Raw genomic sequence first — 1153433 nt, forward strand, 5'->3', positions numbered from 1 at the left:
GACAGGAAGCTGTAGGACAACTTGAGTAAAATGGTGACATCGTCATTAATAATGAAAGTTCCGACAGTGTGGTAAAAGGGGAAATGGCAAGGGAGTAGAGGAAACCCAAGAAATAAGAAAGAGTAAATGAAAGAATCAGATCTTCCTTATCAAACTTTCACTCAAGCTTATTTTCTGTGTGATTTCTCTGAGAATTTGACTTATTTCTCCTGTCTCTGTTTGTTCGCCAAAACAAAAGCACGCTCAAAGTTTCAAATTGGCTTCCTTTAAGCTGCCATATAGATCTCATCAAGCTCTAAAATAATTCCCCATTGTCCTAAACTTATGGGCCTCTTTTTGATAACTGATCAAGAAATGAGAGAACTCTCCTGATGATCTTAATCTAAATCTCACCCTGTAGGTTTCCTGAATTAAATTCTAAAATCTCACGTAGAGCTCAGACAGAGCAAATAAAGAGCATTCCCCAATCATTCACTGAAATGTTTTTTTTTTTATACAGTCCTGGCCTCTTGTTTTTTTTTCTGATTAAGAAAAAAACAAAACTCAGCACTTGCCATCTTGTGGGTTCTTATCCCTTACGAAGTTTCAGAGTTCTATGCAGTACCTTAGTAGTCTCTAAGACTTTGTTCTTCTTTACACTTTATTGTTCTTTACAGAACACTTCTTGTTCTCGGGATCTGTTAGACCGTCTTTTGAGGGCGATGTGGCCACTGTGGCACTTCCCACATTTTTAAATTTTCTTTCAGTCCATGTTTTTTTTTTAAATCTTCTTGAGTTCCCCTTTTCTCAATATTGCTGTCACTTTGGATCACTACAGCTTTCTTTGGTAATTTGTTGACCACCACAATTTTTGGTTGGTAAGTCAACACCAAATTATAAGTCTGGATCTGGAAGTCCCAAAGGATCTTAGCTCAATCATTCTTCATCACCTTCGAAGGTATTCCCAATTTTGACTTTGGAAGTCCAACCCATATTCAGTACACATGTTTCTGAACACTACTTCAGTCATTTGGTTGTGGCATTCCATGTATGTCATCTGATTCTTATACCCTGTACGTGTCATGTCAGGACCTGATACAGTCCAACTCTTCATGGATGATTTGTAATATTACTTGGGAAGTTCTTTTTTCAGTGCAACTTTTTTCTGCTTCTGATAGCTGGCTAACCTTTCTGTTGCATTTACATTTTGAGTGGAGTGTTTGCATCTTTCTTGTACCTCATTGATCTGTAGTTTGGATAGCAATTTTCTTTCTGTACATAGGGGTACTGTTATGGCTTTAGCTTGTATTTCAAACCTTACAAATGGAAATTTAACAAGCTCAGGATGTAGCCAGCTTACCTGTTTTTATGTAGCATAAAATGATTTTGAACTGAAACACAAACTAGTCTGTTGTTTTTTTTTCTTGACTGCAGGTCTTTCTGAAAAGTGACCGTGTGTTCCGAATGGTGCAGAGTGGCGGCTGTTCAGCCAGTGACTCTCGTGAAATTTTTAAGAAGCACATAGAGAAGCGAGTGCGCAGCCTGCCTGAAATTGATGGCCTTAGCAAAGAGACAGTACTGAGCTCCTGGATGGCAAAATTTGATACAATTTATCAAGGTGAAGAAGACCCTAGGAAGCACCAACAGAGAATAATGGCAAGTGCAACTTCTGAGCTTATCCTCAGTAAGGATCAGTTGTATGAAATGTTTCAGCAGATCCTGGGCATCAAGAAGTTTGAGCACCAGCTTCTCTATAATGCGTGCCAGGTAAGTCAAGATGAGGCCACTTTTTTGAATTTTGGAAAATGTGTGTGTCATGTCTGTTTTTCATACCCATTTGCAACATCTTATATCACTGTACAAATGTCAGTTTCCTTTGATTAAAATTGGTTATGAACAGGTCAAAAGAAATATTAATAGGTGTGTGTGCGTGTAACAATCTTAAGACACCAACCATAATGCATGAGAATTATGGCAAGTTATGGATCCTACTTTGAGACACACGCCCAGCTGGACAGCTTTATCGTTGGCAACCACCAGCCAATGAAAGCAGATCCAAGGTGGTCTCTCCCTGATGTTGCTGCCTGGGTCCCTAAGTCAACAATGGGTCCTCTTTCAGTCAGATCTTTGCGGGCCTCTCATTGGAGTGCTTTGGATAGGATTTTCTCTCTCTCTGCTGTGTAAGGAGCTTCAGGCTGGTTTTACAACATGGTGCATAGAAAGAAAGGTACTTGCAAGCGCAACCTTAGAGCCTTGATGTAGGAATTACTGGTTGACTAGATGTGTTTAAAAAAGCAACCTTTGGTGTAAAGCAGAAGATAATTTGTTTACTTTGCAATATAAGACACAGCATACGAGGACTAAAATGTACAAAGAAAACAAAGCACATGAAATACCACTAACTAAAAACGGAAATCACAACAAACTAAGACAAAAAGATGGTTATGATTTGTTATGATTTCATTACAATTCTCCTTCAGAACTGAAGTGTTTTGATCCCCCTGGGACTGGACATGGGGAGAATTTTGTCTCCAATTTCAGCCATTTGGAATGATTGAAACGTAATTACTTTTGTCAGAGAGACGCGATGCTTCAGCTCAGTGTTACTCTCATGACAAATAATCAAAATACATCAGATACCCATTCTAAACTGAAGGTAGTACAAATTATTCTAAAGGAAAGTATATGAATAAATAAAAAATATGCACATTATCTTATCGTGTTAAAATCTGATAAAAACAGAATTTACATGAAAGTTAAAACTACTGCTCAAATCCTAGTCATTCACCATTCATTTAAACTAATTATCACTGATTATGACCACTAGATGGCAATGCGGTTCCAAAAATGAACCACTTCATCAACTTCATATGAACTGAAGAAGCCCTTAGGGTGAGAGGTGAAACACCTTCAAGATCCAAGAAGTCCAGTTGCCCTAATTCAGGCTTTTTCAATTACCATGACCTGGATGACTGAGAATCATTATCAACATTTTATCAACTTGTTTGCTATCCCCTTAAATAAGTGTATATCTCTTCACCTAAAACTACAACCTGAGTGTGTCTGACTACCAGGCACACTCTTTGTTATGGTAAATGGTAAATGGACTTGTACTTGTATAGCGCTTTTCTAGTCTAACTGACCACTCAAAGCGCTTCACTACATGCGCTTATGTGTTTTGCTAATGCTATCAAACTTCCAGCAACACACCGTATTTAAACCGACCATTGCCCTGATGAAGCGTGCCCCTAACTGATCTCACATGACTAACTGAGTTGCTGTCCTGACACTTCTCTGCAAACCCTGCAGCACTGCACACATCCAGAACCACTTTTCTCTCCTGTACTGAAATGCTACAGACAGTAGAGGGCTGCATTGGGATTGCAGCCAACTCAAATCTTGCGGGAGCGGGTGGTATGAACTTTGCTGCGGGCGGGAGTGGGCAGCTAAAAGCTCAAAGAAGGTGTTTACAGCACAAAGACAAAGCAAGGAGAAGTTTCTCAATTGTTCATGAATCTTTTCATTAATAGCCTATAAAATGACGTGTTTTCTCCTGCGGGAGAAGACACAAAATCAATGCATTTCTATTATTTTGCGGGCATAAGTTCTCAAAGTCTTGCGGGTTTGGGCGGGAGTGGACATACACACGTTGCGGGTGTGGACGGTAATGGTCAGAAATTCACTGGGAGTGGGATGAAGAAAACAGTCCTGCGCAGGGCTCTAACAGACAGCATACCACTTTTCATCTAATGACTTTCTAAGGTTTATGATGTAAAGCATCAGGCCAGTCAAGCACGTGTCAAAAACAGCCACAGTCCTCCCAGTTTAAAATGCCAAGCCCAGTGCATTACGACAAAATATTTCTTGTGCTGAATAACGATGCTCACTGCCCCATTGAGGTCCAACACACACATTCCATCCCTCAACCAACATTGGTACAGCTCTTCATTTCCAAACTGTCTATAAATTGCCTGACCAAATATCCATTCTACTTCCTACCAAACACATGCTGCTTGATCAACTTATACAGCTCCTGGTTACTTCCACTTTTCTGTGCACATGCTGAATTTGCTGCATATGCATCCAACTTCCTGCCTTCAACACAAATCTCATCAATATCTGATGCTCTCCAGATACAAACAGGAAAAACTACACGTTCAACTGCTACTACAACATTGCATGTAAAATGAGTATTAACATCTGAACTAAATGAAACACCTCGCCAACATGCTCTCATAACACATGCAAGAAGTAGAATCAAAGCTACGTGACCAAGACCTCAAATATGCCTTGATATTTCCCTATACGTTGAAAGCTGACCATGCTGGTAAGATACTTTTCTTTCGCACACCTGATGAAGTTGAGACATTTCTTTGTGAACTTTCCTCCATTGACTCCTCCATTGACTGTGACATGACAGCTTAATGTTAGTGGCCAGTGGCTAACATTAGCTCATAACTTCGATGGTCCATGAATATATATATATGTATATATATGTATATATATATATATATATATATATATATATATATATATATACACACATATATAAATACTTTTCCTCTTTCTTTGTTTTCTCCTTACTATCTGAAGAACTCCTTTGTCTATTGTCCTTCCTTCCTGGCAAGTTTTGTGTTTGTTTTTTCTGCTTTGAGTTACACAGTAATCACTCGGCTGCTGTGAGAGCTGCTGTTTAGAACTTTACTACTGTTTGCCATAAAACGTCCCGCAATTGCCGTAAAATTGAGTAAAGCTAAAATTTACTTACCGATGCTTTAAGGCATCCTCACCATTGTTTTCCTGTTTCTATTTATTATTATTATTATTATTATTATTATTATTACTATTGTTTTCCTGTTTCTCTTTATTATTATTATTCCAACTTCTTAGTTCTTCCGTACGTTTTTTGCCGTTTTACTAGTCCTGCATACCGATTTAAACCATTTTGACATCAAAACGTTCAGCTCCTTCAGGAGATTATTGCTATGACTTTTGGTGTTTATAATTTTTATACTTTTTAAAATATTTAACTTTTATTAAGATTTTCCCATCATTCAAATGAATGGAAATTTCTTTCAACTCTTCAAAAACTTCCTCCTCTTTCCAACCTAACTAGTTCAACATACGTTCAGCTAGAGACACCATTCAACCTTTAAACGGGTCACTCTCACGTCCAAAATATCTGCCTGATCTAGACAAAGTATACATCAAAACTTAGGTATTTTAGTCCTCTTTCACACAAAGTCACTCTGATTGAGCTTGGCCTCACAGATCTTTTTTTCTAAGCGCAGAGAGGCGCACTCCAGCTCCCATACTTTTCCATTATAAACAGGCCGAGCAATGAAATCAGTGTGAAAGACTAATTTTAAAACTGCCATAAAAAACAAACCTTACATGAAAGGAGAATAAAAATTACACCTCTGGTTTCCCCCATCCCTTCTGGCGCTCACGGTGCAAGAATGATTGGGATACGACATCTACTTTTCGAACAGCGACCGTTTGTTCCAGACTTGTGCTTCATAATTAAAACCCTCAGGTTTAGGGCACTTTGTCTCCTGTCATACACACGCAGCTGTTGCCCACAGACACTAATGATGAGGCCAGACTCAACATGGCTTCCCTATTGTAAAAGCTTTATGCCTGCCTGTGTTATATGTGCTTCTAATGCAATGTAAAATGATGTCATCTGTCTCTCAGCCATCACAGCACAATATTCACACTAAATATTCACATTTTCCTGCATTGTTTGTAATCTTTCTGATTTTTTCCCTTTTAGTTTAGCATTTTTCTTCTCTTTGCTGTACTTCTCTGCCTTCATCTTGCTCCAATCCCTTTCAAAAATACATTTCAGGCCTTTTGAAACTGCAGCAAATGACTTTCTACTAATATTTCACATTTTTCAACTTTTTTAGCAATATTTGAAATAACTAACTGCACATTTTTCCACAAAAATGTTCAATCCTTTAAATCTTTCTGTTGTTTTTAACCTTTCAACTTCTTCAACAAAGACTTCTGCATTTTTTTCCAAAAGGTTTAAATGATTCCACTATTTTATTTTCACCTTCACTGCTTCAACCAGGATTTCAGCAACTTGCTTTCTGCTAAACTTTCACTATTTTTAGTTTTAGAAATTTCACACTTTAGAAATGTCAAGACTTTTCACTTATAACCTGCTTGAAACCCTTTTGTTGTTTTTAACCCTTCAGCTTTTCTTTGCTGACAGTTACTCCAGCCAACATGGCTGCCCTATTGTAAAAGCTTTATGCCAGCCTGTGTTATGTGTGCTCTTAATACAATGTAACATGACGTTATCTGTCTCTCAGCCATCACAGCACAAACTTCCATGATAAAGAAGCTGCACTTCTCTCCTTTAAACCGACAGTGAGGGCTGTGTTCAAACTGCCATAAAACCTGTATTCTACACAGGACCTTGATAGAAATGACTTAACTGTCTGCAGCATACCTTTCTGCTATTAACAGGTTAAAATTGTCTTTTACTATGACTTATAAATCTATTGAAGCAGCTGATTGTTCTCAAGAGGCACAACCTGTCCTCCTCTGTGTCTCTGGCTTAGGACGTCCTTCTGTGTGCTTTCCCTCATACTGGCTTGGTAAAACCTTACTGCTTTAGGCATCATTTGTCAGTCATGATATTTCAGACTGAATTTGAAATATTTAATGCTAGCAGGTCTCTCAGCACAGCATCTGTGTGTCGGTGGGCAAAATCTCTTCAGAAATTGTCTAGTTATAGGTGCCAATGCCAAAGGCAAGGCACACTTGTTAATTACTATTGTTCATACTGATTATTATGGGTGCAAGGCAAGGTACTGGTATTTAGACTGGATTTGCAATATTTAATGCTTGACTGGCAATCTGGCATCACAGCATCTTCCAACTGCCAGTCCTTTTGCATGTTTCTTCTCTTTTCTGTACTTTTCTGACTACATAAAGCTTCAGCTCCTTTCAAAACCACATTTCCGGCCTTTTGAAACTCGAGCAAATAATTTTCTGCTAAATATTCACATTTTCCTGCATTGTTTGTCATCTTTCTGATCTTTTCCCCTTTTAGTTTAGCATTTTTCTTCTCTTTCCTGTACCTCTCTGCCTTCATCTAGCTTCAGGTGATTTAAAATATTCACATTTTTCTGCATTATGAACATTTGAATGATGTCTCTACATTATAGTGCGGCCAAGCAAAAGTCCTCCAAAAATCGACATAATAACCTCATAGCATCGGCTAATAGAGCACAAAAACATAGTGAGTTCATGTCTATGTGATGCAACATTAGCAAAAATGCTAATGATGCTAGTATGTTAGCGTTTTAGCATGATGTTAGCATCTGTTGGTTCTGTCTAAGTTGGTTCTGATTATGTTTGAAGTGGCTCTGGTTATATTGCATTCACTCTTAACGATAAAGTATAGCTGAGCGATAAGCGCGCAAATTTTCGACCTTTTTTCCAGTTTTCGGCACCTAGCGTTGCCACGGTAACACGTTTGAACAATAAAAGTAATGCCCATCGAGGCATCGTGGAGACGCACGTATTGATGTATGCCATGCGTGGCTTCACATTGCGGTTTGAGCCGCATTAACGGATGAAAAAGCGATGGCGTTACCATCAGTCATATCTATGTGAATGTTAAAATCCCCGGTCAAGATAAAATGGTTAAAATCAGTTAAAATAACAGACAAGAACTCAGAAAATTCATCAATAAAACTTGCACAGTATCCTGGAGATCTGTTAATGATTAAGAACAGAATTTTAGGAACACCCTTTAAAAATAAATCTAAGATATTCAAAAGAAGTGAAATCACCAAATGAGATCTCTTTACACTGGAATGTATCTTTACATAAGGCCGCTTCTCCCCCACCTTTCCTCCTATTTCGGCATTTATCCATAAAACTCAAATTTGGGGCTGCTGTTTCATTAAGAACAGTAGCACTTGTGCTTTCTGTTTACCATGTTTCTGACAGATAAAGAAAAAATAAATTGCGTGAAATTATGAAGTCATTAACTAACAGTAACTTATTGGACAGAGATCTAATATTAAGTAGCGCTAGCTTTGTGGAGTTTACACTGGTCTCTGTTGTATTCTGAGTTGTACATGGTACCGTTAACAGATTAGATAGATTCACCCAGCAAGTTGGCTGTTTTCGATTCCTTCTTTTACTCACTAATACAGGAATCCTACTGGGTCCCAGCTTGTTCTCAGAACAGCTGTCAGTAGTAAGACTACTATAGAAGGGACCCTGAACGCATCATGGCATATAATCTTTGTTTTGAACTCTGCTGCTTCCCCTTGAACATCCTGCACATCCCCTTGTGCCCCGCTCTGCCAGGACAGATGGAAGAGGAAGGGGTGCCCTGCGTTTCTTGGTAGATGGTGATCACTGGAGTCCTGGCTGGGATAGAGACATCCTTTGGAGACCTTAGGTGATGTGGAGTAAAGCGTCTGGTGAGGGGGAGGGCTGGGGGTTGTTTTACCTCGCTGCTGTGTCCTTCACCCTTATCTGTACAATCATGTTTGTGTTTGCTGTCCCAACAGCATTACGTAAACGTGCACCAAGTAATCTGCATCCAGTTCGATTTGGGTGCACGCCATCAGGTCTGAAACGCTCCTTACAGTTCCAAAAGATATTGAAGTTATCAATGAACTTAATCCCATGGGTGATGCAGGCATTTGATTACCATGTGTTCAGGCCAAGAAGTCTGCTGAAAAGTTTAGTTCCTTTACCTACTGCAGGAATGGGGCCTGAAATGGAGACATGGTGTGCCCCATGGTGACACAGTCTCTCCAACAGCAGAAAAAAAGTCTTTCTTCGGGCTTCCACAAAATTAAAATATTCTGGTTACCCCTTGGCTGAGTTTTGGGGCCATTTCTCTTGTTTTTATTCATTTTTGTATTACATTCATCATCGCACATTGTATTTGGAATCAACGGATCGTATCTATTATGCAATGGTACTTCAGGTGGTGGCACCAACATTGTTCCACTAGGAGATGTCAGTCACACCAGCTGGTTTGGGAGCTTCACCAGATAGTCCAGTGTTATTTTGACACATCCAGGGAAGTGTGTCACCCAGGTCTGCAGTGTGAAGCTCTATATCAGCTGTTATCCCGTGTAGAAAAATCTGAGTTAGTCCTTTGGTACATAAAGGCTCCACAGCCTGCACAGGATCTATAATAGAGTCAATAAATTCCTCACTCACACGAATTTCTTGTAGCGTTTCAATCTTCTTCTTGAGCTGTGTTATCCTCACAGAGAGTCACTCACATTCTGTGCAGTTCACTGATAATGCAGGGTTAGGAGACATTGTTCTGTCTGATTCTCTTTGCAAACAGGAGGGCTAATACCGTTTACAAATATACACTTAAAAGAAGAGAATAATTTGCTTAAAGGGGGAATAATTTGCAAAAAAACCTTAATATTTTAAAAACTATAGAAGTTTGAAACGCCAAAAGCCATAGCCACCATGTCCAGAAGGAGCTGAGCGTTTTGTGCAAAAATGGTTTAATTTGCTTAAAGTGTGCGGAAGTAGTTAAACGGCAAAAGACATACGGAAAATATAATAACTAGAAAAAAAGCTGTTCCTGCGAAACAGCTGTGAGAATGCTTTTTAAGTTGAATGGGATTAGTTGAACATGCTCAAAAAGCTTAATCTAGTGAAAATTTAGCAGAAATCAAGTGAATAATAGTTAAAATGGCTTCAGTGTAATATACAGCAGGGAGTGGAAGAGTGATGTCATCAGTGATGGCAATGTTTGTCAACAGCTGCAACTTAACGAGCTCTCTCCCTGTATAACCTGCAGAAATTGCTTTATTGAATACTATGACCTCCTGTGAGAAAACTGGAAGAGCGAGGAAAATAATTTGAAGACCGTAAGAAGCAGAAGGCTTGGAGGAACACGGCAATCTAGTTTTTATTTCAATGGAGTGAAAAAAATTTAAACGGCAGCGAGTTGAACACAGTTGAACCTGTCTCTGGCGTTCGACCAAATTTCCATTAGAGTTAGTGAGAGAAATTGAAAGGTTTCTCTCGCTTCAAGGCTCATAGCTGTAATTCTGTAAATGTGAGCTCTTTAGTAGTTACATCAGCTGAAAGAGAACAAGTGTACCTACATTTTAAGGTATAATTTGTTTGTCTGAATTAAACAGCATGAAAGTTAGAGGAATTTGTTTGAATATCAGAAAAAGTTAAAATGATCAGTGTGCCACTCTAATCTTCTCATTCATAAAAATCAAGAAGGAGCAAAAATTTTCATGTTTTTTAAACTGTCATATTTCAAAATTGGCTTAATATTTTATAAAGCTGGTAATATCATTTGGTAATAGCGGAATGTCTTGTGACCCGTTTAAAGTTTGAATGGTGTCTCTAGCTGAACGTATGCTCAACTAGTTAGGTTGGAAAGAGGAGGAAGTTTTTGAAGAGTTGAAAGAAATTTCCATTCATTTGAATGATGGGAAAATTTGAATAAAAGTTAAATAGTTTAAAAGTATAAAAGTTATAAACACCAAAAGTCATAGCATAAATCTCCTGAAGGAGCTGAACGTTTTGATACCGAAATGGTTGAAATCGGTTAAAGTATGCAGGAGTAGTTAAACGGCAAAAAACGTACGGAAAATATAATAATAAAGAAAAACAGGAAAACAATAGTGAGAATGCCTTAATGCATTCTCACAACTAGAAAGAGCTGTTCCTGCTAAACAGCAGTGAGAATGCTTATTCGCTGAATGGGTATAGCTGACCATGCTAAAAAAGCTGAAAATTTACCACAAAGTTATTAGCTGAAGCTTCAAAGCACTTGAAAGGTATTTTTGAAATGACCTGGTCTTGGTTGAAGACCTGATTAAGAACAGGAGAAGAATTCAGTTGATAGTTTTAAATTCTGTTTCAATCATAATAGAATGATGACACCTAAAGTTGTTGAGAAGAAGAAGGAGTTGAAAAGATGGAAACAAATTAGCAGAAAATTAGTTGAAAAAGGGCTGAAAAACAATTATTGAAGGACCTGGAGCTGAATAAAAGCTGAGAGGATTAGAAAAACAAATAGCGACTTGAACATGTAAAAAGAACAGTGCTGTCACACCGTAATGAAGTGCGGGCCCCGGTGCGGTCACAGAGTCAGGAGGACAAGAACTCTTAGTTCAAACAAAAGTTTATTAGTTAACAGAAAATCTCACACAGAGGAAAAACCTGGCCTGGTGAGCAGGGAAGTCGGCCTGCAGAACCGGAACAAAAAACCAAGGTAATCCAAGAACTGAAAATAATCCACAAAACATCAAGGGTCAGGATCCAGGTCGTGAACCAAACAGGCATAACAAATACATTAACACACGAGCAAAGAAAGGCGGAGAAGACCAGGTATTTAAACTAACGGGGCAATCAAGGGAAGATGGAACACAGGTGAGTTACGAACCAGGTGTGACAAGTGCTGAACACTACCATGTAAATAAGTTCAGCTGTGAAACATATAAACATTTAAAGAAGCTAATATGACCATTGGAATGCACTCTGATATTAGAAAGAAATTAATAATTGAGAGCTTAAACTGGACGAGTCCAGTAATATTAATGCTAGTTCAGGCAACAAAACACTTTCTTTGCATGTTCTCTATTCTCTACTTTTCTGCCTTCATACAGCTCCAGCTCCTTTCAATAATACTTTTTAAAAACTTACAGTATGGCAAACACAAATGAATTTACCTTTGATTGAAATGTTTGTTTCTGATACTTCAGGTTGTTGAAATATGAACTGCTGTCACTTAAACCATGTTGATCTCTCATCTGTATGTAGTCATCTCATAACACATCTGGGTCTGAATCCTTTTTTACATCCAAAGCTCTGCTGATTCTGCAGGGTGGCTTTGGAAAACCAAACCGACAACCAGACTCTTGAATCAGCTCCTAGTGTGGTTCTTACTGTGCTTCTGAACTTCAGAGACTTTCTGGAACGGTTCAGGTTGTGTTTCTGGGTCAGGCACTTGTGCTGAGATGTATCTGTCTACAAAATTACACACAGTCTGATCATCACAAACATCCAGTTCAGGTGTTCCATCAACCCAAAGCATTGCATGAATATGTGGACTTCCTCTGTGCTGAAACTCAACTCTGTAGAAAAAGTTTACAAATGCTTAATGCTCAGATGCTCAGCCACTGGGGAAAGGATCACTTTCCCCAGTGGCTGAGCATCTGAGAGCAGCAGATCTCTGAATAGTGCCTCAACACGCTTATCAAACAAGCGCATGCAGGTGACAGGGTTGGATCGCAGAATCTCACACTTTACAGTCCAGTCAAGCGATTCAAAATCAACCTGTTCTCCTTGCTGTCTCTTTATTGCTTCAATCACTTCAGGCCATCTGAACTCAGCAGCTGAAAATGTGCAAAAGAACGTCAGAGTTTCCAACTGGCACATCACATGTGCTCAGTCCAGAATACACATTATTAAAGAACGTACAGGGTTCCACTCTGTAAACATAATCGCCTCAACTACTCATTTATTTCCCTATCCATTAAGCTCATTAATGAGCAGCTAGGGGAGGAAGAAAAGGAAAGGGAGCTTAGGCCGAAGTAATGGCGTAGGTGTATTTTTCTGAATGTATTTTCCGTTCCGTTTTTGTTGTCCTGTGTGTACTGAGTACTTGTTAGTCCTGGTTGAAGGAATTTGAAGGTCAAAAAGACAATAGTGGAACAATTTAAAGGTGCTGGAGTAACTGTCAGCAAAGAAAAGCTGAAGGGTTAAGAACAACAAAAGGGTTTCAAGCAGATAATAAGTGAAAAGTCTTGACATTTCTAAAGTGTGACATTTCTAAAACTAGAAAGAGTGAAAGTTTAGCTGAAAGCAAGTTGCTGAAATCCTGGTTGAAGCAGTTTGAAGGTGAAAATAAAATAGTGGAATAATTTAAACCTTTTGGCAAAAACTGCAGAAGTTGAAAGGTTAAAAACAACAGAAAGATTTAAAGGATTTAAAATTTTTGTGGAAAAATGTGCGGTTAGTTATTTTAAATAATTTAGTATAAAAGTTAGAACCACCAAAAGTCAAAACTAATTCCAATTTAATTCAATAAGATAATTCCAAGAGATATAGCAGTAATCTCCTGAAATAGCTGAACATTTTGATACCAAAGTTGTAGAAATCGGTGAAGAATATGCAGTAGTTAATGTCCAAAAAGTTGAAGAAGTTGAAAGAAGAAGAAGAAGAAGATTTAAAGGATTTACAGTTAGTTATGTTAAATATTGCTAGGAATGTGATATATTAGTAGAAAGTCATTTGCTGCAGTTTCAAAAGGCCTGATGTGTATTTTTTAAATTACCTGAAGTTGTATGAAGGCAGAAACATACAGGAAAGAGAACAAACATGCAAAAAGGACTGGCAGTTGGAAGGTACTGCTGTGATTCAAAGGCTTCTAATTAAAAAAGTAAAGTCCTGAAGGCTATGACATTGGCTGAAAGAGGACAAAATGACCTACGTTTTAATGCTAAAATTATTTCTGTGGCTTAAATATTTTAAAAACAGTGACAGGTTAAAAACTTTTTTTCTGAAGAATCTTGTTGTATTCTTCCACTCTGCCAGTTGGAGCCTCCACTCTAGACATGAACATTCCATGTCATTGGAATGCATTGTAGACTCAGAAATCATCAAGGATTTTAGTAAATTTTTAAACTGTGATAGTTCAAAATTGGCTGAATATTTTTAAAAAGCTGAATCATTCAGTAATAGTTGAATGTCATGTGAACATTTTAAAGTTTGAATGGTGTCTCTATCTTAACGTATGCTGAAGGAGTTACATTTGAAAGAGGAGGAAGCTCTTTGAATGATTTGAAAGGATTTACCATTACTTTTAAAGGGAGAAAAATTTGCTCAAAAACCTTAATATTTTAAAAACTATAAACATTAGAAACACCAAAAGTCATCGCCATCATGTCCAGAAAGAGCTGAACGTTTTGTGCAAAAATGGTTTAATTTGCTTAAAGTGTGTGGAAGTAGTTAAACGGCAAAAAACGTACGGAAAATATAATAATAAAGAAAAACAGGAAAACAATAGTGAGAATGCCTTAAAGCATTCTCACAATAATAGATGAATAAATAAATAAATAAATAGATAAAACAAATTAATTTGAGAAAAACATGTCAGCAGTCACTGTTAAAAAGCCTTATGAAGGAGTTCCAGACTTGTGCCAGAGCTCCTCCATAAATTTTTGAATTTTAGATAACCAAAAAGCCACAAATACCCTGTCCCCCTTTTTTTTTTTTTAACTTGAAGCGAAGTGTAGTCCCAATGGCACCAAACCCCACAAAACAGGCACAAAAATCTCCACACCTGATCCTACAACAAGCTAGCAGCGTTGCCGTGGCGAGCAGATAAGCAACAGGTGCTGGCTCGTTGGCCAGCCAAGACCAAATCCTCACCGCTATTCAAGCTATGAAGGAAGACTTTACATCGAGATTTGATGGCCTGCTGAACGCGATACAGGGAGTGAAAAGCGAACTGAAAGCGGTCGCAGTACGTGTCACGAAGGCTGAATACAGAATTAGTGCTAACGATGATCACATCGCATCTCTGCAGGTCCAAAATTCTTCCATGAAATCGACCGTTGAGAAGTTGGTGGTTAAAGTCGACGACTTGGAAAACCGCAGCCGCACCTGCAACCTTCGTTTGGTCGGCCTCCTAGAAAGGAAAGAAGGGGCTGATATGTGCGCATTTCTGGAGAAATTGTTACCTGATATGCTTGGTGCGGGTAATTTTCCTGAACCGCTGCTGATCGAGAGAGCACACAGAATCGGCCAAATCAACAAAGCTGACTGAAAATCAGCGGTGCGACCCAGGGCAGTGATAATGAAGTCCCTGAATTACGTGGACAAGACTCGGGTAATGAACGGTACCAGGAAGAAGGGTCCGCTGAGTTTTGACGACCAGAGGATAATGCTCTTCCCCGTCTTCTCCGTTGACCTGCTCAAGCAAAAGAAAATGTTCGATCAAGTGAAGAAAGTTCTGGCTTCCCTCTCCATTCCGGAGCTATGGAATTATCCACCCTGCTAAACTCTTGGTAACCTGCCAAGGGAAACGCCACATTTTCGACACTACGGCAGTGGAAACGTTTGTACAGGGACTACAACCAGAAGTTTGCGGGTAAATGAAACACCGACACTAAAAATACCTCAATGGCATTAACGCAACTTGAACTGCGTTTTTTGGCACAATAGGTAACGTGCAAGATGAACAAAGTTAGTCAACACACTGAATAGGACTTTATGTGATTACTGCTCTGTTTATCTTTGTTCATGTTTAGCTTCAATCTACACAGTGAATTATAACTTTGTGATACTGTCCACATACTAATAACTAAGTCATAGTGTTTGGTTGTCTTAATTAATAATGTTATTAGTTATTACAGGAGGGCTTGGCTCGGTATGTTAGGGAAGCTGTTTCTCTTCATGCTGGTGTCAAGGGTGGACCGGCAAAGCGCCATAGTTGGGCCCAGTTATGGACTCCTAGGGAATCCTTTAATTGTGGGATGGATGGGTGTATTTCAGTTGGGGAAATGTTCCCTGTTATTTTTTAAGTGTTCATTCACCATTTGTTGTTGTTGTGCATCTCCGTTATTGTAATTTTTTGTCTTTCCTGTTTTGGTGTAGCTTCTGTTAGCAGCCAGCTGAAGTATATCCAAGCTAACATAACTAAAGCTATAACTTGCATTGATGACTTCTGATATTCAGTTCACCTCTTGGAATGTGAGAGGACTAAACAAACTTGTTAAACTAAAGCAAGTCATGAGTAGGTTACAGCAATTAAAAGCCAAAGTGATCTTCCTCCATGAGACCCATCTAACCTAAGTGAGGAGGAGGTGGCCTGGCCATGTGTTTTCAGCTTCTTTCAGCTCACACTCATGGGAAGTAATTACTCTTATAAACGTAATAAATAAAGCACCTGGAATGGACCTCGCCACCGTTTTGAATGCCAGTGCTTCCTTCTTAGGTCCTTTGTCACCACCCAGTCGCCAGGCTGGAAGTCATGGAGCGATGTGGACGTTTTTTTTTTTTTTCTTTTCTTTTCTTTATTAGGATTAGGGATTCTTTATTAGGATCCCCGTTAGCATTGGCTATTCTTCCTGAGGTCCGACATACACAAAACATACACATAAACATTCACACTTATACATAAGAAACATACATTTATACATTTCACAACAAGAACAAACAGTGTTAATAATGCCTAATAATAAACAAACCACAGAAAAAAAGAAAAATTCTGACAAATAGGCATTAACTATCTGAAGTGACTGCAATTTCAACTACCCATACACATATATCCACTCCAAGAAAAAGGGTATAGCCACAACTCAATTCAAGCTGTAAACCAGTCCTCTTATCGACTAAATGTGAAATCGTAATTCATTAAATTCGAAGAGATACTGTTTTAACAATGTTTTAAACTGATCTTTGTTACTTTCATGAGCAATATGAACTGGTAGAGAGTTCCAGGCAACCATACCTCTGTACAGAACTGTTTGTATTATACCCGTTCTCACTCTCGGTAGTATGAACCTCCCTTCTGATGTACTTCTTGTTCCATAACTATGTTGGACAAAATGGGAATGTAATCTGTCATACAGTAATTTTGGTACTCGTGTCACAAGTGTATTTCTAAAAAAAACTTCAACAAAGCATAGATAGACCTATGTCTTATAGATAGCCAACCCAGAAAATCATACATGCTGGACACATTGGTTTCATAAGAACATAATAGAGCACAACGTGGAGCTTTATTTTGAGCTACGTGTAATTTCTTCACCAAATTACTAAACAATAATCAAGTTGTGACAAAACTAAAGCATTCAAAAACTAATAATAAAGAATGGTCAATAATATCAAAAGCTGAACTCAAATCAAGTAACACTGCACCAACTATTTTTCATTATCCAACTCCCTCTGCCAGTCATCCCTCCCTCTGCCTTCTCTAATACTTAAATTTATAATATTGCAGACAGGGACCGCAATAACATTAGATACCAATTTTAGTAACTTAACATCCAGATAAGCTATGCCAGCGGGTCTGTCCTTACATTTTTTAATTAAATGTTACACCTCTGATACAGTTACACTTTCAATGTTAAATTTACACTTTTTATTCTTTACAGTCAGTTCCCTAATTATTTCTATAGAAGTATCATTATTCGTTGCTTGCATTTTACTTCGTAAATTATTTATGTTATCACAAAAATAATCACTAAAATAATTTGCAATGAGTTCTGGTTTAGTTAAAAAATTTCCTTCCACTTCTAGAAATGTAGGGCTAGATTTAACTGTCCTTCCTGAAAGATTATTTACAAGTCCCCGTAGCCTTTTCTTGTCATGCTTCCATAAAACAAGTGTTTTTTCTTACTGTTGAATATTGTCACATAATTTTGCATTTTCTTATAAACTTGCCAGTCTGATGCATAACATGATGCTATTGCTACCCTTTTTGCATCCTCCCTCTGTTTAATAAGTTGCCTTAATTCTTTATCTATCCAGGGTATTTACAATTCCTGACAGGGTGTTGTCGAAGGGGTGCATGTTTCTCAATCACAAAAATAATTCCATAAAAATTTGAAGTGCATCATCTGGATTGTCCTCCTGTAATACACATTCCCAAGACATGTTTGCAACATCATCTTTAAAGGACCTTTCTCAAAAAATCCTCATTAATCTCCTAACTATTACTTTAGGCCCCACTTTTGGAACTTTGCTTTCCGGATAAGCACGACCAAATTGTGGTCACGACACCTGATTGGGATTGATAGTGAGTTGGAACATAAATTACTCCTATTTGTAAATATGTGATCAATAAGAGTTGAACTTTTGGTTCCATTTCCCCTCATGCATATTCTTGTTGGTTTATCTACCATTTGTACAAAATCACTTGCATTAGTTATTGACAATAACTTCTCCTTAAGTGGACTGATGGGCATATTTGAATATATTTAAATCTCCCAGGAAATAAATCTCATTATCAAAATCGCCCACTGTATCTAACATTTCACACAACTTCTCTTTGTAATTTAATTTAGCATTTGGAGACCTATAGCCACATCCTATCAGCAAAGGTTTCAAATTAGGTAAATTAATTTGCATCCATAGCACTTCAATATCAGCATACATCAAATCATATCTCACTTTTGTTGGTATTTTATTTTGTACATACATTGCTACAGTACCTCCATGTGCATTCCTATCCCTTCTATAGACACTGTACCCGTGAATTCCCACAGCTGCATCACTAAAAGTACCATCTAAATGAGTCTCTGATACTGCCAGCAGGTGAATTCCACATGACAAAATATATTCGATTTCATACACTTTATTTCTTAAGCTACAAATATTTAAGTGAGCCAGTTTCAACCCTTTCTTGGGTAACTTAATTTAAGTCATTGTGATTGTTTATTCTGTATTTCATTTCCACTTATTTACGTACGGGAGTCATAACTAAACATATATGTAACATAGAATCAAGCATATATAGACTGCCAACCATAGGTCCATCAACTAAGAGCCGGATGGTAACTCCATCAATAAATAAATTCATACTTAAATTAAGGTATTTTACATAGAGTTGATGACTCACTATTAGAGTAAAACAGGAAAGCCTAGCCTACACTATTTCTTCTTTATCTTCACAGCAAAAATGTGTAGTACCTCTCCGCTTCAACACAGTCCTTGAAAAGTCTCGTCTGTCCATTGTAAGTGACCATTTAGTGTGTCTTAGTCCTTTACCTCATATTTCTGCATTTTTACGATGATAGGTCTCGGTCCAGCACCAGACAACAGGCTGACCCGGTGCGCTATTTCCACAGTTGGCTCAAATCCAAGCTCTCCTTTGAACATCTTCTTGAAAAACATGATCATAAACGCTGTAGGAACTTTTCTTAATATCATTCTTCAGTCCGAACACACGCAGATTTAACTTTCTGCTGTGGATTTCCATTCTTTCCATTCTGTCTTTGAGTTCTTCATTTTCCTTTACCTTATTATTTAGAGCTTCCAGGGTGGCAACCCTTGAATCTAGGCTTTTCAGTCCCTCTTCCATTTCACTGAGTCTCTGGCCACAGGTGTTGAGTTCAGTTTTTAAAGTCTCAAAAGTTTTTCAAAGGCAGCTCCAATTTCTTCCCTCATTATGGAGCGTATGGCCTGTTTAGGGGAGTGGCTTGGTTACACACTCTACTCCTAGAGACTGAGGTCTCCACGAAAAAGAATTTCAAAGGGACTCATCTTTACTCTAGATCTTTTCCTCAATCTCATATGCATAAGAACAATAGAAAACGCTTTTGTTCATGGCAGTCCCGTTTCCTCACAACACTTGGCCAATTTTGATTTCATACATTGTTCCATCTTCACCAAACTTCATAGGCTTGCCCAGGACTCTGCCCTGACTGCGTACATATGCGCATAATGACACTCACCTATAGCGCCACGTACTGGTGGTTGGAAACGTAACTTTGTTTACACACCTCGCATATAATCGAACTCCTCCTACAAATGTAATCTTAACAGCTTCAAATTTGGTCAGATTACTCTTTTGCCATGGGGGATTACAAGTTAGGAGAATCTTTTCCAAAGTCTAAATGGTGTGGGCGTGGCCAGGCGGCGAAGATCGTGTTTTGGCGTTTGTGGATTAAAAGCGATATCATCATTGCAACGTCATGGAACTTGGCACACAAGTCCACGCTGACGACCTCATACATATGAAAAGAATATTGTGTGTGGTTGGAGGAAATGGCTCTGTAGCGCCCCCTACAAATTTTCTAAATACTGCCATTGGGCTTAGTTTTGCGTAGCTGGACGAAATTCGTTGCACACCTTAGTCATGCCCAGGCGCAAAGGTTGTGTTATGGCCTTCATGGTTTGATAGCCATATCATCATCTCAAGGGCATGAAACTTGAGCATGTGCATACTTAGACATGCTTATAACGCTACCTACTGGTGGCCAAAAATGTCACTTTTTATACCTGGTACTATGCCTGGCTGGGATTCTCACATCCTGCTCTACACTTGACGGACGGCTGTGCGGTGCGCATCAGACGAAGTCCTGCGCATACCCCGATGTGCACACCTGCAAGGGCCCATTCATGGCTGCTTGCAGCTTTAATTGGGGCCCGAACTGCAAGGCAGCGAAGCCCTTTTGTATTCCTTGGCGTTATTAGGTCACCAATGTATTTTGGTCAAAGACCATTCAGAGCTTTATAGACCAGCATCAGAACTTTAAAGTCTATCCTCTGATGGACAGGCAGCTAGTGTAAAGACCTCAGAGCTGGACTGATATGGTCAACTTTTTTGGTCTCAGTGAGGACTCGAGCAGCTGATTTCTGAATGAGCTGCAGTTGTCTAACTGACTTTTTAGTTAGACCTGTAAATATGCTATCACAATAATCAAGCCTACTAAAGATGAATGCATATACTAGTTTTTCCAGGTCCTGCTGAGACATCAGATCTTTTAACCTTGATATATTCTTAAGGTGAGAGTAGGCTGACTTTGTTATTGCCTAAATGTGTTTTTCTAAATTTAGGTCTGAGTCCATCACTACACCCGGATTTCTGGCCTGGTTTGTAGTTTTTAGGTGTATAGATTGAAGCTCTGTGGTGACCTGCAATCGTTTCTCTTTGACTCCAAAGGCAATTACCTCAGTTTTGTTTTTGTTTAGCTGGAGAAAGTTGTGGCACATCCAGTCATTAATCTCCTCAATGCATTTACCAAGGGCCTGTACAGGGCCTTGGACTCCTTGTGACATTGTAATATATATCTGCGTGTCATCTGCATAGCTATGGTAATTTATTTATTTATTTTTTTTTATAATCTGTGCTAGTGGGAGCATGTAGATGTTAAACAGAAAAGGTCCCAGGATGGAACCTTGGGGAATTCCATATGTGGTTCTTGTCTGCTCAGATGTAAAGTTACCTATTGACACAAAGTACTCCTCTAAGTATGTTTTTTGAACATACAAGTTGAGTACAGTTCCGCAAAGACCCGCTGATATAATATAATGTGGTCAACTGTATGAACAGAAGAGGTCCCAGGATGGAACCTTGGGGAACTCCACATGTGATTCTTGTCTGCTCAGATGTAAAGTTGCCAAGGGGGCGTAAAGTAGGCCGCTATTTATGCTAGTAAATGTGGAGAAAGAAGCATTTTAATGGTAGGTGTTGGCTTGAATGAAGTAGACTTTTTTTTCATTAATTTTCTTCAATGTCTTTGGAGGGAAACCATGAAGTGAAGAGAAGGGGGACGCATCAACCAAAAGATTTTCAAATAACACAAAAGGACAAACGCCAAAATCATACCTTTAATGGCTTTTAAATGGGATAGGACAGACTGTCGTCTTGGCTGTTTGTCTATTGAGCAGGATTTCATCCAAAAGTACCTACTACCTTCAATGAAATGGTGATTAACCTGTTTGCCTCACAGAAAAGCTATTGGTGTGAACCTGTCTTCAAGTAAGATAGGCCCAAGCATGTGCACTTCTTAAAAAAACGTGACACGTTTCCTTTACCTTTATTATTTGACTCTGTCTCTCTAAACATCAACTAATTTTACTGTAGTTATTTATTGTTTTTATTAGGATATACTATATGTTTGGCGCAACAATGTAGTTGTGATGAAAAATTAGTTCAGGTTATTGCAGTTATAATGTATATAGTGCAACCCTGTTGAACCGTGTCTGACATTGTAGGATTTGTGTGTGAAGCTTGTATCTTTTGGTACTTCTGTTGTTGAAATGTAATATGTTTATTTTCATAATGTATATCATAACTCATCCAGTCAGTGTCACCACCAGCCATCACTGTTGATCATAGTCCCATACTGAGCACAAACACATGAAATTGTTTCATCCCCAAATCCCTGCCCTGCCGAAACGGGTATTCATATGGTTTTAACCAACTATGAAACCACTCTGAAACATACATTTCAAACTTTACTGAATAGTTAATTTTTTTCAATATACCTTAGTCTTCATATTATCATGATTATTTATTTAGGATTCTTCCTGTTAAATGACAGTTGTTAACCATGACATAAAAACATGTTAATCAGAAGTGCACTGTCCGACACAACTCGTATTTTGATTGGTAACAGTGACAGCCTGACCATGTTTGCATGTCAGCATTGACTTGTGTCGACATTCTCATGGAGTTAATGTTCAGATAAAGTGATCTTTGCATCCTTCAAGTGCCATTCCCTGAGCTGGGACACTGAAGCCCACATGGCTCAGTTGCTGGCCCTCAGAAGGCAACACTAGCTGAATTGCCAAATAGTTACGGGGACCTTTATTTCATTTTTAAATATTTTTTAAATTTACCTTTATTTTAATATTACTAATGTATTTTTCAGACCACTGAATGAAACATTTGTTTCCAGACAACTGAATTGAGAAATAGAAATATTTATAATTCCATACGAGAATTATACCTTGAACCGAATCGTTGCATCTCCTCGACAAAGGCAATAAAGTTCCAGTCATACCTATTGGCTGAAATAGTAGACTAAGTCCTCCCCACATGGATCAAAACCACAGAGCTCAGTTTGAGAAAAGAGAATTGAATAGCGAGAAGTGAATAAAATCATAAAAAAAAGGATATGCAAGAGATTTTTGTGTTTGGTGTCTTGTTTGTTTTGGTGCCAATACAAACAAGACATTATGTTCCATGTTCTTTCTTTTCTTTGCGTGTTTTTAGTTTCTGTTGCTGTATTTTATGAGTGAATTTTGTTCCACACCAAATAATTTTTCACATAACCAGTCAGCTTGATTTGAATCTTTTTTTCTTCTTCTTTGATTACGTATTTTTGTCAATTGAAGAGGTTGTTTATATTATCGACCAGTGAAGCCGACTTCAAAACTCTCAAAACACTCAATTGTGAATGCATTTATCTTGAAACGTCTCACAACAACAGCCCAAAACTCCTCATTCCTGATGCAACAAGGGCCATGTCGAGAGAGACCAGCGTCCTACCTGACATACTGAAAACACACTAAAGCTAACTGACAGAACGATCCAAGGACCCAGGCAGTGGAATCAGGGAAAGACCAACCAACGAGAAAACTGTTGGGCTAGACGCGTGTGCCGCTACAACTCAAAGTAGGATCGATGACTTCCTTTCCTTTGTGAGTGTTACGGTTGGTGTTTGGAGACTGGTAGCTGTTGTTAACCGTTAATTTACATATTTATTAGTGCTAGAATCCAAAATTCAATTTGGCTCCATGATGTTTACCCATTCTCTTGCCTTTTTGAGGCATCTCCATAATTCATATTCATATGGTTGAATATCATAACTCACCTCACCATACAATTTATTTTCATACCTCACAATACATATTTCATGTGCAATTGAGTTTTTATAAGACATACATTTCCTGCTTGTAATTTAAGATTCATGTTTTGGTCTATGCTATGTTTTGCCTAATATTGCAATATACACTCACCGGCCACTTTAATAGGTACACCTGTTCATTTCAATTGCTTGTTAACACAAATAGTTAATCAGCCATTCGCATGGCTGCAACTCAATGCATTAAGGCATGTAGAGGTGGTCAAGACAGCTTGCTGAAGTTCAATCCGAGCATCAGAATGGGGAAGACAGGGGATTTAAGTGACTTTGAACGTGGCATGGTTGTTGGTGCCAGACGGGCAGGTTTGAGTATTTCAGAAACTGCTGATCTACTGGGATTGTCACACACAACCATGTCTAGGGTTTACAGAAAATGGTCTGAAAAAGAGAAAATATCCAGTGAGCGGCAGTTGTGTGGACGAAAATGCATTCTTGACGTGAGAGGTCAGAGGAGAATGGACAGACTGGTTCAAGATAATAGGAAGGCAACAATAACTCAAATAACCACTCGTTACAACCAAGGAATGCAGAATACAATCTTTGAATGCACAACACGTCGAACCTTGAAGAAGATGGGCTACAGCAGCAGAAGACCACACCGGTTGCCACTTCTGTCAGCTAACAACAGGAAACTGAGACTACAATTTGCACAGGCTCACCAAAACAGGGACAATAAAAGACTGGAAAAATGTTGCCTGGTCTGACAAGTCTCGATTTCAGCTGCAACATTCAGATGGTCAGAATTTGGCAAAAACAACATGAAAGCCTGGATACATCCTGCCTTGTATCAACGGTTCAGGCTGCTGCTGGTGGTGTAATGGTGTGGGGGATATTTTCTTGGCACGCTTTGGGCCCCTCAGTAACAACTGAGCATAGTTTAAATGCCGCAGCCTACCTGAGTATTGCTTCTGACCCTGTCCATCCCTTTATGACCACAGTGTACCCATCATCCGATGGCTTCTTCCAGTAGGATAATGCACCATGTCACAAAGCTCAAATCATCTCAAACTGGTTTCTTGAACATGACAATGAGTTCACTGTACTCCAATGGCCTCCACAGTCACCAGATTTCAAGACAATAGAGCACCTTTGGGATGTGGTGGAACGGGAAATTCGCATCATAGATGTGTAGCTGACAAATCTGCAGTAACTGTGTGATACTATCATGTTAATATTGACCAAAATTTCTGAGAAATGTTTCCAACACCTTGTTGAAAGTATGCCACCAAGAATTAAGGCATTTCTGAAGGCAAAACCTTATACTAGGAAGGTGTACTTAATTCAATTCAATTCAATTCAATTCAATTCAATTTTATTTATATAGCGCCAGATTACAACAATTGTCATCTCAAGGCACTTAAGTAATATAGTCCAATTAAAGCCAATTGGAATTCAATTCATTGTAATCATAATCCAATTAATTCATATAGAGCCAATTAAAAAAATAATATCCTAGCTAAGGAAACCAACAGATTGCACCGAAACTTGTCTTCAGTCCAATCTCCCGTCCTGAGCGTGCCTGTGGCGACTGTGGAAAGGAACGACTCCCTTTTAACAGGAAGAAACCTCTGGCAGAACCAGACTCAGGAAGGGTGGCCATCCGCCTCGACCAGCTGGGGTTTGAGAATACAGAAAAGAGGCAAAAGAGGGGGGAAAAAAACACCATAACGCCATTCAAAGGATATCTGTTGGAACAGGGAAACACAAGTTAATAACCACAATAATGTCACATAATATCATTTGAGAAATTAAACAGGGGGAAAAAGAGAGGGAAGGTGTGACAGATGAGGTCCCCCAGCAGTCTAAGCCTATAGCAGCTTAACTATGGGATGTTTCAGGATTACCTGAGCCATCCCTAACTATAAGCTTTATCAAAAAGGAAAGTTTTAAGCCTAATCTTAAAAGTGGAAAGGGTGTCTGCTTCCCGGACATTTACTGGCAGCTTATTCCACAAGAGAGGGGCCTGATAACTGAAGGCTCTACCTCCCATTCTACTTTTAGAAACTCTGGGAACAACAAGTAAACCTGCAGTTTGGGAGCAAAGTGTTCTGTTAGGAAAATACATTACAATGAGATCTTTAAGATATGATGGAGCTCGGTCATTAAGAGCTTTATATGTGAGGAGAAGAATCTTAAATTCTATTCTGCATTTAACAGGAAGCCAATGAAGAGAAGCTAAAACTGGAGAAACATGATCTCTGGTGTTAGTTCTCATCAGAACTCTGGCTGCAACATTTTGGATCAGCTGGAAGCTTTTCAAAGAATATGTGAGACAGTCGAATAATAAGGAATTACAGTAGTCCAATCTTGAAGTAACAAATGCATGAACTAGTTTCTCTGCATCACCCTGAGACAGTGAGACAGTGCTCAGGTCCAAAGAGAACAACTTTAGTTTTGTCTGAATTTAGAAGCAGACAGTTCTGAGTCATCCAGGTCTTTATGTCTTTAAGACACGCTTGTAGTCTGACCAACCTATTGGTTTCATCTGGTTTAATAGACAGGTACAGCTGAGTATCATCAGCATAACAATGGAAATTTATACCATGCTGTCTAATAATGTTACCTAATGGAAGCATGTATGAAGTAAAAAGAATCGGTCCAACCACAGAACCCTGAGGAACTCCATGACTTACTCTGGTGTGTGAGGAAGATTCTTCATTTACAAGAACAAACTGGAATCTATCAGATAAATATGACTTAAACCAGCCTAATGCAGTTCCTTTAATCCCAATAACATGTTCAAGTCTCGTATCAAATACAGCACTGAGATCCAACAGGACAAGCACAGAAACAAGTCCGCTATCAGAGGCTAAGAGGAGACCATTGGTAACTTTCACCAGTGCTGTTTCTGTGCTATGATGCACTCTGAATCCTGACTGAAACTCTTCAAACAGATTATTTCTATGTAAATGATCACAAAGTTGAACTGCAACTATTTTTTCAAGAACTTTAGACAAAAAAGGGAGATTGATTATAGGTCGATAATTAGCCAACACTTCTGAATCAAGAATAGGTTTTTTAAGTAAAGGTTTATTTACAGCAACCTTAAAAGTCTGAGGTACATATCCTGTCAACAAAGACCGATTGATCAAATCCAATATGGAAGTGTCAATTAAGGGGAAAACATCCTTGAACAGTCTGGTTGGGATTGGGTCTAAAATACAAGTTGATGGTTTAGAAGACACTATTGCTGTTGTTAGCTCAAAGAGATCAACAGGGCAGAAGCTGTCTAAATACAAATCAGGTTCGAAATATACTTCTAAAGCTGCTCTACTTGATGATACATCAGTGATAATAGTGGGAAGGATTCCATTAATCTTCTCTCTGATAGAAACAATTTTATTTATGTAGAATCTCATGAAATCATCACTGCTGAGAATTAAAGGAATACATGGCTCAACAGAGCTCTGACTCTTTGTCAGCCTGGCAACAGTGCTGAAAAGAAACTTGGGATTATTCTTATTCTCTTCTATCAATGATGAATAATAAGCAGTTCTAGCTTTACGAAGGACTTTCTTATACGTTATTAAACTATCTTTCCAGACTAATTGAGACTATTCTAAATTAGAGGAATGCCACTGTCTCTCCAGCTTTCTTGCAGTCTGCTTCAACGCACACAGCTGTGAATTATACCAAGGAGCCAACCTCTTCTGACTGATTACCTTCCTTTTCGGAGGGGCAACATTGTCCAGTGTTGTACGCATTGAAACTATAGTGCTGTCAACAAGAGAGTCACATGGCAGTGAAGAAAAGGATGATGAAATCAACTCTTTAAATCTGGTTACAGAATTATCTGACAGACACCTTCTATATGTAAAATTCTTCTCAGAAGCCGTATAGTCAAGTAATGTAAATTCAAAAGTTATTAAAAAATGGTCAGACAAGACAGGGTTATGAGGGAACACTGTTAACTGTTCACTCTCAATGCCATAAGTCAGCACAAGGTCAAGGGTATGATTAATGCAGTGAGTAGGTCTGTGAAATCCAGTAGAGTCTAATATAGAATTAAAGTTAATATTTAGGCTGTCATTTTCAACATCTACATGAATATTAAAGTCACCCACTACAAAGACTTTATCTGTACTCAGCACTAACTGTCATAAAAACTCTGAGAATTCAGACAGAAACTCAGAATAAGGGCCAGGTGGACGATACACAACAACAAACACAAGAGGTTTTTGTGATTTCCACTTTGGGTGGGAAAAACTGAGAATCAGAGATTCAAAATAGCTAAAACTAATCTTGGGTCTAGGACTGATTAGTAACCCTGATCTGAAGATATCTGCCACTCCTCCTCTGCCTGTGGTTCGAGGAATGTGAACATTTAAATAGTCAGAGGGAGTTGATTCATTAATGCTAACATGATCCTCCTGCTGCAGCCAGGTTTCTGTAAGACAAAATATATCAATATGATGATCACAGATCAAATCATTCACTAACAGAGACTTCGAAGGGAGAGATCTAATATTCAGCAAACCACATTTAATAGTTTGATTTTTTTGTTCAATTAAAGTTTTTGATTAAAATTTTTTTTGCTCCTTTTGTGTTTTTTTATTGAGGGGGGGGGGGGGCAGCATCAGGTGGGGAGCTGCAGAGAAGTGTGTAAGACTACAACTCTGCATCGTGCGATGGTGAACCACGGGCTTGACTTTAGGACTATGACTCCTCTTCCTGACAGTCAGCCAGCCACTCTTAAGTCCTGGCTGCTCGGGATCTGCTAGGGGACGACGAACAGAGCGAGCTACGCTAGGTGGCTCCGCACTGGCTAAAGGGGCCTGGCTCGCTATCGGCTGGTTTTCAACAGTGCAGAGCCGAGCTTCCAATTCAGATAACCTTGCCTCCAAAACTACAAAAAGACTACATTTGTTACATGTACGATTACCACTAAAGGAGGCAGAGGAGTAACTAAACATCTGACACAGGGAGCAGGTGAAAGCAGGAGATGGAGGAAGAGAACTGGTAGTCATGCTAAGCTAGAGAACCAGACACACCGCTAAAAAGTGAAAAATAAAGACTAAAAATCTGTAAGAGTGAGCGTTAGAATATAACAAGTATGCGATAGAGTTAACTATGCAAGATGTGTAAATTATAGGGAGAAATAAGGTGATTATTAGTAGTTCAAGAGGAACAAGAAATGTCACAGTGCACACACAAAGCAACAGGAAGTGATGCAATACCTCTGTCTTACCACAAAGCAAAGCCGCAAAGTGACCAATCTGTGTATATTGGCATTTCTTTTATTTGGTAGCTTTCCTTTTGTAAAACTGAGGTCAATTCAAGCAAGAACTACTTAGTAGCATTGTGAGACTGATTCAGATTAATTCCGATTTTATTCCTTCTTTGTAGGTGATGCCCCTTTTTCCTTAAGTTTTTTCCCCCTTAATTTAATAGTGAGTATACTACATCTGCTTAAATTCAACACTTTCATTTTCTACTTGAATACATTATCCAAAACTGAATTATTTGGTCAAAGCAGACTAATTATAGAAATGACCAAGCTTTCATTTAATTTCTAAGAAAAAATGTCCCAAACAAGTGGCTAAGAAGACGGGGAAAAAAAACATCCATTTCAATTGTTTTTAAACACTTAGTCAGTTAAGTTAGTTTTATGCTGACAGCAGCAGCAGCTCTGTGTATGCGTTTCTGTTCAGCTGCAACTATGGGAGGAGCTGTGGTTCTGTCAAGAGGTGCTGTAGAAGATGTTGTCCATGACCTGAGTTATCAAAGACTATGAAATTCATTTAAACGTTGTTGCAAATGAATATCCATTTAGAGACTAAATTGATTAGTTTCTTATTATACAATTTTTGATAACTCTACCCTGGTCTGCAAATGAAATTATTTTATCCTATTCTGGATATCTATAACTCATCACCCACCGTGACACAAACAGAGACTCCAAACTGCAGACTATTACAAAGAACTGGTGGAGTGAAGATCGCTGGAAGTACAGGTAGATGCTGCAGTCTGTCTGCTTGGTTGCCAATTCCATATTGAAATAGCGTCAGCATTTGTTATTATGTAATAATACCACAACCAATACTACTTTTGTGCAGTACTAAAGCTGAATCAAGTATTTAAATGGTGTTCTCTGCACAACACATAATTGTGCCACAACCATAACAGGCCACAGACCGCCTTGTTTGTGAGTAAAGTCAGTGATAGAACACACAACCAAATTTGATGACATGGGACTCATGTTAATAATGGAGGAAATTGGGGAATTACCTTTGAAATATATGAGGGGGAAGTCCAGGTCAGAATATTCAATGAAATACTCAATGAATGCTCAGTAACTTAATTGTAAAAACAAAATATTTATTAAAAACCCCTTGCATACTTTAAGTATATTTGTGTATGTTTAGTTTTCTGTCTGGATGTCAGAGGGAGAAAATAAAATGGCAGTCTATACAAATTATTATGATATGCCAGAATTGGAATGAGTGGAGAGTAATCATTTGTATTCACTGCCATTTTATTTTTTCTCACTAGTGTGTATCATCACCTGTGTATGATCACATGTGACTTTCTTTCCTTTAGGGCTATGACTATTTTATATTGTATATCCATTATATATCCATTTAAATCAAATATTACATTTCCATGGATAGTTTTTAGATATGGAATATGAAGTGTGCCTGGTATCTAGAGTCAATTTTAAGTTTAATTCATGTTTCCTTTACGTTAATTCAGTTTAGTTAAAAAAACTAAATAAAACTATCATTAAAACAACATATGGTCGGTGTTTGTCTAAAATGTGTGTCTGTTTTATCAGCTGGACAATCCAGATGAGCAGGCAGCTCAGATCAGAAGAGAACTGGATGGGCGACTACAGATGGCAGATCAGATTGCTCGGGTAAGAGATGAAGAAGAATGGAAGGTGTATGGAACTTTGAATATGCTGTATGAAATAACATTTGATTTTAGATTGATATTTTTCTTTTAATGTACATCTTGGGTGTTATGATAGATTTTTGTTGTAACATGATTTACAACAATTGCTTTTCCTTATGTCTATTTATAAAGCACTCAAAATGAGCTGTTTTAAATCAATTGATTTAGATTATCAATCTATATCTGATTTTTGTGAAAAGCATGGGCAAAGAAAAATACAATTCAATATTGACATAGATTGGAATCACGTACATTAGAATTATACAATACAGCATTGCCAATGTAGAGGATGTGCTTTCTGGGCATTCTTGTTAACTAAGTAGATGAATATCATCACCTGTGTATGATCACATGTGACTTTCTTTCCTTTAGGGCTATGACTATTTTATATTGTATATCCATTATATATCCATTTAAATCAAATATTACATTTCCATGGATAGTTTTTATATATGGAATATGAAGTGTGTCTGGTATCTAGAGTCAATTTTAAGTTTAATTCATGTTTCCTTTACGTTAATTCAGTTTAGTTAAAAAAACTAAATAAAACTATCATTAAAACAACATATGGTCGGTGTTTGTCTAAAATGTGTGTCTGTTTTACAGCATTGCCAATGTAGAGGATGTGCTTTCTGGGCATTCTTGTTAACTAAGTAGATGAATTCCTGTTTTATTAAGCTTGGAGGAAGATTCCCACGGTTTGACTCCAGAGAGATGGAGGTCATGTATATTGAGGAGCTCCGATCCTCTGTCAACTTGCTAATGGCAAATCTGGAGAGCATGCCTGTATCCAAGGGAGGAGAGTTTAAGCTTCAGAAATTGAAACGAGGCCACAACACCTCCATTATGGATATGGGCCAGGAGGATGAAAACACACTCTCCAAGTCTGATGTTGTGCTGTCATTCACCCTGGAGGTAAGCAAATGCCTATTAAATGGTTCAGGTAAGGTTTGGTTGAGTTATTATACTTGTATACATTAAACAAAGTAAAGAGAGAAGAGATAGAAGATATCATGGCACAGAAGCACAGAAGGCTCTCTCTTGAGGCAGTTTTAAAAAAATATATATAAATATGTATCCTGTGCTACCATAGACATTTGGCCATTTCACCAAAGGCTTGGGCCAATGTGACAAGAAACTAACAAAAAAACATACTTATTCATAATTATATTTATCGTGAGCATTATATTGCATTTCTGTGTGAATGTGCATATGATAGAGGACAAAAGAACTGAGTCTTGAGTTCTTGAAAAAATAGTTGCAGCTCAATTTTGTGATCATTTACATAGAAATAATCAGTTTGAAGAGTTTCAGTCAGGATTCAGAGTGTATCATAGCACAGAAACAGCCGTGGTGAAAGTTACCAATGATCTCCTCTTAGCCTCTGATAGCGGACTTGTTTCTGTACTTGTCCTGTTGGATCTCAGTGCTGTATTTGATACGATCGATCACAGCATTCTGTTACAGAGACTTGAACATGTTATTGGGATTAAAGGAACTGCATTAGGCTGGTTTAAGTCATATTTAGCTGATAGATTCCAGTTTGTTGTTGTAAATGAAGAATCTTCCTCACACACCAGAGTAAGTCATGGAGTTCCTCAGGGTTCTGTGGTTGGACCGATTCTTTTTACTTCATACATGCTTCCATTAGGAAACATTATTAGACAGCATGGCATAAATTTCGATTGTTATGCTAATGATACTCAGCTGTACTTATCTATGACACCAGATGAAACCAATAGGTTGGTCAGACTACAAGCGTGTCTTAAAGACATAAAGACCTGGATGACTCAGAACTGTCTGCTTCTAAATTCAGACAAAACGGAAGTTGTTCTCTTTGGACCTGAGCGCTTCAGGGAGAAATTGTCTAGTTATATAGTTACTTTAGACGGTATTTCCTTGGCTTCTACTTCAACAGTGAGGATCCTTGGAGTTATTTTTGACCAGAATTTATCATTTGACACACATATAAAACAGGTTTCGAGGACTGCCTTCTTTCACCTTCGTAATATTGTTTAATCAGGAACATCCTGTCTCAGGGTGATGCAGAGAAACTAGTCCATGCATTTGTTACTTCAAGATTGGACAACTGTAATTCCTTATTACTGGGCTGTCCCACATATTCTCTGAAAAGCCTCCAGCTGATCCAAAATGCTGCAGCCAGAGTTCTGATGAGAACTAACGGGAGAGATCATGTTTCTCCAGTTTTAGCTTCTCTTCATTGGCTTCCTGTTAAATTCAGAATAGAATTTAAGATTCTTCTCCTCACATGTAAAGCTCTTAATGACCGAGCTCCATCATATCTTAAAGATCTCATTGTAAGGTATTTTCCTAACAGAGCACTTCGCTCCCAAACTGCAGTTTTACTTGTGGTTCCCAGAGTTTCCAGTAGAAAAGTAGAATGGGAGGTAGAGCCTTCAGTTATCAGGCCCCGCTCTTGTGGAATAAGCTGCCAGTAAATGTCCGGGAAGCAGACACCCTTTCCGCTTTTAAGATTAGGCTTAAAACTTTCCTTTTCGATAAAGCTTATAGTTAGGGATGGCTCAAGTGATCCTGAAACATCCCATAGTTAAGCTGCTATATGTCACAGTTTATGTTTTAATAGTCTTGTTTTCAGTTTCTCATGTTTTCAGGTTATGTTCTTGTCATGTTTCTCCCCTGTCACGTTAGGTTCACTCATGTCACCTGTTTCATTGTTTACAGCTGCACCTCATTCACTAATCACCCCCTCCGCAGCATTTAGTCTCCTGGTTTCCTTTCACTCATTGCAGAATCCTCACCAACCCTTCATGTCATGATCACCGAAGTTAAGTCTGGTTTCCTGCCTCATGGCCTTGTTAATTTATTCATAGCCATAGTCACAGTTAATCTTAGTCTTGTTTTTTCTCACAGTGCCATAGTTTTGTTAAGTTTGCTATAGTTAAATGTTTTGGATATCCGGCCCTGCCGCACTTTCTGTTTTTGTCTAGCTCCCTGTTTTGTTTTTTTGGAAATAAACCATTTCAACTTTAAAGAATTGCATCTCGGTCCTACCTCTCACCCCCGCCCCTGACACTATAGGCTTAGACTGCTGGGGGACCTCATCTGTCACACCTTTCCTCACTGTGCTCTCTTTTTCCCCCTGTTTAATTTCTCAAATGATATTATGTACATGTGACATGGTGTTTTTTCCCCCTCTTTTCTGTCTTCTCAAACCCCAGCTGGTCGAGGCGGATGGCCACCCTTCCTGAGTCTGGTTCTGCCAGAGGTTTCTTCCTGTTAAAAGGGAGTCGTTCCTTTCCACAGTCGCCACAGGCATGCTCAGGACAGGAGATTGAACTGAAGACAAGTTTCGGTGCATTCTGTTGGTTTCCTTAGCTAGGATATTGTTTTTGAATTGGCTCTACATGAATGAATTGGATTATTTTGAAATGAATTAATTGGATTTCATTGGATCATGATTACAATTAATTGAATTCCAATTAGCTTGAATTGGACTATATTATTTAAGTGTCTTGAGATGACAATTGTTGTAATTTGGCGCTATATAAATAAAACTGAATTGAATTGAAAAACAGCTATCAGGCTGAACAAGTAGAGCAGACTCTCACTCAGTACTGGAAGTGGCATGAGGCCTGTAGATATCAGGACTACTTGAGTAGAAACAGGCTATGGACAAGCTTCCCCACTGACTTTAAGCCTGGAACAGGTACATGATATACAGAGAGGAAATGGACCTGGCAAAAGGTCTAGAGGCTTGAGGATGGGACCAGGCAGAATACCAGTTGAGATTCCAGCTGAGTCATAGACCCTTTGAGATTAAATTTATAATGACTTGGCACTATATGAATAAAACTGTCTTGAACTGAATTGGGACAGATGGGGTGGCTGAAGACCCTGGCTCTTGTAGGACAGGCCTAGCCAGTATGGGACCAATTGGGGAATAAGTTGCCCTTGAAGCAAGAACTTGGCTTAATGTGGTGTCAGCTGACTTTAAGGCAGGCAGATTGACTGCAGACCCTGGGACTGGTGGAATGAAGACCTTCACTATGGTGGGTTCCAGTTGTGGTTCTGGCAAGGCTTGCTTTGGCTCCGTTTGACACCCACTGGCCCTATTCACCTGACCTTCTTGGAGTCCAATTTTTTTATTTTTATAATTCTCTTTTTATTGCCTTTCCAACAGCGGTAACATTTACACAAAGAAAAAGAAAAAAGGTACATTCCAATATTAATATATATATCCACACAGAGTAAACATTGGCATTTCCATCTTTCACATGACAGTAACGCCCACCTTACCCAACACCATCACATTGTATTCCATATTATTTTACTATCAGACATTTGTCTCAATAAAAACATGACCCTTATTTGGCCCAGTTTTGTAAGGTGCTCTCAATTTTCTGAATAAGTGGAAGATTTTCTGTCATTGTTTTTTAAACCTGTGGTAAGCTTGATGCCTAGATATACCAGACCTGAAGGAAGCCATTTAAATTGACAATTTTCCCTAATCTTTCCCGAACTGATCAACAGTGGCATTGCTTCTGATTTTCCCCAATTTACTTTGTACTCCGAGATAAGAGAAAAATAATTTGGGGGGGGGGCTTAGTGAAGGGTCAATTACACAATCAAAATCAACACAGATGACAGACCGCAGTCCAGTAAAATCATCAAAGAAGGTTGCATGGTACTTGGGAAGTCTGTTGACATTGAGAAACAACACACGGGGGGAGGATTTCCACTGAAGAGCCATATATTCAACTGAAGCATAGTTGTCATAGGACATTTGGTTACATTGAAGGGAGTCACTAAATAGAACAGCTAGTTGTCCTCCTTTCTTATTCTGTCTGGGTTTACTCATCAAGCTGTAGTTAGGAGGGGTTGTTTCTAGAAGAACTGCTGCATGATTGTCCTCATTTAACCATGTTTCTGTTAAAATCTTGTTTGTGTTTTTAAAATAAGACCATTAATTAAAAAAGTTTTCACTTCCAAAGAGCTGACATTTAGTAAAGCTAGTTTCAGTGTGTTAATAGTACCATCTGTGCCATGGGCTGGCTGTGGCTGATGAGCAGTGAAAACAGAAATGTTTTGGGCTCTGAGGGTTGACTAATCTTTGTCTGCTACGTAATAAAACAGTGATGGAGGAAACTACTTCCATATCGGGCCCTGGCTTATCCTGGAAAGAGCCACAAGTACACACAGTACTGCCTCCTGGCCCGGCACATATCAGTTTGAACTTGTAGTATGAGGTACCAGCTTTGCTTTTGCCGGCCATTCAGACTGGATTTCATCAGAACTGCCTCGAGGTCACTGATCCTTTTTCAGAGGATAGTGTCTGGTTTGGGAATATCAGGGCAGCACCTCTGCTTTTTGCAGATGATGTAGTTCTGTTGGCCTCTTCAAGCTATGACCTTCATCGTTCACTAAAGTAGTTTGGGGCTGAGCAGGAAGGAACTGGGTTGAAAGTCAGCTCCTCAAAATCCGAGGCCAAGATGCTTAACTTGAAAAAGGTACAGTGCTCCCTCCTGGGCTGGAATTAGTGTCTGCCTCAAACAGAACAGTTAAAGCATCTCTTGATCATGTTCACGAGTGATAGCAATTAGGAGTGAGAGATGATTAGACAGATTTGGACTTAGTCAGCAGTAATGAAGGTGCTGCTCTGGTCTGTTGTTGTGAAAAGGGAGCTCAGCTAAAAGGAAAAGCTCTGATTTACCGGTTAATTTTAATTCCAATCCTTTCCTATGGTCATGAGACTGCATGTGCATATACAGGTGGTGAAATTAGTTTCCCTCAGAGGGTGGCTGGGTTTAGAGATAGGGTGAGGGGCTCAACCATTCGGTGGGTGCTTAGAGAAGAGCCCTGCTAACTGTGCATCTGAAGGAGTCAGCTGAGGTTTATCTGGACATCTGATAGCACCACTTTTCATCAAAATGGTTTCAGAGACAAAACATGAAAATTGTCATTAAGGCATTATCACAGAGATTAGAAAAAGTATTTCCCTCCATAATTCACCCTGATCAAACCATTTCTTTTTAAAAAAAAAAAAACTAAACAAATGCAGACTTCGATTTCATGCATGATCTGTTCAACAAGCAAACACCATTATTGTCACCCTTGATGCCATAAAAAAAGCTTTTGATTAAGGAAACTCAACTTTCCGTTTTGCCATTTTGAGGAAATTTGGCTTTCATTTACAAGTTCGAACATGATTCTTTACATCTCAACTTTGCCCACTATCATAACATCTCAGTTTCCCATTGCATAAAGAGGGTTTACCAAGGATGCTCACTCTCCCCCTCTCTGCTAACCATCTTCTCTGAAACGTTAGCCTAGCGGCAGCCATATACCACATCCACCGCAGTAAAATAATTATATGTCTTAGGACGTCCTTGTTACAGTGTGGTTTTTGACAACCTTAGATTTAGTCTTAGTCTTTTGGACTAAAATGCTTATTAGTTTTAGTCACATTTTAGTCACTTCTATATGTGATAGTTTTAGTCCAGTTTTAGTCAAGGTTTTAGTAAAAAAAAAGAAAAAAGAAGTATAATCTTTTAACAAATTAATTTAGGTCAATATTGGAGATTGCTGTTGGACCGTGTCACACATAAGTTGTGAAAATAGCAGATCTATAAGTTCAACATATTGCAACATACTGTGAGCTTGCAGATCGGCTATTTTCACCAATAATTACAATAATAAAATAATGGTTTTAGACATAAGGTTTCCACCCAACGGCAAATACTTTCTGATCGAAGGATTGTGCATTACACACAGATAAAGTAGTAACAGTGAATAAATGTTCATTACTCCAAAAAAGCCAAAAACCAAAACATTCTACTTTGTCAATTGTGGCTTTATGGATAAAGCTAGTAGACTCTACGCCAATATAATAACTCGACCTGTTTATCATATGACAAGTTACATGCTGATGGAACGTAAACACACAAAGAGATGACCACCCCGTCACTTAATGTAAACATGGCTAAACATGCTGCTAAAGTAACACACACATAAGCTAATGAATTGACGTTAGCATACCAAAGCTAATTTTAGCCTGAAGTTAGCAGCCCATTTGCACCAGGAGTATGTGGAAAACTTATTTATTTACAAGCTTACTATGAAATTTAGCCGATAGCATCACTTGTAACTTACCTTCGAAAAAATATCTGTATTTAAAAACAACACTGCCTTGTTACAAGACATAATAACACTTGTTTGGTGTTTTTTGTGAATTAAGAGCTCTTTACCTTTTTGAGATACTGAGGGGTGCTTGGGAGCTTGCCCAACCAGGTATCATGTAGTCTATAGACTTGGAAAAGTCTTAAGACCATATACATTGTAAATAGCAACCTAAAGAATTTACCCAAAAAAATTGCAGTAACAATTTGCACTCACCTTGTTTGGGTAGATTTGACTCCATATCTTGGGTAAAGATTACCTTAAATCAAAAGCTATAATCTATAAGCTATTAGTCCGTAAAGGAAACAGTCCTTCTCCTACTTCATGCTCTTAGATCTGTGAACGTTCTCCAATGCAAAAGCGACGGAAATGTGAAGCTGAAAAGCTTTCAACAAACCCACCTATTGAGTGAGCACCAAGATTGTTAGCAACTACAGCAAGTACAGTACCCTTGAGCACTTTGCCCAGACTTGATACAAAAATACCGTGATCTTCGAAGGACTTCAAATCTTTGAGCAGTGGCAGCACTTTTTGGTATCCATACTGCTTGACATCATCTGCCTTGCAAAGAATGGCTAAGTAAATTGAAGTTAGTGTAGATCGCAATGTGGCATGTATGTCTGAAAACACCCAGTACGCAGCTGTGACTTTATGCTTCTTGCGGGATTTTCCCAGAGGGTTGCAGACTTCAAAGTCATCTATGTAAATGATGAGTGAAAGTTTAAGTTCACCTTCACATGAAAAAGCTGTTTTCTTTTAAGAAAGATCCATCATCAAAGGATTTGTATCCAGAAGCGTAATATTGTGTAATATTGTGTTTCGAATGTGTCTATTGTTCATAAGTTGAGACAATAATGGGAGAATTGGTACATACTGATGTATTTTTCTCACGACTATGAAGTATGCACTCAACTGGTTCAATTGGCGAGAAATGCTCCTTCATAAATTGTGCTCTCCAGTACTAACTGCTTAAAGGTCCATTCACTCCTAAAGCAGCACAGAAAGGATTTAGCTGGCTAAGGTCTTTAACCAGTTCTGATATCACAGAATCTTCAAAAGTACAGCTATGCTTTCTCAAAGTGACAGACAATTTCTTTAACCATGGGTCCAGATGCAGATGCTGTAAGGAAATTAAGTTCCTCTACTTGTTCATCTATGCATGTATTGGAGACATTGAAAATGCATTCCAATTCAAGTAGAAGCAACCCCAGTCTATTAATAATAATTTTGTGCAAATCTTCATCCTGCCCAAGGACATAGGGGTATACCACTTCAACAAGGTTGCTTTCTTCATCTGTTTGCATTTGGTATTGATGAAAAACAGAAGTCTCAAAATCTTCCACTGAATGTGGGTTGTGTTTCCTGCTCTTATGACTGTGGAAAGTTGTATACATATTTGTTTTATAATCACAACCTTTAAAAACGCAAGGCACAGTTTCAAATCCCTTGAGATGGCTTCCAATGTGCTGAAACTATTGTCTTTCTCTTTGCAATATACACCAACTCACTGAGACAGATCATCCAATCACATGGCTTCTCATACCAATGTTATGCTGATGATACCCAGCTCTATCTGTTATTCCCACCTGACGACCACACGGTCTCAACACGAATCTCAGACTGTCTCTCTGACATATCAACATGGATGAAAGCCCATCACCTCCAACACCTCCTAACTTGCCTCCCAGCCTGTACTATCAAACCTCTGCAGGTGGTCCAGAACGCGGCGGCGCGTCTGGTCTTCGATCAGCCTAAAAGAACACACGTCACCCCTCTGTTCATTGAACTCCACTGGCTGCCCTTAGCCGCCCACATCAAATTCAAGTCACTGATGTTAGCCCACAGAGTGCTTAATGGAATGGCTCCCATCTACTTGAATGCTCTTGCAAAGGCTTATGTCACAACTCGGTCCCTCCGGTCGTCCCAGGATTGTTGTCTAGCAGTGCCTACACCACGCCTAAGACAATCCAAACTCTTTTCATGTGTCGTCCCACGATGGTGGAATGACCTACCGAGCGCTACCAGAACAGGGGCGTCCCTGTCTATCTTCAAGAAACTCTTGAAAACCCAGCTCTTCAGAGAGCACCTCCTATCCTAGCACTTACCTTGTACTTACCTACCCCCTCTATCTTTGCACTTTATCTTTCTGCACTTCCTTCTATGCCTGCACCCTATCTCTACTCTGTCACCTCTGACATAGTCAGACTAGTGGGTTCCTTCTATGTAGTTTATTGTTAGCTTTTTATATAGCTTGTTATATCTTCATTTGTAAGTCGCTTTGGATAAAAGCGTCTGCTAAATACATAAACATAAACATCTTTCATTGTCAAAAAAGCATGAATGACAGACTAGGCATGAGAAGGCAAGGATGTGACCTGGCTTGGTTGCCTGTGAGTGATGCCTAGACAGATGTGTCCGTAGTGCAGCCCATGTCCTAAAAGTGCAAGGACAATCAGAATGGAGACAGTGTATGGACTGGTTTTGCCCGTGTTGTAATCTGCTGTGCTTCAATAGGTCTGATTGTTTTGAGGTGGTGAAGTTACATACTTTGCACAGCCAGTTCATTTTCATTAACTTAGCACTCCCTTAGCACTGCATACCTGAAAGCTGCAGAAAGATGTGTCATGTCCAACACCTGAAAGAAATTGTTGAACAGGATGCACCGGGGGAGATCAAGTTGTCCCAGAACTGGTGTGGGAACTGCTCTGAAGAATGTATGAACTTTTAGATAGAGAAGAGACACCAGGCCTGTACGGGCAAAAAATGAAACGAGCCGGTAAGAAATGAAAAGTGGAAAAATCACAGAACACAGGACATGCCCATGACACTCAGGGTGTGAGTGAGGAAGGATCGGCTCAGGTATCGATGCGGAAACTCTCACTGTAAGCTGCATACCTTTAAGCTGGTGTGCTCCATGCAGACATTTCTCAAACTTCATTTTGTAGGCTAAGGACAGACTATATCCTGATTGTGTTGGTAATAAAGCGCCACTTACTGATTATGGACTTAAACCCTACTTACCAACTGTTAGAATTATGTCCCTATCTGATTAGACTACGTTTAGTCCCAACGATAGACAGTGAACAGCCGTCGCTGTCGCCATTCAAACTTTCGGTTCCAGCATGCATAGCACGTAACACAGAAACACGCCGACTACAACGCTTGTGAAATATCTTGACAATTCTTAAACTGTCCTATGCATTCGTGATATTGTACACAGAAATATATAAAAGATTAAAGTGAGTTTACCTTCAGCTTGGCAGTCTGACGGCAGCGGGAAGCAGCAGGCATCCTTCAAAAATTCTATTCCCGCCCGTCCAGGTCTGTCGCATGCGCACATTGCAGCGTAGAACCGGTAAAACTTGTAACTGTTAAAAAATGGGTAGTGTAGGTATAATTTATCCATTATTTTATAGTTCCTTTGATAACTACAATAATCTCGTAAAAATTAGACGATTTGCATGGTTTATATTTACCACCCTCAAAAATCCTTTTTTATGTGTACCTTGTTGAGGTGTACTATTGGGATTGGGGGTGGGGCGATGGTTCTCTGTGGGCCGACAGTGAGCTTGTTGAGAGAGGTTGCCTCTGTGTGTTCACGAGGGGCTCTGTGATAGAAACTGTCTAGTTGTATGCGCATACAATGCTCTATAGCACCTGCCGGATGGTAGAGGGGTGAAATAATTGTGAACTGGGTGTGAAGTGTCTTTGATTATGTCAGTGGTTTTCCGGGTGCAGTGTGTCATGAAGATCTCCTCCAGCCTGGGGAGCTAGGAGCCGGTGATCATCTCTGCTGCCTTGATGATACGGTGGGGTGACTTCCTCCTTTCTACAGTGCAGCCAGAGTACCACGCTGTGATGCAGTATGTGATCACTGACTCGATGGCTGACCTGTAGAAGTTTACCAGCAGCTGTTGGGGAAGTCGCGCAGGAAAATGTTGCCTCTGGAGCCCTTTCTTAGCGATCGCTGTGGTGTTAGTGGTCCAAGTTACATCCTGACCCTGAGGTACTTGAAGTTCTGCTCGACTTCGTCTTTCCGTTGATCTTGATAGAGAGATGAAAGTGAATGGATTTCAAAACACCTCTACACTTGATGAGCAAACAAAACACAAAAACAACTAAATCAACACTAGAATAAAAGATATACATATATAGAACATTACAAAAAAATCATAACCAAAGGCCATAACAAAAAATTATTATTGAATTATTTGCAATGCAATGATTAAATAAGTAGAAACAACTCTCTAATTTAATTTAGCTTTCAGTCTTCCTAATAGACCCTAGCTTCCATTTTGTACTTTAAAATACTGTTTCATCTTCCTCTCAATTTCCTTTGTTAATTCTAAAACTGTTGTTAAAGCTAGCTAAATACCAGAGCCATTGGCCTAAACCACCTGCTCCCACAAAATTTGCATTGGGTCAGTCCAATGGGATCCCAATTCTAGCGGTCACAAGGAATGCACATGGTTCTCTCTCCATAGACCTTTGCAATTAGATATGCTTATGTTCAAAATAACACATTAACTGGACTACCAAAAGTCTGTGTAGGATGAAGCACAAATGCTACAATTGTACTCAGAGATGTGCAAGTGAACAAGTACTTATGTGGGTTCTGGAACTATAGGAAATAAGAGTTATTAAAAGAGCTCATATACAATTCTGTACTTTGTTAACTGATGCATTTTCAAATAAATAGGCATTCCTCATAGACACATTCACTCCCTGTAATGAGATCAGCTTGCAGCTGCAAGGTTCTGAGTCAAATATTATGCAGTACAAAGATGCTCTTTATCGACAAACTTGAGTACACAGGTTCAAAAATGGAGGGGAGCAACAAGTCTCCAGTGTAAATCAAACAGTCTGGTGGTACTGTAAATGTGTATTTACACCCAGAGGAAATCAAGTCTTGTCTACTTTACTTTTATCAAAAGCTTTCAATTTACTGTCCCATCTTTGTTCCATCCCTCACCTATGGTCACAAGATCTGGGTAGTTACTAAAAAAATTAGGTCACAGATACAAGTGGCTCAAATAAGTCTACATTCACATTGAAAACAGGTCTTTCATTACTTATATTATTATTTGTGTTGTTTTTAGTGTTGCTCTGCTCAGACTCATGGGAGACGTGCTTGTTTCCTGACGTTTCCATAGCGATAGTGGCGCACCAGAGAAATTTCTATTAGACTTTTTTTTCAGCGTGAGAAATACCATGTCTGGCGTGTGAGTGTGAGAGCTTGTTGAAATTTTTAGCATTAAGCCATACAGTCCTGCAGTACCGGTTGCCGTTGCCATGGTCGGTTCCATAAACACCATTGTGGCGTGGTCTACGGGCGTGATGTCATCAATGATCAACTGCACATGCAGGTCACTTCAGGAGCGTGAACTGTTCACACACAATCTGTAGACAGGCCACATTTAAAGACGTAATGTGAACAGCCAAACAAAAAAATCGGATTTGAGTAGTAAATCGGAATTGTGCGTTAAGACCTGCAGTGTGAACGTAGCCTAAGTTTCCTTCGTAGAGTGGCTGAGCTCAGTCTTATGGTGAGGAACTTTGCTGTCTGATGGGTGTTTGGAGTAGAACCGTCGCTTCTCCACAGGTGTCAGCTAAGGTGGTTCAGGCATCTAGTTAGGATGCCTCCTGGTCAAATCCCTGGTTTTTCAGGCACATCCAACTAAAAGAGGCCCTGTGGCACACCCAGAACATAATGGAGGAATTACATGTCCCAACTGGCCTGGGAACACCTTGGGATCCCCAAGGAGGAGCAAGAGAAAGTCATGAGGGAGACAGATGTCCTCCTGGACCTGTGAACCGACCTTTAAATAAGTAGAAGGTAATGGGTGGACGTATAGTTTTGGAAACATGGGCCATTCAAGTTTTAGAGACAACTCTTGTGTTTTTTAAATATATTTTTTAAAAATTTCTATTTCTGCTGTTTGCAAATGGTATGTTGGGGATCAAACAGGAGCTGGATTAGTTATTAGCAAATATTGAAGGGGAACTCCAGTATTTTTAAACCTAGACCTTATTTCTGGCATGAAATACATTTCTCTACTCACCGAGAACAGTTTGGCGAAAGTCGGCGTCCATCAGAAGCTATTTAGATAACTCGTGATCAGCGTATATCCATGTAACGGAGTGAACAGGGCAGGGATGATGCAGCCTCTAAACAAGGCATTATCTGTCTTTATTTCACCAATACTTTAAGAAGAATGAATGAACAAACGTGTACTATAGCTCTGTTAGCTCGTTGGTGCTGTTATGTGGCTACTTGCAGCTATAGGAGAGCTAACGGAGGGATTTCTACACAGGCACTCAACTGGGACCACTTCATCCACACGCCCCCCTGAAGCACAGTTTATTTACTCCTTTCTCTGTGACAGTCGTCTAACTTCACACTGAGTTTGCTACTGCTAGCTTTGTGCAGGATATTTATCACATTTTGACAATGTGAATGATGACTTTGAGTAAGATGGACGTTCTTACCGGAGTGAATGAGCTGTGCTGCAGCCATGCATGTTGATGAAGTGGTCCCAGTAGAGGTGTGTGTAGAATTACATATTATGAAATATGGGCTACATGTCGACGCGTCCTGCACTGAACCCCATGTCCATCGCGGTATGAATGTGTGTATGAATGATTAGAAAGCACGTAGTTATGTGTAGTATACTTAAGACGTGCTGTACGAGTGTGTGTGAGTGGGTGAATGTGGCATGTAGTGTTAGAACAGGAGAATTTAGAAGCGCTTTGAGTGGTCAGTTAGACTAGAAAAGCGCTATACAAGTACAAGTCCATTTACCATTTACCGCAGGGACAACCACGCATCCACCCAGAAGACTGCAGAGGAAGCCCCGGACAGAGCCCCCATAAGCATAGGGTAGAGACCCTATGGGAACCAGGGGCAACAGCCCACCAACCCCGCCACCCAGACATGGGCCGTGCACCGGACCCGGGCCCCAATACCCAAAACCTGACAGGGCCAGGCGATAATAACACAAGTATTTTAATATGGCTTTAAACAAAAGTAGTGGGACAAATGAGGCTAATGTTAAAGGTGGGCATTTTCAAAACTACATCAAGTCATTTGAATTTTACACTACTGTTACATAACTGTATGTAGAAACCAAACAAGTAGAGAGAGCTACTCAAAAATCACAATTGTCACAATAGTTCTAGTTTCAAACTAGTAATGTTCCAGCAGTTTCTAATACTTAAAACAACTCACCTTATTCAAGCAGAAATTATATCCTCTTTACAGCAGGAAATGTCCTTTAAAAACATCCAAACTTGCTAAAAACAGAAAGATGCAGGCATGTATTGTACAAGGAGCATGCAAAGTGCAAAGACCTTAAATTTCTCTGTGTAAATTAGAAAATAGAGCCATCAACATCAAGCACAGACTTGTCTTGAGTTTTGAGCCACTTGCAATAGGTCAGCACTACGGCCTGAGGTAAAACTTGATAGTTTGTTACTTAAAAACTTTAAAAAATATATTACACCCAATGACTGTCTAAGTAATGCAATAAAACTAATCTTTAAAAGGTATTTACTAAAACTGTTTGCATAGAATGAACTTTCGGGTTAACAGTGCTCGAAGAAAAGAGCTGAAGACGATCATGTGTACAATCAAGGCCCAATCTTTGGTGCAAAAAAAAAAAAAAGGATTATGGTCGCTTATTGGGGTTACCGCTTAAGCTAACTATGGATCATCTCTTAGTGGACTCTCAGCTGTACGTTTGTTTTGGCTTGGACCAGACTCAGGAAGGGTGGCATCCACTTCGACCAGCTGGGGTTTGAAAGGACAGGAAAGAGGGAACAACAAACACCACATAACAAGAACAGGGATACCTGTAAAAAAAAAGTTTTTAGCCTAAACTTAAAGATAGAGAGTCTGCTTCCTGCACGTATAGTGGCAGCTGGTTCTACAAGAGAGGGGACTGATAACTGAAGGCTCTGCCTTTTATTCTAATTTTAGAAACTGTTGGAATTACAGGTGGACCTGAAGTCTGAGAGCAAAGTGCTCTGTTGGGAAAGTATTGCATTATTAGATCTGTAAGTTAAGGTGGAGCTTGGTTATTAAGAGGTTTATTTGTGAGGAGAAGAATTTTTAAAACATTTCTGAATTTGACAGGGAGCCGATAAAGAGAAGTTAAAACGTCTCTAAAAAAATTATCTATCTTGTTAGTTCTCATCATGGCTACAGCATCAGCTGGAGTTTTTTCAGAGAATTTTTTGGACAGACAAAAAGTAAAGAATTACAGTACTCCAAAGTTGAAGTAACAAATGCATGGACCAGTTTTTCTGTATTACCCTGAGATTATCCTAATTTTGTCAATGGGTGAAACAAATCCCTTTTACCTTGAACAAAAATTGTGTAACGCTCTTAACTGTTTGTTTAAGCTGGTGATTTGTTCAAGTGAGTGAGTTTGTTGCTTTTCAGTGCCTTTCAGTGTATTGTTATACAGTGTGACAGTTGGATAGTTAGACATGTAAGGCATGTCATGCCACTAGCAAACTAACATATTTTACATATTTTCATACTAATATAAAATACATCACTTTATACTAATATTCATGCTATCATATAACAGCATAGAGATTAGATTCATTTAACCAACTTTCAAAATGAATTTCACTGATGTTCATTATTTGTTTAAACTCTGTGTTTCAGGTGGTAATAATGGAAGTACAAGGTCTGAGGTCCTTATCTCCAAATAGGATAGTTTACTGCACCATGGAAGTTGAGGGAGGACATAAACTACAGACGGATCAAGCTGAAGCCTCCAAACCGATGTATGTACAGTACACATACATACACACAGCAAGAAAAAAAATAACAGAAAAAAAAAACTTTTGTTGTATGTGCAGTGAAATAAATTTTTTAACAAAATGTTAGTAATGTTTTGCACTGCAATCTAGTCTGGTCAAATAAGCTAATCTGAAGAAAGAACAAGATTGTCCTTGCAGATGTCTTAAGCTTGATGTCTTCAATATTAATAAAATATATGTTCACATCTCAAATATTTCCTGTATCTCTGTGTGACATTGTAGCTGAAGAAGCCACATATTGATCACACTTGAAGCAATCACAATTGTTTCGAAACAATGTTATGTAGAGGTTGGTGAGTGTTCTTTATGTTCATTAACTTGTACAGTATTCTTCCTTGTACAATCGGGCCCAGAGGCTCCACAACAGTACCCAGCACAGAGCCAACCTTCTTTATCAATTTGTTAATTTTCTTTGAGTCTGATTCTGATGCTGCTGCTGCAACAGATGGCTGCACAGTCTTGTTGGAGAAATGAAACATCTTAGCTCAGACATTAAAGGTCCTAAGCTTCCTTAGAAAGTTATGTTCCGTCTTGAAGACAGTATAAATGTTGTATTTCCAATAGAGATAGTTTGGCTGAATTCTGGTCCTCCTAACACCTATAATCATCTGTTATGATTTTTTTTGACACATCTATACCCAGTGGAGCACATACCTTCAACTTTCAAGCCTCCTTTAAGCATTAGCATTTGCATCTGGTGCATATGTGGGCTCAGGTACAGGCTGTTTCTCAAATTAGTTTCAGATCATAACATGAACAGGGTTTAATGACAGTGAAAAGAACATGTGTAACTGTATGACTGAAAGAAAAAACAATCTTGAAAACAGTGTTTCTTGATTCACATGCGTAACATTAACATTGCTTGCGTATGTTTAATCGGAATCTGCAAAAAAAATTACAGGACTGAGATAGATTGATACATTATCATGAATCACATCTTTGTTTCTATAGGAGCCACCCATTGATTGCCTTCTCACTTAACACTTCTACTCAATAGATTCAGTCTTTGTTAACTGTTAAATACTTTGGCTATTCTACTGGCTCAGAGTAAATGAATGGGAATACATTCTCATTCTGAATCTGTTGTGTACCGACGAAAGGAAGCCCTTGACATCAGTTTTAGAACCATTTGGATTCATTTCAAACAAGCAGGGTATTTATTAACCTCAGCATCTGTCACAGTGAGTTGAGGAATGAACCCATATGTAAATGGTGAATGGATTGTATTTCTATAGCACTTTCTAGTCAGTTAATCACTTACAGCCAGTTTACACTACAAGTTACATTAATCTATTCACACTGACGAAAGAGCACGTTTTAGTAAGTACAGTGTAATGGGCTATGAACCACCAACCTTTCGGTTGGCCAGCAACAACTCTTTCTCCTGAGATACAGCTGTTCTGCGTAAAGAGGTTCTGAAGGGGAGCTTTAATAGGCATGTTCCTCTGAAAACTGGCTTAAATTCAGGTATGGCTTCAAGACTTCAAGCCCACAGCCTTCCCCTAAATTCAAAGCTAATTTGCTGTTGTAAAAAAATAACTAAATTTCAACTGAATATTATTATAGCACTTTCTAAAACACATAAGGTTGACCAACATACTTGCATTTAGTTACAATGTCTTCTGGATAAATGGTTGACACAGCTCAGTTTTTTTAGCTCAATTATCGAAGTGGCGGAAATAATCTATCTGAGATGAATTTTTCTATTATCAACAGTTTGCACCATTTTTGGGGGGCACTGCTGAGCTTTAATGGAATATAACATGAGTTTGAAGGCTCCTGCCGATTTCAATTGAAATTGTAATTCATCTGCGCTTTTTGGTCACATATTTAGTCTTATTTTACTCCATAGTATGACTGCGTAAAATATCTGGAAAGAACTCTAAAACTCTAAATACTATTCAGACACAACTGGTCCATAAACTGTGACCAAATCCTCGAATAAGCTGCTGGCTCTTGCAGAAGTCGCCTCAATGCACGCTAACCCTGACATTGTGGGAGAACAAAGCCTTTACTCTGCTCCACATATTGTACCTTGACTCTCGATCCACATATTGCTTGAATACCATGTTGTTGAGGTCAAAATGAACCCTATTTAGATAATGACGAAGACAAAGAAGCGTACTCAGACAGCAGGCGCCAAATAGAGATTGGGTTTGAGCCACGTACACACTGAATGATATAGAAAGGTATAAAGAGTTGTCCCAAAACTGAGGTCATTGGGAATTTCCGTGTATGCTGAAATGTACATGTCTCTGGGACGGTCTGTTCAATAAATTCCCCATAAGAGGCTGACACGACGAGTCCGACTACTCTTTTCTGCACAACAACATCGTTATCCTCAAGCTCGAGTTGCTGGCCTCGCTGAGGAAAGATATTGCAGATATTTTTAGAAAAGAACTCCAGGATACTCTCGGGGATACTTTGTCTACTATCAAGCTTGACCTACAAGAGGTGAAGACACAGCTGGTGAACGATAAAGCTGCTACCGATGCTACTATGTCCATGCTCAAAGGTATGGTCGGAGAGATGGAGCACGCACTCTCCGAGTGCTCCGATGACATCGCCGAGATGAAAGCTACCATCAAGTACCTCACAACTAATGTATCTAAGCTGGAAAATATATGTGAAGACTTTGAGTCCAGATCACGGCATAACAACATTAGGATAGTAGGAGTATTGGAGGGTCCTGACACCTGTACCGCTGCTGCTGTAGCTGCCTTACCAACGGAAGTGTTTGATTTGGTAAAGGAGCCGCTTTTGGGCCGGTCCTACCGCACCCTCCAACCCAAACCCAAGCCACGAGCCATTGTGTGCAGATTTCATTATCACAGTAACTACGTTGACATTTTACACCACGCTAGGGAGCTCTGGCAGATTAAAGTCAGAGACTTGACCATCTCAGTCTTTCCTGACCACACTTTTAAGATAGCTCAGGCTCGATCTGCATTCAATGAGGTCAGGCACCAAGTTCGTGGCATTGACGGTGCTCGGTATGGTCTGATGCATCCGGCTATACCATAATCATTGTACTTCAGATCAGATCAGCACTACCTCATGTTATACTTTCTGCATCTATTTGCACAGGACTTAGGTCCTACTGTTATTGATTAATTTATAATTTCACGTGCTCTACTGTAACCATCCAATCTATGTGGAAAATTTATTTACGTTATTAAGAAGGTCATCTTTGTTGTTTTGTTGGAATGTTCACCTTTAGATTAAACAATATTTTGCAATGCGAGTTTTTTCAAAATAATGCATTTATCATTGTGCGCATACTATTAAATAGTGTTGAGATTGGCAGGAGTTTGTGTTTTTCTTCTGTTTTTCTCTTGTCTTTTTGTTTGTTACGCATAGTCTGCGGGTTATTCAACACTACAGCTTTTGGTTATTGTGGGAAACACTGCTGTCTCCTTTGTTATGGGACTTTGGGGTTATGTTGTCCCACCTCAGCTCTCTATGACCATTTTCATGTTTGTTGTCTTTTTTATTCAAATAGTTATTGGCAATATAGATCCCAGTATTGCTCGGCCAGGCTCACCTCTCAGATTTGTTAGCTGGAATATCAGAGGTATGGGTAATCTTATTAAGAGATCTAAGGTTTTTGCACACTTGAAACGTCTATACTCTGATTTTGTATTTTTACAAAAGGCGCACCTTCGCATTAAAGATCACTATAGGTTACATTGCCCTTCGGTAAGTCAAGTCTTCCACTCAAACTTTAATTGAAAAGCTAGTGGAGTCGTCATTTTTCTTAAAAAAAAAAAAGTTCAGTTCTCATCCAGTGTTATCGCTACAAGGCTAGTCGTTTACTGGCACATCAGTTACGATGACAGACCACTTCTCGTTTGATACCTAGTATTGAAAACACTTATGAAACTATTAGTACTGATCCCTTGGGAATTAATGCAACTTTTAAATTGTTTTACTCTTTATTATATAAATCTGAATTTCCTACAGACAACACTAAAATTAGGGTTGGGCATCGTTTGGATTTGAATGATTCCGATTCTCAATATTGATTCCTGTTCTAAACTATTCTCGGTTCCGATTCTTTGAGGTGCAGGAGAGAAAAAAAAAAGATTTTTTATTTGAAAAAGCCTTTACACAGGCCATTTTTATTTATTCACATTGCCAGTTGACTTTACACAGTTCAATTTGGTTGCTGTACTGTAACTAGGGTATTCTATAATAAGGGAGGGTCCCTAACTGTAACTGTAAAACTGAATTCTGCTTCATGTTGCTTGTTGGTCATAAGAAATCTGTAGTTAAAAAAGCATTTAACTTTTAAACAGAGCATACAAGCAATGTGCAGTAAATACACACAAGCACTTCAGCATGTCCATATGTTGTGATATTTTTAAATGAAACGAGTACTGTGCCAAAGACTAGTCTGTCAATAAAGATAAACCTGAACTGTAACTGTAAGGTTAGGGGTAGATAAAGTAGCTACCAGATAAGTTAGTTAGCTTAACGTTATTCTTATTTACATACCTAAATGTGGGCAACTCGACATCGCTAAGGGGATGCAGCCTTTTTACCACATACACCGTTACTTTTCTGTGGTACTAAGCAATTTTCACAGCTGATAGCTTTCCCCTTGCTGCTATGGGGAATGTTTTTTGTTTCTTTGCTGGCTGGGGTCGCTGGCTGGTTAACGTAGCAGCAGGATCAGACTGGCTAACGTTAGCATCATTCTGGGAGCGTTCAACAACTATGAACAGATTTGACACAGTTTTAGCAACTGGTGGTCTATAACTTAAGCTAGTCTGTTAAGAACAAGAGAATCATAATTTTCATGTATCTTATTACGTTTCCAACGAGGAGTTGCCGGATGATGGTTGACTGTCCGATGTGGAGGAAGTGGCGGGAGCAAGAGAGCAACAGGAGCAAGAGAGCGACGCCAGGTGTCAAACACTATACACTCGTTAATTTTTATTCAATGCCGCAGGCAAAGGTGTTTTGTCATGTTTGTTGTGCATCCTCCTTTGGCAGTTGTAAGTTTATCACAGGTGCGAATCTGTCCTTTTTGTAAATTAAAATGAAGATGAATGAATGAAAATTACTTTCGAGCTATGTTTGCGGTCCATGTTCAGACAAGTGATGTTTAGTGGAGCACGCCCGGGCGGAGTAATACAAACCCCAAAAACGAACGGAGCACGGCAGCACGCTGGGCAGAACAAACCCCCCCCAAAAAAACTTGTGAGGGCATTTATGAACCGAAAAAAAGTTTTTAAAAAATTTGAAATTCAAACATCTTCTTAACGGCTCCGGAACCAGACATTAGGAACCGGTTCCTATTTGGAACCGGTTCTAGGTGCCCAACCCTAACTAAGTTGAATGAATTTCTCACAATGTTTTGAATCCTGCCATTGTTGCTAGTACTGCCAGGCAATTGGACTACCCACTCTCACTTGAAGAAGTATCAAATGCAATTAAAGCTATACAATCTAACAAAGCCCCAGGCCCTGACGGGTTTCAGATTTAATTTTTTAAAACATTCATTGGCAAATTGGCACTGCTGCTTTTATCCATATTCGATAAATCCTTACAAAGTGGTTCATTACCACTAACCTTGACACAAGCCACTATTGCTCTCCTTCTCAAAAGGGACAGAGATCCAACCTCCCGTGGCTCCTACAGACCCTTATCTCTACTTAATGCTGATGTAAAAGTGTTCGCAAAAGTAATTGCATCCTGTATAGAGAATCTACTTCCTCATATTATATCCGAAGAGCAAATTGGTTTTATAAAGGGACGTCAATTGTTTTCTAATATCCGTACACTTTTCAATATTATTTGCTCAAAACACTCGGCTGAACTTCAGATGCTGAAAAGGCATTCGATAGGGTAAAGTGGAGGTACTTGTTTGCATTTTTAAAGAAATTTGGATTTGGTGACGAATGTATTTCCTGCATTCACCTCCTTTATTCATACCCTAACGCCAGTGGCCATTCTAATGATGTTTATTCTGATTATTTTACCCTTGAATGTGGAAGTTGCCAAGGTTGTCCGTTGTCGCCTTTGCTTTTTGCCATCACTATAAAGCCTCTGGCTATTTCATTTCAAAGGAATCACCCGTAATTGAATAAAAAGTATCGTTGTATGCTGATGATGTGTTATTGTATATAACTGATCCTACACGTTCTATCCCTGCTGTTTTAAGTGTTCTGGAGAACTTCAGCACCTTTTCAGGTTATAAATTAAATTTTGGGAAGAGTGTTTTCCCATCAATACCGCAGCTTGTCAAAAGTCAGATTTAACTTTACAGTTTAGTCCATCGGGGTTTAATTACAGAGGTATTAACATGACTCGCTCTTTATCTAGCCTTGCTTCTGGTAATTTCACTCCCCTTATCTCAAAGATTAAATTCGATACTCAAAGGTGGGGTAACCTCCCCCTTTCATTAATCGGCAAGATCAATGTTGTTAAAATGAATATTTTACCAAAGTTGCTGTTTTTATTCCAGTCAATTCCTCTTTTTCTGTCAAAACATTTTCTTTACTCACTGGATAAGATAATCTGTTCTTTTATTTGGGGTGGGAAATCACCTAGGGTTCGTAAATCTTTACAGCAGAGATGCAGACCCAGTGGAGAACTTACATTACCTAATTTTCTAACCTCCTATTGGGCTGCTCACATCCATAAACTTTGCTACTGGTTAAAATCTCCTGGATCCTCTTGGTGTAAATTGGAACTATCGTCCTGTAGGGAATCTTCTATACCTGCTCTACTTTATTTATTTATCTTCTCTTTACCTACAAAACTCTCTCTATATGCTAATTGTCATTTGGTTCCCTCTGCCAGGGCAAGGGATGGATATATTGTCGACTAGTGGTATATTATTTTTCATTGGTATTGAAACAACTCTTTTTTTTGCTAGTGTCTCTTGATGAGAAAATGTATAGCAGTATAGCAAGCAAGCCTATGGCTGCTCAGGCGTCATGAGTCCACACCAAGTTTGGCTTCGATACATCAATGCATCGAAGAGGTATGGCCTCACTTCCTGCTTGGCTCACAGATATGAGCAAAAATGCATTTGTGCTACTTATAGCACTCTGTAAATATCAAAGGTCACCAAAATTCTTAGGTCTCTCAAAGAAGTGGTCATGAGTATGCACTGTAAGAATTATTAGGGTAGTTCAACTTAAAAACTTAAGTTTATTTGCTGCCTATAAAACATGAGTCAAATCAACTTCAAGGAAAGACTTTTCTAAAATCAGAAAGGTAAGCTGCTTATGTTACTGGATTTATGATCATTAATTGTTTGAACTTGATATTCTTGAGTTGAGGTAACTGATAATATTGTATTACCCAGTAAAGAAAACTTGCTGTCTGATATTAAGTTAACATACAGTTATGTGCTATTTCAACTCACAAAACCCAGTTTTTTAACTGATTATTTATCGTTTGAAGTTGATACTCTGAATTGAAACAACTCACCGTATTACATTATGCATTGAGAAAACTTGCTTTCTTTTGTCAAAAGAACAAACAATTATACACCCTTTCAACTTTTTAGTTAAAATAACCCAACTATATTTATACCACATATCTTTTCAAGCTACATTAACTCATTTTTATAAGGCAGCAATTGAACTTAAAATTGCTAATTCAGTTAACTAAGATTATCAATTTTTATTACTGGTCTCAACTATTAAGGGCACGTTCACCAGCTTTCTAAGACTATCCTAAGACTAATTCATTCAGAATTCGCTGTGAATCACAAATAAACTTCAAAAACATTTCAAAATCTTATATTTGAACATCACCTCTACTTACAGGTTTCTTCTATACAGTACATTTCTATTAAAACGTATGAAGCCCATTTGAAAAAGTAAATAACTCTTGGACATGAAGGAGGAAGGGAAGGGGGATGCAGAGGTTGCTGTATATGTATGTATGTATGTAGTCAGAAGGTCTGCCATAAGCATAAAAAAACAAAAACTTTTTTTAATCACAGAAAAGACCCGCATATCAAAATATAACATATGAAACAATCTGACCAGACAGACAGACACAGAGACTGTCTTGGATATGCAAGTTTGTGTTGAGGTTTAAAAAGATTGTTTTTTCCAGGGGCTCATGCTTAAACGCAGACTCTGATTTCACAAACTAAGTGTAAACTTTTTTTTTTATGGTTCTGATACAGCATCAATATTTTACTTTTCAAAAACTTAACAAAAAAAGAATCATCTGCCGGAAAAGAATAATTGAGACAATTGTCTCTTACTTGTCAAAACCCTTTATTAAGCAGTCCTTTAAATTCTGAGGCTGCCAACATTTTTAAGTGCAATTAACATCTTCAAAACAATATATGAAAAATCTGTCTGTCTGCCTGAACAAAGATCAAGACGATTACTTATCAGTCATTGTAAAAAAAAAAAAAAAAACAAGATGGTGAATGCTTTAAATCTTAAACTCTAAGATAGATGTTACAGTTTGTACCTTAGTCCATGCAGTCGTGCCGAAGCTTGGTCTGGTTTGATTTTCATCACCACTCTGAAGAAACTCAAAGGAATACTTGATGACATTTGGATATTAAAGATTCATAGAGTAGATGACACCCATAAGCATGGCAAAGGCAAGTATAACATCTTTAATGTTGTGAAGCACAATCGTCTCTACAACCACAACTGCCACATCGAAGACCTCATGTGGAATGGCATCCAGCTCACCATTCTCACAACCTATCAGGAGACCAAGTTGCATCCCCTTCATGGCTTCTTCCAGAATCTGAACATGAGCCTTGAAAAACAGAAATAATAATGTATTACCATTTTTGTCAGGAACTACAAGCCACTATAACCCCAAGGCATAATTACAGATGGTTATGCGGAAACGTTTTACTGACATGTCAGGTTCTTCAAGCATTCAACCAGCGCATTAACTGATGACCACACACAACATGCTCTGAATTTGAGAAAATAGATCATAATGATGGCACAAAAAGATGCAATAAACTGGTATGCATGAGACTTTTATCTAAAACTATCTAAAATTATTCTTTTACACGGCTGAAATACTCTCCGATTTGCCCCTTCCACAATCCACTATCATTGTTTCTGTGCCGTCACCATGGTCTGAGCCATCTATATCAGGTAATATACTGATTGCAATGTAAATAGTCAACTCGTGCACACAAACACTACAAAATAAAGACAATTAGAAAAAGTCAAACTGACAAAAAAAAAATGTGTATGCACAAACTATTCTGGATTACAAAACTTATGGCCTTACATCACACATCCTGATGGCATTGGATGGATCTTCACCTGATATGTAGTGTGGCAGACCGAGCAGAGCAGCAACCCTTCTCCTCTCATTTGTATCCTACAAGATAAAGAAGCCTGCTGTAAAATGAAGAGCGTAAAGAAAAAACAAAAAATTTAGCCTAAATTTCTAGTCATCCGTTTATCCACTTACATCCTTCCCAAGGCAGTCCAAAATGTCTTTGAGTGTCTTTTTCTTTCCGGACCTTGCTGCTGCTTTGAATAATTCTAGTAGTCTTGGGACCAAGCCATCAAGCCCATCAAGAAAAGATTCCAGAAGGTTTGTGGTAACAATTATCCTGAATTCCGCCTTAATCTGAGTAGTACACAAAATATATTTCAACAGGACACGGAGTGGGACATAAATATATCTCTTTGTGCAATTAATACACAACTGTGTAATTACCCATCTCTCATGGAATAGAGCTGGCCATCAGGAAAGGACATCTACGATGAGTGGCTGAGCTCCAATTATCTTTTTTCTACGATGGGAAAACGTAGCAACCATCAGATCCTCTACTAACCGGTGATCAGGATCTTTTTTTCAGCATTTCAGCCTCCATTATTTTACGCTTCTCCTCCATGTTTTCAGGACTCTGTCCTTCAGGTGGATCAGGACAGTTGTTCACCTCCCCCTTCTTTGACTTTTTGACACTTTTTCCTTTCAAACCCTCTCCTTTTCTTTTGTTTAAGACCACTTCAGAGCACCCTGCTGCACTCAACTTTTGCCGGTAGTTTCCAAGCTTAAACTTCAGGGTGTGAAACCATGAGTACCATCCTTTTTCAGAGCCTGGATCTCGCAGACAGGGATGCTTCTCAATCAGTGCTCTGGCCACCCTCTCGTAGTGCTGCCTTTCAGGATAAGCACTAATTTTCGACATGATGTCTGCAAGTGTGTCAAGGATGTCAGACTTTAAGTCTTTGGAAATAACCATCACAGATCCATCTTTAGTGTACTTGTTATTTGCGTCTTTTAATTGTAGTTCCACATCATGTGAGAATTGGGGAATTGGGAAGGGATATGGCCATTCAGCAGAATCCCCACTACTGACAGACGGGAGACTGCATGTGTCCAGAGTGGAATCTGAAGAGTCCTCTGGTGTTAATAACACTTGTAAAGTTGTTCGTTCCCGAGGAAGGTCTTTGATGTCAGTTAAGTTGCACAACTGATTGTTGAAATCAGGATCCTCAAATTGTAAGATAAATCCCCCTCTGAGACAAAGGTTGCATCGTAAGACCTGATATAGTTCCTCAATGCTTGCAGGGATGTCTTCAACTGCAAGACGCCTGATCTTATGTTCGGACACAATGACACGCAGAAGCATCGTAGTCCACTTTCAGCTGGAAATAGGAGGAAAGAAATTAAGTTTGAGACACAACTTTATTTGCGGGAAATTTGACTTCAACTGTCTGTGGTCTGATATTTTAGCTTGTATATAACACAGTGAGTCTGGAGTGAAATATGGAGTTGATAATAAATCCACCAAGTCCTTGAGCTCAAGGACTAATTCCCATGTCTGACCCTCTTCTGGAACACGATGACCAATGAGAAGGGGAAGAAAAACACACAAGAGTCCAGTTTTCATGTCCATTTTCGCCTACAGTCTTATTCCGCTGGAAAGTTGATTGAATCTTTTGAGGATAGTTGGTCTTAAAAGGAAAGCCTTGTATTTCACTATTAAGTTCCTTCAATGTGAAATACGTCTTAGAAATAAAATCACACACAGACTTAGCTCTATGGGTACAATGCCTTCTAGGACATCATGTAAAAGATCTGGTTGGAATCCTTGTGACGCATGAAAACCTGTCAGTTTATTGAGGACATTCTCGTTTCACACCATCAACAGACTGAAGGTCCCTCTGCTTAAACACATTTACAGCTTCATCATAAAGTTCTGGTGTTTGTAAAACAAAGTTTCCATCTCTTCCACGTTCATGACTTCTTTTGCAACTACTTACTATTGTTCTTTCATTGTAAGTGACAAAACTTGCTGAAAGTCCACTTCATCCACAGTTGTAGCCGAACTTCAATTGATTAACCACATCTAGAACAGAGAAAATGCATCATTAGAGAGAAAATTAGGCTCAGAGTTGCTGGATACGATTAACACAAAACATTTATTTCTTGCAAGAAAGAGACAAGTCCGCACAACCTGCCAGGTGTAACGGGTGGTGTATGGACCCAATTGAAGTACAAAGGAGTCAGAAGACAGTGATAAAAAGTTTTTATTCTTTAAAACTCCCCATCCTCAGGTTGTGAGGAAGGCGAGTTTGTCGGCGGGTCCACTACCTCCTCCTCCGACAGGGAGTCCTCCCACTGGTCCGGGGCAGTGGAAGGGCCAGCAGCAGGCGTCCTATGGCGAGGGCCCCTGCCGATGTTGCTGGGGGAGGGCTGGTCCGGATGTTGCTGGTGAAAGACTTTGATGAGACCGCGGTCCACAATGAGTTGAGCAGGAACCCAAGATCTTTCCTCTGGACCGTAGCCCTCCCAGTTGACGAGGTACTGGCAGCCCCTTCCACTTCGACAAGAGCGAATGATGCGGCGCACTGCATATGTGAGTCCCCCTTCAATGAGGCGAGGGGGGGGGGGGGGTTGGGGGTGGAGCAGCAGGCACCAGCGGGCTCTCGCTGACCGGCTTGACCTTGGACACATGGAATGTTGGGTGAACACGCATAGACCGAGGGAATTTGAGCCGGACTGTCACAGGATCCACCCAACAAACTTGGGAGCCAGCTTGTTGGATTCCACACGCAGAGGAAGGTCACGGGTGGAGAGCCAAACCTTCTGGCCCACCTGATATTGTGGAGCTTGAGAGCGATGACCGTTGGCTGCTGAGGAGTATCGGTCTGCCGCCTTCAGGAGGGAGGCCCTAGCATGGCTCCAGGTCCGACGACAGCGACGGATGAAGGCTTGAACTGAAGGGCAAGAGGCCTCCCCTTCCAGGGCTGGGAAGAGAGGAGGCTGGTAACCGTAGGCACACTGGAAAGGAGACAAACCGGTGGCAGAGCTGGTAAGGGTGTTGTGGGCATATTCCACCCACAACAGATGCTGGGACCAAGAGGATGGGTTCTGTGACACCATACACCGGAGGGCCGTCTCCATTTCTTGGTTCTTCCTCTTAGTCTGGCCATTAGATTGCGGGTGGTACCCGGATGACAAACTGGCGGTGGCGCCCAAGAGGCTGCAGAACATTGATGAAAACTGGGGCCCTCTGTCCGAGACCACATCAACAGGAATCCCATGAAGGCGAAAGACGTGGTTGAGGAGCAGCTGGGCTGTCTCTTTAGCTGATGGGAGCTTAGGCAAGGACACAAAGTGTGCCATCTTAGAGAAGCGGTCCACAATGGTAAGAATAGCCGTCTTCTCATTTGATGGTGGCAGGCCTGTCACAAAGTCCACTGAAATGTGGGACCAGGGGCGCTGTGGCACTGGGAGAGGCTGCAGGAGGCCGGATGGTGCTTGACGCGATGTTTTATTCCGATTGCAGATCTGGCAGTCTTTGACATACTCCCGGGTGTCCTCCTGTAATGTGGCCCACCAGAAACATTGTAGAAGGACCTCCCGGGTTCTCTGGATCCCAGGATGGCAGGTCAACTTAGAACCATGGGCCCACTGGAGTGCATCCGACCTCAGAGCTGCAGGCACGAATAAACAACCAGTAGGGCAGGCACTTGGACCAGGCTGACCCTCTGTGGCAGCTCTCACTTTCTCCTCAATTTCCCAAGTCAGGGATGCCACAACACACGGGGATGGAAGGATGGTGTCAGGAGCACTGGTGCCATCATCCTCCCTCTGGAACTGACGTGACAGAGCGTCCGGTTTGACGTTGCGGGAGCCGGGTCTGTAGGAGAGGGTGAAATTGAACCTAGTGAAGAAGAGGGCCCATCGTGCCTGTCGAGAATTGAGTCTCTTTGTGGTTCAAATGTACTCCAGGTTCTTGTGGTCAGTCCACACCAGGAAGGGCTGCTTGGTTCCCTCCAGCCAGTGCCGCCACTCCTCCAGGGCCAGTTTAACAGCGAGGAGTTCCCGGTTACCAATGTCATAATTTCTCTTGGCTGGGGAAAGACGCATAGAGAAAAAAGCACATGGGTGGATCTTCTGGTCACTGGCTGCTCGCTGGGACAGCACAGCCCCTACACCCATGTCAGATGCATCCACCTCTACGATGAACTGCCGTTCGGCGTCAGGAACTTGGAGGATGGGTGCAGAACTGAAGCGGTCCCTCAGGGTCTGAAAGGCTGTATCTGCAGAATGGGACCATCGGAAGGAAGTCTTGGAGGATGTCAGGGCTGTGAGAGGGGCAGCGATGGAGCTATAGTTCCGGATGAAGCGCCTGTAAAAATTGGCAAAGCCCAGGAACTGCTGCAGCTTCTTACGGGTTTCAGGGACTGGCCAGCACCTAACTGCGTCCACTTTGGCAGGATCCATCTCCAGGTGACCTTGAGTCACAATGTAACCCAGGAATGACACAGTCTGTGAGTGAAACTCACACTTTTCGGCCTTCACGAAAAGGGAGTTCTCCAGCAAGCGTTGGAGAACCATCTGGACATGGTGGATATGTTCTTCGCGGGACTTAGAAGAAATGAGGATGTCGTCCAAATAGACGAAAACATATTTGTCGATCATGTCTCTGAGGAGGTCGTTGACCAAGGCCTGGAAAACTGCCGGGGCATTAGTGAGGCCGAATGACATCACCAAATATTCATAATGTCCGGTGGGCGTCTTAAAAGCAGTCTTCCATTCATCCCCCTCTCGGATCCGGACAAGGTGGTAGGCGTTACGGAGGTCGAGCTTGGTGAAGATTATGGCTCCTTAAAGTAACTCAAAGGCTGAGGAGATGAGGGGAAGAGGGTACCGGTTCTTTATAGTAATGTCATTAAGTCCCCTGTAATCAATGCAGGGGCGCAGGGTCTTGTCCTTCTTCTCTACAAAGAAAAATCCTGCCCCAGCAGGAGACGACGAGGGTCGGATAATACAGGTAGTACAAACGCCCCTTGGGAGGTGAAGTGCAAGGCATCAGGTCAATGGAACAGTCATAAGGCCGATGAGGGGGCAATGAAGTCGCCTTAGTCTTACTGAACACCACCCGGAAGTCATGGTACTCGGCAGGAACTCTGGACAAGTCAGGGCAGGAACTAGAGTGCGTTGTCTGCTGGGGTACAGAGGCCTCTTTAAGGCAGACCTGGTGGCAGGAGTTCTTCCAACCGAGGATGCCCCCTGTGGCCCAGTCAATGTGGGGGCTGTGTCGACGTAGCCAACGGTAGCCTAAGATCAGTGGAATGTTGGAAGATGACAAGAGGTGAAACTGGATGGTCTCATGGTGGTTACAGGAAAGTAGCATGTGGACAGGGGAAGTCTGGTGAGTGACAGTCTCCAGAAGATGGCCATCAAGGGCTTTGGCAGGAATTGGGGTATCAAGTGGAGTCCGAGTTGTACGGCTAAGCTCCCGGCCATAATGTTGGCATCTGCACCAGAGTCTATAAAAGTGGGCAGGGTGTGTGCACCACCAGGAAGGAGGAGCTTGACTTGGAACAGAGGGCGTAAGCTTGAGGAGGAAGACTTTGCTGCCATGTGACTCACAAGGACTTCCTCACTCACTGGTGAAGCCCTGTCTTTTAACGGGCAGTGGGAGATGAAATGTCCAGTTTGTCCACAGTACATACACAGATTCCCCTTACGGCGGCGCTCTCGCTCTTCGGATGTAAGCTTGGTGCGGCCCACCTGCATGGGCTTAGACTCTACACCATTATCCATAACAGGTAAAGAGGAACCGGAAGCAGATGAGTAACCTGGCCAGCGGGCTGGGTCGAGACGCCCAGGAGTGTTCTGTCTCCTCTCCCTTCTCCGGGCCTGTATGCGGAGGTCCAGCCGAACAGTAAGTTCAATGAGACTGTCCAGTGGGGAAGGTAGAGGATAGGAAACCAGTTCATCCTTGATGTAGTCTGACAAACCATGCAGAAAAGCATCGCGCAGAGCCGCAGTGTTCCAGTCGCTTCGACGGGCCCTGGCCCGGAAGTCGATGGAGAAGTCAGCCACTGACTGGTTCCCTTGGCGCAGGGAGAGCACATCACGGGCGGCATCAGGTCCGGAAGCACCCAACCCGAACACTTGCGTAGTTCTTCAGAGAAGGCCTGAAATGATGCACAGGCGGAAGTCCGCCTCTCCCACTATGCTGTTCCCCAGAGGAGGGCTCTGCCGGTCAGGTTGCTAACTACGTATGCCACCCTGGCCTCCTCAGTGGCGAACGTGTATGGCTGCAGGCCGAAGAGTAATGAGCAGGAGGTCAGGAATGAACCGCAGAGTTCAGGGTTTCCATCATATTGCTCAGGGGTTCCCACTCTGGGCTCGGAGATCATTCTGGGCTGTGGCAGAGCTGGAGCAGGAGTTTCCGATGTGGGGACTGGAACTGCAGAAGGGCGAGTGGACATCAGCTGCAAAGGTATTAGTGTTGGCCTCTGCAGCTTGTCTGGCGTATGCATCAGCCTCCTCCATTCTCTGCTGTTGCTGCATGAGCGCATTCTCAATCCTCTCAAACCGATCCTGTGGTGAGGGTGGTCCTGCTGGGTCCATGTCGGGCCAGATTGTACTGTAACGGGTGGTGTATGGACCCAATTGCAGTACAAAGGAGTCAGAAGACAGTGGTAAAAAGTTCAAGGCTTTACTGAGACTCTGGCAGACAGAAACGGTTTAGAAACCGGCAAACAGGAATCAGGAGAGGAGAGGCAAAGTTCTTGGTCAGGGACAGAAGGCTGGGTCGAATTACCAGGAGGCAGACGAAGCACGGAATCAGGGACTGGCGAGGTCGGTACCGGTAACGCTGGCAAAGAACAATCTAGCAAAGGATAGAGTGTGGAGCTGGTGACTATATGCTGGGCTGATTGCATGTGATGAGAGGCAGCTGTGTGCACAGGTGAGTGGAGTGAACTGATGAGGTGTGTGTGGCTGACAGGCTGAGTGGGGCAGAAGCAGGATCAATGGAAAATTACTGATGGTTGGATGACTAAACTGTGACACCAGGAAGCTGGCTCAGAGTTGTCTGCTAACAAAATGGTGCTCTTGCTATTTATATTGTTTATGGGAAAGGGACATTCAATGTTATGGGAAAAGGCATTACTAGCCATTCAATGTTATTGGAAGACGAGTTCAGACAATCAAAACACTTTTGCTTGCTACATAGTATTATGAGAACCAAAAGACAGGAGGAGGCCTCCCCCCATCACAGCAGCTTTTCTCATAGTATAACTATATAACTATATAATTTTTCTAACAGCAATACACAAGCAGGTTTGATACTAACTGAAACTATCATTACACATCGCTCTACTTTCTTTCTTGTGTTTGTGTGTACCTGTGTGTAGTTGGGGTACCCAGGGTGACTTCACCACGACCCAGCCTTTACCTGTAGTCAAGGTGAAGCTCTTCACTGAGAGCACAGGTGTGTTGGCTCTGGAAGATAAAGAGTTAGGAAGGGTAAGTGACCAATTCACTGGGGTAATGTTACTGTTGTATGATCTTTTATAATGTAGGTAACATACCGGTACATTATTTTTATGCGATTATTCCCAGGTTGTGCTTCACCCAACTCCTAACTGTTCCAAGCAGTGTGAGCTCCACAAGATGACAGTTTCTAAAGGCTGCACAGATGGTGACCTTATAATCAAACTGGCCATTCGCATTGATAAGCCACAGAATATGAAGCATTGTGGGTAAGTGACAGTGAGATTCTGTAGGCTCATGTGCCTAATAATTGTGAAAGTGGATGTATGTTACATTATTCAGAATTTAGTAAAGCACCTCAGTTCTTTCCTGTGATTAGGTTTATGTGTGCTAGCCAAACTAAAACAGCCTAACTTAAGTTTTTTTTTTTAATTTTGTGTTCATTTTGATTGATGCCTTCATGTACTATAATCACCATGGTTTGACTCAAGTACTTTTTATGCGTATCATATATAATATATTTTTATGCTTTCATGACATACTTATTCTATCACTTTTGGGGACATTCGCATGGGCGATGTGAGAGCATCTCTGATAAGATATAAACAATTTTTTCTATCTTTTTCTTTCCAACATTTATGAATGTAGTCCCTGTGATTTATATATAAAAGGCAAAACAAAAAAAAGCATCTGGGCCTAATCAGATCTTAAAATGACTTAAAAACAACATAAGTGAACACCAACATGTGTCATATATGTGTCATTATCTAAACAAAACTAGGCCAAATTACATAGGCAGTGTGTGAAAAAGTTAATATCTTACTGGATTAACAGGAATTGAAAGTGTATCTTGCTGCCAGATGCAGGTAGTCAAATGTACTTAATTAATTGCCATGAGCAACTGTGAGTACTTTTATAAACGCTGAGGTTTTTGCAAGTTTGCAGGTCTTGAGCATTCACATGCAGTATGTGTTAACACAATGCCAAGGAGAAAAGACATCAGCATTGATCTGAAAAGCAATCACACTGGTTTACAGGCTTATAATATGGTGTTATTTTTGTGCCATAATCCTGAGCAAACTGTGGCAGATTTTGAGCAAAGGAAAACTATTTTGCGAGTGCATCACATGTAGGCAATGTTGAAAAGAAAATCGCATTCAAGCAAGAAATAATTCATTCTGGGTGAGCAAACATCTATTCTGTGCTCAATAACTATCTCACAAACTGCGCGAGCCGATCACGGCGCTGTCGCCCCCTCCCTCTCCATCTCCACCTCCTCATCCCCCTGACAAACACAGCGTTACAAGTGTGCCAAAGAAAACAACCAATCAGAGAACTGTACAACGTAAATTTAATTGGTTCTTGAGCCTATGTCTACGGTGTCCTGGAAGTGTTACCGAAAATCCTCAAGTGAAGACGAAATGGCGTGGGAAGGGAGCACTTCGAAAAGCAACCGGACACACACACACACACATTCCGGTCAGTATTTTTTAATTATTGACATTATATACTCATATCGAAAAGACTTGATTTTTCTCCATCTGAGACAATGACTTAGAACCTTTGGACTTTTCTTTCTCCAACAATCCAGGTTACTGATGATGTCGAATGAACAACAAATGGAAGAAACTATCACGCCACGACCACATGTAAGTAAATACGCTGTTTCTTTTATATTTCGTGTTTCATGAGCCTCTATCACGTCCTGGTTGTTTACGTTTGTTTGTAATGTTACATTATTAGTTTACAAACTAGCAGTTGGCGAGCTCGGTAAGTTTCCAACTGTGGTGTTGCCTCTGACTGAAGAATCCGATGATTCCGCTGTACATATGTTTTATTGATCTGGTTCCAAAAGAAAGGGAACCTCCATAATCTGCAGTCTCTTTGACCCAGCAGGAGATATTAAGACAGCAGTTGATGGAGAGACTTGGAGAGACTTCTCTCCATTAACTGCCATAAACTAGCAACCACCAAATTTGGACTATTTGCCATGAATTTATCCTGTTCGAATCACTCTCTCAGCAGATAAGTGGTTCAATTCAATTCAATTAAGTTTTATGTATATAGCGCCAAATTATAACAATTGTCATCTCAAAGCACTTAAAAAATATTGTCCAATTCAAGCCAATTGGAATTCAATTAATTGTAATCATAATTCAATTAAATCCAATTAATTAATTTCCAAATAATCCAATTCATTCATAGGGAGTCAATTAAAAAATTTAATTGGCTCCCTATTTGGCTGCTGTAATTAAACCTTTACTTAAAAAAATACTCTTGATTCAGAAGTGTTAGCTAATTATCAACCTATATCCAATCTCCCTTTTTTGTCTAAAGTTCTTGAAAAAATAGTTGCAGCTCAACTTTGTGATCATTTACATAGAAATAATCTGTTTGAAGAGTTTCAGTCAGGATTCAGAGTGCATCATAGCACAGAAACAGCACTGGTGAAAGTTACCAATGATCTCCTCTTAGCCTTAGAGAGAAAATAGGATCCCTTCGATCAAACTCATTTTGACAGGTGACCTCTGACCTCTTATCGATCAAAAAAGAGCTTTATATGTGAGGAGAAGAATCTTAAAAGCTATTCTGAATTTAAAAGGGAGCCAATGAAGAGAAGCTATAACTGGAGAAAAATTATCTCTGCTGTTAGTTCTCATCAGAACTCTGGCTGCAGCATTTTGGATCAGCTGGAGGCTTTTCAGAGAATATGTGGGACAGTCGAATAATAAGGAATTACAGTAGTCCAATCTTGAAGTAACAAATGCATGAACTAGTTTCTCTGCATCACCCTGAGACAGGATGTTCCTGATTTTGGCAATATTACGAAGGTGAAAGAAGGCAGTCCTTGAAACCAGTTTTATATGTGCGTCAAATGATCAATTCTGGTTAAAAAAAACTCCAAGGTTCCTCAGTGTAGAACTAGAAGCCAAGGAAATACCATCTAGAGTAACTATATAACTAGACAATTTCTCGCTCAGGTCCAAAGAGAACAACTTCAGTTTTGTCTGAATTTATAAGCAGACAGAACTGAGTCATCCAGCTCTTTATGTCTTTAAGACGGCTTGTAGTCTGACCAACCTATTAGTTTCATCTGTTTTCATTGATAAGTACAGCTGAGTATCATCAGCATAGCAATTTTAAATTTATGCCATGCTGTCTAATAATGTTACTTAATGGAAGCATGTATGAAGTAAAAAGAATCGGTCCAAGCACAGAACCCTGAGGAACTCCATTACTTACTCCAATGTGTGAGGAAGATTTTTCATTTACAAGAACAAACTGGAATCTGTCAGATAAATATGACTTAAACCAGCCTAATGCAGTCCCTTTAATCCCAATGACATGTTCAAGTCTCTGTAACAGAATGCTGTGATGGATCGTATCAAATGTAGCACTGAGATCCAACAGGACAAGCACAGAAACAGGGGTTTCGAGTAAAGGATAAAAACCCTGAGACAGTCGGTGTGTAGAGAACGACTTTGGGGTGAAAGATAGCTGATTCAAGATGCCAAGGACAAGAAGCAGAGTGAGTGTAGAGGAGAAATCTACGCAGGCCCCGGAGAGGACGTGTGCTCTGCGGTGTCTCATTTGTGAGACTCCGGTAACGATATTTGAAGATCAGCCCTTGATACCAAATGCTCCCAAGAAAAGGATGGTGTTTCTGTGCAGAACGCAGCAACCGCCGCCCGTGTCTCTACGGGAAGAATGGTCACTGGAGCCTTATGGACTGCGGGGAAGATGGGGCTATGTGTTCATGTATGAAACAGGTGACCTCTGTCTGTATCAGCTTGACGAGGGTGGTGAGAAGCCGGGACCTCTGACCACTGTGGGTATGCTAACTTCCAATGACTGGGGAGTGTTGAAACTAGCGATACCGCGTCATAGAGAAGGAGGCAAGGGGTCGGCTGAGGAGGTGTTAACAGTGAAAGAAGAACCCGAAGAAATCCCAGCAACGTCTGCAGCCAAACGGCCGAGACTGGAGAGTCCGAGACTGAAGAATCCTCTGGATGATGCTGAGCTGGCCAAAACAAGGATGGTTTTCACTGCTGTGTGGCAATCGAAAACAGGCGTTACAGGCCGATGGTTCTTCCGTGCAAGCCACCGGAAATCTTATGAGAATGAAGAGGGGGATCTTTTTGTTCTTGAGTGCTATAACTCTGACTGTGGTGTGTTTAGGACGCTGTTAGCAATATCTCATGCAGCCTGGGTGGAGAAGATGAATGATATAGCAGATCGAGTTTCCACGCTGTTCCGCAGTTGCCAGAACTGGGGTGAGATTCTAGCAGTCAAGAAAACCCTGGCTGTGTAGACCTCCCTCCGCTGAGAACCCTCCTCCTCAACCTCAATAACCACACCCCCTTCAGGTTTATAAGGACACACTACAGCACAGGTCATACACCGATCAACACGAGGAACAGGATGAGAACTAGTGTCCAGAAGACATTGTGCGAGGAGATCACTGACCGCGATCTGGAGAATGCTTCTCCGTCGCTATTGATGCATACAGGGACCCCTTCTGCAACATCCACATCACCGCAGTTTGGATCACCAGACAGCGACAGATACTACCTGGAGCCGTATCACCCTCCTTCACCAGCGACTTCGTCTGAGTCTTTCTTCTCCTCCAACTCCTCCTCTTCTCTCGAGATCGAGTTCTCAAATTCGGCGCCTGATGACCGCTGCTTAACACAGGAAGCTAAATCTAACGAAATGGAGGAATCATGCTACGGGTGTAGTGTCGATCACCCTAGTTTACGCCAACATCAGTGCAAGGATGTCCTCGAGGACGACTTTTTTCATGACCATTACTATGCGGAGACTTTATAATCAACAATTCATTGCTTCCATTCAACATCTTCTAACTGCGCGCAACATTTGTGATGATGATGCCAGAGTCAGGGCTGTGGCAGAAGCTTACTTGTACGAACTAACTCTGGTGAAACAAATCAACACTTCTATACACGATATGTACGAGCAGTTGATTGGAGAAGATGTAAAGAAATTGCAGCAGCTTCAAACCATGACAAAGTTCTGGGAGGGTTAAAAGGAGGGTGTAATATTGTAATCATGTGATGTGATGTTGTTATAACATTTAACTTTTCTTAAATCCTATATTACTAGCATTCCTGCTTTTTGTGATCATTTGTATGTGTGTGTGTGTGTGTGTATTATCACACATTAGAGAAAAAATAAAAGGTTGAAATATACTTGCGTTTTGTGTTTTCTGTCATTACAAGCCAGAGTTTGTATAAGGTGAGATGGCTGAAACGAGGTTAATGAAAAAGGTTTTCTACGATCCTATCCACCCTGGTAGTTTTGGGGGAGTAGAGAGGTTGCGTAAAGCTCTACAGGACGAAACGGGTAAGAAAGTCGCGTGTGAAAAAGTGCAAGACTTCTTATCAGAGCAAGATGCATATACTCTACATAAACCTGCAAGAATACATTTTCCGAGAAACAGAGTTTTTGTCACCAGCCCCTAAAAACAATTCCAAGCAGATCTCTGCGACATGCAGGCCTTGGCTGAGTACAATGACGGGTATAATTATCTATTAACCGTCATTGACTTGTTTTCAAAAAAGGCTTACGTTCGTACTATGAAGAGAAAAACCGCTGCAGAGGTGGTAAAGGCTTTTGAATCCGTTTTTCGAGAAAGCGAGACTCCTAAAAAACTTCAAACTGATGCGGGGAAAGAATTTTTTAACAAAAAATTTAAGGCATTATTAGAGAACCACAGAGTTGTGCATTTTGCTACTCCGAGCGAGGTAAAGGCATCTGTGATTGAGAGGTTTAACGTTAAAAACCAGGATGTGGAGATATTTTACTGCTAATAACACACGTCGATACCTCGACGTCCTGCAGGATCTCGTGGAAAGTTAAAACCACAGTTACCACACGAGCATCAAAATGAAGCCTGTAGAGGTGACTCTAGAAAACACCTTTAAAGTTTTTCAGAACCTGTACGGCTCTGCACGCGATCGACGCTGCAAGGACTCAAGGATAAAGTTTAAAAAAGGAGATCTTGTAAGAATATCTAAACTGCGAGGCGTGTTTGACAAGAAATATGAACAAAGCTTTACAGATGAAGTGTTTACAGTGACCGAGCAGCTTGCACGATCTCCCCCTGTGTACAAACTCAAAGATTTTGATGGAGAAGCTATTGAAGGTTCATTTTACGCGGAGGAGATTCAAAAAGTTAAACTGAATAAAGACAAGATGTATCAAGTGGAGAAGATATTAAAACGACGCAACATCAGGGGTGTAAAACAGGTTTTTGTCCGTTGGAAAAACTGGCCTGAGAAATTCAACAGCTGGGTCAGAGCCAGTGACCTTCACGAGGTATAAAGGGGGCCATCGCTACTCCTAGCCCGCTACATTACACCTTGAACTGAACGGTAGAGGATGAGGGGTTTTATATCACCCTGCCCTCCAACGCTAGTCTCAACGTCTTTAAGAATGATACCAGTTCCAGTTTCCGTGTGGATTTAGCCCAGCATATCGATTTGGAAGGTTCGTGGCAGGTTGCCTTTACGGAGATTTCTTATCCGTACACATGGCATAACGCCCCCAGGGACCAGGCTTTTTTTGAATGGAGGAAAGCGGGGCTGGAAAACTTCTACCGCCAGAATATAGGATGGGGACATTTCAAGGATTTGAATCAGCTCAAAGCCGAGATTGAGGGTCACCTTAGAAAAATAGGTTCTGATTTTTATTTAGTCATGAACACGGTGGAAAATAGACTCGTGTATCGGGCAGGTGCCCAGTACCACCTGCGTTTTTATCCACCACTGAGCTACATGCTAGGTGTGGAGCCTGGCAAATGGATCGTATTTGATAAAAGGAGTGCCCCTTACCCGATGGATTTAAAAGCAGGTTTCTACCAGCTTTACTGTTACAGTGATGTGGTTGCTCCTCAGATAGTCGGCGATGCTTATGCCCCACTCTTGCGAACAGTTAGAGTAGAGGGTAAGTTTGGCGATATGATTACGCATACTTTTAACCCGGTCAACTATCTACCTGTAGCAAAGAGGCATATTGAAAACATCCACATAGAGATTAAAACGGATCAAAACACTCCGGTAAATTTTACTTTAATTGTGAGACTACACTTCCGACCCGTGATATCACAACGCGTAATGAAATGATGGTCATTCACTCTGATATCACAGAGAGAGTAAGAGGGAATATATATATATATAAAAACGGGTTGATCACAGACTCATTAGTCACTATCAAGCAAACGTTCAGTCAGAGGTCACCTCAGTGTCTGTGTCTGTGTCAGGAGGAGGATAACAAAACAAAGCAACATGGTTCAGATAAACATGAGGGATGATCCTCACCGCTTCGTAAACTATTACCAGAACCAGGTCGGAGGTACCCTCCTGTTTTTTATGGAGCACCTGTAATGTACGGTCGCGGAATAGGCTCTATATTTTCAAAATTATTTCGCTTCGTAGCCCCCCTAGTTAAAAAAGGTTTTGCTATAGCTAAGCCTCATCTGAAAACAGCAGCTACAAACATTGCCTCAGATGTCATAGGCAAAACCATGAGAAGGATCTCTGGTCCTGCAGAGACGGGAGGACAAGAAGGATCGGGTATTATGGTTCTGTCACGAAGACCAAGAAAGCGGCCGCCGGGTGAACGTGTGAGGGGGTCACAATTAGTGAGGCCGCTCAAAAGAAAGAAGTCAGTTGGAAGGATCAAGCCTAAAGGGAGGAAGTCTGCACGGAGCAGGGACATATTTCACTGAATCATAAATAGAGAGAGAAAGAGAGTAAAACATGGCTCTTTTGCATCACAAATCCCCTGAGTGCACCCTGGCAGAACTGGACTTATTTTCAGTCCCTATGACCCAGCTTTCTATCGAGGATAAGATCTACACAGAAATTATGCCTCTATCCGCTATTACTGAGAATGGTCCGATTGAGTTTTTTATACCGGGAGATGGTGAAAAGTATCTGGATCTCAACGATACCTTGTTACATCTACGCGTGAAGATCACCAATGCAGACGGCACAAACTTGGCGAACGACGCACCTGTGGGTCTCATCAATTATCCTCTCAATACACTATTCAGTCAATGTGATGTTACTCTGGGTGATAGATTAATTTCACAGTCTAGTGCCACTCACCCATATAGAGCTATGATCGAGACTCTGCTAAACTTTTCTGAAGACACGTTAAAGAGTCAGTTCAGCGCTGGTCTTTATTATAAAGATACAGCAGGCGCCATAGACTCTATAGTAACCAATAATGGGCCGAACAGAGGGCTAAACCAGAGGGCTCTCTGTACAGCTAATTCCAGAGAAGTACACCTAATGGGCCCCCTCCATGGGGATATTTTTTTCTGCGAAAGGCTCCTGCTGAACTCTGTGGATATGAGAGTTAAACTAACCAGAGCCAGTGAGGCTTTCTATCTCATGGGAACCATAGACTCGACTTTCCGATGAATGATATTAGGCGCCTCTCTTTTTATCAAAAAAGTTTCCGTCTCCCCCGCTGTTCGTTTAGGCCACACATCGGCCTTAATGAGAGGAAACGCTCTCTACCCACTGTCACGAGTGAATGTAAAAACATACTCCATCCCTGAAAATTCGAGGATATGTAATTAGGAGAATCTCTTTTTGGGAGCGATGCCTAAATATATTGTTTTGGGAATGGTGCACCACGAGACATTCACGGGAAGAAGGGACTTGTCACCCTTCAACTTTAAACATATGGATATAGAGTATCTAGCTCTTTGTCAGGATGGTAAACAAGTTCCAGCCAAGGCGTTCCAGCCTCAGTTCAACTAAGGCATTTCAGTTCGGGAATTTTACAATTTGTTTACAGTGACCGGTCGTCATTTAAAAGATCTCCCTCTGAGTATCCCTCGTGAAGAATTTAACAACGGTTACTCGCTGTTTATCTTTAATCTCAATCCTGGTGAGGATAGCGACGCCTTGTCACCTGTTTCTAATGGGAATTTAAGACTGGAGATGAGGTTTAGAGTACCGCTAACTCACACCACAACCCTCATTGTCTACGCATGTTACGATTCCATTTTGGAGATCAACTCGAGAAGACAGGTGCTGGTGGACTATTATTAAAAGAGTAAGCATGATTAACCACCAACTGGAGAGCCTGTTGCACCATCTACTGGGAGACCTATTTTGTGGGGTGTGGGCTAGTGACCAACTCCCCTTGCGCACACAAACGTTTACAAAGCCGGCTTACTTTATTTGTGAATACACATCCTTCTCACATGCCTGGGGAGCACTGGCTAGTTCTGACTCTGGAGGAGAACGGTCAAGCAACCTTTTTCGACTCTTACGTGCTACCGCCAGATTTTTCTCACTACCCCTCAGACATTGTGTCATTTCTGAAAGACCGATCCCTGAAGATAACGTACCATAATCGCCAACTTCAGAACACCTTGTCCACCGTGTGCGGTCAGCAGTGCGTTTATTACCTCTGCCACCGGGCGTGCGGAATGTCTCTGCAACAAGTATTATCCTCCTACAGTGACGATGTTCTTAAAAATGATGTGATGGTATCTAACTTTGTGAAAAAATATCAGAGATGCATCAGAAAGCACAGTGCTACCTCATTTAATCACGGAGCCTGTTCTTTACAGATGTTCAAAGAGTGCTACAAATTGTGAATGCATGAAAGTAGTGATGGGATGATGCTACCTCAAGGAGTGTATTGACACACTACACAAACTGTGTCGGCACTGTATTGAAACTGTGTTGGTCACTCAATAGTGACCCCTTCAGGTGTTCTGAAATCATTGCAGGTAAATGAAATAAGAAGATGGACCAGGTAAAATGCGGCAAATCCAACATGAGCCTGCGAAACATTTAATCACCAGTCCTTTATTTAAGATATAATCTCATTATTGTATAACTTCATTCGCTCAATTTGTGAGTCAAGTTGTCCATGAGAAGAGTTCAAAATAGGCTTCAAACCTTGTTGATGTAAATGCTAAACTGAGTTGGTTTGTAAAATATAGCAAATTTGTATTAAAATTCAGAGTTCAACTTTTTATCTTATGTGTGGAAGTTTGTTAACGTAAGTGTTAAAGCATAAAAATAAAACAAATTACATATAGATTCATTTATGCATTTTTATTGAGGAACAACCGTTTTTGTAGGGTGTTTGCTCCAAGGCGATTTCTCCTCTTACACACCAGTTCCCCTGCCTTGGAAAAAACTCTTTCACAGGGTACAGATGAAGAGGGTGAACACAACATTTTCAGTGCAAGTTGATGAAGGTTTGGATAACAACAAACTCCAACTCCAACAACAAAACTCCATCCAACAAACCCACAACATGTTGACACAGTTTGCTTTCTTATAAACACAATTTGGCGCCGTCACATTTAAGCGATACCGTTCCTGTATTGGTCACGTGATTTTTTGTGATACACGCACCAATACAGGGTTTCACTCTTGGGCTCTCGACACAGAGCTGACGCACCAGTGTCGTTCGTCCCATCACTACATGAAAGTGATGACTCTGTAGACTCTGAAAATTGGAATCAATAAAATTTTTTATTGAGAACAAATGACGGTATCATTTTATTAATTTCTTACAGAAATTTATGGTGAAAAGGTAACCCAGCGCAGAGGTTTTATCTTTTTATGCAAACTATGTTCATCTGCAGCCTCGTCTCGCTCACCATGTCCAGATCTTAAAAAATGTGGGGAGAGGGTTATCTTCTTCGGTTTTACAGATGGTATTTTCTCCATTCCGCTCGGCTCTGTTTTGAGACGACGGTATTGTTCACGGGCTTGCGGATTATTCACAGAGGATAAAGGTATGTTCAGTTCATTCAGGACATTGAGAAAACTTGTCCAGCCTGTTGGTTGCATGGTTTGGGCTTTCCTTTTAAAAGAGAGCAGAAGGTTTTTAAGTAAATCAACCAAATGTGATCCTCTCACAACCTGCCCCTGATAAACAAATTCTCCTCTGGTGGTCCAGCCATTTCTCTCAGATAATTTCCTCAAGATGTATTCACCATTTCTGCGATCGCGCTTTGGAAGGATTTTTAATACCTCACTCGCCGTTGCAACCAATTCTAGCTGATCGGGCTCGTGAACACGGTTCGTCTCACGGGAATCTGATTCAGGTATTGGATGATTAAGACTGTTTCGCTGAAGAGTCACAGTCATCCATGGCTCCTCCATCTGACCTTGCTTGATTAGGGTGAGGTATCTTTGCAGCAGGGCGTCGTATTTCTTAATTTTTTCATAAGAGGTCATTCCTGATTCGTCGAGTATCGCTCTCATTTTATTATCCAAATCGTCCTCCGCCGTCTGTCTGATAGAAGTCTCTGACTGACTCAAGTGTTTGAACTGATGAGGTGAGATGAAAAACATCTTTTGTGCCATCCTGAGCGACATGGTTCTTATCTTCTGTTGTTCTTATCTTCTAACGATTCCGGCCACTAGATCCCCAATTACGGGTCCAAGAGCCGTTAGGATGGGGAGAATAAACCCACCTCCTTGACTTTTGAGAGCCAACTGCTTACGTTTTAAACCGGTTCTCTTATCAGCCAGCAGTCTGATAACTTTCTTTTGCTTTTTCAAACTCCGATACTGAGGAGTTATATATTGAGGAGGAGATATTCAGAGCAATCTCACACAAAGCTTTAAGAAAGTCGGGTAAACAATGGCCGAGAATGTCCTTACGTTTCTGAGGTGTGGCGTGGTACAGAGCTCTGAGTAACGGAGCATTCCTTTTTATACGGGCTGACATGATAAATTACTATGCTTTCGGAACATAGACAACTGGCCACTGACTAGGAAGTAAACCCGTTCTCAGTCTGTATTGTTCTGGGCATGAGTGGGTCAGGTCGACCATTAAATACCCGTGCGGCTCTCTGGTGGCGTCCTCAAAGCTCTCCAGGAAGATAGCTTTCTCTGAGGGGAAGATTTGACGGGCTAGTATATTCACCTGCAATCTGTCTCTGGGATTCTTAAACAGCACCAGGTAGTTACTGTTCAAGCTGATGGTGCGACTGTATTTCCCTTGATGAAATACATTTTGAGTCAACATCATGACACTCATATTTCTGTGATGTCTGTACTGTGTGAAAATCTTTACCACTTCAGGATGGTCTGAAGCCTGAAAAATAACGTCGTCCAGAATAACCAAGTGCTTACGATCAGGAGGGAACAGATTTTCATCTTCAAAAGAATGAGGCAATCCTTCCACAAATTTGATGTTTTTATTCAGCCGCTGCAGTTCAGTGTACAATGGTTGGAAAGAGGTATAAATCCAAACAATATCATCAGGTACATCATCCATCACATGGTTACACTTTTTTAAAACACTTTTAACAAAAAACAATTTCCCACATCCGCTGGGCCCCACAACCAGACATGAATAATGAGTCTTTAGTCTGGGGTCAAAATCAATCTCCTTCAAATCAGAAAATTGGGACATTTTTTTTTTTTTCCCTCTTAATCACCTTAATACCTTAATAACCGAAAGGCAGAGTTGTACCATCAGGAAAAAGGCGTCTCTTGTCATACACCACCCGGAACTTTTTCAGGAATGTCACATTTTTTAACAGAAACCCCTTTTTATCTCTTCTGATGGTACGCTGAGGGGTCTCGATCACCGTTTCTCTGGAGCCAGCCAAGTATCCCTCCACTAACTCTTTGACGCTGTCAAAGTTGACCTTCTCGCTGCATTCATGCGTCTGAGTGATGCCTTTAATGCGCATCAATACTTTTTTCTGATTTCTGGTCTGGTAGGCGTAACTCTTGGGTCCTGATGCAACAAATTCCTGAATTGTGTCACCCCCCAGCTCATCAGTCAAATCCCCCAGATAGTTTCCCAGTTTCAGAGGAGTCTCACCTTTTTTCACCACATAGATCAGACTGTCTGTGTCTATGTAGAGAATTTTGTCCTGCATTACTTCCAGACAGCTGTACAGTTTTAAACGTGCATATGCAGTGGTAAATGCTGCAATGAATACATTGTTTACCTTGTTGGGAGGAGCGATGTACCGTTTGTTGTAAGTCCACTGCAACATGCACATGTCAGGGTTTAGAAAGTGGAAGTAGGCTATCTTGTATTTACCCGAGAACATGAAATTAGAAAATTCATTCGGGTCTGTGACGATGGTGGTCTGATGGAGGTCGTTCCTCTGCGCAAATTTCCCCCAGAAACTGTTCAGACACAGTTTAGCCACCTGTCTTTTAGCAGGGTTCACCTCTATTAGGTATTAAGATTGAGCTACTGGTCCTGTCAAAGTGCCACACCTCAGTGATTTTAGCAAGACGATAACCAAGCTTTAACGCCTTGCTAAACTCCACACTCACCCACACACCTGTTAGTGCTCTCTCCTCATCTCTGTGGTTGCATGCACCTGCCTGGTTATTCATTTCAGCACAGGTACGACAGAGAGTGAATACAAGTTTTCCGTGAGATGACTTGTAAGGTAAAACTGGGAAAAACAGCCCGCGCGGAGGATAAACAACAGCTCTTATGAAACCAAAGTAGCTGTCAGGGTCATCAAAATCTTTAAATATAATAATTCTGGGTTGGCCGAGAGGGTAAGGAAAGCTGCAATTTACATAGGGATAAAGAGATGTAAAGTCAGCGTAGTGCACAGTTTCATCTACCCCCGCACTGTACCTCAACCTGAGTGCGCAGGTCCGACCACCGTACAGTGCTTGTCTGGGAGAGAGTGCTTCAGCCAGTGTATGGTCTTCGTCTGCATATAATGTGGGAGCACGAGTGGACTGAGACAGCGACACTTGATTCTTTCCCACACTGTACTTTACATTCTTATGACCCCTGGCCATTTGTTCCTACTGTTCAGTGCCACAGTATGATGCATTCTTGTGACACTGAACGGAAAGAAGAAATGGCCAGTCAGGTAACAATACATGATAGCCAAGATGCATCATGAGTGCAAACTAAGAGGGTAACCTTTTTTATTTTTATTTTTTAAATTTTTTTTATTCTTCTGTGTGTAATTTAAACCTACCTCTATTTGCTATAAACACCCAATCCTCCGTTCAGTGTCACAGTATGGTGCATTCTTGTGACCCCCCTCACACGTTAACCCTCATGGTATGAGCCAGAGAGAGCCAGATGTCTGTTACCTCCCCCACCCCACCCAAATCCTTGTAGTGCTGGCAACTTCTGGCAAAAGGAGGACTTTCCGGCACCCTGAGCCATACTCATACGAGACTTAAAATGTTGTCTGTTTCCCACACTGTACTTTGCATTCTTATGACCCCTGGCCATTTGTTCCTACTGTTCAGTGCCACAGTATGATGCATTCTTGCGACCCCCTGCAGTTGAGACTCATGGTATGAGTTGATCAGTCAGAGAGAACCAGATGTAAACTTTATGGGCAACCTGGTCTATTAGTGAATTCTCTGTAGATCAACCCTTGATACCATATGCACCATGAGTGCAAACTAAGAGGGAAATCTTTTTGTGTAATTTAGACCTACCTCTATTTGCTATAAACACCCCATCCTCCATTCAGTGTCACAGTATGGTGCATTCTTGTGACCCCCCTCACACGTTCAGTCTCATGGTATGAGTTGATCGGTCAGAGAGAGCCAAATGTCTGTTACCCCCCACCCACACCCAAATCCTTGCAGTGCTGCATTCCTGCGACCCCCCCACACATATAATTATTTTCTCATCTTTACCTTACAGGGACCGGTCTTTGAAGCTGTTAAAATGTTGACAGCTTCTACAACTTAACCTTTTCTATTAACCCTAACCCTTTCTCTTATTTAAACATTCAACTAATATATTTCTCACAACCTCCTGACCTTAGCTGTAATCATTCTTAACCCTAGCCATAAACTCCCCCTTCCTTAGATGTCAAAGACCTCTTCAACAGATGGCTGATCTATGTCAAACAAAGGTCACACGTCAAAATAGCTTGATCGATCGATAAGAGGTCAAAAGTCATATCCCCAGATGTCAGCAAACGGATGTCAAACAAAGGTCACCTGTCATATTAATTTGATTGATCGATAAGAGGTCAGAGGTCACCTGTCAAAATGAGTTTGATCGAAGGGATCCTATTTTCTCTCTCAGAGGCTAAGAGGAGATCATTGGTAACTTTCACCAGTGCTGTTTCTGTGCTATGATGCACTCTGAATCCTGACTGAAACTCTTCAAACAGATTATTTCTATGTAAATGATTACAAAGTTGAGCTGCAACTATTTTTTCAAGAACTTTAGACAAAAAAGGGAGATTGGATATAGGTTGATAATTAGCTAACACTTCTGAATCAAGAGTATTTTTTTTAAGTAAAGGTTTAATTACAGCAGCCAGAAAAGTCTGGGGTACATATCCTGTAAACAAAGACCGATTGATCAAATCCAATATGGAAGTATTGATTAAGGGGAAAACCTCCTTGAACAGTCTGGTTGGGATTGGGTCTAACATACAAGTTGATGGTTTAAAAGAGACTATTGCTGTTGTTATCTCAGAGAGATCAATTGGGCTGAAGCCGTCTAAATACAAATCAGGTTCGAAAGATACTTCTAAAGCTGCTCTACTTGATGATACATCAGTGATAATAGTGGGAAGGATTCCATTAATCTTTTCTCTGATAGAAACTATTTTATTGGTAAAGAATCTCATGAAATCATCACTGCTGAGAGTTAAAGGAATACATGGCTCAACAGCCTGGCAACAGTGCTGAAAAGAAACCTGGGATTATTCTTATTCTCTTCTATCAATGATGAATAATAAGCAGTTCTAGCTTTACGAAGGACTTTCTTATACGTTATTAAACTATCTTTCCAGACTAATTGAGACTCTTCTATATTAGAGGAACGCCACTGTCTTGGGTTTGTGTAAACTGCACAAAATCTTCATTGTGCTGTGCAGTGGGAAGTTAATGTCAACATTATGCCCACTGTGGAACAGGAATTAGTAGTCGACCCAGTTTCCGTTTGTCCCATAGTTGTGATAGAGAGAGAAAAATTAAAGAATTTGTTGGACACACATCTGCCAGTCCTCCTGCATTGTAAAATGCCTCGCAGTTTGAAGAAGAACACTTTACAGGAGAATGCAAGAATTTGGCTTCTCAGTTACAGAATCATACAATAGAGTGACTGATGAAGAACTTGACAATATAATTTTAGGTATTAAAAGTCACTTGCCAAATTCTGGGCATTGAATGGTTCAAGGACATATGGTTTCAGTGGGCCTCTGCATTCAGTGGTGGAGAATGATGGCCTCCATGCATTGGGTTGATGCTGCAGGGATCTTCTCACGGATCAAAGAATGAGGGTGTGTTGTGCGAAGAAGTTATTCCGTGAGAGGCCCTCTCTCCTTGACCCACATTGATACAAATCACAAACGAAGTAATCACAAAGAGTAAAATAGCCTGTTGAATGAAATTATTTACATACTGAATGTTAGAATTAGATGGCATGTCACCATATGTGATAAGAACAGCTGTAGTTATAGTCCACTTCTTTTCCCTTTCGAACAGGTACGATATTGTGGTCTTTGGTGGTGCGGATGATTACTTCACTCAAAAAAATTTCTACAACCTAATGTTTGAACTTTACTGTGCAGAATACTGCATTTGCAGAATTTGTCACTGAATGTGTTCATTTAAAATAAAACTGTGCAAACACTTTTGCTGGATTTTTTTCTGAAATTAAACATTTGTGTATTTATCGATTCTTGCTTTTTATTTTCTTCTTTTTTTCCATCAGGAAAATTGAGTAGATAATTGAACACAATGAAAAAATATACCAAACACACAATATTATTTAAAGTATCTTGCAGCTTTTGAGTGGATCTTCCATGAAGATCAAGGTAGATTATTACAAGTTTCTAATTATAACCGAAGATGCATATTTCTTTGTGGTTTTATTGCAGATCCTGTACTTGACACTGCAACAAAACACGGAGCATCAACTGCATTCTCATTTTCCTAAGATCAACCCAGATCCATGGCTTACCATCAAGGTATTTTACCCTAACAAACAAATCATATACTAGCATTGATCTTTAATGTCATCACTTTAAGTCAAAGCAAACCATGTCAACTTCATTGTTTTATTAATTTTATTGTTTTATTTTAGGGTAAGAGTGGATCAGGGTGTTGAAAACTTGGACATCGCCCACTACATGTTTGCCACACGAGGAATAGGAAGAGCATGCTTTATCTCTGGCAAGAGTGTCCATAATCAGAGGTTTGTGCTTAGGTCTTGAAAGTTTTGACTGAATAATTATTGTTTTAACAGTTTGGTGTAATAAAAGCACAAATTGCTGCATAACTTAAAATCAAATAATTAATCTCTTTTTAGAATTGGGCGACTTTGGTGTGACGTATGGGTTGCAGTCACAAGCAAGTACCATGATATTCTTCACACTCTGGAAGACGATGGACTACTTGACATCTCTAATGTGGTTCATCTCTTTGGTGTGCACTACATCTTTGTCCCTCAACCTTGACAGATTTGTCAGAGGATGGAATCATCATCCTCTACGAACAGATGGAGGTCTCTCTCCTGAACAGCTGTGGTGTGTGGGACATCTGCAAAATCTTGATGAAGAAGAGAGACTTGAGGTAAACCATTATAAAACTCACGTTTGAAACACTGATATTTTGTATTGATGCCCTGGTCAAACAATTGAATGAGCTGCTGTAATTCCAGTCTTCCCCTGTTCATCTCCATAGTGAAGCTTTGGATCATTTTCATTACAGAAGGAGCAAAACCTCAATGCTTCACAGGGCTTTATTTGTCCATCACTATATAACATACATAGCTTAACAATATTTCTGGCAAAAAATAAATAGTTTCTCTGTGCGATTTATTTATTTTTTCTCTGGACCTGTAGGAACTTAAAGACCCAGACATTGACTGGGAGAGTGCTGTTCTGCAAGGAGACTCTCATGGTGCAGTGGTGGACCCTGAAATTGTGTACCCATTGGATGATGAAGCCCTGGAAGAACTTCAGAGAGATGTTGATCCTCTAGAACATTCTCAGTTGCATGGTTGTGACTCACACATACGATTCTTGCACAGCATGTCGACAATGACATTCGAACATGATCCTGAATAAACACCAGAGTTAGTTACGACAACCAAGGTTTACAGACATCTGATGCTTGTTCAACTAATGCAAAAATCCTGTATGAAGGCATTTTGCCCCGCGACTGGACTGACAGATTAAGGGGGTATAGAAAATGGATGGATGGAATTAAAATACTAATTCACAACTTTTGTCTTGTTTAGAAACAATCATTAACAATTTGCATTTGCTAATATCTTTTTTGTTCAAAGTATTTTTATTGTTTTTTCAGTTATAAAAGATACAACTTGACATTTAGATACAATCAAATCCATAGACAACCCCACCCCATTGCACCCCCACAGGTTAACATTACAGCAAAGGATCAATAATAACAATAATAAGAAAAAAATTGTTTAATTAAAATAAAACAATGGAGGGGAGAAAGAAGGAGGGGTTACTTCTACACATTTAAGATGTCTGAGGCATCTTTTCAACATGATCTAGAACTGGTAGCCAAATAGTATACAAGTTGAGGGCACAACCTCTAGTAGCATAAAGGAATGTTTTTCTAAAGTCAGATGGTGCAGGAGGTCCCTGATCCATTGATTGAAGGTTTGAGGAGAATTATCTTTCCATCCAAGTAATAGGCTCTTCTAGCCAGTAACATAGCAAAGGCTATCATGTTTTTGCCATGTCGAGGGGGGCAGGAGTTCAGCAGTATAACACCAAATATTGCTATTACGGCAAGAGGTGCTATGGGTACTCCTAGCAGGTCAGAGAAGGATTTGAATATGGATTGCCAAAACTCTTAATTTTGGGCAGAACCAGAACATATATGTGATAACATGGCTGTGTCTGCTCCACAGCGGTCACAGTTGGGGTCGATATTTGATGTCATCTTTGCTAGCCTCGCCTTATAGTCCAAGCAAAATAGCGTTTTAGGACAGACTAATTGTAAAATAATTTTTTTCAGCTTAGACAATTTCTATGAGGTGTCCAGAACAGCATACTAAAAGTCCTAAGAAATCCTAGTTGAGGAAATATGTTAAATTCTCATTAATCCGAGGTGTGCCAATAAGGCCAAACAACAATACACCCCAATGGGGCTATTTTTTTGCTTTACTCCTATCAAAATAAAACTTTATACAATGAAAGCACCCATGGAAAGTAAAATTTTTTGTATTACAAGTTTCTTTGAAAATGTATTTGAATATGCAAATGAGCTATACACTAATCAAAAATGCCCAAAATACACCCAAATAGGCTTATTTTTTTCCTTTACTCCTACCACAATACAACTTTACAAAGTAAAAGTATACATGAAAAGTAACTTTTTTCGTATTACAAGTTTCTGTCTTTTTCTTCTTCATCCAATCATGCTACTGCCAATAGGTGATGGCAATGCTGCTTTTAGATTGGCCTCTAACCTGAAAACTGCCTGGCTTCGTAGTACCTGCCAGAGGCATAAACCCTATAAATGTAATTATTGACTTTAGAACTATAACATTATACACATTACACAATAAATAAAATAAGATACCACAAAGACAGGCTGTTTCTACCCTTGGCCACACTCGTTCTGAAAAAAGTGAAGAATGACAATGGCTTTCTCAAACAAGTTAAGGTGTTCAGGCAGTCACAGGAAAATGTAGGAAAAGATATTACCAGGCATAAAAAAATAATATAGAAATAAAGAGGGAAAGGGGAGTAACAGTTCACAAAGTGTATGAATCAAATATCAAGTCTTTACATAATTAACTGACAACAGACCTGAATCCAGAATGTAAAAATATATACATGTGCATATATAAAAAAAGATAAAATTAAAATCCAGCCCCCTTGGCATCTTTTGCCAATGATTTAAACAATTATTGTTTTAGCAATGGTTATCAGTAATAACAGCTAGTTCTGGTTATCCCCTCTGGACAGTCCACATCCTGTTGTTACAACTCCCACATAAACAATGTTCATATGATGTCCATGTACTCACCATTATGGAGAGAGACGCATAAAGCAAAAGAGGGAGAGGTCAGACCATGTTTGCGTTCACATATGCCATAGCCTCAGCGCGTCTTGGAACAGTTTCTCAGTCCCGTTGTATGTAATACGGAGTCGGGTGGGATGCATAATGCCGTGGCGGACGTTGTCCCGTCCTCGAAGCAGTCTTCTGACCTCGTTAAAGGCTGCTCTTGCTCGGGCAACGCTCGGTGGGTAGTCGGGGAACAGGAGGATGGGGCCCGGCTTCTCTGGCTCGGCGGAGGATCTCAATGCAGTCCTGATGGTAGTGAAGCTTTGCAATTATTGCTCAGGGCTTTCCGTTTGATCTTATTGGTTGAAGAGTGCGATGTGATCTGTCAATCAGCACATCTCTCTTTGATTAATTATTAGTTATTATTATTATTATTTATTACCTCGTCTGAGCAGACGGAGAGGCCATGTTCTACGTCCGACTCTGTCGTTTTAACTTTTTCCATGTCGGCCCGCAGAGCGGCGGTATTGTTAGCGATACCCATCTTGAGTGCTCGTAGCTCCAACTTAATTGTATCAAACTCAGCAGTGAGCGTATTCTTCAGCTCCGATTGGAAAATACCACTTATCCCTGATGTAAGTGAAGAGAGTATCTCAGTTTTCATGTCCATCATATTTTTTTCAGCAGACTCGGATGTGTTGCTAACACTGGGTGTGTCAGCACCTGTCTTGCTAGCAGCGATGTAGCTGTACTTACGCAAGTTAGGCTTACTCAAGAAGAATGTGGGAGAAAAAGGATGAGAATCCGTCCGAATATATAAGGTGGTGCTTTAAATAATTTTCTGGTATTTCACTGTTGATGTAAGGCGCAAAAAGGAAGTTAAAATCACGTTTCAGCAGAGTTCTCCCAACTCACGATCTACTCCATTAGCTGTTCAACCGGAAGGCCTCGCATTTGCTAATATCTAAGAAAAATAATAATTGTTGCTTTAGTTTGAATACAGATAAACTCTGAAATCCACCCCCATATTGAAGTGCTTCAGTCATGATTCTCCTAAACTCATTGTGCTATGATACTGTACTGGAAAAGTCTGAGTGCATGCACTAACAATTTGATAACAAACCAAGTGCTCTCCAAGATGCTCCCTGCATTCATGGTCAAAGTTGCATGTTATTTGGAAATTTCTTCTTTCATCGGAGAGGATGGGGATGTGGACTTGCCCTGTCATCCACTGGAGCACATATGGCACTGCAAGAAGCTCTGTGTCCCAAGCTTCACTGCCTGGTTCCCCATCTGTGACGAATATATTTTTGAGACAACATTAATTAAACGGTTTCAACTCAGTATTGACAATATCCAAGAACATTTGCATTTTTTTGTCCATAACAAGATGGACAAGATAACAAATTTATGCTATACAGCATGTCATACCTGACATTTCGATCTCCTGCAAGAAATCTTGTAGGAAGTTGATAATCTTTCTCTCTGTTCTCTCCGTGGATGTCCCCTTCTCATTCAAATGTGGCTGGCAGTTCACCATTATGAATGCAGAACAAAAACAATGTAAGAAAAAAAAAAATTACAAGTAAGATCTTCCCAGGAACAAACAGGGAACGGCAGGATTTGTAGCTATCTGGTCTACCAGGCCATACAGTTCCATCCCCCTCCACAGCTGCTGCAGCATTTGAATTAATCTTGAGATAGAAAGTAGGACAATTGCTCTTTAAAGAAAAGTAAATATGAAATACAGATATGAAGTATATACATAAGTATATATATCTGTGTTTGTAAAATTCTCCATGCTCAAACGGGTGATGCTGCTTCAGGTGATGAAAAAGACTAGTCTTTGTCGAAACGTGCTCGACATAATTTGCAGTGCACACTATTATGTTTTGTATCGGAATTCAAAAAACAAAAATGTCTCCACACCACCAAACTTTTCGGGCCCTTCTTATCAACAATGTCACCCCTTATGCCTTGGGCTGTGTCTTCTGTTGTTTCCTCCAAAAGAGCACTCATTTTCTTTTTTTATACGGCTGCAGCAGCACAAACAAAACACGCCACGATTAGCTACTGGCATGGCTCTATTCCAGCCATTTTTATTTTTGATTTTAGTCACGTGACACGGTGGAACTCTCGTTGTCATTGGCTGTGGACGAACGTAGTCTATCAAAAAGTATATCGACCATGTTTCATATATCTTTTGAAAAATAACTTTTCTTCGATAGCTATTGTTAAATCGCCCAGCCCTAGTTTCAGATAAAAACAAAACAGTTAATTTACTCGTCAAAAACTCCTTCCTGAGTGCACCTGTGTCAATGCCTGCCTCTCCAATGAAAACGACCTTCAGTTCACTAGTAGGGGATGTGTTTTTTTTCCCTCTTCCATTGCAGAATGCCTCTTTCTTGAAGGTCTTCTTGAGTCACGCACAGTTTGAATTCTGTTGTAGTGTCAAGTTGGTGTTCAAGGAAGACAATACGTTCTCCACACTAAAGGAGAACAGAAGAAATATAAAACAGTCCCAAATACACATGTGCAATTTGTATACTGTACATTTAATATAAGGTGTGGTGTAGGGATGTAACGGTAAATCACCGTGAAATTTTACGCGATTAAGATTACCGTTTGTGTTTGAATGAATCTCATTATTTCGGGATATGTAATAACAGCCTCATCCAAGTCTTTCGAGTGACTCGCGTGCATATGTAGCTTGTAACATAGACATCGACAATAAAAGCATGGAGGAAAGCGATGACAGCATGCAGGACATTTTCCACCTCACTAAAAGGACGAAATCTGAGGTGTTGGCATATTTTATTTTTTTTAAGAATGCAGAGGGACAACTGGTGGAAGACATTTATCCTGTCTGCAGAACATGCAAGAAAAAAGTTGCTGCGAAAGGCAGTAACACTGCAAATCAACTGGCCCATCTCTGTGAGCATCATCCACAGCTTTACAACCAATGACCCAAACCCAAAGATCCCATTCTGCTATCGGCTTTGTGTGCTCCACTGAACAGAGCCGACACAATGTAAGGTGGCGTAAAATAATGTAAACATGTTCATTAACGTTAGGAAGAAAATATGGTAATATTTATAATAGCGACTTAAAAACGTGAGTTGATATTGACAACGAGTTACATAATAAACTCTCTCTCTCTCTCTCTCTCTCTCTCTCTCTCTCTGCCAGTTGCTTGCCCTTTTAATGTGAAAACTTCATTTTGATAAGATTTTGGCTTCTAATGTTTTAGTATGACAAGAAAATCACAAGATTTTGTGAAATTATTTCAATGTATGTTTTTTGCAATTGAGAATATTGTGATAATATCGTTAACCGTGATAATTTGGTCACTATAATCGAGATATCAACATTTCCATATCATTACATCCCGAGTGGGGTGTGAGTGTGTGATGGTTAATACATACCTGATCGGTTTGAACACTGGAGTTGTAGTTGGACTATTGTCATACGGTGCATAAATCACTGGACATTCAAAACTGTTGAAATAATCTGATTTTAAACAGACATTGCACAGACATTGTACAAATAGAACAGAACATATGTGGATATCAATCTATGAAAAACATTTATTGCTGGTCATTTTTATTATTTGTCTATTTACAAAGAACAGAACAAAGCAGATTCCCTGTCTCCACATAGGCTAGCATGGACTGATCTCATCATTTCTAAATTCTTTGGTGCAGATTGGACACACCACCTGCAATTTGAAAGAAAGAAGAAGCAGCTTTTCCAAAGTAGACTAAAGGGATCTTGTATTATAATTATGTGCTACATTTACCTGACACTTTTTCTCTACAACAAATAAGTCATCAGAGGACTGTAAATTTAAAAAGAAAGTTATTTTGTTATTATATTTTCCTTCATGTTCTTAAGGCAATTTCACACAAAACCATTTGCCCTCATCACATCACCAGTCTCATCAGAGGACTGTTTTCCTTCATATGTCTTAATGCACTGCAAGCATCTGCAAGGGCATCACTTCATTACACTACTAACACATCTTCTTTAGCATTTATAAAAAGTGCTGTGAGTCAGGAGGCGGTACTATATAAAAAGTGGCTTTGCCACCTGCTGACAAAGCTCAGAAAGCTTTCACAGCATGTTCCTTAGCTTCTCGGGGAACAACAGTGAGTTTTCGCTGACCACTGCCTCCTTTATTGAAAAAACAAAAACAGAAAAAAAACAGAAAGAAAACAACAAAACATATGGTCAGTCTGTCGTCACAACATTTACAGCAGGTAAACAAAGCACTGTAAGGAATTACAGATAAATGGGGTGCCATAATCAGTTGATATTCAATACAAACCTGTTGATTTATGTATGAGCCATCCTCTCTTAATTTTTGGAAACGTGTCAGCCAGGAGTCTTGAAATCTTGGTTACAGTAGTAAAGAAAGAGAGACCAAGAGAAAAGCATTGGCTTTAGCACATAACTTGCGAATAAGTGTAATAACTACCTATAAAGTCAAACAACTTGATTGACAACTGTACCTCTGTGCGGTCAACATTTTCTGGAAAGGTCACTGTTTGTCTTCCCATGCATGCCTTTTCTATTTTCTATTTCGTCCTCACTTGAGGATTTTTGGTAACGCTTCCAGGACACCGTAGATGTTGGCTCAGGAGCCAATCAAAATGTATGTTGCACAGTGCTCTGATTGGTTGTTTTTTTGACACACTTGAGTGCGACCAGAGTGTCGAGGTTGAGAGGGAGGAGGAGGGGGAGAGGGAGCGACGAGGGTGCCGTGAACTGCTTGCGCAATTTGTTAATTCAAAGTAAACACAAGAAACTCTAATACTGACTAATACCTAATAAAGAAACTCCTGATCCTTATAATCCCTATATAGACCAGTGAGCAGTGCTGACCAACATGTCATTGGCGTCATCAGGTGGGAACCTCCTTTCATCAGTGTTTCATCTAGTTGGGCCCTCCAGGAGGCTAGACAGTGAACACTGGCGTACCAGATTAATTGCCCTAATGCCAACCATCACTGCTCCTCACACCACAGCAACCATCTTTTCTTCCACAACCACAAGCTACCCCAGACTCTCACCAACCGCACACCAGTCATAGCGGGGTGGGGATACATACTTTTTCTCTTTCGACCCCCTATCCTGGTTCGGGTGGGGGGGTAATGAAAGTATAGAGGGTTCCAGAGGTAGAGGCAGGACAAGACACACTAGCAGATTAAGCAGACAAACTCACCTAAACAGTCCTACAATCACTAAAAATGCCAAGAAAAACAAGGCTATACAGGACAACTCACCTAAAATGACCACCTGATTTCAAAAGGCTCACATGGGCCACACCCTCCACTTAAATACATCCTGGATTTCTTCCTTGCTTCTTCCAAGAGTCTGTTTACCCTAAGTGCTCCCCCTGCTGAGTTCCCAGCTACTATTGCTTCTTCCAATCCAAATCCACTGACTGGCCCTTACTGCCTATTCTGACATTTCCATCACTATTTTCCTCACACTCTGTCCACTTACACCCAACTCCCTCAACAATAAGACAACAGACTTTGCAACAAATCCTCTACATCCTACTTCCACTGGACAGATCCTAACTTTCCATCCTCGCTGTTCTGCTTCTGCCCTTAACTCTACATACCTAACACTACACTAAAAGGCCCAATATCCAGAGAGATCCAACAGTTTACATGTACATGTATACAGTCTACGTATCTGCCACATATCCGAAATGTTTCCGGGGATACACGGGAAGATCTAATCTGTAACAGATCGTAGTGTAGGATATCCTCTGTATACACATCTATAGCAAATCCTAGTATAGGATATTCTCCAGATACATATCTGTGACAGATCCTAGTATTGGATATCTTCCGGATACGCATCTGTGACAGATCACAGTATTGGACATCTTCCGGATACAAATCTGTGATAGATCATAGTATTGGATATCTTCTGTATACACATCATACATCAATATTTTATCAATATAAATCCTTTAAACAACTTCTGTCCCGCTCATAAATACCTAACATTCAATCATTTTTAGGATTTTAACCGTTTGAATGACAGTTTAATTTTTTTATATTAATTTTTTACTAAAAACGCAAAAAACAAACATTTTTCTTTCTAAGCTTCTTGCCAAATTCAATATTTGTTGTTGTTGAGAAAGTGAAAATAACCCATCCGTGGGTGAAACCTGTTGCCTAGTAGCCTCGGTTGGGCCATCGCAAAGCAATCACAGTATTCAGGGGCTGTGAATGGGCGGTCACTCCCCTCTCTGAAAACACTTGTTGGTTAATTCTCGGTGGGCGGTCTCAGCCTGGTGCAATTAGCCAACACATGAACGTTGTGTCCAATTGTGCGCACAACATAAAGTAAGGGGTGGCGCCTGACGCGTCAACCATTCTCGTGTGAAGACATTCTCAGGTAAAGACTAGCGTGTCTACCTGCGCGTGTCCACCGAGCACAGACACCTCTCCTACTTGCCTCATCCATGTCTCTCTGGCCTCACCACCTGCTTTAAAATGTGCCTCAATCCCATTCCTGTTGTCTCCGGCTCGCATAAAAGGTTTCACACAACCAAACGCCACCGCAACCTTAACAACCTCCGCTCTCTAAAGCCCACTTCACTCTGTGACACACCCTTGTTTGTGGGGTTGTGGAATTGCCAATCAGCGGTAAACAAAGCAGATTTCATTATGGCTTATGCCAACCACCTGTCTCTTAACATCCTGGCTCTCACTGAAACCTGGATTAATCCTGAAAACACAGCTACTCCGGCTGCACTTTCAACCAACCACTCATTCTCCCATACCTCTCGTACATCTGGGAGAGGTGGTGGAATGGGCATGCTCATTTCCAACAAATGGAAATACACCCAACTGCTACCTGATGCTAAATACAATACCTTTGAATACCACACCATCTTGGTAACTGCACTGATCAAAATCTATATGACTGTCAAATATCGCCCACCAGGACAACTCGGTGACTTTCTAAATGAACTCGACGCCTTGCTCTCTTCTATCCCAGACCATGACTGTCCCATAATGGTCCTTGGTGACATGAACATCCACCTTGACAGTCCTAACTCTTCTGATTTTCTGACACTAATGCACTCGTTTGAGCTACAACTGCTCAGCAGTCCTCCGAGCCATAAAGCTGGCAAAGGGCTAGATCTAGTTTTCTCAAGAAACTGTGCCACAGAGGCCCTATCTGTCACACCTCTGCATTTCTCTGACCACTATTTCATTCAGTTCAGAGTGAGTCTCCCGAGAAGACCATCTGCTTCTACCCCTATGGTTTCCTTTCTGCCGCAATCTCCGCAACCTGTCGCCCACCCGCTTCTCCTCCGTTGTTGCCTCCGCTCTTCCAACCTCCAGCACATTCTCCTCCCTTCAGGTTAATGATGCCACAGAGTCCCTTTGCTCTACACTGAGCTTATCTCTAGATGTAGATCTCCCTCCATCTCATGTGGACAATTATCGGCCAGTCTCTCTCCTCCCGTTTCTGTCTGAAACCATTGAAAGGGTGGTCTTTAAGCAGGTCACCGATTACCTCTCACATAACAACCTCCTTGACCCAAACCAATCTGGGTTTAAAAGTGGACATTCCACCGAAACGGCTCTGTTGGCTGTGACAGGAGCCTTAAAAGAAGCCAGAGCGACAGCTAAGTTCTCTGTACTTATCCTGCTCAACTTATCAGCTGCATTTGACACTGTCATCCACAGTATCCTTTTGTCCATACTCTCTAGCATGGGCATCACAGGGAGAGCACACTCCTGGTTCATCATACCTCACTGGTCGGTCTTTCAAAGTATCCTGGCTTGGTCACACTTCTGCAGCGCACCACCTCGCCACAGGGGTCCCCCAAGGCTCAATACTGGGACCTCTTCTCTTTGCCATATACACCAACTCACTGGGACAGATCATCCGATCACATGACTTCTCATACCAATGTTATGCTGATGATACCCAGCTCTATCTGTTATTCCCACCTGACGACCACACGGTTTCAGCACAAATCTCAGACTGACTCTCTGACATATCAACATGGATGAAAGCCCATCACCTCCAACTTAACCTCCCAAAAACTGAACTGCTTGTCTTCACAGCCAAACCACCCATACACCACAGCATCTGCATCCAAACTGAATCCCTATCTCTTGCTCCATCGAAGGTTGCTAGAAACTTGGGTGTCATGATTGATGACCAACTAACCTTCAAAGATCACGTTACCTCGGTTGCTCGTCCATGCCGCTTTGCATTACTAAACATAAGAAAGATCAGACCATACCTAACCCAACATGCCACCCAACTCCTGGTGCAGGCCATGGTCATCTCCCGCCTTGACTACTGCAATGCTCTCCTAACTGGTCTCCCAGCCTGTACTATGAAACCTCTGCAGATGGTCGAGAATGCGGTGGCGCGTCTGGTCTTCGATCAGCCTAAAAGAACACACGTCACCCCTCTGTTCATTGAACTCCACTGGCTACCCTTAGCCGCCCACATCAAATTCAAGTCACTGATGTTAGCCTACAAAGTGCTTAATGGAACGGCTCCCATCTACTTGAATGCTCTTGCAAAGGCTTATGTCACAACTCGGTCCCTCCGGTCATCCTAGGATTGTCGTCTAGCAGTGCCTACACCACGGCTAAGACAATCCAAACTCTTTTCATGTGTCATCCCACGATGGTGGAATGACCTACCGAGCACTACCAGAATAGGGGCGTCCCTGTCTATCTTCAAGAAACTCTTGAAAACCCAGCTCTCCAGAGAGCATCTCCTACCCTAGCACTTACCTTGTACTTACCTACCCCCTCTATCTTTGCACTTTATCTTTCTGCACTTCCTTCTATGCCTGCACCCTATCTTTACTCTGTCACCTCTGACAGAGTCGGACTAGTGGGTTCCTTCTTTGTAGTTTATTGTTAGCTTTTTATATAGCTTGTTATATCTTCATTTGTAAGTCGCTTTGGATAAAAGCGTCTGCTAAATACATAAACATAAACAAACATTTTCTATAAGATAAATATCATACATATTGGGCTTTGGTGGTAACGAGAGTCTTGGATATGTCAAAGATTAGCAACAAAATTGATTTGATATCATTAGTATATTTTTATGTACTACAAACTGAACAAGTTTGTAGTCGAGGTTTGAAAGATTCTGGACCCAACATCCCCCACCAGTCCCAGCAAACGAGTCCATCCACTCCCCCAGCACTACAGGAGAAGGGCCTCTTTGAAGCTGCTCACCTCTAACGATACCAGCACCCCCACCACACCAATACCTCTTTCTGTCCTGTCTCTTTTATTGTGTTTGCTCACCCCGAGACAAACTTACTTACCACTACCACTGGGCAATAGTGGCAAAGACCCATTCTGATTTTGAAATTGCTGAAATTTGTCAGAGATGCTGAATAAAGATAAGAAAATAACTAGCCAGTCAACTTCCAAATCATAAGCTTTAGTTATTAGAATATTGAAAATATGGCTGGTTATGGATATGGTTATTTTTCAGAGAAACAACAAATCTTATTCTAAAATCATAAAAAAGGGGGGGGGGGGGGGGGATTTCAGTAATGTTTCATCAATCAGTAATGTTTTATGCTAAACATATCCATGTCCCTAAATGCATTTCAGTTATGACACTGGAACAACAATGCTTACAGTTTCCTCCCTACTTCTTGAAAACCTCCCTTTAGTCTTGGTATAGATACAATGATTCTTTTCAGTGGGAGGTATTTTGCATTGGAAAATAGTTCAAAACCTACTTCCCAAACAGAACATGAATCACTTTAACTGTAATAATATCTATCACCGTGTGGTTTGAACCATTTAACCTCAGCCACAGTATGCTCAGCTTTAACTGTCTCACCATCCTTTTTCAAAAAGACTATGACCTGAAGCATTCTGGAAATCAACGCTGGTAAGGATTTAGTTTCCAAATTAATGACAGGTTCTCCAGTTTTCTCGTCATTTCTAAGTCACCTTGCAAGTACACATGACTTTTGCTCTGTACTCTCCTGTTGATAGTAATTTCCCTCCTAGTTTGGATCTGTCGAACCTGATGGCGTTGTGTACGTAGTCATTTTCTGTAAAGTCTTAGAAGGAGACATTAGAAGGAGTGCATCACTTTCTTCATAAGAAATATGGCTTCGGTGTAAAGGTGGAAGCAGAGTCTCCAATGTATCATCTAATGTGAAGTCATGCTGAATATCAACACTGTCTGACAGAATTTTAAGTCTATTTAACTGGTCCATATTTAGTATGTAGCTGCATGCTTTCTTTTTGGAGAACTGAAAATGTTCTTGAAGCTGTCTTGGTACACATTTATGTTTCTGAAATACCTGCCAATCTAGCAACCACTAACACATCATAATGAGTTCTACATGTCGTTTTTTGTATGGTAGTCACCTAAAATCCCATTGGCCCTTTCAAAAGAAAATCACCAAAATGAATGAACCGGGCCATAGTCTATGAGACATGATTTTAGGTGTATCACTCCATATTTTTGCTCAAAAATATTACAGAAAAGTTTGAGACATCTGTGTGCATCATCCAGCTGACTTGATGATATAATCCGAAAATAAAGTATCCTTGCAGCAGAGACAAAACACTGCCAGATATTATAATTTGCTTCATAGAGAAGACCTTTAAGGGTATACAAAGGAGCCACTGATCACATTGAAAACCTGAGCAGTAAACCTTCTTATCAATGGTTCTTGGAAATTCTTTTACATTTAGAATATCCCATTTTTGCCATGTGGCCTAGAAACCCTCTGGTCTTGCGAGATGCTGGAATATCACTTGACAAACACAGTAGAGCAGCTCTGTATTATTGCTTTCCTAAAGCAGAAGATTCTAGCAAGTAAACCCCCTTCCACATGTCATAAACGTCACTGACAAGAGGTCCCAAGTAGGGTTTAATATGCCCTTTAGGCTCACGCGGGCCAGAAATGATTCCTGCAATGATAATATCCTCTTGCTTAAATCTCTCCTCACGAGACAGATTCATTACAGCTTGGTACTTAACAACTACAGAATCTTTAACCTTGTCATAGGGCTGAAACCAGTCAACATTAAGCATGAGACCCAGATTATGTGCTTCAGAAAGGAATGGCTTGCCATCATAAGGCTGAAAGTCTTTCCAAACCTTTCCATCATACATGTCAGCATAAACATTGTCACACATTTCTTGTTCTCTCCACTTCTCACAGGCTTCATTAAAACCTGGCCTATGTGCTGCAAACTCTTTGTAACATTTCTGTAGTAAAAGCTACGTTTAGAATATAAATTTCTTTTTTTCCAATGACTGTTTTCAAAAGTGCCATATTCCTTATGATGACACGTTTTTGTATGTTTTGGACAATTTTTTTTATTTTCCAACATTACTACATCTTGCAGATTTTTCTCTCAAGTCTCATCCATCGTTTACAATAATTGTTGCCTCCTCAAGTGTATATACTTTGTTACAAACTGGGCATGCCACATAGTGTATGGAGTCATCTATTTTGAGTGAAAGTATCTTTCTGATCATATACATGGTTGAAGGAATTCTTTCAGCCAAATGTTTCAATATATCAAGTCTCGGAGGACATAGACAAGACTATAAAATTTCTGAAGAAATTTTGATGGGTGCCAAGCCGCTGCCCATCGAGACAGAGAGGCAGTGCTGTGCTGAGAGAGCTGCTAGTTGCCAGTCAAGCATTAGATATTTCAAATCCAGTGTGAAATATGAGATTCTGGCTTGTTATGGTGAAACCTGCCACAGAAGGAAGGCCTGAGCCAGAGAGACACAGAGGAGGACAGGCTGTGCCCCTTGAGAACAAACAGCTTTTTGAATGGATTCATAAGTCACAGTAAAAAAAAAAGAACTTTTTAATGAGAGAAAGGTCTGCTGAAGACAGTTATGTAATTTATAACGAGGTCGTGTGTAGAATACAGGTTTTATGGCAGTTTGAACACAAAGCCCTAACCATCAGTGTAAAGGAGAGAAGGAGGGCCTGTTTATAATGGAAATGTATGATGTGATATCTAAGAGACATGTCATGTTATTTTGTATTTTTGCACAGATAACACAGGCTGGAATAAAGCTGTTACAATAGGCCAGCCATGTTATTATTATTATTACTATTAGAAGAGGGCAGCCATGTTGGCTCTTGCCTCACAGTGAGGGGCTCTGTTGAGAATAATGGAAAACATATGAGTCAGTGCGCGCTATCGCGTGCATTTGTCTCGTGAACAGCTGGCATGAACCCGTTATCACAGCTGATGTGTTGAGAATAATGGAAAACATATGAGTCAGTGCGCCCTATCGCACGCATTTGTCTCTTGAGCAGCTGGCATGAACCTGTTATAACAGTTTAACCATGTTGGCTGCCCTGCTCCTGCCCTGCTGCTGCCCGCTGAGAGACAGAGGCTATCATGTTATATCGTAGTAGGAGCACAGATAAAAATGGCTGGTATAATGCTGTTACAACAGGCCAGCCATGTTGGCTCTGCCCTCATCAGCCATCTTGGCTCTGCCTTCATCAGCCATCTTGGCTCTGGCTTCATCAGCTGTGATAGAACAGGGCAGCCTTCTTGGGTGTGTCATCATTAGTTGCTATGGGCAACAGCTGTGACTGCCAACTGTCAACTGTCAAATCTTCACCTCACTTTGTCCCCTTAATATCACAGGGTTTTCATTTTGAGGCACAAGTCTGGAACAAACAGTCGCTGTTTGACAAGTAGAAGTCGTATCCGAATAATCCTTTCACCATGAGCGCCAGAAGGGATGGGGGAAGCCAGAGGTGTCATTTTTATTCTGCTCCTGTGTGTGGCTCCTTTTTAATGGCAGTTTTAAAATGAGTTTTCACACTGATTTCATGGCTCTGCCGTTTAATAAAGGGATAGAATGTTCCCTCTCTGCGCTCAGAGGTGATTTGTGAGACATCTGTGAGGCTGAGCTCAATGAGAGTCACATTGGGTGAAAGAGAACTAAAATACCTACGTTTTGATGTCACATTAGTCCAGATCAGGCAGATATTTTGGACGTGAGATGTATTTGTTCGAGAAAGTTTTTTAAAAATCTTTAGATTTGGAGTTAGAGTGTGAGAGGCATGAGATGAGCTCCTCTGGCCACCTAAAACGTAAACTGCCGTTGTGTCAAAGCTGTATAATCTATCAACAAGCCCTTTACCACAGTTAAAGCTGAGTCTTTCCTGTCAATTCAATTCAATTCAATCCAATTTTATTTATATAGTGCCAGATTACAACAATTGTCATCTCAAGGCACTTAAGTAATATAGTCCAATTCAAGCCAATTGGAATTCAATTCATTGTAATCATAATTCAATTAATCCATATAGAGCCAATTCAAAAATTAATATCCTAGCTGAGGAAACCAATAGATTGCACCGAAACTTGTCTTCAGTCCATTCTCCTGTCCTAAGTGTGCCTGTGGCGACTGTGGAAAGGAACGACTCCCTTTTAACAGGAAGTAATTTTAAAAGCAGGACCTTAACTTATACTAGAGTATTCTACAATTAGGTGTTACTGCTATCACTGTAGTGAACACATACCCCAATCCTGGTAGAGTTTTCTGAGATGCACCTTTCTAAAAGAGAATGTTTTGCTCCCCTCTTGTGGCTGCCATTTGTTACAACACAGAGATGTTCCAGTGCAGCAAAATATTACATTTATTGATGTCATAAATGTCCATGTCTTATTAACTTTGTGCAGGATTTAAATCAAGCCTATTTGACTTTATGTCATTAGGCTTTAAGAATAATATTTTATGTGGTCAGGAAATATTAGGTGATAATGTTTGAGTGACTCGAGCAGAAAAACCTCCATAGAGAAAAGTGCCATTGTGCAATACATTTATAGTTATATACGGCCCTTATGATATATCAAAACATAGGTAAGACAAATTCAGCTTACAAAGGAAAGGCACACACTTCTTTCTCAATCAATCTCAATTGAATAAAACTTTATTAACAAAGTTTTGCAGCTGAATTATTATTAAAGATATGCTATTGTTATAGATAGATAATAAAAAAATGTATAAATAAGCTGACAAACATTTTCACGGAAAAAAGCTCAGTAGAAAATCTTGAGCAGATGCAAACAAAGACACTATGTCCAGAGCTACTGCAACACGCTGCCTGCCACTAGGGAGGCACCGTTCTTTTAATTCTTTCTCTGTTCAACTTTTGCTGGAAAGATATCTTTTACTTCAGCTAACTTTTACAATGGGTTTCTTTTGGAAAGCATTATAATTAAAAAAACAAAACAAAAAAACAACCTCCTGCCGACCTGTGGGCCTTAAACAACTATCGTCACACAGATGTTGACAGTGTGGAGATGCTTGTGTAGTTTTACCAAGACTGTGCTTAAAAACTAGAAACAATAAAAACAGTAGTTTGCTTGAGCAAATACTGCAGTCCTTTAACTGTGCACATCCTAATGTTGTTGTAATATTACCAAAATCCCTGTGGAAAAACTTGCAGAATAAGCATTAACTTTTTTAAAAACTATAACAAACCAAAAGTGAGCAGGTCGGTGTAACAAAAAATCTGTTCATGTCAGTGAAAATGATGTGTTATTTAATTTGAGTGCACTGTAGCTGCAGTTGTTTGATTCCGTAATTCCATCCTGTTATATTGTGCAGATAAATTAAATCACCAAACAACATTAGCAAGATTCATTTGAAATATATTTAGGATTAAATTTTGTAAAGAAGGATGAAGTAAAGGTGCACTGTGCATCGTTATATACAGTGATTGCATAAGCCCTCTGTGACAGTCTGCAGTGTTGTTAACTGAGGCAGAAAAGCCAACCCGAGTAATGTCACAGTATGTTATGCACAGTGAAGCACACACAATTCATTTATCAAAGCTCTGCTCTTCTGTCACTGTGAGGAATTGTCTCTTCTCATTGCCTACACATGCTCTCTTTTGGGAACTTAGAAGAGGCTGCTGTAAGGCTCTGTAAGGTGTGCACAGACTCTGTCACATTCTTTGTCCAGAAAACAGGCAGGACCTTCACATGCCACCTTGTGGATGCTGATTTATTTAGAAAAATGAAAGGAAAACAGTTTGTGGAGGGGCCAGGGGGAATGGCAGACTTAGACTGGCTAAGATAAACTGAGGCTACTGTTGACCACCACAATGTCTAGTTAGTTAGCCATCACCAGTTTATCAGTTTGCATATGAGAGTCCTCTTCACCACCTTTGAAGGTATCTCCCACTTTGGACTTCCAACCCATCATCTGCACAGATAGTCTTTTACACTATTCCAGCCACCAGGTTATGACATTTTATGTGTTCCGAACCTGTCTACACCCCACTACTGTGTGATGGACTGTCTTTGAAGCTTCTTTGCACAGCCTGTTCCTGGTGTAGTAGACAGGACCTTCTCTTGCTCTTGTGCTCAGAGCCTGTTCTTAAGCTGCCATTAGTACCTCCATTCTGTCTTTCAGACCAGCCTTTTCCAACCACTGATAGATAGGGCTTTGAGATATCGGTTACCTTCTCAGCCTGTCTGTGGTACATGCTGTGGAGGGGCTAATCTTTCTGTGGTGGTTCCTTGTCTTTCTTCACTGGGTTACAGCTGCCTTTGGCACTTACTTTGTAGTTAATCACTGGGTGCCATCATCTTGATTTATTCCTGAATTGTTTTCAATATGCTAATTTCTTTAGTTACATCTTGGGAAAATGCTGAAGATAGCACAGTTTGACAGGCGGGAAATAGTACTTTTGCACCAACAATGTATCAGCTGAAAACGTGACATATATTACCATAGTGTATAGTGTGTACTTAAAAATTTGAGAAACAGATCAGAATGTTATACATGTTCATATTTATCCAAAAGTTCAGCCTGGCTCTATTATGAACCTTTATTGTTCTGGTTTGTATTTGAACCAGGACATTTAAGCAACATGATAACCCATCCTTTGACATATTGTATAATTTTTATAATTTATGCACATGAAATTGTGGAATGATTTATATTTGAGGCTTTTAACCAGCCTCAAATAGAAGGCTGGTTAAATTCATAGAATTTTATGAATTCTGTGAATTATTGAATTCGTCATGCAGGCAGTTTTATTTAATTTTTTTTTCGAGGTAATGGTAAAAAAAATAAACCTGCAATCCAGTTAGACGTCTCAGTTTGAGGACTCTGGTGGTGTGTGCAAGTAAAACATGTGGTTAACAAACACACCTAAATGGAGCTGTGACAGTTATGATGTTAACTATGTCAACTAAAAGATTAACAATGTGTATATTAATCTGAGTTTTTCCAATTGTGATGTGTGTCTCATTGCAGTAATAGCATTTTACCAAAAGAGGTCAGTGAAGTCACTGCATCCAACTGATATGGCTGAGTCCATAAGAATCCAAAGAATAAAAGTGCAACAAAGAAATATTTGTAAAAGTCTTTTTACATTTCTTACTGTCTCTCTGCTCAGGTACCTTTGGGCCATTGGCAAAAATGTGTGGAAAAGATGGAAGAAGAGATTCTTTGTGTTGGTCCAGGTATGTACAGTATTATTGATTTAATTGTTTTTCATACATGAGACACATTATAATACTAAACACACACAAAGAAATCTCTTAATGTAATGTTTCAATTGTTTCAAGAGCAGCAGCCCCCCTAAGTCTTCAGTTTCCCATATGAAAAAAAGGCATTTCTGTTGAACTTGTAACCACATAAACTGTTACTACTTTTGTTAAAATAGCTCTAGATCACCTCATAATATCTAAAAGCACATATACAGGCCTGGTAACTGACGATTTTCATGACAAATGACCTAAATAAGTTTAGTCATTGTTAATCTGCAAATGGTTTTATCGTATTAAACATATAATCAAATAACTGACAATAAACTGTAAAGTCTCATCTTCTGCCTACAAAATACACATTTTGCAGAGATGAAACATGAATTTGTCAAATTGCCGATTGACTAAAAAAAATATTTCAGAATATTTTGATCATTTTTATTTAAGCTATATAAACTGAATATTTGTGGTTACTGACTTATTAATCAAAGACACCATCACTTGTACTCATATTTACATTATACCATAAGTGTGTTCTTGGCATTATTTGTAGATTAGCTTTTGTCGAAAACCTGGATTAAAATGTATATTTTATTATTTTGACTCCCTATCAAAGCAAATATTGGACCTTAAAAAAACTATTGCAAATTATAAACTTTTTTATTTTCCACTTTTTTGCATCCCAAATCTTAAATTTTGTCAGTGGTCAAAGAATAAGAATTTGCAATAAAGGTGTATTTACCATGGCAAGGAGATCAAAAACATATTCAATTTTTTGTTGTATAATGTCGTTCAGCCAAGTGCAGAGAGTCATAGAGTTGGATGCTTTAAAAACAAGGAACTATTTTTCTTTTCCAAACATTTCTGTCCATGTTTTAAGCTACCCTTTACCTCTTGTTTGTAGAGCAACAAAAGAGTGCACAATTCATTAAGAAAAATCAGAGTGTTTGTGAATGGTCTGGACAAGGTAAATAACGTGTTATTTTTTTTATTCTTGCACATCATATTTTTATACTGAAAAATAGAAAAAAATTAGCATGAGCTCAGTATATTTTCCCACTCAACAAAGAAGTGTAAGCAGCATACAAGTGTAAGCAGCTATATGGGTGCAATGTTTTCACCAACCACATGTTGTATGTGCAGCATAAAAGAAAGACAACCGAGGCTGTCAGATGAATGATGGAGAGGCTAAGCGGGGTGGGGTGGGGGGTGGGGGGGTGTGTTAAGGGATGGGCTGTTTGCAGCCATTTCCTGATAGCAATGAATTGGGAGGTGGGCGGCAAGCAGGAGGGAAGTGGGTGGGCCTGTCTCTTACGTGTTAGAGAGGACATGTCTCAGAGCTACAAGTTGACAAGGGATTGACAAAGTGGAGTGAACACTAGCTGGTCTTACACTTGCAGCTAGAAAAGCCTGAGTCCCGCCAACTTGAAATCTCACTTGCTCCCAGCTAAATAAATAGCAAGTGACAAATACTGGTCAACAGACTGCACATTCATGTGTGTGTGTTTGTTTCTATGTCTGTCTTTGAATGTGCATTATATTTGTCATGAGGAGTGGAGGTACTCTCTGTTTCTGGTGTTTGTGGTTGTACTAGTTGCTGCTGTTTTAGAGATGCTGCATTGCTGTGCTTTTTTTTTTGTACTCAAGACTGCATGCATTTTATTAATAGCTGGTTTTGTCCCAACACAGTTTTATTTGATTTGTTGACTACAATGATCCATTGGCATCTGCCATTTGTGCATTATAAGAGCCACTCGTCCATGCAATCATGCTCCATAATGGCTGTAAAGTGATGAAGGATTTGGGGTGAAAGCCATATCATATCTCATATGAGTGGAATTACTTTATTCAGTCCATTTTTGTCAAAGAGGAGTTTGTTGCACAGTTACACACGTTACATACCAGCAAGTATAAGAGATGCATCTCCAAATGACTGATTCCTTTTATTGTTATGATTATTATTATTGTTTACTGTTTTTTCTATATTTTTTTTAACTGGTCAGTGATACTAAGAATCCTGACATCATAGAATATTGACATCATAGCACTGATACAGAGTGACCTGATTCTTGCCTGAATGTTGAAATGAATTAAATTAATTTAATTTTTATACTTGACTTTAAATCAACATCCATCTATCAAACTGAAGAGTGCCTATGTATTGTGCCAACTACCACAACAAAATTAACATCACCATATTTCTAATTTTGTACATCTTATTTATTTATTTTTTTCCCCCTTGTCCTGTCCAGCATTATGGCAGCATAATTGTAATCTGAATACCATTTATGCCAAACAGATTTGCTTTGCCAAGGGAAGCTTTATGAATGCAAAGCTCCCCTTGATGCCCATCAACTGCTTATTTATTCATTTTTGTTAAAATATTTAACATATAATAGTGCTGAACCCGACCGGGGGACAGGGAAAGAGGAAGAGTAAAGAAGAAGAAACATAACAAAAATAGAAAGAAAAACCAGACAACCAGCTGCTACACCTGTAAAAACAAAACAGACTACAATCAATCTTATTCATCCATCCATCATCTGCCGCTTATCCGGGGGTCGGGTCGCGGGGGCAGCAGCTTGAGCAGAGAAACCCAGACGTCTCTGTCCCCAGCCACTTCCTCCAGCTCTTCCGGGGGGACCCCGAGGCGTTCCCAGGCCAGCCGAGAGACATAGTCTCTCCAACGTGTCCTGGGTCTCTCCCGGGGTCTCCTCCCAGTGGGACGTGCCCGGAACACCTCCCCAGGGAGGCGCCCAGGGGGCATCCTAACCAGATGCCCGAGCCACCTCATCTGACTCCTCTCAATGCGGAGGAGCAGCGGTTCTACTCCGAGCCCCTCCCGGATGACTGAGCTTCTCACCCTATCTCTAAGGGAGAGACCAGACACCCTGCGGAGGAAACCCATTTCGGCCGCTTGTATTCGCGATCTTGTTCTTTCGGTCACTACCCACAACTCGTGACCATAGGTGAGGATGGGAACGTAGATTGACCAGTAAGTAGAGAGCTTCGCCTTCTGGCTCAGCTCCCTCTTCACAACGACGGGTCGGTGCAGAGCCCGCAACACTGCAGACGCCGCACCGATCCGCCCGTCAATCTCCCGCTCCATTCGTCCCTCACTCGTGAACAAAACCCCGAGATACTTGAACTCCTCCACTTGGGGAAGGATCTCATTCCCGACCCGGAGAGAGCATTCCACCCTTTTCCGGCTGAGAACCATAGTCTCGGATTTGGAGGTGCTGATTCTCATCCCAGCCGCTTCACACTCGGCTGCGAATCGCTCCAGTGAGAGCTGAAGGTCACGGCCTGACGACGCTAACAGAACCACATCATCTGCAAAAAGCAGAGACCCGATTCTGAGGTCGCCAAATCGGACACCCTCAACGCCCTGGCTCCGCCTAGAAATTCTGTCCATAAAAGTTAGGAACAGAATCGGTGACAAAGGGCAGCCCTGACGGAGTCCAACTCTCACTGGAAACGTATCCGACTTACTGCCGGCAATGCGGACCAAACTCTGGCACCGGTCATACAGAGACCGAACGGCCCCTATCAAGGGGTCCGGCACTCCATATTCCTGGAGCACCCCCTACAGGACTCCACGAGGGACACGGTCAAACGCTTTCTCCAAGTCCACAAAACACATGTAGACTGGTTGGGCAAACTCCCATGCACCCTCCAGGATCCTGCCGAGGGTATAGAGCTGGTCCACTGTTCCACGGCCAGGACGAAAGCCACACTGCATCTCCTGAATCCGAGGCTCGATTATCCGACGGATCCTCCTTTCCAGTACCCCCGAATAGACCTTACCAGGGAGTCTGAGGAGTGTGATACCCCTATAGTTAGAATACACCCTCTGGGGGGGACCACCACCCCAATCTGCCAGTCCAGAGGCACTGTCCCCGATGTCCACGCGATGCTGCAGAGGCGTGTCAGCCAAGACAGCCCTACAACATCCAGAGCCTTGAGAAACTCAGGACGGACCTCATCCACCCCCGGGGCCTTGCCACCGAGGAGCTTTTTGACCACCTCGGCAACCTCAGCCCCAGAAATGGTAGGCCCCGTCTCTGAGCTCTCCGACTCTGCCTCCTCCGAGCACGTGTTGGTTGGATTGAGGAGTTCCTCGAAGTACTCCCCCCACCGACTCACAACATCCCTAGTTGAGGTCAGCAAAGCCCCGTCCCCACTGTAAACAGTATTGACTGTGAGCCGCTTCCCCCCCCTGAGACGCCGGATGGTGGACCAGAATCTCTTCGAGGCCGTCCGGAAATCGTTCTCCATGGTCTCACCGAACTCCTCCCAGGCCCGAGTTTTTGCCTCAGCAACCGCCGAAGCCGCGGCCCGTCTGGCCTGTCGGTACCTATCAGCTGCTTCCAGGGTCCCACTGGCCAAAAAGGCCCGATAGGACTCCTTCTTCAGCTTGACGGCTTCCCTCACCACTGGTGTCCACCAGCAGGTTCGAGGGTTGCCGCCACGACAGGCACCGACCACCTTACGGCCACAACTCCGATCAGCTGCCTCGGCAATGGAGTCACGGAACATGGCCCATTCAGACTCAATGTCCCCCACCTCCCCCGGGATATGGTTGAAGCTCTGCCGGAGGTGGGAGTTAAAGCTCCTTCTGACGGGGGATTCTGACAAACGCTCCCAGCAGACCCTCACAATACGTTTGGGCCTGCCAGGTCTGATCGGCATCCTCCCCCACCAGCGGAGCCAACTCACCACCAGGTGGTGATCAGTTGACAGCTCCGCCCCTCTCTTCACCCGAGTGTCCAGGACATATGGCCGCAAGTCCGATGATACAACCACAAAGTCGATCATCGAACTGCGGCCAAGGGTGTCCTGGTGCCAAGTGCACATATGGACACCCTTATGCCTGAACATGGTGTTCGTTATGGACAGCCCATGACTGGCACAGAAGTCCAACAACATAACACCACTCTGATTCAGATCGGGGGGGCCGTTCCTCCCAATCACACCCCTCCAGGTCTCTCTGTCATTGCCCACGTGAGCATTGAAGTCCCCCAGCAGAACGAGGGAGTCTCCGGTAGGAGCACTCTCCAGTGCCTCCCCCAGAGACTCCAAAAAGGGTGGGTACTCTGAACTGCTGTTTGGCGCATAGGCACAAACAACAGTCAGGACTCGTCCCCCCACCCGAAGGCGGAGGGAGGCTACCCTCTCGTTCACTGGGGTAAACCCCAATGTACTGGCACACAGCCGGGGGGCAATAAGTATGCCCACATCTGCTCTGCGCCTCTCACCACGGGCAACTCCAGAGTGGAAGAGAGTCCAACCCCTCTCAAGAGGACTGGTTCCAGAGCCCAAGCAGTGCGTCGAGGTGAGTCCGACTATATCTAGCCGGAACCACTCAGCCTCGCGCACCAGCTCCTTCCCCAACAGAGAGGTGACATTCCACGTCCCAAGAGCTAGCTTCAGTAGCCGAGGATCAGACCGCCAAGGCCTCCGCCTTCGGCTGCTACCCAGCTCACATAGCACCCGACCCCCTTGGCCCCTCCCACGGGTGGTGAGCCCGTCGGAAGGGAGACCCACGTCATCATATCGGGCTATGCCCGACCGAGCCCCATGGGCACAGGCCCGGCCACCAGGCACCCGCTGCCCATATCCTCTGTGTCCCATATCCAGGCAAGGGATCACGAGGTCCAAATTTTTTGTTCATCATAGGGAGTCTTTTGAGCTGTTCTTTGTCTGGTCCCTCATCTAGGATCTGTTTGCCTTGGGTGACCCTACCAGGGGCTTGAAGCCCCGGGCAACATAGCTCCCAGACTCATTGGGGCACGCAAACTCCCCCACCACGATAAGGTGACAGCTCAGGGGGGAACTGTCACCTTATTCATTTAGACAGTATACCATGATCTATTTGGTCATGATATGGATCAAAATAATGTTTGACTGTCAATAAGACGTTAAGTAAGTATATATATATATATATACAAAAATCTATCAATCTATCTATCTATCTGGCTCGTTCAAAGGAGATTGGTACAAAGGTGAGTTAGCCACTTCTTGACAAACAATCAGGTGTGGACTGGATGCACAAGGTTTGATTTGCGGGACATTGAGGGTGTGACTTTTTATAAACAAACTTCAGAAGAATGTCTCTGGAGGAAAGCCAAACCTTTTGACCAGGTGAATACTGAAGGACTCGGGTCGTCCGTGCATATTCTATCCAGGGTAGTTGAGAGCTCCGGGAGGAGGGATTGTTAGACACTACACAATGGAGGTGCTTACTCCAATTCCTGGTTGGGGCTTTCTACCTGTCCATTAGCTTGAGCACGGAATTCAGAGCTCCGGCACACCTTGGCCCCTAAAACTGTGCAAAAAGTCTTTCGTTCGACAAGTGAACTATGGTCCTCTGCCAGAGACTATTTTGACATAGATACCTCGTAACCTGAATAGACTTGAAGGTTGGCAGGTTCTGTAGCAGTAGGGAGCTTCTCCAAAGCGAGGAAATGTGTGGATCTAGAGAATCTGGTTATTATGGAAATTAATCCTTGGAAATTATTGTCTTCTCCTGTGAAGGAGGTAAACCATTAACAAAATCTAAAGCTATATGTGACAAAGGTCTACTTGGGATTGGTACGGGTTGCAGAGGGCCAGAGGGTTGTTGAGAATTACTTTTACTATGGGAACACACTGTACAGGCTGCTACATATTCTCTTTCATCCTTTTCCAATGAAGGCCGTCAGAGGTAATGTTTCAGGGAAAGGATGGTCCTGCTTTCTCCAGCATGGCCAGTAAACCTAGCTGCATGGACCTAATAGTGCATGGACCTAATAGAGCATCGACGAGCATGCAAAGGATGGCCATTGCCACGATCATCTTGTTAGCCACAATGGATAGTGTCCTCAATCTCCTAGGTTTTGTTTCCAATTTTGCAGATAGTAGGTAGGATGTTCTCGCTTCTGTAATTTAATTCCTAGGAAAGAACTGTTGTGAAACAGAATCAGGCTTGATGTTTCTAGAACCTGGACAGTAAGTAATGGAGAAATTAAATTGCCTGCCAAGAGTTTAATCTTTTGGCAGACTGCAGGTAATAGAGATTCTTATGGTCTGTCCATACCACAAAAGGTAATTTTTCACTAATGCTAGTTTTATGGCTAGCAGCTTGCGTTTCCCAAAGTCTGACGTATGCTAAGCTACGACTATGACGTCTTCTCTTCTCAACCAACAAAGAAACGAACGCTTTAAGAGCAAACACTCACATGGAGACTGGGTGCACAAGCTGGTCCTTAAGAGCTAATCAGCGATGAGGCTGATGAGCAACAAGGGTGACAGCTGGAGAGTTGGAACCAAGACTCCTCACTGGGAGGAGGATCCATAGCCTTCCCATCCCAACCTAGACTCATGAGAAGAAAAGCACCCAAAAGCAACCAATGGTGCAACACCATGATCTGTCTGTCTAAATATTTGATCGATGTATTCATATCCATGATACCTCAAGGGGCTGCAGAAGACCAGACGACGGTCAGTTGATGCTTTTGTTCCTGGCACAGATTTGGCAGGCAGTGACATAGTGCCTGGTGTCGAATTCCAGTGAGGGTCACCAGAAGTAGCGTAGTAGCGAAGTAGCATGAGAATAGTCCATTGGATGCCAGGAGACAGGCAAACTTGGAAGAGTGGGCCCACTGGATGACAGTTGAACGAGTGGTCACTGGAACATAACGACAATTGGGAAGACCGCAACCCGGATCAGGATCGGTGGTGAATCTTTGACGGATCTGGGTATCTACCTGCTTGGTTACCTTCCACTTGGCAGGTAGATGGCAGGAAGTTCACTGGATTCCTCTTAGAGGAAAACTGCAGGGATAATGCGTCCGGTTTAATGTTGCGAGAACCTGGACGATAGGAAATGGAAAAGGAAAAATGACCAAAAAATAGAGAGTAGTAGAAAGAAGCATCAGTTTATTAAACCCTACCCCTTCTCCACTTCGTGATTAATTTATTAGTTTACTTTCCTCTGTATCCCCATCACAAACACAACTAACTAAACATATTTACTGTGCTAACAATATAAATAAAAAAGTAAATAAACAATTAAATAAACAATATGTGAGGACTCTTGATTGATTTTAATCTAGAAGATACATACACACACCTCTGTCACACCCTAATGAAGTGCGGGCCCCGGTGCGGTCACAGAGTCAGGAGAACAAGAACTCTTAGTTCAAACAAAAGTTTATTGGCTAACAGAAAATCTCACACAGAGGAAAACCTGGCCTGGTGAGCAGGGAAGTCGGCCAGCAGGATCGGAACAAAAAACCAAGGTACTCCAAAAACTGAAAATAATCCACAAAACACTATGGGTCAGGAGCCAGGTTGTGAACCAAACAGGCATAACTAATACATTAACACACGAGCAAAGAAAGGCAGAGAAGAACAGATATTTAAACTAATGGGGCAATCAAGGGAAGATGGAACACAGGTGAGTTATGAACCAGGTGTCACAGCTGTGGCTGTGACAACCTCATGTCTCCTCTACATTGTATCTTTCAAAAATCATGTCTATATTTGTTTTTAAACTGGTTTCTTTAACATTGTTTCAGATCCATACAGACCCGTTCTATAGTCTTACTACAGTGTTTGTTATGCAGTATTTTTTTTAATCGTAGTTCAACATCTATGTATCTTAAAATTGAATTGTTCTCTTAAATCATACCTTCCCTCTCTTTCATGACACATTTTCTGAAAGTTACTTGATAATAAATTGTTCCTTTGTACAAAAATTGTGCTGTTTAGAATTCTACCATGTCATTCAATTTTATTATTTTAGAGTTTTTGAATAATGGATTGGTGTGTTCAAGATAACTGGTATTAAAAATTATTCTGATGAGTTTTTATATGTATTGCCATACAACTCTGTGTAGTAATTTAAGTAAGGTAATACCAGTGAACAGAACAGAATGGCGAGTAATTTGTTATCTAAAAAGTGCCTTGTTTTGGTCATAACAGAAATGCTTCTGGATATTTTAGTGGAGATGTGTTTAATGTGAGACTTCCAACAAATTTTGTCATTTATCATCAACCCCAGAAATTTTATTTCATGTACTCTTTCTATTCCAACCCCTTCTATCTGTACTTGTACTTAATGATTTATTCTTCTATTACCAAATATCATCATTTTTGTCTTTCTCATATTTAGTGATAGCTTATTCTTGTCAAACCATTATTTCATTTTGATGAATTCTTAAGTGATATTGTCCAAATGTTGCTGTAAATCTTCACCTGAACCAAATATGTTTGCATCATCAGCAAATAAGATTAATTTGAGTCTATGTAAATAATACATAGGTCACTGGTGTAAATGATGAATAGTTTATAGTATAGTATTATAGTCGTATTTCCTGGTTCTAGTCAGGACTCGAGCAGCAGCATTCTTACACCATGGCATTGTTTATTAACAAAGACTAAGCTGAAATGAAGAAGCATTGTGTTAGAACTAAGTTCACCCCACAATTCAGCATCTTGTAGAACAGTAATAACTTGAAGTAATTGTTTTCTGTTTGACATTATCATTCTCTCGCATCGTTGTGGAGGAATTTAGGCCCACTCTTTACATTGTTGCTTCAGTTTATTGTGGTTAGCAGCATTTTTTTTAAGCACAGCTCTATTAAGGTCTTATCAAAGCAATTCAATCAGGTTGAGGTCTGGACTTGGACCTTGATTCTTTTTTTCTCTCCAAACATTTAGTAGTAGATTTGCTGCTGAGATTGGGATCACTGTCCTGTTGCATGACCCAATTTAAACTAAGCTTTAGCTATTGGACAGACAACCTCACATTTGACTCAAGAATAGTTTGATAACAGAGGAGTTCATGATGAACTCAATGACTTCAAGGTACCCAGGTACTTAAAGTCATAAGCCCAAATCATTGGCCCACCACTACTTTGCTTGACAAATGGTATGAGGTGTTTGTGGAGAAATGCTGAGTTTGGTTTTCTTCAAATGTCGTAAACCCGTCAACACCCAGATTGAAGCTGTTCTGCAAAGAGTTATGGGTCTCATGCAAGAACCACTTGTACAAACTAATGTTTTTAAATCCTGCACACAAGGGATTTAAGAGAACTTGCGCATTCCCCATTTTTTTGTATTTTGAGTTTTTTTTAGTCTTTCAGGAACAAACAGAATTTACGAGCGATCCAGACCTGTGGTAGGAGTCACATAAAATAGTCCGCTATTATCCGAGTCAAGTTTGCTTGACTAATAGATTGTATATTTAATTACTTTGAAGATATCATAAATAAATATATACATTATACTCCATAATTATGCTGACATTATTCTGTTTGACTTAAATTAATTTGTAAGTCGCCTTGGATACAAGCGTCTGCTAAATGCATAAACATAAATATAAACAGAAATGATACACTAATTGAAGGTTAATTTGACTCTGTTTATAACAAGGTCAATGGGAACTGTGACCAGCGACTGACTAGCTGCTTTTGGATGCCTTAGCGCATCAGGCTCTCAGAAGAGAGTGTGTCTTCTGAGACTGTGCCAAAAGTCCAAGGATGGTGAGGACCTGGACATGTGGTGGAATTGGGTATAATCGGCATGTTTCTCTCTGGAGTTGTGGCTAGAGAGTAATAAAGGCTCCCTTCGATCAAACTCTTTTGGACAGGTGACCCTTGACCTCTTATCGATCAATCAAATTAATATGATAGGTGACCTTTGTTTGACATCCGTTTGCTGACATCTGGGCTTATGACTTTTGACCTCTTATCAATCGATCAAGCTATTTTGACGTGTGACCTTTGTTTGACATAGATCAGCCATCTGTTCAGGAGGCCTTTGACATCTAAGGAAGGGGGAGTTTATGGCTAGGGTTAAGAATGATTACAGCTAAGGTCAGGAGGTTGTGTGAAATATATTAGTTGAATGTTTAAATAAGAGAAAGGGTTAGGGTTAATCGAAAAGGTTAAGTTGTAGAAGCGGTCAACATTTTAACAGCTTCAAAGACCGGTCCCTGTAAGGTAAAGATGAGAAAATAATTAGATGTGAGGGGGGTATTGTTCGACCCCAGGTTTGAGGGCCAATGGGTGGACAGGGGAGGGGTTTCGAGTAAAGGATAAAAACCCTGAGACAGTCAGTGTGTAGAGAACGACTTTGGGGTGAAAGATAGCTGATTCAAGATGCCCAGGACAAGAAGCAGAGTGAGTGTAGAGGAGAAATCTACGCAGGCACCGGAGAGGACGTGTGCTTTGCGGTCTCTCATTTGTGAGACTCCGGTAACGATATATGAAGATCAGCCCTTGATACCAAATGCTCCAAAGAAAAGGATGGTGTTTCTGTGCCGAACACAGCAACCGCCGCCCGTGTCTCTACAGGAAGAATGGTCACTGGAGCCTTATGGACTGCGGGGAAGATGGGGCTATGTGTTCATGTATGAAACAGGTAACCTCTGTCTGTATCAGCTTGAAGAGAAAGGTGAGAAGCCGGGACCTCTGACCACTGTGGGTATGCTAACTTCCAATGACTGGGGAGTGTTGAAACTAGCGATACTGCGTCATATAGAAGGAGGTAAGGGCTTGGCTGAGGAGGTGTTAACAGTGAAAGAAGAACCCGAAGAAATCCCAGTAGCGTCTGCAGCCAAACATCCGAGACTGGAGAGTCCGAGACTGAAGAGTCCTCTGGATGATGTTGAGCTGGCCAAAACAAGGATGGTTTTCACTGCTGTGTGGCAATCGAAAACAGGCGTTACAGGCCGTTGGTTCTTCCGTGCAAGCCACCGGAAATCTAATGAGAATGAAGACGGGGGTCTTTTTGTTCTTGAGTGCTATAACTCTGACTGTGGTGTGTTTAGGACGCTGTTAGCAATACCTCATGCAGCCTGGGTGGAGAAGATGAATGATATAGCGGATCGAGTTTCCACGCTGTTCCGCAGTTGCCAGAACTGGGGTGAGATTCTAGCAGTCAAGAAAACCCTGGCTGTGTAGACCTCCCTCCACTGAGCACCCTCCTCCTTAACCTCAATAACCACACCCCCTTCAGGTTTATAAGGACACACTCCAGCACAGGTCATACACCAATCAACACGAGGAACAGGATGAGAACTAGCGTCCAGAAGACATTGTGCGAGGAGATCACTGATAGCGATCTGGAGAATGCTTCTCCATCGCTATTGATGCATACAGGGAGCCCTTCTGCAACATCCACATCATCGCAGTTTGGATCACCAGACAGCGACAGATACTACCTGGAGCCGTATCACCCTCCTTCACCAGTCTTTCTTCTCCTCCAACTCCTCCGCTTCTCTCGAGATCAAGTTCTCAAATTCGGCGCCTGATGGGCGCTGCTTAACGCTCTACCCGATAGGATCCAACGTGGCCGTAACAACGGAGGAAGCTAAATCTAATGAAATGGAGGACTCTCAGCTTCCACCAGGCCAGGGACCCCCTGCTGACACTCAGGATGGGGGAGGAGAGGGCGAGGAGAAATTTGATGGATGGGTCCCCTCAGGTTTTATCAAAGTTGTGAAAACTGCGGTGATACACCTCTTGAATGGGACCATCAACAAATTTATGATTGAATCATGCTACGGGTGTAGTGTCGATCACCCTAGTTTACGCCAACATCAGTGCAAGGATGTGCTCAAGGATTACTTTTTTCATGACCATTACTACACTCTGATGCGGAGACTTTATAATCAACGATTCATTGCTTCCATTCAACATCTTCTAACTGCACGTAACATTTGTGAAGATGATGCCAGAGTCAGGGCTGTGGCAGAAGCTTACTTGTACGAACTAACTCTGGTGAAACAAATCAACACTTCTATACACGATATGTACGAGCAGTTGATTGGAGAAGATGTAAAGAAATTGCAGCAGCTTCAAACCATGACAAAGTTCTGGGAGGGTTAAAAGAAGGGTGTAACATTCCTTCTTTCCATCAGCTGGATGTGTTTAGACTAATATTGTAATCGTGTGATGTTGTTATAACATTTAACTTTTCTTAAATCCTATATTACTAGCATTCCTGCTTTTCGTGATCATGTGAATGTGTGTGTGTATTATCACACATTAGAGAAAAAATAAAAGGTTGAAATATACTTGCATTTTGTGTTTTCTGTCATTACAAGCCGGAGTTTGTATAAGGTGAGATGGCTGAAACGAGATTAATGAAAAAGGTTTTCTACGATCCTATCCACCCAGGTAGTTTTGGGGGAGTAGAGATGTTGAGTAAAGCTGTACAGACGAGTAAGAAAGTCGCGTGCGAAAAAGTGCAAAACTTCTTATCAGAGCAAGATGCATATACGCTACATAAACCTGCAAGAATACATTTTCCGAGAAACAGAGTTTTTGTCACCAGCCCTTTAAAACAATTCCAAGCAGATCTCTGCGACACGCAGGCCTTGGCTGAGTACAATGACGGGTATAATTATCTATTAACCGTCATTGACGTGTTTTCAAAAAAGGCTTACGTTCACACTATGAAGAGAAACACAGCCGCAGAGGTGGTAAAGGCTTTTGAATCTGTTTTTAGACAAAGCGAGACCCCTGAAAAACTTCAAACTGATGCGGGGAAAGAATTTTTTAACAAAAAATTTAAGGCATTATTAGAGAACCATGGAGTTGTGCATTTTGCTACGCCGAGCGAGGTAAAGGCATCTGTGATTGAGAGGTTTAACCGCACGTTAAAAACCAGGATGTGGAGATATTTTACTGCTAATAACACACGTTGATACCTCGACGTCCTGCAGGATCTCGTGGAAAGTTACAACCACAGTTACCACACGAGCATCAAAATGAAGCCTGTAGAGGTGACTCTAGAAAACACCTTTAAAGTTTTTCAGAACCTGTACGGCTCTGCACGCGATCGACGCTGCAAGGACTCAAGGATAAAATTTAAAAAAGGAGATCTTGTAAGAATATCTAAACTGCGAGGCGTGTTTGACAAAAAATATGAACAAAGTTTTACAGATGAAGTGTTTACAGTCACCGAGCAGCTTGCACGATCTCTCCCTGTGTACAAACTTAAAGATTTTGATGGAGAAGCTATTGAAGGTTCCTTTTACGCGGAGGAGCGTCAAAAAGTTAAACTGAATAAAGACAAGATGTATCAAGTGGAGAAGATATTAAAACGACGCAGCATCAGGGGTGTAAAACAGGTTTTTGTCCGTTGGAAAAACTGGCCTGAGAAATTCAACAGCTGGGTCAGAGCCAGTGACCTTCACGAGGTATAAAGGAGCCATCGCTACTCCTAGCCATTACGCTACATTACGCCATGAACCGAACGGTAGAGGATGAGGGGTTTTATATCACCCTGCCCTCCAACTCTAGTCTCAACGTCTTTAAGAATAATACCAGTTCCAGTTTCCGTGTGGATTTAGCCCAGCATATCGATTTGGAAGGTTCGTGGCAGGTTGCCTTGACGGAGATTTCTTTTCCGTACACATGGCATAATGCCCCCAGAGACCAGGCTTTTTTTTAATGGAGGAAAGCGGGGCTGGAAAAGTTCTACCGCCAGAATATAGGATGCGGACATTTCAAGAATTTGAATCAGCTCAAAGCTGAGATTGAGGGTCACCTTAGCAAAATAGGTTCTGATATTTATTTAGTTGTGAACACGGTGGAAAATAGACTCATGTATCAGGCAGGTGCCCAGTACCACCTGCGTTTTTATCCACCACTGAGTTACATGCTAGGTGTGGAGCCTGGCAAATGGATCGTATTTGATAAAAGGAGTGCCCCTTACCCAATGGATTTAAAAGCAGGTTTCTACCAGCTTTACTGTTACAGCGATGTGGTTGCTCCTCAGATAGTCGGCGATACTTATGCCCCGCTCTTGCGAACAGTTAGAGTAGAGGGTAAGTTTGGCGATATAATTACGCATACTTTTAACCCGGTCAACTATCTACCTGTAGCAAAGAGGCATATTGTAAACATCCACATAGAGATTAAAACATATCAAAACACAAATTTTATTTATGGGAAACCGTTGTGAGACTACACTTCCGACCCGTGATATCACAACGCGTAATGAAATGATGGTCATTCACTCTGATATCACAGAGAGAGTAAGAGGGAATGGTGATTCTATCTCTCCCGATAAGCTCTGATCAGAAGTAAATATATATATATATATATAAACGGGTTGATCCCAGGCTCATTAGTCACTATCAAGCTATCAATCATGGTTCAGATGAACATGAGTGATGACCCTCATCGCTTCGTAAACTATTACCAAAACCAGGTCGGAGGTACCCTGCCTGGTTTTTATGGAGCACCTGTAATGTACGGTCGCGGAATAGGCTCTATATTTTCAAAATTATTTAGCTTCGTAGCCCCCCTAGTTAAAAAAGGTTTTGCTATAGCTAAGCCTCATCTGAAAACAGCAGCTACAAACATTGCCTCAGATGTCATAGGCAGAACCATGAGAAGGATCTCTGGTCCTGCAGAGACGGGAGGACAAGAAGGATCGGGTATTATGGTTCTGTCACGAAGACCAAGAAAGCGGCCGGCTGGTGAACGTGTGAGGGGGTCACAAATAGTGAGGCCGCTCAAAAGAAAGAAGTCAGTTGGAAGGATCAAGCCTAAAGGGAGGAAGTCTGCACGGAGCAGGGATATATTTCACTGAATCATAAATAGAGAGAGAAAGAGAGTAAAACATGGCTCTTTTGCATCACAAATCCCCTGAGTGCACCCTGGCAGAACTGGACTTATTTTCAGTCCCTATGACCCAGCTTTCTATCGAGGATAAGATCTACACGGAAATTATGCCTCTATCCGCTATTACTGAAAATGTTCCGATTGAGTTTTTTATACTGGGAGATGGTGAAAAGTATCTGGATCTCAACGATACCTTGTTACATCTACGCGTGAAGATCACCAATGCAGACGGCAAACTTGGCGAACGACGCACCTGTGGGTCTCATCAATTATCCTCACAATACACTATTCAGTCAATGCGATGTTACTCTGGGTGATTGATTAGTGTCACCCACCCATATAGAGCTATGATCGAGACTCTGCTAAACTTTTCTGAAGACACGTTAAAGAGTCAGTTCAGCGCTGGTCTTTATTATAAAGATACAGCCGGTGCCATAGACTCTATAGTAACCAATAATGGGCCGAACAGAGGGCTAAACCAGAGGGCTCTCTGTACAGCTAATTCCAGAGAAGTACACCTAATGGGGCCCCTCCATGGGGATATTTTTTTCTGCGAAAGGCTCCTGCTGAACTCTGTGGATATGAGAGTTAAACTAACCAGAGCCAGTGAGCCTTTCTATCTCATGGGAACCAGAGACTCGACTTTCCGATTAATGATATCAGGCGCCTCTCTTTTTATCAAAAAAGTTTCCGTCTCCCCCGCTGTTCGTTTAGGCCACACATCGGCCTTAATGAGAGGAAACGCTCTCTACCCACTGTCACGTGTGAAAACATACTCCATCCCTGAAAATTCGAGGATATGTAATCAGGAAAATCTCTTTTTGGGAGTGATGCCTAAATATATTGTTTTAGGTATGGTGCATCACGAGGCATTCACAGGAAGAAGGGACTTGTCACCCTTCAACTTTAAACATATGGATATAGAGTATCTAGCTCTTTGTCAGGATGGTAAAAATGTTCCCGCCAAGGCGTTCCAGCCTCAGTTCAACCAAGGCATTTCAGTCCGGAAATTTTACAATTTGTTCACAGCTACCGGTCGTTATTTAAAAGATCTCCCTCTGAGTATCACACGTGAAGAATTTAACAACGGTTACTCGCTTTTTATCTTTAATCTCAATCCTGGTGAGGATAGCGACGCCTTGTCACCTGTTTCTAATGGGAATTTAAGATTGGAAATGAGGTTTAGAGTACCGCTACCTCACACCACAACCCTCATTGTCTACGCATTTTTTTACGATTCCATTTTGCAGATCAACTCGAGAAGATAGGTGCTGGTAGACTATTATTAAAAGAGTAAGCATGAATAACCACCAACTGGAGAGCCTGTTGCACCATCTACTGGGAGACCTATTTTGTGGCGTGTGGGCTAATGGCCAACTCCCCTTGCTCACACAAACGTTTACAAAGCCGGCTTACTTTATTGTGAACACACATCCTTCTCACATGCCTGGGGAGCACTGGCTAGCTCTGACTCTGGAGGAGAACGGTCAAGCCTCATTTTTCGACTCTTACGTGCTACCGCCAGATTTTTCTCACTACCCCTCAGATATTGTGTCATTTCTGAAAGACCGATCCCTGAAGATAACGTACCATAATCGCCAACTTCAGAACACCTTGTCCACCGTGTGCGGTCAGCACTGCGTTTATTACCTCTGCCACCGGGCGTGCGGAATGTCTCCGCAGCAAGTATTATCCTCCTACAGTGATGATGTTCTTAAAAATGATGTGATGGTATCTAACTTTGTGAACAAATATCACAGATGCATCAGAAAGCACAGTGCTACCTCATTTCATCACGGAGCCTGTTCTTTACAGATGTTCAAAGAGTGCTACATTTCAGGGGGTCCTCGTTAAAGAATTGCTCGCAAAAATTGGAATCAATACAATTTTTTATTGAGAACAGATGACGGTATCATTTTATTCATTTCTTACAGAAATTTATGGTGAAAAGGTAACCTAGCGCGGAGGTTTTATCTTTTTATACAAACTATGTTCATCTGCAGCCTCGTCTCGCTCAGCATGTCCACATCTTAAAAAATGTGGGGAGAGGGGTATCTTCTTCTGTTTTACAGATGGTATTTTCTCCATTCCGCTCGGCTCTGTTTTGAGACGACGGTATTGTTCACTGGCTTGCGGATTATTCACAGAGGATAAAGGTAAGTTCAGTTCATTCAGGACATTGAGAAAACTTGTCCAGCCTGTTGGTTGCATGGTTTGGGCTTTCCTTTTAAAAGAGAGCAGAAGGTTTTTAAGTAAATCAACCAAATGTGATCCTCTCACAACCTGCCCCTGATAAACAAATTCTCCTCTGGTGGTCCAGCCATTTCTCTCAGATAATTTCCTCAAGATGTATTCACCATTTCTGCGATCGCGCTTTGGAAGGATTTTTAATACCTCACTCGCCGTTGCATCCAATTCTAACTGATCGAGCTTGTGAAAACGGTCCGTCTCACGGGAATCTGATTCAGGTATTGGGTAATTAGGACTGTTTCGCTGAAGAGTCACAGTCATCCGTGGCTCCTCCATCTGACCTTGCTTGATTAGGGTGAGGTATCTTTGCAGCAGGGCGTCGTATTTCTTAATTTTTTCATAAGAGGTCATTCCTGACTCGTTGAGTATCGCTATCATTTTATGATCCAAATCGTCCACCGCCGTCTGTCTGATAGAAGTCTCTGACTGACTCAAATGTTTGAACTGATGAGGTGAGATGAGAAACATCTTTTGTGCTGTCCTGAGCGACATGGTTCTTATCTTCTAACGATTCCAGCCACTAGATCCCCAATTACGGGTGCAAGAGCCGTTAGGATGGGGAGAATAAACCCACCTCCTTGACTTTTGAGAGCCAACTGCTTACGTTTTAAACCGGTTCTCTTATCAGCCAGCAGTCTGATAACTTTCTTTTGCTTTTTCAAACTCTGATACTGGGGAGGGGATAGCTTAATGTTACCCTTTAAAATATTCAGAGCAATCTCACACAAAGCTTTAAGAAAGTCGGGTGAACAATGGCTGAGAATGTCCTTACGTTTCTGAGGTGTGGCGTGGTACAGAGCTCTGAGTAACGGAGCATTCCTTTTTATACGAGCTGACATGATAAATTACTATGCTTTCGGAACATAGACAACTGGCCACTGACTAGGAAGTAAACCCGTTCTCAGTCTGTATTGTTCTTGGCATGAGTGGGTCAGGTCGACGATTAAATACCCGTGCGGCTCTCTGGTGGCGTCCTCAAAGCTCTCCAGGAAGATAGCTTTCTCTGAGGGGAAGATTTGACGGGCTAGTATATTCACCTGCAATCTGTCTCTGGGTAGTTACTGTTCAGGCTGATGGTGCAACTGTATTTCCCTTGATGAAATACATTTTGAGTCAACATCATGACACTCATATTTCTGTGATGTCTGTAGTGTTTGAAAATTTTTACCACTTATTCAGGATGGTCTGAAGCCTGAAAAATAACGTCGTCCAGAATAACCAAGTGCTTACGATCAGGAGGGAACAGATTTTCATCTTCAAAAGAATGAGGCAATCCTTCCACAAATTTGATGTTTTTATTTAGCCGCTGCAGTTCAGCATACAATGGTTGGAAAGAGGTATAAATCCAAACAATATCATCAGGTACATCATCCATCACATGGTTACACTTTTTTAAAACACTTTTAACAAAAATCGATTTCCCATATGCACTGGGCCCCACAACCAGACATGAAAAAGGAGTCTTTAGTCTGGGGTCAAAATCAATCTCCTTCATATCAGAAAATTGTGACATTCCCCCCCCCCCCCCCCCCCCCTCTTAATCACCTTAATACCTTAATAACCGAAAGGCAGAGTTGTACCGTCAGGAAAAAGGTGTCTCTTGTCATACACCACCCGGAACGTTTTCAGGAATGTCGCATTTTTTAACAGAAACTCCTTTTTATCTCTTCTGATGGTACGCTGAGGGGTCTCGATCACCGTTTCTCTGGAGTCAGCCAAGTATCCCTCCACTAACTCTTTGACGCTGTCAAAGTTGACCTTCTCGCTGCATTCATGCGTCTGAGTGATGCCTTTAACGTGCATCGATACTTTTTCTGATTTCTGGTCTGGTAGGCGTAACTCTTGGGTCCTGCTGCAACAAATTCCTGAATTGTGTCACCCCCCAGCTCGTCGGTCAAATCCCCCAGATGGTTTCCCAGTTTCAGAGGAGTCTCACCTTTTTTCAACACATAGATCAGACTGTCTGTGTCTATGTAGAGAATTTTGTCCTGCATTACTTCCAGACAGCTGTACAGCTTTAAACGTGCATATGCGGTGGTAAATGCTGCAATGAATACATTGTTTACCTTGTTGGGAGGAGCGATGCACCGTTTGTTGTAAGTCCACTGCACCATGCACATGTCACGGTATAGAAAGTGGAAGTAGGCTATCTTGTATTTACCCGAGAACATGAAAATAAAAAATTTATTCGGGTCTGTGATGATGGTGGTCTGATGGAGGTCGTTCCTCTGCGCAAATTTCCCCCAGAAACTGTTCAGACACAGTTTAGCCACCTGTCTTTTAGCGGGGTTCACCTCTATTTTGCTGGTATCCAGCTGAATACCTTGATGGAGCTTGCAATCTCTGACGTACCTCAACTTACTCTCCTCATCAAGTGCATCTGCGGGATATCCTGAAGCCTCTTGTTTACCCTTAAAACATGTGTGTATGTAGTCTACAAAGATTGAGCTACAGATCCTGTCAAACTGCCACACCTCAGTGATTTTAGCAAGATGATAACCAAGCTTTAACGCCTTGCTAAACTCGACACTCACCCACAGACCTGTTAGCGCTCTCTCCTCATCGCTGTGGTTGCATGCACCTGCCTGGTTATTCATTTCAGCACAGGTGCGACAGAGAGTGAATACAAGTTTTCCGTGAAATGACTTGTAAGGTAAAACTGGGAAAAACAGCCCACGCAGAGGGTAAACAACAGCTCTTATGAAACCAAAGTAGCTGTCAGGGTCATCAAAATCTTTGCAAATAATTCTGGGATGGCCGAGAGGGTAAGGAAAGCTGCAATTTACATAGGGGTAAAGAGATGTAAAGTCAGCGTAGTGCACAGTTTCATCTACCCCCGCAATGTACCTCAACCTGAGTGCGCAGGTCCGACCACCATACAGTGCTTGTCTGGGAGAGAGAGGTTCAGGGGCGTTAAAGCTCTTGAGAAATTCAATCACCTCAGGATGGGACTTTTTCATCTCAGTCCACTCGTGCTCCCACATGACATGCTGACGAAGATCATACAGTGACTGAAGCACTCTCTCTCTCTCTCTCACGGGTCTCTGCATAGAACTGTTCAAATGGCGCCTTCCTCAGCTGACATGCGTCCCGAGGCAGATGGCAGATGGGGCAGCCGTGAAAGAAACAGCCGTAAAACTCAAAAGCTACCCTCACACCGTCAATTTCTGCATACCCATCTACGTGATAAGGGCCAATTCCCTTTTCCCCTGTGTTCAACGCGTGGCTGATCTCAATCCCTCTGCTAAATGCTAACCACTCCAGCCACTGGATGGATGCGTTTGAGAAGGTCTTACTCTGCTGACTGTAATCAACGGGTGAAGGTATGGGTTTTAGGCTGCAGAAAGTTGGCGGTAAAAACCTTCATACAGGCCGACGCGATCATGATGCATTTCAGGGGGTCCACGCGCGTCTTGTTAAAGAATTGCTCGCAAAATTTGACACACCCCTTGAAGAGTATGTCTACATAATTTTTGCAGTAAAGCATGCTCTGTTCACGAAAGTTAAAGGTACCTTTACACACTCCCCCGTACCATCTGTAGAACTCTCCCTACTCACTGGGGCTCATGAGTTCTACAGAGTAGTAACTCGGTGAAGGAAAAGGCCCCACATATTTCAAATTCTGTTCTGAAGAGAATCTCTGGGGAAAGAAACCTTTGGTGTTATCACTGAAACCTAATGCTTTCGGCATCATACTCAGTTTCATAGCCAGGAATGACAGACTATCGATGAATCTCAAACCATAATCACAGTCTGTAAAACAGAGAATTTTACTCCCCTGTGTGATGAGAGAGGGCTTCATACCTAGTTGCACCATAACGTTAAGGACAAGATAGCTATCATATCCTCGTCCGTTGTGAGCAACAAACGTGTATCCTCGGTAGCGTGGTATCCTGAAATGGAGGAGGAATTTCCTGACACAATCCAATCCATAGGCAGACTACTCGACACCTTTCAGCGTTTTTGCACAGACCAGAAAGGGGACATGCACATCATTCTGACCGACTAAGGATTCAAAATCATAAAAGATCAGTTTTTCGTCAAGCCGTTCGTCGGTGCTGCTAGGCTGAATGTAGCACTGGTGTCCACTGAGAGTTACTGGGGGTCAGTTTCTCACCACAGATTGTGCATTTTAAACCTTCACACACATGGGGGGTTTTTACCTTAGTCATCGCAACGCGATAAAATCTCTTACACGTCGGACACCTTTTAATCAGATCACAATCACTCACTTGCATTCTGGCTCGGGGTCTCTCACGAGGTTCTTTGTGTCTGTTGAAGCACGATGAGTTACGACAGCATCTGTTGCAATCAACACAAAATACAGGGCTGAACTCTTGATTTGTACATGACAAGTCGGAGCACACGGGACAGTAACCAGGACAGGAGTGTGAGTGTGGCTCATTGTAACTGGTGTAGCAGTACTCGCAAATGTACCTCGACCCTATAAATCCTTTGAGGTTTTTTATTCCATAGTAATGGTTTTGGAGTAATGACAGAAAGAGAGGGCTTGATCGATCTCTGAAATCAGTCTCAAATTTACACAGAGCTCGATCATCCTTGGTTCTGTGAAACACCACAATTTTTCTGTTTAGGATTTTTTCAAATTTTCCAACATCACTGAAAGATACAGGCGTCTGATCAGTCAGGCCTGCCAGACGCTGCCACTGTCTCGCCTGGACCAAAGCCTGACTATCGGTAAATTTAGAGCCGGAGACGTGCGCGAGACTGATGGCGAAGCAGAGCTGATTGTCACAATTATCTGTAATGTACAAGTGACGTTTTTTCTTATGGATTAATTCGCATTCTAAGGTTTTTGAAGCCTTCCGTTTGGCGCCCCCTGTAGGGTTTCTTACTACCTGGAGGATTAACTCCAGGTTAGTATCAGAGGCAATCTCTGCGTTCGATTGGGTTAACTCGTCTAAAAGGTCCAGAAAGGCTTTCAGGATTACATCAGACTCGTCTGTGACAGAAACGGTAATGTGTTGAGAAATACTCTCACCTACTAATTCTAGCTGGACGACATCATTAAATCTGGCGAGTGATCGCGCTGTTTCTGCCACTTCAATAAGATTGCTCATAACAGCTGAAGTGAACTCAGCGATGTTGGGCAATATATCAGGGCACGGACGCGGTATTGTGACGGGGCATCTTATTTCAAGACAATTGAAACATTCACGCTCAATCGGTGGAGATGTATCTCTCTGATTCTGTTCAGGGACGGCTACATTCTCCTGATTCAAGCCCCTACCATGCTGCCGAGTTTGTTCTGCTGCAGCTGGAGAAGATAAAGAAATAAGATTTGGTGAGACAGTATGTGATGCTGAAACTTGAGAAGCACTATTCGCTGAGGCTGTATCTAGTGATGTGGCACAAGGAGCTGGATTTGGTGAGACAATATTCGGTGACTCATTTTGCAAACTCAGGGCGGGTGACGGAGGCCCGTTTAAATTCAGGATTGATGATTCTAATTCGTGTAACACGCCAATTTCATCATTTTCATCTTCTTCAATATTCGTAGGAAATGATTGATAATCGACATTAAGGAGCACATACTCCAGCGGTGTAAAGTAATTCCACACATGAACCGGTATGGGAATGTTTTCCAAATTTTCCACAGCCTCGGATATTTCAGCCGGCACAGCTCTGCCTGCTTGATTATCCATCTTTACACAGAATTGAGAATGGCTAAGAGGGGATAAGATATTTACTTATATATACACATTTACTTTACATCGAAATCACCTTCAAGTCACGGTTAATTTTCTGTATAAGAATCTTGCTACTTCTCATGAATGCCCGAGCTCTTGATTTTTCACGTCGGATGGTGGCATTTCTTTTCCTCCACAGACGAGGGTGTGGCCGGATTGTAGGACTTATCCGTTCTATTGACAGGTCGGCCTCTGTGGATGAAGGAGAAATAACCATAAAAGTATTTTAAATATACCTGGTTCCATGATTGTGAATGTTTAAAAATAAATAAATAAATAATAATAATAATAATAAATTAAAAAAAAAAAAAAAGTAGAGAAAGAAACTGCACCTCTGATTAACCCTCGGACAAGCGATAGCCTTGAGCCCATTCTAATGCTCCGTTGATGCTTTATCACGGACCTCACAGGAACTATAACATCAGATTCTGTCAAATTGAAACACAGTTTAATAGCATAAAAATAGATATATAAATAAAAAACCTTGCTTAAGTATACACTATGTGAAATATGCATAGATGTTACCATGTAATGCTCCCGTTGAATGCAGCACGGAAAAGTGAACAGACAGGTAATAATATATCAACTGCCTTATTTTACAGAGGGTTACACACTGCACTTCAGATGACTTCTACTGAAAAGGCTGCGCTCTTTTAACCACTACCCCCACCCACCCCCCTCACTCTCTCCCTATGCGTCACATCCGTGTTGATGACGTTTGACGCTTACGCGCACACGTGAGAAAACAAAAACAAAGAATGATGAGGGTTTTTTTTTTTAACTTACCCCGCAGATCAGGCTGATTATCGAGGGGTTCGGGGCTGTCCAATTTTATTTCAAATCCCAAAGAACCGCCGGGTGGTTGTATATGGATGTCAACTCTTGTTTTCCGTCCTAAAAAAGTTGTTTTCTACTATTACAAGTACTGACCTAAGAGATTTAAAAGATTTAGAGGAGACTTTTGCGTACCAGAATCCATGATTCCAGTCCTGACGTGGTTGAGTCCCCGAGGTAAATGCCTGAAACATTTTATATAGTCTTACATCCCCCTCCATAGAAATAAGGGAGTGTTTTAAAAATTTCTTGAAGTGGTAATTTCAACTCATTTGTTCTTCACACTTAGTCTACACCCATCCTACGGTTAGAAACAGATCTATTGAAACTGTTTACTTGTGGACTGAGACACAGGCTGTTTCTCACCCAGTATGGTGCATTCTTGTGACCCCCTGCAGTTCAGTCTCATGGTATGAGTTGGTCAGTCAGAGAGAACCAGATGTATACTTTATGGGCAACCTGGTCTATTAGTGAATTCTCTGTAGATCAACCCTTGATACCATATGCACCATGAGTGCAAACTAAGAGGGAAACCTTTTTGTGTAATTTAAACCTACCCCTATTTGCTATAAATACCCCATCCTCCGTTCAGTGTCACAGTATGGTGCATTCTTGTGACCCCCTGCAGTTCAGTCTCATGGTATGAGTTGGTCAGTCAGAGAGAGCCAAAAATCTGTTACCCCCCACCCACACCCAAATCCTTGCAGTGCTGCATTCTTGCGACCCCCCACACATCTAAATATTTTCTCGTCTTTACCTTACAGGGACCGGTCTTTGAAGCTGTTAAAATGTTGACCGCTTCTACAACTTAACCTTTTCTATTAACCCTAACCCTTTCTCTTATTTAAACATTCAACTAATATATTTCTCACAACCTCCTGACCTTAGCTGTAATCATTCTTAACCCTAGCCATGAACTCCCCCTTCCTTAGATGTCAAAGGCCTCCTGAACAGATGGCTGATCTATGTCAAACAAAGGTCACACGTCAAAATAGCTTGATCGATCGATAAGAGGTCAAAAGTCATATGCCCAGATGTCAGCAAACGGATGTCAAACAAAGGTCACCTGTCATATTAATTTGATTTATCGATAAGAGGTCAAGGGTCACCTGTCAAAAAGAGTTTGATCGAAGGGAGCCTTTATTACTCTCTAGCCACAACTCTAGAGAGAAACATGCCGATCATACCCAATTCCACCACACGTCCAGGTCCTCACCATCCTTGGATTTTTGGCTACGGGAACCTTTCAGAGGAAGAGTGGAGGCAGATCGGGTGTGTCCCAGTCCTCTATGAGTCGTGCGCTCCCCTTGGTCATCAAAGCTCTCATCAGTTTATCTGTCCAACAAGTACAAATTAAGAAGGAGCTTCATGCCATGGCTGGACTGCCAAACATAATCGGAGCAATAGACTGCACAAATATACGCATCAAAGCACCCGTGCCATTGTGGAGCACAGTAGTGTGCTGAAGGCCAGGTGGATGTGTCTGGATACAGCGGGGGGCAAACTGCTCTATAGCCCAGAGAGAGCATGCCATGCTGCATTTTGCACAATATTGCCATGAACAAGGGTCTCCTATTACCTGAACCAGGCCGACCGGAAGGTGTGGTGCCAGAAGACCCCTCTCATGGACCGCCCCATCAAAGTGCCATCATGATGAGGCAACAACTGATGGCACGGCTTTAGTTGCAGTCATCGAGCTCCTGCCCATGGCAAGACGTTTTTATTTAAAGCCATTTTCATATCAAACCATTTATTTTTTATTTTGGTGACATTACGAACTACAGGTGACACGGAATTAGCAGCACTCGTAATTGCTTCCCATTTCTTCGTTTTAGCAGGTCCTGTAATACCACTGCTGACCCTGCTAAAAATGACAGATTTTCCTTTTTGAATCTCTGAAAGCAGAACTTCAATCTCAGAGCCTGTAAAGTTGTTATTTTTGATGCCATTCTCATGACTCAACATTCAACACTTCCTGGCACAGGAGAGAGGAAGTGTGTAGCCTTATATGGTATTATTTAGGGCGTGGAGTATGAAAATTGACTATCCTCGTGCACGTGCATTTAAATACGCATGGGTGGCATTCATCATTTACGCAGGTCGTTTACACACTTTTCCGAAGTTGAGAGCATTTGTTGAATCTGACGTGAATAATTTAGAATAAGAATACGAAAATGTTCTTGCATGAGGCCCAATGTTTTTAAACTCTCTAATGCTGATGTGCAGGACTCAACAGAATCTGTAAATCTTCCTTGACAGTTATTTTGATCAGCTTAGATCAACTTTATTGATCCCACTGTGGGAAAATTCGGTTGTTAAAACAACTCTCAGAAAATAAAGTATAAAGTGCAAAGACAACAGTTGAAATAAGAAAAACAAGTAGAAAAAAAACAAGTTATATAAATTAATATGAATAAAATTAGAAAGTATAAAAAGCAAAAGTGAAAATTGCAAAAAATACAAAAATTAAATACTGTGAAAAGTGAAAAGTCCAGAGTTCTATATTATTTTGGCGGTGGGAATGAAAGATCTCCGGTAGCGTTCTGTCCTGCACTTGTGTAGGTGTAACTAACTTGTCTGAAAATATTATTTTTCTCATAAGTTATGAAGAAATGTGAAACATCCTAAAGGGTTAACAATCTTTTCAAGCACTAGTATATGCAGTATGACTGTTGATGGTGAAGGTGAGGACCCAAATGCAGAACAGCAGACTGGAGGCAGAAGGAAACTTAACTTGAAGGTTCTAAAAGAAATAGAAACCAAAAATGTGGTCTAGCCACAAAACAATTAACTAAACCGTGATAACAAAAAAAATAATAAAATCCAAGTAAATACAAAAACAAACCAGATGGTGGAAAACTGACTAACTATGAATAGGCTACAGAGATTGACGTACAAGACTGTAATAGTGAGGCTCTGACAAAGAATACTGAAAATCAAGGAGCATAAATAGTGAGGAACTGATGAGAGAGTGGCTGCAGATGAGACTAATTGACAACAGATGAGTGCAGAGAAGAGGATCAAACAAGGGAATTCAGGAAAACTACTTGTGAGGAAGTGGAACAAGAAACTAAACTGAACTGAGGCAGGACAAAACTAAGAGAACAGACAAAAGCAAACTATAAACAAAAAGACAAACCAAAAATAATTCTTATTTAAACTAACAACTCAAGAACACAAACAAGAACAAAACACAGAAAAAAACAAGACAAAAATAAAACTAATAACACTAAAAGTCACTAATCTTACCAAGATGTAAATATACATGTTTATATGTCTGTCCATATTTGCATACATACACGCCACATTTCATTTTATTTTATTTTATAGTTATTTATTCCTTTTATTAAAGTTTAGCACAAACCAATTAAAGATTAAGCCAGTGGTCTGTTACTGTTTCAGCTGGGTTTTTTTTCTTCTAGCTAGAAATGACTAATGGAGTTAAAACTTCTGGAGGTTGTCTTTTTTTTAACCTCTATTACACTTATAGTTGGAAATAAGGAAAACAGGAAGACTTATTTCAGCTTATTTAAATAATCAGTTATATCAGAAATAAAATTAACCATTGGTTAAATAGGGTTTAAATAATTTCAGCCATGTTCTTTTAATCTTCTTTTTTATGTATACATTTCTTTTCATATTTTGGGATTTTAATGACTTTAGTATCTACAGCTTAGATGCTATTTGTCTATTTGTGAACACATATGGCTCAACCAATAAGTCATCTCTGGGATTTTAGTCTGTTTTTGTTATGATGTGAGCATAAATGATTGCAGCCATCACTTTCACTCCCCCTTCCCTTCTAATTCCTCATCACTGCCATCTCTGTGTTTCTGTCATCCCTGTTGACTGACAGTTGAGAAAGAGTGAAAGGCAGGGAGAAAGAGAGAGTGGAAGGCAGAAAGACAGGGAGCTAGGTGTTTGGGGGTGTCTGTGGAGGGGGTGAGTACTTCAGACTACGATTTGTCTTTGTAGTGTCCTGGAGGCCTGGGAGCTGCTGGAGAGTCAGACTAGCTCCCTCCATCTTTTACTTGGCCTCAGGTCTCATCAGTGCTGTCTTGGGGAATCTCATTTGTCACACACACAGGGGAAATCAAACACACACACAGAATGCAGCAAGAGTGAGAGCTACCACTTGCAGGAGTAGATGTGGTGAAAGCCATGGATAGGCTTGGCCTTGACTGGCAGCTACAGTAACAGCAGGCCAGCTACAGCTAACAACACATGGGGGCAGTGGTAAGATCTCAACATCTAACACAAACTAGTGTTCCACTAATGTTGTATATGGATAGATATCCTTGTATCACTAGCCAAAAAATCTAAAAGCCTGCATGCTAGCTGCTCAGTTTTCATGGCAGTATGTGAAATTGATAGTTGGAACACAGCTGGTAATTCATGTCATGTGGTCGGGAAAGTAAGTGTGGTAACTCAAAAGAGTTGGCTATTTTCATCAGTAAACAAATGGAACTAAACAGAAAAGTCAGAATTTGAATGAAGTTTAATTAAATTAAATCAATGTTGTTATAATGTAGTATTGGACATGCCTCTTTAATTTAGCATAATATGTGTCATTTATCACATTGTCCCTTTTATAAATTCAATTTTTCCTCAATAAGAAAATTGACATAAAAACATATATTTACCCACATGTTCAAAACCTATTTTTGAGACGATAACGGCGGCAGAGTTTGAAATAAATTTCAAATTTTATACAAATTGTTTCTTGTGGTTGGTTAGAAATAGAGTGTAAAGACACATGGTTAGGCTTTAACACTGATAAGTGTATGGTTACAGGTTTGGATGACATCGTGTGATAGCACTTACCTCCACAGATACGTGTAATTATACAGTCATTAAAGAACCTAAGCTTCCTCAAGGAGATGAGTCTGCTTTGTACCATCATTGCATTTCCATTTCAGTCTGTGGTCAAAATTAACATCCAGCTATATGCAATCCTCCATACCTTCCACCTCTTCTCCCAAGATAGAAACACGACAACTGCATCATAGTATTTAGAGTCATCCTAGTATTTTTGGAGATGACAGGAGTCTTGAGTTGTACTGGAAGCTTGGGGTGTACAGAGTGAAGAAAAATGGAAAGAGTTCAGTTCAGTTCATTCCCCTATGGGGCTCCTGTACTGCTAATCACCTTCTCAGACACTCAACAATTTTGCAGCAAATTTGTGGCATATCAGATTGAGTTGTAACAAACTCATCCACTGCCAGCATGAGGCCAAGGATTATCTGTTTTGTAATGCTGGCAGAAAAAAATGTTCATACAAGTCAACTAAACTAATAGATGACTAGTTTTGAGCTGGTTTATTATGAAACGGCAGTGAAAATGAAGCTGCGTTTTCATGATATTGTCATGAAAAAGAACCTTGTAAAACCTTGAAAAAGAACAGTGAACTGTTTTGATGAAACATTGACCTCACCCTGCAAGCATTTTTCTGTCAGAGAAAAGCGTCACGTGAACACAAGTCCTAAAGAATATGTCTGGCTGGAGAAAGATGGAAAGCTATATGGAGGAAGTTTATGTAATCTCTTCCATCTATCATCATCCAGATCGTGAGCTAATAAAATAGATGAGATAGAGGCTATCATTAGAACTAAGCAGGAATATCAAGAATGCAGTTTCCCAATTTTCATAGAGACATGTCTGCAAGAGGATATAGGTTGCAGGAGTTGCTTTTATGTGATCAGTTCAGTTAATGACAGGTTACTAACACAAATACATTCAAGGTGATATCAGGAGATTTCAACCTTGTCTCCCTCTCTACTACATATGCAACTTTCCAACAGCTTGTCAACTGCTACGCTGGAGAAATTATGACATTGGATTTATTCTATGCAATTGTAAAGAGATGCACATAGATCCTCTGCCCATCCTCCATAACACAAATTAGATTTTATTTAGATTATATTTATAATTTATTTTTGCACTCATCTTTTTCTCCTATTCATTCTTTGCTCAGTGGCTACCTGTGATCAAAAAGACTGGTGGTCTTAAGAAGCTTACGAAACTCTCAAGGAGTGTTTTGAGGACAAGATCTGAAGCGCTTCTTGAGTCACGTGGATATGACATTATCAACATGACTGAGTTTTTGACAGGCTACATCAACTTCTGTGTGGAGACTATTATCACCACCAAGGGAGTGAATGTCTTCCTCAGTAATAAACCCTGGATCATCAGTGACCTGAAAATACTGCTGAACATGAAGAAGAAGGTCTTCAGAGCGGGAGACAGGGAGTTATGGAAGAGTGTACAAAAATAGTTGTTAAAGAAGGTCAGAGAGAGCAATAATGTGTACAAAAAAGGTGGAAAACAAACTTCAGCTGAACACGATTTTCTGTTGGTTCATTTCAGAAACAACAACCAATGTTCTTGTCACTTGCCTCCAGTTAACAGCTGTTGAGTGTTAATATCAGTTTACACAGTTGAGGAATTATTATATTGTCCTAAACAGAGAGCATTCTACAGGAAACAATGTGTTCAAATGCATTTCTATCACTTGAAATGTGATGATTTTGGTTGTTGGTGACAACATACGTAGCTGTAGCCTACAGAGCTGAAGCCATAATGTGGTTGTTACTTATCTTGATGGCAACCCCTTGAACCTGACAGTGGACCCCAAGGTGAATTGAGCCATCAGATCGAAGGAGTCCTATAGTGAGGTTTGCTTGTGGTACTCCATAGACAGCTGCCGGGTACCAAGAGGAACATAGCGTGAGCGATTGTGGAAGCAAAAACTCAGGTGAAGAGTTAACTGCAGCTATGGAAAATAACTTTTGGTTGGCCTTGAAAAGATTCTGGCATATATTCAAATGTCTCAGGTGGGTGAAGTGGTGTTTGGCCAAAACTGTTTACATTGGGGATGGGGTGCTACTGACCAGGAAGGGGATATAATCATGCAGTGGAATAAATAGTTTGAGAATCTTCTCAATCCTTCCACAATGGAAACAGAGGCAGGCAAGTTTGGGGAGGACTCACCAAGCACTGAGGCTAAAGTTGGATCAGAAGGTGTGTTCAAACTGCAGAGCTATCACACTTCTCAGTACCCCTAGGAAAGTCTTTGTCAGGGTGCTGGATAGAAGAGCCTTGTAGACAGGAAAACTGGTCTCTCTCAAATCAAATTGAAAGCTTGGTTTGTATTGCCGGGAGAAAGTCAAACATGTTTCTGGGGCTTGTTGGACTCATAACTTCAAAGGACAGAATTTTCTAGCAGGGCCTAGAGGGTTTCTACTTGGTTGGTTTAGGATTATATTGTAGGTTCTTGTAATTAATTTGGTCCTATTGGCTTCATTGAGCAGAGAACTCCAGCAGGCCTTTGTGCAGTTTCCAACAAAGCCAGGATAAGAATTAACACCTTTGAGTCTGTGGCCATAGTCTTCAGTCAGAAAAGGCTTTATTGCTCAATCAAAGTTTGGGTTCAGTCACTGCCTCAAGTGGAGGATTTTAAGTATCTCAGGGTCTTGTTTACGAGTGAGGGTAGCAAAGACCGAGAGAGTCGGAAGGCAAAGCTGTTGATTTACCAGTCAAGCTCATGACCATGAATGATGCTCACTCATGGCTGTGAGCTATGGGTAGCAACCAAAAGAATGAGATCACAAGTAAAAGCTGTTGACCCTCCTTTTGAGGGTGGCTGGGCTTAAGCTTTGAAATAGGATGAGAAATTTGCTCATCTTGGAGGGACTTAGAGTAGACTTACTGCTGTTCCTTATTGAAAGGAGCCAGTTGAGGTGGTTCGAGCATCTGATAAGGATGCCTTTCCGTCGCATTCCTAGAACCACTGGAGAGACCATCTCTTAACTGGGTTGAAAACAGCTTTGTGTCCTCCTAGAAGACCTGGAGGAGGTGGCTGGGGAGATGAAGGTTTGGATTTTGGTCATCTCTGCTTAGACTGTTGCCCCCACAAACTAGTGCCAGATAAGCGGCAGAAAATGGGTGGATATTGACTGCATAGAAAATACATTAAAGAACATTACTTCAAAATGCATCTTCTGAGGATGATGTATGCATTAAGTATTTTTCTAGTCTATTATATTCTATGTCAAACACTGGCTGCATGTAGGAATCGACATAGTAAGGTGGAATATCGTTTGCACAAGGGCTGTTCAGAGCCAAAAGTTATAGCTTATGGACATGTTCTTCATTGTTGACATTCTTTTTCTTATTTTAGGGTTTTAATCTCAAATGAGTTTAATTGTTTCATTGTAAGTTTCTGTTGCTTATTATCATTATTATTCTCATTCCTATGCAATAGCTTATACTAACTTGAGTCAAAATAATTCTTAAATTTGATTAATCACTTGCAAAGTGCTGGGTCTGCTGGGTCATAAACAAACCATTGGTCAAAATGTTATCAAATTTGTGAACATGGTCTTGGAAGAAGCATCAACTAAAATCTGTCTTTGATGATTGATGCATCTTTTCTTTTATGATTGCTGCTTTATGCTACAATGGTTGTGGGTGTGGTCTGCTCATAATTTGATGTCTTTGTGTGCCTTTTTTACCTTAGCAACACCAATCTCACATAAAGCAGTGAAGACCTAAGTTAAGCAATTCTGCTATTTACATGGACAAGACCAGTTTGCTGCAATCGATCAAAAATATTAAGCAAAAGGGGTACTTAGTAGAAAATTGCCAGTAACTTAAGCAACCTTGGAATAGTTTTGATTAAACTGACTTTTGTTTTATATCTGGTATAGTTCTATTTTAACTTCCTGCTGTCTGTTTGTCAGAAAATCTTGTATCCCTGCACAGGTAGAGCGGGAGGTGTATGATTGTGATGAAGGCCAAACTAAAGTAAATAAAAAGCAGTTTTGCATAGTGTCATGTAGACTCAAACCAAGTGAAAACTGCTTTGTCCTTCATATCTATCAATGTCTAGATTGACTTCAACAAAGAACAACATTGTATTTTGCAGTAGAAGAAAGAGCAACACTGAAGGATCAGGAATCCGAGAATAAGCTTATTTTCATACGTTCTGCATGATTTGGGATTTTGCTATAAAATGAATTCCTTCACTCAAACTATGTTAAAACTGCGTTTAACTTCATATTTATCAATGTTTAGATCGACTTCAACAAAGAACATTGTATTTTGCAGTAGAAGAAAGTGCAACACTGAAGGACCAGGAATCCGAGAATAAGCTTCTTTTCATACGTTCTGTATGATTTGGGATTTTATGTATAAAATGAATTCCTTCACTCAAACCATGTTAAAACTGCTTTGTCCTTCATATTTATCCATGTCTAAAAATGTATCAAGCATAAAGTTCCTCATATTACCCTGAATGAGAAAGAAGCATCCCTTTGGTTGAGCAATACGTTCCTTTTGAGGAGTTATGCATGATTTCGGATTTTGCTATAAAATTCATTCCTTCACTCAAACCAAGTGGAAACAGCTCGATCTAGACAATGATAAATATGAAGGTAAAAGCAGTTTTCACTTGGTTTGAGTGAAGGAATTGATTTAATAGCAGCTGTTTCACCCTCATACATACATCTTCCAGCGTGGAATAGAGTGCGCAGGCCAGCAGCTTTTCTGGGGTTGACTGACTTGAGCTCATGTCTTACTTCCTGTAAAAATCAGTGAAGAGCTATTGTAGACAGGAGGGGGAGCTATCAATCTGTTTACTTCAAGGTGAGCAAAGAAATTCCTCTCCAAGTGAAGCATCAGAGTTGGAGAGTAGAGTGGTGCTGCCCCTGCATTTGGTGATGTGCATCTTCGTGAATTGTTATCCCTGAAATGCGCTTCTATTTTTCTTTTGTATGAAGTTTTTTGTTTTAGGTTGGTTCAAGACATAGCATACTGATCTTTGTCCCCTGACCTTGTGGGTTTATTCCACAAATTGTGTAAAACCGGGGAGAACAGATTTTAAATATGCTTGATTGAAATTTGGAAACAACTGTGACAACTATGACAATGTGAGAAAATGTGACAAGTAAAGTGGTCACTCACTTGGTTTAAGTATTTCTAAATGAATCTTTAAGAAATGAAGGTATGTTACTTTGAATATATATATATATATATATATATATATATATATATATATTCTCATTGGTGTTTTCATACAGTGTACATTTGGCTCACCATAATTTCTAAATCAAAGTTAATGAACTGGCATTGTTTGGATAGTGGTCTATGAAATTAATTTTTTTAACTTGATAGGATGCCAACTGTGTCATCGTGTCGTCGTGAAATTTCCTCGCTACTAAATATTCCACAGTCAACTGTCAGTGGTATTATAACAAAGTGGAAGCTATTGGGAACGACAGCCACGACCACGTAAAATGACAGAGCGGGGTCAGAGGATGCTGAGGCGCATAGTGCCTCAGAGGTCGAAAAGATTCTGCAGAGTCAATTGCTATAGACCTCCAAACTTCATGTGGCCTTCAGATTAGCTCAAAAACGTAGAGAGCTTCATGGAATTGGTTTTCATGGCCGAGCTGATGCATCCAAGCCAAACATTACCAAGTGCAATGCAAAGCGTCGGTTGCAGTGGTGTAAAGCACACCACCACTGGACTCTAGAGCAGTGGAGACGCGTTCTCTGGAGTGACGAATCACACTTCTGTCAGGGACCTCAGGACACAGATGCAGTGTCTTTTCTAATTCAAAGAGGTTTATTTTGTAAACACAGCAAGGCAAGGCAGGATGAGGATTTCCTCACAGAGCAAAATATGCTGTGAAAATCCTAAGCGCTCTCCTCAGTAACTATGGGTGAGGACAAGCGCAGTTATGAAAGTTACAAACCTAAACCGCTGCACTCTGGGAGGAAAACAAAGGGCTCTTTAAATTTAACAAAACAAAGACACTCTCTCCTAATGAGGCGGATTTAACAAAGGACGCACTCATACACAACAGAGGCACTATAAAACTTTAACCGTAAACTTAAAACTCGCCTTTAACGGTGGCACAAAATCTTTCAATAAACGAAAACCCAAAACCGCTCCGCAAGGGGAGGAACTATGAAACACACAAAGCAATTACTCCAAAAACGGAGGAACAAAACAAAGCTATGAAACTTACCGTGACGAATAAATAAACTATGGTTATGAATAGATAATAAATTACAAAACAAGATAGCTCTGCAGGAGGATCGCTTCACTGCAGGCTCGTGGAAACTATGGCTGTGGTGACTGTGAAAACTATGGATCCAGACAAGGCTAGTAATGAAGCTCATGACGGAGACAACATACTGGAACAAGACAAGGGAAACACAGACTATTTGAACACATGAGGGACCAAGGGGAACAGGTGGAAACACTTGGGAATCAGGGAAGACAATCAGACGCTTGAAACGGGAGGAAGGACAAGATACCTGAAATCAGAGGAAGTTAGTGATTTCAAAATAAAACAGGAAATGTCGAGACAAGACATGAAACAGAACGTAAATCGTGACGACTTCTCCATCTGGCAATCTGATGGAAGACTCTTGGTTTGACAGTTGCCAGAAGAACGGTACTTGTCTGACTGCATTGTGCCAAGTGTAAAGTTTGGCGGAGATGGGGTTATGGTGTGGGGTTGTTCTTCAGCAGCGGGGCTTGGCCCCTGAGTTCCAGTGAAAGGAACTCTGAATGCTTCAGCATACCAAGAGATTTTGGACAATTTCATGCTTCCAACTTTGTGGAAACAGTTTGGGGATGGCCTTCCTGTTCCAACATGACTGCACAACAGTGCACAAAGCAAGGTCCATAAAGACATGGATGAGCCAGTTTGCTGTGGAAGAACTTGACTAGTCTGCACAGAGTCCTGACCTCAACCCAATAGAACATCATTGGGATGAATTAGAGTGGAGACTGCGAGCCAGGCCTTCTTTCCAACATCAGTCTGACCCCACAAATGTGCTTCTGGAAGAATGGTCAAAGATTCCCATAAACACACTCCTAAACCTTGTGGAAAGCTTTCCCAGAAGAGTTGAAGCTGTTATAGCTGCAAAGGGTGGGCCGACATCATATTAAACCCTATGGATTAAGAATGGGATGTCACTTGATTTCATATGCGTGTAAAGACAGGTGAGCCAATACTTTTTACAATATAGTGTATATATACATATATACATACACACGCACATCCACATATACCAGAGACTGTGACATCTCTCTCCTTCTCTAAAGTGCTCTCAGTCTCACCAGCATGCAGTGGTGCCAGGTAGTTCACTTCAACCTTCATTGCGTTTTTGATGTCTTTGGGTACACTATTTTCACTGGAGTTTTCTCTGGTTAGTGAGTTAGCCTCCAGCTCTGGAAAGGGTTGATGACTTCTTAATCTTATTTTTGATCCTCTGTTACCAAACATACTGTACAAGTCGTTAAAGTATCCTTTAATGAAAGTATCCTGGCTTGGTCACACTTCTGCAGCGCACCACCTCGCCACAGGGGTCCTCCAAGGTACAGTATTGGGACCTCTTCTCTTTGCCATATACACCAACTCACTGGGACAGATCATCTGATCACATGGCTTCTCATACCAATGTTACGCTGATGATACCCAGCTCTATCTGTCATTCCCACCTGATGACCACACGGTCGTAGCACGAATCTCAGACTGTCTCTCTGACATATCAACATGGATGAAAGCCCATCACCTTAACCTCCCAAACACTGAACTGCTTGTCTTCCCAGCCAAACCAACCACACACCACAGCATCTGCATCCAAACTGAATCCCTATCTCTTGCTCCGTCAAAGGTTGCGAGAAACTGGGGTTTGATGATTGACGACCAACTAACCTTCAAAGATCACGTTACCTCGGTTGCTCGTTCTTGCCGCTTTGCATTACTAAACATAAGAAAGATCAGACCATACCTAACCCAACATGCCACCCAACTCCTGGTGCAGGCCATGGTCATCTCCCGCCTTGACTACTGCAATTCTCTCCTAACTGGTCTCCCAGCCTGTACTATGAACCCTCTGCAGATGGTCCAGAACACGGCGGTGCATCTGGTCTTCAATCAGCCTAAAAGAACACACGTCACCCCTCTGTTCATTGAACTCCACTGGCTGCCCGCATCAAATTCAAGTCACTGATGTTAGCTTACAAAGTGCTTAATGGAACGGCTCCCATCTACTTGAATGCTCTTGCAAAGGCTTATGTCACAACTCGGTCCCTCCGTTCGTCCCAGGATTGTCGTCTAGCAGCTCCTACACCACGCCTAAGACAATCCAAACTCTTTTCATGTGTCGTCCCACGATGGTGGAATGACCTACCGAGCACTACCAGAACAGGGGTGTCCCTGTCTATCTTCAAGAAACTCTTGAAAACCCAGCTCTTCAGAGAGCATCTCCTATCCTAGCACTTACCTTGTACTTCCCTACTCCCTCTATCTTTGCACTTTATCTAAACTCTGTCACCTCTGAGAGAGTCGGACTAGTGGGTTCCTTCTATGTAGTTTATTGTTAGCTTTTTATATAGCTTGTTATATCTTCATTTGTAAGTCGCTTTGGATAAAAGCGTCTGCTAAATACATAAACATAAACATAAAAGACCCAGGCTCTTTGAAGCATTGGCACTTCTCTACCAAGGCCTCAACTACAACTAACACTTCGACACCAGTTAGCAATGCTGTATAGCCATGGTCTTGGCAAGCCTCTCAAGTATGCTGCTCGTCATCCTTGAATTGTTCTACAGGGACATACTTTTCAGATGCTTGGTCTCCTCCCTCGACTACAAGATCTACATCTTTAGAAAATGTAGCAATTGGAAACTTAGCTGGATATGGCTGGGACATGTAACATGGTCCACATTCATTCAAAGAGAGCAGGATTGCATCCTCAGGTCCAGAAAAATGACAGGAACTTTTATCCAATGGATGGTCAAGTCCTGATAGTTCAGCATCTGATGCTTCATTAGGCTGAGACTTAGAACAAAGGGTCAAGTTATTACAAGCTGTAGTATTGCTTGTAAATATATGATAAATGTCAAAGGGAAAAACTATCCATAAAAATATGTCTTGATACAGCACAGTAAATGCCCCAGGAACATTATTTGCTTTTTGTTGTTTTCTTTTTTCAAGAACATCAAAAAGATCTTCATCCTGATCCAAAAATAAACTTACTGATGTATATCGGTCAGAAGAAATCAATGAACTGACACTGTAACATTCCGCCCCTCTTCTGTAAGTGGCAACCTGCCACAAAACTTAGTGGTGCCTCCAACGTGTGTAAAAACTATTAATGGTAAAGTATTTAGTAGCTAAATCAAAAAATGACTTAATCTGACAAGCCAACAATAATGTACAAAGTTAACTGAGCATAGAATTTACCCCTATTTGTCCACATGCATTAAAAATTCCAGAATGAGAGATGAATCAATACTCCTGTCTACTCTGGAGAGGCAAAAACTGTTTGCTGTATGGTCAGGAAGTAAAAACAACAATAAGTCTTCTAAGATTTAAGGAATTTATTCAAACTAGAATGAACAACCAGCAATAGTAAGCAATGATCATCAAGATCCCCATAACCCTGTCACTGCCTGCATGCCTCCGAACGGATTCCATTGGTGGAGTGATGGAGTCCTTGTGGAGTTCTGTAATTCCCTACTCTGTGTCTGTTATTACATCATATACTGCAGAGGAAGAATCTGAGATTCAGAACAGCCAACTTTGCACACACCACCTTGTGAGGCCAGAATCAGATCTAATGCCATCCTATTTTGTAATACCATATGTCTAATGTAATGTAACTCCCCCTGAATAGCAGAGAGAGCGGCTGTGTTTTTTTTTTTTCATGTGCGTTTAAAGGACCGGTGAGAGCACAGCAATTTCTTGTTCCGATGTGTATGAACCATACGACAGCATGATAATACTTAAGATTCTGGAACCTAGGGAGGTGTGCCGGTGACGTAAACGAAATGGAGCGAGTTCCTTTGTGTCCGTATGCTGAATTAAAGGAACAAGATAAGCTAAGTAACAACTACCAGAATAGGGCTTTCTATTTGTGGTACCTATTTTGGGAACGCATCAGTGAGCCATAATATTGCAAACTAAATAAACCTGTTTCGGAAGTGGTCGATCTCTTTTCTCACCATGAAGATATTGTGTCACAGTTTATGTTTCGATTATTGTTGTGTTTCAGGCTCTGTCACGGTTTAGGTTTTGATCTTCATGTTTTCAGGTTCTTTGTTATGTTTCATGTCATGTACCATGTCACGTTAGGTTCACTCATGTCACCTGTTTTCTGTTTCACAGATGCACCTCATCACAAATCACCTCCCCACAATATGTAGTTTCCTGGTTTCCCTCACTCATTGTAGAATCCTCACTTACCCTCTCATGCCACAGTTTGTCTTGATAAGTCTGGTTTTTGCATCCACTGTATCATAGTCTTGTCTTGTTATTCATAGTCTTGTTCATTATGGCTGTAGCTCAGGAGGAAGAGCAGGCGCCCACCAATCGGAAGGTCGGTGGTTCGACTCTGGCTTCCCCAGGATACATGTCGAAGCGTCCTTGGGCAAGACACTGAACCCCACGTTGCTCCCCCAGTGTATCATAGTCTTGTTTTGCCCTCGTCTCGTCTTGCTTTTTTTATTTTCACAGTTCAAGTATTTTTAATAACTGTCTCAGCCGCGCCTTTTGTTCTTGTCTTTTTGGAATAAACCTTGTTTTTGAGAAGTACTGCATCTGGGTCCTACCTTCACCACCGTATCCTGACATATTGCCCAAGCAGTTACTTGCTCCTTAGAAGTATCTTATGGAGGTAGGTGCTGTTTCACCCTACCCTTCTGGTCCTGGGATCTGCTTACAGTGACTGGCTTGGATCCAAGGCACTCTTCCGTCCAACTTCACTGCTGTTTCAGTGACCAAGAGGACCTGGAACGGCCCGATGTAGCGTCGCTGCTTCCAGTCTGTCTGCTTGTGATCCTTAATGAGCACCAAGTCTCTTGGCTGCAGATGATGTTGGACTGGCACAGGGAGTACAGCTTTCACCTGTGAGTGTAAAGGAGACGGGGCTGCTGACAAGTTAGCGCAATCTTATCATGGTATCCTTGCACTGGCCAGTGGTCAGGGCAGGTCTCATTGGACCTACGCTGGTAGAAGTAAATAGAAGAAGATTAGAAGATACTTAGAAGTTATTTTTGGAAATAGAATGGTATCAAGAAGGGCTGAAACAAATGTATGATGTGCAGTTGGTTTGCCTGCCGATGTCAGAAACCCTCTGGGTTTCCATAATGTACCAAAATCATGTACTACACTAAATTCATAGCATGAATATGTGTATTTGTTGACAATTCTCCCTTTCGCCTTCTGACATGCCTCTGTGAGAGCTGCTCACATGACAGTAGCTATGTGCTAACAGAGCAATAGTACGCTTTTGTTCATTCATTCTTCTTAAAGTATTGGTGAAATAAAGACAGATAGAGGCTGCATCGTCCCTGCCCTGTTCACTCCGTTATATGGATATACGCCTATCACGAGTTATCTAAATAGCGCCCGAAGGATGTCGACTTTCGCCAAACTGTTCTCGTGAGTAGATAAACGTATTTCATGCCAGAAATAAGGTCTAGTTTTAAAAATACCGGAGTTCCCCTTTAAGTTGTTACAGAAAAACTGTTTAACTTTACTGTTTTGCAGCTAACATGTTATTTGTGACAGAAGGGGAATTGAACATTGTGTAACATTTAGGACAGAATTTCTTTAACCCCCCCTTCTGAATCTTTCACATGCTCAAGGTTTTTTTTTTATAACCAAATTTTATTCCAAAACTTCAGTGAAAAGAAAACAGACAAGCAAATAAGTAAGTGCATTCATGTAAAAAGTACAAGAGGAAGACAAAACAAGAGGAAGACAAAACAGGATAATGACAACAGAATAAAAAACAAAAAAAAAAACCAGAAAGCAATACCACCGCCAGCAACAAAAAATGTTACATATCATCAACTACTCCCTGGATCTCTACTGAGTTATAATCATCATGCCACGATATTTTAGTTCTGTGAGAGAGATTCTTTGAAAGTGAGAGATGAGATGCTGCCAACATCTGTAAAATTTGTCTGTTGAGCCACGAATGATGTATTTGATCTTTTCCAATTTTAAGAATGATAACAGGTGCTGAAGCCAGGATGTGTTTGAAGGGGGTAAGTGACTCTTCCAGCGCAGGAGAATCTGGCGATGGGTGATTAATGAAGCAAAGGAGAGTTTTCATACATCTTCAAAAGCAGTGGTGCAAACTGTTTAGAAAACTTCTTATAAAATTCCACAGGGTAGTCATCCGGCCCCGGGGACTTCCCACTCTGCATTGATGGCGTTAATTATTTCACTGAAAGTTTGGAGTGCCTCCAATTTTTCCTGCCGATCTAGTGTTAATTTGTGAGTATTGAGTCCATTGAAGAAGTTTTGCATGTCAACATCACCATCAGGTAAATCAGATTTATAATAAATTGATGTAGTAGGTTTAAAAGGTCCTGTTGATTTCATAAATGCTCCTTGTCAGTGTACCTGAATCATTTATAATTTCAGATATTTGCTGTGAAGCTGTCCTACTCTTCAACTGATGTGCAAGAAGGCGACCTGCCTTATCCCCATGTTCATACAATAACCCTCTGGCTTTAAGTCGCATCTTCTTTAAGTAGCAACTGACTGATTAATATGTTTACATAATTCAGAGAGGAGTGTGAGATCCAGTCTCCAAGTGCGACTCTCTCTATTTTCGGCTTTAAATTGTAGGTTGAGTACTACAGGGGAGTGGTCAGAGTTAACTTTGGAGGAGTATTCAGCTGAATTTACAAAAGGGAGAAGTGTCTCATCTATATATATATATAAAAAAATAAGAATCGTGGGCATGTGAATAAAAGGAATATTGCCTGTCAGTTGGAGGAGAGATTCTCCAGGGCTCAACACAGCCAAGCTGAGCCACAAAGGCAACCAAAGCTTGTGACATCTTGGATTGTGTAGCTGTTTTAGAGCTGGATCTGTCGAGACAGGGATCCATCACGCAATTTACGTTTGCTCCAAAGATTAACTTGTAAGTACATAGATCAGGGATTAATGATAGAAGTTTCTTAATGAATTCTACATCATCCCAGTTTGGGGCATATACAGAGACTAGAGCAACTGGAATTTGGTAGAGAAAGCCAGTGACTATAATGAATTGTCCACTGCGATCACACAAAGTGCAAGAATGAACAAACCTTTTTATTCATCAGAATGGCTGTGCCTCTCGTTTTTAAGTTGAACGTTGAATGAAAAGTATGAGCTAACCAGGGATTACCAAGTCATTTGTGGTCAGTAATGCGTAGGAGAGTTTCTTGCAGGAATGTTATATCTGCATTTAAATGAGTCAGGTGAGAAAATACTCAAGCCCGTTTCACAGGGTAATTCAGGCCCCCACATTCCAGGAAACAATCTTGACAGAGCTTCCTCAACTCATCACTCCATTTTGGTTATTTTTCATAACAAAATTAAGTATTACTTTTCATGTGAAAAATAACTATTAAACTTTAACAATTAAATAAAGAACGCAACACTCCGCTCACGGAGGTTACTATGAAACAATTAATGACAACGAAAACCGCTCCTTAACGGAAGAACAAAACAGGCTATGAAACTTACAAACAATAAATTACAAACAAAGAATACGCTCTGCAGGAGGATCGCTACACTGCAGGCTCGAGGAATCAATGGCTGTGGATACTGTGGATCAAGGCGCTAGAGTGAGGCTCATGACAGGAGGCAACACACTCGCACAAGACAAGGGAGACACAGACTATTTGAGCACATGAGGAACGATGGGGAACAGGTGGAAACACTTAGGGAATCAGGGAATACAATCAGAAGCTTGACACGGGGGGAAGGGCAAGATACCTGAAACAAGAGGGAAGTTAATATTTCAAAAATAAAACAGGAAATGACGAGACAAGACATGAATCAAACCATAAGTCGTGACACTTACCTACCTCCGGAATAACTAAGTGAAAGCACTAACCTTCTATCCTTAAGACAGAGAGTGCTACTGAGCTTATATATGAACAACTAACACATACTGACAGGAACACCGAAATGTCGTCGAATAAACGCAACACCACATCGTTACCTTAATAAAGTTTTGTCATCCAGATCCTGATGTGAACATAATCATTCTCATCACCGCTTACTTTGCCAGATGTCAGTTGTAAAATTCTTTGGCCTCTACTGCTGTATGGAACTTGTGCTCGGTGTTCTGGTGCCAGACTGTATAGCTGGATGGCAGAGTGTGAATTTACAGCCTCTCTTGTAAAGTTTCGATTTGACTTCCTTGAATGCGGCGTGCTTCCTGGCAAGATCAGTGCTCATGATGATGAAGATCTTGTGGCCCTGGTAAGAAAGCTCTCCTTGTTTCCTCGCTAAGGCAAGCACCTGTTCCCTCTCTTTGTAGCTCAGAAAGCGGATAATCATTGGTTGGGGCCGCTCACCTGTATCCAGCTGCGGTCTCAGCATGCGCTGCGTCCTGTCAAGCTCCGGTAGAGAGGTGAACATGTCATCTTGCAATATGTCAAAAGGAATTTAGACAAGAAATCTGTAGCTGAGCGTCCCTCACAGTCCTTGGGCAGGCCAAGCACTCTCAGATTGTTATGACGGTTGTTATAGTCGGAGAGTGCATTTTCCATTTCAGTAATACGAGGGTCTAAATCCTCCACTTTGAGTCAAACTGCATCTAAAGTTGTTTGGATTGGAGAGAGTGAGGCTTGTATCTCAGAGGTGATCGCTGCTCTATTCTTCTCCAGTTCCGCCACCAAGTCGCCAATGGTCAAGGCCTCCACAGAGTTAGCTGAGGTACTCATTGCTAGCTTAGCCTCTGGAAGTGTGTCAGAGTTAACTACAGAAATTTTCCCTTTCTGATTCTGGCTGCTTGTTTTTCTATTCGTGGACATTTCAAGTCACAGTCCAGAGCTGCTCTTGGTCCGTCCACTTCACTCGGCTGCCATACCGGAAGTCTCACATGCCCAAGTTAATCCTAGTGCTTCCTTTTCCACCTGAGCTTACCTCTGTTTTGTCTCTGTCATCGACCGTGATGCATATGCAACCGGTCTCCCCTGTTCGCCCTCCTTCTGCAGAAGAACATCTCCAAGTCCATACAAAGAAGCATCTGCTGACAGTTTCAGCTCTTTGTTGGGATCTTAGAGTATGAACACTGGAAGTGAGGTCAGATAATTTTTCAGTTCCTTGAATGCATGTTGTTGTGCGCTGCTCCAGATCCACTGAATTCTCTTGGAGAGAAGGTCCCTCAGTGGCTTTTCCTTCACTGCCAATTCTGGGATAAATTTTCCAAGCTGGTTAACCATCCTAAGGAAGCAGCGGACTTCACCAACATTTGATGGACTTTTCATGTCTTTCACAGCTTTTATCTTGTCCGGATCTGGCTGCACACCCTCAGCTGGCAGGATGTGACCAAGGAACTTAACACTGCGCCTGTTCAGCTCACACTTCTCCATATTTAGTGTGACACCCATTTCCTGGAGCTTGTGCAGAACAGCGTGAAGCCTGGTGTCATGCTACTCTTGGTCTTTACCCCACACAAGAACATCGTCCATGTGACAGACTACTCCCTGCAGTCTGTCAAGGATCATTGATATTCTCCGCTGAAAATGTTTTGGGGATGAAGCTATGCTGAAGGGCAGTCTGTTAAGATAGAAATGACCAAATGGAGTTATGAACGTTGTGTATCGTGCTGACTCAGGGGATAATGGAATCTGCCAAAATCCTCTATTAGCATGCAATTTACTGAATCCAAGAGTCTGGTCGACTGAAGGTAATATATACTTCTCTCTGCAGATGGCTTCATTGAGGCGGGTAAGGTCAACACAGATGTGCACTGAGACATTTTTTGTCAGTACTGGAATCATCCCTGAGCACCAATCCGTTGGCTCATCAAGTCTTGAGATGACTCCAATGCTCTCCATACTCTCCAGCTCCTTCTTCACTTTATTTAACAGAAGGATGGTGACACGTCTTGGTGTGGTGAGGGAAAGCGGTATAGTAAATGGTAAATCTGCCAACTGTTTGAGTAGCACTACTGTATCAATTTTACAAGCCTCTTCTGAAGGGCTACAGATAAGTAAATCATCAACGTACTTGCACAAGGGCAGATCACCAAGGGATATGTAAATATTGCACTCAGAGCACTCTATGAAACTTGGCTGGACTTTCATGATATCCCATTGGGTATCTGGTCCACATATATCCTTGCCCGTTAAAGATGAAGGTGAAACAGAACTGTCGGGGTGGACTGGCACAGAGAAAAAGGAATAAGCCAAATCAACGACAGAAAAATGTACAGTTTTTGGTGGAACCAACAATAATATGGTTTATGGATTGGATACCTCAGGTGCCCGCTGGTATACTGCTGCATTTACTGCTTTTAGATCTTGCACAAGTCTCCATTCTGTTGATCGGCCTTCCTGGCAATTTTTTTTAACAGCGAAAATAGGAGTGCGAACAGTACAGTCACACAGTACAATTATGCCAGATTTTAGTAGTGTGATGCCATCGATAGCTTCTTTCTTTAAGGGGTACTGTTTCAAACACGGTCTATACTCAGATTTGCGGTACACCACCAAAGGCTCAGCTCCTTTCATGAGCCCTACATCATACTTATGAGAAGCCCACAATGAAGACGGAACTTCGGACAACTCTAGGATGCGTTCTATTGCTACCAATGTAAACAAATCAATGCATTGCACTTGTTCCTCCACAAACTATACTGATCTTAGAACCAACACTGTGTCTGTCAGCACTGATCGATACACATTACCTTCAGCACTATATTCTATTTTAGGATCCTCTGCAGCCAGCTCAAAGTCTGTTAGACTGAGACAGTTGTACTACCATGGACCCAAATCCTGCCATTTCCAACTTGCTGGCTTAGTTAATGAGTTATGATGGGTGAAGCCACTGAAAAGCTTTCAACCTGAGATGGAGTAAGAGAAACAGATACAGCAGCTAGCTCCCTGTCAAATATACATGTTTGAACACCAGATTTTCTTATTCTACCTCAACATACCACATTTTCTCATACTTTCTGTCAGGGCCTTTGCTGACATAAGATGTGCAATGCAGCGACTGTTCATGCATACAGTTATCAGCTGCAATGCTATGTGTGCACGCGAAGTTAGTGACGTCACTGGCTACTCTGTGTGCTTCTAACTTCCACTCATAGACATACAAGAGTGTGTCTGAACCACATTTAACCATCTGATATCAAGGGAGTTTTCAATACTTTAATACCATCTGGAGTAGAGCTTAGCACAATACCAAAATTGCACATCGTATCTCAACCCATCAAATTTACAGGACAGTTCCGTGATACTTAAAAGAAATGTCTTATCACCTGATTTAATTTACACCATAGAGGAACTGAGCAATTTTCTGTAGTTGGAACACCACTAGTTCCTATTGTTACACATATCCTTCCACTCTTCTTTAGATGTTGGAGCAAAGCATCGGTTCGTAAAACTGAATTTGTAGCTCCCAAATCTACTAGAAACTTTACTGGGTAATTTGAAGCCATCAGAGTTAACTCTGGAAATTTCTTATATCCTTTATCACTAGAATACTTGGTGAACTCAAGAATCAGTGTTTGGTCTAATTGAGGAGCTGGTCATCGGCATCAGGAGGTCCAGTCCACTGTCACGACCACTTCTTATCGATGGAGTCGAAGTGGAGGCTGTGGACAGGTACCTCGGACTGTGGCTGGACAGCAAGGTGGACTGGACCTGTAACACTGACCACCTGTACAGGAAGGGACAGAGCAGGCTGTACTTTCTGAGGAGGCTGCGGCTGTTTAACATCTGCAGGAAACTCCTGTGGGTGTTTTATCAGTCAGTGTCGCCAGTGTCCTGCTTTACACCATGGTGGATATCCAAGAAGGACACATTAATGCTGGACAAACTGATCAGGCGGGCTGGCGATGTGGTCGACCTGAAACTGGACTCTCTCGTGAGGATGCCAGAGAAGAGGACAAAGGACAAATTACTGGACATGATAGACAATGCCAGTCACCCTCTGCATACCGTCTTCAGTGAACAGAGGAGCCTGTTCAGTGACAGACTGCTTTTTCCCAGGACCAATAGACACAGAAAGTCATTTTTCCCTCACACCATCAGAATGTACAACTCCTCTCTGGGGGGAGGAGGGTTATCAGGAGGTAGAGAATAGAAAGGAGGACTAGGATTTCTTTACTTTATCTCTTAATTTTATTATTGTCTATCTTGCATGTGTATAATTTTTATACTAATTTTACTATTTTTCTGTAATGGGCTACTGGAATCTGAATTTCCCTGCGGGAACCTCCCAAAGGGATCAATAAAATTCTATCTGAATCTGATCATCTATCTAACCATGGCACATCTGTCAACAAATTCTCCATGGTTGTGAGATATTTCTTTCAACTGTCTTTGCCTGAATTAGATAACTGAATAACTATCGCGGTGATTCAGAGTTCAGCAGGATGACAGGCCCAGAGAATAAGCTGTTTCTGAACCTACTGGTCCAAGAATAGAGGGCCCTGTAGCGCCTCCCAGAGGGGAAGAGAGCAAACAGACTGTGGCTGGTGTGATAACTGTCCTTGACGATGCTGCACGCCCTCCACAGACATCTTTTGTGCTGGACAGCCTCAATGGTGAGGAACCGGTGATGCATTGGGCAGTTTTCACCACCCTCTGGAGTGGTCTGCGACGGAGCAACTGCTGTACCACATCGAGATGCAGTTGGTGAGGATGCTCTAGATGGTGCAGTGGTAGACATTCACCAGAATCTCAGGGGACAGATGGGTCTTCTTCAGTCTCCTCAGGAAGAAGAGGTGCTGGTGAGCCTTCTTGATCAGTATTGAGGTGTTCAGGATTCAAGAGAGGTCCTCGGAGATGTGGACACCCAGGAACTTAAAGCTGGCGACACACTCAACCTCCATCCTGTTGATACGGATGGGTGTGTGTGTGCCACCTTTAGTCCTCCTGAAGTCCACAATGAGCTCCTTGGTCTTCTTAATGTTGTGGGCCAGGTTGTCATTGGCGCACCACTCAGCTAGTTGCAGAACCTTTTCCCTATAGGCCAACTCACTGTGTTGCCTATGAAGTTTTCTCCGTTGTGTCATCTGCAAACTTGACAATGGTGTTAGAGCCATGTACAGGTGTGCAGTCGTAAGTGAAGAGGGAATAGAAGAGAGGGCTCAGCACACAGCCATGTGGAACACCAGTGTTCAGTATGAGGGTTGAGGAAGTATGGTTCTCCAACTGGACAGTTTGGGGTCTGTTGGTTAGGAAGTCCAGTATCCAGTTACTGAGGGAGCTGGTGATGCCCAGATCACTGAGTTTAGTGATCAGTTTGAGGGGTATGCTGGTATTGAATGCTGAACTGAAGTCTATGAACAGCATTCTCACATAGGTGTTATTATTGTCCAGGTGAGAAAGGGCGGAGGCAAATTAAAAGGGGTCCACTGTGGGTGGCAAACAGGATTTGAGGTGAGCCAGGACCAACCTCTCATAGCACATGATGGTGGAGGTGAGTTCAATAGGGCGGATGTCATTAAGGCTCACTGCCTTGGTGTGTTTCGGCACCGGCACGATGGAGGTGTTTTTGAAACACGTGCAGACAGATGACTGGGGCAGTGACAGAATGAAAATGTCCGTCAAGACATTGCCCTGTGCACAAGTCCGGGGATGCCATCAGGGCCAGCAGACTTGCATGCATTAATCCTGCTCAGTGCAGCACACACACTGGTGGAAGAGAGTTTGAGGGGCTGGTGGTTTCCAAGGAGCACAGCCTTGATGGCCACCTCCTGGTTGTCCCTGTCAAAGCGTGCATAGAAACATTTAAGTTCGTCAGGGAATGGAGATGTTGTTTCATTGGGGGATAGTGTTGATGGTTTTGTAGTCCGTGATGGCCTGGTGCGTTGCGACATCCGTCGGGGGTCGGAGTTGTTTTTGAAGTGGTCCTCAATCCTAAGCTTGTGGCAGTGCTTGGCCTTTTTGATACCCCTTTTCAGGTTAGCCCTGAATGAACTGTAGGCCAGAGCATCGCTTGATCTGAAAGCAATATCAGATCGAGCGATGAGATCTAGGCAGACCTCTCTATTCATCCAAGGCTTCTGATTAGGGAATGTGATAATCCTATTAAGGGTAGTGACACTCAGTGGGTCTACATGATGAGATTAACTCGATTATAACTATAGTTGGGTTATGCTCCTTATCTGAGCAAGGGTAATCATCCTTGGATATATGTCGGTGAATGAATCGAATCACTGGCACAAAGCATGCCATACCCCAGAATGATAGGTAGTGCTGTACCCATTTCAACTATCGCTAATAGAGCCACTTCTGGTTGACATCTTCACCACCAACAACAACAAAACTAAGGCATTCGAGAAAGATGGCGAACAAAGAGAAAAATGAAACTACGTCTCTCTACATTTAGTTTGTGATGAGCATGGTTATGGCACAAACGCGATGCACAACGGTGCATTCTCCATCGCGTTGTTTATTTCTTTCCAACGGTGGCGACAACAACAGTAATATTGTCTCAGTTGACTTGCAGAACGCTCGATCCAGTCCACTGTCGTCTACATGCACATTCAGTGCTAATGATACCTGTTGAGAAAGAGGAATGCCAGTTGATGACAACAATAATGCAGAATGTACATAATGTAATGAATCTGAGGAATTTTAGGACTACTAATTTGAGTAACTAAAAGGGGTGACAAGAGAGCAAAGGTGTGAAATAGGAGGCCCCCCACCAGTCTAGGATTATAGCAGCTTAACTATGGGATGTTTCAGAGTCACCTGAGACATCCCTAACTATAAGCTTCATCAAATAGGAAAGTTTTAATCCTAATCGTAAAGTTAGAGAGAGTGTCTGCTTCCCAGATATTTACTGGCAGCTGGATCCACAAGAGAGGGGCCTGATAACTGAAGGCTCTGCCTCCCATTCTACTTTTAGAAACTCCAGGAACTTACCGAAGGTTGAGCTACATTCCACCCCTCATCTATGACAATGGTGATTGCAGGGTGATTGCTAAATCAATTGCAAGAAATGAGCGTCCTCACCCGTAGATATAGGGTGAGGACCTCAGAATAGAATCGCACTCCTCAGCATTGAATGGAGCCAGTTGGGGTGCATCATCTGACAGGCGCTTCAAACATGTTCTTCCTTCCTTCTCATTTGATAGATTCAAATCTATCATTTGATAGATTAAATCTCGGCTTACTTGGAAATATCTTGGAAGAGTGGGAGGAGGTGGTGCTTAGACTGTTAACCATAAGATGCAGTCCCAAATAAGCTGTAGGAATTCAATGAATAGACTAAGTTTTCCTTCCCAATTACTGGAGCTCATGTTTCAGTCTGTTTGGTAGCATTATTGTTTGACTTTTGTAAACATTTTTGCTATTGCCATACAACTGCAGCTGAAACTAAAACAACTGGTTATTTTATTAGAGCCAATGCCACAGTGGCTAAGAAACTGAACACTTGGTAGGTTATGGTTATACCTCCTCCATTATCATCCACATTAGAATGTTGAGCTGCTAATTTTGCAAAAGTTACTATTTGCTTACAGGCTAGATCCATGTCACAACTGTAATGCTTTCATTTAAAAAAATTTGGAAATCTTAAGACTCATTTTGTACCAGTACACCACTGTACACAACTCACCGATATGAATATATGCTGTACTTTAATTAACCTAAATTATCAAGCTCTCTTTATCTACTTACTTTTCTGTTGTTTGACAAAAGACCAATTCTAAAATACTGTCATAAATGCAGATAATTTGGACAATACAGATAAATCCGGAAACTACTCGTATGTGACTATCAGATCTAGATTTTCTTAATCAATCGACAAAATAAATAAATAAATAACAATAGCTTTGTGACAACTCTGGCTCCATTCACATGTAAAATTATTGTGTGGAGAGACAGAAGTGACCATTTCTCTCCTTGATTGTCGTGGTTGGTTTGGGATCATTAGCGGATGGAATAGAAAACCTTGGACCCCTGATGAGGACACAGCAGTAATATCATGAAGGTGGTATTATTTTTTCATTTAGACAGGAGCAGCTCTGGCACCTCTTTACTTGGCTTTAGCTCCGTGTGGGAGACTGCAAACAGAGAGATGTTGAATTGTTGGCTGTGAGTTCCTGTCTGTGTATACCGTTCAAAAATTATGAATATTGCAGCAATATAATTTCCCTTTGTGATTGATAAAGTATATCATAATAAACTGTAATACATGTGTATATATATATAAGTCTTGCAACCCTACATCTCTCACCTCATGTTTATGGCAAAGCCTAATTCTTCAGAGAATCTGTAATAACTTCTTACAGATGTGCCAACCTGTCAACTCCACTCCACTGTAAGACCACAATCACACATTTGATATTTCTCACCCTACAAGTAACACACTGTGTCTCAGACGTGTACTATGGTGATGCTGTTTCCTCACAGACAGTGATCAACAACAAAAAATACACATAAAACCTTACTTAAAAAAAGAAAGATTAAGCCCTAGAAGAAGGAAAAACATACGCATGATACAAATATGATGATCATTAGGAAAAAGTAAATGGAGAAAGAAGTTTTTTTTTACAGTACTAAGCACTGAACTTATCGCCCATCAACAGGATGCATGTGCTGGGCCTAAAACATTGTGAGAGGTTTATTTTAACCAAAACTGAATATGTGCTATTGCAATAGTTGCATTTCTTGTCTGTGGTGGACTGTGGTGGATAAAAGCCACTCAAAGAAACTGAACGATTTCTTAAAGAAGACTTGCGCTGTATTGGGAACTTTTCTGGAGTCCCTAGAATTAATTGTGCAAAGACGAATGCTACAAAAGTTAAAAATGGACAATAATGCCCAACCACTGCATAACATACATCCATCCATCCATTTGCTATACCGACAGTCCGTTAATCGGGTAGCGGGTGGGCTGAAGCCTATCCCAGCAGTCATCGGGCGAAAGGCGGGGTACACCCTGGACAGGTCGCCAGTCCATCAGAGGGCCAAACAGAGACAAACGAGACAAACAACCATGCGCGCTCATACTCACTCCTACGGACAATTTCGAGTCACCAATTAATCTGACATGCATGTTTTTGGATGGTGGGAGGAAGCCGGAGTACCCGGAGAGAACCCACGCATACACGGGGAGAACATGCAAACTCCACACAGAAAGGCCCCAGGCAGGGATTGAACCTGGAACATAACATACATAACTAGAAAATTTCTGAAGAAATTTTGATGGGTGCCAAGCTGCTGCCCGTCCACACAGAGACACAGACAGGCTGCACACAATGAACCACTTTACACTTTAAATGGTGGCAGCCATTATGTTTACCTGATTAAGGAGGAGAATTTAAACATCCAATCACCTGCTCAGTTACTGGTCTTTTAGCCAACCGAGTCCCCTTTTGGGGGGTTGAAGCAGAGATCCCATCTGAACCAGAGGAGGAGGACAGTAAGTAATGTTCAGACATACTGAGAGTTTAAATGTGTTTATTTAGCAACAACAGCTCATTATAATTCAGTCAGTTTTTAAACTGATAAACTTTAACATGTCACAGTCTATAAATGTAGATACAATGAAACAATGACAGAAATGCCTTGAGATGACAATTGTTGTAATCTGGCGCTATATAAATAAAATTGAATTGAATTGAATTGAATCAATTTTCTTGTTTTTGATTCATCACAAAAAATATCTAAAGTACAATCAATGTATTGAGTAAAGATAAAAACACTCATCTTTTTTCATAGTTCTTCTCCTTGGACACGTCACGATGCAGTTTGAATCCTCCTGTTGAAGCGCAGGTGTTCGGTTCAGCAGGACCTCAGATGGAAAGCTGGACACATAATCACAGCATTAATCATAAACAGACATCCTTACTGTATGTGAGCTGTGAGGGGAAGTTTCAGTACTTACTTTAGACCTTTTTGTCTGTCTCTGCAGCATCTGCATGATGACTGTAGTCTGGATTCATGCTGGTTTCCATCTGGTTGCTCATGTTTTAAAAGCTGGAGACAACAATCATGAAATTAGCACCAAACACACATGATGAAAAGCACTGAAACTGTCTTCATACATGAAGAAGTCTCACCTGTAAGTGCAGCGTTACATCTAATGAGGTCCTGCTTGTCCAACCGAAGATGCTGCATCAGTGTTTTCTGGGGGGGGGGGTTGTTGGTTTCTCTGACAGAAGAAAAACAAAAGCACGATAACTTGTAATGAATAAATGGAACAATCTGGTGATGTTATGAGTTAAGGATTCACGTTAAACAGAGTGAAGTGTGAGGTGTAACTCTGAACCTTTGACTCCAACATTTACCTCAGTTTCATCTCTTGCTCTGTCTGACTGAAGCTGCTCCGTCACTGTCCTGTCTGCCTTCTCTGAGCTTCTCATCACTGGTGGTGTAGTTGGTCTTCACTGTGGGCTTCTTTCCTTTGTGTCTGCTGCTGCTCTCTGACTGAACAAACTCATGATGCTCTTCTCACAAAAGCATGGTCAAGGATGATAAACCAATTGTCAAAGCATCACCGTGCCAGCACGGTACAGCAATCAGGAAGAATCACAGTCTACTAGTTAAGCCATGATCATCAAAGTTCATATTTCACTGATTGGAAGATATGTACAATAATTAACATAATTGCCAACTGTCAAATAAAATACCATGATTATCATTCAAAAGTGATCATGATTTGAGAATAAATAGACGAATGAATAGACAAATATATAGACGAATAAATAGACATAAATAGACATATAAATGGATAAATAAATAGATAGCCAATCAGCAGCCAGTATTGTTCAGTACACAATAAACTGGACTGTGATAGCTGTAATAAGTAATGGTAAATGGTAAATGGACTTGTACTTGTATAGCGCTTTTCTAGTCTAGCTGACCACTCAAAGCGCTTCACTACATGCCGCATTCACCCCACTCACACACATTCATACAGCACGTCTTAGGATATAACTACGTGCTTTCTAAGCATTCACACACATTCATACCCCCAATGATACACTGGGGGAGCAACGTGGGGTTCAGTGTCTTGCCCAAGGACGCTTCGACATGTATCCTGGGGAAGCCAGAGTCGAACCACCAACCTTCCGATTGGTGGGCGACTGCTCTTCCTCCTGAGCTACAGCCGCTCAGGAGGAAGTGTGCAGTACACCTGACTGGAGGCAGCAATTTGGCTGGGAAACGTAAATATGGTCGATTAAGGTGTTCTTTTCGGTTGTTGCTGCGGTAATTATTTGTGTATACCCTCTGATTTGTAACAATTGGTGAATGGGTTTTTTGAATGGTTCCAAATGAGCTGTTCACAAGCCCATCCTCGACATCCAGGTTCCGAATTATCATGACGCGCACTCTTATCGCCGCTTCAATTTTGTCGGGTAAATCTCTTTTTTTCCCTTTTAATGTTCCCAATGTAACCATTTGGCCAGTCTGAGGGTCTTTTTTGTAATCTGCTTTGATACTGATGATATCAGAGCAGAGAGCAACAACCGTTTCAGAATTGTGCTTATCGACCTCTTTGTTGTTTGCGAATATGTGGAGGACGTCAGGTGGACAATCTTGGTTGTCATGGACTGTCTGTGCGAGCAAAGCTTTGTCCTGTTCGCTGAGAGAATCGGTCTTCTGCTTTACTCTGATCCTGTTCAGGAGCTCAGCAAAAGTCCGATCATCTTTCTGAAGCATGATCTCTGTGAGGTTAACCATCTGAAAGTTTTCTTTCCAAAGATCAAGCACTTCCTCCTCATACACGCACAGTGGTTTGGATTTACCAAGAGGGGGTAGCTGGTAAAAGTCTCCCACTGCGAGTACCTAAATCCCACCAAACGGTTTCTTGTTACCTCTGATCTGCTGAAATCTCCAATGGACGTACGCAAAGAGTTCTTTGGACACCATGGAGAATTCGTCAATAATTAAAATCTCAACGACTTCTCTCTAATTCTCGTCATTCACCAGCTCTCTCTCGGCAACACACTCCAACCGATCGACCTCGACTTCTGGTGCAAAATAATTCCAGGCATTTTGAAGAGGACCTTGCTCCTTAAGCCTCTCCATGGCCCTGTCAAATTCCTTCCCACGTCCTTCATATCGCATTTTGTTAAAATCTGTCCATTTTTTAACTGCGATTTCCCCTTTATTTTTGACTTGTTTCATTACTATAGAAACTCTCGTACGTGGGATGGTCCTCATTTTTCAGTCGATAAATTTGTACACACGATCCTCCAGGTCTTCTCCAAATTTGGGGGCATCTTTGATCCACGCTAACATGTGGATGTGAGGACTTCCTCTGGCCTGAAACTCTACCCTATAAAAATAATCCTCGACCTCGCCAATTGGTTGAGCTGGAGACAGAATCCAATGAGCCATCAAAGCGTTGACTCTCTTCTCAAACAGTCTCATGACTGTGACAGGATTGCTTCTGAGGATCTCACATTTTTCATTCCAGTCTAGCTGTGAAAAGTCCACCTGTTCTCCTTGTTGAGCTTTTATGGCCTCAATAACCTCAGGCCATCTCATTTCAGCAGCTGAAAATGTGAGAAAGAAAGTTGGTTTACCCAACTGTCTGACATTGAGAACCTTAATTGCTTTTTCCCAGTAAGCCGGGGTCCCTCTCAGTGGTCTCATGAAGCGAGTTGCATCTCTGTCGCTGAAGAGTTTTTCCACTTCGTCTTTGTCCTCAAGCATCCTGCTTGAGACGACGCATCCATCTCTCGTAATGGGTTTGCTTTTCCGCATCTGGATGGACATGTTGTTTGTGGCTATGTGTGTCTCTGTGGCAAACTGTGCAAAGAATAAATAACTCTGGTCAACTGCAAAGCAATTGTCTGCAGAGAAGAGCCTTGCATTAAAATACATACTGGGGGACACTTTAACTCTTCTGGCCTCACATATGGTGTTCCTCCCAGTAGGAAATTGGACGGGGAAGGCTTTGGCTTCTAGTTTGGGTGTTGAAAAGAAGCCAACAGGTTTGTTGCCTTGGGCCGGTGCGATGCTGAATATGCCTTGACCATAGGACAAAATCTCTTGTGCTATGTCAGAGGGCTGCATGCAAGAGTCCAGGGCCAAACCAGGACGTAAATCATCCTTTTCTGCCTCTGTGGGTTGTGGCTGTTCATCACTTCCACCTGCAGATGGTTGTTGTGGCTCCATCTGGTCATTTAGCAGGATGGATGCTACGTTCTCCAATTCTGCATCTGGGGGTTCAGGAACTGTCTCGCTGGGCTGATCATCCATGACACTTTCAAAAGTAGCATCCTTATCAATTGACACATCTTTGTACTCAGAATGTATCTCTTTAAGTTTTAATAGCCCAGCTAACACATTCTTCATGTTAACAGTATAAAAATTTTGATACCCCTTGTATCTGATGTGTCTTTTTAGCTTTACTTGTAACAGCTGGGCTTCGTGTCTGGATCTTGGGAGACAGTTTACGGTTAATTCCACCTCTGATGGCACACAAACCACAGCTCCACGTACCACTCTCTGCCGTCCCTTTGGCAATGCAACAATTTTTGCAAATGGCAAAATTTTGCAATTAATTGTCTTTCTAATACATTTAATTGACTCAGCTCTGGTGGGATGGGTGCAAGTTGCAAATTATTTGCCACAGCAATGGAAGACATTTTCCCCCTTTTCAAATGACCGTCACAGCTGTGGTAGATCCACTCCTGCATCCTCTCTGGTGGAACGGTACAAGGAGCTGAGCATTCAGTGTTGCATGCGTGCACATATGTTCCTGTCAAGCAAGCAGCAACTATGTGGACATTAATCACATAATTTGATCTGTTGCATTTCTTTACTTGATTAGGAAATAGGGTTCTGTGGCACATTGTGCAGATCAGAGTTGGTCCTTCCTGAATTTGTTCCCTGAATGCAGATATGGCAGCTTGCATTACATCACTGACCACAGGCGGAATTTCAGGCTGCACAGTTTGCTGGCAGGATCTACTGATGTATCTGTATTTCCTTCGTATTCTCAGTGCACACCGACACTTGTAAAGTATGCGAAGTGAAGGATTTGCAGCCAGTCTGTCTCTGTTTTGCTGTGTACAGCGCTGATTGTGATGCAGCCTGAAAGAAGGATTCGTGTGATAACGCTGAACCATGTACCTTTTCTGCCTGCTTTGAAAAGTTGGATCCGTGTTGTATCTTCTAACAATGTAGTCCCTCTTCTTGTTTTTAACATGAGCATCCGTATGGTATCTCATGACTTTGTCTGCTTTAATTTTTTCATGGAGCTGTTGATAACGGCTTTTGGACAATGACAGGCGTTGCTTATGATATCGAGAATCCTTATCATATTTCGATCTCATCGCCTGCAATTTCTTGGTCCTTACCTCTGATCGGCTGGCATAACGTTGTCTGTCACGCTGGCTTCTCATCTTGCGTTTTAAGACAGAGGTTTTTTGCTTCTGGGTTTGGCGTGTACTAACTTTTCGAATTGCTTTGCGACACCGTTGTTTATTTAACTTGTAGACGTCACCTGTTGCCTCTTCAGTCAGACTTGGTACTCGGTGTCCAACGTTGAATTCCAGATTTTCATCATTGCTGGTCTCTGGCACTGGGTCTTCAACAGTCTCCATTTCTGCTGCAGGGGTTGACTCAGAACTCTTCTGTGCAGAAGTGGGATGTCCCCTGGAAGCACCGAGAGCCTCAAAAGAAACTGGCACAAACTTGTAGCTGGTCTTACCTCCACGATCTCCAAACAGCTCATGCAGGTGGCTGACCATGTCTCTCAGGTGACTGAAAGTCAGCATGATGGCATTTCCACCTGGGAGAGGAAAACCTGAAGCACTTCTCGAGTGAGAATCAAAGAATCCGTATCTGCCTGTGCTGTCACGGAATACGGCAAAGCACTCGGGAGAGACACGAGCAAAGCGTGACTGACGTCTTCAGACAGACACTCCAGGCGTGTGGCAAGGGGCAGCCACCATTTCCGTCTTTCAGGGCTGTCTTCCTCATCCATCAGAAATCCACATTTTATGCCAGACTTGTGCACGTTGTAGAGGTTGCTTACCGTTTGAATTTGGTTTGGAGTTTCCTCTATGGTGAGGTTGTCATCTATAAACCTACCTTCGTCCAAAAGCTTCATTTTGGTCCAAATGTAGAGCGAATCCCCCTCTTCTAAGAGCTTATCTAGGTTAGCTGTACTGACCTGCATTCCCTCAGCATGATAGGCCAGGAATGTTAGTGCATTACATGTGCACTGGTGATTTTTAGAAAACCTTTCTTACCTCATGTCACCCTGGGAGTGAGTTGCTCTCACAGTCCAAATCCTCCGAGAAGTGTGGCAAGGAACTTCATCCATTAGTGGGAAGCAGCTCGATGGTGAAGGAGTGCTCGCCATCTGATGAGACATTATGATTAAGAGTCAATACGACACAAAGTGAAGAGATGTAACACAGAAGTCCTGTCATGAAAATGATCAACATGAACTCAGAGCTACAATCTGGGTTTGACACGGTTTAAATACACTGATTTGGGTCTCCAAGAACAGATGTGTGTGTACCTCATCAGGTGAAGGAGGGGGAGTGCTCATCATCCAGATGTTTGTCTGTAGAGGTGTCAGAAGTCTGGGAATCTGCAAAAATGGATGCACTAATCAAAGTGGGTAACACGGAGTGAAAGGAACTATTTACTTCAGCTATACAACATGGATGAACCTGAACGTGGAAATAAAAACACAGATTACATACTTGTGCTAGCCCCAGAGGGCTGCTAGAGAAATAAAAGGACACCTTCGCTCAAACTCATTTTGACAGGTGACCTCTGACCTCTTATCAATCAATCAAATTAATATGACAGGTGACCTTTGTTTGACATCCGTTTGCTGACATCTGGGGATATGACTTTTGACCTCTTATCGATCGATCAAGCTATTTTGACGTGTGACCTTCGTTTGACATAGATTAGCCATCTGTTGAAGCGATCTAAGGAAGGAAGGGGGTGTTTATGGCTAGGGTTAAGAATGATTACAGCTAAAGTCAGGAGGTTGTGAGAAATATATTAGTTGAATGTTTAAATAAGAGAAAGGGTTAGGGTTAATAGAAAAGGTTAAGTTCTAGAAGCGGTCAGCATTTTAACAGCTTCAAAGACCGGTCCCTGTAAGGTAAAGATGGGAAAATAATTAGATGTGTGGGGTGGGGTATTGTTCGACCCCAGGTTTGAGGGCCAATGGGTGGACAGGGGAGGGGTTTCGAGTAAAGGATAAAAACCCTGAGACAGTCAGTGTGTAGAGAACGACTTTGGGGTGAAAGATAGCTGATTCAAGATGCCGAGGACAAGAAGCAGAGTGAGTGTAGAGGATAAATCTACGCAGGCCCCGGAGAGGACGTGTGCTCTGCGGTCTCTCATTTGTGAGACTCCGGTAACGATAATTGAAGATCAGCCCTTGGTACCAAATGCTCCCAAGAAAAGGATGGTGTTTCTGTGCAGAACACAGCAACCGCCGCCCGTGTCTCTACGGGAAGAATGGTCACTGGAGCCTTATGGACTGCGGGGAAGATGGGGCTATGTGTTCATGTATGAAACAGGTGACCTCTGTCTGTATCAGCTTGACGAGGGTGGTGAGAAGCCGGGACCTCTGACCACTGTGGGTATGCTAACTTCCAACGACTGGGGATTGTTGAAACTAGCGATACCGCGTCATAGAGAAGGAGGCAAGGGCTCGGCTGAGGAGGTGTTAACAGTGAAAGAAGAACCCGAAGAAATCCCGGCAACGTCTGCAGCCAAACGGCCGAGACTGGAGAGTCCGAGACTGAGGAATCCTCTGGATGATGCTGAGCTGGCCAAAACAAGGATGATTTTCACTGCTGTGTGGCAATCGAAAACAGGCGTTACAGGCCGTTGGTTCTTCCGTGCAAGCCACCGGAAATCTAATGAGAATGAAGACGGGGGTCTTTTTGTTCTTGAGTGCTATAACTCTGACTGTGGTGTGTTTAGGACGCTGTTAGCAATACCTCATGCAGCCTGGGTGGAGAAGATGAATGATATAGCGGATCGAGTTTCCACGCTGTTCCGCAGTTGCCAGAACTGGGGTGAGATTCTAGCAGTCAAGAAAACCCTGGCTGTGTAGACCTCCCTCCGCTGAGAACCCTCCTCCTCAACCTCAATAACCACACCCCCTTCAGGTTTATAAGGACACACTCCAGCACAGGTCATACACCGATCAACACGAGGAACAGGATGAGAACTAGTGTCCAGAAGACATTGTGCGAGGAGATCGCTGACCGCGATCTGGAGAATGCTTCTCCGTCGCTATTGATGCATACAGGGACCCCTTCTGCAACATCCACATCACCGCAGTTTGGATCACCAGACAGCGACAGATAATACCTGGAGCCGTATCACCCTCCTTCACCAGCGACTTCGTCTGAGTCTTTCTTCTCCTCCAACTCCTCCTCTTCTCTCGAGATCGAGTTCTCAAATTCGGCGCCTGATGACCGCTGCTTAACGCTCTACCCGATAGGATCCACCGTGGCCGTAACAACGGAGGAAGCTAAATCTAACGAAATGGAGGACTCTCAGCTTCCACCAGGCCAGGGGTCCCCTGCACACACTCAGGATGCCGGAGGAGAGGGTGAGGACGAATTTGATGGATGGGTCCCCTCAGGTTTCATCAAAGTTGTGAAAACTGCAGTGATACACCTCTAGAACAAGACCATCAAAAAAGTTATGATTGAATCATGCTACGGGTGTAGTGTCGATCACCCTAGTTTACGCCAACATCAGTGCAAGGATGTCCTCGAGGACGACTTTTTTCATGACCATTACTACACTCTGATGCGGAGACTTTATAATCAACGATTCATTGCTTCCATTCAACATCTTCTAACTGCGCGTAACATTTGTGAAGATGATGCCAGAGTCAGGGCTGTGGCAGAAGCTTACTTGTACGAACTAACTCTGGTGAAACAAATCAACACTTCTATACACGATATGTACGAGCAGTTGATTGGAGAAGATGTAAAGAAATTGCAGCAGCTTCAAACCATGACAAAGTTCTGGGAGGGTTAAAAGAGGGGTGTTACATTCCTTCTTTCCATCAGCCGGATGTGTTTAGACTAATATTGTATTCGTGTGATGTTTTTATAACATTTAACTTTTCTTAAATCCTATATTACTAGCATTCCTGCTTTTTGTGATCATTTGTATGTGTGTGTGTGTGTATTATTACACATTAGAGAAAAAATAAAAGGTTGAAATATACTTGCGTTTTGTGTTTTCTGTCATTACAAGCCAGAGTTTGTATAAGGTGAGATGGCTGAAACGAGGTTAATGAAAAAGGTTTTCTACGATCCTATCCACCCTGGTAGTTTTGGGGGAGTAGAGAGGTTGCGTAAAGCTGTACAGGACGAAACGGGTAAGAAAGTCGCGTGCGAAAAAGTGCAAGACTTCTTATCAGAGCAAGATGCATATATTCTACATAAACCTGCAAGAATACATTTTCCGAGAAACAGAGTTTTTGTCACCAGCCCCTTAAAACAATTCCAAGCAGATCTCTGCGACATGCAGGCCTTGGCTGAGTACAATGACGGGTATAATTATCTATTAACCGTCATTGACGTGTTTTCAAAAAAGGCCTACGTTCGCACTATGAAGAGAAAAACAACCGCAGAGGTCGTAAAGGCTTTTGAATCTGTTTTTAGAGAAAGCAAGACCCCTAAAAAACTTCAAACTGATGCGGGGAAAGAATTTTTTAACAAAAAATTTAAGGCATTATTAGAGAACCACAGAGTTGTGCATTTTGCTACTCCGAGCGAGGTAAAGGCATCTGTGATTGAGAGGTTTAACCGCACGTTAAAAACCAGGATGTGGAGATATTTTACTGCTAATAACACACGTCGATACGTCGACGTCCTGCAGGATCTCGTGGAAAGTTACAACTACAGTTACCACACGAGCATCAAAATGAAGCCTGTAGAGGTGACTCTAGAAAACACCTTTAAAGTTTTTCAGAACCTGTACGGCTCTGCACGCGATCGACGCTGCAAGGACTCAAGGATAAAGTTTAAAAAAGGAGATCTTGTAAGAATATCTAAACTGCGAGGCGTGTTTGACAAGAAATATGAACAAAGTTTTACAGATGAAGTGTTTACAGTGACCGAGCAGCTTGCACGATCTCCCCCTGTGTACAAACTCAAAGATTTTGATGGAGAAGCTATTGAAGGTTCATTTTACGCGGAGGAGATTCAAAAAGTTAAACTGAATAAAGACAAGATGTATCAAGTGGAGAAGATATTAAAACGACGCAACATCAGGGGTGTAAAACAGGTTTTTGTCCGTTGGAAAAACTGGCCTTAGAAATTCAACAGCTGGGTCAGAGCCAGTGACCTTCACGAGGTATAAAGGGGGCCATCGCTACTCCTAGCCCGCTACATTACACCATGAACCGAACGGTAGAGGATGAGGGGTTTTATATCACCCTGCCCTCCAACGCTAGTCTCAACGTCTTTAAGAATAATACCAGTTCCAGTTTCCGCGTGGATTTAGCCCAGCATATCGATTTGGAAGGTTCGTGGCAGGTTGCCTTGACGGAGATTTCTTATCCGTACACATGGCATAACGCCCCCAAGGACCAGGCTTTTTTTTAATGGAGGAAAGCGGGGCTGGAAAATTTCTACCGCCACAATATAGGATGGGGACATTTCAAGGATTTGAATCAGCTCAAAGCCGAGATTGAGGGTCACCTTAGAAAAATAGGTTCTGATATTTATTTAGTCGTGAACACGGTGGAAAATAGACTCGTGTATCAGGCAGGTGGCCAGTACCACCTGCGTTTTTATCCACCACTGAGCTACATGCTAGGTGTGGAGCCTGGCAAATGGATCGTATTTGATAAAAGGAGTGCCCCTTACCCGATGGATTTAAAAGCAGGTTTCTACCAGCTTTACTGTTACAGCGATGTGGTTGCTCCTCAGATAGTCGGCGATGCTTATGCCCCGATCTTGCGAACAGCTAGAGTAGAGGGTAAGTTTGGCGATATAATTACGCATACTTTTAACCCGGTCAACTATCTACCTGTAGCAAAGAGGCATATTGAAAACATCCACATAGAGATTAAAACGGATCAAAACACTCCGGTAAATTTTACTTATGGGAAAACCGTTGTGAGACTACACTTCCGACCCGTGATATCACAACGCGTAATGAAATGATGGTCATTCACTCTAATATCACAGAGAGAGTAAGAGGTAATATATATATATAAAAACGGGTTGATCACAGACTCATTAGTCACTATCAAACAAACGTTCAGTCAGAGGTCACCTCAGTGTCTGTGTCTGTGTCAGGAGGAGGACGACAAAACAAAGCAACATGGTTCAGATAAACATGAGGGATGATCCTCACCGCTTCGTAAACTATTACCAGAACCAGGTCGGAGGTACCCTGCCTGGTTTTTATGGAGCACCTGTAATGTACGGTCGTGGAATAGGTTCTATATTTTCAAAATTTTTTCGTTTTGTAGCCCCCCTTGTTAAAAAAGGTTTTGCTATAGCTAAGCCTCATCTGAAAACAGCAGCTACAAACATTGCCTCAGATGTCATAGGCAAAACCATGAGAAGGATCTCTGGTCCTGCAGAGACGGGAGGACAAGAAGGATCGGGTATCATGGTTCTGTCACGAAGACCAAGAAAGCGGCCGCCGGGTGAACGTGTGAGGAGGTCACAAATAGTGAGGCCGCTCAAAAGAAAGAAGTCAGTTGGAAGGATCAAGCCTAAAGGGAGGAAGTCTGCACGGAGCAGGGATATATTTCACTGAATCATAAATAGAGAGAGAAAGAGAGTGAAACATGGCTCTTTTGCATCACAAATCCCCTGAGTGCACCCTGGCAGAACTGGACTTATTTTCAGTCCCTATGACCCAGCTTTCTATCGAGGATAAGATCTACACGGAAATTATGCCTCTATCCGCTATTACTGAGAATGGTCCGATTGAGTTTTTTATACCGGGAGATGGTGAAAAGTATCTGGATCTCAACGATACCTTGTTACATCTACGCGTGAAGATCACCAATGCAGACGGCACAAACTTGGCGAACGACGCACCTGTGGGTCTCATCAATTACCCTCTCAATACACTATTCAGTCAATGCGATGTTACTCTGGGTGATAGATTAATTTCACAGTCTAGTGCCACCCTTCATCTGAAGACACGTTAAAGAGTCAGTTCAGCGCTGGTCTTTATTGTAAAGACACAGCCGGCGCCATAGACTCTATAGTAACCAATAATGGGCCGAACAGAGGGCTAAACCAGAGGGCTCTCTGTACAGCTAATTCCAGAGAAGTACACCTATTGGGCCCCCTCCATGGGGATATCTTTTTCTGCGAAAGGCTCCTGCTGAACTCTGTGGATATCAGAGTTGAACTAACCAGAGCCAGTGAGGCCTTCTATCTCATGGGAACCAGAGACTCGACTTACCGATTAATGATATTAGGAGCCTCTCTTTTTATCAAAAAAGTTTCCGTCTCCCCCGCTGTTCGTTTAGGCCACACATCGGCCTTAATGAGAGGAAACGCTCTCTACCCACTGTCACGAGTGAATGTAAAAACATACTCCATCCCTGAAAATTCGAGGATATGCAATCAGGAGAATCTCTTTTTGGGAGCGATGCCTAAATATATTGTTTTAGGTATGGTGCACCACGAGGCATTCACGGGAAGAAGGGACTTGTCACCCTTCAACTTTAAACATATGGATATAGAGTATCTAGCTCTTTGTCAGGATGGTAAACAAGTTCCCGCCAAGGCGTTCCAGCCTCAGTTCAACCAAGGCATTTCAGTCCGGGAATTTTACAATTTGTTCACAGCGACAGGTCGTCATTTAAAAGATCTCCCTCTGAGTATCACACGTGAAGAATTTAACAACGGTTACTCGCTGTTTATCTTTAATCTCAATCCTGGTGAGGATAGCGACGCCTTGTCACCTGTTTCTAATGGGAATTTAAGACTGGAGGCGAGGTTTAGAGTTCCGCTACCTCACACCACAACCCTCATTGTCTACGCATGTTACGATTCCATTTTGGAGATCAACTCGAGAAGACAGGTGCTGGTGGACTATTATTAAAAGAGTAAGCATGAATAACCACCAACTGGAGAGCCTGTTGCACCATCTACTGGGTGACCTATTTTGTGGCGTGTGGGCTAGTGACCAACTCCCCTTGCTCACACAAACGTTTACAAAGCCGGCTTACTTCATTGTGAACACACATCCTTCTCACATGCCTGGGGAGCACTGGCTAGCTCTGACTCTGGAGGAGAACGGTCAAGCCACCTTTTTCGACTCTTACGGGCTACCGCCAGATTTTTCTCACTACCCCTCAGACATTGTGTCATTTCTGAAAGACCGATCCCTGAAGATAACGTACCATAATCGCCAACTTCAGAACACCTTGTCCACCGTGTGCGGTCAGCAGTGCGTTTATTACCTCTGCCACCGGGCGTGCGGAATGTCTCTGCAACAAGTATTATCCTCCTACAGTGACGATGTTCTTAAAAATGATGTGATGGTATCTAACTTTGTGAAAAAATATCAGAGATGCATCAGAAAGCACAGTGCTACCTCATTTCATCACGGAGCCTGTTCTTTACAGATGTTCATAGAGTGATGACTCTGTAGACTCTGAAAATTGGAATCAATAAATTTTTTTTATTGAGAACAAATGACGGTATCAATTTATTCATTTCTTACAGAAATTTATGGTGAAAAGGTAACCCAGCGCGGAGGTTTTATCTTTTTATGCAGACTATGTTCATTTGCAGCCTCGTCTCGCTCAGCATGTCCAGATCTTAAAAAATGTGGGGAGAGGGTTATCTTCTTCTTCGGTTTTACAGATGGTATTTTCTCTATTCCGCTCGACTCTGTTTTGAGACGACGATATTGTTCACGGGCTTGCGGATTATTCACAGAGGATAAAGGTATGTTCAGTTCATTCAGAACATTGAGAAAACTTGTCCAGCCTGCTGGTTGCATGGTTTGGGCTTTTCTTTTAAAAGGGAGCAGAAGGTTTTTAAGTAAATCAACCAAATGTGATCCTCTCACAACCTGCCCCTGATAAACAAATTCTCCTCTGGTGGTCCAGCCATTTCTCTCAGATAATTTCCTCAAGATGTATTCACCATTTCTGCGATCACGCTTTGGAAGGATTTTTAATACCTCACTTGCCGTTGCATCCAATTCTACCTGATCGGGCTCGTGAACACAATCCGTCTCACGGGAATCTGATTCAGGTATTGGATCATTAAGACTGTTTCGCTGGAGAGTCACAGTCATCCGCGGCTCCTCCATCTGACCTTAATTGATTAGGGTGAGGTATCTTTGCAGCAGGGCGTCGTATTTCTTAATTTTTTCATAAGAGGTCATTCCTGACTCGTCGAGTATCGCTCTCATTTTATTATCCAAATCATCCTCCGCCGTCTGTCTGATAGAAGTCTCTGGCTGACTCAAGTGTTTGAACTGATGAGGTAAGATGAGAAACATCTTTTGTGCCGTACTGAGCGACATCTTATCTTCTAACGATTCCGGCCACTAGATCCCCAATTACGGGTGCAAGAGCCGTTAGGATGGGGAGAATAAACCCTCCTCCTTGACTTTTGAGAGCCAGCTGCTTACGTTTTAAACCGGTTCTCTTATCAGCCAGCAGTCTGATAACTTTCTTTTGCTTTTTCAAACTCCGATACTGGGGAGGGGATAGCTTAATGTTACCCTTTAAAATATTCAGAGCAATCTCACACAAAGCTTTAAGAAAGTCGGGTGAACAATGGCCGAGAATGTCCTTACGTTTCTGAGGTGTGGCGTGGTACAGAGCTCGGAGTAACGGAGCATTCCTTTTTATACGGGCTGACATGATAAATTACTATGCTTTCGGAACATAGACAACTGGCCACTGACTAGGAAGTAAACCCGTTCTCAGTCTGTATTGTTCTGGGCATGAGTGGGTCAGGTCGACGATTAAATACCTGTGCGGCTCTCTGGTGGCGTCCTCAAAGCTCTCCAGAAAAATAGCTTTCTCTGAGGGGAAGATTTGACGGGCTAGTATATTCACCTGCAATCTATCTCTGGGATTCTTAAACAGCACCAGGTAGTTACTGTTCAGGCTGATGGTGCGACTGTATTTCCCTTGATGAAATACATTTTGAGTCAACATCATGACACTCATATTTCTGTGATGTCTGTACTGTGTGAAAATTTTTACCACTTCAGGATGGTCTGAAGCCTGAAAAATGACATCGTCCAGAATAACCAAGTGCTTACAATCAGGAGGGAACAGATTTTCATCTTCAAAAGAATGAGGCAATCCTTCCACAAATTTGATGTTTTTATTCAACCGCTGCAGTTCAGCATACAGTGGTTGGAAAGAGGTATAAATCCAAACAATATTATCCGGTACAACATCCATCACATGGTTACACTTTTTTAAAACACTTTTAACAAAAAATGATTTTCCACATCCGCTGGGCCCCACAATCAGACATGAAAAAGGAGTCTTTAGTCTGGGGTCAAAATCAATCTCCTTCATATCAGAAAATTGCGGCATTTTTATTTATTTATTTATTTTTTTTCCCCCTCTTAACCACCTTAATACCTTAATAACCGAAAGGCAGAGTTGTACCGTCAGGAAAAAGGTGTCTCTTGTCATACACCACCCGGAACGTTTTCAGGAATGTCGCATTTTTTAACAGAAACTCCTTTTTATCTCTTCTGATGGTACGCTGAGGGGTCTCGATCACCGTTTCTCTGGAGTCAGCCAAGTATCCCTCCACTAACTCTTTGACGCTGTCAAAGTTGACCTTCTCGCTGCATTCATGCGTCTGAGTGATGCCTTTAACGTGCATCGATACTTTTTCTGATTTCTGGTCTGGTAGGCGTAACTCTTGGGTCCTGCTGCAACAAATTCCTGAATTGTGTCACCCCCCAGCTCGTCGGTCAAATCCCCCAGATGGTTTCCCAGTTTCAGAGGAGTCTCACCTTTTTTCAACACATAGATCAGACTGTCTGTGTCTATGTAGAGAATTTTGTCCTGCATTACTTCCAGACAGCTGTACAGCTTTAAACGTGCATATGCGGTGGTAAATGCTGCAATGAATACATTGTTTACCTTGTTGGGAGGAGCGATGCACCGTTTGTTGTAAGTCCACTGCACCATGCACATGTCACGGTATAGAAAGTGGAAGTAGGCTATCTTGTATTTACCCGAGAACATGAAAATAAAAAATTTATTCGGGTCTGTGATGATGGTGGTCTGATGGAGGTCGTTCCTCTGCGCAAATTTCCCCCAGAAACTGTTCAGACACAGTTTAGCCACCTGTCTTTTAGCGGGGTTCACCTCTATTTTGCTGGTATCCAGCTGAATACCTTGATGGAGCTTGCAATCTCTGACGTACCTCAACTTACTCTCCTCATCAAGTGCATCTGCGGGATATCCTGAAGCCTCTTGTTTACCCTTAAAACATGTGTGTATGTAGTCTACAAAGATTGAGCTACAGATCCTGTCAAACTGCCACACCTCAGTGATTTTAGCAAGATGATAACCAAGCTTTAACGCCTTGCTAAACTCGACACTCACCCACACACCTGTTAGCGCTCTCTCCTCATCGCTGTGGTTGCATGCACCTGCCTGGTTATTCATTTCAGCACAGGTGCGACAGAGAGTGAATACAAGTTTTCCGTGAAATGACTTGTAAGGTAAAACTGGGAAAAACAGCCCACGCAGAGGGTAAACAACAGCTCTTATGAAACCAAAGTAGCTGTCAGGGTCATCAAAATCTTTGCAAATAATTCTGGGATGGCCGAGAGGGTAAGGAAAGCTGCAATTTACATAGGGGTAAAGAGATGTAAAGTCAGCGTAGTGCACAGTTTCATCTACCCCCGCAATGTACCTCAACCTGAGTGCGCAGGTCCGACCACCATACAGTGCTTGTCTGGGAGAGAGAGGTTCAGGGGCGTTAAAGCTCTTGAGAAATTCAATCACCTCAGGATGGGACTTTTTCATCTCAGTCCACTCGTGCTCCCACATGACATGCTGACGAAGATCATACAGTGACTGAAGCACTCTCTCTCTCTCTCTCACGGGTCTCTGCATAGAACTGTTCAAATGGCGCCTTCCTCAGCTGACATGCGTCCCGAGGCAGATGGCAGATGGGGCAGCCGTGAAAGAAACAGCCGTAAAACTCAAAAGCTACCCTCACACCGTCAATTTCTGCATACCCATCTACGTGATAAGGGCCAATTCCCTTTTCCCCTGTGTTCAACGCGTGGCTGATCTCAATCCCTCTGCTAAATGCTAACCACTCCAGCCACTGGATGGATGCGTTTGAGAAGGTCTTACTCTGCTGACTGTAATCAACGGGTGAAGGTATGGGTTTTAGGCTGCAGAAAGTTGGCGGTAAAAACCTTCATACAGGCCGACGCGATCATGATGCATTTCAGGGGGTCCACGCGCGTCTTGTTAAAGAATTGCTCGCAAAATTTGACACACCCCTTGAAGAGTATGTCTACATAATTTTTGCAGTAAAGGATGCTCTGTTCACGAAAGTTAAAGGTACCTTTACACACTCCCCCGTACCATCTGTAGAACTCTCCCTACTCACTGGGGCTCATGAGTTCTACAGAGTAGTAACTCGGTGAAGGAAAAGGCCCCACATATTTCAAATTCTGTTCTGAAGAGAATCTCTGGGGAAAGAAACCTTTGGTGTTATCACTGAAACCTAATGCTTTCGGCATCATACTCAGTTTCATAGCCAGGAATGACAGACTATCGATGAATCTCAAACCATAATCACAGTCTGTAAAACAGAGAATTTTACTCCCCTGTGTGATGAGAGAGGGCTTCATACCTAGTTGCACCATAACGTTAAGGACAAGATAGCTATCATATCCTCGTCCGTTGTGAGCAACAAACGTGTATCCTCGGTAGCGTGGTATCCTGAAATGGAGGAGGAATTTCCTGACACAATCCAATCCATAGGCAGACTACTCGACACCTTTCAGCGTTTTTGCACAGACCAGAAAGGGGACATGCACATCATTCTGACCGACTAAGGATTCAAAATCATAAAAGATCAGTTTTTCGTCAAGCCGTTCGTCGGTGCTGCTAGGCTGAATGTAGCACTGGTGTCCACTGAGAGTTACTGGGGGTCAGTTTCTCACCACAGATTGTGCATTTTAAACCTTCACACACATGGGGGGTTTTTACCTTAGTCATCGCAACGCGATAAAATCTCTTACACGTCGGACACCTTTTAATCAGATCACAATCACTCACTTGCATTCTGGCTCGGGGTCTCTCACGAGGTTCTTTGTGTCTGTTGAAGCACGATGAGTTACGACAGCATCTGTTGCAATCAACACAAAATACAGGGCTGAACTCTTGATTTGTACATGACAAGTCGGAGCACACGGGACAGTAACCAGGACAGGAGTGTGAGTGTGGCTCATTGTAACTGGTGTAGCAGTACTCGCAAATGTACCTCGACCCTATAAATCCTTTGAGGTTTTTTATTCCATAGTAATGGTTTTGGAGTAATGACAGAAAGAGAGGGCTTGATCGATCTCTGAAATCAGTCTCAAATTTACACAGAGCTCGATCACCCATGGTTCTGTGAAACACCACAATTTTTCTGTTTAGGATTTTTTCAAATTTTGCAACATCACTGAAAGACACCGGAGTCTGATCAGTCAGCCCTGCCTGACGCTGCCACTCTCTCGCCTGGACCGAAGCCTGACTATCGGTAAATTTAGAACCGGAGACGTGCGCGAGACTGATGGCAAAACAGAGCTGATTGTCACAGTTATCTGTAATGTACAAGTGACGTTTTTTCTTATGGATTAATTCGCATTCTAAGGTTTTTGAAGCCTTCCGTTTGGCGCCCCCTGTAGGGTTTCTTACTACCTGGAGGACTAACTCCATGTTAGTATCAGAGGCAATCTCTGCGTTCGATTGAGTTAACTCGTCTAAAAAATCCAGAAAGGCTTTCAGGATTACATCAGACTCATTTGTGACAGAAACGGTAATGTGTTGAGAAATACTCTCACCTACTAATTCTAGCTGGACGACATCATTACATCTGGCGTGTGATCGCGCTGTTTCTGCCACTTCAATAAGATTGCTCATAACAGCTGAAGTGAACTCAGCGATGTTGGGCATTCTATCAGGGCACGGACGCGGTATTGTGACGGGACGTCTTATTTCAAGACAATTGAAACGTTCACGCTCAATCGGTGGAGGTGTAGCTCTCCGATACGTTTCAGGGACGGCTTCGTTCTCCTGATTCAGCCCCCTACCATGCTGCCGAGTTTGCTCTGCTGCAGCTGGAGAAGGTAAAGAATTCAGATTTGATGAGGCTGTGTCTGATGCTGAAGATTGAGAAGCACTAATCGCTGAGGCTGTATCTAGTGATGTGACACAAGGAGCTGGATTTGATGGGACGATATTCGATGACTCATTTTGTAAACTCAGGCCGGGTGGCGGAGTCCCGTTTAAATTCAGGACTGATGATTCTAATTCAGGGACGGCTTCGTTCTCCTGATTCAACCCCCTACCATGCTGCCGAGTTTGCTCTGCTGCAGCTGGAGAAGGTAAAGAATTCAGATTTGATGAGGCTGTGTCTGATGCTGAAGATTGAGAAGCACTAATCGCTGAGGCTGTATCTAGTGATGTGACACAAGGAGCTGGTTTTGATGGGACGATATTCGATGACTCCGGGTGGCGGAGGCCCGTTTAAATTCAGGACTGATGATTCTAATTCATGTAACACATCAATTTGATCATTTTCATCTTCTTCAATATTCATAGGAGATGATTGATAATCGACATTAAGGAGCGCATACTCCAGTGGTGTAAAGTAATCCCACACATGTTTTCCAAATTTCCCACAGCCTCGGATATTACAGCTGGCACAGCTCTGCCTGCTTGATTATCCATCTTTACACAGAATTGAGAATGGCTAAGAGGGGTTAAGATATCTACTTATATATATACACACATTTACTTTACTTCGAAATCACGGCCAAGTCACGGTTAATTCTCTGTATAAGAATCTCGCTACTTCTCATGAATGCCCGAGCTCTTGATCTTTCACGTCGGATGGTAGCGTTTCTTTTCCTCCACAGACGAGGGTCGGGTCGGCTTGGAGGATTTATCCGTTCTATTGACAGATCGGCCTCTGTGGTTGAAGGAGAAATAACCATAAAAGTATTTTGAATATACCTGGTTCAGTGATTGTGAATTTAAAAAAAAAAAAAATAAAATTAATAATTAAAAATTTAAATTAAAGTTTAAAAAAAATTTAAATTAAAAATTAAAAATTAAAATTAAAATAAATAAAAAAATTAAAGAAATTACAAAAAAAATTTTTTAAAAATTAATAATAATGATTTAAAATAATAATAATAATAATAATAATAATAATAGGTTGTACCTTTCATTAGCCCTTCGACAAGCGACAGTCTGTTGCGCACTCTACTGCATCGTCGATTCTTCACCACGGACCTCACGGGAACTATAACATCAGATTCTGTCAAATTGAAACACAGTTTAATAGCATAAAATAGATAAATAAATAAAAAAACCTTGCTTAAGTATACACTATGTGAAATTTGCATAGATGTTACCATGTAATGCTCCCGTTGAATGCAGCATGGATAAGTGGACAGAGCAGTAATAATATATCAACCGGCTTGTTTTACAGGCACCAGACATGAGTTCTACTGAAAAAAGGCTGCGCTCTTTTAACCCCTCTCACCCTCAGTCTCTCCCTATGCGTCACATCCGTGTTGATGACGTATGACGCTTACGCGCTCACGTGAGAAAACAAAAACAATGAGTGATGAGTTTTTTTTAAAAACTTACCCCGCTGATCAGGCTGTTTAGCGAGGGGTCCTTCCTCCCCGCGAGCAACGCTTGGCGCCTCTAATAGCTGCGCCGTTATGCAGCCTAGTAAACCGACAGCCCGTGCCCCTTCACCCGCAGCCGTATCGGTATGGTAGCCGCTCACAGGCGACTCGGGTCGCTGGGTTTCTCGTGGGGTGTAAGGTATAGCCGGTGGTGTGTGTAGAACAGATGTTTCCTGCCGTCCGTCCTCTGTACTAACACTCGGACACTCAGTTGAAAACTGATTGTGCTGTACAGGGAGCAGTCTTCGTCGTAGCCGGGATTTATTCAGGGAAAGTCCGTTTCCCCCTCCCGGTGCGTTTAAAGTCAATTCACCCTCGAACACGACTGGGTTCTTCTTTTTTCGGCCTTGCTCCACACTGTTTAGTAAATCTGTAAACAGTTACATCTGATGTTATTTCATTGAAACATTTCACTTGTTAAAGGTTATTAAAGTTAAAGTGACATTACCATAATCGGCTTGCGTCAATATGAAATCATCCAAATCCTCTGCGTCCAACTCTGGAAATTAACACTCTGTCATGGTGTGGTAATATAATTATACACGCATTCATATGTTTATCATCAGATCTTTTTTACTCACCGTTGAATACTCCTAAGAGTGCCAAAGAACCGCCGGTTGGCTGTGTATGGATGTCAGCTCTTGTTTTCCGTCCTAAAAAAGTTGTTTGTTGTTGTTTTTTGTTTTTTTTAAGTTTTAAGGAGACTTTTTGTGTACCTGTGTCCATGGTTCCTATCCTGTCGGTTGAGCCCCTGACGTAAATGCCTGAACCATTTTATATAGTCTTACACCCCCCTCCATAGAAATAAGGGAGTGTTTTAAAAATTTCTTGAAGTGCTAATTTCAACCCATTTGCTCTTCACACTTAGTTTACATCCACCCTACGGTTAGTAACAGATTGATTCTGTTTACTTGTGAAGTAAGACGTTGTCTCTTTCCCACACAGCATGGTGCATTCTAGTGAACATAATATATGTTCATTTGTTTACTTGCAAACTAAGACAACGACACATACTGTTTACCACACTGTACTTTGCATTCTTATTGAACCCATTTGTTCCTACTGTTCAGTGCCACTGTATGATGCATTCTTGCGACCCCCTGCAGTTGACTCTCATAGTATGAGCTGATCAGTCAGAGCGAGAACTAGATGTAAACTTTATGGGCAACCTGTTCTATTAGTGAATTCTCTGTAGATTAGCCCATGATACCATATACAACATGTATACAAACTAAGAGGGAAACCTTTTTTATGTAATTTAAACCTACCTCTATTTGCTATAAACAACCCATCCTCCCTGGGGTCGAACAATACCCCACCCCACACATCTAATTATTTTCCCATCTTTACCTTACAGGGACCGGTCTTTGAAGCTGTTAAAATGCTGACCGCTTCTACAACTTAACCTTTTCTATTAACCCTAACCCTTTCTCTTATTTAAACATTCAACTAATATATTTCTCACAACCTCCTGACTTTAGCTGTAATCATTCTTAACCCTAGCCATAAACACCCCCTTCCTTCCTTAGATCGCTTCAACAGATGGCTAATGTATGTCAAACGAAGGTCACACGTCAAAATAGCTTGATCGATCGATAAGAGGTCAAAAGTCATATCCCCAGATGTCAGCAAACGGATGTCAAACAAAGGTCACCTGTCATATTAATTTGATTGATCGATAAGAGGTCAGAGGTCACCTGTCAAAATGAGTTTGAGCGAAGGTATCCTTTTATTTCTCTGCTGCTGATGGTCAACCAGCTCGGTTGACAGACATGCGTGCAATTTTCCTTTCGCGGGCATATGTGTCGTCAGCAGTTGCCATGATCCTGTTATCACACAGAAGGTCGCATTTGTCTCGTGAGCGGCTGGCATGAACCTGTTATCACAGTTTAACCATGTTGGCTGCCCTGCTCCTGCCCTGCTGCTGCCCGCTGAGAGACAGAGGCTGTCATGTTATATTGTATTAGGATTACAGATAAAACAGGCTGTCATAATGCTGCTACAGCAGGCCAGCCATCTTGGCTCTGCCCTCATCAGCCATCTTGGCTCTGCCCTCATCCACCATCTTGGCTCTGGCTTTATCAGCTGTGATAGAACAGGGCAGCCATCTTGGGTGTGGTCAGCATTAGTTGCTATGGACAACAGCTGTACCTGCCAACTGTCAACTGTCAAATCTGCACCTCACTTTGTCCCCTTAAAATCATGGGGTTTTCATATTGAGGCACAAGTCTGGAACAAACGGTCGCTATTCGAAAAGTAGAATTCGTATCCGACTATCTTTCACCGTGAGCGCCAGAAGAGACGGGGGAAGCCAGCGGTGTAATTTTTATTCTTCTACTGTCTGTGGCTCCTATTTTATGGCAGTTTTAAAATGAGTTTTCCGACTGATTTCACGGCTCGGCCTTTTTATAATGGGATAGAATGTTCCCTCTCTGCGCTCAGAGGTGATTTGTGAGAAATCTGTGAGGCCAAGCTCAATGACAGTCACATTGGGTGAAAGAGAACTAAAATACCTACATTTTGATGTATAATTCATCCAGATCAGGCAGATATTTATGACGTGACAGGCATTTGTTCGAGAAATGGTTTTTTTTAAAGATTTTTAGAGTGGGAGTTAGAGTGTGAGCAGCATGAGACGACCTCCTCTGGCCACCTAAAACGTAAACTGCCGTTGTGTCAAAGCTGTATAAGCTATTAACAAGCCCTTTACCACAGTTAACTTTGAGTCTTTCCTGTCACATACAAACTTTGAATGATGTGTTTGTGACGCTGTATGGCTGAGTTAGGAGGCCTCCAAGGCCTTCTCAATGCATTTTCCCATTGACAATTTGCCCACTTTTCCCCATTTTTCCGCTATGCCTTTCGAGTAATGAGAGAGATAAATACAAGCACACTTCTGCCCATCGGCACGCACGCAGCGATGTGTTTTTTATTTCGGTCAGACCTTCGCTGCGGGAGGAGTAGCGCGCCAACAATTCGTGACGGAAGCGGGAGAATAATAATAGTCTCACACAATAGCAATATGTGTGCCCTGCCTTTGGCATTGGCACCCATAATAAACAATGGAGAGTATTTTGTGAGAGGTTTCTTAAGCTTCAAAGAAAAATACAGGAGTTCATTCATACCCAGAGATATAGCCCTACACAATGACTGTTTTTATAACTTTTTACTGTTATTTGAGATATACATATTTATATATATATTGTTACGACCGGCTCGTAGGCCGCAACAAAAACAGGCGAAATACCAAACTTAATTATAAACAAACCCAAGTTTATTATAATCAATAGATTTATGGAATATGAGAATCAGCTTCAGTGGTGTGGGTGAGTGCATGGGTGCGATGATCAATGTGGGGTGCATGAATGAAGAACACAGAAAGGAGCAAGGAGCCCCCGGATGTCTGGGACGACGGGGTTAAATAGGCCTGACTGGGAACGCTATTAGTCCCAAAAAGGGGAAAATATTTTGCAGCATAAAGAATTAATAGCAGTAATCAGTTATTGTCTAGAGCAATAGCTGTGGTCCTCTTGGACTTTTTTTCTTCCTTGATGAAAAACAGGAATGCAGTATTAGTGTTTCACCAGGACATGACTGAAAGAATATATATTTGACTCCAATATATATTATACTCCGTATAGCAATTCTCTATAGTAACAGATGATGTAATGCTGGATATTAAACTCTTAGATCTGAGTTTACATCCATAGTATATACAGGGAAAGAGTTTATCTTTGTTATTCTAGTAGCAGCATATGTTTAAAATGTTCTGTTGCCAGTGCTGATAGTGATATCATCGGCGCAGTCATTTCAAGGTTACAGACATGACAACCCAAAAGCATTGTTTACAGTTATGCCTCCTCAACACTAATCCAAGCAGCAGAAATTATTCGTAAATTCTTTTGGCTGGACTCAGAGGCACAGGCATCAGCAAAGACAAAGCCCACAGCTTTTGTTTTAAAGGAGAGATTAAAGAAAGAGAGAGGGAGTGAAGAGAGAGCTTGAAAAGATAGACATCAATAGTCAAAAACCAGATAACCAACTGTCTCATCTGTGGAGAGAAAAGAAAGCAAACTGCGGCCATATGGGATCAGGAGCACCTGCACAAACATAAATGGGAAGAAACACACAACAAACAAACAGCAACAACGTCACCAGCAGCAAGTATATGAGAAGGAAAATCGCCATAGTTAATGATTATCACTAAAGCCAAAAGTCACATTGTAATAGCGGGGTGAGCATGTGAGTGAATTAATGCTTGTGCATATGTATGTTTCAATTATATGCTAAAAGCTCCACATGAATTTTGTATAGTGATGGTGGGAGGGCACCCACCTATGGACTCGTTCCCCAAGCTCTGGCCATCTTGCTTTCAGCCTGCAATTAGCTTTCTTTGTTAGCATACAGTTGTCACAAGCCTAGAGTGTCCTCTTGCAGCTGTTGAATAAACAATAGATAAACCCAAGCACACAAATTGTCAAAACCTAGTGTGAAAATGCTCTCCTTCAGCTCAGTGGAAAATGTGACAGTCAACAAAAGCAATCGGGTTTTTCCAAACAGGAAATCCTGGATGACTAGTGAAATCCAGGCCCTTATCAGAGCTCGTAACTCAGCCTTCAGGATGAGGAAAAGCTCTCTATACACTACCATAGCCAACCTGAGGAGTGGCATACAACAGGCAAAGAAGTCATATAGGAGGAAGATGGAGGGCTATCTGATGGACAACAACCTACAGCAGATGTGGAGGAGCATCCAGGCCATAACCAACTACAGAGGTCAGAGCCCATTATCCTCCAGCAGCTGCAGCTTCAAGACCACCACAGACCTGCACTCAATGCCTCTCCAACAATGTTAGGATTCATGAAAAGAGGTGGAACCAAATGCAGACAGCAGGCAGGAACAAGACAGAATACTAAGAGTATTCTCATACAAATAACACAAAGGCCCTGCCAAGGACGGAAAATAATACAATAATTGAAATTAAATTACAAGAAAGAAACAAATAAACAATGGAAGAACTGACTCCAACACTCCTCCTCTCTCTGTCTAAGAACATGAGGTGAGGAAAAATCTGAGAGCAGTGCACCCCAGGAAAGCTGCTGGACTGGACAAAACATATGCAGAGCAACTGGCAGGGATCCTCGCCAAGCTGGTCATTGTTTACATTGTTAATTGACGCTTTTATCCAAAGCGACTTACAGGTAGGCAGATAGTTCAACCTGTCCCTGACACACGCTACTGTCCCTACATATCTGAAGGCCTCCACAATCATCCCCATTCCCTAAAAAAGCCGTCATAGAATGACTCAGTGTCTACAGACTTGTACTCACATCTGTAGTCAAGAAGTGCTTTGAGTGAGGGACTGCCTTCCTCCCTCCTTCGACATCCCAATTTATTGCTTACAGAGCGAACCAGCCCACGGAGGACAATATAGCCATTACCCTGTACAAAGCACTGAGTTATCTAGTGAACCAGCAGAGCTACGTGAGGATGCTCTTCATGGACTACTGTTCAGCATTCAACACAATAATTGCAGACATCTTAATCACCAAATAGCTCCATATACAGATCCCCCCGACCTGCATCTGGATAAAACCCTTCCTCACACACCACACACTGTCTGTCAGACTTGGCCCCATTACCTTTCCTTGACAATGTACACTCACCTATGACTGTACTCCAACCCAACCCACCACACCACACTGATGATACCACTGTGGTTGGACTCATCTCAGATGGAGATGTGACAGCTAATGTACTGTCCTTCTGGTGCTCTACAAACAACCTGATTTTGAATGTTAAAAAAAAAGCACAGGCAAGACCACACTGCCCTCTTCATAAACAGTGAGCATGTGAAAACTGTCACCACCTTCAGCTTTCTTGGCACCCATATGTCCAGCGACCTCTCCTGGACTCACCACATTGAGGGCCTGGTGAAGAAGGCTCAACAGCAGCTGCACTTCCTGTGCATCCCCAGGAAGAACTACCTGGATAAGAAGCTGCTGCTGCACACCAGCAGACTCACAAATAGCTTCTTCCACTGAACCATATTGACTGCGAATAATCACTGACATGACATTTTTACTGGTCAGCACTTGATTTGTTTCCTACACTTCATGGCAGACAGTTTTATGAACAGGAAACTGAGACACTGGCTTTGAAGGGAGACTGAAGTTCAAAGTCAAGGCTGTTTCATCACTACATAAATCAGCACAAATCGGCACAAATCTGAATCAGAAGTGGTAAGTGAAACTAAAAATCTTCAGGAATTCGACCAATCAGTGAACGCTTTAGCCAGATACTCTTGTTCTCAGGAGAAGGCCTCCCTCAATAGAAAGCTCTCCCTCTTTCTTAACTTCTTACAAACTATTTAAATTTTGCTTCCGCAAAGTCCATTAATTTCTGATAATGGACACCTCGGAAGCCATTACCCCGCTTACACCATGGTCACTTACGAAATAAATAAATATTACATCAATCATTAATATTTTTATTGTGTGTTTTAGAGTTAAAATGAGTTTTTATTTATTTATTTTTTTACAAGTCACAGCTGAGCGGACTATTTAATATCTCCCTATGCAGGCGTTGCCTAGCAACGTGGTCAGAGCGACTCGACCGCAGCAGTTGATCAGTGAAGGGAAATTAGATTATGGTTTAAGGTTACGTTACCTGATTCAAAGAATAAGTTCAGAAGGCCAGTGCACTGCTCACTGCTTGTGTGTGTCCAGAGGATGATGCAAAATTTTGTTTCAAAGGATCAAAGTTCACTTTGATCCTAAATCGTTTTTATTACAGCAAATATTATCAACCATTCACTCTGATCATCAAATGTGTAGAAAGGAAAGCAAGCAGTATGCAAGTCAGAAAGACAGGCAATGGCAGTATGCCAGAGGTAACTTAAGTATTAACGCACTATTTAAAATTAAATGCTACATTTCCATTAATCGTAACATTTGAAAGCGATATTGGCATGTCCATCGTGGCATTTGATGGACGGAGATTTAAAGTTTGTGGGACATTGGAAGATGACAAAATGTTTCTCAATTCACGTCTTTCTTGTACTGACGGAGCCCAGTAAGCCTGTAGGCTGCTCTCGTAACTATGCCCTGTCACCTACATGATCTGGCGAATTTCCAGCCCGGCGTCAGAGAGATGACCGACAGCTGTGCTCCGGAGAATGCGGTTGGTGTAAACCCGCGGCAGAAAAACCTGGAAGAAACAATTGTTAAGAAACATTCTTAACAATTGTTTAGTGTAGTCAGTTGTTATGAGACACACAACATAAGACTGTGTTAATGTGTGACGTTATTGTACTGCTGTTTATGTAAATGCAGCATCTTGTTTTCACTGCTGTGGGGTCCCAGAAGCTCATGCTGTGTCATTGCGTTTTGTTTAAGCCACGCCCAGTTTTTTTTTTGTTTGTTTTCTTTACGGCGTGAGTTGCAAGTTCATTGATCCTCCATGACTCAAGACATGAGTGTGTGCTAGTGTCAAATAAATATACTAAAAGAAGTTAAATAATATATTTGCCTCCGTCAGCTTATGCTCCGAGTTCAGCGCGAGTAAAAGCTGCAAAGCTCAACAACAATCATAAACACACTTAGGCTAAATTAATGAGGACAGAAGAGGGGTTCTACCTTATTTTTAGAATGTAGCTTTTGTACAGACCTTTTCGCAGATTTTTTTCAGCATGTTCCCCAGGTAGTGGATATCCATCGGTTCCCTGGAGTACCACACATCAGATGCCAGGTGATGGAGCACTTCGGGTGGAGATAAAACAATTTTGCATCTGGTGGACACTTGGAGGTGTACTTTTTAAAACTTTTTACTGGAAACAGAGGATCTCCTGGCCTGGCAAACATGAAACCTCTTAGGTTTTCCTTGTGTGGGTCGTTCGGATCTTTATGATATTTTGTCTGAGGATTATGCACCAGGCTGACGTATTCAACGCCATCCTCGTCTCTTTGGATGATGAAAGATGTCATGGTCAGCTCACGGCTCCCCTGCCTGCCACGCCGAGCAAAACACAGCTGGATGTCAAACCACACCTTTCTGACGAGGCTGAGGGGCGTATGGGGAGACAGCGCAGATGAACATCTGATTCTTTGAAAATCCGACTCAGGGATGCGAGGATGGTGGAAGCTGGTGTCTTTCCCACGCACAGCAGCCCGTTGAGCGGTAGCGCAAAACCGTCTGCTTTTCTCTGGATTAAACGGTCATAATATGAGGAAACACAAAACTGCATCATAATGTAGGCCTAATTATAGCTTCGAAAGTTTAACGTTTATCACGTAACGGCAGGGTTGATTGGCCATGGGGAGTACCGTTACGGTAACGGCCATTACGTGATAGACATGTCTCTGTGCTTGGTAATGTCTGATGACTTTGTGTAGCCCTGTCTTTGGAAATTAGACTATAATGAATGTGATTTACTGGTGGGTTTTCAATAAAGATATCACTTTTGCAACGACTCTGCGTTGTTTGTTTCTTTAATCTGATCAGGGTCCTACACAGCATTTGCTTCCCATTTTGATGTGTTTTGCAGTTTTCAATCAGTTTTCACCTGCCAAAAATTGATTGAAGGCCAAATACAGTTACTGAGAGGTTATTTCTGCCTAAATATGGCTTGGTTTCATTCATAAGCTTCATAATTTAAAGATCTGAGCTCACAGGACAACTTGGAATTATTTCAAAGAATCATTACAACACAAAATGGGCATTTTCACCTGCCAAAAATTGACTGCTGCTCCTTCCTTGTAACTTAAATATGTTTTCTGCCTCAAAATGACTTCATCTAAGAATTGCTAGGTTCCAAATTACCCAGGAATGGCATAAAATCATCTACATTTTAGACAAGAGCTTGTTCAATGTCTTAATTAAAAAAACAGACATAAACACTGACATCATGACAACTGTATAGATATCAGATACAGGGCCAATAGCTACACATGCTACTGGCAGGCTGCACAAATATATTCATTTCGGCCTTTGTACTTGGCACAGCTCCTTTGGAACCACCGCGGGCAGAATTCACATCCAATCTTAATTTGAATTTATTTTTATGTTTTCCTTACATATGGAATTTTTAATAATATTTAGTATTTTTATTAATATAAGCCAGACTTAAGAAGGACAAGTAAAACATAAACAGTTTCCCAATGAGTGTCCCCATCCTGCTCCCCACACAGATGGCACAAGTTAGTCAAGTCATCTGCAAAAACAAGGATTTTTTCCATCAACTATGAGCAATGTTTGAATAGAGTAAATGATACCCAAATAAATTAATTACATTAAGGAAGATAAAAACCACCTGTGTTTTCTAGGAGCAAAACAGCAATGTGCTCTCTGATGGAGTTTACACCGGATGCTGAATTGTCGAAGTCCAGAGATAATCCACCCATGATGTACTCTGCAAACTGTGAAAGAATAGATTTATTAAGAGAAATGGTAATCCTACAACAAGTGTTTGAAATTTATTGAACCACCCAATGCCCTAAAAACAGTAGCATGAGTTTTGTTTAATTTTGATCAATAAAAGTAACCCGATCTATGTAAAAGTGTAATGGCAGAACTTTCTTAAACATGCTTGTGTGTAACATCAAACATTTAAGGCAAAGTTCAGAGTTAGTTTCTGACTATTTAATCAAGGGGTTAATGTGATTGACACTATTGTCTATTTATTCATATCAAAATTTCAGATGTCTCATAAATGTTTCTGGATTGTCTACATTTAATCACAACAGCCAGTGTTGGGATTAATGATTGAATTATAATTTTTTTGGATGAACCTAGAGGTTTAAAATTACTGCTGTATAATCTAAATTACTTTCATTCTAATCCTTACATTAGGCTTAATCATGCTGTGATATGTACCTTCAATGCATAGGCTCCACAAGATGTGGCATTATGTTGCAGTGGGTGAGACATTGTTTCACACGCCCATCGGGATACAGTTAGCCCTGTGCCTCATGAATGATCTAAAAACGAAGTTCTTTACTGGTTCCAATCGCATTTCATATTGGAACAAAGCACAACAATGGAGAATGAGGAAGTAAAAACTGGATTTCCAAGGAAAAGAGTTAACTTAGACTTGTAAGTAAAGAGTTTTGTAAAATCTGAATTCATTTTTAGCACAGTACAGGGAAATGATATCAGTACCACCAACAATTATTCGCTTTATTTTTTTGTAAATTGCTTTGAAATTGTGATAGGAATACAAAATTGGGATATAATGAAGTAAGACTTTGAGAAAGAGATTTATCACAGCTGGAAGGGATGATTAAAAATTATGGGAGGATTACAGCCTAGGAAAGGTCTCTATTAACTTATGTAGCAGTAGGTGGATCACGTATATCTAAACCTGCTTACAGGCCTATCATTTTTTTCAAAATGTATAATCCTTTTCTTTAAGTTTCCAATCTCCATATCTAAGACTTTCCCCATAGTAAATATAAACCTGTCTATTTAAGTTTTATGTTAAAACTAATGTGAAAAAAACCCACTGTACTGACTTGATAGGTTCTGCTATATTGGCACATTTAATATATTTTTATCTAAACATTACTTAAATTTCACAGCGCTGTGCCCCAAGTCTGGCCAGTAATTACAGTAAGTTTTTAAAAAACAAAATTGTATTAATGTCTACTTCACTCTAATACACATTTGTCTAATACACTTTGTTGTCCATGATTTTTAACCTATTTTAACCTTAAAGTGTCAAAAATAAATTCATACAAAATTACCTTGCAGTGATTCACAGATGTTTTTCTTTCCCCCAGTGGATCCAGAAAAACAGTTTTTTTTCTCTGCTGGCAAGATCACCTAAATATAGAGTCAAAAATTAATTGATATACTGCAAGAGTGGAGTTACAGTTATTCAGCAATACTATGCAGACTGCATCAACATGTGTTGGGCCATCGCAAAGCAATCAGAGTATTCAGGAGCTGTGAACGGGCGGTCACTCCCCTCTCTGAAAACACTTGTTGGTCTTGGTGGGCGGTCTCAGCCTAGTGCAATTAGCTAACACATGAACGGCTGTGCACAACATAAAGTAAGGGGTGATGCTTGAAGCGTCAGCCATTCTCGTGTGAAGACATTCTTGGGTAAAAACTAGCGTGTCTACCTGCGTGGCCACTGAACAAGTCAAACCTGTCCTACTTGTCTCATCCATGTCGCTCTGGCCTCACCACCTGCTTTAAAATGTGCCTTAAACCCATTCCTGTTGTCTCCGGCTCACTTGAAAGTTTTCACACAACCAAACGCCACTGCAACCTTAACAACCGCTCTCTAAAACCCACTTCACTCTGTGACACACCCTTGTCTGTGGGGTTGTGAAATTGCCAATCAGCGGTAAACAAAGCAGAATTCATTATGGCTTATGCTAATCACCTGTCTCTTGACATCCTGGCTCTCACTGAAACCTGAATTAAGCCTGACAACACAGCTACCCCGGCTGCACTTTCGACCAACCACTCATTCTCCCACACCTCTCGTACATCTGGGAGAGGTGGTGGAACGTGCATGCTCATTTCCAACAAATGGAAATACACCCAACTGCTACCTGATGCTAAATACAATACCTTTGAATACCACGTCATCTTGGTAACTGCACCGGTCAAAATCTATATGATTGTCGTATATCGCCCAACCAGGACAACTCGACTTTCTAAATTAACTAGACACCTTGCTCTCTTCTATCCTGGAGGATGACTGTCCCATAATGGTCCTTGGTGACATGAATATCCACCTTGACAGTCCTAACTCTTCTGATTTTCTGACACTAATGCACTCGTTTGAGCTACAACTGCTCAGCAGTCTTCCGACCCATAAAGCTGGCAAAGAGCTCGATCTCGTTTTCTCAAGAAACTGTGCCACAGAGGCCCTATCTGTCACACCTCTGCATTTCTCTGACCACTATTTCATTCAGTTCAGAGTGAGTCTCCCGAGAACACCATCTGCTTCTACCCCTATGGTTTCCTTCCGCCGCAATCTCTGCAACCTGTCGCCCACCCGCTTCTCCTCTGTTGTTGCCTCCGCTCTTCCAACCTCCAGCACATTCTCCTCCCTTCAGGTTAATGATGCCACGGAGTCCCATTGCTCTACACTGAGCTTATCTCTGGATAGTCTGTGTCCTCTATCCACCAAACCCTCTCGATCCTCCCTGTCTCACCCCTGGCTTAATGATACTCTCCGAGTGTTGCGCACCAATCTCAGAGCTGCAGAAAGGAAATGGCAAAAGTCAAAAGATCCGGCAGATCTAGCTAAATTCCAGTCGCTACTGTCATCATTCGCATACAGTGTTACTGATGCAAAAAAGTCTTTCTACATCAACAAGATTCACAGTACTACTGACACGCGGAAACTTTTTTCCACCTTCAAAACTCTGCTTAATCCTCTGCCTCCGCCACCTGCTACCAATCTAACAGCAGACACCTTTGCCTAATTTTTTACTGACAAAGTAGCAGCTATAAGCAAACAGTTTACCGAACCTGGTACCACAAAATATGCATGCAGAAGTCGTACTCCATCATTTTCCTCATTTACCCCTCTCACTCAGAGCAGTGTGTCTAAACTTCTCACATGTAGCCGTCCTGCTACATGCCTGCTGGACCCCGTTCCTACTAATCTTCTCCAATCCATTGTTCCTACTGTAACTGCAGCAACCACGCATGTGATTAATGCTTCACTGACATCGGGCACATTTCCTACCACATTCAAGCAAGCGCAGGTTACACCGCTGCTCAAGAAACCTTCCCTCCCTCCAACTCATGTGGAGAATTATCGGCCAGTCTCTCTCCTCCCGTTTCTGTCTAAAATCATTGAAAAGGCGGTCTTTAAGCAGGTCACCGATTACCTCTCACATAACAACCTCCTTGACCCAAACCAATCTGTGTTTAAAAGTGGACACTCCACCGAAACGGCTCTGTTTGCTGTGACAGAAGCCTTAAAAAAAGCCAGAGTGACAGCTAAGTCTTCTGTACTTATCCTGCTCGACTTATCAGCTGCATTTGACACTGTCAACCACAGTATCTTTTTGTCCATACACTCTAGCATGGGCATCACAGGGAGACCACACTCCTGGTTTGAATCATACCTCACTGGTCGGTCCTTCAAAGTATCCTGGCTTGGTCACACTTCTGCAGCGCACCACCTCGCCACAGGGGTCCCCCAAGGCTCAGTACTGGGACCTCTTCTCTTTGCCATATACACCAACTCACTGGGACAGATCATCCGATCACATGGCTTCTCATACCAATGTTATGCTGATGATACCCAGCTCTATCTGTCATTCCCATCTGATGACCACACGGTCTCAGCACGAATCTCAGACTGTCTCACTGACATATCAACATGGATGAAAGCCCATCACCTCCAACTTAACCTCCGAAAAACTGAACTGCTTGTCTTCCCAGCCAAACCAACCATACAACACAGCACCTGCATCCAAACCAAATCCCTATCTCTTGCTGCATCAAAGGTAGCTAGAAACTTGGGTGTCATAATTGATGACCAACTAACCTTCAAAGATCACGTTACCTCAGTTGCTCGTTCATGCCGCTTTGCATTACTAAACATAAGAAAGATCAGACCATACCTTACCCAACATGCCACCCAACAAGTCACTGATGTTAGCTTACAAAGTGCCTAGTGGAACGGCTCCCATCTACTTGAATGCTCTTGCAAAGGCTTATATCACAAATCGGTCCCTCCGTTCGTCCCAGGATTGTCGTCTAGCAGCTCCTACACCACGCCAAAGACAATCCAACCTCTTTTCATGTGTCATCCCACGATGGTGGAATGACCTGCCAAGCGCTACCAGAACAGGGGCGTCCCTGTCTATCTTCAATAAACTCTTGAAAACCCAGGTCTTCAGAGATCACCTCCTATCCTAGCACTTACCTTGTACTTCCCTACCCCCTCTATCTTTTCACTTAATCTTTCTGCACTTCTTTCTATGCCTGTACCCTATCTCTACTCTGTCACCTCTGACATAGTCAGACTAGTAGGTTCCTTCTATGTAGTTTATTGTTAGCTTTTTATACAGCTCGTTATATCTTCATTTGTAAGTCGCTTTGGATAAAAGCGTCTGCTAAATACATAAACATAAAATGTTATTATATCCATTTGTTAACTTGAGGGTGTCATAGATTCAAATTTGGATTTTATTGATGGTTATTTTTGATTTATAAGATATTTCAAGTTTTAAAAATGGTAGAATATTCAGCTGATCATTTAACCTGTGACTAAATCAATCATATGTATATCTCTTTTAGCCTACTTTTACAGTTAACATGTGAGTTTTACAATGTATTTCAGCATTTTACAGTTATCCTTATTTGTGAAGTCCTCAGAGTTCTTAGGACTGTATGTAAATCTGTAGCAGACAGAAGCCTGCTCATACAATTTCAGGCCTCAACATTTTAAGCTTGCAAATGGAGATCAATTAAATTCAATTCAGTTTTAATTTATATAGTGCCAAATTACAACAATTGTCATCTCAAGGCACGGAAATAATATAGTCCAATTCAAGCCAATTGTATTGTATATAATTGTAAGAAATCTTGGATTATTCTTATTCTCTTCTATCAATTATGAATAATAAGCAGTTCTAGCTTTACGAAGTGCTTTCTTATACGTTATTAAACTATCTTTCCAGACTAATTGAGACTCTTCTAAATTAGAGGAACGCCACTGTCTCTCCAGCTTACTTGCAGTCTGCTTTAAAGCAGCTGTGAATTATACCAAGGAGCCAACCTCCTCCGACTGATTACCTTCCTTTTCAGAGGAGCAACATTGTCCAGTGTTGTACGCATTGAAGCTATAGTGCTGTCAACAAGAGAGTCAAGTTCTACTGGAGTAAAATTTAGGTAGCCGTCCTCTGTCATATCTGCACATGGCAGTGAAGAAAAGGATGATGAAATCAACTCTTTAAATCTGGTTACAGCATTCTCTGATAGACACCTTTTATATGTAAAATTCTTCTCAGAAGCCATATAGTCAAGTAATGTAAATTCAAAAGTTATTAAAAAATGGTCAGACAAGAAAGGGTTATGAGGGAACACTGTTACTGTTCACTCTCAATGCCATAAGTCAGCACAAGGTCAAGGGTATGATTAATGCAGTGAGTAGGTCTGTGAACACTTTGAGAAAATCCAATAGAGTCTAATATAGAATTAAAGTTAATATTTAGGCTGTCATTTTCAACATCTACATGGATATTAAAGTCACCCACTACACTGACTTTATCTGTACTCAGCACTAACTGTGATAAAAACTCACAGAAACTCAGAATAAGGGCCAGGTGGACGATACACAACAACAAACACAAGAGGTTTTTTTGATTTCCACTTTGGGTGGGAAAAACTGAGAATCAGAGATTCAAAAGAGCTAAAACTAATCTTGGGTCATGGACTGATTAGTAACCCTGATCTGAAGATAGCTGCCACTCCTTCTCTTCTGCCTGTGGTTCGAGGAACATTAACATTTAAATAGTCAGAGGGAGTTGATTCATTAATGCTAACATGATCCTCCTGCTGCAGCCAGGTTTCTGTAAGACAAAATATATCAATATGATGATCACAGATCAAGTCATTCACTAACAGAGACTTCGAAAGGAGAGATCTAATATTCAGAAAACCACATTTAATAGTTAATAGGATTTGCTCCTTTTGTGTTTTTTGATTGGGGGGGCAGCAGCAGGTGGGAAGCCACAGAGAAGTGTTTTAGACTACAACTCTGCATCCTGGTCACAACCCTGGGTTGTCATGTTTTTGGATGGCTAATAAATTCGTCCATATTTCTAGAAATGAGAGCCGTTCCTTCCAAAGTGGGATGGCTTCCGTCTCTCCTCATCAGACCAGGTTTTCTCCAGGAAGATTGCCAATTATCTATGTAGCCCACGTTGTCTGCTGGACACCATCTAGACAACCAGTGATTGAATGAGGACATACGGCTAAACATGTCATCACTGGTCAGATTTGGCAGGGGTCCAGAGAAAACTACGGAGTCCAACATTGTTTTGTTAAAATTACATACTGATGCAACACTAATTCTAATGACCTCTGATTGGCATAACCGGGTGTCATTACCGCCGATGTGAATAACTCTTTTACCGTATTTACGCTTATCCTTAGCCAGCAGTTCTAAATAGGATTCTATGTCGCCCTCTCTGGCCCCTGGAATACATTTGACTATGGTCACTGGTGTCGCTAATGCCACGTTTCTGACTATAGAGCTGCCATTTACCAGGGTTTTGTCCTCAGCGGGTGTGTCTTTGAGTGGGGAAAATCTATTTGAAACGTGGACAGGTTGATGGTGAACCACGGGCTTGACTTTAGGACTATGACTTCTCTTCCTGACAGTCACCCAGCCGCTCTTAAGTACCAGCTGCTCGGGAGGTGCAAGGGGACGACTGATAGCGCTAACTAGGCTAGTTGGCTCTGCACTGGCTAAAGGGGCCTGGCTCGCTATCGGGTGGTTTTCAACAGTGCAGAGCCGAGCTACCAATTCAAACAACCTCGCCTCCAAAACTACAAAAAGACTACATTTATTACATGTACTGTTACCACTAATGGAGGCAGAGGAGTAACTAAACATCTGACACATGGAGCAGGTGAAAGCAGGAGATGGAGGAAGAGAACTGGTAGCCATGCTAAGCTAGAGAACCCGACACACTGCTAAAAAGTGAAAAATAAAGACTAAAAATCTGTAAGAGTGAGCGTTAGAATATAACAAGTATGCGATAGAGATAACTGTGCAAGATGTGTAAATTATAGGGAGAAATAAGGTGACTATTAGCAGTTCAAGAGGAGCAAGAAATGTCACAGTGCACACGCAAAGCAACAGGAAGTGATGCAATACGTCTTACTGCAAAGCGAAGCTGCAAAGTCACAATGAGTTAGTATATATAAAAGTGAATACATTTATTAAACAAGTGCTTGCTGACAGGGGTGTTGACTGTGGAGTTTGTGGATGCAGGGGAGGTATGCATCCAACCTGAAATGGCAGTGGCCCTTTGCCCTGTGGAGAAGCCAGAGAAGGTGCTTTTGGATGGACCTGATGAGGGCGGGATGGTAGGCAGGTCTAAGGAGGATGGGATGGTAGGCAGGTCTGAGGAGGGCGGGATGGTAGGCAGGTCTGAGGACGACGGGATGATAGGCGTATCTGAGGAGGACTGGATGGTAGGCAGGTCTGAGGAGGACAGGATGGTAGGCATATCTGAGGAGGATGGGATGGTAGGCAGGTCTGAGGAGGACGGGATGGTAGACGTATCTGAGGAGGATGGGATGGTAGTCAGGTCTGAGGAGGGCGGGATGGTAGGCAGGTCTGAGGAGGACGGGATGGTAGACATATCTGAGGAGGATGGGATGGTAGGCAGGTCTGAGGAGGGCGGGATGGTAGACATATCTGAGGAGGGCGGGATGGTAGGCAGGTCTGAGGAGGACGGGATGGTGGTGCAATCCACTGATAGCCTATGTGGCACTCTTGCTTGCTCCTCCTTGTAAGGAACCATGTGATCCCGACTGAATAATATGCACTAATATGCACTAATATACACAATGTTCATTGTTTCTTCAACATACAAAGTGCAACTCACCCTGTATTCTTCAGGGATCTCGCTGAGGTACCTTACCTCTCTTCCAAACATTAAAAAGAACGGTGAGAATTTTGTAGTGACTTGGCGCTTAGTCCTGAGTCAAAACAAGACTGCATCCAAGTGGTTATCCCACTCATCTGGCTTCTCCTGTACCAGTTTTGACAGTGCCCGAGAAAAAAGGTAAAATTATAGAGCACTTCTAAAGTTTTTAGGTTTTGAATACTGTTTGTTTTATAACCAACAACATTTCAAAGCAATACTTATCACATGTTATAAAAGACATACCTCTGGAAGGTCACATTCATCCTCTCCACCAGTCCATTCATCTGGGGATGGTAGGGAGAGCAAAGGATTCTGTGGATTTCCTGTATCTTGCATACATTTTGGTTGATCTGTATTAGGAATAAATAAAGACAGGAAATTAAATGTAGTTATAGAAAGAATGAGACACGATTTAGTTATTCAATCAGTTTCAAAAGATTTAAATAAGTTATTACCAAAATTCTATTCATGATAAATGTTTGTTATATATTTATTGTATGTCAGTAGCATATATACTTCATTCACAAACTCCTGGCCTTGGTCAGTCAAGATCCTCCTAGGAGCTTCGAACTGATAAAAAAATTTGAGGATGCACTGATTGACTTCCTCAGCAGTCTTTGACTTCATGGCGTATGCCTGGGGCCACTTCGTCAGGTAATCTATCATCATACAAATGTACTGATTCCCTGCTTTGGTTGTTTTTAATTTGCCAATCAGGTCCATCCCAATAAGCTCAAATGGTTTGGCAACCTGTAACACATAAAATATCACTTTTAAAATATATGTCATATGTTCTGTATAAGTTGAATTTCAAACATATTTTATCTATAAGTAAAAGATAATATTATCAAAATGTATTTATATTTTTACTTTTATTGGTGTGTATTCTACCTCCTGCTTGATAATGACACTGCTAGCCTGGTATGCAGTACACTGGTTCACCTGACAAAAAACATGATCATTTTCCACATCTGTGTGACTTATAGTCTCATAAAAATAAGTTTTCATTTAGGGAGTATATATATATATATGGTAGGATAGCATTGGTTCATACTGACCCACTGTTTATGCCAGGCCAGTAAAATCTTTTAGAGATTGCCTCTCTAGTTTTTTCTGGCCACAGTGTGCACCAGTACTGCTGGCATGGAAGTCCACAAATACTGAATCTGCCTCCTCTTTCCCACGGAGCACCTTTGCCTTGAGACAATGAGGCTGTCCTCTATACCTCGGATCGTACAATTGACCATCTGTGAAAAGTAAAAAAAAAAGTGAGTGTTGAATTACAAGCAACTAGAAATAAGATGTATTTGTATTTACCATGAAAGCCATTTAATAATTAATAATTATTATTAATAATATAATAACAACAACAATAATAATAATAATAATAATAATAATAATAATAATCATTTAAGAATTTTCTCATATAAAAAGTAGCCTATGTCAAGCTGACCATGTTTTGAAAAAGTCTTAGATCAACATGCACAGTTGCACTCAGAGACGCACAAGTTCACAGTGGCTCAGAGCAAGAATTACAACTGCTTCATGCCAAATTGAAACTTTAACCGTCAATTATAGACCGTCAAAAAAGAGCCCAAAGAGCTGCAGCATCTAAAATGTTTTTAGACAATTATATCTCTATAACCAACAACACAAATTCAGGCATTTCTTACAAAACGAAAAAATAAAGATTAAGATAATTTATAAGCCCCTCGGACGCCACACATGTATAATCAGGTTAGGTCAGCTCGAGGACCCATCTCACCTTGCACTTCAAAAGCCTTTGTCTTTCGACAAAAATTACATTGTTGGACTGTAGAGAATCCGAGGGGGATAGTTCCATCTATTAAGAAAGACTTTCTTTGGTCAAAGAGACAGGGATCCATGATGAACGATGTCTCACTCAAGTGCATCTAGTATCCAGTGCATGCACTGTCAATTAAGAGGGTCTGTTGATTGGTGGAGTGTGCTGTGTGCACGCAGTACATGCATGTGCAGCCTGCATGCCTTAAAGGGGCCAATGCAATGCATAAATAGCCTTTTTATACTGGTCAAATATTGTTTCAAGCTCCTGATGATGGACTGAAGGGGGTGTTCGGTCTCAAAATCACTTCATATCACTCATCAGTAATATTTTGAAGAATATATCTTATCTCTTTACTTTTCACGACTTGTAAACTGTGTAAAGGGCTAGTGTGAGGTATAATGTGAGGTTGTAATCTGTCACATATGATGTTTCAGGGTAAAGACCAGTCATTTTGAGGCAGAAAACATATTTAAGTTACAAGGAAGGAGCTGCAATCACTTTTTGGCAGGTGAAAAAGCCCATTTTATGTTGTAATGGTCATTTGAAATTCCAAGCTGTTCTGTGAGCTCAGAGCTTCACATTATGAAGCTTATGAATGAGATCACATCATATTTAGGCAGAAATCACCTTTGAGTAACTGTATTTGGTCTTCAATCAATTTTTGACAGGTGAAAATGCCCATTTTGTGTTGTAATGGTCCTTTAAAAGAGTTCCAAGCTGTCCTGGGAGCTCAGATCTTTACATAATGAATTGTTGTGACTTTCTGTGGACGTTCAATTTACCTAATATGCTATACTCAGTATTTAAAGATGAGAAGTCACGAAGAATCAAAGATGAGCTGGTTCGCGGTCCAATGATGGTTTATTGCAGAGTTACAATATGACCATACATGAGGAGTAGCCCGGGCTAAGTCTGAAGTCTCTTCTGAAAGTTTCCATCTTTTATACAATTTGGGGCCTGAGGCTGCTCCTCCCCGGGCCCCTCCTTTCATATGGCGTATTTTCCCCATCCTTCCACCATTATGTCTTATTTACTAATTTTACCCGAGGCTGGGTCCGTTGTCCTGTCTTTTTTAAAAAACCCATTTATTCATATCCCTCCTCCTACTCCTGACTTTTCCCCTACATCCAGATCTCCTTTGATCATCTTTGGCTGCAATTAGTGTGGAGACCATATCTGTTAATTAGCTCCAGTGATCATCATTTCGACAGTCATTAGCATGGGGGCTATACATTATAGTCCTAACTACAAGACAGAGATTGTGTCTGGCTTTGTAAGGCCCTTCCTGGACATGGCGCCCCATTGTCGCACATGCATTCATTAATGATAGACTCAGAGCTACACATTGGCGTTTTCCATAGTATTACATTCAGGGATTGTTAGACATCCTGATAGCCTGACACTACAGAATCTTATGAATTAAATCAAGTCATATATAGGCAGAAATCACCTTTGAGTAACTGTATTTGGCCTTCAATCAATTTTTGACAGGTGAAAACTGATTGAAAACTGCAAAACACATCGAAATGGGAAGCAAATGCTATGTAGGACCCAGCTCAGTCACATTTAGGCAGAAATAACCTTTGAGTAACTGTATTTGGCCTTCAATCAATTTTTGTCAGGTACAAATGGCCTTTTTGTTTTGTAATGGTCCTTTAAAGGAATTTCAAGCTGTCCTGTGAGCTCAGATCTTTTTATTATTAAGCTTCTGAATGAGACCAAGTCATATTTAGGCAGAAATCACCTTTGAGTAACTGTATCTGGCCTTCAATCAATTTTTGACAGGTGAAAACTGATTGAAAACTGCAAAACGCATCGAAATGGGAAGCAAATGCTATGTAGGACCCTGATCAGATTAAAAAAACAATGCAGAGTCACGAGGATCGTCGCAAAAGTTATTATATCTTTATTGAAAACCCACCAGTAAATCATATTCATTTTAGTCTAATTTCCAAAGACAGGGCTACACAAAGTCATCAGACATTACCAAGCACAGAGACATGTCTATCATGTCATTGCCGTTACGTGATAAACAACTTTCGAAGCTACAATTAGGCCTACATTATACTGCAGTTTTGTGTTTCTGCATATTATTACCGCCTGCTTTTACCAGAGAAAAGCAGGCGGTTTTGCGCTGCCGCTCAACTGTCTGCTGTGGGTGGGAAAAAAACCCAACTTCCACCATCCTTGCATTCCCGTCAGATTCTGGCAGACAATCACTTTTTGGCACGACACCGGCTGTCTGACTCCTCAAACTGGCAACTGGTATTCTCTCCCTTCCTTGGTCGGCTGGACAGACGCATAAAACAGTTGCAAAATGTCATTGAGAGCAGGGGCAATGTAGCTTTCAAAGTTTATGTCCATGTCTTTGTCAGTCAGGAAGTCTCTTAGTGTTTTCACTGCCCATGTGATGGTTTTCTTTGTGTTTATCTAGTCCTTGTCATCCTCTAATTTGTTCAATTCCTCCGGTGTCACCTCCTTGTGTCGCATCTCCTTCTTCTGGTCATATTCTCTTCTCTCTTGTTCTTGTTCTGCATACCAGTCTTCAAAGTTATCATATTCACCAAATACGTTAAAAGAAATGATAAAATCACTCTTGTTTTTGTCTGTCTTGTCGTTTTTAGAAATAAACTTGAAATAACGTTGATTCTCCATTGCCATGGTTACCAACTAGCATTTGAGCCAGCGCAATAATTTGGAACTGTAATCAGGCAATTTGACCGGAATGTCTTTCCTAGGTGTCCATAATCACTTTTTAACCTACACCCTCCAGCCAATCAGAATGGAGTATTCACCCAGACCATGGTATAATAAGAATTAAATGACTGGATATGATCATAATATGTCCACTTTAATGAATATTATAAATATGATACCTTTCTTGTGAGGAGTCGATGGTTTGTAGTTAACATCTGACTTGTTGTATTCTTTTATGTGGTAACTGTTAATGGAAAATTTCATCTTTCTGTTACTAATACAGGTGAGTCAGTATACCTTTGCCATGTGCAGCTACAGAGAGAAGAAGGCAGAGCCTGTGGAACTTCTTCAGCTAGATGGTTACACAGTTGACTACACCGATCCTCAGCCTGGTAAGACCAACCAAATCACAAAGCCATGCATTGTATGTTTAGTCATTGTCAAAGACTGCCCAGCATACATGACAACACTTTTTGTTTGGGTGTTTTGTCCTTTGGGTGAACCAGTCTCTGTCTGAGGGTGTTGTTGGGTTCTTGAAGTGCACTGGAATGTCATGTTTAGAGAAGATCCTTCTAAGTTTCTCTGAGACTCCTGTCACCTATGGAATTGCAGTATGTTTGCATCTGTTCTTCTTACCTTCTTTACCAGTGTGGTTTGGTCCATTTGTCTTTGCTGATTTGGCAAAGTCTCAGTTTGAGTATCAATAGGTTTGAAGAGCTTCCTTCAAGCATTAATGTTCCTTTGTTTTCCCTCAGCCTTAGTAGGTCCACTCTCTGCCTAGTGGTGTAGCATTCTGATGACAGCCAGTTTGTGTTCTAGTGGATGATGTGAGTCAAAAAACAGGTACTGGTCTTTATGTATGGGTTTCCTGTAAACCTCAGTGTAAAGACTTCTGTCCTCTTCAATGTGCATGGCACAGTCTAAAAAGGGCAGTTTGTGATCTTTTGCATCATCCCTTGTAAACTTGATGTTGCTGCCCACCGAGTTGATGTGCTCTGTGAAAGCCTCTACTTCTTAAGTTTGGATCTTGACCCAGGTGTCTCTGAGTTTTCTCTTAGAGGGAGGGTACTGTCATAATCTTTGTGTTTTGTATTTTCTTATGTTCCTGGCTTTTTCCATGTTTTGGTTTCCTTGTTGGTCTTTTATTTTCTAGAGTCTCCTCTCTATTCCACTCAGGTTTACTTCCTCTCCTGGTCACACTTGGGTTGCCCTGTTCATTGCTATACTTGTCATTTACTTTGTCATTAGCTCCCTCTTTATACAGATGCTTCGTTTTCAGTTGTGCTTTGCCAGATCATTTTATGCTTTTACTCATCCCTCGTGTTTTTCTTCATGTCCTTTGCCGTCTTCAGTCTTGGTTTCAGTCAGTAAGTTTGTTTGTCAGTTCTTCTGTTGATTTTCTCTTTTGTTTCATTCTTATAATGCCATTGCTATTGTTGTATACTTATCCTGCCTTGGCAGTGGCTTTGTTTCATTTATATTAAAATACTCTCATTAATTAAATTCCATCTTGCTCCTGCCTGTTGTCTGCATTTGGGTTCATATAGGTGATAACCTGGTCTGGGGCAGAATTGATTTCCAGAGTAAATCACCATGGTGATACATCCTGGTAAGAGGTTAACCAGCTTTACGATACTGAAAATCCACAGTTCAACCTGAAGTTAACTCACAAAGCCACTAATCCTGCTTCGTAGTACAGGCCTCTGGCTAGATGTTTGACCATTGACTATGGATGTATATCATTATGATTTTATTGATACGATATCTATACTACTTATCGATATTGATATTTATCGATACTCTTATCGATACTATACTGTAGTATCCAAAGTGTAAATAAGCGGTCTGAGTGACAGCTTTACATGCTCCTCAGTTCCCCAACTATCGGATTAATGAGAGAAGAGAAACCTTAACCACCCCTCTCTGCTTAATTTTTTTCTGCTACCTTGCACCCTTTGGTATATAAATCAGACACCTAAGTAGTCAGTTTTTTTTATATCACTCTTCCTCTAAATGTTAACTGTCCATTGAGGTGCCACATTATTGAATTTGAAACGGTGTCCAGAAATGGCATCTCTGTTAGTCCTACTGACTAAACCACATCCATTCGACTACAAATGGGAGACTGCTCCTGTAAAAGTCACAAATGACCTTGTGATGTCATCAGACTCCGACTCCCCCTCCCTCCTCATTCACCTGGACCTATCTGCTGCATTTGACACTGTCGACCATGCCATCTTATTAAACCAGCTCCATGCCACCACTGGACTCACTGACACTGCCCTCAGCTGGTTCCATTCATATCTCACAAACCGGACAGAATACATCTCCATGGGCAACTCCACTTCAAACCCCCACAAAGTCACCTGCAGTGTTCCCCAGGGGTCAGTTCTTGGTCCCATCCTCTTCATCCTCTACCTCACTCCCCTCGGTCAGGTCATCAGCCATCATGGTCTTTCATTTCACTGCTACGCAGAGGACACACAGCTCTATATCAATACCACTGCTGCAGCCCCACCCTCATCATCGCCATCCTCCTGGTCTCAACTCACTATCTGTTTGGAGGAGATAAAGGCATGCATGGGATACAACTTCCTCCACCTAAACAGCTCTAAAACCGAAGCCATCCTGGTTGGCATTCCTCACCACACCAAATCATCACCAATAACCAGCATCACCTTTTCTGGCTCCAATATCCCTCTCTCATCATCAGTCACAAATCTTGGCATAAAAAGGACCTCCAACTCACCTTTAAATCCCATATCAACCATCTCTGCAAGACCTCCTTTTATCACCTCCGAAACATCTCCAAACTCTGTCCCATTCTCTCCCTCTCAGATGCTGAAAAGCTCGTCCATGCCTTTATCTCTTCCAGACTGGACTAATGTAATGTAATGTAATGCTCAAGAAACCTTCCCTCCCTCCCTCCAACTCATGTGGAAAAATTATCGGCCAGTCTCTCTCCTCCCGTTTCTGTCTAAAATCATTGAAAGGGCGGTCTTTAAGCAGGTCACCAATTACCTCTCACATAACAACCTCCTTGACCCAAACCAATCTGGGTTTAAAAGTGGACACTCCACCAAAACGGGTCCGTTGGCTGTGACAGAAGCCTTAAAAGAAGCCAGAGCAACAGCTAAGTCCTCTGTACTTATCCTGCTCGACTTATCAGCTGCATTTGACACTGTCAACCACAGTATCCTTTTGTCCATACACTCTAGCACGGGCATCACAGGGAGAGCACACTCCTGGTTTGAATCATACCTCACTGGTCGGTCTTTCAAAGTATCCTGGCTTGGTCACACTTCTGCAGCGCACCACCTCGCCACAGGGGTCCCCCAAAGTTCAGTACTGGGACCTCTTCTCTTTGCCACATACACCAACTCACTGGGACACATCATCCGATCACATGACTTCTCATACCAATGTTATGCTGATGATACCCAGCTCTATCTGTCATTCCCACTTGACGACCACACGGTCTCAGCACGAATCTCAGACTGTCTCTCTGACATATCAACATGGATGAAAGCCCATCACCTCCAACTTAACCTCCCAAAAACTGAACTGCTTGTCTTCACAGCCAAACCAACCATACACCACAGCATCTGCATCCAAACTGAATCCCTATCTCTTGCTCCATCGAAGGTTGCTAGAAACTTGGGTGTCATGATTGATGACCAACTAACCTTCAAAGATCACCTTACGTCGGTTGCTCGTTCATGCCGCTTTGCATTACTAAACATAAGAAAGATCAGACCATACCTAACCCAAAATGCCACCCAACTCCTGGTGCAGGCCATGGTCATCTCCCACCTTGACTACTGCAACGCTCTCCTAACTGGTCTCCCAGCCTGTACTATGAAACCTCTGCGGGTGGTCCAGAATGCGACGGCGTGTCTGGTCTTCGATCAGCCTAAAAGAACACGCCACCCCTCTGTTCATTGAACTCCACTGGCTACCCTTAGCCGCCCGCATCAAATTCAAGTCACTGATGTTAGCCTACAAAGTGCTTAATGGAACGGCTCCCATCTACTTGAATGCTCTTGCAAAGGCTTATGTCACAACTCAGTCCCTCAATTCGTTCCAGGATTGTCGTCTAGCAGTGCCTACACCACGCCTAAGACAATCCAATCTCTTTTCATGTGTCATCCCACGATGGTGGAATGACCTACCGAGCACTACCAGAACAGGGGCGTCCCTGTCTATCTTCAAGAAACTCTTGAAAACCCAGCTCTTCAGAGAGCATCTCCTATCCTAGCACTTACCTTGTACTTCCCTACCCCCTCTATCTTTGCACTTTATCTTTCTGCGCTTCCTTCTATGCCTGTACCCTATCTCTACTCCGTCACCTCTGACATTGTCAGACTAGTGGGTTCCTTCTATGTAGTTTGTTAGCTTTTTATATAGCTCGTTATATCTTTATTTGTAAGTCGCTTTGGATAAAAGTGTCTGCTAAATACATAAACATAAACTTCTCATCGGAATCCCTAGTAAGAGCCTTCAGAGGCTCCAACACATCCAAAACTCTGCAGGTAGGATCCTGATGAGAGTTCACAAATATGAGCACATCACCCACTTACTCCATTAGCTTCAGGACTGAGTACAAAGTTTTCCTCCTGTGGAATGTCTGCCAAATTCTTTTTACTTTTATACTGAACTGCTTAGTTGTTTTTAATTTCTTTTTTAAACTGTAGCCCTTTGCGATCTTGCGATGTAAATGGCACTACAATTAAAATATAATATTATTATTTTCTATATTACTACAAATGGGAATGAATTGCGTAAGCATATTTCCCAAAACTTGTTGACTTCTTTTAGAACAGTATCTGACTGGTACATGTGCAGATGAGGCTGCTTAAATAAAAGACATTAAAACAGAAAGAAATTGAAAAGAAAGCAATTTCTTATATTGCCAGAGGACAGATGTGATATGTTTTCTTGATGAAAGAAATGTTTTTTTTTTAAAGATTATCCTTGAGCTTAGATGAATGTTGGACTATAAACTCACAGCTGAGTCCTTTTGGGTTTATTGGTTGTGGATAAGAACTTTTTATTTTTCAAGATAAGAAGAAGAGCTTCACTTATATCTCTGTCTCTTCATCTGCAACTGTAACCACCACCTAAGTAACCGCGTCATTGCCTATCGGCGGCGGTAGTGTTATGATTACGCGACTGTTAGGTAGACATTTAGATGTTCAAAAAGTGCCGATAACAGTATCGTTTGTCCAGCTTTATAAATGTAAAGCTCCCCTTGATACCCATCAACTGCTTATTTATTTGTTTTTGTTACAATATTTAACATGTAATAGTGCCGAACCAGACCGGGGGACAGGGAAAGAGGAAGAGCAAAGAAGAAGAAACAAAACAAAAATAGAAAGAAAAACCAGACAACCAGCTGCTATACCTGTAAAACAAAACAGACGACAAGCCACGGGGCTGTAGCTCAGGAGGAATAGCAGTCGCCCACCAATCGGAAGGTCGGTGGTTTGACTCTGGCTTCCCCGGGCTTCACCCGGGCTGTCGAAGCGTCCTTGGGCAAGACACTGAACCCCACATTGCCTCCCAGTGTATCATTGGGGAATGAATGTGTGTACGAATGATTAGAAAAAAGCATGTAGTTACATATCCTAAGACGTGCTGTATGAGTGTGTGTGAGTGGGGTGAATGTGGCATGTAGTGAAGCGCTTTGAGTGGTCAGTTAGACTACAAAAGCGCTATACAAGTACAAATCCATTTTACCACAAGCACAAGTAGCGACAATTGCATACAACACAACTGTGATGACCTGAAACCACAGGATAACACATCAACTGCTTAGAGGGCATGCTACTGTACTAATGAATGTGTGTGTGTGCATAAACGTGCAATACACATGGCACAGCCACCCAGACATGGGCCGTGCACTGGACCCGGGCCCCAGGAGCCCGAGCGCCCCCAAACCCCACGGCAGAGGCCCCAACCAATACCCAAGAGGGCCAAGCGCCCCAAACAGCCAAGCACAGTGGGCATGCACATGCCCCAGTGACCCTGGCCAAGTGCACCGGGAGTCAAGACATGCCCACAGGTGGGTGAAGCCGCGAGCAGTGGGGAGAGGCAATGCTCCCCCTCGTTCAACTCCGCTGGGGTGTGGCGTAGCGGACACACCAGGGGGCCAGCAGCCACCACAGAACTCAAACCAGCAGAATAACTCATCCTCCTGGCCCCTCCCACCCCGGGCAGCAACCAGGCAACAGGGGTGTGGGAAGACCCCTCCCCTCGCCCCTCTGGCTCTTCAATATCCTACATACCCAAAGAGCCCCGCCCACCAGATGCCACTCAGTGCTACCACCCCCAAGACCTAATGTGTGTGCATGTGTGTCTGATAAGTAGTAATGTCTACGGTCTAATTAAAACAAGGGCGGGGAACCGCAGAGTGCAGCAAAGGGGACCACCTACGTCGCCCCGTCCACTACACCTCACAGAACACATACGCCCCCAAAACCCTACATGTGTGAGTGTGTGCTGTGTCCTGTACACAGCACACACTCACACATGTACACAGTCAGAAGGGAGAGGGGCTGCAATAGGCACCCCCGTTTCCTGTGACCTGCCACAGGGCAGGAGGGCCTGATGTCCACCAGGCTCGGGGCATGCAGCGAACGTATTCGGGGAGCTACTGTGCACCCAGATGGCACCCACCCACCCATCCACCTCACCCCACCCCAGAGGACCTCTACAAATAAAGCAAGGAGAACAACAAACAAACAAACAAACAAACCACGCAGTCACACCAGTCGCAGCAGCCCGGGCCTGAGACAGAAGACTTGCGGACACATCGGAGGTCCCAGAGCAACCAGGCACCAGGAACTGCACCAACCCACCCATAGTTTGGCGTGCCCAGGGGAACCCAGACCCCCCCCCAGGCACAGGCAGGGCTCCCCCCCGGGGCGCAAGGCATCGCCCAGACACCAGGGCCCAGACCCAGCACCTCCACCCATGCCAGAGCAGTTCGGCCACCTGGCCCTGAGCCAGCGGCCACCAACCCAGGGCCCTTAAGTGACCCCACCCCATGCCGCAAGACAGCCTCACCTGCAAGCCCCCAAAACTGCCCTCCAAGCCTGACACACCGTGCCCCCCAGCAATGAACAACCCGGTCCACACGACCTTAGAAACCACCAGACACCTGAAACCCCACAGCACACACCCAACCGCCCAGAGCGACGGGACAGCAACCCAACACCACTATGTGATAAAGCTAATCAGCGGGGACCAGAGAGAATTAAATTCAGCCAACTGATGTTTTGAGGGGGCAGACATAGTTTTCTTTGCGATACATAGCACTTTGAGGACCATGTGTGCGGAGTTCATTTCCATGTTGATATTGTTTAAGTCACCCAGTATGCATAGTGTGGGGCATGCAGGAATGCTACACTTAAGCCATGTTGATAGGTCCTCACAGACTTCAAGCCAGAACTTCTGGACAGGCGCACAAAACCACAAAGCATGTGCATAATCATGCTTTGTGTGTTATCTGTGTAAGGTGAGCAGATGTTTGAGTGTGTTAGACCCATCCTGAGCATCCTTTGTCCTGTATAATGTATAATATATGATTTCATGAGATTCTTCATCAATAAAATTGTTTCTATCAGAGAGAAGATTAATGGAATCCTTCCCATTATTATCACTGATGTATCATCAAGTAGAGCAGCTTTAGAAGTATCTTTCGAACCTGAATTGTATTTAGACAGCTTCTGTCCAGTTGATCTTTCTGAGCTAACAACAGCAATAGTCTCTTCTAAACCATCAACTTGTATGTTAGACCCAATCCCAACCAGACTGTTCAAGGAGGTTTTCCCCTTAATTGACACTTCCATTTTGGATTTGATCAATCGGTCTTTGTTGATAGGATATGTACCTCAGACTTTTAAGGTTGCTGTAATTAAACCTTTACTTAATTAAACTACTCTTGATTCAGAAGTGTTGGCTAATTATCGACCTATATCCAATCTCCCTTTTTTGTGCAAAGTTCTTGAAAAAATAGTTGCAGCTCAACTTTGTGATCATTTACATAGAAATAATCTGTTTGAAGAGTTTCAGTCAGGATTCAGAGTGCATCATAGCACAGAAACGGCACTGGTGAAAGTTACCAATGATCTCCTGTTAGCTTCTGATAGCGGACTTGTTTCTGTGCTTGTCCTGTTGGATCTCAGTGCTGCATTTGATACGATCGATCACAGCATTCTGTTACAGAGACTTGAACATGTTATTGGGATTAAAGGAACTGCATTAGGCTGGTTTAAGTCATATTTATCTGATAGATTCCAGTTTGTTCTTGTAAATGAAGAATCTTCCTCACACGTTGGAGTAAGTCATGGAGTTCCTCAGGGTTCTGTGCTTGGACCGATTCTTTTTACTTTATACATGCTTCCATTAGGTAACATTATCAGACAGCATGGCATAAATTTCCATTGTTATGCTGATGATACTCAGCTGTACTTATCTATGAAACCAGATGAAACCTACAGGTTGGTCAGACTACAAGCCTGTCTTAAAGACATAAAGACCTGGATGACTCAGAACTGTCTGCTTTTAAATTCAGACAAAACTGAAGTTGTTCTCTTTGGACCTGAGCGCTTCAGGGAGAAATTGTCTAGTTATATAGTTACTCTAGATGGTATTTCTTTGGCTTCTAGTTCTACAGTGAGGAACCTTGGAGTTATTTTTGACCAGAATTTATCATTTGACTCACATATAAAACAGGTTTCTAGGACTGCCTTCTTTCACCTTCGTAATATTGCTAAAATCAGGAACATCCTGTCTCAGGGTGATGCAGAGAAACTAGTCCATGCATTTGTTACTTCAAGATTGGACTACTGTAATTCCTTATTATTGGGCTGTCCCACATATTCTCTGAAAAGCCTCCAGCTGATCCAAAATGCTGCAGCCAGAGTTCTGATGAGAACTAACAGGAGAGATCATGTTTCTCCAGTTTTAGCTTCTCTTCATTGGCTCCCTGTTAAATTCAGAATAGAATTTAAGATTCTTCTTCTCACTTATAAAGTTCTTAATGACCGAGCTCCATCATATCTTAAAGATTTAATTGTAAGATATTTTCCTAACAGAGCACTTCGCTCCCAAACTGCAGGTTTACTTGTTGTTCCCAGAGTTTCTAAAAGTAGAATGGGAGGTAGAGCCTTCAGTTATCAGGCCCCTCTCTTGTGGAATAAGCTGCCAGTAAATGTCCGGGAAGCAGACACCCTTTCCACTTTTAAGATTAGGCTTAAAACTTTTCTTTTCGATAAAGCTTATAGTTAGGGATGGCTCAGGTAATCCTGAAACATCCCATAGTTAAGCTGCTATAGGCTTAGACTGCTGGGGGACCTCATCTGTCACACCTTTCCTCACTTTGCTCTCTTTTTCCCCCTGATTAATTTCACAATTGATTTTATGTACATGTGACATTATTGTGATTATTAACCTATGTTTCCCTGTTCCAACAGATATCCTTTGAATGGCGTTATGGTGTTTTTCCCCCCTCTTTTCCCTCTTTTCTGTCTTCTCAAACCCCAGCTGGTCGAGGCGGATGGCCACCCTTCCTGAGTCTGGTTCTGCCAGAGGTTTCTTCCTGTTAAAAGGGAGTCGTTCCTTTCCACAGTTGCCACAGGCACGCTCAGGACGGGAGATTGGACTGAAGACACGTTTCGGTGCAATCTGTTGGTTTCCTTAGCTAGGATATAAATTTTTTTAATTGGCTCTATAAGAATTAATTGGATCATGATTACAATGAATTGAATTCCAATTGGCTTGAATTGGACTATATTACTTAAGTGCCTTGAGATGACAATTGTTGTAATCTGGCGCTATATAAATAAAATTGAATTGAATTGAATTGAATATAATGTGTTTCTGTGAAGAATTTTGTATTGTATGAGCTGTAGGATAGTGTTCAAACATATTTGTGGCCAGAAGTTATGATTAGAACTGATGGATAGATCTGCCTCCCATTTTGAGGATGGTAGAGAAATTGTGTCATCTATCTTTGACAATAATTTATATATTTTTGCAGATGCTTAAAAATTCTGCTACCCTAATGGGGAGTTATCATGGGTGACATTTCCTTTTGAGTCTTTAACAGAAGTGATTGTTGTTTTCTCTTTGTTTATCTTTAGTTGATTGGCTAGGAACCTTCCAGATTTATCGCCATGCTCAAAGTTCTCCAAGCGAAGTCTTTGTGTTTGTTTATCAACAATTTATTTTAATTCAAGTTTAGCTTTTCTTCATTAATTCAGTATGTGTTCCTCTTCAGAGGCACTGTAGGCAACTTCTAATGATTTAATCCTGAGTTATAAGTCTGATATCCTTGAACTTTCCCTCTTTTTCTTATTTGATGAAAAAGAGATTTTTTTTGCCTCTCATAACTGCTTTTCCGGCTTCCCAGAGAATAAACCGGCTTCCCCGGCTTCCTGGCAGGTCATTATTTTCTAAATATACAGACCATTTCCTTTTGAAATAATTAAAATCTCCAACTAGCTGATGGTGTAACTCTGTTATTCTTCAGTGTGATAGAAACTGGAGCGTGATCACTGCCTGAAATATCACTCATCAAGGAACTGCTAACTAAGAAATAATCTATTCTTGAATATGAGTGGTGTACTGGTGTGAGGAAGGTGTATTCTCTAAGAGTTCGGTGGTGGGGAGCGCCAAGCATCACAAAGACCAAGTACTGAGTTTGTCTACTCCTGAGTCAGAAACCATGTTAAAGTCCTCTCCTATGATGTTATCTGAGTGATCGGAGAGTGAAGTGAAAAAATGAGGGGTCATCAACATTTGGACCATATATATTTGCAATGCATAAATTCATATTTTGGATAGCTAAATTAACTATTAGAAATCCACCTTATGGATCTATAACTGTGTTTTTTACGGTGAAATTTACTTGATAAACTCTTAATATCAAAGAGGTAACAATAGGCCTCAAATCTCAGCTCATTAACAGTAAATTTTTAAATTATTAAACAGTTAAATTATTTTCAGTTTTATTTATATTGCACCAAGTCAAAACAATGTAATCTCAAAACTTCAAAGATGTAGTCCAATTGAAGCCAATAAGAATCCAACTAATTCTAATACAATCATACTCCAATCAAATCAAAATCCAATTCATACAGCCCCAAATGCCACGCTAAGAAAACCAACAGATTGCAGTCGAAACACAAGCACAAGGCAACTGTTTTAATGGGAAGAAACCTCTGGCAGAACCAGACTCAGAAGGGTGGCCATCTACCTCAAACGGCTCGGAATTAAGAGGATAGGAAAGCGGGAACAACAAGCCCTATACCACCAGACCGGGTGGTAACTATGGGATGTTTCGGGGTCACTTGAACATCCCATTCTACTTTTAGAAACTCTTGGAACCACAAGTAGACCTGCAGTCTGAGAGAGAATTGCTCTGTGTGGAAAATGTGGCACTATAAGATCTTTAAGATATGATGGAGCTTAGTTATTTCGAACTTTATATGTGAGGAGTAGAATTTTACATTCTATTCTGAATTTAACAGGGAGCCAATGGAGAGAAGCTAAAACTGAAGAAATATGATCTCTGCTGATAGATCTCATCAGAACTTTGGCTGCAGCATTTTGGATCAGCTGGAGGCTTTTCAGTGAATGTTTGGCGCAGCCCAATAATAAAGTATTGTAGTAATTCAAACTTGAAGTAACAAATGCATTTTACTACTCCAACTACTACAACAACAAATGCATATTACTGCACCTCCATCTCTTCAGCAACTCTCCCCAACAGGCTTCTTCTGTCCAGCTGTACATCCACCTCTACAGCAGCTCCCACCGCCTGGCCTCCTCAGTCCAGCTTTACCTCCACCTCTGCAGCAACTCTCACCACTCGCCCTCTTCTCTCTAGCTGCACCCCCACCTCCATCTCTATGATTGATAGCAACATCACTCCTATCGCCATCCCTCGGTTACGACCTCTGTGTCCAACTATAGAGAAGGTTGGAGCTGAGCTCAGAAGTCAGGGAGGGCTTCAGGCCCAGATATAGTCTATCCAATATCAGAAGTTTTTAATTCTCGTCTTCAGAGTTTTGATAAAACAAAGAAAACTCTGTTTCTCCATTATTTTGTCTTAACACGGATGTTTGTTCAGAGGGGTTAGTAAGATATCAAATAAAGACATTAAAAAAAAGATTAAATAAAACAACATTTTCTGAAATGAAATAACATGGATCACTCGTGAATTTTAAATATCTTTCAAATCCAGATGGATATCTGTGACGTTACAAACATAAGAACTAAACAATGTTATTGTCTTGTGCTTAACAGAATGGGTTGCAAAAAACAACAACAGGGAACATCGATTAACAATTGAGATCATATAAATTTTATTTAAAAATGAGTTATTATTTTTGGTTTAACTACTCTGTGTGACTGAGCACGAGATGGCTATGTGGCTCCATAGAATTTTTTTTTCTCTTTTTAATGATTTAATCCTTTTCATACTTCAATCTTGAAAAAGGTGTCAAAATGTAGCCTGATATATATCAATGAAAACCTCAAAGTATAGAGGCATAAAACACATTTAATGCACTTTCAATTATCCAGCTGAGAATGACTCTGAGTAAGATAGTTGATGGAGGTGTGGGGGGTCTGTTTCTCCTTTTGTTAGATGAAAGAGGAAGATCGGTGCCAAGGTATTCCTTTATTTACATGTCCAGGAAGGGAAAAAAAACATTTGGTCTGTCTTAAGAGATTAACTCTACATTTACATGAAAGGGTTCTTTTGTTTATTCACTTGGTTGTTCATACCAGAGCGTTAATGTCCTCCAGATAAATTATGGCAGATAGGTGTCAAGGACTGTGGTGAGGTAGGACCCAGATGCAGCTCTTTTCCAAAAATCAAAAGGTTTATTCCAATACAGGGAGCAAAAAGCAAGAACAAAAGGCGCGGCAGAGCCAGATTCAAAAATACTTAACCGTTGACAAAAAAAGACTATGACAAACAAAACAGAACTATGATTAACGGTGGCAAGACTGTGGTAACAAGACTATGAATAAATACTATGAGCAATGACTATGAATAAACAAAGGAACGTGACTATGAGGCATAACCAGACTTATCTCTCTGTGGCAAGGCATGAAAGGATAGTGAGGATTCTGCAGTGAATGAAAGGAAACCAGGAGACTAAATACTGTGGAGGGAGTGATCAGTCAATGCGGTGCAGCTGTGAACAATGAAGCAGGTGACGTGAGTGAAACTAGGTGGCAGAGGAAAAAACATGACCAGAACAGAACCTGAAAACATGACTAATAAAACATAAACTGTGACATGAACATAGACTGTGACAATAGGGGGTGTCTTGTGGGAGAGCGCACCTTCAAATCATCTCCAAAGGAAATGTAAATAAAGATAATGTCTGTCTCTTACTGGTATGGAAATCCCACATCAGTGTCTTTGAGTCAATATTCCCACACAAAACACAAGACCCAAAAATTAAGTTCCACATTATTCCACTCTTGAGTTTGCTACAGTAGCTATATAGCTAGACAGTTTAATTCATGATGAGCTCAGGTCCAAAGAAAATAACTTCAGTTTCATCTGAATTTAGAAGCAGAAAATTCAGTGTCATGCAGCTCTTTATGTCTTAGAGATATGCCTGTAGTTTAACCAACAGATGGTTCCATCTGGTTTCATAGATAGGTATAGCTGAGGATTATCAGCATAGCTATGGAAATGTATGGAAATTTATGCCATGCTGTCTTATAACGTTACCTAATGGAAGCATGTATAAAGATTAAAAAATTGATTCCAAACATAGAACCCTGCGGAATTCCATGACTTACTCTGATGTGTGAGGAAGATTCTGCATTTACATTAACAAACTGGAATCTGTTGGATGAATATGACTTAAACCAGTCTAATGCAGTTCCTTTATTGCAATAACTAGTTGAAGTCTCTGTAACAGAATGCTGTGATCGATCGTATCAAATGCAGCACTGAGATCCAACAGGACAAGCACAGAAACAAGTCCGCTATCAGAGGCTAAGAGGAGATCATTGGTAACTTTCACCAGTGCAGTTTCTGTGCTATGACGCCCTCTGAATCCTGACTGAAACTTATCAAACAGATTATTTCAATGTAAATGCTCACAAAGTTGAGCTGTAACAATTTTTTCAAGAACTTCAGACATAAAAGGGAGATTGGATATAGGTCGATAATTAGCTGACACTTCTGAATCAAGAGTAGATTTTTTAAGTAAAGGTTTAGTTACAGCAACCTTAAAAGTCTGAGGTACATATCCTGTCAACAAAGACCGATTGATCAAATCCAATATGGAAGTACTGATTAAGGGGAAAACCTCCTTGAACAGTCTGGTTAGGATTGGTTCTAACATACAAGTTGATGGTTTAGAAGAGACTATTGCTGTTGTTAGCTCAGATAGATCAACTGGACAGAAGCTGTCTAAATACAAATCAGGTTCTAAAGATACTTCTAAAGCTGCTGCACTTAATGATACATCAGTGATAATAGTGGGAAGGATTCCATTAATCTTCTCTCTGATTGAAACAATTTAATTGGTGAAGAATCTGGTGAAGTCATCACTACTGACAGTTAAAGGAATACTCAATGGCTCAACAGAGCTAGGATACTTAGTCAGTGCTGAAAAGAAACCTGAGGTTGGCAGTGAAGAAAATGATAATGGAATCTATCTGCTGCTCTTCAACAATTCTGACAGCTCCCACTTCTCTCGGGGTGGTTCTTATGTTACAAATGCCAGTGGTCGTCCAGGATCCCAGTGTCTCAGCCAATAACCAAAACATCTGGTTCCATTCAATTGACAATTGTTAATGCATTAAATTTAGGGTGTTGAATTGAAAAAGCCTCAGAGTATCATTTGTTCTTATCCAATGTATTTAGAAAATAAACACAATGAATATCACGTTAATGTTTTCTATCTCAAATGTAAGCATTCTTAAGAGGAAAACATTATGATTTTTTTAATCATAAAACTTTAAAAAGATTTTTTTGCTTATTATTAGCAACTGCCTTTAGGCTACCTTCTTGTCAATTCTGATAATTTTTGTCAGTGTTGTAATAATGTTGATCTCATTAGCCTCACTCACTTATATCTTTTACTTTTAATGTCTATACTTCAGGCCTAGATGGTGGTCGGACATTCTTCAATGCTGTAAAAGAAGGGGAAACTGTGATCTTTGCCAGTGATGACGAGCAGGACCGTATCTTATGGGTTCAGGCCATGTACAGGGCCACTGGACAGTCCCACAAACCAGTGCCTCCCACCCAGGTCCAGAAACTCAACTCCAGGAGGGTCACAACGCCACAGCTTGATGCACCCATATCTCAATTCTGTAAGTTTTCAACTCTAAAACTTGTCTTTGAGTTGTAACACTACAACAAGGCTTAACTTGATCATCTTACATCTTTTGTGGATGTAACTCTCAAAATGATGTTTCGATTGAAAAAAACCCAGACATTTACAATGAAAAATTTTTTTTGCTGATCACACAAGTTATAAGAAAACAGAAAAATTAGTGACACACTTACTTTTTTTGTTGCTTCGCACTTCTCTTTTTCTCCTGTGTTTCTCACTGTGTTGCTCCATTTTTTGCTCATTGTCTTTGGTATCATCAACATATTCTTTTTTAATTCACACATTAGCTGTGTAATTCAATGGATTTTTTCTGGACACGTATTGCACATGTTCTGAACGGTTAATGTTTCTCTTTGTGCTTCCCTCTTTGTTGTTGAACTGCTATAGTGTTAAAATGTTGGTGACTTCACTTGGTGTCATTATGTTTCTTTATTTGTTCCCTTTTCCTTTTTTCCCACTACTTGTAAACCCTGCTGTCCTTTAGCTGGGTTATACAAAAAGTGATTTTTTTTTCGCTGTTTTACTCTTTACATGTTTTGATTGCCAAAACTCTTCCTCTTTCTCTTTGTGATCTCTCTGACTGGAGACAAAATACAAAAGATTTAATATCTTGCTGCGAACAGAAGTTAATTGCTTTGTCTGTGCTCCTGACATATATGTTGTTAATGAAGCCTTCATGTTCTTTGCATGTCTTTCTCTTCTATGATTGATTTTATTGATGAAAAAGGGTACATTTCATATAAAATGAAAATCAATAAATAGATAAATATAAAAAATCTTTACAGGTCAGATTGTGAAAATATAACTGGATGAGATTTCTAAAAGCCATTTTGTCAATTGGCCAGTAATTCATTGACAGGGCAGCTTTAGTTCAGGAGGAAGAGCAATCATCTACCAAATGGAAGGCTGGTTGCCTTTGACCACACGTCAAAGTGTCCTTGCGCAAGACACAGGTTTCCTATGATGCGTTCATCTGAGCGAGACTGAGAAAATGCCCTGCATAGCCTGTAACACTGTATAGACAATGAAGTGAATGTGGCTTGTGGTGTAAATGTTTCTTCCCTTGTCAACTAGGCTATAATAGGGATATCGATATGCAGAGTCCATTTTATAGCGGTGAATAAGTGAACAAAAGGTATGAATATTCTGAAATTCTCTATTTTATTTATTTATCAAGGTAAGTACACACTTCTTTTTTTGTTGAAGCCAGAATCATCACCCTTTCATGACTAGGCTTAACAATATATGTCAGTGGTTTGTGCTGATATGCATAACAAAACATCAAATTAAAGGAAGACAGGCCAAGGGTAAAAGATGGCAAAAAACACAAGATAAAATAGTAATAAAAGAGTCCAAAAAACAAAACAAATAAAATTACAGTCAACTTCTCACTCTGCGTTGAAGGCCAGGAAGTAAGTGTGCTTTTAAACAAGATTTTAAATCAGTGAGTGAAGAAGCCTGACTGACGTGTATTGGTAAATCATTCCAGTCTTAGGGCTGCAACTGAAAAAGCTCTGTCACCTCTGAGTTTTGTTTTGAGTCTTTGGAAAATATAAAAGCCTCTGGTTAGCCGACCAAAGAGCGAGAGCGAGATAGTACCTATGGGTGCAGCAGTTCTGACATAAAATGGGACGGCATTGAGTAAGGCAAGGCAAGGCAAGTTTGTTTGTAGAGCACAATTCATACACAAAGCAATTCAAAGTGCTTTACAGCTACATAAAATCACAAGAATGCAAATAAAATCATTCCATAAAACATAAAAATAATCATTGATTAATTAAGTTAAAAGCAAAGAGTGCAGATAAAATATTTTCAGTTGTCATATGCACAGCTAAATAGAACCGTTTTCAGCCTGAATTTAAATGTTGTCAGAGTTGATGCCTATCTCACACTAAAGGCAGTGAAACTGAGGGTATGTTAATCAGTTTACTGTAGCAAACAGGACATGAGCGTTGCTACTTTAGTTTTTGATGAGTTCAGAAAAATAACTCTCCCTCGTTCTACGCAAAGTCTGGTTGAATACAGCTTTTCTTTGTAAACCTCATAATGAACCTGGAGCTTTGACTTCCTCCATTTCCATTCGACTCCCTTTTCTGTGGCCTGACTGACTCTTCTTTTCTCCATGGCACCTTTTGCCTACTTTTAACCATTCTAACCTTGACAGGAGCAATGGTATTCAAAACATTTAAGGGACTTGATGTGTAAGAGTTCAACAGATCATCGACATTACAACACGGGGTGTTCTCAAACCTAATCATTGCCATAAACTGTCCCTGTTCTGTCATTTAGGAGTCTTTCCTGGACAACTGCAGACCCAACTGAGGGTGTAACAAACAGGTCAAAGAAAACACAAAAATGATCAGATAAAGCAACATTCATGACATCCACGTTTGAGATAACAACACCCTTTGAAATAAGCACATCAAGAGTGTAGAGATGCACCGATCGCAATCAGCCGATAACGCCCCTATCGGATTTTATCGGAGTTCTCAAAATAGATCAAAGCAGGCCGACAATGCTTTGACTTGACTTTTTGTGTGTGCGCATTGACTGCATGCATTCCCACTTCTCAGACCCAAGTTTCTTTAAGGGGGCATGACAGTCTCTACATTGAAAGGCGGGCAGGCAAGGAGGGAGGGGGAGAGGGAAAAAACCCCATCAACACTGAAAATGGCGTCGCCGGTATGGGAGTTTTACAATGTGTCCAAAAAGGACAGTAAATTTGCAGTTTGCAAGGTGTGTGCAAAGGAGATTCCTCAAGGAGGATTGCTTCAAAAGGGTTTCAACACAACGAACCTGATAAGACATATTAAAGTTTCTCACAACGTGCTGGAGTTTTTAAAGTTGGCTGCTGCTAAGGCAGAGAAACATAAGCAGCATGCAGAAACCCAGACGCCACTAACTCAGCTGACCGTAACAGAGACACATAAACGACAACAACCCTACAGCAACGTCAGCAAGAAAAAAACAGAACTAAATAAAAAGGTAATGGAATTCATATGCCTTGATCATCAGCCGCTTTCTATTGTAGAAGACAGCGGGTTGAAATGCCTCATTAACTGCTTGGATCCATGGTACACGCTGCCGAGTCATAGATATTGGACTGATGTATACCTGCCAGAGCTATACCAAACTATCTACAGTCACATCCAAAGTCTTATGAAGGACGACAATATCGTGCGAATAGGCTTCAAGAGTGACATTTGGAGTTCCAGTGTGAGTCCCATGTCGATACTGCACAGTTTATTGATTCAATTCAATTCAATTCAATTTTATTTATATTCCGCCAGATTACAACAATTGTCATCTCAAGGCACTTAAATAATATAGTCCAATTCAAGCCAATTGGAATTCAATTCATTGCAATCATAATACAATTAATTCATATAGAGCCAATTCAAAAAATAATATCCTAGCTAAGGAAACCAATAGATTGCACCGAAACTTGTCTTCAGTCCAATCTCCCGTCCTGAGCGTGCCTGTGGCGACTGTGGAAAGGAACGACTCCCTTTTAACAGGAAGAAACCTCTGGCAGAACCAGACTCAGGAAGGGTGGCCATCGGCCTCCACCAGCCGGGGTTTGAGAGAACAGAAAAGAGGGAAAAGAGGGGGAAAAAAACACCATAACACCATTCAAAGGATACCTGTTGGAACAGGGAAACACAAGTTAATAACCACAATAATGTCACATGTACATAAAATCATTTGAGAAATTAAACAGGGGGAAAAAAGAGCAAAGTGAGGAAAGGTGTGACAGATGAGGTTCCCCAGCAGTCTAAGCCTATATGGATGTTTCAGGATTACCTGAGCCATCCCTAACTATAAGCTTTATCAAAAAGGAAAGTTTTAAGCCTAATCTTAAAAGTGGAAAGGGACATTTACTGGCAGCTTATTCCACAAGAGAGGGGCCTGATAACTGAAGGCTCTACCTCCCATTCTACTTTTAGAAACTACAACAAGTAAACCTGCAGTTTGGGAGCGAAGTGCTCTGTTAAGAAAATATCTTACAATGAGAGCTTTAAGATATGATGGAGCTCGGTCATTAAGAGCTTTATATGTGAGGAGAAGAATCTTAGGGAATCGCCTATCATTAGGTTAAAAAAATAGGCATGCCTAGAACCCCCCTGAAAAAAAATCGTGAAAAAAAATAAATGTCCGAAGAAATTTGAAAAACCTGTTTGTTAGGCCAATATTTTGATTTTGTTTCGGGCATTTTTGTAATTCAGCCTTTCACTAGGTAAAAAAAGTAAACACCCTTTGCGGAGCAGTGGATGCATGCGAAGAACTTCCCTGAAACAAAATTGCAGAAAAAAAAAGCTAGCATTTTGCTAACAAGCTAAAGTCGTAAAAAGCCCGCTGCCAAGCAGCGGGTGTATATTGTGGCCCCGCTCTGATATATAAAAAAAAAATCCTAAAAAAAAAAAACACAGCCGAAAAGACGTGGAAAAACATGAAAAAAGAAGGCGATTTATTAGTATCTAGAAAAGTTTCCCTTTTCTTTTTATTATTATTCCGCACGCTTTTTCGTCCGTTAATGCGGCTTGAACCGCAACGTGAAGCCACGCATACCATACATCAATACGTGCGTCTCCACGATGCCTCGATGGGCATTACTTTAATTTTTCAAAAGTGTTACCGTGGCAACGCTAGGTGCCGAAAACCGGAAAAAAGGTCGAATATTTGCGCGCTTATCGTTCGACAATAGACTAGACTTTCAAAGACTCAGGCTGATGGGTACTAAGCGCCCGTACAACCTCATAATGCGAATTATTACACTTTTTGAGATTTTGAACTTTGAATTTTTAAAAACATCAAAGTCATTTTGACTTTGGCCGCTTGTTGCTAGGCAACAGGTTGTCGTAGAGACATCATTAATATATTCCACGACTCGCCCAACATATTTACATCTCATGAAGCTGTGATAAAAAATTTTTTGTCGAGTCATCCGAATGCATTTCTATGAGGATTCTGAACATTTTGTTACCACAAAAACGAAAAGAATTAATCTGTTTATTCGGCCCGAACCGAAACTTGCAACCCACGTAATGCATACGTCATTACGTGCGTCTCCATCGTGCCTCGATGGGCCTTACTTGTCTCAATCAAAAGCGTTACCATGGTAATGGTAGAAGCCAGGAAGCGAAGAAATTTAGACGCTTATTGCCTGGCCGAACTTTATCATAGAGACATCATTCGTGCGTTCAAACACTTGGGTCGCTTCGTACTAAATGGTCATTAAACCTCGTTACGCTAGGTGCTCCGGTTTTTGCGATAGCTAAGTTTAAATTTTTAAAAAAGTGTAAATTTGATTTTGGATGCTTGTTGCTAGGCAACAGGTCATTGTAGAAAAATCATTAAAATGTTCCCCAACCCGGGACGCGTTGTACTACAACATATTTCAGTCTCATTATGCTGGCTATTACGGTTTTTGAGAAATTTAACTTTAAAATTTGCCAAACCGTTAACATGAGGCTTGTTACCGTGGCAACACAAATCCTATGCATTCCTAAGGGGGAGCCTAAGAGTGAATGCAATATAACCAGAGCCACCTCAGACATAACAGGCATGCAGGGAGTGTGGTTCATTAACAACCCTTCGCTGAGGGTGTGGTTTATCGGCCATTATTAACCACACGAAACACAACCAGAACCACTTCAGACTGTCAGGTCTCACAGAGGCTTTTAGGTTTTTGTATCTTGTCTTGTCACTTCCTGTTTTATTTTGAAATGAACAACTTCTCTCGTTTCAGATAACTTGCTCTTCCTCCCGTGTCATGTGTCGCATTGTTTTCCCTGATTCCCAAGTTTTTCCACCTGTTCCCCTTGGTCCCTCATGTGTATTTAGTCTGCATCTTCCTGTGTCTCGTTGCCAGTGTGTTGAATTGTCTTTCGAGCGTTCGTCCGCTAGCCAAAGTGACCAAAGCCTAAGTATCAAAGATCTTGTTTATTAATGATTTCCTCCTTGAGAGTGATTTTCTGTTGTAAGATTTTCCATAGCCATAGATTTAGCCAAGTGAAGTTTTGTTTAGTCTTTGTCATTTATTCAGTAGTATCTCCGGTAGAGGAGTGTCTTTGATTTATAATTGTAACTTTCATAGCAACTCCATTAGAAGGAGTCTCCTTTTGTTTATTGATTTTGTTAAATTTCTATAGAGCCTCCGACGGTTCGGAGAGGGATAAGTTTATTTGTAAGATTTATATAACCTTTTGTTTTTTCCTCTGAGCGTGGAGAGAACTTTCTTTTGATAAGTTTTATAGTCTCACTCTTCTCCCCATAGGTATCGAGAAGAGTGAGCACTACAACCCCAAAGCAAAGCATTAAGAGGGCAGAAATGGGCAGTAGGGCAGGCCCATATCAAAACTTCCAGAAATTTTCGAGTTATTATTATTATCAATAGAGCCCAAGCTGCAAGGCAGCGAAGCCCTATTGTATTCCTTGGCATTACTATTATTGTTATTAGGCCTTTCGCATGCATGAAAACTCAAGAATTTTGGCATGCGTGTCAGGCCTCGTGTACACTACGTCATAGTGAAGTTGCTTCCGAGGGACTCTGCAGCTCCCCCTACTGATTCACTAAATACACGTCACGTCAGGGTTAGTTTTGTGTAGCCGGAAGAAATTCGCTGCACGCCTTCATCATGCCCAGATGCACAAAACACCCTTGGACTTTATGGCGCCGGATCAACTGCAAGTTGCAACTGCTAGGGGAGCTCATCTGTCACACCTTTCCTCACTTTGCTGTTTAATTTCTCAATTGATTTTATGTACATGTGACATTATTGTGGTTATTAACTTGTGTTTCCCTGTTCCAACAGATATCCTTTGAATGGTGTTATGGTGTTTTTCCCCCCTCTTTTCTGTCTTCTCAAACCCCAGCTGGTCGAGGCGGATGGCCACCATTCCTGGTTCTGGTTCTGCCAGAGGTTTCTTCCTGTTGAAAGGGAGTCGTTCCTTTCCACAGTCGCCACAGGCACGCTCAGGATGGGAGATTGGACTGAAGACCAGTTTCGGTGCAATCTGTTGGTTTCCTTAGCTAGGATATTATTTTTTTAATTGACTCCATATGAATGAATTGGATTATGATTACAATAAATTGAATTCCAATTGGCTTGAATTGGACTATATTATTTAAGTGCCTTGAGATGACAATTGTTGTAATTTGGCGCTATATAAATAAAATTTAATTGAATTTAATTGAATTTAATTGAAGTCGGCCATTTTGAGTTGAACTTGCAAATTGGTGCCATTTTGCCTTTTTCCACACCTCGTATTGATCCAACTCCTCCTACAGATTTCATGTTGATGGCTGCAAACTTCAAACTTGGTGTGCTTACTCTTCATCCATGGTGGATTAAAAGTTGTGATCAGATTTTCCAAATTGTAAAAGGTATGTCCTTGGCAGACCCTCAAACTTTGACGACTCGCCACAAAACACAAAGTCACTCATACCTTTTGCATACATTGTCCGATCTTCACCAAACTTCATAGGGTTGCTGGGGACTCTACCCTGAGTGCATACATATGCACATACTGTAACTCACCTATAGTGCCACCTGCTGGTGGTTGGAAATGTCACTGTGTTTCCATACCTCACATATGATCGAACTTCAACTACAGATTTAATGTTAACAGCTTCAAACTTGGTCAGGTTACTCTTAAGCCATGGGGGATTAAAAGTTAGGAGAATTTCTTCCAAAGTCTGAAAGTTGTGTCCGTGGCAGACCCTCAAACTTTGAGGACTCGCTACTGCTCGCCACAAAACACAGTGACTTATAACTTTTTCATACATTGTCCAATCTTCACCAAACTTTATTTGGCCTCCACCCAAAACGCATACATATACCAGGCGGTACAACACCTGGCTGGGATTCTCACATCCTGCTCTACACTTGACGGATGGCTGTGCGATGCGCAGCGGACACAGTTCAGCACATACCCCGATGTGCACACCTGCAAGGCCCCGTGCGTGGCTGCTTGCAGCTTTAATTTTAGAATTGAATTCCTTTTTCCAAAAGAAAACTAAGGTTTATAGTTTACAACTTGTATCACACTGAGAGTGAAATGTTTACTGTTGTCTGTGTTGTTGTCCACATGGGGGGGGGGGGGGGGGGGGGGGGGGGGGGTCACATTAGACCAAACATTTCAAGGACAGCAGTGAGTTCTTTAGCTTGCTTGTTATGGCCTACATCCACGTGTACATTCAAGTCCCCTGTTATGACTAAACAATCAAAAGCAGTGCACACAACTGAAAGTAATTCAGCAAAATCATCAATAAAACAATTCTGAGGTCGTTTGTAAATGGTGATATAAAGTATGGAAGATAGTTTTATCTCCATTTTGAATGGCACATACTCAAATGATGAAAAAACTAGGGATGTCCCGATCCGATCACGTCGTTTCAGACTTGATCGAAATCAGATGTTGCATCCCGATCAGTGATGGATATAAATTTTATTCTTATTAGTTTGATCAACGCTATACATTTCAAGCTTATTATTAGACATAAAATCCCCAGTAGAAGTCTCTCACCTCCGTATAATGCATGAATGGATCATGAAATTTTACTGCCGTAAAGCGCAGCAGAATATGACACCAGTTTAATTGGGAGGCGCACATGTCTGCTGTTTGACGATGCTTCACAGGGGATGAGACAAACATTGCAATAGCAAACTGCTCTCCATGCAAGCTGGGTATTTCCAGGGGGGTTAAGGACAAATCTGCGTTTGACATGACAAACCTCATTCAACACCTTAAAAACAAACATCCACAACAATACGCAGAATTCACTCAAGCAACACAGTCCAAGATCATTCAGCCCATTCCACAAGAAACATTCAAGCGCAAGGAAAAAATGCCCCGCGACAGTGAAAAGGCACAAGGAACTATCGCAAAGATAGCCCAAATGATAGCACTCAGTGATAGGCCATTGGCATTTGTAGAAGACCCAGGCTTTATTACTTTGTTGGATTTCTTGGAGCCCCGTTTTGACACGCCTTCTCGCCTCTATTTCACAGAGAAAACTCTGCCAGCTCTCGACAAACTTATTCTCTCGTTATCAGACGTGCCCTTTATTTTGTTCACCACAGATGTCTGGAGTTCGTATGTGGCTCTGATGTCCTTATTAAGCCTTACAGCTCAGTGAGCCGACTCTAGTTTTGTTTTAGGCCGTGCGACCCTGCATGCCCAGGAATTTCGCGGATCCCACACAGCAGAGCGCATCAAACAGACCATGGAAAAAATGCTCAACAACTGGGGCATCAACAAGCTATGTAATTTTGCGCAACAACGCCGCTAATATTAAGAAAGCTATGGGTGAGAGTGTGGGCTGTGTCGCACATTCTTGCCAACTTTGCGTGCATGAGGGCTTGCTTTCCCAACACAGCGTAATAGACACCCTGGCTACAGTGAGGAAGATTGTAGGTCACTTCAAACACTCGCCTCTGGCTTACTCTCAAATCCAAGACATCCAAATGGATTTGAACATGGAAATAAAACACCTACAACAAGATGTCCAGGTGAGATTCATCTCAACAATTTATGTTATACTCTCTGCACCATTTTCTTTCTGTCGTACAACTCCTTATTGTAGTTTACACAAAACTAAACAAACCTTATTATATTATGCACAGACTAGGTGGAATACTAGCCTCTACATGCTGCAGAGCCTACTGGAACAAAAACGGCATCTCAGCGTCTATGCCACTGAGCACACTCTACCAGCAGTACTGGCAGCTAACCAGTGGGACCTCATGAAGAAGGTTGCAGATGTGCTAGTCCCCTTTGAAGAGTTGACCAGGTCGGTTAGCAGAGAAGATGCAACTGTAGCTGATGTGATCCCAGCCATAACATGTATTGTATTGATATTAGGCTACATTTATTGATATTGTTTGCAACGAACCATCATCCCATGTACTCAGTGGTTCATTTGTTAGTCCTCAGACGTATTCTTTCTCGTGAGGAGGAAGATGACCATGGAATCAAGACCATGAAGAGAACCCTCTTGGAGGCAGTGGAGAAGCTCTTTGCTGATATTGAAACTTTGCCCCTCTTCTCCATAGCCACTCTACTAGATCCCAGATACAAAGATGGGCAATTATAGTAAAATTTAAGTCCATCATTTGTACACCATAAAACGTTGATATACAGTAAAATCCTTACCAGGTAGTATTAAGTCAGTAAATATTGTTTTTATTGACTTTAGTTTTGGGTCTATAGTTAGATTTTTATTTCTTCATTAAGACTTCACGATTAAGGCAGTTGCAAGGCTGTGCTATGTTTTGTCTCTTACGGTGTTGTATATTTTTTCTATTTAATTTTCAGGTTCTTCACAAAGTCAGACTAGTTGACGCATGCAAGGGAACACCTCACCCAGGAGGAGGTGAAGACAGAGGAGAAGAGGGCTGCCAGTTCAGAGGAAGCAGGGGCTGCAGCCAGCCCTGAGAGCAAGGCACCACGGCTTGATGCGTGCAACACCCTGGAGAGTGCCTTTGAGGAAATTCTACAAGAGAGACAATCTCAGGCCCGGTCCGTGAGTAGTACCTCAGCAGAAGTGCAGGTCTGCACCTACTTCTCCAAACAAACCATCCCTAAAAGAGATGACCCACTTCACAACTGGAAAGAATGTGGTACTCAGTTCCCTGCTATGCCTGCACTTGCAGTCCAGTATCTCTGTGCCCCTTGCAGCTCTGTAGAGAGTGAGAGACTCTTTAGTTCTGTCAAATATCCTTGATGAGAATAGAAACAGGCGCAAATCAGAAAAGGTAGAGATGTTAGTTTTCATCAAGAAAAACTAATTTTATTATTTAAGCCACAAGAGAATTAAGAGTGCAGTTCTGAAAGCACATTACTGGCCTTACTTTATGACACTGTTGCACTTTCATTTAATAAGCACTTTGCTTATTTGTTTACATGCCTGCTGGGTATTTTAAGTATTTTAAGCTGCTATTTTTATTCAATTCAAATTTTGCACTATTATTTCTTATTCAAGTTACCTCAAAGAAAAGTGCACTGTTAAAGTATTAAATAATAGAATAAAATTAAAACTGGGGACAACCTGTTTATGTTGCATTTGTGCATTTTTTAAAATGTGTTACGAAAGTATCGGATCGGGACTTGTTATCGGCAGATACTAAAAATCAGATGACTCGGATCGGATCGGGGCCAAAAAAACCTGATCGGGACATCTCTAGAAAAAAAACCCAAATTATAATTTGTGGGTGGGTATATTGTCCCTGAACATGGCACAAACACCCCCACCCCTCTGGTTTTCTCATGTTTCAGACACAAAATTTAAGTGAGGTGGACTAGACTCAATCAGGACTGCATCAGCTGTGTTTTTGTCGAGCCATGTCTCAGTTAAAAACATAAAATCAAGATTGTGAGAGGAAATAAAACTATTAATTAAAAATTATTTGTTACTTAAAGATCTGACATTCAGTACTGCGTGTTTGAGATTAGCTAGAGTTGAACTGGACGCTGTGTTCTTGCAGGGGATATGGATAATATTTCTCTGATTGGACAGTCTGACTGTCCCTCTCTTCACTCCATCCCTGGACCTCTGGTTGAGATGGGGTTTACCAAAACAGAGGCACTTAGTGTCCTAGACAACGGCATTGAGCTGTTGAAATAACAGCTGTGGGCACCAATGGTGGGAGCCGGGCTGGGGGTGCTTTGGTCAGTGGAGTAAGCTGAGAAGGGAGAGGGGCTCGATGCTTTTTCGAGGATAGAATTCTTGACCATGTTTGGCGTGAGAGGAACCATTTTAATTCCTGATTTCACCAAGCTTTCAAGGTGATCAGGAAGTCTCATGGGTAACAAAGTCAGTCATCTATCCATTTTCTATACCCGCTTAATCCAGTTGTTAGTTGTTGTGAGGGAGCTGGAGCCTTACCCAGTTGTCAATGGGTGAGAGGCAAGGTACTCCCTGGACAGGCCATACAGAGACAAACGAGACAAACAGCCATGCATGCTCACACTCACTCCTAGGGACAATTAAGAGACACCAAGTAACCTAACATGCATGTTTTTTGGCAGTATGAGGAAGCTGGAGTACCCGTAGAGATCCCACGCATACACTGGGAGAACATACAAACCCCACACAGAGGGCTGCAACTGAAAAAGCCGGGAATTAAACCTAGAGTCGACAGTGACGGGCTAACCACCACGCAGCCCTCTGACAGTCATCCGAGTACAAATTATTGTGTTTCCTGAAGATAGGGCCAAGTGGAAGCTGGTAGAGAGAAAATAAAAGAGGTACGACCTAAACCAGTTGAGAATTGAATCAGTGATACCTACCCACTGCTCTTGCCTGGAAATGAGGATCTCATGATCTATAGTGTCAAAAGCAGCTGCCAAGTCCAACAGCACATATAAGGCACAGTCACCATTGCTAAAGTCCATTGCTCAAAAAAAATATCCTGAACAGAGTAGATTCAGTGCTGGGGTGAAACCAAGACTGAAACACTTCCAGAGCTGCATGTTCATACAGGAAGGACTTCAGAATCTTTTCCAGGAGTTTGGGCAAAAAAGGTAGCTTAGAGACAGGAAAAAGTATAAAGAGGAGTCCAGCCACAATTTTTTTCAGCAGGAGTTGCACAACTACATGTTTAAAAGATTTTGGTACCACAGTGGATATTGGACAACTACTAACAATAGTGAGAATGGAGGGAAGAGAAGACCTTCTTAAGAAGTCTAGGAGGGACAACAGCCAAAGGGGATCCAGGGGATTTCATACTTAAAAACAGCTGCTCTAAAACAGAGAGGGATACACGCTCAAGGTGGTCAAACACAGATACACAGGGAATTAAAATAGATGGATCAGAAAAATTGGTAAAATGGGGGCCCTAGTGCTTATTACCTTGTTTAGAAAGAAGAGATGAAATTAATCACAAGCTTAACTATAAGGTTTCAGACGGACAGGTTAATGCACATTTATAACAGAGTAATAGAGCTCAGTGTTCAAACACTAACCTTTTCTCAACATTTCAAAAGAAACCTGCAACCTGTCCTCTTCTATTTCTGTTCAGCTCGCATGCAATCCCGTCTAATGGTACAGGTTTTTAACCAAGGCTCTGATCTGGGTTTTGGTTTTACATTTTTATGAGACCAGAACTGTTTGGCAGGCAGAATTCAATTTCACTAATAGCTCCTCCATATTGAAAGACACTGTAGGCTGAGACTTGCCTTCATAGGTAAAAGCAACTCTGAAGTGAACAGCAGTGAAAGGTTTAAGAGCATGGAGGCGTTGCGCTAGAGTGCACGGTTTGATAATTTGACAAAGTGGAACAAAATCAAATAACACAGGAGTATAGTCTGAAAACACAGCATTAACGATTCCCAGATTACAGATAAATAAGAACAGATAAATCACAGGATAAAACAAGGTCCAATATGTGCCCACGTTCCTGAGTAGGAGCATTTACAGACTGGATTCAATTAAAGGAGTTCACCAAATGTAAAAAGTCCTACACCAGAGGACAGCAAACATGAATATGAAAATAATCATATCTTGGCGTGAATTCTGGCAAACAATCTTAGAAGTCACTTAAAAAGTCATTGTCATATTTTTGGAGGACAATAAATCACTGTGCAGAGCAGCACAGCACAGGAAAGGGAGACAACTCAAAATTAAACTGTTTAAAGCTGAAGAAAGTGTCCAGAGGGGAAAGCTGTTTACAATCAAAGTTTGATTTGAAGACAGACGCTAAACCTCCACCACGACCAAAGGACCGTGGGGGAATTAAAATACTGGCAACAGCTCAGAGAAGGCACTTGACTCACCAGGAGACATCCAGGTTTCAGTGATGCAAAGGAAATCCAATTGATGATCAGCGAAGAATTTCTTCAGGATGAAAGTTTTGTTCATCACGGATCTGGTGTTCACCAGACCCATCCTGATAGGAGCCTAGTTTGAAACAGCAGCAGCATCCTTTGGTGGAATGAAAACATTTTGATTGATAATGAAAGTTAGTAACAGAAACCCATGAATTCACTTTTTAATCTGTCAAATATCAAATGTGCCAAAACAGCTTTGGATTCAAAGAAATTACTGCAGGCCAATACACTCAATAGATAAAGAAATATCTTTGATTTGTGTTCATGAGCTTACTGAGCTAGCTGTTTTTGACACAACCACTGGAGTCCCACTGAGTCTCTGTAGCTGGTAATTACCAAGTTAAAAGTGCAAGGCCATGAATAATACAGTGTGTTTTCTGCACAATTAAATCAGGCACCAATCACTCAATGTTACCAAATAACGACGTGCCAGTTCACACCTGGATCAGTGAAATGAATAATATGCCATCATGTCACTCCCACAGACTTGGCTTTTGAACCCCAAACCATAGCAGGCTACATTAAAACAATGTGACAACAAAGACTTAATTAAAAGCTTTGCTTTGTACTGCTAAAAAGGGAATTGAGCTTCACAGTTTACTCTTTTTCTTGTATTCTGCATTGACAGTTTAATTTTTTTGACACAAAAAAATTAGACTATGTGGTGGAAAAAATAATAATGATTATCCAAGCACTGTTAAGGTGAAAAACACTGAGGCAGGTTTATTGAACAGTTCTTGTACGAGAGAGCAAAACTTCAACACAGAGCACCTGTGTCAGAGTGTAGCTCTGACTTACAGTTTCAGTGCATGTCGTATTATACCCGTACACAGGAGAAGAAAAAAATACGTATCAGACAATGCAAGCTAACGTCTTCTTATCTCCTTATGAACTGGACGGCCTTCTGGACTGCACAAACCAAAATGAACAATGAAATACAGAATTGTTTGATTGGAAACATCTTATCTCTCTAGTGCCTGAGAAAGGGAGACCAAGTTTCACAAGTAACAAAAGAAATATTGTACTGTACATCTGGTGCATCTAATGCCTGGGAATGAAAATCAAGTCTTTAAGCATGATGAGGCAAGTATAAGGCTAAATAAAATTTTCCATTACAGACTACAACTAAGGTGCAGCTTAAGTAAAAAAAACTTTTGGGGAGGCTATTTGTTCTGTGATTTTCATTTTTTGTTTGTTTACCGTATTCTATTTTGTTCTGGGGTTATTATTTTTCTTTTCCTTATTGTATCATAATGTTATTCTGTGCATGAGTTGATGTGAAAGCCATGCACATGTGATTTACTCCATTTTTGCTGTCTTAAAATTTGTTCTAAAATAACAATCAGCAGTAACAAAATTAGTCACTGATAACATATCTTATTCCATTTCCTGCACTTAAGCTCACTGCCTAAGTTACATGTAATGTACATACATTTTCACAAGATAAATGCAGTAGACAATTGGTTATCTTCCATTCCAGAACATAGGTGTGCTGCACTCATCCTGGTTAATATTAAAATCATCTTAGATTTTGATCTCTTTGATCCCCCCGCCCCCTGTCCTTGATCTGCATTTGACTTAAAGTGGACATATTATGCAAAAATCCCTTTTCCAGCTTTTCTACACTAATATATTTGAATTAGGGGTGCATACTCCCCCCAGTGTTAAAAACAACAACCGCGTCCATTTTGCTTGCGCTGCTGCGGCCACTTCCTCCCTCATGTCTGAGCAAACCAGTCAGATTCCGCTCCCCTACCTACGGACGAATTTTCTCATCCAGACGCACTTCCTGAACTCTCCAGCAGTGGCCAGCACCCAGTCTCCACCCACCACGCCCAACAGGTTATAAAAGAGCAAATCTTAGGCGAGGCGCCCATATTTCATTCATGGCAGGGAAGAAAAATGGTTAGCAGTATGGCGTATTTGAGAGTTAAGCATGTAAGTTGCTCTGTTGTTGGCTGCAGTGACCAGCACAAGACCCTGCATAAGACTCCGTCTTAGAGGACCTACGACGGGAGCGGATAAAATTTATTTTTGACGGCGAAGTTCCGGCCACGGTTGGCAAAAACCTATTTGTGTGTGCCAACCATTTTGACAAGGACTGCTTCTTCAATTTGGGTCAGTACAATGCAGGACTGGCAGCAAAACTTTACCTAAAAAATTGATTGATACCGACCATCCATGGAGAAAGGACAGACGATGTAAGTGTGCTTTGTGTTTCTTTTGTCTGATTACCACAAGCTAATGCTAACCGCTAGTTAGTTAGTTGAACACACAGCCCTTAGTTGCATGCAAGACAAGGCACTGCTGCCATCCACGTTAAGAGGCCTCTAAGATTCACGACAAGTTAAAGCATCTTTTTATCTCTGTTAACAAAACGTATATAACAAACTAATCAAACAAAACCGAGGACGGCACGTTCGGAAGTTGGGCGGAAGAAGGGGGGCGGAGTGAGCAGCAGCCAGCAGCAGCTCATTTTTATTTAAAGAGATAGACAAGCGCAGAGTGCTACAGACAGTGTACAGAGAGGGCTGCTGTGCTTGATCCTTGAGGAATTTGAACAAATGATTTCACAGACATGTCATTAAGGTGCCTGGGACCTGTGTGAACTGGTGGAAAAGGGGTCTAAACGTCCTCCTTTAAGACTACTCAACTCACAAAGCTGGAAAAAGAACTCAATTTCATTGACATTAAAAAATGTGCCAAACAATTCAATTGCCATGCCTCCTAAGGTCTAAGTAGTAGGTCCACTACCCCCATCAGCTTCACTGTTCACTGTCATTAATGCCCACTGTTACCCCACCAGCAGCCTCCAACACTTGTCTTGCATTCACTTGTAGCCTGCTGTTGCCTCCACTCTATCCGTCTTAGCTCAATGTCGTCATCAGAATTCAATGTTAGACTCTAATCTAAGCCCATGCACGGATAGCCATTGTCCTTCACCAAACCTGCTTGCTCTAGCCTGCCTCACACATCTGATCTATAATAAACTCACATCTTGCTTCATATCCAACATTAGTTTTGCCAAAACTACTTTGTACAATAACAAGCTTAACTCCACACTCTTGAATAGGTTTTAGCAGTTAAAACATTACTTAGTCCTCCTCAGCCTCATCCTGCTGCAGGCATCTCTGCTGGCAGCTTTGCCTCTCTTTATGGAGAAGGCAGTGGCAGTCAGAAGTCAGTTCTCTGTTTCACTAATGGTGTTTTTCCATGACAGCTTAGCATGATTAACTTGGCATTGCTCTTCCCTACCACACTTTCCTCTGCAGATAGTATCCCATTAATGTGGGTGGATCAGCTGTTCATTATTGCAGTGTGCATAAAAGTTGAGGTCAAACAGACAAAACACAAAAACCCTGTGTATATTTTTGTTTTATAGATCTTTTTTTATTCATAATCTATGAGACAAATTAGATATGTCTGGTTTATGCTTTAAATTGTGTCGAACTTTCTAAAAACTTCACAGAACAAAATTTGTGTTGATTTATTTTCTGCGACAGACAGACAGTTTCTAATGCTCACCAGAGATACTTTTCTAGATACACTTTTAGATACACTCTGACCTCTCACCAGCCTGCGGTGTCTCCACATTACCATATTGCACTGGCTTGGCTCGCTTGGAACCTCAGCTGTAGTAGTACTTTAAAAAAAAAGATAATAACAGTAATCAGTATCAGTTATGTAGTACTACTTAAAATGGAAAACCGATTTAAAAAAAACAACAAAAAAAAACTGAACCATACGCTATACTAGAAAAATGCAATAAAAGATAACTCCCCTTCTATGATTAAAGGTGCACAACGTTGCCTGGCTAGCTTCCCCTTTTAAGAAAAGGGCCCTCTATCTTTGCCAGTTAATGGTTAATAACTTTCCTTGTCACCCCTCTCAGTTAGAGCAATTGATCGAAACTCTTGACATGCAGAAATCCTACTACATGCCTGCTACATGTTATACCTACATGTGTCATTGGCTTTTGTAATGTTTTCGACTTTGTTCAAAGAGATAAATACACTATGTTGCCGAAAGTATTCACTCACCCACTCAAATAATTAAATCCAGGTGTTCCAATCTCTTCCATGGCCACAGTTGTATAAATTCAAGCACCTCGGCATGCAGACTGCTTCTACAAACATTTGTGAAAGAATGGCTTGCTTTCAGGAGCTCAGTGAATTCCAGCGTGGTACCATGATAGGATGCCACCTGTGCAACCAGTCATGAAATATTCCACAGTCAACAGTCAGTGGTATTACAACAAAGTGGAAGCTATTGGGAATGACAGCAACTCCACCACAAAGTGGTAGGCCACATAAAATGACAGAGTGGGGTCAGAGGATGCTGAGGTGCAGAGTTTGCCGACTTTCTGCAGACTCAGTCGCTACTGGCTTCCAAACTTCATGTGGCCTTCAGATTAGTTCAAGAGCAGTTCACAGAGAGCTTCATGGAATGGGTTTCCATGGCTGAGAAGCTGCATCCAAGCCATACATCACCAAGTGCAATGCAAAACGTCGGATGCAGTGGTGTAAAACACGCCACCACTGGACTCTAGAGCAGTGGTTCTCTGGAGTGAAGAATCACACTTCTACATATGGTAATCGGATGGAGGAGAACGGTACTTGTCTGACTGCATTGTGCCCAGTGTAAAGTTTGGCGGAGGTGGGGTTATGGTGTGGGGTTGTTTTTCAGGAGCTGGGCTTGGCCCCTTAGTTCCAGTGAAAGGAACTCTGAATGTTTCAGCATACCAAGAGATTTTGGACCATTTCATGCTCCCAACTTTGTGGAAACAGTTTGGGGATGGCCTTCCTGTTCCAACATGACTGCGCACCAGTGCACAAAGTAAGGTCCATAATGGCATGGATGAACGAGTTTGGTGTGGAAGAACTTGACTGTCCTGCACAGAGTCCTGACCTCAACCCGATGGATTAAGAATGGGATGTTACTTAAGTTCATATATGTGTAAAGGCAGATGAGCCAATACTTTTGCAATATAGTGTATTTGCTAAAAGAAGCATTTTCTCTGTCCTTGCGTATCTGACAGTCTCAATATTTTCATTCTTTTTTAATATTATCAAAAAGGTGTTTTTTAATGCTCTCTGGTCAGCTGAACGCTGGCACAGTTTACTCTTATTTTCTGTATTACTATCTTTACAATATATATATCTATCCCTTACAACTGTTGCTACTAGGCCCCCTGTCGTTCATGGTGAATCACTGGTTACATTGTATTTTTTACAGTCAAAAAATCAAAGAGGGTCCTACTCTTTATAATGTAAAGTTTTGCAGATATCATACAGCCAGGTGTTCAGCTGATAAACTTCTCAAAACAGTTTGACAGGACATAAATAAGAATTAGGAGGTATTCAGAGTATAAAGGTTTTGATTGTGATGAAGAGTAGTTCAGAGGATGTCAATGATACACTTATCCAGCGAAAGACGGATATGCTTATTAATTTTTGCAGATCAGAGCAATTATGTATTTTTTGCACAAACAAAGTGTTGCATTTGTGCTCAATGCATTTAGTTTGTCTATAGCTGTAAACGTTGACAGATAAAACTGACTTAATTGTTAATTGTCAGTTTCCAGAGTCTCACACTGCAGATGTGAACATATATAAAAAAAAATAATGTTGTGTATGTGTGATTGTATGCTCAATGAAAACTTAAAGGAAATGTCAAAGTGGGACATACCTCCAAAGGTAGTGGAGAATGAAAGAGCCTGTGGAACTTCCAGACTGCTAAACAGGTGATGACCAAATGGACATTGTGGTGGTCAACAAACTGCAGAAGAAGGACAAAGTGTACAGATAGCAGATAGCAACATCAAGAAGAGGGAAACATGAAGGGCTTGAAAAATATCTAGGACTAAAGGAAGAAGTTGAAAAGATGTGGAAAGTTAGGACAAAAGTGGTGCTGGGGTTAATTGGAGCTAGAGAGAAGATAATGTTTTAGTTAAAAACAGAACAATTCTGAAAATGTCAACCACTTATTATAAACCAAATGTTTCATATCTGCAACAAGGTTCTCCATTTTCTAGTTTCCCAGGTGATGAATCCCACAGACGGTGGCAACATCATAGCCTCTGTGTGAGAGCATAACAAAAGAAATAAAAAAAATCCAAAACATGTGAGGGCTTCGAGGGCTAATCTTAACAGAATGCAACAGATATGCTGCTCTAAACTGCTAGTACACTTAAGTGTCATAGTACCATATCACATATGATTATTTAAAGATGTGATAAACCAATATTACCATACCACATATGATTATTTAAAGATGTGATAAACCAAGCCTATGTTGTTTGACTGTCAGAAGTATTGATGAATGTTAGTCAGTGAACTGAATTTGTTTTTTTTGTGTTATTGATTCATCTCTATTGATAAAGTATACAATCTTATATTTTATTTGTAATTCTATCCAATTGTAAAAATTATTGGAAAAAAATATTGAAGCCTTAGCTTAAATCATACTTTTGTACTAAGTTAATTATTCATTTGACATATTTTAAAACAGCAACAGATTGTCTCCAATCAGTTTTAAGTGGCTTGAAATTTGAATTTTTTTTAAAAGATAGAACATAACAAGTTTTACAGTACGCCTTACTGCATTATAATTATTATAGATGTGAAGTTATCCCACATTTTGTGTAGTGTCATAGTCAACCTCCTGTGATAGCAACCCCGCCCCCTGTAGGTTATTTGGGGCGGATGTGTTAACCTTTCAGTTTCTCTTTTATATGGATACTTTTGTTTGACTGGTGAAGCTGAGCTGGTGAGTTCAGAGTTATATAAAATGTAACAAGTTATGTTGAATACTTGAAATATGTTTGTGTATGGGAATTATACGGTGGTTAATATGTTCGTGTCATTAATGTTGTGGTTTTGTGTATTTGTGTCGTTTCAGTTGATTACCTGGCTAACGGCACGTTTACTGTTAGCGCGTTAGCTAAGCATGTGTGGAACAGGAATGATTTAAGAAAAATAAAGCAACTGAAAGAGAGTACTCGAAGTCTGAGCTTGAGTGTGACACTGTTTCACCAGAATAAAACACCCTATACGGTGGGAGTTATTCAACTACTGTAGATAGTCGAGTAAAACCGTACAGTAATCAACACTAAGCCAGCCCCGTGACGGAGAAGCAGAGGCCGGACAGTGTCAACGAAACGGCAAGCTACAGGATACTATCGTGCGGGGAGGACCTGGCGGAACATCCTGGCCGACCGACAGCGCATCGAACTCACATTAATCCCTCAGCAAAGGGTATGGCTTGGTCTGTGATTGTGCTTTGGTGACTTTCATTGGGACTTTTTAGCGCGACGGCACAGGATAAGCTGATCGCCGCAAATACGGTGTTGGCACGTCAGATAGCTGCCAACAGGAAACGGAAGTGGGACCACCATCTTGATACAGGTGCGGTGGGCGGAAGTACGACATCAAAGTAAAGGAGAAAATAAAAGCATGGCTGACTGGGGAATTAAAGAAAAAGCGTTCTTATGCACAAGGGGCTTTTAACAGGAAGGCAAATGCAATTGGATTTAACATGGATCTTTTAAATGAACACGACCTAAAACTTGAACTGAGGGCACTCAAGAGCAGTTATGAAGAGATCTGTAACAGCAGTTTTGATTACATTGCTGTTATGAAAGAGGGAGAAGCAAGTGGTTACGAAGTGGATGTAGCAGATGTGAAGAAAAGGCTGCATGATTGCCGTACAAAGACATTGAGATGAAGGTAAAAGAGACATTGTGGTCACGCTTTACGACGAGTCAATTTGGCAGTCTGAAGGCGGATCTCAAAGAAGTGTTTGGTCAGGCTGAAGCGCTCCAGTCAGGCCACGTGACCCTTGAGCAGTATGATATGGTCCATACAGCATTAGAAGGCAGAGTCGAAACGCTGGAGGAGTTTGTGCGATGCTGGGACCGTCATGTCCCGGACAAGGAGGTAGACGACATGCGGATTTGCCTCAAGGACTACAAGGAGAAAAGGAGAATGACTGTAGTTGCGCTGACTAATTACATGCGCCAAAACAACAGGTCAACACATAGCGAACTTGGTGTCCTGGCAAGCGAGGAAAAGAACGAGGGGGGTGTTGACAGCGGAGACGATGGTCAGTGTGCTGGAGACGGTAGCGCGGTGCGGCATAATGGTGTCCTATGTGCAGGTGCAGGCCCAGCCACCAACCCAACTACTGCTGTGCTTGGCGGTGAACTGGATGGTTATGTGGACCGTCGTGATGGGGCACAAGGCACGGGCATCCTGTTAGTGTCTCCCCAAGCGCCACCACAGAGGTATCCACAATGGTCCATGAACCCAACATTTGCCCCCGGCTTCTCTAGCACACCGCAGCAACAGAGAGGAACACATGCTGTGTTACCGGATAGTGTTGGGTTAGGACGAAATGTGTCTGCCACTTCTGAGAGGTTAATTGGGCCCAGGATTACGCTCGCGCCCCTAAGCCTACCAAAGTTCTCTGGAGACAGGAGAGGCAATGGAAGAGTAATTGGGGGACCCTTCAGGCATTAGCCGAACCCATGGGCTCCCCAGAGTGTAGACTCTTTCACCTGCTGGACAGTATTGCTGATGCAGTAAAACGCTAACTCAGGCTGTCTCATTGCCGTACTGCAGAAGAGGTCCTCCGGGTTCTGGAGGACTGTTATGGGGACATGTCGCAAATAGTGGACGATATTGTACTGGAGCTACAAGATTTACCAGCTGTTCGCAACAACCAACCGAGGGAAACTTTGCAGTTGATCCAAGCGGTGGAAAGGGCACTGTTGGACCTTATAGACTTGGGTTGTGAGGACACCATAAAAAACCAGTTGGTGATCCGGTCACTTGAAAGTAAGCTACCAGACAGCATGAAAGAGAGGTGGCTTTTGTATCGGTGCGATGCGGCCAGCAACGTCAACCCACATAATTGGTTCGATAAACTATGGCAGTTCCTGAAAGATCAGAAGACAGTCCTGGTGCAACTGGAGCAGTTACAGATCACAAGACGACCGGCCCCTGCCAGAGCCTGTGAACCAAACCCACGTGAAAGGCCTAAGGAAAGACTTGGGGACAGAAAACTGGAGAGACATTCATTTACCAAGGCCGCAGTGAGTGAGGTGAGGAAAGAATCTTCGCGGGATCCATGCAGTGTGTGTGGCGAAAAGGGGCATCCTGGACGGTTATATCACTGTAAGATATTTAAGAAGGCCAACCCAGCAGAGCGGAGGGCTCAGGTAAAAAGGACCAAAGCCTGCCCCAAATGCTTGGATCTACATGGGAGGGACGGTCTGTGCAATAAGAACTTCCTGTGTCGCAATGACGAATGCAAAAGAGGTGACGGCCCTCCTGATCACCACTTCTTCCTGTGCCTCAAATCACCAACCAAACAGGACATTGCTAGGGCGGAGACAAAGGACAAGAGGAGAGAGCCCTGTGGTCCTACCGAGGAACAAGAGGCTTTGTTTGCTGGTTTAGGCCTGACCTCGGAGCAACTAGAGGCTGTGTGTAAAGCTTGCACAAACAAGGTGTCCTCAACAATATGTGCTGGCAAAGATTTGAAAGGAGAAAGTGGACAGAAGGAGTACCCAGTCCTCATGATGCTGGTGGAGGTCACGACCAAGAGAGGAGACTGGGTCGGAGCCATAATCGATCTAGCCTCTGATACTAACTATATCACTCACCAAGCAGCAGAGAGGCTTGGATTGGCAGGTGAGCCAATCACACTGGTTGTATACGGTGTAGGTGGTATGGAGGTGAGGGTTGAGAGAAAGAGGTACTGTGTGAGCATAAAAGTAGCCACAAAAAGGGGGACATGGCGGCTCCATGAAATGCTCTGCTATGGTCTGGAGGAGATAGCCAGAGTGGAGCATGCAGTGGACTCGGAGCGCCTGGAGAAATTCTTCCCTGGTGTTGTCAAACCAGGGGGACTGACCCGTCCGGAGAAAATTGAGTTACTTATCAGTACCCGGGAAGGTCGCCTTGCCCTCCAGCGGATGATGAGGTGTGGTGATCTGGTATTGTGGGATGGTCCACTTGGAAAGACCATCAGTGGTGTGCACCCGGACCTCTTTGAGGATGTTGAGGTAACCACACGCCACTCATCAACCCACTTTGAATGCTCCATGAGGGCAGAGTCCAGGAGAGTCAAGGTCCTCCATAACTACTGCCCCGAGCTAAAGGGCAGCGCTGAGGTTGGAACCACGGTTGCTTGCAATGCTGAGATTGTCAAGTGGCTGCAGTGAGACAGCATTGGGGCCGCCTGTAACCCTATGTGTGGTGGTTGTCGTTGTGGAAAGTGCGCCCCTGGGGGAAAGGAGATGTCACTCGCTGACGAGCGAGAGTTAGAGATCATCAGGGGAGGTCTGACCTTCAAGCTGAGTGACAACCACAGCGACAGGCCCCACTGGGACGCCAGGTACCCCTGGAAAGAGAATCCCGCTACCCTGCCGAACAACCGCGAAGCTGTCAAGGCGGCGTTTCTGAGATCAGAGAAGCGCCTCGAGAGGGATCCGAAGTGGAAGGAAGCTTACGCAAGGCAGGTGCATGACATGATATCCAGGGGGGCGGCAGTCAAGCTTTCCAGGGCTGTAATGGACAGTTAGAGCGGAGCTGTGTGGTGGGTGAACCACCTAACAGCACCCAACCCACATTCTGTCTCCACCCCGGTGAGGTTAGTCTGGGACAGCAGCCGTGAATTCAAGGGTGTTAGCCTAAATAGCAGCCTGCTGAAGGGCCCGGACGTCTTGAACCCCATCCGGAAGGTCCTGCTCCGTTTCCGGGAGGGGGAGCACGCTGCGGTCGGCGATGTGTCCAAGATGTACAACTCGGTGTGGTTGGAGGATCAGGAAGTGCATGTCCATCGCTTCCTGTGGAGGGACTCTCCGGCAGATGACATCGGGGACTACGCTGTGGTAAGAGTGAACATGGGCGATAAGCCGGCTGGTTGTATTGCCCAGGTGGCCATGAGGGAGACTGCCAATCTGCCACAGTTTGCAGACAAAGTAGAAGAAAGACAGGTCATCGTAGAAAATGCCTACGTGGATGACATTCTGGTGTCCCACAATGACCCCAAAAGACTGAGCGAGATCCTTCAGGGGGTTGAGGCCATTCTTGCAACCGGGGGGGTTTTACCTTAAGCCTTGGTTGCGGTCTGGTCAAAGTGGGAGGCAGGGTGGTGTTCCCTCCAAAACTGAGACAATCATGTTGCCCAACCAGTTACGCGACGAGGATAACAAGGCCCTGGGAGTGGGTTACCACGTGGGGGAGGACAAACTTTTCCTTATGGTGGCTGTTAATTTCTCTGCGAGGAGGAAAAAGATGCGCACCGAGCTCAACCTCACCCTGGAAGACATAGATGAGAAGACACCGGATCCCCTTACCCGTCGTATGTTACTGAGCCAGGTAGCTGGACTTTATGACCCCCTTGGTCTTGCGACGCCCCTGAAACAGAAAGGTGTCATTCTTGTCAGGAGGGCCTTTCAAGAGGCCGGAACTTTGACAAAGGATACGTGGGACAAGCCACTGTCTGGTGAGCTGCGTGGGAGGGTCATTGAAAAGAGTATGCTCAGCTGAGTACCATCACTTTCCCCAGGAGTATTACACCATCCGGCTGGCTGGGTAAACCCTGGGGGGTCACATTTTCCGATGGGAGTTGTGACTCTTACGGGGCGGTTCTCTACCTGCGCTGGAAGACTTCAGGGGGTGTTGTGACCCGGTTTGTGGAGTCAAAGGCTAAATTGACCCCCCTTGACCAGAAGGGCGACGCTGTTAAAGCGGAGATCTGCGGAGCCGTCTTTGCTGCCCGCCTGAAGGGGTACATACTGACGCATGGGCGGTTGGAAGTGGGTAGGTGGTACCACTTTGTGGACAGCCAGACTGTGTTGGGAGCCATTCAGCGGGACACTTATGGGTTCCAAACTTTCTTTGCTAACCGTGTTGGTGAGATCCAGGAGGCCGGGCCTGTGACAGATTGGTGGTGGGTCCCCGGTCAGTACAATGTGGCCGATCTTGTCAGGAGAGGGTGTTCCCCTGAACAGCTTGATGGTAACTCCTTGTGGCAGAGAGGTCCCGAGTTCCTGACTAGGGCAGTGGAGGAATGGCCAATAAAGTCTGCAGCGGAGGTGGCCTCCGGTACCAGGGAAGTCGTGAGTAAGCTCCAAAGGAAAGCTTTCTCTGCCATTATTACAAGGGCGCAGAGGAAGAAGTTGTCTGCCTCAGGCAGTCCTACTGGTTCAAATGCCATGGTTGAGGACGTGGCGGTAACGGGGCCTCCTGCGGTCGATAATAGGGGACCCTCGCCAGATACTGTCACAGGGTCTTCATCAACAGCATCTTAAGCCTGCAGTATGAGAAGATATTGGCGTTTGGCTCTTGTAGGACAGGTGAATCTTTTAACGTTTGCTACTTTAACTAAACTCTGTGGGGCTGTGGGATACATCCGCAGAGCCGTGCACTTCTGGTTACTAGGTAGAAATCGAACCGACGAGCATGAACAGTGGGAGACAGTACTCACAGTCCAGGAGCGAGAGGAGGTGTTCAAGGACTTATGCCTCGCTGCCCAGGCAGGTGTGACCTTCCCCACGACTACACTCAACCGTCTGGTTGTGAACAGGGACAGTGCTACGGGTCTCTTGTTGTGCCACGGCCGGATTCAGTCATTTGATACGGGAGGGTCTGGAGTTCCACTGGTCCCCTACAAGGAGCGGATCAGCACCCTCCTTGCAGAAGAAGCCCACCGTGCCAACCATGAAGGCGTTGCCGGTACCCTCCTTCGGATGAGGAAAAGAGCCTGGGTGGTGCAAGGCCCTAGAGTCACTCGTAGAGTTGTGGACATGTGTATTCATTGTCGGAAGCGCAGAGCCAAATTATGTTCTCAAGTGATGAAAGATCTCCCTCATGTACGCACCGGGCCAGCAGCTCCCATTGAGTACACAACGCTGGACCTGTTTGGTCCATACGTAATTAGGGATGTTGTGAGACGGCGCAAAAAGAAGAAGGTCTGGGGCGTAGTCTTTAGTTGTATGGCCTAGAGTGATCCATGCAGATGTGGTCGAGGATCTGTCGACTGAGGGCTTTCTCAAAACTTACCAGCGATTTACGGCCCAAAGGGGTCATCCGAAAAAGCTCTGGTCTGACCAGGGCACCAACTTCGTGGGGGCCAAACCTGCACTGGAGGATCTCTACAGCTTTCTGGTGGGTGTCGATAAGGAGGAAATCCAAAGGAGAGCGGTTGTGACTGGGACTGACTGGGTGTGGGAGTTTAGTCCAGCAGACTCGCCGCATCGGAAAGGGGCAGCGGAGGCAGCTGTCCGTGTGTTGAAGAGGTCGTTGAGCAGTGTTGGTGAGGAGGGTGATTTGACCGTCCTTGAGTTCCAAACCCTCCTCTACCTGGCCGCTAACCTTTCCAATGAGAGACCGATCGGAGCCAGGGCTCAGGTTCAGGAGGAGACTGTGGAGGTTGTGACACCGAACTCATTGTTATTGGGTCGTGCGGGTCCCAGAGGTGACACCCAAGGTTTTGAATTCCCTACCTACCCGTTCAGTCGTCTGCGAGCAGTTCAGGTGGAGGTGGACAAGTTTTGGGGACGTTGGAGCCAGCTGGCAGGACCTCATCTGTTTGTTAGACAAAAGTGGCATGCCCCAGCCAGGAATTTCGCCGTCGGAGACCTGTTATGGGTTGCAGACCAGAACGCCCTCCAGGGTCGTTTCAGGTTGGGTCATGTCGAGGAGTCGTGTCCAGATGATAAGGGTGTTGTCCGAAATGTCAAGTTGAAGATTTGTCACAGCATCCCCATCGGCCTGCCCCAAGTAAGGAAGGACAAGGGGCCGTGTCCTTCCACAATCCTACACAGGGACGTCAGGAGGCTGGTGGTGTTGCTGCCAGTAGAGGAGCAGGAGGGGCTTCGCTTACCCCCCTGAGTACCTAAGTAGTACTGGGACTTTGAGCACTTGAATGCCGGACTTGAGCTGATTCTGTTTCATTGAGCGGTTTTATGCTGTTTGTTTATTTTTGTCACCTGAGAGGTTTTACATTGTTGTATTAAGGATAGTTACTGTGGCCTACTTGGTCAATGACAAGTAACCCAAGTGGGAGGTGTGAAGTTATCCCACATTTTGTGTCGTGTCATAGTCAACCTCCTGTGATAGCAACCCCGCCCCCTGTAGGTTATTTGGGGCGGATGTGTTAACCTTTCAGTTTCTCTTTTATATGGATACTTTTGTTTGACTGGTGAAGCTGACCTGGTGAGTTCAGAGTTATATAAAATGTAACAAGTTATGTTGAATACTTGAAAAATGTTTGTGTATGCGAATTATACGGTGGTTAATATGTTTGTGTCATTAATGTTGTGGTTTTGTGTATTTGTGTCGTTTCAGTTGATTACCTGGCTAACGGCACGTTTACTGTTAGCGAGTTAGCTAAGCATGTGTGGAACAGGAATGATTTAAGAAAAATAAAGCAACTGAAAGACAGTACTCAAAGTCCGAGCTTGAGTGTGACACTGTTTCACCAGAATAAAACACCCTATACGGTGGGAGTTATTCAACTACTGTAGATAGTCGAGTAAAACCGTACAATAGAAATTATTATTCTATGTTATTCTGCTGGAAAAAAAACATTTATGGTATTAATATTTCATTACAGGATTTGTTCATATCTGGCATTAATTCATAACATGTCAATTTGACTTTGACATAACTTTCTGCTTATCAGTATCTAATGTGCAATTTGATCTATTAAGATTGTCTAAACAAACCTCTGACCTCAAATCTCAGACGATTTAAACACAAAATGCTGTGGATGTTGGACAGGAGCAAAACAGAGAAAGAGTTGAAGGAAGCTGAATTATCTCCCAAGAGTGTTTACCTGTGTTTTTCTTGTTGAGGTGTATTTCATACCCATTGCTGCTGACACTGCCTGGGATGTGATCACATCAGTAATTGACAGATTACAAACACGACCCCTCAATGCATCACAGCCACCTTTTTGTTTTCACATTTGTTTTATTTGACAGAGAGAAAAGAACAAAAAAACGTTAGAAAAGCTGAAAATATACTGAGTATATTTTCCATGGAACTGCATACAGCTAAGCAGGCCAACTAAACTCTGGGTTGGTCCCCACTGCCAGCATTTAAATGTTCAGTTTTGTTAGTGGAGATGTTAAATGGTAAATGGACTGCAATTATCTGGTGCTTAACCAAAGTCTTTCCTAAATTTCACAGGCTGCTGCAGATAAATCAGCAATGCCGTGTAGTGTACAATGAAGCTATAATTAGGGATGTCCCGATCAGGTTTTTTGGCCCGAGTCCCGATCCGATACTTTCGTAACACATTAAAAAAAAATTCACAAATGCAACATAAACAGGTTGTCCCCAGTTTTTATTCTATTTTATTATTTAACACTTTAACAGTGCACTTTTCTTTGAGGTAGCTTGAATAAGAAATAATAGTGCAAAATTTGAATTAAATAAAAATAGCAGCTCAACTTAAAATACCCAGCAGGCATGTAAACAAATAAGCAAAGTGCTTATTAAATGAAAGTGCAACAGTGGGTACGGGTACTCCAGCTTCCTCATACCGCCAAAAAACATGCATGTTAGGTTACTTGGTGTCTCTTAATTGTCCCTAGAAGTGAGTGTGAGCATGCATGGCTGTTTGTCTCGTTTGTCTCTGTATGGCCTGTCCAGGGAGTACCTCGTCTCTCACCCATTGGCAACTGGGTAAGGCTCCATCTCCCTCACAACAACTAAACTGGATTAAGGGGGTATAGAAAATGGATAGATGACTGACTTTGTTACCCATGAGACTTCCTGATCACCTTGAAAGCTTTGTGAAATCAGGAATTAAAATGGTTCCTCTCACGCCAAACATGGTCAAGGTCAAGAATTCTATCCTCAAAAAAGCATCGAGCCTCTCTACCTCCTCAGCTTACTCCACTGACCAAAGCACCCCCAGCCCGGCTCCCACCATTGGTGCCCACAGCTGTTATTTCAACAACTCAATGCCGTTGTCTAGGACACTAAGTGCCTCTGTGTTGGTAAACACCATCTCAACCAGAGGTCCAGGGAGGGAGTGAAGAGAGGGACAGACAGACTGTCCAATCAGAGAAATATTATCCATATCCCCTGCAAGAACACAGCGTCCAGTTCAACTCTAGCTAATCTCAAACACCCAGTACTCGTCTTTAAGTCACAAATCATTCTTTATTAATAGTTTTATTTCCTCTCACAGTCTTGATTTTATGTTTTTAACTGAGACATGGCTCGACAAAAACACAGCTGATGCAGTCCTGATTGAGTCTAGTCCACCTCACTTAAATTTTGTGTCTGAAACATGAGAAAACCAGAGGGGTGGGGGTGTTTGTGCCATGTTCAGGGACAATATACCCACCCACAAATTATAATTTGGGTTTTTTTTCTAGAGATGTCCCGAGCAGGTTTTTTTGGCCCCGATCCGATCCGAGTCATCTGATTTTTAGTATCTGCCAATACCAAGTCCCGATCCGATACTTTCGTAACACATTAAAAAAAAATGCACAAATGCAACATAAACAGGTTGTCCCCAGTTTTAATTTTATTTTATCATTTAACACTTTAACAGTGCACTTTTCTTTGAGGTAACTTGATTACCTCAATTAAATAAAAATACCAGCTCAACTTAAAATACCCAGCAGGCATGTAAACAAATAAGCAAAGTGCTTATTAAATGAAAGTGCAACAGTGTCATAAAGTAAGGCCAGTAATGTGCTTTCAGAACTGCACTCTTAATTTTCTTGCAGCTTAAATAATAAAATTAGTTTTTCTTGATGAAAACTAACATCTCTACCTATTCTGATTTGCGCCTGTTCCTATTCTCATCAAGGATATTTGACAGAACTAAAGAGTCTCTCACTCTCTACAGAGCTGCAAGGGGCACAGAGATACTGGACTGCAAGTGCAGGCATGGCAGGGAACTGAGTACCACATTCTTTCCAGTAGTGAAGTGGGTCATCTCTTTTAGGGATGGTTTGTTCGGAGAAGTAGGTGCAGACCTGCACTTCTGCTGAGGTACTACTCACGGACCGTGCCTGAGATTGTCTCTCTTGTAGAATTTCCTCAAAGGCACTCTCCAGGGCAGGGGTGTCAAACTCTATTCTATTCTAAGAAAATCTATTCCCAAGTGGGCCGGACCGTAAAATCATGGCATAATAACTTAAAAATAATGACAACTTCAGATTTGTTTCCTTTGTTTTACTTTGGTCCAAAATAGTGCAAGCAGATTCTGAACACATCACAAATAATGCTCTTTACAAAACACTTCAAATTTAAAAAAAAAAAAATGGTGCAATTTCAAGAACACAATGCCTTAGTGATTGGAACTTATACTTCATCTCAGTGTATATACAAAGGCATACAACTTTAAGTCACAGCCTATCTGAGATTGAACAAAATACTCATCTAGGTATCAAATACCTTTTCATATCAAATACATTTGTCATTTCCACATCTTAATCCTGAGCTAACTCACCACACCATACAAACGGAGGTAAAAACTATTCAAGAGGGTTGAGTTACTCCCTGCCTTGTAGGCTACACTATGTATTGATAGAAAAATAAAAGCTGTGCAATGCATTAACAATTTCAACAAACCATACTATGAACTGAAGTGACTGAAATTATTACAGCAAATCACACACTGTTCACTTTCTCTAAATATACACTCATATACATTCATTTTCACAGAATTTATCAGGGTGCATAAGTGTCTCATGGAGCATTTTAATTGGGGTTACCCACTGTTTATTCTACTCCTGAAACCTGGCATCTTTTAGCTTTCACAAGTGCATCAATATTAGGCGTCACATCCTAAGTGGCAACCAATTTCAGGATGTCATTCAAGTGCTTGTGCGTGAGCCTTGAGCGCAGCTTTGTTTTGTTGATGCTCATTACAGAAAAAACTTGCTCACTCAAATATGTGGTTCCAAACATGCACAACACTTTTGCAGCAAGGGTGGTCAAGTTGGGGTAACCTGGCAAGAGATGCTGGTAAAACGTGTCCAAGCCAGCTGTGGTAAACTTGCCCTTCAAATCCGAGTCACACTGCAAGTCTATTATTTCTAAATGGATGTTGACGGGCAGATCATAGGCATTCGCAGTGAATGGTGAACAAAAAAGTCTTTCTCCAGTTCACCAAAAATCTGAAAGCGTTGCTCAAACTCCTGCACTAGTCCCGTTATTTTATCTTTGAACCACTTAAAGTCTGCGGTATGTTAGGTCACGCACACATCTTTCAGACAAGGAAAGTGAGCAGCATCACCACCTGCAAGTTGTGTCTCCCACAATGACAGCTTTAACTTGAACGCACATATGCTGTCATATTACGGCGTGACAACTTTGCTGCGCCCTTGCAGCATTTTGTTCAAGTTAGTGCTCTGTAACATCCACCATAAATGCAAGGTCCTGCATCCTTTCTGTGGACTGAAATTCTAACAGTGGCTTGCCCTTTTTTTTCCATGAACTGTTTGATTTCCTCTCTTAAATCAAAGAAGCGCCTCAGCACAGCGCCTCGGCTTAACTATCTTACCTCGGTGTGGTATGGCAGGTCATAGTTGTGGTCTTTCTCTCTGAGAAGGCTGTCAAATTGACGGTGATTCAGGCCTCTGGATCGGATGGAATGTATGGTTTTGACGACCACCTCCATGACGTTATCCAGCTTCAATGACTTGCAACACAATGCCTCTTGATGCAAAATACAATGAAAAGTCCAAAAATCACATCCTCCATTAGCAGTCTGCACCTTCTCCCTGAATTTTGTCACAACACCTGCTTTTCTCCTGGTCATTGAAGGTGCATCATCTGTAGCCAGGCTGACAGCGGGAGACCAGTCCACTCCAACCCTGTCCAGTGCACCAACTAGGGCCGTGAAAATATCAGCTGCTGTTGTGATGTCCGTCATTGGCACCAACTCCACGAAGTCCTCTGTGACGGTCAAAGTGTCATCAACTCCGCAAATGAATATAGCCAGTTGCGCAACATCTGTAATATCCGTGCTTTCATCGATTGCAACTGAAAATTAAATAAATGACTTTACTTTGCGCTTCAATCGGCTGTCCAAATCCTTCGAAATATCAGAAATACTGTCTGCAATTGTGTTTCTTGTCAGGCTGATATTTGCAAAAGCCTGACGCTTTTCAGGGCACACTGTCTCTGCAGCCTTCAGCATGCATGTCTTCACAAATTCACCCTCACTAAATGGTTTTGAAGCCAGTGCAATTTCATAAGCAATAAGATAGCTTTCACTGCAGCATCACTTATTTCTCGGCTACGAGTACACGCTGCTTCTTCAGACCCGCCAACAATTAATTCACCTTCTCTATTCTCTGTTGTCCTTGCAAGTTTGGTTTTTTTTCGGCATGAAGAGCCTCATAGTGGCGTCGAAGGTTATATTCTTTCAGCACTGAAACCTGATGTGAACATACCAAACACACAGGTTTCCCATTCACTTCCGTGAATAAATAGGATGATGACCATTTTTCTTGGAAAACTCTGCACTCTCTTTTTTCTTCCACTTTTCTCTTTTTTGACAGAGACATTTTGGGGCCTTGAGGGTGCCAAAGCGCGTAATGTTCAAAGTAGAAGATGTAATGGGCAGAACGACAAGATAGCTAGCTCCAGGCCAGCTGTCAGGTATAGGCCTACTTGCTCAGCCTCAGCATCCAGTTTGCCTACTTAGCATAATTGCTATTGCGACATCCAGTGGACACATTTAGAACAGCAGTTACTTTCATTGAAAAATGTCAAAACTTCAAATCCTCTCGTGGGCCGAATTAAACCTGTTCACGAGCCTGATCCGGCCCGCGGGCCGTAAGTTTGATATCCGTGCTCCAGGGTGTTGCACGCATCAAGCCGTGGTGCCTTGCTCTCAGGGCTGGCTGCAGCCCCTGCTTCCTCTGAACTGGCAGCCCTCTTCTCCTCTACCTTCACCACCTCCTGGGTGAGGTGTTCCCTTGCATGTGTCAACTAGGCTGACTTTGTGAAGAAGCTGAAAATTAAATAGAAAAAATATACAACACCGTAAGAGACAAAACATAGCACACCTTAATAACTGCCTTAATCGTGAACTCTTAATGAAGAAATAAAAATCTAACCATAGACTGAAAACTAAAGTCAATAAAAACAATATTTACTGACTTAATACTACCTGGTAAGGATTTTACTGTATATGAATGTTTTATGGTGTACAAATGATGGACTTAAATTTTACTATAATTGCCCATCTTTGTATCTGGGATCTAGTAGAGTGGCTATGGAGAAGAGGGGCAAAGTTTCAATATCAGCAAAGAGCTTCTCCACTGCCTCCAAGAGGGTTCTCTTCATGGTCTTGATTCCATGGTCATCTTCCTCCTCACGAGAAAGAACACATCTGAGGACTAACAAATGAACAACTGAGTACATGGGATGATGGTTTGTTTCAAACAATATCAATAAATGTAGCCTAATATCAATACAATACATGTTATGGCCGGGATCACATCAGCTACAGTTGCATCCTCTCTGCTAACCGGCCTGGTCAATTCTTCAAAGGGGACTAGCACATCTGCAACCTTCTTCATGAGGTCCCACTGGTTAGCTGCCAGTACTGCTGGTAGAGTGTGCTCAGTGGCATAGATGCTGAGATGCCGTTTTTGTTCCAGTAGGCTCTGCAGCATGCTGAGGACAAAACCCTGGTAATTGGCAGCTCTATAGTCAGAAACGTGGCATTAGAGACACCAGCGACCATAGTTAAAATGTATTTCAGGGGCCAGAGCGGGCAACATAGAATCCTAATTAAAACTGCTGCCTAAGGATAAGCATAAATACGGTAAAATAGTTATTCACGTCTGCGGTAATGACACCCGGTTACGCCAATCAGAGGTCACTAAAATTAATTCAATTCAATTCAATTCAATTTTATTTATATAGCGCCAGATTACAACAATTGTCATCTCAAGGCACTTAAGTAATATAGTCCAATTCAAGCCAATTGGAATTCAATTCATTGTAATCATAATCCAATTAATTCATAAAGAGCCAATTCAAAAAATTTATATCCTAGCTAAGGAAACCAACAGATTGCACCGAAACTTGTCTTCAGTCCAATCTCCCGTCCTGAGCGTGCCTGTGGCGACTGTGGAAAGGAACGACTCCCTTTTAACAGGAAGAAACCTCTGGCAGAACCAGACTCAGGAAGGGTGGCCATCCGCCTCGACCATCTGGGGTTTGAGAAGACAGAAAAGAGGGAAAAGAGGGGGGAAAAACACCATAACGCCATTCAAAGGATATCTGTTGGAACAGGGAAACATACGTTAATAACCACAATAATGTCACATGTACATAAAATCAATTGTGAAATTAAACAGGGGGAAAAAGAGAGCAAAGTGAGGAAAGGTGTGACAGATGAGGTCCCCCAGCAGTCTAAGCCTATAGCAGCTTAACTATGGGATGTTTCAGGATTACCTGAGCCATCCCTAACTATAAGCTTTATCGAAAAGGAAAGTTTTAAGCCTAATCTTAAAAGTGGAATGGGCGTCTGCTTCCCGGACATTTACTGGCGGCTTATTTCACAAGAGAGGGGCCTGATAACTGAAGGCTCTACCTCCCATTATACTTTTAGAAACTCTGGGAACAACAAGTAAACCTGCAGTTTGGGAGCGAAGTGCTCTGTTAGGAAAATACCTTACAATTAAATCTTTAAGATATGATGGAGCTCGGTCATTAAGAACTTTATATGTGAGAAGAAAAATCTTAAATTCTATTCTTAATTTAACAGGGAGCCAATGAAGAGAAGCTAAAGCTGGAGAAACATGATCTCTCCTGTTAGTTCTCATCAGAACTCTGGCTGCAGCATTTTGGATCAGCTGGAGGCTTTTCAGAGAATATGTGGGACAGCCCAATAATAAGGAATTACAGTAGTCCAATCTTGAAGTAACAAATGCATGAACGAGTTTCTCTGCATCACCCTGAGACAGGATGTTCCTGATTTTAGCAATATTACGAAGGTGAAAGAAGGCAGTCCTAGAAACCAGTTTTATATGTGCGACAAATGATAAATTCTGGTCAAAAATAACTCCAAGGTTCCTCACTGTAGAAGTAGAAGCCAAGGAAATACCATCTAGAGTAACTATATAACTAGACAATTTCTCCCTGAAGCGCTCAGGTCCAAAGAGAACAACTTCAGTTTTGTCTGAATTTAAAAGCAGACAGTTCTGAGTCATCCAGGTCTTTATGTCTTTAAGACAGGCTTGTAGTCTGACCAACCTGTTGGTTTCATCTGGTTTCATAGATAAGTACAGCTGAGTATCATCAGCATAACAATGGAAATGTATGCCATGCTGTCTGATAATGTTACCTAATGGAAGCATGTATAAAGTAAAATGAATCGGTCCAAGCACAGAACCCTGAGGAACTCCATGACTTACTCCAACGTGTGAGGAAGATTCTTCATTTACAAGAACAAACTGGAATCTATCAGATAAATATGACTTAAACCAGCCTAATGCAGTTCCTTTAATCCCAATAACATGTTCAAGTCTCTGTAACAGAATGCTGTGATCGATCGTATCAAATGCAGCACTGAGATCCAACAGGACAAGCACAGAAACAAGTCCGCTATCAGAAGCTAACAGGAGATCATTGGTAACTTTCACCAGTGCTGTTTCTGTGCTATGATGCACTCTGAATCCTGACTGAAACTCTTCAAACAGATTATTTCTATGTAAATGATCACAAAGTTGAACTGCAACTATTTTTTCAAGAACTTTAGACAAAAAAGGGAGATTGGATATAGGTCGATAATTAGCCAACACTTCTGAATCAAGAGTAGGTTTTTTAAGTAAAGGTTTAATTACAGCAACCTTAAAAGTCTGAGGTACATATCCTATCAACAAAGACCGATTGATCAAATCCAATATAGAAGTGTCAATTAAGGGGAAAACCTCCTTGAACAGTCTGGTTGGGATTGGGTCTAACATACAAGTTGATGGTTTAAAAGAGACTATTGCTGTTGTTAGCTCAGAAAGATCAACTGGACAGAAGCTGTCTAAATACAATTCAGGTTCGAAAGATACTTCTAAAGCTGCTCTACTTGATGATACATCAGTGATAATAATGGGAAGGATTCCATTAATCTTCTCTCTGATAGAAACCATTTTATTGATGAAGAATCTCATGAAATCATCACTGCTGAGAGTTAAAGGAATACATGGCTCAACAGAGCTCGGACTCTTTGTCAGCCTGGCAACAGTGCTGAAAAGAAACCTGGGATTATTCTTATTCTCTTCTATCAATAATGAATAATAAGCAGTTCTAGCTTTACGAAGTGCTTTCTTATACGTTATTAAACTATCTTTCCAGACTAATTGAGAGTCTTCTAAATTAGAGGAACGCCACTGTCTCTCCAGCTTTCTTGCAGTCTGCTTTAACGCACGCAGCTGTGAATTATACCAAGGACCCAACCTCTTCTGACTGATTACCTTCCTTTTCAGAGGGGCAACATTGTCCAGTGTTGTACGCATTGAAGCTATAGTGCTGTCAACAAGAGAGTCAAGTTCTACTGGAGTAAAATTTAGGTAGCCGTCCTCTGTCATATCAGCACATGGCAGTGAAGAAAAGGATGATGAAATCAACTCTTTAAATCTGGTTACAGCATTCTCTGACAGACACCTTCTATATGTAGAATTCTTCTCAGAAACCGTGTAGTCAAGTAATGTAAATTCAAAAGTTATTAAAAAATGGTCAGACAAGACAGGGTTATGAGGGAACACTTTTAACTGTTCACTCTCAATGCCATAAGTCAGCACAAGGTCAAGGGTATTATTAAGGCAGTGAGTAGGTCTGTGAACACTTTGAGAAAATCCAATAGAGTCTAATATAGAATTAAAGTTAATATTTAGGCTGTCATTTTCAACATCTACATGAATATTAAAGTCACCCACTACAATGACTTTATCTGTACTCAGCACTAACTGGAATAAAAACTCTGAGAATTCAGAGAGAAACTCAGAATAAGGGCCAGGTGGACGATACACAACAACAAACACAAGAGGTTTTTGTGATTTCCACATTGGGTAGGAAAAACTGAGAATCAGAGATTCAAAAGAGCTAAAACTAATCTTGGGTCTAGGACTGATTAGTAACCCTGATCTGAAGATAGCTGCCACTCCTCCTCCTCTACCTGTGGTTCGAGGAACGTGAACATTTAAATAGTCAGAGGGAGTTGATTCATTAATGCTAACATTATCCTCCCGCTGCAGCCAGGTTTCTGTAAGACAAAATATATCAATATGATGATCACAAATCAAATCATTCACTAACAGAGACTTCGAAGGGAGAGATCTAATATTCAGCAAACCACATTTAATAGTTTGATGTTTTTGTTCAGTTAAAGTTTTTGTTTTAAATTTTTTTTGCACATGAGGATTTGCTCCTTTTGTGTTTTTTGATTGAGGGGGGGGGCAGCATCAGGTGGGAAGCCGCAGAGAAGTGTGTAAGACTACAACTCTGCATCCTGGTCTCAACCCTGGGTTGTCATGTTTTTGGATGACTAATAAATTCGTCCATATTTCTAGAAATGAGAAGAGCTCCTTCCAAAGTGGAATGGATGCAGTCTCTCCTCATCAGACCAGGTTTTCTCTAGAAAGATTGCCAATTATCTATGTAGCCCACATTGTTTGCTGGACACCATCTAGACAACCAGCGATTGAATGAGGACATGCGGCTAAACATGTCATCACTGGTCAGATTTGGCAGGGGTCCAGAGAAAACTACGGAGTCCGACATTGTTTTGGCAAAATTACACACCGATGCAACATTAATTTTAGTGACCTCCGATTGGCGTAACCGGGTGTCATTACCGCCAACGTGAATAAATATTTTACCGTTGTTAGCCCGATTTTTTCATTGGAAGCTCAAGAATAAGCTGGAGAAATCGTTTATTAAAAAAGTATTTATTAGTGGTCACAAGTAAAGTATATTGCAGCGCTGGACTCGGAGTGCCAGAGCTCCCGCAGGAAATCCGTCAGGCCGAGCCCCGATATCCGGAAACATGTCATATTTATATTCAGCTTTATCTCACAGAAGTTGTTTTCACACTTGTCAGAGTATAATTGGCCAGTCTTCAGTGGCATGATCAGGCCAACCGCTGTCCTTGTTGTGTTCTTTGGATGTGATAAACAATGTGTGTGTGTGTGTGCTGTTTTTAGGCGTGGATCTAATGTACCAGACCTATCTGCCCTAAAAGAGATGTTTTGTCTGACCCAGTTGTTTATGTCATTCTAAGGTCTTGGACCCTTTTAAGGTCATCGATTGTGCAGTATGAGCAGAGTGGAAAAGTACCAGCTAGGAACATAGGTTATTTAGTAAAATACAGAATATGAACTTATAATGTCTAAGATCAAAGCCAATTATAACAACTCCCCCTTTTGACATGATTTAATCATGTCAACTAAATGAGGTAGGACTGTTATATTCTGTATTGTGTAACACCTGTTAGCGGCAGCCAACTTAGCAGGTCCCCGAACTGTAGCCAACTACCTTGAGGTGCAGCACAACCAGACAGGAGATTCTTGTTATCCCCCTTTTGATATAACTTCATTATGTGAGCTGTTATGTGTAAGCTGTTCTTCTTTGCGATTATCAGCAGCAAGCAAGTTTTCATTGCATATGCATGTGTAAAACAATTGTAATGCGTTAGCTAAACCTTTCTGTATCAGGAGTGTTTATCATGATGCTGGGAACAGAACCTCTTTCCCAGAATAGTTCAACCTTCATTACTCAACTGATCATAACTCTGCAATGAGCACATTTCTTAAAAGCTATAAGTATCACGCCTGTACGTGTATGCAAGGAATAAATCAATAAATGTTTCAATATGTCTTAAAATTAGTGTGTGTGTGTGTGTGGCCCCTAACCCAATCTCTGTGTAGAATCTTAGTTCATTTTGGCCCAAAACTATATGTGGTTTAAGCAGTGGCAAGACCCTGCTCACCCATAAGTACCATTACAACACATAACAATAATTAACTAAGCTACAACAATTCATAAAATATTGAAACTCAAAAAGTGCTTAAGGCAATTAACATTACCATCAGGTAACTGTTCAAGTGTTCGCAGCAAATAGGAGCGAAAAACCTGATGGCTGATATCCGGGAAAATTCTCCTATGGCCCCATTCCCCTCTTGGCGACCGACCACTTAATTACCTTTCAGTGCCTAAGGTCCCGCTCCGAACAGCCAATTCACACCAATGGCAATGGACATATGTATGAATTCCTATGATTAGTAATTGGTCTACTTAAAATCATTAAACTAAAGAGGAACATCACAAAACACAAAACAATACAGTACAGACATTTAAACATGATGTGAATATGAAGATATGACCCTGTTGAGAACAGATGAGTAATGATAGACGTAGTGTAAAAACTGACAATTTCTTTTGAGTAAAAATTTCATGATAACATTGTGCAGAGTGGTGCAGTGCAGCTCAGTCTCTTTTGGTCCAATCCTGTCACTGCTTGGTGTTTGGTTGTCCTTCTGGCTGAACCTCAGTTCAGCAGTCTGAGCTAACTAGGAAGGAGAGGTTACCAGCACTTCACTTCCACAAAGGGGTCTTTACCACCCGTTTTCCCTAACTAATCTTTTTCTTTGGGACAATTCAGGAGATAATTCAGATTATTTTGTTGACAGTGGTTGAAGGTTGTGTGGTTGTTCAACCATTATCTTGGCATGATGATCATGCCTCCCAGAATTTCAGACTGACGTCTTGTCAGTCACTTGGCTGTGAGTCCTGTAGAGGTTCTGCTGCTGATGCAGTTAATTTAAACTGTGGATGAATGTTAGCAGGAGAGAGAACCGAGCAGCACAACAATGCAACATGTCTTTTTCACAATGTTTTATATTCAGGAATTGCCAGGTTCAATCCCAGTATTCATTGGTCGACCAATTAAGTTATGAACCCCAAACAAAAACAAATAAATAAACCGAAAAAAAATAAAATAAAATAAAATAAAAATAAATGAAATGAAAAACTAAACAACTGGCCAGTTGATAGAAACCATGTTTTAGGACAGTACCTTTAGACTCACCAACCTGCTGTACAGCATTAATGAGAAATCCAGTACCATCAACTTTTTCTGTGGAAAAAACTTCAAACCATTTAGAGAACACAGCAAGACAAAGACAAAACACAAAACACAAGACAACATAGAATAAAAGACAAAAGAAAGACAAAGACACATACTTTTGGGAAAAACTTGAGAAGTGTTAGTAAACTATGATTAATTGTTGTATCTCCACCCCCCTGATGAGACTTAGTCTCATCCGTATGTTAGTTCTGCTGAACTCTTCCACTGCAGTTTCTGCTCTTGTGTTGCTGCTGCAGGACAGAAATGTTTGTGGTTAAATTTCATTTTGGGAGCAGCACAGCATCAAGAAAGCAGCCATTTCTTCTCAATGAGTAACTGATTAACCTTTTTGGGATAAATACTGTCTGTCCTCTTAATTCAGTGCTTTTGATAAAATTTCAGCATGATCTGCTTAATTCTCACTTGTTACTTTATACTAAATTCTATTTAATTCTTACCAGTGGCTGTGTTTCGTGATGCTGAGCCATCCACAGACAGTTCAGGATCAGCATTTTTTTCTGCAAGTTTTTTCTGCTCCATTTGAATTAGAAACACTTCATGTGGTACCAACAGTGTGACATCAGAGTTTCTTATAACATCACATGATACAATAACATATATCCATACAAATTAGAATCAAAGACAAAGGTTTATTCTATTTGTCTTAATTCCTCATTTATTTATTTATTTAGATGAGCCTTGTGGCCTTGTGCTGCTAACTTTTTCCTTAGCAGTGCCACAGCATCGCGCTTGTGTTGTCAGACATCAGATCTTTGGTTGGTTATTGATCACTGTTACCTTGCATGCATGCTTTGACCTAAGGGCCCAGATTCTTGATATTATTTTGTAATATTTTTCTTTGCTCGTAGCAGTTTTGGAATGTTAGCGAAATTGTTCAGGATCTTTCTTGTTTTTCCTTGACATGTATTAGGCCTTTGATCGTGCAGTTCAAAGCTCTGTGCTTTACCTTACTTAGAGCAGCTCTGCCTCAGTTTATTTTGTTTTATTTAATCTTTACTTCTTCCTTCCAGTATGTGTGGATGTATGTGGGTGTATGTGTACGTATAGATGTGCGTGTGTGTGTGTGTGTCTGTATGTGGCCTTGGGTTTCACTGTTTTGTTTTATTTTCTTCTATCTTGTGACGCACTTTGTGCTACATTTTCTTGTATGTAAAGTGTTATAAAAATAAAGTTTGATTGATTGATTGATTAAGTGATTAAGTGCACCAGATTAAACAACTTGGGTCATCTCCCGTGTAATTTCTCGAATGAACCAGAGCACATGATTAAAACGTTCTCACAGAACATTTTATTCATCCCATTCATATCTTTTTCGTTCGACCAACATGTCATGACTGAGGACAGATCGGATTGTACCTTGTATCTTGTTTCTCAATGAATTGCAATTGAAGTGGGTTGTTGCCATTTTTCAGAGATCTTTTAGTCACCTGGTGTGGTGGTGGGAAGAGAGGGTGTGTCCAGATTATTGTTGTAGTTCTTTGTCACTTGAGCTTTTAATATCTGACTTGCACACCGGAGAGGTGTGAAAATTAGTTATTGTAACCATTATTGTTTCTGCTACTGCGGTTCTACAGTAGTCTCCACAGTAGTGTTTTCCTTTGGTTTCATAGTCAGTGGTCCGTTCAGTCACTGATAGAGTTTTAGTCCCCGTGGTCTAGTCTTTGTCAGTAGGTGAGGTTCCTAAGTCAGTCCGGACCTCAGTTGATGTTCTTTCGGCAGGATCTTGAGCCTGAGTACAGTGATCCTTGTGGATCCAGTTACTCAGTCTATTCTCGGTCAACCATACCTTTACACAATGTGTTGTAGCTTCTGCGTCCTGTCCATATAGGAGAGGACCAGTTAAGTTTGTTCACTTTTCTGGTCCTGTTCCTTGGTGAGTATTTATGTAACCTGTTGAGATATACTCATCACCGTGTTATTCAGTTGTTTCACATTCACACAAGTTTCCATACTGTAGTACAACAAGGGGTGAGCCTGTTGAGCCTGTTTGCTTCTTGACATAGCAAATTTAGTAGTCCAGTTGGAGCTACTATTTTGCCTTCACGATTCCTGCAGCGTCCTGTGGAATCTTTTTTTTTTTTTTCGTTCCATGCTTGCTTTTCCGATGGTGCCGCTGCTTCGTGAAGTTCTTTAATGTTTTCTAAACATAATTCTCGTTGTGATTTTTCCTCCAATGTTTTCTGAGACATCTGGTTAAATGCAGTATAACTTGCTTTTGTTTTTGCTGCCTTATCTGCCGCATTGTTGCCTCTCGCTACTCTCCCATCTCCCTTTTGATGTCCTCTGCACTTGACTATAGCAACTTGTTTTGGTTCAAGTATGGCATAATATAGTTCGAGTAATTGATTTAAGTGTTTAACCAGGGTGCCTGCTGAGGTCACAAAGCCTTTCCTTTTCCAGTGACACATGTCTGGTATAGAGGCATGTCTTTAACTGTAAACCCTGTTTTGGTTTTCATTTCACTCATTTATTCAATGTTTATTGTTAGATTAATTAATAGTTATCTGCAGGGTTAGAATTTGCTAATAGTATTAATATAGTGTTCAGCTGTACAGCTCTCTGGTTGATGTGGCTGTTTTTAAATGTGCCATGAAAACAAACCTTGACTTGACTTGTTATGAGTCAGACTTACTGCAGCGCAGCTGTCTTTAAATTTCTTTTAGAGTTTTCTTCTTTAAGAAACTCATTGGTGATATCTGACTCTCGTTGTGCCTTTTATTGCCGTGTTTTTGTTAATTTCCTAATAATCTAACTCACTTTAAACCTTTCTGTAAAGCACTTTGCTGCTCTGTTAAGATAACAGATCAATTGATTCATAGATCTGCTGCAGTTAAATAGTTAAGTGGTTTAATGTGATTAAATATAAATACTGATGATAAATAGTAACTCAGAATTGGTGAAAATAAGCAGAGGAGAAGTATTTAGATCAGCTAAATTTTAAGTCATGTTACTGTGATCTCTAACACAATAAAGGCTAACCTTTAATGCTTTAAGATGGTAAGAAATTGTCTGACACCTATCTGTCTGACCTTGCTGTTAAATCCTGATATTTTCTAATATGTCATATGGTCTGATTGTCCGGTCTCAGACCTGCTTCAGGTGGAAATCATAAAGTCTCACTTTGTAGAACATCTTTTGTTCAGGCAGTTTTTCAATTAAAGGATCAAAGATTTAAATGCTGTGTTTGTTTGTCTGACTTTAACTTTTTAAGAGAGCTGTTAAATCTTAATTCAACAACACACTGGTTCTATTGTTTAGTTTTAAACAGTCTGTTCTTCCTGGATTTATTTTGGACCTTGTATTGCTTCTTATCTCTTCACTGTGATACTTGCATTGAAAAGCGGTTTTCAGATTGTCCATTCAATGTGGTATTTCTCCCATTCAAATTTATTTAAAAATAAATTATTGAATTGATGATAAATGCTCTAGTAAAAACTTCCATTATCATTGTAAATTTTTTGACTAAATAACTATATGTAACTCTGGTACAGGCCAATGATCAATCAGAATCTGTCCTCACTCTCAGGGCTGAATGGGGGAAGAAGGAAGCAGGGTTGGGATGAGATAATCTTAGGGTGAGAGCATTTATGACAAAGCTAAGGATATCTAACCTTGTCTTTTCCAATTACACATGTCCACATGTACAGCCTAAGCTGTTTATGCTGAATCTGTATAACTGGTCAGTTTTTTCTTTTGCTAAATGGCATGCTTCTGTTATTGAGCATGCGTGATGTTGGGAAGAGGTGTCTTATCTTCTAGTGTAGTAGGATGTGTCCCTGGAAAAGATGACATTGTGTCTGGCACGTGCTGTGGTAGTGGTGCAGAGGACTGCGTCTGAATAGAGAATTTAACTTCTCCTAAAAAAATGCTGACAGTCTGCAAGAAATGTTCCTTTTTTTTTTTTTCGTCTTTATCTGCCCTTGCTTTCTGGAATAAACCTGCCTCCTTTAGCTTTGCTGTAGCTTGATTCCTACTGCCTGTTGCTTGTTTTGAAAACATAGAGAAATCACTCAGTTGCGGAGGAGCATTTTCATGCCCTCCAAACATTCCTTTCCCTTGCATTTCTCTCGTCCAGTTTACAAATCTATCTGTCCCTCTTTTTTCGTCTTCTCTTGGAACTTTTTTTTTTTTTGCCATCTCGTCAACGTGTCAAATAATACTGACCCCAATGAGCCGGGTTTACATGTTTTCCACTTATCAACCAAGGTTTGTGACATATTAAGATATTTCACATGTGTTAATCAGAATGCCCGAGTGTTGGACCCGACCAAGAAGCTTCTACACAGAATCTTTTACTCTGTGCGCTTGATCGCTGGGGGTTCTCCCAGTCTCTTCACTCGTTTTAATTCACCAATCTCTGTAACACCCTAACTAAATTCCCCTTTAATTTGTAGTCCAATGCCCCCTTTTACAGAACCACTTGAGATCTGTGTCAGTGTAGGAATTCTCCAGCAGTCTCTATTGCTAGATACACTTCCACTAACACAGTAAAATATCAACCAAGTAGCAAACCACCCCACATTTTCATGAAAAATAACAAACTTAGCCCTGTGTCCTTATGCAGAGATAAACCCTTAGTGTATCGTCTGTTCACAACAACTGCAGAACCACCGCTGATTGCGGAAAAAAACAAAACAATCACACCTCCAATTATGGAGAGGGAGAGAGAAAAAAAAAAATAAAAAAAATAGACACACCGCCGATCGCGGATTTTACAGTCCAAACACCTAATGTGAAGTAATACAGACCCACCGCCGATTGCAGATAAAGGTCCAAGCGCCGATTGCACAGAAATTACTCACTCCGTCTATTGTGAAGTAATACAGACCCACCGCCAATTGCAGATAAGGTCCAAGCGCCACTTGCACAGAAATTACTCACGCCGCCTATAGTGTAGTAATACAGACCCACCGCCGATTGCAGATAAGGTCCAAGCGCCACTTGCACAGAAATTACTCACATCGCCAGTTGTGTAGTAATACAGACCCACCGCCGATTGCAGATAAGGTCCAAGCGCCACTTGCACAGAAATTACTCACACCGTCTATTGTGAAGTAATACAGACCCACCGCCGATTGCAGATAAGGTCCAAGCGCCACTTGCACAGAAATTACTCACGCCGCCTATAGTGTAGTAATACAGACCCACCGCCGATTGCAGATAAGGTCCAAGCGCCACTTGCACAGAAATTACTCACATCGCCAGTTGTGTAGTAATACAGACCCACCGCCGATTGCAGATAAAGGTCCAAGCGCCGATTGCACAGAAATTACTCACTCCGTCTATTGTGAAGTAATACAGACCCACCGCCGATTGCAGATAAGGTCCAAGCGCCACTTGCACAGAAATTACTCACGCTGCCTATAGTGTAGTAATACAGACCCACCGCCGATTGCAGATAAGGTCCAAGCGCCACTTGCACAGAAATTACTCACATCGCCAGTTGTGTAGTAATACAGACCCACCGCCGATTGCAGATAAGGTCCAAGCGCCACTTGCACAGAAATTACTCACACCGCGATAGCGGACTAATAGACCCCCGCCCATTGGCTCATCTACTTCCTATTCAGTTTAGAAGACAGGATGAATTTTATGTCTTTTATTTGGCCAAATTGTACTAAACGAGGACACAAATCACTCTTCCTATGTGAGACTATGTGTTTATACTTTACATGTGACCACTCAGTAAACCTGCAGACACAAATTTTGTGCTTTTGATTTAGTGATCGGAGGACATCCTAATTCAGACAATTTAATTTAGAATGACCTTGAATTGTCTGAAGAAGGGTCCCCTCCACTCAGCTCCAGAAGTCCTCGATCGGACACGGTCTCAGAGTTAGCCAATCCGGGTCACGGCACCAATTGTTAGCCCGATTTTTTCATTGGAAGCTCAAGAATAAGCTGGAGAAATCGTTTATTAAAAAAGTATTTATTAGTGGTCACAAGTAAAGTATATTGCAGCGCAGGACCCAACCTCTTCTGACTGATTACCTTCCTTTTCAGAGGGGCAACATTGTCCAGTGTTGTACGCATTGAAGCTATAGTGCTGTCAACAAGAGAGTCAAGTTCTACTGGAGTAAAATTTAGGTAGCTGTCCTCTGTCATATCAGCACATGGAAGTGAAGAAAAGGATGATGAAATCAACTCTTTAAATCTGGTTACAGCATTCTCTGACAGACACCTATATGTAGAATTCTTCTCAGAAACCGTGTAGTCAAGTAATGTAAATTCAAAAGTTATTAAAAAATGGTCAGACAAGACAGGGTTATGAGGGAACACTTTTAACTGTTCACTCTCAATGCCATAAGTCAGCACAAGGTCAAGGGTATGATTAAGGCAGTGAGTAGGTCTGTGAACACTTTGAGAAAATCCAATAGAGTCTAATATAGAATTAAAGTTAATATTTAGGCTGTCATTTTCAACATCTACATGAATATTAAAGTCACCCACTACAATGACTTTATCTGTACTCAGCATTAACTGGAATAAAAACTCTGAGAATTCAGAGAGAAACTCAGAATAAGGGCCAGGTGGACGATACACAACAACAAACACAAGAGGTTTTTGTGATTTCCACATTGGGTAGGAAAAACTGAGAATCAGAGATTCAAAAGAGCTAAAACTAATCTTGGGTCTAGGACTGATTAGTAACCCTGATCTGAAGATAGCTGCCACTCCTCCTCCTCTACCTGTGGTTCGAGGAACGTGAACATTTAAATAGTCAGAGGGAGTTGATTCATTAATGCTAACATTATCCTCCTGCTGCAGCCAGGTTTCTGTAAGACAAAATATATCAATATGATGATCACAAATCAAATCATTCACTAACAGAGACTTCGAAGGGAGAGATCTAATATTCAGCAAACCACATTTAATAGTTTGATGTTTTTGTTCAGTTAAAGTTTTTGTTTTAAATTTTTTTTGCACAAGAGGATTTGCTCCTTTTGTGTTTTTTGATTGAGGGGGGGCAGCATCAGGTGGGAAGCCGCAGAGAAGTGTGTAAGACTACAACTCTGCATCCTGGTCTCAACCCTGGGTTGTCATGTTTTTGGATGACTAATAAATTCGTCCATATTTCTAGAAATGAGAAGAGCTCCTTCCAAAGTGGAATGGATGCCGTTTCTCCTCACCAGACCAGGTTTTCTCTAGAAAGATTGCCAATTATCTATGTAGCCCACATTGTTTGCTGGACACCATCTAGACAACCAGCGATTGAATGAATGAATGGCTACAGTGCCAGGCTGACAAAGAGTCCGAGCTCTGTTGAGCCATGTATTCCTTTAACTCTCAGCAGTGATGATTTCCTGAGATTCTTTATCAATAAAATTGTTTCTATCAGAGAAAAGATGAATGGAATCCTTCCCACTATTATCACTGATGTATCATCAAGGACAGCAGCTTTGGAAGTATCTTTAGAACCTGATTTGTATTTAGACGGCTTCTGCCCAGTTGATCTCTTTGAGCTAACAACAGCAATAGTCTCTTCTAAACCATCAACTTGTATTTTAGACCAATCCCAACCAGACTGTTCAAGGAGGTTTTCCCCTTAATTGACACTTCCATATTGGATTTGATCAATGGGTCTTTGTTGACAGGATATGTACCTCAGACTTTTAAGGTTGCTGTATTTAAACCTTTACTTAAAAAACCTACTCTTGATTCAGAAGTGTTGGCTAATAATCGACCTATATCCAATCTCCCTTTTTTGTCTAAAGTTCTTGAAAAAATAGTTGCAGTTCAACTTTGTGATCATTTACATAGAAATAATCTATTTGAAGAGTTTCAGTCAGGATTCAGAGTGTATCATAGCACAGAAACAGTACTGGTGAAAGTTACCAATGATCTCCTCTTAGCCTCTGATAGCGGACTTGTTTCTGTGCTTGTCCTGTTGGATCTCAGTGCTGCATTTGATACGATCGATCACAGCATTCTGTTACAGAGACTTGAACATGTTATTGGGATTAAAGGAACTGCATTAGGTTGGTTTAAGTCATATTATCTGATAGATTCCAGTTTGTTCTTGTAAATGAAGAAACTTCCTCACACATTGGAGTAAGTCATGGAGTTCCTCAGGGTTCTGTGCTTGGACCAATTATTTTTACTTTGTACATGCTTCCATTAGGTAACATTATTAGACAGCATGGCATAAATTTCCATTGTTATGCTGATGATACTCAGCTGTACTTATCTATGACACCAGATGAAACCAATAGGTTGGTCAGACTACAAGCCTGTCTTAAAGACATAAAGACCTGGATGACTCAGAACTGTCTGCTTTTAAATTCAGACAAAACTGAAATCATTATCTTTGGACCTGAGCGCTTCAGGGAGAAATTGTCTAGTTACATAGTTACTCTAGATGGTGTTTCCTTGGCTTCTAGTTCTACAGTGAGGAACCTTGGAGTTATTTTTGACCAGAATTGATCATTTGACGCACATATAAAACTGGTTTCTAGGACTGCCTTCTTTCACCTTTGTAATATTGCTAAAATCAGGAACATCCTGTCTCAGGGTGATGCAGAGAAACTAGTTCATGCATTTGTTACTTCAAGTTTGGACTACTGTAATTCCTTATTATTGGGCTGTCCCACATATTCTCTGAAAAGCCTCCAGCTGATCCAAAATGCTGCAGCCAGAGTTCTGATGAGAACTAACAGGAGCGATCATGTTTCTCCAGTTTTAGCTCTCTTCATTGGCTCCCTGTTAAATTCAGAATAGAATTTAAGATTCTTCTCCTCACATATAAAGCTCTTAATGACCGAGCTCCATCATATCTTAAAGATCTCATTGCAAGATATTTTCCTAACAGAGCACTTCGCTCCCAAACTGCAGGTTTACTTGTTGTTCCCAGAGTTTCTAAAAGTAGAATGGCAGGTAGAGCCTTCAGTTATCAGGCCCCTCTCTTGTGGAATAAGCTGCCAGTAAATGTCCGGGAATCAAACACCCTTTCCACTTTTAAGATTAGGCTTAAAACTTTCCTTTTTGATAAATCTTATAGTTAGGGATGGCTCAGGTAATCCTGAAACATCCCATAGATAAGCTGCTATAGGCTTAGACTGCTGGGGGGCCTCATCTGTCACACCTTTCCTTACTTTGCTCTTTTTTTCCCCCGTTTAATTTCTCAAACGATTTTATGCACATGTGACATTATTGTGGTTATTAACTTGTGTTTCCCTGTTCCAACCATCCTTTGAACGTGTTATGGTGTTTCCCCCCCCTCTTTTCCCTCTTTTCTGTCTTCTCAAACCCCAGCTGGTCGAGGCGGATGGCCACCCTTCCTGAGTCTGGTTCTGCCAGAGGTTTCTTCCTGTTAAAAGGGAGTCGTTCCTTTCCACAGTCGCCACAGGCACGCTCAGGACGGGAGATTGGACTGAAGACAAGTTTCGGTGCAATCTGTTGGTTTCCTTAGCTAGGATATTGTTTTTTTTAATTGGCTCTATAGGAATTATTTTGATTATGATTACAATGAATTGAATTCCAATTGGCTTGAATTGGACTATTGTTGTAATCTGGCGCTATATAAATAAAATTGAATTGAATTGAATTAATTTCATTCAGTGAAAATTGTTTACGAGTCCCAAACCTTGAGTCCATGTCAAGTCTCAAGTCTTTTGAGAGCAAGTCTTAAGTCAAGTCTGGAGTCTTTGTTTGTGCGACTCGAGTCCCCATCTCTGCACTGATGGACACTTAGATATGTGGTGTGGGGAAGTTGGGAGTCCATCCACTGACCCTCCGATTGGCAGACAACTGTACTTCCACCCCAAGAGTGTTACAGCCACCAAGTTCTTTCAGACGAAGTTTTTTCCTACTATGCAATGCAAAAGAAAACCAATACTGAACATTGATAGCTTATTTGGAAAGAGATCTACAATGTCACCTTTATAACTGAGGATGAATTTTCCCTAGATAGGGTTTTTTTTATAAGCTTCTCCGTAATGTTTTTTATGATCTCAATCCATCTGACACACTATAAGTGGTACTGTGACTTTATGTTGAGGCTTTTTTGGTCAGATAAAGTGGGTGGATTTTTTTTCACACTCTTTAAAAAATGTGGTTTTGGTCTCATATTTACCATGGATTAAAATTCTTTACCCGTCCAGTTGCCGTGCATTCTAACAATCACCTCTCCACTTAAGTAAAATGTTAAAGAAGCACTCGATGAGGCTATACTTTGTCTCAAATTTTCTTCATTTGTTTGTATCAAAGGAATTGCGCAGGGTGGTCAGGAATGTAAAGTGTCACTTGAATTATGTGTTGTTCCATTTGTCGGACCACCTGTCAAAATATCCAGCTCCAGCCTTTTTATTGATTTGTTTCTTTGAGTCACTGGCTCTGATGCTGTTGCCCCAACAGGTGGCTGCAAAGCAGATTGCACTCTCCACCACAGACTTATTGAAAATATGCAACATCTTGTGACAAATATTGAAGGACCATAGCTTCCTCAAGACCTAGAGTCTGTTCTGTCGCTTTTTTTAGACAGCCACCATGTTGCATTTCTGTTGTCCTGGAGAAGTCCCAGACATTTGTCTACCTCCACCACACCACCGTCTTTGGCTTATTCTCCATCCTCCTAAAATACACAATCATCTCTCATCTTTTGTTCATGTTTAAGATGAGTTGATTGTTCTCAGATGTTGCTGTACAGTGGACAGCTAGTTCCTTCAACCTGTTGTGCATCACTGAAGTCTACCTTGCGACAACTGATCTGAGTAATTTGGAGATGACAAAACCCTGACTTGTACTGGAATTCTAAAATGTACAAAGTGAGATGAAACTGTCAGGTTTCTGTGCAGCAGACAACCTTCTCAGACAAAGTCCTTCAGTCTTTCAGTCCTTTAGTAGTGTGTCAGGTATTAAATAATCAAGAACTTCTAGAGGCACCAACCTCTGTTTTATAGGGCTTTTCAGAAGACGGAGACGGCTTAATTATGTTAAAAATTGGGGAGAAATCATCACATTGTTGCTGATTGTCTAGATGAAAGTGGGCTCATTGAAGCAGGTAGATGATGGCATATTCAACCCAAAGCTCGGGAAGATAAGCGAACAGTAGTGGATCATGAAAGATGTTCTTTTTTCATCATTCTGTGACCATAACCTTAAAGTCTTTCTGACCTCAATTTGCTGCTGAACAACAGGTGGTGAGAGAACCAAAATTTCGTCTGATTTTCCAAATGTAGATAATATGCAACATTTTGGTATAAAGAAGATTGCATTGTCCATCCCAGACTTTTAGAAAATATGCAATGTTTTGGTGCAGACATTGAAGGCCCTTCATCTCCTCAAGAAATACATTCTGTTATGTCCTTTCTTGACGAGAGAAGTTGCAGAGCTGCTGTCCAGAGTAAATGGTAAATGGACTGTACTTATATAGCGCTTTTCAGTAAAGCGCTTTTACACTACAGGCCACATTTACATGCAGTCACACATGTCTTATTCTCAACAATGTTACAGGCAACACAGCTCTTTCTTTTTAATCACACATATCGATGGACACATCAGTAAGCAAAGTAGGTTCCCAGGAAGACTGCATTCCTTAGCAATCTCTGGCTCTTGACATTGGATGGAGACAGTGTATGGCTTATTACTGCTCCTCCTAAAATCCACCATGCATCCATCTCTTTAGTTTTGTTTGTGTTCAAGATGAGGTGATTATCCCCAGACCATGCGACAAAGTGATTCACCAATTCTCTGTACTCAGAGTACAGAGAATTCCCTGTACTGTACTTGTCCATTACTGATGCACTCAACTGCTGCAGGGTCATCTGTGTAATTCTGGAGATGACAGGACTGAAGAGAATGTAGAGTTTGGGGCAGAAGCAGAGCAGCGAGGATGGAAAGTTAGGATCTGTCCAGTGGAAGTAGGATGCAGAGGATTTGTTGCAAAGTCTGTTGTCTCATTGTTGAGGGAGTTGGGTGTAAGTTGGCAGAGTGTGAGGAAAATAGTGAGGTTAACAGTGAGAGTACAGTCACTTGTGGTGGTCTTGTGCTGCTGATCACCTTATCAGACACTCAACCCTGCAGTCTCACAAGCAGTGGTCTGTTTGTCAGGTAGTCTTGTTTGAGGTGTTTTCAGTGTTTGTGGAGCTTCTACAGAAAGCAGGGTAGAGTGGCATTCCTGCAGCCTTGTATCTGTGGGTTTTTTTCAGGATTAAGTTGGCTCAACCAGATGCTCCCATTTGTAAACAACTTTTTCTTTGGCATAAGTTATTATAGCAAATGTTAAAACATTTCAGAAGTATTGGATAAATTATTGCAAAAATATCTTTATCAATATTTTCAGAAACAAAAGCTCAATTGCTGATTGTACACCCTTGCTGGCAGTCCAATGTAATCTTCGAAATGTTTTCAGTGTTACTTTTCTGCCCAAATGCTGCTGACATAAGGAGACACAATAGGAGGGAACATCAGAATATCCAATTTTCTTTAACATTTACATAGGGATCTTTATTTTTTCATTTCATGAGTAGTCCGTAAAAAGCAAGCCAAATGCTAAATAGCACCAAATGCTTTGGACTGCCTAACCTATGTCCAGGACATTGCCCCCCTTAGATCTATAAATGAATATCAGCCATCAGTCATTGTCAAGGCTATCCTTCTCCAGCCCAGACATACAGGGTTGACTAATGTCACTGCATGTTACTGTCCAGCCTTCCTGCCTCCACTCTCTCTTACTCACATCAAACAGACCTGACAGGCTGCCAGTGTCAAACCAAAGGGGCACTACAATGTCACTTTTTTAGATTTTGGGGGGAGGGTGTAGGGGTGGGGAGTTAAGACTTGTTGAGGGGACACAATAAGCTTCCAGCATCCTCTTCTTTGTTTTGTTTGTTGACTGACAGATGGGGCATCTTCGATGGGCAGTCAAGAGAGCGTTAGCTGTCAAATTTCTTGATTGCTGTGTAGCTGAATTTGACCATTATTCACATTCATTCATTTCAAGGTTTGCTCTAAATGATGTGTCTGTATCCAGTGTCTGTTTAATATTAAGCTAAATTGGATCTACAGTTGTATGAAGATCCATGCAGTTATTGAGTATTATTTTTCATGGCTGCCTGGATCAGAATGAATATTTACTGCACCATATATACTGCATGTTTACAGGGATTTAATTGAAATGTTACCATGTTACTATTATACTTATTTGTATTTTTTCTTTTCTGCATTTTATCAGATTTTCCAAATACCTATAAGGCTATATACATTTTTTTCCTGAAGTATATAGCATTGTCTAAATCAATTTTATTTTTTATGGCAATGTTTGCCCAAGTAAAATACAAATTATTCATTTTTTCTGTAAGCTTTAGTCTTTTTCATGATTTTTTCTCAACAATTATTCAAATGTCAAATGATAAGAAATACTGTTCTACAATGGAAGCAAAAATGTGCTGTAATTTGACTTCACAATTCTGCCAAGGTGACAAGGTCTGCTGAATGTACAACCTCCTAGTTTTTTTCTCTCCACTTGCAAATTATTTTTCGATTTAGCCTGCTGCAAGCAGCAATATCCGCTTTAGCAAAAATTGTCTATAAAGTCATAGTTTTCTTCAACTTTTCAAAAATTTGGCTTTGTTTTTAATTCAATTCGACCCACACAGAAATTTGTACAAACGCTCAATTTGTTGCCAAAAGAGTATGACTTTGTGCAGATTGTTACTTCCGTGCCACATCAATTTTTTTGAGCAACATCCAAACATGCTAGCTATAACATAGGAATTTTTGGCTTAATGAAAAAGACAACAGATATCAAATTACATCAGTTTATTCCAAAAAAAATGATAAACTTACAGTGTGCGTAAGAATGACTTTCTTGACACGGTACTGTCTATGCATAAGACTTGTGGAAATATAATACCATCTGGTACCATGGCCTTCATCAGGTGGGTTTATACCCACCTGATGAACCCATCTTGGGTTTATGCCATTGGCAATTAAATAAACTTTTTTTTTTTCATTTAGTTTATCTTATTATTTTTTCGGTGGTAAAATTTCATCTAAATATAGAATGAAGATTGGCTAAATAAACCTTAATGGTAAGAACTGTAACTGTATGACCACAAAATCATCATTTCAGTAGGGATAATATCTGGAATTTCCTCTACAATTTTACACATATTTGACCCATTTAAAATAATTTCTTTATTATAATTTTGCAGAGAGATTTATTGGCCTTATTCTTTTACATTTAACCTACAAATGTTTATTGTTTTTCTATGGTTTATAAGGTTATTTACTTTTCTTACAATTTGGTTAAACACATGGAACAGTTTTAAGCCAGGGTTAAAATCATTGGTTAATTTTTTTGTTTCTGTCAGGTTCTGACATGTGCTTTCTCTCTTTCTCTATGTCTGTCTTAACATTGGTTGTGTATATTCAAAACTGTAAACAGATGCTGATCGAGCCCAAAAGCATGGCATGGATGAGTTTATTTCAGCTAACCCCTGCAACTTTGACCATGCCTCATTGTTTGAACTGCTACAACGCCTCACCCTAGACCACAGACTAAATGACTCCTACTCCTGCTTGGTAAGAAAATATTTTTTTTATTAACTATAACAACCATTCATGGTGTTATAAAGAAAAGCAAATGTAAGTTTGATATTTATTTGACAAATAAATATGAGGTAATTTGAAATATAAACCTGTCTGAAGTCACCTCTGTGATGTGATGTTGGATTGTTGTTTCAGAAATAGCTGTACACACTTTGCTGTCAAAATATAAATGAATATGTAAGAGAAAAGATAGTTAATTAATTAATATACATTCATTAATAATTATTAACAATTAAAAATGAATCAAACTGATTTAATCAAATTAATTCAAATAACTAATCTAACTAATCTAAAAAATGTGACGTGAATAATTTCACACATTACTGGATAACTGAATTAGTTTGCATAATATCTTATCATTCCCAAAGACTGAAAGTCTTTTGCACTATAAATAGTCAACTCAGGAAGGGCGGCCATCTGCCTCGACCGGGTGGCTAGCTTTCCTGCTAGTTCTCTTCAGAACTCTGACTGCCATATGTTGGATCAACTGGTGGCTTTCAAAGAATTTCACGGAAAGCCCAATACTAAAGGTTTACAGTAGTCCAATTTTGAAGTAACAAATGCATGTACTTGTTTTTCTGCATCACTCTGAGACAGGATGTTCATAAATTTGGCAATATTATGAAGGTTAAAGAAAGTGGTTCTAGAAATCCTTTTTTACATGGTAAGAAGACAGATGCAGGTCAAGGATAGGACAGAAATAACTCCAAGGTTCCTCACTGTAGCGCTGGAAACTAAGTTAATACCATCTATAATAACTATAGAGCTAGACTGTGTCTTTATGAAGCACTGACGTCAAAAGTTTTGTTTGAATTTCGATGCAGAACATCCAGAATATTCCAGGTCTGTTCAGATTTTAGGACTAGATCTGGAAAGAACTAAGTTCAAACAGGTGAGTTAAAAGTAAGTAGATTTATTTAAAAAAAAAAAAATTTTTACAAGAAGTGCAGACAAGATGAACATGAACTTGCAGGTGGACACTGGTGAAATCTGGTCTGTATGTTTCTCTGTAAGTGGGTCTGTGGCTCTGAGAGAGAGGCAATTTAGCAATGATCCTTGAAATTCCAGAATAGTTTTTTTTCTTGAACGTTAGAACTGACTGGTAAGTAGATTGATTGAAGCTGTGAATGACTTTCCTGTGATACTCCAGTCCAGTGAAGGTAGATATGTCATCAGTGGCAGTGCAAAGTGGCTTCTCCTTTCCTGTAGGGTTTTTTGCAGATCGAAGATGAATCCGTACACAGTCTCTCTGAAAGATAGACAGTAAAAGCTTTATCAAAAATCCACAAAGATGTTGACATGAAACTTGAGTACTTATGAACAATGGAACTGCAACGAAAGAAACTTGTGTGTCCGTTAGGGTAAGTTTTTCTAATCTTCTTTGCTAATTCAATATCTTCTGTTGAGCAAAGGTCTGAAACCTGTTGTCTAGTAGCCTTGCTTGGACCATCGGAAATCAATCAGAGTGAACTGCTGTGTCCAGTTGTGAGCGCAGCATAAAATAAGGGGTTATGGCTGAAGCATCAGCCCTCCTCATGTGAAGACTTGTACGTGTCCACTGAACAAGGCAAACTTGTCCTACTTGCCATATCTATGTCTCTCATGGCGCCTCACCACCTGTTTTTAAAATGTGCCTTAATCCCATTCCTGTTGTCTCCGGCTCACATGAAAGGTTTCACACAACCAAACGCCACCGCAACCTTAACAACCTCCGCTCTGTAAAGCCCACTTCACTCTGTGACACGCCCTTGTCTGTGGGGTTGTGGAATTGCCAATCAGCGGTAAACAAAGCAGATTTCATTATGGCTTATGCTAAACACCTGTCTCTTAACATCCTGGCTCTCACTGAAACCTGGATTAAGCCTGAAAACACAGCTACCCCGGCTGCACTTTCAACCAACCACTCATTTTCCCACACATTTGGGAGAGGTGGTGGAACGGGCATGCTCATTTCCAACAAATGGAAATACACCCAACTGCTACCTGAAGCTAAATACAATACCTTTGAATACCACGCCATCTTGGTAACTGCACCTTTAAAAAGTATATAGATGTTATACATTGCCCAACAGGACAACTCTGTGACTTTCGAAATGAACTCGAAACCTTGTTCTCTTCCATCCCTAAGCCTGACTGTCCCATAATGGTCCTTGGTGATATGAACATCCACCTTGACAGTCCGAACTCTTTAGATTTTCTGACATTAATGTGCTCATTTGAGCTACAACTGGTTTGCAGTCCTCTGACTCACAAAGCTGGCAAGGAGCTAGATCTCATTTTCACAAGAAACTGTGCCACAGAGGTCCTGTCTGTCACACCTCTGCATTTCTCTGACCACTATTTCATTCAGTTCAGAGTGAGTCTCCTGGGAAGACCCACTGCTTCTACCCCTATGGTTTCCGTCCGCTGCAACCTGTCTCCCGCCCACTAACCTCCCTCAAGGTTAATGAGGGCCCTCTGCTCTACACTGCGCTCACGTCTGGATAGTCTGTTTCCTCTATTCACCAAACCCGCTCGATCCTCTCAGTCCCAGCGTTGCCTTAATGATACCTCTGATAACTGCGCACCAACCTCAGAGCTGCCGAAAGGAAATGGCACAAATCAAAAGATCCTGCAGATATAGCTAAACTCCAGCTACTACTGTCATCATTTGCATCCAGTGTTACTGATGCAAAAAAGCCTTTCTACATTAACAAGACTCACAGTACTACTGACACGCGGAAACATTTTTATACCTTCAAAACTCTACTTAACCCTCCTCCTCTGCCACCTGCTACCAATCTGACGGCAGACACTTTTGCCTAATTTTTTACTGACAAAGTGGCAGCTATAAGTAAACAGTTTACTGAACTACCCACACCCGAACCTTCCCTAAACACATGTGCCACTAACTCAGCATGCAAAAGTCCTACTGCATCATTTTCTTAATTCACCCCTCTCACTGAGAGCAGTGTGTCTAAACTTCTCACATGTAGCCGTCCTACTACATGCCTGCTGGACCCCGTTCCTACTAATCTTCTCCAATCCATTGCTCCTACTGTAACTGCAGCACTCACACATGTGATTAATGCTTCACTGACATCGGGCACATTTCCTACCACATTCAAGCAAGCTCAGGTTACACCGCTGCTCAAGAAACCTTCCCTGCCTCCAACTCATGTGGAGAATTATCGGCCGGTCTTTCTCCTCCCGTTTCTGTCTAAAATCATTGAAAGGGCGGTCTTTAAGCAGGTCACTGATTACCTCTCTCATAACAACCTCCTTGACCCAAATCAATCTGGGTTTAAAAGTGGACAGTCCACCAAAACGGTTCTGTTGGCTGTGACAGAAGCCTTAAAAGAAGCCAGAGCGACAGCTAAGTCCTCTGTACTTATCCTGCTCAACTTATCAGCTGCATTTGACACTGTCAACCACAGTATCCTTTTGTCCATACTCTCTAGCATGGGCATCACAGGGAGAGCACACTCCTGGTTTGAATTATACCTCACTGGATGGTCATTCAAAGTATCTTGGCTTGGTCACACTTCTGCAGCACACCACCTCACCATAGGGGTCTCCTCCCAAAAAGAGCACACGTCACCCATCTGTTCGTTGAGCTCCACTGGCTACCCTTACCCACCCGCATCAAATTCAAGTCACTGATGTTAGCTACAAAGTGCTTAATGGAACGGCTCCCATCTACTTGAATGCTCTTGCAAAGGCTTATGTCACAACTCGGTCCCTCCGGTCGTCAAAGGATTGTCGTCTCGCAGTGCCTACACCAAGCTTAAGACAATCCAGACTCTTTTCATGTGTCATTCTACGATGGTGGAATGACCTACCAAGTGCGACAAGAACATGGGCGTCCCTGTCTATCTTCAAGAAACTCTTGAGGAGCCAGCTTGTCAGAGTACCCTGTACTTCCCTACCCCCTCTACTGCACTTTCTCTTTCTGTACCTCAATGCCTGCACAGTCTGACTAGTAGTTTTTCTTGTTCACTTTCAGTGTCATATGTTAGAACAAAATTAAATAATCAAGTACATTTTGTCATTTTTGAGAAGACTAATTGATAATATAATAATATAGAATTAAAGGCAATTCTCTCCGTCATGCTGCCATTTTTAAGATGAATGTTAAAGTGACCTACTACAATTCGTCTGTACTCCACACTAAAGCAGATAAAAAAATTAAGACTGACCCTCAATAACAAACAACAGTTCAGTTTAGTTTTATTCATATAGTGCCAAATCACAACAAACATCATCTCAAGGAACTTCAAAGATACAGTTCAAACAAAGGTGTTTTATTTTCTAATTTCAATTTTGGATGAGAAAAACAGGAAGTAATAATTAATCTTAAACCTCAATTGAAAGATAACCTGTTTGAAAGAGTTCCATCTCCTCCTCCTTGGCCTGTGGTCTGAGGAATTTGAAAATTTGCGTAGCGAGGGGGAGATGATTAATTAATGGTTTGTAAACATAATTCTCCTTTTGCAGGAGGACAAAAAAAATGTAATATAATAGTCACCAGTCAAGTCATTTAACAACAGAGACGAGGACAAGACAAGACTAGGACTTAAGTTAAATGACTTTAGTGGGCAAGAGCTAAAGTAATAGCTAAAATTAATCAAATAAAATTAATTTCCTACAGGGCTGGTTCAGTCCTGGTCAGGTGTTTGTCTTGGATGAGTACTGTGCTCGCTATGGTGTTCGAGGCTGCCATCGGCATTTGTGCTACCTGAGCGATCTACTTGAGAGGGCAGAGAATGGAGCCATGATTGACCCCACACTACTTCACTACAGCTTCGCCTTCTGTGCCTCTCACGTCCATGGAAACAGGTAAAAATCAAAGAGCTTGCAAGTTATGTGTCCTTTTTTTCCCCCTCAGTAGTACAAATTAACCTGAACACTAAAATGACTGAAATTCACAGTCTCCTCTTATATTGAAGTTGGAGCAGGATGATTGTTTGCATGATCACAACCTCTTTTTGTTTATTTTCTTTTCCCATAATCTCACTTTACATTGATTACAAAATTACCTTTCACCCATTGCACACTAAACCTTGTACTTCCACACCATGCCTTTTCAACATGTGTCTGACTTCAACTATGGAAGCCCTGAGAGACAATCAAAAAAAAAGAATGCGGTCATTTATTTTCTAAGTCTGATGAAATCATTTTTTTCTTTTCACTTCATGAATTTCAAAGTGTTTGTTTTTGTAATACTCTCTTATATCCAGAGTCCATCTAAATCAATGACCTTTCATGATAACTGGCAGACCTAAGTGTACAATCAAAGGTCTGAACTCAGGAAGACATTTCCACATGATCTAAATAGAATCAAAAGGATTTATGTCTTGTGTCTGATTCTCAACAAAAGTTTACATACACTGTGTGTTAGCATGTCTTGTAATATTGTTATTGTGATTGTTATGTCTTACTTTTGACTTGAAATGTATTTTAGCAACAGCAATGGAGGTGGCTTTGAAAACGGACTGTTTCATGCCAGTGATTGCAACAGCTAATGGGAACATTCTTTATTTTTTAATCACAGTTATTAGTTTTACAAGTGTAATCATCACTGCAGTAGTTTTTTTTTATGGACTTGATTGTTTGAATGTTTGCAATGATTTTCAGTATTTCTGTGGCTAGGAACAGTTTTAGAATAACTAGCAATGAGCCACTATGAGAGAGGTTCCTACTGACAAGTGATTATTAATTAATTTGTTAATTTAAATTCCCATATGCATCATAACATTAGAAAGGGCCAGACACAAATCATGAAAAAAAGAACCAGTTTTCTCAGGAACTAAAACGTAAATAATTTTTTGATACAGAGTGTCCTGTGACAACCACAATAAGTTCAGTTTAGTTGATTCATACAGCACAAATTCACAGCATATTTCACATCAAGGCACTTTGAACAGAAAATAAACAACTTCAATTTCAAGTCCAATAAAATCAAGTTATAATTCAATTAATTCTAATCATATTAGAATCCAAGGAATCCAAAGCATCCCAATTAATTATGGTTGTATTCTGAAATTTTTCATTTAAGGAGCACAATCCAAAAGAGTTAAGCTTTTTCCAGCTTCCATTGGGTGAGAGGCAGATGTGCCTTGACCCATTTGTGAGTGGTTAAGCACATACATGCAGGCATGATTAAATCATATATATAGTGTGTGTCTAAAATTAGTCTTGACTGTGACATAGGCAATTTGCTTTGATGGGTCTGCATTGAAAATTACTTACCAGCAAAAGGGAACCAGTTGTCTTCTTTGTGGATCGGACTGCTTTTATAGCAGGTGCTGATGTATGAAGTTTAGGATACTTTGAACACTCAAAGCATGGGGAAAAGTTGAAAGACAATTTTCTAGAGATCACCCTTGACAAAGAAAAAGCCTTTTGATTGGATTTGATGTCTGTGGTGTCATCTCAAAATTTTTAGCAACAACTCGTGCTTCAGTTATCACAAATGGCGACAAAAAGGTCTCCCAGTTGGATGCGACAACAGACAAGGTTGTCCAGTCCAGTCCAGGTTTTTGTTTTACCTTGTCATTATACTTTTGGAGGCCAATAGACGAGACCTGTGTGTAACTGGTATTGAGGTGTGTCACATGCAGCATAAAAAATCTCTTTGGATGTGGGTGACTTTTGACTTTTTTTAAACACCTTAGAAGCTTATTTTATTACAGTGGTAGCACAGATAAAATCCTTTTGTAGTTAAAGCATCACTGGAGAATTTGCATTTTACTCTTTGGCTCCCCCTACAGTTGTAGGATGTAACACCCCTATTCTTAATCACTGATATACAGTATGTGACGAACACGAACGAGATGCTCAAACAAAGACAAAACAAAGTTTAGCAATTGGCTACAGTTAGCTTTTTCTGAGCTACATTTTTGGAAGGATTTGAATTTGGATGTGTGAAATATATGTGTAATGCACACTGTATATATTACACTGCAGTGTAAGGCTGAAAATATTTTGGTGTGAAATTTGAAAAAAATGACCAAACATTTATACTTGTAAAGAACTAACTGCTCTAGAGTCCAGTGGCGGCGTGCTTTACACCACTGCACCCGACGCTTTGCATTGTACTTGGTGATGTATGGCTTGTATGCAGCTGCACGTCCATGGAAACCCATTTCATGAGGCTCTCCACATGTTCTTGAGCTAATCTGAAGGCCACATGAAGTTTGGAGGTCTGTAGCGACTGACTCTGCAGAAAGTTGTTGACCTCTGCACACTATACGCCTCAGCATCCACGGACCCCGCTCTGTCTGAATGAAATATGTTTCATTAGTTTTATTGGACGAGTCAACCATAGCATCTGTATCTTTTGATTTTCAGGCTATTCTGAGTGGAAGAAGAAATCATCATGATTGTATTCAGAAATATAAACTTCGAGGCCAGAAACTTTATTGACAGAACAAAACAAATCAAACACGACAAAGGAAGAGAACCAATCAGTTATTTCTCACGGATGGCAGCAATGAAACTTAATTTGGATCTGTCTGTCATCCTATTTTTTATTCATTTTTTATCAAATTTATTCACAATGGCAACATTATATTTTTTCTAGTGCTGTTGTAGTTTTTTTTAAGATAATTCAGACCTTAGCAGACAAAAGCAGCAGCGCAAAGGCAAGTATAAGGTAAGTGGCTTTATTCATAATGAATAAGGGAATCACAAAATTGAGATTTGACTCCTCTTCATAGAACAAAAGAATGATTTAAGAGGTGAGAGTGGGCCTCTGAAAAGAGAGAGAGTTGGAGCTGAGGCTATCCAAAAAGACAGTTACTGACCAGTACTGTTGACCAGTACTGGCTTGGGTTAACTCTCCTGCAACACATGGGCTGGGGCTGTGGCAAACTGTGGCTGAGACAACTGCTGTAAGATGGCAGTGGCAGGCTGATTAAGGCTGTTGCAAACTGACTTTGTCTGTGATGCAGAGAAGCAAAGGATCTCTTATGGGAACGAGGGCCAATAGCAGCTCCAGGCAGCAGGTTTTCAAGTAGATGAAAACAACGACCTGGTGAAAAACAGACTGCAGACTGGAGCTTAAATACAGCCAAGCCCAGGATTCAGCGCAGGTGAGGGAATTCTGCAATTAGAGCCACAGCAGCCAGCCATCCACCACACATACAGAAGAACAGGACCCACATGAAAAAGAAAGAACAAAATGAAGAGAAAATTACAGATACTGACAGTTAGTATCCAAGAGAACATTCGAATGGAGATTTCTTGTACGAGAACACACCACAGACTTATGAGAATACTCAATTCAGGTTAAACGCTCATTAAGAGTATTTTGATTTCACCCAGTGACACAGTGAAGAGTGGATTCCAGTTCCTGATTAAGCCGTTGTGTCTGACTGTCAGAGGGCATTCTATGAATCCTGAATATGTGGTCAGTAAGTACTGTGGAGAATAGACCAGAGTCGTCGGACCCACCTTGGCAGCCTCTTATGGGGAATTTATTAACAGGAGCAGCACTGAAACCAACAGTGTGACAGAGCTGCTTACAATATCACGCGATGCAACAAAAGCTTTTACATACCGTTAACAAAACAAAGGTTTTATTTATTTGTTTATTTATTTTGATTAATTAATTAATTCATTTATTTTTTAGGCTAGCCTTGTGGCCTTGTGCTGCTAACTTTTTCCTTAGCAGGGCCACATCGTTTGCTTGTGTTATGTAGACATCGCATCTTTTGTCGTTTATCGATCACTGATACCTTGCATGCCTTGCCCTAAAGCCAAGATTTTCCCAGTTTTGATACTCTCACTTTTCTTCTTTTCATTGTGTTGTAATAATTTTCTGTATGTTGTAAGTATGTTCTGCTTGCAATGACACCCACTTTGTAGCTAAAAAACATTCAATTCAGTTCCATATGTTCTGTGGTTCAACATCCAATCATTGTTGTACAGTCCCCAGATCTGTACAAACTGCTTCAGAGTCACTCAGAATCAACTTTTTGTCAGCTGTCTCTTCATAAAAAGCTTGTCCTGCACCCTCATTGACACTGACCAGCTCTGCAAGGTTGCATATGTTCTCCAACAACGTCAAAGCATTACCAACTCTGACCAATTGAATAGGAACACTATTCACTATTTCACTCTTTACAAAGGGGGGCGGACGAATGTAGGCTCATGGGCAGATAAGCTAAATGTAGCAAAGGGAATAGTTTATTCTGAAATAAAGCTAAATCACTGCAGCAGCAGGGAAAAGTAAAACAGATCTCAACAAAAAAGCAGGCTGAGCAGGAAAGAAAAACGGGTTCAACTCAACAATAATAACAATCTAATAAGGAATAAAATGAATGCCTGGTTCATAAGTACTTGAGTCTTAAGAGAGATCTGACAAGTGGGGGCTCACCATTCAAGGACATGGTGTTAGACAAGAACATGAAACAACCCAAACAGAGAATACTAAACTCTACAAAATAAAACAATAGCCAGAACTAACAAGAATACTAATCAAACAAGAATATAGATATTAAAAATGATATCAGGTCAAGCCAAAACACACCGTATAAAAGGACTGATATGCATTAATCATGTGTAATATGGACTTCTCTTTTCAATCCCTCTTTTGATTGCATATGTGGCAGTGGGATTATGATGATACTAGTGTTTCTGTATCTATGTGTGGCCACTTATTCATTAACTATTATCTATTCCTATTAATTGAGACCAGTTCTGAAGGACACTTAAATTAGATTTTCTGAATTTTGAATGCTAATAAAATTCTTATCTTAAAAATGAATACTTACGCAGGGACACATAAAACTCAACCAAGAACACAAGCCATAAAGACTAACCAAAAAAGAACAGAACAGAACAAATACAAATCAAACAGCAACCAGAAACCCCAGTAAAGCTTAACAGTTGTTCAAAGAATGAAGAAAACAAAATACAACCTCAAAAACAAACAGACCAGTCCATTCTTAAATGGATCTGCTTTTTATTTACATTTCGTTTAATTTTTTTAATTTTTTTTTTTTACAATGTGCACTGCTACCAGTACAAGAGCAATGAATACAAGAGAAATGTTGGCTCTGTCAAGGATTCGGACCGAGCTAAAAAAGCTGTACCGTGGATGCAGAGCTGGGGCAAAGCTAAAGGCAAAGAGGGACAACGGGAGGTGGGCATACAAGCCTTTTCTGCCCTCGGTGATAATAGGAAACGCTAACTCGCTACCATACAAGTGTGATGAGCTAGAGGCGCTTGTTCGGAACAAGGAGAGCTGAACGACAACACACTGAACGACATCACACCAGACAGGTGTGTGGACATACCCGGCTTCACAGCCGTACGAGCAGATCGTGACCGGAGTACGAGCGGTAAGCGGAAAGACGGGGATATTATCCTTGTTTTTTTTTTAATTCAGAGATGGGTTAACCCCGCAATGAGACCGTTAAGGAGAGGATATGTTGTCCAGACATTGAACTGCTGTTAGTTGGTTTCCGTGCGTTTCATGCGCCCAGAGAGTCGTCATCGTTGTTTACATTCCACCGAGGGCAGCACCTTCAACGGCATGTGACATCATCCTCCTGTCGCATTGGGATTTCACCATCACAAAGTCTCCACCTTCTTGTTTCACAACTGCATAACTTGCATGATTACCCAAATGATCTCTAAAACATGATCCATTCACAAAATAGGTAACGTCGAAGTTGTTTCTAAGTAAATTCAATTAAATTCAATTTTATTTATATAGCGCCAAATTACAACAATTGTCATCTCAAAGCACTTAAATAATTTAGTCCAAATCAAGCCAATTTGAATTGAATTCAATGTAATCATAATCCAATGAAATCCAATTAATTAATTTAAAAATAATTAAATTAATTAATCTAGAGCCAATTCAAAAACAATATCCTAACTAAAGAAACCAACAGATTGCACCGAAACTTGTCTTCAGTCCAATCTCCCTTCCTGAGCGTGCCTGAGGCGACTGTGGAAAGGAACGACTCCCTTTTAACAGGAAGAAACCTCTGGCAGAACCAGAACCAGGAAGGGTGGCCATCCGCCTCGACCAGCTGGGGTTTGAGAAGACAGAAAAGAGGGAAATGAGGGGGGAAAAACAACCATAACACCATTCAAAGGAGTGTTGGAACAGGGAAACACAAGTTAATAACCACAATAATGTCACATGTAAATAATATCATTTGACAAATTAAACAGGAGGAAAAAGAGAGCAAAGTGAGGAAAGGTGTGACAGATGAGGTTCCCCAGCAGTCTAAGCCTATAGCAGCTTAACTATGGGATGTTTCAGGATTACCTGAGCCATCCCTAACTATAAGCTTTATCAAAAAGGAATGTTTTAAGCCTAATCTTAAAAGTGGAAAGGGTGTCTGCTTCCCGGACATTTACTGGCAGCTTATTCCACAAGAGAGGGGCCTGATAACTGAAGGCTCTACCTCCCATTCTACTTTTAGAAACTCTGGGAACAACAAGTAAACCTGCAGTTTGGGAGCGAAGTGCTCTGTTAGGAAAATATCTTGCAATGAGATCTTTAAGATATGATGGAGCTTGGTCATTAAGAGCTTTATATGTGAGGAGAAGAATCTTAAATTCTATTCTGAATTTAACAGGGAGCCAATGAAGAGAAGCTAAAACTGGAGAAACATGATCTCTCCTGTTAGTTCTCATCAGAACTCTGGCTGCAGCATTCTGGATCAGCTGGAGGCTTTTCAGAGAATATGTGGGACAGCCCAATAATAAAGAATTACAGTAGTCCAATCTTGAAGTAACAAATGCATGAGCTAGTTTCTCTGCATCACCCTGAGACAGGATGTTCCTGATTTTAGCAATATTACAAAAATGAAAGAAGGCAGTCCTAGAAACCAGTTTTATATGTGCGACAAATGATAAATTCTGGTCAAAAATAACTCCAAGGTTCCTCACTGTAGAACTAGAAGCCAAGGAAATACCATCTAGAGTAACTATATAACTAGACAATTTCTCCCTGAAGTGCTCAGGTCCAAAGAGAACAACTTCAGTTTTGTCTGAATTTAAAAGCAGACAGTTCTGAGTCATCCAGGTCTTTATGTCTTTAAGACATGCTTGTAGTCTGACCAACCTATTGGGTTCATCTGTTTTCATAGATAAGTACAGCTGAGTATCATCAGCATAACAATGGAAATTTATGCCATGCTGTCTAACAATGCTTTCACACGATGACTGCTGGGATAGGCTCCAGCCCACCTGCTACCCGGCCGACGGATTGACGGTATAGAAAATGGATGGATGGATGTCTAACAATGTTACCTAATGGAAGCATGTATAAAGTAAAAATAATTGGTCCAAGCACAGAACCCTGAGGAACTCCATGACTTACAAACTGAAAACTGAACAAATTAGAATCTATCAGATGAATATGACTTAAACCAGCCTAATGCAGTTCCTTTAATCCTAATAACACGTTCAAGTCTCTGTAACAGAATGCTGTGATCGATCGTATCAAATGCAGCACTGAGATCCAACAGGACAAGCACAGAAACAAGTCCGCTATCAGAGGCTAAGAGGAGACCATTGGTAACTTTCACCAGTGCTGTTTCTGTGCTATGGTGCACTCTGAATCCTGACTGAAACTCTTCAAACAGATTATTTCGATGTAAATGATCACAAAGTTGAGCTGCATTTATTTTTTCAAGAACTTTAGACAAAAAAGGGAGATTGGATATAGGTCGATAATTAGCCAACACTTCTGAATCAAGAGTAGTTTTTTAAAAAGTCTGAGGAACATATCCTGTCAACAAAGACAGAATGATCAAATCCAATATGGAAGTGTTAATTAAGGGGAAAACCTCCTTGAACAGTCTGGTTGGGATTGGGTCTAACATACAAGTTGATGGTTTAGAAGAGATTATTGCTGTTGTTAGCTCAGAGAGATCAACTGTGTAGAGGCCGTCTAAATACAAATCAGGTTCTAAAGATACTTCTAAAGCTGCTCTACTTGATGATACATCAATGATAATAGTGGGAAGGATTCCATTCATCTTCTCTCTGATAGAAACAATTTTATTGATAAAGAATCTCATGAAATCATCACTGCTGAGAGTTAAAGGAATACATGGCTCAACAGAGCTCGGATTCTTTGTCAGCCTGGCAACAGTGCTGAAAAGAAACCTGGGATTGTTCTTATTCTCTTCTATCAATGATGAATAATAAGCAGTTCTAGCTTTACGAAGGGCTTTCTTATACGTTATTAAACTATCTTTCCAGACTAATTGAGACTCTTCTAAATTAGAGGAACGCTGTCTCTCCAGCTTTCTTGCAGTCTGCTTTAACACACGCAGCTGTGAATTATACCAAGGAGCCAACCTCTTCTGACTGATTACCTTCCTTTTCAGAGGGGCAACATTGTCCAGTGTTGTACGCATTGAAACTATAGTGCTGTCAACAAGAGAGTCAAGTTCTACTGGAGTAAAATTTAGGTAGCCATCCTCTGTCATATCTGCACATGGCAGTGAAGAAAAGGATGATGAAATCAACTCTTTAAATCTGGTTACAGCCGTCTCTGATAGACACCTTCTATATGTAAAATGTTCACTCTCAATGCCATAAGTCAGCACAAGGTCAAGGGTATGATTAAGGCAGTGAGCAGGTCTGTGAACACTTTGATAAATCCAATAGAGTCTAATATAGAATTAAATTTTATATCTAGGCTGTCATTTTCAACATCTACATGAATATTAAAGTCACCCACTACACTGACTTTATCTGTACTCAGCACTAACTGGAATAAAAACTCTGAGAATTCAGACAGAAACTCAGAATAAGGGCCAGGTGGATGATACACAACAACAAGCACAAGAGGTTTTTGTGATTTCCACTTTGGGTGGGAAAAACTGAGAATCAGAGATTCAAAAGAGCTAAAACTAATCTTGGGTCTAGGACTGATTAGTAAACCTGATCTAAAGATAGCTGCCACTCCTCCTCCTATACCTGTGGTTGGAGGAACGTGAACATTTAAATAGTCAGAGGGAGTTGATTCATTAATGCTAACATGATCCTCCTGCTGCAGCCAGGTTTCTGTAAGACAAAATATATCAATATGATGATCACAGATCAAATCATTCACTAACAGAGACTTGGAAAGGAGAGATCTAATATTAAGCAAACCACATTTGCTTAATGTTAACATAGTTTGATGTTTCTGTTCAGTTAAAGTTTTTGTTTAAAAATTTTTTTGCACAAGAGGATTTGCTCCTTTTGTGTTTTTTGATTGGGGGGGGGGGGGGGGGGGGGGGGGGGCAGCAGGTGGGAAGCCACAGAGAAGTGTGTAAGACTACAACTCTGCATCCTGGTCTCAACCCTGGGTTGTCATGTTTTTGGATGTCTAATAAATTCGTCCATATTTCTAGAAATGAGAGACGCTCCTTCTAAAGTCGGATGGATGCCGTCTCTCCTCATCAGACCAGGTTTTCTCCAGAAAGATTGCCAATTATGTATGTAGCCCACGTTGTTTGCTGGACACCATCTAGACAACCAGCGATTGAATGAGGACATGCGGCTAAACATGTCATCACTGGCCAGATTTGGCAGGGGTCCAGAGAAAACTACGGTGTCCAACATTGTTTTTGGCAAAATTACACACCGATGCAACATTCATTTTAGTGACCTCCGATTGGCGTAACCGGGTGTCATTACCGCCGACGTGAATAACTATTTTACCGTATTTACGCTTATCCTTAGCCAGCAGTTTTAAATAGGATTCTATGTCGCCCGCTCTGGCACCTGGAATACATTTGACTATGGTCAGTGGTGTCTCTAATGCCACGTTTCTGACTATAGAGCTGCCAATTACCAGCGTTTTGTCCTCAGCGGGTGTGTCGCTGAGTGGGGAAAATCTATTTGAAACGTGGACAGGTTGATGGTGAACCACGGGCTTGACTTTAGGACTATGACTCCTCTTCCTGACAGTCACCCAGCCACTCTTAAGTCCCGGCTGTAGATGACTAATAGAGGAAGCTAGGCTAGTTGGCTCCGCACTGGCTAAAGGGGCTCGCTATCGGGTGGTTTTAACAGTGCAGAGCCGAGCTTCCAATTCAGACAACCTCGCCTCCAAAACTACAAAAAGACATTTGTTACATGTACCATTACCACTAAAGGAGGCAGAGGAGTAACTAAACATCTGACACATGGAGCAGGTGAAAGCAGGAGATGGAGGAAGAGATCTGGTAGCCATGCTAAGCTAGAGAACCCGACACACCGCTAAAAAGGGAAAAATAAAGACTAAAGATCTGTAAGAGTGAGTGTTAGAATATAACAAGTATGCGATAGAATTAACTATGCAAGATGTGTAAATTATAGGGAGAAATAAGGTGATTATTAGTTGTTCAAGAGGAGCAAGAAATGTCACAGGTCTTAGTTTAGTGTACCTCATATTTTCCGCAACACACTCATGTGGTTCTCCTTCAAACTCAAGTGGAATGACATCTGCAGGGTTTGATGTAGTACACTTCTATATTCTCACATCTGGATACGTCAAAAGATGCATAAACTGCAAACATCTTGCCTGAGTCACAACATACTTTCCCTGATTTATTAGTTCTGAGATCTTATGGTGAGTTAAGAAGGTATCCCCTTGTTATTTCTCATAAGTATACTGCACTGGGGCGGCTGTAGCTCAGGAGGAAGAGCAGTCGCCCACCAATCGGAAGGTCGGTGGTTCGACTGTATGAATGTGTGTGAATGGGGTGAATGCAGCATGTAGTGAAGCTCTTTGAGTGGTCAGTTAGACTAGAAAAGCGCTATACAAGTACAAGTCCATTTACCAATGCCACCAACCCTTGATAACGTGGTGGCCAGCCTTGTACAACATTATCCAATTTTGTACTGTAGTAAGCAATAGCTTGTTTTCTGCGACCATTACAGGTTTCCTGCATCACCACTGCAGAAGCATACATGTTGTGTCTATTGGAGACATACAAGAAAAATGACTTCTCATAGTCTGGTGTTGCCAGTGTTGGTGCTTTCTGCAAATCTTGTTTCAAACTATCAAAGGGTAACTTAGCCTCGTTTGTCCACTTCAGTGGTGCTTTCAACCTTTGGTCTTTGGAGTGTTTCATAATTTCTCTCAGAGGAGCACACTTGATTGCGCAATCCACTATCCAATCTGCACTGAATCCTGTCATCCCCAAAAAGGTCATCATTTCCTCAAGTGTTTTTTGGACAAGGTGCTTTACCCTCTAAGTGGGACGGAGCAATAGTTCTGTGAAACTAATCTCCCTAGGTACTCCACCTTAGGCTGACAATACTGAAGTTTAGATTTTGAAACTTTGTATCGTCTGGAGGATTTTTATGGAATCTCGGTGGCAATCCTCCAGATTTGGTGAGCACAGTAAAAGATAATCTACATAGTGTAGTAGTGTGTTGTTCAATGCGAGGCCCTCTCGGTCTTGTCCAAGGACCTGGTTAAACACATGAGGGCTATGTTTAAAACCTTGAGGAAGTCTGGTGTAAGTGTACTTCTTACCTCTATATGTGCATGCAAACAAATACTGAGATTCTTCTGCCAGAGGAACGCTGAAAAAAGCAGAACACAAATCAATCACTGTAAAAAAAAATTTGCATCAGGAGGCACATTGGCGAGGAGTGTGTAAGGATTTGGAAACTCTGCTGGCCAGTCCTTGGACAATCACATTTATCATGCGCAAATCATGTGCTAACCTGTACTTGGATTTGTCTGCCTTCAAAAGTGGAAATATTGGAGTATTGCACATGCTATCTGTCTCAACCAGCACTCCTTTTCCTGCAAAGCCTTCTATTATCCCACTCACACTCTGCTCTGCCTCTGGTTTGAGTAGATATTGAGGACAATCAGGAAGTTTTACATTTAGTCTCAACTCTACTTTCATTGGATTAGCAGATTACAACAAAACAGCATCAGAATAATTTTTAGACCCCACTTGGTTTGAGACATGAGACATAATTTCTTTCAACAAATCACTTTCACTGGTTTTTGCCTTTTTTTGCTTTGCTGTTTTAACTGATTGGTTTGCCAATGCCATTATTGCTTGTGGTTTTGCCAATAATGATACACTGCACAGGATTTTGATCATTGTTACATCTTGTGATTGGAAGATTAATGGAGTCTCTGTTTGTTCCCACTTTACTCCAAAAGCAGTTTTCATCATGGGCCCCAAACCCTTTGCTTTGAAATTCTCATTCACCAACAAAGTAACATGTGGAACAGATTCTGGCACATTGTACCATTCAGAAATAAATGCATTTGGTTCCACATTCATGGCTGCCCCGTGTTTTCCAATGATGATGGATTGAGTTGTCAAATTTATCTGTTCGGTCTGTTTGTCCCATGGCTCTTCGAACTCTCCACTTTTTGAAACATCATAATACATAGTCGAGCGTAGGTTCTCTTGCTTTGGACACTGGACTCGAATGTATTTTTCCCCATTTGTTAAATGCAACCGTTACTGGCTCTGAAAAGTCCCAACCAATAGATTCTCTTTGTGTTAACTCTGGAAACTCCAGATCTTCTTACGAGGAACACCAAATCTTAATTTTTAGTTTACACAAAGCCTCTCTCCCCAGCAAGTTAAGGGGAGTCTGACAAGATATCACGATTGGTATTCTAATTTCACTTCCCTCAGTGGGCAGACACACTGGGGCGGTCTTTGTACGAGCTGCTTAATTCCCAAGAATCCTATGGTCTCAACAAATGAACAAAAAAAGGAGTTTCTTGAAGATGGACAGGGACGCCCCTGTTCTGGTAGCGCTCGGTAGGTCATTCCACCATCGTGGGACGACCCATGAAAAGAGTTTGAATTGTCTTAGGCATGGTGTACACACTGCTAGACGACAATCCTGGGACGAACGGAGGGACCGAGTTGTGACATAAGCCTTTGCTAGAGCATTCAAGTAGATGGGAGCCGTTCCATGAAGCACTTTGTGGCTAACATCAGTGACTTGAATTTGATGCGGGCGGCTAAGGGCAGCCAGTGGAGTTCAATGAACAGAGGGGTGACGTGTGTTCTTTTAGGCTGATCGAAGATCAGACGCGCCGCTGCATTCTGGACCATCTGCAGAGGTTTCACAGCACAGGCTGGGAGGCAAGTTAGGAGAGAATTGCAGTAGTCAAGGCGGGAGATGACCATGGCCTGCACCAGGAGTTGCGTGGCATGTTGGGTTAGGTATGGTCTGATCTTTCTTATGTTTAGTAATGGAAAGCGGCATGAACGAGCAACCGAGGTAACGTGATCTTTGAATGTTAGTTGGTCATCAATCAACTCATGTAAAATGAGTTTTTTCCAATTTTTTCGGAGTTTTTTTTTTTTTTCGCAATTTTGTTTCAGGGAAGTTCTTGGCATGCATCCACTGCTCCGCAAGGGGTGTTTACTTTTTTTTTACCAAGTGAAAGGCTGAATTACAAAAATGCCTGAAACAAAATCAAAATATTGGCCTAACAAAGTCAAAGCAAACTTTATTGTCAATCAAGCATTACAACATTACATTGCAAGCAGGCTGAAATTGCATTTATTCTGGAGTTGGCCAAGGCCGTTGCCAGGAGAGCGGGAATGCAGATTAGATTATGATAGTTGGTTAGGGCGAGTAGTCGTTTTCAATGGACACGACTCACTCTGTTTGTCCATTCTGGTCACAAAAACGATCCATATGACTTTGCAAAGCCACCAGCTTCACCAAGATGTTTTCCATATTGCGGTTAATGACCACAGTCTGAGTGCCAATAGCTCTGCCCACCGATTCAAACATGCCGGACAGCTTGGGGCCTATGACCGCTTTCTCCGACTTCCGAATTTTGCGATACACCAGGGCAATGCTTAATCCAATCAGCAGAAAGCCCGTTATCATGGTTCCGAATATGTAAAGTTCCTCGATGTCTTCAACGGAATGAATCGACAGGCACATGACTCTCCACTTCTCCCAGGAGTCCCTCGTTCACCCAGCGGCAAATGTTCCGTTGGGACAGGCGGGTACCCCTGGACCTGAGCTTCTTGTAGCAAAGATTTTGTCAATTGCGTTTAGAGACCAGCCGATCAATTCCATGATTTAGTTTGAGGGCAATGCAGAGAGAGGCACTGAAGTTGAGACAGGACCGGACAAGACAAGAGAAGCAGCAGAGATATGGGAGAGGGCAGAATCAGGAGAGAGTAGAAATGCAACTGCTTTTGTTGAGAGCCGGAAGAAGCACATTCCTACAAACAGGTTTTTTTTAAATTTCTTCGAACGTTTTTTTTTTTCCGCAAATTTTTTTCATAGATGTTCTTGGCACGCACCCCCTGTGTTTATTTTTTTTACCTACTTATAGGTATTTTTGAGGATTTTTTAAATATATATATATCAGAGCGGGGCCATGCTATACACCTGTTGCATGGCAGCGGGCTTTTTACAACTTTAGCTTGTTAGCAAAATGCTACGCAGGGGGTATTTACTTTTTTAAAAGTTAGTTAATGGGGAAGTGCAAAACGTCCCGAAGGGTGTGTTTATTTTTGTAGGTTTAGGTTTTCACAATTTTGTCGTATGTTTTTTTTTTTTCAGGGAGATTCTAGGTAAATACCCCCTGCGGAGCAAGGAGCCTATGACAGAAATTCAGTAGGATCTTTATCGCCGCCTATCCCTTGACTGGTTATCCGACCTGGTGGCTAAGGAAATCAAAGAATTTAGATCAGTGGGTGCATCCCATAAATTAATCCTTTATAGGCTCAGATAGGGCTTTAAAAAATACCCCCTGTAAAGCCTCCTTGTTTAATCACGAGTCTGCAGCCAGTATCTGAAACTTCACAGAAAAATCTGCTCCACTCCAGGTTCCTTGACGTAGACTGAGTAATTGACATGAAGTCTCCTCATCCAGAGAGCTCAAACACTTTACGAATATATGAAACAAATTCCGAAACAGTGAAAAAAGACACAGGGTTGTGCGCATTAAAGGCCTCTGTCCAGGCCAGCACCCTACCCCGCAATAAGCCCATAATATAAAATAATTTAGATTGTTCAGAAGTGAAAGTTACCGGCCTCTGTTTGAAAATCATGGAACATTGAAGCAGCAATCCTCTGAACTTACTGAGATCACCGGAAAAGGGTTCTGAATGAGGCATGTATGACTGTGGGGCAGAGGCAGGTGGTGAAGTGATGTTTGCTACAGCAGGTAGAGGTGAGGTTAATCCTTTGGGAGAGAGGTGATTTCTAACTTTGCTACATGTTGTAGCAGAGATTTATTGGAATGCAAAAGGGACTGTAATACTTGCTCATGTTGATGGAGGAGTTGGCCTTGTTTAGCAAATGCATGTTGCAAGGACTTATTCTGTTCACTACTGGCTGGTTCCATGAGCCTTTTGGCCAGAATGTTCTTTTCAATTTTTTTTTCAAGGTAATTCAGGCAAGACCCAGACAAAGGCAGCAAAGAACAAGTAAGTGTATATGGTAAGTGGGTTTATTTATAATGAATAAGGCGATCAAAAAATCCCTGAGACTTGACTCCTCTTCATAGAACAAAATAATTCCTTCCTGTGGGCATCCACCACGCCCAGGGAAGAGCAGGAGCCACATGAAAAAGAAAGGACAAAACAAAACTAACAGAAATTTACAGATCCTGACAGTTGTAGATAACAACAGAAGAAAAAAAAGTATCACCATAAAGATACATGCAATATTTGTAAATTTTTTATTTTTTTTTTACAGAAAAAAAAATCTTGTTACTTGACTAATTTTGAATTCCCCCCACTGGGGGTAATTATATAGTATTTTCTATTCTATTCTATTCTATTCTATAAAGAAAATTATGTTGTGCAGGGCAAGAAACTAAAGTTATGAACTTTTTCAGTCCCCGGGCACTCAAGGGTTGTTTCAGGACCAGGAATGTGCATAGCAAAGATTGGTGTTCTTCAAAACAAGTCAGAAGCACATGGTTTTTGTCAGTACCAGAGGGACTCAGGACGCAGATGCAGGGTCTTATGGTTCATGATGGTTTTATTTAATAAACACAAGACAAGATCGCGGCACTGCAGGGCAGTGCGAACGAAACAGGCTATAAAACGCCTAAGCGCTCTCCTCTGTAACTAAAGTGGAGGAGGAGCACGGCTATGAAAATTAACAAACATAAAACCTCTCCACAACGGGAGGAAAACCAAAAGCTATGAACTCTTAACAAAACAAAGTCACGCTCTCAAAGTGAGGCGGAATAAAACAAAGGCGCACTCTTTCAAAACAGAGGCTCTATAAAACTTTAACTTTAACTTAAAGGCTCTCCTTTAACGGACGCGACTATGAATGGTTACAACGAAAAATCACTCCGTGAAAATGGAGGAAAACAAAGCTATGAAACTTACCGTTCAATAAATAACTAAGGCTATGGTACAAGGATAAATTACAAAACAAGACCGCACTGCAGGAGAGTCGCTCACTGTTTTTCATCAGGTTGTTCTCTATACAAGGATGAAATCAAAAAGAAAAAGGAAACGACAACTCAAGGATGAGACTAGATGACCTTGAGTAATTTGTATTTCTTAGACAGCCTCACTATATATCTTGAAATAATGTTGTAAAATTTATTTTTATATTAGTCTGTATACTAACTCCTCATGTGGTGACACTTTCTTAGAAAGTTTTTTGTGACTTTGGCATGAAACTAATTTGTCACAGGAGTTCTCTGCCAGATATCATGGTGTCATTTTCTGAATCTTCTTTGATCTGTAACACAGGAATCACTGGGCCTTTCATCCAGTATGTGCCCTGTTATCTACATTGTTGTATTCTCTTGTCTAACCTGTTGTGATGCACTTATACATCAAATGTGTCAGCATCACAGCCATCCATCTGTAGATGACATGTAACAAAGATAGACAAGTGCCACTCTAGCACTAAGGGTAAAGGTCAGGGAGAGCTGTCTGTCAGAGTACCTCATCTCCACCTCCTCCTCTTCCATCCAACTGACCCTTTCTTATATCTGTTTATTCATCCATCCCTTCTTCTGCCCTGCTAACAAACAGTGATAGAGGGCTGAGGCCTTTTCTAAACAGCACAAACAGAAAATGAGCTTGAATGAGTTTGCTTATCTTCTTTGATTAAAAAAAAAATATATCCAGAAGAAGTATTAAAGTTTTTTTGATTGGTAGAGTGAAAAAATGAATAAATTCCTTCCATTTGAGAAATTGTCATATATTTGTTTTTCATCTACATATTCCAAATTATTATCTAATATGCAAATCCATATCAATATCTACTTTTCTATTTTTTTTTTTTTTTACAAAGGATAAAATCCAAATATAATCCTAAAGTCCACATCCACATGCATCAAACAGAGACCTGCTATGCTAGTCAAGCCATCGTGCCTGGAAGTTATGACATGACAGGTTGACAGGTTGTCGTATGTGACGGGCCAATGTCTCTGCTGCCAACGCTGCTGCATGTGCCTCTGTGCACACACCTCATCCAAATCACCACCCCTACTCACCCATCCACCCAAACAAATTTCCACACATAAAAACACAAACTCTACAAGCCTGAATCCCGCTGGTCTGCCAGCTGGGAAGTGCTAGTGCATCAAGCTGGACTTACTGTCCAGTGGCCTACTACAGTGTCAGCATTTGATTTCAGTCCAGCTAAATATTGAATATTGTTGTTTACATCTGCAATGTGTTTTGAAATATTCTTGAAATAAATAAACAAAATAAAGTGGGTAGTTTTAATTAGAAAAATTTAAGTTTTGAATGAAATATGAAGTCTATTTTCATGTTTAGTCTTTCTAATTGAAATTAAAATAATTTAACCTGTGAGAGTCAAAACCATTTTCATTTTGAAAAACTGCATACACTCACCATTGTTGTAATGTATAATGTTGTTTTAGATTATCACTTTAATAATTTGTTTAGTGAAAGATGGTTTACTGGAGTATCAATATCTTATTAATTTCCAAAGAGAAATTGTGTTGATTTTGTAGAAACTGATGATAAATAAGAATAAAAGTATCAGTATCAGGTGAGTAACTGTAATCAGCGAGCTTTTGCATTATTTCTGAGAAAATAATTTAGACAATTTATTGTTTTCATTATTTCAGTTTCAGTTATTTCTGGAAAGTAAATTATATTTATAAATATATATATATATATATTTATTATAAACCAGTTTTTGGTTGTAGCTGAAAGACGGCAAAGGTTCACAATCTGGATGCCACAGCAGGAAAAAGCAAGAGCTATGTTCCTTCATGTGCAATTAGAAAGGTTGACATTTATCAGCCACAGTTCAGCTTACATCATGGAATCAAAAATGTTACTTTAGACCTTTCACTAGGCTATCCTTTAGATGGCAGACTGGCCTCTGTAAAATAATTTTGCATGTATAAATCAATGTAGTTTAAAAATTGCCAATTGAGGTACAATCCAACAATAAGCACTAAACATGACAATTGAAAATAAGAATAATGAGCAATATGTTTCCATTTTTGAAAAAAGGCCCACAGGTGATGAACTTAATGGAGAGGCAATTATCCACTGTAAAATTGATTTAAAGAGATGGTAAACAAAAGTTTTTTTGTTTTTTTTTCAATTGGTGCAAATAAAAAAAATAAAAACACTGCAAAGCATTACATGTAAGTAAAAAGGACTCGAGAAAGATAGAGAAGTGCTGAGCACAAATGTTACAGTTAAAGCTGCATATCTTGTCCTCGCTTAAACTGAAACTGAAGGACTTACTTATTGCAAAAACCTTACTTTATAATGCGGTTGTCCACTAGAAAGAAAAGCTCAAACGAAAGTGATGCTGGCTTGCCATTTGTTTGTCAAGAAGAAGAAAAAACAACCCTGCAAGACTTAATGAGGATGAAAATTCTCTCTGATTTTCTGTCTCAGTGACTGATGATGAAATTGCTTTCACATATTTTTTTTCTTCTATGACAAACCCTCTTCAGCTTTTGTTTCTAGCTTGCACATACTGTAATGTTCCATGATCATATTACACAAATTAACTTTTTATTAACCAGCATATGGTAAGGTTTCAAGATACAATTTTAGTATTACATATTTGTACTTCTTTCTTTATATTTTTTGTTGCCTATTTTAATTGTTTAGTTGTAGTGTTTAACTGTTTAACCTCTTATTCTCACAATTTGGCAACTTGATACCATTTTGTTTGCTTTTTTGGGCTTAGATTTATCATCTGATATTCAATAAATCTTGCCACATGCTCCATGCTGTCATTACCTCCACAGTATTATGATCGCAAATAGCAGAGACCCAGAGGTGGCAGCAACACGCTGACAGTCCCCAAAAGCCGAGGGGAGTCTGGATGAGGTGATAATCAATGCTAAGCAAATTGTTATCTGTTTGAGTAAAACACAGCCCTCTTGCAGCAAACATGTGCTCTCCAAACTCAAACACAGTTTCTCATTGTCCACTGAAATGACATGTCAGGGGTGGGGGTGGGGGTCATGTCCTTTGCTTTACATCATGCTGTCATAGCCAACGCTTCTTCTGTCACATGCACTCTGCTCACAATTGACTCAGACTCAACCATGTCACAAATGATAAACACTTCATAAACACACACACACATGCTATTGTAATACTGTATAAAATTCTAATTACTGTATTTATTCAATTTACTAAAACATACATCACATAAACAGGCAATCTACCTACCATTAAATTGGAACTAATTCAGTTTCACTTTGTACATGTGCACTTGTGTACAAACACAAGTGCGAGTACGAGTGTGCAAGGATGTCACACCCTAACCCCTAACCCTAACCCAATTTCAAACTAAAGAAAGCTAGCTATTTATTATATCTAAGTTGTGTGCTGTGGTCTCATATTCTTTCCAGCAATTTTGACTGATGTTAGCAAATAAGCCCTGCCCTTAAATACAAATTGACAAAAATGCATCATTGTTCACAAGAAACTAGAGAAAATGAGTGCTCTGCAACATCAGGTTAATGATAGTTTTGAGCGTGGTGGAATTGAGGGGCTTGGACATGTGGGGCGCTTGATGTGGTGAGTGTTGGATTCCAATATTGTCAATGTGTTGATCTTGTCAGTGAAACCCAGGAGTGAGGAGTCCAGGCTGAGTGGAGTGGGGGGCTAGATGGAACATTTATATATTTGGGGGGCAGGGTTGGAAATTTTGAGGCTGGGCAAGACCCCTCCACTGGGTTTGTTGGGGCTTGTGGAGACTCCTGTTGGCCTGCTGGTGGAGATTCCAACTGTGGGAGTGAGACAAAGATGTTCAAGCCTTTTTCTGATTCTGTTGTCCTCCATTACTTGTCTTTATCTCAGGCAGCCTTATCTGTTGTTTTGGATTGTCTTTTAGATGCACAACATAAAATATGTTCGAACTGTACTCCGTATTTATTAAAGCAGTAACCATTTGCTTTAAAGAGGTGCCTGCATTCCCAAAAAAATGTTTAAATTGTCTTGTAAGTTTATTGATAGGGCTGCATACATATCTTTTAGCCATCTGTTAAGTAGGATATACAACACTATTAAAATAAAACTAATAAAAAATTTAAATGAAAAAAAAAAAAAAATGTAACCCTCTCCTTTAAAAAGAAACTCATAGCTAATAGCTCAACGTCCTGGGTACAAATCTTCTCCTTCATAGTGACTTGTCATGACTTGTTAAGTTGTTGTGAGCAATCTCACAATCCTCATGATAACTGAGGGAAGAGAGATTTGGCACTTTCTCTACCTCTTTCTGCATCTTGCTCATATACTGTAAAAAACATCAAGGTAAATGTGAGCCAAACACATCTCATAATTGATCCTCTGGAGACTGGCTGCAGTATAGGTCACAACCCCATGCCCTCCGTGTTAATAGATGGTACATCAGACAAACCAAAAACTAAAAGTACACAGAAAAACTACTTTTTACAAACCATGGATTCTTTCTTGGTATTTATCATACTGATTTATACTCCAGAGTAATTTTTTCTTATTAACTGTGATTATCTGTTTAAACTTGACAAAAATCTGCTGTTCTGCTGTATGAACTGCATGAACTTGATTTACCATTGCAGTTATTCTCGTCTTTTTGGTAAGTTTTTATTTTCTTTATTTATTCAGTTACTTACAAACTCAGCAGAAAATCAATGCTATGAAATGCTATGAAAAGAATCTTCTCTGTGTGATATAGATAGATGATTTATACACCAATATATATATATATATATACACACACACACATCTCTACATTAATATAAAAATAAGAATAAAAATAAATACATTTTTATGTATTTATCATATTTTTGATACAATAACAAATAAAATATATATGGTCAGTTATGACCACTGGAATGTGGCGATCCAGTGAAACAGACAACATAGTGTTCACCTCTCACAGTGTTGAGCTGTTGTATAGTGTTATGGGAAATGGTAAGAATAATTTCCAAAACCATTCTTTGTGACAGCAGACCTGGATGAGTCTCTTAGAGAGGGTGTCTGCTTCCCGGACATTTACTGGCAGCTTATTCCACAAGAGAGGGGCCTGATAACTGAAGGCTCTACCTCCCATTCTACTTTTAGAAACTCTGGGAACAACAAGTAAACCTGCAGTTTGGGAGCAATGTGCTCTGTTAGGAAAATATCTTACAATGAGATCTTTAAGATATGATGGAGCTCGGTCATTAAGAGCTTTATATGTGAGGAGAAGAATTTTTAATTATATTCTCAATAAAACTGAAGAAATGTGATCTCTGGCTGCAGCAATTTGGATCAGCTGGAGGCTTTTCAGAGAATTTGCGACACAGCCCAACAGTAAAGAGTTATAGTTGTCCAATCTTGAAATAACAAATGCATGGACTAGTTTCTCTGCACCACTCAGAGACAGGATGTGTCTGATTTTGGCAATATTACGAAAGTGAAAGAAGACTGTTCTAGAAACCTGTTTTATATATGCGTCAAATGATAAGTTCTGGTCAGAAATAACTAAAGAAACAAAGGAACTAAGGAAATGCCATCTAGCATAACTATATAGAAAGATAATTTTTCCTGAAGCGCTCTGGTACAAAGTCAACAACTTCAGTTTTGTCTGAATTAATGTCTTCAAGACATGCTGGTAGTCTGACCAACCTATTGGTTTCATCTGGTTTCACTGATAAGTACAACTGAGTATTATCAGCATACCAATGGCAATTTAAGCCATGCTGTCTAATAATTTTACCTAATGGATGTTTAAAGTGAAAGAAACGGTCCAAGCACAGATCCCTGTGGAACTCGTGACTTACTCTAGTGTGCGATGAAGATTCTTCATTTACAAGAACAAATTGGAATCTATCAGATAAATATGACTGAAACCAGCCTGATGCAGCTCTTGTAATCCCACTAACATGTTCAAGTCTCTGTAATAGAATGCTGTGATCGACTGTATCAAATGCAGCACTGAGATCAGAAGCTAAAAGGAGATCATTGGTAACTTTCACCAGTGCTGTTTCCGTGCTATGATGCACTCTGAATCCTGATTGAAACTATTCGAGTCAAGTCAAATTTACTTGTAAAGCACATTTCATGTGCAAAACAATTCAAAGTGCTTTACATAAAATAAATGCATTGCAACGGGGAGTGGAAGAAGCATTAAAAATAAATAAAAGAATATAAAGATAAATAAATATTCTAATTAAAATTATTAAAAACCAGCAACAGTCTAGATAAGTTAAAAGATACCGTGCAGATTTCATGCATAGACACATGAGAAAAAAAATGTTTTTAACCTGGATTTAAAAATGTTTACATTTGGTGACAGTTTAATCTCCACTGGCAGTTCGTTTCACTTGTTTGCAGCATAACAGCTAAAGGCTGTTTCTCCATGTTTAGTCTGGACTCTGGACTGGACCAGCTGACCTGAGTCCTTGGATCTGTTAGGTTTATATTCTCTCAACATATCACAAATGTATTTCTGTGACTGACTGGAAGCCAGTGTAAAGATTTTAAAACTGGTGTGATGTGTTCAGATCTCTTAGTCCTGGTTAAAACTCTAGCGGCAGCATTCTGGATGAGCTGCAGATGTTTAATGCTCTTTTTGGGAAGTCCAGTTAAAAGACCATTACAGTAATTGAGTCTACTGGAGATGAATGGATGAATGAGTTTCTCCTGGTCTTTTTGGGAGAGAAAACCTTTAATTCTGTTGATGTTTCTGAGTTGGTAGAAAGCTGCCTAAGTGACAGCTTTGATGTGGCTGCTGAAAGTCAGATCTGAGTCTCCAATCAACACTCCAAGGTTACGAACTTGGTCAGTGATTGTAAGGGCCCAGGTCTCAAGGTATTTACCAATGCTGACCCTCTTCTTTTTGCTTCCAAACAAAATTATCTCAGTTTTGTCTTCATTTAATTGTAGAAAATTCTCTCTCATCCATGTTTATTTCCTCCAGACACTGACACATTACGTCTGCTGGGCTGCAGTCGTCAGGTGACAGAGACACATAAAGTTGTGTATCGTCATAACTGTGATAATTGATGTTAAAGTTCTGCAACATCTGGCCCAAAGGGAGCATATACAAGTTAAATAGAAGAGGTCCAAGAATTGACCCCTGGGGGACTCCATAAGTCATGGCCACTCGCTCAGATTCAAAGCTGCCAATTGTAACAAAATAAGCCTTTTAAGTAGGACCTGAACCAGTTATGGACCGCTCCAGAAAGTCCAACCCAGTTTTCCAGCCTGTGCAACAGGATTCTGTGATCTACAGTATCAAACGCAGCGCTAAGATCCAACAGAACCAGGACTGAAACATAACCAGAATCAATATTCAACCTAATGTCGTTTAACACTTTAACCAGAGCTGTTTCAGTGCTGTGATGATGTCGGAAGCCTGATTGAAAGTTATTGAGACTTTCATTCAGTTATTGCCACTTTCATTCAGAAAGTTGTTCAGCTGGTTAAATACAACTTTAACAATCTTGGATATAAAAGAAAGGCTAGAGACAGGTCTGTAGTTGTTCATCATAGAGGCGTCGAGAGTTCTCTTCTTTAGGAGTGGCTTAATGGCAACTGTCTTTAGTGACTTGGGAAAAATGCCTGATGCCAGTGAGCTGTTAACTATTTGTAGGAGATCACTTTCTACTGACGTAAAAACAGTTTTTAAAAAGTCAGGTGGTTTTATGTCCAGAGTGCAAGTTGTTGATTTCAGATGCCAAACTGTTTCCTCCAGGATTTTTTAATCAACAATATTAAATAGTGACAGAACGTCAGAGTTATTTCTAGGTTTTAGACACAGATTAGTTTTCTTGTTTGTCTGTGTGGCATGAATGTTTAGTCTAATTATTTAGATTTTTTGGCTAAAAAAGTTGGCAAATTCGTTGCATTTCTCAGTAGAGAGGAGGTCTGGGTTTAACTGTTTAGGAGGATTTTCAACCATAGCAAACAGAGTTGGAGAATTGTTGGCATTCTTATTAATCATTTCAGATAAATGCAGCTGTTTGGTCTTGCACAGCTCATTGATATAACTACGCAGGCTTTGCTTGTACAGCTCATAGTGAATCTGAAGCTTTGTTTTCCTCCACTTACGTTCAGCTTTCCTGCATTCTGTTTTCAGGTTTTTGACCGTTGTGGTCCTTCTCCATGGTGTTTTCTGTTTACTCAAGGTGCTCTTGATTCTTATTGGTGCAACAGCTTCCATTACATTCAAAATTTTCTGTGTGCTTCCGTAATCCTCACTTTGGTTGAGGGATTTGGGTTTTTCCGAATAATCTGGATAGCGCTTAATTGAGTTTTGGGGCCATTTCTCTTGTTTTTATTAATTTTTGCATTACATTCATTCACCAACACTGTTCCAGTAGGAGATGTCAGTCCGGTTTGGGAGCTTCAGATATTCCAGTGTCATTTGGACACAGGGAAGTGTGTCAGCCAGGTCTGCAGCGTGAGGCTCTACATCAGCCTCCACAGTCTGCACAGCAGCTATAATAGAGTCAATAAATACCTTGCACGAAGGCATTTCAATCCTCTTTTCGAGCTCGTATGAACACGCCACATCAGATTCAACAAACGCTCTTAACTTCGGAAAAAGTGTGAAAACGACCTGCGTAAATGATGAATGCCACCCGTGCGTATTTAAGTTCAGATGCACGAGTAAATTTGCATACTCCACGCCCAAAATAATACCATATAAGACTACACTTCTTTTCTCCTGCGCCAGGAAGTGTTGAATGTTGAGTTATGAGAATGGCATCAAGGCGCAAAAAGAACAACTTTACGGGCTCTGAGATGGAAGTTCTGCTTTCAGAGATCCAAAAAGGAAAATCTGTCATTTTTAGCAGGGTTAGCAGTGGAATTAAAGGACCTGCTAAAGCGAAGCAATGGGAAGGAATTACAAGTGCTGTTTCCGTGTCACCTGTATTTCATAATGTCACCGAAATAAAGAAGAAATGGTTTGATATGAAAATGGCTTAAGAAAAAAGTCTTGCCATGGGCAGGTGCTCGGTGACTGCAACTAAATCCGTGCAATTAGTTGTTGCCCCATCACACCTTCTGGTCTGCCTGGGCTGTTTCAGGTAGTAGGAGACCCTCGTTCATGGCAATTTTGTGCAAAATGCATCATGCCAGAATAATAGTTTGCCCCCCACTGTATCGAGACACACCCACCTGGCCTTCAGCACACCAATAGTTTCGAACAAGTGAGAGCTTTCTCTTTGGGGGAGGCATCTGGGGAAAGTGTCTTCTGATTGGTTGAATTCCCAAGGTTTGGGACTGGCTCCCCTGCAATTTGCCTACAGAGCCAACAGATCTGTAGATGATGCAGTCAACTTGGCCCTCCACTACATCCTCCAGCAACTGGATTCCGCAGGTACCTACGCCAGGATCCTATTTGTGGATTTCATCTCTTCTTTTAACACAATAATCCCGACTCTGCTTCAGGAAAAGCTCTCTTCTGCAGGTGGATTACAGACTTCCTGTCTGACAGGAAGCAGCATGGGAAGCTGGGAAAACGGATCTCCGACTCACAGCCCATCAGCACTGGTTCCTCCCAGGCCTGTGCTCTTCTCCCTGTATATCAAAAGCTGCACCTCCAGTCACCAGTCCATCAAGCTCCTGAAGTTTGCGGATGACACCACTCTCATCGGATTTATCGCTGATGGTGACGAGTCCACCTACAGGTGGGAGGCTGATCATCTGGCGACCTGGTGCAACCAAAACAACCTGGAGCTCACTGCTCTAAAGTCAGTGGAGATTGTTGGGGAATTCAGGAAGAACTCAGCCTCACCTACCCCCATCACCCTCTGTGAATCCACAATTGACACTGTGGAGTCTTTCCACTTCCTGGGCACTATCATCTCCCAGAATCATCAGGTCACTCATCAAAAAAGCCCAGCAGAGTGCTTCCTGTGGCAGCTGAAGAAATTCAACCTGCCAAGGACAATGATGGTGCACTTCTACTCCTTCATCATTGAGTCCACGCCTCCAGGACTCTGAGGCGTGCAGGGAAGATTGTGGCCTGTTCACAAACTCTTTGAGACACTCCCCTCTGGCAGGAGGCTGCGATCCATCAGGACCAAAACCTCACGCCACAAGAACAGTTTCTTCCGCTATTAGCCTTTTCAACAAGTCATGGAGCCCCCCTTGACACTGACTCTCTCCCTCTCCCCTTCTAGACCTACAAGCTAGATTAACGCAGCATCCTCAGACCTTCTGTGTTACATTAAGACATAGTCTCTATTTATTTGGGACCACTTCATCCTGTTGTATATCTACATAGTATTTGTAGCATTCAGCATGAACTACAGCTCCTTATTTTTTGACATTCTGTATATATATCTAGATTCTGTATATATATCTATATATATATAGATAGATATATATTGCTATACTTAATACTCTGCACCAATTACACCAAGTCAAATTCCTTGTAAGTGCAAACCTACTTGGCAATGAACTTGATTCTGATTCTAATTCTGATTATGGTGAGTTGTGCTACAACAGTTGCCAGCTGGGAAGCTATGACAACACATAAACAAGACAAAACTTTGAGAAACATGCTAGGTTTTCAGCCATGACAACACATGATATCTAGCATATGTGTTCAAGCCACAGTCGGATCCAGAACATCAAACTAAGCAGCCTGACAAACCCTCACAACAAAGGACATCTCTGTTTGATAAAAGTGCTCAGTGCCTACAGTTGTGCAGTTGCTTGTATGTAGCCTAAAATGTATATAGCCGACACATGTAGCGTGATGGGAGAAGATAAAAGGATTTATCCGAAAGTTTTCACTATCTGAATAAGCCTTATTTAACCTCGTTTTGGGCACCACCTTCAATCGAAGGAAAAAGACAGAATCTTACGATTCTGGTGTGTTCAATTAATAACCAATTAGTAATTAATAATTGATAAATTCCAGTCTCATTTTCGCTACTCGTGAATTCTCGTTTTGTTGGACTCAAATACCTGAAGAACACGTACACAAATACGGTTGATTTTATATATGTATATATATGAACCATTTATTAAAAAGACATGAACTTTAAGACAAATGTAGAAATGCTTTGAAAATGGATGATTATATAAGAAACACTTAGTGAATTGAAAATAACTAAGGGGAGGGGATGGATGGATACCGGAATAATTCAAATAGTCTAGGTTTGTTACTATTTGAATTTAAAGGCTAACAGCTTGGGTTAATTTATCATTTTAACTCAATACAGGGGTGGGTGTCAATTCTCTCGACACCCACCGTATACCATCTGAAATGTAAGAACAGGGTGGATTTTACTGTTAAATCAGCTCCGAACCACAGGTAAAGCCAACGGATCCAACTGGGTCTCTCCCGGTCCAAGGGTCCAGTTGGTTTTGGTTGGTGACCAACTCTGAGGTGAACTTAAATTCACAAAAGGTTGACAAAAAGGTTGACAAGCTTAACGCTGGCTCTCTTGGTGAGCAAAATAGGTGAGGATGCGGCAGCAGCAGAGTTTAAAACGTGCTATAGAAAGGAGACAGGATGACGGACGAACAAAAACGCAAAACGTATCTTTCTACTACATTCTTCTCTTTCTGTCTTTGTTCGGACCTTCTTCTTCCATCTCATCTTCCTCTCCTGTCATTTTCAAAGACTCTCCAACAGACTATCATTCCATCAATCTTAAAAGTCTCTGTTCTTTATGATTCAATCTCTCTACTCTCAACAATCTTCTCTTCTTCTCCAACTTTCCTCTGACTTTTCCTTGCGGTTTCCGGAGTTTGATTCGCGGAGGCGGGGCATGACGTAGGCCCACGCTACACTTTCAGCCAATGGTATGCCTGAAACTGTTGTGATGTCTGCCTGGGTGTATTTTGTAAGACAACCCATTCTGGCTTATGAGTCTGCAACAAGGGTGCAACAAAGGAACTTGTTTCTTCATTTCTCCGTCTCATAAACATTTGTTCAGAGGATTCTGAAAACACCATAACTTGTTAAGATCCATCCATCCATCCATCATCTGCCGCTTATCCGGGGGTCGGGTCGCGGGGGCAGCAGCTTGAGCAGAGAAACCCAGACGTCTCTGTCCCCGGCCACTTCTTCCAGCTCTTCCGGGGGGACCCCGAGGCGTTCCCAGGCCAGCCGAGAGACATAGTCTCTCCAGCGTGTCCTGGGTCTTCCCCGGGGTCTCCTCCCAGTGGGACGTGCCCGGAACACCTCCCCAGGGAGGCGCCCAGGGGGCATCCTAACCAGATGCCCGAGCCACCTCATCTGACTCCTCTCAATGCGGAGGAGCAGCGGTTCTACTCCGAGCCCCTCCCGGATGACTGAGCTTCTCACCCTATCTCTAAGGGAGAGCCCAGACACCCTGCGGAGGAAACCCATTTCGGCCGCTTGTATTCGCGATCTTGTTCTTTCGGTCACTACCCACAACTCGTGACCATAGGTGAGGATGGGAACGTAGATTGACCAGTAAGTAGAGAGCTTCGCCTTCTGGCTCAGCTCCCTCTTCACAACGACGGGTCGGTGCAGAGCCCGCAACACTGCAGACGCCGCACCGATCCGCCCGTCAATCTCCCGCTCCATTCGTCCCTCACTCGTGAACAAGACCCCGAGATACTTGAACTCCTCCACTTGGGGAAGGATCTCATTCCCGACCCGGAGAGAGCATTCCACCCTTTTCCGGCTGAGAACCATAGTCTCGGATTTGGAGGTGCTGATTCTCATCCCAGCCGCTTCACACTCGGCTGCGAATCGCTCCAGTGAGAGCTGAAGGTCACGGCCTGACGACGCTAACAGAACCACATCATCTGCAAAAAGCAGAGACCCGATTCTGAGGTCGCCAAATCGGACACCCTCAACGCCCTGGCTGCGCCTAGAAATTCTGTCTATAAAAGTTAGGAACAGAATCGGTGACAAAGGGCAGCCCTGACGGAGTCCAACTCTCACTGGAAACGTATCCGACTTACTGCCGGCAATGCGGACCAAACTCTGGCACCGGTCATACAGAGACCGAACGGACCCTATCAAGGGGTCCGGCACTCCATATTCCCGGAGCACCCCCCACAGGACTCCACGAGGGACACGGTCGAACGCTTTCTCCAAGTCCACAAAACACATGTAGACTGGTTGGGCGAACTCCCATGCACCCTCCAGGATCCTGCCGAGGGTATAGAGCTGTTCCACTGTTCCACGGCCAGGACGAAAGCCACACTGCATCTCCTGAATCCGAGGCTCGATTATCCGACGGATCCTCCTCTCCAATACCCCCGAATAGACCTTACCAGGGAGGCTGAGGAGTGTGATACCCCTATAGTTGGAACACACCCTCCGGTCCCCCTTTTTAAAGAGGGGGACCACCACCCCAATCTGCCAGTCCAGAGGCACTGTCCCCGATGTCCACGCGATGCTGCAGAGGCGTGTCAGCCAAGACAGCCCTACAACATCCAGAGCCTTGAGAAACTCAGGACGGACCTCATCCACCCCCGGGGCCTTGCCACCGAGGAGCTTTTTGACCACCTCGGCAACCTCAGCCCCAGAAATGGGAGGCCCCGTCTCCGAGCTCTCCGACTCTGCCTCTTCCGAGCACGTGTTGGTAGGATTGAGGAGTTCCTCGAAGTACTCCCCCCACCGACTCACAACATCCCTAGTTGAGGTCAGCAAAGCCCCGTCCCCACTGTAAACAGTGTTGACTGTGAGCCGCTTCCCCCCCCTGAGACGCCGGATGGTGGACCAGAATCTCTTCGAGGCCGTCCGGAAATCGTTCTCCATGGTCTCACCGAACTCCTCCCAGGCCCGAGTTTTTGCCTCAGCAACCGCCGAAGCCGCAGCCCGTCTGGCCTGTCGGTACCTATCAGCTGCTTCCAGGGTCCCACTGGCCAAAAAGGCCCGGTAGGACTCCTTCTTCAGCTTGACGGCTTCCCTCACCACTGGTGTCCACCAGCAGGTTCGAGGGTTGCCGCCACGACAGGCACCGACCACCTTACGGCCACAACTCCGATCAGCTGCCTCGGCAATGGAGTCACGGAACATGGCCCATTCGGACTCAATGTCCCCCACCTCCCCCGGGATATGGTTGAAGCTCTGCCGGAGGTGGGAGTTAAAGCTCCTTCTGACGGGGGATTCTGACAAACGCTCCCAGCAGACCCTCACAATACGTTTGGGCCTGCCAGGTCTGATCGGCATCCTCCCCCACCAGCGGAGCCAACTCACCACCAGGTGGTGATCAGTTGACAGCTCCGCCCCTCTCTTCACCCGAGTGTCCAGGACATACGGCCGCAAGTCCGATGATACAACCACAAAGTCGATCATCGAACTGCGGTTGTTAAGATATAAAGGTTAAAGATATAGCATAAACTTAGGATATAAGGACATCAAAAACAATGTAACATGATGATTATGAGTCTCAAAATTCAGATGGATATATGAAAAGTTATGACGTATGAATAACGAACCAAACAATGTTATCTTTCTGTGTTAAACATGGAATACAATACGAAACAGTCGGAAACATTGGTTAACAGCTGCATTATTTCATATAAATGTCACATATCATATGAAAGTTGTTCACTTCATTTTGGGTTTAACTGTTCAGTACTATGGACCACTAGGGAGCAATGTGGCTCCATAAGCTGATTAGTCATTTTCCAAAATAATGACTTTTTCGGTATTCTTCCATGTACGATCATGAAAAAGGTATTAAAATGCAGCTTGTGATATCACTGAGAACATGAAAGAACTTGCACAAAGATATAAAGCACATTTAATACAGTTTCAAGATTCAGCTGAAAAGTTATTCTGGGTGAGATCCTGTTGAGAGATCCATGCAGCTGACTGTCTCTGGCTTGAGTCAGAGTCAGGGCAAACTATCACGATTGTCTACTTTGACCCAGATAGGGTCAGAAGTGTCCTGTTCTGGTTTTCTCCAATACTCTCCTGAGAGGGTCTGTTGTTTGTTCAGCTTAGTTAGCACTAAGTAATTAATGCATTCACCTAAATTTATGGCACAAGTCTGTGGAAAGAGGGGTTGAGAAACTCCCCCAAAATGCTTTCATAGACCAAAGATTGGTGTAAATTTCTCTTCTTTGATGTAGAAATCCCCTATCTAGTATTTCCACACTGACCATCCCCACAAAAGAATGTTGGAGTCATTTAAAGTCTTACGTTTGTATTAAATTCCACATTTGAGTTCGCTACATGTATAAGTAACTCAGTCCTTCTGAGCAGTTGTAGAAGCAACAAAAGAAAACGTTCAATATAATAACTTTTGTGCAAACGTAGACACAAACACACTGATGCTTCTATGTCTGTTTTACATGCACAAATCTTCTGTTATTTCCATTACCAGAGAAGCCTACCTTGGCACATCTTCAGGCAGTGACAGACAGTACATGGCGTGAGTAAGATATAGTTACATAATAACTATATAATAACATAATAATTTGTGGGCTGGGGAATCTCCATGCCTCTGGAAGATGGGCAGGATAAGTGTGTGCTGTGTCTGAGTCAGTTTGCCATTTTATCCAAGAAGACTCCACAGTCATGCATGGACTATTTTTTTCAGGCCTGCACATACCAGAGAACCTGTTGTCATTTCTTTTGCATATAAATGCTGGTTTTCTTCCTTTTCAAGCACCCAAGGGTAAAGAGAAGAAGATAATGGTAACTACGATGGAAAAATGGGAGTGTTCAGTGCCTTACTATCTTTCAGTCCAAGACCCATGGAATCTCAGCCTCATGTTGGCCCTCTTCTTCCCTATACCTCAGGGTTGAAAGAAGGAGGGGAGGAGGAAAATGATGCAGATGAAGATGCAGACAGAGAAGCTGTCTTCTCATCTGAGGACTATGAGCTGTCTGTGAGCAGCAAGTGGCAGATAACGCTTCAAGAGGAGGTTCAGCCACTTGGTTTGATAAAGTGATGATCAGAGCAGCCAGAGCTCTGGATGTTGCCCCCCTAGGTCCCTTTACCTTTGTCACCTGTCCCAGCAGGTGCAAGAAGACTCTTGGGATTCCAGCACTGTGCATAAGCTTCAGTTAGCTTCTTCATGTCTTTCAGGGATTATAAAGGTGAAGGCAGATGCTGCAGACAGACCTTTAGCCACCTTGACTGCAACCTACAGGGCATCTAGGTTGGCTTTAAAGGTAGAGCTATAGATTGTTTTCACTATGACCCATGGTTACCATGCACATTTTTTCCAGAGACCACCAGTGACTAGCTTGGCTACTTTCACCTCTATAAAGGACCCCCAGCATATGCAGACATTGCACACAAACCTGTCCACCCTTCAGGAGAAAGGCCATAAAGCAGGTTGAGATTGGGGATCACATAGCTGGCTTTTTCTCCTGTTATTTCCTGTTTCCCAAGCGGGATGGGGGACCTCACCCCATTTTGGATATCTGGGTTCTCATCAAGTACCTCGCCCTTTGAGATGCAAAATGTTGATAGTTCCCAGAGTGAGATTAGCCATCACTGTAGGAGACTAGTTCACAGCAATCAACCTCAAGGATGCATATTTCTAGATCCCAACCTGGCGGGGGCATTGCTGTTTTCTTAGGTTCAGTTTCAAGGGCAGAGTATTCAAGGTCTGGGTTCAGCTTTTTGGCACATCTTTGGCTCCCTGGTTATTCACCTTCTACATGAAGTTCTTGGCCACCATGAGGGCTCAAGATCCTGAATTACCTCTATAACTGGCTGGTCTGCACTGACTGCAAGCAGTGCCACCATCAGTATCTTTGCTTTTGGAGCACATTCAGGGCCTTGGTCTTCACCTGAACCTCCGAAAAGGCAAGTTCAAGCCATGCATAAAGATAACATTTCTGGGTATGGTCCTGGACTCAAGTACAGCAACCGTCGTTACAACCTGTATCGCCCATTTTCAGTCAACCTCTTTTTTTTTGGCTGGAAGCTTTGCCTTCATCTCATGGGTCTCATTGCTGCCATGCTGCATAAAGTTTGTCTTTCTCACCTGCACAGACCTGTTTAGAGGTACCTACTGAGTTTCGGCCACATGCATCACCAGTATGTGGTGATGCATGACATACCGGACCAAAATGCTGGTTTCCTGGGGACTTCCGAGAGCCCTGCTTTGGTGGACGAATCCAACCAACCTGAAGAAGGGGGCATGCTATATGATAAATGGTCTTTTCCAACTGTTTTTACAGATGCATCCCTTATAGACTGGGTAACTGTCCATGCAGGCACTGGCATCAGTGGGTAATGGATAGGTCACTGGGTGACAAAACACATTAATGTCCCAGAGTTGAGAGCGATTATTCTCGCACCAAACTGTGGCTGTGGGCCCACACCTTTTCTGCTCACTCAGGGCATTACATGTTCTGAGTGAGCCACCTCTTGACATGGGACACCATGTTATACTGCCTCCATGGAAAACTATTTTCAGGCTAATCTGTGTAGCTTTTTCTGATAATGGGTTTTGTCAGGATCGGTGGAGGAGGTATGACCCAGATGCAGTTCTTTGAATTCAAAAGGTTTATTCCAAAAAAACAAACACAAAACAGTAGTGATGGGATGATGCTACCTCCTGGAGTGTATTGACACACTACACAAACTGTGTCGGCACTGTATTGAAACTGTGTTGGTCACTCAATAGTGACCCCTTCAGGTGTTCTGAAATCATTGCAGGTAAATGAAATGAGAAGATGGACCAGGTAAAATGCTGCAAATCCAACATGAGCCTGCGAAACATTTAATCACGTCCTTTATTTAAGATATAATCTCATTATTGTATAACTTCATTCGCTCAATTTGTGAGTCAAGTTGTCCATGAGAAGAGTTCAAAATAGGCTTCAAACCTTGTTGATGTAAATGCTAAACTGAGTTGGTTTGTAAAATATAGCAAATTTGTATTAAAATTCAGAGTTCAACTTTTTATCTTATGTGTGGAAGTTTGTTAACGTAAGTGTTAAAGCATAAAAAATAAAACAAATTACATATAGATTCATTTATGCATTTTTATTGAGGAACAACCGTTTTTGTAGGGTGTTTGCTCCATGGCGATTTCTCCTCTTACACACCAGTTCCCCTGCCTTGGAAAAAACTCTTTCACAGGGTACAGATGAAGAGGGTGAACACAACATTTTCAGTGCAAGTTGATGAAGGTTTGGATATATTTGATATATTTTCTGGTTCTTCTTCCAGTATTGTAATGGGTCTTCTGTTCTCGGTATGTTTTTTTCAGCCAGGTAGCGTTGCACTTCAATGATAGAGTCAGCGGTGCTATTAGAGGTCCTCTCGCTCTCCTCAACCTCCATATCAAGAGGTTTCCAGAGATTGTGCCCTAAAAAATATTTTAGAAAAAAGTCTTTGGGTTATTACCTCATGACAAAATGCCACGGAAATATGCAAAAAAGCACAAAGAAACGTGTTTTCATACCTGAACTGGGTTCTGATGCATGTGAAGAGCTCGGCTCTTCTCCTGCTGGGTCAGACTCATGGATCCTCATTTCAGTAGCACACTCCAACTTCAGTCTTTTTACAGCGTCACCTGCTTTTTGTGGACTAACAAAGGCAACTGTTTTAAACCTTGGATCCAACAGCTTTGCCAGTGTCATCACACTGAGCGATTCCATGTTGCAGATCACTTCAAGTAGCCGCTTTCTCAAATTTTCAGCCAGCTGTTGAGCAGCTGTTTTTGTAACTGTTGTTGCTTGATGCTGGAGGTCAATGTGGATTATTCTCATCAATGGAATGACCTTTGACCCCGAGACTCTTTTTTCCTCAGAGAGTTCTTTTGTGGCCAGGTAAAAAGGAACCTGAGCATCTCTTCAATCACTTTAAATTCTTCAAGAGTCAGTGGAGTAATATCAGGTTTTAAAGAGGCCAGTGACACCCAGACTGCCTCCTTCTGCTCAGTCATTCTTTCAAGCATTTGGTAGGTGCTGTTCCATCGTGTCGGCACTTCATTTATTAATTTATGGAATGGTATTCCAAGCTATTGCTGCATTTCACTGAGCTTCTCTTTCGCCGTGGTGCTTGATCGAAAATATGTCACAATGTGTCGTGTTTTGCTGCGAATTTCTGTCAATGTTGGGATTTGATCACATGCCTTTCTCACAATTAAATTCATGGAATGGGCAATACAAATGGTTTGCCGTATTTGCAGCATTCCAGCACATGAAATCATGTTTGGTGCTGCATCAGTGACAAGACACCTGACCTTGTCTGCAATGCCCCACTCCTCCATGAGGGTCCTTTTAACAGTGGCCATGTTTTCTGCAGTGTGTTTTTGAGGAAAATACTGCACTCCCAAGACTGATGAACAGAGTTCATGGCTGTCTTTGTCCACATAATGGCAAGTAACAGCCAGATATGCCTCCATGTTGATGGACGTCCACATATCAGCTGTCAAACTAACAGCAACGGCGCTCTGGAGGTCCTTTTTTGTTTTCTCCTTTTCCTCCTCATATTTCTTGCTCACCAAGTCCTTGATGGCCTACAAATAACCATAAAAATACTGTAATACAAATATCACAAATGTATATCATGATCATGAATTGTATATCACTCAATAGTTAATTTAATCATACATTTCTTAAGCATACCTTCCTGCTTGGTAGAACATATGAGGGTGCAACAAGCTTCATTAGCTCCCTGAAGCCCTCATTTTCAACAAGACTGAGTGGCTGACAGTCCTTAATGATCATGTTGACCACAGCCACATCCAATGCTTCCTTGTCAGGAACTGCAAGCCAAAACGAAAAATTTTGTTAAAAGCTTATTAAAGGACTGTTTTGTTTTTACAAACTATATGACAGTCACACAAAATATTTTGTGTGTAATAAACTTTAAGAATGTATAATAAGAATTTTAACATACCTGGGTTACTCACACGAGTATCTGCCAATTAATCGTTGCCATGCCGAGCTCTATAATGCCTCAGCATTGATGAGGTGCTCTTGTTGATGTAAGACAGCTCTGTGGAGCAGAGCCGACACTTCACCTATAATACTATAAAAAGTTAATTTATCATTATTTAACATTCAAACCTCTGACCAGAAAAGACTACAAATATATATTGATTAAGAAAATAACAGTAAACAATGTCAAAGAGAAAAAGCTTACCTTATTAGGTGTCACAAGATCAAAATTATTCCAGACAGGGGAAAATTTCTTGGAACGATCCATGAAGTGTAACAAGGTGCGATCAAGCAAAAATCCAAACTCCAACTCCAACAACAAAACTCCATCCAACAAACCCACAACATGTTGACACAGTTTGCTTCCTTATAAACACAATTTGGCGCCGTCATATTCGAGCGATACCGTTCCTGTATCGGTCACGTGATTTTTTTCTTAAAGTGATACACGCACCAATACGGGGTTTCACTCTTGGGTTCTCGACACAGAGCTGACGCAGCAGTGTCGTTCGTCCCATCACTACAAAACAGGGAGCAAGGCAAAAACATAAAGCACAGCAGAGCCAGATTCAAAAATACCTAAACTGTGAATTAACGATAAACAAGACTATGAAAACGAGACCAGACTATGAATAAATAACTTTGAAACAAGACTATTAGGCTGGAAACCAGACTTAGCTTCTGTGAACAAGACATGAAGGGTTGGTGAGGAATCTGCGATGAGTGAAAGGAAACCAGGAGACTAAATGCTGTGGAGGGAGTGATTAGACGTGCAGCTAATGACCATGAAACAGGTGATGTGAGTGAAGCTGATGGCAGGGGAGAAACATGACAAGAACTGAATCTAAAAACATAACAAAAACCTGAAAACATAACAAATAACCTGAAAACAAAATTTAACAAAACATGAGCTGTGACAGGTTTGTCCTTAGCGTCTTGCAGGACCTTGGTTTGGATGGTATGTATATAGTGTAGATTTTCAAATAGTTTCTTTCCTGTATCAGGTTGTGGACTGTATCATCTCCTCACGGGGTGTCATAAAGAGTTACCCTGTACATATCAGTGGTGGGTCAGCTAGGCGTTCTCTGCTGGCCTAAACATTATTAGAATCAATTTATATCTACGACCTAAATTATAACATGTGTTCAATTAAATTGTATTGATTTACTTCAAATAGTCTATTATCTCTTTTTTTGTAACGTTTCTCTTGGCTGTGCTGCTTCCCGTACATGTCTGTGGATTATTGATGTTTAGTCCAATCGGATTTCAGTCACTTTGTGTTGCCAGGGTTAATCTAATCTTCCCAGGGCCTTCAGAATCGTAGTGCTGGCCTACCTTAATTAAACTATATAGCAATGGAACTGTTTTTTTAACCAATCAGATTTCAAATTCCCCTTACTGGGCCAGCTAGCTGGCCCACATGATGTCAGAAGTTTTCCATCCTCTGATTGGATGGTCAGAGCAAAGCTATAACAGGGAAGTTTTGCCCGCAAAACAAATCCTAAGGGTCTGGGTGACAGTAATACATTGGATTTTACTTTTTTTTTTTTTGTTTGCTCAAAATGGATGACGGAGAAACTAATTTGGTATCAAAACGTATTAAAATTGGCTGCGCGGTTTGGTTACGATGTGGAGTAGACGAGTGTAAGGGGAGCTCCATCCCGAATTCATCATTTGCCTCACACATAATTATCATAAACATTTAATCATCGTAAAAAAAGTGGTAAAGTAAAGAAGCAAGACAAATATCCCAGGGAGGACGACTTTGGTGACCACTGTACCATGCCAACAGACGTGTGAAGCTAACGCTAATGTAGCTAGCTCCCCAGCTCCTACTACCATTGAAGACATCCTGACAGCCATAAACACGCTGGAAAGCAGGGTCGACATGAGGTTCACTGAGCTCAATGGAGTTGTCTCTGACTTTAAAGGGGCCCGAGCTGAAGTCAGCAAGCGAGTTACACGAGGGACGACTAGAGGGGCTGGAGAAGCGATACGATTCATTGGCTTCCCAGTACAAGCAGCAACAAGCTAAGCTCGACAACCTTGAGGCCTGCTCCAGCAGACAGAATATTTTCTATTGTCGTGATTAAGAAGAAAACGGATAATGGCCGGCCTACAGTTTGTATCTGAGCTGTTTCCTAAACTGCTTGGAGAGGAGCATTTCAGCCTCCCAGTAGAAGTGGATCAGGCCCCCCGGAGCTTGGCTCCAGCTACAGACGGCAAAGGAGGATACACTACTACCAGGTGAAAGAGCTTGTGGTACGGCTCGCAAGAGAGAGAGCTCCCCTACAATACGATAGGTGCCCCGTGTACATCTTTCTAGATTTCACTTTGGACACGATGAAGAAACGTCAGGCTTTTCAAGCCACCAGGGAGCAGTGCAGGACCAAGACGATCCGGTGTAAACACCCAGCGCAGTTCATGGTCACGGTCAACAACAACAGTGGCACGTTTATCACCCTGGCTGAAGCCGAGAAGTACCCGAGCCGTGAAGCTGAGGGATGGGACGCAACCACCAGCGCTGCTGCAAGCCGGGGAACGAACTAGTATCCCAGACACGTTAAGTGATAAAAGCTGCCACACTGAAGGATGATATAAGCTATCGTTGTTTAACAAAGACTGCCAGTTCATAAGGTATGTTCATGTTTAGTTTGTCTGAGGACTAAGTATTTTTTTCTTTTCAATGTTTGTTTGTGAAGCAGGCTGTCTCATCTCCCCTGTTTGGAGAGAGATGGATAGTTATATCGCTAGTCTGGGCCACTTGCTGTTTTTTTTCAGCACATCTGTCAGTTTAGATGCCTTGCCGAACACATGTTTTCTTTTTATATATACGATAGATATTTTCAATGTTAGCTGATTTACATATACACAACAATGGTAAAGTTAAGATAACTAGTTGGAATGTAAGAGGGATGAATAGCCCACTGAACAGAGGGAAAGTGTATGTACATTTACGGGCACTTAAATCTGACATATTTTCTCCAGGCGACACACATTAAAAAAACAACAGCAGAAATACTTCCCTCGTGGGCTTCTCAGGTCTATCAGTCAAACTTCAGTACAAAATCAAGGGGCGATGCAATTATAAAAGATATACCATTTATCCACTCCCAAACTATTTCAGATGAGAGGGGCAGGTATGTGATAGTTAGTGGGACTCTGAACTCCATGCTGTTAATATTAGTAAATGTATACAGGCCCAATTTTGATCACCCGCTTTTTTTTCCAGAAACTTTATAATGCTTTGCCAAATTTGGTGGATTCAAATGTAATCATGGGCAGTGATTTTAACTACGTTTCAGATTTTGTTCTTGATCGACTAGTACATTTAGAAACGGTGGCAAGCTGAACAATCTTATGCAGTCTTATAATTTGGTAGATGTGTGGAGGCCTCTCCACCCCACCACAAAGGTTTTTCTTATTTTTCCACAGTACATAAATCCTACTCCAGGATTGATTTTTTATTTTTTTTGATGGATTCTAAGTTGCTACAGTCAGTAGTTGACTGCACGTACCACAATATACTAATATCAGATCATGCTCCTGTCTCCTTAAGTCTTAACTTGAACCACAAAAAAGGAGAACATATCTGGCGTTTTAATAATACACTGTTAAAAGATGAAGAATTCCGTGCCTAACTTTCTGGTAAAATAGAACTATATTTAAGCACCAATAAGAATTTTGAGAATCTGGATTTACCCAAATTATCATTGGACTAGGCTGATATGCTAGATAAAGACTCAAGATCAATCTGGATGAGATCATGCAGGTTATCTCTTCCCTCCCCAATAATAAGACGCCGGGTCCAGATGGTTTTAACATAGAATTTTTTAAAAAATTTGGCTCTCAGTCGTAAGCTCTACTCTTACGCATGTTCAGCCATACGATGCTAACCTCGGCTCTGCCGCCTACCTTATACAAATCAATTATTTGGTAATCCCAAAGCCAGGCTGTGACCCCCAGATGGTGTCATCATATCGCCTGATTTCATTATTATCCATCAAAACCAAAATTCTGGGAAAAATTCTGGCCAATAGACTTAGAGAATCAATTATACATCCAGATCAAACCCGCTTTATGCCTGGTAGAAATGTTTTTCAATCTACGCCGCCTCTTGAACATCTTACGTGCCAAGCATTCAGAAGAGACAGTTCCATTTAACTGGATTTGATCAAGTAGAGTGGCCCTACGTGATGTCTGTGCTCAAAAAATTTGGATTTGGACCCTTCTTCATGAAATGGATTGAAACATTTTTTCACGTCCGACTGCATCAGTTATCACTAATCAAAATATCTCCCCTCTATTTGCAGTTCAATGTAGGACTCGTCATGGTTGCCCCCTCTCCTCCTTTTAATTCACGATTATCATCGAACCACTTGCTGCTAGTATCAGACAGAGCCCTTTAATCTCTCCCATCAACATGTTTGGTCTTAAAATTATCTTTCGCTATATACGGACGATATTGTCTTGTACATTTCCACAAGTATCAATACCTAGTCTCCTGACTCTCATTGAGAAGTTTGGCAGTCTCTCAGGATTTTCTATTAACTGGAAGAAAAGCGAACTTATGCGAGTTTCCGCAGCATTTAACAAGGCATATTTGCAATCCATTCCGTTTAAAAAATCCTACAAAGCTTTTACATATTTAGGAGTGACTGTCACCAATAACCCAAATGATCTCCTCCAAGTGAACTGACAAAGCAAAATTGAGCAAGCTAAAAAATATAGAGTTTTGGAAAACCCTCCCAATATCCATGAGTGGGAAGATGAATGCAATCAAGATGATATTACCCCGCTTTCTCCATCTTTTTCAATCCATTCCATGTTTTATTACGCAAGTCATATTTCAAGCAATCAGACTCAATTATAATACCTTTCATCTGGAGTTATAAAAAAAGTCTCTAAAAAACACCTATCAAAACCAAAGGATATAGGAAGTTTTGCTTTGATGAATTTTGAGTTTTATCATTGGGCTGCGCACTTATCCATTCTCGCATGGTGGAAGAAAGGTCCTGCTTCTGAGGTAGACTCCTGCCCTGCATGGTTGTGTATGGAACGAATGTGTGTCGGAACTGTGTACATTTATATTTACAGGCTACATGTAAACGTGTATTATTTACCTTGTGGTAATTTATCTTTTTGTATTTATTTAATTTTCACAATGGCAATAAAGCGATCCAGTCACAACTCCAGCTTGTTCCTTGGATGAATTGTCAGAAAGAGTTTAGCTGGCTGTGAATCTCAGTGCACAACACTAGTCACACTGAGTGAAACAGTACAGAATGCTTTGCAAAAAAACGTAATTGTTCGCTCTTCTTAACAGTCCCACTGCTGTTAAAAAGGCATGCTTTAATAACATCTTTGTAATTGGCAACACCATAAGAACCTGGAAGCAGCTAAAACATTACATTGAGGCTCTAAAAACCTACTTAGATACCCCAGTATGTGAAAACCATTATTTTTCCAGGTATGTCTGATAGTGTTTTCCTCTGGATGCGGAAAGGCATTTGCAACATAGGTGATTTGTACATTAACAGTATTTTTGCTTCATACCCACAATTTGTATCTAAATATGACATTCCTAAATCTGGCTTTTTTTCGATTCTTTCAAATTTGAAATTATGTCAGGATGCATCTACCCGACTTTGAAATTATGGTAGAGCATGAGGCCCTTGAGGCAATAAACTAATTTGACCCTACTGCTAAAGGGGCAGTTTTGTTCTCAAAGTCAAAGAACATGATTCTCACATATGAACCAGGCACATCCAGATAAGCATATGCCCGATGCAGCATGTACAGAATCGTGTCTTCCACTCCTATGTGTTTCTGGTAGGCAAATTGTAAGGGGTCAAAATCCTCAGCAACCTGCAATCTCATGCGATGAACAAGGAGTCTCTCCAAGGTCTTCATGATATGAGATGTCAAAGCTACCGGTCTGTAGTCATTCAGTTCCACCGGTTGCCCTAATTTGAAAACAAAAATGTTTTCCACAGCACCGGGACTTTTTCCATCTGAAGGCTCATATTAAAAAGCTTTTGAATAGGGACTGCTAGTTGACCAGCACAGTCCCTCAGAAGCCTTGGACAGACTTCATCTGGGCCTGCAGTCCTCCCTGGCTGAAGTCTTCTGAGCTCAACTCCAACCTCCTCTATAGCTAGAGAAAGAGGTTGTAGCAGAGGGATGATGACAGGAGTGATGTTACTATCAATTTTAGAGATGGCGGTGGGGGTGCAGCTGGACAGAGGAGGGTAAGTGGTGGGAGTTGCTGCAGAGGTGGAGGTGCAGCTGGGCTCAGGAGGTCCAGTGGTGGAAGCTGCCGCAAAGGTGGAGGTGTAGCTTGACTCAGGAGACAGACCTGGTGGTAGAAGCTACCGAAGAGGTGGAGGTACAGCTGGACAGAAGAAGCCTGTTGGTGAGAGTTGCTGCAGAGGGGGAAGTGCAGTCAGGTGGAGGAGGAGGCTTGACGATGCGAGTTGCCATTGAGGTGGAAGTGGAAGCAGTGGAAAAACCCATACTATCAAAGCTGTTGTAATATTGGTTAAAAGTATTGGCTCTGTCCATGTCACCTTCCACAGACAGAGTTTTTTTGCTGTGATCAGATCTACCCAGTGGTGAAAGAGACACTGCCCTGTAAGCCTCCTTCACATTAGTGTCAGATCTAATGTATTTTCTCCATGTGTTGGACAGTCCACATACTGTACAAAGCTAGTCAGGCAGGAGGATAGAGAGATGTGGTTGAAATCCCCTGTGATTGCAATGAATGCCTCAGGATGCTGGGTCTTTATCCTGGCAATGGCGTCATGGATGACGTCACACGCTCTTGTCAGTGCTGCCCTCGGTGGAACCAGAAGAAGAGGTTGTTCCAAGACAAGGATAAAGTAAAGCGATGGAATGTACAATGGGAACTTGAAAAGATTCTGAGTCGAGCTAATGCAGAGTACAAGAGAAAGGTGGAAAGACAGCTGGAGAACAATAACACCAGGGAGGTGTGTAGGAGGATGAGGACCATCACTGGCTACAAACTGAAGAATTCTCAGTCTGTGGAAGGTGATGTGGTCAGAGCCAACACCTTCAACCAATATTACAACAGGTTTGACCGTGTGGCTTTTTCCACCTCTGCTGCTCCCTACACCTCTCCTGCTGGTCCCTCCACCTAGCCTCTTTTTCCTAGCTGCACCTTATCCACTGCGGCTGCTCCCTCCATCAAGCCCGCTATGCTTAGCTGCAACTCCACCTCTGTGGCTGCCACCTACCCTCTGTTTCCGCTGTTCAACTACATCTCCACCCCTCTGCTGCCATCCTGCCACTACAACCTGAGCAGCACCCCTGTCTCTAACAACAGAAGAGGTGGGAGCTGAGCTCAGGAGACTTCAGTGAGGGAAGGCTGCTGGCCCAAATAGAATCCAAGACCTCTTAATGACTGTGCAGGGAAACTGGCAGTCCCTCTGCAAAGGCTCTTCAATGTGGGCCCTTCAGATGAAAAAAGTCCCGTTGCTGTGGAAGACTTCCTGCTTCATATTGGTGCCAAAATTGGGGCGACCGCTGGAGCTGAATGACTAGTGGCTTTGACATCTCACATAATGAAGACCATGGAGCTCTTTGTCCATCACATGAGACTGCAGGTTGTTGAGGATCTTAACCCCCTTCAGTTTGCCTATCAGTAACACGTAGGGGTGACTATTCTTTACATGCTGAACCAGGCATGTGCCTTTCTGGATGTGCCTGGTTTATATGTATTATGTTCTTCAACTTCTCCAGCGCATTTAACACCATACGGCCTCCCATATTGAGAGACAAGCTTCTAGGTATGGGGGTGGCCCCACTCTGATGTCCTGGATTATGGACTATTTGATTGCCAGTACGTCAGGGTGGGGAGATATGTTTCTGGGACATTGGAATGAAGTTCTGGTGGTCCACAGGGGACTGTTTTAGATCCTTTTCTTTTCACACTCTACACATCGGACTTTAGGTACCTACTCAGAGTCTTGCCACATACAGACGTATTCTGATGATGCAGCTCTTGTGGGATGTATGCGTGGTGGACAGGAGAGGGGTGTGCAGGGACCTTGTGGAGGCCTTCGCTGACTGGAGTAGAGAACCGAACTGTCTTCTCCTGAACACCACAGAGACCAAGGAACTGGTGGTGGACAGGATATCTAAAAACACCATGCCAGCCAGTCTAGGCTAGCTGCTATATCTGTGGAAACCAAACAAACAAACAAACAAAAAAAAACATCCAATGGCGTCTGTGGGGAAACCAGGCAGGAGCACCTGCAAATAGACGAACAGAGAGAAGAAAAAAAAAAACACAAGCAGCAACAACACCAGCAGCAAGTACATATAACATAACTGTGCATACGGATGGTTTGAAACCACAGGATGACACAGCAACTGTATTATAAGCACGTGACTGGGTGAATGTGTGTTCTTCTGTTGGCCCAATCCCAGCCTCCCTCCACAACTTCCTGCTTCCTTTTGTGCTTGGGCACACATCTACCATGAATTTGTTATGGGTTTGCCACCGTCTGAGGATAACATGACCCATACTCACCACTGCGGATAGATTTGTTCCCTACTCTGGGCCGCAGCCTATCATTAGGGTACCATTCACAGTCCAACGGGCAAAGGAGAGGCTCAACCAGAGTTTGGACACAAGGTTGTGGTGTCTCACAGTCCATAGGTCACCCAGTCTTTCAGCAGTCTTATGGCTTTCAAAGCCCGTTGTTTCCAATGTTAATACATAAGGTCAACATGCCCTTTGCTCTGGCCCTCAGTTGTCAATGCCACTGCACATTAAACCAAAGAAGTGTGGCCTAATAAAAATTACTGATCGACCAGCATAGATATATGGCTCCTTAATATCAGCCAGGCTACAGGCTGTGGCTTTGGGTTTGTGACCTTCTCCTGTGGACTGAGTCTTGTAAATTAATACCCTATTTTGTTGGTATCGTTCCATATTTCCAAACTGATTAACTGTCTTGATGTCTGACTAAAGTTCATAAGAGTAAGAGTTAATCTCACCTATCATATCAGTTATCTCAAACCCAATTGGGAAAGATCACCTCCCTGTCCCCCACAACTTCTCAGCGACTTGCAGTTGCTCATTGTGCAACTGCAAGGTTGGAGTCAAGAATTTCTTGTTGATTGAAAGGATAGTACTCAAGTCTTTTCTACAACAACATATTTGGTGCTGGACTTTCTTAGTTGACACTCACACCTAGCAGGGTTGTCCAGTCCATACCTAGGAGCTTTTTTGACATATCTGCACCAAGTATTTGTGTTCTCATCCCGACAGAAGTAGAAGTGAGAGGAGTAGTTTTATATGTTTTTCTGTTGTTTGTTTTTAAATATTGTTTTACTCTTTTTGTAAATACTGTTGCTAGTGTGGGCTGCATGGTTGTGTGGTGTTTAGCACCACCGCTTCGAATCCAGGCTGGGGCCTTTCTGTGTTTGCATGTTCTCCCTGTGTATGCGTGGGTCCTCTCTGAGTACTCCGGCTTCTTCCCACCACCCTAAATCATGCATGGGAGGTTAATTGGTGACGCTAAATTGTCCCTAGGAGTGAGTGTGAATGTGGTTCGTTGTGTGTCTCATTTGTGTCTATGTGGCCCTGTGATGGAGGCAAGATGTAGTATCTTGCCTCTCACCCAATGTCAGCTTGGATAGGCCCCCAACCCCTAACTCTATGGCCAGACTCCTATTTGCAGATTTCTCCTCAGAATTCAACACCATGCAGCTGCACAGCCTCGCCGTGACTTTTTATCACTCTTTTATTGAGTGTATTACAGTTTCTGTGATGTATAGGTTTCACTCAATCAGCATGCAGAATAGTTCTAGACTGATCAATGTAATAAAGACTTGCTCAAAAATGATTGGACACCCTGTTCGGGCTTTATCTGCACTGTGTGACTAACAGACTGTTAAAAAATGCTGACAAGATTATATTGGACCCAAAACGTGTTCTTTTTGGATCCTAACTTTGCTCTGCAGGCTGCAGGGCACAGACCACCTTTGTCCCTCTGCAGTCCAGAACTGTCAAACCTCCATGCACCACCAATTCACCACCTCCAGACTACTTACCCTCTCATAGACTATATGAAACTGCAACTATACTTTTCACACTACAAAACACTTTATAATAGCTTATTATGATTATTTTAACTCTTTGTTTAATGGGAAACTTCCAAACTTTTTAAACACTGTCTGTTTAGTATTTTTACCTATCTAAAATATGCCTTTGTGCCTTTTAATTATTCCTTTGGGGATAAATAAGGGAGATCTAAATTTGAATTCTCTGTTACTCTCTGTAATATTCTGTACCAACCCCTTTTTGGAATAAACCACTGGTGATTGCATCTTCTGGCCAGAATGGTGCTGTTGAGTCCAAATTTCTACATTAATTGTTATAAATCGGAATTTCACTATATTTGCTCTTCTGGGTGTGTCTTCTCATTGTAGCTCAAATAAAAATTTTCTCTGGTAAGATGCCAGATTTTCCATTAGTGATTGATAATTATATATAGTCATTTAATAGATGCTTTTGTCCATGGTGATCTCCAAAAGAGGCAATAATACACTATACATAGATAATAAGATAATTAAATGTTAGATACTGTTGAATGTATTTTAATGACAGTCTCATAAATGAGAATAGTCTCAACTGAGACTGTCTTGTATGTGGAGGTGACAGTACCAAACGTGTTTCTGAGAGGTACACAGTGGTTGAGATGAAGTGTGCTGCCCTCGTTATATGTTCCGAATATAACTTGGCAGTAGGATAAACACCTTTCGTTCATCAAAACTCTGATGACAGTGATCAGTTTGTCCATAGGTTTATTGACTAAAAAAGGGTGAAACTGAGAACAGACAACAAAGAAACATGCTTATAAAATGTACTTCTTGTACAGTATATATTCTTGGCAATGCACTGTACCATACTTTTATCAGAAATCTAATTACTCCTTTAACTTTTTAACTCTTTCATGCTTACATAAGAATTGCTTATTTATTGTTTAAATCTATCAACAAAGTAACCTGTTGAGTTTAAATGTGTTCTCACTCATACTGTTTACTGTCTTATAAACATATAAACGTAAATTAATTTGTGAATTAGCTAAGTTGCCTTTTTATGTTCCAACATTCACAGAAATAATATTGTCCTCACATCCAGAAACAACTCTTAAAACAATAAATAATTCACCATAATTCAACGAAAGAACATATGATAAGATTACAAACTGACAATGCTTCATAAGGCATGAGATGTAGGCAGATGTCTGTAGATAGAAACAGGCAGCTGGACTAGCTGTTTTACTGCCATGTGCCTCCACTTCCTGTTTCTCTTAAAGGACCATTGCCAACAAATGAATTGAACACACAAAAACATGCTTACTAAAATACAATAACAGAAGAAGAAGCATAACCCTTTATGATTGAGTTTAGTTAGCTGGGTGCACCCTTGCAGTTTTTCTGTATGCAGCATTACTGACTTGAATTTGGATTCTTTACATTGAATTAGATAAAGCCTCTTTTTTTCTCATGTTGTCGAACTCAAAGCATCGTGACAGAAGCAACGTGTAAAGCACATGGTCATCAATCATGACTCAGGTTTTTTGGAACCTTTGTTGGAGAGCATAGTCAGAGCAGATTTTTATATTCATATTGTGTTGGATGAAATGATTGGTTGGAATGACCTACAGCTCGGTCTTGTAGAGGTTAAGTTGAAGTTGGCGATCTTACATCCATTTAGATAAGACTTAGTAGATTTGACTTATGCAGAACCACAAGGGCATATGATGGGAGTAATGAGAATAACTGAATACTATCAGCATAGTGTTGATATGAGAAGCAATGTAAGTGGATAACTGAGCTCACAAAGGTGGTTTATATTGCAAAGAGAATGTGTCCCAATACTGAGCCTTGGGGCACTCCAGAAGAGAGGTGATGTTAAACAAATGCCAATTTAAAAAAAAAAGTTGTCTAAGTAAACCAACAGCTTGCTTCAGAAATTCTCCTCCATTCAAGCGCCGATTTTGTGCAAGCAGAAGAAACCTCCAACAGAACTGGATTCAGGAAGGAGGGCCATCTACCTTGGACAGTTTGGCGTTAAGATAAGATAAGAAGAAATTACATTTTTTTTGTGCATTTGCATTGGAAAAAAAAAATTACATCATAAATTTGAGGCCTCAATCGTAAAAATTCAGCAGCAATGTAAAATCTATACGAACACATTTAAAAGTGCTTAAAAAAGACCATCAGAGCTTGCAAATAAACAATGTTGCTGGTTGAGCAGTGGAATTAATGGATTATTACAACAGAAGGGAAACCTGAAGCATCTTCCTGATACACCTCATGAAGGACATGAGGGGGCTCTGTAATGACCTTTTTGGCCAGTCTAAGGGTGTGTGTCGATCAACTGTTAACGAGGGTCTCCCAAAGGTTGGCCCACTACCTTGGAGCAGATGCTCAACTGTTTCAATATCCTGAACTTCAACTGGACAGAGAGGCTAAGAGCCAGACTAGGCCTCTGTACTGTGGGATAATTTGCATGGTGTTGCAGAAGACTCTATGGAGGATCTTGCTACTAACTCAAAAATATATGAGTCTCCGCAGAAAAGAGATCCTCTGCTGGACATTGTTGCACGCTGGACGCTGGATATAGTACACTTAATGTGGCCATGAGATGGCGCTGTCTACATACACTCCCAAATGTCCGAAAGCCACAGATTGCTTCATGGATTTACTATCTATTATGACAGGAGCTGGTCTATGTCATGTGGTCCCAAGGTTGACATCCTTTCTTTAGATGGGATTCAGTATAAGAGCATTCTTCACACCACTGCAGGACTCCACTCACACTGTCATGGAAAATATCTGGTGTGTCTCTCCCTCAGTCAGCAGTGCCACCAGATTTGGATTAATATCCAACTGGTCCATTTTGGAGAGAAGTAGGTCTGCTTTGACTCTACTAAATAGAAAAACTAGAATAGAATAGAAAAATACTTTATTCATCCCCCAGTGGGGAAAATTCAAAATGCAGAAGAAAAGTCAATAAACAGCAATCTGACACAAATTACGTGTGATTTTACTCATGTCCAAATGCATAGAGATGAGGCAGATGAGTGTAGCACCCGCATCCACAATTTTGTGCGCACACCTGCAGTAGTTTGTCCTGAAATGACGGAGACCTCAAGGGTGTGAGGATTTTTTTCAAATGACTTAATCAGCACAGAGGTTTGAGCTATAGGACGATAATGTCATGACTTATGCTTTGATTCATGTCGTGTTTCGTCATTTATTGTTTTATTTTGAAATATTAACTTCCCTCTCATTCTAGGTATCTTGCCCTTCCTCCCGTTTCAAGTGTCTCATTGTCTTCCCTGATTCCCAAGTGTTTCCACCTGTTCCCCTTGGCTCCTCATGTATTCAAATAGTCTGCGTTTCCCTTGTCTTGTGCCAGCATGTTGTCTCTTCCCATGAGCTTCATGACTCGCCTCTTGTTCCATAGTTTTCACGAGCCTGCAGTGAGCGATCCTCCTGCAGAGCTAAAGTTAACGTTTCATAGTGCCCCGGTTTTTTTAAGAGAGCGTCCTTGTTTAAATCCCCCTCAATAGGAGAGCATGACCTTGTTGTGTTATCATTCATAGCTTTTCTGTTTTCCTCCTAGAGCGGAGAGGTTTTTTTGTTCATGTTAACTTTCATAGCTGCACTCGTCCTCCGCCATAGTTACTGAGGAGAGCGCTCAGGAGTTTTACAGCCTTTGCTTTGCTCTGCTTGGAAATCCTCAACCTGCCTTATTGCTGCTGTGTTAAGAATAAACACTCTTGCTTTTGAACTGACCCTGCATCTGTGTCCTGAGTCCTGAGGTCCGTGACAGATAATCATTGCACTCCCTTGGGCATGTTTTGTTTGGTAAAGGGACTGTGTGTGACATTTTCCAGACTGACGTGACAGTGTGTGTCTAACAACTGCTGGAATATTGGTTTCTAGCTCCTCACTGTAGGACTTCAGAATGGATGGAGGGATTCTGTCAGGGCCAGTAGATGTGCGTACATTAAGATGTCGAAAGGCCTCAGCCAGCTGACTTACTGTAGTATCTACCCTGTCCTCAGGCCGTGTAGACCTTCTGAAATAGGTGTTTAGCCCAGCAGCAGAAACCAGCTCGTCATTAGTTGTAAGCAGCCTGCCCTGCCATATTTTTTATGGTGTCCCACATTTTCCTGTGGTGGCTAATGTTAAACAGCTTCTCTGTGTATGTCCTTTGTCTCCCTAATGTTCCCCTTTAACTCCTTGTCTCTCTTTTCCCACTCTAGCACGTTCTTGTTATTGAAAGCCTAATTCCTTTTATTTAGTATTTGACAAGATTGTCGGAGCCGGTACGCCTAACTCCAGCAGAGCAGTACTACAGGAAGACAAAAGATTGATATATTTAATGGTGGAGAATATTTTCTGACTGTAGGGCTGCTGAACAAAATCATTGTAAAAAACCAGTTGCGTCATTTGAGCAGCTACTTATGAGCTGAAGGCAGGTTATGGAATCAAACAGACTTGATTGCATTCCATACATCAACCCTTTTAAAGAACAAATAAGGAGCTATCTTGCTTTCTGACAGTTATCTTCTTGCTGGAGCAGCATTTAGTAGCCCTGAGTCTTTGTCTCAACTTCAGAAGACTTTTCAAATACTCTTAGGAACCTATACTTTGTGGTTTTCTTAATTTATTATGAAAATGTTCTTACAGCAATATAAAAATCCAGCGAAAAAGATCTTGAAATGATCTTGAAATGAGAAAGACTTTTTGCTATGGATACAGACTAGCTTATCACCCTTTGATTATAACATAAAGACTTATACTCTAAAAAAGAATACAATGGCTCAACTTAAAAAAAAAATTGAGGCAACAATTTGCATGGATCTTTTTAAGAATTTCCAACTCAATTACTGTTGAGTAGATGTTGGACAAGTTGGACAAACTAATTTTACCTCTGCAAGTTTAATCACATTGAACTAACTTCTTTTTAATTATAGAGTTTTGGTCAAATAAAATAAATGAAATTCTTTATTTAAGCTATTCTCACTGCTTTTTTTTTTTAATTCCACAAAAAACGTCCATGTTACTTCAATTTATGTGAGTTCTATGAACATATTTTACTTAAGTTAGAACATTACAAACAATTCTAGTTTCAGTATTAAACTTTTTATAATAAAAATCAGTGAATCAGAATCCCAAAAAAAGTTATATTTAAAATATTCAATATTCAAAATATTTATATTATTTTCATGCAAAATCAAATAAAATCGTCAAAATCATTTAAAAATGAAGGGAATAAAACTAATTTTCAAAAATATATTTTCAAGTCCATTTAAAAATAAACTCAAATTTAATGTTGGTCTTGCCAATAAAACAAATGCATCCTCAAGAAAATGGAGGCAAACTTTCCAAGTCACAATGGTATTACACATTTTACTCTGCCAAACAGAGAACATGAGGTATTGATTACCTTGACAACATGCAGATAATTGTGCTATAGTGCAGTGTAACATTACATCTTTATGATGGCGGAGTCATGAAGACTTCCTTCATGCCATCTATAATCATGCTAATATTGTTTTCAATGTTTCTTTTTCTTGAATGCTCAAAAACAACTTTAGTGCAACTACCAACAGCATAATAATACATCTATTGAATTCAATTCAGTTGAATTCAGTTTTATTTATATAGCGCCAAATTACAACAACTGTCATCTCAAGGCACTTAAATAATATAGTCCAATTCAAGCCAATTGGAATTCAATTCATTGTAATCATAATCCAATGAAGTCTAAGTAATTAATTTCAAAATAATCCAATTAATTCATATAGAGCCAATTCAAAAAACAATATCCTATCTAAGGAAACCAACAGATTGCACCGAAACTTGTCTTCAGTCCAATCTCCTGTCCTGAGTGTGCCTGTGGCGACTGTGGAAAGGAACAACTCCCTTTAACAGGAAGAAACCTCTGGCAGAACCAGAACCAGGAAGGGTGGCCATCCGCCTCGACCAGCTGGGGTTTGAGAAGACAGAAAAGAGGGAAAAGAGGGGGAAAAACACCATAACACCATTCAAAGGATACCTGTTGGAACAGGGAAACACAAGTTAATAACCACAATAATGTCACATGTACATAATATCATTTGAGAAATTAAACGGGGGGAAAAGAGAGCAAAGTGAGGAAAGGTGTGACAGATGAGGTCCCCCAGCAGTCTAAGCCTATAGCAGCTTAACTATGGGATGTTTCAGGGTCAGTAGACCCTTGACATTTGTTTCATATGTTAGTCAAATGATAAATTCTGGTCAAAAATAACTCCAATGTTCCTTACTGCAGTACTCGAAGCCAAGGAAATGCCATCTACATTAACTATATAGCTAGACAATTTCTCCCTAAAGGGCTCAGGTCCAAAGAGAACGACTTCAGTTTTGTCTGAATTTAGAAAGCAGGCAGTTCTGAATCATCCAGGTCTTTGTGTCTTTAAGACATGCTTGTAATCTGACCAACCTATTGGTTTCATGGATAAGAACAACTGAGTTTCGTCAGCATCACAATGGAAATGTATGCCATGCAGTCTAATAATGTTACCTAATGCATGTAGCAAGTGAAAAAAATTGGTGCAACCCTGAGGAACTCCATGACTTACTCTGGTGTGCAAGGAAGATTCTTAATTTACAAGAATGTATCTTTTTACAGGTTTTTTTTCTGACACTGAACAGAAACTGCTCCAGTTTGTGTGTCAAAACAAGCTTTTCAAACATGACAATTATCATATATGAGGTTGAGGGTAAGGATCTGTTGAATATTAATTGATATGAAAAAATGTGAAGTACTGATGTTTGTGCTGTTTGTAATGTTTCCATGTGTAAAATAATTCCATACACCCTCAAATTGCTTGTTATTTGTGTTTTAATTTTAACACATTTGTACACAAGTTCCTCACAAATTGTTGTATACATTTATAGCGATGATCAAAATAATTTCACTGCATAATTTGGTGCTCAATTCATTGCCCATCACTGAAACACTGCCTAGATAGACTACAAATACTTTTATTTCTAAGAAATGCTTCCATCTTTCAGGCCCGACGGTATTGGTACAGTGACTGTAGAAGAGAAGGAGCGCTTTCAGGAAATCAAGGAGAGGCTACGGGTGCTGTTAGAAAATCAGATTACACACTTCAGGTAGGAACCAGGTGCAAACTCTGTGTTAAAATCCCTTAAAATCGGACTGCCTTGCATTAAAGAGAAAATGAACCTTTGTTTGCTTTATTAGGTACTGCTTCCCATTTGGACGACCAGAGGGAGCACTTAAAGCAACGCTGTCCTTGCTTGAAAGAGTAAGTTATGTTGTGACACTGGAAAAACATCCTGTACAACATGCATACTATTTTTCTTTTGCAGTCTAAAACTACTAAATGTACTTACATGATTACATTTTTTCCTCAAAAAAATAAAACATAAAACAAACAAATCAAAAGAAAAAACATCAGTAACCATCCTGCTTTGTTTTACTGGGAAGGTTCTGATGAAGGATATTGTCACCCCAATCCTACAAGAGGAAGTCAAAGCTGTGATAAGAAAGTGTCTGGAACAAGCAGCTCTGGTCAACTATCAGCGCCTATCAGAGTATGCAAAACTGGAAGGTAGGTTACAGCTGTATCAGTGATTCTTCCGTAGAACTACAGTTAAAACAATGCATGCCGTTAAAAATAATGAAAATAGAAAATCCTTTCTTTTCCTTTAATTATCATAGATTGAAAAATAAATATCTACACAAAATGAAGCAAAAACAAATGATGCTTTGAAACTATAAAAGTATTTTTTTAATTATTGCATTCACTATTATTATTTTTTTAATTCGACCTTCTCCAATTTTCCCCACTTAAAATAGTCAGTTTTAAATTTTTTAATGTAAGTACATTTATACGAAGTCTAGGAGATAATGCAAAAAAAGTTACAGTATATGTTAGTTTCTTTAGACAGGATAATGATACTCAATATACGTACATATTAATATTTTTCAACAAATAGTTATAATTATTATACTAATGATAAAATTATACATAGCTGAGTATTTGCATTGCATTCAGCCTACTGTAAACCTGTTGCAGCCTGTTAAAATGTATTTTAGTACAATGTTGTACTATACATATTGTTCTATGTTATCGGACAACACAGCAAGTCTATACAGTTTACTAAAATGTAGTCTATTACAACTTTGCATACATCAGGAGTCAACAGGCACAGGGACAGGCACAGGGAAAGGTGGGGATGGGACTCACCTGTGAGTGAAAAGAATAATACAAACACTGGTACAACAAGTTATATAATGCTGCATCAGACTATGGCAAAATAAATGTAATATTTTATCGTAAATCCCATTTGAAAAATATGAAAGTTCATTAAAAAGTCAATCAACCACTTAGGCTTTTTTTGCCTTTGAAAACAATCAAAGGGTTAACCTAGGACCCAACTGAATCCACAAGCCACCAACTGAATTGGCCTGGCTTAATAGTTGTTTGGTGTGCAAAACCTGCCAAACATAAACGATTGGCAGTAAAATGTCAAACATGAACATCTTGAGTTTGCAGGAAAAAAAGTTACTTATTCTTTACAAATGCTATATGCACATGCTGTTTAGGTAGCTAATGAATAATACGTAAAAATACATTCAGTTAAGTTTAATCCACATCTTAGTCTCTTTTCACCAGAGTCCTTCATTACCTCTTTGGGGCTCTTATACACCTAACCAAAGTCAAGAACAAGTAATGTCTCATGCATTGAACACTAACTGTTAAAGTTACATTAACAGAGAGTTGATTCGCTGGGCTGAACAGCCTATCACAGTGTTATTTCTCACTGACAGTGGCAATTTAACATGAAGAATTGTCTGACAAAAGCCTTGTGTAGAGACCCAAGTCTGACAGAGATAACAGTGCATTACACATTGAAAAGACATGAGAAACCGATGTTCACCGACGTTCCAGATGTTACCGACAGCCAGTTGTCGGTTTGGTGTATAAGACTTTTAGCTTGCCTGGTAGCTGAAGTGACGTTCCATCATTCCCTTTATTCCTCCTTCCTCTTCCTTGTTCTTCCTGACTCCCATATTCACTGGTCTTGTCTCCCTGTCAATAGGCTTTTGTTGCGTCATGTAACTGCTCTCTGAAATATGAAGGTTTGACTGTTGTTTTCGTTAATTAACATGTTAAACATTCCTCAGAACTTTACCTAATAGGGCAGGACTTGTAGTTAGAAATCTAGGTGATTTATTTTTTCTGATAAGTATTTTTTATTGAGCACCAACAATTAACAAATACAGAACAGAGAGAAGCTCCCTGGAACAATGCTCACATATTTTCATTTATATGTCACACAAACACATACTCACACATACACTCAACCCCGACTCCCCCATCCCACCCCGCAAACAACAAACATAAGGGATACTCACCCAAAGAAGCAAGGGAGGCATGTACTGTTAATAAAGTTATACACTATTTACAATGTTTTACATGGAGGAGCATATCTGAGAGAAAAGACTCCTCAGTGAGATCAAGTAGGGATAGTTTTAAGTCTACCTAAATACATCAACACTGGGTTCCAGATGGAGAAGAAGTTTCCCTAGACCCTCTGAGTGTATGTTTAATATTTTCTAGTTGTAAGAATTGCATCAGATCACGTAACCATAATGATACTTTAGGTGGATTCTTCAATTTCCAATGTAATAATATTCTCCTGCATGTGACTAAGGTGGTAAAAGTCATGATATGTTTATGTCTTTTCCTAATTGTAATGCAGTTCCTATCTATTACGCCAAATATAGCGATAACAACACTGAGTTGTAGATTAATATTCATGCTCTCTGACAGTGTTTTAAAGACCAATAGGCTGTCAGGGAGGGACATGCCCAAAACATGTGAGTTAGGTTGGCAGGAGTGCTATGACACCACATCATGCATTTGCATTAGGGTAAATTTTTGCGAGTTTTGCACAAGAAATACTGTCATTTACTCTTTGTAGAGCGCTGTTCCAAATATCCCCAATTCATTCTCCCATTCAGCCCCGATCTTTGCAAGGGATATGTTTTTAATAGAAGTTATAAAGACATTTACTCTTCAAATGAGTCTTGAGTCTAAAGGAATTTCTAACAGATCATCCAAGGTAGACATTGATATGGAAGTTCAGGTCATGAAAATGACGGACTTGGAAATAGTGGTGTAAGTTAGACTGAGGAAGGCTAAATTTTACTGATACGTTGTCAAAACTTGCAAATATACCATTCATGTACATATCCTTAAATGCATAAATCCCTTGTCTTTGCCAAGCAACGAATTCAGAGTCTAACTTACCTGGGAGGACAAGGTGATTATTAAGAGGGGCCGATTTAAAGAAAGTTACTGAATGCAAAAGTCTGTCTAAACTGGGACCATATCTCGATTATAACGAGCATTCGTAAAATTAGAAGTAGAAATGGGGAGGCTGGAAGAAACCAAAGCCCCAAGAGATTTTGAGATGCAAGACGTGAGCTCCAAGTGGCACCATTTTGTATCAGGAAAGTGAAGCCAGTAAATAATTTTTTGAGTGTTAGCGGCCCAGTAGTAGTGATGAAAATTTGGAAGGCCACCCTGATAATTGAGGTCTTTGTAGTAATTCCAATTTGGTTCTGGGTTTCTTATGGTCCCATATAAATTATATAAAAGCTTTATTGATTTAAACAAAGATTTCGGAAGATAAAATGGAATACACTGAAATAAATAAATCTGGGGAGCACATTCATTTTGATACAGTTCACTTTTCCTGCCAAAGATAGGTGAAGTGAACTCCATCTCTTCTAATCTAGCTTGACTTTTTCAAATAGTGGACAGAAGTTTTCCTGATAAAGTTTCTGCATGTCCCTTGTTATATTAATACCCAGATATTTAAAGCCCTCTAGACATTTGAAATGGCAAGTCGTTGTCTTGTTTTGTTTTCAAAGAGCCAAGGCATTTACAGGGTAGCATTCACTTTTGTTAAGTTTACCAAATCTTAATGCATGAACAATGTAGGGCACACTTAAGACAGGGTCAGATATATACATTAATAAATCATCTGCATATAAAAATACTCTGAGCTCCTCTCCCCCTAAGGTAATAGATAAGCACTCTATGGCCAAGGCGAACAGTAGCGTGCATCCCTGATGGGATACCCTTAATAACTGAAAATATTGTGATTGCTCATCATTTGTAATAACAGAAGCTCTGGGTGAGGCGTAGAAGAGTCTGATCCATGAGATAAAATTCGGGCCTTATCCAAATTTCCTCAAACATGCAAATGAATATCTCCATCAAAACGTTTCTCTGCATCCAGTGCGACGACCACCTCAGGTACCGCAGTGGATGCAGGAGAGTGAATAATATTTAGGAGTTGACGGATGTTTGTTAAAGAGTGACGTCCTCGAGTAAAACCAGTTTGGTCTACAGAGACCACATCATACATAATAGTTTCTAGACACAAGGCGAGAGCTTTAGCTAAAGTTTTCACATCACTATTTAGAAGGGAGATAGGTCGGTAAGCCGCATTCCATGCCATCTTTTCCCAGTTTCAACAGGAAAATTATTGATGCTTCAGTCATCGTACGTGGCCCAGGGGATAGAGAATCATTAAACATATCAAGTAAGATTTTGGATAGTTTATCTGCAAACTTCTTGAATAACTCTATTGGGTACCCGTCGGGGCCGGGTGTTTTATCATTTTGCAATACCATTATTGCATTGTTGATTTCAGTATGTTTTAATGGCAATTCAGTCTCAGTCCTATGCATTGTGCTTATTAAAGGGGTCTGGAGATTATGAAAACAGTGTTCCATGTCAGTACTGCCATGCGTTGTTTCTGACTTATATAAACTTGAGTAGAATGAAGTAAACATTTCATTAATTTCTTGTGAGTTGATAGTTAATTCTCCATTACTGTTTTTTATTTGTGTGATTTGTGGAGCAACTGAGCGGCCCTTAAGCTGCTGTGCTAAGAGACGGCCTGCCAGATTCAAAGATTCAAAGTTTTCCATTGTCATATCTACAGTAGAAACACATTTCCTTGTGCAATGAAAAACTTACTTTGCTGTCTGCAAGAATGGCAGTCAAAGGAGTAAAAAAAACTACGCAGTAAAAAATAAATTCTACCTACAAAATACGAATAACAGAAACAAACAAAAAAAATAAATATATATATATTTTGAGCCTGGTGGTCCTCGATTTCACACTTCTGTACTGCCTGAAGGGAGACGCGTGAACAGTCCATGTTGGGGTGGGTGGGGTCTTTGATGATGGAAGCAGCTCTCCTATGGTCTCTGCGGTTTTGGATGCTCTGCAGAGAGGGGAGTGGAGTCCTGATGATCCTCTCAGCTGTCTTTTACCACTCTCTGCAAGCATTTGCGGTCCATGACAGTGGCACTATTGTACCACACAGTGATGCAACTGGTCAAGATGCTCTCAACAACGCAGCTGCATAAATTCCTTAGGATCTCAGCCAACATGCCATACATCCTGAGCCTCCTTTAGAAAATACAGCCGCTGTTGAGCCTTCTTCACCAGCTGTGTGGTGTTCACTGTCCAGCTGAGGTCCTCACTGATGTGCACCCTCAGGGATTTGAAGATACTCACCCTCTCCACTGCAAGCGCTCGGATGAATAGTGACTGATGAGGTCTACTCTCCTTCCACATGTCCACTATCATCTCCTTTGTCTTGTCCGTGTTGAGGGTGAAGTTGTTGTCTTCACAGCATGACACCAGATTTAACACCTCCCTCCTGTAGGCCGCTTCATCCCTGCCGGTAATACATCCTATCACTGCGGTGTCATCCGCGAACTTCAGGATGATGTTGTCCTTCTGGGAGGCGACACAGTCGTGGGTGAAGAGGGTGTAGAGGATAGGGCTGAGCATGCACGCCTGTGGGGTGCCCATGTTTGTGATGATACTGGCTGAAGTCTTGTTGCCGATCCTGACAGACTGGGGCCTGCCAGTCAGAAAGTCCAGGAGCCAGTCACAGAGGGTGGGGTTCAGGCCAAGAGCAGACAGTTTATGGGTGAGCTTGTGGGGGCTGACCGTGTTGAAGGCAGAGCTGTAATCAGCAAGGAGCATCCTGATGTCGGAGTCTTTGTTTTCTAGGTGAGAGAGGGAGCAGCAATGGCATCTAAAGTGGATCTGTTGGAACGGTAGTGTGAACGGAGGCTGTTGGTCCAAAACACAACATACTTGTACCACTCCTGACTGAACCTCCGGTCGAAACACTTCATCAGTTGAGTCAAAGGTAGACACCTCGTTTCAGTGTCATGTGTAGCCGGACCAGGTACGACATGTGAAACCTGACGTTTTTCTGGTACAGAGCTTGCTTCATGCTGTTGAACGCAGCTCTCTTTTTAGTGAGTGTTGTGCTAATGTCGTGGTTGATCCTCAGAGCGGCTCCTTGGTTCTGAAGATCATGGTTCCTGGCCCAGGGCAGTGCAACCTCCTTCTGTTGGAATCTGGAGAAACAAACAGAAACGTGCATGGGGATGTTTTTTGGCCAGATCTGGAACTCGGGGTCTGGTGAGCTCTCTCCAGATTGGGTGGCTTTGGAAAAACATTCGGGGTCATCATTTGCTTCAGTACCTCCAAAATGAACTTCAGCATATCTTTAACATCCTCACTGCCTTTGGGGACACATATGGAGGTTATTCCTCAGAGACCTTGGTTCGAGAGGTCTTCAAGCCGGTCCAGAAGCAGCTGGTTTTGATTTTGAACCACTTTGACATTTGACACTGTTGCCGTCAACCGTTCAAAGTTATCACAGGCGACCGACTCCACCGAGGTAAGACGACTCTTGAAAGAGTTCACAGTTGACTGAAGTGTGTCCAGTGAGTCTTGCAGTGGTTTAATGGCTTCTCTAATAAGGCGAGACACATCATCCCTAAGTGAGGTCCTCTGTTTTGCAAATTCTGCCGAAACAGTTAATCCATAGCAAGGGAATCTAGATTTTCAAAGAGCCACTGATTTTATACAATTTTCAAAGAAAATAATCAACATTAGTGTGAGGGCAACGGGGCGGTAATCATTTAGGCCATTTGTTAGTAACTTTTTTGGTACCGGGATTATTGTGGCCGATTTCAGGCTGTTGGGGATGACTGCTTGGGCCAGGGAGAGATTGAAAATCCTGCAGAAGACATGTGACAGCTGGTGGGCACATGCTCTGAGCACCTTACCTGGTACTCTGTCTGGGCCAGCAGCCTTCCTGGGATTCACTGCCAGGAGCACACGCCTCACATTGTGCTCCTCTACAGTGAGTGAGGGGGGTGGTAGATCCTGACAGGGGTGGGTCTGGAGCAGAGGAGTGTCACTGCAGTGTTTCAAAGCAAGCAAAGAAACTGTTGAGCTCCTCTGCTATCGACTCACTCAGGTCTCCTGGTGTCATATCACAGTCTCTGTAGTTGGTGATGCTCTATAGTCCCTGCCACACCTGGTGAAGTGGGATTCTATCCTCTTGTTGTAGTCTGCTTTTGACACCTTTTTTTCAGGTCAGCTTGAGCCGCGCTGTAGAGAGCTCTGTCACCTGACCTGAAGGCAGTGTCACGGGCCTTGAGGAGTGAGCGGATGTGGCTGGTCATCCAGGGTTTCTGGTTTGGAAAAACCCGGATGCAGACACAGCACCCATACAGAAGTTGATGTAGTCCAGTACTGTCCCTGTATATGTTTCCAGGTCCTGGTGTTTAAATAGATCTAGTATGTTTTGGAAACAGTCCTGCAGTGCACTGAGGGCGTTCTCAGGCCAAGTTGTTACAGAGTTTGTGGTGGATCTGGATCTTCGTCTGAGGAGGGTGTATGCCAGAATGAGCAGCAGGGAGAGATGGTCTGACTCACCAAGGTGGGGGAGGGGCATGGTTCTGTAGCCGTGTTTGATGTTCGAATACACATGGTCTAGTGTGTTTTTTCCTCTTGTCGGGCACTTGACATGTTAGCGGAGCTTTGGCAGTACAGTCTAAATTGGACTTATTAAAGTCTCCAGCTATAATACGAATGCCCCGCTGCTGTGCATTTATGGCATCCAGAAGGAGAAAGAGCGCAGCACTAGCGTTAGCATCCGGTCGGATGTAAACGGCAGTAACGATGACTACTGTTAGCTTTCTCGGGAGAAAATAAGGCTGGCATCTAACAGACATGTACTCAATGTTGGGTGAACAGTGCCTCTCTATGACCATGCTATTGTTACACCAATCTTCATGCACGTATATACAGAGCCCCCCACCTCTGCTTTTACCGGAGTTCTCAGTCCGAGCCCAGTGGTGCAGAGAGCGGCCCACTAGCTGGATGCTAGCATTGGGGATCTTCGGGTTAAGCCAGGTCTCCATAATGATGAGGACACGGCAGTCTCGAACAGAGCAATTTCTCGCAAGCTGTAGTTTCAAGATAGATCTGGCGTTGGTGAGGTACAGGCTCGGCAGAGGTGGTTTATGTGGATTGTTCTTCAGCCCTTAGCAGGAGTCCGGATCTATGGCCCCGCTTCTGCATCCTCTCCCTTCTCCACCTACACCGCTTACCAGACCCGATAACAATCCACGGAGCGTCCGGCAGTCTCGGTTGTATTGAAAGTCCCTTGAAACTGTTATTTTGTGTTGGTAGCCATTATCCATGAGTTCCTGGCGGGTGTAGCAGTAGAGTGCCGAGGCATGCGTACTAAAAGCGCACCAACAAACAAATTATAAAATACAAAAACAAGCACTGGGAAGGAGAGCCGTGAGCCGCTTTGTCCGTGGGTGTCGCTATCTTGGACTGGTTGGACAGGTTGTGCTATGGCAAACCAATGACAGCATGGGTCTGGCACAAACCGTTTTAGAGTTTAAAAAGTTGTTGTCAAGATTTACTAACAAGGCTCAGTGGTGAGCTACAATATATTTGAGCTGTATTGAATAATACTTTATTAATCTCCAAAGGGAAACACCATTATTACAGTACACACAATGAATGAATGTATAAATAAATGAAAGATAAGCATGGACACTGATTTTAACAACTTGGAGTATAATATACACTATATTGGCAAAAGTATTCATTCATACAAAATAGTTAAATTCAGGTGTTCCAATCACTTCCATGGCCATAGGTGTATAAATTCAGGCACCTGGGCATGCAGACTGCTTCTACAAACATTACCGTGCATTACTGTGATAGGATGCCACCTGTGCAAGTCCAATCATGAAATTTCCTCACTACTAAATGTTCCACAGTCAACTGTCAGTGGTATTATATCAAAGTGGAAGCAATAAGGAATGACAGCAACACAGCCACAAAGTGGTAGGCCACATAAAATGACTGAGCGGGGTCAGCGGATGTTGAAGCGCATAGTGTGCAGAGATCACCAACTTTCTGCTGAGCAATCACCACAGACCTCCAAACATCATGTGGCCTTCAGATTAGCTCAACAACAGTGAGTAGAGAGCTCCATGGAATGGGTTTCCATGGCCGAGCAGCTGCATCCAAGCCATACATCACCAAGTGCCAAGCAAAGCATTGGATGCAATGGTGTAAAGCATGCTGCCACTGGACTCTACAGCCGTGGAGACGCGTTCTCTGGAGTGACCCAATCACACTTCTCCATCTGGCAATCTGATGGGCGAGTCTGGGTTTGGCGGTTGCCGGGAAAACGGTACTTGTCTGACTGCATTGTGCCAAGTGTAAAGTTTGGTGGAGGGGGGGGGGGGGGTTATGGTGTGGGGTTGTTTTTCAGGACCTGGGGCCTCATGTACAAAGGGTGCGTACGCACAAAAAAGTGGCATACACACTTTTTCACGTCAATGATCAGATGTATCAAGAGCGAAATTACCGTGGAAATGTGCGCTGCCTCACGCCAACTTCAGGGCTGTCCTACGCACTTTTCTACAGCTGTTGAGTCTTTGGCGACACTTAGAGGTGATGTTGGGAAACTGTTATAATAAATAAATGTGAACACAATTTGTCCTCAGAATGAGTGATGTGAACATTTGAGACACATGAACAATTAACACATCCATGTGTCTGCAATTACACGAGTGGATATAAAAGCATGCGCAAAGTGTTGCAATGCATACCATTAAAAACAATGGCTGCTTTAGTGGTGTTGGAAGACATTGTAAATGATGACAACTGGCTCATCAGCCGTTTTGAGGGCAATCCTCCTGGAACTGTGCGCAGAGCTGCGGCCGGCGCTGGAGCACAACACAGCGAGGAGCCATGCATTGCTTGTGACGTGCACACTGGGGTTTAAGCAACCGGGGCATTCCAGAGGGAGCTGGCCAACCGATTGGGACTGTGGCAGTCGACCCTGAGCTGAGCCATGCCACCCGAGTGGGACGGAATTATCTGCATCTCAGCAGGTATATCAAATTTCCACAATGTAGTTGAACAGGCCAACATTGGAGCACAATTTGAAGCGAGAACTGGTTTTCCTAATGTAATCGGAGTTATCGACTGCACACACAGTGCTATAAAAGCGCCATCACATAATGAATTTGTATATCAACAGGAAACATTTTCATTCCATCAATGTACAGATTGTATGTGATGCGCAAATGCTTTGCGGGGGTGGCCTGGTTCAACGCATGATTCATACATTCAGTAACAGATTTGTAGGGAAACAGACTACAAGCTGGCACTGTGCATGATGGGTGGCTTCTTGGTGAATAACTTTATGCATGTAATTGTCCTAATATTATTCCCTGTGACGTGCATTGAGCATGTGCCCTCCCAATTTCTATCCCGTCTTCACGGCATCATAGTTGGTGGTTAAAGTTAGTAGCTTGCTGTTTTTTGCTGGTTAAACTACAGCTTAAGAGCTTTCTAACAAGCCCCTGGTCATCTCTGTGTGAAATGTCTTAATCAGCCTCACCTTTTCCGCGGAGCACTTCTTCACTATAGGTTACTGTATGAACAGTTTGTTGTGAGTTACATAAATACAGATATTTACCTTTTAATTAGAGTCACCCACACTTGCACACACACCACCCCTGAGTGAGCAGTGTCACCCATAGTTGTGCCGACTCTCTGTTCAAACAGCCTCCCCCGCCTGTTTTGGCCACACTTCGGCGGTGGGCAGCCAGTCTCAGCTTCACATCCACCGTAATATCACCTTAACCACTTCTTTTTCACCTCTGCTTGTGTGCGCTTCTCAGACCCCACAGCATTAAAGGCCTCACCCACACTCTCCCACCCACTCCTCTTACGTTTGCTCTTACGTTTGCTGCTTATATCGTAGGACAGCGTGCCAAAGACCACATTTTTGCGGGCCTCCACTTCAGAAAGTAGCACCTCCATCTCACTTTCCGTTAAGTTATTCTTTTTCCCGTCTTACTCATTCTTTTTTCTTTATTTTCTGATCGTGCAGAGAATCGCAGTTACAGGGCTCATTTAAATATGATTTGCATGTTTAAGTAGGGGCTGGACACCATACCCCCCTCCCTTTTGGCTCCTGTACACAGCACACACTCACACATGAAGGGTTTTGGGGGCGTGTGTGTTCTGTGGGGTGTAGTGGATGGGGTCACGTAGGTGGTCCCCTTGGCTGCACTCTGCAGTTCCCCGCCCCTGTTTTAATTACACCTTAGACATCACTACTTATCAAACACACACACACACACACACACATTAGGTCTTGGGGGGTGGTTGCACTGAGTGGCATCTGGTGGGCGGGGCTCTTCGGGTATGTAGGCTGCCCAGAGGGCTGCGCTTCCAGTTCTACAAGGTTGGCTGCCTCTCAATTTTAATCGCTCACTATTAGAAAATATTGAAGAGTCAGAAGGGTGAGGGGAGGGATCTTCTCACACCCCTGCTTCCTGGTTGCTGCTCGGGGCGGGAGGGGCATGGACAGGGAGGAGTCAGGTACTCCGACATGTGCGCTCATTTCCACGTTAATTGGGATGTACAAACAAAATGTGCTTGGATTCATGCGTGCGCACACATTGATACATCCGGATATTTTTGTACATTGGAGGCCATTTTGGTTTCAGCGTACGCCATGTAGGAAATCCACGAAAGTCTTTGTACATGAGGCCCCTGGACTTTGCCCCTTGGTTCCAGTGAAAGGAACCCATGCTTCAGTATACCAAGAGATTTTGAACAATTACATGCTCCCAACTTTGTAGAAACAGTTTTGGGACGGCCCCTTCCTGTTCCAACAGGACTGTGCACCAGTGCACAAGGCAAGGTTCATAACGATATGGATTAACAAGTTTGGTGTGGAAGAACTTCACTGGCCTGCAGAGTCCTGACCTCAACCCGATAGAACACCTTTGGGATGAATTAGAGCGGAAACTGCGAGCCAGGCCTTTTGTCCAGCATCAGTGTCTGACCTCACGAATGCGCTTCTGGAAGAATGGTCAAAAATTCCCATAAACACACTCCTAAACCTTGTTGAAACTTTTCCTGGAAGAGTTGAAGCTGTTATAGCTCCTAAGGGTGGGCTGATGTCATATTAAACCCAATGGATTAAGAAGGGATGTCACTTACGTTCATAAGCATGTAAAGGCAGATGAGAGAATACTTTTGGCAATCTAGTGTATGTATGTATAGCTGCTCCATTTTTGTAGAGTAAATTTGAAGTAAACACAAAAAATTGTGCTAGAAAAATTAACCGGACTATAATCCCTATATAGACCAGTGAGCAGCTCTGATCAACATGTCATTGGGGTTATCAGGTGGGAACCTCCTTTCATCAATGTTTTGTCTTGTCGGGCCCATGACACCTCCAGGAGGCTAGACAGTGATCACTGGTGTCCCAGAGTCACTCCCCTAATGCCATCCAGTGCTCCTCACACCACAAAAAACATATTTTCCTCCACAACCACAAGCTACCCCAGCCTCTCACCAACTGCACACCAGTCATAGCGGGGTGGGGATACAAACCCTGGTTAGGGTAGGGGATAGAAATAGAAGAGATACAGTTAAGTAGGAATGGGATTAAAACCATGGTTCGGGTAGGAGGTAATTAAAGTATAGAGAGACCAGAGGTGGAGGCAGAACAAGACACACAAGCAGATTCAGCAGATAAACTCACCTAAACAGTCCTATAATCACTAAAAATGCCAGCAAAAACAAGGCCATACAGGACAACTCACCTAAAATGGCCACCTGGTTTCAAAAGGCTCACTTGGGCCACACCCACCACTTAAATATATCCTAGATTTCTTCCTTGCTTCTTCCAAGAGTCTGTTTACCCTAAGTGCTCCCCCTGCGGGGCCCCCAGCTACTATTGCTTCTTCTAATCCAAATCCACTGACTGGACTTTACTGCCTCATCTGACATTTACTTCACTATTTTCTTCACACTCTGTCCACTTATACCCAACTCCCTCAACAATGAGACAACAGACTTTGCAACAAATCCTCTACATTCTACTTCCACTGGACATATCCTAACTTTCCTTCCTTGCTACTCTGCGTCTGCCCCCAACTGCACATACCTAAGCTTTTTCCTTTCATATGCTTCTGCTACTAATTCCTCCCAAGGAACAGTCAGCTCTATGAAATAGACTCTCATTCTACTCCTAGACCACAAGACTATATCAGGCCTGAGATTTGTAGAGGCTGGTAGAGGTCAAGTTTAAGTAAAGTATTTCGCTCATGATATCATTTTTAAATATGTATCTTTGACATACTGTTTCTGGAGCAGTTTTTGGAGATGTTTTTGTTGCCTAAATGATGTAATTTTTTAATGAGAAGTAGGGAAGTGTCATACAGGTGAGTGGAATCGGTTGATTCTTGCCATGAGATTATTTGTTAAAATGATGCAGTGGTAAATAACACTCCAAGCAGTGACACAGAGGTTACAACCATTAACAGGTCATATTCACATTCAGTCAGAAACTCTGTGGTTGACAACAGGCTCAGGTGATAGCTGACCTGCATCAAAATTGTTCTGTAATTATAGAGATTTATTTCTTTTTTCTTTTTTTTTTCAAACAAATAATGCAACGATATATCCACTAACCATCAGTATTGCCCAATGTTAAGCTTGTTGACTACAATCAGCATATGGACATAACATCAATCAATAGCAGGGGATGAGCAGGCTACTTTCTGAGGAAGCTCAGATCCTGTGGTGTATGTAGTTAGATTTTGAAGATCTTTTACCAGTCCACTGTGGTGAGTGCCATCTACTGTGCCGTGCTGTGATGGGGGAGGAAATTCAGTGCCAGGGATGCGAGGCTCATTAAGGCTATTCATGAAGCTGGCAAGATAACTGGACAGGGCATAGCCTCCCCTCCATAACACACTCCAGGGTCAACAGGGCTCATTCTCCAATACTCATTTAGCTCTGTTGTCATAAAGAATATGATGCAAAATCATTGCTCCCATTCACTATTACTCTACACTAGGTTACTTTTGTGTAACAGGTGAGCATATTGTTGCATTAGCTTGTTGAAATAATTGTTAAATGGACTGTACATGTATAGCGCTTTTTCAAGTCTAGCTTACAACTCAAAGTGCTTTTACGCTACATGCTATCTTCACCCATTCATTCACACACTTAGTCCATATCATTTTTTTTAAACAACAATACAACAATAAACACATCAGTAGGTAACTGGGATTCAGTGTCTTGGCCAAGTGTGCTTGGACATGAGGCCTGGGGAAGCTGGGAGTTGAACCACCAACCTTTTGTCTGGCAGGCCTTTTGTCCTATCCTAGAGCTGCCCTTAGATCTGTGCATAGTGTTCTTATCATAAATATATTGTCATCTTCATTTCCTGAACCTCATTCTGTACTCTTTTTGCTGCTCTACTGTCTGCACATTGTTTTTACATTGCACAACAATCTAACCACACCATTTTGATCTCATAAATACATTCTCTAGTATGTAGTTCTTATTATTCATTTATGTTTAATTTACTTTGTCTTAATTGTACTGTATAAAACAACATTTCTTTTTTCAAATGTGGGGTTCCATGAAGTGCTCGTCAGTAAACAGTGTCTTCCCTATTGTAGACAGCACTCAGTGTGCTTTCACTTTGAAGAATCAGTCAGGGGTTCTTACAGGCATGTCAAGCCAACTACTGCTCAGACAAGGGACATCAGACAATTTTTTTGCCAACTAAAGCATCTTATGGGCCTTGTCCTCTTGGACATGCACAGATTGTACATCAAGAGCGGCATTTAGAAGACATGACTGCCTTGTGTTCAAGTGCTCTTTTGTTTATTCAGACACTGGAGACTAAAGGAAACCCATTAGGGGGCCTCGCATTACTGCTTGTTGGTTGGTTTGGTGTATTAGAGCCTTTTAAGAAGATATCTTATGCCCTTTTTTTAACAAGTTGTTTAACAAGCCAAATTTGCTGAGGTCTTATTGAAATGTATATCAGAGTCTTTGGTCAAAATTTCTTTCTTTGAAGCATTGTAACGCTTCTCTCACCCCAATTGAAAGACCTCTCTTTAGATCAGGCTATTTTGAGGGGCAGAGACCGAGAAGCATGGTTTGGGCAAAGGAGCAACTAATCACCGCTCAAATAGAAAGCATTCAATAAACAAGAAATGTTTACAAACAATTATGATGATCTTTCAAAAAGTAACAGCAATAACTCATCTTCATTACCCAAGCTGTTACCATTAGCTACTGCTAAATAAATAAATGATAACTTGCTGGAATATTTACCTTAAATATAGTTTATCCATGAGGCTCTTATATCCTCTCAGGCTGGATGTAAGATGCATGCTCTTCAGTACAGCTGATAACAGAACATTTCCAATCAAAGCTGTCTTCATCATTCTCGCAAATTGGATTTTTGCACGTGGGGCCGAGAGGTCAAGGCTTAGCAGAAGAGGCCAATATTAAGAGTGACCTAAGTTTACACTGCAAATCTGAATAGCTTCTTAAATGAGATACCAAAAAAACAAAATGACAGGGTTTATTTTATTGAATTTTTTTTTAACCCTGTCCTATTGAGAAATCATGGCAAGCAGAATGATGGTCTGAATGTTGAGGAAGTTTGAGGAAGGAGACATTGTCTCAATATTGATGTGATCTGACAGAAGACATCTAAACTGTTTAATACACAGATAATTTTTTGTTTTCCAATTCATGACAATAGTTTTCTTTATGATATATAAGGCAGTGAGGATCATCCATGTTGTGTTGAGTTAATTTCCATGTTGATGTCTTCTAAGTCACCCTCTATGCACATGTGTGCAATGTAATGCAGGAACATTACACTTGAGACATGTTGATAAGTCCTAACATACCTCAAGTCAGAACTTCTACACTGATGGATAAGCCTGTCTCCCATTTTAAGGTCGGTAGAGTCATCTATTTTGAACAGTAATCTATATATTTGTGATAGTTTTTTTTGGGTACAGAGGTTTAGAAATTCTGATTCTAATAGGAAGTTGTAAGTCTAGTTGGTTGAGGATCATCTCTTGTGCAGGGTGTTAGGGTTGTACCAGATGGGTGTAAGCTTACACAGGATAAGTGAACACGTGGTTATTTTAAGAAATTCCTACCAGGCTTGGAACAGCCCAAGAACAGACTTTGGAACAGCCTTCTTCAGGCAGTTCCAAACTTATCATTGTAAGTTGTAAGTTTAAACTTATGTTGTTTAGCTGGAGCTTCTTCTACAGCTTGCTCCTGTACAGCTCCTCCGCCTCCCTCAGCATGTGACAGCGCTCCCTCTGGGTGTTTCTCATCTCTCCCTGTCCTTGTTCATGAAGGCCCTCTTCCTCTTGTTCAGAACAGCCTTCACCTCGCTGGTGATCCAGGGTTTATTGTTAGCGAAGCAACGCATTGTTGTGACAGGAACCACTGTCTCCATACAAAAGTTTATGTAGTCTGTCACACACTCAGTTATGCCACCTATGTCATCACCCTCATGCAAGCTCAGCAGTACACTCCAGTCAGTGGTTTCAAAGCAGCTGCTGAGGGCCTCTTTACTTTCAGGGGACCACATCCTGAAGGCTCTGATGTTGAGGGGCTGCTTTTTCACCAAAGGTGTGTATTGAGGCTGCAGGCAAACTAAGTTGTGATCAGACTTCCCAAGTAGGGGGTAGGGGGGTGACTAATTTGCCTTGGGAGATCCTACTGAGGGCAATTTGCAAGCTGCCCCTAATGACATAGCTCTTGGGATCCCTCGGGCACTCAAAACAGTCCACCATGATAAGGTTACGATTCATGGTAGGGTCCCGTGGAAGCAGGTGTACTTAGTTTTTTTTTTTTTTTACAAATATCTTGTGCATTTTGGTATTGCTTTTATTTAAATAAATTATGACAAAGTGCAATATGGCATGTGTTGTTGTTCATTGTTAACACTTACATCATTTTAAGACCAAAGGATTTTTTTTGAATAACCTTAAACACAAAATTCTAAATTGACAGAAAACATCATTTCTTTTTCACATGACTGGAAGGAATTTCTCCCTTTTCTTTCTTTATCCGAGTTGCCACAGAGAAATTTATGAGGAACAGTGACTTCCTCATAAACATTTGGTTGCAGAGTCATGGCATCAGTTTCACATTTTGTGAAATTTCTATTGAATGAAATTGGAATACCCTGCACATTACAGTATGACAGTGATGGGCTGCGATGTGCACCCAGAAGTAACACCGAAGGGTCTTGAAAATGAGGGACGTGTTGGGAATAAACTTTGTTTATACTGCTGTACTGCTGTTTTTGTCAATGGGTATCAAAGCTAACAAGATTAATGAATCGATGTACTTGGCCAACTTCTTTTTGGTTCTTGACAACCTTTTGACATCTTCTCTGCAATTCTGACTGGTGGGATACAAATTCAATGAAAAAAAAAAATTTATAAAACAATAAATGAAATATGAGAGAAATAGAGATGACATTATAATCTACAGACAGTATGACTGTATGACCAGGCAGCACATTGTGGCAGCAGCACAATCTTGTTAGGACAATTTTTTCATTGTCTATGATTGTTACTGTTGTTACTTTTTTCTTTTTTTTTTCTTACTAAAAACTTGAACAAATCTGAAAATACATGATTTTAGAAGTTACTCATGAAGTGTGTTTATAAAAACACATACTTGAAGGATATGCATGTCCATGCATAAAAAAGACTGCCTCAGTGCAAGTGGTATTCTTCATTGTGGCAAGTAATGCCACGAGCAATGCCTCAATGTACTACCTCTTTCTCTGCAGGGAAAAAGAGAGAGATGTATGAACATCCCGTCTTCTGTTTGGCGTCACAAGTGATGGATTTAACCATTCGTGAGTATCTTCCTCATGTCCCTACATCACTCCACCCTTAACAATGTACTGTATTATTTTTCTCTTACAGCCAGTACGCATGCCAACCATCACATGTAATCTTATTTTTTTTTACATCTGACATCTTTTTTTTTAGTTGTATGTTGTTGTAGACTGTTATTACAAGTTATTACAGATCCTTGATAATGCGTTAAGTCAAGTATCTAAGATCACACTAAAACACATTTAAAGATATATCTTACATTTATTCCATATTGTATCCAAATTCCTCCCACATCCGAGTTTTAGCTTCAGCAACCACTAATGCTGCAGAACTTCTAGCCACTCGGAATTTGTCAGCAGTTTTAGGTGACCCTTGTGACAATCAAGCCCGAAAGATCTCCTCCTTCAGTTGGATGGTTTCCCTCCACCAGCGGGTCCTCCACTTACCGCCATGACAGGCATAGACAACCTTCAGACCTCAAATCTATAAAGCTGGGAAGAGGTCAACCGGAAGTAGCTCTATAAACAAACTGCTGCCACTGACCCCCTGGACCAACAGCATCTCTGTAGAGTAAAATTAATAATAAGAACAAGTTAAAAAAAAAAGAACAGTGTCTTCAGCACTTGGATACAGCAGGAGCAGAAAGGTTGCAGCTTTGGGACATGATCAATGAAAATAGAAATACAATGCAAAAATTTTTTCAATCTTTTAGAAATTTCACAAAGCATGTTTTGAGAAAAGGCAAGCTCAGTTTAGTGTGATTTGTGGCACTGTGATGAAAGGCTGGTCTTTTGCTCTTATGTGGTGTATTGGGGATGGTCGCCTACAAATAACCTGTGTGCAGATGATGCAGGAAGAACTCTGCTGACACAGATTTGGTCGAACACAGAAACCTTTATTGTCAACGAGGTCCATATCAGATTTACAGAATGATGCATCAAGTCTGGAGAGATGTGTCCAGCCCAGATTCCCCAAAATATCTGACTTACTGTGGGTGCATCTCTTTGTTAAGTAGAATCTGCCTGTTCTTAGTGACAGATGTTGTATGTTCCCATCACAAAGCATAAAGCCCAGATATGGTGTGTGCATATCTATTGAGCCTCTTCTTGGACAAACTAACTGGGGAGTGTGTTATTCTCAAAATGTCCTGATTTAGCCTGAGACTCCCCTACACAGCTGGTAGACTTCTTTTCACTTCCCAAAACAACTTTGCACAGGTGGGAAATATCAGACACTACACTTACTGAATGAGTCTACAGTTATCTGATGTGTATCAACTAACCGGATATCAGAATAATTAATGAAAAAAACACATACAGCAGGAATATTGCCAGCAAAAACATATGAAAACTTAACTATGGTCACTGAATATTATTAAAACTACAAAGTGACATGGCATCTGTAGTGAGCATGTGAATGCGTGGGTGTGCATGCATGCATGTATGTGTGCCTGTGTGTATGTAAATGCAAAATATATGGCAAAGGCTTTACGTGAATTGTGGTTGATAATGGGGGAAGGGGGCCACAACCACCCCCCACTCCAGAGATCAGGAGCAGACAGGAAGGTCCCCCAGACCCAGGCAACCAGCAGCGTCCATGGACCACGGCCATAAGCCAGAGCCCCGCCAGGCATCGGCCACTCAGCGTGAGCCGAGTGCATGACCAAGAGCCCAGAGTGCCAGAGGACTACACCTCCATCTGGCAGAAGGCCTGTACAAGAGGATCAGGCCATCCGAGACAGCTGCCCCCAGAGGGCCAGCACTCACCCCGATGCCCAAGGCAAACTGCTCCAGAATTAAAGACATGCCAATCCGCAAGAGTAGCAGGAAGGGGCGAGCGCCACCTGGCAAGGAGCAGCACAGACGAGCCAGATGACAACAAGCCCTGAACTCAGGTCCAACAGTGGACAACCCTGCATACAACACAAAGACGCATACTCACACACAAATACACATGCTGACAGATACACAAATATACACTCACTGAGGCACAAAGACACAAACTTTGATAGATACAAAGACACAGACATCCAGCCACACACTCACTCGCTCAGAGGCCCCCAGGAGCAATGGAACAGTTGACTCACCCCCAGTGACGCAGTAAGCCTACACTCAGAGCTAGACGATCAGTTCCTCCTGCTGGTCCCCCTGCCCCAGGCCCAGGAAAAAGGGTTGGAGGAAGACCTTCCCCTCATCACTCCTGCTTCCTGATGGTGGGTGTGTTGTTGTGTTGAGTGTGGTGGAGCTTAATTGTAAGTGAATCTAAAATGCAATTAAAATGGGGGTGGGGCAAATGTGGAGGAGCCATCATCACTGCTTGTAGACAGTGGGCCCACCCCACATGTCCCCTCACCCCCACTCGTGATCATCTTTGAACATATAATAGTTAAGCAAGGACTCCGGTCCACGGGGGACACTGTCCTGCAGTTTTTAAATGTTTCCCTGCTCATTTAAGCTAAGAAAATTGAAATTGATGAGTTGATGTGGTTGTGGCATTGAGGGTAACATGAGCTTTAACTTGCAGAACTTCCTTGATGATCCCAGTTTTGGAAAACTTGACTCATGTCGCAAAGATGCCTTGTTATGTATTGCAAAGCACTTTAATATTAATGTACAAAAAAAAATGGTGTTAAAGGGGAAATAAAAAATAAAGTTCTGGAAAAACTAATGGAGCTACAGATCCTTGCAGACCCTGTTGACACTGTCCCGCCAGGGGCTGAGGTTCCTATAGAGGGAGTTTCTCTGACTGGACCAAGCGCTTCGTCTGACGAAGGGGGACAGCAGATTGCACAGACCACACCTCAGGTCGCTCAGGCTGTCCGTGAGGCTCCTCCTGCAACTTTGCCTCGTTTTGAGCCTTTCACCCCAGATGGTCTTGGGTCTAGTGGCGATGCCAAATTAAAGGTTCGTTTAACACGCCTTCAGCTAGAGGAACAGGAAAAGTAGAGTATACGCAGAGCAGATTATGACCTTAAATTACAGGTTCGCCGGTTAGAGATAGAGGCTGATAAGGAAGTCAAGTTACGGCAGCTTGAAGTAGAGGCCTTGAGAATTTCCTCTACACAGGTGACGGGACACACATCGGAGAAATTGGCACATTCACATACGGTTTTCCACAAACAAAGCTTTGATGTCAGTAAAAATATTGCCCTGGTACCAACATTTCGGGAGACAGAGGTTGACTCTTATTTCGGTGCATTTGAACGAATTGCAACTGCACTAGAATGGCCGAAGGATATGTGGCCTATCCTTCTGCAATGCAAGCTGGTTGGTAAAGCACAGGAAGTTTTGTCCTCTCTTTCCTTAGAAAATAGCTTGAACTATGACGTGCTCAAAGAGTCTATTTTGCGTGCTTATGAGCTTGTGCCAGAGGCTTACCGACAGAAATTCAAAAATCATAAAAAGTCAGGTGGTCAAACCTTTGTTGAATTTGCACGAGAAAAGGGTGTTCTTTTTGACAAATGGTGCAGTGCTAATGATGTCAGAAACAGTTTTGGATCCCTTCGTGAGCTGATGTTGTTGGAAGACTTTAAGAATGCTTTGCCTGAGAGGATGGTGATTTTCTTAAATGAACAAAAGGTGACTACTCTATCTAAAGCAGCGGTCTTGGCCGATGAGTTTGTTCTAACACATAAGAATGTGTTAATGTCGTCTTCCCGTCCTGACAGAATGTCAATGTCTCGCCCCACGAGACCTGATTCTGGTCATGCTCCTTTTGAAAAGGCTATGGGACCACAGTTGCCCCCACCTGGCACTCGTGAATGTTTCTACTGCCACAAGAAGGGCCATGTTATTTCTGACTGTCTTTCTCTAAAGCGTAAACAACAGTTTCCATATAGCCCCTCACCACCAAAAAGCATGGGTCTAATTAAGACTGTTTCTCTTCCAGCCACTGCAATATCACGAGATGTTAATGAAGACGATGGACCCCATCCCTGTTTTAAACCCTTTGTTTCAGAAGGATTTGTTTCACTAACTGGGGATCTAGAAGATAAACAGTCGGTAACCATTCTTTGGGATACAGGAGGCGCCCAGTCCATTATTCTAGAGGGCATCTTACCTTTAACATTCAAATCGTCATGTCACTCAAGTACAGTTGTTCGGGGTGTTGAAATGGGTTTCGTACTTGCTCCTCTGCACAAAGTTCATCTTCAGTCTCGTCTGGTCAGTGGATTATTTAAAGTGGCTGTTCTTCCTGTCTTGCCCATTAAAGGTGTTGATTTCATCCTTGGCAATGACATAGCTAGGGACAAGGTTGTGCCTGCCCCTGAGGTACTAGATAGACCAAATTTGAACCTCGAATCTGACAACTCAACCCAGAACCCTGATATTTTTCCTGCTTGTGTGATAACCAGAGCCCAGTCCAGGAAATATGGTGTTGACTTGTCTGACTCTTTTATGGCTATTGAGCAGGATCCCAATGAGATGATACCTAAGATCAATAGTCAGGTACAGGTCAAACCTGCCGATGCTGCGTCATCCTCTTCCAGTTTGAAGGTTATGAACCTACCAGCCAACCGAGAGGAATTTATTGCAGCACAGCGTGATGATAGTACACTTTTAAAATGTAATTCTTCTGTTCTCAGCCCGGTGGCAGCCAAGATGAAAAAAGTGGCTTATCTTAATGAGGATGGCCTGTTGATGCGTCGCTGGGTTAGCAATGCTTTGGAACAAGATGCAAGTTGGAGTGCAACTTACGAGGTTGTTGTGCCTATGGCCTATCGTTTGCAGGTACTGTCTTTAGCACACGAACATCCATGGTCAGGACACATGGGGGTGACCAAAACGTACAACAGGGTCCTTAAACATTTCTTTTGGCCAGGACTCAAATCTGATGTTGTCCTTCATTGTCGTACATGTCATCTGTGTCAAGTTACTGGAAAACCAAACCAGGTTATCCCCCTGCACCGCTTTGTCCCATTCCAGTTATGGGGCAACCATTTGAAAAAATCATTGTTGATTGTGTGGGACCATTGCCAAAGACTAAGGCTGGAAATCAATTCCTTCTAACAGTGATGTGTGCTTCCACCAGGTTCCCAGAAGCCATCCCACTCTGGAAAATAACGGCTGCAGTTGTCACCAAGGCTTTGGTAAAGTCTGTCACCGTGTTTGGCCTGCCAAGAGTAGTTCAATCAGATCAGGGCACGAATTTTAAGTCCAAAATGTTTGCCCAGGTGCTTAAAACTTTAGGCATTGACCATGTAACATCTAACCCTTACCATCCTGAAAGCCAGGGGGCACTGGAACGATTTCACCAAACCATGAAATCGATGTTGCGCAAACATTGCCATGAGTCTCAGAGGGATTGGGATGATGGTGTACCATTTGTTTTGTTTGCTGCCCGTGATGCGGTACAGGAGTCACTAGGTTTCAGTCCTGCTGAGCTAGTATTTGGACATGAGGTGCGGGGTCCTTTAAAGGTCCTTACAGAGCAACTGGTTGTGCCACAGAAAGGAGTCACAAGTATTCCAGAGTATGTTTCCAAGCTCAAGGATCGACTCCAGCTAGCCTGCACTATGGCTAAAGAAGCCCTGACCTTTTCTCAGGTGAAGATGAAGAGACATTATGATCAAAAGGCGACTGTCCACTCATTTCAACCAGGTGACAAAGTTCTGATTCTCTTGCCCGTTTCTGGATCTACCCTCTCTACTAAATTTTCTGGTCCTTATGTTGTAGAGAAAAAACTCAGTGACACAAACTATGTCATCAAAACCCCAGACCGTAGGCGGCGGTCCCGAATGTGTCATGTCAAGATGATGAAACAGTACTGCTCCAAGGAGAAGCAAAATGGGTCACCCATAGCTCAAGATGTGCGGATCACCATCTCACCTATAGCTTCCATCTCCAAGGTGAGCTCTCTTAACGATGACGATGAGTTGGTCATGCGTAGTGCTACACCACAGGGGGCTAGGCTCAGTAATAGTGAGATCTTATCTGATTTGTCCCACTACTTGTCTCATCTCTCCGAGGACCAGCGTTGCGATGTTGAGAAACTTATCCGTGATTTCCCAGGTCTGTTCAAAGATATTCCCTCTCAAACTTCTGTCATTACTCATGACATTGTTCTAACCAAGCCAGTACCAATCAAACAGCATGCATACCGGGTTAATCCCACTAAGAGGGAGATTATGAAAAAAGAGGTTGTCTATCTCCTACAGAATGGATTTGCAGTACCCAGTTCTAGTCCATGGAGCTCCCCTTGTCTTCTGGATACAAAGTCTGATGGAAGTCCGAGATTCTGTACCGACTTTCGCAAGGTAAATGCTGTGACTGTACCAGATGCACATCCCTTACCTCTTATTGATGACTGCATTGATGAAATCGGTCCAGCAAACTTTGTCAGTAAACTTGACATGTTAAAGGGATATTGGCAAGTTCCTTTAACCCTGGGCGCTTCGGAGATTTCGGCTTTTGTAACCCCTGATGGCTTCTTCCAGTATACTGTGATGCCCTTTGGTCTGTGCAATGCACCCGCTACTTTTCAGAGGCTAGTAAGTAAGGTACTAGGAGGTGTGCCAAACTGCAGAGCATATCTGGAAGACATTGTCGTGTATTCAAATGACTGGCTTAGTCACATGACTACACTGAGGGAAGTTTTCACCCGTCTGTCCAGTGCGTCGCTTACACTCAACCTCACTAAGTGTGAATTTGGAAAAGGCACTGTGCTTTATCTTGGTCAGCTGGTTGGTCGAGGACAGGTGCGTCCTATGGATGCAAAGATCTCCGCCATTATTAACTTTCCCACGCCAACCACCAGGAGAGAGTTGCGACGTTTTCTTGGGATGGCCGGCTATTATCGCCGGTTCTGCAAAAACTTCTCCTCTGTCGCTGCTCCGCTGACCACCTTAACCAGTCCCACTAAATCATTCAGTTGGTCCAATGAGTGTCAACAGTTTGAAAGTCTAAAAAGTCTATTGTGTTGCACTCCTGTTTTGTCTGCACCAGATTTCTCACTGCCCTTCAAGCTTGAAGTTGACGCCAGTGCAGTTGGCACTGGAGCTTTTCTTCTAATAGAGGACCACCAGGGCATCGCTCATCCTGTGAGTTACTTTTCACGAAAATTCAACAAACATCAAGTTAAGTATTCCACCATCGAAAAGGAAACTCTTGCACTACTTTTTGCCCTGCAACATTTTGAGGTTTATCTCGGATCCAGTGTAAAGCCTATTCAGGTTTTCACAGATCATAATCCTCTTGTGTTTCTCTCCAGGATGCATAATCACAACCAACGTCTCATGCGTTGGTCTTTAATCATTCAAAACTACCACCTTGAAATTTGTCATAAAAAGGGATCTGAGAATATCCTGGCTGATGCCTTGTCACGTGCTTTGTAGTTGCATTACATTATGTAGTTCCAAACATTATGCTTGGACTTATATGGGTGGGGGTGTTACGTGCCAGGCGGCCAGGTATTCTGTGGTTTTGTGTCTCCTCCCCCCCTTCCCTGTGTGTTGTGTTGTCTTTAAGTAATTGCTGCAGGGATGCTGCTCACCTGTATGAGCAGGCGGTGTGGCTGGTTGGATAATTACCTTGACCACTGACCTATCACACTTTAAAATGGAGGAAGTCTCTGGCCTTGAGGAGCTTCTTAACTTGTGATTTTGCTACACATGATTGCTACCTACCTTGACTCTGTTTGGTGCTCTTTCAGAGACATATTTGTTCAGGTAGGTGTGGGAGGTTTTGGGACTAGATAAGTTGGGGTACCCTTTACATTTCTTTTGCACTCACGTAGCATTTAATTGTTATTCCACTAGGTTTATTGGTTGTGCCACCACTGTACTGTTTTGAAGGGTCTTTTGTTAGACAAGCTAGTTAGGTATTTTGTTTAATTTCTTTCTTGAGAGATAACTCAGACAGGCCTTCTTTTGTTATTTAATTTAATTTTATTTGGCACAATCACTTTGTCCCATCCTCCCCCCACCTTGGAGTGTCTCTGTTTTTTGTTACAATAAAGCTCATTTGTTCACTTCAACTGAGACTCATTTGATTTACTGGTTGTCGTGTTACTGTCTGCTAACTGGTTTCACCAAGTGGACGTGACACTCCCCTTGATGCCCATTTATTTATTTCTGTTTACAATATATAACATGTAATAGAACTGAACCGGACAGGGGGACAAGGAAAGAAGAAGAGGAAACAGAACAAAAATAGAAACAAAAACCAGACAACCAGCTGCTACACCTGTAAAAAACAAAACAGACAACAATCCATGGCCTCTGTTCGGAATCCAGCCTTAGCGCTACCAGGAGCACCTGAAAGCAGACAAGCAGAGAAAAACAAACACACAAACAAACACCCAGCAAAGACCCAGGCCACCAGCAGCCCCCACGGAGCACAGAACCCAGGAAGCCCATCGCAGGGACAACCACGCATCCACCCAGAAGATTGCAGAGGAAGCCCCCGGACAGCGCCCCCATAAGCATAGGGCAGAGGCCCCCCGGGAGCCATGGGCAACAGCCCACCGACCCCGCCAGGCCCCAGTCGCCCAGACATGGGCCGTGCACCCGACCCGGGCCCCAGGGGCTCGAGCGCCCCCAAACCCCCCGGCAGAGGCCCCACCCAATACCCGGGAGGGCCAAGCGCCCGAGACAGCCACACAGTGGGTCAGTGCCTGCCCCAGCGCCCCTGGCTAAGTGCCCCGGGAGTCAAAATGTGCCCACAGGTGGGTGAAGTCGCGAGCAGCGGGGTGAGGCAACGGCAGGCCAGGCGACAGCAAGTCCCAGACCCAGGCCCAATCATCACCACAAACACTTTCACATCCCATACATCCACACATCCTCCCTCCCTAGACTCCGCTGGGGTGTAGCGCAGCGGGCACACCAGGGGGCCAGCAGCCCCCCAGCAACCACAGACCCCGAACCAGCAGAATAATTAATTAATCCTACTGGCCCGTCCCGCCCCGAGCAGCAACCAGGAAGCAGGGGTGTGAGAAGATCCCTCCCCTCACCCTTCTGGCTCTTCAATATTTTCTAAAAGTGAGCGATTAAAATTGAGGTGCAGCCAACCTTGTAGAACTGGGAGCGTGGCCCTCTGGGCAGCCTACATACCCAAAGAGCCACGCCCACCAGATGCCACTCAGTGTAACCACCCCCCAAGACCTAATGTGTGTGTGTGTGTGTGTGTGTTTGATAAGTAGTGATGTCTAAGGTGTAATTAAAACAGGGGCGGGGAACTGCAGAGTGCAGCCAAGGGGACCACCTACATGGCCCCATCCACTACACCCCACAGAACACACACGTCCCCAAAACCCTTCATGTGTGAGTGTGTGCTGTGTACAGGAGCCAAAAGGGAGAGGGGTATGGTGTCCAGCCCCTACTTAAACATGCAAATCATATTTAAATAAGCCCTGCAACTGCACGATCTCTGCACGATCAGAAAATAAAGAAAAAAGAATGAGTAAGATGGGAAAAAATAATAACTTAACAGAAAGTGAGATTGAGGTGCTACTTTCTAGGGGCGGCTGTAGCTCAGGAGGAAGAGCAGTCGCCCACCAATCGGAAGGTCGGTGGTTCGACTCTGGCTTCCCCAGGATACATGTCGAAGTGTCCTTGGGCAAGACACTGAACCCCACGTTGCTCCCCCAGTGTATCATTGGGGGTATGAATGTGTGTGAATGCTTAGAAAGCACGTAGTTATATCCTAAGACGTGCTGTATGAATGTGTGTGAGTGGGGTGAATGCGGCATGTAGTGAAGCGCTTTGAGTGGTCAGCTAGACTAGAAAAGCGCTATACAAGTACAAGTCCATTTACTTTCTGAAGTGGAGGCCCGAAAAAATGTGGCACGCTGTCCTACGATATAAGCAGCAAACATAAGAGCAAACGTAAGAGGAGTGGGTGGGAGAGCGTGTGCGAGGCCTTTAATGCTGTGGGGTCTGAGAAGCGCACACAAGCAGAGGTAAAAAAGAAGTGGACCGATATTAAGGTGGATGTGAAGCGGAGGCTGGCTGCCCACCGCCGAAGTGTGGCCAAAACAGGCGGGGGAGGCTGTTTGAACAGAGAGTCGGCACAGCTATGGGTGACACTGCTCTCTCAGGGGTGGTGGGTGTGGGAGTGTGGGTGACTCTGATTAAAAGGTAAATATCTGTATTTGTGTAAGTCACAACAAACGTGTTCATACCGTAACCTATAATGAAGAAGTGCACCGGGGAAAAGGTGAGGCTGATTAAGACATTTCACACTTTATGAATGGGGTTATTAACTATTTGCACACAGAGATGATCAGGGGCTTGTTAGAAAGGTCTTAAACTGTTCTTTACCCGGCAAAAAACAGCAAGTTACTAACTTTAACCACCAACTATGATGCTGTGAAGATGGAATAGAAATTGGGGGTGCACATGCTCAATGTACGTCACAGGGAATAATATGAGAACAAATAAACAAAGTTACTTACCAAGAAGCCACCCATCGCGCACAGTGCCAGCTTTTAGTCTGTTCCCAACAATTCTGTTACTAAATGTATGAATCCTGCATTGTACCAGGCCACCCCCACAAAACATTTGCACATCACATACGATCTGTACATTGCTCCGATTACATTAGGAAAACCAGCTCTCGCTTCAAATTGTGCTTCAATGTTGGCCTGTTCAACTACATTGTGGGAATTTGATATACCTGCTGATATGCAGATGATTCTGTCCCACTAGGCTGGCAAGGCTCGGCTCAGGGTCGACTGCCACAGTCCCAATCGGTTGGCCAGCTCCCTCTGGAATGCTCCGGTTGCTTAAACCCCAGTGTGCACGTCACCTGTGGCACAAGCAGCGCATGGTTCCTCGCTGTGTTGCGCTTCAGCGCCGGCCGCAGCTCTGCTGCACTCGTATAATTGCAGACACTTGTGTTAATTGTTCATCAGTATTAATTGTCCATGTGTCTCAAATGTGCACATCACTCATTCTGAGGACAAATTGTGTTCACATTTATTTATTATAACAGTTTCTCAGCATCATGTCTGTGTCGCCAAAAAAATCTATCGCTGTAGAAAAGTAAGTAGGACAGCCCTGAAGTTGGCGTGAGTCACCGTACATTTCCACGGTCATTTCGCTCTTGATACAACTGATCGTTGACGTGAAAAAGTGTGTACGCCACTTTTTTGTGCAGGTCATTTTAAAAGCCAGTCCCACCGTATTTATGTCAAGGCCTATAACCATGTTCAATGGGTCAGATAAATAATAAATATACTAATTGTTTTTAAGTTGTTTATTACTATCTTAATTTTATGATGTGGTCTATCAGTCATTTTGGAGTGAAAACTTTACCACCAATGGCCAGTCGGCCATTGGACCATTAAACACCAGTGTTGCAGTTTCACAAAAAGTCTCCAGAAATTGGACTATCACAACAATTTTCATACTTATTTCCATTTTTTTCTAATTGTGTAAGCAGCTTATAATATTTTCAAAACATTTCCGTTTTCTTGTTAATTCATGACATCCGAGTAATAATCGTTACTGCATGATGGCACAGTTCATTTTAATTAATACATTTTTTTTTAGGGAAGAGGGATGGTTTAAAATGTACCAAGCATTGCTTTACACAGTCCCAGAGCTTTTTTACTTAACCTTCGACTCATGTTTCCTTTCTCGTCTACATTAATATATCCTGCAAATGGTTGGCTGTGGGTTTGCATTTTCTCAAAAATCTGGGCATGTGGAGATTAAAGGTGGTCCCTCCGACTGGAAATCTGGCCAAAACTCTGGGTATATATTACCTGTTGGCTTTACTTAGTTTTGATCTGCTAATGGTTGTCAATTCAACTCAAGTTTTATTAATATTGCGCCAACCAAATTACAACAAATGTCATGTTCAAGGCCAGTTGGAGTTCAATTAATTGTAATCATAATCTAATCAAATCCAATTAATTAAATTCAAAATTAGTCCAATTCACACATATGGAGCAAATTCAAAAACAATTTCCGAGCTAAGAAAACCAACAGATTGCATTAAAACTTCAAAACAAATCTTCGGTCCAATCTCCCGTCCTGAGCATACATGAGGCAACTGTGTAGAGAAATAACTCACTTTCAACAGGAAGAAACCTGACTCAGGAAGTGTGGTCAGCCGCCTTGACCAGCTGGGGTTTGAGAAGACAGAAAAGAGGGGACAACAAACACCATAACACCATTCAAAGGATACCTGTTGAGACAGGCAAACACAAGTTAATGACAACAATAATGCCATCACTGCTCCTCACACCACAACAACTATCTTTTCTTCGCCAAGCATCATTATTATCGGCTACTCCAGCCTCTCACCAACTGCACACCAGTCATAGGGGGGTGGGGATACAAACCCTGGTTCAGGTGGAGGGTAATGAAAGTATAGAGGGTGCCAGAGGTGGAGGCAGGACAAGACTCATGAGCAGATTCAGCAGACAGTCACTAAGAATGCCAGCAAATACAAGGCCATACAGGCCAACTCACCTAAAATGGCCACCGGGTTTCAAAAGGCTCACATGGGCCACACCTTCCACTTAAATACATCCTGGATTTCTTCCTTGCTTCTCCCAAGAGTCTGTTTACCCTGAGTGCTCCCCCTGCTGGGCCCCCAGCTACTATTGCTTCTTCTAATCCATATTCACAAAGACAAAGACAGATCCTAACTTTCCATCCTCGCTGCTCTGCTTCTACCCTTAACTCTACATACCTAAGTTTTTTCCTTTCATATGCTTCTACTACCAAGTCCTCCCAAGGAACAGTTAGCTCTATGAAATAGACTCTCATTCTACTCCTAGACCACAAGAATATATCAGGTCTTAGATTTGTAGAGGTTATCTCCTGGGGAACAAAAGGCTTTCCTCATAAATCTACCTGAATCTCCCAGTCACAAGCATCCTCTAAGCTGCCTTGCCTCCTTATTGTCTTATTAACTCCCCCCCCCCTCTTGAACAAACTGAATTGCCACTCTCTTTGCCTTAGACCCTCCAAAATTCACATGCCTTCGTTTATCTTCAATATCTGCAGCTAAGCTTCTTAATAATTGTCGCCACGTATACCTGCCTTGTGACAGACTAACCTTACAGCCTGACAAAATATATCTTAGAGTTGCAGTACCTGAACATAACGAACATAGTGAGTCTCCGTTTACCCAGAGTTTTAGGTTCTGGAGAGTTGGCAATACATCATATATTGCCCCTATCAAAAATCTGATACTCCTCCATACTCCACAGCTCTTTCCAACTAAGCTTTTTCTTCTCTACACCTTCTCAATTCAACCACTGTCCCTGCTTAGCCTGAGCCACTGCCTTTGTACCCCTTAACATTTCCTCCCGTCTACGAGCCTGCTGAACAACTTGCTTTCTCTTCTCTTTGGGACCTGCTCTACTCAACACCGATTTACCTGGCCCAAGCCCCAAGCCTCCCCGGGCTATTTGAACACTACCCACAATCTCTGTATGTCAAAGACTTGCTCTGCCTCTTGAGCAGCCATTCTTGGTTTCCATTTCCTCTTCTTGGTTGGGTTTGGAACCACCTTACTAATTACCACATCTTTACTCCCAGCTAACAGGAGCTCTGTCCTAACTTTAGTACATTTAAACTCCTCTACTAGACTAGAAACTGGGAGGTGGAATATGCCTTTCCCACAGAGTGCCACAGTACTTAAACATCTAGGAACACCTAGCCACTTCCTAATGTAAAAGTTACCTAATCTTTTAATTTCTTCTGCAACAGATAATGGAATCTTATACACAGACAGTGGCCACATCAATCTAGGAAACAATCCAAACTGCAGACACCACAGCTTCAACTTTCCTGGAAGCCCTAATTTATCTATTCAATCCAGTCCCTCAGCAACATCTTTCCAAAACTGCACTTCTTGGTCTCTATTATTCAAGTCTGCCTGGTACCACTTACTCTTTACTGCCTTTTCCCTAATTATTGTAATTATTTCTATCTATTACACACTTTCTATCACTTAATTCCCATCTACTTATTGAGATACTTCTAAACTTACTAGGTTTGATTTTCATTCTAGCCCACTTTAGATTCTTAGTAAGTCTCTCAAGTATTCTCTTCATACATGGCACTGTTGTAGTCATCAACATCATATCATCCATGTAGGCCCTAATTGGTGTAAGGCGTATGCCATCCTGACGTCTCTCTCCACCTACAACCCACTTAGAAGCTCTAATAATTATCTCCATCACCATTGTAAATGCTATTGAAATTGTACACCCTGCCATAATGCCTATTTCTAGCCTCTGCCAACCTGTTGTTAAACCTGCTGTACTTAGGCACAGTCTAATATCCTGAAAACATATTCTTACTAAGTTAACAATTACTACCGGCACTCTAAGATAATCAAATGCTTTCCAAATAAGGCTGTGTGGCACTGAACCAAATGCATTTGCTAAATTCAGAAATATAACATGCAAATCTTTATTCTCAATCTTGGCTGTCTAAATCTGATGCCAAATCATGCAAGTGTGCTCTAAACACCCTGCAAAACATAGTATTCCTGTCTTCTTTACAGTAGTATCTATTAACCTATTCCTTTCTAAATAACTAGCTAATCTCTGTGCAACTACTCTAAAGAAAATCTTCCCCTCTACATTTAGGAGAGAGATCATCTGGAACTGATTCAGTTCTGAGGACTCTTTCTCCTTTGGAATAAGAACGCCTCCTGCCCTATGCCATGCACTAGGAATAAACTGTTTCTCCCAAACTATTTGTGCACTTTTATAAACCCGGTAGGGGACTCCATTTGGCCCTGGAGCTGACGAAGCCTTTGCACGCCTGAGTACCTCCTCAACCTCCTTCCACCTTGGTGGTCTAACATCCATCTTATGAGCTATCTCTCCTAATGGTGGCATGTCAGGTTGAAGGCCTACTACTCTACACGGCTCAAATCTGAATATGTATTTCTTAGACACTCTTCCACCTCTGCCATTGTTGCTTTAAGCTGCCCTTACTTTTCCTGGTTAAACAACCCTTTAACAAACTTAAACGGGTCCCTGTAAAACACAGTCCCTACATATTCTTTCTTCTTTCTCTTTTTCCTAAGATATTCAGCCCTTCTAAGTATTGCTAGCCTGCTTCTTTTAGATTTAAATTTAAGATATGATGGAGCTTGGTCATTAAGAGTTTTATTTTCGAGGAGAAGATTTTTAATTCTATTTTGAATTTAACTGGAAGCCAATGAAGAGTAGCTAAAACTGGAGAAATATGATCTCTCCTGTTAGTTCTCATCAGAACTCTGGCTGCAGCATTTTGGATCAGCTGGAGGCTTTTGTCACGTTGGGTGTGTGGAGGACCCGGATGTAGAACAAAAACCACTTTTCAGCAAAAAGCTCGGTTTAGCCGGTACACCAAAAAAACTTTGACTGTGACAAAACTAAATTTGAAAACACTTGGCAAAACAAAACCTAACTATGACTGTGAAAAAAATTGAAGAAACGTAACTTGGACAAACATAACATTGCATGAGTGACTTGGCTTGGCATCCATGACGGTGAGGATCTGGCTATGTGCATGAGAAAACCTTGAAACTAAATACTGGGGAGGGTGATTGGTGATGGAGTGCAGCTGAAGTGCAGCCAAGAAATTAACATAACAAAATTAACATATGTGACCGCTTTTCAGAGAATTTGCGGAACATCCCAGTGATAAAGAATTACAGTAGTTCAATCTTGAAGTAACAAATGCGTGAACTAGTCTACATCAGTCTGAGACAGGATGCTCCTGATTTTGGCAATATTACGAAGGTTAAAGAGGGCAGACCTAGAAACCTTTTTTATATGTACATCAAATAATAAATTCTGGTAAAAAATAACTCCAAGGTACTGTAATACCAGAAGCCAAGGAAATACCGTCTAGAGTAACTATATAACTAGACAATTTCTCCCTGAAGCACTCAGGTCCAAAGATAATGACTTCCGTTTTGTCTGAATTTAGAAGCAGACAGTTCTGAGTCATCCAGGTCTTTATGTCTTGAAGACATGCTTGTAGTCTGACCAACCTATTGGTTTCATCTGGTTTCATAGATACGTACAGCTGAGTATCATCAGCATAGCAATGGAAATTTATACCATGCTGTCTGATAATGTTACCTAATGGAAGCATGTACAGAGTAAAGACAAATGGTCCAAGCACAGAACCCTGAGGAACTCCATGACTTACTCTGGTGTGTGAGGAAGATTATTAATTTACAAGAACAAATTGGGATCTATCAGACATACGACTTAAACCAGCCTGATGCAGTTCCTTTAATCCCAATTACATGTTCAAGTCTCTGTAACAGATTTATGTGATCTATTGTATGAAATACAGCACTGAGATCCAACAGGACAAGTACAGACACAAGTCCGCTATCAGAGGCTAAGAGGAGATCATTGGTAACTTTCAGCAGTGCTGTTTCTGTGCGATGATGCACTCTGAATCCTGAGTGAAACTATTGTAACAGATTATTTCTGTGTAAATGATGAAGTTGAGCTGCAACAATTTTTTTAAGAATTATAAGGAAAAAAGGGAGATTGGGCCAGCTAACACTTCTGAATGAAGAGTAGGTTTTTTAAGTAAACGTTTAATTACAGCAATCTTAAAAGTCTGAGGTACATATCCCGTCAACAAAGACAGATTGATCAACTCCAATATGGAAGTTTTGATAGAGGAGAAAACCTCATTGAACAGTCTGGTTGTTATTGGGGATCAAATACAAGGCAAGGCAAGGAGAGTTTATTTGTATAGCACAATTCAACAACAATGTGATTCAAAGTGCTGAGACATTAAAACAGAAATAAAAAGCATGATTTAGAATTTAAACAAAAAAAGAAAGAAGAACAATAGATAAAATCAGAACAATAAAGATAAGATTGAATAAAAATGTAATGAAATGATAAATATGAAATATAAGACAAAATAAACTAATAAAAATGATAAAAATGTAAATGATGATAAAATCAGTAGTTAAAATATGATTACGTTTTGAAACTCAAGGTTATTTGGAGCTCTATTCAAATGCATAGAGCGTCAACCTGGACTTAAATACTCTGAGTGTTTCAGCTGATCTGAGGCTTTCTGGGAGTTTGTTCCAGACATGTGGAGCATAGAAGCTGAATGTAGCTTCTCCATGTCTGGTTCTGACTCTGAGAACTGATAAAAAACCGGATCCAGATGACCTGAGGGGTCTGGAAGGTTCATAGTGGGTCAGGAGGTCACTGATGTATTTTGGTCCTAGACCATTCAGAGCTTTATAGACATAGGATCAGAACTATAAAGTCTGTCCTCTGATGGACAGGCAGCTAGTGTAAAGACCTCAGAGCTGGACTGATGTGGTCCACTTTTTTGGTATTAGTGAGGAATTGAGCAGCTGAGTTCTGAATGAGATGAAGTTGTCTAACTGACTTGTTAGGTAGACCTGTAAAGATGCTATTACAATAATCAAGCCTACTAAAGATGAACGCATGGACTAGTTTTTCCAGGTCCTGCTGGGACAGCAGATCTTTTAACCTTGATATATTCTTAAGGTGATTGTTGGCTGACTTTGTTATTGCCTTAATGTGTTTTTCCAAATTTAGGTCTGAGTCCATCACTACACCCAGATTTCTGGCCTGGTTGGTAGTTTTTAGGTGTATAGATTGAAGCTCTGTGGTGACCTGCAATCATTTCTCTTTAGCTCTAAGGAAAATTACATCAGTTTTGTTTTTGTTTAGCTGGAGAAGTTGTGGCACATCCAGTCATTAATCTCCTCAATGCATTTACCAAGGACCTGTACAGGGCCTCGGTCTCCTGGTGACATTGTAATATATGTCTGTGTGTCCTCTGCACAGCTATGGTAGTTTATTTATTTATTTATTTTTAATCTGTGCCAGTGGGAACATGTAGATGTTAAAAGAAGAGGTCCCAGGATTGAACCTTGGAGAACGCCACATGTGCTTCTTGTCTGCTGAGATGTAAAGTTACCTATTGACACAAAGTACTTCCTTTTCTCCAAGTATGTTTTAAACGAGTTTAATACAGTTACGGAAAGACCCGTCCAGTTCTCCAGTCGTTTGAATAATATATTGTGGTCAGCTGTATCAAAAGCAGCACTGAGATCCAGTAAAGTTAAGATTGACATTTTTCCACCGTCTGTATTCAGACATATGTCATTAAACACTTTGGTCAGAGCAGTCTCAGTGCTGCAATGCTGTCTAAAACCTGACTGGAAGGTATCATAGCAGTTATTTTGTGTTAAAAAGAAATTAAGCTGTTGAAAAAACGCTTTTTCAATGATCTTACTTAAAAATGGGAGAATTGAGATGGGCCTGTAGTTGTTCATTTGTGTCTTGTCAAGATTGTCCTTTTACAGCAGAGGTTTAATTACAGCTGTTTTTAGTGGCTCTGGAAACACACCTGACATTAAGGACAAGTTCACGATCAGTAACAGGTCTGACAACAAAATCTTTGAGACCCCTTTGAAAAAACCTGTTAGCAGGATGTCTAAACAGCAAGAGGAGGAGTTCAGGTGACGTAAGATGTCCTCCAGGTTTTTACTGTTTATGGGTTGAGACAGTGTCATGGTGTTTAAATGCGGTACATATGCTGAACCTGCTGCTGATGTACCAACAACTTGTATAATATTTTGGACTTTGTCTGTGATGAATTTGGCAAAGTCATTGCAGGCCATGGTGGAATGAAGTTCAGTTGCTGCTGACAAAGGAGGATTTGTTAGCCTGTCAACTGTAGCAAATAAGGCCCGAGCATTATGACTGTTTTTGGTGATGATGTCAGAGAAGTAGGATTTCCTTGCATTCCTCAGTTGTAAATTATAAGAATGAAGTTTCTCTTTATATGTCATAATGAACCTGGAGATTTGTTTTTCTCCATCTGCGCTCAGCTTTCCGACACTCTCTTTTCCCATTTTTCACCAGTGTGGAATTTCGCCATGGAGACTTCTTCCTTCCAGAGATAAGCTTCACCTTGATGGGAGCAATAGTATCCATACCATTTAACATTGTAGCATTGAAGCTACTGACGAGCTCACTGACTGAACCCCCGGACAGGGCAGGTGTTAAAGAGAAGACCTGGTTAAAGGTCTCACTACTGTTTTCAGTTACACACTATTTTGAGATCACTGCTGTTGAGACATTTGTGTGCACTGAAATCGTACTCTCAAAGAAAACACAGGAATGGTCTGACAGGCCCACATCAGACACAGTAATCTTTGAAATGCTCAGACCCTTAGAGATCAGTAAGTCTAGAGTGTGCCCCCTATTGTGCATGGCCTCTGTTACATGCTGAGTCAGCCCAAAGTTGTCCAGAGTGTTACTCAGGTCTTTAGTTCCTCTGTCCTGAGGGTTGTCCATATGGATGTTAAAATCACCAACAATAATTATACAGTCAAAATCAACACATATCATAGACAGCAGTTCACTGAGGTCATCAGAAAAGTCTGCACAGTATTTGGGGGGCCTGTAAACATTCAGAAACGGGACTCTGGGTGAGGCCTTCAGCTGTATAGCCATATATTCAAAGGACTGAAAACTTCCAGGAGATAACTGCTTACATTGAAATGATTAATTGAAGATAGGACTGCGACCCATCCTCCTCTCCTGCTCACTCTGGCCTCACTGATAAAACTGTAACCAGGAGGGGTCGACTCAATGAGAACAGCAGCACTATTATTTTGTTCCAACCAAGTTTCAGTTAAAAACATAAAATCCAGGGTGTGCTCAGTGATAAAACCATTAATTAAGAATGTTTTCCCAGCTAAAGACCTAACATTTAATGAAGCCAACTTAAGTGTTTTAGAGTTATTATTTGCCCCCTTGTGTTTGGGAGCAGTCTGTGGCACACAAGGTATGATCAGTGGCAGATTTAGCAATTTGGGGGCCCAAGGCGAACTTAGCTAGGGGGCCCTTCAAAACCGTTCTTTTAACACTTGCACTTGCATTTAATAAAGAGAAGAATGTGAGAAATAAGTTTAAAATATAACACCAGTATATGTAAAAATACACAATTTTTATTTTTTTTTTAAAAAGAAAACTCACCAGACAGTTGTGTGAGTGAGAAAGAGAGAGAACTTAGTTGGAGTAGTAGAGAGTGGGTGTATGGGAGTGAGGTTGATGTAAAGGTGACATTGCTCTACTAATGCATCAGTGGTACACTGTGCAACAAGGCATGCTCATTCATTTTGAATATGCTTACTGAGGTATGTATCTGTGAGCTGTTTTTCTTGAATTCTCCACAGATGCTCCTTCATGACGGGGTCAAATTGAGCCATTAATTACACTTGTCCCAGGAAATTGCCATTGCCATATTCATACAGCTTCTCTCTGTGTCCTCTAAATGCCAGATTATGCTCAGTGAGATGGCTACCAATGGCAAGCAATCTTTTTAAAATTTCTTTCCATCTAGTAGCTTCAGCATTTATGAGATCCTGTCTCACATGATCAATAACTGTGCCACTTCGAAGGTGAGTGCTCAGTGTGTGCCAGGCATCCATGTGTGAGATGTGTTGGGCAGACCTCTCATGTTGCTTAAGGTGAGCTTGGAGGTTTTCCCAGTTGCTAAAGCCGGTGTTGGAGCTCAGCTGTGTATGTCCATCACCAAAAAGCCGGCAACAGAAGCACATGACAGAATCCTTGGACTTGCTGTAGACTAGCCAGGACCTGTTGATTTTCTCCCCGTTCCTCATTAACATGAAATAATAGACTTTTGTGAATCGAATTCTTCGTTTCGGGGTAACTCTAGCTCAAGTTGAACAGGTCCTTTCATCACAATGTTGCATTGTTCCCTCTCGTTAACAACCGCTAGCCACAGCGCCGGGTCATCTCCCAATACTACATCACTTTCGCGGTGTTCAGAAGACTCTGGGCTACTCACCAACTCATCAACTATTTCTTCCAAATTGGTCGGCTTGTCATCCATCAGCTCGTCTGATAGCTCATCACATACTGGTAGCTCCCCTGAATCTTCAACGACTGGCTCGACATTAACGTTGTTAGAGTCAACAGGCGTTGTTGGCACATTAAAAAAAACTTGTAAGTTTGGGGTGCATAGCGTTCTTTTGTTTTGTTTCCTCCCGCTTTCTCCTTTTATTATTAGCCCCACTTGGATATTGTCGCTTCATTTTAAGTTAACTGTCAACAAACCGTACTTGTCACTTCCACTTCATTTCCGACTTTCGCGCTGACGTTTGGGCTTCACGCGTTCAGGCAGGGAATAGTCCATTATAACAGGAGGGGGGGGGGGGGGGGGGGGGGGGGGGGGGGATATAATACGATTGGGGCATTTTCATGTTTTTTGTTTGTTTGTTTTTTGTCTTTGTTTTCCATTTAAACATACACAATTACAATTTATAAACACAATGGTTTGGGGCTACTGTCCAGAGGCCCCAATCCCTGCTTAACGGGGAGGGGGCAGCTGGTCGGGGGCCCCCTCAGGTTGGGGGCCCCAGGCAATTGCCTACCTTTGCCTTCATGGTAAGACCGCGTATAGGTATGATTAGTGTCTTTAAAGATCTTTTAGAGTTCAACTCTCTGTGTTTTGACTGGGTCACATTTCTCCTTCTGTCACCTAAAAGTACAGAAATTTAAAACCTTCTGATAAACAGGGTTCCAGCTTGTCCTGGGAAAAGTCAAGACTGTCATAATCTTTGCAGCCCGGACAGGAGGGGGAGGGGCTGAGCTCCGTCGCTTTGGCTGCTCTGGTGGGGGAGAGGCTTGGTGGTGAACCTTTGGCCGCTCTGTTGGGGGGGTTTATGGGGGACAAAAAGGGATTGGGCTGGGGGGTAGATCTGAGCCCAGAGTTGACCCCCTCCATCATCTGCTCAGTGAATTTCAGGTGAGAGGAGGAGTGAGAAAAGGAGGGTGAGAAGCGCGATGACCTGTCAGGGGTTTGGGGGGCAGGGGAAGGTCCTGGTCCTGGTCCTTAGTGCTGTTGAGAGGGTTTGGGGCAAATAAAGACCCCTCTTCTTGCCTCTGATGTCTCTCCTTTTCAAAGCTCTTCTCAGGTGGGGGGGGCAGATGGAGTTACTCCTCAAGGTTTCTGCTGGGATTTGTTTGTTCCTCTCTATGAGATAACTCCTCGTTTATCTCAGGCTTGGCACAGAGCACAGATAGATGACATAGGAAATAAAACATGTTGGAGGTGAATAGTTTCAACCCTGACTTGTTAAAATTAAATCCATTTGCCTTAAAAAGATGCCTGCGTTCCCAAAAATTTTTTAAATTATTAATAAAATGCACTGAGTGTTCAGCACATGCCAATAAAAGCCATTTAGTCAGTGCCAACAACCTGCTGAATCTTTCCTCTCCACCTCTGACGGGTGGTACAGGTCCACTAATGAATACAGTTACATTCAGCGGGCTCACTGGGTTTAATAATCCAATACAGTCCCGCTTCAGAACCTCAGATTGTTGCTTGGACACATCGTTTGCAGAGGCGGGTCCAGAGAATTTTTTTGTGGTGGGCACAAGGGGTAACAACACTTAAACTGGGGGGACCACCCAAAAGTAACAAAAAATTGCTTTTCTTGACTACATTAAACCTGCTGGATATTCTTACCAAGTGGTAACACACAGAACATGAAGATGTTTGTTGTACAAAGTTAGTCAGAAGTTAGTGCTTCTAGCTCTGTACAGTGAACATAGCAGTTAAACAAACAATTATGCATTCCGTATCACAATCAGATCAAGTTCCACTTAACGTTGAGCTCAACTCAATTACAATGAATTGAATTCCAATTGGCTTGAATTGGACTATATTATTTAAGTACCTTGAGATGACAATTGTTGTAATTTGGCGCTATGTAAATAAAACTGAACTGAATTAAATTCCACTAATTTGGAGGTGCTGACACCTGCCGTGTTTGCTGCTGAACTACCTCACAAACTCGTCCTTATCCAAGGCCTTGGCTCTCTTGGACTCCTCACTTGGCACCCCAAGATCACTCAGTCTTTCATTGTTCGTGGTGGTGCGCAAGTGATTTTTGATCAGTTTCAATGCAGAAAAACTGCGTTCACAGTACCTGTGCTTACAGGTAGGGCCAGAGCAGTTTTGCACAACCTGAACAGTTCATAGAAGACTTCTTTAAATGGTTCCAGGAACTCTGTAAATCAAGCAAACTGGTGAGATTCTTCATTCCAGCTGTCTCCTTTCTCTCCCAGATCCGCTTCCAGATCCAAAAAGCTGTTGCTTTTAGGATTGAGTTCCTGAATCCCTCTCATGATGAAAACCAACTGTGATTGGTTTTTGAAAACCATCTCTATAGCTGAGCATTTATACGGTCTAGGATTGGATAGTAAGCAGTCTTACAAAAATAATCCTTGCCGATGTTACTGTAACGCTGACCAAGTGTGGACATGACAACACTGTCGTTAAGAGTAGAGCTTCTTTTAGGTTGCCTTTTTAGACATCCTCTCTGTGCTGAAGTTGCACTGCTGAGCCATGCTTAGCACTTCTGTCCACAGCTGGTCTAAAAATGATTCATCTCTGTATTTTACTATTGAGTCCTGCAGTGCCTCAATGAGGTCAATTGCTCGGGCGAGGTCCACTGATGAGGACTGCAGCATATCACTCAAAACCTTTGTATCTCCAAGTATTCTTCTAAAGGTTGCTAGAAGGCCAATGGAATCTAGGTTTAGCTGCCCTCGCAGTCCACATGCCTCTACACTTCTGTCTCCATTATTCTCCTCATCAATGTCATGAAGGACTTGTAGCACAGCTGGAAGTCGGTCCATTAGGTTTCGACAGGCATAATACCTGCAAGCCCACGTAATATCACTGAGTCTGGGCAACTCTCGAGGCAGATCCTCCTGATACATTGAGTGCTGTATGTCCTGCCACTTCCGGTGGACAGAGGAACGTGTCAGAAACACATAGAGGAAAAAAAGCATGATGCATCTGGAACTGCTCTGACTGTGTCCACAATAACCAAATTTAGGCAATGTGCATTGCAGTGCACATGAAAGGCATGCTTGGCCAAGGACTGTATCCTTGCAGACACACCACTATGCTTGCCACTCATCACTGAAGCCGCATCATAGCCCTGCCCCACCAGCTGTTCTCTATATTCTAAACTGTACTTTGGCAGGCTATTTTTTCAGTTAGCCCAGCAGCATCAAGTTTGTCTGCATGCTCGATATGCATGAAGGTTTCATGCACTGTACCTCTGTAGTAGTAGGCTACCTGAGTACTAATGAAATCTGTTCCTGTTTTTTTAAGTCTGCAGCAAGAATACTGAACACCCCACTTTCTTTTACCTCTTCAATAATGTCCTTTCTCTGCTCAAACCTCTAAAATCTCATTCTGAATATGGTTGCTGGAGTACTTGGTATTGCTATGACTCATTTTCTGTTTTATTAAGGGGATTATTCTATGAGCTCCAAAATGGCCAAAACGTTGCCCTTGTTTCCTGAGTCCTCAGACTCCCGAAGGCCATGCTGTGCTATGTTCTGAGTGACTGTGCAGAGCAAAACATCAGCAACTGTTTTGATGTACTTCCTCTACCTTTTCTTGGTACTGTTTGTCCACTGCCTGGAGTAAAGATGTATTGTTCTCAACACCCCTCTGATACTCCGTCCATGCCACCATGGCATTAAGATGGTGCTCTGCTCTAGCATGTAAGCGGAAACCTCCATCTTTGTACATGGCCTTTTTCCACTTTGAAAAGCCAGTAGCTGAGTTAAACGTTGTCTCCTGAACAGAGGGCAGCAAAAAATGTCTGCATGCAAAACAAAAAGCACTATCCTGGCACTGACAGTATTCAAGCCAGGTATAGTCTTTATGCCAGGAAGCGCTGAAGGCCCTGGTCCTACCCTGTCCGTGCTGAGCACGAGGGAAGGTCTTCAGGATAGGTTTTGCAGGACCTGCAGCTCTGGTTTGAGAAATGTCTGGAAATATTCAAAATAAATCCAAAATGAGTCTGTTAATAGTCATGATCAACACTGACATTTAAAGACAAAAATATGCTTTTGTTCTTGTTCCCACAGCCAATGTCTGAAAAATATAGGAATAGAGGAATTAAGAAGAAGAAGAAAAAGAATTAAGTTAATTTTTAAAGATGTTTAACATTTTATTTAACTTTTTAAAAGTTGAGTTGGATCATTAAGCAATGATAACTCCAAAGTAACATTTAGATTGTCAAGATTTAGCTTTTTAAATATATTAAGGGGGGACAACAACTGCATTTCAGCAGCCAAGTAATACAAATAAGTAATTCACATGTTGCTGGTGAAGGTTAATAGCATTTTTAATAAATATTCTACCTTGTGGACCTTTTGGTGTAGCAAAAGTAGCCTGAACTGGGAGGTTCCTGTTGCTGGTGCAGCTGCTGCAACTGCTGGAGCTACTGGAGCTCTCATCTGAGTCAGCATGGTCGCCAGGTTCAGTCCTCTCCCTTTGTACATCTGAAACTTTTGAGTGACACAGTCAAAATTTCATTAATTCTATTTTTAATTGAACATACATGATTCAATTTTATTTTTAATTAAGCGTACATGATTATGTTTTTATAACATATAGCATAAATTGCAGATATTTAACAAATACATACAATACAAATACAACATTTATGTGCATAGTGCCCGTTTTATACCGTGATTAAAAAGGAGGTATTAAAAGAAACATTTAAATTGCTCCATTCACTGAATAACTTAAAATTGCGCAGAACACGACATTACACATTTGAAAGCTTTTCCCTCATACCTGCATTTTCACCTGGAGGTCCAAGAATGCTGGTCTGGCCCTGGATATTTTGCTCTGTACTAGCAGCCAGGCCAGGCTGCATTCACTCTGACACTCATATTCCTCCTGGTCACTTGCATTCTCCCTGCTAATTTTCTTCTTATTGAAGAAACTAAAGATATCTCCCTACCTTCATTTCATACTGTTGTAATTGAAAATGTGTCCACCAACGCAATGAAAAGCAACATGTTATTTGTACTGTACCAACACCACAGTAGCAACAGTGATATAATACTGTTGTTGACTGTTAATTAAATTCAGTGTTGCCACGTGTACGATAATTATTGTATTTGTACGATAATTTCGTCCTGTGTACGATCACTAATCCCAAAAAAGGCCAAATATATGATAATTTGACCATTCTGTGAATGTGTGGTTGTAATCGGTTGTAATCAGCCTGTCGCAACTGTGTGTCTGACTTTTTTGTGAACCCTGAAGGCATTTCCATTTCCATGTGACAAGTTTCAAGCCAATCGTGCTTTTCTATGTGAGCTACGAATGACGTGCATGCGTTTGCCTCAGAAGTTCCTAACAGTAGTTGGCCTCCAGGCCTCATGATATGGCTCATTAGTTCCCACTCGTCATTGTTTACGGGGACATTTAGCCTAACGCAACTGTGGGGCTGCTGATGAATCCATTCCGTACTGACGCAAAGCCGTGAGTGCCTGTTATACGTAGTTTATGCTCCCACGTGATGTCAACGACGTCGGTACTTAGCTATGTCGCCGATTACCACTCCGCCGTAACCTGACGTGCGCCTCCCAAAAATTCTAACTACTCGTCGCCTCGACGCGGGCCGTAAGGGCTGTGATTGGTCCCCTCAGAATGTAATTTCCAGCAGTTACTTTTTCCAGATTTTATGTCTGTATACGGCAAAGAATCACTTCTTTCCACTTCTTCTTTGAAGACATTGGAAATGATCTAAAGTGGATTTGCACACAATGAATTGAAACACTGGTTGTTCAGCCTCATTCAGCCACGTTCATCCTCGGCTGGTCGTGCAGACCACCCCCGCGAATGTCTTCTCTGTCGCCTGTGCTTCAACATTTGCAATTTAAGCATTTGTTCTTCAATATTGATGAGCTCCGACTGCAAATACAGCTGCTCCACCTCGGTTGCCATTGGTTACTGTTGTTAACTGTGACCGGAAGAAAAAGCAAGGATTCGGCCATAACCACTGAAACCACACAAACATACAGCCACACCTTCCTACCGGCATGGAGAATTGCAGAGCAACTGATCCCTCGACGCAGAACTTCGAATGCTCAATGGAAGACGTCACGTCGACGCTGGCAACGTTCCGGACTAGTGTAAATCTAGCTTTAGACGCTATTCAACACTCGAGTGACTATAGTGCATCAATAGACTTGTTATTTTGGTTATGACAGGTGTACGATAATTTCCCTCAAAATACGATAATTTTATGTCTCTGGTACGATAATACTACATTTCCCACCTGGCAACACTGATTCAATTCAACACACGACAGACACTAACTTCACTGACACAGTGGAGAGATCTACGTTTATCCAGATGGAGAGCTAACTAAAGTTAAACACACCTGCAGTGTTGGTTAAGAACAGTTTTGTATACAAACTGAACCAAGTTAGGCCCAACCGCCCATATGGAACAGAGGTTGGCAAAACATTGTTGTGAGAGTCTTAAAGAAACTGTAGTATTATGTTCTTACCTTAACTGCACCTCAGAGCGTCACGTAGCAAAAAAGTGCGCAAAGCCACTTCCTTTGTCTTCTTTCCAAAATAAAAGCCTTCGTGAGTTCTTAACACAGTGTAGTCACATTTTTTTTTTAGCTTTGCTTCTGTTTAACATGCAGTCACTGTTTACCACTAGTCAATGACCAATGATCAATGACCATTGGTGGGCCACAGGCTCAGCCTTTAGCTTTCTCTGTGGCCTTTCACTTTTCAACAGGTTTTCAGTCCTTAACTTGCTGTTTTGGGATGGATGGCCATCCAATAGAGATCCAGAGTCCTTCAACAGTGGAGCAAATCTGTTCTGCAGTTTCACACTCAGTTGTTTTGGAGGTTTGTTGTTAACCTTCCCATTCACAGATGTCCAGTCCTGTTTCCTCCTATGTACAGGGGTAGAAGAGCTCCTCTGTCTTGTAGGAAGTGAAGGCCGGTCGGTTTCACTTCCTCCCACGTCCAGGAGACGTGATTTACATTTTGGTTTTGCAACGCGAGAGTTCCAGGGAGGATTATTATTCGATGATTTATTATAATGCACATAGTTTACTTTCTTGGTTGTGTTATCTGTTCTCTTTAGATGTGTGTTAGCTTGCTCATCTCCACTGTTTTGAATCAATAGCAAGGTTGTTTCATTTCCACACAGTTAATTTAACTGTTCAACATTATCCTTATTCCATGAGCCAAACTATTATAATTCTGGCTTGTTAAAATTATTGGCACCCAGCATATATACAGTACATGTAAATTTGGCACAAATGCATTTGTTGTTGCTAAACATAGTCTTTAAGTCTAAGTTAAAGGCTTAGTTAAGGTTTTTATTCCAGCATATCCTCTAATACCCTGTTGCAGTCTGTTGTTCATGGGCACTTTCCATTTTGGATGTATCCCAAAAGCTATATCATTACAGATATTTCCCGACCTATGCTGATATGTAACCTTTGTGCTTCAGAGGATGTTGGGCATTTAATCACCCCTGCCAAAAAACTGGAGGACACCATCCGCTTGGCCGAGCTGGTGATTGAGGTACTTCAGCAGAATGAGGAACACCATGCTGAGGTCAGTATGCCAGTCTTCATGCATACACGTGTATTTGCTTACACACACACACGCGCACACACACAAACTTACACACACATAGTTAAATCACAGCACACCATATGTGCAATGAAGAAACTGAAGAGATAGAGCAAGATCAAGAGCAAGATAGGTGTAGCTGTCATGTTAAAATGGACTTGTCTCTTACACTCTTAAATTAGTGTTTAGTTCAGACATGGGCAAACTAAGGCCCCCGGGCCTTTTTAAATCCGGCCCGCCAAACTTGTCCAAATTATAGTAAAAACCCATGGATGTGTAAAAACCTCATTCATTTCCCTTTCCCTGCAATACCCTTGTTTCCCCGATAGATGGCGCACTAGTCTAGACACATTGACTTTTGTTGGAGTGTAATTTTCCAGCTACCATTTCCCCCCTTCGGTAAAAATGAGCAGGCCAAAGAAAAGAAAAGTGGACGCTGAGTGCTGAGTGTTTAAAGAGTGGACAACAAAATATTTTTTCACTTAAGTCCGATCAACGGCTGTATGTCTGATATGCCAAGAAATGGTTGCAGTTTTCAAAGAGTACATTATCAGCCGTCACTTTGCCACAAAGCATGCTAACTACGCTAGCAAGCAGTCAACACAAGAACGGGCGGCTACTGCTCAGAGGTTGGCAGCTAATTTACAGACTCAGCACAATTTCTTACACGGACAAACTGCGATTCAAGAGTCAAGTACCAAAGCATGTTTTTTGCTGGCATTCAAGTTAGCAAAGGCTAGCAAGCCTTTTTATCTGAGGGATAAATGACAGTTTTGAGATAACGGAGGAGCTTTTGAGCATGGAGTCGCTGAAGGGGAAAACGCGAGGAGAGGACTTATATGAACAGGTGTCTGCTGTCATCGAGAGAATGAAGCTGCCTTGGAGTAAACTTGCCAGTGTCACCACGGATGGATCGCCAAATTTAACTGGAAAAAACCTTGGGCTGCTGAAAAGAATCCAAGATAAAGTGAAAGAAGAAAACCCGGACCAGGATGTTATTTTTCTTCACTGCATCATTCATCAAGAATCTCTGTGTACTGACTGAAATGTGAGTTTCTCTACTGTGTTTTGAAAAAAATAGCAACTTGCGCATTTACGCACAGCAGCTGTACAGTAGATTAATTAACACGCCGCACATCGCTCTCAATTTAAAGACCCGTTTCTTTCGATGGGTAATAATATGTTCTGAATGTTGAAATTGATTCCATTGATTTTTTTTCAACTAAATGTTGATTTCTTTAAATCTGCACCTTCTTCTGTCTGTTTTTCATACATTTCAATCCCCAGGTTTGATAAATTACATTGTGTGTCCAAATGCTCCTGGCCCGGCCCCATTCTGGCCTGCATGTCAAAAAGTTTGCCCACTCCTGGTTTAGTTTCTTATTTGAGTTATATTAAATAGTTCTGTTCTGGCACCTGAGCATGTAGCAAGGCACACATCACTCAGCTCTATATGAACTGCATGCACACTGAGAGAGGTAAAGATCACTGCCCACCTCTTGCTGTAAGCAGCATCTCCACGTGTGTGTCAGGTAGAGATAGTCCAAAGCCCAAATACGTGAATGCCTACGTTGTTGAAAGGTGGCTCTGTGCTTAACCGGTCTGAAGGGAGTTCGGCCATCTTTTGCTCAGCTGTCCTTCCTCTGAGCTTGATACACATCACACACTTGAACATATGTCTCGCAACGCACCTCTTGACGCCAGTCATCCAAATGCCATCAGCGTGTACATAAAGATATGTATGTATCTGTATCTGTATCGCTCCCTCCGTAAAGATACGGCCTTGGTGCTTAACTCTCTTGTGATAGTAACTGATGAGCAGACCACCGATTTGGCTGCGACCAGGGACAATGAATGAGGTGAAAGGGTGCATTTCTTCTGTCTTGAGAGTTGAATGACGAAGTCGGCCCCCAGTTCTCAAGAGTCCATCACTGTCAAAGGTAGGATCCAACTTCTTCAATGGACTGCTCTTCGGTATGCTCAGTCCTTGCTTCAGATGAGACATCTCAGTGTGATATGTTTCACTCTGGATACATCTAATGATAACCAGTCTTGCTTTCAGCAGATTGTCAGATATGTGGATCTTTGAACATTGATGCCAACCTTTACATCCTGTTTTTCATTGTGTGCTCTTAGTTCTCATGGTCTCAGCGATGTGAATCAGAGTGGCGATAGCTCTGATGAGAGACTGCCAGGTTGGAACCTTTCAAATCGCTCAGTCCAGATTTGTGTCGGTACATGTCGTGAGGAGGCAGCACACTTCTGCATCAGAGTCTGTGTTCACAAGGCCATAAGATGTCTCCATAGGTGCGTCTTATTTCATGGTTAGCTGCAGGAACTCGGGCCCGATGAGCCAGCCTAGTTGCTACATCTGCTGGATTCTGATTGGTGGATATGTAGTGCCACTGTTCGGGGCTTCCTGATGCACTCCACTCTGTTACTGACATACACGTAAAATCTGTGGGTAACATTGTGAATATAACCCAGCACAACTTTGCTGTCGGTGTAAAACTTCATGTCATCAATCTTGACATCCAGTTTTCTGGACACCAGCTCCGCAATTTCGACAGTGAGGACCGCAGCTCCCAGCTCGAGCCGTGGGATGGTATGTACAGACAAAAGAGCTATTTTAGCCTTCCCAATGACAAATCCAACGTCCAAATCCAACTTCAAGTAGGCCACTGCAGCGATAGCCTTCACAGAAGCATCCGAATAGACGTGCAGCTCTACGCACTGAGCGTTAGAAATGGATGTACTTGTGTAGTAATGAGGAGTCTCAAAGTGTTGGAGAGCTTGTAATGAATCTCTCCAAGCGATCCACTCTCCTTCCTTATCTACTGGGAGGGGCTCATCTCAGTCAGTGGTGTCTTGGGTTAGTTCTCTCAGCAGAGAATAGAGATTGGCACTACTAGGCCAAGCGAATCGAATAAACTATTCACCGTAACAAGTACACCTCTCTGTGTGAAAGGTTTTTCTGTTCTGGAGACCCGAAAGGTGAATGTGTCTTTGCGCAGGTTCCAATTCAGTCCTAAACTGGACTATGTAGGTTAGGCATGCCCAGCACACCTCGCGCAGCTTTGAGTAAGCTTACAGCTTCATCTTCTGATGGCAGTGATGCGAGGCCATTGTCTACATAGAACTCTCTATGTATGAACTCTCTTGCTGCAGAGCCCAACTCTGGTTCACCATAGAATGCAGCTCGTCTGAGGACGTAGGTGGCCACAGCCGGAGAAGGACTGTTGCTGAATACATGAACCGCATCCGGTACTCGACAACCTTATCTGTAGGGTCATTATTCTTGAACCACGTGAAACGAAGAAAGTTTCTATGATCTTTCCTCACGAGAAAACTATGAAACATCTATGAAATATGAAACAAACTATTGGTCGTGTCTGGCCCGGTAAACAACACATCATTGAGAGACACTCCGAGGTGTTTTGCGCTGGAATTGAACATGACTCTGATGTTGCCAGACTTGCGCGGGTTGTACACTCCAAATGTGGGGAGGTACCAGCTAATGGTGGAGCCAGCTCTGCATGATTGAGTGCGACAGAAGGACTTAACTTAGCTTGCTCCCTGTTGTTAGGCATGCGTACTCTTGAAGGACGTAAAGGAAGAGGAGCTACCCAGTTGTTTCCTTCATTGATGAACGCCTCTTTGTCCATTAGTTCGATAAACTGTTTGTCTTCAATAGAGGGGGCAATCTCATTGTCCTCATCTGTGCTTTGGGAGATGTTACTTCCCAAAGAATCACCTTCAGAGCGTTTAACTGGCATGCGAGCGAGTGGTGAGCTCTGCAGTCTCACTTACAAGTTCTCACTTGTAATGTGATGTTCTACAAGGCTCACTTAGTGGACTTGTAGAACATCACGCCCGAGGAGAAGGAGGATCTGAGCCTCAGGACCAAGTAGAGGAACATGCTTGGCAACAGAGGTGAGTGTGATAGTTAGCTACTTCAGGAGGAGGTATCTCCGTCCTATCTTCAGGGATGTAGTTACACTCTATGAGAGTTGGGAGGTTTATGCTGAGTTTTTGCGACAAAGTTTGTGGCTCTCCTCCCAGACATCTCAGTGAGGCCAGCACATATCCGAAGTGTGTAGCGTGACTGTGCCCTCCAGTTCCAAAGAGGTCAAAGAACTCAGATCTCGCGAGTGATCTGTTGCTCTGATCATCAAGGATAGTGTAGAGTTTCACCGACCTGTCTGGCTGACCCTTGGGATGAACTGTGATTAGGCAAATCTTTGAGCAGGAGCACGGGGGATTACCCTCTCCACAAACCTCTGTACACTTTGAATTCACATTAGGAGACTGCCCACCCTTCTCCTCTCCGCCGTTCTCTGACTCAGGGGTCTCGCTAAGTCATGGCGCTGGTCCAGGATGAAGAGCCGCTACATGTTTGTCACTGCTGCACTGTACTGTGATTTTGAATTCTTTGGCATAAAGTTTGCTTGACGAACAACATCTAAAACATATGCCAGCTTCTTTAAGGTATGCTTTGCATTCTTTGATCGTTTTAGATCTAAAGCCTCTGCCATGTTTAAGGGGGTGAGGCTTTTTGTGAATAGGACACACGGGGTCCCTGTATATTCAGAATCAAGCACAGGAGAGACCTCTGTCTTGTGTGAGGAGATGAAGCCTCTGGAGCTACTCATCTTTATTACTGTGTTATTTGGTTTCATTATTGTGTCTGCTGATAAGGACAGAGAGAAGCTTGGGTCATTGCGAATGAAGGCCTCTCTGCATACGAACTCAACAAAGTTGGAGAATGGTGGGAAATGTACCTAATAATGTGCTTTGTAATTACTACTACAAGCGATACATTTTTCCTGGAGACTGAATGGCAACTTCTCTACCATGGGCGTCAGACCTCTCGCAGTATCCAGGCAAGGTAGTCCAGGTAGGTTCCCCTCACGCTGTGCTGATGCTAGCTCTTGTAGCAGGTCGGCCAGCTCTCTGAGCTTTTGCGGCTCTTTATTAGAGACCTTGGGAAATTTCTCCAGTCTGTCAAAGAGAGCTTTCTCTATCATCTCTGGCGATCCATCACACTCCATTAAGACGAGTCCACACCATTCCTAGGCTTTGGGCTGGGTCGCTGATGTGTACAGCTCTAATCCTCTTCACATACGCTGAAGACTGTGGACCCAGCCACTTGGATAGAAGGTCGAACTCCTCACTTTAGGTAAGGTCTGTTCCTTCAATGGAGTTTAGGAAGTTCGACCTCCATGCCCAATAACTTTCAGGTCGATCGTCTAATTCGGTGATGCTGGAGCTAAGCAGTTCCCAACAAACGAGGAATCTTGCAATATCCCCAAACCCTGTACAGTCAGCAAAGGGAGTTTGAGGAGTCAAACTTGCTGAAAGTAGGTATGAATAGCTGTTTTGGCCTCATAGTGTAGAAGTTATGAGTGTCATCATCAGGATCTGGCTTCAGTAGAGGAGTGGTTGGATATGTGGTGTAGTGTCTGTGTGACCATCATAGAGGTTTGGAGTTGCACTGTTCAACTTAGCGAGATAGTATAATTGAGGCTGATTCTGTGGCGGCTCAGTGAGTACAGGGTTACAGCCTTCCTGTAAATGACGCTCAGCATACTCACTGGTCCTTTCCTGTGGCAATTCAGGAGGAAGGGCCCCGACGTTGGAAGCTCTGGAGCCTTTTTCTAAATCTTGTGCTGTAGACTCGAGAGCTACTCGACAGCTACAATCTCTTTGTCTAGCTTCAGTGTAGCTAGAGCAGCCTCCATCAGCCTTTTCTATTAGCAGTTCATGTTCTTTCTAAACAAAGGATGTGCAGGCACGTGCAGCTAAGACTTTAGCTTGCGCCTTACCGGGGGCTCAGCTGCCATTCCTTTTCAATGTAAGAAGGCTGCCCAGAGTACAATCCATGGTGAAAGAGGGAACAGGATGTATGGATGGATTATTATATATATCTGCTAGTTGCTATACATATAAGCCCAGTCCCTTTGGCCGTTTCCGGCTTCTCTGGCCGCTTCCGGCGGCAGAAGAAGTAGAAGCGGCGGGTTGTGAGCGTCGTGAGCAGCTGTGGTCGTGAGCGGCTGTTGTCGTGAGCGGCTGTGGTCATGAGTGGCTGTGGTCGTTCACAACGCTCCCCGGTTAGTCGCTGCTAAGCTAGCAGATGAACTTCTTGAGCTTGAGCTGGACTCGCTAGAAACTGACCTGGCAGCAGCACCCTATTTCACTGATGAGCCTGCCTTCTGTGAAATTCTGTGCGCAGCATCCATCTTGAAACATACAGGGAGATTAGGCTGGCACTGCTGAAGCTTCTAATGAGGAGTCTTTCTCTTTTCATGAAAGTATTTGCCGTACAGAACCCGCTGAGTTGCTGTGTTTACACTGTTCTGGCACTGTTCTGGCGTAGCAAGGCATACATCACCAGACAGCTAAACACTTTTTAACTTGACTGAAGTGGCTACGTAGCTTCAATGATGAGTAGACAGGACGTGCATGAACTCCGTTTATTGAAGATACAGCGTTTCATGCCAAGCTGTTTTAATCATGTGAAACTGTAAATACAATAACGAAATAATGTAAATAAATATATAATCCAATTCAATATGAGCAGAACTTTGCAACTAATCATGAGACTCGATAGCTGAAGATCATCTGACCTGAACAACCAATGAGGATGCGGACATAAAAATGCTGTGAAAAGGCTGCATTCTTCCTAAAGACCACAGGAGGCGCTATAACACTTCACAAAATAAAACACATGCAACATCACAAGTTCAGTGTTCATACTCATGTAAAAAAGAATTGGCTTTTAACCAAAATTTTCAAAAAGACTTACTATCAAAATACTATATTTGATTATTAGCCTGATGGTTAACATAGGAACATTTACAGAAATGAGTGTGTCCTTATAAAATGAATAAGATCAAGTCAAGGAAATGTTGTTCTTCTTCATTAAAATGGCATGTATGTAAGTCAAGAACATTGTATCATTAAAAACGTTAAAGCTTGCAGTTAGTGTACTATAATGCTCTTGAGGAGTCCTCCATATCTAAAATTACCAGACATTTTTTACTTCATTATATCAATTTGTGTAATTTATAACATCCACATAATATTACAAAATATTTGTAAAATATTTTACTTTCATCAATTTAAATGCTTGATGTCACGTCTTGATTGTATTCTCATTTACCTGTATTATGTAAGATTAAGGAGAAAGTCCTTCTTTTGTTTTGAACCTGACCACTGCATTTTTCTACCCTTTACCAACTGTTTCCAATATCTAAACAGCCACACAAAAGATGGGGATTTTAAATGATTTGTACCATACTAAATAAAAAAAACTAATGATACAGACAAAAAGTTTGGATCATGAAAAGTTAGAATTGTATTTTAATTTGATGACACCAACACATAAGAAATTTAAAAAAGAAATTAAAAAAAAGAAAAGTTGGGATGTGCTAAAATGTCACAGCAAATTCAGTGAATAGAAAAATGTCTGAGTCTCAATGAAAAATGGGAATCTAAAGATGACAATATTTATGGAACATAATGTTTCAGCAAACAGGAAGAAAGCTGAAAACAAAATGTGAGTTTGATCTTGACCTCGAGTTTCACAAATACAAATTAAAAATGTATGAAAAAGCACAAGCATATGTAAACATGGACCAGACAAACAACTGCCTTCTACAATGATAAGCCTGCACCTGTAACTGGGTAGAAAGCAGTGACAAATAAGAAGTCAACAACTGGTTCTACCTCGGTAGTCATTCATGTATTTTATGCAGCTACTCATTGGATTATCTACAATCTCAGATGTGCATTAGCACTTGAGAGGCGGGCGACTAGCTTCTCTATGTTAACTACGTAACAAACACTGGTGATCCACTGGATTAGATACTTCATCTGCTGTCTATTTGCAAGATGCTCGCTTTACCATTGGAGAGACTAACGACTAGAATCTTCATACTTGTGACCCACTGCAGTAGCCACTGCCAGCATCTCCTTGCTAATCGTAAACTGAGGCAGTATCTAATCCAGTGGATCACCAGCGTTAGTCAAGCAAGCAAGTCAAGAGCCTCGGCGTCATTCTGGACAGCACCCTTTCATTTGCTCCCCATATTCAAAACATCAACCGGACTGCATTCTTCCACCTCCGCAACATCTCCAGACTCCACCCATCACTGACCCAGTCCAGCGCTGAAATCCTGGTCCACTCATTTGTCACATCCCGCATCGACTACTGCACTAAACTCATCAACAGATTGCAAATCATTCAGAACTCGGCCGCCCGGATCATCACCTGTACCAAATCATCGGATCACATCACCCCTGTACTCATCCAACTTCACTGGCTCCCTGTACAATACCGCATCGACTACAAAAACCTTCTCCTCACCTATAAAGCTCTCCACAATCGAGCCCTCACTTACCTCTGAGACCTCCTTTACGAACACACTCCCTCCCGCACCCTCCGCTCATCCTGTTCTGGACGGCTAACCATCCCCACGTCATGCCTCAGTACCATGGGAGCCCGAGCCTTCAACTGCTCAGCACCCAGGCTCTGGAACCCCCACCCCCACCCCCACACATAAGACAATCAGACTCCATCACATCATTCAAGTCTCATTTCAAAACTCACCTGTTCAAACTGGCATACTCTCTATAACTGGACCCTGTGCACTTCACTTGTTTGTATGTTGATGTTCAGTTTAATGTTATTTATATCTTTAATGCTTTTATTGTCTTACTTGACGTAAACTTGGATATCAGCTTTTGATTTTCTTTTCGTCCCTCTGCATATATATAGACACACATATAGTATATACACACACACACATATATATACATATATATATACACACACATGTGTATATGTGTATATAACTGAAAATAATAGTAGCCCTTACCGTGATTGTCTTCTAACCCTGACCAAGTTATGTTGTTCCCCAAATGCAATCAGGAAGTGACAAAGTTTTGTTGTAACATATGTGTTATGGTTTCATGTAACCAAGCAAAATGGCAGTGTGGTAAAAATAACATATTTCAACTCTCACCATAAACTTTTTCAAACCCTTTGTAAGAAGTTTTAAATTTGAACTCTAAACAAGGAATATAAATTGAACCAGAATGTAAAAATAAAAGTCTCAGTAAAGTGTTGCAGTGTTAATAACTAAACTAAACTAAATAAACTCAGAGGTTAAAAAAAATTATTTATATGTTTGTCTTGAACATTATTATTAATCCATGGGAAGCTATGCCTCCAACCCTTCCTTTGTGGGTTGTTAAAGGAAAGACTTTAGAATGACATCAGCTCCAATTTTCAGTTCAATTCAATTCAGTTTATTTATATAGCACCAAATTACAACAAATGTCATTTCAAGGCACTTAAATAGTATAGTCCGATGAAAGCCAATTGGAATTCCATTCATTGTAATCATAATCCAATGAAATCCTAGCTAAGGAAACCAACAGATTGCACCGAAACTTGTCTTCAGTCCAATCTCCCGTCCTGAGCGTGCCTGTGGCGACTGTGGAAAGGAACGACTCCCTTTTAACAGGAAGAAACCTCTGGCAGAACCAGACTCAGGAAGGGTGGCCATCCGCCTCGACCAGCTGGGGTTTGAGAAGACAGAAAAGAGGGAAAAGAGGGGGGAAAAACACCATAACACCATTCAAAGGATACCTGTTAGAACAGGGAAACACAAGTTAATAACCACAATAATGTCACATGTACATAATATCATTTGAGAAATTAAACAGGAGGAAAAAGAGAGCAAAGTGAGGAAAGGTGTGACAGATGAGGTCCCCCAGCAGTCTAAGCCTATAGCAGCTTAACTATGGGATGTTTCAGGATTACCTGAGCCGTCCCTAACTATAAGCTTTATCAAAAGGAAAGTTTTAAGCCTAATCTTAAAAGTGGAAAGGGTGTCTGTTTCCCGGACATTTACTGGCAGCTTATTCCACAAGAGAGTGGCCTGATAACTGAAGGCTCTGCCTCCCATTCTACTTTTAGAAACTCTGGGAACCACAAGTAAACCTGCAGTTTGGGAGCGAAGTGCTCTGTTAGGAAAATATCTTACAATGAGAACTTTAAGATATGATGGAGCTCGGTCATTAAGAGCTTTCTATGTGAGGAGAAGAATCTTAAATTCTATTCTGAATTTAACAGGAAGCCAATGAAGAGAAGCTAAAACTGGAGAAACATGATCTCTCCTGTTAGTTCTCATCAGAACTCTGGCTGCAGCATTTTGGATCAGCTGGAGGCTTTTCAGAGAATATGTGGGACAGCCCAGTAATAAAGAATTACAGTAGTCCAATCTTGAAGTAACAAATGCATGAACTAGTTTCTCTGCATCAGCCTGAGACAGGATGTTCCTGATTTTAGCAATATTACGAAGGTGAAAGAAGGCAGTCCTAGAAAGCTGTTTTATATGTGCGTCAAATGATAAATTCTGGTCAAAAATAACTCCAAGGTTCCTCACTTTAGAACTAGAAGCCAAGGAAATACCAGGTAGAGTAACTATACAACTAGACAATTTCTCCCTGAAGCGCCAATGTGAAAACACTCATAAGAGTTATATTTAATTGAATTTTTGTATTTTTTTTCCAATCTACATTTAGTTATCTGATTGACTCATGATCAAGGGCAAGAATAACATATAAACAGAAAATAATTTATACAATTCGAACTTGGAACCGATGTTGCTGACCAAATATGTTAAATAGGAATACAAAAACGTTTTTGGACATTTATATAAGGAATTTCTGAAATCATATTCTCATACACAAATGTCTGTCAGTTTTAGTTTTGCAGGACCCAAAAAATTTTGCAGTTAAATTTTAAAGATGCACTGACCATGAAGTTAATGTGGGTTTGTTTAGATGCTCATTCATGGTTGTTATTTTTAGATTAAGACTTGGATACAAAGCCTATGAAACACATGCAAATCTCAATTGTATTCCTACATGTTAGTTGCTGTTACAAGAATGGCATTGACTGAATATGCCCTCCTGATAAACTTTCCCATAGCAAACATCCACTGCTAAGAAGTAGATGCATGAACTCCTATCTCCTCACCCCAACCAATCACTGCAACCATCACCATGAAAGCTATTGGGTACATTCACATTACATGGTTGACAGCTTGATGTGAATGAGCAAACACCATGGAGCCTCTTAAGAGGCCCAATAAGAGTGGAGATGCATGGAAAAGTGTGTTTTTGATGTGCATGAAAATAACATGGTTGCTAACACTCCATGTATTCAATGGGGAAATATGAATGCAGCACAGCTCACAAGCTCCTTTCTTTTGATTGATTCAGTGAACAAGCTGCAGTTAAGTGTTAGCTCAAGTAGCTCCCTGCCATGCCTGTCAAGAAGCTGCTGATGTTACCTCAGTGGGCAAGAAGAAAAGCTTGTAATTTTTCATGCCTAAGCCCAGAGTTGTGAAGAAGTCTCCTCAAGAGATTGCTGGTGAAGTCATTAAGGCAACTACTTGATTTAAAAATGACTTTACAATTGATTACACATGACATATCCAGATTTGATAATAAAACTTGAATTCTTTAAGTGTAAATTACAATAGACATGTTCATTGGGGAGCACTTACACAGCTTGAACTGTCTCATTTTCTAATCTAATGGTCTTTATTTAATCAAAAGATTGTGATTTTTCTCCTCTCCCTAAATTCTTTTCCCTTTTTTTCTCTAATTCCTTCTCGCCATCTTAAGGCCTTTGCATGGTGGTCTGACCTGATGGTGGAGCATGCCGAGACCTTCCTATGTCTTTATTCGGCCGACATGGACACAGCTCTTGAAATCCAGCCTCCTGACAGATGGGACAGTTTCCCTCTCTTTCAGCTGCTTAACGACTTTCTGAGGATGGACTGTGAGTGAGAAGTTATTGACAGAAATGCATTACCAGAATAAATTATATCAATAGGGCTATAGCTGATAGAGTATAGAATTAATCAGCCACTCCCCTTATCCAAGTGAAGATAAATATTGACATTAACTTGTTGTACAACAATTAGACTTTCATAAAGATCTAGATAAAAATCTGTTCTAGACTGTGACAGGGAGGGAAAATAGTGAGCAGGGGTGTCATGTATAAACTGTGTACAAAAGAAAATTATCATACACCAATTTCATGTGACCTGGGGCCTCATGTACAAAGACTTGCGTGGATTTCCTACTGAAACATGCCGTACGCTCAAACCAAAATGCCCTCTAACATACAAAAATATCCGGATGTATCAATGTGTGCGCACAAATGAATCCAATTTTGTACATCACAATCAATGTGGAATTGAGCGTACCTGTCAGCGTACCCGACTCCTCCCTGTCCACGCCCCTACTTAAATATGCAAATCATATTTAATTGAGCCGTGCACCTGCGATTCCTCTCTCTGCACGATCAGAAAATAAAGAAAAAAGAAGAACTTAACAGAAAGTGAGATGGAGGTGCTACTTTCTGAAGTGGAGGTCCGCAAAAATGTGCTCTTTGGTACGCTGTCCTACGATATAAGCAGCAAACGTAAGAGGAGTGGCTGGGAGCGCACACAAGCAGAGGTGAAAAAGAAGTGGTCCCATATTAAAGTGGATGTGAAGCGGAGACTGGCTGCCCACCGCCGAAGTGTGGCCAAAACAGGCGGGGGAGGCTGTTTGAACAGAGAGTCGGCACAACTATGGGTGACACTGCTCTCTCAGGGGTGGTGGGTGTGGGAGTGTGGGTGACTCTGATTAAAGGTAAATACCTGTATTTGTGTAACTCACAACAAACGTGTTCATACAGTAACCTTATTAACATTTGCACACAGAGACAATCAGGGGCTTATTAGAAAGATCTTAAGCTGTTGTTTAACCAGCAAAAAACAGCAAGTTACTAACTTTAACCACCAACTATGATGCCGTGAAGACGGGATAGAAATTGGGGGGGCACATGCTCAATGCACGTCACTGGGAATAATATGAGGACAAATACACAAATAAAGTCACTCACCAAGAAGCCACCCATCGTGCACAGTGCCAGCTTGTAGTCTGTTCCCTACAATGCTGTTACCGAATGTATGAATCGTGTGTTGATCCAGGCCACCCCCACAAAACATTTGCGCATCACATATGATCTGTACATTGTTGGAATGAAAATGTTTCCTGTTGATATACAAATTCATCATGTGATGGTGCTTTTATAGCACTGTGTGTGCAGTCAATAGCTCCGATTACATTAAGAAAACCAGCTCTCGCTTCAAATTGTGCTTCAATGTTGGCCTGTTCAACTACATTGTGGAAATTTGATATACCTGCTGAGATGCAGATAATTCCGTCCCATTCGGGTGGCATGGCTCAGCTCAGGGTCGACTGCCAAAGTCCCAATCGGTTGGCCAGCTCCCTCTGGAATAACCCGGTTGCTTAAACCTCAGTGTGCACGTCACCTGTGGCATGAGCAGCGCATGGTTCCTCGCTGTGTTGTGCTCCAGCGCCGGCCGCAGCTCTGCACACAGTTCCAGGAGGATTGCCCTCAAAACAGCTGATGAGCCAGTTGTCATCATGTGCCAGCAAATCGTCTCTGTCTCTTAACACACGCTCTCTTCCAATTGCACCATTTGCAATGTCTTCCAACACCGCTAAAGCAGCCATTCTTTTTAATGGTATGCACTGCAACACTTTGTGCATGCTTTTATATCCACTCGTGTAATTGCAGACATATGGGTGTATTAATTGTTTATCAGTGATAATTGTTCATGTGTCTCAGATGTACACATCACTCATTCTGAGGACAAATTGTGTTCACATTTATTTATTATAACAGTTTCCCAACATCACCTCTAAGTGTCGCCAAAGAATCTGTAGAAAAGTGCATAAGACAGCCCTGAAGTTCACGTAAGGCACCGCACATTTCCACGCTCATTTTGTTCTTGATACATCTGATCGTTGACGTGAAAAAGTGTGTATGCCACTTTTTTGTGCGTACGCACCCATTGTGCATGAGGCCCCTGGACATGTGAGTACACAGCTTTCAGAGGCGTAAAGGCATTAATGAAGCACAGGAGGTGCCAAGATCCAACTATCCACTGAGGGAATCCCTGACAAATGCAGTTGCTATTTAGCATCATTTGAATGTGATAAAAAGGAATTGGAAATCAAAAAGGAATAAAAGAAAAAAGTGGTAGGATTAGGTGTTCCATCTATTATTTATTTATTTTTAACATATTTCTTTAATAAAAGCATAGGTTGTCAAGTGCATCACTTATCATATTCAACTCCTTACAAATATTTTATGGTATTAATACTTAATTGATAATTCCTTTATATGACCCAGCACAGCGTTTGTGAGGCTCTTACAATGTCTGAGCTACTGACTCAGTTATCCTCCACATGGATGACAGCTGCCATAGAGATGCTGAACACACTCAAAGGGCCAACTTGACTTCGATGGGCAGGTGGTGGAGTTTATGACAATAGTTATCATTAGGGCTATACTATGTTACTGAAACTTAAGTAGTGATAGTAGTAGGCTTTGGTAGGAATGTTACTTAGTTTCATGTATAGAATCAGGTGTGCACATGTTTTATAAATCTTATATCCAGGTGCACATACATATCAAATTTTCTGACAGTTTAAAGTATGAAAACTGCAATGCCTTTTTACACATGAGAGAGCTACTTCACCCAGCATTCAACTTGTCTTCCTTTGGAGGGTAGAGCAGCACACTTACTTTTTAAATTGGGTTTTAGGTTCCCCTATTTCTTTGACATATGTTTGAAAATGGTATTGTCTGGGTGTTATGTCTAGATACTATTTCTAAGATGATATGAAAGAAATTTCCAAAAGTGCATGGTTCCACAAATCTGCATTTTTCATAGCATAATTTGAGGGTCATGCAACTTTCCCTAGAGAAATAACAAAACAGAGATGTAGCTTTCAAATATGGCAAAAACCTAAGAAAAAAGAGGAAATGTTAGCAGTTATGGGTTTACCAATGAAATTATTTCTTCTCATCTACAGCACCTGCGAGATGAATTTAAAATAGTTTTGGATTACTGTTTTGTCTACATTTATATTGCCAGCTCAGTCTAAATGGAAATCCCTCTGCAGGTCTTTCAACTAATGTTGAGATCACACGCAACATAGAAACATTCAATATTATGTTTATTTTATGGTTATGCATTTAGCAGATGCTTTTATCCAAAGCGACTTACAAATGAGGATATAACATTATAGCAAACATCAAAGCTCATCAAAGATCTATAAGCTACATAGAAGGAAACCACAAGTCAGACTCTATCAGAGGTGACAGTGTAGAGACAGAGTGCAGGCATAGAGGTACAGAAAGATAAAGTGCAGTAGAGGGTGTAGGGAAATTCAGGGTAAGTGGCAGGGTAGGAGATGCTCTCTGAAGAGCTGGGTCTTCAAGAGTTTCTTGATGATAGACAGGGATGCCCCTGTTCTTGTAGCGCTCTGTAGGTCATTCCACCATCGTGGAACTGTCGATGGTTCTTTTTCATGAAAAGAGTCTGGATTGTCTTAAGTGTGGTGTAGGCACTGCTGGACGACAATCCTTTGATGACTGGAGTGACTGAGTTGTGACATAAGCCTTTGCAAGAGTATTTAAGTAAATGGGAGTCATTCCATTTCGTACTTTCTCGGTTAACATCAGTGTCTTGAATTTAATGCTAAGTGTAGCCAGTGGCGCTCAATGAACAGAGGGGTGGCGTGTGTTCTTTTCGGCTGATCGAAGACCAGACGCGCCGCCACGTTCTGGACCATCTGCAGAAGTTTCACACCACAGGCTGGGAGACCAGTTAGGAGAGTGTTGCAGTAGTCAAGGTGGGAGATGACCATAGTCAATCCCAGGAACTAGGTGGTGTGTTGGGTTAGGTACAGCCTGATCTTTCTTATGTTTAGCAATGCGAAGTGGCACGATCGAGCAATGGAGGCAACATGATCTTTAAAGATCAGTTGGTCGTCAATCATAACACCCAAGTTTCTAGCTATCTTTGGATGCAGATGCTGTGGTGCAAGGTTGGTTTGGCTGGGAAGACAAGCAGTTCAGTTTTTCAAGTCAATTCAATTTAATTAAATTCAATTCAGTTTTAGTTATATAGCACCAAATTACAACAAATGTCATCTCAAGGCACTTAATGATATAGTCCAATTCAATACAATTGGAATTCAATTCATTGTAATCCTAATCCAATGAAATCTAATTAATTCATTTAAAAATAATCCAATTCATTCATATAAAGCCAATTCAAAAACAATATCCTAGCTAAGGAAACCAACAGATTTCAACAAAACTTGTCTTCAGTCCAATCTCCCGTCCTGAGCGTGCCTGTGGCGACTGTGGAAAGGAACGACTCCCTTTTAACAGGAAGAAACCTCTGGCAGAACCAGACTCAGGAAGGGTGGCCATCCGCCTCGAGAAGCTGGGGTTTGAGAAGACAGAAAAGAGGGAAAACTGGGAACAACAAACACCATAACACCATTCAAAGGATACCTGATGGAACAGTGAAACTCAAGTTAATAACCACAATAATGTCACAGGTATATAAAATCATATGAGAAATTAAACAGGGGGAAAAAGAGAGCAAAGTGAGGAAAGGTGTGACAGATGAGGTCCCCCAGCAGTCTAAGCCTATAGCAGCTTAACTATGGAATGTTTCAGGATTACCCGAGCCATCCCTAACTATAAGCTTTATCAAAAAGGAAAGTTTTAAGCCTAATCTTAAAAGTGGAAAAGGTGTCTGCTTCCCGGACATTTACTGGCAGCTTATTCCACAAGAGAGGGGCCTGATAACTGAAGGCTCTACCTCCCATTATACTTTTAGAAACTCTGGGAACCACAAGTAAACCTGCAGTTTGGGAGTGAAGTGCTCTGTTAGGAAAATATCTTACAATGAGATCTTTAAGATATGATGGAGCTCGGTCATTAAGAGCTTTCTATGTGAGGAGAAGAATCTTAAATTCTATTCTGAATTTAACAGGGAGCCAATGAAGAGAAGCTAAAACTGGAGAAACATGATCTCTCCTGTTAGTTCTCATCAGAACTCTGGCTGCAGCATTTTGGATCAGCTGGAGGCTTTTTAGAGAATATGTGGGACAGCCCAGTAATAAAGAATTACAGTAGTCCAATCTTGAAGTAACAAATGCATGAACTAGTTTCTCTGCATCACCATGAGACAGGATGTTCCTGATTTTAGCAATATTATGAAGGTGAAAGAAGGCAGTCCTAGAAAGCTGTTTTATATGTGCGTCAAATGATAAATTCTGGTCAGAAATAACTCCAAGGTTCTTCACTGTAGAACTAGAAGCCAAGGAAATACCATCTAGAGTAACTATATAACTAGACAATTTCTCGTTATATAGTTTTGACTCAGTTTAGTTTAGAGCTCAGGTCCAAAGAGAACAACTTCAGTTTTGTCTGGATTTAAAAGCAGACAGTTCTGAGTCATCGAGGTCTTTATGTCTTTAAGACATGTAATCTTGTAATCTGACCAACCTATTGCTTTCATCTGATTTCATAGATAAGTACAGCTGAGTATCAACAGCATAGCAATGGAAATTTATGCCATGCTGTCTAATAACGTTACCTAATGGAAGCATGTGTAAAGCATCCTGTGCATGAAAGGTACTACCTCCAGTAGGGGCCCTTAGGCAGGACCCCCTTACCCTATCTGCCTACCTGTAAATTGCTTTGGATTAAAGCATCTGCCAAATGCATAAACATAAAAATAACATAAACATAAAGTAAAACACATCGGTCCAAGCACAGAACCCTGAGGAACTCCATGACTTACTCCAATGTGTGAGGAAGATTCTTCATTTACAAGAACAAACTGGAATCTATCAGATAAATATGACTTAAACCAGCCTAATGCAGTTCCTTTAATCCCAATAACATGTTCAAGTCTCTGTAACAGAATGCTGTTATCGATCGTATCAAATGCAGCACTGAGATCCAACAGGACAAGCACAGAAACAAGTCCGCTATCAGAGGCTAAGAGGAGATCATTGGTAACTTTCACCAGTGCTGTTTCTGTACTATGATGCACTCTGAATCCTGACTGAAACTCTTCAAACAGATTATTTCTATATAAATGATCACAAAGTTGAACTGCAACTATTTTTTCAAGAACTTTAGACAAAAAAGGGAGATTGGATATAGGTCAATAAATTAGCCAACACTTCTGAATCAAGAGTAGGGTTTTTTTAAGTAAAGGTTTAATTACAGCAACTTTAAAAGTCTGAGGTACATATCCTGTCAACAAAGTCTGATTGATCAAATCCAATATGGAAGTGTCAATTAAGGAGAAAACCTCCTTGAACAGTCTGGTTGGGATTGGATCTAAAATACAAGTTGATGGTTTAGAAGAGACTATTGCTGTTGTTAGCTCAGAGAGATCAACTGGACAGAAGCCGTCTAAATACAAATCAGGTTCTAAAGATACTTCTAAAGCTGCTCTACTTGATGATACATCAGTGATAATAGTGGGAAGGATTCCATTAATCTTCTCTCTGATAGAAACAATTTTATTGATAAAGACTCTTAAAGGAATACATGGCTCAACAGAGCTCGGACTCTTTGTCAGCCTGACTACAGTGCTGAAAAGAAACCTGGGATTATTCTTATCTTCTATCAATGAGGAATAACAAGCAGTTTTAGTCTCACAAAGGGCCTTCTTATACGTCTTATACGTTTTTAAACTATCTTTCCAGACTAATTTAGACTCTTCTAAATTAGAGGAACGCCACTGTCTCTCCAGCTTTCTTGCAGTCTGCTTTAAAGCAGCTGTGAATTATACCAAGGAGCCATCGTCTTTTGACTTCTTACCTTCCTTTTCAGAGGGGCAACATTGTCCAGTGTTAAGGGTATGATTAAGGCAGTGAGGTCTGTGAACACCCAGCACAAAGTTTGTGTACACTTTGAGAAAATCCAACAGGGTCTAATATAGAATTAAAGTTAATATTTAGGTTGTCATTTTCAACATCTACATGAATATTAAAGTCACCCACTACAATGACTTTATCTGTACTCAGCACTAACTGAGATAAAAACTCTGAGAATTCAGACAGAAACTCAGAATAAGGGCCAGGTGGACGATACACAACAACAAACACAAGAGGTTTTTGTGATTTTCACTTTGGGTGGGAAAAACTGAGAATCAGAGATTCAAAAGAGCTAAAACTAATCTTGGGTCTAGGACTGATTAGTAACCCTGATCTGAAGATAGCTGCCACTCCTCCTCCTCTGCCTGTGGTTGGAGGAACGTGAACATTTAAATAGTCAGAGGGAGTTGATTCATTAATGCTAACATGATCCTCCTGCTGCAGCCCGGTTTCTGTAAGACAAAATATATCAATATGATGATCACAGATCAAATCATTCACTAACAGAGACTTCGAAGGGAGAGATCTCATATTCAGCAAACCACATTTAATAGTTTGATGTTTTTGTTCAGTTAAGTTTTTGTTTTAAATTTTTTTTGCACAAGAGGATTTGCTCCTTTTGTTTTTTTTGATTGGGGGGGGGGGCAGCATCAGGTGGGAAACTGCAGAGAAGTGTGTAAGACTACAACTCTGCATCCTGGTCTCAACCCTGTGTTGTCATGTTTTTGGATGACTAATAAATTCGTCCATATTTCTAGAAATGAGAACCGCTCCTTCCAAATTGGGATGGATGCCGTCTCTCCTCATCAGACCAGGTTTTCTCCAGAAAGATTGCCAATAATCTATGTAACCCACGTTGTTTGCTGGACACCATCTGGACAACCAGCGATTGAATGAGGACATGCGGCTAAACATGTCATCACTGGTCAGATTTGGCAGGGGTCCAGAGAAAACTACGGAGTCCGACATTGTTTTGGCAAAATTACACACCGATGCAACATTAATTTTAGCAACCTCCGATTGGTTTAACCAGGTGTACCCTGGAATAACCGGGTGTACCCTGGAATACATTTGACTATGGTCGCTGGTGTCTCTAATGCCACATTTCTGACTATAGAGCTGCCAATTACCAGAGTTTTGTCCTCAGCGGATGTGTCGCTGAGTGGGGAAAATCTATTTGAAACGTGGACAGGTTGATGGTGAACCACGGCCTTGACTTTAGGACTTTTTTAAGAGGTGTAGTTGGAAGTGATGGGCTTTCATCCATTTCGATAATGCAAAGAGACATTGTGAGATTTGTGATGAGACCGTGTGGTTATCAGGTGGGAATGACAGATTCCCACCGAAGCGCCACCTCGGTTGCCATTGTTTACTGTTGTTAACTGTGAACGGAAGAAAAAGCAAGGATTCGGCTATAACTCCTGAAACCACACAGCCACTAAGCATGATGAATTGCAGAGCAAACCTGTTCCCTCGATGCAGAACTTCGAAAGCTCAATGTTACGGAGAAACATAAACTAAGCAGAAGACAGAAACAGGAGGAGAGAGACCGGCCGATAGTTCTCCACTTGAGTCTGAGGGAGGGAAGGTTTCTTCAGCAGCTTGCATTGAGCGTGAGCTTGAGCTTGCATTAATGTGGAAGGAAATGTGCCTGACGTTAGTGAAGCATTAATGTGTGTCTGCTGCAGTTACAGAAGGAGCAATGGATTGAAATAGATTAATTGGAACAGGGTCCAGCGGGCATGTAGTAGGAGGGCTACATGTGAGAAGTTTAGACACAGCTCTCAGTGAGAGGGGTAAATGAAGAAAATGATGCCGTAGGAATTTTGCATGCTGAGTTAGCGGCGCAAGGTTCGGGTGTGGGTAGTTCAGTAAACTGTTTACTTGTAGCTGTCACTTTGTCAGTAAAAAATGAGGCAAAGGTGTCTGCTGTTAGATTGGTAGCAGGTGGCGGAGGCGGAGGATTAAGTAGAGTTTTGAAGGTGTAAAAAGTTTCCAGGTATCAGTAGTACTGTGAATCTTGTCAATGTAGAAATACTTTTTTGCATCAGTGACGCTGGCTGAGAATGAAAACCGTAGTGCCTGGAATTGAATTAAATCTGCAGGATCTTTTGATTTGTGCCATTTCCTTTCGGCAGCTCTGAGGTTGGTGCTCAGTGATCAGAGGTATCATTAAGGCAACGCTGGGACTGAGAGGATCGAGCGGGTTTGGTGAATAGAGGAAACAGACTATCCAGACGTGAGTGCAGTGTAGAGCAGAGGACCCTCATTAACCTCAAGGGTGAAGAATGTGCTAGAGATCGGAAAAGCGGATATATTATTCACATTTGAAGCAAAACTGTGCACTATGTCGTTAAATGTGCATATTTATTCCTTGTAGTTCTTTCCAAACTTGTGGATTTACTTAAATTAAGTTAAAAACCTTGTGAAGTCATCTGGAATTGATTGATGTATTTTATAATTGATGGCTGATAAATACCTTTTTTACTTCAGCAAAGATGCTAATGACTTGGGTCTGTTTTATATAGGGTTATATCACCCACTGTTAAACATTCACCACTGTATGTGCTGCACAGTTTACACTATAATATATTTAATTTTTTTCTTTTCTTTTTTTCTTTAATTTTTTTAAATTTATTGGAAACAGTACTATAAATCTATGTCATTCCCCATCTTTGTTTACATTAAAAATATACGATATTCTTAAGCCATGTATGTTAAGGCAATGGTCAAGCAGCATTTGGTACTGTTTCATCTACTCCATGATGAAGTAGTTTTGAAAAAAACTAAAAATAAATGTTACCCCCAAAATACTGTCAACCTATTTACTTATAGAGGCTCTACATGTTTAAGGTTGGTCATTTAGGAGCTTTTGTGACCTTTTTGTCTTTACTGAATTAATTAATTAAACATATTTGAATTACACATATATCTGTAAATTATTGTAACTGTAGTTACATTTGTTTAAGTAAATGCTGTAAACAAAGTAGCATCAGTTCTTCTAGGTACATTTGCACACAGTTTTTGAAGGAACTCGACTGATAGGTTGTTCCAAACATCTTGGAGAACTATCCACAGATCTTCTGTGGATGTAGGCTGTCTCACATCCTTCTGTCTCTTCACGTAATCCCAGACACACTCGATGATGTTGAGATCAGGGCTCTGTGGGGGCCATACCATCACTTCCAGTACTTCTTGTTCTTCTTTACGTTGAAGATAGTTCTCCATGACTTTGGCTGTATGTTTGGGGTCGTTGTCCTGCTGCAGAAAAAAATTGGGGCCAATCATCCGCCTCCCTGATGGTATTGCATGATGGATAAGTATCTGCCTGTACTTCTCAGCATTGAGAACACCATTAATCCTGACCAAATTTCCAACTCCAGCCGCAAGAAATGCAGCCGCAAACGTTCAAGGAATCTACACCCTGCTTCACTGTTGCGTGCAGACACTTATTATTGTACTGCTCTCCAGCCCTTTGACAAACAAACTGCCTTCTGCTACAGCCAAATATTTCAAATTTTGACTCATCAGTCCATAGCACCTGCTGCCATTTTTCTGCACCCCAGTTCCTATGTTTTCGTGCATACTTGAGTTGCTTGGCCTTGTTTCCACATGGGAGGGATGGCTTTTTGGCTGCAACTCTTCCATGAAGACCACTTCTGGACAGACTTCTCTGGACAGTAGATGGGTATACCTGGGTCCCACTGGTTTCTGCCAGTTCTGAGCTGATGGCACTGCTGGACATCTTCCGATTTCGAAGGCTAATAAGCTTGATGTGTCTTTCATCTGCTGCACTAAGGCTACGTTCACACTGCAGGTCTTAATGCACAATTCTGATTTACTGCTGAAATACGATTTTTTGTTCGGCTGTTCACATTACCTCTTTAAATGTGGCCTGTCTACAGATTGCTGTGTGAACAGCTCACATTCCTGAAGTGACCCGCATGTGCAGTTGATCATTAATGACATCACGCCCGTAGACCACGCCACAATGGTGTTTATGGAAGCGACCATGGCAACGGCAACCAGTACTGCAGGACTGTATAGCTTAATGCTAAAAATAGCGTGTGGCGGCAGCTGGCAAATCTGTGAGCAGGTGACATCACAAAGGAGGAAAAGGAGGAAGAAAATTCAGATTTTAATGATTGCACTCAGCAATAACTGCAACATCCGCACAGATAAGTATTTGGATGCGACGTCGGAGCCAGGAGTGGTGAGATCAGGATGTGGCTGGTTACACAGAGCAGGAATTCTTCCAGAACTTTAGGATGTGGAAGAATACCTTTCATCACATTTGTCAACACTTCTCCCCGAGACTTTCAAGAGGAGACACGTCGTTCAAGAGATCCATCTCCTTGAGAAAATGAGTGGGGAGTGTTACTGCACCTTGACCGACCTGTTTGGCATTGTAAAATTGGGGGGGGAGGGGGATCTGAAGGTCTTTCATTACTTATATTATTATTTGTGTTGTTGTTAGTGTTGCTCTGCTCAGACTCATGGGAGATGTGCTTGTGTCCTGTCGTTTCTATAGCGATAGTGGCACGCCAGAGAAATTTATATTATACTTTTTCTTCAGTGTTAGAAATACCATGTCTGGCGTGTGAGCGGGAAAACTTGTTGAAATGCGTGTGTCTCACGCTCACTGCGTGAGACTTCAGGGCCCTGATTTTTAGCATTAAGCCATACAGTCCTGCAGTACCGGTTGCCGTTGCTATGGTCGCTTCCGTAAACACCATTGTGGCGTGGTCTATGGGCGGGTCATCAATGATCAATGGAATGGTGCATTAAGACCTGCAGTGTGAACATAGCCAAAGTGGCCTGATTCTGATTCGAAAATGTCAAATTCAATGTGACTTGTGCTGTTCACACTGTCAAAAGCAAATCAGATATGAGTCACATATGAGAGAAAAAAATCAGATTCAGGTCACTTGCAACAGCAGTGTCAACGTACCCTAAGTTTCCTTGGCCGACCACTGCGTCTACAATCCTCAAGGTTGCCCGTTTCTTTGTGCTTCTTCAAAAGCGCTTGAACAGTCCATCTTGAAACCCCTGCTTTGAAATCTTTGTCCGAGAGAGACCTTGCTGATGCAATATAACTATATTGTGTCTTGTTGCTGTGCTCAATCTTGACATGACATGAAACTGTCTTTCCCAACCTCACCTTAGTAGCAGAGTTTGGCTGTTTCTCACTCAGTTTTTAGCTTCCCACACAGCTGTTTCTGTTTCAGGTCATGACTGTGTTTCAACCTACGTGTGACATTGATGATCATTAGCACCTGTTTGGTATAATTGGTTGATCATACACCTGACTATAACCCTACAAAATCCCCTTGTGTAAGTGTACCTAAAAGAATTGATGCTGGTTTGAAGGCAAAAGGTAGTAACAGCAAATATTGATTTGATTTGGATTTTTCTTTTGTTCGCTCACTTTGCATTTTGGAAATTGATAAAAATAAAAAATCATGATTTATGTTTCTGAAACCATTATTTGTTTACAGCATTTTTTCACACCTGCCTAAAATTTTTTCACAGTACTGGATGTCAAAAGAGGCTTTAATGCATGTACTGGATGTGTGGATGGGGTTACTGTCAGCTCTCTGCAATTTTCTTTTTAACACTGCCTGGTGTAACTATGTCCAATACTATGCACTTTTGTTGCTTTCATACAGCTGACAATGTGCCGCAAATCTGAACTTGGCCAATTTGATGACACATAAAAGTGAGCAGAACAAGCTATTTACAGTTAACTCAGTTAGGCCAAATAAGTGGACTGCACTCTGCCTTCTCCTTGACTCCCAACTGACAGGCTGAAAAGGGGAAGGATTCCGCTGGGATAATTAGCACCCTGCAGATTGAGTCTGCATTGAGTGTATCCTTTACAGTCCACAGACAGCTACACATTGTTTCTGCAGGCAAGTGCATGCAGTTAATTAGAGAGATGGCTGGCCTGCAGCAACCAGAATCAAGACCTGGACATTTTATTCTGGCAAACACTCCTGGTCCTGTTCTCAGACACACTGTCTGTATGAGAATTACTCCAGGCCACATGTTTATCTCACATTGACAGGACTGATTTCAGTGACAATTGAAGGATGTTTCAGAGTCAACAACAGCTATTAATCTTCAACAGAAATTATTATAACTGTTACCAACTGTCAGAAAAATTCACTCAAAATTAGACTCAGAGTCGCTGGATATGATTAACACAAAATATTTATTTCTTATTATTATTTCTTATTTGTTCTAACACCAACATTAAAGAGGGTAGAAATATCATGTTCTTTATTATAGTTTTTTAAAATTTTGAAGGTGCACTATAATTGACAAGTCAGTCACATTACAGAAACAATCTATCTGTAAGCATCTCTGTAAATGTAGACAATCGTGGACTAAAGCAGAGAATATCCCATTGCTGGAATGCTACTATACCATCAATCCCAATGAGAGAATATTAAAAGTATAAGGGACCAATGGATACTTTGAAACCCAACTTCTAAACTAAAACAGGAAAACTTGTGACCCAGTGTTGTCATTTTTGGAAATTTAATCTGCCATCATAATTTCAGATGAGCGACTTTCAACAAATATGCTACAGCATGTGGAGACAGGACGACAGGTCAGGATGAGTACATCATTATTCCACCACTGAGAATAGATACAAAGCAATGAAAATCCTAACATAAAGGCAGCTGACCTGAGATGAAAGATCGTGTATAAACTGGATACTTGGTGCTTGTGTGGCCCTCTGTATCTCCTAAAAGTCTTCTAGAAGATGCAACTGTAGCATTACATACTATGCCTGCTGGGGCCATCACAGAGGTCAATAAACTGAGGTACACCACAGCTGCAGCGGTCCTAGAGATACTTTGCAATATCCCCTATGGAGAAAAACGTTGTAGTCCAAGATCAAAGCATTATCGATAGAGGTTAGATAGCTATCAGAGCTTCAGAATGGGATAATGAAGAACTCTCTAAGAACTATAACCGTCCATACCTGAGGCTCTGGAAACTACAAAACAAGCTCTGTCCATAGCTCTGGCTATTTGCCTGAAAAAGTACACTAAAAAGCTACTACACAAAAGCCAGAAACCATCCAAAGTGTACACTCCGTGGCTGTGACATCGATTCACTTATACACCTCATTAGGATGTACTGTAAGGACGTATGGATGTCATTCAAAGTCGATAAGAAGCAGCTGAATGATATCAGATAGAGGTAAGATTATCACAACCGAAGGAGTTGAAGTACCAAACAGTGATATAGCAGGTGATCTTGACAGCTTCATATACATTGGGGTCCCTCAGGCAGGTCCTGAAGAGTCACCTAAATGAGAAGAACAAAGTCTATACCAGCACATGGTTTACCCGTTATCAGATACTATGCTAAAATAACAATCTGACTTGAAGAGGACATAGAGGATATCAAAACATAAAAGGTTCTCACAATTGCAGGCACGTACGGCATATATGAAACACCATATCCAAGTGATGGGAATAGTGTACAATAAGATCTGTCCAAACGATGGGTTGGAAGTCAACAGGAAGAAGTATTTTGAAATAAATTATTTGATTGACAAGATGCCAATGTAGAAACCTCAGGACTGGAGTGAACTAATCTGGTCTTGGAAGGGACTCGACAGCTGCAGCTGTCTGATTTATCTTTTAGGCAGATCAGTAAATACACAATTACAGTGTATTTACATTGAAGTGCCTTGAGATAACATTTGTTGGGATTTGGCACTATATAAATTAGATTGAATTAATATGAACTGAAGTCTGATGAAGATTGATACATTTACAAGCTTTTCTAAATCACTCTACACATTAACCTTTAATATTTGAAAAAATCTTAAGGTGAAATGGTAAATGGATTTGTATAGCCCTTTTCTAGTCTAACTGACCACTCAAAGCGCTTCACTACATGCCGCATTCACCCCACTCACACAGCACGTCTTAAGATTCATAACTATGTGCTTTCTAAGCCTTCATACACACATTCACACCCCAATGATACACTGGGAGGCGTGGGGTTCAGTGTCTTGCCCAAGGACGCTTCGACATGTAGCCAGAGTCGAACCACCGACCTTCCGATTGGTGGGCGACTGCTCTTCCTACTGAGCTATAGTCAAAATTGACTTCACCCTTTCATTCTTAACCATTCTTCGTTGGCTCAAAAAACAATGACATCCAATTTGTCTTTGTTTAACTGAAGGAAATTCTGGATCATCTAATTGTTTATTTGTTCAAAGCACTTAGTGAGCCTTGAACAAATACACTCACTGGGATTATTAATCCCAGTCGATATGATGGAGATTTGACTTTTATGTAAGACTTTTATAACATTTAAACCAGTTAAGTGCTGTGGCAGAAAGCACCACCAAGATTTCGAGTTTCGGGAGCAATATGTTGTGATCGACTGTATCAAATGCAGCATAGAGATCCAGTAGCACTAAGACAGAAATATTGTCACTGTTGCTGTTTATTTGGATTTTTATTACTGTAACTAGAGCGGTCTCTGTTCTATAGTGTGGATGGAATCCTGACTTTTACCTTAAGATAGACTGTTTGATATTGGCCTGTAATTATTTAATTTCTTTAAAGATAGTGTCTTGATGACTGCTATTTTTAGAGCCTGTATTAAAACACATGAAAAAGGAGATGTGTTAACGATATGCAGCTGGTCCGGAGTTAAGTTACGATGACTGATAATGATAATGACATTATCATTATCAGTCACTATCAAATCTTTATGTCTTTAAGACATGCTTGTAGTCTGATCAACCTATTGAGTTCATCTGGTTTCATAGGTAAGTACAGCAGAGTATCATCAGCATAGCAATGGGAATTTATGCCATGCTGTCTAATAATGTTACCTAACGGAAGCATGTATAAAGTAAAAAGAATCGATCCAAACACAGAATTCTGTGGAACTCCATGATTTACTCTGGTGTGTGAGGAAGATTCTTCTTTTACTTTATTTATCAGATCTATCAGATAAATATGACTCAAACCAGCCTAATGCAGTTCCTTTAATCTCAATAACATGTTCAAGTCTCTGTAACAGAATGCTGTGATCGATCATATCAAATGCAGCACTGAGATCCAACAGGATAAGCACAGAAACAAGTCCGCTATCAGAGGCTAAGAGGAGATCATTGGTAACTTTCACCAGTGCTGTTTCTGTACTATGATGCACTCTGAATCCTGACTGAAACTCTTCAAACAGATTATTTCTGTGTAAATGATCACAAAGTTGAAGTTCAACTATTTTTTCAAGAACTTTAGACAAAAAAGGGAGATTGGATATAAGTTGATAATTAGCCAACACTTCTGAATCAAGAGTAGGGTTTTTTTAAGTAAAGGTTTAATTACAGTAACCTTAAAAGTCTGAGGTACATATCCTGTCAACAAAGACTGATTGATCAAATCCAATATGGAAGTGTCAATTAAGGGGAAAACCTCCTTGAACAGTCTGGTTGGGATCGGGTCTAAAGTACAAGTTGATGGTTTAGAAGAAACTATTGCTGTTGTTAGCTCAGAGAGATCAACTGGACAGAAGCCGTCTAAATACAAATCAGGTTCTAAAGATACTTCTAAAGCTGCTGCACTTGATGATACATCAGTGATAATAGTGGGAAGGATTCCATCAATCTTCTCTCTGATAGAAACCATTTTATTGATAAAGAATGTCATGAAATCATCACTGCTGAGAGTTAAAGGAATACATGGCTCAACAGAGCTCGGACTCTTTGTCAGCCAGGCAACATTGCTGAAAAGAAACCTGGGATTATTCTTATTCTCTATCAGTGATGAATAATAAGCAGTTCTAGCTTTACGAAGTGCTTTCTTATACGTTATTAAACTATCTTTCCAGACTAATTGACACTCTTCTAAATTAGAGGAGCGCCACTGTCTCTCCAGCTTTCTTGCAGTCTGCTTTAACGCACGCAGCTGTGAATTATACCAAGGAGCCAACCTCTTCTGACTGATTACCTTCCTTTTCAGAGGGGCAACATTGTCCAGTGTTGTACGCATTGAAACTATAGTGCTGTCAACAAGAGAGTCAAGTTCTACTGGAGTAAAATTTAGGTAGCCGTCCTCTGTCATATCTGCACATGGCAGTGAAGAAAAGGATGATGAAATCAACTCTTTAAATCTGGTTACAGCAGTCTCTGATAGACAACTTATATATGTAAAATTCTTCTCAGAAGTCGTGTAGTCAAGTAATGTAAATTCAAAAGTTATTAAAAAATGGTCAGACAAGACAGGGTTATGAGGGAACACTGTTAACTGTTTACTCTCAAGTCAGCACAAGGTCAAGGGTATGATTAAGGCAGTGAGTAGGTCTGTGAACACTTTGAGAGAATCCAATAGAGTCTAATCTAGAATTAAAGTTAATATTTAGGCTGTTTTGACGACCGTTGCCTTCCCATAGATATAGTCTCTGAACTTGGTTGAAGGTAAACACCACCGCCAACAGCTCCTTCTCAATCTGAGCATAATGGGTTTCTGTGTCTGTGAGCTTGCAAGACACATAAGCTTCCGGCCTCTCACCCTGCAGACATGCAGCTCCGAGTTCATAACGTGATGCATCACAAGTCAGTGTGACTGCTTTTTTCACATCATAGTAGGATAAAACAGGAGGGCTGGATTAGCATGACTTGAGGTGGTTGAATGCTTGCTGGTGTTGGGAACGCCAACACCACGCTGTGTCTCTGTCTGTGAGCTCACTATTTAAATTAAGTTTAATAACCTCACTGGTTTAACAGTTGTTAGTTAAATAATCCCTAATTTTTGCCTAATTTTTTGGTCTTAATAATCACACTATTTTTCGCCAACAATAGTAACACAAAGGTTCCTCTTACCATAAATCTACTGGTAAATCCAAGAATCCAACGAGTCTGGCCACTGATTAAAAAATAAGATCCCGTCACCTTTCCCCCTCACAGTGGCAACTGGCCTCTAATCACAGTGTAACACCTGGTTAAATAATAGAACCAGTTATTAATATAAAATAAATAAAATTGAAATTTAGATGTGGGCCAGTTATTCAGAAGATTCAGAAAGATCAGAAGAATATTCAGAAGATCACTCTGGAGAAATGGGTGTGAGTAGGAAAACACAAAAACAACTGTTGTGTTATATTAAAAAAAAGTAAAACATATAATTTATTTCGATATGAATTGAATATCTTCTTTTCGGTTTCTTCAACAATAATAACACATAGGACAAAATGAAAAATACACAAACTATTCCCTCTTTTCCCTTACAAATCCACCTGTCAGGTAAGTATCTAAATTTGATGTCTAATTCTTAGTTTAGTGGGGTTAACTTAGTTATTATTTTAATTGTCTAATTTATTTCTAATTCGGTATTTTGAATCCTATTTTATTGTGTATCTTACTGACACGTGGTTTCCTTAACTTATCCCTCTCTCTATCAAAACAATAAATAAAGACAAATAAAACAATTTCAACAGTAACAGTAGGCTATACAATCATAATATAACACAAACAAACAAAATCAACTTCTCTGACAGTCCAGGTTCAGTTGGGTTTGGCTCGCCACCTTAGTTCAGACTGTAATGTCTGACCAGCTGAACTGAAGAATTAGAATGTTGTCCATAAAGAAGGAGGAGATGATGATGAAAGTGGGTGGGGGTGATGATGAGGAGGGTCACGATCAGCATACACACAAGCTTTTTGTTATCATTTGATTATAATATTATTTATATTATTAATATAGAGTAAAAATAAAACACCCATCTATAATTACAAACCGGCAACAATGCTAACGCTGTAGCCGTTAATATTTAACATTAGCCGTTGGTAGCTTGCCAACGTTTCTTTTTTTTCTTAACAGTCATTGAGCTACTATTTTTTATTTCTTATTTTTAGTTCCAGGGCTATGTTGTGATGGAGTATTGTTTCACTCACCAACGGTCTTTTATTTAAAACAGCAGGATTATTACTATTCCATGAGGAGTTTCTTCTTCTTTCTTTCTTTTGATTTTCTGTTGGTCTGTCTCTGACTCCGTCTGTCTGGGTGTCTCTCAAGGTGCAGCTCTGAGAGTGAGGGCACTTTGGTCTACACAGCCTTTTGTATCAGGGGGACTTTTGTTATGGTTACATTAGAAATATATGTATTTATTTCATAAATTATTATTTATTAATTTAAATCATGTAACCTAAATATAGATCAAGTAATATAAATACAATTATTTATATATTATATGTCCAGTAACCAGGGGTTACAACAGCAATTCAACTGGAGGGCTTTAGTTAAGGGTCTCGGACTCCCCCGTGCATGGTTCAGCTCTGACCCTGGATGATGGAAAGGATGTTGGGATCTGGCTCAAAGGACCAAGTTGTCCGAAAAATTCTCTCAAAATTAGGCTCAGAGTCGCTGAATACCATAAACACAAAATATTTATTTCTTGAAAGGAGACAAGACCGCACAACCTATCAGGAATCTGGCTCAGAGTTCTCTGACTCACAAAATGATACTATTGCTATTCATATTATTTATGTTTACTGACCACACAATGTTACGGGAAACTAACATTACTAGCCATTCAATGTAATGGGAAAACGAGTTCAGACAGTCATGTTATGAGACATCGAGTTAAAAGAACAATTTCACTAGCTACACAGTGTTATGAGAACCACATAAACCTTTATTCTTGCAGCCTTTCTCATAGTATAACAAGCACTTTTTTCAAATTTGCGTCGTGCTCTTCAGCATCACGACCCCCAACGAGGATGTCATCTACTATAATGGCGCATGGTTATCCTGCAAACAGGTGCTCCATTGAGCGTTGGAAGACTTCACTTGCTGAACTTATGTCAAATGGCATGCAGAGGAATCGGTAATGACCGAAGGGTGTGCTGAATATCGTAAGCATGGATGACTCGTGGTCAAACTTTATCTGCTAGAATGAGCTCTTTGCATCAAGCACTGAGAACAGTGTTGCACCTGACATATGAGTGGCAACTTCTTCTGTGCTGCGCATCGGGTAGTGGGGTCTTTTTAAGACAGTGTTCAGATCTTTAGGGTTAATGCACAACCTTATTTCCTGTTTGTCCTTTTTTGTGTGCGACAACCATGGACGAAACCCAGTCTGTAGGCTCGGACACTGGGGTTATGACACCTTTGTGTTTCATGCTGTCCAGCTCTGCTTTGACTCGTGTTTGCATCGCCAAGGGGATGCGGTGTCCTGGCTGGACGACAGGCTGCACAGCCAGATGCAGGGTCATGGAGTATGTGATCAGGAGTTCTAATAATGATAATTATAATAATACATTTTATTTGTATTGCACTTTATATTTAAAAATATCTGTAATCTCTGTAAAAAGTGCTAACAATCTCAAAGAATGGTATATAAAAGATAATTTAGCAGTAAGCTTTCTTAAAAAGGTGAGTTTTAGGTCACATTTAAAAGCCTCTGCAGTCTGTGGGGCCCTCAGATGGTCGAGGATGGTGTTTTTATTCTTCGTTGCAAGGAAAAAGATCAGTCCATACCATTCAGCGGCAATGGTATGCAAAGATACAAACAAAAGGAACACAGAGCATTTATACCTGAGGAAACAGGAGGTTAAAACAATTATCTTGTCTGAGTGTTAATTAAGAAGTAAATGATTTAAAACAATTAGCGTGTCTGGGTGATACAAATGGTTAATGTGGATTGGAGAGTCTGTCAGTCCTGAGACATAAAATTTACCATCACATGTTCCACAGCCTCGGAGCTGCAGAGGAAAAGGCCCGATCACCCATAGTGCGGAGGTTGGTTCTTGGGATTTGGAGGGTGTTTTTAGTTGCATAACAGAGGGTGCAACAGAGGGTGCATGCGGAGGTCTGGAGGGTGAGTAGTTCTTTTAGGTATTGGGGGGCATGTCCATAAATGCTCTGATGAGTGAAGAGGGAGAGCTTGTACTCATTTCTAAGTGGGATGGGGAGCCAGTGTAATGATTTCAGAATGGGGGTGATGTGGTCGTATTTGCAGACTCTTAACAGGATCCTAGCAGCGCTGTTTTGAATGTGTTCCAGTCTCTGGCTTTTCTTGTTAGGGATTCCGATGAGGAGAGCATTAAAGTAATTCAGCCTGGAGGAGACAAAAGCGTGGACAAGCTTCTCTGCATCTGTCGAGGTGAGTGCTGGACGGAGTTTGGCGATGTTCCTGAGGTGATAGAAAGCTGTACTGCAGAGGTGTTTGATGTGGGTGTCAAAAGTGAGTTGGGGGTCCATTTTAACACCTAGATTGGTGACAGATGTGGAAAGAGGGATGTTTTGATCAGAGAAGGTGACACAGGTGAGGGTGGAAGAGCGGAGCTGATGTGGTGTGCCAACTAGGATGGCTTCTTTTTTTGAGCCGTTTAGCTAAAGAAAATTGAGTTTCATCCACGCCTCTATCTCCTCCAGGCAGGTGGTGAGTGTGGATGTTGAGAGAGAAGCAGAAAAAGTGGGGGTTGTCCTCATGTATAGCCGTGTGTCATCAGCATAGCAGTGATAGGATACCCCATGACTGCTGATGATATTTCCCAGGGGAAGCAGATGGAGGGTGAAGAGGGTTGGGCCCAGCACTGAGCCCTGAGGGACACCGCAGGTGACGTTGTGGGTGTATGATTTTGCTTTGCCCAGGGTAACGTATTCTGTTCTGTCGGTCAGATATGAGGTGAAGCAGTTATCTATGTTTTCAGAGAGTCCAATGATGTATTTCAGACGGTGAAGGAGGATGTTGTGATCAACTGTGTCAAAAGCAGCTGTTAGATCCAGTAGGATGTATAGATGGGGAACCAGTATCTGCTGCCATCATGAGTTCTCCAAGTTCGTCACTGAAAACGTCTTTATACTGGTCAAATATATCTTTGGTGAAATTAACATTGATTTCTGTGCTGATCTGGTGAATGTGTGTCTCAGGCACACATATGCACGAAATCCCAACGGTGGTATCACCTCACGCTCCACTATAAAAAAAGGAAGCATGCGTTGTTGTCCGGCTAGACAACTTCACAGTGTGACCAAACCAGCAATCTTTATTCTGCTGCCTCCATAAGCCACTAGGGTTGGTGGTTTTGCTGCATTTCACTATTTGCCCCTTTGAGAGTTGATTGAAAGTGTCTTTTGATATTACATTGCATTTTGCTCAACTTTCATCTCAATGGGCTTGTTGTACTTACAATGTAACAAATCCTTCATCTCGTTTCTCTGCCCGAGGATTGACAGTGTCCACACACACATCAATTAACTCCACGACATCCACATGGAAAGTGTCACCAGCTACGCTGTATTCTGGCTCTTCTAGCTCCAACTGGTGCACTGATTGTATGTATTGGTTTCTCTTTACATAACTATTCATTTCATGGCTTTGACCATGTGGAGTGAACTTGCAGCATTTCATGTAATGATTTCATTTCTTGCAGTTGTGGCATCGCTGGCCAAATGTATCTCTCTGTGCGACATGACTGTTTCCATAATTCCCGCAATTTGCAACAGTCTTGGTGTAGCGTGTTCAGGGACGACCGGAAAGGGGGGAGACCCAAGAAACCCTTTTTGCTTTGATCTGTTAGTAGTGGTTTCAAAAACAACAAAACCACCTAATTTACAATCATGATAAAAGGGGTGAATTAACATTCCAAACAAGGACCTTCCACCTTTGGAACCGGCCGGCTAGAGCCAAGTTAAGTAAACAAAGACTCACCTTTTGGTACCAAAATGGGGGAAAGGATGTGTACCAAGAGTAGTAAATTAAAACATGACGCTTACCAAACAGACTTTTTGGGGAATCAGAAAAGTCTTCAGACCTCCTGACAGATTAATAAAATTGTGACAAATATAGTTCATAACTGCCCACAAAGTGTGACACATAAAAATGGACAGCTCAAGCTTCAATATAAGACTTTTCACGACATCATACGTAAAACACTAGGAAAGTAATTATTCTGTCATAAGTCTCGGCTGTCGGTGGTACCGAACCTTTGAATTAAAATCATTCTGCATTTAAATACTCCTGTGAATAATCCTGTGACTGCATCATTGATACAAAGGAAATGTGTGTGTGTTACAATGAACCAGAGGTCCAACCGATGACATAACATTCAGTAAATTAAATGCATGTGTAATACATCTCCACTTTAAACTGATATGACTTAAACTCACCATAACCAATTGTCTTTTCTTATATGGACGCTGTCAACTGGTTGCTGTTTATCATGCTTATGTTTAATGTCTGGGTTAAAAGTTTGTATTAATGTACTCTTTGAATGTGAGTTGGGATGCTGGGAAAAGAGAGATTAATTTTTCTTTTATAAAAGTTCATTTAGGAACAAAGCCATTCTGTTACGCCCAAACCAAGTCAGACATCTTACTGGTTGAAATCTAAAAATGAATCTCCGCCCTCACCAGTAAAAGCCAAGAGTTTCAAAGGGCTCTTTCTTTATTTTTTGTTTTTGCTTTTTGTATCATCGCTTCTCTCAGCTCTGGTATTCTCTTGAAACCTATCTTCTCTCTAGAAATTTTTTTTAGACTTAGATTTGTCTTTTTTTTTTTTAACTTTGCTTATTTAATTTTTTAATTTCGTACACTTATTCTCCAAAGAAACTCCACGAGGCAGACTCAATCAATCCAATTCCGTTTTTGATAAAGTTTATTTTTGGTTATTTTGACTCGACACCGTTCCAAAGCTACTCGCATCTTCGACCAAAGGGAGACAGGACTGCACGCAGCAAGTGCCTTCTGATCCAGAGGTAACCACTTTGCCGAAGAAAGAGAATCCACAAGTACTCGCTTAGGAATTCGCTCACCAGACAGCCTGAAAATAACTGGAGGACGCTGGCGAATACCTCTGTGAACCTGCTCAAAGTAAGACCGACCCACTTTGAACTCCCTAAGGATTTTGGGCTGTGGTTTGGTGATAGATAGGGGCCGGGCTAAGATAACCAAGATTTTATCCATGTAACAAGCTATCCCCGTATTTAGTAAGAGGCCGCTATAGAAGTAATAATAAGACCAAAGTCCCAAATCTCTCTTGTCCTTGGCTATTTAACCGAAACTGTGGTGTAAAGGCATTATCACTATATGTCCTGAGCAAATCTTAAGGTTTCTGTTTTCTGTTAATGCTAAATAATTAACCATATATAATTACTAGCTGTGTTTCATATTTCTTAGAGGAGAACTCTCTCTTTCAGTAACGAGTCCTTATTAAGAAATTCTGATAGTTCCTCCCAAATTGAATGGGGGGTGATGCCCTGATGTTAAAATTATTAATTAATTTCATATTTAGAACGCTACATTTGGTGTTATGTTTACTCGCTGAGGGTCTGTGTATTGTCTTTTTATATGCCAGATGCGAGCCTGGTTTAACTGCATCAACAGTGGTGACTGCCTGTTGCTTGGCCATGGCCTTAGTATTCTCCTCAGTCATCTCATATATTTGACATGATTGAAATTGCTTTGGATAAGGTTAACTCATTGTCACGTAGCAAAGTCTTTGTTATGCTGTCATTAATCCCACACACTATCCACAAGCACGTTCAAGTCAGGTCTCCAAACTGACAATCATTTGCCTTAATCTTCAAGTCACTGGTGAAAGATTCCATTGTCTCACCTTGCTTCTGGTTTCTTTTGTGAAACTTGTGTCTCTCCAGGGTTTAGTTGTTTTGAGGGTTGCAGATTTCCCGGAATTCCATTTTAGCATGTTAGCTGTAGGTAACGTTATCTTCTTTCCCACTCGAGATGAAGAAGGGAAAAAATGGGAAACTCACAGGCGATGGATCCGGACGACTTCTGACACCATGTCAACATGTTTGAGAAATAAGTGACTGGTCCGCACTTTAAAATCGACTAGTTGGCTTTATTGAGTGCTCAAATGACCACACAGAACATTTATGATAAACCAGCAGGGAGCCAGCAGGTAACACAGAGCAGCAGCATTCTGCACATGTGCATTTACTCTGATTACAGTGCCTGATGAGGCTCATACAAAACATCAGAACACCTTCTATATCTAAATTTCTTGACCATGTATTCTCAGAAGCTTTATAGTCAAGTAATGTAAACTCGAAATTTATCATAAAATGGTCAGATAAGACAGGGTTATGAGGGAACACTGTTAACTGTTCACTCTCAATGCCATAAGTAAGCACAAGGTCAAGGGTATGATTAAGGTAGTGAGTAGGTCTATGAACACTTTGAGAAAATCCAATAGTCTAATTTTCAACATCTACATGAATATTAAAGTCACCCACTACAATGACTTTATCTGTACTCAGCACTAACTGGGATAAAAACTCTGAGAATTCAGACAGAAACTCAGAATAAAGGCCAGGTGGACGATACACAACAACAAGCACAAGAGGTTTTTGTGATTTCCACTTTGGGTGGGAAAAACTGAGAATCAGAGATTCAAAAGAGCTAAAACTAATCTTGGGTCTAGGACTGATTAGTAACCCTGATCTGAAGATAGCTGCCACTCCTCCTCCTCTGCCTGTGGTTGTAGGAACGTGAATATTTAAATAGTCAGAGGGAGTTGATTCATTAATGCTAACATGATCCTCCTGCTGCAGCCAGGTTTCTGTAAGACAAAATATATCAATATGATGATCACAGATCAAATCATTCACTAACAGAGACTTCAAAGGGAGAGCTAATATTCAGCAAACCACATTTAATAGTTTGTTTTTGTTTAGTTAAAGTTTTTGATTAAAATTATTTTTGCACAAGAGGATTTGCTCCTTTTGTGTTTTTTGATGGGGGGGCAGCAGCAGGTGGGAAGCCGCAGAGAAGTGTGTAAGACTACAACTCTGCATCCTGGTCTCAACCCTGGGGTGTCATGTTTTTGGATGACTAATAAATTCGTCCATAATTCTACAAATGAGAGCCGCTCCTTCCAAAATTGGATGGATGCCGTCTTTCCTCATCAGACCAGGTTTTCTCCAGAAAGATGGCCAATAATCTATGTAACCCACGTTGTTTGCTGGACACCATCTAGACAACCAGCGATTGAATGAGGACATGCGGCTAAACATGTCATCACTGGTCAGATTTGGCAGGGGTCCAGAGAAAACTACGGAGTCCGACATTGTTTTGGCAAAATTACACACCGATGCAACATTAATTTTAGTGACCTCTGACACAAAGCAACAGGAAGTGATGCAATACGTCTTACTGCAAAGCAAAGCCGTGGTAAGACGTTATTGTTCAGGGTCCCTGCTATAGTAGTCTTACTACTGACAGCTGTTCTGAGAACAAGCTGGGACCCAATAGGATTCCTGTAATAGTGAGTAAAAGAAGGAATCGAAAACAGCCAACTTGCTGGGTGAATCCATCTAATTTTTTAACGGTACCACGTACAACTCAGAATACAACAGAGACCAGAGTAAACTCCACAAAGCTAGCGCTACTTAATATTAGATCTCTATCCAATAAGTTACTGTTAGTGAATGACTTCATAATTTCACACAATTTAGGTTTTCTTTTCCTGACAGAAACATGGTTAACAGAAAGCACAAGTGCTACTGTTCTTAATGAAACAGCACCCCCAATCCATAGTTTTATGGATAAATGCCGAAATGGGAGGAAAGGTGGGGGAGAAGCTGCCTTATTCCAGTATAAAGAATCCACTTGGTGATTTCACTTCTTTTGAATATCTTAGATTTATTTTAAAGGCTGTTCCTAAAATTCTGTTCTTAGTCGTTTACAGATCTCCAGGATACTGTGCAAGTTTTATTGATGAATATTCTGAACTATTGTCTGTTATTTCGACTGATTTTAATAATTTTATCTTGACCTTTTAACATTCACATAGATAATATGATGGATGGTAATGCCAAAGAATTTTCTTCTGTGCTGGACATGTTTGGTTTGTGGCAACATGTAACAGAACCGACCCACCTTCGAGGTCACACTTTGGACCTGGTCATTTCTAGAGATGTTGATATTTCTTCATTTGTGCTTATTGATTTGGCCTTGTCTGACTATTTCTGTATTTTATTTGATTTCTTGATTACTCAGAATATTCAAACAACCAGTTTCTCAGTCAAGAAGAGGTACATTAATAAGAGAACAAGTGCTCAGTTCAGGGAGGCCATAGCTATGTCACCAACAGTGAGCGCACAGTCGGTTGATGGACTGCTGGATCATTTCAACTTAAAAATTTTGAATGTAATGGAAGCTGTTGCACCGATAACAGTCAAGAGCACCTTGAGCAAACAGAAAACACCATGGAGAAACACCACTACAGTCAAAAACCTGAAAAGAGAATGCAGAAAAGCTGAACATCAGTGGAGGAAAAAAAAACTTCAGATTCACTATTAATTGTACAAGCAAAGCCTGCGTAGTTTTAACAATGAGCTGTGCAAGACCAGAGAGCTGCATTTATCTGAAATGATTAATTAGAATGCCAACAATTCTCCAACTCTGTTTGCTATGGTTGAAAAACTCAGAAATCCTCCTAAACAGTTAAACCCAGACCTCCTCTTGACTGACAAATGCAACAAATTTGCCAACTTTTTTAGCCAAAAAAATAAAAATAATTAGACAAAACATTCAGACCGCACAGACCAACAAGAAAACTACTCTGTGTCTAAAACCTAGACATAACTCTGACATTCTGTCACCATTTAATATTGTTAATTTAAAAGAGTTCAGCATCTGAAATCAACAACTTGCACTCTGGACATAATATCAGACTTTTTAAAAACTGTTTTTACATCAGTAGAAAGTGATCTCCTACAAATAGTTAACAGCTCACTGGCATCAGGCATTTTCCCCAAGTCACTAAAGACAGCTGCCATTAAGCCACTCCTAAAGAAGAGAACTTTAGACGCCTCTGTGATGAACAACTACAGACCTGTCTCTAACTTCTCTTTTATATCCAAGATTATTGAGAAAGTTGTATTTAGCCAGCTCAATGACTTTCTGAATGACAGTGGAACTCTCGATAACTTTCAATCAGGCTACCAACGTCATCACAGCACTGAAACAGCTCTGGTCAAAGTGTTAAACGACATTAGGTTGAATATTGATTCTGGTTATGTTTCAGTCCTGCTTCTGTTGGATCTCAGCACTGCGTTAGATACTGTAGATCACAGAATCCTGTTGCACAGGCTGGAAAACTGGGTTGGACTTTCTGGAGCGGTCCTTAACTGGTTCAGGTCCTACTTGGAAGGCCGGAGTTATTTTGTTACAATTGGCAGCTTTGAATCTGAGTGAGTGGCCATGACTTATGGAGTCCCCCAGGGGTCAGTTCTTGGACCTCTTCTCTTCTGTTTAACTTGTATATGCTCCCTTTGGGTCAGATATTGCAGAACTTTAACATCACTTATCACAGTTATGCAGACGATACACAATTTATGTGTCTCTGTCACCAAACGACTGCAGCCCAGCAGACGTACTGTGTCAGTGTCTGGAGGAAATAAAAACCTGGGTGAGATAGAATTTTCTACAATTAAATGAAGACAAAACTGAGATCATTCTGTTTGGTAGCTAAGAGGAGAAGATCAGCATTGGTAAATACCTTGACACTCGGGCCCTTACAATCACTGACCAAGTTTGTAACCTTGGAGTGTTGATTGGAGACTCAGATCTGACTTTCAGCAGCCACATCAAAGCTGTCACCAAGGCAGCTTTTTACCAACTCAGAAACATTAACAAAATTAAAGGTTTTCTCTCCCAAAAAGACCAGGAGAAACTGTGGTGATGTAGGACCCAGATGCAGCTCTTTGGATTCACAAACAAGATTTATTTCCAAAAAACAGGGAGCAAAAGGCAAGAACAGAAAACGCGGCAGAGCCGGATTCAAAAATACTTAAACAATGTCAAAAACCAAGACTATGAAAAACAAAACAAGACTATGATTAACTGTGACTATGACTAAATAACTATGAACAGGACTATGATAACAAGACTATGGCTATGAGGCAGGAAACCAGACTTATCTTCAGTGACTGAGGCATGAAGGGATGGTGAGGATTCTGCAGTCAATGAAAGGAAACCAGGATACTAAATACTGTGGAGGGAGTGATCAGTGAATGCGGTGCAGCTGTGAACAATGAAGCAGGTGACGTGAGTGAAACTAGGTGGCAGAGGAAAAACATAACCTGAAAACAAGACTAATAAAACAAACGGTGACATGAACATAAACTGTGACAGAGAAAACCTAAACTGTGACAGAATCTCATCCATGCATTCATCTCTAGTAGACTTGATTACTGTAATGGTCTTTAAACTGGACTTCCCAAAAAGAGCATTAAATATCTGCAGCTCATCCAGAATGCTGCTGCTAGAGTTTTAACCAGGACTAAGAGATCTGAACACATCACACCAGTTTTAAAATCTTTACACTGGCTTCCAGTCAGTCACAGAATAGATTTTAAAAGCCTACTGATGGTTTACAAATCCCGGAACGGTTTAGGCCCAAAATACATCTGTGATATGTTCAGAGAATATAAACCCAGCAGAGCTCTTAGATCCAAGGACTCAGGTCAGCTGGTCCAGTCCAGAGTCCAGACTAAACATGTAGAAACAACATTTGGCTGTTATGCTGCAAACAAGTGTAACAAACTGCCAGAGGAGATTAAACTGTCACCAAATGTAGACATTTTTAAATCCAGGTTTAAAACATTTATTTTCTCATGTGTCTATGCATGAAGTCTGCACAGTATCTTTTAACTTATCTAGATTTTTGCTTGTTTTTATTCATTTTAATTGATTTTAATTATTTTATTTCTATTTTATTTCTATTTATATTAATTTATGTAGTTTTTTATGTTCCCTGCTTCAGTGCTTTTATTTATGTAAAGCACTTTGAATTCTTTTGTACATGAAATGAGCTATACAAGTAAATTTGACTTTGACTTTTGACTTTAGTGTAGCCTACAATATCTCGGGAGGCCAGGACAGCTTTCTCTGCAGCTGCCACAGCACGAAGACAAACAGGGTCCACTTTTGCTGAGAAATAAGCCACAGACCTTAGCCTGCCCCCATGTTCCTGCATAAGAACAGATGTTATACGACCATGCTTCTCATCAACTGCCTGTATGAAAGGTTTATGAGGATCTGGAATGCCAAGTGTTGGTGCTGTTTGAAGAGTCAGCGTAAGCTGGGTAAAAGCTGATTCAGCCTCAGGAGTCCATGGAACACGATCAGCTGACTGGAGGCCTTTCCCGTGGATAAGAGCACCTAAAGAAGCGTTTTAGGAATGTTCTGAACTGCAGCAGCGCGTTTAGGAGAAAATGAGCGTCCATCCTTGGAAATCACATGACCCAAAAAGGTGACTTTGTCTTGTACAAACTGTAACTTAGAAAGGCTGGCTTTGTGGCCACAATAATGAAGATGTTTCAACAGAGTCACTGTGTCTTTTCACACTGTTGGTTAGATGGGCTGCATGAAAGAATTCATCCACGTACTGCAAAGAGCAGAGCCTGGGGTTAGTTGGAGCATTTGGCTGAACTGCAGCATTCACAGCTTGGAGGCCCTGTACAAAACACCATCATCTGGCTGGCCAGCATCTCTAATCTTTTTCACAGGAAATAATGGAGTGCGCACAGGTGAATTTTCACAGGGAACAATGATGCCTGTTTTCTGAAATGATTGAAAAACAGGCTTTATCCCTTTAATTGCTTCAGGTTTCAAAGGTATGGTTTTTAAACGGGCGGCAGTCAGATTTAGGGGTGACAATACTGCTTCACAGCCTTTTATCAGCACCACATATTTGCTTTTAGCCCAAAGATGGGTAACGAAGACAGATCTGTTTCAGATAAAAAGCATGCTTCAAAATGTGATTCTGTGGTGGGAACTAGTTCCACAGTTCTTTGACAATGCATTGTGCTCAAAAATGGGACACAGCTCTAATAACAAAAATGAATGTTTGAAGGAGAGCCCATCGGGAGTGACACATGCAATAGGCCATGTCATTTTCTCCTTCACAATCTGGCCTGATGCAAACATAGAGTAAACGTGGCTTCCACTTAACTTTGGAAGACGATCAAATTCCCCTGACTTCACTACTGATGATGTAGCCTCAGAGTCAACCATAAATGTTACTTGTTTCCCCAAAACTATAAGCTGAAAAATTGGAAAAGCCTTGTAGGCTTCAGATGTTAAATGAACATAAGTTCCTATTACCTGAGGTAAATATCTTTGCTCTGGGATGGAAATAACATGCAAAACTTTACTATGCGAGTCACAGTCAGCAAGCGTCTCTTCATTGCACAGAGCAGGAAAAATGTGTGTGTGTTGTGTTATCACCCATTGGTAGAGGCTCCGCTGGCGCATGACATCTGGAACCTGCCTCCCACCCTCAGCCTTTTGCCCAATTTCATCACTTCTCAGCTGTGGACAGTCCACAATCCAGTCTGGCCACAGTAAAAACAAACATTCGATCATATCTCTGGCGTGGCCCAGGTCAACCTCCTTTACCACGTCCACGATGTGTCCTCTGTTTCCAGGGTGACCTATCATATCACCTGCATGATACATGGTCATGGCTGCCAAATGTAGCTCTTTTTCAGACTTGTCCCTTTTGGTTGTCTTACGGGTCTCAATTTGATTATGAGCATGGCGAGCATAACACTTTGAGATCTCCCAAGTCCAGATTGTGGGGAGAGGAGTTTTGTCACTTGTGTTAAGAAGTCTTGGGCTGTTACACTGGTGAACCAAATTTCTTCCTTTTCCTCATCATCAGACTGGTGTAACTGATGTTGTGAGGAAGATGGAATTTCTCCCTGAGGGATAACTGGAGAATTTCCCTCTTCCCGAGAGCCAGATGCTTGTGGTGGGTCTGGAAGTCGTTTTTGTAGGCGTTGTGGAGGGCAGGAGTCCAGGTCCAGATCCGGCACAGCGAGAGCGCTCAGGGTGGGGTAAAGAGATGCAGATAGAGAAGGAAAGTTATCAGTGGAGTATGGTGGTGGTTTAAAAGAAGATTCAGTCTTAGTCAGAGAGAAATTATCTTTTTGTCCACATACTAAATTATTATCATCATTCCATCCTGGCATTTGTTTAGCATTTTTCTTTCTTTCTCTTAATTCACTTTCCTTTTTCCAACATTATATACCTTTCCTACATTCTTTCAACCGTTCCCAATATTTAAACTTCATTTTCATTTTCCGTGATAATTCTTTCTCATATTCGCTAAAAAAATGTCTTCTAATTTTCTTATTTCTGACATAAAACCTTCAGGTGGAAAACCCCAATTTTTCTATCCAATATCTAGTCCATTTTACACTGTCCAAAGCAAATTTCTTTTTCATTTCATCATGCTTGGGTTCCCCCGGGAGGGTCAAAAGTCTGAGACCTACTGTTTACCATTCTCAGACTTGGAATGGGGGAATATATTCCTTCACTCAAAGTACGTCTCCATTGAGGACTGGGATCTTCTTCGGAGTACTTCACACTTCTTCGGACTGCTTGAAAATTTCACTTACCCGTGAAATCTCTGTCTCACTAATGACACAACTGTGAAAACCCTCTTGCTCAAAAAAAAAAAGAAAGCAATCTTATCGCCTCAGATTATCGTGTTTCACAAAAAAAAAAAAAAAAGATCCCAGTGCTGGTATCCAGGAAACGGACCCATCAGTCCTCTCTCTCCAAAAGCCTTGGAGGTATGAAGCTGGAAACCTATTTCAGTCCAGGCTGATCAGGCACTGCGGTCTGGTCCAGGTCAACCAGTCGAGGGATCCTGTTCGTGATGCCAAGATTGTGGTGGAAATTTTATTAATGCACAGAGTCAGTTATTTTCTTCGAAGGAGATAAGACAAAATACAAAATACAGAGTTGCTCTGACCACTGAGGCAAAAACACACAGTTATATTGCCCACTTGTCACGACATCTCTCTTTCGGTATAATTGATTGTTCTTGTCTAGTTGTTAGAAAAATTAACTAACAGACAACGGTATGAAACCAAGAAATCCCTCAGAGGCCTCAGAATTTTACTTGCAAGGGGAGAACAACACACGAACCTTCACTCTGCAGATTCACAAGAGTTCTCCAACGAGTGGTTGCCTCCCTTGCTCTTTTATTAGGTGACACACACACACATCCATACATACAATCCTCTATATGCCCAGGTCTGGTATATCTCCTGAGTTTGGAGGCATCTCCTTATTTGGGGAGCTATAAAGATAACAATCAGTGGGGAGACAACATTCCTTCTTCGAACACAGTTCTCTTTGTCTCCCAACTTCTCCTTGTGAAGTTTTGATATGAAATGGCCTCTTTGGCTGTGACTTTTATTTAATGATAATAAGCAAACTTTTCTGACATTTCCCTCCTGTTTATCATTAATAAATGTCAACCTTCACATCAGTATCTTACAAGTCCTTTTAGCTTTCTGTAAGAACTTCATTTGTATTACAACCTTATCAATTTACACTCAAAAGGTTCTTCATTTTATTTCGTCTAAACACAATTATTGTCAGCTTCTTGGACAATGTGCGACATTGGATATAGGTCTGGATGATATTCTTCATCTTCTTCATCCTCCTGGAGAAGCAACGTTCTGAACTCAGAAGGGTGTCCCTCTATGGTCTGGACCACCAACCTGGTGTATAAAGAACGGAGACAAGGCACACAACAACACCCGCACACTACCAATATTGCAGTAAATACTGCTACAGTCATCAATAGTGATAGAATCATGGCTCTATATCTCCCAAACATATTCATCAAGTTAGACCATATAGAAGTATCAACTCCTAAATGCTCCTTCAATTCTTCAGATAGGACACTTTCGTTAAGGATCCGCCTGGTACTGTGTTCTTAGGTATCAGACGTTAGAACACGCTCCTCCTTTTTCAGCCAGGAAAGAAGGACACAGACAGTTGAAAAGTTATAGATTCTCCTGATGATTCTCCTGGTGACACACATTCCATTTAGTTCCGAAGGTATGCACCTTCCCTGCTTCAGCAATATCCTTTGCTGCTTAACAGTGCCCTGATGGACCTGTTTTGTTTTCCCATTTCCCATAAGTCTCCCAACCTAAAATAGGTAGAACCACAAAGAGACTTATGGCCAGTCCTGTTACCAACAACCACTTTGAACCTTTCTTTTTTTCTTCTTTTCCTCTCTTCTCTTGTGCTCTCTGCCTCTTGCCCTGCTAAGTGCTAGAGAGATGTCCCTGCTTCACCAGCGTTGAGTTTACCAGGATCTATACACCTGGTCCACTTTGTAGCTGGACTTCCCTCTCTAGCAGTCAGGGGAAGGCAAAGAGTACCTCTTGTGTATCCAAGTATCACGTCTCTCGACCTTGACAGCGGTTGAGGTGTTTGGATCTGGAATGGACCTTCCCAGCTCTGTTTGTTCCACACCTTCCTCTTTATCACCTTCGTGAAGACCCAGTCTCCGATATTAAGCTCTGCTCCAACCTGTAATGGCAAAGTCTCATTCGGAACATTATTATATTGACTTATATCTTCCGTTTCGAACATCCTTTTCAGATAACTTGCTAGAGTGTTGTTGGGGAAATTTAGTAATGCACAGAGTCAGTTATTCTCTTCTGAGGAGATAAGAGGCTTTTATAATAATATCTTGCAAAATAGAACAACACAGTACAAAATACAGAGTTGCTCTGATTACTGAGGCAAAAACACAGTTATATTGCCCTTTTATCACGTCGTCTCTCTTTGGGTATAGTTGATTGTTCTTCTATCTTCCCTCCCCAACCATCAGTTGAGGTTACCCAGACCCAGTCATAAATACCAGCCTAACCCTGTCCCCCCTAAAGTGCAGCTATCTCATGATAACAAGCCCACCATTGTAAAGAGAAATTTAAGAAAAACAAGGCAGGGTGGTACCTTGCAACTCGGTCATTTGCAGTTCATGCACAGTAACACTCAATACAATGCATAGAAGAACTAATTTTCCATTGCAGTGTCATCATCCTCATACTGGTGGCATGCAATTTAGCTAGGTCTGGGATAGAATATGGTCTTCCATACATTATTTCAAGTTAAATATTGACCTTGTGTGGGAGTTATCATCATGCTTAGCTGAACTAAGTCATTTCTCCCTGTTTCTTCCATTGCTTTCCTCAGTTTCAGCTTAATTGTTCCATTAGTTCTTTCCACTAGCCCTGCACTCTGGGAATGATAACCACAATGTTTTTTTAAGTTTATGCAGAAGTGGTCTCCTATCTTTTGGATCACTTCATTCACAAAATGACTTCCATTATCACTCCTGATAATCTGTGGAATCCCAAAAGTAGATATTATTATTTTGCATAAAGCTGTTGCTACTGTCAGGGCATCTGCTGAATGACATGGAAATATTTCTACCCATTTAGAAAATGCATCAATTATTACCAAACAGTACTTCTGGCTGTTACATTTGTTTAGTTCCATAAAATCCATGTGTATTTCTTGGAAAGGATACTCTGGTTTAGGAAACTGACCTCTTCGTGGTCTCATGTTTCCCTGTGGATTGTCTTTCATGCAAATCTGACATTGTGCACAAAAGTTTTTTGAATAAGTAGTAAAACCATTATGAGTATAATATTGTTCTATTATACTGTTCATCCCTCCTGTTGACACATGGCAAGGCCCATGTGCCACAAATGCTGCCCATTTATACATGGATTTTAGCAAGATTGGTTTTCCATCAACGGTCAGGTGTAGATGTCATCTTTCAAAATTGCTCCTTTATTGCACCACAGAGTTCTTTTGCTGTTTGGTGCTTGTTGTTGCATGTATTTTAAAACATTATTTTCCATAGTCATAGTTAAAACGTGTGACTTTGCAGCTTTATCTACAAAATCATTTCCTTTGCTTACAAAGTCTGTTCCTTTTGTGTGTGCATTGCACATATGCAGACCGCAATAGTTTTTGGTAGCAATATTGCGTCCAGCAAATCTCGCAGCAGTTCTTTATGAGTAACTGGCTTTCCAGTGGAGCTTTGGTAGCCTCTGCTTCTGCTTGTACGCAGTGGGGTGTGGCCACAGGATCCAGTCCTTTAGAGAAATAAGCTATCGGCTTACTTTTGCTCACTTTATTTCCTGTGTCTGCTACGTAATGTAGCAGCGCTATGGTGTCTTGTTTGCATTTCTGTTGTGACTTTCCTGCCACTAGGTTGTCATCCACATACGCCAGTATCTAGCTACCTTGGAGAGGAACAAATTCGGCTTAACAATTTGCTATAGCCTCTGCAAAGATAGTTGGTAAGTCCAAGGACCAGTGATAGTGTGGTTCCCCAGAGCCTTGTATAACAAGGGTCTCTGCATATTGACGTGCCAACATGCCCCCATTCTCTGCTGGATATATGGCAATTTTCATTTTTGCCATAAAGTCTCGTCCCAGTAGATTAAAGGGGCAGGCTGGGGAAAGCACCACTTGTCCCCAGGAACTTCCACCTTTTTCTGGAAAGTCTAACTTTATTTTGGTGGACATAGGTTTCTTTTGCACCTCTCCACTTGCTGATCTTACAAAAATGCTATCTTTAGATGTAGAGAACTTGTGGCAATCATCTCTCATCACAGTGCGGCACGCTCCTGATTCACATAAAAACACATATGGTCTCCCATGGACCAGTAAAGTAATTAGGGGCATGCTATCAGCCATTGTGCAGATCTCCACTAAATCCAACATCTCATCCACCACTTTTGGCTTTTCCTCTCCATTTTCTGCACTCGGCTGCTCTCTGTCTAATCATTGCCATTTCTCTTTTTCAGGACAGTTTCTACTAAGATGTCCTGACTTGCCACACAACCAACATTCTATATCTGAAAGTTTTACCTTTCCTCTGGGGAAGCCTGTACCTCTCCCTCTGGAGAAGCCTCTACCTCTTCCACGTCCTCTGTTGTCCCAGCTTGGACCTTCCATATAAAACACATCTGCATCTCCTCCCCCATAAATTGAGGAAGAGTAGATGTGGGGAGGTGAACAAAATGTTTACTCACCCACTCTTTAATTTCAGGTCTCATGCCAGACAGCAAAGCATTTTTTAGTTGCTGTTGATAAGGGCCATCCTAACACTTTGACATTCTGCTCCATTCAAATGATAAGATCGTCGATTAAGACTTATTTCTTGTACACATCTTTGTGCATCGTCTTTGTGTGACGTGATTCCAGCCACTGCGGCCACCACGTCTGCTTGTGTCCATGTACGATACACAAGCATAGTTCGATCATTATCATTCTGGGCATTAGGATTTGCAACTTCCACCATCGGGAGAGGGTGGCCCTGTTGTGGGCTCAAACTAGAACACTCTAGAGTTGTTGGATTAAAAGGACTTAAATCACCTCCCATGCGTTTGCTCCATTCAAGCGGTGTACACATTGGTGAGCGAAGTAAGTAGCCTCCACGAGGCATGGATGTGGCGGGTGTTACAGGGGTCGGTGACCCCCCTCCTACTGCTCCCGCGCCACTCAAATCTGGGTACAGAGAGTATGGCGGGGCAAAACCACCAGTAACGAGGGGCGCATGTTCCAGCGCTGGGACAGGTTCATCTGCCCGCCGGGCTCGTGGGGTTGCTTCATTGTCTTCAGGACGGACAACAGCACATATTGTGCCTTTTTCCTTTCTCCCTTTCTCTTCCCCTAATTTCCTCTTATGAGCTTCAGCCAACCACACTTTTACAGTAGTGGTTTTGGGTCCGTCCTGTTTTCGACCTTTATTTTTATCTTTATCTTTTAATTTGTTCACCAGCATTTGGCATTGAGGGACTGACAATTTTCCCAAAAAAACATATTTTCTTTTCCAGTGATTTAGGTATTGACATGAACCGGGGCGTTGCTGTTCCATAAATTTACGATCCCCCTCCCCGTCCATTGTACCATTCACATTTCCCATTTTATTAATATATTTATCCTTAATGAACGTCCAAGTTTGTCTACTTCAACAGTCAGTAACCTTTGTTGACACCGTTAGGTTCCCAGTTACTCTGCTGCTTCAACAAAACTCCGTTCCAATCACTCGTTCCTTTCTCTCATACACACGCACAAAACGGCTCCTACACACACACACTCAAACCAGCAAGTTGCACCCTCCCCCGCGCACACTCAAAACAGCGCCTCTCACCCTTTCACGTGCACACTCAAAGCGCAGATGCACAGTAAAAATACTGACGCACTTAAAACACACAAAAAAAAAAAAAAAAAACCACAAAATACAATATACATACAGACAATAGGTACCCTTAGGCAGGGACTCTAGCCCCCCTTACTTTTTCTAAGGTTGGGACTTAAACCCACCGTACTTTGGCAGGGACTTTCAACCCTCCTTCCTCTTTCTAACTTTACGTTTGGCAGGGACTTTCAACCCTCCTTCCTCTTTCTAACTTTACTTTTGGTAGGGACTTTCAACCCTCCTTCCTCTTTCTAACTTTACTTTTGGCAGGGACTTTCAACCCTCCTTCCTCTTTCTAACTTTACTTTTGGCAGGGACTTTCAACCCTCCTTCCTTTTTGTAACTTTACTCAGTTGCAACATTCAATATAAAAATATATTACTTACAATTCAGCTGTTCCTTTTTTTTCTTGGTCTCATCCACTGTCCGTTGTAAAACTGCGCTTGGATGCCGTCATTTGTGAGGAGTTCTCCCGGAAAGGGCCTTCTCTGGCGAACGGAGAATTTTAGCCCCGTGCGTCTTTCCTCCGACCTAGTCGGGCTGTGCACAGCTGTGTCTACAGAGTTTCGGCCCTCCCGGTAGAAACCCTCGTACAAAATGTTGGATCCGGCTCGAAGGACCAAAATGTTAGAAAAATTAACTAACAGACAACGGTATGAAACCAAGAAATCCCTCAGAGGCCTCAGAATTTTACTTGCAAGGGGAGAACAACACACGAACCTTCTCTCTGCAGATTCACAAGAGTTCTCCAACGAGTGGTTGCCTCCCTTGCTCTTTTATTAGGTGACACACACACACACATCCATACATACAATCCTCTATATGCCCAGGTCTGGTATATCTCCTGAGTTTGGAGGCATCTCCTTATTTGGGGAGCTATAAAGATAACAATCAGTGGGGAGACAACATTCCTTCTTCGAACACAGTTCTCTTTGTCTCCCAACTTCTCCTTGTGAAGTTTTGATATGAAATGGCCTCTTTGGCTGTGACTTTTATTTAATGATAATAAGCAAACTTTTCTTACACTAGTCTACCTTCCCTCCCCAAACCACAGTTGAAGTTATCCAGATACAGTCGTAAATATCAGCTTCACCCCTCTCCCCCTTAAAGTGCAGCTATCTCATTATAACAAGCCCACCATTGTAAATAGGAATTTAAGAAAACAGGACAGGGTGGTACCTTGCAGCGAGGTCATTTGCAGGTTATACACAGTAACACTCACATTTTGAAACTCAAGCTTATTTGAAGCTTTATTAAAATCCAGCTGAAAATAGATGTGTCTTTGTTAGAAAAATTCTCTGTAAAATTAGGCTCAGAGTCGCTGGATACGATTAACACAGCAAAACATTTATTTCTTGCAAGAAAGAGACAAGTCCGCACAAATCCACACAACCTGTCGGGAAGACCGCTCAGAGTTGTCTCCCGACAAAATGGTGCTCCAGCTATTTATGTTGTTTATGCTTGCTGATCACACAATGTTATGAGAAAAGGCGCTTTTCTCACCATTCATTATTATGGGTAGGAACATTCAATGTTATGGGGAAAGGTGCTTCTCTCCCCATTCCTTGTTATGGGAAGGAACATAAGAGGTGCTTCTCACCAGTTAATATTATGGGAAAGTCTAGTACCAGAGTCAAAACACTTTTGCTTGAATCATAGAAGGTGAACAGATGGAGTGACTCTTCTGTCATAGTATAACTATATAATTTTTCGAACATTCCCTCCTGTTTATGCTATCAAGTATTAAAACTGTACAATTAACATTGAATGTATTTCTATCGTTCGCAGTGCATAGGAGCGAAAAACCCATTTGCTTTATTTACGGGAAAATTCTCCTATGGCCCCATTCTCTCCTTGGCGACTGACCGCTTAGTCACTTTCTCAGTATCAAAGGTCGCACTCCGAACCGTTAATTTCAATGAATGGTGATGGACCTAGGTGTGACCAGCAACCACAAAACGGATACAACCAAAAATACAATGGAAATAAGGACAAAATCAATATAAACTAAAACTATGACTAAATGATTATTGAAATGGAACAAAATTACAATGGAATAATAAAAATGGAAATATGACAAAAACAAAAAATGAAAATAAGAATAATAAATAATAAATGAAAATATGATTATATGCAATTAATAGATAATATGAAATTGATATTAAATGGAAAAATTAATAAAATGAAAAAAATTTATAAAATGAAAAATAATAATAAATGAAAATCAAGAATAGTCAAACAATAATAATAATAATACAATGCAGTTTATTCAGTCCACTCTGCAATCGTCTGCTTCTGGCCGAACATCAGTCCGGCTGGGTCTGGAACTGCTAAGCTATCTTGGAAGGAGAGGTTACTAGCACTTCACTTCCCGGAAGAGGTCTTTACCACCTCTTATTCCCTAACTAATCCTCTTTTAGGACACTTTAGGATATAATTCAGCCATACAGTGGTTGGAGGCTGTAGATTGTTAGACGTTACTTGGTGGAATGAACTCTTCAAATCAGCTTTTCATTCAGTTGGGGTGGAGCGCTTAGCTTCGCCGTCCACCCTTTTGTACACATGTGGATAAAAATTTGTGATTGTTCCGCCATCATCTTGGCATGATGGGAATTCCAGAAACCTGGTCAGTTACCTGACTTTGAGTCCTGTAGTGGTTCTGCTGCTGATGCAGTTCATTTAACCTGTGGACAAATGTTAGCAGGAAGAAGCAACATATCATCTTTACAATGCTCTACATTCAGGAATTGTCTTTTGATAGGTCTAATTCCCATGTTCATTGGTCTTTCATATGAACGCAAAAATAATCATTAAAGAAATCATTGAGAATTCCCTCGGGGTCATTCAAAGTACTTTGAACTTTAAAGGTTATCTGTATCATCGTCTCCATCGTCCACGTGTAGCTCGTTGTCATCATCTCCCTCTACAATAGACAGAGACCAACCCATTCTCCATCATGTCAGTGAAGGGGTCGTTGATTTTCTATCAGCTCTGCAGACTGATGCGAGTTCCTCTTTGTGATTCTGCCATCTGCAGTTCCAAACATTTTAATTGTTCAGCAATGCCTTGTAGATGTAATTTATCCAATAAACATTTTTATTTATTGTTGCCCACCAGAAAAGAAAAGATTCAAAGTCTGTAGTTACTTGATTTCTAGCTTTAAATTCATCTGGGACTCAGAATTCCAATGCTATCCAGGTACACTCTGTTGTTAAATGAACCTCCAGACACAGTTAAATGCTTGAGACATTGCAGCTTCTCACCCAAGGCCTTAAAGTCCCCCCCAGGGAACAGACGGAAAGGCATCAGTAGTTGGGCTATTGTGCAGCTGCCAGTTAGGCAGAAGGACGGACCTCAGTTTCATCTCCCCACACAGCCACCAGAGGTCTGCTCTCATGGAAGTCTGGTTCCGAAACCAAGATGCTGAGTAAGGCAAGGCAAGGCAAGGCAAGTTTATTTGTATAGCACAATTCAACAACAAGGTGATTCAAAGTGCTTCACAGAGACATTAAAACAGAAGAAATAAAAAGCATGATTTAAAATTTAAACAAAAGAAGGAAATAAGAACAATAGATAAAATCAGAAAAAATTATATATATATGAAAAATAAAATCAATAGTTAAAGCATGATTCCGTTTTGAAACTCAAGCTTATTCAAATGCAGCTGAAAATAGATGTGTCTTCAACCTGGACTTAAATACACTGAGTGTTTCAGCTGATCTGAGGCTTTCTGGGAGTTTGTTCCAGACATGTAGAGCATAGAAGCTGAATGCAGCTTCTCCATGTCTGGTTTTGACTCTGGGAACTGATAAAAAACCGGATCCAGATGACCTGAGGGGTCTGGAAGGTTCATAGTGGGTCAGGAGGTCACTGATGTATTTTGGTCCTTGACCATTCAGAGCTTTAAAGTCTATCCTCTGATGGACAGGCAGCCAGTGTAAAGACCTCAGAGCTGGACTGATGTGCTCCACTTTTTTGGTCTTAGTGAGGACTCGAGCAGCTGAGTTCTGGATGAGCTGCAGTTGTCTAACTGACTTTTTAGGCAGACCTGCAAAGATGCTATTACAATAATCAAGCCTACTAAAGATGAATGCATGGACTAGTTTTTCCAGGTCCTGCTGAGACATCAGATCTTTTAGCCTTGATATATTCTTAAGGTGATAGTAGGCTGACTTTGTTATTGCCTTAATGTGTTTGTCCAAATTTAGGTCTGAGTCCATCACTACACCCATATTTCTGGCCTGGTTGGTCGTTTTTAGATTTATAGATTGAAGCTCTGTGGTGACTTTCAATCGTTTATCTTTGGCTCCAAAGACAATTACCTCAGTTTTGTTTTTGTTTAGCTGGAGGAAGTTGTGGCACATCCAGTCATTAATCTCCTCAATGCATTTTCCAAGGGCCTGTACAGGCCCTCTGTCTCCTGGTGACATTGTTATATACATCTGTGTGTCATCTGCATAGCTATGGTAGTTTATTTGGTTGTTTTTTATAATCTGTGCCAGTGGGAGCATGTAGATGTTAAACAGAAGAGGTCCCAGGATGGAACCTTGGGGAACTCCACATGTGATTCTTGTCTGCTCGGATGTAAAGTTACCTATTGACACAAAGTACTTCCTGTTCTCTAAGTATGTTTTGAACCAGTTTAGTACAGTTCCGGAAAGACCAGCCCAGTTCTCCAGTTGTTTGAGTAATATATTGTGGTCAACTGTATCAAAGGCAGCACTGAGATCCAGTAAAACTAAGACTGACATTTTTCCACTGTCTGCATTCAGACATATGTCATTAAACACTTTGGTCAGAGCAGTCTCAGTGCTGTGGTGCTGTCTAAAGCCTGACTGGAAGGTATCATAGCAGTTATTTTGTGTTAAAAAGTAATTAAGCTGTTGAAAAACCGCTTTTTCAATGATCTTACTTATAAATGGGAGATTTGAGATGGGCCTGTAGTTGTTCATTTGCGTCTTGTCAAGATTGTCCTTTTTCAGCAGAGGTTTAATTACAGCTGTTTTTAGTGGCTCTGGAAACACACCTAACGTTAAGGACAAGTTCACAATCAGTAACAGGTCTGACTCCAAAGTCTTCGAGACCCCTTTGAAAAAACCTGTTGGTAGGATGTCTAAACAGCAAGAGGAGGACTTCAGGTGACGTAACATGTCCTCCAGGTCTTTACTGTTAATGGGTTGAAATAGTGTCATGGTGTTTAAACCGGTTTTCGGTGGACACAGTACATATGCTGAACCTGCTGCTGATGTACCAACTGCTTGTCTAATATTTTGGACTTTGTCTATGAAGAATTTGGCAAAGTCATTGCAGGCCATGGTGGAATGGAGTTCATTTGCCACTGACACAGGAGGGTTTGTTAGCCTGTCAACTGTAGCAAATAAGGCCCGAGCATTATGACTGTTTTTGGTGATGATGTCAGAGAAGTAGGATTTCCTTGCATTCCCCAGTTGTAAATTATAAGAGTGAAGTTTCTCTTTATAGATGTCATAATGAACCCGGAGATTTGTTTTTCTCCATCTGCGCTCAGCTTTCCGACACTCTCTTTTCCCATTTTTCACCAGTGTGGAATTTCGCCATGGAGACTTCTTCCTTCCAGAGATAACCTTCACCTTAATGGGAGCAATAGTATCCATAACATTTAACATTTTAGTATTAAAGCTACTGACGTGCTCACTGACTGAACCCCCGGACAGGGCAGGTGTTAAAGAGAAAACCTGGTTAAAGATCTTACTACTGTTTTCAGTTATACACCGTTTTGAGATCACTGCTGTTGAGACATTTGTGTGCACTGAAATCGTACTCTCAAAGAAAACACAGGAATGGTCAGACAGGCCCACATCAGACACAGTAATCTTTGAAATGCTTAGACCCTTGGAGATCACTAAGTCTAGAGGGTGCCCCCTATTGTGCGTGGGTTCTGTTATATGCTGAGTCAGCCCAAAGTTGTCCAGAGTGTTACTCAGGTCTTTAGTCCCTCTGTCCTGAGGATTGTCCATATGGATGTTAAAATCACCAACAATAATTATACAGTCAAAATCAACACAGATCATAGATCGCAGTTCACTGAGGTCTTCAGAAAAATCTGCACAGTATTTCGGGGGCCTGTAAATATTCAGAAACAGGACTCTGGGTGAGGCCTTCAGCTGTATAGTCATATATTCAAAGGACTGAAAACTTCCAGGAGATAACTGCTTACATTGAAATGATTCATTGAATAAGACTGCGACCCCTCCTCCTCTCCTGCTCACTCTGGCCTCGCTGATAAAACTGTAACCAGGAGGGGTTGACTCAATAAGAACAGCAGCACTGTTATTTTGTTCCAACCAAGTTTCAGTTAAAAACATAAAATCCAGTGTGTGCTCAGTGATAAAATCATTAATTAAGAATGTTTTCCCAGCTAAAGACCTAACATTTAATGAAGCCAACTTAAGTGTTTTAGAGTTATTATTTGCCCCCTTGTGTTTGGGAGCAGTCTGTGGCACACAAGGTATGATTAGTGTCTTTAAAGATCTTTTAGAGTGCAACTCTCTGTGTTTTGACTGGGTCACATTTCTCCTTCTGTCACCTAAAAGTACAGAAATTTAAAACCTTCTAATAAACAGGGTTCCAGCTTGTCCTGGGAAAAGTCAAGACTGTCATAATCTTTGCAGCCCGGACATGAGGGGGAGGGGCTGAGCTCCATCGCTTTGGCTGCTCTAGTGGGGGCGAGGCTTAGTGGTGAACCTTTGGCCGCTCTGTTGGGGGGTTTATGGGGGACAAAAAGGGATTGGGCTGGGGGGTAAATCTGATTCCAGAGTTGACCCCCTCCATCATCTGCTCAGTCAATTTCAGGTGAGGGGAGGAGTGAGAAAAGGAGGGTGAGGAGCGCAATGACCTGTCAGGGGTTTGGGGGGCAGGGGAGGGTCCTGGTCCTGGTCCTTAGTGCTGTTGAGAGGGTTTGGGGCAAATAAAGACCCCTCTTCTTGCCTCTGATGTCTCTCCTTTTCAAAGCTCTTCTCAGGTGGGGGCAGATGGAGTTACTCCTCAAGGTTTCTGCTAGGATTTGTTTGTTCCTCTCCATGAGATAACTCCTTGTTTATCTCAGCCTTGGCACCGAGCACAGACGGATGACATAGGAAATAAAATATATTGGAGGTGAATAGTTTCACCCCTGACTTGTTAAAATTAAATCCATTTGCCTTAAAATGATGCCCGCGTTCCCAAAACATTTTTAAATTATTAATAAAATGCACTGAGTGGTCAACACATACCAATAAATGCCATTTATTCAGTGCCAACAACCTGCTGAATCTCTCATCTCTCATCCTCTGACGGGTGGTACAGGTCCACTGATGAATACAGTTACATTCAGCGAGCACACTGTGTTTAATAATCCAAACCTCAGATTGTTGCTTGGACACATCATTTGACCCCATATGCAGAACGATGTTTGTCACAGTTGGATATTCATCTGCAATTTCAAGAATTCTCTCCTTCAGATCGTTCACCATATCCCTAGGAAAGCAGAGGACTTTAGTGTTCTTACCGCACATTCTTTGTACATAATTTACGGCAGAGTCAATCAGAGTTTCAGGCCAAGCCTTTAGCTTTCCCTGTGGCCTTTCACTTTTCAACAGGTTTTCAGTCCTTAACTTGCTGTTTTGGGATGGATGGTCATCCAATAGAGATCCAGAGTCCTTCAACAGTGGAGCAAGTCTGTTCTGCAGTTTCACACTCAGTTGTTTTGGAGGTTTGTTGTTAACCTTCCCATTCACAGATGTCCAGTCCTGTTTCCTCCTATGTACAGGGGCAGAAGAGCTCCTCTGTCTCGTAGTGAAGGCCAGTCGGTTTCAGGTCCTCCCACTTTCAGGAGACATGATTTACATTTTGGTTTTGCACCGAGACAGTTCCAGGGAGGATTATTATTCGATGATTTACTATAATGCACGGAGTTTACTTTCTTGTTTGTGTTATCTGTGCTCCTTAGCTGTGTGTTAGCTTGCTCATCTCCACTGTTTTGAATCAATGGCAAGGTTGTTTAATTTCCACACAGTTAATTTACTTCTAAGCGATGAATTTTTGTCTCCAGTATTGTAATTTTCTGCAGGAGGATGTAGTAGTCATCTGTGGAGAAGGGAGGCATCTTGTTGCTAGTTAGCCTAACGGTTAGCACCTTTCCAGGCTATTTAGTTTTAGCTGAGTGCGAGGTGCCCAGACACTGTAAATCAGGCTTCAGCTATGCGTAGGCCATGCACACGGAGTCGCTGGCTCACCAGATAAAAAAGAACATAAAATGATTAGAAATTATTTAAAAAGGTCTTAGTTCACTTAAAAGAAAAATAATAAAATTATATCTAAGACTTGTGCAAAGAAGTAGAATGATTTAAAAGCAAATAAAGCAATAGGCAGCAGGAGGAAGCAGAGACACGTCTGCAATCTCCAGAAGCAGAAGAACAGACTCACCTGTGACCTCTTATAATATCTCCTGTGGTCAATTCATGATCCAATTTTAATTCTCTTCTTAAAATATTTTCTATACTGAGGCCTAAGATAACTCCAAAGAGTTCTAAGCAGATATAATAATGATACTAACACATATCTTAAAATGCACCCCTATAGAACTGGAATATATTTTTTTTGTTTTTTTGAGATACTTATTGATTCCACTTTCAATCTTTCAGCGACAGCCTTTTTGTGTGGAGTTTGCAAGTTCTCCCTGTGTATGCTTGAGTTCTCTCTAGGTTTGCCAATGCTAATTGGGAGGGCCATTAACATTCTTGAGTCAACATTCCCACATAAGAATGCTAAAGGGCTTCCTACGATTAAGTTCCACATTAATCTACACTTGAGTTTGCTACACCTGTTTACCCTCATCACTCATCTGGGTTTACCAGGTCATTACAGCAGTCTTCTCCACTATATATAATATACTTGAACATAGCGTTTGCTATGCCCAATCCATGACTCACACAAAAGTCCAATAACAAAACACCACTCAGATTCAGATTGGAGAGGATGTTGCTCCAACATTGCCCACATGGGTGTCACGTCAATAGGGTTGGGGGGTGTGTGACGTGGTGGCGTTAGGACCCGGATGCAGATATTTCCAAACAACAACTTGATTTATTTCAAAGGTAAAAAAATAACACAAAATGCGGCTGAGCCGGCATACAAAAACTTAACTATGATTATGAAAAAAAAACTTGACTATGACATAACAGAAACTAAGACTGTGGAAAAACCACAAGGAAAAGCCTGACTTGGCATGGGGTAAATGACGGTGAGGATCTGGCAAAAGAACATGGAAAAACCTGAGACTAAATACTGAGGGGAGGTGATTGGTGAGTGAATGCAGCTGAGACAAAACACAGGTGATGTGGGTGAAGCTGTTGACCAGGGCAAGAGTCACTGAGGGAAAAAATATGTCTAAACTAAAGACGAACCAAACACTTTACCTAACAAAACTAACAAACATGACAATGGGTACTGAAGTCTCCCGGGAGAACAATGAAATCCCCAGTTGAGATCTTCTAGGACACCCCTCATGGACTCCAAGAAGACCGGATACTCTGAACTGCTGCTTGATGCATTAGCAAAAACCACAATCTTCCCTCCCATAATTTGCAGCCACAGAAAGTTGACCCTCTCGCTCATCAGGGTAAATACCAACACCAAGGTATTCAGCAGGGAGCTTGTAAGTATTCCATCAACCTCCTATAATGACCGCCTTCAATGTTTTCCTCCATAGGTGATATCTTGTGGCTTTTTTGAGCTGAGCCTAGCTGAGCCCCAGATGCAGGGCAGGCAGTATACATGTGTTTTGTGGACATGGAGAAGGCTTACAACTCTTTTCCTTATTGGATTCTTTGGGGGTTGCTGTGGAAGTATGGGGTACCAGAGCACCTGTTACCAGCTATTAGGTTCCTGTATAAGCAAAGCAAGAGAGCAGTGTTAGCATTCTTGGTACAAAGTTGAGCTTGTTAACAGTGTGTTGAACTCTGCCAACTCAACCCATAGTCACCAATTCTGTTTATGGATTTATGGAAATTAAAGGCGTAGTCAGAAAGAGGAGGGTGTCTAGTTTGGGAACATCAGGGTTGCGTCTTTGCTCTTTGCTGCGGATGTGGCTCTGTTAGCTTCTTCAAGTCGTGACTTTGGGCACACACTAGAATGGTTTGTAGCTGAGTGAGAATTGACCAGAATTAAAAGCAGCCCCTTCAATTCAAAGGCCACAGTTCTCAACAGGATAAAGGTGGAGTGCTCCCTCTGGGTTGGAGATGGGTCTTTGCCTCATTCAATTCAATTCAATTTTATTTATATAGCGCCAGATTACAACAATTGTCATCTCAAGGCACTTAAATAGTATAATCCGATTCATGCCAATTGGAATTCAAATAATCATAATCCAATGAAATCCAATTAATTGATTTCAAAATAATCCAATTAATTCATGTAGAGCCAATTCAAAAACAATATCCTAGCTAAGGAAACCAACAGATTGCACCAAAACTTGTCTTCAGTCCAATCTCCCATTCTGAGCGTGCCTGAGGCGACTGTGGAAAGGAACGACTCCCTTTTAACAGGAAGAAACCTCTGGCAGAACCAGAACCAGGAAGAAACCTCTGGCAGAAGCAGACTCAGGAAGGGTGGCCATCCGCCTTGACCAGCTGGGGTTTGAGAATACAGAAAAGAGGGGGGAAAAACACCATAACACCATTCAAAGGATATCTGTTGGAACAGGGAAACACAAGTTAATAACCACAATAATGTCACATATACATAATATCATTTGAGAAATTAAACGGGGAAAAAGAGAGCAAAGTGAGGAAAGGTGTGACAGATGAGGTCCCCCAGCAGTCTAAGCCTATAGCAGCTTAACTATGGGATGTTTCAGGATCACCTGAGCCGTCCCTAACTATAAGCTTTATCAAAAATGAAAGTTTGAAGCCTAATCTTAAAATTGGAAAGGGTGTCTGCTTCCCGGACATACACTGGCAGCTTATTCCACAGAGAGGGGCCTGATAACTGAAGGCTCTGCCTCCCATTCTACTTTTAGAAACTCTGGGAACAACAAGTAAACCTGCAGTTTGGAAGCAAAGTGCTCTGTTAGGAAAATATCTTACAATGAGATCTTTAAGATATGATGGAGCTCGGTCATTAAGAGCTTTATATGTGAGGAGAATAATCTTAAATTCTATTCTGAATTTAACAGGGAGCCAATGAAGAGAAGATAAAACTGGAGAAATATAATTGAAGCTATAACAGCTCCAACTCTTCTGGGCAAGCTTTCTACAAGATTTAGGAGTGTGTTTAGGATTTTTTGACCATTTTTCCAGAATCTCAATTGTGAGGTCAGACACTGCCAAGCTGCTCCAGGAACACCCTACTCTTGTTCCGCTTACAAGACATCCAGCTAGGGTTGAGCTCTTACATTATAGCACATTGTAGGCATTGTAGGAGGAATTGTAGGATGAAACATCAATGATGTTGTGGAAGATGACTAGAGGCCAGCAGGCAGTCATCTTTCTGCAGCTGTATGTTCCAATCACTTTGTCTAGGTTGTCCACACCTCCTTTGTTACAATTGTAGTCTAGGATGATGGCTGGCTTCCTGTCCTTGCGATTGCTTACTTCAGCCACTGTGCGCAGTGTGCTCAGGAGTACCACATTCTTGTTTTTCTTTGGGAGGTAGGAAATTATAGTGGTGGTGGACGTGAAGGCAAACTTTGATGAGAAGACATCTCTCCCCTTTGATGAAAGCAGTGCAGGTGAAACCTCGGCCTCTGTGCCTAACATGGTGATCTTCCTCTGCAGGAGCTTCTGTCCCAATTCGTAAGAGGTGAAGAAAGTGTCACATGTGACATTGCGACCCCTCAGTCCTAGTCCTGTCATGCATCAAGCACAATCCGCATCCCCTGGTTCTTCTCTGGGCCTCCATTGGTCGACTTCCCGATGTAGACTTGCATCTTCCAGGCGTAGCTAGATTTGGCGTTGCAGGTCACTCGTGACTTGATCCCCTATTTCACTGGCTTGCTGGACATGTATTGTCGGAAAGGATGACAACCTTTCATTCATTAAAAGAGACAAAAGAGACAAATATCGGTGATTTCTATCTGGCAATCACTTTTGTTACAACCTCTGAATGGAACCAGTTGCTCATCATCTGTTACGTCAGACCCTGCGTTTTAGAGGTATGGCAGCTGCTCCTCCCACTTGTCCCAGACCTCTCTTATGGCTGCCAGTTTCTCTGTTGCACGTATTACGTCTCTCGTGCCCTTCCACTCTCTGCATGCGATAGACTAGCTGCAGCCTAACCTCGGTACCTGCATACACCTGGTAAATGTTCCATAAACAACCTCCATATGTTCGGAAAGCCTGCAGATTTGTCATCTCCGGGATAATTCTTTTCTATTTCCAGTGTGATGAACAGGTAGAATATTGAGGCAATGTCATGGGCATGGGAAACGGCACCCATTGTGGGTCCTGGGGTCATCTCCATGACCTTTTGTTCTACCATCCTGCACTGTTTGTGATATGCTACTGAGGACCATGTTATTTTTCCATTTTTTGAAAGGACAGTCTGTATTACAGCTTGAGGGTTTCTTCTTGATCTTCTTCTTCTTTTTGGTCTCTTTTCCTCTTCAGAATTAGTGTAGTCTTGCTTGACATTTAAAGAAATCTGTTTGAGGACCTGTTCAACTGTGAAACGCGAAGCCATGACTGCAGCACATCGAAGAAGACGATGTTTCCAAACAATATTAGTAGTGTGTTTTCGTACAGCTTTCATGGCAAATGTGAATAAAGACAGCATTTCACTTTTGTAATATTGGGGTCAGTCTGGGAAAATCCTTGTGTTTCAAGTGTAATAAAATCACTGCTGGGCAAATGAGACAGGTTGTTTTTCAAGGCAAGCCTTTACTTGTGTGATTACGCCAGCCAGACGGTGGCAGTGGACTATAGAACACATTAGTATGATGGTTCGATGCAGGAATAAGTTGTATCCCGAGGCTGTCCACATTTCATAATATTTAATCAAACGTCCTCATGTATAATTCATGTATAATTCATGCGGTTCACCGACCGAGATCCTCTTCCAATGACACTGTCTCGGCGCCCTCGTCCGTCCACTCCTGCAAGGGATAAGAAGTTTACAAAGGACTTTCTAAAGCTCTCTACAGGGCACATAATACATGAGTGCAAAACTTACATTCTGTCCGGTAGTGGTGTTTCATGAATGGCCAGGTGGATATAATGGAATGTAAATGTGAAGTGGAAAAGAGCAGCCCTGGAGCAGCTACTGCAGATGTTGTCTCACTCAGTGGCGGGTTGCTGTGATCCCCGAGGACAACGACAGGGTTGTAACTGAATGCAATTGCGCAGAATCTATGAGCAGGTACAAAAAAAAAAAAAACTAATGCAATCAACGCAAGTGGGCTTATAACATATTCAACAGAGGGGTTTATCCACAGCAGGTCTTGATTCCAGACAAAAGTTAGGCCAGCAGCAGCTAAGCTCAGTGGCAGGTCGTTGTGACTTTGGAGGATAATGGGAGGGCTGTAACTGATTCCACTGAGTCCAGACAAAAACTAGGTGAGCAGCAGCTAAGCTCAGGGGAGGGTTGTTGTGACCCACAAGGACATGTATCAAAACGCAAAAGTAGTCAGTTTCTTTCTCTTCATTTGACCTCACACACCTAAATTTCTCACAACTTTCAAGAACAAAAAAATACACTTTAATATGCACAGTCAACAGTGCTCATCATTAATCATGCCCTTGTCTATAATTACATTTTTTTTTTCCCTTTTCCAAAACTCCATATGACAAAAAGCAAAAAAGCCTTTTATGTATATCATCAGAAGACCACTGTTTCAAGAGCAAGCATTAGAGCTCGTCAATTCAAAATGTCAACCTTGTTTCATCCTCAAACAAGGCATGCGCTATTGTGTGGCACTGTGACCTCAGGATTTTGATATAAAGCCTAATATTTCCACAGCCCACAAAGAATAAAGAAGTACACATTAATAAAGTTCATTATCACTTAGACCTATTTTCTACAGAAGGTTAACTGCACTGGTGTCTCTCAGCAGTGCACTTGTGTACCAGTAAATAGCTTTAGAATTAGATAGGCGCCAAAGTCAGGTTTCCATACAATGACTTAATGAGGTCTAAAGCAGTGGTAGCTGGGCCATGGCAAGGCCTGCAAGCACACTCCTGGACACAACACATTCAAATGGACAGCAGCCACTCAAGTGGCTAATTTGGAGAGTGGCAATCATAGAACACAACAAACATTGCACCTACTGTGTATCATCGACCTTGACTCAAATGCCAACACACACAAACACAAACACATGCTCGGAGGGAGAGAGAAAAACAAAGAGAAGAGAAGAGGAGGGAGAGGAAAAGCAGACACTACATGGAGCCGCAAGGCATCACATTAGCACACACTGGCCTCTATTTTATCCCCTGTGGTCTTTGTCAGTGTTGCCTTTTTACCAGTTGGGAGCCGACAGAGACTGGGTGAAATGTGTGTGATGGATTGATTTTAGAAACACCCTATGACTCTGACCTTTTGTTTGGCAAAATTGAAAAGTGGATATCTTGTGTCAACCATATCTCATTAACACCTTGGTCAGAACTTTTCAATTATATATTTCCTTGCTTTTTAAATTTATTTTGCAAACCAACAAATTGAGGCTAAACACACAAAGTAGCAGTGAATTCTAAGCTATAATTTGATAGCTGTAGCAATACAAAAGAAGCGTATCTTCCATCAGATGTACCTGAAACAGACTAAAAACCTTGACCGAAACATTTCTTCTGTCTATATTTATCAAAGATAAACCTTTAAGTAGAAAACTTCAAACCTGTCAAATAATTTCTCCTTGGTATGTGCTGTCACTTCTGCATCTAATTTCTTCCCTTCCATTTCAAATCCCCCCCCTGTTTCAGATAACCTGTGCAACGGGAAGTTCCACAAACACCTACAAGACCTGTATGCTCCACTGGTAGTGAGATACGTGGACTTGATGGAGTCATCCATTGCTCAGTCCATTCACAGAGGCTTTGAAAGGGAGTCCTGGGAACCTGTTAAGTAAGAATGCCCTCATTTACGTGTATTTCTTCTCCTAAATTAAAGATGTGCATTTATCCATTTGATTTTGCTTTTATATAATATAATATAAGTATGAACAGTATGAAGAGTCTCAAAGCACTTGTTGCTGGTATAACATTTGTCAGAGATCTCATTTCTTGTCATATTATGGATGTATAATATTAGCAAAAATAATAAATGATACTGATGATACATTTAAAACTCAAACATAGAAGTGAGAATGTTTTACAAGTACGGTATTACTTAAAACTAGATCTAATATACAGTATGTACTAATAGTACTAATAGTAATTGAAGGTACCGAGAAGCTAACTACTTGTTAAGGTTTATGGTCATAATGTTTTGGATGAGTTTAGTGTATGACATTGATAATTATTCAGTACTGACGTAAATAATTTTCATTCTGATTTCAAATATCAAGAGGAATAATTATGACCTACAGTTACTCTAGATACACTAGAGTAATATATGAATACAAGATGAGACCTAGGTCTCCTTAAAATTCTAAATTAATGTATTCAGAGACAGATAGATATATAATTTGAAATTTTGCTGGCTGTTTTATGCTTCCATTTCAACGCCTAAGCTTCCCTGAGTTACTTGGTGTTGTAGTACCTTGTGCTAAAACTTAGTTTTTTCCAGACTACTGGGACCAGACTTTATTTCAGAACTGTAATGGTCTTGTTACTGTAAATTGTACAGAGATAACCTAGCAGATATCCTAGCAGTTTTCAACTTTACGTTTCAAAATGTTTTCCCATCCATCCAACTATTAATTATTTTCTACTTGTCCAAGATCTGGGAGGGAAACCCATATGTCCCTCTTCCCAGCAGCACTCACCAGCTCCTTTTGGGGGATCCCAAGGCATTTCTAGTCCAGATAGGATATGATTATGTTTATGCATTTTTCCAGATATTTTAATTCAAAGCAACTTAAACTGGTAGGCAGGTAGGGTAAGGGGGTGTTGCCTAAGTAAGTCCTACTGGAGGTAGTACCTTTCACACAGGGGATTTGAACCCAGGTCATCCAAATGAAAGGTGGCAATCTTACCAGCTATCCCAGCTGTAATTGTTTCAGCATGTTCTGGGCCTGCCCTACAGCCCCCTCCCAGTTGGACATGCCTGCAAAAAAAAGGGGGGCAACCAGATCAGAGCTCCCTCTGGATGGTCAGGCTTCTCACCCTATCTCTAAGACTTATTGAGATTTTTATATCAGTTTGTGTTTTTATGCATTTGGCAGATGCTTTTATCCAAAGTGACTTACAGGTAGTCAGATAGGGTAAGGGGGTCTTGCTTAAGGACCCCTACTGGAGGTAATACATTTCATGCAGGGGATTTGAACCCAGTTGTCCCACAGGAAAGGTGGCAATCATACCACTACACTATCCAGTCCTTTTGAACTAAGACTGAACCCTGCCACCCTCCGATGGCAATTAATTCCAGCCACTTGTATCCGTGATCTCATTCTTTCTGTCATGACCCATATCTCATATCCATTGGTGAGGGTTGGAGCACATTAACATACCGGTGCAGCCCTCGCAACTGCTGATAAAGCCCAATCCACCTGTCCATTTCTTGCTCCAATTTGCCATCACTTGTGAACAAGATGCCAAGATGCTTGAATTCCTTGAGGTAGAGATTCATCCCTGAAAATTTCAGATAATTCCACCTCCTTCTGGTTGAGAACTATGGCCTTGGATTTAGAGGAACTGCTCCAGTCCGCACCATAGGTCATGGCTTGAATAAATCAACAGAAAAAAACACGGATGCAACCCTGAGGTTCCTAAACCAGACACCCTCCTCTTCCCAACTACACCTCCAGTCCATGAAAATCACAAAGAGGATCCTTGAAATGGAGCAGCCCTGGCGGAGTCCAACATACAGAGTAAACCAAGAATGCTGACACAACTCCCATGACCCCCTCAGTAACTCTGCGAGGGTAAAGATCTGGTCCTCTGTTCCTGACCTGAAAAACCACACTGCTCCTGCTGATCTAAGGTTCAACAATTGGCCAGGATCTCCTCCGCAACAATCTTGAGGAAACTTTTTCCAGGGAGGCTGAAAATTCTGTGGTTTTACAGCAGAAAGTCGTGGAATACAAGAATAGAATATACTTTATTGTCATTGCACACTAGGATACAACACAATTGTGGGTGTTCCACATAGGCTTGTGTACTGAAAAAACCCCAAAATGAAATAAAATAAAATAAAACACATTGACTCAGGGCTTTGTGCAGAGTAATGGCGATGGCGTCCTCCATGGACTCTGTAGGCGAACTGGTAGGGGTCGAAGGAGGGAGGAAGGCAGTCCCTGATAACATTTTAGGGAAACCAGTCACTCCAGGCACTTCAGAACTACAGGTGTAAACACTATGGGTTTGTAGTCACTGAGGCTGTCTATGGCAGTTTTTTGGGAATGATGATGGTGGAGGCCTTCAGACAGTAACATGTGTCAGGGACATGGTTGAACAGCTTGGTGAGGATCCCTGCCAGCTGGTCTGCACGTCCTTTGACCACTGCCCCTGGGATGCCTTCCAGTCCAGCAGCTTTCCTGGGGTTCACTGCTCTCAGATATTTCCTCACCTCATTTTCATTTTTTTGTAATTTACTTTTTATTCATTTTTCTTTGGTACAAGACAACATACATGCGCCAACTGGACACAACACATATAACATGGGGGAGATCTGAGTGTTAATTAAGACAACAGAGTCAGCATAAATACAGTATACACACATAGACACATGTACCCACACCCTTACTTATCTTGACAGCTCAGTCAGTTTACACATAGTACTCGCATATAGACACATATTCACATATTCACATAAATACACACCCTACCCACTCCTACTTGTACAGCATGTGTGTTTATATACCATATCTTTGTTTTTCCGTGGGCACCTACATCTAAACTAAAAAAAACATAAAGATTATGCACTTGGGAAGGGAAAAAAATTCTAAATTTGGAAGATATGACCTTGCTAATGGTTTGCCGATTATACAAAATCAGGTCTTAAACTTGAAACATAAGAGAGCCATTTTGACCAATTTTCTTCGAAAATAACAATTTGCTATCTCAGCCTAAATGTAATCCTCTCCATCACGTATGTATTATATATTATATCAATCCATTCATTTTTTGTTGGTTTGTCCTTGTTAAGCTATTTTCTGGTCAAGGTCTTTTTGCCTCCCACTAATAAAACCCCTAACAGGTATTTATCCTGCTTTATGTATTTTAGTCCATTCAAATCACCAAGATACATGATTTTAAAGTTTAAGTACATTTTCCTTTTAAAAACAGCTTACAGGACCCCGTGGACATCTTTCCAAAATGGAGCCACAGAGGGACAACCCCAAAAAATATGATAGTGGTTTGCTAATGTATTTCCACAGGACCTCCAGCAGGCAGTCTGATTTGAATGGTTAGTCTTTTGCGCCGGAGTGCTAAAGAATCGAGTCGCATTCTTCCAGCTGAATGCCCTCCAGGAGGGGGAGCTTGTCACTGTCCATTGCTGTTTGCAGATCCTGTCCCACTCTTCCTGTGATAATGTGAGGCTTCCCTCTGTTTCCCATCTTTCCTTAATGTACAGGGTATGGTCATTTTTTAGATTTTGGAGAGCCAAATATAGTTTAGATATTATTTTTTGGAAGGTAGCATTCTCTTAAGCCCTTTGAAAAATGTTCACAATTTCTTCCCTCCCAGAGGTAACATCCGTTGGGAATGTTTTGTCCTTATCTCATTTTCATTGAGAGAGAGGGTAGGGGTGTAGTAATCTTAGAGAGGCAGTGTGTGCAGGTATGTGGTGGTCTTGAAGCAAGCAAAATAGCTGTTCAGCTCATCTTCCCTTGTGCTGCTGTAGCTGCTGGAGAATGGGGGGGAGCTCTGAACGCTGTAGTTGGTTGTTTATACTTTATGTTGAAAAAGATAGTATCTGTGTGTGTCTTGAGGTCCTGATGTTCAAAGATTGTCCACTCTGTGCAGGCAAAGCAGTCCTGTAGCTGAAGGAGAGTACTTTCAAACCAGGTTTTGACTATGGTCATGGTTTTTTTGTGCTTGGCTTTGTTTGTCGACTGAGGGGGGTGTAGGCTGGTATGAAGAGCAGAGACAGACGGTCTGATTTTCCAAGGTGGGGGAGGAGCATGTTTAATGTTGGAATAAATATGATCAAATGTCTTATCCTTGGTTGCTATGTGCCAGCCTTATCGACAGAACATTTTTAGTGATTTTTAGGGATCTGCTTTTTATTTACATTTCATTTTATTTTTATTTTTGGACAATGTGCATTGCTACCAGTAGATTAGTGTACACAAGAGAGGAACTGTTGGACAAGCTGTACCGTGGATGCAGAGTTGGAGCAAAACTAAAGGGAAAGAGGCACAACAGGAGGTGGAGGTACAAGCCTTTTGTATCCTCCTACCTGCCTGGCTTTGCACAGTATGTGGACTGTCCAACACGTGGAGAAAGGACATTAGGTCTGTTCTATGCTAATGTGAAGGATGCTTACAGGGCAGTGTCTCTTCCACCACTGGGTAGATCTTTAGTAGAACAGCATGGTCTATCTACAACCCACATACAGATCTTGTGTTCAAAGACTTTCTGTTACTACCAGATCTTTCAGGAAGTGGTCACCAGAGGTGCGTGATGCATTGAAAGACTGCTTTGATGTCACAGACTGGGAATGTTCTGCTGGAGGAAGAAGAAATGGACATTGACATGGACAGGAGGGTCAGTACCATCACTGACTACATTAACTTCTGGAGGGACTCTGTGATTCCAGTGAGGACTATAAGGTGCTATCCAAATAATAAACCATGGATCACCAGTGACATCAAAGACCTCCTGAACCAGAAAAATAGGGCACTCCAGAAAGTGGTTTTCTGGCTTCTTCTGTCCAGCGGTACCTCCACCTCTACGTCAGCTTCCACGGCCAGGCCTCCTTAACCAAGCTGCACCTCCACCTCAAGGCTGTACGTGAACTTTTTTAGCACAGAGCACTAGTGCTACAGAGGCTGACAGCTTTTTAGCACAGGACCAGAGAGTTGTAGCACTCGCTAAAAATGCCTGTCACCTCTACAGCTTTGTCGCATCGAACTTTAGCCAGGCCAGGGCCGGAGTGGGACTCATTTTCAGCCCTGAAGTTTCATGCCTCAGACCGGCCCACTTTAGATCACAAGCTATTATTAAATTCATGTAATTATGACCTTACATTTGATATAGAAAACACATTTTGACTTAACCAATTAAGATATTTTCAATGGCAAAATATGCAGGTTTAATTCATATTACTTTCATCCTATTTCCTTTCAATTGTGGGCTTTATGTATTTGCTATCTTACTTTTAATGATAAAAGTATAACAGGTCACTACTATCGTTTGGGCATAGAAAGTGGTTAGGGGGGCAAATGACTCAGAAAAAATGGATGAATTACAATCACGGATTGCCTACAATTGCCTCATCAATGGGTGTTGACTGCTGATCATGTTAGCATTAATGACTCAACTCCCTCTGACTATTTAAATGTTCATGTTCCTCGAACCACAGGCAGAGGAGGAGGAGTGGCAGCTATCTTCAGATCAGGGTTAGTAATCAATCCTAGACCCAAGATTAGTTTTAGCTCTTTTGAATCTCTGATTTACAGTTTTTCCCACCCAAAGTGCAAATCATAAAAATCTCTTCTATTTGTTGTTGTGCATCGTCCACCTGGCCCTTATTCTGAGTTTCTGTCTGAATTCTCAGAGTTTTTATCGCAGTTAGTTCTGAGTACAGATAAAGTCATTGTAGTGGTGGACTATAATATTCATGTAGATGTTGAAATTGACAGCCTTAATGTTCTCAAAGTGTGCACAGACCTGCTCACTCTTTTAATTATACCCTCAATCTTGTGCTGACCTTTGGCATTGAGAGTGAACAGTTAATGGTATTTCATCATTATCTGACCATTTTTTGATTACGTTTGAGTTTACATTACTTGACTATGCAGTATCTGAGTATAAGTTTATTTATGTAGGTGTCAGAGAATGCTGTAACCAAATTTAAATAATTCATTCCATTATGATTTTCTTCACTGCCATGTAGAACAACAGAGGACAGATACCTAAACTTGATTGTCTTATTGAACAATTTCAGTGTGTAGAATAGAATATAAATGTATTGTCATTGTCCTCAGATACAATGAAATTCAGTGTACTCAGTTATGGACTCATTAAAAGAAATATATAATGCTTATTGAAATAAAGATCAGATCAGATTTATTGTCATGCATACAGTCAGTCGTAACAGGGAGGTAGACTGACACTCCTCCAGCTGTCAGTTTCACCAATCTTTCTGAGTGGCGAGAGTGGGAATCAAACCTTCTGATTATTGGATGACCCACTCTAACCACTGAGCTGCTGCTGGTACAATAAAGTAAGAACATTCTCACTGTCTTATTCATGCAGTTACATTCATGTCATTCAACCACTATGCCATCATCTTAGTGCCATTGTATGCATTAGGAATTAAAAACACAGTGCAAAATGGAAAGTGCAGAGCATTTGTACAAGTGCAAGTATTGAGGTTACTGACTGATGCTGACAGATGTTAGTGGGTTTCTTTTCAGATCGGAATTGAGAATGGTGATGCTCTGATGAACTGGTAGCGTTTCCCTGAGGGAAACAGATGGTTGGCAAGATGGAATGAGTCTTTCAGAATGTTGTGTGCCTTCTGCAGGCTTCGGGAGTTGAAGATGGTGTCCATGGTAGGAAACTGTTGGTTTATGATATTGTGGGCATTTTATTATAATCCTCTGCAGCGATTTCCTGTCTGTTTCCTAATGTTCTATACTTCCATACCAAGACAGGATGCCGTAGGTGAGAACACTCTCTATGGAGCAGTGGTAAAAGGCTTTCAGGTGATGTTGTGAGAGGCTCTACTGAGTGTGCAGAGAATGGCCACTGCTGTGCTTTCATAACTATTACTGTGGTGTTTGTTGTCCATGATAAGTTTTCTGAGATGTGTGTTCCCAAGTATTTATAGCTAGCCACTCTCTCTACCCTCGCCTCGTTGATGTGTAGTGGTGTGTGGGTGTCCTGCTTATTTTTTATCATAGATGATCAGCTCTTTTGTTTTTTAATGTTGAGGCTCAGGTTGTTCTCTGTGCACCACTTTGTCAGCCTTTGTACCTACTCTCTGTAAGCCAGTGTTTCTCAATTCCGGTCCTCATGATCCACTGCCCTGCACGTTTTCGATGTTTCCCTCCTTCACCACACCTGATTCAAATAATCAGCTCATCATCAAGCTCTGCAGTGGCCTGATAAGGAGACATTCATTTGAATCAGGTGTGGTGGAGGAGGGAAACATTGAAAACGTGCAGGGCAGTGGGTCATGAAGACCGGAATTGAGAAACACTGCTGTAAGAAGATTCATCACCTTTGGTGATCAGTCCCACTACAGGTGTCACTTGCAAATTTCTCTATGGTGTTGGTATTGTGTGATGAAGTGTAGTCGTGTGTACAAAGAGTAAAGAAAAGGGCTCAGCATGCAGTCCTGTGGTGCCCCTGTGCTGGGTGTCAGAGTGGGGGAAGAGATGTGGCCCCATTCTGACTGCCTGTGGTCTGTTTGTCAGGGAATCCTTAATCCAAAGGCTGCGGTTGACGGTCATGGAGATGGTGTTGTCTGTTGACCTGTTGGCTCAGAATGTAAACTGGTGGGGGTCCAGGGTGGGTGGCGGGGCAGTTTTGATGTGTAATTATGAAGTGTCTTTCAAGACACTTCATAATTACAGGTGTCAGGCTACAGGTCTGTAGTCATTGATGGATGATATAAAATACTTTTTTGGGAGCTGGTAATATGGTGGATGTCTTCGGGCAGATGCGTACAGTGCACTGTGATAGTGAGAGGTTGAAGATATTTGTGAATACTTTACCCAATTCTACAACACAGTCTTTGAGGACCTGTCCTGGGCAGTCGTCTGGGCCAAGTGCCTTCCACGTGGAGTATGCAGATGACTTCTGCAGGTGAAGGATGAGGGTCCAGCTGCTGGTTTCTGGAGCCGGACTGATGGTTGTCATACCCTCCACCTCGAAGTGGGCGAAGAACCGGTTCAGCTGTTCCACCTCCCAGGCGCTTATGTTGGTGATGCTGCTGGTGTGGTTTTGCTTGGTGATGTGCCGTATCCCCTGCCATGACTGGTGGGTGGGTCAAAGTTGCTAAAGAGGTTCTCAATTTTCTGCTTGTAAGCTGCTTAGCATCCTCTTCAGGTTTGCCCTGGCGGACTTGTACAGCTGCATATCACCAGATCTGAAAGCAGTGGTGCGTGCCTTTAGCAGGAGCTGGACATCCCTGATCATCCACAGCTTGTTCTTGGGAAACACATAGATCTGATTTGTAGTAGTGATATTGTCCATGCAGCATTTGATGTAAAACAGAACAGAAGAGGTGTAAGTGTCAATGTCTTACAATTAAATACTCCACGTCTGGTGAGCAGTAAGTGTCCATTGTCACAGCATTTGTGCACCAGTTGGTGTTTGTATAAACACAAAGTCCCCCTCCTCTGCTCTTACCAGAGTCTGATGTCCTGTCGGCTCAGGGCGCATAGTTTGATAGCCTCAGCCAGGGTGGTTGGGGTCAGCCACGTCTCTGTGATCGCCATAACACAGCAATACTGGATGTTTTTTTTGCGTGGAGAGGGTAAGTTCCAGCTCCTCAACCTTGTTGGGAAGTGATCTTGCATTCATGACGAAGAGGCTTGGTAGTGAAGGTCTGTGTGGTTGTCTACTTAGCCTAGCTGTTACTCTGGATCGGCAGCCCCTTTTCTGCCTGCATTCTCGACGTCGCCTCCATCGCTCCCTGGTTGGGAGAGTAATCCATGGGGACCCCAGTGGTCTGACGAGCTCTGTTGGCATGTCGTGTCCTGTGTTTGTGTGGCTTGAAATACAGCTGTCTTGCATCGAACCAATTCTAAGTAGTTTATTTTAGCTGTATCTGACATATGGCAGTAAATATGTGGCGTTTAATAAACAGTAAACTGCCAGTAAACTGATTAAAGAGTTCCGATACATGGAGTGCTGAGCGCGCCACCATCTTGGAACCTGATTGGACAGTGCTGCCTCTCTGAAAATGAAGGCAATCGGTCAGAAGAGGTCGGTTCCTTGGTATAATTCACAGCTGCATGCTTTAAAGCAAACTGCAAGAAAGTTGGAAAGAAAATAGCATCCCTCTAACTTAGAAGAGTATCAAATAGTCTGGAAAGATAGTATAAAAACACATTTTTTATTTAAAAAAACTACTCTCGATCCAGGAGTGTAAGCTATTTATTGACCTATATCTAATCTCCTATCTATATATAAAGTTCTTGTGAACATTGTTGCTGCTCTACTTTGTAATCATTTACACACAATTAATTTGTTTGAAGAGTTTCAGTCAGGATTCAGAGTCCATCATGTCACAGAAACAGCACTAGTGAAAGTAAACAATGATCTCCTGTTAACCTCTGATAGCGGACTTGTGTCTGTGGTTTTCCTGTTGGATCTCAGTGCTGCATTTTGATACATTCAAGGTAAACACAAGAAACTTGTGCTACAAAAGAAAATGGACCAGACTAAGTAAATAATCCCTATAATCCCTATATAGACCAGTGAGCAGTGCTGATCAACATGTCATTGGGGTCATCAGGTGGGAACCTCCTTTCATCAGTGTTTCGTCTAGTTGGGCCCAAGACACCTTCAGGAGGCTTGACAGCGATCACTGACGTCCCAGAGTCACTCCCCTAATGCCATGCTCCTCACACCACAACAACCATCTTTTTTTCCACAACCACAAGCTACCCCAGACTCTCACCAACTGCACACCAGTCAGTGGTTCGGGTAGGGGGTAGAAATAGAAGAGGTAAAGATAAGTCTTTATCTAGATTTCTTCTTTCCTTAGCCAATTTCTCCATCTCTCTTTGCCGTCTAGACTTAGCTAAATGTTTTCTTTCAACTCTCTTTCTATCTTGCACCACAAATCTTTCTACACCATAGTAGTAGATTACATCTCCCATCTTCTCTAGTCTATCACTTGGATTTCCTCCTAACCTACCTAATATTACCAACAAATCTTTATTGACTGCCTGCCATTCTTTGTTGCTATTTACCCGAGACCACTTAACTCTAGCTTTCTGCTCCATATTTCTCTCTAACTGGCCTATTCACCTCAGTATCAGCTGCATCCCTTCTTAGAACCTCCTCCACCTCTGTAGCCGTGTTACTGATATCCTTCGGACTTTGGTTTTCTACCTGCCACTGGACTTCACCTCTTAAAAAGTACTGATCAATGCGGCCACACTGCCCTTCTTTCACCACATATCTCTTTATTCCCTGATACATTTTAAGGCCTCTAATTTACGTTACTTTCTGCCAGCCACAAGGACAAACCTGTAGCTTATTTCCCTCTAGCCTACCACTTTTATTTTCTCTAGCTACACTCTCTTTGCTATGAGAATTATTCTGCCCAGTTCTAGCCCTAGAGAATAGGCCCGTGGCCCTATCCTTCACTGAGTCACATCTCCACCTCATAGTCATGTTCATTCCAGTGTCAGTTGCCATGTCGTCTGCCTGTGAGTCATCTTCCGCCCCTGCTCTTGCTGACCCGAGGGGTATTCTCCTTAATTTACCTGTAGCTTAAGCTGGTTGTAACAAAGCTACTCGGCCTCACTACAGCTACCATGGATTGCCAGCCCATGGCAGCTCCTTTGGGGTCTTTGCCTCCTGTCAGCTGTCTTTCCAATCTGTCACATGGTCTTTCCCTTGTTGTCAGCTGCCCTATTCACAGCAGTCACCAGCTAGTCTAGATTTGGATTCAAGGTAAACACAAGAAAATTGTACTAAAGAAAATATGGACCAGACTCAGTGAATAACTCATTATAATCCCTATATAGACTAGTGAGCAGTGTTGACCAACATGTTATTGGGGTCATCAGGTGGGAACCTGATATGATAGATCACAGCATTCTATTACAAAGGCTTCAGCATGTTATTGGGATTAAAGGAACTGCATTACGCTGGTTTAAGTCATATTTATCTGATAGATTGCAGTTTGTTGATGTAAATGAAGAATCTCCCTCGCACACCAGAGTAAGTCATAGAGTTCCACAGGGTTTTGTGCTTGGATCAATTCTTTTCACTTTATACATGCTTCCATTAGGTAACATTATAAGACAGCCTGGCATAGATTGCCATTGTTATGCTGATGATACTCAGCTATACCTATCTGTGAAACCAGATGAAAGCAATTAGTTGATTAGACTACAAGTATGTCGAAGAGACGTATAGACCTGGAGGACTGAGAATTTTCTGCTCCTAAATTTAGACCAAACTGAAGTTGTTACCTTTGGACATGAGCGCTTTCAGGGGAAAACTGTCCAATTATATACTTACTCTAGATGGCATTTGCTTCGCCTCAGGGTCCTGGAGGAGTACAGATCCTGGAGACTTGGGAGGTTGTAGCCAATCACCTTCGGAGCAGAGTAAATGATACGTTGCAGTCTGGCCTTGTCCCTGGCCATGGTAGCAGTGAAGCAGACGGTAATGGAGGAGGTGAGGATGGACTCGATGATGGCAGAGTAGAAGTGCACCATCATCGCCTTTGGCAGGTTGAATTTCTTCAACTGCCTCAGGAAGTACATCCTCTGTTGGGCTTTTTTTATGAGGGATGTTATGATGTTCAGCTCCCACTTCAGGTCCTGGGTGGTGATGGAGCCCATGAAGCGGAAGGACTTCACAATGTTCAGTGGGGATTCACACAGGGTGATGGGGGCAGGTGGAGTTGCACTCTTCCTAAAATCCACAACCATCTGTTAAAACAGGTTAAAACAGGTTTCTAGGACTGCCTTCTTTCACCTTTGTAAAGTTGTTACTTCAAGATTGGACAACTCTTGTGGAACCAGCTGCCTGTATGTGTCAAGGAAGCACACACCTTTCTATCTTTAAGATTCGGCTTCAAACTTTCCTTTTTGATAAAGCTTATAGTTAGGGATGGCTCAGGCGAACCTGAAACATCTAAAGGTTTTGCTGCTATAGGCCTAGATTGCTGGGGGACCTCTCATGATGCACCTTTCTTCACTCCGTTCATTTTTTTCTCTACGTACATATAACATTATTGTTGTAAATAACTTGTGTTTTTCTTTCTCAGCAAGTATCCCCGGTCTGGTGTTATAGTTTTTTTTGTCCCCTCTTTTCTTTTCTCTTAAACCCCAGTTGGTCGAGGCAGATCAACCTCGACCGGACTCAGCACTTTTCTGAGTCTGCTTCTGCCAGAGGTTTCTTCCTGTTAAAAGGAGAGTCGTTCCTTTCCACAGTTGCCTCATGCATGTTCAAGATGCGAGATTGGATTGAAGAGAAGTTTCGGTGCAATCTGTGTGTTTGCTTAGCAAAGCTACTGTTTGTTTTAATTGCCTTTGTATGAATTGGACTAATTTGGAATTTGATTCAATAGATTTTATTATGGTATCAGATAAGATATGGTTCTCAGCCGGAAGAGGGTGGAATGCTCTCTCCGGGTCGGGAATGAGATCCTTCCCCAAGTGGAGGAGTTCAAGTATCTCGGGGTCTTGTTCACGAGTGAGAGACGAATGGAACGTGAGATTGACGGGCGGATCGGTGGGGCGTCTGCAGTGTTGCGGGCTCTGCATCGACCCGTCGTTGTGAAGAAGGAGCTGAGCCAGAAGGCGAAGCTCTCTATTTACTGGTTAATCTACGTTCCCATCCTCACCTATGGTCACGAGCTGTGGGTAATGACCGAAAGAACGAGATCGCAGATACAAACGGCCGAAATGGGTTTCCTCCGCAGGGTGTCTGGGCTCTCCCTTAGAGATAGGGTGAGAAGCTCAGTCATCCAGGAGGGGCTCGGAGTAGAACCGCAGCTCTGACCTCAATGAGGTGGCTCGGGCATCTGGTTAGGATGCCCCCTGGACGCCTCCCTGGTGAGGTGTTCTGGGCACGTTCCACTGGGAGGAGACCCCGGGGAAGACCCAGGACACGTTGGAGAGACTATGTCTCTCGGCTGGCCTGGGAACGCCTCGGGGTCCCCCCGGAAGAGCTGGAGGAAGTGGCCCGGGGACAGAGACGTCTGGGTTTCTCTGTTAAAGCTGCTGCCCCCGCGACCCGACCTTGCGCAGGATTTGAATTATGTATCTGAGAAGCTGTGAGGGAACCACTACAGATGTGTTTGGAAAATTATATTTTCCATGTGGTTGCCATTGAAAGATTTTGTTATGTAGTTGATCGAACCACTTTGCTTATTATCGGGTAACTATCATCTTAGTAGGTTCTTTTAAAAATGCACAGAAAAATATACAATGATATAAGCATTGTTTATGTCCAATTTTAAATGTTTGAGTGTTTCAAATGGGGATTTTTTTTTTTTTTTGCAGTAATGGTTCAGGGACATCAGAGGATCTCTTCTGGAAGCTTGACGCTCTGCAGACCTTCATTAGAGATCTCCACTGGCCTGAGGAAGAGTTTTGCAAACACCTGGAAACTCGACTGAAGCTGATGTCCAGCGACATGATAGAATCTTGCGTAAAACGGTAAAATACTACCGCAATCTAAGCACGCAGCAATAATTAAACATTTGTATAGTGTATCTTCTCTTAGTAAAGTAAGTTATCTTAACAGTTTTGAGCTGTGTGAGGAATAGTCTGGTGTTCTATTCAGGAAGTTTATTCCATGAGTAGTTCAGATTAGAGAAAAATAAATTGAAATTAGCAATAATGTAGCATATTTTACTCTTTTAAGGAATAAAGTCATCAATATGGTACATAATGTAGGAGCACAGACAGCAGCTGTGTTAATTGGAAATATTGTTAAATGTACAAGTGAGGCACCAATAGAGGTATGAGTATTATTTAAGATATTGTTGTGAATCAGTTATCTTACACTATAATCAATTAGATTTTTTTTTCTTGTGAATCTACACACAAAAATGTCAACATAAAATCAGGTAAAAATAAATTTTTTAAGGTTTGTTATTTGTAATTGTGGAGAACCTTGGTGTAATTCAAAAAGAAAAAAAAATCTTGAATTCTTTCTTAAAGAGTCAGAAACATAAAGAATAGAATAAAGAATACAGAAAGAAACGTTCACTGTATGAATGCCACACTATGCAACAAGCCCTCCAAGTACCATCCCTATATGACATCATACGGCATTACGCTTTAGCCAGTCCCCCCCTAACTGTGCTTTGTACAGTGGACCTTTGTATGTGTGAGTGAGACAAACACAAACATATGCTCCATCAATATAATATCACAACAACACTTCATCAAAATACTTCAAGCTGGATTTAGGTTTAAGATTAGAAAAAATACTTTACATTTATCAGGTTTCTATAACATTACGTTGTCACTTTTTGTGTGGCTTTAGAATTAAACAGAATTTTGCGAAGGAATGTACGTGTGATTTGTAATGTTGGTTTACAGAAACCTGCCTTTTTTTAAACAAACCACAGTGGGGTTCAGACTTACCTTTTAGAATATAAAATCAGAAATTTTCTTCATAAAAATTGATCGTCTTTCTTCAGGTATGCAGCATAACGATCCTCATTTGTAGAAATAGAACTTCAGGTTTATTTATTTCTATTTATTTTCAGAACAGGGAATGATTTGGGGGGTAAGGACATATTCATAAATGGATCTGACATTTCTTCCTTTTTTTGAAGGACACGAGCAGCGTTTGAGGCCAAGCTTCAGAGAAGCAGCCGGGCAACAGACTTCCGTGTGCCACAGTCAATCTGCACTATGTTTAATGTCATGGTAGATGCTAAGGCACAGTCAGCCAAACTCTGTGCCATGGACCTTGGGCAGGAGGTGGGAAACGCTCACTTTCAAATAGTGTGAACCCTGTATTAATATATATCACAATATATTACTTTGCATTTGAAATTATTATCAGAACTTCATACAGTTTCCCTGTTTAAAACTCATCATCGTCATGGTCACTGGTGTTAAATGGATTTTACCTGAAAACAAAACAAAAAGACATAGAAGAAGCCTGCACACAGGAAGTCGAGTAGCTCAACTGGTTGAAGGCGTGTCCCATGGACAGAGGCTAAAAGCTCCACGTCGCAACAGGCCTGTCTCAGGCCCATTAAATTTTGCCCAGAGGCAGGGAAATTATATGATAGAGATGATCAAAGATACATTTTTTTATGAAGGCCAGCAAAACCATTTTTGAATCCTTGTTCAAAATCAGAATTCTATAACTTCTAAATTGGACAATATCCTTCCTTTGAAAAAAACTTGATACAAATCCATTCCACCACTGCCACAGAGTGAACTGTGGTGTGACGTCACATTTGAGATGACATTTTGTCTTTGACTCCAACTTAACTTTTATAAGATCCAGCTATGACTTACCAGTAATTATTGGTAAAGATGTGATTAAGGATAACCTGTTCAAAACACTAGACATTAATCTGTATGTTGTTTTTGTGTAACTGTCTGATGATGAAAGATCTTGTTTACTAGACTATTAGACTAGTCCATACTAATATATATGAAACTGTCAAGTGTTTGCCCTAAAAATAAAAATCCAGAAATGTGAATCAAATGAGTAAAATATTTTTTCTCATCTTTTGTAGAGACAATACCACTCCCAAATCAACAGTCTAATTGAGGAAACAGTGAAGGAGATGATAACTCTGCTGGTTGCAAAGGTACGAAAGAGAAGAATATGTTTTTAAATCATAGGTTATTATGTTCACCTTTGAAACAGGTCAGAGCATCCGTTTTAAGACTGTTCAAATTGATTTTGCAAGGTTGATTTAATGACCATGAAGGCAAACAAACAGTGAAACAATTTAAATTAGATTATAAATGTCACAATAACTGCAAAGTTGTAAAATATGAAAATTGGGATGTCAGGCAACTACTGAACTATTAACTTTTCCTTTTTTTCCGTTTTAATACATAACAGAGTATTTGATTAATTTTCAATAAGCCAAGTCAAACAAGTCAACCACCAACACTTTCTTGCTGGACCCTGGATATATCACGGCAAGGATCCCCTGGTTTGTTGCTAGTAGCAAAAAAAACAAACAAACAACAAAAGCATGTTCGCTAGGTATATATTTGTCCCAAAGAAGCTAAAAATGGCTTCAAAAAACCACAGATAACTTTTAAAACCACAAGTTATATATATATATAGCGTCAAATCACAACAAATATCATCTCAAGGCACTTAAATAATATAATCCAATTCAAGCCAATTAGAGTCCAAGTCATTGTAATAATAATCCAATCAAATCCAATTAATTAAATTCAAAATGAGTCAATTTCATACATACTGAGCCAATTAAAAAAAATAATATCCTAGCTAAGGAAACCAACAGATTGCACCGAAACTTGTCTTCAGTCCAATCTCCCGTCCTGAGCGTGCCTGTGGCGACTGTGGAAAGGAACGACTCCCTTTTAACAGGGCAGAACCAGACTCAGGAAGGGTGGCCATCTGCCTCGACCAGCTGGGGTTTGAGAAGACATAAAAGAGGGAAAAGAGGGGGGAAAAACACCATAACGCCATTCAAAGGATATCTGTTGGAACAGGGAAACACAAGTTAAAACCACAATAATGTCACATGTACATAATATCATTTGAGATCTTAAACAGAGGGAAAAAGAGAGCAAAATGAGGAAAGGTGTGACAGATGAGGTCCCCCAGCAGTCTAACCCTATAGCAGCTTAACTATTGGATGTTTCAGAGTCACCTGAGCCATCCCTAACTATAAACTTTATCAAAAAGGAACATTTTAAGCCTAATCTTAAAAGTGGAAAGGGTGTCTGCTTCCCGGACATTTACTGGCAGCTTATTCCACAAGAGAGGGGCCTGATAACTGAAGGCTCTACCAATCTACTTTTTGAAACTCTGGGAACAACAATTAAACCTGCCGTTTGGGAGCGAAGTGCTCTGTTAGGAAAATATCTTACAATGAGATCTTTAAGATATGATGGAGCTCGGTCATTAAGAGCTTTATATGTGAGGAGAAGAATCTTAAATTCTATTCTGAATTTAACAGGAAGCCAATGAAGAGAAGCTAAAACTGGAGAAACATGATCTCTCCTGTTAGTTCTCATCAGAACTCTGGCTGCAGCATTTTGGATCAGCTGGAGGCTTTTCAGAGAATATGTGGGACAGCCCAATAATAATGAATTACAGTAGTCCAATCTTGAAGTAACAAATGCATGAACTAGTTTCTCTGCATCAGACAGGATGTTTCTGATTTTGGTTATATTATGAAGGTGAAAGAAGGCAGTCCTAGAAACTGCTTTATATATGTGCGTCCAATGATAAATTCTGGTCAAAAATAACTCCAAGGTTCCTCACTGTAGAACTAGAAGCCAAGGAAATACCATCTAGAGTAACTATATAACTAGACAATTTCTCCCTGAAGCGCTCAGGTCCAAAGAGAACAACTTCAGTTTTGTCTGAATTTAAAAGCAGACAGTTCTGAGTCATCCAGGTCTTTATGTCTTTAAGACAGGCTTGTAGTCTAACCAACCTACTGGTTTCATCTGGTTTCATAGATAAGTACAGCTGAGTATCATCAGCATAACAATGGAAATATGCCATGCTGTCTAATAATGTCACCTAATGGAAGCATGTACAAAGTAAAAAGAATTGGTCCAAGCACAGAACCCTGAGGAACTCCATGACTTACTCCGATGTGTGAGGAAGATTCTTCATTTACAATAACAAACTGGAATCTATCAGATAAATATGAGTTAAACTAGCCTAATGCAGTTCCTTTAATCCCAACAAAATGTTCAAGTCTCTCTAACAGAATGCTGTGATCGATCGTATCAAATGCAGCACTGAGATCCAACAGGACAAGCACAGAAACAAGTCCGCTATCAGAGGCTAAGAGGAGATCATTGGTAACTTTCACCAGTGCCGTTTCTGTGCTATGATGCACTCTGAATCCTGACTGAAACTCTTCAAACAGATTATTTCTATGTAAATGATCACAAAGTTGAGCTGCAACTATTTTTTCAAGAACTTTGCACAAAAAAGGGAGATTGGATATAGGTCGATAATTAGCCAACACTTCTGAATCAAGAGTAGTTTAATTAAGTAAAGGTTTAATTACAGCAACCTTAAAAGTCTGAGGTACATATCCTGTCAACAAAGACCGATTGATCAAATCCAATATGGAAGTGTCAATTAAGGGGAAAACCTCCTTGAACAGTCTGGTTGGGATTGGGTCTAAAATACAAGTTGATGGTTTAGAAGAGACTATTGCTGTTGTTAGCTCAGAAAGATCAACTGGGCAGAAGCTGTCTAAATACAAATCAGGTTCTAAAGACACTTCCAAAGCTGCTCTACTTGATGATACATCAGTGATAATAGTGGGAAGGATTCCATTAATCTTCTCTCTGATAGAAACAATTTTATTGATAAAAAATCTCATGAAATCATCACTGCTGAGAGTTAAAGGAATGCATGGCTCAACAGAGCTCGGACTCTTTGTCAGCCAGGCAACAGCGCTGAAAAGAAACCTGGGATTGTTCTTATTCTCTTCTATCAATGATGAATAATAAGCAGTTCTAGCTTTACGAACTGCTTTCTTGTACATTATTAAACTATCTTTCCAGACTTATTGAGACTCTTCTAAATTAGAAGAACGCCACTGTCTCTCCAGCTTTCTTGCAGTCTGCTTTCACGCACGCAGCTGTGAATTATACCAAGGAGCCAACCTCTTCTGACTGATTACCTTCCTTTTCAGAGGGGCAACATTGTCCAGTGTTGTACGCATTGAAGCTATAGTGCTGTCAACAAGAGTGTCAAGTTCTACTGGAGTAAAATTTAGGTAGCCGTCCTCTGTCATATCTACACATGGCAGTGAAGAAAAGGACGATGAAATCAACTCATTAAATCTGGTTTCAGCATTCTCTGATAGACACCTTTTATATGTAAAATTCTTCTCAGAAGCCGTATAGTCAAGTAATGTAAATTCAAAAGTTCTTTAAAAATCTAGACAAGACAGAGTTATAAGGGAACACTGTTAACTGTTTACTCTCAATGCCATAAGTCAGCACAAGGTCAAGGGTATGATTAAGGCAGTCAGTAGGTCTGTGAACACTGAGAAAATCCAATAGAGTCTAATATAGAATTAAAGTTTAGGCTGTCATTTTCAACATCTACATGAATATTAAAGTCACCCACTACAATGACTTTATCTGTACTCAGCGCTAACTGGGATAAAAACTCTGAGAATTCAGACAGAAACTCAGAATAAGGGCCAGGTGGACGATACACAACAACAAACACAAGAGGTTTTTGTGATTTCCACTTTGGGAAAAACTGAGAATCAGAGATTCAAAAGAGCTAAAACTAATCTTGGGTCTAGGACTGATTAGTAATCCTAATCTGAAGATAGCTGCCACTCCTCCTCCTCTGCCTGTGGTTCGAGGAACGTGAACATTTAAATAGTCATAGGGAGTTGATTCATTAATGCTAACATGATCCTCCTGCTGCAGCCAGGTTTCTGTAAGACAAAATATATCAATATGATGATCACAGATCAAATCATTCACTAACAGAGACAGAGCATGTCAGCCACACTTTTTTGTGTTGTGACGTTTTCTTTAATCCAACAAAAACTTAACAATGTAATTTGTTAATTAATTTGAATCTTTTTTTAACAGACATGTACGAAAGAAAATTATTTTCAGTGTCTCCTTAGAGAGTAAGTCCATTGTAATTAGAAAATAGGAACAAATGCAGAATTTTTGGCTAATACCACACTCAAAAAGCATTTTAAAAAGAAACATTGTGTGACATCAGCCCTCCTTTTAGTTGAGGGATTTTATTTCAATGATTGGGAATGAGGACACTAATTTTGGCAGTTTTTTAAAGGAATATGTTTCCATTCTTGCTGAATACTATATTCTGCTCAGCAGTCCATGGCTGTTGTCTAATTCTGCTCATCATGATGCTCCATACATTTTCAATGTTAGATTAGGACTGCATGTAGGTCAGTCAAGCACATATTCACTGCCACACGTTTGGAAGTGCAGAATGATGTCCTGCTGAAATAACAGCACACTTCGAAAAAAGGTTGTTTGTGTGTCACACCATTATATGCCTTTTGCACCATGACAATGTTCATTGTTCAAGACAAAAAGTATTTCCTTTTTATTTGTGTTTGTAACAAAAAAACAAAAAAAAAACAAAAAACGGTTTGGACAAAGAAAACTTTCCAGCTTTCTATACATCAGGTTTGTATGTAATTACTACTTTTTCATAGTCCTTCTCACCCAGCTGTTTTTCTGTTTTTTCTTAGTTTGTTGTCATTCTAGAGAATGTGTTATCCAAGCTCTCCAGATATGATGAAGGAACTCTCTTCTCTTCCTTCCTTTATTTCACGGTAAGTACAACGTTTAATGTTTTACACACTGTTTTTCTTTCAGTAAAAATGCTTTCAGAATACTTACCATTTTCAGTGCTTTACAGTCACATGACATCCATTCATCGTCAGTGACCGGATTTGATCTTATCAAACCACCCGTACTTAATGAATCCATCAATATCTGGGCAGGTAAAATCCTTGTTAACAGTTAGAAACTAATTATGGTCTAGATCAAGGCAGACATGTGTTCAGCAGCATCTAGGATTCAAAACTTATGATCTGTGCTGACAGTTTCAAGTTTTGTGAAACTGTAATGCAGTTCAGCTTAAAATGCATCAACACCTCCGCTCTGCTTCCACATTATTAAAAAGCCAGGTTATTGAAGTTCACGTTTGCACCATGGCTGCCAGTTTAGCATACATTACACCACTATGAGTTAGTCTCACCATAGTAGCCTTTGTGTGTCACCCACTTTTCTCTCTTTCATTTAAAAGGTGAAGGCTGCCTCAAAGTATGTGGATGTACCTGTAAGTATCAATCTTTCTTTTTACGTGTATATACCATAAGCAAACATATCCTGAAAGGATTTTGAGCAGTGCCAAAGAATTAGAGGAATGTCATGTGTTGATAGCCGAAACATAGTCTGAGTAAGAGGGTGGCTTTTGGTAAAAAAAACAAAAAAAACAGAATGCATTTTGACTTCTGGTTTGACGAATTGCGGAATAGGTCGCATATCGGGAGAGCTATGTTGAAATTCTGATTAAATTTGAACAATAAGAGCCCCTATTTCAGTTAACCTGTGAGAACGTCTAATAAAGAGGCCTACTTAGTAAAAAAGCAAACCAAGCCACAGACGGGCAGTCTTCGGAAAATAGCCAAGGTGAGGAAACGCAAGCTAGCCAAACCGAGCAACATGCTAGCAATACGCCGCTAACCCTAGCGGACATGGAGAAACTCCTCAAGGCAATGGAGGACCGCATTGTAGCCAAGCTTTCTGACCAACTCTCTGCGCACCGAGCAATTATCGACCGGCACGACCAGACAGTTCAACATATGGAAACTTCACTCAACCACATAGAGGCTACATTGACATCACTTGAATCCACCTGCTTAGCCCTGTCCAACGAAAACAAGGGGTTCAAGTTCAAGACGGACGACCTGGAGAATAGGTTGAGGTGAAATAACATCCATATAACTGGCTTACCTGAGAAAGCTGAAGGCGTGCAACCAACCGTTTTCGTGGAGATGTTTTTGAAAGAAACGTTTGGCGCAGATGCCTTTTCCAATACTCCAACTATTGATTGGGCTCACAGAATCGCCATTCCCCGTAAAAGTCAGAATGATCCTCCCCGTTCATTCATCGCATGGATCCATCATTACCAAACCAAGGAGTGGATCCTGAAGCTGCTATGTGAAAACTACTTGAGTACTGCCACGCTGATAGGTATTAACTAAGGTCCGTTTCTCTCCATGTTTATATGGTAACAACTACATGCATGGGAACACACAGAAACAGACACCAAGGCATGTACTAAACATACTGTGTTTTTTTTATGCATAATGTTCTTGTTGCTGCCACCTTTTTGGTTTGAGATACACATATATAAATGTACACATTGCTTGTGGCAATCCTAAATCCTATCCTAAAATGAGTCATTTTTTTTCTTCTTTTTTATGCTGGAAACAGAGTCCTAGTGCAAGTTAGGTGTTCTTTAAGCTGTTAGTTAAGAACACTGTTCTATCCCCCGTCCCCACTCAGATGCCTTTCATCACCTTATTACAAGGAGTTTTTATTTTTGATCATGTTGATTTTCTCATACATTATTGTTGTTTTTGTTTTGTTTTCTCCCCCAGTCTCGCTACCCTCACCGCTCACTCCCATATCCTTTTAATATATTACGACTACGCTTAACCGCAATCAAAATCGGCCCATCCATTTTCTGTCATTAAACTTAAAAGGTATGAATACATGGGTGAAAAGACAGAAAATCGGATCTTACCTGCAATTGAATTCAGATACAGTTTTCTTACAGGAAACCTACTTTAAGAATAACCATGTAAATTACCTAAAGAAAATGTTGGGTCTGGCAGGTATACCATTCACAATTTAATGCTAAAGCCAGAGGAACAGCAATTCTCATACATAAGGATATTCTGTTTCAAGCCAAGGAGGTAATTGCTGATACAAATGGGAGATTTGTCATTGTTTCAGGTCAACTATTTGCCAGTCTTGTCATTTTAGTCAATGTCTATGGCCCAAACTATGAGGATTACAATTTCTTAAGCTATTTTCTACAATACCCAGTGATAACAATTATTAAATGATTTCATTGCGCACAATGGGGTTTCGGATATTTGGAAATTCAACTTTAATAACAAGAAAGCATTCTCCTTCTTCTCCAATGTTCATGATACATATACCCGGATTGATTACTTTTTCTTAGATAATAGATTATTTCAAAATGTTACCTCCTGCTCATATCATAGCATCACTATATCAAATCATGGTGCTGTCTCGTGTCACGTAGCATTACCCAACGGTCCCAGACCCTCTCGCAACTGGAAACAACCCCCTCCTACCAGCTGACAAACAATTTGTGAACCACGTCTCCTCTTAAATTTCCTTTATTCTGGAAATTAATGTCTCCCCAGAAATCTCAAATTCAACTTTGTGGGAAACCCTCAAGGCCTTTCTTTGGGGTCAAATTATTGAAAACTCTTCCAGGGCAAAAAAGCAACAGAATCCAAACTTAATGACATTTCATGATCCCTTGCAGAAATTGATAGCCAATATTCATCCTCCCCTTCTCCAACACGTTTTTAAGAAAGACCACTGCTGCAGACAAAATAATATTTACTCTCCATACATACTTACTTACCAAAGCTCAATTTAAAGTTTACGAATTAGGTGGCAAAGCCAGCAAGCTACTGGCCGAGCAAGCTTGCCAGGCCCAGTCTTCCCGTCTTATTCCCAAGATTCATAGTGAAACAGGTTAATTAATTACAAACCACACAGAAATTAGCTACATTTTTAAACAATATTACAACAACCTATACAGTTCCGAATGCAATGCAGAAATCCTACAAGCCATCAAGTCTTTAAAATTACACAAAATGGCTGGTCCAGATGGATTTGCTCATATTTCAGACTGGATTTGAAATATCTAATGCTTGACTGGCAATGCATACATTTTTTTAACCCCTCTCTCAGCACAGCACAGCCTCTCTGTCTCTCTGTTTTGACGGGCAGCAGCTTGGCACCCATCAAAATTTCTTCAGAAATGTTCTAGTTTTCTAGATAAAACTCCTCTATTGTCACCCTCTAGTAGGAGTAATTACCAATTGACAGCAATCTGAGTACTTTTCTCTTGTCAGGGGCACACGTCAGGGCTGCAGCCTATCTTCTCTAGTTTTTGCCATTGCCATAGAGCCTCTGGCTATTGCTCTACGACAATCTAACGACTTCCAGGGTATAAAAACAAGGGGGCCTTACACACAAATTGTACCTATAGGCAGATGACATTATGTTTCAGATCCATTAAAATCTGTTTCCACCATTCTAAACATTCTGGTTCAGTTTATGTTTCCTTTGTGTATGTCAGGATACAAAATCAATTTTGAGAAAAGTGAAACGCATTCTCTTGATCAGCCCATCACTCCAATTTCTGCAGCACAATATCCATTTAGAATTGTGAGGAAGGGCTTTAAATATCTTGGAGTTGAGATCACCCCAACTTTCTCCTCCCTCTTCACCAAGAATTTTGGTATTTTATTTGAAAAATGTAGAAAAAAGACATGATTTGATGGAGGAACCTTCCTCTTTCCATAGCGGGCCAAATTAATCTTATTAAAATGATCGTGCTTCCAAAGTTCATTTACACTTTTCAAAACATTCCAATTCTGATTTAAAAAAAAAAAAAAACAAAAAAAAAAAAAAAACTTTTTTAAGTCATTGCAGAATAACATCCATCCATTTTCTATACCGACAGTCCGTTAATCGGGTAGCGGGTGGGCTGGAGCCTATCCCAGCAGTCATCGGGCGAAAGGCATTAAATTATCGTTTATTTGGAATGGTAAACCACATAGAATCAAAAGAGGTGCCCTTCAAAGGCCCAAGAAGCTTGCTGGTCTGGCCCTACCCAACTTTACTTATTACTACTGGGCATGCAATATAAAAGCTATGTTAAACTGGATTGAAAGAGACCAACTCGATAGAGGTGAGGCCCGAGTGTAAATGGAAAACGCCTGTTTACACGCTCAACTTAGGTTCTGTATTATGTGCCCCGTCACCCCCATGTGCCCCGTCACCCCCTCCTCCAAACCACTTTTACTCTAACCCTGTGGTGTATCACTCAATCAGAATTTGATCGCAATTTAGAAGGCATTTCAAATTAAAGACAACATCTGTGCATTCTCCTATCAAGAATAATTATTGATTATTCTTCTCTCACACTCTCTCTCTGACTCTACCTTTGGAGTTTGGTGTTCAAAGGGCATTAAATTCATCTCGAAGCTATATGTGGATGGTAAATTTGGTTAATTTCCGCAACTGATTTCTATTCTTTTCAACAATATATGTGAAATCATTCCTCACTCACTGCAAGATGTTAGGAGACTATGGGAAAACGACCTTGGAGAGAAAATGAGAGATGAGCAATGGGAGACAGTACTTAGGTTAATACATTTGTTTTCCCTTTGTGCTCAGCACAGTTTGATACATCTTAAAGTTGTCTTGAAAGCACACCTGACCAAGGCAAGGCTGGCGAAGATTCTCCCCAATGTGGACCCTTCATGCCCATGCTTTAAAGGCCAGCCAGTAGATTATATACACAACATTTTTAATGCCTATAGTAACATGTTTCAAAAAGATATTACTCACAACGCCATATGTATACTATTTGGATTTTCCCCTGAAATTCGTTCTCGTTCCCTTAAAAGGCAAAGTTCGCATTCACAGTAAACACAAGAAACTTGTGCTACAAAAGAAAATGGACCAGACTAAGTAAATAATCCCTATAATCCCTATATAGACCAGTGAGCAGTGCTGACCAACATGTCATTGGGGTCATCAGGTGGGGACCTCCTTTCATCAGTGTTTCATCTAGTTGGGCCCACGACACCTCCCGGATGCCAGACAGTGATCACTGGCATCCCAGAGTCACCCCTCTAATGCCAGCCATCACTGCTCCTCACACCTCAACAACCATCTTTTTTAAAAAAAAACACAAGCTACCTTAGCCTCTCACCAACTGCACACCAGTCATAGTGAGGTGGGGATACAAACCCTGGTTCGGGTAAGGGGTAGAAATAGAAGAGTTAAATATAAGTGGGAATGGGATTCAAACCCTGGTTTGTGTAGGGGGTAATGAAAGTACATAGAGGCCTCTTGTCCTGGGCAGCCGTCTGGACCGAGTGCCTTCCATGTGGAGTATGCAGATGACTTCTGCAGGTGAAGGATGAGGGTCCAGCTGCTGGTTTCTGGAGCCGGACTGATGGTTGTCATACCCTCCACCTCGAAGTGGGCGAAGAACCGGTTCAGCTGTTCCGCCTCCCAGGCACTTCTGTTGGTGATGCTGCTGGTGTGGTTTTGCTTGGTGATGTGCCGTATCCCCTGCCATGACTGGTGGGTGGGTCAAAGTTGCTAAAGAGGTTCTCAATTTTCTGCTTGTAAGCTGCTTTAGCATCCTCTTCAGGTTTGCCCTGGCGGACTTGTACAGCTGCATATTACCAGATCTGAAAGCAGTGTTGCGTGCCTTTAGCAGGAGCTGGACATCCGTGATCATCCACAGCTTGTTCTTGGGAAACACATAGATCTGATTTGTAGTAGTGATATTTTCCATGCAGCATTTGATGTAAAACAGAACAGAAGAGGTGTAAGTGTCAATGTCTTACAGTTAAATACTCCACGTCTGGTGAGCAGTAAGTGTCCATTGTCACAGCGTTTGTGCACCAGTTGGTGTTTGTATAAACACAAAGTCCCCCTCCTCTGCTATTACCAGAGTCTGATGTCCTGTCGGCTCAGGGCGCATAGTTTGATAGCCTCAGCCAGGGTGGTTGGGGTCAGCCACGTCTCTGTGATCGCCATAACACAGCAATCCTGGATGGTTTTTTTGCGTGGAGAGGGTAAGTTCCAGATCCTCAACCTTGTTGGGAAGTGATCTTGCATTCATGACGAAGAGGCTTGGTAGTGAAGTTTTGTGTGGTTGTCTCCTTAGCCTAGCTGTTACTCTGGATCGGCAGCCCCTTTTCTGCCTGCATTCTCGACGTCGCCTCCATCGCTTCCTGGTTGGGAGAGTAATCCATGGGGACCCCAGTGGTCTGACGAGCTCTGTTGGGATGTCGTGTCCTGTGTTTGTGTGGCTTGAAATACAGCTGTCTTGCATCGAACCAATTCTAAGTAGTTCATTTTAGCTGTATCTGACATATGGCGGTGCATATGTGGCGTTTAATAAACAGTAAACTGATTAAAGAGTTCCGATACATGGAGTGCTGAGCGCGCCACCATCTTGGAACCTGATTGGTCAGAGCTGCCTCTCTGAAAATGAAGGCAATCAGTCAGAAGAGGTTGGTTCCTCGGTATAATTCACAGCTGCATGCTTTAAAGCAAGAAAGTTGGAAAGAAAATAGCATCCCTCTAACTTAGAAGAGTATCAAATATTCTGGAAAGATAGTCTAAAGACACATTTTTTTAATTTAAAAAAACTACTCTCGATCCAGGAGTGTAAGCTATTTATTGACCTATATCTAATCTCCCATTTATATCTAAATTCTTGAGAAAATTGTTGCTGCTCTACTTTGCAATCATTTACACACAAGTAATTTGAAGAGTTTCTGTCAGGATTCAGAGTCCAACATGTCACAGAAACAGCACTAGTGAAAGTAAACAATGATCTCCTGTTAACCTCTGATAGCGGACTTGTGTCTGTGGTTGTCCTGTTGGATCTCAGTGCTGCATTTTGATACATTCAAGGTAAACACAAGAAACTTGTGCTACAAAAGAAAATGGACCAGACTAAGTAAATAATCCCTATAATCCCTATATAGACCAGTGAGCAGTGCTGATCAACATGTCATTGGGGTCATCAGGTGGGAACCTCCTTTCATCAGTGTTTCATCTAGTTGGGCCCACGACACCTTCAGGAGGCTCGACAGCGATCACTGACGTCCCAGAGTCACTCCCCTAATGCCATCCAGTGCTCCTCACACCACAACAACCATATTTTTTTCCACAACCACAAGCTACCCCAGACTCTCACCAACTGCACACCAGTCAGTGGTTCGGGTAGGGGGTAGAAATAGAAGAGGTAAAGATAAGTAGGAATGGGATTCAAACCCTGGTTCGTGTAGGGGGTAATGAAAGTATAGAGAGACCAGAGGTGGAGGCAGGACAAGACACACTCGCAGATTCAGCAGACAAACTCACCTAAACAGTCCTACAATCACTAAAAATGCCAGCAAAAACAAGGCCATACAGGACAACTCACCTAAAATGGCCGCCTGGTTTCAAAAGGCTCACATGGGCCACACCCTCCACTTAAATATATACTGGATTTCTTTCCTTGCTTCAAGAGTCTGTTTACCCTAAGTGCTCCCCCTGCTGGGCCCCCAGCTACTACTGCTTCTTCTAATCAAAATCCACTGACTGGACTTTACTGCCTCATCTGACATTTCCTTCACTATTTTCCTCACAATCTGTCCACTTACACTCAACTCCCTCAACAATGAGACAACAAACTTTGCAACAAATCCTCTACATCCTACTTCCATTGGACATACCCTAAGTTTCCATCCTCACTGCTCTGCTTCTGCCCCTAACTCCACATACCTAAGCTCTATGAAATAGACTCTCATTCTACTCCTAGACCACAAGACGATATAAGGCCTTAGATTTGAAGAAGCTATTTCCTAGGGAACAACAAGCTTTCCTCCTAAATCCACCTGCATCTCCCAATCACAAGCAACCTCTAAGCTACCTTGCCTCCTTATTGTCTTTTTAACTTTCTCCCCCTGTTGAAAAAGCTGAATTGCCACTCTTCACATTAGACCCTCCATCATTCACCTGCATTCATTTATCTTCAATACCTGCAGCTAAGCTTATTAATACTTGGTTATGTAAAATATTAAGAAGCTTAGCTTAGCTATGCTTAAAGGCAAAGCTCGCATAGTCATAGCATTCACTTCCCTGATTGACAGACGCCTCACTGGAAGGAGCAAACACTGCCCAATTTTCCTAGATGGATTAGAGATACTATACATTTTCTGAAACTCATGAAAACAGATACAGCCTTAAAGGTTCCCTGCAAACTTTTAAGGAAACTTGGACCCCATTTCTGGAGTACTATAAGAGCTTACAAGTACCATTAAATAAGGACTAGGAAACCAATATTATACCGAGACCTCCTCCCTTTTTAAATTATTTTTTACTTTTTTCCTTTCTGTTTGTTTGCTTTTTCACTTATCCTTGATGAAGCATCGGTGTGCTGCATTATACTCCTACTGTAATTCTGGGTTGGACAACCCTAATTGACGGTTACTCTTGCGAAGACCTGGACTCTTAAGGGGACAAGCGGGAATTGTTGGGAGGGTTTGGGAGGGGGTAGATTAGGTACTTTTGATGATTGTCATCATTTGACTGATGAAGCTGCTTTATTATTATGAATACTCATACTTTCAATATGATATGCTGCAAACAAATGTATGGTTGTTTTAATGGAAAAATCAATAAAAAATTGTTGAAAATAAAATATTTTTTGTTTATTGTTAATGCAAAAAGTAACCCATCAATAGTTAGTATAGTTGTTGTGTGGAAATGGACAGCTAACAAATGGAATGTAAATTTAATAAAAAAAATTCAATTTGCATTCCATTTGACTTATTTATTTAGACTTCCTGGTCTTAAAAAAAATCAAAATCAGGCTGAAGATGAACTGTTTCATATTACCTGTGCTGGTCTGAATACTGTATGTTGATACACATGTATTTTTTTACATGCTTTTGTGGTAGTAATTTTACATTGTCATGGTCTTGTACTCGTTTCTACCTTCCCAACCAGCATATATATAATCAATCAATCAATCAATCAATCAATCAATATCTCTGTGCTGAGTTTGCATATTCTCCTTGTTCCTGTGTTAATTTTGGCCAAATGCTCTGATTTCATACAACAGACCAGAGACATACATTTTACAGTGTAGGTTAATTGGGAAGTTAAAGTGTGAGTGTGCATGATAATATGTCAGTGTTAGAGCTGTGATGGATTGCTGATCTGTACAGGGTGTACCTGGCTTCTTCCACAATGTAAATGCTGGAATAGGCATTCGGCTCTCATAAACCTGAACAGGATCAAGGAAGTCCAGAAGATGAAAGTCCAAATTTCTGTCATTACCAAATTTTCCATGAAATACCATGACTTAAATATCAGTAACATTTGGAGTTTGCTCTCCAGTTTTTCATCTATACCTCCTTCATCTCTATTAGCATCACTTTTAGTTCTTTCTGCATTCCCTTGTTGTTTCTTCCTGAAATGAGGTGAAAGGTCTCTGCTTGCTGTTCAGCAGTATCTTCATATCACTGCTGATCCATGACTTATTGTTGGGTAAGTAACTCACTATCTTGGTGGCAATGGTGTTCTCAAAGCAGAAGTTGGTGTTGAAAGCTTTAAAGCAGAATACTCTGATCCACTGTATCAAGGGCTGCAGACAAACAGAACAGTTTCCTGAATCAAAGATTGAAAAGGAGGTAATTAAAACTTTAATTAGAATTTTTTACATAAGGGTTTCTAAGAATATCTGAAGTTGATTAAGGACAATTTTCTCAATTTTAGACAGAACTAGTAATTCTGAAATTGGCCTGTAGTTAGAGAGAAAAGAGTACAGAGGCTTTTTTCTTTTTGATGATATTCTACCCATCATTAAGTTTAAAAGCAGTTTGAACGTAATCTGATTATAGATTTATAATCTGCCCAATTGTGAAAAAAAACTTCCTCAAACATCCTTCAGAAGGTGGGGGGCTGTGGCTCAGTGGTTAGAGTGGGTTGTCCAATAACTGGAAGGTTGATAGATCAATTTCCACTCTCACCACTCAAAAGATTGGTGAAACTGACAGCTGGAGGGGTGTCTCCTTAATCAGCCATGATTTGTGAGTGTGAGCAAGCACTGTACCCCATGCTCCCTGGGCACTGTGGATGACTGCTCCAGCGCATGGCATCTGTCTCTATGAGTGTGTGACCCTGTGCATGTGCAAACAACCTGGATGGGTTGAAAGCAGAGGATAAATTTTGTGTATGTTCCCTGTAATGTGCCTGACAATAAATCTGATCTTAATCTTGATTAACTACCCTGTGTAAAAAGAAAGCGTCACAGGATCAAACCACACAAAATCAATCATGAAGAAGACTGGATTAAAGAAGCCCTCAGAGCAAAAGTTTTGTCTGTAAAAATGTTTTTATTAAAAACTTGAGGACTGTGACAGTTGTTAGAAACAATGTTAGACATGCAAAGTCTTTGCTGTTTTAACAGCCCTGTGATACTTAAATGAGTTCATGTAGGATTTCCAACGAGAGGTGGAGCTTGTCCTTTTTCCATTTTCTCTCTGCATATCTGCACTCACGTCTAAGGGCACGGGTGCTATGAGGCACCTATGCAGGTTGCAGAGGCTAGAGTCTTTAACAGTGATGAAAAAGTGCGTTGCTGCTTGTTGTCAGGGAATTAAGGGAAGGTAGCTATGGTGATGAGTGTTTTTCCTTTCCTTGTTTGAACATTTTAGGCTTTAATCACTTTATTATCTCCTTCCTGTGTGTTGTTCATGTTTTTTAACCATAAAAAACTGTAACAAATTTGAATATAGTCAAACAGTTTTGTAGGTACAGTAACCATCATGAATATGGGCATAAGAATTAAGCAGCATATGTGTTAGTGATAAATTATACAACAAGTAGTTCCAACTAAGCAATCTGATTGGTCAAGAAAAATTTAAAAACATGCTCAAATCAGCATGACAGCACGCCTAACTCATCACCTAAAATATTACTATTACCATTGAACATTAACGTCAGCTCTGAGTTCACTCATCTGGGACTAGAAAATGCTTTCTGTTGCTAGGTCGTTACAAAGGGTCGGATTATTTGCTGCAGTGGTAAACTACGTTCCATTACACACAGGAGTCTACTGGCGTGACTGATTGTGTTTCAGTCAGACCCCATGTGTTTCCATGGCAACGCACTGGAAGAGAGCAAACTGTCAATCAACATGGATATATTTTGATTATACATTTTATTTATACATATTGGCATTAGTTGTATAAGCACAATATCACCCTCGAGGGTGTGCTTTAACATCATTTGAGCACGACAATGATGCGGTCAGGACCGAGGCGCAGATAATTAAGCAATTACACAAATGCTTAATTATCTGACCCAGATTATCAAAATGTCTGATCGCTAGTGTCATTGTTTCACAATTTTTATATCCAAGGAGCAGACTCAGACAGCAAGTAACAAGTTTTGAAAGATTTATTTACAATAATTATTTAACATATGGTGGATGAGAGACTGATTTGGCTGGAACTAGAGGCTGCACTGATGGCCATGAAATGTCTGTGAAGACGGAGAGGAAGACGGGTAAGTATGGAAAGTAAGTATAATAAGTGAGTGGATCACCTGTTGGACTGGACTGGTCTCTCCCGTGGATCCTTTTTCTAGAATTGGAAGCTCCAGTTAGTTTAGTAAATCTCTCCCTAAATGACTGTTATGTACTCACACACACACACACACACACACACACACACACACATATATATATATATATATATACACACACACTACCCATCAAAAGTTTGGACGCACCTTCTCATTTAATGGTTGTTATTTATTTTTATGACTGTTTACATTGTATATTCTCACTGAAAACATCGAAACTATGAATTAATACATATGGAATTATGTATGTAACAAAAAAATGTGATATAACTCTCAACATGTGTTATATTTTAGATTCTTCAAAAAGGCCACACTTTGCTTTGATTACTGCTTAGCACACTCTTGGCATTCTCTCGATGAGCTTCAGGAGGTAGTAAACTGAAATGGTTTTCCAACAGTCTTGAAGGAGTTCCCAGAGATCCTGAGCACTTGTTGGCCCTTTTCCTTTCACTCTGTGGTCCATCTCATCCCAAACCATCTCGATTGGGTTTAGGTCAGGTGACTGTGGAGGTCAGATCATCTGGCCCAGCACTCTATCACTCTCCTTTTTTTTTCAAATAGCACTTAGAGGTCAATGTCCTGTTGAAAAATAAATGATGGTCCAACTAACCGCAAACCAGAATGGGATGGCTTGTCGCTGCAGGATGCTGTGGTAGCCATGCTGGTTCAGTGTGCCTTCAATTTTGAATAAATCCCCAACAGCGTCACCAGCAAAGCAACCCCACATCATCACATCTCCTCCACGCTTCATGATGGGAACCATGCATGTAGAGACCATTCGTTCACGTTTTCTGTGCCACATAAAGACACAGCGGGTGGAACCAAAGATCTCAAATTTGGACTCATCAGACCAAAGGACAGATTTCCACTGGTCTAATGTCCATTCCTTGTGTTTTAGCAGCTATTTGACCATAAAGGCCTGATTCACGTAGTCTCCTCTGAACAGTTAATGTAGAGATGTGTCTGCTACTAGAACTCTGTGTTACTCATCTTGGCTCTAATCTGAGAAGCTTTTAACTTGCGATTTCTGAGGCTTTTGACTCAGATTAATTTATCCTCAGCAGCAGAGATGACTCTTGGTCTTCTTTTTCTGGGGCGGTCCTCATGTGAGCCAGTTTCATTGTAGCGCTTGAGGGTTTTTGCGACTGCACTTGGGGACACATTCAAAGTTTTTGAAATTCTCCAGAGTGACTGACCTTCAGTTTAAAGTAATGATGGACTGTCGATTTTCTTTACTTAGCTGATTGGTTCTAGCCATAATCTGAATTCTAACAGTTGTCAAATAGGGCTTTCAGGTGTGTACCAACGTGACTTCTGCACAACACAACTGATGATCCCAACCCCATTAAGAAGGCAAGAAATTCTACAAACAAAACCTAACAAGACACACTTGTGAAATGAAAACCTTTTCAGGTGACTACATCATGAAGACCATTGACAGAAGGCCAAGGGTTTGCAGCACTGTCAACCAAGCAAAGGGTGGCTACTTTGAGGAATCCAAAATATAAAACATATTTAGAGTTATTTCACACTATTGTTTACTACAGAATTCCATATGTGTTCATTCATAGTTTTGATGTCTTCAGTGAGAATCTACAATGTAAATAGTTATGAAAATAAAGAAAAAACATGAAATGAGAAAGTGTGTCCAAACTTTTGAGTGGTAGTGTATATGTATATATAATTACATATATATATCATGGCTCTAAATTAACACCCACCAACCCGCCAAATGCGGGTGAAAATTAATTTTGGTGTGTATAAAAAAAAACTCACTTAGCTGGTGATGAATTAGTAGATTTATCATCTATTTCGCGGGACGCTGGAGCGCGGTTTTTATGGGAACGCATCTGTTGAGGCTGCCATAGAGTGGGCGTGGGTCACTCTTGGGTTGGAAAAACGATAGACGCCGGTACAAATACCAATACAAATACAAACAGCCAACCGTGAAGAGAAACGATATGCCTCCCAAAGAGGTAGGGGAGGAGGAAGATATTGAACCTTGCGAAACAAAAAAAAGGAAATTTAACTGTAAGTGGCTAACTGGTCGTGAGTGGCTCGTGTATGATCATGAAAACAACTTAATGTTCTGTCAGGATTGCCGAATGTATGCTAAAGAAAAACACAAAACGAATCATTTCGTGGTAGGAACTAATAATTTCAAAGTATTCAGAATCCGAAGACAGTTCAGAGAGCTCTGAAGATGTTCAACCTTTGTTTATTCATTTGGCAGACGCTTTCATCCAAAGCAACCTTTACATACTGTTCATATTCAAGCATTTCACAGTATCCCCCTCATAATTAGTCTCTCTGTACATGATTTTGTACATTATCTGCACTCAAACATGTTTAGAAAGTTGTGAAATATTTCCATTTTTGGATATTCAGGGTCACATTAAGATAAATCATCAAATTTCTAGCTAAAAAGGAAAGTTTTAATGTTTGTTTTTTTTTATGTACAAAAAACTTGATCAAATTAGATCAAATAGTATGTAAGGCTTAATGAGTAATGTTAGGATAATTTTTGTATGTACATAAGTTTCATTTATTGTAATTATTTTAATTGGATATACATGAATTTAAAGCGGTTAGCACCGTTGCCTCACAGCGAGAGGGTTCCAGGTTCAATCCCCAATTCTGTGTGGAGTTTGCATGTTCTCCCTGTGTATGCGTGGGTTCTCTCTGGGTACTACGGCTTCCTCCCACCATCCAAAAACATGCATGTTAGGTTAATTGGTGACTCTAAATTGTCCCTAGGAGTGAGTGTGAGCGGTTGTTTGTGATGAACTGGTGACCTGTCCAGGGTGTACCCTGCCTTTCGCCCGATGACTGCTGGGATAGGCTCCAGTTCCCCCGCGACCCGACCGACGGATTGACGGTATAGAAAATGGATGGATGGATGGATTAATTTAAAGCTTTAGTGAATGAAATGACCTATCTGTTTTGCACAGGAAAAAATGTGGCAAGTGGAAATTCTGATTGGCTGGTAAGTTTCTGAAGTTACATTGGCTGGTGATCAAAAAAGTTAATTTAGAGCCCTGATATAAAGAGAGAGTTTTGAGTGTTGACCAATCATTTGTTCACAAAAAGAATGCACCTTTACACCACAAACTGCAATTCAACAACACAAAATGAATTCAAAACAACACAAATCAAAACAAAACACATCAATTAAATCAAAACAATGCAAAACAAAATCAAAACAATAAAATAAATGAACACATCAACAAAAGTAATTTCCAGTTCGTTTAAACTCCCTCATAATCCCACACATTCTGAAAAGCTCCCACAACCTCCATCTTAACATAATACCTGTATTCCAACATAATACGTGCTCTAACAAAACTCTTAAAAATTTGCAAACAATCACACCTCTGCCCTCTGTCCAACTTTTCCTTTCTACTTAAATAAATAGCCAACTTCGCCTGACCAAACAGGAAATTCAATAGTAGACCTTTCTTCTTCATGTTCTTAATGTACAAGAATCCAAAGATGAACATTTGTTCAGTAAACTGTTCTTTCAAGGACAGCAATAAAGTGCGAAGTACTCCAAAAAGAGACAATAGCCTCCGACAATGCACAAAACAGTGAAATATAGTCTCTCTGACAGGACAAAAAGGACACTTATCTAAGACTGTTGGATTTAATAGTGACACAAATGCATTCACCACCACAATCCCATGTAAAATTTGCCACTGCAAGTCTCCAGTATTTTTTGTTAATGGTGGTTTATAAAGCATGCCCCATACAGGTTTCACCTCTGAACGCATTTTAAGATTATCCCAAAAATGTTGAGTCTACTCTTCCATTAAGTTTTCCTTTATTTAAGAGCTTGACTCAGCCTTGATAGAGTACCGTATTTTCTGCACCAAGGCGCGCGGCTGACTTTTGTGAAAATTTAAGGCTTTTAGGTGCCTTATGTGTACACCAGATTCCAAAATCTGTCACGGATACCGCCATTTTGAATTTACTGCCGGGAGCACCAAGCATTCATCAGGGAATTAAGCCCCCTCCGCATCATTCACCGCCACGTTCACGTTTGATTACCTTCCTTTTCAGAGGGGCAACATTGTCCAGTGTTGTACGCATTGAAACTATAGTGCTGTCAACAAGAGAGTCAAGTTCTACTGGAGTAAAATTTAGGTAGCCGTCCTCTGTCATATCTGCAGTGAAGAAAAGGATGATGAAATCAACTCTTTAAATCTGGTTACAGCATTCTCTGACAGACACCTTCTATATGTAAAAGTCTTCTCAGAAGCCGTATAGTCAAGTAATGTAAATTCAAAAGTTATTAAAAATGGTCAGATAAGACAGAGGGGACACTGTTAACTGTTCACTCTCAATGCCATAATTCAGCACAAGGTCAAGGGTATGATTAAGGCAGTGAGTAGGTCTGTGAACACTTTGAGAAAATCCAACAGAGTCTAATATAGAATTAAAGTTAATATTTAGGTTTCTGTAAGACAAAATATATCAATATGATGATCACAGATCAAGTCATTCACTAACAGAGACTTCGAAAGGAGAGATCTAATATTCAGAAAACCACATTTAATAGTTTGATGTTTTTGTTAAAGTTTTTGTTTTGAATTATTTTGCACAAGATGATTTGCTCCTTTTGTGTTTATTGATGGTGGGGGGGCAGCATCAGGTGGGAAGCCGCAGAGTGTGTAAGTAAGTGTGTAAGACTACAACTCTGCATCCTGGTCTCAACCCTGGGTTGTCATGTTTTTGGATGACTAATAAATTCATCCATATTTCTAGAAATGAGAGCCGCTCCTTCCAAAGTGGGATGGATGCCGTCTCTCCTCATCAGACCAGGTTTTCTCAAGAAAGATTTCCAATTATCTATGTAGCCCACGTTGTTTGCTGGACACCATCTAGACAACCAGCGATTGAATGAGGACATGTGGCTAAACATGTCATCACTGGTCAGATTTGGCAGGGGTCCAGAGAAAACTATGGTGTCCGACATTGTTTTGGCAAAATTACACATCGATGCAACATTCATTTTAGTGACCTCTGATTGGCGTAACCGGGTGTCATATCCGCCGACGTGAATAACTATTTTACCGTATTTACGCTTATCCTTAGCCAGCAGTTTTAAATAGGATTCTATGTCGCCCGCTCTGGCCCCTGAAATACATTTGACTATGGTCGCTGGTGTCTCTAATGCCACGTTTCTGACTATAGAGCTGCCAATTACCAGGGCTTTGTCCTCAGTGGGTGTATCGCTGAGTGGGGAAAATCTATTTGAAACGTGGACAGGTTGATGGTGAACTACAGGCTTGACTTTAGAACTATGACTCCTCTTCCTGACAGTCACCCAGCCACTCTTAAGTCCCAGCTGCTCGGGATCTGCTCGGGGACGACTAACAGAGCTAGCTACGCTAGGTGGCTCCACACTGAGTAAAGGGGCCTGGCTCGCTATCGGGTGGTTTTCAACAGTGCAGAGCCGAGCTTCCAATTCAGATAACCTTGCCTCCAAAACTACAAAAAGACTACATTTGTTACATGTACCATTACCACTAAAGGAGGCAGAGGAGTAACTAAACATCTGACACACAGAGCAGGTGAAAGCAGGAGATGGAGGAAGAGATCTGGTAGCCATGCTAAGCTAGAGAACCAGACACACCGCTAAAAAGTGAAAAATGAAAGACTAAAGATCTGTAAGATTGAGCGTTAGAATATAACAAGTATGCGACAGAGTTAACTATGCAAGATGTGGAAATTATAGGGAGAAATAAGGTGATTATTAGTAGTTCAAGAGGAGCAAGAAATGTCAAAGTGCACACACAAAGCAACAGGAAGTGATGCAATACGTCTTACTGCAAAGTAAAGCCGTGGTAAGACGTTATTGTTCAGGGTCCCTGCTATAGTAGTCTTACTACTGACAGCTGTTCTGAGAACAAGCTGGGACCCAATAGGATTCCTGTAATAGTGAGTAAAAGAAGGAATCGAAAACAGCCAACTTGCTGGGTGAATCTATCTAATCTTTTAACGGTACCACGTACAACTCAGAATACAACAGAGACCAGAGTAAACTCCACAAAGCTAGCGCTACTTAATATTAGATCTCTATCCAATAAGTTACTGTTAATTAATGACTTCATAATTTCACACAATTTAGGTTTTCTTTTCCTGACAGAAACATGGTTAACAGAAAGCACAAGTGCTACTGTTCTTAATGAAACAGCACCCCCAATCCATAGTTTTATGGATAAATGCCGAAATGGGAGGAAAGGTGGGGGAGAAGCTGCCTTATTCCAGTGTAAAGAGATCTCATTTGGTGATTTCACTTCTTTTGAATATCTTAGATTAATTTTAAAGGCTGTTCCTAAAATTCTGTTCTTAATCGTTTACAGATCTCCAGGATACTGTGCAAGTTTTATTGATGAATATTCTGAACTATTGTCTGTTATTTCGACTGATTTTAATCATTTTATCTTGACCTTTTAACATTCACATAGATAATATGACGGATGGTAATGCCAAAGAATTTTCTTCTGTGCTGGACATGTTTGGTTTGTGGCAACATGTAACAGAACCGACCCACCTTCGAGGTCACACTTTGGACCTGATCATTTCTAGAGATGTTGATATTTCTTCAATTTTGCTTATTGATTTGGCCTTGTCTGACTATTTCTGTATTTTATTTGATTTCTTGATTACTCAGAATATTCAAATAACCAGTTTCTCAGTCAAGAAGAGGTACATTAATGAGAGAACAAGTGCTCAGTTCAGGGAGGCCATAGCTATGTCACCAACAGTGAGCGCACAGTCGGTTGATGGACTGCTGGATCATTTCAACTTAAAAATTTGGTTGGTGCAACAGCTTCCATTACATTCAAAATTTAATGGAATCAAGAGCACCTTGATAAGAATCATGAGCACCTTGAGCAAACAGAAAATACCATGGAGAAACACCACTACAGTAAAAAACCTGAAAAGAGAATGCAGGAAAGCTGAACATCAGTGGAGGAAAAAAAAACTTAAGATTCACTATGAACTGTATAAGCAAAGCCTGCGTAGTTTTAACAATGAGCTGTGCAAGACCAGAGAGCTGCATTTATCTGAAATGATTAATTAGAATGCCAGCAATTCTCCAACTCTGTTTGCTATGGTTGAAAAACTCAGAAATCTTTTTTAGCCAAAAAAATAAAAATAATTAGACAAAACATTCAGGCCACACACACCAACAAGAAAACTAATCTGTGTCTAAAACCTAGAAATAACTAGGTTAATATTTAATATTGTTAATTTAAAAGAGTTCAGCATCTGAAATAAAAAACTTGCACTCTTGACATAATACCATCAGACTTTTTAAAAACTGTTTTTACCTCAGTAGAAAGTGATCTCCTACAAATAGTTAACAGCTCACTGGCATCAGGCATTTTCCCCAAGTCACTAAAGACAGTTGCATTAAGCCACTACTGAAGAAGAAAACTCTAGACGCCTCTTTGATGAACAACTACAGACCTGTCTCTAACTTCTCTTTTATATCCAAGATTATTGAGATAGTTGTATTTAACCAGCTCAACAACTTTCTGACTTTTCTGACTTTTAATCAGGCTTCCGACGTCTTCACAGCACTGAAACAGCTCTGGTCAAAGTGTTAAACAACATCAGGTTGAATACTGATTCTGGTTACGTTTCAGTACTGGTTCTGTTGGATCTCAGAAAACTGGGCTGGACTTTCTGGAGTAGTCCTTAACTGGTTCAGGTCCTACTTGGAAGGCCAGAGTTATTTTGTTACAATTGGCAGCTTTGAATCTGAGCGAGTGGCCATGACTTGTGGAGTCCCCCAGGGGTCGATTCTTGAACCTCTTCTGTTTAACTTGTATATGCTACCTTTGGGTCAGATATTACAGAACTTTAACATCAATTATCACAGTTATACAGACGATACACAACTTTATATGTCTCTGTCACCAGATGACTGCAGCCCAAGCAGACATACTGTATCAGTGTCTGGAGGATATAAACACCTGGATGAGAGAGAATTTTATACAATTAAATGAAGACAAAACTGAGATCATTCTGTTTGGCAGCAAAGAGAAGAGGGTCAGCGTTGGTAAATATCTTGCGACTCAGGCCCTTACAGTCACTGACCAAGTTCGTAACCTTGTTGATTTGTTTATTGGATGGATCCCCATTAGCTGCTGCCTTGGCGACCACTAATCTTCCTGGGGTGCATAAAGTACATAAAATATAACATACATAATAAAATCCAAGACATAAATAGAAACAGTCATACATTCCTAGCATAACTACACATACAACAATATCAACAACAATAATACACAGACACGCTCACACACACACACCCATCAATTACATATGCATAATATCACAATAGATTAATAATACTGTAATAATACCAATACACTATAATAGCTCTAATAATACCTTACATGAGTCATATTTTTTCAGTAACTACTATCATAATAATACCAATTTCAATATCAATACTAAATTCCTGTCATATAGTCTGCTGCATTAGGTGAGTCTTAAGTCGTTTTTTAAAGTTTAATTTGTTTTGTGAGCGAGTTATGTGAGGAGGTAAAGAGTTCTAGAACATTATTAGTATATTAGTTCTTGGAGATATCAGATATCTTGGAGATATCAGATATCCAGAGCTGGCATTTCTGGTGTAATGATTATGTCTGTCTCTAGTGTTTAGTCATTGTTTAAAAAGATATTCAGGTGTCTGATTGAATATGATGTTTCTAAAGAACGTCAGCATGTTGTAGCTAAGTTTAACTTCAACTGTGAACCAAGAAAGTCGGGTGTGCATATCAGCTGTATTTGTACGCATTGAGCAGTGAAGTGCCAGTCGAGCTGCTCTTGTCACAGTTTAGTCATCCAACCATCAGTAATTTCTTCTGCCCCACTCAGCCTGTCAGTCACACACACCTCATCAGTTAACTCCACTCACCTGTGCACACAGCTGCCTCTCATCACATGCAATCAGCCCAGCATATAGTCACCAGCTCCACACTCTATCCTTTGCCAGATTGTTCTTTGCCATGCAAGTCTTTCCAGCATTTACCTGCCAGCTTTACCGGTACCGACCTCGTCTGTCCCTGATTCCCTGCTTCGTCTGCCTCCTGGTAATTCGACCCAGCCTTCTGTCCCTGACCAAGAACTTTGCCTCTCCTCTCCTGATTCCTGTTTGCCGGTTTCTAAACCGTTTGTCTGTCTGCCAGAGTTTCAGTAAAGCCTTGAACTTTTTACCACTGTCTTCTGACTCCTTTGTACTGCAATTGGGTCCATACACCACCCGTTACAGTACAATCTGGCCAGACATGGACCCAGCAGGACCAACCTCACCACAGGATCGGTTTGAGAGGATTGAGCACGCGCTCATGCAACAGCAGCAGAGAATGGAGGAGGCTGATGCATACGCCAGACGAGCTACAGAGGCCAACACCAATGCCTTTGCAGCCCTCTCTGTCCGGTTGCAACAGCTGATGTCCACTCGCCCTCCTGCAGTTCCAGTCCCCACACTGGAGACTCCTGCTCCAGCTCTGCCACAGCCCAGAATGATCTCCGAGCCCAGAGTGGGAACCCCTGAGCGATATGATGGAAACCCTGAACTCTGCGGTGTCATTCCTGACCTCCTGCTCCCTACTCTTCGGCCTGCAGCCATACACGTTCGCCACCGAGGATGCCAGGGTGGCATACGTAATTAGCAACCTGACCGGCAGAGCCCTCCTCTGGGGAACAGCAGAGTGGGAGAGGCGGACTTCCACTTGTGCATCATTCCAGGCCTTCTCTGAGGAACTACGCAAGGTGTTCGGGTTGGGTACTTCCAGATCTGATGCCGCCCTTGATCTGCTCTCCCTGCGCCAAGGGAACCAGTCAGTGGCTGACTTCTCCATCGACTTCCGGACCAGGGCCCGTCGAAGCGACTGGAACACTGCGGCTCTGCGCGATGCTTTTCTGCATGGTTTGGCAGACTACATCAAAGATTAACTGGTTTCCTATCCTCTACCTTCCACACTGGACAGTCTCATTGAACTTACTGTTCGGCTGGACCTCCGCATACAGGCCCGGAGAAGGGAGAGGAGACAGAACACTCCTGGTCATCTCGACCCAGCCCGCTGGCCAGGTTATTCATCTGCTTCCGGTTCCTCTTTACCCGCTATGGATATTGACGTAGAGTCTGAGCCCATGCAGGTGGGCCGCACCAAGCTTACACCCGAAGAGCGAGAGCACCGCCGTAAGGGGAATCTGTGTATGTACTGTGGACAAGCTGGACATTTTATCTCCCGCTGCCCGTTAAAAGACAGGGCTCACCAGTGAGTGAGGAAGTCCTGGTGAGTCACACCGCAGCAAAGTCTTCCTCCTCAAGCTTGTGCCCGCTCTTCCAAGTCAAGCTCCTCCTTCCTGGTGGTGCACACACCCTGCCCCCTTTTATAGACTCTGATGCAGATGCCAACATTATGGCTGAGACCTTAGCTATACAACTCGGACTTAAGAAGATTCCACTTGACACCCCAATTCCTGCCAAAGCCCTTGATGGCCATCTTCTGGAGACTGTCACTCACCAGACTTCTCCTGTCCACATGCTACTTTCCGGTAACCACCATGAGACCATCCAGTTTCACCTCCTGTCATCTTCCAACATTCCACTGATCTTAGGCTACCCTTGGCTACGTCGACATAGCCACCACATCGACTGGGCCACAGGGGGCATCCTCGGTTGGAAGAACTCCTGCCACCAGGTCTGCCTTAAAGAGGCCTCTGTACCCCAGCAGACAACGCACTCCAGTTCCTGCCCTGACTTGTCCAGAGTTCCTGCCGAGAACCATGACTTCCGGGAGGTCTTCAGTAAAACTAAGGCGACTTCATTGCCCCCTCATCGGCCTTATGACTGTTCCATTGACCTGATGCCTGGCACTTCACCTCCCAAGGGGCGTCTGTACTCCCTGTCTGGTCCTGAACGGGAGTTCATGAAGTCTTACATCAATGACTCCCTGGCTGCCGGTATTATCCGACCCTCGTCGTCTCCTGCTGGGGCAGGATTTTTCTTTGTCGAGAAGAAGGACAAGACCCTGCGCCCCTGAATTGATTACAGGGGACATAATGACATCACTATAAAGAACTGGTACCCTCTTCCCCTCATCTGCTCAGCCTTTGAGTTACTTCAAGGAGCCATGATCTTCACCAAGCTCGACCTCCGTAATGCCTACCACCTTGTCCGCATCCGAGAGGGGGATGAATGGAAGGCTGCTTTTAACACGCCCACCGGACATTATGAATATTTGGTGATGCCATTTGGCCTCACCAATGCCCCGGCAGTTTTCCAGGCCTTGGTCAACAACCTCCTCAGAGACATGATCGACAAATATGTTTTCTTCTATTTGGACGACATCCTCATTTCTTCTAAGTCCCACGAAGAACATATCCACTATGTCCAGACGGTCCTCCAACGCTTGCTGGAGAACTCCCTTTTCGTGAAGGCCGAAAAGTGTGAGTTTCACTCACAGACTGTCATTCCTGGGTTACATTGTGACTCAAGGTCACCTGGAGATGGATCCTGCCAAAGTGGACGCAGTTAGGTGCTGGCCAGTCCCTGAAACCCGTAAGAAGCTGCAGCAGTTCCTGGGCTTTGCCAATTTTTACAGGCGCTTCATCCGGAACTATAGCTCCATCGCTGCCCCTCTCACAGCCCTGACATCCTCCAAGACTTCCTTCCGATGGTCCCATTCTGCAGATACAGCCTTTCAGACCCTGAGGGACCGCTTCAGTTCTGCACCCATCCTCCAAGTTCCTGATGCCGAATGGCAGTTCATCGTAGAGGTGGATGCATCTGACATGGGTGTAGGGGCTGTGCTGTCCCAGCGAGCAGCCAGTGACCAGAAGATCCACCCATGTGCCTTTTTCTCTCGGCGTCTTTCCCCTGCCGAGAGAAATTATGACATTGGTAACCGGGAACTCCTTTCTGTTAAACTGGCCCTGGAGGAGTGGCGGCACTGGCTGGAGGGAACCAAGCAGCCCTTCCTGGTGTGGACGGACCACAAGAACCTGGAGTACATTCGAACCACAAAGAGACTCAATTCTCGACAGGCACGATGGGCCCTCTTCTTCACTAGGTTCAATTTCACCCTCTCCTACAGACCCGGCTCCCGCAACTTCAAACCTGACGCTCTGTCACGTCAGTTCCAGAGGGAGGATGATGGCACCAATGCTCCTGACACCATCCTTCCGTCCCAGTGTGTTGTGGCATCCCTGACTTGGGAAATTGAGGAGAAAGTGAGAGCTGCCACAGAGGGTCAGCCTGGTCCAAGTGCCTGCCCTACTGGTTGTTTATTCGTGCCTGCAGCTCTGAGGTCGGATGCACTCCAGTGGGCCCATGGTTCTAAGTTGACCTGCCATCCTGGGATCCAGAGAACCCGGGAGGTCCTTCTACAACGTTTCTGGTGGGCCACATTACAGGAGGACACCCGGGAGTATGTCAAAGACTGACAGATCTGCAATCGGAATAAAACATCGCGTCAAGCACCATCCGGCCTCCTGCAGCCTCTCCCAGTGCCACATCGCCCCTGGTCCCACATTTCAGTGGACTTTGTGACAGGCCTGCCACCATCAAATGAGAAGACGGCTATTCTTACCATTGTGGACCGCTTCTCTATGATGGCACACTTTGTGTCCTTACCTAAGCTCCCGTCAGCTAAAGAGACAGCCCAGCTGCTCCTCAACCACGTCTTTCGCCTTCATGGGATTCCTGTTGATGTGGTCTCGGACAGAGGGCCCCAGTTTTCATCAATGTTCTGCAGCCTCTTGGGCGCCACCGCCAGTTTGTCATCCGGGTACCACCCGCAATCTAATGGCCAGACTGAGAGGAAGAACCAAGAAATGGAGACGGCCCTCCGGTGTATGGTGTCACAGAACCCATCCTCTTGGTCCCATCCTCTTGGTCCCAGCATCTGTTGTGGGTGGAATATGCCCACAACACCCTTACCAGCTCCGCCACCGGTTTGTCTCCTTTCCAGTGTGCCTACGGTTACCAGCCTCCTCTCTTCCCAGTCCTGGAAGGGGAGGCCTCTTGCCCTTCAGTTCAAGCCTTCATCCGTCGCTGTCGTCGGACCCGGAGCCATGCTAGGGCCTCCCTCCTGAAGGCGGCAGACCGGTACTCCTCAGCAGCCAACCGTCATCGCTCTCAAACTCCACAATACCAGGTGGGCCAGAAGGTTTGGCTCTCCACCCGTGACCTTCCTCTGCGTGTGGAATCCAACAAGCTGGCTCCCAAGTTTGTTGGGCTCTTCACTATCGAGAAGGTCATCAATCCTGTGGCAGTCCGGCTCAAACTCCCTCGGTCTATGCGGGTGCACCCGACATTCCATGTGTCCAAGGTCAAGCCGGTCAACGAGAGCCCGCTGGTGCCTGCTGCTCCACCCCCACCCCCCCCTCGTCTCATTGAAGGGGGACTCACATATGAAGTGCGCCGCATCATTCGCTCTCGCCGACGTGGAAGGGGATGCCAGTACCTCGTCGACTGGGAGGGCTACGGTCCGGAGGAAAGATCCTGGGTTCCTGCTCAACACATTTTGGACCGCGGTCTCATCCAAGTCTTTCACCAGCAACATCCGGACCAGCCCTCCCCCAGCAACATCGGCAGGGGCCCTCGCCATAGGACGCCTGCTGCTGGCCCTTCCACTGCCCCGGACCAGTGGGAGGACTCCCTGTCGGAGGAGGAGGCAGTGGACCCGCCGACGAACTCGCCTTCCTCCCAACCTGAGGATGGGGAGTTCTCGGGTTCTCCCGAGTCTTAGCCCGCCTTCCTGTTCCCCCTCCTCCCACCCTGGTTCCTTGGACTTGTTTTGGGGACGTCAGGGGCCGTCCCTTGAAGGGGGGTTCTGTCACAGTTTAGTCATCCAACCATCAGTAATTTTCCATTGATCCTGCTTTTGCCCCACTCAGCCTGTCAGTCACACACACCTCATCAGTTAACTCCACTCACCTGTGCACACAGCTGCCTCTCATCACATGCAATCAGCCCAGCATATAGTCACCAGCTCCACACTCTATCCTTTGCCAGATTGTTCTTTGCCATGCAAGTCTTTCCAGCATTCTCCTGCCAGCTTTACCGGTACCGACCTCGCCTGTCCCTGATTCCCTGCTTCATCTGCCTCCTGGTAATTCGACCCAGCCTTCTGTCCCTGACCAAGAACTTTGCTTCTCCTCTCCTGATTCCTGTTTGCCGGTTTCTAAACCGTTTGTCTGTCTGCCAGAGTTTCAGTAAAGCCTTGAACTTTTTACCACTGTCTTCTGACTCCTTTGTACTGCAATTGGGTCCATACACCACCCGTTACAGCTCTGTTTTGTACCAGTTGCAATTTATGTATTTCTTTCTTAGTTGCTGCAGCCCATGTAATGGAACAGTATTGCAGATGACAGAAAACCAAGGACTGAAGTAGCTGACTGATCATAGAGGATGACAAATACAGAGAGCACTTTCTAATCATTGCTAAGCCTCTTCCCATTTTGGACCCAGTACTATCTATGTGATCAGACCATGACAACAGTTCATCCAACATTAAACCAAGTAGTTTAGTTTTCTTTACCTGCTTTTTTTGATATTGATAGATGCAGCCGTGGGTCACCAATAAGGATACTTCTCGAGCCAAAAATAATGCATTTTGTTTTAGCGTTATTCAGGACTAGTTTGTTATTCTTCACCCAACTAGATACCCTCTCTAAATCCTGATTCACAATGGTTTCTAGTTAATTTATAGTTGAGGAAGTGCTGTATAGTGTTGTGTCATCCGCATACATAACCACAGTGGAACTTTGTATTGTGAAAGGTAGATAATTTGTGTAAATAGAATAAAGTAAAGGTCCAAGGCAGCTCCCTTGTGGAACTCCACAGTTGATCTGCTTACAGTTGGAAAGGCTACCATTAAAAAAAGACTCTCTGCGATCTCTGAGATAGATAACTGATCATCCAGGAGAGTGCTATTCTCCTGGATGATCCATATTTATCTAAATCCATATTTATCTAATTTAGTTATCAATATTTTGTGATCAATGACATCAAAAGCAGCACTGAAATCAAGTAGAACTGTGCCTACTATTTCCCTATTATCCATATATTTCAGCCAGTCATCAGTTAGCTGGGCTAGAGCTGTTGTGGTAGAATTACTCTCTCTGTAAGCATGCTGTGAACTTGTAATCAAATTATTTATGATAAAATAATTTTGGATTTGATTAAAAACAATCTTTTCTAGTAATTTGCTTAATACAGGAAGTATGCTTACTGGACGGCTATTTGTACCTGTGAAGGTAGATTTACTGTCCTTTGGTATTGAAATTATCTTAGCCACTTTCCAAATCCTTGGGCAAACTTAGTTAAACATCTATTAAAATTGTGACAAATCGGGGTTGATATGTAAGCTGCCGCAAGTCGTAGCAGTTTACCATCTAGGTTGTCTGTTCCAGCAGGTTTTTCAATTGTCAGGGATAGTAATAGTTTATTTATGTCATTGACAGCAATCTGTACAAAGTCAAACTTACAGTTCTTATTCTTCATCATACACTTCTCAATTAGTGTGCATGGGGAGGAGCCATCGACTGGCGTTAAGCCTTTTCTGAGACCATCAACCTTACAATATATATAATTATATATATATATATATATTATAATTGTTAAAGTAATTTGCCATTTCAACAGGTTTTGTGAAGAAAGTACCGTTATTTTATCTAAATGAATTTGAGTGGTGTGAAGACCTTCCCATTATTTCATTCAATGTAATTTTTTAGAATCATTAATTTTGTTTTGGAAATATTCTTCCTTTTTGCATCTATTCAATTTGGTTGCCAGATTTCTTAATTTACAATAGTTTTCTTCATCACATGTTAAGCCACTGGAATCAGCCACTGGTTTAGCTGCATTCTGTTGAGCCATTAGATTTTTTAATTCGCTATTTATCCATGGTGCACATATTGCCCTTAAGGTTGTCTTTTTCAAAGGTGCATGTTTATGTGCTATTGGCATAAATAAACTCATGAAAACACTTAATGGCAACTCCGGGTCTTCCTCATTACACACAGTTGACCAGTTAGTATTCATTACTTCCTCCATAAAAAGCTCCTGCTGAAAGTGCTTATATGATCTTTTATATATAATCCTACTAGCTGCTTTAGGGACCTTAGTTTTTCTTTTTAGTGCAATTAAATTGTGATCACTGAAACCAAGAGCAACTGACACTGCTTTAGAGCATTGTTCAGGAATATTAGGGAAAAAGTGATCTATACATTTAGATGATGATTGTCCATTTTTATTTGTGTTCATTCTAGTTGGTAGTGTAATAGTTTGAGTTAAGTTACAAGCTCTAACTACAGCAAGAAGCCTTTTCTTTAGAGGACACTGAAATAACCAATCAACATTTAAATCACCTACAAAGTATAATTCAAAGTATAAATTAGTTTTATCCAACATTCAACAATCAAAATACTTCATATCTGCGCTTGGCGGCTTATGACAGCATCCTACAAGTAATGGTTTGGTATGTGGGAGATAAACCTGAACCTATCATGCAGCATTAAATCTTTACGAATTTTTACAGGAATGTGATTCTGTATATAGAAAGCTACGCCTCCTCCAAATTGATTTCGGTCTTTCCTATATAATGTGTATCCATCAACAGCTTATTCTGTATTATTAAATGATTGGTCTAAATGGGTTTCAGATATTGCCATTACGTGAATATCATTTGGCAGTATCACAGAACTTAATTCATGGATCTTGTTTCTTAAGCTGCAAATGTTCAGATGAGCAATCAAAAAACCATTTCCTTGAATACTCAGAATTTTAGAATCCATAAACATCCATTAAAATTAAAATAATTCTAATGCTCAAGAGAACTGAGCCAGCTACTCATCACATTTACTCCTATTTTTTTTACAGCCACAGACTTTGGAGTTGAGGTAGAGACAGTGGGTTGATGGTTGAATGGAAGGCTGATGTTATTTCCTGTGAGGTTGTGGTCGACTCTCTCTTGTCATTCCCTTGAGGCTGGGGTAGTTGCTCCCTTCTCCTCGGTCTCACCAAGTCTGAAAAGTCCTCATTGATGTAAATACTTGTGCCCCTCATTTTCGTACTCCTTTTCTCTCTTGCTGTCGTGAGAATCCCCTCCCTGTCTCTGAAATTTCTGAATTTCACCACAACTAGTCAACTCCTCCCCTTCCTGTTTTCCCTCCTTCCTGTCTGATGGGCTCTCTCGATGGCAATGGAATTTGCATGCTCAGGGTTTAATTTGAGCACTTTGGTGAACACCTCACGGAGTTTAGCCTCAGAGACAGTCAGCCTCACCAGCTGCCTCGTCGATCCCTTCAAAAACATTCAGCCTTGATTGGTTTTCGAGGTAGTCAGTCTTCTTTTCAAGACAAACTAGTCCATCACAAACCACGTTGAGGTTTTTCTCCAGATCATAATTGTAGTTGTTTTTAATGACATTAATTTTGATGTCATCTACTTATTTTTGTGTGAACTGGATACTGTCCTCCAATTCCTGGATATTCCTTGTCATTGAGTCGAGCAGCTCATTAGTGGCTTTCATCATCATTTACACGAAGCTGTTGCTGTGGTCAGTCATATTCTTCAATAACTCTGCACTGACACATCTTCCTCAGCCACCGTTTTCTTGCCCACTGCCTCTCTCTTTCCCCTTGTCCAACAACTTCCTTTGCCTGCCTTTACCTGGCATCATTAGCAACCTCCAGCAGTGTTAGCAGTACCTTTAAGTTGTCGCGGATCCAGATCCGTCCCCCTAGTGAGTGTTAGCCACCATTAGCTCAGTAGCATGGAAGCCAGTTAGCTGTTACAGAGCTGTGGGTTGATGGCCTGGTGGAGGCTAGCAGTTGCAGAGCTGGAGGCTAGTATCATGGTGGAGGCTAGCTGTTGCAGAGACTGATAGGGACTGATAGCCTGGTGGAGGCTAACTTCTTCAGTGCTGGTGGCTGATGACTAGCTACTGCAGAGCTAGTAGATCCCAACAAGGCCCAGGCTTCTTAAAGACATCTTCACTGCCAAAATAACTTCAACAACTGAAAACCACAATCGGGTCTGCTAACCATCCAGAGGAATAAGCTAATTCTCTTTGAAATATTGAAGATTTAAAATGTAATTTTTCAGCGTGAAATTAACAGCTGGAATTTTGCGCTGCTGTCATAGTGTTGGTAGACTCAGATCTGACTTTCAGCAGCCCCATCAAAGCTGTCACTAAGGCAGCTTTTTACCAATTCAGAAACATTAACAGAATTAAAGGCATTCTCTCCCCAAAAGACCAGGAGAAACTCATCCATGCATTCATCTCCAGTAGACTTGATTACTGTAATGGTCTTTAAACTGGACTTCCCAAAAAGAGCATTAAACATCTGCAACTCATCCAGAACGCTGCTGCTAGAGTTTTAACCAGGACTAAGAGATCTGAACACATCACACCAGTTTTAAAATTTTTACACTCGCTTCCACTCAGTCACAGTATAGATTTTAAAAGCCTACTGATGGTTTACAAATCCCGGAACGGTTTAGGCCCAAAATACATCTGTGATATGTTCAGAGAACATAAATTTAGCAGATCGCTTAGATCCAAGGACTCAGGTCAGCTGGTCCAGTCCAGAGTCCAGACTAAACATGGAGAAGCAGCCTGTAGCTGTGTAGCGAACTCAAGTGTGGAATTTAATACAAACTTAAGACTTTGGAAATCTCCCACATTCCTGTGTGGAGATGTTCGTGTGTAAGGACCAGAGGTCCTCAAAACAACCTTTGCCCAGGAAAACATTTTGAGGGAGTTTCTCCGTCCCTCTTTCCACAGACCTGTGCCATAAACTTAGGTGGATGCATTGATGATTTAGTGCTGACTAAGCTGAACAAACAGCGGACCCTCTCAGGAGAGTATTGGAGAAAACCAGGACACTTCTGACCTTTACCAGTTACAACTGTAACCAGAAGCAGATGCCTCATGGGACCTCTCAAAATGACCTCCCTCAGATTCGCTTTTAGCTGAATCTTGAAACTGTATTAAATGTGTTTTAAATCTTTGTGCAAGTTCTTCCAGGTTCTCAATGAAATCACAAGTTGCATTTTAAGACCTTTTTCACGATCGTGGCCAGAAGTGGCCAGTGAGTGTATATATATATATGTATATATATACATTATGGCATGCCGTTCAGGAAATTAATCTTTGAATATATGGAATGAAACTTTGAATATATTGAATGAAACTCCGAATATATTGAATAAACCTTGAATATATGGAATGAAACTCTGAATATATTGAATGAACCTTGAATATATTGAATGAAACTCTGAATATATTGAATGAACCTTGAATATATGGAATGAAACTCTGAATATATTGAATGAACCTTGAATATATTGAATGAAACTCTGAATATATTGAATGAACCTTGAATATATTGAATGAACCTTGAATATATTGAATGAACCTTGAATATATTGAATGAAACTCTGAATATATTGAATGAACCTTGAATATATTGAATGAAACTTGACTGACGTCAGACTTCACGGAAGTGCCTGCGGCCATCTTGTCTAAGGTGTGGATACTGTGGCGAAAAGCGAATGACAATGAGTCAGTCCGCTCGGAATTTCGTAGGAGGAATATTAAAGTATGAGGACATCATTAACACACTGGCGAATGCATGTACGGGCCAAAATCCTCCCGATAACACTGCCCGTTCTTCTAACGAAGAAGTCGTGGCAGACTTACGACAACAGGCCAGGCAGATGTTTATCAGGCCAACCTCAGCATGCCTTCAACCTCTCAGGAGTGCCCCAAAACGGCAATGCAGGCTGAATATTTAGTTAAGTGATGAACGTATATGATGATCCGTGACACAATGTCCACTTTGGGCACGATGCATTTGTCTGTCCGCAATCTGCTGTGAGTAACGTCAACAAAGCTGTGTCGCGGATCATCAAATACGTTCAATACTAAACTAAATATTCAGCCTACATTGGTCTATGAATGTGGGTGATTCTTATTGTATCTAAACAATATATCAAGAGCTTCTCTTTCAGTTCACGAAATCCCTGTAGCCGCAGCAGCTTCTCCAGTGCCGCGTCAGAGCGCAGTGTCATTACGCACGGCCATTCACTGTGTTTCACCTTCAACTGAAAACTTTATCAAGCTAACTATACAGACCTACATACAGACCTATACACACAGCAGACTGTTCTGTTAGTAGTTCTGCTTTTGTTTTTTTAAGGAGTTACCAGGGCTCATCATGGCTGCAGTGAGGTATTGTCTATATTACATCAGGGCCCTCGTGTTGTTTTAAATAAAGCCTATCTATTCCAACATCTTGTGTGTTGGGTCCTTTCTTGTTTACGGGTGGAGATTGCACACAGGGACTGTTTTGGGGCACTCCTGAGAGGTTGAAGGCATGCTGAGGTTGGCCTGATAAACAGCTGCCTGGCCTGTTGTCGTAAGTCTGCCACGACTTCTTCGTTTGAAGAACGGGCAGGGTTATCGGGAGGATTTTGGCCCGTACATGCATTCGCCAGTGTGTTAATGATGTCCTCATACTTTAATATTCCTCCTACGAAATTCCGAGCGGACTGACTCATTGTCATTCGCTTTTCGCCACAGTATCCACACCTTAGACAAGATGGCCGCAGGCACTTCCGTGAAGTCTGACGTCAGTCAAGTTTCATTAAATATATTCAGAGTTTCATTCAATATATTCAAGGTTCATTCAATATATTCAGAGTTTCATTCAATATATTCAGAGTTTCATTCCATATATTCAAGGTTCATTCAATATATTCAAGGTTCATTCAATATATTCAGAGTTTCATTCCATATATTCAAGGTTCATTCAATATATTCAGAGTTTCATTCCATATATTCAAGGTTCATTCAATATATTCAGAGTTTCATTCAATATATTCAAGGTTCATTCCATATATTCAAGGTTCATTCAATATATTCAAGGTTCATTCAATATATTCAGAGTTTCATTCAATATATTCAAGGTTCATTCAATATATTCAGAGTTTCATTCCATATATTCAAGGTTCATTCAATATATTCAGAGTTTCATTCAATATATTCAAAGTTTCATTCCATATATTCAAAGATTAATTTCCTGAACGGCATGCCATAATACATGTACATACATATATACACCTATACATACAGCATATGTATATATATGTATATGTATTTTGTATATATTTATAAAATACTTGTCAAATTAAAGTTTTGTGTTTTAAAGGATAAAGATTGTTTGAGTTTCTTGTGCATGTAGAATACTTGACCATCATGATCTAGATAGAATTAGTTGCTATGTGTTTCCTTTTCAAATTTCAATTAATTTGCATGTGGCCAGACACTGACTGCCAGTCATGCTCTCTCTGCAACGTACATTGTGAGTCCTTGTTGTACGACACATGCCCGTTCTGCTGTCATGTTGGCACTGGTGGTGTGTGCGTTTGTATATCTGAGCAACAAATCTGTATTAGCTGCCAACACTCCGGCCATAGAAACATGTCAAATTTCAAATGAATGCCTTGTCAATGAATGTGAAGAGGCACTGCATATGCTGGCAGGGGTCACAGTATCTGGCAAAGCATACAAATTGTGTCCTCAGAGGACAAAATCAGAGTTACACTGGTTAATAAAGACACTCATTTACACATTTAGAAGCATCAGTGCAGATGTGTTAACTTAGTTTATCAAAAGAGTTCTTATGAGAGACAACAACTGCTCGGATTAAATAGTTGGTTTCTTTTATATTGAGGGCCCTTAGTTGGCTTTTGCTGTGAATTGACACTTTGCAAATTGAACTGAATTTAAATTAGTACAACATATTATCTTATTTTAAAACTGGGATAATATATTGTTTAACAATGAAGAGTACTCTGTCATCTCCAATGACATTGTACTGAATATTTTTAATGATAGAATGTCAGGCTTCCTTACAAGCTTATAACACTTTGCAAATGCCCACACTTCAAGGGTAAAACCAGCACGGTTAGAAAAGTGTGTAGTGGAAAACATGGTTGCCAGAAAGCCATATTCATTCATTTTCTACACCTGCTTAATCCAATTCAGGGTTGCATTGAGGCTTAAGCCCACCCCAGCTGCCATCAGACATGAGGAGGGGTACACTCTAGACAGGTGGACAGTCCAGTGCAGCGCTAACACATGGACAAATGAGCCAAACAAATGTGGAATTCACTTGCGTACACACCTATGAAACCAAGATCTCTCACAAACTATTCTGAAAACCTTGCACACAGGCAGATTAAATGCTCCTATACACATAACACACGCACTCACAGAACAGTGTCTGAAACTACTGATAAAAAATTCACACACACCAGTAAAATGTGCTCATATACTCGTCTGAAAATGTTCCTCTCATGTATGCACACAAATCTCTTCACGCTCCATAATGAAAAAGTCTAATACACACTAGAGAAATGCTCTTACACACACAGCTGAAACGCTCTCATACACACTACCAAAAAAATCGTACACCTACTACTGAAATGTTCTAAGACACACAACTGAAATGGTCTCCTATAAGTTTTGTAAGAATAAAGACATGAAGGTTGAGATTTGAGTTTCTCCTTAGCCTGGTGCAGGACACTTCTGACCTTGGGGATAGGCATGGTTCAAATATTTGTAATTTTTCCTAGTGAGGCAGGAAATGCCTATGGAGTTTCTGGCTTGTTGGGATTACTGACCAGGTCAGGTCACACCACCCCAGCTATTAAAGCTAGACAGATGATTGAACTTGGGTGTTGAGTGTCACCCAGCTACTTACCGTCATCAATTGTGCAGATCGCCTCTTTGCGGTACCTCCTGTGTGTCTGGAACGTTTCCAGTAAGTTTGCTTCACCCCTGTCATCAAGTTTTGGTTGTATGTACACTAAGCGGGTGGTTGTTCTTTAGGTTTATGCGTTTTTCATGAGTGGATAAGTTTCACATTGCCGCTGGTTTGGACCACCTACCTGATCGGAATGTAACATCCGCATCCCAGAATGTGCAACTACTGCAATCACGTTGTAACACATTTAATTTATGCCCAGGATTCTAGGCTGGCTCCAAATCCTTGGCATAATTGGGACGTGATTATCGCTTGCCTGGCTGCCGCTGTGGCCTAAGCTACAGGAACGCTGCTGCTTTGCCCTGCACTTCATTTTTGCTCTTTAGACTCTTCACAGACACTTGTGGCACGGATCCATCGATTGTATGGCACACATGGTGCCAATTGCACAGCTGATCGAGTTGGATCATTGTTTGGCTGCCAATTGTCCAATTGTTTATTTCAAAACTGCTTATACATTGTTTAAATGTCCATTTTTTCTATAGCTCTCTTGTTAATAAAATTGTCCTTATTTCAGACGCAGAAAGGTTCCCAGTGTTGGATATCCTTTAAGGTGGTAGAGTCTCCCTAGTGTGTTGCGTGTGTCCCACTTTTGGGTTTGGGTTGCACCACCGTGTAAGTGTGATGTGTGCTGTGGGGTGATCTTGAGATTTCTTCCACTTCCTGACCTGCCTTCCCCACGAGTGAGCTTTAGTATTATTTTAACAGTCAAAGCTTTATTGTTTTTAACTTGTTTTAATAAAACATGTTTTTCGTATTAGAACACGTCTACTGTTCTGGGTAAAATGGACCTGAGTGTCTATTTGATTTTTGGGCTTGTAACAGCAGCATCATATAACATTTGATTTATTTTAAACTATTTTCCCTGGGTGAAATCCCCAGGGTGGCGTAGTCGGTTTTAACTGTAATTTATCTTACTGCAACCGTTGGTCTCGGTGTGCCACACTGGGATGCTCACATCAGGAATGTTTGACTTGAGGGCTGCAACCATGGCTGTGATCTCACTGGCAGGAGAAGAGAATTCATCTAACATTGCCTGATGGACATTACTGTTGTCACTTCTGACACTGGGAGGTAATGAATGGATAAACTAATGGACTGAGTACTCAGAACTCTCTCCCTCTGAGTTGCATGAGGGAGATTAGCCAGATGAAAGTAAGTTGTTCAAATAATCATCAATATCATGATTCCAGTTGTCTGGATCAAAATTTTCAATGTCTGTGGTTATAAATTCAAGCTCCTCAAGGGGAATAAGCTGTGAGTTCCACTCTGCTGTAGGAGAGGCTTAGTGTGGGAGTTAGGAAGGAGCTGAGCTGTTGTCAATCTGGTAGGTATAGTAGTGTGAAGAGGAGGCTGAACTGTCTTCTTTGTATGGAAGTGTCATGTGTCGGTGACTGAGGGGACCCATTCTGACCTAACAGCTTTAACAGTCCCTCCTTCTGACACTTCTTGAGGCAGGTCTGATTAGAAGCAAATTACTTTCATATTTGCTGTCTAGACCTCATTAAGAAAACTAGCATTTTGTAAGGTTCTACTTATTTTTGCCTATTTTCTACTTATATTGTTCTACTGTTTTGCCTTTGAAGATCCTGGAGAAAGCATTTGTACAGAGGGTCTTTGGATGTCTTTGAGTATATTTCTTCTGCCCAGTCATTGAAATTCAAACCACTGATGAGTTCAGGGTATTTAGGTCTCAGGCTGGGGAAAAGGAGGGAAAAATTGAAGCATTCTACAAGTGGATTCTTCATTATCAGGGCTGGGGGTGGAGAGTGGGCTGTAAACAAGTTGTCCTGTAAAACAAAGCTCTGTGGACACTGTTATTGTCAGGTTTACTTGTAACAAAAACTTGATTTATTTAAAAAAAAAAACGAGAACAAAAGGTGCGGCTGAATCGGATACCGAAAACACTAGATTGTGAACAAACAAAACAAGACAAAACTATGACTGTGGAATAATTAAACAAGACTAGACTATGACTTGGAAGCAAAACCTGACCTGACAAACCGTGACCGAGAACCATGGGGAAAGGTGAGGATTCTGCAATGAGTTAAGGGAACAACAAACAGGTGAAAAAAAAAACATGACAAGAGCAATTAACTTAAAACCTGAAAACAAGACAAGACCAAACAAAACTGAAAACGTGACGTGAGCCCGCCCAGGCTCCCACTGGTGAAGGTGAAGGCATCTACTGGGATGAAGTGGACCCAGTGCCCGTGTAGAAATCCCTCCGTTAGCTCTCCTATAGCCGCAAGTAGCCACATAACAGCAGCTATGAGCTAACAGAGCTATAGTACGCGTTCATTCATTCATTCTTCTTAAAGTATTGGTGAAATAAAGACAGATAATGCCTAATTTAGAGTCTGCCTCGTCCCTGCCCTGTTCACTCCGTTATATGGATATATGCCGATCACGAGTTATCTAGATAGTTTCTGATGGACGCCGACTTTCGCCAAACTGTTCTTGGTGAGTAGATAAACGTATTTCATGCCAGAAATAAGGTCTAGGTTTAAAAATACCGGAGTTCCCCTTTAAAGACGGCAATAGTGTAAAATCAAATCCTGTAAATGTGTGTGCTGTCACATCTGTTTATTTTTGTAAGGTTTCTGTTTCTGGTTATGTCATAAGTTTTTACATAGTTTCCTTATGTCACATCTGTTAGTTTTGTTATGCGCTTTAAACACGGGACGTCTGAATGCTGCATTAAAATGAACAAAGATTATGAGTTATGTTAAAAATCAGAACGCTGATGTGATGCTTCTTCAGGAGAAACACCTATTACGAGGTGAACATGGAAAGTGAAACCGGTCATGGACAGGACAAATCTTTCATTCTCAATTTGACTGTAAAACGAGAGGTCCAGCCATATTAATTAGGAAAAATGTTCAATTTGCTTCCAGTAAAATTATTGCAGATCCACAAGGACGTTATATAATTGTCTCTGGTATATTATATCAGAAGCATGTAGTCTTCACATCAATCTACGCCCCTAATTGGGATGACCATAACTTCTTCAATTCAGTATTATCTCTAATTCCCAATCTGGACTCCAATACTTTAATACTGGGTGGGGGGATTTCAATTATGTCACTGACCCAGTTCTAGACCGATCGAGTCCCCGACATATCTCACCCTCAAGGACGTCTCAAACTTTATCTGCCTTTATGGACCAGTTTGGCTATGTGGATCCCTGGACATTCACGTACCCATCTTCCCATCAATATTCCTTCTCGCAAGCCCATCGCTCTTTTTCCCGCATTGATTACTTCATAGTAGATAAAAGGCTCATCTAATCGCTTATCTCTGTACATTATTTACCAATAACAGTCTTGGATCACTCCGCCGTAGTGTTAACTATGTTTTTGATTCAATCACAGTCTTTTGAGATACCAACAAACATGAAGAGACCTCCCCATCTCTGCTATGGGATACCCTGAAGGCTTTTCTCGGAGGCAAAATAATTTCATATACATCCCATGCAAATAAACAACATAAAAAAGACCTAGAACATTCAATTGCAGACTTAGACAGATCACTATCAGCAACAAATACTCCTGACTTGTATAAGGAGAGACTTAGACTTAAGACAGAACTCGACTTATTCCTTTCAAAGGAGGCTCAACGGCTCCTCCTCTGTTCCCATGGATCACTTTATGAACATGGTGAAAAGGCCGGACGCCTCCTTGCTCACCAGTTGAAGGCCAGAGGAACATCCAACCAAATTATCCAGATTAGTGATGAATCAGATACGGTTGTAACCGACCCAGTTAAAATTAACACTTCGTTCATATCTTTTTACGGTCAATTGTATAAATCTGAATTCCCCAGCGATGAGACCCAGATGGACATCTTCTTTCAAAAACTAGATGAAGAGTTTCCCGTAATGACAACACGGTGTTGGATGCTCCCTTAACACTTCTTAAGGTAAAAGCGGCAATAAACTCAATGAATAGCAGCAAATCACCTGGCGCTGGCGGATACCCTGTTGAGTTTTATCAATGATTTTCTAATCAGCCGGCCCCTCTACTTCTGGAGATGTGTAATTATTCCTACAGTCATGGTTCTCTACCAGCCACTTTAATGCAAGCCTCCATTTCGCTTATCCATAAAAAAGACAACGACCCGTTAAATTCTGCATCATACCGGACAATTTCCCTCTTAGCTGTAGATGTGAAAATACTCGTGAAAATTTTGGCTCATTGCTTGGGACCCATTATGCCTTTGATTGTCTCGGAAGATCAAACGGGGTTCATTGGTGGGAGGCACTCCTTTTCTAATGTCAGAAGGCTCCTCTGCGTTGTTCACTCTCCAGAGATCCTGAGGTGGTAATATCACTTGACGCTGAGAAGGCCTTCGACAGGGTGGAACGGCCCTACCTTTTCTCTTCCTTACAGCGGTTCGGGTTTAGCACCCACTTTATTTTCTGGATTAAACTATTGTACTCTTCTCCCCAGACGTCATTGTGCATGAACACACAGTGCTCTAATCCTTTCCCCCTCTTCCGTGGCACACGCCAAGGGTGCCCCCTCTCCCCACTGTTGTTTGCGCTTGCCTTTGAACTGTTGTCCATGGCATTAAAAAAAAAAAGGATTCAAGGGAGTAAGGAGACATGGAGAAGAATATCAGGTCTCGTTGTACGCCGACAACCTACTTTTGTATGCAAATGACCCCTTGTCAAGCCTTTCACCTATTCTTTCGCTCTTGGACTCTTTCAGTGTATTCTCTGGGTATAATCTGAACGTCTCTAAAAGTGAGTGCCTCCCAATAAATCAAATGGCTACAGAAATTCCTACACACCTCATACCATTCAAGACCGCTGTGGTGGGTATAAAATACCTAGGAGTAATGGTTACACGATCTATACGCACAATAAAGGAACAAAACTTTTCGATACTGACTGCAACAGTTAAACAAGATCTTCAAAAATGGAACCGTTTACCACTGTCTCTAGCAGGTAGAGAACAAACAATAAAGATGAATATCTTACCAAGGTATCGTTACCTCTTTCTATGCCAACCTATATACCTTCCTCGATAATTTTTCAATTTTATCAAAAGCATCGTATCTATGTTCATCTGCACATTTATTTGTACCAGTCAAGATTGACTCATATTTTGCGGCCATGGGAAATAAAGGCCTCAGATCCCTGGGAGACTTCTACATTGACGGAGAGTTCGCTAGGTTCAATCAACCATGCTCAATCTAAGTAAAACAGATTTTTTTCGCTTCTTCCATCTTCGCAACTTTGCAAGAACCTCAGTGGTATAGATTTGGTGCTCCAGACTAAATCATTGCCAAAGGGACATGTCTCATATCTCTATAATCTCCTATCGCTAACAAGAACTTTTTCTCCTCAGTTCCCCCAGGTCCCACCCCTTAGTGGTATAGATTTGGTGCTCCAGACTAAATCTTTACCAAAGGGACATGTCTCATATCTCTATAATCTCCTATCCCTAACAAATGATTCAGCTGTAAATAAAGGTAGGGCGGACTGGTAAACTGAACTCCAAATAAGCATGTCTGATGCTCTATGGGGAAAAGTGCTGGAAGCTGTCAATTCCTCCTCTAGTCTGTGCCAGACTTTCTGTTATATAGTTCAAAGTAACCTTTATACTGCATTATAGCAGAGATAAACTCTTTAAACTTGATCCAGACATAACTACTGAAGCTTGTGACAGATGCTCCCAGATGCCCTGCAATCTGACACACATGTTCTGGACATGCTATAAATTGTCCAACTATTGGCAATAATTTTTTAAATCCATTCTTTTTTTTTTCCCCCTTTGTCCTGTCCGGCATTATGGCAGCAGAATTGTAGTCTGAATACCTTTTATGCCAAACAGATTTGCTTTGCCAAGGGAAGTTTTATAAATGTAAAGCTCTCCTTGATGCCCATTTATTTATTTTTGTTTACAATATATAACATGTAATAGAGCTGAACCGGACCGGGGGACAAGGAAAAAAGAAGAGGAAAGAAGAGGAAACAGAACAAAAATAGAAACAAAAACCAGACAACCAGCTGCTACCTGTAAAAAACAAAACAGAAGACAATCTATGGTCTCTGTTGCGAATCCAGCCTTAGCGCCACCAAGAGCATCTGAAAGTAGACAAGCAGAGAAAAAACAAACACACAAACAAACAAAAACAAGCACAAGTAGCGGCAATCACATACAACACAACTGTGGATATAGATGACCTGAGACGACATGATAATACATCAACTGCTTAGCGACCATGCTACTGGACTAATGAATGTGTGTGTGTGCGTGAACATGCACACACACACATTTCCCCCCCCAGCAATCAGAAGCAGGCAGAGAGGGCCACAAGACCCAGGCCACCAGCAGCCCCCACGGAGCACAGAATGTCCACCCAGAAGACTGCAGAGGAAGCCCCCGGACAGAGCCCATAAGCATAGGGCAGAGGCCCCCCGGGGCCAAGTGCCCTGGGAGTCAAGACGTGCCCACAGGTGGGTGAAGTCGCTGCCCCCCCATAGGGAGAAGCACAAGCAGGCCAGGCGACAGCAAGTCCCAGACCCAGGCCCAATCATCACCACACACACTTGCACGTCCCATACATCCATACATCCACACATCCACACGTCCTCCCTCCCTCAACTCCGCTGGGGTGTAGCGGGCACACCAAGGGGGGCCAGCAGCCACCCAGCCACCACAGGCCTCGAACCAGCAGAATAATTTATTAATCCTCCTGGCCCCTCCCACCCCGAGCAGCAACCAGGAAGCAGGGGTGTGAGAAGACCCCTCCCCTCACCCTTCTGGCTCTTCAATATTTTCTAATAGTGAGCGATTAATATTGAGGGGCAGCCAACCTTGTTGAACTGGGAGCATGGCATTCTGGGCAGCCTACATACCCAAAGAGCCCCGCCCACCAGATGCCACTAAATCCATTTTTAAAATCCATTTTAAATCCATTTCTGACATCCTGGGTATTTCTATTAGTCCTTTGCCACAAACAACTATTTTGGAGTGCCTCCTGATGAACTTGTAACCACATCCTTGCAGGACAATGTTATAGCTTTTGCGCCTTTGATTGCACGTAGAAAAATTCTTCTCTTATGGATTTCCTCCCAGTCACCTTCCTTCAAGTCCAGGCTACATGACTTACCATTTCCATTGAAGCTGGAGAAAGTGAAATTCAACTTTAGAGATCGTCCGGAAAATTTTTATTCACACTGGAAACTACTACTTGATTATGTTAATACTCTCCAGGCTACTGAAATATCCCCATAACTCTACGCCTACACCTTGTACACCTTGCCTGGTCCACTGCCCCCCCTAGACAGGACCTTCTACACCCATACTTGTTCAGGTACAGAGGACTGACATGCTGACGCAGGTGGCAAACACACATCGCATGTGACACCCTCCCTCTCTTTATTTCTCGTTTTTGTTTGATTGTTTTTGTTTTCTGTTTTCCCCTTTGGTTATTCATTCATTTATTTATAAATAGAAGTAGTCAATATTATTTGAATTGATTTGTTTACGTTAACCTTTGATACAGCGATGTAGTGGTCTTGGGTCAGGAAGGGTGGGGGTTGTATGCTCAGAAAAATAACAATGTAATCCTTTTCAGATGTATTGTGTATTAGAACTTTGAAACAATAAAAAAAATATTTAAAAAAAGTAACAGTAATATCTTCTTAAAATTTGATGTACGTTATCTTCATTACCTAAATTCTTAGCTGGTGCTAAACAAATAGATAAATAGATAAACCCTAACAAATTGTCTGTTATACATACTTTCCTCGTTTGAAGTTCAGGCACTGAGAGTTGACACTGATTTTTCAGGGTCAGTGGAGGAAGCAGACCAAAATATAGGATGGAGAAAAGTTACCACTGACACCATCAGCCTCTTCCAGGGCTCTGAATGGTCAGCCACAGTGTCACAAAAACTTTTCATAATCTTTTGAATCATCGGGAACTCCATTAAGGTGAACTTAGGCACATGATGCATGCTGGTAAAATCAGCCACAGAGAGGTTACCTTAGCCTTGTTGAAGCCTTGTTCTTAATTCCCTTTGAAAGCAGGTTGGAACTGAAAAAAGATCATGGAAATCAGGTGAGTGGAAAATTATAGACTGAACTTTTGGCTGCAGAGCAGGAGTTATGACTGAGACCTGGGCTAATAACTAAGAGCTGAAGGTAAAGGTCGGCTTTTTCGGAAAACAGGTTAGTAGACATTCCTCCCACCAAAAGGAAACATTACAAGAGGAGTGTGAGGGATGTATTGGACCAAACAGGAAAAAGTGAGAATTTATGTATATGTACTGGACTGGAATAGGTAAAAACTGTGAGTCTCTGAGAGTGAGACTGATTGAGAGGAATTTTAGGGGATGTTATTTGGACTGGGTGTGTATGTTGAGCTACCCAGCAAAAGAGGTGGCCATCCAAAACACTGGACTCCAGTGGCTTGAGGAGAGGAATCGATTTCAGGCCCAGCCTTTCGACTGAATAAAAAAGATTAAAATTACCATTGCAACCGAAGTCCAACAGAACAGGATGACAAAGGGAGAGGGAGGATGCACTAAGGGCAGGTAGGTAGTACATAAGGGGGACTTACGAGAAAGTTGTTTGGCTCACCAGTGCCCTCCTGGTTACTGAATGAACTTTCACTGGGCATGAGGAGATGTGATGACCCAGCTGTAGATACATCGCTCTTCATGCAGGCAGTGCTGCTGCTCTTCAGATGACAATATGGTCTGACCCACTTCCATGGACTCCTCCCGAATAGAGGAAGAAGGTGTTGAGCCAGCTGGCTATAGGCTCTGGCTGGTAAAGTGGAATACAGGAGAGAGTTGAGGTGATGACTTTCTTTCGGTGACTGGAAGTAGAATGGCATGTCTGGACCTCTTTTTCTCTCTCTCTCCACAAATATTTAGGTTATTTTAATAGCCAGAGCAATGAGAGAGTTGAGATCAGCAGGAGCTAACTCATCCTTTAGAGCAGGAGTCAGCAACCCGTGGCTCTTTCATCCCTCTGCTGCGGCTCCCTGTGGCTTTGGAAAATAAATAATAGAAGTATTTAATTTAAATTTATTAAATTTCAGTTTGTTAGTCTTTTTTTTAATGTAATTCTAAATTTGTTTTAAATATGTGTTAACTGTCGATGTGTGACCCCCACCGGCATGCGATTTATTGAGCTTTTCGACCCCCACAAGGCTAACCATTCAAAATATTTTTGTTTTTTTATACATAACATAAAGGTAAAAAACTGTTATCCTCATTTTAGATGTCAAAAGGGTTTTGTGGCTCCCAGCTTTTTCTTTACTGTGGTAAATGGGTCCCCTGCCGACCCCTGCTTTAGGGGTTCAAACAGTCACTTAAGGAAGGCATCAAATAAAACCAGGTCATCCCACCCACTGTCTGCAGCCAGAGTGCGAAAGTCAGTAGCATAGTCACAAACTCTTCTGTTCCTCTGATGAAGATTAACCAGGGTCCTGGCTGCCTACCGTCCAGGAGCTGTGTGCTGGAAAATGTTTCTTAAAATCTTAGATAATAATTCTAGGGATTTACAGATGGTTGACTTTCCGTTCCATTCAGGCATAGCCCAGGCCTCTGCTCTGTCAGAGAGATAGGATAAAATATACATCACCTTGGAGCCGTCCATTGAATATGCAAAGTCCATGAGCTCAAAGAGAAGACCTCTCTGGATGACAGTCATCAGATTTACCAGATAATTTCTCTGGTCTGGAGAGATGCAGAATGGAGGCTGGACTATACAGCAGGGTGGGCTTGTCACTGTATCATTCACAACGTGTAGGGCAGTTCTATACTGACTAGACACCCCTGCCCACAATGTATCACCATCACCACCACCACCAAAGCCTCGTCTGGTGACAGTAGTGGCTGATGCATAGTGCTCTCTTTGACGTCTCCAACATCGTTGGCGGACAAAATTTCTGCTCAACGTGAATCGACTTTCATCAGAGAATAACACTGAATCCCACTGGGCCCTCGTCCAGCATAAATGCTCCCTGGCCAATGCAAGATGGTGACACCTGTGGTGTTTTCAGGTATCCTTTCAGGTCGTCTAGCACACAGACCACGCTGATGTAAACGGTTTTGAATGGTCTGACGTGACACTTGGGTGCCTCTCACCTTCCTTAAATGTGCCAGGAGTTGAGTGGCATTCATCATACTGTTCCACAGGGCACTGTTCACAATGAAGCGGTCATTAGTGTGGGATGTGGCCAAAGGACGTCCACTTCCATGCCTTTCTGTGACTCTTCCAGTCTTTGTATCTCTTTTGCAACCTGCTAATGACACTCTGTGACACTCTAAGCTCAGTGGCCACATCCATCTGGGAACATCCTGTTTGAAGCCTCACAATGGCGAGGTGCTGTTGATCAATTGTTAGGTGTCGTCTTGGTCTCGTGTCAAAATGTGAACAACATGATGAGTAGGACTGTTTAAATACCAATTCTAATTGAAACAGGAAATGTATTGGTCGATTCATGGATCGAACACCTGTTGTGAATTTTGCAGTCAAGCTCCTTGTTAGAGAACAGCAGCTTGTGCAAAAAGTATTGAAACATTGAACAGTTGGACATGTGCATTCAAAAGTTCACAGAAGGTCACATGAAGTTCATCTGTAAAGGTTATAATGTATTTTAGGTTTATCCTGAAATTTTACCCGAAAGCCAAATATCCCTAACTTTTTGTGAGTACTGTATATTAGTAATGTACAACTTCATATTTTGAATAGATAGATTGACAATTATAAATCTGCCTTCTATATCTGTAATTGTTCACATGCTCATATAAAGCTTTCTACTTCATAAAAGCTTGAATAAGGGCAACTTGACTTTTTGGATCTTGAAGACGTTTCACTGCTCATTAGAAAGGCTTCTTCAGTTCTAAACTAGATGGTGGGGAGTATCAGCTTATTGTCACACCGCGGTGAGCACTTTTGATTTTTAGCCTGTCTTGTCTCGTCATTTCCATTTTTTTATTTTGAAGGATTAACTTTCCCTCTCGTTTCAGGTCACTTGCCCTTCCTCATGTGTCACCAGTCTGATTGTCTTCCCTGATCCCAGAGTGTTTCCACGTGTTCCCCATTTCCCTCCATGTGTATTTATAGTCTGCGTCTCCCTCTGCCCTGTGCCAGTGTGTTTCGTTACAATCCTTGTGTGCGTACGATCATCCTAGCCTTCCATGTTATTCACAGCCTTGAACCTAAGTCATAGCGAGAAAGCGTTTCTCTCCATCCGAGTGGTTTTGTTTAGTAATCTTTTGATTCTTAGTCATAGTCTAGCCTCGTCTAAATTTATTGCCTGTTTTTGTTTCCTCCGTAAGGAGCGACTTTCTTTTGCTAAAGTTTCATAGTGCCTCCATTTATAGGAGAGATTTTGGTTTTGGTCATTTTTCATAGTGCCTCCGTTAGTGGAGCGATTTTGGTTTTGTAATATTTCATAGTGCCTCTGTTTACAGGAGCGTGTTTCATTTCTTATTGCCTCTTTAGAAGAGAGCGTCAAAGTTATTTTTGTTAACCTTTATAGCTGTGACGGAGTGAACCCGTCCCTCATTCACCAGGACTTGATCTGTCGTCTGCAGGCTATTAGGGGTGCACACCTTCTTGTCTGTGGGTTTGGGCTGGGTAGTTATGGAGAATGGGATGTCACTGGCACTCATGTGTGCTGATCTGAATTATGTTTTGTTGGTGTCTGTGTATGAGTATTTCTGTGTATTGGGGGTATCTATGTCAGCTGCAGGTGATAAGAAGCACCTGTTACCCGGAGGTGGGATGATTATGGGGGAGGAGCTTAATTGAGAAAGGGAGACGTGTGGAGAGTAGGACGAAAAATGGCTGGGAGGGATGTAACAGCTGGAGCTGATGTGGGCATGATTGTAAAGATCTGTACAGACTGTATTATTTTGGGTACTGAACACATGTGAGGAGCAAAGGGGGCACAAGAAATAGCTCCACCAAGAAACAAGCAAGGAAGCCTGTGAGTTATTCTGGTGACAACGAAGGTGGAGTGGCGGACAGCAAACACCTGGGCCCGTGAAGACGAGGACGATCGCCATTCGCACCTCATAACATATGGTGGCAGTGGAGGGATTATTGCTTCGCTGGAGCTAAGCGACCCGATATACCAGAGATGGCTGGTCGAAACAGAGGGTCCGTCATCCGGCAAGGACCGGACTGCGATCCCAGGCGGGATATCCCCAGAGCCAGGCCGCAGCGGCCACAGCTGAGACAGACTTGGATTGGGACACTGCGGTTACGTCAGAGAAGGAAAAGGATGCTGGCGAGAAGCCAGGCGTTTCTGGGTCAACCAGGATATCGATCCATCTGGGTAGCATGTTGAGGATGCACAACAGAGGAGAGAACAGAGTCTCATGAGGGAGCTCCACAGCCTGAGAGTGTCGCTTCAAACGCCTGTTGCACCGCAACCTCTGTCGCCGGTCGTTCCGGGTATGTCACTCAACTCCAAGCACCGAAACAGACGGTTCAATGCTCGGACTGCCAAAACCAGCCCCTCGAAGACAACAACGAGACGCAGTCAGCCTTCCCGCAGTAGCGGGAACTGCCCTGGTACCTGCCCAGCCACAACCAGCTATGTAAACCACTCAGCCAAAGATTCCAACCTACCAAGCCGGTGAGGACATTGAGAATTATCTGTTAAGGTTCGAGAGGATCGCTACAACCTGGAAATGGCCCGAGACGGAATGGGCGTGTCGGCTGGTGCCGCTTTTATCTGGGAAAGCTCTCGACGCGTATACTACCATGGACGAGGACCGGGCACACTCATAACGAGACCTAAAAGCGGCGTTGTTGGCCAAGTTTGACATCTCACCTGAAACTTACCGGCAGAGACTTCGCCAAACCATGGTGCCACCGGCAGAAACGCGACGGAAGCGTACCATCGGTTGAAAGGGCTCTACAGTCGCTGGATCCAGCCGGAACATCACACAAAGGAGCAGATCGGTGAGACCGTCATCTTGGAGCAGCTGCTACGCGTTCTGCCGACCAAGGACATGAGTGAAAGAGCACGACGCAGCCTCGACACTTGCTCTGCAGTACATCAATGTGCGGAGAGGGGGGAGTTATACGACGCCGACGAGATCCACCAGGTTGGCGCATCGCACCACAGATGTTTGGGATCCAGCTCAACAGCCTCCATGGAATTGGAACAATCGAGGAGCAATGGCAGGACAGCGCCCAGGTACCGCCAGCACCACCACTAACCACCTGCTCCTGGTAAGACCATAATTTGTTATTATTGCCAGCAGTATGGCCATAAAGCTTCAGCGTGTCCCCTCAGAAAGACGAAAGTTGCAGGTGCATGTTATGTACCACTTAATGAGGTGGAACCTGCTGAAAATACAGAGAATAGCCGCAAAACATATACAACTGTGGTGGTAAAAGGACAAAAGGTGTTGGCCCTGATTGATAGCGGTAGCTTTATGTCGCTAATCAACCGGCGACTGGCTTCCATCAGCACATTGGATTATGGCAACACTACGGACATTGTATGTGTGCATGGAGATCGGCATGCGTATCCGCGAACTGAAATCACCGTGCTGATTGAGGATCAGCCTTATCTATTGATGGTTGGTGTAGTAGAGAACCTGCCTGTAGATATTCTGCTAGGAAGAGACTTACCCGTGTTGCTGCATCTGCTGCGGGATGTTGATGAGGTTGTACATTGTAATACTATTAATGTTACTTCTGAGATTGCTAATGTTAGCCTTGCTAAGACTGTGATGATTCCTACTGAGGAGAAAGATAACAGTGTCAAGGTGAACTTGAACTTGATGAGCCATAAGGCTAATGATGCTACAACTAATAAGGTTGACACTGGTAAAAATGGCGGGGTTGTATGTCCTGTGCTTACTCGAGCCCAGGCGAGAGCCGGTGTTCAACCTCTTCCAGATTTGGATCATAGTCTGTGCGAAGGTGGCACTAAGGGGCCAAAAAAAATCAAGACGCCAGCATCATTTTGAAAGACATCTAGGAATAACAGGAAAGAGTGTATCGGGATTGACTACTCATAAAATGTGGACTGTGCCAGATAACATCAATGAGTTGCAGAGAAATTATGTTACATTGAAACCTTTGTGGGAAAAAGTGAGGGATGTGGGGATGAGTAGCCATGGTGGAAAAGACTGTTTTGTTGTGGATAAGGGTTTATTGTATATGCAAACTGAGACAATTAATCATTTGGTCATCCCGGTAGCCTGCAGACAGGTCGTGATGTACTTCGCACATACAGTCCTGTGGGCTGGACATTTGGGCCGCCATAAGACGTATATGCGTGTGAGTTCGCGTTTCTTTTGGCCTGGCATGTATACTGACATTCAGCAATATTGCATGACATGTCCTGTCTGCCAAAAGACATGCATAGCCCGCAGGTCAGAGCAGGCACATCTACATCCACTTCCCGTTATCTCAACACCATTCCGGAGAATCGCAATGGACATTGTTGGTCCATTGGCAAAAAGCAGCCAAGGTCACCAATACATCTTTGTCGTGTGTGACTATGCCACCCAGCCTTCCCTCTGCGCACCATCACAACTTAAGCGGTCGTTAACGCTCTGGTGGAATTGTTTTCCTGAGTAGGAATCACACCCTCTTTAAAAACCACACCCTACCACCTGCAGACTGATGGTTTAGTGGAGCGGTTTAATCAAACGCTGAAGCGGATGCTACAAAAATTTTTGCCGATACCGGGAAAGACTGGCACCGATGGTTACCTTTTCTACTGTTTGCCTATAGGGAAGTACCGCAAGCCTCTACAGGATTTTCCCCTTTCGAGCTCCTGTACGGTTGGGATGTCCAAGGCCCATTGGATTTACTTTACAAAGGCTGGGAAGGACCAGAGCGCCAGACTGAAGAGAAAGGAGAGGTCCAGTTCATCTTGGAAATGCGAGAGCGCCTAGCGGGGTGTCAGGATGAGGCTGAAAGAAATATGCTGGATGCACAACAAAGCCAGAAGACCTGGTATGACCAGAAAGCCCTACATCGTGAGCTTCAACCAGGTCAGAAGTTATTATTGTTACTTCCATCTTACACCAGCAAACCTTTGGCCAAATGGCAAGGACCGTACGTTGTCACCCGGAAGATGGGCCCGGTCACGTATGAGGTCCATTATCCGGAGGAAAAAGAAGCAGAAGCAGACCTACCACGTCAATGTCCTTAAAGAATGTAAAGAGCCTTGGGGCCTGACAGCTACAGTGGGCCTGGTGGTGCAGGAATCTGAGGTGGAGCAGGAAGATCCTGGTTGGGACATTGTGACCCAGTCAACCACGCCAGAGCTGGCTCATCTGCCTCCCAAACAACTAAAACAAGTATGGCAGGTATTCCGGACCATGCCAAACCTTTTTTGAGCCAGACCGGGCAGAACCACTGTGACCCAGCACATCATCAGGCTAAAGAAAGATCAACCCTTCCGGCAACGGCCATATCGGGTACCACAACAGTTGGTGGGGAGTGAAATTACCACAATGTTGGAAATGTGAGTTATCGAGTCGTCCAACTCCGAATGGTGCAGCCTGCTGGTGTTACTAACGAAGGATGGATCGTTACGACCCCGTATTGATTTGATGAAGCTCAACGCCTTATCTGAGTTCGATACCTATCCGATGCCCTGGATAGATGACCTACTTGAGCGCATTGGATCGGCGCGGTACATTACAACATTGGACCTATGTAAAGGGTACTGGGAGGTGCCATTGGATCCATCCTGCCGGCCTTATACCGCCTTTCGGACACCTACTGGACTTTACCAGTTCATGCCCTTTGGACTCCATGGAGCCACGTTCCAAAGGCTCATAGACCGAGAGCTCCAAGGATGCAAGGACTGCAGCGCCGCCTACTTGGATGATGTTGTAATCTTCAGTCCGTCTTGGACCGATCACCTGCACCATCTGGAGAGAGTCCTTGGAGCCATCCAACAGGCTGGCCTCACTTTGAACATTGCCAAATGTGAGTGGGCAAAACAGGAGGTGAAATATCTGGGCTATTGGTTGGGACGAGGGGAGATTCGACCTCAGGTGGATAAGGTGGAGGCTATCTGTAACTGTCCACGCCCTCAGACGAGGAAAGAGGTTTGGTCGTTCTTGGGTCTGGCAGGATGGTACCGCCGCTTTGTGCCCCAGTTTGCCACCATTGCCACACCACTAAGAAATCCTGTCCTCCTGAGTGCTGCATGCCAGCAAGCGTTTGACACTCTTAAGGATCACCTGTGCTCATCCCCGGTCTTGACCACCGATTCTTGGTGCAGGTGGATGCATCAGCAGTGGGTATCGGAGCGGTATTAACCCAAGGAGAGGAGGGCACTGAACAACCGGTCCTGTACCTGAGCCGAAAGCTGGTGCCTAGAGAGACCAGGTACTCAACCATAGAGAAGGAAGGGCTGGCCATTAAATGGGCTTTGGAGAGCCTCCGCTACTATTTGTTGGGACGAGAGTTTGATCTGGAGACAGACCATCGTGCCCTGACATGGATTAGTTCCATGAAAGACAATAACAGTCGCCTAACTCGGTGGTATCTTGCGTTACAACTGTTCCGGTATTATCATTCAGATCATAATGACAGCCTGAGAAACACTGAAAAACACTAAGTAAGCAGAAGATTGATGATCCAGGCAAATATGAAGAAAATTTAAAAGACAGATTGAACACACTGTAAAACTTTAACATCTGGTGACACCTTGGTAAGGGGAGCATGAGGGTTTGAGGGTCCACACAGACTGTACCTGCAAAATTTTATATTCTCAAATCAAGCACTAAATTATACTTGAATTTCTCTATTTTATACCTGTAAATCTTGAAGTCTCACACTCACTATGTGTTTAACCAATAACTCTGCTTGTATTAATCCAAATCAGTTCAATTCAATTTAAATTATCTCGCTCCACATTGTAGAGGCTGGCCTGGGTCACGCTTTGGATCAGAGTTTCCTTGTGGTCTTTGGCAGTTGTTTGTATAATCATCAAGCTCAAGTCCACCATGCTCCTGTAGATCTTTTGCATACCTGACATGACTCTCTTAGGCCCCAAAAGCCCGATATAGATGTCACCACCCTGAAGTCACCTGTTTTCACTTCTTTCATTCTTTGTGAAATGGATATGACTGGATTCACGTTCTCTTGGTCTCCTTCTGAGGCATTTGTTCTACTTGCAATGATCTCCAGATTGCAGCTCAAAAAGCATTAAAATCAGTTCTAAATGTTCTGTGGTTCAACATCCAATCACTGTTGTAAAACTGTTCAAAATCTCCTTTTGTAGTGTGTCCCCAAATCTGTACACACATGCTTCAGTGTCACTCAAAATCAACAATTTGTCCACTGTCTCTTCAAACGAATGTTTTTTTTTTTCCAACTTCATCTATACTGTCCAGCTCTGCAAGGTCGAGCATCTGCCACGTCACATAAAGTCCTTGAGTAAAAAAATTAAAAGTGTAGGCCTGAAGTGTTATATCTGGTAGACAGTGTATATTTCTCAATAACATAATATATATTGGCATCACGGCTTGGTGCCTATCTGACTCACAAAAAGGACACAATAGCAGATTCAGAACACTGGGAGATTTAAAGTTAGAACAGAGTTTATTTACAGCTCCGTGGTGTTGGAAGCCAGAGGGAGGATCCCGGTAAACGTGGAACTCTGAGAGGGGAGGGAGATGGTTAGTGAAGAGTCAATAAGATAATTTTTCGATAATGATCAGTTCTTACTAGGTTCAGGTGGAAATCCAGAATGGAAGGGGAAGATGTGATTCTCAGTCGGTTTACCAATTTTGTCACTCTCATGCTTGGCTTATTACTTGTTTGTACTACTTGTACTTCTACTTGTATTACTAATCTGATCAAAGCAACAACAGCCAGAACACTAATTGACTCAACGTTAATCACCATTGGTGTAAATTTTGTTCCTGTTATTCAAATAAATGTTGTGGATTTAAAGAAAAAGAGCTTCTAATGATTATTGTCCCCAGGGTGGGGCCTGTTAAATTAATCAAAGATCTAACTAATTGGACATGACATGTTCAGATAATGTTAGGGTGAGAGCATTTTTGACAAAGCTAAGAATACCAGGTAAAATGCTAAGAACAAATAAAAACTTAAACAGGGAACCTTATGGAGCAGTATGGCGGTTTGGAGGTTATCTATCATCAGAGAGCAAAAGTTATACATCAGTGCATCTCAATATATCAACCTGCATTTAACCTGAATACCATAAATGTTTAATTATACATTGAAATACACACCAGCAACAGGATATTTACCAAGATAACTTTAGACGTATCCAAAACATGTTAGTATGTGTGTCTTAGAAGGTGATCAGTAGGACAAGAGGGGCCTGTACTCTCACTGTTTTTTAATACGCTGGCCACCTCAGAGTCCTGTCATCTCAAGAAAGACTTAGATTACTACGACTGTTGAGTGTATCAGTGATGAATGAGAGGCAAGGAACTTGTTAGTCCCCGTTTCACAGTGTAATAACCATTACCTCATACTGAACACCACTAAAACAAAAGATGATTGTGATGACTGGGAATAAGCCAAGCACTATTTCCTTCTTGAAAGAGTAAGAGGAGGACTACAGCTGCTTTGTAATTTACCTGGACAACAGACTAGAGTGGAAATTAAACAAAAACACTAGATAAAAAGCTGTTCCTGCGAAACAGCAGTGAGAATGCTAGCTGACCCTGCTAAAAAAAAAAGCTGAAAATAGTTCACTTTTAGCAGTAAAAACTGTTGCTGAGGTCTTAGTTGAAGGAATTTTAAGTTGAAAAAGAAATTAGTGAAACGATTTTAAGTCTATTGAAAAACAGACAAAATTGTTTAAATGGCTATCTAAGAAAAAGGCAGACGTCTCAGCAAAGAAAAGCTGAAGGGTTAAAAAAAGAGAAATTTCTTTAAACAGAATGAAAATAAGTAAAGTCTTGAAATTTTGCTAAATTATTCTAAAAGGTTGAAATGGAATGGATATGCCAGCATAATTGGAACCTTAAATTGAATTTTAAAAGAGCAGAAATGACAGCTGAAGAGCATTTCAAAACAGAGATGAACAGTTCTCATGAAGGTTAAATGGATCACCAGGACACTGATCTTAAATGGGAAACAGAGAAACACTCAAAGAAGAAAGAAAGAAATGGTTTATTTCAAAGCATCTATTGGGGTAAAGCTGTGGTGTGACTTGACAAGGAGTTAGGACCCAGATGCAGATATTGGTAAAGAAAAACTTGATTTATTTAAACATTAAAAAAAGCGCGGCTTAGCTGGAATTCCAAAAAAAATTAACAAAACCAACAAGACCTGACATGAACTGTGATAACAAAATGAACAATTACTTGACGTGACCAACCTGACAACATGAATGGTGGTGAACTGTGAGGATCTGGCAATGACATGAGGAAACCTGGAAACTAAATACTGTGGGGAGGTGATTGGTGATGGAGTGCAGCTGTGAACTAAAAAAGGTGACAAGGATGAACCTAATGCTGTGCAAGCGTGACTGGGGAAAACATGGCAAGAACTAAATACTAAACAGAAACCTGAAAAACCTAAAGTCATAACAGAAATCAAACACAAAAAATCCACAGACGTGACACTAATGTGACACTGTGTTTCTCAGTGTGACATGGCTTAAGTGATAGGAAACAGTTCAAAGCAATGTCCATCAGTGTGGAAAAGTAGAATCACATTAATGTACAAGTAAAATGGAGATTTAATATAAAGATGCACAGTATTCTATGAAGAAGGTCAAAGGTCAAGTTAGTAATAATTAAAATGGCTGCAGTGTAATATGTAGCAGAGAAGTGGAAGAGAGATATCCTCACAGTTATAGGAATGTTTGTAAGCAGCTGCGGCTTAACGAGCTCACACCCAGCAGAAGATGGCTGAAGGGATACTATGACATCCTGTGAGAAAACCATAAGAGCCAGGAAAATAATGTGAATAGTGAGAGAACTTGAAAAAGGCTCATAGCTGAAATTCTGTAAATGTGAGCCTTTTGGTAGTTACATTGGCTGAAAGGGGACGAATTGTCCTACATTTTAAGGTATAATTTGCTTCTGTAAGTTAAACCGTATGAAAGTTAGAGGAATTTGTTTGAATATCAGTAAAAGCTGAAAATGTCAAAAAATCAGTGTGTCACTCTGCTGGCTCTTCATTCATAAGAAAATCAAGAAAGAACAAAAAAATACAAGTTAAATATTAAATGTCAGAAATACCAAAAGATCTAGCATAAATCTCCTGAAGGAGCTGAACGTTTTGATACCAAAATTGTAGAAATCTGTAAAGTAGGCAGAAGTAGTAAAGCTTCAAAAACATACAGAATAATAATAACTTTTTTTAAAGGACCTGGAGCTGGATGAAGGCAGAAAGATAGAAAAAGAGGAAAAAAAGTGAAAAATTCAGAAAGAAGAGAAAAAATGTAGAAAATTTAGGAGAAAGTTATTTTCTGTAGTTTCAAAAGGCCTGAAATGTATTTTTGATAGGATCTGGACCGAGAACATTTTAAAGTTTAAATGATGTCTCTAGCTGGTGTCTCTGGCTGAAAATATGTTGAAGTTATTAAGTTTGAAAGAGGGGGAAGCTTTTTTAATTATTTGAAAGGATTTACCATTACTTTTAAAGAGACGAAATTGCACAAAAACCTTAATATTTTAAAAACTATAAAAGTTAAAAACACCAAAAGATATAGCCATAATGTCCAGAAAGAGCTGAATATTTTGTACAAAAATAGTGTAGCAGTAAGATTGCCACCTTTCATGTGGGTGACCTGGGTTCAAATCCCCTGCATGAAAGGTCCTACCTCAAGTACGGGACCTCAGGCAAGACCACCTTACCTGCCTATCAGTGTAAGTCACTTTGGATAAAAGTGTCTGCCATATACATAAGTGCATAAACATTTATTAATTTGGTTATAGTATGCAGAAGTAGTTAAACTTCAAAAAACCTACAGAAGAACTAAGAAGAAAGAAGAAAAATAAAGGGAAACAGAAAAACAATAGTGAGAATGCTTAATCAGCATTCTCATAATTGTCTACAAGAAGGGACAGAGCAGACTGTACGACTTGAGGAAGCTTAGCTATTTTACTGTCTCCATGTTAGAAAAATTCTCTCAAAATTAGCCTCAGAGTCGCTGGATACGATTAACACAAAACATTTATTTCTTGCAAGAAAGAGACAAGTCCGCACAAATCCACACAACCTGTCGGGAAGATCGCTCAGAGTTGTCTCCCGACAAAATGGTGCTCCAGCTATTTATGTTGTTTATGCTTGCTGATCACACAATGTTATGAGAAAAGGCGCTTTTCTCACCATTCATTATTATGGGAAGGAACATTCAATGTTATGGGAAAAGGTGCTTCTCTCCCCATTCCTTGTTATGGGAAGGAACATAAAAGGTGCTTCTCACCAGTTAATATTATGGGAAAGACTAGTACCAGAGTCAAAACACTTTTGCTTGAATCATAGAAGAGGAAAGATGGAGGGACTCTTCTGTCATAGTATAACTATATAATTTTTCCAACACTCCACCAAAACATTGCAAATCGTCTATAATTTGAGTGCAGTCTATTTTGCAGCCCTCTGTTGGGGCAGCAGCTTAAAAGCCAGTGACTCAAAGAATCAAATCAAATTTTATATACAGTATATGGTACCTTTCATACTTTAAAAGCAACACAAAAATCAGCTTCGGGGGCTGACCACACTGAGAGGGCTCCTGGGCCACGACTACAGGGAGCGCCACCACAGAGACAGTCCTGACCCAGGCAGACAAAAGGCCCCACACCACGCACACACATGCACGCACACACAAACACACAAGCTCAGACCCACTGCACTTATTAGACAGAGACATGGCCGGGCACCCAGACCTAAGGCAAGGAAAAAGTCAGCTTGGGGGGCCGACCACGCCGAGAGGGCTCCTGGGCCACGACAACAGGGAGCGCCGCCACAGAGACCGCCCCGACCCGGGCAGACAAGAGGCTCCACACCAAGGTGCAGAGTCCTCCAGCCACCCGAGCCAGAGCAGTCCACAGGACAGCACCCCCGTCAGTGGACCAAAAGCAGCTCCCAGTGTGGTAGGCCCCCATGAGGAAACACTGGAGCTAAAAACTGAAAGACTAAAATGGTAAAATAAGATAAAAAGGTGTAAAATGAAAAAAATAGATAAAAAGCTTTTCAGCTCATTTAGTGAAATTGTCTAACTAAAACATGGAGTTAAAACACATAATTAAAGTAATATAGAACAAAAATTTAATATGATAAAAAGTTTGATTAAAAGGAATAAAGAAAATCAATAAAATCAAATAAAAGCCTGATTAAAAAAGTGAGTCTTGAGCCTCTTTTTAAAAACATCAACAGTCTCTGTGGCCCTGAGGTTCTCTGGCAGGCTGTTCCACAATCGGGGTCCATAATAACTAAAAGCCGCCTCCCCGTGTGTTTTCAATCGAACATGTGGTGTGGTTAAAAGGCCAGTGCCGGAAGACCTCAGGGTCCGTGAGGGTTGATATGGTAAAAGTAAGTCAGATAAATAAGAAGGCCCAAGACCGTTAAGATCTAAAAACGAGTAAAAGAACCTTGAAACTGAACAAAGTGATAAAGAACGGTGTCTCTATGTTGAGGGCACAATTATTTATATATATATATATACAGTGTATGGCACTGTGTATGGTGGGGGACGGAGCTTTGCTGACCTAAACTAGGGACGTTGTGAGTCGGTGGGGGAAATACTTTGAGGACCTCCTCAATCCTACCGACGCGCGCTCGGAAGAGGCAGAGTCGGAGAGCTCGGGGACGGGGCCTCCCATTTCTGGGGCTGAGGTTGCTGAGGTGGTCAAAAAGCTCCTCGGCGGCAGGGCCCCAGGGGTGGATGAGATCTGTCCGGAGTTTCTCAGGGCTCTGGATATTGTAGGGCTGTCTTGGCTGACACGCCTCTGCAGCATTGCGTGGACATCGGGGACAGTGCCTCTGGACTGGCAGATCGGGGTGGTGAGGGTGTGTTCCAACTACACTCCTCAGCCCCCCTGGTAAGGTCTATTTGGTGGTACTGGAGAGGAGGATCCGTCGGATATGTCGAGTCTCGGATTCAGGAGGTGCAGTGTGGTTTTTGTCCTGGCCGTGGAACGGTGGACCAGCTCTATACCCTCGGCAGGATCCTGGAGGGTGCATGGGGCTTCGCCCAACCGGGATGTGCTCCAGGAATATGGAGTGCCAGACCCCTTGATAGGGGCCGTTCGGTCTCTGTATGACCGGTGGTCCGCATTGCCGGCAGTAAGTCGGATACGTTTCCGGCGAGGGTTGGACTCCGTCAGGGCTGCCCTTTGACACCGATTCTGTTCATAATTTTTATGGACAGAATTTCTAGGCGCAGCCAGGGCGTTGAGGGTGTCCGATTTGGCGACCTCAGAATCGGGTCTCTGCTTTTTGCGGATGATGTGGTTCTGTTAGCGTCATCGGGTTGTGACTTTCAGCTCTCACTGGAGTGATTTGCAGCCAAGTGTGAAGCGACTGGGATGAGAATCAGTACCTCCAAATCCGAGTATATGGTTCTCAGTCGGAAAAAGGTGTAATGCTCTCTCCAGGTCAGGAATGAGATCCTTCCTCAGGTGGAGGTAGTGATGGGACGAACGACACTGGTGCGTCAGCTTTGTGTTGAGAGCCCAAGAGTGAAACCCCGTATTGGTGCGTGTATCACTTTAAGAAAAAATCACGTGACCGATACAGGAACGGTATCGCTCGAATGTGGCGCCAAATTGTGTTTATAAGGAAGCAAACTGTGTCAACATGTTGTGGGTTTGTTGGATGGAGTTTTGTTGTTGTAGTTGGAGTTTGGATTTTTGCTTGATCGCACCTTGTTACACTTCATGGATCGTTCCAAGAAATTTTCCCCTGTCTGGAATAGTTTTGATCTTGTGACACCTAATAAGGTAAGCTTTTTCTCTTTGACATTGTTTACTGTTATTTTCTTAATCAATATATATATGTAGTCTTTTCTGGTTAGAGGTTTGAATGTTTAATGATAAATTAACTTTTTATTGTATTGTAGGTGAAGTGTCGGCTCTGCTCCACAGAGCTGTCTTACATCAACAAGAGCACCTCATCAATGCTGAGGCATTATAGAGTTCGGCATGGCATCGATTAATTGGCAGATACTCGTGTGAGTAACCCAGGTATGTTGAAATTCTTATTACACATTCTTATTATACATTCTTAAAGTTTATTACACACAAAATATTTTGTGTGACTGTCATATAGTTTGTAAAAACAAAACAGTCCTTTAATAAGCTTTTAACAAAATTTTTCGTTTTGGCTTGCAGTTCCTGACAAGGAAGCATTGGATGTGGCTGTGGTCAACATGATCATTAAGGACTGTCAGCCACTCAGTCTTGTTGAAAATGAGGGCTTCAGGGAGCTAATGAAGCTTGTTGCACCCTCATATGTTCTACCAAGCAGGAAGGTATGCTTAAGAAATGTATGATTAAATTAACTATTGAGTGATATACAATTCATGATCATGATATACATTTGTGATATTTGTATTACAGTATTTTTATGGTTATTTGTAGGCCATCAAGGACTTGGTGAGCAAGAAATATGAGGAGGAAAAGGAGAAAACAAAAAAGGACCTCCAGAGCGCCGTTGCTGTTAGTTTGACAGCTGATATGTGGACGTCCATCAACATGGAGGCATATCTGGCTGTTACTTGCCATTATGTGGACAAAGACAGCCATGAACTCTGTTCATCAGTCTTGGGAGTGCAGTATTTTCCTCAAAAACACACTGCAGAAAACATGGCCACTGTTAAAAGGACCCTCATGGAGGAGTGGGGCATTGCAGACAAGGTCAGGTGTCTTGTCACTGATGCAGCACCAAACATGATTTCATGTGCTCGAATGCTGCAAATACGGCAAACCATTTGTATAGCCCATTCCATGAATTTAATTGTGAGAAAGGCATGTGATCAAATCCCAACATTCACAGAAATTCGCAGCAAAACACGACACATTGTGACATATTTTCGATCAAGCACCACGGCGAAAGAGAAGCTCAGTGAAATGCAGCAATAGCTTGGAATACCATTTCATAAATTAATAAATGAAGTGCCGACACGATGGAACAGCACCTACCAAATGCTTGAAAGAATGACTGAGCAGAAGGAGGCAGTCTCTTTAAAACCTGATATTACTCCACTGACTCCTGAAGAATTTAAAGTGATTGAAGAGATGCTCAGGGTCCTTGTTCCTTTTTACCTGGCCACAAAAGAACTCTCTGAGGAAAAAAGAGTCTCAGGGTCAAAGGTCATTCCATTGATGAGAATGATCCACATTGACCTCCAGCATCAAGCAACAAGTTACAAAAACAGCTGCTCAACAGCTGGCTGAAAATTTGAGAAAGCGGCTACTTGAAGTGATCTGCAACATGGAATCGCTCAGTGTGATGACACTGGCAACGCTGTTGGATCCAAGGTTTAAAACAGTTGCCTTTGTTAGTCCACAAAAAGCAGGTGACGCTGTAAAAAGACTGAAGTTGGAGTGTGCTGCTGAAATGAGCATCCATGAGTCTGACCCAGCAGGAGAAGAGCTGAGCTCTTCACATGCATCAGAACCCAGTTCAGGTATGAAAACACGTTTCTTTGTGCTTTTTTGCATATTTCCGTGGCATTTTGTCATGAGGTAATAACCCAAAGACTTTTTTCTAAAATATTTTTTAGGGCACAATCTCTGGAAACCTCTTGATATGGAGGTTGAGGAGAGCGAGAGGACCTCTAATAGCACCGCTGACTCTATCATTGAAGTGCAACGCAACCTGGATGAAAACAACATACCGAGAACAGAAGACCCATTACAATACTGGAAGAAGAACCAGAAAATATATCCAAACCTTCATCAACTTGCACTGAAAATGTTGTGTTCACCCTCTTCATCTGTACCCTGTGAAAGAGTTTTTTCCAAGGCAGGGGAACTGGTGTGTAAGAGGAGAAATCGCCTTGGAGCAAACACCCTATAAAAACGGTTGTTTCTCAATAAAAATGCATAAATGAATCTATATGTAATTTGTTTTATTTTTTATGCTTTAACACTTAAGTTAACAAACTTCCACACATAAGATAAAAAGTTGAACTCTGAATTTTAATACAAATTTGCTATATTTTACAAACCAACTCAGTTTAGCATTTACTCAACAAGCCTATTTTGAACTCTTCTCATGGACATCTCAACTTGACTCACAAATTGAGCGAATGAAGTTATACAATAATGAGATTATATCTTAAATAAAGGACTGGTGATTAAATGTTTCGCAGGCTCATGTTGGATTTGCAGCATTTTACCTGGTCCATCTTCTCATTTAATTTACCTGCAATGATTTCAGAACACCTGAAGGGGGCACTATTGAGTGACCAACACAGTTTCAATACAGTGCCGACACAGTTTGTGTAGTGTGTCAATACACTCCTTGAGGTAGCATCATCCCATCACTAGATGGAGGAGTTCAAGTATCTCGGGGTCTTGTTCACAAGAGAGGGACGAATGGAACGTGAGATTGACGGGCGGATCGGTGCGGCGTCTGCAGTGTTGCGGGCTCTGCACCGACCCGTCGTTGTGAAGAAGGAGCTGAGCCAGAAGGCGAAGCTCTCTATTTACTGGTCAATCTACGTTCCCATCCTCACCTATGGTCACAAGTTGTGGGTAGTGACCGAAAGAACGAGATCGCGAGCGGCAAGCGGCCGAAATGGGTTTCCTCCGCAGGGTGTCTGGGCTCTCTCTTAGAGATAGGGTGAGAAGCTCAGTCATCCAGGAGGGGCTCGGAGTAGAACCGCTGCCCCTCCGCATTGAGAGGAGTCAGATGAGGGGACTCGGGCATCTGGTTAGGATGCCCCCTGGACGTCTGGGTTTCTCTGTTAAAGCTGCTGCCCCCGCGACCTGACCCCCAAATAAGCGGTAGATAATGGATATATATATATATATATATATATATCATTCTGATTTTAACACTCTAGAATGAATAATGCAGCTTGACAACAATGTCCAAACACACCAGTGGTAAATTTAGTTTTCATGATAATTTAGTATGAAGAAATACATTTTGTTTTTTTTTATGTATGCAAATACATAAGAAAATGACAAATCATTTCATCTTAAATTGGAAAGGGACAAATACACATTGCCTTGTAAAACTCTGCCCCTCTGTGTGTATGATAAACATTAAACCATTATTTAAGGAAGGAAAGGAGACAATTTTGTGCCACAGTTTCTTGCAGCCGAAACATTCAACGCTTTCACCGCTTTCATTCAGTTGTGCTAACTGGGATTCATATAAATAGATATGAAGACAGCATGGGAATCGTAAGCAGACAGTGACAACAATATTGTTTCCTTTTTTTATTCATTTACCATTTCATATCATGTACTAAATTGCCAATGTTAAGCCACATTATATTGAAATGTATCTTTATAATATAGCCTTTATGATTAATGATCCACATCATATTGAGCGTGAAAGTGGCTTGAATCTAATTGCAGTGCAGTTGTCTTATCCTTATAAGTTGTCCTCCCATCTTTCTTTTATCTTCCAAACAAATTTGTTTTTAAGCAAGTCAATGAATAGTACTTTAACTTTATATTTCACTGGTTTATCCCATTTTCCTTTCTTTATACAGAAGCCAGGGATGGACATTGCAGACTGTTATGTGACATTTGTTCGTCATTCCCAGGACATGTTGCGGGAAAAGGTCAATGAGGAGGTGTACATAGAGAAACTATTTGATGTAAGTAAGCCACAACACATCCATCCTTTGCAAATGGTACTATCATTGTTTGATAAACTTTATGTGGTAACTGACAGAAACATGACCTTTAATAGAAGTTTTATATATATATATATGTATATGGAATTGAAAGAGCTGATCTGAATTAGTTGACCTCGGTCTTATTTTGTGTAAAGTTATGTGTATCATTGCACTTAGTCTACACATGGACACTCTGACCACTCATTACACTTTTGCCACATCTCATAGTTTTCTTTGTTCTTTTTTGTTTTCTTTTAATATATGGTTAAAGTAAATACATTTATTCTTTGCCTTCCACCTGTGTCTCTCCTTAGACACAAAAGGTTGGATGATGATTGTAGGCACTATTGGAGCCCTACCATTGTCAGCTTCATACTCTCTCTTCAAGACCCAGCACAATACTACATATAGCGAGGGAGCAGATAATTAGAAATCTGACACTGCTGCATTAAATGGCATTAATGAATGTCAGTTTGGTCGTCAGTTACTCCATACATTTAATGAAGAGACATGAGACTTGTGTAAGTTTCCAAGCCTAAATGGCAGAATTTATTTGCAACACTTTTGGGATACCAACACGATTACATTGCTGAGAGCAACTAAGTGCTTTTATACCCTCCTGCTGTAGATCATTACCTGGAACAGTCCGTTGAGGTGGGACTAGACTACAAGATAATCCCAAAATATTTACATAAAACCAATATCCTACAAAATAGAAAATTAAGGATAGATATTTACTCATACAAATTCCTATAAAAAATTCAATAACACATACTTTGCAACATTCTTCCAATCAAAATTACTTTTTTCTGTATTTTTCTGTATTACTCTCACCCCACACTCGTTACCTTTCCCTACCTTGAGAGCTTTTGGTAATTGGTAATTGCTCCAAAAGCTCTTAAGCAGGTAATTGAGCCCAATTCCCTCTTTTACCTCCCCTGTCCTGCCATGAAGACAAATAGGAAGAGGTGAATATTGCTATTGCTTTGCCATGCATACAGTATGTTACATTTAATAACAAAGTGAAAAGTAATAAAAACATAATTTTAGTTCTCTCTTTTATGCAGGCAGGATGGCCAGTCCTCCTCTGCAAACAAAAAACATTTAACTTTGTTCACATATTTTAATAAAAAGACAAATTAATTAATTTGTATACTCATTAAGCTGCACTGCTCTCTGGCAGTCACTCATTCATATCAATACACATATCTGTATAGACAGTTTCCCAGTAAAGGTGATGGAACTGCAGGTCTCCATTACACTGAACCATTGCCAAACATCTCACACTGCTGCTGAGCAACAACCACACACCACCACAGTTGTAAAACTATTTAAATCAAAATGTTCTTTATACTATTGTAGCGCAAAGAAAGTCAAAATTAAAAATGGAAAAAATAAAAAGTGAAAAATGGTCAAAGTAGAACTCAAATGTTATTGTTCCTACTTGGGAACTGGGTGTCTATCACTTACTTGTTTTTAAGCCAGCAATGTAGAGTGGTGCTTTGAGAATAAGGATGTGTTTACATTTTTACATTCCAAGCCTCCCCAGAAGCCTTCTCACCTATCTGCATTTAAGGGACTGTAAAATCTCCCATGATTACTTTGTGGGGAACCATTTCTGTCTAAATGAGAGGAGAAGGCACGATAAGAAGAATTTGTCACCATGAAGAGCAAAGAACTGACAGATCTGCCAAACTTGAGCTGCTTTACAGTGGTTTCAGTGATCTCGAAAAATTTCAGTTATAATGTGTCAAAAATGTATTCTCTTGCTTTAACACTGCAGATGTAGAGTGAACTTTAAAAATTGGAGTATCATATTTGTAATTTGAACAGTGTTCAAAGGCTACCATGTCATTGTGGAAGATGACTTTTGACAACTTAAAACAATTGAAATATTCCTGACTGCACCGCACCTAAGTTGTCAGCAAGTTGCAGAAGCTCCGACAGTATTGTGTGGAGTTAATGTGAGTCAAACAAATAGTGGTGCACTAGCGACAGCAGGTTTGTGGACTGCTGATTTGCTGAGTTTACTGGGGATCAAGAAGCAACCGTAATTTTTTTTCTCCATTGTACGTGGATGAAGATAATGGCAAATATTTGTCGGCCTAATAACTGCCCAGACATCAGCTAAGATTTATTCATCAGAGTACCAGAAGCTGTGACCGTTACTTTACTGTTCCCTGATGATTTACACGCCGTCTCACCTGGTGATTTGTTGCTGTGATCTGCACGGGGCAGTCCTGTGAAGCAATATATATATATATATATATATATATATATATATAAAAATGACATATGTCAACTCTGAATACCACATTTGTACCAAAATTAGCTATGACCGGTAACGATAAATTTTGGAACAAACTACCTTTTCATTCTGGTGCTGCCTATGCTACCATGTGGCAATACTGCAAGAGTGATCGGTCTTCATGAGAGATGGGAAAGAAGATGGTGCAGATGATTTTAGGTGGCTGTTGAGGTCAGTTGAGGAAAGTTTAGCAAAGTTATTGCCCACAAGTCTGGGTGGTGGTGCATTCAGTTAGTGACTCGCTAGAATAGCTTCCCTGATACCACAAAATATGACTACATTGCAGTATTTTTGGACTCCAAGCTTAGCTCTCTACTTGCCACAGCTACAGTATATATAGATACATATTGTATGTGTGTACAGCACATTGGCCAACTGTATAGTGTTTAAAGCGCTATACAAATAAAGTTAGATTGGATTGAACATCAGTGCACACTCTTGCCTGCCTGAAGAGAATGTGCCTACTGGTGGAAGAAGCTTTTACTATACATGAGCAAAATGCTAAGAATGTAGCAAAATTCTGGCGATTCAACATACGAATTAAGCTATATCTTACGTATGAAGATTCAACACATTGGATTCTGCTTATCTTGTTGATCATGCCAGCAGGGTGTCAACCCCAATTGCTCAGTTGGATTTCTCCTAAATGCTAGTTCTACCTGTTCCTCCTTTGACACCCACTCACCCTCCAGTGTCAAGATTATTTCTCCCTGAAGCACTCAGGTCCAAAGATAATGGCTTCAGTTTTGTCTGAATTTAGAAGCAGACAGTTCTGAGTCATCCAGGTCTTTATGCCTTTAAGACATGCTTGTATTCTGACCAACCTATTGGTTTAATCTGGTTTCATAGATAAGTACAGCTGAGTATCATCAGCATAGCAATGAAAACGTTATGCCATGTTGTCTAATAATGTTACCTAATGGAAGTATGTATAAAGTAAAAATAATCGGTCCAAGCACAGAACCCTGTCGAACTCCATGACTTTATCTATCAGATCAATATGACTTAAAGCAGCCTAATGCAGTTCCTTTAATCCCAATAAAATATTCAAGTCTCTAACAGAATGCTGTGATCGACTGTGATCGAGTTTCATTAGTCAGCCTGTACAAGTATTCAGTGAAGTTGACATCTATGTCGGAATTGATCAGTGCTACATTTGATGCACCACTTACAGGACTGATACCAAACTGCTATGTTCGTGTGTTTGAACCACACTATAACACTGTTGGAGATTAAGCAGGAGCTGGATTATTGATTAGCAAATATCAATAAGTGTCCAAGGAGTTATTATTATTCAGTAACATTATCATCATTATTGTTGTTCAAATAGGCTGGGGAGGCTTGGGGCTTGGCCCAGACAAACCAGTGTGGAGTAGAGCAGGTCCCAAGGAGAAGAGAAAGCTCGTTGTTGAGCAGGTTTGTAGACATGAGGAAATGTTAAGTGGTACAAAGGCAGTGGTTCAGGCTAAGCAGGGACAGTGGTTGAATTGGGAAGGTGTAGAGAAGAAAATGCTTAGTTGGAAAGAGCTGTGGAGTATGGAGGAAAGGAGTATTAGATTTTTGATAGGGGCAACATATCATGTATTGCCAACTCTCCAGAACCTAAAACTCTGGATAAATGGACACCCGTTATATTCGTTATTGTTCAGGTACGAAGGCAGGTGAATTTAGGAGGGTCTAAGGCAAAGAGAGTGGCAATTCAGTTTGTGCAGGAGGGGGAGAAAGTTAATAAGATAATAAGGAGGCAAGGCAGCTTAGATGATGCTTGCGTTTGGGAAATGCAGGTAGATTTGGGAGGAAAGCTTGTTGTTCCCCAAGAAATAGTCTCTACAAATCTAAGGCCTGATATAGTCTTGTGGTCTAGGAGTAGAATGAGAGTCTATTTCATAGAGCTGACTGTTCCTTGGGAGGCATTAGTAGCAGAAGCATATGAAAGGAAAAAGCTTAGGTATGTGGAGTTGGGGGCAGAAGCAGAGTTGGTCATATGTTGGTCATTCTGGGACACATACAAAGCAGATATTAAGGTTATCAATCCAAGCACTGACCTTCACAACCAGCCAGTTAGTTACACAATGATCATTAACAAACCTTCCTTGAGAACAGCGCAATAGAATTTATTAAAGTTGGCAAAATAATTCAATTAATGGTGCTTTTATTTTATTAATTCTGTGTACAAAATAAATAAGCAATCAGCGAAAGACCATTGTTCTGTGTGTGTGTTGGGGGGTCAGTGAATGTGTTTGCGCACACGTGTGGATGTGTGTATTGGAGAAGAGGGGAGGACACTGAGACAGAATGGCAGCCGTGATCATGTGATGGTGAGGGTGGAGGATGGCGGCTGTGACCCTGTGATCAGTAAGCCATGTGTTAACCAGAAAAACTACAACAATGAGGAATGTGTAGCCCACGTGTTGCCTGGAAATCTCTGCTCTCTTTGTCTATGCAAGTACGTTTGCCAGTATGTGAAAGCGAACGTCAAAAATTATCACCACGACAAAATGACCGTGCAGGACGGGATGTCCCTGTCTAGGTGTCCTGTTCTGGTTGACAAATGCACTTTCAAAACAAATGATGCTTAGCCGTGTGGTACTGACGGTAATGCTAATGCCCATTGTGTTCTGTTACCACAGTCCTTGGAGATGTTCAGTTCCTGAAGAAAAGGGCTGGAAACTGTCTTGTGTCCAGTTAAGGTCCAGTCTTTGGTGTAAGTCCCTTGTGCTCTCTGGAAGAAGGATCCTGGTTGCTCAAGCTAATTCTGGGTCATCTCTGTGTATTCTCAGTTATACAGTCGTCATGGCTTGGTCAGCTATGTAGTGGGTTCTTGCAGGCTTTGTGTGCTGCAAGAGAGAAACAGAGAAGGATTGGGGCCAAATGCAGGCTGCATTAATCCTGTAAGCTATGCAAGCGAATTTAGTAGAGGTTAGCAAGCTTTTGTTCTCCCGGGGAAGGTGCTGGGAGACCTCTGTCCTCGGACCTCTGACCTCTCTCCCTGCAAGAGAGAGTGTGTGACCTCTGTCCTCAGAGGTCTGGCAGGAAAGGGAGGAGGTACAAACAGTCTCAGGGCATTTTACTGACTCAATCACGGGGTGTGGCTACCTAGAAAGGAAGCCATGGACTTTCAGAGTAAAAAGATGAATGACTTCAGTTGGTATTGTCCCTAACGCCACCAAATCAGACACAGGTATTGTGTAGACTGTAGATAATGCTGAACAACATAAAAGTGTCTAACCCTTCCATTGAGGATGTCTTGCTACATGCTAGCATACACATAAGTACTTTTCACACCACCTTTAGCATTTCCTAGGACAAATACACTGAGGTGGGAGGTTGCAAAATTAACAGCATTCACACAACTTTGGACGAACCACTCGACACTCTCAAAATTGTGACTGAGATAGACCTGTGTCTCAAAGAGCCTACTGTACCTCTCCTTCCATGAAAGCAGGAAATCACCGCCAAGTGGAAGAGCTGAAAGTTCACAATCTGATTGACAACAGCACAAGCCCCTGGATCAGCCCAGTGGTTATGGTGAAGAAGAGTGATGGTAAACCCAGATGATTGTGTGAATGTGTGATTTCAGAAAACTGAATCACTGATTCTCACCCTAAAGTTGATAGTCTGGATGCACCGTCAAATTCTCAGCTTGTCTCCACAATGGACATGTCAAGTGGATACAGGCAGTTGAAATGGATTCTGCAGACAGGCTCATAACAAAATGTATAACAGGTGTGGTTTCTGACAATTCAGGGTGATGCCCATGGGTCTGAAAACATCATCACCAATTTTTCAGAGGTTAATGGAGCATGTTCTGAGAGGTCTCCACTGGACAACATGTGTCATCTGTCTTGATGATCATATTTGTTTGGAACAATACTTTGATGATCACCTTCGGAATTTGATTCATTCTTAAACAAATCAGAGAAGCAGGGTTAATGCTAAACATTAAGAAATTTAAGTTTTGCAAATCAACAGTCAAGTACATGTTACATGGTACATTAAAGAATGCACTCACCTCCCCTCCTGTTATGGTGTGTCCCTATTTCCATTAGTCATTCATCAGGCATCCAACTATGCAGTTTATGCGGTGCTTTCACACATTCAAGACTCATTATGGAATTAAGTATAATTTTTTTTAAAGCTGTTTGCTCTCACTGTAAAGAACAAAAAAGTTAAACACAAGTATTACTTCAAGTTCAAACCTTATCAAAGTGGGGATCTTGTGTGGGTAGATGATCCCACTACATAAAGAAAGAAAGAAAGATTTTTTTGATTTTGAAACAACCTTTATTTCAAAATCTTTCGATTTACGGTTTTTCTTTTTCACCAACTCAAAATAAAAACTAAAATGTCAAACCAAAAGCAAAAATAAAAACCTAAAACAAAAAAAACAGACAAAACATTTTTTTTAAAGTTCCGGATCAGAGAGTGTTTTATGACAGAGCACAGGACATCCTTAACTCCCCATATATTCACAAACTTTCCCAGTCAGTTTATAAAAACTAAAATCTACTCTGAGCCGAGCTGCCATCAACCCAGTCACCATGGCCACCACATCTTCTGACCCCTGACCTCTGACCCTGTTCTTCATGGTCATTCAGATGGCCAACTTTGCTGTCCCTAAAATAAAATTGATCAGTTGATGGACAGACTTCTCTTTAGCACAATATCGTTGGCCAAAAATGAAAAGACTAAAAGAAAACACCTAACCAAACCCCTTAAATCACCTCTGAAGGTGTCTGAACAGAGCTAATCTGGGACACTGGACAAAAAGATGGATAACTGTCTCTGACTGGGAGCAGAGAGGACAGGTGTCCCCCGTGTTTGGATCAAAGTGCACCAGATACCTGTTCGTAGCTATGGCCCCGTGTACAATCCTCCACTGGAGGTCTCCTGTCCGTTTGTTGCCAGGAGGTTTGTACAGGGACCGCCAACAGCCATTCGGGGAGGATCTCATGCCAAAAAACTCAGTCCACCTCGACACCTTCACCCCTGCCAGCGTGTGCAAGTTCAAGACCTTAACGCAGAGGAAGTAAATGTCTTTCTTACCCAGAGTCTCAAAGTTTGAGGTCTCCAGGCTCAGCAGGTCATTCTCCTCTGGCTGCCATTGTCCCACATCTGGTGAAACAGCCAGGGAGGGAAAAACATACTCGCATTCATCATCCCATTGGTCAGATAGAGTCCGGTTTTCAGCAAACGCCCTGAGGCCTGCTGGCAGGGAAGCACAGATCTCTTCCACCAGCCTGAGCAGTACTCTGAACTTGATGCACAGCAAGTCTGTCAGGTGAGGGACAGATGTTTTTAATAGATGGCCAAGTTTCACCAGTCCAGCCTCTCTCAGTCGAACTCTCAGGCTGGCAGAAGACAGAAACTGAGAGGTGATGGTGCTGTTTCCAAAGAGTGGCTCTTCAAAGAGCCACATCCCCAGTGTGATCCCAGTCTTCAATTTAGAAATTAAAATCTGCCAGACCTGGAGCACCGATCGGTAAAAAGATTTCAGTCCAGTTAGATCCACAGCCTGAGGCTGAATCAGGAACAAGTGTTTGTCATAGCCAAGACGTCCAGCTTTCCTCAGCAGGAGACAGGCAATGTCCATTCATGGCAGACCAATGGCGTAGAGCAGCCTTTGGGTGGTTTGCAGTCCGAGTGCTGCAATACGAGACATGATGTCCTCAAGTCCTTGTCTCCCTTCCTGCACGGGAAGATACAGGACAGCAGCCCGGGTCCAGTGCCACTCAGACCAGAAAACATCCACAATCTTCTTCTGAATGTCCTCGATTTGGCCTTTTGGTGGAGGTAATACAGTCAGCCTGTGCCAAAGGGCCGAGGCGACCAAGTTATTAGCAATGAGAACCCGGCCCCTGTAGGAGAGCTGAAAGAGCAACCATTTCCATTTGGTTAGTCTGGCACACACCTTCTCCAGAACACCCTCCCAGTTCTTCCTCTCATATTCCTCAGTCCCTAGAAAGACGCCTAAAACCTTTAGTCCCTGTTTTCCCCAGCCCAGGTCCCCTGGTAGCTTTGGCGTCTGTCTGTCTGCCCAGTGGCCGATAAGTAAAGCCTCACTCTTGTCCCTGTTGACTTTGGCAGAGGAAGCTTTCTGATATATTTTGAGGCTTTCAGTCAGGTTGTCTATGTCCGCCTGGTCCCTAATGAACACATGTATGTCATCAGCATTAGCTGATAACACTAGTGGAGGTTGCTGAGGTAAACCAGGCAACAAAATTCCTTGCATTTCCAAGCAATTTTTCAATTGCTAAAGAGTAGAGCTGTCCAGAGATAGGACAGCCCTGTCTAATCCCCCTCCTTACCTTCACTGGACAGCTCAGTCCTCCACCCACCTTCACCAAACAGCAAGCATCTGTGTACAACAAACCCAGCAGTGACAAAAAAAAACACCAAAACCAAAAGCTCTTAAAGTGCTAAAAAGAAAACCATGATCCACCCTGTCGAACGCTATTTCTTGGTCGAGTGAGAAAACCCCGATATCAAAACGATACAATTTACACATGTCAAACAAATCCCACATTAAAAACAGGTTGTCCATAATGGACCTGTCCGGGACACAGTAAGACTGGTCCCTGTGGATGATCCCGTGCAGCACCTTTTTGAGCCTGTTGGCAAACACCTTAGATAAGTTCGTAGTCTGTGCACAATAGAGCCACAGGTCTCCAGATTTTTTTAAAAGCGCCAGATCCCCTTTTCTTGGGATTAGGGAAAGAACGGCGTTCCTGCAGGAGGCCGGCAGCAAACCTGTCCCTGAACACCCCTGCAGCACCTCCCACAGGTCAGCACCCAATACCCTCCAAAAGTGTTTGTAAAAATCTGCAGGTAAGCCGTCCAGCCCTGGGGCCCGACCAGACACTAACTGCCCCACTGCGGTGGTCAGCTCCTCCAGCGAAATGTGGGCATCCATGAAGATCCTGTCCTCAGGACCCGCAATAGCTCATCCTGGCACCCTCTGTGGATGTCCTCCACTCTGAAAAGGGCGCTGTAAAAGTCCACTGCATGCCTCCTCATTTCAACTTTGTTCGAGAGATGGATTTCTCAAAGTTAAAAAAGAAGGTGGGAACATCCATGTCCCGGGCGGTGGTGAAACGTGCCCTCACCAAAGCCCCTTTTACCCTCTCCTGTAAAGATGTGCTGAGTTCCTGTCTCTTCTGGTGCAGTGTGCGTGTGTCTGTACTGCGGTGTGTGTGCAGTCTGTCCTCCATGTCCCTGATGTCATGCTCCAAGTGCTGTATGGTCCTTCTGACCTGTGTTGTGGAGTGACTGGTGTATTGCTGACAGAAAACCCTAATATGTGACTTACCTTCCTCCCTCTCCAAATTTCCCAGAAAGCCTCAAACTTTTCACAAAAATCTGTGTTGTGCAGCAGCTTAGTGTTAAAGTGCCAATCCGAGCTGTGTTTGGGTGTTTGTGTGATGTGAAAATCTAAAGTGACTAAATGGTGATCAGCAAAACCTACAGGATAAATGTGACTGTTTAATAATCTATTGCTATATGACTGTGAAATGTAAACCCTGTCTAACCTGACTGCACTCACCACCCCCATCCACCACCTTCACCCATGTGTATTGTCTGTCGGTTGGATGTTTGACCCACATCCACCACCCCCACCTCCGTTCCCAGCTGCCTCAAGGCTGCAGCAGACCGCAAGTGGGGCTCCTGCCCGGTCCTGTCCAGGGTGAAATCGGTCGTGCAGTTCCAGTCTCCTCCCATAACTAGGCAGTCATCCTGACTGCACTGCTTCACAAAAGGCAGAGACCCTCTGAAATAAGTCCAGTCTTTCTAAGCCTAGATTTGGGGCATAGATGTTGAGGAGGCAGAAACTGAAGCCTTTAGTTTGGGCTTTGACAGCCACAGCTCTGCCTGCCATGATCTGAGAGGTGGAGGTGATGGTAATGTCCAGGCCCGCAGAGACCAGAGTGGCCACACCTGCAAACAGGTAAGTGCCATGTGACAAGGTGTGATGGCCTCTCCACCACAGACCCCAGTCCAACTCATTGCTCATGTCACTCTGAGTCTCTTGCAGGAAAATAATGTCCAGCTTTTTGTCCGAGATCATCTGTGACACTAGTTCTCTTTTATTTTGGTCTCTCCCACATTTATATTTAAAGTTCCTATTTTTATTTTATCCATAGGAAATAAAGAGATATGGACAGGAAGTGACAGAGGGAGCAGTAGAAGATGGATCACATTCATCATCATCATCATTATCATTCATTTATGCACTCTTAACCGTTTGGACCCTTTTCCTTTCTTTGTTCTTATTTTTTTCCCAAAGCAGTCACGTGTTTCCATAATCTATAACGTTTTTTTCATCTAAGATGTCGAGCCCGACCATCTTCTGTAAAGTTTTGACAGAGTTTATAAATCTGTCCATATCTGGAAAAAAATCAGGAACTTTTACAGATTGCCCAAAGGTTTCATCTAAAAAACTGTCAATATCTTCTAATGTCTACATGTCACCACTGCACTGTGAGTCTTCTACAGAAACACAGTCCGATTCTGAGTCACACTCCATCTCATCTTCCTCCTCACCCACAGTCACACCTGCCTCCCCCCTCCTCATCTCTGCACCTGCGGCCTGACTTTGGTCAGACTCTGGTACCTGTCCTCCCCCACTGACCTCCTCTGCTCCTACTGGCTGCTCCTCAGTCTGTCTCTTGGAGGTTTCTCCTCCATCAGACTCTGTCAGAGGGCCGGGGTTGCTCTGCCGTTTAGTGGCGGAACCGCGGCGGTGTGGGAGCGTCCCTCAGCCTGTGAGGACAGCCGACCCGCTTGTGCCCCACATCCTCGCATTCGAAACATTTCATGTTCCCCGTGCTAGCATACACCATGTACAGTCCATCACCATGTCTTACCTTAAATGACACGGCCAGCGTTTGTGACGGACAGGTGAGGAACATGAACACCTGTCTGCGGAACGACTGGACGTGTCTAAATTTATCGCTCTTACAGCCTAAACCCACCGTCTTGAACCCGCTCGCCATTTTGCCGAAGCGCTGCAGCTCCTGCTCAAGCGCCTCATTGGGGATGAACGGGGAAACACGGTGACCCGTGTGGAGGGCACAGCGACAAATCGGCCACTATTCGCTCCTCTTTTACAAAAAACACCACTCATTTATTCATTCTAAAGGCGTGTGACAGCTTGGCGTGTCCGACTTGATCTCCCACAGCCAGGAGAACTTCCTCCACCGGCACTGCCGGCCAAAACACACCAAAAAAAGAATACCTACACTTAACTACCCAGACAAAACCCACAAATACTCACATCACAATCTCACCAAAAAGAAAAAGAAAACAGTTAGAAAACAGTCAGACTAACTCCCAGCATGCACATAGGAAGGAAGGAAGGAAGGAAGGAAGGAAGGAAGGAAGGAAGGAAGGAAGGAAGGAAGGAAGGAAGGAAGGAAGGAAGGAAGGAAGGAAGGAAGGAAGGAAGGAAGGAAGGAAGGAAGGAAGGAAGGAAGGAAGGAAGGAAGGAAGGAAGGAAGGACACACTCTTGTATAAGCTGTTGAATGTGATACACTCTCAAAGTGATTTCAGGGTAGTTCACTATGAACACAAATTGACCGAACTGTGGCTTTGCGTCATATGGACCCTTTCTCCAGACATGCTGCATTGTCAGGGTCACTCCCCTGGTATCCCGCATGACCTGACACTATACAGACTTTGCAGCCACCTTGCCCTTCTGTTCCACTGCTAAGGAAACATTCAGGATGGGTCTCATGAGTCTAGTCACTTTGTTACGGTTGTTTTGTTGCCTTCGTGGTGACTTTGTTTGATTATTCTATTTCATTAGGGGTCTAGCAGCGAAGCTGCAGAACCCTATTGTTTTACTAGCTCTTCTTATTCTTATTATTGTTATTATTATTCTACTTTCCGCTGCAATTGAAGTCTATGGCAGCCCCATTAACGCAATGGTAAGAAGTTGTGAAATTTGGCAGACAGTCCCCGTCTCTCTAGCGCCACCAACATGTCAAAGTTTGAAGCACATTCAGCTAAATAACTTTTGACTCGTTGGTCCAAATTTAAAAAAACAAGGTATCGTTGGAATCCTTGGATCCTGACGAGTCCAACGCACCCTATGACGTCATTTTCCGTCTTACTAGAGTTTCCGCCATCTTGGATTTTGTTGAAAATCTTAAAACATTTTCACAAATTTTGGTCACAAATTTTGACAAATTCTCATGAAAATAGACACAGAGTATCTTTGGACCAATCCGCACAAAAGTTGCTCGTTTTTTTCTTCAATTTCGACTTTGTTCACCCAATACAACCAATCAAAGTTGACGGCGACAACGCCAAAAAGGACGTGAGACCATATCTCAGCAACTGGTTGGTCTTTTGACATCATACTTCGACCACAGACTCAGGACTCGATCCCTAACAGGCCCAAGAATTGTGGTGATCTTTGACTTATAGGGGGCGCTATATTTAGCAAAAATGCATTTTTTCTCATATCTTTGGACCCGTTTGTCCAGATTTCACAAATGAGGTACCGTTGTAATCCCTGGATATAGCCGAGGTCAACACAGCCTATGACGTCATTCGCACCATCTTGGATTTTCCGCCATTTTGAATTATATCAAAAACCTTCAAAATGCATTACAGGTCACCCAAATTGTCTGATTTCCACGGGACGTGACACATGGAATCTTCAGACCAAGCCTCACAAGTGCTATCAAATGTTATTTTTACATTCGCTTCCGTTTGCCCGTAGCAGCCAATCAAACTCAGCGATGACACGCCAAACAGGACGTGAGGCCATATCTCAGCAACCATTTAATCTGTTGACATCAAACTTATAACACAGACTCATGACCAAGTCTTTAAGAGGCCCAAGACGTCTGGGGAACTTCCACCCAGAGGGGGCGCTATAAGTTCAAAAACTGCATTTTGCTCATAACTTTGGAGCCGTTGGTTCAAATTGGACAAATGAGGTACCGTTGGAATCCCCGGATGAAGGCCCCGAGCCTGGTGGACATCAGCCCCTCCTGCCCTGGGTTGGCTCCCAGGTAGCGGGGATGCCTATTGCAGCCAGTCCCTGGCTGCCTTCTCCGGGGGGAGAGTAGCTGCCCCGGTGTATATCCCCATACCCCTCTCCCTTCTGGCTCCTGTACACAGCACACACTCACACATGAAGGGTTTTGGGGGCGTGTGTGTTCGGTGGGGTGTAGTGGATGGGGCCACGTAGGTGGTCCCCTTTGGTTGCACTCTGCAGTTCCCCGCCCCTGTTTTAATTACACCTTAGACATTACTACTTATCAAACACACACTCACACACACACATTAGGTCTTGGGGGGTGGTTACACTGAGTGGCATCTGGTGGGCGGGGCTCTTTGGGTATGTAGGCTGCCCAGAGGGCCGCGCTCCCAGTCCTACAAGTTGGGCTGCCCCTCAATTTTAATCGCTCACGATTAGAAAATATTGAAGAGCCAGAAGGGTGAGGGGAGGGGTCTTCTTCCCACACCCCTGCTTCCTGGTTGCTGCTCGGGGCGGGAGGGGCCAAGAGGATTAATTAATTGTTCTGCTGGTTCGGGGTCTGTGGTGGCTGGGGGGCTGCTGGCCCCCTGGTGTGCCCGCTGCACTACACCCCAGTGGAGTCGAGGGAGGGAGGACGTGTGGATGTATGGGACGTGAAAGTGTGTGTGGTAATGATTGGGCCTGGATCTGGGACTTGCTGTCGCCTGGCCTGCCTGTGCTTCTCCCGATGGGGGGGCGGCGTTGCCTCTCCCCGCTGCTCGCGACTTCACCCACCTGTGGGCACGTCTTGACTCCCAGGGCACTTGGCCAGGGGCGCTTGGGCAGGCGCTGACCCACTGCGTGGCTGTCTGGGGCGCTTGGCCCTCCTGGGTATTGGGTGGGGCCTCTGCCGGGGGGTTTGGGGGCGCTCGGGCTCCCGGGGCCCGGGTCCAGTGCACGGCCCATGTCTGGGCGGCTGGGACCTGGCGGGGTCGGTGGGCTGTTGCCCCTGGCTCTCTGAGGGCCTCTGCCCTATGCTTATGGGGGCTCTATCCGGGGGCTTCCTCTGCAGTCTTCTGGGTGGATGCGTGGTTGTCCCTGCGGTGGGCTTCGTGGGTTCTGTGCTCCGTGGGGGCTGCTGGTGGCCTGGGTCTTGTGGCCCTCTCTGCCTGCTTCTGATTGCTGGGGGGGGGCTGTGGATTGTGGCCCTGTACACTTATACACTCATAACTAACCACGGTTACCATGTAGATCCTGTGCCATGGGTGTTGCATGTTCTCACACACACACGCATCAAGGGGAGCTTTACATTTATAAAACTTCCCTTGGCAAAGCAAATCTGTTTGGCATCAAAGGTATTCAGACTACAATTCTGCTGCCATAATGCTGAACAGGACAAGGGGGAAAAAAAAAAAAAAAAAAAAAAAAAAAAAAAAAAAAAAGGAATCCCCGGATGAAGACGAGTTCATCTCAAACACCAAACTTGGTGTATGGACTCATGATGCCTTCCTGAGCAGCCACAGGCTTACCTGCTATTCTGCTAGACCCCGCCATCGCTGCTTGCAGCTATATTTGAGATACATTTTACATTAATACCGAAATGACAACAAATTATTTGAAGAGGGGGAAGTATATAAGATTACATAAATTTTTGTTGTGTTGTTACACAGGTTGCTTATGTGTGGGAACTATGCTGTGTTACTGCTGTATTTGAGAGTAGGCAGAGTGATAAGCTTAACTCTGGGAGATTCAAACGGTGCTTCTTGTGTGAATTTTCCTCGGATTTCTGACACTTTTCAACATCTGTTGTGATGAGTTACCATGTCAATGCATGAGTCATTTGACAAACAAGAGCAGCTAACTGAGCGTCCCAAATATCAACTAATCTCCAACCATCTCCAACAATTTGAAGAGGAAACGCTATAGATATCATAAATGGGACTAATGTGTGCTGATAACATCCATTGAATAGACTGATAACAGTCAAATTGGATAAACTCAGAGACTCTGCAGTTGTTGGGTGTATCAGTGATGGACAAGAGGCTGAGTACAGGAAACTGCTCGATCTCTTTGTGGTATGGTCTTGGAACAATCACCTCATCCTGAACACAAACAACAACAAAAAAATAGATAATTATGGATATTAGAAGGACCAGGATTGGGCAAGCACTGTCTCCATCCTACGTGAAGAGGAGGAGGTGGTTGGTGGTTGAGAAATACCTAGACAACAGACTGAACTGAAAATGCAACAGGCAGGCTGTCTTCAACAAAAGACATAACAAAAGACATAGCGATAGACTGGTCCTTCAATGTCTGCACCAAAATTGCATATTTTCTACAAGTCCATGGTGGAGAGTGCAATCTACTTTGCAGGAATCTGTTGGGGCAGCAGTGTCAGAGGCAGTGACTCAAAGAAACTGAACAAAGAAGGCTGGCTCTGTGGTGGGGACAGCTCTGGAGCCCCTGGACTTCATTTTAAAAACAGGAATGCTAGACAATAATTGAACATAAAGAACAACAGTGCTCATCCTCTTCATAACATTGCGTCAAAACAACAGAATGTGATCAATGTGAGGCTTCTTCAGCTCCGGTGTAACATGGAGATATACAGGAAGTCTTCCCTGCCAGCAGTAATAACTGTTCATAATGAAAGTTTATGATCATTGTTTTAAGAAGTAAATAAATTATTACTGCAACACTATCGTTTCCCTTTGGGATGAATACATATTTGTTTTTCATTGATTTTCACTTCTTTTAATTGAATTGAATTTAATGTCAAATAATGATTATGATTGGACTAAACAATTAAATAATACTGAAGTAGATACAAACCCAATCAGTGAGAACCAATGTAATTTGACTCGCCATTGATTTGAGATTACCGCATTTTTCTATCAGTTTTATGATATAAGTATTTTCAATTTTGTTTCTTTCTATAAATTACATGATGATTAAAAGACACAAAAGCTTTAGAAAAGAAAGAAATCAGAGCAATATTAAACATCTGCAAAGATAGGTTGCTAGGGAAACTATTTTCACGCATCTACATATAATCCATTTTGCTTTTTAAAGACAAGAAAGACATTTTATGATATTTTGGTAACCCAACAGGATATTTTCTTTTTCTCGGGATGACAAGATTAAAGTCTTTAAATCATTCAGGAGGTCACAGTGGAATGAAAAAGAGTGCTATTATAGAAAATATATTTTAAATCATATCAAGAAATTAAGTCCTTTAAGCATGTTTTATTTCACGGGACGTGAAAATCTGTAGATGAACTTGTTTTTGGTCTGGTCACAAGTTCACTTGAATGCTAAAAACTGATCACATTAAATTTAGTGAAAAAGAGCACAAAAGACTGTAATATCTTGCCTTTGTAAGATTTAAAGTTCGAGTTCAGCCATTGTGGAGACATTTTGACAATCTGGAGAAATTTCTTCCAGGGATATTAGGCCCAAGGTTGTGTGATTTTAAATGGGGTCATGACATGCATTTATCTCACGAGTAGTATCAGCAACATTAAGCAGAATATTGTGTAAAGGCCTTTTATTTTCTATTTATGTGTAAATTCCAAATGTGACATCAGTAGTGACATCAGAGTGGCCCATATGTTTCTCAGGTTGATAAAGTTAAATAACCATGCCTCTAAAATAAAAAAAAAACAATCCCTGTTGTATTGTGACGTGCCAATATATTCTGACAAAGACAGACGGTAGGATGGCATTTGTAAAGTGAACATTTTCTTGTGATTATATGACCCAGTTCATTGAACAATCCCTAATAGGGGGAAACTTTCCAGTTGTTATTTTTTCCATCATAAACATTGATTGTATTGTTTTGGTGGTGTTTGAATTATATTTATTTTTATATATTTCACTTACCAGAATACTGATCAGAAATCCAATCAGGGAGCCAATCTGAAAATGGTTTCTGATGGTAGGTGTCTGAGGAATCATGATTCATTTTGGAATGGGTCATTGGAATCCCCCTGAAAGAGATGGCTATCGTGTTTTTTTTTTTTTCCAACCTGTGGTTTCCTCATATCATATCCACATAAAACAGAGCCCACTGAAAACATTTTGGCTGCTAAACTGAAACAAAATTCATCCATTAACCCATTTTCTAAGCATCCATCAATTGACTTTCTATACTTCATCCAAAGTATAGAAACACAGGGTTACACATCAATCAATGCTCACTGCTATGGTAACTTTAGGAGCACCAAAATATCTAAACATACATATTTTTGGACCATAGAAGGAAGCCAAAATACTCAGAGAATCCACACATGGACAGGGAGAACATTCTACAAAGACTACAAACACTCTAGAAAGAAAGACCCCAATCGAGATCTGAAATAGAAATATTTTTGCTATGTGGTAACAATGCTAGTAACTACACTACTGTGCAACCCAAAACAATGTTCACTTCCATCTAGAACACAGACCTTTGGAAAACACTTAGTTAAATTTCAAATTTATATTTTCTACTAATGAATATATGCTTCATCAGTTGTTTTTAATAGCTGTAACTGATCACACATAATGGGTGTATTGACTTGTGGTATCTTTCTTATTCAGTAATCATACCATATTTAGAGTGACCAGATTTGAGTTTGTGAAAAAGGGGACATCTCAGCAGCAGGGGATGGGTAGGTGGAGTGGTTGGTAGAGAGATGTAGTGTATCGCATGTGACACCAGGACCATGAATGAACGTGGTCCTCTTTGTGGTCCTCTATCGTAAGCTGACGACTTTCATTGATCTTTAAGAACACTGTGGGCAACAGGCCTACTTGATACTCAACTATTTAACTTTTCCACTGATATTGGTTACTTTATATATATATATATATTGGCTATATATTGAGGAGAGTGAGTGTATAATAACAAGCGAGTATGGGGAGTGAAACCCAACATGAATCCGATGTAAATATACACTATATTGCCAAAGGGATTCACTCATCTGCCTAACAAATGCCTAATGAACGTAAGTGACATCCCATTCTTAATCCATAGGGTTTAATGTGACGTCGGCCCACCCTTTCCAGCTTTAACAGCTTCAACTCTTCTGGGCAAGCTTTCCACAAGGTTTATTAGTGTGCTTAAGGGAATTTTTGACCATTCTTCCAGAAGCGCATTTGTGAGGTCAGACACTGATGTTGAACGAGAAGGCCTGGCTCACGGTCTCTGCACTAATCGGGTTGAGGTCAGGACTCAGTCAAGGTCTTCAACACCAAATTCATTCATCCATGTCTTTATGGACCTTGCTTTGTGCATTAGTGCACAGTTATGTTGAAACAGGAAGGGGCCATCCCCAAACTGTTTCCACATAGTTGTGAGCTTGAAATTGTCCAAAATCTCTTGGTATGCTGAAACATTCAGAGTTCCTTTCACTGGAACTTAGGAGCCAAGCCCAGCTCCTGAAACACAACCCCACACCATAATCCCCCCTTTTGATAAAAAAAAACAAAAAAACACCCGGCAACCGTTCTCCTGGCAACAACCAAACCCAGACTCGTTCATCAAAATGCCAAATGGAGAAGCGTGATTCGTCACTCTCCACTGCTCTCCAGTCCAGTGGTGGCGTGCTTTACACCACTGCATCCGACGCTTTGCATTGCACATATTGATGTATGGCTTGGATGCAGCTGCTCAGCCATGGAAACCCATTTCATGAAACTCTCTACCCACTGTTCTTGAGCTAATCTGAAGGCTACATGAAGTTTGGAAATCAGTAGCGATTGACTACAGAAAGTTGGCGACCTCTGCGCACTATGCGCTTCAGCATCTGCTGACCCCGTTCTGTCATTTTACGTGGCCTACCATTTCGTGGCTGACTTGTTGTCCTTCCCAATCGTTTCCATTTTGTTATAATACCACTGACAGTTGACTGTGTAATATTTAGTAGTGGGGACATTTCACGACTGGACTTGTTGCACAGGTGGCATCCTATCATGGTACCACGCTGGAAGTCACTGAGCTCCTGAGAGCGAGCCATTCTTTCATAAATGTTTTTTAGAAGCAGTGTGCACTTTTGGCAGTATAGTGTAGTTGAGGCTGAGATGAGCAAAATCCCGGACTATTTTGAAATTCCAGTTTAAATTCCAGTTAAAATAGGATATCTGGTCACCCTAACTATGTGGAGATATGTGTGCTTATGAGCTAGCTGATGGAGAAAGATCCCATTCTTAAAGATTGAACAAAACATGTGCTCTTACTGTCAAAGTAAGATACTACACAGTGTCCAAGACCCTCAAGGAGGGTGTCATGGAAGCCTGTATATCTAGTCTGCGTGTTTTTGTTCTCTTCTTCGGGAGACTGTTGGAGTTGGAGGCACTGAGGCTGTCACTCAGAGCCCTTTTGTTCTTCATTAGGGCCTATAAAATCAAATCTCTTTCGCACAATTAGAAACAGTAGAGTTGAGGTCATTTTTTTTTTTATTATGAAGATGAATGAACAGAAACTTTAAAACAATTCAGAATCTAAATAAACTGTATATTACGAATGTCGAGTCAATCACATTCTGAAATCATGTAAAATTTATGTGCATTTACTTTTCCAACATATTTACTTTTCCAACATATTTAACAAATATTTGTTACAGCCTCAGCTCGCTGGGGAAAAGGGGAGTAACATAAAGAAACAGCAAGGATTCAAGTTTCCCAAAAGTAACAATTATATTTTTAATCAACAAAGAAAATGACGCGACAACAACCTGTAACACAACAAAATAAACCACTGAAGCTAAAGGATGCCACTCTGCATAGAAAGTCAAAATTAAAAAAAAAAGTAAAAGGAAACTAAGGTTAAACCCAAAATCTAATTTACAACCAAAGTTAAGTCTAACTAACAAAGAATAATGTTAACTTTTCACTAAGTGCCCTAAGTCACACTAGAGCTACGCGATTAATTGTTATAAAATCGCAATCTTGATTCACACATACACGCGATCTCATTTCTACACACAGCGATTCTGAAGGATTGTTTTATTATGAGCTGCACCACAAACAAATGCCCCTTTTTTCCTCCCAATTTTTTCAAGCGCCCCCAAACGCAGCACTGCTGCTGCTTCCTGCTTCAACCTATGGTAAAGCGTCATTACAAGTTAGAGGAGGAAAGTCTGCGGTGAGGAGGGTTAAATGGATGGCGACGAAAACCAAAGTGATAGTGGCGAGAATCACATCACCCACTCAAGTGAACCGAACTCGTGCCTAAAAAAGGCTCTCATTTGGCGGTGTGGAAGTATTTTGGATTTAAGCCAGAGGATGGCAAACAGTGTAAAGTGTGTTTTGACCTGGTTGCAGCACCGCAAGGCAACACCACAAATCTCTTCAATCACCTTAAACGTCACCACAAAGTACAGTATGATGAAACCATACAAAGCAAGCATAACTGGAACCTTGTACAATGCAATGCTATACCCACCAAACTCCAGTAGACATAAGGAGATCACAGCAACGATCACATATCACATTGTCAAAGATATAGCCCCAATAAACACTGTACAACATGAGGGATTTCAGAGGATGATAAACATTCTCGACAAAAGGTACTCGATGCTCTCCCGCAACTACTTTTCAAAGGTTGTGCTCCCCGACATTAACAATAAGCAACGGGCAGTGGTCGAGGCAGAATTCGGGAAATCGACATCTTTTTCCGCTGCGTCTGATTTGTGGTCCAGTTGCACTATGGAGCCACATTTGAGCATGACGGTTCAGTTTATAGCACCTGATTTCGCTATCAAAAACCGTTTTTTACAGCTTTTTTTCCCCTTAAGACCATACAAGAGAGGCCCTAGCACAGGGATTAAAGGATGCCCCCTCATCTTGGAGTTTGAAAGAGGATAAACTGACATGCATCACAACAGACAACGGTCAAAACATAGTAAAGGCCATCTTCCTCAATGACTGGACCAGGCTGCAACGTTTTGGCTATAGACTCCATCTGGTGAGCTCCTCTATAAAGTCACAACAAAAAATTAATTAACTGTATTATATTTTTATCACCACCACAACAAAATAATAATAACAATAATAATAATACTTTTGAAAAGCCTAATAATAGTTGATCTTGTACTAAGAATAGTGATCTCAATTCTAAGTTAAAAATACAAGTGATTTGCATTTTTTCCAGAATTGTGCAGCCCTACCTTACACACAAACAACTAAGAACTATTACATTTCTCAGCCAAAGTGTCTACAGACTGTAGAGTTGTTCAGTGCAATGGCACATGTGGTCCATAGGTGGCGCTGTTGAGGTGTGTTAAGAAGGTTGAGGAGTGTAGAGGAAGGAGGTGTGATGTTGATGGAAAAAAAGACGAGTAAAGGAAGCGGTGTTCAACATACCTGAAGTCTCTGGAGTCTACTTTTATTAATATAACCACTTCTACATGGTCGTTAGAATGGGGTGAACCTACTGTGAGTATAAAGTAGGTAAGCAGTGTTAGTGGAGTGAAGAAAGTCTGAGATAGTCCGGTGGAGATCGGTTGCATGGCAACGTGAAGGCAAGCTAAAGCTAAGCAGCATACAAAGCGGACCCGCACGGGAGCACAGACAGAGATGGGGAAATGACAGATCAGATATTATTGATCACACCTCCTGGTAACTTAAACTTTGAGGAGCCCAGCTCATGGCTTCTATGGATAAGGCGGTTCGAGAGGTTCAGACTGGCATCAGGACTAAATGGAAAAGAAGAGGATTATCAAGTCAACTCCCTCCTGTATGTAATGGGCGACAAAAGCGACGATATTCTCAGTACATTACCATTTATGGACCAAAAAAAGGCAGTCTATGCAGAGGTGACAAAAGCCTTCAGTGAACATTTTGTTGGTAAACACAATGCTATATATGAACATGTTAAGTTTAATAGCAGACAGCAGCAACAAGGCAAGATTTTATCACAGATGTGCATAAACTGGCAGAACACTGCAAATTTGGTGCCTTAAAGGAGGAAATGATAAGAGACCGCATAGTGGTTGGAATAAGAGACTCCAGGCTGTCAGAGAGACTGCAGTTAGACCCAGACCTTACGCTGGCGAAAACAATAACCCAGGTCAGGCAACAAGAAGAAATAAGGAAACAACAGCAACTGCTATGAGGGGGACACACTGAAATTAAAGGTGCTAATGTGGATGCCATAAACACAAACAGAGGGAGACCACACTATAGACAAGCTCCCTCAATGCAGACACAGAAAATGACATAGCTTTCATGGGGACAGTTAACACAGAAGGAACTGTAGAGGAATGGTTAAAAGAAATCAGCCTCAATGGAGAAAAGGTGATATTTAAGGCGAGACACTACAGGTGAATATGGTAACATTTTAAAATAATAGATATCACCATGAAACTTCCTCTCTTGATTACTTATACAAGTATGAAGAAAAAATGTATTACAAGTTTTTTAAATTTGTATATTTGATTATGCAAATTAGGCATTATCTCATTAAATAAGCACAAATTTGCATATATTTCCAGAAGATAGATCTGAACATATGATAAAGCCAGGTGCAAAATTCTTTTTTCATTTTGTTTACTCACCAGATGAAAAAAAAATTACTGAAGGATTTTAGGATATCTACTTTCATTACCTAGAAAATGAAAATATACTGTTAATAGCCTTAAAAAATTGATTTTCGCCATAATTTTTTATTATAATGTCACATAAATCTGTCCAGGAATGATTTATTAAGAAGTCCTTCTGTAAATATCTTCGGAATACTGCTAAGTGTAGAACTGGAAAGTTTGGTATGAATAGGTGCTACATAGGCTGAGATATTGATTCTGGAAAAATACAAAAAACTGATTTTGAGAAAACGGCATTTAAAGATTTAAATAGGGGAATTTATAACATTTGTATTGGAAACAATTGCTCAAAAACAGAATAAATGCTCAGGCCATTAGTAATAATGATATAGAATAATAGAACAATATTAATATAGAATACAAGCTCATATAAAGTGATTATTTACAACTGCTGTAACTCAAATAACTAACATTGGCGTATCATGCAAGAAGAAACAGTATAAACAGAGTAGATGTCACATCTTTCTAATTCTCCATTCCAGCACCATATGTAGTTCCCTTTGACATCTCTTGCTGGTGCCTTTTCACTTTCTTGGCTGTGCTCACTGTGCTTGGCTGTTTCCTTTTTCTTTTTGCACTTGTGGACTGAATGGCGTTTGCTTTGGCCACCCTGAGCAGGTCTGCCTGCTTGATGGTATTAACTGTAATAAGTGTGCTCTCCAGCCATAAGTTTGCCATCACATTGAGCATAGCTGAGACACCCTCATTAAAAGAGGAAATAGCCATGCTTGCTGCTGCCTCAACCCTGTTCTTACCTACAAAAACAGTTTTGGGGCAGCGGGCCCATATTACAGAATTGAGGCACTCGTTTGCATTTTGTGTGCCACCATACTGCATTCTTTGCAGCAAGCTGTCACTTGACATGCGGTGATAAATTAGGAGAAGTTTCTGGCCCACATTGTGGGATAGGTAATTTGCAGCATGTCCTGTGTGGCTTTCGGGGGTCTCACCGTTGTCTTCTGCCCTCCGATACCAACACCAAGATGGATTGCACCTAGTATGCAATGGTGTTTCATCTGTTGACATGCAGTGGAGAAGGCCTGCCCATATCTCTGCTTTCATTGAATCCAGTGACCCTTGGTTGTTTAAAATTGCCCCCTGTAAAAATTTTGCAGTGCTTTGCATTTGTTTGCGGTCAGTTTCCCCAAACCCTTCCCACCCAATTTGCGTTCCGCGCTAAATTTCCTGAGTGCTGTGCCCATTCGCTTGTGAGCATGATTTATACATTCCAGCTTTACAATGTCATGCCCAGGGTATGGATTCAGTGACAGTACTTCCTTAAAAGCAGAGCTATCCCCATCTGAGAGCATCTCTGTGTACCGCAGCTGGTGGCGACTGACTGATCTGGCCCACATCCTTTTTGCTGCCTCCTGCTCCATTGCTTTACTGGACCGTGTGAAATTCTTTGCACAGTCAGTGTGCATCTCCCTCCAGCTATCAAATTCCTCCACAGTAATCTTCCCCTCATTCTTGGCACCTTGCTTTAGGACACTAGCATGGCAGTATGTGGATAAGACCTCAAAATCAATGACCAGTCCTCTGAGAATGTCTATACAAATACCAATCCCATAATGGGAAGTGAACCCTCTTTTGCCAGGTGCCATCAAAAGATACACAGATGTTAACTACAGCATCAGCATCCTCCCTCAACAACTCTGCCAACTCTGGATCGACATCTGTGTACGCCTGCCTGATCTGCTCCCTGGCCTTGTGTAGTGATTCCAATCCTCTCCCAATTTCTGCCACCAAAAAAAAAATGCATAAATTAAATGAAAATATAAAAATGTTTTGTATATTATGTCAATAACTGTTCCTTTTCTTTAGTTTATTGATATAGTACATATTACACTTGAGTGAGAAAAACACAATTTATTTTGGAAAAGACCTCCAAAATCAACATCCCTGTTTCCATAGCCTACCAGTCACTCTCTTGTCATGCCTCTGGTATGTTTTCAGATGAAGGGAAGGGATCCCCAACACCTTGCTGACCTTCTTCAGTGCAGCATATCCCATCCCTAATTCATGGGCCAAAAGCACCATGCGGACATTAACGTCAAATGCGATGTCACCTCTCGTCTCGCTTTGCAGCCGTGTGGATGTGAAAACGCTTTGTCTATACTGGCTCTCTCCTTTGCAATTACTGCACTCTAAAAGCAGACTGCTGCAAAAGCCATGGTTCACTGGATCAATGTTAATAAATAGATCCGATGCAGCACAATTAGGGCACAAGAGATCGCGTATCAACTCATTGAGGCGTGTGACATGTATGATAAGCCACTGTTGTGTCGCACAATCAGTGGCACTGTCATTAACTCCCTCTTGGTTTTCTAACGACAGTTTACGGTCAGAAGTGCTGCTACCTGATGGCTGATCAGCTACTTGAATGGCTTTCCTTGAATTGCACCTTGCAAAGTGCAATTGTTGCTTTCTTTTCTTTGAAAGGGGCATTTTCGGAGATACCGCGAAAAGCTAAACACGGAAGTGTCAAAGTCCACCACGTGATGCGTCTGAGCGAATCACGTTAGCAGAAACGAGCAGTAGCCAATGAGATTTCGCCATTAGCTATAAAGCCGCCTTTGGACATTCCCGATTGGTTATTGATAGAAAGGAAGTGCAATTATTTGGGTTACATATCATTGTGCAGGGGAGTCAGAGCTTTACAACGATACTGGCCATGACAGACTTCAGTAAATAGACGAAGCTCGGTATGTCGGGTTGGAACGCTAACTTCTTGGTAAATTCGGGAGAAACGTACTGCCGCGAGTAAACAAAATGTAATAAAATAAACATTTTATTGTATGTTTTCAACATTTTCTTTATAGCAGGTTGAAAGAACACATATTGAAGGAGTAAACTAGCCCAAAATCTCAAAATTGACCACTGCATGAAAAATCACTGTTTTTGCCTGCCGTGTCTCGCCTTAAACTGAACACAGGAACCTCAGTCACAGCTATTCCATCTTCTTTGAGCATGGGATGGCGGGCTGATGACACCACCTAAGAAAATTAAACGTCCAGATAACTGTCCATTAAAGGTTTTGGGCATTATGAGGGCACACATTAAAACTGAAAGAACAGAAACAAGACAGAATCTATATGTGGTGTCAAACCTTGTAATGCCGTTAATGGGACTCCCTGCTTTAATAAAGTTGAACCTGATTCAACAAGTAGCTTCAGTCCAGGAGGGGAAACAGGAGAAGAGCCATCAATACAGAGCTACATTCCCAAAAGTGTTTTCAGGGCTTGGAAAGCTACAAGGAAGCTACAAGATAAAACTGAAAGATGGGGCAGTTCCTTATGCTCTCTCAGCTCCATTACCCATTACCTATGAAAGAACAAGTTAAAGAAGAGTTAGACAGGATGGAAGCAATGGGGGTCATAAGAAAAATCGAAGAGCCAACTGAGTGGTGTGCGGGAATGGTGGTGGTCCCCAAGCCAAATAAGAAACCCTGCATATATGTGGACCTCACCCGACTTAATGACAGTGTGTGCAGGGAGTGACACATGGTGCCCGCAGTTGATGAGACACTGGCACAGCTGGAAGGGGCAAGAGTCTTCTCGAAATTTGATGCAACATCTGGTTTCTGGCAAGTTCCTCTACACGAAGCCTTTAACGACTTTTATCACCCCCTTTGGAAGATACTGCTTTCAGAGGCTCCCCTTCGGCATATCTTTCACGACTGAACATTTTCAGTTGAGAATCTCCCAAATCATCGCAGGGGCAAAGGGCGCTCTGTGTCATGCGGATGACATCCTGGTCTATGGAAAAGACAAAGCAACATGATGAAAGACTGCAGGAAGTACTGAAAAGGTGTCAAAAAGCTGGCCTCACTCTCAATGAAAAATGTGAGTTTTCAGTGGAGAAAGTGAAATCTCTAGGACACAACACAAGTGCAACAGGAATCGAGGCTGATCCAGACAAAATCAACGCCATTGAGAAAATGCCAGAACCTCGCAATGTTGAAGAGATCCGCCGTTTCATGGGAATGGTGAATTATATTGGCAAGTTTTCACCCAGCCTACCAGCCTTCACAAAACCCTTACATGACCTGTTAAAAAGTGACAGCACATGGACATGGGACACACAACAGAAAATGGCCTTTGAAAAGATAAAAAAAATAACTGAGTTCTCCCTCAGTCCTAGCACCATACAGTCCCAAGAAAGAAACGATGGTATCTGCAGATGGGTACTCATATGGACTTGAGGCGGTTCTCCTGCAACGGCAGACTGATGGTAGGTGGAGACCTGTTGTGTACATATCACGAAGCCTGACACCCACAGAGGTCCAATATGCGCAAATCGAGAAAGAAGCTCTTGCAGCAACATGGGCCTGTGAGCGACTCAGCTCATATCTGCTAGGCTTGGAATTCACAGTGAAAACTGATCACAAACCTTTAATCTCCCTGCTTGGCTCTTGGGCTTTAGATGATCCATCTCCGAGAATTGTCAGATTTAGACTAAGATTGTTGAGGTTCAACTACAAAATCATACATGTCCCTGGCAAACAACTTGTCACTGCTGACACTCTCTCATGAGCCCCTCAAGGTCGGGAGGACAGAGTGGCCAATAGCAGATTGCAGAATTAATTCTGTGCCTACATTGACCACATTCTACAACATCTACCTGCCACTGAATGTAAACTAGCTCACATCAGGGAAGCTCAGAGCACAGAGAGCATTTGCAAGCAGCTAAAAGCAGCACAAGAATCCCTGTGGTGGCTAGGGATTACAAGACAGATTAAAGAGATGGTGGAAAGATTTGAAATATGTTGCCAGGATTCTCAGACGAAAACAGAGCCTTTAATGATGACGCCCCTATCAGCACGGCCATGGCAAAAAGTGGCAGCTGATATCTTTCACTGAAAAAATGGTCATTATATTGTGGTGGTGGATTACTACTCCCGATACAGTGAAGTAGCAAACCTCCTAACCCTGACAACAGCTACAACTGTGGAGCGCCTGAAGGTGATCTTTGCAAGATTTGGAGTACCTGAAATCTTGGTGACTGACAACGAGCCGTAGTTTGCTTCCACAGACTTTGCCATTTTTGCCCAGGACTATGGTTTCAGTCACACGACCAGCAGTCCTCGCTACCCCTAGAGCAACGGGGAAGTGAAGAGAGCTGTCCACACAGTTAAACAGTTGCTCAGCAAAAGTCCAGACCCCCAGAGAGCTCTCTTAGCTTACAGAGCTACACCACTGGCTCACGGGCTGAGTCCAGCGCAACTGCTAATGGGGAAGAGGATAAGATCAACAGTTGCCTGCCTGTGCACAAGTGTTGAAACCAGCCTGGCCAAACCTCAGAGCTTTCAGACAAGACAACGAATTAAAAGCAAAACAGAGAAAGTCATTTGACCTGAGACATAAGACAAAGGATTTACCAGTTCTGGTTCCAGGACAAAGAGTGTAGAATAGAACAGCGCAGACCACAGCTACTGTTCAAGGACAATCTTCAACACCAAGGTCTTACAATGTGGAAACAGACCAAGGGAGCTTAAGAAAAAACAGGGCTCACCTGACAGTACTACCAGAGAAAGGTCTGCCCTGCTCTGATGAGACAGTGACTGACCCAAGGCAGAAAAATCCAGATGAGACAGTGACCAGGTCGGGAAGAGTTTCCCGCCCTCCAGAAAGACTGGATTTGTGAACATTCTAGTTGATCAAGGAGTTTCCCCTGGCCTTTGAAACAGTTTGTTGTTCCTAAAACACAGTGTGATATGTTGGGTACTAATGTTATTGAATGTGAGTTGAAAATGCCCGGTTATGAATACCTGATTAAGATTGAAGTAACTAACATTTTGGTATTATTGTAGTTTGGCACAGTCCAAGCTTAAAAGTAAAGAAAAGAGGTTTAAAAGCTAAAAGGGGGGATGTAGAGATGTTCAGTGCAATAGCACATGGGGCCCATAGGCGGTGCCATGGAGGTGTGTTAAGAAGGTTTAGGAGCGTAGAGGAAGAAGGTGTGATGTTGTTGAAAAAACATGAGGAAAGGAAGCAGTGTTAAACATACCTGAAGTTTCTGGAGTCTACTTTTATTAATATAACCACTTCTACACAGACAGATACAAACCAAGTGGACCACAAGGGGGCCAGCTGAGAGCCTACCAACTGCCCACTGAAACCGGAAACACAGGAAACCAATGGTTTAAACATAATTAACAGCACAGACAAAGATGATTACCAGCCCATCCTAAACAGGTAACAGCACAGCTGAACATAAAACTACAAGGACTAGACCAAGGGTCGTAACACCAAGAAAATATTTAATCCTCTTTTAAACCATGCCTATGGATAAAGGTGATATCATTGAGAAACACCACAACGAAAATGAATACTTTCAACCATTCATTCAACTATAATAACAAAACAATTTCTGAGCACTTTTTCATGCAGAATTACATTAGTTGAAACACAATTGTAAACTTCGATCTATTGCTCATTTCATATCCCCCATAACATTTATATGGGATTCAGAGTATGGTTTTTCCTTTTTTTACCCATTCATTGATAGTTTCCTGGTGTACTGATGATTGTTATCCCTTAGTTTGAGGTCTTGTTCAACTTCAGCTTTTGGACAAATGGCTTTAACTGATATGATTAACTTTTAACTTTGATATGATGCAAAATTCTTATCAATTACAGCAGGCAGCTATGACCGTAAGACACTGAGTGCATTTACATTACAAAAGAAAAAACAATTAATTGTGTTAGTTAAACTAAAATTGGATTTTATTAAGGCTTGTAAACAACTATATTTGTCACGTGTCGATGGTGGAGGTGAGAAAGGAGGACCCAGGTGCAGACACTGACCAAGAGCCAGGAGGTAAAAATGTTTAAACTATTTATTTTAAATAAAGGCTCATGAAATTGATACCTATCCTGTGAATATATAGTGGGACAAAGACAGTGGTCCAATTAAATCGTTGGGTTAAGCTATAATGCTAATCTACCGACTGAAGCATTTGCATACTCAGATAGCATCAGGTTCTCTCTGGTTTGCAGCCAGGCAATATTCCAAAATACCTGGTCGTTGTTATGTCTACTGGCAGTTTTGCTCTTTTGAACAGCATACTTGTGCAACCTCTTTTTTATTGTGATTGCATGCAATTTGACAGATACAAGTGTTCCTTTAATACTACTTTTTCTTTTAAAAGGGTAAACTCTCGGCCTGAATTTGCTGGGAATACTGGTCCTGTAGAAAATGTTACTGGTTTGATATCCATAACAAGGGATCTTTTAAAATGAAATTTTATGTTGATTTTGAGATCTTTTTTTGTTTTGACAGACTAATAGGCACACTTTTCCTAAAAGTCTATACAGCTTGGCATGTCAACATTGCACGCTTCAATTATAAGCAGGTCCTAGTCGTAAGAAGTTTAAACAAGAAAGCCAGGTTTTTAGAATCATTGGAAGATAATCCGGAACTATTGATTCTAACTATACATACAAAATGTCAATCTTTTTATGTATAATTGACTTGATTTTTTTCACCTTTGTTATAATACAATAGTTAAAAAAAGGTTTTTTTTTTGTTTTTGTTTTTTTTAGATGTATGTATTGTTCTTTGCATTTGTTAGGGATAAATTAATTTGTTTCCCTTCACCCATCCTCTACTCTGGCTCTTGAGAGAGTGGCTCAAGAGGCTCAGATTAAAACAGATGTGCTTAAATGATACTGGAGGACTTTGCACAGTACAGCCTGGGGATCATTGATTAAAAAAAAAAAAAACATGTCTTTAGTCTAAGCCAAATCCAGCCTTGCACTCATACAGCACAGCTGTCCAATGATATGCCCCTCTGATCCAAGCAATAAGCTTGCCAGCCAGGTAGTATCAATGCAGGGAAGGAAGTGCAGGGATGAATGAGAGAGATAGCGATGGTGCTGCAGAGCCAATAAATCTTTGAGTTACCTTTTTCTTTCCCTACCCCTTCGCTCACTCTAACCCCTGGAGTTGCACATACTGAGATTACGCAGGTCAATTATGCACTTAATCTGCCTTTGCCTGGAGGGGATTAGTAGTGCAGATCATTGATTGATTTGAAGAATTTCCATTGACCTAGGGTAGTTATCATACTCAAGCATGATAAAATTGCACTTCTGTGTGACGAAAGTTAAAGTGCTTTTCAATCACTGCTACGCCTCCTGTCTCACCCTGCTTATCCGGATGGCTGTTACAGAGTAGGGGGTGGACAGTGTCAGACTAAGCTTCAGATAGAAGGATTTAAGATTGTTGTGTCCATCGCTTTGTGATTGCATTGTGATTATCGTTTTGGGGATATTAGGGTGTTTGTGTGGATGGTTGGGGTGGTGGTGGGGGGGTACAAGAGACTAGAAAATTATATAACTGATGTCACGTGGTTATCAGTAGAGGTTTCACCACTTTGCCATCTCCGGTCATGAACTGTCAGCCCAGGGCCACACCAAGTGAACAATTTGATAACACTTAAGTTGGGCAACATGCAAATTTAAGCTACTCTGCCTGACAGATGTCTTATTCTGGTCAAATTACATGTATGATGACTGAATAAAAAAATAGGAATGTTTTCTAGTTTGAACCACCGCTAAAAAAGTAAAAACTGCTCCTCAAAAACTGACACAAAAGAAAAAAAACTTTACTGATATAAGTACATTTTAAGTAATGATAAGTAAATTTGATAATATTGCATTCCGGGGTAACTGTACGACTTGATGATATGGCTGGGCATATGTATAAGGATATTTTCAATAATATCATATTGTGTCTAATATAAATAAGTAATGCAAAACTATCTATAAAATATTCAAAATTATATTAGACAAAACTCTTAATTAATTTAATTAGAATTAACCCATTTAATTAGAATAAGCTTTGAACAATTAATTTAAAGAAACTTGCATTTAAGATGTACCCATGTGATTATCAAAAGTCCAGTGATATCACTTACTAAACCAACAGATGATATCATAACATATTACTCTTTATTTGAATTTCTCATTGATACTCTGTGGGGAAACTGGTCCTTGTTGCAATGACCAGCAGAGACATTATAGCCAAATTTTATCTTGTCAGTGCTTTGCTGTAGGATTTGCTCCTTCAGAGCAGCTTGCTGCCTTTGAGAGACAATGATCATAGAACTTTGACCCTAAATCTACGATAATATGACTTAAGATGTAGATGTTGTCTTGTTGGTTTTCATGCCAAATAGTGTTTTTTAGGTTAGAAGAAAATAATTGTAAAAAGATTATGCAACCAATCAATAAGGGAAATAATCCCACGTCACAATGATATCTAAAGAAATAAAAGTCCAGCCGAGCAGGATAAATTTAAATAGACTTTATGTGACCGTTCAAAACAAGTTCTGAAAAGGTTTCACTTCCATTTAATGAAGTCTGTAAGCTGCTTAGTCTCCTTAGTAATTACTAAGAGAGAGCATTTTGTTTCCCTCCTTCGTTTCTTTTTGGTCTAAATCCTCTTTAAGCATTCCCAGCTCCATGTTGCTGAGAGGAAACAGCTAAGGACACTAAAACCTTGATCATCCCCTGAAGAGGAAAATGCAAGTTTATTCGAGACTCTTCCTTTGTTAGGTCCAACTAGTTTATTGATGAGACAGGATGAGCTTATCGACAACACATGTCATGTCTTGGGTCTCTATAACCCTTTTACAGCCCCCTTCCCGTCCTCTCTCCCTTTGCCTTGTTAAAAAACGAGGTACGGTGGCATTTGTTTGATTAAGTTGTCTGACAAAAGTGACAGCTGCTCCTGGGAGTATGTGGATGAGTGGCCCAGCGCCGCTCCCTCTTTGTACATCTGTCAGAGCCTGAGCTGGGTGAGCAGGGTGAAAAGAGACAAATTGGACCCAAAAAGAAGGCCATTCACCTTCCCCAGACCCCCTCCTCATGCTACACCCCTCTTGCCCATTCAGGTGCTCGGCAGGACCCTCAAGTGCTTGCTGGCTTATTCCATTTTCACTCCCCCGGTAGAGTTCCCCGAGCCCACAAGTGTTTTAGCCCTCTTTTTTTCTTTCCTCAATCCACCCCTAAGAAGCTCTTTGTAAGTAGAATGGCTCACTTTTCTCAGGGCCTGATGCTGGCAGCTTTCTTTCTTTTTTATTGTCCACCACAGAGCTTTTCTGTAGTTCATTGTATGTTTACTCAATGACTGGTCGCTGACTGTAATTCCAACTGTTTAGTTCCTCACAACATGGCCCCACAACCCTTCCAGCCATCACCCAAAATATACAGCCATTCTTTTTCCAAGTCACCATGTTTTTATAAAGTTGCTCCTTATTTAATCTCTCTTATCCATTGAATTGACACTTGCGGATAGAAAGAGATGGGGGTTTTGAAAGAGATCCAGATTGCTGCCCTGAAAAGAAACCGAGTTCTGAGAAAAACATTTACCTTTCTCTTGTGATGCTATGTCTGAGGTTGCCTGTCATCCTATCAGCACTCCTTAAACCAGCTGCGTGGATGGCCTACTAAGTCCATTTTGTTGCTGTAGCAGCTGTACTCGGATAGCGGTCAGTCAGCCACAGTTTGTCTTTTATGTCACTGGCACAGTCAAAACTGTTTGAGAACCATGAGCCTGCTGAACCTGAAACTTAAATGTTGTCCTACTGTTAGAGCCCTTCTACCCCTTCCGCCTTTAACATACTTACTTTTGAGTAAATAGAGAGAAAAGATAGACAAAGAGACATCATGTCTGTGGATAAAAATGTCAAGTCAAGTAATCTGAGCCTCATTAAGCCTGTGTGAAATATGGTTTTGTCTGTCCACATTGAGGACCATTAATTTAAGAAAATTTCTACCTGTAAAATGCAATAAAATCCCTTTACGATGTATTCCCATCCTATCTTCTAAAAATATACCATCCACATACCGATGACTAAGGAATAGGTTTCTGTCTTTACCCATTATTGAATACACTACAACTGAAAGTGTACCGGTAACATTGGAGAAAGAGACAAAGTGCTCAGATAGACTTGAATCATTAACTTGATGGTTACATGGTCAGAATCTTTAGCCCAATAAGTTTTGATATTGTGTTATATGGTGTACATACAGTGGCTTGCAAAAATATTAATACTATTAGTATTATGAATTGGTAGCACCAGAACCTATTAGTGGCTTTCAAGCAAAGAGCAAATACACATGCACATGCATTGTTTTTTTTTAAGGATTTTCATAAAATAGTTTTTTTGGACTTGTAGTCCAAATTGAAGAAGAAAAAATACCAGTGGGTTGAGTAATTCTGCAAGACAGTATATATAACTATATGTACAGTCACACAATCTTTCTTTTCAATCGTAATCTTTGTGCTTTTTTATTTTCACAATGACTCATCTAACATGTTTTTATCATGTTTTTAACACTCCTATACCCTCTGTAACATGTAAGAAGAGTTTTAGCCTGAATTTTAGTGACCTAGAACTTAACATTTACCTAATTTAGCAGACACTTCCAAATCATCTTCTGAGAGAGGAACAAAATTCAAGCCTAAGTAAAGCCTTTCATAAGTGCTTCTCCAATTCAAAAAAGCTTAGAAGGCTGTGTGAAATATAACTAATAGTAGAGTAAGAGATTTGTTAAATGTTTGTTATTTTTCAGTGTGTTGAAATACAGGTATTTTAATTGTGTAAACGCATTAAAACCTGCGTAAGTGAGTTCAAACTCTCAAAAATAACTAAGAATGATCTGCTTTATCCAAATACTGCATACACTCATGTGTCAGACAATTTTGTTCATTAGCGCCAGCGCAGATCAGATGTCTTTCTTTTGCAGATGTATGTATTCTTTGCTGCTAATTCTAATGTGTTAAAGTATAACTTTTATTTACTTTTTTTTAATGCACAGATGCATACAATGTAAGAAGACAGAGTAGAGTATCGCTGCTTTATTTCTTTGCTTCAAACCTGCCTTTAAGCTTGGAGAAGTGTGAAAAAAGATGGCTTTCTAGGAATAATAAGTGCCACTGCTTTGATAGTATTTGGTAGCTTGTTCCACCATCAAAGTTTGGAGTGAGTCAATTTCAGTTTTTTTTTCACCAAATCACATCACAAGGCACTTCAAAGATATAGTCCAATTAACGCTAATTAGAGTTCAATTTATTATTATACAATCATAATCCAAACTAATCAAATTCATTAAATTCCAAATTGATCCAATGCATACAGAGCCAATTCAAAAGAGTCACCTAGCTAAGACAGATTGCACCAAAAATTCTCTACAGTCCAATATCCCATTCGCAGCATGCATGAGGTGGCAGTGGAAAGAAAAAACTATGTTTTAACAGAAAAAAAAACTCTGGCAGAACCACACTCAGGGAGGGCAGCCATCTGCTTCGACTAGCTGGGGTATGAGAGGACAGGAAATAGGCAACAACAAGCACCATAACACTAGGCCAGAGAATACCTGCTGAGAAAGAGTACATTTTTCATAGGTATAGAAGAAATACCGACAGGTCTCTGATAGAGGGACAAAATTACCTCAGTTCCAGATGGGTTGGTGAAATACTGTACACTATCTCAGATGATAGGCAAATCTTACTCAGAGGACATGTGCGATACATGCAGTCTATCAACAATTTATCATGATGTTAAATTAAATCCGCAGTGGAAGGATGGCAAAGTTGTTGGTGTAAACTGTGATTGAATGGCCAACAGAGGGAAGTGCTGTAGTCATGAAGTAGGCCTTCACAGGTACATGCTGCACTGAAAGTGTGCACAGTCCACTTGGAAAAATGTGGTACCTGAAAAAGAAGGTACCAAAGAAGATTCAAAGACATGGACCAAGGAAAATCTCTTTTCATCCCCAGAGATGGGCTAAGCCTGCCCTGATACCTGGAACAATTTTAAATCCTGCATTAATTGCCCAGCTATAGAAGAATGCAAAGACTGATGAACTAACCAAAGCCTTTGCACAATATGCTGAAAACCGAGGCGAGGCGAGGCAAGTTTATTTGTATAGAACAATTCAACGACAAGGTGATTCAAAGTGCTTTACAGAGACATTAAAACAGAAGAAATAAAAAGCATGATTTAAAATTTAAACAAAAGAAAGAAATAAGAACAATAGATAAAATCAGAAAATGAATGATATATATGAAAGATAAAATCAGTAGTTAAAGTATGATTCCATTTTGAAACTCAAGCTTATTCAAATGCAGCTGAAAATAGATGTCTTCAACCTGGACTTAAATACACTGAGTGTTTCAGCTGATCTGAGGCTTTCTGAGAATTTGTTCCAGACATGTGGAGCATAGAAGCTGAATGCAGCTTCTCCATGTCTGGTTCTGACTCTGGGAACTGATAAAAAAAAAAACGGATCCAGATGACCTGAGGGATCTGGAAGGTTCATAGTGGGTCAGGAGGTCACTGATGTATTTATGTATGTAACTTAGGTTTTGAAAAATATGTAGAGTGGAAAAGAAGACACGGTGAGAATAGAACAAAATGTACAGTACAGAGTACTGGTCTCATGAGGAAAACAACTGGCTTGATGCCAGCCTCGATGGAATGATTCACACAGATACCATTCTTGAGATCAACTGTCCCACACTGAAGAAGCTTGAAGCACATGATGGTAGTCTTCTAAAAATGATTTAATCAAACAAATATGATGTAAACCATTTAATTGGACAATGTGTTCTTAAGGAAAGTGCATATGGACCCCAAATTAACACATCATTGTGGACGACCATACAACCAAAAAAGACCCATGGACAAAATCTGCCATCTGAATACAGTTTACTATGAGAATCTTTTATCAGAAATCACTACCAGACTAGCTCAATGGAATTTTACAAACAACAGCAGTTCATTTGACTTTAATGAGTAAACAGTACCTTTAAACATTAAATGAATTTACACAAGGGAAAATAAGTTAACAAATGTGTTTCTGAAACTGCAAGTACAGTAGTTTGTCCTTTAACATTTATTCATGTGAGATGGACTTATTGGTTTAATCACTTATGACATTATGAGTACTTTAGTGCTATAAAGTTATATGAAAATTAGAAAGAAATCAACCTCACTTCCTTGTTAAATTATTTTGATAAACTTTCTTTTTTTTCTCATATTGAACAATGCTGTTAAAAAAAGATTAATTTGTTAAACACTGTTAGTAGTTCAATCTGTTCTCCGAGTGACTTAACTTGTTAAAGCAATAGTTGTGGTCTGCAGCCTCTGGATGCCCACTGGATGCTCACATCCCACTTCTGCAGATTATTCAAATAACTGACATTCACTTCTATGTGAGATTTTTCAGGTTCAGTACATGACATGGTAACTGCAAAGGGCTCTAGGCATTTTCTCTTGGGCAGGGCTCTACCAGATGATGTTGTCCCTTAAGAAGAGACAGAAAACAGACAAAAAATAGTCAAATGAATGCACTGGTATTTTGCAAACAGGCTAACAAAAAACATATTTTATCCTAAATCAAATTATTTAGGAAAATAATTAAGTACAATTTTAAAAATTTTTATTAAAGAAAGAAAATCAATTTTATTAGGGCAATAAAATCTTGGTGTCTCCAAAAAAGGAAAAAAAAACAATCAGAACTACAGGATGTCCATAGCCCATGTGTAGTGCTGGATATGGATGCTCTTTTGTTGGTTGACCATACAGTAAATGTGTGCAACACACCTTGAATGTAGTAAAAAATAATCAAGATGAGTAGGAAGTGCCTAAAAACTGAACAATATTACCTCAAAATCTGTCAATTATATGACTACAATTTTGAATGAAATAGTTACATCTTGTACTACAGTAAAACAGTGTGGAAATATTAAAACGTATAAGTCCTGGCTTAATTTGTTATGCAATTATAAACTGTAACAACTGGAATATTCTTAAAGTATTAAATAAGAAAGCACTTATAAAGCAGTAAAACCCTATTCAAACAATGGTACATCATTAGGTTAGGAAAACTATTGTACTGATGTTGTCTCAACCAGGTGAGGTTGTGCGTGGTGTGGTGGGAGTTAGGACCCAGATGCAGATATTTTAAAGTTAAACTTGATTTATTAAAACAAAAGGAACACAAGGCGCGGCTGAGCCGGAAAACCAAACACATTAAACTGACTATAAAAAACTAACAAAACATAACATGGAATGAACATGACTATAATTAAACTATGGCAATGAACAAACCTGACGTGAGAACAATGACAGTGAATCGCTGTGGCATAGAACGGTGAGGATTTCGCAATGACATGAGGGAACCTGGAAACTAAATACTGTGGGGAGGTGATTGGTGATGGAGTGCAGCTGTGAACAAAGACAGGTGACATGGATAAACCTAATGAAGTGGCAAGAGTGACTGGGGAAAAACAATGATAAAACTAATGACTTAACATGAAAAACCTAACGTCATAACAGAAAAACCAAGAACTAAAAACATAACAAAACCAACAGGCGTGACAGATGTGTACTGGAGTTTCATGTTGCTGCCAGTAATCTCCCCAGCCATAGTTATTGTGCAGAGCGCTTTATATATATATATATATTATTTTTTTCATTATTTATGTATAGTTTGCCCCCTAGTCAAAAAAATGTATCTTAATTCAATAAAACTTTGTAAAACCTCAATAATACAAGCAACCTAATTTACTTCTAACAAATGTACAAGATTACAATCTTTTTGTCATACCTCTAGGTAGGAATGCCAGACAAAAAAAAAACTTAAGATGCTCTCAAACTACACCGTTCTTAAATAGAGCTAAATAGAGCTACAGCTACTTTGCATCACTGCATTTATGTAAACCATTCTTCATCTCACAGAAACTGCTTTTAATAACTTACAATTCCACACTTGAATATGAAACACAAATCTCATCACAATAGCATTACACTTTTGCAGAGGCGGTCAGTTTTCTATTTTGTCAAATATTTGACATAGTTTTGATATCGCCAGTCTTTAGGCTATAGAAAAAACACTGTAGCCTACATGTTCTGTGATATTGACCGAATAATATTTACTGTGGTCACAACGTTGCCCTAATAAGACTACAGCCTTACAGTAGCCTGTAGCCATGATTCAGTGCTGAAAGGAAACCTGGGGTTGATCTTTTCCTCTTCAGTTTTAGATATGCAAAAGGTTTTTTTACATGTTATCAAACTATCTATCCAGACAAAGCAACATTCTTGTTAATAAGTGGAATGAAATTTTGTCTGTTTTAAAGCATGCAGCTCTGAATTAAATCTAGGAGCCACCATCCTCTGACTAATGAACTTTTTTTTTTTCATTGGAAATATTGTACAGGATTGTAGGTAGTGATGCTATCTATCAACAAGACCAGAAACTGGTGTAAGAGGTTGTATAGTTTAGGTTGCTGCCCCCTCTTAGCACATGGCACTGAGGAAAATGACAATGGTACTAACTCTATGAATTTGGTTAAAGGACTCTCTTATAGACACCTACTATATAGAAAGGTGTGACGCTTTTGGTGTGAGTGCCCAGTTAGACAGAGGTTAGTTTATCCTCTAGTGGGGTTCGATCCCTTAGCTGTAGGGAAAAATGCCAATTTCTCTTGCAAAACTTTTACAGGAAGTTGTAAGAAGATTTCATAACTTATTTAACTGAATGAGACTACTGTGTTCGGAGCAGCTCTTACCTCATATTTATATGAAGGACCACCTGACCTGCAGAAGTCATAAGGGTGTCTCACAAGGTTAATACAATTAGGATGAATACGGGAGGAGATTGCAAAGAAAATGGAAAATAACTATTTGATATCTTGTTCTTTTATAGAATGTGATACTGCTGGATGGAAGTATCAGCTCTCTTAGCGATCAGTTAACATTCAACATTTGCTCCTTCCTTCTTATTCTTGTGACTAAGTCTACAGCATCCAGTGTGTAGGTCCAGTGGTATAAAGTGGACTTGATGATTATGTTATGAATATGAACATTGTTACAAAGGGAGATGCAAAAAGACTGTGACGGCCTCCGGAGACAGGACATAGATGCAGGGTCAGTTCAAGAATGTTTCTTAAATATGTAGGTTGAGGATCTCCCCACAGAGCAAAAGAAGAGGCTGTGAAACTCCTAAAGCGCTCTGCACAATAACTATGGCTGGGGAGATTACCATTATGAAAAATGACCAAAATAACTCTCTTCACTCTAGGAGGAAAACATAAAGGGGCTGTGAACAATAACAAACATAAACTCACGCTCTCCTGATGAGGCGGATTTAAACAAAGGATGCTCTCTCAAAAAACCGAGGCTCTATGAAACTTAAACAATTAATCAACGTAACGCTCCTCTAACGGTGGTGACTATGAAACATTAACCAAATCAAAAATCTCTCCAAACAGGAGGAACAAAACAAGGCTATGGAACTTACCGTGAATAAACTAAGGCTATGGAATAAACAATAAATTATCAAAGAAGGAAATGGTCTGCAGGAGGAACGCTCACTGCAGGCTCAAGGATTCTTGGACTGGTATTCTATGGAAACAAGGCGCGAGAGTGAGGCTCATGAATGAAACACAACACACTGGCAGAAGACAAGGGAGACGCAGACTATTTGAGCACATGAGGAACCAAGGGGAACAGGTGGAAACACTTGGGAATCAGGGAAGACAATCAGACACTTGACACAGGAGGAACGGCAAGATACCTGAAACAAGAGGAAGTTAGTGATTTCAAAATGAAACAGGAAATGACGAGACAAGACATGAAACAGAACATAAATCGTGACAGGAACATGAATGTCATTACAAGACATTACAACGTGTACTGATCATCGTTGTGATGACATAATGAGATATATGCTATTTCTAAGAAGGGAGTTGAGTAAGGAAAATATATTAATTAAACAGATGGACCTTTGTTGTGAAACTACAATCTTTGTGCGATGGACACAAAACGTAGGTATTACATATTCTGTCGTGAGATTGGGTGACCTTGCCAAAAGCAACCAGAACCAAAGCTCGAGGTAATGAAACCCTGGTCAGATTTTTGGTAAAGTTGTTTCCTCTTTAACCCTTGAAAACAGCATACATAGACAAGGAGTACTGTATTGACTATTAGTTTTTGTTTCTCTCTACCCCACCCCCTACCTCCGCTAACTGGGAAACCACATGTGAAATCTTTCATATGCTTTCATATGCTTTTTGTTAATGTTGAAATTATTCAGCTGATAACTACAACACGATAATGTGTGATCTGCTATAGCAACATATTCGATTACTAATAACGAAACTTGAGGCAGCACAACATGCCTATTTAGACTGACAGTTTAATCAACAATAAATCAATGACTGTAAAACCAATGGTTGTGAGGTTTGAAATACCAGCTTAGAATGGATAGAAAGTGGGGAAGGAAAGATACATTTTCAAATTAACCTATATTAGTGTGGGCGTGGCCTTAGCAATAACATCACCCAGAGCCAGATGCTGGCATTTTGTGTGGTCATCAATTAGCTCTCACTCCTGAGCTGGTGAGTAGGATTAGAATAGGCCAGTGGTGGCTCTGAAAAGCGAAGCAGGTAGGATCAGACAAGCTCTCAGTCTGATGTGTATAATTTATAACCCCCACACTCATCAACCTTAATTCTGTTAGGTCCTTGTCTGTGTGAGTGTCCATATGTGGGGTTTTTGTGTACTCTGTCAAAAGCATGTGTGTTGTGAAAGTGCCAAAGAGAAAGCAGTGTTGCTTTATCTCACTCAGTGGCCTTCCTTCTCCTTCACAAGGGAGCTTGTCAATTGGCATTAGTATTGCCACACCAGCAATCATCATTCCATGCCTTCTGCTAATTGTAGGCACAGCTGGGTCTCAGCAGGAGGGTCTCTCTCTATCCCCCCCCCCCCCCCCCCCCCCCCCCCCCCCCCCCCCTCTTGCTGTCTCTTACACACAGAGATAACACACGGCCACAGAGTTTACATTCTTTACACGCCATTTATGTAGCGATGGCTAAATGTTTTAGCTGTTTCATTCTTTTCATTTAACAGTAATACTTATCAACATTAAATAAGATGACTCATTTATTTCAAATATGGAATGTACTTGTACTTGTACTCATTCATTTAAGTACACTATATTGCCAAATATATTGACTCATCTGCCTTTACATGCATATGAACTTAAGTGACATCCCATTTTTAATCCATAGGGTTTAATATGATGTCGGCCCACCCTTTGCAGCTATAACAGCTTCAACTCTTCTGGGAAAGCTTTCCACAAGGTTTAGGAGTGTGTTTATGGGAATTTTTGACCATTCTTCCAGAAGCACATTTGTGAGGTCAGACACGGATGTTGGACAGAAGGCCTGGCTCGCAGTCTCTGCTCTAATTCATCCCAAAGGTGTTCTATCTGGTTGACGTCAGAACTCTGTGCAGGACAGTCAAGTTCTTCCACACCAAACTGGCCCATCCATGTCTTTATGGACCTTGCTTTGTGCAGTCATGTTGGAACAGGAAGGGGCCATCCCCAAAATGTTTCCACAAAGTAAGGAACATGAAATGGTCCAAAATCTCTTGGTGTGCTGAAGCATTCAGAGTTCCTTTCACTGGAACTAAGGGGCCAAGCCCAGCTCCTGAAGAACAACCCCACACCATAATCCCCCTCCACCAAACTTTACACTTGGCACAATGCTTTACACCACTACATCCACAACCCAGTCTCACAGCAAAATCTGTAATAGCTGCGTTGGTCCACAAGAGAAAACGTATTATTGTCACAAATTGTGACAAGACTACGTTTTATTTGGCCTATTACATTGGCTTGCAACCATGTTACATAACTATCAGGTTTCCCTCAGCAAAAAAAAAAAAAATGGCCAACTGTCGGCCTATTTTGTGTGAAAAACATAACATTTTAAGAAAGCATCAGCATTTGTATACATTTTGATGAGGTTTCTAGCGAAAACTACGCATAATATTTTCATAATTTCTTCGTTTCGCTGAAGATTTTAGTATCTCCTTATAAAAATGTAAGAATAAAACGTTTACTACTGTTGTCAAGGTGGTTCGTATGGACGCTGCAATCTCTACGTCACCGACCTGCACCGACATTCTCCAGACTTTGTTTTGAAAAAAAGAATATATATATATATATATATATCTTTTTTAGATATAGCCACATTATGGCTGTGTCCAAAATCACTCCCATAACCACTATATAGTGCACTATATAGTGACCACGCCATTTTGTAGTGGTCTCCAAATGTTTAGGGATTTTTGATGCTCACTATAGGCACATTCCCACTGTAGGAAAATTTTGCAGTTCCTATAACCTTTTCAGGAACTAGGCCGTTTTTTCGCTCATTCAGACATACAGGAACTCGGGACCATGGCCCTCAGTTCCTATAACCATTTTAGCTCCTTCTCTGAGGCAGGGTTGTTTCTGGGTTCCATAGGAACACATATGACGTAGGTGTTTGGTTGCTACACCCCTTGTCTGAAATATTTACTCATACGACATGGACACAACCAGCGCATGTTTAATAAGTTAAACTTAGACGTCGTCTCCTTTGTCTGCAGTGCTCTGCTCTCCTTCTTTCCTCCATGAAACGAAGAAGAAGCCCGCTGCTGGATTCTTTGTCTCCTGACTCTCGCTGTGTGCTCTTCCAGCCTCCATCTTAGACGCCTGATGTGATCGTCCATGATTAATATCACCATCATGCAGACCATGAACACGGTGGCCTCCTCGCTCTCCATGTTAGCTTCTTGGTGGTGTTGTTTTCTTCTCTCCTTACTTTTCGCAGGTTTTGTTGTTGAGTGTGGCGCTACAGTAACATGTCACTGTCACAGATGGTTGCATCACATCAGTCCAGACCAAGGCCCCCGACTTATGTGCGAATGCAAAATGAAACAGTTCCCCTGGGAAAGGGTAGTTCTTATAACTAAATTCGAGGTGGACAGTTCTTAGAACTGGGTTCTTATAACTCTCTGTCCGAATGTGCCTAATATTGTTCACTCAATAGGCGCATTCCCACTGTGGGAACCTTTTGCTGTTCCTATAACCTTTTCAGGAACTAGGCCGTTTTTTTCGCACATTCGGACATACAGGAACTCGGGACACTAACCGGAACAAGATATCCCATAATGCAATGCCAAAAATTCTCTGGGCTACGCGTATTATGACAGGCGGACGTTAAATCAATATTTAAACTTCAGTAATAGCAGCTTTATCTAGAAAATGTACATAGATTGTTTAATAAGTAAAGCTTAATTCGCCATTTAAAATGATGGCTAGTAAAGTGGGTGACTAAAAGCTGAGTGAATCTGACCATTGTGACTACTCAGACACAACTGGATTAATCAGTTCCAATATTGTGAGACAGGAAATAAAGGAGCTGCCTAAGGTTCAGGAAGTTTCACCAGTAGGGGTTGTAGTTTGACAGAGGGTAGTTTATTGTTCAGAGAATTAAAAAAAAAATGATATTACTCTAATTAAAAAGGCAGTAAAAAGTAGGCTAACACTCAAGAGTAAACATACAAGAGCAACACATCTTCTCTTTTCACTCTCTCGCAATTCTAATTCTCCTCCGTATCATCATTAATTAAATTATTGTAAAAAAAAAACACGGCCAGACTGATAGAAGACGGCATTTCGATAGAGCTAGCTGAGTTTTCTAGATAACGGTAAGTTGGTTCTTTTCCCGACTAATTGCTCGTAGTTAGCCGTTGGATGACAGGCGCGAGACAAATTCATGAGTTGTGGAGCAGTACAACAGTCACAAAGCCAGTTTATTCCATTGTTTATTTTATAAAAATTTTTTCAAACAAGGCAATTTAAATGGTTTCCTATATTAATTGAAAAAAAAAGTGGAAAACGAACAGCATATAATTAAACATTCCAGTAGGTTACACTGTAACTTGCTGTTACTAAAGAGCCAAGAGAATAAAATATGAAAATATGCTTAAACAGAAAACAAAATACGAAAATAAAAATGACATGACAGTGATCAAAAGCCTCTAATTTAACAAAAATACAGTAGTAGATGGACAAGACTGTGTGAGACGACATTAATGTGGTACGTTTTAATTGTGTGACAGCAATGACGTAATTACTGATGCCAAGAGTAGCGTCCGAAAGTGTTGAAAGATTTTTCTGTTGAGCTCACCATATAGTGCACTACATTTATTTCCCTATGTAGGGAGTAGTGAGTAGGGAATCAGTGAGTGATTTCGGACACAGCCTATATCTGTGTGGCGCATGCGCCAGTGGCTGAGGCAACGAGGACAACAATTTTATTGTGTGTAGTTACATGTGACACAACAGAACTTCTATTGTATATGCATTCTTATATACTTTACTCTGTTCATTTTACATTTTTTGGAACTGTGTTCACAAAAAGCAAAATATATTTTTTTGATCATAGATAATACTATAAGTATACCTATCCACCTGATTTGACAGTTATCAGTCTATTCTAATAGATGTTATCAGCACACATCAGTCCCATTTATATGTGCTAGTAGGGGCCTACTTAACTTACTGGTAGGTTCAGGAGGATGTTATCAACGATTTCTATCCGTGGGCCATTATTTCAGTGAGCCAGCAATGCATAAATAAAACGTCAAAAGCATAAAAGATCAGATTATTTTGGCACCACAATGCATTGACAGGGACTTCAAATTCCCTCAAGTGGCCTTTTTGGGGTTTTTTTGTATTGCCACTACAATAATAATAGCTTGTTTTTTATAGTGCCATTCAAGGGATCAAATGACGCTTTACAGTCAGTGTATGTCTTGGCGTAAAGACGTGGTTGTACCACGCTGTTTTTTTTTTACCAGGTTGCCAGACCTCACTCCCGTCTTTTATGTTTTTTATGTTACCTAGAAGCACATTGTAGCAGTGTGGTTGTTGACCTAATAGAGGTCAACTGGTCACGTATTGCGAAAAAAACACAGGTACTAGCGAACCTGGCAACCACTCCTGGCTGGTTAAAGAGCTACTTACCAAAAAACATGACTCCTATTGATAAAATGTAAATGTATATGAATCATTTAGATTTTACATCTTGAATGTGTTAGCAAAGCACTTTTCATAGTGATATATAATCCCATCGACTTGTTACTACTGTTACTACTTAAGCCAACATAAATGTAGACATATACATATGTCTATACGGCTATATGTGTATTTGATTTGATGGAAGAAGTTGGGCTGATTAATATAGGAATGAAAGAGTAGTAGTATTATAATGGTGAATATAGCATACAAATAACATACACATACATATGTCTGACTTTACAGAAGATGTATTGTAGGGGCAGGGCAGGATATTTGAGGTGCTGAGAGTGCTACTAGTTGAAGAATGATCTTTATTGTTATTATTTATTATTTTTGTGGTGCATGACTTGACTGTGTGCTGCATATGTTTTAGTGTTGGGCAAAATAGGGCAAGTGAGTGCCCTGCCATGGGTGTATAGGATGTTGACATGCCCATGCCCAGTAAAATAAATCTACACTAGCCCAAATCCAAAATTATGAACATGATTAGGAAAATCATCAATACCTTGAAGGTTCTTTCTGACCAAAAATGAAAAAAAATCTAAAGACTTTATTTCATCCAGGCCGGACAATCAAATGGTCTTAGAAACTACACCTGAAAGAGGCTGACACCAAACAGAGGTGAAAATTAAACTTTATTGTAGGACAAAATGAAATACATTTTTTAAAAGACCTTGTCCTGGTGAGTAACATATGTCAGTGTGAAGATTATAAATTAGTCCTGCCTTGAAATATTGACCTCTGAACCTTGACCTCAGTGCAGTTTGGAAGCCTTGTTAATCATTAACAGAAGAGGTTACAGATATGGGACCAACTGTTATAGAGAGCTCTTGACTTCAGCTATGTGACTATACCCATATGGATATGGCCACCAAGTGGGGGCACTATCAAATATGGTGAAAAAAAAATAGTTTTCACCAATTTCACAACTGCATATTTAAAATCTGATCACATAAATTTATTTTCCACCCCTTTAAATATCTCTTTGTACTATCAATTTAGTATTTACCACTCCAAATTGTTTTATAAAAAGTAAAGATGTTGGTTTATGTTTGATATTCTAACTGTTATTATAGAAATGTGGTTTTGGGTTAGCAGCTTCTTCTGTTTTGCAAAGTAGGGTTGTGAAAACATACATATCAATGTGTGGGAATTCAAGGGAATTCAAAGTGCTTTACAGCGACACAAAATCAGAAGAAGGCAAATAAAATCATTCCATAACTATAAAAAATAATAATTTATTTATTACTTTTTTTATTTATTACGGTGGTGTGGTGGTTAGCACCGTCACCTCACAGCAAGAGGGTTCCAGGTTCAATCCCTGCCTGGGGCCTTTCTGTGTGGAGTTTGCATGTTCTCCCCGTGTATGCGTGGGTTCTCTCCAGGTACTCTGGCTTCCTCCCACCATCCAAAAAACATGCATGTCAGGTTAATTGGTGACTCCAAATTGTCCGTAGGAGTGAGTGTGAGCGTGCATGGTTGTTTGTCTCGTTTGTCTCTATGTGGCCCTGCGATGGACTGGCGACCTGTCCAGGGTGTACCCTGCCTTTCGCCCAATGACTGCTGGGATAGGCTCCAGCCCACCCGCTACCCGATTAACGGACTGTCGGTATAGAAAATGGAGTGCAGATGAAATACTTTCAGTTTTCATATGCACAGACAAATAGAACTGTTTTCAGCCTGGATTTAAACATTATCAGAATTGAGGCCTGTCTCACATCTTCTGGAAGATTGTTCCAGATTTTAGGAGCATAAAACTGAAACGCAGCCTCACCTTGTTTAGTCCTGACTCTGGGCACCAGCAGGAGACCCCTCCCTGAGGTTCTCAGAGTCCGAGTTGGTTCATATGGCTCTAACATGTCAGAGATGTACTTTGGCGCTAGACCATGAAGAGACTTGTACACGACCAGAACTGTTTTAAAGTGTTTTTAGATGGTAAAAAGCTGCTGATGATATTGATTTAATGTGGCTGTTAAAGTTCAAGTCTGAGTCCAACATCACCCTTAGATTTCTAACTTGATTATTAGGTTTTAGAGAGAGAGTCTCAATGTGACTGATAACACTTTCTCTTTGTTTCTGTGGGCCACAGACAATGATTTCAGTTTTGTCTGAGTTTAGCTGGAGAAAATTGTTTTGCATCCACACACTGATCTGTTCAATGCAGTGAGACAATGTATCTACAGCCCAGTGTTCTCCTTCCGTCAATGACACATAGATCTGAGTGTCATCTGCATAGTTGTGTTAGGACACGTTATAGCTGCTTATTAGCTGGCCTAATGGGAAGTTGTGCAGATTGAACAATAGGGGTCCCAGGATAGACCTCTGGGGAACCCCACAGGTCATAGCTATTTGGTCTGAGACACAGTTACCAATTTCAACAAATTACTTCCTGTCTTTGAGATAGGACTTGAACCAGTTTAAAGCACTACCAGAGATTCCCACCCAGTCTTCTAACCTCTGTAATAAGATCTCGTAGTCAACTGTGTCAAAGGCAGCACTTAGGTCCAGCAGAACTAAGACTGAGACTTTGCCTGCGTCTGTGTTCAGGCATATATCGTTTGTCACCTTGATCAGAGCTATCTCAGTGCTGTGGTGGGGCCTAAAGTCTGATTGGAAAGCATCAAAAGCATTGTTAGACAGGAGAAAGTCAAAAAGTTGATAGTATACAACTTTTTCTAGGACTTTGCCTAAGAAGGGCATGTTTGATATGGGCCGGTAGTTGTTCAATACTGTGGCATCAAGACTGCTTTTCTTTAGAAGAGGCTTATTGACAGCAGTTTTTAAGGCCTTTGGAAATGTTCCAGTCTGAAGTGAGATGTTAACTTGATGAGCGAGTTGTGGTAACAAACTGCTCAGCACAGACATCAAGGCAGCATGTCGATGAACTCAGACTGCAGATGATCTCTTCGACTGTTTTTTCAGTGACAGGTCTGAAATGTGTCAGCTCTAGGTGTCCAGCTGGCTCCAGAGTAGTTGTTTGTGTTGTGGAAATTATTGCATTTTTAATGCCTTGAACTTTGTCATTAAATAATATTACAACAACTCATTACACTTAGATGTAGAAATTAGTCCTAAAAGCAATGAAACTGGAGGGTTTGTTAATCTGTTTACTGTAGCAAACAGGACACAAGTTATTACTGCAGTTTTTGATGATTTCAGAAAAATAACTCTTGACTTGTGCCATTTCCGTTCGGCTCTCCAGCACTCCCTTTTCTGTGCCCTGACCGACTCTTCTTTTCTACATGCCTATGTGTTCAACTGAAGCAGCCGGCTGAATTTGTTTGTCCTTGTGTCGATGTTTGGGAGAGGTCCACTAATGAACGTTGGTATCGCCACTTTATCAAGACTCTCAAATAGTTTCTTAGTCTTTTTTTAAGATTTCAGACTGATTCTCTCTCGGGGTGGGCATTATGACTAATATCAAATCGTGAACGATTGCAACGTGAAGACGATCCGTAACGATTTGTCAAACTGCAAAGAGCGTGGGATCGTCTAGGACACATTCTATAAATTGCAGCTCTATGCTGATGCACCAACGCACCAGACGTATTACGTTGTCAACCTGACCGGCCAATCACAGCGAATTACGGGCAGTGACCCGTCTTTCTTACCCGCCTCCTTGTTTGTGTGTGTAGCAGTGGCCGCATGGAGAGCCATGGCTGAAAGCCAAACAGAGGAGTTAGTCGCTAAAAAAAATTCTACCTCCATTATATGGAATTGGTTTGGATTTTCCACAACTGATCAAGTGCAAGCAAATGTAATTTGCAAAGTTTGCACAGAAACGGTTCGCACGTCGGGTGGGAACACGACGAACCTGTTCAATCACTTGAAGAGGAAGCTTCCCAAACTGTATGCTGAGAGCCAAACAGCGAGGGGCCCGGTGGCACCGGCACCGCAGGGGAGGCAGCAGGTAGCTAAGACCAAAACAGACAACATTAACACAGGCATTTGACAAAAGCACTCCGTATGACAAAGCAAGCAAGTAATAGAAAGAGGTAACAGAAGCAGTTACCTTTTATCTTGCAATAGATATGGTACCGTTAAAGACGGTATAAAAGGAGGGGTTTGAACGTCTGCTTCAAGTAGTTGACCCGCGGTACGAGCTGCCCAGCCGAAAATTACTTCTGCAACACTGTCTGTTTTTCACTTTTTAATTTAAGATTGTGATAAAATCGAAATGGTGATTTTATTATTAAAAAATCGTGATATGATATTTTTGCCATACCGCCCACCCCTAATTCTCTCTGATGTCCACTGCACCCACGTGCACAATCAGCTATTTCACCACTTGGTTTTTTGCCAGTACCTCAGGTAGTAGTTTTGTGATGTCAGAGACAGTGGCTCTTGGATAGCTGCATCTAACTACTCTGTTTATGTTTATGTTAGATATGACTCCGTCTCCATAGCACAAGAGTATATTTGACCTTGACACACTGCACAGTTTTTCTGTCCATCTGCTGCTTTGTACTGTCTCTCTGTCTGTTACACTCAGTCACATTTGGCTCTAACAGTGATAAAAATCTGTTTAACTTTATTTAACAACCTGTATTAAGTGCAATCACTCCTTATCTCCCATCCTGAGTCCTAAATTACACAATCTATTGTTAACAAGAACTGCAATATATTTGCCTACTTCTGACATCTCTGATGCTTCATCAGTGCTCCATGCTCATTCATTTTATTTGCCTGTAAAGTTACTTTCCCCGTGATGATCTGTGGAAGATATGGTTTAAAATTCCCATCTCTTTCTGCTTTTTCCTCCTCCCCTACATCCATGTCCCTTCTTCTTTTTCAACTTATTGTGGATTTAGGGTCATAACGCTCATAGAACAAAAAAAAAACAAAGTTTGTCTTATGCTGGGTTAGCTAAATAAAATCAAAACTTTGAGCTTTGCTTTGTGTCCCTTCATTCAACTGCCAAGGAAGGAATGGGAGGGATTGTGTGTTAGGACTGCAACTAACGACTATTTTGATACTCGACTGGTCATCGATTATTGAAACGATTGATCGACTAATCGGTTAATTACCAATTAAAACAATCCAAAACTGAAAAAGGATACATTCAAGCCATATTATATCTTTACTTTTAACATTAACTGAAAATGCTAAGAAGACGGCTGGCAGTAATGCACCAACAGTCAAATCAATACCAAAAAGTGAACAAGTGAAAAAGAATACAGCGTGGTTGTAACTTAGGACTGTGAAGTTGAATAATACAATTTTAATGTTGCACTTTAATGTTAAAATCTAAGACAACTCTGCTTATTTAGCTAGCAGGCTATGCTAACAAGCTAAATATCTAAATACCATGGTGAGACCGCATCTCCCAGAGCTCCAGCGTGCTTCCTCTTCAAATGTTCATGCATGACAGACATGCTTCTGTGATAGGTGAGGTCGGATTTACAAAACTTGCAGGGAATCTTTTTTTTCTGGGCGTCGAAGGAGAAATGCTCCCAGACCCAGAGAGGACGATAATTCAGTCTCAGCCATTTCACTAGGTTTATACAAGTCATCTCCCCTTATTATTTACCGTAACACGCATGAATCTCTAAGCAGAGATAGGTAGGAAGTGAGATGACTCACTCCCTACGAAAAATGATATTCAGCTCGACAGCGTGAAAAAGACAATGATGAAGCAAACGACAATAATCGACAATTAAATACATCGGCGACTAATTATGTTATCGATTTTTGTCGATAACTTATCATTGCACCCTTATTGTGTGTATCATCTCTCGAGCTGTAGAGAAGTAGCTGTGCTCTCTTGAGCTGTCAATAAAGGCAGCAAAGATGGTGAAAATGGTCTTGATGCTGTTGGAGATGGATATCTAATAAGATGTTAAATCTTATTATCAATAAGTATCTGACTGTTCATTTTTGACAGCCCCAATCCCTAGTTTGAGTCTGCAGTTCTCCACCCAAGGCCAAGTAGAAAATTAGATGGGTCCTGCTTGCCCTTTCTGACCCATTAAACATCTTGCGAGGACTTCCTTGAGACCACCCTAAAGTCCTGACCAAATTCCTATCATAGCTTCCATACTCATCAAAGCTGCCACTAATTTGGCCACGCAGTATCCATGAGCTATTTCATGTGATCACTGGGACAACTTTCCCTGGAAGGCCTCCTTTTCAGCTTTACAGCTTCCTTCACCACCAGCATCCACTAAGTTCTGTGGTTGCACCATTACAGGCAGTTGCCATCATGACAGGCACAGACAACCTTCTGGCCACAGCTCCTGGAAGATGTATCTACAATACAGTAGCGGTGGACATACCATTCAGAGGCCATGTCGTCATTCTCCCCCGGTACGTGTGAACAATTTTCAGAGAGCTCATGGACTGGTATCTCTGAGAGATGTTCCAAGTTCACCTTCACCACATCTTTGGGTCTGTCCAGCTAGCTGCCCCACCACCAGCTCTAGTTCAGGAGGAAGAGCAGTCGCCCACCAATCGGAAGGCTTCCTCTGGCTTCCCTTAGAAGCCTCACAAGATGTCCCATAGATGCCTTGCAAGATGTCCTTGGGCAAGACACTGAACCCCACGTTGCCTTCTGATGTATCCATCAGGGTATGAATGTGTGTATGAATGATTAGAAAGCACGTAGTTATGTGTATCCTGAGACGTGCTGTATGAGTGTGTGTGAGTGGGTGAATGTGGCATGTAGTGTTAGAAGCGCTTTGAGCGGTCAGTTAGACTAGAAAAGCGCTATACAAGTACAAGTCCAAGTCCACCAGATTCAACTCGCTACCAGGTGGTGACGATATGACAACTCTTCCCCTCTCTACTCTGGAAAACTCAAGAGATATGGATGCATGTTTGATGGTACAACTACAAAATCCTGGACTGATCCTCAACCTTTGGCTGAAGGTAGATTTTTTCCAAGAACACATTTTAACCACCTTATGCTCAAACATGGTGTTAATTTTGAGCAATTCATGTCTAAAAATCCAATAACAATACAGCACTTAAGTTCAGATTGGACAGGTCATTGCTCCGAATCATATCCCTCCAGGTCATTCCGTCATTACTCACATGGACACTCAATTCTTCTTGGAGAGAAATTGAATCCCCAAGTGGCACACCCTCCAGGACACTGCCCAGAGACTCCAGGTAACCTGAGCTACAATTTGGTCCATAAACTCAAACCACAATAAGAGCCTTCTTTCCTGCAACTCATAATTGGATGTAGGCAACTCTTTCACTCACCAAGGAGAACTTCAACACCGAGGTATTCAACCTAGTATGCCTACACCTGCCTGATGCCTCTCCTACCAGGAATCAGAGTATGTTAGAGTTCAGCCTCTCTCCATAAGTTTGGTTCCAGAGCTGTGCATAAAGGTGAGCTTTTCAACTGCCAGGAATCAGGAATCAACCTTGCTCACATTACACCTGACCTCAATTTTTCTCTATGCTGGTGATGGGCCCACATTTAGCAGGCATCCAGTGTAAATTTAGGGCCCTGCTGAGCTCCATGAGCCAAGGCTTGGCACCCAGGCACATCCTAGGGAGCTCTGCCCCTAGGCCTGGCTCCAGGGAGGGGCACCAGTTTCCCTGTCTGAACAAGATGATTGTTTCTATCTGTTTTCATTCCATTAAGGTCCACCTTCTTCTAAGAATTTCTCTTACTCTGCTGAACTTTCCACTTAGACCAATATGCCTTAGCAGAACGTCTTTGACACCCCCATCATCACAGCCATAGAGGTGAAGTTACATTACGAAATGAAAAAAAGGATCTTAAGGAGACAGGCTGTTAAAGAAATAAGTAGACATTTTTTAACTAAATAAATGTGCCATAGTTGCAAGGAGTACAAAAATGCAAATCTGAGAATGGCAGAAGCAAAAGTTAATCTTGACATGAGTAACAACACACAACCTAAAACTAAGAATGGATCCAGTGAGGAACAAAAGAAGCCTGGAAATTTCAATATTGAGGAGAGTAATAATATATATAATGCAAGTGTAGTAATCAGCAACTTGGTGTGAAAGGGAAATGTAGGATCTGTGGAAGATAAATTTTCCTGCTGACGAGGATTATGGGTAATGTAGTATCATGTGTTTCACCAAGCCACAGCTGCAGAACATACTCCAGACTCCAGCGCCTCTCAACCTAGCTGTCTGACTTCTCTTAGCAGACAGAAACATGCATACAGAATAACAGTTATAGAACAGGGATTGCAGTACTTGTTAACAACAGATGGTGTAATCATACTGGTCGAGGCGGATGGCCACCCTTCCTGAGTCTGGTTCTGCCAGAGGTTTCTTCCTGTTGAAAGGGAGTCGTTCCTTTCCACAGTCGCCACAGGCATGCTCCAGACAGGAGATTGGACTGAAGACAAGTTTCAGTGCAATCTGTTGGTTTCCTTAGCTAGGGTATTTTTTTTGAATTGGCTCTATATGAATTAATTGGATTATGATTACAATGAATTGAATTCCAATTGGCTTAAATTGGACTATATTACTTAAGTGCCTTGAGATAACAATTGTTGTAATCTGGTGCTATATAAATAGAATAGAATTGAATTGAATTGAATACACGTTAGTGAGAAGTTGCATCTCTGCAACCCAGATATTGAGCTGGTGGCTGAGAATTTCTCTCCGTTTAGTCTACCCAGAGAGATCACCTGCATTACCTGTCAATGTTAAGAACCATTCTGCTTAGCATGGAGGTCACTATCCATATCAGAACACTTACTCGTGGTTTAACCAACCTCTGCCAAATGAGTGGGCAAGAGAGACTGAAAAATCCAATAATTTTTATGTTTTAAAGAAAAGAATGCTTGAAGAAAATTCACTTAAGTAATTTTAAAGAGAAGTAAAGAACAAAATACTTTAAAACTCAAAGTGATGAATATTTATGGATTGGCTTGTTAAAGGCAGTGTGCTTACTTAGAAGTTCAAAAGTTTGTCAAGCGGTTTTTATTTCATTATTTTATCTTGCTCAATTTTTTTTTTTAAATCAGCAGCATATTTTTTGTTTCTGTATTAATTTAGTATGATTTGAATTAATGGAATTGAATTAAGAATCACCAACAATTATTATAGCAATTTATTTTATGAAGATCTCAATGTTATGTAGTGTTTTGCAGATTTTTCAACATTCTTTGCATAATCAGCTCCAATGGCTCTAGAGCACTCAGCAGCAGTCTTCTTTATGAGCTTGTTCAGTTTCTTTGAATAAAGGCTCTGATGCTGCTACCTCAACAGATGGCTGCAAAGCAGATTGCACTTTCCACCACAGACCAATCACAGAGATGTAACATCTGGATATAGACACTGAGGAACCAAGGCTTTCTCTGTTCTCTGTTCTTGTAGACAGTCTCGGTGTCCACGACCATGTTTCAACCTTTGTTCTAGCCCACGCTACACCTTCTGCCACACCAGTTAGCCACCGCGAGCCGTCGTCCACGCACCATTCCTGCACTGTTCCGGCATCTCTGGTCAGCCCTCGAGTCCCTCCAGCAGCCGCTGCCTCTCACTGGTCCGCGTCCGTTCCGACCAAAACCTTCTACTCTCTTTCTCTCCGTCTCTCCTCGTGTCCACTTCCGTCTACCTGGCCTCCTTAACAGCCAATCTATGGGCCTGTTCCATCAGCTTATTGGCTGGCGGAGCGGTCAGTCAACAGGTGTATCCACTACTTGCAATTACATAATACATAATAACCATAAACATAATACATGCAATAACTCAAAGAAACTATATCATTTGCCTTCAAGTTTTGGTACATTTTTCTCACACCATGCCACAAAGTGACTGACCATTTCTCTCTGCTCACCTACTTATCCATCAATGATGCTTCAACTGACACTTTTTAATATCTGTTATGATGGTGAAAAATGTCAGAGCCATGACTGGCGGCACATTGGTGCTCTATTATGTGCCAGAGCCAGTCCTTATCAATTCAAAACCCTGTACTATTTTCATGTGTTGTCATTTCTGAAAAAAATATTTTTTTAATTTTTCCCTGCTCCATGCAAGTATAACCCGGCTCCTTTACTATAAAATAAATCTTCTGTGGTGCTTAAGGCTTTTAGATTTTCTTCCCTGCTTTTGTAGATATTACACATGAAAAAACTGGTGAAGAAGTTGACAAACTTTTAAAGTTGGCAGTGTACCAGAGAGGGAGATGTGGTTGAAATCTCCAGAGATCACCTTGATTGTGTTGTGGTGATGTGTTTGTAACCTGGTAATGACTGAGCTGATGATATCACAAGCAGCATTGACAGCAGTAGAGGGTTAGATATACACCACTATTAAAATAACATGCAACCTCTCTCTGTAAATGATGTGGATGTAAAATCACAGCTAACAGTTCAATGTCCTCAACACAGGTCCTGTTCTTTATAGTGACATGTCCAGGATTACATCATCTGTTAACAGGTACTGCAGTAATTCTGTCTTTGCTTTTGGCACTGCCTTTGATGTTTCTATCTGCCAGTATCTTATGAAAGCCGGATAGAGAGGCAATGAAGTCTGATATATGCTCCGGCAGCCATTTCCTCCAGCTCTTTCATTGTCTTGCTTCTGCCCGACATCCACATCATTACCTCTTCAATTTATTGGGTAATAGGGTTCTTTTTACAGGCATTAGTTAGCATTTCAAAATATCAATCAGCTGCTCTGACCATATCCAGGTTACTTAATCAGCTTTCAGAGTTGTCAGTTTTTATCAGCTGTTGTGCCAGTTCATCCACCACAAAAGCTAGGTCAGTTTTGTTAAGATTGTTAAAGATTAATTGGATCACTGTTAAGGTTTTTACTGGAGTGCGTAGTCCTGTACTGCGTATGGAGGATAAGCAGAACAAACTAGCCTCTTGGCATATTTATCAATTAAAGTGCGAACTGGTAGCAATGGTCATGTTGTCGTCTCTTCACCATGGCTAATACGTGTACATATCGTATACTCCAAACAATACAGCAGTGCAGTACATCAGTCTACCATAAAACAGGGAGTAAGGGCGCCATCAATTTACAACACTTAACACTTGCATATTTTAACTGCACTTGTCTGAACTTTTCTCTTCCATTTAATCTTACTCATACTCCCACTTTTCACTGGTTGTTCCCTTGTCTAACTAGTTTGATTCAAGACATGGGTGTTCTCTTGCAAACATACACAATTACTGTTCTCTGAAAGTATGAACATAGTATAAGAATGCACTCTTGAGGCAACACTGTTCACACCTACCACCGGTGAGCTCTAATTGTCATGTTTTGCCTTGTGATCCAAGATGGCGCCGCAGAAGGCCGCCTCGGAACTTCGGTCTTTAGTATTTCTCGTGTTTTTGTATATTTGTTGTGTTTTTTGTGCCCCTTCTCTGGTCACATACTCCAGAGAAGAACTCATAAACATCGGATTAACCACCAGCAAAGGTTTTTCATCTGATTTCATCGATCCGGAAAGTTTTCCAGAGCTACTTATTGGAGGAGCTGCAGCTCTCTATGGTCTACGCAAAGGACGCTGGAGATACCGGGGGAAGCGAGCTAGTGTGCTCGTCAGACTGAGGTAGCGGGGGTTTCGGACTGCGCTCCTGTTTATTCACCTGGCTAACGTCCGCTCCCTTGCCAACAGTATGGATGAGCTGCTGCTCCTTAACACAATCAACTCGGACTTAAACTGATCTGCTGCCTTGTGCTTCACGGAAACCTGGCTCGGTGAGCACATCCCGGACTCTTCACTTCACCTGCCTGGATTTCACCTGCACCAAGCGGACTGTGCAATGGAGATCACGGGGAAACGAGGGGAGGTGGAATCTATTTTTATATTAACAAAGGTTGGTGTTCTGATGTCACGGTCCTGAAAAAATCATGCAGTCCACACCTGGAGACATTATTCATAAACTGCAAACCGTTCTATTCACCGTGGGAGTTTTCCTTGTTTGTTCTGGCTGGAGTTTACATCCCTCCTCAGGCCTGTGTTACTGAGGCGTTACAACACCTGGCCGACCAAATAAACAACGGGGAGAAAAAACACCCGAACTCTCTGCTCATTGTTTTGGGGGAATTTAACAGAGCTAACCTTAGTCATGAACTTCCAAAATACAAACCGCACATTAAGTGTCCCACAAACCACAAACTGTGTGGTTCATCTTATCCCGACCTACACGCAGAAGCTGAAATCTGCTAAGCCTGTGGTCAAGATGGTGAGGAGATGGACCGATGACACCATCAGTGCTTTGACTGCACTGATAGGAGAGTTTTTGAGGCTCAGACCGGCATGAACTGACTAATACTATGACATCATACATCAGTTTTTGTGAGGACATGTGTGTGCCCACCTTCAGCACATATAACAACAACAAACCCTGGTTCTCTGGAAAACTTAGGCAGCTTCAACAGGCTAAGGAGGAGGCCTATAGGAGTGGGGACAGAGTCCTGTATAACCAGGCCAGGAACACACTGACAACGGAGGTGAAAGCAGCCAACAGGAGCTACGCTGAAAAGATCAAAAACAGCCTTTCAGCCAACGACCCGGCGTCAGTGTGGAGAGGCCTGCAGAGCATCACCAGCTACAGGAGACCATCCCCCAACATTGTAGTGAATCATCAACTGACTGACGAACTGAATGTGTTCTACTGCAGATTCGACACATTCACACCTCTACCCCCTCAGACATTACAGACTCACCTCCACCCCCTGCCTTTCTGCTACCTCTCCCCTCTTACCCCCCACCAGCACTCAAGATCTGTGAAGAGGATGTTTGTCAGCTTTTCCTCAGACAGAAGATCAGGAAGTCACTCGGCCCAGACGGTGTGTCACCCTCCTGCCTGAAGGTCTGTGCTGACCAGCTGGCCCCATCCTTACTCAGATCTTCAACAGATCCCTTGAGCTGTGCGAAGTCCCCTCATGCTTCAAACTCTCCACAATAATCCCGGTCCCCAAAAAACCCAACATCACAGGTCTGAATGACTACAGGCCTGTGGCTTTCACATCTGTAGTCACGAAGACCTTCGAGACACAGGTGTTGTCACACCTGAAGGACATCACAAACCCCCTGCTGGACCCCCTGCAGTTTGCCTACCGAGCAAACAGGTCAGCGGATGATGCAGTCAACATGGGACTGCACTACATCCTGCAACACCTCGATTCTGCAGGGACGTACACCAGGATCCTGTTCGTGGACTTCAGTTCAGCGTTCAACACCATCGTCCAGGCCATCCTCCACTCCAAACTCACCCAGCTCACTGTGCCCTCCTCCACCTGTCAGTGGATTAGTAACTTTCTGACTGACAGGAAGCAGCAGGGGAGACTGGGGAGCATCACTTCCAGCACCCGGACTATTAGCACTGGAGCCTCCCAGAGGTGTGTGCTCTCCCCACTGCTCTTCTCCCTTTACACTAACGACTGCACCTCACAAGACCTGTCTGTTAAACTCCTGATGACACAACAGTCATCTGCCTCATCCGGGACGATGATGAGTCTGCATACAGACGGGAGGTTGAATGGCTGGTATGCTGGTGTGGTCAGAACAATGTTGAGCTGAACACATTCAAAACTGTGGAGATGACAGTGGACTTCAGGAGGAGTGTCAGTTATTGGTGTCAGCCAGGACCTGTACCTGTACCTGTCCAGAGTCAGGAAACGGGCAGGCCCATTACACCCTGGTCACAAACTGGTTGAACTTCTCCCCTCTGTGCGGTGCTACAAAACCCTGCACGCCAAAACATCCAGACACAAGAGCAGCGTCTTCCCTCAGGCTGTGTCTGTGTTAAACAGCTAAAAACCGGACTTCAACAAAAACTCTATATATATATATATATATATATATACACATACACATATTACCAACTGTTTTTTTACATAGTTTTTGTTATTTTATTTTCATTGTATTATTGTTCTTGCTTATGTTTATATTTCCATTCTATTTTCACTGAAGAGAGCCAAGTGAACCGAAGGCCAATTCCTCGAGGGTGCTTAAATACTTGGCAATAAAAAACGATTCTGATTCTCATGTTTTGCCTTAAAAGAGTAAGAGAGAATCAGATGGGAAAAATCAAGAGGGATGCCATTTTTGCAACACTGCAACATGTGGCTGAACCCCACCTCCACCCCAACCCTTCTACCCCACCCCTCCAAGCACAATGTAAAGATTTGGGTAGATTTGGGTGTGAACGCAGGCAAGGTGTCTGTGTGTGGGTGTGGTTAGGGTGGTAGCTACTTGATGGTGTCGGGTGGGGGCAGGAGGTCGCTATATTTCCAAGCTCCCACTAATAGGGGGTGGACTGACAGATGTAGATGTGTGTATATGAGAGTGCGTGTCTGTGATATTGCACATGGTGTGCATATCGCCTGTGTATAGGTAGGGGTTCAACAGTATGTTGTGAAGTGAAAAAAAACACAAATGCACCCACACAGATAACCCAGCTGAAAAAGAAAAGCTTCCTTCAGATGGAGCTTGTTAGAATGTCACAGATTTGATCCCTGTCGGGTTATGACATTATGTATTCAGAGCCATGTTACGCTTGTTTTGGCTGTCAGCAAGTGCCACCCCCCTGCTGATTCATGCAGCCGATAAAATGGAGCTTGGGTGCATTTGCCTGTTCTGATTATTTTCTTTTGTTTGTTCCTGCCAGGAGGAACAAAGCATGAGGGGACACTGTTCATTTGACAAGCTAAGTCAAAATTACTTATCAACATGTGGATGCCAGACTGTCTCATCACTTTTTTAAGAAAATCTCACGTCATCTGGGTAGCTTAAAGAGAATATTTATAGAAGTTATAGTGATGAGATTCACTATGTTCAAACGTCTCTTTAATTTTTTGACAATCTAGTGTTCAGTGAAATTTCAGTGCTTAAAACAGCAGTGTCTGGCTAGAAGTGAGAAGGTAAGAGAAAGTAGGCAGTTTCTCTCAATTTTCAGACCAGGCTGTATTGTTAACCCAGCCCCTGCTGTTTTACTTGAGTTAAGGTCACAGAGTGAGCCCTTAAGTTGTGTTATAGTTGTTCAGTAAGGACTAGTACAGAGTTATTAAGTCAGGAAATGGCAAGTGTCATGTCACATAACTTGTTTTTATACCAACACAGCTTTGGTGTCATGAAAATTTGTAATGTTAAAAAAAGCCATGTATGGGAACACAAAGCAAACCTCTGCAAGCTCTTTGGTATGGTTAAAATCAAAGTTACAGTAAACATGACCTAATCTGCTTCCGGTCATGTCCATATAGAAATGTGCAGGGGAGCTATAAACAAAGACTAATCATTCCATTGTAAAAATCAAGATTTAGATTTGGCTTGGCTTTATAATTTAACAAAATATGTAAATATATTCAAGTGGAGGGAAAGCATCCAGTTTCATCCATTCTCATCACTAAGAAACAGAAATCAATCCAGATCATGTAAACACAGAATTTTCCCAACCTCAACAGTGGCTGTATAGCCTAAATCTGATTGAAACCAGATGGCACATAATAAACATTAAAGTAACTTAATTTCAGTGAGAATCTTAAGATAATAACCTTATTGAATGTTTAAACATTTAAAACTTTTAAAATGTTTTTCATTGCATTAACTTAACCAAAAAGTGACAGAAGATAAATAGTATAAATCAGTAGTAAAAATATTGCCTTTCCATTTGGTAAAATAATGGCTCTGTGTAAGAGTAACACTCATGTAAGTTACTAATGCAGGCCCTATCTGATTTATCTCCAAATATAGATTAAGTCAAAGTATTTATAGTTGACAACTGTCTGCCGGGTGTCCTGGGAGATGAAGGAGAGATTGCATGATGCCTTGAAAGAAGTTTAACCACTTTAAACTTGTGTTCACTGCATAGATGGAACATCTCACAAACCAAAGGCAAGAGGTGTCAGGAGGTCTGAAAAACGATAGATTCTCCAAAAATTAAAAGTTTGTGAGAAAACCTCAGTTGATCAGTTGAACTTTGATCAGTTGATCAGTCTCACCACTTCCACGGTGAGACTGTGGAAGTGGTCTAGGATTACAAACACCTTGGAGTAAACCTGGACAACAAACTGAACTTGGCCAAGAACACGGAGGCTGTGTACAAGAAGGATCAGAGCCGGTTATATTTCCTGAGGAGGTTCCAGTGTTTCGATGTATGTAACATCATGCTGAGGATGTTCTACCAGTCGGTGGTAGCCAGTGCCATTGTCTTTAGTTTGGTGTGCGGGGGCAGCAGGCCAAGGGCAGCAGACGCCAACAAGATCAACAAGATCAGCAAGAAGGCTGACTTCGTCCTGTGGCTCCAGTTGGACTCTTTGTTGGTGGTGTCTGAGAGGAGGATGCTGTGTAAACTGCATAGTATCATCAACCTCACACAGAAGCACCTCCAGCAACAGATTCATCCCTCCTCTGTGTAAAACAGAACGCCAGAGGAAGTCCTGCTTATGGCCATCAGACTGTTTAATTCATCTACCTCAGGTCGAGAGAGGGTCAGTGGAAACACTGCGTCCTGAGGCCAAACTTTACCCAATGCCACTTTATACAATGACACTTTTTCCAGATCACTTTGTTTGTATATATTGTTTTTTATTGAGGCTGCTAATTTGCACATTGCATATATTGTATTCAGTTACTTATGTTATTTTATGTTAGCTTTACTTAATTTTTTTTTTATTTTATTTTTATTTTATTTAGTATTTTCCCTCTTGTACCATAACTGTAGCACAGCAATTTCCCTTGGGATAAATAAAGCTTCTTGAATCTTGAATCTTTGGTAGGTGTCACTCCATGTGAAGTACACTATATTGCCAAAAGTATTCACTCACCCACCCAAATCACTTCCATGGCATGCAGACTGCTACTACAAACATTTGTGAAAGAATGGCTCGCTCTCAGGAGCTCAGTGAATTCCAGCGTGGTACCATGATAGGCTGCTACCTGTGCAACAAGTCCAGTCGGGAAATTTCCTCGTAACTAAATATTCTACAGTCAACTGCCATTGGTATTATAACAAAGTGGAAGTAATTGCGAAGAACAGCAACTCAGTCACAAAGTGGAAGGCCACGTAAAATGATAGAGTTGGGTCAGAGGATGCTGAGGCACATAGTGCGCAGAGGTGGCCAACATTCTGCACAGTCAGTAGCTACAGACCTTCAAACTTCATGTGGCTTTCAGATTAGCTCAAGAACAGTGCGTAGAGAGCTTCATGGAATGGGTTTCCATGGCTGAGCAGCTGCATCCAAGCCTTACATCATCAAGTGCAAGTGAAGGCGTCGGATGCAGTGGTGTAAAGCACGCCGCCACTGGACTCTAGAGCAGTGGAGACACGTTCTCTGGAGTGACGAATCACACTTCTACATATGGTAATCTGATGGAGGAGTCTGGGTTTCGCGGTTGCCAGGAGAACGGTACTTGTCTGACTGCATTGTGCCAAGTGTAAATATTTGGTGGAGGGGGGATTATGGTGTGGGGTTGTTTTTCAGGAGCTGGGCTTGGCCCCTTAGTTCCAGTGAAAGGAACTCTGAATGCTTCAGCACACCAAGAGATTTTGGACCATTTCATGTTCCTTACTTTGTGGAAACATTTTGGGGATGGCCCCTTCCTGTTTCAACATAACTGTGCACTAATGCACAAAGCAAGGTCCATAAAGACATGGATGGGCCAGTCTGGTGTGGAAGAACCTGACTGTCCTGGTTGAGTCCTGACCTCAACCCGATAGAACACCTTTGGGATGAATTAGAGCGGAAACTGCGAGCCAGGCCTTCTGTCCAACATCAGTGTCTGACCTTACAAATCCTCTTCTGGAAAAATGGTCAAAAATTCCCATAAACACACTCCTAAACCTTGTGGAAAGCTTTCCCAGAAGAGTTGAAGCTGTTATAGCTGCAAAGGGTGGGCCAATGTCATATTAAACCCTATGGATTAAGAATGGGATGTCACTTAAATTCATGTGCTTTTGGCAATATAGTGTAGCTGTTCTCTTCTTGTTAAATAGTAAAGTTGGTACAGCTTAAACATTGATACTTTAAGTTGTGCTGAAATACCACTTAAATTCCACAAATATATTTTTGCCCAGTTTCTTTGAGGAGTATTACTTTGTTTTATTTCAAAGTAATTTGATAGCTTAACGTAGTAGCATGACCTGTTCAAGTTTAAAGGAAATATTCAAAATGTGGATAAAAAAAATGAGGTGAATCACTTCAAGAAGAAGCAGCCCTCCCCACTTCCCTCCTTTCCAAGGATCGACATCTCCATCCCTGAATGATCAACAATTGGGTCCTCTGTTTTGTCTGTGTTCAGGATGAGGTGATTGTTCCCACAAAACGTCACAAAGTTGTTAACCCTGTTCTCTGTACTCAGTCTCTTGTCCTTCACCAATACGACTGAAGAGTCGTTTGGTGTTTCTCGAGATGAGTTTTCCTGGACATACGAGGTGTACAGAGTTAAAAGAACAGTTGAGTATAGTTGCCTGTTGTGTTTCTGTGCTGCTGACCACCCTTGCAGACACACAACCAGTCTCGCACATTCTCATACATTTTGGTCCTTTTGTGAGGTAGTCAATAATCCAGGCATTTGTGGATGCATCAGCCTGTATTTTTCGCAGCTTCTCACAACAGTGCAGACTGAATTGTAATAAATGCAATTGAAAAATCAAAGAACATGATCAAAACTGTGCCACCTGCTTTAATGAGAATGGGCTCACTGCAGCAAGTAGATAATGGCATCTTGAACACCACCCCTAGTATGATAAGCAAACTTTTCTGGGTCCTGAAAGGTGTTCAATTGCTTACTTAGGTGGGCCATTACCTGTAGATGTTAAGGGCAACGGATGATATTTTTAGGTACTGGGACAAGGCAGGATGTCGTTGACAGTACTGGAACTTTCTCCTGACTTGGGCTAAGGTTGAAGAACACAGGCCTCAATACTCTGGGGTTGACACCATCTGGCTTTGCAGCCTTGTTCTGGTTCAGTCTCTCCAGCTGCTTCTTCACCCGGCTGCTGGAGAAAGACAGACTGGATGTGGGGGGACATGTTGATGAGGTAGTTTTAAGATTAATGACTGAGGTGCAGGTTGACAGCCGGTGATATTTTTCATCCCTGACAACTCATCTCTCATGTCTTTCTGCTGGGGCTTGCATTCTAACTTCTCTCTGCACACCTTCTTACTCACTTTTAACTTCTTTTTCAGCTGTTTTTCTGTTTTATCCTCAATTTTTTTGGCATTTGAAAAACCTAACCAGCTGCTCACATTTATAAATTACTCTTGCATTGGTTTGGTAACTCATCATAACCAATGCAAAAAGTGTCAAACATAGGAGGCAAATTGGAGTAGGAGAGCTTCCTAACCAGTGCAGAAAATTCTCTCAAAAATCATTGTTTTTCAGTTAAAAAGCTTAGTGTAAATCTCAAAGATATGATCTGAGCTACAAAAGAAACTAACAAAAAGAGAATAAACAACAAAGTTGTATTTTATAGAAGACATTATAAAGTGCTTTGCAGACCCTAGATAAGATAAAGGATGCTGTTGAAAGAGCGAAGAAAATAAACAACTGTGTACTAAACAGTCTAAACAAGAAGGAGCTGTCTCGCCTGCAGTTAGTGCAAAACTCTACAGCGAGAATTCTGACCCGCTCTATTGGGAGGTCTCACATAACCCCTATTCTCAAAGCCCTTCATTGGCTGCCAGTTTCTTCTAGGATAAATTTTAAAATTCTGGTTTTAACCATCAGAGCATTACATGGTCAGGCTCCACCCTACATCAGTGATCTGATCCAGCCTTACACCCCAGCTCGGGATCTGAGGTCTGTGGATCAAAATTTACTTATGGTGCCACGCACTCGCTTCCGGACCAGAGGGGACCGATCCTTCCAAGCTGTTGCTCCCAGGCTTTGGAACGATCTTCCGCTTTCTCTGTGTTCAATGGAGTCTGTTGACTCCTTTAAAAGACAATTTATGACCTATTTATTTGTGTAGGGTTTTTTTTTTGCTTAGTTGTCTTGGGGCTGATATGATTGTTACTGAGTTGTCATGGACTTTTAAATTTAAAATTGTATGTATTTCCTGTTTAGTGCTCAGTTGTAACTGTAAAGCGCTTTGGGACCCTGGTCTGTGAAGGGTGCTGTACAAATAAAGCTTACTTACTTACTTACTTACTTACCTGATTGCGCATACAGTATCAACCACAATCAAGCACGTAGCCCATCTGCATGAGAGCATTTTCCACAGTGACCCAAAAAGACAAAGGTTTTCAGCCATGACTAGATTAGAAAATCATCCATGACAACATCAGAGATGTTTCAAATTTCATAATGAATACTGCTTTCTGATTAGCTGTTCTACAATAAACAGGATATCAATGCTGTTTCTATGAATAGATTATTCACATCTTTAAACCAGAGCTAAAATTAACTGCTTCATAGTGCAGAGTTATGGGTACACTAACTGCATGAGTTTAAAATCTGTAACCACTGTTCATACTGTGCTCTGTAATTAATTAATATGTAACCAAGCAGAAACAAGTACTGTAATCCATATTGGTAAATTTTAGATTAGATTAGTTTAGACTAAAACGTGCTGTAGGACTGTGCATTAATGGGTAAATCTAGTGTAAAAGTGGTAGAGCAGACAAGAATCACACTCTATAAGTACAGTCCATTGGAATGCACATGGAGATCTTTTCATTTTGAGGGAACTTTCAGTTTAACTCACCAGCATGCATCATGCATGTATGGTGTAAAATTTGTATATTCTAAATATAAATTAAGTCATAAAAACAAACTGCGTAAGACAACATATAATTGCTCTATACTTTATTGTAAATTTTTAAAGTTGCAGGTAGATTTTGCCTCTTAAGCTTAATGCTGCCTTCTGATTTGTCAATTAAATTGTAAAAGTTGTATACCAGTACAATGATTACACCATTTTACAACATCTTAATGATTCTTCATATGATTACTTACCCCAGATGTTATGTAAAGCATTCAGTCTTTAAGGTAACACATACCTCAATATTCAAAATACAAGCAACTTTAAAACAGATGGCAAGAGTTTATATTTAGTCATTATGTAAAGTACAAATCTATTCTACAAAATAGGTCTCGGTATTTCAATCCCTAATGACTCTGCACAGTACTTACCTTGTGCATCATATGTATGATGTTTTTGGGGTGTTTAAATGGAAACAGAGGGTAGGATAGAAGTGAGCAAGAGTGGTAGAGAGGAGAGAGAGAGGGTGAGGTAGGCATAGAGATAAGGGCCAGAGTGAGCTACCTACTCCTCCACCACACCGGGCTGCACACTTTGCCTCCCATGAGAGGATAGAAGAATAAAGAATGGAAGAAAAAGAATTGTTTTTTCATTTGTTGAATACCTTCCTTGTAGTTGGGGTGTTTAGATGGTACCCCCTTAGTTCCCCTGTGACACATCACAGCTCAAATTACATTCTAAGCTGGAGAAGGCCCTCCACAGGCTGATCAGACCTGGGCGTGTGTCGCCTATTGACTGAAATGGTCTTTGGCAGCCCACACTGCATCTTTTCGTTTCAGCCACAACCCCTTCATTGTCTTCATTCAGCCACAGTGGAGAGTTCTGCTGTGCCTGCCCTCTGATTCCTAACTCCTTTAGCTGCCTTGTGGTGGAGAAGGCCACAAAGCCCCTGCAACCCACTTCCACTGGACTCCCTCTCACTTTCCAACCTCGCTGACCTGCCTCTGCTGCCAGACCAGCGTACCACTGCTTCTTCCTTTCAAATGCCTTATCGATGACATCTTCCTAGGGGACCCTCGACTCAACGATGAAGACACAGCTGCTGGGGCCAGACCACAGAACCAGATCTGGACACAGTTTAGTGATTGTGATAGAAAGGTGAGCTTTTGGTTTAGGTCCACACCTTTTCCAGTTCCTTGCTAGGTCAAGTAGGCCTGCGTAGGAAGGGGAGGGCTTAGTCAGCCATTTCTTTCCTTCTCGGAAGAACAGCAATATTTGTGTCTGGCTGTTTAGAGGAGTGGCATTGGTTGATGTTCTTTTGTCTTCAAGTGTTGCGGCCAATCACCTTAAAACTTGATTGTGGTGCCAAGTGTATCTAACTTGTGTTAAACTTCCCTCAATGTATTTGAAGGTTGCTAGAGCTGCACAAACCAGAGCTGGAGATTGGAGAGGGCAGAACATCATAGTTGTTGACGAAGTTTATCGTCTTTGCTTCCATGCTCAACAGGTCACTATTTTATCTTATGTTGTTCCACTCCTTCCAATTTATCCAGCGGCCTTGCTGGGCTTGCCTGCTCTGTCACTCCTGGCTGCGTCCTCCTGATGTTGCACTTCTTCCACCACCAGTTGCAGGCGTTCTCTTGATGTAGCCCTTTTCCAATTGGTGGGTGCTGTACCAAACCCAAGTCCTCCTCTGCCATGTTGGACATTACCCACAATGTCTCGGTGTCTGAGTACAGCCATTGCTTCCCCTACCAGCTTTGGTAACATTCCATTTCTTCTCCTTTGCTACAGTTGGTGCGGCAGCTCTTATGATGGGATCTCTGGACTCTTTGAGAATCATATCTAGTCTTGCTTTGGTACATTTGTGCTCCACCTCATGACTTGATTATGGTTAGGAGAGGGCTTCATTTCAATACAGACTTATGCCACTAAGGCATCTTGGTAAACCGACCCATTTCCTGATGAGTGGTCACATGACATGGGGCAACAAACCAAATTCAAAGCACCACAGCTTCAGCTTCCCAGGGGGGAGTAGTGCTGTTGATAATTTTAAGGCCACTGATGGTGTCTTGCCTAATTTGCTCTACATGTTTGGAGTCTTACAGGTCTGCAGTATACTAGCGTCCCAGGCTTTTTATATGCCAAGGCGGTTAGTATTAGGAATGTAATAATGATCCAGTAATGGAGAATCTCTGGTTAGTAATACAGCCTTTGTTTATGGAGATGCTGCAGGATTTGCTAGGTTTGAATGCCAGTCGTGCATGACTGATGTTCTCCTGCAGTTTATCCAACAGGCGTTTGGAACACGCGCTTGTCTTTTCTTTTCAGGTACTGCTCCAGTTCCCTTACAGGTACTATGCAGGTCCCAGATTTCTCTTTGCCAAAGAGGTTCTTGACAAAGTTGTAGTGATCTCTATTATAAGCCGTCCTTGTTCGCTCCTTCTTTTTCAGTTGCTTTCTCATGCTTTCTGCTCTCCACAGTGTTCCCAGACACTGCTTGAGATCACACGGCAGTACTTCAAAACCCTTCCTTTCAATTTGTGTAGTTTTGTTTCCTCAGGTTTCTTTGTTCTTTCACAAGTCTATCAATCCGTTGCTGCCTTCTGGATTTGGATTGTGGTGGGGCTTGTTTTGGTGTCCTTGAGTTGTTGCTTCTTGTCCTGAATCGCTCTGCACATTAGGTATAGACAAGGTGATTCAAAGTGCTTTAAAGAGACATTAAATAAAAAGCATGATTTAAAATTTTAACAAAAAAAGAAATAAGAACAATAGATAAAATCAGAGCAATAAAGATAAGATTGAAAAATGAAAAAAAATTATATGAAATATAAGATAAAATAAACTAATAGAAAATGAGAAAAATGTAAATGATTATAAAATCAGTAGTTAGAATGATTACATTTTGAAACTCGAGCTTATTTGGAGCTTTATTCAAATGCAGATGAAAATAGATCTGATCTGAGGCTTTCTGGGGGTTTGTTCCAGACATGTGGAGCATAGAAACTGAATGCAGCTTCTCCATGTCTGGTTCTGATTCTGGGAACTGATAAAAAAAACCTGTCCAGACGACCTGAGGGGTCACTAGGCTTCACCCGACTGATTTCTGCTACCTCTGATGAGGTGGCGGTCAATGCAGGGCCCCTTGCTACGCTCTGCCAGGCACTTTATCCTGCCCTGATAGACCTTAAGCCCCCTTTCCCAGCCCCAGACACAACTTTGAATTTCGTATCCTGCTGGACCTTCATCTACTGTGCTGGTTGTTTGGGTTCTCACTGTTTAAAACAAACAGATTTAACAAAATCTTCCCAGACTGGCTCTTTTCGATTTGGCTCAACAACTGTCCTTTCCATTAGTTATTTGTATTTATATAGCTCATTTAAAAGAAAAAAAAGAAGTTGACCAAAGTGCTTCACAGAATAAAAATGCAACAACTGCGACTGTGGAGGCCATTGGAGTACAGGGAACTCATTGTCCTGTTCAAGAAACCAGTTTGAGATGACATGAGCTTTGTGACATTGTACATTATCCTGCTGGAAGTAGCCATCAGAAGATGGTACACTGTGGTCATAAAGGGATGGACATGGTCAGCAACAATACTCAGGTAGGCTCCGGCATTTACACAATGCTCAAGTGGCACTATGGGGCCCAAAGCTGGCCAAGAAAATATCCCCCACACCATTACACCACCATCACCAGCCTGAACCGTTGACATAAGGCAGGATGGATACATGCTTTCATGTCGTTTATGCCAAATAATGACCCTACTATCTGAATGTCGCAGCTGAAATCGAGACTCATCAGACCAAGCAACATTTTTATCTTCTTTTGTCTAATTTTGGTGAGCCTGTGCGAATCATAGTCTCAGTTTCCTGTTCTTAGCTTACAGGAGTGGCATCCGGTGGGGTCTTCTGCTGCTGTAGCCCATCTTTTTCAAGATTTGATGTGTTGTGCATTCAGTAATCAATCTATCAATCAATCTCACACATCAGTCTAATGTTACTTTAAAGTGCTATTCTGCAAAGGTTATATTAATTTCTGCATACTGGAAAGTGAAGAAAAAGACACAAAACAAAAAAAGACTTCTAGAAAAATAAAAGCTATGTGGAAGCTGTGTGGCATGGTGCAAAGTCTGAAGCAAAAAAGGAGAAGTGAAGGAGGAGTGGATGATGGAAGGAGGGAGAGCAGCTAGCAAGTGGATCAGTCACTCCAGGCCTGGCCTCTCAGCAGGGGGTTGTGCTCGGGGCGAGATCACAGGCCTGCTGCCACACTGAAAGCCTTCACAGGCACACAGTGACAGATAGGAGGCTGCTGGCACCAGGTTGCATCACTGATTTATCCAAGCACTGCTTTAACATAGCTTCTGACATCCATACTCCACTGACCGAGCTTGACCTCCACCACATAGACTTCTTCTTTTTATTATCGTATGGCTTCAGATAGTCGGAAATAGAGTGCGGACTAGGGTTTGTATTAATTTCAGAAATGGACAAAATTCTACATAAATTAGTGTCAGAAAAAAATCTTTGGCAATGTTTATTTACAAACTAATATCTAGAGAATAAGTTTCATAATTCAACTGATGCATTTTATAAATATGAATATTCTGATTTGCTTCTTGGTTGGCATGCCAACGTGGATCATGCATATTTACGCTAATCATTTATACTATCAAGATTTGGTGAAATTAGTATCTACCAGAACAGTGTATATGAGAGCAAACAGAATGAGATCAATTTAGTTCTCTAAATAAATTCTCTAAATCTCTAAATCTCTAAATAATAAAAGACTAACGGTAGTTACTGAGTTACAGAGGGTAGTGACTTGACTATTTCAAGATAAAAAGATATTCCCCATGATATTTTCAGTTTCCAATGATTCCTTTTTAGATTAATATATTCCACATCTACTTTTTTATCTGTAGTGTATAATTTTTACACTGAAATGACTGTGGCAATGCATGTTTTTGAATGCAGATACCGATACAACCTCATTAAATCTTCTCCAATTGCCAATAGTCATGTGTTTATGTTCATTGTACATGAACTCAGTTATGTCCAAAAACATTTCCTCTTATAAGATAAAGGCATTTAACCATATCCTACATGCTGTGTTATGCTGGATTAAGATTCGGGAAATTGTGGATAAGTTTTTGATACGTGTGCTGTGACTGGCGTAATAAGTTACTTGCTAGTTAGCATGTATAATATTGGTAACTTCTGTTTCTTTTTTAATTCGTTTTTATTATTATTTGTAAGATATGGCATACACATGTCATCACATTATTGAATTGTCCGTTGAGTGAGTGATGAACTGTGCTGAAATTTCTCATAATAATCTGTCACTTCGTCCTTCCCCCTGTCCAAAAAAAAATCTGGCAGTTGGCATGAGTGGAAATGCAAACCAAAAGGACAGGGATAAGTCATATGGAGTGAAATGAAACTACACTCAGAGTACCGAGACAGACCCAAGTCAAACCACAGAGTAAAAACTGAGACCTGAAATGGCCATCATATCAGCTGCTTGACAACTAAATTGTGGATAACTCAGGATAGAAGTAATTCAAGTATTAGCTGTTACAGCTTTCAGTTATTCATGTTTTTATGAGGAACTTTCTATACCACAGGTGGTATAAACACAGAATCTTTGGACTCATATGAGCAAGCAGGCACATCTGGAGTTGATGAGTCAGCCAATAAAATGGCATGGAATAACAAAAAGACATAACTTTTTTAAGAAGCTATTTTAGTCCAAATTATGAGTTTGCTTTTATAGCTATAGCTTTTATTGCTAACTCTTACCAAGTATATTTAATACCTAATGCTAACCAAGAATCCATGTTGCTTAACATTTACCAAGTAGTTTTGACTTGTAAAGAGTATGTGAGATTGAAGGACCGAATTAATAAAAACTATGAAAGTAGAGAAAGTTTCGTCTCTGATTAAAGAGCTGCCCATCTTCCTCTTAAGGTGGACTTGTTGAAGTAAATATGATCAATCACAGCATGATGATGTTTTCTCTTTTATTGAGAATGGGTGTGAACAGCTTCCAAGTAGGCTGAAGATCAACTGCTTTTAGCCAAGACAGAAACGGTATTAATGATAGTAGAATTTCTTACTGTTTTTTTGTTTTTTTTTGCTTTTGGACGAATCATTAAAGCTTCATATGTATTCATTTATTTATATGGGGCCAAATCACAAAAAAAAACAGATTCTCAAGGCATTTCTAAGATACAATCAAATTCAAGTAATTTATAATTAGAATTGTTGTTCTGTAATCGTAGTCCATTCAAATCAAATTAATTAAAATCCAAATTAGTCTAATTCATACTATGCCAATTTGGAAAAAAAATTCCGAGCTTAGCAAACAACACATTGCAACAATTCTGTCCCCTATCCTGAGCATCCACAAGACTATGGTGGAAAGAAAAAACTCCCTTTTAACAGGGAAAATCGCCAGCTGAACAAGGCTTAGAAGGAGCAGCCATTTACCTCGAATGGTTGGGGGCTGAGAGTAAAAGGAAAGAGCGGTTAAAAAGCACCATAACACTAAGCCAGGGATACATTTTGAGAAAGAAAAACAATACAATAATGTCCTATGTAAATGGAAGTAAAGAAAGAAGAATGAGGAAAGGTGCATCATGAGGGAGTCCGTCAGCAGTCAAGTCCTATAGCTGGTTCAAGTGCACTTGGACTAACTGGAGTTTACTGCTGTTCTGGAGCTCCTGTGTTTGGCTTTTGGCTTGGGACTGTATTATTTTTTTTTTTTACTAATTTCATGCATTGAATGGTTATGTTCATGAGTCTCAAGCATCACATTAAAATCTACTCATGGGTGCAGGTTGTGTAAACTAATGACTTGAAGGCTGGGTTGTCTTCTAATTCATTCTGGTGCATTCTTACCTTGGAACTATACGTGCATCAAACATTTATTATATTCCTTGGGATGTTCACAACAGCAATGTTTGACCTGGAGGATTGCAACCACGGCTGTGATCTCATTGGTAGGAAAGGAAAATTTGTCTGTCATTGCCTTACGAAACTCATCTGACCCTGGGAGGCAATGAATTAATAAACTGGTGGACTGCTTAAGAGCTGGTTCTCTACACAAGCCCAATTTTCTCGCTATGGATTGCATTGGGAGATCAACCAGATGAAAATCTAAGTTCATAAAATAGTTGGCAATATTGTGATTTCTGTTGTCTGGATCAAATTGTTCAATGTCTTGGCAGAGATGCTGTGAGGTCAGCTGGTAAAGATGAGACTGAGGTACTCTTTCTATGGACAAGGGCTTCACGTCCTAAAATTGTCTGTGGCAGAGATGCAGGAGCTTCTTAATTTCACTGTGTCATGAGCCTTGTTTTTTTTTTTTGTTTCCTATGTTCTGGTTACTGCCTGCTTTTTTTTGCAGAACTTCCTCCTTAGTTATTCTGTTTAATTTTACTTCCTTGTCTGTGTTACATCTGGTTTCTGTTGCTGATTAGCTCTGACCTGTTTCCATCCATCCATCCATTTTCTATACCCGGAGGCGGAGTATACCCTGGACAGGTCGCCAGTCCATCACAGGGCCACACAGAGACAAACAATCATGCATGCTCACACTCACTCCTAAGGACAGTTTTTAGAGTCACCAAAACATGCATGTTTTTGGACAGTGGGAGGAAGCCGGGGTACATGCAAACTCCACACAGAAAGGCCCCAGGTGGGGATCAAACCTGGAACCCTCTCGCGGTGAGGTGACGGTGCTAACCACCCCACCACCGTGCAGCCCCTTCTCACCTGTTTCCTATCCCCGAATTCCTTCTGCATATATGCTCAGTTTTCAGTTGTTGCTTTGTCAGATCGTTTCATGTCACTGCTGCTCACTTTGTATGTAGTGATGGTGTAGCACGTAAAGTAATAGCAATGTAATTAACCCTTTATACACCAGGTTTCTTTTTGACAACAAGATTTCAAAAGGCTACAGATTAAAAATGGTTATAGATAAAGGTGTATTGTAAATGGGAAAAATATGTTTTTAAAGTTTCTGAAGCTAGTCAATTTAATCACCTATTTTACATATGATGACTTCGCTGACAACATCACAGCTTTTTTTTTCCACGTAAAAAAATTGAAAATCAATAAAAGGAATATTAGTAGTCTTTCAGTCAGATCTTGATTTTGGCTTGTGTTTTGGTGACCAAGAACAGGTGTTCATATCTGTTTGTTTCTTTTGTAATCTGTGTTTAGTAAAGAGAAACAAAACATCAGTAAGCTCAGCATTTGTCGAATTCCTGTCTCCTCGATAGCCAACAGGTTCATCATAGTGTCTAATACACCTCTGGTACATGTCATCAGTATTTTTAAAATAAACAGTTGTCGCTATTACTGACACACTTGTTTCCAGCACAGTTCAGAGCACCCCTATGCCCCATGCTCCAAAGCAGTGAGGAGGGCACAACCTTTGGTTGTTGAGTATCTTTTATTGATCTTCTCAAAATATCCCCCAAAATGTCTTTGATATAAATACTTCCACATAGCCACATGAGCTAATGGATGTCACCGATATAGCATTTTATTTCATTCAGTTAGCCATCAATTTGCTTGAAAATTTTGAATGGGAAGACATCTTAATATGAGGGTATAATACAAATATAATACGTCTGCCATCTAGTGATAGTGAGTAAAAACAAGATTTGATGTGTCATGTGGGACGTTCAACCTGTTTTATTTATATGGTTTATATGGTTAAGGAGTTAACTTACACAGAGCTCGTAGCACTCAGTGTCTCCCCAGGCTCTTTTTTTCCCCCACAAGCTGAAATGCTTGGCAATAACAGCCTGGTAAAAGCTGTTTTTCATAGATGCCGTAGTCACTGTGAATGAATGAAAGGAAAATTTAATTTACAAAAATACTGACAACTTGATTGGAAAGCATTGAATATGTGGTATCAAAATGGTGAAGGATGTTGAGGGATTAAGATATGGTTATTAATAATCTGAAATCTCTTAAAATAGCTTCTTCTAAGTTTGATGGCAGCACAAAATTTTACCCCAATGCTCTAGTTTATGGGTACAGCTGGAGGTGTATTCCTGGCTGGGGGTGGAGGGAATTCCGTAATTATACAAGAATAATAATAAATTATTATATTGGCCAAAATTATGCAATTAGTGATGATATTTAATTATAACTGATTATTACTATTTTGTCTAGTAAATGTAATACTAATATAATTAAGTAGTAATACTTAATTATTACTTAACCAATATTTTTTTCAGAAAGAAATTTGACAAAAGATAAAGCTGATGTTTAATACCTCACACTGGGCACCATATACTGTATTTTAGGAATCTATCTGGCTTAGCTACTAGCAGTTATTAATAAGTGTTCAAGAACAGTTGTAAATATTCACTACATTGTTTTTAAAACACATTAATCACAGGGTACCACTTGATTAACCAGGAGCTAATAACTTAACCCCAGTGTTAAGTTAAAAAAAAAAAAAAAGGCTCAAAATATGTTTTGATGTGAGAGAGCCTGTCACAGTTCATGTTTTGATTATTGTTATGTTCAGGTTCTTTGTTATGTTCTTGTCATGTTTTTCCCCTGCCACTTAGTTTCACTCATGTCACTTGTACTCACTCACTAATCACCCTCCTCAGTATTTAGTCTCCCATTTGGTTCATGTTCATCGCAGAATCCTCACTTACTCTTCATGTCTTGCCACGGAAAGTTGTCACCTTTTGTCTTGTTATTTATCCAAAGTCTTGTTAAACCATAGCCATAGTTTTCATAGTCTTGTTTTCTCGCGCCTTTCACGCCTTTTGTTCTTGCTCCCGTTTTTTTGTGAATAAATCAAGTTTATAAGTCAAGTCCTACCTCCTCTACCGTTTCGGGACAGAGCCAAAGACAACGAATCTTAGCTCTGACCTTCATGACCAGCAGTTATCACAGCAAACATAAATGATGACCACAAAAAGCTTCTCCTTTGCAATAACAGAATATAATTTATTAAAGTTAGAAGTGATTAAATCAATGATAATTTAGTCAATAAACTTTTATATATGAAGTTACCACTGTAGGTGCCATATGACTGATATAAATCATAGAACATTCTAGTTCATTATGGAGAATGTATTTGGATTTCATGGCAGTTTAATGATTTAATTGAATTTAAAGATAAGTTCATTGAAGTCATGATTATTATTATTTACTTATTATTTGTACATAAACTCTCCATTACCAAAGCAGTGTTGGTAATGGACCATATGCTGTAAGAACCAAGCTTGGATGGACTGTGAACGGACCATTGAGGGAAAGATGCAGTTGGACAGATAAAAGGGGACTTACCAATATCATGGCGAACCGCATCTCTGTGGCAAGTTTGGAGAACTTGTGGCTTCAACAATTTCAGATGGATTTCCCAGAGGGAGGAAAACATGATGAAGTGGAAATGTCTAAAGAAGATCACCAGTTCATGGACATGGTAATGGAGTCCACTAAACTGGTTGATGGCCACTACGTCATATGTTTGCCTGTGAAGAAGAGACCGGTCAACATGTCAAATAACCAGATCATGGCTGAACAGCGAGCACAGAATTTAAAAAGGAAACTTATCAGGAATGACTGCTTTCACAAAGAGTACACAGACTTCATGGAAGATATTCTTCAGAAGGGCTATGCCGTCCAGCTGTCTGGTGAAGAATTGGAGCATGAGGAAGGTAAAGTGTCGTATATTCCACATACTGCTGTATATCACCCTGTGAAGCAGAAACAGAGTGGTGTTCGATTGCGCAGCTTCCTATCAGGGAACATCATTAAATGACCGACTCTTGCAGGGCCCTGATTTAACTAGCAGTCTGATTGGCGTCGTCATCAGATTCAGACAAGAACCTGTTGCGATCATGGCGGACATTGAAGCAATGTTTCACCAGGTTAAAGTGGCAGATGAAGACTCCAACTTGCTGAGGTTTCTTTGGTGGCCAGGTGGAGATTATAATCAGGCTCTGGCTGAACACAAAATGACTGTTCACCTGTTTGGAGCCACTTCCTCGCCCAGCTGCGCCAGTTTTGCACTGAGGAAGTGTGCTGAAGACCAGAGTCAACTGTTCAGAGCTGAGGTTGTGCAGACAGTCCTACAGAATTTTTAAGTTGATGACTGCCTCAAGTCTGTCGCTACAGAAGATGAAGCCATAACGATGTGCCAAGACCTCATGAAAATATGTGGCCATGGAGGCTTTTGTCTCAAAAAATGGATAAGCAACTGCCAAAAAGTGCTTGACTCCATCCCAAAGTCTGAACTGGCGAAGGAGATGAAAACCTTGGACCCTGATCAGGAGGAACTTCCTATGGAGAGAGCTCTGGGTCTCAATTGGTGTGTAGAGTCTGACACATTTAAGTTTAAAATCACCATCAGGGACCGACCATTTACAAGAAGGGGACTTCTCTCAGTTGTTGGATCTGTATATGATCCACTGGGCGTGCTAGCACCTGTGGTTTTGCCAGCAAAGACCATTCTCCAGGAGTTGTGCAGGTTGAAGATTGGATGGGATGATGACTTACCTGAGCACATCAAAAAGAGGTGGTGCGACTGGTTAGTCAGTCTTCCTGCTTTAGAGCACTTCAGTTTTCCCAGATGTCTGAAGCCCGAAGGTTTTGTGCATTTGCACATTTGCATCACTTCGCCGATGCAAGCGAGTACGCATATGGATCAGTCAGTTACGTTCTCATGCAGAACACTAGTAAGGAAATGCATTGTGCATTCTTGATGGGCAAGTCCAGAGTGGCACCTCTCAGGTCGCCCACCATTACACGGATGGAGCTGACTGCTGCTACAGTAGCAGTGAAAATGGATGGCATCCTGAGAAGAGAGTTGCAATTTGACCTTGCACAATCAATATTTTGGACTGATAGTACAGTAGTACTAAAGTATTTGCAAAATGAGGGAACACGTTACAGAACGTTTGTGGCAAACAGAGTGTCAGCCATTTTGAAAGGTTCTGATGTGGAACAATGGAGACACGTTGGTACTGACAAGAATCCAGCTGACTGCGCCTCTAGAGGGCAAAGAGTGGGTGAAGAACACAAGTTGGATTTCAGGTCCAGAGTTCATTTGCAGTCCAGTGGAGTGCTGGCCAAAGAGTCCGTTGAGCAGTACAGAAATTGCTTTGGATGATCCTGAGATCAAAAGAGTTACAGTAAACACCATAGGTGTGGAAGAAAGTGTAACTCCATTCAAGAAACTGATCCACTACTTCTCATCATGGATGAAGTTGATGGAAGAAACGATTTGGAAGCACTGATGCCTAATCATCTCCTACTTTTGAAAACAAATCCAAACTTACCTCCAGGATTGTTTGACAAAGATGACCTCTACGCACGGCGTAGGTGGAGACAGGTACAGTATGTGTCCAACCTGTTTTGGAAGAGGTGGATCAAAGAATACCTGCCTCAACTCCAGGAGCGCCAGCGATGGGCCACAACTTCCCGAAACTTCACAGAAGGAGACGTGGTTCTTCTCGTGGATGACTGTGCACCGAGGAATTCATGGATAATGGGAAAGATCATTGACACTGTTCCAGATAAGAAGGGTCTTGTTAGCAGAGTTCGGATAAAGACAAAAACTAACATCTTGGACAGACCCATTACAAAGATCTGTCTGCTTGTGGAATCTGATTGGGCCAGTGGTAAAGATTGAGCTCCCACGATGAGCCAAGTGCTGGTAACCTCTGGCTCTTTCTCTTTCTGCCTCTTACGTCTTTCTTTAAAAAAAAAATTTCTCCACAGCTGATGAAGACGAAGATTGGCTGCTAACGGGCATTATATTCTTGTTTGAAACTGATTTACACAACAGTGGACATTTCATATGCCTATTAAAGGCACTCTTTTGTGTTTGAAAGTTGTATGTTTGGAAATTGTGGTAATTGTTCTAAGTTACATTATCAAAACAATTAGAGGCCGGTAATGTAGGTGCCATATGATTGATATAAATCATAGAACATTCTAGTTCATTATGGAGAATGTATTTGGATTTCATGGCAGTTTAATGATTTAATTGAATTTAAAGATAAGTTCATTGAAGTCATGATTATTATTATTTACTTATTATTTGTACAAAAACTCATAATTTCAGTGAAGCAGATGACAGTAAGCACCTTTATCTTTAAGAAGGTAGCTGTTCAAAGCATGGTGTTTAGGAACTGGGCTGTGTGGATCACGGGAGAGTGACAGGAGCACACGGTTTTTCTGACCGTGTTGATACTTTAGTTGATATCGTGCTAGAAAAGTAGAAGACGTGTTTTGAAGTGTGTACATAATTGGTTACAGTGTCCGTGGAAAGCTTGTGCTTTTTTATTTTTTGTACTTTGGCGAATAAACCTGTAAAATCAAACATCGTGGAGGACACACTTCTTTCATAGTTTCGCTTTGGACAACACGCGTCAGCCATAAACTCCGGTGGAAACCGATAGGTTAGTTGGAAAACCTATAACCACACTATGTACAAAATACACAAACAAACAACTAAGGGACTGTAAGGTAACTGTAAGGTAACTGTCAGTGAGGTCCAAATATGTTGGCTATGACCATGTGTTAACCAAAGAAGTGGTGGACATTTGCTTCATATGTACACTGGAGATTCACGACCCTTTGTGTAGCCATATGGAGCACCATGTACAAGCTACAGCACACATGGTACAGGATGACCAAGGAAACCTATGTAGAGTGGGACATTTAAATCCTTGTCTGTTGGTCCAGTTCTGGTTAACACTGTTACTGGGCGCTCACACAAAAAGCAACAAAATCGCCTGTGGTCTCTCACATCTCGTCACCTGCAGGCGCTCATGGGCGCTCACACCAAAAGCGACTTGATCGAAGGGGCGAGTCTTTTATATACTAGGCATATATAATAATTCATCTATACAACGGTTCCCTCCTTCACCATGCATTGCACTCTGGGCAGCCTTCTTTGTGTTGCATCTGCATATTTGCGATGGAAATGCAGGGCCCATTGCCGTTGGTCTATCTGGGTCCATAATGTCCTGAGAAACTGGCCTCTCCACGAAGATTGTCTCTATACAGGCTTGTATAATACAGCTCTAGGAAACTGGAGACTGCAATGATTCATTTCTCCTCTATTGTTTTCCTCTCTTTCTGCCTTTTTCTGCTCTTTTCCGCCTTTTTGCCGTCTTCGGAATCCAGATCAGTCCACAATTGGCTGTTGACACCATCGCGTGGCTCGCAATGCCAGTCGCTCCGGTCGCTCATTGTCGCCAGCGTACATTGAAAATGAATGGCAGCTGGGCGCCACCGTCGCTTAAGTCGCTTTTGGTGTCCCTATTAGTGTGTAACTTATGATTAAGGTGCCAGTTTAAAGAAAGGAAGATGGTTAGTTTGCATGCAAGATCAGCTCAACTCAAATTAACCTCATGGATTAAATATCACAAAACAGTTATAAACAAGCAAGTGAATATGGTGCACATATTCTACAAAGAGGGCCATGTGCTTAGCCATATGGCACTAATGCTGATGCCTATTGTGTTTATGTGACTGCAGTTCTTCAGAATTGATTCAGTCCTTAGAAAAGGGCTGGAGATGGCCCTGTGGGCAGTTAAGGTCCAGTCATTGTTGCTAATCCTTTGTGTGTTCACAAGAAGTATGATACTGGTTGGTTATGGGGCGGTTGTAGCTCAGGAGGAAGAACAGTCGCCACCAATCAGAAGGTCGGTGGTTCTACTCCGGCTTCAGGGCCACCTTGGGCAAGACATTGAACCCAACGTTGCCTACTGATGCTTCCATCGGTGTATGAATGTGTGTGAATGAGTAGAAAGTACATAGTTATAGATAAGATGTGTTGTATGAGTGTGAGTGAATGGGTGAATGTGGCATGCAGTGTTTAAGGCTTTGAGTGGTTAGTTAGACTAAAAAAGCGCTATACAAGTACAGTCCTTTTATTCTTGTATTAGTTAGCATTCACTATAAATCCAGGTCATCGCTCTTTGAATGTTCTCAGTCATACGCTCAAGGTTGTTTAGCTGGTTGAGGAGGGAGTCTGTGGTCTGTATTGATGGTGCAAGACTGAGAGGGACTGGTGATACTGGCTGGCTGCACTGATCCAGGAGGCTCTGTCCTCTGCTCGTGGGGAGATGCGTGTAGCATGTAGTCTTGCAAACCCTTGGAGCAGCTGCAGAGAGAGCAAGCTGGTTTGTCATCTCCCAGCATGGAGGTTTAGCAGAAGAGAGTGCCAGTTCCAGGTGAGTTTTACTGAGTGGAGCTGGGGATGTGGCAACCTGAAAAGGAAGCAACTGACAAGAATCCATTTTACCCACAAATTAAGGATTCCAGGCTTTTTTCACATGTATAGTGGCCATCAGAACATGGACACAAACCAGGAAGCTAGAAACCATGTTCAGCATGCAACAGGGGAACAATCAATTTATTTATTTAATTTTTTTTACGCTTTATCTTCAAATATGGTATTGTGGGAAATTGAAAAGACCAGAAAGGTACGATTTTCCACAGAAATCACATGCTTGACCGAGCAGTTAATTTAGGCGCCAAAACAGGTAAAGCTCACTCAATATGGTTGCCAAAATAAAACACACAAACATCAAACATTGCGGCCACTCAAAGGGAACAAGACCAATAAACACTGATATTTGATACTAAGTATTGAACATGAAATACACTGCTTTTGAAGATGTTGGTGAATTATGTACATTGCAGTCACTACATTATTTTAATATTATTTCCAGTTAATGTAATATAGCGAAGGTCTGAAGACTGTCTATGTCAGTAAAAATGTGTACAGCACGAAAATTGGTTTAGATTATATTGACTGAAAGACAGAATAGGTGTTTGATTGTAATATAAGATCAAAGCATTATAACAAATTCTATTTACATTCATATAGAAAATCCAGATTAAAGAGTAATATTTACAACTCTGACATGTCTATCTAAATATTTTTATTGAATTTTCAGCAAAATAACAACCAGAAACAAACTCTAATCCACACTAATAGAGAAATAAAAATACAAATAGATAATTTAAAAAAAATAAATAAATAAGCACCTTCTTTTTTTTACTTTATGGACAGTTGTCTGGGAGTCTCTTGATATGATTCAAGAATGGTTGCCATATTTTGTGAAAAGTGTTGGCAGAACCCTGTGCAACACGTCTCTGCTGTTCAACCTTGAGATGAGAGAGCAAGTCTTCCATCCGTCATTTATGGGAAGGGGGTGTCGCCTTTTTCCAAGATAGAAGTATGCGTTGACGGGCCATCAATGTGGAGAAGTCCATAGCTGAGGCCTGCCAGGTGGACACATTGCAAACTTGAGAAACAACTCCAAATATTGCTGTGAGTGGGTTTGGGGGAATCTTAATATTACACGATTCTGACGATTTCCTCCAAAAAGCCTGCGATTTTTGGCGTCCCCAAAACATATGACCAAGTGTGCCGTTCTCACTCTTGCATCTTGGGCAAGCCTCTTCTGACCCTGGAAACAACTTTGCAAGCCTGGCTACCTGCCGCCACTGCGACTCAGTCTTTTGTAATCCCATCTCTCGTTGCCACTGTTCCTTAATTCTGTCTAACGAGGGCACAGCTGCTGTATGGATAAATGCGTACAATGTTGATATGGCCCCTCTCTGTGAAGGATCTACATATCCAACTGTATGGTGGAGTCTTAAGTGTTGGGGATGTTTTTCAACAATGCTCCGCAGCTGCAAATGTCTAAAAAAGTTGGAAGAGGGTAGACCAAATACTCCTTGCAGCTGTTGGAAGGACATAAAATTACGCTCTCTAAACAAGTCCTTCAAAGTCATTATACCTTATTTGCCCAGACATGGAAGGCGAAATCAATTAAAGAGGGTGGGAACAGAGCATTTGTTGGTATAGGGGCTGAAAGAAGACCCTGTTTTTGTTTGAAATGGTTCCCAGTGTAATTGGGCTAGTTGGAATCAGTTGTTTATCTAGAGTCAATGACGAGCAAACAACCAAGGCCAGTGAATCAAACTTACAAGAGTTTTGTTCCGTAAGTGTCCAAACAGGTACCGTTTTATCTTCCCCAGACTTAAACCAGAATCCAAGTTTACAGATATTAGCAGCCCAGTAAAAGTGTATATAGTTAGGTATGGCTAAACCGCCCTCCTCTTTCCATCTTTTCAAAAATTCCTTTCTGATACAAGGAATTTTCCTGTACCAAATATACATAGAAGTTTTCTTTTCTAATTTATTAAAAAATTATTTGGGAATAAATATTGGGATTCTCTGAAAAAGGAACAACAATTTTGGCATTATAAATTTTAACGGAATTTACCCTCCCTGCAAGAGACAGAGGGAGGGACAACCAACGTTCCATATCCTCTTTAACTAAATATTGAGGAGGGTGGTTAGTGACTGAGTGCAGCTGATGATAATGAACACAGGTGATGTGAGTGAAGCTGATGGCAGGGGAGAAACATGACAAGAACTGAATCTAAAAACATGACAAAGAACCTGAAAACATAACAAATGACCTGAAAACAAGACTTAACAAAACATGAGCTGTGGCATTAATCGAATATGCTGATATCGTACCAAATTCCTCAATGCACTTTATAGCTTTAGGAGTGGATTTTCACGGGTCAAACAGAAAGAGGAGGAGGTCATTGGCATATATTGTACATTTACAGTGTGCATTTATGCTGCTGTATTTATTCCCATCACCCTTGGATCATTCCTAAATGCAGCAGCAAGAGGTTCTATAACAACATTAAACAACAACTGGGATAGGGGGCATCCCTGTCCCGTTCCACAAAAAAGAGGGAAGTACTCAGATACCATATTATTTGTCTGAATTGCAGCCTGTGGAGATCCATAGAGTATCTCAATCCAAACACAAAATTAAGGCCCAAACTCAAAATATTCAAGAGCCTTCATCAAATAACTATATTAAATTCTGTTGAATGCTTTGTGAGCATCAAATGATATAATCACCTCTGGCACAATATCCCCATTTGGCAAGTACAATACATTGAACACACGGCGACGATTACTGTACAGTTGTCTGACCCTCATAAACCCTGTTTGATCCTGGTGAATAATTTTGTCAAGTACTTTCTCCAATCTATCTGCCAGTATCCTAGTAAGTATTTTATAGTCACAGCAAAGTAGACTCACAGGGCGGTAAGATTCACATTTAGGCGGATCTTTGTCCTTCTTTAGCAATACCGATATGGTTGCCTGTGTCATTGTGGGTGGAAGAGCTTTCACCTTGAATGCTTCTGTGTAAACTTTACAGAGGTAAGGCAGGAGCTTAATAGAGAAAGATCTGTAAAACTCGATCAGGAAGCCATTAGGGCCTGGTGAATTACCCGTCTTCACTTTACGGATTGCTTGCTCAATTTCTGTCAGTTGTATAGTCCCTTCAATACCAGCTCTATCTGTCTCCTCCAGCCCAGGCAATATCAAGCCCTTGAAAAAGTCCTGTGTCAGCTTTGGGTCACATTTGTCAGAGGAGGATAGCTCCTTATAAAATGACACAAACTGCCTGTTGATCCTCTGTTGGTCAGTGATTATTTCCCCTTCATCTCCACTGAGAGATTAAATAAATCTTGCTGCTGTCTTCTGTTTAAGCTAATGACTTAACATTCTACTTGCTCTCTCGCTGTGTTCAAAGTGTTGTTGTTTTAAATTTAGCTGCATTTCTATAGCTTTTTCATTCATAATAAGATCGAATTCTGTTTGAAGGAGTGCTCTTTCTTTCCAGCGGGCCTCCGATGCTGAGGCTGTTTGACATTGATAATTTTGAGTCTGTCACTAATTTCAGAAATGCGTTGGAGTCTCTTTTTCATGTCATTTGCACTGTAGAATATAATTTCTCCTCAAATGTATGCCTTAAATGTTTCCCACAAAAAATAGGTCAATGTGAGTATTAATAAATTCTACAAATTTTCGTTCCATCAAGAGTCTTGTGTGGAATCATCGTAAGGCACCTTAATGCACCATATGACCAGTGAAATGCATTTTCAGTACAAGGCTGTGGTCTCAAATAACTATAGCTTCATAATCTACTGCAGTCATCACAGGCACAAGTTTACTAACCAATAAAAAGTAGTTAATCCTTGAACAGGACTTGTGTGGGGTTGAAAAGAATGAAAACTTTTTCAAGGTTGGATTTTTAACCCTCCAAGGGTCAACCACGCTGTATGCCTGCATGAAAGAGTTAATGTATAGAGCTGATTCGTTGATCAATGAGCCAGTGCCCTGGGTGGGATACGAGCAATCGATCAATGAGTTTAAAACATAGTTAAGGTCTCCACCTATGATTACACAGAGTGAGTCCAGATTAGGGAGAAGTGCAAAAAATCCTTTACAAAAATGCATATCATCCCAATTTAGAGCATATATGTTTGCGAGGACAACAGGGATGCCAAATAAATTACCTTGAACAATAATGAAGCGACCATTCTTATCTCTGATAGCAGAAGTGTCCTCAAAGAGAACATCCCTGTGTATAAGAATGGCCACCCCTGCCTTTGGCATCAAAGTTAGAGTGATACAGCTGTGTGAAACCTGCCCTTCTAAGTTTGTTACGATCCTTGTTTAATAGATGTGTTTCTTGCAGATATACTATTTTGGTCTTCAATTTACTAAGATGCATGAATACTTTGTTACATTTAATTGGATTTTTGAGTCCTCTCACATTACAACTAACCCATGTTGTTTCAGGGCCAGACACATTACATGTACTCATATTCTTTTATATCTATAGGTTTGCAAAGACACCCTCTTTGTGCAGTTGTTAAATCCCAGTTCAGTTTCACAGGTAATGCATTTACACATAGCCAAAACAAAAAGTCATGAAAAGATAGAAAAAAACAAAATATAATATTGGATGTGTGGAGTAAAACGAACAATCAACCTTAACCAACATTTTCATATCCCTAACGTATCTAACTCAAACTGTTTACTAAAAGAAAAAGAAAAGAGGGAAGCTCCTTGTGTGCTTCCCACTAAGTCCCAGCACTTAATACAGATTCTACATCTAAGTGTATCAGCTTACCATGGCAGCCTAGTCCGAACTGGACCCAGCGAGTCCCAGTGGCGACATGTCTCTGAATATGCTTTGCAGTGTGTATTACCAGTTTGTCGACGGCAACTGTGGAAACCATGACCTTCCAGTCAAGATGAGAACCCATATCCATGACTCATTTCTCTGATGAGAGCTTTGTGGATATAAACTCTGTGGCTTTTAAAGGACTTTTAACGCGAAACTCCTCGCCCTCCCGTATAGTGATCCTGAGCGTAGCTGGGAAAAGAACCCCGTAACGGACGCGTTCAAGCCCCTGCAGAAGAGCTCTCACCTCGTTAAAAGCCGCACATTGCTTGCTGATAGCCATTGTATAATCGGGGAGGACCAAAATCTTGTCATTGACTTTAGTGGTGATCTGTTTCATCGCTGTTGCTTTCTTTAGAATAGCCTCTTACTCACTGAAATAGTGGCATTTAATCACATTAACGCGCAGAGGCACATTCTCATTGTCTGACTTGCTGCGGAGAGTGCGATGTGCCTGGTCCAGCAGTGGAGTTGAAGTAAGCTGTAGTGTCTCCGCTAAAAGATCAGCCACAAAGCGTGTCATAAGCTTCCCGTCTTCGCACCCCTCTTTTACACCCATAATATGTAGTTTGCACCACTGAGATCTGGCTTCCAGGTCCTCACAGCGATCTTTCAAAATTGCCAGCTTCTTTTTCATGGCCACAATGTCCACCTCCCAAGTATGGATAGAGTCCGAATGGGTCGCAGCCATGGTCTCCAGTTCCAAAACACAGCCCGTGGTGTCATCTATTTTGGACTCCATCTTTCCCAGTGCGTTTTGTAGTTCTTGAAGTTTGTCCATGTGGAACTTCGCTGTAGTTGCCATTGTGGCCATTAGTTCTCCTTGTAATCCGCTAATAGCAGCTAGCCAAACCAGTCTGTACCAAACCAGTGCTGAAATTATGGCTTTCTGTGCCAAATTTGAGGGTCCAGTGGGAGCTCGGCTTGTCGCGTCCTTACATGGCTCTGCCCAAACCGGAAGTCCCCCGCCGACATGTCATTTCTAGTAAACACACAAGCATAAGCATGAACTAATCCATTCCTAATAATTTCTTACCTTATTTTTCAAAGCCCTTATCAGGTCCACTTTGATACAAGCCAACTACATTTCAACAGTCAAAACGGAGTAGTGGGTGAACAGTAAAGCTGCAAAGTTGAATACCTATGCCTGTGCCAGTGATTGTAACAGACCTGTATTATGTTAGTAGTAGAATCTTTGTGTCCATTCTATTGCAAATAAAAGATCAATAAGTACTGAAAATATTTTTTTATTATGTTTTACATCTTAAATTTAGATAATCATTTAGACAATGTTTTTGTGTTTTTTTCTTTGTAACAATCAATATAAGCTTTCATTATGCATTATTATTGTTGCTAGCTCAGTGTTATGACGCAACTGAAGAAGCCTGATACTAAGTTGTTTCAACACTGTATTATGGAAAGGATGGGCAGTATTGTTCTTAATATTTTGTATATATATATCTTAACTTGTATAGCATTCTTCTTTGTACAATCAGTTCCAGAGGCTGCAGAGCAGTCCTCAGCAAAGTCAGCAAGGAGACAGGCTGATATATCTGATAGTGGAGGCAGGGGAGGCGCATGCAGAGTGTTGATCACATATAAGTGGGAGCTTGGAAGCCAGGCCACGGGGACACATTTATATATTTAAAACAGAATAAGTTTACACATTTCTTCAAGTTTGTGGTGGGTCATTTGGTACAGAGAGGCACTTCACCATCAACAACTTTGATGAAGTAAAAAAATTAAATAGCAGCTGATTAAGCTTGCCAAGGGCCAACTGGAAAAAGACTCCAGCAATGGTAAAAAGAAGAAAGAAAAAAGAATGGCAATTAAACAAAATATAAAAGTTTGTAAGCACTTCAACAAAATCAACAAACAACAATCAACAAACATATTGCAAGGATTAAGCATTTTTTGATAAACTTTCAAGCATGTAGAGTTAAGCTTTTAAAATTAGCATGTAAAATAAAATAAAACTAGAAAAAGCTGTTCCTGCGAAACAGCAGTGAGAATGCTTTTTAAGTTGAATGGGATTAGTTGAACATGCTCAAAAAGCTGAATCTAGTGAAAATTTATCAGAAATCAAGTGAGTAATAGTTAAAATGGCTTCAGTGTAATATACAGCAGAGAGTGGAAGAATGATGTCATCAGTGATAGGAATGTTTGTAATCAACTGCTGCTTAACGAGCTCTCTCCCTGTATAACCTGCAGAAATTGCTTTTTTGGATACTATGACCTCCTGTGAGAAAACTGGAAGAGCGAGGAAAATAATTTGAAGACCGTAAGAAGCAGAAGGCTTTGAGGAACGCGGCAATGTAGTTTTTATTTCAATGGAGTGAAGAAAATTTAAACGGCAGCGAGTTGAACACAGTTGAACCTGTCTCTGGCATTCGACCAAATTTCCATTGGAGTTAGTGAGAGAAATTGAAAGGTTTCTCTGGCTTCAAGGCTCATAGCTGAAATTCTGTAAAAGTGAGCTCTTTAGTAGTTACATCAGTTGAAAGAGAACAAGTGTACCTACATTTTAAGGTATAATTTGTTTTTCTGAGTTAAACAGTATGAAAGTTAGAGGAATTTGTTTGAATATCAGAAAAAGTTAAAATGATCAGTGTGCCACTCTAATCTTCTCATTCATAAAAATCAAGAAGGAGCAAAAATATTCATGTTTTTGAAACTGTCATATTTCAAAATTGGCTTAATATTTTAAAAAGCTGAATCATTTGGTAATAGCTGAATGTCTTGTGGGCATTTTAAAGTTTGAATGGTGTCTCCAGCTGAATGTATGTTGAACTAGTTAGGTTGGAAAGAAGAGGAAGTTTTTGAAGAGTTGAAAGAAATTTCCATTCATTTGAATGATGGGAAAATTTAAGAATTGTGAGAATGCCTTAAAGCATTCTCCCAAAAAAATCCCTTTCCATTCTCAGTAGGCATAGGCAATGCTTAATCCTTTCAATATGTTTGTTGATTCAACTTAGCTATTTTCAATGGTAAAATGGTAAATGGACTTGTATAGCGCTTTTCTAGTCTAACTGACCACTCAAAGCGCTTCACTACATGCTGCATTCACCCCACTCACACACACTCATACAGCATGTCTTAAGATACACATAACTACGTGCTTTCTAATCATTCACACACATTCATACCCCCAATGATACACTGGGGAGGCAACGTGGGGTTCAGTGTCTTGCCCAAGGATGCTTTGACATGTAGCCCAGGGAAGCCAGAGTCGAACCACTGACCTTCAGATTGGTGGGCGACTGCTCTTCCTCCTGAGCTACAGCCGCCCCAGCTATTTTTAATATAGCTATTAAACTTCGGTATGTACAGCTGTTCAGGATGAACCAGATAAATTTCAGTTTGGTTGATATAGGTGTGACTTATAAGGTATTTGCTGTCATGGCATGATATTGATTGTCACCATGCGACCACAGACATGCTCTCCAGTGAAAAGTCACAGTTACCAACACAAAGCATCAACAAAGACTAGAATTTCTTTTCCAAAAATAGGGAAAATGTCACGAGGTTAAGAAAACACAGTAGAGGGAATTCAAAAGAAATGGGAAATAGAAATGGAAAAATACTTTATTCATCTCTCAGTGGCGGAAATTCAAATTAGTCGAGTAGCTCAAAAAAATATAAATATTTACAATGATTTCATACTAAACAATAACAATAATAATAACAATGATAATAATAATCAATGATGAAATGAATAAATTTGAGAAGAACATGTCAGCAGTCACTATTAATAAGTCTTGTGACTGTGGGTACAAAGGACCTCCTGAACCTCTCAGTCCTGCAGCCTCTCACTGCAGCTACTCCTCTGACCTGCCAGGATGCTGTGGAGAGGATGTCTATTATTATCCAAAACAGAATATAATTTCCTCCTCATCCGTTCCTCCACCACAGCACTTAGAGGGTCTAATCTTATGCCTACAACAAAACTGGCCTTTTTTTTTGCCAGTTTGTCCAGACGCCTACAGTTTTTGTCTGTAGTGCAACTCCCACAGCAGACAACAGCATAGAACAGTGTACTCTCAATGATAGTGTGATAAAACATGCATATCATATCACTACAGACATTGAAGGACCTGAGCCGTCTCAGGAAGAAGAGACAGCTCATAATTTATACTCATAATTCTTAAAAATCTTGCGCTTATTTGACACAATTCTTTGAAACATTCTTTTGAAAATAAAGTCTTGCACGCTCGCATTTGAAGGAATTTGAAGGAAATGCAAAAATACTTTTAGGCACATGTAGTTTCATACTTCACAAAGTATACTTCCTTTGTATCACGTAACTACACTGATATATTTTCATTTGTTTTGTTTGGGAACATTTCTAAGTTATTTCAAGAGTATGCAGAAAAAACTATCCACTGTATTTTGTCACTCTATTTTGTGCACTTGTTTTTTCTATCGTAATTAGGACCAAAACCTGACAATACCAAATTTTGTCCCCATGGGTACAAAGTGATTTTTGATGCTTAAGACTAGTGATGGGATGATGCTACCTCAAGGAGTGTATTGACACACTACACAAACTGTGTCGGCACTGTATTGAAACTGTGTTGGTCACTCAATAGTGCCCCCTTCAGGTGTTCTGAAATCATTGCAGGTAAATTAAATGAGAAGATGGACCAGGTAAAATGCTGCAAATCCAACATGAGCCTGCAAAACATTTAATCACCAGTCCTTTATTTAAGATATAATCTCATTATTGTATAACTTCATTCGCTCAATTTGTGAGTCAAGTTGAGATGTCCATGAGAAGAGTTCAAAATAGGCTTCAAACCTTGTTGATGTAAATGCTAAACTGAGTTGGTTTGTAAAATATAGCAAATTTGTATTAAAATTCAGAGTTCAACTTTTTATCTTATGTGTGGAAGTTTAAGTTAAGTGTTAAAGCATAAAAAATAAAACAAATTACATATAGATTCATTTATGCATTTTTATTGAGGAACAACCGTTTTTGTAGGGTGTTTGCTCCTCTTACACACTTTTCCCTGCCTTGGAAAAAACTCTTTCACAGGGTACAGATGAAGAGGGTGAACACAACATTTTCAGTGCAAGTTGATGAAGGTTTGGATATATTTTCTGGTTCTTCTTCCAGTATTGTAATGGGTCTTCTGTTCTCGGTATGTTGTTTTCAGCCAGGTAGCGTTGCACTTCAATGATAGAGTCAGCGGTGCTATTAGAGGTCCTCTTGCTCTCCTCAACCTCCATATCAAGAGGTTTCCAGAGATTGTGCCCTAAAAAATATTTTAGAAAAAAGTCTTTGGGTTATTACCTCATGACAAAATGCCACGGAAATATGCAAAAAAGCACAAAGAAACGTGTTTTCATACCTGAACTGGGTTCTGATGCATGTGAAGAGCTCGGCTCTTCTCCTGCTGGGTCAGACTCATGGATCCTGATTTCAGCAGCACACTCCAACTTCAGTCTTTTTACAGCGTCACCTGCTTTTTGTGGACTAACAAAGGCAACTGTTTTAAACCTTGGATCCAACAGCTTTGCCAGTGTCATCACACTGAGCGATTCCATGTTGCAGATCACTTCAAGTAGCCGCTTTCTCAAATTTTCAGCCAGCTGTTGAGCAGCTGTTTTTGTAACTGTTGTTGCTTGATGCTGGAGGTCAATGTGGATTATTCTCATCAATGGAATGACCTTTGACCCCGAGACTCTTTTTTCCTCAGAGAGTTCTTTTGTGGCCAGGTAAAAAGGAACAAGGACCCTGAGCATCTCTTCAATCACTTTAAATTCTTCAGGAGTCAGTGGAATAATATCAGGTTTTAAAGAGACTGCCTCCTTCTGCTCAGTCATTCTTTCAAGCATTTGGTAGGTGCTGTTCCATCGTGTCGGCACTTCATTTATTAATTTATGGAATGGTATTCCAAGCTATTGCTGCATTTCACTGAGCTTCTCTTTCGCCGTGGTGCTTGATCGAAAATATGTCACAATGTGTCGTGTTTTGCTGCGAATTTCTGTGAATGTTGGGATTTGATCACATGCCTTTCTCACAATTAAATTCATGGAATGGGCAATACAAATGGTTTGCCGTATTTGCAGCATTCGAGCACATGAAATCATGTTTGGTGCTGCATCAGTGACAAGACACCTGACCTTGTCTGCAATGCCCCACTCCTCCATGAGGGTCCTTTTAACAGTGGCCATGTTTTCTGCAGTGTGTTTTTGAGGAAAATACTGCACTCCCAAGACTGATGAACAGAGTTCATGGCTGTCTTTGTCCACATAATGGCAAGTAACAGCCAGATATGCCTCCATGTTGATGGACGTCCACATATCAGCTGTCAAACTAACAGCAACGGCGCTCTGGAGGTCCTTTTTTGTTTTCTCCTTTTCCTCCTCATATTTCTTGCTCACCAAGTCCTTGATGGCCTACAAATAACCATAAAAATACTGTAATACAAATATCACAAATGTATATCATGATCATGAATTGTATATCACTCAATAGTTAATTTAATCATACATTTCTTAAGCATACCTTCCTGCTTGGTAGAACATATGAGGGTGCAACAAGCTTCATTAGCTCCCTGAAGCCCTCATTTTCAACAAGACTGAGTGGCTGACAGTCCTTAATGATCATGTTGACCACAGCCACATCGCTTCCTTGTCAGGAACTGCAAGCCAAAATGAAAAATTTTGTTAAAAGCTTATTAAAGGACTGTTTTGTTTTTACAAACTATATGACAGTCACACAAAATATTTTGTGTGTAATAAACTTTAAGAATGTATAATAAGAATGTGTAATAAGAATTTCAACATACCTGGGTTACTCACACGAGTATCTGCCAATTAATCGTTGCCATGCCGAGCTCTATAATGCCTCAGCATTGATGAGGTGCTCTTGTTGATGTAAGACAGCTCTGTGGAGCAGAGCCGACACTTCACCTATACTACTATAAAAAGTTAATTTATCATTAAACATTCAAACCTCTGACCAGAAAAGACTACAAATATATATTGATTAAGAAAATAACAGTAAACAATGTCAAAGAGAAAAAGCTTACCTTATTAGGTGTCACAAGATCAAAATTATTCCAGACAGGGGAAAATTTCTTGGAACGATCCATGAAGTGTAACAAGGTGCGATCAAGCAAAAATCCAAACTCCAACTCCAACAACAAAACTCCATCCAACAAACCTACAACATGTTGACACAGTTTGCTTCCTTATAATTTGGCACCGTCACATTCAAGCGATACCGTTCCTGTATCGGTCACTTGATTTTTTCTTAAAGTGATACACGCACCAATACGGAGTTTCACTCTTGGGCTCTCGACACAGAGCTGACGCACCAGTGTCGTTCGTCCTATCACTACTTAAGACTTTATTTAAGGGTTAGGCTCAGAATTAGGGGGTTAAGTTAAGTTTAGGGCTAGGTTGGGGCTAAGGCGTTGAGTTGTAATGACAAAGGTTAGGGCTTCGGGACTGCATTGTGTCAATGGACAGTGCACACAGGGAATAGAAACTAGATGTGTGTGTGTGTGTGTTTTGAAACAATTTTTACTTAGTTTTTTTAAGTTTAAGATGAAAAGAGAGTTTTTTCAATGAATTTCTTTTTCTTGTAAAAACAGTTATTCAGTGTAGGTATACCATTGTGCAATGAAAGCCTTGTTTTTTTCAAAGCAACTAATTTTATTAAACTGACCCAAATTAAAATGATGAGAATTATTGTAAATATTGTTGTAATTTTTGAGTCTATAAATTTAAAAAAGCCTATTAGCTTCTTTTGCACAGAATAAATCTCATGCCAATAATATTTGTACAGTCTCACATGAAAATATGTAAAAGGAACATTTATACCCATTTCAAAAACACATTTGTGACACAATATAGGTGCAGAAATTGTGGGATGAGAAAAAATGTTTTAATTGCCTTTCCTTTTGTACACTATAAGGAAGTGTCATAAATGTATTAATCATAAATAATTTATGCTTGAACAATCATAATAATAAGCATAATAATTTAGGCATGATTCTATGCCTAAAGCTAAGCAGCCACAACTGACAAAGTGAAAAGTTCTTGGGCAATGATGGTCAGAGAGCACTCAAACATGGTTCTCCTTCCTGACAGTCTGTGGTGGAACACCACCAACAACTCCTTCCTTTCTCCTTATAAACATTTTTGAATATTTGATTGTTTTTAATGTGATGCAGAATATAGGCATGTTACAGTTTGTAAGGGAAAAATATTTGCATGTAACCATTAGAAGCCTTGAAAATGCAATAATTTTACAATTTATGAGAAAGCATGACAATTTCAACCTAATCCATAACATAGGCAAGTCATTATTTTATATTTATAGACTGACATAAGTATATAAAAATTGTGTTGAACAGAAATGTTGGTATTTCTAGTCTTAAAAAGGAGAGTTTTCATTCAGAAACTGCTGCTTTTGTGCAGTGGACCAACATGATTATTAACGATTCTGGTGTGAGTAATAATATTGTAACAATGAGAACCTGACTACTCACTACTTTCTGAAGAAAGCTGGGACATTAGCAGAATGTGAACCCTACTCAAAACTATTACTAGCCAGGATTACAGGACTTAGGAAGCTAAATAAGCAAATTCCAGAATCAGTATGGTGTGCGCTCTAGCTAATGTCTTTGAATCATTTATTATTTGTGTAATAAAAACATTAGAAAGCAAGACTTATGAACTTTGACATGGGCAATGGTAGTCTAAAACATGTTGCTCTCTTTATTAAAATCCCCATTATCTCATGTCTCATTGGTTGATTAATTTTCCTCAGGTCCTTTTCCTGAGGAAAATCCATCCTAGAATTGAGTAGATCCTAAGGTCATAGATATGAATATGTCAGATATGGCCTCACATGATGGGACCACACTTTGTGGGTATCTATGAATTACAGTATATCAACCTCTTAGTAAAAATAAGTAACTGTTGTTCTCATTAACTGTGCAAATGACAACAATATCATCTTGTATATTAGTGTCTCTTTCGGTTTCCCTTTGCACTCTGGTTCAAGGATGACGTTACAAAATTCTTCTCTGTCAGAAATACTGCAAGCAAAGTCAGTGAAGTACAGAATACCTTTTTTGTCTAAAATGCCACATTTTGATATTTATTTATTGAGTTTCTTTATGTGTCTGTTACAGCAATGGTACACCAGCACTATGAACCTTACAGGAATATGGCTGACTGACCGTATGGACCTGCAGCTCCATGTTTACCAGCTGAAGATACTCATCAGGATTGTCAAAGTGAGAAATGTTAGCATTTATTTTTGTACCACATATCAAAATGCGAGTAGACAGTTTATAGAATTCAACTATTATGCCAATATTTACAAAAAATAATTTTACAACAACTCTTTATAAGTGTAACATTTTACTTCTGTTTCCCATATAACTGACTATTTCATAATATTTGCCTTCTGACCATGTCTGAAGTGGGTTTAAGTTAGAAGCTCGATTACAATCTGCCACGGCTAGGTGACTAGCCGCCTGAAAATACGGACTCAAGAGCCGACAGTGAACACTAGGACGATCGGAATAATAAGAATTTATTGATAATTGGAGTGAGAGTAGAATCCGGGAGGACATGGAACTTTATTTTCCAGAGGGAGTCCAAGATGGAGGGGAGGGTGCTGGCTGTGGTGCAAGGCTCTTATTTGGCGGTGGGGCGAGCAGGCAGGTAAGTAGGACAGGCTGTTGAGAGAAATCCAACCATGGATGGCGATACAGGCACGAGGAAACCAGAACAGGAGGAATGGACAAGGTAGATGAGCACTGGAGAAACAAGGCAGGGTAAGAGCTTGGGAAAACTTGCAATGAGAAAACACTGGAGTCAGCTTAATTGCTTTTCCAAGGGTTGTGAGACAATCTGGCGAAGACTGATTGCTCCTGCAGCTCCTATAAAGGTGTCCTGATGAGGGCAGATGAGAAACAGGTAGATCACTTTAGGAGCTCACTCATCAAATGTATGAAGTTTAGAACAGATTGGACGTTGTTGTTATAAATATAACTACTTCAAAAGAAGCCTTTTCAAGACAACATCAAAATTGTAGGGGGTTGCTGCTTCCATGCCAATTAATGAAAACTCAGACTTTCAAAGGTTTTTAATCAAGCATGTCTTCAGACTAGTATGACCAATTTTGAGAGACATATGGGATAGATAGATAGATAGATAGATAGATAGATAGATAGATAGATAGATAGATAGATAGATAGATAGATAGATAGATAGATAGATAGATAGATAGATAGATAGATAGATAGATAGATAGATAGATAGATAGATAGATAGATAGATAGATAGATAGATAGATAGATAGATAGATAGATAGATAGATAGATAGATAGATAGATAGATAGATAGATAGATAGATAGATAGATAGATAGATAGATAGATAGATAGATAGATAGATAGATAGATAGATAGATAGATAGATAGATAGATAGATAGATAGATAGATAGATAGATAGATAGATAGATAGATAGATAGATAGATAGATAGATAGATAGATAGATAGATAGATAGATAGATAGATAGATAGATAGATAGATAGATAGATAGATAGATAGATAGATAGATAGATAGATAGATAGATAGATAGATAGATAGATAGATAGATAGATAGATAGATAGATAGATAGATAGATAGATAGATAGATAGATAGATAGATAGATAGATAGATAGATAGATAGATAGATAGATAGATAGATAGATAGATAGATAGATAGATAGATAGATAGATAGATAGATAGATAGATAGATAGATAGATAGATAGATAGATAGATAGATAGATAGATAGATAGATAGATAGATAGATAGATAGATAGATAGATAGATAGATAGATAGATAGATAGATAGATAGATAGATAGATAGATAGATAGATAGATAGATAGATAGATAGATAGATAGATAGATAGATAGATAGATAGATAGATAGATAGATAGATAGATAGATAGATAGATAGATAGATAGATAGATAGATAGATAGATAGATAGATAGATAGATAGATAGATAGATAGATAGATAGATAGATAGATAGATAGATAGATAGATAGATAGATAGATAGATAGATAGATAGATAGATAGATAGATAGATAGATAGATAGATAGATAGATAGATAGATAGATAGATAGATAGATAGATAGATAGATAGATAGATAGATAGATAGATAGATAGATAGATAGATAGATAGATAGATAGATAGATAGATAGATAGATAGATAGATAGATAGATAGATAGATAGATAGGATTCCTCCTTCACCCCAAGTGTGTGAAGGACATATATTGCAGGTCCTTCCATCCTGCTGCTGTCAGACTGTTTAACAACCAGGTCTGACACTCCCCACCCTCCAGTAGACCACTGTATATAATGTATATAATAATAACAATGGCCAATTTTATCTTTACAAGCCCATGTACAACTGCTGCTACTGGTGGTATTACCTGCTATGTCTCTGTTGTCTTTCCTTTTTTTGTCTCTTGCTTGCTGCTGTAACATGTGAATTTCAAGGAAATCTAATCTTATCTAATATCACATATGAAGTAAATGTTACAGTAATAGGAGTGGAGTGCTGAGGTACAAAGTGCAGAAGGTGACAGGTATATTTAGTCAAGTTCAGTTCAGATGAGTTGTAAAGTCTGATTGCGGTTGGGAGGAACATTTTCCTTTACCGTTCCTTATAACAACAGGGTTGAATGAGTCTCTTGCTTAAGCTGCTCTTTAGTTTGTCCAGTGTTTTGTGGAGGGGGTGAGAGGGATTGTCCATGATTGCCAGCAGTTTTGCCAGCATCACCTCCTCCAGGGTGACAAGCTAAGAGCCAACAACAGACTCTGCTTTCTTTGTCAGTTTGTTCAGTCTGTTGGTGTCCTAGAGTGCCGCAGCAAAAAAGATGGTGCTCGCCACAACAGACTGATAAAACATCTGCAGCATCTTGTTGCAGATGTTAAAGGACCTGAGCCTCCTCAGTAAGTAAAGTCGGCTCAGGCCCTTCTTGTAGATGACCTCTGTGTTAGTGGACCAGTCCGTTTTATTGTACAGTGTGACACCCAGGTACCTGTATGCTGGTGCCATCTCCACATCCGTCCCACCGATGTAGACAGGAGAGGGCAGGGGCTTGTTCCTCCTGAAGTCCATTACCATCTCCTTCGTCTTTGCCATGTTCAGCTGCAGGTGGTTCTCCCCACACCACTTCAAAAAGTGGTCAACCAGGTCTCTGCAGTCAGCCTCCCTGCCGCCCTCAACACAGCCGACAATGGCCATGTTATCAGAGAATTTATGTAGATGACACGACTCAGTGCAGTACTTAAAGTCAGCAGTGTATGTGATGAAGAGGATGCGGTCCAGCAGCTTTCTTCTGTTTGAACCTCTCCAGCTCTATGCTTACGTGGCTGGCTGTGATGTCGAGTCCAGACTAGGGGTAGGGGGATGTGGCAGGGTCTGAGGTGGATGTCATCAGTATGTTGGAGGGTGGGGGTGACGAGGTTGGTACTACCTTGAAATCGATGGTTTGCCTCACATTGTTCACTTCCATTGCCTGTCTCTCACCTGTGTCAGCTTACAATTGCTTACAATTACAACATCTTACAATACTGAGATCAGTGTCCCTTTGCTCACACTATGTAATTTGACATTTGTCACAGACGACATCTCCCACAAACCTGTGAAGTCATTTCTTGAGTTCCTTCATTAACTAATTATTGTTCTCCTATTTGTGACAGAAAAAATATCGTGACTTCCGTCTTCAAGGTGTGCTGGAGTCTACTTTGAATAGTAAAATGTATGAGACCGTGAGAAACCGTCTGACTTTGGAAGAAGCCACTGCATCAGTGAGGGAAGGAGGGATGCAAGGCATTTCCATGAAGGATAGCGACGAAGAGGATAATGATGAGTAGAACAAAGGGCCTGATGATTACAAGAATGTCAAAGCTTTTTAGCGGGTGAGATACACTACCCGAGAACCCACACAGCCTTCTTATGAGGACAAAAGAGATGTTCATGACATCCAATTTGTTTCTTTTATTAATTTCATATTGTGATTACTGGTACAATTAAAACAATAGAATAATGCATAGATTTTTTTTCTTTTAATGCAATGTAAGTCTGTTCAGTCAATGCCCATAAAGCTTTAGTTTTTTCGAGTACCTTAAGACAAACAAAAAGGTGAATGATTGTGCTTAAATGTGAAAGCAAGTTTCCAGAATATCAAAAAACCCCTGAGCAGTGCAGGAGTGTATATGCTTATATGACTCTGAACTCTAAAAAACAGCTTTTTAAATTGAATAATAAAGTAAAAGTATTAGAAAGCATATGAGGCCTTTGTACAAGAGATTTTCTGTTTCATGTTGTATGTTACTAAAGACCGAATAAAAATGACCAAAAAAACCCCACAAACATCAGGTTTTTATATTCAGAAGGAAATTAGATAAGTACTAATTGGTTTCAGATGTTTATAAGGCTAAACATCTGCTAAACAAGTTTGCATGGAGGCAATGAGGGCTTGTGGCATCCAATGGTAACTTTGTTAAAAAAAACAAAATCCTGTCTCCTCTCTGCAAATGCTGTATTCTCACATGCCATCTCTCTGGAACATTTCTAGAAATTTTCAGGACCGTAGTACGTGTGTCAACTGCAAAAATAACAATTTCACCAGCTTCCTGGTAGGATGTCCAAAAGATCGAGTATGCCCATGACTAATAACAAGACCAAATCCTCCAGAGCATTTGTAGTGAGAGATTGTTTGTTTTAAGAGATGCTGACTCAATTTAAACATAACACAAAGATTTCTTTTTAATTTTTCCACCATCCTCTCTGCTCTAGCCAGACACTCACTGTTAGTATTTCCAGAACACATCTCCAGAAACCATTCTTCAATTGTGAAGTGCATGTTTGCACAGGAAGTGCAGAGAAAATACAGAACATATTATCTGCATGTTACATACATTTTCTGGTCTTCATGTAAGAAAATGGCTTAGATTCATCAACAAAACAAATTGAATGAGTAGAGTTGCAAAGGAATATTAACAAAATAAAAACATCAATATGCAGAAGCCCACGATCTTTAAACAACAGTAAATGTTGAGGTGGACAAATTTTGAACAAACAAATGTCAAAATGTTTTGAACAATGTTTGAACCTGAATGTCAACTAAATAATCAAATGTATATTAGAGATGAATCTGTTATAAAACTAACACAAATTCAAGGGACATCTTATAATGAGAAAATTGATGTTTGAATTTGAACATGAAAAGTGTTCAGGCTCCCTTAAAAATTAGTAAAGTTTTCATTATGTTCTCCCAGAAAGCCAGTACTCCAGAGAACAAACGCATGCATGAGGAGAGCAAGTTCCACCAAAAGGCTGAGATGAGAATCTTCTTGTTGTGAGGCAGAAGTGCTGACCACCACACCACTGTATGAGCCATGTATGAAACATGATTTTGATACTAAATTGAGACTTAAGTTTCTGATTTTAAATAATCTGAGCTTTTTGCAGAACACCAATGATCTCAAAGTTAAGATCACCTTTAACTTTTGGATGTGACATGGCATCTTATAACTTACAGAATTTAGTGAACTTTTGTTTATTTTGACCTTTGATGTTTAACTTCCAGATTCAAAGTCATGAGTTCAGATAATTGCATTGGGCCCACTACCCAAACCTTGGTACAGATTCCAATTAACAAGCCCTGACAACCTTAACATAAGGGAAGTTAACCTGAGATGAAAGATCTTGGATAAATGTGTAGCCCTTTGCTAAGGCTAAGAGACAAAGTGCGCTCTGAAAGGCTAATGGGTTGTGAATGCAGCATTATATATTACACTTACTGTTACTACATGGCTACCTACTTGGAACATCACAGAGACCAGTAAGCTCATGTACACCACAACAGCCATGATCCAAGGGATACTTGGCTGTAAGATTACGAAATCATGGGGTAGTAAGAGACCATATCCCCCCATAGAAAAGAAGGTTGGAGGCCGAGATCAAAGCAACATGGAGAGAATTTAGCCAGCTATCAGAACAGCAGAAAGATAAAATTAAGAATTTTAAGACATAACAACTCACCATACCTGAGGCACTGGAACTGCTAATTACTGCAACAGGCCCTGACATGATACACACCTACTGGATAAACTAACTCCTGAAGGTCCCCCAGAAGGGGGCGATTCCATCCATCTACAGTCCAATAACCTGCCTCTGTACAACATGGAAGCTCCTGTCAGGCATCATAATGGATAAGATCAGTAGGCACATGGCTCAGTACATGACTAAGGCTCAAACGGGAATTGTAAGAACATAACTTCAGATGAGCTAGTTACTAGTTACTAATCTACAGCTGACAGACAACCCAATTAAGTGCCAGTTGCACAAGTATGGCATCTACCAAGGACATGATCTAGGTCCGTAGCCATCCGGAGCTATTTTGCATAGGCCTGAACTCCCTTAGCCAGATCATTACAAAGAGTGGCTTTGCATACTAGTTCTGCAGTTGAGCAGTCATCACCTCCTCTACATGGATATCATCAAGCTGTATCCCAGCACTGAGCAAGACATTCAGTGGGTCTACATGATGAGATTAACTCCATTATAGCTATAGTTGGGTTATGCTCCTTACCTGAGCAAGGGTAATTATTATTATCATCTATTATGTACCCTTTTTTATCTGCTCCGTGCTTCACTTCAGGATGTATGTGACTTATCCACAATTTGTATGGGATTATTTGAAGTGAACTCTTTTCAGCAGTTTTTTGTGTGATAGTCCTTATGTCCTTCTGTATGCAAGTACTGCATGTACATGGTATTCTCCTCCCACAGTGTTCTTGCTCCTTGTGTGAAGCTACCAGTGGGTTCCATGGCTCTAGTTTTTAGGTGAACCCACGATTTACAAAAATGTTTAAATAAAAGATGAATAGCAAATGTGGAGGAAAACACTTGAGTCATTTATTGCTGTTTTTTCCATGAATGTAACTGTCACGGGGTGTCAGCCAAAACAGAGGTAGGACTCAAACGCTGGATTCAGTTTTTAGATGAAAAAATAAGATTTTATTTTTAGAGAAGTGGAATGAAATAGGAAACACAGAATCAGGAGCCAAGGAAATGTTGGGAGAACCAGGGTAACACAAGGGTCCGAGCGGCAGATGCACCTGGATATGGAGAGGTTCTTTAGTGAGTGAATCCAAAAAGGGGAAATTGAGTTTGCCTTACTGTGAACCGGTGAAAACACAACTGGAGGGTGAGGCAGAGACTGACTGGAGGGTGTTTTCCAAAGGGGCGGCGGGTGAGCAGGCAGGTGGTGAGGCAGATCCAGGTAAGGCAAAGATGTTGGAGAGATGAGAAAGGAAGCCAGGGAATCCGTCAGACTCGGGAGGAACGAGGCTGGAACGAGGAGACAACACTACAAATTATTTGGTTCTTAACAAGATGAAAAAAACTTTAAAAAAAGATTTAGAAGTGTTAGATCATTTATCTTGTTTTAAGAGTTAATTTCCTATTTTAAGTGTTCAATTTTACACTGTAATCTTAAATCAAGCACAACCTTATCTTTTTTGTCTCAAATAGGCAGGAAATCTTAAAATGAGATAATGAGATAACTGTTAAAATAAAATATATTACATCTCTCTCCCAAAGTCTCGTCAAAATAAATCTTGTTTTAAGATTCAGTAAGAAACTCAAGTTGTTTGATTCAAGCGTCACACAAAAAAAAGCATCTGAATTAGAAACAGGGTTTATTATTGCTCTGACTTCGAGTATGTTCAGACAATGTGATAGGATAAATTATACAGCTTTAACCACAACTCATCTTACAGTCCATGGCATTTTTTTTATTACCAATGTTCGTTTACAAAACAGGCAAACGCAATAACTCAATACATCAATGCATCCCTTGTTGTTCCTCCATATTAATATCTACTTCTGTGGGCAACAATATCTCAAAGACTATTTTATTGGCACAATAATATGTTCTTTGAAACTAACTGAAAAATAGGAAATACATTCAATGAGTTCATATACAAATTCTGTAGCCTGTGCAACATTGCGAACTGCCACCTCATATGCCAGCAAGTCTGGACTCAAATTCAGTATCTCATAACGCTGGTACTCAAAAGCAACAAAAGAAGAATCTATCACAAAGATATCTTTTATCAGTCCAACACTGGGAAAGCACCATCTACATCTACAATGATCATAGATTTCCTACTGATGTACTTATTGCCACTGAGGATGTGCCATTTCACTGAGACAACAGATTGCATGACCTCTATGCCTTAACATAATCAATATTTTTGACAGCTGAGACTCTTGCAAAAATTGGATGCTCAATGCCTATTTCAAGGAACTGATAATGGTTTTAACTCCATCCATCCATTTTCTATACCGACAGTCCGTTAATTGGGTAGCAGGTGGGCTGGAGCCTATCAATTTGGAGTCACCAATTAACCTGACATGCATGTTTTTGGATGGTGGGAGGAAGCCTGGAGAGAACCCACACATACACGGGGAGAACATGCAAACTCCACACAGAAAGGCCCCAGGCAGGGATCGAACCTGAAACCCTCTTGCTGTGGGGTGACGGTGCTAACCACCACACCACCGTGCAGCCCTCATGCAAACATTTGTATTATTATTTTATTTTATTTTAACTCCTTCCCCAAGTGGGGGAGTTCAAGTTTATCGGGGTCTTGTTCACGAGTGAGGGACGAATGGAGCGTGAGATTGACCTCGCACGTATGTAGGTTATTTTCACAAAACCTGATGATTATGTCTTGATATACATCCGATTCTCAAAGCCTGCTCAACACTTGACGGACAGCTATGCTGTGTGATGTGCGTCGCGTCCAACGCCTACCCCGACGTGCGCACATGCTTGGCTTTTATTAATTTTTTTCTGCTAAACGCTACTTATTTAGTATTTATTCTGTTCTTCAAACAAACAAAAGCCAAACTATTTAGATATCTTTCAGTTCTTTTCCAAAACAGTTTCATTACATGTATGTTGTTATTTGAACAACATAGCTGCTGTGTGCATGCTAACTAATGAACTCTGTTTGGTGGGTTTGTGTTAGGTATTGCCTGTTAATGCTTTTCAGAATGGCTATTTTTGATGATGCCACTCTATCGGTGTTAGAGGGTAAGTTATGACTAAAGTTTATATTTGATGTATTGATGCTGTTTATACATTAGAGTACACGTTATTGGCTGAATACGTTATTTGAAATTCAGCATTTTTCTGCTTGCTGGATTTTTTTCAGCCTTTATTTACTGAAAGAATTAAATTAAAAATATTCTTAGGATGAAAAAAATCTAAATTAAGCCAGTTTCAATGGATAGCTAAAGAAAATCCAGTTAGTAATTTTACAATTCATTATCTGATTTAGTGAGTAATAGCCATAGTTGCAGCCCAAATGTGCTGATAAATAAAACAATCAATTTAAAAGGTACAGTTGGTAAGATGGAGAAGAGAGCAGGCTTAGCTAATTTTTTCCCCCTTGTCCTGTCCAGCATTATGGCAGCAGAATTGTGGTCTGAATACCTTTTATGCCAAACAGATTTGCTTTGCCAAGGGAAGCTTTATAAATGTAAAGCTCCCCTTGATGCCCATCAACTGCTTATGTATTTATTTTTGTTAAAATATTTAACATATAATAGTGCTGAACCGAACCAGGGGACAGGGAAAGAGGAAGATGAAACGAAAAAGGAACGGAACAGAAATAGAAAGAGAAAGAAAATGAAAAACCAGACAACCAGCTGCTACACCTGTAAAACAAAACAGAAGACAATCCACGGCCTCTGTTGGGAATCCAGTCTTAGCGCCACCAGGAGCACCTGAAAGCAGACAAGCAGAGAAAAAACAAATACAAACAAACAAAAACAAACACAAGTAGTGGCAATCACATACAACACAACTGTGGATATAGATAACCTGAAACCACAGTATAACACATCAACTGCTTAGCAAGCATGCTACTGGGCTAATGAATGTGTGTGTGTGTGTGTGCATGAACCTGCGATACACATTGAACAGGACCTACATGATAACCATGCTTAGTTATGAGTGTATAAGTGTACACGGCCACAATCCACAGCCCCCCCCCAGCAATCAGAAGCAGGCAGAAAGGGCCACAAGACCCAGGCCACCAGCAACCCCCACGGAGCACAGAACCCGGGAAGCCCACCGCAGGGACAACCACGCATCCACCCAGAAGACCGCAGAGGAAGCCCCCGGACAGAGCCCCCATAAGCATAGGGCAGAGGTCCCCCGGGAACCAGGGGCAACAGCCCACCGACCCCATGTCGCCAAGTGCCCCAGACAGCCAAGCACAGTGGGCCAGCGCACTTGCCCACAGGTGGGTGAAGCCGCGGGGAGAGGCAACCCCCCCCCCAACGGGAACAGCACAAGCAGGCCAAAGGACAGCAAGTCCCAGGCCCAGTCACCACATGAATCAGATCACACGTAAACACACTCAAGCAGCACATGCATCCACTCCTGTTCCCCCTCCCTCAACTCCGCTGTGATGTGGCGCAGTGGGCACATCCGGGGGCCTGCAGCCCCCCAGCCACCACAGACCCCGACCCAGTAGAACACCTCTTCCTCCCAGCCCCTCCTCCACCAGGCTGCAACCAGGCAACGGGGGTGTTGGGGGTGGACCTCTCCCCTCACCCTTCTGGCTCTTCAATATTTTCTAATAGTGAGCGATTAAAATTGAGGGGCAGCCAACCTTGTAGAACTGGGAGAGCAGCCCCCTGGGAAGCCTACATACTCAGAGAGCCCCACCCACCAGATACCACTCAGTGCAACCACCCCCCCAGGACCTACTGTGTGTGGTGTGTGTGTGTGTGTTAACTTGAAAATGTGAACCAACACAAACTTGATGTCACTTGTGTGTGAGGAGTGATTGACAGATGTCAGACGCTGCTCTGGCTCTGATTGGTTGTTTTGTCTCGCTCGTGGTAAATTCTTGCAAATCGCAGTACGGGCAGTAGGTGGGACCAATGGAGTTGCTTTTTTTCCCACAGATTAATAGTCTCATGTCTTATTGTCTGGGCATAGGGACAGTTGAACAACTGAAGGTTAAAATCAAATAATATATTACTATATTTATACTATATTATAACACTGAACTTAATGGCATAAAAGTAATGCTTAAAGTCCAAACTTTAACATTTTTATTCTTCCTTTTATTTGGGACAGGCATCTTTCTGAGATGGGTTTATAATTGTTTTCAACTAATTACATACTGGCTTTACAGTAACTGTACAAATAGGAGGCTTTATAGAACTGACAACTAGATAAACAGTTTACAAATGTGTTGGAGCTCAGAAAGACAGATAAATGGCACCTCTTCATGTTGCTTTGTACTGTAGCTTGTCATTACGTCATCTAAACATAGATATTTGTCATATATATTTATTACAGCTGCCAGTGTTGATGAGGAGGCTTTGAAAGGCCTTAGCCGGGATGACCTGAGGGATCTTTTTCCTGGCCCTGAAAATTTTTCAGAGAAGAAAAAAACTTTGGGATTTCAAAATGTAAACACAAATTAGAATAAGTAATAATTCTTAAAGTAGCAGTATTAATTTTGTCAGATGAGACTAGACGAAACATATTTGTCAACGAAGGTATTTTTCATGGCGAAAATTAGATGAAGACTAGACGAAATCATTGCCCTTAAACACTGACTGTGATGAAAATAACACGCATTTTTGTTGATGAAAAAAGACGAGACGAAAAATCTACTTGATAAATAAAAACTAAATAAAATGGTTCTTTCTTTTTTCGTCACAGACTTTTAAATTACAATCCAAAACATACTTTCCTCCTCCTGTGGCGTGTGTGTGAGTGAGGCGGAAACACCAGTGCTGTCTGTGCTAAACGTTCTGCCAATCAATACACAGTCATTACATGTTGTTTCAATTAAAGTATTCCTACCTGAAACTGATAGATAAAATGTATTATTCCTTATCTGAGATGTCATAGCTGCATCTGGGTCGATACGTATATTTATTTACCTACTTAAAAAAATAAAATAAGACCCTGAAAGTGTTGCTGCTACCATTTGCAGAGCACACAAAGGTGATTCAAAGTGACACCAGTTGCCAATCCCTGGCTGTGCCTGCACTTCTGGACTTGAAGTGTCACCTGTTCAACTTCTCCCTAGCTCATGGCAGGAGCTACAGGGATGCAGTTACACTGGCACAGAAAATAAGCACAAACATGGATGAGCACTTTGGCCGCTTTCTGGTTGTCAATGCAGACAAATTTTCTCCTCTTGCTGCGGCTGCAAGTTTTGTTGATTCAAGTGTTTCAGCAGAAACACTTTTCAAAATGATGAGGAGATGCAGATTCTCCTTTAAAAAAGTCGAAGAACACATCATTGACAGCGTACCACAGCAAGAGGAGTCGCCTGATGAGGAAGAAGACGACACTGGTAATACTGTAGCTGCAGAGACAACACCCCTAGCAAAAAGCCAAGATTTAGGTTTTTCAGTGCCATTCGTGCATCAAGGCCAAGGACCTTCAAGACCTCAATCAAGCAAGAGATCCAGAAATACAAAGAAGTGCTGTCCCATACCAGCAGTGAGGAGTCTGGGTCTACAATGGATTTCTGGGCCACTCTGTTTCCACATCTGAAACCACTGGCATTAGACCTCCTGGCAATGCCAGCTTCACAAGCGTTTGCAGAGCGGGTGTTCGGCTTATCCGGGAACCTTTCAAGTCGCTGCCGCAATAGAGCCTGAGTTACATTAGAAAGAAGTGCTTTTCTCAAGCTTTACAGGGTCTAGAATGGTGATGGGATAGTTTTGGTGTTAGATTTTCATTTTGTTTTCACTTTAGGTTGCTGTTTATTGTTGCAAACCTTGAATTGTTTTACCTTTTGATATTGATGACATGGGATCTAGCTTGCTAGATAGCAGTTCAAGTTGTTATAACACAAAAAGTAATTGTCAGACCTACCTCATTTTTATTGGCAACATCTACCACTGATCTATTTTTATTTATTCATTTATTTAAATGCAAGAAGGCTGCAATTATTGTCAAGGATATTGTTGTTGGTTTTGGTTTTTTAGAATATGTCAGGCTTTATTTAATAGCTTTTAAAGTATTTCTATTTAAAATCAGAAAGGTGGGTTTGTTATGTTATCATAAGAGTGGTTTAAAAATATATAGTTGCATCAGGTTCTGCTGATTTTTTTTATCTTGATTGTTTTGAAGTCTTAAGTTGTTGAATTATGTTTGTATGTGTTCATAACAAAATATGCAAATCAGAACATTGATGTGTTTCTGTGAATACCAGGCACCTTTAGCAACTTAGTCAATCAACATGTGGAGCTACTTCATCAGCTAATGAGTGAGTGAGAAAAATACTTATTGGTTTGACTAGATTAGCATTACTTTCAATCTGCTTTCAAAGACTAAAAAAATACTATTGACTAAAACTAGACTAAAATGCTAAGACTTTTCGTTGACTAAAATGTGACTAAACAAAAAAGAATACAAGCTGACTAAATATGACTAAAACTAATAAGGGTATTTGACACAAGACTAAGACTAAAACTAGGCGACAAAATTAACACTGTAAAGTAGTAGTTATTGAAGTCTGAATTGTACCATATTTTGAATGGTCCTAATGCATTTTGTTTTCATCCTACATAATCCTAATAGTGTGAAAATGCCACGAACCAAGATGCCAGCACGTGTAGTGGAAGCTGGATTATGCCTTTAACTACTGCCATTCCACCATGCCAGCCACAAGCCTCCACCTCCATATGCCAAACTGCTGAGAAAACAATGAAAATGCCAGACCCTCCAGAGTATGTGGTATACACAGATTCAGAGTTAGACATGGTGCGTAGTCAGAATTTTGCAATGGAAAGGAAAAGAACTACAAGATGTCAAAGAAGCTATGTTGCAGACTTGTAAGGAACACAGTCACCAGCATGGTTGCAATCCTGCATGCTAGTCCCATGGGGAAAGAAGAAAGGTACCCCTCCAAATTGGAAATGAGAGCCATGTCACAGAAGATTGTCGACTATTACCCTATGTTACGTGATGCTGATACAAATATGCTATATGTAAGTAATATTTTTTATTTATCTCAACCAAAACTGTGGGCAGGTCAGCAGCAAGACAAACAGCTTATCTAACATTCTTTTACAGCAGCTGACCATCTACACCAAAATGTAAAAGCGAATCCAAAATATGAGCTCTACAAGGAAAAGGCAGGACTTCGTACCACAAAGAGGAGTGACCAAGACGGCTCTCTTCAGTGCAGACAACCAAGACAAGGAAACAGATTGGACAGACACGAACAGCTTGAGTGATAATACCATACTTCTTGAGAGCGATGATGACATCAGCAACGGCAGCTCCAGTGCAGGTGTGCAAATTGTGGGCAAAAACATTTAATTGAAACAACTTGTTTTTGTTTAAAAAAAAATTTCTTATCATCTAATGAAACTATAGTTGTTCACATTTGTTGAACCAGAGGTCATGGCAAGGCAAGCACTGTGTTCATATCTACCTGTTTTTGCTTGTCATCATGCTTATATTTGTATAGAGAATTTTTTCATTGTTTCCCAAAAAAGCATCCCCACTACAGCTACCCCCCTCTGTGCCAGGAAACCAAAGAGTGGCACCAAAACCTCACTGCTGCCATCCGAATCAGCCTCAGGGTCCTCACCCAGGACTGTGATCACTTCACCAACTACACTTGCAAAGAATGTTGTTGGTAAGCACACCTCAGCACACCTCTCAGCCTGTTATTCGTGATAATGGCTTTCAGAGTGGCAAATCAGTCTAAACTGTTGGAGATTCAATTTAAATTATTTCCTAAGATTGTGGATGTTCGTGAGCACACTTTTCTGACTTAAATCAATGAATCACATTGTTAATATTGATGTAAGCAGTATCAAATTATTGTATTGGCCTTATTTCAATTACCGTAAGTTCATTGATTTGATTTGGGTCAGCAATTACTTAACGATCAAGCATTTTAAACATTCATGTCTAGTTTTTTGTTTGTTTTTTGAATAACTAACTAGTGTCTAGTTTTACTGCTACTGTAAGTTTCCCAAAAATAGTTGTATTCAACCACAATTTATTTCCCCTGTGTTGTTGTTAAAGTGTTTACATTGAAATGTTTCAACTCTGTTTCTGTCATTTCAGTGGGCCAGGATAGTCTGAAGATGCAGGCAAGGCACTACAGAACCTTGAGCAGCGTGTACAATAAGCCCAATGCAAAACCCAATCAAAAAGATTTTGCTCAAATTTTGGACATTGAGTTTGAAGCCAGGTGGGCTTTCATTGATGTAGATGTTATAAGGGAAGAAGACCGACCTGCAAAACCTTTGAGGCATATGCATGCTTCAGAGATGTTTGAAATGTATGTTGTTTTTTTACTACCCGCACTTGAATTACTGTATATCCATCTGTGTTCTGAATTTCAATGCATTGTCAATGATTGACTATCTGTGCACAATACTGTCTAAGGCAATGGATGAGCTACGGCGCATAGTAGATGGCACCAACAGCAGATACATTGAAGTGAAAGGAAGATGGGCAGACTTTTGTGCCAAGGTGCAGTTCTATGGTGTGTGGAAGAAAGCCCTGCAACCCCCTTTCCCCTTTGATGTCCGTGGTGGTAAGTTGCTGTTCCATATGGTAAATGGACTTGTACTTGTATAGATTTTCTAGTCTAACTGACCACTCAAAGCGCTTCTAACACTACATGCCACATTCACACACACTCATTCAGCACGTCTTAAGTTTATACATAACTACGTGCTATTTAATCATTCATACACCGATGGATACATCGGTAGGCAACGTGGGGTTCAGTATCTTGCCCAGGGATGCTTCGACATGTGGCCCGGGGAAGCCGGAGTTGAACCACCATTGATGGGCGACTGCTCTTCCTCCTGAGCTACAGCCGCCCAAATTTATTGTTATTTATACCATATTCAGACCATTCATCTTTCTATTCTTTAGTGGATTTCACTGTTGCCCTCTTCAATGCACTCCCATCCCTTTTCCCCTCACCAACTTCACCACCAAAGACGCTTGGTAATAGCTGTGAGGCACTTCTTCATACCCTGAAGGTAAGAAAATGTTTGTGTTGATTCCTTACTGTTCTCTTTGAAGAGCCTTTGTTGTACATGTTTACATTTACAGAAACAATACACCTGAGTTCGCAATCACAGATATGACCTAATTCATGCAAAAAGGGGAAAACAGAAGAGCCTCCAGTGTCCCACAAATGATGTTCACAGAAAGGAATAGCAAAAAATGTTTCAACACTTTTATTTCATTCATTCATTCCAGAAACATTAAAAATATACCACCTCGCATCAGCTTGTGTCAGTTTTTAATCCATCCTAAATCCCTACACCTTGATCACTCAAACAAAATGTACCCCCCCCCATTGTTCATCGTACTTTGTGTTTATTTCTTCCAGTCTGATAAGAAATCAGTATGAGTATTTTAAACCTGAATTTAATTTAGGGGTAAGATTTTTCAGAAGGGATGTTCGATTCAATTCAATTTTATTTATATAGCGCCAGATAACAACAATTGTCATCTCAATGCACTTAAATAATATAGTCCAATTCAAGCCAATTGGAATTAAATTAATTGTAATCATAATCCAATTCATTCACATAGAGCCAATTCAAAAAATAATATCCTAGCTAAGGAAACCAACAGATTGCACCGAAACTTGTCTTCAGTCCAATCTCCCGTCCTGAGCGTGCCTGTGGCGACTGTGGAAAGGAACGACTCCCTTTTAACAGGAAGAAACCTCTGGCAGAACCAGACTCAGGAAGGGTGGCCATCTGCCTCGACCAGCTGGGGTTTGAGAAGACAGAAAAGAGGGGAAAGAGGGGGGCAAAAAATCATATTCATAATATCATTTGAGAAATTAAACAGGGGGAAAAGAGAGCAAAGTGAGGAAAGGTGTGACAGATGAGGTCTAAGCCTATAGCAGCTTAACTATGGGATGTTTCAGGATTACCTGAGCCATCCCTAACTATAAGCTTTATCAAAAAGGAAAGTTTTAAGCCTAATCTTAAAAGTGGAAAGGGTGTCTGCTTCCCAGACATTTACTGACAGCTTATACCACAAGAGAGGGGCCTGATAACTGAAGGCTCCACCTCCCATTCTACTTTTAGAAACTCTGGGAACAACAAGTAAACCTGCAGTTTGGGAGCGAAGTGCTCTGTTGGGAAACTATCCAACTATGAGATCTTTAAGATATGATGGAGCTCGGTCATTAAGAGCTTTATATGTGAGAAGAAGAATCTTAAATTCTATTCTGAATTTAACAGGGAGCCAATGAAGAGAAGCTAAAAATGGAGAAACATGATCTCTCCTGTTAGTTCTTATCAGAACTCTGGCTGCAGCATTTTGGATCAGCTGGAGGCTTTTCAGAGAATATGTGGGACAGCCCAATAATAAGGAATTACAGTAGTCCAATCTCGAAGTAACAAATGCATGAACTAGTTTCTCTGCATCACCCTGAGACAGGATGTTCCTGATTTTAGCAATATTACGAAGGTGAAAGAAGGCAGTCCTAGAAACCAGTTTTATATGTGCGTCAAATGATAAATTCTGGTAAAAAATAACTCCAAGGTTCCTCACTGTAGAACTAGAAGCCAAGCAATACCATCTAGAGTAACTATATAACTAGACAATTTCTCCCTGAAGCGCTCAGGTCCAAAGAGAACAACTTCAGTTTTGTCTGAATTTAGAAGCAGACAGTTCTGAGTCATCCAGGTCTTTATGTCTTTAAGACAGGCTTGTAGTCTGACCAACCTATTGGTTTCATCTGGTTTCACGGATAAGTACAGCTGAGTATCATCAGCATGACAATGGAAATTTATGCCATGCTGTCTAATAATGTTACCTAATGGAAGCATGTACAAAGTAAAAAGAATTGGTCCAAGCACAGAACCCTGAGGAACTGACATATTGTTGTTAGTAGCATACTACCTGCAGTTAACATACCCTAAGTGTATTGCAACGCTCCTCTCTATTATCCAAACAGAAGTAATTGGTGATGCAATTCATGATCAAGATGCCACTAGTGCATACAAGAAAGGAGTGGCTGATTGGAAAGCTTTCATTTCTAAGTAGCTGTCAACCAGTATATTTGTCATGTCACTTGTTCTCATTTTGTAATTCAGGATACATTCATTGAAAAGTGCTGTTACATATAAGATAATAACTGAGATACAAATGTCAATCAAAAGTTAACTCGTTGTAGGACAGGAGAAAAGTTTGGATTGACCCAACGTAGAGTGTCATTCATTGGAGGGTAAACACTTACCACTGAAGTCGTTTGTAAAGTTTGGTTGGAGCCTGTTTGTAGCAAACTGTAGATGTTAGCGCAGAGCCGTATTTATCTTGAATTCTCGCTATTCAGAAAATATTATATGTAATAAATATCATCTTGGACTAAGCAGATTGTCTCAGTGCATAGAGAAACCACATAACATAACTTTGTATTTTCTGGATTGTCTTTATTGTAAAATTGATTGTAAGAATACATTGCAATCCTCGACTCATTGATGATGAGTGTTAAATAAATATTTAACGCTCTTATAGAGTCTAGTTGTTATTTCTGGAGAAACCATTAAAATGTATATACTAAAAATGAGGATAGGCTTTAGGTTTTAAGGTTTAGTTTTAAGATGAAGTAAGCCTTGTTTTAAGATAAACCAGATTAAATTAAGACAGAGTTTAGTCATTCTTCAGTAATAGTGAGTATTGTTTCTCTAAATTTAATATATATATATTTTTGAGGAACCTTCAGCTTAGTTTGATAAAACTAAAATAAAATATGAAATTGCTTATATTTAGTGCATTTCACTTATTTTGAGGCTGTATAAAGTTAAACGTTTAAGTAATCTTAAAACCAGCATTTTAGGCTTATTAGAAGCCTTCTAAATACGCCTGTAGACATGGTTATTTCTAGATTTAACAATCTTAATTCAAGAAATCTTGTCAAGTGAAATTATCTTGCTGCATGGACAGATAATTTGTTGTTGAGTACCTTTTCCCTCAGATTTAGTGTTTTTATCTTGTTTTTAGACACTCCTTTTTTGCAGTGAAGGTAAGTGCACACCATAAACTTCTTTATCAAACACTCAAAGCCTGGAGCTGGCCTGATTACCACGGGGATGGTGAAACGATTTGGCGAAGACTGGTGCTCCTGCTGCTCCTTAAGTAGGGTTCTTGATGATGGTAGATGAAGAACAGGTGTGCAGCAACCAGACTCCGCCCTGGTATCCACGGAAACCTGCTCACCCAGCCTGAAAACACACTTCCAAGCCAAGTCAGATCATGACAGTAACAGGAAAGTCCAGATAAATGGTTCTAAAATGTATCTGTATTGGTAAGAGAAAATGCAATAGCCAATCCTGTTTATCTGAGTATGCTTAATTTTTGAGGTATGAGCATTGAGGTAGACAGGGATTTTGTGACAGTAGACTGTAAAAAATACATATTTGTTAATCTGTAGCCATGACCTCCTCACCTTCCAGACAACAGCATTTTCTTAAGACTTGCCGTCTGAGATTAATGTTGTGGATTAAAGCGTAATTTATCTTGAGAGCTGATATTACTGTTCAGAAGAAGATTTAAAGAATTGCCCCAGATCAAATCTGCAATGACCAAATTAAAATCCCGAGCTAAATTTGGAAGCTCAAAGTAAAGTCAGAAGGATTAGATATAATATCGTCTCAAATTAAAAGAAGGCAGGGTGTATTTTACTTATTTGATAGAAGGTAGGAAAATCCTTCCTCAAAGAAGAGAAAAACAAAATTTTAGAAAATCAACTGGCTGAATTTTTGCTTTCTCTCTGGATGATACTAATTTCCAGGAAAGACACAAATTAAAAACAAATAGAAAAAACAAGAAAGCAAAACACTACTCGTGTGTAGTTTTTTGCCCAAATGTCACAGGATAATGATGATCGATCTGTAATTGTTCTTTAAGAGGCTTGTCAAACAACTATAAGTGAAAGTCTCCTGTCTCTCGCTCTTTCACACACACACACACACTCACATAGGGAGGTCGAAGAGGGTGGACAATGATTCTACAGACACAACGGCAAAGTTAGAATAGAATAGAAAATACTTTATTCATCCACGTGGTGGAAATTCAAATTGTCATGTAGCTCAATTAAAATATTTACAATGATTGCATAATAGAACAACAATAATAGTAATAACAAATAAATTAAATTTGAGAAGAACGTGTTAGCAGTCACTGCTGAAAAGCCTTATGTCTAAAACTCAGTACCATACCAATCAGTCTGCATTGATGGAGGGGAGATAGAGACTGTTCAGACCTGCAAATACCTGGGGGTGGTGCTGGATAATAAACTGGAGTGGTCTGCCAACATAGAAGCACTGTACAGGAGGGGCTAGAGCCGTCTCTTCTTCCTGAGACGGCTCAGGTCCTTCAATGTCTGCAGTGATATGATATGCATGTTTTATCACACTAACATTGAGAGTGTACTGTTCTATGCTGTTGTCTGCTGGGAGAGTTGCACTACAGACAAAAACTGTAGGTGCCTGGACAAACTGGTGAAAAAAGGCCGGTTCTGTTGTAGGCAGAAGGCTAGACCCTCTCAGTGCTATGGTGGAGCAACGGATGAGGAGGAAATTATATTCTGTTTTGGAGAATAATAGACATCCTCTCCACAGCATCCTGGCAGGTCAGAGGACTAGCTGCAGGGAGAGGCTGCAGGACTGAGAGGTTCAGGAGGTCCTTTGTCCCCACAGCCATAAGGCTTTTTAACAGTGACTGCTGACATGTTCTTCTCAAATTTATTAATTTTGTCATTGATTATTATAATTTTTATTATTGTTGTTGCTGTTGTTGTTGTTGTCTAGTATGAAATCATTGTAAATAGTTAAAAAAATTTGAGCTACTCGACTAATTTGAATTCCCCCCACTGGGGAATGAATAAAGTATTTTTCTATTCTATACTATTCTTATGTCTGTGGGAACAAAGAACCTCCTGAACCTCTCAGTCCTGCAGCGCAGTGAGATGAGCCTCTCGTTGCTCCTCTGTCCTGCCAGGATGCTGTGGAGGGGGTGTTTAGTATTCACCATCATGGAATATAGCTTCCTCCTCATCCGCTACTACACCACAGCTGTATGGTGTTGAAGGCACTGGAGAAGTCAAAGAACATGACTATCACATATGAGCCACATATGAACCAGGCCTGGTGGAGCATCTACAGAATTGCATCTTCCACTCCTATGCGTTTCTGGTAGGCAAACTGAGGGGGTCAAGGTCCTCAGCAACATGCAGTCTCATGCAACGGACAAGGAGTCGCTCCAATGACTTCATTGTGTGAGATGTCAGAGCCACCAGTCTGTGGTCATTCAGCTCCACTGGTCGCCCAAATTTGAGCACCAGTATAAGACAGGAAGTCTTCCACAGCACCGGGACTTTTTCCATCTGAAGGCTCATATTGAAGAGCCTCTGAAGAGGGACTGCTATCTGTCCTGCACAGCCCTTCACAAGCATTGAACACACGCAGAGACAGAGGTGCAGCTGGGCAGAAGAGGCCAGATGGTGGAAGCTGTTGCACAGGTGGAGGTACAGCTGATCCGAGGAGGCCTGGTGATGGGAGTCGCTGCAGAAGTGGAGGTGCATCTGGACAGAGGAGGCCTGACGGTGAGAGCTGCTGTAGAGGTGGAGATGCAGTTGGGCGGAGGAGGCCTGATGGTTGGAGATGCTGCAGAGGTGGAGGTACAGCTGGTCAGAATGGAGGGAGCAGCAGCAGAGGTGGAAAGGCTCCACTATCAAACTCCACTATCAAACTCGTAAGTTTTTCAGTTTGTACCTAGTGATGGTCCTCATCTCCCTCAACACCTCCCTGGTGTTACTGTTCTGCAGTTGTCTCTCTACCTTTTTCTTGTACTCCACTTTAGCTCGACATAGTATCTTTTTGAGCTCCTGTTGAACACTCCTCTGCTTTTCCTTATCCCTTTCCTGGAACGCCCTATTCTTCTAGTTCAGGAGGGCTTTGATGTCACTGGTGATCAACGGTTTATTGTCACTATAATAGCACCGTATACACCTCACTGGAATCCCAGTGTCCCTACAGAAGTTAATGTAGCCTGTAATGGTGCTGACCCTCGTGTCCCTATCCATTTCATCCATTGCTCCTCCAGCAGTACAGCCCAGTCTGTGACATCAAAGCAGTCTGCTGACCACTTCCTGAAAAATTTGCTGGTAACAGGAAGTCTTTGTGCACAAGTAATATTGCTAAACTTCGTAATATTGCTAAAATCAAGAACATCCTGTCTCAGGGTGATGCAGAGAAACTAGTTCATGCATTTGTTACTTCAAGATTGGACTACTGTAATTCCTTATTATTGGGCTGTCCCACATATTCTCTGAAAAGCCTCCAGCTGATCCTAAATGCTGCAGCCAGAGTTCTGATGAGAACTAACAGGGGAGATCATGTTTCTCCAGTTTTAGCTTCTCTTCATTGGCTCCCTGTTAAATTCAGAATAGAATTTAAGATTCTTCTCCTCACATATAAAGCTCTTAATGACCGAGCTCCATCATATCTTAAAGATCTCATTGTAAGATATTTTCTTAATAGAGCACTTCGCTCCCAAACTGCAGGTTTACTTGTTGTTCCCAGAGTTTCTAAAGGTAGAATGGGAGGCTGAGCCTTCAGTTATCAGGCCCCTCTCTTGTGGAATAAGCTGCCAGTAAATGTCTGGGAAGCAGACACCCTTTCCACTTTTAAGATTAGGCTTAAAACTTTCCTTTTTGATAAAGCTTATAGTTAGGGATGGCTCAGGTGAGCCTGAAACATCCCATAGTTAAGCTGCTATAGGCTTAGACTGCTGGGGGACCTCATCTGTCACACCTTTCCTCACTTTGCTCTCTTTTCCCCCTGTTTAATTTCTCAAATTATATTATCTACATGTGACATTATTGTGGTTATTAACTTGTGTTTCCCTGTTCCAACAGGTATCCTTTGAATGGTGTTATGGTGTTTTTCCCCCCTCTTTTCCGTCTTCACAAACCCCAGCTGGTCGAGGCGGATGGCCACCCTTCCTGAGTCTGGTTCTGTCAGAGGTTTCTTCCTGTTAAAAGGGAGTCGTTCCTTTCCACAGTCGCCACAGGCACGCTCAGGACGGGAGATTGGACTGAAAGCAAGTTTCGGTGCAATCTGTTGGTTTCCTTAGCTAGGATATTATTTTTTGAATTGGCTCTATATGAATTAATTGGATTATGATTACAATTAATTGAATTCCAATTGGCTTGAATTGGACTATATTACTTAAGTGCCTTGAGATGACAATTGTTGTAATCTGGAGCTATATAAATAAAATTGAATTGAACAAAACTAACAGAAGTGATAAACAACTACACACGTGGTCAAAATGGTTGGTACCCCTCAGTTAAAGAAGGAAATTCTCACTGAAATCACTTGAAACTTACAAAAGTAACAATAAATGAAAATTTATTGAAAATTAATTAATCAAAATCAGCCATTACTTTTGAATTGTTGATTAACATAATTATTTTTTTAAAAAAAACTAATGAAATAGGGCTGGACAAAAATGATGGTACCCATAACTTAATATTTTGTTGCACAACCTTTTGAGGCAATCACTGCAATTAAACGATTTCTGTATTTGTCAATGAGCGTTCTGCAGCTGTCAACAGGTATTTTGGCCCACTCCTCATGAGCAAACTGCTCCAGTTGTCTCAGGTTTGATGGGTGTCTTCTCCAAATGGCATGTTTCAGCTCCTTCCACAGATGTTCAATGGGATTCAGATCTGGGCTCATGGAAGGCCACTTTAGAATAGTCCAACGCTTTTCTCTCAGCCATTCTTGGGTGTTTTTGGATGTGTGTTTTGGATCGTTGTCCTGTTGGAAGACCCATGACCTGCGACTGAGACCAAGCTTTCTGACACTAGGCAGCACATTTCTCTCCAGAATGCCTTGATAGTCGTCAGATTTCATTTTACCTTGCACACATTCAAGACACCCTATGCCAGATGCAGCAAAGCAGCCCCAAAACATTGCTGAGCCTCCTCCATGTTTCACCGTAGGGACAGTGTTCTTTTCTTCGTATGCTTGGTTTTTGAGTCTATGAACATAGAGTTACTAAGTTACATAAAGCTCCAGTTTGGTCTCATCTGTCCAAAGGACATTCTCCCAGAAGCTTTGTGGCTTGTCAACATGCATTTTTGCAAATTCCAGTCTCGCTTTTTTATGATTTTCTTTCAGCAGTGGTGTCCTCCTTGGTCGTCTCCCATGAAGTCCACTTTGGCTCAAACAACGACGAATGGTGCGATCTGACACTGATGTACCTTGGCCTTGGAGTTCACCTTTAATTTCTTTGGAGGTTGTCCTGGGCTCTTTGGATACAATTCGAACGATCTGTCTCTTCAATCTGTCATCAATTTTCCTCTTGCGGCCACGTCCAGGAAGGTTGGCTACTGTCCCGTGGGTGTTGAACTTCTGAATAATATGAGCCACTGTTGTCACAGGAACTTCAAGCTGTTTAGAAATGGTCTTATAGCCTGCACCTGTAAGATGTTTGTCTATAATTTTTTTTCGGATGTCCTGGGACAATTCTCTCCTCCGCTTTCTGTTGTCCATGTTCAGTGTGGTACACACCTTTTCACCAAACAGCAGAGTGACTACTTGTCTCCCTTTAAATAGGCAGACTGACTGATTATGAGTTTGGAAACACCTGTGATGTCAATTAAAGGACACACCTGAGTTAATCATGTCACTCTGGTCAAATAGTTTTCAATCTTTTATATAGGTACCATCATTTTTGTCCAGCCCTATTTCATTAGTTTTTTTTTTTTAAATAATTATGTTAATCAACATTTAAAAAGTAATGGCTGATTTTGATTATTTAATTTTCAATTAATTTTTATTTATTGTTACTTTTGTAGGTTTCAAGTGCTTTCAGTGAGAATTGTGGGTTTTTCCTTCTTTAACTGAGGGGTACCAACAATTTTGTCCACGTGTATATGTATGGGAATTCTCTTGGCACAAAGAACGCACGGAAACCAACTGACAGCAGTTCAATGTCTGGACATGAATACCAATTTCCTGTTCAGAACATGACACAATGGGATTTAACCCTGCAATATTTCTTAAGAAATAAAAAAAGAGCAAACCAGAGATTTGACATGAGCATCCAAAGTGAGAGTTGGATTAAAAGTTGCCCCAAGGTTCCTAATAGATGATTAAGCAAAAAAAGCAAGGGTGACTTCGAGTTTCCATTACCTTAGACACAAATCTGTCTGTGGGACAAACAAGGACTATTTTCTCTTTAAGTTGCTGCCACTGAAAATGATAAGCAAACCGCTTAAAAGCAGAATCTGATACACCAAGCCAGTATCTCAAATTTCAAGCATAATGTGATGGTCAACAGCATCAAAGGCAGAGGTCAAGTCCAACATCAGCAAAACAGATCCTGTATCCCTTTGCATCAAGATGACAGAGGAGCTGTTTTGATAGAATGAGCTCTGCGAACACCAGATTGAAAATTATCAAGAATTCTGTATTTATCCAAAACAGTTGTAAGCTTCTTAGCCACAACCTTTTCTAAAATATTAGCGATAAATGGTCATCTTGAGATTGGTCTCTAGCTGCTAAGAAGATAAGGGTCAAGTTTGGATTTTTTGAGAGTGGGTAGATTCAGATTCAGAATGCAGTGGTCAGCATTCTTGAAATAAACAGGGACCAGAAACCAGTGAAGTGTTGATTATAGTGAGCACACAGGGACCGATTGTCATGTCCCGTTTTGAGTTTTGTTTTTGTCTTGTCATGTCTTGTTTTCAGGTTTTAGGTTTATTTCTTGTCATGTTTTTTCCCCTGTCACATTAGGTTCACTCAAGTCACCTGTTTTTGTTTCACAGCTGCACCCCATCACCAATCACATCCCCACAGTATTTAGTTTCCAGGTTTCCCTCAGTGCTATGCAGACTCCTCACCTCTCTCTATGCATCAGGTTCACGTTTGTTCAGGTCAGGTTTTTGCCTCTTAGTCATAGTCTTGTCTTTTTTTGTTTTTTTTACAGTTTAAGAATTATTGACAACCAGCTCATCCGTGCTTTTTGTTCTTGTTTTTGTAAATAAATTAAGTTTTGCTTTAGAACTCTGCATCTGGGTCCTCCCTTCCACACCACGTCCCTGACACCGACAGACTGAAACACAAATTTTGAAAAAAGATTATGGTAAAATATCAGAACAGGAAAATGCTTTCATTGTGTCAACTAATCTGACCAACCCAGATAAAGAAAGATAAAAACATTTCTAAAATAACAGGCTGAGCTGGAGATCATGAAGATGCTGAGGAAGAAATATTGTTTCTCACATTACAGACTTTTTTTTTAACAAAGAAAATTTTCACAATCTTCATTTGAAAAAAAACAGGACATAGATGGTGCAATATCACTCATGGTCAGGGATTTATGCCGAGTACTGGTATTGTTTGGTACCAGTAATCTTAACGGTACCGGGGTACCATTAAGATTCTGGACAATCTACACTGTTATTGGTACATTTTAAACGACTGTCTACCTAACCGTTGTGTAACCATGACACCATTGGGTAATCATAACACTACTACCGTCGATAGGTGATGACGCAGCACCTCGTCGAATGATCATGTCCGCATTAACGTCTAAGCGATACAAAGTGTGGGCCAACTTGATCAAAGTTGACAAAGATTCGTCTCGATGCAACATTTGTCTCAGACAAGTTTCATCCAAGTGAGGTAACACCATCATCATGAAGCACTTGCAGCACACTCATAATGTAAAACTGAAGGAGTGTTCCATCTTTGACTGCCTAGACCCGGCAAAAGCTAGTCGACCAACAAACGCTACCGAGTGCAGCGCCATACGAGCAGCACCCGACTTCTTGTCTGCTTCGACATTTTCAAGTCACGGTAAGAGTATTATTTGCCATGTTTGTAGTTATTAACTCCGGAGTATACAGCATTAATTTTACCACCGCTGATGCTGATTCGTGTTACGGTAAGCCTGTAGGCAGTAAGAACCAATTATCAGCCACCACCACAGGACAAGGATGCAGGGTGCAGACAACCCCATTCACAATCACAAGACGTCACATGAAGATGATGCTAAAGAAAACATTGGAATGTCATAGGGCCGTTGCAAAGTTTATTTTAATGGATCTCCAGCCCTTCGCTACGGTCCAATTCAAGTGTTTTAGGTAAATAGGCAGTCAACTTGAAGTCAGCGTCAGCACTGTTAGCTGTCCTGTTAATCAGATGTTAGCTAATTTTGTATTGCTTTTTCTGTGATGATGATTGTTAGGGAGATGACCAGAGGCCTTAACCCAGGTTACACCAACCCTTCCAGCGACGTGTTGTCAGGCACCCTCCTACCACCTTGGTGTGAAGTTGAAAAAAAATGTGATAGTTGAGCTTGTTAAGGTGTCAAAAGCAGCCATGACCAGTGATGGGTGGACAAGTATCACACAGGGTCACTGTCACCATCACACTCCACTATGTGTATTAAGGCCAGTTAAAGTAGAAAGTACTCTCAACCCAGGCAGCATATGAGTCACAGAGTGGTCCAGTTGTGGCTCAAGAGATAGGAGAAGTGTTTGTAGAGTTCGGTGTCAAAGCAAAAGTCGTAGCCATGACAGTTGATAACGCAGGAAGTGGCTGCACGTGAGCTCCAAATCAGAAAGTTTGGATGCTTTGCGCACACGCTCAATCACATCCACCCATCCAAACTGTCTCAAAGTGGGCAGCAAGGATCAGGGACTGTGTTGTGTGGATCAAGAGATCTTCCATTGTGAAGAACCTGGTTGCGGAGAAGCAGAGACTTCTGGGTAAGAAACTAAGCCCCATTGTTTCAATATCATCACTCAGACAGGAGCCACAGCAGGACTGTAGGATTGTAGAATAAATACATATTTATATAATTTCTTCTCAGACTTTAAAGGTTCACAGAGGATGACGACAAAAAAGCCAAGGAGTTTGTCAGCATGATGAGAATAATATACATCTCCACCCTGTTTGTATCAAGTGACAAACAGGTCACCTGCAGCCAGATTCTCCCCATAATAACAAAGCTTGAGAGCCACTTCAGCATTGCACAGGATGACTCTGCGTTTGTAGCCACCATCAAGGAAAAATTGTGGGGTGACTTGTCCAGATGTTACCAGGTGCAAAATGAACAAAAAGACATACATCCATATTCATACTCTATATGTATGACACTTACAGTTCTCTTATACAAAATGTACATACTTTGCATTGCACTTTTTTGCTGCTCCTTTGCAACAGCATTTTGTTTCTCTATTACTTTTACTCTTCCAAAGACAATAGTTTAATTATGTGAAACTATTGTTTGTTTTATTTGTGAATAGGATTATGAGCTGATGCTGTTCTTGGAAGAGGCCACCACCACGGACCCTAGGTTCAAGGAGAAAATCAACAAAGATGAAGTCTTTGACCGGCTGATGGAGATAGTAGTAAGAGAAGTTAAAAGTCGTCACAATTTAACTTTGAGAATATATGCAATGTACATGTACATGCATGTACATAACACATTTATTAAGGCAATCTAATCTCCCTCCTTCAGCTGTTAGAGGATGAGGATGTGACAGTGAATGAAGTTGAGTTCCAGGGGGATGAAGAAGAGGAGGATGTAAGTTTGGCATGTTTGTGTGATCCTATGCTGTGTTGCAGCAAAAAGCAATGAATTTGACTTAAAAAAAATTTGGTATTGTTTTATATTTCAGCATTTAAAACCAGTATCTGCACTGGGAGAACTCTTCACAGAGGAAGATAGACAACTGCAAAGGCAGAAAGACTGAAAAAACAACTTGCAGTTTACAGAGATCTTCCCCCTATCGCTACTGAACAAGACCCTGTCCACTAGTGGTAGAGTTAGTCGTAGTTTATGGTCCTGCGTGATGTCGATGACATCGGTACTTCGTGGCGACATCATCGACGATTACCCCTCCGCCGTAGCCTGACTTGCACCTCCCAAAAATTCTAACTACACGTTGCCTCAACGCAGAACTTCGGATGCTGAATGGAAGACGTCATGTTGACGCTGGCAATGTTCCGGACGACTATAAATCTAGCTTAAGACAGACACACTTTCCTTATTCTCACAGCTGTCCTTCATCTACCTTTGCGTCCAGGCCTCTTCAACGCTGTCTGAATGAGTGTTCTCAACCACTGGACACTCTGTCCAGAGAGGTCTCGGCTGCTGCCTGAGAAAGTAAATATGTTGCTTTTTCTTAACAAAAACTGATAGGGCCAAAAACTGCAGGAGAAGTGCTTCCAGTGCCTCTGCTACACTGTTCTGTTTATGTATGTTCTTTTTTATGTGATCTTCTGTTCTAAGAAGCATTAGATTGCAAGAATAACATCCTGTTCTGATCCTCCTTGTGGGAATAAAAAAACATTGACTCTTTTAACATCTTGTAATTTCTTTATTTTTACTCTAAATTACGTTGTAGTATTGATAAGAGTATCGATAAATATCAGTTTCGACAAGGAGTATCGGTACTGGTATCGGTATCAATAAATCATAATGAGACATCCCTACTCATGGTGTCAATTAAATCTGGTTTCATGGTGTGAGGACAACAACCTCACCCTGAACACAGACAAGACGAAGGAGATGATAGTGGACATGAAGAAGGAGAGGAGACCTCATCATTCAGAGCTTGCGGTGGAGAGGGTGAGCACCTTCAAATATCTGGAGGTGGACCTCACCAGGACACTAAACACCACACAGCTGGTGAAGAAAGCTCAACAGTGGCTGTATTTTCTAAGGAGGCTCAGGAAGTCTGGCATGTCGGCTGAGATCCTCAGGAATTCCTACAGCTACGTTGTTGAGAGCATCTTGCTGCATCCCTGTATGGTACAGCAGGGCCACTGTCATGGATCGCAAACGTCTGCAGAGAGTGCTAAAGACAGCTGAGAGGATCATCAGGATACCACTGCCCTCTTTGCAGAGCATCTACAACATCAGAGTCAACAGGAGAGCTGCTGCCATCATCAAACACCCCACCCACCCCAACATGGACTGGTCACACTTCTCCCCTCAGGCTGTAGGTACAGAAATGTGAAATGCAGGACCACCAGACTCAAGAACTATTCTTTCCCCACTACTATCAGACTCCATAAAAGCTAATAAAATTGCGCTACAAATAACCTTAAATTTATTTTTGTACTATTCAGTGAATATGTATTTATTATTTTTCTTCTGTTTATTTGTATTTTGTATATAGCATTTTTTTTAACTGTATATAGCATTTATTTTACTACTTTGTTGTCTGCAAGAATGCCAGTCAAAGTAAGTTTTTCATTGAACAGGGATGTGTTTCTACTGTGCATATGACAATAAAAACTTGGAATCTTGAATTAACACCTTAGGATTACCTCTACCCTTCAGAACCAGGTTTGAAAAATAGGCAGCCTGTGCATCTCTAACTGAATTATTCAAAAACAGCCTCACCCACTTGCATCCACCCTGCTTGGCCAATGAAACTTTCTCCTGGAAACGTCCTTTTGTCAGCTGTACTGCGGAGCATTATTTCACTGACAGGTCGTGTGTAAAATTGTGTAAAGACTTCAAACATGTTTTGATTAAAAAAAGTACTTTCAATTGCATACTTCTGTTACAGAAGTGGACTTACCACAAATTTGCTGGAAACCCTTGGACTGCTGCGCACACAGGGTGAGGCCTGCTCAACGCCGGCACCTTCCAGTGCTGCCCGCTTCCAGAGGAGGCGAAGGCGGAGGTGTATGCGGAAGCAGAAGGGGGAAGCCCGCAGCGGGGCTAGCACTCGGGCTAAAGCTAGGACTAAAGCTAACCCTTGCAGAACACTACTTCCATTGATTCTGTTGTCAAATACCCGCTTACTAGTGAACAAACTGGACTACATCAAGCTGGAAATCACATCAAAAAGTGAGTTGAGAGTCTGTTGTGCTCTAGTTTTCATGGAGACCTGGCTGAATGACACAGTTACGGAAAACGCGATTAGCATAGCGGGGCTGGAGGGGCAAAATAATCTAAGAGGCAAAATGATCTTTTTCATCAAATAAGAAAAAGAGGGAAAGTTCAAGAATATCAGAATTAGAACTCAGGATTAAATCATTAGAAGTCGCCCATAGTGCCTCTCAAGAGGAACACATACTGAATTAATTAAGAAAAGCTAAAATTGAACTAAACGAAATTATTAACAAACAACTACAGTTTCTGATACAAAGACTTTGCTTGGAGAACTTTGAGCATGGCAATAAATCTGGAAGGTTCCTAGCCAATCAATTAAAGATAAACAAAGAGAAAACAACAATCACTTCTGTTAAAGAGGTTCTTACAGCCTTAAAACATCTAGACCCTCGAAAATCAGCAGGCCCTGATAATCTTTTTTAATCTTTCTATCCAGAGCAACGTCATTCCTGATGTGTGGAAACTGCTCATGTCCTCCCTTTCCAGAAAGGGGGTGACCCCACTTTATTGAATAATTATAGACCCATCTCCAAGCTCTTGATTTTAGCAAAAGTTCTTGAAAGGCTGGTGAATGACCATGTGAAGGACTACCTGAGCCTGAACAATATTTTATCTCCTTTTCAGTGAGGTTTTAGGAAGCAGCATAGTAGAGCAACTGCTGCCATCAAGGTGATAAATGATATTGTGGAAGCCATGGATGCCAAGAAATACTTCACTGCCCTTTTTATTGATCTTTCAAAGGCATTTGATACAGTCGATCAGAGTATTTTATGTCAGCGACTGTCTACCATTGGAATATCAGACCATGCTGTTGGCTGGTTCTCCAACTACCTTTCCGGCCGCAAGCAGTGTGTGCAGTCTGATGGTCTTAGCTCCGGGTTCCTAAACACTTTAAATGGTGTGCCGCAAGGTTCCGTCTTAGGACCCACTCTTTTTATTATTTATGTGAATGGGGTAGGCCAAAACATAAATGCATCTGTGCATCTTTATGCTGATGATACCATTGTCTATTGTTGCGCATCTTCTGTCGCCCAGGTGTTCAAAGAACTGCAGTCTGCTTTTGACACCATTCAGGCACAATTGTCTCATCTCAGGCTAGTTCTAAATGCAGATAAAACTAAGTCTGTTCTTTTAAAATAAAAAGAAGGTGCCTGCTGTTTTACCCTGTATTATGTCTGCCCAGGGTACCCATATTGAGTCTGTGGCCACTTATAAATACCTTGGCATAACATTGGACGATAGCCTTTATTTTAAATGCCATATTGACCAATTGCTGAAGACACTTAAATTAAAACTAGGGTTTTTCTTTAGAAATAGAGCCTGTTTTTCTTTTAATGCAAGAAAACGTATTGTTTCAGCCAGTTTCTTGTCACTCCTGGATTATGGTGATGTTGTTCACATGAATGCCTCTGCTCACTCCCTACATCTACTGGATGCTGCATATCACAGATCTTTGAGATTCATAACTGGTTGTAAACCCTATACACATCACTGCACATTGTACTCTCTCACTGACTGGTCTTCACTTTCCATGCGCAGAACCACCCACTGGTATCTATTTATCTATAAATCCATCATTAACCTACTCCCCTCCTATTTGTCCACATACTTGACACAGAAACAGTCTGATCATAGCCTCTGGTCCCTGGATTACATCACATTTGCCATCCCCTCAGTCCGTACTGAACTTGGCAAAAAGGCGTTCTATGCTGCGCCTGTAACATCGACCAAGCTCCAACAGAAGCTGAAGCTGTCCAGTTTTATTTAACTAGAGGACTTCAAATTACTTGTAGGAAGGCTGGTGAGACAGTCAGTGGAGGTCAGCATGTGTACTGTATTTAACTAGTTCCTTGTTTTTTATTTTATTTCATTATTAATTATTATATGTTCCTGTTTTGTTTTTGTCTCTTGTACGTTTAATTAGTCTGTAACTTTGTGTTTTGCTGCTGCCTACCTAAAACAGGTCTCTCTTGCAAATGAGATCTTGGGTCTCATTGAGATTTTACCTGTATAAATAAAGGTTAAGAAAATAAAATAAAAAGACATAAAAGGAAATGTCACCCATGACCCTGATGTAATCAGCAATGCTTTCAGAGACTTCCTTAAAACCTTATGTTCATCATAAAATGATCCACCAGACAGTAAAATAGATCAGTTTCTTAGTAACAACCTTCCAAAATTACAACCCCAACAGGCAATGGCTCTGGATTCACCTCTCTCAATAGGAGAACTCCATGAAGCCCTTCAACATATGCCTAGTAACAAAGCCCCAGTACCAGATGGTTTTCCAGCAGATTTCTACAAAGAATTTTGGACTGTTTTGGCACCAACATTTCACAAAATGGTATTACAAGTTAAGCAGAATGGCAGATTATCCCCACACATGAACTCTGCTAACATTATCCTGCTACAGAAACCAGGAAAAGACCCCGTACTTCCATCCAGCTACCGCCCAATATCTCTAATAAATGTAGACCTCAAAATAATTTGTAAAGCCCTCGCCAAAAGAATAGAAAAAAATAACTCCACTTATAATATATCCTGACCAGACAGGTTTCATAAAGGGTAGAAACTCATCCACTAACACTCGCAGGCTAATTAATCTCATGGACTATTCCACCATCAACAACTTGGAAACCACAATCGTCTCTCTAGATGCAGAAAAAGCATTTGATCGAGTGAACTGGAAATTTTTATTTGCAGCATTAAACAAATTCGGGTTTGGGTCATACTTCATCAACTGGATAAGGATATTATATAGCTCCCCAAATGCATGTGTCAGGACAAATGATCAAACTTCTCCAAGCTTCAGCCTGCTGAGAGGTACAAGACAGGGTTGCCCACTTTCTCCCTCACTTTTTGCTATTTTCATCGAACCTTTAGCAGCTGTAATCAGACAAGATAGAAATATTAAAGGCATCCAACCACAAAATATTGAGCATAAAATAAGTCTTTATGATGATGATGTTTTACTTTTCCTTCAGAACTCTCAAACGTCTCTCACTCACACGATCACACTCATAAATAAATTCTCAGCACTTTCTGACTACTCTATCAACTGGTCTAAGACCACAGTTCTGTCCATTAACTGTAGGTTCCAGAATATACCTGCAATCACTTTACAGTCAGGAAATATGAGGTATTTAGGCATAAACATTTCCTCCAGGCTCTCAGAGCTAACAAATTATGTGTAACTATTAAAGACAGTCGAGGATGATCTCACTCGTTGGAAGTTCTTACCTATATCACTTATGGGGAGAGTTACAACCATTAAAATGATGATATTACCAAAATTAATTATTTGTTCTCAATGAGACCCATAAAACCATCTGCTACTTGGTTTAAGTCACTAGATTCATGCATCTCCTAATTTCTGTGGAAAAACAAACATATTAGTTTAAAAAGCCTACAGAAGACCAGGGAAAGTGGTGGATTAGATTTCATTTTCAGCACTATTTCTTAGCTAATAGGTTACAATATATATCAAAATGGTTTAAACCTAGCCCACTAGATGAACCATGGATAAATATAGAACAAGCATTGCGTGATAATCTGGAAATCTCTGACCTGCCACTTATTAGTCAAAACGTAAAAAATCACAAATGTTTCAAAAGCATTAACATCAGCACCTCTCTGACAGCCTGTTGGAAATTTCTTAAAATAACAAAGTCTTCACTTGTCCCGTGTAAGCTTACACCCATCTGGAACAACCCTGACATACTGCAAAACAAAAAAAATGTTAAACTTTACTCTGTGGAAGATCAAAGGAATTAAACATTTGGAACATATAATCCAAGTTTTATTTCATTTGATGAGCTCATATCATAACATGGGATAGGCAGCAATAAATTCTTAGAATATCAACAACTTAAGTCTATAATAACAAAGAAATATATCCTCCACCAACCAGACTTACAACTCCCCATTAGGGTAGCAGAATTTTTAAGCATCTGCACCCAAAAACTACTATCAAAAATATATAAATTATTGTCTAAGATAGATGACACAATCATCCTCAAAATGGGAGGCAGATCTATCCATCAGTTCCAATCATAACCTCTGGCCACAAATATGTTTGAACACCTTCAGAATGACTCGAAATCCTAATTTTACGGCTCGAGGTCTATGAGGACCTATCAACATGGCTTAAGTGTAGCATTTCAAAGCAATCAAAAAACACAAAAGGAGCAAATCCTCTTGTGCAAAAAAAATTTAAAACAAAAACTTTAACTGAACAAAACCAACTATTAAATGTGGTTTGCTGAATATTAGATCTCTCCTTTCGAAGTCTCTGTTAGTGAATGATTTGATCTGTGATCATCATATTGATATATTTTGTCTTACAGAAACCTGGCTGCAGCAGGAGGATCATGTTAGCATTGATGAATCAACTCCCTCTGACTATTTAAATGTTCACATTCCTCGAACCACAGGTAGAGGAGGAGGAGTGGCAGCTGTCTTCAGATCAGGGTTACTAATCAGTCCATGACCCAAGATTAGTTTTAGCTATTTTGAATCTCTGATTCTCAGTTTTTCCCACCCAAAGTGGAACTCACAAAAACCTCTTGTGTTTGTTGTTGTGTATCGTCCACCTGGCCCTTATTCTGAGTTTCTGTCTGAATTCTCAGAGTTTTTATCCCAGTTAGTGCTGAGTACAGATAAAGTTTTTATAGTGGGTGACTTTAATATTCATGTAGATGTTGAACATGACAGCCTAAATATTAACTTTAATTCTATATTAGATTCTATTGGATTTTGTGTTCACAGACCTACTCACTGCCTTAATCATACCCTTGACCTTGTGCTGACTTACGACATTGAGAGTGAAGAGTTAACAGTGTTCCCTCATAACTCTGTCTTGTCTGACCATTTTTTAATAACTTTTGAATTTACATTACTTGACTATATGGCTTCTGAGAAGAATTTTACATATAGAAGGTGTCTGTCAGAGAATGCTGTAACCAGATTTAAAGAGTTGATTTCATCATCCTTTTCTTCACTGCCATGTGCAGATATGACAGAGGACGGCTACCTAAATTTTACTCCAGTAGAACTTGACTCTCTTGTTGACAGCACTATAGTCTCAATGCGTACAACACTGGACAATGTTTCCCCTCTGAAAAGGAAGGTAATCAGTCAGAAGAGGTTGGCTCCTTGGTATAATTCACAGCTGCGTGCGTTAAAGCAGACTGCAAGAAAGCTGGAGAGACAGAACTGCTTATTATTCATTATTGATAGAAGATAATAAGAATAATCCCAGGTTTCATTTCAGCACTGTTGCCAGGCTGACAAAGAGTCCGAGCTCTGTTGAGCCATGTATTCCTTTAACTCTCAGCAGTGATGATTTCATGAAATTCTTCATCGATAAAATTGTTTCTATCAGAGAGAAGATTAATGGAATCCTTCCCACTATTATCACTGATGTATCAAGTAGAGCAGCTTTAGAAGTATCTTTAGAACCTGATTTGTATTTAGACAGCTTCTGCCCAGTTGATCTCTCTGAGCTAACAACAGCAATAGTCTCTTCTAAACCATCAACTTGTATGTTAGACCCAATCCCAACCAGACTGTTCAAGGAGATTTTCCCCTTAATTAACACTTCAATATTGGATTTGATCACTCGGTCTTTGTTGACAGTATATGTACTCTTGATTCAGAAGTGTTGGCTAATTATCGACCTATATCCAATCTCCCTTTTCTGTCTAAAGTTCTTGAAAAAATAATTGCAGCTCAACTTTGTGATCATTTACATAGAAATAATCTGTTTGAAGAGTGTCAGTCAGGATTCAGAGTGCATCATAGCACAGAAACAGCACTGGTGAAAGTTACCAATGATCTCCTCTTAGCCTCTGATAGCGGACTTGTTTCTGTGCTTGTCCTGTTGGATCTCAGTGCTGCATTTGATAAGATCGATCACAGCATTCTGTTACAGAGACTTGAACATGTTATTGGGATTAAAGGAACTGCATTAGGCTGGTTTAAGTCATTTATCTGATAGATTTCAGTTTGTTCTTGTAAATGAAGAATCTTCCTCACACATTGAAGTCATGGAGTTCCTCAGGGTTCTGTGCTTGGACCAATTCTTTTTACTTTGTACATGCTTCCATTAGGTAACATTATTAGACAGCATGGCATAAATATCCACTGTTATAATGATGATACTCAGCTGTACTTATCTATGAAATCAGAAGAAACCAATAGGTTGGTCAGACTACAAGCCTGTCTTAAAGACATAAAGACCTGGATGACTCAGAACTGTCTGCTTTTAAATTCAGACAAAACTAAAGTTGTTCTCTGTAGACCTAAGTGCTTCAGGGAGAAATTGTCTAGTTATATAGTTACTCTAGATGGTATTTCCTTGGCTTCTAGTTCTACAGTGAAGAACCTTGGAGTTATTTTTGACCAGAATTTATCATTTGATGCACATATAAAACTGGTTTCTAGGACTGCCTTCTTTCAACTTCGTAATATTGCTAAAATCAGGAACATCCTGTCTCAGGGTGATGCAGAGAAACTAGTTCATGCATTTGTTACTTCAAGATTGGACTACTGTAAGTCCTTATTATTGGGCTGTCCCACATATCCTCTGAAAAGCCTCCAGCTGATCCAAAATGCTGCAGCCAGAGTTCTGATGAGAACTAACAGGAGAGATCATGTTTCTCCAGTTTTAGCTTCTCTTCATTGGCTCCCTGTTAAATTCCGAATAGAATTTAAGATTCTTCTCCTAACATATAAAGCTCTTAATGACTGAGCTCCATCATATCTTAAAGATTGTAAGATAATTTCCAAACAGAGCAATTCGCTCCCAAACTGCAGGTTTACTTGTTGTTCCCAGAGTTTTTAAAAGTAGAATGGGAGGCAGAGCCTTCAGTTATCAGGCCCCTCTCTTGTGGAATAAGCTGCCAGTAAATGTCCGGGAAGCAGACACCCTTTCCACTTTTAAGATTCGGCTTAAAACTTTCCTTTTTGATAAAGCTTATAGTTAAGGATGGCTCAGGTGAGCCTGAAACATCCCATAGTTAAGCTGCTATAGGCATAGACTGCTGGGGGACCTCATCTGTCACACCTTTCCTCACTTTGCTCTCTTTTTTCCCTCTGTTTAATTTCTCAAATGATATTATGTACATGTGACATTATTGTGGTTATTAACTTGTGTTTCCCTGTTCCAACAGGTATCCTTTGAATGGTATTATGGTGTTTTTCCCCCCTCTTTTCCCTCTTTTCCGTCTTCTCAAACCCCAGCTGGTCGAGGCGGATGGCCACCCTTCCTGAGTCTGGTTCTGCCAGAGGTTTCTTCCTGTTAAAAGGGAGTCGTTCCTTTCCACAGTCGCCTCAGGCACGCTCAGGATGGGAGATTGGACTGAAGACAAGTTTCGGTGCAATCTGTTGGTTTCCTTAGCTAGGATATTGTTTTTTGAATTGGCTCTATATGAATGAACTGGATTATTTTGAAATGAGTTAACTGGATTTCATTGGATTATGATTACAATGAATTGAATTCCAAATGCCTTGATTTGGACTATATTAAAACTGAATTGAATTGAAGATACTGCAGCCTGTCGTGCAGAACAGTGAAGCTCCGGAACAGCTTCTACAGTTACGTCTCCCGTCATACTTTTGAACAAATAGTATGACGGGCAAATAGCAAATAGCAAATAGCCTCAGACTCTAACATTATTTTATCTACTTCCTTTCTCTGACTTGGTTTTTATTTTATTATTTACTGTTTTTAATTCTATATCTTTATTTCTTATTCTTTATATTCCCTTTGGATATTTATCCAACATTTATCCAAATGCATAGTAATTTCATTCTGCAGTGCATCTGATGTTATGTTGAATGACAATAAAAATAATCTGAATCCAATAGGAAGGTATCCTATGGTCAATTAAAATACGCTTAAAACTTATGTACATGACATACTGTATTTGAAAGTTTGATCTCTTGTCTTTAAGAACAACTTCTTTAAAATCATAAATTATGGTTGTCAACTATGCTGAGGGATGAATGAGTGGAAATGAATGAGGTAGAGCCATTCAGATTAAACAGAAAAAGAAAATTCTCTTGACCTTAATGGTCTCTACAGAGGTATCCAATACAATGAAAAACAATCAACACCAAGAACAGAAACCAGCTTATCTATTTTAACATCCAATCGGCCTTGTCATTGTACTCTTGGGTATCATTCATTTAATTTCCCTGTGAACATCCAGACACAATTGGGAAGCTCTGTGCAAGAGACTACACCAGGGTGGATTAATGAGCCTGGAGATTTACGCTGGCACGATCTGAGCTGCTTTTGCTTTTAAGCTTTAATCAAATGGGGGAATGGAAAATGATAACTGTATCAAAATAAATATAATCTCCAACTGACCATCACAGCAAGAACTGGCCTTGAGTCCAAGTACTGACAGGCTGTTGCTGTGCTGTGAGGAGTCTGGCAGTACATTCAGCTTATCAAGCCATCTCTGACATGATAAGTGTGAATAATGCCAACAGCAAAATGAAATGGGAAGGAAGTCAACTGATGTGTAGATACTCAAGATGCCAAATAAATTGCTTTGCTATTTCCTGTGAAGCTTTTAATTTGAATGTTTATCATTGTTTCTTGAAGGTACAAATAATCAAAACAAAGTAGGCTTAAGCCCAAAGAAAGTGGTTGTTTTGCAGGGCTGGTTTGCAAGCCAAGAGTGTTAAAATTGCCTGCCATTTGAGAGGATAGGTAAATGTCAGATCTTTTTAATAACTGTGGCCTGTAAAGCCTCTGATGTTTCACTCTCCATGCACCAAAACCTTCTTAATGTGGCTTAAAGCGAGGATGACAAGCCCACTGATTACTTTTTGATCTTTCCATGAAAATAATAGTTTAGAGTTTAAAGAAAGCTCACACAATGTTCAGGCAAGACAAAAGGGCATATTATCTTATACATCAAGAGGGAAAAGTAAATTCAATTTGGGAATCACCAGTATCAGAGTTAGAAAATGAGACGGCTAAGGCATATGTTATTACATTGTTGTCAAGAGATAATTCTCGGCCCCACAGTCATATTTTATTGAGCATATCTGCTTTAATTAGAAATCTTCCCAATCAAATGAACGTTTTTTTCTTCATATGATTTGCTGTGGCATATTTTGCTACCATCTTGCACTTTTTTCTACAAGTGTGATAAGACATTATTCTGTCTGTTTTTCCCCAATTACATTACATATTTATATTTTGTTATTATTATTTTGATTGTAGCATAATGTTATCATATAACTAGAAGCCAATGGTGGAAATTATACACATCTTGACTTATATACCTTGAGTGAGATTATTAAGAGCCAGACCCTTATGGCATATACCATATAGGTGGTTGCCAGGGGCACTAGCTGCTGGAGGGGGCACTGCTGCAAGCCTTTTTAAAAAAATTTTTTTTAAAAAGCAGCCCTCTTATGACCAATAATTAGCTTACCTATGTTCTACTTTCAGAAACCATTTGATATATTTTAATTGTACCAACTGTTAAGGAGTTTCAGTAATGAGAAAAAACATAATATCCCCTAGGACAACAAAATTTGTAATAGCATTTGTAATAAAGTGATAAACTATTTCCTTCATTAGATGCTGGATTTAAATAAAAAAAACAAAAACATTTTAAACACAGTAGATGTTAAACAAATTTATGCTCCCCTGTACTCAGGTACTGGTTTGATTGTATTGAGCCGTCATTAACATCCTCTGAGTCGAGGGTTGGGTTGGGCAGGCATTTCCCCACTTGCTCTTCAGCCAGACAAACTGCATCTCATCAGTTTCCTGTGTAAACATCAACATTGTCTCTCCTGCAACATGTTGATTCCCTCTTCTAACGCTTTTGTTTCCTTGGTTGCAGTGTAATTTCTTTTCCACACAGAAAGTGCTTGTAATATTCACTCATGCTATTTTCAAGTAATATTTACTTACTATAACCACTCATTGTTTATGAAAAATACAAAAGTAAATTGCATTGGCAATAATTACGCCGTCGTTTTGGTGTTTTTTTTTTAAAAATACACCCCATCGTAGCGGTGCAAAAACTTTTATTACATCAATTATTTCTAACTAGACCGTGCCTGTTTTATTATGTTCAAAATACACAATATACAATGACAAATAAATGTCATAAAATCAAGTCAATTGTATCAGTATGAACGGTTGAAAGGACTTCAACTTCAACTTCAGTGACTAGTAACGACAGGCTTGGAGCTAACATTAGCAGGGGGGAGGAGGGGCGACAACAGTGCAAGCACTAAAACGCGTATATAACAATAAAATTCACCCGTTCCAGCCAGTAGCATCTTTACCACATCTAGCTTTGATAAAACCACGACATCATGTAATGGGGCCTTTCCAGGTGAAAAATACATATAACCTTATCTCGTGCCAGCAAAGTCAGTTAGTTAGCCAGCTATCGGGAAAAGACATCGTTTTCAGTGCGAAGAAACAGAGTAGGTGAGCCAACAGGAACATGCAAAGTTTGTTTCTCTTAAAACTTTAAGGAGGTGGGGAACTGGGGGAAACAATCAGGACAGGGAAGACAATTAGACCAGCAGGCGAACGCAAGAGGAAGGGGCAAGTCACCTGAAACAAGAGGAGAGATAAATTTAAAAAATAAAATAGACAAGACAACAAACAAACAAAAAATAAACATGACTGGATTCCCTGGACATGACGGTAATAAATGAAAAAAGATTCAATTTCAATTCATATTCAATTTTATTTATATAGCGCCAGATTACAACAATTGTCATCTCAAGGCACTTAAGTAATATAGTCCAAGTCAAGCCAATTGGAATTCAATTCATTGTAATCATAATCCAATTAATTCATATAGAGCCAATTCAAAAATTAATATCCTAGCTAAGGAAACCAACAGATTGCACCGAAACTTGTCTTCAGTCCAATCTCCCGTCCTGAGCCTGAGGCGACTGTGGAAAGGAACGACTCCCTTTAACAGGAAGAAACCTCTGGCAGAACCAGAACCAGGAAGAAACCTCTGGCAGAACCAGACTCAGGAAGGGTGGCCATCTGCCTCGACCAGCTGGGGTTTGAGAAGACAGAAAAGAGGGGAAAGAGGGGGGCAAAAAATCATATACATAATATCATTTGAGAAATTAAACAGGGAGAAAAGAGAGCAAAGTGAGGAAAGGTGTGACAGATGAGGTCTAAGCCTATAGCAGCTTAACTATGGGATGTTTCAGGATTACCTGAGCCATCCCTAACTATAAGCTTTATCAAAAAGGAAAGTTTTAAGTCTAATCTTAAAAGTGGAAAGGGTGTCTGCTTCCCGGACATTTACTGTCAGCTTATTCCACAAGAGAGGGGCCTGATAACTGAAGGCTCTGCCTCCCATTATACTTTTAGAAACTCTGGGAACAACAAGTAAACCTGCAGTTTGGGAGTGAAGTGCTCTGTTAGGAAAATATCTTACAATGAGATCTTTAAGATATGATGGAGCTCGGTCATTAAGAGCTTTATATGTGAGAAGAAGAATCTTAAATTCTATTCTGAATTTAACAGGGAGCCAATGAAGAGAAGCTAAAACTGGAGAAACATGATCTCTCCTGTTAGTTCTCATCAGAACTCTGGCTGCAGCATTTAGGATCAGCTGGAGGCTTTTCAGAGAATATGTGGGACAGCCCAATAATAAGGAATTACAGTAGTCCAATCTTGAAGTAACAAATGCATGAACTAGTTTCTCTGCATCACCCTGAGACAGGATGTTCCTGATTCATACCTGTGAAAAAATAGTGATAATTAAAACGTGTGCATTTTACTGAGGAATGGTCTTTTATATGGTTGTCCGTCATTTGTTTTGCAGCCTTTTATCTGCAGAAGGAACAGTGGAATAGTCCACTGTTGGTGTATTTAGTCACCGTTGGTGTGTCACCATATACTGACGTGTCTCTACATATCAGAGGGGGAATGAATACACATAAAAGTAATAAATAGAAATCCAAAAGATTTCACCTCTTTTTTCACCTCAAAAAGAATGTTTGTTATTCACCTCAATAACAAACATTGATTCATGTCATATCATGGATGCTGAAGAGCATGGATGAAGAACAGCTGACCATCTACTAACATGACAAAGGCTGTCAAAATTTGATTTACACTAATTTTTACCCAATAGGTCACATGACCTGGAAGCTATTGAGCTAAAACCCTCATATTTATTTAAAATGAGTGTAGGAGCTTAGTACTACACTTGTTTTATGAGACACACATTTGAGGGCTGCATTGGGATGTAGCCTACTTATGTTCTCATTAATTTTTCTTATTCAATCACCTCAATCACTGCATGATTATATAAAGGTAGAAAAATAAATAAAATACAGAGGAGGAGAACAGAATATGAAACAGCCTTTACTTAATTAAAAACTAAATGAAAACAATGAAATATGAGTGGTATTCCTGACCAGTGCATCAAAAAACATCCTGTCTAGGAAAATGAAACAAACAATCCCAATCTCTTTAATGTGGCTCAATGTGGGCGGAGCTCAACGTTGAGCCATCACTGTTTCTCACACCACAACAACCACCTTTTTCCACAAGCAGCATTATTATCAGCTACCCCAGCCTCTCACCAACTGCACACCAGTCATAGCAGGGTGGGGGTACAAACCCTGGTTCGGGTAGGGGGTAGAAATAGAAGAGGTAAAGATAAGTAGGAATGGGATTGAAACCCTGGTTATTGTAGGGAATGGTTAAAGTAAAGAGGGTGTCGGAGGTGACGGCAGTACAAGACACACAAACAGATTCAGCAGACAAACTCACCTGAAGAGTCCTATCATCAAAGGAGTGCAGGCACAAGAAGAAGAGAGAGGAAGAATTCAAGAGTCAGTTATGACTAGGTCAGGGGATAGCAAGAGCTGAGCATGTAACCAGGATAGAAACAGAAGAGTCAGAGGAAGTGTTAAACTTAGAGGGAATAGAACTTCTGCTACAGTATGATATCAAACCTGACATTACATTGAATGTTTCCAGGATGGAAGTAACTTTTCTATGTGACACAGGTGCAACCCAAACTGTAATCACAATCCATCCTGATGACATTCCGGGAGTTGAGGAATCCAAAGAAATTATTTGGGTCAAATCAGCAAATGGTAAGAGCCATCCTGAGCGTTTATCAAAACTCTTGACAGTAACAGATACACGAACTGGAGTTAGAGCTGCTTGTCAGGTTGTCTTGTCCACTCTGTGTCCCTGTAACTTACTGGGAAGATATTTACTCCATTTATCGAAGCTAGGAATAGTTCCAGAAGAAAAAGGGTTAACTGTAGTTTGAATGAAGTCCGCTCAAACAATGATTCAGCATGACACGGGACCACCTTCATACTGGTATAGTTTGGATCTTGTGTCTACAGGCCCCAGCTCTGTCACGCTTCCTCTCCTTAAGAAGGCAAAAGAGCAGTCTCAGGAGAGCTCACCCTCAGGTCACCACATGAATTACACTGCACTATGTATTACAAATACACTCAAGGGCCTGACATAAACAAATGAGAAACGTTTTTTTCAGAGAAAAACAGACCATGTTAAAGTTAGAACACCTATACTGGAATAAAGAGGGTTGTTGTGCAGTCAGCTGCTCACTCTCCCACAGCATGAGAAAGTTTTTAAGATCATGTAATGCACCTCATGTGTCACTCTCCAAACCCACAGACGACCACTGGAGACGTTTAGGTGTCTTTGTGACTGCATGTGAAGAAGCCTCAGATTGGGAGGAGGTGGAGCCATTCTGGGAAACTGGATGCATATACTACGCATGCAAAACCAAATGTACACTTACAAGGACAGATATGGCAACAGCGGAGCAAATTTTGATCCATTTTCACTCTCATTGAAAGTGAAGAAGCAGAAATAAAAGAGGTACCAGAACAGCAGATGTGGGACTAATAAAAGATGTTGAACCTGTCTCTATAACTCCTGTCTCTCTTTTCAGGCCACTTAGACCCGAGGCTGAGGAAAGCATAGGTCCGATAGTGGAAGCTTCTCTTAAAGCAGGTGCTATAGTAGAATGTCCAGACTCTCCATGTAACACTCCATTGTTTCCTGTGAAAAAGGCTCCTCCCTCCACTGGCTGGAGGATGGTGCAGGATCTGCAGGCAGTTGATAAAGCTGTTGTTACATGGGCCCCCACAGTATCGGAGCCAAATACTCTGTTAAATGATTTGTGACCAAAGAACAAGTATTTCTCTGTTGTTGATATAAGTAATGCTTTCTTTTCTGTACCTGTGCACCCAGATAGTCAATTTTGGTTTGCTTTTACCTACAGGATGAAAAGCTACACTTACATCAGGCTTCCACAAGGAAATTGTGAATCACCAACAATATTCTCCCAAGCATGTTATATGTGGATGACATTCTTTTGGCTTCACCGTATGAAGACTTGCGTGAATTTCCTACTGAAACATGGCGTACGCTCAAACCAAAATGCCCTCCAACGTACAAAAATATCCGGATGTATCAATGTGTGCACACGCATGAATCCAAGCACATTTTGTTTGTATGTGGGACCCATAAGGAATATGAGGATGTGACTGGACACTGGGTACCCCCTCCATTGTTATGTTTTATTGTGAGATATTTTTCAATTTGAATGTGATTTCTATTCAAGCAGTGCTAGTTATAGGTTTAGTTGGTTTATCAGTGAATGTAATAAGTCGGCTCACGCAGGCACTTCTGGGCAGCGGAGGGGTCCTTAAGGTGCGCAGGTGGCACACGTGATTAAGTTGACAAAAATGTCCAGCAGTATGCCATCGTGCTAAACAGTTGTACTTGTGACTGTATTTTCCAGGTGAGCAGAAGTAAAGAAACAATGCATAAATGTATGATGGGTGTGTGAGAGAGACAGCTGTCTGTTATTGCTAATTGAGTAAGTTAATTAAGTTTAGCAAGTTAGCTGTTCTCTATGAAGTACCACCCGTGCTGTTTGCTAGTTATTTCGGACTTTATATCGCTGATCTCTTACTTTAATAATTACTGTGCTAGTATGTAGAATGAATGTGTGAATAAGAAGTACAGTGCCAGTGTACGTTTATTACTTTTTTCCCTAAGGTGCGTAGGTGGCACATGTGATTGAGTTGACCTAAATGTCAGTATGCCATCATGCTAAACAGTTGTGCTTGTGACTGTATTTTCCAGGATTAAAAGACATGTTCACGACCCATGCACGCCTGGCAGTTTCATTCTTGAGTCCAGGTGTGCAACATGTACATCCCAATCAATGTGAAATTGAGCGCACATGTCGGAGTACCCGATTCCTCCCTGTCCACGCCCCTACTTAAATATACAAATAATATTTAAATGAGCCCTGCACCTGCGATTCCTCTCTCTGCACGAACAGAAAATAAAGAAAAAATAATCAGTAAGATAGGAAAAAGAATAACTTAACAGAAAGCGAGATGGAGGTGCTACTTTCTGAAGTGGAGGCCCGCAAAAATGTGCTCTTTGGCACGCTGTCCTACGATATAAGCAGCAAATGCAAGAGGAGTGGGTGGGAGAGCATGAGCGAGTGGGGTCTGAGAAGCGCACACAAGCAGAGGTGAAAAAGGAAGTGGTCCGATATTAAGGTGGATGTGAAGCGGAGACTGGCTGCCCACCGCTTAAGTGTGGCCAAAACAGCCGGGGGAGGCTGTTTGAACAGAGAGTCGGCACAACTATGGGTGACACTGCTCTCTCAGGGGTGGTGCGTGAGGGAGTGTGGGTGACTCTGATTACCCCCAAGGTAAATACCTGTATTTGTGTAACTCACAACAAACATGTTCATACAGTGCAGAAGTGCTCCGGAGAAAAGGTGAGGCTGGGCCGCACGGGGTTATTAACATTTGCACACAGAGACGGGGGCTTGTTAGAAAGATCTTAAGTTGTTGTTTAACCAGCAAAAAACAGCAAGTTACTAACTTTAACCACCAACTATGATGCCGTGAAGACGGGATAGAAATTGAGGGGGCACATGCTCAATGCATGTCACTGGGAATAATATGAGGACAATTACACAAATAAAGTCACTCACCAAGAAGCCACCCATCGCGCACAGTGCCAGCTTGTAGTCTGTTCCCTACAAATCTGTTACTGAATGTATGAATCATGCGTTGAAACAGGCCACCCCCACAAAACATTTGCGCATCACATACATTGTTGGAATGAAAATGTTTCCTGTTGATATACAAATTCATAATGTGATGGTACTTTTATAGCACTGTGTGTGCTATTACATTAGGAAAACCGGCTCTCGCTTCAAATTGTGCTTTGTCCAGTGTGCACGTCACCTGTGGCACGAGCAGTGCATGGCTCCTAGTGTGTCGTCGGCCGCAGCTCTGCACACAGTTCCAGGAGGATTGCCCTCAAAACGGCTGATGAGCCAGTTGTCATCATGTGCCAGCAAATCCTGTCAGTCTCTGAACACACGTTTTCTTATAATTGCACCATTTACAATGTCTTCCAACACCACTAAAGCAGCCATTGTTTTTAATGGTATGCATTGCAACACTTTGTGCATGCTTTTATATCCACTCATGTAATTGCAGACACGTGTGTGTTAATTGTTCATCAGTGTTAATTGTTCATGTGTCTCAAATGTGCACATCACTCATTCTGAGGACAAATTGTGTTCACATTTATTTATTATAACAGTTTCCCAACATCACCTCTAAGTGTTGCCAAAGAATCAACAGCTGTAGGAAAGTGCATAAGACAGTCCTGAAGTTCACGTAAGGCACCGCACATTTCCACGCTCATTTCGTTCTTGATACATCTGATCATTGACGTGAAAAAGTGAGTTTTTTGTGCATACGCACCCTTTGTACATGAGGCCCCAGGACTGTAAAACAGACATCCTAGCACTTTTGCGTTTCTTGGCCGAACAGGGTCACAAGGTCAGTAAAAACAAATTATAACTGTGGAAGACTACTGTTAAATACTTAGGCTATGATCTCTCACAAGAAGACAGGCACTTAGATGAAGAGAGAAAGACAGCAATCTTACAAGCACCTAAACCAAGAACAAGAAGACAGATGATCTCTTTTCTAGGAATGATCAATTTTTGCAGGAGTTGGATCTCTAACTACACCCTCCTTACAGCCCCCTTATCTGCATTGATCTATCACACCCGTTTGGCTGCTACAGATTCTTTAGTGTGGACACCAGAAGCCGACGAGGCATTTATAAAAATAAAACAGTTGTTAGTCAGTTCATCTGTTCTAGGATTACCAGATTACTCAAAACCCTTCGTCCAAACAGTGGATTGTAAAGAGGGATATATGACATCAGTGTTAACTCCAGCACATGGGGGAGTCCAGACTCTCATCAGCAACTATAGTGTTATTTCACCCATTAACACTTAAAGTACCTCATGCTGTGGCTGTAATATTATTGCTGAACTAAATATCTTACCTGTCTCCCTCCGGACATCTCTGCATGAAAGTTCTCCTTTCACAGCCACACCTCACTGTAGAACGATGTACTACACTTAATCCATCCACACTGCTACCTACCCCACGAGATGGAGAGCCTCATGATTGTATAGCAGAAATATCTATCAGTGTTTTACCCAGACCAGATTTGACTGATACACCCTATGAAAATGCAGAAGTAACTATTTTTGTAGATGGTTCAAGCAGGAAGAATCCTGATGGAACCAATGCTACCGGACTTGCTGTTGTCACAGAAACTGTGAAGTTCTCTTAAAGCAACTACTACCGAAGAAATTCTCTGCTCAAGCAGCCGAAATGGTAGCTTTAACTGAAGTTTGTAAATTAGGAAACGGTAAGGTTGTTAATATTTACACTGACAGTCGGTATGCTTTCTCAACTGTACATGTTTTTGCATAGCATTGGAAAAACAGAGGGATGAGAACTTCCACCTGTAAAGCTATGAATCATAAAGACTTGATTTTGGCATTATTAGATTCTACTCAGCTTCCAACTGAGGTAGCATTTTGTAAATGTGCTGCACATGGATCCTGTTTCAAAAGGTAATAGAAAAGCAGATGAAGAAGCAAAAAAGCTGCTCAGTTACCAGCAGAGAACCTCCTCTCCAAAGAGGAAGCTCATACAGGAATAGACCATCAAGTGTTATGTGATATGCAAAAAGCATCCACACAAACAGAAAGACAGAAATGGCTGAATAAAGATGCCATTTACAATGCACAGTCAAACTTATATGAGTGACCTGAAGGAAACCCATACTGCCAAAAAGCTTGTTTAGATATGCTGCAGTATTGAGCCATGGACCATGTCATGTCTCTGCAGGAGGGATGGCTGCAACAATAAAAGTTTTTACAGCATATGGCTTCATTAATTACTCAAGGAATTTTTATCTAACATGTCTAATCTGTGCAAAACACAATCCACAGGGCAATCTGAGACCAGGACGAGGACAATTCCCGAAACCAACGTACCCTTTTAAACACATTTGTATGGATTTTATTGAACTAAATAAATGTGAAGGGAAACAGTTCTACTTGATGATAATAGATGTTTTTACCAAATGAGTTGAAGTATTTCCATGTCCACAGGCTGATGCACTCTCAGTAGCAAAAATCACTGGTAAAAGAAATAATTCAGTGATACATTGATAATGGGACGCACTTTGTAAACAATGTCATCTCCCTGATGGCAAAGAACTTAAAAATAGATCTCAGAAACCACTGTGCATATCATCCACAGTCAGCAGGTTTGGTGTAGAGACACAGTGGAATAACAAAATCAAGATCAGGATTCACTCCATTCGAAATTATGTATGGCAGAACATTTGTACTCCCACAGTTTAAACCGTTCTCCAGACATGATGAAGAAAGAGAAGGAACTTTAGCAGACTACATGGTGAAAATGTTAACAAGTAGAGAGATCTCTTCTGTCAATTCTGTTTCAAGTGAACCTGTGGAGGAATCTCTGAAGACAGTAAAACCCGGGGACTGGATCCTCATCAAAGTGATAAAGAAAAATATTTTATTTATAAAATTATAGTACTCCTGATTATATGGTATGAAACACAAATTAATAAAACTAAAGATGATGCATCACATAGAAATATCACTCTTCTGCCTCCCACCTCCTTGACACAGGTGAACCACAGAGATAGGAGATCCATGAGATTAAATAGACAACTTGTCAACCATTTTTTTGTTACAGGAATAGATGGGGTGGCTGAGATTGACTTATGCTCGGTTATTTCGTGAAAAGACAACCAAAAACGTCTATGTGTTTTCTGAAAAGTACATTTGTGTAACTTATGTTGGTACCAGATTTCCAGGGGTTCGACGATGTGGCAGTTGGGATTTTGTAATAATAAAAAGTGGACCATATCTTTGGAATTATAAACCCCAGACAGCATCATCAGGCCTGGACCCCCTTACTGATCGTTTATCCATCATCAAGGGGTAGTTTGATCCAAATTGTAAGCTTGACAGATGCAATATTTATCTGATAGATTTCAGTTTGTTCTTGTAAATGAAGAATCTTCCTCACACATTGGAGTACGTCATGGAGTTCCTCAGGGTTCTGTGCTTGGACCAATTATCTTTACTCTGTTCATGCTTCCATTAGGTAACATTATTAGACAGCATGGCATAAATTTCCATTGTTATGCCGATGATACTCAGCTGTACTTATCTATGAAACCAGATGAAACCAATAGGTTGGTCAGACTACAAGCCTGTCTTAAAGACATACAGACCTGGATGACTCAGAACTGTCTGCTTTTAAATTCAGACAAAACTGAAGTTGTTCTCTTTGGACCTGAGCGCTTCAGGGAGAAATTGTCTAGTTATATAGTTACTCTAGATGGTATTTCCTTGGCTTATAGTTCTACAGTGAGGAAAGTTGGAGATATTTTTCACCAGAATTTATCATTTGACGCACATATAAAACTGGTTTCTAGGACTGCCTTCTTTCACCTTCGTAATATTACTAAAATCAGGAACATCCTGTCTCAGGGTGATGCAGAGAAACTAGTCCATGCATTTGTTACTTCAAGATTGGACTACTGTAATTCCTTATTATTGGGCTGTCCCACATATTCTCTGAAAAGCCTCCAGCTGATCCAAAATGAGAACAAGAGTTCTGATGAGAACTAACAGGAGAGATCATGTTTCTCCAGTTTTAGCTTCTCTTCATTGGCTCCCTGTTAAATTCAGAATAGAATTTAAGATTCTTCTCCTCACATATAAAGCCCTTAATGACCGAGCTCCATCATATCTTAAAGATCTCATTGCACTTCAATAAGATTGCTCCACTTCAATAAGATTGCTCATGGAGGATGGGTGTGTGATGCTGTAGTGTCGCGAGATTGTGTGAGACTATCGGCAGATTCAAACAAGGCGCGCCTCAAATACAGCAAACAATATAGTAAGATTATAATTACGCCAATAATTACTGTTTAAATAAATATATTATCGGGTGAAACAAAAACAAAACACTGGAGTACAGTGAAGAAAGCCTGGAGAGCCTCACGGATTTCATCGACGAGTGTTTTGACAGGATCGTCATGGGGAAAACCAACCAAACCCCATCTGCTAGCAGCAAGGCTTCAACTTCAAAGAGAAGTCGCAATGAAGAGTCACCCGGAGCGACTTCTCCAGCTGGTAATGATTCGACGGACATTTTAACATCGATCGATAACAAATTATCCAGCTTCGACGCCCGTATGTCTCTGTTAGAAATTCTACACAGAGAGTTCCAGGCATTACGGGAGTCGTTGGAGTTCAGCCAGCAACAGGTGCAGACGCTGGCTGCAGAAAACGCAGCCCTCAGAGGATCGGTGAAATCACTCACCGAGGGAATGAGCCGGATCTCTGACGAGAACAAGAGGATGAAAGAATCAATTATTGATCTCCAGGCTCGTAGTATGAGGGACAATCTGGTGTTTTCTGGAATCCCGGAGCAGGCAGACGAGGATCCTGAACTCGCAGTAAAAAGCTTCATTCAAAATCAGCTGAAACTTCCAGGAGATGTAGTGAAAAACATTACTTTTCACCGAGTCCACCGCCTGGGAGGGAAGAGACCTGATGCCCGCCGACCGAGACCGATTGTGGCCAAGTTCGAGCATTTCCAACAGAAGGTCCAGGTGAGGGGCCGCGGCAGGGAGCTGAGAGGAACGGACTTCAGCGTCAACGACCAGTTTCCCAAAGAAATCCTGGAAAGACGCAGGGTTCTGTTCCCCATCCGGAGAAAGTTCATGGAAGGAGGCTCCCGAGCTGTCATCGCGGTGGATAAGTTATTCATCAACGGGCAGCTGTACCGCGACCAGGAAACCACTCCTTGGCTCTTCTAAACTCCAGGTGATCTGTATTCGTTAACTTGTATAAATCATATCACCATAGATGGTACATAAGTAACTCTGAAATAATCTATCCAATTCACAGTTATCTATCAAGGCAAAATATATAGCTCACTGCCAGTCTCACCAGCATAGGATGTATGCAGTTCATATTTGTTTATTTGGGTATGTTTTTTTGTTTTTGTTTTTCCTTTTTCTATCTCACACTTCCACTCTTTTGCACTGTTTTTCTATTCTGTCTTTCTTCCCCAACCCGCTGCGTTTCCACCTTAATAAGTAATGTTAACAAGCACGGCGCACATAGAGTTTTGAGCAGAGCACATAATCAAGTTCCACACAGCATCGACAGCGCAAGTACATATTGTAGCAAGCTCATACTGACAACTGAAACACCAACAATGGCATGTTCACGGAAGCATATATGCACACACACGCACGGGATGCTTTTAGCAAGCATCCAGCACTCACTGCGTTAGTCTGAGCATGTCCACACTGAGGTTTATCTCATGGAATGTGCATGGAGTTGGGTCCAGGGAGAAGAGATTAAAAATCTCCAATAAATTGAAGGATTTACAGGCGGACATTGTTTTATTACAGGAGATTCATTTATCAAAGACTGTAGCTGATGTTCTCACCACAGCACAGTTTCCTCATGTGTACTCAGCCTGTTACAACTCCAGACAAAGAGGTGTAGCCATTCTGATAAATAGAAGAGTAAATTTCACCGTAAACAACACAGTTATAGATCCAGAAGGTAGATTTCTAATAGTTAATTTATCTGTTCAAAATATGAATTTATGCATTGCAAATATATATGGTCCAAATGTGGATGACCCCTCATTTTTTCACTCCTTTTTCACTTCACTCTCTGATCACTCAGATAACACACTCATCATAGGAGGGGACTTTAACATGGTATTAGACTCAGGAGTAGACAGACTCAGTACTTCAGGAAGTCAGCGGAACTGGCAGTCCACGAATATTGTTAAACAGTATATGAAAGATTTTGGTCTTTGTGATGCTTGGCGCTCCCACCACCCCACTCTTAGAGAATACACCTTCTTCTCACCGGTACACCACTCATACTCAAGAATAGATTATTTCTTAGTTAGCAGTTCCTTGATGAGGGATATTTCAGACACCAAAATCCACCCCATCACTATCAGTGATCACGCTCCAGTTTCTATCACACTGAAGAATAACAGAGTTACACCACCAGCTAGGAATTGGAGATTTAATACATCATTACTAAAAGACCCTGATTTTATTAATTATTTCAAAAGGGAATGGTCTGTATATTTAGAAAATAATGACCTGCCAGGAATGTCAGCTTGTACTCTTTGGGAAGCCGGAAAAGCAGTTATGAGAGGCAAAATAATCTCTTTTTCATCAAATAAGAAAAAGAGGGAAAGTTCAAGGAAATCAGATTTAGAACTCAGGATTAAATCATTAGAAATTGTCTACAGTACCTCCAAAGAGGAACACACACTGAATGAATTAAGAAAAGCTAAACTTGAATTAAACAAAATTATTGATAAACAAACACAGTTTCTCATACAAAGACTTCGCTTGGAGAACTTTGAGCACGGCAATAAATCTGGAAGGTTCCTAGCTAACCAACTAAAGAGAAACAAAGAGAAAACAACAATCACTTCTGTTAAAGACTCAAAAGGAAATGTCACCCATGACCCCGATGTAATCAACAATGCTTTTAGGGACTTCTATAAAACCTTATATTCATCACAAAATGATCCATCAGATAGTAACATAGATCAGTTTCTTAGTAATATCAACCTTCCAAAATTACAAACCGAACAGGCAATGGCTCTGGATTCACCTCTTTCAATAGGAGAACTCCATGAAGCCCTTCAACATATGCCTAGTAACAAAGCCCCGGGACCAGATGGTTTTCCAGCAGAGTTCTACAAAGAATTTTGGACTGTTTTGGCACCTGCATTTCACAAAATGGTATTACAAGTTAAGCAGAATGGCAGATTATCCCCACACATGAACTCTGCTAACATTATCTTGCTACAGAAACCAGGAAAAGACCCCATACTTCCATCCAGCTACCGCCCAATATCTCTAATAAATGCAGACCTCAAAATAATTTGTAAAGCCCTCGCCAAAAGAATAGAAAAAATAACTCCACTTATAATACATCCTGACCAGACAGGTTTTATAAAGGGTAGACACTCATCCACTAACACTCGCAGGCTAATTAATCTCATAGACTATTCTAACATCAACAACCTGGAAACCACAATAGTCTCTCTAGATGCAGAAAAAGCATTTGATCGAGTGAACTGGAAATTTTTATTCGCAGCATTAAACAAATTTGGGTTTGGGTCACACTTCATCAACTGGATAAGGATATTATATAGCTCCCCAAATGCGTGTGTGAGGACAAATGATCAAACCTCTCCAAACTTCAGTCTGCAGAGAGGTACAAGACAGGGTTGCCCACTTTCTCCCTCACTTTTTGCTATTTTCATCGAACCTTTAGCAGCTGCTATCAGACAAGAAAGAAATATTAAAGGCATCCAACCACAAAATATTGAGCATAAAATAAGTCTTTATGCTGATGATGTTTTACTTTTCCTTCAGAACTCTCAAACGTCTCTCACTCACACGATCACACTCATAAATAAATTCTCAGCACTTTCTGACTACTCTATCAACTGGTCTAAGACCACAGTTCTGCCCATTAACTGCAGAGTCCAGAATATACCTGCAATCACTTTACAGTCAGGAAATATCAGATATTTAGGCATAAACATTTCCTCCAGGCTCTCAGAGCTAACAAAACTAAATTATGTGCAATTATTAAAGACAGTAGAGGACGATCTCTCTCGTTGGAAGTCCTTACCTATATCACTTATGGGGAGAGTTACAACCATTAAAATGATGATACTACCAAAAGTTAATTATTTGTTCTCAATGATCCCCATAAAACCACCTGCTACTTGGTTTAAGTCACTAGATTCTTGCATCTCCAAATTTCTGTGGAAAAACAAACCACCACGTATTAGTTTAAAAACTCTACAGAAGACCAAGGACTGTGGTGGATTAGATTTACCTAATTTTCAGCACTATTCCTTAGCCAATAGGTTACAGTATATATCAAAATGGTTTAAACCTAGCCCAATAGATGAACCATGGATAAATGTAGAACAAGCATTGTGTGATAATCTGGAAATCTCTGACCTGCCACTTATTAGTCAAAACGTAAAACATCACAAATGTTTCAAAAGCATTAACATCAGCACCTCTCTGACAGCCTGGTGGGAATTTCTTAAAATAACAAAGTCTTCAATTGTCCCATGTAAGCTTACACCCATCTGGAACAATCCTGACATACTGCAAAACAAAAAAATGCTAAACTTTACTCTGTGGAAGATCAAAGGAATCAAACATCTGGAACATATAATCCAAAATGGACATTTTATTTCATTTGATGAGCTCATATCACAACACGAGATAGGAAGCAATAAATTCCTAGAATATCAACAACTTAAGTCTATAATAACAAAGAAATATATCCTCCACCAACCAGACTTACAACTCCCGATTAGGGTAGCAGAATTTCTAAGCATCTGCACCCCAAAACTACTATCAAAAATATATAAATTATTGTCTAAAATAGATGACACAATGTCTCTTCCATCCTCAAAATGGGAGGCAGATTTATCCATCAGTTCTAGTCATAGCTTCTGGCCACAAATATGTTTGAACACCTTCAGAATGACTCAGAATTCTAATTTACAGCTCATACAATACAAAATCCTTCATAGAACACACTATACAGGACAAAGGATGTTCAGGATGGGTCTGACACACTCAAACATCTGCTCACATTGCACAGATAACAGACCTGATGATTATGCACACGCTTTGTGGTTCTGTGCGCCTGTCCAGAAGTTCTGGCTTGAAGTCTGTACGGACCTATCAACATGGCTAAAGTGTAGCATCCCTGCATGCCCCACACTGTGCATACTGGGTGACTTAGACAACATCAACATGGAAATTAACTCAGCACACATGGTTCTCACAGTGTTATGTATCGCAAAGAAAACTATTCTCATGAACTGGAAAGCGAAGAACAATCTGTGTATTAACCAGTTTAGAAATTTTCTTTTAGATTATATTAGCATGGAAACAATGTCTGCCTCCTCAAAACATCAATTGGCTGAATTTAACTCTCTCTGGTTCCCGCTGATTAGCTTTATCACATAGTGGTGGTGGTGGGTTGCTGTCCCGTCGCTCTGGGCGGTTGGGTGTGTGCTGGGGGGGGCTGTGTGGCTTCGGGCGTCTGGTGGTCTCGCGGGTCGTGGGGACCGGGTTGGTCATTGCTGGGGGGGACTGTGTGTCGGGCTTGGAGGGCAGTTTTGGGGGCTTGCGGGTGGGACTGTCTTGCGGTGTGGGGCGGGGTCACTTAGAGGCCTTGGGGTGGTGGCTGCTGGCTCTATGCCGGGTGGCTGGGCCGCTCCGGCATGGGTGGTGGTGCTGGGCCTGGGCCCTGGTGGCTGGGCGCTGCCTTGCGCCCGGGGGGGGGGCCTGCCTGCCTGCTTTTCCCCTGTTGGGGGGGGGGGGGGGGGGGGGGGGGGGGGGGGGTGGCCTGTGTGATGGTGGGTCTCAGGCCCGGGCTGCTGCGACTGGTGTGACCGGGAGGTTTGTTTGTTTGTTTTTTGTTGTTGTTTGTTTGTTGTTTGTAGAGGTCCTCCGGGGTGGGGTGGGGCGGGATGGGTACCTTCTGGGGGTACAGTAGCTCCCGCAATATGGTCGCTGCAGGCCCCGAGCCTGGTGGACATCAGCCCCTCCTGCCCTGGGTTGGCTCCCAGGTAGCGGGGATGCCTATTGCAGCCAGTCCCTGGCTGCCTTCTCCGGGGGAGAGTAGCTGCCCCGGTGTATATCCCCATACCCCTCTCCCTTCTGGCTCCTGTACACAGCACACACTCACACATGAAGGGTTTTGGGGGTGTGTGTGTTCGGTGGGGTGTAGTGGATGGGGCCACGTAGGTGGTCCCCTTTGGTTGCACTCTGCAGTTCCCCGCCCCTGTTTTAATTACACCTTAGACATTACTACTTATCAAACACACACTCACACACACACATTAGGTCTTGGGGGGTGGTTACACTGAGTGGCATCTGGTGGGCGGGGCTCTTTGGGTATGTAGGCTGCCCAGAGGGCCGCGCTCCCAGTCCTACAAGTTGGGCTGCTCCTCAATTTTAATCGCTCACTATTAGAAAATATTGAAGAGCCAGAAGGGTGAGGGGAGGGGTCTTCTTCCCACACCCCTGCTTCCTGGTTGCTGCTCGGGGCGGGAGGGGCCAAGAGGATTAATTAATTGTTCTGCTGGTTCGGGGTCTGTGGTGGCTGGGGGGCTGCTGGCCCCCTGGTGTGCCCGCTGCGCTACACCCCAGCAGAGTCGAGGGAGGGAGGATGTGTGGATGTATGGGACGTGAAAGTGTGTGTGGTGATGATTGGGCCTGGATCTGGGACTTGCTGTCGCCTGGCCTGCCTGTGCTTCTCCCGATGGGGGGGCGGCGTTGCCTCTCCCCGCTGCTCGCGACTTCACCCACCTGTGGGCACGTCTTGACTCCCAGGGCACTTGGCAAGGGGCGCTGGGGCAGGCGCTGACCCACTGCATGGCTGTCTGGGGCACTTGGCCCTCCTGGGTATTGGGTGGGGCCTCTGCCGGGGGGTTTGGGGGCGCTCGGGCTCCCGGGGCCCGGGTCCAGTGCACGGCCCATGTCTGGGCGGCTGGGACCTGGCGGGGTCGGTGGGCTGTTGCCCCTGGCTCTCTGAGGGCCTCTGCCCTATGCTTATGGGGGCTCTGTCCGGGGGCTTCCTCTGCAGTCTTCTGGGTGGATGCGTGGTTGTCCCTGCGGTGGGCTTCGTGGGTTCTGTGCTCCGTGGGGGCTGCTGGTGGCCTGGGTCTTGTGGCCCTCTCTGCCTGCTTCTGATTGCTGGGGGGGGGCTGTGGATTGTGGCCCTGTACACTTATACAATCATAACTAACCACGGTTACCATGTAGATCCTGTGCCATGGGTGTTGCATGTTCTCACACACACACACACACACATTTATTAGCCCAGTAGCATGCTCGCTAAGCAGTTTATGTGTTATCCTGTGGTTTCAGGTCATCTCTCCACAGCTGTGTTGTATGCGATTACCGCTTCTTGTGCTTGTTTTTGTTTGTTTGTGTGTTTGTTTTTTCTCTGCTTGTCTGCTTTCAGGTGCTCCTGGTGGCGCTAAGGCTGGATTCCCCTCAGAGGCCATGGATTGTTGTCTGTTTTGTTTTTTACAGGTGTAGCAGCTGGTTGTCTGGTTTTTGTTTCTATTTTTGTTCTGTTTCCTCTTCTTTCCTCTTCTTCTTTCCTTGTCCCCCGGTCCGGTTCAGTTCTATTACATGTCATATATTGTAAACAGAAATAAATAAATGGGCATCAAGGGGAGCTTTACATTTATAAAACTTCCCTTGGCAAAGCAAATCTGTTTGGCATCAAAGGTATTCAGACTACAATTCTGCTGCCATAATGCTGAACAGGACAAGGGGAAAAAAAAAAAAAAAAAAAAAAGATCTCATTGTAAGATATTTTCCTAACAGAAAATATTTGGAGCACTCCCAAACTGCAGGTTTACTTGTTGTTCCCAGAGTTTCTAAAAGTAGATATGGTGTATAATCATCAAGTATTTCAGCATCCACAAAAATATTGGCTTGAGCTAGGTAGGGAACTTCTACCTCATGAGCTAAATAGTGATCAGTCCAGTCATTTATAGAGAGAGGCTGGCATTCAAAACAATACAGTGAAGAATTTACTATGTAGATGTTTTTCACGAGTCCAAACTCTGCAGTACTATTGATGACATTAGAAATAACCAAAGTTTTCTCACAGGTATTCTTATTTCCATATTGTATTATCCACTTTACCAAAACTTTATGTTGAAGGTGCTCTATTCCTAAGAAGTCTTTAATCTTTCCTTCTACATAGTGAACATTTTAACCTCAGAGACTGGGCCGATTTCAACTTCACTTGAAAAAATTGGATGTGTCTCGTGTACATTCTGACTACATTCATATAGTTGGTTGTGCTTCACAAGAGACTTACAAATATTCTCAAAACTACTTTTCAAAGCCCACTGCTTGAAGCATTTGAGCAATGCTTTGACTCAAAACGCATACACATATGCCTCACCATAGGACAAAGAGCCTTAATCTGAGAAGGTACATGCAGAAGGTAATGCTGTTTATGTATAATATTTGTATCTGGAAACAGTTCTTTGAAATCTTTCAAATGTTGCTCTATTAAAAGTTTCAGCCTTGAAAGAGTTGGGAGCGCAATAATAGGTGAAAACAGAATTTTGACAATCTCTAACAACTTAAGGAGCATTTGTGTGTACTCATTCTCTCCAATTGTGTCAATAAGAAAAGGCATATGGCAAATGGATCTTTAACAAAACCAGCATCTGCCCTGCTGACTGTTTCAGTTTATTGTCATTTTATGACAGTGTATTGACAGATATGGGGCAAGGCTTATCTCTTGCATCCAAAGGAGAGTAAGGGAAACCAATAATTGCACTGTTGAATGTGTCTAACTAAATAAACCCTGAAAGCACAAGACGCTTTAAAACACATTTGATTTCATACCATTTCATACCAAGGGGCAACACCTTAATACACCATAATATGCATGATGTCTTGCGGAGTTTTTAGATTTTCTTTCAGAAAGTCTGTGCTTGCTTTTTCAATGTCACTACTTTGTCTGATATGACTTGTCATGGTCCTTTTAACAAACAAATTTTCATTAAATTGTTCCTGCATGTCTTCAAAGTTGCATTCACAGTGTCTGCATTTACTGTAGGCAAACCCTACTCCTTCCTTAAATCCATTCTTGCATGGTTGTGGCCCCTGTTCAATCATTGCAAGAATTCTTGGATGCATTAACAGCTGTTCCAAACTTTTCAACAATGGTATGTATTAAAAGTAATGGTGTTTAATGGTAAGGACTCTAGAGTCTCCACTTTTCACATAACATACCGTATATTTTTACATAATCGTCTCTGGTTCAACTGGCTGTAACAGTTCTTTGATTGTCTTATCCTGCTACTGTGTTGTAGCAATTTGACTGAAAAGATCACTAAACTGGTCAAATACTCCCATTACATCACTCTTCAGTTTACCAAGGTCCCCAGAATGTGTCTCAATCATGTTACTCATTTGATGGTTTAGGTGCTCCAGTAATGCTGCCTGGTATTGCTGGACTCCAGACACCATCTGGTTAACAGCTCTCTGGGGAAAAAACAAAACAAAAATGCAAATAAACAAACAAACAAATGACAAATGCATGACAGAAATGTGAACACAGCTGGAGTTGAGGTTCTAAATAGAATGATTTATGCTCATGTCCTTATTTAGTTATCTTCATATAATAAATTCCTAAATACACTGAGAAACTAGTTGTTGTTAATTGATTTTAAATTAATTACTGCCATAAACCCCTGTTTTGGAAATTGTATCAGTCTATGGTTCAGCAGTGGGTAGGCTGTCCCGCTATTTTACGTTACTGCGCAGCCCTCATTAAAGATTCAACGAAAATGAGAGATGGCACTCTCCGTGGCTATTTCTGTCTCTGAAAAACAACGTGATTTATTCAGAATCTACGTGAGCATAATACTGTCACCTATTTTTTTAAGGGGTGACACGTCGTACTTGTTTATCTTGTCTGTTTGAAAATTGGAAATGCGCAGTATACACGGCTCATTGGAGGGAACGTAACAGGTACGTAATAAAGCTTCCTCATCCAAGACGTTTTGAATTAGTATTTCATTGCAGGTTAAGTTGTATCGAATATCTCATGTATTTTAGTCACATACGTTTTAAATATTATCCATGTTTCAATGTGTATTTGTTTTGTACACTGTTGCAGCCCTGCACGAGCTAACGTTACCTAAGCTAACTTGCTAAGCTAAAACCGCTAACAGCATGGACGAACTTGATGACGTTACCGTGTAATGTAATGTAGTCAAATATATAAATATATAAAATTGATCAATAATCTTAATTCTGAAATGATTTTAATAAAATTGGTTTTATTATAAATGGGATGAATTGAGCATGATACTGGTTTCTTGTTTCAATTAAATCCAATTACTGGGATAATCTACTCAGTTCTATACTAAAACATTAACCTTCTGAATGGCCACAACTTAAAATGTAAATTATTTAGGATTTATACTTTTATGAGTTTCAAAAAATTGTAGATTGCTATAAACATCTGTATATTTGAATTAAAATCGCTTCAAAATGAAGAGAATTACGATCGATTATAATGTTGTTTATGTTTATGTATTTAGCAGACGCTTTTATCCAAAGCGACTTACAAATGAAGGTATAACAAGCTATATAAAAAGCTAACAATAAACTACATAGAAGGAACCCACTAGTCCGACTCTGTCAGAGGTGACAGAGTAGAGATAGGGTGCAGGAATAGAAGGAAGTGCAGAAAGATAAAGTGCAGAGATAGAGGGGGTAGGGAAGTACAAGGTAAGTGCTAGGATAGGAGGTGCTCTCTGAAGAGCTGGGTTTTCAAGAGTTTTTTGAAGATAGACAGGGATGCCCCTGTTCTGGTAGCGCTCGGTAGTGCATTCCACCATCGTGGGACGACACATGAAAAGAGTTTGGATTGTCTTAGGCATGGTGTAGGAGCTGCTAGACGACAATCCTGGGACGAACGGAGGGACCAAGTTGTGACATAAGCCTTTGCAAGAGCATTCAAGTAGATGGGAGCCGTTCCATTAAGCACTTTGTAGGCTAACATCAGTGACTTGAATTTGATGCGGGCGGCTAAGGGTAGCCAGTGGAGTTCAATGAACAGAGGGGTGACGTGTGCTCTTTTAGGCTGATCGAAGACCAGACGCGCCGCCACGTTCTGGACCATCTGCAGGGGTTTCATAGTACAGGCTGGGAGACAAGTCAGGAGAGCATTGCAGTAGTCGAGGCAGGAGATGACCGTGGCCTGCACCAGGAGTTGGAAGCCAGAAGTTACAGCTATGGCAAAGAGAATACTACTCCATGCTGCAGGACCGAGACCTGAGCAGCAAGAATAAATGGGTAGGTCAAATGCGTCCAGGTGCATGTTTGGTATTTGTTTGATATTTGAAGTATTTATTTGAATATGTCTTGTCACGGGTTAATGTGTACTCACAGCTATACAAAAGATTGCAAAATGTGAGATCTCCCCAAAAGACCAATCCAAAGAGCCAAAGTGCAAACCTGAGCTGCTAAGTGACCCAGATGAATTTGATTCAAGTGACTCAACAGTCATTGTGGATCACTCCTCACAAGGGAGTAGCACCCCAGACTCAGGCAGCAATGCCAGACATGAGTTCCAACATTGCATTTACAAATTTACCTTTGTGAGGTGTTCATATTTTACACTTCTTTTGTTTGGAAGACTTATAAAGTAAGTCTTTAAAAAATAATTTTTAAAACAATATGAAATGGTTATGTAACAAGTTCTCTTTCAAATTTTCAACTAGTGTCAGTCAATGTGATCTTGGCATGTGTGCCTGGTTTATGCATTCTGTTGCGATTTGTGTAAAAATAGAGATGCATTCAAACTAATTACCACCACATACTTTCTAAAGTTACTAATTTCTATGAATCAATGTCATGTATTTAATTATGTATATTTCTGTCCTTCAGCTAACATGCCCGCAGGCATTGACACTCCAGACACAGACAGTCCAGCAACTATGGCCAAGCACTACAGAAGCCTACAATCTTTGTCTAAGAAGAAAAATCCAAACTATGAGTCTGTCTCTCAGCTCCTGGATTTGGAATTCAGAAGAGGACTCTGATTCTTTTCGCGAGGATGACAGACACAAGAAAATTCTAGAGGCATGTCCTTGTTTTAAGGACATTGGAAATGTAAGTAATTATTGACTGAGCATAATTCAAAACATGGCACTACACAAAACAATGTCTTGTGTGCCAATTTCTTCCTCCTACTTAATGCAGCCAAATGTCTTTATTTGTATATTGAATAGGTGATGGAGGAGCTTCAACACATTCTGGGCAAAAATGACATCCACTCCATTGATAAGGGAAGATGGGACAACTTCTGCCAGAAGGTGCAGTTTTTTGGTGTGGAAAAAGCTACTGAAACCCCAAATAGGAATGGATAAAGGTAAGCAATCATGTTTTGATGTTATTAGGGTGGACATTAGGCATGTTTATGTGCTAGTGTCTTGTCTTTCTTCTTTTCATCTGTGGTGGCTATCCCATTACTTGTGTAACGTTTTTGTATTTTAGCAGAATTTGTAAGCTGATGATCAGATTTGACCTTGTATTATCTAAATGTAAAAGTATCACATATTATCCTCAACAGTTGAACATGCTCTCAGTATTCTATGTGTGCTGCCTTCATTGTTCCCCTCTTCATCTGCTCCTCCGAAGAAGTTAGGACATGTGAGTGAGGTTCTAGTGCATGTCCTTGAGGTAAGCAAAAATGAATGCACTACTTGGTTAATAACAGGTTTTATGGACCTAGTGAAGACCTAAAAAGACTGGCCGAGCCCAACAAATGTACATTTCTATACATTCAAATACAGTGTGTTTAGCAATACAATTTTTTACAGTAGACCCACAGACACATTTTGATATTCTTTATATCTGTGCTTTTTAGACAGTGTACCACCTCAATAAATATTGGACTCCTCAATTACCACTAAAATCATATGTTAAAAAAAATCCTGAGGGGGAGCTGTGGTGGGTTGATGGAGGTGCATCGAGGCTGGCCACATTGACTGTCTATATCTCTCGACCAAAGTGCACCCTCTCTCAAACCCTTGGACACATAAACTGGGAGCCAGACACAGATTTAGAAGCTGGTTATCTAATGACTAATAGTTCCCATTTGCAGCCACATTCGGTGTGTTTTAGAACCTTTCTTTTTAGCTCTGTTTACTGTTTTCCCATCACAGCACTTGAACGTGACTACATAGCAGGTTTACTTAGCGCAATTGTTAGAGGGAGCTTGGGTACCACTGCTTTGTATGATTTAATTTAGCTTTTGAAGGTTATTTGATTGTAAGAAGGGCTTAGTTTGAAAAATATGTTTTTGATAATTTAAACAAAAGTGCTTTATCCTGATGGAAGGATGTCCATGTTATGTGTTTAAGGAAAAAGAAGACCCCAATGACTACTTGAGGAAACGCCGTCTCTCCTGCCCAGTCCTTCTTGTGAGTTCGTCCAACTGCCTCCTGGCTGTAGGAGACGTGCCGATAATTACGCTCCCAAAAGACAAGCTTACAGAGGGTGTTTTACACCTTATAGCCTACTATTATGCTCTACACCTTACTTATCCCAGGTGCGTAGCAACTCTGTTTTCTGTCATACAAACGGAGGTCCTCTTGGACACAATCCATGAGCAAGACCTCACACCATCTTTCAAGAAGGGCATGGCTGACTGGAAAGCTTTTGTTGGCAAGTACAGCCGCTTCCATTTGTATTCGTGATTTAGCAAATGTAGCCCAATGTTAAGGGTGCAATAATAAGAATTTTGTTGATATTGAGGGACGCATTGGTCGGATATTCAGATTGATGTTAGTCCAAGACCCTTAACTTGGATGTTAAATAAGCACTTTGTAAGTGTATTGAGGGAACAGATGTCAGACGATCTTGTCTGACTGTAACCCATGTGTTACACATATATGGCATGTTATGTTGTTATTTTTTTTACTATTATTAGTTCTTTATCACAGTCCCATACACACTGTGAGCCAACACAGGACTGGTGCTCCAATCATACACTTCATGCTGTTAAGTCTCAGTGTAACTGACTAACTGCACTGGATTCTAAGAACTGTTTATTCCTTAATTTCAGAGCTAAAAAGGCATGCTCTTTCCTATGCAGAGAAAATAAAATATTTGTTTGTTTAATGCAAGACTTGTTTTCATTTAAGTGTATGGTTAACACTATTGTAGAGCTTACAGTAAGTTAAATGTACATGAATTGAGATGTTTTGTGTCTTATTATTTAGAACTTAAAATGGCAAAACAAGGCAAGGCAATTTTAATTGTACAGCGCATTTCATACACAAGTGTATCTCAATGTGCTTTACGTAGCAGGAAAATAAATAACAGAATAAAAGGATGAAAAGATAAAAAGATAAAAATGTGTAAAGACACGTAAAAAGCAAGACAATAAAACCTTCTGTAACAGTTGGAACCAGAAGTAGTGCAAGATAGAATTAATAAAATGCTTTGGTAAGGAAAAAAAAGGATAGGACAAGTAAAAAGGAGATAATAAACACTCAAGAGTATCTGTAACTCTAACCATTGGCACCCATCATCACATTTCAAAGGCCTGACAAAACAAAATTTTGAGCCTTGATTTAAAAGTAGCAACATTTGGGGCACATCTAAGTGTTTCAGGGAGTTTATTCCAGAAATAAGCAGCACAGTGTCTGAATGATGCTTTACCATTTTTTGTCTTTGGACCATAAACCGTTAGCAGTCCCTTTCCAGGTGACCTAAGGGTTCTTGATGGTTGATAGGGAATAAGAAGATTTAGCAGGTATTTTGGGCCCAAACATTTTAGGGATTTGTAGACGAGCAAATTGATTTTAAATTCAGCTCTCTCACACAGAGTGAGCCAGTGGAAAGATCTGAGAACTGGTGTGAAGTGGTCATATTTTTTGGTTTCTGTGAGTACCCATGCAGCTGCATTTTGAACACACTGCAATTTTTGGATGTTTTTTTTTTTTGGAAGGCCGGTATGAAGCCCATAGTCTAGTCTACTCGAGATAAATGGACAAATTTTTCCAGGTCTGGTTTAGATAGAAGGCCTCTAAATCCTTGCTATATTTTTTACGTGGTAAAATGCCAACTTGGTGAGTGAATTAATCTGGTTTTCAAAGTGTAAGTCAGCATCTAATATAACACCCAAGTTTCTGGCATGGCTTGTAGTCTGTAGTGATAGGGTTTTCAGATAAGCACTGACCTCAATTCTCTCATTTTTGTTAGGACCAAAAACAATAACTTCTGTTTTGTTCTTGTTTAGTTGCAGGAAATTGTGGGACATCCAGTCATTTATCAGTGAGATACAATGATAAAGGGAATCAATTGGGCTGTAGTCATCAGGAGAGAGGGCAATGTAAATTTGAATATCATCCGCATAGGTATGGTAGTTGACATTGTTGTCTCGCAAAAGTTTTCCTAAGGGTTATGAATTAAATACATTTGAAATAAGGGGGATGCCATGAACAGTGAAAAAACAATAATCTACTGTTGAGCATTACAAGCTTATTATGATACACAACACTTTCTAATACAAGTAAAATATAGCTCAAAAATAAGTTTTCCAGGCTAATTTGAAGATCTACATGCAATTTAGTACAATTCTGGTGTACAATTTCAATGCGTACAACATTAGATAATGTTGTTTCTCTGAAAAAGAAGTTAATAGATCAGAAGAGGCTGGGTCCTTGGAATAATTATGTACAGTTGCATGCTTTAAATAAGACTGCAAGAAAGTTGGAAATTTTCAGAAGAATCTGAATTAGTCTGGAAAGATGGTCTAATAACAAAAGAAAGCCCTACGTAAAGCAAGAACTTCTTATTATTCAGCATTGATAGAATTGAATTAAAACAACCCCAGGTTTCTTTTCAGCACTGTAGCCAGGCTTACTGAGAATCTTAGCATTTGACCAATCTATCTTTATTAACAGACCATGTACATGTAATTTTAGTTCCTCCCCTTGTGGAGCGGTTTTGAGTTTTCGTTTATTGAAAGATTTTGTGACACCGTTAAAGGCGAGTTTTAAGTTCACTGTTAGAGTTTTATAGTTTTTTTTTTTTTAAGAGCGTCTTTGTTAAATCCGCCTCATTAGGAGAGCATGTCTTTGTTTTGTTAAATTTAAAGAGCCCTTTGTTTTCCTCCCAGAGTGGAGCGGTTTATGTTTGTAACTTTCATAACTGCGCTCGTCCTCACCCATAGTTCCTGAGGAGAGTGCTTAGGACTTTCACAGCCTGTTCCTTTGCTCTGTGAGGAGATCCTCATCCTGCCTTGCTGTGCTATGTTTATATAAAATAAACCTCTTTGAACTTAAAGACCTTGCGCTTGTGTCCTGAGTCCTGAGGCCCTGACAGTACATACTGGCCAATAAGGACGCAGCAGGATCCGTCTATAGCGAGGATCTTGCCAGTATGGAGCCCGCCGTTTTTGGCGACCTCCAGAGCCGACTCACGGCCCTGTCTAAATGCTTCGCCGAGGGAAGCGACATGTTTGACCGGTGGTGGCTGGGCTGTCTGAGGTCCTGGAGGTGTTCCGGGGGTGACTGGTTCCTGGGACACCCGCAATCCAGGTTGTCTGGGAGCGCGTGACAGCCGTCCACCATAAGGCTCTGGTGGACGTATTCGGCGCTGACTCGGCCTAAGTGTCGAGCGCTCTCCACGAGACTCTTACCTCTCCTTTTGCCTCTCCAGTGTCTGCTCCGGTGTTGCCGTCCCCACAGCTCGCCTGCACATCCAAGCCGGCCCCTCAGCTGGGCTCCACGTCTCTGCCAGCCTCCCAGAGGACTGCCTGTCCTCTCTGCCTCTAGGGGGAGCCCGGGCTGGTCCAACAATCGCCTCGCTGCCCTGAAGGGGCATCCGGGTCGCCGGAGATCTGGCCACCCGCCAGACGGACCTGGTTTTTGGCCATTCAGAGCCCCTCCCTCCATCCCTATAGGGATGTCTGGTAGCCATCCTTGGGGGGGGGGGGGGGGGGTCTGTGACGATTTACGTTCTGTTTCATGTCTTGTCATTTCCTGTTTGATTTTGAAATCACTAACGTTCCCCTCTGGTTTCAGGTATCTTGCCTTTCCTCCCATGTCAAGTGTCTCATTGTCTTCCCTGATTCCCAAAGTTTTTCCACCTGTTCCCCTTGGTCCCTTATGTGTTCAAATAGTCTGTGTTTCCCTTGTCTTGTGCCAGTATGTTGTCTCTTTCTCTGCGTTTCATTACCAGTCTTGTCTTGAACCATAGATCCACAGCCATAGTTTCCTCGAGCCTGAAGTCGAGCGATCCTCCAGAGCCATCTTTGAAAGTTTTCATATTCATAGTTTATGTAAAACGGTAAGTTTCATAGCTTTGTTTTGTTCCTCCGTTTTTGGAGTTATTGCTTTGTAATTTTCATAGTTCCTCCTCTAGCGGAGCGGTTTTGGGTTTTCGTTTTATTGACAGATTTTGTGCCGCCGTTAAAGGCGAGTTTTAAGTTTACGGTTAAAGTTTTATAGTGCCTCTGTTGTGTATGAGTGCGTCCTTTGTTAAATCTGCCTCATTAGGAGAGCGTGTCTTTGTTTTGTGAAATCATTCATAGCCCTTTGTTTTCCTCCGAGCATGGAGAGTTTTTATGTTTGTAACTTTCATAGCTGCGCTCGTCCTCAGTCATAGTTACTGAGGCGAGCACTTAGGACTTTCCCAGCCTGTTCCTTTGCTCTGTGAGGAGATCCTCATCCTGCCGTGCTGTGCTGTGTTTATATAAAATAAACCTCTTCGAAATTTGAAAAGACCCTGCGTCTGAGTCCTGAGGTTCCTGACACCGTCCTGGCATTTGTTTAGCATTTTTCTTTCTTTCTCTTAAAATACTTTTTTCCAACATTCTATACCTTTCTTACATCCCACCAACTGTTCCAATCTTAAAACTTTTTTTTTCTTCTCTTTCTCATATTTGCAAAACTTTTCTTCTAATTTTCTTATGTCTAACATACTAAAAGAACCTTCAGGTGGAAACCCCAATTTTCTATCCAATATCGAGTCCATTTTACACTCTCTGGACCACATTTCTTCATTTCATCATGCTTAGATTGCCCGTGAGGGTCAAAAGTCTGAAACCTACTGTTTCCCATTCTCGGACTTGGAAAAGGTGTAAATGTAGGACATATTGATTTTTGGTTGGAAACTGAGTGGTGATGGCTTGACACAGTCTTTGGATGGCTGCTTCATATTAAACATTGTCATTATGTCCTTGTTCACTGTTGGTAGGTCGCAAATCCAGTTGTGGCAAACTGGCCTCTATTTTGCAGAGGTCGTCGGTTTGAACTTTTTTGCCAATATGCGACACAATTCAACCCCAGTCGGGTGGAATTGTGGGGTCCAAAATTCTCTGGATCTGGTAAGCATTGTGATGCTTCCATGATGTCAGTCTCAGTCCAGGGTCGATAAACCAGTAATGGTCCAGTGGGACCTGCAACTTCAACCATAGGCATGGTTTGGATCTGGTTTTGTTTTTCTCACGTTTAGATCTCCGAAGTCCAGATTGTGGGGAAAGGATTTTTGTCACTTGCGTTAAAAGTTCTTGGGCAGGTACGCTGGAGAACCAAACGTCTTCCTTTTCCTCATCATCAGACTGATGTAACTGATGTTGTGAGGATGATGGAATTTCTCCCCGAGGGAGGACTGAAGAAGTCCCTTCTTTCCGAGAGCCAGAGGCTTGTGGCAAGACTGGCTGTTGTTGCTGCAGGCGTCATGGAGGGCAGGAGTCCAGATCTGGATCCACCGTCTGGTAGCCTCTCAAACCGCTGCTGTCTTCCTTCTTTTAAAGGTGTGTGTGAGAGACGGCGAAGTGGCTGTACTTTTGATATTTTTGGTTACATACAGGTATGTGAGCTCCCTTTTATTTTTGTTTCATTGTATTGTTTAGCTTTTTATTATTTGTCTTGACATACTACACATATTGTGTATGTTCATACAGCTGTTGCTCATAAAATCTTCATCTGAAAAATGTATAAAATTGCCGCTAATGGTTGGCGGAGATAACAAAGAATGATTTTGTATTGTGATCAGAGCGATAAATATGATTTGTTTTATAGTTTTGTTGAATGGAATCTTCTGAATCTCTGTGATCGCTGTGGACCAATTGGACCAATGTTTGTGAGAGACGGCGAAGTGGCTGTACTTTTGATATTTTTGTTTACATACAGAATAAACCACCCCTTTCTTCTGGCTGGCAAGCAGAGGTTGTCGACCAGACGTTTGAGGGGGGAAAAAAAGTTTCTGCGACTCTTCCTTTGGTTCAACAACAGACACACATTAGGCCCATATCATGGTCTAAACCAATCAGAGACAGTGAAGCCCCCCCCCCCCCCCCCCCCCCCCTTGATTGGCCATGGTCCAGATATTCAGGTATGTGTGTGTATGTTTGAAAATGCGTGTGCTGCGGTCAGATAGAGGTGAGTGGCCTAGGCTGTCGTAGAAGTTTTTTCCCTTCCTATTACCTCTGATGAGAAATGAAATGGAGACCTCTCTTTCTGCCGGCCGGCCAAGTTTTTATTTCCTTCTGCAGGAGAAGTCAATCAAACACCACTCAGTGGTTATGGTGAAGAAAGACCCAGGACAAAGGGAGATCTAAACATTTATATCTGTGGAAAGGCCCCTCCGCAGACCAGGAAAGGCTTTGATCTTTTGGTACCTTTTTGGCCTTTCGTTTGACCCCCACCCCTTTAGGGAGGTTGTCTCACAGTTGGAGCAGAATACAGGATTTGTGTCTTGGTGATAATTAAGAAAAACAATTATTGTGTCTCGCTGATAATTAAGAGGCAAATGGTTAAAAACAATTGATGTGCAGACATTGAATTTACCATTACAAGGCCCATCAGATTTAGAGTGAAAATAGCCGATGGTACCTGATCGTGGGCTCACAGTTGCACATGTACTGTGCCTTTAAATGGCTCAAGCAAGTGTTTTACTACCAGTCTATTTTAGGAGTTGTAATTGCATGAATTCAAAAATTTAAGTATTATTTTAAAGCATATTAATTTATTTTTATGTGCTTTGATTAACATTCAGTTAAGTTACATGGCAGCTTAACCACCATTTACTTGCACAAAGCACAGCCAGTAGCAGAACATTTGGCCCTCCTTGGTTTCATCCTGTAGAACCTCCTGATGCAGTCATTATACTCAAAGACCTCCTGGTTTCGACCATCAATGGCCACCTTACAGCATACATCCAGGTGCCTCTCCTTAAGTCTGTTGCACATGGGTGTTTTTATCTTAACCAAAAAAAAAAGTTCATGCATTATAAACTTTGCATTATTCTGGTATAGACTTTAATTGTCATAGTGTTCTCAATCATATCTTACAATCTTGAGTGCAGAAAAAAACCTATCAACATCTACTGAGATGTATTGCTTTCGTATCTGACAAATTTACCACATCTCATCAATAACACGAATTATTGTGTTTTAGCTGCTTGTCTTCAATGTCTAGTCTAGTCTGATGTGACAATACATTTCCCTGCCTTGTCCAGTATAAGAATTCAAATTAACAGTCAGAGGACGACTACAATTCAACAGTAATGATTTAATCTCCTTCTCAAAATCAACAGTTTCATAGATAAAGTAAATGAACAATTTTTAATTGTATAATATTACATGTCAATAAGGATCTCACCAAATTTGGTGAAAGCTGCAGATAGCTCGTGAAATTCACCATCATCCCGCTGATACCGCAGCCTTCTCCCAAACCTTTTAAAACAAACCACATAGCACTGCACAAGCCTATTTTTAAACAGAAATCTGCTGCTGGGGCAATATTTTCAGCGCCCCAAAACCATAAAATTCTGCAACACTGATTGGCCAAATATTTATTAATTTGCCCTAGCAACAGTACACGGTTGGCTGTTTGGCTGCACTGCTCGGGCACTCTGACCAGCGCGACTAGAGTCTGTCTTTGGAAATTCACTGGTGAATCAGTGTTGCCAGGTGGGAAATGTAGTATTATCGTACCAGAGACATAAAATTATCGTATTTTGAGGGAAATTATCGCACACCCGTCATAACCAAAACTGTAGTGAGAGACTGTAATTGTTGTAAATCCACCCATTCCCAGCCTTGCCCGGTTGTATATACCACCCCCGCGAACGTCTTCTCTGTCGCCTGTGCTTCAACATTTGCAATTTAAGCATTTGTTCTTCAATATTGATAAGCTCCAGCTGCAAATACAGCTGCTCCACCTCGGTTGCCATTGTTTACTGTTGTTAACTGTGACCGGAAGAAAAAGCAAGGATTCGGCTATAACCTGAAACCACACACACACAGCCACACCTCCCTGCAGGTGTTCCGTCGAACCGCGTTTCCCCGTAAGATACGGTTTCCCCTGCATCTCCTCGCCGCTCCGCGCTGCACACGCGGCAAAGAGCGCGCGTGCCTGTTCAGCGCTCGTAACCAGCGAGACGTGCTTGCGCGCTAGACAACTACAGACACCGTGAAAGCTAAAACAACGTCTTTCAGTGTAGTTGTCGTACTTTTTGCACTTGCGCTATCATCCAAAACATTCAAACACATACATATATATTCATATAGGCTATTTTTATAAATAGCCTTCATATGTCTGTATATACGATAGATAGATAGATAGATAGGTAGATAGATATATAGATAGACAGACAGATAGACAGACAGACAGACAGACAGACAGACAGACAGACAGACAGACAGACAGATAGATAGATAGATAGATAGACAGACAGACAGACAGACAGACAGACAGACAGACAGACAGACAGACAGACATATAGATAGATAGACAGATAGACAGACAGACAGACAGACAGATAGATAGATAGATAGATAGATAGATAGATAGATAGATAGATAGATAGATAGATAGATAGATAGATAGAGAGACAGACAGACAGACAGACAGGGGGAGGACAGACAGACAGGGGGGGAGGACAGTATCTGACGGGTGCTGAACAGCGAGGAGACTCAGGAGAAACAGTATGTGACGGGGAAACGCGGCTCGACGGAACACCGGCATGGTGAATTGCAGAGCAAGGTGTTCCCTCGACGCAGAACTTCAAATGCTCAATGAAGACGTCACGTCGACATCGTCGACGTTCTGGGAGAGTATAAATCTAGCTTTAGAATTTTTTGGAGGTGCATGGTAATATGAATTTATGTAGCATGGAACATTAACTTTTTCAAAGGAACTGGATGTGTTTGGGTGCAAAAGAAACAATACTAATCCTATTTTGTCGATCTGTCATCATCCGTGTTTGTTGCAGTGAAAACTAAGTCTTTCTGGATGCGGGGGTAAAAGATGCTTTGTTTGACATATCGGCTGGTGCTAATTCCGACACAGCGCCACCGCAACTACTGGTGGTTGCGTGCAACTGCAGTTACATATGAATGAAATTACAAATCCCAGCCGTGTACTGGTGGTAAGGAATTTTTACACCCATAAATATTTCCTGGTCACCTTGAAAGCTTGGTGAAATCAGGGATTAAAATGGTTCCTCTCATGCCAAACATGGCAAGATAAAGAATTCTATCCTCAAAGAAGCATTGAGCCCCTCTCCCTCCTCAGCCTACTCCACCGACAAAAGCCCCTCAGCTCAGCCCCCATCATCGGTGCCCACAGCTGTTATTTCAACAGCTCAATGCCGTTGTCTAGGACACTAAGTGCCTCTGTGTTGGTAAACCCCATCTCAACCAGAGGTCCAGGGAGGGAGTGAAGAGAGGGACAGACAGACTGTCCAATCAGAGAAATATTATCCATATCCCCTGCAAGAACACAGCGTCCAGTTCAACTCTAGCTAATCTCAAACACCCAGTAATCATCTTTAAGTCTTTAAGTCACAAATCATTCTTTATTAATAGTTTTATTTCCTCTCACAGTCTTGATTTTATTTTTTTTAACTGAGACATGGCTCGACAAAAACACAGCTGATGCAGTCCTGATTGAGTCTAGTCCACCTCACTTAAATTTTGTGTCTAAAACACGAGAAAACCAGAGGGGTGGGGGTGTTTGTGCCATATTCAGGGACAACATACCCACTAACAAATTGTTATTTGGGGTTTTTTCATAATTTGAGTATGTGCCATTCAAAATGGAGATAAAACAATAATTTATAAACCACAACAGAATTGTTTTATTGATGATTTTACTGAATTACTTTCTACTTTTTGCACTGGTTTTGATTGTTTAGTCATAAGAGGGGGACTTGAATGTCCACGTGGATGTAGCCCACAACAAGCAAGCTAAAGAACTCACTGCTATCCTTGAAATGTTTGGTCTAACTCAGCATGTGACTGAGCCCCCCCACAGCAGAGAGCACACTCTATGTTCCAGGAGCTCCAATTCCTTTGTTTCCAGGTAGTGGCTGTGTTAAAGTAAGGTTTGACTTGTGTAGTTGAGAGATTAACAGACTTGACTTGTGTTCCAGTTGGTCCCAGTGACCATTTATTGTATATATGTTACAGATGACCTTTCAACTAAGAATAACCAATAATCAAAATAACAGCAGGGTTGCAGGTAGAGTACAGGAGCACGGTCAAAAACCTGTTGCCTTCCTTAGCACCCCCCGAGATGCTGTGCTGCTGGGAATTATGGCCCTCCCTGGCTCCATCCTCCCCACGATGCCCACCAGATGGGGCTATACAGTCACTCCACTCATTCATTCCCACATACAAATGAGAAGAAAAAGAACATTTTAGAATCAACAAAAGCTCATAATGGCTCCGACACTCTAGATGCTCTCATTTCAAAGGGTGTTGTTATCTCAAATGTGGATGTCGTCGATGTTGCTTTATCTGATCATTTTTGTGTTTTCTTTGACCTGTCTGTTATACCCAAACCAGCAGTTGGGTCTGCAGTTGTTCAGGGAAGACTCATAAATGACAGAACAGGGACAGTTTATGGAAATTATTAGGTCTGAGAATTCTCGTGTTCTAATGTTGATGATCTGTTGAATTCTTACACATCAAGTCTCTGAAATGTTTTGGATACCATTGCTCCCGTCAAGGTTAGAATGGTTAAAAGTAGGCAAAAGGTGCCATGGAGAAAAGAAGAGTCAGTCAGGGCACAGAAAAGGGAGTGCCGGAGAGCCGAACGGAAATGGAGGAAGTCAAAGCTCCAGGTTCATTATGAGATTTACAAGGAAAAACTATGTATGTTCAACCAGACTTTGCGTAGAACGAGGAGTTCTTTTTCTGAAATGATCAAAAACTGAAGGGTGTGTCCGTGGCAGACCCTCAAACTTTGACAACTCGCTGCTGCTCGCCACAAAACACAAAGTCACTTACAACTTTTACATACATTATCAAATCTTCACCAAACTTCGTAGACTTGCCCGGGACTCTGCCCTGACTGCGAACATATGCACATACTCAAACTCACCTGTAGTGCCACCTGCTTGGGGTTGGAAATGTCATTTTGTTTCCAGTCCTCACATATGATTTAACTCCCCCTACAGATTTCATGGTAAGGGTTTCAAACTTGGTCTGATTACTCTTCAGCCATGGGGAATTAAAAGGTGTGATCAAATTTAGAAAATTCTTAAAGGTGTGTCCGTGGCGGGGCAGCAAAGATCGTGTTATGGCGCTTGTGTGTCACAGGTGATATCATCATCGCGGGGTCATGAAACTTGGCACACATGTCCACGCTGACGACCTCATACGTATGTAACAAATATTGTGTGTGGTTGGAGGAAAATGGCTCTGTAGAGCCCCCTACAATTTTTATAAATACCCCTGCCATTGGGCTTAGTTTTGCGTAGGGTGCCGAAATTCGGGACACGCCTTCATCAAGGCCAGACGCACAAAAAAGCCTCTTGACATTATAGCGCCGGGTCCATGGGAAGTCAGCTATTTTGAGTTGAAAATGCAAATTGGTGCCATTTTGCCTTTTTCCACACCTTGCATTTGATCGAACTCCTCCTATGGATATAATGCTACCGGCTTCTAACTTGGTGTGCTTACTCCTCAGCCATGGAGGATTAAAAGTTGTGATCAGATTTTCCAGATTCTAAAAGGTGTGTCAGACCCTCAAACTTTGACGACTCGCCACTGCTTGCCACAAAACCCAAAGTCACTCATAACTTTTGCATACATTGTATGATCTTCACCAAACGTCATAGGCTTTTCGGGGACTCTGCCCTGAGTGCATACATGTGCACATACTGACACTCACCTATAGCACCACCTGCTGGTAGTTGGAAACGCCACTCTGTTTCCACACCTCACATATGATCAAATTCCTCCTACAGATTTAATGTTAATGGCTTCAAACTTGGTCAGGTTACTCTTCAGTCATGGGGGAATAAAAGTTGTGATCAACTTTTCCAAAGTCTAAAGGTTGTGGGCGTGGCAGGGCGGTGAATGTTGCAGGGCGGTCATGAAATTTGGCACACACATCCATGCTGACAACTTCATACATATGTAAAGAATATCGTGTGTGGCAGGAGCAAAATAGCTCTTTAGCATCCCCTACAAATTTTCTAAATACCCCTGCCATTGGACTTAGTTTTGCGTCGCCTCGCGAAATTCGGTACACGCCTTCATCATGCCAAGGCGCACAAAAAAAATCTCTTGACATCATAGCGCCTGGTTCATAGGAAGTCAGCCATTTTGAGTTGAACATGCAAATTGGTGCTTTTTTCTACACCTCGCGTTTGATTGAACTACTCCTACAGATTTAATGTTAACAGTTTCTAACTTGGTATGCTTACTCTTCAGCCATGGGGGATTAAAAGTTGTGATCAAATTTTGAAAATTCTAAAAGGTTGTGGGCATGGAAGGGTGGCAAAGGTTGTGTTATGGCGTTTGTGGTTTAATAGCCATATCATCATCTCAAGGTCATGAAACTTGGCACACACGTGCACGCTGACGACCTCATACGTATTACAAATTACAAATTCTAAATGGTGTGATTTATGCTATTACTTTTGGTGTTTATAACTTTTATACTTTTTAAAATATTCAACTCTTCTTCAAATATTCCCGTCATTCAAATGAATGGGAAATGCTTTCAACTCTTCCTCCTCTTTCCAGTCTAACTACTTCTGCATACTTTCAGCCAGAGACACCATTCAAACTTTAAACGGCTATTACCAAATTGTTTAGCTTTTTCAAATATTAAGCCAATTTTGAAATATGACAGTTTCAAAAACATGAACATTTTTGCTCCTTCTTGATTTTTATAAATGAGCAGCCAGCAGAGTGGCACAATGATCATTTTAACTTTTTCTGATATTCAAACAAATTTCTTGAACTTTCATACAGTTTAGCTTAGATAAACAAATTATAACTTAAAATGTAGGAAAAGTTGTCCTCTTACAGCCCATGTAACTACTGTCTTTAGTGACTTCCCCAAGTCACTAAAGACAGCTGCCATTAAGCCACTCCTAAAGAAGAGAACTCTAGACGCCTCTGTGATGAACAACTACAGACCTGTCTCTAACCTCTCTTTTATATCCAAGATTATTGAGAAAGTTGTATTTAACCAGCTCAATGACTTTCTGAATTAAAGTGGAAGTCTCAATAACTTTCAATCAGGCTTCCGACGTCATCACCGCACTGAAACAGCTCTGGTCAAAGTGTTAAAAAACATTAGGTTGAATACTGATTCTGGTTATGTTTCAGGCCTGGTTCTGTTGGATCTTAGCGCTGAATTTGATACTTTAGATCACAGAATCCTGTTGCACAGGCTGGAAAACTGGGTTGGATGTTCTTGAGCGGTCCTTAACTGGTTCAGATCCTATTTAGAAGGCCAGAGTTATTTTGTTACAATTGGCAGCTTTGAATCTGAACGAGTGGCCATGACTTGTGGAGTCCCCCAGGGGTCAATTCTTGGACCTCGTCTGTTTAACTTGTATATGCTCCCTTTGGGTCAGATATTGCAGAAGTTTAACATCAATCATCACAGTAATGCAGACAATACACAACTTCATGTGTCTCTGTCAACAGACGACTGTAGCCCAGCAGACATACTCAGTGTCAGTGTCTGGAGGAAATACACTCCTGGATGAGAGAGAATTTTATACAATTAAATGAAGACAAAACTGAGATCATTCTGTTTGGTAGAAAAGACTTGGGCCCTTACAATCACTGACCAAGTTCGTAACCTTGGAGTGTTGATAGACTCAAATCTGACTTTCAGCAGCCACATAAAAGCTGTCACCAAGGCAGCTTTTTACCAATTCAGAAACATTAACAGAATTAAAGGTATTCTCTCCCAAAAAGACCAGGCTAAACTCATTCATGCATTCATCTCCAGTAGACTCGATTACTGTAATGGTCTTTTTACTGGACTTCCCAAAAAGAGCATTAAACATCTGCAGCTCATCCAGAACGCTGCTGCTAGAGTATCGGAACTGCACGGAAAGAACTGTGTGTCTGCTAGTGTAAGTTTTTTCTAAGCTTCTTGCCTAATTCAATATCTGTTGTTGTTGTGAGAGTGATCAAAACCCATCCGTGGGTGAAACCTGTTGTCTAGTAGCCTCGGTTGGGCCATCGCAAAGCAATCAGAGTATTCAGGAGCTGTGAACGGGCGGTCACTCTCCTCTCTGAAAACACTTGCTGGTTAACTCTTGGTGGGCGGTCTTCTCACTAAGGTTAGAGCTTTAAAAAAACTCACTACAGCACACTGAAGGTATCAGAACTGCACGGAAAGAACTGTGTGTCTGCTAGTGTAAGTTTTTTCTAAGCTTCTTGCCTAATTCAATATCTGTTGTTGTTGTGAGAGTGATCAAAACCCATCCGTGGGTGAAACCTGTTGTCTAGTAGCCTCGGTTGAGCCATCGCAAAGCAATCAGAGTATTCAGGAGCTGTGAATGGGCGGTCACTCTCCTCTCTGAAAACACTTGCTGATTAACTCTTGGTGGGCGGTCTCAGCCTAGTGCAATTAACCAACACATGAACGGCTGTGCACAACATAAAGTAAGGGGTGGGGCCTGAAGCGTCAGCGGAAGCGTCAGCCATTCTCGTGTGAAGACATTCTTGGGTAAAGACTAGCGTGTCTACCTGCGCGTGTCCACTGAACAAGGCAAACCTGTCCTACTTGCCTCATCCATGTCGCTCTGGCCTCACCACCTGCTTTAAAATGTGCCTGTTGTGTCCGGCTCACTTGAAAGGTTTCACACAACCAAACGCCACCGCAACCATGACAACCTCCGCTCTCTAAAGCCCACTTCACTTTGTGACACACCCTTGTCTGTGGGGTTGTGGAATTGCCAATCGGCGGTAAACAAAGCAGATTTCATTATGGCTTATGCCAACCACCTGTCTCTTAACATCCTGGCTCTCACTGAAACCTGGATTAAGCCTGAAAACACAGCTACCCTGGCTGCACTTTCGACCAACCACTCATTCTCCCACACCTCTCGTACATCTGGGAGGGGTGGTGGAACGGGCATGCTCATTTCCAACAAATGGAAATACACCCAACTGCTACCTGAAGCTAAATACAATACCTTTGAATACCACGCCATCTTGGCAACTGCACCGGTAAAAACCCATATGGTTGTCGTATATCGACCACCAGGACAACTCGGTGACTTTCTAAATGAACTCGACACCTTGCTCTCTTCTATCCTGGAGGATGACTGTCCCATAATTGTCCTTGGTGACATGAACATCCATCTTGACAGTTCTAACTCTTCTAATTTTCTGACACTAATGCACTAGTTTGAGCTACAACTGCTCAGCAGTCCTCCCACCCATAAAGCTGGCAAAGTGCTCGATCACGTTTTCACAAGAAACTGTGCCACAGAGGCCCTATCTGTCACACCTCTGCATTTCTCTGACCACTATTTCATTCAGTTCAGAGTGAGTCTCCCAAGTAGATCATCTGCTTCTACCCCTATGGTTTCCTTCCGCCGCAATCTCCCCGCTTCTCCTCCGTTGTTGCCTCCGCTCTTCCAACCTCCAGCACATTCTCCTCCCTTCAGGTTAATAATACCACAGAGTCCCTTTGCTCTACACTGAGCTTATCCCTGGATAGTCTTTGTCCTCTATCCACCAAACCCTCCCGATCCTCCCAGTCTCACCCCTGGCTTAACGATACTCTCCGAGCATCACGCACCAATCTCAGAGCTGCTGCAAGGAAATGGCAAAAGTCAAAAGATCCGACAGATCTAGCTAAATTCCAGACGCTACTGTCATCATTTGCATCCAGTGTTACTGATGCAAAAAAGTCTTTCTACATCAACAAGATTCATAATACTACTGACACCCGGAAACTTTTTTCCACCTTCAAAACTCTACTTAATCCTCCGCCTCTGCCACCTGCTACCAATCTAACAGCAGACACCATTGCGTCATTTTTTACTGACAAAGTGGCAGCTATAAGCAAACAGTTTACCGAACCTGGTACCACAAAATCTGCATGCAGAAGTCCTACTGCATCATTTTCCTCATTTACCCCTCTCGCTCAGAGCAGTGTGTCTAAACTTCTCACATGTAGCCGTCCTACTACATGCCCGCTGGACCCCGTTCTTACTAATCTTCTCCAATCCATTGCTCCTACTGTAACTGCAGCAGTCACACATGTGATTAATGCTTCACTGACATTGGGCACATTTCCTACCACATTCAAGCAAGCTCAGGTTACACCGCTGCTCAAGAAACCTTCCCTCCCTCCAACTCATGTGGAGAATTATCGGCCAGTCTCTCTCCTCCTGTTTCTGTCTAAAATCATTGAAAGGGCAGTCTTTAAGCAGGTCACCGATTACCTCTCACATAACAACCTCCTTGACCCAAACCAATCTGGGTTTAAAAGTGGACACTCCACCGAAACGGCTCTGTTAGCTGTGACAGAAGCCTTAAAAGAAGCCAGAGCAACAGCTAAGTCCTCTGTACTTATCCTGCTCGACTTATCAGCTGCATTTGACACTGTCAACCACAGTATCCTTTTGTCCATACTCTCTAGAATGGGCATCACAGGGAGAGCACACTCCTGGTTTGAATCTTACCTCACTGGTCGGTCCTTCAAAGTATCCTGGCTTGGTCACACTTCTGCAGCGCACCACCTCGCCACAGGGGTCCCCCAAGGTTCAGTACTGGGACCTCTTCTCTTTGCCATATACACCAACTCATTAGGACAGATCATCCGATCACATGGCTTCTCATACCAATGTTATGCTGATGATACCCAGCTCTATCTGTCATTCCCACCTGACGACCACACGGCCTCAGCACGAATCTCAGACTGTCTCTCTGACATATCAACATGGATGAAAGCCCATCACCTCCAACTTAACCTCCCAAAAACTGAACTGCTGGTCTTCCCAGCCAAACCAACCATACATCACAGCATCTGCATCCAAACTGAATTCCTGTTTCTTGCTCCATCAAAGGTTGCTAGAAACTTGGGTGTCATGATTGATGACCAACTAACCTTCAAAGAACATGTTACCTCGGTTGCTCGTTCATGCCGCTTTGCATTACTAAACATAAGAAACATCAGACCATACCTAACCCAAAATGCCACCCAACTCCTGGTGCAGGCCATGGTCATCTCCCGCCTTGACTACTGCAATGCTCTCCTGACTGGTCTCCCAGCCTGTGCTGTGAAACCTCTGCAGATGGTCCAGAACGCGGCGGCGCGTCTGGTCTTCGGTCAGCCTAAAAGAACACACGTCACCCCTCTGTTTATTGAACTCCACTGGCTACCCTTAGCCGCCCGCATCTAATTCAAGTCACTGATGTTAGCCTACAAAGTGCTCAAAGGAACGGCTCCCACCTACTTGAATGCTCTTGCAAAGGCTTGTGTCACAACTTGGTCCCTCCGTATAACTTGGTATATCTTGATTTGTAAGTCGCTTTGGATAAAAGCGTCTGCTAAATACATAAACGTAAACATTAACCAGGAGTAAGAGATCTGAACACATCACACCAGTTTTAAAATCTTTACACTGGCTTCCAGTCAGTCACAGAACAGATTTTAAAAGCTTACTGATGGTTTACAAATCCCAGAACGGTTTAGGCCCTAAATACATCTGTGATATGTTCAGAGAATATAAACCCAGCAGAGCTCTTAGACAAAAGGACTTAGGTCAGGTGGTCCAGTCCAGAGTCCAGACTAAACATGAAGAAGCAGCATTTTGCTGTTTTGCTGCAAACAAGTGGAGCAAACTGCCAGTGGAGATTATGTTTATGTTTATGCGTTTAGCAGACGCTTTTATCCAAAGCGACTTACAAATGAAGATATAACAAGCTACATAAAAAGCTAACAATAAACTACATAGAAGGAACCCACTAGTCCGACTCTGTCAGAGGTGACAGAGTTGAGATAGAGTGCAGGCATAGAGGAAAGTACAGAAAGATAAAGTGCAAAGATAGAGGGGGTAGGGAACTACAAGGTAAGTACTAGGATAGGAGATGCTCTCTGAAGAGCTGGGTTTTCAAGAGTTTCTTGAAGATGGACCGGGACGCCCCTGTTATGGTTGTGCTCGGTAGGTCATTCCACCATTGTGGAACGACACATGAAAAGAGTTTGGATTGTCTTAGGCGTGGTGTAGGCACTGCTAGACGACAATCCTGCGACAAACGGATGGACCGAGTTGTGGCATAAGCCTTTGCAAGAGCAGATTAAACTGTCACCAAATGTAGACATTTTTAAATCCAGGTTAAAAACATTTCTTTTCTCACGTGTCTATGCATGAAATCTGCAAGGTATCTTTTAACTTATCTAGTATGTTGCTTGTTTTTATTCATTTTAATTATTTTATTTCTTTTTATTTATATTATTTTACATATTTTTAATGCTTTTTCTACTCCCTGCTGCAATGCTTTTATTTTATGTAAAGCGCATTTATAAAACATTACATTGTTTTATAAATGTAATGTGCTATACAAATAAATTTGACTAAAGAGCTCACATTTACAGAATTTCAGCTATGAGCCTTGAAGTGAGAGAAACCTTTCAAATTCTCTCACTAACTTCAATGTTGGGTATGACACCAGAGGCAGGTTAAACTGTGTTCAGCTCGCTGCCGTTTAAAAATCTTTCACTCCATTGAAATAAAAACTACATTGCCGTGTCCCTCTAACCCTTCTGGTTCTTACGGTCTTCAAATAATTTTCCTCGCTCTTACAGTTTTCTCACAGGAGGTCATAGTATCCAAAAAAGCCATTTCCGCTGGTTATACTGGGAGGGAGCTTGTTAAGCCGCAGCTTACACATATTCTTATAACTGTGAAGACATCTCTCATCTTCCACTACTATGCTACATATTACACATCAGCCATTTCAACTATTACTCACTTCACTTCTGCTAAATTTTCACTAGATTCAGCATTCTCACTGGTGTTTCTGCTGTAACTTTTTCCAGTTAATTTTTAATTCAATGAAAAACAACTAGTTTCTGAGTGGATTTAGGAATTTATTATATATTTTTGTTACAATTGTGTTTAGCTTAACTAAATCGTTGGTATGATTTCAATAATGTTCAAATAGACTCATGGCTGTTAAATGAGAAATTACTCAAATGAATTTCAAGTCATATGTAACAGTCTATTCACCTTTCAAATTTGTGTATGGTAAATGGACTTGTACTTGTATAGTGCTTTTCTAGTCTAACTAACCACTCAAAGCTTCTAACACTACATGCCACATTCACCCACTCACACACACTCATACAGCATGTCTTAAGTATGTGCTATCTAAGCATTCATATACCCTGATACATTGGTAGGCAATGTGTCTTGCCCAAGGATGCTTTGACATGTAGCCTGGGGAAGCTGGAGTTGAACCTCAACCTTCTGATTGCTGGGTGACTGCTGTTCCTCCTGAGCTACAGCCGCCTGTATCTTTGTATGTTATTCCATTTTGTTGGAGTTTTATTTTGATTGGAGGAGTAGTTCAACATTCTGGGAATCCCTGGACTCATCACCATGAGGCAAACAGCAGAGACTCCAGAAAGTCATCTGATGAGTTTTGATGAGTGATCTTGACGGATTTTGAGTGATCTTGACACTTGAAACTTAAGGCTTTCCTATGAACAAGATATATTTTCTTAAATCAAGTAAATCTTATTCCTGAAACAAGATGATTTATCTTTTGAAAATAACACAGCAGCTTAAAAAACCTATGTCAAAAAAGCTTGTTTCATATGATATATGACTCAAAAGTCAAAAAAGATATTCTAGAAGTATTGTCTTAAAACAAGTCCCTGTATCTTGCTGAAATGGTGCTTGTTAGACAATTGTGTCTTATATTAAGTGCAATGAGACATTTTTGACTAGAAATTAGACAAATATACTTGGTAAGATTTTGATCTTTTTCCAATGTGGTGAAAGTTATCAATGATCTCCTTGGCCTCTGTCAGTGGACTTGTTTGCTTCACTTGTTGGATCTCAGTGCTGCATTTGATATGCTCAATCACAACATTCTATTATAGATTTCAACATATTATTGGTATTAAAGGAACTGCATTAGGCTGATTTATGTCATATTTATCTGATAGATTCTAGTTTGTTCTTGTAAATGAAGAATCTTCATTGTACACCAGAGTAAGTGATGTAGGGTTCTGCGCTTGGACCAAATCTTTTCACTTTATACATTCTTCAATTAGGTAATATTATTAGACAGCATGCCATGAATTTCCATTGCTACACTGATAATACTCGGCTATACCTCTCTATGAAATCAGATAAACTCAATCAGTTGGTGAAATCACAAGCATGTCTAAAAGCCATGAAGATCTGGATAGCTCATATGTTTCTGCTTCTAAACTCAGACAAAACTGAAGTTGTTGTCTTTGAACATGGGCACTTCAGGAGGAAACTGTTTAGCAAGTTTAGTTACTCTATGGTATTTCCTTGGCTCCTACTACTGAAGTGATCTAGCAGGAGAGATCACATTTCTCCAGTTTTAGCTTCTCTTCATTGGCTCCCTGTCAAATTCAGAATAGAATTTTAAATTCTTCTCCTCACATATAAAACTCTTAATGACCGAGCTCCATCATATCTAACAGATCTCATTATTAGATATTTTCCCAACAGAGCACTTTGCTCTCAGACTTCAGGTTTACTTGTGGTTCCCAGAGTTTCTAAAAGTAGAATGGGAGGCAGAGCCTTCAGTTATCAGGCCCCTCTCTGTGGAACCAGCTGCCAATATGTGTCCAGGAACCACCTTTAAGATTAAGCTTAAACCTTTCCTCTTTGATAAAGCTTCTAGTTAGGGATGGCTCAGGTGACTCTGCAACATCCCATAGTTCTGCTGCTATAGGCCACTCTTTCCTAACCTTTCAGTTTGTCAACTGTTCCGCCAGATAAAATAAAAAGTTGGATTTAATCTATGAAGCTTCAAAGCATGCATACAGCTCCTCTACTCATCCTGAAATTGCAAAAATCAGACCACAATCTACTTCTCCTTACTTCCAATTATGTATCCATTCTTATGTAAACCATACAGTCTTTAAAATAGTGGTCTCAGAAAGATGATCTGCAGAGATGCTTTGAGGCCAGAGACTGGAATGCACTCTGAGCCACATGGAGATTATATCATGGAATGACTGAGTGTGAGACAAACTAGAATGACTTCTGTGTGGAGAGTATTATTCATAGAAGGACAGCGCAGTGCTTCCTCAATAATAAACCCTGGTTTCCTCGTGAGCTTAAAAAAAGCAGATGAACATTAGAAAGAAAGCTATCAGGGAGGGAGACAGAGGGTTACTAGCGATAGTTTGAAAACAGCTGACAAATATGATAACACTGAGCAAGGAGGTGTACAGAGAAAAAAAAAACTAGAAGAACATGAGATTAAGATCATAGGCTTGAAAGCTGATATGTTTTTTTTTTTGTTGTTGTTGGGTTTTTTTTGGGTCAATTCAGCTACTCAAGTCAAGTCAGTTCAGTTTGCACCAAGGCTGCAACAGGACATCTGTAAAGTATCAGTTTGTACGTTTGCTAACAACAAACTGTCATGATGGCTTTGGCAAGTTGTGGCGTGATTACGTATGTTATTTGTCATTAGCTTTATGAATGTAAAGCTCCCCTTGATTCCCAAGTATTGCTTATTTTTTTTTGTTTTGTTAAAGTACTTTACATGTAATAGTGCCAAACCTGACAGGGGGCAGGGAAAGAGGGAGAGCAAAGAAAAAGAAACTAGACATAGATAGAAAGAATTGATCAGAGAAGACAACAAAAAACAAGACAACTAGCTACTATATCTGTAGAAACCAAATAGAAAACATTCTGCAGCCTTTGTTGGGAAACCAGGCGGAGAACCATCAGGAACACCTGCAGGTAGACAAACAGAAAGAAAAAAAAAAGCACAAGCAACAACATCAGCAGCAAGTACATATAACATAACTGTGGATATGGATGGTTTGAAACCACAGGATGACACAGCAACTGTAAAACACGCATGTGACTGGGTGAATGAATATGTGTGTGCATGAACATGCAAAATATATTGTATAGGTTTTGCATGAATTGTAAAAGACCCAGGCCACCAGCAGCCCTCACGGAGCACAGAACCCAGGAAGCCCACCCCAGGGACAACCATGCATCAACCCAGAAGACAGCACGATCATAGCGCAGAGGCCTCCCGGGAACCACGGGCAACAGCCCACCGGCTCCACATTCTAAAAAAAAATAAAATAAATGACACTGACTCAACTTAAAAAAAAATTGTTGTAACAATTTGCATTTATCTTTTTAAGTAATTCCATCTATTGAGTATTTCCCATGAGACTTTTATAGCTGGAATAACTCAATTAGTTTATGTCAGAAACCAGCAGGACACAGGACTCAGGGATTTTCAGAATAAGTAGTTTTCTTCATACCACTTATAACTCTCCAGGTCAGAGAAATAAACGGGCTATGAAAGTCTAACACACTTCTCTCAATAACTATAGTGAGGGAAGGTGGCTATAAAACTTATCAAAAATAATAATCTCTCCACTCCAGGAGGAAAACTAAAAGAGCTATAAATGTTAACAAATAACTAAAGAGGCAATAAGAAATCAAAATCACTCCAATAAATGGAGGCACTATGAAACTTAGCTAAATCAAAGTCACTCCTGACAGAGGAAATGAAAAGGCTATAAACTTAGGCAAAGACTAGATCTATGAGGCAAAAAGGTTACAAAACCACTCTGATAGAGGGAAAAAGCTTACTCACTATGGCTTGGTTCAAGACTGTGAATTATTTGGAGGGCTAGGATGATCGCGCGCACACACACAAGGTTTGTAATGAAACACACTGGCACGGGACAGAGGGAGACGCAGACTATAAATACACATGGAGGGAAATGGGGAACAGGTGGAAACACTCTGGGATCAGGGAAGAAAATCAGACTGGTGTCACATGAGGAAGGGCAAGTGACCTGAAACGAGAGGGAAATTAATCCTTCAAAATAAAACAGGAAATGACGAGACAAGACAAGCTAAAAATCAAAAGACCTGTGTGACAGTTTAGTACGGCCAAAATGATTTGTTTTGTCCTCTACAAGCTTAATTATGTTGAACCAACTAAATTTTTATGTCAAAGTTTTAGTGTTAATAAGTGGTCAAATTACTTTATTTAAGTTGCTATAACTACTTCATTTACTTTCCTTCTACTCAGAAAAGTCCATGCAAATTATTATCTCCATTTTATTGAGTATAAGTAACTTTATAAAAATTCAACTTAAGTCAGAATAAATTAGACATGGCAATTCCAGATTTACTGTCAAAATGTATTTATTGTAATCAACTTCATGCGTATATCATGGTCCTAAAGAATGATCCAAAGTTTGTCTTAAGACATTGGAACATCTGTATGTGAAAACACATCACTTAAAGAACTGTTCCATTTCAATGAAAAATCTGTCATATACTCACCCTTGTGCTGGTAGCAGGTCGAGCAACTTTTTTGAAGCCATAACATTTTCTGGAGATTCAGAGGAAAGCAGCTTGCAGCCTTCTTCCACAAAAAAGATCTCAATTGTGACTACCAAATTTCACGAAGTTACGGACAAAGCACGCTGCGGACATTTCAATTTTAGTGTTGGACTGAGCGCTGATAGTTACTTGCAGTTGCACATAAAATTTAGAAAATAAAAAAATATTTACTCACCAAGTAAATTTAATTTTAAGTCATACTAACTAACCTCCAGAATCATTTCTTAGAGTGCAGGAACACCTGGTTGAGTGCTGGACCCAGGCCCCAAGAGCCCGAACGCCTCCAAAACCCCGGCAGAGGCCCCGCCCAATATCTGGGTGGGCCCGCGCATGCCCTAATCCCCCCAACAAAGTACCCCATGAGTCAAGACGTGGGTGCAGCTGCGAGCAGCAGGAAGGGGCGAAGCAGGGCATAAATTCTATTGTGCTATTTTAGGAGAAGTCATTTGTTGTCATCGTGTAAGTGCACTATGATAGTATGATAGTATGATAACTGCTGGTTGAGAAGGTCAGTGCTAAGATTCATATCCTTCATGTCAGTTTTGTACATGTCATATCTGTCCCTGACTGACGTGCATTGACCAACAAACTTTTGAGACTGATACTTACTTAAGTAATTAGTTTCATTAATACCTGTCCTTATACACTTTGTACAACTGCTAATGACTAAGCCCGCTACTGGCTCAATCTCAAACACAATACAGACCTCACACTCTATCTATACCCACAGCTTCCCTGTCACACCTTCATAATGTCACCCTGAACCTCAGTCAAGGATCTAAACACAGCTTCATCAACAAACTTGAGTCCATCTCAACCATGGAAGAAGAGGTTGGTGGTGGACGACTACAGATATCTTGGAGTTTGTCTGAACAACGGATTAAACTGGAAATGCACGCTGTGATTGTCCACAAGAAGGGACAGAACAGACTGTGCTTCTTCAGGAAGCTTATGTCATTCAATGCCTGCAACAAGATGTCTATAATTCTATAATTCTGTGACAGAAAGTGTAGTCTACTGTATAGCCATCCAGAGGGGCAGTAGCATCAGACCTAGTGTCTGAAAAAAAACTGATAATCTGTGCTGGGGAAAACTCTAGAGATACTGCAACTAATTGTGCAAAGAAGAACGCAGGAGAATTTGATGAGCTTAATATAAAATAAGAATGAAGTGTGTTCTGAAAAAGGCCTCATAAGCTCCCCTGCTCCCTTACAGAAGGCCATTCGTACAAGCAGCAATAGTCATACACAATGAAAACCTATGATGATTAATAAAGAAAATCAAAACAGTAATTTTATCATTTTCCTTTGGGATAAATAGAACACTATTTAAAAAAAATTATGATCCATGTAGAGCAAGAGAGGTTTTGATGCGACAAGAGGAATAGCTTTAATAGGTTTTTGTTTATTGCCTTTAATTGCACATTGTTTTGACAACAGATAACATATTCAAACATATGATTTGATCTTATACTGTCTTGCTGGTTGTTGATGAGTTAGTGAGATTAGACAGGATGAGTAGTTGCTAATTTACAAAAACCACATCTTTCAATCTCCACCCCTCAAAACAGCATGGTCTCAGGAAATATGTTTCAGTAGTGTTGGATGATAGAAGGACCACTGTGCTTAAACCAACAGACTTGTTTTTCAACAGAGCCTGTCTTGTGCATTTCAAGAAAACCTTAGGAAATTGTGTCATTTTGTTAAAGAAAGGGCATAGTATGGTTACTTTAAATCCTAAATGGCACAAAATGTTCTTAAATTAAATAAAAATAATTTAGAGGTTGCTCTGTTTAGATCCCCCAAATTCTTTCAGCCCTGTTGGTTCTAGTCTAGCTCTAGTCTTATTTTAACAAACAATATTACTAAGACTGTAAAGAGTCTAGAAGAAAATACTGATTCTCACATTAGTATTGAGGCTTATGTCAATTGATGGGCTCCAGGATGCAGATCTATGGCACAGTTGTAGGGTCGGTGGGTATCACCGGAGAGGTCCTAACAAAGGAGATCCATGCGCTTGGTTGTTTCGCCAGCGCGACTCACCTGCAGTAGTCACCGCAGTGAAGAGACGCTGAAAGCGGTGTGAGCACATATGACAACAGCAAACTGTGCAATGTGACACTGCTGTGTTTTAATTTTTATGGAAACTTTGACTAGACACCATCCACACAGAGAAAGATGATTGAAAATCCAAAGTCACGAGACAAGTATGATATCCAGTCACTGGTGGAATTCATGGCAGTTAAATACAGACCTTACTTTTTGCCACAGGAGTTCAGTGTCATTGTTACTTTCACGGTGTACATCCTCCTAAGATGCCAATGCTAAGGAGGTCCTGCATGAACTGCACAAAGCAGAGGTACAATATCAGACCAGTTCCGAAGAAGGCTGCAGTTTCAGAGCTCAATGAGCATTGTCAGAGCCACAGTGGAGCGGGTGAAGAGTACCATGTTCCTTGGTGTTCACATCACAGAAAATCTCTTCCTCACCAAGTAATCCCAGCAGCGCCTGCATTTTCTGAGGCGACCGAAGAAGATGCACCTCCCCATAGCCATCCTCACCAACTTGTACAGGGGCATCATTGAGAGCTTGCTGACCAGCTGTATTACAGCCTGGTATGGAAACAACCATGCCTCTGACCACAAAGACCTTCAGAAGATTGTATAGACAACATAGCAAAGCACTGATAGCCAACTTCTCAGCCTGCAGAACATGTACACCTCGGTCTGCCAGACTGTGCAAAAGCTTCTTCCCTTAAGCATGAACACCATGCTACCTCTGACCACTTTGGACTGTATTTTGGACTGTTGTCCCCCCTAACTATTGTTGTGAGTGTTCACTCAGGGAAACAGACTGGCGCAGATTGGCCTAGTCTTGGTGAGAGTGTGGGCACTAAAATCCCAGTGAGAAGAACATGTGAACAATAGATTAGAAAATATATTTTCTGCCTTATTACTTACTCTGACATGCAATTGCAATGAGCTACAATGACTTCTCCATCCTCCGTTCACTCAGGGAAACAGACTTTTGGGTTTTGATTTAGGAGTTGGCAACATAAGGTTACGGGCTTACTGACGAGCCTTGACTTTTGGGCACACAAGACAGGAAGCACGAAAATGCCCAGGCTGACCCCAATACAGTCAACCGAAAGAAGGAGTTCAGCTGGACTCAAATGAGCTCATCCAAGTTGCATAGGCTCATCCTCAGAGGAGGATTGCCCCCCGCTGCAAGGGGAACCTGCAGCAGGGGGTTAACAATGCTTAGCAGGTGGCTTATTGAACACTGACATCCTTTCCTCCCTGCGCCTCAATCTTAGTCTATTTTCTATCTTGATAGTGAGAGAAATTAACTTATCAAGGGATTCTGGAGTATCACTGGTTGGCAATTTATCTTTATCAAGTAATAAGTCTTGTAATGAGTTGTTGCAGTCCCAATCTGTGGAAAGAGAGCAGAAATCAACAGAAAACTCTGCTGCACTAACTGTCCCTTGGCAGAGTTTTAACAGCCTCTGAATGGTATCCCTCCCCCTACCTGGATTTTGAAAAACCTTACACATCACATGTAGATAAGTATTCATTATTTAAGCTGTTTAGAGAGTGGGCATCTAACACCGACTCAGCCCAATAAGGGTTTTGTCAGTGAACAAACCCATAGTATAAGCTATTCTGGATCCATCTGAAGAAAAAGTAACAAGCTTCTGTTCAAAAACAAGCAAACAGTTCAAAAGAAACATACCTAACTCACCAAAAAAGTGTCTTGGATCTGGTATATGGGTATCATTACTTAGCAGCTCATCATTACGAGCTGACGCATTCTTAAAAGCGAGTGGAGAGTTTTGCTGAGAGACAAGAGGGACTAGGGTAGACAGGTATCAATTTCTCAATTCTGCCATTTGAGCTCAGAGTCTTTGTTGATTTTGGTCAAGACATGTACTGGCAAGAGATCAATCAGGATGTGAGCAATGTTAAACTGCATGACATACTGGAAATACAAGGCAAGTAATCCTGCCACTGATGCCAACCGACAACCTATAAGATTTAGTAAAAGGACATGACCATAATGTAAATGTATTTCTATTCCAAACTATGATATTTCCTATGATATTTTCCAAGCACCTAACTAATAACTTTGAACTACTAATCAAGTAGTTTTATAGACTGAAACTAATGAAAGAGTAAATATAAATAAAAATGAAAGTTGACAATGAGACAGATGATTAAGACAGAACTCATCTGCCTGGTGGTTAAGTGCATTATCCTGTCAGAATTGCTTAAATTAGTAATTCTGGTGCACAGATTCCAGTATAAATCCAAATAACTTCTTCTGCAGATAAGTTCCCCTTCCACAAATACTTTACATACATACTTCCACAGATACTTTATAAAAGTAACCCCCCCCCTTATTCAAAATATATCTATGTGTCTTGGGTTGAAGTTCTAACCATCTGGTAGGAGGACCACCACTACACACTCTGAGCTACTGTTTTGGCTCACGTTGAGTTCTATCTGACTCTATGCTGAGCAAGAGCAATACAAATTCCACACCAGCACATAATGGAGTTAACTTAATCCATTCCTTAAACTTTTTTATCTCAGTAGGATAACATGAAACCACTGTCTTTATTACTTTCATCTGTGCCTTATTAATGACCCGTAAAGGGATGTATGGCTCAACACACAACAAAATAGTTCTCACAGTATTTTATTTTATAATTTGTAATTTTTATAAGGACTTATTCATCCAACCTTAATTATGGAGGTAAAAGAATATACCCTAAACAATGTATAGAGATATTATTCAGAACAATGACTGTAGATGGGTCACTGAATTCTTTACTTAAGTTATGATAGATAATTTGCATTATTGGTTAAAGCATTTGCCATCAAGCAAGACTTTTGTAGAATTGCTCCACAGAAAGAGAGAGAAAAGGAAAAACTGTGAAAATGTGACCAATGCATGCCTGTAGGCAAGAAGCAAGAACTCCTTGAATTAATGCTTGAGCTAATTGCTGTTTGAACTGAATAGAGGGACTGGGTTACACCAATAGGATCAATGTTTATTGTCTGGATGAGCAGGCAATTGTGGCTGAATAAACTCAAATTAGAGTACTTTTGCTCAATTTACATATGAGTAGCAGATTGACAACAGGCTTAATCCTTTCATGCTGAGATGCAGTAGTAAAACAAAACTGAGAAGACATGTTTTTTAGGGTTATTAACAGGAAAACTAGTGTTGTGGGATGGCAACATGCTGGGTTAAGAATAAAATAAAATAGGGATTGAGGTAAATTCCTCCAACTAAAGTATAACACTGTTCATAAGTAACTAAAAGATATTTACAAAATCACCATTCAAATGGTCTTATGATGGATTCTGCTATTTTGGTGTTTGGGTGTATTTAGGTGTTGACTGCATCTATGTCCAATATGTTTCATGGAAACTTTTTACTACAGTTTAAGTAGAATGAGAAATATTTTAACTATTCTTTCTTTTTACCACTAGCCCAGATAATCTTAATCAAGAGGCAAGTCGATCCCAAATTTATTGACATCTTCCACTATAGCCCTGTATTCATCACCAAAACATTCTTTGATAAGTTAGACACATCTGTGCCCAATTATTTCTAAAGTGATACACAGCATAGAGTCTCAAAGCAATCTTTTCGTCTTCTAAAAACAATGGTGGCCCACCTCTTCCTAGCTTAAAGCCTACTTTATGCTTCTGCGTCACGTTGATGGCATACCCACGCTTGTAGCCTGACGTGCACCTCCAAAACATCCTAATTACGTGTTGCGTTGACGTGGACTGCAAGGGCATTAATTGGTCTGCTCAGAACGTAATTTCTGGCAGTTGCTTTTTCCTGGTCTTTCTTCCTGCACTGCCATTTTTTAAGTTCTTGTGGACCGGTAGGTAAATAATGGACCGCCTGCACTTCAACAGTGGCAATATAACCATTTGCTCTTCAATATTGATGAGCTCCAACTGCAAATACAGCTGCTCCACCTCGGTTGCCATTGTTTACTGTTGTTAACTGTGACCTGAAGAAAAAGCAAGGATTCAGCTATAACCTGAAACCACACAAACACACAGCCACACACCCCTAGCGGCATGGCGGTGAATTGCAGAGCAACGTGTTCCCTCGACACAGAACTTTGAATGCTCAATGACGGCGTCACATATGCCGTCGACGTGACGGAGAAGCATAAACTAGGCTTTAGTTGATATAAGTTAGATTAGGCATCTAATGTGCAAAAACACCTGTACGAGATGGTCGATGTAAGCAACTCCTAGCCTATCTGGATACATCTGGAAATAACAGCTTCAACTCAGTTTAATAAAACAAAGTTTTATCTATGGGAGTTGCTGTTGTTATTTGTTTTGGATTTGCATTTTTAAAAAATTGTAAAAGAATCACAAAACTTCAGTTCAGGCTCTCCATCTCAAGAAGTCTGTGACCAATGTTAAATTTGTCCTTCTTGTCTTTGTTGGAAGCCTCCTTATATTGAATACTATTTAAAATATAATTCACTGGTATTAGCTAGCTAAATCATTAGCCACAGATGATAAGAAATCCTTGGTAACCAAAATGTTAAAAAATGTATTTTGTTGAGGCTGTTGCTGACACATATTCTAAGGTTGTAAAAAGATAACAATAGGTTTATTTTGATTCAGATGCTCAACATTTTTGCAAAGGATTTGTGATCAATGGGTCTGTCAGTGCATCTCTTTGATTTCTCAAAAAACAAAAATGAACAACACCCAATCTTTTTTACAATGTGTCAATCCCAAAGGCATCTTGAGTTGACGGTAAAATGAAGATACATACTCTGAAAACCATTAACTACCTAATACATTAGTTAGCACTTGTTTGGTTTTTTTCGCCAACAACTTTAAGCTAGTTTACTAAGCCCAAAGTAATGGCATATTTCAGCAGTCTGGTGATAACATTTTCAACCAAAAATTTGCAAATATGTAAAAAAGCCCATTTCAAATATATATAATATCATGAAACAAATATTAAAAAACTATCATGAAGTGCCTTGGCGTGAGAATGAGATAGCCTGGGGAACATGTTGCAGTGAGACTGCTTTGCAATATTCCACAAGTACCTGTTGGTACAGCATTGCTATTAAAGCAGGGTCGATTGTCCTTTCTGCTTAATTCAATACAACCTTCTTTGCCCCTCTCCTCTCAGTATGTCAGATGATCTCTCCTATTTCTCTTAGAACTCCTCAGCTAAAATGGCCTGCAAACACAAGCCTGCATTTCTTTGTAATTCCTACACAACACTTTGAATTCCACCAAACTTCTTGAAAAGAAAGAAATAAAGAAAACTATTTGTCCCATATACCTCTGACCAAGTTAAGTATTTTCTTTTTCCTCTCTCTCTTTAATCCCTCCCTCAATTTCAGAAAAAAAAAAACAGGTTCACGCAGTGCTTTAGAGACTAGAGGTGAAAGAGCCCCTATGTGTGCTTGCGTGTGTGTTTCCTTTTCTTTTTTTCTCTCTGTGCGCTGAGCTGAGATTTGAATCGGGCTTTAAAATTGCTGCTTCAGTATGGTGAGAGGGAAGGACAACGTTTAGCTTCCAAATGGAGTCTGTACTCTTAAAGAAGAGGAAATTGGACGTCCACAAATTTAAATAAAAAGCAGGGTTGATTCAGTATGTAAACCGGCGCGGAGAAGGGGGATTCCATCTCATAGGGTCAGCAAATTTGTCTTAAAATTTCCCAAACTGAAGCACATAAAAGAAGGAAAGGAGATTACTGCGTTGTTAACCAAAGCAGGTGACTCATCCATTGTGATAAAAAAAAAGCAGTCATGATCAGAACACGTTTACCCATTTTCCTGAAGCAGAGATCTCGCGTTTATGTTGCAGATCGTATTAGCCATTCTATGCCAACCACTCGAGATGTTTTTCTCTGATTGCGTGCAGGTTATTTGGGCGTTTTCTTATCACCCAGTCAAAGATTTGGGTGTATGCTTGTGTAAGGAGACAGTGATCCGCGCCAAAGATGGGCGGGCACTGCCAACATGTGATAACGAGCATTCGCTTGGTTTCTTCACTCTGATCTGACCATTAAAGAGAACTCCAACACAGACTCAACTTGATATTGTCGCTTTCTCCGATAGCTCTGAGTACAAGTTTTTAATTTTTTGTTTCTCATTTATCTACCCCTCTTACTCTCGCTAACGAACTCTGTGATGCCCTGTTCATTTTGTTTGCACTAGTTAATGGGAATTAATCCATCACTCCTGGATGCTATTGTGAAAGGAGACTGTTAATTTGAATACAAATGCGTGACACTGTGACAGCAAGGTGCTTATTAAACTGATGTGTCTTGTCTTTTCTGCTGGAAGCTCAGCAGAGTGAGAGGACGCGAGGAAGCAGGAGGATAGAGTCGGACCATAACAGGAGTTCCTCGATCAAAGTTCTGTTCCGCTGCAAATAAAAACAGAATAGAATAAAATGACAACTTCTGCTTCTCTGGAGACTGTTATGTCTTGCAGTATGAACGGGTCATCCTCAGTTCCTAAGACACTGGCGTTCTCCATCGACCGGATCATGTCCAAGAGCTTGGAGCCGAAACGAAGCGCAGAGGAAAGGTCAGACGGGAAAAAGCTGTTAGGGTTCTGCTCCCCGATTCCCTGTATGATACCACTACAACCCTTCGGCTACGACCTCCAAGCCAAGGCCTTGATGAACTACTCGGAACTGTGGAGAGCCAGTTTAAGGGGAACTTTTTGCAGCTCCGCAGCGGCACCATGCAAAGGAAACTGCGGCATGTGTGGCAAAGGGGATCCAGGTTTGAAGCAGCCACTGCCGACATCGGGAAGCAGGGTGGTGAAACCGCAAGTTATTCACCAGGCAGTTGCCATGCCCAGTTGCGGATCGCTCTACTATCTCAATTACCTAGACTCTGCATACCAGCAATCAGAGCTGCTGACCGGACACTGGTTTTCCAGCCCACAGGCCCAAACCTCTCTATCCGCGCACCACAGACTCTTGCTGCTGGAAAACGCCAAGCTGGCCGGAATGGGAGCGGACAAATTGCCCACACCTCAGTATCCACATAAGGAACACCTACCAGGCCAACTGGATCAGATAGTGAAGGAGAACCACAGTCAGACCGCTGAGAAAAACAGTGTCAAGAACAGCAAACTCAACAATAGCAATGCTGACGGAAAGCACAAAAACTTCACATGTGAAGTGTGTGGAAAGGTACCGTTCAAATCACGCGTTGTTGTTGTTCTTCTTCTCTTCGTTGATATCATTATGAGTAGTAGTGTTAGAAGTATTTTTCCATTTATTAGGATATATTTATCGTTTTTCAGAAGACCCTCAGTTGAATAGCAAAAAAAAATATTTTCACTAATCGACTCCTCCCCTTCAAATAATAACTTCCTTTCAACAATGTAATGTAATGTATATTACCCAGCAGCCAAATTAAAATCTACGATTTTAAACTATTTTTTATTACACTTTCGCATTCTAAAATTGCCTATGTCTTTTACTAAAAATATTATTGTCATTATTGTCCACAGGTTTTTAACGCGCATTATAATCTGACCAGACACATGCCTGTGCACACCGGGGCCCGGCCTTTCGTTTGTAAAGTGTGCGGAAAGGGATTCCGGCAGGCCAGCACGCTTTGCAGACACAAGATCATTCACACACAGGTGAGGAGCGGTACACGCAGCCTTGTCTGACAAAATTGAAATGACGAATTCAACGTTTAAACTTTTCTTCTTTCAATTTTTTTCATTTAATCTTCCTCTTATAGGAAAAGCCTCATAAGTGCAACCAGTGTGGGAAGGCATTCAACAGGAGCTCGACTCTTAACACTCACGTACGGATCCATGCCGGGTACAAACCCTTTGTTTGCGAATTCTGCGGGAAAGGATTCCACCAGAAAGGTAATTTTTTCTGCTCATTCTTAAAAATGACAGCCTGCGCCTTATTGAACCACCATCCTTCAGAACTTCTCGTTCTCAGCTTTTATCTTAGTTTTTATTTTACCTGTACAAAGGAGGTATAATCCTAAAGTGTTTATTATTATAATCACGCACATGATTGTGCTCCACAATTTACCCTGGAAAAAAATCTATTGCGCCTTTTGTTTGTAAAAAAAAAAAAAAAAGAAAAAGACGGGTTACGGTTTTTGACATTTTTGGTTAAGAAAAAAAAGGTCAAAATCCGTGACAACTTTAAAAAAAATCCCTGTAAAGAGACAACTGATCTGTTGATTTCTGATAGTTCTGCTTCTTGCTTTAGGTTTATGGATTTTCTTTAATGTCGATGGGTGTAAAGCTATTCCGTATTAGTCATGTTTCAGAGGAGAAATGGACGACAGTGTGCAGTAATTCTATTTAAATTAAGAAATAAGAAGAGAGGAGATTTTCATGTTTAAACAATGACAGTTTATATTCAACACTTATGTCGGATATACCTGTGAGTGTGTAGCCATGCAGTGGTCCAAATGCGGAGAAATCCTTGCTCAGGCGCAGTGGAAGATCCGCAGTTTGAAATTTGACAATTGGTGAAAAAAATATTAGCTAGAGCAAGAGCAGTACCATATGTTGCTGCTCTCTGATGTATGTGAGAGTAATGGAAAGGGAAATAATTGCATGCTCATGTATAAAGCAATCAGCAGAAATAGGACATGTCACTTTACAGGGACTAATTCTCTCTTTTAGATGCAGCATTTGCTGTGGGTCAGCAGCTAGACCCCGTGAAAGCTGGGAGTCGGGGCTTTTGTTTTTGAGTTGTGGCTATGCTTGATTTTGACAAAGTTTGACAACTTCTTGACTTCATCACAAAAAAACACTAATTGTTGAAGGGTGTGTTGAACAGAGGAACAGAAAATGTTCTGACTTCACTTTGAACTGTTGACCTTGGCAGAGGAAAGAATAGAAAAGAAAAAAGAGGCCCCTTTTCCCAGTATTTTCCCTCTTCGTTTTCATTCTTTGAAATTGTAGACCACAGCAGAAAAACGTTATTGGAGCATTTGACTAACATATTTTTACAGCTCTTTTTTTTCTCAGATTTTATAAAACATATCATAAATTACGTTCACTTTATTTAGGCAACTTGAGGTTCAGTATCTTGCCCAAAGACACTTCAACTTGTGGTCTGTGGAAGCTAGGAGTTGAACCACCGTTGTTCCGATTGGCAAATAACTGCTTTTCCTCCTGAGCTAGTCGCCCCTAAATGTGAAACAGTCCCCATAGAGTTGAAATGTTTTCAGTGGTTTCAAGAAAAAGTGAATTGACGCATTAGGTTGGCTTTATCATTTATATTAAATAAATAATGGTTTATGATGTGTCACCCTTTCTTATTTATTTTTCAATTGTTTACATGTTTTCAACATCAATTTCCACACATTATTACGTGAAGAAAAAACAAAACTTTCACATTGGGTGTTGATTTAATCTGCTTTCAGTTTCAGTAAGGCACACAGACATGGGGACCTGTACCAGGTTGATCAGATGACATGAGCTACAGTTTTGATGAGTAGATGTGAAAGAAATCACTGCTCATTTCTCTCTGAATCGTTCTGGGTTTTTAAGCGTTAGATAGATTAATTATGAAGACTTTAGGTTTTGGAGATTCATGAACTCATCTGATCATTATTTTCTGACAAATAATGATAACAAACATATATGTCACTAGTAAATATATGATGTCAGCCTTGGTTGCATTTGAAGATTTGCCTTCATGTTATGTTTCTGTTGTATCATTCACATTTCAATTTTCTAAAGTTTATGATTCCTCTCTTTTTTTTCAGGCAACTACAAGAACCACAAGCTGACACATAGTGGAGAGAAGCAGTACAAGTGCTCCATCTGCAATAAGGCCTTCCACCAGATCTATAACTTGACATTCCACATGCACACACACAATGACAAGAAGCCTTTCACGTGCACCACTTGTGGCAAAGGTTTCTGCCGCAACTTCGACCTGAAAAAACACATCAGGAAGCTGCATGACAATGTTTTTTCTGCCGCATCAGAGGCCTCAGAGCTGCAGAGCTGAAAATCTGCTCACCCTCTTTTGCTCTTTCAGTACTCCGCCTCATACTCTGTGGCCTCAAAGACACTGGCAGATGTGGGTCATGCATTTTGCGCCATTATGAACAGTGTCTGAGGGTCCCGAGGGAAGGTAGCAGTTTTGACTAAAACGGGACATAATTCCGAATAAAAAGGGAAGTAAACCAACAAGTTTTAGGATCACGTGCATTAGTCCCAGCAGTAGCACAATAGGGAATAAAGACCAGAAAAGGACAAAACAGTACATTTCTCTACTAAGTCTCACCCTTTAGGTACATTATTAGGATTTCTTTTTTTTGTCCAGATTGTATCTCTTCTTGCATTTTTCATCTAAAGCACCAAACAAGGGGAGAAAGCAACTGTCTTTATAATGGAACTGTAAATAATAGGTTATGGAAAAAAATATTTAAATTATGAATTGCCATGTTGTGTATTTCACCAAAAAATGTTAATGGGAATAAATAATTTATAACTTATAATGAAAACTGAATGTTTTAGCTTTGTTGTTTCCATTTTTTGAAGGGATTTGAAAATAAAACTGAATAATATTAAAAGTCTGATGAGTTTTGAAACATAACTTATGTATCTTTCAACTAAGTGATGCAAAACATAACCCATAAACAGATCCAAAAAAACGTTTCAGGAAATACTAAAACTATAATACAAATTGGAAAAGGAAAACAAATTGCAAGAAACAGAGAAGGAAAACTTTAGACTTTAATAACCGACAGTTTTGTTGATTTAAAAAATATGTCATGTGCTGGCAATAACAGGCTACCATAGGCAGAGTGAGTACTGATTCAATGAAAGTCTGAAGGCACAGTGTCATCTGTCATCTAACTGAAGAGTTCAGATTAAGTGTTTCATCTTGGAGTGCTATTAGAAAAGTGTATGACTCGTTTCGCTGTACAGTATGCTTTGAAGCCACTTTGCTTCAACATTTATTGATAGACACGATCTTAATAATGCAGCATTTACACTTAACTCCGTCATAATGGCACAATGATCAGGGATAACATAGGCCCTTGAAAATGAATTACATTAACCAGCTAAACGGCCTCGGGGGGCCGAAGAGGAGGCGTGTATGTCTAATCCTGCCCCGTTTATCAGCGCAGGAGATAATGTAGTACTCAGGCCACAGCCCATCATCTGGGCCTCCACGTTAATAGACCACAAGTTATTCTCCTCACGGCTTGTAGAACAATATTATCCCTACATACATTCGGTGGAGATGCAGATCCGTGCTCTCAAATGGCGCCCTTTCTATTAACAGCTAATTAGCGCTTGGCCAGGCCTGAAGAAACTTGGCAAGGATAATATTGGCAGATGAATACCCTGCTTACCTTCATCAGTCTGGAGCAGACACAGACATCTGGAGGAAAATCTTGTCTAACAGTTAACTTCGAGAAAACAGACAGCAGGGCCGAAAGACGATTAGTTCAGTAAAGAAAACTGCTGCAATAACATACACTTGCATGAGCTGATCTAACAGCGTTAAAAGTGAGAGTAAAGTGAAACTCAAAAAGACAAAGCTGAAATTATAGCCTACTGCTAAGTCAACAATTTGAACAAGGTTTTTATTTGAGCAGTCATGGTCAGAGCCAACATGAGTGACAGTCGCTCATTTCCTCTTGTTGTTGCGGTAATTGTCTACTAAAAAATACGATGACAGGTTTCAAGTCAAGATCTATAAACTCATTGGTTTCTTTTGAAATTGTTTTAAGAGTTTACTTCCGCTGTTTTTGACACGCCATACATGTGTTTTTTAACACGCCAGATATATGTGTTTCTATCTCTAACATTAGTACTATTGACTGTGTTTTATCTCTCATACAGCGATGTCTATACAAAGGTTTGTCTACAGTTTCACGACCATATTGTTAATAAATGGTTACAGAAGTCTAGAGGTCTTTGGGGTAGGGGCGCAAATATGGAGTCAAAAACTAATAATGGCTTTTGGTTTTATTTTATTTTATTCAATTACTGTTTCTAAATCACGCGCAACTCAAGTATCTGGCAGTTAAAGCACTAAAATGATAAGAATAATCCAGAATGTGTAGGGGCTAATTGTTTTCGAGGGATAAAACAGTAAATCTTATGGCATTTTAAAGAGTCATCGGCAATCCACGGATTCCATTCATCAGGTGATGGATAACCTATAAGCACATGTTGCTAATTCACACCTCCCCCTCCATCGCATTTCTTTAATATTGGGAAAGAAGGAAATTAAAGCATCTCAGTATGAACGGACTGAAATTATTTAAACGATTTTTCTTTCATCCAATGTGATGTTTTTGACTCAAACCAAACACACACACACATACACGCACACACACACTCACAAACAAACAACAAGCTGCCGTGCTTACGGCCTGCAGCCTGCGGGACATGAACATCAGTGTCTGCGCAACTAAACAACCTAAAGCAGGCAGGTTGCCCTTTTCTCCGCACTCTTTTCGGCACTTCTCCAATATCTGAGCAACAGCTTCAACATCCACAAACACGTTAATTGACAAGCGGGAGCTTTATTGAAGCGCGCACACGCGGAGAGGATTAGGGTCGGAGAAGTAGGTGGGAGAGCGAGAGCGCGCGCCAATCAGCTGTCAACAAGATGAGGACATCTTTATTTTGCTCCCTCCGCCAACGGGGGCTCGCCAGGGGATTCAGGCAATTTACGCACCACAAAGGAGGTCGTTTGAGACAGGAAGGGAAGAAAAGCGAGAGGCGGACTCTTTGTCTGACTGAGTGAATTGATTGTAAATGAGAGATTAACTGGGAAGCTTCAGCAGCGGCTTGCAAGAGCCAGATCGAGAGGGAAGGAGAGAATAGGACCAATTAAGTCTTCCAAATGTTAACTTACATCAGTGTCCCCTCAGTTTAGCCTACATGAAATTCCAATTAAAGCGTCCCTGAGGCTGCAGCTGTTTTCTTCACAAAAGGGTGGAGAGATGACAGTTTGTGTCACCTCAGCCAGTAGAAAACGTTCCCACAACATCCGATAAATAACAGCGAAATGACTAACAACAGCAAAACTTTTTGAAGCAAATTTAATTTAATTTGCAAATAAACTTTTACTAATTTTTGTGCATTTTGTGTGATTGTATATAATAGTCAACTACCAATAGAAATCAGTGCTTTCAATGTATTAGTTTACCAAGGAAGGAGAAGATTTGTGTTCATAAAACATACTCTGAAAATTTATAACATTATTAGATAATTATAAAGGATTTGAATATTTATTTCACGATTTATCTTTATGATTGTGCCATTCTTTTAAGAAATTCAAACGGTTAGAATGTGTGTTTTAGGCTACTGAACCATACATGCTGACCCTAGCAAATATAATGGTATTTTCAAATTTCCGTCTTTTCATTAATATATAATTATCTGTAGCTAGGGATTCCCTGTGTGTCATTAGCTTAGAATAAGTACTTTATATCTTCATAGGGAGTGGATCCTTTTCCTTAAATACTGTAATATTCTGTTGTAATTTTTCTACAGTAGCCTGGAATGCAGTCCATATAACGTTTTTACTATTAATCATAGCTACTGTATAGGATGCAGTCTTAAACCTTACTGTATATTTCACTTAATTCTATTTTCAGGTGTTCTAAGACTAACAATTTTCTACAATACTCTAACATTGTTTCAAACACAATAATTCTGAACGTTCAAGGTACCATCTTCTGACAGGGACATTGAGAGAATGTTTTTAGGATGTATTCAGAGCACAAATGAGAGGAATCACTTCATTAAACTTAGAATAAGAAAATGTACATTTGTTTGACTTTACTCCAATTTTGTCATCTTTATACCTAAATTCTATCCAGTTATATTTGCCGTTTTATAAGGAAATTTTGGGTATCACCAATTCCCTGTACATTTTCACGGTATTTTCTTGCTGCATCTGGTCAGATTGAAGGTATTTTAAGCTTTGGAACATAAATGATTCCCCCCTGACCCCAAGTCCCTTGTTAGGGAAGTAATGGCCCTGTGCCACAAAGAGCCACCAGAATTTCTTGTGAAGTACTGAGAGGTTAATGAGGAGTCGCTTCTCCTCACTCTATAGCTTTATTCCTGCTTTAAATGACAAGCAGCTGAAAAGACATAGAAAGGAGCAAGCTATGATGAAATTTTGTAATGCTAAAATGCTTGGTTAAAAAAAACAAAAAAAACAACAACAAAAAAAACACCTTTATGGTACATTTCTCATTATAATCAAGTTTTTAATGTTTGTTTATGAAAATGCTCTCCTTGACCCTGATTTGCTGAAAAAAAGCATAGCCAGAAGGTCGTTAATGTGTCTGGCTGAGCACAAGGGACAACTTCTTTTTGACTTGTTTCTTAAATAAAAGTTAACTTTTATTTAATGTCCTGTGGCGCTGTACACTAGGTCAAATTCCTGTGTACGTTGTACATTTGGCGAATAAAGAGATTATGATTCTGAATAAACAAATTGGAATTGATTGGATTATGATTACAATGAATTGCACTCTAATTCGTTTAAATTGGACAGTATCATTGAAGCACCTCGAGATAATATTTGTTATGATTTGGCGCTTTATAAATAAACTGAATTGAACATTAGTTGCAAAGCAATGTTTGTTTATACTAAATGGGTTTTGTATCCAAGTATTGTAAGTTATAGATACACAGAAAATGGCATGAATACTGTGTAACTGAAAGAATTTTCATTTTTAATACATCTGATATTTACTTGTGAGATTGTTTAGTTACTAAATCAGAGAATTTTGAAATAAAAGAATTAGACTATTAATCAGTTATCAACATAAAACCTCTCAGATTAGATCAACTGATCATTTTAGTTCTAAAGTACTGGTCAAATTGAAAGTGTATGAGAAATTAATGAAACGGTTTGCAAGGTCAAAATTTAAATATTTTGAGTATGATACACCCAAGGAGCTGAGTAGCCATTTCTAAGATCCTTGAGCAGTTTAACCATAATACTGCACATTAAAAGTGATCCAAATGGAAAAAGAAAATCATTAAACATCAGGATTCACAAATGTCTAACTGATTTGTTGTCTCTGTTTTGCATCACTTCAAACTGAACATCTTTGGGATAGGAGATGTTGGTTTTGCAGAATTTTTTTTAAAAGCACCAAATTTAAAGACATGTAGTCATATTATGGAAAACTTGTCAGTCCCAGTTGTTTAACTCATAGACTGAATTATTAATTACTCAAAGTATAACAACAGCTGACAAGTTATAAAACTTTATCATAATTATTCATGACTTGTCTCATTTAAAAGGTCAGACAAAGCTTAACAAAATAATTAACATGAAACCATGATTAACCAGAAGAGCATGTGCAGAAACAAACTAAGCTGAACTACTTTTTGGCTGTATGTAAACAACCAAAAGGAAGTTGTGAAGTGCAGGAATCCAAAGCCAAGTTAGAGTCCTACAGTGGGAACCTGGATAAAAACAATAAAGCAGGCATATAAACTATGAGATTATGTTTAATGTGTCAGAGATTAATGATGCTGCTCAGAGTAGGCATTTTGAAATTGGAAAGATTTGATTTATTGTAACACTATATATCTCTGGGTGACTGACTGGGCACCACAAAAATAGTTGTAGGAAAGAAAAATCCATACACACACAGCACAATCTTTTCAGACATTAATATCTTTGTTCTGAGTCATTTTCTCCACCACACTGTAGCTGCACTCAGCCCTCTGACACACAGCATGTGGAAAGGTTTAGTTGTTTTGGGGATGTCCTGTGCCACAATTAATCCTTTAGACCTGACCTGTTTCTACTGGGGAACATCCTCTCCTCCTACACGTTAGTCAACCAAATAATTAAAAGACCTCCTCAGACAGATGGAAAAATCTGGCTTTTCCTTGAAACTGCGTGCTTCAGGGATGCTGTATACTTAGACTACCAATACAAGTCTGTGGTTGTAAAGGTTGATATAGATTAAAAATACCTAGTTTTGAGTAATTTTTTATTTGACTCAACAAGACCATTTTACATCACAGAATATAATTTTCAGTTCAGCTTCCCAGGGAGATTGTAAAGTAGGGTGAGGAACTCTGTGGTTGTGCGTGGTGTTGTGGCGATAAGGGGCCTCATGTACAAAGGGTACGTACGCACAAAAAAGTGGCATACACACTTTTTCACGTCAATGATCAGATGTATCGAGAGCTAAATGACCGTGGAAATGTGCGGTGCCTTACGTGAACTTCAGGGCTGTCGTACGCACTTTTCTACAGATGTTGATTCTTTGGCGACACTTAGAGGTGATGCTGGGAAACTGTTATAATAAATAAATGTCAACACAATTTGTCCTCAGACTGAGTGATGTGCACATTTGTGACACATGCACAATATAACACTGATGAACAATTAGCACGCCCATGTGTTTGCAATTACACCAGTGGATATAAAAGCATGCACAAAGTGTTGCAATGCATACCATTAAAAACAATGGCTGCTTTAGCGGTGTTGGAAGACATTGCAAATGGTGCAATTGGAAGAGAGCGTGTGTTAAGAGACAGAGACGATTTGCTGGCACATGATGCCATCAGCCGTTTTGAGGGCAATTCTCCTGGAACTGTGTGCAGAGCTGCGGCCGACGCTGGAGCACAACACAGCGAGGAACCATGCGCTGCTCGTGCCACAGGTGACGTGCAAACTGGGGTTTAAGCAACCGGGGCATTCCAGAGGGAGCTGGCCAACCGATTGGGACTGTGGCAGTCGACCCTGAGCTGAGCCATGCCACCCGAGTGGGACGGAATTATCTGCATCTCAGCAGGTATATCAAATTTCCACAATGTAGTTGAACAGGCCAACATTGAAGCACAATTTGAAGCGAGAGCTGGTTTTCCTAATGTAATCGGAGCTATCGACTGCACAATGAGCCAATGACGATCCGGCGGATGGCCAGACCTCCGGTTACGTGGAAGCAGAAGCCGGTCTGGCAGACGGCCAGACAACCGGCAACGAGGAGGCAAGCCTGGTAGAGCCACCTCAGGAACCAGAACAGGAGAAGGCGAGTCCAGCCGTATCTGTCACCAGCATGTGAACAGGGTTTTCGTAGAAGAAATCCAAAAGGTCATTGGATACCTTCAACCTTCGTAGAGGGCTGGATACTCCCCCCTTGCTGGCCCAGAGGTCACTGACTAGCTCCAAAAGCGTCAATATCTGCCGTGTCCATTTTGGCCAGATCCTTCTCTCAAGTAGGGTGAGCTACGCTGTGGGTATGCGTGGCATAGTGGAGATATGGACCTGGATGCAGATATTTCAAAAATAAAAGCTTGATTTATTTAGAAAAAACAAAGAAACTAACAAAAAGCATTGCCGGAATACACCAAGATCTAAACTATGAAATAAACACTTGGGAAACAACAGACCATCCTGACACTCATGAAAGATGGTGAGGATCTGGCGGTGAACATGAGGGAACCTGGGCCCTCATGTACAAAGGGTGTGTACTCACAAAAAAGTGGCAAACGCACTTTTTCACGTCAACGATCAGATGTATCAAAATGTGGAAATGTGCGGTGCCTCACGCCAACTTCAGGGCTGTCGTATGCACTTTTCTACAGCTGTTGATTCTTTGGCGACACTTAGAGGTGATGTTGGGAAACTGTTATAATAAATAAACGTGAACACAATTTGTCCCCAGACTGACTTATATGACTGATGGGCCATGTGCTGCTCGTGCCACAGGTGATGTGCACACTGGGGTTTAAGCAACCTGGGCATTCCAGAGGGAGCTGGCCAACCGATTGGGACTGTGGCAGTCGACCCTGAGCTGAGCCATGCCACCCGAGTGGGACGGAATTATCTGCATCTCAGCAGGTATATCAAATTTCCACAATGTAGTTGAACAGGCCAACATTGAAGCACAATTTGAAGCGAGAGCTGGTTTTCCTAATGTAATCGGAGCTATCGACTGCACAATGAGCCAATGACGATCCGGCGGATGGCCAGACCTCCGGTTACGTGGAAGCAGAAGCCGGTCTGGCAGACGGCCAGACAACCGGCAACGAGGAGGCAAGCCTGGTAGAGCCACCTCAGGAACCAGAACAGGAGAAGGCGAGTCCAGCCGTATCTGTCACCAGCATGTGAACAGGGTTTTCGTAGAAGAAATCCAAAAGGTCATTGGATACCTTCAACCTTCGTAGAGGGCTGGATACTCCCCCCTTGCTGGCCCAGAGGTCACTGACTAGCTCCAAAAGCGTCAATATCTGCCGTGTCCATTTTGGCCAGATCCTTCTCTCAAGTAGGGTGAGCTACGCTGTGGGTATGCGTGGCATAGTGGAGATATGGACCTGGATGCAGATATTTAAAAAATAAAAGCTTGATTTATTTAGAAAAAACAAAGAAACTAACAAAAAGCATTGCCGGAATACACCAAGATCTAAACTATGAAATAAACACTTGGGAAACAACAGACCATCCTGACACTCATGAAAGATGGTGAGGATCTGGCGGTGAACATGAGGGAACCTGGGCCCTCATGTACAAAGGGTGTGTACTCACAAAAAAGTGGCAAACGCACTTTTTCACGTCAACGATCAGATGTATCAAAATGTGGAAATGTGCGGTGCCTCACGCCAACTTCAGGGCTGTCGTATGCACTTTTCTACAGCTGTTGATTCTTTGGCGACACTTAGAGGTGATGTTGGGAAACTGTTATAATAAATAAACGTGAACACAATTTGTCCCCAGACTGACTTATATGACTGATGGGCCATGTGCTGCTCGTGCCACAGGTGATGTGCACACTGGGGTTTAAGCAACCTGGGCATTCCAGAGGGAGCTGGCCAACCGATTGGGACTGTGGCAGTCGACCCTGAGCCGAGCCATGCCAGTCAAGTGGGACGGAATTATCTGCATCTCAGCAGGTATATCAAATTCCCACAATGCACTTGAACAGGCCAACATTGAAGCACAATTTGAAGCGAGAGCTGGTTTTCCTAATGTAATTGGAGTTATTGACTGCACACACAGTGCTATAAAAGCACCATCACATGATGAATTTGTATATCAACAGGAAACATTTTCATTCCAACAATGTACAGTATGTGATGCGCAAATGTTTTGTGGGGGTGGCCTGGTTCAACACACGATTCATACATTCAGTAACAGCATTGTAGGGAACAGACTACAAGCTGGCACTGTGTGCGATGGGTGGCTTCTTGGTGAGTGACTTTATTTGTGTATTTGTCCTAATATCATTCCCAGTGACGTGCATTGAGCATGTGCCCCCCCAATTTCTATCCCGTCTTCACGGCATCATAGTTGGTGGTTAAAGTTAGTAACTTGCTGTTTTTTGCTGGTTAAACTACAGCTTAAGATCTTTCTAACAAGCCCCTGGTCATCTCTGTGTGCAAATGTTAATAACCCCATGCATAAAGTGTGAAATGTCTTAATCAGCCTCACCTTTTCCTCGGAGCACTTCTTCACTATAGGTTACTGTATGAACATGTTTGTTGTGAGTTACACAAATACAGGTATTTACCTTTAATCAGAGTCACCCACACTCCCACACCCACCACCCCTGAGAGAGCAGTGTCATACACAGTTGTGCCGACTCTCTGTTCAAACAGCCTCCCCCGCCAGTTTTGGCCACACTTCGGCGGTGGGCAGCCAGTCTCCGCTTCACATCCACCTTAATATCGGACCACTTCTTTTTCACCTCTGCTTGTGTGCGCTTCTCAGACCCCACAGCATTAAAGGCCTCGCTCACACTCTCCCAGCCACTCCTCTTACGTTTGCTGCTTATATCGTAGGACAGCGTGCCAAAGAGCACATTTTTGCGGGCCTCCACTTCAGAAAGTAGCACCTCAAGTCTCGCTTTCTGTTAAGTTCTTCTTTTTTCCTGTTATTCTGCCTTACTCATTCTTTTTTCTTTATTTTCTGATCGTGCAGAGAGAGGAATCGCAGGTGCAGGGTTAATTTAAATATGATTTGTATATTTAAGTAGGGGCGTGGACAGGGAGGAGTTGGGTGCTTTGACATGTGCACTCAATTCTACCTTTCTATAAGCCTTTATGGGAAATGACCAAGTATGGTATTAGATCAAGCAGGATGTAAGTGAGTGGCTTCCTCTAAAGTTCCTCTTTACAGCGTACTTCAGTAGAAAAACATAGAGCCAATTAAGACAACAAATAAGTAACAGAGCTGTTTGCTTTGACTTGGTTGTGTATAATAGTAAAATGATTATGGGATGAAAAATGACTTAATTAAGAATGAAACACAACACACTGATGGATCTGCTCCAAAAAACAATCAATATTTATAAAAGACACATGTACACAAATACAAACGTGTCCAATACGTGTCCTTTTCAGCAACCCACTCAATCCATCAATCAATATGAATAGCACCACACCTTCTGACAACATCCGAAAGAAAAAGATACCACTTGAAGCACAATCAATGCAGTGAGTAAAGTGGAATTAAAAAAGCACCCTTTCCTCAATCCTCCATTTGTTATGAGACAGCACAACACAACACTGATTAAAGTCTCTGAAGCAGAAAAGACACAGAGCTGGTAGGCCAGGACTGTAAGCAGAGGTGATATGTCATGATCAAAGGAGAGAAACAGGACTTCCAAGCTTCCTTAGCATCAGAGGGAATTTGTCACATAGCTACCTGGCTCAGTACACAGCAGTTCAAATCTCCAGCCAGTCAGTTTCTGAATCAATTTAGGAAAATGAAAATGAAAAAATTGCAATTTGTGAGCAATGACATAAAACCATTTACAATTTAAATTGCATCAGTAATTGGCACAAATCTACAAATCGTCCTGGGTCATGATACAAAAAACGCAACAGTGTCAAAGTGTGAAATAACAGGCTGCAAAAATGTAGCTTGCCAAAATGTTTTCTCTCATTTATTCATTCCTCAAACTTTACTAAACTGATGTGTTTTTGTGTGTATTTAACATATCAATGAATGAAATGCAGTTTGCAATTACCCCTTATCCAATCAATTGGAGTCAATACACCAACACTTTTTATGGCTTTAGCCAATTATCTGCTAGGATTTACAGTACGCTTTCAATAGACAAAAAGCATAGCATAACGTTATGGCTCTAGATTCATGCCACACCAGCAGAGGAAGGCTGAATGAAAGCCAGGCTGCTGTTTGACGGGTCATTGTTGACAGTGAATCGAGGTCTGGTAACTGCCAACAGTGGGAACAGCACCCCGGGCCCCCTTGCCATCAATCTTGTACACAATCTTGGGCTAGTCATTTGGAAGGGCTCCACATAGTGGTTTTCAAAACCAGTTTAGATAATCACTGAAAGTACATCTTCATCATTCCCCTGCTCACCCTCCCACTCACTGATCCACTAACCACATCCTTAATACCTCAGCCCGCTTTCTTTAAATCCTGCCCTTGATCTCACTGCACTTTGACCCCATCCCTATCCCTTAACTAAACAGCACCCCACCACCAAGACAGAATCAATCCAGGCTTGTCCAGTCAGTCAATGGTTACTCGTGGCTAGATGACCCCCTGAGGCCCTGCAACACTGAGGCCCAAGATAAGGAGCAAGGACAGCTGCCAACCAGTGGCCACTCTACCCTGGGCTGTCCGGATGATTGCGTTTGTCAAGCCGCCACTCCGAGTCAGCTTGTCGCATATCTGATCACAACAATTAGGGGTTAGAGTGTCAGAGGGGTATGAAGACAAGATACAATTGAATGGGTTGTTTGGGGTGGTGGTCTTCATCTATCCTATCACTTAAGAAGCAGGTGCCTTGTTTTCTTGCTTTTCATTATAAGCTATTGGGGTGTTCTGCTCTGTGACCATGTCTTTACATCCATATAAAACTTCAGCCAGATAAAATGTTAAATTTTCAAAATTTATATATATAAATATATAAAATAATTTTTTAGAAAGCAAATCTCAGTCCTTAAACACTTCACCACAACTTATATAGGTAGAAGGTCATAGATTTAAAAGATGTCACCTTCATTTGCCATATTAAGGTATATGAATACAAATGTAAACATGTACCACATGTACCAAATATTGTTTTTTAATGTTCTTTTACAACTAAGAATGTGAAAGAAAAAGGTGAACAAACTCATTTACAAAATTATTTGTCCTCAGAGAATTTACTTTGTGGATGTTATCGACACAAAAGTACACTAATTATTAGTTTATTTATTATTTTATTGGTTTAATGGATAATGGATAATTATAGCTATATATGAAGATACATAACATTACAAGTGCACATTCATTCCACTACTTTTCTAAAGTAAATTAACGTTTTTTAATAAAAGAAAACCTCTTTATTGCACTCAAAATGCTATATTAGATATAAAAAAAAAACAGAATATTAGAATATTATGATTATTTCAGTGTTGGTTGAATATCTTTTTAAGAGTGATATTCAGAGACTTTAAATTAAATTGTTTTAAATAATGATAGGCAAAGCAGCTGTAATTCACATGTACAAGTGTTTGTTTCAGCAGAATATGTAGACATTAGTTAACTAACAGTTGTCATGAGTGAGTCTTATTTTTTAATCTATTATGATTGCCCCCTCTAGTGGTTTTTGATTAACATTGCAAGCATAAAGATTTAATTAAAGGCTGTTCACTGACAAAACCATCAGGAATCAGTATGATTCAGGCAGGAGGGACACAGTTGGATGTTAATCTACACCATCACCTGATCACTCTTATCAAAATAGCATTTTTTTGGGTTTGTATAAACACTATTCAAAGCCGTTTACATTTAAGCTTCTACCAAAAGTTTTTTTCTGTAAGAATTTGTGAAGATGACTGAAAATGACATTTCAACTGATTTAAGTAACAACTATGGCAAATTCACCTCTAATGGTCATAAAATGATCCAACAATATTATTGTAAACTGGCTATATTTTCCAGTTTGCCACACATTGTTCTTCTAAGTGAGCTGACAAGCACCATGGTTAATACATGATTAGACAGTATTACTTTCCCTCTTGCTCTTTCTTCTCCGTGAGTTGGATAAATTAAGTAGAAACATTGCTTTCAATGAATTTATCTCGAGACCCCAAAGAAAAATATATTATCAGGCCCCTGAATCAGGTAAGATTTGACAAGCCAACTCCCACCATGGTAGGGAAGCAGTGTTGTGCATGTTCAATTCAATTCAATTCAGTTTTATTTATATAGCGCCAGATTACAACAATTGTCATCTCAAGGCACTTAAATAATATATTCCAATTCAAGCCAATTGGAATTCCATTCATTGTAATCATAATCCAATGAAATCCAATTAATTAATTTCAAAATAATCCAATTAAAAAAAAAAGAAGAGCCAATTCAAAAAATAATATCCTAGCTAAGAAAACCAACAGATTGCACCGAAACTTGTCTTCAGTCCAATCTCCCGTCCTGAGCGTGCCTGTGGCGACTGTGGAAAGGAACGACTCCCTTTTAACAGGAAGAAACCTCTGGCAGAACCAGACTCAGGAAGGGTGGCCATCTGGGGTTTGAGAAGACAGAAAAGAGGGAAAAGAGCGGGGAAAAACACCATAACACCATTAAAAGGATACCTTTTGGAACAGGGAAACACAAGCTAATGACCACAATAATGTCACATGTACATAATATCATTTGAGAAATTAAACAGGGGGAAAAAGAGAGCAACGTGAGGAAAGGTGTGACAGATGAGGTCCCCCAGCAGTCTAAGCCTATAGCAGCTTAACTATGGGATGTTTCAGGATTACCTGAGCCATCCCTAACTATAAGCTTTATCAAAAAGTAAAGTTTTAAGCCTAATCTGGGAAAAGTGGAAAGGGTGTCTGTCACAGTTTAGTCATCCAACCATCAGTAATTTTCCATTGATCCTGCTTCTGCCCCACTCAGCCTGTCAGTCACACACACCTCATCAGTTAACTTCACTCACCTGTGCACACAGCTGCCTCTCATTACATGCAATCAGCCCAGCATATAGTCACCAGCTCCACACTCTATCCTTTGCCAGATTGTTTTTTGCCATGCAAGTCTTTCCAGCGTTCTCCTGCCAGCTTTACCGGTACCGACCTTGCCTGTCCCTGATTCCCTGCTTCGTCTGCCTCCTGGTAATTCGACCCAGCCTTCTGTCCCTGACTGTTTGCCGGTTTCTAAACCGTTTGTCTGTCTGCCAGAGTCTCAGTAAAACCTTGAACTTTTTACCACTGTCTTCTGACTCCTTTGTACTGCAATTGGGTCCATACACCACCCGTTACAGTGTCTGCTTCCCGGACATTTACTGGCAGCTTATTCCACAGAGAGGGGCCTGATAACTGAAGGCTGTACCTCCCATTCTACTTTTAGAAACTCTGGGAACCACAAGTAAACCTGCAGTTTGGGAGTGAAGTGCTCTGGTAGGAAAATATTTTATGAGATCTTTAAGATATGATGGAGCTCGGTCATTAAGAGCTTTATATGTAAGGAGAATAATCTTAAATTCTGGATCAGCTGGAGGCTTTTCAGAGAATATGTGGGACAGCCCAATAATAAAGAATTACAGTAGTCCAATCTTAAACATTTTCTCCCTGAAGCACTCGGGTCCAAAGAGAACAACTTCAGTTTTGTCTGAATTTAAAAGCAGACAGTTCTGAGTCATCCAGGTCTTTATGTCTTTAAGACAGGCTTGTAGTCTGACCAACCTATTGGTTTCATCTGGTTTCATAGAAAAGTACAGCTGAGTATCATCAGCATAACAATGGAAATTTATGCCATGCTGTCTAATAATGTTTCCTAATGGAAGCATGTATAAAGTAAAAATAATCGGTCCAAGCACAGAACCCTGAAGAACTCCATGACTTACTCCAATGTGTGAGGAAGATTCTTCATTTACAAGAACAAACTGGAATCTATCAGATAAATATGACTTAAACCAGCCTAATGCAGTTCCATTAATCCCAATAACATGTTCATGTCTCTGTAACAGAATGCTATGATCGGTCATATCAAATGCAGCACTGAGATCCAATAGGACAAGCGCAGAAACAAGTCCGCTATCAGAGGCTAAGAGGAGATAATTGGTAACTTTCACCAGTGCTGTTTCTGTATTATGATGCACTCTGAATCCTAACTGAAACTCTTCAAACCGATTATTTCTGTGTTAATGATCACAAAGTTGAACTGCAACTATTTTTTCAAGAACTTTAAACAAAAAAGGGAGATTGGATATAGGTTGATAATTAGCCAACTCTTCTGAATCAAGAGTAGGTTTTTTAAGTAAAGGTTTAATTACAGCAACTTTAAAAGTCTGAGGTACATATCCTGTCAACAAAGACCGATTGATCAAATCCAATATGGCAAATAAGTGTCCTTTAAGGGGAAAACCTCCTTGAACAGTCTGGTTGGGATTGGGTCTAAAATACAAGTTGATGGTTTAGAAGAGACTATTGCTGTTGTTAGCTCAGAGAGATCAACTGGGCAGAATCCATCTAAATACAAATCAGGTTCTAAAGATACTTCTAAAGCTGCTGCACTTGATGATTCATCAGTGATAATAGTGGGAAGGATTCCATTAATCTTCTCTCTGATAGAAACAATTTTATTGATAAAGAATCTCATGAAATCATCACTGCTGAGAGTTAAAGGAATACATGGCTCAACAGAGCTCGGACTCTTTGTCAGCCTGGCAACAGTGCTGAAAAGAAACCTGGGATTATTCTTATTATCTTCTATCAATAATTAATAATAAGCAGTTCTGTCTCTCCAGCTTTCTTGCAGTCTGCTTTAACGCACGCAGCTGTGAATTATACCAAGGAGCCATCCTCTTCTGACTGATTACCTTCCTTTTCAGAGGGGCAACATTGTCCAGTGTTGTACGCATTGAAACTATAGTGCTGTCAACAAGAGAGTCAAGTTCTACTGGAGTAAAATTTAGGTAGCCGTCCTCTGTCATATTTGCACATGGCAGTGAAGAAAAGGATGATGAAATCAACTCTTTAAATCTGGTTACAGCATTCTCTGATAGACACCTTCTATATGTAAAATTCTTCTCAGAAGCCGTGTAGTCAAGTAATGTAAATTCAAAAGTTATTCAAAAATGGTCAGACAAGACAGGGTTATGAGGGAACACTGTTAACTGTTCACTCTCAATGCCATAGGTCAGCACAAGGTCAAGGGTATGATTAAGGAAGTGAGTAGGTCTGTGAACACTTTGAGAAAATACTATAGAATTAAAGTTAATATTTAGGCTGTCATTTTCAACATCTACATGAATATTAAAGTCACCCACTACAATGCCTTTATCTGTACTCAGCACTAACTGAGATAAAAACTCAGACAGAGAATTCAGACAGAAACTCAGAATAAGGGCCAGGTGGACGATACACAACGACAAACACAAGAGGTTTTTGTGATTTCCACTTTGGGTGGGAAAAACTGAGAATCAGAGATTCAAAAGAGCTAAAACTAATCTTGGGTCTAGGACTGATTAGTAACCCTGATTTGAAGATAGCTGCCACTCCTCCTCCTCTGCCTGTGGTCCGAGGAACGTGAACATTTAAATAGTCAGAGGGAGTTGATTCATTAATGCTAACATGATCCTCCTGCTGCAGCCAGGTTTCTGTAAGACAAAATATATCAATATGATGATCACAGATCAAATCATTCACTAACAGAGACTTCCAAAGGAGAGATCTAATATTCAGCAAACCACATTTAATAGTTTGATGTTTTTGTTCAGTTAAAGTTTTTGTTTTAAATTTCTTTTGCACAAGAGGATTTCCTTCTTTTGTGTTTTTTGATTGCGGGGGGGGGGGGGGGGGGGGGGGGGGGGGGGGTTTAGACTACAACTCACCATCCTGGTCTCAACCCTGGGTTGACATGTTTTTGGATGACTAATAAGTAGTCACCAACTAGTACCAACTGTATCTGATCTACTGTTGATTATTGGTGAGGAAAATGTTTTTCCCAGTGAAATAGATAGCTAAAACATCTTTAACATCTCTACTGTCACACCATACTGTTTTAGTTCTCTCAATAGAACAGCCATTGTATATTCATGTTGAATATCTTAAAGAGTTTTCAGCCCAAGAAAAATAGAGCTAGAATGTTTGCGTACACTGTAACAAAATGCTGTAAAAAAAATGGTGAAAATGGAACAGTATGATACTGTGATTTATTAACAAATTAAAATGCAAAGATTTGTCGATAATATTAGGTAGGTAAGCAGGAAATGCAAGTGATAAGGCTAGTTGCAAGGCTAGAGAAGAAGGGAGATATAATTTACTCCTATGGTGTAGAAAGATTTGGAATGCTAGATGGAAAGGGGGTTGAAAGATTACATTTAACTCAGTCTAGATGGCAAAGAGATGGAGAAATTGGTTAAGGAAAGAAGAAATTTAAGAAAGCAGTGTAAAAGAGCTACAGAAGAAGAGAGGGAGGGAATTAATGTTCTGCAGGAAGAATTGAGAAGCAGGCTGGCAATACTCAGAAGGGCCTAATATCCCAGGAAAAAGAGACAGAAGAAAGAATATGTAAGGACTGTGTTTTACAGGCACCAGTTCAAGGGCTGTTTAACCAGGAAAAGGGAGGGCAGCTAAAGGCAACAAAATCAGAAGTGGAAGAGTATCTAAGAAATAGATATTCAGATCTTGAGCAGTGTAGAGTAGTAGGCCTTCCCCCTGACATGCCATCATCAGGAGAGATAGCTCATAAGATGTTAGATGTTAGACCACCTAGGTGGAAAGAGGTTGAGGAGGTAGTCATGCGTGCAAAGTCTTCGTTGGCCTTAGGGCCAAATGGAGTCTCCTACTGGGTTTATAAAAGTGCATTTGATATCCTGTTTTTGTGGAGGCAATTTGGAATAGTTTGGGAGAAACCGTTTATTCCTAGAGCATGGCGTAGGGCAGGAGGGATTCTTATTCCAATGGGGAAAGAGTCCTTGAACTTGAGTCAGTTCCGGATGATCTCTCTTCTTAATGTAGAGGGGAAGATTTTCTTTAGTGTAGTTGCACAGAGATTAGCTAGTTCTTTAGAAAAGAATAGCTTAATAGATACTATTGTGCAGAAGGCAGGAATACCAGGTTTATCAGGGTGTTTAGCACACTAGCATGATTTGGCATCAGATTCAGACAGCCAAGATTGAGAAAAAAAACTTGCATGCTATATTTATGGATCTAGCAAATGCATTTGAGTCAGTGCCACGTAGACTTCTTTATAAAACGTTTGATCATTTTAGAGTGCCTGTAGAAGTTGTTAACGTAGTAAGAGCATATTTCCAGGATATTAAACTGTGCCTAAGTACAGCAGGTTTCACAACAGGTTGGCAGAGGCAAGAAATAGGCTTTATGGCAGGGTGTACGATTTCCCCATTAGCATTTATAATGGCGATGGAGATAATTATTAGAGCTTCCAAGTGGGTTGTAGGTGGAGGGAGACGTCAGGATGGCATGCACCTTACACCAATTAGAGCCCACATGGATGGTATGACGTTGGTGACAACAACAGTGCCATGTATGAAGAGAATACTTGAGAGACTTAATAAAAATATAAAGTTGGCTGGTATGAAAATCAAACCTATTAAGTATAGAAGTATCTCAGTAAGTAGAGGGATAAGTAGATGGGACTGGATAGTGTAGTGGTAAGATTGTCACCTATCACGTGACCTGGGTTAAAATCCCCTACATGAAAGGTACTACCTTCAGTAGGGGTCCTCAGGCAAGACCCCCTTACCCTAAACCCAAGAATAGCAGCTCGGGAGGCAGAAGCAACTCTTAGACATACAGAGATTGTGGATAATGTTCAAAAAGGCTGGGGAGGCTTAGAGCTTGGCCCAGGCAAACTGCTGTGCAGTGGAGCAGGTCTCAAGGATAAGAGAAAGCTATTTGTTGAGCAGGTTCGTAGACAGGAGGAAATGTTAAGGGGTACAAAGGTAGTTACTCAGACTAAGAAGTGACAGTGGTTCAATTGGGAAGGTGTAGAGAAGAAAAAGCTTAGTTGGAAAGAGCTGTGGAGTATGGAGGAAAGGAAGAGTATTAGTTTTTTGATAGGGGCAACATGTGATGTATTGCCAACTCCCCAGAACCTAAAACTCTGGATAATTGGAGACCCGTCATGATCGTTATGTTAAGGTACATCAACTCTAAAGCACATTTTGTCAGACTGTAAGTTAGTCTGTCACAAGGCCAGTATACCTGGCGACATAACCAAGTATTGAGAAGCTTAGCTGCAGGCATTGAAGATCAACGAAGGCAGGTAAATTTAGGAGGGTCTAAGGTGAAGAGAGTGGCAATTCAGTTTGTTCAAGAGGGGGAGAAAGTTAATAAGACAATAAGGAAGCAAGGCAGCTTAAACTGCAGGCTAAGTTGCTGCTTCCATCTTCTGTAATTCAATAAATTCTTGAAGATTTTCAAGAAATACATGATATCAGTTATATCAGTTTGTCACACATGCTTTCTAAACTTAAATTACTGTTTTAGTATTTCAGTTTTTAGCTCCAGTATTTCCTCATGGGGGCCTACCACACTGGTAGCTGCTTTTGGTCCTGTGGACTGCAAAAATGACACAGGCAAAGAATGTTTTACTCAGTATATCCCAATCAAACAAACTATTAAATCTCTCTATGATTGTGAGTCGGTGAGAGAGCAGTACAATTAGGTACACTCTCGTGTTCCATCTAATGACGTGTTTCAAGATGTTTGGGATGGTACAAATGTAAAGGACAACTTATTGTTCAAGTCAGATGCCTCCTCCCTTGGTGTGATTCTGTGCTAGGATGCCTTTGAAGTGATGAACCCTTTAGGGTCAGGGAAGAAAAAACACAAGATACTTTCAGTGTGTTTCATACTTTTGCCACAGAAAAGCTCAACCATTGATCAAACACAACATTGTGAGATTTGTTGAACATTTTCTGCAGGTATTGTGAAATTGACAGAAAGACATTTGAAACAGATCCTCTCTTCAGGGGTACTAAACAAACTGTCCAGTCCCATGAAAATATCCTGTTCAGAGCAGTGATGGAGATTACACTTGTAGCAGAGGTCTCAAATTTGATTCTGTTTTGAAAAAGCTGAATTACTTTCACGTTTGTCAGACAGGATTGCCTCCATGTCTTGGCCATAATCTATTTGAAGGGATTGTGTCATCCGATCTGGCATTGTACATTAAGCATCTTGTAAGAGTACAGTAGCAGTTAACTTACCTTAAGTTAGTATGGCAAGTATGGCAACTGCTTTTACAGCTCAGAGAGATTGTTGAGTTCATCTGTTCACCTGCCATTTGGCCAGATAGCCACTTTAGGAGTTCTTATTGATGAATATTTGTATTTCAGACTACATGTTTCCTGATCACCCAGTTAAGCCCAAGCTTCACTATCTCTGTCATTATCCAGAGCTCATTGAGCACTTTGGGCCCCTTATCCGTCTTTGGAAATTACGATTTGAAAGTAAACATACTTACTTTAAACAGTGTGCAAGGAAAATGCACAACATTAAAAATCTTTCCTCAACCCTTGCTGAGAGACATCAGCTTCTTCAGGCTCTTCTGAATACTGGAAACTTCTTTCCACCAGCTGTTGTAGTTGAGAAGGGCACAGATGCGTGACTACAATGATGACATCAGAGAATCAGTTGCACATCATTCATTTGAGCCTGAAAATACTATCATTGCCAATGAGGTGACAGAAGTACAAAAAGAGCATACTCATTGTCATTGATGATAGTGAGGAGGGACTGACTGACTGAGTAAAATTAAAGTAATACTCATCCATAGAAACTTGGCTATAAATTTTTCTTGTTGTGAAATATCTTGCTATGCGTGTACCCAGTATGGGTGAAGTTAAAAAAGTTACTGCTGTGTTAATCAGAATAACTTGCGTGATTACTGTCCTTTGCTTGAATACACTGCTGGTGAGATGGGGTTAATAGTTCTTCACAACTCTATCCTTTTATTGTAGAACCATGTCAACTTTGGGTGAGCAAATTCAGAGCATCATCCTCGCATTTCCAAATATTGGAAATTCTCTCCCATGAGCTGTCACCTTATCGTGGTGGGGGAGTTTGCGTGCCCCAATGAGTCTGGGAGCTATGTTGCCCGGGGCTTCAAGCCCCTGGTAGGGTCACCCAAGGCAAACAGATCCTAGATGAGGGACCAGACAAAGAATAGCTCAAAAGACTCCTTATGATGAAAAGTAAATTTGGACAACGTCATCCCGTGCCCGGATGTGGGACACTGGGGCCTCCCCCCGGAGCCAGGCCCGCAGGGGTGGGGCCCGGCAGCGAGCACCTGGTGGCCGGGCCTGTGCCCATGGGGCTCGGTCGGACATAGCCCGAACACATGATGGGCTCCCCCTTCCGACGGGCTCACCACCCGTGGGAGGGGCCAAGGGGGTCGGGTGCCATGTGAGATGGGTAGCAGCCGAAGGTGGAGGCCTTGGCGGTCTGATCCTCGGCTACTGAAGCTAGCTCTTGGGACGTGGAATGTCAACTCTCTGTTGGGGATGGAGCCAGAGCTGGTGCGCGAGGCTGAGCGGTTCCAGCTAGATATAGTCGGACTCACCTCGACGCACGGCTTGGGCTCTGGAACCAGTCCTCTTGAGAGGGGTTGGACTCTCTTCTATTCTGGAGTTGCCTGTGGTGAGAGGCGCAGAGCAGGTGTGGGCATACTTATTGTCCCCCGGCTGTGTGCCTGTACATTGGGGTTTACCCCAGTGGACGAGAGGGTAGCCTCCCTCCGCCTTCGGGTAGGGGGACGGGTCCTGACTGTTGTTTGTGCCTATGCGCCAAACAACAGTACCCACCCTTTTTGGAGTCCCTGGGGGAGGCACTAGAGAATGCTCCTACCGGAGACTCCCTCATTCTGCTGGGGGACTTCAATGCTCACGTCCGCAATGACAGTGAGACCTGGAGGGGTGTGATTGGGAGGAATCTGATCTGTCATCTGTCAGACAGCAGCAGTTCATTCATTCAGTCTCCATTCCACATATCCAAAACATGGCCATAAACATTCCAAGTTCCATAGGACAGAATGCCACTAGGGATCTGTTCAGCCATTGCCAATGGAAAAAGACCAACCCCTTCGGACCGACGCCAGATGGTTAGAGTTCTCGCGGATGAAGTAAGAAAATATGAGGCAAACCCCACCCGGCACCAGTGTCTCACAGTTTGTCAAAGTATTGTAAGGCAGTACCCCCAGACTTTTTCAGATGGTTCACTGATGGCGGGAGGGTTACACTTCACTTCTTATTCAAGTAAAGACTTGTATTGAGAATTTAAATCGTGACAGTAGCTTTGAACGCCACCATATCTCAAGGTCCTCTAGGTCCAGCTCTGAGCGCAGGAGGGGGCCTACTGACTCATATGGATGTACAAGATTTCAGCCAGAACTCCCACCAGAAAAGACTCATGATACTGTTGAAGAAAAATGCCTAAGGTTGGAGGAGATCTATACACAAGGTGTGGTCAGGGTTGAAAAAGCAGAAGTCAGTAGTTTTATGGAAACCACTTTCTGTCTGCAGCGTCGCCATATAAATGCAGTTCCATCTCCTTCCATTGAGGATCTCAGATGCCGCTGGCCTTACCTTTTCCATCAGAAGAGTTTCTATGCTCATTATCAGCTTCTTACAGACCTTGATGTACTGAGTCTACTTGAGCTTGCCATGGTGGAATGTGGGAGAGCAATCATAGAATACTTCCGGAGATAACCTACAAAAAAAGATGTCCAAGATGTTCTCTCCCAGGGTGAACATACAGAGATGGCCCTCCATGTTGACCAGCTGTTGATGGCCCACTTCACAGATGGGCTCATTCTTCCTGCAGATGCTAGTTTTTTCCTACTTTTTATTCATATTCATTTAAATTGTTGACATTTATCATAATATAAAACTGATGTTTTCACCCTTTTTTTCAATTGTTTGTGCTCTACAGCCATCTACTACAGTTGCTGATGTTGAGAGGCCCCTCACTCTGCCATCAACACCTCATCTAGTACTGCTTGGTATGTGTTCAGTAAATTAACTTTTTTAAAAATTCAAAGGTTATTGGTCACCATCAGATTTGTATTTATCCTGAAGGATTGTTTTTAATTTTGAGAAAATGTGTAATAAATAAATAAGAATGGTGAACTTTGCTAAAAAAAAACAAAAAAAAAACTATTTGAATATGTACCATGACTTTTGCAGAATACTTAACATGCACACCAGATGAGCTCATCTGGTTGACTATATTTCATCCAACTAATAATGATTTTTCAGGAAAGATAATTAAGTCGTCACACATTTTGGGGCCGTATGGTCGAGTAGTAGTTATCGCTGTCCTGTCACAACTTGACAATTTCTTCTTCAAATCTTGGCCTGTTTTTTTTATGGTATTAACATTCCTTGCCAGCATGTGTTCTCATTGGGTAAACTGGCTTCTTCTCACAGATAGATAATTTAAGACATAGATAGTAAATCTTTTTTTCATTTTAAATGGTTTCTTTCTTTGCATTGTCAGTTATAGAAAATCAGTCCATCCTTCCATCTTCTATACCCACAATCCAATTCAGGGATGCAGGGGGGCTGAAGCTTATCCCAGCTGTCATTGGGTGAGAGGCGGGTACACCCTGGATGGGTCACCAGTCCATCACAGGGCCACACAGAGACGAACAAAAGACAACCATGCAAACTCGCACTCAATAGAATCTCATTCCTAAAATACTTTTTTTTTTTGGTCACTCACACACATCACAGAACATACAAACTGCACAAAGAAAGGTTCCAGCCAGGATTTCAACTAGGAACCCTCTTCCTGTGAGGCGACAGTGCTGACCACCACACAACTTCACAAATTTCATGTTTGAAAGAGTGTTTAACTGCTGGATACCGGATGATCAGCGTTGACAGTCACATCATATGTGAGGGAATTCAGCCAACCTTTGTTACAGGGTTTGCCACACTGTTTTCAGCATACTACATCTTTAACCTACAGTATCAAGAAGAGGCTGCCTGTACACTTGAATTCATTCAGAAGTAAGACTTGTATTGTCCATTTGTTTTTATTTTTCAGAAAATGCATTTGTATACTGAATTCCTAGTTTGTTTTCAAATACCAATCTTTCATTTCTATCCAAGTGCTAAATGTTTCATTGGCATAAACCCAGAGAGTGACCAAAGGTACCTTGGGCAAGATCATCTCCAAGAAGACAGGGAAAGTCGTACAGAATAAGGCAGTCAATCAATCCCCGTGTTTCAACTCTACTGAAGCACCTCATTGACTTTGAGTGGAATTTCACATAGGTCAATGAGAGCTCAGTAACCAGGCTCTTTTTTGTTTTTGTTTTGTCACATTTTGATCAGAAAATATTTCTACTTCTGAATAGCCTTTCAAAGGATGATAAATGTAATTAAGAAAGCAACTTGTGCGACTCGTTTGCTTCTATAGGATGTGATCTCTTTTGTATTTTAAATTGTGTTGGCAAATTTAAGGTCAGCAGAACTGTGGCATACCATTATTTATGTTATAGAAGATACAGAGCCTTTTTTTTGTCTTTTATGTTGACTTAGTTGGCGAATATAAAAAAAAAAAAAAAAAGCCTGCTTTGAAAGGTTGATTTAAGTCGAGTAAAGGGGTTTCTTATATAGCCATTTGTCTGATATATGGACTCTCTACTTATTTTATGTAAATCTCTGATTTGTTTTTGTTGTCCACCTTTAAATTCAAAAGTAAAAATAATACATATACATTTATATATTTTTAAATTTGCAAAAAAAAGTAACATTTTTATTTGTCACTTTTATTTAATTTTCTTTTTTAGCTTCATGGAGTGATAACAGTAATATTCTCTGTACATCCTTTAAAAAATATATATATATATATATTTTAGTTTATAAGTTTTTCCATTTTTACAAGTAAAGAATGGATACATAGTATGGTCCACACGAATGAAAAGCAAAATAGGCAGACAAACAAAACAAAAAAAAGGAACACAAATCAAACAACCATTTGTGCAGACCTATATAAATAATTCTTGGGGTTACAGATATGCATGGTATGAGCAGTCAAGAAAATCACTGCAACATTATATTAGAAACACCAGGCTCTACACAGTTAGGGTTCCAAAACTTTATAAAATTGGTCTGTTTTTAAATGTAATATGCATTTAAGGTACTCTAATGGCACTAGATCAAACACTACTCGCTGCCAGCCTTTAACAGTTGGCACTCTTTCATTGATCCATTGTAAAAAAATATATTTTTATATATATATAAAAAAATACAATAAAGCCTCTTATTATGCTTTGATGTTAAACGTCAATTTGGGAGGCCCAGTATAAGAGACACAGGGTCCATCTCCAGTTTTAAACCAAATATCATCTCCATTTCAGATAACACATTAGACCAATAGTTTTGCAGTTTCCGACATGACCAATGTCCGTTTACAAGGGGACTCAGGACACAGACGCAGGGTCGTATGGGTTCCAAGAGGGTTTATTATTTAACACAGCACACAGAGCACAGCAAGGCAGGGCGATCTCCCGGCAGCGCAAAAGAAAAGGCTATGAAAAACCTAAGCGCTCTCGTCAGTAACTAAGCGGAGGAAGAGCGCAGCTATGAAAGTTACAAACAAAACTCTCCAAACTGGGAGGAAAAACAATAAGCTGAACGCTTAACAAAACAAAGACACGATCTCGGGGTTAAAAAAAAAAACGCACTCTTAACCAAACAGAGGCTCTATGAACTTTTACGATAAACTTAAAACTCTCCTTTAACGGAGCTGACTATGAAAAGTTACAAAAAAAAATTCACTCTTTGAAAACAGAGGAAAAAGAAAGCTATGAAACTTACCGTGTTAGAATAAATAAACTAAGGCTATGGACCAGAATAATCTATAAAACAAGATAGCACTGCTGGAGGATCGCTCACTGCAGGCTCGTGGAAACTATGGCTCAAGGAACTAGACAAAGAGCTGGTAATGATGCTCATGTGTTGAGACAACATATTGGCCCAGGACAGAGGGAAACGCATACGATTTGAACACATGAGGGACCAAGGGGAACAGGTGGAAACACTTGGCAATCAGGGAAGACAATGAGACGCTTGACACGGGAGGAAGGGCAAGATACCTGAAACGAGAGGGGAAGGTCAGTGCTTTTTCAAAATAAAACAGGAAATGAACTGGAACAGAACATAAACCGTGACAACCAAAAACAATGAAATAGGGTACCAGTTTCTAACCTGCATTTAAGGCTCGTGGGTGAGAGAGTAGGTTTGAAATAATGTCTGCGGTTGGGGGATATGTGCATTCTGTGTATAATTTTCAACTGTATTGCTTGGACACGATTGCAAACTGAAATGATTTAGCATGTCTCCAGACATCCTTCCATTCTTCATCATCAATTATAATATCTAGCTCCTTCTCTCATGTGCCTTTAAGCTTCTGCAACTTATTCGAAGTTGTGAGATACATAGCTTTATATCATAAACTTACGGATATTTCTCTATCTGTTAAAAATAATAATTTCTCAACTGGAGAGCTTTCATGGTTCTCAACTAACGTAGTACTGTGCGAGATATAGTGCCTTATCTGCAAATGCTTCTGGGGATAGAATATTTCTCTATCATTTGTTCAAATGTTATAACTACATTACCAGAGAGTAGGTCCTTCAATCTATGAACGCCATTAACTTTCCACTGTTCAATACCAGTACCAACCATCCCTGGCTGGAAATTGTGATCATTCACAATAGGGGTGAAAACAGATGTGAACTTTGATCTTCCGTCAAGTCGACACACTAATCGCCAGACCTTAACTGTATTAAGTGTAACCGGATTATTGCAACTCAGTCTGATATTTTTAAATTGCTTAAAAAACAGTAAGTCCCTTAGTGGATACTTTGAAAGGGAAGTTTCAACACCCAACCATTTAGAGTTTGAGTTGTTTGCGATCCAGTCATAAACATACCTCATGTGAGCACATAGCTGATATGTTCTGATATTTGGTAAATCTAGACCCCCTACAGAGCTCGGCAGCTGCAATGTAGCTATCTTGAGTTTTGGTCTGCACTTGCTCCATATAAAAGGACTTAACCAGCCATGCAGGTCTTTTATCACCCTATTTGAAAACATGACCGGAATCAATTGGATTGGATATAACAATCAAGATCATACATTCATTTTAACCAACGATATTCGTCCTAGCCAGGAGACAGGCAAAGACTTCCATCGCTCCAAATCCTGCCTCACCTTCTCGAACAAGGGAACAAAATTGGCCTTATACATTTGTTTAAACTTAGCAGAGAAATAAAAGGACACCTTTACTCAAACTCATTTTGACAGGTGACCTCTGACCTCTTATCGATCAATCAAATTAATATGACAGGTGACCTTTGTTTGACATCCGTTTGCTGACATCTGGGGATATGACTTTTGACCTCTTATCGATCGATCAAGCTATTTTGACGTGTGACCTTCGTTTGACATAGATTAGCCATCTGTTGAAGCGATCTAAGGAAGGAAGGGGGTGTTTATGGCTAGGGTTAAGAATGATTACAGCTAAAGTCAGGAGGTTGTGAGAAATATATTAGTTGAATGTTTAAATAAGAGAAAGGGTTAGGGTTAATAGAAAAGGTTAAGTTGTAGAAGCGGTCAGCATTTTAACAGCTTCAAAGACCGGTCCCTGTAAGGTAAAGATGGGAAAATAATTAGATGTGTGGGGTGGGGTATTGTTCGACCCCAGGTTTGAGGGCCAATGGGTGGACAGGGGAGGGGTTTCGAGTAAAGGATAAAAACCCTGAGACAGTCAGTGTGTAGAGAACGACTTTGGGGTGAAAGATAGCTGATTCAAGATGCCGAGGACAAGAAGCAGAGTGAGTGTAGAGGATAAATCTACGCAGGCCCCGGAGAGGACGTGTGCTCTGCGGTCTCTCATTTGTGAGACTCCGGTAACGATAATTGAAGATCAGCCCTTGGTACCAAATGCTCCCAAGAAAAGGATGGTGTTTCTGTGCAGAACGCAGCAACCGCCGCCCGTGTCTCTACGGGAAGAATGGTCACTGGAGCCTTATGGACTGCGGGGAAGATGGGGCTATGTGTTCATGTATGAAACAGGTGACCTCTGTCTGTATCAGCTTGACGAGGGTGGTGAGAAGCCGGGACCTCTGACCACTGTGGGTATGCTAACTTCCAACGACTGGGGAGTGTTGAAACTAGCGATACCGCGTCATAGAGAAGGAGGCATGGGCTCGGCTGAGGAGGTGTTAACAGTGAAAGAAGAACCCGAAGAAATCCCGGCAACGTCTGCAGCCAAACGGCCGAGACTGGAGAGTCCGAGACTGAGGAATCCTCTGGATGATGCTGAGCTGGCCAAAACAAGGATGGTTTTCACTGCTGTGTGGCAATCGAAAACAGGCGTTACAGGCCGTTGGTTCTTCCGTGCAAGCCACCGGAAATCTAATGAGAATGAAGACGGGGGTCTTTTTGTTCTTGAGTGCTATAACTCTGACTGTGGTGTGTTTAGGACGCTGTTAGCAATACCTCATGCAGCCTGGGTGGAGAAGATGAATGATATAGCGGATCGAGTTTCCACGCTGTTCCGCAGTTGCCAGAACTGGGGTGAGATTCTAGCAGTCAAGAAAACCCTGGCTGTGTAGACCTCCCCCCGCTGAGAACCCTCCTCCTCAACCTCAATAACCACACCCCCTTCAGGTTTATAAGGACACACTCCAGCACAGGTCATACACCGATCAACACGAGGAACAGGATGAGAACTAGCGTCCAGAAGACATTGTGCAAGGAGATCGCTGACCGCGATCTGGAGAATGCTTCTCCGTCGCTATTGATGCATACAGGGAGTCCTTCGACAACATCCACATCACCGCAGTTTGGATCACCAGACAGCGACAGATACTACCTGGAGCCGTATCACCCTCTTTCACCAGCGACTTCGTCTGAGTCTTTCTTCTCCTCAAACTCCTCCTCTTCTCTCGAGATCGAGTTCTCAAATTCGGCGCCTGATGACCGCTGCTTAACGCTCTACCCGATAGGATCCACCGTGGCCGTAACAATGGAGGAAGCTAAATCTAACGAAATGGAGGACTCTCAGCTTCCACCAGGCCAGGGGTCCCCTGCACACACTCAGGATGCCGGAGGAGAGGGTGAGGACGAGTTTGATGGATGGGTCCCCTCAGGTTTCATCAAAGTTGTGAAAACTGCAGTGATACACCTCTTGAACGAGACCATCAAAAAATTTATGATTGAATCATGCTACGGGTGTAGTGTCGATCACCCTAGTTTACGCCAACATCAGTGCAAGGATGTCCTCGAGGACGACTTTTTTCATGACCATTACTACACTCTGATGCGGAGACTTTATAATCAACGATTCGTTGCTTCCATTCAACATCTTCTAACTGCGCGTAACATTTGTGAAGATGATGCCAGAGTCAGGGCTGTGGCAGAAGCTTACTTGTACGAACTAACTCTGGTGAAACAAATCAACACTTCTATACACGATATGTACGAGCAGTTGATTGGAGAAGATGTAAAGAAATTGCAGCAGCTTCAAACCATGACAAAGTTCTGGGAGGGTTAAAAGAGGGGTGTTGCAATCCTTCTTTCCATCAGCCGGATGTGTTTAGACTAATATTGTATTCGTGTGATGTTTTTATAACATTTAACTTTTCTTAAATCCTATATTACTAGCATTCCTGCTTTTTGTGATCATTTGTATGTGTGTGTGTGTGTGTGTGTGTATTATTACACATTAGAGAAAAAATAAAAGGTTGAAATATACTTGCGTTTTGTGTTTTCTGTCATTACAAGCCAGAGTTTGTATAAGGTGAGATGGCTGAAACGAGGTTAATGAAAAAGGTTTTCTACGATCCTATCCACCCTGGTAGTTTTGGGGAGTAGAGAGGTTGCGTAAAGCTGTACAGGACGAAACGGGTAAGAAAGTCGCGTGCGAAAAAGTGCAAGACTTCTTATCAGAGCAAGATGCATATACTCTACATAAACCTGCAAGAATACATTTTCCGAGAAACAGAGTTTTTGTCACCAGCCCCTTAAAACAATTCCAAGCAGATCTCTGCGACATGCAGGCCTATGCTGAGTACAATGACGGGTATAATTATCTATTAACCGTCATTGACGTGTTTTCAAAAAAGGCTTACGTTCGCACTATGAAGAGAAAAACAGCCGCAGAGGTCGTAAAGGCTTTTGAATCTGTTTTTAGAGAAAGCGAGACCCCTAAAAAACTTCAAACTGATGCGGGGAAAGAATTTTTTAACAAAAAATTTAAGGCATTATTAGAGAACCACAGAGTTGTGCATTTTGCTACTCCGAGCGAGGTAAAGGCATCTGTGATTGAGAGGTTTAACCGCACGTTAAAAACCAGGATGTGGAGATATTTTACTGCTAATAACACACGTCGATACGTCGACGTCCTGCAGGATCTCGTGGAAAGTTACAACCACAGTTACCACACGAGCATCAAAATGAAGCCTGTAGAGGTGACTCTAGAAAACACCTTTAAAGTTTTTCAGAACCTGTACGGCTCTGCACGCGATCGACGCTGCAAGGACTCAAGGATAAAGTTTAAAAAAGGAGATCTTGTAAGAATATCTAAACTGCGAGGCGTGTTTGACAAGAAATATGAACAAAGTTTTACAGATGAAGTGTTTACAGTGACCGAGCAGCTTGCATGATCTCCCCCTGTGTACAAACTCAAAGATTTTGATGGAGAAGCTATTGAAGGTTCATTTTACGCGGAGGAGATTCAAAAAGTTAAACTGAATAAAGACAAGATGTATCAAGTGGAGAAGATATTAAAACGACGCAACATCAGGGGTGTAAAACAGGTTTTTATCCGTTGGAAAAACTGGCCTGAGAAATTCAACAGCTGGGTCAGAGCCAGTGACCTTCACGAGGTATAAAGGGGGCCATCGCTACTCCTAGCCCGCTACATTACACCATGAACCGAACGGTAGAGGATGAGGGGTTTTATATCACCCTGCCCTCCAACGTTAGTCTCAACGTCTTTAAGAATAATACCAGTTCCAGTTTCCGCGTGGATTTAGCCCAGCATATCGATTTGGAAGGTTCGTGGCAGGTTGCCTTGACGGAGATTTCTTATCCGTACACATGGCATAACGCCCCCAAGGACCAGGCTTTTTTTGAATGGAGGAAAGCGGGGCTGGAAAATTTCTACCGCCACAATATAGGATGGGGACATTTCAAGGATTTGAATCAGCTCAAAGCCGAGATTGAGGGTCACCTTAGAAAAATAGGTTCTGATATTTATTTAGTCGTGAACACGGTGGAAAATAGACTCGTGTATCAGGCAGGTGGCCAGTACCACCTGCGTTTTTATCCACCACTGAGCTACATGCTAGGTGTGGAGCCTGGCAAATGGATCGTGTTTGATAAAAGGAGTGCCCCTTACCCGATGGATTTAAAAGCAGGTTTCTACCAGCTTTACTGTTACAGCGATGTGGTTGCTCCTCAGATAGTCGGCGATGCTTATGCCCCGCTCTTGCGAACAGCTAGAGTAGAGGGTAAGTTTGGCGATATAATTACGCATACTTTTAACCCGGTCAACTATCTACCTGTAGCAAAGAGGCATATTGAAAACATCCACATAGAGATTAAAACGTATCAAAACACTCCGGTAAATTTTACTTATGGGAAAACCGTTGTGAGACTACACTTCCGACCCGTGATATCACAACGCGTAATGAAATGATGGTCATTCACTCTAATATCACAGAGAGAGTAAGAGGTAATATATATATATAAAAACGGGTTGATCACAGACTCATTAGTCACTATCAAACAAACGTTCAGTCAGAGGTCACCTCAGTGTCTGTGTCTGTGTCAGGAGGAGGACGACAAAACAAAGCAACATGGTTCAGATAAACATGAGGGATGATCCTCACCGCTTCGTAAACTATTACCAGAACCAGGTCGGAGGTACCCTGCCTGGTTTTTATGGAGCACCTGTAATGTACGGCCGTGGAATAGGTTCTATATTTTCAAAATTATTTCGCTTCGTAGCCCCCCTTGTTAAAAAAGGTTTTGCTATAGCTAAGCCTCATCTGAAAACAGCAGCTACAAACATTGCCTCAGATGTCATAGGCAAAACCATGAGAAGGATCTCTGGTCCTGCAGAGACGGGAGGACAAGAAGGATCGGGTATCATGGTTCTGTCACGAAGACCAAGAAAGCGGCCGCCGGGTGAACGTGTGAGGAGGTCACAAATAGTGAGGCCGCTCAAAAGAAAGAAGTCAGTTGGAAGGATCAAGCCTAAAGGGAGGAAGTCTGCACGGAGCAGGGATATATTCCACTGAATCATAAATAGAGAGAGAAAGAGAGTGAAACATGGCTCTTTTGCATCACAAATCCCCTGAGTGCACCCTGGCAGAACTGGACTTATTTTCAGTCCCTATGACCCAGTTTTCTATCGAGGATAAGATCTACACGGAAATTATGCCTCTATCCGCTAGTACTGAGAATGGTCCGATTGAGTTTTTTATACCGGGAGATGGTGAAAAGTATCTGGATCTCAACGATACCTTGTTACATCTACGCGTGAAGATCACCAATGCAGACGGCACAAACTTGGCGAACGACGCACCTGTGGGTCTCATCAATTATCCTCTCAATACACTATTCAGTCAATGCGATGTTACTCTGGGTGATAGATTAATTTCACAGTCTAGTGCCACCCACCCATATAGAGCTATGATCGAGACTCTGCTAAACTTTTCTGAAGACACATTAAAGAGTCAGTTCAGCGCTGGTCTTTATTGTAAAGACACAGCCGGCGCCATAGACTCTATAGTAACCAATAATGGGCCAAACAGAGGGCTAAACCAGAGGGCTCTCTGTACAGCTAATTCCAGAGAAGTACACCTATTGGGCCCCCTCCATGGGGATATCTTTTTCTGCGAAAGGCTCCTGCTGAACTCTGTGGATATGAGAGTTAAACTAACCAGAGCCAGTGAGGCCTTCTATCTCATGGGAACCAGAGACTCGACTTACTGATTAATGATATTAGGAGCCTCTCTTTTTATCAAAAAAGTTTCCTTCTCCCCCGCTGTTCGTTTAGGCCACACATCGGCCTTAATGAGAGGAAACGCTCTCTACCCACTGTCACGAGTGAATGTAAAAACATACTCCATCCCTGAAAATTCGAGGATATGCAATCAGGAGAATCTCTTTTTGGGAGCGATGCCTAAATATATTGTTTTAGGTATGGTGCACCACGAGGCATTCACGGGAAGAAGGGACTTGTCACCCTTCAACTTTAAACATATGGATATAGAGTATCTAGCTCTTTGTCAGGATGGTAAACAAGTTCCCGCCAAGGCGTTCCAGCCTCAGTTCAACCAAGGCATTTCAGTCCGGGAATTTTACAATTTGTTCACAGCGACAGGTCGTCATTTAAAAGATCTCCCTCTGAGTATCACACGTGAAGAATTTAACAACGGTTACTCGCTGTTTATCTTTAATCTCAATCCTGGTGAGGATAGCGGCGCCTTGTCACCTGTTTCTAATGGGAATTTAAGACTGGAGGCGAGGTTTAGAGTTCCGCTACCTCACACCACAACCCTCATTGTCTACGCATGTTACAATTCCATTTTGGAGATCAACTCAAGAAGACAGGTGCTGGTGGACTATTATTAAAAGAGTAAGCATGAATAACCACCAACTGGAGAGCCTGTTGCACCATCTACTGGGTGACCTATTTTGTGGCGTGTGGGCTAGTGACCAACTCCCCTTGCTCACACAAACGTTTACAAAGCCGGCTTACTTCATTGTGAACACACATCCTTCTCACATGCCTGGGGAGCATTGGCTAGCTCTGACTCTGGAGGAGAACGGTCAAGCCACCTTTTTCGACTCTTACGGGCTACCGCCAGATTTTTCTCACTACCCCTCAGACATTGTGTCATTTCTGAAAGACCGATCCCTGAAGATAACGTACCATAATCGCCAACTTCAGAACACCTTGTCCACCGTGTGCGGTCAGCAGTGCGTTTATTACCTCTGCCACCGGGCGTGCGGAATGTCTCTGCAACAAGTATTATCCTCCTACAGTGACGATGTTCTTAAAAATGATGTGATGGTATCTAACTTTGTGAAAAAATATCAGAGATGTATCAGAAAGCACAGTGCTACCTCATTTCTTCACGGAGCCTGTTCTTTACAGATGTTCAAAGAGTGCTATAAATTGTGAATGCATGAACGTGATGACTCTGTAGACTCTGAAAATTGGAATCAATAAAATTTTTTTATTGAGAACAAATGACGGTATCATTTTATTCATTTCTTACAGAAATTTATGGTGAAAAGGTAACCCAGCGCGGAGGGTTTATCTTTTTATGCAGACTATGTTCATCTGCAGCCTCGTCTCGCTCATTATGTCCAGATCTTAAAAAATGTGGGGAGAGGGTTATCTTCTTCTTCGGTTTTACAGATGGTATTTTCTCTATTCCGCTCGACTCTGTTTTGAGACGACGATATTGTTCACGGGCTTGCGGATTATTCACAGAGGATAAAGGTATGTTCAGTTCATTTAGAACATTGAGAAAACTTGTCCAGCCTACTGGTTGCATGGTTTGGGCTTTTCTTTTAAAAGGGAGCAGAAGGTTTTTAAGTAAATCAACCAAATGTGATCCTCTCACAACCTGCCCCTGATAAACAAATTCTCCTCTGGTGGTCCAGCCATTTCTCTCAGATAATTTCCTCAAGATGTATTCACCATTTCTGCGATCGCGCTTTGGAAGGATTTTTAATACCTCACTCGCCGTTGCATCCAATTCTAGCTGATTGGGCTCGTGAACACGATCCGTCTCACGGGAATCTGATTCAGGTATTGGATCATTAAGACTGTTTCGCTGAAGAGTCACAGTCATCCGCGGCTCCTCCATCTGACCTTGCTTGATTAGGGTGAGGTATCTTTGCAGCAGGGCGTCGTATTTCTTAATTTTTTCATAAGAGGTCATTCCTGACTCGTCGAGTATCGCTCTCATTTTACTATCCAAATCATCCTCCGCCGTCTGTCTGATAGAAGTCTCTGACTGACTCAAGTGTTTGAACTGATGAGGTGAGATGAGAAACATCTTTTGTGCCGTCCTGAGCGACATCTTATCTTCTAACGATTCCGGCCACTAGATCCCCAATTACGGGTGCAAGAGCCGTTAGGATGGGGAGAATAAACCCTCCTCCTTGACTTTTGAGAGCCAGCTGCTTACGTTTTAAACCGGTTCTCTTATCAGCCAGCAGTCTGATAACTTTCTTTTGCTTTTTCAAACTCCGATACTGGGGAGGGGATAGCTTAATGTTACCCTTTAAAATATTCAGAGCAATCTCACACAAAGCTTTAAGAAAGTCGGGTGAACAATGGCCGAGAATGTCCTTACGTTTCTGAGGTGTGGCGTGGTACAGAGCTCGGAGTAACGGAGCATTCCTTTTTATACGGGCTGACATGATAAATTACTATGCTTTCGGAACATAGACAACTGGCCACTGACTAGGAAGTAAACCCGTTCTCAGTCTGTATTGTTCTGGGCATGAGTGGGTCAGGTCGACGATTAAATACCCGTGCGGCTCTCTGGTGGCGTCCTCAAAGCTCTCCAGAAAAATAGCTTTCTCTGAGGGGAAGATTTGACGGGCTAGTATATTCACCTGCAATCTATCTCTGGGATTCTTAAACAGCACCAGGTAGTTACTGTTCAGGCTGATGGTGCGACTGTATTTCCCTTGATGAAATACATTTTGAGTCAACATCATGACACTCATATTTCTGTGATGTCTGTACTGTGTGAAAATTTTTACTACTTCAGGATGGTCTGAAGCCTGAAAAATGACATCGTCCAGAATAACCAAGTGCTTACAATCAGGAGGGAACAGATTTTCATCTTCAAAAGAATGAGGCAATCCTTCCACAAATTTGATGTTTTTATTCAACCGCTGCAGTTCAGCATACAGTGGTTGGAAAGAGGTATAAATCCAAACAATATTATCCGGTACATCCATCACATGGTTACACTTTTTTAAAACACTTTTAACAAAAAATGATTTTCCACATCCGCTGGGCCCCACAATCAGACATGAAAAAGGAGTCTTTAGTCTGGGGTCAAAATCAATCTCCTTCATATCAGAAAATTGCGGCATTTTTATTTATTTATTTTTTTTCTTCCCCCCTCTTAACCACCTTAATACCTTAATAACCGAAAGGCAGAGTTGTACCGTCAGGAAAAAGGCGTCTCTTGTCATACACCACCCGGAACTTTTTCTGGAATGTCACATTTTTTAACAGAAACCCCTTTTTATCTCTTCTGATGGTACGCTGAGGGGTCTCGATCATCGTTTCTCTGGAGTCAGCCAAGTATCCCTCCACTAACTCTTTGACGCTGTCAAAGTTGACCTTCTCGCTGCATTCATGCGTCTGAGTGATGCCTTTAACGCGCATCGATACTTTTTTCTGATTTCTGGTCTGGTAGGCGTAACTCTTGGGTCCTGCTGCAACAAATTCCTGAATTGTGTCACCTCCCAGCTCGTCGGTCAAATCCCCCAGATAGTTTCCCAGTTTCAGAGGAGTCTCACCTTTTTTCACCACATAGATCAGACTGTCTGTGTCTATGTAGAGAATTTTGTCCTGCATTACTTCCAGACAGCTGTACAGTTTTAAACGTGCATATGCGGTGGTAAATGCTGCAATGAATACATTGTTTACCTTGTTGGGTGGAGCGATGCACCGTTTGTTGTAAGTCCACTGCAACATGCACATGTCAGGGTTTAGAAAGTGGAAGTAGGCTATCTTGTATTTACCCGAGAACATGAAATTAAAAAATTCATTCGGGTCTGTGACGATGGTGGTCTGATGGAGGTCGCTCCTCTGCGCAAATTTCCCCCAGAAACTGTTCAGACACAGTTTAGCCACCTGTCTTTTAGCAGGGTTCACCTCTATTTTGCTGGTATCCAACTGAATACCTTGATGGAATTTGTAATCTCTGACGTACCTCTGCTTACTCTCCTCATCAATTGCATCTGCGGGATATCCTGAAGCCTCTTGTTTACCCTTAAGAAATGTGTGTATGTAGTCTACAAAGATTGAGCTACTGGTCCTGTCAAAGTGCCACACCTAAGTGATTTTAGCAAAACGATAACCAAGCTTTAACGCCTTGCTAAACTCCACACTCACCCACACACCTGTTAGTGCTCTCTCCTCATCGCTGTGGCTGCACGCACCTGCCTGGTTATTCATTTCAGCACAGGTGCGACAGAGAGTGAATACAAGTTTTCCGTGAGATGACTTGTAAGGTAAAACTGGGAAAAACAGCCCACGCGGAGGATAAACAACAGCTCTTATGAAACCAAAGTAGCTGTCAGGGTCATCAAAATCTTTGCAGATGATTCTGGGATGGCCGAGAGGGTAAGGAAAGCTGCAATTTACATAGGGGTAAAGAGATGTAAAGTCAGCGTAGTGCACAGTTTCATCTACCCCCGCACTGTACCTCAACCTGAGTGCGCAGGTCCGACCACCGTACAGTGCCTGTCTTGGAGAGAGAGGTTCAGGGGCGTTAAAGCTCTTGAGAAATTCAATCACCTCCGGATGGGACTTTTTCATCTCAGTCCACTCGTGCTCCCACATGATATGCAGACGAAGACCGTACACTGACTGAAGCTCTCTCTCTCTCTCATGGGTCTCTGCATAGAACTTTTCAAACGGCTCCTTCCTCAGCGGACATGTGTCCTGAGGCTGATAGCAGATGGGGCAGCCGTGAAAGAAACAGCCGTAAAACTCAAAAGCTACCCTCACACCGTCAATTTCCGCATACCCATCTACGTGATAAGGAACGATTCCTTTTTCCCCTGTGTTTAACGTATGGCTAATCTCAATCCCTCTGCTAAACGCTAACCACTCCAGCCACTGGATGGATGCGTTTGAGAAGGTCTTACTCTGCTGACTGTAATCAACGGGTGAAGGTATGGCCAGGGTTTTAGGCTGCAGAAAGTTGGCGGTAAAAACCTTCATACAGGCCGACGCGATCGTGATCCATTTCAGGGGGTCCACGCGCGTCTCGTTAAAGAATTGCTCGCGGAATTTGACACACCCCTTGAACAGTATATCTACATCATTTTTGCAGTAAAGCATGCTCTGTTCACGAAAGTTAAAGGTGCCTTTACAAACTCCATCGTACCATCTGTAGAACTCTCCCTACTCACTGGGGCTCATGAGTTCTACAGAGTAGTAACTCGGTGAAGGAAAAGGCCCCACATATTTCAAATTCTGCTCTGAAGAGAATCTGTGGGGAAAGAAACCTTTGGTATGATCACTGAAACCTAACGCTTTCGGCATCATACTCAGTTTCATAGCCAGGAAGGACAGACTATCGATGAATCTCAAACCATAATCACAGTCTGTAAAACAGAGAATTTTACTCCCCTGTGTGATGAGAGAGGGCTTCATACCTAGTTGCACCATGACGTTAAGGATTAGATAACTATCATAACCTCGTCCGTTGTGAGCAATAAACGTGTATCCACGGTAGCGTGGTCTCCTGAAACGGAGGAGGTATTTCTTGACACAATCCAACCCGTAGGCAGACCACTCGACACCTTTCAGCGTTTTTGCACAGACCAGAAAGGGGACATGCACATCGTTCTGACCGACTAAGGATTCAAAATCATAAAAGATCAGTTTTTCGTCAAGCCGTTCGTCGGTGCTGCTAGGCTGAATGTAACACTGATGTCCACCGAGAGTTGGTGTAGAACCGAGGGTCAGTTTCTCACCACAGATTTTACATTTTAAACCTTCACACACGTGGGGGGTTTTTACCTTAGTCATCGCAACGCGATAAAATCTCTTACACGTCGGACACCTTTTAATCAGATCACAATGACTCACTTGCATTCTGGCTTGGGGTCTCTCACGAGGTTCTTTGTGTCTGTTGAAGCACGATGAGTTACGACAGCTTCTGTTGCAATCGCCACAAAATACAGGGCTGAACTCTTGATTTGTACATGACGAGTCGCAACACACAGGACAGTAACCAGGACAGTAGTGTGAGTGTGGCTCATTGTAACTGGTGTAGCAGTGCTCGCAAATGTACCTCGACCCTAAAAATCCTTTGAGGTTTTTTATTCCATAGTAATGGTTTTGGAGTAATAACAGAAAGAGAGGGCTTGATCGATCTCTGAAATCAGTCTCAAATTTACACAGAGCTCGATCACCCTTGGTTCTGTGAAACACCACAATTTTTCTGTTTAGGATTTTTTCGAATTTTCCAACATCACCGAAAGACACAGGCGTCTGATCAGTCAGCCCTGCCTGACGCTGCCACTCTCTCGCCTGGGCCGAAGCCTTACTATCGGTAAATTTAGAACCGGAGACGTGCGCGAGACTGATGGCGAAACAGAGCTAATTGTCACAGTTATCTGTAATGTACAAGTGACGTTTTTTCTTATGGATTAATTCGCATTCTAAGGTTTTTGAAGCCCCCTGTAGGGTTTCTTACTACCTGGAGGACTAACTCCATGTTAGTATCAGAGGCAATCTCTGCGTTCGATTGAGTTAACTCGTCTAAAAAGTCCAGAAAGGCTTTCAGGATTACATCAGACTCATTTGTGACAGAAACGGTAATGTGTTGAGAAATACTCTCACCTACTAATTCTAGCTGGACGACATCATTACATCTGGCGTGTGATCACGCTGTTTCTGCCACTTCAATAAGATTGCTCATAACAGCTGAAGTGAACTCAGCGATGTTGGGCATTCTATCAGGGCACGGACGCGGTATTGTGACGGGACGTCTTATTTCAAGACAATTGTAACGTTCACGCTCAATCGGTGGAGGTGTAGATCTCCGACTCGTTTCAGGGACGGCTACGTTCTCCTGATTCACCCCCCTACCCTGCTGCAGAGTTTGTTCTGCTGCAGCTGGAGAAGGTAAAGAATTCAGATTTGATGAGGCTGTGTCTGATGCTTAAGATTGAGAAGCACTAATCGCTGAGGCTGTCTCTAGTGATGTGACACAAGGAGCTGGATTTGATGACTCATTTTGCAAACTCAGGGCGGGTGGCGGAGGCCCGTTTAAATTCACTACTGATGATTCTAATTCAGGGACGGCTACGTTCTCCTGATTCAACCCCCTACCATGCTGCCGAGTTTGCTCTGCTGCAGCTGGAGAAGGTAAAGAATTCAGATTTGATGAGGCTGTGTCTGATGCTGAAGATTGAGAAGCACTAATCGCTGAGGCTGTATCTAGTGATGTGACACAAGGAGCTGGATTTGATGGGACGATATTCGATGACTCATTTTGTAAACTCGGGCCGGGTGGCGGAGGCCCGTTTAAATTCAGGACTGATGATTCTAATTCATGTAACACATCAATTTGATCATTTTCATCTTCTTCAATATTCATAGGAGATGATTGATAATCGACATTAAGGAGCGCATACTCCAGTGGTGTAAAGTAATCCCACACATGAACCGGTATGGGTATGTTTTCCAAATTTCCCACAGCCTCGGATATTACAGCCGGCACAGCTCTGCCTGCTTGATTATCCATCTTTACACAGAATTGAGAATGGCTAAGAGGGGTTAAGATATCTACTTATATATATATATACACATTTACTTTACTTCGAAATCACGGCCAAGTCACGGTTAATTCTCTGTATAAGAATCTCGCTACTTCTCATGAATGCCCGAGCTCTTGATCTTTCACGTCGGATGGTAGCGTTTCTTTTCCTCCACAGACGAGGGTCGGGTCAGCTTGGAGGATTTATCCGTTCTATTGACAGATCGGCCTCTGTGGTTGAAGGAGAAATAACCATAAAAGTATTTTGAATATACTTGGTTCAGTGATTGTGAATTTAAAAAAAAAAAAAAAAATTTAAATTAAAAATTAAAAATTTAAATTAAAATAAATAAAAAAAATTTAATTAAAATAAATAAAAAAATTAAATAAAAATAAATAAAAAAATTAAAGAAATTATTAAAAAAAAAAATTTTAAAAATTAATAATAATAATTTAAAATAATAATAATAATAATAATAATAATAATAGGTTGTACCTTTCATTAGCCCTTCGACAAGCGACAGTCTGTTGCGCACTCTATTGCACCGCCGATTCTTCACCACGGACCTCACGGGAACTATAACATCAGATTCTGTCAAATTGAAACACAGTTTAATGCGTAAAATAGATAAATAAATAAAAAAAAAACCTTGCTTAAGTATACACTATGTGAAATTTGCATAGATGTTACCATGTAATGCTCCCGTTGAATGCAGCACGGATAAGTGGACAGAGCAGTAATAATATATCAACTGGCTTGTTTTACAGGCACCAGACATGAGTTCTACTGAAAAAAAAAGGCTGCGCTCTTTTAACCCCTCTCACCCTTCACTCTCTCCCTATGCGTCACATCCGTGTTGATGACGTATGACGCTTACGCGCTCACGTGAGAAAACAAAAACAATGAGTGATGAGTTTTTTTTAAAAACGTACCCCGCTGATCAGGCTGTTTAGCGAGGGGTCCTTCCTCCCCGCGAGCAACGCTTGGCGCCTCTAATAGCTGCGCCGTTATGCAGCCTAGTAAACCGACAGCCCGTGCCCCTTCAGCCGCAGCCGTATCGGTATGGTAGCCGCTCACAGGCAACTCGGGTCGCTGGGTTTCTCGTGGGGTGTAAGATATAGCCGGTGGTGTGTGTAGAACAGATGTTTCCTGCCGTCCGTCCTCTGTACTAACACTCGGACACTCAGTTGAAAACTGATTGTGCTGTACAGGGAGCAGTCTTCGTCGTAGCCGGGATTTATTCAGGGAAAGTCCGTTTCCCCCTCCCGGTGCGTTTAAAGTCAATTCACCTTCGAACACGGCTGGGTTCTTCTTTTTTCGGCCTTGCTCCACACTGTTTAGTAAATCTGTAAACAATTACATCTGTTGTTATTTCATTGAAACATTTCACTTGTTAAAGGTTATTAAAGTTAAAGTAACATTACCATAATCGGCTTGCGTCAATATGAAATCATCCAAATCCTCTGCGTCCAACTCTGGAAATTAACACTCTGTCATGGTGTGGTAATATAATTATACACGCATTCATATGTTTATCATCAGATCTTTTTTACTCACCGTTGAATACTCCTAAGAGTGCCAAAGAACGCCGGTTGGCTGTGTATGGATGTCAGCTCTTGTTTTCCCTCCTAAAAAAGTTGTTTGTTGTTGTTTTTTTTTTTTTTTTTTTTTTTTTTTTTAAAGTTTTAAGGAGACTTTTTGCGTACCTGTGTCCATGGTTCCTATCCTGTCGGTTGAGCCCCTGACGTAAATGCCTGAACCATTTTATATAGTCTTACACCCCCCTCCATAGAAATAAGGGAGTGTTTTAAAAATTTCTTGAAGTGCTAATTTCAACCCATTTGCTCTTCACACTTAGTTTACATCCACCCTACGGTTAGTAACAGATTGATTCTGTTTACTTGTGAAGTAAGACGTTGTCTCTTTCCCACACAGCATGGTGCATTCTAGTGAATATCATATATGTTCATTTGTTTACTTGCGAACTAAGACAAGGACACATACTGTTTACCACACTGTACTTTGCATTCTTATTGACCCCGGGCCATTTGCCCCTACAGCCCAGTGTCACAGCATGATGCATTCTTGCGACCCCCTGCAGTTGACTCTCATAGTATGAGGTGATCAGTCAGACCGAGAACTAGATGTAAACTTTATGGGCAACCTGTTCTATTAGTGAATTCTCTGTAGATTAGCCCATGATACCATATACAACATGTATGCAAACTAAGAGGGAAACCTTTTTTATGTAATTTAAACCTACCTCTATTTGCTATAAACAACCCATCCTCCGTTCAGTGTCACATTATGGTGCAGCCAGAGACAACCAGATGTCTATTAACCCTAACCCTTTATCTTATTTAAACATTCAACTAATATATTTCTCACAACCTCCTGACTTTAGCTGTAATCATTCTTAACCCTAGCCATAAACACCCCCTTCCTTCCTTAGATCGCTTCAACAGATGGCTAATCTATGTCAAACGAAGGTCACACGTCAAAATAGCTTGATCGATCGATAAGAGGTCAAAAGTCATATCCCCAGATGTCAGCAAACGGATGTCAAACAAAGGTCACCTGTCATATTAATTTGATTGATCGATAAGAGGTCAGAGGTCACCTGTCAAAATGAGTTTGAGTAAAGGTGTCCTTTTATTTCTCTCTTAGCAGTTATGAATACACCTAAATATACAAAACCTGCAGGAGACATCTTAAAGGGAAAAGAAGGTAAGGCAGTTGGTATCGAATTGAGGCTCCAAAGTGGCATGGCTTCAATTAAATTTCAATTCAATTCAATTCAATTCAATTCAATTCAATTCAATTCAATTCAATTCAATTCAATTCAATTCAATTCAATTCAATTTTATTTATATAGCGCCAGATTACAACAATTGTCATCTCAAGGCACTTAAGTAATATAGTCCAATTCAAGCCAATTGGAATTCAATTAATTGTAATCATAATCCAATTAATTTATATAGAGCCAATTAAAAAAATAATATCCTAGCCAAGGAAACCAACAGATTGCACCGAAACTTGTCTTCAGTCCAATCTCCCGTCCTGAGCGTGCCTGTGGTGACTGTGGAAAGGAACGACTCCCTTTTAACAGGAAGAAACCTCTGGCAGAACCAGATTCAGGAAGGGTGGCCATCCGCCTCGACCAGCTGGGGTTTGAGAAGACAGAAAAGAGGGAAAAGAGGGGGGAAAAACACCATAACGCCATTCAAAGGATATCTGTTGGAACAGGGAAACATAAGTTAATAACCACAATAATGTCACATGTACATAAAATCAATTGTGAAATTAAACAGGGGGAAAAAGAGAGCAAAGTGAGGAAAAGGTGTGACATATGAGGTCCCCCAGCAGTCTAAGCCTATAGCAGCTTAACTATGGGATGTTTCAGGATTACCTGAGCCATCCCTAACTATAAGCTTTATCAAAAAGGAAAGTTTTAAGCCGAATCTTAAAAGTGGAAAGGGTGTCTGCTTCCCGGACATTTACTGGCAGCTTATTCCACAAGAGAGTGGCCTGATAACTGAAGGCTCTACCTCCCATTCTACTTTTAGAAACTCTGGGAACAACAAGTAAACCTGCAGTTTGGGAGCGAAGTGCTCTGTTAGGAAAATATCTTACAATGAGAACTTTAAGATATGATGGAGCTCGGCCATTAAGAGCTTTATATGTGAGGAGAAGAATCTTAAATTATATTCTGAATCTAACAGGTAGCCAATGAAGAGAAGCTAAAACTGGAGAAACATGATCTCTCCTGTTAGTTCTCATCAGAACTCTGGCTGCAGCATTTTGGATCAGCTGGAGGCTTTTCAGAGAATATGTGGGACAGCCCAATAATAAGGAATTACAGTAGTCCAATCTTGAAGTAACAAATGCATGAACTAGTTTCTCTGCATCACCCTGAGACAGGATGTTCCTGATTTTAGCAATATTACGAAGGTGAAAGAAGGCAGTCCTAGAAACCAGTTTTATATGTGCGTGGATAGTGGTGTAGTGGATGGGGCCACGTAGGTGGTCCCCTTTGGTTGCACTCTGCAGTTCCCCGCCCCTGTTTTAATTACACCTTAGACATTACTACTTATCAAACACACTCACACACACACATTAGGTCTTGGGGGGTGGTTACACTGAGTGGCATCTGGTGGGCGGGGCTCTTTGGGTATGTAGGCTGCCCAGAGGGCCGTGCTCCCAGTTCTACAAGTTTGGCTTTTCCTCAATTTTAATTGCTCACTATTAGAAAATATTGAAAACCCAGAAGGGTGAGGGGAGGGGTCTTCTTCCCACACCCCTGCTTCCTGGTTGCTGCTCGGGGCGGGAGGGGCCAAGAGGATTTATTAATTGTTCTGCTGGTTCGGGGTCTGTGGTGGCTGGGGGGCTGCTGGCCCCCTGGTGTGCCCGCTGCGCTACACCCCAGCGGAGTCGAGGGAGGGAGGACATGTGTGGATGTATGAGACGTGAAAGTGTGTGTGGTAATGATTGGGCCTGGATCTGGGACTTGCTGTCGCCTGGCCTGCTTGTGCTTCTCCCGATGGGGGGGCGGCGTTGCCTCTCCCCGCTGCTCGCGACTTCACCCACCTGTGGGCACGTCTTGACTCCCAGGGCACTTGGCCAGGGGTGCTGGGGCAGGCGCTGACCCACTGTGTGGCTGTCTGGGGCGCTTGGCCCTCCTGGGTATTGGGTGGGGCCTCTGCCGGGGGGTTTGGGGGCGCTTGGGCTCCCGGGGCCCGGGTCCAGTGCATGGCCCATGCCTGGGCGGCTGGGGCCTGGCGGGGTCGGTGGGCTGTTGCCCCTGGCTCCCGGAGGGCCTCTGCCCTATGCTTATGGGGGCTCTGTCCGGGGGCTTCCTCTGCGGCCTTCTGGGTGGATGCGTGGTTGTCCCTGCAGTGGGCTTCCCGGGTTCTGTGCTCCGTGGGGGCTGCTGGTGGCCTGGGTCTTGTAGCCCTCTCTGCCTGCTTCTGATTGCTGGGGGGGGGTTGTGGATTGTGGCTCTGTACACTTATACACTCATAACTAAGCACGGTTATCATGTAGGTCCTGTGCCATTGATATTGCTTGTTCATGCACACACACACACACACACACACAGACACATTCATTAGCCCAGTAGCATGCTTGCTAAGCAGTTGATGTGTTATACTGTGGTTTCAGGTTATCTATATCCAAAGTTGTGTTGTATGCGATTGCCGCTACTTGTGTTTTTTTGTTTGTGTGTGTTTGTTTTTCTCTGCTTGTCTGCTTTCAGGTGCTCCTGGTGGCGCTAAGACTGGATTCCCAACAGAGGCTGTGGATTGTCGCGTTTTGTTTTTTACAGGTGTAGCAGCTGGTTGTCTGGTTTTTGTTTCTATTATTGTTCTGTTTCCTCTTCTTTGCTCTTCTTCTTTCCTTGTCCCCCGGTCCGGTTCAGTTCTATTACTTGTCATATATTGTAAACAGAAATAAATAAATGGGCATCAAGGGGAGCTTTACATTTATAAAGCTTCCCTTGGCAAAGCAAATCTGTTTGGCATAAAAGGTATTCAGATTACAATTCTGCTGCCATAATGCTGGACAGGACAAGGGGGAAAAAAAAAAGAAGAAGGATAAATCACCCACTGACTGTTCTTCCTATCGGCCATTGAGTCTTCTAAATTGTAAAATTAAACTTTTTGCCAAGATTTTGGCAAGCCGTATGAAGAATTATTTGCCTCACTTGATCGATCATGACCAAACTGGCTTCATTAAATATGCATCTAATAATGTCCGTCACCTCCTTCATCTCATTCATTCAGCCTCAAGATCAGACGATACAGCCATCCTGTCTTTAGATGCAGGGAAGGCATTTGACTGGTTAGAGTGGAATTATTTATGGGCTGTGCTTAGACATATGGGGCTTAGCGAAAGCTTTATTTCCGTGGTCAAATTATTATATAATAATCAGGGCGCTGTGGTGTTAACTGGCAATTTTTGCAGGTATCCAGTAGAGAAATAAAAGGATACCTTCGATCAAACTCATTTTGACAGGTGACCTCTGACCTCTTATCGATCCATCAAATTAATATGACAGGTGACCTTTGTTTGACATCCGTTTGCTGACATCTGGGGATATGACTTTTGACCTCTTATCGATCCATCAAGCTATTTTGACGTGTGACCTTTGTTTGACATAGATTAGCCATCTGTTGAAGAGATCTTTGACATCTAAGGAAGGGGGTGTTTATGGCTAGGGTTAAGAATGATTACAGCTAAAGTCAGGAGGTTGTGAGAAATATATTAGTTGAATGTTTCAATAAGAGAAAGGGTTAATAGAAAAGTTGTAGAAGCGGTCAGCATTTTAACAGCTTCAAAGACCGGTCCCTGTAAGATAAAGATGGGAAAATAATTAGATGTGTGGGGGGTCGCAAGAATGCAGCACTGCCAGGATTTGGGTGTGGGTGGGGGTGTTAACAGACATCTGGCTCTCTCTGGCTTCACCATACTGTGACACTGAACGGAGGATGGGGTGTTTATAGCAAATAGAGGTAGGTTTAAATTACATAAAAAGTTTTCCCTCTTAGTTTGCACACATGGTGTATATGGTATCATGTGTTAATCTACAGAGAATTCACTAATAGACCAGGTTGCCCATAAAGTTTACATCTAGTTCTCTCTCTGACTGATCAACTCATGCCATGAGACTCAACTGCCTGCATGCTGTGACACTGGGCAGTAGGAACAAATGGCCAGGGGTTCATGAAAATGCAAAGTACAGTGTGGTAAACAGTATGTGTCGTTGTCTTAGTTCGCAAGTAAACAAATGAACATATATGATGTTCACTAGGATGCACCATACTGTGTGGGAATGAGATAACATTTTAAGTCTCGTACGAGCAAGGCTCAGGGTGCCGTAAAGTCCTCCTTTTGCCAGTTGTTGCTAGCACTACAAGGATTTGGGTGGGGTGGGGGTGTTAACAGACATCTGGCTCTCTCTGGCTGCACCATATTGTGACACTGAACGGAGGATGGGGTGTTTATAGCAAATAGAGGTAGGTTTAAATTACATAAAAAGTTTTCCCTCTTAGTTTGCACACATGGTGTATATGGTATCATGTGTTAATCTACAGAGAATTCACTAATAGACCAGGTTGCCCATAAAGTTTACATCTAGTTCTCTCTCTGACTGATCAACTCATGCCATGAGACTCAACTGCCTGCATGCTGTGACACTGGGCAGTAGGAACAAATGGCCAGGGGTTCATAAAAATGCAAAGTACAGTGTGGTAAACAGTATGTGTCGTTGTCTTAGTTCACAAGTAAACAAATGAACATATATGATGTTCACGAGAATGCATCATGCTGTGTGGGAAACATCCTATGTCTTACTTCACAAGTAAACAGAATCAATCTGTTACTAACCGTAGGGTGGATGTAGACCAGGTGTGAAGAGCAAATGGGTTGAAATTAGCACTTCAAGAAATTTTTAAAACACTCCCTTATTTCTATGGAGGGGGACGTAAGACTATATAAAATGATTCAGGCATTTATGTCAGGGGCTCCACCGCGGCAGGACAGGAACCATGGACACAGGTACGCAAAAAAGTCTCCTTAAAACTTTAGATCTCTTAGGTCAGTACTAAAAAAAAACAAACAAAAAAAACAAAACAACAACAAACAACTTTTTTAGGACGGAAAACAAGAGCTAACATCCATACACAGCCAACCAGAGGTTCTTTGGCACTCTTAGCAGTATTCAACGGTGAGTAAAAAAGATCTGATGATAAACATATGAATGCGTGTATAATTATATTACCACACCATGACAGAGTGCTAATTTCCAGAGTTGGACGCGGAGGATTTGGATGACTTCATATTGACGCAAGCCGATTATGGTAATGTTTCTATAACTTTAATAACCTTTAACAAGTGAAATTTTTCAATGAAATAACATCAGATGTAACTGTTTACAGATTTATTAAACAGTGTGGAGCAAGGGCTTCCCCGAAAGAAGAACCCAGCCGTGTTCGAGGGTGAATTGACTTTAATCGCACCGGGCGGGGGAAACGGACTTTCCCTGAATAAATCCCGGCTACGACGAAGACTGCTTCCTGTTCAGCACAATCAGTTTTCAACTGACTGTCCGAGTGCTAGTACAGAGGACGGACGGCAGGAAACATCGGTTCTACACACACCACCGAGTATACCTTTCTCCCCTCGAATAACACCGCGACCCGAGTCGCCTGTGAGCGGCCTCAATACCGATACGGTTGAGGGCGAGGGGGCACGGGCTGTCGGTTTACTAGGCTGCATATCGGCGCAGCTATTAGAGGCGCCGGACATTGTTTTTGTTTTCTCACGTGAGCGCGTAAGCGTCATACGTCATCAACACGGATGTGACGCATAGGGAGAGAGTGTGGGTGGGAGGGGTTAAAAGAGCACAGCCTTTTTCAGTAGAACTCATGTGAAGTGCCTGTAAAACAAGCCAGTTGATATATTATTACTGCTCTGTCCACTTATCCGTGCTGCATTCAACGGGAGCATTACATGGTAACATCTATGCAAATTTCACATAGTGTATACTTAAGCAAGGTTTTTTTTAATTTATCTATTCTTATGCTATTAAACTGTGTTTCAATTTGACAGAATCTGATGTTATAGTTCCCGTGAGGTCCGTGGTGAAGAATCGACGGTGCAATAGAGTGCGCAACAGACTATCGCTTGTCCAAGGGCTAATGAAAGGTACAGCCTATTCCCCTTAATTTTTTTCTCTTTTCTAATTTATTATTATTATTATTATTATTATTATTATTATTGTTATTATTATTATTAATTTTAAAAAAAAAAAGATTATTTATTTATTTTTAAAAAATTCACAATCACTGAACCAGGTATATTCAAAATACTTTTATGGTTATTTCTCCTTCATCCACAGAGGCCGATCTGTTGATAGAATGGATAAATCCTCCAATTCGACCCGACCCTCGTCTGTGGAGGAAAAGAAACGCGACCATCCGACGTGAAAAATCAAGAGCTCGGGCATTCATGAGAAGTAGCGAGATTCTTATACAGAGAATTAACCGTGACTTGAACGTGATTTCGAAGTAAAGTAAATGTGTGTATATATATAAGTAGATATCTTAACCCCTCTTAGCCATTCTCAATTCTGTGTAAAGATGGATAATCAAGCAGGCAGAGCTGTGCCGGCTGTAATATCCGAGGCTGTGGGAAATTTGGAAAACATACCCATACCGGTTCATGTGTGGGATTACTTTACACCACTGGAGTATGCGCTCCTTAATGTCGATTATCAGTCATCTCCTATGAATATTGAAGAAGATGAAAATGATGAAATTGATGTGTTACACGAATTAGAATCATCAGTCCTGAATTTAAACGGGCCTCCGCCACCCACCCTGAGTATACAAAATGAGTCATCGAATATCGTCTCATCAAATCCAGCTCCTTGTGTCACATCACTAGATACATCCTCAGTGATTAGTGCTTCTCAAACTTCAGCATCAGACACAGTCTCACCAAATCTTAATTCTTTACCTTCTCCAGCTGCAGCAGAACAAACTCAGCAGCACGGTAGGGGGTTGAATCAGGAGAACGTAGCCGTCCCTGAACCGAATCGGAGAGCTACACCTCCACCGATTGAGCGTGAACGTTTCAATTGTCTTGAAATAAGACGTCCCGTCACAATACCGCGTCCGTGCCCTGATAGAATGCCCAACTTCACTGAGTTCACTTCAGCTGTTATGAGCAATCTTATTGAAGTGGCAGAAACAGCGCGATCACACGCCAGATGTAATGATGTCGTCCAGCTACAATTAGTAGGTGAGAGTATTTCTCAACACATTACCGTTTCTGTCACAAATGAGTCTGATGTAATCCTGAAAGCCTTTCTGGACTTTTTAGACAAGTTAACTCAATCGAACGCAGAGATTGCCTCTGATACTAACATGGAGTTAGTCCTCCAGGTAGTAAGAAACCCTACAGGGGGCGCCAAACGGAAGGCTTCAAAAACCTTAGAATGCGAATTAATCCATAAGAAAAAACGTCACTTGTACATTACAGATAACTGTGACAATCAGCTCTGTTTCGCCATCAGTCTCGCGCACGTCTCCGGTTCTAAATTTACCGATAGTCAGGCTTCGGCCCAGGCGAGAGAGTGGCAGCGTCAGGCAGGGCTGACTGATCAGACACCTGTGTCTTTCAGTGATGTTGGAAAATTCGAAAAAATCCTAAACAGAAAAATTGTGGTGTTTCACAGAACCAAGGGTGATCGAGCTCTGTGTAAATTTGAGACTGATTTCAGAGATCGATCAAGCCCTCTCTTTCTGTTATTACTCCAAAACCATTACTATGGAATAAAAAACCTCAAAGGATTTTTAGGGTCGAGGTACATTTGCGTGCACTGCTACACCAGTTACAATGAGCCGCACTCACACTACTGTCCTGGTTACTGTCCTGTGTGTTGCGACTCGTCATGTACAAATCAAGAGCTCAGTCCTGTATTTTGTGGCGATTGCAACAGAAGCTGTCGTAACTCATCGTGCTTCAACAGACACTAAGAACCTCGTGAGAGACCCCGAGCCAGAATGCAAGTGAGTGATTGTGATCTGATTAAAAAGTGTCCGACGTGTAAGAGATTTTATCGCGTTGCGATGACTAAGGTAAAAACCCCCCACGTATGTGAAGGTTTAAAATGTACAGTCTGTGGTGAGAAACTGACCCTCGGTTCTACAGCAACTCTCGGTGGACATCAGTGTTACATTCAGCCTAGCAGCGCCGACGAACGGCTTGACGAAAAACTGATCTTTTATGATTTTGAATCCTTAGTCGGTCAGAACAATGTGCATGTCCCCTTTCTGGTCTGTGCATAAACGCTGAAAGGTGTAGAGTGGTCTGCCTACGGATTGGATTGTGTCAGGAAATTCCTCCTACATTTCAGGAGACCATGCTACCGTGGATACACGGACGAGGTTATGATAGTTATCTAATCCTTAACGTCATGGTGCAACTAGGTATGAAGCCCTCTCTCATCACACAGGGGAGTAAAATTGTGTTTTACAGACTGTGATTATGGTTTGAGATTCATCGATAGTCTGTCATTCCTGGCTATGAAACTGAGTATGATGCCGAAAGCATTAGGTTTCAGTGATCATACCAAAGGTTTCTTTCCCCACAGATTCTCTTCAGAACAGAATTTGAAATATGTGGGGCCTTTTCCTTCACCGAGTTACTACTCTGTAGAACTCATGAGCCCCAGTGAGCAGGGAGAGTTCTACAGATGGTACGATGGAGTTTGTAAAGGCACCTTTAACTTTCGTGAACAGAGCATGCTTTACTGCAAAAATGATGTAGATATACTGTTCAAGGGGTGTGTCAAATTCCGCGAGCAATTCTTTAACGAGACGCGCGTGGACCCCCTGAAATGCATCACGATCGCGTCGGCCTGTATGAAGGTTTTTACCGCCAACTTTCTGCAGCCTAAAACCCTGGCCATACCTTCACCCGTTGATTACAGTCAGCAGAGTAAGACCTTCTCAAACGCATCCATCCAGTGGCTGGAGTGGTTAGCGTTTAGCAGAGGGATTGAGATTAGCCACGCGTTAAACACAGGGGAAAAGGGAATCGGTCCTTATCACGTAGATGGGTATGCGGAAATTGACGGTGTGAGGGTAGCTTTTGAGTTTTACGGCTGTTTCTTTCACGGCTGCCCCATCTGCTATCAGCCTCAGGACACATGTCCGCTGAGGAAGGAGCCGTTTGAAAAGTTCTATGCAGAGACCCATGAGAGAGAGAGAGAGCTTCAGTCAGTGTATGGTCTTCGTCTGCATATCATGTGGGAGCACGAGTGGACTGAGATGAAAAAGTCCCATCCGGAGGTGATTGAATTTCTCAAGAGCTTTAACGCCCCTGAACCTCTCTCTCCCAGACAAGCACTGTACGGTGGTCGGACCTGCGCACTCAGGTTGAGGTACAGTGCGAGGGTAGATGAAACTGTGCACTACGCTGACTTTACATCTCTTTACCCCTATGTAAATTGCAAGCTATCGTCTTGCTAAAATCACTGAGGTGTGGCACTTTGACAGGACCAGTAGCTCAATCTTTGTAGACTACATACACACATTTCTTAAGGGTAAACAAGAGGCTTCAGGATATCCCGCAGACGCACTTGATGAGGAGAGTAAGCTGAGGTACGTCAGAGATTACAAACTCCGTCAAGGTATTCAGTTGGATACCAGCAAAATAGAGGTGAACCCTGCTAAAAGACAGGTGGCTAAACTGTATCTGAACAGTTTCTGGGGGAAATTTGAGCAGAAGAACGACCTCCATCAGACCACCATCATCACAGACCTGAATGAATTTTTTAATTTGATGTTCTCCGGTAAATACAAGATAGCCTACTTCCACTTTCTAAACCCTGACATGTGCATGTTGCAGTGGACTTACAACAAACGATGCATCGCTCCTCCCAACAAGGTAAACAATGTATTCATTGCAGCATTTACCACCGCATATGCACGTTTAAAACTGTACAGCTGTCTGGAAGTAATGCAGGACAAAATTCTCTACATAGACACAGACAGTCTATGTCTACAGTCTACAGTCTGATCTATGTTGTGAAAAAAGGTGAGACTCCTCTGAAACTGGGAAACTATCTGGGGGATTTGACCGACGAGCTGGGGGGTGACACAATTCAGGAATTTGTTGCAGCAGGACCTAAGAGTTACGCCTACCAGACCAGAAATCAGAAAAAAGTATCGATGCGCGTTAAAGGCATCACTCAGACGCATGAATGCAGCGAGAAGGTCAACTTTGACAGCGTCAAAGAGTTAGTGGAGGGATACTTGGCTGACTCCAGAGAAACGGTGATCGAGACCCCTCAGCGTACCATCAGAAGAGATAAAAAGGGGTTTCTGTTAAAAAATGTGACATTCCAGAAAAAGTTCCGGGTGGTGTATGACAAGAGACGCCTTTTTCCTGACGGTACAACTCTGCCTTTCGGTTATTAAGGTATTAAGGTGGTTAAGAGGAGGGAAAAAAATGCCGCAATTTTCTGATATGAAGGAGATTGATTTTGACCCCAGACTAAAGACTCCTTTTTCATGTCTGATTGTGGGGCCCAGCGGATGTGGAAAATAATTTTTTGTTAAAAGTGTTTTAAAAAAGTGTAACCATGTCATGGATGATGTACCGGATAATATTGTTTGGATTTATACCTCTTTCCAACCATTGTACGCTGAACTGCAGCGGTTGAATAAAAACATCAAATTTGTGGAAGGATTGCCTCATTCTTTTGAAGATGAAAATCTGTTCCCTCCTGATTGTAAGCACTTGGTTATTCTGGACGATGTCATTTTTCAGGCTTCAGACCATCCTGAAGTGGTAAAAATTTTCACACAGTACAGACATCACAGAAATATGAGTGTCATGATGTTGACTCAAAATGTATTTCATCAAGGGAAATACAGTCGCACCATCAGCCTGAACAGTAACTACCTGGTGCTGTTTAAAAATCCCAGAGACAGATTGCAGGTGAATATACTAGCCCGTCAAATCTTCCCCTCAGAGAAATTTTCCTGGAGAGCTTTGAGGACGCCACCAGAGAGCCGCACGGGTATTTAATCGTCGACCTGACCCACTCATGCCCAGAACGATACAGACTGAGAACGGGTTTACTTCCTAGTCAGTGGCCAGTTGTCTATGTTCCGAAAGCATAGTAATTTATCATGTCAGCCCGTATAAAAAGGAATGGTCCCTTACTCAGAGCTCTGTACCACGCCACACCTCAGAAACGTAAGGACATTCTCGGCCATTGTTCACCCGACTTTCTTAAAGCTTTGTGTGAGATTGCTCTGAATATTTTAAAGGGTAACATTAAGCTATCCCCTCCCCAGTATCGGAGTTTGAAAAAGCAAAAGAAAGTTATCAGACTGCTGGCTGATAAGAGAACCGGTTTAAAACGTAAGCAGCTGGCTCTCAAAAGTCAAGGAGGTGGGTTTATTCTCCCCATCCTAACGGCTCTTGCACCCGTAATTGGGGATCTAGTGGCCGGAATCGTTAGAAGATAAGATGTCGCTCAGGACGGCACAAAAGATGTTTCTCATCTCACCTCATCAGTTCAAACACTTGAGTCAGGCAGAGACTTCTATCAGACAGACGGCGGAGGATGATTTGGATAATAAAATGAGAGCGATACTCGACGAGTCAGGAATGACCTCTTATGAAAAAATTAAGAAATACGACGCCCTGCTGCAAAGATACCTCACCCTAATCAAGCAAGGTCAGATGGAGGAGCCGCGGATGACTGTGACTCTTCAGCGAAACAGTCTTAATGATCCAATACCTGAATCAGATTCCCGTGAGACGGATCGTGTTCACGAGCCCGATCAGGTAGAATTGGATACAATGGCGAGTGAGGTATTAAAAATCCTTCCAAAGCGCGATCGCAGAAATGGTGAATACATCTTGAGGAAATTATCTTAGAGAAATGGCTGGACCACCAGAGGAGAATTTGTTTATCAGGGGCAGGTTGTGAGAGGATCACATTTGGTTGATTTACTTAAAAACCTTCTGCTCCCTTTTAAAAGAAAAGCCCAAACCATGCAACCAGCAGGCTGGACAAGTTTTCTCAATGTCCTGAATGAACTGAACATACCTTTATCCTCTGTGAATAATCCGCAAGCCCGTGAACAATATCGTCGTCTCAAAACAGAGCCGAGCGGAATGGAGAAAATACCATCTGTAAAACCCTCTCCCCACATTTTTTAAGATCTGGACATGCTGAGCGAGACGAGGGTGCAGATGAACATAGTCTGCATAAAAAGATAAAACCTCCGCGCTGGGTTACCTTTTCACCATAAATTTCTGTAAGAAATGAATAAAATGATACCGTCATTTGTTCTCAATAAAAATTTTTATTGATTCCAATTTTCAGAGTCTACAGAGTCATCACTTTCATGCATTCACAGTTTATAGCACTCTTTGAACATCTGTAAAGAACAGGCTCCGTGATGAAACTAGGTAGCACTGTGCTTTCTGATGGATCTCTGATATTTTTTCACAAAGTTAGATACCATCACATCATTTTTAAGAACATCGTCACTGTAGGAGGATAATACTTGTTGCAGAGACATTCCGCACGCCCGGTGGCAGAGGTAATAAACGCACTGCTGACCGCACACGGTGGACAAGGTGTTCTGAAGTTGGCGATTATGGTACGTTATCTTCAGGGATCGGTCTTTCAGAAATGACACAATGTCTGAGGGGTAGTGAGAAAAATCTGGCGGTAGCCCGTAAGAGTCGAAAAAGGTGGCTTGACCGTTCTCCTCCAGAGTCAGATCTAGCCAGTGCTCGCCAGGCATGTGAGAAGGATGTGTGTTCACAATGAAGTAAGCCGGCTTTGTAAACATTTGTGTGAGCAAGGGGAGTTGGTCATGTGATGGTAAATTTTATGTCTCAGGACTGACAGACTCTCCAATCCACATTAACCATTTGTATCACCCAGACACGCTAATTGTTTTAAACTATTTACCTCTCAATTAACACTCAGACAAGATAATTGTTTTAACCTCCTGTTTCTTAATTATCATCAAGACTGCATCCTGCCCCCCCCCCCCCCCCCCCCCCCCCCCGAGATGTGATTACACATCTAAAGAACAAAGCCCCCCCTCTTCAGGTATAAATACTGTATTTCTTTTGTTTCTATCTTTTCATACCATTGCCGCTGAATGGTGTGGACTGATCTTTTTCCTTGCAACGAAGAATAAAAAACTTAGCCGGCCGGCAGAAAAAGTAAGTTTCTCTATTTCATTGCTCATCAGAGGTATTAGGAAGGAAGCAATTGAAAACTTCCATAACAGTTTGGCATTGTATGGCAGGACCCCGTGAGCAGCCGTTCAGGACGAGGCACGGAAAGCGACAGGCCAACCTGGAGAAATAGATCATTTCCAGCCTCCAAACCTCAATTAATTTTTGAGACGGGAGGGCTAACCGGTAACACGTCCTGAGTCGCTGCCACCGGGGTTCCAAGAACAGAGTTCAGCGAAGCTCGTCTGGTGAGTTTTGAAATATTGACTTAATACATTGTCTTTCAAATTTGGGTTTTAATTAGGCACATTTGAGTTTTTTCATGGTCTCCACAGTTGGCCAGCTTTTTGCCACTTGTAGCGTTGAGACGAAGTGGCCATGCTTTTTGTTACTTGTAGCAGTTTAAATAAGACGAAGTAATGTTACGGTGCTTGGATAAACAAGTAACGGGGCTTCTTTTTATTTTCTTTATTTCTATTATTTCTCTTTTAAAACGAACACGTAATAATTCCGTTTGTTGCTTGTATCCTTTGGACAAAGAAAAAGAAGAAAAGAAAACACAAAAGGAAGGGGTTTTTTGCTGTTTGTGGCCAAAATACGAAACAGTTAGCATTTGTGACTTGGCATTTGAAAAAAGCACCTAGCACAGAGACGTCTGGACTGGATTTGTCGTACGGCCTCCCCATCCCCATTCGGCATGGGGAGATTTTCCGTTGAGGTGGTTGAGCCTCCGGAGGGGCCCATTGTGGAAATCATGAAAAAGAGATTTGGGGATAAAAGTCAAAATTATTTAAATGTATGGACAAATGAGCTCAGATTCCCATTAGGGGGGTCCCTTAGTTTAAAAGAAAACAAAAAAACCCCTGAAAAACTAGAAGAGAAACTGGAAGAAAAAAAAAAAAAAGTTGCTCTCTAAAATCTGTCCCAGTAACCTGACAGGCAGGAACTGGATGTGCAAATTAAGCCTTTGTCTAATCTCCCAACCCCACACCTCGAACATGACATATGCATATCAATGGCAACTGCAACCACTAACAACCTTCCCTGAGTTTGTTTCAGCGAAAAACATAATTTCAACAGACTTCATGACCAAAGAGGACCTGCAGTGTACCTCCCATCTGTCACCAGAATCTGACGAATCTTACGAGGAAAGCTGGTTAAGCGAGAGGTTTGACAAACTAACACTGACACACATTTTTTGAACAGAACATAAATATGCTGTGTCAGTCTCTCTCACACCAGCTCAACGTAACATGTACACCATGGACTATTCAGTCCCACACATTCCACTAGCAAGACACACATCAGATAATTGGGAAGATTTGAGCCCAGTTATGAAATTGTGTAAGCCTACAGCCGAAAGGCAACAAACATCTGACAGATCTATTATTTTTTCACCTTCACTACAATGCTACTCAAAAAGGGTGACATCTTTTGTGCACACACAAAGAACAGTCAACAGAAAGTATGTTAACCTTGTCAAAGATTGTGAAAATGTTGTCATCATTCCAAAATCAGACTTTAAACCTTGCAAGGCTCAATACTCACTTAAACAAAAAGCTCAACTAACTAATGCAAAATTCTTTTCAGTGGTCAACCTTTCAGACACCTCCAGTGTTCCAGGTCACCCAGGAAGCTAATTCTGGTTTGCATTCAACTTCAATGGGCGAGGCTACACATTCACACGTCTGTGCCAAGGATACTGCGAAAGTCCCACCATCTACAATGAGGCTCTCAGACAAAGTCTAGAATCTCTTGTTCTCTCCCCAGGCACTGCCTTGCTACAGTATGTGGATGACCTCATGATCTGCAGTCCGACTAAAGAGCAGTGTGAAGCCAACACAGTCACACTCTTGAAACATCTGGCACAAACTGGTCACAAAGCCAGCTTGACAAAACTCCAATTTGTCCAGGAAAGGGTTGTCTTCTTAGGTCATGTCATCACTTCTGAAGGTAAAACTCTTTCACCAAAAAGAGTGGATGCAATTCAGAACCTTCCAAAACCCATCACAAAGAAGCAGATGATGTCATTTCTTGGTATGTGCTCTTACTGTCGACAATTCATTTCTAACTATTCCATTCTTGAAGCTCCACTCGCCTCCCTCATTCATGGCAAAGGCCTGCAAGCAAAACATGAGATCAAATGGACTCCAGCAGCAGAACAATCTTTCATAGAACTAAAACTTGCCTTACAAAGCACTCCAACTTTGGGCCTGCCTGACCCTACCAGACCGTTCACTCAAACAGTAGATGGAAAAGATGTATGTATGACTTCAATTTTGTTGCAGGATCATGGAAATAAGCTGCGGCCTGTAGCTTATTTTCTTCAAAACTGGACCCCGTGGCTGCAGGCTGCAGATCTCCCAAGATGTATCAGATCTGTGGCGGCAAAGGCAGTTATGGCCTCCAGTGATATTGTGGCCTATTCTGATGTAGCTCTCCTGGTCCCACATGATGTGTCCATGATTTTACTTGAACAAAAGACTTCTTACCTCTCCACAGCACGATGGCTACGATACAACAAAACACTTTTAGAAATGTCTAACATCACTGTCAAACACCCTGTGTTAAAACCTGCCACCCTCCTCCCCACACCAGATGACAGAACACAACATAACTGTGTTGCTGTCCCCCAACCGGTTTGCTTGCCAAGAAACACCATTAACAAACCCTGATTTGGTTCTCTTTGCAGATGAATCAGCTTCACGTGACCCACAAACGGGTCACAACAGAGTTGGTTTTACTGTTGTCACTAATCATGAAACTCTTCTCTCCAGCTCACTCCGCCTCACCATTCTGCACAGGTGGCAGAACTGATAGCAATGGCAGAGGCATGCAGACTAGCTAACAACAAAGCAGTAACCATCTAATCTGATTCCAGACACATGTTTGGGTTGTCCAGGATTTTGACACTCTGTGGAAACACAGACAATTCCTAAAATCTAACGGCAAACTCATTCTCCATCATGACAAAGTCACAGCTCTTCTTGATGCCATTTTACTCCAAAAAGTCAATCTCTGTTTGTAAATGCTTTGCTCACACTAACAACACAGGTCCTGTCTCTCAAGGAAATGCAAGAGCGGATGCTGCTGAAAAAGAAGCTACACTCCCACCCACTATAATTTATCCCTGTCACTATTTCCACCTCTCTCACAACGGTGCAATCTTTTGCCACGCCACAGGAAGATGTGTGGCGAGAAACCGATAATAAGCCTTGTCTACCTAAACATTTTTTCCCTCATTTCGCGAAATTGACACATGGATTGGACCATGTGTCAAAAGGGGGGATGATGGATGCCATAACCCAGCACTGGTTCACCAAAGGATTTTCAGTTCATGCAGCAGAAGATCAGTCAACCGCGTATGGTTTCTGCAACACATAACAGGTAAAACCAAAGCAATCACACACGCCGCTCACCCATCACCAGACAGACCATTCAAACACTTAATGATGGATTTAATAGAACTGTCACCAGCAGAAGGAAAGAAACGCTGCTTAGTAATAGTTGACGTGGTCAAAATAGATTGAAGTATTTCCAGCAAAACACCAGAGTAGCCAAGTGGTAGCAAAGGCTCTGCTAACAGAGATTACTCCCCATCTGGGAACTACAACTACACCAAAACTGAACAGCGATAATGGCTCTCACTTTGTCAATTCTGCAATAACCCAAATTAGTGAATTTCTTACCATTAACCTCAGACAACATTGTGTATAACACCCTGCCAGTAGAGACACTGTCGAACGAGAAAATGGCACTCTGAAATCAAAATTTCAATTTTGGCAGACCTCCATCTTTGGGAGTAAAACCTGTAACCAGGCCACTCCCCTCCACTGGCCTATGTGAGGATATATGCTACAATATTGCAAAAAACTTATTCTCTCTCTCTCTCTCTGCAGATTTCCAACCTGGGTGGTGAGAAACGACTTTAGAAAGGAGCACTGAAATTCCAAACGGTGACGAGATCCATTCTGACAACGCATACCATTGCGAAGATAGCCGAGCGGGCAACGTGGGTTCACGCCAGCCACTGCAGGAAGATCCCCGAGCAAACGGAGGAGCCCAGCTGCCAACCTGATCGACGCGATGACGGTGACGGACGACACGAGGACGCACAGAGGACGGACGGTGACGGACGACACGAGGACGAGCAGAGGCCAAAGACGACGGACGGTGCAAGGACGCACAGACACCAAAGAGGACGACCCGTGGAATTGGCCCTGTGGATTCAACAAACACCAACCAGACGTGTTCCACCAAACTCCACCATGCATCACCTGATTCTGATGCTGTCATGTTTGGCGCAGCTGATGGAGGCTTACACCTACAAACCTGCCAGGACTGTCACTTTGACAGAAGGTCAAAGTGCAACATTCACCTGCCTCGTTTACCCTGAAATTTGGCGATCAGGACGGGTTCAGGCATATTATGCCAAGTATGACAAATACCTATGCAGAGACCCCTGCGGCCCACACGATTGGCAGTTGATCGTTGCCACCACTGACAAAACTATTGCTCCAAACAGAAATCCCCGCTTCACAATAACAAAACTTCCAAATTCCAATGGAGCCCGGATCACCATCTCTGATGTCAAACCCACTGATGCAGGCACGTATTGGTGTGGAATTGAATATCCAAGCTCGGATATGTACAGACAACTCACAGTCATAGTCAATGGGCCACCATACCCACATGACGCCCTACTTAACATGCTGTCAGATGTTAACACGGTCATGTTGACCTCTGGAATTGAAGACAACCACTCCGACGATTATGAGAACATTACCAACATCATTGAACATATGCAAGATGCCATTCAAACTCCTCCTGCAGTAAATGACTCATGGTTTTCTTGGCTGGAATCTTTGGGTCAAGGATGGCCAGCATGGTTTTTAACAATGATAATCCCTTATGTAGTGACTTTCTTTTTGCTCTGCACCCTCATTCCATGCATATTGAAATGCCTGTCGAATGTGCTCATGAAAGGAATGACTCCTTCCTCCACATATGTTCATGCCGATGCCAATTATGCTGATCAAAATTCAACCTCTCTTCATATTCCTGACCCTGATCATTACCCCAGCTCAGACTCTGACTCTGATGATGACATTCTGTAAATTTTATTTTGGTTGTTTTGTTTGTTTTGTTTTGATCTCCTCTAAACAACTGCCATGATGATACATTTTGAAATCTGCGTGAATTAGCGTATCGGATACTAAGTTGTGACTATTTCTTTTATTTTATTTTATTTGTTTATTCATTTAGTTTTTACTCCCATTTCATTTAGCTTTCTTCATCCATTTTATTTTTCTTAAGTTTGTTTTCTGTTAGTAATTAATTAATAATCAAAAGGGAGAATTGTGATGGTAAATTTTATGTCTCAGGACTGACAGACTCTCCAATCCACATTAACCATTTGTATCACCCAGACACGCTAATTGTTTTCAACTATTTACCTCTTAATTAACACTCAGACAAGATAATTGTTTTAACCTCCTGTTTCTTAATTATCATCAAGACTGCATCCTGTGGTGTGAGGTAGCGGAACTCTAAACCTCGCCTCCAGTCTTAAATTCCCATTAGAAACAGGTGACAAGGCGTCGCTATCCTCACCAGGATTGAGATTAAAGATAAACAGCGAGTAACCGTTGTTAAATTCTTCACGTGTGATACTCAGAGGGAGATCTTTTAAATGACGACCTGTCGCTGTGAACAAATTGTAAAATTCCCGGACTGAAATGCCTTGGTTGAACTGAGGCTGGAACGCCTTGGCGGAAACTTGTTTACCATCCTGACAAAGAGCTAGATACTCTATATCCATATGTTTAAAGTTGAAGGGTGACAAGTCCCTTCTTCCCGTGAATGCCTCGTGGTGCACCATGCCTAAAACAATATATTTAGGCATCGCTCCCAAAAAGAGATTCTCCTGATTGCATATCCTCGAATTTTCAGGGATGGAGTATGTTTTTACATTCACTCGTGACAGTGGGTAGAGAGCGTTTCCTCTCATTAAGGCCGATGTGTGGCCTAAACGAACAGCGGGGGAGACGGAAACTTTTTTGATAAAAAGAGAGGCTCCTAATATCATTAATCGGTAAGTCGAGTCTCTGGTTCCCATGAGATAGAAGGCCTCACTGGCTCTGGTTAGTTTAACTCTCATATCCACAGAGTTCAGCAGGAGCCTTTCGCAGAAAAAAATATCCCCATGGAGGGGGCCCAATAGGTGTACTTCTCTGGAATTAGCTGTACAGAGAGCCCTCTGGTTTAGCCCTCTGTTTGGCCCATTATATGGCGCCGGCTGTGTCTTTACAATAAAGACCAGCGCTGAACTGACTCTTTAACGTGTCTTCAGAAAGGTTTAGCAGAGTCTCGATCATAGCTCTATATGGGTGGGTGGCACTAGACTGTGAAATTAATCTATCACCCAGAGTAACATCGCATTGACTGAATAGTGTATTGAGAGGATAATTGATGAGACCCACAGGTGCGTCGTTCGCCAAGTTTGTGCCGTCTGCATTGGTGATCTTCACGCGTAGATGTAACAAGGTATCGTTGAGATCCAGATACTTTTCACCATCTCCCGGTATAAAAAACTCAATCGGACCATTCTCAGTACTAGCGGATAGAGGCATAATTTCCGTGTAGATCTTATCCTCGATAGAAAGCTGGGTCATAGGGACTGAAAATAAGTCCAGTTCTGCCAGGGTGCACTCAGGGGATTTGTGATGCAAAAGAGCCATGTTTCACTCTCTTTCTCTCTCTATTTATGATTCAGTGGAATATATCCCTGCTCCGTGCAGACTTCCTCCCTTTAGGCTTGATCCTTCCAACTGACTTCTTTCTTTTGAGCGGCCTCACTATTTGTGACCTCCTCACACGTTCACCCGGCGGCCGCTTTCTTGGTCTTCGTGACAGAACCATGATACCCGATCCTTCTTGTCCTCCCGTCTCTGCAGGACCAGAGATCCTTCTCATGGTTTTGCCTATGACATCTGAGGCAATGTTTGTAGCTGCTGTTTTCAGATGAGGCTTAGCTATAGCAAAACCTTTTTTAACAAGGGGGGCTACGAAGCGAAATAATTTTGAAAATATAGAACCTATTCCACGGCCGTACATTACAGGTGCTCCATAAAAACCAGGCAGGGTACCTCCGACCTGGTTCTGGTAATAGTTTACGAAGCGGTGAGGATGATCCCTCATGTTTATCTGAACCATGTTGCTTTGTTTTGTTGTCCTCCTCCTGACACAGACACTGAGGTCACCTCTGACTGAACGTTTGCTTGATAGTGACTAATGAGTCTGTGATCAACCCGTTTTTATATATATATTCCCTCTTACTCTCTCTGTGATATCAGAGTAAATGACCATCATTTCATTACGCGTTGTGATATCACGGGTCGGAAGTGTAGTCTCACAACGGTTTTCCCATAAGTAAAATTTACCGGAGTGTTTTGATCCGTTTTAATCTCTATGTGGATGTTTTCAATATGCCTCTTTGCTACAGGTAGATAGTTGACCGGGTTAAAAGTATGCGTAATTATATCGCCAAACTTACCCTCTACTCTAACTGTTCGCAAGAGCGGGGCATAAGCATCGCCGACTATCTGAGGAGCAACCACATCGCTGTAACAGTAAAGCTGGTAGAAACCTGCTTTTAAATCCATCGGGTAAGGGGCACTCCTTTTATCAAATACGATCCATTTGCCAGGCTCCACACCTAGCATGTAGCTCAGTGGTGGATAAAAACGCAGGTGGTACTGGCCACCTGCCTGATACACGAGTCTATTTTCCACCGTGTTCACGACTAAATAAATATCAGAACCTATTTTTCTAAGGTAACCCTCAATCTCGGCTTTGAGCTGATTCAAATCCTTGAAATGTCCCCATCCTATATTCTGGCGGTAGAAATTTTCCAGCCCCGCTTTCCTCCATTCAAAAAAAGCCTGGTCCCTGGGGGCGTTATGCCATGTGTACGGATAAGAAATCTCCGTCAAGGCAACCTGCCACGAACCTTCCAAATCGATATGCTGGGCTAAATCCACGCGGAAACTGGAACTGGTATTATTCTTAAAGACGTTGAGACTAACGTTGGAGGGCAGGGTGATATAAAACCCCTCATCCTCTACCGTTCAGTTCATGGTGTAATGTAGCGGGCTAGGAGTAGCGATGGCCCCCTTTATACCTCGTGAAGGTCACTGGCTCTGACCCAGCTGTTGAATTTCTCAGGCCAGTTTTTCCAACGGACAAAAACCTGTTTTACACCCCTGATGTTGCGTCGTTTTAATATCTTCTCCACTTGATACATCTTGTCTTTATTCAGTTTAACTTTTTGAATATCCTCCGCGTAAAATGAACCTTCAATAGCTTCTCCATCAAAATCTTTGAGTTTGTACACAGGGGGAGATCGTGCAAGCTGCTCAGTCACTGTAAACACTTCATCTGTAAAACTTTGTTCATATTTCTTGTCAAACACGCTTCGCAGTTTAGATATTCTTACAAGATCTCCTTTTTTAAACTTTATCCTTGAGTCCTTGCAGCGTCGATCGCGTGCAGAGCCGTACAGGTTCTGAAAAACTTTAAAGGTGTTTTCTAGAGTCACTTCTACAGGCTTCATTTTGATGCTCGTGTGGTAACTGTGGTTGTAACTTTCCACGAGATCCTGCAGGACGTCGAGGTATCGACGTGTGTTATTAGCAGTAAAATATCTCCACCTCCTGGTTTTTAATGTGCGGTTAAACCTCTCAATCACAGATGCCTTTACCTCGCTCGGAGTAGCAAAATGCACAACTCTGTGGTTCTCTAATAATGCCTTAAATTTTTTGTTAAAAAATTCTTTCCCCGCATCAGTTTGAAGTTTTTTTGGGGTCTCGCTTTCTCTAAAAACGGATTCAAAATCCTTTACCACCTCTGCGGCTGTTTTTCTCTTCATAGTGCGAACGTAAGCCTTTTTTGAAAACACGTCAATGACGGTTAATAGATAATTATACCCGTCATTGTACTCAGCCAAGGCCTGCATGTCGCAGAGATCTGCTTGGAATTGTTTTAAGGGGCTGGTGACAAAAACTCTGTTTCTCAGAAAATGTATTCTTGCAGGTTTATGTAGAGTATATGCATCTTGCTCTGATAAGAAGTCTTGCACTTTTTCGCACGCGACTTTCTTACCCGTTTCGTCCTGTACAGCTTTACGCAACCTCTCTACTCCCCCAAAACTACCAGGGTGGATAGGATCGTAGAAAACCTTTTTCATTAACCTCGTTTCAGCCATCTCACCTTATACAAACTCTGGCTTGTAATGACAGAAAACACAGAACGCAAGTATATTTCGACCTTTTATTTTTTTTTCCCATCTTTACCTTACAGGGACCGGTCTTTGAAGCTGTTAAAATGTTGAACTACAACTTTTCTATTAATACTTTCTCTTATTTAAACATTCAACTAATATATTTCTCACAACCTCCTGACTTTAGCTGTAATCATTCTTAACCCTAGCCATAAACACCCCCTTCCTTAGATGTCAAAGATCTCTTCAACAGATGGCTAATCTATGTCAAACAAAGGTCACACGTCAAAATAGCTTGATCGATCGATAAGAGGTCAAAAGTCATATCCCCAGATGTCAGCAAACGGATGTCAAACAAAGGTCACCTGTCATATTAATTTGATTGATCGATAAGAGGTCAGAGGTCACCTGTCAAAATGAGTTTGATCGAAGGTATCCTTTTATTTCTCTTCCAGTATCTAGATTCTCTCGCCAGGGCCGCCCCTTATCTCCCCTTTTATTTGCTCTTTCTTTAGAGCCTATTGCCCAGGCTATTTGAGAGTCTGAGGCATTAGAGAGCCAGTCATGGTCGGTGATACACTACCTTCTATCTTTCTGCATGTGGATGATATTTTGATTTTTGCAAAAATTTATCTAAATCACTGCCTTACTTTCTCAAGTCCTTTGAAGATTTTGGCAATCTTTCTGGGTATAAAATCAATTGGACGAAACCTTCATTATTGCCTCTGGGGGCTCATAAGGAGAATACACTTTCCTTTGACATTTCTGTTGTCAACCACTTCAAATATCTAGGGGTTTATATTTCTTCTTCTTTGGAAGATGTAATCAATAAAAAACATAAAGTACTGAATGATATTTACAATGATTTGAAAAGATTGAGCAAACGTCCTACCTCCTTTCAGTCCAGACTTTCCATTTGAATGAATATATCACCTCATATTAATTTAATTTGTGCAATGTTACCACTTGATCCCCCGACTGGCTTCCGGAGAAAGTTAAAATCCATCACAAGCAGTTATTTATGGAAAAAAGCAGGTTTTACTTAAGAAAAAACCCAGAATTAAGGCCTCCACTTTGGAAAGATATAAATCAGCAGGTGGCATTTACCTCCCTAATTTTGAACGGTATGCATGGTGCTTTGCCCTGCGGCCTCTTACAGTTTCGGTGAATTTAACATCTCAAGTGTCTTGGTGTCTTATTGAGGAGAGATTAATACATCCATAAAGTCAAGCCTTTTACAAAGGATATGTGCCCTATTGTAGCTGTATGAATTTGTATTTGGAATGACGTTCATATTGAAGATCACTTGTGGAATCCCTGGGAGGGGAGGGGTAAGGGTTATGAGTGAGTGATTGTATGGATGACTGAGTGATTGTGAATGATTGAATTTTTTACTTCCATTTTATTTTATTTTACTATGGCTATGTGTGTGTATGTATATATACAGTGTATATATATTTCTTTTTATTATTACTATATCTGTTGTTGTAATTATTTTTACTGTCTGGTAGATACTTGAGCAGGCTTGTAAGTTCTCCCTTGTCTTGGGCTTACTACTGGGGTTGGGGCGAAGGTTTGGGGCAGATACAGCTGCCATTGTCTTCTATATGGCATTACCCTGAACACATAATGTCTGCTGCTATTAAAATGCAAAAGGACAATAAACAATTGATGACAAAAAAAAAGTATCATATAAAAGGTGCTAGTTGAAGGTCCTCGAGGCGGGAGTTGGCCAGAGCAGAATGTTTAAAATGCCCAACTATTTTTGGCCGACTGCCACCGCATTAGGAACACTCCTCTGTGACAGAAGGCCCTCGCAAATCACCAGCTGGAGCGTGTGAGCAGTACAAAGTAGGCTGGGCAGCTCAGCATCACTCATGGCCTTTATCATATTTCTTGCGTTGTTTCGGAGCACTACCTGGACGGACATCTTCGCTATGTCCCAGGTCTGGAGCATGCTATCGAAAGCACCTGTCATGGATTGTCTGGTGTGAAAACCCTTGAACAACTTTGTATGTTGTGTGAGTTGATGACGAACAAACTCCTCATCAATCCACTGTGCCGTTAGGAAAGTTGGCAATTTTATTTGTATAGCACAATTCAACAACAAGATGATTCAAAGTGCTTTACAGAGACATTAAAACAGTAGAAATAAAAAGTATGATTTCAAATTTAAACAAAAAAGAAAGAAAGAAGAACAAGAGATAAAATCAGATAAAAAAAATCAATAAAGATAAGATTGAATAAAAATGTTATAACATAATATATATATAAGATAAGATAAAATAAACTGCAATAAAAATGTAAATGATGATAAAATCAGTAGTTAATATATAATTACATTTTGAAACTAAAGCTTATTTGGAGCTTGATGTTGAGGGGCGTGAGCCAAAACAAGGAAAAATACTCAATAGGAGATTCAAAATGTAATAAGATTTATTATCTAGTAGTTAGTAACGTGGAATCCGGAGGGGTCAGAGGACCGGAGAGCACAGGATGGTGCTGGAGACAAAATGGCAGGCGTACTAGATGGAGAGAGAGAGGTTAGCGTGTATGACAAACAGATCGTATCCTGATGCAGAAGAAGTGAGAACAGCCTTACTGTGAGCCGGTGGAAGATATGTCGAAGGGGGAGGCAGAATCCAACTGGCTGGAGGTGTGTAATTGGGGAGACAGCGGGTGAGCAGGCTGGGTGGAAGTGGACACTGAGGTGAGTATGATGAAGGTAAGTAGCAGGTAGATTGAGGTGACCAGGTACGCTGACAGGATCTCAAAGGGACATTGCTGGAATGAGGGAAGATAGGTCAAGGTCTGGAAAAGGTTAAAGGTTAATCTTTACAGGAAAATGTAAAGCGGCCTGATTACCACGGGAAATGGCAAAACGATCTGGCGAAGACTTGTGCTCCTGCTGCTTCTTAAGTCTGGATCTTAATGACTGTATATGAAGCACAGTGGTGCCAGCAGGCAGCAACCAGACTCCGCCCTGGTAACCATGGAAACCTGCTCACCTCACCTGAAACCCCCCCACCACCACCACCACCACACACACACACACACACACACAACGGCTGCCCCCAGGCAATCCGTGATGAGGGTTGGATCCAGGATGTGAGAACGAGGAACCCAACGTTCCGTTCCTCCGGGCCATAACCCACTCAATCGACAGGCTACTGCGTGCCTCGACCCCGACGGCGGACATCCAGAATCCGGTGTACCGTATAGGCAGGGAGGTCATATAGGCAGGGGGGTGGAAGGGGTTGAGCCGGAGGGCACAGAGGACTTGAGGAAACAGGCTTAATCTGGCAGACATGAAAAATGGGATAGATACGGAAAGAAGCCAGTAATTTGAATCTAACGGCAGTGGGACTAATGACAGACTGAATCTCGAACGGTCCGATGAAACAGGGAAAGAGTTTTCTGGTGGTAGCCCTAAGAGGAACATCTTTAACATTGAGCCAGACTTTCTGGCCAGAAACATATTGAGGAGCTGGTGATCTATGATGGTCAGCCTGGCAACAGTTCTGGTCAGCAGTGCACTGAAGTGTGTCACGGACCGTAATCCATGTCTGCTGAGCCCGTTGTAGGTGATGTTGAACAGAAGGAACATTGAGGTCACCTTCCAGCTCGGGCAAAAGGGGTGGTTGGTACCCTAGTGAGCTCTCGAACGGAGAGAGTCCAGTAGCTGCGGATGTGAGTGAATTATGGGCATATTCGGTCCAAGGTAGCTGCTGACTCCAAGTGGAGGGGTCCTGAGCGGTAACACACCTGATGGCAGCCTTCAACTCCTGGTTAAGGTGTTCCATTTGACCATTAGTTTGCGGATGATAGCCAGAACTTAAGCAGACCTTGGCCCCGAGGCTGGAACAGAAAGTCTTCCAAACTTAAGAAATGAATTGGGGACCACGATCTGAAACAATTTCAGTGGGAATGCCATGAAGTCGGAAAACTTGGGTGGTTAATAGATCAGTCTCCAATGCAGAGGGAAGCTTTTTAAGTGGCACAAAATGAGCGGCCTTGGAGAAGTGGTCAATTATGGTGAGAATGGTTGCGTGGCCCTTGGAAGACAGTAGACCAGTGACAAAATCTAAGGCCAGGGTGTGACCAGGGTCTCCTGGGAATAGATAGAGGTATATATGATATATTCTTAAGGTGATAGTAGGCTTATTTTGTTATTGTCCTAAATGTGGTTTTCCAAATTTAGGTCTGAGTCCATCACTACACCCAGATTTTGTCAAGTCACGCTTTGAGTTCTGTTTTGTCTTGTTTTCAGGTTTTAGGTTCTGGTCAAGTTTTTTCCCCTGTCACGTTAGGTTCACTGGCGTCACCTGTTTTTGTTCACAGCTGCGCTCCATCACGAATCACCTCCCCACAGTATTTAGTTTCCAGGTTTCTCTCTGTTCATTTCAGAATCCTCACCTCACTTTCCACGGTTCAAGTCACATTTTCTCAAGTCTTGTCAGGTCAGGTTTTTGCCTCTTGTTATTTACCATAGTTTTGTTTTGTTTGTTTCCACAGTTTAAGAATTATCGATAACCGACTCAGCTTCACCTTTTGTTCTTTGTTTTTTTTTTTTTTTAAATCAAGTTTTTGTTAAAGTTCTGCATCTGGGTCCTCCCTTCCACACCATGGTTGTGACAGAAGGATTCTGCCTAGCATGGACCCAGTAGAACTACAGGCTCTCCAGAGCCGATTCGCAGCCTTTGCTGACTGCTTCGCAAAGGGAGCCAACTCGTGGGACAGACTGGTGGGGGTTGGGGGCAAATAAGGACCCCTTTTTGCATCTGATGTCTCTCCTTTTCAAAGCTCTTCTCAGGTGGGGGCAGATGGAGTTACTCCTCAAGATTTCTGCTGGGATTTGTTTGTTCCTCTCTATGAGATAACTCCACATTTATCTCAGCCTTGGCACGGAGCACAGAGATGGATGACGTAAGAAATAAAATATATTGGAGGTGAACAGTTACACCCCTGACTTGTTAAGATTAAATCCATTTGCCTTCAAAAGATGCCTGCATTCCCCCCAAAAATTAAAATTATTAATAAAATGCTCTGAGTGGTCAGCGCATGCCAATAAAAGCCATTTATTCAGTGCCAACAACCTGCTGAATCTTTCCTATCCTCCTCTGATGGGTGGTACAGGTCCACTGATGAATACAGGAAAGCAGAAAGCAGAGGACTTTAGTGTTCTTACCGCACATTCTTTGTACATGATTTACGGCAGAGTCACCCACAATCAGAGTTTCAGGCCCAGCCATTAGCTTTCCCTGTGGCCTTTTATTTTCAACTTTTCAGTCCTTGCCTTGCTGTTTTGGGATGAATGGTCATCCAATAGAGATCCAGAGTCCTTCAACAGTGGAGCAAATCTGTTCTGCAGTTTCACACTCAGTTGTTTTGGAGGTTTGTTGTTAACCTTCCCATTCACAGATGTCCAGTCCTGTTTCCTCCTATGTACAAGGGTAGAAGAGCTCCTCTGTCTCGTAGGAAGTGAAGGCCAGTCGGTTTCAGGTCCTCCCACTTTCAGGAGACATGATTTACTTTTTGGTTTTGCACCGAGACAGTTCCAGGGAGGATTATTATTTGGTGATTTATTATAATGCACAGAGTCTACTTTCTTTGTTGTGTTATCTCTGCTTCTTAGCTGTGTGTTAGCTTGCTGATCTCCACTGTTTTGAATCAATGGCAAGGTTGAATCTTTGTCACCAGTACTGCAATCTTCTATAGGAGGCTGTAGTAGTCATCTGTGGAGAAGGGAGGCATATTGTTGCTAGTTAGCCTAGTTAACGGTTATCACCTTTCCAGGCTATTTAGCTTTAGCTCAGTGCTAGGTGCCCAGGCACTGTAAATCAGGCTTCAGCTGTGTGTAGATCACACACAAGGACTCGCTGGCTCATCAGATAAGTTGTAAAAAGAATAAAAAATTATTAAAGTCTTGGTTCACTTGAAATAAAAAGAATAAAATTATATCCAAGACTTGTGGAAAGAAGTAGAATTCTCATATCTCATGTCGTGGCTCCAGTGTGCTGAGAAGACAGAGAAATCCTACGTTTTCCACAACTGACTCACGGGATGCCTTTACTGTCATTTAGAGCAATAAAATGAGTCGGAGCCTTAGATTGCCCGTAGATTTTCTCTTAACATTTTCTCTCGCTTTTCCAAAACCTGAGTCAAAGTTGGCTGTTGTGGTTTTACATTTGCCTTAGTAAACTCGGTGTTCTCAGGGTTATGATGTGTCCTCAGATGTTTTATTAAATTGCTGTATTGAACGACGTACTCTCCTTCCCTGGACACCTTACCAGTACACAGTTTGCACTCTGCCTTGCTTCTGTCATCCTCGCATATTTTGAAGTGAGTCCACACTGCTGACATGATGTTTAGCCTACTGCAGCCGGTCTCACTCGCCTAACCGCACTGTTCCTGATTAGGTTGACATCTTCCCCAGCCGCCAATCTAAAAAAATACAACGAAAATGACAAGCCACCCTCTGATCGTGGTCTTCATGCAAAGCAATTGCATGCGATAAATTGGTATCGGTTCATGGCATCGATTCATTTTAACGAGTATGAGTACAAGTATATTAGAATAGTATCGGTGCATGCCTACTTATGACCTCACAAAGCAAGTGACATCATTGAGCATGATATGATGTCACACATCAAATTGAATTTTGAAGATTCTCACTGTGGGAGAAGCTGTCCTTTGTCTCTTGCTACCTGCCAGATAGTTTAAGCTGAATCTATCAAAGTGTGTCCGTGGAACAGAGATGACAGAAGCTGCTGATGATCAAATGTGCTTCAGCTCCCAGTATTCCAAGTGGCAATTGAAGTTTCCATGATGGAGTTAAGTATAGAGAAACTAACTCCCGTTGACACAGTTTTACTACTGAGAGGACCACAAGGCTGCCCTGCACATATTGGTGTAATGTTTGTTTTTCTGGCAAAAACCAAGTATAACAGGTCAAACTGAACCTGACTTTAAAAGGTTCAAGGCGGGTTATAAGATAGATATTGTGCTTTGGATTGGAAGTGTTCATCACCCAAGTATAATTTCGGGTCCATACATTGGTTACATTGAGCTGGAGTGCAGAAGAACACAGCTTGGTCTCCTGTGACATCAAACTATTGTAAAATACTGAAGAGATAAAGTTAAAGATTTGCCTCCTTTCATTTGAGCTCAAGAAATTCTTCTAGTAGGACTGTTTCAATCCTCAACAGTTCTGCACAGCACTTATCTTGTATGGAGATGTGTTCAAGTGTTTAAGGATGTTTAAATGGTAACAGACTGGAGGAGAGAAGAGAGGGTGAGCAAGGCAGAGTCAGAGAGAGGGGACAGACCAGACTACCTACTCCACCGAAAGAACTGGGCTGTACACTCTATCTCCCATTGCTTCCACCCTTAGGTGGTAACAGAAGGGAGAAGAATAGAGAATAGAAGAATAAGAAGGTTTTTGTCAGTTTTTCATCTCTGGAATAACGTCCTTGGAGTTGGGGTGTTTAGATAGTACCCACTTAGTTTCCATGTAACACGTCATCAGTTGTGTAACTTAGCCTTATTGGGTGTTTCGGGCCATTTATCACCAGACACCCTAGTTGTACCCTTAAAATAGCCAGAGTAATGAGGGAAGATGTATAAAAACGCACCACTCATTCTCCACTTCACTCATATGTAATAAGCGAGGTAGAGAGGCGTGATTCCCCCTGTTGAAGCCTTAAAGCTTTATTAATCGATATGCACAATCAACCCGCGACTGTTAAGTATAATATAACTACTTGTACTATGCAAAAAAATCAAAACTGTTTGTATTTGTAAATTATAACAATCAACGTAACAGAACAACAATAAACCAGAATTAATACTATGAAAATTTAGAACAATGTATACCTACAAAAGCAATTCCATTGTTTTAGTAAATCAAAAATAATTAAGTAACACATACTCCCCCACAAAACAGATGCCCCAACATTTTAATATTTGACCTGTGGTGCTCAGCCAGGACTGGTGAGGGAATATATTTTTCCACAGGTAGGTCCTCAACATGACTGTCATCCAAGTGCTCAGGTTGGTCACTTCCAGTTCTCTCTCTAAGCCGCTCTGAGCAGGTTCCTCAGTCCTAAATTTCTGAGGTTGGCATGACTGAAATGTCTGCTGAGGAACCACTGGATCATACTCATCATCATCCTCCTCCTCTTCCTCTGATTGTTCCACTTACTTCATTGTCTCTGCAGTTCTTTTCTTTGCATTTGCTTGTGGTTGAACTGGCATGATGGTCACATGATAGAAGAAAATTGCATTATAATAAAACTTGGATCTCACTTTCCCCCTCTCTAGTCTGAGTTCATAAACAGGGATGCCTTTACTGACTTGATGGGCAACTGTGTGAACTCCATCCTCACAGTAGTTTCTCAGCTTGCCTGGACCACCACAAGGTATTAGGTTTCGGATGATCACCAGGCTCTAATACTCAGTTTTTCACCTTACTGTTACAGTGCCTTTGCTCCTTGAGGTTGCTTTGTGAGCACTCTCTCTTGTGATCTTGTATGCCTCTTCCATACCCTGTTTCTATTTTTCCATGTAGCCGTGATCATCACTGTCTCCCTGTTCTGCAATCGGGTTGAACAACATGTCAACTGGCAATCTTGGAGAGCTCCCATACAGCAAGTTAAAGGGAGAAAATCTAGTCACCTCACTATGATTACAGTTGTACGCATAGGTGAATTTGTTCAGCGAGTCTTTCCAGTTGGTCTTGTGCCTCTCCGTCAGTGTCTTTAACATTTGGAGTAATGTCCGATTAAACAACTCTACCTGTCAGTTCTCTTGAGGGTGGTAGGGCGCAGTGATGGGCAATAACTAGAAGCCAAAAGAATAGTCGATAAAAATTGTATCTGCAGCTGTTTTACCTGATTTTGAAGTCGTGGCATACGCCAGAGCAAAGCATGTAAAATGGTCAATGATGACAAGAACATATTTATAACCACCCTTGCATTTTTCAAGGTGGACAATATCAACAGAGGCCAGTTCAAACGGTCGAGTGGTGGTGATATTATTCACACGTGCTCTTGTCTCATGGCACGGGTTCTTCTGTTTAAGACACACACACCTTCTCATGACATAATCCTTTACCTCTCTATGCGTATAGGGCCTTTTGTGTTAGGTTACATTGACATTAACTTCTTCTATGCATCACCAATATGTAGACAGTGTGTGTTTGTGAAAGAGAGTTTCATCACCACTATATTGACGTTTCAGAGATCAAAAGACAAAGTGCACAAGCATTTTTGGCTCAACATTCTAGAATGTTGCCATGGAACAAAGCCCAAGTCTAGAATCCTTTGTGGCTCAATGTTCTAGAATGCTTTCAAAAGATTACATCACACCTATAGTGAAATTCCATAGATCAAAGTTAAAAATGTACAAGGATTTTTGGCGTAACATATTAGAAAGTTGCTTTGGAACAATATCCAAGTTCTTGGAATGCTCTAAGAATCATCAGCAAAGTTCTAGAATGCTTTCAAAAGATTTCTCCAAAGTTTCAAAGATCAAAGGACAAAGTGCACAAGCATTTTTGGCTCAACATTCTAGAATGTTTCCATGGAACAAAGCCCAAGTTCTTGAAATGTTCTGAGAATCATCATCAAAGTTGTAGAATGCTTTCAAAAGATTAACATCACCTCTACAGTAAGATTTCATGGATCAAAGGACAACGTGTACAAGCATTTTTGCCTGAACAATCTAGAATTTTGAAATGGAACAAAGCCCAAGTTCTTGGAATGTTCTAAGAATCATCAGCAAAGTTCTAGCATCCCCTTGAGTTCAAAGTTCTCGAATGCTTTCAAAAGATTAACATCACCACTATAGTGATATTTTATAAATAAAAAAGTGAGAGAGCAGTTTTGACTCAACATTCTAGAATGTTGCTGTGGAAAAAAGCCCAAGTTCTTGGAATGTTCTAAGAATCATCAGCAAAGCTCTAGCATCCCCTTGAGTTCAAAGTTCTCGAATGCTTTCAAAAGATTACATCACCACTATAGTGACATTCCATAGATCAAAGTTAAAAATGTACAAGGATTTTTGGCGTAACATATTAGAAAGTTGCTTTGGAACAATATCCAAGTTCTTGGAATGCTCTAAGAATCATCAGCAAAGTTCTAGAATGCTTTCAAAAGATTTCTCCAAAGTTTCAAAGGACAAAGTGCACAAGCATTTTTGGCTCAACATTCTAGAATGTTTCCATGGAACAAAGCCCAAGTTCTTGAAATGTTCTGAGAATCATCATCAAAGTTGTAGAATGCTTTGTGGTTCAATGTTCTAGAATGCTTTCAAAAGATTTCTCCAAAGTTTCAAAGATCAAAGGACAAAGTGCACAAGCATTTTTGGCTCAACATTCTAGAATGTTTCCATGGAACAAAGCCCAAGTTCTTGAAATGTTCTGAGAATCATCATCAAAGTTGTAGAATGCTTTCAAAAGATTAACATCACCTCTACAGTAAGATTTCATGGATCAAAGGACAACGTGTACAAGCATTTTTGCCTGAACAATCTAGAATTTTGAAATGGAACAAAGCCCAAGTTCTTGGAATGTTCTAAGAATCATCAGCAAAGTTCTAGCATCCCCTTGAGTTCAAAGTTCTCGAATGCTTTCAAAAGATTAACATCACCACTATAGTGATATTTTATAAATAAAAAAGTGAGAGAGCAGTTTTGACTCAACATTCTAGAATGTTGCTGTGGAAAAAAGCCCAAGTTCTTGGAATGTTCTAAGAATCATCAGCAAAGCTCTAGCATCCCCTTGAGTTCAAAGTTCTCGAATGCTTTCAAAAGATTACATCACCACTATAGTGACATTCCATAGATCAAAGTTAAAAATGTACAAGGATTTTTGGCGTAACATATTAGAAAGTTGCTTTGGAACAATATCCAAGTTCTTGGAATGCTCTAAGAATCATCAGCAAAGTTCTAGAATGCTTTCAAAAGATTTCTCCAAAGTTTCAAAGATCAAAGGACAAAGTGCACAAGCATTTTTGGCTCAACATTCTAGAATGTTTCCATGGAACAAAGCCCAAGTTCTTGAAATGTTCTGAGAATCATCATCAAAGTTGTAGAATGCTTTGTGGTTCAATGTTCTAGAATGCTTTCAAAAGATTTCTCCAAAGTTTCAAAGATCAAAGGACAAAGTGCACAAGCATTTTTGGCTCAACATTCTAGAATGTTTCCATGGAACAAAGCCCAAGTTCTTGAAATGTTCTGAGAATCATCATCAAAGTTGTAGAATGCTTTCAAAAGATTAACATCACCTCTACAGTAAGATTTCATGGATCAAAGGACAACGTGTACAAGCATTTTTGCCTGAACAATCTAGAATTTTGAAATGGAACAAAGCCCAAGTTCTTGGAATGTTCTAAGAATCATCAGCAAAGTTCTAGCATCCCCTTGAGTTCAAAGTTCTCGAATGCTTTCAAAAGATTAACATCACCACTATAGTGATATTTTATAAATAAAAAAGTGAGAGAGCAGTTTTGACTCAACATTCTAGAATGTTGCTGTGGAAAAAAGCCCAAGTTCTTGGAATGTTCTAAGAATCATCAGCAAAGCTCTAGCATCCCCTTGAGTTCAAAGTTCTCGAATGCTTTCAAAAGATTACATCACCACTATAGTGACATTCCATAGATCAAAGTTAAAAATGTACAAGGATTTTTGGCGTAACATATTAGAAAGTTGCTTTGGAACAATATCCAAGTTCTTGGAATGCTCTAAGAATCATCAGCAAAGTTCTAGAATGCTTTCAAAAGATTTCTCCAAAGTTTCAAAGATCAAAGGACAAAGTGCACAAGCATTTTTGGCTCAACATTCTAGAATGTTTCCATGGAACAAAGCCCAAGTTCTTGAAATGTTCTGAGAATCATCATCAAAGTTGTAGAATGCTTTGTGGTTCAATGTTCTAGAATGCTTTCAAAAGATTTCTCCAAAGTTTCAAAGATCAAAGGACAAAGTGCACAAGCATTTTTGGCTCAACATTCTAGAATGTTTCCATGGAACAAAGCCCAAGTTCTTGAAATGTTCTGAGAATCATCATCAAAGTTGTAGAATGCTTTCAAAAGATTAACATCACCTCTACAGTAAGATTTCATGGATCAAAGGACAACGTGTACAAGCATTTTTGCCTGAACAATCTAGAATTTTGAAATGGAACAAAGCCCAAGTTCTTGGAATGTTCTAAGAATCATCAGCAAAGTTCTAGCATCCCCTTGAGTTCAAAGTTCTCGAATGCTTTCAAAAGATTAACATCACCACTATAGTGATATTTTATAAATAAAAAAGTGAGAGAGCAGTTTTGACTCAACATTCTAGAATGTTGCTGTGGAAAAAAGCCCAAGTTCTTGGAATGTTCTAAGAATCATCAGCAAAGCTCTAGCATCCCCTTGAGTTCAAAGTTCTCGAATGCTTTCAAAAGATTACATCACCACTATAGTGACATTCCATAGATCAAAGTTAAAAATGTACAAGGATTTTTGGCGTAACATATTAGAAAGTTGCTTTGGAACAATATCCAAGTTCTTGGAATGCTCTAAGAATCATCAGCAAAGTTCTAGAATGCTTTCAAAAGATTTCTCCAAAGTTTCAAAGATCAAAGGACAAAGTGCACAAGCATTTTTGGCTCAACATTCTAGAATGTTTCCATGGAACAAAGCCCAAGTTCTTGAAATGTTCTGAGAATCATCATCAAAGTTGTAGAATGCTTTGTGGTTCAATGTTCTAGAATGCTTTCAAAAGATTTCTCCAAAGTTTCAAAGATCAAAGGACAAAGTGCACAAGCATTTTTGGCTCAACATTCTAGAATGTTTCCATGGAACAAAGCCCAAGTTCTTGAAATGTTCTGAGAATCATCATCAAAGTTGTAGAATGCTTTCAAAAGATTAACATCACCTCTACAGTAAGATTTCATGGATCAAAGGACAACGTGTACAAGCATTTTTGCCTGAACAATCTAGAATTTTGAAATGGAACAAAGCCCAAGTTCTTGGAATGTTCTAAGAATCATCAGCAAAGTTCTAGCATCCCCTTGAGTTCAAAGTTCTCGAATGCTTTCAAAAGATTAACATCACCACTATAGTGATATTTTATAAATAAAAAAGTGAGAGAGCAGTTTTGACTCAACATTCTAGAATGTTGCTGTGGAAAAAAGCCCAAGTTCTTGGAATGTTCTAAGAATCATCAGCAAAGCTCTAGCATCCCCTTGAGTTCAAAGTTCTCGAATGCTTTCAAAAGATTACATCACCACTATAGTGACATTCCATAGATATAAGGAGAAAGTGCACAAGCATTTTTGCCTGAAAAATCTAGAATTTTTAAATGAAACAAAGGACAAATTCTTGGAATGTTCTAAGAATCATCAGCAAAGTTCTAGCATCCCCTTGAGTTCAAAGTTCTAGAATGCTTTCAAAAGATTTCATCACCGCTATATTGACGTTTCAGAGATCAAAAGACAAAGTGCACAAGCATTTTTGGCTCAACATTCTAGAATGTTGCCATGGAACAAAGCCCAAGTTCTTCGATTTTTCTGAGAATAATCAGCAAAGTTCTAGAATCATTTGTGGTTCAATGTTAAGGAATGCTTTCAACAGATAACATCACACCCATAGTGAAATTCCATAGATCAAAGTTAAAAATGTACAAGGATTTTTGGCTTAACATATTAGAAAATTTCTTTGGAACAATATCCAAGTTCTTGGAATGTTCTAAGAATCATCAGCAAAGTTCTAGAACGCTTTCAAAACATTTCTCCATCACTATAATGAAGTTTCAAAGATCAAAGTACAAAGTGCCCAAGCATTTTGGCTCAACGTTCTGCAATGTTTCATTTGAACAAAGCCCACATTCTTGGAATGTTCTAAGAATCATCAGCTTCGTAATATTGCTAAAATCAGGAACATCCTGTCTCAGGGTGAATCAGAGAAACTAGTTCATGCATTTGTTACTTCAAGATTGGACTACTGTATTCCTTATTAGTACTCCTTATTATTGGGCTGTCCCACATATTCTCTGAAAAGCCTCCAGCTGATCCAAAATGTTGCAGCCAGAGTTCTGATGAGAACTAAAAGGAGAGATCATGTTTCTCCAGTTTTAACTTCTCTTCATTGGCTCCCTGTTAAATTCAGAATAGAATTTAAGATTCTTCTCCTCACATATAAAGCTTTTAACCCTCTGGGGTCTGAGCTCATTTTGGTCGTTTTTGAATACTTTTGCTTTTGCCTTTATATACCACAAAAAAATTGTTTGGTATCTTTTTTTTCAACACAACTTCATCTATATGATCTAATAGTTATTTATTCACTTTGACTTACTTTATTAACACATTGAGCCCAAAAATACACAGAAATTATCAAATCCGGATTTAAAAAACATACTATTTATTACAATAAAAAACACAAACATGCTCAATGAACTGTTTTGGAACTTGAAAAGGGTAACATAGGTTGCAAATATGAACAAATAAATGTAAAATTTAAATAAAGTTATACATTATACATAAAAATACCATAAAAAGCATGTATAATTCCAGGCGTATTTACCTTATCACCTTCAAAACCAAGTAAGTGCAAAATAACACAGAGAGCTACACCAGTGCTTTGTATTCCCGGTCTCAAATAGCTACTCCCAGAGTTCCAAATAGTGAAAATGTAATATTAGAGGTAAAATTGAGATGTAATCAAACTATATACAAATATTTCAAACAATATACAAACAATGGGACAAAGTTTTTTTTTATTTTATTTGTGCCACTCTGCAAAGCAGTTTCTGTCCACAACAACACACAGCGCCACATCACAAGACTGGCACTTCCAGGGAGTAAGATTTCTTTTTTTTTGTCGACCTGGTGGCAATGTAGGCAATTCCTGCGGCCTTGTGTGGCTTTCAGGCTGGCATCTGTTCCCACAGAATGTGTACAATGCCACAATCTGTTCCCACCATGCAAATGTGGGCACTAACATTGTAATTCTCTGGCTCCTTACAACAATGTGAATACTCAGTTTACAAAAACACCTTACAGGTATAAATAAATACATACAACTAGAAATAAACATAGACAACATTAAATATAACTCAAATTACACACTAGTAAAATCAGAATATTCATCTCCTTGAGATAAGTATGAAAATTCAGATAAAGAGGACAACAAAATGACGGACATTTACCCAGCTCTGTATTTATTATTTCAGCCCTGCTCTTCTGTACACATATACCTACCTAAATATATAACGTTATCAGATCAGACAGTTTTATAACATTTACAATACAGCAGTAAACAAAACAAAAGCTACAAATATTCATGATTGGTATGACTTATCTCTCATCACTGACGATGTCGCTGTTGCCAAAAGACGGGTCTGTCACCTCATCATCCTCATCGCTGCTCTCCTCCTCCTCGGACGATGAAAAGGAAATGACATCGTCGTCGTTGTCGTCCTCGGAATACAACACCCTGAGGGCCTGATTGACATCAAATGACAGCTTCATTTCTCTCTAAAAAACTCAGTTTATCTTGTTCTTCTGTCTTCTGTCTTCTCCTCAAAAACGTCCGCCGCTAACTACCGCGGTTGGCTTCCGGTTCAGCGATTTTTGGCGCTCCCCGCATCCCTTGATCAATGTAAGATGTCTCTGGTACATTGGTTATGTAGAGTAGTATTAACAGATTCGACCACTTTTTCCCGTTTTCTAAAATCACAAAAAATTACAAAGATATGGAAAGAAATGCAACCCCTGCCCCTCCCATCCCGCCCTTTTTTAACGATCGGATAAATATTTTTTTACGACCAAATTGAAACTATCATATCTCCGGTTTTACGTGGTGTGTCAAAGTAAAAAAACTAGGAAATAGTTTCAAATCTGCACTTTTGAATAAAGTTCTATAAGTTCTATAACGCCGCAATGACGTCATGCAATCTGATCACGCCGGCGTGATCATAGACCTCAGAGGGTTAATGACCAAGCTCCATCATATCTTAAAGATCTCATTGTAAGATATTTTCCTAACAGAGCACTTCGCTTCCAAACTGCAGGTTTACTTGTTGTTCACAGAGTTTCTAAAAATAGAATGGGAGGCAGAGCCATCAGTTATCAGGCCCCTCTCTTGTGGAATAAGCTGCCAGTAAATGTCCGGGAAGCAGACACCCTTTCCACTTTTAAGATTCGGCTTAAAACTTTCCTTTTTGATAAAGCTTATAGTTAGGGATGGCTCAGGTAATCCTGAAACATCCCATAGTTAAGATGATATAGGCTTAGACTGCTGGGGGACCTCATCTGTCACACCTTTCCTCACTTTGCTCTCTTTTTCCCCTGGTCTAAAGTCAACATTTTCTTAATAGAGAAGACAACAAAGACTTTAAGAGGAATCCAAAGGAATCTCTCCCAGCTTCATTTAATAATTAAATGTAACTCCATTGCAACAAAAATTGCCAGAGTTACCAACAGAAATTCTTCCAGATAATTCCTCTATAAGTTTCTTATCTATAGGCTTGACATATTTCAACTGAGAAGTGGAGACACCAGAGAGGAGTACTAGTAGAGACACGCTTGTGCATATAACAGAAACCGACAAAATACATTAACATCAGTGTGCTCAGTGTAGCCACACCTCTCTGTCCTGCACTAACCCAAGTCTCTCCTCTCCCACATGCACTCTTGGTCCTCATTCACAAGCTGCCTTTACCAAAGATATCTTGTTTTCTTTCACTCTTGTTTTTACCCGTCTGTTTATGCACTTGTGCTCATTTGTGAACTTTTACCTTTGACCAGCGCCCTCCTATTTTTTTTATAGATCTGTGCCTCATTGCAGCGTTTGCCTCCTCCTAACCACTTAGCTATTTTTATCCTTCTTACTTTTGGTAAAAGGTAATATATTTTAACTAAAGATAAATTCTGTATAATTGTATCATACATAGATTTAAGTATGAAGCAGTCACATCTGTAATGTTTAGAAGTGATAATTGACCACAGAAATTATCTTTCAGTTTCTGTTCTTTGGCATGGATCGTTTTGTGCGTGACAAACTTATTCAATGGAATCTAGAGGAATGGACTAAAAGATTTTGAAGGTATAGTATTACAATTCATTCTTGTTGGGAAAAACATTGTACAATAGGGAGTTGACCTTTGAAAGATAAGATCTACTAATAGGACAAAATTAACAACACTGTTCTGCTGAGCAACAGTGACAGTTTGTGATGATGAGTACTGCACATAGTTTTTAGAATAAGAGAAACAACTGTGTGAGTTAAAATGCAACCACCTCTCTGAGGCTCACTGAGAACTGTAACATGAATTTCTATGGTCACAACTTTGTTATAAATTTTTAAGAATATTTATGCATGACAAAGGAGGGTTAATGTGAGCACTTGCTTCACTCATCCTCCCAGGACTTTGACAAACTTCTCCTGGAGGGAATGAGAAAATGAATACAAATGATTGTGTTTCTCAAACATCGTACCTAAAGTCTTTTTGAACCGTGATAGTTTTGTGCACAGAAACTGTATGAGAGTAAAGTATTTACGTTCCTCCCCAGGTTTTACCGTCAACAAGTGATAATGGTAAGATACAAAATGTTTTACATCTTATATAGTTTTTTTTTTTGTCTGTTGAAGAATATCCCAACATTATTTGAAACACAGTCAACAAACTTATTTTTGATTTTCTTTTTTTATAAACCATAAAGGGAAAAGAAAGCTGGATCTTCAGGGAGAGTCAAGTGAATGGCAGTTGCCAGCTAAAAGGCTGCGTGACTCTACATGGGGTATTTTCTTATAGATATTTGAAATATCACTGCAAGGTTGTGGCTCAGCTGGTAGAGCGGTTGCCTTCTATCAGAAAAGCTGGGGGTTTGAGCCTCAGTGCATCTATGTGTTGTAGTGTCCTTGGTTAAGACGTTAAACCCCGCATTGATATGTTTATCTGTGTGTAATTGCAGTGAAAAAGCTCTGTGTATTGTGTATGAGTGGCTGTGTGAATGAGAAACACATGTATACACACATACAACCTAGACAATTTGAAAAATGCATTGTAATCTTCTGTTTCTGAATAGATTTAACTGCTTTTGTACAAGGCCATAGTTTGAGGTTGATACACAAAATTCCTCTCTCCTTACATTTGTGGCTCTGGCTAAATGGTTCTTTAATTCTATGTTAACAGAAGCAATGATACTATCTGATGTGAAAACAGTAATGGGACATGTCTATGATAAACTTACCCCGCAGATCAGGCTAATTATCGAGGGGTTCGGGGCTGTCCAATTTTATTTCAAATCCCAAAGAACCGCCGGGTGGTTGTGTATGGATGTCAACTCTTGTTTTCCATCCTAAAAGAGTTGTTTTTTACTATTACAAGTACTGACCTAAGAGATTTAAAGATTTAAAGTTTTAAGGAGACTTTTGCGTACCAGAGTCCATGATTCCTGTCCTGCCTCGGTTGAGCCCCCGACGTAAATGCCTGAACCATTTTATATAGTCTTACATCCCCCTCTATAGAAATAAGGGAGTGTTTTAACAATTTCAGTGCTAATTTCAACCCATTTGCTCTTCACACCTAGTCTACATCCATCCTACGGTTAGTAACAGATGTATTGATTCTGTTTACTTGTGAAGTAAGACACAGGATGTTTCCCGCACAGCATGATGCATTCTAGTGAACATCACATATGTTCATTTGTTTACTTGCGAACTAAGACAACGACACAGACTGTTTACCACACTGTACTTTGCATTCTTATGACCCCTGGCCATTTGTTCCTACTGTTCAGTGCCACAGTATGATGCATTCTTGCGACCCCCCACAGTTGAGTCTCATGGTATGAGTTGATCAGTCAGAGAGAGCCAAATGTCTGTTACCCCCCACCCACACCCAAATCCTTGCAGTGCTGCATTATTGCGACCCCCCACACATCTAATTATTTTCTCATCTTTACCTTACAGGGACCGGTCTTTTAAGCTGTTAAAATGTTGAACTACAACTTAACCTTTTCTATTAACCCTAACCCTTTCTCTTATTTAAACATTTAACTAATATATTTCTCACAACCTACTGACTTTAGCTGTAATCATTCTTAACCCTAGCCATAAACTCCCCCTTCCTTAGATGTCAAAGGCCTCCTCAACAGATGGCTGATCTATGTCAAACAAAGGTCACACGTCAAAATCGCTTGATCGATCGATAAGAGGTCAAAAGTCATATCCCCAGATGTCAGCAAACGGGTGTCAAACAAAGGTCACCTGTCATATTAATTTGATTGATTGATAAGAGGTCAAAGGTCACCTGTCAAAAAGAGTTTGATCGAAGGTATCCTTTTATATCTCTGGAACAAATCCAAGTTTTTGAATTGTTCAAGAATATTGCATGGAACAAAGCACACGTTCTTGGAATGTTTCTGAGAATCATCAGCAAATTTCTAGAATAGTTTCAAAAGATTTAATCACAGCTGTATTGATATTTTATAGATAAAAAGTGCAAGAGCAGTTTTGACTCAACATTTTAGAATGTTGCCATGGAACAAAGCCCAAGTTCTTGGAATGTTCTAAGAATCATCAAAGTTCAAGAATGCTTTCAAAAGATTAACATCACCTCTACAGTAAGATTCCATGGATCAAAGGACAACGTGTACAAGCATTTTTGCCTGAACAGTCTAGAATTTTGAAATGGAACAAAGGACAAGTTCTTGGAATGTTCTAAGAATCATCAGCAAAGTTCTAGCATCCCCTTGAGTTCAAAGTTATAGAATGCTTTCAAAAGATTTCATCACCACTATAGGGATATTTTATAGATAAAAAGTGAGAGAGCAGTTTTGACTCAACATTCTAGAATTTTGCTGTGGAAAAAAGCCCAAGTTCTTGGAATGTTCTAATAATCGTCAGAGAAGTTCTGGAATGCTTTCAGAAGAGTACAAAACCTGCCAGTAGGAGTTGGTACTTCTTGGAGTTGGTAAAGTTTTCTTTACAGGTGATGCTGTAGTGTCGCGAGATTGTGTGAGACTATCGGCAGATTCAAACAAGGCGCGCCTCAAATAGAGCAAACAATATAATAAGATTATAATTACGCCAATAACTACTGTTTAAATAAATATATTATCGGGTGAAACAAAAACAAAACACTGGAGTACAGTGAAGAAAGCCTGGAGAGCCTCACGGATTTCATCGACGAGTGTTTTGACAGGATCGTCATGGGGAAAACCAACCAAACCCCATCTGCTAGCAGCAAGGCTTCAACTTCAAAGAGAAGTCGCAATGAAGAGTCACCCGGAGCGACGTCTCCAGCTGGTAATGATTCGACGGACATTTTAACATCGATCGATAACAAATTATCCAGCTTCGACGCCCGTATGTCTCTATTAGAAATTCTACACAGAGAGTTCCAGGCATTACGGGAGTCGTTGGAGTTCAGCCAGCAACAGGTGCAGACGCTGGCTGCAGAAAACGCAACCCTCAGAGGATCGGTGAAAACACTCACCGAGGGAATGAGCCGGATCTCTGACGAGAACAAGAGGATGAAAGAATCAATTATTGATCTCCAGGCTCGTAGTATGAGGGACAATCTGGTGTTTTCTGGAATCCCGGAGCAGGCAGACGAGGATCCTGAACTCACAGTGAAAAATTTCATCCAAAATCAACTGAAACTTCCAGGAGATGTAGTGAAAAACATTACTTTTCACCGAGTCCACCGCCTGGGAGGGAAGAGACCGATTGTGGCCAAGTTCGAGCATTTCCAACAGAAGGTCCAGGTGAGGGGCCGCGGCAGGGAGCTGAGAGGAACGGACTTCAGCGTCAACGACCAGTTTCCCAAAGAAATCCTGGAAAGACGCAGGGTTCTGTTCCCCATCCGGAGAAAGTTCATGGAAGGAGGCTCCCGGGCTGTCATCGCGGTGGATAAGTTATTCATCAACGGGCAGCTGTACCGCGACCAGGAAACCACTCCCTGGCTCTTCTAAACTCCAGGTGATCTGTATTCGTTAACTTGTATAATTCATATCACCATAGATGGTACATAAGTAACTCTGAAATAGTCTATCCAATTCATATCTAGTTATCTATCAAGGCAAAATATATAGCTCACTGCCAGTCTCAGCAGCATAGGATATATGCAGCTCATATTTGTTTATTTGGGTATGTTTTTTTGTTTTTGTTTTTCCTTTTTCTATCTCACACTTCCACTCTTTTGCACTGTTTTTCTATTCTGTCTTTCTTCCCCAACCCGCTGCGTTTCCACCTTAATAAGTAATGTTAACAAGCACGGCGCACATAGAGTTTTGAGCAGAGCACATAATCAAGTTCCACACAGCATCGACAGCGCAAGTACATATTGTAGCAAGCTCATACTGACAACTGAAACACCAACAATGGCATGTTCATGGAAGCATATATGCACACACACGCACGGGATGCTTTTAGCAAGCATCCAGCACTCACTGCATTAGTCTGAGCATGTCCACACTGAGGTTTATCTCATGGAATGTGCATGGAGCTGGGTCCAGGGAGAAGAGATTAAAAATCTCCAATAAATTGAAGGATTTACAGGCGGACATTGTTTTATTACAGGAGATTCATTTATCAAAGACTGTAGCTGATGTTCTCACCACAGCACAGTTTCCTCATGTGTACTCAGCCTGTTACAACTCCAGACAAAGAGGTGTAGCCATTCTGATAAATAGAAGAGTAAATTTCACCGTAAACAACACAGTTATAGATCCAGAAGGTAGATTTCTAATAGTTAATTTATCTGTTCAAAATATGAATTTATGCATTGCAAATATATATGGTCCAAATGTGGATGACCCCTCATTTTTTCACTCCTTTTTCACTTCACTCTCTGATCACTCAGATAACACACTCATCATAGGAGGGGACTTTAACATGGTATTAGACTCAGGACTAGACAGACTCAGTACTTCAGGAAGTCAGCGGAACTGGCAGTCCACGAATATTGTTAAACAGTATATGAAAGATTTTGGTCTTTGTGATGCTTGGCGCTCCCACCACCCCACTCTTAGAGAATACACCTTCTTCTCACCGGTACACCACTCATACTCAAGAATAGATTATTTGTTAGTTAGCAGTTCCTTGTTGAGGGATATTTCAGACACCAAAATCCACCCCATCACTATCAGTGATCACGCTCCAGTTTCTATCACACTGAAGAATAACAGAGTTACACCACCAGCTAGGAATTGGAGATTTAATACATCATTACTAAAAGACCCTGATTTTATTAATTATTTCAAAAGGGAATGGTCTGTATATTTAGAAAATAATGACCTGCCAGGAATGTCAGCTTGTACTCTTTGGGAAGCCGGAAAAGCAGTTATGAGAGGCAAAATAATCTCTTTTTCATCAAATAAGAAAAAGAGGGAAAGTTCAAGGAAATCAGATTTAGAACTCAGGATTAAATCATTAGAAATTGTCTACAGTACCTCCAAAGAGGAACACACACTGAATGAATTAAGAAAAGCTAAACTTGAATTAAACAAAATTATTGATAAACAAACACAGTTTCTCATACAAAGACTTCGCTTGGAGAACTTTGAGCACGGCAATAAATCTGGAAGGTTCCTAGCTAACCAACTAAAGAGAAACAAAGAGAAAACAACAATCACTTCTGTTAAAGACTCAAAAGGAAATGTCACCCATGACCCCGATGTAATCAACAATGCTTTTAGGGACTTCTATAAAACCTTATATTCATCACAAAATGATCCATCAGATAGTAACATAGATCAGTTTCTTAGTAATATCAACCTTCCAAAATTACAAACCGAACAGGCAATGGCTCTGGATTCACCTCTTTCAATAGGAGAACTCCATGAAGCCCTTCAACATATGCCTAGTAACAAAGCCCCGGGACCAGATGGTTTTCCAGCAGAGTTCTACAAAGAATTTTGGACTGTTTTGGCACCTGCATTTCACAAAATGGTATTACAAGTTAAGCAGAATGGCAGATTATCCCCACACATGAACTCTGCTAACATTATCTTGCTACAGAAACCAGGAAAAGACCCCATACTTCCATCCAGCTACCGCCCAATATCTCTAATAAATGCAGACCTCAAAATAATTTGTAAAGCCCTCGCCAAAAGAATAGAAAAAATAACTCCACTTATAATACATCCTGACCAGACAGGTTTCATAAAGGGTAGACACTCATCCACTAACACTCGCAGGCTAATTAATCTCATAGACTATTCTAACATCAACAACCTGGAAACCACAATAGTCTCTCTAGATGCAGAAAAAGCATTTGATCGAGTGAACTGGAAATTTTTATTCGCAGCATTAAACAAATTTGGGTTTGGGTCACACTTCATCAACTGGATAAGGATATTATATAGCTCCCCAAATGCGTGTGTGAGGACAAATGATCAAACCTCTCCAAACTTCAGTCTGCAGAGAGGTACAAGACAGGGTTGCCCACTTTCTCCCTCACTTTTTGCTATTTTCATCGAACCTTTAGCAGCTGCTATCAGACAAGAAAGAAATATTAAAGGCATCCAACCCCAAAATATTGAGCATAAAATAAGTCTTTATGCTGATGATGTTTTACTTTTCCTTCAGAACTCTCAAACGTCTCTCACTCACACGATCACACTCATAAATAAATTCTCAGCACTTTCTGACTACTCTATCAATTGGTCTAAGACCACAGTTCTGCCCATTAACTGCAGAGTCCAGAATATACCAGCAATCACTTTACAGTCAGGAAATATCAGATATTTAGGCATAAACATTTCCTCCAGGCTCTCAGAGCTAACAAAGCTAAATTATGTGCAATTATTAAAGACAGTAGAGGACGATCTCTCTCGTTGGAAGTCCTTACCTATATCACTTATGGGGAGAGTTACAACCATTAAAATGATGATACTACCAAAAGTTAATTATTTGTTCTCAATGATCCCCATAAAACCATCTGCTACTTGGTTTAAGTCACTAGATTCTTGCATCTCCAAATTTCTGTGGAAAAACAAACCACCACGTATTAGTTTAAAAACCCTACAGAAGACCAAGGACTGTGGTGGATTAGATTTACCTAATTTTCAGCACTATTCCTTAGCCAATAGGTTACAGTATATATCAAAATGGTTTAAACCTAGCCCAATAGATGAACCATGGATAAATGTAGAACAAGCATTGTGTGATAATCTGGAAATCTCTGACCTGCCACTTATTAGTCAAAACGTAAAACATCACAAATGTTTCAAAAGCATTAACATCAGCACCTCTCTGACAGCCTGGTGGGAATTTCTTAAAATAACAAAGTCTTCAATTGTCCCATGTAAGCTTACACCCATCTGGAACAATCCTGACATACTGCAAAACAAAAAAATGCTAAACTTTACTCTGTGGAAGATCAAAGGAATCAAACATCTGGAACATATAATCCAAAATGGAAATTTTATTTCATTTGATGAGCTCATATCACAACATGAGATAGGCAGCAATAAATTCCTAGAATATCAACAACTTAAGTCTATAATAACAAAGAAATATATCCCCCACCAACCAGACTTACAACTCCCGACTAGGGTAGCAGAATTTCTAAGCATCTGCACCCCAAAACTACTATCAAAAATATATAAATTATTGTCTAAAATAGATGACACAATGTCTCTACCGTCCTCAAAATGGGAGGCAGATTTATCCATCAGTTCTAGTTATAGCTTCTGGCCACAAATATGTTTGAACACCTTTAGAATGACTCAGAATTCTAATTTACAGCTCATACAATACAAAATCCTTCATAGAACACACTATACAGGACAAAGGATGTTCAGGATGGGTCTAACACACTCAAACATCTGCTCACATTGCACAGATAACACACCTGATGATTATGCACACGCTTTGTGGTTCTGTGCGCCTGTCCAGAAGTTCTGGCTTGAAGTCTGTGCGGACCTATCAACATGGCTAAAGTGTAGCATTCCTGCATGCCCCACACTGTGCATACTGGGTGACTTAGACAACATCAACATGGAAATTAACTCAGCACACATGGTTCTCACAGTGTTATGTATCGCAAAGAAAACTATTCTCATGAACTGGAAAGCGAAGAACAATCTGTGTATTAACCAGTTTAGAAATTTTCTTTTAGATTATATTAGCATGGAAACAATGTCTGCCTCCTCAAAACATCAATTGGCTGAATTTAATTCTCTCTGGTTCCCGCTGATTAGCTTTATCACTTAGTGGTGGTGGTGGGTTGCTGTCCCGTCGCTCTGGGCGATTGGGTGTGTGCTGGGGGGGGCTGTGTGGCTTCGGGCGTCTGGTGGTCTCTCGGGTCGTGGGGACCGGGTTGGTCATTGCTGGGGGGGACTGTGTGTCGGGCTTGGAGGGCAGTTTTGGGGGCTTGCGGGTGGGACTGTCTTGCGGTGTGGGGCGGGGTCCCTTAGAGGCCTTGGGGTGGTGGCTGCTGGCTCTATGCCGGGTGGCTGGGCCGCTCCGGCATGGGTGGTGGTGCTGGGCCTGGGCCCTGGTGGCTGGGCGCTGCCTTGCGCCCGGGGGGGGGGCCCTGCCTGTGCCTGGGGGGGCTGGGTTGTCCTGGACGCGCCACAGTATGGGTGGGTTGGTGCAGGTCCTGGTGCCGGGCTTGTTGCTCTGGGACCTCCAAGGTGTCCGCAGATGGTTGTTTTTTTTTTCAGGGTGTTGGGGCGTGCGGTGGGGGGGGGGGGGGGGGGGGGGGGGGGGTGCTTTTCCCCTGTTGGGGGGGTGGGTGGGGGGGCCTGGGTGATGATCTGGGTGATGGTGGGTCTCAGGCCCGGGCTGCTGCGACTGGTGTGACCGGGTGGTTTGTTTGTTTGTCTGTTTGTTTTTTGTTGTTGTTTGTTTGTTGTTTGTAGAGGTCCTCCGGGGTGGGGTGGGGTGGGGTGGGGCGGGATGGGTACCTTCTGGGGGTACAGTAGCTCCCGCAATATGGTCGCTGCAGGCCCCGAGCCTGGTGGACATCAGCCCCTCCTGCCCTGTGTTGGCTCCCAGGTAGCGGGGATGCCTATTGCAGCCAGTCCCTGGCTGCCTTCTCCGGGGGAGAGTAGCTCCCCCCGGTGTATATCCCCATACCCCTCTCCCTTCTGGCTCCTGTACACAGCACACACTCACACATGAAGGGTTTTGGGGCCGTGTGTGTTCGGTGGGGTGTAGTGGATGGGGCCACGTAGGTGGTCCCCTTTGGTTGCACTCTGCAGTTCCCCGCCCCTGTTTTAATTACACCTTAGACCATATGTGTCAAACTCACGGCCCGCGGGCCACATCCGGCCCGCCTTGTAATCATATCTGGCCCGCAAGATCATTTTACATTATCGTTATTCATGGCCCATCGATATGAAGCGCTGATAACACAATACTGCACAGAACTACAGATCCCATAATGCAACGCTTCAGCTGCCTTGCCGCGTACTTCTCGCGTCAATTAAGTCTAGCTATTACAAGATATCACGAAGATAGCCGTTAGCCGAAGATACCCCTCACGATGCCGAAGAGAAAAGTTGATTCTGAAAACAGAGCCTTTAATAACCGATGGGAAGCTGAGTATATGTTTAGTGACATTGCCGGTAAACCCGTGTGTCTCATTTGTGGAGCTAATGTGGCTGTAATTAAAGAATTCAATATAAGACGGCACTTTGAGACAAAACACAAGGATAACCTGAAAGACCTGGATTCAGAGCAGAAGAAACAGAAAACAGAAGAGTTAAAGAAGAATCTGGCATTCCAGCAGACGTTTTTTACCCGTGCAAAATCACAAAGTGAAGCTGCTGTGAAAGCAAGTTTTATCGTGGCAGAGGAGATAGCCAAATCAGCGCGCCCATTTACGGAGGGAGAATTTTTGAAGAGCTGCATGATCAAGGTGTTCGACGTGTTATGTCCAGACAAAAAGCAGATGCTGGCAAATGTAAGTCTGAGTAGAAATACGGTTACTGATCGAATTTGTGAGATGGCCACTGATCTAAGAGCACAGTTGAGTGAAAGAAGCAAAGACTTTATTGCCTACTCTCTTGCTGTGGATGAAAGTACTGATATGACTGATACTGCACAACTGGCTATCTTCATCCGTGGAGTGGACTCCAATTTGCGCGTAACGGAGGAAGTAATGGACATTAAATCGATGCACGGGACAACGACTGGAAAAGACATTTTTGAAAACGTATGTCAAAGTGTAACCGACATGAAACTGCCCTGGGACAAACTTATTGGACTTACAACTGATGGAGCGCCGGCTATGTGCAGTGCAAAAAGTGGACTAGTGGGAAGGATGCGAGTGAAGATGCAGGAGGAGAACTGTACTGGTGAGTTAACAGCATATCACTGCATCATACACCAGGAAGCACTATGTGGCAAAGTCCTGAAGATGGACCATGTGATGAGCACTGTAACGCAAACCGTAAACTTTATCCGAGCTAAAGGGTTAAATCACCGGCAGTTTCGGTCCTTTATGCGGGAGATAGATTCAGAGTTTGCCGACATTCCTTATCATACAGAGGTGCGTTGGCTAAGTCGGGGGAAAGTTCTCAACAGAGTTTTTGAGCTCAGCAACGAAATCTGTCAGTTCATGGACAGTAAAGGAAAAGACTCCACCGTTTTGAGGGATGAAAAATGGAAGTGTGAGTTGGCGTTTCTGGCTGACATAACAGCTCATCTTAACGCCTTAAATCTGCAGCTCCAGGGACGTGACCGCATGATTACTAACATGTATGACGCAGTGAAGGCATTTCAAGTGAAGCTGCTTTTATGGGAGACACAAATGCAAAAGTGCAACTTGCCTCACTTTCCCTGTTGCCAAGTAATGTTGAACCAAATCAGCACAAATGTGTTCCCCAAAACGGACTTTGCCGACAAACTGAGCACACTACGCGCTGAGTTCGCACGGCGTTTTAGTGACTTTGAAGCACAAAAAAAGAGTTTTGAGTTGCTTCGCAACCCATTTGCCGTCGATGTTGAAACTGCACAAGCAGAGATTCAGATGGAACTGATTGAGCTGCAGTGTAATGGGACACTGAAGGCAAAGTACGACACTGCAGGACCCGCACAGTTCATTCACTCCATCCCTACATCAATGCCTCAGCTCCGTCTTCATGCGGCTCGAACCTTGTGCATGTTTGGGAGCACATATCTGTGTGAGAAGCTCTTCTCAGTGATGAAGATTAACAAAACAGCACACAGAAGTCGTCTCACTGATGAGCACCTGCTGTCCATCCTGAGAATCTCTACAACACAGGACTTTACACCAAACTTAAACGAACTTGTTGCCAAAAAAAGATGCCAGGTATCCGGCTGCGATCAGAGCATATAATCAGATCAGAGTCATAAGAGCAAAGAAAACTGAATGATTTAAATTGTTATTGCTGAAAAGCACACATTTTATGTATATTTCCAGGTTTTGTAGCATGTTCATATTTCTAACTTGTATAATTTCGACAGGAGATATTTTTAAGGAGAGCAAAATCTTTTGGGATATTTAAGTTTTTTTTTTTTTATATACATTGACATAGGAGCAAAGGAATTTGAATGTTATATTTAACAAGATATTTTTATGCAGAGCAAAAAATTAAATAGAAGTAATTTAAGGTTTATGTTTGTTTCAGAATAATATTCCTGTCTGTTTTTATTCATATTTATGTTCCAAAAACATTTAGTTTTGGTGTGTTAAATAAATGTTTATCCTGTTCGACCCGCGACCTAAAGTGTGTTTTGAATTTTGGCCCCTTGTACAATTGAGTTTGACATCCCTGCCTTAGACATTACTACTTATCAAACACACACTCACACACACACATTAGGTCTTGGGGGGTGGTTACACTGAGTGGCATCTGGTGGGCGGGGCTCTTTGGGTATGTAGGCTGCCCAGAGGGCCGCGCTCCCAGTCCTACAAGTTTGGCTGCCCCTCAATTTTAATCGCTCACTATTAGAAAATATTGAAGAGCCAGAAGGGTGAGGGGAGGGGTCTTCTTCCCACACCCCTGCTTCCTGGTTGCTGCTCGAGGCGGGAGGGGCCAAGAGGATTAATTAATTGTTCTGCTGGTTCGGGGTCTGTGGTGGCTGGGGGGCTGCTGGCCCCCTGGTGTGCCCGCTGCGCTACACCCCAGCGGAGTTGAGGGAGGGAGGACGTGTGGATGTGTGGATGTATGGGACGTGAAAGTGTGTGTGGTAATGATTGGGCCTGGATCTGGGACTTGCTGTCGCCTGGCCTGGCCTGGCCTGCCTGTGCTTCTCCCGATGGGGGGGCGGCATTGCCTCTCTCCGCTGCTCGCGACTTCACCCACCTGTGGGCACGTCTTGGCTCCCAGGGCACTTGGCCAGGGGCGCTGGGGCAGGCGCTGACCCACTGCGTGGCTGTCTGGGGCACTTGGCCCTCCTGGGTATTGGGTGGGGCCTCTGCCGGGGGGTTTGGGGGCGCTCGGGCTCCCGGGGCCCGGGTCCAGTGCACGGCCCATGTCTGGGCGGCTGGGACCTGGCGGGGTCAGTGGGCTGTTGCCCCTGGCTCTCTGAGGGCCTCTGCCCTATGCTTATGGGGGCTCTATCCGGGGGCTTCCTCTGCAGTCTTCTGGGTGGATGCGTGGTTGTCCCTGCGGTGGGCTTCCTGGGTTCTGTGCTCCGTGGGGGCTGCTGGTGGCCTGGGTCTTGTGGCCCTCTCTGCCTGCTTCTGATTGCTGGGGGGGGGGGCTGTGGATTGTGGCCCTGTACACTTATACACTCATAACTAACCACGGTTACCATGTAGATCCTGTGCCATGGGTGTTGCATGTTCTCACACACACACACACACACACACACACACACACACACATTCATTAGCCCAGTAGCATGCTCGCTAAGCAGTTGATGTGTTATCATGTCGTCTCAGGTCATCTATCCACAGCTGTGTTGTATGCGATTACCGCTTCTTGTGCTTGTTTTTGTTTGTTTGTGTGTTTGTTTTTTCTCTGCTTGTCTGCTTTCAGGTGCTCCTGGTGGCGCTAAGGCTGGATTCCCCTCAGAGGCCATGGATTGTTGTCTGTTTTGTTTTTTACAGGTGTAGCAGCTGGTTGTCTGGTTTTTGTTTCTATTTTTGTTCTGTTTCCTCTTCTTTCCTCTTCTTCTTTCCTTGTCCCCCGGTCCGGTTCAGTTCTATTACATGTTATATATTGTAAACAAAAATAAATAAATGGGCATCAAGGGGAGCTTTACATTTATAAAACTTCCCTTGGCAAAGCAAATCTGTTTGGCATCAAAGGTATTCAGACTACAATTCTGCTGCCATAATGCTGAACAGGACAAGGGGGAAAAAAAAAAAAAAAAAAAAAAAAAAAAAGAAGAGTACAAAACCAATATAGCAAAATATCATGGATCAAAGGAAAACGTGTTCAAGCAGTTTTGGCTCAACATTCTCGAATGATGCATTGGAAAAAAGCCCACATTCTTGGAATGTTGTAAGAATCATTGGCAAAGTTCTAGCATCCCCTTGAGTGCAAAGTTCTAGAATGCTTTCAAAAGATTACATCACCACTATAGTGACATTTCATAGATCAAAGGAGAAAGTGCACAAGTATTTTTGGCTCAACATTCTAGAATGTTTCCATGGAACAAAGCCTACGTTCGTGGAATGTTCTAAGAATCATCATCAAATTTCTAGAAAACTTTCAAAAGATTAACATCACCACTACAGTAAGATTTCATGGATAAAAGGACAGTGTAAAAGCATATTTGCCTGAACAATCTAGAATTTTTAAATGGAACAAATCCAAGTTCTTGGAATGTTTTAAGAATCATGAGCAAAGTTCTAGCATCCCCTTGAGTTCAAAAGTCTCGAATACTTTGAAAAGATTTCATCACCACTGTATTGACATTTCTCAGATTAAAGGACAAAGTGCACAAGCATGTTTGGCATTCTACAAAGTTTCCATGAGACAAAGCCCAATTTCTTGGAATTTTCTGAGAATCATCAAAGTTGTAGAATGCTTTTGTTATAATTGGCTTTGATCTTAGACATTATAAATTCATATTCTGTATTTTCCTAAATAATGTTCCTAGCTGGTACTTTTCCACTTTGCTCATACTGCACAACAGATGACCTTAAATGGTCCAAGACCTTAGAAGGACATAAATAACTGGGTCAGACAAAATATCTCTATTAGGGCAGATAGGTCTGGTACATTAGATCCACGCCTAAAACAGCACTCACACACACACACATTGTTTATCACATCCAAAGAACACAACAAGGATAGCAGCTGGCCTGAGCATGTCACCCAAAACTGGCCAATTATACTCTGACAAGTGTGAAAACAATTTCTGTGAAATAAAGCTGAATATAAATATAACATGTTTCCGGATATCGGGGCTCGGCCTGACGGATTTCCTGCGGGAGCTCTGGCACTCCGAGACCAGCGCTGCAATATACTTTACTTGTGACCACTAATAAATACTTTTTTAATAAACGATTTCTCCAGCTTGTTCTTGAGCTTCCAATGAAAAAATCGGGCTAACACTTTCAAAAGATTAACATCACCTCTACAGTAAGATTTCATGGATCAAAGGACAAAGTGTACAAGCATTTTTGCCTGAACAATTTTCAATTTGCCTGAAGAATTTTGAAATGATTTTGAAAAGGACAAATTCTTGGAATGTTCTAAGAATCATCAGCAAAGTTGTAGCATCCCCTTGAGTTCAAAGTTCTCGAATGCTTTCAAAAGATTAACATCATGGATCAAAGGAAAATATGCACAAGAATTTTTGGCTCAATGCTCAATTTTCTATTAATTCTATGAGTTCAAAGGGGCAACATTGTCCAGTGTTGTATGCATTGAAACTATGGTTTTGTCAACAAGAGAGTCAAGTTCTACTGGAATAAAATTTAGAAAATTCAGTTAGACTAGAAAAGCACTATACAAGTACAAGTCCATTTACCATGACCATATATGTAAAATTCTTCTCAGAAGCCGTATAGTCAAGTAATGTAAATTCAAAAGTTATTAAAAAATGGTCAGACAAGACAGGATTATGAGGGAACACTGCTAACTGTCAAGGGTATGATCAAGGCAGTGAGTATGTCTGTGAACACTTTGAGAAAATCCAATAGAGTCTAATATAGAATTAAAGTTAATATTTAGGTTGTCATTTTCAACATCTACATGAATATTAAAGTCACCCACTACAATGACTTTATCTCTACTCAGCACTAACTGGGATAAAAACTCTGAGAATTCAGACAGAAACTCAGAATAAGGGCCAGGTGGACGATACACAACAACAAACACAAGAGGTTTTTGTGATTTCCACTTTGGGTGGGAAAAACTGAGAATCAGAGATTCAAAAGAGCTAAAACTAATCTTGGGTCTCGAACTGATTAGTTAGCCTGATCTGAAGATAGCTGCCACTCCTCCTCCTCTGCCTGTGGTTGGAGGAACGTGAACATTTAAATAGTCAGAGGGAGTTGATTCATTAATGCTAACATGATACTCCTGCTGCAGCCAGGTTTCTGTAAAACAAAATATATCAATATGATGATCACAGATCAAATCATTCACTAACAGAGACTTCCAAAGGAGAGATCTAATATTCAGCAAACCACATTTAATAGTTTGATGTTTTTGTTCAGTTAAAGTTTTTGTTTTAAATTTTTTTTGCACAAGAGGATTTGTTCCTTTTGTGTTTTTTGGTTGGGGGGGGCAGCATCAGGTGGCAAGCTGCAGAGAAGTGTGTAAGACTACAACTCTGCATCCTGGTCTCAACCCTGGGTTGTCATGTTTTTGGATGACTAATAAATTCGTCCATATTTGTGGAAATGAGAGCCGCTCCTTCCAAAGTGAGATGGATGCCGTCTCTCCTCATAAGACCAGGTTTTCTCCAGAAAAATTGCCAATTATCTATGTAGCCCACGTTGTTTGCTTGACACCATCTAGACAATAAAAACAAGACAATAAAACCTTATGTAAAATCTACTCAGACTGAACCAGAAGTATTGCAAGACAAAATTAATAAAATGCTTTGATAAAAAAGGATAAGATAAGTAAAAAGGAGATAATAATCAAGAGTATCTGTAACTCTAACCATTGGCACCCATCATCACATTTCATAGGCCTGACAAAACAAAGTTTTGAGCTTTGATTTAAAAGTAGCAACATTTGGTGCACATCTAAGTGTTTCAGGGAGTTTATTCCAGAAATAAGCAGCACAGTGTCTGAATGATGCTTTACCATTTTTTGTCTTAGGACTATAAACCATTAGCAGTCCCTTTCCAGATGACCTAAGGGTTCTTGGTTGATAGGGTATAAGAAGACTTAGCAGATATTTTGGGCCCAAACCATTTAGGGATTTGTAGACTAGGAAATTAATTTTAAATTCAACTCTGTCACGCAGAGGAAGGCAGTGCAAAGATCTGAGAGCTGGTGTGATGTGGTCGTATTTTTTGGTTTCTGTGAGTACCCGTGCAGCTGCATTTTGAACACGCTGCAATTTTTGGATGGATTTCTTTGGAAAGCCGGTATGAAGCCCATTGCAGTAGTCTAGTCTACTCGAGATAAAAGCATGGACAAGTTTTCCCAGGTCTGGTTTAGAGAGATGGTTGAATAAGAGAGGACCAAGGATTGATCCTTGAGGAACTCCACACCTCATGTCAACCTTCTGGGAGACAAAGTTGCCAATTGAAACAAAATAGTCTCTGTCTTGTCGGTATGATCTAAACCAGCAAAGGACCGTATCAGACAGTCCAACCCATTTTTATAGTCTTTCTAATAGTATAGATTGGTGTCGGAGTTTAGGCGAATGTCATTTATCACCTTAATTAGCACCATCTCAGTATTGTGGTTTGGGCGAAATCCAGATTGAAAGATATCAAACAGATCTTTACTATTCAGGAAGCTACTAAGTTGCTGATAGACAACCTTCTCAATTACCTATTAATGGTAGGTTTGATATTGGTCTGAAGTTATTTTGTACAGACAGGTCTTGAGTGCTCTTTTTTAGTAGGGGTTTAATAACAGCCGTTTTTAGGCCCTGTGGGAAAATACCAGATGAGATCGAGCAATTGACAATCTGTAGCAAGTATTTGGACAGATGATTAAAGCACTGATTGAGAAACTTGGTAGGCAAAGGATCTAAACAACAGGTGGATATATTTAATTATGAGACAATTTTTTCAAGTGTAAGCAGGTCAATGGTCTTAAATTCAGACATTTTTACGACGGTAACTTCAGTGGGATAGGAAGGTAATATGGTTTGTGCAGGCTGATTTATAGAACTTCTGATTGTTTCGATTTTGTCTTTGAAAAACTCATTGCATTTACTGGCCGATAAATGTTCAGGGGGAGTTGACACTGGGAAACAAATCATCCTATCTACAACTGTAAATAAAAAAGGGTCATTGTTAGAATTATTTTTTATCATATCAGAGTAAGATTGTCTTGCGTTTCTTAATACTAGGTTATAACTGCACTAGGATTCTTTATAGATGTAACTGTGGATGTGGAGGCCTGATTTTCGCCATTTGCGTTCTGCTTGCCTACATCCAAAGGAAGGTAATCAGTCAGAAGAGGTTGGCTCCTTGGTATAATTCACAGCTGCATGCGTTAAAGCAGACTGCAAGAAAGCTGGAGAGACAGTGGCGTTCCTCTAATTTAGAAGAGTCTCTATTAGTCTGGTAAGATAGTTTAATAACGTATAAGAAAGCCCTTCGTAAAGCTAGAACTGCTTATTATTCATCATTGATAGAAGAGAATAAGAGTAATCCCAGGTTTCTTTTCAGCACTGTTGCCAGGCTGACAAAGAGTCCGAGCTCTGTTGAGCCATGTATTCCTTTAACTTTCAGCAGTGATGATTTCATGAGATTCTTTATCAATAAAATCGTTTCTATCAGAGAGAAGATTAATGGAATCCTTCCCACTATTATCACTGATGTATCAGTAGAGCAGCGTTAGAAGTATCTTTAGAACCTGATTTGTATTTAGACGGCTTCTGCCCAGTTGATCTCTCTGAGCTAACAACAGCAATAGTCTCTTCTGAACCATCAACTTGTATTTTAGACCCGATCCCAACCAGACTGTTCAAGGAGGTTTTCCCCTTAATTGTCACTTCCATATTGGATTTGATCAATCTGTATTTGTTGATAGGATATGTACCTCAGGCATTTAAGGTTGCTGTAATTAAACCTTTACTTTTACTTAACTTAACTTTACTTAAAAAACCTACTCTTGATTCAGAAGTGTTGGCTAATTATCGACCTATATTTAATCTCCCTTTTTTGTCTAAAGTTCTTGAAAAAAATTGTTGCAGTTCAATTTTGTGATCATTTACATAGAAATAATCTGTTTGAAGAGATTCAGTCAGGATTCAGAGTGCATCATAGCACAGAAACAGCACTGGTGAAAGTTACCAATTATCTCCTCTTAGCCTCTGATAGTGGACTTGTTTCTGCGCTTGTCCTATTGGATCTCAGTGCTGCATTTGATATGACCGATCATAGCATTCTGTTACAGAGACATGTTATTGGGATTAATGGAACTGCATTAGGCTGGTTTAAGTCATATCTATCTGATAGATTCCAGTTTGTTCTTGTAAATGAAGAATCTTCCTCACACATTGGAGTAAGTCATGGAGTTCGCCAGGGTTCTGTGCTTGGACCAATTATTTTTACTTTGTACATGCTTCCATTAGGTAACATTATTAGACAGCATGGCATAAATTTCCATTGCTATGCTGATGATACTCAGCTGTACTTATCTATGAAACCAGATTAAACCAATAGGTTGGTCAGACTACAAGCTTGTCTTTAAGACATAAAGACCTGGATGACTCAGAACTGTCTGCTTCTAAATTCAGACAAAACTGCATGTGTTCTCTTTGGACCTGAGCACTTCAGGGAGAAATTGTCTAGTTATATAGTTACTCTAGATGGTATTTCCTTGGCTTCTAGTTCTACAATGAGGAACCTTGGAGTTATTTTTGAGCAGAATTTATCATTTGACGCACATATAAAAATGGTTTCTAGGACTGCCTTCTTTCACCTTCGTAATATTGCTAAAATCAGGAACATCCTGTCTCAGGGTGATGCAGAGAAACTAGTTCATGCATTTGTTACTTCAAGATTGGACTACTGTAATTCCTTATTACTGGGCTGTCCCACATATTCTCTGAAAAGCCTCCAGTTGATCCAAAATGCTGCAGCCAGAGTTCTGATGAGAACTAATAGGAGAGATCATGTTTCTCCAGTTTTATCTTCTCTTCATTGGCTCCCTGTTAAATTCATAATAGAATTTAAGATTCTTCTCCTCACATATAAAGTTCTTAATGACCGAGCTTCATCATATCTTAAAGATCTCATTGTAACGTATTTTCCTAACAGAGCACTTCGCTCCCAAACTGCAGGTTTACTTGTTGCTCCCAGAGTTTCTAAAAGTATAGTGGGAAGTAGAGCCTTCAGTTATCAGGCCCCTCTCTTGTGGAATAAGCTGCCAATTGTCAAGAACAGCGGTGAGAGGTTGGACCCAGATGCAGTCTTTCAAAGTCAAAAAAGAGTTTATTTCCAAAAAAACACAAAACAGGGAGCAAGGCAAAAGCAGAGGCCGCAGCAGAGCCGGATCCAAAAATACTTAACTAGAAAAACTAAACAAGACAACAAAACAAGACTACGGCAAAAAACAAGACTATGATTGTGGTAAACAAAAATGCATGGCTATTATTAACAAGATTATGAAGCAGGAACAGACTTAACTTCTGTGGCGACTGTGGCATGAAAGGTAGTGAGAGTGAGGATTCTGTGCTCAACATGAGTAAACCAGGAAACTAAATACTGTGGAGGGATTGATTTGTGATGACGTGCAGCTGAGGACAATGAAACAGGTGACATAAGGGAGACTAAGTGACAGGGGGAAAAAACATGACGAAAGACCTGAAACAAGGTTATCAAAACATAAATTGTGACACCAATGAATGTCCGGGAAGCAGACACCTTTTCTACTTTTAAGATTAGGCTTAAAACTTTCCTTTTTGATAAAGCTTATAGTTAGGGATGGCTCAGGTAATCCTGAAACATCCCATAGTTAAGCTGCTATAGGCTTAAACTGCTGGGGGACCTCATCTGTCACACCTTTCCTCTCTTTTTCCCCCTGTTTAATTTCTCAAATGATTTTATGTACATGTGACATTAATGTGGTTATTAACTTGTGTTTCCCTGTTCCAACAGGTATCCTTTGAATGGTGTTATGGTGTTTTTTCCCCCTCTTTTCTGTCTTCTCAAAGCCTAGCTGGTCGAGGCGGATGGCCACCCTTCCTGAGTCTGGTTCTGCCAGAGGTTTCTTTCAGAGTCGTTCCTTTCCACAGTCGCCACAGGCATGCTCAGGACAGGAGATTGGACTGAAGACAAGTTTCGGTGCAATTTGTTGGTTTCCTTAGCTTGGATATATATTTTTTTTAATTGGCTCGATATGAATGAATTGGATTATTTTTAAATTAATTAATTGGATTTCATTGGATCATGATTACAATTAATTGAATTGCAATTGGCTTGAATTGGACTATATTATTTAAGTGCCTTGAGATGACATTTGTTGTAATTTGGCGCTATATAAATAAACTGAATTGAATTGAAAACTGAATTGAATATAGGCGGCGCAGGAAGCTGGGTTGTATGACTTGGTTTCCTTCTGTAATCTGCTCTTTAACATGCTCTTTTACCACATTGTAGGCTGCAATGTGTGCATTAATCTTCTTGCCTTGGCCAGTGCCTTCCCTTTCCAACTTGCTTACATGATTCAAGTACTCTAGGTTGAACTTGCGACAACAGTTCTCGTGGTATCAAGCCCCTTTTGCAAAGAGATCTTCACATTTAACAATCCTAAGCAGACTGCTTTTTCCAAGAGCTTCTGCCATGGACTCAATACGCCTCCATGCTGCCTCTTTATTTTTCCAAGCTGAACATTTGACAGTCCTCTTGGTTTGCCCATTCACTTTTATTTCATACTTCTCACAGTAAATGCATTCTTTATGAAATAGAGAGCTTGCTGCTGGTTGTGTAGTTTTAAACTCTCTGGAGGAATGCTTTTGTATTGTAGAGTGTTGATCTGAAGAATTACTTTTTAGTCGATAGAGCTTTGGTGTGAAGTATAGGTAGCAGTTCTTATGGTACCCTATCGTCTCCATGTTGATACCATCTAGTGTTTCTGGAAGCGGATCACAAACTGCCTTCATACGAAAAAGTGAATCAACTGGTTCAGCTTGTCTCCTGTCACGTATTTGAAGTAAGCGACACAAACGCTCTTTGAGATCATCTTTTGTAGAACTGAAGCAAAGTAAGGGGCCAGGAGATGCACTTGGGGTGTGAAATACACATGTATTGTGTGAAGGGCTTTAGAGAGGGGGTTCAGATGCGTCAGAAGTCTCATCGCTTTTTCTCTTTCCACTTTTCCTCAAGTTTTTAATAGTCTACCACTAGACCTACAGATGAAAGAATATGAAGATGATACTAGTGCTATTTACATAATAGCAACTGTAGCTATATAGGAGTTAGCTAGCTGTCTAATAATAATAATAGCTCCTAATGATTATCATAATAATAAGAAGAATAAGGATATAGAACATTAAACAATTTCAGTTGTACAAAATATAGAAAATACTTGCAGATGTTCAGATGTTAAAGTCTTCTTGCAAGGTGGCAGTTGATATGTGGCAGTGGGTAAAGTAGCTACCATGGCAACTGAGTAGAGTGTTCCATTGCTGATGTCAAAATCATCAGAAAAAGTGTGTTAATTTGTCTTTGTATCATGTCTGGTTTAGGAGTTATGACAGCTAGTGTTTTATTGGTGTTTGAAATTCAAAGAACTATAAATTGGTCGCTCCCAAATATTTAGATTTGTCCTTTCAAGTTGTACCTCGTTGGAAAGGTGGCTAATTAGGCTTTCCATTGGTCTAAAGGACAGCACCAACGATAATTATTAAAAGGGAGAAATTATGGACAGAAAAAACATTTTTTGAGTAATTTATACTAAACACTACTATTTATACTACTCAGACAGTTATGAAAATTGGTGTTTTAACCATTCGTGTGGACTTAAACTCAAAATAGCTGCCAAGAAAAAACAAAAACATGGGACATTAGTTGACCTGGGCAACAAGCAAACATCTTAAGTAGGCACCTTAAGGGTCCTGAACAACTGTCAGGAGGTGGTGTGGATGGAGGACCCAGAACCAGAATTCAAAAGCAAAAACGAGAGTTGCGAATGTAACTACGGTTCTATTAATTCTGGATGACCGCCAGAGGCGGTGCTTTAGCACTGGATATTTCCATCTCACATATGTGCAGGTCGAGTTATTATACCAACAAAGTCACCTGTGATGAGGTAGGGTGCACGCCCCAGTATAAGAGCCCCACGTCATCACGTAATCTGTTCCTATAGAATCTTCTCGCCCAGATTCCGAATGACAGACTGCTCTGGCGGTCATCCAGAATTCATAGAACCGTAGTTACATTCGTAACTCTCGTTCTATTTCATTCCTCCTGACCGCCAGAGGCGGTGCTTTAGCACTGGATGACTCATACCAACAAGGTCACGAGGAATGCTTATCGCATTAAGGCATGGAAGCGGTTGATAGAACTGCCGTTGCCACAGCAGGTAGAGCAGCCACATTGACGCGATAATAGCGAGCAAAGGTACATGAGGATTCCCAGGTCGCTGCAGTACAGATGTCCTGCAGAGAGACCCCCTTCATGGCTGCCCATGATGTGGATACACTCCGAGTTGAGTGGCACCGCACGTTACTAGGCGCAGGTAGGCCCTGCGAACTATAAGCATGTAAAATCACATCTACAATCCACTTGAAAAGCCTCTGTTTTGACAGAGGTTGACCTCTACTACAACCCCCATAGCACACAAACAGTAGCCTCCACATATGCCTTGAGTGCCCGAACAGGGCAAAGCTGCTCTGACAGCTCTATTGCTTGCTGTGATGAGCTTGGTGGACTGAATGCTGCCAACTCCATGGCTTTGTTTGCATGTGAGGGAGGTACTCTCTTTGGTAGGAAAGAGGGATTGGGTAGGAGAGTAACCCCTGACCCATCCGGATACCAATGCATACACATCTGGCTCACTGATAGGGCGTGGAGTTCACCCACTCGCTTTGCCGATGTGATTGCCAGAAGAAAGGTGGTCTTTGCAGACAGCCACTTGAGTTCTGCTTCTTTTATGGGATCGAATGGGGGCAGACACACTGACCTCAAAACCAATGTCAAGTCCAATGATTCAATTCAATTCAATTCAATTTTATTTATATAGCGCCAGATTACAACAATTGTCATCTCAAGGCACTTAAGTAATATAGTCCAATTCAAGCCAATTGGAATTCAATTCATTGTAATCATAATCCAATTAATTCATATAGAGCCAATTCAAAAAATTAATATCCTAGCTACGGAAACCAACAGATTGCACCGAAACTTGTCTTCAGTCCAATCTCCCGTCCTGAGCGTGCCTGAGGCAACTGTGGAAAGGAACGACTCCCTTTTAACAGGAAGAAACCTCTGGCAGAACCAGACTCAGGAAGGGTGGCCATCCGCCTCGACCAGCTGGGGTTTGAGAAGACAGAAAAGAGGGAAAAGAGGGGGGAAAAACACCATAACGCCATTCAAAGGATATCTGTTGGAACAGGGAAACATACGTTAATAACCACAATAATGTCACATGTACATAAAATCAATTGTGAAATTAAACAGGGGGAAAAAGAGAGCAAAGTGAGGAAAGGTGTGACAGATGAGGTCCCTCAGCAGTCTAAGCCTATAGCAGCTTAACTATGGGATGTTTCAGGATTACCTGAGCCTTCCCTAACTATAAGCTTTATCGAAAAGGAAAGTTTTAAGCCTAATCTTAAAAGTGGAAAGGGTGTCTGCTTCCCGGACATTTACTGGCAGCTTATTCCACAAGAGAGGGGCCTGATAACTGAAGGCTCTACCTCCCATTCTACTTTTAGAAACTCTGGGAACAACAAGTAAACCTGCAGTTTGGGAGCGAAGTGCTCTGTTAGGAAAATACCTTACAATTAAATCTTTAAGATATGATGGAGCTCGGTCATTAAGAACTTTATATGTGAGGAGAAGAGTCTTAAATTCTACTCTGAATTTAACAGGGAGCCAATGAAGAGAAGATAAAACTGGAGAAACATGATCTCTCCTGTTAGTTCTCATCAGAACTCTGGCTGCAGCATTTTGGATCAGCTGGAGGCTTTTCAGAGAATATGTGGGACAGCCCAATAATAAGGAATTACAGTAGTCCAATCTTGAAGTAACAAATGCATGAACTAGTTTCTCTGCATCACCCTGAGACAGGATGTTCCTGATTTTAGCAATATTACGAAGGTGAAAGAAGGCAGTCCTAGAAACCAGTTTTATATGTGCGTCAAATGATAAATTCTGCTCAAAAATAACTCCAAGGTTCCTCACTGTAGAACTAGAAGCCAAGGAAATACCATCTAGATTAACTATATAACTAGACAATTTCTCCCTGAAGCGCTCAGGTCCAAAGAGAACAACTTCAGTTTTGTCTGAATTTAAAAGCAGACAGTTCTGAGTCATCCAGGTCTTTATGTCTTTAAGACAGGCTTGTAGTCTGACCAACCTGTTGGTTTCATCTAGTTTCATAGATCAGTACAGCTGAGTATCATCAGCATAACAATGGAAATTTATGCCACGCTGTCTGATAATGTTACCTAATGGAAGCATGTATAAAGTAAAAAGAATCGGTCCAAGCACAGAACCCTGAGGTACCATAGTGACCCTTGATGGCCTACGCCTCTGTGCGCCCCTCAAGAACTGACTAACCAGTGATCCCACTGTCTGGTTGTTCATTCTGGCATGTCCTGCCGAAATGGCCGCCACATATACCTTTAAGGTTGATGCACATCTGCCTGCGTCCAATAATGACTGCAGGAAACGCAGAATGATGGCCACTGAGCAGTTCTCAGGCACCTCACCCTGTGTCTGGCACCACTGGGAGAAAAGCTTCCACCGATTAGCATAGAGTGACCTAGTGGAGGGAGCCCTGGAACTTAACACCGTGTTGATCACTGACTGGTCACAGGATACCAAGAGTGGGTCCTGGCTCCCAATGGCCAGACCCAAAGCTGTAGGCGGTCCGGATTCGGATGCCATACGCATCCCCCCATCTGAGAGAGAAGGTCTGGTCTCCGTGGGAGGCGCCACGGTTCCCCCTGGAGCAGTTTCAGCAGCACTGGAAACCATGGCTGCCCTGGCCAGTGGGGGGCCACCAGTAGCAGTCTGTGGCCCTTCTGTCGCACTCTTTCCAGTGTCACACGAATGAGCGGAATTGGAGGAAAGGCATATAGAAGGCGGGGTGGCCAAGCAAGTGCCAAGGCATTCTGTCCCAGAGGGCTGGTCCCCCTCATCAGCGAGTACCAAAGGGGACAATGTGTGGATGTTTCTGAGGCAAAAACGTCCACCTCTGCTCTGCCATATTTGCTCCAAATCATCTCCACCACCTCTGGATGGAGCCTCCAATCGCCCTGTGGCAGCCCTTGGGGGGAGAGAACATCCGCCACCTTGTTCTGTATACCTGGGAGGTGTATGGCCCTGAGGCTCAGGAAGTGGGGAAATGGCCACGTAAGGAGCTGCTTTGACACCTGCAGTCCCTGCTTGGACCTGGTGCCACCCTGATGATTTATGTGGTACACTGCTGAGGTGCTGTCTGTGCGGACGAGAACATGCCGCCCTTTCAGTACTGGAAGAAAATGTTGCAGTGCGAGATATATTGCCCTGAGCTCGAGCACATTTATATGTTCCCACCTGTGCTGTGCGCTCCATCTGCCCTAGATGGTGCTGTGCTGCCAAATGGCACTCCAACCTGACAGAGAGGCATCTGTCTCCACAACCTCTCGGCGGGCAGGGATTACTCCTAGGGGAACCCCCCTGGCTAGATATCCCCTTCTCCTCCAAGAACTCAGGGCTTGACAGAAAAGACTGGATACCCTGACATTCCTGCCCCTGTGCCACTTGGGATCCAAGTGAAGTGTGTTGACCCAGATTTGAAGGGGCTTTAAGGAAAGGAGACCCAGGGGGATCACCATGGATGCTGCCGTTAGCATACCCAGCAGCCTGAGAAAGAGGCCATACCTCAACACTCTGCCTGTCTGGAAGCAACCTATGAGTTGCAAAATATTCTCCACCCTTTTCTGAGAAAGGAAGGCTCTCATCGACTGAGTCGAGAGTCATGCCCAGGTAATTTACCCTCTGACTGGGTGTAAGACTGCTCTTGGAGTAATTGACTGTGATGCCCAACCGGTTCACATGTCCAACGAGCCAAGCAGTGTCTCTGACTGCCTGCTCTGCAGTTGGGGAAACAATTAGCCAATCGTCCAGATATGGCAAGATCGTCAATCCTCTGGCTTGTATGGGAGCAAGGGCCGCTGCCACACACCTCGTAAATATGCGAGGGGCAAGTGAGAGACATCACCTTGAATTGGTAAACCTGGCCCTGAAAGGCGAATCTTAAGAACTGCCTGTGGTGTGGAGCAATAGGCACATGAAAATAGGCATCTTTGATATCTATCGATACAAACCAGGCCCCCTGTGCCACTGACTGGAGAACGTCTAGAATGACCGGACCTTCAAAAACCTGTTCAGCCCCCGTAGGTCCAGGATCGGGCGGAACCCGCCATCCTTCTTCGGAATCAAAAAATACACTGAATAAAACCCATTGAGCCGTGTATGCCACTCGACAGGCTCGATGGCATCTTTGTTTAAGAGAATTTCCAACTCCCTGCTGAGGGCGAGGGATTTAGCAGAATCTTTGACCACAGACATTCTGATCCCGCAGAAAGTTGGTGGCCGGCGTCGGAACTGCAGCGTTTATCCCTTGGATATCGTAGATATCACCCAAGGGTCCGTGGTCTCCCTTTCCCAGTAGCTGATTTGCTGCTGAGAGAAGCGCCCGACACCGGCCCTTTGAGCTTCAGGTCTGACCCCCCCCGGCTCCTAGAGCCTTTGGGGGGGCAAGCACTGGGGGCTGGTCCTCTTGGCACCTGAAAGACTGGCTGGGGGGGAACCCGCCGGCGCTGATCATAATGCCCCGAATAGTGAGAGGACCTCAGCTGTGCAACTGGGCGAGCAGGTGGATACAAGCGGCTGGGACCAGATGGTAAAAGCCCCCTCTGCCTTGGGGCCTGAGCCGGGCCCCGACGCAGGCCTGCAAACCGCAGCCTGGCCTGGTCCACTTGGGCACTGCGCTCTAGTGCCTGCTGAGCAGCTGGCCCAAACATGTGACCTGGAACCACTGGAAGAGAACGGAGAGTACGGCGACACCCTTCCGACAGAGAGGACTGTGCCAACCAGACTTGGCGACGTGCCAGTGTCACTGTTGACATCAACCTTCCCAGCTCCCTAGAAAATGAATGCAAAAGCCTGAAGGGATGCATCACTGAGGGTCTGAGCAGAGGAATCTACACCAGATTCCTGTAGGATCTGAGACAGGCCCAGAATAAGGTGGGAAAAGGAATTACCAATATGGCCCATGCGTGCGGCTATATTATAAGTCCTAACAAGGAGATCATCGGTCAGCCGGCACTGAGGACGGGGACAGCGGGCGTCAGGTCTAAGAGCCTCATCAGGTGAGACTATCAAAGAGGCAATGGTAGGATCGACTGGGGCCATACGAACCAACCCATAGCTGCCTGCCTCCTGCATGGCTGCCAAATTCCTACAATCACTGGTGTGATGGGACAATAATTTTGGATCTGCCCAGCAGCGCTGGAGCTCTTCAATATAGGGTTTCGAAGGTGGAACCGAGAAAACGGCAGGCTGCGGTGTCTGCCTAAAAAAGGCACTCGAAGGAGCTGCTGTGACGGGAGCGTCATCCAGCCCCAGGTGTGCTAAAGCCATTCGAATTGCTGGTTTCATTGTGGCATGGCCAGCTTCTGATCCACGCAATGAACCATCAGACCCTTGAGACCAATCGTCAGAGGCTCGAGAAACCGAGTCTTTCTCCTCGTCCTGTCCGTCCCCCTCATCATCAAACAAACTGCAGGAAGCTGCAGTTGACAGCACATCAATATCACGACAAGGTGAGCCTCTTGTGGCGGAGTCACCACTGGGAGCTGATCCCCTATCATCAGGCTACACATTGAGCAGAAGCTCCTTAATCTGAGCAAACTCAGATGAGAGAGTGCCCACTTTGCGAGCCAACGTGTCCACCTTCCTAGTTTTCTTAGGAGGTCCCTGTGAGGCCGTACTGCGTCTGCCTCCTCGTCCCCTAGGTGCTACTGGGTCAGAGCTAGCAGCGCAGTACCCCCTTCCACCTCTGCCAGTCTAGCCCTTCTGACCGACAGTGGCATAAACATACAGTTCATGCATGGGTTGTCAGATATACCTGTCCTCAGGTGTTCAACCCCGAGACAGGCCGGACAATGATCGTGGCCATCCTCAGGTTGGAGGGGGGCCATACAAGAATTACAGACATGCGAGTTCAACATGTCATTAAGTGGGACAGTCTCCAGAAGAACGAAGAGTAATACAGCCAATGCTATGCTGCACAATTAACTCCTAAACAGTGTGAGACAGTCACAGTGGAAACACTATGCCGCCCACACAAAATAAGGTTCAAACGCGTCCACACCGGAGCGTTATGTCAACGAGTCAGTGCACTCCACACTGCCCGACAATTTAAAGTAAGACGTCTAATTGCGTGCTTACTGCCGCTACCACTCACAGAAAACAGAGAGTCAAGCAATGTAGCGTGTAATATAACCTGCGCCGTTTAATCCAAATATAAGCCCGACGAGTCGCCGGCTCTTACTTACCTGTCTGTAGTAATTCAGTGTGAATCGTAACGGTGAGGTCACCGCTGTTCGCCCGAAAGAAACAGGCGCATTTGAAAAAGAAATAAGCGGCTAGCCGCAGTCTCTGGTGGACGAATAGTCGAAGCACCAACACTCAGGTTACGAGACTACCGGCAGCGAGCCCACTGACCTGCTATCAGAGTTTTCCTCAAATGCGAGAAGATAGAAGGAACAGATTGCTTGATGACGTGGGGCTCTTATACTGGGGCGTGCACCCTACCTCATCACATGGTCACAGGTGACTTTGTTGGTATAATAACTCGACCTGCACATATGTGAGATGGAAATATCCAGCGCTAAAGCACTGCCTCTGGCGGTCAGGAGGAATGAAATAGAACTTGATTTATTTACCAAAGACAAGAACAAAAAGCACAGCTGAGTCAGTTATCAATAAATATAAAACTGGAGGAATCAATAAAACAAAACAAGACTATGAAAACTAAGGCAAAACCTGAAAAAAACATGAACTCATAGCATGAAGTGAGGTGAGGATTTTGTGATGAGCTGAGGGAAATGTGAAAACTAAATACTGTGGGGAGGTGATTGGTGATGGGGTGCAGCTGTGAAACAAGGACATGTGACTTGAGTGAACCTAATGTGACAGGGGAAAAAACATGACAAGAAATAAACCTAAAACCTGAAAACAAGACAAAACAAAACAGAAACATTTCATATTCTTATTCACCTTTATCTCCCAGAGGTTGAACTTACAATCGACAGAGTATAATTGGCCAGTTTTAGTGACATGAGCAGGCCAACCACCGTCCTCGACATGTTCTTTGGATGTGCTAAACAATGTGTGTGTGTGAGGGTTGTTTTAGGCGTGTATCTAATGTACCAGACCTATCTGACCTAATAGAGACGCTTTATCTGATCCAGTTATTTTGTCCCGTTATGTCATCTTAAAGTCTTGGATTCATTCATTCAAGGACATACGAGCAGAGTTGTATGAACAGAGGGGAAAATTACAAACTGTAAACATAGGTTGTTTAGTCAAATACAGAATATGAACACGTAATATCTAAGAACAAAGCCAATTATAACATACCTTTTAAGAAACACGAAAGTTTGCGTTGACTCTCGTGAACTTTCACAGAATTAGTCTTAATCTGCTGCAGATGCATAATAAAAAACCTGCTATCTAAAAAGTAAACTGTGATCCAGCTCATCGTTTGGTTAATTGTTTCATTGATGAAAATATGCAAAAAAACAACACAAATCTTGTCAAACGTTTTCAGGCAAAATTTAGAGTTTGTTCACGGTTCAAACGTGTCATTTCTATGTTGAAAATATGATGAGGGAACTCATGGAATCAAATAAGAATAAAGTGTTGGAAAAATGTTTTCAAACGCCGAGTTTTTGATTGGCGTTGTCATGGAGATGGCATGGCAGAGCACGTGACTTGTAAGGACCGAGAGGAGGTTCAATTGTAATAAACGCCCGAAAGAATTAATGTGGTGGCAGGCAGATAATCCACAGAGAAGTGGCTGTTGTTTCAGTGGGAACGATGGAGCTGGGGGTGGAGAAGTTCATGCCGCTGCTGGTCCTCCTGCTTCGCTTTAGCACGCTCTGCTGCTCGGCCATTGATGTTGGTAAGACTTCAGAAACACGAACACGCAGACAGGAAACACCACTCGTTGATTAACACATATTTAAAAAAGGTTCAGAAGGGTCGGTGTGGCAGTCAGGATGTAAGCAGCAGTGAGTGGGTTGAATATACACAGCATGTATATGAAGGTTTGACATTACACTGTGAAAAGGAAACTGACATCTGAGTGGAGATCGCCGGTTGATCATGTAACCCCCCGAAAGTTGCACAGGAATAATATCAGTAGTAACAAAAAAGTGATGCCTTGGTTTTATTTAACACATGGTTGCTGGTAATTGTTACTAAGATTGTGGGATCTGTGTTCAGTCTCATCAATGGCTTGGTTGATTGGTTGCTCTGAAATACATTGAAACAAAACATGACATTTAGTGGTTACTCTGCATATATGCACACACCACTTGAAACTTTGAACACTTTCTTCATGCATATGAATCCTGTGGTGCATATATGTGTATGTTTACAGCCAATATTTACTGAAGGTCGAACAAAAATACATGTACACAAAGCGCATAAACATCTTCAGATGTAAAATCAGTTGTAACAAAAAGGTTAGGCTGCTGATCTGCTGATTAAATACCAGGATTGGTATCTAACTGGTGTATTTTAAATGTAGTCTGCTCTCACATGTCTAACGGGACAGAAACAGAATGCTGGCATACGGCTGACCATTATGTTCAAGCACATTTTCAGACTTGATATTCACAATATCTCATTTATAGCTAAAATGAAAGGTCACCAGAGGACTTCGTGAAACATATCACAAAATGGTTTTCACTACATAAATTGAGCTCTCAAATTATACCAGTGTGCAGCAATGAGGTTGGCTGTTGTCCAAATATTTAGTGAAAGCATCAAACTTTGTTAACCATCACTGTTTGTGTAGTGTGTTATTATATACATCGGTTAGACACAGCTACTATATAAGATCCCTCTAAAGTGATATTAGAGTACAAATTGCAGCATTATTTTATATAAAACTGTGCCTACTGTAGGCTCATCACTACAGACTACATAATTGGTGTTCAGGGAACATATGGTGGATTGTTCCACCCAATTGTCCACATTTCTCACTCTAGTGTGTTTCACAGGACCTTGACATTCACCCACCCTCTTGAGCTGCTTACTGGAATGGGCTCATTTTATAAAGATTGTATTTAAAAGGAGTAGAATTTTCTCAGTGGACCTATCACTCTCTGGTTACACATATTTGAAGTAGTGTGCCTCCTAGATTTTATATTTATTTGCATGAGTAGAGGATGATGTGAAGGAGTTGAGCTACTTCCCGTCAACAGGGGCTCCCGGCTTTTGGGACATTCCTGGAGGTCAGTGCAGGAAGATCTAGTTGTCTCCCAGGGTAACAGAGCTAATAAACTCCAGCAGTGGTCATAAATTTTCTCATTATTTGGCCTGTGGCCCTAAGGCAGAGGGCAGTGGGTGACTGAGTGGGGGCTGTTCAAGCCGGATCTGCCCAGCATATGTCCTGCTTTTTGCCTCTAGATGAGTAGTAAGCTGCTCCTTAAATTATAACAATCTCCAGGAAGATATGACTCCATCTTTCAAGGTTACTGTTGTCCCAAACTTTGTATTTCACACAAGAGCTTCATAATATGCAATGACCCTTCAGGTAGAGGATATGAATTATTCCTCCTTTCACAGAAGTGGAGTAATTATAGGGACTGGACAGTGTAGTGGTATGATTGCCACCTTTCATGTGGGAGATCTGGATTCAAATCCCCTCCATGAAAGGTACTGTCTCAAGTAGGGGTCCTTAGGCAAGACCACCTTACCCTATCTGCCTATCTGTAAGTCGCTTTGGATAAAAGCGTCTGCTAAATGCATAAACATATAAACATACAGTGAACGGTGTGATGAAGGCCAAACGACCCTCAGAATCATCTGTAACATTTAAGATAACCTCCCTCTGAAGCTTGATTGGCAGGCGACTGCTCTTCCTCCCAAGCAACAGCCGCCCTGTGATCTTAGAATATTACAACAAACAGCAATATAAAATACAATCAAATGAAAAAAAAAGAGATTTATTGGCATTACAATCGGGGAGGATCAGGCAGTCTTTGTGATTATAGAGCATTTTCATGACATCAGAAAACAATAACAAGTTTGCATAACACTGAAAATTAAATTAAAAAGTAAAGAAATGTCACAAAACACTGGTGTTTAGATTTACTGCATGTAGTGGATGAAACTGCTATGAGGAACAAGGCAGTAACAGCTAGGCATATAAGAGGAATGAGAAAGCTTCTCTTAAGACGTTTTTGGTGTTAACAGTGTACAGAGCTAGAAAATAAAAGTGGATTCAAAATGTTTTTTGTATTGATCTTTTTCTTGCATTATTTAGATCAAGGTGATCCCACATACCATGTTTTGACTGTGCAGTGCAGCAAGGCTCAGTGACTGCTATTTTTCCTTGTCAGTGAATGTGGTGGATTTCTGTGGCCAGACGATCCGGGGTGATGGCATGATTGTCAACTCGCACCAGGAATCCAAGAAGTACTACTTTGTAACTATGGGGACCGACTGTCACCTGACCATGCAGGCCAGCTCTCCAAAAGACAAGGTCCAATTCTACTTCCGCTTCTTCCTAGTATACAGCTTGCTCAGGGTGGCTCCTCTGAGCCCTGCCCCTCTCTTTCCAGAGTCCTCACATGGCTCTGCCTCTCTTAACCCTAAATATGAGCCCACCTCTGGAGAAAGCCTGGGAGACCCCTGTCATTCTGGCTCATATGTTCAGTTCTATGATGGTCGGGACAGAAGCTCGCCTCTCCTTGGGCCTCCTCTTTGTGGAAAGAGCCCACCTCGGCCAGTGCTGTCCACAGGAAACTACCTTACCCTGAGACTGGTGACCCGGGGGACTCAGCCTAGGGTTGACTTTGTGGGGGACTTCACCTCCTTCAGACTGGGTAAGAAAATGGTGTGAACTTAAGATATAGCAGCTTAAAAAACTGCAGCACTGAAAGCAGAACTTTGATATATGACAGAGTCTGACATTTTTATCTTGCATATATGACATTATGAAAATGGCATTTTGCATTTGTCTCAAAGATTTATTTCATAATAAAGATTCAACTTCTGAAGCGTGCATCATCAAATGTCTACCGGAAGCCTTTTGCATTGACTTCATGTTTGGCATCTTTCTGTTTAGGTTTTAACCAATCAGAGTGCCGTAGTGAGCCTTACTTCACCTGCAGAAATGGGAAGTGTATCCCTGCCAGTCTTGTGTGTGATGACAAAGACATTGACAACTGTGGGGATGGGAGTGACTTGGAAGAAAATTTAACTACAGGTTGCAAAGGTCAGTTAAAGTCTTTCTCTTTTTTTCTTTTTTTTTTCCCTGGAAAAACACTCTTGGGATATGACTCTACCTCCTATTCTTTATATACAGTGAGTGGGATTTTATGAATATGTCAATCTGGCCCTGCTAAAATCTCCACCTGTCAGCAGCTGACACCAGCTTTTCTGGTCTCAGTAAAAAAAATCAGATCAGCTATCATACCAGTGTAATTCAGTCATACATTTAGATTTCTAAAGTGTCAAAAAGTTCAGCGATACATTTTTGAACAAGAGGATGATTCTCAAGAAAGCCAAAAAGTCTCGGCCAGGCCTCAAGCTGACCTGAAGCTCAGTTCCTGCAGAAGCCACTAGTTCTGGGATTGCTGGGCTTGCCCAAGAGATTGCTGAACAAAGTTTTTTGCCAGGGCAAAAGAACTTCTGTTGTGCTTCCGCAGCTTGCAGAGTGGCAGGGTTCCTTGTTTATCCTCACTTCTGCTGGGTGCTGAGAGTTTGCTCTGGGTTAGCTCGTTTTCTAATACCATGTAGCATGGTGCTAGTGGTGCTATCCAGCGGGAGCTAGTAGCCTCAGTCTTCAGTCGACAAAAAGCCAAAGTCACCTTGTGTGGTTCAATGAGTACTACCACTCAACGCTCAGTCTTGCCACTGTCATGTTTTCAAACAAGACTGTACTAATTTCTCCTCAGCTTGCTAGCTTCTCAATTAATCTATTCTACACATTGTACAGCCACATCCTTACTAGTGGTAAGGAACGGTTAGTGCTGATTCGTCCAAATACAGGGGGCATATGTCTGCCCATAGCAAGGTCGTGGTTCAATCCCCAGTTTCCCCAGTCTATATGTCAAGAACTTAACCCACGCTACTTCGGATGTGTTCATTGCTATGTGCAGTGGAGAAAAAAAGCACTACATGTTCTATGATATTGTATAGACTTAGGAGTTGTGTATGAGTGTGTGTTTGATTGGGTGAATGTGGCTTGTAGTGTAAAAACACTTTGGGTGGTCAACAAGACAACAAAAGCTCTATACTAACACATTTCATGTACCATTTTAATTAAATTCAATAATTACAAAGTTGAAGTGCAGCAGAGAGGTGTGGTTGTAATCTCAAGGGAGATCACGATGAATGGATTTGGGTGTTGATTTTGTATCTTGGCAACAATGTAGCTGACAGTGTCTCGCACAATGTGAGCAAGTGAACTCTCTCAGTAGATAGTGTGGACAGAAACTCGATGCCCATAGCTCAACATCTGGGGTACAGAGACACTCCGTCTCAGCGACATGTCCAGGACTACACCATCAGTTGTAGACAAGCACTGCAGTCTTTCCTTCTTCCCTGTTTCCACTCTGTCTGCAGTCTCTTTCTATTAATGGTGTTGGTGTATTCATCCATATGTATCATTTTCTGTTATTTACAAGTGTACAAGCTCTGATAGCTTGGAGAAAATGTTTATACCTAGATAAACATCAGTTGTTTGCCAGTGAAGGGTTGGTTGGCTGGTGGTAAGGGTTCCAGATTCCAGCTCTTTTAGGAAAGCTATGTAGCTTTTGATAAGGTTTAACATGGTGTCATGGTGTGTTTTATGAGGATGTTCTGGTGTACTGCACAGACAGTGGTTTGATGGAGATGGCAGAGTGAGAAGGAAAAAAGCCTTTTTGTGAGTTGTATAATGTTCTAATGCAATTCATAACAGATTTACCAAATCCAAATTTGGTGGGATGATTGTTAAGAATAGCCAACTAAGTCAGGCAAATTATTTTTAAATTTCTGTAATTGTTTCTTTGTCATTCTTCATCACATGATGGGTTATGTATATTTGTCTATGTGTGTTATAATAGGCATGTCTCCTTTTGATAAATACTTGTTTGATCTATTTGGATTAGGGGTAGTTGAAGTTTCAATTTTGGCAGATAATCATTTGTTTATAATTGTTTTATTATTTTTCCATGTATTACTGTTTTTGCAGGTTTCCAGGTTACTGCTGGTGAATTAATTAAAGAATAATTTATGTTCATGAAGGATGCCCACTCACTCTTGAAAAAAACTTCTAAAATTTGTGCCATCTGAGAGGTTATTTCTGAGACTGCTTGGTATAGATACATAAAGAGATTGAAGCATGCTCATGTAAAACACTTGGGTTGAGATATTCATTATTACTAGTATCACTAATGAACTAGTGAGGGAAAAGTATATCTGAGAACGAGTGATCTGGATGCGAAAAACATTTAAATTTCCTTGACTGTTGGGTTATTTAGTCACCCACTGTCTTCAAGGCAAAGCTCTTTCATATTGTTTCATTGTCTCAGTAGAGTTCCATTTTACGCTTGCTGTTACAGATTTCTTTATTTCTGGATCAAGAACTGTATTGAAATCATCCCCGATGATAATTCTAAAACTTGTGAAATGTAGGAAGATGTGAAGCACTCGTGAAAAATGTGGAAGCATTTGTATTGGGTCTGTAAATATTTGTTGTGGTCACATTAGTGTTATTTATTAACTATTTTAGATTATATATCTGTATTCTGCGCCAGTAATGGTGAAAATGTAAATTTGTGTGATTCCTCTGTTAATCATTAAGAACAGACCTGGATAGATCAGTTTCTTGAAGTAAACATATTTCTGGAGTAAACTGGTTTAAGTGCATACATATTTTGCCCAAGTTTTATGATGGAATCTTGAGGGCATATTTGAGACTTGTTTGGAAATCCTTATTTTGTCATGAAGTGTAACCGGTAAGTCTAGTTTGTTATTGATGGATTGTTGTACACTGACCTCAATTTCTGTAGCATTAAGATCAATTGTGTCTATAGATTAAATTATTTTCAGTTTGTTCCGGTTTGATTAATCCTGTTGAAAGAAATCAGGAGTTGTATTATTTTTTTAACAGATTGTAATGATGGTTGATGTATGCTTCCAGATTTGCAAAAAAAATACAATTTGATTCCTTTCTTTTCTTCTCAGTCACAGGGCACTGCCATGATCAATGTCACCTACTTGTGTAGTATCTTGTGAAAATTAGTGTCTCATATCCGTATTTTTTTAGATTATTATTTACACATTTCTAAAAAACCAAAGCATGAACGGTGTCTGCATTCTTGGTACATGGTTGAACTTGTTTACAGTGCATACTGGTGGACTCCACCAGGGCTGCCCCTTATTCCTTATTCTATCTGTTATTCTGTTATTTTCATGGAAAGGATCTCAGGGTGTAGTTTGGAGTGTTTGGTTTTGGAACCTCAGGGTTACATCTCTCCTTTTTGCAGATGATGTCGTTCTGTTGGCTGACCTTTAGCTACACTGAAGCGGTTCACAGCTGAGTGTGAAGAAACCGGGATGAAAGTCAGATCTTCTAAATCTGAGGCTATGGTTCTAAACCCGGAAAAAGGAGGAGTGCTCCCTCTGGGTCAGGGATGAATGTCTGCTCAGGTGGAGAAGTTTAAGTATCTCTTGATCTTGTTCTCAGTGATGGTCAGTTGGAGTTAAAGATGGACAGATGGATTGAGCTTCATTAGCAGTAATGAGGGCGCTGCTCCGGTCCATTGTGGTGAAGAGGGAATGCAAAGCTTTCAGATTAATGGTTAATTGGGTGGGGTGGGGGTCTGGGTGGAGTAGAACTACTGCTCCTCAGCATTGAAAGGAGTCAGCTGAGGTAGTTCGGGCATCTGGTTAGAATGCCTCCTGGTCACCTCCTGAAGGTTCATCCAACTGGGAGAAGGCCCTGGGGGAGGCCCAGAACTTGCAGAGGAGCTGGAGTATTGCTGAGGTGTCTGGGTTTCTCTTCTGAGCCTGTTGACTCTGCGTCCGACTTTGGATAAGCATCATCATGGATGGATGATAAAACAACAAAACAAAAATATCTCTTACCCCCAAACCGACACCACTTTCAGTTAGTTCAGTCCAACAGGTTACATTGGTTGCTTGTTTGATTTGCAGTCAGTCTGCACAGGGAAAATGTGCCATGTTGTTTAACTGTAGTCACTGACTGAAAACAGAGCATATGAAAATGGACTAGTGCATGTTAGATTAACTCATTTGGCACACTTGATAAATTGGTACACTGTAACGAATTGCTGTATATTTATGGTGGATTTACAACTGTATCCTACTGTATTTTATAATAGTTGTAAAATACTGTTAAATATTCATCCCTCACATGTAAATTATCAGTTAAATCAGTCATTTAACAATACCAGTAGATAACTGTAATTTAACAGCATAAAACAGTATTTGCAATGAATTGCTGTAAATTTATGGTGGATTACTACAGTACCTTACTGTATTTTAAAATAATTGTAAAATACTGTTAAATATTCATGCTTACATGTAAATTAACAGTTAATGCCCAGTTAACAATAAGAAACTGTAATTTAACAGCATAAATAACAGTATTTTCTGTCAAGCAATGGAGTCATCCCTTCTCGAGTCCAGTCATTATCCATCAGCATCTTACTTATGATTGTGGGTTTATGTTTCTATTTTGATGATAGCACTTCTTTACTGATCAATATACACAGGAGCATGTGTATAATATAATTTAAAAAAATATACAAACTACTGTATAAAATCTGTTTTTCCTGCATCTCCACTATCTGTATGTTTCAAATTCAGGTCTGGGGCGATGGAGAAATCGCCCCGAGGAGGGGTGGTTTTGTAGCAGATTAGCCAAGAGCATAATCATATTGATACAGATATATCTAATCAGCGCTGTCAAAATAATTGCGCAAAGTGCGATAATTTTATCGACCCAAGCCTAGGCAGTGCACCATATGCACGATTACATCCGGGTTTGAATAGGCCAGCTCGGGCATTTCTGGTTCAGGTCGAGATGGCGTTCTATACACGCTGCCTGCAGGATCTCCCGTGAGTTAGCATTAACAATGTACATCGCCTAATCCAAATAAATTCCAAAGTTTCATCAAGCATCCACAAGAAGGGATTTAAGCTGTACATTAGCAGCTATATCCATGACTACGAAGGTAAGTGCAAAAGTGTAATTCTTTGTTTCTGTAAGCAACTAGAGAGCTAGCTAGCTAGCTACATAGGGTAAACAGTAACATTAGCGTAACATCGGAAAAAAGGAGTATGACTATACTAACAAGGTAAGTCAGCACCATTGAAATGTATAGATACAATTCTGTGTTGGTAAGTTGTTATTGTTGCTTTTATTTCTCAGTTTCTGACAAGAATGAGGCAGGAGAGGTGTCAGTGAGGGCAAGCTACAGACTCACTCTTTTTACACGGAGCCCAGTAATATCACAGCCTCTAGATTTCCCTGAACCTCTAAACACTCTGCATTATCAATTGATATACATTTCATTTACAGGTTGTTCTTAAAGACACTAAACCTGTTGAGCTGTGTGTGTCTCAATGCTCTTGTGGCAGGGCTTGCTCTCTGCAATCATGTTGCTGCCTTGCTATACCAAACATGGCATTACAGCCAACAGGGAGCAAAAGTTGTCCCCTCTACTCTGCTCACAGCTGCACAGGGTCTGAGCAGCAATGGCACAAACCCAGAACCCAGGTAATGTTTCCAACACTAACACAATTAACTTATTTTGTTACTTGATGTTGTTGTCCGACTTCTTCCTTGTTATGTCATGTAAGTCAGATCTACTTTCAATAAGGCCAAACATACAGCATTCTTCCTTGAGAATATGAGAATATGTGATCGTATGACCTGTATGCCCTAACAAAACATTACATAAAGTAAATACGTTCTTATACAACATTATTTAACAGGGCTTTAAGCCTGGTCCAACAAATGAGATGGTGGTGTTGTCAGCAAGGCCTAAGGTGAGAAGATTGACTGAAGGGATCAGGTAATGTGTAGGAATGGGCAGTTTATGTGCTACATGTAGTAAACATATGTCATTCAAATTTAAAATGGTGTCCGGAACCTTTATTTACCCAGCTGCCCAGCGTACCTGCCCAGCTTACATAGGGGGCAGGCTTTTATTTGAGAGAGGCCTTTATTTATAATTCACTCAGTTTTTATAAGTATATTTGCTCATATTTGAACATGAAGTCTCCTTGTTTTCTGTTTTCCTTTCGTTTACTCTGTTAATTTTTACACATTCGAGACCATATGCAACATCAAGCTCATGGTTCATTAGCTGATAGTCCTTGTGCTGCCTTGCACCTGTTCTATGCCATCAGAATCGTTTCATATTGCGTGCGCACGTTCACATGTGATGTCTGCTGCACGCCTGTAATCACGCGTAACATTCATGCGTTTTTTGGCGAACGTACGCATTAACACTCGCATGAAGATAATTGAAAATTTTTGTCACGTACGCGGAAATGATGTGTGCAAACTCTGTCCTGAATACCTGAATAGCTGCAACACACTCCCAGCTGATAAGAGTCTAATTGTATATGTATTATTAGATGTAGCCATATTGGGAAAACTCAGGAACCTTAATACTGCGCACACACTGCATTGCTGCGTATCTCTATGGTTGTTTTGACATCGATATCACCTCATATCTGTTCTCCTTGTTTACACACACACATTCTGGTATTGATGAATTTGCGGGACAATTTTTTCAAACCAGTTTTTTGCAACACTAAACTGACACCTCTTTCCACTAATACTAGAAAGATGTAGTGAATCTTCAAAAATTCTGTTTGAGCTATGCAACACAAATTTCACTTCAAAATTTAGATAAACACATCAGAACTCAAGATACAAGAACCTGACGCAATGCTGTATTAAGAGGACAACAATAATGAGGCACTTAGCTCTGCCCATGACACAAATAGCGATTGCCAGGGCCAACTTTATTGATCAGGTCCATAGCCATACACGTACACAAACTTGAAATTTCTGTGTATTAAAAACACCAAACATGGATCAATGGAATACAACTAAACAGAAAGAAGTAGACTGGATTTTACCTTTCCTTCACTAATCCTATTTGTGAACAAAAAGGAAAATTTATAAATGGCAAATTTAAATTATGCATGTCTACTGTTAAATCAAGACATATTGAACAAACCAATTGGGTGAACTAGATGTAATGTCAGCATGTTTACATATTCTGTTGAACAGCCATTATAACTGGAACACTGTAAGCCCTCCTCCTGCTTCCACAAGATGAAATATTTAAATTGTCCACCAGTGATATCTTCAGAACACAGAGATTACTTCTGGTCTCACCCTTAATATCCCATGTGTCCTGATGATATCACTGATGGACAATTCATCACATTCCCATATTCTATCCAGGATTTTCTTTTATTTTCAAAGTTACGCCCCGATTCCTTACAAAATGTCTTATGTTTTGGATAGAGTGACCAGCCAGAGCAGGACCTTCAGCCTTCTTGCATTGCTTTCATTCAAGTATAGTAGCCAGTTTTCCTTTTTTGATGTGTTCGCCAAAATGTCTCATGACCGTGGCAATCTCCATGGGAGACCATAGATGCTTTTTTGCTCTCCTGGCACTTTCCAAAGATACGAGAAAAAAGACAAGTAAATCATTAATGGAAACCAACTCCACTTTAAACAAGGAAATTTATGTTTGGTTTATCATTTGTTGTAACAATGTTTCTTGGCTATAAATTCTGTACTGATGTAATGCCTGTTTATTCCCCTTTTAAAATGTGCATTCACAAAGAACATACATTAGTGGTACAAGCTACAGAAATGAGCACATGGGTTGCACAGATGAAAATTAATTTCTGCCAATGCCAAACAGCTTATTCTGCCATTGATTATATGATTGAATTCTGAAGAAAATACATTGTCGTAAATTAAAGTTTGTATTTGTTTGACAAACATGCTTTAGCAGCTTGTGAAGAACCATCCAAAACCAAAGGAGACTTCTCCTTCTCCCCTTCTTCTCATGCTGGTCCCGAGTCTTGTTTTCCAGTGAAGGAGATCCCACTCAGTACCATCTTACTGACTTCACCAAAAGACGTTTCTCTACAGGTGCAGCATCGGCCTAATGGTTGAGAACCCTGGTTTACTAAATCTAACTTAATAACCAAATTAGAAAATATATATTCCCATTGCTTTGCTTATGACAGTTTTTTGGTGCTTTGCTATTTTGAAAAAAATATAACGGAGAATGCATAACGGATTAAAATTGGCATTGAGAAAGTAGTATAGACATTAGTCTCATTACTGATCACTAAATTACATCTATTTTCTAGCATTTGAACATTGACAGTGTGAAAATTTATAATTTTCATTACAAGGTACAGTTTTACATGGTATGCGTGTGGTACTTCATCTAATTAAGCCAGATGAGATATTGGATAAAATGTCATCTCACCGTATCCAAAGAAGAGAATTGTCATCATGTTGCCTTTAATTCAATTCAATTTTATTTATATAGCGCCAAATTGTCATCTCAAGGCACTTAAATAATATAGTCCAATTCAAGCCAATTGGAATTCAATTCATTGTAATCATGTCCAGTTAATTCATATAGAGCCAATTAAAAAAATAATATCCTAGCTAAGGAAACCAACAGATTGCACAGAAACTTGTCTTCAGTCCAATCTCCCGTCCTGAGCCTAAGGTGACTGTGGAAATGAACGACTCCCTTCTGGCAGAACCAGACTCAGGAAGGGTGGCCATCCGCCTCGACCAGCTGGGGTTTGAGAAGACAGAAAAGAGGGAAATGAGGGGGGAAAAACACCATAACACCATTCAAAGGATACCTGTTGGAACAGGGAAACACAAGTTAATAACCACAATAATGTCACATGTACATAAAATCATTTGAGAAATTAAACAGGGGGAAAAGAGAGCAAAGTGAGGAAAGGTGTGACAGATGAGGTCCCCCAGCAGTCTAAGCCTATAGCAGCTTAACTATGGGATGTTTCAGGATTACCTGAGCCATCCCTAACTATAAGCTTTATCAAAAAGGAATGTTTTAAGCCTAATCTTAAAAGTGGAAAGGGTGTCTGCTTCCCGGACATTTACTGGCAGCTTATTCCACAGAGAGGGGCCTGATAACTGAAGGCTCTACCTCCCATTCTACTTTTAGAAACTCTGGGAACAACAAGTAAACCTGCAGTTTGGGAGCGAAGTGCTCTGTTAGGAAAATATTTTATGAGATCTTTAAGATATCATGGAGCTCAGTCATTAAGAGCTTTATATGTGAGGAGAAGAGTCTTAAATTCTATTCTGAATTTAACAGGGAGCCAATGAAGAGAAGATAAAACTGGAGAAACATGATCTCTCCCGTTAGTTCTCATCAGAACTCTGGCTGCAGCATTTTGGATCAGCTGGAGGCTTTTCAGAGAATATGTGGGACAGCCCAATAATAAAGAATTACAGTAGTCCAATCTTGAAGTAACAAATGCATGAACTAGTTTCTCTGCATCACCCTGAGACAGGATGTTCCTGATTTTAGCAATATTACGAAGGTGAAAGAGGGCAGTCCTAGAAACCAGGTTTATATGTACGTCAAATGATCAATTCTGGTCAAAAATAACTCCAAGGTTCCTCACCGTAGAACTAGAAGCCAAGGAAATACCATCTAGAGTAACTATATAACTAGACAATTTCACCCTGAAGCGCTCAGGTCCAAAGAGAACAACTTCAGTTTTGTCTGAATTTAAAAGGAGACAGTTCTGAGTCATCCAGGTCTTTATGTATTTAAGACAGGCTTGTAGTCTAACCAACCTATTGGTTTAATCTGGTTTCATAGAAAAGTACAGCTGAGTATCATCAGCATAGCAATGGAAATTTATGCCATGCTGTCTAATAATGTTACCTAATGGAAGCATGTACAAAGTAAAAAGAATCGGTTCAAGCTCAGAACCCTGAGGAACTCCATGACTTACTCCAATGTGTGAGGAAGATTCTTCATTTAAAAGAACAAACTGGAATCTTTCAGATAAATATGACTTAAACCAGCCTAATGCAGTTCCTTTAATCCCAATAACATGTTCAAGTCTCTGTAACAGAATGCTGTGATCGATCGTATCAAATGCAGCACTGAGATCCAACAGGACAAGTACAAAAACAAGTCCGCTATCAGAGGCTAAGAGGAGATCATTGATAACTTTCACCAGTGCTGTTTCTGTGCTATGATGCACTCTGAATCCTGACTGAAACTCTTCAAACAGATTATTTCTATGTAAATGATCACAAAGTTGAGCTGCAACTATTTTTTCAAGAACTTTAGACAAAAAAGGGAGATTGGATATAGGTCGATAATTAGCCAACACTTCTGAATCAAGAGTAGGTTTTTTTTTAGTAAAGGTTTAATTACAGCAACCTTAAAAGTCTGAGGTACATATCCTGTCAACTAAGACCGATTGATCAAATCCAATATGGAAGTGTCAATTAAGGGGAAAACCTCCTTGAACAGTCTGGTTGGGATTGGGTCTAACATACAAGTTGATGGTTTAGAAGAGACTATTGCTGTTGTTAGCTCAGAAAGATCAACTGGGCAGAAGCTGTCTAAATACAAATCAGGTTCTAAAGATACTTCTAAAGCTGCTTCACTTGATGATACATCAGTGATAATAGTGGGAAGGATTCCATTAATCTTCTCTCTGATAGAAACAATTTTATTGATAAAGAATGTCATGACATCATCACTGCTGAGAGTTAAAGGAATACATGGCTCAACAGAGCTCGGACTCTTTGTCAGACTGGCAACAATGCTGAAAAGAAACCTGGGATTATTCTTATTCTCTTCTATCAATGATGAATAATAAGCAGTTCTAGCTTTACGAAGGGCTCTCTTATACGTTATTAAACTATCTTTCCACACTAATTGAGACTTCTAAATTAGAGGAACGCCACTGTCTCTCCAGCTTTCTTGCAGACTGCTTTAACGCACGCAGCTGTGAATTATACCAAGGAGCCAACCTCTTCTGACTGATTACCTTCCTTTTCAGAGGGGCAACATTGTCCAGTGTTTTGCACGCATTGAAGCTATAGTGCTGTCAACAAGAGAGTCAAGTTCTACTGGAGTAAAATTTAGGTAGTCGTCCTCTGTCATATCTGCACATGGCAGTGAAGAAAAGGATGATGAAATCAACTCTTTAAATCTGGTTACAGCATTCTCTGATAGACACCTATATGTAAAATTCTTCTCAGAAGCTGTATAGTCAAGAAATGTAAACCCTAAAGTAATCAAAAAATGGTCAGACAAGACAGAGTTATGAGGGAACACTGTTAACTGTTCACTCTCAATGCCATAAGTCAGCACAAGGTCAAGGATATGATTAAGGCAGTGAGTATGTCTGTGAACACTTTGAGAAAATCCAATAGAGTCTAATATAGAATTAAAGTTTAGGCTGTCATTTTCAACATCTACATGAATATTAAAGTCACCCAATACAATGACTTTATCTGTACTCAGCACTAACTGGCATAAAAACTCTGAGAATTCAGACAGAAACTCAGAATAAGGGCCAGGTGGACGATACACAACAACAAACACAAGAGGTTTTTGTGATTTCCACTTTGAGTGGGGGAAAAACTGAGAATCAGAGATTCAAAAGAGCTAAAACTAATCTTGGGTCTCGAACTGATTAGTAACCCTGATCTGAAGATAGCTGCCACTCCTCCTCCTCTGTGAATGTGAACATTTAAATAGTCAGAGGGAGTTGATTCATTAATGCTAACATGATCCTCCTGCTGCAGCCAGGTTTCTGTAAGACAAAATATATCAATATGATGATCACAGATCAAATCATTCACTAACAGAGACTTCGAAAGGAGAGATCTAATATTCAGCAAACCACATTTAATAGTTTGATGTTTTTGTTCAGTTAAAGTTTTTGTTTTAAATTTTTTTTGCACAAGAGGATTTGTTCCTTTTGTGTTTTTTGATTTTGGGGGGGGGGGGGGGGGGGGGCAGCATCAGGTGGGAAGCCGCAGAGAAGTGTGTAAGGCTACAACTCTGCATCCTGGTCTCAACCCTGGGTTGTCATGTTTTTGGATGACTAATAAATTGGTCCATATTTCTAGAAATGAGAGCCGCTCCTTCCAAAGTTGGATGGATGCCGTCTCTCCTCATCAGACCAGGTTTTCTCCAGAAAGATTGCCAATTATCTATGTAGCCCACGTTGTTTGCTGGACACCATCTAGACAACCAGCGATTGAATGAGGACATACGGCTAAACATGTCATCACTGGTCAGATTTGGCAGGGGTCCAGAGAAAACTACGGTGTCCGACATTGTTTTGGTAAAGTTACACACCGATGCAACATTCATTTTAGTGACCTCTGATTGGCGTAACCGGGTGTCATTACCGCCGACGTGAATAACTATTTTACCGTATTTACGCTTATCCTTAGCCAGCAGTTTTAAATAGGATTCTATGTCGCCCGCTCTGGCCCCTGGAATACATTTGACTATGGTCGCTGGTGTGGCTAATGCCACGTTTCTGACTATAGAGCTGCCATTTACCAGCGTTTTGTCTCGCGTGTGTCGCTGAGTGGGGAAAATCTATTTGAAACGTGGACAGGTTGATGGTGAACTTGACTTTAGGACTATGACTCCTCTTCCTGACAGTCACCCAGCCACTCTTAAGTCCCGGCTGCTCGGGACCTGCTTGGGGACGACTAACAGAGCTAGCTACGCTAGGTGGCTCCGCACTGACTAAAGGGGCCTGGCTCGCTATCGGGTGGTTTTCAACAGTGCAGAGCCGAGCTTCCAATTCAGATAACCTTGCCTCCAAAACTACAAAAAGACTACATTTGTTACACGTACCATTACCACTAAAGGAGGCAGAGGAGTAACTAAACATCTGACACATGGAGCAGGTGAAAGCAGGAGATAGAGCAAGAGAACTGGTAGCCATGCTAAGCTAGAGAACCAGACACACCGCTAAAAAGTGAAAAATAAAGACTAAAGATCTGTAAGAGTGAGCGTTAAAATATAACAAGTATGCGATAGAGTTAACTATGCAAGATGTGTAAATTATAGGGAGAAATAAGGTGATTATTAGTAGTTCAAGAGGAGCAAGAAATGTCACAGTGCACACACAAAGCAACAGGAAGTGATGCAATACATCTTACCGCAAAGCAAAGCCGCTTACGGTAGTATAGATAATTTCTTTTTACCATTCTTCAGTGCTTAAGTAACTTGATGTTTCGTGACTTGTGAAGTAGCATTTACCAGAATGTTTCTTCATGTTCTTTTTTCTGTTGGGCTCTTTGTCCTTAGCATCTATGTGTTTACCATGTGCTGAAAGAAAGAAAGAAAGGATTAAACACTAAAAAAACAACAATGGATCAGCATTTATTTGTTGTAGGTAGGTTTCTTAAATACTGTGAAGTCCAAGATGCTCCTTTGTGGGGTTAAGCAACTGATGGATAAATAATAAATAAATAAATTATAAATATGATAAATAACTAGAAAATTTCTGGAAATTTTGATATGGGCATGCCTTATTGCCCATTTCTGCCCTCTTGCTGCCTTGCTTTGGGGTGGTAGTGCTTGTGTTGTGTTCTGTTTAAAGTGGTTCTGGTTGTGTTTGGGGTGCTGTTGTTATTGAACCACACTCCCTGCTTCCAGAGCGCCCTGGGACTTTGAATGTTTGAATGATGTCTCTACGATGAAATGTTGCCAAGCAACAAGCCTTCAAAATCAGCATATGAATCAATTAGCTTCAAAATTAGCATAAAGTTAAAGTTTACTTTCTCAAAGACTGTAAATCCCAGCATAATGCGGCTACAATATGTTGTGTCAAGTGTCCCGAATTTTTGAACGTTTGAATGATGTCTCTACAATAAATTGTTGCCGAGCCATAAGCTTCCAAAACTAGCGTGTCACTCGATTAGCATTAAAATATTTCTCAGAAACTAAATCCCAGCATAATGAGGATACAATATGTTGTAGTCCAAATTGTCCCAAGTCTTACGTTCTTACTTGTACGATGTGTGTACGATAAACTATGGCCGAGCAAAAGGCATCCAAAATCAGCATGTGTATTCATTAGTATTAAAATTACAATAGAATTAACATTGACAATTCTCAAAAATTGTAAATCCCACCCTAATGAGACTTTAGTATGTTGTAGTCCAAACTGTCCCGAACTGTCTGTAAAAGTTTGAACGATGTCTGTACGATACAGTTTGGCCGAGCAAAACCTCTCCAAAATCAGCATGTCAAACATTAGCATTAATTATGACCAATTTAAAGTGTCATATCTCAAAAACCGTAGTAGCCAGCATAAGGAGACCTTAATATGTTGTAGTCCAAAGCGTCCCGTGTGTTTGAACATTTGAACGATGTCTCTACCTTATAGTGCGGCCGAGCAAAAGTCTCGGCATAATAACCTCATACCATCAGCTAATAGAGCACAAAAACATAGTGAATTCATGTCTACGTGATGTAACATTAGCATTTCAGGCTTCTCTGCACAATGCTAATGATGCTAGTATGTTAGCATTTTAGCATGATGTTAGCATCTGCTGGTTCTGTCTAAGTTGGTTCTGGTTATGTCTGAGGTGGCTCTGGTTATATTGCATTCACTCTTAGGCTCCCCCTTAGAAATGCATAGGATTTGTGTTGCCATGGTAAAAAGCCTCATGTTAACGGTTGGGCAAATTTAACGTTAAATTTCTCAAAAACCATAATAGCCAGCATAATGAGACTGATATATGTCGTAGTACAACACGTCCCGGGTTGGGGAACATTTTAATGTTTTTTTTATGCAATGACCTGTTGCAGAGCAACAAGCATTCAAAATCAAATTTACTTTTTTTTTTTAATTCAAAGTTAGCTATCACAAAAACCGTAACACCTAGCGTAATGAGGCTCAATGACCATTTAGTACAAAGCGACCCAAGTGTTTGAACGCATGAATGATGTCTCTACGATAAAGTTCGGCCAGGCAATAAGCGCCAAATTTCTTCGCTTCCTGGCATCGACTGTTACCATGGTAACACTTTTGATTGAGAAAAGTAAGGCCCATCGAGACACGATGGAGACGCACGTACTGATGTATGCATTGCGTGGGTTGCAAGTTGCGGTTCAGGCCGAATTAACAGATACATTTTTTTCGTTTTCATGATAACAAAATGTTCGGAATCCTCATAGAAATGCATTGGGATGACTCGACAAAAAAATTTCAATTTTTTAACATAGCTTCATGAGATTTAAATATGTTGTAGTCCACAGTGGGGCGAGTAGTGGAATATATTGATGTCTCTATGACAACCTGTTGCCTAGCAACAAGCATCCAGTCAAAATGACGATTTTCAAAAATTCAAAGCTCAAAATCTCAAAAAGCGTAATAATTCGCATTATGAGGCTGTACGGGCGCTTAGTACCCATCATCCTGAGTCTTTGAAAGTTTGAATGTCTCTACGATAAAGTTCGGCCAGGCAATAAGCGCCAAATTTCTTCGCTTCCTGGCATCGACTGTTACCATGGTAACACTTTTGATTGAGAAAAGTAAGGCCCATCGAGACACGATGGAGACGCACGTACTGATGTATGCATTGCGTGGGTTGCAAGTTGCGGTTCAGGCCGAATTAACAGATACATTTTTTTCGTTTTCATGATAACAAAATGTTCGGAATCCTCATAGAAATGCATTGGGATGACTCGACAAAAAAATTTAAATTTTTTAACATAGCTTCATGAGATTTAAATATGTTGTAGTCCACAGTGGGGCTAGTAGTGGAATATATTGATGTCTCTATGACAACCTGTTGCCTAGCAACAAGCATCCAGTCAAAATGACGATTTTCAAAAATTCAAAGCTCAAAATCTCAAAAAGCGTAATAATTCGCATTATGAGGCTGTACGGGCGCTTAGTACCCATCATCCTGAGTCTTTGAAAGTTTGAATGATGTCTCTACGATAAAGTTCGGCCAGGCAATAAGCGCCAAATTTCTTCGCTTCCTGGCATCGACTGTTACCATGGTAACACTTTTGATTGAGAAAAGTAAGGCCCATCGAGACACGATGGAGACGCACGTACTGATGTATGCATTGCGTGGGTTGCAAGTTGCGGTTCAGGCCGAATTAACAGATAAATTTTTTTCGTTTTCATGATAACAAAATGTTCGGAATCCTCATAGAAATGCATTGGGATGACTCGACAAAAAAATTTCAATTTTTTAACATAGCTTCATGAGATTTAAATATGTTGTAGTCCACAGTGGGGCTAGTAGTGGAATATATTGATGTCTCTATGACAACCTGTTGCCTAGCAACAAGCATCCAGTCAAAATGACGTTTTTCAAAAATTCAAAGCTCAAAATCTCAAAAAGCGTAATAATTCGCATTATGAGGCTGTACGGGCGCTTAGTACCCATCATCCTGAGTCTTTGAAAGTTTGAATGATGTCTCTACGATAAAGTTCGGCCAGGCAATAAGCGCCAAATTTCTTCGCTTCCTGGCATCGACTGTTACCATGGTAACACTTTTGATTGAGAAAAGTAAGGCCCATCGAGACACGATGGAGACGCACGTACTGATGTATGCATTGCGTGGGTTGCAAGTTGCGGTTCAAGTCAAATTTTTTACGTAAACTTTAAATGGCATTACCTTCAATTTTAATCTCGTCAAGTGTTTTGCCTTGAAGGTTTCTGAGAGACCCTTTCTTCATGGCAAGCAGCAGTTTGGATATTTTGGCCAGCTGGGTAGTAGCCTCAGGAAGTCTGTAATATTCACGATGAACGCGAATATCGTGGCCAAGGAAGTTAGCAACTTCGTCCAACTTGTGATTCTTGAGGTTCAAGATCTGAGACAAAGTTGCAACACGTTTGCATAATTCTGTTGACCTGAGGAGCTGGCATAAAGCCTCAAGCAGTCTTGTCCTCTGTAGGGAGTCAGACAATGAGGTCTGGCAAAAAGGAACAGGTTTTCTGCCAGAACACCACAGTCTTTTCTTTTTTCTATTAGGCGTTCACCATGTCTGGTGAAAGTAACACTGCAACCTTCTTTTACCCCTTAATTCAACACGACTGAAGTGTCGACAAAGGTGAAATTCAAATTCTGTCAGTCCAAATGCAACGTCCTTATGCAGGGCACTTGTGTCTCTCTCCAGAAAGGCATTCATCGTCATCTTTGAAATTTCTCCCCCTCTTCTCCTGTTAAAAAGTATTACATTTGCCATGATGGCTTTACACAGTTCACTATATGATTTTGATGAACTATGGTCTTCCAAGTCTTTCAATGCTTGTTCTGTAGTCTTCTCCAGATGTCTGTGAAGACGTTGAACATCTTCTGTGAAAGGAAGAGTGGAAGGCTTGTTAAACTTCCGCTCATTCAACGTAGTTAAAGTGGTGTGAGAGATGAGTTCAGACCACTTTGTAGCATAGAGAGTTTTGAAACTGGGTTGACTTTATTAGCGTATTGTCTTCTGCCATGAATGCTCTGCAATGTAAAATATCACTGTCTTTCTGTAGTGAGTAAACTAACTTTAGAGAAAGGCTTGGAGTAAGGTAGAAGTGCTTTTCTTCATCATACCCAGATACTTTCTTGACCGCTTTGATGACCACATCAAAATTTGCAGGTCTTACAGCATCCTCAAGAGTATGTATTGAGAATTCCTTGCAAAGCGTAAGTAGAAGTCTTCCAGATTCTCTGACTTTCTGGCAAATGTACTCATGTTTGGTGGGATCCCGTCCGTATTTGTTGAAGAACGATTGGGCCAGCTGAAGAATGGAGAAGTCACTTTGTACAGTAGAAGTTATTTCATCATCTTCCATAACAGCTAACATGTTCCAAACCGCTGGTGATATCTGCTGACACAGAGCTGACTCGTTCATAGAGGCCAAAGACAAAACTCTTTTTTTTCTAATCTCTGAAGTAGCTTCTACTGGTTTTGAAGAACATTTTTGAACATGTCGCCACAGATCTCGCCGGAGATATAATGCCTGGCAGTACATGCAGTGAATGTAGTCTTTTGCATTGTACTTTTTCTTTGATGTGCCTCTTAGTTTTAGTGATCCAACTCCACTCACCAAGACCTCTGAGTTATGACTGTGGTTTCCCTTGTTGCAAAGCTTTATAAGCATTTTCATACATTGTTTGGACTTCTTGGGAAGACTTAAAACTTGAGCAACATCTCCATGTTTTTTTCACAAGTTTTTAAGTGACGTGTAAACTTTGTCTGTATCTTTCCACAAATGTAGCAGTAAGTTCTATTTCTGAGCAAGGATGATGTGTTTGAGACGTTTTCCGCTGTAGCATCAGCACCATCATCAACAATAATGCCTTCGTCATCAGCGTTTCCTACTTTGGCAGTAACTCTTGATACGTCAAGCTGAGTTGTGCTGATCATATCTTCAGGTAATGATTCTGCAGCTTCAGAAATGGACTCTCTGTCTTCCTGGTCTGAACTCAATGGACTCTCTGTCTTCCTCTACAAAACTTTCTTGTCTTTCGTGTCTTTTCTTTTTGGAAGCAGACTTGCTGGTAGAGACCTCACAATTCTGTATTTCTTTGTGACTGGTTTCTAAAGGTTCTGATCCGTCATCCAATGAGCTGTTTGAATCATCTATGGAATCAGGAACATACTCCTCTTCTGATGATGCCGCCTCACTTCAACTTTGTTCTGTACAGACCTGATAATGATTAAAAAAACATTTATATTTTATATACTTGGAAAGCATTTCACCGAGAACAATTCTACTAAAAAGCTTACCACTTGCAGAAATTCAGTGATGTCCTCCTTGTGTTTAACATAACACTTTTTGTGCCAGGACTGATTGCAAACTAGACAGAGAAAATTAAGAATTTATAAAGGAAGGTAGCATGGTAAGTACTTAAAAAGTCAGTGCAGCAGCAAATTACTAATTTTGAACATATAGCACAGCTACACATGGAATTTTTTTTTAATTGTTCCTGTGGAATCACGTTCAAAAGATACAGATACCCCCCCCCCCTTCATTCTCAAAAAATTACCTTTACATCTCACACCACTCCATTTCAGAGGCGAAAAAGGTCGTCCACATGTAACACATTTTTCTAAACTTGACATTTCGTCAGGGACGAGATCATGATCACAGTCCTGTTGATTTAAAAAAAAAAAATTTAATAGTAAGACAGGAATTTGATCCTAACGAAAACTTGTGTAGTGTAGAATATCAAAACAAACTAATCGTTTATACTCTTTTCCTATTTTAACATGAACTAAGGATGAGAGTGACATGATTTTTATGTGTTCTTATCCCTGTTGTGAATGAAATTGTTTAGAAATTAACTTAAAACCTTAAATCTACATTAACTTTTTAAAATTATACACCTGTAATAATTAAAAAAAATATTTAAAAAAAACACTCAACAGAGCTTGTTCTTCAACAGAACAAACTAGCTAACAAACTAAAACAGAAAAAAAACATGCACTCACTGAGGACTTACGCTACCAGTCAAAAGTTTGGACCCAACTTCTCATCCTCGTTAAACTGAAAAGATGGATCTAAACTTTTAATTGGTAGTGTACATCTTAACATACAGAGCTTTAGAAGGTTGAAGTGGATTTATAGTCTTCATAATGTATTAACTTGTGAAATTCAAAATTACACAAAACCTGTGAATCGATATGCAGCTGAATATTCAATTCAGTTTTATTTATATAGCGCCAAATTACAACAATTGTCATCTCAAGGCACTTAAATAATATAGTCCAATTCAAGCCAATTGGAATTCAATTCATTGTAATCATAATCCAGTGAAATTCAATTATTTAATTTAAAAATAATCCAATTCATTCATGTAGAGCTAATTCAAAAAACAATATCCTAGCTAAGGAAACCCAACAGATTACACCGAAACTTGTCTTCAGTCCAATCTTCCGTCCTGAGCGTGCCTGTGGCGACTGTGGAAAGGAACGACTCCCTTTTAACAGGAAGAAACCTCTGGCAGAACCAGGAAGGGTGGCCATCCGCCTCGACCAGCTGGGGTTTGAGAAGACAGAAAAGAGGGGGTGTTACAACCCCTCAGGGGGTGTAACATACCAACAACCAAGGAATGAAGACATCAGGATATATAATGATTGAAATCGGTTTATTTGCTTGAACTGGAAAAAGGATATCAGCTGCTTTTACCTGTGGGAGAGGAAGGGACATATGGGTGGGCTAAACAAATGAAATACCAAAAATAATAAAACCAAGCCTCACTGTCTACTAAATCTAGAAGTAAATGGACTTGTACTTGTATAGCGCTTTTCTAGTCTAACTGACCACTCAAAGCGCTTCTAACACTACAACGCCACATTCACTCACTCACACACACTCGAACCACTGACCTTCCGATTGCTGGGCGACTGCTACAGCCGCCTGAGCTACAGTAGAAATGAAAAAACCAAAACAAATACAGAGGGTGGCACCAATCACTACAACTAATGATTTACTAATGATTTAGACATAGGGTAACCTGTGGGCAAGAATGTATAGGGTACCCCAGCTTACCTAGTCCACATTCCTCCCACCACATACCTGACGTACCAGCATCCAGTTTCAAAGTTATAAGGCAGAGTAGGGCAGAGAGATGTGTGAGTGAGGAGGGCAGCTCTGTTAGCTCTGTGAGCTTCTTTTACAGGAGGCGATTTGCTCCAAGGTGCAAATAATCCAGGTAATCAGAGCAATCAAGAGCTGAGCCTCTCCTGAATCAGCTCTCAGACCAGTGACACCTGAGGAGAAGTGCTTGCACGTAACACCCCCACCCTTACAAGTCCAAACCCCATTTGGACAAAAACAAACACCATTTTACCCAGCATGTGAGAGGGCATCCGCAATAATATTTTCAGAACCCTTCTTATGAAGGATCTCCAGGTTATAATACTGGATGAACAAAGCCCATCTCATGAGGCGCTGGTTATGTTAAATATCCTCCTAGGAAACACCAGGGGGTTATGGGCGTTGAAGACCTTAACCGGGGCAACACTCGATCCCACATAAACCTCAAAGTGTTGTAAAGCAAGCACTAGGTGAGTGCTTCTTTCTCAATAGTCGAGTAGTTCTTCTGGTAAACATTGAATTTCGTGGAGAAGTAGCTCACAGGATTATCTATTCCTAAGTCATCCCCCTGCATTAGGACGGCTCCAGCCCTATCTCTACTAGCGTCTATCTCCAATTTAAATGGAGACAGAAACACTGGGGCCGATAGAACAGGCGAACAACAAAGCATGGCTTTCAAGCCATCAAAAGACTGTTGGCATTCATCAGTCCACATAAATGGCTTCAAGGGGCTAGTTAAGGCTGACAAAGGGGAGGTCACTGAAGAAAAGTTCTTACAAAAACGGCGATAGAATCCAACCATCCCAAGAAACCGTTTCAGCTCTCTTTGACCCGTCGGGACAGGAAATGCAGAAATGGCTGAGACCTTAGCATCAGCAGGACACACACGTCCGCCGCTCACCTGCTGACCAAGATATAGAAGGGTGCCCTTACCAAACTCGCACTTGGCAAGGTTAAGGGCCAGGGACGCATAGGACAAATGAGCAAACACCTCTTTCAGAGTGTCCAGATGGTTGGTCCACGTATCAGAATACACAACAATATCATCCAAGTAAGCTCTGCAGTTCGAAACATCACCAAGGACTTTGTTTATAAGCCTTTAGAAAGTTGCAGGAGCGTTACACATCCCAAATGGCATCACAGTGTCCTGCAGAAAATGGTCAGGTGTCACAAAAGCTGAAATCTCTGAAGCTTTCAACATGTCAAGCTTGGTGACATAGGTTGCGGGGCCTATGTCATCAGTGCAGTCCTCCATTAATGATAATGGGTATGCATCTGGGACAGTCACAGCATTCACTTTCCGGAAGTCAGTGCAGAACCTTGGACTGCCAAGGACTGTCAATTGGAACTGCAAACCTGTTTTCAAGGAGATATTCCGCCTCCTTTTTCATCATCTCTATCTTTGTTGGATTGACACGATATGCACGCTGTTTGATTGGCTGTGCTTTAGTCAAAGAGATGTCATGGGACACGACAGTAGTCTGTGATGGAATGTCACGAAATAGTTCCGGGAACTCATCTGAATGTCTTCTCTATCACCAGCAGAAATATGGAACAAATACTTGGATAGATTTGATAGGATCTCTGTATTTTTGAGCCAAACTGCTTGGGGTGGTATTGTGCATAAAGCCTCATCATCATCATGAGTGACTACCGTTACCAATGGTACCACAGGGGGAGCCGCAGATGTCACATCATTGTATTCCCTGGGACAATAACGTTTCATCACATTCACATGACTCACTCTAGTTTTTCTTCTTCTCTCAGGCGTATGAATAATATGGTTAGTCTCATTAATTTGCCTAGCAACTGTATAGGGACCCGAGAATTTAGTGGCCATTGCAGAACCAAGTATGGGTGAAAGGAGCAAGACTTGATCACCTGGTTGAAATGACCGGGCAACTGCCTTTTTGTCATAGCGTTGCTTCATCTTTGCCTGAGAAGTAGTTAGAGCATCACAGGCTAGGGAGCAAGCTTTCTGAAGCCGCTCACGTAGTTTTGCTACATACTCTGGGAGATGTCTAACTGGCTTCTTAGAGTCTCTAATGTCTCTTTGAGGACTTTTAACGGTCCTCTAACATCACATCCAAAGACCAGTTTGGCTGGACTAAAGCCTATAGACTCTTGTACTGCTTCCCGAGCAGCAAACATGAGGAACGGGAGACTGTCATCCCAATCCCTAATAGAAGCATTACAATGTTTACGCATCATAGATTTAAGTGTCTGATGAAATCTTTCTAATGCGACTTGACTTTCTGGGTGATATGGACTAGAGGTGACGTGCTGAACACCAAGTTCTTTCAGTACCTGGGCAAATACTGAGGATTTAAAGGTAGTCCCTTGGTCTGTTTGAATAATCTTAGGTATCCCAAACACCGAGGAAAAACTTCACTAAAGCCATAGTGATAACAGAAGCTTTAATCGTTCTCAGAGGCATAGCCTCAGGAAACCTGGTCGACGTACACATCAAAGTAAGTATAAACTGATTACCAGATTTGGCTTTCGAGAGTGGTCCTACACAATCAATAACCCTTTTCTCAAATGGTTCAGTACACACAGGAATAGGACAGAGGGGTGCACGGGGAATTGCTTGATTTGGTTTGTCAGTTACCTGACAGATGTGGCAAGTGCGACAGTACTTAACCACATCAGACTTGAGTCCTGACCAAAAGAAATGTCTAAGAATACGGTTGTATGTTTTTGTGGCTCCCATGTGTCCTGACCAAGAATGATCATGAGTCAACATGAGTACTTGAGACCGAAAGTCCTTTGGTACAACCACTTGATGAATCACAGACCAGTCCTCTTCTGGATTTTCACTCGACCAACGACGCATCAACAAACCATCTATAAGAAAATAGGCCATCTTTTTCTCCTTAGCCTCTGCCTGAGAAAGAACAGAGGTATGACATTTGGAGATGGACTCATCCTGTTGTTGGGCAGATATAAACTCTTTTCGTGATGCAGGTAAGGAAATGTCCACTGAAGCCGGACAAGAAGAACTTGTAAGTTCACATGGAACCTTAGGCTGGCTGATAAACCTGCCCTTTTTAAAAACACGTTCCATGTCAAAAAATGATTCAGACAAATCAGGATCATATTTCTTTGCTTGTGCCCTTGTGACTGCACAAGCAGAGAAAATTTCAGGAGAATGTTCAAGATCATTCCCTGACTCCAAGACTGGGCTGTCCAACACTTTGTCCAACACAGCAGGTACAACTTTTCCATCTGCAATGTCATTCCCTAGAATGAAGTCAACACCCTTGATTGGCAAGCAAGGAAGGACGGCAACCTTGAACAGTCTATTAACAAAAGAGGAACGCACATGAAGGAAATGCAAAGGAGCTGAAACGTGTCATTCCAATACCCTGAACAATCACACTGGAGTTACAAGAAGTCCTTGCAGACAACGGAAGAATACCTCCCCGTATCTCTCAGTATAGTCACCAGTTGTTGGCCTTCTATATCCCCCGTTTCTGATACAAAACCTTGCTATGTAAAAGGTTTAAAGCAGGAATCTGGACCTTGGGTCTGTCTGGGGCCCGACTGAGGGGAAGTTTTAACCAAACCCATTCCTTTAGGCTGAGCAGATGCAGCAGAAAACTGTTTACGTTTCAAAACAAGACAATCTGCGATGACATGGCCTTTCTTATGGCAATAGAAACAGGCACGTGCCTCACGAAGAGAAGTTGATGGGTCCTTGGACTTTTCTAAAGGAGACGTACTTCTTCATCCTCAGAGGATGTGGTGCAGACAGTTTATCAGAGAGTGACATGAACACATTTCTATGGGTCAATATAAACTCATCAGCCATCGCAGCTGCTTTTGATAAAGACTTCATTCAGAAAAATGACCACCTTCTCTGGCAGTACACTCTTAAAGTCCTCCATTAAGATCAACTGTCGAAGAGACTCATACTCACCTTTGACCTCACTAGCAGTACACCACTTATCAAAGAGGACGCTCTGGCAAACTCAACAAAGGTGTGGCCACTAGATTTTGTGTGTTTCCTGAATTTTTGCCTGTAGGCCTCTGGTACAAGTCCATAAGCACGCAGTATGGAGTCCTTAAGCTTGTTATACTGTAGGCTATCCTCTACCGAAAGTGAGGACACTACCTTCTGTGCCTTCCCAACCAGCTTACACTGAAGCAATATGGACCACATCTCCTTAGGCCACTCAAGAGCCATAGCAATCCGCTCAAATGCAATAAAATAAGAATCAAACTCTGTCTCACGAAATGTGGGCACCAATGAAATATTTCTGCTCACATCAAATTTCTGAAACTCAGAGACCCTTGAAGCAGCTACAGGTGCAGAGGCGGCTGTTTCTGGTGCCATTTTCAAGGAAAGTTTCATGGCCTCAACATCTAGCTGTTTCAGTATTACCTCTTTATCTGCTTCTATTTCCATCTTGCGAATCTGCAGCCGAAACTCTTTTTCTACTCTACGCTCCCTCTTATCTGCCTTGATCTGCAGCTGTGCAAGACGAACCTTAAGCCTGGCATCCTTGCTAGAACTCTGAGGATCCAGAGATGAAGGTGCACTGTGCCATGGAGTTACGACAGGAGCCCTACTTTCTGTCGCATCCCCAGAAGAAGAAGCAGACGGGGCATCGCCACCTGTCACGGGTTTCATTTCAACAGGAGCAACGTCTTTATTGGCAGAAATACTAATGGCAGAACCTGAAGCACACGAACCAGGATCCACAAATACCTGCAATTCAAATTTTTCCACCAGGATTGCCTTAATCTCACCCTTTGTAGCATTCTTGGACACATGGACATCAAAATGTGCTGCAATGTTGTCAGTAGTACTGGGAAATATTTGACTATCCCGGACGAGCCCCCAATTGTTACAACCCCCAAGGGGGTGTAACATACCAACAACCAAGGAATGAAGACAACATGATATAAAATGATTGAATTCGGTTTATTTGCTTGAACTGGAAAAAGGATATCAGCTGCTTTTACCTGTGGGGGAGGAAGGGACAGATGGTCGGACTAAACAAATTAAATAAACATAACAAAACCAAGCCTAACTGTCTACTAAATCTAGAAGTAGAAATCAACCAATCAACAACCAAAACCTAACTTACTTATCTAAAAAGAGTTTATCAAAACAAATACAGCGGGTGGCACCAACCAATACAACTAATGATTTAGACATAGGGTAACCTGTGGGCAAGAATGTATAGGGTACCCCAGCTTATCTAGTCCTAGTCCATTCCTCCCACCACATACCTGACGTAGCAGCATCCAGTTTCACAGTTATAAGGTAAAGCAGGACAGAGAGATGTGTGAGTGAGGAGGGCAGCCTCTAAGTGATCTCTGCGAGCTTCTTTTAAAGGAGGGCTCCAAGGTGCAAATCGTCCAGGTAATCAGTGCAATCAAGAGCTGAGCCTCTCCTGAATCAGCTCTCAGACCAGTGACACCTGAGGAGAAGGGCTTGCCCGTAACAGGGGCAAAAACACCATAACACCATTCAAAGGATACCTGTTGGAACAGGGAAACACAAGTTAATAACCACAATAATGTCACATGTACATAATATCATTTGAGAAATTAAACAGGGGAAAAAAGAGAGCAAAGTGAGGAAAGGTGTGACAGATGAGGTCCCCCAGCAGTCTAAGTCTATAGCAGCTTAATTTTGGGATGTGTCAGGATTACCTGAGCCATCCCTAACTATAAGCTTTATCAAAAAGGAAAGTTTTAAGCCTAATCTTAAAAGTGGAAAGGGTGTCTGCTTCCCAGACATTTACTGGCAGCTTATTCCACAGAGAGGGGCCTGATAAACATCTTATGCGCCAACATCCTCAGCTGGACATGACATCTCTTTGGAGGTCTGAAATGTAAAGAACAATCACTGAATGTGAGTTTGTTTCTCATGTACAAAACTCAGTCCTCCTTATTCCTGCACCTTACATGTTGAGTATTACACAGGACCTGTGTGTCTAGACACTCAAATATATCACATACCAGATAATATTTATAAATATAAGTTCAGCATAAATCTATTTACATGTGACAATTTGTAACATTTTGAATAGTACTGAACAAGTTGAAACAGTGTCTTTCTGCAAAAATTGGCACTATTTTAGGCACTATGCTCATCACTTCTTATATTTTTTACTATATTGACACTGTGTACTACAACTTGATATATGTTCACATCACTGTGTTAAGATATAAATTAAAGATAAAATATAGCTGCAAGCAGCGATACGGGGTCTAGCAGAATAGCAGGTAAGCCTGCGGCTGCTCAGGAAGGCATCATGAGTCCATAGACCAAGTTTGGTGATTGAGATGAACTCGTCTTCATCCAGGGATTCCAACGGTACCTCATTTGTCCAATTTGAACCAACGGCTCCAAAGCTATGAGCAAAATGCAGTTTTTCTACTTATAGCGCCCCCTCTGGGTGGACGTTCACCAGACTTCTTGGGCCTCTTACAGACTTGGTCATGAGTCTGTGTTAGAAGTTTGATGTCAAAAGATCAAATGGTTGCTAAGATATGGCCTCACGTCCTGTTTAGCGCGTCATCGCTGAGTTTGATTGGCTGCTACGGGCAAAGGGAAACAAAATAAAAAATTCCTCATGATAGCTCTTGTGAGGCTTGGTCTGAACATTCTATGTGTCAAGTCCCGTGGAAATCAGACAATCTGGGTGACCTGTAATGCGTTTTGAAGGTTTTTGACATAATTCAAAATGGCGGTATATCCAAGATGGTGCGAATGACGTCATAGTATTGGTTGACCTCGGATATATTCAGGGATTACAACGGTACCTCATTTGTGAAATTTGGACAAACGGGTCCAAAGATATGAGCAAAAATGCATTTTTGTTAAATATAGCGCCACCTATAGGTCAAAGATAGCCACAATTCTTGGGCCTGTTAAGGATCAAGTTATGAGTCTGTGATATAAGTTTGATGTCAATAGACCAACCGGTTGCTGAGATATGACCTCACGTCCTTTTTGGCGTAGTCGCTGCCAACTTTGATTGGTTATTGTGGGTGAACAAAGTCGAAATTGAAAAATCCGCTTCCTAACTTTTGTGCGGATTCGTCCAAAGATAGTCTGTGCTAATTTTCATGAGAATCGGTCAAAATTTGTGAACGAAGAATCCTTTTGAAGGTTTTCAACAAAATCCAAGATGGCGGAAAATCTAGTCAGACGGAAAATGACGTCATAGGGTGGACTCGTCATGATCCAAGGATTCCAACGATACTTTGTTTTTGAAATTTGGACCAACGAGTCAAAAGTTATTTAGCTGAATGGGCTTCAAACTTTGACATGTTGGTGGCGCTAGAGAGTTTTGAATTTGGGCACGAAATTTGTTGAATTTGCTAATGGGACTGTCCTAATTAGATGTGCCAATTTTCACAACTTTTTACCATTGCGTTAATGGGGCTGCCATAGACTTCAATGGTGGCGGAAAGTAGAAGAATAATAAGAAAAGCTACTAAAACAATAGGGTTCTGCAGCTTCGCTGCTAGACCCCTAAAAACACACTTTAAAACAGTCACATACCATAACTGTTGTCCATTGAACTGGAAGTCAAACATAAAAACCTTGAGTGCATCATGGTAAACTTTCAATCGGTTTCCTTGTTCCTTTCTACTTATGACTTCCCTTCTTTACTCAATGAGGAAATCTCCTTTTTGAAAGCACCGGCAGCTGAACACACCTGACCTGGAGGTACATATAATAAACAAAGTAGAATGATAAACTTCAAACAATGAGCTTTCAAATAGTAGCAATTGAGATTATTAACTTTTTCAAAGTCAGTTAATTTATTTAATTTGATGTTTTTCTGTAATTAGTCTAAAACTTTTTTTTGTCACCTGAGTGGTGGAATGACTCCTTCACTTCCAAAATGTTTCTGTGGATTAATCCATAAACAATTAATAAATAAAGTATCTATCTAGATATACAATTATCTTCCCAAGAAAAAAAAAATCTAACATAACAGCTTCTATTTCGAGAAGTTGCTTGTCTCCTTTGAAATAAGAAAGATGTTCTGATCATAATGATCATAGAACAAGATCTATGTTCCTAAAAATAGATTATAAATAAAAAAAAATTAAAAAATCTTTATGTAATAAACTCTGGAAACCTTTGCTAAAGTTGTCAAAACCTTAAAATAAAATAAAAATAATAATCTTAATCCCAAGGATTACTATCTGGGATAATGTGTGCCTGTGAAAGAATATAACACACTGATACACATCACAGAAAATGACCAAATAGAGAGTTGACTTTTTGGGAGATTTCAGGCCCGTCCACACAAGAACGCTTTTGTCGAATCCGCATAAATACATTATCATTTCGGCCTCGTGTCCTGATGGATCCGGCTTTTTTCGAGGTGTGAAACCGGTATTGTTTGAAAACGGATCCCAGTGTGGGAAAATCCTAAAACGCTGGATAGCCCGGAGTCATGTTGACGGCGAAAGCGGATTTTTTTTCAGAAACGATGACGTATAAGTCCCGCCTCTCTAGCCATTAACTTCAACCGCCGTCGCTAGACGCGTCATAACCATAGACATAAAGAATAAGAGACGAGCGAGCGCGAGACAGGGAGGAGAGGACACGGAGAGACAAATGAGCGCGAGACAGGAGAGGACACGAAGAGACAAATGAGCGCGAGACAGGAGAGGACACTGAGAGACAAAAGAGCGCGAGACAGGAGAGGACAGGGAGAGATGAGCGAGTGGGAGACAGAAAAGATGGAGAGACGAGTGAGTGGGACACAGAGAAGACGGAGAGACGAGTGAGTGGGAGACAGGGAGGAGAGGACACGGAGAAACGAGTGAGCGCGAGACAGGGAGGAGAGGACACGGAGAGACAAATGAGTGCGAGACAGGAGAGGACACGGAGAGACAAATGAGTGCGAGACAGGAGAGGACAGGGAGACGCGCGAGCGCGAGACAGGAGAGGACAGGGAGACGCGCGAGCGTAAGACAGGAGAGGACAGGGAGACGCGTCATATATATATAATGGTGTTCTGGACCTTCGCTTGAGGAAATTTTCTCTAACTGGACCTCTTAAAGTTTTAGTTGAATACCCCTGAGCTAAACTGTGGCAGATCAGATGCTTTGGTGCATCCAAACATCAAGTAACCTACACCATTCTGCATTACTACATAAAAAATATGTACCTAAATGTGTAAGATATATTAAATGGGTCTTACCTCGTCCTCCACGCAAAGGAAGGAAAGGTGTTCAATTAAAGAGTAATGGTTCGCACCAGAACTGTACGACGTTGATAGAAGAGGGGTATCACAAAAGAAGAATTCCTTTTTTTTTCCAAAGAGCATAATGTTTGATTTATTCAGGATGAAAAAACTATTTTACTTGCGTCATAGTTTGTTCGTTTTATTCAATATTTCAAGATAAATAGTTTATTATACTTTTTTTTTTTTTATTAGGCGGCAACAGTCACATGGTATCTCCCACCAGCAAAGTTTAACCCTTTATCGGGCAAGTGACTACTTTTGATCACTTCTGCAGACATCCTATATGATGTCACGGCACCTATACTTTAAAAACATATTTTTATTTAGAGACACTTTGTTATTGGTATTTGTTGATATTAATTTTCACCCAAATGAGGAAATTGCTGTCTATTAGCAGACATAACTCCAGCAGAAAAACATTGTCTGATGTACCTGCCTATAGACAATCTAGACTACCTAGACAATCTGCATGTAGAGTAGCGGTATTACCTGGGCATAAAGACAAATTATCAATCTTTATAGTTTTATGTTAACAGCAACATAAGTAATCGTGATATATTTGCATTATTTTTTAAATCAATGCTTTTTATTTGGCACATGGTGGCCCCATTTCTGAGTCAGTATATTTGGCTGAGGGCATTCAGGCCTAAGCAGAACAGTAGTGGGAACAGAGCATCTCCGCATCTCCTTGAAGATTTTGGTTTCCACAGCCTCATCCATATATATATATATATATAAATAACTTAATGGGGCTTTTCAATTTCCAATTATCCTTACTTCTACATTAGTGACAGAGTTTACTGGAATGTACTGTACTGGCTGTGCATAGCCTCTGGCTTACCGTGAAGAGGACTGGCTCCTTCACTCTACTGTTCACCTGCTTGATAAAACCCATGACATTTGCCTCCATTTCTGCACAAACCCTACATTCCTGGTCAACATGTACTAATCTGCTCAAGTCAAGTCCACTGCTGTCTTAACTTCATGAGCATTTTTAATTTTTCAAGCTGTTCTGGAACAATCAGATTATACAATTGTGAAAACGTATTTTTAGACACCCCATGCATTTGTTAAGTTTTGCATAAAGAATCACTGAGGTTCAAATCCACAAAAGACATCCTCAGCCAAGTAATCAACAGAGTGAGCAGATAAAAACTCAGAGAAGTTTGAAAGCTATACAGAAACATGCTTAGCTGGAAGTAATGGAAGTCCTTTTTTTCACTTCATACCCAAATCCTGTTGGTTTTTTATCAATCTTTCCATCATACTGTGATAGTCTCGATTGGCGAGAAGGTGTTATCTGCTCTATTGTGGCTTTAAGAATGTAATTTATGATTCCTATTATTTTTTTTATCACAGTTTAGAAGTCTTTCCTTTAAATACTGGTCAAGTACTTGTAGAAAGCCATGTTCAACATTTATTTATTACATTTTAATAAGATGGACATGTCTTGCATACAGAATGAATAGATTAATGTATTAAGAATTTGAAAAAGTAATGACCTCTTCTATTTGATCTGGGCTTGAATATGCACTTTTCATTCTCTCAATGACGTAGTCAACAAAATGGCAGCAGTGGAGCACAAAAATAGAGTGTGGTGAAAAGATTGCTCTTTTAAGGGTTACATTTCTTGCCATCCATGCACTTATCACAGACATGCATTATTCATATTTCAAAATAATAATATGTGATCAAAATGTACATTTATTTGTGCATATTTTTAGGTGTCATATAAATTTCAAGGTTGGACAAAAGGTTGGATTTAAGCACCCAGCGAACCTTTATAAAATCTTCCGTTTCATAGCATAGAGAGTAATCATATTGCCAATTCATCCCCAGTGTAAATAGCGACACGTGAATTAGGACAGTGTAATAATTAGAAGAACCTTCCAGCAGACAGCCAATCAGTATAAGAAACTGTGTGAATATTCATGAGGTCTTGCTAATACACAACCTGCCTCTGGGGTCGCTGTGGTGATACACAGATTGTACACAAAATCAGTTTTATATGTATTAAACGGACATCTTTTTTTTTGCATTTTTAGGGTTAATGGACCAATAGAAACCATTCTACAGTTATATAACTTTTTTTCGAAATTAGCTGGACACTGCTCCTGTCCTGTTAATACAAAATGTTCTTCTAGTGTGGTGTGTATTCTGACCAATTGTCCTGTGAAAACACATGTACAAACGCGTACACACACATACACACACACACACTATCCCTGTTATGTAGAGCTACACAGCACTTAAGCAGAATATCACATGGAAATAATTTATTTATGATAATAATAAACAGTATATTATTACCTAACTTCAGTTATGTGCATGTTTCAGCAGCAACTTGTACAAAGGAGTCTGTGATCTACCAGACATGTCAGTTCTGCAGATGAATGAGATTTACCAAGATATGTCAAGGGAAACTGCTCTATTTATAACAACAATGGGAATAGCAGGAGTAGTACCCTTGGTGGACAGTGCCTTTGGAAAAGTCCAAGAAGGAAGTGTTCTCTCCTATCACCTTCCAGCATGGAGTCCACCAAAAACATGTCCACTTACTGATGCACCACCACGACCATCTTTACCCCTTGATGGCTACTGTCTGGGGCCCTCAGAGTGCTGCTTTGTGTTAAGCTACATCAACAGCTACACATGAATTATCTTTCAACAACAGATGCCATGGAACACCAAATTGAGACCAGCACAAGACAGCAAAGCACAGTGAAGAAATGGCATCTATTAAGAAAGTCACGTGTGACTTCTTTTAGATTCAGGTAACTGTAAACTTTGTGATATGACCATCAGCACATTTTGTTTTTATGTCATTTAAATACTTACGTTGTTTGTATATGTGCATGTATTTCTTTGTCATGGTTTGTCATGTGAGAGGACAATCCTCGGCAGAGAGCCTGGCTCTGAGAATTTTGCGGCTATCAGAGTGCAGAAATGAAGAGGGGCTTTCAGATGGAGCCCAAAGCAGTGGAAGACTACTGCTTTGTTAAGCAGATAAATCACTACCCTTGTGGTTTTATCATCCACCCCAATGCACCCTGGCTCGGCTCATCACCAGATGGGTTGGTGAGGGACCCTAAAGCTCAACCTGTGTTTGGACTGCTGGAAGTGAAGTGCCCAAATGTGAGAAGCTATGTGTTTGTGCCTACCTTACGGTTTCCGATGGAGTGCTCCAGCTCAAACAATCTCACTCATACTACTGGCAGCTACAGGGCCAACTACTCATCACTGGTTTGGAGTGGTGTGACTTTGTCGTCTATGCTGAAGATGACATGTTCATTCAGAGAGTATCCAGAGATGGGGGAGTCAATCAAACAGAAGATTGATTACTTCTACTTTTACCTACTCATGCTCTTGGCTTAAATGGCTCCAGGATTTCTGTTTTACATGTTGGATATTTGTAATCTGCAATTGTATTATTTATATCTATGTATATATTTTATTTTATTTGTATTTCTTTTAATATTATATATATATAATTTGCTTTCAACCTTAGTGCTTGCTAATTTCAGTGTTAAAATATGTATGACTGGGGGAGTGTGTGTCAACAGTGTAACAAACCCCTGTGATTTTGGCATGGCCTGTGGGCTCTTTGCTGTCATTGTTTCCTTGCTTTCATGCAGTACCTGTGTTATGAAATACACCTGGGCCCTTTCCCCTATGAAATTCCCATGGCACAGTCTTGTTTTTGCTTTTTGTATATTTTTAGATACTGAAACCTCTACTTCTGATAAACCCATACTACTGAGCCAAAGACAGTGTGTCTCTTTATTTATGCTACAGCCTTTCTCAGCAGTTTGTAACAGGCAGTTAAAACCATCAATGAAGATAAACAACTTTTTATAGATAACCTTAGGTTTATTCACTGAAAAGAGTGACACTGGGGAAAAAAGGAAAAAGTACAGGATCCTCTGTGAAGTATAGAGATATAAATTCAATTCAGTTCAATTCAGTTTTATTTATATAGCGCCAAATTACAATTGTCATCTTGAATAATATAGTCCAATTCAAGCCAATTGGAATTCAATTCATTGTAATCATAATCCAATTAATTCATATAGAGCCAATTGAAAACGATAGAATAAATGCATTCTTAATCAATAAATCCATGTAACAATAACAGATATTTTTGATAGAGGCCACACATTACGCAAACTATATATGTATATATGATCATAATATTGATGAGATAAGAAAATGCATTGATCACCATATTGACCTCGATTTTGTCACGAAGACTTTCGTTTTCACTGAGAACCAAGTCAACACACGCAGGGTCCGGAGCTGTGCAGAAGTCGTTGTCGTTGGCACATATAGGGTCAGCAGTCTCCACACCCTCAGGTCTCTCTCTCCGCTCCCAAACCGCAAGCGTTCTCACTCCAAGACTGTAACTGTTCCAAGGGAACAATACAGGTATGGCACCTGGCTTCAGCCTACGCCTCCCTCCTACTTCAGCCGGTTCGGTGACCTCTTCTGACACAAAGTGTCGACTACACACACGAGTATGATGTGATATGGCAAGGTTATCTTGTCTTGTGTTTATGATCCATTTCTTTCTTTGTTGGTCGTCGGAGGGAAAAGTGTAAAAACTTACGGCCAAGTTAAATTTGGCTGAAGTTGTACACAGAGGGACGCAACAGTGCTCAGCTGGTGTCCCCTCACGACGCTGAAATTTAAATGACCTTTTCATTCTAATGAACTGATACACCAAGCTATTCCACAATTAAAATATATATATTGGTTTATAACTACCTCACAAGATGAGTATGAGGACAGTGAGGAAGTGAGGAATATGCCGCCAAAATGACAAGTGACGTTACACCGGAAGTTAGCAAGCTGGCTTATATTTTAGCAGAAGTTATTGACATTCCATGCATATAGCGAGTTAGACTCTCAACGAGTAAGGGTAGCTGCAGCCGGTTACATGCTGCCATTCCGACATCTTTAAAAAATTAAGTGTCGCCATTCCGACATGGGTCTCCAATTGTCGGAATGGCGACACTTAATTTTTTATCAAACGTCCCATCATTCCGACACTTTTTTCCTCCTATGGTCGGAATGGCGGTATGTTTTTTTGTTTTTTTTTAAACATACCGCCATTCCGACAGTTCCTTTTAATAGCCTATTTTTTACCCAAAACATTTTGCACTAATGATATGCCGGCGCAAATACGCCCTAAAGTTTGGCGCACAAACTCAAACAAACTTCTAATCTATTATCAAAATCCCCTGAAATTTCAAATATAAAAATACATATATGAATGTAACTCTGGCGAGACTGAAACTGATTAAGCAGAAATACAGTGTCAGTGACCTGTCACAGCAGCCAGCTGGAGCGGAGCTCTCCACAGAGCCCATGCGTCTTTTGCACGCTGTCATCATATGCAAAAGTAATAATTGCAATTACAGATATCACGGCTACTGCACAGGACACAGGCTACTGCGAGCACTCTGCCTTGCTTTGCCAATAGGAGAAGAGAGAAATGACAGCATAGAACGTATAAAACACAACAAAATGCAGTAAAAACGTTTATTCATGTTATTCACATGATTTATGAGTACTCGCTCCAATTTTGGGAAGCGCGGATGGGCTTTGCGCATTTGGCACAAACACACAGCCGTTGCGCAAGGCTTTATACAGCCTGTTGATATCTTAAAGACCTAACTGGTCATGACATTACAGCTGAACATATAGCTTTCATCCACAAACCAACGTGGGAGAGCCCGAAGACGCATGTGCCAGACGCACATAGGCATGCGTAAAACCAATTTTGACCACTTCATGCTGTTTATTTGCTTCTTTCTTTTATTTCAGTATGTTTTACTTTCGGCAACAATGGTTGATACCATTCATGCCAATAAAACTGATTTGAATGAATCTTCATATAGATATAGATTTTATTTTTTTCCGATATATGTGGGTATAGATTTTTTTCTGATATATAACTTCTGCCTGTTGTGTTTCATCTTATTTATGTATGTATAATGTATTATTTCTTCATTTTTCAACTTATTAAAATAGCTGAGTAGTACACAATCTGCTTCTGCTTCTCTATCATATATTAGTGTTTTTATATATGTTTATGCGTACTGTTTATAACTGGTTTGGTTCCTACCACACAGATCGACACTTCTTTGTAAGTATGGATACATGTTCTTCAGGAACCCATGAGATCAAGTGTGTGGTTCCCCAGGGGTCAATTTTAGGTCCAATGCTATTTAATCTTTACATGCTTCCCCTTAGGGGATGTCATCAGGAGGCACGGTATCAGCTTTCATAATTATGCTGACGATACGCAACTGTACATTGCCGTGTCTCTTGATGACACAGGGCCACTTGATGCCCTTTTTAACTGCATTTTAGATATCAAGTCATGCATGGCAGCAAATTTCCTACAGCTCAACCAGGACAAAACCGAGGTTTTAGTCTGAAGGCCAGAGAGAGAAACTTTTAACAAAATGATCTTTTAACAAAAAGATCTTAAACCATCAAAAACTGTAAGAGATTTGGGCGTGAGTTTTAACTCTGAGCTTAGTTTTATTCCACATGTCAAAAACAGAACAAAGACAGGTTTTACCATCTTAAGAATATAGCCAGAGTCCGCCTGTTTCTCTCTCAGGCCAGCACGGAGGTGCTGATGCATGCTGTTATCTTTTGTTGTTTAGATAACTGTAATGTCCTGCTCTTTGGTCTTCCAAAAAATAGTATCTCTAATCTTCAGCTACTGCAGAATTCCGCCGCATGAGTGCTGGCGAGGACCAGAGGGCGGGAGCACATTACACCAGTGTTAAAACGCTCCATTGGCTCCCCGTACGTTTCAGGATCAATTTTAAGGTTCTTTTACTCGTTTTCAGATGTCTTAACGGTCTTGAGCCTTCTTATTTATCTTAGGGTATATTACCCTTTTACCATATCAACTTTTACCAGCTCTGCCCCGGGTGGCTGGAGGGCTCTGCACCTTGGTGTGGGGCCTCTTGTCCGGGTCGGGGCTGTCTCTGTGGCGGCGCTCCCTGTAGTCGTGGGCCGGGAGCCCTCTCAGTGTGGTCGGCCCCCAAGGGAGGCTTTTTCCTTGCCTTAGGTCTCGGTGCCCGGCCATGTCTCTCTCAAATAAGTGCAGTGGGTCTGAGCTTGTATGTGTGTGTGTGTGTGTGTCTGTATGTCTCTGAGTATTTATGGGGGTGCGGGTTGGTATATTCTATCATTGTTTTTAGCCTCTGTGAGACACTTTGTGTTGCTTTTAAAATAGGAAAGGTGCCATATAAATAAAATTTGATTTGATTTATATTAGATTATATATCTTGTGTCTTTTGCAAAATAGCCTACCTATCATTCATAACATATGACATACCAGAATATTCTATTACTGTTAAGCCTACGATAAATATTAAAATACGCCAAATCATGTGTCTGGTATCACGCCGACATGTATGATGTTTGCAGAAAAAAACCCCCGTGAAAATCAGTTTTGTATTCAGCAAGTTATGATTGATTTAATGCGCTGACACTTCTTTGTGCCTGCCAGACAGATTACACTGAGTGCAGCGGGTGACCGGTCAAAGATGGCGGTCCCACGGCTCGTCAGTGCCAATAGGCAGTAGTGGCCGATGCGGCGTCTATTCTTTATATGTCTATGATTATTGCTCTCAACAGGCGCCATTTTTCTACATGACAGCAAGCAAAATGATAACCCGATAAGACCGAGTCCTAACTCCATAAGACCTCCTTCAAGACCCATTTGAGAGGAGAACTTTGATGGAGAAGCTCGGGTAAAAGAGTTGGGCCCAGATCAACCTGACGTCGGAAACAGCCAACAAGCGAGAAGGGAAAGCTGTACGTGAGAGGCTTCTCTCCTTACTGGTACATCAGAAAGGCTTGGCTAGCTGGATGCAGCCATTCAACGCTTTATTTTGGTTTACATGTATGCTTTTTAAAACGACTGGGACAGATCCCACCTGGACAGTTACAGGAGTAAGGGATATGAAACATCTTTCTGAGAAAATAAAGACACACCAGAACACCAGCACACACATGAATAACTCCGAGAAGCTAGCCATATTAGGACAGCAGAACATCGATATGCAGCCAGATGGCAGTAACAGGCTTGCGGTGAGGAAGCACAACGAGGAGGTGGATAAAAACAATTGATTGTGTGAAGTTTTGTGGTTGCCCTTGCGTGGACATGATGAGACAGACTTGTCTGACTTGCCTCCCTGGATAACGTGCTGGAGGAGCACCTGAAGACGACGACTGTGTTTAAGGGGACATTGAAGACAGTCCACAACGAGCTGTTTGTATGTAAGTTGTCCGTGGTGAGGAGTTATATTCAGGAAGAAGTGAAGAACGCCAATTTTGTCGCCATTCAAGCAGACGAGACGACGGACATTTCCACCCACTGTGAGCTGGTGATGGTGCTGGCTACAGTGAAATACAGGAGCGGTGTGAGTTACTAAATTAAGATGTTCTGGTATTGGTCAGTGTTGTAGTGTTATTTCATAATGGAATAAAGTAATTGTTGAATGTATAACCTTTTAAGTAGAAATATCTTACTTGACTTTTTTGCATTAACTAATTTTAAAACGTTTGACAATCACTGAATGTGGCACAGCCATACCTAAAGAATTTCTTACCAGCACTCTCTTCACTGAGCCAGCATGTATAGAAACCCTATGTTGAAGATAGAAACTGAGGCAGACACAGCTCAGACGGTTTGGTAGAAGTTATAAAATGAAATAAGTTATTAAGTGAAATTAAATATCAGCTGAACAAGTTTAAGGTGAGTGCTTTGTACTGTCGGTTCCAGGAAACAGAGTTAGAGTTAGTGCTCTGCTTTGTGAGTTCTGGTTTTTGGTTCTTGAAAATGTCAGAGGAGATTGGCGTCAGAGTAAGTGCTCCTTGTACTGTCCACTTTTTGCTACTCTCCTCTTCTGTGTCCTTCGCAAGCTTAACCTACTACTTTTCTTCAGTTGAGCACAGACAGATGAACAGTGATGAATGCATGTTGTTGTTGAATGTGTTTCTGATCCACTCTAAGCACTACAAGGCAAGACGTTATTAAAAGTCAAGCTGTGTGTTTATTGTAGGACTTCAGTATGTTGACTGGCTGTCGGGAAGAATGTGGTAGGCTGGGTGTTTGAAAAGTCCTACATACTTCAAATTGGTGAGGATTTATATGAATGCAAAAATAGCAGATTTTATAACACATTGGGATATACTGTAAAATTACCATAACCCACAGTTCTCTGACTGTCATGTACTGTAATCCAAAAAACAGTAAAACTGTTAAAATAAATAACTGGCAGCAGGGAGGCCAGTATTTTACTGTTATTTTACAGTGAAATTCTTTACAGTGTAGAAACTTCATAGAGCAGGTCTCTTGCAGAGAATGCCATGCTACTGCCAAGACCACAATGTTCATTTCTATTCTTTCTCCATGATTCAGTTTGCATGTGGGACTAAAAAATGTTAAAAACATTTCATTGAAACAATAGTATTAAAAATTGACATCAGACATCAAGGCCTAAGAACTGCCTACTTGAATGTATTACTCCAGCCACCCACCCCCCATCACTCAGTGCGGGGTCTCCAGATCTACTGGAGCAGGAGTGCCAAATACGTCAATCGCAATCTACTCGTCAATCGCAATCGACTCGTCAAATGGTAGTGTGGGTAGCTCACATGGCATAAAAAATGCACACTGTTCAAGCAATTCCAATAACTCCTTTGTTTCCAGTTCGTGGCTGTGTTAAAGTAAGGTTTGACTCGTGCAGTTGAGATATTAACAGATGCGACATGTGATCCAGTTAGTCCCAGTGACCATTTATTGTATATATGTTACATACATATATGACCTTTCAACTAAAAATAACCAATAATCAAAGTGACAGCAGAGTTGCAGGTAGAGTACAGGAGCACGTTCAAAAAACCTGTTGCCTTCCTCAGACCCCACTAGATGCTGCCCTGCTGGGAATTATGGCCTTCTCTGGCTCCACCCTCTCCTGTGGTGCCCACCAGATGGAGCTATACAGTCACTCCATTCATTCATTCTCACACACACTAATGAGAAGAAAAAGAACATTTTAGAATCAACAAAAGCTCATATTGGCTCCGACACGTACTATGACTTTTTTCACTTGATTGACACCTAGGGCAGCCAGCCTGACATCTGTTTTTTTTTTTAACCACGCATGTGAGTCGCCCAGTTAACCTGCAGTTTAATTCTACTGAACTTAAGAAAGGGTATAGAAATGAGTGGGGGACCTGACCCAAGTAAGAGACCAAAACCTACCCATACGGAATGGGAGCATGACTTTTCTTTTACATTTACATATTTGAAGTGCATTTGCCACATCTGTCAGTCTACCTTTGCTATTCTGAAGAAGGGAAATGTGGAGCGGCATTTTCAGACTGATCATAAAAACTACCTGTAACTCTGCTGTTATGAAAAATACACCCTCCCCACTTTGAAGGTATGCAAGTCCCTGTGCATCTAAACGTTAAATTCTAAGTTGTTGCATAGAGCTTGCAACAGCTTCATTTAGACTATTAAATACTGCATTAACAACATATAGTAAGGGGTTGCCCAACGTTGAATACTGCAACCGATGTGGTCTCTCATGTGACCTTTGAGATCTACGAGGGACGTTTTGACTTTCTTGAGAGGTATTCTGTGAATCAAGTGAACTCGGTTGTTCAGTTATAACTGTTTTTTGCTCATTGGGACACTGAGGATGTCACAGTATCATTGAGGAGTATTTGTCCACTAGTGTGAGTTTTTTTCCACAGGCTCATCAAAATTAATGTCATTTTCCAGAGAGCAAGGTTCAAGTAAGTCCATATGATCAGGTAGGTTTTCATTCTCCTTAATTACCTCCATTTGTTTGTCTCCTTTGGTTAGATTTTCACATTCCATTGAATTGTCAACAGGGTGACTGACTTGTTCAGGTTCACTTTCAGCACTAGGCACAGGGAGAGTTGGCAACGCTTCAGGTGGTTTATCAGAAGTGGAAGAGGACACGGGTAACCAGGTAGGTATTGGTAAGTCATCCTCATCTCCCTGAACAACAGTTCGCCTCTTCCGTATAGTCTGAGGCTTTTGGGAGTTCTTTTCTGCTGGGTCTGTGGTAGGTATGATATTACAAGGGAGGAGCAAGTCTTGGTGTAATGTTCTGACTGATCTCTCCCCCCCTTCCGGTTTAACTGTATATACTTGTAGTTCACCTGCTTTCCTCAGAACCATATAAACATCATCCTCCCATCTGTTTGCCAACTTATGCTTTCCTCTTAGATTAACATTCCGTACAAGGACTCTGTTGCCCACATCAAGGGTTGACTCAACCACTTGTTTGTCAAAACGTGTCTTATTGTGTTCTGCACCCTTTTGTGCGTTTGAGGTGGCAATTTTGAAACTTTCCTCCAATCTTTGTTTTAAATCACTGACATATTGTGAGTGTGATTTCTTCTGAGTGTTAACAGTCAATCCGAATGCAAGATCAATGGGTAGCCTTAGTTGCCTCCCAAACATTAGTTCATAGAGCGAAAAGGCTGTCACGTCATGGTACAATTATATGCATGTACCAGAGGTTTTACATGTTCTTTCCAATGCAACTTTTCATCGTCACTCAATGTACCAAGCATTTGAAGGAGCGTCCTATTGAATCTCTCAACAGGGTTGGCTCTGGAGTGATATGGTGTTGTGCGTATCTTTTTCATGCCAATAATCTCACACAGTTCACTTGTCGTCTTCGATTCGAAAGGTAATTTAAAAGTCTATCTGGGACACCATAATGAACACTAAGGTTCTCTCAGAGGGCCTTTGCGACAGTACGAGCTCACTGATTGGTTGGAGGGACAGCCACAGCAAACTTTGTAAAATGTTGGACTGTTCTGGCTCAATAGATAGATAATCTATACATACTAACTCAAGAGGCCTACTTGTCTGTATGTTTATGAGGGGGCTGCCTTTTCAGGTCTCTACTTCCGGCAGACACATTGCTCACCCATACTGATAATTTTCTCCACTGACACATGCATCTTAGGCCAATAAAACCTGGTCCTGACTAAATCAATTGTGTAATCCACTCTTAGGTGCCCCATGTCATTGTGGAGATGTCGGAGAGCAATTGATCTCAGCTCCTCGGGGAGCACGAGTTGCAGAGAGATGTCTGGACCAGTTTGTCTTTTGCGATAGAGGATCCCATTTTGAAGTTCGAAATGATTAAGTTCATGGAGCAACAAAGGGAGCTCGGGCAGTTCTGCTCTAAGACTGGGAAGTGGAGTCTGACCAGTTTCTAACTGAGTGATTACAGTATTAAGAGCAGGATCTAACCTCTGTTTCTGAATGAGCTCATCATCTGTAAAAGATGGGACAGTAGGAAAACCATCTACCTGTTCTACCTCCAAGCTGTCAGGGATAGCTTTCGTATGTAGCTCTAGAGACTCAATCAAGGCTACACCTGGACAGGTAAGTGACTCTGGATCCAGACTCACAAGAGCAACTGTGTGCTTATCACAGATGGCCTGTATGACTTTGCTAGAGACTGTGTCAGCGTCATTGTCGCTAAGGTGAGTAAGAACAAATTGTGTGATTCTTTCACTTTCTTTCTGTGATATTGGATCATCACCTGGACTACCATGAGAGCGTTGTGATAATGCATCCGCATCAACATTCTGCTTACCAGCCCGGCATTGGAGCTGGAACGAAAAAGTGGACAGGGCTGAGAGCCATCGGTAATTCGTTGCGTCTAGTCTGGCAGACGTTAAAATATATGTAAATGGATTACTGTCCGTCACTACCATAAAATCAGCACCACACAGGTAACAGGTAATCTGAGAGCTTTTTGGTGATGGCCCATTTAAGGGCCAAGAATTCCAGCTTGTGGGCCAGATATTTCATTTCACTTTTTTAAAAGTCCTCTGCTAGCGAATGCTATGGCCCTCAACTGCTGATCCTGAAGTTGAAGTTGATATAAGACTGCACCCAAGTCAATGATGCTAGCATCTGTGTGGCGGATATACGGGAATTTGACATTAGTAAAACCCAACACTGGGGCTGAGGTAAGCTTACAGATGATCTGTTCAAAGGCCTCTTGACACTGTTGAGTCTACCTTTGACCAAATGGCTCTTTTGGATTGTGGTATACAGAGCTCTGTTGCTTTGTGGGCTTCTTCTTCCCTTTCCTGGCGGGTAACCATCAGTTAGCTCATTTAAGGGCCTCACGATGTTGGAGTAGCCCTGGATGAAATGTCGGTAATACTTGGCAAAGCCCAGGAATGACCTTAGCTCTTTGAAGTTGGTTGGGATGGGCCAAGTTGTAAGGGCTTTAACTTTCTCTGTATCCGTTTCGACACTACGCTCTGATACTATATGGCCAAGATACTTGACGGAGCTCTGAAAAAATTTACATTTTTCCGGTGCCAGTTTCAGTCAAAACTCTTTTAATCTCAACAGCACTGTCTTTAAGCGCTGCTCATGTTCTTCGAGGGATGACGAGAAGATGATGAGGTTGTCAATAAACTAGAACCTCTTTAAAAGGGTCTTGGGCCCATACACCGCTCCATGAGCTTTTGGAATGTGGAGGGTGCATTGGTGATCCCCTGGGGCATCCTGTTAAATTCCCAGAACCCCAGGGGACACACCCATTTTCGACAGCTCCAAAAGCAGAATTTAGCACTTTCAGGTACTCAGAGGGTTTAGCATGTGGGCCTAAATGCTTTGTGAGATCTGTAACAGGAGGTAACAGGCTGTCAAGTACTCTCTGAGTGTAGTTCAAGTCAGAAACGGCTGGGTCATTTATGAGGACTTCAACTCCAGTGAGTGTCCACTCAGATCGGCCATTTCCGATAGCTGTTTCACATATGTTCTGGCGACATTTCTTGCATTTGCTGCATACACCTCAGATAGACTCTTTCGATTTCAAACGTGATTTCAGGTTGAGCAGAGCTTTTGAAGCTTACAGGTAAAAGGCGTCTTAATGTATCCATTGCACTCACATGACTGGACTCTGCTATCATCTGCTGGTGAAACTCTGACTGTGGATCATCTATGCAGATGTGGCAGTTAATGGAGCCATGTTTCAGCAGGTAAGTAGCAACTTCTTTGTCAGTATCACTGTTGGCAAGTCCTTTTATGATGACTGTGTTAGGGATTTTAAATGGCTCTTTAGATACAATTTGCATTTTTTTTCTTACTTTGTTTTTGATTGTTCTTATTCTTGTAATGTTTAACAAAATGAGTCTCATGCAGTTCCACAATATCTCCTGGCTGGCAAACTCGCCACTTGTAACTCTGCTGTTACTAAAAGACAATTTCCTACCTAGGTTAGACTTTACCAAAAATTAATATAAAGAAACCTAAATGCTCGGGCCATAGGTTCAGGAGAAATGAAGAAAATGAGACTCGGACAAAAGCTTAAATTTGTGAAACTTCTGGCCTGTATTTTTTTTCAAAGAAAGTTGTAAATAAAATAAAATAAATATTTCAAATAGAAAATCCTTTTCTGTACCAACAGTCTATCACCTTTATTTTTATAATCAAGGAATTACTATAAAAATATTACCTGGGTGCACCCTTCTAAATCTACAGATCAGGCTTATTCCAAAACAACAATTTAAATTTCAACACAGACTTCACAATACATGGATCAGAACATTTCACTACAACAAAACCCTGGATTTGAAAGTGTTTTCCACCAGCCCGCCCCAAGTCCACTTCCTGCGAGTGAAGGTGAGTAAAGTCCTTAAAAGTTCCAAATAAAACGTCCAAAAGTCCAAGTGGAGTGTGTGGGTATGAAAGGGGCAGCAAGTGTACTATGGAGGGGAAGGATCTGTTTTTTGTTGCAGTTGGCCTACCACACTGCACTGTGCAGTAGAAGTTATTGACCAGTTCATCCATGCGATTGGCTCACCATCAACGTTCCATCCACCCAACAAGGGGGGGGGGGGGGGGGACCTGACCTGTCAACACAGTGTCATAGACACACTAAGTCTTCAAATAATTTCATTTCAGTTTTTTATCATATAAAACACTGTTTCTAACATTACCCACATTAACAATTAAGATAAAATAGTGCAAAATGTAATTTATGCATTGTCTAATGCAAATTTTTCTTCTTTACATTTACATATAATTAAATCACACTTTTGGCAAAATAACAATAGAACATGCCTCAATTTATCAGCAAAAATAAAATGTTACTTCAATAAAACACTGTAAATATTCTCCTCAATTATTTTTTTTTATAACTATGTGCTTCACATTAACATACCAAAAGTGCAAACATTGTGTAAACCACAAACTTGTGGATTGAATTGCTCACCAATCTCACAAGAGGACAAGGCAGAAACACAAAATGGCGCTGCCTGGAACCTTTGAACCTCTTTTGGCTAAAAGTACAGAAAGAACCAGAACGAATGAACATTTCTTAGCTTAGTGCATCGGTTTTGTCGTTAAAGTATGTAAACATCACTCAGCATCAGCAAATGAGCGCTAACCCTTCATTACACATCCTTTTTGCACCTTTTTCTATGAATCTCCGTCTCCGTTTTCAGCTTGCTCAGAATTCACTGCGAAAAAGGGGGAGAGAAAGGCCTGCTCCCTGAGACGGAAGTGGTGGACGGGACAATGCACCGTTTTGCAGCAGCTCATTGGCTAAGACCTACACATGCTCTTTCAGAGGAATTAACCTTTTAAATTGCTGATTTTGTTTACCAGAACAAAACCTAACTGCTAAAATGAACACTTGTATCACATTTACTGAAGCTTTTGTGCTGTTTATCATAACCATAATTTACATGTGGGTTACATACGACATTGACTAACCTCCGAAAAGCAAGCTGGGAAAGAGTAAGGTGAAGGAACTAAACTTCCAGCAGTCCTTTTTCTCACAGCTGGCCACAAAAGCAAAAGCAACCACCAGTCACTTAATCATTAAGCACAAAAAGTCCTTCCAAGATGGAGAGGTGATAAAAGAGGCATTCATTGAAGCTACTAACGCGTTTTTCCGAGACTTTAAAACAAACCAGACATTATCTTCAGTCAAAGCTCTCCAGCTAGCAAGAAATATAGTTCCATGGTGCTCTGAAGCCATGGAGGATTTGACCCAGCATCTTTGAAGGATATTATGGACTTTCTCACTGCAGTTAGAGGAGTCAACAGATGTGAGTGGCACAGCCCAGTTGTCCATATTTTACCGATATGACCGCAAAAGAGGAGCTGTTAACAGTACTGCCCATGAAAGAAGAGAGCATTTTTCAGTCTTTCAAAAACTTTATCAAGAAAAAACAGCTCCCAGTGTGTAAATTGGTGTCCATCACCACGGACGGTGCGCCCGCGATGGTTGGCCACTTGATTGGATTTATTGCCAAGTGCAGGGAGGAAGATGTTTTCCCCTACTCCCTCAATTACCACTGCAAAACTACACCAAGCAGTATCAATGAGACTTAAAAGACAGCTGTTCCGTACACATCTGGAGGAGGCTGACCGTAACCACTCTGAGTTGTTGCTACATGCTGACGTGAGATGGCTTAGTCGAGGAAAATTCCTGGAAAGACTTCGAGAGCTCTGTCCGGAGATTAAGGACTTTCTCCTTGTACTTAAACATGCAGAACATAACATTTCTAACCCATCTGAGCAATATATTGAATGAGCTTAATTTGAAGCTGCAAGGAAAAGACCAAACTTTGGTCAGTTTGATCAGCTCAATTCATGCTTTAAAACGAAAAATGCGACATCTGTTCTCAAAGCTACGGTGTCATGATTCAGGGAACTTCCAGAACCTCACATCAGAGCTTGAGACCAACCTTGACAGTGCGCGCTGCACAGAGCAGATTGAGAACTGTCTGTCAGAGTTTGACAAACGCTTTGAAGACTTGGCTTCACTGCAACCAGTCACCATATTTGTGGAACTTACTCATGAGGAACTGTGCTATGTCCTTCACTGCATTATTTTGCTCCATGTATTGATGCGAGTCTGCCTTTTCCCATATGATTATTAAGTCCAAATACCGTTCCACCATGACTGATGTATCTCTGGAAGTGTGCTCGAGGCTGGCTATCAGCAGCTACTGTCCAAACAGTGCATCCCTGGCTGATTCCATTCAGTGCAAGTCATCTGGATAAGCTAAGAATAAAAAAAGTACAGAGTTGTATTGTGCATTATGGCGTCATGCACTTATACCAACATATATTGATTAAATTCATATTAAAAGATTCCAATTAAAAGATACTTTTGTCAGGGTAGGTGTAGAAGGAGGACCCGGATGCAGATATATAAAATAAAGCTTGATTCATTCAGACAACAGGTTAACAAACAAAAGGCGCGGCTGAGCCGGAATACAAAAAACTATGACTATGAACATAAACTGGATAGTGTAGTTGTTAGATCGCCACCTTTCATGTGGGTGACCTGGGTTCAAATCCCCTGCATGAAAGGTACTACCTCCGGTAGGGGTCTGGAAAGAGGTACCTGAAGCCAACGACGATCTGGCGGACGGCAAGGCGACGAAGGCGCAGGAGCCGGAGAAGGTCTGGTGGAAGACCAGGCATCCGGCAACGAGGGACTTGGAGTCAGCGATGGTCTGGCGGATACCTCTTCGGGAAGAGATGGTAGGCAATAAGACGGAACTAAAGACGGAAATGTCAGATAACTCTGCTCAGGTGAAGTCTGAGCTACAGGGTGTGAAGATGGAGCTAAATGCTAAAACCCGACGGGCACCCGCTATCGTTTACACTACAATGCAGACTGTGCCGATATCCCACGATGGGCCAGAACCCAACAGCAGTTCAATCAAAGAGACTGTGTCATTTTTGAAAGTGGAGAAAATGAGATATTCAAGAAGGGAAAATTTGAGCAAATTCTACAACAAATGACAACATAACCCCCCCCCCTCTTTCCTTTTCCCTCTTTCTTTTACAATTATTTATTTATTTATTTTCATTGTATAGTCTATTTGGCTTCCTTTTTGCAATCATTGTTTGTTCTTGAAATATAAAAATATGCAAATCTAGGGGTGTATACAAACATGTTGATTACACCAATGTATACTGACAAATATAACTGCCTCTGTTACTTTTGTATACACATCAATAAAAAATATTAAACCGAAAGTGGATGACTGCACTTCCGGAATCAATGTGTGCGTGGAGACCAGGTGCAGGGTCCCCGTCCTGTGACCACCCATCTAAACCTTAACCCCAACGCAGTGCCTGCATATATCCTCTTGGTGCTCAACTATTTGACACAAATTATTTAATGGTGAAGAAAGCTCAATTGTGGACATTAGTGAGGTCAATTTACATAGAAAAATCCATAGATTTAACCCAATATATTATAGTTATATAACATAACTAACTGTTAAATTCTACATTTCCTAGATGCTCAAACATTTCTCTAACAATTCTCTTTAAAAACAATATAATGACAATCCAGTTTAAATAAGATATTGACTTTTTATACTTCTGGCTTGTTTTGTGGACAAAATCATCCCTCTGGATCCACTGTCATTGAACAATGTATTTTTTTCTCAGACTTACCAAAGGACACGCCAAAAAAAAAATACTGTATAAAAAGAAAATAATTTCAACTGTGAAACACAAGTGACTAAGACACTAAGATTGCTGCCTTTCATGTGGGTGACTGGAGTTCAAATCTTGACCTCCCCTGAAAGGTACTACCTCCAGTAGGGGTCCTTAGGGAAGACCCCTTTTACGGCACCTGCCTACCTGGGACATGAGTGCAAGTCGCTTTGAACAAGACTTATAATTGTTCATTTGAAAATGCTGTCATATTTCTCTGACGGCTAAATTAGACAAATAGGAGCCTTTAGTAACTAAATATTTGGAATTTGTTGTAACACCTCTATTGTTCATGTTGAAGGTATCTCTACTCTTTCACATGGTTTTTCCCACCATTTAGGAGAGCAGCAAAGCAGAGCAGCAGACAGGGTGCTGTAGGTCAGGGCCAAATGAGGTAGCTGCTAGGTTTAGAATACTGAAACTGTTGAGGGTTCTTTCTTACATTCAGTTTGAAATATGATCTTTCTTTCTGACTAGAGTATTTCAGTACTAGTACTAGTACTGTTGTGAACAAACTAAAATGGTGTCCTGAAATGCCAATGTAGTCTTTTAATGTGTTTAAATGTCCAAACTGTTCATATTTAAGGCATCGTGTAACCATCAGCATTGTTAAATCGTGTTAGGAGAACAGCACAGCAGAGACTCAGGGGGGACAGGGCAGAGTGAGATGCAGCAGGTTATGGAAATATGACAGAAAGTTCTTCAGGGAAAGACTACTGAAATAGTTTTAACTAAGTTGGGCTATTTTGTGTCTATTCAGGAATGTTTTAAAAATATTCTCCTCTTGAATTCTTCGTTATTCTTTGTTATTTTCATTTTCTTGAAGAAAAGTGAGTTTACATGATGTGGAAATGCCAAATATTAAAGCAATGGGGAATTATTTATGGTCGGATTCAAAACAATCTTAGATTCCTATATTAAAAAACTAATTCAAGGGTTCTGAAAGACCATCCTGAAATTGTGCATATCTGTTATTTTTCTAAGGGGTACAGATGTGAGCATGCTTAACAAAGTTCTTTAGCAAATTTTGAAAACACACTAATAAAAATGCTAAACTCATCAACTCAATTTTATTGTGCAGTTTTAAGTCCACATGTATTTTAATCTGGCAGAAACTTGCATCTGAAGATATTTTCTACAGAATGTGTTTAAAAAAATTTTTAAAAAAAGAATCCAGACTCTGTGGATGCTGCGAGTGATGGAGTGTTTTCTATTTTTTCTGTGCACTGTGTCATCTGTGCCACTCAACATTAGCCAAGAGGTTAGATGGTATATGGAAATTTGTTTTTATTAAAAATGGGACCCTAAGCTCCCTTCCAAGTCAAGTATCTTACCAAGTTTGCGCCCCCATTTCCAACATAATCAGGTGCCCTTGGGTACAAGTAGTGGACTGGTCTGTCTACAGTCCTGGACTGTTCCCAGCAGACAATGGGTGGAGAATTCAGAAATGAAAAATGAGCATTTGGAAGAAGAAAGAAACTCTTCATCACATGGTACCAGAACATCTTTTAAATGTTGTGAAATTAAATTGAAACAATACAAAGTGGAAGACGTTTTACTGTACAGATACTTTCTGACCTGTGTTGCAGGTCAGAAAGAATCTGTGTATTAATAAATTAAAGGAAGTTGACAAGAAAAAACAAACACAAATATATATTTGGTCTGCAATTAAATAGTCAAAATAAATGTATGAATTACTGTATTTGTTTGTTGTGTTTTTAGCTTTTCGGTACTGTTCTAACATGTTCTGATTTGTGGTTGTGTCTTAAAACACCATTCCATGATGTAATAATTGACCCAAATCTGTCCTTCATCAGCAGGTCAGCTTTTAACTCCTGAGCCTCAGCCCCAAATTGCAACTCCTCTTCCACCCTCCTGGAATGTACCAACTGTGCCTGTACTGAAACATATGAACTGTGGCATGACAGACAATGCTCCCAACCCAAAGTCAGTAACAGGTGAGTGGGACAATAGATAAAGATTTATTCATTTAACAATCAGAAAGACTATTCAATTCAGTTTTCAATTCAGTTTTATTTATATAGTGCCAAATTACAACAAATGGCACTTAAAATAATATAGTCCAATTCAATCCAATTGAAATTCAATTAATTGTAATCATAATCCGATGAAATCCAATTAATTAATTTCAAAATAATCCAAATTCATTCATGTAGAGTCAATTAAAAAACAATACCCTTTCTACAGGCCCGCATTAAAGCACCATGGGCCCCGGGGCTAACCACTTTCTCAAAGCCTTCCACGCCACCGCCACCGGGAATACATACTTATAAAACATGAAATGATGCTTCAAGAATCCCTGCAGTATAACTTTAATTGTAACAAAACATACTTTTAATGTCAAAGAAATTTACATATCTCTGTACAGAAATTGAATTAATATACCAATACGACACTATGAGCGATTTGTTAAGTTCTTTTAATATACACAGAGCCCTGCGCGACTGTTTTCTTCATCCCGCTCCCGCTGAATATCTGACCATTACTGCTGTTCCTGCAGTGTGCATGTCCACTCCCGCCCGCACCCACAAAACTTTGAGAATTTATGCCGCACAATAATAGAAATGCATTGATTTTGTGTCTTCTCCCGTCCCGCAGGAGAAAACATGTAATTTTATAGGCTATTAATAAAGAGATTCATGGACAACTGAGAAACTTCTCCAAATGTCAGACTTGTCTTGCTTTGTCTTTGTGCTGTAAAGACCTTCTTTGCGCTTCCTTTCCACATCATTTGTTGACATCCTGTCGCTAGGATACATCACGATCCCCCAGTGTGTTTTTTTAAATAATAATTTTTCTAATACACAGAACTGTCTCACAGGGAGCATAAATGTAAAAAACAAAAGAAACAAACAAAAAAAAACCATCCATGTTAGCTATTACGCACAGCCTGTGTAATTTGTCTTTATGATTTTTTTTTGTTTTTGAGCTCCACTTTCTGGTTTCTGTCCCTACATTTTTCTTTTTCCTTTTCTCACAATTTCCACTTCGCAGAGTTTAAAGACCACTCATTCATTGAACTGGCACATCACAAGTTGACAGCCATAATCATTAACCAATCACAGTGGCTTAAATTTATCCGATACATTAATTTTCCCGCACTCCTAAACAGACAGAAAAGAGGGGGAAAAACACCATAACACCATTCAAAGGATATCTGTTGGAACAGGGAAACACAAGTTAATGATGTTTCTGCTGCTGCTGTTGCTGCTCTGTAAACCTTCAAGTGTCTCAGGTTCAAGGTTCAAAGTTCACCTCTGAGGAGCAGGAGCTGCCTTTCCAATGATGTTTTCACTTTTGTCCTACACCAAAGTTTAATTTTCACCTCGTTCCAAGGCAAGGCATTTGAGGTGTACTTTCTCAGACCCTTATCAAGTCCAAGCTGGATGAAATAATTCAAACATGTTTTAAGGGAATGAGAATGAGATCCTTCCCCAAGTGGAGGAGTTCAAGTATCTCGGGGTCTTGTTCACGAGTGAGGGACGAATGGAGCGGGAGATTGACGGGCGGATCGGTGCGGCGTCTGCAGTGTTGCGGGCTCTGCACCGACCCGTCGTTGTGAAGAGGGAGCTGAGCCAGAAGGTGAAGCTCTCTACTTACTGGTCAATCTACGTTCCCATCCTCACCTATGGTCACGAGTTGTGGGTAGTGACCGAAAGAACAAGATCGCGAATACAAGCGGCCGAAATGGGTTTCCTCCGCAGGGTGTCTGGGCTCTCCCTTAGAGATAGGGTGAGAAGCTCAGTCATCCGGGAGGGGCTCGGAGTAGAACCGCTGCTCCTCCGCATTGAGAGGAGTCAGATGAGGTGGCTCGGGCATCTGGTTAGGATGCCCCCTGGACGCCTCCCTGGGGAGGTGTTCAGGGCCCGTCCCACTGGGAGGAGACCCCGGGGAAGACCCAGGACACGCTGGAGAGACTATGTCTCTCGGCTGGCCTGGGAACGCCTCGGGGTCCCCCCGGAAGAGCTGGAGGAAGTGGCCGGGGACAGAGACGTCTGGGTTTCTCTGCTCAAGCTGCTGCCCCCGCGACCCGACCCCCGGATAAGCGGCAGATGATGGATGGATGGATGGATGGATGGATGTTTTAAGGGGTAGTTAGTGGCCACAAGTGTTCAAAATATCAACGTCTGCACTTTTAAATTTGGACCAGTTTAGACCCGATTTTCCCCATAATTTACAGTGAGTTTCATATTATATTTTCTAATGACCTAATATGACCAATTATACCAACTGTATCCCTTCCCCAGGCTGACAGGATGGTCCTGGATGACCAAGACTTCAGTAGTGCCAATACATATCTGGATATACAGTTTTAACTTTTGCACACATAGCTTTACAAATGTTGTTTATTGGTGATGAAGTTAAGATGATGACGGGATTTCCGCACACTTACAGTTTTTCTTAACATTTCGATCTTGCAGTAAATTCAGCCAGCCTGGGTCTCATTTTATTGGCTCCACCCTGTCCAAACTGTGTTCGTTTAGCTCAAAACAGATCTGCTAAGACACCCGCGCCAAGTCCCCAGCACCAAGGAGAAGAACTAAGCAAAGAACAAACCAGGAACTGATATAGGGGGTGCCAGAACCAAGAGCCACAGAGAAGGGGTCGAGGATCCAGGCTGGATTTTAAAAAATAAAAAAATAAAAAACACCAAAAGAAAAACCTCCCCTGTTGTTGCTACCTTGTCGTGGTGGGGAGGCTTGTGTGCCTCCGTGACCCTGAGGACTATACCGGCGGAGGTTATACCCCTGGTAGGTACTACCAAGCCAGGCACTTTTCAGGTTAGACACAATTTAAAAGCAGCATTGCCATCACTTATCTGCCTCTGTAAATTAGGACATATTCAATAAGTGTGGAGCTCATGTGCATATTCAAATTACTTTCAAAAGAAACTTGTAATACAAAAAGTGTTACTTTTCATGTATACTTTCACTATGTAAAGTTTTATTTTTGTAGGAGTAAAGGAAAAAAAATAAGCCTGTTTGGGTGTATTTTGGGCATTATACCTCATTCGCATATTCAAATAAATTTTCAAAGAAACTTGTAAAACAAAAAATATTACTTTTCATGGGTACTTTTATTGTATAAAGTTTCATTTTGATAGGAGTAAAGGGAAAAAATCTCGGATTAATGAGAATTTAATATATTTCCTCAACTAGGATTTCTTAGGACTTTTAGTATGCTATTCTGGACACCTCATAGAAATTATCTAAGCTGCAAAAAATTATTTTACAATTAGTCTGTCATGAAAAGCTACTTTGCCTGGACTAGTAGGTCACTGACCATGTGTGTTTCCCACTTATTTGAATATGGCTGCTATTTAAATATGTGCTGTGTTTGTTTTTCCCTTCTTAACTTCAGATATGCCATCCTCCTTGTTCCCGTTGGTTTTCTACATCATTCTGGGTGCAGTGGCAGGGGTCATGGTGCTCTGTTGGTGCTGCTGGTCCCCTGGCTGGTTTTTGTGGCGTGTCAGCGTCTGTCGCTTCTTACCGTGCTGCAACTCACCCTGTGCCTCTTGCCATTTCTGTGCTCGCAGCTGCGCCCATAGCAAGGAACATCGATTGGCAAAAGTCACCCCACACACACCAGTCAACAGGACGTCAAAGGGCACAGCTGGCATTAACGGCACTGAGGAGAATGTTACCACAGGAGCCATGTAAAGAAGAATCACTGTCCAGCTGAGCACTTTTGGTATTTCGTGATGAGGGTACATTATGTTGATGTTATGACCAGTGATGGACATGAGAAAAAGTGTTTGTAGTGGAAATTGGAAAGATGTGGTCCAGTATGTGATGCTGATATTAGCTAAAAGCAGTGATGTCGGTAGAAGTGGGTGTACTCCTAGTTTCAGCACAATATTATTATTTTATTTGAAACAGTCTGTCGAGCAAAGGTAGATGTCCTCGTCCACTGACATGCAACATATACAAATGTGAGGTAGTGTCACCTTTTCTGGCTGCAACCAAAAATGGGCAAGTGAAAGTAAGGATCATTGGAAAAATTAACATTAGCCACATCAGAGCTGAAGATTTTGCAATAAATACTGGCCCACAGACTATAGGGAGACACATAATTATACATTTGAGTCAACCACTTGTTGTTCATGTGTCCATCTGCATGTTAAAACTGGTTTCTTTCCTTGAAAGACTATGGGACAACAGTCTGTTGGAACAGTAAATTAGTTACTCATTTGTAATTCATTATGTCGCCTGCATAAACTTAATCAACCAACGAAAGCAAAAAGCACCACCTAGTGAAAGGCTGAGAAGAGCTGGTCATACCTTCACTGTTCTGAACTATTTGACTTGCAGCTCACCACCACATGTGCTGTACATTGGAGGGGATTTAGAAGTGGTTAACCTCAAAACTGACTGAAAAAATAAATTAAAAATGTGTTCTGTTACATTTCTCAAAATTGATAAAGCAGGGTCAAGTTCAAAGTACACTTGTGCTAAAAAAAATGGACCAGACTCAATGAATAATTCAGAAATTAACAATAAACAATTAACCTTCTAATACTGGCTCAGTACCTAATAAAGAACCTCTTGATCCCTATAATCTCTATATAAACCAGTGAGCAGTGCTGACGAACATGTCATCAGGCGGAAAACTCCTTTCAGTGTTTCATCCAGTTGGGCACATGACACCTCCAGGAGGCTAGACTGATCACTGGCATCCCAGAGTCACTCCCCTAATGCCAGCCATCACTGCTCCTCACAACAACCATCTTTTTTTCCACAACCACAAGCTACCCCAGCCTCTCACCAACTGCATACCAGTCATAGCGGGGTGGGGATACAAACCCTGGTTCGGGTAGGGGGTAATGAAAGTATAGAGGGTGCCAGAGTTGGAGGTAGGACAAGACACACAGGCAGATTCAGCCGACAAACTCACCTAAACAGTCCTACAGTCACTCAGTGGGTCTACATGATGAGATTAACTGGATTATAGCTACAGTTGGTCTCTGCTCCTTATCTGAGGGTAATTATCCTTGGATATATGGCGGTGAATGAATCGAATCACTGGCACAAAGCATGCAATACCACAGTAGATAGGTAGCGCTGTACCCATTTCAACTATCGCTAATAGACCCACTTCCTGTTGACGTCTTCACCAACAACAACAACAAAACTAAGGCATTCGACAAACATGGCGAACGCAGAGCGAGATGAAGCTACGTCCCTATACATCTGTGATGAGCTGGTTATGGCAAAAACACGATGCATAACGGTACATTCTCCATCGCGTTGTTCGTTTCTTTCTGACAGCAGCGACAACAACAGTAATATTGTCTCCTTCGATGTCCGGGTGACAATCATGGGAAAAAAATCTCGAGCATGTGCAGAACGCTCGATCCGATCCACTGTCCTGTACATGCACGTTCAGTAAGCATTTGGATTGAGTTATCCCGGGTTCTAAATTCGATCGCAAGTAACCCAATCTGATTTCTTGTCAGATTAAGGTGTCTACATGAGCTGAATAACTCAGTCTTATTGTAATGTAACCATTAATCCGATCCGATGGCCCGCATGTAACCGCACTGACTTGGAATGCTAGCAAATACAAGGTCATACAGGCCAACTCACCTAAAATGGCTGCCTGGTTTCAAAAGGCTCACACGGGCCACACCCTCTACTTAAATACATCCTGGATTTAATTCAATTCAATTCAATTTTATTTATATAGCGCCAGATTACAACAATTGTCATCTCAAGGCACTTAAGTAATATAGTCCAATTCAAGCCAATTGGAATTCAATTCATTGTAATCATAATCCAATTAATTCATATAGAGCTAATTCAAAAAATTAATATCCTAGCTAAGGAAACCAACAGATTGCACCGAAATGTGTCTTCAGTCCAATCTCCCGTCCTGAGCGTGCCTGTGGCGACTGTGGAAAGGAACGACTCCCTTTTAACAGGAAGAAACCTCTGGCAGAACCAGACTCAGGAAGGGTGGCCATCCGCCTCGACCAGCTGGGGTTTGAGAAGACAGAAAAGAGGGAAAAGAGGGGGGAAAAACACCATAACGCCATTCAAAGGATATCTGTTGGAACAGGGAAACATAGGTTAATAACCACAATAATGTCACATGTACATAAAATCAATTTTGAAATTAAACAGGGGGAAAAAGAGAGCAAAGTGAGGAAAGGTGTGACAGATGAGGTCCCCCAGCAGTCTAAGCCTATAGCAGCTTAACTATGGGATGTTTCAGGATTACCTGAGCCATCCCTAACTGTAAGCTTTATCGAAAAGAAAAGTTTTAAGCCTAATCTTAAAAGTGGAAAGGGTGTCTGCTTCCCGGACATTTACTGGCAGCTTATTCCACAAGAGAGGGGCCTGATAACTGAAGGCTCTACCTCCCATTCTACTTTTAGAAACTCTGGGAACAACAAGTAAACCTGCAGTTTGGGAGCGAAGTGCTCTGTTAGGAAAATATCTTACAATTAAATCTTTAAGATATGATGGAGCTCGGTCATTAAGAACTTTATATGTCAGAAGAAGAATCTTAAATTCTATTCTGAATTTAACAGGGAGCCAATGAAGAGAAGCTAAAACTGGAGAAACATGATCTCTCCTGTTAGTTCTCATCAGAACTCTGGCTGCAGCATTTTGGATCAGCTGGAGGCTTTTCAGAGAATATGTGGGACAGCCCAATAATAAGGAATTACAGTAGTCCAATCTTGAAGTAACAAATGCATGAACTAGTTTCTCTGCATCACCCTGAGACAGGATGTTCCTGATTTTAGCAATATTACGAAGGTGAAAGAAGGCAGTCCTAGAAACCAGTTTTATATGTGCGTCAAATGATAAATTCTGGTCAAAAATAACTCCAAGGTTCCTCACTTTATTCGTGGCTTCTCCCAAGAGTCTGTTTACCCTCAAGTAGAGTCTGGCTGTGTTTTATTTTTAAGTTTGAATTTGAAAGGGTTCTTTGAATAATGTATGACAATTTTTGTTCACAGTTTACCTGTTTTGAAGATGTCTTGAGCATGATATGATGGCAGCGCCTTCTGTTTTAAAAAGACTGAAGTTGTCATGTGACCTGTTCATTCTTATATACATAGTGTTTTTACAGTTGTAGAAGCTAACACTGTAGTCTAGCAGTGAAAATGTGTTTCCAGTCTGAAGCTTTAAGCAAAAGTATGCCGTGGACACATCCCAATAAAACAGCCCCAGAGTCACTCAGCTGGTCACAACAGCTGTTCTCCCTTAGAAAATTCCTCTGATTTTGCCTTCTCATCCCAGTAGTTTTCTTTGGTTGCTCCTATTAACCAAAAATCATTGTGTCTTTAAGTCTCTATGGGAAAAATGTGTTTATATATGAAATTCTAACATTCTGTTTAGTGTATGCAATAAATGGATTACAAAGAAGATAAACTTCTGAAAGAATTATGAATAGTCCACACTCACATAGCACCTTTAAACCTCGTATCGGTTCTACAAAGAGTTTTATGATGTGTTTTTCATTAATCAAACAGTCATACACCTCTTCGTATTATATATTTGCGCTCTGTATACATTATGCAATACCTTTTCTCTACAGTCACGCACCACTTTGGCATATCAGGTGTCGTAAAAATGTTCTTAATTGAGTCTGCATTAGAGAAGAATAGCTAAGTTGTCTTTCAGTGTTCTTTATTGAGCTGAGGTCATCACTAACAGAACACGTTGACCCAATATCAGTATAAAAATACATGTACAAGTTTCCCCATGTATTTGGCCAAGGCAATGGATGCACAAAATTTCCTATCACACTTGCTCCCTCTTGGTCATTCATTGACCAAATGAATATGTACATCTCAGCGTACAGCATCAATTCACTACAACTCAAAATATGTTAGCACAAGCAAGTTAAGAGGCCGCAAGTAGCTGTTTTTTCCACACACTACATAAACATTCATCCATCCATTTTCTATACCCGCTTAATCTGTCGGTCGGGTCTCAGGGGGGCTAGAGCCTATCGTAGCAGTCATCGGGCAAGAGGCGGGGTACACCCTGGAAAGGTCCACTGTATAAACATCTCTATGTTAATGAGCAAGCTGAGGAATGAAATAACTTTATCTACACAGAATGGTCATCATCTCAGTCTGATGTAAAGGCTTGAATGAGGTTGTGTGGGTTGAGAGATTAAAATGAGATACGTGTAGAGATAAAAACATAAAAACCATTAAAGTATTGGAGCTAATATAGTGATGAGCAAGAAGACAGCAAATAGTGAATGACCCCAGAGAACTGGTCCTCTGCAGGGTTCATGATATTCTCTTGTTGATCCCACCATGGTGACATTAGAACTCGTTAGCACATCACTTCCATTTGCTTCTGACTGAGTTTTAGCTCGGCAGTACCACCTCTTACCAGAGATTACCAGCACTTAACTCTCAAGTTGGAGTCTTTACCACCCCTCTCACTACTTGGTCTTCTTTAGGTGCACTGCTGAAGAGAAGTCATCTGTTGTCTCAGGAACCTTCTCGCAAGGGCTGCCACGGTACCAGATGGCCCTCACAGCAACCTTCATTGCAATGTAAGTGGTAAGCAGCACTTGGAATGGTCAGGCTAAAAAGGATGCAGCACACTGGCAGCTTAACCTGAGAGGGATGCATTAAACCTGTGAATAAATGTTTGATGGAAGCAGAGGCAGCAGAGAGCCTGCTGAAAGGGGTGTGGTTTAATGTTTGGTAGGGTTAAATGTTACCTCATGTTGTTTACGCATTCTTGCATTTCAGTGTAGTATTTCCAGTTTGTGCAACTTTTTTCTTTTACTAATTTTTCTACATTCAGGAGAATATTCTGTTAATCGTTTTCATTAAATAATGCTGAGATTCAAGTTTTTCATATCCTTCTTCCCCATCCAGAGCTATCTATCTCCAATTTTGAATATTTGTAATAAAATACTTTTATGGGCTGTCAGTGACTCTTTTTCTGTGAACTAATATATACACTATATTGCCAAAAAAGGACTTTACACACATATGAACTTAAATAACATCCCATTCTTAATCCAAAGGGTTTAATATGACATTGACCCACCCTTTGCAGCTATAACAGCTTCAACTCTTCTGGGAAAGCTTTCCACAAGGTTTAGGAGTGTGTTTATTGGAATTTTTGACCATCCTTTCAAAAGCGCACTTGTGATGTCAGACACTGATGTTGGACAGAAGGCCTGGCTTGCAGTCTCCACTCTAATTCAATTCAATTCAATTCAGTTTTATTTATATAGCGCCAAATTACAAGAATTGTCATCTCAAGGCACTTAAATAATATAGTCCAATTCAAGCCAACTGGAATTCAATTCATCCAATAGAATCTAATATAGATTCAAAGTTAATATTTAGGCTGTCATTTTCAACATCTACATGAATATTAAAGTCACCCACTACAATGACTTTATCTGTACTCAGCACTAATTGGGATAAAAACTGAGAATTCAGACAGAAACTCAGAATAAGGGCCAGGTGGACGATACACAACAACAAACACAAGAGGTTTTTGTGATTTCCACTTTGGGTGGGAATAACTGAGAATCAGAGATTCAAAAGAGCTCAAACTTGTCACGGACGTGGAAAGGTAGGACCCATCTGCAGCTCTTTCGTTCACAAAAACAAGGTTTATTCCACAAAATAGGGAGCAAAAGGCAGGAACAAAAAGCGCGGCCGAGCCGGATTCAAAAATACTTAATGGCTATGAAAGAAATAAGACAAGACTATGATTAAACTTCGATTACAAGACTGAATAAAACAGAACTATGACAAAACAAGACTATGGCTATGAGGCATGAAACCAGACTTATCTTTGGTGGAACAAAGCATGGAGGGATCGTGAGGATTCTGCGATGAATGAAAGTAAACCAGGAAGCTAAATACTGTGAGGGGAGTGATCAGTGACATGAGGTCCAGCTGTGAACAATTAGGGAAAAACATGACTAGAACATAACATGGTTAAACAAACTGTGACATGACAATACAAACTAATAGTGCAGACTGTGACAGAGCCCCCCCCCCCCCCTCAAGGATGGCTCCCAGACATCCAACGAGGGTGGGAGGGAGGGGCTCTGAAGGGCCTAACACCGAGTCCCCTCTGGCGGACGGCCAGACTGGCAGGGACCCGATCCCCAGCGCCGGAGGCCGTCCGGTGGACGGCCCGACCTCCGGTGACCCGACCATCCCTTCAGGGCAGTGAGGCGAGGTGAAGTCCGTCGCGGGGCCACCAGGGTCACCACTGGCGCCAAGTGGCGGTGAGTCCGCCCGGGCTCCCACCGGCGACGGTGCGAGGTCGCCCGAGCCTCCATGGGCCAGGACCATGAGCCCACTCGGGCTCCTGTGGGCGATGGCGAGGACAAGGTCTTGCCCACCCGAGCTTCCATAGGCGGCCAAGTCCAGGTGTTGCCCACCCGACTCACTTCTGGCGACACCCATAACCCCCCCCTCAAGGAACGGCTCCCAGACGTTCCCAAAATGGGGTGGGTGGTTGTTACCACCGTAGCAGGCTTGGTCGTGGGCGAGGCAGCAGGCTTGGTCGTGGCTACAGGCTTGGTCTTGGTCGTGGCTACAGGCTTGGTCTTGGTCGTGGCGGCAGGACGGCCGGATCAGACGTGGAACCCGGCAGGACGGCCGGATCAGACGTGGAACCCGGCAGGACGGCCGGATCAGACGTGGAACCCGGCAGGACGGCCGGATCAGACGTGGAACCCGGCAGGACGGCCGGATCAGACGTGGAACCCGGCAGGACGGCCGGATCAGACGTGGAACCCGGCAGGACGGCCGGATCAGACGTGGAACCCGGCAGGACGGCCGGATCAGACGTGGAACCCGGCAGGACGGCCGGATCAGACGTGGAACCCGGCAGGACGGCCGGATCAGACGTGGAACCCGGCAGGACGGCCGGATCAGACGTGGAACCCGGCAGGACGGCCGGATCAGACGTGGAACCCGGCAGGACGGCCGGCAGAGTCGTGGAACCCGGCAGGACGGCCGGCTCGGGCGTGGAATCCGGCAGGACGGCCGGCTCGGGCGTGGAATCCGGCAGGACGGCCGGATCGGGCGTGGAATCCGGCAGGACGGCCGGATCGGGCGTGGAAACCGGCAGGACGGCCGGATCGGGCGTGGAATCCGGCAGGACGGCCGGATCAGGCGTGGGCTGTGCCGGAGCGGCGATTTCAGCGGGCTGTGCCGGAGCGGCGATCTCAGCGGGCTGTGCCGGAGCGTCGATGTCGGGAGACGGAACGAGAGAGGCAAACGCGGAGTTGAGGAGCTCGCGGAGAGCGTACAACTCCTGCTCCGAATCCGCGCCGAACACCTCCACCAACGCCTCAAGGTGGACGGCTCTCACTCCCTCCCAGACAGCCTGGAATGCGGCTGTCCCCGGACCGCGTCCCCAGCGGAACACCTCCAGGACCTGGCCCGACAGCGACCACCGCTGGAACATGTCGCCGCCCTCGGCAAAGCATACCTGCAGGGCGGCGAGTCGGCGCTGCAGCTGCGCCAGAACTGCTGGGTCCATTTCTGGCAGAATCCTTCTGTCACAGACATGGAAAGGTAGGACCCAGATGCAGCTCTTTCGTTCAAAAAAACAAGGTTTATTCCAAAAAAATAGGAAGCAAAAGGCAGGAACAAAAAGCGCGGCCGAGCCGGATTTAAAAATACTTAATGGCTATGAAAGAAATAAGACAAGACTATGATTAAACTTCGATTACAAGACTATGAATAAAACAGAACTATGACAAAACAAGACTATGGCTATGGCTATGGCTATGAGGCATGAAACCAGACTTATCTTTGGTGCAACAAAGTATGGAGGGATCGTGAGGATTCTGCGATGAATGAAAGTAAACCAGGAGGCTAAATACTGTGAGGGGAGTGATCAGTGACATGAGGTGCAGCTGTGAACAATTAGACAGGTGACGTGAGTGAACTGAACGTGACAGGGGAAAAACATGACTAGAACATAACATGGTTAAACAAACTGTGACATGACAATACAAACTAATAGTGCAGACTGTGACAAAACTAATCTTGGGTCTAGGACTGATTAGTAACCCTGATCTGAAGATAGCTGCCACTCCTCCTCCTCTGCCTGTGGTTCGAGGAACGTGAATTTAAATAGTCAGAGGGAGTTGCTTCATTAATGCTAACATGATCCTCCTGCTGCAGCCAGGTTTCTGTAAGACAAAATATATCAATATGATGATCACAGATCAAATCATTCACTAACAGAGACTTCCAAAGGGGAGATATAATATTCAGCAATCCACATTTAATAGTTTGATGTTTTTGTTCAGTTAAAGTTTTTGTTTTAAATTTTTTTTGCACAAGAGGATTTGCTCCTTTTGTGTTTTTTGATGAGGGGGGGGGGGCAGAGAAATGTGTAAGACTACAACTCTGCATCCTGGTCTCAACCCTGGGTTGTCATGTTTTTGGATGACTAATAAATTCGTCCATATTTCTAGAAATGAGAGCCGCTCCTTCCAAAGTTGGATGGATGCCGTCTCTCCTAATCAGACCAGGTTTTCTCCAGAAAGATTGCCAATTATCTATGTAGCCCACGTTGTTTGCTGGACACCATCTAGACAACCAGCGATTGAATGAGGACATACGGCTAAACATGTCATCACTGGTCAGATTTTCAGAGAAAATTACTGAGTCCGACATTGTTTTGGCAAAATTACACACCCATGCAACATTAATTGCAATAATTCATCCCAAAGGTGTTCTATCAGGTTGAGGTCAGGACTCTATGCAGGCCAGTCAAGTTCTTCCACACCAAACTGCGGCTGTAGCTCAGGAGGAAGAGCAGTCGCCCACCAATCAGAAGGTCGGTGGTTGGACTCTGGCTTCCCCAGGATACATGTCGAAGCGTCCTTGGGCAAGACACTGAACCCCACGTTGCTCCCCCAGTGTATCATTGGGGGTATGAATGTGTGTGAATGCTTAGAAAGCACGTAGTTATATCCTAAGACGTGCTGTATGAATGTGTGTGAGTGGGGTGAATGCGGCATGTAGTGAAGCGCTTTGAGTGGTCAGCTAGACTAGAAAAGCGCTATACAAGTACAAGTCCATTTACCATTTACCAAACTCAGTCATCCATGTTTTTATGGACCTTGCACTGGTGCGAATTCATGTTGAAACAGGAAGGGACCATTTCCGAACTGTTTCCACAAAGTTGGGAATGAAATTGACCAAAATCTCTTGGTATGCTGAAGCATTCAGAGTTCCTTTCACTGGAACAAAGGGGCCAAGCCCAGCTCCTGAAAAACACCATAATCCCTCCTCCACCAAACTTTACACTTGGCACAATGTAGTCAGACAAGTACTGTTCCCATGGCAACCGCCAAACCCAGACTCGTCCATCAGATTACCAGATTAAAAAGCGTGATTCATCACGTCAGAGAACACATCTCCACTGCTCTAGAGTCCAGTGGCGGCGTGCTTTACACCACTGCATCCAACGTTTTGCATTGCACTTGATGATGTAAGGCTTGGCTGCAGCTGCTCAGCCATGGAAACCCATTCCATGAAGCTCTCTACGCATTGTTCTTGAGCTAATCTGAAGGCCACATGTAGTTTGGAGGTCTGTAGCTACTGACTGCAGAATGTTGGCCACCTCTGCGCACTATGTGCCTCAGCATCCACTGACCCCACTCTGTCATTTTACGTGGCCTTCCACTTTGTTATAATACCGATGACAGTTGACTGGAATATTTAGTAGCGAGGAAATTTCATGACTGGACCTGTTGCACAGGTGGCATCCTATCATGGTACCACGCTGGAATTCACTGAGCTCCTGAGATTGACCCATTCTTTCACAAATGTTTGTAGAAGCAGTCTGCATGCCGAGGTGCTTGAATTTATACACCTGTGGCTACGGAAGTGATTGGAACACCTGAATTGAATTGTTTGGATGGGTGAGTCAATACTTTTGCCAATAGTGTGTATATATATATATATATATATATATATATATGTATGTAGTAAATGCAAAATAATTGTACAGGAGGTGCAATTTTTGATGAGCTCAAGGAGAGTGCAGGTGGGAAGCTGTTCGGTGGGGCCAAACCTAAAAGAAAGGTGGATAACAAACAGACAGTTTCAAGAAAGATGGCTTCGGTGAAAATAAGATCTGCCTTGTATGAAAGGAGAAACTTGCAGTTCTGATGGAATATAAGCGTCATTATGCGACTAAACAAGGAGAATATTATGAGAACTACAAGGGAGATGACAGGAAAACAACGAGCACAGCAGTTACAAAGAGGACTACTATCCCAGCAAGGACTTTTTCCTCAAAGCCGGTAAGGATGCTGATGCAATACTTGACAAAGCGAGAAAGCCATTCACCCAAGGGAAGTTTCTGAAGGATTGCATGTTGCAAGTTGATGAAATTCTATGTCCGAAAAGAATAGCTTGTTCAACAACGTTGCTCTGCCTGCAAACACTATGGCAGAGTGGATGAATGAATTATCAATTAAAATTTATGAACAGTTACGGGACAAAGGCTGAAGTTTCGCTGCATACTTTGTGGTGCTTGATGAAACTACTGACAAAACTCTTTCAAGTATTTTTATTAGAGCACATTGTTACATTGTACCACGTTTACAACAAATACACAATTATGCAATGTACATCCATCTAGAAATGTGTGCAGCTAAGACATAGTACCCTTTTTTGTTTTCTTTAGGACATATAACAATGGAAAATGATTGAACAGATATAAATGTAGAGCACAAAATACCAGTGAAGAAAAACAGAACAAACAAACACTAAAATGAAAACAAAACTTGAGTGAATAACAGCGAAGCTGTGAAGCGATGCGTCTTCTGCTGCAAGTTATGTCACATATAGGGGACAACTCAGGGTATATTCTGTGTAACCTTTCCTTAGAGTAATGAAGACTATGTAAAATTTTAAATTGGATCAGGCAGTGCCTGGCATTATTAGAGCATCGATGAGTATGTTTCAGTGTCCGAAATCTCAGTGCTCATTTCTTCCAGTGGAGTTCACTAGACTAATAGATTGCAAGATGTCATATATATAAGATATCGATTTTCCTGAGCAAGACATGGGCTGGAGACATTTATCAAGATAGGAACCTTTGAAAGTCTCAAAATTTTGCAGATGTGTTCTTACATAGTCTCTTATTTGCAAATACCTAAAGAAACTGCTTACTGGTAGATTATATTTACTCTGTAAATTTGCCAAGGATGCAAACATGCCAATGTATAGGTCTCATGGATGCCTGAGTTCGTCCAGAGATTGAAAGTATTATCCAGAATGGACGGTGGAAAGGTAGGATTACCATTGATAGGTAATGCATAAAATATGGGTTTCAACTTAAAGTTTGACTTAATTTGTTTCCAAATGCAAATTGTAATTGTAATGGCACCCATAGAGTTAGGCTGGCATGTCTCTAGTTCTAATTCGAGCCAGTTTGGTGGGGCCGCTGTGTCATCCAGCTAGTAAGACATAATCCTTAATTGAGAGACCCAATAATATGATGAAAAATTTGGGACTGCCAAGCCCCCTTCCAATTTAGATTTGCAAAGGTGTTTCTTGCCAATTCTATGGGTTTTGTAGTCCCACAGGAAAGGGAGCACAACTGAGTCTATTTTTTAAAAAGAAGGATTTGGGAAGAAACACTGGAATGTTCTGAAATAAATAGAGTAACTGGGGCAAAAAATTATCTCAATAGCATTGACTCTTCCTAGTAATGATATTGGCAAGGTCTTCCAAAACTGTATATTTGACTGTAACTTAGACAACAGTGGTGGGAAATTCTCCTTAAATACATGGGAGTGGCACTTTGTGATCTGAATTCCTAAATATTTTTCTGGAGATATACGAAAAGGGAGGTTCAGTAGCCAGGTATTATTCTGTATACTAATGGGCATTAGCTCGCTTTTATTCCAATTTAGCCTATAACCAGCGAAGGTCCCAAATGAATTGATTTTAATCAATATCTGCGGGATCGTGATTTGTGGCTGAGAGATATACAACAGAACATCATCAGCATATAATTAAATTTTGTGTATTATAACCATGAATTAAAGGGTCTGCTCGGATACTGTCGGCAAGGGGTTCGCTTGCTAGAGCAAAAATCAAGGGCGATAGAGGACACCCTTGTCTTGTTCCTCTATGTAAATTTAAACGAGGAGACAATATTTGATTTGTGATTACTTGAGCACAGGGTTGTTATAGAGAAGTTTTACCACTGAAACAAATTTTTCCAAAATTAAATCTCTTTAAAATTTCAAATAAATAAGGCCACTCAACTTGGTCAAATGCCTTCTCAGCACCGAGTGACAGAACGGCTAACTCCTCTTCTGGTCTGTCACTAGCATACATGATTTTAAATAATCGTCTGAGATTGAAAAAATTATTTCTGCTTGGTATAAAACCGGTCTGGATACACTTTCTCTAAAAAAGGGGCTTAATCTGTTTGCCAGAATTTTAGAAAATAATTTCCCATCTTGGTTTAACTGAGAAATAGGACGAAAAGAGCCTACCTCTTCTGGGTCCCTACCTTTTTTGTGTATCACTGTAATGACTGCTTCTGTTAAGGTGGGAGGTACGACATCATCGGTGTGGGCTTGAGTAAACACCTTATGTAGATATGGGCAGAGAGTTTCCTTAAATTACAGCTCACCTGGAAGGCCATCAGGGCCTGCGGCTTTATTGCTTTTAAGTGAAGTGATGGCTTTTTTAACTTCATCAATAGAAATTTCAGAGTTCAGCAGAGCAGACTCATGTTCATCTATTTGGGAGAGATTGCATTTATCTAAGAAATTCTGCATAGCTATAAAATCTGTATTATTTTTGGAAGTGTACAAGTTTTTATAAAATTGGAGAAATCGATCGTTAATGTCCTTGGGTTTGAACAGAATCTCACCTTTATCAGATTCAATTTTATGTATTGTGCGATCATTTTCCTGTTTTCTGAGTTGTCGGGCTAAGAGTCTATGTGACTTGTCATTAAACAAAGTATTTCTCTTTGGTATATAAAAATGCCTTACTAATACCTTGCCGAGAGTATCTTGTTATATTCGTATTTTAGGGCTGATGTTTTTTTTATGTAAGTCACTAAAAGGAGTTTGGGCATTCTCTTTATCCCGCAGGTTAATTTAGTTGTCTAGTTCAAGTAATCTAGCCTTGTTCTTTTTTCCTTCCGAATGCTTCAAATGAGATCATAGAGCCTCTAAGAAATGCTTTGAATGCCTCCCAGAGAGTAGCAGAGGTCATTTCTGAATTATCATTAGTATCAAAATAGAGGGATATCAGAGCTTCTAAATAATCATAAAACTTTTTCGGTTAATAACAGAGGGTTTAGCCTCCAGTTCGTCTGCGGCTTTGTCATGTTTTTGATATTCACAGTGCTCGTGAGGGGTCGATGATCTGAGATCAGAATGTTGTGGTATTTCGCATACATGGCTTATGGCATCAGTTTTGCATCTATGAGAAAATAATCTATCCTGCTGTATGAGTTATGCCTTGCCAAGTAAAAGGAGTAATCCCTGCCGGTCGGATTAGCGATTCTCCAAATGTCAGACAAATTAGTATTGTTGATAAACGTATTAAGAAGGACACTTCAATTGATTTTCTCCATTCTGCAAGTAGAGGATCTATCTAGACAATTAAGTTAGTTTGGAACAAGTCTGGTATAAGAGACATCACCTTTTGAAAGAATGATGGGTTGTCTATGTTCGGAGCGTATATGTTCATCAAAGTGAGAGGAGTAGAATATATTTCCCCAGTTACAATCAAAATGCGACCTTCCTTATCAGATATTGTGTTTTTGTGAATGAAAGGAACACCTTTCCTTATCATGATTGCTGTACCTCTCCCTTTAGCATTAAAAGATGAGTGGTATATATTATTAATCCATTTACATCTTAATCTGATGAGAGAGTCATTTTTCAAATGGGTTTCTTGTAAGAATATCAGATCTGGTGCTAAGGATTTAAGATGACAATAATAATAATAATACTGATGTGAAAAATAAAAACAATAAACTAACCAAAATGTGTTACGTCCCTGAGCTGTTACTGTTAACCCTTGTTAACCTTAGTAACTAGTGCTTCTTGAAATAGATGACTTGTCAAATTTCTTAGATTTGAATATAACAAAAACATTTTCACTGTCAGATATAAAAACAATTCAAGTTTAACAGTCCCACCATAGATTTTGGGGGATGAAACCAGTATGCATAACTGTTGGGGCGGTTCACCTATTCAGATTCACACATTAAACATATGATGCCATTCAGAAATTTGGGCTACAACTCTTTGGTGAATAAGCAAGCGAGGGGCGACGGAGGGGAAAAAAAAAAAAAAAAGTCCACCGCATCGATGATGTCTCACCAACAGTCCTCTCGTTGCCCTCCGTTCAGGAATATGAATGTCTGCATGCAGCTCCTTATCCACTCAGTCGGGTAACCTGGTGTGTCCATTTCACCGTCATTGTCTATTGTGGCTGTCCAAAGTGTTTCTCAGCATAATCTTGAGCTTCCTTCGAGTCGGTGAAAGACATTTTCACACCTCCGTGCGTCACCACCAGTCTGGCCGGGTAAATCAGTCCGTATCTGACGTCTGATCTTCCCCGTAAGATTCTTCTTACTTTAGTGAATGCAGCTCTCTGCTTGACCGCAGAGGGAGGAAAGTCTGGAAATATGAATATTTTCCGCTCCTGGTATTCCAGGTTATTCTTTTCCATGGCCCTGCGTAGTATTTCCTCACGAACGTGGTAATAGTGCAGTCTTAAGGTGATGGTCGCGGGGGTCTTCGGGTTTCGGTTTCTGGCAGTTTATCCTGTGTGCCCGGTCAATCAGCGGTTGCTCCGGCAGAGACAGCGCTTCAGTTAGGAGTTGTGCGATGAAATCACTAGCCCATGGTCCTTCTTTTCCCTCTGGTATTCCTATAATCCCCATATTGTTCCTCCTCGAGCGTGCCTCGAGGTCTTCACATTTTTCATCCAGGTGTTTAACTTCCGTTGTCAGGTGATTGCAGTGTGGAAAGCATGTCAGAATGGGTTGAAGCGCATTCTTCTAGCTCTTTCAGAGCGGCCTCATGTACGACCGATTTACCTCTCAGCTCTGAAATAGACTTCTGGACACTTTCATTTAGTGATGATATCTGCTCCTGATGGTGGCAGAAACCTCTGTGATGCGGTTTTCAATGGTGGCACAAACCTCTGATTTGATCCGGTTCACTTGAGTGCTTAAAGCACCGATGGCTGCAAGTACTGTCTTATTAGAGGGTTCATCCACACTGTCATCAGCTACCCGGGCCTCCGAGTCTGGCGCGTTCGAGGCTTCTGGGCCTGGCTCAGGTGACTCGTTCTTCTTGCCTTTCGGTTTAACCATTGTGAAAACTGAGCAGAATATTGTGCTCCCGTGACCACTGCTGCATTTACATTCTTCAAGAAGCTGGTAGTATTCAATAATTTGGCGTTTTTGTTCAGTTTTAAACGGATTTTTGACGAGCTATCTTGAGGAGTGTCTTACCCTTCCATTGCTCACAAGTGCCCCGAAAGTACTGACAAAACTGACAATGTTCAGCTAGCAATTTTCATCAGGAGTGTTGATGACAAGTTTGAGGTGACAGAAGAGTTGCTGAGTTTGTGTCCGATGCTTGGCTAAACCAGAGTGAAAGATATTTTCTAGCAGCTGTACGGTGCGATTGAGCGGCTTGCTATACCGTGGAACAGACTGGTGGGCGTTAACACCGACAGGGACCGTCCATGACAGGCAGAAAAAAACGGACTGTAGCACTGGTACAGAGAAAGTTAGAAGAGGAAAATGAAGATCCAGCAGTGGCAGCACTAGCACGTCGCCAGTTCCAGGTCTTTTTGGAAGAAATCGAGGCATCATATGGTGATGTACTTTACTGAAGTGCGCTGGCTCAGTAGGGGAAACGTGTTGAAAATATTTTTTTACTTAAGAGCTGAAATGTGAATGTAAATGTACTTTATTTATACAGCCCTTTACAAAAATCCATTTTGGTGTACCAAAGTGCAGCAGATAATAAATAAAGAAAATATGTAAAAAACAATAAAAGAACACTAAAAGCAATAAAATACAACAAAATCAAATAAGATAATATAAAAGTGGCATCATACTACTGGGTATTAAAAGCAATCCTAAATAAGTAGTTTTTTAGCCTAGATTTAAAGAGGCCTAGGTGAAAAATAAGAATGAAGGAAGTTAAGAACAGGAGTGATATGCATACGTGTGTTAGTGTTGGTTAAAAGACGGGCAGCAGCATTTTACACAAGTTGAAGGCGACTGAGAGAAGTCTGGGAGACTCCAACATAAAGTGCATTGCAGTAGTCTAACCTTGAACTTAGTAGGGCATGGATGGCTTTCTCAAGGTCGTGACGGCTTAAAAACATTTTAACTTTGGCCAGGAGATGCAACTGGAAAAAACTAGTCCTGACAAAATTGTTAATTTATTTGTCAAACCTCAGCTGACTGTCAAAGATTTTTGACGGTTGAACTGAGCTTTGAAGTCAAGGTGCTAAAGTCAGCAGTCACAGTATCCCCAAACACAATACATTCAGTTTTGTCATCATTTAAATGTAGAAAATTTTGGCCAACCACTGCTTGATGTCAGCAATACAATCAAACAAAGAACATTTTGCACTGTTACTATATGGCTTCACTGGCAGATAGATTTGGAAATCGTCTGCATAACAGTGAAAAGAAAGGTTGTGCCTGGCTATAAATGACCCAAGTGGTAACATGTATAATGAGAATAGGATAGGGCCAAGAATAGATCCTTGTGGGACTCCACAGGAGAGAGGAGCAATGGAAGAGGACAGGTCACCAACCATAACGGAGAAGGTTCTACTGGATAAGTAAGATGTAAACCACTTCAATGCAGTGCCGTGGATGCCAACATAATTACTTAGACGTAATAGGAGGACTGCATGGTCCACCGTGTCAAAGGTTGCTGTGAGATCAAGCAGCACTGAGGCAACAGGGCACTTGGCATCCACAGACAGAGCAATATTATTGTGCACCTTTAACAGTGCAGACTCAGTGCTGTGACAAGACCTAAATCCAGATTGGAAATTCTCAAGAACAGAGTTATCCTCAAGAAAGGACTGTATTTGTACCTTAGAAAGAAAGGGCAGATTTGAAACAGGTCTAAAATTTGATAACACTGAGGGGTCAAGATTTGGCCTTTTAAGAAGGGGCCTGACCACAGCATGTTTAAAGGCTGCTGGGACAGTTCCTAATCTAAGGCAGGAGTTAATAAAAACCAGGAGACTGGATCCCACAGTATTAAAAACCATTTTCAACACTTTGGCAGGGACAATATCCAATAGGCAATTTGAAGGTTTCAGAGATTTCACTACGTCACAGAGAGAAAGGGAAACCAGCTTAAACTGATCAAACACAGCAGAATGAGGTGGGGCAGCAGGCAGATTCTTATTTGTACTCAAAATGACATTAGGGTCTGTTCTGACAGAATCAACTTTGTCAACAAAATAAAGAAGAAAATTCTAACAAGTGGCTATCGATACATCAGTCACAGCAGAAATGCACAGGTTAACATCAGCGTTAATTGTATCGAATAACACCTTAGGACAATGACTGCTGCTAGATATAATATTAGAGAGGTACTGAGATTTTGCTTCACGTACGTCTCTCTGATAATCAGTGAGACAGTCCCTTAACATTTCCAGAGACACATGCAGTTTGTCCTTCTTCAATCTGCGTTCCGCCTGCCTGCAACGCTGCCTGATAGCATGGGTGGTGTCGTTCAACCAGGGGTCTGTTCTTGGCTTGACAGATTTTTGCCTAAAAGGGGCAATAGAGTCCAGAATCCCGGTACAGGTGGAGTGAAAGGAGGAAAGAAAATGATCAGGACAGATAGGGGAAACCAAGCCATTCAAGGGAAAAAACTGTGAGTCATTGAAAGCAGCAGTAAATTCATCGGCTGTGGAGGGAGTGATGATACGCCACTGATGGGATGGAGCAAGAGGTTTGTTCGCTGGTTGGGGGGCTATCCATTCAAAAACAATAGGGAGATGATCTGAGATCGCAGTCTCAGAAATCTCTTTAAGGGAAACTGAAAGCCCAGAAGAAATAACAAGATCCAATGTGTGCCCCAGGTGGTGTGTTGGTTTATCCACGGATTGAATCAAACTAAAAGTTGCCAACAGGCTTTTGCAGTCAGTGGCGAATTGGTCAGATGGGCAACAAACGTGAACATTAAAATCCCCACAGATCAGGATCTTGTCATATTTTGGGAGAATGTCAGCCAAAAAACTCAGAACTTATGAATAAAGCCCTTATTATATTTCAGAGGGCGACAAACAACTGCACACAACACAGGACTTGCAAACACAGCAGCAAGTCACCCTCCTCGCCCCGATACTCTCAGGGAACAGCTGGATCGAAGTGTCACGATTTATGTTCTGTTTCATGTCTTGTCTCGTCATTTCCTGTTTTATTTTGAAATCACTAACTTCCTCTTGTTTCAGGTATCTTGCCCTTTCTCCTGTGTCAAGTGTCTGATTGTCTTCCCTGATTCCCAAGTGTTTCCACCTGTTCCCCTTGGTTCCTCACGTGCTCAAATAGTCTGCGTCTCCCTTGTCTTCTGCCAGTGTGTTGTGTTTCATTCATGAGCCTCACTCTCGCCTTGTTTCCATAGAATACCAGTCCAAGAATCCTTGAGCCTGCAGTGAGCGTTCCTCCTGCAGAGCATTTCCTTGTTTGATCATTTATTCTTTATTCCATAGCCTTGTTTTGTTCCTCCCGTTTGGAGAGATTTTTGATTTGGTTAATGTTTCATAGTCACCACCGTTAGAGGAGCGTTACGTTGGTTAATTGTTTAAGTTTCATAATGCCTCGGTTTTTTGAGAGAGCGTCCTTTGTTTAAATCCACCTCATCAGGAGAGCGTGAGTTTATGTTTGTTATTGTTCACAGCCCTTTATGTTTTCCTCCTAGAGTGAAGAGAGTTATTTTGATCATTTTTCATAATGGCAATCTCCCCAGCCATAGTTATTGTGCAGAGCGCTTTAGGAGTTTCACACTCATCTTTTGCTCTGTGGGGAGATCCCCAACCTGCATTATTGTTTATATTTAAGAAACATTCTTGAACTGACCCTGCATCTGTGTCCTGTCTCCGCAGGCCGTCACAGGAAGAAGCTCAGAGAACGCACTGTTATCACCTGGTTTCAGTCAACAGGAGGAAATCCAAGGAATACGAAGTAAAAAAGTAATTTAAGATTTAGATAATTAAAATAATTTAAGAAGTCTTATTTGCAACGGATCTGGTGTTGATGAGAGCCATGCGAACCAAACACCGATCCGTCTCTTGGTAGGCCCGGTTAACTGGACGCAGATTCTCCAGCGCGCGGCCCCATCTGCGGATCGTCACAGGACGGGGACGTGGGTACCTGGCGTCTGGTACAGCTGGCAGCAACCATCGGTAGGAGTAACAAATGGAGCCTCGGATGTCGTATCCAGCGTAATCACTGGAGAGACCAAACAGCATTTGGCGAGCGTTGTACGTGGAGGACGAAGCCAATTGAGCTTTCAGCCGGCATATTACTTCACCTCTCTTTCCTTGTCTTCTGCGACGGCTGTTGCGTGGTAACCAACAAGGTAGACGCCATATGTGAGAGGGTACAGACGCCATGACAGGAGGTGGTGGTCTTGCCTGATCACCAAAGTCCTGGATCGGCAATTTGTCCACAAAGTCGCCGCTGCCAAGAGCCGAAGGCGATCAAACACCAGTAAAAATGCCACTCCACAAGATAAAAACAGGACAATACATAGAAAAGGTAGCAGAGGTAGACGGCCAGCCACAAACAACGGTGCCATCTTCGTTCCAGAATTCAAATGAAATGAAGAGATTCATAGAAGATGGCAGACTGGATGTTCCTGAGCTGGATGATCCATGATGGATTTGGTGTTCCTTGTGCACATAACACAGGAGCTAAACTTCCTGAACCTAAACTGCAGCGTCCTGGACAGCTCATCACAACAGCCTATGAGAGTGTGAAAATCTTTCTCCACAAAACTAAGACTGTGGAAAACTCAACTGTCTGCAAAAAACCTCTGTCACTTTGCTGCATGCAGATCTTTGGTGGGAGAGGGCATGTGATTCAGTGGTGATGAATAGCGATGAAGTCTCTTTTATCGAAAACCTGCAGCGAGAGTTTGAGCGATTTGCTGACTTCAATGCACACCTTGACACTTTCCAGCTGTTTGCAGACTCCTTATCAGCTGATGTGGAGAGTATCCCCAGTGTGTTGCAAACTGAATTTATTAACCTGCAGTGCAACAGTGAACTGAAAGCTAAATTCAGAGAGGCACAGGGAAAAGCAGATAAGACTGCAAAGTTTCTGAGAGAGCTGCCTCCATCATTCCCAGAACTGGCCAGAGTTTTCAGTTGTGTAATGTGCTTTTTCAGAAGCACATACACTGCAAAACATTTCAAGTCCGTTAAACTTGCAAATGAAGGTTCACCTGCTGCCTTAAAAACATGTGTTAATTCAGCTTGAGGTTTATCGTTTCAACCCAGAAATTAAAGTTTAAAAAGTTTATTGTACTACATTGTTGTAGTTGACTCAACTTTGTTTTATAAGTTGTCAAAGTTGATTTAACGTTTTATCATTTGCTGTTTCAACTTAATACTTTGAGTTAAAACACAAAAACCTTCTACATTATCAGTAAAAGAAAACTTTTAATTACTTGTTGTTTCAACTTAATAATTAAGTTTAAAACAAATGTTAAACATCAGCGCTACAAGAACTTTCCCTAGCTAGTTGAACAAACACATTTCTTTATTGTAACTTACAGTTTTGAGTTAAAATAACTTACTATGTTTATACAACTTCCCATTTCAAGTTAAGAGGATTTAAATTTGTTAAAACCTTTATGGTACATGATAAAACACACAGAATTCTTCCATTTGTCCAAAAATACAACATTTATTATATATAATAAAGCAATCAGAGTATTCAGGGGCTGTGAACGGGCGGTCACTCCTCTCTCTGAAAACATTTGTTGGTTAACTCTCGGTGGGCGGTCTCAGCCGAGTGCAATTAACCAACACATGAACGGCTGTGCACAACATAAAGTAAGGGGTAATGCCTGAAGCATCAGCCATTCTTGTGTGAAGACATTCTTGGGTAAAGACTAGCATGTCTACCTGCGCGTGTCCACTGAACAAGGCAAACCTGTCCTACTTGCCTCATCCATGTCACTCTGGCCTCACCACCTGCTTTAAAATGTGCCTTAAACCCATTCCTGTTGTCTCCGGCTCACTTGAAAGGTTTCACACAACCAAACACCACCGCAACCTTAACAACCTCCGCTCTCTAAAGCCCACTTCACTCTGTGACACACCCTTGTCTATGGGGGTTGTGGAATTGCCAATCAGCGGTAAACAAAGCAGATTTCATTATGGCTTATGCCAACCACCTGTCTCTTAACATCCTGGCTCTCACTGAAACCTGGATTAAGCCTGAAAACACAGCTACCCCGGCTGCACTTTCGACCAACCACTCATTCTCCCACACCTCTCGTACATCTGGGAGAGGTGGTGGAATGGGCATGCTCATTTCCAACAAATGGAAATACACCCAACTGCTACCTGAAGCTAAATACAATACCTTTGAATACCACGCCATCTTGGTAACTGCACCGGACAAAATCTACATGATTGTCATATATCTAATTTGTTTCTAATTTGTTTAAGTATTTAGCAGACGCTTTTATCCAAAACGACTTACACATGTAGGCAGTTAGGGTAAGGGGGTCTTGCCTAAGGACTCCTACTGCAGGTAGTACCTTTCATGCAGGGGATTTGAACTCTTGTTACCCACATGAAAGGTGGCAATCCCACCACTACACTATCCAGTCCATATATCGCCCACCAGGACAACTCGGTGACTTTCTAAATTAACTAGATGCCTTGCTCTCTTCTATCCCGGAGCATGACTGTCCCATAATGGTCCTTGGTGACATGAACATCCACCTTGACAGTCCTAACTCTTCTGATTTTCTGACACTAATGCACTCGTTTGAGCTACAACTACTCAGCAGTCCTCCGACCCATAAAGCTGGCAAAGTGCTCAATCTCAAGAAACTGTCCCATAGAGACCCTATCTGTCACAACTCTGCATTTCTCTGACCACTTTTTCATTCAGTTCAGAGTGAGTCTCCCGAGAAGACCATGGTTAAAGATGCCACGGAGTCCCTTTGCTCTACACTGAGCTTATCTCTGGATAGTCTGTGTCCTCTATCCACCAAACCCTCCCGATCCTCCCAGTCTCACCCCTGGCTTAATGATACTCTCCGAGCATTGCGCACCAATCTCAGAGCTGCCGAAAGGAAATGGCACAAGTCAAAAGATCCTGCAGATCTAGCTAAACTCCAGGTGCTACTGTCATCATTCACATCCAGTGTTACTGATCCAAAAAAGTCTTTCTACATTAACAAGATTCACAGTACTACTGACACCCGGAAACTTTTTTCCACCTTCAAAACTCTACTTAATCCTCCGCCACCTGCTACCAGTCTAACAGCGGACACCTTTGCCTCATTTTTTACTGACAAAGCGGCAGCTATAAGCAAACAGTTTACCGAACCTGGTACCACAAAATCTGCATGCATAAGTCCTACTGGATAATTTTCTTAATTCACCCCTATTGCTCAGAGCAGTGTGTCTAAACTTCTCACATGTAGCCCTCGTACTACATGCCTGCTGGACCCCGTTCCTACTAATCTTCTCCAATCCATTGCTCCTACTGTAACTGCAGCAGTCACGCATGTGATTAATGCTTCACTGACATCGGGCACATTTCCTACCACATTCAAGCAAGCTCAGGTTACACCGCTGCTCAAGAAACCTTCCCTCCCTCCAACTCATGTGGAGAATTATCGGCCGGTCTTTCTCCTCCCGTTTCTGTCTAAAATCATTGAAAGGGCGGTCTTTAAGCAGGTCACTGATTACCTCTCTCATAACAACCTTCTTGACCCAAATCAATCTGGGTTTAAAAGTGGACACTCCACCGAAACGGCTCTGTTGGCTGTGACAGAAGCCTTAAAGGAAGCCAGAGCGACAGCTAAGTCCTCTGTACTTATCCTGCTCGACTTATCAGCTGCATTTGACACTGTCAACCACAGTATCCTTTTGTCCATACTCTCTAGCATGGGCATCACAGGGAGAGCACACTCCCGCTTTGAATCATACCTCACTGGTCGGTCTTTCAAAGTATCCTGGCTTGGTCACACTTCTGCAGCGCACCACCTCGCCACAGGGGACCCCCAAGGTTCAGTACTGGGACTTCTTCTCTTTGCCATAAACACCAACTCACTGGGACAGATCATCCGATCACATGGCTTCTCATACCAATGTTATGCTGATGATACCCAGCTCTATCTGTCATTCCCACCTGATGACCACACGGTCTCAGCACGAATCTCAGACTGTCTCTCTGACATATCAACATGGATGAAAGCCCATCACCTCCATCTTAACCTCCCAAAAACTGAACTGCGTGTCTTCCCAGCCAAACCAACCATACAACACAGCATCTGCATCCAAACTGAATCCATATCTCTTGCTCCATCAAAGGTAGCTAGAAACTTGGGTGTCATGATTGATGACCAACTAACCTTTAAAGATCACGTTACCTCGGTTGCTCGTTCATGCCGCTTTGCTTTGCTAAACATGAGAAAGATCAGATCATACCTAACCCAACATGCCACCCAACTCCTGGTGCAGGCCATGGTCATCTCCCGCCTTGACTACTGCAATGCTCTCCTAACTGGTCTCCCAGCCTGTGGTGAGAAACCTCTGCAGATGGTCCAGAACGTGGCGGTGCGTCTGGTCTTCGATCAGCCTAAAAGAACACGTCACCCCTCTGTTCATTGAACTCCACTGGCTGCCCTTAGCCGCCCGCATCAAATTCAAGTCACTGATGTTAGCTACAAAGTGCTTAAAAGAACGGCTCCCATCTACTTGAATGCTCTTGCAAAGGCTTACGTCACAACTCGGTCCCTCCGTTCGTCGCAGGATTGTCGTCTAGCAGCTCCTACACCACGGACATGTGTCGGTGTAGGAGTCTTTTCATGTGTCGTCCCTCGATGGTGGAATGACCTACCGAGCGCTACCAGAACAGGGTGTCCCTGTCTATCTTCAAGAAACTCTTGAAAACCCAGCTCTTCAGAGAGCATCTCCTATCCTAGCACTTACCTTGTACTTCCCTACCCCCTCTATCTCGGCACTTTATCTTTCTGTACTTCCCTCTGCATAGCTTCTACAACCTTATCCTAATACTACTACTTCATACTTTATACTAGAGACTTCATTCAAACTACAAATTGTACACGAGATCGTGCACTATTAAACTTAAAAAAAATATTTTACCGTTATTAAACTATCGCAGCTTAAAGCTGAGCAGGTTTTCACTCCAAATCTACCTTTAACATAAGTGTGTATTGCGCCTGCTCGAGTGGATGACGTCACCACTAGAGTGAAGCGGCACAGAAAAGGGCCGTGTTTCCCAGATTCGCTAAAAAGCTCTTAGCGCTAAGAGAAAGGTAGCTTTCTGTCCCTCTGCGCAGCATAACTGTCAGCCTGAAACACACTCACAAGCGCTGTGCTCAAATTAGGGAAATGCGTATCAAGTCCCGATCTATCGGTTCAATCCACCCAAAGCCGAGATGCGGATATACCTGAATATTCGCCACTGTTATGTATGTGACAGCCGCCAACGGCAGGCGAGGGACCAGTGAACTTAGCTGTCTGAATTTGAATGTGTGACCATGGCCTCAACCACATTCAGCTCCACCAAACGGTTATCCTTCGCCTGCCAGTATACTCATGAGTGCCTACACTGCCAAACACGACGTCGAAGTACCCAGTGTTTTTGTAGAAAAGTTTTGTATTAAACTAACACACCGACAACGCTAATTATAAACCGCACACAGGTATGAACACATAAACAGTGTTTGGTTGAAGTTAATGAGCTGTTGGAGGTAAGAGCACATTCGAAATGGCGGCTGGCGACGGCATAAGTAGGAAACGGAGCCATGCTTTTTTCAAATTGCAAATTTATAAATGTCAATTCTGGTAAAATCTGACTTTTAACAATATAGATGGTTACTTACATGAGGTCGGTTTTTTCCTTAGACTCCGCGAAAAAACGTGTCTTCAATCTTGGCTCTTTCTTCCGTTGCTGCAGGTGGGCGGGTCTGACTTTTACGTTTAAACTGAGTTTTGTAAAATCAATTTATGGTACAAGTCCAATAAAATGAATTTTATCACATAAAATAGTAAGTTACGAAAATATTCACACTTTTTACTTATGGATAACTCTAAAAAAACAAAAAAGAAAAATTAATTGATTTATTGGAATAACTATACTTATGAAAATTAAGTCATATGGACAATACCACTGAAATACTTATTACCGTGTATATTGTGCATTTAATATATACATTTAAAGATAAATTAATAAATTAAAAAAAAACAAGTCAAAGTAACATCAGAAATAAATCATTTTAAGGAACTAAATAGATCAATACAACAGAAATAAATACAGGAATAACAAATGAACAAATTAAGAAACTAAATTGATACCAATTCAAATTGCAAATAAAATTGGGTGACAAATTAAATAAATAGTTAAATTAACATAAGCTTAAATAAATTTTCTTCTCTTATTTTAGCATGAATTATTTTATTGATTTAAGTAGCATTCATTATCATCTAAACTTATTTATTTAGCCTTTTATATATTTTTGTGTTAATTTTGGATGATGACAGTTTCAGGCCTCTATATGAAACAGGCTTTGGTTCAAGCACAGTGACACTTCTCTCATCCTTATTGAAACAGCTTTTCTGACAGCAGACTGTTGGGATTGTCGGAGAGTGAGCAAGTCCCCTCCCTTCCCTTCTTGCGGTTGTTCTTGAAAAGGATGATGGCTTATTCACAATGACATCAATTTTGCCAGCTGCACAGGTGGAAGAAATTTTGCATTTAGAAAGTGACCGTCTCCTACAGAACCAAGCAACTATTCAGTGTTAGCAAGAGTAAGACCCTGAACGAGAAGGAGCTTTCAGAGGTTTCAACAGGATGTCGATGAGAGGTTTGTTTAGGTATGTTTGTATGCTGGTGAAGGACACAATGTCATCATGCTGACGCTCACATAAGTTTATATCAGATGCTACTAAACAATGATTTAACCATATTAACCGTCATTAACCGTAAGCTAACACTAAACAAAAAAATGAGAAATAAACCATGATGAATTATTTATCAGAAACTTCCATTTCCCTGGTCTGAAGTGACCTGTCCAGGGTGTACCCTGCCTCTCGCTCAATTAAATTCAATTCAATTCCATTTCAATTCAATTTCTCTTTATTGTCCCATGAAGGGAAATTAGTGTTGCAGCAGGATCACACAAAATACAAGGTACACAATGATAGTATTGGCAATATGAATAAAACCCAATTAAAATTCTAAAAGTCATAATAAAAACAACATAATATAAGAAGCACCGTACACATATACTAAAATCACTAGCAAATGTTCAGTCCAGAGGTCCTAACAAAAATGAACCATGAATTACGAAAAGTGCAAATGTATAAATGTGCAAATAAGCAATAGAAGTGCAAAGGAAATTGAGCAACCCAGGGACTACTTGCCATTAAGTAAATAAATTGCAGTGGGAATGAATGAAACCTGAAGTCTTTTAGTCCTCCTTATAGAAGCCCGACGACCTGAGGGCAAAAGCTCAAACTTGTTTAGGAGTGGATGATTAGGACAATCCAGAATAGCATTAGCCTTCCTCAGGACCTCTGTTATAAATGGACATAATACCGGCCTGCTGACTTCCTGAGATTTTTCCAGCAGTTTTAACAAGACGAACAAGACAATTCTTATTAGACAAGTTCAGGTTTCCAAACCATGCAACAATACGAAAGGTTAAAACAGATTCAATAAAACTTCTGTAAAAGAGAGTCATCATCTCAGAGGAAACAAGGAAGGTTCAGATTTTCCTTAAAAAGAACAATCTCTGCTGAACCTTTTTGGAGGTAACATCAGCATGGGACTAAGATATTTATAGCTCTCCACCATCTCAACATCTGCACCTTTGATAACAGTTGGTGGTGGATAAGAGGTAGACTTCCTAAAATCATGTCTTTGGTTTTTGACACATTTATCATCTACAGCAGGTCAATGGTCCTGCTCTTCCCCCTGAAGAAGACTAACAATAACCGTGTCATCAGTAAACTTTAAGATGTGTCTGCTACTGAAGCTGCTACGGCACTCGTTGGTATACAAAATAAAGAGGAGGGGCGACAAGCAGAAACCTCGAGGAGAGCCAGTGGAAGAGGAGAGAACATTGAAAAAAAAACAAAAACATTAACTCTCACACATTGTGACCTGTTTGCTGAAAAGTCAGTTATCCAACTAATAAGGTTAGGATCTAGTTTAAAATGATGGAGGAGCCTATCAGCAAGCAGAAATGGTTGGATAGTGTTGAATGCTGAGGAGAAGTCTATGAATAAGAGTCTGGCATGTGTGCAGTAAAGTAACAACTGCGTCCTCTACACCTCTACCAGCTCTGTATGCAAACTGCAATGGATCAAGATGTTGTTCAACACGCAATAAAGTTTCTGTTTTGATGATCTTCTCAGAAATCTTCATCACTAGAAAAGTCAGAGCTACAGGCCTGAAATTATTAAATGCTTTAGGGGAGCCTCTCTTTGCGATTGGAACAATAACTGAATGTTTCCATAGCTTGGGTACTTTATGCAGCTCAGTGAAAACATTTAATGGAAAATGCTGCTCAACTGATCTGCACGTTTTTAGAACTCTCCCACAGATATTGTCAGGTCCAGGACTCTTAGCTGTAGTTTTCTTTATAAAAATTGCCACATCAGCCTCATCAATAGAAAATGATAGATACAGCATCCATTCTGATAAATAGAAGAGTAAATTTCACCGTAAACAACACAGTTATAGATCCAGAAGGTAGATTTCTAATAGTTAATTTATATATTCAAAATATGAATTTATGCATTGCAAATATATATGGTCCAAATGTTGATGACCCCTAATTTTTTCACTCCTTTTTCACTTCACTCTCTGATCACTCAGATAACACACTCATCATAGGAGGGGACTTTAACATGGTATTAGACTTCAGGAAGTCAGCGGAACTGGCAGTCCATGAATATTGTTAAACAGTATATGAAAGATTTTGGTCTTTGTGATGCTTGGCGCTCCCACCACCCCACTCTTAGAGAATACACCTTCTTCTCACCGGTACACCACTCATATTCAAGAATAGGTTATTTCTTAGTTAGCAGTTCCTTGATGAGGGATATTTCAGACACCAAAATCCATCCCATCACTATCAGTGATCACGCTCCAGTTTCTATCACACTGAAGAATGTGAAGAAAAGAACAGAGTTACACCACCAGCTAGGAATTGGAGATTTAATACATCATTACTAAAAGACCCTAATTTTATTAATTATTTCAAAAGGGAATGGTCTGTATATTTAGAAAATAATTACCTACCAGGAATGTCAGCTTGTATTCTCTGGGAAGACGGAAAAGCAGTTATGAGAGGCAAAAAAATCTCTTTTTCATCAAATAAGAAAAAGAGGGAAAGTTCAAGGATATCAAATTTGGAACCCAGGATTAAATCATTAGAAATTGTCTACAGTACCTCCAAAGAGGAACACACACTGAATGAACTAAGAAAAGCTAAACTTGAATTAAAGAAAAATTATTGCTAAACAAACACAGTTTCTGATAGAAAGACTTCGCTTGGAGAACTTTGAGCATGGCAATAAATCTGGAAGGTTCCTAGCTAATCAACTAAAGAGAAATAAAGAGAAAACAACAATTGTTAGGGTTTTTGACATTTATCTCATGATATACCCTGTGTTACAATTACCTTACTGTGCCTTTAATTGTATTGCTATGCTTTAACTGCATTTCCTACGTTTTACTATATATATCCTATATGACATATACTGCATTAGTTCCAGTCATGTGGCGAGGAAATGAGGGTGCTTGTGAACAAAGAGAGATGCCTCAGGACGGAGTCTTCCAGAGGTCAACCGAGTTCACCTGAGTTTACACTACAAACCAACAATGGCTGATTCACACTAGTTTATTGATGTATCTCTTTGTATGATTGTCGTCAAGGTCTCACACTCTAATTGGAAGATGTGCCTCCATACGTAAATGCATACGTAAAGGACCGACGTTCTGAATTTTCTATGAAACCCTTTGTTTTGTAAAGCTCTTCCCCCTTTCTTATCTCTGAATAAAACCAGGCTGCTGCAATGAGTTAGTCGGAGATTGTTGTTGGTCGCTTAGACACATACACCTGTGGCTGAAGCAGCGACGGCTCTCCCCTTTTGCAAAAGCTGAACTTTATATTGATCTCTTGTGTGGTTCTTTCTGTTTAAGGTGGGACTTCGTTAGTAAGAACGAAAAACCCCATCAACTTGGTGCCGTGACCCGGATCCCAACATACCTGACCGCTGGCGGACGGAGGACGACGCGCTGAATCCGTGCACGGCCAGTGTCAACAGGACCTGGAAAGAAAGTCCTGGGGGGTAAATTCTTTGCTGGGCCAGCGTAATAGGTCTGACTTCGTCTGCCAACGGTGGATTGACGGGATCCGGACGGAGTGAAACGAACCAACAGAGAAGTAAGTGAAAAGCGCTGTGTTACGGGTCAGAGGCTCTGTAAGAAGAGAGGCCTTGAGTCCCAAAGAGTACAGGGTCAGAGGCTAAAAACCTTGAGTCCCAGAAAGTAAAGGGTCAGAGGCTCTGTACGCAGTGGCCTTGAGTCCCAAGTGAGAGAGACTGCTGCAGAAGTCTGCTCTTTGTCAGAAGTAGTTCCTTGTCGAAGGTTTGCTTCTGAGTAGCAGGGAAAGAATTTGTGTTTTGTGCTGTACAAAATTCTTGCTGCTGTGTAAATACGAGTGAATGAGAGTGTGAATGACAGAGTACACTGACTGAATCAGCATTACTGGTGGAAACCTAACGGTGTTAACACAAACCAGTAGTTTGTTGAAGTAGGTCAGTTTAATCTGTATTAAGGACATATATTAATAAAAATATACGCAGAGTACTAAATTAAATTAAAATAAAAAATGGGTAATCAAACCAGTAAATCCTCCCCCAGAGGTGCCGAAGGTGATGAAAAATATATGGTTGGCAAATTTCCTGGTTGTCTACGTTATATGTCAAAGTGGCAGAAGAAGTTTGGTGTTGACAAAAAGTTGAAAGTTGATCAGACATGCTGAGAGAGTGGTAAATGAGAAAGAAGGAAATTCAGATGTGTTTTACACCGATGGTTTGGAATCCAGCAGCTCCACTGTTTTCTTCCGCGGCAGCCAGAGAGGTGGCGGTCGAGGAAAAAACAGAGGGAGGGAAAGAGGCCAAAGGCCCTTCCAGTCTGGATCTGATAGAAATTCTGACGAATGCTGGAACTGTGGAGAACAGGGACATTGGTCCAGAAATTGTCCAAAGAAAAAACAAGATAATCACAAAGGAGGAAGAGGAGACAGAGGAAGGTCTAACTCCTGACTAGACATGAAAACCTCTGACTCCTCTAATCCTACAGATGAGATGGTTGTTGATGTCCACGCAGCTTGGGACGTTTTGAATGCACTCAAAGAGAAACCCTATGTAGTGTTGGAAATAAATGGTAAACCTACAGAGTTTCTATGTGACTGTGGTGCATGCAAAACAGTTCTTAAAACACATGTCCCAGGTTTAAAACGGTCTCAAAATAGCATTTGGGTTAAATCAGCAGATGGACAAACACACAAAGAATATTTTTCTAAAGCTTTGACTGTTGCAGATGAAGAAGCTAAACTCACTATTTCAGCCTCTGTAGTGATTTCACCAAAATGCCCTGTTAACCTGTTGGGAAGAGACTTGATGACCCGGCTGGGCATCGCCATCGTCCCAATTAAAAACGGAATGAAAGCTTGCAGAGTCAGAGATGTTGACGTGTATGCATCCTGCACAGATGACAACAGTGTGCATTGTTCATATGATTTGAGCCCAAAGTTTGACCCTCACCTTCCTAGCAGAATGCTACGAGAAGCACGTGAACAACTACTAAATCCAGAGACAGAAATGACGCATAGTCAATTACATGTCACCAGAATTTGCCAAAATGTCTCCTGTTGTAATGGGATTGCTTCACATGTACACTGACCGAAGGTCATTTGCTGCTGTGACTGTACTCCTCCCTGTGGATCGAGCATCCAGCTACAAGTTATCAGCTACCCCTCATATCTCTCTGTTCAAGCCTGAGAACATAACTTGGACAGATGCTGGCCTGAGAACAAAAATGGCAACAGTTGCAAATGATTATGAGAGCAGTGACGAAAACTGGAGTTACAGTCCCAGCTGTGACATGTGGAGACAACCTTTCGGTGGTGCAGCAACGTGCGAAGCACAAGTGCACCCCCTCCCATGACAAACGGACGTTTTCCTAACTGCCAAAGAAGAAGCTGAATTGGCAGAGATCCCAGAAAAACTGTGGTCAAAGGGTCCTTCTGATGTTGGACTTTTAACATCCATACCTCCAGTACAAATTAAACCTCGATCAGACTGGAGGCCCAGAGTAAAACAATACCTTCTGAAACATGAGGCAGTGAAGGGCATTTCACCAGTGGTAACAGACCTTAACAAAGGGGAAATAATCAGACCATGCCCAGATTCCCCATGTAATACACCAATCTTTCCAGTGCAAAAAGCAAATGGTAAAGACTGGCGTATGATCCAAGATCTACGTGCTGTAAATGAAGCAGTTGAAACAAGAGCTCCAAATGTACCTGACCCACACACATTGTTGATCTCTCTAAAGCCTGATAAAAAGTTCTTTACTGTAGTTGACCTCAGTAATGCCTTTTTCTCAGTCCCAATTCACCCAGACTCTCAGTTCTGGTTTGCATTCACATATGAGGGTCAAGGATACACCTACACCAGATTGCCACAAGGGTTTGCTGACAGCCCCACCATCTTTACCCAAGCAATAATGGCCTGTTTGGCAGATTTTCACAAACCCGAGCGAAGCCAGTTGCTTGTGTATGTGGATGACATTTTGGTGGCATCAGAAACAGAGGAAGCATGCAGAGAAGACTCTCTTGCTCTGTTGCAGCACCTCTGCAAAACTGGAAACAAAGTATCAAAAGATAAGCTCCAGTGGGTGAGAAAAGAGGTGAACTATTTGGGCCACACACTGTCAGCCGCAGGCAGGCAGATACAAACAGCTAGAAAAAAAACTATAGCTGACGTGCCTAAACCAGAGACAAAGAAACAAATGATGTCCTTCCTAGGACTTTGTAACTACTGCAGAGCGTGGATTCCACATTATGCAGAAAAAACTCACACTTTGCAGAATCTCATTTACGGTATCCCCATGACAATGTCTGATAAAATCAAGTGGACCCCTGAAACTGAGACAGCATTTGTAGTTTTAAAACAAGCCTTGATGGAAACCACAACTCTCGTGTTACCAGACTACAGTAAAACCTATGTTCAGACAGTGGACTGCAAAAATGTTGTTGTTCTGTTGTTGCAGAACCATGGTGGCAGATTGAAACCTATAGGTTTCTACTCAAAGAAGTTGGACCCAGTGGCCCAAGCTTTACCTGAGTGTGTCCAAGCTGTTTGTGTAGCTACTCTTGCAGTCACCCAATCAGCAGATGTCGCGTTGTTTCATAAAATGGAACTTTTGGTGCCACATGCTGTGGACGTGCTATTGTTGCAAAGCAAAATGAATTTCCTTTCACCAGCCAGACATCTATCATACACAGCCACACTGCTGTCTCAGCCCCACCTGGTGGTGAAAAGATGTACTGTCTTAAACCCTGCAACATTGATTCCATTACCTGAAGATGGTACACCACACAACTGTCTGGAAACAACAGAACATTTGCAGTTACCAAGACCAGACCTCAGTGATACACCTCTCACTGTAGGAGAAAAATGGTTTGTTGATGGGTCATGTTCCAAAGACCCACATGGTAACAATCGAAGTGGCTATGCAATAGTCCAACTGCTCTCCAGAGTGGTAGAGGCAGCCAAACTCCCTAGCCAAATGTCAGCACAAGCTGCTGAGCTTATTGCACTGACTAGAGCATGCAAATTAGCAGAAGGACATGAGGTAACAATCTACACTGACAGCCAATATGCTTTCTCAACCTTGTTTTATTTTGCTAAACAATGGGAACGCAGAGGCATGACAACATCTACAGGTAAACCTGTAACACATGCCTCCCTTCTGACTGATCTCCTTCAAGCTATACAGTTGCCAGCCAAATTAGCAGTGTGCAAGTGTGCTGCACACACTACAGGCAAAGATGAAGTCTCCAATGGCAACAGATTTGCAGACCAAGTAGCAAAAGAAGCAGCTACAGGAAAACATGGACATGACAAATTTTTATCACACACCGATGATAAACAACTTATTGACCAAACTGTACTAACAGATATGCAACAAAATGCATCAGTACAAGAAAAACAGATGTGGACCACAAAAGGTGCCACACAAAACTCTGATGGGATTTTTCAAGTGAATGAAAAACCAGTTCTGCCTAAATCCCTTTTCCAAGCAGCAGCAATTGTGACACATGGGCCTTGCCATGTGTCAACAGGAGGGATGAGTGCTATCATACAACAACACTTTACAACGTACGGATTAAATTCCTACTTAAAAATTTTTTGTAAAGCATGTCTTGTGTGTGTGAAGCATAACCCCCAAGGAAACATGAGACCAAAAAGAGGCTCTTTTCCAAAACCCTCTTACCCGTTTCAAACAATGCACATGGACTTCATTGAACTTACAAAAAAGTGGACCTCACAAGTACTGTTTAGTGATGGTCGATGCTTTTTCCAAATGGGTTGAGATAGTTCCATCAAAGCTAGCTGATGCACTAGCAGTAGCTAAGGCTATTTGCAAAACTATCATCCCAGCCCACGGCATCCCACAAACCATTTACAGTGACAATGGACCACACTTTGTGAATGAAGTAGTTCAGAAAATGGCAGAGCATTTGGAAATGGATTTGAAAAATCATTGTGCCTATCACCCTCAGAGTGCAGGCCTTGTGGAAAGAACAAACGGCACTATCAAAAGCAGATTGAAAAAGTGCATGGAAACTACTGGCCGTCCCTGGCCAGAATGCTTGGACCTGGTGAAACTCTATATGAGAATCACTCCCACATCAGAAGGATTAACTCCGTTTGAGATAGTCCATGGGAGACCATATAGGTTACCAGTGTTTTCATCAGACTTACAGAAAGCAGACGAAGAACAGACTCTGGCAGATTATATGATCAGGACACTAAACCAGAAAGACGTGTCCAATGCAAATTTACTGCCTTCTGATTCCTCTCTTCCACAGGTTGACAGTCCCATCAAAGCAGGTGACTGGGTGTACATCAAAGTCATCAAAAGGAAGAACTGGGCCAGCCCACGGTGGGAAGGACCATACCAAGTGCTCCTGACCACACCTACTGCAGTGAAGATTGCTGAAAGGCCCAGCTGGATCCACCTCAGCCACTGTAAGTTACAGAGAGTGTTGGACTCCTAATTTCATAGTGGTGGGGAAGTCTGACTACAAAGGGACCTCATTGTTTAGAGTGAGGTGTCTCAACGTCAGTGAAGAAACCAACTGATCCTCACTCTGATAGGCCGAGGGTGCACCTGCATCTCTGATAACTGAGCAGCAATGGGAACACAAAAGGTGTTACTCAGCTGCGCTGCGGCTGTAGCATGTGTATTGTCTGTGTTCATCCTAGGTGTCCAAAGTGATCCCAAACCAAACTGGGAAAAGAGATGGACCCATGATGTGGACTACAAGGACTGGACATGGGACCCGAAACACCTATTCGACACAAATACCTGGTACAGGTATGTGAAATCCACAGTGGGACGGTCGGACAGAACTGAGGGATGTTATGTGTGTTCCAAACTTCCCCCTTCCTCTACACAGACCCATCTCGCAGCCAAATGGATGAATAAAACTGAAGCGAAATATATGGCCTCAATGGCAGGTATTGGGTTTCAACATGGCAATATTGTGATCAATAACTCTGATCCCCACTGAGGAGTGGAAAACGGGACATGCAGTACATTGTTCTGGGCTAACATGAACATCACAATCAGAGGAGAACCCACACCACAGGTAGCATATCTCCACATTCCCCAAGGGCAGCACTTCACTTGCTTCACCCAAGGAAATGAAACGCATCTGTGCACAAGCAAGGGCTGCCCACAGGGAGGAGCCTGGATGGGAGCTCTAAGCATCACTTCTGAGTGCCAAGACGGAATTGCCACTACAACTGGAGAAGGCTCCCCAACCAACATGTCTGCACCATCGAACGGGACGTACCTCATCCAGAACGGGTGGTGGTTATGCGGACATAATGTATATCCGATGTTGCCCATCAACTGGACGGGAGTCTGTGCACCGGTGTCGGTCACCGACCACACCTATAAGATCTACCGTGGCCAACTACCCTCCCTTCATAAGCGACAACAGAGAAGTGTCGCAATCTTCAAACCACACAATCCTATCTGGGGCTCAGATGTCCCATTCGAACATAAGGTTTGGAGCACAGGCTCAAAAGTTATACATTCCCTTTTCCCTTGGGATGGTATTGGAAAACATGCACTGTATATTGAAACTCTGAATTATCGCTTCCAGTCTTTTGTCAACTTTTCTTTGCAGGTAGAAAATGGCCAGAATCGTGAGCTCCAAGCCACACGGCTGATGGTTCTCCAGAACAGAATGGCTCTGGACTTGCTCACCGCAGCACAAGGTGGAGTGTGTCACATTATAGGTACTTCTTGCTGTACCTATATCCCTGGAGAAAATGACACCCACATAAACGAAGCAATGGCCTCCCTGCTCAACCTGCAACAAACCATGTCACAAGAGAAAGCGCAACAACAATGGAACTTTCTCGCATGGCTGATGACCGGCACCCGGTGGCAACCAATATTATTATATATTTATTATATATATAATATTGATCTTATTCTGTGTGTTTACGACTTGTGTGATTCCCTGTTTCAAGTCTGTGATCACTAAGACGGCTACTTCCACCATGGTGAACCTACAACTGCTCCGCCAACCCACAGAAGATGATGATGATGATGATTTTAGTGATGACTATGATAACTGTTCTTAAACTGTGTAAAGCATAAAGAAACTAAGAATGACCTCTACATTGAAAATGTCCAAAACAAGTGATGTAGAATGATGTACTGTTTCTGCCTACCACAGTGAACCAAAAGAAACTTTGCTTGCTTCGCATAAAATGATTGCATATGTTTTTGTTTTTTTTGTATCTCATTCGATAAACAGGAGGGAAATGTTAGGCTTTTTAACATTTATCTCATGATATACCCTGTGTTACAATTACCTTACTGTGCCTTTAATTGTATTGCTATGCTTTAACTGCATTTCCTACGCTTTACTATATATATCCTATATGACATATACTGCATTAGTTCCAGTCATGTGGCGAGGAAATGAGGGTGCTTGTGAACAAAGAGAGATGCCTCAGGACGGAGTCTTCCAGAGGTCAACCGAGTTCACCCGAGTTTACACTACAAACCAACAATGGCTGATTCACACTAGTTTATTGATGTATCTCTTTGTATGATTGTCGTCAAGGTCTCACACTCTAATTGGCAGATGTGCCTCCATACGTAAATGCATACGTAAAGGACCGACGTTCTGAATTTTCTATGAAACCCTTTGTTTTGTAAAGCTCTTCCCCCTTTCTTATCTCTGAATAAAACCAGGCTGCTGCAATGAGGGAGTCGGAGATTGTTGTTGGTCGCTTAGACACATACACCTGTGGCTGAAGCAGCGACGGCTCTCCCCTTTTGCAAAAGCTGAACTTTATATTGATCTCTTGTGTGGTTCTTTCTGTTTAAGGTGGGACTTCGTTAGTAAGAACGAAAAACCCCATCAACAATCACTTCTGTTAAAGACTCAAAAGGAAATGTCACCCATGACCCTGATGTAATCAACAACGCTTTTAGGGACTTCTATAAAACCTTATATTCATCACAAAATGATCCATCAGACAGTAACATAGATCAGTTTCTTAGTAATATCAACCTTCCAAAATTACAAACCGAAAAGGCAATGACTCTGGATTCACCTCTCTCAATAGGAGAACTCCATGAAGCCCTTCAACATATGCCTAATAACAAAGCCCCAGCACCAGATGGTTTTCCAGCAGAGTTCTACAAAGAATTTTGGACTGTTTTGGTACCTACATTTCACAAAATGGTAATACAAGTTAAGCAGAATGGCAGATTATCCCCACACATGAACTCTGCTAACATTATCCTGCTACAGAAACCAGGAAAAGACCCCGTACTTCCATCCAGCTACCGCCCAATACCTCTAATAAATGCAGACCTCAAAATAATTTGGAAAACCCTCACCAAAAGAATAGAAAAAATAACTCCACTTATAATACATCCTGACCAGACAGGTTTTATAAAGGGTAGAAACTCATCCATTAACACTCGCCGGCTAATTAATCTCATAGACTATTCTACCATCAACAACCTGGAAACCACAATAGTCTCTCTAGATGCAGAAAAAGCATTTGATCGAGTGAACTGGAAATTTTTATTCGCAGCATTAAACAAATTCGGGTTTGGGTCACACTTCATCAACTGGATAAGCATATTAAATAGCTCAAACTTCTCCAAGCTTCAGCCTGCTGAGAGGTACAAGACAGGGTTGCTCACTTTCTCCCTCACTTTTTGCTATTTTAATCGAACCTTTAGCAGCTGCTATCAGACAAGATAGAAATATTAAAGGCATCCAACCCCAAAATATTGAGCATAAAATAAATCTTTATGCTGATGATGTATTACTTTTCCTTCAGAACTGACAGACGCCTCTCACTTACACGATCACACTCATTAATAAATTCTAAGCACTTTCTGACTACTCTATCAACTAGTCTAAGACCTCAGTTCTGCCCATTAACTGCAGGTTCCAGAATATACCTGCAATCACTTTACAGTCAGGAAATATTAGATATTTAGTCATAAACATTTCCTCCAGGCTCTCAGAGCTAACAAATTATGTGTAACTATTAAAGACAGTCGAGGATGATCTCACTCGTTGGAAGTCCTTACCTATATCACTTATGGGGAGAGTTACAACCATTAAAATGATGATACTACCAAAAGTTAACTATTTGTTCTCAACGATCCCCATAAAACCATCTGCTACTTGGTTTAAGTCACTAGATTCATGCATCTCCAAATTTCTGTGGAAAAACCAATCACGTATTAGTTTAAAAACCCTACAGAAGACCAAGGAAAGTGGTGGATTAGATTTAATTTTCAGCACTATTCCTTAATATAGAACAAGCATTGTGTGATAATCTGGAAATCTCTGACCTGCCACTTATTAGTCAAAACGTAAAAAATCACAAATGTTTCAAAAGCATTAACATCAGCACCTCTCTGACAGCCTGGTGGGAATTTCGTAAAATAACAAAGTCTTCACTTGTCCAGTGTAAGCTTACACCCATCTGGAACAATCCTGACATCTTGCAAAACAAAAAAATGCTAAACTATGGAGGAACAAAGGAATCAAACATCTGGAACATATAATCCAAAATGGAAATTTTATTTAATTTGATGAGCTCATATCACAACATGAGATAGGCAGTAATAAATTCCTAGAATATCAACAACTTGAGTCTATAATAACAAAGAAATATATCCTCCACCAACCAGACTTACAACTCCTGATTAGGGTAGCAGAATTTCTAAGCATCTGCACCCCAAAACTACTATCAAATATATATAAATTATTGTCTAAGATAGATGACACAATGTCTCTACCATCCTCAAAATGGGAGTAAGATTTATCCATCAGTTCTAGTCATAGCTTCTGTTCACAAATATGTTTGAACACCTTCAGAATGACTCGAAATCCTAATTTACAGCTCATTCAATACAAAATTCTTCATAGAACACATTTTACAAGACAAAGGATGTTCAGGATGGGTCTGACACACTCAAACACCTGCTCACATTGCACAGATAACACACCAGGGGCCTCATGTACAAAGGGTACGTACGCACAAAAAAGTGGCGTACACACTTTTTCACGTCAACGATCAGATGTATCAAGAGCGAAATGACCGTGGAAATGTGCGCTGCCTCACGCAAACTTCTTTGGCGACACTTAGAGGTGATGTTGGGAAACTGTTATAATAAATAAATGTGAACACAATTTGTCCTCAGAATGAGTGATGTTCACATTTGAGACACATGAACAATTAACACTGATGAACAATTAGCACACCCATGTGTTTGCAATTACACCAGTGGATATAAAAGCATGTGCAAAGTGGTGCAGTGCACTGTGCGCAGAGCTGCGGCCGGCGCTGGAGCACAACACAGCGAGGAACCATGCGCTGCTCGTGCCACAGGTGACGTGCACACTGGGGTTTAAGCAACCTGGGCATTCCAGAGGGAGCTGGCCAACCGATTGGGACTGTGCCAGTCGACCCAGAGCCGAGCCATGCCGGCCTCGTGAGACGGAATTATCTGCATCTCAGCAGGTATATCAGATTCCCACGAACAGGCCAACATTGAAGCGCAATTTGAAGCGAGAGCTGGTTTTCCTAATGTAATTGGAGTTATTGACTGCACACACAGTGCTATAAAAGCACCATCACATGATGAATTTGTATATCAACAGGAAAAATTTTCATTCCATCAATGTACAGATCATATGTGATGCACAAATGCTTTGTGGGGGTGGCCTGGTTCAACGCATGATTCATACATTAACCCTCTGGGGTCTGAGCCCATTTTGGTCGTTTTTGAATACTTTTGCCTTTATATACCACAAAAAAATTGTTTGGCATACCCATGCTTGGTATCTTTTTTTTCAACACAACTTCATCTATATGATCTGATAGTTATTTTGTCACTTTGACTTACTTTATTAACACATTGAGCCCAAAAATACACAGAAATGATCTAATGCGAATTTAAAAAACATATTTATTACAATAAAAAACACAAACCTGCTCAATGAACTGTTTTGGAACTTGAAAAGGGTAACATAGGTTGCAAATATGAACAAATAAATGTAAAATTTAAATAAAGTAATACATTACCATAAAAAGCATGTATAATTCCAGGCGTATTTACCTTATCACCTTCAAAACCAAGTAAGTGCAAAATAACACAGAGAGCTACACCAGTGCTTTGTATTCCCAGTCTCAAATAGCTACTCCCAGGGTTCCAAATAGTGAAAATGTAATATTAGAGGTAAAATTGAGATGTAATCAAACTATATACAAATATTTCAAACAATATACAAACAATGGTTTGCAAAAACAAGCAGTTTTTATTTATTTATTTTTTTATTTGTGCCACTCTGCAAAGCAGTTTCTGTCCACAACAACACACAGCACCACATCACAAGACTGGCACTTCCAGGGAGTGAGATTTCTTTTTTTTTGTCGTCCTGGTGGCAATGTAGGCAACTCCTGTGGCCTTGTGTGGCTTTCAGGCTGGCATCTGTTCCCACGGAACAACGGTGTACAATGCCACAATCTGTTACCACCATGCAAATGTGGGCACTAACGTTGTAATTCTCTGGCTCCTTACAACAATGTGAATACTCAGTTTACAAAAAAAACCTTACAGGTATAAATAAATACATACAACTAGAAATAAACATAGATAACATTAAATATAACTCAAAATACACACTAGTAAAATCAGAATATTCATCTCCTTGAGATAAGTATGAAAATTCAGATAAAGAGGACAACAAAATGACGAACATTTACCCAGCTCTGTATTTATTATTTCAGCCTTGCTCTTCTGTACACATAAACCTACCTAAATATATAACGTTATCAGACAGTTTTATAACATTTACAGTACAGGAGTAAACAAAACAAAAGCTACAAATATTCATGATTAGTGTGACTTATCTCTCATCACCGACGACGTCGCTGTTGACAAAAGACGGGTCTGTCACCTCATCATCCTCATCGCCTCTCTCCTCCTCCTCGGACGATGAAAAGGAAATTACATCGTCTTCGTTGTCGTTCTCGGCATACAACAGCCTGAGGGCCTGATTGACATCTAATGACAGCTTCATTTATCTCTAAACAACTCAGTTATCTTGTTCTTCTGTCTTCTTTCTTCTTCCAAAAACACTCGTCTTCTCCTCAAAAACGTCCGCCGCTAACTACCGCGGTTGGCTTCCGGTTCAGCGATTTTTGGCGCTCCCCGCATCCCGTGATTGATGTAAGATGTCTCTGGTACATTGGTTATGTAAAGTAGTATTAACAGATTCGACCACTTTTTCCCGTTTTCTAAAATCACAAAAAATTACGAAGATATGGAAAGAAATGCAACCCCTGCCCCTCCCATCCCGCCCTTTTTTAACAATCGGATAAATATTTTTTTACGACCAAATTGAAACTATCATATCTCCGGTTTTACGTCGGCGTGATCTTAAACCTCAGAGGGTTAAGTAACAAAATTGTTGGGAACAGACTACAAGCTGGCACTGTGCGCGATGGGTGGCTTCTTGGTGAGTAACTTTATTCGTGTAATTGTTCTAATATTATTCCCTATGAAGTGCATTGAGCATGTGCACCCCCAATTTCTATCCCGTCTTCACAGCATCATAGTTGGTAGTTAAAGTTAGTAACTTGCTGTTTTTGCTGGTAAAACTACAGCTTAAGATCTTTCTAACAAGCCCCTGATCGTCTCTGTGTGCAAATGTTAATAACCCTGTGCGTAAAGTGTGAAATGTCTTAATCAGCCTCACCTGTTCCCCGGTGCACTTCTGCACTAGGTTACTATATGAACACGTTTGTTGTGAGTACACAAATACTGGTATTTACCGTTAATCAGAGTCCCACTCCCACACCCACCACCCCTGAGAGAGCAGTGTCACCCATAGTTGTGCCGACTCTCTGTTCAAACAGCCTCCCCCGCCTGTTTTGGCCACACTCTCCGCTTCACATCCACCTTAATATCGGACCACTTCTTTTTCACCTCTGTTTGTGTGCGCTTCTCAGACCCCACAGCATTAAAGGCCTCGCTCACGCTCTCCCACCCACTCCTGTTACGTTTGCTGCTTATATCGTAGGACAGCGTGCCAAAGAGGACATTTTTTGCGGGCCTCCACTTCAGAAAGTATCATCTCCATCTAGCAGATCTAGCTAAATTCCAGGTGCTACTGTCATCATTCGCATCCAGTGTCACTGATGCAAAAAAGTCTTTCTACATCAACAAGATTCATAGTACTACTGACACCCGGAAACTTTTTTCCACCTTCAAAACTCTACTTAATCCTCCGCCTCCGCCACCGGCTACCAGTCTAACAGCAGACACCTTCGCCTAATTTTTTACTGACAAAGTGGCAGCTATAAGCAAACTGTTTACCAAACCTGGTACCACAAAATCTGCATGCAGAAGTCCTACTGCATCATTTTCCTCATTTATCCCTCTGACTCAGAGCAGTGTGTCTAAACTTCTCACATGTAGCCATCCTACTACATGCCCACTGGACCCCGTTCCTACTAATATTCTCCAATCCATTGCTCCTACTGTAACTGCAGCAGTCATGCATGTGATTAATGCTTCACTGACATCGGGCACATTTCCTACCACTTTCAAACAAGCTCAGGTTACACTGCTGCTCAAGAAACCTTCCCTCCCTCCAACTCATGTGGAGAATTATCGGCCGGTCTTTCTCCTCCCGTTTCTGTCTAAAATCATTGAAAGGGCGGTCTTTAAGCAGGTCACTGATTACCTCTCTCATAACAACCTCCTTGACACAAAGCAATCTGGGTTTAAAATGTGGACACTCCACCGAGACGGCTCTGTTAGCTGTGACAGAAGCCTTAAAAGAAGCCAGAGCGACAGCTAAGTCCTCTGTACTTATCACATGGCTTCTCATACCAATGTTATGCTGATGATACCCAGCTCTATCTGTCATTCCCACCTGATGACCACACGGTCTCAGCACGAATCTCAGGCTGTCTCTCTGACATATCAGCATGGATGAAAGCCCATCATCTCCAACTTAACCTCCCAAAAACTGAACTGCTTGTCTTTCCAGCCAAACCAACCATACAACACAGCATCTGCATCCAAACTGAATCCCTATCTCTTGCTCCATCAAAGGTTGCTAGAAACTTGGGTGTCATGATTGATGACCAACTAACCTTCAAAGATCACGTTACCTCGGTTGCTCGTTCATGCCGCTTTGCATTACTAAACATAAGAAAGATCAGACCATACCTGACCCAACATGCCACCCAGCTCCTGATGCAGGCCATGGTCATCTGCCGCCTTGACTACTGCAACGCTCTCCTAACTGGTCTCCCAGCCTGTGCTGTGAAACCTCTGCAGATGATCCAGAACGCGGCGGCGCATCTGGTCTTCAATCAGCCTAAAAGAGCACACATCACTCCTCTGTTCATTGAACTCCACTGGCTACCCTTAGCCGTCCGCATCAAATTCAAGTCACTGATGTTAGCCTACAAAGTGCTTAATGGAACGGCTCCCATCTACTTGAATGCTCTTGCAAAGGCTTATGTCACAACTCGGTCCCTCCGTTCGTCCCAGGATTGTCGTCTAGCAGTGCCTACACCACGCCTAAGACAATCCAAACTCTTTTCATGTGTCGTCCCACGATGGTGGAATGACCTACCGAGCGCTACCAGAACAGGGGCGTCCCTGTCTATCTTCAAGAAGCTCTTGAAAACCCAGCTCTTCAGAGAGCATCTCCTATCCTAGCACTTACCTTGTACTTCCCTACCCCCTCTATTTCTGCACTTTATCTTTCTGCACTTCTTTCTATGCCTACACCCTATCTCTACTCTGTCACCTCTGACATAGTCAGACTAGTGGGTTCCTTCTATGTAGTTTATTGTTAGCTTTATATAGCTTGTTAAATCTTCATTTGTAAGTCGCTTTGGATAAAAGCGTCTGCTAAATACATAAACATAAACATCTCACTTTCCATTAAGTTATTCTTTTTTTTCTGATCCTGCAGAGAGAGGACAGGTGCGGGGCTAATTTGAATATGATTTGCATATTTAAGTAGGGGCGTGGACAGGGAGGAGTCGGGTACTCCGACGTGTGTGCTGAATTCCACGTTGATTGGGATGTACAAAAGAAAAGTGCTTGGATGCATGCATGCGCACACATTGATATATCCGGATATATTTGTACGTTGGAGGGCATTTTGGTTTGAGCGTACGCCATGTTTCAGTAGGAAATCCACGCAAGTCTTTGTACATGAGGCCCCTGATGATTATGCACACGCTTTGTGGTTTTGTGCGCCTGTCCAGAAGTTCTGGCTTGAAGTCTGTGAGGACCTATCAACATGGCTAAAGTGTAGCATCCCTGCATGCCCCACACTATGCATACTGGGTGACTTAGACAACATCAACGTGGAAATTAGCTTAGCACACATGGCTCTGTACCGGGTGGCCACACCGCTCTGGCGTGGGTGGTGGTGCACGGTGGGCCCTGGTGGCTGGGCGCTGCCTTGGGACTTTCAATGTGTCCGCAGATGGTTGTTTTTTTTCGGGTGTTGGGGCGTGCAGTGGGGGGGTGCTTTTCCCCTGTTGGGGGGTAGGGGGGGGGGGGGGGGGGGACCCGGGCTGCTGTGACTGGTGTGACCGGGTGGTTTGTTTGTTTATGTTGTTGTTTGTTTGTTTTTGTTGTTTGTTTTTTGTAGAGGTCCTCTGGGGTGGGGTGGGGTGGGGCGGGATGGGTACCTTCTGGGGGTAGAGTAGCTCCCGGAATATGGTCGCTGCAGGCGCTGAGCCTGGTGGACATCAGGCCCTCCTGCCCTGTGTTGGGTCCCAGGTAGCGGGGATGCCTATTGCAGCCTGTCTCTGGCTCCCCTCTCCGGGGGAAAGTAGCTCCCCCGGTCTCTATCCCCATACCCCTCTCCCTTCTGGCTCCTGTACACAGCACACACTCACACATGAAGGGTTTTGGGGCCGTGTGTGTTCTGTGGGGTGTAGTGAATGAGGCCACGTTGGTGGTCCCCTTGGCTGCACTCAGTTCCCCGCCCCTGTTTTAATTACACCTTAGACATCACTACTTATCAAACACACACACACACATTAGGTCTTGGGGGGTGGTTGCACTGAGTGGCATCTGGTGGGCGGGGCTCTTTGGGTATGTAGGCTGCCCAGAGGGCCGCGCTCCCAGATCTACAAGGTTGGCTGCCCCTCAATTTTATTCGCTCACTATTAGAAAATATTGAAGAGCCAGAAGGATGAGGGGAGGGGTCTTCTCACACCCCTGCTTCCTGGTTGCTGCTTGGGGCGGGAGGGGCCAGGAGGATTAATTAATTATTCTGTTGGTTCGGGGTCTGTGGTGGCTGGGTGGCTTCTGGCCCCCTCTGGTGTGCCTGCTGCGCTACACCCCAGCGGAGTGGAGGGAGGGAGGACGTATGGATGTATGGGACGTGCAAGTGTGTGTGGTGATGATTGGGCCTGGGTCTGGGACTTGCTGTCACCTGGCCTGCTTGTGCTTCTCCCGATGGGGGGGCGGCGTTGCCTCTCCCCGCTGCTCGCGACTTCACCCACCTGTGGGCATGTCTAGACTCCCAGGGCACTTGGCAGGCGCTGACCCACTGTGTGGCTGTCTGGGGCGCTTGGCCCTCTCGGGTATTGAGTTGGGCCTCTGCCAGGGGGTTTGGGGGCGCTCGGGCTCCGGTGCACGGCCCATGTCTGGGTGGCTGGGGCCTGGCGGGGTCGGTGGGCTGTTGCCCCTGGCTCCCAGGCGGCCTCTGCCCTATGCTTATGGGGGCTCTGTCCGGGGGCTTCCTCTGCAGTCTTCTGGGTGGATGCGTGGTTGTCCCTGCGGTGGGCTTCCTGGGTTCTGTGCTCCGTGGGGGCTGCTGGTGGCCTGGGTCTTGTGGTCCTCTCTGCCGGCTTCTGATTGCTTGGGGGGCTGTGGATTGTGGCCCTGTACACTTATACACTCATAACTAAGCACGGTTATCATGTAGGTCCTGTGCCATGGGTATTGCATGTTCACGCTGTGATGGTAAATTCTATGTCTCAGGACTGACAGACCCTCCAATCCACATTAACCATTTGTATCACCCAGACACGCTAATTGTTTTAAACCATCTACCTCTTAATTAACACTCAGACAAGATAATTGTTTTAACCTCCTGTTTCTTAATTATCATCAAGACATCCTGCCCCCCCTGGAGATGTGGTTACAAATCTAAAGAACAAAGCCCCCTCCTCAGGTATAAATTCTCTGTATTCCTTTTGTTTGTATCTTTTCATACCATTGCCGCTGAATGGTGTGGACTGATCTTTTTCCTTGCAACGAAGAATAAAAAATTAGCCGGCCGGCAGCAAAAGTAAAGTTCTCTATTTCATTGCTCATCAGAGGTATTAGGAAGGAAGTGATTGAAAACTTCCATAACAACGCACACACACACACACATTCATTAGTCCAGTAGCATGGTCGCTAAGCAGTTGATGTATTATCATGTCATCTCAGGTGATCTATATCCACAGTTGTGTTGTATGCAATTGCTGCTACTTGTGCTTGTTTGTGTGTTTGTTTTTCTCTCTGCTTGTCTGCTTTCAGGTGCTCCTGGTGGCGCTAATATCCATTGTGGGCCCAATGGATCACCTGCGGGTGCAGGTCGACTGGTACATACAGTTGATTCTCAGGAGAGCCGAGACAGAGCATCTGGTTTTACGTTCCGGGAGCCCAGCCTGTAGGACAGGGTGAAAGAGAAGCGGTTATTAAAAAAAAAAAAAAAAAAAAACAGTGTCCACCTGGCCTGGCGAGAGTTAAGCCTCTTAGCCTGTCTGATATATTATAGGTTCTTGTGGTCTGTCCAAACCACAAACTGGCGCACGGCCCCTTCCAGCCACTGTCTCCACTCATCCAGTGCGATGGAGCTAAACCCTCTAATGAACCGACAGTAAAAGTTGGCAAACGCCAGGAACAGCTGCACCTTCTTCCTGGGATCGGCCATTCAGCCACGGCGCTGATCTTGGCTGGGTCCATCTCCACCTTCCCTGGAGCAACAATGAACCCTAAAAAGGAAATGGTGTTCATGTGGAACTCGCTTTTTTTCGGCCTTTACATAGAGGTGATTGTCTAGGAGTCGTGAGAAACATCAGAGGAATAGATCAAAATATCGTCAAGGTACAAATACACAAAATCGTCCAGAAAATTTCTTAACACATCATTTATCATGGCTTGAAAAAACGCTGGAGCGTTTGTTAGTCCAAAAGACATAACCAAATATTCATAGTGTCCTCTGGGGGTGTTAAACCCGGTCTTCCACTCATCCCCTCATGATGCGTACCAAGTGGTACGCGTTGCGGAGATCCAGCTTGGTGAATACCTGCGCCTGTTGAAGCTGGTCAAAAACAGAGGACATGAGTAGCCACAAAGAAGCCCATGCTGGCGAATATGATGGGCGAATGAGGCCGTTCTCCAGTGAGGTCTCAATGTAATCATTCATGGCCTGATGCTCTGGGTTAGACATGGAGTAGAGATGCCCCTTCGGGATGGCAGCGCCTGGCAGGAGGTTGATGCCTCAATCGTAGGGGCAGTGAGGTGGCCTTGGTTTTATTGAAAACCTCCTTAAGGTGGTGATAACATTGGGGTACACTGGTCAGGTCCGGGTATTGTGAGTCTGTGGTAACGTGAGCAGAGACAACATTAAACTCAGAACTAGAAGCGTCTTTCGTTTTAATACGCCTGCCCGCGCACTTAGGGTCCCACTGCTCGACTCGGCCTGTGAGCCAGTCCAAGCGAGGGTTGTATTTTACCAGCCAAGGGTATCCCAACACTAGTGTGCGCGTGTTTGATCTGTACAGATAAGGGTAATTGTTCTGTGTGTTCCCCCATGATCAGATCTACTGGTTCTGTGACATGGGTGATGGTAAAAAGTTCACGACCATTGAGCGAGCTGGCCGTATTCGGCTTAACTAGCGGCCTGGTCTCCAGTGCCAGTCTCTGGGCTAACCCCCAGTCCATGAGACTCTCGTCGGCCCCTGAGTCAATGAGTGCGTCCTTGGTGATGGTGATGGAGTGGTATTTTACCTGGACTGTAGTCATTTTGCGAGGAGTGGAGGGTGCTTGACCGGCTCGCAGGGACTTAGCTGGGCATGCAGCGACGCAATGGCCTTGTTCCCCGCAATAGTAGCACCGGCCCTCTCTCATGTAACACTGCCGTTCCTCCGACAAGAGTCGCGCTCTCCCCATTTGCATGGGCTCCTCCGTATCTTTCGGTGGGATAGGTAGGACCTGTTCGGGTTCAAATCGAGTAGGTGAAAACTGAAGTGTCGTGGCGTGTGGTCTGGCGTCCCGTGGTGTCACCAAACCTCCCACCCAAGAGCTTGGAATTCTGGTCATCTAGCTCTGTGGGGAGATCTAATGGTAATATTCTCTCTCGAACATGGTTAGCCAAACCTTTGAAGAAGACGTCCACCCGCACTCGGCCGCCAGGGTTCGGAAGCGTATTGCATAGTCACATACCGTTTCTTGGCCCTGTCTTAGTCCGCTCAGTTGTCGTGCGTTCTCTCGATCAGAGGTTACTGGGTCGAAGGTTTTGCGTAGAGCCTCCTGGAAGTCCTGCAGTGTGTTGCAAACCCTGGAGCGGTGTCCCCACTCGGCTGTCACCCATGCTTTAGCTCTTCCGGCAAGATGACTCAGAATGTAGCCCACCTTGGCTCAGTCGTTGGGAAAAAGATGAGGAGAAAGTTCAAATTGTATGTCACACTCAGGGGAACCAGGAAGAAGTAAGTCATTTCTCACCGAGTAGTGCTCGGGGGGGCTAGGCATAGTCCTGGACCGGCGGGGCCGAGAGTGGGAATGGGCGTGGGTGGTTGAGTGGGTGCAGGCTGCTGGGTAGACAGGGTGGCTCCTCCCGTCTGGATAGCGCCGATCAACTGCTGGATCTGTGTCTGGTAACCTCCAATCTGAGCGATGAGCTTGTTGTGTTGCCGAGCTATGCCTTGGACCCCTCGGCTGAGAGAGGTTATCTGCTCTTCCTGACTGCCTGAGACTGGAGAGCTGTGGTGATACGCTTTGACCCTGCTGCATCCATGTTTGGCCAGTGTGTACTGTCACGATCCGTGAAAGCACAGAAGGCAGATGCAGGGTTGTATCAATAATGTGGTTTATTTAACAACGATCACTGACAAACTCTTTGTCAAGCAAAACAATGGGCTATAAATTCCTATCACACTCTCCTCAATATCTATGGCAAGGAGAGTGTGGCTATAAAACTTAACAAAAGCTCTCTCCACGCTAGGAGGAAAAACAAAAGTTATATAAATGTTACAATTAAACCTTACTCCTCTCCGAACTGTGGGAGGCACTATCGAAGTATAATTAAGAAAAAACAGAAAGAGACTCCTCCTAATGGAGTTACTAAGAATCTTAAGGGTAGTGATGGGACGAACGACACTGGTGCGTCAGCTCTGTGTCGAGAGCCCAAGAGTGAAACCCCGTATTGGTGCGTGTATCACTTTAAGAAAAAATCACGTGACCGATACAGGAACGGTATCGCTTAAATGTGACGGCGCCAAATTGTGTTTATAAGAAAGCAAACTGTGTCAACATGTTGTGGGTTTGTTGGATGGAGTTTTGTTGTTGGAGTTGGAGTTTGTTGTTATCCAAACCTTCATCAACTTGCACTGAAAATGTTGTGTTCACCCTCTTCATCTGTACCCTGTGAAAGAGTTTTTTCCAAGGCAGGGGAACTGGTGTGTAAGAGGAGAAATCGCCTTGGAGCAAACACCCTACAAAAACGGTTGTTCCTCAATAAAAATGCATAAATGAATCTATATGTAATTTGTTTTATTTTTTATGCTTTAACACTTACGTTAACAAACTTCCACACATAAGATAAAAAGTTGAACTCTGAATTTTAATACAAATTTGATATATTTTACAAACCAATTCAGTTTAGCATTTACATCAACAAGGTTTGAAGCCTATTTTGAACTCTTCTCATGGACAACTTGACTCACAAATTGAGCGAATGAAGTTATACAATAATGAGATTATATCTTAAATAAAGGACTGGTGATTAAATGTTTCGCAGGCTCATGTTGGATTTGCCGCATTTTACCTGGTCCATCTTCTTATTTCATTTACCTGCAATGATTTCAGAACACCTGAAGGGGTCACTATTGAGTGACCAACACAGTTTCAATACAGTGCCGACACAGTTTGTGTAGTGTGTCAATACACTCCTTGAGGTAGCATCATCCCATCACTACTTAAGGGTATAACAAAGAAACACTCCTCTAACGGAGATACTACAAACATGGCACAATTCAAACAAAAAAAATCACTAGGAACAAATCTAGGACTATGGCAAACTTTACAACAAAAATTCACTCGCAAAGAGGATCGCATCAATGAACGAGATTTCAATACTCAGACTGTGGTCGCTGTGGAGGCTAGAGTGAGAACACATATAAAGGCAAATTCAACACACTGGCAACGAGACAAGGGGAAGACGAACACTAAATACACATGAGGATCCCAGGGAAGCAGGTGGAAACATTTAGGGTGATCAGGGAAGACACTCAGACACATGATACAGGAGGAAGGGCAAGTTATCTGAAACGAGAGGACTGGTTAATACTTCAAAATAAAACAGGAAGTGACGAGATAAGGTACCAAAAAACTAAGAACGTTTACGAGACCTGACACCCTGGGCAGCCTACATACCCAAAGAGCCCCACCCACCAGATGCCACTCAATGCAACCACCCCCCAAGACCTAATATGTGTGTGTGTGTGTGTGTGTTTGTTTGATAAGTAGTAATGTCTAAGGTGAACTTGCCCATTAGACATGTGGGAAGGTGGGACTTGAGGTGGTGTGCATGAAACCCCACTCAGCACTGAAGTCCACCATGTCCTGGCTCACCAGCTGTCTACCATTATCTGAGAATAACTCATCTGGCATACCATGCCTTGCGAATATAGATTTGATTCCAATGATGATATTTTAGCTTGCAGTTCCATTCAGTTTCACGAGCTCTGGAAACTTTGAAAAGTAATCCATGTAAAAACTCTGAATCACTGAAGTGGAACAAATCCACACCTACTTTTGCCCATGCTCTGTCAGGCACTGGATGTGACATAAATTGCTCTTTGAGATTTGGGATGGATTTTTCTGAGCATTTGTGAGCATTTCACTTCTCAATGCATTTCACTTCTACCAACCTTGAGTTCTTGAAAATGAGTCCATCTGCACATGGCAGCTCTTCTCTAAATGTCCAGTATGGTTTGATCTTGTCTGGAAGTTGTCTTTGTTTATCTGGTCAACCTTTCTGAATCACATTTGTGACCAGACTTAACTCAGCATCCTCTTTTGTTGCCTCTTTGAACTCCTGCAACTTTTCCTCGGATACTGGGAGTTGGTGAGTGACAAAGTTGATTTCCAGTTCTTCATCAAGAAGTTTCTCATGGTGCTTTGTCAGAAATGCTCTGCCTATCGAATCAGCTATATGCATCTCCTTGCCTGGCTTGTATTTGACCTCTAGACTGTACTTTTGTAGTCTCATGAGCATTCCTTGTAGCCTGGCTGTGGCTCTGAGGAGTGACTTTTTAAATATCACTTCAATTGGCTTATGATCACTTTCTACATACACACGTCTTCCATACACATACTGATGGAATTTGTCACAGCCGAACACTATTGCAAGCATTTCTTTTTCAATTTGGGCATAATGTTTTTGACAGTCTGTTAAAGCCCTGGAGCCATATGCTACTGGCTGTCCATCTTGAAGTAGCACTGCTCCTGGACCCTCAGAGCTTGCATCAACAGACAAGGAAACAGGCTTGCATCAAAGTACTTAAGTACGGGTGCTTGGCTGACGAGAACTTTTAGTTTGTCAAAACTTTGTTGTAGTTCTGAACCCCACTGCCATTCCACATTTCCCTTCAACTTCCTCAGAGGGGCACTGGTCTGAGCGGTTGGGAATGAATTTAGAGAGGTATTGAAGCAACCCCATGAATTTCCGGAGGGCAGCTTTGTCCTCTGGTACTGGCATGTCTTGTATAGCTCTGATTGTGTCCGGATCAGGCTTGAGTCCTTTCTCACTGAGCACATGTCCAATATAACTGATTTCCGACATCCTGTTCTTACATTTACTTTTGTTCAGTTTCAGATTGATGCCTCTGAGACGGTCCAGCAGTTGTCTCAAATGATGGTCATGCTGCTCTCTGCTCTCTCCCCAAACGAAGATGTCATCTATCACGTTGACTACACCTTCCAGCCTTTCTAGGTGTCTGGCGATACACCTCTGGAACACTTCAGGTGCTGGTGATATACCAAATGGAAGTCGGTTGAATCTATATCTCCAATATGGTGTATTGAATGTGCAAAGGCGAGAGCTTTCTTCATCAAGTTAGATTTGCCAAAATCCATTGTTTGCATCCAAAACTGAGAAGAATTTGGCATTTTAGCTATACTTCTTCTATTGTGCGCAGTGAACAATGTTCTCTTTTGATGGCTGTATATAAATCCTGCGGGTCGATGCAGATCCTAACCTTGTTTGGTTTTATTACAGGCACCATGCTATTTACCCAGTCTGTAGGCTCTGTCTGTTTGCTTATCACCCATAAGCTTTCCATTCTTTTCAGCTCTGTTTCAATTTTGTCTTTTAGTGCGACAGGCACTTTCCTGGATGCATGCACTACTGGAGTGACGTCTGGATCTGTCTTTATGTGGTATTCTCTCGGCATGCAGCCTAGTCCAGTGATTAGGTCCTCATATTCACTAAGAATGTTGTGGTGTATTGGGAATGGTCACCTTCAAACAGCCTGTGTGTAGATGATGCAGAAAGAGCTCTGCTGACACAGACTTGGTCGAACATAGAAACCTTTATTGTCAACCAGGTCCATATCAGAATTACAGAATGATGCATCAAGTCTGGAGAGATTTGTCAAGCCCGAATTCCCTAAAATCTCTGACTTACTGTGGGTGCAGCTCTTTGTTAAGACAAACTAACTATGGAGTACGTTATTCTCAAAATGTCCTGATATAGCCCAAGAGTCCCTTACATAGCTGATAGTTATCGGACTTCTTTTCACTTCCCAAAACAACTTTGCACAGGTGGTAAATATCAGACACCTCAATGTCACTCTCTGTTTGAAGAGCATGCAGTCTTTTGACAAGACCCATTTCTTCGCATGACTCTCCTCCTTGGATTGCAGATGCCTTGTTCTTGTTGACTTCAAACTCCACATCGTACTTTTTATCTTTGTGCTGACATATCAACATGATTTTTCCTTTAGCTGGTATCTGGTGACCTGCATAAACAACAAGCTTAGAGCGAGATTTGCTCACCTTTTTGTCCACTTCCAGTTTTATGAGGTCTTTCATGGAAATCATGATGCAGTTAGCTCCAGTGTCCTCCAACTGTTCCAGTGTCCACCAACTGCTCCAGTGTCCTCCAACTGATTGTCAACAAGAAAGGTTTGAAAGTCAGGCTGACTTTCAGACCTTTCTTGTTGACAATCAGTTTTTCATGCTACTTTTCGTTCCTTGCATTCACACACTGTAAAATGTAATAGTATATCTTACTTAAAAGAAAAAGTGACCTTAACTCATTCTAGCTTACTCTGTTGACTATCCTCACTTAAGCTTAGTAAAGACAACTTTCTACTGAGGCAAGTAATCAAACTCATCAGCTGCAAGTAACCTGTACTAAGAGGTATGAGTGAGCAAGACGCAGCTGCATAACCAGCAGAAACTCGGCATCATTCGGCAGCTCTCGTTGAACGCACATGCGCAGTGTCCCACTGACGAGTGACGACGAGCTTTGAATGAAGCGGGAACACTGTCAACAACAAGGCGGTTGCTGAAGCTAAGTAGTGTTACGGTAAGTTTCACTGGTTTTCTATGTAGCAAACGTATAGTCATTATCTTTGCCATGTAATTTATCCATGAGTCCAGGTTTGGAGGTTAACTTTATGTTTAATGATTTAGCCATGCCTGGGAAATTATAATGTTTACTTAGTGGCGTATTTTTGTTTTTACTGCTAGTCTGTCCTTTGCAGTCATGTGAAAGCTAAAACTAATCAGCCCTTCATTAATGTTGCTCGATGTAAAACTCTATAAGGATATTATAACATTTAGGGATAACTAGAGTTTCAGCCGTTTCACGGCGTGCTTATTAAAGGTGGTCAGCACTCTTTACAGAGGGTCAGGTAATTTGAATTTAAAATCTTTTATGCATTAAGTTTTTTAGTTCTCATATAATTCATTGTTTGTCACATCTTTTATTAACTTACAGAATTAGCTTTGGCGCCCTGCTAGTGAAAAGCAGTCCTAAGAGGTCCAATATCACTGTATCTTAAATATTAATTTGTCATACTTTTCCTTCAGATTCTGGCAGAGTTCTGTCGCTTGTCAAGCAAAAACCTGGATACAGAATTCTTCAAAGAACTTGACAAATACATCCCTCGCTTCTTTGAGATATTCAAGAGCAAGGGGGGAATTGTTGGCCAGAAACTTTAGAAGTATCTGGACCAAGTCAGACCAGAGGTAAGTTTTTTTTTTTTTTTTTTTTTAATCATGTGGGGAATAAAATACACAACCCCATTGTGTGTGCAGAGCTATTAATTGATTGTTCTTTACCACAGGAGTGATGTGTGTTTGACATGATTTTTCAGAGTACAGATATGACTGCGAAGCGAACAGCAGTCCTCCGTGGCCTTCCTGTGATCCTTGGAGATGAGAACACAGACTTCTTCAAGACATGCTTTGTAAGTTGTCTTTATTACAATTTACACCACAGGTTCATTTTATTTAATTCTGCTCCATATGTTACTTTGATAACTTTGATTCAGCCTGAATCAGTGCTACTGTACTTATGTGATGCACTGATGATCTATCTCCAATCAGAACACTTTTAGTGGTATCTGCTGTCTTTTAAAAGGATTTAGTCGCAGTTCTCTAGTGTCACCCCATGTGAAACCCAAATGTCTTCAAGAACAAAAAAAAAGTACAATGAATTTTACTTAGCTGAAGTATAGGGGTTCTACTGATATCTCTTATGACCATATGAAGTGCAACACGTAGTTAAATGTTATGAACTTTCCCTTGCAACAACATCAACACTTATTTATCGCTGATGCTCTTGGGAAATGCGCTCGCTATACTGTCACGGGAGGCTGATGAGTGGACTGCCATAGGTGTGACTGCTGCAAACTGTACACATTCCTGTACTACACTGGAAGTTTACTCATCAGCCTGCTGTGGTAGTAGCAAGTACATTGCCCAGAATCCGCAGTGATGAAGAAGTGTTACGTTGTACTTTTAGTGGCTGTCTTGTGTTTTTTGCCATAGAAATTCAAGGTGACATCTGATATGTAATTTTGGTGTTATTGTTGTTAGGACTGCGAAGACCCAGAGATGTCTCACACCCCCATTGGGATCCTGACCATCATTCCTGAAGACAGACAGGCCTCCCCTGACTCACTGCACCTTGAGTCTTCAGGTACTGCAATCATTTTGGAAGGAAGAACTGTCATGGATGACCTTGGAAATCTTCCACATGCCATGTGCTTGCTCTTTGGACTTACTTACGCTCTGAATTTGGAGTACCCTCAACAACTGAAGTACACCTTTGACTTCATCCAAAGGGTGCTTCTCTCACTTGGACATAAATCCCTAAAACCAAAAATACAATCACTCAAAAATTCTGATGCAATGAGTGAATGTGTTCACGATGTGGATGTGACGTGATATTATGGGTCACGTTGATACCTTTACCCTTATTGAAAAAGTGATTTTTATTTCATGTTTGATCCTTTTTTTGTGGGAGGGAGCCTCGTCGCACTTTTAGACTACTAAATGGTTTTATGTTCATGAGGAGAAACATGAACACTTACTTTCCTTTTAGCTTTTCTTTTTCCTTTTGTGTTAATGCTGATTATGATTGTGGTGATATTGATTACCAGCATCAGGTTGGTCAGGTTTAGCCAGTTATCTCAGACTTTATATTTTTTTAAAGATATTTGACTTAATATCTGTTGAAAGTCAATCTCTAGTGCAGTTCTAAATCCATCCACTAAGAATTTAATTAATTTGATGTTATGATAAATGTTAGGCACTGTAATTGACAATTGAGTTAATCTATAGTTTGTTTCACACCATAGTCAGAGATTATGACAACAGAGACATTTAAGCAGGGATTGTCAAAGTTTTAATGACTGAAGGCCGTGTGTGTGTGCGCGCGCGTAAACTTCAGTAGTTTTCAGCATGTACCCTATTCTATTTGTGTTCAGAACAAAAACAGTTTAATTATTAAACTTTGTTTTCCATTCAAACTGTTGTCTGTTGTCTCTTCGTTTCAATAACTTATCACTTTTGGTTCAGCTTACTTGAACATATCAAGGCAATCAGTTTCCTGATATTTTGCTAGTAATGTGAACGCTTAAACTTGTAAGGATAACTTCTTTTTATGAGTACTGCTTAATTAACATAAATCACAAGTTTAAGTAGTCAAAATTTAAATTCTATAGTGAACCTAACTAATGATTTTGAGTTAACTATACTCAAGTTTACTGCCATTATATGAGTTGTCTAAACACAGTTATTTTAAGCTATAACACCTTAAAATTAATTGGCTACTTTACTTGGAGATTTTGAGGCAATCGGTTTCCTGACTTTTTTTAAGTAAAGTGAACTTACTACAATTTAATCTGTGAGACTGTGTGGTCATGTTTTTCTGCTTGGATTGAGCCAATAAAGAATTATTGATCATTTGTCTCTGCCTTGGCTATCTGTTGCACTTTATGATTGTCTGTTTGTTTGTGCATATTGCACATTTTTGCATAATGATTTTTCCCATGGTAAGCTTTGCACACTTTGTCCGGTGGCAGGACATTTCCTTGGCTCGTGCTTGTAGCCGCATCTTGTGCAGTCTCCCTGATTTCTAATTTTTACACATTGTGTCACATTTCTCTTTCCTTTTGTCACATGGTTTTTGCTTGGAGACTTTTTGAACAGGAATGTCAATCTCCTCATGTAGACTTTTTAGCTGAGTCTTACTTAACTCACGGGCTCTGCAAATGTTTATCTCTTTGTGTAATGGAAAATTAATCTTATATGCATTGTATTGAGTGTTACTGTATATAACCTGCAAATGACCTCGCTGCAAGGTACCACCCTGTCCTGTTTTCTTAAATTCCTCTTCACAATGGTGGGCTTGTTATAATGAGATAGCTGCACTTTAAGGGGGACAGGGGTGAGGCTGATATTTACTACTGTGTCTGGGTAACTTCAACTGTGGTTTGGGGAGGGAAGGTAGAAGAAGAATCAACTATACCCAAGGAGTGATGACGTGAGAAGTGGGCAATATCTTTGCCTCAGTGTTTTTGCCTCAGTGGTCAGAGCAACTCTGTATTTTGTACTGTGTTGTTCTCTCTTGCAAGATATTATTATAAAAGCCTCTTATCTCCTCAGAAGAAAATAACTGACTCTGGGCCTTACTAAAATTTCCACCACACTTTGTCTAGCGTGAAATCATGTTCTCTCAGTAGTGTTTCTCTGATTTGGTCATCCATGATGCCACATACAATCCTATCCTGTATCAGTGAGTCAGTACGATGCCCAAATTCGCAGTCTTTTGTTTTTTTCTTTAAGTCAGTCACATGGGCATCAATAGTTTCTGACTCTCCTTGCACTCAGGTTAAGAATGTGTGCCTCAAATTTGTCAGATTTTTTTCTTGGCTCACAATGTTTGAGGAACAGCTCTTTCAATATGTCACAATCGTCAACATCTTCATTGAAGTCAAACGTATTATATACCTTAAGCAATACTACTAGATAACAGCGCTTCTAATGGACAAACTCAGTAATGCACTTTTGCTATTGCAATACATTCATTACAATTAACCTCAAATATAGTTGAGCTTTTATATCCTCTGAGGCTGTTGGTAGATGGAAGATGCATCTGTGTCTTATGTCTTCGTGGACTTTGCCTGGGCAGCATCGTTTGTCTGACAGTTGTTTTTTTTTTAACAATTTTAAACTGAAAATATTGATTTACCCACCACAGACTCAGTTTAATCCAAATAAACTTTATTGTTATGAAAAAAAATTACATTATCAGTAGTATTTGTACAAAGTATAATATTTACAGCAGATGTCCACCTTTTGCACAGTATGAGGGTGGAGTGGCAGGGAGAGGGTGGAGTTCATGTATATTCACCAGACAACAGGTGGTGCTACACAGCAGATTTCTCACAGCCAGACAGACTCAACATCATACAGCCTTCAGGCTCTCTTTATAAACTCCTGATTCCTTCTTTTTAAATTTAGAAATAAAAAAATGCACAGCAGCACTGCACAGAACATTGATTTTGTGATATTATTCTTAATATTTTGTATTTTTGTCAAGACTAAGGATTGATTTCTCTTCATAACAGCGGCTTTCAGCTTTACTCTGCTGTATGTGATCTGCATTTAAACATTTCCCAGTGGTAATGTTTAGGTGCCACAACATGGTAAGACCTATATGATATAGTTTTGATTTTCACGTTATCATGACAGACCAGTCAAAATAGCTAAAACTTTTTGCTGACACTTGGGTCTTTCATGTGTGCCCAATGTGTGCCCAAAGAAATACATACTTTAAAATATTTTTGACAGTACATGTAGATATCGTCATCAATAGATGAGACATTGTGGTGCCTCAAACACTTCTGATTTATCCATCTGTAAAGCTTTAGACTTGTGTGTGTATTTTTACACCTTGGTGGTGTGGTAGGAGCAGGCTGCAATAAATATCTCAGTTCACTTAGTGTTTACTCTGTTGTTTTTAGGAAGCATGCAGACGGTTGGCTGTGATTCGTTGGCTGAGTCTATGACCCTTGAAGGGAGTCAGGTTCTGGGTCTTTGCCCTACTATCTTGAGTAAGCTCTTCTTCGCGCTCCTCCTCTTCTACTTCCTGGCTTCGAAGGCTGGGTTGTGTCTCAGCTTCAACATTTTTCTGCTCCCAGGCAAAGATGAGGGGCATCTCTGCATCCACTGGTTCCTCTGAGAAAAAGGGATGGCACAAGGTCTCAACCAGCCCAATGGCTGTCCCTAACACTGCAAACACAGAACCAAGTAGGTATACTTTTAGCAGGCCTCGACTGGGTTTCTGGCTGAGCATCTCCTTTGCAAATGGGATCAACTCCTGCATGCTGTCCATTTCCAACGGTTCTACCTAAATTGAGACAAAAAATTATTTTTGTTAAACTCATGAAAAATTAGCAACATTTAAACAAAGAAAAATAAAAAAAATACTCATTGTTTGTATAAAACTACCACACATTTCGTTCTTATACGTTCTATTTACTTAGAAACCATTCAACTCTAACATTCTTATGAGCAAAGTCGAATTTTAACAAATCTTAGGATATTATCTTTACTGTATTGGTGAATGCAAAGCTGTACAGAGAGTATTGTAGCATTACAAAACTAATCACTTTAGTTGACTTACATCATATGAAATACATTCAAACATACTAAAATCCATCTCATAAAAAACTTCAATATGTATGTGTGTGTGGTCTGTGTGGCTCCTGGCTATTTGAGATGCATTAATATCTTTTGATGGTTGTCTCTCGGATGAAAGAAAAAGTACTTACTTTGTACTATGTAGTTGTTTGGTTGAGTCAGTTTCTCCCTGCTCAGCGTTCCAGCTTAAGGAGAGAACACACCTTCTTTGGATACAGTGGTCATTTATAGCCTCAGTGTGTCCACCCACACAGTGACAGCTGCTGAATATTCATGAAGTCCAAGCAAGCTCTGTGCCAGAGCCATTCACCCAGTTGTTAGAAGGCTTCTTATTCCCCAGTCCCCGTGTCTCTGATGTGCCGACTAATATTACATCAGGGTGCCTGTAGTACTGACATGCATGTTGAAAGAAACTATTGCACTTTGCGTTGAATTTTACAGTGTCCCAATAACATTCTTGGAACTTAAAGTTATAAGTCATTGTTGCCCATGAGTAGATTAATGAAAGAAGAAATGATATTAAGCTGGAAAAAAAAATGTTATACTCTGCTCTTGAGGTGGTTTCACAACCACTTGCACCTTAAACCATGTGACCAAAATATCTTCTGTTGTTCTTTCGGTAGTTAAACAACTTAGAACCTCAATGCGTACAACACTGGACAATGTTGCCCCTCTGAAAAGGAACGTAATCAGTCAGAAGAGGTTGGATCCTTGGTATAATTCACAGCTGCGTGATTTAAACCAGACTATAAAAAAGTTGGAGAGACTCTTATTTATAGTCTCAATTAGTCTGGAAAGATAGTTTAATAACGTATAAGAAAGCGCTTCGTAAAGCTAGAACTGCTTATTATTCCTAATTGATAGAAGAGAACCAGAAAATTTCTGAAGAAATTTTGATGGGTGCCAACGAAGCTACTGCCTGCAGAGAGACAGATGCAGTTCTGAGAGACCTGATCTTTTGAATATCTGATTCTTAGTTTTTCCCACCCAAAGTGGAAATCACAAAAACCTCTTGTGTTTGTTGTTGTGTATCGTCCACCTGGCCCTTATTCTGAGTTTCTGTCTAAATTCTCAGAGTTCTTATCCCCGTTAGTGCTGAGTACAGATAAAGTCATTGTAGTGGGTGACTTTAATATTCATGTAGATGTTGAAAATGACAGCCTAAATATTAACTTTAATTCTATATTAGACTCTTATTGGATTTTCTCAAAGTGTTCACAGACCTACTCACTGCCTTAATCATACCCTTGACCTTGTGCTGACTTATGGCATTGAGAGTGAACAGTTAACAGTGTTCCCTCATAACCCTGTCTTATCTGATAATTTTTTAAAAACTTTTGAATTTACATTACTTGACTATACGGCTTCTGAGAAGAATTTTACATATAGAAGGTGTCTGTCAGAGAATGCTGTAACCAGATTTAAAGAGTTGATTTCATCATCCTTTTCTTCACTGCCATGTGCAGATATGACAGAGGACGGCTACCTAAATTTTACTCCAGTAGAACTTGACTCTCTTGTTGACAGCACTATAGTTTCAATGCGTACAACACTGGACAATGTTGCCCCTCTGAAAAGGAAGGTAATCAGTCAGAAGAGGTTGGCTCCTTGGTATAATTCACAGCTTCTTTAAAGCAGACTGCAAGAAAGCTGGAGAGACAGTGGCGCTCCTCTAATTTAGAAGAGTCTCAATTAGTCTGGAAAGATAGTTTAATAACATATAAGAAAGCCTTTCGTTAAGCTAGAACTGCTTATTATTCATCATTGAAAGAAGAGAATAAGAATAATCCCAGGTTTCTTTTCAGCACTGTTGCCAGGCTGACAAAGAGTCCGAGCTCTGTTGAGCCATGCATTCCTTTAACTCTTAGCAGTGAAGATTTCATGAGATTCTTCATCAATAAAAAAGTTTCTATCAGAGAGAAGATTAATGGAATCCTTCCCACTATTATCACTGATGTATCATCAAGTGCAGCAGCTTTAGAAGTATCTTTCGAACCTGATTTGTATTTAGACGACTTCTGCCCAGTTGATCTTTCTGAGATAACAACAGCAATAGTCTCTTCTAAACCATCAACTTGTATTTTAGACCCAATCCCAACCAGACTGTTCAAGGAGGTTTTCCCCTTAATCAATACTTCCATATTGGATTTGATCAATCGGTCTTTGTTGACAGGATATGTACCTCAGACTTTTAAGGTTGCTGTAATTAAACCTTTACTTAAAAAACCTACTCTTGATTCAGAAGTGTTGGCTAATTATCGACCTATATCCAATCTCCCTTTTTTGTCTCAAGTTGTTGAAAAAATAGTTGCAGTTCAACTTTGTGATCATTTACATAGAAATAATCTGTTTGAAGAGTTTCAGTCAGGATTCAGAGTGCAGCATAGCACAGAAACAGCACTGGTGAAAGTTACCAATGATCTCCTCTTAGCCTCTGATAGCGGACTTGTTTCTGTGCTTTTCCTGTTGGATCTCAGTGCTGCATATTGTCACGGTTTATTTTCCATTTTACGTCTTCCCTCGTCATTTCCTGTTTTATTTTGAAAGATCACTAATCTTGTCCTCTCGTTTCAGGTGACTTGCCCTTCCTCCCGTGTCAACAGTCTGATTGTCTTCCCTGATTCCCAAGTGTTTTCACCTGTTCCCCTTAGTCCTTCGTGTGCTCAAATAGTCTGCGTTTCCCTTGTCTTGTGCCAGTATGCTGTCTCAGTGTGAGCGTCATTACCAGCCACTTTGTCTTGTCTCGTCTCCATGATCCCACGACACTGCAGTGAGCGACTCTCCTGCAGCGCACCTTGCCTTGTGTAATTTATTTTACGTCCATAGTCTTAGTCTATTTATTGAACGGTAAGTTTCATAGCCTTTGTTTTTCCTCCATTTTCACGGAGTGATTTTTCGTTGTTTCTTGTCATAGTCGCCTCCGTTCAAGGAGAGCCGTTAAGTTAAAGTTCAAGTTTCATAGAGCCTCTGTTTTGTTTCATTCCGCCTCACTTGAGAGCGTGACTTTGTTTTGTTAAGAGTTCTTAGCTTTTGGTTTTCCTCCCGTTGTGGAGAGATTTTACTTTTGTTAATTTTCATAGCCGCGCTCTTCTCCACCTTAGCTACAGGGGAGAGCGCTTAGGCGTTTATAGCCCTTTTCGTTTGCGCTGCGGGAGATCGCCCTGCAGTGCCGTCATCTGTTGCCCTGTGTTTATTATAGTAAAACCCTCTTGAAACCACGACCCTGCATCTGCGTCCTAAATCCCTCTCTGGTAACTGACACATATGATACGATCGATCACAGCATTCTGTTACAGAGACTTGAACATGTTATTGGGATTAAAGGAACTGCATTAGGCTGGTTTAAGTCATATTTATCTGATAGATTCCAATTTGTTCTTGTAAATGAAGAATCTTCCTCACACATTGGAGTAAGTCATGGAGTTCCTCAGGGTTCTGTGCTTGGACCAATTCTTTTTACTTTGTACATGCTTCCATTAGGTAACATTATTAGACAGCATGGCATAAATTTCCATTGTTATGCTGATGATACTCAGCTGTACTTATCTATGAAACCAGATGAAACCAGTAGGTTGGTTAGACTACAAGCCTGTCTTAAAGACATAAAGACCTGGATGACTCAGAACTGTCTGCTTTTAAATTCAGACAAAACTGAAGTTGTTCTCTTTGGACGTGAGTGCTTCAGGGAGAAATTGTCTAGTTATATAGTTACTCTAGATGGTATTTCCTTGGCTTCTAGTTCTGCAGTGAGGAACCTTGGAGTTATTTTTGACCAGAATTTATCATTTGACGCAGATATAAAACTGGTTTCTAGGACTGCCTTCTTTCACCTTCGTAATATTGCTCAAATCAGGAACATCCTGTCTCAGGGTGATGCAGAGAAACTAGTTCATGCATTTGTTACTTCAAGATTGGACTATTGTAATTCCTTATTATTGGGCTGAACCACATATTCTCTGAAAAGCCTCCAGCTGATCCATAATGCTGCAGCCTGAGTTCTGATGTGAACTAACAGGAGAGATCATGTTTCTCCAGTTTTAGCTTCTCTTCATTGGCTCCCTGTTAAATTCAGAATAGAATTTAAGATTCTTCTCCTCACATATAAAGCTCTTAATGACCGAGCTCCATCATATCTTAAAGATCTCATTGTAAGATATTTTCCTAACAGAGCACTTCGCTCCCAAACTGCAGGTTTACTTGTTGTTCCCAGAGTTTCTAAAAGTAGAATGGGAGGTAGAGCCTTCAGTTATCAGGCCCCTCTCTTGTGGAATAAGCTGCCAGTAAATGTCCAGGAAGCAGACACCCTTTCCACTTTTAAGATTAGGCTTAAAACTTTCCTTTTTGATAAAGCTTATAGTTAGGGATGGCTCAGATAATCCTGAAACATCCCATAGTTAAGCTGCTATAGGCTTAGACTGCTGGGGGACCTCATCTGTCACACCTTTCCTGACTTTGCTCTCTTTTTCCCCCTGTTTAATTTCTCAATTGATTTTATGTACATGTGACATTATTGTGGTTATTAACTTGTGTTTCCCTGTTCCAACAGGTATCCTTTGAATGGTATTATGGTTTTTTTTTCCCCCTCTTTTCCCTCTTTTCTGTCTTCTCAAACCCCAGCTGGTCGAGGCGGATGGCCACCCTTCCTGAGTCTGGTTCTGCCAGAGGTTTCTTCCTGTTAAAAGGGAGTCGTTCCTTTCCACAGTCGCCACAGGCACGCTCAGGACGGGAGATTGGACTGAAGACAAGTTTCGGTGCATTCTGTTGGTTTCCTTAGCTAGGATATTAATTTTTAAATTGGCTCTATATGAGTTAATTGGATTATGATTACAATGAATTGGATTCCAATTGGCTTGAATTGGACTATATTACTTAAGTGCCTTGAGATGACAATTGTTGTAATCTGGCGCTATATAAATTGAATTGAATTGTTGTATGACATACTGAGGTTGGTGAAATGGTGATACCTGCCTGCTTTAGGCATGATGGGTGAGGGAACGCACACAGTATAAAGGCCTAAGCCAGAGAGAGACAGAGGATGACACCTTGTGCCCCCTGAGAACAAACAGCTGTATCAATCGATTTTTAAGTCACAGTAAAATAAAATATTAACCTGTTAATAGCAGAAAGGTCTGCTGAAGGCAGTTAGGTTTTTCATATCAAGGTCCTGTTTAAAATACAGGTTTTATGGCAGTTTGAACACAGCCCTAAACTATCAGTTTAAAGGAGAAAAGAGCTGATTTATAATGGAAGTGTGTGATGTGATCGCTGAGAGAGAGGCTGTCATGTTATATTGTATTAGGAGCACACATAACACAGGCTGGCATAAAGCTCTAATAATAGGCCAGCCATCTTGGCTCTGCCCTCATAAGCAGTATTAGAACAGGGCAGTCATGTTGGCTCTGCCCTCATAAGCAGTATTAGAACAGGGCAGCCATCTTGGCTCTGCCCTCATAAGCAGTATTAGAACAGGGCAGTCATGTTGGCTCTTCCCTCATAAGCAGTATTAGAACAGGGCAGTCATGTTGGCTCTGCCCTCATAAGCAGTATTAGAACAGGGCAGCCATCTTGGCTCTGCCCTCATAAGCAGTATTAGAACAGGGCAGACATGTTGGCTCTGCCCTCATAAACAGTATTAGAACAGGGCAGCCATATTGGCTCTGCCCTCATAAGCAGTATTAGAACAGGGCAGCCACCTTGGCTGTGGCCTCATAATTAGTTGCTATGGGAGACAGCTGCGTGTGGAAGAGAGGAGCCAACTGACAGAAGTGCCATCACTTTGTGTCCGTCTGACCTTGGGTTTTAATAGTGATGCATATGTCTCGAACAAACAGTCGCTGATCAAAAAGTGGAAGTCGTTTCTCAAAAAATCTTGGACCGTGAGCGCCAGAAGGGACTGTTATGGCAGTTTTAAAATGGGATAATGGGACTGGGATAGCATAGTTATATGATTGCCACCTTGCATGTGGGAGACCTGGGTTCAAATCCCCTGCATGAATGGTACTATCTCCAGTAAGGGTCCTGATGCAAGACCCCCTTACCCTACCTGCCTACCTGTGAGTCGCTTTGGATAAAAGTGTCTGCCAAATGCATAAACAAAATGCGTCCTTCACATTGATTTGATGAGTAGGCCTGTTTATAATGGCCAGTCATGGGAGCTGGAGTGGCATCTCTCTGAACCCAGAGGGGATTTATGAGAAATTTGTGAGGCCAACCTCAATGAGGGTGACTTTGAGTGAAAGAGGCCAAAAATACCTACATTTTGAAGTAAAATGTCAAGCAGATATCCTGGACGTGAGAGGTGTTTGTTAGAGTTTGGGCTTTTTGGGGGCATTTTAGAGTGTGAGATTGAGTGAGAGGTGTATGAGAGGAGTTTCTCAGGCTTCCTAAAACGTAAACTGCTGTTGTGTCAAAGCTGTAACAAACCCTTTAGTTCAGTTAAAGTTGAGTCTTTCCTGTCACATATAAACTTTGAATGATGTCTCTGTGATGCCATATGGCTGAGTTATGAGGCCTCCAAACCTTTGTGCTTTTCAATGCATTTCTCGATAGGGAAAATTCCCAATTTTTCCCATTTTTCTGGAATTCCAAAATATAAGCACACTATTCCCGATCTTTGAGCACGCAGCGATGTGCATTTTATGCCAGTCGGATCATCGGTCGGACCATTGGCATTGGCACCCATAATAGGAATAATCCCAGGTTCCTTTTCAGCACTGTAGCCAGGCTGTCAAAGAGTCTGAGCTCTGTTGAGCCATGTATTCCTCTCAGCAGTGTTGATTTCATGAGATTCTTTACCAGTAAAATTGTTTCTATCAGAGAGAAGATTGACGGAATCCTTCCCACTATTATCACTGATGTATCATCAAGTGCAGCAGCTTTAGAAATATCTTTCGAACCTGATTTGTATTTAGACGGCTTCTGCCCTGTTGATCTCTCTGAGCTAACAACAGCAATAGTCTCTTCTAAACCATCAACTTGTATGTTAGACCCAATCCCAACCAGACTGTTCAAGGAGGTTTCCCCCTTAATTGACACTTTCATATTGGATTTGATCAATCGATATTTGTTGACAGGATATGTACCTCAGACTTTTAAGGTTGCTGTAATTAAACCTTTACTTAAAAAACCTACTCTTGATTCAGAAGTGTTGGCTAATTATCGACCTATATCCAGTCTCCCTTTTTTGTCTAAAATTCTTGAAAAAATAGTTGCAGTTCAACTTTGTGACATTTACATAGAAATAATCTGTTTGAAGAGTTTCAGTCAGGATTCAGAGTGCATCATAGCATAGAAACAGCACTGCTGAAAGTTACCAATGATCTCCTCTTAGCCTCTGATACCGGACTTGTGTCTGTGCTTGTCCTGTTGGATCTCAGTGCTGCATTTGATACGATCGATCATAGCATTCTGTTACAGAGACTTGAACATGTTATTGGGATTAAAGGAACTGCATTAGGCTGGTTTAAGTCATATTTATCTGATAGATTCCAGTTTGTTCTTGTAAATGAAGAATCTTCCTCACGCACCAGAGTAAGTCATGGAGTTCCACAGGGTTCTGTGCTTGGACCGATTCTTTTTACTTTATACATGCTTTGATTAGGTAACATTATTGGCAACAGCATGGCATACATTTCCATTGCTATGCTATTGCTATTCTTTGTTTACATAAACATACTAAACTATACTATAATATGTAATTGCTTGGGGCCAGGCATCAGGTGAGTGTTGGAATAGTCACAAGCACCTCACTGCAGGTTGCCTCACTGCAGTTGCAAGTCGCAGGAGGAAAAAAACTGTTATTTGTGTATATGAGGTTACCTTCTAAAGGCGCTTTTGCATTACAAGCAACATTCACTCATTCACGCACACACGATCATACAGCACATCAAGTGTACGTTGTTGCAGCGTTTCTGTCTTTCACACATGCAAGACGAGAAGGAGGAGTGGGACCCAAATGAAGGCCTAACAGACAGGAAGTAGACAGGTGAAGGAAACTGAAACTTTATTTTAAAAACTAAATAAAGGAAATATACAAAACACATGACTGACTGACTCAAGGGACACAAAGGAGCATTCCCTCAAGATCAGCTGCTGTTGTGAGCTACTCGTGTCAGATATGTCTGATTTGACATCAGCTGTCTTTCACTCCACCTTTTATGTTGCCAGCAGCTCTCGTCAACCCATAATATCAGCCACAAGCAGCAGAAGGCGCATCCGACAGGCGTACCTTAACATTAGGTGAGCAACAAAAACACAAAGTAAATTTAAACAAAATGCACAAGGGGACAGTTCCTACAAAGTAAAACAGGAATTTATTCTAACCAGAACATTGCAAATAAATACACAGAAGCTTTTCAAAAATACAAAAAAACAAGACCAATCAATGACAACCAAAAGATCTCAACACAAGGTAAATAGGAAGCAGAGTAGAAAGTTTAAAAAAAAATTAGAAGTCTGTAATACAGGGAGTTCATCTGTCTCACCTTAATGGCTGGGTGATATCCCAGCTGCCTTCGGGATGATGGCCAACACTCCTGCTTCACAAGTCAAAATTGATTGAACTTCACAGTATGGGCCTTTGGTGCTTTTTTTTAGGTCATCAGATGGGTACCCTTCTTCAACTGTCACGTTGATGAAAAAGCGGACCCAAGCACAGACAGAAGAGAAATTAGGCCAGCTTACAGATTATCCTTAAGTTTTATTTACCCAAAAACATGGAGGACATGGAGTAATACTTGTAGATGACATCCAACGACGGAAGAGCAGGGACGTCTCTGGAGACCATGAGACCAGATGTCCAGTGATAAGGAAGTGGAGACTTCTCAGGCGGACGACCAGGGGTCCAATGACAGAAGAGCAGGGACATGTCTACAGGACGACTGGACGTCCAGCGATGAGGAAGCAGAGACCTCTTTGGTGCGTGGCCAAACATCAGAAGGAGCAGGCACCTTTCAGGTGGGTGGCTGGATGTCAGGCAGGGAAGGGCACCAGAGAAGGCTGGGACCAGGACTGACAGAAACCGAGCCCTTCTTGGTTCCCTCTGGAGCAGGAAAAGTCAAGTTGAGCCCACCTGGGCCCCCTCTGGAGGAGGAACTGATGGAGGAGTGCCCCCCTCTGGGACCCCCTTGGACACAGGAACAGGAGGAGGAGTGTCCCCCTCTTGACCGCAACAAAAAGGGAGATGCGCATGCACTGATTAAAAGTTAACAAAACTTATTTTATTAAATCAAATATTGGGAAAAGAATGGAGTGCGAGTGTCAGTATCAGTGATGTATGTAAATGCGTGGCTGCAATGGTCCATGAAGAATGTGTGTTGTCTGTGCATGTCAAAAGTAAGAAACGGGAAAGAAAACAGCAAAACAGCTGCTGCGGTGGAAGCCAAGGAGAGAACTGGCGTTGGGGTAGGCGGACCTGAATAACCTCTGCACTAACCAGGTGCACCTTGTTTCTGATCAGCACCTGAAAGGCAAACAAACACACAGCAGTATGCCGTACACCAGCAGGACACCCTCCACTTAAATACGTCCTGGATTTCTTCCTCGCTTCTTTCAAGAGTCTGTTTACCCTAATACCTAAGCTTTTTCCTTTCATATGCTTCTGCGACTAATGCCTCCCAAGGAACAGTCAGCTCTATGAAATAGACTCTCATTCTACTCCAAGACCACAAGACTACATCAGGCCTTAGATTTGTAGTGGCTATTTCCTGGGGAACAACAAACTTTCCTCCTAAATCTACCTGCGTCTCCAAATCACAAGCAACCTCTAAGCTGCTTTGTCTCCTTATTGTCTTACTAACTTTCTCCCCCTGTTGAACAAACTGAATTGCCACTCTCTTCACCTTAGACCCTCCTAAATTTACCTGCCTTCGTTAATCTTCAATACCTGCAGCTAAGCTTCTTAATACTTGGTTATGTCGCCACCGGCCCTGTGATAGACTGACCTTACAGCCTGACAAACTGTGCTTTAGAGTTGCAGTACCTGAACATAACGATCATGACGGGTCTCCATTTATCCACAGTTTTAGGTTTTGGGAAGTTGGCAATACATCATATGTTGCCCTGATCAAAAATCTAATACTACTTTCCTCCATACTCCACAGCTCTTTCCAACTAAATTTTTTCTTCTGTACACTTTCCAAATTCAACCACTGTCCCTGCTTAGCTTGAACCACTGCCTTTATACCCCTTAACATTTCCTCCTGTCTCTGTCTTGCTTCTGCCTCCTGAGCTGCTATTCTTGGATTCCATTTCTTCCCCTTGGTTGGGTTTGGAACCACCTTACTAACTACTAATCTTTATTCCCAGCAAACTGGAGCTCTGTCCTAACTTTAGTACATTTAAACTCCTATTCTGGACTAGATACTGGGAGCTGGAGTATGCCTTTCCCATACAGTGCCACAGTACTTAAACATCTAGGAACACCTAGCCACTTTCTAATGTAAAAGCTAACTAATCTTTCCATTTTTCTGCAACAGGTTGAATCCCATACACAGACAGTGGCCACATCAACCTAGGAAACAATCCAAACTGCAGACACCACAGCTTCAACTTTCCTGGAATCTCTGATTTATCTATTCTATCCAGTCCCTCAGCAACATTTTTCCAAAACTGCACTACCTGCTCTTCATCATTCAAGTCTACCTGATACCACCTACCTAGACTCTTTACTGCCTTTTCCCTAATTATTGGAATGTTTTCTTCATCTATTACAAACTTTCTATCACTTAATTTCCCTCTACTTATTGAGATACTTCTAAACTTACTAGGTTTGATTTTCATAACAGCCTACTTTAGATTGTCTCTCAAGTATTTTCCTCATACATGGCACTGTTGTTGTCACCAATGTCATATCATCCATGTAGGCCCTAATTGGTGTAAGATGCATGCCATCCTGATGTCTCTCTCCACCTACAGCCCACTTGGAAGCTCTAATAATTGTCTCCATCTGGACTGTAAATGCTAATGGAGAAATCGTACACACTGCCATAATGCCTATTTCTAGCCTCTGACAGTCTGTTGAGAAACCTGCTGTACTTAGGCACAGTTTAATATCCTGGAAATATGCTCTTACTACATTAACAACTACTATAGGCACTCTAAAATCATCAAACACTTTCCAAATAAGGCTGTGTGGTACTGACCCAAATGCATTTGCTAAATCCAGAAATATAACATGCAAGTCTTTTTTCTCAATCTTAGCTGTCTGAATCTGATGCCAAATCATGCAAGTGTGCTCTAAACACCTTGCAAAGCCTGGTATTCCGGACTTTTGCACAGTAGTATCTATTAAGCTATTCCTTTCTAAATAACTAGCTAATCTCTGTGCAGCTACACTACAGAAAATCTTACCCTCTACAATTAGGAGAGAGATCATCACTCCATTTGGCACTGGGGCAGACGAAACCTTTGCACGCCTGACTACCCCCTCAACCTCTTTCCACCTAGGTGATATAACATCCATCTTATGAGCTATCTCTCCTAATGGTGGCATGTCAGGTGGAAGGCCTACTACTCTACACTGCTCAAGATCTGAATATGTATTTCTTAGATACACTTCCACCTCTAACTTTGTTGCTTTAAGCTGCCCTCCCTTTTCCTGGTTAAACAACCCTTTAACAAACTTGAACGGGTCCCTTTAAAATGCAGTCCTTACATATTATTTCTTCCCTCTTTTTCCTAAGATATTCAGCCCTTCTGAGTATTGCTTGCCTGCTTCTCAATTATTCCTGCAGAACATTAATTCACTCCTTCTCTTCCTCTGTAGCTCTTTTCCACTCTTTTCCCCAAATCTTTCTACACCATAGGAGTAAATTATATCTCCCATCTTCTCAAGCCTATCACTTGTATTTCCTCCCAACCAACATAATATTATCAACAAATCTCTGTTGACTGCCTCCTATTCTTTGTTGCCCTGTTTTGCCCTAGGCCACTTAACTCTAGCGTTCTGCTCCATATTTCTCTCTCAAACTGGCCTATTCTCCTCAGTATTAGCTGCATCCTTTCTTAAAACCTCCTCCTCCACCTCCGTCGCTGTGTTATTGATATCCTTCGGACTGTGGTTTTCTACCTGCCACTAGACTTCATCCGACTTACTCAATTGTCTTCTTAAAAAGTACTGATCAATGTGGCCACACTGCCCTTCTTTCACAACACATATCCTTCCCTGATGCATTTTAAGGCTTCTAACTGATATTACTTGTCATGGTTTACGTTCTGTTTCATTTCTTGTCTCGTCATTTCCTGTTTTATTTTGAAATCACTGACCTTCCCCTCTCGTTTCAGGTATCTTGCCCTTCCTCCCGTGTCAGGCGTCTGATTGTCTTCCCTGATTCCCAAGTGTTTCCACCTGCTCCCCTTGGTCCTTCATGTGTTCAAATAGTCTGCGTTTCCCTTGTCTTGTGCCAGTATGTTGTCTTCCCATGAGCTACACTACCAGCCTCACAGTCATAGTACCACGAGCCTGCAGTGAACGTTCCTCCTGCAGTGTAATCTTGTAGTCGTCTCCGTTAAAGCCAAGTTTATAGTTAAAGTGTATAGTGCCTCTGTTTTTTCGAGAGTGTGTCGTTGTTTTGTAATTTGTTCATAGCATTTCTGTTTTCCTCCCAGTGTGGAGAGATTTGTTTTGTAACTTTCATAGCTGCGCTCATCCCCCCGCCATAGTTACCGAGGAGAGCGCTTAGGTTTTCATAGCCCTCAACTTGGCTCTGCTTGGAGATCACCCTGCCTTGCTGTGCTCTGTGTGCTTTGCTCTCCCATAAAACCCATTTGAATCTGAAAAGACCCTGCGTCTGTGTCCTGAGTCTGAGATACCTGACATTACTTTCTGCCAACCACAAGGACCAACCTGGAGCTTATTTCTCGAGCCTACCACTTTTATTCTCTCCAGCTATGCTCGCTTTGCTCTGAGAACTATTCTGCCCAGCTCTAGCCCCAGAGAATAGGTCCAAGCCCCAATCATTCACTGAGTCACTCATAGTAATGTTCGTTCCAGTGTAAGTTGCCATGTAGTCTGCCTGTTAGTCATCTTCCGCCCCTGCTCTCACTGACCTTAGGGATATTCTCTTTAGTTTAGTTGTAGCTTATGCTAGTTGTAACAAAGCTGCTAGGCCTCACTACAGCTACCATGGATTGCCAGCCCATGGCAGCACCTTTGGGGTCTTTGCCTCCTGTCAGCTGTCTTTCCAATCTGTCACATGGTCTTTCCCTTGTTGTCAGCTGCCCTATTCACAGCAGTCACTAGCTAGGATAGATTTGAATTCAAAGTAAACACAAGGCACTTGTGCTCCCAAAAAAATGGACCAGACTTAGGGAATAATTCCCTAAATATAACAGTTAACCTTCTAATACTGGCTCAGTACCGAATAAAGAACCTCCTAATCCCTATATTGAGCAGTGCTGACCAACGTGTTATTGGGGTCATCAGGTGGGAACCTCCTTTCATCAGTTTGTCTAGTTGGGCCCACAACACCTCCAGGAGGCTGGACAGTGATCACTGGCATCCCAGTGTCACTCCCCTAATGCCAGCCATCACTGCTTCTCACACCACCACAACCATCTCTTCTTCCACAAGCAGCATTATTATCAGCTACCCCAGCCTCTCACCAACTGCACACCAGTCATAGGGGGGTGGGGATACAAACCCTGGTTCGGGTAGGGGTAGAAATAGAAGAGGTAAAGATAAGTAGGAATGGGATTCAAACCCTGGTTTGGGTAGGGGGTAATGAAAGTATAGAGGGTGACAGAGGTGGAGGCAGGACAAGACACACAGGCAGATTCAGCAGACAAACTAACCTAAACAGTCCTACAGTCACCAAGAATGCTAGCAAATACAAGGTCATACAGGCCAACTCACCTAAAATGGCTGCCTGGTTTCAAAAGGCTCACACGGGCCACACCCTCTACTTAAATACATCCTGGATTTATTCGTTGCTTCTCCCAAGAGTCTGTTTACCCTCAAGTAGAGTCTGGCTGTGTTTTATTTTTAAGTTTGAATGTGAAAGGGTTCTTTGAATAATGTATGACAATTTTTGTTCACAGTTTACCTGTTTTGAAGATGTCTTGAGCATGATATGATGGCAGCGCCTTCTGTTTTAAAAAGACTGAAGTTGTCATGTGACCTGTTCATTCTTATATACATAGTGTTTTTACAGTTGTAGAAGCTAACACTGTAGTCTAGAAGTGAAAATATGTTTCCAGTCTGAAGCTTTAAGCAAAAGTATGCCGTGGACACATCCTAATAAAACAGCCCCAGAGTCACTCAGCTGGTCACAACAGCTGTTCTCCCTTAGAAAATTCCTCTGATTTTGCCTTCTAATCCCAGTAGTTTTCTTTGGTTGCTCCTATTAACCAAAAATCATTCAGTGTCTTTAAGTCTCTATGGGAAAAATGTGTTTATGTATGAAATTCTAACATGCTGTTTAGTGTATGCAATAAATGGATTACAAAGAAGATAAACTTCTGAAAGAATTATGAATAGTCCACACTCATATAGCACCTTTAAACCTCGTATCGGTTCTACAAAGAGTTTTATGATGTGTTTTTCATTAACCAAACAGTCATACACCTCTTCGTATTATATATTTGCGCTCTGTATACATTATGCAATACCTTTTCTCTACAGTCACGCACCACTTTGGCATATCAGGTGTCGTAAAAATGTTCTTAATTGAGTCTGCATTAGAGAAGAATAGCTAAGTTGTCTTTCAGTGTTCTTTATTGAGCTGAGGTCATCACTAACAGAACACGTTGACCCAATATCAGTATAAAAATACATGTACAAGTTTCCCCATGTATTTGGCCAAGGCAATGGATGCACAAAATTTCCTATCACACTTGCTCCCTCTTGGTCATTCATTGACCAAATGAATATGTACATCTCAGCGTACAGCATCAATTAACTACAACTCAAAATATGTTAGCACAAGCAAGTTAAGAGGCCGCAAGTAGCTGTTTTTTCCACACACTACATAAACATTCATCCATCCATTTTCTATACCCGCTTAATCCGTCGGTCGGGTCTCAGGGGGGCTAGAGCCTATCGTAGCAGTCATCGGGCAAGAGGCGGGGTACACCCTGGAAAGGTCCACTGTATAAACATCTCTATGTTAATGAGCAAGCTGAGGAATGAAATAACTTTATCTACACAGAATGGTCATCATCTCAGTCTGATGTAAAGGCTTGAATGAGGTTGTGTGGGTTGAGAGATTAAAATGAGATACGTGTAGAGATAAAAACATAAAAACCATTAAAGTATTGGAGCTAATATAGTGATGAGCAAGAAGACAGCAAATAGTGAATGACCCCAGAGAACCGGTCCTCTGCAGGGTTCATGATATTCTCTTGTTGATCCCACCATGGTGACATTAGAACTCGTTAGCACATCACTTCCATTTGCTTCTGACTGAGTTTTAGCTCGGCAGTACCACCTCTTACCAGAGATTACCAGCACTTAACTCTCAAGTTGGAGTCTTTACCACCCCTCTCACTACTTGGTCTTCTTTAGGTGCACTGCTGAAGAGAAGTCATCTGTTGTCTCAGGAACCTTCTCGCAAGGGCTGCCACGGTACCAGATGGCCCTCACAGCAACCTTCATTGCAATGTAAGTGGTAAGCAGCACTTGGAATGGTCAGGCTAAAAAGGATGCAGCACACTGGCAGCTTAACCTGAGAGGGATGCATTAAACCTGTGAATAAATGTTTGATGGAAGCAGAGGCAGCAGAGAGCCTGCTGAAAGGGGTGTGGTTTAATGTTTGGTAGGGTTAAATGTTACCTCATGTTGTTTACGCATTCTTGCATTTCAGTGTAGTATTTCCAGTTTGTGCAACTTTTTTCTTTTACAAATTTTTCTACATTCAGGAGAATATTCTGTTAATCGTTTTCATTAAATAAAGCTGAGATTCAAGTTTTTCATATCCTTCTTCCCCATCCAGAGCTATCTATCTCCAATTTTGAATATTTGTAATAAAATACTTTTATGGGCTGTCAGTGACTCTTTTTCTGTGAACTAATATATACACTATATTGCCAAAAGTACTGGTTCATCTGACTTTACACACATATGAACTTAAATAACAAAGGGTTTAATGCGACATTGGCCCACCCTTTGCAGCTATAACAGCTTCAACTCTTCTGGGAAAGCTTTCCACAAGGTTTAGGAGTGTGTTTATTGGAAATTTTTACCATCCTTTCAAAAGCGCACTTGTGAGGTCAGACACTGATGTTGGACAGAAGGCCTGGCTTGCAGTCTCCACTCTAATTCAATTCAATTCAATTCAATTCAGTTCAGTTTTATTTATATAGTGCCAAATTACAAGAATTGTCATCTCAAGGCACTTAAATAATATAGTCCAATTCAAGCCAACTGGAATTCAATTCATCCGATAGAATCTAATATAGATTCAAAGTTAATATTTAGGCTGTCATTTTCAACATCTACATGAATATTAAAGTCACCCACTACAATGACTTTATCTGTACTCAGCACTAACTGGGATAAAAACTCTGAGAATTCAGACAGAAACTCAGAATAAAGGCCAGGTGGACGATACACAACAACAAACACAAGAGGCTTTTGTGATTTCCACTTTGGGTGGGAAAAACTAAGAATCAGAGATTCAAAAGAGCTAAAACTAATCTTGGGTCTTGATTAGTAACCCTGATCTAAAGGTAGCTGCCACTCCTCCTCCTCTGCCTGTGGTTCGAGGAACGTGAACATTTAAATAGTCAGAGGGAGTTGATTCATTAATGCTAACATGATCCTCCTGCTGCAGCCAGGTTTCTGTAAGACAAAATATATCAATATGATGATCACAGATCAAATCATTCACTAACAGAGACTTCCAAAGGAGAGATCTAATATTCAGCAATCCACATTTAATAGTTTGATGTTTTTGTTCAGTTAAAGTTTTTGTTTTAAATTTTTTTTGCACAAGAGGATTTGCTCCTTTTGTGTTTTTTGATGAGGGGGGGGGGGGGCAGAGAAATGTGTAAGACTACAACTCTGCATCCTGGTCTCAACCCTGGGTTGTCATGTTTTTGGATGACTAATAAATTCGTCCATATTTCTAGAAATGAGAGCCTCTCCTTCCAAAGTGGGATGGATGCCGTCTCTCCTCATCAGACCAGGTTTTCTCCAGAAAGATTGCCAATTATCTATGTAGCCCACGTTGTTTGCTGGACACCATCTAGACAACCAGCGATTGAATGAGGACATACGGCTAAACATGTCATCACTGGTCAGATTTTCAGAGAAAATCACTGAGTCCGACATTGTTTTGTTAAAATTACACACCCATGCAACATTAATTGCAATAATTCATCCCAAAGGTGTTCTATCAGGTTGAGGTCAGGACTCTATCTAGGCCAGTCAAGGTCTTCCACACCAAACTCAGTCATCCATGTCTTTATGGACCTTGCACTGGTGCGCATTCATGTAGGAACAGGAAGGGACCATCTCCAAACTGTTTCCACAAAGTTGGGAATGAAATTGACCAAAATCTCTTGGTATGCTGAAGCATTCAGAGTTCCTTTCACTGGAACGAAGGGGCCAAGCCCAGCTCCTGAAAAACACCATAATCCCTCCTCCACCAAACTTGGCACAATGTAGTCAGACAAGTTCCCATGGCAACCGCCAAACCCAGACTCGTCCATCAGATTGCCAGATTAAAAAGCGTGATTCATCACGTCAGAGAACACATCTCCACTGCTTTAGAGTCCAGTGGCGGCGTGCTTTACACCACTGCATCCAACGTTTTGCATTGCACTTGATGATGTAAGGCTTGGATGCAGCTGCTCAGCCATGGAAACCCATTCCATGAAGCTCTCTACGCATTGTTCTTGAGCTAATCTGAAGGCCACATGTAGTTTGGAGGTCTGTAGCTACTGACTGCAGAATGTTGGCCACCTCTGCGCACTATGTGCCTCAGCATCCACTGACCCCACTCTGTCATTTTACGTGGCCTTCCACTTTGTTATAATACCGATGACAGTTGACTGGAATATTTAGTAGCGAGGAAATTTCATGACTAGACCTGTTACACAGGTGGCATCCTATCATGGTACCACGCTGGAATTCACTGAGCTCCTGAGATTGACCCATTCTTTTACAAATGTTTGTAGAAGCAGTCTGCATGCCGAGGTGCTTGAATTTATACACCTGTGGCCACAGAAGTGATTGGAACACCTGAATTGAATTGTTTGGATGGGTGAGTCAATACTTAAGAAAGGTGGATAACAAACACAGACAGTTTCAAGAAAGATGGCTTCGGTGAAAATCTGCCTTGTATGAAAGGAGAAACTTCTGTTCTGATGGAATATAAGCGTCATTATTCGACTAAACAAGGAGAATATTATGAGAACTACAAGGGAGATGACAGGAAAACAACGAGCACAGCAGTTACAAAGAGGACTACTATCCCAGCAAGGACTTTTTTCTCAAAGCCGGTAAGGACGCTGATGCAATACTCGACAAAGCGAGAAAGCCATTCACCCAAGGGAAGTTTCTGAAGTATTGCATGTTGCAAGTTGGTGATATTCTATGTCCGAAAAGAATAGCTTGTTCAACAACGTTGCTCTGCCTGCAAACACTATGGCAGAGTGGATAAATGAATTATCAATTAAAATTTATGAACAGTTACGGGACAAAGGCTGAAGTTTCACTGCATACTTTGTGGTGCTTGATGAAAGTACTGACAAAACTGACAATGTTCAGCTAGCAATTTTCATCAGGGGTGTTGATGACAAGTTTGAGGTGACAAAAGAGTTGCTGAGTTTGTGTCCGATGCTTGGCTAAACCAGAGTGAAAGATATTTTTTAGCAGCTGTACGGTGCGATTGAGCGACTTGGTATACCGTGGAACAGACTGGTGGGCGTTACCACCGACAGGGACCGTCCATGACAGGCAGAAAAAAACGGACTGGTAGCACTGGTACAGAGAAAGTTAGAAGAGGAAAATGAAGATACAGCAGTGGCTCTGCACAGCACTATACATCAACATGCATTGTGCAGCAAATGCTTGAAATTTCAACATGTCATGTCTGTCATCCTGAAATGTGTAAATTACATCAGATCCAGAGGTTTACAACATTGCCAGTTCCAGGGAAGAAATCGAGGCATCATATGGTGATGTACTTTATTGAAGTGTGCTGGCTCAGTAGGGGAAACGTGTTGAAGAGATTTTTTTACTTAAGAGCTGAAATGAACTGAGAGCTGAGATTCATGGAAGATGGCAGACTGGATGTTCCTGAGCTGGATGATCCATGATGGATTTGGTGTTCCTTGTGCACATAACACAGGAGCTAAACTTCCTGAACCTAAACTGCAGCGTCCTGGACAGCTCATCACAACAGCCTATGAGAGTGTGAAAATCTTTCTCCACAACACTAAGACTGTGGAAAACTCAACTGTCTGCAAAAAACCTCTGTCACTTTGCTGCATGCAGATCTTTAGTGGGAGAGGGCATGTGATTCAGTGGTGATGAATAGCGATGAAGTCTCTTTTATCGAAAACCTGCAGCGAGAGTTTGAGCGATTTGCTGACTTCAAGGCACACCTTGAAGCTTTCCAGCTGTTTGCAGACTCCTTATCAGCTGATGTGGAGAGTATCCCCAATGTGTTGCAAACTGAATTTATTAACCCGCAGTGCACCAGTGAACTGAAAGCTAAATTCAGAGAGGCACAGGGAAAAGCAGATAAGACTGCAAAGTTTCTGAGAGAGCTGCCTCCATCATTCCCAGAACTGGTCAGAGTTTTCAGTTGTGTAATGTGCCTTTTCAGAAGCACATATTTGCATGAGAAACTGTTCTCTACAATGAACTTCAATAAAAGCAAACTCTGGTCAAGGCTTACAGATGCCCATCTTAAAGCTGTACTCAAGAGTTTCAACTGTAACATCCATCAGTCTCCATCAGAGTAAATTTGGCTCAGCTGTGTGAGCAGAAGTAAAAAAGTAAAAGTATCTGGCGAGAAATAAAGCACAAATAGGCACAGGGATTTTTGTTGAGTGATATGCTAAAAGAAGTTCATTAATAGTAAATATATATATATATATATATATATATATATATATATATATATTTGCAGTAACCGTTAAAACTACATATGCAAATATATGCCAATACGAGCAGAAGCCCTGTTAAGTGTGTAAGCAACAAGTAAAGTACATATGTATTCTGGTATTTCATTTGTTAGTTCAGAAAGGATTTAGAAAGGAGTGTTTACATTCACAAGGTTGACCTGGCCAAGGTCATAACATTGAGTTAAACGGAGAAAAATCCAAATTAAGAGGTTGAAAAGTAACTGTATTGAAATTGAGATGTTGGCCTCATAGAAACCCAATGGAACACTGCAAGCAGCGTTCAGTCTGGTCGCACATGTTAGATAATCCCCAGTATTAAATCATCTCCCATTTTGGGATGAATAAATGGGTCTCTATTTTGAGGTGATGCATTTCCGCTGTATATTTGTTAAACTGTCTGATTTTGGTGCCAAAGAATCATGTTGCAACTGTAGTTTTGGCTGATGTCAGTAAAGTCATTCAACAGCCTGCCTGCTGCCTCAGTACAATCAGTCTGGATATAAGTGCTGATGTTGAAATAAGAGCAACTGTCCAGAGCAGAGGGAACACAGTGAGCAAGAATCAAACGCGTAATGTTGCAAACTTTGTTCTTGCTCAAAATGGGAGAGAAGAGACCATTGCTCTCAAAAATACTTTTTTCTAAATTTTCTTTTATCAAACTTTTTCTATAACAGGTAAAACTCCACAGTCATTATTTTCAGCTTGACAAACCTAGATAATGTTTTGTATTTAGTATCTGTTGCAACTAGAATTCCTTCAGACATTTTGAAATAGATGTTCAACAAGATATTTTCTGTGACACTTCTCAGCTTTGTGTCAGATTTGTAAAATTAATGGTGCAACACACAGGGTAAGAGCTGCCTGCCACCTTACAAATCACAGTCCAATAAAGACAGTGGAGGACAAAATGTTCTTTGAACCAAATGTATACAGACTATTAGACATAACTCCCCTTAAAGAATGGCCCCCATAACACATGATCAGATTTGTATCTGGTACTTGTGGAAATTTGTAAATAATAAATTAGAAATTGTTAGCATGTATAAGTTAAATTATGCTACATCACTGACGGTAGATTTAAAGTATGACAGATTTGGATGGATGGGACTTCACATTTAAGGTTGATTCAGTGACCCATTTGATAACTAAATGCATGCACATGTGAGGATTTAAACTGAATCTGAAAATGTTGTCATCTGCTGAAAGGTTTTGGAAATGAGAGGATGGTAGGGGTTTAACATGTCCATCTTATCTTGTGGCTGTATGATTTAACTAACCATTACAATGGAGATCTTTATGAACAACTATGATGCTGGTTATCATTTCAGAAGGTCGTCCCAGATTTTCCAACTCTGGATATATGAGCGCTCATGTCAAAGCAGCTGACAGTTACACTGCATATATCTAGAGGGCCAAAAAGCTAAACGACTGCTGCAGTCAAAGCAGGAAAAAAATGCTGACTGTGTTAATGCATATATTTATAAGCCAATTGTTATCACAAGCAGAAGTACATTTGATTATTAATGATTGTATATTTTATTGAATGAATTTGTAGCAGTTTGAGGTATATAAGAAAGTTCCAGACTTATTATATGATACATGGCAGATGGACTGGATTTATGTAGTGTTTTTCTTGTCTAGCTGACCACTCAAAGTGCTTTTACACAACAAGCCACATTCACCCATTCACATAACATGGATTTGGATATCAGTTTAAAAGTACACACATTCTACGCCATTTGGGGAATTTGATATTCTGCACACTGGCCATTTTCTCACTCTTTGAAAAATTGTTTGTTCCAAATCTTTAAAAGTCAGCAGGAACAGGTTTTAGGGTAACCATTCTTTGCTTTAGGGTACATAAGCATTTCCTTCTGCTGACATATCTTATGAAGTCTTTGACTGTGAGACAGTCCAGTGTTGCACCAATGTAACCTGCATCTAAACTACATGTAAACTGCATGTCATACGCTGTAATCTGCATGTAAACTACATGTAACCTGCATGTAAACTACATGTAACCTGCATCTAAACTACATGCAACCTGCATCTAAACTACATGTAACCTGCATGTAAACTACATGTTAACTGCATGTAAACTACATGTTCACTGCATTCAATTTTTCAATTAAATTTTTTTTTATTTATATAGCGCCAGATTACAACAATTGTCATCTCAAGGCACTTAAGTAATATAGTCCAATTCAAGCCAATTGGAATTCAATTCATTGTAATCATAATCCAATTAATTCATATAGAGCCAATTCAAAAATTAATATCTTAGCAAAGGAAACGAACAGATTGCACCGAAACTTGTCTTCAGTCCAATCTCCCGTCCTGAGCGTGCCTGTGGCGACTGTGGAAAGGAACGACTCCCTTTTAACAGGAAGAAACCTCTGGCAGAACCAGACTCAGGAAGGGTGGCCATCCGCCTCGACCAGCTGGGGTTTGAGAAGACAGAAAAGAGGGGGGGAAAAACACCATAATGCCATTCAAAGGATATCTGTTGGAACAGGGAAACACAAGTTAATAACCACAATAATGTCACATGTACATAAAATCAATTGAGAAATTAAACAGGGGGAAAAAGAGAGCAAAGTCAGGAAAGGTGTGACAGATGAGGTCCCCCAGCAGTCTAAGCCTATAGCAGCTTAACTATGGGATGTTTCAGGATTATCTGAGCCATCCCTAACTATAAGCTTTATCAAAAAGGAAAGTTTTAAGCCTAATCTTAAAAGTGGAAAGGGTGTCTGCTTCCTGGACATTTACTGGCAGCTTATTCCACAAGAGAGGGGCCTGATAACTGAAGGCTCTACCTCCCATTCTACTTTTAGAAACTCTGGGAACAACAAGTAAACCTGCAGTTTGGGAGCGAAGTGCTCTGTTAGGAAAATATCTTACAATGAGATCTTTAAGATATGATGGAGCTCGGTCATTAAGAGCTTTATATGTGAGGAGAAGAATCTTAAATTCTATTCTGAATTTAACAGGGAGCCAATGAAGAGAAGCTAAAACTGGAGAAACATGATCTCTCCTGTTAGTTCACATCAGAACTCTGGCTGCAGCATTATGGATCAGCTGGAGGCTTTTCAGAGAATATGTGGTTCAGCCCAATAATAAGGAATTACAATAGTCCAATCTTGAAGTAACAAATGCATGAACTAGTTTCTCTGCATCACCCTGAGACAGGATGTTCCTGATTTGAGCAATATTACGAAGGTGAAAGAAGGCAGTCCTAGAAACCAGTTTTATATCTGCGTCAAATGATAAATTCTGGTCAAAAATAGAACTGTAGAACTAGAAGCCAAGGAAATACCATCTAGAGTAACTATATAACTAGACAATTTCTCCCTGAAGCACTCAGGTCCAAAGAGAACAACTTCAGTTTTGTCTGAATGTAAAGGCAGACAGTTCTGAGTCATCCAGGTCTTTATGCCTTTATGACAGGCTTGTAGTCTGACCAGCCTATTGGTTTCATCTGGTTTCATAGACAGGTACAGCTGAGTACCATCAGCATAACAATGGAAATTTATGCCATGCTGTCTAATAATGTTACCTAATGGAAGCATGTACAAAGTAAAAAGAATTGGTCCAAGCACAGTACCCTGAGGAACTCCATGACTTACTCAATGTGTGAGGAAGATTCTTCATTTACAAGAACAAACTGGAATCTATCAGATAAATATGACTTAAACCAGCCTAATGCAGTTCCTTTAATCCCAATAACATGTTCAAGTCTCTGTAACAGAATGCTGTGATCGATCGTATCATATGTGTCAGTTACCAGAGAGGGATTTACGAAAACTGGAGAAACATGATATCTGCTGTTAGTTCTCATCAGAACTCTGGCTGCAGCATTCTGGATCAGCTGGAGGCTTTTCAGAAAATATGTGGGACAGCCCAATAATAAGGAATTACAGTAGTCCAATCTTGAAGTAACAAATGCATGAACTAGTTTCTCTGCATCACCCTGAGACAGGATGTTCCTGATTTTAGCAATAAAATCTACATGTCACCTGGTGTAACCTGCATCTAAACTACATGTTAACTGCATGTAAACTACATGTTAACTGCATGTCACCTGGTGGAACCTGCATCTAAACTACATGTTAACTGCATATAAACTACATGTTAACTGCATGTTACCTGGTGGAACCTGCATCTAAACTACATGTTAACTGCATGTAAACTACATGTTAACTGCATGTAAACTACATGTTAACTACATGTCACCTGGTGGAACCTGCATGTAAACTACATGTTAACTGCATGTCACCTGGTGGAACCTGCATGTAAACTACATGTTAACTGCATGTAAACTACATGTTAACTGCATGTCACCTGGTGGAACCTGCATCTAAACTACATGTAACCTGCATGTAAACTACATGTTAACTGCATGTCACCTGGTGGAACCTGCATGTAAACTACATATTAACTGAATGTCACCTGGTGGAACCTGCATCTAAACGACATGTTTACTGCATGTAAACTACATGTTAACTGCATGTCACCTGGTGGAACCTGCATGTAAACTGCATGTCACCTGCATCTAAACTACATGTTAACTGCATGTCACCTGGTGGAACCTGCATCTAAACTACATGTTAACTACATGTTACCTGGTGGAACCTGCATCTAAACTACATGTTAACTACATGTCACCTGGTGGAACCTGCATCTAAACTACATGTTAACCACATGTAACCTGGTGGAACCTGCATCTAAACTACATGTTAACTACATGTTACCTGGTGGAACCTGTATCTAAACTACATGTTAACTACATGTCACCTGGTGGAACCTCCATCTAAACTACATGTTAACTACATGTCACCTGGTGGAACCTGCATCTAAACTACATGTTAACTGCAGGTCACCTGGTGGAACCTGCATCTAAACTACATGTTAACTGCAGGTCACCTGGTGGAACCTGCAACTAAACTACATGTTAACTGCAGGTCACCCAGTGGAACCTGCAACTAAACTACATGTTAACTACATGTCACCTGGTGGAACCTGCATCTAAACTACATGTTAACTGCATGTCACCTGGTTGAACCTCCATCTAAACTACATGTTAACTACATGTCACCTGGTGGAACCTGCATCTACACTACATGTTAACTGCAGGTCACCTGGTGGAACCTGCATCTAAACTACATGTTAACTACATGTCACCTGGTGGAACCTGCATCTAAACTACATGTTAACTACATGTCACCTGGTGGAACCTGCATCTAAACTACATTTTAACTACATGTCACCTGGTGGAACCTGCATCTAAACTACATATTAACTGCATGTCACCTGGTGGAACCTGCATCTAAACTACATGTTAACCACATGTAACCTGGTGGAACCTGCATCTAAACTACATGTTAACTACATGTTACCTGGTGGAACCTGTATCTAAACTACATGTTAACTACATGTCACCTGGTGGAACCTCCATCTAAACTACATGTTAACTACATGTCACCTGGTGGAACCTGCATCTAAACTACATGTTAACCACATGTAACCTGGTGGAACCTGCATCTAAACTACATGTTAACTACATGTTACCTGGTGGAACCTGTATCTAAACTACATGTTAACTACATGTCACCTGGTGGAACCTCCATCTAAACTACATGTTAACTACATGTCACCTGGTGGAACCTGCATCTAAACTACATGTTAACTGCAGGTCACCTGGTGGAACCTGCATCTAAACTACATGTTAACTGCAGGTCACCTGGTGGAACCTGCAACTAAACTACATGTTAACTGCAGGTCACCCAGTGGAACCTGCAACTAAACTACATGTTAACTACATGTCACCTGGTGGAACCTGCATCTAAACTACATGTTAACTGCATGTCACCTGGTTGAACCTCCATCTAAACTACATGTTAACTACATGTCACCTGGTGGAACCTGCATCTACACTACATGTTAACTGCAGGTCACCTGGTGGAACCTGCATCTAAACTACATGTTAACTATATGTCACCTGGTGGAACCTGCATCTAAACTACATGTTAACTACATGTCACCTGGTGGAACCTGCATCTAAACTACATTTTAACTACATGTCACCTGGTGGAACCTGCATCTAAACTACATATTAACTGCATGTCACCTGATGGAACCTGCATGTAAACTACATGTTAACTGCATGTCACCTGGTGGAACCTGCATCTAAACTACATGTAAACTACATGTTAACTGCATGTCACCTGGTGGAACCTGCATGTAAACTACATATTAACTGAATGTCACCTGGTGGAACCTGCATCTAAACGACATGTTTACTGCATGTAAACTACATGTTAACTGCATGTCACCTGGTGGAACCTGCATGTAAACTGCATGTCACCTGCATCTAAACTACATGTTAACTGCATGTCACCTGGTGGAACCTGCATCTAAACTACATGTTAACTACATGTTACCTGGTGGAACCTGCATCTAAACTACATGTTAACTACATGTCACCTGGTGGAACCTGCATCTAAACTACATGTTAACCACATGTAACCTGGTGGAACCTGCATCTAAACTACATGTTAACTACATGTTACCTGGTGGAACCTGTATCTAAACTACATGTTAACTACATGTCACCTGGTGGAACCTGCATCTAAACTACATGTTAACTGCAGGTCACCTGGTGGAACCTGCATCTAAACTACATGTTAACTGCAGGTCACCTGGTGGAACCTGCAACTAAACTACATGTTAACTGCAGGTCACCTGGTGGAACCTGCAACTAAACTACATGTTAACTACATGTCACCTGGTGGAACCTGCATCTAAACTACATGTTAACTGCATGTCACCTGGTTGAACCTCCATCTAAACTACATGTTAACTACATGTCACCTGGTGGAACCTGCATCTACACTACATGTTAACTGCAGGTCACCTGGTGGAACCTGCATCTAAACTACATGTTAACTACATGTCACCTGGTGGAACCTGCATCTAAACTACATGTTAACTACATGTCACCTGGTGGAACCTGCATCTAAACTACATTTTAACTGCAGGTCACCTGGTGGAACCTGCATCTAAACTACATGTTAACTACATGTCACCTGGTGGAACCTGCATCTAAACTACATGTTAACTGCAGGTCAGTTTAATCTATGATGCCAGTTGTTTAAGAAAAAGCAGCTACCACTCTGTGTAACTGGAACCAAGAGCCATTGTTGAAAGAAAATAAAAGGTTGTTACCAAATATGAATCATAGAAACTATCAAGAGCAACTGAAGACAGACGTGACCATACTAGTCTGAAGCTGTGTGTGTGTGTGTGTGTGTGTGCATGCGTGCGTGCGTGTGTGTCTGTGTGTGTGTGTGTTTTGACTCGGAAGGCACACCCTGTACTTGGTCTTAGTCAGGGTGTCAGCAGAGGGTGGAGAAAAACATAATGTGTGTGTTCAGCTGGCCCTGAGGCTTGATTTCTTTGCACACAAATGATGATCAACATCGCTAGCACACACAGCAGTTACCACACAATCTGACAAATCACTGCCTGCAGGGCATGTATTGTGTCTGGAGAATGAGTTTTTCTGTGTGACAGTGAATTCCCTCCCTCTTTCTTCCTTTTATGAGAAATAAAAACACAAAGCAATGTTTTGTTCATGCAGTTTGCGGATCGCAGGTCAACAATTCTACGTTCTGACTGAACATTCAAAGAGAATATGACACGGTTAGGCTTTGCCGAGACATGCTTGTTGGAAATTCTAGCATTTAAGGAATTTCACCACTTCAGTATGCAGAGAAGAACCCTGGACAGAACATGAATGGATTTGTCCTGTGTTACATATTAATGCTACAAAGTGAACAGTATCAGTCAAATGTTTGTACACAATGCACAAATGGTACAGGAGTCATTAATGGATATTCTATGAGGAGTAAATTATACAGTGTGGTGACACATGTCACCCACTTCCACATTACTGGAGAAACAGAAGACCCACTGTCTGAATAAAAAGACTTAATTCAATTAACTTTGTTTGTGATTTCTCTCGAACAATGTTTTTAAATCATGGTTACTAGTATTATTCATTTGGACTTTCAAATATTGTATGATAATAGCAAACACCTTGCTTTCAAAATTAGGCATTAAGTCAGTTCTTTTAGTTTAGGGATGATACGAAGAGGCAACTTGGAAATGTTTAAATTTTAAGGTTAATGTAATTTATATACACAGTTAAGTTCTTTTTATACCACATGACGAATAGTAAGAGTAATAAAATAAGTCATACTTTTTAAAGCTCCAGGGTTTAATCAAGTTGTTTAATGTATGTAAACGTATGGCTTACAGTCATATTTTTCTAGAAAGTTGTGAGATATGTAGTCAGATTGATTGTACATTTGGAAATAGCATAAAGCACAAAGCATAGAGGAGAATGTCAGTAGAACTTATTAGAAAGTATTGGCCAAATTCAAATGTTGACACGATGATGGAGCTTGAAGTCCAAGGTTTTAGTATTTAGGATTTACCCTCAGGAACATTAATATCCAGAAAAAGTTTATCAAAGAGGTCCTGTAATTCTAAACAAACAAATCTACTAATAATGACGGCTTTCTTTTTGGAGTAACAATGTTTTCTAATGCCTGGGTTGGTCTTGTTTAGCTTCATGACACCTTGGTTTTTTTTCATCTGCCTGCATGTCTGAGTGTGTGTGTGTTGATTCATGAGTGAAGGGTGTGGTGGTGAAGGGTGTGACTCTGACACACTCTGTCTCACCCTGTCCAGGTGAGACAGAGTGGGTCTATAAAGCTCCAGCCTTGTAGCAGCACATATTCATTAAAGCGAACAAAAGAGCTGACAGAACACAGGGAGCCAGGTGAGATTCAGATTTAAAAGCACTCTCAGCTGCTTGGGATTCTGTTTGTGGTTGCTCACAGCTGCTTTCTTGTCTCTTCCAGACATTTCATAAAAGGAACACAACATGAGAATATTTTTACTCCTAGCAGGTAAGATTTCCTTCATTTTCTTTTCATTGTTTGTAGTAACATTCTAAATTCATAAAGTCGTAATTTCCTAGTTAAAGAAGATATGCCACACCAGATGTTTCTGTTCCTTAAACTGATAGCATATTTTAAATCTTTCACAACACTGCAGCAGCGCTCCATCTCTTTGATGCCACATGGTTACGTAGCTATTAATGCAGGAAGGATTTCTGCCTATCCTTATGATGTCTTCTGCTGTGGCAAGAAAATGAATTAGGGAAAAAAGTGAATACTTGGATTCTTACAGCTTGTAAGAGTCAGTCTTCAATTAAATAACAAAACTACAAAAAGTTCCCAATTACTGTTCTGTTGACAAATTAATCAACTAATTGACTATTTACTTCTCCTTTAAATTACTGTACAATATTGTATCCAGGCCATTGTGGTGTGTGAAATTCAACCACAGTCTTAGACGATGACCAACCAGGCTTTCCTGACTCAATAGCAACTAACAGGACTGTGAACATTTCTCTCAATGAAGCTGAACACTTTCCAAAACACTATATGATGTCAGATTTGCAGTATTTAAGAAGAAAAAGGGGTTCTTTCAGGCTTCAGGCTTGAACTGCAAGTTACTGAGCATTGTAAGGGTAGTGCTGATCCCCCCGATCTATCTACTACAAAATAATACATTTCGATTACATGATTATTTAAAACTTAAATTTCTGTACTTTAAAAAAAATCAAGATTTCCAAAAATTCTGAACAGGACTGTATGTAATAATCCATGCATACAAACTACGAAAAAAAAGGATTGATCATCCGAACTGATAGAATGGCTTTACCGTCTCATTCCCTGTCCTAGTTCATCAGAACTATTTGCTCTGTCAGCAACTTCCCAAATCAGGTTTCAATACCCAGGGTACCCCTATGGCATGATTTTGGGCCTTCCAGCTTTTCGAAGTTGGTGACATAGCTGTCATAGAACTCATCCCTAAACCAGTGAAGAAAATGTATGCAAAACTTTCCAAGATCATATTTTTATGACTAAACGCGATGATTTCCTAACCCTAAGTAAGTACCTGAAATACTTATTGAAATACTTATAGAGTGAATGAATGTCAAGATTGAAGTGAAAAACAGCAGTTCCAAAGTTATATTTAAACATAAATCTCATATCTAATAGTCCTGTAACCCTCTCTTCCGACCATGCTACTTGTTATTACTGCACTGTGCACTGTGGAATGACATTTGCAGTGATTCATACATTTATGATGGATATTGTAGAAACCGATACACAAAGTCATGTATGTTACTGGTACAGAAGTCATTAATGGATTTTGCTGTTTGTGAGTAAATGAGAAAGTAGACACTCTTTCAACTCTAAAATTGAACCAGGACACATTATCCTTACCAGTTCTTACCTGGTCTTAAATTAGGTAAATCCAACCACACAACAACATGACATATTATACTGTTTCATTATGTATTGAACAAAACTGAGCTACAACACAGAAGCAGTGTGTGAAAAACTAAGTGAACCCCTGATCCAGCAGCTTGCAGCAGCAGCTTCAGCAGCAGTGACCTGCAGTAATGGTTTCCTGTGGGACGTTATCAGTCTCTCTCATGGTTGTGGAGGAATCTCGGCCCACTCTTCTCTCCAGCGTTGCTTCAGCTCATTGAGGTTTGCAGCATTGGTTTCTGCACAGCTCTCTTAAGGTCCCACCACAGCATTTCAGTCAGGCTGAGGTCTGGACTCTGACTGGACCATTGCAACACCTTGATTATTTTCTTTTTCACACATTCTGCTGTAGATCTGCTGCTCTGTTAGGGATCATTGTCCTGTTGATGAGCCAGTTTCAGCCCAGCTTTAGCTGTGGGACAGATGGCCTCACATTTGACTCTAGAATACTTTGGTATCCAGCTTGACAGCTGGTTTGAGGTGTTTGTGTTGATATGCTGTGTTTGGTTTCCTCCAAACGTGCTGCTGTGCATTATGACCAAACATCTCCACTTTGCTCTGGTCTGTCCAAAGGAGTTTGTAGTTTCTCTGAGCATTGCACGGTCTGGCCTTGGGGTGAACTTTAACCTTTAACATGCTAACTGAGGCCTGTAGAGTCTGAGATGTAGCTCTGGGCTTTTTCACCTTGGGGTGAACTTGCTGGGACTTCCACTCCTGGGAAGATTGACAGCTGTCCTGAATGTTTTCCACTTGTGAATAATCTTTCTCTCTGTAGAATGATGGGCTCCAGATAGTTTGGAAATGGCCTTATAACCCTTCCCAGATTGATGTTGCTTCTCCATTGCTGATGTCTTTCCTCCTTGGCATCATGTTAACACACACCTGAATGCTGCCGAGCATCAAACTGACAGAACTTCTGCTTTTATAGAGGAGCTCACACTGACTGATGATTGTTTGCTACTTACCCAGTAAGCAGTAAAGGAGGGCTTAGTTTTTCCCACACTGCTAATGTATTTTAGCTTAGAATTTATTAAACAAATAATGGCATAGTATGATATGTCATGTGCTGTTCATCTGAGGTTGTATGTACTGCATTTTAAGTTCTGGTATGGACAAGCTGATTTTTCTTTTTTGTCCTGATATGTCAAACTTTAAATTGGGTATAATTTCCTTTGTACATGGCTGTACCATCAGTTAATTATGAGTAATCAATAAACCTGACGTGCATTTCATTGGCATTTGAGAGAAAATTGGAGCAGTGAAAACATGCAAAACTGCTTTGATATGACTAGCGCTAATGAAGCAAGGCTTTGTCACTCTCTTTTCTCTTAAAACATTACCGCCCACCCAATGACATGGGTCCCAGGAGACCTAATCCAAGTCCCAGTCCAGCCATTTAGAATGAATCATGTAACAAATGTGCTGTTTTTACAGCAACAAAAGGAAAGGTATCAACCTATCAGCATTCACATAATTAAGTTTACTGACACTCTAGCATTGAACTATGTTTATGTTTAGGTTACGTATTTAGCAGACGCTTTTATCCAAAGCGACTTACAAATCAAGATATAACAAGCTATATAAAAGCTAACAATAAACTACATAGAAGAAACCCACTAGTCTGACTCTGTCAGAGGTGACAGAGTAGAGATAGGGTGCAGGCATAGAAGGAAGTGCAGAAAGATAAAGTGCAAAGATAGAGGGGGTAGGGAAGTACAAGGTAAGTGCTGGGATAGGAGATGCTCTCTGAAGAGCTGGGTTTTCAAGAGTTTCTTGAAGATAGACAGGGACGCCCCTGTTCTGGTAGCGCTCGGTAGGTCATTCCACCATCGTGGGACGACACATGAACAGAGTTTGGATTGTCTTAGGCGTGGTGTAGGAGCTGCTAGAAGACAATCCTGGGACGAACAGAGGGACCGAGTTGTGACATAAGCCTTTGCAAGAGCATTCAAGTAGATGGGAGCCGTTCCATTAAGCACTTTGTAGCTAACATCAGTGACTTGAATTTGACGCAGGCGGCTAAGGGCAGCCAGTGGAGTTCAATGAACAGAGGGGTGGCGTGTGTTCTTTTAGGCTGATCGAAGACCAGACGCGCCGCCGCGTTCTGGACCATCTGCAAAGGTTTCACAGCACAGGCTGGGAGACCAGTTAGGAGAGCGTTGCAGTAGTCAAGGCGGGAGATGACCATGGCCTGCACCAGGAGTTGGGGGGCATGTTGGGTTAGGTATGGTCTGATCTTTCTTATGTTTAGTAATGCAAAGAGGTATGAACGAGCAACCGAGGTAACGTGATCTTTGAAGGTTAGTTGGTCATCAATCATGACACCCAAGTTTCTAGCAACCTTTGATGGAGCAAGAGATAGGGATTCAGTTTGGATGCAGATGCTGTGGTGTATGGTTGGTTTGGCTGGGAAGACAAGCAGTTCAGTTTTTGGGAGGTTAAGTTGGAGATGATGGGCTTTCATCCATGTTGATATGTCAGAGAGACAGTCTGAGATTCGTGCTGAGACCGTGTGGTCATCAGGTGGGAATGACAGATAGAGCTGGGTATCATCAGCATAACATTGGTATGAGACTAGCATGAACTAGCATGAAGCCATGATTACAAAGGGAGTTTCCTTAGCCTCCTAAATCACACACAAGTAAAACAATGACTAAAAGTGCAGGCTCAGTGCAGCCCAGTACATTTCTCCACTGTGTCACAGACATGTATATATACAGATGGAACAGAATAGAAAATACTTAATTCATCCCCCGTGGGGGAAATTCAAATTGTCATGTAGCTCATTTAAAACATTTACAATGATTGTACATTAGAACAATGATAATAATAGCGATAAATAAATAAATTTGAGAAAAACATGTCAGCAGTCGCTATTAAAAAGCCTTATGTCTGTGGGGTCAAAGGACCTCCTGAACCTCTCAGTCCTGCAGCCTCTCACTGCAGCTGCTTGTCTGACCTGCCAGGATGCTGTGGAGAGGATGTTTATTGTTCTCCATCATGGAATTGCTCTTCAGGTTGCATTATATATATTAGGATTTATTTATATATATATATACATGTAGGCGGCACGGTGGTGTGGTGGTTAGCACCGTCACCTCACAGCAAGAGGGTTCCAGGTTCAATCCCTACCTGGGCCTTTCTGTGTGGAGTATGCATGTTCTCCCCGTGTATGCGTGGGTTCTCTCCGGGTACTCCGGCTTCCTCCCACCATCCAAAAACATGCATGTCAGGTTAATTGGTGACTCCAAATTGTCCGTAGGAGTGAGTGTGAGCGTGCATGGTTGTTTGTCTCTGTGTGGCCCTGTGATGGACTGGCGACCTATCCAGGGTGTACCCTGCCTTTCGCCCAATGACTGCTGGGATAGGCTCCAGCCCACCCGCTAACGGACTGTCGGTATAGAAAATGGATGGATGGATATATACATGTATATAAATGTAGATGTCACGTTGGTTGCTGGTTCGTACATGAATAGCGCAATTGATCAGAACTCTAAGGAAGACTGAATGGGGGAAAGATGTCTTTTGAAAGCAGATGGCAGGATGATAGGAGTACAAGTATAATTTGACATGTTCACACAGCAACTCTGTGTTGATTGGCTGTCAGTAATAAGTATGCCTACTATGCTGCTATACATTACTGTACATTGTTGTAGTACTACATCTCTCTGAGCTATAATAAATACCATGCTAAACTTAAATTCCATGCTATTTTCACTTTGTCAAAACAAATTTCATGTCAACGCTTTTACCACTTTTTCTACTTTTACTTTATTACTTATGCATGTACGTCAAAAGACAGCTGTTTGATTTCTATTTGCTAATGCATTATAATTCTTCTAAATACTTAGTCCTTGGTTGTGCTATGGGATGTATTTTTCATTGTCACATAATTAATGAGCTGTGTGTTTTGACCTGGAGCACAAATTAAAATGATGCAAAGATAGAAGAAGATATTTTCACATAAAGAAATAAGGAAAGGCTCATTTGATCTTCATTCATTTCAGCAGCATTACTTTATGAAGGGACACTACTCAAAATATTTACCAGGGAAACTAAATCAGATCTATTCTTGACAAATTACAGGTTTTACACCTCTCTATTTTATTTTTGACCACATGTGTATTTCACCTAAAAACCTAACCTTGAGACCCTCTTTTGAGTATCTGTCAGTGAATATTGCTATTCTTAACAAAATAACGAACTATAAAAGCTTAAGACTGAAGACCAAACTTTTTGTACTTGGATATAAAAACCAAATTGGCTGTTAAATGTAAATCCTATAGTACATTTATTCCTGTGAAAAGGCAACTCCCCGTTCACTTGTGTTAGTTTAATGGACTATCTTGCCACAGCCACGATAGTGGACATGTTGACATGTAGAGGCAGCGACTTGAAGCATTCAGTTCAGCATATGTCCGGCACACTTGCACAAACATTTTCATGTAGGTATTTTTGTCCAGGGTCGGAATTTTGTAATATGTCAAATGTCAATGATAAATGTCACTGTTGATTGTGAACTGATGACGACCTGTTATGACACTGCATTCCTGATTGCACTGCCTTCTTCTTGACAGCAATATCAGCAGTATCGCAAGCTCAGAATGACTGCTCTCTCGGGGCATGTTACCCACCAGTCAATGACCTGCTACTGGGCAGAGCTCACCAGCTCCAAGCCTCCTCCACCTGTGGCCTTACAGGCTCTGAGGTCTACTGCACTCCATACCAACAGGTATGTCTTTTGAGGGTTAATTAATGTCATCAAGCTTCAGAGACATCTTTTGTACACACTGTTTTGCGCTCATTAGTATCAACCTCAATCTATTCAGACAATTTCTTTGAGGCATACTTCTATGGTGAGAAACACTAAGTACTTTTCAAAATAAAAGCTGTAGTTTTGAGTTAGATAGAGGGAGAAAAATCCAAATTAGGAGGTTGAAAAGTAACTGTATTGAAATTGAGATGTTGGCCTCATAGAAACCCAATGGAACACTGCAAGCAGCGTTCAGTCTGGTCGCACATGTTAGATAATCCCCAGTATTAAATCATCTCCCATTTTGGGATGAATAAATGGGTCTCTATTTTGAGGTGATGCATTTCCGCTGTATATTTGTTAAACTGTCTGATTTTGGTGCCAAAGAATCATGTTGCAACTGTAGTTTTGGCTGATGTCAGTAAAGTCATTCAACAGCCTGCCTGCTGCCTCAGCACAATCAGTCTGGATATAAGTGCTGATTTTGAAATAAGAGCAACTGTCCAGAGCAGAGGGAACACAGTGAGCAAGAATCAAACGCGTAATGTTGCAAACTTTGTTCTTGCTCAAAATGGGAGAGAAGAGACCATTGCTCTCAAAAATACTTTTTTCTAAATTTTCTTTTATCAAACTTTTTCTATAACAGGTAAAACTCCACAGTCATTATTTTCAGCTTGACAAACCTAGATAATGTTTTGTATTTAGTATCTGTTGCAACTAGAATTCCTTCAGACATTTTGAAATAGATGTTCAACAAGATATTTTCTGTGACACTTCTCAGCTTTGTGTCAGATTTGTAAAATTAATGGTGCAACACACAGGGTAAGAGCTGCCTGCCACCTTACAAATCACAGTCCAATAAAGACAGTGGAGGACAAAATGTTCTTTGAACCAAATGTATACAGACTATTAGACATAACTCCCCTTAAAGAATGGCCCCCATAACACATGATCAGATTTGTATCTGGTACTTGTGGAAATTTGTAAATAATAAATTAGAAATTGTTAGCATGTATAAGTTAAATTATGCTACATCACTGACGGTAGATTTAAAGTATGACAGATTTGGATGGATGGGACTTCACATTTAAGGTTGATTCAGTGACCCATTTGATAACTAAATGCATGCACATGTGAGGATTTAAACTGAATCTGAAAATGTTGTCATCTGCTGAAAGGTTTTGGAAATGAGAGGATGGTAGGGGTTTAACATGTCCATCTTATCTTGTGGCTGTATGATTTAACTAACCATTACAATGGAGATCTTTATGAACAACTATGATGCTGGTTATCATTTCAGAAGGTCGTCCCAGATTTTCCAACTCTGGATATATGAGCGCTCATGTCAAAGCAGCTGACAGTTACACTGCATATATCTAGAGGGCCAAAAAGCTAAACGACTGCTGCAGTCAAAGCAGGAAAAAAATGCTGACTGTGTTAATGCATATATTTATAAGCCAATTGTTATCACAAGCAGAAGTACATTTGATTATTAATGATTGTATATTTTATTGAATGAATTTGTAGCAGTTTGAGGTATATAAGAAAGTTCCAGACTTATTATATCAGATACATGGCAGATGGACTGGATTTATATAGTGTTTTTCTTGTCTAGCTGACCACTCAAAGTGCTTTTACACAACAAGCCACGTTCACCCATTCACATAACATGGATTTGGATATCAGTTTAAAAGTACACACATTCTACGCCATTTGGGGAATTTGATATGCTGTACACTGGCCATTTTCACACTCTTTGAAAAATTGTTTGTTCCAAATCTTTAAAAGTCAGCAGGAACAGGTTTTAGGGTAACCATTCTCTGCTTTAGGGTACATAAGCATTTCCTTCTGCTGACATATCTTATGAAGTCTTTGACTGTGAGACAGTCCAGTGTTGCACCAATGTCTTTTTTCGTTACTTAATTTTTCTAATAGAGTTGATTGATTGGGAGGCAGTGTTTTTACATAGGTTGTATTTTTTTCGTTTCAAGTTGCCATAATGATACACCCTGGTAGAAAAGCGAACCAACCTCATGACTCCAAAGACAACCTGACAACCCAGAGTTAAAGTTGAAATTACCTCACTAAGCTACAAATTGGGCTTTGTACGGGCACCTGATGTGTGCAGGTATGTGTCTAATAAAGGCATATCCTATATTATATTTAGGTCAGAAGAAAAACAAGAGTGATTAATTACCACTCCCAGGCTTCCATAAAATTCTAGATTTGATCAATTATCAATTACCGTAGGTTTTGCGATAAATTCTGAATGTGTTATTTCAACATACTGAAAATGAGCTGGTGTCAAGGTTATAATGCCTTGCAAAAGCGAATGTCTACAGTCTTTGTGGCAAAACAAATAGGACCCATCACAAAGACGTCAATTTTGTTAGATGGAGGAAGTTTTGAGATATCTAAATTGTAACGGAAGAAAAACAGTCATGAATGGTGTTAAGGTTATTGGATTAGTTTAAACGGAGAAGCAAAGATGTGTGTTATTAGGATAATAACATTAAGAGACACTGATTAAGGAGATGGCCCAAAGGTAAAAACAGGTTAGGTCCAAGGATGAACTCTCATAGGACTCCACATATGAGACCAGCAGACAAAGACACAAAATTATGATAATGAATGTTGAAACACCTCTCAGAGAGGTATGATAAAACAAATAACAGCTGAGATTCCTGCTCAGTTCATTGGTATGTCAGACAGGTGTGATGAATGGTGTGAAACGCTGCAGATAAATGAGACAAAGCATTCTTCTTTATCTGCACGCATAAGGGTGTTGGTTGTCACCATTAGTAGTATCAGTGCTTTGTTTTTGATTGAAGTAAGATGGAAACTGATCAAAAATACTCAGACCCTCCAGCTGTGGATTGTCATTTTTTTCAGGAACTTTTTAAATGAACAAGACTTGGTTAAATGAACGGACACTGGCTATCAATTGTCAGAATTGAATTGTCAGGTACATAGCCAGAGAAGAGGAGGCGGGGAGAGTGACTGGCACAACCTCTCTGATGTCAGAACGGGCTAAGAAGCATTGGTGAAGTGCAACTCCATGCATAGATTTAGACAGAGGCCTCCAGATCTAGTTACCAAAGAAATTCAATTGTTATTAGCAGATGTGGAAGGTAATACAGACAGAAACTTGGGGTTAAGCATGTTCATGTTGGACCAGCATTTAGCTCACTGGCAGGCCCGCATTAAAGCACCATGGGCCCTGGGGCTAACCACTTTCTCAAAGCCCTCCACGCCAACGCCACCGGGAATACATACTTATAAAACATAAAATAATGCTTCAAGAATCACTGCAGTATAACTTTAATTGTAACAAAACATACTTTTAATGTCAAAGAAATTTACATAGCTCCACATATCTCTGTACAGAAATTGAATTAATATACTAATACGACACTATGAGCGCTTTGTTAAGTTATTTTAATATACACAGAGCCCTGCGCGACTGTTTTCTTCATCCCGCTGAATTTCTGACCATTACCGCCCGCACCCACAAAACTTTGAGAATTTATGCCGCACAATAATAGAAATGCATTGATTTTGTGTCTTCTCCCGTCCCGCAGGAGAAAACATGTCATTTTATAGGCTATTAATAAAGAGATTCATGGACAACTGAGAAACTTCTCCAGATGTCAGACTTGTCTTGCTTTGTCTTTGTGCTGTAAAGACCTTCTTTGCGCTTCCTTTCCACATCATTTGTTGCTATCCTGTCGCTAGGCTACATCACGATCCCCCAGTGTGTTTTTTTTTCAGCCGCCCGTTCCCGCTAGATTTGAGTTGGTCCCGTCGGGTCCCAAATGCAGCCCTCTAATACACAGAAGGCTCTGAACGGTCACAGGGAGCATAAATGTAAAAAAATTAAAAACATCCACGTAGGCCATTACGCACAGCCTGTGTAATTTTTCGTATTTGAGCTCCACTTTCTGGTTTCTGTCCCTACATTTGTCTTTTTCCTTTTCTCACAATTTCCACTTTGCAGAGTTTAAAGACCACAACTCATTCATTGGACTGGCACATCACAAGTTGACAGCCATAATCATTAACCAATCACAGTGGCTTGAATTTATCCGATACATTAATCTATTTTATTAGTGAATCTTAAAAACAGGGCCAGACCTTAACAGCCAAACAATATCAAACCTGTTTGTTACAAATCCTAATACATTTCACATGTATTATATCTGTGTGCCGTCAGGTTTTCATGTCTTCCTTGGCCGATTTGTTGGGATTCAGCACAACTGAAAGAAGTTAAAATATAACCTGAACCTTCTTTTGCCAAAACAGACACAGATAAACTTAGCCAACTAATTTTATCATAATGTCCACTGTAGACTTTACACCCTAACTGTAGGTCTAAAAGTATGCTCAATTCGTAGAGACTGCTGGCACCAAACAAATGCAAACAGTGTGTATTTGCATGTGTGTTTTAGGTGATTCACTGCAGTGCAAAAAGCCATAAACGTCAGATTGTTCCTCGTTGAATACCTTTTAACCTGCATTGAGTACAAAGTCAAGATGAAAGTCCCAGTCGTGTTTTGCAGGGTTAACTGAGGTGGTGAAAGTGGCATGAACACACCTTAGAGTCTGAAATATCCACCTTTATCACCAGAGATTAGATAAGATCACTCCTTTTGCTATTGTAAAAAAATGTGTGCGTGTGTTCTTGAACATAATGTATTTGTTTTCATTCAGTTGTGCCCTACAGGCAGTAAAATACAATGTGATATCACGCTGCACATATATAGCATACAATTTCAAGTTTGTTACCCCTTAGAATGCAAAGCTGTCGTATTTTTGGATTTTGTTATTATAGTTCAGGGTATCATTCGCTATTACTACAAAATGTGAAGTGAAAAGCAAAAATTTAGTCATTCACACAGTGTGACGTGTGTGTTCTCATGAAGTTGCCTTTACCTCATTCTAAGACAGTAAGTGTATTTAATCCATTCTGATACAGGACAGGCACGTGTGGAAAGCATTTTTTTCATGAATTTACGTAACAAAGTTCTCAGGTCACTGCATAGGTTTTAATTTATTCAGAAGGGTTCTAACAACATCAGAGTGGTGCTGCTGTGTGGTTCAGGGTGGAGGAATGCTTCCACATCCCTCTGGTCACTCATTCCCGAACAAATTAAAACAATTTACTGTTGAGCAGATGCTTAATAAGTCTGGAGCTCTGTGCTAAATCACTCACAACATTTATTTTGCATATAAATACATGCTCTGTGTTACTGATGTAAAGTATCTTCAGTATGTCTTTTCTTTGTCCATGACAGATTTTGATATTTAGATTTTTTTCAATAAGGTGTAAAATTTAATTTATTGGTCTTGTAATTTAAACACCTGTAAAATTGTGAAATTTCCCAGAGTAGTACCACTATTGTGTCAGTATGTTAAGGAATTAAGGTAACATGCCCTGAAAAATTCATGTTTAAAATTAAAGCAACTTTATATTTGAAAATGAGCTTCACATTCATTAGTTAGTCTTTCCTTTCAGTGTGTGTGTGTGGGGGGGGGGGGGGGGGGGGGTGTGTTCAGGCACGTATCTAGAGAGGAAAACACTTTCAAGGCCTTTATGTTGTAACAATCAGCAGCCTAGTTGGAACTGTTCCCAAACAGCCAAAACTAGTATAAGCAGTGGCCCAGCTGTGTATGATGGGAGTGTGGGGAGACATCTAAGAACATACATTCACAAACCATGAGGAGCATGTGATTCTGCAGCAGTGGACAAAAGAAAATTCCTTAAAGTCTGAAACAATATGAGAATAAACATAATATTTGGGCATCATTAGTCATAAAGCCTGTGTAAATGCTGATTTAAGGGTCAGCAGATATTCACTGGTCATTTTCTGAATAAAAAACATTTCTGAGGTATCTGTACATTCAATTTTTTTTTAATTCAATAGCAGTTAATTTGATAACAGTTCATATTCACAAAATCAAAGTTATACAAAAGCAAAATGGAATCAGGATTAGCAGCATACATTCCTTCCTCAGCTTTTTGTAGGGCAAAGGTTGTGCTAAATTTTTTAGATAGCTCTGTTAAAAGTTTGTTCACCACAATGCAAAGCTAGCATGCTTCCCAAAACATATTAATTTCCCTTCCCTCTGAAGACTCAGTGACAGCATAGCAGGGAGGAACAGTTTGGGCCAGTTTCAGGGCAAAACATTACACTCATAGAGACAAACATCGACATATACATGCACAAAACATTACATTGTAACCCAGCAGGAAACAAAGAATTTTTACTCTTTCACAGAGGAGGATGAAATGCTGCCCATGTGACTCCAGGAACCCAAACAGTCGGCTGGCCCACACAGTTCAGGATGTCCTGACATCTTCTGGACCAGATAGATGGTGGCAATCCAGAAAAGGTAAGTAAGGGAAGCAAGAAAGTCAGCACTATCCTGATCAATAAAAAATCATGAATTTGAATTTACTGTCAGTGGAAGTATCTCCTGAGCTGTTGTCCTGTGTTATATAACTGAAAATGTGCTCACATCCACAGAATAATTATGCTTTTATAAAAAAAAAAGAATACTAATAATATTTTGATGAAGGATATTATGCAGTTAATATGCAGTTTAAATTATGGAGATTGCTGTGTTGGTTATCCTGTAGAGGTGAGTCCAGTCACTCTTCAGTTGGACCTCAACAACCTGTTCCAGCTTGACAACCTGGTGCTGAGCTTCAAGGTAGGATTCAGCATGTTTACTAAAGTTATCAGGAATATGTTGTCAAAGAGACATCATCATCTTTCCTTGTGTACGCTGTATGTGATTTCGAATCCAATCAAATATTTTACAGAGTTTTCAGTGCCCACACAAATTGTCAACACTGCATATCATTCAACACAAGCTATATTGATGGATATAGATTTAAAACCAAGCAGCCTTCACAAAAACTGTGAATTCTCCCTATTCAATTTCTTTATTAACTGAATCCATCGTATTGTTTGCAGGGTCCTCGTCCCAGTGCCTTTGTCATAGAGAAGACACTGGATAATGGCATGACTTGGAAACCTACGCTCTACTTGGCCACAGAGTGTCAAAAAGCATTCCCTGGTGTCTCCACAACAACTCCTCTCACCCTGGACCAGACTTATTGCCACACTCTGCCCCCTGTCTGGACGAATCCATACCAGGATCACACAGTAAGGACAAACAATCAACCAGGTCTTCAATCAAGTCGAAGTCCATTTTTTTCTTTTATTCAAATGCTCTAAGATGTTCCTGCCACAGCACCATATAATGCTTCATTTAATTGCCTTCTAGAAATATGGATGAAACATCTTGCTTTTATTGATTTATTCAGTATTTTATGTATTTATGTATGTATGTATCTATCTGTTAGTTTTTGTTTTCATTTTTAGGATGTAGACAATAGTTCAGTGTAGAATTGTTGAATTATTTCTTTTAACCCGGTCCTTGTATTCTAAATCCTAAGAGTTTGCACAAGTATGATTGTTTACATTTGATTTATTGCTTTTAAAGACCCATGGCACGCCTTACAGTGTGAAACTATCTAGTCCTTCTGTGTGGATATGCTTTGGCATAAAGTTTTGAAAAAGATGGGTTATAGTTTAGTGACAGAAACCTAGAAACCCTGTGTTATGAAGTAATAAAAGATGGTGTATCAAGAATAAAAATAGAATAATTTTTGTCTCTAGATTGAGTTCAGTCCAATGCGTCAGTATGCTTTTGTCCCAGCTGCCAACAGCAAAAAGATTGAAGGTATGTGTCTTGTAATTTCATTAATGAATTCCTGGCTGAAGAAATGGGAGGGAGTATACACCCAGTTTGACTCGACAGCTTGCTGACTGACAGCTGTTTTCTCTGCAGATGTGACTGGGTTAATGGGGCTCAGAGTGAGGCTGACGGAGCTTGGTGATGTGCCCCATCTACCAGGCAGAGGTCTCAGTAGGTTTTATGCCCTGAAAGAGATGAGGGTGATGGGCAGCTGTATGTGCCATGGACATGCTGACCAATGCCTCCCAGAGGAATCTAACAACCCACTGTCCTATACTATGCAGGTATGTATGAGGAGCTTATTCCATGATTGTATCAGAACTCCAGTGTGGGATGTGATCAGACGTCATTTGTGAGAAACATCCCTGGTTGCAGACACAGCGGCTATTTTTGCCCCAACTACCAAAGACTAAATGTCACTGTTCAGTGAGAAATGTAAAGAAAAATGTCATATTTGCTAATTGAGCTTTGCACACTGATTCATTTCTCTGTACCTGTTTGCAGCTGAACCCTCAGTGTGACTGCAAGCACAACACAGCAGGTGTAAACTGTGAGCGCTGTGCTGATCTCTACAATGATCTACCCTGGAGACCTGCGGAGGAGGGCAACACTCACACTTGCAAACGTGAGATCACGCCCACCTGTTTCTCTGTCACAATGACATACAAACAACTTCATCAGTTCCACACAAAATCAATTATTGCAAAGGTTTTTTATCCTTGAAAAAAATAGAGCTTAGAAGAAACCCTAAAGTCTAAACTGGATGTAAATTCCATCCATTTTTTAAAGCTCACTTTACTGAAACAATTTTCAGGAACAGCAACCATAAAACTTGATGATATGGAATACATGTAAGTTCCTCGTGTTAAACGAGTTAAACCCTGAAGTGGTCAGTAGAGACGGCCTCCCTCCCTGCTCCTCCTTCACCAGACATGCTCAGCACAGGCTGAAGATTCGCTGCAGTCTGCTGGTAGTATGTGTATTCTGAAGTGGCATTATATGTATGCAACGGTCATGAATTGGCCTGATTTGGATTCAGCTGTGTAAAAATCAGTTGGAATTCATTCTAATTGGATAACAGTGAATTGTTTGATAACTGGATCTAATTAAACTTTTAAACTTTCTTTTCAAACTATCTTCAGATATGGCATATAAGACGTATGTTGTCAGTTGGTGCTACATACATAAACTAGATTTAACTGAACTGAATAGGATAGCCATATTAGACTGGTGATAAGGTGAGTCCTTTACACTTTTTGATGAATTATAGTCTGCCCCCCCTCCCCCGTCAAACAAATGTTAAGCCTTTAGCTGCTCCATTCAACCCCCACAAAGCCCCCTATCAGGGCTGTTTTGGCAACGACATGCGCTCTCATGAGGAAACACTTAGATGAGGGCTATTTCCCTCGTGCCGCCTGCTGGGGCAATACTTTACAAGGTGGAAATATTAGTTGTATTTAGGGGTAAGAATAAATAACAGATATGACTGTTTCAGTTAAGGGACTTCTTGATATCAAAAGCCAAAGACTTATAATTCTTCAGTACCTCTTAAGCGAATAATCTAAATTATGGATCAGGTATCTTCTTTTCTGCTTAAATGGGTGAAATGACACAGAAGTATATGACTGGCAACACTAATTAGAGTTGGATGAATTTTCTAAATACTAAGGCAAGGTGCTTCAATGCTTCCTTTCCTTTAGCTTAGGAAACACAGGACTATCCTTCACAATGAGATCATTCAGTCCCTGTTCTGTTGACAGTGATTTTCTGTTACTTGAGAAATGCTTGATTCATTTTATAAACGCTTACTGATTAACTCAAATTCATGCAGATTGTGTGAAGGGGAATAACCTGTAACAACATTAGTGTAGTGCTCTGTTGAGATGTGACCGTAGCATATTTTGCGCAACTGTTTTTTTAAATGGCCTGTCGAGAAAATGATCAAAGCTCTTCCTTGTAAACAGCAGCACTTTGCCATTAGTATTTGCACATTGCCACTTTGTGCTTGTCTTCAGGGTGTAAGGATAAAATAGGTAAAAGCTTATAAATGAAATGAACCATTAACTCACATTAGCGGTGCAGATGTTTCATCACTGCTGGCCTACAGACTACCTACGGTGAAATTTAGGAGCGGGTATACTCAATGCTATCTAATTTGATATAAACTGCGCTACATCACAGGTGACAGCAATATATTTCACTTTGGTGTCTGTCTCTTTTTTTCTTATTGGAAATGACCAGCCTTGGTAGTGACATTATGTTTTATACGATATCTTATTATATTAGTATGATATATAGGCATCATATAACCGAGTGACACAACCTTATTAAACTATATAAAGTACCTAATGTGCTTTTTTTAGAAAATTTTTTGAACAGCTTTAAATTCAGCACTGCAAACACACGTCCCATCTCAGTGTAAAAGCAGTCTAATTCTAATTGCACTGCAGCACAGTTGTCTTATGAGTCCCCGCCACCATTTTTTCTTTATTTTTCCATTGAGGTCAAGGAAGAGTCTTTATGAAAGGATCGTTAGATGGAAAATACTTAACATTATGCAAAATGTCACCAAAAAAGAAAATGCAAGACCCTCTGGGGAAATGCATTCTTAAATATCTCAAAAAGTACATTTGTTTATACATTTGGATTATTTAACAGTATTGTACACCTGTTTAACAAGTCTTTTGCTCTTTCTTCAGGCTGTGCGTGTAACAACCACGCCCAACGCTGTCATTTTGACCAGGCAGTGTATGAGGCCAGTGGGCGTAGAAGCGGAGGAGTTTGTGAGGGTTGTATGCACCACACCACAGGGCCGAATTGTGATCAGTGCGTCCCAGGCTACCAGCCAAACCCCCAAAGCCAAATGGACCGTCCCGATGCATGCATTCGTAAGTGAAAACAATCACGAAGCCCCTTCACACACCACAATGTAATACAGCATCTGAGCAGCTCCTGTGTGTCCTGTGGCCTCCAGGCTGTACCTGCAGTAATGAGGGGACGGTGAATGGGGGCCGGTGTGACGACAGCACAGGCTCTTGTCAGTGCAAAGTGAATGTTGAGGGTCCCCGCTGTGACCGTTGTAAGAGAGGATTCTACGGGCTGAGTGCATCCAATCCTCTGGGCTGCAGCAGTAAGTCATCAAACAACACAACTACTAATGAGGAACTTACTGTTCTGTGATTTCTTTTCATGCTTATTTTTACTGGCAGTTTTAATCCAACCTTAAGTAGTCTGTTACTTTCTTGTGTAAAGTTTAGATTTTTATATTCAGATCAGGAGTTTATGAACATTAATGTTTTGTTATAAAAGAATGAACCTAAACAATAATTCAGTCATTCTTTAGTTTTGATTGACAGAACATCGTGATGACTACTTTGATAAGTATTCATAAATCTAAATGCAAATACAAACATTTGATATGATATGATAAACTGTTTGCTTTTAATTTTATTTTGGTATCAGAACAATGTAAAAAAAAAATGTAGCAAACTGCTTACACATGAATGTAAGAGGAAAGAGTTCCACACTTGCCTTTTTTAACAATCATTTTATTTATTTATATTCAAGGAACGATGGGACAGCCTCGAAAAAAATCTGTCTAAAATCTTTAAAAATGAATGTTAGTGAATGTAAAGAAAGCTTAATGAGAGAATACATTTGGAACAGAGATGTGTGGAAATGAATAAAACTCAGTCCTTAAAGCAAGTAAAACTAACCACTAGACTATTCCTACCACTAGCCAGGGTGAGTGTTACATTCCTATATGTGTGAATTCTTCCTTTAATGTGAAATAGACAAAAGGATGCAACACAGTTTCACACTGGAGGAACAGGATGTGCTTTCCCTATGTGCTCATCCTGGCTTTGGCAGCATAACCAGTGTTACAGTTTGGATGAATAAGATTGTGTTGTACACACTTTGAAAGGGAAAGCAGCACAGAAATTGGAAAATCAAAAAGCTATTAGGAGTTATTGCAAAAGTAATACAGAAATTGCTTGGACAAAAGCTACAAAAATGGCAAAAGAAATAGAAAAACAACAATAATTTAGAAAGAATAAGAAAAAAAAAATCAGAAATAAATGACATAATGGAAATATCAATAATGGAAATGTTTGCACATTTGATTACTTCCACGTTTATTCTTTCCTTTTTTTTACAGATGAATTATTTTGTGGCACACTTTTCTGATCATATTGGCTTACATGCAACTTCAGTGCAGGACATTGTGTTCTAACAGGGTATTTTAACAGTATAATATTGATATTTTCACTTAAACTAAAATAGTTTCAAATAGTCAACTCTGTTTCTTTGACTCTGATCTGTGAAGAGTACAGTGCTTCTTCCTAACACTGACTTACTGTACGCTGTCCTCCAGGGTGTCCCTGTACTCCAGATGGCTCACTGTCAGGTGTGTGTGACTCTGTGACCGGTCAGTGTCCCTGTCGTCCCCATGTCCATGGTCTGGCCTGTGACAGTTGTTCAAAAGGCTACTGGAGACCATTCCTGTCACAACTCTGTGAACCTTGTGGCTGTGAGCCCACTATGTCAAACAGTGACACCTGTGACCAGGTAAGACTTGCACGATCACCCTCACTACCATGGCGCTAACCAGTGAGCTTTCGACCATGTTAAGATTCTCTTGTAAGAACTCGGAGGAAGGACATTTCTTCCAAAATGAGACAAACCTCTGTGTCAGCACAACAGTCCACATTAACAGCACAATGGCTAAATCTAAAAAAAACGAGAGATCTGTATGGAAATAAATCTGTGTCATCGGATTTTGAAAGAAAAAAGTGATTGAATTTCTAGCACTGAATATTTATGCATTGAAATTATGTATCTGAATATTTTTCAACAATAGTTTAAAATATTAAACTGCAAAAGATTCGACCTCAAATAATTCAACCGCAAAAAATTCGACTGCAACGTCCAGAAACCCAAGGAAGAGCAATCAATTCTAGATTCAAGATCGGGAGCGTGTGTCAAGCAAAAGGAGGTGTTTGGAGATTTCGGTGCGGAAGGATAGTTTGGTGGAGTGCGGTAAATTCAAAAACAACACGAGAGGAAAAAAGTGAAATAAGGAGTGTTTAACATCATCACTAGAGTGTAGAAGGTAGGTAGAAAAGTAACGTACGGAGAGTAGAGTGGGGGATATCGGCCGACGGCCTGTACAGGTCCGGTAGCGATATCCTAGCGCTACTTTTGGTAAGCGGGTGTAAAATGGAGGGGGATAAAGAGAGCTGTAACAATACGGAGATGAGTGAAGAGGAGTTTGAGATTGATAAAGAGGGTGGTGAGTGGGAGCAAGTAGGGAGAGGAGGAAGGGGAAAGTGGGAGAAAGAGAAAGAAAGAAGATAAAGATAGCGTAGAAGACACGGAGAGTGAGGGACAGGAAGATGAGGAAAGGAATAGGAAGAAGGGAAACCTTAATGTTGTAGTGAGATTTGAAGGTGAAGGGGGAGTTAAAAAATGGATCCATTAAAAATTACAAAAATAATCAGAACACAAGTAGGAGAAGTCAAATACGCTAAAGTGTTAGGAGATGGAAACTTGCTAATCGGGTGTAACACAGATACTCAAGTGGAAAAAGCTCGGAAAATGGTGAGTGTAGGAAAAGTGAAAGTTACAAAAACGGTGAGAGTTGGAGAGCAGAGAAGTTTTGGATGTAAGGGAGTGATAACAGGGGTTCCCCTTGGAATCAGTATGAAAGTTGTAATAGAAAACCTGAGAGTAAGAAATACAACAGTTAAAGATGTTAAAAGAATGACAAGAGGGCCTGAGAAAAAAGAATCTGAAACAGTGGTTATAGAATTCGATGCAAAAACGATCCCAAAAGAAATTTATTTTGGATTTGTAAAGTATAGTGTTAGAGAATTTCTCCCAAAACCAATGAGGTGCTTTAACTGTCAAGAGTACGGACATATTGCTAGCAGGTGCACAGGGAAAAGAAGGTGTGCAAGGTGTGGAGGGGACCATGAATATGGGAAATGTGGGACAGGTGTGAAACCAAAATGCTGTAACTGTGGAGGAGAACATAGTGTAGCATACTGGGGATGTGAGGCTATGAAGAAAGAGATAACAGTGCAGTGGATGAAAGAAACAAGTGGTGACGGATGTTGGGCAAGAAATTGAAAAGAAAATGGTGGAGGAGAAAAAAAGATTGGTGACATTTGTAGCAGGGGTCATAAATGCGACTGCAGATGTTAAATCTAAAACTGAAAGAATACAAATCATAGTCAAAGCAGCAGTGCATCATCTGGGTATGAGAGGGATACGATGGGAAGAAGTGAGAGACGAGTTAAGTGTTCAGGCCAGTCAAGATTCATCATGTATTGGATAGTATTAATAATAATGATAATCCTTCAATGGAATGCAAGAAGTCTAATTGCTAATGGTCAGGAATTTAAACAATTCATATATAGTCAGCAGGAAAAACCAGACATATTGTGCATACAGGAATCATGGTTAAAACCAAATTTAGATTTTATTATCACAGGATACATGGCAGTCAGAAGGGACAGGGAAGAAGGGGTAGGAGGTGGGTGTGTCACGTTTGTTAAAGAGGGCATTCCTTACAGGGTTATCGATATTGGAGTTGAGATGGAGAATATTATAATAGAAATATGGATAGGGAAGAGAAAGTTGGCAATAATAAATTTTTATAACCCATGCAGGAAGTTGGATATAAAGAAACTGGAAGAAATGGGGGGCAAGAGCAATGGAAATACAGTGTGGTGTGGAGATTTTAATGCTCATAATACATTGTGGGGGAGTGAGAAAAATGACAGTAATGGAGAAATAGTAGAAGAAATGTTAGATGGACAGAATCTGGTTTGTGTGAATGATGGAAGAGGGACAAGGATGGATGTAAATACTGGGAAGGAGTCGGCTATAGACCTGACAATAGTGACGAATGTATTAGCACCACTGTGTGACTGGAATGCGTATCAAAAAGGGACCATAGGAAGTGATCACTACCCTATATATAATAAAATAAATATAGAGACAGTACAGGACACGGAGAGAGTAGGGGTAAGATGGATCTTAGAAAAAGCGAATTGGATAGAGTTTACAAAGGAAAGTGAAAAAAATCTGGATCGGGTTAATGATAATGTGGAGGTGGAAATGATGGAGAGGGACATAAAGCAGGGGATTATATCAGCAGCAAACAGATGTATACCTAAAAGTTCAGGGAGAAAGAAAAACAAGTTAGTACCATGGTGGGATGAAAAATGTAAACAAGCAATAAAAAGTAGAAATAAAGCGTTTAAATTAGTTAAAAGATACCATAACTTTCAACACATGATTCAATATAAGCAAGCACAAGCAATGGTAAGGAAAACAATAAGACAAGCAAAGAGGTCGTATTGGAGGAAATTCTGTGGATCTATTGGGAACAAAACTAAGATAGGAGAAGTATGGGGAATGTTGAGGAAAATGGGTGGGGATAGGAAGGATTGGACTTATCCAGTCCTGAGTTCTGGAGAGGAAGTGGCTATAACTAATAAAGAAAAGGCGGAATTAATGGTTAAAACTTTTGTTGCGGTGCACAGTTCAAGATGCTACAAGAAACAAATGTAGACTTAAACATGTGGAACATCAAGGAAAGAAATAAAACAGCAGATATAGTGCAGGAATTTTATAACTATGTGGAGGAAAAATATGGAGAATATGTGTATATATATATACAGATGGGTCCAAAGAACAGGCAACAGGAGTAACAGCAGCAGCAATGGTGGTTCCCATTTATAATAAGACAATTTAAAAAAGAACATCAGATCATTTAAGTATATATGCAGTAGAATTATGTGCAATATTGATAGCAATTGAATGGATGGAGGGGGTGAGGGATAGGAGAATAGTTATATGTAGCGATTCATTTTCATCACTCTTAAGTATTAAAAGCGGAACAGCAAAAACACATCAGGAAATTTTATATGAAATACAGTTAAAAACATCCAGGTTAATGCAACAGGGGAGGGAAATAGTGTTCATGTGGGTACCAGCTCATGTAGGAATAAATGGAAATGAAAAAGCAGACAAAGCTGCTAAGGATGCAGTAAAGAAAGAGGTGGTGGAAATGAAAGTAAAATTATCAAAAACAGAAGGGAAAAGTTTAGTATGGAAAGAAATAAACAATCAGTGGAATCAATATTGGAAGAATCAGGAAAAAGGAAGACATTTATATAAATTACAAAGTGTAGCAGGAGAGGCAGGGTGTTATGGACAGAACAAGTAATTATTAGCAGGATAAGAATAGGTCATTGTAAACTGAATAATACACTTAAGATAATGGGGAAACATCCAACTGGGCAGTGTAGCTGTGGGGAGAAGGAAACAGTGTAACATGTGTTGATAGCATGTCCCAGATATGGAAGGGAGAGGGAAATAATGAAGATAGGGCTGCAGAGGGCAGGAATAACAGAATATAATTTGAAAAACATAGTAGAATCTGCTAAGTTTAAGGAAGGGAGGAGAATAACAATAAGATTCTTGGTAAATACTGGAATAATTAAAAGAATATAGAAAAGAAGAAATAAGAAGGAAAAAAAAGAGAGAAATTTAGTCCAATAGATGGCGGCATATGCAACACCAAGGATGCCAGCTGCCATTAAACATCAAAGAAGAAGAAGAAGCAAAAGGAGCGCGCTCGAGTCACCCCAGTACAACGTTGGCTTGTCATGGTGACCGGATTTTATCCATGTCCAATAATAATGGGGCTTCCGTGAGTGTTTTAACTCTTCTTTATGCCATCAGTGTGGTTTGTGTCTGTGAGATTAAGTAATAGACAGCTGACATTTGTACATTAACTATGAATTATTAAACCACACTGATGGCATATAATCAGCAGCTTTAGATTTTGACCGGTGCAGTTACCAAGATGGCGTGGTATTCAAAGGTATTGTATTTAGCTTCAGGTAGCAGTTGGGTGTATTTCCATTTGTTGGAAATGAGCATGCACGTTCCACCACCTCTCCCAGATGTACGAGAGGTGTGGGAGAATGAGTGGTTGGTCGAAAGTGCAGCCGGGGTAGCTGTGTTTTCAGGCTTAATCCAGGTTTCAGTGAGAGCCAGGATGTTAAGAGACAGGTGGTTGGCATAAGCCATAATGAAATCTGCTTTGTTTACCGCTGATTGGCAATTTCACAACCCCACAGACAAGGGCGTGACGCTTCAGGCGTAACCCCTTATTTTATGTTGTGCGCACAATTGGACACGGCACTTTACATGTTGGCTAATTGCACTCGGCTGAGACCGCCCACCGAGAGTTAACCAACAAGTGTTTTCAGAGAGGGGAGTGACTGCCCGTTCACAGCCTTTGATTACTCTGGTTGATTTGCAATGGCCCAACCGAGGCAGCACAGGGTTCGGGGGCTCCCCTGGAAATTATTTTAATTCCATTATTTATATTTAATCAGAGTCTTAAGGAGCAAAAACAACATCATAATGACTTTTAGGCTTATTTGTTTTCCACTGGTGGGGGAGGATGCCGATCAGACCTGGCAGGCCCAAACGTATTGTGAGGGTCTGCTGGGAGCGTTTGTCAGAATCCCCCGTCAGAAGGAGCTTTAACTCCCACCTCCGGCAGAGCTTCAACCATATCCCGGGGGAGGTGGGGGACATTGAGTCCGAATGGGCCATGTTCCGTGACTCCATTGCCGAGGCAGCTGATCGGAGTTGTGGCCGTAAGGTGGTCGGTGCCTGTCGTGGCGGCAACCCTCGAACCTGCTGGTGGACACCAGTGGTGAGGGAAGCCGTCAAGCTGAAGAAGGAGTCCTATCGGGCCTTTTTGGCCAGTGGGACCCTGGAAGCAGCTGATAGGTACCGACAGGCCAGACGGGCTGCGGCTTCGGCGGTTGCTGAGGCAAAAACTCGGGCCTGGGAGGAGTTCGGTGAGACCATGGAGAACGATTTCCGGACGGCCTCGAAGAGATTCTGGTCCACCATCCGGCGTCTCAGGGGGGGGAAGCGGCTCACAGTCAACACTGTTTACAGTGGGGACGGGGCTTTGCTGACCTCAACTAGGGATGTTGTGAGTCGGTGGGGGGAGTACTTCGAGGAACTCCTCAATCCTACCAACACGTGCTCGGAAGAGGCAGAGTCGGAGAGCTCGGAGACGGGGCCTCCCATTTCTGGGGCTGAGGTTGCCGAGGTGGTCAAAAAGCTCCTCGGTGGCAAGGCCCCGGGGGTGGATGAGGTCCGTCCTGAGTTTCTCAAGGCTCTGGATGTTGTAGGGCTGTCTTGGCTGACACGCCTCTGCAGCATCGCGTGGACATCGGGGACAGTGCCTCTGGACTGGCAGATTGGGGTGGTGGTCCCCCTCTTTAAAAAGGGGGACCGGAGGGTGTGTTCCAACTATAGGGGTATCACACTCCTCAGCCTCCCTGGTAAGGTCTATTCGGGGGTATTGGAGAGGAGGATCCGTCGGATAATCGAGCCTCGGATTCAGGAGATGCAGTGTGGCTTTCGTCCTGGCCGTGGAACAGTGGACCAGCTCTATACCCTCGGCAGGATCCTGGAGGGTGCATGGGAGTTCGCCCAACCAGTCTACATGTGTTTTGTGGACTTGGAGAAAGCGTTCGACCGTGTCCCTCGTGGAGTCCTGTGGGGGGTGCTCCGGGAATATGGAGTGCCGGACCCCTTGATAGGGTCCGTTCGGTCTCTGTATGACCGGTGCCAGAGTTTGGTCCGCATTGCCGGCAGTAAGTCGGATACGTTTCCGGTGAGAGTTGGACTCCGTCAGGGCTGCCCTTTGTCACCGATTCTGTTCCTAACTTTTATGGACAGAATTTCTAGGCGCAGCCAGGGCGTTGAGGGTGTCCGATTTGGCGACCTCAGAATCGGGTCTCTGCTTTTTGCAGATGATGTGGTTCTGTTAGCGTCGTCAGGCCGTGACCTTCAGCTCTCACTGGAGCGATTCGCAGCCGAGTGTGAAGCGGCTGGGATGAGAATCAGCACCTCCAAATCCGAGACTATGGTTCTCAGCCGGAAAAGGGTGGAATGCTCTCTCCGGGTCGGGAATGAGATCCTTCCCCAAGTGGAGGAGTTCAAGTATCTCGGGGTCTTGTTCACGAGTGAGGGACGAATGGAGCGGGAGATTGACGGGCGGATCGGTGCGGCGTCTGCAGTGTTGCGGGCTCTGCACCGACCCGTCGTTGTGAAGAGGGAGCTGAGCCAGAAGGCGAAGCTCTCTACTTACTGGTCAATCTACGTTCCCATCCTCACCTATGGTCACGAGTTGTGGGTAGTGACCGAAAGAACAAGATCGCGAATACAAGCGGCCGAAATGGGTTTCCTCCGCAGGGTGTCTGGGCTCTCCCTTAGAGATAGGGTGAGAAGCTCAGTCATCCGGGAGGGGCTCGGAGTAGAACCGCTGCTCCTCCGCATTGAGAGGAGTCAGATGAGGTGGCTCGGGCATCTGGTTAGGATGCCCCCTGGGCGCCTCCCTGGGGAGGTGTTCCGGGCACGTCCCACTGGGAGGAGACCCCGGGGAAGACCCAGGACACGCTGGAGAGACTATGTCTCTCGGCTGGCCTGGGAACGCCTCGGGGTCCCCCCGGAAGAGCTGGAGGAAGTGGCCGGGGACAGAGACGTCTGGGTTTCTCTGCTCAAGCTGCTGCCCCGGGGACCCGACCCCCGGATAAGCGGCAGATGATGGATGGATGTTTTCTTTGTTATCAGAGAACATCAGCCTCATCCTAACTGATTTGCAAATGAGTTACATTGAAAAACTGGAGAATGAATTTCATCAAGTCATGGATTAGGAATAAAAAGGAATGAACTGTCCTGGGACAGAGGGATAATATATACAAATGCTTCATATTTCCTTCAGTATTTAAAATAGATACCCAAGCCCTATTACACTATCATGTTGATGATAGTCTAATCTGTTCACTCTTGTTAAGGAAAACCAGCTTTTGAATACATTTCTATTATAATCGTACACAATACTTCAGTTATCCTGCATTATACATCTGACTTTTAAAACGTATACAGGTCTGGCATAGTCTCTTCCTTTTATAGCACCTGCTCTCCCTCTATCACTGCTCCTCTTCTTGCTGCTTGGCCCAAAGATGAGCTTGGTTTGGCTCAGCCTTTTCCTCCCTGTCCTGTTTTCCCTTTAGTGAAGAATATAAACACAGTCAAATACTAAACTGATAGAAATGAAAACAATATTCCATTTCAACACCATGTTTTCAGATGTGTCAGAAATCTTAAAAATCCTTGAGGTCGGGGCGGAGCTTTTGAATTTTGAGGTAAAAATGGGGCATTCTGAGGCTTTTTGAAGGATATTATGGTGACTCATGAAGTAAGGGCAAGTTGTCACAGAAAATTATTTATTATTATTTTGAAAATGAACCGGATGTTATATTTTGTTTCTGGGCACGACTTCCGGTCCCGCACGAGCTGCTCTGTGCCGTGTTGCTGCGTTGTGCTCGGCTTCCGGAAGAAATATAGGAACAGGTTCAGCATCCAACACTGAGAAATCAACACTGAATAAACGTTTAATTTTCAGTCGAAGACGTCGCTGACATTTCAATCACAAAATGAATGTTGACTCAACCGGTGGAAATTGATTGACGACCGGTACTGACGGAGTTAACCAAAATTAAACTTTGATTCATGTTTCCTTGCTATCCGAGTAGTACGCTGGGCTGCAATAAAAATCTCTCCACATTACAGTGCTTTTTTCTCACAGTCATCTACCACTTAAACTGCTCTCCACCTACATGTTTAGCTCGATGTGCTTCTCTTCCAGTGACTGGTGAGACTGACTGAGTCGTAACGGCGGCGGTAACATCAAAGTCCGACCTGTGTGTGGTAGTTACCATAGCGACAGTGCATGTTGTTGATGACGTGCAGCGTACGTAAACCCAATCTGAGCCACTGTTTTATTAAACAGTCGCGCTACTCTTGGCTCTTCAAATATAAAATCACCACAATTTAAGGGGAAAAAAATACTGAGGACACGGCCTCTGTGTTCTCTACGGTAGTTACGGCCTTGAACCGAGGCGACAAGACAACAAGTTTCACCCACAGATGTTTTGATCACTTTCTCAACAGCAGATATTGATTCTGGTAAAGAAGCTTCGAAAAACATTGTTCTTTCCATTCAGATCCGATACCTTCAGTGTACCTTCATTAAACATATGAAGGAATGAGAAATAAACTCTGGGTCTGTCCCATCCATCAAAGACAATCAAAGGTCAACTTTGTGGAGCATTGCATGGAATTCGGCTGTAACTGTACTGTACCTCAGAGGTTGTAGAATATTCTGTCCCTGGATCATTTGCAGAGAATAAATGACAGAATTGAAGTTTATATTTGTCCTGATTTGTAATGATGCAAGAATTTTTTTTTCCTTTTTCTTTATTCCAGCTAACAGGTCAGTGTCAGTGCAGACCAGGCTTTGGAGGCCGAACATGTACAGAGTGCCCAGATAACACATATGGAGATCCTCTAAGAGGCTGCCAGCGTGAGTCAACTTCTTTAAATACTGCATGGCACAAAAAGAAAAGAAGCTTATTTATTAAAGGAGGCTTTGATCCCATGTTCCTCCGCTGAAACTCTGTTAAACATGGTTATAACAGACTCTAAGATTTCATTCAATTGAGTTTATTCAATATAGAATTAAAAATATAAACAGAAAGTACAGAAGGTAGTAGTATTTGTGTATCATTATTCAGACAATTACAAGGAACTTTTCTAATTAATGCAATTAGAAAATTATTCAAACTGACACTTCCTGCTTGTATCACAAAATTGTAATATTTGAATACACTTTTGGAATAAGGTCATTGTTTTATTTTAAAACTCAGATTTATGATGAAGACTAGATGTAAATGGCAGTGTTGAAATCGACAGGCGGAGCTGAGTCAGGGGGCAGAGCTGACAGCGAAGCAGGGTGAGCAGGTTCAGCTGAGGGGAAGACTAATTCACAGTGTTAAAGAAAGCAAACTCAATGGTGTTGTGAAGGAAAATTATGTAAAAAGCTGGTGGTTATGTCATGCAACAAATGTAAATGTCAATGTAAATGTAATTTACTTATACAGCCCTTTACAACAATCCATTTCGGTGTACCAAAGTGCTTTACAGCAGATAAAAAATAAAGAAAAGAATAAGTACAAAACAATAAAATAACAGTAAACGCAATAAAATACAGCAAAATTGAATAAGATAATATAAAAGAGTCACCATACTACTGGGTATTAAAAGTCATCTGAAATTTTTAGCAGAAATGGTAAATGGACTTGTACTTGTATAGCACTTTTCTAGTCTAACTGACCACTTCACTACATGCCACATTCACCCCACTCTTAAGATACACATAACTAGGTGCTTTCTAATCATTCACACACATTCATACCCCCAATGATACACTGGGGGGGCAACGTGGGGTTCAGTGTCTTGCCCAAGGACGCTTCGACATGCATCCTGGGGAAGCCAGAGTCGACTGCTCTTCCTCCTGAGCTATAGCCGCCCCTGGCAATAAGATGCATCTCGGGGGGCCCTTCCAGAGCCTGGGAACAACTTAAATTGATAGAGGCACATCCTGGACTATTATTGCAATTAGAGTCAGATCTCTGTTAATTGTTGACTTCGGACATCTGCACTTATTAGAAATGAAATTTAAACGTGTAGCCTCTGAGGACTGAGCCCTGCTGGTATGTGTGGTGGTGATTATTTTGTCTTCTTGTCTCTTCCATGACAGCATGTCAGTGTGATGCTGAGGGAACCTTCCGAACCTTCTCATGTGACAAGCAGACAGGGGCCTGTTTGTGTCGGCCAGGTGTCACTGGGACTCGCTGTGACTCTTGTGATGTTGGACACTGTGACTCCTTCCCTGCCTGTGAACAGTGTCCCTCCTGCTTCTTCACTCTAGACTACCAGCGAAAGAACATTAGCTTAGTTCTGGAGAGACTTTCTCCCAGATTCCCCTCTCGTCCTGGAGGTGCTGATGTTCTTGAAAACTTTGGAAGACGTATTCTGACTATTGAGTCTAATCTGAACCTGATCAGGAATTTTATCTCCCTTCCATCCAATATTGTTACACAAGTTGATGATGCTCTATCAAAGCTCGACAAGCTCAGGTGAGCAGCTCCTGAAATCTTCAGGGAAAAACATTTAGTCTATATACTTTAGCTTGAAAAACTTGACAAAAACATTTATCACTCCTTAAAGCTTTTCATTGTTTTCATGAATGTGTTTTCTGACACTGATGATTGTAATTTTCCCATCCTATTCTAATACAGTTTTTCCTGATGACCAACTGTCATTGTTTTGCAGGGGCAACATGGACAAAGTTAACAATGATCTTTCTCCCATGGGAAGACTTCCTGGTTTAGAATCTGAGGTGGACAAACTGCAGGCTCTGATGGACAGCCTCATTTTCATTTACAAAGATGAGAAAGATGCTATGGAGAAGTCCATCAGTGCCAACAATGCAGGTTAGAAAAAGACCCAAAAGTTTCTGCAACAGTTGATAATGTGTTATATGGATGGCTGGAGTTTTTAGGGAACAGCAACTGAAAGAGGTTCAGTACATCTACTGCATGAAATACGCTCAAGTTGAGTTTTTGTATTGTACGCAGGAGCATTTATTGCCATCAAGAATGCCTATGATGAGTCTACAGATTCAGCCAAGAAGGTGAATGCCAGCGAAAACACAGTTAAGGAGACAGCTGATGTCAGAGAGGAGGCTAAAGACATTCAGAATCAAGTACAGCCAAACAACATCAGAGATCTGAGCAAACTTAACCACAGCATGGCCTCCCACCCAGACCTCACTCCTGTTGCAAAAAAGGTACCTGCCAGGCTAACCTCCCATTGTCAAATCAGACACTGCAGCATTGTGAAAGCTACAGCTTAAAAAAAATTGTACCAGAAACAAACTCTTGGTCAACAAATTTGTATCAACTGATATCCTATCTATTGAATATATTCTGTCATGTAAATTCTGTATAAATCTTATGCACAAGTGCCACATTCATAGGTTTTTATCCCTATCCCTATCCTGTCCATGGATGCTTTGCAATCTTCAATTTCACACTGTATCACCTATGGAAAGGTTCTTGAGGTTTAGGCTAAGAAAAAGTTCAGGAACCATTCTCGGTGGCAGGGTCCATTATCTGTGGTGCGAGAATATGCCCACTGCCTGTCTGACTTATAAACATCCAGAACTGTAGCATGGAATGAAGCTCTCTAAAGCTCTTCAAAAAGACTTGCTATCATCCTCTGTAGATTGTGAATGTTTGCTGAGCCATATATGACAGTCTAACGTGTAACGAGTTCTCTGTAACTGTCTCTGTGTTAATGACTAAACTGACTACTGAAGAGACTAAACCACCAAAAATACCAATGCTATATCATTTGAGGGGAAAAGTGATATAGAGGGACAATTTGGAATTTAATTTCAGGGACACCAGTTCTTAAATTACTGTAAGATATGCACCTTTATGATTTGTGACTTCTTTTTTCAGGTGTGTGGCAGTGTTCAGTCAGAACCCTGCACCCCACTCCTGTGCAAGAGAGGAGATTTGTGCCCACCAGAGGGGGCCACACCTTGTAAGAAAGGGACAAAGTGTGTGGGTGGTCTGCCGCTGAGCAAAGGGGCAAACGCTGATGTTAAGGATGTGAAGGACCGATTGGACAAACTCAATGGAAAGATCACAGAGGCTTCTGAGATGGTAGATGCTCATTCTATCAGCTACGTAGGCACATCACTATAGCTTTGTTCTGTTTCCTTTTCCAGATTATTCTTAGATTGTACAACAGTTTACAGATTCTAAATCTTTATTTTACTTTCATTCCACTGAAGCTCCAAAAAACACAGGAGACGGCAAAGCAGGTGAAACAGTCTGCGGAGAAGCTATCCAGCAAACTGGAGAAGGCCAAAGATGAGATAGGAGAGGATTTAAAAGAGACACGCATTGTTGTAAAAGAGCTCAAAGACTTCCTTTCAGGTATAAATTAGTGGAATCAGTCATGGCACTGGTATGAAGTTTTACAGGGCATCTCAGAGTGACTCTTCGGATGGGCTCTCCATTGCAACTTTGATTTAATTTTTCCAATTTTCCTGTGTCTAGACCCATCCTCCAACCTGACTCAAATCCAGGAGGTGAGTGACTGGATCTTAAAAGCCAAACTTCCCCTCAACCTGGCTGTTCTGAAGAGGAAGCTGGAGGAGCTTAAGAATCTGGCAGCAAATCTACCAAACAGTACATCGGTGCTGAAGGAGGCTGAGCCACAGCTGGATGATGCCAGGAAACTGCTGCTGGAGGCCCAAGCTGCCAGGTGTGCCTTCGAGACTCCACTGTCAGACAAAACGTGTCAACCCTCATGTTGTTATTTTGAACGACTATCAACTTTCCACAGCCACAGCATCTGTACATAACAGATTTTCACTGCTGTCTTAATCAAGATGTTTCCTTTTGCTTTATGCCCTCAATATTGTCTACGCGTGTGTCAACATACAAACTAGAGCCAGAGAATATATCTGGAATGGGGAAACACACATGCTACGAGGAGATTTGTGTATTCAGAACAGCATGACCATGTTCTGGGGATAATAAAAGACTGGAAAAGTAAGTGGTTATAAAACACAGCAGGAGGAACCTGTTGCAACTAAACAGGGTAATTGGCAACAAATCAGTTACATGATAGGGGGTAGAAATAGGATAGGCAGAGTCTCTCAGAAGCAAAGAAGGGTAGAAGTTCAGCAATTTGCAAATAACTGTGTACAAATTGAGGAGCAATGACGAAATGTGTCTCAACATAAAATTGCATTGAATATTCCACCGTCTACATCCATTTTCTATACCTGTTTAATCCAACTGTAGGGTCACAGGGGGGCTGGAGCCTATCCCAGTCATTATTGGGCAACAGACAGGGTACACCCTGGATGGGTTGCAAGTCTGGCACAGGGCCACACAGAGACAAACAACCATGCCTGCATACACTCACTCCAGGGGTCAATTTAGATATGATACATAGATAAATATTTTATTGATCCCAATGGAAATTTGTTGACTCAGCTGAACACGTCAATCAAAGCAAACATCAGGGAAAAGCTAAAGTAGTATCAGGATAAAGTGACACGAGATAAAACTGCTCAGCATTCACAGTCCTATACCACAACCTGTAGTGCCCCCCTCGCTCCACCCCTCCCTAATGTGCTATTATACAGTTTAATGGCCCTGAGTAGGAAGGATTTTCTGAGTCAGTCCATAGAGCAGATCAGTGACAGCAGCCTGCTGTTCAGTGAGCTCCTCTGTGCTGTCGTATGATCACCAGTCACTAACTTAACCTGACATGCATGTTTTTAGACAGTGGGATAAAGCCGGAGTACCCAGAGAGAACCCACACATACAGTACACAGGCAGAACATGCACAGTCCACACAGAAAGAACCTAACCAGGATTTGAAACAGGAACCCTCTTGCTGTGAGGTGACAGTGCTGACCACTACACCACCGTGCTGCCCATTTGGAGCATCGTGAAACACAAAATACAAAAAAGCTCCAGGACTACTGAGCAGCTAGAATCCTCTATCAGACAAGAATGGGACAACATTCCTCTCCCGATGATCCAGCAGCTGGTCTCCTCAGTTCCAGATGTATACAGATGTTGTTAAAAGAAGAGGGGATGCTACACAGTGGGAAACAATGACCTGTCCCAAACTTTTTGAGGCTGTTGTTTCCATCGGATTCAAGTTGAGCTGATATTTTTCTCTAAATAGTAAAATGTTTTCTGTATTCTACTGTGAACACCTAACCTGCTCCACCTGGAGACTCAAGACAGGCTGATCAAAGACATTAGCAGCAGTGTTTGCTTAGCAATAGAACAATGGATGCACCCTATTTTCATAAATTGTCTCCACCTAACTTGTTTGTAAATACTGAGATTGGAAGAATGCAAGTGTTGATTCAAAGTTGATTCAGATGTGAACTTAAAGAGAAATATCCAGATAGATATATCCAGTAGAACATCACTAAATACACAATATAAAGAGTGGAACTTACATTTAATCCAGGATGAGTCTACTTTTTCATATATGGTAACAGACGTCATTACTTGTTACTGAAATAAAAATACAAATGAAAAATAATCAAAAAGAACATGTACAGTACATCTGTTAACATTTCTAAATGTGCAGTCTTCTGACTGATGAAAGGTGTTTTTCTGGTTGTGTGTTCACAGAGATGTTGCACTGGAAGTGAAGGCTGATGTGGACATGCTAGTAACAAAGTTCAGAGCAGCTGAGGGCTCTCTCTCTGACCTGGAGGACAAACTCCAGGATAAGCTTGCTGATATAGAAAGCCTCAATGACAACTTGATGCTGGTAGGAAGCACTGACACATCTGAAAATGGACGTGATCCATTTATTCCAATCCCAGAAAAAGTTGCACATAAGGCTGTGCTGAATTTTTTTCTCTTCTTTCAGTCAAAAGATCAGCTGAGCCCAATAGAGAAGACATTGGATGATATATCAACACTGATCAATCCATTGAAACCCCAACTGGATGAGCTAAAAGACTTGCTGAAAAATGGAGGCCAGTTGGCTCAGAATGCACAGGAAAAAGCAGACAGAGCTGAGGATGAAGCAATTGCAGCCAAGGAGGTAAGGACATTTATGGATTATTTTGTAAGGCTGAACATTGTTAGCATAAATTGCATGTTAGTATAACTCCAAGTGAAATCAGCTATGATTCTTCTCAAGTGCGTGTCACCTTAAAATGTGTGTTTGCTGGGTCATGCAGAGAAAACGTGTAAACCTGCTGGATTCAGGGTGCTGATGGCACCACACCATCTGCTGCAGGGCTTTTTGTAATTCTTGCTGCTGAAGATACTGCTCACTATGACAAGCCCGTTTAACATATGATTGGTGTCATGTGAGTGACCTAACAGTTTGTTCTCACATTCCACATCGGCTAACAGAACTGTAGATGTGTGCAAGCTTACATTTGGTGAATCTTTCATTTGAAGTTGGACCAGTCTAAATGTAATAGTAGCTTATTGGAATGCCAGAAAGGAATTGCACACACACTTATTTGAGAATCTGAGTGGCATAAATAGCGTGGGGATTGACTCTCAAATAAGCCAAGAATTCGGACCAGTCAGCATCCTGTGCTGCCAGCTCCAGGCAACCTCTATTCATTGAATGACTGGAAATAGCTTGAAGCACTTTATTCACCTGGCTGGTGGTTTGCTGAACATAGTGATCCTTCATCCAATATCCTGCTGGTATGGCTTGAGAGTTCCTGCCAGTTTTCAGATGATTTTACGAGGACCAGAAACTCCTGGGAGACCAGCAATAGGTTCTGAGTCTGTTCATTCATGAAGCACAAGCTTTGTTCAAGGCCTGTCTATCCCAGCAGCACGTTTACATTTTTACACATAATCCCTGATGCACTTATTTCTACTGATACAATTATTCAATGCACATCCCAGGCAGTTATGTGTAACAAACCATTTTGGGTCTCAGTTTATTGTTGTCCTGCTGCAGAGTGAATCAATGAGCAATCAGACTGATGATGAAGCTGTTAGGATTAGAATCTAAACTGCCTCTTAACATATGTCCTAATACAAATATGTTTATTTGAAGGATCTGTTGACTTTGGAAGAACAGCTTGATCGTCTTAAAGATGAAGCTACTACTGAGGCAGAGCCTGAGGAGGAACGACTATTGAAACTGCAGGCAGATGCTGGGGTTCTGGTTAACACCACTGAAAACATGATGAAGACACTGGAGGGTAATATAGCAATAATATACTATCAATAATATAGCAACAGTGATGTAGCAACATCACTCTGCCACTAGTTGTGTTTCCATTTTCATGTTCAATAGATTATTTGTAATTTCCTGTAATGTGGATTGATCTGGAGAATCTGTCATTTATCTCAGACTTACTTTACATACATGTCCCGATGTTTTTGCTTCTCTTGGTCTTCTATATTGGGAGAAATCAGTGTCTAACTGGGAAAGAAATAGGTCGTTTTTGCACAACTTTTCTTTGTTCTCACACAGACAATATGTTTGTTGTGATCTTTTAAGAAAAAGTCTCCCAGGTTGGGTTTGTATAAAAAATATTAACACAGGTCACTAAAACCCTTGAAACCCGTGTGTGAGATCTTAATCAGTTTCATGGTCAATGCTTGTCATCTTGTCTCTCTCTAGGAAAAGCAGATTCCATCAGAGGGCTGCAGGATGAGATTCTTCAGAAGTCATCAAAGCTTGAAGGGCTTGATATCAAGCTAAAAGACCTCCTGCAAAAACTTCGAAAGAAAGCCCAAGATTTTAGTACCTGCCAGGGCTGAGTGTCAGCATGCCAGACCACATGTGCAGCCTTTCACCATTTACACCCACTGTCTCTGTCAGGTGTTGACAGATTTGGACATTTCTCTCAGCAACAAACCAAATTTATGAGTGGACCACACTGAATGTATTGCAACTTGCTGCACAGATGTAAAACATGATCTTAAATAGCGATGACTCTCTCTGTATAAACACTGAATATGTAATAGAACTAATTCACAACATGTGTCAAATCCAAGGCACTTTTAACAGAGAATAAACAAGTTCAATATCATTCCCATTGGATACAATCCAATAAGTATCCAGGCTGTTGTAGTCTAATTAGAATCCAGTTTAATCCAGTTCATTATAGGTGCATTCATGTCATACCAATTTGTTTAAAAAGCCTAACCAACAGAATTCTTCTCTTCAGTCCTCCGTCCTGGCCGTACACGGGGTGACTGTGGCGAGAATTCCTTTTTAATGGGAAGAACCCTCCAGCACAACCAGAGTCAGGCAGAGAGGCCATGTGGCATGACTGGTTGGGGGTTGAGAGGACCAAACTAAATTTAGTCAAGCTTAATTCGGAATTCATTTCATCCTCGTCACGTCTGCCAGTTTTCCCAGAGACACACACAGATTTGATTTTCAATAATTGGCACAAAAAGCTGCCCTGAGAGTGTCCGATCACCTGTTGCAGGGTCTAAGATTGTCTTCTTCCGTGGATTTGTTGAGGTGTCATTTACTGTCTGCCTCTCATCACTGACTGCTTTACTTTGAAAACTGTATTTTTTTTATGTAACCCCATCTAAGTTTGTCACTGGTTTGATGACACATTATGTCAGCAGTTAAAAAAAGGAAACTGGCTTCTCACATTGCAAAATTTCTAATGTTTTTGTTTGTTGATATCCAGAATTGGGTGTAAAATGTTTCCTTCCAATGAAGTTGTCTTCAGCAGCAGTGGAAGCCTCATATAGTAGATTATTAAAAAAATCAAACCATTTGTGACAGGTTGTTCCAGTTAAAGCAGGTTTTGAGGATAGACTTGGAACATCTATGACTAAACCTTCACAGGAGAGAACAAAATAACAAAACCGTGTTAAGCTCCAGTAAAATTGTTTTAAAATCAAGAACAAAATGATGAAAGGTGGTATTTATACAGTGAGCGCATTGTACCATTATAATATTCAGGATTTTATCTCCAAAATAAATCCAGACTGTGACAGGCACTGATAGCTAAAGGTTTTACCTGAAATACACTTTTAATCAGAAGCAGAAGACTTTATTAATCCCCAGAGGGAAACTGAATCAAGAAAAAAGTAGCACTACAAAACAGCGCTTGTATATTTCAGAAGTGTAGAGAGGGTGAATGTTAAATTAATAGTTTTCTGTTTTGCATAATATGTAATGTAGTTGATGCAGTTTTTTAATAAAAACCTGTTTCTGGTCAAAGTAGTCTTCAACCATCTGAACATCACTGCAGCCGCATATTCAACACAAAGAAGCAGGAAGATTGGTCACTACATATTTATTGAGAAAATAATACAAAAAAGAAAATGCATGTTACTATAGACTATACTTCTGAATAAGGAATCATACATGGCATCACTAGTGTTAACAGCATCTTTACACCAGCTTGTGGCACTTGATGAGTTCAGTTATTAAACAAGAGAGCAGCTTACTGGCATATCAGAGAAACCACAGCAAACTCTGCTGTGAGCCAATAACCAATTCAAAGTTAAATGTAGTCAAATGGAAATTTGACTAAAATCCATAAATAAGTTCAGCATGTATGGACACATGTAACAAGACATGCCCAAAAGTCTGCCAACATTGAAACATATACGCTTTCTCAGGTATTGATGCACTGGAGCACCTGAACATGAATAAGCATCATGATGATGACTACTGCAGCGTGCTGATACTGTGGCAGCAGTGACCACACTAATGTACCACTGGCTCATTCAATGTCTGCTTTTACAGTTTATTTCCACAAAATGTCATCTGAAATGGTCAGATAATAATGAGATAATAATGTATGTGAGTGATCACAGAACAAGAAAAGACCCCAAAAATGGGGGCCACCACTGATTCAGGTAACTTCAGGACAAAACTGCTCTGGATCACATGACTGCACACGCACACACACACACACACACACACACACACACACACACACAGATGTTTCCATTTTTTTTCAACACACAGTACACAAGATGATATGACTCTGAAGTGTTAGAATACTTCCTCTCATAAGCCAATGACATTCAAAGCACTGTCATGTTAGCAATATTGAATAAAAAAATAATCACATTATCTTCAATGTAGAACATAAATCAACAATCATTTAAAATCACTTAAATCTAGTAACAATATAGTGACAGTATAGTGACATATTGCCAGAAAGACCCAATATCATTCTGAGAATATAAAGAGTTGCTGTCGTAAACTACGCACTTTTTATTTTAAAGGTGTAGTCACAGGTACATATAGTCATCAAATGGGCATGTTTTCTGCAGCACTGAACCAAAGCAGACATGGGGAAGCTGAGCAGCAGGTGCCACATCGCCATCATGTCAAGAAGGAAGCCACTGAGAGCCATCGACTCGTGAAACAGACTGAAACATTAAAGGAAAAGGGTCTGCAGTTAGAGGCAGGTTTCAGATGGGATGTCAATATCTGAATTCCAAACAGAAAGATGAATCTTCACCTGCATGAGGCATCTTAGGCGAATTAACCAATCACATCATGGAGCACACTCCAGACTGAAGCGACTGGTCCTTTCTCTGAGTCACAACATCCAGGCTGCAACACAACCAGGACTCATCAGAACATCACAACCAACACAACTATGATGGAAAGATGAGAGATTACTAAGGTGATTTCTGGTTCTAGTTAGAAGGTTTTTTTCTGGGTGGCAGGTTCCTGACCTATAGGATGCCCTAAAAAATACAACAGAACACATGAAAAGAGTCAGAAACCAGAGAGAAAAGATGTCAGCGAGGCCAGCGTCGTGACAGTTTTGGTACTTGTCTCTACCTGTTTGTATGCCTGCTACCTTCCCCTCCCCCTTCTCCCACCTCTGGATTCACCTTCCTCCCACCCCACACCTGCCATGCTACTACAATCAAGCCACCTGGTTCCCATCAGCTCATCACCCATTCTGCATTTAGTTCCTGTCCTACCTTCGGTCTCTGCCCGATTGTCATTCTGTTCACATGGTTTCTCAGAAGTGGACGTCTAGCCTAGCTCAGCCTTAGAACCTGTACTAATCTGTTGCTAGTCGGTTCTTGAATTAAACCTGTTGTCTTTGTTCAGTTACCTTCCCTGTTTGTCTGCCTGTCTGCATGCCAGCCAGCCTGGTAGCCCAGCCATGTCCTCAAGCCCTCCTGCAGCTAATCCCCCCCCCCCCGGACCCACTCTCCAGCCCACCACCTCCTTGGACCAGCGCCCCACCTTCCACACCTCCCTCGTCATAAATAAACTTGTTCTTTTGTCAGTTGGTGTCAAAATTTGGATTCCTAGCGAAGTCGTGACAAAAAATTCAGAAACCACAAAGAAAAATTCACTTAAACAGAGATTTAAAAAAAAACTAAAAAAAACTACTGCTTCTATATTGACTTCTAAACTTGCAAAAAGTGTACAGTCACCGTCTGGCCCTTTCTGAAATACATAAACCATCTCTTAAGTGCAACAAGTGAATTAAAGTCTGGAAAAATATGTTGTTCAGTTGCAAATGACATTTTAATTCAGAAAATAATCATTACGTTTTGGTATTTATTAGAATTTAGAAAACTGGAGGACAGGTTTAACCTGCTGGTTTGCTTTACTCATGCTTCCTCCCACAACCCAAAGACGCACATGTTAACTTAGCTAATGATTCTGTCCGAGTGGGACAGGGGAAGAATAATTCTCATGCACAACTCCTGTCAGAAATGATGGAATCAGCACAGTTGGAGGATTTTCCTTTTCTTAATAAATAAATAAAAACATATGCCACAAGACTACTTCAATTAAGAGCTGAGTATTCTGACTTTGTAAAACATACATTTTTTGCATGGTAAAACTTATGAAAGCATGAAGAAAAACTACCCTGTACTCTGTTGCAGCTCCTCTGAATTCTTCACAGATATGAGATAATATTCTCCATCAGTCAGGTTCCATCCAGATCAGCTCTGCAGGATGGAGCATTCTTTCAGTTCCACCTTAAATCTGAACTGCTGGCCATGTCCCTGAGCCGATGTGTCTTTCCTGAAGAAGAGTTTGAATGCTTTTTGTTTTGTGGCAAAATGCACCATCCTCCTGTAAAAAATTAGCTCAGTATCAGCAAACCTTTTTTGATTGAAGGAGCGTGTCCATCTTTGCATTTCCTGCAGAGGTGATGGCTGCCATCTCCTCTGGTCCTTTACATCAGCCCATATCATCATTGATGGAAGGAGAACAGAGTCCACCTGAACACCTGCTGCAGAGGTGATGGCTGCCATCTCCTCTGGTCCTTTACATCAGCCCATATCATCATTGATGGAAGGAGAACAGAGTCCACCTGAACACCTCCTGCAGAGGTGATGGCTGCCATCTCCCCTGGTCCTTTACATCAGCCCATATCATCAGTGATGGAAGGAGAACAAAGTCCACCTGAACACCTCCTGCACAGGTGATGGCTGCCATCTCTCCTGGTCCTTTACATCAGCCCATATCATCAGTGATGGAAGGAGAACAGAGTCCACCTGAACACCTCCTGCAGAGGTGATGGCTGCCATCTCCCCTGGTCCTTTACATCAGCCCATATCATCAGTGATGGAAGGAGAACAAAGTCCACCTGAACACCTCCTGCACAGGTGATGGCTGCCATCTCTCCTGGTCCTTTACATCAGCCCATATCATCAGTGATGGAAGGAGAACAGAGTCCACCTGAACACCTCCTGCAGACGTGATGGCTGCCATCTCCTCTGGTCCTTTACATCAGCCCATATCATCAGTGATGGAAGGAGAACAGAGTCCACCTGAACACCTCCTGCACAGGTGATGGCTGCCATCTCCCCTGGTCCTTTACATCACCCCTGTCACAGTCTGCTCTGTCAGTCTATGTCATGTCACAGTTTATGTTTAATTATGTTATGTTCTAGTCATGTTTTTCCCCTGTCACGTTCGGTTCACTCATGTCACCTGTCTCATTGTTCACAGCTGCACCTCATTCACTGATCACTCCCTCCACAGTATTTAGCTTCCTGGTTTCCTTTCAGTCACTGCAGAATCCTCACTATCCCTTCATGCCTCGTCACAGAGATAAGTCCGGCTATGCCTCACAGTCATAGTATTTATTCATAGTCCTGTTTCTCTGTTTATTCACAGTCATAGTCTTCTTTTGTTTTCATGTTTAAGTATATTTGAATCCGGCTCTTCCGCGCCTTGTGTTCCTGCTTTTTTGCTCCCCGTTTTGTGAAATAAACCTTGTTTTTTAACCAAGAGAGCAGCATCTGGGTCCTACCTCCCCACCAGTCCCTGACAAGCCCGTATCATCACCGATGGTGGAAACGTGCTGGTTTCCTTCAGCCAGTCTACGTTTCATTGGACCAAACTAAAGTTCCAGCATCGTCTCCTTGGTGATTCTTCTCTGAGTCTCACTTCCATCCAACCAGCCACAGTCCATGGCTGCTTCTCTTCAGCCACTGTGAGCTACTTTTCTTCTCTTTAGGTGTTACTGATGCTTTACTTTGGCTTCTCCGAATGATTCTTACAGTTTGCTCACGAACATAGACTCCTGTTTCTGACCTTTTGTTTTGTTGGCTGTTTTCAGACGTGTTGCTTTTCTATCCTGACTCTCTGGTACGTTTCCCTTTTCCAACCTTCCCATTTTGTTTGTACTTGCTCCAAATGTTCGACACTCTGACTGGGCACAATCCAAGTTAAATCATCCTGTTAAAAGAGTTGCATAGTCCTTTCCATTTTTTTCCACTTACAGCTCTCTCATTGGTCATTTGCAGATTTAGACTTGTGCAGGTATTGGTTTTAGAGGTGCAAATTACAAGATGATTTAATATCTTTTCCCAGACAATTAAGTGGTTTCATTATAAATTGCTCAAGTTTTTTAGCTATGTTTAACAACGCCAGAATATTCAGCTCTTAAATGCAATTGTTTGTGTCATATCTATGTATGACAGATGAATGAACACCCCTCAAGTGTGATTACTCCAGAACTTTTGACAGGTGTTGTAAAAATAATCCAGTTCACAACAAATGTCATCTCAAAGATACAGCCAAATTCAAGCCAATTACAATCCAATTCATTGTAACACAATCATAATCCAATTCATTAAATTCCAGATTAGTCCAAATAAAAAAATAATTCTCTACCTATGATTTCTGCAAATCTTATGCGTAAATAACTGCAGTGTTTGGTCATTTTTTCTCATGAATTTGACATCCCTATTTTTCTTACCTCTTAGATTGCCTGAAAGAAGCATCAGGGTCTGAATGGGAGTTATGGACTTCATCTGATTCATCAATGGTGAGTGTGTTGCCAGGTTCACCTCTCTGTGGCGTACAGTGATCTCTGCCTGACATACGGATACTGCAGGATAGTTGATTCGCAGCACCTACAGGGTTCCCATTAGGGTCAAGGGAGTGATCCTTTTCATGGGAGGGTCTCAGAGACTCCAAGTCATTCTGAGAGGAGGACTGTATTACAATTTTGGGCTCAGAGAGAGGGGAGGGGGAGGGCTCACTGTGGGACAGCTGCAGTTTCTTCATGTGGTGGATCACTGAGGCTGCGTGGAAGGCTTGCTGTTGGAAAATGCACACAAAGAAAAACAGTCACTGCTGCCTGTGTCTGACATGACACACCTGTTTGAGTCTGTAAGTGCCTCTGTCAGATGTCACTGTCTGGTATGCAACACGCACACACACGGACTGTGGGCGTACGTAGGTCTATAAAATCTACACACAGGTTACATATTTGTGTTAAAGTCAGTTTCTCACTGCAATTCCAGTCACATTTGTGCCAACTGTGCTAAATCATGACTCTTTTTAGTAACAACTACTTTCTGTATTATTACATCTGTCCAGCATGCAGGGGTGTTTTGTGGAGAGTTTGAATAAAGTGGCTGTTTCTCATATCAGGGAGGGACACTTCTACACTTTTGGGTTTAGTTTTTGAGTAAAACCAAAAGACACTGCCGCTGGATGTAAACCTGTTTTCTGTCCACTCTCAATTAGGTCGCTCAGCACGGTTCGAGTTGAACTGCCTTCGCAGCTCGGCTGGGCCATTTTATTGGATCATCATCCTTGTAACAGTATACATGCATGGGAGCAGAATCTAGTTATTGACCCAAGTATGTCTGGCACTGAAAGCTGTGGAAAAAAGACGTCCTGCTGCCTCTAACTTGGGAGATCATGGTACATGGAAGTACAGCTGAATTCAATGCACAGACGCTGTCTGTAAATGACCTGAATGATCATTTTGACAGATGGTCAGAGAAAAGATGCGATTATAAAATCAGGATTTTATTAGAGCAGACCGCCAGCTGACACGTAGTCTTAATGGGCTGATTTTCAGTCCCAGTTTCTGATAAAAGAAATCTGTGAATGAGAGCAGCTTTATGGAGAAGTTAGCTGGATCACCATACACTTCCACTTTACTGTTTTTACAAAAGGAAGCAGAAAGATGGAAGTTTGGAGCATGAACAGAGCAGCTGGGACCACCTGAGTCCAGCTGAGTGTTTCCATGCAGGAGGGATTCAAACCCAGCTGGATCATCTGAGTGTGCTGATTCCATTATTAGAATATGAGTTTCCATGAAGCTCTCTACGCACTGTTCTTGAGCTAATCTGAAGGCCACATGAAGTTTGGAGGTCTGCAGTGATTGACTCTGCAGAATGTTGGCCACCTCTGCGCACAATGCACCTCAGCATCCACTGACCCCACTCTGTCATTTTACGTGACCTACCACTTCGTGGCTGAGTTGCTGTCGGGGATCAACCTGTTTAGGAGGACTACTCTAGTTCCTGAGCCACAGCTGGTGTGTTGTCATTTTGATTTCATTTAATGGGGTTAATTCACCTTACTCAGCTTGACAGCCAACAGCAGTGTCACTCACCTTCCATTTGGATTTGGCAAAGTTTCTCTCCATCTGTTCACAAACAGAGTGATAAATGTCCAAGTCTTTGGCAGTATCCTCTGCAATCCTGGAATCAAGTCAGAGATACAAGTTAGCATGGAAAAACAAAGAAGAAAGCGAGATGAAAGAAGGTGAAAGAGCATGTCTGTGGCAGAGGGGGAGAACTCACCAGGGGTGCTTGAGTGCCTGTTCAGTGGTGAAGCGTTTCGTGGGGTTTTTCTCCATCATGTTCCTGATAAAACCTTTGGCTGTTAACACATTAAATGGACAAATCTTAACCTTAGTTTAAACCTTAAGTTGCTCATGCACAGGGACAATTATGCACCTACAGAAACGGTACATGTTTAATCTAGAAGCTTCAAAATTTATACTCATTTGTTAAGGGGCTCCTTCACAAAACACACATCGATAAACCAGTGATACAGATGTGTAAAAACTCAGCTAAAAAGATCCCACCAGCAGCTACTTGAGTGAGTTCCTGGACCACCAAGACAGGAGTACTGAATCCTGAAATACTCCAGAAATAATTATTCCTGTCATGACACACTCAGACAGACAAACTGGTGTGAACAAAGGTAGGAAATATCTTATATATCACTTCATTACCCCTTCACACATTTACTGTACCTGTGCTTTTCTAAGTGGGTAGTGTGCAGACCTGTAACAATGGGCAGCAGTACCATGCTGATGCCTGGGCTATGCAATGTAAATGTGTGTTGAAAATACCCATTTGCGTTTTTGTAAATATAGATTCATAGATTTTTTTTTCTTAGGGCAGAAAGACTGCTGACATGTCTCTGAATGCCAGCTTATAAAATTCCTCAAAAAGGTGTGTGCTGTCATAGCAGCAATAAGATCTGGCCTAACCCAGCAGGTCAGACCTCTACTAATGTCTTCAGCAGATGATGTCAATATACTGTCGATATCAAGCTAATCTAAAAGATTACGTGAGCTAATCCTGCTCTATACTTCAGTTCATTTCAGTTCAGTTTACTGCAGTTCATCGCACCATTTGCTGAAACAACCAGAACTGAATCAAATACTTTTGGGACAAATTACAGAGCCTCAAGTCTCAGGACTTGATCTGAAAATGCAGATGCAGGTTCATTTGAAAGTGGACAATAATTTGTTCTCTGTTACAAAGCTCATGAATGTTCTGCAAAGTAAACAAAGTATCTCAACAACATGAGAGTCACTAAATGAAGTCGCAGCACATCTTTGGTCGGTATTGTATCTCGATACCAGTCCTTCTGCAATTATCTAACTGTCTGGAAATGTCTGTTCTAACATTTTTGTTTGGCAAGGAGAGTGATCGACTATGGCATACCTGACTCAGAGACATCATCCCAGAAAGGTGAATGGAAGGCGTACTCAGCCCTCATGATCTTTGAAAACAGACGAGTCTCATTCTCTTCAAAGAATGGAGGGTAGCCGCAAAGCCTGCAAACACAGAAGTACCTCATCATATCTGTAGAATTTTATTTTGAATCAGTACTTCATCAACCACAGATTTACAGGGAGGATTTCCTGGCCATGATATAAAGTTTCTCGCTTTGTATTTCTTTCAAATAGAAACTTACACTTTAGAAAAGTCTTCAGGCCACTAGAAACTCAATTCGTCAGTCATGAACGATGTCATTTCACATGTCATGGTTCTGGATTTTTGTTTGCCACTTCCTGTTTTTATCTCTAACTGTTTTGACCTTGAACATCTGGGAATTTTGCTTCCTGATATTGTTTTCACCACATTTTTTCCACTTAGTTGATTATTCCTTCCATCACTTAGTCACTGCTAACTTTGTAAATACTCCCCTGTGGTTTTTGTTTTGCTGCCAGATGCTGTTTGTACTGTGTTGTTGAGCTTTCTTGCCGCTGAATTTTTACTGGTGTTCCCTGTGTTTTGCTTATTATCGCTGCAGAGGAACCTCGGTGGTTGGTACTGTTTGTCAGCAGGATCACTGAAACAACTTGGACAGATTGAGATGAAGACTTTACTGGAGGTGGGCCATGGCCCAGCTTTCCCAGCCTTGGCAGAGGTATGCAGTCTGCTCTTGCTCTTGTCTCCCTTGTGTTTCTTGATTCCTGGTGTTCCCTGAGTGTTTTTTAAAATGGATACTTTGTGAGTTTCGCCTTTTGTCTGATAACTTCCTGTTTAGTCCACACTCCCTGCCTGTTCACTCAACTTTGGATTTTGGACTGTAATTTCCTCCAGCTGAAAATAGTTATGTATAATTTATCATGTTAATGTCGCCAAAAAGAAATGTACTTACAGGATATAAGTGATTACTCCGATGGACCAGCAGTCCACTGCTTTGCTGTAGGGTTTCTGAGCCAAAACCTCAGGGGCTGTAACATGACACACACACTGCTGAGTAACATATGAGTTGAAGAAGAAGCTCTAAATATGGATTATCTCATTAGAAACGGACTACAGTATTAAAATTTCACTTAAACTACAATTACTATAACCATATAGTTTGAAATTTTCTGGAAAGTACAAAATCATTTTGACTCATCTGAATAACTTTCATTTCAAGCACTTTTAATGAAAACAGTATTCATCAGCTGCTCAAGAGAAGAGCTGAGATAGGACTGACTGATCAATTCTTTCTCAAAGTTTCATGTACAAAATGTATGGAATTATTGTTCAGTACTAAGGGTGATACTGTGACCCCGAAACATCTGACATGTGATGAAGGGGAACACCAGTCTGCATCAAAGTAAAGGGCCTCTTTTTGTCATTGAAAAGGCAAAACCAGGGGAGGAACTCTACAGAGGGCAGCGCAGAAGGCAATGATCACTGTTATTATCAATCATTTGTGATTGCACCTTTAGGAACTGTTGTAACAAAATGATGCAACACACCCAAAATCATCACCTCTGCCAAAAAGATGTTTTTTTTAAATGGTTTGTTCCTGCATCAAGCAAATAGCAAGAGGAATAGAATTTGTCTTCTCAAAAACTGCCAAAGTAAATTTTATGAAAATTGGTGGCGATCTGATAAATGGGAAAAGCAATTTCTGTGTCAATTTGAAGCCCTTTCCTAAAAAGTTGAAAATAGCACATGGTCAACACAGTCTAAACCCAGAACATGGAAGAGCTAAGTTGGTCCACAGCGCAAAACAAGACTTTTACAGTCAAAAACTGTCAAATTAAAAAGCAACCATTTTAAAGGTCCCAAAATGAAGACATGGCATCAGGCTCTACTTTGTGAAAGTGACTCTTAAGGTTTTAACATCCACAAACACACTTTTTAGGGAGGCATATGTGGGTGGCAGGTGGCATCAATGTGCAGACAAATCAAAGTTCTTTCACTTTTCTGCTTTACTGGAAGTTGTGATCAGTTGGGTTCACATATTAAAAACTCTCGGTTAGGGTTAGAAATGAAAAAAAACACAGTTGGGTCAGTCATTACATGAATGCTGTTCCACACAAACAGCATCAAACCTCTGTTTTACAGCCTTCACTGTTGCAATCCAGCTTTATGTGCTCTGGACACAGCTGAGGTTCACTTCTCTCAGGCCTTGGTTGTAGCAGGATTACTCTGAAAGTGTTCCAACAAAGATGGAGCATATCCCAGCTCAGAATCAACTGTTGATGTTAATCCAGATGTGGATGCAGGATGCTTCCTTCAGCTTTGGCAGAAGTCTTAAACTGTTATTTCTTTTGCTAATTTCACCAGATGATTGGACTGATTTCAAAATAATTTACACCCAAAAAGATGTACATTTATTTTTAACAATATCTCGAAAATCAACTTTCACAATGCATTAGTTGCTTTAGTCTGGAGTTAAAACTGAAAGAAAATCTACTAATTTCTACAAATAGATTTTTTCTTCTATTTCAGCTGCGTTATCAAAATGACTATTTAAAGTCATCTAAAGTGATTTATTATTCAAAGTTATCAAACTACACAATTATTTCTTACCAAATAAACAAGGGATTAACTCACCAACATATCCTGGTGTACCACAAGCAGTAGACATCACACCATGCTCCAGTGTCTTAGACAGACCAAAGTCACTGACCATGATCTTAGCATTCTCATCTGTGTTGTAGTACAGCAGGTTCTCAGGCTGGTCAGGGAGACAAAGGGAGAACTTTAGGCTCTGTGTGCAGGGGGACCAGGTATTCATGTTGTTGGGACATAAATATGTTTTCACAGTCACATTATTGAAACACATCCTCCTTTGAAAGCATTTTCATTCGAGTTATATAGGGATTCCATGCTTTGGCTGTCAGCTCAGCCGCAGGGTCTGCGGGGCATACACTATATCTGTTCATCTGCCTTTACACGCATATGAACTTAAATGACATCCCATTCTTAATCCATAGGGTTTAATGTGACATTGGCCCACCCTTTGCAGCTACAACAGCTTCAATTTTTCTGGGAAAGCTTTCCACAAGGTTTAGGAGTGTGTTTATGGGAATTTTTGACCATTTTTCCAGAAGAGGATTTGTGAGGTCAGACACTGATGTTGGACAGAAGGCCTGGCTCGCAGTTTCCGCTCTAATTCATCCCAAAGGTGTTCTATCATGTTGAGGTCAGGACTCTGTGCAGGAACAGTCAAGTTCTTCCACACCAAACTGGCTCATCCATGTCTTTATGGACCTTGCTTTGTGCACTCGTGCGCAGTCATGCAGGAACAGGAAGGGACCATCCCCAAAATGTTTCCACAAAGTTGGGAACTTGAAATGGTCAAAAATCTCTTGGTATGCTGAAGCATTCAGAGTTCCTTTCACTGGAACTAAGGGGCCAAGCCCAGCTCCTGAAAAACACCATAATCCCTCCTCCACCAAACTTTACACTTGGCACAATGCAGTCAGACAAGTACCGTTCTCCTGGCAACCGCCAAACCCAGACTCAGAAGTGTGATTCATCACGCCAGAGAACACGTCTCCACTGCTTTAGAGTCCAGTGGGGGCGTGCTTTACAGCACTGCATCCAACGTTTTGCATTGCACCTGGTGATGTAAGGCTTGGATGCAGCTGCTCAGCCATGGAAACCCATTCCATGAAGCTCTCTACGCACTGTTCTTGAGCTAATCTGAAGGCCACATGAAGTTTGGAGGTCTGTAGTGATACAAATAGAAATATCTGGGGCTGCAGCTAGATGACAGGTTAGACTATCTATCTATCTATTTCTCTATCTGCGCATGCGTGTGAGATTGAGCCGAGTGCGAGTGTGAGTGACTGATTCTCTAACTTTATATTTTTTTGTTTTGTCCTTGTGACAAATTTTTCTTTGTTTGTTGGGTGGTTTGTTTTGAGGATTGTTGTGGTGTTTGTTTAATTTTTTTGCGGAGGTGCGCTCCAGCGTTTGCTGGGAGGCCGGCACCCCGTGGGAGAACAATGGATTTTGAAAGTTTGACAAGACGCCATGGCATCAAGGTGGTTTCTGATGTCAGTATAGAGGAGTGCAGTCTAGCTGTTGGGGAAGTCGTGGGGCATGAGCATATTGTCTCTGCCTCGCGGATGAATCGGGCGATTGTTTTATTTCTTAGTTCTGTTGAAAAAGCAAATGAGGCCACTCAACATGGCATTGTTATTCAGGGTTCCTTGACACCTGTTCTCCCCTTGAGTAGTCCCTCACGGAAGATAATTCTGTCAAATGTCCCCCCCTTTCTAAAAGATGAGCATATTGCCCGTGATTACGTTTCGGAAGACTGGTGTCTCCGATAAGAAAGATCCCCGCTGGTTGCAAGTCACCTCTGCTCAAACACCTTGTGTCTTTTAGGAGACAAGTCTACATGGTTTTAAATCATGGTCAAAATGAGCTAGACCTAACGATTAAATTTAATGATGATGGTTTTGACTATGTGGCCTTTGTAACCTCGAATGTAGCACTGAAATGTTTTGGTTGCGGCAGAGTCGGGCATTTGGTGCGCGACTGCCCTGGTGAGCAGGCGGCGGCCGCCGGTGATGAACCGAGCACAGAGCAGGGGGGAGCGGCTGCGACAGAGTCTGCAGGATGCGTATTCCTCCCTGCAGCAGTGGTGGGATTGTGGAAAAGTACAAATTAAGCAGCTTTGCCAACAGTATACACTGAATGTAACAAAAGAAATGGGTCAAGCGATGACAGCCCTGGAGAACGTAATCCTTGATCTGCAAGGACTGGTAGCTGCGACTGAATATGAAGAACATTCTACAGTACTTAAGCGTAAACAGCACATGTTGTCTGATTTGTTAGGTAGAAGAGCCCAGGGAGCCCTGGTGCGTTCTAGGTTTCAATGCGTCACCCAGATGGATGCACCCTCCAAGTTTTTCTTTAATCTGGAGAGGAAGAATGGGTAGGGTAGACTTATCCGCTGCCTGCTCTCAGACACTGGGCATGAGCTCACTGATCTTACTGATATTCGTAAGCACGCTTTAGGTTTTTATGCTGGTCTGTATAAATGCGAGCTTGCTAATGCAGCAGATATAGCCAGTGATTTTTACGATGGGTTACCCGAAATAAAAAAATCAGCCACCACTGCTTTGGATGAACCTCTGTCCCTTCATGAACTCCACTCTGCACTTATGAGTATGGACAATGGTAAAGCGCCAGGAATTGATGGTTTATCAGTAGAGTTTTATAAATGTTTTTGGCCAGTGATTGGGCAGGACTTGTTGGGTGTCCTGCTTGATAGTTTTAAAAAAGGCCTACTACCACAAATTTGCAGATGAGCTGCTATCACCTTACTACCCAAGAAAGGTGACTTATGAAATATAGCGAACTGGCGTCCGGTTTCTCTCCTGTGTGTAGATTTTAAAATAGCTTCCAAGGCCTTGGCCACAAGAATGCGTGGGGTAATTGAACAAGTTGTACACATCGATCAGACTTACTGTATACCACAGAGGTCAGTTTTTGATAATATTGCTCTGGTTCGCGATCTTCTGGATCTCTCTCACAAAAAGGGCATTAAAGCTGGCTTGAGTTCATTGGACCAACAAAAAGCTTTTGACAGGGTCGAACACATGTATCTTTGGCAAACGTTAGATGCTTTTGGCTTTAGCCCTGGTTTTAGTGCCATGATAAAAACAATGTACAGAGACATTGAGAGTGTGCTTAAGGTCAATGGTGGTTTGAGCGCTCCTTTTAAAGTCTGTAGGGGTGTTAGGCAGGGTTGTGCTATGTCAAGTGATGGTGTCACTTAGCACGCTTTGACCAACAGTAGTAATGGGGGTGTAGAGCAAAAAGAATATTCTATCCTCTTCTTCTCTGAAATTTCTATGAAAGTGAAAGTGTTTTGGTACATACGTTAGTAATTGTGTCACATTTAATTTGGTTAACAGAGCTTAAAGGACAAACAGAATCTTATGTCATTCTGTGTATGTGATTAAATGATTGTTAGGCTTGAGCTATTTTTGACGTTACGATGGTTGTTCGTCACAGGTGTGTGTGTTACCTTCAGGTCCCTGTGTACGATGCTGTTTTCGTGCAGGTAGCTGACAGCCTGCAGCACCTGTTTGATCACTTTGCTGGCATCCTTCTCAGTGTAAACCCCCTTGTCTAAAATGCGATCAAATAGTTCACCCCCGGACACCCTGTGAATGCACAAAAAGACACACAAAAGTAGGTCATCATGTCTTTTTAAGAACCTTGCTGCCTTCACTGACCTCCTTTACCTACTTCTGAGAGTTACTGGACAAAAATCTTTGTTCAAGATTTGTAAAGCATCCATCCATTTTCTATACTTGCTTTATCCAATTTACACCTTGGACAGGTCGCCAGTCCATCACAGGGCCTCACAGAGACAAACAATTGTGCATGCTCACACTCACTCCTAGGGACAATTTTAGAGTCACCAATTAACCTAAGATGCCAGTTTTTGGAAGGTGGGAGGAAGCCTGGAGTATACACGCATACATGGGGAGAACATGCAAACTCCACACAAAAAGTACGAGCTGGGATGAGAACCTGGAACCCTTTTTCTGATCTGTAAAGCACCAAAATATAATTTCATATCTTAACTGAGTCAATGCACCAGGATGAATTACAGTTCAGTCATTAGCTGCTGACTCATTCGAGGCAGAGATGAGAGATGAGTCCTGACCACTCGGTTTCTTTCTCCAGTACAACATGTGATTTTGGTCTTTTTCTGACATTTTTAACTTCATTGTGACTTGAGGGTAACTTTTATGCTGTCTCCTTAAAAATGTACTGTTACTTACTGGTACAAAACTGATGCACACACTCACATGCAGTCAGCTATTACATAACACTATTAAACTCAAATTGGCAAATGGCATGACAAGGTAAGACAAAATACACTTTACCCAAAGAAACTTACTGATTTCAGCTGATATAAATAATAAATATAACATAGTGTACTTGTACATTAGACAAAAGCTATTAGTCAATGGTAGAATGTCATAGTGTCATTATAAAACCAACATGTCCATGGAATTTTTTCACATTTTGTTACTGTCATATTCACTGCAGTGTCCCAGATGAGACACATTGCCAGTGTTGTACAATACTAAGTTATCAATAAGAATGAGTTCACTTACAGTTGCATGACGAGGTAGTAATGTGTTCTGCTCTCATAGAAGTCTTCCAATTCCACCACATTCTCGTGTTTTATCCTGAAATAGTAAGAAAGAGAACATAGACTTGTGCCGTCCTGTGTGCTGAATGTTACACTTGTTTCCATATGGAGAGAAAATCAACTCAAAACAGTTACACATGTGTAACACATGATTTGTACACATGATCTACAGTAGAAACACGTATTCAATGATTTGCATGTGCAGAAGCCTTTTTGAACAGGAAAATGATCACATCTGTGAGGTTGAAGGTAAATCATTCATGTTTGTGCGGCATGTAATGTGTGCATGTGTAAATTTATTTCAGATTGAACAAAGTTACACCCAAAATGGTTTGCACTGTTTACAAATCATGTATTACACATGTCTAACTGTATTGAGTTGATTTTCTCTCCGTACTGTCTGGTTAAACTTTTACTCAAAGCAGCATTTGCATGAAATAGTAAGAAGACACAAAAGTTAGAAAATAAAGAGATTATTGATATTTGTTTAACTGATGACACAGCTGGTGCACAGCTCTCTGCTGGGAGGAATCCAATGAAAATGTGTTTTACCTCCTCAGAACATTGATTTCATTTTCCAGGTTGCTTTGAACGAGGTGTTTTTTCTTCAGACATTTCAGGGCATAAAGTTTTCCTGTTTTCTTCTCCCTAACCATGAAGACTTCTGAAAACGATCCCCTGCAATAAAATAGCAAAGAAAAGCAGACAAAGTGAATAATTGCAAATGTCAAAAGCTACGTATGGTGTAAAGGAAATATTACATTAATGTTCCACTGAGTAACATTCAGGGTGACCACAAAAGCAATATAATATTCACAACTCTGTTTACATTTATGTGAAATATCGTTAGAGACAGTTACTTAGAATAAGCTATCTATATTCAGAACTTTGTCTAATCACCCAAACATGATGGCAATTATGTTGTTAGCAAAGAAAAAGCATATTGAATGAAATGTTGCTATGAAATAAAGAAATTAACTCAACAGAATGTAAATATGTAGATTAAATAATATACTGCAATAGATAAATGCTTTTCTTCTTAAAAATTAAATTTTTCAAAGAGGAAACTTTATTAATATCAGGGGAATTTTCTAATGTCATAGCTAATTCCAGCTTTCCTTCTTGTTTTGGTAAAAGAGCTTGTTGAGCTGTGCGGTCTGATCTAATCTGTCTGCTGTCAGGCCGACTCAGTCCATCGATGGAAAACGATCTGAGATCAAGCAAAGATGGTAATGGAAATTCTTTAGGGCTTCACAGGTCAAACACTTCACAACAAGAACCAAACTCAACTTTACAGCTATTCAAATGAAACTCATGAAATGCTTTGCCCATTGTGGTTATGTTTTTCACAGAAGCTATATTAGGCTTATATTATATCAATAAGATATAATGTCAGATAGAGTAACATTTAACTGGTAATCTTAAAAGAAAAGACAGTCACAAAAGTGGGACATACATGAATGTATGAATGAATGTATCTGGGTTAATATTTAGTTCATATCCTTAGTTTTCACATTGCTAAGAATTACTTGAGCTGTCCTGTTTTGCAAGAGTGTACTACTAATTAATAAATCCCATTTTAAATTAATGTAGAATGAACTGGAAAACCTCTCCAAAGTCAGATTTACAACTCGTCATATCGGAGGAAGCTCACCTGTACTCAACCTCAAATTCAACATGGCTGTGTTGTTCCACTCATGCAAAGTGGTAGTAGCTGCAGAGGCAAATGGAAAGCTGCCAAAACTACGTGAAACATCTTGCACTGTAATCCCTGTTCTCTAAAGCCCCCCTCAGTGAGACATTTCATGTCTGTAAAAAATATCCTAACAGTACAGAAATAAAATAATCAAGTGCAGCTTTCCCTTAACCCATCATCAAATCTTCTCACAACAGATGTGCAACGAGTTGGTTTAGCATAGCATTTACCAAATTGGTGCTAAGCATTCTTTTCAAGATATATATTCTTGCTGTGAAGCAAAAGGTGGTTCCAACCATCCATGGAAATGGATGTGTAGGATTACATCCCATTTAGACATCACATATGCTAAACAGACTTTGCATAGGATACTGAGCATCCTTGCGTATGGCTCCTCTAACAAGTTTACTGTCTCCTCAAAGTGCAGGAATTGAGATATCCCTAAAAAGGTTTACCTACATCAGTTTCCAGGTCACAGGCATAGGATGGATAGGCAGGCACAAAGAATGCCATAAACATGATTCTGCACACTATCTGTGTTTGGCCTTCACACAGGTGCTTCTCCCTGTTTTGACGTATTTTGCTGGAATTTGGAGGCAGCCTCAGAAACATTTAGAACATTGTGAGCTATGGGCTGCTCTCCAATGTGTTGGTTTGCTCTCCTTTGGAAAATAAAAAAGTCAAACTGGGCACAGATCTGGTTTGTGCTGATGTGAAACTAAGGCTAAGCACGAACAAGGGTATCTTAAGTAAGATGTGTTTTTTCTCTAAAAATAAAAAACATTAAAAAAACAACACAAACTTCATTGTAATAGCTAACTGCATATATACTGGGTACAAGTTGGAATATTTGCCTTTTTAATTGTCCACACCACTTTTAATGACCTTCCAAAGAGGTTCGCTCTTATACATGATCTCACCTGCCTACTCAATAGTTCAATGTGCAACTTTCAGGTACCACCGACAGGCCTCTTCTAATAGCATAGTAGCATAGCATTGTAGCCTGATTCATCAGTATAGTCAGAGAGTGCAAGTACATACTAAGCAGGCATTAAATGCTACTAAGGTTAGGCTATCAAGGTTAGCCCCAGCATTATCCTGCTGGCCTCTCCCATTGCCATTTCAACAGAGAGTATTTCATGCATATTCTTCCATCAGACCAAGGCGCAATTGCACACACAACCTGATGTTTTCCAGTCAACACATAAATGTTACAGTCAGAGCCCGTGATGATCTTCAGCTTGGCAGACGATTCCTAAAAAGTCTGGCTTTGGTGCCCAAACTGTGTTGGCATGTAAAAGATGGCTCCTATGGTGAATTTGTGGTTATGTTATTGTGTACAGGGCCTTTGAGTTTAACTAATGAAGATTGTCCAGTGCAGCTGTTGTTTGACTGTTTCACATGTGCTTTTTCCCCATTTATCATTATTCGAGCTTCATGCTCCTTGTTATGAAATCAGATGCTGTCAGCGCCTCACAACTCGAGCTCATTTTCAGCCAACTGGTGTTTAACCAACTTGTCACCTCATCTCCAAAGCTTCTGACTATTAGGGTACTGGAAGGCTGCTTGTCTACATAGAAAAAAACTCAAAATTCCTCAAAGGTTTTGAATGTTGTGCCAGCAGCAAATTAAGAGACAACATGAGCTCCCTTCCTTTCAGAAGGGATGATGCAAAGGTTCCTATGCTGTGCTGACAGAGATAAAAAAAACATAAGCAGCAAAGTTCCTTTCCTTAGCATTGAGAGAATTGTATCACACATGGCACTCGGATACATCTGTGTCATTTCACTCAGTTAAAAGCTTTCTTACCCACACAAAAAAAACGACTCAACTGTTCTCTTTCTTTTACCACCTCTATTCTTTCCCTGCCTGCTTTAACCTTCCACAGCTTTTCTTTCCATGTGAAAAAAAAATGACTTTTATGATGACATCTTCTGGTTCAAACTCATTAAAAAAGCATTCACAACTTTTTATCAAACGAGTCTTATGTTCATTTACTTCTCTGCAACTGAACGGCGTTTGGAACAAGAGGTGTCATCGCCCACTGCAGGCTAAAATAAATAATACAGGTTTAGGGCATTTCCTCAAAGGCCTCACTTGTTAGACTTAGTGACATATATCTTTCACGTTTAAGGTGATATTGAACCTTTTAGTAAGTTGAGTGATACTACCGTGCTTACCTACCTAACCCTAAACCTAATGCCTCAAATCCAACTGAAATAAATGCAGGTCTCAGATTATTTTGTGATAGCAGTGAACTCTGGTTTACACACTTGTATCAACAAGTAAAACTTGAATTTCTCAGGTGTTTAGAAACAGGAAATTACTCAAATTAGTCACAGTGAAAAACACTATATATTGACTAAAATAGATTCATAGATTCATCTATGAAACCCGTCAAGTAGGAGAATGTGATTGTTCAGTGAACGTGTTGACTCAATCTCCCTTACAAATAAATGAAAGGATATGATAAAACACCTTTAACACATTAACTGTGGCAAAAAAAGAAAAAAAACTGTATTCTTTACAACAAAGACTAAATGCAATGCAGAGCATGTGTTGCACAAATGCATCTACCAAACTGAGCTGACTCAGGTGCCTCCATCTGACACCTGCTCATACCACGCACTCCTACTCTGATACAGTCAGCTAGACACCTAATCCTCTAAGAAAGTGGTGCCAGGATGTTCCTGCACTGCTCCTCTGATGTCAGCACTCCAGAGCTTCAGACACACACACACGCACACACACCTGACTCATTCACAAGCAGCCAAAGAGTGAGCACTAAAGCAGCTTTCACACTGCAGGATATACTCCGTCAGTAAACCTGACAAGTGTTTACTGCAGGTGATCATACTGACGAATGAAACTAGCCTGTTCTTATCTTGGCCACTGATCCAAATAATTTCAGAGACCCTAAAATGACAAACAATCATGTTTCTGCTAGTTTAAGGCCATTTGATGTAAAAAAAAAAAATCTCCCAAGTAGTTGCACCAAATGTTTGTTTGCCTATAATGACTTCTTAAAATCTATGATCATTTAAGTCCTAATTTAGTTGATTTTGTACCATTTTTAACTGTCATAAGAAGCGCATCTGGATTAGATGGAAAACTAACATGTAGGAAGTTTATATTCATGAATGTGAAGTTTATGAAAATGTGCAATTGGATGTGAACCCAAAACACAGCTATCATCTGTGTACAGAAATAACTAAAACAAAATAATCTAAAACTATTGATAAGCTTTGAAATCAAGCATGTGTTCAGCACAAAATATCCTCATCAAAATCACAGGTTTACTCAGTCAAGAAAGCTTGAAAGTTCTAATCATAATTAAAACCAGTAAAGCCCAAATGTCTTCCAAAAGGTTAACAATGTAAAGTTGCAGGAAACCTGCAGTTTAAGAGGTGAGCACATTATGCAGACAGTCAGAGAGGCATCATTGATAAAACATGCTTCCTGGCAGCTGTGAAAAGGGATTATCCTGGGCCCTGAACACTGATCTAAGCCTCATCACTGGGAAGATACAGAGAGGTATCTCAGTTGTGTAACTGCTCTCTGAACTTGAGTAAACTAATTCAGTATTGTAATACTGAAGGGGACATTTGGAAAGTAGCTTTAGAAAAATTAGGTCCCACCTCAGATGATCCCTCATATAGTTTCTCTTCATGCAAATCCAGAGTCAGGCATGTTTTCCTGGAGGAAATGTGCACCTTCCGCTGTAATAAACATCTAACTAGTTAGAGCAGCCATTGCACTCACAAATGATCAAATCAGATTCTTAGCATATTTGTTTGAAAGCCAAGAAATATGTCTCCATGGGCAATATGGTAAGAGTTCTGTTGAGATCTAACAACAGAGATCGTGTTTCTCCAGTTTTAGCTTCTCTTCATTGGCTCCCTGTTAAATTCAGAATAGAATTTAATATTCTTCTCCTCACATATAAAGCTCTTAATGACCGAGCTCCATCATTTCTTAAAGATCTCATAGTTGGATATTTCCCCAACAGAGCACTTTGCTCTAAGGCTGCAGGTTTCCTTGTTGTTCCCAGAGTTTCTAAAAGTAGAATGGGAGGCAGAGCCTTCAGTTATCAGGCCCCTCTCTGTGGAACCAGCTGCCAGTTTGGCTTCAGGAAGCAGACACCCTCTCTACCTTTAAGATCAGGCTGAAACTTTCCTTTCTGATAAGCTTATAGTTAGGGATGGCTCAGGTGAGCCTGAAACATCCCATAGTTAAGCTGCTATAGGCTTAGACTGCTGGAGGAGCTCCCATGATGCACCTCTCCTCCCTCTGCTATCTTTACTCTCCATGTACATATGACATCATTGTTGTCATTAACTTGTGTTTCTCTCTCTCAGCAGGTATCTCTGGCCTGGTGTTACGGTGCTTGTTGTCCCCTCTATTCCCTCTTTCCTGTCCTCTCAGCCCCCAGCTGGTTGAGGCGGATGGCCACCCTTCCTGGTTCTGGTTCTGATGGGGGTTTCTTCCTATTAAAAGGGAGTCGTTCCTTTCCACAGTCACCTCATGCATGCTCATGACACAGGACGGGAGATTGGACTGAAGACAAATTTTGGTTCAATCTGTTGGTTTCCTTAGCTAGGATATGTTTTGTTTGGCTCTGTATGTATGAATTGGACTAATTTGGAATTTAATGATTTGGATTTGATTCGATTATGATTACAATGAATTGGACTCTAAATGACTTGAATTGGATTGTATCTCTGAAGCTTCTTGAGATGAAATTTGTTGGTATTTGGTGGTATATAAATAAAACTGAATTGAATACCACACAATTGGGAGCATGTCTAATTGTAATGACAATAATTTGTGAATTGATAATTACTTAAGAACTGTTAAACATTTAATTGAAAATAGATAAATGCCTTTGTGTCAATGTACATGGACACTTGTAGTCCCTTTTCTGTCTTTACTTTCAGCAGACGGTACTTACGATCCCATCTTCCCCTTAAAGTCAAACACATCCTTGATATTGCTGATGCTTTTCTTCCAGCTGCAGATGATCTCCTTTCGCCCCATCTTGGCTCTGTCGTTGCTGTAGACTCCTGAAGTATAAATGAAATTCATTTCTTAAAATTCTTCTTTTTTTTTTAATGAAACCTTTATTTAACCTGATAAAAGACCCATTGAGATCAAGACCTCTTTCACAAGGGTGACCAGCAGCACACGTCATGGTGGACAATTACATACACAAACTACAGAAGTTATTGTTCAGGTAAAAAATTAATAGTCTGAATGTATTTTTTTTTTCTGGTCAAATTCTTGTGGAGGAACAATATCCAGTGTAAGTACCTCTCTAACCAAAATCATTTCCTGTTAAATGCCACTCTCAGAAGTCACCCCGTTTCCCCTGATCTGGTTACGTAAACAGCGACATGTCTATTCGAGGTCAGTTCTCGCCGAGTAAAGCCCATTTGTACCTATCAGCTACACAAGATTAGACACTTTAAGGATTAGAGAGATAAAAAAAAATCTGGTTTGTTTCTCATCCCAGTCATCCCTCCCTCACTCCTCCTCATCTCCTGCACTCCTCCCTCATGTGGGAACAGATTAGCGGTTGATTGATTCCCCAACAAGACAAAAACTGTCATTGCCTTGAAAAACCTTCCAAAATATATGCAGGAAGGCACCAAAATGTGATGCATTTTATTTAGATACTTTTCACATTAAAGATTTGACACTGTTAGAAGGGACTATTTCATAACAACTTAAAGTTCTCATCTTCAAATATAATCCAGAAAGGTTCTTACAGATCCATCTGATTCAGCATGAAAAGACTACAAATAGAGATGGACACTTTAACCTGTGTTTGATGTGAGCTGTCAGAGAGAAACAGAACCCATCTAACTGTAAGGTTCTGAAGCCCTATCGAAATTAGACAGTTTAGAAACCCAGAACTGTGAACAGAAATCGTTAAAGTCATGGTCTAATCATCAGACAACCGATTCTACTTTAAATGTGATGTAAGACCCTCCGTGTAGGGCCAGAAGTGCGAAAACGTTACCTGATGCGTGGGTTAGGTTCGACTGAGTCCAGCTGTCCGTGGATGTACCTGAGCCTTTCCCGAGGACCGCAGCTCTTCATGTAGTGGGCGGAGCCTCGTCCATCGCAGCTGTCCGGAATGTGATGCATTCAGACGCTATCGGAAACTGTGACATCTCAGTTACTGAGCTGTTGTTGCTGTTATTTCTGACTATTGCTTGGAAACAGAATACCCAATTAAAACTAAAATGATCTTGGTGTGTTGGTATTGATGTAAAAATGTGGTATGAATGTGTGTCAACCCGTAGCATCTGACCAATCAGCGGTCAGATACGCCGACACGCAGTTGGATGCAGGTGGAGAGATGGCCTCCAAACGGCAGTATGAGTCGGGAGCAACCAAAAGAAAGAAAAGGTCTAAACAAGACGAGGCTCGTGCTTCACTTGAAGGTGGATATGTTGTTGAAATAAAAAAGAAAAACTTTGTGGCATAAACACCTGAGCTGCTATCCTGTTAATCACGAGACAGAAGAGAGGATAATTCTGTCTAGATATGAACTGGAGGTTAAATTTCCCAGTGGCCCTGATTATCATTTATTGAATTTATTGAATTGAACTGTATATACATTCACCTCTGTTGAAAAAGGAGTGGTTAATTGACCAGTTGGTGGTCATGTGTTGGCTCAGGTTTATTGCCTATCAATCTATGCTAGGATGGAGCATCTTCACAAAGTATGTCAACGTGACACTGAAGTCCTGGAGTGATGTTAGATAGGAGAGCAGACTTCAGAGTTTTATAGCAGTCAGACAGCAAGCAAAAATAAATCTGGGATATTCTCCTTGAAGCTAGCCAAACTGTCAATGATCCAGCTGCTAAAGTAGAGGCCCAGGCTCTGGCAGAGGAGGTGGCTTCCTACAGGTTTTTGATCTGCTCAGTTGTGTGGTTTGACATTCGGACCTCCATAAACCAGGTGAAACCAGGTGAGCAAATTGACATTGCTGTCAAACTCATTGAAAGTACAAAACCTCTCTCTCTGAGTACAGACAGACTGGGTATGCTGATGCTCAGTCAACTGCCAAAGAACTTTGTGAAGCCCTTAACATAGAGCCAGAACTAAAGGAGAAGAGACTAAGGAGTACTAAAAGGCAGTTTGCCTATAAGACTGCAGATGAGCCCATGAATGATGCCCTGAAGAAGCTTGAGGTGACGTTCTTCAATACTGTTGTTGACTCTGCTCTCAGATCACTGCAAGAAAGATTTGAGACATTTACTGAGGTGAAGGAGAAGCTTGGTGTGCTGCTTGATTTCAGATAGCTTCAAGGGATGCCCAAAGACATCTTTCAGAAACACTGATATTGATGGTGCAGAGATGGCTCAGGAAATAATGAACCTCCCAGAACTGCCAATACAAACAACTCCTCTGAAGATGTATCTATTTCAAATTGATTTTGTTGATGAATAAATGACGCTGTCAAAACGTTGAGTGATTGTGAAGGCATGTAAGGCAACCCGGTGTAAACTGTATGCATACTGCATGTCACAAGCTGTAATCTGCATGTAAACGGAATGTAACCTGCATGTAACCTAGATGTAACCTACATGTAAACTGCATGTCACCTGGTGTTACCCGCATGTAAACTGCATGTAACCTGCATGTCACCATGTGTTGCCTGTATTTAAACTGCATGTCACCTGTTGTTGCCTGCATGTAACCTGCATGTAACCTGCATGTAAACTGCATGTAAACTGCACGTCACCTGGTGTTACCTGCATGTAAACTGCACGTCACCTGGTGTTACCTGCATGTAAACTGCATGTCACCTGCATGTAAACTGCATGATACCTGCAAGTAAACTGCATGATACCTGCATGTAACCAGCATGTAACCTGCATGTAACAAGCATTTAACCTGCATGTAACCTGCATATAAACTGCATGTGACCTACACGTAATCTGCATGTCAACTGGTGTTACCTACATGTAACCTACATGTAAACTGCATGTTACCTGGTGTTGCCTGCATGTAACCTACATGTAAACTGCATGTAACCTGGTTTTGCCTGCATGTAAACTGCATGTAAACTGCATGTCACCTGATGTTACCTGCATGTAACCTGTATGTAAACTGCATGTTACCTAAATGTAACCTGCATGTAAACTGCATGTCACCTGGTGTTGCCTGCATGTAAACTGCATGTCACCTGGTGTTACCTGCATATAACCTGCATGTAAACTACATGTCACCTGCTGTTACCTCCATGTAACTTGCATGTTACCTGGTGTTACCTCCATGTAACCTGCATGTCACCTGGTGTTACCTGCATGTAAACTACATGAAACATGCCTGTAAACTGCATGTAACCTGGTGTTGCCTGCATGTAAACTGCATGTTACCTGGTGTTACCTGCATGTAACCTGCATGTAAACTGCATGTCACCTGGTGTTACCTGCATATAAACTGCATGTAAACTGCATGTAACCTGCATGTAACCTGCATGTAAACTGCATGTAACCTGGTGTTACCTGCATGTAACCTGCATGTAACCTGCATGTAAGCTGCATGTAAACTGCATGTAAACTGCATGTCACCATGTGTTGCCTGCATGTAAACTGCATGTCACCATGTGTTGCCTGCATGTAAACTACATGTAACCTGGTGTTACCTACATGTAACCTGCATGTAACCTGCATGTAAACTGCATGTTATCTGCATGTAACCTGCATGTAACCTGCATGTCACCTGGTGTTGCCTGCATGTAAACTGGATGTAACCTGGTGTTGCCTGCATGTAAACTGGATGTCACCTGGTGTTACCTGCATGTAACCTGCATGTAAACTGCATGTAACCTGCATGTAAACTCCATGTCACCATGTGTTGCCTGCATGTAAACTGCATGTAAACTGCATGTCACTTTGTGTTGCCTGCATGTAAACAGCATGTCACCTGGTGTTACCTGCATGTAAACTGCATGTAAACTGCATGTCACCATGTGTTGCCTGCATTTAAACTGCATGTAAACTGCATGTCAGCTGGTGTTGCCTAAATGTGAACTGCATGTAAACTGCATGTAACCTGCATGTAAACTGGATATAACCTGCATGTAAACTGCATGATTCCTGCATGTAAACTGCATGATACCTGCATGTAACCAGCATGTAACCTGCATGTAACAAGCATTTAACCTGCATGTAACCTGCATGTAAACTGCATGTGACCTTCACGTAATCTGCATGTCACCTGGTGTTACCTACATGTAACCTACATGTAAACTGCATGTTACCTGGTGTTGCCTGCATGTAAACTGCATGTCACCTGGTTTTACCTACATGTAAACTGCATGTCAGCTGGTGTTGCCTGCATGTAATCTGCATGTAAGCTGCATGTCACCTGGTGTTACCTGCATGTAAACTGCATGTAACCTGGTGTTGCCTGCATGTAAACTGCATGTCACCTGGTGTTACCTGCATTTAACCTGCAAGTAACCTACATGTAAGCTGCATGTAAACTGCGTGTAAACTGCATGTAAGCTGCATGTAAACTGGATGTAAAGTGGATGTCACCATGTGTTGACTGCATGTAAACTACATGTAAACTGCATGTAAACTGCATGTTACCTAAATGTAACCTGCATGTAAACTGCATGTCACCTGGTGTTGCCTGCATGTAAACTGCATGTCACCTGGTGTTACCTGCATATAACCTGCATGTAAACTACATGTCTCCTGGTGTTAGCTCCATGTAACCTGCATGTTACCTGGTGTTACCTCCATGTAACCTGCATGTCACCTGGTGTTACCTGCATGTAAACTACATGAAACATGCCTGTAAACTGCATGTAACCTGGTGTTGCCTGCATGTAAACTGCATGTTACCTGGTGTTACCTGCATTTTACCTGCATGTAAACTGCATGTGACCTTCACGTAATCTGCATGTCACCTGGTGTTACCTACATGTAACCTACATGTAAACTGCATGTTGCCTGGTGTTGCCTGCATGTAAACTGCATGTCACCTGGTTTTACCTACATGTAAACTGCATGTCAGCTGGTGTTGCCTGCATGTAATCTGCATGTAAGCTGCATGTAACCTGGTTTTGCCTGCATGTAAACTGCATGTAACCTGGTGTTACCTGCATGTAACATGCATGTAAACTGCACATAACCTGCATGTAACCTGCATGTCACCTGGTGTTACCTGCATGTAAACTGCATGTAAACTGCATGTAACCTGCATGTAAACTGCATGTCACCTGGTGTTGCCTATATGTAAACTGCATGTAAACTGCATTTCACCTGGTGTTACCTGCATGTAACCTGTATGTTAACCACATGTCACCTGGAGTTACCTCCATGTAACTTGCATGTAAACTGGTGTTACCTGCATGTAAACTACATGAAACATACATGTAAACTGCATGGAACCTGGTGTTACCTGCATGTAACCTGCATGTGAACTGCATGTAAACTGCATGTCACCTGGTGTTACCTGCATGTAAACTGCATGTAAACTGCATGTCACCTGGTGTTACCTGCATGTAAACTGCATGTAACCTGGTGTTGCCTGCATGTAAACTGCATGTCACCTGGTGTTACCTGCATTTAACCTGCAAGTAACCTACATGTAAGCTGCATGTAAACTGCGTGTAAACTGCATGTAAGCTGCATGTAAACTGGATGTAAAGTGGATGTCACCATGTGTTGACTGCATGTAAACTACATGTAACCTGCATGTAAACTGCATGTTACCTAAATGTAACCTGCATGTAAACTGCATGTCACCTGGTGTTGCCTGCATGTAAACTGCATGTCACCTGGTGTTACCTGCATATAACCTGCATGTAAACTACATGTCACCTGGTGTTACCTCCATGTAACCTGCATGTTACCTGGTGTTACCTCCATGTAACCTGCATGTCACCTGGTGTTACCTGCATGTAAACTACATGAAACATGCCTGTAAACTGCATGTAACCTGGTGTTGCCTGCATGTAAACTGCATGTTACCTGGTGTTACCTGCATGTAACCTGCATGTAAACTGCATGTCACCTTCACGTAATCTGCATGTCACCTGGTGTTACCTACATGTAACCTACATGTAAACTGCATGTTACCTGGTGTTGCCTGCATGTAAACTGCATGTCACCTGGTTTTACCTACATGTAAACTGCATGTCAGCTGGTGTTGCCTGCATGTAATCTGCATGTAAGCTGCATGTAACCTGGTTTTGCCTGCATGTAAACTGCATGTAACCTGGTGTTACCTGCATGTAACATGCATGTAAACTGCACATAACCTGCATGTAACCTGCATGTCACCTGGTGTTACCTGCATGTAAACTGCATGTAAACTGCATGTAACCTGCATGTAAACTGCATGTCACCTGGTGTTGCCTATATGTAAACTGCATGTAAACTGCATTTCACCTGGTGTTACCTGCATGTAACCTGTATGTTAACCACATGTCACCTGGAGTTACCTCCATGTAACTTGCATGTAAACTGGTGTTACCTGCATGTAAACTACATGAAACATACATGTAAACTGCATTGAACCTGGTGTTACCTGCATGTAACCTGCATGTGAACTGCATGTAAACTGCATGTCACCTGGTGTTACCTGCATGTAAACTGCATGTAAACTGCATGTCACCTGGTGTTACCTGCATGTAAACTGCATGTAACCTGGTGTTGCCTGCATGTAAACTGCATGTCACCTGGTGTTACCTGCATTTAACCTGCAAGTAACCTACATGTAAGCTGCATGTAAACTGCGTGTAAACTGCATGTAAGCTGCATGTAAACTGGATGTAAAGTGGATGTCACCATGTGTTGACTGCATGTAAACTACATGTAAACTGCATGTAAACTGCATGTTACCTAAATGTAACCTGCATGTAAACTGCATGTCACCTGGTGTTGCCTGCATGTAAACTGCATGTCACCTGGTGTTACCTGCATATAACCTGCATGTAAACTACATGTCACCTGGTGTTAGCTCCATGTAACCTGCATGTTACCTGGTGTTACCTCCATGTAACCTGCATGTCACCTGGTGTTACCTGCATGTAAACTACATGAAACATGCCTGTAAACTGCATGTAACCTGGTGTTGCCTGCATGTAAACTGCATGTTACCTGGTGTTACCTGCATGTAAACTGCATGTGACCTTCACGTAATCTGCATGTCACCTGGTGTTACCTACATGTAACCTACATGTAAACTGCATGTTACCTGGTGTTGCCTGCATGTAAACTGCATGTCACCTGGTTTTACCTACATGTAAACTGCATGTCAGCTGGTGTTGCCTGCATGTAATCTGCATGTAAGCTGCATGTAACCTGGTTTTGCCTGCATGTAAACTGCATGTAACCTGGTGTTACCTGCATGTAACATGCATGTAAACTGCACATAACCTGCATGTAACCTGCATGTCACCTGGTGTTACCTGCATGTAAACTGCATGTAAACTGCATGTAACCTGCATGTAAACTGCATGTCACCTGGTGTTGCCTATATGTAAACTGCATGTAAACTGCATTTCACCTGGTGTTACCTGCATGTAACCTGTATGTTAACCACATGTCACCTGGAGTTACCTCCATGTAACTTGCATGTAAACTGGTGTTACCTGCATGTAAACTACATGAAACATACATGTAAACTGCATGGAACCTGGTGTTACCTGCATGTAACCTGCATGTGAACTGCATGTAAACTGCATGTCACCTGGTGTTACCTGCATGTAAACTGCATGTAAACTGCATGTCACCTGGTGTAACCTGCATGTGAACTGCATGTAAACTGCATGTCACCTGGTGTTACCTGCATGTAAACTGCATGTCACCTGGTGTTACCTGCATGTAAACTGCATGGGACGGCTTTGCTTTGCGGTAAGACGTATTGCATCACTTCCTGTTGCTTTGTGTGTGTGCACTGTGACAGTTCTCGCTCTTCTTGAACTACTAATAATCACCTTATTTCTCCCTATAATTTACACATCTTGCATAGTTAACTCTATCCCATACTTGTTATATTCTAACGCTCACTCTTACAGATCTTTAGTTTTTATTTTTCACTTTTTAGCGTTGTGTCTGGTTCTCTAGCTTAGCATGGCTACCAGTTCTCTTCCTCTATCTCCTGCTTTCACCTGCTCCTTGTGTCAGATGTTTAGTTACTCCTCTGCCTCCTTTAGTGGTAATGGTACATGTAACAAATGTAGTCTTTTTGTAGTTTTGGAGGCAAGGTTATCTGAATTGGAAGCTCGGCTCTGCACTGTTGAAAACCACCCGATAGCGAGCCAGGCCCCTTTAGTCAGTGCGGAGCCACCTAGCGTAGCTAGCTCTGTTAGTCGTCCCCGAGCAGATCCCGAGCAGCCGGGACTTAAGAGTGGCTGGGTGACTGTCAGGAAGAGGAGTCATAGTCCTAAAGTCAAGCCCGTGGTTCACCATCAACCTGTCCACGTTTCTAATAGATTTTCTCCACTCAGCGACACACCCGCTGAGGACAAAACCCTGGTAATTGGCAGCTCTATAGTCAGAAACGTGGCATTAGAGACACCAGCGACCATAGTCAAATGCATTCCAGGGGCCAGAGCGGGCGACATAGAATCCTATTTAAAACTGCTGGCTAAGGATAAACGTAAATACGGTAAAATAGTTATTCACGTCGGCGGTAATGACACCCGGTTACGCCAATCGGAGGTCACTAAAATTAATGTTGCATCGGTGTGTAATTTTGCCAAAACAATGTCGGACTCCGTAGTTTTCTCTGGACCCCTGCCAAATCTGACCAGTGATGACATGTTTAGCCGCATGTCCTCATTCAATCGCTGGTTGTCTAGATGGTGTCCAGCAAACAACGTGGGCTACATAGATAATTGGCAATCTTTCTGGAGAAAACCTGGTCTGATGAGGAGAGACGGCATCCATCCCACTTTGGAAGGAGCGGCTCTCGTTTCTAGAAATATGGACGAATTTATTAGTCATCCAAAAACATGACATCCCAGGGTTGAGACCAGGATGCAGAGTTGTAGTCTTACACACTTCTCTGCGGCTTCCCACCTGATGCTGCCCCCCCCCTCAATCAAAAAACACAAAAGGAGCAAATCCTCTTGTGCAAAAAAAAATTAAAACAAAAACTTTAACTGAACAAAAACATCAAACTATTAAATGTGGTTTGCTGAATATTAGATCTCTCCCTTTGAAGTCTCTGTTAGTGAATGATTTGATTTGTGATCATCATATTGATATATTTTGTCTTACAGAAACCTGGCTGCAGCAGGAGGATCATGTTAGCATTAATGAATCAACTCCCTCTGACTATTTAAATGTTCATGTTCCTAGAACCACAGGCAGAGGAGGAGGAGTGGCAGCTATCTTCAGATCGGGGTTACTAATCAGTCCTAGACCCAAGATTAGTTTTAGCTCTTTTGAATCTCTGATTCTCAGTTTTTCCCACCCAAAGTGGAAATCACAAAAACCTCTTGTGTTTGTTGTTGTGTATCGTCCGCCTGGCCCTTATTCTGAGTTTCTGTCTGAATTCTCAGAGTTTTTATCCCAGTTAGTGGTGAGTACAGATAAAGTCATTGTAGTGGGTGACTTTAATATTCATGTAGATGTTGAAAATGACAGCCTAAATATTAACTTTAATTCTATATTAGACTCTATTGGATTTTCTCAAAGTGTTCACAGACCTACTCACTGCCTTAATCATACCCTTGACCTTGTGCTGACTTATGGCATTGAGAGTGAACAGTTAACAGTGTTCCCTCATAATCCTGTCTTGTCTGACCATTTTTTAATAACTTTTGAATTTACATTACTTGACTACACGGTTTCTGAGAAGAATTCTACATATAGAAGGTGTCTGTCAGAGAATGCTGTAACCAGATTTAAAGAGTTGATTTCATCATCCTTTTCTTCACTGCCATGTGCTGATATGACACAGGATGGCTACCTAAATTTTACTCCAGTAGAACTTGACTCTCTTGTTGACAGCACTACAGCTTCAATGCGTACAACACTGGACAATGTTGCCCCTCTGAAAAGGAAGGTAATCAGTCAGAAGAGGTTGGCTCCTTGGTATAATTCACAGCTGCGTGCGTTAAAGCAGACTGCAAGAAAGCTGGAGAGACAGTGGCGTTCCTCTAATTTAGAAGAGTCTCAATTAGTCTGGAAAGATAGTTTAATAACGTATAAGAAAGCACTTCGTAAAGCTAGAACTGCGTATTATTCATTATTGATAGAAGAGAATAAGAATAATCCCAGGTTTCTTTTCAGCACTGTTGCCAGGCTGACAAAGAGTCCGAGCTCTGTTGAGCCATGTATTCCTTTAACTCTCAGCAGTGATGATTTCATGAGATTCTTCATCAATAAAATTGTTTCTATCAGAGAGAAGATTAATGGAATCCTTCCCATTATTATCACTGATGTATCATCAAGTAGAGCAGCTTTAGAAGTATCTTTCGAACCTGAATTGTATTTAGACAGCTTCTGTCCAGTTGATCTTTCTGAGCTAACAACAGCAATAGTCTCTTCTAAACCATCAACTTGTATGTTAGACCCAATCCCAACCAGACTGTTCAAGGAGGTTTTCCCCTTAATTGACACTTCCATATTGGATTTGATCAATCGGTCTTTGTTGACAGGATATGTACCTCAGACTTTTAAGGTTGCTGTAATTAAACCTTTACTTAAAAAACCTACTCTTGATTCAGAAGTGTTGGCTAATTATCGACCTATATCCAATCTCCCTTTTTTGTCCAAAGTTCTTGAAAAAATAGTTGCAGTTCAACTTTGTGATCATTTACATAGAAATAATCTGTTTGAAGAGTTTCAGTCAGGATTCAGAGTGCATCATAGCACAGAAACAGCACTGGTGAAAGTTACCAATGATCTCCTTTTAGCCTCTGATAGCGGACTTGTTTCTGTGCTTGTCCTGTTGGATCTCAGTGCTGCATTTGATACGATCGATCACAGCATTCTGTTACAGAGACTTGAACATGTTATTGGGATTAAAGGAACTGCATTAGGCTGGTTTAAGTCATATTTATCTGATAGATTCCAGTTTGTTCTTGTAAATGAGGAATCTTCCTCACACGTTGGAGTAAGTCATGGAGTTCCTCAGGGTTCTGTGCTTGGACCGATTCTTTTTACTTTATACATGCTTCCATTAGGTAACATTATCAGACAGCATGGCATAAATTTCCATTGTTATGCTGATGATACTCAGCTGTACTTATCTATGAAACCAGATGAAACCTACAGGTTGGTCAGACTACAAGCCTGTCTTAAAGACATAAAGACCTGGATGACTCAGAACTGTCTGCTTTTAAATTCAGACAAAACTGAAGTTGTTCTCTTTGGACCTGAGCGCTTCAGGGAGAAATTGTCTAGTTATATAGTTACTCTAGATGGTATTTCCTTGGCTTCTAGTTCTACAGTGAGGAACCTTGGAGTTATTTTTGACCAGAATTTATCATTTGACGCACATATAAAACTGGTTTCTAGGACTGCCTTCTTTCACCTTCGTAATATTGCTAAAATCAGGAACATCCTGTCTCAGGGTGATGCAGAGAAACTAGTTCATGCATTTGTTACTTCAAGATTGGACTACTGTAATTCCTTATTATTGGGCTGTCCCACATATTCTCTGAAAAGCCTCCAGCTGATCCAAAATGCTGCAGCCAGAGTTCTGATGAGAACTAACAGGAGAGATCATGTTTCTCCAGTTTTAGCTTCTCTTCATTGGCTCCCTGTTAAATTCAGAATAGAATTTAAGATTCTTCTTCTGACATATAAAGTTCTTAATGACCGAGCTCCATCATATCTTAAAGATTTAATTGTAAGATATTTTCCTAACAGAGCACTTCGCTCCCAAACTGCAGGTTTACTTGTTGTTCCCAGAGTTTCTAAAAGTAGAATGGGAGGTAGAGCCTTCAGTTATCAGGCCCCTCTCTTGTGGAATAAGCTGCCAGTAAATGTCCGGGAAGCAGACACCCTTTCCACTTTTAAGATTAGGCTTAAAACTTTTCTTTTCGATAAAGCTTATAGTTAGGGATGGCTCAGGTAATCCTGAAACATCCCATAGTTAAGCTGCTATAGGCTTAGACTGCTGGGGGACCTCATCTGTCACACCTTTCCTCACTTTGCTCTCTTTTTCCCCCTGTTTAATTTCAAAATTGATTTTATGTACATGTGACATTATTGTGGTTATTAACCTATGTTTCCCTGTTCCAACAGATATCCTTTGAATGGCGTTATGGTGTTTTTCCCCCCTCTTTTCCCTCTTTTCTGTCTTCTCAAACCCCAGCTGGTCGAGGCGGATGGCCACCCTTCCTGAGTCTGGTTCTGCCAGAGGTTTCTTCCTGTTAAAAGGGAGTCGTTCCTTTCCACAGTTGCCACAGGCACGCTCAGGACGGGAGATTGGACTGAAGACACATTTCGGTGCAATCTGTTGGTTTCCTTAGCTAGGATATTAATTTTTTGAATTAGCTCTATATGAATTAATTGGATTATGATTACAATGAATTGAATTCCAATTGGCTTGAATTGGACTATATTACTTAAGTGCCTTGAGATGACAATTGTTGTAATCTGGCGCTATATAAATAAAATTGAATTGAAATTGAATTGAATGTAACCTGGTGTTGCCTGCATGTAAACTGCATGTCACCTGGTGTTACCTGCATTTAACCCACAAGTAACCTACATGTAAGCTGCATGTAAACTGCATGTAAGCTGCATGTAAACTGGATGTAAAGTGGATATCACCATGTGTTGACTGCATGTAAACTACATGTAACCTGCATGTAAACTGCATGTTACCTAAATGTAACCTGCATGTAAACTGCATGTCACCTGGTGTTGCCTGCATGTAAACTGCATGTCACCTGGTGTTACCTGCATATAACCTGCATGTAAACTACATGTCACCTGGTGTTACCTCCATGTAACCTGCATGTTACCTGTTGTTACCTCCATGTAACCTGCATGTCACCTGGTGTTACCTGCATGTAAACTACATGAAACATGCCTGTAAACTGCATGTAACCTGGTGTTGCCTGCATGTAAACTGCATGTTACCTGGTGTTACCTGCATGTAACCTGCATGTAAACTGCATGCAACCTTCACGTAATCTGCATGTCACCTGGTGTTACCTACATGTAAACTGCATGTTACCTGGTGTTGCCTGCATGTAAACTGCATGTCACCTGGTGTTGCCTGCATGTAATCTGCATGTAAGCTGCATGTAACCTGGTTTTGCCTGCATGTAAACTGCATGTAACCTGGTGTTACCTGCATGTAACATGCATGTAAACTGCACATAACCTGCATGTAACCTGCATGTCACCTGGTGTTACCTGCATGTAAACTGCATGTAAACTGCATGTAACCTGCATGTAAACTGCATGTCACCTGGTGTTGCCTATATGTAAACTGCATGTAAACTGCATTTCACCTGGTGTTACCTGCATGTAACCTGTATGTTAACCACATGTCACCTGGAGTTACCTCCATGTAACTTGCATGTAAACTGGTGTTACCTGCATGTAAACTACATGAAACATACATGTAAACTGCATGGAACCTGGTGTTACCTGCATGTAACCTGCATGTGAACTGCATGTAAACTGCATGTCACCTGGTGTTACCTGCATGTAAACTGCATGTAAACTGCATGTCACCTGGTGTTACCTGCATGTAAACTGCATGTAACCTGGTGTTGCCTGCATGTAAACTGCATGTCACCTGGTGTTACCTGCATTTAACCTGCAAGTAACCTACATGTAAGCTGCATGTAAACTGCGTGTAAACTGCATGTAAGCTGCATGTAAACTGGATGTAAAGTGGATGTCACCATGTGTTGACTGCATGTAAACTACATGTAACCTAAATGTAAACTGCATGTTACCTAAATGTAACCTGCATGTAAACTGCATGTCACCTGGTGTCTCCTGCATGTAAACTGCATGTCACCTGGTGTTACCTGCATATAACCTGCATGTAAACTCCATGTCACCTGGTGTTACCTCCATGTAACCTGCATGTTACCTGGTGTTACCTCCATGTAACCTGCATGTCACCTGGTGTTACCTGCATGTAAACTACATGAAACATGCCTGTAAACTGCATGTAACCTGGTGTTGCCTGCATGTAAACTGCATGTTACCTGGTGTTACCTGCATGTAACCTGCATGTAAACTGCATGTCACCTGGTGTTACCTGCATGTAAACTGCATGTAAACTGCATGTAACCTGCATGTAACCTGCATGTAAACTGCATGTAACCTGGTGTTACCTGCATGTAACCTTCATGTAACCTGCATGTAAGCTGCATGTAAACTGCATGTAAACTGCATGTCACCATGTGTTGCCTGCATGTAAACTGCATGTCACCATGTGTTGCCTGCATGTAAACTACATGTAACCTGGTGTTACCTACATGTAACCTGCATGTAACCTGCATGTAAACTGCATGTTATCTGCATGTAACCTGCATGTAACCTGCATGTCACCTGGTGTTGCCTGCATGTAAACTAGATGTAACCTGGTGTTGCCTGCATGTAAACTGGATGTCACCTGGTGTTACCTGCATGTAACCTACATGTAAACTGCATGTAACCTGCATGTAAACTCCATGTCACCATGTGTTGCCTGCATGTAAACTGCATGTAAACTGCATGTCACTTTGTGTTGCCTGCATGTAAACAGCATGTCACCTGGTGTTACCTGCATGTAAACTGCATGTAATCTGCATGTCACCATGTGTTGCCTGCATTTAAACTGCATGTAAACTGCATGTCAGCTGGTGTTGCCTAAATGTGAACTGCATGTAAACTGCATGTAACCTGCATGTAAACTGGATATAACCTGCATGTAAACTGCATGATACCTGCATGTAAACTGCATGATACCTGCATGTAACCAGCATGTAACCTGCATGTAACAAGCATTTAACCTGCATGTAACCTGCATGTAAACTGCATGTGACCTTCACGTAATCTGCATGTCACCTGGTGTTACCTACATGTAACCTACATGTAAACTGCATGTTACCTGGTGTTGCCTGCATGTAAACTGCATGTCACCTGGTTTTACCTACATGTAAACTGCATGTCAGCTGGTGTTGCCTGCATGTAATCTGCATGTAAACTGCATGTAACCTGGTTTTGCCTGCATGTAAACTGCATGTAACCTGGTGTTACCTGCATGTAACATGCATGTAAACTGCACATAACCTGCATGTAACCTGCATGTCACCTGGTGTTACCTGCATGTAAACTGCATGTAAACTGCATGTAACGTGCATGTAAACTGCATGTCACCTGGTGTTGCCTATATGTAAACTGCATGTAAACTGCATTTCACCTGGTGTTACCTGCATGTAACCTGTATGTTAACTACATGTCACCTGGAGTTACCTCCATGTAACTTGCATGTAAACTGGTGTTACCTGCATGTAAACTACATGAAACATACATGTAAACTGCATGGAACCTGGTGTTACCTGCATGTAACCTGCATGTGAACTGCATTTAAACTGCATGTCACCTGGTGTTACCTGCATGTAAACTGCATGTAAACTGCATGTCACCTGGTGTTACCTGCATGTAAACTGTATGTAACCTGGTGTTGCCTGCATGTAAACTGCATGTCACCTGGTGTTACCTGCATTTAACCTGCAAGTAACCTACATGTAAGCTGCATGTAAACTGCGTGTAAACTGCATGTAAGCTGCATGTAAACTGGATGTAAAGTGGATGTCACCATGTGTTGACTGCATGTAAACTACATGTAACCTGCATGTAAACTGCATGTTACCTAAATGTAACCTGCATGTAAACTGCATGTCACCTGGTGTTGCCTGCATGTAAACTGCATGTCACCTGGTGTTACCTGCATATAACCTGCATTTAAACTACATGTCACCTGGTGTTACCTCCATGTAACCTGCATGTTACCTGGTGTTACCTCCATGTAACCTGCATGTCACCTGGTGTTACCTGCATGTAAACTACATGAAACATGCCTGTAAACTGCATGTAACCTGGTGTTGCCTGCATGTAAACTGCATGTTACCTGGTGTTACCTGCATGTAACCTGCATGTAAACTGCATGTCACCTGGTGTTACCTGCATGTAAACTGCATGTAAACTGCATGTAACCTGCATGTAACCTGCATGTAAACTGCATGTAACCTGCTGTTACCTACATGTAACCTGCATTTAACCTGCATGTAAGCTGCATGTAAACTGCATGTAAACTGCATGTCACCATGTGTTGCCTGCATGTAAACTGCATGTCACCATGTGTTGCCTGCATGTAAACTACATGTAACCTGGTGTTACCTACATGTAACCTGCATGTAACCTGCATGTAAACTGCATGTTATCTGCATGTAACCTGCATGTAACCTGCATGTCACCTGGTGTTGCCTGCATGTAAACTGGATGTAACCTGGTGTTGCCTGCATGTAAACTGGATGTCACCTGGTGTTACCTGCATGTAACCTGCATGTAAACTGCATGTAACCTGCATGTAAACTCCATGTCACCATGTGTTGCCTGCATGTAAACTGCATGTAAACTGCATGTCACTTTGTGTTGCCTGCATGTAAACAGCATGTCACCTGGTGTTACCTGCATGTAAACTGCATGTAAACTGCATGTCACCATGTGTTGCCTGCATTCAAACTGCATGTAAACTGCATGTCAGCTTGTGTTGCCTAAATGTGAACTGCATGTAAACTGCATGTAACCTGCATGTAAACTGGATATAACCTGCATGTAAACTGCATGATACCTGCATGTAAACTGCATGATACCTGCATGTAACCTGCATGTAACAAGCATTTAACCTGCATGTAAACTGCATGTGACCTTCACGTAATCTGCATGTCACCTGGTGTTACCTACATGTAACCTACATGTAAACTGCATGTTACCTGGTGTTGCCTGCATGTAAACTGCATGTCACCTGGTTTTACTTACATATAAACTGCATGTCAGCTGGTGTTGCCTGCATGTAATCTGCATGTAAACTGCATGTAACCTGGTTTTGCCTGCATGTAAACTGCATGTAACCTGGTGTTACCTGCATGTAACATGCATGTAAACTGCACATAACCTGCATGTAACCTGCATGTCACCTGGTGTTACCTGCATGTAAACTGCATGTAAACTGCATGTAACGTGCATGTAAACTGCATGTCACCTGGTGTTGCCTATATGTAAACTGCATGTAAACTGCATTTCACCTGGTGTTACCTGCATGTAACCTGTATGTTAACTACATGTCACCTGGAGTTACCTCCATGTAACTTGCATGTAAACTGGTGTTACCTGCATGTAAACTACATGAAACATACATGTAAACTGCATGGAACCTGGTGTTACCTGCATGTAACCTTCATGTGAACTGCATGTAACCTGCATGTCACCTGGTGTTACCTGTGTGTAAACTGCATGTAAACTGCATGTAACCTGCATGTAAACTGCATGTCACCTGGTGTTGCCTATATGTAAACTGCATGTAAACTGCATTTCACCTGGTGTTACCTACATGTAACCTGTATGTTAACTACATGTCACCTGGAGTTACCTCCATGTAACTTGCATGTAAACCGGTGTTACCTGCATGTAAACTACATGAAACATACATGTAAACTGCATGGAACCTGGTGTTACCTGCATGTAACCTGCATGTGAACTGCATGTAAACTGCATGTCACCTGGTGTTACCTGCATGTAAACTGCATGTAAACTGCATGTCACCTGGTGTTACCTGCATGTAAACTGCATGTAACCTGGTGTTGCCTGCATGTAAACTGCATGTCACCTGGTGTTACCTGCATTTAACCTGCAAGTAACCTACATGTAAGCTGCATGTAAACTGCGTGTAAACTGCATGTAAGCTGCATGTAAACTGGATGTAAAGTGGATGTCACCATGTGTTGACTGCATGTAAACTACATGTAACCTGCATGTAAACTTAATGTTAGCTGGTGTTGCCTGCATGTAAACTGCATGTCACCTGGTGTTATCTACATGTAACATGCATGTAACCTGCATATAACCTGCATGTAAACTAAATGTCACCTGGTGTTGCCTCCATGTAAACTACATGAAACATGCATTTAAACTTCATGTAACCTGGTGTTACCTGCATGTAAACTGCATGTAAACTGCATGTCAGCTGGTGTTGCCTGCATGTAATGTGCATGTCACCTGGTTGTACCTGCATGTAAACTGCATGTAATCTGCATGTAACCTGCATGTAAACTGTATGTAACCTGCACGTAACCTGCACGTAACCTGCACGTAACCTGCACGTAACCTGCACGTAACCTGCATGTAAACTGCAAGTCACCTGTTGTTACCTGCATGTAAACTGCATGTTGCCTGGTGTTACCTACATGTAACCCACATGTAAAGTGCATGTTATCTGGTGTTGCCTGCATGTAAACTGCATGTCACCTGGTTTTACCTGCATGTAAACTGCATGTCACCGGGTGTTACCTGCACGTAACCTGCACTTAACCTGCATGTAAACTGCATGTCACCTGGTGTTACCTGCATGTAAACTGTATGTCACCTGCATGTAATCTTCATGTCACCTGGTGTTACCTACATGTAACCCACATGTAAACTGCATGTTACGTGGTGTTGCCTGCATGTAAAATGCATGTCACCTGGTTTTACCTGCATGTAAACTTCATGTCACCTGGTGTTACCTACATGTAACCGACATGTAAACTGCTTGTTACGCGGTGTTGCCTGCATGTAAAATGCATGTCACCTGGTTTTACCTGCATGTAAACTACATGTCACCTGGTGTTGCCTGCATGTAACATACATGTAAACTGCATGACACCTGGTGTTACCTGCATGTAAACTGCATGTAAACTGCGTGTAACTTGCATGTGACCTGCATGTAAACTGAATGGAACCTGGTGTTACCTGCATGTGAACTGCATGTAAACTGCATGTCACCTGGTGTTACCTGCATGTAAACTGCATGTAAACTGCATGTAAACTGCATGTAACCTGGTGTTGCCTGCATGTAAACTGCATGTCGCCTGGTGTTACCTGCATTTAACCTGCAAGTAACCTACATGTAAGCTGCATGTAAACTGCATGTAAACTGCATGTAAACTGCATGTAAACTGCATGTAAACTGGATGTCACCATGTGTTGCCTGCATGTAAACTACATGTAACCTGCATGTAAACTTAATGTTAGCTGGTGTTGCCTGCATGTAAACTGCATGTCACCTGGTGTTACCTACATGTAACATGCATGTAACCTGCATATAACCTGCATGTAAACTAAATGTCACCTGGTGTTGCCTCCATGTAAACTACATGAAACATGCATTTAAACTTCATGTAACCTGGTGTTACCTGCATGTAAACTGCATGTAAACTGCATGTCAGCTGGTGTTGCCTGCATGTAATGTGCATGTCACCTGGTTGTACCTGCATGTAAACTGCATGTAATCTGCATGTAACCTGCATGTAAACTGTATGTAACCTGCACGTAACCTGCACGTAACCTGCACGTAACCTGCACGTAACCTGCACGTAACCTGCATGTAAACTGCAAGTCACCTGTTGTTACCTGCATGTAAACTGCATGTTGCCTGGTGTTACCTACATGTAACCCACATGTAAAGTGCATGTTATCTGGTGTTGCCTGCATGTAAACTGCATGTCACCTGGTTTTACCTGCATGTAAACTGCATGTCACCGGGTGTTACCTGCACGTAACCTGCACTTAACCTGCATGTAAACTGCATGTCACCTGGTGTTACCTGCATGTAAACTGTATGTCACCTGCATGTAATCTTCATGTCACCTGGTGTTACCTACATGTAACCCACATGTAAACTGCATGTTACGTGGTGTTGCCTGCATGTAAAATGCATGTCACCTGGTTTTACCTGCATGTAAACTTCATGTCACCTGGTGTTACCTACATGTAACCCACATGTAAACTGCTTGTTACGCGGTGTTGCCTGCATGTAAAATGCATGTCACCTGGTTTTACCTGCATGTAAACTACATGTCACCTGGTGTTGCCTGCATGTAACATACATGTAAACTGCATGACACCTGGTGTTACCTGCATGTAAACTGCATGTAAACTGCATGTAAACTGCGTGTAACTTGCATGTGACCTGCATGTAAACTGCATGTCATCTGGTATTGCCTATATATAAACTGCATGTAAACTGCTTTTCACCTGGTGTTACCTGCATGTAACCTGCATGTAAGCTGGTGTTACCTGCATGTAAACTACATGAAACATACATGTAAACTGAATGGAACCTGGTGTTACCTGCATGTAACCTGCATGTGAACTGCATGTAAACTGCATGTCACCTGGTGTTACCTGCATGTAAACTGCATGTAAACTGCATGTAAACTGCATGTAACCTGGTGTTGCCTGCATGTAAACTGCATGTCGCCTGGTGTTACCTGCATTTAACCTGCAAGTAACCTACATGTAAGCTGCATGTAAACTGCATGTAAACTGCATGTAAACTGCATGTAAACTGCATGTAAACTGGATGTCACCATGTGTTGCCTGCATGTAAACTACATGTAACCTGCATGTAAACTGTAAGTTAGCTGGTGTTGCCTGCATGTAAACTGCATGTCACCTGGTGTTACCTACATGTAACATGCATGTAACCTGCATATAACCTGCATGTAAACTTTATGTCACCTGGTGTTGCCTGCATTGAAACTACATGAAACATGCATTTAAACTTCATGTAACCTGGTGTTACCTGCATGTAAACTGCATGTAAACTGCATGTAAACTGCGTGTAACTTGCATGTGACCTGCATGTAAACTGCATGTCATCTGGTATTGCCTATATATAAACTGCATGTAAACTGCTTTTCACCTGGTGTTACCTGCATGTAACCTGCATGTAAGCTGGTGTTACCTGCATGTAAACTACATGAAACATACATGTAAACTGAATGGAACCTGGTGTTACCTGCATGTAACCTGCATGTGAACTGCATGTAAACTGCATGTCACCTGGTGTTACCTGCATGTAAACTGCATGTAAACTGCATGTAAACTGCATGTAACCTGGTGTTGCCTGCATGTAAACTGCATGTCGCCTGGTGTTACCTGCATTTAACCTGCAAGTAACCTACATGTAAGCTGCATGTAAACTGCATGTAAACTGCATGTAAACTGCATGTAAACTGCATGTAAACTGCATGTAAACTGGATGTCACCATGTGTTGCCTGCATGTAAACTACATGTAACCTGCATGTAAACTGTAAGTTAGCTGGTGTTGCCTGCATGTAAACTGCATGTCACCTGGTGTTACCTACATGTAACATGCATGTAACCTGCATATAACCTGCATGTAAACTTTATGTCACCTGGTGTTGCCTGCATTGAAACTACATGAAACATGCATTTAAACTTCATGTAACCTGGTGTTACCTGCATGTAAACTGCATGTAACCTGCATGTCACCTGGTGTTACCTGCATGTAAACTGCATGTAAACTGCATGGTGTTACCTGCATGTAAACTGCATGTCACCTGCATGTAATCTGCATGTCACCTGGTTTTACCTGCATGTAAACTGCATGTAAACTGCATTTCACCTGGTGTTACCTGCATGTAAACTGCATGTAACCTGGTGTTGCCTGCATGTAAACTGCATGTCACCTGGTGTTACCTGCATTTAACCTGCAAGTAACCTACATGTAAGCTGCATGTAAACTGCACGTAAACTGCATGTAAACTGCATGTAAACTGGATGTAAAGTGGATGTCACCATGTGTTGCCTGCATGTAAACTACATGTAACCTGCATGTAAACTGTATGTTAGCTGGTGTTGCCTGCATGTAAACTGCATGTCACCTGGTGTTACCTACATGTAACATGCATGTAACCTGCATGTAAACTGTATGTTAGCTGGTCTTGCCTGCATGTAAACTGCATGTCACCTGGTGTTACCTACATGTAACATGCATGTAACCTGCATATAACCTGCATGTAAACTGCATGTCACCTGGTGTTGCCTAAATGTAAACTACATGAAACATGCATTTAAACTTCATGTAACCTGGTGTTACCTGCATATAAATTGCTTGTAACCTGCATGTCACCTGGTGTTACCTGCATGTAAACTGCATGTAAACTGCATGGTGTTACCTGCATGTAAACTGCATGTCACCTGCATGTAATCTGCATGTCACCTGGTGTTACCTACATGTAACCTGCATGTAAACTGCATGTTACCTGGTTTTACCTGCATGTAAACTGCATGTCACCTGGTGTTACCTGCATGTAAACTGTATGTCACCTGCATGTAATCTTCATGTCACCTGGTGTTACCTAAATGTAACCCACATGTAAAGTGCATGTTATCTGGTGTTGCCTGCATGTAAACTGCATGTCACCTGGTTTTACCTGCATGTAAACTACATGTCACCTGGTGTTGCCTGCATGTAACCTACATGTAAGCTGCATGTAAACTGCATGTAAACTGCATGTAAACTGCATGTAAACTGGATGTAAAGTGGATGTCACCATGTGTTGCCTGCATGTAAACTACATGTAACCTGCATGTAAACTGCATGTCACCTGGTGTTACCTACATGTAACATGCATGTAACCTGCATATAACCTGCATGTAAACTGCATGTCACCTGGTGTTGCCTGCATTGAAACTACATGAAACATGCATTTAAACTTCATGTAACCTGGTGTTACCTGAATGTAAACTGCATGTAACCTGCATGTCACCTGGTGTTACCTGCATCTAAACTGCATGTAAACTGCATGGTGTTACCTGCATGTAATCTGCATGTCACCTGGTGTTACCTGCATGTAAACTGCATGTAAACTGCATTTCACCTGGTGTTACCTGCATGTAAACTGCATGTAACCTTGTGTTGCCTGCATGTAAACTGCATGTCACCTGGTGTTACCTGCATTTAACCTGCAAGTAACCTACATGTAAGCTGCATGTAAACTGCACGTAAACTGCATGTAAACTGCATGTAAACTGGATGTAAAGTGGATGTCACCATGTGTTGCCTGCATGTAAACTACATGTAACCTGCATGTAAACTGTATGTTAGCTGGTGTTGCCTGCATGTAATCTTCATGTCACCTGGTGTTACCTACATGTAACCCACATGTAAACTCTATGTTACGTGGTGTTGCCTGCATGTAAAATGCATGTCACCTGGTTTTACCTGCATGTAAACTACATGTCACCTGGTGTTGCCTGCATGTAACCTACATGTAAACTGCATGTCACCTGGTGTTACCTACATGTAACATGCATGTAACCTGCATATAACCTGCATGTAAACTGCATGTCACCTGGTGTTGCCTGCATGTAAACTACATGAAACATGCATTTAAACTTCATGTAACCTGGTGTTACCTGTATGTAAACTGCATGTCACCTGGTGTTACCTGCATGTAACCTGCATGTAAACTGCATGTCAGCTGGTGTTGCCTGCATGTAAACTGCATGTCACCTGGTTTTACCTGCATGTAAACTGCATGTAATCTGCATGTAACCTAAATGTAAACTGTATGTAACCTGCACGTAAACTGCAAGTCACCTGTTGTTACCTGCATGTAAACTGCATGTCACCTGGTGTTACCTGCATGTAAACTGCATGTCACCTGCATGTAATCTGCATGTCAACTGGTGTTACCTACATGTAACCCATATGTAAAGTGCATGTTATCTGTTGTTGCCTGCATGTAAACTGCATGTCACCTGGTTTTACCTGCATGTAAACTGCATGTCACCGGGTGTTACCTGCACGTAACCTGCACTTAAACTGCATGTAAACTGCATGTCACCTGGTGTTACCTGCATGTAAACTGCATTTCACCTGGTGTTACCTGCATGTAAACTGTATGTGACCTGCATGTAATCTTCATGTCACCTGGTGTTACCTATATGTAACCCACACGTAAACTGCTTACTACGTAGTGTTGCCTGCATGTAAAATGCATGTCACCTGGTTTTACCTGCATGTAAACTACATGTCACCTGGTGTTGCCTGCATGTAACCTACATGTAAACTGCATGTCACCTGGTGTTACCTGCATGTAAACTGCATGTAACCTGCATGTTACCAGCATGTAAACTACATGTCACTTGGAGTTACCTCCATGTAACCTGCATGTAAGCTGGTGTTACCTGCATGTAAACTACATGAAACATACATGTAAACTGCATGGAACCTGGTGTTACCTGCATGTAACCTGCATGTGAACTCTATGTAAACTGTATGTCACCTGGTTTTACCTGCATGTAAACTGCATGTCACCTGGTGTTACCTGCATGTAAACTGCATGTAACCTGGTGTTGCCTGCATGTAAACTGCATGTCACCTGGTGTTACCTGCATTTAACCTGCAAGTAACCTACATGTAAGCTGCATGTAAACTGCATGTAAACTGCATGTAAACTGCATGTAAACTGCATGTAAGCTGCATGTAAACTGGATGTAAAGTGGATGTCACCATGTTTTGCCTGCATGTAAACTACATGTAACCTGCATGTAAACTGTATGTTAGCTGGTGTTGCCTGCATGTAAACTATATGTCACCTGGTGTTACCTACATGTAACATGCAAGTAACCTGCATATAACCTGCATGTAAACTAAATGTCACCTGGTGTTGCCTGCATGTAAACTACATGAAACATGCATTTAAACTTCATGTAACCTGGTGTTACCTGCATGTAAACTGCATGTCACCTGGTGTTACATGCATGTAACCTGCATGTAAACTGCATGTCAGCTGGTGTTGCCTGCATGTAAACTGCATGTCACCTGGTTTACCTACATGTAAACTGCATGTAATCTGCATGTAACCTGCATGTAAACTGTATGTAACCTGCACGTAACCTGCACGTAACCTGCATGTAAACTGCAAGTCACCTGTTGTTATCTGCATGTAAACTGCATGTCACCTGGTGTTACCTGCATGTAAACTGCATGTCACCGGCATCTAATCTTCATGTCACCTGGTGTTACCTAGATGTAACCCACAAGTAAAGTGCATGTTATCTGGTGTTGCCGGCATGTAAAATGCATGTCACCTGGTTTTACCTGCATGTAAACTGCATGTCACCGGGTTTTACCTTCATGTAAACTGTATGTCACCTGCATGTAATCTTCATGTCACCTGTTGTTACCTACATGTAACCCACATGTAAACTGCATGCTACGTGGTGTTGCCTGCATGTAAAATGCATGTCACCTGGTTTTACCTGCATGTAAACTACATGTCACCTGGTGTTGCCTGCATGTAACCTACATGTAAACTGCTTGTCACCTGGTGTTACCTGCATGTAACATGCATGTAAACTGCATATAACCTGCATGTAAACTGCATGTCACCTGGTGTTACCTGCATGTAACTTGTATGTAAACTACATGTTACCTAAATGTAACCTGCATGTAACCTGCATGTAAACTGCATGTCACTTGGTGTTGCCTGCATGTAAACTTCATGTAAACTGCATGTCACCTGGTGTTACCTGCAAGTAAACTGCATGTCACCTGGTGTTACCTGCATGTAAACTGTATGTCACCTGCATGTAATCTTCATGTCAACTGGTGTTACCTTCATGTAACCCACATGTAAACTGCATGTTACGTGGTGTTGCCTGCATGTAAAATGCATGTCACCTGGTTTTACCTGCATGTAAACTACATGTCACCTGTTGTTGCCTGCATGTAACATACATGTAAACTGCATGACACCTGGTGTTACCTGGATGTAAACTGCATATAAACTGCACGTAACCTGCATGTAACCTGCATGTAAACTGCATGTCACCAGGTGTTGCCTATATGTAAACTGCATGTAAACTGCATTTCACCTGGTGTTACCTGCATGTAACCTGCATGTGAACTACATGTCACCTGGAGTTACCTCCATGTAACCTGCATGTAAGCTGGTGTTACATGCATGTAAACTACATGAAACATACATGTAAACTGCATGGAACCTGGTGTTACCTGCATGTAACCTGCATGTGAACTGCATGTAAACTGCATGTCACCTGGTGTAACCTGCATGTAAACTGCATGTAAACTGCATGTCACCTGGTGTTACCTGCATGTAAACTGCATGTAACCTGGTGTTGCCTTCATGTAAACTGCATGTCACCTGGTGTTACCTGCATTTAACCTGCAAGTAACCTACATGTAAGATGCATGTAAACTGCATGTAAACTGCATGTAAGCTGCATGTAAACTGGATGTAAAGTGGATGTCACCATGTGTTGCCTGCATGTAAACTACATGTAACCTGCATGTAAACTGTATGTTAGCTGGTGTTGCCTGCATGTAAACTGCATGTCACCTGGTGTTACCTACATGTAACATGCATGTAACCTGCATATAACCTGCATGTAAACTGCATGTCACCTGGTGTTGCCTGCATGTAAACTACATGAAACATGCATTTAAACTTCATGTAACCTGGTGTTACCTGCATGTAAACTGCATGTAACCTGCATGTAAACTGCATGTCAGCTGGTGTTGCCTGCATGTAAACTGCATGTCACCTGGTTTACCTACATGTAAACTGCATGTAATCTGCATGTAACCTGCATGTAAACTGTATGTAACCTGCACGTAACCTGCACGTAACCTGCATGTAAACTGCAAGTCACCTGTTGTTATCTGCATGTAAACTGCATGTCACCTGGTGTTACCTGCATGTAAACTGCATGTCACCGGCATCTAATCTTCATGTCACCTGGTGTTACCTAGATGTAACCCACAAGTAAAGTGCATGTTATCTGGTGTTGCCGGCATGTAAAATGCATGTCACCTGGTTTTACCTGCATGTAAACTGCATGTCACCGGGTTTTACCTTCATGTAAACTGTATGTCACCTGCATGTAATCTTCATGTCACCTGTTGTTACCTACATGTAACCCACATGTAAACTGCATGCTACGTGGTGTTGCCTGCATGTAAAATGCATGTCACCTGGTTTTACCTGCATGTAAACTACATGTCACCTGGTGTTGCCTGCATGTAACCTACATGTAAACTGCTTGTCACCTGGTGTTACCTGCATGTAACATGCATGTAAACTGCATATAACCTGCATGTAAACTGCATGTCACCTGGTGTTACCTGCATGTAACTTGTATGTAAACTACATGTTACCTAAATGTAACCTGCATGTAACCTGCATGTAAACTGCATGTCACTTGGTGTTGCCTGCATGTAAACTTCATGTAAACTGCATGTCACCTGGTGTTACCTGCAAGTAAACTGCATGTCACCTGGTGTTACCTGCATGTAAACTGTATGTCACCTGCATGTAATCTTCATGTCAACTGGTGTTACCTTCATGTAACCCACATGTAAACTGCATGTTACGTGGTGTTGCCTGCATGTAAAATGCATGTCACCTGGTTTTACCTGCATGTAAACTACATGTCACCTGTTGTTGCCTGCATGTAACATACATGTAAACTGCATGACACCTGGTGTTACCTGGATGTAAACTGCATATAAACTGCACGTAACCTGCATGTAACCTGCATGTAAACTGCATGTCACCTGGTGTTGCCTATATGTAAACTGCATGTAAACTGCATTTCACCTGGTGTTACCTGCATGTAACCTGCATGTGAACTACATGTCACCTGGAGTTACCTCCATGTAACCTGCATGTAAGCTGGTGTTACATGCATGTAAACTACATGAAACATACATGTAAACTGCATGGAACCTGGTGTTACCTGCATGTAACCTGCATGTGAACTGCATGTAAACTGCATGTCACCTGGTGTAACCTGCATGTAAACTGCATGTAAACTGCATGTCACCTGGTGTTACCTGCATGTAAACTGCATGTAACCTGGTGTTGCCTTCATGTAAACTGCATGTCACCTGGTGTTACCTGCATTTAACCTGCAAGTAACCTACATGTAAGATGCATGTAAACTGCATGTAAACTGCATGTAAGCTGCATGTAAACTGGATGTAAAGTGGATGTCACCATGTGTTGCCTGCATGTAAACTACATGTAACCTGCATGTAAACTGTATGTTAGCTGGTGTTGCCTGCATGTAAACTGCATGTCACCTGGTGTTACCTACATGTAACATGCATGTAACCTGCATATAACCTGCATGTAAACTGCATGTCACCTGGTGTTGCCTGCATGTAAACTACATGAAACATGCATTTAAACTTCATGTAACCTGGTGTTACCTGCATGTAAACTGCATGTAACCTGCATGTCACCTGGTGTTACCTGCATGTAAACTGCATGTAAACTGCATGGTGTTACCTGCATGTAAACTGCATGTCACCTGCATGTAATCTGCATGTCACCTGGTTTTACCTACATGTAACCCACATGTAAAGTGCATGTTATCTGGTGTTGCCTGCATGTAACCTACATGTAAACTACATGTCACCTGGTGTTACCTACATGTAACATGCATGTAACCTGCATATAACCTGCATGTAAACTGCATGTAACTTGTATGTAAACTACATGTTACCTAAATGTAACCTGCATGTAACCTGCATGTAAACTGCATGTCACTTGGTGTTGCCTACATGTAAACTTCATGTAAACTGCATGTCACCTGATGTTACCTGCATGGAACCTGTGTAAACTATATGTCACCTGGTGTTGCCTCCATGTAAACTGCATGTCACCTGGTGTTACCTGCATGTAAACTGCATGTCACCTGCATGTAATCTGCATGTCAACTGGTGTTACCTACATGTAACCCACATGTAAAGTGCATGTTATCTGGTGTTGCCTGCATGTACACTGCATGTCACCTGGTGTTACCTGCATGTAAACTGCATGTAACCTGCATGTCACCTGGTGTTACCTGCATGTAAACTGCATGTAAACTGCATTATGTCACCTGCATGTAAACTGCATGTCACCTGCATGTAATCTGCATGTCACCTGGTGTTACCTACATGTAACCCACATGTAAAGTGCATGTTATCTGGTGTTGCCTGCATGTAAACTGCATGTCACCTGGTGTTACCTGCATGTAAACTGTATGTCAACTGCATGTAATCTTCATGTCACCTGGTGTTACCTACATTTAACCCACATGTAAACTCTATGTTACGTGGTGTTGCCTGCATGTAAAATGCATGTCACCTGGTTTTACCTGCATGTAAACTACATGTCACCTGGTGTTGCCTGCATGTAACCTACATGTAAACTGCATGTCACCTGGTGTTACCTACATGTAATATGCATGTAACCTGCATATAAACTGCATGTAAACTGCATGTCACCTGGTGTTACCTGGTGTTGCCTATATGTAAACTGCATGTAAACTGCATTTCACCTGGTGTTACCTGCATGTAACCTGCATGTGAACTACATGTCACCTGGAGTTACCTCCATGTAACCTGCATGTAAGCTGGTGTTACATGCATGTAAACTACATGAAACATACATGTAAACTGCATGGAACCTGGTGTTACCTGCATGTAACCTGCATGTTAACTGCATGTAAACTGCATGTCACCTGGTGTAACCTGCATGTAAACTGCATGTAAACTGCATGTCACCTGGTGTTACCTGCATGTAAACTGCATGTAACCTGGTGTTGCCTTCATGTAAACTGCATGTCACCTGGTGTTACCTGCATTTAACCTGCAAGTAACCTACATGTAAGATGCATGTAAACTGCATGTAAACTGCATGTAAGCTGCATGTAAACTGGATGTAAAGTGGATGTCACCATGTGTTGCCTGCATGTAAACTACATGTAACCTGCATGTAAACTGTATGTTAGCTGGTGTTGCCTGCATGTAAACTGCATGTCACCTGGTGTTACCTGCATGTAACATGCATGTAAACTGCATATAACCTCCATGTAAACTGCATGTCACCTGGTGTTACCTGCATGTAACTTGTATGTAAACTACATGTTACCTAAATGTAACCTGCATATAACCTGCATGTAAACTGCATGTCACTTGGTGTTGCCTACATGTAAACTTCATGTAAACTGCATGTCACCTGATGTTACCTGCATGGAACCTGCATGTAAACTATATGTCACCTGGTGTTGCCTCCATGTAAAATACATGTAACCTGCATGTAAACTGCATCTTAGCTGGTGTTGCCTGCGTGTAAACTGCATGTAAACTGCATGTTAGCTGGTGTTGCCTGCGTGTAAACTGCATGTCACCTGGTGTTACCTACATGTAACCTGCATGTAAACTGCATGTCACCTGGTTTTGCCAACATGTAAACTGCATGTAAACTGCATGTAAACTGCATGTCACCTGGTGTTACCTGCATGTAACATGCATGTAAACTGCATATAACCTGCATGTAAACTGCCTTTAAACTGCATGTCACCTGGTGTTGCCTGCATGTAAACTGCATGTAAACTGCTTGTAAACGGCATGTAAACTGCATGTAACCTGCATGTAATCTGGATGTAAACTGCATGTAAATTGCGTGTCTGCTGGTGTTACCTGCACATAAACTGCATGTTACCTGGTGTTACCTGCAAGTAACCTGCATGTAAACTGCATGTAAATTGCGTGTCACCTGGTGTTACCTGAACGTAAACTGCATGTAAACTGCATGTCACCTGGTGTTACCTGCACATAAACTGCATGTCACCTGGTGTTACCTGCACATAAACGTTATGTAACCTGGTGTTAAATGCATGTAAACTGCATGTCACCTGGTGTTACCTGCATGTAAACTGCATGTTACCTGCCTGTAACCTGCATGTAAACTGCATGTCACCTGGTTTTGCCTGCATATAAACTGCATGTAAACTGCATGTCATCTGGTGTTACCTGCATGTAAACTGCGTGTCACCTGGTGTTGCCTGCATGTAACCTGCATTTAAACGGCTTGTAAACTGTATGTCACCTGGTGTTACCTACATGTAACCTGCCTTTAAACTACATGTAACCTGGTTTTGCCTGCATGTAAACTGCATGTAATCTGCATGTAACTTACATGTAAACTGCATGTCACGTGGTGTTACCTGCATGTAACCTGCACGTCACCTGCATATAAACTGTATGTCACTTGGTGTTACTTAAATGGAACCTGCATGTAAACTTCATGTAACCTGGTGTTGCCTGCATGTAAACTGCATGTCACCTGGTGTTACCTGCATTTAACCTGCAAGTAACCTACATGTAAGCTGCATGTAAACTGCATGTAAACTGCATGTAAGCTGCATATAAACTGGATGTAAAGTGGATGTCACCATGTGTTGCCTGCATGTAAACTACATGTAACCTGCATGTAAACTGTATGTTAGCTGTTGTTGCCTGCATGTAAACTGCATGTCACCTGGTGTTACCTACATGTAACATGCATGTAACCTGCATATAACCTGCATGTAAACTGCATGCCACCTGGTGTTGCCTGCATGTAAACTACAAGAAACATGCATTTAAACTTCATGTAACCTGGTGTCACCTGCATGTAAACTGCATGTAACCTGCATGTCACCTGGTGTTACCTGCATGTAAACTGCATGGTGTTACCTGCATGTAAACTGCATGTCACCTGCATGTAATCTGCATGTCACCTGGTGTTACCTACATGTAAACTCCATGTCACATGGTGTTGCCTGCATGTAAACTGCATGTCACCTCGTTTTACCTGCATGTAACATGCATGTAAACTGCACGTAACCTGCATGTAAACTGCATGTCACCTGGTGTTACCTGCATGTAAACTGCATGTAAACTGCATGTAACCTGCATGTAAACTGCATGTCATCTGGTTTTACCTGCATGTAAACTGCATGTAATCTGCATGTAACCTGCATGTAAACTGTATGTAACCTGCACGTAACCTGCACGTAACCTGCACGTAACCTGCATGTAAACTGCAAGTCACCTGTTGTTACCTGCATGTAAACTGCATGTCACCTGGTGTTACCTGCATGTAAACTGCATGTCACCTGCATGTAAACTGCATGTCACCTGGTGTTACCTACATGTAACCCACATGTAAAGTGCATGTTATCTGGTGTTGCCTGCATGTAAACTGTATGTCACCATCATGTAAACTGCATGTCACCTGGTGTTACCTACATGTAACCCACATGTAAAGTGCATGTCAACTAGTGTTACCTGCACATAAACTGCATGTCACCTGGTGTTACCTGCACATAAACGTTATGTAACCTGGTGTTAAATGCATGTAAACTGCATGTCACCTGGTGTTACCTGCATGTAAACTGCATGTTACCTGCCTGTAACCTGCATGTAAACTGCATGTCACCTGGTTTTGCCTGCATATAAACTGCATGTAAACTGCATGTCATCTGGTGTTACCTGCATGTAAACTGCGTGTCACCTGGTGTTGCCTGCATGTAACCTGCATTTAAACGGCTTGTAAACTGTATGTCACCTGGTGTTACCTACATGTAACCTGCCTTTAAACTACATGTAACCTGGTTTTGCCTGCATGTAAACTGCATGTAATCTGCATGTAACTTACATGTAAACTGCATGTCACGTGGTGTTACCTGCATGTAACCTGCACGTCACCTGCATATAAACTGTATGTCACTTGGTGTTACTTAAATGGAACCTGCATGTAAACTTCATGTAACCTGGTGTTGCCTGCATGTAAACTGCATGTCACCTGGTGTTACCTGCATTTAACCTGCAAGTAACCTACATGTAAGCTGCATGTAAACTGCATGTAAACTGCATGTAAGCTGCATATAAACTGGATGTAAAGTGGATGTCACCATGTGTTGCCTGCATGTAAACTACATGTAACCTGCATGTAAACTGTATGTTAGCTGTTGTTGCCTGCATGTAAACTGCATGTCACCTGGTGTTACCTACATGTAACATGCATGTAACCTGCATATAACCTGCATGTAAACTGCATGCCACCTGGTGTTGCCTGCATGTAAACTACAAGAAACATGCATTTAAACTTCATGTAACCTGGTGTCACCTGCATGTAAACTGCATGTAACCTGCATGTCACCTGGTGTTACCTGCATGTAAACTGCATGGTGTTACCTGCATGTAAACTGCATGTCACCTGCATGTAATCTGCATGTCACCTGGTGTTACCTACATGTAAACTCCATGTCACATGGTGTTGCCTGCATGTAAACTGCATGTCACCTCGTTTTACCTGCATGTAACATGCATGTAAACTGCACGTAACCTGCATGTAAACTGCATGTCACCTGGTGTTACCTGCATGTAAACTGCATGTAAACTGCATGTAACCTGCATGTAAACTGCATGTCATCTGGTTTTACCTGCATGTAAACTGCATGTAATCTGCATGTAACCTGCATGTAAACTGTATGTAACCTGCACGTAACCTGCACGTAACCTGCACGTAACCTGCATGTAAACTGCAAGTCACCTGTTGTTACCTGCATGTAAACTGCATGTCACCTGGTGTTACCTGCATGTAAACTGCATGTCACCTGCATGTAAACTGCATGTCACCTGGTGTTACCTACATGTAACCCACATGTAAAGTGCATGTTATCTGGTGTTGCCTGCATGTAAACTGTATGTCACCTGCATGTAAACTGCATGTCACCTGGTGTTACCTACATGTAACCCACATGTAAAGTGCATGTCAACTAGTGTTACCTGCATGTAACCTGTATGTAAACTTTACGTAACTTGCATGTAAACTGCATATCACCTGGTGTTACCTGCATGTAAACTGCATGTAAACTGCATGTAACCTGCATGTAACCTGCATGTAACCTGCATGTAAACTGCACGTAACTTGCATGTAAACTGCATATCACCTGGTGTTACCTGCATGTAAACTGCATGTAAATTGCCTGTAAACTGCATATAACCTGCATGTAACCTGCATGTAAACTGCATGTCACCTGGTTTTGCCTGCATGTAATCTGCATGTAAACTGCATGTCACCTGGTGTTACCTGCATGTAACATGCATGTAAACTGCATATAACCTGCATGTAAACTGCCTTTAAACTGCATGTCACCTGGTGTTGCCTGCATGTAAACTGCATGTAAACTGCTTGTAAACGGCATGTAAACTGCATGTAACCTGCATGTAATCTGGATGTAAACTGCATGTAAATTGCGTGTCTGCTGGTGTTACCTGCACATAAACTGCATGTTACCTGGTGTTACCTGCAAGTAACCTGCATGTAAACTGCATGTAAATTGCGTGTCACCTGGTGTTACCTGAACGTAAACTGCATGTAAACTGCATGTCACCTGGTGTTACCTGCACATAAACTGCATGTCACCTGGTGTTACCTGCACATAAACGTTATGTAACCTGGTGTTAAATGCATGTAAACTGCATGTCACCTGGTGTTACCTGCATGTAAACTGCATGTTACCTGCCTGTAACCTGCATGTAAACTGCATGTCACCTGGTTTTGCCTGCATATAAACTGCATGTAAACTGCATGTCATCTGGTGTTACCTGCATGTAAACTGCGTGTCACCTGGTGTTGCCTGCATGTAACCTGCATTTAAACGGCTTGTAAACTGTATGTCACCTGGTGTTACCTACATGTAACCTGCCTTTAAACTACATGTAACCTGGTTTTGCCTGCATGTAAACTGCATGTAATCTGCATGTAACTTACATGTAAACTGCATGTCACGTGGTGTTACCTGCATGTAACCTGCACGTCACCTGCATGTAAACTGTATGTCACTTGGTGTTACTTAAATGGAACCTGCATGTAAACTGCATGTCACCTGGTGTTGCCTGCCTGTAAACTGCAAGTCACCTGGTGTTGCCTGCATGTAAACTGCAAGTCACCTGGTGTTGCCTGTATGTAAACTGCAAGTCACCTGTTGTTACCTGCATGTAAACTGCATGTCACCTGGTTTTATCTGCTTGTAAACTGCATGTCACCGGGTGTTACCTGCACGTAACCTGCACTTAACCTGCATGTAAACTGCATGTCAACTGGTGTTACCTGCATGTAAACTGCATGTCACCTGGTGTTACCTGCATGTAAACTGTATGTCACCTGCATGTAATCTTCATGTCACCTGGTGTTACCTACATGTAACCCACATGTAAACTGCATGTTACGTGGTGTTGCCTGCATGTAAAATGCATGTCACCTGGTTTTACCTGCATGTAAACTACATGTCACCTGTTGTTGCCTGCATGTAACATACATGTAAACTGCATGACACCTGGTGTTACCTGCATGTGAACTGCATGTAAACTGCATGTAACCTGTATGTAAACTACATGTCACCTGGAGTTACCTCCATGTAACCTGCATGTAAGCTGGTGTTACCTGCATGTAAACTACATGAAACATACATGTAAACTAGATGGAACCTGGTGTTACCTGCATGTAACCTGCATGTGAACTGCATGTAAACTGCATGTCACTTGGTGTAACCTGCATGTAAACTACATGTCACCTGGAGTTACCTCCATGTAACCTGCATGCCACCTGGTGTTACCTGCATGTAAACTGCATGTAAACTGCATGGTATTACCTGCATGTAAACTGCATGTCACCTGCATGTAATCTGCATGTCACCTGGTGTTACCTACATGTAAACTCCATGTCACCTGGTGTTGCCTGCATGTAAACTGCATGTCACCTGGTTTTACCTGCATGTAAACTGCATGTAAACTGCATGGTGTTACCTGCATGTAAACTGCATGTCACCTGCATGTAATCTGCATGTCACCTGGTGTTACCTACATGTAAACTCCATGTCACCTGGTGTTGCCTGCATGTAAACTCCATGTCACCTGGTGTTGCCTGCATGTAAACTGCATGCCACCTGGTGTTACCTGCATGTAAACTGCATGGTGTTACCTGCATGTAAACTGCATGTCACCTGCATGTAATCTGCATGTCACCTGGTGTTACCTACATGTAAACTCCATGTCACCTGGTGTTGCCTGCATGTAAACTACATGAAACATGCATTTAAACTTCATGTAACCTGGTGTCACCTGCATGTAAACTGCATGTAACCTGCATGTCACCTGGTGTTACCTGCATGTAAACTGCATGTAAACTGCATGGTGTTACCTGCATGTAAACTGCATGTCACCTGCATGTAATCTGCATGTCACCTGCATGTAATCTGCATGTCACCTGGTGTTACCTACATGTAAACTCCATGTCACCTGGTGTTGCCTGCATGTAAACTGCATGTCACCTGGTTTTACCTGCATGTAACATGCATGTAAACTGCACGTAACCTGCATGTAAACTGCATGTCACCTGGTGTTACCTGCATGTAAACTGCATGTAAACTGCATGTAACCTGCATGTAAACTGCATGTCATCTGGTTTTACCTGCATGTAAACTGCATGTAATCTGCATGTAACCTGCATGTAAACTGTATGTAACCTGCACGTAACCTGCACGTAACCTGCATGTAAACTGCAAGTCACCTGTTGTTACCTGCATGTAAACTGCATGTCACCTGGTGTTACCTGCATGTAAACTGCATGTCACCTGCATGTAAACTGCATGTCACCTGGTGTTACCTACATGTAACCCACATGTAAAGTGCATGTTATCTGGTGTTGCCTGCATGTAAACTGCATGTCACCTGCATGTAAACTGCATGTCACCTGGTGTTACCTACATGTAACCCACATGTAAAGTGCATGTCAACTGGTGTTACCTACATGTAACCCACTTGTAAAGTGCATGTTATCTGGTGTTGCCTGCATGTAAACTGCATGTCAACTGCATGTAAACTGCATGTCACCTGGTGTTACCTACATGTAACCCACATGTAAAGTGCATGTCAACTAGTGTTACCTGCATGTAACCTGTATGTAAACTGCACGTAACTTTCATGTAAACTGCATATCACCTGGTGTTACCTGAATGTAAACTGCATGTAAACTGCATGTAACCTGCATGTAACCTGCATGTAAAATGCACGTAACTTGCATGTAAACTGCATATCATCTGGTGTTACCTGCATGTAAACTGCATGTAAATTGCATGTAAACTGCATGTAAAATGCATGTAACCTGCATGTAAACTGCATGTCACCTGGTTTTGCCTGCATGTAAACTGCATGTAAACTGCATGTCACCTAGTGTTACCTGCATGTAACCTGTATGTAAACTGCATGTTACCTTAATGTAACCTGCATGTAACCTGCATGTAACCTGCCTTTAAACTGCATGTCACCTGGTGTTGCCTGCATGTAAACTGCATGTAAACTGCATGTAAACTGCTTGTAAACGGCATGTAAACTGCATGTAACCTGCATGTAATCTGGATGTAAACTGCATGTAAATTGCGTGTCAACTGGTGTTACCTCCATGTAACCTGCATGTCACCTGGTGTTACCTGCATGTAAACTGCGTGTCACCTGCATGTAAACGGCATGTAAACTGCATGTAACCCGCATGTAATCTGGATGTAAACTGCATGTAAATTGCGTGTCCGCTGGTGTTACCTGCACATAAACTGCATGTTACCTGGTGTTACCTGCAAGTAACCTGCATGTAAACTGCATGTAAATTGCGTGTCACCTGGTGTTACCTGAACGTAAACTGCATGTAAACTGCATGTCACCTGGTGTTACCTGCACATAAACTGCATGTCACCTGGTGTTACCTGCACATAAACTGCATGTAACCTGGTGTTAAATGCATGTAAACTGCATGTCACCTGGTGTTACCTGCATGTAAACTGCATGTAAACTGCATGTTACCTGCCTGTAACCTGCATGTAAACTGCATGTCACCTGGTTTTGCCTGCATGTAAACTGCATGTAAACTGCATGTCATCTGGTGTTACCTGCATGTAAACTGCGTGTCATCTGGTGTTGCCTGCATGTAACCTGCATTTAAACGGCTTGTAAACTGTATGTCATCTGGTGTTACCTACATGTAACCTGCCTTTAAACTACATGTAACCTGGTGTAGCCTGCATTTAAACTACATGTAACCTGCATGTAACTTACATGTAAACTGCATGTCACGTGGTGTTACCTGCATGTAACCTGCATGTCACCTGCATGTAAACTGTATGTCACTTGGTGTTACTTAAATGGAACCTGCATGTAAACTGCATGTCACCTGGTGTTGCCTGCATGTAAACTGCAAGTCACCTGGTGTTGCCTGCATGTAAACTGCAAGTCACCTGGTGTTGCCTGTATGTAAACTGCATGTCACCTGGTGTTTAATGCATGTAAACTGCATATAAACTGCATGTAACCTGCATGTAAACTGCATGTAAACTGTATGTCACCTGGTTTTGCCTGCATGTAAACTGCATGTAACCTGCTTGTAAACTGCTTGTCACCTGGTGTTGCCTCTATGTAAACTACATGTAACCTGCATGTAAACTGCATATCACCTGGTGTTGCCTGCATGTAAACTGCATGTCACCTGGTGTTGCCTGCATGTAAACTGCATATCACCTGGTTTTACCTGCATGTAACATGCATGTAAACTGCACGTAACCTGCATGTAAACTGCATGTCACCTGGTGTTACCTGCATGTAAACTGCATGTAAACTGCATGTAACCTGCATGTAAACTGCATGTCATCTGGTTTTACCTGCATGTAAACTGCATGTAATCTGCATGTAACCTGCATGTAAACTGTATGTAACCTGCACTTAACATGCACGTAACCTGCATGTAAACTGCAAGTCACCTGTTGTTACCTGCATGTAAACTGCATGTCACCTGGTGTTACCTGCATGTAAACTGCTTGTCACCTGCATGTAAACTGCATGTCACCTGGGGTTACCTACATGTAACCCATATGTAAAGTGCATGTTATCTGGTGTTGCCTGCATGTAAACTGCATGTCACCTGGTTTTATCTGCTTGTAAACTGCATGTCACCGGGTGTTACCTGCACGTAACCTGCACTTAACCTGCATGTAAACTGCATGTCACCTGGTGTTACCTGCATGTAAACTGCATGTCACCTGGTGTTACCTGCATGTAAACTGTATGTCACCTGCATGTAATCTTCATGTCACCTGGTGTTACCTACATGTAAACTGCATGTTACGTGGTATTGCCTGCATGTAAAATGAATGTCACCTGGTTTTACCTGCATGTAAACTACATGTCACCTGTTGTTGCCTGCATGTAACATACATGTAAACTGCATGACACCTGGTGTTACCTGCATGTAAACTGCATGTAAACTGCATGTAACCTGCATGTAAACTGCATGTTACCTGGTGTTGCCTATATGTAAACTGCATGTAAACTGCATTTCACCTGGTGTTACCTGCATGTAACCTGTATGTAAACTACATGTCACTTGGAGTTACCTCCGTGTAACCTGCATGTAAGCTGGTGTTACCTGCATGTAAACTACATGAAACATACATGTAAACTAGATGGAACCTGGTGTTACCTGCATGTAACCTGCATGTGAACTGCATGTAAACTGCATGTCACTTGGTGTAACCTGCATGTAAACTGCATGTCACCTGGTGTTACCTTTATGTAAACTTCATGTAACCTGGTGTTACCTGCATTTAACCTGCAAGTAACCTACATGTAAGCTGCATGTAAACTGCATGTAAACTGCATGTAAGCTGCATGTAAATTGGATGTAAAGTGGATGTCACCATGTGTTGCCTGCATGTAAACTACATGTAACCTGCATGTAAACTGTATGTTAGCTGGTGTTGCCTGCATGTAAACTGCATGTCACCTGGTGTTACCTACATGTAACCTGCATGTAAACTAGATGTCACCTGGTTTTGCCAACATGTAAACTGCATGTAAACTGCATGTAAACTGCATGTCACCTGGTGTTACCTGCATGTAACATGTATGTAAACTGCACATAACCTGCATGTAAACTGCATGTCAACTAGTGTTACCTGCATGTAACCTGTATGTAAACTGCATGTTACCTGCATGTAACATGCATGTAAACTGCACGTAACTTGCATGTAAACTGCATGTCACCTGGTGTTACCTGCATGTAAACTGCATGTAGACTGCATGTAACCTGCATGTAACCTGCATGTAAACTGCATGTCACCTGCCTGCATGTAAACTTCATGTAAACTGCATGTCACCTGGTGTTACCTGCATGTAACATGCATGTACACTGCACATAACCTGCATGTAAACTGCATGTCACCTAGTGTTACCTGCATGTAACCTGTATGTAAACTGCATGTTACCTTAATGTAACCTGCATGTAACCTGCATGTAACCTGCCTTTAAACTGCATGTCACCTGGTGTTACCTGCATGTAAACTGCATGTAAACTGCTTGTAAACGGCATGTAAACTGCATGTAACCTGCATGTAATATGGATGTAAACTGCATGTAAATTGCGTGTCACCTGGTGTTACCTCAATGTAACCTGCAGGTCACCTGGCTTTACCTGCATGTAAACTGCGTGTCACCTGCATGTAAACGGCATGTAAACTGCATGTCACCCGCATGTAATCTGGATGTAAACTGCATGTAAATTGTGTGTCCGCTGGTGTTACCTGCACATAAACTGCATGTAAACTGCATGTCACCTGGTGTTACCTGCACATTAACTGCATGTAAACTGCATGTCACCTGGTGTTACCTGCACATAAACTGCATGTAACCTGGTGTTAAATGCATGTAAACTGCATGTCACCTGGTTTTACCTGCATGTAAACTGCATGTAAACTGCATGTTACCTGCCTGTAACTTGCATGTAAACTGCATGTCACCTGGTTTTGCCTGCATGTAAACTGCATGTAAACTGCATGTCATCTGGTGTTACCTGCATGTAAACTGCATGTCACCTGGTGTGGCCTGCATGTAACCTGCATTTAAACGGCTTGTAAACTGTATGTCACCTGGTGTTACCTACATGTAACCTGCCTTTAAACTACATGTAACCTGGTGTTGCCTGCATGTAAACTGCATGTAACCTGCATGTAACTTACATGTAAACTGCATGTCACGTGGTGTTACCTGCATGTAACCTGAATGTCACCTGCATGTAAACTGTATGTAACTTGGTGTTACTTAAATGGAACCTGCATGTAAACTGCATGTCACCTGGTGTTGCCTGCATGTAAACTGCAAGTCACCTGGTGTTGCCTGCATGTAAACTGCATGTCACAAGGGGGTTGCCTGCATGTAAACTGCATATAAACTGCATGTAACCTGCATGTCACCTGCATGTAAACTGTATGTAACTTGGTGTTACTTAAATGGAACCTTCATGTAAACTGCTTGTCACCTGGTGTTGCCTCTATGTAAACTACATGTAACCTGCATGTAAACTGCATATCACCTGGTGTTGCCTGCATGTAAACTGCATGTCAACTGGTATTGCCTGCATGTAAACTGCATGTCACCTGGTTTTACCTGCATGTAACATGCATGTAAACTGCACGTAACCTGCATGTAAACTGCATGTCACCTGGTGTTACCTGCATGTAAACTGCATGTAAACTGCATGTAACCTGCATGTGAACTGCATGTCATCTGGTTTTACCTGCATGTAAACTGCATGTAATCTGCATGTAACCTGCATGTAAACTGTATGTAACCTGCACGTAACCTGCACGTAACCTGCATGTAAACTGAAAGTCACCTGTTGTTACCTGCATGTAAACTGCATGTCACCTGGTGTTACCTGCATGTAAACTGCATGTCACCTGCATGTAAACTGCATGTCACCTGGTGTTACCTACATGTAACCCACATGTAAAGTGCATGTTATCTGGTGTTGCCTGCATGTAAACTGCATGTCACCTGGTTTTATCTGCTTGTAAACTGCATGTCACCGGGTGTTACCTGCACGTAACCTGCACTTAACCTGCATGTAAACTGCATGTCACCTGGTGTTACCTGCATGTAAACTGCATGTCACCTGGTGTTACCTGCATGTAAACTGTATGTCACCTGCATGTAATCTTCATGTCACCTGGTGTTACCTACATGTAACCCACATGTAAACTGCATGTTACGTGGTGTTGCCTGCATGTAAAATGCATGTCACCTGGTTTTACCTGCATGTAAACTACATGTCACCTTTTGTTGCCTGCATGTAACATATATGTAAACTGCATGACACCTGGTGTTACCTGCATGTGAACTGCATGTAAACTGCATGTAACCTGCATGTAAACTGCATGTTACCTGGTGTTGCCTATATGTAAACTGCATGTAAACTGCATTTCACCTGGTGTTACCTGCATGTAACCTGTATGTAAACTACATGTCACCTGGAGTTACCTCCATGTAACCTGCATGTAAAATGGTGTTACCTGCATGTAAACTACATGAAACATACATGTAAACTAGATGGAACCTGGTGTTACCTGCATGTAACCTGCATGTGAACTGCATGTAAACTGCATGTCACTTGGTGTAACCTGCATGTAAACTGCATGTCACCTGGTGTTACCTTTATGTAAACTTCATGTAACCTGGTGTTGCCTGCATGTAAACTGCATGTCACCTGGTGTTACCTGCATTTAACCTGCAAGTAACCTACATGTATGCTGCATGTAAACTGCATGTAAACTGCATGTAAGCTGCATGTCACCTGGCGTTACCTGCATGTAAACTGCATGTAAACTGCATGTAACCTGCATGTGAACTGCATGTCATCTGGTTTTACCTGCATGTAAACTGCATGTAATCTGCATGTAACCTGCATGTAAACTGTATGTAACCTGCACGTAACCTGCACGTAACCTGCATGTAAACTGAAAGTCACCTGTTGTTACCTGCATGTAAACTGCATGTCACCTGGTGTTACCTGCATGTAAACTGCATGTCACCTGCATGTAAACTGCATGTCACCTGGTGTTACCTACATGTAACCCACATGTAAAGTGCATGTTATCTGGTGTTGCCTGCATGTAAACTGCATGTCACCTGGTTTTATCTGCTTGTAAACTGCATGTCACCGGGTGTTACCTGCACGTAACCTGCACTTAACCTGCATGTAAACGGCATGTCACCTGGTGTTACCTGCATGTAAACTGCATGTCACCTGGTGTTACCTGCATGTAAACTGTATGTCACCTGCATGTAATCTTCATGTCACCTGGTGTTACCTACATGTAACCCACATGTAAACTGCATGTTACGTGGTGTTGCCTGCATGTAAAATGCATGTCACCTGGTTTTACCTGCATGTAAACTACATGTCACCTTTTGTTGCCTGCATGTAACATATATGTAAACTGCATGACACCTGGTGTTACCTGCATGTGAACTGCATGTAAACTGCATGTAACCTGTATGTAAACTGCATGTTACCTGGTGTTGCCTATATGTAAACTGCATGTAAACTGCATTTCACCTGGTGTTACCTGCATGTAACCTGTATGTAAACTACATGTCACCTGGAGTTACCTCCATGTAACCTGCATGTAAGCTGGTGTTACCTGCATGTAAACTACATGAAACATACATGTAAACTAGATGGAACCTGGTGTTACCTGCATGTAACCTGCATGTGAACTGCATGTAAACTGCATGTCACCTGGTGTTACCTTTATGTAAACTTCCTGTAACCTGGTGTTGCCTGCATGTAAACTGCATGTCACCTGGTGTTACCTGCATTTAACCTGCAAGTAACCTACATGTAAGCTGCATGTAAACTGCATGTAAACTGCATGTAAGCTGCATATAAACTGGATGTAAAGTGGATGTCACCATGTGTTGCCTGCATGTAAACTACATGTAACCTGCATGTAAACTGTATGTTAGCTGTTGTTGCCTGCATGTAAACTGCATGTCACCTGGTGTTACCTACATGTAACATGTATGTAACCTGCATATAACCTGCATGTAAACTGCGTGCCACCTGGTGTTGCCTGCATGTAAACTACAAGAAACATGCATTTAAATTTCATGTAACCTGGTGTCACCTGCATGTAAACTGCATGTAACCTGCATGTCACCTGGTGTTACCTGCATGTAAACTGCATGGTGTTACCTGCATGTAAACTGCATGTCACCTGCATGTAATCTGCATGTCACCTGGTGTTATCTACATGTAAACTCCATGTCACATGGTGTTGCCTGCATGTAAACTGCATGTCACCTCGTTTTACCTGCATGTAACATGCATGTAAACTGCACGTAACCTGCATGTAAACTGCATGTCACCTGGTGTTACCTGCATGTAAACTGCATGTAAACTGCATGTAACCTGCATGTAAACTGCATGTCATCTGGTTTTACCTGCATGTAAACTGCACGTAACCTGCACGTAACCTGCATGTAAACTGCAAGTCACCTGTTGTTACCTGCATGTAAACTGCATGTCACCTGGTGTTACCTGCATGTAAACTGCATGTCACCTGCATGTAAACTGCATGTCACCTGGTGTTACCTACATGTAACCCACATGTAAAGTGCATGTTATCTGGTGTTGCCTGCATGTAAACTGCATGTCACCTGCATGTAAACTGCATGTCACCTGGTGTTACCTACATGTAACCCACATGTAAAGTGCATGTCAACTAGTGTTACCTGCATGTAACCTGTATGTAAACTGCACGTAAGTTGCATGTAAACTGCATATCACCTGGTGTTACCTGCATGTAAACTGCACTTAACCTGCATGTAAACTGCATGTCACCTGGTGTTACCTGCATGTAAACTGCATGTCACCTGCATGTAAACTGCATGTCACCTGGTGTTACCTACATGTAACCCACATGTAAAGTGCATGTTATCTGGTGTTGCCTGCATGTAAACTGCATGTCACCTGGTTTTATCTGCTTGTAAACTGCATGTCACCGGGTGTTACCTGCACGTAACCTGCACTTAACCTGCATGTAAACTGCATGTCACCTGGTGTTACCTGCATGTAAACTGCATGTCACCTGGTGTTACCTGCATGTAAACTGTATGTCACCTGCATGTAATCTTCATGTCACCTGGTGTTACCTACATGTAACCCACATGTAAACTGCATGTTACGTGGTGTTGCCTGCATGTAAAATGCATGTCACCTGGTTTTACCTGCATGTAAACTACATGTCACCTTTTGTTGCCTGCATGTAACATATATGTAAACTGCATGACACCTGGTGTTACCTGCATGTGAACTGCATGTAAACTGCATGTAACCTGCATGTAAACTGCATGTTACCTGGTGTTGCCTATATGTAAACTGCATGTAAACTGCATTTCACCTGGTGTTACCTGCATGTAACCTGTATGTAAACTACATGTCACCTGGAGTTACCTCCATGTAACCTGCATGTAAAATGGTGTTACCTGCATGTAAACTACATGAAACATACATGTAAACTAGATGGAACCTGGTGTTACCTGCATGTAACCTGCATGTGAACTGCATGTAAACTGCATGTCACTTGGTGTAACCTGCATGTAAACTGCATGTCACCTGGTGTTACCTTTATGTAAACTTCATGTAACCTGGTGTTGCCTGCATGTAAACTGCATGTCACCTGGTGTTACCTGCATTTAACCTGCAAGTAACCTACATGTAAGCTGCATGTAAACTGCATGTAAACTGCATGTAAGCTGCATGTCACCTGGTGTTACCTGCATGTAAACTGCATGTAAACTGCATGTAACCTGCATGTGAACTGCATGTCATCTGGTTTTACCTGCATGTAAACTGCATGTAATCTGCATGTAACCTGCATGTAAACTGTATGTATCCTGCACGTAACCTGCACGTAACCTGCATGTAAACTGAAAGTCACCTGTTGTTACCTGCATGTAAACTGCATGTCACCTGGTGTTACCTGCATGTAAACTGCATGTCACCTGCATGTAAACTGCATGTCACCTGGTGTTACCTACATGTAACCCACATGTAAAGTGCATGTTATCTGGTGTTGCCTGCATGTAAACTGCATGTCACCTGGTTTTATCTGCTTGTAAACTGCATGTCACCGGGTGTTACCTGCACGTAACCTGCACTTAACCTGCATGTAAACGGCATGTCACCTGGTGTTACCTGCATGTAAACTGCATGTCACCTGGTGTTACCTGCATGTAAACTGTATGTCACCTGCATGTAATCTTCATGTCACCTGGTGTTACCTACATGTAACCCACATGTGAACTGCATGTTACGTGGTGTTGCCTGCATGTAAAATGCATGTCACCTGGTTTTACCTGCATGTAAACTACATGTCACCTTTTGTTGCCTGCATGTAACATATATGTAAACTGCATGACACCTGGTGTTACCTGCATGTGAACTGCATGTAAACTGCATGTAACCTGCATGTAAACTGCATGTTACCTGGTGTTGCCTATATGTAAACTGCATGTAAACTGCATTTCACCTGGTGTTACCTGCATGTAACCTGTATGTAAACTACATGTCACCTGGAGTTACCTCCATGTAACCTGCATGTAAGCTGGTGTTACCTGCATGTAAACTACATGAAACATACATGTAAACTAGATGGAACCTGGTGTTACCTGCATGTAACCTGCATGTGAACTGCATGTAAACTGCATGTCACCTGGTGTTACCTTTATGTAAACTTCATGTAACCTGGTGTTGCCTGCATGTAAACTGCATGTCACCTGGTGTTACCTGCATTTAACCTGCAAGTAACCTACATGTAAGCTGCATGTAAACTGCATGTAAACTGCATGTAAGCTGCATATAAACTGGATGTAAAGTGGATGTCACCATGTGTTGCCTGCATGTAAACTACATGTAACCTGCATGTAAACTGTATGTTAGCTGTTGTTGCCTGCATGTAAACTGCATGTCACCTGGTGTTACCTACATGTAACATGCATGTAACCTGCATATAACCTGCATGTAAACTGCATGCCACCTGGTGTTGCCTGCATGTAAACTACAAGAAACATGCATTTAAACTTCATGTAACCTGGTGTCACCTGCATGTAAACTGCATGTAACCTGCATGTCACCTGGTGTTACCTGCATGTAAACTGCATGGTGTTACCTGCATGTAAACTGCATGTCACCTGCATGTAATCTGCATGTCACCTGGTGTTACCTACATGTAAACTCCATGTCACATGGTGTTGCCTGCATGTAAACTGCATGTCACCTCGTTTTACCTGCATGTAACATGCATGTAAACTGCACGTAACCTGCATGTAAACTGCATGTCACCTGGTGTTACCTGCATGTAAACTGCATGTAAACTGCATGTAACCTGCATGTAAACTGCATGTCATCTGGTTTTACCTGCATGTAAACTGCATGTAATCTGCATGTAACCTGCATGTAAACTGTATGTAACCTGCACGTAACCTGCACGTAACCTGCACGTAACCTGCATGTAAACTGCAAGTCACCTGTTGTTACCTGCATGTAAACTGCATGTCACCTGGTGTTACCTGCATGTAAACTGCATTTCACCTGCATGTAAACTGCATGTCACCTGGTGTTACCTACATGTAACCCACATGTAAAGTGCATGTTATCTGGTGTTGCCTGCATGTAAACTGTATGTCACCTGCATGTAAACTGCATGTCACCTGGTGTTACCTACATGTAACCCACATGTAAAGTGCATGTCAACTAGTGTTACCTGCATGTAACCTGTATGTAAACTGCACGTAACTTGCATGTAAACTGCATATCACCTGGTGTTACCTGCATGTAAACTGCATGTAAACTGCATGTAACCTGCATGTAACCTGCATGTAACCTGCATGTAAACTGCACGTAACTTGCATGTAAACTGCATATCACCTGGTGTTACCTGCATGTAAACTGCATGTAAATTGCCTGTAAACTGCATGTAACCTGCATGTAACCTGCATGTAAACTGCATGTCACCTGGTTTTGCCTGCATGTAATCTGCATGTAAACTGCATGTCACCTGGTGTTACCTGCATGTAACATGCATGTAAACTGCATATAATCTGCATGTAAACTGCCTTTAAACTGCATGTCACCTGGTGTTGCCTGCATGTAAACTGCATGTAAACTGCTTGTAAACGGCATGTAAACTGCATGTAACCTGCATGTAATCTGGATGTAAACTGCATGTAAATTGCGTGTCTGCTGGTGTTACCTGCACATAAACTGCATGTTACCTGGTGTTACCTGCAAGTAACCTGCATGTAAACTGCATATAAATTGCGTGTCACCTGGTGTTACCTGAACGTAAACTGCATGTAAACTGCATGTCACCTGGTGTTACCTGCACATAAACTGCATGTCACCTGGTGTTACCTGCACATAAACTTTATGTAACCTGGTGTTAAATGCATGTAAACTGCATGTCACCTGGTGTTACCTGCATGTAAACTGCATGTTACCTGCCTGTAACCTGCATGTAAACTGCATGTCACCTGGTTTTGCCTGCATATAAACTGCATGTAAACTGCATGTCATCTGGTGTTAACTGCATGTAAACTGCGTGTCACCTGGTGTTGCCTGCATTTAAACGGCTTGTAAACTGTATGTCACCTGGTGTTACCTACATGTAACCTGCCTTTAAACTACATGTAACCTGGTTTTGCCTGCATGTAAACTGCATGTAACCTGCATGTAACTTACATGTAAACTGCATGTCACGTGGTGTTACCTGCATGTAACCTGCATGTCACCTGCATGTAAACTGTATGTCACTTGGTGTTACTTAAATGGAACCTGCATGTAAACTGCATGTCACCTGGTGTTGCCTGCCTGTAAACTGCAAGTCACCTGGTGTTGCCTGCATGTAAACTGCAAGTCACCTGGTGTTACCTGCATGTAAACTGCATGTCACCTGGTTTTATCTGCTTGTAAACTGCATGTCACCGGGTGTTACCTGCACGTAACCTGCACTTAACCTGCATGTAAACTGCATGTCAACTGGTGTTACCTGCATGTAAACTGCATGTCACCTGGTGTTACCTGCATGTAAACTGTATGTCACCTGCATGTAATCTTCATGTCACCTGGTGTTACCTACATGTAACCCACATGTAAACTGCATGTTACGTGGTGTTGCCTGCATGTAAAATGCATGTCACCTGGTTTTACCTGCATGTAAACTACATGTCACCTGTTGTTGCCTGCATGTAACATACATGTAAACTGCATGACACCTGGTGTTACCTGCATGTGAACTGCATGTAAACTGCATGTAACCTGTATGTAAACTACATGTCACCTGGAGTTACCTCCATGTAACCTGCATGTAAGCTGGTGTTACCTGCATGTAAACTACATGAAACATACATGTAAACTAGATGGAACCTGGTGTTACCTGCATGTAACCTGCATGTGAACTGCATGTAAACTGCATGTCACTTGGTGTAACCTGCATGTAAACTACATGTCACCTGGAGTTACCTCCATGTAACCTGCATGCCACCTGGTGTTACCTGCATGTAAACTGCATGTAAACTGCATGGTATTACCTGCATGTAAACTGCATGTCACCTGCATGTAATCTGCATGTCACCTGGTGTTACCTACATGTAAACTCCATGTCACCTGGTGTTGCCTGCATGTAAACTGCATGTCACCTGGTTTTACCTGCATGTAAACTGCATGTAAACTGCATGGTGTTACCTGCATGTAAACTGCATGTCACCTGCATGTAATCTGCATGTCACCTGGTGTTACCTACATGTAAACTCCATGTCACCTGGTGTTGCCTGCATGTAAACTCCATGTCACCTGGTGTTGCCTGCATGTAAACTGCATGCCACCTGGTGTTACCTGCATGTAAACTGCATGGTGTTACCTGCATGTAAACTGCATGTCACCTGCATGTAATCTGCATGTCACCTGGTGTTACCTACATGTAAACTCCATGTCACCTGGTGTTGCCTGCATGTAAACTGCACGTAACCTTCATGTAAACTGCATGTAACCTGCATGTAAACTGCATGTAAACTGCATGTAACCTGCATGTAAACTGCATGTTACCTGGTGTTGCCTATATGTAAACTGCATGTAAACTGCATTTCACCTGGTGTTACCTGCATGTAACCTGTATGTAAACTACATGTCACTTGGAGTTACCTCCGTGTAACCTGCATGTAAGCTGGTGTTACCTGCATGTAAACTACATGAAACATACATGTAAACTAGATGGAACCTGGTGTTACCTGCATGTAACCTGCATGTGAACTGCATGTAAACTGCATGTCACTTGGTGTAACCTGCATGTAAACTGCATGTAAACTGCATGTCACCTGGTGTTACCTTTATGTAAACTTCATGTAACCTGGTGTTGCCTGCATGTAAACTGCATGTCACCTGGTGTTACCTGCATTTAACCTGCAAGTAACCTACATGTAAGCTGCATGTAAACTGCATGTAAACTGCATGTAAGCTGCATGTAAATTGGATGTAAAGTGGATGTCACCATGTGTTGCCTGCATGTAAACTACATGTAACCTGCATGTAAACTGTATGTTAGCTGGTGTTGCCTGCATGTAAACTGCATGTCACCTGGTGTTACCTACATGTAACATGCATGTAACCTGCATATAACCTGCATGTAAACTGCATGCCACCTGGTGTTGCCTGCATGTAAACTACATCAAACATTCATTTAAACTTCATGTCACCTGGTGTTACCTGCATGTAAACTGCATGTAAACTGCATGTAAACTGCATGGTGTTACCTGCATGTCACCTGCATGTAATCTGCATGTCACCTGGTGTTACCTACATGTAACCCACATGTAAAGTGCATGTTATCTGGTGTTGCCTGCATGTAAACTGCATGTCACCTGGTTTTACCTGCATGTAACATGCATGTAAACTGCACGTAACCTGCATGTAAACTGCATGTCACCTGGTGTTACCTGCATGTAAACTGCATGTAAACTGCATGTAACCTGCATGTAAACTGCATGTCATCTGGTTTTACCTGCATGTAAACTGCATGTAATCTGCATGTAACCTGCATGTAAACTGTATGTAACCTGCACTTAACCTGCATGTAAACTGCAAGTCACCTGTTGTTACCTGCATGTAAACTGCATGTCACCTGGTGTTACCTGCATGTAAACTGCATGTCACCTGCATGTAAACTGCATGTCACCTGGTGTTACCTACATGTAACCCACATGTAAAGTGCATGTTATCTGGTGTTGCCTGCATGTAAACTGCATGTCACCTGGTTTTATCTGCTTGTAAACTGCATGTCACCGGGTGTTACCTGCACGTAACCTGCACTTAACCTGCATGTAAACTGCATGTCACCTGGTGTTACCTGCATGTAAACTGCATGTCACCTGGTGTTACCTGCATGTAAACTGTATGTCACCTGCATGTAATCTTCATGTCACCTGGTGTTACCTACATGTAACCCACATGTAAACTGCATGTTACGTGGTGTTGCCTGCATGTAAAATGCATGTCACCTGGTTTTACCTGCATGTAAACTACATGTCACCTGTTGTTGCCTGCATGTAACATACATGTAAACTGCATGACACCTGGTGTTACCTGCATGTAAACTGCATGTAAACTGCATGTAACCTGCATGTAAACTGCATGTTACCTGGTGTTGCCTATATGTAAACTGCATGTAAACTGCATTTCACCTGGTGTTACCTACATGTAACCTGTATGTAAACTACATGTCACCTGGAGTTACCTCCATGTAACCTGCATGTAAGCTGGTGTTACCTGCATGTAAACTACATGAAACATACATGTAAACTAGATGGAACCTGGTGTTACCTGCATGTAACCTGCATGTGAACTGCATGTAAACTGCATGTCACTTGGTGTAACCTGCATGTAAACTGCATGTAAACTGCATGTCACCTGGTGTTACCTTTATGTAAACTTCATGTAACCTGGTGTTACCTGCATGTAAACTGTATGTCACCTGCATGTAATCTTCATGTCACCTGGTGTTACCTACATGTAACCCACATGTAAACTCTATATTACGTGGTGTTGCCTGCATGTAAAATGCATGTCACCTGGTTTTACCTGCATGTAAACTACATGTCACCTGGTGTTGCCTGCATGTAACCTACATGTAAACTGCATGTCACCTGGTGTTACCTACATGTAACATGCATGTAACCTGCATATAACCTGCATGTAAACTGCATGTCACTTGGTGTTGCCTGCATGTAAACTACATGAAACATACATTTAAACTTCATGTAACCTGGTGTTACCTGTATGTAAACTGCATGTCACCTGGTGTTACCTGCATGTAACTTGCATGTAAACTGCATGTTACGTGGTGTTGCCTGCATGTAAAATGCATGTCACCTGGTTTTACCTGCATGTAAACTACATGTCACCTGTTGTTGCCTGCATGTAACATACATGTAAACTGCATGACACCTGGTGTTACCTCTATGTAAACTGCATGTAAACTGCATGTAACCTGCATGTAAACTGCATGTTACCTGGTGTTGCCTATATGTAAACTGCATGTAAACTGCATTTCACCTGGTGTTACCTACATGTAACCTGTATGTAAACTACATGTCACCTGGAGTTACCTCCATGTAACCTGCATGTAAGCTGGTGTTACCTGCATGTAAACTACATGAAACATACATGTAAACTAGATGGAACCTGGTGTTACCTGCATGTAACCTGCATGTGAACTGCATGTAAACTGCATCTAAGCTGCATGTAAACTGGATGTAAAGTGGATGTCACCATGTGTTGCCTGCATGTAAACTACATGTAACCTGGTGTTACCTGCATGTAAACTGTATGTCACCTGCATGTAATCTTCATGTCACCTGGTGTTATCTACATGTAACCCACATGTAAACTGCATGTTACGTGGTGTTGCCTGCATGTAAAATGCATGTCACCTGGTTTTACCTGCATGTAAACTACATGTCACCTGTTGTATCCTGTATGTAACATACATGTAAACTGCATGACACCTGGTGATACCTGCATGTAAACTGCATGTAAACTGCATGTAACCTGCATGTAAACTGCATGTTACCTGGTGTTGCCTATATGTAAACTGCATGTAAACTGCATTTCACCTGGTGTTACCTGCATGTAACCTGTATGTAAACTACATGTCACCTGGTGTTACCTGCATGTAAACTGCATTTAAACTGCATGTAACCTGCATGTAACCTGCATGTAACCTGCATGTAAACTGCATGTTACCTGGTGTTGCCTATATGTAAACTGCATGTAAACTGCATTTCATCTGGTGTTACCTACATGTAACCCACATGTAAACTGCATACTACGTAGTTTTGCCTGCATGTAAAATGCATGTCACCTGGTTTTACCTGCATGTAAACTACATATCACCTGGTGTTGCCTGCATGTAACCTACATGTAAACTGCATGTCACCTGGTGTTGCCTATATGTAAACTGCATGTAAACTGCATTTCACCATGTGTTACCTGCATGTAACCTGCATGTAAACTACATGTCACCTGGAGTTACCTCCATGTAACTTGCATGTAACATGGTGTTACCTGCATGTAAACTACATGAAACATACATGTAGACTGCATGGAACCTGGTGTTACCTGCATGTAACCTGCATGTGAACTGCTTGTAAACTGCATGTCACCTGGTGTTACCTGCATGTAAACTGCATGTCACCTGGTGTTGCCTGCATGTAAACTGCATGTCACCTGGTGTTACCTGAATTTAACCTGCAAGTAACCTACATGTAAGCTGCATGTAAACTGCATACTACGTAGTGTTGCCTGCATGTAAAATGCATGTCACCTGGTTTTACCTGCATTTAAACTACATGTCACCTGTTGTTGCCTGTATGTAACATACATGTAAACTGCATGACACCTGGTGTTACCTGCATGTAAACTGCATGTAAACTGCATGTAACCTGCATGTAACCTGCATGTAAACTGCATGTCACCTGTTGTTGCCTGTATGTAACATACATGTAAACTGCATGTCACTTGGTGTAACCTGCATGTAAACTGCATGTAAACTGCATGTCACCTGGTGTTACCTTTATGTAAACTTCATGTAACCTGGTGTTGCCTGCATGTAAACTACATGTCACCTGGTGTTACCTGCATTTAACCTGCAAGTAACCTACATGTAAGCTGCATGTAAACTGCATGTAAACTGCATCTAAGCTGCATGTAAACTGGATGTAAAGTGGATGTCACCATGTGTTGCCTGCATGTAAACTACATGTAACCTGCATGTAAACTGTATGTTAGCTGGTGTTGCCTGCATGTAAACTGCATGTCACCTGGCGTTACCTACATGTAACATGCATGTAACATGCATATAACCTGCATGTAAACTGCATGCCACCTGGTGTTGCCTGCATGTAAACTACATGAAATATGCATTTAAACTTCATGTAACCTGGTGTTACCTGCATGTAAACTGCAAGTAACCTGCATGTCACCTGGTGTTACCTGCATGTAAACTGCATGGTGTTACCTTCATGTAAACTGCATGTCACCTGCATGTAATCTGCATGTCACCTGGTGTTACCTACATGTAACCCACATGTAAAGTGCATGTTATCTGGTGTTGCCTGCATGTAAACTGCATGTCACCTGGTTTTACCTGCATGTAAACTGCATGTCACCGGGTGTTACCTGCACGTAACCTGCACTTAACCTGCATGTAAACTGCATGTCACCTGGTGTTACCTGCATGTAAACTGCATGTCACCTGGTGTTACCTGCATGTAAACTGTATGTCACCTGCATGTAATCTTCATGTCACCTGATGTTACCTACATGTAACCCACATGTAAACTCTATGTTACGTGGTGTTGCCTGCATGTAAAATGCATGTCACCTGGTTTTACCTGCATGTAAACTACATGTCACCTGGTGTTGCCTGCATGTAACCTACATGTAAACTGCATGTCACCTGGTGTTACCTACATGTAACATGCATGTAACCTGCATATAACCTGCATGTAAACTGCATGTCACTAGGTGTTGCCTGCATGTAAACTACATGAAACATACATTTAAACTTCATGTAACCTGGTGTTACCTCTATGTAAACTGCATGTCACCTGGTGTTACCTGCATGTAACTTGCATGTAAACTGCATGTAAACTGCATGTAACCTGCATGTAACCTGCATATAAACTGTATGTAACCTGCACGTAACCTGCACGTAACCTGCATGTAAACTGCAAGTCACCTGTTGTTACCTGCATGTAAACTGCATGTCACCTGGTGTTACCTGCATGTAAACTGCATGTCACCTGCATGTAATCTGCATGTCACCCGGTGTTACCTACATGTAACCCACATGTAAAGTGCATGTTATCTGGTGTTGTTATCCGGCGGCTGTAGCTCAGGAGGAAGAGCAGTCGCCCACCAATCGGAAGGTCGGTGGTTCGACTCTGGCTTCCCCAGGATACATGTCGAAGCGTCCCCACGTTGCTCCACCAGTGTATCATTGGGGGTATGAATGTGTGTGAATGCTTAGAAAGCACGTAGTTATATCCTAAGACGTGCTGTATGAATGTGTGTGAGTGGGGTGAATGCGGCATGTAGTGAAGCGCTTTGAGTGGTCAGCTAGACTAGAAAAGCGCTATACAAGTACAAGTCCATTTACCATTTACCATGTAAAATGCATGTCACCTGGTGTTACCTGCATGTAAACTACATGTCACCTGTTGTTTCCTGTATGTAACATACATGTAAACTGCATGACACCTGGTGTTACCTGCATGTAAACTGCATGTAACCTGGTGTTGCCTATATGTAAACTGCATGTAAACTGCATTTCACCTGGTGTTACCTCCATGTAACCTGCATGTAAACTACATGAAACATACATGTAAACTAGATGGAACCTGGTGTTACCTGCATGTGAACTGCATGTAAACTGCATGTCACTTGGTGTAACCTGCATGTAATCTTCATGTCACCTGGTGTTACCTACATGTAACCCACATGTAAACTCTATGTTACGTGGTGTTGCCTGCATGTAAAATGCATGTCACCTGGTTTTACCTGCATGTAAACTACATGTCACCTGGTGTTGCCTGCATGTAACCTACATGTAAACTGCATGTCACCTGGTGTTACCTACATGTAACATGCATGTAACCTGCATATAACCTGCATGTAAACTGCAAGTCACCTGTTGTTACCTGCATGTAAACTACATGTCACCTGGTGTCACCTGCATGTTAACTGCATGTCACCTGGTGTTACCTACATGTAACCCACATGTAAAGTGCATGTTATCTGGTGTTGCCTGCATGTAAACTGCATGTCACCTGGTTTTATCTGCTTGTAAACTGCATGTCACCGGGTGTTACCTGCACGTAACCTGCACTTAACCTGCATGTAAACTGCATGTCACCTGGTGTTACCTGCATGTAAACTGCATGTCACCTGGTGTTACCTGCATGTAAACTGTATGTCACCTGCATGTAATCTTCATGTCACCTGGTGTTACCTACATGTAACCCACATGTAAACTGCATGTTACGTGGTGTTGCCTGCATGTAAAATGCATGTCACCTGGTTTTACCTGCATGTAAACTACATGTCACCTGTTGTTGCCTGCATGTAACATACATGTAAACTGCATGACACCTGGTGTTACCTGCATGTAAACTGCATGTAAACTGCATGTAACCTGCATGTAAACTGCATGTCACCTGGTGTTACCTACATGTAACATGCATGTAACCTGCATATAACCTGCATGTAAACTGCATGTCACTTGGTGTTGCCTGCATGTAAACTACATGAAACATACATTTAAACTTCATGTAACCTGGTGTTACCTGTATGTAAACTGCATGTCACCTGGTGTTACCTGCATGTAACCTGCATGTAAACTGCATGTCAGCTGGTGTTGCCTTCATGTAAACTGCATGTCACCTGGTTTTACCTGCATGTAAACTGCATGTAATCTGCATGTAACCTGCATGTAAACTGTATGTAACCTGCACGTAACCTGCACTTAACCTGCATGTAAACTGCAAGTCACCTGTTGTTACCTGCATGTAAACTGCATGTCACCTGCATGTAATCTGCATGTCACCTGGTGTTACCTACATGTAACCCACATGTAAAGTGCATGTTATCTGGTGTTACCTGCATGTAAACTGTATGTCACCTGCATGTAATCTTCAGGTCACCTGGTGTTACCTACATGTAACCCACATGTAAACTGCATACTACGTAGTGTTGCCTGCATGTAAAATGCATGTCACCTGGTTTTACCTGCATGTAAACTACATGTCACCTGGTGTTGCCTGCATGTAACCTACATGTAAACTGCATGTCACCTGGTGTTCCCTATATGTAAACTGCATGTAAACTGCATTTCACCTGGTCTTACCTGCATGTAACCTACATGTAAACTACATGTCACCTGGAGTTACCTCCATGTAACTTGCATGTAAGCTGGTGTTACCTGCATGTAAACTACATGAAACATACATGTAGACTGCATGGAACCTGGTGTTACCTGCATTTAACCTGCTTATGAACTGCTTGTAAACTGCATGTCACCTGGTGTTGCCTATATGTAAACTGCATGTCACCTGGTGTTGCCTGCATGTAAACTGCATTTAACCTGGTGTTGCCTGCATGTAAACTGCATGTCACCTGGTGTTACCTGCATTTAACCTGCAAGTAACCTACATGTAAGCCACATGTAAACTGCATGTAAACTGCATGTAAGCTGCATGTAAACTGTATGTAAAGTGGATGTCACCATGTGTTGCCTGCATGTAAACTACATGTAACCTACATGCAAACTGTATGTTAGCTGGGGTTGCCTGCATGTAAACTGCATGTCACCTGGTGTTACCTACATGTAACATGCATGTAACCTGAATATAACCTGCATGTAGACTGCAAGTCACCTGTTGTTACCTGCATGTAAACTGCATGTCACCTGGTGTCACCTGCATGTAAACGGCATGTCACCTGGTGTTACCTACATGTAACCCACATGTAAAGTGCATGTTATCTGGTGTTGCCTGCATGTAAACTGCATGTCACCTGGTTTTATCTGCTTGTAAACTGCATGTCACCGGGTGTTACCTGCACGTAACCTGGTGTTACCTGCATGTAAACTGCATGTCACCTGGTGTTACCTGCATGTAAACTGCATGTCACCTGGTGTTACCTGCATGTAAACTGTATGTCACCTGCATGTAATCTTCATGTCACCTGGTGTTATCTACATGTAACCCACATGTAAACTGCATGTTACTTGGTGTTGCCTGCATGTAAAATGCATGTCACCTGGTTTTACCTGCATGTAAACTACATGTCACCTGTTGTATCCTGTATGTAACATACATGTAAACTGCATGACACCTGGTGATACCTGCATGTAAACTGCATGTAAACTGCATGTAACCTGCATGTAAACTGCATGTTACCTGGTGTTGCCTATATGTAAACTGCATGTAAACTGCATTTCACCTGGTGTTACCTGCATGTAACCTGTATGTAAACTACATGTCACCTGGTGTTACCTGCATGTAAACTGCATTTAAACTGCATGTAACCTGCATGTAACCTGCATGTAACCTGCATGTAAACTGCATGTTACCTGGTGTTGCCTATATGTAAACTGCATGTAAACTGCATTTCATCTGGTGTTACCTACATGTAACCCACATGTAAACTGCATACTACGTAGTTTTGCCTGCATGTAAAATGCATGTCACCTGGTTTTACCTGCATGTAAACTACATATCACCTGGTGTTGCCTGCATGTAACCTACATGTAAACTGCATGTCACCTGGTGTTGCCTATATGTAAACTGCATGTAAACTGCATTTCACCTGGTGTTACCTGCATGTAACCTGCATGTAAACTACATGTCACCTGGAGTTACCTCCATGTAACTTGCATGTAACATGGTGTTACCTGCATGTAAACTACATGAAACATACATGTAGACTGCATGGAACCTGGTGTTACCTGCATGTAACCTGCATGTGAACTGCTTGTAAACTGCATGTCACCTGGTGTTACCTGCATGTAAACTGCATGTCACCTGGTGTTGCCTGCATGTAAACTGCATGTCACCTGGTGTTACCTGAATTTAACCTGCAAGTAACCTACATGTAAGCTGCATGTAAATTGCATACTACGTAGTGTTGCCTGCATGTAAAATGCATGTCACCTGGTTTTACCTGCATTTAAACTACATGTCACCTGTTGTTGCCTGTATGTAACATACATGTAAACTGCATGACACCTGGTGTTACCTGCATGTAAACTGCATGTAAACTGCATGTAACCTGCATGTAACCTGCATGTAAACTGCATGTTACCTGGTGTTGCCTATATGTAAACTGCATGTAAACTGCATTTCACCTGGTGTTACCTCCATGTAACCTGCCTGTAAGCTGGTGTTACCTGCATGTAAACTACATGAAACATACATGTAAACTAGATGGAACCTGGTGTTACCTGCATGTAACCTGCATGTGAACTGCATGTAAACTGCATGTCACTTGGTGTAACCTGCATGTAAACTGCATGTAAACTGCATGTCACCTGGTGTTACCTTTATGTAAACTTCATGTAACCTGGTGTTGTCTGCATGTAATCTTCATGTCACCTGGTGTTACCTACATGTAACCCACATGTAAACTGCATACTACGTAGTTTTGCCTGCATGTAAAATGCATGTCACCTGGTTTTACCTGCATGTAAACTACATGTCACCTTGTGTTTCCTGCATGTAACCTACATGTAAACTGCATGTCACCTGGTGTTGCCTATATGTAAACTGCATGTAAACTGCATTTCACCTGGTGTTACCTGCATGTAACCTGCATGTAAACTACATGTCACCTGGAGTTACCTCCATGTAACTTGCATGTAAGCTGGTGTTACCTGCATGTAAACTACATGAAACATACATGTAGACTGCATGGAACCTGGTGTTACCTGCATGTAACCTGCATGTGAACTGCTTGTAAACTGCATGTCACCTGGTGTTACCTGCATGTAAACTGCATTTAACCTGGTGTTGCCTGCATGTAAACTGCATGTCACCTGGTGTTACCTGAATTTAACCTGCAAGTAACCTACATGTAAGCTGCATGTAAACTTCATGTAAACTGCATGTAAGCTGCATGTAAACTGGATGTAATGTGGATGTCACCATGTGTTGCCTGCATGTAAACTACATGTAACCTGCATGCAAACTATATGTTAGCTGGTGTTTCCTGCATGTAAACTGCATGTCACCTGGTGTTACCTACATGTAACATGCATGTAACCTGCATATAACCTGCATGTAAACTGCATGTCACCTGGTGTTGCCTGCATGTAAACTACATGAAACATGCATTTAAACTTCATGTAACCTGGTGTTACCTGTATGTAAACTGCATGTCACCTGGTGTTACCTGCATGTAACCTGCATGTAAACTGCATGTCAGCTGGTGTTGCCTGCATGTAAACTGCATGTCACCTGGTTTTACCTGCATGTAAACTGCATGTAACCTGCACGTAACCTGCATGTAAACTGTTAGTCACCTGTTGTTACCTGCTTGTAAACTGCATGTCACCTGGTGTTGCCTATATGTAAACTGCATGTAAACTGCATTTCACCTGGTGTTACCTACATGTAACCCACATGTAAACTGCATACTACGTAGTGTTGCCTGCATGTAAAATGCATGTCACCTGGTTTTACCTGCATGTAAACTACATGTCACCTGTTGTTGCCTGTATGTAACATACATGTAAACTGCATGACACCTGGTGTTACCTGCATGTAAACTGCATGTAAACTGCATGTAACCTGCATGTAACCTGCATGTAAACTGCATGTTACCTGGTGTCGCCTATATGTAAACTGCATGTAAACTGCATTTCACCTGGTGTTACCTCCATGTAACCTGCATGTAAGCTGGTGTTACCTGCATGTAAACTACATGAAACATACATGTAAACTAGATGGAACCTGGTGTTACCTGCATGTAACCTGCATGTGAACTGCATGTAAACTGCATGTCACTTGGTATAACCTGCATGTAAACTGCATGTAAACTGCATGTCACCTGGTGTTACCTTTATGTAAACTTCATGTAACCTGGTGTTGCCTGCATGTAAACTGCATGTCACCTGGTGTTACCTTCAAACTGCATGTCACCTGGTGTTACCTTCATTTAACCTGCAAGTAACCTACATGTAAGATGCATGTAAACTGCATGTAAACTTCATGTAAGCTGCATGTAAACTGGATGTAAAGTGGATGTCACCATGTGTTGCCTGCATGTAAACTACATGTAACCTGCATGTAAACTGTATTTTAGCTGGTGTTGCCTGCATGTAAACTGCATGTCACCTGGTGTTACCTACATGTAACATGCATGTAACCTGCATATAACCTGCATGTAAACTGCATGCCACCTGGTGTTGCCTGCATGTAAACTACATGTAACCTGCATGTCACCTGGTGTTACCTGCATGTAAACTGCATGTAAACTGCATGTCACCTGGTGTTACCTGCATGTAAACTGCATGTAAACTGCATGGTGTTACCTGCATGTAAACTGCATGTCACCTGGTGTTACCTACATGTAACCCACATGTAAAGTGCATGTTATCTGGTGTTGCCTGCATGTAAACTGCATGTCACCTGGTTTTACATGCATGTAAACTGCATGTCACCGGTTGTTACCTGCACGTAACCTGCACTTAACCTCCATGTAAACTGCATGTCACCTGGTGTTACCTGCATGTAAACTGCATGTAAGCTGCATGTCACCTGGTGTTACCTGCATGTAAACTGCATGTAAACTGCATGGTGTTACCTGCATGTAAACTGCATGTCACCTGGTGTTACCTACATGTAACCCACATGTAAAGTGCATGTTATCTGGTGTTGCCTGCATGTAAACTGCATGTCACCTGGTTTTACATGCATGTAAACTGCATGTCACCTGGTGTTACCTGCATGTAAACTGTATGTCACCTGCATGTAATCTTCATGTCACCTGGTGTTACCTACATGTAACCCACATGTAAACTCTATGTTACGTGTTGTATCCTGCATGTAAAATGCATGTCACCTGGTTTTACCTGCATGTAAACTACATGTCAACTGGTGTTGCCTGCATGTAACCTACATGTAAACTGCATGTCACCTGGTGTTACCTACATGTAACATGCATGTAACCTGCATATAACCTGCATGTAAACTGCATGTCACTTGGTGTTGCCTGCATGTAAACTACATGAAACATACATTTAAACTTCATGTAACCTGGTGTTACCTGTATGTAAACTGCATGTCACCTGGTGTTACCTGCATGTAAACTGTATGTCACCTGCATGTAATCTTCATGTCACCTGGTGTTACCTACATGTAACCCACATGTAAACTCTATGTTACGTGTTGTTGCCTGCATGTAAAATGCATGTCACCTGGTTTTACCTGCATGTAAACTACATGTCAACTGGTGTTGCCTGCATGTAACCTACATGTAAACTGCATGTCACCTGGTGTTACCTACATGTAACATGCATGTAACCTGCATATAACCTGCATGTAAACTTCATGTCACTTGGTGTTGCCTGCATGTAAACTACATGAAACATACATTTAAACTTCATGTAACCTGGTGTTACCTGTATGTAAACTGCATGTCACCTGGTGTTACCTGCATGTAACCTGCATGTAAACTGCATGTCAGCTGGTGTTGCCTCCATGTAAACTGCATGTCACCTGGTTTTACCTGCATGTAAACTGCATGTAATCTGCATGTAACCTGCATGTAAACTGTATGTAACCTGCACGTAACCTGCACTTAACCTGCATGTAAACTGCAAGTCACCTGTTGATACCTCCATGTAACTTGCATGTAAGCTGGTGTTACCTTCATGTAAACTACATGAAACATACATGTAGACTACATGGAACCTGGTGTTACCTGCATGTAACCTGCATGTGAACTGCTTGTAAACTTCATGTCACCTGGTGTTACCTGCATGTAAACTGCATGTCACCTGGTGTTGCCTGCATGTAAACTGCATTTAACCTGGTGTTGCCTGCATGTAAACTGCATGTCACCTGGTGTTACCTGCATGTAAACTGCAAGTTACCTACATGTAAGCTGCATGTAAACTGCATGTAAACTGCATGTAAGCTGCATGTAAACTGGATGTAAAGTAGATGTCACCATGTGTTGCCTGCATGTAAACTACATGTAACCTGCATGCAAACTATATGTTAGTTGGTGTTGCCTGCATGTAAACTGCATGTCACCTGGTGTTACCTACATGTAACATGCATGTAACCTGCATATAACCTGCATGTAAACTGCATGTCACCTGGTGTTGCCTACATGTAAACTACATGAAACATGCATTTAAACTTCATGTAACCTGGTGTTACCTACATGTAACCTGCATGTAAACTGCATGGTGTTACCTGCATGTAAACTGCATGTCACCTGGTTTTACCTGCATGTAAACTGCATGTAACCTGCACGTAACCTGCATGTAAACTGCTAGTCACCTGTTGTTACCTGCTTGTAAACTGCATGTCACCTGGTGTTACCTGCATGTAAACTGCATGTCACCTGCATGTAATCTGCATGTCACCTGGTGTTACCTAAATGTAACCCACATGTAAAGTGCATGTTATCTGGTGTTGCCTGCATGTAAACTGCATGTCACCTGGTTTTACCTACATGTAAACTGCATGTCACCGGGTGTTACCTGCACGTAACCTGCACTTAACCTGCATGTAAACTGCATGTCACCTGGTGTTACCTGTATGTAAACTGTATGTCACCTGCATGTAATCTTCATGTCACCTGGTGGTACCTACATGTAACCCACATGTAAACTGCATGTTACGTGGTGTTGCCTGCATGTAAAATGCATGTCACCTGCTTTTACCTGCATGTAAACTACATGTCACCTGTTGTTGCCTGTATTTAACATACATGTAAACTGCATGACACCTGGTGTTACCTGCATGTAAACTGCATTTAACCTGCATGTAACCTGCATGTAAACTGCATGTTACCTAGTGTTGCCTATATGTAAACTGCATGTAAACTGCATTTCACCTGGTGTTACCTCCATGTAACCTGCATGTAAGCTGGTGTTATCTGCATGTAAACTACATGAAACATACATGTAAACTAGATGGAACCTGGTGTTACCTGCATGTAACCTGCATGTAAACTGCATGTAAACTGCATGTCACTTGGTGTAACCTGCATGTAAACTGCATATAAACTGCATGTCACCTGGTGTTACCTTTATGTAAACTTCATGTAACCTGGTGTTGCCTGCATGTAAACTGCATGTCACCTGGTGTTACCTGCATTTAACCTGCAAGTAACCTACATGTAAGCTGCATGTAAACTGCATGTAAACTGCATGTAAGCTGCATGTAAACTGGATGTAAAGTGGATGTCACCATGTGTTGCCTGCATGTAAACTACATGTAACCTGCATGTAAACTGTATTTTAGCTGGTGTTGCCTGAATGTAAACTGCATGTCACCTGGTGTTACCTACATGTAACATGCATGTAAACTGCATATAACCTGCATGTAAGCTGCATGCCACCTGGTGTTGCCTGCATGTAAACTACATGAAACATGCATTTAAACTTCATGTAATCTGGTGTTACCTGCATGTAAACTGCATGTAACCAGCATGTCACCTGGTGTTACCTGCATGTAAACTGCATGTAAACTGCATGGTGTTACCTGCATGTAAACTGCATGTCACCTGCATGTAATCTGCATGTCACCTGGTGTTACCTACATGTAACCCACATGTAAAGTGCATGTTATCTGGTGTTGCCTGCATGTAAACTGCATGTCACCTGGTTTTACCTGCATGTAAACTGCATGTCACCGGGTGTTACCTGCACGTAACCTGCACTTAACCTGCATGTAAACTGCATGTCACCTGGTGTTACCTGCATGTAAACTGCATGTCACTTGGTGTTACCTGCATGTAAACTGTATGTCACCTGCATGTAATCTTCATGTCACCTGGTGTTACCTACATGTAACCCACATGTAAACTCTGTGTTACGTGGTGTTGCCTGCATGTAAAATGCATGTCACCTGGTTTTACCTGCATGTAAACTACATGTCACCTGGTGTTGCCTGCATGTAACCTACATGTAAACTGCATGTCACCTGGTGTTACCTACATGTAACATGCATGTAACCTGCATATAACCTGCATGTAAACTGCATGTCACTTGGTGTTGCCTGCATGTAAACTACATGAAACATACATTTAAACTTCATGTAACCTGGTGTTACCTGTATGTAAACTGCATGTCACCTGGTGTTACCTGCATGTAACCTGCATGTAAACTGCATGTCAGCTGGTGTTGCCTTCATGTAAACTGCATGTCACCTGGTTTTACCTGCATGTAAACTGCATGTAATCTGCATGTAACATGCATGTAAACTGTATGTAAACTGCAAGTCACCTGTTGTTACCTCCATGTAAACTGCATGTCACCTGGTGTTACCTGCATGTAAACTGCATGTCACCTGCATGTAATCTGCATGTCACCTGGTGTTACCTACATGTAACCCACATGTAAAGTGCATGTTATCTGATGTTGCCTGCATGTAAACTGCACGTCACCTTGTGTTACCTGCATGTAAACTGTATGTCACCTGCATGTAATCTTCATGTCACCGGGTGTTACTTGCACGTAACCTGCACTTAACCTGCATGTAAACTGCATGTCACCTGGTGTTACCTGCATGTAAACTGCATGTCACCTGGTGTTACCTGCATGTAAACTGTATGTCACCTGCATGTAATCTTCATGGTACCTGGTGTTACCTACATGTAACCCACATGTAAACTGCATACTACGTAGTGTTGCCTGCATGTAAAATGCATGTCACCTGGTTTTACCTGTATGTAAACTACATGTCACCTGGTGTTGCCTGCATGTAACCTACATGTAAACTGCATGTCACCTGGTGTTCCCTATATGTAAACTGCATGTAAACTGCATTTCACCTGGTGTTACCTGCATGTAACCTGCATGTAAACTACATGTCACCTGGAGTTACCTCCATGTAACTTGCATGTAAGCTGGTGTTACCTGCATGTAAACTACATGAAACATACATGTAGACTGCATGGAACCTGGTGTTACCTGCATGTAACCTGCATATGAACTGCTTGTAAACTGCATGTCACCTGGTGTTACCTGCATGTAAACTGCATGTCGCCTGGTGTTGCCTGCATGTAAACTGCATTTAACCTGGTGTTGCCTGCATGTAAACTGCATGTCACCTGGTGTTACCTGCATTTAACCTGCAAGTAACCTACATGTAAGCTGCATGTAAACTGCATGTAAACTGCATGTAAGCTGCATGTAAACTGGATGTAAAGTGGATGTCACCATGTGTTGCCTGCATGTAAACTACATGTAACCTGCATGCAAACTGTATGTTAGCTGGGGTTGCCTGCATGTAAACTGCATGTCACCTGGTGTTACCTACATGTAACATGCATGTAACCTGCATATAACCTGCATGTAAACTGCAAGTCACCTGTTGTTACCTGCATGTAAACTGCATGTCACCTGGTGTCACCTGCATGTAAACTGCATGTCACCTGGTGTTACCTACATGTAACCCACATGTAAAGTGCATGTTATCTGGTGTTGCCTGCATGTAAACTGCATGTCACCTGGTTTTATCTGCTTGTACACTGCATGTCACCGGGTGTTACCTGCACGTAACCTGCACTTAACCTGCATGTAAACTGCATGTCACCTGGTGTTACCTGCATGTAAACTGCATGTCACCTGGTGTTACCTGCATGTAAACTGTATGTCACCTGCATGTAATCTTCATGTCACCTGGTGTTATCTACATGTAACCCACATGTAAACTTTATGTTACGTGGTGTTGCCTGCATGTAAAATGCATGTCACCTGGTTTTACCTGCATGTAAACTACATGTCACCTGTTGTTGCCTGTATGTAACATACATGTAAACTGCATGACACCTGGTGTTACCTGCATGTAAACTGCATGTAAACTGCATGTAACCTGCATGTAAACTGCATGTTACCTGGTGTTGCCTATATGTAAACTGCATTTCACCTGGTGTTACCTGCATGTAACCTGTATGTAAACTACATGTCACCTGGTGTTACCTGCATGTAAACTGCATGTAAACTGCATGTAACCTGCATGTAACCTGCATGTAAACTGCATGTTACCTGGTGTTGCCTATATGTAAACTGCATGTAAACTGCATTTGACCTGGTGTTACCTACATGTAACCCACATGTAAACTGCATACTACGTAGTGTTGCCTGCATGTAAAATGCATGTCACCTGGTTTTACCTGCATGTAAACTACATGTCACCTGTTGTTGCCTGTATGTAACATACATGTAAAATGCATGACACCTGGTGTTACCTGCATGTAAACTGCATGTAAACTGCATGTAACCTGCATGTAACCTGCATGTAAACTGCATGTCACCTGGTGTTACCTACATGTAACATGCATGTAACCTGCATATAACCTGCATGTAAACTGCAAGTCACCTGTTGTTACCTGCATGTAAACTGCATGTCACCTGGTGTCACCTGCATGTAAACTGCATGTCACCTGGTGTTACCTACATGTAACCCACATGTAAAGTGCATGTTATCTGGTGTTGCCTGCATGTAAACTGCATGTCACCTGGTTTTACCTGCATGTAAACTGCATGTCACTGGGTGTTACCTGCACGTAACCTGCACTTAACCTGCATGTAAACTGCATGTCACCTTGTGTTACCTGCATGTAAACTGCATGTCACCTGGTGTTACCTGCATGTAAACTGTATGTCACCTGCATGTAATCTTCATGTCACCTGGTGTTACCTACATGTAACCCACATGTAAACTGCATACTACGTAGTGTTTCCTGCATGTAAAATGCATGTCACCTGGTTTTACCTGCATGTAAACTACATGTCACCTGGTGTTGCCTGCATGTAACCTACATGTAAACTGCATGTCACCTGGTGTTCCCTATATGTAAACTGCATGTAAACTGCATTTCAACTGGTGTTACCTGCATGTAACCTGCATATAAACTACATGTCACCTGGAGTTACCTCAATGTAACTTGTATGTAAGCTGGTGTTACCTGCATGTAAACTACATGAAACATACATGTAGACTGCATGTCACCTGGTGTTACCTGCATGTAAACTGCATTTAACCTGGTGTTGCCTGCATGTAAACTGCATGTCACCTGGTGTTACCTGCATTTAACCTGCAAGTAACCTACATGTAAGCTGCATGTAAACTGCATGTAAACTGCATGTAAGCTGCATGTAAACTGGATGTAAAGTGGATGTCACCATGTGTTGCCTGCATGTAAACTACATGTAACCTAGATTGCAAACTGTATGTTAGCTGGGGTTGCCTGCATGTAAACTGCATGTCACCTGGTGTTACCTACATGTAACATGCATGTAACCTGCCGATAACCTGCATGTAAACTGCAAGTCACCTGTTGTTACCTGCATGTAAACTGCATGTCACCTGGTGTCACCTGCATGTAAACTGCATGTCACCTGGTGTTACCTACATGTAACCCACATGTAAAGTGCATGTTATCTGGTGTTGCCTGCATGTAAACTGCATGTCACCTGGTGTTACCTGCATGTAAACTGCATGTCACCTGGTGTTACCTGCATGTAAACTGTATGTCACCTGCATGTAATCTTCATGTCACCTGGTGTTACCTGCATGTAAACTGTATGTCACCTGCATGTAATCTTCATGTCACCTGGTGTTACCTACATGTAACCCACATGTAAACTTCATACTACGTAGTTTTGCCTGCATGTAAAATGCATGTCACCTGGTTTTACCTGCATGTAAACTACATTTCACCTGGTGTTGCCTGCATATAACCTACATGTAAACTGCATGTCACCTGGTGTTGCCTATATGTAAACTGCATGTAAACTGCATTTCACCTGGTGTTACCTGCAAGTAACCTGCATGTAAACTACATGTCACCTGGAGTTACCTGCATTTAACCTGCATATGAACTGCTTGTAAACTGCATGTCACCTGGTGTTACCTGCATGTAAACTGCATGTCACCTGGTGTTACCTGCATTTAACCTGCAAGTAACCTACATGTAAGCTGCATGTAAACTGCATGTAAGCTGCATGTAAACTGGATGTAAAGTGGATGTAACCATGTGTTGCCTGCATGTAAACTACATGTAACCTGCATGCAAACTATATGTTAGCTGGTGTTGCCTGCATGTAAACTGCATGTCACCTGGTGTTACCTACTTGTAACATGCATGTAACCTGCCTATAACCTGCATATAAACTGCATGTCACCTGGTGTTGCCTGCATGTAAACTACATGTAAACTGCATTTCACCTGGTGTTACCTACATGTAACCCACATGTAAACTGCATACTACGTAGTGTTGCCTGCATGTAAAATGCATGTCACCTGGTTTTACCTGCATGTAAACTACATGTCACCTGTTGTTGCCTGTATGTAACATACATGTAAACTGCATGACACCTGGTGTTACCTGCATGTAAACTGCATGTAAACTGCATGTAACCTGCATGTAACCTGCATGTAAACTGCATGTTACCTGGTGTTGCCTATATGTAAACTGCATGTAAACTGCATTTCACCTGGTGTTACCTCCATGTAACCTGCAAGTAAGCTGGTGTTACCTGCATGTAAACTGCATGAAACATACATGTAAACTAGATGGAACCTGGTGTTACCTGCATGTGAACTGCATGTAAACTGCATGTCACTTGGTGTAACCTGCATGTAAACTGCATGTAAACTGCATGTCACCTGGTGTTACCTTTATGTAAACTTCATGTAACCTGGTGTTGCCTGCATGTAAACTGCATGTAAACTGCATGTCACCTGGTGTTACCTTTATGTAAACTTCATGTAACCTGGTGTTGCCTGCATGTAAACTGCAGGTCACCTGGTGTTGCCTCTATGTAAACTGCATGTCACCTGGTTTTACCTGCATGTAGCCTGCATGTAACCTGCATGTAACCTGCATGTAAACTGCATGTCACCTGGTGTTACCTGCATGTAAACTAAATGTCACCTGGTGTTACCTGCATGTAAACTGCATGTCACTTGGTGCTACCTGCATGTAAGCTACATGTAAACTGTATGTAACCTGCATGTAACCTGCGTGTAACCAGGTGTTACCTGCATGTAAACTGCTTGTAACCTGGTGTTACCTTCATGTAAACTGTGTGTCACCTGGTGTTGCCTGCATGTAAACTGCATGTAACCTATATGTAAACTGCATTTAACCTGCATGTAAACTGCATGTAAACTGCATGTAAACTGCATGTAAACTGCATGTAAACTGTATGTAAACTAAATGTAAACTGCATGTAACCTGGTGTTACCTTCATGTAAACTGCGTGTCACCTGGTGTTACATGCATGTAAACTGCACGTAACCTTCATGTAAACTGCATGTAACCTGCATGTCAACTGCATGTAAACTGCATGTAAGCTGCATGTAAACTATATGTAAACTGCATGTAACCTGCGTGTAACCTGGTGTTGCCTGCATGTAAACTGCATGTAAACTGCATGTAACCTGCATGTAACCTGCATGTAACGTACATGTAAACTGCATGTCACCTGGTGTTACCTGCTTGTAATCTGCATGTCACCTGCATGTAAACTGCAAGTCACCTGGTGTTACCTGCATGGAACCTGCATGTAAACTGCATGTCACCTGGTGTTGCCTGCATGTAAACAGCATGTCACCTGGTGTTGCCTTCATGTAAACTGCATGTAAACTGCATGTAACCTGCATGTAAACTGCATGTAACCTGGTGATACCTACATGTAAACTGCGTGTCACCTGGTGTTACCTGCATGTAAACTGTATATCACCTGCATGTAAACTGCATGTAAACTGCATGTACACTGCATGTAACCTCCATGTAAACTGTATATCACTTGGTGTTACATGCATGTAACCTGCATGTAAACTGGTGTTAACTGCATGCAAACTGTATGTAATCTGCATGTAACCTACATGTAAACTGCATGCAACCTGGTGTTGCCTGCATGTAAACTGCATGTAAACTGCATGTAACCTTCATGTAAACTGCATGTAAGCTGGTGTTATCTGCATGTAAAGTGGTGTTGCTTGCATGCAAACTGTATGTAACCTTCATGTAACCTGCATGTAAACTGCGTGTAACCTGGTGATACCTACATGTAAACTGCGTGTCACCTGGTGTTACCTGCATGTAAACTGTATATCACCTGCATGTAAACTGCATGTAAGCTGCATGTAAACTCCATGTACACTGCATGTAATCTCCATGTAAACTGTATGCCACTTGGTGTTACCTGCATGTAACCTGCATGTAAACTGCATGCAACCTGGTGTTGCCTGCATGTAAACTGCATGTAAACTGCATGTCACCTGCATGTAAACTGCATGTCAGGTGGTGTTACCTGCATGGAACCTGGTGTTACCTAAATGTAACATGCATGTAAACTGCACGTAACCTGCATGTAAACTGCATGTCACCTGGTGTTACCTGAATGTAAACTGCATGTAAGCTGGTGTTATCTGCATGTAAACTGGTGTTGCCTGCATGCAAACTGTATGTAATCTGCATGTAACCTGCATGTAAACTGCATGCAACCTGGTGTTGCCTGCATGTAAACTGCATGTAAACTGCATGTAACCTGCATGTAAACTGCATGTCAGGTGGTGTTACCTGCTTGGAACCTGGTGTTACCTAAATGTAACATGCATGTAAACTGCACATAACCTGCATGTAAACTGCATGTCACCTGGTGTTACCTGAATGTAAACTGCATGTAAGCTGGTGTTACCTCCATGTAAACTGCATGTAAGGTGGTGTTACATTCATGTCACCTGGTGTTTCCTGCATGTAAACTACATGTAACCGGCACGTACATTTTATATCACATGGTGTTGCCTGCATGTAAACTGCAGGTCACCTGGTGTTGCCTCTATATAAACTGCATGTCACCTGGTTTTACCTGCATGTAAACTAAATGTCACCTGGTGTTACCTGCATGTAAACTGCATGACACTTGGTGCTACCTGCATGTAAGCTACATGTAAACTGTATGTAACCTGCATGTAACCTGCGTGTAACCAGGTGTTACCTGCATGTAAACTGCTTGTAACCTGGTGTTGCCTGCATGTAAACTGCATGTAACCTATATGTAAACTGCATTTAACCTGCATGTAAACTGCATGTTACCTGCATTTAACCTGCATGTAACCTTCATGTAACCTGCATGTAAACTGCGTGTAACCTGGTGATACCTACATGTAAACTGCGTGTCACCTGGTGTTACCTGCATGTAAACTGTATATCACCTGCATGTAAACTGCATGTAAACTACATGTACACTGCATGTAACCTCCATGTAAACTGTATGCAACTTGGTGTTACCTGCATGTAACCTGCATGTAAACTGCATGCAACCTGGTGTTGCCTGCATGTAAACTGCATGTAAACTGCATGTAACCTTCATGTAAACTGCATGTAAGCTGGTGTTATCTGCATGTAAACTGGTGTTGCCTGCATGCAAACTGTATGTAACCTTCATGTAAAATGCATGTAAACTGCGTGTCACCTGGTGTTACTTGCATGTAAACTGTATATCACCTGCATGTAAACTGCATGTAAACTGCATGTACACTGCATGTAATCTCCATGTAAACTGTATGCCACTTGGTGTTACCTGCATGTAACCTGCATGTAAACTGCATGCAACCTGGTGTTGCCTGCATGTAAACTGCATGTAAACTGCATGTAACCTGCATGTAAACTGCATGCAACCTGGTGTTGCCTGCATGTAAACTGCATGTAAACTGCATCGAACATTCATGTAAACTGCATGTCAGGTGGTGTTACCTGCATGGAACCTGGTGTTACCTAAATGTAACATGCATGTAAACTGCACGTAACCTGCATGTAAACTGCATGTCACCTGGTGTTACCTGAATGTAAACTGCATGTAAGCTGGTGTTATCTGCATGTAAACTGGTGTTGCCTGCATGCAAACTGTATGTAACCTGCATGTAACCTGCATGTAAACTGCATGCAACCTGGTGTTGCGTGCATTTAAACTGCATGTAAACTGCATGTAACCTGCATGTAAACTGCATGTCAGGTGGTGTTACCTGCATGGAACCTGGTGTTACCTAAATGTAACATGCATGTAAACTGCACGTAGCCTGCATGTAAACTGCATGTCACCTGGTGTTACCTGAATGTAAACTGCATGTAAGCTGGTGTTACCTCCATGTAAACTGCATGTAAGGTGGTGTTACATTCATGTCACCTGGTGTTTCCTGCATGTAAACTACATGTAACCGGCACGTACACTTTATATCACCTGGTGTTGCCTGCATGTAAACTGCAGGTCACCTGGTGTTGCCTCTATGTAAACTGCATGTCACCTGGTTTTACCTGCATGTATCCTTTGAATGGCGTTATCCTTTGAATGGCGTTATGGTGTTTTTCCCCCCTCTTTTCCCTCTTTTCTGTCTTCTCAAACCCCAGCTGGTCGAGGCGGATGGCCACCCTTCCTGAGTCTGGTTCTGCCAGAGGTTTCTTCCTGTTAAAAGGGAGTCGTTCCTTTCCACAGTTGCCACAGGCACGCTCAGGACGGGAGATTGGACTGAAGACACATTTCGGTGCAATCTGTTGGTTTCCTTAGCTAGGATATTAATTTTTTGAATTAGCTCTATATGAATTAATTGGATTATGATTACAATGAATTGAATTCCAATTGGCTTGAATTGGACTATATTACTTAAGTGCCTTGAGATGACAATTGTTGTAATCTGGCGCTATATAAATAAAATTGAATTGAATGTAGCCTGCATGTAACCTGCATGTAAACTGCATGTCACCTGGTGTTACCTGCATGTAAACTAAATGTCACCTGGTGTTACCTGCATGTAAACTGCATGTCACTTGGTGCTACCTGCATGTAAGCTACATGTAAACTGTATGTAACCTGCATGTAACCTGCGTGTAACCAGGTGTTACCTGCATGTAAACTGCTTGTAACCTGGTGTTACCTTCATGTAAACTGCGTGTCACCTGGTGTTACATGCATGTAAACTGCACGTAACCTTCATGTAAACTGCATGTAACCTGCATGTCAACTGCATGTAAACTGCATGTAAACTGCATGTAAACTATATGTAAACTGCATGTAACCTGCGTGTAACCTGGTGTTGCCTGCATGTAAACTGCATGTAAACTGCATGTAACCTGCATGTAACCTGCATGTAACGTACATGTAAACTGCATGTCACCTGGTGTTACCTGCTTGTAATCTGCATGTCACCTGCATGTAAACTGCAAGTCACCTGGTGTTACCTGCATGGAACCTGCATGTAAACTGCATGTCACCTGGTGTTGCCTGCATGTAAACAGCATGTCACCTGGTGTTGCCTTCATGTAAACTGCATGTAAACTGCATGTAACCTGCATGTAAACTGCATGTAACCTGGTGTTACCTTCATGTAAACTGCGTGTCACCTGGTGTTACCTGCATGTAAACTGCACGTAACCTTCATGTAAACTGCATGTAACCTGCATGTCAACTGCATGTAAACTGCATGTAAACTGCATGTAAACTGTATGTAAACTGCATGTAACCTGCGTGTAACCTGGTGTTACCTGCATGTAAACTGCATGTAAACTGCATGTAACCTGCATGTAATCTGCATGTCACCTGCATGTAAACTGAATGTCACCTGGTGTTACCTGCATGGAACCTGCATGTAAACTGCATGTCACCTGGTGTTGCCTGCATGTAAACAGCATGTCACCTGCATGTAAACTGAATGTCACCTGGTGTTACCTGCATGGAACCTGTATGTAAACTGCATGTAACGTGCGTGTAACCAGGTGTTACCTGCATGTAAACTGCTTGTAACCTGGTGTTACCTTCATGTAAACTGCGTGTCACCTGGTGTTGCCTGCATGTAAACTGCTTGTAACCTGATGTTACCTTCATGTAAACTGCGTGTCACCTGGTGTTGCCTGCATGTAAACTGCATGTAACCTGCATGTAAACTGCATATAAACTGCATGTAAACTGCATGTAAGCTGGTGGTTCCATGCATGTAACCTATATGTAAACTGCATGTTACCTGCATTTAACCTGCATGTAACCTTCATGTAACCTGCATGTAAACTGCGTGTAACCTGGTGATACCTACATGTAAACTGCGTGTCACCTGGTGTTACCTGCATGTAAACTGTATATCACCTGCATGTAAACTGCGTGTAAACTGCATGTACACTGCATGTAACCTCCATGTAAACTGTATATCACTTGGTGTTACCTGCATGTAACCTGCATGTAAACTGGTGTTAACTGCATGCAAACTGTATGTAATCTGCATGTAACCTGCATGTAAACTGCATGCAACCTGGTGTTGCCTGCATGTAAACTGCATGTAACCTTCATGTAAACTGCATGTAAGCTGGTGTTATCTGCATGTAAAGTGGTGTTGCTTGCATGCAAACTGTATGTAACCTTCATGTAACCTGCATGTAAACTGCGTGTAACCTGGTGATACCTACATGTAAACTGCGTGTCACCTGGTGTTACCTGCATGTAAACTGTATATCACCTGCATGTAAACTGCATGTAAACTGCATGTAAACTGCATGTACACTGCATGTAATCTCCATGTAAACTGTATGCCACTTGGTGTTACCTGCATGTAACCTGCATGTAAACTGCATGCAAACTGGTGTTGCCTGCATGTAAACTGCATGTAAACTGCATGTCACCTGCATGTAAACTGCATGTCAGGTGGTGTTACCTGCATGGAACCTGGTGTTACCTAAATGTAACATGCATGTAAACTGCACGTAACCTGCATGTAAACTGCATGTCACCTGGTGTTACCTGAATGTAAACTGCATGTAAGCTGGTGTTATCTGCATGTAAACTGGTGTTGCCTGCATGCAAACTGTATGTAATCTGCATGTAACCTGCATGTAAACTGCATGCAACCTGGTGTTGCCTGCATGTAAACTGCATGTAAACTGCATGTAACCTGCATGTAAACTGCATGTCAGGTGGTGTTACCTGCTTGGAACCTGGTGTTACCTAAATGTAACATGCATGTAAACTGCACGTAACCTGCATGTAAACTGCATGTCACCTGGTGTTACCTGAATGTAAACTGCATGTAAGCTGGTGTTACCTCCATGTAAACTGCATGTAAGGTGGTGTTACATTCATGTCACCTGGTGTTTCCTGCATGTAAACTACATGTAACCGGCACGTACATTTTATATCACATGGTGTTGCCTGCATGTAAACTGCAGGTCACCTGGTGTTGCCTCTATATAAACTGCATGTCACCTGGTTTTACCTGCATGTAAACTAAATGTCACCTGGTGTTACCTGCATGTAAACTGCATGACACTTGGTGCTACCTGCATGTAAGCTACATGTAAACTGTATGTAACCTGCATGTAACCTGCGTGTAACCAGGTGTTACCTGCATGTAAACTGCTTGTAACCTGGTGTTGCCTGCATGTAAACTGCATGTAACCTATATGTAAACTGCATTTAACCTGCATGTAAACTGCATGTTACCTGCATTTAACCTGCATGTAACCTTCATGTAACCTGCATGTAAACTGCGTGTAACCTGGTGATACCTACATGTAAACTGCGTGTCACCTGGTGTTACCTGCATGTAAACTGTATATCACCTGCATGTAAACTGCATGTAAACTACATGTACACTGCATGTAACCTCCATGTAAACTGTATGCAACTTGGTGTTACCTGCATGTAACCTGCATGTAAACTGCATGCAACCTGGTGTTGCCTGCATGTAAACTGCATGTAAACTGCATGTAACCTTCATGTAAACTGCATGTAAGCTGGTGTTATCTGCATGTAAACTGGTGTTGCCTGCATGCAAACTGTATGTAACCTTCATGTAAAATGCATGTAAACTGCGTGTCACCTGGTGTTACTTGCATGTAAACTGTATATCACCTGCATGTAAACTGCATGTAAACTGCATGTACACTGCATGTAATCTCCATGTAAACTGTATGCCACTTGGTGTTACCTGCATGTAACCTGCATGTAAACTGCATGCAACCTGGTGTTGCCTGCATGTAAACTGCATGTAAACTGCATGTAACCTGCATGTAAACTGCATGCAACCTGGTGTTGCCTGCATGTAAACTGCATGTAAACTGCATCGAACATTCATGTAAACTGCATGTCAGGTGGTGTTACCTGCATGGAACCTGGTGTTACCTAAATGTAACATGCATGTAAACTGCACGTAACCTGCATGTAAACTGCATGTCACCTGGTGTTACCTGAATGTAAACTGCATGTAAGCTGGTGTTATCTGCATGTAAACTGGTGTTGCCTGCATGCAAACTGTATGTAACCTGCATGTAACCTGCATGTAAACTGCATGCAACCTGGTGTTGCGTGCATTTAAACTGCATGTAAACTGCATGTAACCTGCATGTAAACTGCATGTCAGGTGGTGTTACCTGCATGGAACCTGGTGTTACCTAAATGTAACATGCATGTAAACTGCACGTAGCCTGCATGTAAACTGCATGTCACCTGGTGTTACCTGAATGTAAACTGCATGTAAGCTGGTGTTACCTCCATGTAAACTGCATGTAAGGTGGTGTTACATTCATGTCACCTGGTGTTTCCTGCATGTAAACTACATGTAACCGGCACGTACACTTTATATCACCTGGTGTTGCCTGCATGTAAACTGCAGGTCACCTGGTGTTGCCTCTATGTAAACTGCATGTCACCTGGTTTTACCTGCATGTATCCTTTGAATGGCGTTATCCTTTGAATGGCGTTATGGTGTTTTTCCCCCCTCTTTTCCCTCTTTTCTGTCTTCTCAAACCCCAGCTGGTCGAGGCGGATGGCCACCCTTCCTGAGTCTGGTTCTGCCAGAGGTTTCTTCCTGTTAAAAGGGAGTCGTTCCTTTCCACAGTTGCCACAGGCACGCTCAGGACGGGAGATTGGACTGAAGACACATTTCGGTGCAATCTGTTGGTTTCCTTAGCTAGGATATTAATTTTTTGAATTAGCTCTATATGAATTAATTGGATTATGATTACAATGAATTGAATTCCAATTGGCTTGAAATGGACTATATTACTTAAGTGCCTTGAGATGACAATTGTTGTAATCTGGCGCTATATAAATAAAATTGAATTGAATGTAGCCTGCATGTAACCTGCATGTAACCTGCATGTAAACTGCATGTCACCTGGTGTTACCTGCATGTAAACTAAATGTCACCTGGTGTTACCTGCATGTAAACTGCATGTCACTTGGTGCTACCTGCATGTTACCTGCATGGAACCTGTATGTAAACTGCATGTAACGTGCGTGTAACCAGGTGTTACCTGCATGTAAACTGCTTGTAACCTGGTGTTACCTTCATGTAAACTGCGTGTCACCTGGTGTTGCCTGCATGTAAACTGCTTGTAACCTGATGTTACCTTCATGTAAACTGCGTGTCACCTGGTGTTGCCTGCATGTAAACTGCATGTAACCTGCATGTAAACTGCATATAAACTGCATGTAAACTGCATGTAAGCTGGTGGTTCCATGCATGTAACCTATATGTAAACTGCATGTTACCTGCATTTAACCTGCATGTAACCTTCATGTAACCTGCATGTAAACTGCGTGTAACCTGGTGATACCTACATGTAAACTGCGTGTCACCTGGTGTTACCTGCATGTAAACTGTATATCACCTGCATGTAAACTGCGTGTAAACTGCATGTACACTGCATGTAACCTCCATGTAAACTGTATATCACTTGGTGTTACCTGCATGTAACCTGCATGTAAACTGGTGTTAACTGCATGCAAACTGTATGTAATCTGCATGTAACCTGCATGTAAACTGCATGCAACCTGGTGTTGCCTGCATGTAAACTGCATGTAACCTTCATGTAAACTGCATGTAAGCTGGTGTTATCTGCATGTAAAGTGGTGTTGCTTGCATGCAAACTGTATGTAACCTTCATGTAACCTGCATGTAAACTGCGTGTAACCTGGTGATACCTACATGTAAACTGCGTGTCACCTGGTGTTACCTGCATGTAAACTGTATATCACCTGCATGTAAACTGCATGTAAACTGCATGTAAACTGCATGTACACTGCATGTAATCTCCATGTAAACTGTATGCCACTTGGTGTTACCTGCATGTAACCTGCATGTAAACTGCATGCAAACTGGTGTTGCCTGCATGTAAACTGCATGTAAACTGCATGTCACCTGCATGTAAACTGCATGTCAGGTGGTGTTACCTGCATGGAACCTGGTGTTACCTAAATGTAACATGCATGTAAACTGCACGTAACCTGCATGTAAACTGCATGTCACCTGGTGTTACCTGAATGTAAACTGCATGTAAGCTGGTGTTATCTGCATGTAAACTGGTGTTGCCTGCATGCAAACTGTATGTAATCTGCATGTAACCTGCATGTAAACTGCATGCAACCTGGTGTTGCCTGCATGTAAACTGCATGTAAACTGCATGTAACCTGCATGTAAACTGCATGTCAGGTGGTGTTACCTGCTTGGAACCTGGTGTTACCTAAATGTAACATGCATGTAAACTGCACGTAACCTGCATGTAAACTGCATGTCACCTGGTGTTACCTGAATGTAAACTGCATGTAAGCTGGTGTTACCTCCATGTAAACTGCATGTAAGGTGGTGTTACATTCATGTCACCTGGTGTTTCCTGCATGTAAACTACATGTAACCGGCACGTACATTTTATATCACATGGTGTTGCCTGCATGTAAACTGCAGGTCACCTGGTGTTGCCTCTATATAAACTGCATGTCACCTGGTTTTACCTGCATGTAAACTAAATGTCACCTGGTGTTACCTGCATGTAAACTGCATGACACTTGGTGCTACCTGCATGTAAGCTACATGTAAACTGTATGTAACCTGCATGTAACCTGCGTGTAACCAGGTGTTACCTGCATGTAAACTGCTTGTAACCTGGTGTTGCCTGCATGTAAACTGCATGTAACCTATATGTAAACTGCATTTAACCTGCATGTAAACTGCATGTTACCTGCATTTAACCTGCATGTAACCTTCATGTAACCTGCATGTAAACTGCGTGTAACCTGGTGATACCTACATGTAAACTGCGTGTCACCTGGTGTTACCTGCATGTAAACTGTATATCACCTGCATGTAAACTGCATGTAAACTACATGTACACTGCATGTAACCTCCATGTAAACTGTATGCAACTTGGTGTTACCTGCATGTAACCTGCATGTAAACTGCATGCAACCTGGTGTTGCCTGCATGTAAACTGCATGTAAACTGCATGTAACCTTCATGTAAACTGCATGTAAGCTGGTGTTATCTGCATGTAAACTGGTGTTGCCTGCATGCAAACTGTATGTAACCTTCATGTAAAATGCATGTAAACTGCGTGTCACCTGGTGTTACTTGCATGTAAACTGTATATCACCTGCATGTAAACTGCATGTAAACTGCATGTACACTGCATGTAATCTCCATGTAAACTGTATGCCACTTGGTGTTACCTGCATGTAACCTGCATGTAAACTGCATGCAACCTGGTGTTGCCTGCATGTAAACTGCATGTAAACTGCATGTAACCTGCATGTAAACTGCATGCAACCTGGTGTTGCCTGCATGTAAACTGCATGTAAACTGCATCGAACATTCATGTAAACTGCATGTCAGGTGGTGTTACCTGCATGGAACCTGGTGTTACCTAAATGTAACATGCATGTAAACTGCACGTAACCTGCATGTAAACTGCATGTCACCTGGTGTTACCTGAATGTAAACTGCATGTAAGCTGGTGTTATCTGCATGTAAACTGGTGTTGCCTGCATGCAAACTGTATGTAACCTGCATGTAACCTGCATGTAAACTGCATGCAACCTGGTGTTGCGTGCATTTAAACTGCATGTAAACTGCATGTAACCTGCATGTAAACTGCATGTCAGGTGGTGTTACCTGCATGGAACCTGGTGTTACCTAAATGTAACATGCATGTAAACTGCACGTAGCCTGCATGTAAACTGCATGTCACCTGGTGTTACCTGAATGTAAACTGCATGTAAGCTGGTGTTACCTCCATGTAAACTGCATGTAAGGTGGTGTTACATTCATGTCACCTGGTGTTTCCTGCATGTAAACTACATGTAACCGGCACGTACACTTTATATCACCTGGTGTTGCCTGCATGTAAACTGCAGGTCACCTGGTGTTGCCTCTATGTAAACTGCATGTCACCTGGTTTTACCTGCATGTATCCTTTGAATGGCGTTATCCTTTGAATGGCGTTATGGTGTTTTTCCCCCCTCTTTTCCCTCTTTTCTGTCTTCTCAAACCCCAGCTGGTCGAGGCGGATGGCCACCCTTCCTGAGTCTGGTTCTGCCAGAGGTTTCTTCCTGTTAAAAGGGAGTCGTTCCTTTCCACAGTTGCCACAGGCACGCTCAGGACGGGAGATTGGACTGAAGACACATTTCGGTGCAATCTGTTGGTTTCCTTAGCTAGGATATTAATTTTTTGAATTAGCTCTATATGAATTAATTGGATTATGATTACAATGAATTGAATTCCAATTGGCTTGAAATGGACTATATTACTTAAGTGCCTTGAGATGACAATTGTTGTAATCTGGCGCTATATAAATAAAATTGAATTGAATGTAGCCTGCATGTAACCTGCATGTAACCTGCATGTAAACTGCATGTCACCTGGTGTTACCTGCATGTAAACTAAATGTCACCTGGTGTTACCTGCATGTAAACTGCATGTCACTTGGTGCTACCTGCATGTAAGCTACATGTAAACTGTATGTAACCTGCATGTAACCTGCGTGTAACCAGGTGTTACCTGCATGTAAACTGCTTGTAACCTGGTGTTACCTTCATGTAAACTGTGTGTCACCTGGTGTTGCCTAGATGTAAACTGCATGTAACCTATATGTAAACTGCATTTTACCTGCATGTAAACTGCATGTAAACTGCATGTAAACTGCATGTAAACTGCATGTAAACTGCATGTAAACTAAATGTAAACTGCATGTAAACTGCATGTAAGCTGCATGTAAACTGTATGTAAACTGCATGTAACCTGGTGTTACCTTCATGTAAACTGCGTGTCACCTGGTGTTACCTGCATGTAAACTGCACGTAACCTTCATGTAAACTGCATGTAACCTGCATGTCAACTGCATGTAAACTGCATGTAAACTGCATGTAAACTGTATGTAAACTGCATGTAACCTGCGTGTAACCTGGTGTTACCTGCATGTAAACTGCATGTAAACTGCATGTAACCTGCATGTAATCTGCATGTCACCTGCATGTAAACTGAATGTCACCTGGTGTTACCTGCATGGAACCTGCATGTAAACTGCATGTCACCTGGTGTTGCCTGCATGTAAACAGCATGTCACCTGCATGTAAACTGAATGTCACCTGGTGTTACCTGCATGGAACCTGTATGTAAACTGCATGTAACGTGCGTGTAACCAGGTGTTACCTGCATGTAAACTGCTTGTAACCTGGTGTTACCTTCATGTAAACTGCGTGTCACCTGGTGTTGCCTGCATGTAAACTGCTTGTAACCTGATGTTACCTTCATGTAAACTGCGTGTCACCTGGTGTTGCCTGCATGTAAACTGCATGTAACCTGCATGTAAACTGCATGTAAACTGCATGTAAACTGCATGTAAGCTGGTGGTTCCATGCATGTAACCTATATGTAAACTGCCTGTTACCTGCATTTAACCTGCATGTAACCTTCATGTAACCTGCATGTAAACTGCGTGTAACCTGGTGATACCTACATGTAAACTGCGTGTCACCTGGTGTTACCTGCATGTAAACTGTATATCACCTGCATGTAAACTGCATGTAAACTGCATGTACACTGCATGTAACCTCCATGTAAACTGTATATCACTTGGTGTTACCTGCATGTAACCTGCATGTAAACTGGTGTTAACTGCATGCAAACTGTATGTAATCTGCATGTAACCTGCATGTAAACTGCATGCAACCTGGTGTTGCCTGCATGTAAACTGCATGTAAACTGCATGTAAACTGCATGTAAACTGCATGTAACCTTCATGTAAACTGCATGTAAGCTGGTGTTATCTGCATGTAAAGTGGTGTTGCTTGCATGCAAACTGTATGTAACCTTCATGTAACCTGCATGTAAACTGCGTGTAACCTGGTGATACCTACATGTAAACTGCGTGTCACCTGGTGTTACCTGCATGTAAACTGTATATCACCTGCATGTAAACTGCATGTAAACTGCATGTAAACTGCATGTACACTGCATGTAATCTCCATGTAAACTGTATGCCACTTGGTGTTACCTGCATGTAACCTGCATGTAAACTGCATGCATCCTGGTGTTGCCTGCATGTAAACTGCATGTAAACTGCATGTCACCTGCATGTAAACTGCATGTCAGGTGGTGTTACCTGCATGGAACCTGGTGTTACCTAAATGTAACATGCATGTAAACTGCACGTAACCTGCATGTAAACTGCATGTCACCTGGTGTTACCTGAATGTAAACTGCATGTAAGCTGGTGTTATCTGCATGTAAACTGGTGTTGCCTGCATGCAAACTGTATGTAACCTGCATGTAACCTGCATGTAAACTGCATGCAACCTGGTGTTGCCTGCATGTAAACTGCATGTAAACTGCATGTAACCTGCATGTAAACTGCATGTCAGGTGGTGTTACCTGCTTGGAACCTGGTGTTACCTAAATGTAACATGCATGTAAACTGCACGTAACCTGCATGTAAACTGCATGTCACCTGGTGTTACCTGAATGTAAACTGCATGTAAGCTGGTGTTACCTCCATGTAAACTGCATGTAAGGTGGTGTTACATTCATGTCACCTGGTGTTTCCTGCATGTAAACTACATGTAACCGGCACGTACATTTTATATCACCTGGTGTTGCCTGCATGTAAACTGCAGGTCACCTGGTGTTGCCTCTATATAAACTGCATGTCACCTGGTTTTACCTGCATGTAAACTAAATGTCACCTGGTGTTACCTGCATGTAAACTGCATGACACTTGGTGCTACCTGCATGTAAGCTACATGTAAACTGTATGTAACCTGCATGTAACCTGCGTGTAACCAGGTGTTACCTGCATGTAAACTGCTTGTAACCTGGTGTTGCCTGCATGTAAACTGCATGTAACCTATATGTAAACTGCATTTAACCTGCATGTAAACTGCATGTTACCTGCATTTAACCTGCATGTAACCTTCATGTAACCTGCATGTAAACTGCGTGTAACCTGGTGATACCTACATGTAAACTGCGTGTCACCTGGTGTTACCTGCATGTAAACTGTATATCACCTGCATGTAAACTGCATGTAAACTACATGTACACTGCATGTAACCTCCATGTAAACTGTATGCAACTTGGTGTTACCTGCATGTAACCTGCATGTAAACTGCATGCAACCTGGTGTTGCCTGCATGTAAACTGCATGTAAACTGCATGTAACCTTCATGTAAACTGCATGTAAGCTGGTGTGATCTGCATGTAAACTGGTGTTGCCTGCATGCAAACTGTATGTAACCTTCATGTAAAATGCATGTAAACTGCGTGTCACCTGGTGTTACTTGCATGTAAACTGTATATCACCTGCATGTAAACTGCATGTAAACTGCATGTACACTGCATGTAATCTCCATGTAAACTGTATGCCACTTGGTGTTACCTGCATGTAACCTGCATGTAAACTGCATGCAACCTGGTGTTGCCTGCATGTAAACTGCATGTAAACTGCATGTAACCTGCATGTAAACTGCATGCAACCTGGTGTTGCCTGCATGTAAACTGCATGTAAACTGCATCGAACATTCATGTAAACTGCATGTCAGGTGGTGTTACCTCCATGGAACCTGGTGTTACCTAAATGTAACATGCATGTAAACTGCACGTAACCTGCATGTAAACTGCATGTCACCTGGTGTTACCTGAATGTAAACTGCATGTAAGCTGGTGTTATCTGCATGTAAACTGGTGTTGCCTGCATGCAAACTGTATGTAACCTGCATGTAACCTGCATGTAAACTGCATGCAACCTGGTGTTGCGTGCATTTAAACTGCATGTAAACTGCATGTAACCTGCATGTAAACTGCATGTCAGGTGGTGTTACCTGCATGGAACCTGGTGTTACCTAAATGTAACATGCATGTAAACTGCACGTAGCCTGCATGTAAACTGCATGTCACCTGGTGTTACCTGAATGTAAACTGCATGTAAGCTGGTGTTACCTCCATGTAAACTGCATGTAAGGTGGTGTTACATTCATGTCACCTGGTGTTTCCTGCATGTAAACTACATGTAACCGGCACGTACACTTTATATCACCTGGTGTTGCCTGCATGTAAACTGCAGGTCACCTGGTGTTGCCTCTATGTAAACTGCATGTCACCTGGTTTTACCTGCATGTATCCTTTGAATGGCGTTATCCTTTGAATGGCGTTATGGTGTTTTTCCCCCCTCTTTTCCCTCTTTTCTGTCTTCTCAAACCCCAGCTGGTCGAGGCGGATGGCCACCCTTCCTGAGTCTGGTTCTGCCAGAGGTTTCTTCCTGTTAAAAGGGAGTCGTTCCTTTCCACAGTTGCCACAGGCACGCTCAGGACGGGAGATTGGACTGAAGACACATTTCGGTGCAATCTGTTGGTTTCCTTAGCTAGGATATTAATTTTTTGAATTAGCTCTATATGAATTAATTGGATTATGATTACAATGAATTGAATTCCAATTGGCTTGAATTGGACTATATTACTTAAGTGCCTTGAGATGACAATTGTTGTAATCTGGCGCTATATAAATAAAATTGAATTGAATGTAGCCTGCATGTAACCTGCATGTAACCTGCATGTAAACTGCATGTCACCTGGTGTTACCTGCATGTAAACTAAATGTCACCTGGTGTTACCTGCATGTAAACTGCATGTCACTTGGTGCTACCTGCATGTAAGCTACATGTAAACTGTATGTAACCTGCATGTAACCTGCGTGTAACCAGGTGTTACCTGCATGTAAACTGCTTGTAACCTGGTGTTACCTTCATGTAAACTGTGTGTCACCTGGTGTTGCCTGCATGTAAACTGCATGTAACCTATATGTAAACTGCATTTAACCTGCATGTAAACTGCATGTAAACTGCATGTAAACTGCATGTAAACTGCATGTAAACTAAATGTAAACTGCATGTAAACTGCATGTAAGCTGCATGTAAACTGTATGTAAACTGTATGTAACCTGGTGTTACCTTCATGTAAACTGCGTGTCACCTGGTGTTACCTGCATGTAAACTGCACGTAACCTTCATGTAAACTGCATGTAACCTGCATGTCAACTGCATGTAAACTGCATGTAAACTGCATGTAAACTGTATGTAAACAGCATGTAACCTGCGTGTAACCTGGTGTTACCTGCATGTAAACTGCATGTAAACTGCATGTAACCTGCATGTAATCTGCATGTCACCTGCATGTAAACTGAATGTCACCTGGTGTTACCTGCATGGAACCTGCATGTAATCTGCATGTCACCTGAATGTAAACTGAATGTCACCTGGTGTTACCTGCATGGAACCTGTATGTAAACTGCATGTAACGTGCGTGTAACCAGGTGTTACCTGCATGTAAACTGCTTGTAACCTGGTGTTACCTTCATGTAAACTGCGTGTCACCTGGTGTTGCCTGCATGTAAACTGCTTGTAACCTGATGTTACCTTCATGTAAACTGCGTGTCACCTGGTGTTGCCTGCATGTAAACTGCATGTAACCTGCATGTAAACTGCATGTAAACTGCATGTAAACTGCATGTAAGCTGGTGGTTCCATGCATGTAACCTATATGTAAACTGCCTGTTACCTGCATTTAACCTGCATGTAACCTTCATGTAACCTGCATGTAAACTGCGTGTAACCTGGTGATACCTACATGTAAACTGCGTGTCACCTGGTGTTACCTGCATGTAAACTGTATATCACCTGCATGTAAACTGCGTGTAACCTGGTGATACCTACATGTAAACTGTATATCACTTGGTGTTACCTGCATGTAACCTGCATGTAAACTGCATGCAACCTGGTGTTGCCTGCATGTAAACTGCATGTAAATTGCATGTAACCTGCATGTAAACTGCATGTCAGGTGGTGTTACCTGCATGGAACCTGGTGTTACCTAAATGTAACATGCATGTAAACTGCACGTAACCTGCATGTAAACTGCATGTCACCTGGTGTTGCCTGAATGTAAACTGCATGTCACCTGGTTTTACCTGCATGTAGCCTGCATGTAACCTGCATGTAAACTGCATGTCACCTGGTGTTACCTGCATGTAAACTAAATGTCACCTGGTGTTACCTGCATGTAAACTGAATGTCACCTGGTGCTACCTGCATGTAAGCTACATGTAAACTGTATGTAACCTGCATGTAACCTGCGTGTAACCAGGTGTTACCTGCATGTAAACTGCTTGTAACCTGGTGTTACCTTCATGTAAACTGTGTGTCACCTGGTGTTGCCTGCATGTAAACTGCATGTAATCTATATGTAAACTGCATTTAACCTGCATGTAAACTGCATGTAAACTGCATGTAAACTGCATGTAAGCTGCATGTAAACTGTATGTAAACTGCATGTAACCTGGTGTTACCTTCATGTAAACTGCGTGTCACCTGGTGTTACCTGCATGTAAACTGCACGTAACCTTCATGTAAACTGCATGTAAGCTGCATGTAAACTGTATGTAAACTGCATGTAACCTGCGTGTAACCCGGTGTTGCCTGCATGTAAACTGCATGTAAACTGCATGTAACCTGCATGTAACCTGCATGTAACCTACATGTAACCTACATGTAAACTGCATGTCACCTGGTGTTACCTGCATGTAATCTTTATGTCACCTGCATGTAAACTGCATGTCACCTGGTGTTACCTGCATGGAACCTGCATGTAAACTGCATGTCACCTGGTGTTGCCTGCATGTAAACAGCATGTCACCTGGTGTTGCCTTCATGTAAACTGCATGTAAACTGCATGTAACCTGCATGTAAACTGCATGCCACCTGGTGTTACCTGCATGTAAACTGTGTGTAAACTGCATGTAACCTGCATGCAAACTGCATGTCACCTGGTGTTACCTGCATGTAAACTGCACGTAACCTTCATGTAAACTGCATGTAAGCTGCATGTAAACTGTATGTAAACTGCACGTAACCTGCATGTAACCTGTATGTAACCTACATGTAAACTGCATGTAACCTGTATATAACCTACATGTAAACTGCGTGTAACCTGTTTATAACCTACATGTAAACTGCATGTAACCTTTATGTAACCTACATGTAAACTGCATGTAACCTGCATGTAACCTGCATGTGACCTGTATGTAACCTGCATGTAAACTGCATGTAACCTGCATGTAAACTGCATGTCACCTGGTGTTACCTGCATGTAAACTGCATGTCACCTGGTGTTACCTGCATGTAAACTGCATGTCACCTGGTGCTACCTGCATGTAAGCTGGTGTTGCCTGCATGCAAACTGTATGTAACCTGCATGTAACCTGCATGTAAACTGCATGCAACCTGGTGTTGCCTGCATGTAAACTGCATGTAAACTGCATGTAACCTGCATGTAAACTGCATGTCAGGTGGTGTTACCTGCATGGAACCTGGTGTTACCTAAATGTAACATGCATGTAAACTGCACGTAACCTGCATGTAAACTGCATGTCACCTGGTGTTACCTGAATGTAAACTGAATGTAAGCTGGTGTTATCTGCATGTAAACTGGTGTTGCCTGCATGTAAACTGCATGTAATCTATATGTAAACTGCATTTAACCTGCATGTAAACTGCATGTAAACTGCATGTAAACTGCATGTAAACTGCATGTAAACTAAATGTAAACTGCATGTAAACTGCATGTAAGCTGCATGTAAACTGTATGTAAACTGCATGTAACCTGGTGTTACCTTCATGTAAACTGCGTGTCACCTGGTGTTACCTGCATGTAAACTGCACGTAACCTTCATGTAAACTGCATGTAAGCTGCATGTAAACTGTATGTAAACTGCATGTAACCTGCGTGTAACCCGGTGTTGCCTGCATGTAAACTGCATGTAAACTGCATGTAACCTGCATGTAACCTGCATGTAACCTACATGTAACCTACATGTAAACTGCATGTCACCTGGTGTTACCTGCATGTAATCTTTATGTCACCTGCATGTAAACTGCATGTCACCTGGTGTTACCTGCATGTAAACTGTATATCACCTGCATGTAAACTGCGTGTAACCTGGTGATACCTACATGTAAACTGTATATCACTTGGTGTTACCTGCATGTAACCTGCATGTAAACTGCATGCAACCTGGTGTTGCCTGCATGTAAACTGCATGTAAATTGCATGTAACCTGCATGTAAACTGCGTGTAACCAGGTGTTACCTGCATGTAAACTGCTTGTAACCTGGTGTTACCTTCATGTAAACTGTGTGTCACCTGGTGTTGCCTGCATGTAAACTGCATGTAATCTATATGTAAACTGCATTTAACCTGCATGTAAACTGCATGTAAACTGCATGTAAACTGCATGTAAACTGCATGTAAACTAAATGTAAACTGCATGTAAACTGCATGTAAGCTGCATGTAAACTGTATGTAAACTGCATGTAACCTGGTGTTACCTTCATGTAAACTGCGTGTCACCTGGTGTTACCTGCATGTAAACTGCACGTAACCTTCATGTAAACTGCATGTAAGCTGCATGTAAACTGTATGTAAACTGCATGTAACCTGCGTGTAACCCGGTGTTGCCTGCATGTAAACTGCATGTAAACTGCATGTAACCTGCATGTAACCTGCATGTAACCTACATGTAACCTACATGTAAACTGCATGTCACCTGGTGTTACCTGCATGTAATCTTTATGTCACCTGCATGTAAACTGCATGTCACCTGGTGTTACCTGCATGGAACCTGCATGTAAACTGCATGTCACCTGGTGTTGCCTGCATGTAAACAGCATGTCACCTGGTGTTGCCTTCATGTAAACTGCATGTAAACTGCATGTAACCTGCATGTAAACTGCATGCCACCTGGTGTTACCTGCATGTAAACTGTGTGTAAACTGCATGTAACCTGCATGCAAACTGCATGTCACCTGGTGTTACCTGAATGTAAACTGCACGTAACCTTCATGTAAACTGCATGTAACCTGCATGTCAACTGCATGTAAACTGCATGTAAGCTGCATGTAAACTGTATGTAAACTGCACGTAACCTGCATGTAACCTGTATGTAACCTACATGTAAACTGCATGTAACCTGTATATAACCTACATGTAAACTGCGTGTAACCTGTTTATAACCTACATGTAAACTGCATGTAACCTTTATGTAACCTACATGTAAACTGCATGTAACCTGCATGTAACCTGCATGTGACCTGTATGTAACCTGCATGTAAACTGCATGTAACCTGCATGTAAACTGCATGTCACCTGGTGTTACCTGCATGTAAACTGCATGTCACCTGGTGTTACCTGCATGTAAACTGCATGTCACCTGGTGCTACCTGCATGTAAGCTGGTGTTGCCTGCATGCAAACTGTATGTAACCTGCATGTAACCTGCATGTAAACTGCATGCAACCTGGTGTTGCCTGCATGTAAACTGCATGTAAACTGCATGTAACCTGCATGTAAACTGCATGTCAGGTGGTGTTACCTGCATGGAACCTGGTGTTACCTAAATGTAACATGCATGTAAACTGCACGTAACCTGCATGTAAACTGCATGTCACCTGGTGTTACCTGAATGTAAACTGAACGTAAGCTGGTGTTATCTGCATGTAAACTGGTGTTGCCTGCATGTAAACTGCATGTAATCTATATGTAAACTGCATTTAACCTGCATGTAAACTGCATGTAAACTGCATGTAAACTGCATGTAAACTGCATGTAAACTAAATGTAAACTGCATGTAAACTGCATGTAAGCTGCATGTAAACTGTATGTAAACTGCATGTAACCTGGTGTTACCTTCATGTAAACTGCGTGTCACCTGGTGTTACCTGCATGTAAACTGCACGTAACCTTCATGTAAACTGCATGTAAGCTGCATGTAAACTGTATGTAAACTGCATGTAACCTGCGTGTAACCCGGTGTTGCCTGCATGTAAACTGCATGTAAACTGCATGTAACCTGCATGTAACCTGCATGTAACCTACATGTAACCTACATGTAAACTGCATGTCACCTGGTGTTACCTGCATGTAATCTTTATGTCACCTGCATGTAAACTGCATGTCACCTGGTGTTACCTGCATGTAAACTGTATATCACCTGCATGTAAACTGCGTGTAACCTGGTGATACCTACATGTAAACTGTATATCACTTGGTGTTACCTGCATGTAACCTGCATGTAAACTGCATGCAACCTGGTGTTGCCTGCATGTAAACTGCATGTAAATTGCATGTAACCTGCATGTAAACTGCATGTCAGGTGGTGTTACCTGCATGGAACCTGGTGTTACCTAAATGTAACATGCATGTAAACTGCACGTAACCTGCATGTAAACTGCATGTCACCTGGTGTTGCCTGAATGTAAACTGCATGTCACCTGGTTTTACCTGCATGTAGCCTGCATGTAACCTGCATGTAAACTGCATGTCACCTGGTGTTACCTGCATGTAAACTAAATGTCACCTGGTGTTACCTGCATGTAAACTGAATGTCACCTGGTGCTACCTGCATGTAAGCTACATGTAAACTGTATGTAACCTGCATGTAACCTGCGTGTAACCAGGTGTTACCTGCATGTAAACTGCTTGTAACCTGGTGTTACCTTCATGTAAACTGTGTGTCACCTGGTGTTGCCTGCATGTAAACTGCATGTAATCTATATGTAAACTGCATTTAACCTGCATGTAAACTGCATGTAAACTGCATGTAAACTGCATGTAAACTGCATGTAAACTAAATGTAAACTGCATGTAAACTGCATGTAAGCTGCATGTAAACTGTATGTAAACTGCATGTAACCTGGTGTTACCTTCATGTAAACTGCGTGTCACCTGGTGTTACCTGCATGTAAACTGCACGTAACCTTCATGTAAACTGCATGTAAGCTGCATGTAAACTGTATGTAAACTGCATGTAACCTGCGTGTAACCCGGTGTTGCCTGCATGTAAACTGCATGTAAACTGCATGTAACCTGCATGTAACCTGCATGTAACCTACATGTAACCTACATGTAAACTGCATGTCACCTGGTGTTACCTGCATGTAATCTTTATGTCACCTGCATGTAAACTGCATGTCACCTGGTGTTACCTGCATGGAACCTGCATGTAAACTGCATGTCACCTGGTGTTGCCTGCATGTAAACAGCATGTCACCTGGTGTTGCCTTCATGTAAACTGCATGTAAACTGCATGTAACCTGCATGTAAACTGCATGCCACCTGGTGTTACCTGCATGTAAACTGTGTGTAAACTGCATGTAACCTGCATGCAAACTGCATGTCACCTGGTGTTACCTGCATGTAAACTGCACGTAACCTTCATGTAAACTGCATGTAACCTGCATGTCAACTGCATGTAAACTGCATGTAAGCTGCATGTAAACTGTATGTAAACTGCACGTAACCTGCATGTAACCTGTATGTAACCTACATGTAAACTGCATGTAACCTGTATATAACCTACATGTAAACTGCGTGTAACCTGTTTATAACCTACATGTAAACTGCATGTAACCTTTATGTAACCTACATGTAAACTGCATGTAACCTGCATGTAACCTGCATGTGACCTGTATGTAACCTGCATGTAAACTGCATGTAACCTGCATGTAAACTGCATGTCACCTGGTGTTACCTGCATGTAAACTGCATGTCACCTGGTGTTACCTGCATGTAAACTGCATGTCACCTGGTGCTACCTGCATGTAAGCTGGTGTTGCCTGCATGCAAACTGTATGTAACCTGCATGTAACCTGCATGTAAACTGCATGCAACCTGGTGTTGCCTGCATGTAAACTGCATGTAAACTGCATGTAACCTGCATGTAAACTGCATGTCAGGTGGTGTTACCTGCATGGAACCTGGTGTTACCTAAATGTAACATGCATGTAAACTGCACGTAACCTGCATGTAAACTGCATGTCACCTGGTGTTACCTGAATGTAAACTGAATGTAAGCTGGTGTTATCTGCATGTAAACTGGTGTTGCCTGCATGTAAACTGCATGTAATCTATATGTAAACTGCATTTAACCTGCATGTAAACTGCATGTAAACTGCATGTAAACTGCATGTAAACTGCATGTAAACTAAATGTAAACTGCATGTAAACTGCATGTAAGCTGCATGTAAACTGTATGTAAACTGCATGTAACCTGGTGTTACCTTCATGTAAACTGCGTGTCACCTGGTGTTACCTGCATGTAAACTGCACGTAACCTTCATGTAAACTGCATGTAAGCTGCATGTAAACTGTATGTAAACTGCATGTAACCTGCGTGTAACCCGGTGTTGCCTGCATGTAAACTGCATGTAAACTGCATGTAACCTGCATGTAACCTGCATGTAACCTACATGTAACCTACATGTAAACTGCATGTCACCTGGTGTTACCTGCATGTAATCTTTATGTCACCTGCATGTAAACTGCATGTCACCTGGTGTTACCTGCATGGAACCTGCATGTAAACTGCATGTCACCTGGTGTTGCCTGCATGTAAACAGCATGTCACCTGGTGTTGCCTTCATGTAAACTGCATGTAAACTGCATGTAACCTGCATGTAAACTGCATGCCACCTGGTGTTACCTGCATGTAAACTGTGTGTAAACTGCATGTAACCTGCATGCAAACTGCATGTCACCTGGTGTTACCTGCATGTAAACTGCACGTAACCTTCATGTAAACTGCATGTAACCTGCATGTCAACTGCATGTAAACTGCATGTAAGCTGCATGTAAACTGTATGTAAACTGCACGTAACCTGCATGTAACCTGTATGTAACCTACATGTAAACTGCATGTAACCTGTATATAACCTACATGTAAACTGCGTGTAACCTGTTTATAACCTACATGTAAACTGCATGTAACCTTTATGTAACCTACATGTAAACTGCATGTAACCTTTATGTAACCTGCATGTGACCTGTATGTAACCTGCATGTAAACTGCATGTAACCTGCATGTAAACTGCATGTCACCTGGTGTTACCTGCATGTAAACTGCATGTCACCTGGTGTTACCTGCATGTAAACTGCATGTCACCTGGTGCTACCTGCATGTAAGCTGGTGTTGCCTGCATGCAAACTGTATGTAACCTGCATGTAACCTGCATGTAAACTGCATGCAACCTGGTGTTGCCTGCATGTAAACTGCATGTAAACTGCATGTAACCTGCATGTAAACTGCATGTCAGGTGGTGTTACCTGCATGGAACCTGGTGTTACCTAAATGTAACATGCATGTAAACTGCACGTAACCTGCATGTAAACTGCATGTCACCTGGTGTTACCTGAATGTAAACTGAATGTAAGCTGGTGTTATCTGCATGTAAACTGGTGTTGCCTGCATGCAAACTGTATGTAACCTGCATGTAACCTGCATGTAAACTGCATGCAACCTGGTGTTGCCTGCATGTAAACTGCATGTAAACTGCATGTAACCTGCATGTAAACTGCATGTCAGGTGGTGTTACCTGCATGGAACCTGGTGTTACCTAAATGTAACATGCATGTAAACTGCACGTAACCTGCATGTAAACTGCATGTCACCTGGTGTTACCTGAATGTAAACTGCATGTAAGCTGGTGTTACCTCCATGTAAACTGCATGTAAGGTGGTGTTACATTCATGTCACCTGGTGTTTCCTGCATGTAAACTACATGTAACCGGCACGTACACTTTATATCACCTGGTGTTGCCTGCATGTAAACTGCAGGTCACCTGGTGTTGCCTCTATGTAAACTGCATGTCACCTGGTTTTACCTGCATGTAGCCTGCATGTAACATGAATGTAACCTGCATGTAAACTGCATGTCACCTATTGTTACCTGCATGTAAACTAAATGTCACCTGGTGTTACCTGCATGGAACCTGTATGTAAACTGCATGTAACGTGCGTGTAACCAGGTGTTACCTGCATGTAAACTGCTTGTAACCTGGTGTTACCTTCATGTAAACTGCGTGTCACCTGGTGTTGCCTGCATGTAAACTGCTTGTAACCTGATGTTACCTTCATGTAAACTGCGTGTCACCTGGTGTTGCCTGCATGTAAACTGCATGTAACCTGCATGTAAACTGCATGTAAACTGCATGTAAACTGCATGTAAGCTGGTGGTTCCATGCATGTAACCTATATGTAAACTGCCTGTTACCTGCATTTAACCTGCATGTAACCTTCATGTAACCTGCATGTAAACTGCGTGTAACCTGGTGATACCTACATGTAAACTGCGTGTCACCTGGTGTTACCTGCATGTAAACTGTATATCACCTGCATGTAAACTGCATGTAAACTGCATGTACACTGCATGTAACCTCCATGTAAACTGTATATCACTTGGTGTTACCTGCATGTAACCTGCATGTAAACTGCATGCAACCTGGTGTTGCCTGCATGTAAACTGCATGTAAATTGCATGTAACCTGCATGTAAACTGAATGTCAGGTGGTGTTACCTGCATGGAACCTGGTGTTACCTAAATGTAACATGCATGTAAACTGCACGTAACCTGCATGTAAACTGCATGTCACCTGGTGTTGCCTGAATGTAAACTGCATGTCACCTGGTTTTACCTGCATGTAGCCTTCATGTAACCTGCATGTAAACTGCATGTCACCTGGTGTTACCTGCATGTAAACTAAATGTCACCTGGTGTTACCTGCATGTAAACTGAATGTCACCTGGTGCTACCTGCATGTAAGCTACATGTAAACTGTATGTAACCTGCATGTAACCTGCGTGTAACCAGGTGTTACCTGCATGTAAACTGCTTGTAACCTGGTGTTACCTTCATGTAAACTGTGTGTCACCTGGTGTTGCCTGCATGTAAACTGCATGTAATCTATATGTAAACTGCATTTAACCTGCATGTAAACTGCATGTAAACTGCATGTAAACTGCATGTAAACTGCATGTAAACTGCATGTAAACTAAATGTAAACTGCATGTAAACTGCATGTAAGCTGCATGTAAACTGTATGTAAACTGCATGTAACCTGGTGTTACCTTCATGTAAACTGCGTGTCACCTGGTGTTACCTGCATGTAAACTGCACGTAACCTTCATGTAAACTGCATGTAAGCTGCATGTAAACTGTATGTAAACTGCATGTAACCTGCGTGTAACCCGGTGTTGCCTGCATGTAAACTGCATGTAAACTGCATGTAACCTGCATGTAACCTGCATGTAACCTACATGTAACCTACATGTAAACTGCATGTCACCTGGTGTTACCTGCATGTAATCTTTATGTCACCTGCATGTAAACTGCATGTCACCTGGTGTTACCTGCATGGAACCTGCATGTAAACTGCATGTCACCTGGTGTTGCCTGCATGTAAACAGCATGTCACCTGGTGTTGCCTTCATGTAAACTGCATGTAAACTGCATGTAACCTGCATGTAAACTGCATGCCACCTGGTGTTACCTGCATGTAAACTGTGTGTAAACTGCATGTAACCTGCATGCAAACTGCATGTCACCTGGTGTTACCTGCATGTAAACTGCACGTAACCTTCATGTAAACTGCATGTAACCTGCATGTCAACTGCATGTAAACTGCATGTAAGCTGCATGTAAACTGTATGTAAACTGCACGTAACCTGCATGTAACCTGTATGTAACCTACATGTAAACTGCATGTAACCTGTATATAACCTACATGTAAACTGCGTGTAACCTGTTTATAACCTACATGTAAACTGCATGTAACCTTTATGTAACCAACATGTAAACTGCATGCAACCTGGTGTTGCCTGCATGTAAACTGCATGTAAACTGCATGTCACCTGCATGTAAACTGCATGTCAGGTGGTGTTACCTGCATGGAACCTTGTGTTACCTAAATGTAACATGCATGTAAACTGCACGTAACCTGCATGTAAACTGCATGTCACCTGGTGTTACCTCAATGTAAACTGCATGTAAGCTGGTGTTATCTGCATGTAAACTGGTGTTGCCTGCATGCAAACTGTATGTAACCTGCATGTAAACTGCATGCAACCTGGTGTTGCCTGCATGTAAACTGCATGTAAACTGCATGTAACCTGCATGTAAACTGCATGTCAGGTGGTGTTACCTGCTTGGAACCTGGTGTTACCTAAATGTAACATGCATGTAAACTGCACGTAACCTGCATGTAAACTGCATGTCACCTGGTGTTACCTGAATGTAAACTGCATGTAAGCTGGTGTTACCTCCATGTAAACTGCATGTAAGGTGGTGTTACATTCATGTCACCTGGTGTTTCCTGCATGTAAACTACATGTAACCGGCACGTACATTTTATATCACCTGGTGTTACCTGCATGTAAACTGCAGGTCACCTGGTGTTGCCTCTATATAAACTGCATGTCACCTGGTTTTACCTGCATGTAGCCTGCATGTAACCTGCATGTAACCTGCATGTAAACTGCATGTCACCTGGTGTTACCTGCATGTAAACTAAATGTCACCTGGTGTTACCTGCATGTAAACTGCATGACACTTGGTGCTACCTGCATGTAAGCTACATGTAAACTGTATGTAACCTGCATGTAACCTGCATGTAACCTGCGTGTAACCAGGTGTTACCTGCATGTAAACTGCTTGTAACCTGGTGTTGCCTGCATGTAAACTGCATGTAACCTATATGTAAACTGCATTTAACCTGCATGTAAACTGCATGTTACCTGCATTTAACCTGCATGTAACCTTCATGTAACCTGCATGTAAACTGCGTGTAACCTGGTGATACCTACATGTAAACTGCGTGTCACCTGGTGTTACCTGCATGTAAACTGTATATCACCTGCATGTAAACTGCATGTAAACTACATGTACACTGCATGTAACCTCCATGTAAACTGTATGCAACCTGGTGTTGCCTGCATGTAAACTGCATGTAAACTGCTTGTAACCTTCATGTAAACTGCATGTAAGCTGGTGTTATCTGCATGTAAACTGGTGTTGCCTGCATGCAAACTGTATGTAACCTTCATGTAAAATGCATGTAAACTGCGTGTCACCTGGTGTTACTTGCATGTAAACTGTATATCACCTGCATGTAAACTGCATGTAAACTGCATGTAAACTGCATGTCACCTGGTGTTGCCTGCATGTAAACAGCATGTCACCTGGTGTTGCCTTCATGTAAACTGCATGTAAACTGCATGTAACCTGCATGTAAACTGCATGCCACCTGGTGTTACCTGCATGTAAACTGTGTGTAAACTGCATGTAACCTGCATGCAAACTGCATGTCACCTGGTGTTACCTGCATGTAAACTGCACGTAACCTTCATGTAAACTGCATGTAACCTGCATGTCAACTGCATGTAAACTGCATGTAAGCTGCATGTAAACTGTATGTAAACTGCACGTAACCTGCATGTAACCTGTATGTAACCTACATGTAAACTGCATGTAACCTGTATATAACCTACATGTAAACTGCGTGTAACCTGTTTATAACCTACATGTAAACTGCATGTAACCTTTATGTAACCTACATGTAAACTGCATGTAACCTGCATGTAACCTGCATGTGACCTGTATGTAACCTGCATGTAAACTGCATGTCACCTGGTGTTACCTGCATGTAAACTGCATGTCACCTGGTGTTACCTGCATGTAAACTGCATGTCACCTGGTGCTACCTGCATGTAAGCTGGTGTTGCCTGCATGCAAACTGTATGTAACCTGCATGTAACCTGCATGTAAACTGCATGCAACCTGGTGTTGCCTGCATGTAAACTGCATGTAACCTGCATGTAAACTGCATGTCAGGTGGTGTTACCTGCATGGAACCTGGTGTTACCTAAATGTAACATGCATGTAAACTGCACGTAACCTGCATGTAAACTGCATGTCACCTGGTGTTACCTGAATGTAAACTGAATGTAAGCTGGTGTTATCTGCATGTAAACTGGTGTTGCCTGCATGTAAACTGCATGTAATCTATATGTAAACTGCATTTAACCTGCATGTAAACTGCATGTAAACTGCATGTAAACTGCATGTAAACTGCATGTAAACTAAATGTAAACTGCATGTAAACTGCATGTAAGCTGCATGTAAACTGTATGTAAACTGCATGTAACCTGGTGTTACCTTCATGTAAACTGCGTGTCACCTGGTGTTACCTGCATGTAAACTGCACGTAACCTTCATGTAAACTGCATGTAAGCTGCATGTAAACTGTATGTAAACTTCATGTAACCTGCGTGTAACCCGGTGTTGCCTGCATGTAAACTGCATGTAAACTGCATGTAACCTGCATGTAACCTGCATGTAACCTACATGTAACCTACATGTAAACTGCATGTCACCTGGTGTTACCTGCATGTAATCTTTATGTCACCTGCATGTAAACTGCATGTCACCTGGTGTTACCTGCATGGAACCTGCATGTAAACTGCATGTCACCTGGTGTTGCCTGCATGTAAACAGCATGTCACCTGGTGTTGCCTTCATGTAAACTGCATGTAAACTGCATGTAACCTGCATGTAAACTGCATGCCACCTGGTGTTACCTGCATGTAAACTGTGTGTAAACTGCATGTAACCTGCATGCAAACTGCATGTCACCTGGTGTTACCTGCATGTAAACTGCACGTAACCTTCATGTAAACTGCATGTAACCTGCATGTCAACTGCATGTAAACTGCATGTAAGCTGCATGTAAACTGTATGTAAACTGCACGTAACCTGCATGTAACCTGTATGTAACCTACATGTAAACTGCATGTAACCTGTATATAACCTACATGTAAACTGCGTGTAACCTGTTTATAACCTACATGTAAACTGCATGTAACCTTTATGTAACCTACATGTAAACTGCATGTAACCTGCATGTAACCTGCATGTGACCTGTATGTAACCTGCATGTAAACTGCATGTAACCTGCATGTAAACTGCATGTCACCTGGTGTTACCTGCATGTAAACTGCATGTCACCTGGTGTTACCTGCATGTAAACTGCATGTCACCTGGTGCTACCTGCATGTAAGCTGGTGTTGCCTGCATGCAAACTGTATGTAACCTGCATGTAACCTGCATGTAAACTGCATGCAACCTGGTGTTGCCTGCATGTAAACTGCATGTAAACTGCATGTAACCTGCATGTAAACTGCATGTCACCTGGTGTTACCTGAATGTAAACTGAATGTAAGCTGGTGTTATCTGCATGTAAACTGGTGTTGCCTGCATGCAAACTGTATGTAACCTGCATGTAACCTGCATGTAAACTGCATGCAACCTGGTGTTGCCTGCATGTAAACTGCATGTAAATTGCATGTAACCTGCATGTAAACTGAATGTCAGGTGGTGTTACCTGCATGGAACCTGGTGTTACCTAAATGTAACATGCATGTAAACTGCACGTAACCTGCATGTAAACTGCATGTCACCTGGTGTTACCTGAATGTAAACTGAATGTAAGCTGGTGTTATCTGCATGTAAACTGGTGTTGCCTGCATGCAAACTGTATGTAACCTGCATGTAACCTGCATGTAAACTGCATGCAACCTGGTGTTGCCTGCATGTAAACTGCATGTAACCTTCATGTAACCTGCATGTAAACTGCGTGTAACCTGGTGATACCTACATGTAAACTGCGTGTCACCTGGTGTTACCTGCATGTAAACTGTATATCACCTGCATGTAAACTGCATGTAAACTGCATGTACACTGCATGTAACCTCCATGTAAACTGTATATCACTTGGTGTTACCTGCATGTAACCTGCATGTAAACTGCATGCAACCTGGTGTTGCCTGCATGTAAACTGCATGTAAATTGCATGTAACCTGCATGTAAACTGAATGTCAGGTGGTGTTACCTGCATGGAACCTGGTGTTACCTAAATGTAACATGCATGTAAACTGCACGTAACCTGCATGTAAACTGCATGTCACCTGGTGTTGCCTGAATGTAAACTGCATGTCACCTGGTTTTACCTGCATGTAGCCTTCATGTAACCTGCATGTAAACTGCATGTCACCTGGTGTTACCTGCATGTAAACTAAATGTCACCTGGTGTTACCTGCATGTAAACTGAATGTCACCTGGTGCTACCTGCATGTAAGCTACATGTAAACTGTATGTAACCTGCATGTAACCTGCGTGTAACCAGGTGTTACCTGCATGTAAACTGCTTGTAACCTGGTGTTACCTTCATGTAAACTGTGTGTCACCTGGTGTTGCCTGCATGTAAACTGCATGTAATCTATATGTAAACTGCATTTAACCTGCATGTAAACTGCATGTAAACTGCATGTAAACTGCATGTAAACTGCATGTAAACTGCATGTAAACTAAATGTAAACTGCATGTAAACTGCATGTAAGCTGCATGTAAACTGTATGTAAACTGCATGTAACCTGGTGTTACCTTCATGTAAACTGCGTGTCACCTGGTGTTACCTGCATGTAAACTGCACGTAACCTTCATGTAAACTGCATGTAAGCTGCATGTAAACTGTATGTAAACTGCATGTAACCTGCGTGTAACCCGGTGTTGCCTGCATGTAAACTGCATGTAAACTGCATGTAACCTGCATGTAACCTGCATGTAACCTACATGTAACCTACATGTAAACTGCATGTCACCTGGTGTTACCTGCATGTAATCTTTATGTCACCTGCATGTAAACTGCATGTCACCTGGTGTTACCTGCATGGAACCTGCATGTAAACTGCATGTCACCTGGTGTTGCCTTCATGTAAACTGCATGTAAACTGCATGTAACCTGCATGTAAACTGCATGCCACCTGGTGTTACCTGCATGTAAACTGTGTGTAAACTGCATGTAACCTGCATGCAAACTGCATGTCACCTGGTGTTACCTGCATGTAAACTGCACGTAACCTTCATGTAAACTGCATGTAACCTGCATGTCAACTGCATGTAAACTGCATGTAAGCTGCATGTAAACTGTATGTAAACTGCACGTAACCTGCATGTAACCTGTATGTAACCTACATGTAAACTGCATGTAACCTGTATATAACCTACATGTAAACTGCGTGTAACCTGTTTATAACCTACATGTAAACTGCATGTAACCTTTATGTAACCAACATGTAAACTGCATGTAACCTTTATGTAACCTACATGTAAACTGCATGTAACCTGCATGTAACCTGCATGTGACCTGTATGTAACCTGCATGTAAACTGCATGTAACCCTCATGTGAACTGCATGTCACCTGGTGTTACCTGCATGTAAACTGCATGTCACCTGGTGTTACCTGCATGTAAACTGCATGTCAACTGGTGCTACCTGCATGTAAGCTGGTGTTGCCTGCATGCAAACTGTATGTAACCTGCATGTAACCTGCATGTAAACTGCATGCAACCTGGTGTTGCCTGCATGTAAACTGCATGTAAACTGCATGTCACCTGCATGTAAACTGCATGTCAGGTGGTGTTACCTGCATGGAACCTTGTGTTACCTAAATGTAACATGCATGTAAACTGCACGTAACCTGCATGTAAACTGCATGTCACCTGGTGTTACCTCAATGTAAACTGCATGTAAGCTGGTGTTATCTGCATGTAAACTGGTGTTGCCTGCATGCAAACTGTATGTAACCTGCATGTAAACTGCATGCAACCTGGTGTTGCCTGCATGTAAACTGCATGTAAACTGCATGTAACCTGCATGTAAACTGCATGTCAGGTGGTGTTACCTGCTTGGAACCTGGTGTTACCTAAATGTAACATGCATGTAAACTGCACGTAACCTGCATGTAAACTGCATGTCACCTGGTGTTACCTGAATGTAAACTGCATGTAAGCTGGTGTTACCTCCATGTAAACTGCATGTAAGGTGGTGTTACATTCATGTCACCTGGTGTTTCCTGCATGTAAACTACATGTAACCGGCACGTACATTTTATATCACCTGGTGTTACCTGCATGTAAACTGCAGGTCACCTGGTGTTGCCTCTATATAAACTGCATGTCACCTGGTTTTACCTGCATGTAGCCTGCATGTAACCTGCATGTAACCTGCATGTAAACTGCATGTCACCTGGTGTTACCTGCATGTAAACTAAATGTCACCTGGTGTTACCTGCATGTAAACTGCATGACACTTGGTGCTACCTGCATGTAAGCTACATGTAAACTGTATGTAACCTGCATGTAACCTGCGTGTAACCAGGTGTTACCTGCATGTAAACTGCTTGTAACCTGGTGTTGCCTGCATGTAAACTGCATGTAACCTATATGTAAACTGCATTTAACCTGCATGTAAACTGCATGTTACCTGCATTTAACCTGCATGTAACCTTCATGTAACCTGCATGTAAACTGCGTGTAACCTGGTGATACCTACATGTAAACTGCGTGTCACCTGGTGTTACCTGCATGTAAACTGTATATCAGCTGCATGTAAACTGCATGTAAACTACATGTACACTGCATGTAACCTCCATGTAAACTGTATGCAACTTGGTGTTACCTGCATGTAACCTGCATGTAAACTGCATGCAACCTGGTGTTGCCTGCATGTAAACTTCATGTAAACTGCTTGTAACCTTCATGTAAACTGCATGTAAGCTGGTGTTATCTGCATGTAAACTGGTGTTGCCTGCATGCAAACTGTATGTAACCTTCATGTAAAATGCATGTAAACTGCGTGTCACCTGGTGTTACTTGCATGTAAACTGTATATCACCTGCATGTAAACTGCATGTAAACTGCATGTAAACTGCATGTCACCTGGTGTTGCCTGCATGTAAACAGCATGTCACCTGGTGTTGCCTTCATGTAAACTGCATGTAAACTGCATGTAACCTGCATGTAAACTGCATGCCACCTGGTGTTACCTGCATGTAAACTGTGTGTAAACTGCATGTAACCTGCATGCAAACTGCATGTCACCTGGTGTTACCTGCATGTAAACTGCACGTAACCTTCATGTAAACTGCATGTAACCTGCATGTCAACTGCATGTAAACTGCATGTAAGCTGCATGTAAACTGTATGTAAACTGCACGTAACCTGCATGTAACCTGTATGTAACCTACATGTAAACTGCATGTAACCTGTATATAACCTACATGTAAACTGCGTGTAACCTGTTTATAACCTACATGTAAACTGCATGTAACCTTTATGTAACCTACATGTAAACTGCATGTAACCTGCATGTAACCTGCATGTGACCTGTATGTAACCTGCATGTAAACTGCATGTAACCTGCATGTAAACTGCATGTCACCTGGTGTTACCTGCATGTAAACTGCATGTCACCTGGTGTTACCTGCATGTAAACTGCATGTCACCTGGTGCTACCTGCATGTAAGCTGGTGTTGCCTGCATGCAAACTGTATGTAACCTGCATGTAACCTGCATGTAAACTGCATGCAACCTGGTGTTGCCTGCATGTAAACTGCATGTAAACTGCATGTAACCTGCATGTAAACTGCATGTCAGGTGGTGTTACCTGCATGGAACCTGGTGTTACGTAAATGTAACATGCATGTAAACTGCACGTAACCTGCATGTAAACTGCATGTCACCTGGTGTTACCTGAATGTAAACTGAATGTAAGCTGGTGTTATCTGCATGTAAACTGGTGTTGCCTGCATGTAAACTGCATGTAATCTATATGTAAACTGCATTTAACCTGCATGTAAACTGCATGTAAACTGCATGTAAACTGCATGTAAACTGCATGTAAACTAAATGTAAACTGCATGTAAACTGCATGTAAGCTGCATGTAAACTGTATGTAAACTGCATGTAACCTGGTGTTACCTTCATGTAAACTGCGTGTCACCTGGTGTTACCTGCATGTAAACTGCACGTAACCTTCATGTAAACTGCATGTAAGCTGCATGTAAACTGTATGTAAACTGCATGTAACCTGCGTGTAACCCGGTGTTGCCTGCATGTAAACTGCATGTAAACTGCATGTAACCTGCATGTAACCTGCATGTAACCTACATGTAACCTACATGTAAACTGCATGTCACCTGGTGTTACCTGCATGTAATCTTTATGTCACCTGCATGTAAACTGCATGTCACCTGGTGTTACCTGCATGGAACCTGCATGTAAACTGCATGTCACCTGGTGTTGCCTGCATGTAAACAGCATGTCACCTGGTGTTGCCTTCATGTAAACTGCATGTAAACTGCATGTAACCTGCATGTAAACTGCATGCCACCTGGTGTTACCTGCATGTAAACTGTGTGTAAACTGCATGTAACCTGCATGCAAACTGCATGTCACCTGGTGTTACCTGCATGTAAACTGCACGTAACCTTCATGTAAACTGCATGTAACCTGCATGTCAACTGCATGTAAACTGCATGTAAGCTGCATGTAAACTGTATGTAAACTGCACGTAACCTGCATGTAACCTGTATGTAACCTACATGTAAACTGCATGTAACCTGTATATAACCTACATGTAAACTGCGTGTAACCTGTTTATAACCTACATGTAAACTGCATGTAACCTTTATGTAACCTACATGTAAACTGCATGTAACCTGCATGTAACCTGCATGTGACCTGTATGTAACCTGCATGTAAACTGCATGTAACCTGCATGTAAACTGCATGTCACCTGGTGTTACCTGCATGTAAACTGCATGTCACCTGGTGTTACCTGCATGTAAACTGCATGTCACCTGGTGCTACCTGCATGTAAGCTGGTGTTGCCTGCATGCAAACTGTATGTAACCTGCATGTAACCTGCATGTAAACTGCATGCAACCTGGTGTTGCCTGCATGTAAACTGCATGTAAACTGCATGTAACCTGCATGTAAACTGCATGTCAGGTGGTGTTACCTGCATGGAACCTGGTGTTACCTAAATGTAACATGCATGTAAACTGCACGTAACCTGCATGTAAACTGCATGTCACCTGGTGTTACCTGAATGTAAACTGAATGTAAGCTGGTGTTATCTGCATGTAAACTGGTGTTGCCTGCATGCAAACTGTATGTAACCTGCATGTAACCTGCATGTAAACTGCATGCAACCTGGTGTTGCCTGCATGTAAACTGCATGTAAACTGCATGTAACCTGCATGTAAACTGCATGTCAGGTGGTGTTACCTGCATGGAACCTGGTGTTACCTAAATGTAACATGCATGTAAACTGCACGTAACCTGCATGTAAACTGCATGTCACCTGGTGTTGCCTGAATGTAAACTGCATGTCACCTGGTTTTACCTGCATGTAGCCTTCATGTAACCTGCATGTAAACTGCATGTCACCTGGTGTTACCTGCATGTAAACTAAATGTCACCTGGTGTTACCTGCATGTAAACTGAATGTCACCTGGTGCTACCTGCATGTAAGCTACATGTAAACTGTATGTAACCTGCATGTAACCTGCGTGTAACCAGGTGTTACCTGCATGTAAACTGCTTGTAACCTGGTGTTACCTTCATGTAAACTGTGTGTCACCTGGTGTTGCCTGCATGTAAACTGCATGTAATCTATATGTAAACTGCATTTAACCTGCATGTAAACTGCATGTAAACTGCATGTAAACTGCATGTAAACTGCATGTAAACTGCATGTAAACTAAATGTAAACTGCATGTAAACTGCATGTAAGCTGCATGTAAACTGTATGTAAACTGCATGTAACCTGGTGTTACCTTCATGTAAACTGCGTGTCACCTGGTGTTACCTGCATGTAAACTGCACGTAACCTTCATGTAAACTGCATGTAAGCTGCATGTAAACTGTATGTAAACTGCATGTAACCTGCGTGTAACCCGGTGTTGCCTGCATGTAAACTGCATGTAAACTGCATGTAACCTGCATGTAACCTGCATGTAACCTACATGTAACCTACATGGAAACTGCATGTCACCTGGTGTTACCTGCATGTAATCTTTATGTCACCTGCATGTAAACTGCATGTCACCTGGTGTTACCTGCATGGAACCTGCATGTAAACTGCATGTCACCTGGTGTTGCCTTCATGTAAACTGCATGTAAACTGCATGTAACCTGCATGTAAACTGCATGCCACCTGGTGTTACCTGCATGTAAACTGTGTGTAAACTGCATGTAACCTGCATGCAAACTGCATGTCACCTGGTGTTACCTGCATGTAAACTGCACGTAACCTTCATGTAAACTGCATGTAACCTGCATGTCAACTGCATGTAAACTGCATGTAAGCTGCATGTAAACTGTATGTAAACTGCACGTAACCTGCATGTAACCTGTATGTAACCTACATGTAAACTGCATGTAACCTGTATATAACCTACATGTAAACTGCGTGTAACCTGTTTATAACCTACATGTAAACTGCATGTAACCTTTATGTAACCAACATGTAAACTGCATGTAACCTTTATGTAACCTACATGTAAACTGCATGTAACCTGCATGTAACCTGCATGTGACCTGTATGTAACCTGCATGTAAACTGCATGTAACCCTCATGTGAACTGCATGTCACCTGGTGTTACCTGCATGTAAACTGCATGTCACCTGGTGTTACCTGCATGTAAACTGCATGTCAACTGGTGCTACCTGCATGTAAGCTGGTGTTGCCTGCATGCAAACTGTATGTAACCTGCATGTAACCTGCATGTAAACTGCATGCAACCTGGTGTTGCCTGCATGTAAACTGCATGTAAACTGCATGTCACCTGCATGTAAACTGCATGTCAGGTGGTGTTACCTGCATGGAACCTTGTGTTACCTAAATGTAACATGCATGTAAACTGCACGTAACCTGCATGTAAACTGCATGTCACCTGGTGTTACCTCAATGTAAACTGCATGTAAGCTGGTGTTATCTGCATGTAAACTGGTGTTGCCTGCATGCAAACTGTATGTAACCTGCATGTAAACTGCATGCAACCTGGTGTTGCCTGCATGTAAACTGCATGTAAACTGCATGTAACCTGCATGTAAACTGCATGTCAGGTGGTGTTACCTGCTTGGAACCTGGTGTTACCTAAATGTAACATGCATGTAAACTGCACGTAACCTGCATGTAAACTGCATGTCACCTGGTGTTACCTGAATGTAAACTGCATGTAAGCTGGTGTTACCTCCATGTAAACTGCATGTAAGGTGGTGTTACATTCATGTCACCTGGTGTTTCCTGCATGTAAACTACATGTAACCGGCACGTACATTTTATATCACCTGGTGTTACCTGCATGTAAACTGCAGGTCACCTGGTGTTGCCTCTATATAAACTGCATGTCACCTGGTTTTACCTGCATGTAGCCTGCATGTAACCTGCATGTAACCTGCATGTAAACTGCATGTCACCTGGTGTTACCTGCATGTAAACTAAATGTCACCTGGTGTTACCTGCATGTAAACTGCATGACACTTGGTGCTACCTGCATGTAAGCTACATGTAAACTGTATGTAACCTGCATGTAACCTGCGTGTAACCAGGTGTTACCTGCATGTAAACTGCTTGTAACCTGGTGTTGCCTGCATGTAAACTGCATGTAACCTATATGTAAACTGCATTTAACCTGCATGTAAACTGCATGTTACCTGCATTTAACCTGCATGTAACCTTCATGTAACCTGCATGTAAACTGCGTGTAACCTGGTGATACCTACATGTAAACTGCATGTCACCTGGTGTTACCTGCATGTAAACTGTATATCAGCTGCATGTAAACTGCATGTAAACTACATGTACACTGCATGTAACCTCCATGTAAACTGTATGCAACTTGGTGTTACCTGCATGTAACCTGCATGTAAACTGCATGCAACCTGGTGTTGCCTGCATGTAAACTTCATGTAAACTGCTTGTAACCTTCATGTAAACTGCATGTAAGCTGGTGTTATCTGCATGTAAACTGGTGTTGCCTGCATGCAAACTGTATGTAACCTTCATGTAAAATGCATGTAAACTGCGTGTCACCTGGTGTTACTTGCATGTAAACTGTATATCACCTGCATGTAAACTGCATGTAAACTGCATGTAAACTGCATGTCACCTGGTGTTGCCTGCATGTAAACAGCATGTCACCTGGTGTTGCCTTCATGTAAACTGCATGTAAACTGCATGTAACCTGCATGTAAACTGCATGCCACCTGGTGTTACCTGCATGTAAACTGTGTGTAAACTGCATGTAACCTGCATGCAAACTGCATGTCACCTGGTGTTACCTGCATGTAAACTGCACGTAACCTTCATGTAAACTGCATGTAACCTGCATGTCAACTGCATGTAAACTGCATGTAAGCTGCATGTAAACTGTATGTAAACTGCACGTAACCTGCATGTAACCTGTATGTAACCTACATGTAAACTGCATGTAACCTGTATATAACCTACATGTAAACTGCGTGTAACCTGTTTATAACCTACATGTAAACTGCATGTAACCTTTATGTAACCTACATGTAAACTGCATGTAACCTGCATGTAACCTGCATGTGACCTGTATGTAACCTGCATGTAAACTGCATGTAACCTGCATGTAAACTGCATGTCACCTGGTGTTACCTGCATGTAAACTGCATGTCACCTGGTGTTACCTGCATGTAAACTGCATGTCACCTGGTGCTACCTGCATGTAAGCTGGTGTTGCCTGCATGCAAACTGTATGTAACCTGCATGTAACCTGCATGTAAACTGCATGCAACCTGGTGTTGCCTGCATGTAAACTGCATGTAAACTGCATGTAACCTGCATGTAAACTGCATGTCAGGTGGTGTTACCTGCATGGAACCTGGTGTTACGTAAATGTAACATGCATGTAAACTGCACGTAACCTGCATGTAAACTGCATGTCACCTGGTGTTACCTGAATGTAAACTGAATGTAAGCTGGTGTTATCTGCATGTAAACTGGTGTTGCCTGCATGTAAACTGCATGTAATCTATATGTAAACTGCATTTAACCTGCATGTAAACTGCATGTAAACTGCATGTAAACTGCATGTAAACTGCATGTAAACTAAATGTAAACTGCATGTAAACTGCATGTAAGCTGCATGTAAACTGTATGTAAACTGCATGTAACCTGGTGTTACCTTCATGTAAACTGCGTGTCACCTGGTGTTACCTGCATGTAAACTGCACGTAACCTTCATGTAAACTGCATGTAAGCTGCATGTAAACTGTATGTAAACTGCATGTAACCTGCGTGTAACCCGGTGTTGCCTGCATGTAAACTGCATGTAAACTGCATGTAACCTGCATGTAACCTGCATGTAACCTACATGTAACCTACATGTAAACTGCATGTCACCTGGTGTTACCTGCATGTAATCTTTATGTCACCTGCATGTAAACTGCATGTCACCTGGTGTTACCTGCATGGAACCTGCATGTAAACTGCATGTCACCTGGTGTTGCCTGCATGTAAACAGCATGTCACCTGGTGTTGCCTTCATGTAAACTGCATGTAAACTGCATGTAACCTGCATGTAAACTGCATGCCACCTGGTGTTACCTGCATGTAAACTGTGTGTAAACTGCATGTAACCTGCATGCAAACTGCATGTCACCTGGTGTTACCTGCATGTAAACTGCACGTAACCTTCATGTAAACTGCATGTAACCTGCATGTCAACTGCATGTAAACTGCATGTAAGCTGCATGTAAACTGTATGTAAACTGCACGTAACCTGCATGTAACCTGTATGTAACCTACATGTAAACTGCATGTAACCTGTATATAACCTACATGTAAACTGCGTGTAACCTGTTTATAACCTACATGTAAACTGCATGTAACCTTTATGTAACCTACATGTAAACTGCATGTAACCTGCATGTAACCTGCATGTGACCTGTATGTAACCTGCATGTAAACTGCATGTAACCTGCATGTAAACTGCATGTCACCTGGTGTTACCTGCATGTAAACTGCATGTCACCTGGTGTTACCTGCATGTAAACTGCATGTCACCTGGTGCTACCTGCATGTAAGCTGGTGTTGCCTGCATGCAAACTGTATGTAACCTGCATGTAACCTGCATGTAAACTGCATGCAACCTGGTGTTGCCTGCATGTAAACTGCATGTAAACTGCATGTAACCTGCATGTAAACTGCATGTCAGGTGGTGTTACCTGCATGGAACCTGGTGTTACCTAAATGTAACATGCATGTAAACTGCACGTAACCTGCATGTAAACTGCATGTCACCTGGTGTTACCTGAATGTAAACTGAATGTAAGCTGGTGTTATCTGCATGTAAACTGGTGTTGCCTGCATGCAAACTGTATGTAACCTGCATGTAACCTGCATGTAAACTGCATGCAACCTGGTGTTGCCTGCATGTAAACTGCATGTAAACTGCATGTAACCTGCATGTAAACTGCATGTCAGGTGGTGTTACCTGCATGGAACCTGGTGTTACCTAAATGTAACATGCATGTAAACTGCACGTAACCTGCATGTAAACTGCATGTCACCTGGTGTTACCTGAATGTAAACTGCATGTAAGCTGGTGTTACCTCCATGTAAACTGCATGTAAGGTGGTGTTACATTCATGTCACCTGGTGTTTCCTGCATGTAAACTACATGTAACCGGCACGTACACTTTATATCACCTGGTGTTGCCTGCATGTAAACTGCAGGTCACCTGGTGTTGCCTCTATGTAAACTGCATGTCACCTGGTTTTACCTGCATGTAGCCTGCATGTAACATGAATGTAACCTGCATGTAAACTGCATGTCACCTGGTGTTACCTGCATGTAAACTAAATGTCACCTGGTGTTACCTGCATGGAACCTGTATGTAAACTGCATGTAACGTGCGTGTAACCAGGTGTTACCTGCATGTAAACTGCTTGTAACCTGGTGTTACCTTCATGTAAACTGCGTGTCACCTGGTGTTGCCTGCATGTAAACTGCTTGTAACCTGATGTTACCTTCATGTAAACTGCGTGTCACCTGGTGTTGCCTGCATGTAAACTGCATGTAACCTGCATGTAAACTGCATGTAAACTGCATGTAAACTGCATGTAAGCTGGTGGTTCCATGCATGTAACCTATATGTAAACTGCCTGTTACCTGCATTTAACCTGCATGTAACCTTCATGTAACCTGCATGTAAACTGCGTGTAACCTGGTGATACCTACATGTAAACTGCGTGTCACCTGGTGTTACCTGCATGTAAACTGTATATCACCTGCATGTAAACTGCATGTAAACTGCATGTACACTGCATGTAACCTCCATGTAAACTGTATATCACTTGGTGTTACCTGCATGTAACCTGCATGTAAACTGCATGCAACCTGGTGTTGCCTGCATGTAAACTGCATGTAAATTGCATGTAACCTGCATGTAAACTGAATGTCAGGTGGTGTTACCTGCATGGAACCTGGTGTTACCTAAATGTAACATGCATGTAAACTGCACGTAACCTGCATGTAAACTGCATGTCACCTGGTGTTGCCTGAATGTAAACTGCATGTCACCTGGTTTTACCTGCATGTAGCCTTCATGTAACCTGCATGTAAACTGCATGTCACCTGGTGTTACCTGCATGTAAACTAAATGTCACCTGGTGTTACCTGCATGTAAACTGAATGTCACCTGGTGCTACCTGCATGTAAGCTACATGTAAACTGTATGTAACCTGCATGTAACCTGCGTGTAACCAGGTGTTACCTGCATGTAAACTGCTTGTAACCTGGTGTTACCTTCATGTAAACTGTGTGTCACCTGGTGTTGCCTGCATGTAAACTGCATGTAATCTATATGTAAACTGCATTTAACCTGCATGTAAACTGCATGTAAACTGCATGTAAACTGCATGTAAACTGCATGTAAACTAAATGTAAACTGCATGTAAACTGCATGTAAGCTGCATGTAAACTGTATGTAAACTGCATGTAACCTGGTGTTACCTTCATGTAAACTGCGTGTCACCTGGTGTTACCTGCATGTAAACTGCACGTAACCTTCATGTAAACTGCATGTAAGCTGCATGTAAACTGTATGTAAACTGCATGTAACCTGCGTGTAACCCGGTGTTGCCTGCATGTAAACTGCATGTAAACTGCATGTAACCTGCATGTAACCTGCATGTAACCTACATGTAACCTACATGTAAACTGCATGTCACCTGGTGTTACCTGCATGTAATCTTTATGTCACCTGCATGTAAACTGCATGTCACCTGGTGTTACCTGCATGGAACCTGCATGTAAACTGCATGTCACCTGGTGTTGCCTGCATGTAAACAGCATGTCACCTGGTGTTGCCTTCATGTAAACTGCATGTAAACTGCATGTAACCTGCATGTAAACTGCATGCCACCTGGTGTTACCTGCATGTAAACTGTGTGTAAACTGCATGTAACCTGCATGCAAACTGCATGTCACCTGGTGTTACCTGCATGTAAACTGCACGTAACCTTCATGTAAACTGCATGTAACCTGCATGTCAACTGCATGTAAACTGCATGTAAGCTGCATGTAAACTGTATGTAAACTGCACGTAACCTGCATGTAACCTGTATGTAACCTACATGTAAACTGCATGTAACCTGTATATAACCTACATGTAAACTGCGTGTAACCTGTTTATAACCTACATGTAAACTGCATGTAACCTTTATGTAACCTACATGTAAACTGCATGTAACCTTTATGTAACCTACATGTAAACTGCATGTAACCTGCATGTAACCTGCATGTGACCTGTATGTAACCTGCATGTAAACTGCATGTAACCCTCATGTAAACTGCATGTCACCTGGTGTTACCTGCATGTAAACTGCATGTCACCTGGTGTTACCTGCATGTAAACTGCATGTCAACTGGTGCTACCTGCATGTAAGCTGGTGTTGCCTGCATGCAAACTGTATGTAACCTGCATGTAACCTGCATGTAAACTGCATGCAACCTGGTGTTGCCTGCATGTAAACTGCATGTAAACTGCATGTCACCTGCATGTAAACTGCATGTCAGGTGGTGTTACCTGCATGGAACCTTGTGTTACCTAAATGTAACATGCATGTAAACTGCACGTAACCTGCATGTAAACTGCATGTCACCTGGTGTTACCTGAATGTAAACTGCATGTAAGCTGGTGTTATCTGCATGTAAACTGGTGTTGCCTGCATGCAAACTGTATGTAACCTGCATGTAAACTGCATGCAACCTGGTGTTGCCTGCATGTAAACTGCATGTAAACTGCATGTAACCTGCATGTAAACTGCATGTCAGGTGGTGTTACCTGCTTGGAACCTGGTGTTACCTAAATGTAACATGCATGTAAACTGCACGTAACCTGCATGTAAACTGCATGTAAGCTGGTGTTACCTCCATGTAAACTGCATGTAAGGTGGTGTTACATTCATGTCACCTGGTGTTTCCTGCATGTAAACTACATGTAACCGGCACGTACATTTTATATCACCTGGTGTTACCTGCATGTAAACTGCAGGTCACCTGGTGTTGCCTCTATATAAACTGCATGTCACCTGGTTTTACCTGCATGTAGCCTGCATGTAACCTGCATGTAACCTGCATGTAAACTGCATGTCACCTGGTGTTACCTGCATGTAAACTAAATGTCACCTGGTGTTACCTGCATGTAAACTGCATGACACTTGGTGCTACCTGCATGTAAGCTACATGTAAACTGTATGTAACCTGCATGTAACCTGCATGTAACCTGCGTGTAACCAGGTGTTACCTGCATGTAAACTGCTTGTAACCTGGTGTTGCCTGCATGTAAACTGCATGTAACCTATATGTAAACTGCATTTAACCTGCATGTAAACTGCATGTTACCTGCATTTAACCTGCATGTAACCTTCATGTAACCTGCATGTAAACTGCGTGTAACCTGGTGATACCTACATGTAAACTGCGTGTCACCTGGTGTTACCTGCATGTAAACTGTATATCACCTGCATGTAAACTGCATGTAAACTACATGTACACTGCATGTAACCTCCATGTAAACTGTATGCAACTTGGTGTTACCTGCATGTAACCTGCATGTAAACTGCATGCAACCTGGTGTTGCCTGCATGTAAACTGCATGTAAACTGCTTGTAACCTTCATGTAAACTGCATGTAAGCTGGTGTTATCTGCATGTAAACTGGTGTTGCCTGCATGCAAACTGTATGTAACCTTCATGTAAAATGCATGTAAACTGCGTGTCACCTGGTGTTACTTGCATGTAAACTGTATATCACCTGCATGTAAACTGCATGTAAACTGCATGTAAACTGCATGTACACTGCATGTAATCTCCATGTAAACTGTATGCCACTTGGTGTTACCTGCATGTAACCTGCATGTAAACTGCATGCAACCTGGTGTTGCCTGCATGTAAACTGCATGTAAACTGCATGTAACCTGCATGTAAACTGCATGCAACCTGGTGTTGCCTGCATGTAAACTGCATGTAAACTGCATCGAACATTCATGTAAACTGCATGTCAGGTGGTGTTACCTCCATGGAACCTGGTGTTACCTAAATGTAACATGCATGTAAACTGCACGTAACCTGCATGTAAACTGCATGTCACCTGGTGTTACCTGAATGTAAACTGCATGTAAGCTGGTGTTATCTGCATGTAAACTGGTGTTGCCTGCATGCAAACTGTATGTAACCTGCATGTAACCTGCATGTAAACTGCATGCAACCTGGTGTTGCGTGCATTTAAACTGCATGTAAACTGCATGTAACCTGCATGTAAACTGCATGTCAGGTGGTGTTACCTGCATGGAACCTGGTGTTACCTAAATGTAACATGCATGTAAACTGCACGTAGCCTGCATGTAAACTGCATGTCACCTGGTGTTACCTGAATGTAAACTGCATGTAAGCTGGTGTTACCTCCATGTAAACTGCATGTAAGGTGGTGTTACATTCATGTCACCTGGTGTTTCCTGCATGTAAACTACATGTAACCGGCACGTACACTTTATATCACCTGGTGTTGCCTGCATGTAAACTGCAGGTCACCTGGTGTTGCCTCTATGTAAACTGCATGTCACCTGGTTTTACCTGCATGTATCCTTTGAATGGCGTTATCCTTTGAATGGCGTTATGGTGTTTTTCCCCCCTCTTTTCCCTCTTTTCTGTCTTCTCAAACCCCAGCTGGTCGAGGCGGATGGCCACCCTTCCTGAGTCTGGTTCTGCCAGAGGTTTCTTCCTGTTAAAAGGGAGTCGTTCCTTTCCACAGTTGCCACAGGCACACTCAGGACGGGAGATTGGACTGAAGACACATTTCGGTGCAATCTGTTGGTTTCCTTAGCTAGGATATTAATTTTTTGAATTAGCTCTATATGAATTAATTGGATTATGATTACAATGAATTGAATTCCAATTGGCTTGAATTGGACTATATTACTTAAGTGCCTTGAGATGACAATTGTTGTAATCTGGCGCTATATAAATAAAATTGAATTGAATGTAGCCTGCATGTAACCTGCATGTAACCTGCATGTAAACTGCATGTCACCTGGTGTTACCTGCATGTAAACTAAATGTCACCTGGTGTTACCTGCATGTAAACTGCATGTCACTTGGTGCTACCTGCATGTAAGCTACATGTAAACTGTATGTAACCTGCATGTAACCTGCGTGTAACCAGGTGTTACCTGCATGTAAACTGCTTGTAACCTGGTGTTACCTTCATGTAAACTGTGTGTCACCTGGTGTTGCCTGCATGTAAACTGCATGTAACCTATATGTAAACTGCATTTAACCTGCATGTAAACTGCATGTAAACTGCATGTAAACTGCATGTAAACTGCATGTAAACTAAATGTAAACTGCATGTAAACTGCATGTAAGCTGCATGTAAACTGTATGTAAACTGCATGTAACCTGGTGTTACCTTCATGTAAACTGCGTGTCACCTGGTGTTACCTGCATGTAAACTGCACGTAACCTTCATGTAAACTGCATGTAACCTGCATGTCAACTGCATGTAAACTGCATGTAAACTGCATGTAAACTGTATGTAAACTGCATGTAACCTGCGTGTAACCTGGTGTTACCTGCATGTAAACTGCATGTAAACTGCATGTAACCTGCATGTAATCTGCATGTCACCTGCATGTAAACTGAATGTCACCTGGTGTTACCTGCATGGAACCTGCATGTAATCTGCATGTCACCTGCATGTAAACTGAATGTCACCTGATGTTACCTGCATGGAACCTGTATGTAAACTGCATGTAACGTGCGTGTAACCAGGTGTTACCTGCATGTAAACTGCTTGTAACCTGGTGTTACCTTCATGTAAACTGCGTGTCACCTGGTGTTGCCTGCATGTAAACTGCTTGTAACCTGATGTTACCTTCATGTAAACTGCGTGTCACCTCGTGTTGCCTGCATGTAAACTGCATGTAACCTGCATGTAAACTGCATGTAAACTGCATGTAAACTGCATGTAAGCTGGTGGTTCCATGCATGTAACCATTATGTAAACTGCATGTTACCTGCATTTAACCTGCATGTAACCTTCATGTAACCTGCATGTAAACTGCGTGTAACCTGGTGATACCTACATGTAAACTGCGTGTCACCTGGTGTTACCTGCATGTAAACTGTATATCACCTGCATGTAAACTGCATGTACACTGCATGTAACCTCCATGTAAACTGTATATCACTTGGTGTTACCTGCATGTAACCTGCATGTAAACTGCATGCAACCTGGTGTTGCCTGCATGTAAACTGCATGTAAATTGCATGTAACCTGCATGTAAACTGCATGTAAACTGCATGTAACCTGCATGTAATCTGCATGTCACCTGCATGTAAACTGAATGTCACCTGGTGTTACCTGCATGGAACCTGCATGTAATCTGCATGTCACCTGCATGTAAACTGAATGTCACCTGATGTTACCTGCATGGAACCTGTATGTAAACTGCATGTAACGTGCGTGTAACCAGGTGTTACCTGCATGTAAACTGCTTGTAACCTGGTGTTACCTTCATGTAAACTGCGTGTCACCTGGTGTTGCCTGCATGTAAACTGCTTGTAACCTGATGTTACCTTCATGTAAACTGCGTGTCACCTGGTGTTGCCTGCATGTAAACTGCATGTAACCTGCATGTAAACTGCATGTAAACTGCATGTAAACTGCATGTAAGCTGGTGGTTCCATGCATGTAACCATTATGTAAACTGCATGTTACCTGCATTTAACCTGCATGTAACCTTCATGTAACCTGCATGTAAACTGCGTGTAACCTGGTGATACCTACATGTAAACTGCGTGTCACCTGGTGTTACCTGCATGTAAACTGTATATCACCTGCATGTAAACTGCATGTACACTGCATGTAACCTCCATGTAAACTGTATATCACTTGGTGTTACCTGCATGTAACCTGCATGTAAACTGCATGTCAGGTGGTGTTACCTGCTTGGAACCTGGTGTTACCTAAATGTAACATGCATGTAAACTGCACGTAACCTGCATGTAAACTGCATGTCACCTGGTGTTACCTGAATGTAAACTGCATGTAAGCTGGTGTTACCTCCATGTAAACTGCATGTAAGGTGGTGTTACATTCATGTCACCTGGTGTTTCCTGCATGTAAACTACATGTAACCGGCACGTACATTTTATATCACCTGGTGTTACCTGCATGTAAACTGCAGGTCACCTGGTGTTGCCTCTATATAAACTGCATGTCACCTGGTTTTACCTGCATGTAGCCTGCATGTAACCTGCATGTAACCTGCATGTAAACTGCATGTCACCTGGTGTTACCTGCATGTAAACTAAATGTCACCTGGTGTTACCTGCATGTAAACTGCATGACACTTGGTGCTACCTGCATGTAAGCTACATGTAAACTGTATGTAACCTGCATGTAACCTGCATGTAACCTGCGTGTAACCAGGTGTTACCTGCATGTAAACTGCTTGTAACCTGGTGTTGCCTGCATGTAAACTGCATGTAACCTATATGTAAACTGCATTTAACCTGCATGTAAACTGCATGTTACCTGCATTTAACCTGCATGTAACCTTCATGTAACCTGCATGTAAACTGCGTGTAACCTGGTGATACCTACATGTAAACTGCGTGTCACCTGGTGTTACCTGCATGTAAACTGTATATCACCTGCATGTAAACTGCATGTAAACTACATGTACACTGCATGTAACCTCCATGTAAACTGTATGCAACTTGGTGTTACCTGCATGTAACCTGCATGTAAACTGCATGCAACCTGGTGTTGCCTGCATGTAAACTGCATGTAAACTGCTTGTAACCTTCATGTAAACTGCATGTAAGCTGGTGTTATCTGCATGTAAACTGGTGTTGCCTGCATGCAAACTGTATGTAACCTTCATGTAAAATGCATGTAAACTGCGTGTCACCTGGTGTTACTTGCATGTAAACTGTATATCACCTGCATGTAAACTGCATGTAAACTGCATGTAAACTGCATGTACACTGCATGTAATCTCCATGTAAACTGTATGCCACTTGGTGTTACCTGCATGTAACCTGCATGTAAACTGCATGCAACCTGGTGTTGCCTGCATGTAAACTGCATGTAAACTGCATGTAACCTGCATGTAAACTGCATGCAACCTGGTGTTGCCTGCATGTAAACTGCATGTAAACTGCATCGAACATTCATGTAAACTGCATGTCAGGTGGTGTTACCTCCATGGAACCTGGTGTTACCTAAATGTAACATGCATGTAAACTGCACGTAACCTGCATGTAAACTGCATGTCACCTGGTGTTACCTGAATGTAAACTGCATGTAAGCTGGTGTTATCTGCATGTAAACTGGTGTTGCCTGCATGCAAACTGTATGTAACCTGCATGTAACCTGCATGTAAACTGCATGCAACCTGGTGTTGCGTGCATTTAAACTGCATGTAAACTGCATGTAACCTGCATGTAAACTGCATGTCAGGTGGTGTTACCTGCATGGAACCTGGTGTTACCTAAATGTAACATGCATGTAAACTGCACGTAGCCTGCATGTAAACTGCATGTCACCTGGTGTTACCTGAATGTAAACTGCATGTAAGCTGGTGTTACCTCCATGTAAACTGCATGTAAGGTGGTGTTACATTCATGTCACCTGGTGTTTCCTGCATGTAAACTACATGTAACCGGCACGTACACTTTATATCACCTGGTGTTGCCTGCATGTAAACTGCAGGTCACCTGGTGTTGCCTCTATGTAAACTGCATGTCACCTGGTTTTACCTGCATGTATCCTTTGAATGGCGTTATCCTTTGAATGGCGTTATGGTGTTTTTCCCCCCTCTTTTCCCTCTTTTCTGTCTTCTCAAACCCCAGCTGGTCGAGGCGGATGGCCACCCTTCCTGAGTCTGGTTCTGCCAGAGGTTTCTTCCTGTTAAAAGGGAGTCGTTCCTTTCCACAGTTGCCACAGGCACACTCAGGACGGGAGATTGGACTGAAGACACATTTCGGTGCAATCTGTTGGTTTCCTTAGCTAGGATATTAATTTTTTGAATTAGCTCTATATGAATTAATTGGATTATGATTACAATGAATTGAATTCCAATTGGCTTGAATTGGACTATATTACTTAAGTGCCTTGAGATGACAATTGTTGTAATCTGGCGCTATATAAATAAAATTGAATTGAATGTAGCCTGCATGTAACCTGCATGTAACCTGCATGTAAACTGCATGTCACCTGGTGTTACCTGCATGTAAACTAAATGTCACCTGGTGTTACCTGCATGTAAACTGCATGTCACTTGGTGCTACCTGCATGTAAGCTACATGTAAACTGTATGTAACCTGCATGTAACCTGCGTGTAACCAGGTGTTACCTGCATGTAAACTGCTTGTAACCTGGTGTTACCTTCATGTAAACTGTGTGTCACCTGGTGTTGCCTGCATGTAAACTGCATGTAACCTATATGTAAACTGCATTTAACCTGCATGTAAACTGCATGTAAACTGCATGTAAACTGCATGTAAACTGCATGTAAACTAAATGTAAACTGCATGTAAACTGCATGTAAGCTGCATGTAAACTGTATGTAAACTGCATGTAACCTGGTGTTACCTTCATGTAAACTGCGTGTCACCTGGTGTTACCTGCATGTAAACTGCACGTAACCTTCATGTAAACTGCATGTAACCTGCATGTCAACTGCATGTAAACTGCATGTAAACTGCATGTAAACTGTATGTAAACTGCATGTAACCTGCGTGTAACCTGGTGTTACCTGCATGTAAACTGCATGTAAACTGCATGTAACCTGCATGTAATCTGCATGTCACCTGCATGTAAACTGAATGTCACCTGGTGTTACCTGCATGGAACCTGCATGTAATCTGCATGTCACCTGCATGTAAACTGAATGTCACCTGATGTTACCTGCATGGAACCTGTATGTAAACTGCATGTAACGTGCGTGTAACCAGGTGTTACCTGCATGTAAACTGCTTGTAACCTGGTGTTACCTTCATGTAAACTGCGTGTCACCTGGTGTTGCCTGCATGTAAACTGCTTGTAACCTGATGTTACCTTCATGTAAA

General features: G+C 41.5%; 6 protein-coding genes and 1 long non-coding RNA gene across 10 annotated transcripts; 5 read left to right on the plus strand and 2 right to left on the minus strand.

Annotated features, from left to right (window-relative positions):
- The first annotated feature begins 1416 nt into the window (after positions 1-1416).
- LOC140303956 (calcium-dependent secretion activator 1) lies at positions 1417-630372 on the plus strand. Of its 3 annotated transcripts, XR_011915223.1 has the most exons (32): positions 1417-1746; positions 30115-30195; positions 30912-31148; positions 46066-46187; positions 62858-62969; positions 63066-63205; positions 99369-99435; positions 195184-195292; positions 210048-210260; positions 265647-265783; positions 270441-270628; positions 324137-324238; positions 324330-324393; positions 324576-324699; positions 342191-342259; positions 370564-370670; positions 382392-382548; positions 435530-435671; positions 449083-449238; positions 450369-450516; positions 451290-451364; positions 455988-456071; positions 456548-456580; positions 518253-518360; positions 614019-614123; positions 617609-617827; positions 627553-627962; positions 628048-628267; positions 628476-628618; positions 629056-629272; positions 629380-629530; positions 629878-630372. XR_011915223.1 is itself a non-coding variant. In XM_072382952.1 (27 exons), exons 1-26 carry the CDS (start codon positions 1444-1446, stop codon positions 617780-617782), a joined length of 3357 nt encoding a protein of 1118 aa, XP_072239053.1. In that variant the 5' UTR covers positions 1419-1443; the 3' UTR covers positions 617783-617827; positions 627553-627976. The 3 variants fall into 3 exon arrangements, 2 of the variants coding, with proteins under 2 accessions (XP_072239053.1, XP_072239052.1); XM_072382952.1 differs by lacking the exons at positions 628048-628267; positions 628476-628618; positions 629056-629272; positions 629380-629530; positions 629878-630372 and having other exon boundaries at positions 1419-1746; positions 627553-627976; XM_072382951.1 differs by lacking the exons at positions 627553-627962; positions 628048-628267; positions 628476-628618; ... (1 more) ...; positions 629380-629530; positions 629878-630372 and having other exon boundaries at positions 1419-1746; positions 617609-620796.
- LOC140304234 (uncharacterized) lies at positions 181913-182729 on the minus strand. Its single transcript, XR_011915244.1, has 3 exons — positions 182631-182729; positions 182068-182173; positions 181913-181968 (listed from the first exon to the last, which is right to left on the minus strand). It is a non-coding gene; the product is annotated as an uncharacterized lncRNA (long non-coding RNA).
- Positions 630373-710333: 79961 nt separating the features above from the next.
- fezf2 (FEZ family zinc finger 2) lies at positions 710334-713900 on the plus strand. The gene is made up of 4 exons (XM_072382953.1): positions 710334-711086; positions 711410-711544; positions 711649-711781; positions 713653-713900. The coding sequence occupies exons 1-4, from the start codon at positions 710334-710336 to the stop codon at positions 713898-713900; spliced, it is 1269 nt and encodes a 422-aa protein (XP_072239054.1).
- A 91540-nt stretch (positions 713901-805440) lies between these two features.
- LOC140304235 (general transcription factor II-I repeat domain-containing protein 2-like) lies at positions 805441-807931 on the plus strand. The gene has a single exon (XM_072383216.1). The coding sequence runs from the start codon at positions 805958-805960 to the stop codon at positions 807773-807775; it is 1818 nt and encodes a 605-aa protein (XP_072239317.1). The 5' UTR covers positions 805441-805957; the 3' UTR covers positions 807776-807931.
- A 17222-nt stretch (positions 807932-825153) lies between these two features.
- ldlrad2 (low density lipoprotein receptor class A domain containing 2) lies at positions 825154-886277 on the plus strand. 2 transcript variants are annotated; one of them, XM_072382954.1, is made up of 5 exons: positions 825154-826883; positions 829333-829818; positions 830061-830210; positions 880235-880375; positions 883800-886277. In XM_072382954.1, exons 1-5 carry the CDS (start codon positions 826799-826801, stop codon positions 884099-884101), a joined length of 1164 nt encoding a protein of 387 aa, XP_072239055.1. In that variant the 5' UTR covers positions 825154-826798; the 3' UTR covers positions 884102-886277. The 2 variants fall into 2 exon arrangements, with proteins under 2 accessions (XP_072239055.1, XP_072239056.1); XM_072382955.1 differs by lacking the exon at positions 883800-886277 and adding an exon at positions 880626-881054.
- An 86581-nt stretch (positions 886278-972858) lies between these two features.
- On the plus strand, positions 972859-1009783 carry lamb3 (laminin subunit beta 3). Its single transcript, XM_072382958.1, has 23 exons — positions 972859-972950; positions 973033-973080; positions 979095-979249; positions 985549-985663; positions 985911-985984; positions 986251-986442; positions 986959-987022; positions 987131-987321; positions 987542-987662; positions 989737-989925; positions 990012-990167; positions 991413-991606; positions 1000418-1000514; positions 1001751-1002129; positions 1002326-1002486; positions 1002631-1002842; positions 1003519-1003725; positions 1003857-1004001; positions 1004125-1004332; positions 1006237-1006378; positions 1006481-1006657; positions 1007642-1007789; positions 1008215-1009783. The coding sequence occupies exons 2-23, from the start codon at positions 973056-973058 to the stop codon at positions 1008352-1008354; spliced, it is 3492 nt and encodes a 1163-aa protein (XP_072239059.1). The 5' UTR covers positions 972859-972950; positions 973033-973055; the 3' UTR covers positions 1008355-1009783.
- A 968-nt stretch (positions 1009784-1010751) lies between these two features.
- Positions 1010752-1032759, minus strand: LOC140303962 (calcium/calmodulin-dependent protein kinase type 1D-like). Its single transcript, XM_072382959.1, has 13 exons — positions 1032697-1032759; positions 1031626-1031737; positions 1025531-1025656; positions 1024941-1025015; positions 1023836-1023974; positions 1020400-1020523; positions 1018718-1018793; positions 1017775-1017887; positions 1016617-1016695; positions 1016427-1016514; positions 1014771-1015114; positions 1011042-1011136; positions 1010752-1010949 (listed from the first exon to the last, which is right to left on the minus strand). The coding sequence occupies exons 2-12, from the start codon at positions 1031709-1031711 to the stop codon at positions 1011073-1011075; spliced, it is 1314 nt and encodes a 437-aa protein (XP_072239060.1). The 5' UTR covers positions 1031712-1031737; positions 1032697-1032759; the 3' UTR covers positions 1010752-1010949; positions 1011042-1011072.
- Positions 1032760-1153433: the final 120674 nt, after the last annotated feature.

Source organism: Leuresthes tenuis, unplaced genomic scaffold, assembly GCF_036924035.1.
Source record: "Leuresthes tenuis unplaced genomic scaffold, fLeuTen1.0.hap1 SCAF_3, whole genome shotgun sequence".
Taxonomy (NCBI): domain Eukaryota; kingdom Metazoa; phylum Chordata; class Actinopteri; order Atheriniformes; family Atherinopsidae; genus Leuresthes; species Leuresthes tenuis.

Excerpts from the sequence above, each read along its gene's own strand:
- fezf2 (XM_072382953.1), top strand. The coding sequence starts at position 710,334 with ATGACAACTTCTGCTTCTCTGGAGACTGTTATGTCTTGCAGTATGAAC. Across the intron at positions 711,087-711,409 it reads CATGTGAAGTGTGTGGAAAG|GTTTTTAACGCGCATTATAA; the intron begins GTACCGTTCAAA and ends TATTGTCCACAG. Across the intron at positions 711,545-711,648 it reads ACAAGATCATTCACACACAG|GAAAAGCCTCATAAGTGCAA; the intron begins GTGAGGAGCGGT and ends TTCCTCTTATAG.
- lamb3 (XM_072382958.1), top strand. The coding sequence starts at position 973,056 with ATGAGAATATTTTTACTCCTAGCAG. Across the intron at positions 987,322-987,541 it reads CACTGTCCTATACTATGCAG|CTGAACCCTCAGTGTGACTG; the intron begins GTATGTATGAGG and ends ACCTGTTTGCAG. Across the intron at positions 990,168-991,412 it reads CAATCCTCTGGGCTGCAGCA|GGTGTCCCTGTACTCCAGAT; the intron begins GTAAGTCATCAA and ends GCTGTCCTCCAG.
- LOC140303962 (XM_072382959.1), bottom strand. The coding sequence starts at position 1,031,711 with ATGGGGCGAAAGGAGATCATCTGCAGCTGGAAGAAAAGCATCAGCAAT. Across the intron at positions 1,017,888-1,018,717 it reads GGAGTAATCACTTATATCCT|GCTTTGCGGCTACCCTCCAT; the intron begins GTAAGTACATTT and ends CTGTGTTTGCAG. Across the intron at positions 1,016,515-1,016,616 it reads CAGGCACTCAAGCACCCCTG|GATTGCAGAGGATACTGCCA; the intron begins GTGAGTTCTCCC and ends ACTTGATTCCAG.
- ldlrad2 (XM_072382954.1), top strand. The coding sequence starts at position 826,799 with ATGGAGCTGGGGGTGGAGAAGTTCATGCCGCTGCTGGTCCTCCTGCTT. Across the intron at positions 826,884-829,332 it reads CTGCTCGGCCATTGATGTTG|TGAATGTGGTGGATTTCTGT; the intron begins GTAAGACTTCAG and ends TTTCCTTGTCAG. Across the intron at positions 829,819-830,060 it reads CTTCACCTCCTTCAGACTGG|GTTTTAACCAATCAGAGTGC; the intron begins GTAAGAAAATGG and ends CTTTCTGTTTAG.
- LOC140304235 (XM_072383216.1), top strand. The coding sequence starts at position 805,958 with ATGCCGAAGAGAAAAGTTGATTCTGAAAACAGAGCCTTTAATAACCGA.
- LOC140303956 (XM_072382952.1), top strand. The coding sequence starts at position 1,444 with ATGGTGCAGAGTGGCGGCTGTTCAGCCAGTGACTCTCGTGAAATTTTT. Across the intron at positions 449,239-450,368 it reads ATAGAATCTTGCGTAAAACG|GACACGAGCAGCGTTTGAGG; the intron begins GTAAAATACTAC and ends CTTTTTTTGAAG. Across the intron at positions 456,072-456,547 it reads CTTCCTTCCTTTATTTCACG|GTGAAGGCTGCCTCAAAGTA; the intron begins GTAAGTACAACG and ends TTCATTTAAAAG.